General features: G+C 43.6%; 1 protein-coding gene, 4 long non-coding RNA genes and 1 pseudogene across 5 annotated transcripts; all 6 read right to left on the reverse strand.

Moving 5' to 3' along the window:
• Nucleotides 1-4,724: 4,724 nt before the first annotated feature.
• LOC130360807 (uncharacterized) lies at nt 4,725-51,370 on the reverse strand. Its single transcript, XR_008890804.1, has 3 exons — nt 51,249-51,370; nt 8,632-8,744; nt 4,725-4,872 (listed from the first exon to the last, which is right to left on the reverse strand). It is a non-coding gene; the product is annotated as an uncharacterized LOC130360807 (long non-coding RNA).
• Nucleotides 51,371-56,825: 5,455 nt separating this feature from the next.
• LOC130361099 (uncharacterized) lies at nt 56,826-58,786 on the reverse strand. Its single transcript, XR_008890875.1, has 3 exons — nt 58,699-58,786; nt 57,854-57,948; nt 56,826-56,897 (listed from the first exon to the last, which is right to left on the reverse strand). It is a non-coding gene; the product is annotated as an uncharacterized LOC130361099 (long non-coding RNA).
• Nucleotides 58,787-141,803: 83,017 nt separating this feature from the next.
• Nucleotides 141,804-894,798, reverse strand: LOC130362620 (proton-coupled folate transporter-like). Its single transcript, XM_056567415.1, has 8 exons — nt 894,536-894,798; nt 480,895-481,016; nt 368,852-369,596; nt 344,275-344,372; nt 310,544-310,682; nt 297,102-297,185; nt 264,388-264,544; nt 141,804-142,136 (listed from the first exon to the last, which is right to left on the reverse strand). Exons 2-8 carry the CDS (start codon nt 480,994-480,996, stop codon nt 142,082-142,084), a joined length of 1,380 nt encoding a protein of 459 aa, XP_056423390.1. The 5' UTR covers nt 480,997-481,016; nt 894,536-894,798; the 3' UTR covers nt 141,804-142,081.
• A 155,804-nt stretch (nt 894,799-1,050,602) lies between these two features.
• LOC130363246 (U2 spliceosomal RNA) lies at nt 1,050,603-1,050,712 on the reverse strand (annotated as a pseudogene).
• Nucleotides 1,050,713-1,083,773: 33,061 nt separating this feature from the next.
• Nucleotides 1,083,774-1,099,133, reverse strand: LOC130361102 (uncharacterized). The gene is made up of 3 exons (XR_008890877.1): nt 1,099,052-1,099,133; nt 1,087,755-1,087,890; nt 1,083,774-1,083,889 (listed from the first exon to the last, which is right to left on the reverse strand). It is a non-coding gene; the product is annotated as an uncharacterized LOC130361102 (long non-coding RNA).
• A 24,755-nt stretch (nt 1,099,134-1,123,888) lies between these two features.
• Nucleotides 1,123,889-1,134,127, reverse strand: LOC130360808 (uncharacterized). Its single transcript, XR_008890805.1, has 7 exons — nt 1,134,066-1,134,127; nt 1,128,222-1,128,271; nt 1,126,555-1,126,596; nt 1,126,415-1,126,471; nt 1,126,149-1,126,224; nt 1,125,475-1,126,063; nt 1,123,889-1,124,963 (listed from the first exon to the last, which is right to left on the reverse strand). It is a non-coding gene; the product is annotated as an uncharacterized LOC130360808 (long non-coding RNA).
• Nucleotides 1,134,128-1,153,433: the final 19,306 nt, after the last annotated feature.

Here is a 1,153,433-nt window from a genome sequence, read left to right on the forward strand (position 1 = left end):
TTCGGCAATCAGTACATGCTGGGAGTTGTAATTTTGCAACAGCTGGAGGCACACTGGTTGGAAACAGAACTGAAGGTTTTCCAACCAGTGTGCCTCCAGCTGTTGCAAAACTACATCTCCCAGCATGTACTGACAGACCGTGCATGCTGGTAGTTGTACTTTTGCAACAGCTGGAGGCACACGGGTTGGAAAACCTTCAGTTAGGTTCTGTTAGGTAACAGAACCTAACTGAAGGTTTTCCAACCAGTGTGCCTCCAGCTGTTGCAAAAGAACAACTCCCAGCATGCACGGTCTGTCAGTACATGCTGGGAGTTGTGGATTTGAAACAGCTGGAGGTCCCCCCCCCCCATGTGAACGTACAGGGTACATTCACACAGGCAGGTTTACAGCAAGTTTCTTGCTTCAAGTTTGGGCTGCAGCAAATTTTTCGCCGCAGAGCAAACTCCTAGCGGGAAACTCACCGTAACACTATACTACACTAACACATAATAAAGTGTAAAACACTACATATACACCCCTTACACTGCCCCCCCCCCCCAATAAAAATGGAAAAACGTATCGTACGGCAGTGTTTCCAAAACGGAGCCTCCAGCTGTTGCAAAACAACAACTCCCAGCATTTCTGGACAGCCATTGACTGTCCAGGCATGCTGGGAGTTTAGCAACAGCTGGAGGCACCCTCTTTGGGAATCACTGACATAGAATACCCCTATGTCCACCCTTATGCAATCCATAATTTAGTCCTCAAATACGCATGGCGCTCTCATTTTGGAGCCCTGTCGTATTTCAAGGAAACAGTTTAGGGCCACATTGCGATACAAATTTTGGGGGGCTTTTTCTCCTTTTACCCCTTAAGAAAAGGAAAAGTTGGGGGCTACACCAGCCTGTTAGTGTAAAAAAAATAAAAATGTTTACACTAACATGCTGGTGTTGCCCCTTACTTTTTATTTTCACAAGCAGTAAAAGGAAAAAAAGGAAACGCAATTTCTCCTGAGTAAGGAAATACCCCATATGTGGGCGTAAAATTCTCTACGGGTGCACAAAAAGGCTCAAGAGTGAGAGCGCACTATGTACATTTGAGGCCTAAATTGGTGATTTGCAGAGGGGTGGCTGATTTTACAGCGGTTCTGACATAAAAGCAAAAACATAAATTCCCACATGCAACCCCATTTTGGAAACTGCACCCCCCACGGAATGTAACAAGGGGTATAGTGAGCCTTAACACCCCCCAGGTGTTTGACAAATTTTCATTAAATTTGGAAGGGAAAATGAAAAAAAAAAAAAAAAATTCACTAAAATGCTGGTATTACCCTAAATTTTTCATTTTCACAAGGGAAAATAGGAAAAAAAGCCCCCCAAAATTTGTTATGAGTAAGAACATACCCCATATGTGGATGTAAAGTGCTCTGCTGGCACACTACAATGCTCAGAAGAGAAGAAGCGCCATTGGGATTTTGAGGAGAAAATTTGTCCGGAATTGAAGGCCACTTGTGTTTATAAAGCCCCCATAGTGCCAGAACAATGGAACCCCCACATGTGACCCCATTTTGGAAACTGCACCCCTACCAGAATTTAATAAGGGGTACAGTGAGCATTTACGCCCCACAGGTATCTGACAGATTTTTGTAACAGTGGTCCGTGAAAATAAAAAAAAATATTTTTCATTTGCACAGTCCACTGTTCCAAAGATCTGTCAAACTCCAGTGGGGTGTAAATACTCACTGCACCCCTTATTAAATTCTGTGAGGGGTGTAGTTTCCAAAATGGGGTCACATGTGGGGGGGTCCACTGTTCTGGCACCACAGGGGCACATGGCCCCTGACTACCATTCCAAACAAATTCTCTTTCCAAAAGCTCAATGGCGCTACTTCTCTTCTGAGCATTGAAGAGCATTTTAGGTCCTAACATCGGGTATTTCCATACTCAGAAGAGATGGGGTTACAAATTTTGGAGGGCATTTTCTCCCATTAACCTTTGTAAAAATTGTAAATTTGGGGAAAAAACTGCAGTTTAGTGAAAAATTGTATTTTTCATTTACACATACGATTTTAACGAAAAGTTGTCAAACACCTGCCGGGTGTTAAGGCTCACTGGACCCCTTGTTACGTGCCTTGAGGGGTGTAGTTTCCAAAATGATATGCCATGTGGGGTTTTCTGCTGTTCTGGCACCATAGAGGCTTTCTAAATGTGACATGCTCCCAAAAAACCTTTTGAGCAAAATTCACTCTCCAAAATCCCATTGTTGCTCCTTTCCTTCTGAGCCCTCTACTGCACCCGCCGAACACTTGACATACACATATGAGGTATTCCCTTACTCGAGAGAAATTGTGTTACACATTTTGGTGGGCTTTTTCTCCTATTACCACTTGAACTATTACCACTTAACTTTGCTGCTATTCCTGTGAAACACCTAAAGGGTTAAAAAAAACTTACTGAATGTCATTCTGGATACTTTGAGGGGTGCAGTTTTGATAATTGGGTCATTTGTGGCGTATTTCTCATTTGAAGGCCCTTCAAAACCACTTCAAAACTGAACTGGTCCCTGAAAAATTATTATTATTTGAAAATTTTTTGAAAAATTGGAAAATTGCTGCTGATCTTTGATGCCCTGTGGTGTGTTCCAAAAGTAAAAACATGTCAACTTTATGAGGCAAATATAAAGTAGACATATTGTATATGTGAATCAATATATAATTTATTTGGAATGTCTATTTTCCTTACAAGCAGAGAGCTTCAAATTTGGAAAAATGCAAATACAATGAATTTTTCACCAAGAAATGATGCAAGTATAGACAAAAATGTACCACTACCATAAAGTAGAATATGTCACGAATAAATAATCTCGGAATCACATTTATAAGTAAAAGCACCCCAGAGTTATTAATGCTTAAAGTGACAGGGGTCAGATTTGCAAAAAATGTTCTTGTCCTTAGGGTCATAATGGGCTCCGTCCCCAAGCCAATTTTCACTGTAGGACCCGGCCATTTTTTTCACATCTGACCACTGTCACTTTAAGCATTAATAACTCTGGGATGCTTTTACCTTTTATTCTAATTCCTACTTTTGGAAGACATCAGAGGGCTTCAAATAATAGCAGCAAATTGAAGGAGCAAATTCAAAATCTAAATTTTTTACACTGGAATGTTCTTGTAGACCCAGTTATTGAAATTTTATAAGCGGGAAAAGGAGAGAAATCTTCCTAAAATGTGTAACCCAATTTTTCTCGAGTAAGAAAATACCTCATATGTGTATGTCAAGTGTTCGGCGGGCGCAGTAGAGGCCTCAGAAGGGAAGGAGCGACAGTGGGATTTTGGAGAGTGAGTTTTTCTGAAATGGTTTTTGGGGGGAATGTCACATTTAGGAAGCCCCTATGGCGCCAGAACAGAAAAACAAAATAAAAAAACCACATGGCATACTAATTTGGAAACTACACCACTCAAGGCACGTAACAAGGGATCCAGTGAGCCTTAAAACCCCACAGGTCTTTGACGATTTTTTGTTAAAGTTGGATATGTAAATGATTATTATTTTTTTCACTAAAATGCTAATTTTCCCCAAATTTTTACATTTTTACAAGGGATAATAGGACAAAATGCCTCCCATTATTTGTAACCCTATTTCTTCTGAGTATGGAAATACCCCAGGTGTGGACGTCAAGTGCTCTGCTGGCACACTACAATGCTCAGAAGAGAAGGAGTGCCATTGAGCTTTTGGAAAAAAAAATTTTTGGAATGGAAGTCAGGGGCCATGTGTATTTACAAAGTCCCCCGTGCTGCCAGAACAGTGGATCCCCCCACATGTGACCCTATTTTGGAAACTACACCCCTCACATAAATTAATAAGGGTTGCAGTGAGTATTTACACCCCACTGGCATTTGACAGATCTTTGGAACAGTGGACTGTGCAAATGAAAAATTGCATTTTTAATTTTCACGGTCCACTGTTCCAAAAATCTGTCAGACACCTGTGGGGCATAAATGCTCACTGTACCCCTTATTAAATTATGTGAGGGTTGTAGTTTCCAAAATGGGGTCACCTGTGGGGGGGGGGGGGGGGCATTGTTCTGGCACTAAACAGGCTTTGTAAACACACAAGCCTTCAATTCCGGACAAATTTTCTCTTCAAAATCCCAATGGCGCTCCTTCTCTTCTGAGCATTGTAGTTCGCCTGCAGAGCACTCTAAATTCACATATGGGGTATTTTCTTACTCAGAAGTGGGGTTACAAATTTTGGGGGGATTTTTTCCCATTTTCCCTTTTAATTTTTCCATTCAAATTTGAAGAATTTTTATTAAACACCTGTGGGGAGTTAAGGCTCACTATACCCCTTGTTACATTCCGTGAGGGGTGTAGTTTCCAAAATGGGGTCACATGTGGGTATTTCTTTTTTTGCGTTTATGTCAGAACCGCTGTAAAATCAGCCACCCCTGTGAAAATCACCAATTTAGACCACAAATGTACATAGTGCACTCTCACTCCTGAGCCTTGTTGTGTACCTGCAGAGCATTTTACGCCCGCATATGGGGTATTTCCGTACTCAGGAGAAATTGCGCTCCAGTGGCTTTGATTAAAAGCACTTTTTAGCATCACGAAAGCCTGCAAATATGAGGTAAAATACTTACACAACACAATGTACACAACACCTGCACACAGTACAAAGGCTGTGTGCAGGTTATTACACTAAAATTTCATGACAGTTGCGCTTTAATTGATTGGTCTAAAAATAAAGCCAAGAGATAAGTAGACATAAACAAACTTTGTATTCTTAGAACATTTTAAATGTGTGTCTAGATATTTAAAACAATGGTGGCATTTCTTCTAGTACAATTCTCTCAAGTTTAGAGGGTTCCCTTTTTCAGCATCAGTTTTCCGGTCTGCAAAAAAAAATTGAGTTTGATAAGGATTCAGTGATGGTCAGTTTAAAACAGTCCTTTTTTTCCTTTTTAATGCTAGGTGTCCACACAAGTTTTTTTTGTGTTTTATTACGTACACTTATCCTTTCTGCTGGATCCACTTCTGACTTTGGCTCAAAAACTGCAGTGGTATTTTTCTAAAAAAAATGGCAAAAAAAAAAAAAACCTGTGTGGAAACTTAGCATAAAGAAGGTATTCAGGATTAGAAAAACAGAGCTGATCTTTTGAAAAAAAAAAAAAAAAAACAGTGCCACCCCTGTCATCATGTTGTTTGTTGAATTGCAAATTAGTTCTATTGAATGTGTATTCTGTCAATTTGGATTGTGGTATCCATTAGTTCTATTGAAGTGTGTAGAGTCAATTTATTATACCACATGCAACCCAAGGACTGGCATGGTGCTGTTTTTGATAACAAATATATTCCTGGATAACCCCTTAACCTATTCTTGTGTACTTTTTGATATGGGCTTTGGGTCATTGCTAGAATGAGCAAACTTACAGTAATTTGATTCGTCATGAACTTCTCGGCTCGGCGTTTGCTGACTTTAGCCTGCATAAATTAGTTCAGCTTTCAGGTGCTACGGTGGGCTGGAAAAGGTGGATACAGTCCTAGGAGACAGTCCTAGGAGAGTGTCTCCTAGGACTGTATCCACCTTTTCCAGCCCACCGGAGCACCTGAAAGCTGAACTAATTTATGCAGGCTAAAGTCAGCAAACGCCGAGCCGAGAAGTTTATGACGAATCAAATCACTATAAGTTCGCTCATCTCTAGTCATTACCCTGCTCTGTAACAACTAAGGTCTAGACTGGCATTGTACTTTGTGGTTAACTACAGGCAAACAAGTTTAGGTTGGCAGCACAGGCTCACAGTAGAAAAACCAGGCAAAGTTAGACATAGACATGATGACATCAGTCAAGTCTTGTCTCTAGCTCCAAAGTAACAGCTGTATTAAAGTTGAATGTAAATCTACAGGAAGTCTGATGGCTAAGATAAGTTGCAGTCAATGAGGCAGATAATTGTAACAGTGTCTTCTGCTGATCTTTATAGGCCTGGCTGCATCTGAGTTCCACTGGGTCCATGGAAGCTGCTGTGATGGTAGTTCTGCCCCTGTAATCCCATTACCAGAGATGCTGAAATCTATGTTGGCAGCAATGTAACCTCTGCTTAGTTCAACTTTCTAAGAAAATAATCACATTATCCACTTTCTTGATTATTTCATGTTTTTTTCAATGATTAAAAAATATTATATCATGGCCAAGCAAGATTTAATCTTTTAGATTGTTACACTTTTTATATATAATTTTTAACAGTTATTTGTAAGCAGGAAAGAAGCAGTTAATTGTTCAGATCATTCCTTGTTACCATATGGGCTCACAATCTAATTTTTTTTATATATCGGACAGTTATGGGCCAAAGTTTCTCAATTAGCTTGAAACCAAAATTTGTCATGTTTTAATCTAATCTTGTTTTGCCCATAGCAACCAATCACAGCCGCTCAAGTTTTAGTTTTGAAAGCTAGTTACAATATGAAAGCTCAGCCTTTATGTCCTATATTATATGTTATTAGTATGTTTTTGAAAAGTGTGGAAAACCTAGCGAAAACTCACACAAGCAATAGTGTTGCTTGCGAATATTCGCAATGCAAATTTTATTCGCGAATATCGCATATTACATTAATTACGAATATTCGTTTTTTGTTTTTTTTTCACAGTATACATCACAGTGATCATCCGTCTCTGCTTCCAGCTTGTGTGGTGTAAAGAAGGCTCTAATACTACTGTTTGAGACTGGCGTGCAAATTTTCGCACATGCGAATATTAGCATATGCTATTATTCGCATATGCCAATTTTCGCTTATGTTAATTTTTGTTTATGCCTATTTTCACATATGCAAATTTCCGCATGTGCGAATTTTCGCATATGCGAAAATAAAATGTGAATATTACGAATATGCAAATTTAGCGAATATATGACGAATATTCGTCCATATATTCGCAAAATATCGCAAATTCGAATATTGCCTATGCCGCTTAACACTAAGAAGCAAGGGGTTTGGAGTGGACATACAAGCATTTTGTTGCCCAAGGTCTAAGTTCTACCACTTTCAGCCCTGCCTCGTTCCATTCCGTATTTGAAAGGACGGTGATAATGTGCCGTTAACCCGTATTGGTGAACATGGTATAGAATATATTGACATAATAGCAATTATGAAAGGTATGGGGATATTTAATTTAGCCAAAGTTTGTCATAGGTAATCCCATGCCACTCTGTCAAACGCCTTTACGGCATCTGTACCTAGTAACAAAAGTGGCGTACTAGCGGAACGAGCATAATGGATGGTGTGCATCACCTTATGTGTGTTGTGTTTACCTCCCTTCCTTTAACAATGCCCATTTGGTCTGGGTGAATAAGACAGGGAAGATACTGCCCTAGTCTAGTGGACAACACTTTGGCCCAAATCTTGATGTCTAAGTTGGGAAGGGACCTTCAATGCTTTGGTGGGAAGGGGAGAGCCCCCAAGTAGTGCATTACACCACTAATAGTAAGCTTAGAGAGTAGCACCGTTTGGAAAGTATTGTAGTAAGCGAGGCTGAAACCATCGGGACCAGGGCTTTTTCCAGAAGGAATGGAGAGCAAGACATTCTGTATCTCCTCCTCAGTACAACGGAGAAATAGAGCAGCACCATCCTCATTGGAAAGGCTAGGTAAATGTAAGGCTTCTAAGTTGGTTCTAATAGCTTCGGAACGGACAGGTTCACAGGTATCAGATTTAGGCAAATTATATAGCGAGGCATAGTAGGAACAAAAAGTAGAGGCTATAGCTGATGTATCTGTGTGGCAGTTCCCTTCCAAGTCTTTAATGTTAGAAATGAATGGGGATTCCCTTTTCTTTTTAATCATCGCAGTCAAAAGTCGCCCATGTTGGTCCCCATGCATAAAGAGTGTAAAATGTATGACATTTGCTGCATATTTTTTGTGAAGCAAGTCTTTCAGTTTTTCCCTAAGCATGGATAGCTCAGCAGCATGTGTGGTCTGGGAGTGGATTGGATGTTGCCTTTCTTTGTTGGCATTTTGTCCCAGTAAGCTATGTACATCTCTGGTGCACTCCTTCTTTACCCTAGATCCCAAGGCTATCAGGAGGCCCCTCACATAGGACGTATGTGCCTCCAAAAGCTCAGGCCATGAGACATCCTCAGTTAGGTTAAGGTCAAAAAAGGAATTAAAATGCTTAATGAGGTCTGTCACATCATTATCTTGAGTAAATAGCCTCTCGTTTAGCCTCCACGTTAAGTCTCGTCTGGGCAAATGTGACATGTAAGGGTGAATGATCAGAGAGAGTTTTGGGACCAATGTCTTAGTCAAGTAGAGATGTCAGTACACTCTCGTGGTATAGAACATAGTCTAGGCAATGAGCTGAATCATGTGGGGCAAAGTAAAAAGAAAAAGCGTGATCCCCAAGGTGTAGAGACCTCCAGGCGTCCATTAAGCCCATTTAGTGTAATTTGTTCCTGAGGGTGTGCAAAGCCACCGGAGAGACCACGAAATGTCCTGTGGAGGAATAAATTGGAGGGTCTAACACTACATTGAGGTCAGTCCCAAGAAGAATTGGCCCCTCAGCAAATGTCCGGAGGCCCTCCAGTGTCTTCATAAACCAAGGAACTTGGCGCTTATTAGGGGTATAGATAGTAGCGAAGGTATACGTCATGGATCCGACCTTACCTTTAATAAAGAGCGCTCTGCCATCACCAGAATCGTAGCTATCCATTAGGACAAAGGAGACATCTTGATGTATCTCCATAGAAACGCCTTTGGAAGAGGAATTGGTGCTTCCCCTGTGGAAACATAAAGAGAAATAGTTAACAGGTAATTTGGGTCTCCTATCTTTCTTAAAATTAATCTCTTGGAGGGAAGCCATTGAAACCCCATCTTTCTGCAGGAAGGCGACATCATTGTGATGCTTCCATGGGGAATTAAAGCCTTTGACATTATACATAAGAAATTTTAGGGAGGCCATGAGCAAAAGCAGGGTCTTGAAGTTGTTTCAAGGACTAGTAATGGTAGTGGCACAAGAAGTAGGAGGGGAGGATAAGAAGGCAAGCAGGGAAGTTAGAGGAAATGGCGGGAAGGGACAAGGGGGGGTGGCAATGGAGTGGAGTAAGAAGAGGAAAGAGTGATCAGGTGAGAGTAACGAGAAGTAACAGGAGATAAAAGAGTAGTTTTAGAAAGCTATATGAAGAGTCAAAGTGAGTAAAAGGTGATAAGAAAATGAACAGATGTGTACAGAAAATGAAATTAGATATAGTATGGGGGTATTGTGTCCTGAACCGACAGCCCGTCCAAAGCAAGTGAAGCAAAGCTTCTTTTGACATAAACATATCAAGTATAACTGCATAACAACCAATACTAGAAAATGTGGTGTATAAGAATGGTCTTGACATGAATGGGAGGTAACAGTTTAGGGTGGAGGGGGGGAGGGGAAGTAATAAAAGGTAGCGAAAGAGTAGAAGGGAGCAAAAAGAGGGAGCAGGCGAGATTGGAGAAGAGTCTATGAAATAAGGCACTATCAAGTCCCTTCCCTTGTATTAAAGGGGTACTCCGGCCCTGAGACATCTTATCCCCTATCCTTTGGATAGGGGATAAAATGTCTCACCACGGGGGTCCCGCCGCTGGGAACCCCCTCAATCTTGTATTTACCACCCACGCCGCAGTGCCAGCTAACAAACAGCCAGGTGGCGACCATGGGGCCGGAGAATCGTGACGTCACCCCCCGCCCCTGCTATGCAAGTCTATGGGGGCGTGATGGCAAAGCTGACACCAACAGGAACCTTTACAAGGAGGGGACAACATACATGGGAGAGAAAGAGGGGAGCAGAGGGCCACATTCGGAAGTCCCGATCCTTACTAGACTGGACAGTAACCTCTCCTGACATTAGAAGGGAGGGGGAGGGAGTGGAGGAGTGAGTATTACGAGAGAGCTACAAAAATGGTGCTTGGGGAAAGGGACAGGGAAGGGAGAAAAAGCGGGGGAGCATGGGGACTAAGGGAGCAGGGTAACATCCCAATTAAGTATAGAGATCCATCTACCAGCAAGTCACATTTAGTTCACCTCTTAGTGGTGTCCACCGCATCTTGATAAGCAGGAACAAAAGACTGAAAAATCTGTATAGTCAGATATCAACAAAGATTAGGTAGTCTCAGGTATGAGTGGGAACGGAAACAAGAACAAGCTCCCCAGGTCGGGTTAGCATCCGCCTGGCGGTTTCTTTTCTGGTTGAACTTGCAGTTCCTCTGCGACTTTGCTTTATCAACTCTGATCTAAAAAGCCATCTCAGGTAATGCAGGAAAGCTGTTGCACATACCAGGAGGGTATGTCAAGTGGCTCAATGCCTAAAAACTCCCACGCTTTCTGTAGCTCTTCAGGTGAGTGAATCGCCAGCCTCCTTCCATCTTTTAATATAGATAGGCCAAAAGGGTACAGCCACATATAAGGCAGTCACATTTCCCTGAGTCTTTGCAGCAGGGGGTTCAGGATCCTTCTTTTAGCTAAGGTGGAGGGCGCTATGTCTTGGAAGAGCAGCACAGTGGTCCCTTCGAATAGGAGGGACTCAATCTCCTGATTAGTTTTGAGGATAGCTGTTGTGTCCACAAAACTTAGTAAGCCACAAATGTGGCTGTCTTCAGCTGGTTTGCACAATGGCTGTGGAGAGCAGCTCAGTCAAGTGGCCATCCAGCTCAGCGGTCAGGCCTCTGATATCACTAGTGTTGAGCGGCATAGGCCATATTCGAATTCGCAATATTTTGCGAATATATGGACGGATATTCGTCATATATTCGTGAATTTTGAATATTCGTTAAATTCGAGTGGGTTTTTAAACATTGCAAATTTTCGGCAATTGCGAAAATAAGTGCAAAAAAAATGATTGCGAAAATAACGTTGCTCGCGCGCATGCGCGCTATTACATCACATAATAACAGAGATCGTTCCCTGGATGCTTGCCAGTGACATCGCGATCGTGAATAAGCTAAGCAAAGCGAAGATGGTGGGAAGTAATTTCAGCGAAAGTGAGGAGAGAGTACTGATTTGTGTAAGTATTTTCACCACTGTTAGTTAATTATATTTAACTGCATTTTAGACTAGATTAAAAGTTAGGAATCTAGATATGAGATCATATAGCAGTGTTTCCCAAACAGTGTGTCTCCAGCTGTTGCAAAACTACAACTCCCAGCATACCTGTACAGCTGGAGGCACACTGGTTGGGAAACACGTCTGTTGCCTGGACAGTCTGGCCATGCTGAGAGTTGTAGTTTTGCAACATCTGCAGGGCCACAGTTTTCAGACCACTATACAGGGGTCTCTAAACTGTGGCCCTCCAGATGCTGCAAAACTATAATTCTCAGCCTGCTCACTGTCCAGGAATGCTGGGCATTGTAGTTCGGCAACAACTGGCACTTCAGTTGTTGCCAAAATACAACTCTCATCATGCCTGGACAGCATCTGCCTGGACAGTTGTAGTTTTGCAGCATCTGGAGGCACACTGGTTAGGAAACATTGTCTGTTTCCTAACTTAGTGTTTCCCAACCCATGTGCCTCCAGCTGTGGCACAACTATAACTCCCAGCATGCACTGACAGACCATGCATGCTGGGAGTTGTAGTTTTGCAACAGCTGGAGGCACATTGGTTGTAAAACACTTAGTTAGGTAACAAACTCTCAGTGTTTTGCAACCAGTGTGCCTCCAGTTATTGCAAAACTACAACTCCCAGCATACAACTCCCTGCACCCCCCCCCCCTCTCCCCAAATGTGAATGTACAGGGTACACTCACATGGGCGGGGGCTTAGAGTGTTTTTCTAGCTGCAAGTTTGATATGCCGCAAATTTTGCTCTGCAGCTCAAACTCTCAGCGGTGAACTACTTTGATCCCCCGCCCGTGTGACTGTACCCTAAAAACACAACACTACACTACACTAACATAAAATAAAAAGTAAAAAACACTACATATACACATACCCCTACACTGCCCCCCTCCCAAATAAAAATGAAAAACGTCTAGTACGGCACTGTTTCCTAAATGGAGCCTCCAGCTGTTGCAAAACAACTCCCCAGTATTGCCGTACAGCCATTGACTGTCCAGGCATGCTGGGAGTTTTACAACAGCTGGAGGCATCCTGTTTGGGAATCACTGGCGTAGAATTCCCCTATGTCCACCCCTATGCAAGTCCCCAATCTAGGCCTCAAATGCTCATGACGCTCTCACTTTGGAGCCCTGTCGTATTTCAAGCCAACAGTTTAGGGCCACATATGGGCTATCGCCGTACTCTGCAGAATTTGCCTAACAAATTTTGGGGGGCTTTTTCTTCTTTAACCCCTTATGAAAAGGTCAAGTTGGGGTGTACACCAGCATAAATCAAAATTTTACACTAACTTGCTGGTGTTGTCCTCTACATTTCATTTTCACAAGAGGTAAAAGGGAAAAATGCCCCATAAAAATGGTAACGCAATTTCTCCTGAGTACGGAGATACCCCATATGTGGACGCAAAGTGCTCTGGGGGTGCACAACAAGGCCCAGAAGGGAGAGTGCACCATGTACATTTGAGGTAATTTGCATAGGGGTGGCTGATTGTTACAGCGGTTCTGACAAAAGCAACAAAAAAAAAAACACACACACATATGACCCCATTTTGGAAACTAGAGCCCTCATGGAATGTAATGAGGGGTGCAGTGAGAATTTACACCCCACTGGTGTCTGACAGATCTTTGTGAAAGTGATCTGTGAAAATGAAAAATGTAATTATTTTTTTATTTGCACAGCCCACTGTTCCAAAGATCTGTCAGACCCCTGTGGGGTATTAAGGCTCACTGTACCCCTTGCAATGTTTCTCATGGGGTCTAGTTTCCAAAATGGTATGCCATGTGGGTTTTATTCTTTGTGTTCCTGGCACCATAAGGGCTTCCAAAATGCGACATGCCCCCCCCCCCCCCCCCCCCCAAGCAAAATTTTCTCTCCAAAGCACTGTTATCTGTGGTGTTAGATAGGACTGCAGGTCACATCAACTACATCATCTGTACTCAGAGAGTTATCACTGTGTTATCTGTGGTGTTACACAGGACTGCAGGTCACACCCACTACATTATCTGTACTCAGTTATCACTGTGTTATATGTGGTGTTACATAGGACTGCAGGTCACATCTACTACATTATCTGTACTCATAGAGTTATCATTGTGTTATCTGTGGTGTTACATAGGACTGCAGGTCACATCTACTACATTATCTGTACTCATAGAGTTATCACTGTGTTATCTGTGGTGTTACATAGGACTGCAGGTCACATCTACTACATTATCTGTACTCAGAGAGTTATCACTGCGTTATCGTTGATGTTACATAGGACTGTAGGTCACATCTACTACATAATTTTTGCTCAGGGAGTTATCACTGTGTTATCGCCTTGTTAATCACTGACAGGGGTCACATGACAGATTTTAGAACAGACATTTACGTCATATGTCCATAAGGGCTTAAACAAAAGTGTGACAATTTACTTGTTTCTTCATGTTGCAGCGTTTCCTTGAAAAGGTTATGACCAGACCCGCTCCCAGATTGTCAAGAAGTACATTGTCCGCTCCCTAATGCGGGAGCTGAGGAAAGATCACGGCGGCAGACATGACCGCATGGCGGTCTTAGAAAAATGGTCGGACCTAAAGAGGCGGCACATGGACCGGGTCCGACAAATATGGGACCAGTATCACCCAGGTAAGGTATTGGTGACAGTTATGTAAGGGCAGATGTAATTAATCTTAGGGCAGATGTTGTTAACCCTATTTGTTTGTGAGTCCTACTCCAGATTGTGGTAACATATGTGGTGACCGGGTGTCTTGAATCTATGAAGCAGCTGTGGGTCACCAGCTCTGGGGGGTGTTGGTAGGCCAGAGGCCTAGGTTCTGGACTAGATGGTACAACCCGCGGACCCAGATGGTATGAGTGCCCGGTGTCGTGACGCCAGGAAGGTTTGGTGGCTCTGGTGACCTTCCGACTGGGTGTCCCAGGAGATCCCCTGCTAGGTGTTGTGTAGCAATAAGAGACAGAGTCCCAAATAAGGATCAACGGAACTTTTACTGGCAGTCCAGATGGTACAGTACAGATCCAGGGCTTAGGAGTGATCCTGTGAAGCGTGGGACTTGCTGAGACTTATAGTGCTGAATCGGCTAAGTTGCTTACTTGCAATCCTGAAGACAAGTTCTGCGACTTGGGAGATTATAGATGAATTCTGTATAGAAGAAAAAAAAACTGAAAATGTAGCCAGCACCTAAACCCAATACACGGGTGCACGCTGCTGTGGCAAGTACAAAACATGTAAAAAAAGAGAAAATGGCAGCAGCACACTTGGTCAACAAAATGGAGGCTCTTAGCGCACTTTTTGAGCAGCGTGCACCCGTGTATTGGGTTTAGGTGCTGGCTACATTTTCAGTTTTTTTTTCTTTGCTGTGCAAATTTGGGGGGAGTGGCTCTCTCTGTAGCCGTGCATCCCCTCCCCTATTTTCACAGGAGGTGGTTTGGATCGTTAGTGGATCCAACATGTCACCCAGCCTGAGGTAGGTGAGTGTTTAGGGACCCATTCGATAAGAGGCCACCTCCGCGTGGTGGATGGGGGGGACATTTTTGATCAAAAAGTGCGCTAAGAGCCTCCATTTTGTTGACCAAATGTGCTGCTGCCATTTTCTTTTTTTACATGTTTTGTACTTGCCACAGCAGCGTGCACCCTTGTATTGGGTTTAGGTGCTGGCTACATTTTCAGTTTTTTTTCTTTGCTGTGCAAATTTGGGGGGAGTGGCTCTCTCTGTAGCCGTGCATCCCTTCCCCTATTTTCACAGGAGGTGGTTTGGATCGTTAGTGGATCCAACATGTCACCCAGCCTGAGGTAGGTGAGTGTTTAGGGACCCATCCGATAAGAGGCCACCTCCGCGTGGTGGATGGGGGGACACGTTTTGATCAAAAAGTGCTCTAAGAGCCTCCATTTTGTTGACCAAGTGTGCTGCTGCCACTTTCTTTTTTTACATGTTTTGTACTTGCCACAGCAGCGTGCACCCGTGTATTGGGTTTAGGTGCTGGCTACATTTTCAGTTTTTTTTTCTTTGCTGTGCAAATTTGGGGGGAGTGGCTCCCTCTGTAGCCGTGCATCCCCTCTCCTATTTTCACAGGAGGTGGTTTGGATCGTTAGTGGATCCAACATGTCACCCAGCTGAGGTAGGTGAGTGTTTAGGGACCCATCCGATAAGAGGCCACCTCCGCGTGGTGGATGGGGGGACACGTTTTGATCAAAAAGTGCGCTAAGAGCCTCCATATTGTTGACCAAGTGTGCTACTGCCATTTTCTTTTTTTACATGTTTTGTACTTGCCACAGCAGCGTGCACCCATGTATTGGGTTTAGGTGCTGGCTACATTTTCTGTTTTTTTTTCTTTGCTGTGCAAATTTGGGGGGAGTGGCTCCCTCTGTAACCGTGCATCCCCTCCCCTATTTTCACAGGAGGTGGTTTGGATCGTTAGTGGATCCAACATGTCACCCAGCCTGAGGTAGGTGAGTGTTTAGGGACCCATCCGATAAGAGGCCACCTCCGCGTGGTGGATGGGGGGACACGTTTTGATCAAAAAGTGAGCTAAGAGCCTCCATTTTGTTGACCAAGTGTGCTGCTGCCATTTTCTTTTTTTACATGTTCTGTATAGAAGAGTTTGATAGCATAGCCCTCTGCACAGGTGCAGTATTCTGGCCACTTTCTCCACAATAGCCACTAGAGACTTGCACAGCAGCCACACTAGATCTTGCCTTGGCAAAGGGTAGACCTAGATTAAACTAGAACATACAGTGTAGGGGGTTGTCTTAATGCTCAGCAATCCTGATAGGCTCACCACATGTCACATGATCCTACCAGTAACCCATGATAACAAGAGAAGTTTCATGCTTTATGCATGTGAGGTAGCCCTTGGGGGGGGTGTATGGTAGTGGTGGTATGGTATCGGTATGTGAGGGGTTAATGTTAACCCGATAGTTTGTGACACCAGGCTGAGGGCTGGTATGCTGAATCAGTGTTCCGGCCTATAGCCGCCCTTCCCAGTAACGATAGGTGCATAGAATAACTGAAGGTCCACAAGGAGATTTGAACTTGAACTTGAATAACTTTTACTGAAGTGCGTGCAATATCCACGGAACAGTAAGAGTCTCATACAAACAGTCCTTAGGTTGCTCAGTGACTGGCAGTAGTTGCGGACCTTGAGCTAGACAATAAGTCTCGTAATTTAGGAAGAGATTTGCAGATCCGTCCGGATTTAGGGGAGTTATTAGGTCCGGTGATGCTGCAGGGTGTTTGGGAGGTGATACACTCTATAATTATAATTGTTCAGCCGTTGCCGCAAGGCTCAGGCCTAAGTCACTACGATTACTGCTGTACAGGTCTTTCCACGTCACGGGTACAGGAGCAAGAGAGAGAAACATGGCCGCTGCTCCCTTATATGGGCAGGGGGCATGGCGAATCTGATTGGTCCAAACGTCTGCCATTCACCATTACATGGTGTGATGGGATTGCTTACGTCACAGGGCCTGCAAAGGTCCTTAAGCTAAATACCATATACTTCACCTCGTCACATGACCCACAGGTTCTGCAACGCTAATGGAAACAAGTAATTAACCATGCATTTACACATCTTATTCTATTTACATTAACCTATGCATAAATGAGAGATTTATACACTAGAATAGAGGCGACTAGGGGTAGACTGGCTAACAGGGATCCCTATGTCCTAGGGACTCTGGCTATGGGGACCCATAAATAAATAGGTACCATATAGAATGCGGTACTGTGACACCACACATGCATTAACTTCTTAAGTGCAAAACATATGAATATGCATATTAAACAGAGTATTATGCACAAACAGGATTAATACTGGAATCAATATAAGTGCTATAGTAACAAAATATATTCTAAACCACATGTTATCTAAACAATACAAGGATAGTGCATAAAAGACATTAACTTAGGACCCCAAAGGCACATGTTCAGCCGAAGGTCAAAGGCTCATCAGCAGGACAGTATTGCAGACACTGTTCGGGGACATTACACGTATATCACCACCCAAGGTATTCATAGTACGGCTGAAAAAAGACATACGTCCATCAAGTTAAACCATAGAATTTAAGTGAAGTGGTGTGGTGGGTTAAAGGGGAAGGGTTGGTATTTTATAACTGCATAGGTTATAAGAACTGATTTTTAACTTTATAAACATTGTGTTATTATAGGAGCTACTCTAGCCACGGTCCGTCCAAAGCGGACCAGGCAACAGGCCGGGGCAGAGGAGGAGGAGGAAGAGGAGGGGATCATCCCGGAGGAGGAAGAGGAGGGGATCATGCCGGAGGAGGAGGAGACACAGGAGAAGGAGGAGGAACAGCTAGGGCCCTCCCACATGGCCAAATCCATACCACCACCACCACCACCAGCACCACAGGAGGGAGAGGAGGGGGATTCCTCCCCCCACTCTCCAGTCAAGATGTGGCCTACACTCCAAATCAGGAGAGTAAGTATATGCACACATCCTTAGAATTTTGTATGCATAAGATGTACAGAATAAAGAGGGCAACATTCAAGGTGAAACGAAACAATACAGTAATTTTATACAGTAACATTAGACAGTAATTCATGTAAATACATTTAAATAAATTCATATATATATATATATATATGTGTGTGTGTGTTTTCTATTTTTTTATAATACCTCAGTCATGCACCGGTATCTATGGTGAGGTCCTGAAGGTTTATGATAATTTATTTTTCTTACATAATGGTATGGATTTCAGGAGAATTTATTCACTGGTGATAAGATATTATTTGTAAATTAAAATAAAAAAGTTATTAGGACAAATATATTCGCTCATGTATTTAAAAAACAAATAATTTGTTAATGTTATTTCTAAAGCATTTATACTTAATATCAAAGTTATAAATTAGTTTAATATATTGTTATGTTATGTATTGTAAGTGCTTTTACATATGCTATACAAACATACATGTTACTCTTCATTACAATTAATTCTATGGTTTTTTTTTATCAGTTGCCCAACAATAAAAAAAAAGAAATAAAAAAACTAAAAAAAGACCATGAAAAATGAGAAAGGACATGATGAGGATGGCGCGGAAAATAGCGGGATTGGAGGAGTTGATTAATAAGTTAACATAGGTTTTTTTTTTTGTTATATTTATTTCTTCTTTTTCTTTAAAAGTTAATCATAAAAAAAAAAACGTGTTTAGAACAGGACACTAAAAATTTCCATGTGGGCTTTTCGTTGGGAGGAGTTAACAGCAATGGTCTAATGGGTCTGCAGCATGAGTAGACATGACCGCACTAGACGTGAATGCAGCATGAGTAGTCAATATCGTGGCAAATTGACTTGTGATTTTACGTGACAGCAGCATGATCAGAAAATATTGTGGCAGAATGACTCAGGTTTTATGTGACAGTAGCATGATGACACAATATAGTGGCAGAATGACTCAGGTTTTATGTGACAGTAGCATGATCAGACAATATAGTGGTAGAATGACTCAGGTTTTATGTGACAGTAGCATGATCAGACAATATAGTGGCAGAATGACTCAGGTTTTATGTGACAGTAGCATGATCAGACAATTTAGTGGCAGAATGACTCAGGTTTTACGTGATTGCAGCATGAATAGTCAATATCGTGGAAAATTGACTTGGGTTTTTACGTGACAACAGCATTAACAGACAATATAGTGGCAGAATGACTCAGTTTTTACAAAACCGCAGCATGAGTAGACAATATCGTGGCAAAAAAATCAGCATGATGGCAGAAGCAGTAGTAATAGTAATATATAATGTCATAATCACTTAGGCAAGGGTTACAAGCAGCAGCAGAAGTAGTACTAGATAGTGTAAAAACACTCGGGGAAGAGGTGACAGCAGCAGTAGTGGTAATAGTAGTATAGTAGTATATAGTGACAAATCACTTGTGCAAGAGGTGCCATGAGCAGCAGCAGTAGTAGTAATAGTAGACAATACAGTGTCAAATTACTCGGGCAACAGGTGCCATGAGCAGCAGTAGCAGTGTTAATAGTAGTATATAGTGGCAAATCCCTCTGGCAAGAAGTTCCATCAGTAGCAGCAGCAGTAGTAATAGTAATAGATAGTGGCAAATCATTCTGGCAAGTGGTGCCATCAGCAGCAGCAGTAGTAACAGATAGTGGCATATCACTCTGGCAAGAGGTGCCATAAGCAGCAGTGGTAAGAGTAATAAAAAAAAAAGGACAAAGTACTCGGGCAAGAGGTGCCATCATCAGCAGCAGTAGTAATAGTAATAGATAGTGGCAAATCACTCTGGCAAGAGGTGCCATCAGCAGCAGCAGTAGTAATAGTAATAGATAGTGGCATATCACTCTGCTAAGAGGTGTCATCAGCAGAAGCAGTAGTAATAGTAATAGATAGTGGCAAATCACTCGGTCAAGAGGTGCCATCAGCAGCAGCAGTAATAATAGTGATAGATAGTGGCAAATCACTCTACCAAGAGGTGCCATCAGCAGCAGTGGTAATAGTAATAAAAAATGGCAAAGCACTTTGGCAAGAGGTGCCATCAGCAGCAGCAGTAGTAATAGTAATAGATAGTGGCATATCACTCTGGCAAGAGGTGCCATCAGCAGCAGCAGTAGAAATAGTAATAGATAGTGGCAAATCACTCGGGCAAGAGGTGCCATCAGCAGCAGCAGTAGCAATAGTAATAGATAGTGGCAAATCACTCTGCCAAGAGGTGCCATCAGCAGCAGTGGTAATAGTAATAAAAAAAAATGTCAAAGCACTCGGGCAAGAGGTGCCATCAGCAGCAATAGATAGTGGCAAATCACTCTGCCAAGAGGTGCTATCAGCAGCAGTAGTAATAGAAAGTGGCAAATCACTCGGGCAAAGGGTGACAGCAGCAGTTTGAGTACTATATAGGTACATAATCACTCAGCCTTTTGGCATCAGCAGTAGGAGACCATATAGTGGCAAAATGACAAAGGCTTGAAGTTGCAGCAGCATGGGGAGTACATTGGAAAAGCAGAATGACACAGGCCTGAGGTTGCTGTAGCCTGACTAGACCATATGGCCTCAAAATTTAAAAGTTTAAATAACTTTTTTTCTATGCAATACATTACTTTTTAAATAGATGAGCAATTACATTTTAAACTAATGTTCCATTAGCATGAGGACAGCATATAGTGGCTTAATGACACAGCCTGGAAATATTTATGCCCTTTAACACTAACTGCCCACTATGAGTTTAAAAGGAAAATAATTTAAAGTCCAAAGTGAATATTATAACACTTTCTTGGATTGCATAATAAAAAAAAATAAATATCAAAAACCTCACCAGTGTTACTGGTGCATGACTTTGGTATTGTAATAAAATATATAATTTATATAACAATATGAGGAAACTCTAAAAAATTTTGAATATCATTTGAAAAAAAAAAAAAAAGAATACACATAATTACTGCAATGGAAATGTCTATTATGGTTGAAAGTATGTTGCTATCGGCCTTTAACCCCTTAACGACGCAGGACGTAAATGTACGTCCTGGTGAGGTGGTACTTAACGCACCAGGACGTACATTTATGTCCTAAGCATAACCGCGGGCATCGGAGCGATGCCCGTGTCATGCGCGGCTGATCCCGGCTGCTGATCGCAGCCAGGGACCCGCCGGCAATGGCCGACGCCCGCGATCTCGCGGGCGTCCGCCATTAACCCCTCAGGTGCCGGGATCAATACAGATCCCGGCATCTGCGGCAGTTCGCGATTTAAATGAACGATCGGATCGCCCGCAGCGCTGCTGCGGGGATCCGATCATTCATAACGCCACACAGAGGTCCCCTCTCCTTCCTCCGTGCGGCTCCCGGCGTCTCCTGCTCTGGTCTTTGATCGAGCAGACCAGAGCAGGAGATGACCGATAATACTGATCTGTTCTATGTCCTATACATAGAACAGATCAGTATTAGCAATCATGGTATTGCTATGAATAGTCCCCTATGGGGACTATTCAAGTGTAAAAAAAAATGTAAAAAAATGTAAAAGTAAAAAAATAGTTAAAAATCCCCTCCCCAAATAAAAAAGTAAAACGTCCGTTTTTTCCTATTTTACCCCCAAAAAGCGTCAAAAACAATTTTTATAGACATATTTGGTATCTCCGCGTGCGTAAATGTCCGAACTATTAAAAGAAAATGTTAATGATCCCGTACGGTGAACGGCGTGAACTAAAAAAAATAAAAAAAGTCCAAAATTCCTACTTTTTTAATACATTTTATTTAAAAAAAATTATAAAAAATGTATTAAAAGTTTTTTATATGCAAATGTGGTATCAAAAAAAGTACAGATCATGGCGCAAAAAATGAGCCCCCATACTGCCACTTATACGGAAAAATAAAAAAGTTAGAGGTCATCAAAATAAAGGGATTATAAACGTACTAATTTGGTTAAAAAGTTTGTGATTTTTTTTAAGCACAACAATAATATAAAAGTATATAATAATGGGTATCATTTTAATCATATTGACCCTCAGAATAAAGAACACATGTCATTTTTACCATAAATTGTACGGCGTGAAAACAAAACCTTCCAAAATTAGCAAAATTGCGTTTTTCGTTTTAATTTCCCCACAAAAATAGTGTTTTTTGGTTGCGCCATACATTTTATGATATAATGAGTGATGTCATTACAAAGGACAACTGGTCGCGCAACAAACAAGCCCTCATACTAGTCTGTGGATGAAAATATAAAAGAGTTATGATTTGTAGAAGGCGAGGAGATAAAAATGAAAAGTAAAAATTAAATTGTCTGAGTCCTTAAGGCCAAAATGGGCTGAGTCCTTAAGGGGTTAAACTTCTCACTCACAGACACAAAACAGAAGCCTAAATAATGTTAGATAGAAGTAGGTAAGTTGTGTAGGTCCTGCATATGGTCAGCTCTAACAGGGGAGGACGGTGGGCACCGTTTTGCGACGGGCCAATTGATGGATTGAAAAACACAGTCTCCACTGTCCCACTCTGCTTTGGTTTGTTGCTCCAGTCAGCAAGTAGAGAGCTCCAGCGGAGTGGCGTCTGACGTCAGGATAAGTTGAAGTTAGTGCAATTGAATGTATATTCTGGTAAAAAATTATGTGCATAGGGTCAGCTCTAACAGGGGAGGACGGTGTGCACCGTTCTGCGACGGGCCGTATGATGGATTGAAAAACACTGTCTCCACTGTCCCACTCCGTTTTGTTTTTTGTTCCAGTCGGCAAGACCAGAGCTCCAGCGAAGTGGCGTCTGACGCCATGATAAGGTCAAAATAAAGTGAGATGTTGGTAGCAAAGGCCGACTGTTTGAAAGTGCATTAATGGGATTGTACGATTCGGTCTAGACTAAAGAAAAATAGCTTTCCTGATAATGGAAAATTCATTGCAGTAGTAATGTGTATTCTAAAATCGACATCGACATGTAATCACTTTTAATGAAAAAAAAATTCCTCATTGTGTATGTATATATATATATATATATATATATATATATATATATATATATATATATATATTATTATAATACCTCAGTCATGCACCAGTATCTATGGTGAGGTCCTGAAAGGTTTATGATTATAGTTAAATTTTTCTTACATAACGGTGTGGATTTCAGGGGAATTTATTCACCGCTGATAATATCTTTTTTTGTAAATTATAAAAAAAAATTTATTAGGACAATTAGATTTGCTCATCTATTTAACCCCTTAAGGACATAGGGCGTATCCATACGCCCCCGTTTCCAAGTCCTTAAGGACCGAGGGCGTATGGATACGCCCTGAGCATTTCCGGCCCCCGCCGCTAGCCCGAGGGGCGCCGGAGCCGGATGCCTGCTGAAATCGTTCAGCAGGCATCCCGGCATATCGCCCAGGGGGGTCATTATGTCCCCCCATGTCGGCGATCGCAGCGCATCGCTCGTCAATTCAGACGAGCGATTCGCTGCGATTCCGTTCCCCGCCGCTCGCTGGGCGGGGATCGGAGCCGGATGTCTGCTGATTTCTATCAGCGGACATCCTGGCAATGTGCCGGAGGAGGTCCGGAGGACCTCCTACACCGGCGATCGCTGCAGGACGCCGGTAACTACTTACTGGCGTTCTGCAGCGGTTCCGGGTCATCAGGGTCACGTGTGACCCTGTGACCCGGATATAGATGGTGACTGGTGGTGTAGTATACACCACCAATCACCATCCATGCTGTACTGGGGGCTGGCATTGTGGCCACCCCCTTAGTACAGTTGTGATTGGGTGGCCAAAGTGGCCACACCAATCACAATGTAATGGGAGGGGATGGTGGGGGCTAGGAGCACGTTGCTCCGTTCTGCCCGCCATTCCACAGAGATCTGGTGTGCAGGATGGAGCCCTGTGCTGCCCACCATCCCCTCAGTTGAAAAAAGTGCCTCTTGCCCCCTTTCTGTGGCCCCTTGGCACAGAAATCACACAGGGTTAACTTTAGATTAGGTAGGGACAGGTTAGGGTTAAAAAAAAAAGCCTTTTTTTTTTTTCCCATACCTCAGTGGGTGTCCGTGGGTCCGTAGCACCTTTAGCTGCGTGACCCCGGCCCTGCTGGGTCGCTGCGGTCTGCCGCCAGCCTTTTTTTTTTGGCGCATATCTTTTTTTTTCTCCTAAGCGTTGTGTGCTGACCCTCTTAATTATAAAAGAGCGGTCCGCCACCGTTTGTTAAAGCCCACCCACCGCTGATCAGTCCCGTAGTACTTATCAGCGTTTTTTTTTTTGTGGTGCCGGTGCTTTTTTTCGCGTTTTCTAGCGTGTTTTTGCACCCATAGCTGGTCCGTGCCACCAGTAGCAGGCGTGTACTGTGTGGCCGGACCTTACCTGTGTGTGTGGCGTGCCTCACCGCTGTCAGTGATTTATCACTGATCAGCGTTTTTTTGTGGTAAAGGCACTTTTTTCGGCTAACGCATATTTTTTTTTTTTTGCACCCATAGGCGGTATGTGCCACCAGTAGCAGGTGTGTACTGTGTGGACGGACCGTACCTGTGTGTGCAGCCTGTCCCACCGCTGTCAGTGATTTATCACTGATCAGCGTTTTTTTGGGGTTCAGGTGGGTGCATTTTTTTTCGGGGTAAAGCGTTTTTTTATTTAATTTTCCGGGTTTTTTGTGTGGGGGTCTGTGAACAAGCCACCAGCCCCTGTTCTGGGCTGAGTGGCCAGACCCCCCACTGACTTCTGCGCCCCCTGCCGCCACAAGCGCTAATCAGTGCGCACACCACTGATTAGATAAACGCTTTTTTTTTGGCGCAGGGCTTTTTTGCGCTAGAAGTCCCCCTTTTTTTTTTTTAAAGTCCCCTTTTTATTTTATATTTTTTTCTGTTAGGGCGGGTTAGTTTAGTTAGGTTAGGTTAGGGAGGGTTAGGGCGGGTTGGGAGGTAGTATCGCACCACACCACACCCAGCACACACACCAATAAAGTTTTCCCCCCCACACACACACGTGATATGATGAGCCACCAAGGCGGTGGAGACGCCGCCGTGCGGTGCCGCAAACCTCCTCTGCACTTGACCCTGTGCCCCATGCTAGTATGAGTCCCCCTGGCGCTCATACTAGTGAAGCCCCCCTGCCAAGATCACTGGTACATCGTACTGGAGAACTTGACTGGGCTGAGCCAGCGGACCACGAGCCCGTGATTCCTGAGTTTGTTGGCGACTCAGGAATCAAAATTAACATTGCCGGGTTCACTGAAAAGGACTTTTTCGGTCATTTTTTCAGTGACGACTTTGTTAATTTGATGGTTACACAGACGAATCTGTACGCCCAACAGTTCGTCGCCGCTAACCCGGGCTCACTTTTAGCTAGACCCGGCGGCTGGACTCCAGTCGATGCAGCCGAAATGAGGACCTTTTGGGGCCTCGCGCTGCATATGGGTATAATTAAAAAACCCAGTGTCAGCCAATATTGGACTGGGGACGTCTTTTACCTGACACCCCTCTACAGTATGGCCATGGCACGCTCCCGGTTCGATGCCATTCGGAGATGTTTGCATTATGCTGATAATGCGGCATGTCCCCCCCGAACTGATCCCGCGTATGACCGCCTGTATAAAATCAGGCCGGTCATCAATCACTTCGGGGCCAGATTTTGGGAGGCCTATGTCCCGGGGCGGGAGGTCTCTATTGATGAGTCGCTCATCAGCTTCAAGGGGAGACTCAGCTTCCGGCAATACATCCGGACCAAGCAAGTGAAGTATGGCGTGAAGATGTATAAACTTTGCGAGAGTACCTCCGGTACACTTGCAAGTTTATAGTGTATGAGGGACGAGATTCCCGTTTTGAACCCACAGAATGTCCCCCCACTCTGGGTGTTAGCGGGAAAATCGTTTGGGGCCTTTTGCACCCATTGCTAGATAAAGGTTACCACCTTTACGTGGATAACTTTTATACTAGTATCCCTCTCTTCACATCCCTCGCCGCCAGATCCACGGTCGCTTGTGGGACAGTTCGGAAGAATCAAAGAGGCCTTCCTCCCCATCCCCTACATGCTCCTATCCCCCGGGGTGAGTCCCGTGCCTTTTCCCATGAGAACCTGTTGTTGGTCCGATATAAGGACAAGAGGGATGTCCTTATGCTCACCACAATTCATGGGAATGGCAGCACCCCTGTCCCTGTGCGAGGTACCGCGGGACCGGTCCTCAAGCCCGATTGTATTCTGGACTACAATCGGTATATGGGGGGAGTTGATCTTTCTGATCAAGTCCTCAAGCCATATAATGCCATGCGGAAAACACGTGTATGGTATAAAAAGGTTGCGGTCTACATGGTACAGGTTGCCATGTACAACTCTTTTATACTGTACCAGAACGCTGGCAACACAGGGACATACCTGGAGTTTCAAGAGGTAGTTCTAAGGGCCCTCATCTTTGGTGACCGCCAAAGAGCGGGTCAGAGCACCTCTGGAACTTCAGTGCCCCGGATCGTCCCCGGCCAACACTTTCCAGGTGAGGTCCCCCACACTGGAAAGAAGGGACGATCTCAGAAAAAATGCAGAGTGTGTCACAAGAGGGGGATTCGGAAGGATACCACCACTCAGTGTGACACTTGCCCCGATCATCCGGGCCTCTGCGTTAAAAACTGCTTCAGGGAGTATCACACTTCCATGGAGTACTACATTTTTAATCCTTCTCCCTGATTTTAATTCCCCAGAATTCGGCTCCAATGTACCAGTCCAGGGTACATTGACTTCCAAATTTTATACCAAAATACCCTACCCCCCAAAAAATCAAACCCAAAATGCCCCTCATAATATCTTTGTCCCCCAAAAAATGGGTCATAGGACACAGAGTCAACAGCATTGGAGGTTTGCAGTTGCCTCAAATGCGCAACGCTCTCTCTCCCCACCTGAGCGGGTTGCGCATTTGAGGTAACAGAATAGGGACGGCCCCACACATCCCCTTCCCAGAATGATGATTCAGAGTTTAGGGTTTGGGGCGGGCATCATTTTTACTTTTGGCTGTACTCTGGGTCATCATTCTGGGAAAATAATTGGCATATCAGTTCTAAAATATGTTCTTCCCCCCATAGTACTCTTCATCAATTCCTGGAACACCCGTCTGTTCCAAATCTCCACTTCACCCTATACACCTTCCCTAGGGGGTGTACTGTTTGTAGTATTCTCACATGTGGGTGTTCCTTTCTTGTATTTTCCTCTGAATGTATGTAACTGTTAGGTCCGTAACAAACATCCGCCTCAAATGCGAAGAGTTCTCGCTGAGCTCTGTCGTATTTCCAGGCGACAATTCGGAGTCACATGTTAGTTGTTCCCAGAAAGATGAAGCAGAGCATAGGTTGAAAATTGCAATTTTCAAAAGCTACCCTTCATCCATTCCTGGAAAATAAATTTAGGAAACACCTGTGCGTTAAAAATGTCCTCTTTACCCCTATACCCATTCCTCAGGGTGGGTACTTTCTGTAATGGTGTCGCATGTGGGTGTTTCATTTTTGTATTTTCCTCGGAATGTATGTAACCGTCAGCTACTGATATGCCAAAGGCCACAAATACAAAGTGACCTCTATGACTTCTGAGCCTTGTTGTGCGCCCGTCCAGCACTTTACTCCATATCTGGATGTATTTTTATAGTCAGGGGGAAAAGCCCTCAAAAATTTGTAACCCAATATCTCATATTACCCCTTGTGAAAATGTAAAAAATTGGGTAACCCCAGCATTTTAGTGTAAAAAAATTTTATTTTCCAATTTATGGCCCACTTTTCAAAAAACCTGTGAGGTGTTATTTCCCACTGTACCCCTTGTTACGTTCATTGAGTGGTGTAGTTTCTAAAATGGTGTCACATGTGGGTTTATTTTTGCTTTTGGGGGCTTTATAAATGCACATGAACCCCGACTTCAATTTCAACAAAATGTTCACTCCTTCTATTCTGAGCATTGTAGTGCATCCACAGAGCAATTTACATCCACATATGGGGTATTTTTTTTTTTCTCTGACAAAATTGTTCTACAAATTTTGGAGGCCTTTTGCCCTATTACCCAATGTGAAAATGAAACATTTGGGGTAACACTATCAATATAGTGCAAAAAAAATAAAATGTTTCACTTTTACGGCCCACTGTTCAAAAAACCTATGAGGTGTAAGTACTCACTGTAACACTGTTACGTTCCCAGAGGGGTCTAGATTCCAAAATGTGATGCCATGTGTTTTTTTTTTTGCTGCCCTGGCACCATAGGGGCTTCCTAAATGCGGCATGCCCCCAGAGCAAAATTTCCTTCCAAACAGCCAAAATGGGACTCCTTCTCTTCTGAGACCTGTAGTGCGCCAGCAGAGCATTTTTCACCCCCATATGGGGTGTTTTCTGAATCGGGAGCAATTGGGCTTCAAATTATTTTCTGCTTTAACCCTTTGTAAAAATGTAAATTTCTTGGGAAACCAAGCATTTTAGGTAAATTTTTTATTTTTTTTTACTTATGCAAAAGTCGTGAAACCTCTGTGGGGTATTAAAGCTCACTTTACCCCTTGTTACATTCCCCAAGGGGTCTAGTTTCCAAAATGGTATGCCATGTGGTTTTTTTTTTTGCTGTCCTGGCACCATAGGGGCTTCCTAAATGCGGCATGCCCCCAGAGCAAAATTTCCTTCAAAAAAGCCAAATGTGACTCCTTCTCTTCTGAGACCTGTAGTGCGCCAGCAGAGCACTTTTCACCCCCATATGGGGTGTTTTCTGAATCGGGAGAAATTGGGCTTAAAATTTTGGGGGGGTATTTTCTGCTTTAACCCTTTGTAAAATGTAAATGTTTTGGCAAATCAAGCATTTTAGATAAATACCCTTTTTAAAAATGTAAAATTTTCGGGAAAACAGGCATTTTTTTTTTACATTTGCAAAAGTCATGAAACATCTGTGGGGTATTAAGGCTCACTTAATTCCTTGTTATGTTCCTCAAGGGGTCTAGTTTCTAAAATGGTATGCCATGTGTTTTTTTTTTGCTGTTTCGGCACCCTAGGGGCTTCCTAAAGGTGACATGCCCCCCAAAAACCATTTCAGAAAAATGTTCTCTCCAAAATCCCCTTGTCGCTCCTTTCCTTCTGAGCCCTCTACTACGCCCGCCGAACACTTTACATTGACATATGAGGTATGTGATTACTCGAGAGAAATTGGGTTATGAATATATGTAAAAATGTTATCCTTTTACCCTTTGCAAAAATTCAAAAATTGGGTCTACATGAACATGCGAGTGTAAAAAATTTTGAATTTTCTCCTTCACTTTGCTGCTATTCCTGTGAAACACTTAAAGGGTTAAAACCCTGACTGAATGTCATTTTGAATACTTTGGGGGGTGTAGTTTTTATAATGGGGTCATTTATGGGGTATTTCTAATATGAAGACTCTTCAAATCCACTTCAAAACTGAACCGGTCCCTGAAAAATATCGAATTTCAACATTTTGTGAAAAATTGGAAATTTGCTGCAGAACTTTGAAGCCCTCTGGTGTCTTCCAAAAGTAAAAACTCATCAATTTTATGATGCAAACATAAAGTAGACATATTGTATAGGTGACCCAAAAAGAAATTTAATTTGAATATCCATTTTCCTTACAAGCAGAGAGCTTAAAAATTAGAAAAATGCTAAATTTTCAATTTTTTCATCAAATTTTGGGATTTTTCACCAAGAAAGGATGCAAGTTACGACAAAATTTTATCACTATGTTAAAGTAGAATATGTCACGAAAAAACAATCTCGGAATCAGAATGATAACTAAAAGCATTCCAGAGTTATTAATGTTTAAAGTGACAGTGGTCAGATGTTCAAAAGATGCTCTGGTCCTGAAGTCGAAAAAGGGCTCGGTCCTTAAGGGGTTAAAGAAAAAAAATTGTTAATCTTATTTATAAAGCATTTATACTTAATAACTAAGTTATTACTTAGTTTAATATATTGTTACGTTATGTATTGTAAGTGCTTTTACATGTACTATACAAAAATCCTTTTGACTCTTCATTACAAGTAATTCAAAATTTTATTTCATATCTCTTGCAAAACAACTTAAAAAAAATGAGAGTCCTGACAAAACATCAGGAGAAGATGTGAAAGCATATGGAGACATATACGCGCATGGAGCGCGAAAACAAGAATAAAATGAGAGGAGATAAATTAAGTTATCTTAGATTTTTTTTTGTTTGTTGTTATAGTTAATTTTATGATTTATTAAAAAGTTATTCTTTAGAAAAAATGTGTGGTCTCCTTTTTAATTATTATTTTTGTTGTTTATAACTGCTGAATAAAAATTTCCATGTGGGCTTATCGTAGGGAGGAGTTAACAACAATGGTCTAATTGGTCTGCCTGAGTCACCTGACCTTGATAGACTTAAAGAACACTTGACTTATAAATTAAACATAATTTTAAAAGTAGAACACTACTTTTGCACACAAGTTAAGATATTAAATTAAAAACCTGAGAAACATAACAGGGGGCCCTGGGGTCACTCTGCCAGAGAAGACCCTAAGGACAGATACATACATAAATAAATAACTAAATAGCTAAATAAATAATTAAAATCAAATGTACAGATTTATTTACCTAATTTCATGATTATAAATAATATAGAAATTAAATCATGATTAAAAAATTAATAAATTCATCATCAAATTACTATATCAAGCCATTCTACTATGATTATAAAATAAATAAATTCATATATATATATATATATATATATATATATATATATATATATATATATAATTAAAAAGTTAAAAAAAACAACGGATTTAATGGAGGGAGAGCCAAGGAGAGGGAATGAATGACAAGGGACCCTTCAGCGCCCTGAGCTGACGGCAGGTGCCACAAAGTCGCCGCCGATCCAGGACTCATTCATCTTGATGAATGTGAGCCTGTCCACGGAGTCTGTGGACAGACGGGTCCTCTTGTCCGTGACCACCCCACCTGCCGCGCTGAATGTCCGCTCAGATACAGTACGCTGGAGGGGGGGCAAGACAATAACTCCAGCGTATACTGAGCGAGCTCGCAGCAGGTGTCCAATCTGGCAACCCAGTACTCCATGGGGTCGTCGGTGCTCATACTGTCAGAAGCACCAACAGACCCCATGTAGTCTGCCACCATGCGGGCTAGCCGCTGGTGGTGACTGCTGCTGCTGCTACTAGGTCGCTCAGATTGGAAGAACATCCTCATCTCACCCATTAGGTCCCTTGCTCGGCTGCTGCTGGGTGAGATGGGCGGGGACAACTGGAGGCCGGGGAGTTGCCTGCTCCAACCGGCTGACCATGCGGGCCTGCAGTTCCTCCATCCGGTGCTGCCTCCGGCTGGCTGGGAGGAACTGCTCCAGTTTCCCCTTGCACCGCGGATCTAAAAGGGTGGCCATCCAAAAATCATCCCTCTCCTTGATAGTCTTGATCCGGGGGTCCCTCCTGAGGCATCGCAGCATGTGGGCAGCCATGGGGAAGAGCACAGCCCGCTGTGACTCCTCTTGGCTGCCCGGGTCCATGACCTCTTGCTCCTCATGTTGCAGGCACTGCTGCTCACGCTCCGAGATGCCCCACCCCCAGACTATCGGTGCCCCCAACACCGGCTCTCCCTCCTGACCAAGCCCTGACTCCAGGACGTCAGCAGTAACCTCCTCCTCCTCGTCCTGGGCCTGGTCTTTGTGGAGCAGTGTTGCCTCCTCCTGCTCCACCAAGGCACTCTCCCCAGCATCGAGCAGGCGATCTAGTGCCCTGTCCAGCAGGAACACTATGGGGAGCACGTCATTGAGCCCGACATGTTCCGTGCTGACCATCTTGCTCGCCTGCTCGAAAGGGGCCAACACATGGCAGACCTGCTGTATCTGCCCCCACTCCACATTGGTGATGTACGGGAGGGTTTGTGTTAGCCCGGAAGTGCCTTGCTCCAGCAGGTATTCTCTCACCGCCCTTCACTGCTCCCACAACCTCTCCAGCATGTGGAGGGTGGAGTTCCACCGCGTCACACTGTACACAATCAGCCTGTGAGGGGGCAGGCTGTTGTCCTGCTGCAACTTGGACAGGGACGCGGCAGCGGTTGGGGAGCGCCTGAAGTGGCTGGCAATCCTACGTACCCTTAGCACAATGTCACTCAACCCAGGATAGGTGTGCAGGAACTTCTGCACCACAAGGTTGAGGACATGTGCCAGACAGGGCACGTGGGTCAGACTGCCAGCATGGAGGGCAGAGAGTAGGTTGCTGCCGTTGTCACAGACAACCATACCTGCCTGGAGCCATCGGGGTGTCAGCCACTTCTGGACCTGAGCCTGAAGTGCAGTCCAGTGTGTCTCCGGTCCCCTAAGCTAACAAGCTGGAGAACGGGCTGACAGCGCACGTGACCCACACTTGAGTAGCTACAGGGACGCTTGCTGGGAGGCTCAGCAGCTGTGGAGACAGTGGCTTGAGGGAGACCAGCAGTTCTCCCCTGGACATCCCGGGGCGGCACCAAAAAATCTGATGCCGCCGACCCCTCCCCGGCGCCTCGGAGGGAAACCCAATGGGCCGTGAAGCTGATGTATCGCCCCTGCCCATGTCTGCTGTTCCAGACATCCATTGTGAGATGCACCCTGTCGCTGACAGCGTGATCCAGAGACAGGGATACATTCTCCACAATGTGCTGGTGTAGGGCAGGGACACCAGTCCTGGCAAAAAAAATGGCAGCTGGGGACATGCCATCTGGGTTGGGCCTGCACCAACATCTGCCTGAAGGGGTTGCTGTCCACGATGTTGAAGGGCAGCAGATGTTGGGCGATAACCCTTTCCAGGAGCCCATTGAGGGAACGCACATGTCGGTCTCCAGGGGGGAAGGGAGTGGTGCGGTCAAATGCGTCAGTGACAGACGGCTGGTGCCGGACGGCAGTGGAGGACACTGAAGAGGAGGGTGCAATGGAGGAAGAGGTCTGGCTGCCGGTACCAGTACCTCCACCAGAGGGAGCGGAGGAGCATGAACTAATGGGAACAGGTGAGGGTGTGGCAGGGGCTGCTGTACCCTGCACACTAGTGGTGGCGCTGCTACCACCACACCTCATCCGCTCATACTCCTGCCAGTGGTTGACTCGGACATGCTGGGTCAGAGCTGTGGTACCCAGCCGAGCCAAACACTTCCCTCTCCTCACCCTGGCACGACAAAGCTGGCAGATGGCTATGGTAGGATTGTCTGCTGCCAGGGTAAAGTAAGCCCAGACAGGTGACTTCAGCACCCCCCTCCTATCAGATGGGGTGATGCTGACTTGCACCTGCTCGGGCTCGGTGCGCACAGGTGGAGCTGGCTGCTGCTGCTGACACCTCCTGCTGCCATCATCAGGGGAGACCCTGACGCTGGTCTCCCTGGTGACCTAGCGCACCGTTTCCCCAAAGGTGCCTACCTTCCTCATCACTGCTGCTGTGAACTGACAAGGGAGGTGGCACCCATGTTAGGTCACCCTCCTCTTCGCCCCCTGATATGTCAGACCCAGGGCTAAACTGTGGTGTACTGAGGGAAACAGCTGACATGGAGCCGCTAACCTGGCTCTGCTGTCCCCTCACTGACGCCTGGGTCTGACTAGATGCGGGTGTTTCTTGCCCAAAAACACCCGAACCACTTGGAAGGGATGTCTCTGGGGTACTGACAGCAGGTACCCCTTCCTCCTCCTCCATCATCCCTTCCAAAAGGTCCTGAGCATCAGGACAGAACTGGATGTCTGCCTGATGCAGGGCCTCCCCCAAGATAACCCTCTGACTGTCACTGTCAAACAGTAAGAGGCTTGACTCTTGGGGGCTGGGGGCGGGTCCTAAAGGCACAACCGGTGTACTGGTGGTGCTGCTGTAGGGGCTGCTGGGAGTCGGGTCTGAGGGCTCCGCGGCACTCCACCACTATCGGAGCCCGAGATGCTATTTTCGGGCGGCTGCCCAAGGAAAAAAAATAGCAGATCAGACGGACTCCCCTTCCACCTGATCCACTTGTAGGGGCGCGAGAGCTACCCCGTGCTGGCAGCGACCCAGCACTGGGAGTAACTCCCCTACCCCTGCTGCCACGGCCACGTATGTTGCTCATACGTGCTGATGGGGGGGGGGGTGAAACTTTATTGGGGGGGGGGGGAATTTGAGATGTTTTTTTTTTAAACAAAGACAAGCACGCAGACAAAGACGCAGACAAAGACTACTCAACTACAATAATTCTTTTTTTCACAAGGACAAAGACGTAGACAAGGACACAGACAGCTACTAAACTAGAAGAACTAAACTACTACAGCTAAAACTTTTTTTCTTTTACACTAACTGATGCAGACACGGACAATGACAACAAATACTAAACTATATGCAAAGACAAAGACAAGGACACAGACAACAACTACTAAACTGGAACTAAAACTAAACTAACAGCTAAAACTAAACTTTTTTTTTGTTTTTTGTTTTTTTTAAGCTAACAGACAGACGCTGACACGGACGATGAAAACAAATACTAAACTAATATAAACTAAACAATAACTCTACTTACACAAACTAATATATGACTAAACTAAACCTAATTTTTTTCTCTTTTTTAACACAAAACACACAAACTAAACACACACTAAATTAACCTACCTTAAAGAAATTTACACGTAAACTAACTACACAGAAATCTAACACTAATCTACACTAACCTAGACAAAAAAAACAAAGATATGTGTTTTGAAAAAAGCAGTTGGGTCTTTTGCTTTGAAAAAAGCAGTTGGGTCTAAGGTAGTACTATGAAGCACAAAGCTCAAAGCTCAAAGAACGCTGGAAAAATGACAGAAGCACTCCACTCTCACAACCACCATGTGAATCTGCAAGCAAATACTTCTGGGAGTGATCTTATATACTGGTCGTGCCAGCAAGTTTCTATTGGTTGCTAGGGAGGTTGCTAACCTCTGACAACTGTGGTTGCAGAACTATCATTGGCTCAGAGGCATAAGAAGGGCGTGGAAAATATTCGTGAATATTCGCAATACGAATATTCGCAATACGAATATTCGCATGCACAAACTAATCGCCTCAGATTCTCCCCCCATGGTCTCTAATCATACCAGCAATGCATTTATCCATAGATGGAGATCACTATAATGTGATCTGTGTTTAAACAAGTTTAGGAAAAAAACGAATGTTCGCAATCGCGAATATTATTTGCGATATTCTAAATATTCGTGAATTCACAAATATGCTATATTCGCGACGAATATTCGTGAGCAAAACTAGATATCACTCCATCCTGTCTACTTTCATTGCCACCAAACAGTGACTGAAAAATATTACTCGTAAATTAGAATTTAAAAGGTTTCTGTTTTTTTAAAGGAAAACTGCCAGCCTGTTCACCTGCACTAAAACCAATACAATGGGTTATAGTACTGGTGAACAGGAGTAAAATTATGTGTTACTTACATAAATCAGTCCAGTACTTTTATTGTTATTCTCCATCATGGTTCTATTGTTAAGGCGCTTCTGTGCACCTTGGAACACACAGCTTCCCTGCCTACTCAATAAGGCATAATGAATATAAATAAATATGCAATTTCCTTCACTCTCACATCTTAGTGACATGAGAGCTTGGGGTTACGTGAGCACTCTACTTTTGTATCAGAGAGGAGGCGCTGCTCCCTCACTACAAGCGGGAGAGATGATTGAATGAGCTTGGTCACATGAATGCTGAAACCAAACCAATTTAGTATGGCCAGAGTACTGTGAAAATGTGCCTGCCTGTTCTCCACTAGGTCACACAGAATAGTTTGGGCCTAGTCAGTAGCCTGTTCAAGAAAAAGCCTGCTCCAAGCAACCCGAGTTTAATTAATCACAGTCTTATGCATGTGTGAGTCCCTTTTCATTATTTTTTTTATTTATACATTTTTTTGCTTCTTCAGTTTTTTTCGTTTGGATGTGCTGATTCTATTTGAACTTAAATGACCCCTGTTCATAAGTCTGCATACACTTAGTTCCGATTGCTCACCAGCCAGTCACATGATTTATATTACCAAGTATATTGCCTTAGGTCCATAGTTCCATTCCAGGTCTTTACAAATCATTATGGGGGATATTTATCATTGTATTTAGAGCTTTTTCATTTTCTTACAGTTGGTCCATAATATGTCGCACATATGCCTAAGCACTTTGTTTTGCAACTTTTTGCAGTACACAAAACCTGCAACTCAACTTTTACTTTACTAAATAGTAAAAATGCCTTTTTTGGACCCCTAAGTAGTAATATTGCCCATAGCTGTTGCCCCGCAAAGTATAAACCCCCACTTTGTGTCTTTTATACAGTAGTTATGTGGCTTTGACAGTATTAATGCCACAACACTAGAAAATGGCTACCTTTGTGCCACCTACAAGTGGCCTGTGGCCCCACAAGAGAGAGAATAGAAAGGAGCTAATGACAGAAACAGTTTAAAGGGAAATCTCCAGGGGTATCGGGCCATTGGTGAGGTATAATGGAGATTTCAGTCATAAACAACTGCCTAGTTTGGCTCTTTTCCCAGGACAGGGTATCTTAGGGGCCAAAAAGAGACCAAAATGCATGCCATGACCATCATCTTCAATACACATTTTAACGAAGAAGTGCATAGCTAATTATACAATATTGTGAAATATTAGAAACAATAAATGGAACAAGAGAGAAAAAAAGAAAGAATGGAAGGATTCTGTTGAAGTGAAGTACTAAAAATGTTTGAGACATCTTACCACCCACAGAATTCTATTTAAAAATACAAGATACCTTTAGGTGAATTACTACCTGCAGTGCACAATCATGGGCAAGGTAAATTAATTCCTCCATAAAGCTAAATAAAATAAATTAGTTGTCAGCAGCCTCAGGCATTTTTAAAAAGCAAGGGCAATAGATAAAGATTAGCAGACCAGCAAGCAGTGCATCAGTCGGAATATGAGTCATTTGGGTATGGTAAAACTGTTACATTCTGACAAAGTGAATTATGTAAATGAATCAGTAGATTCTAACAGAGTCTCTGAATAGCTCCTTTAACTGCTCTAAACTACCCGCACTGACTACTGACTATGAGGTGAAAAGGATCTTGGACTCTTTTGTGCTTTTTTCAACTTAATACTTTTGTACATGTATTTTGGACCTCAGTTGCATGTTTGAACATGGAATGCACATTAAATGTACGATATCATGAGACAGTTAACCATGGAGGAAAAACTGAAAGGCCATTTCCCTTGTCATAGCATTGTAGGATTAACAATAAGGCCAAACAAAAACAGTGCAGCTGTCAGCAGCCCATATTATGCCCACATTTTCCATGCTGCAGATGGTTCAGTCATATTTGTACTACAGTCATAATAGCAAACTTACTACCAAACTACCAAATTACCAGCAATAATAGTAGGTTACAGAACACATAATGATACTGATCGCCTCTAGCCAGTTGGCTTCATAATGTATAAAGATCCTCAACTAAACTGCTTGCTGCAAAAAACCCTACTATGTCATAATTCCTAATGTTTCGGTAAATACTATTATTAAGTTTATGCATGTCGACAAACCTAACATATTCTAGTGTGAAAGCACCAAATCTGGATAACCTAGATGGTCCAAACTTTGCGGGGGAAAAAAATAAGTTTGGCAAAAACACAAACATTAGGTGGATTATTTCGGTCAAACCTGCTTACATACAACGAGCAAGGAATGCATCCCTAATTTACTGGAATAGATTCCTTGGGCTGGGTATGGTTTTTATTTAATTTACCTTTTTTTTACTAGCATTTTTCTTTTTTCATATATTTTTTACTGGAAAAAAGCCTCTGATCAAGAGGTTGAAGGATCAAGAAATTTCAAGAATTTTTTTTTATTTAAACAGATCGTTTTTTTTGTTTGTTTTTTTTTTATTGTGTTTGTGTGTTTTTTTCTTACTTTTTGGCTTAGTAGTGCAAGCTATTTGATAGATGGTGCCTATTACTAAACCATATTTAATGTCCGTTTATTTCTTTTTGTATTTTTCTGTTTAGGTGTGTATTCACACACTAGTTTGTTTTGAGCAATTTGCTATTCTCCCTGGATTGGGAATGGTTAATGCTCAGAACCAATGAGATCTTGGGTGTGTCTATTTTAACAAGAGTTCTCCTGCATTCTGGCTCCTGGTTATTTTGTGCAATAATGCTACTATGATATCTGTTTGTGCAATACTCTGACTATGTCTGCTTAAGCATTTACCTTGTATTTATCTTGTGATTTTATCTGAGTTTTAGCCATGGTTAAAAAGTCTTGTTTATTGTAGATTTTAGTTTGTTACGTTTGTAGGTTTTTAGGATTTAATTTTGTTCTGCTTAGTCTGTGTTCACACTGTGAATCTCATTTTTATAATCCCTGTTTGGTATCCTGGAGTATCTATTTAGACTCATCCGATTCTATTCTTGTATCTTGTAATATATCCTGTTTTGTATCTTGAAAAATATCCTGTCTAATATTCTGACCAGTGTATCTCTATGTTGTAGAGTTTGATTTTCTTGTATGCATTTTTATGAAGTTTATGTTTGTTTATGTTCTGCGTCCCAGTGTGAATAGTGTCCTATGTTCCTGATTAGTTTAGTGTTTTTCATTCATTTCTTCCGTCCATCCCCTGCATCTACTGGAATCTGCTGTATACCTGTTCCATACCTAGTCTTGTTAATTTTATCATGTCTGCCATTTATTTGGATTCCGGTTTGTGAACTGTTTGTTAATACACTATATTCTGCCCTTTTATTATTTGTAGCCTGTCTGGTTTATCTGTTCTGTTTTTTTTTTTTTTTATTCCCGTTCTTTTTCTGGCCTGTGACTGACTATGTATATAATTGGTCGAGCAAAAGAACCTCTGTGTGGGGCTGCTGGTTCTGTGGATAGGTGTAATTAAACAAATCCGGAGAAGAGTAGTTTTAAAAGCTGGGAGGTTTATTGCATAAGAAGGGGGTGGCTCCTCCAAAATGTGTAATCTTATTCTGCACTGGTTTTATTGTTTTTATTGTTATGAAATAAACCTCCTAGCTTTTAAAACTACTCTTCTCCAGATTTGGTTCATTACACCTATCCACGGAACCAGCAATGCCACACAGAGTTTCTTTTGCTCGACCACTACTTGCCTTTCTCCAGGAGACGGTTCCACCTCACCTGTAACCTCAGGCCTAGCAGCGGTTACGGCCTTCTTTGTAACCCCACTTGTGGGGTGATATGCAAGTTTAAACTTGCTCTAAGGTGAGCAGCTACTACCTAAGGGGTATATATGCCCCACTCCTTCCTCCCCTCTCTAATTTTTTAATCTATCAAACAGTACCACACGAGGCATGCCCCCTCTGGTCTCTTGTTTTTTCTTTTCGCACACAGGCTCTGTGTATTATTGGTTTTATGCCACAGCACTTTAGCGAAGGCAGGGACCGGCTCCAAGTTGTCGATTCACCACTTAGGGTGTATAGGCAAATAGGCAGGGAGAGTGTCACTAGGGGCAGCTTAGGGCTCACTCTCCCTGCACCACCCAGTCGGTCATGACACAATGACTTAGTATTAGCCAGTAGAAGGGCTCTGAATGTTAAAGAAGCACTCCAGGATTTTTTTTAATTTGCTTATATCAAACAGCCTAGACTATATTATTAAACAAAACATTGCACCAAAATCAAGTACGGAACGTATATCTATTGCAGAATCAAGATAACCGTTGCTATATAAGCATTTACCATGGGAAACAACAGCTTCTATTATGGCCTGAACAATTTAAAATGGCCACTCTGGCAATTACCTTACCAGTGGCTTTGATGTATGGTCCTCATTGATATGGCTCTTTCAGGAGAAGTTTCACGCAGAAATATGTGCAGCCATTATGCCTGGGCAGCCAGAATATAAAACAACAAACAAAAACAACAAACAAGACTCACCTGCCACCACTCCCTCAGTGTCTCGGTATGGCTACTCCAGACCCCACATCTGTCTTTTTTCTGGATCCCGTGCTCAAACGCGTGACACTGCAGGCTCAGCTAATCGCCATCAGCAGTGATGTCCTGCCTCAGACAGCAATAGGCTGAGCAGCAATGCAATGCATTGAGACCTGGCGACCAATATTTTATACCTAGATGTAGTTCTTTATCTTCTGCTCAGTCTTGGTCAGCTCCACAGACTGTAAAGGGACATTCTCCCGCAGGTGTGACATCATCTGAAGCCCTGATGGGGAGAACTTCTTCCCTCACTCTGCTACTCACAGCTAAGATCACTTCAGTCCAAGATAGGCTGTTATTGGCTGAGATCTCACCCCCCCCCCCCCCCCAGCTCTCCGCACTAAACTCTACAATGTGTCAGCTCTGCCCAGCAGCTTGGAAAGAAAGCAGAAATATTAAGCACAATATTCAGCACTATGCACTGAAGGCATCATGGCTCTACAGTCTTGCTCTGCTCAAAGGGAAATATTCAGCTCTATACACTCTATATATTGTGCTGGGCTGAGGTACCACCTGCCTTTCCTGACTTTTGTCTCTGCTAGGTTGCTGCAGGAGACAATTTGCAAGCACAACTGCATGCAAGACCAGAAGGAGGACCCCTCGGGGCCAAACTTTTGAAGACTAATTTAACACATAAAGTCACAACATTTTTATAAAGAACTATATTAAGTATATTAACTATATTTAAGTATAATAAGTAATTGAAATAGGCTAATCTATAACATATTATTTTTATTTCTAATGACAGGTACCATTTAATAAACCTAAGTAAACCGATCTACACCTACTATAAACCAGTAAATAACCAGTGGGGACTATATTTATAGATTAGAGGAATTAGCAGCTTAGAAATATCTATCACATACAATAAAGATGAGCAAACTTTTGAAAAAATCACCTCAATAGATGTGTAGAACACTTTGCCTTGTCCTAATACGCATAGGGAGAGTGCTGTGTTAGTTAAATAATACTGTTATTCAGTATGACATGCAGATTACAGGCATTTCTATTAGAATCACTGCTGCAGAGTGTTGATGTGGCAGCAGGGAGACCATATGGTGTCAAAGAGAAGAGAATAAAGAGATTTTTTATGTAATTTTAATTTACTTTAATATTAATTTATTTACATTTTTTGAGTACCCATTCTGGTGAGCATCGAGCTGGTGGTCCTCCGCCAGGCGAGATACCACCTGTTCCAGCCCCAGCCTCTCAGCACCCCCCTGACTATGAAAATGCTAATGTTTCATTTAATCAGTTATGGTTCATTATTATCACTCCAAGCCATTCCTTTGTATTCTTGTGATAATTCCACAGATAATATGAAGTAGACGACCATGGGGCCTCAGTCTTGAAAAGATTACATAGATTTTTTAAATTTAAGATTCATGTTAGATTCCCAAGATTAATGTCCCGGTGTTTACTTAGATTACCAAGATTAATATCCCGGAGCTAATACTGTATGACCACAAAACCCAATCTAGCATGGAGTCACATGGCAGCACAATGACAGAGCCTAGAGGTGGCAGCAGCATGAGGAGACCATAATCTGGCAGAATGGCACAGTCTGGAATTGGCAGCAGCATGAGAGGACCATATCGTGGCAGAAGGGCCCAGTCTGGAGGCGGAAACAGCCTGACAAGACCATAGGGACTCACAATAGAGAGGATTAAAGATATTTTTGAAATTTTTAATTGAAGATTTTAGATATATTAAAATTTTAAAAATGTAGTTTAATTTAAGGTGCCAACAGCATAAGGAGACCATATGATGGCACAATGACACAGCCTGGAGCTGGCGGCAGCATGAGTAAGACAATAGGGCTTCACAATCCCTAAGATTAAAAGATGAATTTTTAAATTGAAATTGAAGATTTATGGAGGCTAGTGCTACCATTAAATATTTTTAGGTAATGTCTCAGGACCATCAGCATCAGTAAACCATATGGTGGCTGAATGGCACAGCCTGGTGCTGGCAGCAGCATGAGTAGACAATGGGGCTTCACAATCCATAATATTAAAAGAGGAATTTTAAAATTGAAATTGAAGATTTTGAAATTGAAATTTAAGATTACACTCCCATGTCCCGGGCCCCGCCGTATGGTTACAAAGGACCAAATCTAACAAGGAGTCATGTGTCACATGGTGGAACAATGACAGAGCCTGGAGGTGGTATCAGTATGAGGAGACCATATAGTGGCTGAATGACCGCATGGAGTTTGTGGCAGCATGAGGAGACCATACAGTGGCTGATTGGCACAGCCTGGAGTTGGCAGCAGCATGAATAGAACATATAGTGGCTGAATGGCACAGCCTGGAGGTGGTGAAGCATAAGGACACAATATAGTGTCTGAATGGCACAGCCTGGAGTTGGCTGAAGCATGAGGAGACCATATAGTGGGTGAATGGCACAGCCTGGAGTTGGTTGAAGCGTGAGGAGACCATATAGTGGCTTAATGGCAAAGCCAGGAGGTGGCTGAAGAACAAGGAAACCATGTAGTGTCTGAATGGCACAGCCTGGAGGTGGCTGAAGTAGGAGGAGACCATATAGTGTCTGAATGGCACAGCCTGGTGGTGGCTGAAGCATGAGGAGACAATATAGTGGCTGAATGGCACAGCCTGGAGGTAGCAGCAGCAGCATCAGGAGTCCTGAAAGTGATCCGGTGACAGAGTGGTGTGGTGCGTGGCAATACCAGTACCCAGTGATGAAGGTGGGTCAAAAAAGGTCTGATGCGGCGGAAAGTTTATAACTGGGGAGCAGTGCCTTAAATCTGTTTGGCACTTTCCATATTTGTGAAGTGTTAGTGTGGCACCATGGTCAATCTACTCTAATGCATCAGGCATTGGTAGGTGGAAATCCTGGCTGATCCATGCCTGATTCATCTTCACAAAGTCCTTGGGGTGACTATGGTGACCTTCACACTAAACACCCGCTCTGATGGCACACTACTGGCCGGGCAGAACAGCTTTTCCACGGCAAACTCTGCAAGTTGCGGCCACAAATCAAGTTTGGCTGCCCAAAATCTAGCGGGTTTTCAATGTGTGATGGCATGGGCATGTCAAGGTATGCCACCACCTGCTGGTACAGGTCCTGCTCTATGTCTACCTGCTGCTGATTAGTTGCTTCACTATGCGGGTGAAGAAAGGTACTCATGAGCAACTGTAGACTCAGGCTGCTGCTGATGGAGCTGGTACTGCTGCTGCCACCCCTCCCCAGCAGCCATGGCAGTGGAAGGTGTGCACAGGGGGCCCCCTAATTCAGACCTGCGAGAGGATGGACGATGGCACCGATAGGCATCGGCCAACTGACTACATAGGATGCCTCTGTAATAGGTCAGTTTGTCCTCCCTCTCAGTGGGTGTAAAAAAAGGCCCCTATTTTGTGGCAGTAGCAAGGTTTCAATAAGGTGGAGATCCAGAAGTCATCCCGCTGTCAAATGGTGACAATCGGACTGTCATTACACAGGCAAGGGAGCATGCATCTTGCAATTTGTGCAAGTGACTCAGAGGGACTCCCTGCCTCCATCTCCACTGCATATTGCCACGGTGTGTCTTGGTCCACTGTCTCGCCTTCCTCATAACCCTCTAGCTCCTCTGGCTGCTCCTCCTCTTCAGTCAGATTACTAGAAAAGCCGCCCAGTTGACGAAACCTAAACTGTGCTCCACTGTGTCCCTCGCTCTCCTCCTCCTCCTCCAGGTCAGCCCCCACAGGGCTTATGTGGCCATGAAATGTGGGGACCACATCTCCAGTGCCCTGACTAGCCATTGTTGCCAACATGTACTGTAAGAAATGAAGCAGAGTAATGACATCATTCATCCCGTAATCCTGGTGACTTACTAATAATGTGGCTTCCTTAAAGGGCCTGAGCAAACAGCTGGTGTCACGTATGAGTTGCCACTGATTCCCATTGAAGTTACACAGTGGAGTACCCCTATCCGCTTTGATTATTAAGAAATCAGTGATGGCTTTTCTCTGTTGTTACAGTCAGTCCAACATATGGAGGGTGGAATTGCAACGTGTGGCAACGTCAGAAATCAGACTGTGCTGGGGGATACCATTCTGATGCTGCAGCTCAAGGAGTGTGTGTTTTGCGATGTATGAGTGGCTGAAGTTCATGCAAAGTTTCCTTCCCATTGTTAGGATGTAAACCACAACAAAAAACGTGGTCTCAAATGGCTGGAGGTGCTCAACCCCAAATGCAGTTGTGCATTTATACTGGGGGAGCAGATCCTGCCCTTGTAGTCCATTGCTAGGGATGATCCCCAGCATAAAAATGCATACAATAGAGGATGCCTGCAGCGGACTACAAGTGCCACAATAGAATCCTACACCAGATAGACGGTGTGGATGTGTAACAATTAGAACAAGACAATACAGGAATTTAGGTGAATTACTGTGGTAGATGTATACAGTGACATTGGCTATCCCTCAACACTGATGTTAAAATTCAGACATTATTAGGATGTCTTGCAAAGGGGAGGAACACTTCAGGAACCGCTTGACAACCAGATTGAACACGTGTTCCATGCAGGGCGCATGGCTCAGTTTTCCCAGTCGCAGCGAAGACAAGATGTTCTTCCCATTGTCAGTCACCATGGTTCCCATTTCTAGTTTTTGTGGAGTAAGCCATGCTCCGATTTCTTTACGAATGACTTTTAGCAGTTCCTCCCCTGTGTGACTCTGTTCGCCAAGGCAAACCATGTGAAGAACAGCGTGACACCGACGTGCCCTGCACACATGGTATGCTGAAGAGGCACTGAAACTTGTCTGGGCAGTGGAGGCTGAGGACACGGTGGAGGATGAGGAGGCGGAGTCGCACACTGTCACAGGACCAACGGCCTGAGTGCGTGGAGGAGGAAGCGGCGTGACCTGTCCAAGTTAGTGTTGTGGCTGTGCAGGTTCCACATTCACCCAGTGAGCCGTAAAGGACATGTATTGTCCCTGACCATAGTTACAGCTCCAGACGTCGCCGCTGCCGTGCACTTTGGTACACACACCAACTGGCCCACCTTCCTTCCACAAAATTGTGCAGTGCTGGTACTGCTTTATTAACAAAGATATGACGGGTTGGCACTCTCCACCTCAGCTCGGCACACGCCATCAGTTCTCTGAAAGGTGCTGAGTCCACCACTTGAAAAGGGAGTAACTGCAGCACCAGCAACATTCTGCCTTTGTGCCATTGGATGAGTGGGGGCATACTGTTGTCTCTTGGACATGGCTTTGCCGATGGAATGTTGGCGGAATGACTGACTAAAAGTAGGAGGATCAGGACCATCTGGAGAGACAGAAGGAGGGTATGACACACAGCTCTATTCGGCTGAGGTGGTGGAGCCTTGGCTGGCTGAAAGAGGGAGCGGCGTGCCTCTGGGTGATGCAGCAGGCTGGACCACTACATCGGAGCCACGGTTCTCCAAGGCCACTTTATGGTGGCGAAGCATATGTTGACACAGGGCCGTGGTGCCAACATTGGGACCCTGGCCACGCTTCACCTTCTGCCGACATATCTTGTATGTGGCTATATGAACCTCCTCTGGATGCTTGATGAAAAACTGAATGACCGCCAAGTAGCTGATTTTCCCACCTATAGTCCGCACTAATTGACTTCTACTGCCGCCGGCTCCAGGAACCCATGTTCCACTACCTCCTGGGAAGATAGGCTGCCGCGAAGCAGGAGGTCCCCCCGGGCACGTTTGGCTCCAGAATTTCCACTTCTGCCACCATGCTGACTGCCAACCATGCTACCACCTTGCTGGCTCAGCTGCTGTCTCACAGGCAACCTGCAACCCTCATCATCGAGTTGTGTCTGCACTTCACTGATGTCCTCCTCAGGTTCCTCAAGAGTGTCTGCTTCAGGACTCTGAACGCTGGTGACACCACCTCCCACGACACTCTCCTCATCACTACTTGCCCGCCTAGCGGAGGAAGCAGCAGATGTCTTCTCTACTTATTGGCTGGGCAGTAGCTGCTGACTGTCCTCTATTAGATTGTCCTCACTGAATAATGGAGCTAAACCCACAGCATAAGATACTTCTTTACTGGAGGGAATATCATATGACAGATGCAATGGGAGGACAGGGATTGCTCCCGGGCCATTTCAACTGAGTTTTGTGTCTGAGGAACCCACCGACTGTTGACTGGGTGTATCAGATGTCACTTGTGATGAAGTGGATGGCCCTGTTAACCAATCGATGATGGCAGATGGGTTGCTGGTTGAGACTCGACCACTCGCTGATACCGGGAGCTCAGGCCTCTTGCTTCCACTCCTGCTTCCATTCGTCCCTACTCTGCTGCAACCTCTGCCTGATGAATTTAGGCCTCTGCCACTCCTCTGTGCACATCCTGGCACTTCTCTGCCTGACATACTTAGTGCGTATATGAGGGGAGTACAATACGCTTCACTACACTTAAAGCAGAATTTGTTTAGAATACCAGCCAGTGAGTACTTTTGCCTGGACTTTCACAGTATCTAAGCCCTTGCCAAATTAACAGGTACAAAATTGTGCCCTACTTAGATGTACGTATGTGGCATGCACTTATGAGGGCATAAAAATGTGCTACAGTACGCTTAAAAAAGTATTTGAGTACAACACCAGCCTGTGAGTACTTTTGCCTGGCCTTTCACAGTATCTAGGCCCATTAAAGATTAACAGGCACAAAATGGTACACTACTTAGATGTAGGTATGTGGTATGCACTTATGCGGGCAGAAAAATGCACTACAGTACGCTTAAAAAAACGTAATGGAATAAAACACCAGCCGGTGATTACTTTTGCCTGGACTTTCACAGTATCTAGTCCCTTGACAGATTAACAGCTACAAAATAGTAAACTACTTAGATGTAGATATGTGGTGTGCAGCTTGTTGAAATGTATGAGGCAACACACAGCTCTCTGCCCCTCTCTGTAATACAATGCTGTAGAAAGTTATTGGGAGGTTAATGGCTGTAGTAAAAATCCTTTTGAGTGGAAAAAAAATACTGCTCTCTGTCCACATGAACGCTGATGTGACTAGGAGGTGAAACGCTGCTGGAAAAAGATTTTCTGTGTAACACAAACACTGTCTGTCCTATCTCTCTGCAGTGACTGAAGGGACTGGCTGCAATATCGCTGCCGATTATATAGGGCTGTGACCTCACAGGGGTGACTGGCTGCTGATAGGCTGCATTCTGCATGTAATTCAAGGTATTCCTGCCTATCCCCCTTCCCGCCTTGTCTTCTCACCTTCCCAGAGTTCCTTGCCCCATGTCCCCACATGTGGATCCACCATTTTAGATGCCCTGGAGCCTGGACCACACTAAATGAAGTTTAATGAAGTGATTTGTGCGATAGAATCACGGCAATATTTGCATTCTTTGCTAATCAAAATTTTTATGAAATTTGTAACAAATTCGGATTTGTCAGCTTCGATTCACTCATCTCTAAAGTACAACATTCAGAAATATTTGAAAACCGTGGATCACATGCAGATCTTATTTTAGTTAGCACAATACATTTGAAAAGATCCACAAGAGGCCTATGATGATGTTGCAAACTTTGTGCAACAGGAAGAGTACAATCTGTAGCAAATGTACTGCACAAATATGCATAAAAAAAGGGCCTCTGTGGTGGCAGTAAATTCACCTCACCTGAACTTAGTTTCCGTTAGTGTGTACCTACTCATTTTTTCTAGAATTTTTAAAATCAACTAGTTAAATCTTTAGATTTATAAATGAACCCCAACTGTTGTAATTTTACGAAGCTGTTACCAATCAACTATCAAAAGAAAAAGATGTGGACAGAGCCTTGAGTACAGTAGTCACTCAGAATGGCTTGCAGAATGCCTGCTTTCCAGGTAATTACATTGCGGCCGCCTCTGTTTAACAGTCTACTTCTTTTACAGTCTACTTCCCCCCAGCCTCGTCCTGCATCATATTCTCTTTTGTCAAATAATGATTATAATTAAGAGCCCACACTGAGAGAACCATTACATTATTTCCTATACTGTTATTGTCAGGAACTGAATAGTCAGAAGGCATTACATAAAGAATATATGTTATGTTTAAACCTCAATTATACAGAGAATAGAAGATATTTAAAAAGTTTCTTTTACGGCTTTTCCAATATTATACAGTTTTTAAAATTTAACAGCAGTGATGCAATCTCTCCTAATTATTATGTAATGACCACTCTTCTTTTCACAGCTTTTTTTTTTACTTCTTAGCAAATATTTAAAATACAGCTATGACATCCCAACACTTGAAATCCAGGTAAGTCGTAATACCGGGATGAGATGTATAAAGTGGGATCACTCATATACTATGAATGGCTGCTATGCTAAATAGCTGACACCTGCTTGTTGAATAGCAATCATGAAATCTAAGCTACTAGATGAAGAGGTGGGCCTTTAGGTTAGCCCGCTGTTATGCAATCAAAGCCAAGTGGCTGTTATGGCAGTCAAGGGACTGATGAAGGCACCCAAGCCAGCAATGTTAGTGGCAAGAGGCAACATTGCAGTATTGCAGTGTATTGTACATGCAATTAAGCAATTACAGGGTTAGGTGTTAAGAGAAAGTTTAAAATGTTAAGTAAAGGTTTTCACAATATAAAACAAGTTACATCCAAGATTTGAGAGAACTTTCCAGAGTTACAGAGTGGGCACAAGTTACGTTTTCGAGCCTTGGTATCAAATGTCATGGCAGAAAAGATAAATCTAATCGGCAGGATTTGAACCTGCGCGGGGAGACCCCAACGGATTTCTAGTCCATCGCCATAACCAATCTGCCATGATTACAATATAAAACAAACAAATAAAAAATTTCAAAAAAATTTCTATTTATCATATAAAAACAATTAAAAATTGCTATGACTTCTTAATTGAAAATTATTAACCCCTTAACGACGCAGGACGTATATTTACGTCCTACGCCGGCTCCTGCTATATGAAGCGGGTTCGCGCCGCGATCCCGCATCATATGGCGTCGGTCCCGGCGTCATCAACGGCCGGGACCCGCGGCTAATACCACACATCGCCGATCAAAGCTGACTGCCGCTTCTAAAGAGAAAGTGAAAGTGACCCGGCTACTCAGTCGGGCTGTTCGGGACCGCCGCGGGGAAATCGCGGCATCCCAAACAGCTTACAGGACACCGGGAGGGCCCTTACCTGCCTCCTCGGTGTCCGATCTGCGAATGACTGCTCCGTGCCTGAGATCCAGGCAGGAGCAGTCAAGCGCCGATAACACTGATCACAGGCGTGTTAATACACGCCTGTGATCTGTGTAAAAGATCAGTGTGTGCAGTGTTATAGGTCCCTATGGGACCTATATCACTGCAAAAAAAAAGTTTAAAAAAAAGTGTTAATAAAGGTCATTTAACCCCTTCCCTAATAAAACTTTGAATCACCCCCCTTTTCCCATAAAAAAAATAAAACAGTGTAAAAAATAATAAATAAACATATGTGGTATCGCCACGTGCGTAAATGTCCGAACTATAAAAATATATAATTAATTAAACCGCACGGTCAATGGCGTACGCGCAAAAAAATTCCAAAGTCAAAAAAAGCGCATTTTTGGTAACTTTTTATACCATTAAAAAATGAATAAAAAGTGATCAAAAAGTCTGATCAAAACAAACATCATACCGATAAAAACTTCAGATCACGGCGCAAAAAATGAGTCCTCATAACGCCCTGTATGTGGAAAAATAAAAAAGTTATAGGGGTCAGAAGATGACATTTTTAAACGTATAAATTTTCCTGCATGTAGTTATGATTTTTTCCAGAAGTGCAACAAAATCAAACCTATATAAGTAGAGTATCATTTTAACCGTATGGACCTACAGAATAATGATAAGGTGTAATTTTTACCGAAATATGCACTGCGTAGAAACGGAAAACCCCAAAAGTTACAAAATGGCATTTTTTCTTCGATTTTGTCGCACAATGATTTTTTTTCCGTTTCGCCGTGCATTTTTGGGTAAAATGACTAATGTCACTGCAAAGTAGAATTGGCGACGCAAAAAATAAGCCATAATATGGATTTTTAGGTGGAAAATTGAAAGGGTTATGATTTTTAAAAGGTAAGGAGGAAAAAACGAAAGTGCAAAAACTGAAAAACCCTGAGTCCTTAAGGGGTTAAAATAACATGTTATTTCTCTCAGTGAACAATGTAAAAATTGTACAGTGTTACAACTTCCATATTTGTGTTGTGGTTGGAGGAGTCCGAATGGAGGAAAAAGAAAAACCCCAGGTTTGTGGGGGGTGCACACCGCTAACAGTAAAATCCACCAGGGGCACCGTGGATTAAAAAGCATTTTTATTAATGTAAAAACAGACAACGCGTTTCAAGAGCGCCAGCTCTCTTTTTCAAGTCTCATGGCCTCAAGTTCTGCCTTTGGTAACGGCACAAGGCGGCGCCACCGTTTGTCCATCTATTGGTCTCCACATATCTCTGTAACTTCTATATTTGGTCACTTTACCCACTCATTCAAAAAGTAATCAAAAGTAGTAGTTACTCCAAAATGGCGTAAACCATGACACAGGACCATCAAAGAAAAAAGCAAATAAATAAAAAATAAATATGGGTTTTAGAATATGGCAAAAAAAAAAAAATGTTTTGCCTTTCTTTTCTTTTAGCCTGTCCCGGACACAGGGTGTACAGGTACCTGTACACCCTGGATATTTCCATTCACTGCCTGTAACTAGGCAGTGAATGGAACGGGATTCCTGCTGAAATCATTCAGCAGGCACCCCATGCAAACCCCTGGGGAGGTCCTGAGACCGGCGATATTCATACTGGCAATATGCAGTGATTCCGGGTCAATCGGGTCCCTGGTGACCCAGAAAAAAAGGGTGATAGGTGCTGTCAGCAGGAGTGAGGTGGCACTGGTGCCACCTCACGATCATCCTGATTTGTCGGCGGTTACCGTGAACAGTGATCTGATCATGGTAACAGCCGGTAACAGTGATCCGTTACAATGACAAATTTAATTTTTCATTTGCACAGTCTACTGTTCCAAAGATCTGTCAAATGCCCTTGTGTGTAAATGCTCACTGCATTCATGCTACTCTATTAGGCCAAATAGCACATGTAGAGGTAATAACCAACACAACAAAATAACCCTAGGGGGTTAAATATCCTCTAAATTACATGTGCTACAAATACTAAAACTTAACTTTTATTACTCTTATATAAATATAACAGAAAAGGTGAGAAACACACGTTTAAAATTCCAGTACCACTAATGTCAGTTAGGTATATAAAAACTAGCACTGTGGGTCATCACCAATGCAACCATCATGGAATTTCAACAGTTATTGTATAAACTGATCTAGTGCCACACTCAGCAGCCCTGTGTCTCTTTCCACATAACTAGATCAGGGGTTATATTACCCTCTTTTATATGCTGTGCAATGTGGGCACTATCTTTGGCTTTATATATATCACAGTAAGGTGAAGAACCCCTACAAATATTGATGCCACTATTACAGTGGCTCGCACATAAAAATGCTCAAGCCGCTTATATATGTGGCTATCAAAAGAGAGATCACTGTGAAACTATCACTTGTGGCTGTACGGCACTCAATCTCCGTAACCTGCTGTGCACCGCAGGTGTGGCTAGAAGGCTCACTGGCCTGATCTGACCCTACCTAATTATTCCTTTTGTTTTAGACATAGTGGACTGTATTAAAACCATATACTGTCACCCCCCGACATGTTTCGCCACTACATGTGGCTTTATCAAGGAGATGGACTGACAGCATTCAATGTCAGTGGTAAATGAGCCCTTTTATGTGGTATCAGGGTGTCCTCATTAAGTTACCATCCAATCTAAAACACTCTCTCGAATTACCAATTGATAAGGTTGTTTCATGTGTGACCAGCCAATCACTTACCCATTTCTTGATTTAGTCCAAGATTGCACAAATCATTCGACAGGATATAGGGTTGCATCACACGCTTGTTTTAAGCTACACAATCAAAAGTGTTGTTAGTCGTCTCCAATCAGTGTCTTTGCCTATGTAAATAAACATACACGTCACTACTATCCAGTATCCAGTATTAATATACGTATCTTGCTGTTGTCCAGGTCATCTGACCTGTTTGGGACATGATCGGCCTGGATCACGTGACATCGCGCAACTGACTTGCGCAAACCCGTTTTGTTACTCTTATACATGGGTATGCGCCTATGTGTGTGTCTATGCAGGCGCTTCCGCGCATGCGCTGTTGGACGCCTCTTCTCCACTGGTGTTAACTCTACCCCTGCCAGGGCTGGTCCGCCCCATCCCAGCTAGAAGTAGGTCAACAGTGATGGACCAGAGGCTATAGTTGAGTGTAAACGGCCTCTATCTATTTTGTATATGATGGTTAGACCGATTTTTCAGAAGACCTGAATATTTGCTTGCCACATTATTGATGCATGATAGATACATAAATGATATATACATAATAATAGGTGAATAAATTATAATACACATGAAATAATTGATACTTAATAGTGAGTGAATAAATTAGTACTATAATGCACATCTTACTTACTAGTGAATGGGAAAGACCACCATATGTGCATATGTGCACACATAATGATTGCTATTTTGATTAAATGAGCATGAGTGTATGCAAGCAAGTGTATTAGTGTGAAATATAAAAAGACTATCATCAGGCATAGTTCATTTAAAAAAAAAAAATTGGGTAAATTTTTATATACCTAACTGACATTAGTGGTACTGGAATTTTAAACGTGTGTTTCTCACCTTTTCTGTTATATTTATATAAGAGTAATAAAAGTTAAGTTTTAGTATTTGTAGCACATGTAATTTAGAGGATATTTAACCCCCTAGGGTTATTTTGTTGTGTAAATGCTCACTGCACCCCTTATTACATTCCGTGAGGGGTGTAGTTTTCAAAATGGGGTCACATATGGGGGGGGGTCATTTTGAATACTAGAGACCCACAAATTCACTTCAAAACTCAACTGGTCCCTGAAAAATTCCGATTTTTTAATTTACGTGAAAAATTGGAAAATTGCTGCTAAACTTTGAAGCCCTCTGGTGTCTTCAAAAAGTAGAAGCATGTCAACTTTATGATGCAAACATACAGTATACATATTTAATATGAGTATAAATATGTAATTTATTTGGTATGTCTATTTTTCCTTACAAGCAGAGAGCTTCAAAGTTAGGAAAATTTTTTCTAATTTTTCATGAAATTTTAGAATTGTTCACCAAGAAATTATGCAAGTATCGACAGAAATTTACCACTAACATAAAGTAGAATATGTCACAAAAACAATCTTGGAATTAAATTCATAAGTAAAAGCATCCCAGAGTTATTAATGTTTAAAGTGACAGTGGTCAGATGTGCCAAAAATACTCTGGTCCTTAAGGTCATAATGGGCTTGGTCCTTAAGGGGTTAAAAGTACTAAAAAGTTGTTTCCCTAATTTTCCCCTTCTGCTTGAACCCCCTTGTAGGCACACTTCCACCAGTCATATTTACACTCACTTGGTCATTTGGGTCAAATGCTTTGTAGGTTCCTCTATATCTATGTATATATAAAACTCAATGGGGGGAGATTTATCAAAACCTGTCCAGAGGAAAAGTTTCCCAGTTTCCCATAGCAACCAATCAGATCGCTTCTTTCATTTCTAACAAGGCCTGGGCAAAATTAAAGAAGCAATCTGATTGGTTGCTATGGGCAACTGGTTAACTATTCCTCTGGACAGGTTTGATAAATCTCCCCCAATTGGATTTAGATTTTATCAAAGGATTTAGACTGTTTTTTTCCTGCCTAAATTTGTCACACAGAAAGTTGCAGTCTAAATATGTGCGACTTTTTAGCGACTTTTGCTTTAGAGGAATTTTAGAACATGATGCATTCTAGTCTATTTTAGACAGAAAAATGCATTGGTGCTGAATTTATCAAAAGTGACTTTTCATCAACAAGTCGCATCTGCTGAAAGTACGCCGAAATGTCAGACCATACTGGAGCAGGTTTAAATACAGTCTACAGCATAGATCCCGAAGTCTGTGCACAGAATTTATCAAGAGCCATGCGCACAATAGACCAGCCTAACCCTCTGTAGTTTGGTATATATGTGTGTGTGTGTGTGTGTGTATGTTTCAGCATCACATCCAAACAGCTAAAGATACTAACATGAAATTTGGCACACATGTTACTTATATGTCAACAACAAACATAGGATAGGTAATTTAACCCTTACTCACCCCCATTTGCCAGGGTCAGGGTTTTTGTTTAAAGTCCCATACAAGTCTATGGGAAATATATGTTACTGCATCAATTCCAAACAACTGGAGATATTTTGATAATACTTGGTCACATGTTACTTATATGTCCACTTTAAATATAGGATAGTTAATTTAACCCTTAACTACCGCCCCATTTGTGAGGGTCGGGGTTTTTGTTCAACCCCTTAAGGACCAATACAAATAAACCTGTACGCCCCTGAAAGACCAGGCCTGTTTTTTCAAATCGGGGATGTCTGTCTTTATTAGAGAATAACTCTGGTAACGTTTTGCCAATTACGATAATTCTGACATTGTTATTTTGTCACAAGTTGTCCTTCATGTACATAGTAAAAGTAAGCCGACATCATTTGTAGTTTTTTTTTTACAATGCAAAAAATCATGACATTTTTTTTAAAAAATTGATTTTTTGCTATTTTAACACTACTAGGTTGCATATATTTATACTTACTGACCAAATAGTTTATGAAACTTATACTTTCAGATGTCTACTTTATTTTGACAGGATATTTTTGTTTTTAATTAACATTTCAAATTAGTTAGAAGCCTAACAATTTAACTTGAAATTTAGAAAATTTGAAAAGTACATCTTTTTTTATGTGCTATGCAAGGTTTGCAGAAATTTGAAGGTGGTAGAACATAGGAACCCCCCCCCCCCCCAAATGACCCCACTTTAAAAACTAGACCCCTCAAGGTATTCGCTAGGGGGTACAGTGAGTATTGTAACACCATAGTTTTTTGGCAGGAATTATTACAAAGTCAGTGTTAAAAATTCTAAATTAGCATTTTTTCACAAATGCATCATTTTGGTGCATATTTTTTGGTACATATTTTTTGGACCCAGACGGAGAGGAGCGCCATTTGGCTTTCTGGGCATCATTTTAGGCCGAATGGATTATAGACTTCATGCCTGCAAAGGGTTTTAGCTGCCAGAACCATACAGAACCCCCACAAGTGATGCCATTTTGGAAACTTCACCCCCTAAAGTATTCATCTAGACCAAAAGTGAGTACTTTGAGTCCTTTTTGTGTGGCTGGAATGGATACAAAGTCAGTGGAAAAATTAACATTTTCTTTTTTTTTCACAAATGCAAAATTTGTGGGACATATTTTTTGTACATTGCATCTGAAACATTTTTGTACATTGCCCCATAATTTATTATGCTGTTCGTCCCGAGTTCGGTAATACCTCCGCTTAGACCATATTTGGTTGCATGGCCACATGGTGGGACCCAAAAGGAGAGGAGCACCATTTGGGTTTCAGGATATCATTATACAAATTATAGGCCGCACTGGCACGTCTTGACAGGCAATAACCGGGGCAGACCTGGGGTCCTTGAAAAGACCCACAGATGCCCAGGTAACCAGCAGCACCCCACGAACGTTGCGGGGTGCTACAGGAGAGAGACAGAGGAAGCCCCCACCCTCTGTCAAAACTCCTTACAGCTCGCAGTCGCTTCGGACCGCGGCTGTAAGGGTTAAACTGCCGGGACCAAAGTTTTCTTCGGTCCCGGCAGTGCGGCAGGCCCCCGCCCGCTGGGGATCACACACAGCACCCCGTAATCGTGCTGCGGGGTGCTGCAGGGAAGACAGAGGGAGCTCCCTCCCTCTGTCATAACACTTACAGCCAGCGGTCACTTCCGACCATGGCTGTAAGGGTTAAACTGCCAGGACCGAAGTTTACTTCGGTCCCGGCAGTGTGGCAGAGTTCCGGCTGTGTGTTACAGCCGAGTCCCTGCTGTGATCTCGTGGTTGCACTGGACAGCACCCACGAGAAGCATGGACGAGTATAAACGTCCAGGTGCCAGAACGGCTGCCGACCTGGACGTCTATACTCGTCCATGGTCGTTATCGGGTTAAAGTCCCATGCAAATCAATGGGAAATGTATGTTCGTGCATAACTTCCGTACGGCTGGAGATATTTCAATACCTGGTACACATATTGCGGGTCGGGATCGGAGGTCGAGATAGGAGGTCGGGATAGGAGGTCGAGAGAGGAGGTCGAAATAGGAGGACAGGATATGATGATGGGATATGAGGATGGGATAGGAGGTCGGGATAGGAGGTCGGGATAGGAGGTCGGGATATGAGGACGGGATATGAGGAAGGGATATGAGGTCGGGATAGGAGGTCGTGATAGGAGTTCGGGATAGGAGGTCAAGATAGGAGGTCGAGATAGGAGGTCGAGATAGGAGGACGGGATATGAGGACAGGATATGAGGACTGGATAGGAGGTCAGGATAGGAGGTCGGGATAGGAGGACAGGTTAGGAGGTCGAGATAGGAGGTCATGATAGGAGGACAGGATAGGAGGTCGGGATATGAGGTCGGGATAGAAGGTCGGGATAGGAGGTCGGGATAGGAGGTTGGGATAGGAGGTCGAGATAGGAGGTTGAGATAGGAGGTCGAGATAGGAGGACGGGATATGAGGACGGGATAGGAGGACAGGATAGGAGGTCGGGATAGGAGGTCGACATGGGAGTACGGTATATGAGTACAGGATAGGAGGTCGGGATAGGAGGTCGGGATAGGAGGTCGGGATAGGAGGTCGAGATACGAGGTCGAGATAGGAGGTCGGGATAGGAGGACGGGATAGGAGAATGGGATAGGAGGTCAGGATAGGAGGTCGAGATAGGAGGTCGAGATATGAGGTCGAGATAGGAGGACGGGATATGAGGACGGGATATGAGGACGGGATATGAGGTCGGTATAGGAGGACAAGATAGGAGGTCGGGATATGAGGACAAAATATGAGGTTGGGATATGACAACAATATATGAGGACGGGATATGAAGTAAAAAGCTTCCTCCTTTGTTTATTTTCCTCCCCAACAAGGATTAGGAAGGAGAAATCGGGCAACGCCGCGTACTCAGCTAGTATGAAATAAAGGATGAGCTTAATTATTTTCTCCATACAGATGTTTGAAGTTCAGACCCTCTCATATGTTGTATGTCCAACCAAATACCCAACAATGATCTTACACCCCTTGTTAGGATTGAGAAGGTAAAAAAATCTTCATCAGGTCTGTCAATGGATCTGAAGAGAGCAGAAGGCTCTCTAAACGCGTTGTCCATTAGAATAAAACATCACTTTTTATTTTATAGTCCAGTCCAATTATTAAGTTAGACCTATTTATTAGTAATAGGAGTGCCCATCATAGATGTTCCTTTTCTTGTTGGTTTGGCTTCCGGGGATATTCCTATTCATTGGAAGTTTTGCAAAGGGTCAATTTTATGGTCTTCATCACTTTGTTTTATATCTGGGATGTGTGTATCTTTTCTGAAATAAAAAAGCTGAGTGAACATCCTATATATATATGTCAAAAACTGGGGTAGCCAATACACCTGCAGCTACACACCATTGATCTTTCAGTCATCTGCATGAAGTTTGTAGGTTCTTCTTTTCTTGTATTTGCATGGGTTTTCTCCATTAAAAAAAAACATACAATGGTAGCTACATACAGGCCTAACCACAGCATACCAGGAACACCACACAAAATCTGCCATCTTGGAGGTGCTCTGACCCAGCTGTCTAACCATCACAATTTGGCTACAGTCACTTAGATCCTTTGCTAGACCATTGTTCTTGCTTTCAAGGCTACTTCTAGAACTAATAGTTAATTTGCTGCCTTAGATCCCCAATTCATTGACAAGTACCATTGCTTTGAGATAACCAATGTTATTCACTACACCTGTTAGAGATGTAGCAGGGCTGAGTAGGGACAGAGCCAGTTTGTCCTTTTTAATAACTAATTGTCAAATTGCAACGCGATAACCTGTACTTTTATAAGGAAAATCCTGTAGTTCTACATAGTAATAAATAGTAAGAAAGTCCTTCAGATATCCCAATAGAATGCTTTTCTCTATACTGTTTGCTTAGCAGCAGACCTCAGAGTCAGCAGGCGACATCGCCGGATCCTGCGGAGACCAGCAATGTCACAACGACTGAATAGCGAATGCTAAAAAGGAATTTTGATTTTTTTTTCTCTCTCTCTTGTTATAGTCACAGTCATTTCGTTATGTACAAAGGTTATCTCTCCCAATCATTTTCTCTCTATATAAATCCCCTGTTTAGTATTTGCTATTCAGTCATTGTGTCACTGCTGGACTCTACTGGCACATGGTGTTCTGGTGTTCTGATGTCACCTGCTGGCTGTGATGTCTGTTTGGTAAGCAAAGAGCACAGAGGAAATTGTTTCATTAGGAAGTCTAAGGGATTCCTTAATTAATAATTACCATAGGAAACCCTGGAGTAGTTGTTTGTAATGGTAACGTCAGCTCTTCTACATCGCGTAATCTCTGCTATTCCTGTATCACGCTAATTTGTAATCCTGCAGAGAACATGAAATAAAGGAATTAAAAATTGCTGAATTTATTGTGCCTTACACAATGTGTACCATCAGGGCACCAGGGAAGGGGGTTATTGGTACCAGTAAGGGCTCTTTCCCACAGCCATATTATAACTCTAATTTGGATAGAGCTGTAAACAAGATTTTAATAGCTGTGCCGGAGAGTTCTCCTATTACATGCAGAGATTTTCTTTTATATGATTTCCAATCTGACAACAATTGTGGCATGCTCCATTGGACACCATACATTTAGAGGTACAAGGAATCATTGTTTGTGTGGTATAATATCTCTATAAACAATATACATATATATATATATATATATATATATATATATATATATATATATTAGCAAATAGGCAGCGGCAACTTCATTTTAAAGTGCAAAAAAATGTGTATTTTATTCACACAACCTGAGGCCACGTTTCGGTATACTCACCAAACCATTTTCAAACAACAAATGACATAGATAGTGCATATTTATGGTCACGCAGAACCATTACAATAATTAATCAATTTAGTGCAAAAATATCTTCTAAAAACATGAATGTATATCAAAAGTGACCTGTGCATTAACATAGGGAATATGCAAATACTATCACATATTATTTTCTGCCAAAAATTGTGTAATAAACATTAAAATGTTCATAATTTCCTTAATCAGAAATTGCGTGCAGCTGTGTTGTAATCTGTAATATTACGTCAGATGGACGGAGGGATGGATTTACTCACCATTGTGTACTCCATTGTATTCCATGTGGACCCTGATATTCGCCACTTCTGGAACAGAGCAGCAATGGAGGATATGACATTGTTGTTGCAGGTCATGTGATTCTGTTGCCAAGCGACACGTCTAAACAGGACGCGCATGCGTCCTAAGTACTTGTGAAGAGTCAGCACCATCGTGCTAGAGGGCAGTGCATTTTGTAGCTGTACAGCAATCTCAAAGTCAGTAACAATCTGCACCAGGCATGGCAGTGGTGTGGCAAATCAATGTCTCACACACACCAGCCTCTCATAGCAACCTGGAGATGTAACCATAGGCAACCTCCCTTAGGTGCACAGGTGCCATGTGTTGCTATACAGAGAAGTACAGCTACATTACATATTTGAACTTCTTAATGATCTTTAACAACATTGTATTAACCCCTTAAGGACTCAGCGTTTTTACGTATTTGCATTTTCATTTTTTTCCTCATCACCTTCTAAAAATCATAATGCTTTCAATTTTGCACCTAAAAATCCATATGATGACTTATTTTTTGCGCCACCAATTCTACTTTGCAGTGACATTAGTCATTTTACCAAAAAATCCACGGCGAAATGGAAAACGAAAATCAATGTTCGACAAAATTGAAGAAAAAATGTAATTTTGTAAGTTTTGGGGGCTTCCGTTTCTACGCAGTGCATTTTTTGGTCAAAATTACACCTTAACTTTATTCTGTAGGTCCATACGGTTAAAATGATACCCTATTTATATAGGTTTGATTTTTTCGCACTTTTGAAAAAAATCCTAATTACATACAGGAAAATGTATACGTTTAAAATTGTCATCTTCTGACCCCTATAACTTTTTTATTTTTCCGCTTACGGGCTGTTCTGAAGTTTTTATCGGTACCATGTTTGTGTTGATCGGACTTATTGATCGCTTTTTATAAATTTTTTATGATATAAAAAGTGACCAAAAATACGCTATTTTGGACTTTGGAATTTTTTTGCGCGTACGCCATTGACCATGCGTTTCAATTAATGATATAATTTTATAGTTCGGACATTTACGCATGCAGCGATACTACATATGTTAATTTTTATTTTTATTTACACAGTTTTTTTTAATGGGAAAAGGGGGGTGATTCAAACATTTATTAGGGAAGGGGTTAAATGACCTTTGTTAACTTTTTTTTTCACTTTTTTTTTGCACTGTTATAGCTCCCATAGGGAGCTATAGCACTGCACACACTGATCTCCTATGCTGATCCCTGCAAAGCCATAGCTTTGCACGGATCAGTCAAATGGGGCTTGATTGCTCAAGCCTGTAGCTCAGGCTTGGAGCAATCAATCGACGATCGGACACCACGGAATCAGGTAAGGAGACTTCCGCCTGCGTCCTAGCTGATGGGAACATCTTGATTTTATCGCGATGTCCCAATCAGCCCGGGAAGCATTTACTTTCGTTTTCAGACACGGCGGTCAACTTTGATCGCCGCGCCCGAAGGGTTAACAGCTCGCAGCACAACGATGCCGCACGCTGTTAGCCCAGGGTCCCGGCTATCGTTAGCAGCCGGGACCGACTCGGTGTGATGCGGGGTCACGTTTTTCACACTGGGACCGGGATTAGGGTGTACAGGTATGCCCTAAGTGCTTAAGAGGTTAATGTTCACATTCTTTGCTAATACTGACATATAAACAGGAAACAGTGGTTAAATGGTGGAGTGAGTGATCCGTCCCATCTGCATCACCATGTGTAAAAATTAATAAAAAAACAAGTGTTAAAAAGTGTAAAAAATATATATACGTTTGATTAAATCATATACAGAGACAGGGTCACATTATTTTATGCGTTGTATATTTCTTGTGTAATCTTAAAATCTAATTTTGTCCGTGTGGTTTTAAAGTATTTAGCGCATATATACACCACAGTTCTCGTTTTTAAGTGGGGGTACATGATCAATAATGCTGAATGTAAGGTCTTTCTTACAGTGGCCAGCCTCAATAAAATGGTTGGGCACTGGTAGGTCTGTTCTTTTTCTTATTGAATAACTGTGTTGATTTATTCTAGTTTTTACGCTCAAGGTGGTCTCTTCCACATACAATAGGTTACAGGGACATTTTAAAATATAAGTAACAAAGTCTGTGTCACAGGTTGGATAGAAATTAATTTTATAAGTTTTTAATGTAGAGGGATGAGTAAATTCTGTGATTTTGTGCATATATGATCAATTGATGCACATAAGACATGGATAAGAGCCCTTTTTAACTGTAGTTAAGGAACGTTGTATGGATTTTTTTAGGGACACATCTGCCTTCACAATTTTATCACGCAGATTTGGTGTCCTTCTAAAGGACATTAATGGAGGGTTAGCAAATTCAGGAATATTTTTGTGACAACTACCCAGAATGTGCCAATGTTTCTGCATAATAGCCGTAACTTTATTTGAAGCATCAGAATACATTGTTATAAATACTGCACGTTTATCGTGTTTTTCGGTGTGTTTTTTGTCAATAATGTGGTTCTATTTAATGGCAACACCTTCTCTTTACTTTCAATAACAATTTTATCGGGATACCCCATTTTTGAAATCATGCATCATTTTATTGAGGGCTGGTTCCACTCTATTCTCTTCACTAATTATTCTCTTTGCGCGAACCATTTGACTGGTTGGCAGAGAACGGATCATATTACGTGGATGGTGACTATCATATCTGAATGTGGAGTTACAATCAGTTTTTTTCATACAGATGTCTGAAACTAATTTGTTACCTGCGACTGAGATAGTGGTGTCTAAAAATTGTATGGAACTAGGGGAGGATGTCAAAGTAAATTGTATGCATGGCATAATGGTGTTTAGTTCGCTATGGAACTGATTTAACTGTTTCATTGTGCCCAACCATATCAGAAAGATATTATCTATGTACCTCCACCATCCAGCACAAGTTAAGTGAAGGCTGAAGTGGGGAGATACATAGATGCCCCTCTCTTCCATATGTGTGACAAATAAATTGGCATAGGTGGGCGCCAAGTTTGTCCCATGGCCATTCCCACCTGTTGGACATAAAAGGTGTCATTAAATGTGAAGTAGTTGTTTGTCATTACCAGCATTAAGAGGGCTATTATGAAATGTTGTTTTGTAGATGAAAAATCATTCTGGGTCATTTTTGTATCTTTATATCTTCCTGCTCAAAAAGAGTTCTATTTTTTAAAGAATTTCTCCATCTCTGCTGGAGACAAAGATCCTTTTAGTCCAGTTTCCAATTCCTGGACTTTTACTTTACAGGTTCCAATATCCCTTTGTAGAAATTCTAAATGAAGCAAGATAAGATCCAAAGAATATTTATTGGAAATTTGTTCATATTTCAATCTGTAATCATGATCATGAAAAAAACAGTCATGCGGCTGAATTCACAATCCTTGGAACTAAATTCCCCCAAGGTAATTGAATTTAGTTCCAAGGATAATAAACATTTTGTCTCAGTCTCATACCTCCTCTGGTTATGGAGAAAAGATAGATCACCCCCATACCACTCATAATTCTATTGACATCGGTCTCTGTATATGAAAACACGTTGTTACTGGAAGTAGAAATACCGGAGGTAATACTGGCATTGGTGTCCATTATATCAATCGTCCTTCTCAGGGGTGCAGGCTCATAAACCAGTTACAAAAAAGCAAAGGAGAGCAGCACATTCCCTTGCACGGGTGCAGTCCGTTTAGAACCCAGGTCCAGAATTCATCTTATGTAGTAGCAAATAGGCAGCAGCAAATCCATTTTAAAGTGCAAAAAATGTGTCTTTTATTCACACATATTCCCTATGTTAATTCAAAGGTCACTTTTGATATACATTCATGTTTTTAGAAGATATTTTTGCTATTGTAATGGTCCTGCGTGACCATAACTAAGCACTTCCTATGTCATTTGTTGCTTGAAAATGGTTTGGTGAGCAAACCGAAACGTCGCCTCACGTTGTGTGAATAAAAGACAATTTGTTTGCACTTTAAAATGGAGTTGCTGCTGCCTATTTGCTACTACATAAGGTGAACTCTGGACCTGGGTTCAATGCGGACGGCACCCGTATTTGAGGCACCTGTATTTATATACATTTTTATGTCTGTCATTAAGAGGCTGTACTCTAGCCAACTACCTTTTTTTTTATAGTCAAGGGTTTTATTGACTTTTTTTGTACAATACAGAAAAAAAGAAATGAAATTTACCATAACATGTCATGTTGTTAAAAAAAAAAAAATGGGTGCAAAGGGAGCCTGTCCTGCTTCAATGAGTGGAGTGACCGCTGGGTGGAAGAGAGATAAACTAATTGTATTTTTGCAACAGCTGTAGGCACCCTGGTTAGAAAACACTGGTCTTCTGAATAGAATGCAGCTCATTAGTGTTTCAATGGGTGGAGTGGCTGATGTGTGGGAGGGAGGAAAGTGACCTCACACTTACAAAAAAGGAAATGTGGGATTTGTAGTTTGAGAGAACGAACTCCAACAGGAACTATTAAAAGAATACAGTCCTCAATGCTCTCTGCGGGGATACGCTGAAATACTGGTAATAATAATGATAAGGTTGAAAATGATGATGGTATGATAATTTGAGAAGAGTGAAGAAAAGAGTGATAGAAATAGGAAATGGAGAGTAAGGACAGGGAGAGTAAGAGGGGAAATGGTAGGAAATGGGAGAGTAAAAGAAGGAGAGTAAGATGGGAAATGGTAGGACAGAATGGAAGAAATGCAAGAAATGATCAGACCACTGATGAATGTGTCACTAATTAAATATACTAAATTTTATTGATTGTGATAAGGACTATCGCAGGGCCCTTGCGATTCCCTTCTACACAAAAATCTATTAAAAATAACAAAATGAATAAAAGGTGGTATAAACAAATTAAAACAATACTACAATCCCCTATTGCAAAAGTAAATGGTCATCCTACAGATAAAACATGTCCACACTATGGGGGGTATTTCTGTAAAGAAAAAGGGGCAGTACAATGTTCTGTCCTGTTAAGAAAAGGGTCCTATGGAAAGATGGATATCACTGTACTATAAAAGTAAACAGGATACAGTGTTCCTTCATATTGATAGACAAGGTAATATCAAGGTAATAGCAGTTTAGATGATGTTTCTGTTCCAGGGCACAATATCAAAGTGATAGCTGCTATGCAGCTTTGTCCGTACGTTCCTGTTGAGAGAGAGAGAGTTGGTTGGGCACCAGCTTGGCACGTTCTCACTGCGGCTCGAGCTGCTCGCGGCAGCTCCAGCTGTACAGGGCAGCTTCTGGTTAGGCAGACCGTCCCGCTCAGCGAGCTCTCGAGAGCAGAAGCGGTTTCCTCGTGTCGGTGCCCTTGTGTGCTGTTGGTCTCTCCGGTAGAGATGAGCGAACTATTGAAAAATTCGATTGGGCCGATCTGTCGAATTTTTCGTCAAAATTAGCTTCGATACGCATTTATTCACAGCGAATCTATGTTAAAATGACTATTTCTGGCCTACAAAGAGCCTCAATAGTGGTGTAGAACACTGTGCTGTGTTCTAACATGCATATGGAGTGTGCTGGGGTAGTGAAATAATACTGTTATTCAGAATGAAATGCAAATTATCGTCATCGCTTTTAGAATCACTGCCGCAGAGTGGCACACTGACAGAGCCTGGAGGTGGCATCAGTATGAGGAGACCATATAGTGACTGAATGACACAGTGTGGAGGTGTTGGCAGCATGATGAGACCATATAGTGGTTTAATGACACAGCTTGGATGAGGCTGAAGCATGAGGAGACCATATAGTGGCTAAATGACACAGCGTGGAGGTTTTAGCAGCATGAAGAGATCATATCGTGGCTAAATGACACAGCGTGGAGGTTTTAGCAGCATGAAGAGATCATATTGTGGCTGAATGACACAGCGTGGAGGTGTAGGCAGCATGAGGAGACCATATAGTGGCTGAATGACACAGTGTGGAGGCGTTGGCTGCATGAGGAGACCATATAGTGGCTGAATGACACAGCGTGGAGATGTTGGCAGCATGAGGAGACCATATAGTGGCTGAATGACAGCTTGGATGAGGCTGAAGCATGAGGAGACAATATAGTGGCTGAATGACACAGTGCGGAGGTGTTGGCCGCATGAGGAGACCATAGAGTGGCTGAATGACACAGTGCGGAGGTGTTGGCAGCATGAGGAGACAATACAGTGGCTGAATGACACAGTGTGGAGGTGGCAGCAGCATGAGGAGACCATATAGTGGCTGAACGGCACAGCTTGGATGAGGCTGAAGCATGAGGACACCATATAATGGCTGAATGACACAGTGTGGAGGTGTTGGCAGCATGAGGAGACCATATAGTGGCTGAATGACACAGCATGGAGTTGTTGGCAGCATGAGGAGACCATATAGTGGCTAAATGGCACAGCCAGAAGTTGGCAGCAGCATGAGTAGACACTAGGCCTTCACAATCCCTAAGATTAAAAGATGAATTCAGAAATTTAAACCAAAGATGTTGGATAGCTAATGCTTCCTACCATAACAAAATTTTTATTCCCAGACCCAGGCACAGCAGCGGTAAACCATATATTGCCTGAATTACACAGCCTGGAGTTGGCTGAAGCATGAGTACACACCAGGGCTTCACAATCCCCATGAAAAAACAAAAGATTTTTTTTATATTTAAAATGAAGATTTTGGATTGCTGGTGCTACCTACCATAGCAAAATTTTAATTCCCAGACCCAGGTCCAGCAGCGGCATGAGTAAACCTTATATTGCCTGAATGACACAGACTCAACTTTGCTGAAGCATGAGGACACACCAGGGCTTCACAATCCCACACAAAAAACACAAGAATTTTTTTAGTTTAAAATGAAGATTTTGAATAGCTGGTGATACCTATCATAGCAGCATATTTATTCCCAGACCCAGGCCCAGCAGCGGTATCAGTAAACCATATATTGCCTGAATGACACAGCCTGGAGTTGGCTGAAGCATGAGGAGACCCCAGGGCTTCACAATCCCAAAGAAAAAATACAAGAATTTTAGAAATTTAAAATGAAGATTTTGGATAGCTAGTGCTACCATAACAACATTTTCAGTCCCAGGCCCAGCAGCAGTATCAATAAACCATATATTGCCTGAATGACACAGCCTGGAGTAGGATGAAGCATGAGGAGACCATTGAAATGTATGATTTTTTAGTTTAAACTTAAGATTTTGAAATTTAAATTAATGATCTTGAAATTTTACATTTAACTCCCAAGTTTTAGTTTCCCGGACCCCGGCGTGTGGGTACAAAGGTCGAAATCTAACAAGCCCCCACAGAGCTCATGTGGCCGTGAGATGTAGGAACAATGTCTCCATTGCCCTGACCAGCCATTTTTTCCAACACTTTTCGCCAAGGCAAACCATGTGAAGAACAGCGTGACACCGCCATGCCCTGTACACATGGTATGCTGAAGGGCCTCTGAGACTTGTCCGGGCAGTGGAGGCTAAGGACATGGTGGAGGATGAGGAGGTGGAGTCGAATACTGTCACACGACTAACGGGCTGCAGAATGGAGCAGGAAGCAGCATGAGTACACAAAAGGGGTTCACGACCCCTAAAAGTAAAAGGTGAATGTTGAAATCTCTATTGAAGATGCATGTTTGGTAGTGCCACCATCCAAAAATTTAAGGCCCAAGCCCAGAAAAATCAGTAAGCCAAGTAGTTCCTGAAAGACACAATCAGGAAAAGGCATCAGCAGAACACAAAAGGATTTCATAACGCCTAAGATTGAAAGATCAATGTTGAAATCTCAATTAAGCATGTATGTAAGCTAGTGCAAAACATCCATAAATGTAAGGTGCAAGCCCTGAAGCATCAGTAAGCCAAGAAGTTCCTGAAAGGCACAGGAGCAGTCAGGAGCAGGCATCAGAAGTAAATAAGAGGGATTTCATAACCCCTTACATTGAAAGATCAATGTTGAAATTTCTATTAAGCATGTATTTAGCTTGTGCTAAACATCCAAAAATTTAAGGCCCAAGCCCAGAAGCATCAATAAGCCAAGTAGTTCCTGAAACACACAGTCAGTAGCAGGCATCAGCAGTACCCAAGAGGCTTTCACAACCCCTTACATTGCACAATCAATTTTGAAAAGCATGTATGTAGCTAGTGCAAACATCCAAAAATTAAAGGCCCAAGCCCAGAAGCATCAGTGAGGCCAGTAGTTCCTGAAAGACACAGGATCAGTCAGGAGCAGGCATTCGCAGTACACAAGAGGGTTTCATAACCCCTTACATTTAAAGATCAATGTTGAAATTTGCATTAAGAATGTATTTAGCTACCGCTAAACATCCAAAAATGAAAGGCCCAAGGCCATAAGCATCGGTAAGGCAAGTAGTTCCTGAAAGACACAGGATGAGTCCGGAGCAGGCATTCGCAGTACCCAAGAGGGTTTCATAACCACTTACATTTAAAGATCCATGTTGAAATTCACATTAAGCACGTATTTAGCTACTGCTAAACATCCAAAAATTAAAGGCCCAAGGCCATGAGCATCAGTGAGGCAAGTAGTTCCTGAAAGACACAGGATCAGTCAAGAGCAGGCATTCACAGTACCCATGAGGGTTTCATAACACTAATTGATAACCCAAGAGAGTTTCATAACCATAATTGGAAAGTGTTGGTGTAGCTGCATGGTCAATATACTCTGAGGCATCTGGCATTGGTGGGTGGAAATCCTGGCTGATCCATGCCTTATTCATGTTCACAAAGGTCAGTCTCTCCACATTTTTCGCGGACAGACGAGTTCGCCTTGGGGTGACTATGGCCGTGGCCACACTAAACACCCGCTCTGATGTCACACTACTGGCCGGGCAGGACAGCTTTTCCAGGGCAAACTCTGCTAGTTGTGGCCATAAATCAAGTTTGGCTGCCCAGAAGTCCAGCGGAACTTCAAGGTTTGTTGGCATGGGCATGTCAAGGTATGCCACCACCTGCTGGTTCAGGTCATGCTCCATGTCTACCTGCTGCTGACGAGTTGCTTCACTAAGCGGGTGAGGAAAGCTACTCATCGTCGACTGTAGACAAAGGCTGTTGATAATGGAGCTGGTAGTGCTCCTGCCACCCCTCCCCTCCCCAGCAGCCATGGTAGTGGAAGGTGAGCGCAGAGGGCCCCCCGAGTCAGACCTGCGAGTGGATGGACCATGTCGCCGCTAGGCATCGGCCAACTGACTACATAGGATCTCTCTGTAGTAGGCCAGTTTGTCCTCCCTCTCAGTGGGTGTAAAAAAGGCCCCCATTCTGTGACGGTAACAAGGGTCCAATAAGTTGGAGAGCCAGAAGTCATCCTGCGCAAGCAACTGAGTATACATCGTGCCATTTGCACCAGTGACTCGGAGGGACTACCTGCCTCCATCTCCACTGCATACTGCCACGGTGTGTCTGGGTCCTCTGTCTCGCCTTCCTCATAATAACCCTCTATTTTATTTGTTCATATAGTCTGTCCAACATATGGAGGGTGGAATTCCAACGTGTGGCAACGTCACAAATAAGACTATGTTGTGGGATACTGTTCTGACGCTGCAGCTCAAGGAAGGTGTGCTTTGCTGAAGTGCATGCACAGTTTCCTTGCCATTGTGAGGATGTCTTGCAAATGGGGTGAAGACTTCAGGAAGTGCTTGACAACCAGATTCAACACGTGTGCCATGCAGGGGGCATGTTTCACACTTCCTTGTCGCAGCGCGGACACAATGTTCTTCCCGTTGTCGGTCACCATGGTTCCCATTTCCAGTTTTCGTGGAGTAAGCCATACTACGATTTCTTGACAAATACATTTTAGCTGTTCCTCCCCTGTGTGACTCCGTTCGCCAAGGTAAACCATGTGAAGAACAGCTTGACACCGCCGTTCCCTACACATAAGGCAAGATGAAGGGCCACTGAGATTTGAACGTGCAGTGGAGGCTGAGGACATGGTGGAGGATGAGGAGGCGGAGTCGCACACTGTCACAGGACCAACCGTCTGAAAGCGAGAGCGTGGAGAAGGAAACGGTGTGACCTGTCCAAGTTGCTGTTGTGGCTTTGCAGGAACCACATTTACCCAGTTGGCCGTAAAAGACATGTATTGTCCCTGCCCGTAGTTACAGCTCCACACATCAGCGCTGCCGTGCACTTTTGAACACATCGACAGGCTTAAGGACTGGCACACCTTCTCTTGTACAAACTTATGCAGGGCTGGTACTGCCTTCTTTGCAAATAAATGACGGCTTGGGACTCTTCACCTCGGCTCGGCAAAAGCCATCCATTCTCTGAAAGGTGCAGAGTCCACCACTTGAAAAGGGAGGGACTGCAGCACCAGCAACTTGGAAAGGAGGACATTCAGCTTCTGCGCCATTGGATGAGTGGGCGCATACTGTTGTCTCTTGGACATGGCTTGATGGCAGAATGGCTGACTACAAGTAGGAGGAGCAGAATCATCTGTAGCGACAGAAGGAGGGTATGACACACAGCTCCCTTCGTCTGAGGTGGTGGACCCTTGGCTGTCTGAAGGAGGGAGTGGCGTTCCACTGGGTGATGCGGCAGGCTGGTCCACCACATCTGAGACACGGTTGTCCCAGAATGCTTTATGGTGGCACATCATATGTTGACGCAGGGCCGTGGTGCCAACATTGCTACCCTGTCCACGCTTCACCTTCTGCCAACATATCTTGCATGTGGCTGTGTTAACTTTCTCTGGATGCTTGATGAAAAACTGCTAGACCACTGAGTATCTGATTTTACCACCAACAGTGAGCAATAATTGGCTGCTACTGCCGCCGTCTCCAGGAACCCCTGTTCCACTACCTCCCGGGAAGATAGGCTACCGTGAAGCAGGTGGCCTACCCCGGGCATGTTTGGCTCCTGAATTTCAACTTCTTCCACCATGCTGACTGCCAACCATGTTACCACCTTGCTGGCTCATCTGCTGCCTCACGGGCAACCTGTAACCCTCTTCTGCTGATGATGATGAAGCCCCCTCTGCACCCTGCTCCCAAGTGTGATCGGCTTCATCATCATCGAGTTCTGTCTGCACATCACTGATGTCCTCCTCAGGTAACTCAACAGTGCATGATTCAGGACCCTGAATGCTGGAAACACCACCTCCCACGTCACCCTCCTCATCAATAATTGCCTGCTTAGCGTAGGAAGCAGCAGATGTCTCCTCCACTTCTTGGCTGGGCAGTAGCTGCTGACTGTCGTCTAATACATCTTCCTCACTGAATAGTGGAGCTGAACCCACTGTGTAAGATAATTCTTTAGGGGTGGGAACAGCATAGGACAGAGGCAATGGAAGGACGTGGACTGCTTCCGAGCCATGCCAACTGAGGTTTGTGTCTGAGGAACCCACCAACTGTTGACTGGGGGTATCAGATGTTACTTGTGATTAAGTGGATGACCGCGTCAACCAATCAACGAAGACAGATGGGTTGTCGGTAGAGACATGACCGGTAGCTGATACCGGGAGCTCATGCCTCTCGCTGCGACTCCTGCTGCCACTCGACCCTAGTCTGCTGCGACCTCTGCCTGATAAATGTAGGCCTCTGCCACTCCTCTGAGAACGTCCTGGCAATTCTCTGCCTGACATACTTAGTGCGTATACAAGGGGAGTAAAATACGCTTCACTACAAGCCTTGCACAGTATGTGGGCTAGTTGCACATTAACAGGTTCAAAAAAGCACACTACTTAGATGTAGCTATGTGGTATCCACATATGACAGAAAAAAAGGCTCTATAGTACACTTGGAAAACGTATTTTCATAAAACATTAACCGGTGATTACTTTTGCCTGGACTTTTCCAGTATCTAGACTTGTTACAGATTCACAAATACAAAATAGTAGACTGCTTTGATGTAGGTATGTGGTATGCACTTATGAGGGTAGAAAAACTCACTACAATGAGCCTAAAAACTCTGTAAGTTTTATAAAACACCAGCCGGTGAGTACTATTGATAGGACTTTCATGGTATGTAGGCCCTTGACAGATTAACAGGTACAAAATGGTACACTACTTAGATATACGTATGCGGTATGCACTGATGAGGGCAGAAAAATGCGCTACAATAAGCCTATAAACTCTGTCTTTTTGTAAAACACCAGCCAGTAAGTAACTTTGCTTGGACTTTCACAGTATGTAGGCCCTTGACAGATTAACAGGTACAAAATGGTACACTGCTTAGATGTACGTATGTGGTATTGTCAGGATTCGGCGGGCTGGAGGTGGATCCTCTGTGTCAGAGAGGGATTGGCGTGGACCGTACCGGTGGACCGGTTCTAAGTTGCTACGGTATTCACCAGACCCCGCCGAAAAGCGGGATGGTCTTGCTGCGGAGGTAGCAACCAGGTCGTATCCACCGGTAACGGCTCAACCTCTCTGACTGCTGAGACAGGCGCGGTACAGAAAGACAAGGCAAGAGCAAGGTCGGACGTAGCAGAAGGTCAGGGCAGGCAGCAAGGGTCTTAGTCAGGGGCAACAGCAGAAGGTCTGGAACACAGGCTTGGGACATACACAAAACACTTTCACTGGCACAAGGCAACAAGATCCAGCAATGCTGGGAAGGGGAAGTAAGGTTATAAGGGCGTGCAGCAGGTGGGAGCTAATTACAGTGATTGGGCCAGGCACCAATCAGTGGTGCACTGGCCCTTCAAATCTTAGAGAGCTGGCGCGCGCGCCCTGGAGAGTGTGGAGCCGCGCGCGCCAGGACGTGACAGCTGGGGACCGGGACAGGTAAGTAGCTTGGGATGCGATTCGCAAGCGGGCGCGTCCCGCTATGCGAATTGCATCCCCGCCGGCAGTGTCAGTGCAGTGCTCCCGGTCAGTGGGTCTGACCGGGGCGCTGCAGAGAGGAGAACACAGCGAGTGCTCCGGGGAGGAGAAGGGACCCGGAGCGCTCGGCGTAACAGTACCCCCCCCCCCCCTTAGGTCTCCCCCTCTTTTTGTCTGCTTGTCCCTTCAAATGAGACGAGAACATTGGGAGCGACTCTTGAGTTTCCTTCCGGAAGAAAGAGAAGTCCTGGGTAGCTTCATCAGCGGCAGGCAATCCAGAAGAAGTGGGAATGGGGAGGGGGGGCAGAGTGTTACCAGGAAGGGGGCTATGAGGAGGCAAAATCTAAGCTTGCTTTTTGCCGAAAATATCCTGGTATGCCTTGGGAGGGGCCGGTAAGGGTGGAACCTCAGGAGTTAGACAAGTGGGAGCAGATGTGAGGCATCGTTTGTGGCAAGAGGAACCCCACTTTTTGATCTTCCCGGTGGTCCAGTCAAGGGTGGGAGAATGACTTTGGAGCCATGGCAGACCGAGGAGGACTTCAGAGGTGCAGTTGGGCAGAACAAAAAATTAAATTTTTTCGTGATGCAGTCCAATGCTCATAAGCAGGGGTTCTGTGCGGTAATGCACAGTGCAGTCCAATTTTTCTCCATTGACAGAAGAAATGTAGAGCGGCTTGCCGTGACGGGTTACTGGGATGCTGAACCTATTAACGAAAGAGGGCAAAATAAAATTTCCAGCAGAACCAGAGTCCAAGAAGGCCACAGCTGAGAAGGAGGAGTTGGCAGAAGGAGAAATCCGCACAGGCACAGTGAGACGTGGAGAAGCAGAAGTCAAACCAAGGGACGCCACTCCCATATGAACAGGGTACGTGCGTGCATTTCCCAGACGCGGAGGACGAATAGGGCAGTCCACTAGGAAATGTTCGGTACTAGCGCAATACAGGCATAAGTTTTTATCTCTGCGACGAGACCTCTGTTCATGTGTCAGGCGAGACCAATCCACTTGCATAGCCTCCTCGGGGGGAGGCACAGGGTAGATTGCAAAGGATAATGGGAGAGAGGTGCCCAGAGATCAAGGTCCTTTTCCTGGCGGAGCTCCTGGTGTCTTTCAGAAAAACGCTTGTCGATGCGGGTGGCCTAAAGGATAAGTTCAGACAGGTTAGCTGGAATTTCTCATGCGGCCAGTACATCTTTGATGTTGCTGGATAAGCCTTTCTTGAAGGTCGCGCAGAGGGCCTCATTGCTCCAGGCTAGCTCTGAGGCGAGGGTACGAAACTGGATGGGTATTCGCCTATGGAAGAAGTTGCCTGGACTAGGTTCAGCAAAGCGGTCTCGGCAGAGGAGGCCCGGGCTGGCTCCTCGAAGACACTACGGACTTCATTGCAGGATCATTGCGGTCCCAGAGCGGTGTGGCCCAAGACAAGGCCTTTCCAGAGAGAAGACTAACTACTAAAGCCACCTTAGACTGTTCTGTAGGAAATTGGTCCTTGTAAGTGAATGAAGAAAGGTAGTCCAGCAGTCCCTTAAAACGTAGATCCTTTATTGCCCTTTTCTTTAAAATTACAGAGCACACACCATGCACCTTCACCTGGTCAGCAAACAACTCCTATGGACGCGTTTCGAACGCAATGCGATTCACGAGCGGGCACGTCCCGCTATGCGAATCGCTTCCCCGCCGGCAGTGTCAGTGCAGCGTTCCTGGTCAGCTGGTCTGACCGGGGCGCTGCAGAGAGGAGAACGCCGCGAGCGCGACGGGGAGGAGCAGGGACCCGGAGCGCTTGGCGTAACAGGTATGCACTGATGAGGGCAGAAAAATGTGCTACATTAAGCCTAAAAACTTTGTCTTTTTGTAAAACACCAGCAGGTGAGTAATTTTGCTTTGGCTTTCACAGTATGTAGGCCCTTGACAGATTAACAGGTAAAAAATAGTACACTACTTAGATGTAGGTATGTGGTATGCACTCATGAGGGCAGAAAAACGCGCTACAATGCGCCAAAAAACTCTGTATTTTTGTAAAACACCAGCCGGTGAGTACTGTTGCTTGGACTTTCACAGTATGTAGGCCCTTGACAGATTAAAAGGTAAAAAATAGTACACTACTTAGATGTAGGTATGTGGTATGCACGTATGAGGGCAAAAAATTCTCTACAATACGCCAAACAACTTAGTATTTTTGTAAAACACCAGCTGGTGAGCACTGTTGCTTGGACTTTCATAGTATGTAGGCCCTTGACAGATTAACAGGTACAAAATGGTACACTTATTAGATGTATGTATGTGGCATGCACGTATAAGGGCAAAAAAATGTGCAACAATACGTCAAAAAACTCTGTATTTTTGTAAAACACCAGCCGGTGAGTACTGTTGCTTGGACTTTCACAGTATGTAGGCCTTTCACAGATTAACAGGTACAAAATGGTACACTTATTAGATGTACATATGTGGTATGCACGTATGATGGCAAAAAATGTGCAACAATATGCAAAAAAAGCAGCTGGTGATTACTTTTGCCAGGACTAGACTTTTGACAGAATCTAGACTTGTTACAGATACAAAATAGTAGACTGCTTTGATGTAGGTATGTGCTATGCACATATGAGGGCAGAAAAATGCACTGCAGTCCGCTGAAAAAACTTATTTTTGCACAGCAGTTGGACACAACAGTGCAGCACCACAAAAAATAAATATATGAAAAAAACGGGATTAAACACTAAATTGCACACAGAGTGTTAAGAATTGTGTGAAATGGTTTTTATACCATCTACAGACTATTATAAGCAGCAAATGATTTCTTGTGGAAAAATACACAGAATTGCACTGAAAATCTTTCCTGCCTCGTGTGATAAGGTTCATGAAGTTCAGGCAGCTTGTTGATATGTATGAGGCAACAAAAAGCTATCTGCCCCTCTCTGATGAAATGCTCAATAAAGTGAATGGGAGGTTTATGGCATAAAAATCCTTCTCAGTCAGAACAAGCAAAGCACTGCACTTCTCTCTGGCCACAACGCTGATGTAAATAGCAGTTGGCAGTGGAACACTGTGGTATAAGCAATTCAGTGTGTCTGTGTAACACACACAGCCACGCAGTCCGTCCTATCTCTGCAGTGTATATGGCATGAAATGAGCAGCCGCAAGATGGCTGCCAATTATATATGCCTGTGACATCACAGGGTTCAATGAATGATGATAGGATGCATCTTGCATGTGATTCAGGGTCATCCCGCCTACCTCCCTTCCTGCCATATTTTCCCGCCCTCCCATAATCCCCTGCCCCATGTAGTGACATGTGGAGTCGCCATTTTAGGTCTCCTTTAGCATGGAACGCTGTAAAATGCAGTTTAAAGAAGCAATTTGCATTTGTTGCGAATCGAATATTTCATGAAATTCATAACGAATTCGGGTTCGTCAGCTTTGATTCTGTCACGATTCGGCTTACAGGTAGTGGATCCTCTGTGTCAGCGAGGGATTGGCGTGGACCGTGCTGGTGGACCGGTTCTAAGAGGCTACTGGTGTTCACCAGAGCCCGCCGCAAAGCGGGATGGTCTTGCTGCGGCAGTAGCAACCAGGTCGTATCCACTAGCAACGGCTCAACCTCGCTGACTGCTGAGAAGGCGTGGGACAGAAGGACTAGGCAGAGGCAAGGTCAGACGTAGCAGAAGGTCGGGGCAGGCGGCAAGGTTCATAGTCAAGATGGATAGCAGGAGTTCAGGTAACACAGGCTTTGGACAACACTAAACGCTTTCACTGGCACAAGGCAACAAGATCCGGCAAGGGAGTGCAGGGGCAGTGAGCAGATATAGCCAGGGAGCAGGTGGAAGCCAATTAAGCTAATTGGGCCAGGCACCAATCATTGGTGCACTGGCCCTTTAAGTCTCAGAGAGCTGGCGCGCGCGCGCCCTAGAGAGCGGAGCCGCGCGCGCCAGCACATGACAGCAGGGGACCGGGACGGGTAAGTGACTTGGGATGCGATTCGCTGTGCGAATCGCATCCCCGACGGCCATGTCAGTGCAGCGCTCCCGGTCAGCGGGACTGACCGGGGCGCTGCAGGGAGAGAGACGCCGTAAGCGCTCCGGGGAGGAGCAGGGACCCGGAGCGCTCGGCGTAACAGTACCCCCCCCCTTAGGTCTCCCCCTTTTTTTGTCCGACAACTGCTTTACCTGGGACGAGGACACCGGGAGTGAATGGAGGGTTTCCTCAAAGGCAGGCAGTACAGCAGGAGTGGGAATGGGGAGGGAGGGCAGAGGGTGAAGCTTGACACGGGGCAGGGTGACACAAGGACGGGGGCCATGAGGAGGCACTGAGGCTTGCCTGACGGGACTGGGAGGGGGGGAGAGGCATCTCTTGTGGCAAGCAGAGTCCCAGTTCTTGATCTCCCCGGTGGTCCAGTCAAGGGTGGGAGAATGAAGCTGGAGCCATGGCAGACCGAGGAGGACCTCAGAGGTGCAGTTGGGGAGGACGAAAAATTCAATCCTTTCGTGGTGGGGTCCAATGCACATTAAGAGGGGTTTTGTGCGGTAACGCACGGTGCAATCCAATCTAACTCCGTTGACCGTGGAAATGTAGAGCGGCTTGACGAGACGGGTCACCGGGATGCACAATTTATTCACCAAAGAATCCAAAATGAAATTCCCAGAGGCACCAGAGTCCAAGCAGGCCACGGCTGAGAGGGAGGAGTTGGCTGTAGGAGAAATCCGCACGGGCACCGTGAGACGTGGAGAAGCAGACTTTGAACCAAGAGACGCCACACCCACGTGAGCTGGGTGCGTGCGTGCGTTTCCCAGACGTGGAGGACGAATAGGGCAATCCACCAAGAAATGTTCAGTACTGGCACAGTACAGACAAAGATTTTCTTCCCTACGGCGATTCCTCTCTTCCTGGGTCAGGCGAGACCGATCCACTTGCATGGCCTCCTCGGCGGGAGGCCCAGGCGTAGATTGCAAAGGATACTGTGGGAGAGGTGCCCAGAGATCTAAGTCTTTTTCCTGGCGGAGCTCCTGATGTCTCTCAGAAAAACGCATGTCAATGCGTGTGGCCAAATGGATAAGTTCTTGCAGGTTGGCAGGAATCTCTCGTGCGGCCAGCACATCCTTGATGCTACTGGATAGGCCTTTTTTAAAGGTCGCGCAGAGAGCCTCGTTATTCCATGATAATTCGGAAGCAAGAGTACGAAATTGGATGGCGTACTCGCCCACTGAAGAATTACCCTGGACCAGGTTCAGCAGGGCAGTCTCGGCAGAAGAAGCTTGGGCTGGTTCCTCGAAGACACTACGGACTTCAGCGAAGAAGGACTGGACTGTGGCTGTGGCAGGATCACTGCGGTCCCAGAGCGGTGTGGCCCAAGACAAGGCCTTTCCTGAAAGAAGGCTCACTACGAACGCCACCTTAGACCGTTCTGTAGGAAACAAGTCCGACAACATCTCCATATGCAGGGAACATTGAGACAAAAATCCACGGCAGAGTCTAGAGTCCCCATCAAATTTGTCCGGCAGGGACAAGCGGAGGCTAGGAGCGGCCACTCGCTGCGGAGGAGGTGCAGGAGCTGGCGGAGGAGATGGTTGCTGCTGTAGCAGAGGCAGAAGTTGCTGTAACATGGCGGTCAACTGCGACAGCTGCTGTCCTTGTTGGGCAATCTGCTGCGATTGCTGAGCGACCACCGTGGGAAGGTCAGCGAGACTTGGCAGCGGCACCTCAGCGGGATCCATGGCCGGATCTACTGTCACGATTCGGCTTACAGGTAGTGGATCCTCTGTGTCAGCGAGGGATTGGCGTGGACCGTGCTGGTGGACCGGTTCTAAGAGGCTACTGGTGTTCACCAGAGCCCGCCGCAAAGCGGGATGGTCTTGCTGCGGCAGTAGCAACCAGGTCGTATCCACTAGCAACGGCTCAACCTCGCTGACTGCTGAGAAGGCGTGGGACAGAAGAACTAGGCAGAGGCAAGGTCAGACGTAGCAGAAGGTCGGGGCAGGCGGCAAGGTTCGTAGTCAAGATGGATAGCAGGAGTTCAGGTAACACAGGCTTTGGACAACACTAAACGCTTTCACTGGCACAAGGCAACAAGATTCGGCAAGGGAGTGCAGGGGCAGTGAGCAGATATAGCCAGGGAGCAGGTGGAAGCCAATTAAGCTAATTGGGCCAGGCATCAATCATTGGTGCACTGGCCCTTTAAGTCTCAGAGAGCTGGCGCGCGCGCGCCCTAGAGAGCGGAGCCGCGCGCGCCAGCACATGACAGCAGGGGACCGGGACGGGTAAGTGACTTGGGATGCGATTCGCGAGCGGGCGCGTCCCGCTGTTCGAATCGCATCCCCGACGGCCATGTCAGTGCAGCGCTCCCGGTCAGCGGGACTGACCGGGGCGCTGCAGGGAGAGAGACGCCGTGAGCGTTCCGGGGAGGAGCAGGGACCCGGAGCGCTCGGCGTAACAGATTCGCTCATCTCTAATAACGATATTTGCGGTAAAAATTCCCATTTTGAATATTCATGCTCAACACTACTGATGAGTAGCTTTCTTCACTCGCATAGTGAAGCAACTCATCAGCACCAAGTAGACCTAGAGCAAGACCTGAACTAGCAGGTGGTTGCATACCTGGACATGGCCATCCCAACACACCTTGAAGATCCGCTGGACTTCTGCACAGCCAAACTTGATTTGTGGCCACAACTAGCAGAGTTTGCCCTGGAAAAGCTGTGCTGCCTGGCCAGTAGTGTGCCATCGGAGCGGGTGTTTAGTGAGGCGGGGTCCATAGTAACCCCAAGAAGAACTCGTCTGTCCACCAAAAATGTGGAGAGACTGAACTTTGTGAAGATGAATCAGGTATGGATCAGCCAGGATTTCCAACCACCAATGCCTGATGCATCATAGTAGATTGACCATGGTGCCACACCAACACTTCACAAATACGGAGAGTGTTAAACATATTTAAGGTGCTGCTCCCCAGTTACAGAAATTCCTCTGCATCAGACCACAAGTAAGTATTGAGGATATGCATTAGCTAAAACTTAACTTTTCTTAGGATAAAACATGTAAAGCCCATTTTTTTTTTATATCTAAGCAAAGGAAAGGTGTGCAAAAAACACCATGTGCCACCTACACCACCAAGTATTGATGTGATGCAAAGACCTGTAAAAGGTGGAAGGGAACAAAGTATGGTCCATTGTAACCGGTGGGGGAAAAAACTTCCCCTGTAAGGCCCTACTCTCGCATTATTAATTCCCTTCTTGGCAAGTGTTACTCGCCCTTAAAAAGGGCAGCCCCACACATTATCCATTCCCTATTTCCACCTACAAACACCGCTATTTCCCAGGATTTTTTTGTGGAAATAGGGAGAGTTTCCTGTGTGAGGTCTCCGTTTTAAGGGCCAGTAACACTTTCCAAGAAGGGAATTAATAGGGCGTGAGTATGGCCTTACAGGGGATTTTTTTTTTTTCCACAAAACATTTTATTCATAGAAGCAAAGTGCATCAGACAACATACAACAGTAGCAATGCTGTATAGGACATGTCATAAAATAGAATTACAATATTACAGAAATGTAGAGACATGTAAGAGCACTCAACTTCCATCCTTTAACTTCTAGACAGTGAGTTGCAGTATATCATCAATGCAAGGAACCGTTACCATAAAACATAACATATAACATGACCCAACCCAATCTCTCACAACAATTTCAGTTTCCTCATGTGTCTACATCCCAGTCAGACCCTGCCAGGCTTTGGGTGTTATCCTCCTATCAATCAGCTAAGTGACCAGGTGCGAAGTCTGTACGTCACGACCTGTGTCCCTGATAACAGCCAGGATGCTAATGCGCTAATTGAGTAGTCACTTATGCAGGTAGTTCCAGATTTCCTAATGAGCCCTTTAACTACAGGGGAAGTTTTTACCCACACCTTCTACTATGGACAATACTTTGTTCCCTTCCAGCTTTTCGAGGAAAGTGTTACTCATCATAAAAAGTGTGGCCCTCACAGGAACCTCTGCCTATTTCCACCTAAAAACCCTGGGAAATGGCAGTGTTTGTAGGTTGAAACAGGGAGAGGTTCCTGTGTGGGGCTGCCCATTTTAGTGTGAGTAACACTTGCCAAGAAGGGAATTAATAATGAAAGAGTAGGGTCTTACAGGGGAAGTTTTTACCCCCACCGGTTACAATGGACCATATATTGTTCCCTTCCACCTTTTAGAGGTCTTTGCATCACAGCAACACTTGGTGGTATAGGTGGCACATGATGGTTTTTTGCACACCTTTCCTTTTGTTAAATAAATTATATTATTCAAAGTTGAGTTTTACAAAATGTATTTCTTCAATACTTACTTGTCTACACTAACACTTTTACAAAAGAGACCGTTTTCTTCTGCCTACCTGCCTCAGCTACTATTCTGATCCTCCCACCAATGCCAAGTTTGCCTTTTTTCGCCCACCTTCCTCACTGGGTACTGGTATTGCCACCCACCGCTCCACTCTGTCACCGGGTCACTTTCAGGACTCCTTATGCTCCTGCTGCCACCTCCAAGCTGTCTCATTCTGCCATCAAATGTTCTCCTGATGTTGATGCCAGCTCAAGGCTGTCTCCTTCTGCCACCATATGTTCTCCTTATGCTGATGCCAGCTCCAAGCTGTCTGATATTGCCACCATATGTTTTCCTCATGCTTATGCCAGCTCCAGGCTGTCTCCTACTGCCACCATATGTTCTCCTCATGCTGATGCCAGCTCCAGGCTGTCTCATTCTGCCACCATATGGTCTCCTTATGCTGATGCCAGCTCCAAGCTGTCTGATATTGCCACCATATGTTCTCCTCATGCTTATGCCAGCTCCAGGCTGCCTCATACTGCCACCATACGATCTCCTCATGCTGATGCCAGCTCCAGGCTGTCTCATTCTGCCACCATATGTTCTCCTCATGCTGATGCCAGCTCCAGGCTGTCTCATACGGCCACCATAAGTTCTCCACATGCTGATGCCAGCTACATTCTGTGTCATTCAGCCACTATATGGTCTCATCATGGTGTCTCCAACTCCAGGCTGTGCCATTCAGCCACTATATGGTCTCCTCATGCTTCCGCCACCTCCAGGCTGTGTCGCTGCACCGTCATGTGGTCTCCTCTTGCTGCTGGCACATTAAATAAAACTTTTAAGGTTCATACATTTGAAATGTTCTATTTAAATGTTAAAAAATATCTTTAATATTTTCAATTGTGAAGCCCTATGGTCTTGTCAGGCTGTTGCCACCTCCGGGCTGAGTCATTCAGCCACTATATGGTCTCCTCATGCTGCCACCCCCTCCACGCTGTGTCATTCAGCATCTCTATGGTCTCCTGATACTGATGCCACCTCTTGGCTCTGTCATTGTGCTGCTCTGCGACAGTGATTCTAACTGTGATGCCTCTAATCTGCATGTCATTTTGAATAACTGTATTATTTCACTAGCCCAGCACAGTCTCTATGCGTGTTTCAGCAAGGCAAAGTGTTCTACACCCCTATTGAGACTCTCTGTTGGCCAGAAATAGCCGGTTTTAATAGAGATTCACCGCAAATAAATTCAGACAGAAAAAATTTTGGGAAAAATTCGGCGAACCGTCAAATTTTTCAAACATTCGTTCATCTCTAATAATGATAACACAAAGTAAGAATTCTAGACAGCACTCAACAAAGTCGTTGCTTCATTGTCTTTAATACTCTTGAATGGTGTGAACAGGAGTGCGGTGTCAGGCAGGTATCATGGAGACACCGAGGACCTCAGCGTGGAGGTAACACTCTACTGGTGATATACCTGCGTGACATCATAGGGGGGCAGGAACTACAAAAGGGGCAAAAACCAAAACCGTGTAGTAAAAACAATTAAAAACACAATACTCACGCTGAGAACAAACACTGGCAATGCATACATTTATATAAAGATACTTAAATCTAGTTTTTCATTCAAGCCTAGTTTTCCTTGGGCTTTGGTGCGCATGATCCAACGAGCCTCTGTCTGTAGGAGAGCTTTATGTCTATCCATACCATCTCTGCTAAACACACTTTCGATACTGAAAAAGTATAATGCCAATGGGTTTCCATTATGTGTTTCCCACATATGTTCAATAACTCTTGGAGAGCCCTTTTTACTATGTAATGAGTATATGTGCTAACTGAATCTAATGTGCATAGTTCTTTTGGTGCTTCGGATATAAAATTGTCCACACTCACAAATCAGGCCATAAGTGAACCACCTACCAAAACTGAATTACCACATGTTAACTGTGGGCACAATTTACAAGCCCCACACTTATAGTTACCTTTTAAGCTTCACCAATTCTTATTTTCTCTTTTGTGTTATGATGTGAATTTACTATGGGTAAGTGTGTCACCCAAATTCCTCACTCTTCTGAATGCTATCATCGGGTTATGCTGTGTTGAGTCTGCTAGAACGGGGTAATTTTGTGTTAAGAACCAATGTTTTTTGATAACGGATTTCATAAAATGTGTCATAGGACCGTATTTGAAGGATAAGGTAAATCTATCAAATTGTTTATCCCTCCTATTAAAACTTTTTTTTTTTTTTTTAGAAGCTGGTTCCTGTCTTGTAATAAAGCCAGACCATATGCCTTTTCCAAAACATTATGGGGATATCCCCTGACTTCTAACCTTTTAACTAATTCAGCTGCTTGTCTTTTAAATCCGAAATCTGTACTATTGATTCTTTTGAGTCTTAACATTTGTCCGTACGGTATAGCTGATTTTACATGCTCCATGTGATAACTACTGTAGTGCAGGAGGGAATTATCTGCTGTAGGTTTTCCGTACCCAGTAGTTATCAACCCATCATCGCTGGCAGACACTAGAACATCAAGGAATTCTAATTGTATGGTACTAGTGTTATAAGTAAAGTTTAAATTCATGTCATTATTTGTTATGTGGTCAAAAAAGTCTGGGAAGTCTGCCTCTGAGCCCATCCAGATGACAAAAATATTGTCTACGAACCGGGCATATCCCTTGATAAACCTCAAAAAGTGATTTGAGGTTGAGAAAATAAAGTCACTTTCGAAACGGGCCACGAATAAATTGGCAAAACTACAGGCCATCGTAGTGCCTATGGCTATTCCGGAGGTCTGCCTGTACCAAACATGAAAGTATTGTTCGCAAGGATCAGAGACAATGCCTCGCAGACGAAATTGACCATTTTTTTTTCTCTTATCAGTTTTTTCCAATAACCCACGGATGCATTTTACCCCTAATTATTGAGGAATACTAGTATAGAGTGACTATATCTATATCTATCTATATCTATCTATATATATATATATATATATATATATATAGAGAGAGAGAGAGAGAGAGAGAGAGAGAGAGATAGATATAGAGGCCAGTATACTTCCTTTCTCCCACTCTTGACTGTTCATTGGTATCCTTAAAAGCCTCCTTTAACATGGGTCTAAGCAGGAAATATATGTATTTTGAGATACACTTCCAGGCATTTGTGTATCTTAGGTAGGAAGTACCAAAATGGATATTTAGGAAATGCTGGTATTAATGTAAAAGCCGTTTCTTTTGATAGTATGCCTTTTTCTACTGCATCTCTAAGAAGGGTCTGTAATTTAGATTTAATTTTGCAAGTGGAGTTGGTTTTTAATTTTTCATAGTTGGTGGAATTATCTAACTGCCTCCTCGCTTCTTTAGTGTAATACTCTTCAGTTAACAGTACGTGGATTGTCCCGGTTCATCTGAGGACTCTGACTTGGTGGTAAGAAAATCAGTTTTTTTAACGACATTTTTTTGATGAGGCAATTTATTTTCTTGTTTGTGTTCGGAGGTGTTTTTATAGGTTCCTGTTTTCCATGTTTTCTTTTTAGGGTTATTGTACTTTGAGGTTCTTGTGTATCCTGTGAATATTTTACCGGAATCAAAGTCTGTTTTGTCGCACACAAACTTGTTGCACTTTTGTTCCTTAATGTTGGTTTGTAGTGTCACTATTTATTTTTTCAAATTTTTTGTTAAAATTGGGAAATTGTGGTTCAGATAGCCTGGTTTGTATCTCGTTTGGCTTTGCTTAGGGCTTCTGTTACTATGGTGTTGTAACAGTGAGCGCTCCGGTCCCCTCCTCTGTACCGGAGCGCTCGCTGCCTCGGCCCCTGCCTGCTGTTCCCCGGCGCGTCCCGGTCAGACACGCTGACCGAGAGCGCAGGGATTCCTCCAGGGGGGTTGCGGTTAGCGTAGCGGCTGATCACCGCACATGCGCCGCATCCTGTTGCTCCTCACCTGCAGCTCCGTCCTCGTGTGCTGCCTCTGTCCCCCGGCGTGCGCGGCCCCGCTCCTTAGGGTGCACGCGCCGGCTTCATGAAATTTAAAGGGCCAGCGCACCATTGATTGGTGCCTGGTCCTCACTGTTCTATAAATGTCTCCTACCCCTTCCTGCCCTCGCCGCATCTTTAGTGCCTTGTGCCTAGTGAAAGCGTTCCCTCTGTTCAGTGTTGCCCTTGCCTGTTGCCGAACCGTTGCCCGTGACTATCGCTAGTGAACCTGTGCTGCCTGCCCTGACCTGTTGCCTAACTATCGCCTGTGAACCTGTGCCACCTGCCCTGACCTCTGCTACATCCGACTACGCTTCTGCCTGCTCCTCCTGTACCGCGCCATTCTCAGCTACCAGAGGGGTCGAGTCGCTATCGGGTGGAACGACCAGGGGGCTACCTGCCACAGCAAGACCATCCCGCTTTGTGGCGGGCCCTGGTGAAGACCAGTAGTCCCTTAGACTCCGTTCCCCTGGTACGGCCCACGTCATTGCCCCTCTGGTTCAGTGGATCCACCTCCTGTCTCTTGACTGGTATGTTACAGGTGTATTATGTTTCATTTTGTTCTCGCAGTAAAGTTAACATGTCTAGGGAGTATTTCAGGAGGATCTCTTTCCATGATTGTAGAAATGCTTTATCTTCAAGAAATTGAGAGGACTCTTTGTAGTTTCTGAGACCTCGTGGAATCAAATTACATGCTTCATGTGATTTTAGAGACCTTATTGTCCAATATATGTGCATTTCTTTGTCAGCTAGATGCAGTGTTTTTGTTCTAAGCTTTTGATGCTCATAATATGCAGAACATCTTTAGCATTGCATACAGTAAAAATGTCCTAGGCATCTCGCCGTCCCGCTGACACCGCATTGGAAACCTCCGTATTACCACCTGTAATTTCTGCATCTTCATCCATACTGGAGTGAAACAGTAGCCCCCTTGGGTGCGAAAACAAGTCCGTATATAGAGGACTGCAAGTCCCAGTGTACTCAGGTAAATAAGTGCAAACAAAATACTCTTGTAGACAGACAGAGGAGCCGGCACTGCTGTAGTTACGGAGCTTAGGCAGATACAGGTGTATTAAATGAATTTGGGTGATATACTTACCCGTAGTAAATTCACATCATCCCACAAATGAGAACATAAGAATTGATTAAAGGGGTACTCCTGTGGAAAACTTTTGCTTTTAAATCAACTGGTGCCAGAAAGTTAAACAGATTTGTAAATTATTTAAAAAAAAATAGGAGACTCAGTCCTCAGCTATATCAATCAAAAAAGTGTATGATGGATGGATGGTTCAGATGAAAAACATTAACTTTCCAGACCAATTAAAGTTATAATATTTAATGTAAGAAATAGCAAAACAATCCTAAAATCACAGCCGTAGGGCCCTATGGCTGTGTGAAATTTTAATTATTTATAATAATAACAACATTAATTTCTATCACAAATGGTAGATATGGGAAGTAAGAATATTGCTCACATCTAGTGGATCAAATAGATTAATGATATGTGATATTATATGGTATATTCCAGCAGAGAAGATATAACGGCAGTAAAGTGCAACAGCAATATAGGATTGATATATCCCTGCATGGAATTGTATCCCTGCAAAAAAAGGTGCAACAATTGAAAACAATTGAAGACAACAAGGGTGTCCCTGCGAAAAAAGATGTAGCAACAGTATATCAATAAAGCAACAGTAGTGTGTCGGCTTGGGATGAAAAAAGAGACTATAGATGATCCTGTAAATGGACGGCAAATAATAAACCAGTCTTTTGTAGCAGAATTGTGTAGTAGAATAAATCCTGCTAAGGAAAATCAATGCTGAGCGCTTGAGAGTTCTGCGCAGAGTGAGAGTAACACACCCCACATAGAGGCTATGAGCCCAACTGGTATGACCTGCTGGGCCAAAGTTAGAAGAACGACACAGGCACCGAAGTGCCACTCACCCACTCCCGATGGGTTGGTCCCGATGTCTGGGCTGTCCTGCTCTAGCTAAGAATGGCGGCAGCACCGGCAAGTGCAGCCGCCGCGAGCTCTTGGCATGTGACGTAGAGGGTGGATGGTCACATGTCGGGCAGTCAGCTGGTCGGATGAGAGCGGGCCGGCTCCGTGATTTTGCGGAATTGGTAAAGCCTCTGTTGCTCAAGTGGGTGGTGAATTATCCTTCGCAGAGAAGGTGACTTTGGTCCTGCAGCTGCTAATATATCCAATGGTGGATCCGGTAATCCAGTGTTTCCAACTGTCCGGCAGAACTAGTAGTCCGGCATCTTAGGCGGCACAGCATAAAGGCAAAAAAGTATAAATTATACAATTACATTTGTATTTTATTTAATTACATTTTTTATCCTTTTGGACCAACCATTCCGGTTCAAATCCTCTTAAGCCTTGGAGAGACTATTTAATCCCTCCACATGGGAAATTTTTTGCCTTTATGCTGTGCTGCCTGAGATGCCGGACTACTAGTTCTGCCGGACAGTTGGAAACACCAGATTACCGGATCCACCATTGGATATGTTAGCAGCTGCCGGACTAAAGTCACCTTCTCTGCGAAGGATAATTCACCACCCACTTGAGCAACAGAGGCTTTACCAATTCCGCAAAATCACGGAGCCAGCCCGCTCTCATCCGACCAGCCGACACGTGACCATCCACCCGCTACGTCGTGGTGGCTGCACTTGTCGGTGCTGCCGCCGTTCTTAGCTAGGGCAGGACAGCGCAGACATCGGGACCAACGCGGAGTGGGTGAGTGACACTTCGGTGCCTGTGTCGTTCTTCTAACTTTGGCACAGCAGGTCATACCAGTCGGGCTCATAGCCTCTATGTGGGGTGTGTTACTCTCACTCTGCGCAGAACTCTCAAGCGCTCAGCATTAATTTTCCTTTGCAGGATTTATTCTACTACATAATTCTGCTACAAAAGACTGGTTTATTATTTGCTATCCATTTACAGGATCATCTATAGTCTCTTTTTTTCATCCCAAGCCGGCACTCTACTGTTGCTCTTTTGATATACTGTTGCTACATCTTTTTTCGCAGGGACACCATTATTGTCTTCAATTGTTTTCAATTGTTGCACCTTCTTTTGCAGGGATACAATTCCATGCAGGGATATATCAATCCTATATTGCTGTTGCACTTTACTGCCATTATATCTTCTCTGCAGGAATATACCATATAATATCACATATCATTAATCTATTTAATCCACTACATGTGAGCAATATTCTTACTCCCCAGGGCATATCTACCATTTGTGATAGAAATTAATGTTTTTATAAAGGATTTTTATTTCACACAGCCATAGGGCCCTATAGCTGTGATTTTAGGATTATTTAGCTATTTCTTACATTAAATATCATAACTTTAATTGATCTGGAAAGTTAATGTTTTTCATCTGAACCATCCATCCATCATACACTTTTTTGAGTGATATATTTGAGGACTGTCTCCTATTTTTTTTAATACTTTCTTTCTTAACTCCCATTTGGGTGTGAGAGTTTCTCAGTTAATCTCGCATATCTTTTCTGTGAGCTTCACATACCCTATTGTTTTTCAGATTTGTAAATTACTTCTATTAAAAAATCTTAATCCTTCCAGTACTTTTTAGTGGCTGTATACTGTTACGCCGAGCGCTCCGGGTCCCCGCTCCTCCCCGGAGTGCTCGCAGAGTTCACCTTGTCTCAGCGCCCCGGTCAGACCCGCTGACCGGGAGCGCTGCATTAATGTCACCAGCAGGGATGCGACCCGCGTTGAGTCGCTATCGGGTGGAATGACCTGGGGGCTACCTGCCGCTGCAGGTCCATTCCGCTTTGCGGCGGGCTCTAGTGAAAACCAGTAACCACTTAGACTCCGTTTCCCTGGTACGGCCCACGTCATCACCCCACTGACACAGAGGATCCACCACCAGTATCCTCACAGTATCTGGATCAGTAGATCCGGCCATGGATCCCGCTGAGGTCCCGCTGCCAGTTGTCGCTGACCTTACCACGGTGGTCGCCCAGCAATCTCAACAGATAGCGCAACAAAGACATCAGCTGTCCCAACTGACAGTCATGCTGCAACAACTTTTGCCACAGCTTCAGCAACCATCTCTTCCACCAGCTCCTGCACCTCCTCCGCAGCGAGTGGCCGCTTCCAGCCTCCACTTGTCCCTGCCTGACAAATTTGATGGGGACTCTAAACAATGCCGTGGTTTCCTGTCTCAATGTTCCCTACACTTGGAGATGATGTCGGACCAATTTCCCACAGAACGGTCTAAGGTGGCTTTCGTGGTTAGTCTCCTGTCTGGGAAGGCCTTGTCATGGGCCACACCGATCTGGGACCGCAATGATCCTGTCACTGCCACTGTCCAGTCCTTCTTCACTGAGGTTCGTAGTGTCTTCGAGGAACCAGCCCGAGCCTCTTCTGCCGAGACTGCTTTGTTGAACCTTGTCCAAGGAAATTCTTCTGTGGGCAAATACGCCATCCAATTTTGTACTCTCGCTTCTGAATTATCCTGGAACAATGAGGCCCTCTGCGCGACCTTCAAGAAAGGCCTATCCAGCAACATCAAGGATGTACTGGCTGCATGAGAAATTCCTGCTAACCTGCATGAACTTATCCATTTGGCCACCCGCATTGACATGCGTTTTTCTGAAAGACGCCAGGAGCTCCGTCAGGATATGGACTTTGTTCGCACCAGGCGATTTCTCTCCCCGGCTCCTCTCTTCTCAAGTCCACTGCAATCTGTTCCTGCGCCCTCTGCCGTGGAGGCTATGCAAGTAGACCACTATGCAAGTAGACCACCGAACACTTCCTAAAGGATTGTCCTATCCGTCCTCCACGTCAGGAAAGACGCACTCTGATTCCGCACAAAGGTGAGACAGCTCTAGGTGTGAACTCTGCTTCTCCACGTCTTACTGTGCCTGTGCGGATTTCTTCTTCTGCTAACTCCTCCTTCTCAGCTGTGGCCTTCTTGGATTCCGGTTCTTCAGGAAATTTTATTTTGGCCTCTTTCGTTAATAGGTTCAACGTCCCAGTGACCAGTCTCGCCAGACCACTCTACATCTCTTCAGTTAATGGAGAAAATCTGGACTGCACTGTGCGTTACCGCACAGAACCGCTGTTTATGTGCATTGGACTGCATCACGAAAAAATTGAATTTCTTGTCCTACCCAACTGCACTTCTGAAATTCTCCTCGGCTTGCCATGGCTCCAATGTCATTCTCCTACCCTTGACTGGACCACCGGGGAGATCAAGAACTGGGGTTCTTCTTGTCTCAAAAATTGCCTCACGTCACTCAAACCCCTGTGGCCTACCAGGACTATGGCGATGTTTTTTGAAAAAAACAAGCAGAGACTTTGCCACCTCATAGGCCTTATGACTGCCCTATTGACCTCCTTCCTGGTACTACTCCACCCCGGGGCAGGATCTATCCTCTGTCCGCTCCTGAGACTCAAGCCATGTCGGACTACATCCAGGAAAATTTAAAGAGGGTATTCATTCGCAAGTCCTCATCCCCTGCCGGAGCGGGGTTCTTCTTTGGTTAAAAAAAGACGGTACCTTACGGCCGTGTATTGACTACCGCGGTTTAAATAAAATCACTATCAAAAAACGCTATCCCCTGCCTCTTATCTCGGAACTCTTTGACCGCCTTCGTGGCGCCAACATCTTCACTAATTTGGACTTAAGAGGCGCATATAATCTCATTCGCATCAGAAAAGGGGATGAGTGGAAAACCGCATTTAATACCAGAGACGGACATTTTGAATATCTCGTTATGCCCTTTGGGCTCTGCAACGCCCCTGCTGTCTTTCAGGACTTTGTTAATGAAATATTTCGGGATTTGTTATATATCTGTGTTGTAGTTTACCTGGATGACATCTTGATTTTTTCCTCTAGTCTTGAGGAACACCGTCGTAATGTCCGCCTAGTGCTCCAGAGACTCCGTGAAAATCAACTATATGCCAAGATGGAGAAATGTCTCTCTTTGAATGCCAATCTCTTCCCTTCCTAGGTTACCTAGTCTCTGGCCAGGGACTTCAAATGGACCCAGACAAACTGTCAGCCATTTTAGATTGGCCACGCCCTTCAGGACTCCGAGCTATCCAACGCTTCTTAGGATTTGCCAATTACTACCGACAGTTTATTCCTCATTTTTCCACCATTGTGGCTCCGATTGTGGCCCTAACCAGGAAGAATGCCAACCCTAAGTCCTGGCCTCCCCAAGCGGATGAGGCCTTAAATCGCCTCAAAATGGCCTTCGCTTCTGCTCCAGTACTGTCCAGACCTGATCCATCAAAACCCTTCTTGCTGGAAGTGGACGCCTCCTCGGTCGGAGCCGTAGCCGTACTCCTTCAAAAAAACTCTACCGGACATAATAATACTTGTGGTTTCTTTTCTAAAACCTTCTCTCCGGCGGAAAAAAAGTACTCCTTTGGTGATCACGAACTTCTGGCCATTAAACTAGCTCTCGAAGAATGCAGGCATCTACTGGAAGGTTCCAAACACCCCATTGTCATCTACACGAATCACAAGAATCTCTCGTATCTCCAGTCTGCCCAACGTCTGAACCCATGCCAGGCTAGGTGGTCGTTGTTTTTTGCCCGCTTTACCTTCGAGATTAATTTTCGTCCTGCTGACAAAAACTTCAGGGCTGACGCCCTTTCACGTTCCTCTGATGCTACTGAATCTGAAGCCCCTCTGCAACACATTGTACCTCCTGAGTGCCTGGTTTCCTCTGCTCCAGCTTCTATCAGACAAACTCCTCCTGGAAAGACCTTCGTCCCTCCACGCCAGCGCTTCAAGATCCTCAAGTGGGGACACTCCTCGCACCTCGCTGGCCATGCTGGCGTCAAGAAGTCCATCCAAATCATTTCTCGTTTATATTGGTGGCCTACCCTGGAGGCTGATGTCGCTGATTTCATTCAGGCCTGTACAGTTTGTGCCCGGGACAAGACTCCTCGCCAGAAGCCTGTTGGACTCCTTCATCCTTTACCTGTTCCTGATCTACCATGGTCTCAAATTGCCATGGATTTTATTACGGATCTGCCTTTATCCCATGGCAACACAGTCATCTGGGTGGTCGTTGATCGTTTCTCCAAGATGGCACATTTTATTCCGCTTCCAGGTCTTCCTTCAGCGCCAGTTGGCGAAGCAATTTTTTGTGCACATTTTTTGCCTTCACGGGCTTCCCACGCATATCGTCTCGGATAGAGGCGTTCAATTTGTATCGAAATTTTGGAGAGCTCTCTGTAATCAATTAAAAATCAAATTAAATTTCTGGTCCTCCTATCATCCCAAATCCAATGGGCAAGTAGAGAGAGTTAACCAGATCCTTGGTGACTATTTGCGACATTTTGTTTCCTCCTGCCAATACGATTGGGTCGATCTTCTACCCTGGGCTGAATTCTCGTACAATTTCAAAAACTCTCAATCCTCTGCCAAATCCCCGTTCTTTGTGGTGTACGGCCGTCACCCTCTGTCCCCCCTCCCCATTCCCACTTCTTCTGGATTGCCTGCTGTTGATGAAGTTACCCGGGACTTCTCTATCATCTGGAAGGAAACTCAAAAGTCCCTCCTACTGGCCTCGTCCTGTATGAAGAAGCATGCCGGTAAAAAGAGAACTCCTCCTGTCTTCTGGGGACAAAGTGTGGCTTTCTGCCAAGTATATCCGCTTCCTTGTCCCCAGCTATAAGCTGGGACCACGTTATCTTGGACCCTTTAAAATCAAGAGTCAAATCAATCCTGTCTCCTACAAACTTCTTCTTCCCCCTTCTCTCCGTATTCCTAACTCTTTTCATGTTTCTCTTCTCAAACCTCTTGTCCTTAACCGCTTCTCTCCCAAGGTTGTCGCTCCAGCTCCTGTCTCTGGCTCCTCCGATGTCTTCGCCGTTAAAGAGATTCTCGCGTCCTAGACAGTCAGAGGTAAAAAAAATTCTCGTAGATTGGGAGAATTGTGGACCTGAAGAGAGGTCTTGGGAACCCGAGGATAACATCCTCGACAAGGAGCTCATTCACAAGTTTTCGGGTTCCAAAAAGAGGGGGAGACCCAAGGGGGGGGGGGGTACTGTTACGCCGAGCGCTCAGGCTCCCCGCTCCTCCCCGGAGCGGTCGCAGCGTTCACATTGTCGCAGCGCCCCGGGCAGACCCGCTGACCGGGAGCACTGCATTAATGTCACCGGCGGGGATGCGACCCGCGAAGCGGGACGCGCCCTCTCGTGGTTCGCATCCCAGTCTCCTTACCCGTCCGGTCCTCCGGTTCAGTCCCGGCGCGCGTGGCCCCGCTCCCTAGGGCGCGCGCACGCCGGCTCTCTGCGATTTAAAGGGCCAGTGCGCCTCTGATTGGCGCCTGGCCCAATTAGTGAATACACCTGTGTCCATGCCGATATTACCTCACTTCCCCTTCCCAACGTTCCTTGTATGTCCAAAGCCAGTATTCCAGACCCTCTGCCATTGCCCCTGACTACGATCCTTGCTGCCTGCCCTGACCTTCTGCTACGTCCGACCTTGCTCTTGCCTAATCCCTTGTACCGCGCCTATCTCAGAAGTCAGTTGGGGTTGAGTCGCTATCGGGTGGAAAGACCTGGGGGTTACCTGCCGCTGCAAGTCCATCCTGCTTTGTGGTGGGCTCTGGTGAAAACCAGTAACCCCTTAGACTCCGTTCCCCTGGTACGGCCCACGTCATCACCCCACTGGCACAGAGGATCCACCACCAGTATCCTCACAGTATCCGGATCCTGACATATACTAAGAGGAAATGCTTTTCTTTTTGGATTTCTATTACATCACGACCACAGTGCTCTCTGCTGACCCCTGCTGTCCATTTTATGAACTGTCCAGAGCAGGAGAAAATCCCAATAGCAAACAAATGCTGCCCTGAATAGTTCCTAAAATGGACAGTAGAGGTCAGCAGAGAGCACTGTGATCGTGACATGATAGAAATCCAAAACGAAAAGCATTTCCTCTGCAGTATACAGTACTGGAAGGATTAAGTACTGGAAGGATTAAAAAAATTTTTTTATAGAAGTAATTTACAAATTTGTTTAACTTCCTGGCACCAGTTGATTAAAAAAAAAAAAGTTTTCCATGGGAGTACCCCTTTAAGCGTATGAGGTAACTATAATTGTGGGGCTTGTAAATGGTGCCCACAGTTAACATGTGGTAATTCAGTCTTGGTAGGTTGTTCACTTATTCAATGTAAATATTTTTTCTGCTGAAAAACGAACTATGTTGTTTATGGCCTGACTTGTGAGTGTGGACGATTTTATATCGGAAGCACCATAAGAGCTATGCACATTAGATTCTGTGAGTACATATACTCATTACGTAGTAAAAAGGGCTCTCCAAGAGTTATTGAACATATATGGGAAGTAGACATGTGCAAATGAATGTCTAATTTACCGAATTTTATAGTTTTCGGGCATTCGGACCGATCCGAATGCACGAAAACATATTTTGAACATTCCCGAATAGCCACGATAATACGAATAGCAAAATAAGGAATGCATTCGTTATTTACCGAATGCATGCGGTAAATAACGAATGCATTCGTTATCCGTAAATGAAAGTAAAGAATTCATTGTAATTTTTTTATTGCTCCTTGCGCTAACACTGTTGCGCTACAGACTGTTCCTGTTACTGTTACTAGGGTGCCTCCAGCTGTTGCAAAACTACAACACCCACCCAGCATTCCCTGACAGCCAAAGGCTGTCTGGGCATGCTGGGAGTTGAAGTTTTGCAACAGCTGGAGGCACACTTTGGCAAGCATGCACAAAGCTTTTTAATTCATTTTCAAATTCCGCTCGCTTTCTTCAGAGATGTGTTAGTGGGTCAATGACATGCATAGTAATTGCCGTGGGAACATTTTTCATTCATAAAACCGCAGACTTAATTGGACAATTGCGGCTTTAGAACGTTTGGGGTCCCAACGTTCTACACGGCATTTATCCAATTAAGCCTGCGGTTTTATGAATGAAAAATGTTCCCACAGCAATTACTATGCATGTCATTGACTTGCTATAACCCATTTCTGAAAAAAGCTAGCGTAAGTTAAAAATGAAAGAAAAAGCTTAGCGCATGTGTTCCAACGTACCAAATGTGCCTCCAGCTGTTGCAAAACTGTAAATCCCAGCATGCCAAGACAGCCTTTGGCTGTCAGGGCATGCTGGGTGGGTGTTGTAGTTTTGCAACAGCTGGAGGCACCCTGGTAACATTAACAGTGTTAGAGCAAGTGACATGACATGTTATACATAAATCACCCGACAATCAAACACCGATCAAACACATCAATCATTCCTACAGCATTCATTCATTCATTCACTCATTCATTCAACATTACATTATATATGAATAAATTATTAATACATAATTTAATGTTGAATGAATGAATGAATGAATGCTGTATGAATGTTTGATGTGTTTGATCAGTGTTTGATTGTCGGGTAATTTATCTATAACATGTCATGTCACTTGCGCTAACACTGTTACCAGGGTGCCTCCAGCTGTTGCAAAACTACAACACCCACCCAGCATGCCCTGACAGCCAAAGGCTGTCTGGGCATGCTGGGAGTTGCAGTTTTGCAACAGCTGGAGGCACACTTTGGCAAACTAATTAATTTTCAAATTCCGGTCGCTTTTTTCAGAAATGGGTTACTAGGTCAATGACATGCATAGTAATTGCCATGGGAACATTTTTCATTCATAAAACCGCAGGCTTAATTGGATAATTGCCATGTAGAACGTTGTGACCCCAAACATTCTAAACTGCAATTATCCAATTAAGTCTGCGGTTTTATAAATGAAAAATGTTCACACGGCAATTACTATGCATGTCATTGACCTACTAACCCTTTTCTGAAAAAGCGACCGGAATTTGAAAATTTATTAAAAAGCTTTGCACGTGTTTGCCAAAGTGTGCCTCCAGCTGTTGCAAAACTGCAACTCCCAGTATTCCCAGACAGCCTTTGGCTGTCAGGGTATGCTGGGTGGGTGTTGTAGTTTTGCAACAGCTGGAGGCACCCTGGTAACAGTAACAGTGTTAGCGCAAGTGACATGACATGTTATACATAAATCACCCGACAATCAAACACATCGATCAAACACATCAATCATTCATACAGCATTCATTCACCCATTCATTCAACATTACATTATGTATTAATAATAAATCACATACAATTATATTATCTTACCTGTCTTCCAATGTTCCGATCTCTGCAGCTGCCCTTTTTTCCTGCACACACACACTCCCGATAATGGTCCCCTGCTTAAAAAAGATTTACCCGAATGTACCCGAATACCAAATGTATCTGAAAGAAAATAAAAACCTGAATACCGAATGTATCTGAAAAATCAAATCGAACAACCGAATACCGAATGTATCCGAAAATCTAAACTTTATCCGAAACGAAAAAACGAAACGAAACAAAAAAATTTCTTGTGCACAAGTCTAATGGGAAGCGCATAATGGGAACCCATCTGCATTACGCTTTTTTGGTATCGAAAGAGTGTTTAGCAGAGATGGTATGGATAGACGTAAAGCTCTCCTACAGACAGAGGCTCGTTGGAACATGCACACCGAAGTCCAAGGAAAACTTGGCTTGAATGAAAAGCTAGATTTAACCCTTTGGGGATGGAGGGTTTTTCCGTTTTTTCCTCCTTACCTTAAAAAAATCATAACCCTTTCAATTTTGCATCCAAAAATAAAAATGATGGCTTATTTTTTGCGTCATCAATTCTACTTTCCGCTTCCGCTTGACTGTTCATGCCTGGATCATGCCTGGATCTCAGGCACTGAGCAATCATTTGGCAATCGGACAGTGAGGAGGAAGGTAGGGGACCCTCCTGCTGTCCTACAGCTGTTTGGGATGCCACAATTTCGCCGCAGCGATCCCGAACAGCCCACTGAGCAAACCGGGCACTATTAGCTACGGATCCCGGCCGTTGTTAGAGGTTAATTTTCCAATCCCCTTCTGGGAGGAAAACCTCCCTTCCGGGGAGCAATACCCTGTCTGTAACCCAATTAAAATATAACTTTTATTTTTGTTACTTAAAAGTCTAACTGTGGTTGTGAAACTTATATATGTTTAAAATTATCAGGAAAGGCAGTGTTCCTTTTGTATATGCCCACTTAGTGGTGCTATATTGCTGGTGCAAGAGTTATCCAATTTCTCGCTGTGTGTAGTGAGTATGTTACTCTACTGACATACAGTAACTCTGCACCCTTATTACACACTGTCTTCCTGTCTAAAATCTAGATGCTTTGCTCTAACGTTTCGTTAGAAAACTAACTTCTTCAGAGAGCTGCCTACTATGGCGTTCACGTGCGGCACTACCTTTTATAACCCTGTATCGGCGCATCACTTCCGATGCGCCGAATGAGGTGTTTGGATCCAATCAGGGCTTGGTTGGCAGACTGTGTGTTCCGGCCGCCATTCGCGCGCATGCCCTGTCATACTATAATCCCGGGCATCTCCTTATCACTATTGCGCACGCGCGTCCTCTCGCGCGTGCGCAGTGTTTCCTATCCCGTTCTCGGTGGAACGCAAGCTCCGTCTCCTGACACGCAGACTCATTCTCCACTCTCAATATGCGCATTTGTCCCTGATCGGTCTCATTACTCATAGGTAATGTTCTATTCTTCATGTCCTTTATACATTAAAGCCTTCCTTGACTATTTCTAGTGCACTATTGTTGTCATATATACATATGGTGGGTGATCTAAATGTTAAAGACTTGATTACTTTTGTTCTCATTATAGGTTTTATTATACATCATTGGATCATTCCTTATAGTTATTTTATTTTGATTATTTTTATTTTTATGAGTCTTTTATTGTTGTAGTGATATTGTTTTTCTTATGTTTATCATTATGCCTCATTTGCTCCTTAATTACTATAATTCTGTTAGGTTAGATATATCTAATCCTTCTTGATTTTCATTTTGTGGAGTTTATTGAGTCATAATGTTTTGTATGTCTATTTTTTGTCCTTTTGGTTTTGTTATTATTATTGATTATAAAGTTCACATATTATTTGTTATTGTTGATTCCAGACTCACATCCTCCAAGCTCATTCCCTTCATCCGTGGGTCCCCATCCTCTCCCAAGGTAATTATTGTATTTTTCTTTGTTTTCATATTTGAGTGTCCAGGGTCGCTTTTTGTATGTATAGATTTCCAGGTTTCCATATGTCTAGATGTAAAGATTCTCCTACTCATATATATCTATCACCATATGTTATCCTTTCCTCTTTCCTGTCATGTCGGCTAAAGTAAAGGTAGTTGCCAGCACGTGAGAGAAGTGTTCACAAATTCACAGGATAATCCCTATAATACTTTTGTTATTTCCAATATTTCCATATACAGGCATCTTCCTCTTCATTCGAGGAAGGGTGTGAAGGAAAAGCCTTCATTCAATCCTCCGGGATTTTTACTGTTGAGGCGATAAATCCATTTCGCCTCCTCTTTCAGTAGAGTCTGATTTATATCTCCTTTTCTTGGGCCTATTTCATATTTCTCCAGACCCCAAAATTTTATCTCATCAAGCTTATTATTGTGTTTTGCTCTCATGTGCCTCGCTATGGGGGTGTCCGTCCCTGTTCTAATTGTACTGATATGTTTGCTGATACGTTTTCTCAACTCTTGAATAGTTTTTCCAACATATAGTTTGGGGCATGTACATCTTGCTATATATATTACATTCCGGCTGCTGCAATTTATAAATTTCCTAATGTCATATTTTCTCCCATCCTGTGGATTAGTGAAATTCTTTGTTTTTATCATGAATTTGCAGGAGGCACAGTGACCGCAGGGATATGATCCCTGTGGGGGGGCCGGTAACCATGTCACCGGTCTTGACTCCTCTCTTCTTTCTTGGTGATGGCTATGAACAAGTAGGTCTCGTAAATTCTTGCCCCGTCTGTACGTAATACTTGGTCTTTCTGTTAACGTCTCATTCAGATCTGGGTCTGATTTCAGAATCCTCCAGTATTTTGTCAGAATTGTCCTAACTTTTGAGGCATAGGCATCGTACGTGCCTATGCATCTAATGGTAGGTTTTCCAATCGGTGCTTTCTTTGGTCCCAATATGGTTGCACGGTCACTTTGTTTTGCTCTATTATAGGCCCTTCTCATACATCTCTTCGGGTACCCTCTTGCGGTAAATCTCTCCATTAGGTTGCTACTTTCTTTCTGGAAGGGGCCATCCTCTGAGCAATTGCGTTTTGCTCGAAGGTATTGACCCACTGGGATGCTTCGTTTCAGACTTTCAGGATGCCAGCTCTCCCAATGTAAAAAACTGTTGGTCGAGGTTGGCTTTCTATAGATATCCGTTTGGATCCGCTGATTTCTATCTATATAGATAGTCAGGTCCAGGAAATTGATGCTTCGTCCCCCTGTCTCTGCCGTAAACTTCATGCCAATATCATTGTTATTAAGTTCATCTACAAACCTTCCAAACAGAGGCCCATCACCATCCCAAAAAATTAAAATGTCATCTATGTATCTTCCCCAAAAAAGAATGTGCTCCGTGTATTGTGAAAAAACGTCACTAAAAACAATCGTGCTCTCCCACCACCCTAAAAATAAATTAGCAAAAGACGGTGCACAGGCTGTCCCCATGGCGGTGCCCCTCGTCTGCCGATAGAGGGCACCGCCAAAGAGAAAGTAATTGTGTGTCAAAATGAATTCAAGAAGTGTCAAGACTAATTGATTGTGTCTATGAAAATGTGTACTCCGTGTAGAGAGGAAAGTGTTCACCGCTGTGATCCCTAAATCATGTGCTATGTTGCTATACAGGCTCTCTACATCGAGGCTCATTAGAGAGGTGTTCTTATTCACTGTCAAGTCATTTATTTTAAGGACAGTGTCCTTTGTGTCCTTTAAATGTGAGGGGAGGGAAGATACAAAAGGAGTAAGGATTTTGTCCACATACTGGCTTATTTTCTCCGTCAGATTATTGTTGCCGGAGACTATGGGGCGGCCTTTGACTGGGTTTGTTGATTTGTGTGTTTTTGGTAGGGCATAGAAGGTTGATATTGTAGGGTGAGTATTGAGTAGAAAGGTATATTCATCCTCTGACACTAATTGTTCATTCTTTGCTGACTTGAGGAGGGCCTGTAATTCACTCAAAAAAGAGTCTGCAAAGAGGTTAATGTCCTTCACCCAGTTAATGTCCTTCACCAAGCTAGCGCTACATAAATGGCATAAGGAGCATGACAGAGAGGGGATGGCATCAAGAAGTAGGGAGTCAGCAGCCTTGGAGGCCCTACACGACTTACTCTCTGAAAATGAGGGAGATGAGATACACCTGAAAGCACCCTTCACAGAATTCAAACCAAGGTCCAAAATAACACCTGCCTTTAACCAATACTCTAATATAGAGATGTTTGTTAACCTAGTTACAGAAGAAATTAAATCCATCAGACCAGATAGAAGGTTAGTTTATTCTAACTTAACACAAGCAGAACAAAAGGCCCTGAAGAATATAAGAGACAATGATGACCTTGTCATAAAGCCCGCTGATAAGGGGGGCAACATCGTCCTCATGGACAAAAAGGACTACACCCTCATGGTTCTAAAACTATTAGAAGATAGGAGCACCTATGAACCCCTGGACAGGGATCCAACAGACTCTTTTTTGAGTGAATTACAGGCCCTCCTCAAGTCAGCAAAGGATGAACAATTAGTGTCAGAGGATGAATATACCTTTCTACTCAATACTCACCCTACAATATCAACCTTCTATGCCCTACCAAAAACACACAAATCAACAAACCCAGTCAAAGGCCGCCTCATAGTCTCCGGCAACAATAATCTGACGGAGAAAATAAGCCAGTATGTGGACAAAATCCTTACTCCTTTTGTATCTTCCCTCCCCTCACATTTAAAGGACACAAAGGACACTGTCCTTAAAATAAATGACTTGACAGTGAATAAGAACACCTCTCTAATGAGCCTCGATGTAGAGAGCCTGTATAGCAACATAGCACATGATTTAGGGATCACAGCGGTGAACACTTTCCTCTCTACACGGAGTACACATTTTCATAGACACAATCAATTAGTCTTGACACTTCTTGAATTCATTTTGACACACAATTACTTTCTCTTTGGCGGTGCCCTCTATCGGCAGACGAGGGGCACCGCCATGGGGACAGCCTGTGCACCGTCTTTTGCTAATTTATTTTTAGGGTGGTGGGAGAGCACGATTGTTTTTAGTGACGTTTTTTCACAATACACGGAGCACATTCTTTTTTGGGGAAGATACATAGATGACATTTTAATTTTTTGGGATGGTGATGGGCCTCTGTTTGGAAGGTTTGTAGATGAACTTAATAACAATGATATTGGCATGAAGTTTACGGCAGAGACAGGGGGACGAAGCATCAATTTCCTGGACCTGACTATCTATATAGATAGAAATCAGCGGATCCAAACGGATATCTATAGAAAGCCAACCTCGACCAACAGTTTTTTACATTGGGAGAGCTGGCATCCTGAAAGTCTGAAACGAAGCATCCCAGTGGGTCAATACCTTCGAGCAAAACGCAATTGCTCAGAGGATGGCCCCTTCCAGAAAGAAAGTAGCAACCTAATGGAGAGATTTACCGCAAGAGGGTACCCGAAGAGATGTATGAGAAGGGCCTATAATAGAGCAAAACAAAGTGACTGTGCAACCATATTGGGACCAAAGAAAGCACCGATTGGAAAACCTACCATTAGATGCATAGGCACGTACGATGCCTATGCCTCAAAAGTTAGGACCATTCTGACAAAATACTGGAGGATTCTGAAATCAGACCCAGATCTGAATGAGACGTTAACAGAAAGACCAAGTATTACGTACAGACGGGGCAAGAATTTACGAGACCTACTTGTTCATAGCCATCACCAAGAAAGAAGAGAGGAGTCAAGACCGGTGACATAGTTACCGGCCCCCCCACAGGGATCATATCCCTGCGGTCACTGTGCCTCCTGCAAATTCATGATAAAAACAAAGAATTTCACTAATCCACAGGATGGGAGAAAATATGACATTAGGAAATTTATAAATTGCAGCAGCCGGAATGTAATATATATAGCAAGATGTACATGCCCCAAACTATATATTGGAAAAACTATTCAAGAGTTGAGAAAACGTATCAGCAAACATATCAGTACAATTAGAACAGGGACGGACACCCCCATAGCGAGGCACATGAGAGCAAAACACAATAATAAGCTTGATGAGATAAAATTTTGGGGTCTGGAGAAATATGAAATAGGCCCAAGAAAAGGAGATATAAATCAGACTCTACTGAAAGAGGAGGCGAAATGGATTTATCGCCTCAACAGTAAAAATCCCGGAGGATTGAATGAAGGCTTTTCCTTCACACCCTTCCTCGAATGAAGAGGAAGATGCCTGTATATGGAAATATTGGAAATAACAAAAGTATTATAGGGATTATCCTGTGAATTTGTGAACACTTCTCTCACGTGCTGGCAACTACCTTTACTTTAGCCGACATGACAGGAAAGAGGAAAGGATAACATATGGTGATAGATATATATGAGTAGGAGAATCTTTACATCTAGACATATGGAAACCTGGAAATCTATACATACAAAAAGCGACCCTGGACACTCAAATATGAAAACAAAGAAAAATACAATAATTACCTTGGGAGAGGATGGGGACCCACGGATGAAGGGAATGAGCTTGGAGGATGTGAGTCTGGAATCAACAATAACAAATAATATGTGAACTTTATAATCAATAATAATAACAAAACCAAAAGGACAAAAAATAGACATACAAAACATTATGACTCAATAAACTCCACAAAATGAAAATCAAGAAGGATTAGATATATCTAACCTAACAGAATTATAGTAATTAAGGAGCAAATGAGACATAATGATAAACATAAGAAAAACAATATCACTACAACAATAAAAGACTCATAAAAATAAAAATAATCAAAATAAAATAACTATAAGGAATGATCCAATGATGTATAATAAAACCTATAATGAGAACAAAAGTAATCAAGTCTTTAACATTTAGATCACCCACCATATGTATATATGACAACAATAGTGCACTAGAAATAGTCAAGGAAGGCTTTAATGTATAAAGGACATGAAGAATAGAACATTACCTATGAGTAATGAGACCGATCAGGGACAAATGCGCATATTGAGAGTGGAGAATGAGTCTGCGTGTCAGGAGACGGAGCTTGCGTTCCACCGAGAACGGGATAGGAAACACTGCGCACGCGCGAGAGGACGCACGTGCGCAATAGTGATAAGGAGATGCCCGGGATTATAGTATGACAGGGCATGCGCGCGAATGGCGGCCGGAACACACAGTCTGCCAACCAAGCCCTGATTGGATCCAAACACCTCATTCGGCGCATCGGAAGTGATGCGCCGATACAGGGTTATAAAAGGTAGTGCCGCACGTGAACGCCATAGTAGGCAGCTCTCTGAAGAAGTTAGTTTTCTAACGAAACGTTAGAGCAAAGCATCTAGATTTTAGACAGGAAGACAGTGTGTAATAAGGGTGCAGAGTTACTGTATGTCAGTAGAGTAACATACTCACTACACACAGCGAGAAATTGGATAACTCTTGCACCAGCAATATAGCACCACTAAGTGGGCATATACAAAAGGAACACTGCCTTTCCTGATAATTTTAAACATATATAAGTTTCACAACCACAGTTAGACTTTTAAGTAACAAAAATAAAAGTTATATTTTAATTGGGTTACAGACAGGGTATTGCTCCCCGGAAGGGAGGTTTTCCTCCCAGAAGGGGATTGGAAAATTGATTATTGAACCCATAACCCAATGGGACTACTGGTGTTGGTTGTTAGAGGTTAGGCCAGACCCGCTATAAGTGGGCGGAGGGCGTACAGGTACGCCCTCGGTCCCCAACAGGTTCAAATCACCCTATGTTGACCACCTATAAATTTCGTATAAGTATTTTGTATGGCTGCATGAGGGCAAATTTTTTGCACCATGATCTGTACTTTTTATTAATACCACATTTGCGTATATGAAACTTTTAAATTACTATTTATAAAAAAAATTGGAATAAATGTGACTTTTTTTTGAATAAATGTGACTAAAAAGCAGCAATTTTGGACTTTTTTTAAATTTTTTTTTTACACCATTTACCGTATAGGATTATTAGCATTACATTTTGACATTTCAGACATTTATGCATGCGGCGATACCAAATATGTTTATTCATTTTTTTTTTTTTTTGGGTGGGGGGGGGGGGTAAAACGGGAAAAAAGGACAATTTACATTTTTATTGGGGGAAGGGATTTTTTTTTTTTACACTTTTTATATTCCCATAGGGGACAATCTATAGCAATCATTTGATTACTAATACTGTTCAGTGCTATGCATAGGGCATTGCACTGATCACTGTTATCGGCGATCTTCTGTTCTGGTCTGCTCGATCTGAGACCAGAGCAGAAGACCCCTGGAGACAGCCGGAGGCAGGTGAGGGGACCTCCAGCCACCATTTTAAATGATCGGATCCCCGCAGCAGTGGTGTGGGCGAACCGATCATCCATTTAAACACATGCATTGCCGCAGATGCGTTGATCTGTATTGATCATGGCATCTGAGGGGTTAATGACAGACATCAGTGCAATCATTGATGTCAGTCATTACGGCGGGTTCCCAGTTGCTGATGACAGCCAGAACCTGCAGTGTATGACTCAAGCATCGATCCGATGCTCGTGGTACGAAGTACCTCCTCACCAGGACGTACATCTATGGCCGTGGTCGTTAAGAGGTTAACACAGTATCAGTGCCTACTTTATGACCCCTATAATAATTAGGACTGTTACGCCGAGCGCTCCGGGTCCCTGCTCCTCCCCGGAGCGCTTGCGGCGTTCCTCTCTCTGCAGCTCCCCGGTCAGACCCGCTGACCGGGAGCGCTGCACTGACATTGCCGGCGGGGATGCGATTCGCATAGTGGGACGCGCCCGCTCGCGAATCGCATACCAAGTCACTCACCTGTCCCGGTCCCCGGCTGTCACGTCCTGGTGCGCGCGGCTCCGCTCCTTAGGGCGTGCGCGCGCCAGCTCTCTAAGATTTAAAGGGCCAGTGCACCAGTGATTGGTGCCTGGCCCAATCAGCCTAATTAGCTTCCACCTGCTCCCTGTCCATATTACCTCACTTCCCCTGCACTTCCTTGCCGGATCTTGTTGCCTTGTGCCAGTGAAAGCGTTTAGTGTTGTCCAAAGCCTGTGTTCCAGATCTCCTGCTATCCTTATTGACTACGAACCTTGCCGCCTGCCCCGACCTTCTGCTACGTCTGACCTTGCCTCTGCCTAGTCCTTCTGTCCCACGCCTTCTCAGCAGTCAGCGAGGTTGAGCCGTTGCCGGTGGATACGACCTGGTTGCTACCGCCGCAGCAAGACCATCCCGCTTTGCGGCGGGCTCTGGTGAAAACCAGTAGCAACCCTAGAACCGGTCCACCGACACGGTCCACGCCAATCCCTCGCTGACACAGAGGATCCACATCCAGCCTGCCGAATCGTAACAGTAGATCCGGCCATGGATCCCGCTGAGGTGCCGCTGCCAAGTCTTGCTGACCTACCCACGGTGGTCGCCCAGCAATCGCAGCAAATTGCCCAACAAGGACAGCAGCTGTCGCAGTTGACCGCCACATTACAGCAACTTCTGCCACTGCTACAGCAGCAACCATCTCCTCCGCCAGCTCCTGCACCTCCTCCGCAGCGAGTGGTCGCTCCTAGCCTCCGCTTGTCCCTACCGGACAAATTTGATGGGGACTCCCGACTCTGCCGTGGCTTCTTGTCTCAATGTTCCCTACATATGGAGATGTTGTCGGACCAATTTTCTACAGAACGGTCTAAGGTGGCGTTCGTAGTGAGTCTTCTATCTGGAAAGGCTTTGTCTTGATCCACACCGCTCTGGGACCGCAATGATCCTGCCACAGCCACTGTCCAGTCCTTCTTCGCTGAAGTCCGTAGTGTCTTCGAGGAACCAGCCCGAGCCTCTTCTGCCGAGACTGTCCTGCTGAACCTGGTCCAGGGTAATTCTTCAGTAGGCGAGTACGCCATCCAATTTCGTACTCTCGCTTCCGAATTATTTTGGAATAACGAGGCTCTCTGCGCGACCTTTAAAAAAGGCCTATCCAGTAACATCAAGGATGTGCTGGCCGCACGAGAGATTCCTGCCGACCTGCAAGAACTTATCCATTTGGCTACCCGCATTGACATGCGTTTTTCTGAGAGACACCAGGAGCTCCGCCAGGAAAAAGACCTTGATCTCTGGGCACCTCTCTCACAGTATCCTTTGCAATCTACCCCTGTGCCTCCCGCCGAGGAGGCTATACAAGTGGATCGGTCTCGCCTGACCCATGAAGAGAGGACTCGCCGTAGGGATAATAATTTGTCTGTACTGCGCTAGTACCGAACACTTCTTGGTGGATTGCCCTATTTGCCCTCCACGTCTGGGAAACGCATGCACGCACCCAGCTCACGTGGGTGTGGCGTCTCTTGGTACGAAGTCTGCTTCTCCACGTTTCACTGTGCCCGTGCGGATTTTTCCTTCTGCCAACTCCTCCTTCTCAGCCGCGGCCTTCTTGGACTCTGGTTCTTCTGGAAATTTTATTCTGGCCTCTTTGGTGAATAAGTTCTGCATCCCGGTGACCCGTCTCATCAAGCCGCTCTACATTTCCTCGGTCAACGGAGTTAAATTGGACTGCACCGTGCGTTGCCGCACAGAAACCCTACTCATGAGTATTGGACGGCATCACGAAAAAATTTTACTTTTTGTTTTGCCCAACTGCACCTCTGAAGTCCTCCTTGGTCTGCCATGGCTCCAACACCACTCTCCTACCCTTGATTGGACCACCGGGGAGATCAAGAGCTGGGGGGCTTCTTGCCATAAAAAATGCCTCACGTCTGCTCCCAGTCCCGTCAGTCAAACCTCAGTGTCTCCTCCTTTACCTAGTCTCCCCAAGGCCTATCTGGACTATGCTGTGTCTCCTCCTCATAGCCCCCGTCCTGGTAACACTTTGCCCCGTGCCCAGCTTCACCCTCTTCCCCCCCTCCCCACTCCCACGCCTTCTGGTTTGCCCGCTGTTGATGAGGTTTCCCGGGACTTCTCCACCATCTGGAAAGAGACTCAAAAATCCCTCATACAGGACTCATCCCGGATGAAGAAACATCCCGACAAAAAGAGGGGGAGACCTAAGGGGGGGGTACATCCGAAGTCACTCACCTGTCCCGGTCCCCGGCTGTCACGTCCTGGCGCGCGCGGCTCCGCTCCTTAGGGCGCGCGCGCGCCAGCTCTCTAAGATTTAAAGGGCCAGTGCACCAGTGATTGGTGCCTGGCCCAATCAGCCTAATTAGCTTCCACCTGCTCCCTGTCCATATTACCTCACTTCCCCTGCACTTCCTTGCCGGATCTTGTTGCCTTGTGCCAGTGAAAGCGTTTAGTGTTGTCCAAAGCCTGTGTTCCAGATCTCCTGCTATCCTTATTGACTACGAACCTTGCCGCCTGCCCCGACCTTCTGCTATGTCTGACCTTGCCTCTGCCTAGTCTTTCTGTCCCACGCCTTCTCAGCAATCAGCGAGGTTGAGCCGTTGCCGGTGGATACGACCTGGTTGCAAGACCATCCCGCTTTGCGGCGGGCTCTGGTGAAAACCAGTAGCAACCCTAGAACCGGTCCACTGACACGGTCCACGCCAATCCCTCGCTGACACAGAGGATCCACATCCAGCCTGCCGAATCGTACCAAGGACCCTCTTTTCCCCGTATAGTTTTAGGCCCCTTTGTGCTCCATAAAGTATTAGGCAAACCTAATTGCAACCATATGGTATTAGGCCCTCTCTGTGTCCCCATATAGTATTAGGCCCATTATGTATGCCCTTATAGTATTGGGATTACCTCTATGCCCCCATATAGTATTGGGATGCAGCATGAATGAAAGGGAGGAGGTGAAAGTTTTTGCTCTGATCCAGTATTCCTTTTCCTCCCAAGGGGCTCTCTAAACATTGCTTTACTTGGCCTTCTCTGCGTTCTTCCCACACACAGTTTGCCAGCACATTTCCAATGCCAGACATGCATTTTATTAACTCAGGTGACCAGTTGTGATGAAATGCAGAAATTCTATGCACATTAGAGCTCCAATTTTTATGTTGGCCATTCAATATCCACACAATGTGCGTTTTCCCTGTAGGTTGCATATCTACTATAGAACAAAAGGCTATTTTTTTTCATTCTTGCCATGGCATGTACCCAGGCATTTCTTTCTTCAAAACATGTTGTGTCAAAATGCCAAAATTGGCCAATGACAGACGCAATAAAAAACGACAGTAAAAGCTTTCCTATTTTTCTTCAGCTATGCTGGAAAGCCCATAAGCCTTAAAATTAACAGTTTTCTTCTTTCGGAAGCATTTTGTGTGGTGAAGGAGGTCGATCCAGTTTTGGGTTTGTGGTACTGCAAATTTTGGGACTAGAACACACAGTCACTCAGACCAGTGTTGCTATTGGAGACAGAGTTTGAGAGGACAGCTCCTACACCCTACTGATCAGCACTGGATGCACGCCATCCAGGTGGCTAAAAGAGCCAAGGCTAATGTCACTCTGACCATTGGTGAACATGATAATGTAGCATGTAGCAGGGGCAGGTGATGTGTCATAAGAAGAGGACATGGGGTAGTCCTCTGGTTATTGCAATTAAAAATGCTTCAATACACAAGTTGTGCTTTTTAAAAAGTATATGTTCTCTACAGAGTTAAATTTTTTTGTTTAGATAAAGTTGCACTTACAAAAAGGCAAAAACTTGTTATTTTTAATTCATTTCCTAGGATCTCTTTCCGAGAAATAACTGCCTTCTCAGTTGTAGATGTTGCATTTCCTTTAAGTTACAGCTTCTTGTATTCAATAATTAAAGGTTTTCATAGCAAGCACTTACAAAGATTGATATGGTTGTGTCATAACGGCAAAGACATGAATCTCTGTAATTGAAAGTCAACAAAATCATTGTAGGGAAATTAATCAAACTCCTTTCTACATTACAAATGTAAATGTAATTTCAGTTTCGCTTAACTTCTGTTATTGTCACTGGGAAAACCATTTTTTTTCCCGTTAAACATTTCAACAATTATCTCTTGATAGTTTGTTTTACTATGTGCAGTAGGCAAACTAACACATGTAACATTGCTGTTGTGTTTGCTATTCGTTTAGAAGAAAAATACATTTTACGATGAAGAATAAAGCAAACTAACATTTTAATATGATGTAAATGTGTAAAAATTTTTATGACAATGTACTGAAAATGCTGGATCACACATTCACAATTCTATCTCCTTTTCTTCTTTACCCCTTCATTAGTACATTCTCTTTCAGAACCTGTTCCCCTCATTTAACATAATAAACAGTACTCATTGCATCTTTATTCACTTTATATCTGTTCATACACAAGTACTGGCTGAGTGACTGGCAATATATATTATAATAAATTATCATTATTAGATACTCTAGTAGAGAGACAGAGGAGTCGGCACTGCTGTAGTTACAGAGCTTAGGCAGATACAGGTGTATTAAATACTCTGTACTTCTTCAAACCATACACTCCCTGGCGTAGCCACCGGTGATATACCTGCAGGACATCAAAGCGGGGTGGGGACTACAAAAGGTACAAAAACATGTGACGTAAAAACAATTAAATATACAAATCTCACGCTGAGAACAAACACTGGCAATGCATACATTTATATAAAGATACTTGTGGTCAGAGCTCACCGAAACCGTGAACGTACTTAGGTACCTAGATAACAACCCCTACCTAACTGGAACCTAAGCAGTCTGAAATGTGCCCATACTGCAGCGTATAGAGTAGGCCTGAATAAGAGGGCATACCCTGTAGTAAATGTGTGTAATTAAGGGAGGGTGGGTGGGAGCGAAGAATCCACGGCGTGCAGGGGAGGTGAGCCGAGGGTCCTTATGTACCTCCCGCTCCTCCCACAAATACGGCTAATAAATTAGCCTAACACTTGTGGTCAGAGCTCACCGAAACCGTGAACGTACTTAGGTACCTAGATAACAACCCCTACCTAACTGGAACCTAAGCAGTCTGAAATGTGCCCATACTGCAGCGTATAGAGTAGGCCTGAATAAGAGGGCAAAATGCAATCACAAAACTTTATTTACATAACAATCACATGACAAGAGACTGAAAAGCGGACGCCATCTCCTTGCGAGGATTCGGTATGTATCTCATGTGGCTAGCGGATTTCCAGCGACCAAGTTGTTTAATGACATGTGCCGGAACTTCGTTACGAGACGCAGCGGTAGCTGCTCCTATACGAAATGAATGGCCCGATAGAGAGGAAGGATCACCTCCCATAGACTTGATCAAAACACGTAAATATTTAATAAAAATAGAAGTGGTTAAGGAATCATTATTAAACAACAACAAAGGAGTGTTGGGCCTTCTAAAAAGACATAGACTCAACAGCGTGTCAAGAACTTTCACCGGGCACCATTTATGAGTGGTGGGGAAATACCGGACCTCTATCACTTGGCCTGGAAGAGACGTCTTAGTCATCGTCAAAGACAATACATAATGCTCCCCCTCTCGTACTAGCTGACTAAACTTAAGATAAGCACTAACTGAATTGCGGCTAGTAAATTCCCCGGGTCTAAGAAATCCATAATACCCCAGATACATGGCTGCTTTCAAAGATAGACTTTTAACTAAACCAAACGGGGCATTATCTAACATGTCCGAAAGTTTCCTAAAAACATCACCAGAAATGGGCTGCCTAACTGGTGCCCTAGGAGCCTCCCTTTTAGCAACGCCCTTCAATGCTGCCTTAACTAAACGGGAGGAAAACAATGACGCCCTGTTTGGGTCAGCCAAGGACAGATGGTGTTGAATACCTGACAGATACAGCTTAATAGTATTATGGGCTAAGTGTAGGTCAGAGTGGCAAAACCCAATGAAAGCTAAAATAAAAGACATCGATCTAACGTCCCCTTCTGGAAAATCAACATGAAATTTGGTGAATGCTCTCCAGGCAATGTCATAAACCCTACGAGTATTGGCAGACAGCAAATTAATGATAAGTTGTTTGGCTACTTGCCAGTGTCCCTCTAATCGAGCATCAGTGTATGTAGCGGTGGGATCTGAGCCCCCTTTATCTCTGCCTCTGGCATTACCTGAAAGAAAAGTGAGAAATTTCTTCTAGAGAGAGCATCGGCAGCCACATTCTGAATACCACTTATGTGTGCGCAAGTATAATTGAATCCATGCTGTAACGATAACCACACTAACCTTCTAGCAAAAGACATAATTAAAGAACATTTTGACCTGCCTTTCAGAAGCACTTCTACTATTGCTGAATTATCAGATACGAACAACACCGTGGTCTTCCTCCAATACTGACCCCAAGCTTGCGCTGCTGCCACTATAGGATATAACTCAAATAGTGCGGAGTTGCGCTGAAACCCCGGCAACATGCTGATTTCAGGAGGCCAAGAGCTCGCCAACAATTTTTTACCGCAGATAGCGGCAAAACCTGAAATGGCAGCAGCATTGGAAAAAACTATGGGTGACTGATCGCTGACTTTTGGAATGAAGAGAGACACACCATTCCAGTCACGTAAAAATAATTCCCACATGCATAAATCAGAAATCGCTTGCTGGTCTAGCTGGATAATGCTGTGTTGTTCTGGGACTGAAGGCAACAGTTCTAAGAGACGGGAAATGAAAGTGAGGCCTTGCGGAATAATCCGCATAGCAAAATTTAACATACCTAAAACTGACTGTAACTCTACCTTTGATATGTGGGGACTTTCTTTGAATCTAGAAATAACTGCTTTGACTCTCTGCAACTTCTCCTGAGGTAACCTGGCTTCCATATTTTGAGAATCGAGTACAATCCCCAAAAAGATGATAACCTTCAATGGGCCTTCTACTTTCTTAGGGGAAACTGGGACTGCTAACTGTTCAAAAACCGCTAGCAATATGTCTAATTCTCGTGGGGTTCTATGCGGAGGCTCAACAAGCAAAAAGTCGTCTAAATAATTTATGACATGACCACACGAAAATCTATTCTCTAGAATCCAATGAAGCGCATCCGCAAACCTGTTAAATAACCATGGACTACTCCTCGCACCAAAAGTCAGTTTGACTGCAAAATAATAATTGCTCATCCATTTGATACCATGCCATTTCCACAACTGAGGCTGGATGGGCAGGAGCTTGAATGCATCGGATATGTCCGCTTTAGCAAGCCAAGCCCCCCGACCCATGTTGAGGATGATGGCAATAGCACTTTCAACGGAGGCATATTTCAACGAAAATTCCTCTGCCGGTATGAGGGAGTTAAGACTAGGAGTAGACTTAGAATATGGCGCGGACAAATCATAAATCAACCTTTTTTTTATTAGAAAATTTACCCGTAACCAAACCAATGGGACTCACTCTCCACATGTCAAAAGGAGGTTGGGAAAAGGGGCCTATGATAAACCCTTTGTCCAATTCTGCCTGTATGAGAAGCGAAACAGTGTCTGGATCCGCTAAAGTTGATAACAGATTATCACACTCATAAGTAGCCTGAGGAAGCGTCACGAACCCTATGTGGAATCCAGCACGGAACCCATTGAGCAGGAATTGGACAAAGCACTGGTCGGGGTGATCTGCCAAAAACAAACCAAGAAACTCAGTGTTTACCACGCCTAGTCAGGACTTCTCCGATTTTTGGGAGCAAGATGTCTTAGGATGAGCACGAAAACAGATTGTACAAATATGTAATAACCTGCACTGACCGAAGTTACATGATGTGTAATTAAAGTTATTACATATTTGTGACTTACCCAAAAAACAGATAGGCCTTCCCAGTTTATCAGTCAAACCTGACACTCTATTACCCTTAGAGTAGGAACCTGAAGTACCAGGCTTATATTCTGTAGCATCGGCATTCGCCAGGTGACACCATTCGGAGGAATGGGTGGTAGATTGGCATCTGGCGCATGCCGGGGCTTTAAGACCCGCAAAATGGTTGCAATAGATCTCAGTATCTACCACCGCCCAATTGACTTCATAATTAAACTCATTCAAGGCAGCTGCCGCTTTGGCAGAAAAAGACTTATGATAATCATAAAACGTGTGACCCCAGTACTTATGATAGAATTCTGTAATCTTGTACAGATACTGGTCTAGCTCCTCCCTCCTACCCGGTTTAACAGTGCAGATAATGTCTCTATAAATACTGAAAGACATTATAAACTCAGACAACGTTAGCTTCCTGTTGAGCCTCACATCCTTGGATTTCAGAATCACCGAGACCTCACCACAGGCTATAGTTTTGTTCTCAGACAAATCATGTGAGGCTATCAACAGGGAAGCTAGGTTTACATCTTTACCCTCAATAATGTCTTTCTTGATATGTGCCGGTATAAAATGGGCTGGAGCTATATTAGGAATGACAGCCACTGTACCTGGACGATTAACTTGCTGCGTTGACACCTGAGAAGTGGGAGGAACTATAGGATTCGAGACATTCCTGCTCTCTAACGCCTCAACTCTAGTTTGCATATCAGACATGTTGTTGGACATATTGTTAATAAGCACATGAAGCTGCGTTAATGACGTATGAAGCGTGTTCATGGAGACCTCTTCATTAGAGGGACCAGCAGTGTCAGCCATCATCAGTCTGTAAAGTTCTGCCTTTCTGGCAGTTGCTGGGAAGGGGATCCCCCTTTTGACAAGTTCGGCCGTGATCTTCGGAATAGTCCAATTACGCAGAGATGACACACTAGCAAGCCCAGAAGATCTAGCCACATTCTCCATGATCGACGCTGATTCCTCTATGTCAGAAGCATGCGACATACTGTAAAATAACCCCCGAAACTGTAAGAAAACTATTCCTAGACAAATTTACGTAGATCAGTGACCATCACCATAAAAAACGCTACCCTTACCTGAAATACTCACCTGCCGACCCACCTAAAACAAGGCGACTACCAAACAAATACTATAATACAACCCGTGAAGTAACTGAGTGTCGCTGGTAACCACGCATGCTTGTGAACACCCCTAGGCCATACCTAACAACCAGTGGTGACTGTAACCGTGGGAGAGATACACCGAAGTAACCGCAACCCAAAGGCGTGTTGGGTTCATGAGGCGATTACCAAGACAAACAAAAATCTTACCCGAAATAGATGGAGTAGAGCTTCCTGAGGACAAGACAACGACAGGCTTGATATTAGAAATACAACCCGAACCACCAATTACATAAAGGTGATCAGAAAGAAAACATGACCGATGACACATACCAATTAAAGACGAGTCGACTGTAGAAATATGATGACCCCACCAGCTCCAGACGTTACTGGCCCCTAACTGATTTAACTGAACAACCTGGAAGACAAGAAACCCCAAGTCTGTGACTGCAAAATCGAGAACCGAAATCCCTGAGGTAACCGCAACCTGAAGGCGTGTCAGGTTCATGAGGCGATTACAAGGGCCGACCTCCCCACGTACCAGCAGCAGGAGCCAACGATAAGAAGCGGAAAATAGATCCTTGTGCAGGTAACCAAACTGTAATCCTGAGGATAAGAAAGCAAACAAAATATATATGTATATAGATATAAATTTCATACCTATATATGCATTTTCTTTTTTTTTTTTTTTTTTTTTAGAGGACCACCAACATAATATACCCTCACTTACCTATCTAAAGCAAAATAACACTAGTACCGATAGCAGAACTGAAACCGCCAAGTGCCGAAACCTTAAATCTCTTAAAAACAAACCAGGTATTCACTCCACACACCAAACAAACCATTTTTTCTACCTACAGTGCACCCACCAGTGACCAACCAATAGCTCAACACTTGTAAGGATAAGAGTACCTACACAACAAGGACAGACACGATAAAAACTTTTGAGCTGACTTACACAGTACAGTATACTATCGAGCTGCACGTACCGACTTAACTGGTGAGCATGTGCTAAACAAGGACCACAACTGATCGCTGATCGATTAACCCCGACGGGCTATACCTATTAAAACATATATTAACAACACATGCCAGACGACTTAATCAACTAAACAAATTATAAAACGTACCGAATGTTATCTAAGGATGTCCCCAGACGTAGACAGTGAAAAATGAGCTTGAACCTGTAAAACATGACTAAATTAAACCTCTTTTACTATCCTTCCTCCTCCACAAAACTCATGTATAGATATGCACACATATATATATACATACACACGTGCATACTCATGTGCTAAATAGGAAGCACAATACATATCCATACACATAAGTGAACCCTTAAAATTGACATATCTATCTCAAAGAAGTAAGTGTGAGGGGGGGGGGCACAACCAGCTGAAGTCAAGATGGACTCGCTGAGAACCACCTGCCTCTGGCAACCCCCCTACCCCCTCTCCCCACCCCCCAGCATTAAATAAGACGTGTTAGCTACTAGGTGAAAGGCTGAATGAAAACATTGACAATCGTATAAACCCTAGGGTGACGTGGACCGAGCTGACCTGCGACATGGCTCTGGACTATGTACGGAATGCGCCACAACTCTCCTAATAAGCAAGAACGAGTCGTGCTGCTAAGGCGCAGGAACCACATGATGAGCGTGACCGAACTGACCTGCAATAATCTCCCCCTCCCCCCTTGTAGCGTGAACCGAGCCGGCCAGCATGTAACAACTTGATAAGAGCCATGGCTGGGCTGGACGGGGGATCCCTCACGCCTCTGGCTTACCTCCAGAGCGAGGGAAAGTATCCCGCCCGGCCAGCCACTAACCGGTACGTACTCCGTGTGCGCCCGAAGCCCGCGAAGACAGTCAGCTGACACGCCTGGTCAGCTGATCAGAAGCGAAGAATTCACGGCGTGCAGGGGAGGTGAGCCGAGGGTCCTTATGTACCTCCCGCTCCTCCCACAAATACGGCTAATAAATTAGCCTAACACTTAACCCCTTAAGGACCAAGCGTTTTTCTGTTTTTGCACTTTCGTTTTTCCCTCCTTACATTTTAAAAATCATAACCCTTTCAATTTTGCACCTATAAATCCGTATGAAGGCTTATTTTTTGCGCCACAAATTCTACCTTGTAACAACAGTCATTTTACCCAAAAATCTACGGCAAAATGTGAAAAAAAATTCATTGTGCGACAAAATTTAATACATTTATAATTGGCCTCTTCTGACCCCTATAAATTTTTTATTTTTCTGCGTAGGGGTCTATATGAGGGCTCATATTCTGCACTGTGATCTAAATTTTTAATCACTACCATATTTGTTTTGATCAGACTTTTTGATCGCTTTTTATTCATTTATTTAATGGTATAAAAAGTGACCAAAATACCCTATTTTGGACTTTGGAATTTTTTTGCGCGTACGCCATTGACCATACGGTTAAATTTACGATATATTTTTATAGTTCAAACATTTACGCATGCGGCGATACCACATATGTTTTTTTTATAAGGAAGAAGTTAATGTGTGTTTTTTTTTTTACTTTTATTCAACTTTTTTTTTACACTTTACTAGTCCCTTTAGGGGACTTTCAGGAGGAATCATTTGATTCCTCATACAGATCAATGTGTTTCCGTAGATTTGTGTGATCTACAATCGATTGATAAAGCCTTGTCCTGCCAGGCTTTATCAATGCGAGAGCCAGGACCTACACGGAAGGAGAGGTAAGCCCTCTGGCTACCTTCACAGTGGATCACCCCCCCCCCTGCGATCACGCTGCGGGGGGGGGGCGATCTACCCCACTGGACCACTAGGGAGCATTTACAGGGTTCCTTAGTGTTACGCCGAGCGCTCCGGGTCCCCGCTCCTCCCCGGAGCGCTCGCTACACTCTCGCTCCCGCAGCGCCCCGGTCAGATCCACTGACCGGGTGCGCTGCGATTCCGCCTCCAGCCGGGATGCGATTCGCGATGCGGGTGGCGCCCGCTCGCGATGCGCACCCCGGCTCCCGTACCTGACTCGCTCTCCGTCGGTCCTGTCCCGGCGCGCGCGGCCCCGCTCCCTAGGGCGCGCGCGCGCCGGGTCTCTGCGATTTAAAGGGCCACTGCGCCGCTGATTGGCGCAGTGGTTCTAATCAGTGTGTTCACCTGTGCACTCCCTATGTATACCTCACTTCCCCTGCACTCCCTCGCCGGATCTTGTTGCCATTGTGCCAGTGAAAGCGTTCCCTTGTGTGTTCCTAGCCTGTGTTCCAGACCTCCTGCCGTTGCCCCTGACTACGATCCTTGCTGCCTGCCCCGACCTTCTGCTACGTCCGACCTTGCTTCTGTCTACTCCCTTGTACCGCGCCTATCTTCAGCAGTCAGAGAGGTTGAGCCGTTGCTAGTGGATACGACCTGGTCACTACCGCCGCAGCAAGACCATCCCGCTTTGCGGCGGGCTCTGGTGAATACCAGTAGTGACTTAGAACCGGTCCACTAGCACGGTCCACGCCAATCCCTCTCTGGCACAGAGGATCCACCTCCTGCCAGCCGGCATCGTGACACTTAGATGCTGCTGTCAACGTTGACAGCGGCGATCTAAAGGGTTAATAGCGGCCACAGCGATCACCGCATGTCAGCTAATAACGCTGGCCCTCAGCTACAAGAATCAGGTGAGGGCCGGCCATTATGACGCAGGCTCGAGTCAGGTGCCCGCGTCATACCCGGTTAAAAGCCATTGGACTAGTATACACGTCCATGGTCGTTAACCAGTTAAATCTCCTATATAATTTTTTTTTTTTGTGTATGCCGTACATTTTATTGTAAAATGAGAGGTGTAATTACAAAGTACAATTGGTCTCGCAAAAAACAAGCCCTTATATGGGTCTGTGGATGGAAATATAAAAGAGTTATGGCTTTTAGAAGACGAGGAGGAAAAAACTAAAACACTAAAATAAAATTGGCTTGATCCTTAACCTGTCCAGGACCAAGGGCGTACAGGTACGCCCCAACATCCTAGTGCAGAAGGACCAAGGGCGTACCTGCACGCCCTGGTCCAGTTTATAGGGTTTAAATCGCTCTCACGAGCAGAGAACAGGTTAAATCCGATGGTTCCCATTTGCTACGGGAAGACAGGACCCTCGGCTAATGCCGGGCACTGCCGATCGGGCCAATGCTCGGCATTAACCCTTTAGATGCCACAATCAAAGTTGATCATGACATCCATAGTGTGTGGTTAATGGTTCAGGTTACCACGCGATCTGTTCCAAGCCTGCTCAGCAGGCTAGAGCAGCAGAGCGCCAAGGACACTGATCAATGCTATGCTATGGCATAGCATTGATCAGTGTAAATAATGAAAAGATGAATGTTGTAGCCCAATGTGGGGGTTAAAAAAAAAAAAGGAAATGTAAAAGAAAACGTTAATAAAAGCGAATTAACCCCCTACCCTATTAAAAGTTTAAATCACCCCCCCTTTTACCATTTTTTAAAATAAAATAATGTAATAAAAAATAATCATATGTGGTACCGCTGTGTGCATAAATGTCTAAACTATTAAATTATAAGGTTAGCTAAACCGTACGATCGATGGCGTACACTTAAAAAAATAGCAAAGTCCAAAATTGTGCATTTTTGGTCACTTCATATACCATAAAAACTAATAAAAAGTGATCAAAAAGTCCCATCAAAACAAAAACGGTACCAATAAAAACTACAGACCACAATGCAAAATAATTTCCCCTTGAATAGCCCTGTATACAAAACAATAAAAATTTATAGGGATCAGAAGATGACAATTTTAAATATGCTTTTTTTGGTGAGTAGTTTAAGTAGTAAAATAAAACAAAACCTACATAAGTTGGGTAACCTTGTGACCACATGGACCTACAGAATAATATGGTGTAATATTTACCGAAAATTGCACTGTGTAGAAACGGAAGCCCTCAAAAGTTATAAAATTGCATTTTTTTTTTCACCGCACAAATATATATTTTTTGGTTTGGCAGTAGACTTTGTTATTAAAGGGGTATTCCAGGCCAAAACTTTTTTTATATATATCAACTGGCTCCGGAAAGTTAAACAGATTTGTAAATTACTTCTATTAAAAAATCTTAATCCTTCCAATAGTTATTAGCTTCTGAAGTTGAGTTGTTGTTTTCTGTCTAACTGCTCTCTGATGACTCACGTCGGGGAGCTGTGCAGTTCCTATGGGGATATTCTCCCATCATGCACAGCTCCCGGGACGTGACATCATCATTGAACAGTTGGACAGAAAACTTCAGAAGCTAATAACTATTGGAAGGATTAAGATTTTTTAATAGAAATAATTTACAAATCTGTTTAACTTTCCGGAGCCAGTTGATATAAATAAAAAAAAAGGTTTTTCCTGGAATACCACTTTAAATGATTGATGTAATTACAAAGTATAATTGGTGGCACAAAAAACAAGCCCTTATATGGGTTTGTAGGTGCAAAATTTAAAGCATTAGGATTTTTAGAAGGGGAGGAGGAAAAAGCGAAAGTGCAAAAACTAAAATTGGCCTTTTTGAATTTCCTTACTGTCTGACCACAGTGCTCTCTGCTGACACCTCTGTCCATGTCAGGAACTGAGGAACTGTCCAGGGTAGGAGCAAATCCCCATAGCAAACCTATCCTGCTCTGGACAGTTCCTAAAACAGACAGAGGTGTCAGCAGAGAACACTATGGTCAGACAGAAAGGAAATTAAAAAAGAAAAGAACTTCCTGTGGAGCATGTAGCGGCTGATAAGTACTGGAAGGATTACGATTTTTGAATAGAAGTAATTTAAAAATCTGTTTGACTTTCTGGCACCAGTTGATAAAAAAAAATAATGTTTTCCAGTGGAGTACCCCTTTAAGGTAAAAATGGGCTTGGTCCTTAACCTGTTGGGGACCATGGGCATATAGATACACCCTTACGTCCTGGTACTTAAGGATCAATGGGTGTACCTGTATGCCTGTGGGAATTACGATCCCCGCCGCTAGCTGTGCATCCAGTGCAAATGCCTGGGGGGTCCATGTATGTGCTTTGTTCTTTATTAATATTGTGCTATCTGTATTTGTCCAGTATTGTATTGTATTGTGGAGTCCTCTCACTCCCTGATGAGCCATATCACCTTTTGGCAAAACGCGTAGGCAAGAGATGCCTTCATCACATGAAATTTTAACCTTATTTTGTATTTTGTTTCCTTTACCCCATCCACACTTAATAATAGGAGACCCTCCTAGATAGGTAGGGCCTCTAGTGTAGAATTTCACATGTATCCTATTCCCCATCCCAGCATATACAATCTGTTTGTGTTTTGACTAGCTTAATACATTTAATATTTTACTTTATCTTGCACCTAATTGGTGAATATTTGATCTAAGAGTTGGTAATGTATACAGTATACATTACAAACTCTTAGACCAAATATTCACCAATTAGGCGCATGATAAAGTAAAATATTAAATTTATTAAGCTAGTCAAAACACAAAACACATTGTATATGCTGGGATGGGGAATAGGATACATGTGAAATTCTACACTAGAGGCCCTACCTATCTAGGAGGGGATTCCTATTATTAAGTGTGGATGGGATAAAGGAAGCACAATACAAAATTAGGTTAAAATTTCATGTTAGAAGGGTCTCTCTTGCCTACGCGTTTCGCCAAAAGGTGATAATGGCTCATCAGGGAGTGAGAGGACTCCACAATACAATACAATACTGAACAAATACAGATACAATATTAATAAAGAACAAAGCACATACAAGAATAAGTATTAGTGATATTAGTGCAAGCATCCGTGGGTTAGTAACCGTCAGCTAAATGTCAGATAGGGTCAGATAAATAGTCAATATAATGTAATCAGCATCAAGCCAAAGAGAACATAGATATACACCAATCACATCAAGTGGTCCATAGCAGTTGCATAGGACTCCTGAAAGATAAAATTTCTGTTTTCTGAAAAAAATGGGGGGGAGGGGGAGGTGAGGGGAAAAAAAAGAGAGCGTCACACCACAGTAGCTTGGTATATACAACAAAATAACCACAAATGGGTGATAAGCTTACCACTTGTGATACAATCATTAATGTAGATGTACAGATGCACAAACCCCTGGTGAAATTTGGATAAACACAAAAGCTGACAATCCTCTGAGTCCAGGTACAGACCAACAGAGACCAAGGCCCATAATATTATGAGAAAGCTAAGTCTAAGGTTCAACCTTTCAAAAGAATATGTATACTCTCCATCAATGCAGAATTTAGTAAAACACACATAATAGATCATGTACACTTACCCCAAATACAGGGCAGGGGAAAGACGCATTTCAGTGTGTACAGCAAAAAGAGAGAACAGACCTCCTACAACCTAGGAATAGGGATAGTGACACTACTACCTCACCACAAATTATTGCTACACTTGATGCCGCAGCAGCCGGTATATGTGGGATTGTGGAACAATTTTGGCCAATACTTAAGGCAGACCCTGTGTTGGGCTCACTCATTGAGGATAGGGCCATTATTGCGTATAGAAGACCTAGGAATCTTAATGATTTCCTAGTCCACAGCCATTTCTCACACCCAAGGATATCTACTTGGCTAAACAACAATATTACAGGTACCTTCAGATGTGGGGGATGTAAATCATGCAACTTTGTTAAAGTATCCAAATCCTTTAGGAGATATACTGACAATCGGACGTTCAAGAATTTTGAATATGCTAACTGCTAAACTGCAAGGGTAGTATATTTGGCATCCTGCCCCTGCCCAAAGGGTTACATTGGCAAAACCCATTGACAATTTAGACAACGTATCCTTGAGCATGTCGGTGACATTAAAAATAAAAGGGATAGAACCCTTTCAAATCACATGCATTTGTGTCACGCCACCTCTCTTCTGGACATTTCGTTTCAGGCTATTGAGACAATAAAACCTGATGGTAGGGGGTGGTGATCTGGACAGAAGACCTTTACAGCTGGAAGCCAGATGGACACATCGTCTCCAAACAGTAGCACCACTGGGATTAAATGAGTCGTTGTCTTTTGCCTCATTTATTTGACTCCCAAGTACTATACATAAAAGACAATACTGTACACAAAAGCGGACAAATATGACTTGGGAAACAAATAGTTTTGTACACAAATATAGAATAGTGACAAAGCACTTTCGCATAACCCAGGTACTAGTAATGGCTACATGTATGTGAACACCAAACATAAATAGCAAGCACCAAGAAGAAAAATGGAGTCACTTATAAAACGTACATAATTTTTATTAATTCCGTAGAATATAGATACATAAAGAATGTAAAAAATTGTAATCTCAAAGAGGAATACTGCTAAAAAGGTGGTATCACCGGTTCTGCACAAAAGGGCTGAGGTATATATAGTACATTATTTACTGGATCTACCACAATAGGATAAACAATAGTAAAGTAAACTAGCACACTATATTGCACAATTCAGGGAGTTAGCAGGATATAAAGGGTATAAATCTCATAGTGAGAACAAAGATGCTACATACAAGGTAAAGTGCAGTGTACATGTAAAAAAATTGACATTGCAGAGATACAGACCAATATAAAAGTATACCAAAGTATAGCAGCAGATGGCAGAGACCGGGATAGCACCACTCCAATGTGTCTCCCAGACGAAGGTTGTGTACCGAAACGTACGTTGGAGTGGTGCTATCCCGGTCTCTGCCATCTGCTGTTATACTTTGGTATACTTTTATATTGGTCTGTATCTCTACAATGTCAATTTTTTTACATGCACACTGCACTTTACCTTATATGTAGCATCTTTGTTCTCACTATGAGATGTTTACCCTTTATATCCTGCTAACTCCCTGAATTGTGCAATATAGTGTGCTAGTTTACTTTACTATTGTTTATCCTATTGTGGTAGATCCAGTAAATAATATACTATACATACCTCAGCAAACTCATATCAGCAAACTTGCATGCATCTACCCCAGTGATACATAAATATTTAGTGTACAAATGATACAGCCAATATATTTATCCAACCCAGGCTATGTTATGATGAACAAGTTCTCCCTAAACTACCACTAATGCCCCACCCAGTGGCTTAGGCTCTGCCTACTCTCCTCACATAAATCTGAAAACAGATTCTTTGGCCTCACCTACTGTGGAAGCTACCTAGACTGTGGGAGCAGGAAAATGTATACTTAATGGTTCATTAGGGTGTAAAAGCACATCATATCCCATGCTCATAACAACAACAAGTAACTTATTTTTATGGATGTAAATGATTTATGGATTGATTTATGGATATAAATTAAATTTTTTGTTTAAATGAAATATTTCTGAAAATACACTCTGTAAACACAACCAAAACCTGGTATAGCTTTAATTATAATGGATAATTAAGTTAATGGGTATTTAGCTCACAAGGTGAAAAAAAGACAGTTTTTTTGTTTGCTTCTTTTTATTCTACCTACGGTAACTTAAAACATTGTTTTACCTTTATATAGTACTTCAAATGGTGCTATTAATATAACTCATTTTACAAACATCAAGCCTTCAAACAGCTATGCTAAAAATAAAATGCAGAGTTCATTCATCTGACATGGGTTACCTAAGGTTGTTCTGCATGAAATAAATATGGTAGTTGTATCTTCTCTTTTCACTCCACAAAAAATCCTCCTCTAGGTTTCCGACAATCCACACATCAAAAGAAAGACATTCAGGTAGTCACTTTAATGGTTTAATGGCTAAACTGCCATCAAGAGCATAACTAGGATTCATAGAATGTGATAGAAAACAGAAATCTGCCCCCACCAAAAAGGAATAAAGAAAACTGAAACGGCAGCTTAATACATATATGTAGCAAATACATTAATGGAAAATAGCTTCATATATAAGAGAACCCACATAGTGAGTGCTAGATAGCATGTCCAACAAGCAATATGGCTGCACTGACTGTAGTAACTTAACGTCTGCTTCTGTTCTGACTTCTGATTCTCGAATACGTTATCATTTTCGAGTTTTGGCTGGAAATAATTGGTAACAAAATGTCAGTTTCACACAGTTCCAGTAAGATACTTCATGTGGTTTTCAATATTATTTGATTTAAAAACTCAAGTGAGTGGAATCAGAAAAACAGCAAGTTAACATAAAATGAAGTTTGTTGGTCATGCAAAGACCAAGTTACAAAACAATACCAGCAATCTTATCCTCCCAAGCCAAATAATTCTGAAGTGCGAAATGATTCTTTAATGGCTTTCTTGATTGGATGATGTGCAGATAATGAAGTGCCTCAGATTTAGAATAGGTCATTTACAATTCAAGTGCTTCATCAGCATCGCATAAAAAAACATTTTATGCAAACTTCACCACAAGAGTAATACTTTTCCATGTGTTTTCTCAGATTCCCAGTCTAATGTGTCTTTTTTAATGAGAACTTAATGACAATAAAGTCCACAAGGTCTCTACTTGAAAATGATGAAGTAGAACATAAATGTATAGCACAGTATAGCTCAATATGTCCCTACAAAAGAAATAGTTTAACTTGTTAAGGTGTACCTGTCATATCACAGAAAAACCTTAATGCTTATGTGTAGGGATAAGCAAATCAAATCTGACAAATCTGAATTTGTTACGAATTTCAGGAAAAATTTGATGTGCAACGAATGTGAATATTGCCGCGATTCGATTGCTCGAATCGCTACATTAAGCTCCAATTAGTGCTGTCCAGGCTCTAGGGCATCTAAAATGGCGGACATGTGAGAACAGGGGGCAAGGAATCCTGGGAAGGTGGGAACAAGGGTAGGTGGGATGACTCTGAATCACATGCAGCATGCAGCCTATCAGCAGCAAGTCACCCCTGTGATGTCACAGCCCTATATAATTGGCCGCCATATTGCAGCCAGTCACTTCAGCCTTTTGCAACAGAGAGATAGATTGGGACAGACAGCGCTGTGTGTTCCACAGAAAAGCATTTTTCCCAGCAGCGATTCATCTCCTAGTCAAGTCAGCGTTCTGTTGCACAGGGTGAGAGGGACAGAGAGCAGTGTGTGTTGCAGAGAAAAGCATTCTTACTGCAGCGATTCACCTCCCAGTCCCTTCTCTACAGCATTCTATTACAGAGAGGGACAGAGAGAAGTGTGTTGCACAGAAACGCAGCGATTCAGCTTTAGCACAAATCCTGTCTAGAAGCACTGATAGGGAAGGAAGTGAGACTGTGAGAGAAAGTGCAATTTTCGGTGTAGTACACAGCGACTGTGTGCTGCAGCGCTGGTGTGTACTGCTGGTGTTGTGCAAAATACTTTTTTAAACGCATTGTCCTCTCCTCATAAGTGCATACCACATATGTACATCTAAGTGGTATACTATCTTGTTCCTGTTAAAGTCTCAAGGGCCTAGATACTATGAAAGGTCAGGCAAAAGTACTCACTGGATGGTGTTGTACACAAACACTTTTTTAAAGGGGAACTCCAGTGGAATTTTTTTTTTTGACAAATCAACTGGTGCCAGAAAGTTAAACAGATTTGTAAATTACTTCTAGTTAAAAATCTTAACCCTTCTAGTACTTATCTGCTGCTGTATACTACAGATATACTACAGAGAAATTTGTGAATTTCTTTTCTGCCTGACAACAGTGCTCTCTGCTGACACCTCTGTCCGTGTCAGAAACTGTCAGGTTAGAAGCAAATCCTCATAGAAAACCTCCTGTTCTGGACAGTCCTGACACAGACAGAGGTGTCAGTAGAGAGCACTGTTGTCAGGCAGAAAAGAAATTCACAAATTTCTCTGTAGTATATCTGTAGTATACAGCAGCTGATAAGTCCTACAAGGGTTAAGATTTTTAAATAGAAGTAATTTACAAATCTATTTAACTTTCTGGCACCAGTTGATTTGTCAAAAAAAAATTCCACCGGAGTAACCCTTTAAGCTTAGTGGAGCGTAATGTACTCCCCTGCTAAGTATGTCAGGCAGAGAAGTGCCAGGACATGCACAGAGGAGTGGCAGAGGCCTAAATTCATCAGGCAGAAGTTGCAGCAGACTAGGGGCGAGTGGCAGCTGGAGTCACAGCGAGAGTCCTATCAGCTAGCTGTAGGGTCCCGACCAGCAACCCATCTGCCGTCATCGATTGGTTAACACGGTTATCCACGTCATCACAAGTGACATCTGACACCCCCCAGTCAACAGTTGGTGGGTCCCTCAGACACAACCCTCAGTTGGCATGACCCGCGAGCAGTCCCTGTCCTCCCATTGCCTCTGTCCTATGCTGTTCCCTCCCCCACAGAAGTACCCTATGCTGCGTGCTCAGCTCCACTATTTAGTGAAGAAGATCTAGAGGACAGTCAGCAGCTACTGCCCATCCAAGAATTGGAGGAGACATCCACCGCTTCCTTTGCTAGGTGGGAAAGAAGTGATTTGAAGAGTGGCATGGGAGGTGGTGTTGCAAGAATTCAGCACCTGAAGCAGACATTGTTGAGGAACCTGAGGAGGACATCAGTGTTGCACAGACACATCTCAATGATGATGATGAAGCCAATCACACTTTGGAGCCGGGTGTAGAAGGGGCTTCATCATCATCAGGAGGTTGCCCGTGAGGCAGAAGCTGAGCCAGAAAGGTGGTAGCATGGTTGTCAGTAAGCATGGTGACAGAAGTGGAATGTCTGGAGCCAAAAGTGCCCGGGGCAGACCAACTGCTTCACGGCAGCCTACCTTCCCAGGAGGAAGTGAAAAAGGGGTTCCTGGAGTGGGTGGCAGTAGCAGTCAATCAGTGTGGATTGTTGGTCGGAAAATAAGCTACTCGGAGGTGTGGCAGTCTTTAATCAAGCATCCAGAGGAGGTTAACCTGGCCACATGCAAGATGTATCGGCAGAAAGTGAAGCGTGGCCAGTGTCCCAATGTTGGCACCACGGCCCTGTGTCAACATATGCAGCGTCACCATAAAGCGGCCTGGGAGAACCGTGGCTCCGATGTAGTGGTCCAGCCAGCTGCATCGCCCAGTCACATGCCCTCCCTTTTTAAGCCAGCCAAGGCTCCATCACCTCAGATGAAGGGAGCTGTGTGTCATACCCATCTTCTGTCTCTCCAGATGCTCCTGCTCCTCCTACTTTGAGTCAGTCATTCCGACAGTAATCCATCGGTGAAGCCATGTCCAAGAGACATTAGTATACGCCCACTCATCCAACGGCACAGAAGCTGAATGTGCTCCTGTTCAAGTTGCTGGTGCGGCAGTCCTTCCCTTTCCAAGTGGTGGACTCTGCACCTTTCAGAGAACTGATGAATTGTGCCAAGCCGAGGTGGAGAGTACCAAGCCGTCATTTCTTTGCGAAGAACGCAGTACTAGCCCTGAACAATTTTGTGGAACAGAAGGTGGGCCAGTCCTTGAGCCTGTCGGTGTGTACCAAAATGCATGGTAGCGCTGACGCGTGGAGCTGTAACTACGGTCATGCACAATACATGTCCTTTACAGTCAACTGGGTGAATGTGGTTCCTGCACAACAACAGCAACTTGGACACGTCACACCGCTTTCTCCTCCACGCTGTCAGCACGTTGGGCCTGTGACAGTGTGCGACTCCGCCTCCTCATCCTCCACTGTGTCCTCAGCTTCCACTGCATGAGCAAGTCTTAGTGCCCCTCCAGCATACTATGTGTGCAGGCCACAGCGGTGTCACGCTGTTCTTCACATAGTTTGTCTTGGCTAACGGAGTAACACAGGGGAGGAACTCCTAAAAGTCATTCATCAAGAAATCAAATAATGGCTTACCCCACAAAAATTGGAAATTGGAACCATGGTGACCGACAACAAGAAGAAGATCTTGTCTGCGCTGCGACAAGAAAGCCTGAGGCACACGTGCATGGCACACTTGTTCAATCTGGTTGTCAAGCGGTTCTTGAAGTGTCCCCTCATCTGCAAGATATCCTAACAATGGGAAGGAAAGTTTTCATGCACTTCAGCCACATGCACTTCAGCCACTACACCGCAAAGCACACCCTCCTTGAGCTGCAACGTCAGAACGGTATCCCCCAACATAGTCTGATTTGCGACGTTTCCACATGTTGGAATTCTACCCTCCATATGTTGGACCAACTATACAAACAGAGAAAAGCCATCTCCGATTTCTTGATGATCCAAGCAGATAGGGGGACTCCCCTTTGTAACTTCAATGTCAACCCGTGGCAGCTCATACGTGACACCTGCCCTTTGCTCAGGCCCTTTCAGGAAGCCAAATTATTAGTCAGTCACCAGGATTACAGGATGAACAACATCATCCCCCTGCTTCATCTACTGCAACACGTGTTGGAAACAATGGCTGGTCAGGGCACTGGATATGTGGTGCCTACATTTCACGGCCAGCTGAGCCCTGTGGGGGCTGAACTGGAGGAGGAGGGGGAGGGGGACTGTGGAGCATAGTTTAGGTTTGCCGAGATGGAAGATTTTTCTAGTCATCTGACAGGAGAGGAGGAGCAGTTAGAGGAGCTAGAGGGTTATGAGGAAAGCGAGACAGAGGACCCAGACACACCGTTGCAGTATGCAGTGGAGATGGAGGCAGGGAGTCCCTCCAAGTCACTTGCACATATGGCACGATGTGTGCTCAGTTGCTTGCGTAGTGACGGCCAATTGTCTCCATTCAGCAGCGGGATGACTTCTGGCTCTCTACCTTATTGGATCCTCGCTACCGGCACAAAATGGGGGCCTTTTTTACACCCACTTAGAGGTAGGACAAACTGACCTACTAAAGAGACATCCTACGTAGTCAGTAGGCTGATGCCTATCTGCATCATCATCCATCAGGGGGCCCTCTGCGCTCACCTTCCATGGCCATGGAGGGGAGGGGTAGGGTGGCTGGAGCAGTACCAGCTCCATCAGCAGAAGCCTAAGTCTACAGTCACTGATGAGTAGCTTTCTTCACCCTCATAGTGAATCAACTCATCAGCTGCAGGTAGACCTGGAGCAGGACCTGAACCAGCAGGTGATGGCATACCTTGACATGACCATGCCAACACACTTTGAAGATCCGCTGGACTTCTGGGCAGCCAAACTTGATTTGTGGCCTCAACTAGCAGAGTTTGCCCTGGAAGAGCTGTCCTGCCCGGCCAGTAGTGTGCAATTAAAGTGGGTGTTTAGTGCGGCGGGGGCTAAAGTAACCCCAAGGAGAACTCGCCTGGCCACAAAAATTGCGGAGAGACTGACCTTTGTGAAGATGAATCAGGCATGGATCAGCCAAGATTTCCAACCACCAATGCCTGATGCATCAGAGTAGATTGACCATGGTGCCACACCAACATTTCCCAAATATGGATAGTGTGAAACATAAGGTGCTGCTCCCCAGTTACAGACATTCCTCGCCATCAGACCACAAGTAAGTATTGAGGATATGCATTAGCTAAAACTTAACTTTTCTTAGGATAAAATATACATCCTCAAATTTTTTTTTAAATCAAACAAAATGAAAAACACACCATGTGCCACCTATACCACCAAGTTTTGATGTGATGCAAAGACCTCTAAAAGTTGGAAGGGAATAACGTATTGTCCATTGTAGAAGGTGTGGGTAAAAACTTCCCCTATAAGGCCCTACTCTCGCATTATTAATTCCCTTCTTCGGAAGTGTTACTCACCTTAAAAAGGGCGGCCCCACACAGGAACCTCTCCCTATTTTCCCCACAAACACTGCCGTTTCCCATGGGTTTTTGGTGAAATAGAGCAAGTTTCCTGTGTGGGGCTGCCCTTTTTAGGATGAGTAACACTTGCCAAGAAGGGAATTAATAGGCCGAGAGTAGGGCCTTACAGGGGAAGTTTTTACCCACTCCTTCTACAATGTACAATACGTTGTTCCCTTCCACCTTTTCGAGGAAAGTGTTACTCATCTTAAAAGGGCAGCCCCACAGATCTCTATTTCCTCCTAAAAACCCTGGGAAATGGCAGTGTTTGTAGGTGGAAATAGGGAGAGGTTCCTGTGTGGGGCCACCCTTTTTAGGGCAAGCAACACTTGTTAAGAAGGGAATTAATAATGCTAGAGTAGGGCCTTGCAGGGGAAGTGTTTAACCCCACCGTTTACAATGGGCTGTACGTTTTCCCTTCCACCTTAAGAGGTCTTTGCATCACACCAATACTTGGTGGTGTAGGTGGCACATGGTGTTTTTTGCACACTTTCCTTTGGTTTGATTTAAAAAAATATATATTTGTGGCCATATATTTTATCCTAAGCATATTATTAAAAGTTAAGTTTTACTTAATTAATATCCTAATTACCCAAAAAAAAGGGCGGTAACGTCGTGATTTGGCCTACTGCCCTGTAGGAGAAGGAAGCATTTAGATAATTAAGAGATGAGAAATGCAATAAAAGATTGACAGGTGTAAGGAGGAACTTCCATCTATTTTATTACAGGCTACCATCAAAGGATTGATTACACCCAAACAGAAGGTATCACTTATCATTGAGAACCCGACCATCGCCACACTGTATCTATTTCCTAAAGTCCACCATACCACATGCCCATGCGGTCTCATATATGTGGGCATGACAACCAGAGAACTGAAGAAGAGAGTAAGGGAACATGTTCTTGGGATCATTGCAGCTAAAGATGAATCAGACTTAACCAGATTGAACTACAGTGCCTCGTGACTTTAAAATACATCACAACAGTAACCCGGACGGTTTCTTGTTAAGAGGAATTGATCGAGTTTACATTGGCCGAAGAGGAGGCAATTGGAAAATTCGTCTGGCCCAACTAGAGATCCGATAGATCTATCGACTTAAAACTCTTCAACCCCTAGGGCTTAATTATTATGTCAGCTTCGCTCCCTTTATTTAATTCATAGGGTTATTTACTATATTAGTAGCCCTTCCTAGTCTTTTGTCTTCTAGGTTACCTTGCTCCCTCTCCCGGACTGTTGTTCAGGTGATTGTGGGGGTTCATCATTGTTTTTAGATTTTTTACCAGCTAAAGTCTTGTGTTCTTTATCATTCTGGCCAAGCATTTTGTTTCTCTTTTTCTTTTGGTTTATCTAAGTCCTTTAATTTATGACAACTGTCTGTTCATATTCCTCTTGCTGTGGAGTACGGTTATTTATGTAATTACATTTACCTTTTTCATGTAGGGATACCTTTACTTGTTTTTACCTCTTATCATATATTTTATACGTAACAGTAATGCCAATAGTAAATATTGGCACTCAACTTGCAATTGCACCTTAGGTTATTCTATACATGAGTTTTACTTCACACATCATTCTCCTTTTGGAGCTTATGGTATACTCACATTATGCACCATGTCATTTTTATTCACATTAAATACATATTTTAATAAAAAATGTTTGTTATATATACTGTCTTATGTAGGCACAGTATCACAGTTATCACCCATGAATCCTTTTTAATGCATACACTCCAGGAATATGATTAGGCACATGTTACCACTAACTATGTTATTAACGTTTTATCCATTTCTTATTGTTACCTCGCTCCAATACTTGGAGCCCAATGTATTGTTATGATACGTATATACCTACAAATACAAATCTCTTTTACAGCGATATTTTCATTATGATGTATTCTTGCTGGTGGTGGTAAGTGTTCACTTTGTCTTTCAGTGTGTGCTTTTCATCACTTTCTATTTTGCTTCACTCACAATGCATTCACCTCTATGCACCATGGTTGCTTCTTTATGTTATATATTAAGTGTCATTTATGTTTTATGTTGTATGTTATCAGGTTCCATACACTCAGTGATATATATCTGCTTACTCCTTTAGTTGCTCTTTGCGCCATTCTGACGCTTCAGCGGTTACCATGGGCGTCACTATGACACTTCACTGACCGGCATTCAGTTACGCTACGGGCTGCCGGTCACGTGGCTGTAATGATGCGATCTCTTCTACTTGTGCATTATGCTGCACGGTCGCGTAATCAAGGCCACGTAACAATGGCACCAGTACACGTTGTGATCTCAGCTGCCGATGTGCATATTCTGCACACAGACGACAGCGCACGTCAGAGGCCATGTGACCTCCACTTCTGGCTCTGTGAGCGCGTCCTTTTACCGCTGCACATTATACGCCACACTTGTCTGGCAGTTACATATGCGCACAGGCTATTCCCACCAGTGGCGCACATCTATGTCATACTGTGAGTATTACACGTGATTAACCTTCACAACCTATACGGACTGCGATTGGCCAATGCTTTCTATATATACTGACCCCTACCCTGCAATAGAAATGCCCCCTGACGAAGCAGCATTGCGAAAACGCATTCAGGATTACAGGTGAGAGGTAGCTTGTGGGGTTCATGTCCAGGTGTCCTGTTATTTATTGCTGATCCGTCGACATTTTTCTCTCAATGTTATACCATTGTTACCAGTGGGAGTCACCATTGTCCAGCCCACAGAAGTTCACTCATTTATGTGACATTTTTCTGTGCATCAGCACAGCTCCACTGGTGATACACCTCTATCATCAGTGTGCACTTTAATGTTGAAGTTTCACCTGATGCTTTTTTTTACTACTATTATACATATATATATATATATATATATATATATATATATATATATATATATATATATATATATATATATATATATACCCTGTATACCTGTACAAATATGTGATTATTTTACTCTTACCCTCACCTCCTGCTTTTTTCTGCCTGTGCATCCTGTTGTACCTAGTCATTACATGTTTTTTACTTGTTTTTACAAAATTTTTGCTACTAACAAAGATTTAAAAAAATTCTGATATTTGAGTACTTTCTATGGTTAATAGTGTTGGTGTGTGTAATGCATATCCTCAATACTTACTTGTGCACACTAACACTTTTACAAAAGAGACAGTTTTCTTCTACCTATCTGCCTCAGCTACTATTCAGATCTTGCCACCCACCTTATGCCACACATCTGATGCCAAGTTCTTCTTTTTTCAACCACCTTCCTCACCGGGTACTGGTATTGCCACCGACCGCACCACTCTGTCACCAGGTCACTTTCAGGACTCCTGATGTCGCTGCTGCCACCTCCAGGCTTTCTCATTCTTCCACCATATGTTCTCCTCATGCTAATGTCAGCTCCAAGCTGTCTCATACTGCCACTATATGTTCTCCTCACGCTGCAGCCACCTCCACACTGTGTCCTTTAGCCACTATATGGTCTCCTCATGCTGCTGCCAACTCCAGGCTGTGTCATTCAGCTACTATATGGTCTCCTCATGCTGCTGCCAACTCCAGGCTAAGTCATTCAGCCACTATATGGTCTCCTCATGCTGCCGCAAACTCCAGGCTGTGTCATTGAGCCCCTTTGTGTTCTCCTAATGCTGCTGCCACCTCCATGCTGTGTCATTCAGACACTATATGGTTTCCTCATGCTGCCGCCAACTTCAGGCTGTGTCATTCAGCCACTATATGTTCTCTTCATGCTGCCGACACCTCCACACTGTCTCATTCAGCCACTATATGGTCTCCTCATGCTGTCGCCACCTCCACACTGTGTCATTCAGCCACTATATATTCTCCTCATGCTTCTGCCAACTCCAGGATGTGTCATTCAGCCACTATACGTTCTCCTCATGCTGCCGCAAACTCCAGGCTGTGTCATTCAGCCACTGTGTGCTCTCTTCATGCAGCCACCACCTCCACACTGTGTCATTGTGCCACTATATGTTCTCCTCATGCTGCTGCAAACTCCAGGCTGTGTCAGTCAGCCACTATATGGTCTCCTCATACTGATGCCACCTCCAGGCTCTGTCATTGTACCGCTCTGCAACAGTGATTCTAGAGGCACTGATAATCAAGGTCTGGAACAGTTGGAAGCTCGCTCGTGGCAGACCACCAGCTCGATGCTCACCAGAATGGGTACTCAAAAATTTTTAATAAATTCAAATAAAATAAAATAAAAATTACATTAAAAAAATCAATTTATTCTCTTTCATTTTGACACCATATGGTCTCCCTGCTGCCACCTCCAGATGTTCTGCGGCAGTGATTGTAATAGTGATGCCTGTAATCTGCATGTCATACTGAATAACAGTATTATTTCACTAACACAGCACACTCCCTATGCGTGTTAGGACAAGGCAAAGTGTTCTACACCCCTATTGAGGCTCTCTTCTCTGTAGGCCAGAAATAGCCGTTTTTAATAGCGATTCACCGTGAATAAATTAGGAACAAAAAACATTTTTAGCGAATTGGCTGAATCACATTTTTAAGAAATTTGCTCATCTCTACTTACGTGTGCTACTTACTAGGTCATGCAAATGTTTTACATGTCTTTTTTATGTGTCTAGCTTCTGTACCCATGCATCAGGCGCTGTTCGGATTTCCAATATAAATAAGTTCCAGATCCAAATATAGCATTAAAGTACCATGAGGTACTATGTTTATTCAGCACACCAATGACGCGTTTCGGAGGTGGCACCCTCCTTCCTCAGATTGGGTGCCATATCCACTACACTTAACAGGACTGGACTCTCCATCCCTGTTACCCTTTGAGCTTTGCAGTTCACCTCCATCTTAACTACTACCACCATACCTTGATTCAGGGGTGATAAGCATAGTTTTACTTCAGTAAGGTGAGTGGCCATCCGCCAGGCTGGTGCAATCCAGCCACTCCTTCATTCCCACCCTATTGTCCGGGGTAATACACAAGGTGCGGCCCCTCTTTTTTGTCTTTTTCTAATATATAGCTTCTGTACTTGGCTCACAAATCCCTCTATTCTGCTTCTCACTTATTCTAACATCCACTGCTCATAAAGGGGCACATGTAAGACATGCACAGAGCTTGCCCTCATTTACCATGCATTCACTTTCTCCCTGAGTCTGCTGTGCTGGGTCTCCTCATCCAATCACTGCAGACTGCACTGTAACCTCCTTCTCTCTGCAGACTCACTGCAGACTGCACTGTAACCTCCTTCTTTCAAGATTCTAATAGACAGGACAGTAGTCCACACAGAGGCCAATTTAAAGGGAATGTGTCATCAGAAAATGATATTTTGTTTAAATCAAGTTTTTAAATTACACTTATTTTTAAAGATTTTGTTTTGCAGCCTCCTCATTATTATCATGGGAGGAATTACATTAAAAGGAGGCACAGTATAAAGATAAAACAGGATCAGGGCATTCACAATGGGTATTGGTTAGAGTTTACCCTTTTCCCTTCCTAGCACAATGACCTTTGCATGGGTTACATAGCATGCCTAGAAAATTTTCCCATATAAGTAAATGAGTCAACTCCAGTGTATTCTTTTGTAACATATAGCTACATCAGAAAATAGAAAAAGATGAGAAAGAAACAACCTCATGCCTGTGGCCTTATCCTAAAAAGACACATTCCCTTTAATTGCCAATGATTTTTCCTTTTTGGACATTAGGGTATTTTTTCCACTTTACTAAACGTCCTGCACCAAGGCTGTACAAACATTCATGGAACCTCAGGTTGGGGTCCTTGTTGTCAGTGATTATATTCATTTAAAGGGGTACTCCGGGGGAAAATAAATGTTTTTTTAAATTAACTGGTTTCAGAAAGTTAGACAAATGTATAAATTATATCTATTTTAAAATCTTAATCCTTCCAGAACTTATTAGCTGCTATATGAACTAGAGAAAGTTGTGTAGTTCTTTCAGGTCTGGCCACAGTGCTCTCTGCTGCCACCTATGTCTGTGTCAGGAACTGTCCTGAGCAGAGGAAATTCCCATAGCAAATCTCTTCTGCTCTGGCATGACACGGATAGAGGTGGCAGTAGAAAGCAGTGTGGTCAGAATGGAAAGAACTACACAATTTCCTCTTGAGCATACAGCATCTGATAAGTATTGGGAGGATTAAGATTTTTAAATAGAAGTAATTTACTGTTTATCTGATTAACTTTTTTGGCACCAGTTGATTTGATTTTTTTTTTCTCCAGAGTACCCCTTTAGGCATCCTATCATGAACAGAAATTTTGACACTATGGCGGAGCTGTTGTACAAATTTAGATGTCACAACATAATGCAGTGTCACTGGAGGTACAACAGATTGGATATATGAAACTGGGGTTATGTTCCTTATAAGGCTGGCATTATGGGCCCCACAGTCTATACAACACTTCAATATTGTGGGAACTACTCTGATATTAGCACTATGACACTGGCTACTATAGAGCGGACACTGCAACAATTACTATGGTTTTGAACTGATAACTCTTTGGGAATATGTGGCTTTGCAAATCTATAGATCCCAGCAGAGAGGGAGCTAGAAGTGCTATTGAATGGCTATATTATGTTGGAAAGAGGCAATAAGTTGTTTATATCAAGTTTACATATAAAAAAAAAAAACACAATGGTTGATCAAACAAACCAAAGTCATCTTGTAGCCGAAAAAAAGGATTATTAGTTATTTTATTAGCTTATATTAGCCACACAGAAAGCTTGCATAATTTTTCCAAGGGTAATAGTTATGCAGTGTACTCACTGATGATTGCTTCAATTATAAGCACTACAGGAGCAGTGCATACTCTTACTAATACTGTACACTATTTTGCTATACAGTGGCCAACCACTTTAAGGGTAGGGTCACACATAGCACATCAGCTGCATATATAAAGCTGCGGATGTGCTACTCACCCCCCTCTAGAGTGTGCCTCCTGCTGTGCCTGTGTTGTCAGCTTGTAGCAGCAATCCGCCACTACGAGCAGACACACAGTGATCTGCGAGTTGCTGGGCACATGTGCATTGTACTTACAGACAGTGCGGTGTCTCCTCCAACTCCGGGCGGATTGCTGCTACAAGCAGACAAAGCAGACAAACGGGCACAGCAGGAGGCACACTCTAGGGGTCATCAGTAGCGCACCCGCTGCATCAAATACGCTGCGGATGTGCTTTGTGTGACTCTACCCTAAGGCTTTGAGAGCACCGGATACATACTGGTATCTATACATTAATAAAAGTCCTGCCCGTTTCCATGCAGTAATTAATGACCATGATAGCAATGTATGTGCCCATTAACAATGATAGTCTAATAGAGGTACCATTATTAGTGCCAGTCAGAGTGATGTACATAGTTCTATTGTCAAAATAATGCCAGACTCATATTAGCAATAATACTAGAACTGTACTAGTGGCTCTTCGAATGCCACTTGTTGGTGTGAACAATAAATGGAGAAAAAGGGGAGGTAGGTCTTTATCCGGTGTAGGTGGGTACCCAAGTGAGGGTAGCGTATTCCTTGCCGGTGATGGTAGCTTGGTATGCAGGCCAGCAGCATGAGGATGGAGCCCAGGGGAGAGTCCGTAGAGTAATGCAGAGGTATAGGAGAAAAAAGCTGCGATGGCGCTCCCAAGGAAATAACCCGAAGTCTTGGGTATTGGGGAAAAATAAATTAATAATTTATTCTTACAGCATAAGAAATCAAAGAAAATAATAAATATAAAGTAAGACGCGTTTCGGGAGTCACAGCTCCCTTTTTCAATTGAAGGTGGTTGCTGTATGGCAAGGTGACAGGTATACGTGTTTAAATACATGAAAAATGGCGCCAAAACCAGGTGAGCTGGTAACGTCATCTGGGGTAGATGCCAGGGCCAGGTAAGGGCCGGGCATTACAGACCTATATAATATAACATATTCAATGAAGGGGCATGAAAACCACATCAAACATGTAAAAAAGCATAGGTATAGTCTTTTACAGGAGAATTTGGATGTTCAAACTGAACCTCTAGAAATGTCCGTGGTGACAACCAATCAGGAAGCTGACGGCGTCCGTGGGACCAATCGGGAGGCAGTAGGAGGAGGCTGTCATCGCTGTGCAGGGTTGCCACTGTGGGGAATGAATGGAGACGAGCCTCTTGAAGCTGATTGGCCGCTTGCTGCGAGAGGTGAAGAGGTGGCCAATCAGGAGCGAGCCGTACTTGGCTGTGTACAGTTACGCTGTCATAGGGGAACATAGGCCGTACGAGGATGTAGTCCAAAGATAGTGGGCAGGATGTTGATTGGCTGTCCATGATATTAGATGAGCCAATCAGAGGGGGGACGTATAAGTCCGGGTTGCAAGTCCTTGTCGCTGGTGGCGGTAGAAAAAAGTTCAAAAGTGTCAGCCAATCACTGCTGGACCCATCCGGGTGGCGGCCAATCAGAATGAAGACGTGTATATCCTCTATGGGTGATTCCTAGAAGCATCGGCGGCAAATCTATTTTGAAGAATACGACCAATAGCTGCTGGGCAGGTCCCGCCGGCGACCAATCACGAAGAGGGATGTGTTGTAGTGCTGTCAGGATGCCGGTGTCAGACTTTATCATCATCCGGACGGGCTGTCATCTAATCTGGAGGTCATCAAAGTCAGGAACACATTCGGAACTTGTCATGGAGGAGCTGTAAACCGGTAAGGGAGTAAAGAGGTAGAAGGGGAGGGGAGAGACAGGTGGTTTTGGCGGCGGCTTGCTGTCAGCTTGTCCCGCAGTGAGGAGGCATCTGGTGCGGCTGTCATGAAGTCATTGGGACCTTGTGCTGCCTTAAGCTGGCATCAGTGGGTGGACTCGGGGTGTGGATTACGTGATGTTTTCGATGTATTCATTCAGACCCGAGGGGGTCAAGGTTTTGAGGGTGAAGATCCAGAAGTTTTAACGTTTCCTCAGTACTGCGAAGCGGTGGGCCGTGTCAGCAGAGATGTGTTCAATGGGTGTGATGGTGTGACACCTGAAGTCGCTGCTGTGCTTTTCTGTTGCATGCCTGGAGACACTATGGAGTTGGTACCCCTTGGTGACATTAGATCTGTGCTTGTTAATGCGCTGATTCATGATGGATGGTACGTCTGACGTACTGGAGACCACAGGGCACTCGATGAGGTGGATCACGTAGGAGGTGCTGCAGTTGACTAAACTCTTGATGGGGTAAGTGATGTTGGTGATCCTGCAGGCGAACTTGGTGCATTTGTTCGCAATGTTGCTGCAGCATTTGCAAAGGGGTTTGCTGCACTTGCATGAACCGGTGACAAGTGGGGTGTCCAGAAGGGTAGTTTGTTTATTTGGTGCTTTGAGTTTACTGGGTGCCAGCATATTTTTGAGAGACCTGTTCTTTCTGAAAGTGATATTAGGTCTGGGGGGCAGAATGTCTTTAAGGAATGGGTCCAGCAGGAGAGTCTTCCTGTGGGCTGCGATGATCTTCTTGATGCTTTTGTGGTCATCATTGTAGGTAGTGATGAAGTTGAAGGAGTGGGTATGCTCAGGTAGGTCATTGTTGGTGATCTTAGGTTTCAAGCACTCTTTCTGTGAGAATTTGCTAGCCTTGAGTTTGCCCTGGTTGATGAGTGAGGTGGGATAGCCTTTGGATTTGAAGCGCTGGTCCAGGATTCTACTTTGGTCCACAAAGTCTGAGGTTTTGGTGCAGTTTCTTCTGATTCTTTTGTTCTGAGTCCACTTTTTAAAGTGGCAGCTGTCATAGTTGAGGTAGCTGTTCCCATCCACTGACTTGAAGTAGTTCCTAGTCTGCACCTGGTTGTCCTCGGTGTGGTAGACAATGACATCCAGGTATTCAATGGAGTCCCACGAGTGGTTAGAGGTGAATTGGATGTTCCAGGAGTTTTCATTTAGGGACGTGAGGAAGTTGTTGACATTTTCCTTAGAGCTATCCCAGATGATGAAGATGTCATCTATGTATCTTTTGTACAGTATGCAGTGTTTGAACAGCTCATGTCTGTACAGTACAGTCTTTTCGAAGTGTCCCATGAAGAGGTTAGCGAGACTAGGTGCGAATCGGCTCCCCATCGCTGTGCCACAGCACTGGTGGTAAATGTTGCAGTTGAACTGGAACGTATTGTTCTGCAGGATGAAGAGGATGCTGTCCATGATGAATTGGCGCTGGAGTTGTGGCATGGTGGGATCACTTTGAAGAAAGTGGGATACTGAAGCAATTCCCAGGTGGTGGTCAATGATAGTGTACAGTGAGGTAATGTTCATAGTCAAAAGGCTGTAGTGACTTTCCCACTTTCTTCAAAGTGATCCCACCATGCCACCACTCCAGCACCAATTCATCTTGGACAGCATCCTCTTCATCCTGCAGAACAATACGTACTAGTTCAATGGCAGCATTTACCACAAGTGCTGTGGCACAGCGATGTGGAGCCAATTCGCACCTAGTCTCGCTAACCTCTTCATGGGACACTTTGAAGAGACTGTACTGTACAGACATGAATTGTTCAAACACTGCATACTGTACAAAAGATACATAAATGACATCTTCATCATCTGGGACAGCTCTAAGGAAAATTTCAAAAACCTCCTCACGTCCCTAAATGAAAACTCCTGGAACATCCAATTCACCTCTAACCACTCAGGGGACATTGAATACCTGGATGTCATTGTCTACCACACCGAGGACAACCAGGTCCAGACTAAGACCTACTTCAAGTCAGTGGATGGGAACAGCTACCTCAACTATGACAGCTGCCAGACCCCCTCGGGTCTGAATGAATACATCGAAAACGTCACGCAATCCACACCCCCAGTCCACCCACTGATGCCAGCTTAAGGCAGCACAAGGTCCCGATGACATCATGACAGCCGCACCAGATGCCTCCTCTCTGCAGGACAAGCTGACAGCAAGCCGCCAAAACCACCTGTCTCTCCCCTCCCCTTCTACCTCTTTACTCCCTTACCGGTTTACAGCTCCTCCATGACAAGTTCCGAGTGTGTTCCGGACTTCGATGAACTCCAGATTAGATGACAGCCCGCCCGAACGATGATAAAGTCTGACTCCGTCATCCTGACAGCACTACAACACATCCCTCTTCGTGATTGGTCGCCGCCGGGACCTCCCCAGCAGCTATTGGTCGTATTCTTCAAAATGGATTTGCCGCCGATGCCTCTAGGAATCACCCATAGATGATCTACACGTCTTCATTCTGATTGGCTGCCACCCGGACCGGTCCAGCAGCGATTGGCTGACACTTTTGAACTTTTTTATACCGCCACCAGCGACAAGGACTTGCAACCCGGACTTATACGTCCCCCCTCTGATTGGCTCATCTAATATCACGGACAGCCAATCAACATCCCGCCCACTATCTTTGGACTACATCCTCGTACGGCCTATGTTCCCCTATGACAGCGTAACTGTACACAGCCAAGTACGGCTCGCTCCTGATTGGCCACCTCTTCACCTCTCGCAGCAAGCGGCCAATCAGCTTCAAGAGGCTCGTCTCCAATCAATCCATACAGCGGCAACCCTGCACAGCGATGACAGCCTCCTCCTACTGCCTCCTGATTGGTCCCACGGACGCCGGCAGCTGATTGGTCGCCACCACGGACATCTCTCGCGGTTCAGTTTGAACATCCAAATACTCCTGTAAAAGACTATATCTATGCTTTTTTAAATGTTTGACGTGGTTTTCATGCCCCTTCATTGAATATGTTATATTATATAGGTCTGTATTGCCTGGCCCTTACCAGGCCCTAGCATCTACCCCACAGGACGTCACCAGCTCATCTGGTTTTGATGTCATTTTTCATGTATTTAAACACGTATACCTGTCACCTTGCCATACAGCAACCACCTTCAATTGAAAAAGGGAGCTGTGACTCCGAAAAGCGTCTTGCTTTTTATTTATTATTTTCTTTGATTTCTTATGCTGTAAGAATAAATTATTAATTTATTTTTCACCAATACCCACGACTTCGGGTTATTTCCCTGGGAGCGCCATCACAGCTTTTTTCTCCTATACCTCTGCACTTGTTGGTGTGAGTCACACTAATAGTCATTGTAACCCACATAATAATTTCCAGAACTCACCTGCTGAACAATCCAGCTCTGCTTTTATACATGTACATGATGTGAACAGCTAACAAAGATGCATGCTGTTAGGAAAATCATCTTTGTTTATGTACAACAGTTTTTTGGTGTCAAAAAGTCTCCGGTCTTTGTGCAAGCCTCATTTTACAACTTTTTAAAAATTAACCATGTGCTCGGAAATTGGCAAGAGCTTAGGATGCTTTCGCATCTGTTGGTTTTACAAATACTAGCTCCTGCAAGCAGACATTCATTTAAACTGAAATCTATGCCATCTATAGAGGAAGCCACCAATGTGTCACATTTACTAAGAACCGTTAACCTTCTAATCTGGCAAATTAAAGGGGGTACTAGCTGGAAAACTTTTTTTTTTAAAATCAAATCAACTGGTGCCAGAAAGTTAAACAGATTTGTAAATTACTTTTATTAAAAAATCTTAAGCCTTTCAGTACTTATCAGCTGCTCTATACTATAGAGGAAGTTATTTTCTTTTTGAATTTCCTTTCTGTCTGACCACAGTGCTTTCTGCTGACACCTCTGTCCAATTTAGGAGCAAATCCCCATAGCAAACCTCTCCTGCTCTGGACAGTTCCTGACATGGAAAGAGGTGTCAGCAGAGAGCACTGTGGTCAGACAGAAAGGAAATTCTAAAAGAAAATAACTTCCTCTGTAGTATACAGCAGCTGATAAGTACTGGAAGGATTAAGATTTTTTAATAAAAGTAATTTACAAATATGTTTAACTTTCTAGCACAGTTTATATATTTTTTTTCCAGCGGAGTACCCCTATAAACACCAGCAAGTGTTTACTTAAAGGGGTGATGCAACATAAGGTGATTTCAGTACTTACTTGCCAGACAGTAACGGACATGCTTAGGAAGGATCTGTGCTTGTCTTGGGGCTAAGTGTAGTGAGTCCCCCGTTATGCTGCTGCTTTCTTTTTGCGAAATATGTATTTCCTGATGGCATTCCCTCTCTCCAACTACAAGTCCCAGGATTCCCTGTTTGTAAGTGTGAGGTCACTATTCTCCCTCCCACATATCAACAACCCCACCCATTGCAGCACAGCTAAGCACCCTTCCATGTGTGCTGTGCTGGAAACTAAAATTTCCTGCAGCCCTGTGGAGAATGTTTCTCCACCCATTAAAGCAGAGATAGGCTCCCTTTTAACACCTGACTAGTGATGTTATGTCTCGAGCCGCTTGCAACCTGATTGTATACCTTGTCAATTGTAGGCATGTATCAGTACAGGGACAGCTGCCTGTATATCGTTGATTTCAACTGGTTTATGTGATACTGTTGGAATAAACTTTGAAGATTGACTTTTTGTACAATTAGAAGACTGACACAGGCATAACCAAACATGCAAAAAAATACAAAATGAAGAAGTCCATACAACTTTTATTTAAACCTATTATTTTACAGTTCTATTAAAATTTAAATATGAAAAGGCCCCAAGTCATTACATAAGTTACATGGTTAACACACTTTTATGTTTCTAGAATTATTTTTATGTTCTTAAACCCTCTGGTTCCTTTGATTGCAATCATTCCATACCCTCACATGCCGCTGTGCCCAGCAGAATATTAATAACATGTTCAAATGATTGAACACTAAGCAAAGAAACAAAATGTAATGATTTTTAACAAAACAACATGTTTTTTTTTTCTGTGGTCCTTTATATACTAATCTTTGCCTACCAATTATTCTTCATTGATGATCACCTTAGGGAGTTCGGTGGGTATTTCACTGATCCACCTTTACAAAAAGAAGTGGAAAAAATGTGTTATTCAGATAATTACACATATAAACCACAGAACAATTCAAAAGAAAAAGAAGCAATTCATCATACTAATCCGCTTCTTTAACAATGGCACATTTTACATTGTTTTCAACAAATTTTGGTGCATTCTGTTATTGTAAATATGTTTCAAAAAATGTTTAAATAGTTATATTTATGTGATTCAATTGGGAAATGTCTAATCACAGATAATCCTCCTTCTGCCAAAGGTGCTTACTATATAAATGGATTGTGTCAAATTGACAACTTCTTTCCAATTGTAGCTTTAGGACATATGGAAAGAGGTTGTGATATAATTAAAACAAATGTTTTTTGTTATTGTGAGCCTATGTGCACACACAGATTTTTTGCCAATTTTGTGGACCATAAAATGGCAATTTTCAGTCTGAACCAATGAATGCAATTTTCCCATTGAGTTCTATTGAACAGGATAACCACCCTTTGTTTATATACATATTCATTTTAAGACTTAAATTGTTACTCTGTAAAATTGTTGACTCCTTTTTTTTACCATTAATGGCCCAAAATACAACACTTTTTAACCTTCTGGGCATGTATTTAATTGGGCACTGTAAGATCCAAAACTTTTTATATGTTGTTACTGATGAAAATGAAAGATCTTTTGTAATACGTTAATTTAAAAAATGTTGAATATTTAATAAAGAAAACGGCTCCTGAAAATCTCACCACTAGTGGCCCCATACCTACTGGGACACTAACCAGTCCTGCAGCAACCTCAGGTTTGTCCATGAGTTATGGACAAGAGATGACTCATGGACAAGACTGCAAACACCCCCCTTCCCCTGAGAGGATTTCTTACCCTGTGAGCCAATGAAAAGAGGTATTTATATAAAAAAAAATATATATAGGTGATAGCAGAATAAAAATTAGATGTACATGGTAAGGATTAGGTACTGAGTAACATTTTCTTTCTTTTTTTTTTTTTTTTTTGTGGCATCTGGCAGGTATGCTTTAAAGACATATTTTGGGTTATAACTCTCGTTACTGCCCAAAAATGGATGCAAATATGAATACCAGTTATTGGGGAAAATATTCCAAGTGCAAACTATGGCTGGAAATACACCTAGAATTTTAGCCTTTTTTTTTTTGTTAAAAACAAATGAAAACAGTGTTTTGAGATGGAAAATGAAGCTTCATTCTCCATCAATGGCTCAGCGTCATTCTATGGAAGCTTTGTTCTAAAATCCATAAGAGAAAATGACGATTATAATGCCTGTGCCCATACCTGAGTGTCATGCTCTGAATTCTACTGCAAAGGAGTTTCCTATTTGTGAAATGTTTAGACTTCCAGAATAGTGTATATTTCAACTTTGTGCTTGGATCAAAGGCCAGAGCATCAATTACACCAACATAGCTTAAAAGTTCAGATGAATAGGCAATTTACAGGGCTTTAAGCCCCTCATCCCTTCCTGAGATCTTGAGAATAGAAATCCCAATCTCCCATCAGAATCGTGTGGCAGGATGACCATGCGCATTGCAGCTCTATTCATTCTCTATAGGAGCTTTGCAAATAGGTGAACGCTGTAGCCGGCTATCTTTGGCAGCTCATATAGAGAAAGAATGAATTGGCAAAGTGCATGTGTGTCCTACTGCTTTTGACAGGAAACTCAGCTTCCTATTCTTGAGATCTGACTGCTAGGATCTGTTACTTATCCCTGTCCTGGGGATAGGGGGTAACTTGTAATCTTGGGACAACCCTGTTAAGTCTGTAAAAGTAAACTTGCCAAATGATGATATTGAATCCAATGAGCTTTAGTCAGCTATTATGGCTTAGATTTATCTGTCTGGATTTATCCATAATAACCAATCCCAGTTCAGCTTTTATATCGTAACAAGCTCTGGTAAAGTGACCCCTGACCTGTGATTGGTTGCTATGGGTAAATCGCTCCAGTTTTTGTCTCAGATTAATAAATCTGGGCCTAAGAGTTAATATCTGGATGCATAATTATTATTCTAGGGATGTATTTATATGCATGCTATCAATAACAGTATATTTTCTAGAGTTGGCAAATTCTAAAATAGAAACTTGTTAAAACGTAAAAAGATTTCTTTCAGATCAATATGCACTTCTAGTTCTACATTTCTTTTTTGCAATCATATATTTAATTAAAGTTGGATATAGAATTACATTTAGTAATGCATGTTGTAAATGCAAATTCAATGAGAGATACTCAAAGAAAATTATTCTCTTACAGAAGTGCACTTTCATTTCTTTTTCATTATTGTGCTAGATCTTGTGGGTAACTTCCATCAACATTTTGATAATAGTCAAGAAAATGTCTAATATTAAAAACATATGCTCAAAGAAGCAGTATCTTAAATATGAGGGCAAATAAAACAAAATCTGATGACTGAGCATTGTGATGCAAATTGAAACAAAAAAAAATGAAGTAATGCTTAGATAATAATTAATACAATTTTCTAGAGTTTCCTTTTTTCAAGGGTCCCAGAGAAAGAAGAAGTGGGAAGAAGTTAATAATTTTAAAGTGAATGCCCACTTTTTGGGTAGGCATTCCTGCCTGTACAAGGTGGTTGTAGAGAAATCCGACAAAAACTTTTTCCTACCAATTCTACGTTCAATGACTGAATAAGAGCATTCACTGCTAGAAATGTATCAGTCTTAGGAACAAAAAAAATTGATATCCGTAAACATTTTCATTAGAGATGAGCGAATTTCTGAAAAAATTTCCAAATTTTTTCGAATTTTCCAAAATTTTTGGTCCGGACCGAATTTATTTGCGGCAAATCGCCATTAAAAATGGCTATTTCTGGCTTACAGAGAGGTTTAATAGGGTGTAGAACACTTTTCCTTGTCCTAACAGGCATAGGGAGTGTGCTGTGTTAGTGAAATAATACTGTTATTCAGTATAACATGCAGATTACAGGCATTGCTATTAGAATCACTGCCACACAGCAGATTTTTTATGTAATTTTTATTTAATTTAAATTTATTGAAATTTTTTGATTACCTATTCTGGTGAGCATCGAGCTGGCAGTCCTCCACCAGGTGAGATACCACCTGTTCCAACCCTTGCCTCCCAGCTCCCCCCTGACTGTGAAAGTGTGAATATTTCATTTAATCAGTTATGGTTCATTGTTACCCTCCAAACTATTTCATTGGAGTCTTGTGATAATTCCGCAGATAATATAACGTCGACGACCATAGGGCCTCAGTCTTGAAAAGATTACATCAAATTTTTTTAATTTAAATGTAAGATTTATATTAGATTCCCAAGTTTAATGTCCCGGTGTTTACTTTGAACTAATACTGTACGACAACAAAACCCAATCTAACAAGGAGTCACATGGCAGCACAATGACAGAGCCTAGAGGTGGCAGCAACATGAGTAGACAAAAGGGCTTCACAATGCCTAAGATTAAAAGATGCATTTTCAAATTTAAATTGAAGATTTATGGCAGCTAGTGCTACCTTAAATTTTTTAAGGTAATGTTCCAGGCCCAGCAGTATCAGTAAACCATATGATGGCTGAATGACACAGCCTGGAGCTGGCGGCAGCATGAGGAGACCATATAGTGGTTGAATGATAAAGCCTGGAGGTGGCAGAAGCAGGAAGAGACCATATAGTGGCTGAATGGCAGAGCCTGGAGTTGGCGGCAGCATGAGTAGAACATATAGTGGCTGAATGGCACAGCCTGGAGTTGGCGGCAGGATGGGTAGAACATATAGTGGCTGAATGACACAGCCTGGAGGTGGCGGAAGCATGAGGAGACCACATAGTTGCTGATTGGTACATGACAGAACCCGGTGACTAAGGTATTTGAAAAAAGGTCTGATGCGGAGGAATGTTTGTATCTGGGCAGCAGCGCCTTAATCTGTTTGGCACTATCCATATTTGTGAAGTGTTGGTGTGGCACCATGGTAAATCTACTCTGATGCATCAGGCATTGGTGAGTGAAAATCCTGCCTGATCCATGCCTGATTAATCTTGGCAAAGATCAGTCTATCCACATTTTTCGTGGACACACGAGTTCTACTTGGGGTGACTATGGGACACGGTGGAGGATGATTAGGCGGAGTCGGCCACTGTCACAGGACCAACGGCCTGAGTACATAGAGGCAGAAGCGTTGTGACCTGTCCAATTTGCTGTGGTGGCTGTGCAGGAACCACATCTACCCAGTGGGCCGTAAAGGACATGTTTTGTCCCTGACCATAGTTACAGCTCCACATGATTGTGCAGCCGTGCACTTTGGTACACTTTTGTAGAGTGGGGTGGTGGGTGTTAATACCAGTACCCGGTGACGTAGGTGGGTGAAAGAAGGAGAATTTGGCATCAGAAGTGTGGCATCAGGCATGTGGCAGTGGGTGTAAGGAGTGAAAACCACTGTGATCTATCCTTAACTGCAGGTACTACTACTACTCCCAACATGGAGCCTCCTCTGCTCCATGCTGGGAGCTGTAGTACCTGCAGGGCTGCCATCTGAAATTTTTGGGCCCCTTACACAGCTTGTAGTCTAACCCCCCCCCCCTCCTCCTCCTCATTGCGGCACATGCTGGATTTTATCTTAGTATCGGGCTTAGAAACATAAAATAATATTGCCACTCCATATTAGTTCTGCAGTGACTAAATAAAACCACCATACTGTAAGGAAATAAAAGCCACTATACACAGACCAGTATCACTAATAACACCACAATACAAGGGACATATAATTCCGCCACACCATGACCACTACCATTACCACTGACTAACACTGCTATATTGTTATTGAATAAATACCATTACACAAAAGATCAATAACCCCTATATAGGAGTAGATTTGAGCTGTACACAGGTGCTGCAGACCATATGAGTCATTATAGTTACATATTCACAGGAGCATTGAGTCATTATAGTTACATATTCACAGGAGCATCTTCTCTGATCAGAATTGTTCACTTGTGTCTTTCTTCTCCATTTGTCCTGGGTCATCATGAAGATTTCTCCTGATCACAACTCATCTTCACCGAATCTGCCAGACAAACATTTTAGGCTTCTTGCTACAGCAAAATCCTCAACTCTATACAAACCCCCATATGTATTACACTGCCCCATACAGTATTAAATCCCTCTGTACAGCTGTATAGTATTAGGCCCCAACATTGTCCCTATAGATTAGGAGGCCCAAACATTGCCCCCTTACGTTATTATGCCAGAAACATTACCCCATAGTATATTATGACCCTCACATTGCCCCATAGTATATTATGCCCCTTACATTGCACCCATTGTACAGGGTGGGCCATTTATACGGATATACCTTAATAAAATGGGAATGGTTGGTGGTATTTACTTCCTGTTTGTGGCACATTAGTATATCCATGGTGGCCATTTTGAAATCAGCCATTTTGAATCCAACTTTTGTTTTTTTTCAATAGGAAGAGGGTCATGTGACACATCAAATTTATTGGGAATTTCACAAGAAAAACAATGATGTGCTTGGTTTTAACGTAACTTTATTCTTTCATGAGTTATTTACAAGTTTCTGACCACTAATAAAATGTGTTCAATGTGCTGCCCATTGTGTTGGATTGTCAATGCAACCCTCTTTTCCCACTCTTCACACACTGATAGCAACACCGCAGGAGAAATGCTAGCACAGGCTTCCAGTATCCGTAGTTTCAGGGGCTGCACATCTCGTATCTTCACAGCATAGACAATTGCCTTCAGATGACCCCAAAGATAAAAGTGTAAGGGGGTCAGATCGGGAGATCTTGGGGGCCATTCAACTGGCCCACGACAACAAATCCACTTTCCAGGAAACTGTTCATCTAGGAATGCTCGGACCTGACACCCATAATGTGGTGGTGCACCATCTTGCTGGAAAAGCTCGGGGAACGTGCCAGCTTCATTGCATAAAGAGGGAAACACATAATTGTGTAGCAATTTCTCATATCCAGTGGCCTTGAGGTTTCCATTGATGAAGAATGGCCCCACTATCTTTGTACCCCATATACCACACCATACCATCAATTTGTTATGTTCCAACATTCTTGGAGGGATCTATCCAATGTGGGTTAGTGTCAGACCAATAGTGGTGGTTTTGTTTGTTAACTTCACCATTCACATAAAAGTTTGCCTCATCACTGAACAAAATCTTCTACGTAAACTGAGGGTCCTGTTCCAATTTTTGTTTTGCCCATTCTGCAGCACCTGAAACTACGGATACTGGAAGCCTGTGCTAGCATTTCTCCTGAGGTGTTGCTATGAGTGTGTGAAAAGTGGGAGAAGAGGGTTGCATTGACAATCCAACACAATGGGCAGCACATTGAACACATTTTATAAGTGGTCAGAAACTTGTAAATAACTCATGAAAGAATAAAGTTACATTAAAACCAAGCACATTATTGTTTTTCTTGGGAAATTCCCAATAAGTTTGATGTGTCACATGACCCTCTTCCTATTGAAAAAACAAAAGTTGGATTCAAAATGGCCGACTTCAAAATGGCCGCCATGGTCACCACCCATCTGGAAAAGTTTCCCCCCTCACGTATACTAATGTGCCACAAGCAGGAAGTTAATATCCCCATCCCATTTTATTAAGGTGTATCCATATAAATGGCCCACCCTGTATATTATGCCCCTCAGTTTTCCCCCATTGTATATAACCCCCCTCTTATTGCTCCCAATTGTATATTATCCCTCTAATTTTTTCCCCATTGTATATTATGCTGCTCATATTGCTCATCTTTCTATATTACCCCTAATATTGCTCCCCTTTCTATATTACCCCCTCATATTGCTCCCCTTTCTATATTATCCCCCTCATATTGCTCCCTTTTCTATATTATTCCCCTATGTTGCACCCCTTTCTATATTACCTCCTCATATTACTCCCCTTTTTATACTATCCCCCTCATATTAGTCCCCTTTCTATATTATCCCCCTATGTTTCTCTCCTTTCCATATTACCCCCTCATATTACTCCCCTTTTTATATTATCCTTATGCTCTTCTGAGTGTTGCTGTGTAAGAGGGGGCGTGAAAGAGGAGGGGGCGTGAAAGAGGAGGGGGCGTGAAAGAGGAGTTTCAAAAACTGTGATTATCTGTTGTGCGGAGTGAATCTGTGGAGTGGGTGCGACTGCCTATAGTCCACATTCATATTTTGGGGGGAGGAGGAGTAGATTGGACAAATCTAGGTGTATAAATCTTAGCTTGGGACTCTTATTGAGAGCTTGCTCTTCTGAGTGTTGCTGTGTAAGAGGGGGCGTGAAAGAGGAGTTTAAAAAACAGGAGTTTGAAAGCAGGAGGTTGAGATCGCTGTGAGTGTTAATTTCTGAACCCACAAGGTGTACAAAAAATTTTAAGTGTAATTTTGACTGTCTGTTTTTGCCTATACATTTGTGAAATCCCCATAACTAGATGGCCTCCATGTTGGAAAATGCAGTCCAATGTACATCCTGTTCAATGTATGCAATCCTTGAACAACAGTTTGAGGGTGCATATTGTTGTGCGAGATGTGTGCTAGTTATCCGTTTGGAAGCCCAGATCCTGCATCTAGAGGGGCGACTGGCAACAATGAGAAGCATTAACAACAGGGAGGGGAGTCTCCTGCTCACTGAGCAGGCACGCTCGGGAATAGAGGTGGGGGAGGACAGTGGGACGGAGTTGCAGGACAGTCAGGCAGTTAGCTGGGTTACAGTTAGAAAGCGGGGTAGGGGAAAAAGTGTCAGGGAGGCTAGTCCTGAACTGGCACACCCCAACAAGTTTGCCCGCTTGGCAGATGAGGGGAATGCCATTACAGAGCTAGCAGAACTGCAGCAGGATACTGCCTCTGACCGCCAGGGGGGTGTCTGTTCCAGTAAGGAGGGAGGGAGGAGTACAGGGCAGGCCAGACAGGTACTAGTGATGGGGGACTCAATTATTAGGGGGACAGACAGGGCAATCTGTCACAAAGACCGGGATCGCCGAACAGTGTGTTGTCTGCCTGGCGCACGAGTTCGGCACATCGCAGATCGAGTTGACAGGTTGCTGGGTGGGGCTGGAGAGGACCAAGCAGTCATGGTACATATTGGCACCAATGACAAAGTAAGAGGTAGGTGGAGTGTCCTTAAAAATGATTTCAGGGACTTAGGCCGCAAGCTTAAGGCAAGGACCTCCAAGGTAGTATTTTCTGAAATACTACCAGTACCACGAACCACACCAGAGAGGCAGCGGGAGACAGGGAGGTAAACAAGTGTCTCAGAAGCTGGTGTAGGAAGGAAGGGTTTGGGTTCATGGAGAACTGGGCTGACTTCGCTGTCGGTTACCGGCTCTACCGTAGGGACGGGCTGCACCTCAATGGGGAGGGTGCAGCTGTGCTTGGGGAGAAGATGGCTAGAAGGGTGGAGGAGTGTTTAAACTAGGGACTTGGGGGGAGGGAACCTACAGCAAAGAGGGGGAAGACAGTGTAGATAGAGAGGGGGGACTTAATAATGTACCTGGGGGTGGAGCGGAGGGAGGGGTTAGAATAGTTAATAGGAATAGGCTTCATAGGAAAATAAAACTTACACCCTTGAATCCCATTAACCCCAATAACATAAAGGATGGAAATGTAAAGTGTATGTTCACAAATGCCAGAAGCCTAGCAAATAAAATTGGGGAGCTTGAGGCCTTGATACTGGAAGAACATATTGATATTGTTGGGGTCACTGAGACATGGCTGGACTCCTCGCATGACTGGGCTGTCAATCTGCAGGGTTTACATTGTTTCGCAAGGATAGAATGAACAGGAAAGGTGGTGGAGTCTGTCTGTATGTAAGAAGTGGTATGAAAGCCATAGTGTGTGATGATTCTGAGGATGTGGAATCACTGCAAGTAGAATTACAAAAGGAGGGAAATACTGAAAAAACAATACTTGGTGTAATCTACAGACCCCCTAATATCACTGAAGAGATAGAAGGTTGGCTTTTCGGGGCGTGGCTTGGCACGCTGGAGACAGGCAGCAGTGTGTGAGAGCTCCGGGCCGGGCCGAATCTTAACAGGCTAAAATCGGGCTATGGGAGGCAGATCCAGAGCCAGAAAAGCACACCCGGCTCCCTCACACCGCAGTGCTCCTACTGGCCGAATACCGGCTTATTTTGTACCGGTACCGCCGACCGCGGCCCTGACAGTGCAAGGACCGCGGCCATTACGGGAGAAACCTCCGGCTCCTCCAAGCTCCTGCCCAACGGCAATTGAACTCCCCGCAGTGAGTAGGGGATTGACAAGATCATCTCCACAGTTACCTGCAACCGGAGGTCGTCACCCCGAGACCCACACCGGATCCCCAGCGGCGCTGAATAGGGTGCGCACGCGAGACCTGCCAGCTCCGGAGCGTACAGGACTCCACAGACAGCAGGAGGAGGCCTTCCCTGAGCCCCGACCATCGGGTGAGTGGACCGTCCTACCCATGCAACAGCCGCAGATGACGGCCCTAACAAATGATAGGGGGGCCCAGAAGATGGACACCCAGACCCCTGTTGATGCTGCGGCACCCCCCTATGTCACAATGGAGGCCATATCACCTCTTCCCCCAGCTGAGACACGGCTAAACCACCATCCTGCTGCCTTGGAGACAGATTCAGATCCCGGACCTGCACTTAACCCTTCCTCTCCCAGTATTGCAGGAGCTTGTTCTGCACCATCTCTCTCAACATCCCCTGCAGTAATTGATAAGACTGTGACTGTCCACATGGCCCCTGTACCAGGCCCACCAGCGCAAGTGGTCACTGACTGGGCAGCGGAAATGGACTCTGATGATCCTAAGTCTGCTCAGAGCTCACAGGACTCCTCGGAGGGTAGTGATTCGCCTGGTTTCTGGGAAGATAGTCCCCCTGCTAAGAAGAAGCTCTTTAAGACACCACTGAAGTACCCTGCTCACCGGGACCCTGATACTCTAAGATCGTCCTCGGATGATTTACAGAAACGTACTAGATCTGAGAAGCGTCACTCCTCTACACACAAACCGAGAATCGCTCCTGTGGGACCTCAAGAACCTGTGCGAATGTCCCCAGAGCCTATCCTGCCATCTCCTGAAATAGCGGCTAATACCTTGAAAAGCTTTCCTGAATTGCAAGCTCTATTGGCTTTTTTACCTTCCAAGAACGATCTACTCTCTATGGCGTCTGACTTAAAATCGGCGTGGCAACAAGACCTCCAGCCGGTCAAGACCGATGTCTCTGAATTGCAGACCAAAGTGAAGGAACTTGAGATCTTCCGCTCCACAGTATCTTCTCAAGTCCAAGCCCTACAGCAAGCCACAAAGTCGCTCTCTGACCAACAGGCTGCTACCATTGAACACCTGGACGATATAGATAACCGAAACAGAAGAAACAATATTAGAATCAAGGGACTAACGGAAACTGTCCCCCCTCAGGAGATTTCTCATTGCTTACAGAAACTCTTTAACCAAATACTTCAAAAACCACCTGATAACCCAATCGAACTGGACAGGGCTCACAGGGCTCTCAAAGCTAAAGACCCAGACCCCAAGCGCCCTCGAGATGTGATCTGTAGAATACATCACTTTCAGCAGAAAGAAGAGATTATGCGCAAAGCGCGCTCCCTGAAGACAATTGCCTATAATGGTTCCGAAGTCCGGCTGTATCCTGATCTATCACTCCGCACCCTCAGGCTTAGGGCGACTCTGCGACCTCTCCTGCAATTACTCCTGAACGCTCAAATAACCTACAGATGGGGTTTTCCATTCTCTCTGATTGCAAGACACGGATCGACGACAGCTGTTCTTCGCAGACCTGAAGATCTCCAGGGATTCCTGATGACCTTCCGCCTCCCTCCTGTACACCTACCTGAATGGGACAGCATGTTCCGACTGCCTATGATACCTCCATTGACATCGCAACCACGCCGCACTCTAGCGGAGGGTGTTGAAGATGCCAGCCTACCAAGATCGCTACCACAGCGACAGAAGAAGAAGACCTGATTCTGTTATGGACTCTAAGTATACTTTTTCTCTTTAAACCCTGTCCTGATGACTTGGCCCCCTCATGGCGCGTTTGTCCTGGGGCCAACTCAGACGGAGTAGTTCAATGTCGGTAGAGATGTTTTTCTTTTTTGTATTACCTGAATGTGTTCTACCGTTATCGGGATAATACCTGTAGGGTTCAGATGTCATCCCTAATTTTCAATTCTGATACGACATTTGGATCGCTGTTCCCACTTCACTTCCTCACCCACCAGTTGTGTGCTGTATCTTTTGTTTACACATAGTTTACTGCCTCCCACCCACTGATAGTCAGAGGGCGCTTTAGCCCCCTTTATTTTTTCATTAGCCCACCTTAATTAGAGCCTTCATGCCCACATGGGTATGGAGACTTCCTTTATATGCCTAATGGCCCTTATGTTCCCTACTGCATGTTATTGATAGTTTTCTTTGTATCTACCCTGTATTGGCTCGCCGTGAAGCAGTTTGCTTCCTGGCGTGCCTTCTGCGTATCCCCCACTAGGTCACAGGTCGGACTGGTTCCGATCATAGTGCTGGCCCTTATGGCCATATCTCTTAGCTCCCTTGCTCCCATGTCTATATGGTTGCTCTCTTACTCCCTGCGTTTTTCCTCTCTCCTCATTCACTCTCCCTTTCTTGTCTTTAGCAGGCTTCTCCTACTCAGTACACCTGAACCTCGTGGGCTGAGCGCTCCGGTGGCCTCCAGATCGTGTGGTAAGTGTGGATCCATGTTCTCATATCCACATGGCAGCTGAGATAAAAATAGCCTCATTCAATGTGAAGGGATTCAACACCCCAGAAAAAAGGGCACAGATACTATATTCCTTACACAGACAAAAGGTTCAGATTATAGCACTACAAGAAACCCACTTCAAGGAGGGTCATCTTCCACGAATCGCTGATAGATATTATTCACAATGGTTACACAGTACTAACCCTGAAGCAAGGACGAAGGGTGTTTCACTCGCATTTCATAGGTCCTTGCCTGTTACTATACATTCATCACTCATAGATTCGGAGGCGCGGTACGTGTTCGCTAATTGTGAGATAGCTGGTCGCAGACTAACGGTAGCCTCAATTTATGCTCCCAACCAGGGACAGATCCCCTTTCTCATAAAGACCATTGACAGTCTAGCATCCTTTGCCACAGGCCCGATGTTTCTTTGTGGAGACTTCAACCTGCCCCTCTTTCCCTCTGTTGACACGTCTTCAGGATGCTCCCATATTTCACATGCCAAGCTTCGTGCCCTCAGACGTAAACTACACTCCCTCCAGCTTAGTGACATCTGGAGATCACTTCGGCCCCAAGATAGGGACTACACATTCTACTCCCACCCCCAACGGTCCTACAGTAGGATAGATTATATATTCTGCCCCCACAATTTCCTACCCTCAGTCTTATCTGTCAATATTGGAGTAGTTACGCACTCTGATCACGCCCCTGTGTTCTGCACCTTTACCCTTCCCTCTTATGACAAGCCTCAACCTAGTTGGAAATTGAATGAGTCTCTCCTTCTTGACGCCTTATGTCTCAAGGACTTGAAAGACTCGGTATCTCACTTCATGCAAGATCATGAGAATGACCCCTCATCACCTATGGTGAAATGGGAAGCCCTTAAATGTGTATTAAGAGGTGTTTTAATGACCCATGGGGCAAGACTTAAGAGGGAAAAGGCGACTAAATATCAGGGACTTATTCGAACCCTACAGACACTGGAAACCCAACACAAACAGACCCAACTAGAGAGCACTTTTCGGGAACTGATAAAAGTACGCCATGATCTACTTTCCCACCTCAATGACAGATACCGCTACTATAGACAGGTCACGGGGAAAACATTCTATGAGTGGGGTAATAGAGCGGGTCGACTATTAGCTACTGCCCTTAAGGCGAAAAAGTCCACATTATTCATCCCAGCGATTCGCACTTCTGTGGGCTCCACCTCTTTTCTTACACCAGACATTCTTTCTGCTTTCCGTTCTTACTATTCTGCTCTTTACAACTTGCCAAAACCTCAGGTCCCGACCTCTTCTGCAGAGGCTTCTCCCTCTTTAGAGCAATACATAGCATCAACGGCACTCCCTGAACTTCCCCAAGATGTGACCCAGTCACTAGAATCTCCATTCTCCTCAGAGGAACTGATGGGGGCGATATCTTCCTTAGCGGCCGGTAAGAGCCCGGGACCTGATGGTTACACTGCCAAGTTCTACAAAATACTAGGTACTGACCTCTCTCCCACATTACTCTCAGCTTTTAACTCCATTTCAGGAGACACCCCGCCCCCTGCCTCCTTCCTGCGCGCCTTCATTACTGTCATCCCAAAAGAGGGTAAGGATCCTTTGCTCTGCCCCAGCTACCGACCTATTTCTCTAATTAACAGTGATGCTAAACTGTTTGCAAAACTTATTGCGAATAGGTTGGCAGACCACATGCAGTCTCTCGTCCACCCTGATCAAGTAGGTTTTATAAGGGGGAGGGAGGCCAGAGACAATACCCTAAGGGTGTTCTCGGTTCTCCGCGGTGCACGATCACATGATATCCCATTGTGTCTGCTCTCTTTGGATGCAGAAAAAGCCTTCGATCGGGTGGACTGGGGATTCCTGCATGCCACCCTCTCCCAAATTGGACTGGGTGCAGTCATGAGGTCGCGCATAATGGCACTTTACTCCCCCCCTCAGGCCCAAATTAGGATAAATGGTCATCTGTCGTCTCCCTTTGACATTGGCAATGGCACGAGACAGGGGTGTCCTCTCTCCCCACTTCTATTCGTGCTTTGTATGGAGCATCTCCTTGTAGATATTAGACAGAATCCGAACATCACAGGCCTCTCACTGTCCTCGGGCCATTGCAAATGCTCGGCATACGCAGATGATCTTCTTCTCTTTCTCTCCTCACCTGTCACCTCTCTCCCTTCACTACTCGCTTCTATACGCAGATTCTCTGCCTACAGCAATTATAAACTGAATACTTCCAAAAGTGAGGCCCTTAATGTGAACCTCCCCCCTATGACGGATAAGATGCTACGGGACTCCTATTCCTTTCAATGGCAATCGAAATCCCTAAAATATCTAGGCATTCGTGTCCCAGCTAACCCTGCTGACATCTACACTCTCAACTTTCCCCCCTTGCTATGCGCCCTGAAGTCGGACCTGTCGAGGTGGGATAAAACTGATGTCTCATGGTTAGGTAGAATTAACATATTTAAAATGAATGTACTCCCACGACTCCTCTACCTGTTCGCGGGTATACCCACTCATATCCCTCGGACCTTCTTCCAGGCATTGTCCTCCCTACAAACTAGATATGTATGGGCGAATAAACATCCCAGATTAGCTAGACGCATACTTATTAGGCGTAAGAAAGACGGAGGACTGGCTCTTCCTGACTTCCTTTCATACTACCTTGCGGCGATCCTTTCTAGAGTGTTGGACTCGTTCCGTACAACTGATAGAAAACAATGGGTTTCCCTAGAAAGTGCTCTATCTGGCAGAGATATTAGAGCTATCTTATGGACGAGTACACACATGACCTCCCCCCTCCCTAGACCCCCAATATATATGCCTCCATTGTGCGTGCCCGTTTGACTTACCTGAGACGCTCTCCCTTTTTCTCTCCTGACGGACCGCTCACTCCGCTCTTTGGTAATGCAGCATTCTCACCAGCTTTTCGAGCTCGTACCTTTCTGACCCTACCTCGCTCTGAAGGCACAACCTTTCATACTCTCACACGTGATGGGGATCTGAAAACCTTTAGTGAACTTTGCCCAAGTAACCCGACTACACCATTATATCAGTTCCAATACGCCCAGCTATCTCACTTTTACCGCACCAATAAACATGGCTTGGCTCTCAATCGTCCCTTGACATCGTTCGAGCGCCTTTGTGCTGAATCGCACCCTTCCAAGGGTCAAATTAAGATGCTATACACCCTCTTTTTAGACAGCTTTGCCTCTCCCCCACTTAGATTTAGGTCCTCATGGGAATCTGAATTGGGACACACGATTAGCGATACAGACTGGCACAGGGCGATATCAGTTTGTCACAAAATGACGATTTCCTGTAGAACGCAAGAGATCAACTACAAAGTGCTGACCAGATGGTATAGAGTCCCATCCTTATTGGCCCATATATATCCTGGGGTCTCAGAGATGTGTTGGAGATGTGGAGTCAACAGAGGTACTATGACCCATATTTGGTTCACCTGCCCATCACTTGACTCCTATTGGACGGGCACATTGAAACTCATGTCCAAGCTAACCTCCCACACACTCCCCAAGACCCCGGAACTGACTTTATTATCCATTCTACCCCCATCGCTTCCTAAACATTCGACCCGCCTTCTACACTACGTGTTGATGGCTGCCAGATCGGTGATCCCCAGGCTATGGAGATCTCCCAGACCTCCAACCCTCTCGTCCTTGCTCCAAGAAATATCACATATTTGTAGAATGGAGGAACTGATGGCGGTATCGGAACAGCAGATTGACAAATACCAGCATATCTGGGGTCCTTGGCTTGCCTTTATGTCATCTGGGGAATTTGAGTCCTTTCACTTGGAGGCATAATGTGATACATCTGTGCTCAGCTGCCAATCTCTTCAGTACTACCCTGGTGGCCGCGGATCTGGAGGTGGCCGGTCCTGCCAGACTCATGAGGTACGTCCTTCCCTAGCTCGCCTGCTTCCCTATTCCTTCTTCTCCCTCTAACATTCATCTCACATTCTTGTTCTTGTTCTACTTTGATCCATCTGCCCTTTTCCTTTCCCTTCCCTCTCTTCTCTCTTGACCTGTGTGACTGTGCTTATATCCTCCATAACTTGACGGCCCTTCCCTACACCTGGCCTACACCCTTATTGAGATTTACATTCCAGTTATTGTTTTTTTTTTTTTTCTCATGTTCTCTCTGAATTGCATTGTTATATTGAATATAACCATTGTCATGCTGTAAGAAGCGCCTCTATGATATTGAACTGGCCGTCCCACGAGCGCATCGAAGAGAGTCACTCATATCATCCTTTCTTCCTGTAAGATGCTTTTGTTGTTTTTAGTGTCTTGTATGCTATTTTTGAAAATAAAAAATTTTACTTTGAAAAAAAAAAAGAAGGTTGGCTTCATAAACAAATAGAGAGGGCCGCCCGGGCAGGTACAGTGGTAATAATGGGAGATTTTAACTGTCCAGATATAGATTGGGGTCCGGGGTTGGCTAAAACTACAAAGGGGCGACAATTCCTAAATTTATTGCAGGATAATTTTATGGTCCAGTTTGTGGAGGACCCAACAAGAAGTGATGCCTTGTTGGATCTGATCATTTCCAACAACGCAGAGCTGGTTGGTAATGTAACTGTGAGAGAAAACCTTGGGAATAGCGACCACAATATAGTTACTTTTGACTTAAAATGTAGAAAACAAAGACAGGCGGGGAAGGCAAAAACATATAACTTTAAAAAGGCAAATTTTCCTGGGCTGAGGGCTGCACTACAGGACATAGACTGGGGGGAGGTGTTCTCAAATACTGATACAGAAGGTAAATGGGACATCTTTAAATCAACTCTAAATAACTATACAGCTAAATATATACCAAAGGGGAACAAATATAAACGATTAAAACTAAATCCTACATGGCTGACAAATGATGTTAAAAGAGCAATAAACAACAAAAAAATAGCCTTCAAAAAATTCAAATCTGATGGCTCAGCTATAACATTTAAACAGTACGTTTAAGAAGCTTAATAAAATCTGTAAAAATGTAATAAAAACAGCAAAAATTCAAAATGAGAGACAGGTGGCCAAAGAAAGCAAAACTAATCCTAAATATTTTTTTAGATATATAAATGCAAAAAAACCAAGGACAGAGCATGTAGGACCCCTTAATAATGATAATGGGGAGGTTGTCACAGGCGATAAAGAGAAGGCAGACCTACTGAATGGGTTCTTTAGTTCTCTATATGCAGGGGAAGAGGGGGGAGCTGACGTTGGACAGGTCAGTGCTGGTGGCACATCGTGTAATGTACTGAACTGGCTTAATGTAGAGATGGTACAAGGTAAGTTAAGTAATATAAATGTAAGCAAATCTCCAGGGCCAGATGGATTGCACCCAAGAGTTCTTAGAGAGGTAAGTTCAGTAATATCTGTACCCCTGTTCATGATATTTAGAGATTCACTGGTGTCTGGTATTGTGCCAAGGGACTGGCGCAAGGCGAATGTGGTGCCAATCTTCAAGAAGGGCTCTAGGTCTTCCCCAGGAAACTATAGATGGGTAAGTTTAACGTTCATTGTGGGTAAATTGTTTGAAGGACTTATAAGGGATTACATACAGGAATACATAGGGGATAATTGTATTATAAGTCATAGCCAGCATGGGTTTACTAAGGATAGAAGTTGTCAAACCAATCTAATTTGCTTTTATGAATAGGTGAGTAGAAGCCTTGACAGAGGAATGGCTGTGGATATAGTGTTTCTGGATTTTGCTAAAGCATTTGATACTGTCCCTCATAGACGTCTGACAGGTAAGTTAAGGTCTTTGGGTTTGGAAACATTAGTTTGTAACTGGATTGAACACTGGCTCATGGATCGTACCCAGAGAGTGGTGGTCAATGAATCGTACTCTGATTGGTCCCTGGTAATTAGTGGTGTACCCCAAGGTTCAGTACTGGGCCAGCTGTTGTTTAATTTATTTATCAATGATATAGAGGATGGCATTAACAGCTCTGTTTCTATCTTTGCAGATGACACCAAGCTTTGTAGCACAGTACAGTCTATAGAGGATGTGCATAAGTTACAAGATGACTTGGATAGACTAAGTGTCTGGGCATCCACTTGGCAAATGAGGTTCAATGTGGATAAATGTAAAGTTATGCATCTGGGTACTAATAACCTGCATGCGTTGTATGTCTTAGGGGGGATTAAACTGGCAGAGTCACTGGTAGAGAAGGATCTGGGTGTACTTCCAAAGCCGGCAGGATATTGTCATGTATCAAAAGAGGCATGAACTCAAGGGACAGGGACATAATACTCCCCCTTTATAAAGCATTGGTACGGCCTGACCTGGAATATGCTGTTCAGTTTTGGTTGCCTGTACATACAAGGGACACTGTGGAGCTGGAAAGGGTGCAGAGAAGCGCGACTAAACTAATATGGGGCATGGAACATCTTAGCTATGAGGAGCGATTAAAGAAGTTACAATTGTTTAGTCTTGAGAAGAGACGTTTAAGGGGGATATGATAAACGTATATAAGTATATTAATGGCCCATACAAAAAATATGGAGAAAAACTGTTCCAGGTTAAACCCCCCCAAAGGACGAGGGGCACTCCCTCCGTCTGGAGAAGAAAAGGTTTAGTCTAAAGGGGCGACACGCCTTCTTTACCATGAGAACTGTGAACTTATGGAACAGTCTACCTCAGGAACTGGTCACAGCAGGAAAAATTTACAGCTTTAAAACAGGATTAGATACATTCCTGTAACAAAATAACATTAATGCTTATGAAGAAATATAAAATCCCATCCCTTCCCCAATATCGTGCCACACCCCTACCCTTTAATTCCCTGGTTGAACTTGATGGACATATGTCTTTTTTCGACCGTACTAACTATGTAACTATGTAACTATATTACTCCCCTTTCTATATTACCCCCCTGTGTTGCTCTCCTTTCTATATTATCCCCCTCAGATTGTTCCCCTTTCTATATTACCCCCTCATATTGCTGCCCTTCTATATTATCCCTCTCATATTGCTGCCATTTCTATATTATCCCCCTCATATTGCTGCCCTTTCCATATGATCCCCCTATATTGCTCCCCTTTCTATATTACCCCCTTATATTGCTCCCCTTTCTATATTATCCCCCTATATTGCTCCCCTTTCTATATTACCCCCTCGTATTGCTCCCCTTTCTATATTATCCCCCTATATTGCTCCCCTTTCTATATTACCCCCTAATATTGATCCCGTTTCTATATTATCCCCTATATTGCTCCCATTTCTATATTATGCCCCTAATATTGCTGCCCTTTCTATATTATCCACCTCATAATGCTTCCCTTTCTATATTATCCCCCTCATATTGCTGCCCTTTCTATATTATGCCCCTAATATTGCTACCCTTTCTATATTATGTCCCTAATATTGCTGCCCTTTCTATATGATCCACCTCATAATGCTTCCCATTCTATATTATGCCCCTCATATTGCTTCCCTTTCTATATTATGCCCCTCATATTGCTCCCCTTTCTATATTATGCCACTCATATTGCTCCCCTTTCTATATTATGCCACTCATATTGCTCCCCTTTCTATATAATTCCCCTCATAATGCTTCCCTTTCTATATTATCCTCCTCATATTTCTCCCTTTCTATATTATCCCCCTCATATTGCTCCCCTTTCTATACTATCCCCCTCATATTGCTCCCCTTTATATATTATCCCTCTCATATTGCTCTCTTTCTATATTTTCCCCTCATATTACTCCCCTTTCTATATTATCCCCCTCATATTGCCCCCCCCCCATCATATAATATTCCCTCGTAGTGCCCACTTTTGTATAATTTATATAACCAAATTCCCCTATGGTTTTCCAGGGTTTCAAATAATATCAAATTCCCTTCTGAGCCTAGGCCCAGATGCGACTAGTTCCCAATCTATGGACCCCCCATTAAATGTAACTTCTATTATTATATTGCTAAAAGGTTTATATACCATAAGTGCTCATATATACAGTGATATGTAATTACAATTACATAGAGGATCAGAACCTTTGTTTAGTGGTTTATATGTATCCACTTGGTCGAGGATTATTGCAATACTACTTTGCTGATCGTTCATTAATATTGCCGACCATAAATGGTTCAATGGGTCTGCCCCTTATATAAGTTCAAATAGCACCAGTTGGTTGCAATAGACTCTCCCTAATATGATCTGCCCCTATGCGATAAAAATTTCACACGCATGGAGAAAACCTGCTTTGTCAAGGGTCAAGTTTTACTCCTTACAGCAAAGAGATGGGAGCAGCTGTATAGAGCCCCTCCGCATCTCTGCAATATATAGGACGATCGCATCGGGTGTCAGGAGTGACACCCAGGGCGTTCTGTTTATTAGTACAGGAACTACTACTCCCATCATGGAACAGTGTGTTCCATGCTAGGAGTAGTAGTACCACCTAAAAAATGAAAAAAAGAAAGAAAAAAGTTAAAAACATACACACACACACTTTCTTAAACACATTATTAAAATACATTATTAATAAAAAAAATGGCAAAATAATTATAAAAATATAATTTTTACATTTAAATGACCCCTTTCTACATTTTTATTATTGTCGGCTACATTTTTAACCCCCTATGTCGGGTACATCATTTTCCATCCCTACTGCATCCTTTTTTTTTTTTTTTCTTTTTGGTACCCAACAAATTTAGAAAAAAAATGCCAAAGGGGCCAAAAATGCAAGTTTCATTCGAATGCAAAAAAGCCAGAAAAAACAACAGAAAAACTGCCAAAATATAGTAAAAAGCTGTGGCAGTTTTCCTGGCATTTTGCTGGCGTATTTTTAGGTGTAATAAAAAAAAAAAAATTAAATAAAAAACAAGTGGAAGCCTAGCCTTAACTTTGTTTTGCTTTCTGTCTCAATACCGACCTTTCAAATTCCACTACATATGCTTTTTTTTTTTTTTTTACAAGAAAAACCTCTTCTTATAGAAAACTTAGTCATATGAATGTTTTATAAATGACCCTTTTGCCAATATCAGGGATTTAATGCGATCAGACATAAAGTAAATACATTTTTGGAGTGTTCAGTCATACAGGCATTGTGTGCTTAAGTTATTTCAACAGTTTCTGCTTGTTTGTTATTGAACTTACGGTATTTATTTCTGACCATAGAACTGCCCAGAATTCCTCTATTGGATTCGTGTCTAGACTGTGTGGCCGGGCACAGAAGAAAAAATTTACAGGAACAAGAGACTTTATTTTCATGCATGATGATACCCCATGTGACATGGATCATGAGGTGACACATTGGCCCTAATTTACTTAGAAAGTTGGGTTGTGTTTGTACTGTGTATTCCAACCCGACTCTGGGCTTTCTCCTGTTATTACTGATTCTGTCGCAGTTTTTATGCACGTGTGTTTTTTTTTATTGCACACGCGTATGTTTGTTGCAGCCCCATTTGCTCTCTTGGAGTGAGATTTTCTCCTGTCTGACGCACGGGAGATTGTGAGGTGATCTTTGTGCTCCGTTTTGTTAGCTATGTCACCTGGAAAAGACATTACCCTGAGGATGACGGACCTGTAATGGAAACTGAAAATCAGCCTTCCGTTCCCTCCGTACATATGTCAGATGCCATGACCATACCTGGAAGGGGGTGTTTTCAAGGCAGAAGTAATCCCTAATGAGGAAGTTGTTACTGATGAAATTGTGGAGTTTGATGAGGATGATGGTCCTGAGGAGGGCTCTCAAGGTAGAAAGAAAAGGTTTACTATGGAGGAGAAACATCTTATTGTGGTGGAGGTAGTTTTTTTTTTTTTTTTTTTTAAATAAGTAACCTGTAAAGGGCACTTTGATTACCTGTCCACTCTGGTACTGAGCTCGCTGCCATTCTATAATGTTCTATAAAATAAAAAATTTAAAAACTTTTAAAAAAAATACTTAATGGAAAACAATTTGTGTCTAGTTTTTTTTTACTCTACTTTAAACAAAAAATCAGCCATGTATACTATGCACTCACACTACAAAAAAAAAAATGAAATGAAATAAAAGGCTTTTTCTAGTTTTTTTACACACACCTACACCATCACCTAGTCATTTTGCTACAGGTTAGAGCAGTGGGGAAAAAAAAGCTTCAAACCCAAAAATCAGGTCTGGAAAGTTGATAAATCAGTGTGAAAGTGTCAGATTTGTCGGGAAAGGCCCCTTTTTGGGTTCACATGAACTCGAGTTTTTTCGCACAAAAGAAAAAAAAATAGACAAAACCAGGGTTTACAATAGTATATCAGGGCCATTGTCTTGCGGATCATAGTATTAAAGGGGTACTCCCGTGGAAAACTTTTTTTTTTTTTTAATCAACTGGTGCCAGAAAGTTAAACAGATTTGTAAATTACTTCTATTAAAAAATCTTAATCCTTCCAGTACTTATTAGCTTCTGAAAACTACAGAGGAAATGGTTTTCTTTTTGGAACACAGAGCTCTCTGCTGACATCACGAGCACAGTGTTCTCCGCTGACATCCTAAAATGGACAGAGATGTCAGCAGAGAGCCCTGTGGTCATGATGTCAGCAGTGAGCTCTGTGTTCCAAAAAGAAAAGCTTTCCTCTGTAGTATTCAGATGCTAATAAGTACTGCAAGGATTAAGAATTTTTTTATAGAAGCAATTTACAAATCAGTTTAACAAAGAAACAGCAACTGAAGAAAGAAGTTATCTCAGCTTGAGCACAGAGTGCTTGTATGACTGAACACTGTGTTTAACTTGCTCCCTCTACGCCTGAATGGGTTAAATCTTGATACTGACCTATCCGCAGGATAAGGGATAAGTTTTAGATCACGGGGGGTCTGAGCCCGGTCTATTTAGTTTTATTTGATATGTCAGTGTTGAGATACAAGGCAAAACAACAGTAGAAAAGCAGTTTTTTCACATATTTCTATTAATTTGGACAACACTGTACAGGTATACAGGGCCATGTGCGGACTGGAGCCACGGGAATTTATGAGATTAGGGGATTTATCTGGGCATGCAGGTTGGTTCCACTAGAATTAACACGTACACAAGAGAAACCGGATAATCTGCAAATTCAAATTCTTCCAACATAATTTTCTTTCTATAAAATACACCATTTCATTCAGATTCTTTTAAATAGGCTTTGTCCCTTTTTGTTAAGAACTGTAGCTGAGTCATTGTAGGTTGTTTGAAACTTGAGCCCTAAGAATTTTTTGTGACCAGAGGAGAGATTGTCTGGCCAGTGTGTTTCAGTCCTGAGGATCCAATGAGCTGGTGAAACCAAGGGGTAGAGTGGTGAGCCATAGGGCCCTTAGAACTGATAACAGTATTCCCCTCCCACAGAAAAAATATTTCAATATTGTAGGATACATTGCAAGTTACCGTTTTTCTGTGTGAAGTTGAAGTGTACTATGTGAAGTTAACATTATCATGTTGAAAGTGGAGTACTGCTACCATTGTACTTCTGCATCACTTCTGCATCACTTTTACGCAAAGGTGACCGACCAATAAAGAGACAGTACCTTATGCTTAAAAAGAAAGGACTTCGACTGAGACTGTGTGATTACTCTGGGACACTAGTCCAGTTGTGTAGTGAGTTGGGTGAACTTCATGCCTGATCATTCAAGAGTAAGGGTAGTTGGAGACAGTTTCTGTGAAAGATAGGGGGCCACACGTCAAGAGAACCTAATGAGGTACTAAGAAAATCTATGTGAAGTGGTTGATGTAACCATGGTAGAATTTCCTATATGGGGCAGGCTGTGGAGATTGCATACTTATAGCCCTTTGTACGCTGTAGAATAGGTAAAAACTGGCAGGCTCAAGGTGACCCTTTGAGGATTTGTGTCCCAGTGTCGACTCTTAGGTTCGAATGTAGGAGTTGAATAGGCACTGCCATTTGGAAAAACTTTTGACATGTCCTAGTGACATGTCAAAAGTATTGATCAGTGAGGGTCTGAGTGATCAGGCCTCCACTGATCAGGAGAACAAGTTGGGAGATGTCCCTGCCCATAGCGTTTTCTCCTGGTTCTGTGTCCCGTGATCAAGACACACTCGCAATGTAAGTCTGTGTAGCGTGTCTCTATCATGTGACACAGTGCAGGTAAAGGAGCACATTGCAGTGCGGACTTCTCCTGGCTTGTTCTACAGATCGGTGCAGGTCTGAACACTCAGACCTCTTCCGATCAAAGATGTTGACATGTTGCTAGTACATACCAAAAGATTTTTAGGTGGCAGGTACACTATAGGTTCTGCAGTGTACAGCAACCCTCAAGATTTCCATATTATTTAACTATCAAACTGCTGAACCATTGCTTTTAAAGAAAATAAAGTTGTGTGTTCTGTCAAAGGGGAATCAGTAACCACCACTTACATTTATGTATAAAATAAGGAATTAGATGTAATGTAATTAAATAAACATTATTTTAAATATAGAAACAGATGTGGCTGGGCATTCATTAAAATAAAAGACAGCAAGCAGACATATGCAGGGCTTCTGTGCCAGCTTTCTAAAATCAATGAAGTGTATATGGTGCAATTGAAATGAAATGTAAAATAAATTAATACTTTTTTTTTACATTTATGCACTGCGGCAGAAATACCTTTTGTCTTAAAATACCTATTCACCCTTTTTTGCATATTATCCGAAACATTTCTCTGTAGCAGCTGGGTAAATTTACTGTTTTCAGCGCAAAAATATGCTGCTCTCTGTTCCACATCAAAATTGAAAGGTATAGAAGCAGAACAAAGACAAATGAGCTAGTTCACTAGCACAGAAAACATAATATTCAAGCAAATTATATGTTGGTCTATTTCAAGCTGCATTTCCAAGTATTGTTATTGTGCCTGATTGATACCATTGCTCGCTATTGTTTAATACTCAGAGATGCTCATGTATCAGTAGACTACTGTTAAAATAATCACATTGTAAACAAGTCGATTGCACTCCAAGTTTTCTCTTTAATTTGAAGTAGGCCACTTTGACATAAGTGTATTAAACATAAATGCTGCACACACATATAGCAAACCATAATACGGAGCTCTTGTTAATGGAGTTATTCACACATAAAATATGCATTAATAAATGTAACTCAGTGAGTGTGACTTTCATCTATGTCATGGATTAAAAACACTTTAAAGGAATACTCTGAAGAAGAAACAAACTGTTTTCAAATAAACTGGTGCCAGAAAGTTAATCAGATTTGTAAATTACGTCTGTTTAAAAATCTTAATCCTTCCAGTACTTATCAGCTGCTGTATGCTCCAGAGGAAGTTCTTCTCTTTTTGAATTTCTTTTCAGTCGGACCACAGAGCTCTCTGCTGACACCTGTCCATGTCAGGAACTGTCCAGAGCAGGAGCAAATTCTAATAGCAAACCTCTACTGCTCTGGACAGTTCCTGACACAGACAGAGGTGTCAACAAAGAGCACTGTGGTCAGAGAGAAAAGAAATTCTAAATGAAATGAACTTTCTTTGTAGCCTACAGCAACCGATAAGTAATGGAAGGATTATTATTATTATTATTTTTTTTTTAATAGAAGTAATTTACAAACCTGTTTAACTTTCTGGCACCAGTTCATTTGGGGAAAAAAAGTGTTTTCCACCAGAGTACCCCTTTAAGCCATCCAGTACTGTTCAACTGTTTATCAGTTCTAGTTCAGTTATTCTTCCAGTCTGACCACTGTGCTCTCTGCTGACACCTGTGTTCATTTCAGGAACTGTCCAGAGCATTACCAAATCTCCATTGCAAACTTCTCCTGCCCTGGACAGCTCCTGACATGGAAACAGGGGGCAACAGTGAGCACTGTAGTCAGACTAGAAAGAACTACACAATTTCATCTGGAGCAAACAGCAGCTGATAAGTATTGCAAGGCTTAAACATTTTGAAATAGAAGTAATTTACAAATCTTTATAACTTCCTGGCAGCAGTTATTTGAAAACATCTTTTTTTTTAACTTATTTTACTTTTAATTCTATAGAGAAATATTGAAAAGTCTATATACACAGCATGGATTTTGCTGTTTTTGTTACATGTTTGAGGTCAATGAGGTCTTATTTTAAAATGCAGAATGCATATGTTTTGTTTTTTTCTGGAATGCTTCATACTTTCCTATAGAACACAACTTATACCAAACATTTCAAAATGGTACATGGTATTTCCTAATTATTGTTAAACACTTAAGAGATATATAGATATACTATACAAGGTAGAAGCTAGGTTTTGTATAAGAAAAATCAGCAATTACCTAGAAAAATTGTGTTTTTCTTAAACTGCACCAAACCCCTTTCAAGCTTCCTTAACCCTTTAAGGACCACAGGTTTTTTTCATTTTTGAGCCTTCGTATTTTTCACCTCGCCTTCAAAAAATCAGAATGCTTTCACTTTTACACCTACAGACCCATATGAGGGCTTGTTTTTTGAGCCACCAATTGTACTTTGTAATGACATCAATCATTTTACCACAAAATTTATGCAAAACCAGAAGATAAATATTTGTGGGGTAAAATTGGAAAAAATTGGAAAAAATTTTGGGGGGTTCCTATTCTACGCAGTGCACTTTTCGGTAAAAATGACATCATATCTTTATTTTATAGGTCCTTATGGTTACAAGGATACCTAATTTATGTAGGTTACATTTCATTTTACTACTTTAAAAAAATTATAACTGCATGCACCAAAATTAGAATGTGTCAAATTGTCATCTTTTATAACTTTTTATTTTTCCACATGCAGGGCTGTGAGGGCTCATTTTTTGTGATGTGATCTGAAGTTTTTATTGGTACCATTTTTGTTTTGATGGAACTTTTTGATCACTTTTTATGCATTTTTTAGTGTATACAAAGTGACCAAAAATATGCAATTTTGGACTTTGGAATTTTTTTATTTTTTTTTTACGTTTACGCCATTGACCATGCGGTTTAATTAACATTATATTTTGATAGTTCAGACATTTATGCATGTGGGGGTACCACGTATGATTATTTTCATTTTTTGTTACATTACTTTATTTAAAAAATGGGAAATGGGGGGTGATTCAAACTTTAATTAGTGGAGGGGCTTATTCATGCTATAACATCCAATCTTTTCATTGTTCCATAGCATAGTGTGCCATAGCATAGCATTGATCAGTGTTATCGGTATTCTACTACTTGCAATAGAACACCGATTGGAAAGCTGCCCTCTAAGCTGTTTGGGATGCCGCAATTTCACCATGGCGGTCCTGAACAGCCCGCTGAGCTAACCGGCAAGTGTTTTTTCCTGTTTTAGATGCTGTGATCAACTTTGATTGCAAATTCTAAAGCGTTAATATCAGACATCAGCCCGATCAGCGATGTCCGGTATTAGCCGAGGGTCCTTGGTGCTGATAGGTATGAAGCGCGCTCACGGGAGCTGGCCATGGACGTAAATATACATCTGTGGTCATCACGGGGTTAATGCCAAAACGGCATTAGTGATGTCAAATTGATAGCAACACATACGCATTGTTGGAATATTAAAATAAAAAAAAAGTACAAAAATTATTCATTTTTGCGGAAAAATTTCGGCTATTGTTTATACATGCAAAGTGGCATCTAAATAAGTAAACATTTTGTTCAAGGGCAGAAATGTTTTTGGTGGTAAATCTAGTAAATTATTGCCACATAAGCTTAAAGGGTATAGGTGGTTAGATGTATTTATAGAGATCATTTTGGTCATAGACAAGATGCAAATTTGCCTACATATTATATTATTTCTCATATATTAAATATAATTACATCTAGTACTGTTTAAACACATTTAGGCAAGGTACCCACAATGTAGTGACATATATACAGTACAAGTCAGTCGTGCACAATAAGTTCCAAATACCAACAACTATAGTGCAAGCTATCAGAGCAATTCATTCTAAATCGGTTTACACATGCAAACACGATCGTGTTGGTTTGATAACAGCCCACAAATACGACTACGTCTATAATCATGCGCAGGGAGCAAGATCGCATAGTTTGATCCACGATCCTGACTAAGTTCTGTGAAATGCGTAAGATATTTGCAGCTGCGCAGTAATACCTAAATGGAACGGGATTCTGACTAAGTCCAGTGTCATGTGCAAGATACTTGCAGCTGCGCAGTAATACCTATATGGAAAGGCAAACATATTATATAAGTCAGCAGTCATGCGCGTCTGTTTCTGATGTGATCATGATTGCAACAGAATCACATGGTTATGTTACTCGTATCTGATTGAAGGAGGAACGTTGTCACCACTGATGTCAGACGCCAGTCTATTTAAGGAGCAGCCGCACACCTGCTAGCCATTAGCCACCAGTCCTTTTCGATGAAACTGGGGGACCAGTGAAACGTCAAAGGAACTGGCTTATTGGTAGTTTTTAATAAGCAGCTTCTTAGTCATACTCCAATTCAACCATCAACTGTTCTACTCTGGATGGGCCTCACAATATTAGTGTACCTTCCTCATACAAAAGCAGAATGGTTGTTGTTATTCAAGCTTTATAGAAGACAGACTGGAGCTGTGTTTTTTAAACTATAGTGTGGTCCTGAAACCTAGTGGACAGTTCATAAACTACACAGTGTTTAAATTTGTATCAATTCGCATTTTAATTGTAAGGAATAAAAGCTACATTTTATTGGGAGGGTCTTAGTTTAGGGTACCCCCTTTGGGGGTTTCCCCTACAGTTGTTGTGAATCAGTTGTTTCCCTGGTACCTCCTGAGGTTTTTGTTGTAGATGGGGCACAACAAGGGTGAAACACATAATCAGAAAAGAAGGACACATTAGTGAAGCTATTGTCATTGTTGTTAATGGTCAACAACTAATTCATACTTAATTGATTTACTTATTATAAGGGAATTTGTTTTAAGGGGAAGCTATATCCTTTAACGTCATTATGTTTTTTTTTAAATATTTTTTATAGCCTTATAGCAGATATAGCCTTTTTTTTTCTGATGTGTTAGTCCAAATCCCCTGCAAGGCATTAGAGTTGAATGAAAACAATTCTGGCTCTCTGCAGCCTTTAGGGTAAGCATAGAGCCTTACTACTAACATCTTCTACATTGCACAATAAAACAGTATACAATAAGCTTCTACCACTATAAAGATGTATTAAGGAATGGATGAACTTAATATTAGTCAATAGAGGAGCTAAACATGCAGACTTCTTTTTAAAATAGCCTTTGTAAGGCTGGGTTCACACTACCTTTTTTCCCATACGGGAGAGCATACAGCAGGGGGAAGCTAAAACCTCGTGCTACCATATGCCTTCGTATGCGCTCCTGTATGCCATTCATTTCAATGAGCCGGCCGCAGTGAAACATTCAGTCCGGTCGGCTCATTTTTGTGCTGTATGCGCTTTTACAACCGGACCTCAATCTGTGGTTGACCGCAGTTTTAGGTCCGGGGAAAAAGCGCATACAGCGCAAAAATGAGCCGACTGGACCGAACGTTTCACTCCGGCCGGCTCATTGAAATGAATGACATACGGGAGCGCATACGAAGGCATATGGGAGCGCAAGGTTTTAGCTCCCCCTGCCGTATGCGCTCTCGTATGGGAGAAAACGTAGTGTGAACCCACCCTAAGACTAAACCTTTAAACCTCAGTGTACTTTTAGTAGATTTTTCTTTATAAAATATAACAAACAACAACCAATTTAGTGACAAAAACAAGACAGTCTTTTCACATTTAAAAGCACAATGGTTTAATGTCTGACTGGGATTTATTGACAGTGTATAGGTACTTTAATGTAGTAAGTCCATGCAGTCCTTTTTATTCACATTTTGCATCTTATAATCACATTCCATTTTTCCGATGCCTTATTCCAAAACCTTGTTTTTCTTCACATTCATAATAGTTTTCTTGCTCTGGAATAATAGGAACAAGTTTTCCATGCATAGAAGGGGCACATATTTGCCATATACAGAGGTTGTTTTCTATCCACTTCAAATGCCATTATGGTTATCAACAAAAAGACCCATTGAAAAAAGTATGAGATGCGTATGCAGCCTTTTTTTTTACAGAGAAAATGCAGCAAAAACATTTTTGTTCAAGGGCAGACATGTTTTACTGAGTGTTAAATCTAGTAAATTATTGCCACATATGCTTAATGCTTAAAGGGGTTATGAGGCTGAGAGAAATTATATTTAGTTATCCTCCTCAATGGTATTTTGCCTAGATTATAATTTATATTTCTTATCTTTTCAGTCAAGTTCGGTCCCTTTCTATAACCCCTTACCAGCAGGAAGTGTCCACTTCATTTCAAATTAAGTCCCTCTTTCTCTGGAGAAGCCCCCCCCCCCGCGCTCCTCCTTCACGAGACAGAGAATGCGTGTCTTTTGTACTGGCTAGGGGGCCTGGCTTAATTCATTGTTTCTTAGTAAGCCAGAAAAATTAGCCAAGCTCGGCCTTTGTCAGTGACGATTCTACATCACATGATCTTGCCACAGAAAGACTGATGGATTCGTCAGGCAATGGGAGCTAGTCTGTAATGGAGCTGCCCAAACATCAAGACTTAAATTTCTTGAAGGGCAATCATTAAGAAAATAGAGGCAAAAATCTGATCAGATGCTTGTCTTATTCATTTATTATATGCACATCACAAAGCCAGAACTATTAGTTCTTCAAGCTTTATAATAGAAAGGTAAAATGAGCACATATGCGAGTGACTTTATCCCATACTATGTCCATTGGTGAAGTTGTGTTCTAATCACATCAAAGACACTGTAACACTCACGTTCCTGAAGACAGGAACTCCAGTGTATGTGGATCCGCTGGACCTGTGCGGCAGATGACTCGGACCGTACCAGGGAGCGGAGTCTAAGGTGCCGCTGGTCTTCACCAGAGCCCGCCACAAAGCAGGATGGGCTTGCAGCTGCAGGCAACACCCAGGTCGCTACCCCTGACACGGCTCGACCACACAGGGATGAGGCAACTCGCAGTCACGATAGCAGTAGGTCAGGGCAGGGGGCACAGTAGCATAGTCGGGACGTAACAGGAGTTCAGTAGGCAGGCGGCAAAGGAGCAAGGTCAAGTTACAAGAGCAGGAGATCTGGTACACGGCAAGGCAACACAAAGGAACACTTTCTCTTGGGCACAAGGCAACAAAGATCCGCCAGAGAACTGAGGTGGTGGAATTTAAAAACAAGCCACAGGTGATTACACTAATGAGCGTACTGGCCCTTTAAATCTTAAAGCTCCAGCGCGCGGATGCCCTAAGGGACGGGGACACGCGCTGGAGCAGAAAGGTGGAGGCAGAGGCAGGAGAAACACCCGGAGAGTGAGGGACTGGGGCTCGCATGCGGCCGCGTCCCGCAATGCGAGTCCCAGCCCCGTCAGCAGCAGAAGGTAAGGGGACCATGCGTTCATGGCCAGCGTGTGAGGCCGGAGCGCATAGTGTAACAGACACAACCCATGTCATGGCTCACATGTGATATTGAATCTTTTTACACTTCGCTACTCCATAACAAGTTAATCCAGGCCATTTCTGACATTATACTCCAATTCTCCCTGAATTACAGTGTATCCTGGAGGCTCTTTCTTACATTCTTTCACATAACTATTTTATATTTGAGGGTATTTTTACCTTCAATGTACAGGAGCTTCCATGGTGCCAAGTCGTTACCTACTGTCGCTAATCTTTTTGTCTTTTGGTTTGGAAATCAATATGGGGACATTTATCAAAGCATTTAGTAGGGTTTTTTTGCTTAAAATTGTCGCAAAAAAGTCGCACGTGCGACTACGCTCTTTTTTCTGCGACTTTTTGCAAGTTCAGTGTCCTAAGCAAAAAATACAAATCTTGCTTACCAAAGCAAAAAGTGATTTTTGACTTGCAGTGGTCAGAGATTTATCAAGTGCGAAAGTCACAAAAAAGTTGCATCGCATGAAAAAAGCTACTAAATTTACTCCAGCTCAGACATGGAGCAGAGAAAGCCACTGTCACGATGCCGGCTGGCAGGAGGTGGATCCTCTGTGCCAGAGAGGGATGGCGAGGACCGTGCTAGTGGACCGGTTCTAAGACACTACTGGTTTTCACCAGAGCCCGCCGCAAAGCGGGATGGTCTTGCTGCGGCGGTAGTGACCAGGTCGTATCCACTAGCAACGGCACCTCTCTGGCTGCTGAAGATAGGCGAGGTACAAGGGAGTAGGCAGAAGCAAGGTCGGACGTAGCAGAAGGTCGGGGGCAGGCGGCAAGGTTCGTAGTCAGGGGAGATAGCAATAGTTCTGGTACACAGGGTATAAACACACAAAGAACGCTTTCACTGGCACTAAGGCAACAAGATCCGGCAAGGGAGTGCAAGGGAGGAGACTAGATATAAGCAGGGAACAGGTGGGAACCAATTAAGCTAATTGGGCCAGGCACCAATCATTGGTGCACTGGCCCTTTAAGTCTCAGGGAGCTGGCGCGCGCGCGCCCTAGAGAGCGGAGCCGCGCGCGCCAGCACATGACCGCAGGAGACGGGAACGGGTAAGTGACCTGGGATGCGACTCGCAAGCGGGCGCGTCCCGCTGTGCGAATCGCATCCCCAACGGCCATGGCAGAGCAGCGCTCCCGGTCAGCGCTGACCGGGGAGCTGCAGGGAGAAGGACGCCGTGAGCGCTCCGGGGAGGAGCGGGGACCCGGAGCGCTAGGCGTAACAGTACCCCCCCCCTTAGGTCTCCCCTTCTCTTTATCGGGTAACTGCCTCCCCTGGGATGAGGACACCGGGAAAGGATGGAGGGATTCCTCAACGGCAGGCAGAACCGCAGGAGTAGGAATGGGGAGAGAGGGCAGAGGGCGGGATCTGGCACGGGGCAGTGTGACACCAGGACGAGGGCCATGAGGGGACACAGAAGCTTGCCTGATGGAACTGGGAGGGGGGGAGGGGCATTTCCTGTGGCAGGCAGAGTCCTTAATGACCTTAGGGGGACCAGATACAGGAGGAACCACAGAGTTACGGCAAGGGTTACTGGGAACCGGTTTTAGACAGTTCTTGGAACAAGAGGACCCCCAACTCTTGATCTCCCCAGTGGACCAATCCAGGGTTGGGGAATGAAGTTGAAGCCAGGGAAGTCCAAGGAGAATTTCCGAGGTGCAATTGGGGAGGACCAAAAGTTCAATCCTCTCGTGGTGAGATCCGATGCTCATAAGAAGGGGCTCCGTGCGGAAACGTATGGTACAGTCCACCCTGGCTCCGTTGACCGCGGAAATGTGGAGTGGCTTGACAAGACGGGTCACCGGAATCCGGAATTTATTCACAAAGGAGTCCCGAATAAAATTCCCAGAAGCTCCAGAGTCCAGGCAGGCCACGGCTGAGAGGGGAGAGCTGGCTGAAGTGGAAATCCGAACAGGTACCGTGAGACGTGGAGAAGCCGACTTGGCATCAAGAGACGCCACACCCACGAGAGCTGAGTGCGAGCGTGCGTTTCCCAGACGTGGAGGACGGATTGGGCAATCCACCAGAAAATGTTCAGTACTGGCACAGTACAAACAAAGATTCTCTTCCTTACGGCGATTCCTCTCTTCCAGGGTCAGGCGAGACCGATCCACTTGCATGGCCTCCTCGGCGGGAGGCCTAGGCGCAGATTGCAGTGGAGACTGTGGGAGAGGTGTCCAGAGATCTAAGTCCTTTTCCTGGCGGAGCTCTTGATGCCTCTCAGAAAAACGCATGTCAATGCGAGTGGCTAGATGAATGAGTTCATGCAGGTTAGCAGGAGTCTCTCGTGCGGCCAGAACATCCTTAATGTTGCTGGATAGGCCTTTTTTAAAGGTCGCGCAGAGAGCCTCATTATTCCAGGATAGTTCAGAAGCAAGAGTACGGAATTGTATGGCGTACTCGCCAACGGAGGAATTACCCTGGACCAGGTTCAGCAGGGCAGTCTCAGCAGAAGAGGCTCGGGCAGGTTCCTCAAAGACACTTCGAATTTCCGAGAAGAAGGAGTGTACAGAGGCAGTGACAGGGTCATCGCGGTCCCAGAGCGGTGTGGCCCATGACAGGGCTTTTCCAGACAGAAGGCTGACTACGAAAGCCACCTTAGACCTTTCAGTAGGAAACTGATCCGACATCATCTCCAGATGCAGGGAACATTGGGAAAGGAAGCCACGGCAAAACTTAGAGTCCCCATTAAATTTGTCCGGCAAAGACAGGCGGAGGCTAGGAGTGGCCACTCGCTGCGGAAGAGGTGCAGGAGCTGGCGGAGGAGATGGTTGCTGCTGCTGTAGCTGAGACTGAATCTGCTGTAGCTGCGACTGGAGTTGCTGAGTCATGGTGGTCAAGTACGACAGCTGGTGATCTTGTTGGGCAATCTGTCGGGCTTGCTGGGCGACCAGTGTGGGGAGGTCGGCGACAACAGGCAGAGGAACTTCAGCGGGATCCATGGCCGGATCTACTGTCACGATGCCGGCTGGCAGGAGGTGGATCCTCTGTGCCAGAGAGGGATGGCGAGGACCGTGCTAGTGGACCGGTTCTAAGACACTACTGGTTTTCACCAGAGCCCGCCGCAAAGCGGGATGGTCTTGCTGCGGCGGTAGTGACCAGGTCGTATCCACTAGCAACGGCACCTCTCTGGCTGCTGAAGATAGGCGAGGTACAAGGGAGTAGGCAGAAGCAAGGTCGGACGTAGCAGAAGGTCGGGGGCAGGCGGCAAGGTTCGTAGTCAGGGGAGATAGCAATAGTTCTGGTACACAGGGTATAAACACACAAAGAACGCTTTCACTGGCACTAAGGCAACAAGATCCGGCAAGGGAGTGCAAGGGAGGAGACTAGATATAAGCAGGGAACAGGTGGGAACCAATTAAGCTAATTGGGCCAGGCACCAATCATTGGTGCACTGGCCCTTTAAGTCTCAGGGAGCTGGCGCGCGCGCGCCCTAGAGAGCGGAGCCGCGCGCGCCAGCACATGACCGCAGGAGACGGGAACGGGTAAGTGACCTGGGATGCGACTCGCAAGCGGGCGCGTCCCGCTGTGCGAATCGCATCCCCAACGGCCATGGCAGAGCAGCGCTCCCGGTCAGCGCTGACCGGGGAGCTGCAGGGAGAAGGACGCCGTGAGCGCTCCGGGGAGGAGCGGGGACCCGGAGCGCTAGGCGTAACAGCCACTACCAAAGCAAAAAAGAAAAATTGCTTAAGTGAAAGAAATTTATCAACAGGCTGAAAGCAGTTGATAAATAAGTCGCACATAGGCAAAAAAAATAACAAAAAAAAAGGAATACATAAGCAAACATTGATAAATGTCCCCCTATATCTTTACTGGATGTAATCCTTTCCTGAAACACATAAAATGGTTAGGAAAATATGTGGGTGATGTGGTCGTACTATGGGCTGCATCAGAAATCATGGCTACTCAATTTATAGATATGATCTTGAAGGTTTATTTCTGCCCCCCACGACACACCATCAAGACCGTTCCAGTTAGTGAATTGGTTAGAGCCCACAGGAATTGTTCAGATTAGTTTTTTTTTTTTTGCAGAAACAATTGTGAATAATATCAGCAATCGTCTCAGATCTCAAGGCTATGCAGATTGGATTCTAAATAGAGCCAAAGCAAAAATCAGTGAATGGGACAGACTGAATCTAATCAAGACCAAAAGAAGCATTGCAGTTAGTCATAAGCAATAACAAGAAGTTACTACATTTAGTGTAGTGCATAAGAAAATCAGAGATATTGTTTGGAAATACCTCCCTATTCTAAGGCAGGATCCAAATTTGGACACGACCTTAAAGTAGGGATGTAAATTTTCCAATAGGAGTGCACCTAATTTAGATAACTTGTTATCCCCCAGTATGTTACCTCCTCAAAAAAGAAATAGAGGATTGGCTTGCCCTTATGGCATTCTTTGGGTGCAGTTTATCACTGTTTGTGGTTTGTAAATTTAAATACTCAAACCAGTTAACAACACACCATAAGACAGTTCATTAATTGCGATACCACCCATTTAGTGTATAACATTCATTGTACTGTCTGTAATTTAACAAATGTCATAAGCACAAAAAGATGTTTAAAGAAGTGTATACAAGAAGAACACATCAAATCTCCATAATCTAAATGTAGCCAATGTTTCAAGGCACTTTTGAGATATCCATGGAGGAGATACTGCAACATTACGTTTTTTCGGCATGGAAAAAGCATTGAGAAGGTGATTGGTTGAGAGCTCTCAGGAATAGAGAGATCTTTTGGATCTATAAATTAGATTGCAGATGGCAGAAGAGTTTATTTTTCACAGGTTTGAATTTCTGCAATAGGCATAAAGGTTGCTTTGATTTATATGCATATATTGTTAAATGGAGATAAAAGGAGCTTGTGGTTTTGTTTCCTTGCTCCGCCTCCCTCTTTAGGAGTATAAATACCCGTTTGTGCCATTACTGTTTTAGGTGCAAAAAACATCTGTGTCTGTACCAGCTACCATGGCTTTTATATGGAATGTACAGTTTTTTTTTCCATGTCAGCAATAAAGCTACCTTGAAGATTTAGTTCTGAGAGGTGGATCGTGTACCACAACTTGCAGGAGCTGTACTTCATTGTTATTTGCTTATGCTAACTTTGGTCAGACAAAATAGTTTGATAAGTGAATTCCCTTTACACGAGAATGGGTAGGTTTACTCGATAAGGGGAAGATTTATAAAATTATAAGTCTTGCTACAATTTCTAAGAAAGGCCTCCATCATTTCCCCCAAAAATGGAAAAGAAGTGTTCCATACCATTATTCTATATATATATATATATATATATATATATATATATATATATATATATATATATATATATATATATACCGTATATACTCGAGTATAAGCCGACCCGAGTATAAGCCGAGACCCCTAATTTCAACCCAAAATCCCAGGAAAAGTTATTGACTCGAGTATAAGCCTAGGGTGGGAAATACCTCATCCCCCCCTGTCATCATCCAGACCCGTCATTAACACCCTCATCATCATCCCCTTGTCATCATCCCACACATCCCCCCTTCATCATCCCCTTATCATCCCACACATCCCCCCTTCATCATCCCCTTGTCATCATCCCACACATCCCCCCTTCATCATCCCCTTATCATCCCGCACATCCCCCCTTCATCATCCCCTTGTCATCATCCCACACATCCCCCCTTCATCATCCCCTTGTAATCATCCCACACCCCCCCTTCATCATCCCCACCCCCCTTCATCATCCCCACACCCCCCCCCTTCATCATCCTCTTCTCATCATTCGCCCTCAGTGGTCTTCAACCTGCGGACCTCCAGAGGTTTCAAAACTACAACTCCCAGCAAGCCCGGGCAGCCATCGGCTGTCCGGGCTTGCTGGGAGTTGTAGTTTTGAAACCTCCGGAGGTCCGCAGGTTGAAGACCACTGCGGCCTTCAACATCATCCAGCCCCCTCTCACCCCCTTTAGTTCTGAGTACTCACCTCCGCTCGGCGCTGGTCCGGTCCTGCAGGGCTGTCCGGAGAGGAGGTGGTCCGGTGAGGAGGTGGTCCGGGCTGCTATCTTCACCGGGGGCGCCTCTTCTCCGCGCTTCCGGCCCGGAATAGAGGCGTTGCCGTGACAATGACGCAGAAGTACGTTGGCAATGAACGCACCTCTGCGTCGTTGTCACGGCAACGTGACTATTCTGAGGCCGGGCCCGAAGCGCTTAGAAGAGGCCTCCCCGGTGAAGATAGCAGCCCGGAACCACTATCCCACCGGACCACCTCCTCTCCGGACAGTCCTGCAGGACCGGACCAGCGCCGAGCGGAGGTGAGTATTCAGAACTAAAGGGGGGTGAGAGGGGGCTGGATGATGTTGAAGGCCGCAGTGGTCTTCAACCTGCGGACCTCCGGAGGTTTCAAAACTACAACTCCCAGCAAGCCCGGACAGCCGATGGCTGCCCGGGCTTGCTGGGAGATGTAGTTTTGAAACCTCTGGAAGTCCGCAGGTTGAAGACCACTGCGGGTGGGGGAGTTCACTCGAGTATAAGCCGAGGGGGGTGTTTTCAGCACGAAATATATATACATTTTTTTTCTCTTGCTGCTGTCATCCCCAAAGGTAGCTGATGCGGGTGTAAATGTTGTTTTATTGTTGCAGATCAGTTGCTTGTTTGAAAAGTATTACATTTAAAGATTTTCTTTATTAATGACATGACAAAATTAAAACGAAATAAGATGACAACAACATAAGATAAGATTCACACAGGTTTACATGAGTCAAAATAAATGATGGTCACAACTCCCCCTCATCCTCTTCATTCACAGTTAACAGAGCATGCTTAAAAAACTGTACCATAGAAGTAAATGAACATCTCTGGTTGATGGGTTCCTACTGTCCTTGTGGTTACTATAAAGCATGTCTCAAAATCTTGCTAAAAAGAGCTTAGTAAAAAAAATCTACAATCAAAAAACAAAAAGAAATAACTAATGTATATTACAAATACACATATAATGTTATTATTAGTGTTGAGCGGCATAGGCCATATTCGAATTCGCGAATATTCGCGAATATATGGACGAATATTCGTCATATATTCGCGAATATTCGCATATTCGCATAGTCTCGTTTTATTTTCGCATATGCGTAAATTCGCGTATGCGAAAATTAACATATGAGAATATTAGCATATACAAAATTAGCATACGCGAAAATTCGCATATGCGAAAATTCGCATATGCTAATTAATTTTCACATACGCGAATGTTCGCATATGCGAATTTTCGCCCGCCAGTCTCACACAGTAGTATTACAGCCTTCTTTACACCACACAAGCTGGAAGCAGAGAGGGGTGATCACTGTGATGTGTACTGTGAAAAAAACAAAAACAAAAAAAAACGAATATTCGTAATTACGAATATATAGCGCTATATTCGCGAAATTCGCGAATTCGCGAATATGCGATATTCGCGAATAATATTCGAATTGCGAATATTCGTGAGCAACACTAGTTATTATGTACATTATATAAAACTTTTTGAAAATGACACTGCCCATTGAAACTATATTACATTGTAGATACAATACAGTGTATATTACTGTATTGTAGATACGTAGCCATTCCTTTTCTTTGCTGTCATTTTCAATTCATCAGTTTTTCTTCACCAATGATCAAAACTTTCAGAAATAACAGTCTTGCAATGTTGCCTTAGGCATGCCAGCAGCATTTCCTAGATATATTTTTTTGTTATTTTCAGTTAGGAAAAAAATCAAGGAAGCATTTCTAGTAGCTTTATTGCATTTGTAACAGTAATAGGAGGATTGTCCAATAATCTGGGTTCAGATTTTATGTATTTTATTAAGTCAAAACTAGGAGTCAGGATAATTTAGGGGAAAGGACTTGTAGTATTGGGTTTCTGTATTTATTTATTTTTTTAAAGTAAAGCAAAATGTGTTTTCCCTTCCGTCAAGATACAGGAACTTAAAACTAAAACCTTTTTAAACATTAAAGGTCAGTGATGTCATTTAGAAAAGTTGTTTCCTCCACATTTATAGATGTGCCAGCAGATATCCAGGCATGGACGTCTGCTTGCACAATGGGGTAAACCTTACTGATAGGTTCCCTTTAAAGATTTATTTGGATCAAATCTCCTACTATTTTGTGTCTACAGTTCTTTTGCAGAGTTTTGTGTCTCTATAGTAAGGACTGCAAACAAACCTCTCACAGCCTGATCATACTTTTTTTTCTCTGTCCTCTACATCTAATGTTAACTGACACTCAGTATGTATGTAAAGTATAGATCAAAAGATATTAAAGGGGTACTCCATTGCTAGACATCTTATCCCCTATACTATGTTCAGAACGCTGGGTTTGGTAGGCTGTCACTCCATACCCTTTTGCTACGTCACGCCACGACCCCTCCATTCATGTCTAACAGATGGGGCCGTGTCTGCAAGGAGATCGAGGGGGGTCTCTACGGCCGGACCCTGCGATCAGACATCTTATCCCTTATACTTTGGATAGGATGTCTAGCAATGAAATACCTCTTTAAAGGGTTTTCTCCATGATACTAAGTGATGGCTTAACTCCCCAATACAGTATAACTTATTTTTTTGTGGGTGTCTGATTTTTGGAATCTTAATGAAGGGGTCACAATGCTACAACATCTTCCCAGTCTTTAATCAGCAACACCAACAGCACTTGTTGTGCAGGAAAGCACCCTTTTACTGATTAAAATACTGACATAAATTCTGTGTGTAAACCATGTCTTTTCCCTTAAAAAACGACATGCCTTTCCACCTGTGCAGACTGGAGATGGGCGAATCGAAGCTGACGAACCTGAATTCGGTACGAATTCCATGAAATATTTGATTTGCAATAAATGCGAATGTTGCCTTGATTCTATAGCGCAAATCGCTTAATTAAACTCCATTTCCTGCGGTCCAGGCTCCAGGGCATCTAAAATGGCGGATCCACATGTCAGTACATGGGGCAAAGAACGCTGGGAAGATGGGAAGGCAAGGCGGGAAGGGAAGTAGGCAGGATGACCCTGAATAACATGCAGGATGCAGCATATCAGCAGCCAGTCACCTCTGTGATGTCACAGCCCTATAAATTCGGCAGCCATTTTGCTGCTTGTCATATAATTCATTACCCTGCATAGAGATAGGACGGACATCGCTGTCTGTGTGTAACACCGAAAAGCTAATTCCAGCAGCCTTTCACATCCTAGTCACATCAGTGTTCTGGTGGACACAGAGCAATATTTTTTTTCACTGAAAAGTATTTTTACTGAAGCCATTAACCTCCCAGTTACTTTCATCAACATTGTATTACAGAGAGGGGTAAATAGCTGTGTGTTGCCTCATACATTTCAACAAGCTGCCTCAACTTCATAAACCTTAGCGGAGGAGGCAGGAAGAATTTTTCAGCGCAATTATGTGTCTTTATTCCACATCAACTCATCTGCTGGTTATACTAGTCTGTAGATGGTAGATTTGGTACTGTACCAAATTTTTCTGCCCTCATAAGTGCATACCCCATAACTACATTTAAGTGATGTACTATTTTGTGTCTGTTAATCTGTCAAGGGCCTACATACAGTGAAAGGACAGCCAAAAGAAATCATTGGCTGGTGTTTTACTCCAATACGTTTATTAAGCGTACAGTAGCTCATTTTTCTGCCCTCATAAGTGCATACCACATGCCTACATGAAAGTTTGTACTATTTTCTACCTGTTAATCTGTCAAGGGCCTAGATACTGTAAAAGTCAAGGCCAAAGTAATCACCAGCTGGTGTTTTACTAAAACGTTTTTTTTAAGCGTACTGTACTGCATTTTTCTGCCCTCATAAGTGCATACCACATACCTATATCTAAGTGGTGTACTATTTTGTGCCTGTTAACCTGTCAAGGGCCTACAAACTGTGAAAGGGCAGCCAAAAGTAATCACCGGCTAGTGTTTTACTCAGATACTTTTTTAAGTGTACTGTAGTGCATTTTCTACCCTCATAAGTGCATACCACATAAAAAGTACATAAAGAAAAAATAGACCAGCTCACCGCCCTGTAGAAGAAGCCACTGGAAGGGTAGTTGGTGGAGGAGCACGGATGCACGTCAAGCCGTGTAGCCAGTTGCAATAGAATCCAGAAAGGAAAAGGAAATCCAGCTCCCCCGAAAAATATAGAATGATAGTATAAAAACACCCAAAAAATTTTTTTCATCCTTTAAAAATCAATGAGATGGTGAGAATTAAAAGCATAGATTAAAAGCATATGGTTCTTAGTCATGGCACATCAAAAGCCACATCTAAGCTCCTTATATACTGTGTAAGAAATGAGAGATTCACATGCCTGGAGGTTGGGAACGCCCACTGACAGCAGGTGTTCAGTAATTAGAAAAGAGGAGGACTGAACTGACGTCTATGTGTTAACCCTATACAGATAGGTAAATACTGTTAATTTGAAAGAAACCATCATATACATGTAAAACAAACAATGGATGTATAGCAATAACATAGTTATAGACAAATAGACAAATACTGTTTTAAGTGTAGTGAAGCATATTGCACTCCCTTTATAGACGCAGTAAGTATGCCAGGCAGAGAAGGGCCAGGACGTGATCAGAGGAGTGGCAGAGTCCTAAATTCATCAGGCAGCGGTCGCAGCAGACTAGGAGCGAGTGGCAGCAGGAGTCGCAATGAGAGGCCTGAGCTCCCACTTTCAGCTAGCGGTCAGGTCTTCACCAGCAACCCATCTGCCATCATCGATTGGTTAACACTATCATCCACTTCATCACAAGTGACATCTGATACCTCCAGTCAAGAGTTGGTGGGTTCCTCAGACACAACCCTCAGTTGACATAGCCCAGGAGCAGTCCCTGTCCTCCCTTTGCCTTTGTCCGTTGCTGTTCCCTCCCCTACAGAAGTATCTTATGCTGTGGGTTCAGCTTCACTATACACTGAGGACGATCTAATAGAGGACAGTCAGCAGCTACTGGACAGCCAACAAGTGGAGGAGACATCCGCCGCTTCCTCTGCTAGGTGGGCAAGTAGTGATGAGGAGAGTGACGTGGGAGGCGGTGTTGCCAGGGTTCAGGGTCCTGAAGCAGACACTGTTGAGGAACCTGAGGAGGACATCAGTAATGTGCAGACACTCATTGATGATGATGAAGCCGATCACACTTGGGAGCCGGGTGCAGAATGGGCTTCATCATCATCAGAAGAAGAGAGTTGCAGGTTGCCCATGAGGCAGCAGCTGAGCCAGCAAGGTGGTGGCATGGTTGGCAGTCAGCATGGTGGAAGAAGTGGAAATTCTGGAGCCAAACGTGCCCGGAGGAGACTACCTGCTTCGCGCTATCCTACCTTCCCGGGAGGTGGTGGAGACGGCGGCAGTAGCAGTCAATTAGTGCAGACTGTTGGTGTGAAAATCAGCTACTCGGCGGTGTGACAGTTTTTCATCAAGCATCCGGAGGAGGTTCACATAGCCACATGCAAGATGGAAGGTGAAGCGTGGCCAGGTTCTCAATGTTGGCACCATGGCCCTGCGTCAACATATGCTTCACCACCATAAAGTGGCCTGTGAGAATCGTGGCTCCAATGTAGTGGTCCTGCCAGCTGTTTCACCCAGTGGCACGCCACTCCCTCTTTCAGCCAGCCAAGGCTCCACCACCTAAGCCGAAGGTAGCTGTGTGTCATACCCTCCTTCTGTCGCTCTAGATGCTCCTCCTACTTTTAGTCAGCCCATCCACCAACAATCTATCGGCAAAGCCATGTCCAAGAGACAACAGTATGTGCCCACTCATCTAACGGCACAGAAGCTGAATGTGCTCCTGTCCAAGTTGCTGGTGCTGCAGTCCCTCCCTTTTCAAGTTGTGGACTCTGCACCTTTCAGAGAACTGATGGCTTGTGCCGAGCCGAGTTGGAGAGTGCCAAACAGAACTGATGGCTTGTGCCAAGCCGAGGTGGCGAGTGCCAAACAGATTTAAGGCACTGCTCCCCAGTTACAAACATTCCTCCGCATCAGACCTTTTTTCACCCACTTTCGTCGCCGGGTACTGGTATTGCCACCCACCACACCATTCTGTCACCGGGTCACTTTCAGGACTCCTGATGCTGCTTCTGCCACCTCCAGGCTGTCTCATTCAGCCACTATATTGTCTCTTCTCATGCTTCAGACCAATCTAGGCTGTGCCATTCAGACACTATATGGTCTCCTCATGCTTCAGCCACCTCCAGACTGTGCCATGAAGCCACTGCATGGTCTCCTCATGCTTCAGCCAACTTCAAGCTGTGCCATTCAGACACGTTATGGCCTCCTCATGCTGCCACTAACTCCAGGCTGTGCTATTCTGCCACTTTATGGTCTCCTCATGCTTCAGACACCTCCAGGCTGTGCCATTCAGCCACTATATGTTTTCCTCATGTTTCAGCCAACTGCAGGCTGTGCCATTTAGCCACTTTATGGTCTCTTCATGCTGCCACTAACTCTAGGCTGTGCCATTCAGCCACTATATGGTCTCCAGATGCTTCAGCCACCTCCAGTCTGTGCCTTTCAGCAACTATATGGTCTCCTGATGCTTCAGCCAACTCCAGGCTGTGCCATTCAGCCACTATATGGCCTCCTCAGGCTTCAGCCAAATCCAGGTTGTGCCATTCAGACACTATATGGTCTCCCCATGCTGCCACAAACTCCAGGTCGTCATTCAGACACTATATGGTCTACTCATACTATGCCACCTCCAGGATGTCTCATTCAGCCACTATATGGTCTCCTCCTACTGATGCCACCTCCAGGCCCTGTCATTGTGCTGCCATGTGACATGTGCCTCCTTGTAGATTTGGTCCTTTGTACCCACATGCCGGGGCCTGGGACACTAAAGCTTGGGAGTTAAAATTTCAATTTAAAAATTCTCAATTTCAATTTAAAAATCTTAAATTTCTATTTAAAATTCTTAAATTTCAATGGTCTCCTCATGCTTCTGCCAACTCAAGGCTGTGCCTTTCAGACACTGTATTTTCTCCTCATGCTTCAGCCAACTCCAGGCTGTGCCATTCAGCCAAAATATGGTTTACTGATGGTGCTGGGCCTGGGTCTGGCCTTAAAATTTTTGTTATGGTGGCACTAGCTACCCTAAATCTTGAATTTAAATGTCAAATTTCATCTCTTTTTCTTAGGGATTATGAAGCCCTACTGTATCCCCATGCTGCTGCAAACTCCAGGCTGTGCCATTCATACACTATATGGTCTCCTCATGCTTCAGCCAACTCCAGGCTGTGCCATTCAGCCAATATATGGTTTACTGATGCGGCTGGGCTTGGGTCTGGCCCTAAAATTTTGTTATGGTAGCTCTAGCTACCCAAATACTTGAATTTCAAATTCAAAAAACATCTTTTAATATTTGGAATTTCAAGCCCTAGTTTCTACTCATGCTGCTGCAAACTCCAGGCTGTCCTAATCAGACACTTTATGGTCTCCTCATGCTTCAGCCAACTCCAGGCTGTGCCATTCAGCCAATATATGGTTTACTTATGCTGCTAGGCCTGGGTATGGCCCTAAAAATTTTGTTATGGTAGCACTAGCTACCCTAAATCTTACATTTAAATGTCAAAATTAATCTTTTATTCTTAGGGATTATGAAGCCCTAGTGTATCCTCATGCTGCTGCCAACTCCAGGCTGTGCCATTCAGCCACTATATGGTCTCCTCATGCTCCAGCCCACTCCAAGCTTTGCCATTTAACCAATTTGTGGTTTACTGATGCTGCTAGGCTTGCGTCTGGACCTAAAAAAAATTGCTATTGTAGCACTAGCTACCCAAAATCTTGAATTTAAATTTCAAAATTAATATTTTAATCTCAGGGATTGTAAAACCCTAGTGTCTACTCATGCTGCTGCCAACTCCAGGCAGTGCCATTCAGCCAATTTATGGTTTACTGATGCTGCTGGGCTTGAGTCTGGGCCTAAAAATTTTGTTATGGTAGCACTAGCTACCCAAAATCTTCAATTTAAATTTCAGAATTCATTTTTTAATCTTAGGGATTGTGAAGCCCTAGTGTCTACTAATGCTGCTGCCAACTCCAGGCTGTGCAGTTCAGCCACTATATGGTCTCCTCTTGCATCAGCCAACTCCAGGCTTTGTGTTACGCCTAGCGCTCCGGGTCCCCGCTCCTCCCCGGAGCGCTCACGGCGTCTTTCTCCCTGCAGCGCCCCGGTCAGTCCCGCTGACCGGGAGCGCTGCACTGTCATGGCCGTTGGGGATTGCGATTCGCACAGCGGGACGCGCCCGCTCGCGAATCGCATCCCAGGTCACTTACCCGTCCCGGTCCCCTGCTGTCATGTGCTGGCGTGCGCGGCTCTGCTCTCTAGGGCGCGCACGCGCCAGCTCTCTGAGACTTAAAGGGCCAGTGCACCAATGATTGGTGCCTGGCCCAATTAGCTTAATTGGCTTCCACCTGCTCCCTGGCTATTTCTGATCTCCTCCCATGCACTCCCTTGCCGGATCTTGTTGCCTTGTGCCAGTGAAAGCGTTTAGTGTGTCCAAAGCCTGTGTACCTGAACTTCTGCTACCCATCCTGACTACGAACCCTGCCGCCTGCCCCCGACCTTCTGCTACGTCTGACCTTGCCTCTGCCTAGTCCTTCTGTCCCACGCCTTCTCAGCAGTCAGCGAGGTAGAGCCGTTGCTAGTGGATACGACCTGGTTGCTACTGCCGCAGCAAGACCATCCCGCTTTGCGGCGGGCTCTGGTGAAAACCAGTAGCCTCTTAGAACCGGTCCACTAGCACGGTCCACGCCAATCCCTCGCTGACACAGAGGATCCACTACCTGGAAGCCGAATCGTGACAGTAGATCTGGCCATGGATCCCGCTGAGGTGCCGCTGCCAAGTCTCGCTGATCTTCCCACGGTGGTCGCTCAGCAATCGCAGCAGATTGCCCAACAAGGACAGCAGCTGTCGCAGTTGACCGCCATGTTACAGCAACTTCTGCCTCTGCTACAGCAGCAACCATCTCCTCCGCCAGCTCCTGCACCTCCTCCGCAGCGAGTGGCCGCTCCTAACCTCCGCTTGTCCCTGCCGGACAAATTTGATGGGGACTCTAAACTCTGCCGTGGATTTTTGTCTCAGTGTTCCCTGCATATGGAGATGTTGTCGGACTTGTTTCCTTCAGAACGGTCTAAGGTGGCGTTCGTAGTAAGCCTTCTTTCAGGAAAGGCCTTGTCTTGGGCCACACCGCTCTGGGACCGCAATGATCCTGCCACAGCCACAGTCCAGGCCTTCTTCGCTGAACTCCGGAGTGTCTTCGAGGAGCCAGCCCGAGCTTCTTCTGCCGAGACTGCCCTGTTGAACCTGGTCCAGGGTAATTCTTCAGTGGGCGAGTACGCCATCCAATTTCGTACTCTTGCTTCCGAGTTATCATGGAATAACGAGGCTCTCTGCGCGACCTTTAAAAAAGGCCTATCCAGTCGCATCAAGGATGTGCTGGCCGCACGAGAGATTCCTGCCAATCTGCAAGAACTCATCCATCTAGCTACCCGCATTGACATGCGTTTTTCTGAGCGACACCAAGAGCTCCGCCAGGAAAAAGACTTAGATCTCTGGGCACCTCTCCCACAGTATCCGTTGCAATCTACGCCTGGGCCTCCCGCCGAGGAGGCCATGCAAGTGGATAAGTCTCGCCTGACCCAGGAAGAGAGGAATCGCCGTAGGGAAGAAAATCTCTGTCTTTACTGTGCCAGTACCGAGCATTTCTTGGTGGATTGCCCTATCCGTCCTCCACGCCTGGGAAACGCACGCACGCACCCAGCTCACGTGGGTGTGGCGTCTCTTGGTTCCAAGTCTGCTCCTCCACGTCTCACGGTACCCGTGCGGATTTCTTCTTCAGCCAACTCCTCCCTCTCAGCCGTGGCCTGCTTGGACTCCGGTGCCTCTGGAAATTTTATTTTGGAGTCGTTTGTTAATAAATTCAGCATCCCGGTGACCCGTCTCGTCAAGCCGCTCTACATTTCCGCGGTCAACGGAGCCAGATTGGACTGCACCGTGCGTTACCGCACAGAGCCCCTCCTCATGTCTATTGGACCCCACCTTGAGAGGATTGAGTTCTTCATTCTCCCCAACTGTACCTCTGAGGTCCTCCTCGGTCTGCCTTGGCTCCGGCTTCATTCCCCCACCATTGATTGGACCACCGGGGAGATCAGGAACTGGGACTCTGCCTGCCACAGGAAGTGCCTCTCCCCCCCTCCCAGTCCCGTCAGGCAAGCCTCTGTGCCTCCCCATGGCCCCCGTCCTGGTGTCACACTGCCCCGTGCCAGGCCTCGCCCTCTGCCCTCCCTCCCCATTCCCACTCCTGCTGTACTGCCTGCCGTTGAGGAAACCCTCCATTCTTTCCCGGTGTCCTCATCCCAGGGGAGGCAGTTACCGGACAAAGAGAAGGGGAGACCTAAGGGGGGGGGTACTGTTACGCCTAGCGCTCCGGGTCCCCGCTCCTCCCTGGAGCGCTCACGGCGTCTTTCTCCCTGCAGCGCCCCGGTCAGTCCCGCTGACCGGGAGCGCTGCACTGTCATGGCCGTTGGGGATGCGATTCGCACAGCGGGACGCGCCCGCTCGCGAATCGCATCCCAGGTCACTTACCCGTCCCGGTCCCCTGCTGTCATGTGCTGGCGCGCGCGGCTCCGCTCTCTAGGGCGCGCACGCGCCAGCTCTCTGAGACTTAAAGGGCCAGTGCACCAATGATTGGTGCCTGGCCCAATTAGCTTAATTGGCTTCCACCTGCTCCCTGGCTATTTCTGATCTCCTCCCATGCACTCCCTTGCCGGATCTTGTTGCCTTGTGCCAGTGAAAGCGTTTAGTGTGTCCAAAGCCTGTGTACCTGAACTTCTGCTACCCATCCTGACTACGAACCCTGCCGCCTGCCCCCGACCTTCTGCTATGTCTGACCTTGCCTCTGCCTAGTCCTTCTGTCCCACGCCTTCTCAGCAGTCAGCGAGGTAGAGCCGTTGCTAGTGGATACGACCTGGTTGCTACTGCCGCAGCAAGACCATCCCGCTTTGCGGCGGGCTCTGGTGAAAACCAGTAGCCTCTTAGAACCGGTCCACTAGCACGGTCCACGCCAATCCCTCGCTGACACAGAGGATCCACTACCTGGAAGCCGAATCGTGACACTTTGTCATTCAGCCAATATATGGTCATGCTGCCAACACCTCCATGCTGTGTCATTCAGCCACTATATTGTCTCATCATACTGATGCCGCTTCCAGGCTCTGTCACTCCATATGCTTGTTAGAAAAAAGCAAGTGTTCTACACCCCTATTGAGGCTCTCTGTGGTCCAGAGATAGCTGTTTTTAATATAGATTCACTACAAACAAAATACTTTTTTTCAAAAAATTCGGCGAATCGGCCGAATCAAATTTTTCAAAAGTTCGATAATCTCTAGTGCAGAGCATTAGAACCCAGATCCTTCAGATGAATTGGGCTGTGTTCCAATTTCATAAGCTAAAACCTTAAAACACAGAGTGTTTCATCTGAGTTTGTCATGGGAATGCAGCTAGGTGAGTAATAGTTGTTTTATTGAAATAGCTACAATATAGACAGGGTTTTATTGCTGTGTAAAGAGAAGTAAGAAGAATTGTTACAATCGAAAGGACATTATTGTTGAATAGGACCACTTAAGAGCATATAAACTAAGTAAGGACACCGTGGAGATGCCATTCCTTAGTTGGGGGACTAAAAGGATCCATTATAAACACTAGAATTCCATTGTTATTTAGTTTTGTTATAGATGAGCAAATTTTTGAAAAATGTGATTTTGTCGATTTGGCAAATTTTCCGAAAAAAATTGGTTCAGTATGAATTTATTTAAGGCAAATCATTATTAAAAACGGCTATTTCTGGCCTACAGAGAGCCTCAATTGGGAGTGTAGAACACTTTGCCTTGCTGTAACACGCAAAGGGTGTGTGCTGGGTTAGTGAAATAATACTGTTATTCAGTATGACATGCAGATCTGAGGCATCGCTATTAGATTCACTGTCGCAGAGCAGCACAATGACAGAGCCTTGAGGTGGCATCAGAATGAGGAGACCATATAATGGCTCAATGACACAGCCTGGAGGTGGCGGAAGCATGAGGAGACCATATAGTGGCTGAATGACACAGCTTGGAGGTGGCAGCAGCATAAGGAGAACATATAGTGGCTGAATGACACAGCCTGCAGGTGGCAGCAGCATGAGTAGATCATTTGGTGGTTAAATGACATGGAGGTGGCGGTAGCATGAGGAGAACATATAGTGGTTGAATGACACAGCGTGGAGTTGGCAGCAGCATATAGTGGCTGAATGACACAGCTGGGAGGTGGCGGAAGCATGAGGAGACCATATAGTGGCTGAATGACACAGCATGGAGGTGGTGGCAGCATGAGCAGAACATATAGCGGCTGAATGACACAGCGTGGAATTGGCGGGAGCCTATAGTGGCTGAACGACACAGTCTGGAGTTTGCGGCAGCATGAGGAGACCATTTTTATCCTAAGAAAAGTTAAGTTTTAGCTAATGCATATCCTCAATAATTACCTGTGGCGAGGAATGTCTAAAACTGGGAAGCAGCACCTTAAACATTTTTTGCACTATCCATATTTGTGAAGTGTTGGTGTGGTATCGTGGTCAATCTACTCTGATACATAAGGCATTGGTGTGTGGAAAGCCTGGCAGATCTATGCCTGATTCATCTTCACAAAGGTCAGTCTCTCTACATTTTTCGTGGACAGATAAGTTCTTCTCGGGTTACTATGGCCTCCGCCATACTAAACACCCGCTCTGATGGCACACTACTGGCCGGGTAGGACAGCTTTCCCAGGGCAAACTCTGCTATTTGCAGCCACAAATCAAGTTTGGTTACCTAGAAGTCCAGTGGAACTTCAAGGTATGTTGGCATGGGCATGTCAAGGTATGCCAAAACCTGCTGGTTCAGGTCCTGCTCCAAGCCTACCTGCTGCTGACGAGTTGCTTCATGATACGTGTGAAGAAAGCTACTCATCAGTGACTGTAGACTCAGGCTGCTGATGATGGAGCTGGTACTGCTCCAGCCACTCCACCCCTCCACAGCAGCCAGGGCAGTGGAAGGTGAGTGCAGAGGGCCCCCCGAGTCAGACCTGCAAGAGGATGGACGATGGCGCAGATAGGCATCGGCACACTAACTACATAGGATGTCTCTGTAGTAGGTCAGTTTGTCCTCCCTCTCAGTGGGTGTGAAAAATGCCCCCATTTTGTGCCGGTAGGGAGGGTCCAATAAGGTGAAGAGCCAGAAGTCCTCCCGCAGTCGAATGATGACAATACTGTGGTCACTACACAAGCAAGTGAGCATGCATCATGCCATTTGTGCAGGTGACTCAGAGGAACTCCCTGCTTCCATTTCCACTGCCTATTGCCACGGTGTGTCTGGGTCCTGGGTCTTGCCTTCCTCATAACCCTCTAGCTCCTCTAGCTGCTCCTTCTCCTCTCCTGTCAGATGACTAAAAAAAATTACCATCTCGTGAAACCTAAACTGTGCTCCACTGTGCCCCTCCTCCTAATACTCCCCCAGTTCAGAACCAACAGGGCCTGAAGAAATGGCAGGTGTCACGTATGAGCTGCCACTGGTCGACATTGAAGTTACACAGGGGAGTACCCCTATCTGCTTGGACCATCAAGAAATCGGTGATTGCTTTTTTCAGTTCGTATAATCGGACTATGTTGGGGGATGCCATTCTGACGCTGCAGCTCAAGGAGGGTGTGCTTTGCGGTGTACAAGTGGCTGAAGTGCATGCAAAGTTTCCCCAGCATTGTTAGGATGTCTTGCAGATGGGGGAACACTTGAGGAATTTGACAACCAGATTGAACACGTGTGCCATGCAGCACACATGTCCTAGCCTTCCTTGTTGCAGCGCAGACAAGATGTTCTTCCCGTTGTCGGTCACCATGGTTCCCATTTCCAGTTTTCGTGGAGTAAGCCATGATTCGATTTCTTGATGAATGACTTTTAGCAGTTCCTCCTCTGTGTCACTCCGTTTGCCAAGGCAAACCATGTGAAGAACAGTGTGACACTGCTGTGCCCTGCACACTTGGTATGCTAGAGGGGTACTGACACTTGTCCGTGCAGTGGAGGCTGAGGACACAGTGGAGAATGAGGAGGCGGAGGCGCAGGTACCTAATTCGCTCAGTTGACTGTAAAGGTCATGTATTGTCCACGACCATAGTTACAGCTCCACATGTAGGCGCTGCCGTGCACTTTGGTACACACCGACAGGCTAAAGGACTGGCCCACCTTCTGTTCTACAAAATTGTGCAGTGCTGGTACTGCCTTCTTCGCAAAGAAATGACTTCTTGTCACTCTCTACCTCGGCTTGGCACAAGCCATCAGTTCTCTGAAAGATGCAGAGTCCACTACTTGAAAAGGGAGGAACTGCAGCACCAGCAACTTGGACAGGAGCACATTCAGCTTTTGTGCCGTTGGATGAGTGGGCATGTACTGTTGTCTCTTGGACATGCATTGCTGGCAGAATGACTGACTTGAAGTAGGAGGAGCAGGAGCATCTGGAGTGACAGAAGATGGGTATGACACACAGCTCCCTTTTGGCTGAGGTGGTGGAGCCTTGGCTGGCATTAACAGGGAACAATGTGCCACTTGATGATGCAACAGCCTGGACCAGCACATCGGAGCCACAGTTCCCCCAAGCCAGTTTATGGTGACGCTGCATATGTTGACACAAGGCCTTGGTGCCAACATTGGGACACTGGCCAAGCTTCACCTTCTGTTACATGTGGCCAGGTTAACCTCCTCCGGATGCTTGATGAAAAACTGCGACACCGCCAAGTACCTGATTTTCCCACCAGCAGTCCACACTGATTGACTGCTACTACCGCTGACTCCAGGAACCCCTATTTCACTACTTCCCGGGAAGGTAGGCTGCCGTGAAGCAGGTGGTCTACCCCGAGCACGTTTGGCTCCAGACTTTCCACTTCTGCCACCATGCTGACTGCCAACCATGCTACCACCTTGCTGGCTCAGCTGCAGCCTCACGGGCAACCTGCAACCCTCTTCTCCTGATGATGATGAAGCCCCTTCTGCACCCGGCTCCCAAGTGTGATCGGCTTCATTATCATCATCATCGAGTTGTATCTGCACATCACTGATGTGCTCCTCGGGTTCCCCAACAGTGTCTGCTTAAGGAGCCTGAATGCTCGCAACACCACCTCCCACGCCACTCTCCCCATCACTTCTTTCCGGCCTAGTGGAGTAAGCGGCGGATGTCTCCCCCCCCCTTCTTTTCTGGGTAGTAGCTGCTGACTGTCCCCATTTAATAGTGGAGCTAAACCCACAGCATAAGATACTTCTGTGGGGGAGGGAACACCATAGGAGAAAGGCAATGGGAGGAAAGGGACTGCTAGCAGGCCATGATAACTTAGAGTTATGTCTGAGGAACCTACCGACTGTTGACTGGGGGTGTCAGATGTCACTTGTAATGAAGTGGATGACCGTGTTAACCAATCGATGAAGGCAGATGGGTTGCTGGTCGAGACATGACCGTTAGCTGAGACCGGGAGCTCAGGCCTCTCGCTGTGACCACTGCTCCTGCTGCAACTTGCCCCTAGTCTGCTGCGACCTCTGCCTGATATATTTAGGCTTTTGTCACTCCTCTGTGCACGTCCTGGACATCCTGACATACTTAGTGCGTATAAGAGGGGAGTACAATACGCTAGAGTACGCTTAAAAAAGTATTTATGTACAACGCCAGCCAGTGAATACTTTTGCCTGGCCTTTCACAGTATCTAGGCCCTTGAGACTTTACGTAATGTACGTATGTGGTATGCACTTATGAGGGGAGAAAAATGTGCTAGAGTATGCAGTAAGAATGCTTTTCTGTGAAACATACACTGCTCTCTGTCCCTTTTTCTGTGCAACAGAACGCTGACTTGACTAGGAGGTGAATCGCTGCTGGAAAAAAGCTTTTCTGTGCAACGCACAATGCTATCTGTTACTATCTATCTCTCTGCAGTGAAAGGCTGAAGTGACTGGCCGCAATATGACTGCCGATTATATAGGGCTGTGACATCACTGGGGTGACTGGCTGCTAATAGGCTGCATGCTTGTCACGTACCGACAGGACTGGTAGTGGATCCTCTGAACCAGAGAGGCGATGATGCGGGTTGTACCAGAGGACCGGTTCTAAGTGGTTACTGGTTTTCACCAGAGCCTGCCGCAAGGCGGGATGGACTTGCTGCGGTGGTAACCTCCAGTAGCAACTCAACCTCTCTGGTGGCTAATATGGCGTGGTACACAGGGAGCAGGCAAGAGCGTAGTTGGACGTAGCAGAGGTCAGGGCAGGCAGCAAGGGTTCACAGGCGAGTATATGGTAGCAATGGGTACGGCAACTGGCACAGCAATAATCACTGTAGGGAACGCTTTCTCAGAGGCACAAGGCACAAAGATTCGGCAGGGGCAGGAAGGGGCAGGTGCCTTTTATTGGGAAATCACAATGGGAGGTGTGGAACCAGCGCACCAATTACCGGTGCGCTGGCCCTTTAAATTTACTGAAGCCTGCGCGCGCGCCCTAGAGAGCAGGGCCGCGCGCGCCGGGACCCAGGAGCAAGGAGCGCCGCACGGGGAGCAGGTGAGATGAACAGGGACGCGGTACGTGAGCAGGGACCAGCCGCCACGCTAGCCGCGTCCCTGCCACAGTGAGGCCCTGGCTCCCGGTCAGTGTGTTTGACCGGGAGCGCGGGTCTCACTGTGGCTCTCTAGGGCGCGCGCGCCGGAGTGGGCGCTCCGGTCCGGAGGTGGAGATCGGAGCACTTGCTGTGACAATGCTGCATATGATTCAGCGTCATCCCACCTACCCTTGTTCCCGCCTTCCCAAGATTCCTTGCCCCATGTTCCCACATGTGGATCTGCCATTTAAGATGCCCTGGAGCCCGGACCGCATTAAATGGAGTTTAATGAAGCGTTGTGAATCAAATTTTTCCTGAAATTCGTAACAAATTCGAATTTGTCAGACTCGATTCACTCATCCCTAGTTTTTTTCAATACTGAAGGGACACCTTTACTGCTTAAACACTTAGTGGGCCATCATTAATGTATGTGGAGAACACAGGGGGCACAGTATAGTATATAATACAATGAGGGAAATTATTACTATAGGACAACAACAGTCTACGGTGTGCTTATATTCAATATAAGCACATATACTCTTATATTCTCGATATCTACTCTTCCTTTGTGTACAACGTTTATCACTTGGCCAAGTTAGGATCTGGTGCACGCACAGCAGAGGTGAGCTGAATATTTTTTTTTCCTATTTCTCACTACAATCTTAGGATGTCCTGATAAGATGGTGTATCTAAGCCTATTATGTTTTATCACTTAATGCATTGTCTCTACATTACTCTGTCTCCAATATAGTTTGATGGATTTAGGGAAAACATATACCTTGGGGCTAGTGCCCCTGATCATTTTAGATCATAGCAACATCCCAGCATATGACTGAGTAATGGCTCATCAGCTACAGGCTCATTACTGATGAAGATGCTGGTATCGTGCCAACATTTCAGTCACACAAAAAAATATATAATTTATTATTAAAAAAAAGATTAAATATATTTTTTATATTTGCATAATCCCTCATATTCAGCTTGCTTACAAAACCTTATATTTTCCACTTGATGGCAGGAAAAGGTATGGGTCTAGACATAGCATATTAAAGGATGACAGAAGCTTTAATGATATTTGTATTGATGTAATTAGCAGTGATGCTGGCAATGATTAAAGCTGACACATTAACATATTTATAGTGTATTCATATTAATCAAGCTACTATACAAAACTGTGACAAGTCAACCTTTGTAATTAAATTCTAGCAAGAGACTATTGCTTTTGAAGTGCCGTGTGTCTAGTAGGTAGAGCTCAATTTTAAATATCTTGGCATGAGATCTCGAAAAGTACACAGTGTTTTATTCTCTATGTATTCATATCAACCAATTATATGTATCAGCTATATTTAAATGTGCCTGTACTGTAAAAGTTCTTTCACACATTTTGGATAAGTCTATTACACTAAAAGATCTGTAACCATCCTGATACTTATTGGGGTCAGGGTTCAGATAAAACAGAAAAAGGGAGAACACTTCTAAATTAAGAGCAGAATACATTTATGGGCCAGTTTGTGCAGGACCCAAAAAATAAGTGATGCTATATTGGATCTGGTCAGTTCTAAAAACACAGAGCTGGTTGGGAATTTAATTATGTGCAGACACCTTGGTAATAGCGACCACAATATAGTGGTCTTGAAAACAAAGACATGTTAGGAAGCCAAACATATATTATATAAAAAGGAAAAAGAGCTGCACTTCAGGACATAGACTGGGAGGAGGTATTCTCAAATACTAAAAGATCTATAACCATCCATCCATCCAGATATTTATGGGGGACAGGGTTCAGCTAAAGCGTCAAAAGGCGGAAAGTTTCTAAATTAACCCCTTAAGCCAATTTTCACTGCAGGACCCGGCCATTTTTTGCACATCTGACCACTGTCACTTTAAGCATTAATAACTATGGGATGCTTTTACCTTTCATTCTGATTCTGAGATTGTTTTTTTGTGACATGTTTTTATGTTAGTGGTAAAATTTTGTCGATACTTGCATCATTTCTTGGTGAAAAATTCAAAAATTTGATGAAAAAATTGAAAATTGTGCATTTTTTCTACTTTGAAGCTCTCTGCTTATAAGTAAAATGAATATTCCAAATCAATTATATATTGATTCACATATACAATATGTCTACTTTATGTTTCCATCATAAAATTGACATGTTTTTAACTTTTGGAAGACATCAGAGGGCTTCAAAGTTCAGCAGCAATTTTCCAATTTTTCACAAAATTTTAAAAATCGAAATTTTTCAGGGACCAGTTCAGATTTGAAGTGGATTTGAAGGGCTTTCCTATTAGAAATACCCCATAAATTACCCCATTATAAAAACTGCACCCCTCAAAGTATTCAAAATGACATTCACAAGGTTTGTTAACCCTTTAGGTGTTTCACACGAATAGCAGCAAAATGAAGGAGAATATTCAAAATCTTCATCTTTTATACTGGCATGTTCTTGTAGACCCAGTTATTGAATTTTTACAAGGAGTAAAAGGAGACAAATCTTCCTAAAATGTGTAACCCAATTTCTCGCGAGTAAGAAAATACCTCATATGTGTGTGTCAAGTGTTCAGCGGGCGCAGTAGAGGGCTCAGAAGGAAAGGAGTGACAGTGGGATTTTGGAGAGTGAGTTTTTCTGAAATGCTTTTTGGGGGGCCTGTCACTTTTAGGAAGCCCCTAGGGTGCCAGAACAGCAAAAAAAAAACACATGGCATACTATTTTGGAAACTACACCCCTCAAGGCACGTAACAAGGGGTCAAGTGAGCCTTAACACCCCACAGGTGTTTGACGACTTTTCGTTATAGTTGGATGTGTAAATGATTTTTTTTTTCACTAAAATGCTGGTTTTCCCTCAAATGTTAAATTTTTAAAAGGGATAATAGGACAAAATGCCCCCCAAAATTTGTAACCCCATCTCTTCTGAGTATAGAAATACCCCATGTGTGGATGTCAAGTGCTCTGCTGGCGCACTACAATGCTCAGAAAAGAAGGAGTCACATGTGAATTTTGCTGAAATGGTTTTTGGAGGGCATGTCGTATTTAGGAAGCCCCTATGCTGCCAGAACAGCAATAAATAAACCCACATGGCATACTATTTTGGAAATTTCACCCCTCAAGGAACGCAACAAGGGGTACAGTGAGCCTTAACACCCCACAGGTGTTTGACGACTTTTTGTTAAAGTTGGATGTGACGTAAATGAAAAAAAAAAAAACATTTCTCACTAAAATGCTAGTTTTTCCCACAATTTTACATTTTTACAAGGGGTTATAAAAATGACCCCCAAAATTTGTAAACCCATTTCTTCTGAGTATGGAAATACCCAATGTGTGGACGTCAAGTGCTCTGCTGGCACACTACACTGCTCAGAAGAGGAGGAGTGCCATTGAGCTTTTTGGAGACAGAATTTGGTTGGAATAGAAGTCAGGGGCCATGTGCGTTTACAAAGCCCCCCGTGGTGCCAGAACAGTGGACCCCCCCACATGTGACCCCATTTTGGAGACTACACCCCTCACAGAATTTAATAAGGGGTGCAGTGAGTATTTACACCCCACTGGAGTTTGACAGATCTTTGGAACAGTGGGCTGTGCAAATGAAAAATTACATTTTTCATTTTCACGGACCACTGTTTCAAAAATCTGTCAGACACCTGTGGGGCGTAAATGCTCACTGTACCCCTTATTACATTACGTGAGGAGTGTAGTTTCCAAAATGGGGTCACATGTGGGGGGAATCCATTGTTCTGGCACTATGGCGGCTTTGTAAATACACATGGCCTTCAATTCTGAAAAAAATTCTCAACAAAATCCCAATGGTGCTCTTTCACTTCTGAGCATTGTAGTGCACCCGCAGACCACTTTACATTCACATATGGGGTATGTTCTTACTCAGAAGAAATGGGGATACAAATTTTGGGGGGCTTTTTTCCTATTTTCCCTTGTGAAAATGAAAAATTTAGTGTAACACCAGCATTTTAGTGAAAACATTTTCTTTTCATTTTTCCATTCAACTTTGAAGAATTTTCATTAAACACCTTGGGGTTTTAATGCTCACTATTCCCCCTTGTTACATTTCATTAGAGGTGTAGTTTCCAAAATGGGGTCACATGTGGGTATTTCTTTTTTTGCATTTATGTCAGAACCGCTATAAAATCAGCCATCGCTGTGCAAATCACCAATTTAGGCCTCAAATGTACATAGTGCACTCTCACTCCTGAGCCTTGTTGTGCCTCCGCAGAGCATTTTACGCCCACATATGGGGTATTTCTGTACTCAGAAGAAATTGCATTACAAATTTGGGGGTCTTTTTTCCCTTTTAACACTTGTGAAAATAAAAAGTATGGGGCAACACCAGCATGTTAGTGTAATTTTTTTTTTTTTTTTACACTAACAGGCTGGTGTAGCCCCCAACTTTTCCTTTTCATAAGAGGGAAAAGGAGAAAAAGCCACCCAAATTTGTAGTGCAATTTCTCCTGAGTACGGGAATACCCCATATGTGGCCCTAAACTGTTTCCTTGAAATACGACAGGACTCCGAAGTGAGAGAGCGTCATGTGCATTTGAAGATTAAATTAGGGATTGCATTGGGGTGGACATAGGGGTATTCTACGCCAGTGATTCCCAAACAGGGTGCCTCCAGCTGTTGCTAAACTCCAAGCATGCCTGGACAGTCAGTGGCTGTCCGGAAATGCTGGGACTTGTTGTTTTGCAACAGCTGGAGGCTCCGTTTTGGAAACACTGCCGTACAATACATTTTTCATTTTTATTTGGGGGACAGTGTAAGGGGTGTATATGTAGTGCTTTACCCTTAATTATATGTTAGTTTAGTATAGTGTAGTGTTTTTAGGGTACGTTCGCACTGGCAGAGGTTTACAGTGAGCTTCCCGCTAGAAATTTGCACCACGGCAAAAAATTTGCTGCAGCTCATACTTGAAGCAGGAAACTTACTGTAAACCTGCCTGTGTGAATGTACCCTGTACGTTCACATGGGGGGGGGGGGGAGGCAAACCTCCACCTGTTTGAAAACAACAACTCCCAGCATGTACTGACAAAATGTGCATGGTGGGGGTCGTACTTTTGCAACAGCCTTAGGCACACTGGTTGGAAAACCTTTAGTTAGGTTCTGTTACCTAACTCAGTATTTTCCAACCAGTGTGCCTATAGCTGTAGCAAAACTACAACTCCCAGCATGTACTGATGTTGGTAGATGTAGGCAACCGATGGAGGTACACAACTACAACTCCCAGCATACCGAGACAGCTGTTTGCTGTTTGGGCATGCTGGGATTTGCAGTTTTGCAACATATGGAGGGCTACAGTTAGAGACCACTGCACAGTGATCTCCAAACTGTGGACCTCCAGATGTTGCAAAACTACAAGTCCTAGCATGCCCAGACAGCAAACAGCTGTGTGGGCATGATAGGAGTTGTAGTTTTGCAAGATCTAGAGTGCTACAGTATAGAGATCAATGTGCAGTGGTCTCTAAACTGTAGATCTCCAGCTGTTGCAAAACTTCAAATCCCAGTATGCCTAAACAGCTGTCTGGGCATGCTGGGAGTTGTAGTTTTGCAACATCTGGAGGGCTACAGTGTAGAGACCACTATAGTGGTCTCAAACTGTAGCCCTCCAGATGTTACTAAACAACTCACCGGCTTCCCTCGGATCCAGGGAGCCGTCCTCTTCTGCCGCACGACATGCCGCCCCGCGCCGATCACCGCAGCCGATCGCGTCCCACAGCCTGCACCGTTGGGTAAGTGGATCTTCGGCGCCCGGTCCCTGTCGGTTTTCCCGTCCTGCCTCGCCTATTGTGGGTGGGCAGGACAAGGAAAATGAAAGTTAACCCTGCCGTCCCCGATCTGCTATTGGTCGTCGCTTTTGACGACCATTAGCAGGGATAGGAGGGGTGGCACCCCTCCCACCTCACTCCTATCCCTTCAGGGGGATCGTGGGTGTCTTAGACAACCGCAATCGCCCTTATATTCCGGGTCACCATAGACCCGTATGACCCGCAATAGGCGCAAATCGCAAGTGTGAATTCACTTGCGATTTGCGCCGATCGCCGTCATGGGAGGGTCTGATAACCCCCCTGGGCATTTGTGCGGGGTGCCTGCTGATCGATATCAGCAGTCACCCAGTCCGGTCCCCGCGCGGCGGGGACCAAAATTCCCACGGACGTACATTTACGTCCTGGGTTCTTAAGACCCAGGGTGTCAGGGCGTACCGGTACGCCCGGGGTCCTGAACAGGTTAAGAGCAGGATACATTTATGGGCCAGTTTGTGCAGGACCCAAAAATAAGTGATGCTACATTGGATCTGGTCAGTTCTAAAAACACAGAGCTGGTTGGGAATGTAACTGTGTGCAGACACATTGGTAATAGCATCTGGAGGGGGGGAGAAGAGACGGGACAACGTCCGTTTCGCAGCCTATACGGCTTCCACAGGTTCCTACGTCACTTCTCCTTCCTCTATTCATTTAACACAGCATGATCATTGCACCTGTTCAGCTTGGAGGTTAACCCTTCAATATCGCTGAGCAGTGCCAATCCCTATACAACAACAGCCAATCCACATTATGTGTTTCACATATCCACAATTGTTAATTGGAAAAACAATATAAACATAAAATAAAAACTTATGTACAAGTCATAGTGTCCACTTGCTTCAGAGGTTTACAATATATAACATGCACTGAGACATTTTAAATACTCAACACATTAATATCCTTACATGCATTCAATCACAGTTGTCCTAAGGCTTTTGTTTTTAGTATGATAGCCGTTTCTTTTTTTCAGTAACAGGGTATTAACATCCCCTCCTCCCGGGATTCCATCAATACATACAAAGGACATAGCATGGTTTTTATTTTATGTTTCTATTGTTTTTCCAATTGACAATTGTGGATATGTGAAACGCATAATGTGAATTGGCTGTTGTTGTATAGGGATCGGCACCGCTCAGCGGTATTGAAGGGTTAACCTCCAAGCTGAACAGGTGCAATGATCATGCTGTGTTAAATTAATGGAGGAAGGAGAAGTGACATAGGGACCTGTGGAAGCAGCGTAGGCTGTGAAATGGACATTGTCCCATCTCTTCTCCCCCTCCCAACGCCTGTGTATGCCTCCTTAGGGAATAAAAGTATGAAATTGCATCTACATCGAGTGCCGCGAGTTCCTTACTACGCCTGTGTATCTTGGGACTTAGAGCCTTCTTTGTCGCATCACTGAGCACCGCATGATTGAATGCATATACAGAGATATGTGCATTGTTGGAGTTGTTTTCACATGAGAGGTAGTGCACATTGGGAATAAGTGCAGTTCTGACTGTGTTTCTAATTCTCTTCCATAGTAATCAAGTGTCTGCACCTGTCCCCTGTCCTTAAATATCAGCTCCTCCCTTGTTTCCCTGCCGGATCTTTGGTTACCTTGTGCCATAGTGAAACTTCCCTGCACCTTTGTTACCTGCACTGACCTACTGCCATCTTGCCACGTCCTGCCAGTCTCCTTCTGTCCCACGAGTCGTGCCAGGGGTAGTGACCTGGGTGCCACCTGCCCGAGCAAAATCATCCCGCTTTGTGGCGGGCTCTGAAAACCAGCGGCACCTTAGATTCCGCTCCCTGGCATGGCTCATGTCATCATCCACACAGGCCCAGTTACAGTAAGATCTGGCCATTGATCCCGCTGGGGTGCCTTTGCCAGATGTCTCGGATCTACACACCATCGTGGCTCAACAGTTGCAGAAGTTAGCTCGTCAGGTGCAACAACTGAATCAACTCTCAGCCATGGTGCAACAGCTTCTTGCCGCTCAGCATCAACAACAGCAACAGCAGCAGCCACCTGTCCCTGAGCCTCCTCCTGAGTTTGCAGCTTCTCCCAGGACCAAGCTTCATTTGTCCTTGCCTTCAAAGTATGACGGAGATCTCAAGCTGTGCAGAGGCTTTGTGACACAGTCTTCTATCCATCTTGAACTCATGGCGGATCTGATCCCGATGGAGCATGCTAAAGTAGCGTTTGTGTTCAGTGTACTGGGCTACTCCTCTCTGGGATCGTAGAGATCTGGTCTCCTTGAACCTGTCAGCCTTCCTTGCAGAATTCCGCAATGCATTTGAAGAACCCACATGAGCCTCCTCTGCCGAGACGGTTCTACTGAACCTCTGCCAAGGGAACTCCTTCGTTGAGGACTACGAGGTTCAGTTCAGCACTCTTGTCTCTTAACTTTCTTGGAACCACAAGGCCTTGTGTGCTATTTAACCCCTTAAGGACCGGTTTTTTTTCCGTTTTTGCATTTTCGTTTTTTGCTCCTTGCCTTTAAAAAATCATAACTCTTTCAATTTTGCACCTAAAAATCCATATGATGGCTTATTTTTTGCGCCACCAATTCTACTTTATAATGACGTCAGTCATTTTGCCCAAAAATCTACAGTGAAACGGAAAAAAAATCATTGTGTGACAAAATTGAAAAGAAAACGCCGTTTTGTAAATTTTGGGGGCTTCCGTTTCTACGTAGTACATTTTTCGGTAAAAATGACACCTTATCTTTATTCTGTAGGTCCATACGATTAAAATGATACCCTAATGATACCGAACAGCCCCCTGAGGTAGCCGGCAACTTTCGCTTTTAGCCGCACGGCTCAGCTTTGAGCACGCGGCGCCGCGATCGGCGCTGTGCGCTATTAGAGGCGGGTCCCGGCTTCACTATGACGCCGGGCCCGTCGTGATATGATGCGGGGTTACTGTGTAACCCCGCGTTATATCAGGAGAGCAGGACCAAGGACTTACCGGTACGTCCTTGGTCCTTAAGGGGTTAAAAAAGGACTTTCCTCTCAAATAAAGGATGCTTACTTACAAGTGTACTTATCCATTTAGCTACTCGAACGGATGCATGTTTTGCCGAGAGGCAGGAGGAACTTCCTCTGGAAAAATAACCTGCCCAAACTCTGCATTTATCTCATCTGGCCCCCGTGTTCCAATATCCACCCCTACTCTCTACTTTGCCTCTTGCAGAAGAGGCTATGGAAGTGGACCGTTTTCACTTAACGGAAAAATCCCGTAGACGCAATGAGAATTGGTGCCTATATTGTGCCAGTCCGGAGCAATTTCTCAAAGACTGTTCTAAATGTCTTCCGCGTCCGGGAGAACGCTCTCAACTTGGATAAGAAGGAGTGGCTTTCATAGATGTTAATATTACCTCTCCTTGCTTGACCACCTCGATTCAAGTATTTTCTTCTGTCAAGGCATCTTTCCCCGCTTTTGCTCTTTTGGACTACGATTCCGCTGGTAACTTCGTTGGTGCCTCCCAGTTCCACAAAAACAGTCTTCCAGTGTCTTGTCTTGCCAAGCCCTTCTATATCTCTTCTGTTAATGGACAAAATCTGAACTGTAAGGTGCAATTTCGCACAGAACCCCTCGTCATGCAAGTAGGACATTTGCATACGGAAAAAAATTTAGTTCTATATGTTACCACATTGAACTTTGGAGCTTCTTCTGGCTCTTCCTTGGCTTCAACGTCATTCTCCACAACTTGACTGGAAATCTGGAGAAATCACTTTTTGGGGACAATATTGGCAAGATCACTGTCTTGTTCCCCTGTGATATCTTCTGTGCCTTTTAAACTCAGATGTAAAGTCTTGAATTGGGAACATTCTTCCTTGCCAGAGGAAGGACACACAGGCCCAGAGGATCCACCACCTGCCGTGTCCTGTTACAGCTGCCCTTTGGTTTCATGTGATCCAGCCATGTGAGTTGGTCCTTTTTAATTGGCCCCAGTGAAGGATGGGCCAGTGTTTTTGGATGAGTGATCTTATTTGAGCGGCCATATCGAATATACTAATTATATGGGGAGTGTCCCCCCTCCTTTGGGGTTTCAACAACCTGTCCCTCTCCATGTTGAGGGCATTTCTGTGGGCTTGCCCCAGTATATACTGTGGGTACCCAAGGGCAAGGAAATGGACTTGTAGACCCTTAGCTTGTACTTTAAACTCTTGGATGGTTGAGCAGTTCCTCCTGAGGCGGAGATACTGCCAATTCAGTATCCCCCTTTTCACGGAGGCCGTGTGGCAGCTCTCCCACCTCAGGAAACTTTTGGTGGCCGTCTGTTTCATATACACTGTTTGCATAGTGCCAGTGTTGTCCTTTGTAATGAGGACATCCAGAAAGGGGAGGGCAGTCTCATTTGTCTCAAATGTGAAATGTAGGCATATGGTTTAATGACGTCACTAGTATAATAAAGCAAAGGATAATAAAGCAAAGGAAGCAGATAGTGGGAGGGATAGGGTTAGAGAGGGGTCAGGACATAATGGTGGGTGGAGAGGAGTCCTGTGGGGGGAGGGTAAGAGCAGTGGATAAGGAGATCCATGGGTTACAAACCAGCCGTAAAAATAAATGTAGCCCGAAAAATTGTAATCCCAATAATTCAAAAAATTCCCTTAGCCCCAATAACTCAATAACTACAATAAGCCCCATTAACTCAAAAAAATACCATGGGCCCCAATAACTTAAATAATAACGTTAGACCCAATAACACAAAAAATCCCATTATCCCCAATAACTTAAATTGTACAATTAGCCCTTATAACTCAAATAATAACATTAACCCCAATAACTCAGAAAATCCCAATAGTGAGACTATATGTGTAAAACTTAATGGAAATGTAAAGTGTATGTTCACAAATGCCAGAAGCCTAGCAAATAAAATGGGGGAGCTTGAGGCCTTGATACTGGAGGAACATATTGATATAGTTGGGGTCACTGAGACATGGCTGGACTCCTCCCATGACTGGGCTGTTAATCTGCAGGGGTTTACATTGTTTCGCAAGGATAGAATGAACAGAAAAGGTGGTGGAGTCTGTCTGTATGTGAGAAGTGGTATGAAAGTCAGTGTGAACGATGCCATAGTGTGTGATGATTTTAAGGATGTGGAATCATTGTGGGTAGAATTACAAAAGGAGGGAAATAGTGAAAAAATTATATTTGGTGTAATCTACAGACCCCCTAACATCACTGAGGTGATAGAAGGTAAGCTGCATAAACAAATAGAGAGGGCTGCCCGGGCAGGTACAGTGGTAATAATGGGAGATTTTAACTATCCAGATATAGATTGGGGTCGGGGGCTGGCTAAAACTACAAAGGGGAGAAAATTCCTAAATTTATTGCAGGATAATTTTATGGGCCAGTTTGTGGAGGACCCAACAAGAAGTGATGCCTTGTTGGATCTGATCATTTCCAACAACGCAGAGCTGGTTGGTAATGTAACTGTGCGGGAAAACCTTGGTAATAGTGACCACAATATAGTTACTTTTGACTTAAAATGTAGAAAACAAAGACAGACGGGGAAGGCAAAAACATATAACTTTAAAAAGGCAAATTTCCCTGGGCTGAGAGCTGCACTACAGGACATAGACTGGGGGGAGGTGTTCTCAAATACTGATACAGAAGGTAAATGGGACATCTTTAAATCAACTCAAAATAACTATACAGCTAAATATACCAAAGGGGAACAAATATAAACGATTAAAACTAAATCCTACTTGGCTGACAAATGATGTTAAAAGAGCAATAAACAACAACAAAAAATAGCCTTCAAAAAATACAAATCTGCTGGGACAGCTATAACATTTTAAAAGTACAAGGAGCTTAATAAAATCAGTAAAAATGTAATAAAAACAGCAAAAATTCTACAAGAGAGACAGGTGGCCAAAGAAAGCAAAACTAATCCTAAATATGTTTTTAGATATATAAATACAAAAAAAAAACAAGGACAGAGCATGTAGGACCCCTTAATAATGATAATGGGGAGGTTGTCACAGGTGATCAAGAGAAGGCGGAGCTACTGAATGGGTTCTTTAGTTCTGTATATACTATGGAAGAAGGAGGAGCTGACATTGGACAGGTCAGTGCTGGTAACACATCATGTAATGTACTGAACTGGCTTAATGTAGAGATGGTACAAGGTAAGTTAAGTAAAGTAAATGTAAGCAAATCTCCAGGACCTGATGGACTACACCCAAGAGTTCTTAGAGAGGTAAGTTCAGTAATATCTGTACCCTTGTTCATGATATTTAGAGATTCTCTGGTATCTGGTATTGTGCCAAGGGACTGGCGCAAGGCGAATGTGGTACCAATCTTCAAGAAGGGCTCTAGGTCTTTGCCAGGCAATTATAGACGGGTAAGTTTAACGTGCATTGTGGGTAAATTGTTTGAAGGACTTATAAATGATTACATACAGGAATACATAGGGGATAATTGTATTATAAGTGATAGCCAGCATGGGTTTACTAAGGATAGAAGTTGTCAAACCAATCTAATTTGCTTTTATGAAGAGGTGAGTAGAAGCCTTGACAGAGGAATGCCTGTGGATATAGTGTTTCTGGATTTTGCTAAAGCGTTTGATACTGTCCCTCATAGACGTCTGACAGGTAAGTTAAGGTCTTTGGGTTTGGAAACTTTAGTTTGTAACTGGATTGAACACTGGCTCATGGATCGTACCCAGAGAGTGGTGGTCAATAATTCGTACTCTGATTGGTCCACGTTTATTAGTGGTGTACCCCAAGGTTCTGTACTGGGCCCACTGCTGTTTAATTTATTTATCAATGATATAGAGGATGGTATTAACAGCTCTGTTTCTATCTTTGCAGATGACACCAAGCTTTGTAGCACGGTACAGTCTATAGAGGATGTGCATTAGTTACATGATGACTGTTACGCCGAGCGCTCCGGGTCCCCGCTCCTCCCCGGAGCGCTCGCTACACTTCCCTCACTGCAGCGCCCCGGTCGGTTCCACGGACCCGGGGCGCTGCGTTACTACCTCCGGCCGGGATGCGATTCGCGATGCGGGTAGCGCCCGCTCGCGATGCGCACCCCGGCTCCCGTACCTTACTCGCTCCCCGTCAGTTCTGTCCCGGCGCGCGCGGCCCCGCTCCCTAGGGCGCGCGCGCGCCGGGTCTTTGCGATTTAAAGGGCCACTGCACCGCTGATTGGTGCAGTGGTTCCAATTAGTGTTTACACCTGTGCACTTCCCTATATCACCTCACTTCCCCTTCACTCCCTCGCCGGATCTTGTTGCCCTAGTGCCAGTGAAAGCGTTCCTTGTGTGTTCCTTGCCTGTGATTCCAGACCTTCTGCCGTTGCCCCTGACTACGATCCTTGCTGCCTGCCCCGACCTTCTGCTACGTCCGACCTTGCTTCTGTCTACTCCCTTGTACCGCGCCTATCTTCAGCAGCCAGAGAGGTTGAGCCGTTGCTAGGGGATACGACCTGGTCACTACCGCCGCAGCAAGACCATCCCGCTTTGCGGCGGGCTCTGGTGAAAACCAGTAGTGACTTAGAACCGATCCTCTAGCACGGTCCACGCCAATCCCTCTCTGGCACAGAGGATCCACTACCTGCCAGCCGGCATCGTGACAGTAGATCCGGCCATGGATCCCGCTGAAGTTCCTCTGCCAGTTGTCGCTGACCTCACCACGGTGGTCGCCCAGCAGTCACAACAGATTGCGCAACAAGGCCAACAGCTGTCTCAACTGACTGTTATGCTACAACAGTTACTACCACAGCTCCAGCAATCATCTCCTCCGCCAGCTCCTGTACCTCCTCCGCAGCGAGTGGCCGCTTCTGGAATACGACTATCCTTGCCGGATAAATTTGATGGGGACTCTAAGTTTTGCCGTGGCTTTCTTTCCCAATGTTCATTACACTTGGAGATGATGTCGGACCAGTTCCCCACTGAAAGGTCTAAGGTGGCTTTCGTAGTCAGCCTGCTGTCTGGAAAAGCCCTGGCTTGGGCCACACCGCTCTGGGACCGCAATGACCCCGTCACTGCCTCTGTACACTCCTTCTTCTCGGAAATTCGAAGTGTCTTTGAGGAACCTGCCCGAGCCTCTTCTGCTGAGACTGCCCTGTTGAACCTGGTCCAGGGTAATTCTTCCGTTGGCGAGTATGCCGTACAGTTCCGTACCCTTGCTTCAGAATTATCCTGGAATAATGAGGCACTCTGCGCGACCTTTAAAAAAGGCCTATCCAGCAACATTAAAGATGTTCTGGCCGCACGAGAAATCCCTGCTAACCTACATGAACTCATCCATCTTGCCACTCGCATTGACATGCGTTTTTCCGAACGGCGTCAGGAGCTCCGCCAGGATATGGACTCTGTTCGCACGAGGCGTTTCTTCTCCCCGGCTCCTCTCTCCTCTGGTCCCCTGCAATCTGTTCCTGTGCCTCCCGCCGTGGAGGCTATGCAGGTCGACCGGTCTCGCCTGACACCCCAAGAGAGGACACGACGCCGCATGGAGAATCTCTGCCTGTACTGTGCTAGTACCGAACACTTCCTGAAGGATTGTCCTATCCGTCCTCCCCGCCTGGAAAGACGTCCGCTGACTCCGCACAAAGGTGAGACAGTCCTTGATGTCTACTCTGCTTCTCCACGTCTTACTGTGCCTGTGCGGATGTCTGCCTCTGCCTTCTCCTTCTCTGCTGTGGCCTTCTTGGACTCTGGATCTGCAGGAAATTTCATCTTAGCCTCTCTCGTCAACAGGTTCAACATCCCGGTGACCAGTCTCGCCAGACCCCTCTACATCAATTGTGTAAACAATGAAAGATTGGACTGTACTATACGTTTCCGCACGGAGCCCCTTCTAATGTGCATCGGATCTCATCACGAGAGGATTGAACTGTTGGTCCTCCCCAATTGCACTTCTGAAATCCTTCTTGGACTTCCCTGGCTTCAACTCCATTCCCCAATCCTGGATTGGTCCACTGGGGAGATCAAGAGTTGGGGGCCCTCTTGTTCCAAGGACTGCTTAAAACCGGTTCCCAGTAAACCTTGCCGTGTCCCTGTGCTTCCTCATGTAACCGGTCTCCCTAAGGCCTATATGGACTTTGCGGACGTTTTTTGCAAAAAACAAGCTGAGACTCTACCTCCTCACAGGCCTTATGATTGTCCCATTGACCTCCTCCCGGGCACTACTCCACCCCGGGGCAGAATCTATCCTCTGTCCGTCCCAGAGACTCTTGCCATGTCTGAATACGTCCTTGCATTGACTACCGCGGTCTTAATAAAATCACGGTTAAGAACCGCTACCCCCTACCCCTCATCTCTGAACTCTTTGATCGTCTCCAAGGTGCCCATATTTTTACCAAACTGGACTTAAGAGGTGCTTATAATCTCATCCGCATCAGAGAGGGGGATGAATGGAAAACGGCATTTAACACCAGAGATGGACACTTTGAGTATCTGGTCATGCCCTTTGGTCTATGCAACGCCCCTGCCGTCTTCCAAGACTTTGTTAATGAAATTTTTCGTGATCTACTATACTCCTGTGTTGTTGTATATCTGGACGATATCCTGATTTTTTCTGCCAATCTTGAAGAACACCGCCAGCATGTCCGTATGGTTCTTCAGAGACTTCGTGATAATCAACTCTATGCCAAAATAGAGAAATGTCTGTTTGAATGCCAATCTCTTCCTTTTCTAGGATACTTGGTCTCTGGCCAGGGACTACAAATGGACCCAGATAAACTCTCTGCCGTCTTAGATTGGCCACGCCCCTCCGGACTCCGTGCCATCCAACGTTTTTTGGGTTTCGCCAATTATTACAGGCAATTTATTCCACATTTTTCTACCATTGTGGCTCCTATTGTGGCTTTAACAAAAAAAAATGCCGATCCCAAGTCTTGGCCTCCTCAAGCGGAAGACGCCTTTAAACGACTCAAGTCTGCCTTTTCTTCGGCTCCCGTGCTCTCCAGACCTGACCCATCTAAACCCTTCCTATTGGAGGTTGATGCCTCCTCAGTGGGAGCTGGAGCTGTCCTTCTACAAAAAAACTCTTCCGGGCATGCTGTTACTTGTGGTTTTTTTTCCAGGACCTTCTCTCCGGCGGAGAGGAACTACTCCATCGGGGATCGAGAGCTTCTAGCCATTAAATTAGCACTTGAGGAATGGAGGCATCTGCTGGAGGGATCAAGATTTCCAGTTATTATTTACACCGATCACAAGAACCTCTCCTACCTCCAGTCTGCCCAACGGCTGAATCCTCGTCAGGCCAGGTGGTCTCTGTTCTTTGCCCGATTTAATTTTGAAATTCACTTTCGGCCTGCTGATAAAAACATTAGGGCCGATGCTCTCTCTCGTTCCTCAGATGCCTCTGAAATTGAACTCTCTCCTCAACACATCATTCCTCCTGACTGCCTGATTTCCACTTCTCCAGCCTCCATCAGGCAAACTCCTCCAGGAAAGACCTTTGTTTCTCCACGCCAACGCCTTGGGATCCTCAAATGGGGTCACTCCTCCCATCTCGCAGGTCATGCGGGCATCAAGAAATCTGTGCAACTCATCTCTCGCTTCTATTGGTGGCCGACTCTAGAGACTGATGTGGTGGACTTTGTGCGAGCCTGCACTATCTGTGCCCGGGATAAGACTCCTCGCCAGAAGCCCGCTGGTTTTCTTCATCCTCTACCTGTCCCCGAACAACCTTGGTCTCTGATTGGTATGGATTTTATTACTGACTTACCCCCATCCCATGGCAACACTGTTATTTGGGTGGTCGTTGATCGATTCTCCAAAATGGCACATTTCATCCCTCTTCCTGGTCTTCCTTCAGCGCCTCAGTTGGCTAAACAATTTTTTGTACACATTTTTCGTCTTCACGGGTTGCCTACACAGATCGTCTCGGATAGAGGCGTCCAATTTGTGTCTAAATTCTGGAGGGCTCTCTGTAAACAACTCAAGATTAAATTAAATTTTTCTTCTGCATACCATCCTCAATCCAATGGACAAGTAGAGAGAATTAACCAGATCTTGGGTGACTATTTACGACATTTTGTTTCCTCCCGCCAGGATGACTGGGCAGATCTTCTACCTTGGGCCGAATTCTCGTATAATTTCAGAATCTCTGAATCTTCCTCCAAATCTCCGTTTTTCGTGGTGTACGGCCGTCACCCTCTTCCCCCCCTCCCTACCCCCTTGCCCTCTGGTCTGCCCGCTGTGGATGAAATTTCTCGTGATCTTTCCACCATATGGAAAGAGACCCAAAATTCTCTCTTACAGGCTTCTTCTCGCATGAAGAGATTCGCAGATAAGAAAAGAAGAGCTCCTCCCATTTTTTCCCCTGGAGACAAGGTATGGCTCTCCGCTAAATATGTCCGTTTCCGTGTCCCGAGCTATAAGTTGGGACCACGCTATCTTGGTCCTTTTAAAGTTTTGTGTCAAATTAATCCTGTCTCTTACAAACTTCTTCTTCCTCCTTCTCTTCGTATCCCTAATGCCTTTCACGTCTCTCTTCTTAAACCTCTCATCCTCAACCGTTTTTCTCCTAAATCTGTTCCTCCCACTCCTGTTTCCGGCTCCTCGGACATCTTCTCTGTCAAAGAGATTTTGGCCTCTAAAAAGGTCAGGGGAAGAACTTTTTTTTTAGTGGATTGGGAGGGTTGTGGTCCAGAAGAGAGGTCCTGGGAACCTGAGGACAATATCCTGGACAAAAGTCTGATCCTCAGGTTCTCAGGCCCCAAGAAGAGGGGGAGACCCAAGGGGGGGGGTACTGTTACGCCGAGCGCTCCGGGTCCCCGCTCCTCCCCGGAGCGCTCGCTACACTTCCCTCACTGCAGCGCCCCGGTCGGTTCCACGGACCCGGGGCGCTGCGTTACTACCTCCGGCCGGGATGCGATTCGCGATGCGGGTAGCGCCCGCTCGCGATGCGCACCCCGGCTCCCGTACCTTACTCGCTCCCCGTCAGTTCTGTCCCGGCGCGCGCGGCCCCGCTCCCTAGGGCGCGCGCGCGCCGGGTCTTTGCGATTTAAAGGGCCACTGCACCGCTGATTGGTGCAGTGGTTCCAATTAGTGTTTACACCTGTGCACTTCCCTATATCACCTCACTTCCCCTTCACTCCCTCGCCGGATCTTGTTGCCCTAGTGCCAGTGAAAGCGTTCCTTGTGTGTTCCTTGCCTGTGATTCCAGACCTTCTGCCGTTGCCCCTGACTACGATCCTTGCTGCCTGCCCCGACCTTCTGCTACGTCCGACCTTGCTTCTGTCTACTCCCTTGTACCGCGCCTATCTTCAGCAGCCAGAGAGGTTGAGCCGTTGCTAGGGGATACGACCTGGTCACTACCGCCGCAGCAAGACCATCCCGCTTTGCGGCGGGCTCTGGTGAAAACCAGTAGTGACTTAGAACCGATCCTCTAGCACGGTCCACGCCAATCCCTCTCTGGCACAGAGGATCCACTACCTGCCAGCCGGCATCGTGACAATGACATGGATAGACTAAGTGTCTGGGCATCCACATGGCAAATGAGGTTCAATGTGGATAAATGTAAAGTTGCCACGATTCGGCTGGCTGGAGGTGGATCCTCTGTGCCAGAGAGGGATTGGCGTAGACCGTGTTGGTGGACCGGTTCTAAGTTGCGACTGGTATTCACCAGAGCCCGCCGCAAAGCGGGATGGTCTTGCAGCGGCGGTAGCAACCAGGTCGTATCCACCAGCAACGGCTCAACCTCTCTGACTGCTGAAGATAAGCGCGGTACAAGGGAGTAGACAAGAGCAAGGTCGGACGTAGCAGAAGGTCAGGGCAGGCAGCAAGGATCATAGTCAGGGGCAACGGCAGGAGGTCTGGAACACAGGCTAGGAACACACAAGGGAACGCTTTCACTGGCACAATGGCAACAAGATCCGGCGAGGGAGTGCAGGGGAAGTGAGGTATAAGTAGGGAGTGCACAGGTGAACATACTGCTTAAGCCTGCTGCGCCAATCAGTGGCGCAGTGGCCCTTTAAATTGCAGAGACCCGGCGCGCGCGTGCCCTAAGGAGCGGGGCCGCGCGCGCCGGGACAAGACAGACGGGGAACGGGTCAGGTACGGGAGCCGGGATGCGCATCGCGAGCGGGCGCGTCCCGCATCGCGAATCGCATCCCGGCTGGGAGTGATATTGCAGCGCACCCGGTCGGCAGGTCTGACCGGGGCGCTGCGAATGAGAGGATGCTGCGAGCGCTCCGGGGAGGAGCGGGGACCCGGAGCGCTCGGCGTAACAGTACCCCCCCCCTTGGGTCTCCCCCTCTTCTTGGGGCCTGAGAACCTGAGGATAAGACTTTTGTCTAGGATGTTGTCCTCAGGTTCCCAGGATCTCTCCTCTGGGCCACAGTTTTCCCAATCCACTAAAAAAAATTTTTTACCTCTGACAGTCTTGGAGGCCAGAATCTCCTTCACGGAGAAGACGTCAGATGAACCGGAAACAGGAGTGGGAGAAACAACTTTGGGAGAGAAGCGGTTAATGATGAGTGGTTTAAGGAGAGAGACATGGAAGGCATTGGGAATACGGAGAGAAGGAGGAAGAAGGAGTTTGTAAGAGACAGGGTTAATCTGGCACAAGATTTTGAAAGGACCAAGATAGCGTGGTCCCAGTTTGTAACTGGGGACACGAAAGCGGACATATTTAGCGGAGAGCCATACCTTGTCTCCGGGAGCAAAAATGGGGGGAGTTCTTCTTTTTTTATCAGCGAGGTGGGAGGAGTGTCCCCACTTGAGAATCCCGAGATGCTGGCGTGGAGAAACGAAGGTCTTCCCTGGAGGAGTTTGCCTGATGAAAGCTGGAGAAGTGGAGATCAGACAGTCCGGAGGAATGATGTGTTGCGGAGAGACCTCTACTTCAGAGGCATCAGAAGAACGAGAGAGGGCATCGGCCCTAATATTCTTGTCAGCAGGGCGAAAATGGATTTCAAAGTTAAAACAAGCAAAGAACAACGACCACCTAGCCTGGCGAGGGTTCAGTCGTTGGGCAGACTGGAGATAGGAGAGATTCTTGTGATCAGTGTATATGATAACTGGAAATTTTGATCCCTCCAGCAGGTGCCTCCATTCCTCAAGCGCCAATTTAATGGCTAGTAGTTCTCGATCACCAATGGAGTAGTTTCTCTCCGCCGGAGAGAAGGTCCTAGAAAAAAAACCACAAGTAACAGCATGCCCGGAAGAATTTTTTTGTAGAAGGACAGCTCCAGCTCCCACAGAGGAGGCATCTACCTCCAATAGAAAGGGTTTAGATGGGTCAGGTCTGGAGAGCACGGGAGCAGAAGAAAAGGCAGACTTGAGATGTTTAAATGCGTCTTCCGCTTGGGGAGACCAGGACTTAGGATTGGCATTTTTCTTGGTTAAAGCCACGATAGGGGCCACAATAGTGGAGAAGTGTGGAATGAATTGTCTGTAATAATTGGCGAACCCCAAAAAACTTTGGATAGCACGGAGTCCGGAGGGGCGTGGCCAATCTAAGACGGCAGAAAGTTTATCTGGGTCCATTTGTAGTCCCTGGCCAGAGACCAAGTATCCTAGGAAAGGAAGAGATTGACATTCAAAGAGACATTTCTCCATTTTGGCATAAAGTTGATTGTCCCGAAGTCTCTGAAGAACCATGCGGACATGCTGGCGGTGTTCTTCTAAGTTGGCAGAAAAAATCTGAATATCGTCCAGATAAACCACAACACAGGAATATAGGAGATCACGAAAAATTTCATTAACAAAGTCTTGGAAGACGGCAGGGGCGTTGCACAGGCCAAAGGGCATGACCAGATACTCAAAGTGTCCATCTCTGGTGTTAAATGCAGTCTTCCATTCGTCCCCCTCCCTGATTGCGGATGAGATTATAAGCACCTCTTAAGTCCAGTTTGGTAAAGATGTGGGCGCCTTGTAGGCGATCAAAGAGTTCCGAGATAAGAGGTAAGGGGTAGCTTTTTTTTACCGTGATTTTATTAAGTCCGCGGTAATCAATGCAAGGGAGTAGGCAGCCATCTTTTTTGGACACAAAAAAAAATCCAGCTCCGGCAGGAGAGGAGGACTTGCGGATAAACCCCTTTTTTAAATTCTCCTGGATGTACTCCGACATGGCTAGAGTCTCTGGAGCAGACAGAGGATAGATTCTGCCCCGGGGTGGAGTAGTACCCGGGAGGAGGTCAATAGGACAGTCATAAGGCCTGTGAGGAGGTAAAGTCTCTGCTTGCTTTTTGCAAAAAACATCAGCATAGTCCATATAAGCCTTAGGAAGACCGGATACCGGGGGAACCACAGGGTCACGACAGGGAGTACTGGAAACCGGTTTAAGACAGTCCCTGTGACAAGAAGTACCCCAGTTCTTGATTTCTCCTGTGGACCAATCAAGGGTTGGGGAATGGCGTTGAAGCCACGGTTATCCAAGAAGAATTTCTGAAGTGCAGTTGGAGAGGACCAAAAATTAAATTTTTTCGTGATGGGGTCCGATGCACATTAGGAGAGGTTCCGTGCGGTAACGCACGGTACAGTCCAATCTTTCATTGTTAACAGAATTGATGTAGAGGGGTCTGGCGAGACTGGTCACCGGGATGTTGAACCTGTTGATGAGAGAGGCCAAAATAAAATTTCCTGCAGATCCGGAATCCAAGAAGGCCATAGCAGAGAAGGAGAAGGTAGAAGAAGATATCCGCACAGGCACAGTAAGGCGTGGAGAAGCAGAGTTCACATCAAGAGCTGTCTCATCTTTGTGCGGAGTCAGCGTACGTCTTTCCAGGCGTGGAGGACGGATAGGACAATCCTTCAAGAAATGTTCGGTACCGGCACAGTACAGGCAAAGATTCTCCATGCCGCGTCGTGTCCTCTCTTGAGGTGTCAAGCGAGACCGGTCAACTTGCATAGCCTCCACGGCGGGAGGCACAGGAACGGATTGCAGAGGACCAGAAGAGAGAGGAGCCGGGGAGAAAAACCGCCTCGTGCGAACAAAGTCCTGACGCCTTTCGGAAAAACGCATGTCAATGCGGGTGGCAAGATGAATAAGTTCATGCAGGTTAGCAGGAATTTCTCGTGCGGCCAGCACAACTTTAATGTTACTGGATAGGCCTTTTTTAAAGGTCGCGCAGAGGGCCTCATTATTCCAGGATAATTCGGAGGCAAGAGTACGGAATTGGATGGCGTACTCGCCAACAGAAGAAATACCCTGGACCAGGTTCAGCAGGGCAGTCTCAGCAGAAGAGGCTCGGGCAGGTTCCTCAAAGACACTTCGAATCTCCGTGAAGAAGGAGTGTACAGAGGCAGTGACAGGGTCATTGCGGTCCCAGAGCGGTGTGGCCCATGACAGAGCTTTCCCAGACAGAAGGCTGACTACGAAAGCCACCTTAGACCTTTCAGTAGGAAACTGGTCCGACATCATCTCCAAGTGCAGGGAACATTGCGAAAGAAAGCCACGGCAAAACTTAGAGTCCCCATCAAATTTATCCAGCAAGGATAATCGAAGGCTGGAAGCGGCCACTCGCTGCGGAGGAGGTGCAGGAGCTGGCGGAGGAGAAGATTGCTGGAGCTGTGGTAATAGCTGCTGTAGCATCACGGTCAGTTGAGACAGCTGGTGGCCTTGTTGCGCTATCTGTTGTGACTGCTGGGCGACCACCGTGGTGAGGTCGGCGACAACTGGCAGCGGGACTTCAGCGGGATCCATGGCCGGATCTACTGTCACGATTCGGCTGGCTGGAGGTAGATCCTCTGTGCCAGAGAGGGATTGGCGTGGACCGGTTCTAAGTTGCTACTGGTATTCACCAGAGCCCGCCGCAAAGCGGGATGGTCTTGCAGCGGCGGTAGCAACCAGGTCGTATCCACCAGCAACGGCTCAACCTCTCTGACTGCTGAAGATAAGCGCGGTACAAGGGAGTAGACAAGAGCAAGGTCGGACGTAGCAGAAGGTCAGGGCAGGCAGCAAGGATCGTAGTCAGGGGCAACGGCAGGAGGTCTGGAACACAGGTTAGGAACACACAAGGGAACGCTTTCACTGGCACAATGGCAACAAGATCCAGCGAGGGAGTGCAGGGGAAGTGAGGTATAAGTAGGGAGTGCACAGGTGAACATACTGCTTAAGCCTGCTGCGCCAATCAGTGGCGCAGTGGCCCTTTAAATTGCAGAGACCCGGCGCGCGCGCGAACTAAGGAGCGGGGCCGCGCGCGCTGGGACAAGACAGACGGGGAACGGGTCAGGTACGGGAGCCGGGATGCGCATCGCGAGCGGGCGCCTCCCGCATCGCGAATCGCATCCCGGCTGGGAGTGATATTGCAGCGCACCCGGTCGGCAGGTCTGACCGGGGCGCTGCGAATGAGAGGATGCTGCGAGCGCTCCGGGGAGGAGCGGGGACCCGGAGCGCTCGGCGTAACAAAAGTTATGCATCTGGGTACTAATAACATGCATGCGTCGTATGTCTTAGGGGGGATTAAACTGGCAGAGTCACTGGTAGAGAAGGATCTGGGTGTACTTGTAGATCACAGACTTCAGAATAGCATGCAATGTCAGGCTGCTGCTTCCAAAGCCAGCAGGATATTGTCATGTATCAAAAGAGGTATGGACTCAAGGGACAGGGACATAATACTCCCCCTTTATAAAGCATTGGTACGGCCTCACCTGGAATATGCTGTTCAGTTTTGGTCGCCTGTCCATAAAAGGGACACTGTGGAGCTGGAAAGGGTGTAGAGACGTGCGACTAAACTTATATGGGACATGGAACATTTTAGTTATGAGGAGCGATTAAAGGAGTTACAATTGTTTAGTCTTGAGAAGAGACGTTTAAGGGGGGATATGATAAACGTATATAAGTATATAAATGGCCCATACAAAAAATATGGAGAAAAACTGTTCCAGGTTAAACCCCCCCAAAGGACGAGGGGGCACTCCCTCCGTCTGGAGAAGAAAAGGTTTATTCTAAAGGGGCGACACGCCATCTTTACCATAAGAACTGTGAATTTATGGAACAGTCTACCTCAGGAACTGGTCACAGCAGGAACAATTAATAGCTTTAAAACAGGGTTAGATATATTCCTGGAACAAAATAACATTAATACTTATGCAGAATTATAAAACTACATCCCTTCCCTTACACCCTTCCCTTCAATTCCCTGGTTGGACTTGATGGACGTATGTCTTTTTTCAACCATACTAACTATGTAACAATGTAACTATATAAAAATATATAATCATAGAGAGATGCTTATAGTGTAGGATCCCCTGGTAATTAAAAAGAGTGCTAGTTATAGAATATTATACTCCTGAGGTCAAAAGGCATGTTTAACAGCATCAATTTTACCCCATATGTTAAGGGGTGCTAATTTTCTAAACGGCAGATGATCTGTAAAAAAGTGGGAAAAAGAAACTTCAATAGCAGCGTGAAATGGAGCAAACATAACCTAAAAATAAAGGTATCACAAAAGCATTGCTCCTGTCATCACCTACATACGCAAGTCACATCTGCATGAATACTGTATATCAGCAGGATATGTCATGGAGTATAATAACTGCTAATCCCTGTCAGGAAAAGATAAAACGTGAGAAATGAAACACCAGGCAGCTAATGGACTGCCTGGTCTGCCGAATCAACGGCTACTCACGTGTGACCGGGGATCCTTTGGTCTGCATCTCCTGGCTGCAGTGGCAGACAGGGGATGGTAAACAGCCGGCGGTTATATACAGACCAGATGCCGGGCATCGTCTGACGTCATAACTCAGTGCTCGCTTTTATTTAGAAAGCCGTGCTCCAAATATTTTGAATGAACAGTTTTACTTTATCTGTTTCTTGGACTAGATTATGTCGCTAGGACAGAGGATGTATTTTCAGTGTTGTGTACCTAGGGTGAGTATGACAGGTGTACAGGCAGCCTAGGGAGGATAGTGGGATCCACTGAGGAGTGAGTGATACCTGCTAAGTAGGACAGGGTGTACTAGGATCCAATAGGTTAGGTTCCCGAGTGGGACAGCACTTTTTAGTGCAGCCACCCCACCTAGGCCCAGGGCATAGTATAGGGCGTATCAGGATCAGAATAAACTAGACCCATGACCAGCCTAACTCCACCCTCCCCTATCCCCCCAACATTGAGGCAGGTTAGGGAATAACTGCCCCCAGTGGGACCTAGTGCACCCTTGCTATATAATTCTATCAAAGACTACTATGAACTTTTTATTACAGCAGCCCCTGGTATGATACAAGGGCTAGCTAATTGTTTTCATAACCTCGTATAATGTGGCCATCCTGTCATCTTCATGTCAGTGATGCCTCAATGGACACCACTTCTCTTTCATGCAGTGTTTAGTATCATATTCAGGTCCAATATCCTGTTATAATACCTTATCATCAGCTATGCAAACACCTTTTTAATTTAGTTATCCCCCTGACAGCACACATGGATGCCGAGCAATCTCGGCTTGTCTTGTTACCTTGACAGCCGAGATGCTTCCCCTTGGTGGCGAGGGGGGTGTGTCAGCTCGGCATCGATGCTGCCGGGGAGCACTGCGCTCAACACTTAGCGCGAACGCTGAGTGATGATGTCAGATGCCGCCCGGCATCTGGTCTGTATATAACCGCCGGCTGTTTACCATCCCCTGTCTGCCACTGCAGCCAGGAGATGCGCGCCAAAGGATCCCCGGTCACATGTGAGTAGCCATTGATTCGGCAGACCAGGCAGTCGATTAGCTGCCAAGTGTGTCATTTCTCACATTTTATCGTTTCCTTAAAGGGATTAGCAGTTATCATACTGCCTGACGTATCCCGTGGATACACAGTATTCATGCATATGTGACTTACTTATGAGGGTGATGACAACATCAATGCTTTTGTGATACCTTTATTTTTAGGTGATGTTTCCTGCTATTGAGGTTTCTTTTTCCCTCTGTTTTATAGGTCATCGGCCGTTTTGAAAATTAGCACCCCCTTAACATATGGGGTAAAATTGATGCTGTTAAATATGCCTTTTGACCTCGGGAGTACAATATGCTATGACTAGCACTCTCTTTATTTACCAGGGGATACTACATTATAAGCATTTCTCTATGATTATATATTTTCGGGGGTGTCTGTCATCTTTACACACCTACTCTATCATATTTGCTCACAATCCCTAAACAGTTTCTCCCCTGAGGAAGCCTCCAGTGATTTGGCGACAGAAATGTGTTGAGTGGTTCTAGGGGCATGGTAGTGAGCCACAAATAAGAACTTGTTTATGTTTCACCTAAATGGAGGTTTATATGTGTTCCTCAACCAGACTGTAGACATAGCAGTAGGAGGTTTACTCTCTATACAGGGTTTATATGTATGCTGATTGTGGCACCATTTTGCTTATGGTTGCTGATTGTGGCACCTTTCTTATAAATTTATGTTGGCGATATTTTATGAAGAATATAAAATGTTAAGTATTAAGCACGTCAAGTATACTTTCACACAGATAATAAATGGGAAATTTTAAAATCTATGCTGAATAACTATACTATCAAATTTATTCCTATGGGGAACAAGTATAAATGATGGAAACTAAATCCTACATGACTGACAACTGATGATAAAAGGGCAATAAATGACATAAAAATAGCACTCAAATATACAAATCTGAGGGGTCAACTTTAACCTTAAAAAATTGCAGAGAACTTAAAACCTCAATTAAAAAATCTAAAAATTACATAGGTTCTTAACCTTTGTATATACAAAGGAAGGGGGAGAAGCTGGTGCAGGCCAAGCCAGTGCTGCTTACACATCATGTTATGTACTGAACTGGCTTAATGTAGACATGGTCCAAGGTAAATTAACCCCTTTACGCAAAATCAGGTACATATAGATGGTGATTAAGACTGACCTGCCGCATCACCACGTACATGTACCTGACGATTTTAAACTATCACAGCAGCACCAGGCCTGTGACATTTTAGTGAGCTCAGCTGTGCAGCACAACCGACCATCAGCACTGACAGACCAATAGGAGTGACTTTTGCCGGGTCTCCTGCTTTCCCCCTTCTCCGATGCTTCAGCCAGTGAAGCATTCGGAGGAGAGGAGGGGCCCCGTCAGAGGAGATCAGCAGCTGTGTCCACAACGTCTATTAGGTTTATAAAGGGAGGGTGCTCCCTCTGTTCCTCATCAGCACCTCACGGTGTGTTTGCAAAGCACAGATGGTAGCAATGAGCATTTTGTGGATGTGAATTAATAATACATTTGGTGTGGTACATTTGGTGGTTTCTCAAACAAGAGAACAGTTTAAATCTAGACAAATGCAATTTAGTTTTTCCAAATATTTTGAGTTTTTCACAAAAAAACACTGAATATGCCAACCAAAATTGCCACTAATATAAAGTACAATTTGTCATTAAAAAAAAATCTCATAATCGAGTTGCTTAGTAAAAGCAATTTAAAGTTATTAACATTTAAAAGACACATGTCAGATAAAAAAAATTGGGCTTGGTCATTAAGGTCAAAACTGGAGAAAAGGGGTTAAATAAAGTAAATGTAAGCAAAGCTTCAGGACCAGATAGTTAACACCTGAGAGTTCTAAGTCTGGGTTCACATATGTCCGGCATCCAGCATAGGTAAACTTAGCTTTGATCTCAATGCAACTGATGCAACAACTGATGAAAAGATGTCATCAGATGTAAGGCATCTGACATCCATTGCGTTCCCCTGTCCGGTGTTCTCCGGCATGTCCAACCATCCGGCGTCAAAATTGAGATGCTGAATGACTGTGAAATGTCCCATTCAAATGAATGGGTTCAGTTCTAGCATCAGTTTTGCCTGATATATGTGAACCCAGCCTTAGAAAACTAAGTTATTTTTAACTTAACTTATCTGATGCTAGAACTGATCCCATTCATTTCAATGGGACAGTTCACAATCATCCAGCATCTCAATTTTGATGCCGGATGGTTATACACGTCAGAGGGCACTGGACAGTGGAACGCAGCTTGCTGCGTTCACCTGTCCGCTGTGCAGAAACAATGGATGCCAGATGCCATACAACTGATGACAACTTGTTATCAGATGTGGCATCAGTTGCGTCCAGATCTAGGCTGAGCTCACCTATGCCAGATGTCGGACATATGTGAACCCAGCTTTATTGATGCCTTTTACTTACATATTAAAAAATGTATGGGGTAGCCAGCAAGCTTACAGAATGGGGTAATCGGAGTCCAAAACTGAGGCAAAATGTGCTAAATTCCTACCTACTGTAAAAGAAGAAAGGATTTTATACACAAAACACTGTATATATCCAAATGTAACAATTCTTGGTATGCACCTAGAAAAGATTAGCCCTCAAAGATCACTGTGAAAAAAAAAATTTAAATGCTATACACCTGAAAGGTAAAAAAAATGAAATTGCTGTGGTGGGAAGGGGTTAAATATTTTGTAACATTAGGTATGTATGTAGGTAATACATTTCTTTGTGATATTGTTTTTCTGTACAATACTTCTTGCTCAATTCTACTGTATAGACTTTACTAAAGTCAGAAATGGTTCTATACAATTTCTATAAATTGCCATCAGCCGTGAGTTTTGTTCTATTTGATTAGTTTCATTTATTAGGCTCTTGGGAATCTTTTGAAGCAGAAACTTAGTAGTTTCACTAGCAACAAGTCTATTGTTATGGTTTCTAAGCACTTACAGTGGATACAATAATACTTGTTAAAAAATACAATACATATATTTTTTCCAGCACATTTGTTGTATTTTGAACACTGGAAGTTTGATTCATCTTCGCTACATAATGTTTCTTTATAAATAACTGATGTTTTTAGTTATTGAAATCGGCATTAGCTTCATGGGGAAATTTCCTAAGCCACAAGAGTAGTCTATTTTTTTGTTGTTGACAATTTTGCTTAACCCCTTAAGGACTGAGTCATTTTTCAGCTTAAATGGGCACTGTCATGAAAAATTATTTTTGATATGTTGTAGTACTTAAGTACTACAACATATCTCTAATATACTTTTATTTAAAAAAAAAAAATGCTTTTAAAACATTTAAAAAGCAATTTGAAATTTGGCCACTAGGTGTCGCCCTGCTAGTGGCCGAATACAGTGCGGAGTGACGTCACTGCAAAATTCCGACTGATTCCGGCAGGGCATCAGTCGAAATTTTGCGCAGGCGCAGGAACATCTAGGGCTGCGCATCGGCTCCACGCACTCGCCGACGGCACTGCTGCAAGATACGAGGGGCAGGGGGGGAGTGTTTGGGTGTCACTCATCGAGCTGCAGGAAGAGGCTCCCCCGCACCCGTCCCTCCCGCACCGGCTCTCGGCTCACTCCTTCCCCCATGAAGCTCCTGTCCTGGGTGTCTCGAGTTGTTTTACCAATACAACTCCCAGCATGCCCTGACAGCCAATAGATGTCAGGGCATGCTGGGAAATGTAGTGGTGAAACAGCTGGAGGCACCCTGTTAGGAGAACTAAGGGCGGAAGTTGGCCCCCCAGCAGGCCTCAGTGACATGGTGCCTGCTGGGGAAGTCTGCCTGGTAGTGAGCACACTACCAGGCAGACTAAATGCCATTTTTTAAATAATTTAAAAGAAAAGGCAGGGAGGGTGTTAGGAATAGAAGGTCAAAAGGCAGGGACAGAAAAAAAAAACATGATGGTGGGAGCTACCCTTTAAGTACTGAGCCCTTTTTGCAATTCTGATATCACTTTATGCATTAATAACTCTTGGATGCTTTTACCGTTTATTCTGATTCCAAGAATGTTTTTTTGTGACATATTCTACTTTAACATAGTGGTATATTTTTGTTGTTACTTGCATCCGTTCTTGGTGAAAAATCCTCAAATTTCATGAAAAGTTGAGAAATTTTGCATTTTTCTAACTTTAATGATATATTGATTCACATATACAATATGTCTACTTTATGTTGGCATCATAAAGTTGACATGTTTTTACTTTTGGAAGACATCAGAGGGCTTCAAAGTTCAGCAGCAATTTTCTAATTTTTCACAAAATTTTCAAAATGTTAATTTTGCAGGGACCAGTTCAATTTTGAAGTGGATTTGAGGGGTCTTCATATTAGAAAAACCCCATAAATGATCCCATTAAAAAAACTGCACCCCAAAGTATTCAAAATGACATTCAGAAAGTGTCTTAACCCTTTAGGTGTTTCACAGGAATAGCAGCAAGGTGAGGGAGAAAATTCAAAATCTTTATTTTTTTACACTTGCATGTTCTTGTAGAGCCATTTTTTGAATTTTTACAAGGGGTAAAAGGAGAGAAATCCCGCAAAATGTATAACCCCATTTCTCTTGAGTACAGAAATACCTCATATGTGGGTGCACTAGAGGGCTCAGAAGGGAAGGAGCGACAAAGGCATTTTGGAGAGTGAATTTTGCTGAAATGGTTTTTGGGGGACATGTCGCATTTTGGAAGCCCCTATGGTGCCAGAACAGCAAAAAAAAAAAAAAAAACACATGGCATACTATTTTGGAAACTACACCCCTCAAGGAACGTAGAAAGGTGTATAGTGAGCCTTAACACCCCACAGGTGTTTGATGACTTTTCATTAAAGTCGGATGTGTAAATTAAATATTTTTTTCACTAAAATGCTGTTTTTTCCACAAATCTCCCATTTTTACAAGAGGTAATAGGAGAAAATGCCCCCCCAAAATGTGTAACCCCATCTCTTCTGAGTATCAAAATTCCCCATGTGTGGACTAGTGTTGGGGGAGAATATTTGCATTTCAAATTTTTATCGTGACTATCACAAATTCGCTAATTCACGAATATTGTGAATATATTTGCTATATATTCTAAATTGTGAATATTCACTTTCTTTCCACATATGCACATATGCGCATATTCGCATATGTGAATATTCATATATGTGCCTATTCGCTTATCTGAATATTCACATATTCCTTCTTTTCACTTGTGGGCCAATTAGAATTATGCAAAATTGTCAGAGGTTATCAACAACATCCCTAGCAACCAATAGTAAGGTTGCCCACCCCCTCACTGTTTTCTTCCTTGAATACAGAAATATGTGGATATGCACACATGCATATATAACGAATACGCAAAATTCGCGAATATAGGACGAATATTCGTCTATATACTCGCGAAATATCGCAAATTCAAATATGGGAAATGCTGCTCATCACTAGTCTGGACGTCAAGTGCTTTGCTGCCGTACTACAATGCTCAGAAGAGAAGGAGCCACTTTTGGTTTTTGGAAAGCAAACTTTGCTGAAATGGCTTTTGGGGGGCATGTCACATTTAGGAATTCCCTATGGTGCCTGAACAGAAAAAACCCACATGGCACTCTATTTTGAAAACTACACCCCTTGAGGAACGTGACAAGGGGTACAGTGAGCCTTAACACGCCACAGGTGTTTGACGAATTTTCGTTAAAATCGGATGTGTAAATGAAATTTTTTTTTTTTTCACAAAAATGCAGTTTTTCCCCAAATTTTACATTCTTACAAGGGGTAATAGGAGATAATGCTCCCCAAAATTTGTAACCCCATTTCTTTTGAGGATGGAAATACCCCATGTGTGGACGTCAAGTGCTCTGTTGCCACACTACAATGCTCAGAAGAGAAGGAGCGCCATTGGGCTTTTGGAGAGAGAATTTGTTTGGAATGGTAGTTGGGGGCCATGAGCATTTACAAAGCCCCCCCATGGTGCCAGAACAGTGGACCCCCCTCAAATGTGACCCCATTTTGGAAACTATACCTCTCACAGAATATAATAAGTGGTGCAGTGAGCATTTACATCTCACTGGCATTCAACAGATCTTTGGAACAGTGGGCTGTGCAAATGAAAAATTACATTTTTCATTTTCACGGACCACTGTTCCAAAAATCTGTCGGACAACTGTGGGGCGTAAATGCTCACTGCACCCCTTATTACATTCCATGAGGGGTGTAGCTTCCAAAATGGGGTCACATGTGGGGGAGGGGGTCCATTGTTCTGGCACTATGGGGGCTTTGTAAACACACATGGACTTCAATTCTGGACAAATTTTCTCTCCAAAAGCCCAATGGTGCTCCTTCTAGGAGCTCACTATACCCCTTGTTACTTTCCATGAGGGGTGTAGTTTCCAAAATGGGGTCACACGTGGGTATTTATGTTTTTGCGTTTATGCGCTCTCACTCCTGAGCCTTGTTGTGCACCCGCAGAGTATTTTTTTCCTTTTACCTCTTGTGAAAATAAGAAGTATGGGGAAACACCAGCATGGTAGTGTAATTTTATTTTTTTACACTAACTTTCAGTTAGGTTCTGTTACCTAACTCAGCATTTTCCAACCAGTGTGCCTCCAGCTGTTGCAAAACTACATCTCCCAGCATGTACTGATCGCCGAAGGCCATGCTGGGAGATGTAGTTATACAACAGCTGGAGGTACACAACTATTTGCTGTACGTGCATGCTGGGAGTTGTAGTTTTGCAAGATTTAGAGGGCCACAGTTTAGAAACCACTGCACAATGATCTCCAAACTGTGGCCCTCCAGATGTTGCAAAACTACAAATCCCAGCAAGCATGCCCAGATAGCAAACTGCTGTGTGGGCATTCTGGGAGTTGTAATTTTGCAAGATCCAGAGGGCCACAGTTTAGAGACCACTGTACAGTGATGTCTAAACTGTGGCCCTCCAGCTGTTGCAAAACTACAAATCCCAGCATGCCCAAACAGCAAACAGCTGCCTGGGCATGCTGGGATTGTAGTTTTGCAACATCTGGAGGGCTACAGTTTAGAGACCACTGTATAGTGGTCTCCAAACTGTAGCTCTCCAGATGTTGCTAGGCAACTCACCGGCTTCAGTAGTCTGCACCAGGGAGCCTGCCGCACGTTATCGCTGCCCGCTGCCGCCGATGGTGGGTGACCTCCGGCGCCGGTCACAGGACAGTTCCCCTGATCAGCACGGAGTACTGTGGGTGGGCAGGATGGGGGAATCGAACTTTAACCCCCCCCCCCCGATCTGCTATTGGTCGGTCGCTTCTGACAGACAAACAGCAGGGATAGGAGGGATGGTACCCCTGCCAACCCACAACTATCCCTTCAGGGGGATCGTGGGTGTCTTGGACAGCCCCAATCCCCCTTATTTTCCAGGTCACTGGAGACCCGTATGACCTGGAATCACCGCAGATCGCCAATCTGAATTGACCATCGATTTGCATCTCATTACCCCCTTGGTGATGTGCCAGGATGCCTGCTGAATGATTTCAGCAGGCATCCCCGTCCGGTCCCAGAATGTATGCCCTCAGTCCTTAAGGACTCTAAAACGGGGGCGTATGGGTACGTCCTCAGTCTTTCAGGGGTTAATTTTTTATTTAAAGTTTTTCAGCAAAAAAAAAAAAAAAAGGGGAATTTAAAAGAATATGCTGCTTGCTCCAAGCGGGCAGAAAGGGCTTTACAGCTTTGCGTGGAGGAGGTGTGCTGGGAAACCAACCTTCTAACATATGACTTTATGTCTAATTTATGACAGAAAATGTTGCAGATATCTAAGACAGCTCTGAGCTTCTGTGCCACGCGCATGGGCAGTCACAGGTCCACTGGATTTACAAAAAGGTGTGCAGCTCTTAGTAAATTTAGAGCACAGAAAATGGACTAAGCTTTATATTAGTGTGGTTAATGAAAATGCCACATTTAGTAAATCTCCCCATATGTCTCTATATGTATTACAAGATTTGCAGTTGTTATTTTATGTATTTTTTGTTTTGTTTGTTGTTGTCATCCTTGAAAATCATGTTTTCTAGATTTATCCATTCATCTTTCTATCTACAGGTATTTGTCTATCTACCTACTATGGGGGAGATTTATCAAAACCTGTACAGAGGAAGAGTGGTGCAGTTGCCCATTGCAACCAATCAGATTGCTTCTTTTATCTTTGAAGAGGCCTGTGAAAAATGAAAGAAGCAATTTGATTGGTTGCTATGGGCAACTGCACCATTCTGCCTCTACACAGGTTTAGATAAATCTCCCCCTATATATTTTTAGAACTACTGCATCTATATTTCAGAAGGTTTTATTGGTTAACAGACTAAAAACATTAAGGGTTTATTTGCATGTACAGTATGCTGTGCATATTTAATGCTTCATTACCAAATATTCAATATATTCATTAACCAGGGTTTAAAGGGTAGCTCCCACCATCCTATTTTTTTTTTTGCTAGCCCGTTCCTCCCCCCCCCCCCCCCCCCCTGCTACGGCACTTTTCCCTGTTTGCAGAATCATGTGGTAGAGAGGGTGAGCAACTCCATACAGTTGTCATTGCGCAACACAGTGAATGCCACGGTAGATATTTAGAGTATTAACTATGGTCAGGGATAGTATATGTCTTTAACAGGCCACTGGGTCAACATCTTGCAGGACCTTCTACCATCTTACCCTCATCATCCTTCCCTTCATTTTATCAGTGTAAAGTTAGGTACTGCCATTCTGTATTATATCTGCTAAACCTGGGCCAAAAAAACACACAGTGGAGTACCCTGTTTACTGCAGGCAGTTTCACACTGGCTCTCTGTCGCAATCTGAAATTGGGAAACATGGTCACCAATAATGGCACAAACATCATGGTTGACCTGTGTCTAGGCGGCATGCATGACACAATCTCCTTATATGACACATGTACCAAATCTTGTTGTCAAGCATTTTATGAAAATATTATGGTGGTCTCAATGATGTGCTGGCTATGTGCAGGAAAGTTTGTGTTTAATTTAGCCATTCTTATGTTTTTAAACATGCCCTTCTAGACCTACTGTGCCAAAATGGTGTTCCTCAATAGTCCCTCATTTGCGACATTCCAACATGGTGAAACTCAACATTGATTGGCTGAGAAGGATGAGAAAACTGAATGTTTTCTTGCTTGTGCACTGACAGGCATGTTAGCGCACTTAAAGGTAAGAGATGAGTACTGGATAAGTACACTTTTAGACCCTCTGTATAAATCAGAATAGGGGAATTGTTTTCACCATCCGAGATATAGGTATAGGGAGAAGCTATGCAGCCAGCTTGTCACGGCTTTTCAGTAACAAAGACCTGCTGAACGGGGGTCCAGTCTGTGATCCCAGTCAGCATTCCACTCCCTCTACCAGAAATATCCCTGCACTATGCAGGAGCAGCAGCAACATCTTTCCGTTGGAGCACATGATGATACAGTTTTTATATCCAATATTTTACGCTGATATAAATTGTCATCAATGGGATGTACACCCCACCTGAACAAACAGGTTGATGCATACCTAAGCTGTTCTCTTACAGACACCATGAGACCAGATTAGATCAATGGCACATAACTTGCCCAGTTTGCTATGAGTGTTCTGTCTTGCTGACCCTACAGTGTAGAATCAGATAGAGTGCTTAGCATAGCAGGCATCATCATGTCCCTTAAGAGATCAAGATTTCAGCCAGCAACGTGGAAAAACTCATGTTTGGCATGGATCAATGAGGAATTTATACCTCTTGTGCCAGATTCCATTGTATTACCACCTCTACCTGCTGTCAGCTGGCTACTGCAAGCCCTATCAGTCCACCACCACCTGCTGTCTTTTCCTTTGGCTACTATGACTAGTGATGAGCGGCATTGCCAATATTCAAATTTGCGATATTTCACGAATATAGACGAATATTCGTCTTATATTCGCAAATTTTGCGTATACCTTATATTCGCATATGCGAATATTCGCATATTCGCGTATTCGAGGAAGAAAACAGTGAGGGGGTGGGCAACTTTACTATTGGTTGCTAGGGATGTTGTTGATAACCTCTGACAAGTGTATTTGCATCATTCTAATTGGCCCACAAGTGAAAAAAAGGAATATGCAAATATTAACATATGCAAATATGCACATATGAGGTAAAAAGTGAATATTCGTAGTTTCAAATATATGGCGAATATATTCGCAATATTGGCAAATTCGTGAATTTGCAATATTCGCGATAAAAATTAGAAATGCGAATATTCGAGCCCAACACTTCCTATGACTACAACCAGTTCACCACAGCCTGTTGTTTGCTGGCTACAACCATCACCATTCCATCATCACTCTTGCTACTGCTCCTACAATCAGGCAGGCCTACACATACACAATCCATTATCTATCACAAAAGGGATAATTTTTTCGGCTTTTTATACAAACGCTAATTACTCTCTTTTGGAGCACCACTTGGAAAAAGCCATTGTGTCTTCACTTGCCAGACACAAAACTTGTTGCTACCTAGCCGATCCATAGATGACCTTTCTCTTATTTGGAGGGGTGATATGTCTGCCATACCACTGTTTGTGAAATACATTAACGAAAATTAGTAAGATCTATCTATTTTGTCGGAGGGTCTCAAATTTTCTTTTAAGATCTAAATTTGAAAGGAGAGCCAGGGGTTGTTATTAGTACTTTTACTTACAGAAAACCCCCTGCGGAGAATACCTTACTACATTGCAGGAACTAGGAACTTACAAAGGAGAAACTGTAATGATAAGTTCAAGTACATGGAAGAAAGTGCACATATTTGTGATAGTCTACGAACTAAAGGCTATCCTAGGTGGACTTTGTCCAGGGCTAAAAATATTGTTGAACAAAAAGAATAGGGGTAACATCTTGTCCTCTATTGAAATAAAAACTAGGAGAAGAAATCACTGGCTTACAACTGGGGGTGTCTTTAGATGTGAGTCACATTCCTGCAGAACATTTCATTTACCTATGCAGAACCTAAGAAGGATTTCCATGACAGCACGAGACAGAACGTGTTTTCTATTTATAGCCATATTACCTGAAACAGTTTTTCTGTGGTTTATATCATTCGATGCTTCTCTCTGCAATCTAATATATGTTGGTAGCACGATAAGAAAAAGCAAAACTAGAGCACGAGAGCACCTAAATGACGTAACCCAATTGCACGGGGAAAACTGCAACATTTCCAATGCAACGGGGCTTTTAATGGACCATCACAATTAGCTTACAAATAGTTTTACAATTTGGTCTATTAAATAAATCCCTTAAAATTCCAGGGGAGGTGATACGTCCAAGATTTAAACCATGAGGTTTCTTAGTAGTAAAGGCAAAAATCCAGTACGTCTCTTGTGCACAAAGGTAACTGAATATGAGACTTGACATGCCGTTTGCATGCCGACCTCACTGCAGGATGACTTTACTGCTACTGTTTTCACTTATACTGTAACCCAATAACTACATACCACTTATAGATTGTTGTTAGTTTATACTTGTAGATTCTGTACTTGTATTGATGTTGAAATAAGCTTTTGAACTGCTTTTCTTTGTGTTTTAAAAACTTCAATAAAACCTGTTGAAACGTAAATCTTGCATGTGAAGGTATGTTCTACTACTAAAAATTTTCATCCCTTTTGCTGATTTCTTTTTTTAAATAAAACTGACAATCTTTAATTCTTTTACATTAATTCATTTGATATATTGCTACATATATTTCCATGTGTAGGTAATCCAATCTGATATAACAAATAATGACATTTTAAATAATTCTATATAAATTATTACAGTATTTCTAAATTTTCATGAAATACATGAAATTTCAGTTTCATGAAATACATTGTATATAAAACACATTAAATGCACATAAAACAAATCTAAGGAGCAAGAAAGCTTGTTGGATTTGTTTTATGCACATTTAATGTGTTGAATATACAATGTATTTAACTAAAGAAAATGTATTAAGAAATGCTCAAATAATTTATATGGAATCATCTGTATGTCATTATTTGTACATTTGAATTTTTTTTTGAGAAATGTATTTATAATAACAGTTGGAGTTCCTGCTATTAGAGTATTTATCTGGAGAATTTCTATTGTGGAAACAGACCTTAGAAGAAAGAAAGGAATACACCTCTGTTCTGGAAGAATTTTTCTGATAAAATGTGTTTTATTCCAGTGTATATGCAAAATATTGTATTTTCACAATTTTTGGACTGCATGTTGGTGTATTGGGTCCCTGTCGCTTGTATTCCAAAGTCAACTGGTGGATCTGTTTTTGCTGATTTGCCTCAAGAGCCCATTACATGGGTCAGAGGTCACCATGATAAAGAGCATTACTACAGGCTGGAAACGTGTTGTGGAGAGTTCAGCTTATGCTTTTGCCTTACTTAATTTTTTTATGTAACAAAATTAAAGGACACAAGTTTTCTTCAGGTCTGAGATGGAACCTTTCCTTTTAGTACTTCTAGAACCTGCTGGATGAGGTCTGTTCCATGCTTGTCTTGAGACTGTGATGTACAAGTGAGCTGGTTCTTTTCTCTTCTGCATACCAGAATTTTTGGAATGCTTGGAAAAAGCCATTGCATCTTCACTTGCCAGACTTAAAACCTGCTGCTAGTTCCAAAAAGGGATTATTTTGGAACACTATTGCATCTTCTGATACCACTGCATGCATTTTAACACCGGCAGTCATCTGCCAACAATTAGGGATACTTTATGCACATTTTACACATTTTTTATACCAGCTGATAGTTACCATGGGTTACCACATGTCGCCATAACTTGGACATTAACTTAGCCTTAAAACCAAGAAAAAATGAAGTACTGCTGTGTAGAGAGCAGATTGTTCACTTCACTACTATTCTCCACCTACTTCATAAATTTTTACATTTTATACATGCTACACGTACTAACATCAATGCATTGTAAAATAAATTTTTATCTTAAAGAAGTGCCTGTCCGCCAATAGTGCCTGTCTGCCAGTTTGACTCACAGACATTTGACTTTTAGAGGGCCACAACCAGAAATTTTGAGGCCACATGTAGTAAAGGTACATTCACATCACAATGTTACCATACTACTGTTTCTCACAATTTTTTTTTACCTTCAAATAATACAAAACTGTATACCAAGTCATAGCCATTGACTTCCATTGAGTAATCATGTCCAACACATGCATTAGTTTTGATCCGCATCCGATTTTGCATGATTTTATGTCAGGGGTAAAATTGTTGACTGCGATTTTTTGCCAAGATTTAAAATCTGATTGTTGATTTTTAGATTATTATGGTCTATGTAAATCATATTGAATCGTGTGTACGATTTCATCAGCTTTATCGCACACAACTTCCTTTTTTACACATGCGCAGTAGCCTTAGAATACTCTGAAAAGTGCTAGAAACTTCAAGATTTTGGGATATGATTTTAAATCTGTTGCCGAACAATTATTTAGAACTCGTTTGTATACAATTTTAGGGAATCAGTTTTTGCTTGATTTTAATCTGTTAATTGGATGGTAAAATCATGATGTGAACCAAGCCTAAGATTTTTTTATAGCCCCTGGGGGATTTTAGAGGGAAAGAAAAAGCAAAGCGGAAGGCTTAGTAAGTTGTATGTAACCTCTGATATGGTTGTTAAAGGTGTTTTATGAAGCATCCTTCCTGAGATTTGATGTACATGGACATTTTGAAAGAATAGAGTATAAAAGGAATAGAGAAATATAAGGAATAGAGTACAGAGTACGAAGTATAAAGCCGGCTCAGGAGCAGAGCACACTCTTTCTAAAGTGCGCCCCAGCTTTGTATTTTAACTTACACTAGCTGGAAACGACATAACTCTGATCCTAGCTGTCTAACACCCTAAATTATGTGATCAATAGCAACTACAAGATCTAAGTGGCTAGATAGAATAAGGAGGCTCCCTGTCATCTGATTGCCCAGCGATGGGTCTGCCATCTATGACTCCTAGTACACCCTTCCAAATGCAGGGTCTACCAGTAGAGCACTGATGGCACAATACCATCAATCATACTCGCAATTGTGCACTCTAGTGTTTTAATAAAAATGTTTGAAAGTGCTAATAGCACAATTTCAAATATCCCTTTTCCCTTGTGCAATAAAAAAAACTATGAAAAAATAAACACATTAAAAGAAAAACACAAATTAAAAGCACAAAATATTACATTGATCCTCGTATTTTTCCCTCATGGGGAAAAAAAAAAAAAAAAAAATTGCACAGTATTCTATGTAGCCCAAATTGGTAGAAATAAAAACTACAGCTCATTCCGCAAAAGACCGGGAGCTACATACGGGAAAATATAACAAAATGGGAATAATTCTATGATAGTCTTGTGTTGGCTGTACCTGCCTGCTTCAATTTAGCTCTGTTAACCTTATTTACATATTAATGTGACAGCATTACAGTAGTCATCAGTCGCCAACATTGCTTAGGCAAGGTAATCAAAATGTACTAGGCAGATGGCATGAAAGTAGTAGAAAATTTACAATAAACACAATTATAGCCCTATTACAGCTAAAGTAATTATTAAAAGCAACTGGAATGGAGTGAATTATGGATGTGGAGAAAACATTTGGAAATAGGAATTTCTCTTTAACAACAAGAACTGTTGTATTCTTCCCAACCTTCTACTCAATCAGATGTCCAAAAATTCCTATAGACGCACACAAGCAAACCTCAACGAAAACAGCCTCATTGCCAGCTTGACATTAAAACCCCTGGCAAAAGAATTCCCTACAATATATTAAGATCTCGTTCAAGTAGACCATAGTGTCAAATCCCTTAAGAAGTCTTAAAGGTATACTCCACCCCTAGACTTCTTATCTCCTATCCAAAAAATAGGGGATAAGATGTCTGATCCAGGGGGTCCGTCCACTAGGACCACCACAATCTCTGCCCCCTGGCGTTCTGAACATTTATGTTCAGAATGCCGGGTTTGGGCAGCTGTGGTTGTGATGTAATTTCCCACCCCCTCCCATAGACATGAATAGAGGGGGCGGGGCATAACGTCATGACCACGGCCGCCCCCCATAAATGTTTAAAACATCAGGGTGCTGGGCCGGAGATCACATGTTCCCAGCGGCTGAACCCCCCGCGATCAGACATCTTATCCCCTATCCTTTAGGTGATAAGATGTCTAGGGGCGGAATACCCCTTTAACCTAATGCTTTCAAGGTGCGGCCTGTCTTAAAACCCATGAAGAAAACATCAACAAGATTGTAGAAGATGATTAAATCTGAGATAGACAAAACAGTCTTAATATTAAAGAACTGCCGCAGTCCATAACCACTGTGGTGCTTTATACATACTCACAGAAATTTAACACGTATTGTTGCAGGTTAATCCTAAACCTGTATGAGGCTGAAAATATTACAACCACGTTAAAGGGTCAGTTTAGGAAGGGTCAGGCTGTAGGGTGTTAAACCTTGGTTGTTGGGAACTAAGCCCAAATGTGTAAGAAAGGGACACTAGGACTTAGATGTTTAGGTTCTGGGAGCTTGTTAGGTGTGGAGGTCAGTGTCCTAAAGCTTATGTATACCTGGTGGCATTACCTGTGTAACTGTGAGTCAAACTAAGCTTGTGTAGGGAAACAGTGCGTAGGAGTAATCAGGGGGTTGACCGCTGCCAGCTAGTGACCCTTTCTCTATTGGGTTAGTCTACATGTATGTGCTGGCTATGCTCATGTCAGTTGGATTTCTGTGAAATAGTATTAGTAAACTTAAAATCAGCTTTTGTTTTAGAAAGTTTCAACATGTTCAAATAGTGACACAAAATGTAGTAACCATTAAGATTCGTACCCTCTGTAAATTGAAAATTCCAAGCTTACTGTACCAGTTCCTAAAAAAGTAAAAATACTATGTTTGTATCTTTATTTAAAGGTGAACAATAGCATAATGACCTTACAGATGCACTTTCTTCTTGATTAATGTTCTAATAGGGCACTCATTAAAGTGAAAGGGGCTTTTCTGTACCATTTTCTGTACCAGTGAGTCTCATTTTATATGTGTCATGCATGGAGCATACTGTAATAAGGAAGCATTCCACTTCAGAGAAGAGAAGAATATTTTTATAATATTTGTCATAATTTGTAGCTGTTAAAACAATTTCTTTTTTTTATGGGTTAAGCGCATCTGTTATTATACCTGCTAGATATCTGCTGCATATGTAGAAGTAGTTATCATTTTAATGTGCTACTTTTATTCTGCCTTGCTGCTAAGCAACCATGTTTGACATGTTTAATTCTTTTTAAAAAAAACAATGCCAATACATTAACTGAAGGCATAATAAACAATATTTTTTTTATTTATGCAACAACTGTAAAAATTACATGATGAGATCTTGTAGGCTGTTTCGAAAATATTTAGATCTCTTTAGGTAATATAAGCATAAAAATGATTTACTTACAGAAGTGTGGGAAACAATAACAACAAACAAGTAATAAAATAGACTGTTTTTTATTTTTCAAACATAACTATGCAAATCAAATTCATAAAACATATGCTTAGTCCTTAGGGGCTCAGGTATAGATTTTAACCTGCTCTTAATCTAAAAAAAATAAATCTAACCTTATGCTTTTATCTAGAATATGCATATTCACAATAGTCTGTACCACAATAGTCACAAAAGTCTCTACCATTTGTCCATAGTCACAATAGTCTGTACCATTTGTCCAATATCGAAGGAAATCCAAAGAAGCTTCTAACAGTATTGTTGTAGAGGCTAAAAAGAAATTGCACACCCATCCCCAATATCAAAATGATCTATCAAAGCACAGTGATAAACTATACGCCTGCTAAAGTACTGCCACACTATTGTCAAAGAAAGGTGCTTACTAAAAATGGGTGAACCTTCCGAGATTCATTTTAGGAGGTTTCGCTAAAAACAAATTCAAGTTCCACTGTACACTTGCTTGGCCAAATGCAGGGACCCGCGCCCAGTGAGTTTAGGATGTTAGGTGGTAATGCATATAGCATCACGCTTACCTTTGAGGGCCACATAGTAAGCAGCGATGCAAAGTGCATGGCTATTTGCTGTAGAGCAGAGACCCCAGTTCTTTGAGGCCCACTCTAGTGTGCCATGTACACTACATACTGAGCAGGAGGCATATACTCTATGCCTTCTGCTCAGTGAATATTCACTGGGCTGGGCCAGAGTGCATGATTCAGTGAATGTAAGGATTTAACTTTCTTGTGCTTAAAGCATTACTGTCATTAAAAACTACTTTTGACATGTTGATCATTTTTATACAATGCCGCCAACTAGCCCTAGGACAGAGCAATAATAAATAATGTATTTATTTTATCAAAGACCCACATGAGGGCTTGTTGTCTGCGCAACCAATTGTACGTTGTAATGACACCTTTTATTTTACCATAAAATGTATGGCACAACAAAAAAAATATTATTTGCCGTGGGAAGTTGAAAGGAAAACCTATATTTTGCAATGGGGGGGGGGGGGGGTTGGCGGGGGGGGGGGGGGATCATTTCACTTCTGTTATACTGCTTTTAAAATAAGGCAATTTTAAAAAAAAATAAGTGATGCTGGTCTGGGCTCGGGGCCCCCGCGGTGTGTCCGGTGCAGTCTGCGGGTGGGGGATGCTGGAGGGTGGCGGGGCTGCGGCGGGCATGGTGGTTTGGGGCTCCTCTGTGGCAACAGAGATGATTTGAAACTGAGGCAAGACCCAGCGGGTAGCGATGGATGCCGGATTCTTGTGAGCTCTGGGAACAGGAGGGCATGACGCGACCCTGCACATGTGGTGATGCGGATTAGAGATTGCCGTCAGGAGGCATAAGAAGAGGAGAAAACAGCAGCGTGTGGAAACATAGCTGTGTCTCTGCTGGCGGATGAGGTGGCCCTGTACTGAGCTTCCGTACCGTAAGTGCTGCAATGAGGAGATGACTGGAACAATTAAGAGGGGATAGAAGAATGTACTGTATGGACTGATGGACATTTAAAAACTCTATTCCCCCACTCTCTCTAATCTCCATACCCCTCAAAACAAAAAAAGAGGGCCTCCAGCTGTTGCAAGAAGGGGGGGGGTGGTAACAGAAAGGCCGAGGTAAATGCCAGTATGGAAGGAGGAGGGAAGAAATCCTCCTGTTATATAAAGTTTTTTTTTTAGAACTTGTTTTTATGGACCGGCCCTCATGAGTAATTGAGGTACATAGCGGTAAAGAATGGAAGCATTGCCATAAGGGCCATGGGTCACCAGGGAGGATACAAGATGTTGTCGGATTGTAAAAAATTACTCCCCAGGAATAATGGAGGAGTGAAATTGAATATATGGAAGAAATATTTTAAATGTATCCTCCTAATGCTTTTAATGCTCCTATTTTAGCTATATGGTGTTTTAGACATGGTTGACTGTAAAACACAAACTGTGTGTGCTATGTCAAAATGTGTGCTTTTGAGAGCGCTGGATAAACAACGGTGGCTTTTATAACTCAGGAGGCGATGGAAGAAGTATAAAATAACATGGTCATCGAGTGATATAACATGATTTTTTTCTCTCCTTTCATAATAGTGCAATGTAAATGCAGGCAATCTCAAGAAAGACCAAAGCAATGAAGATAACAACCAACTGTTAGTTAAATCCACACATGACTAGTGCTCAAGGTTATATGGACAATAGGACATGGATAAATGTATGTAATATCTTGCAATTTATTTTAGAGCCCTCAATCGATAAACGACCAGCACCAAAAAAGAGTTTGGTAAGAGAATTGTCTATCAATTGAAATCCTAACATCAGAAGATCAAGGGGACGGGGGGGCGAATCTAACCAAATGTCAAAATATTTGAATATATTTAACCCATTACAAACCGAGGATGAAAATGAGGAGGTTGAGAGGGGAGAAAGTAATACTCACTTACTGGCCTCAATTCTTGGCGAGGTACAAAAATGTAACAAAGCTATTGAAGATCTTACACTTCAATAGGAGTACTGATCACAGATGTTTCACTTATTAGATATGACACAAATAAAATAAAAGGAAGAGGTAAACAAACAGAAAAAGCCATACCCACGCTAGAAAAGAATTTGGGGGAGATTCGTAAGGAATGGGAGGAGCTTAAAAAAGATAATACCTCCTTGATGAAGAAACTTACTGATCTAGAAGATCAATCTAGAAGGAAAAATGTGGGAATTGTTGGCCTACAGGAGGGTGAAGAAGGGGAGGACCCACCTACTTTTGTGAAAGACTGGCTAATTGAATTATTTGGTGCCCACTGCCAAATCCTTTTCAGAAAATTTCAATGTGGAGAGAGCACACAGGATTCCATAAAAATAAAAAATAAACAATTCCAGGCTCCCCACCAAGAACTTGTGATCAAGTTGTTAAGCTCTAAAGACCGATATATTATACTGAAATTGTCTAGGGAAAGGGGGGCTATAGAAAGGAGTAATGCTAAAGTGTTAATGTTTACAGATTTTTCCACAGAGACTCAGAGGAAAAGGATGTCGTTTATAACAGTTAAAAAAAGGCTGAGGGCAGCTGAAATCCCCTTCTCCCTGCTTGTTCCAGCGAGAATGGGAATTAAATATAATGATCAAGTTTTATTCTTCTATATAGGGGAAGAAATGGATAAATGGTCAGAGAGAAAAGGTCTTTAGGGAGGAAGGAAGAAGTCTGGTTAGGTTGTATTTAGTTCTTTACCCTTAGCCACGAGAGGGTGGGCGGTTGGGACGGGGTAAGTGTATGTGAGAATTTCGTAGCAAATGGCTTTGTGGCAAGGTGATGGGGGTGGGGGGTTGGGAAACAAGTGGGTTGGAACGCCAGTCTGTTGCCAGATAGTAGGGGTTGGAGAGAATACGGAAAAAGAAAATGAAATGGAAAAGAAAATTATAACATGGAATATTAGGGGGATTAAGGAGAAGAGGAAAAGACTTGCTGTGTTAGATAAGATAGTCCCAGCAATAGTGTGTTTAATAGAGACCCACTTAACACAAAAAACAGTCATTTTAATTAAGAAAAAATGGGTTAAAGTAGCATATCATTCTACACTAACAAATTATTATTCAGGAGTTTCAATGTTAATCCATCAAGCTATTAATTATTTTGAATATGCAGTGGATATAGATCCAAGGGGTGAATATGTGTTTGCATTTTGTAGGTGGGAGGGAGTGGACAGCGTAAAAGCGGCAATTTACATTCCTCCTCCACTTTCGGTAGAAATCCTCCAGAAGCTAACCATATTTTTGGAGGGAAAAATATATAAAGAGTTTTTCATTTTGGGTGATTTAAATTTTGTTTTGGACAAAGAACTAGATTGTAAAGGTAGGGATTTAGGAACTAGCAAACCACTTTTGTACAATTGGTGTCAGGAAATGGGTTGGAAATACACATGGCGTCATCTGTACCCAGTGAAACAAAAATTCTCGTTTTTTAATACTACACATAAAACAGTGTCTAGGATTGATTTGATTTTGGTAGATGCACAAACCCTTACTTCAGTAAAAAAAAATGGATATCAACCAAAACCTGGCGTCAGATCATTATCAGATCATGCCCTGATCATAGGTCATATTAATAGTGAGAAGAAGAGGGAAAATACACATAAGATGTATATTAATCCACACTGGTTGCACATTAAAGGGGTACTCCGTGATGTCACGACCGCCCCCTCAACGAAAGTCTATGGCTAGGGGGCGTGATGTCCGTCGTGCCCCCTTTCCATAGACTTTTGTTGAGGGGACGGGTGTGATGTTACGAGGGGGTGGGCATGACGTCACGAGGGGTGGCCCTGAACACGGAAGCCCGCACACAGCGTTCGGAATAATAAACTTCCGGACGCTGGGGAGCGGAGCTCCAGAAGCAGGGCAGCGGAGTACCCCTTTAAAGAAGTTCAAAATTATATAGTAGAATTTTGGGAGATACATAAAGGATCCACGGGGTTACATAGGGTTTGGGACACTTTAAAAGCCCTTAGGAGAAAGTGTAGAGAAAAGGAGAAAAGATTGATAAGGGAAATTAGGGAAATAGAGATTATATTTGCCCAAACTAAGGAGGCTAAAGGGTGGGATAAAATAGTTAGAGCACAAGATAAGTATAAAGAATATATTATGGAGAAGACACAACATGCACTTTTCTTAAAGAGGCAAAAACAATATACAGAGGGTGGGAAAATAAATAAATGGCTTATGGGTATAATAAAAAAAACTGAGAGAGAATAAAGAGATCAAAGCAGTGAGAGATGATAAGAAGATAATTCTGTGAGGGGTGTAATTTCCAAAATAGGGTCACATGTTGGGGGGGTCCACTGTTCTGACACCATGGGGGCTTTGTAAATGCACATGGCCCCGACTGGAATTCCAGCCAAATTCTCTCTCCAAAAGCCCAATGGCGCTCCTTCTCTTATGCACCCTGTTGTGTGCCCACAGAGCACTTTGCATTCACATATGGGGTATTTTTAAATGGAGTTAAACATTTTATCCTATTAGACCTTGTGAAAATTAAACATTTGGGGTAACACCAGCATTTTCCTAAAAATATCTATTTTTTCATTTTCATGTCACTTTAATGAAAATTTGTCAAACACCTGTGGGATGTTACGGCTCACTGTACCCCTTGTTCCTTGAGGAGTGTAGTTTCCCAAATAGTGTGCCATGTGGGATGTTTTTTGCTGTTCTGCCACCATGGGGGCTTCCTAAATGCAACATGCCCCCTAAAAACCATTTCAGCAAAATTCTCTCTCGAAAATCCCAAAGTTGCTCCTTCCCTTCTGAGCCCTGTACCCGCAGAGTGCTTTACATCCACATATGAGGTATTTCCATACTCGAGAGAATTGGGTTACAAGTTTTGGCAGCCTTTTTTCCTTATACCCCTTGTAAAAATGAAAAAAAAATGGTGCTACAAGAAAATGTTACTGCAAAAAAATGAGATTTTGAGTTTTCTCTTCCACTTTGCTGCTATTCCTGTGAAACACATAAAGGGTTAACAAACTTTCTGAATGTCCTTTTGAATACTTTGAGGGGTGCAGTTTCTATAATGGGGTCATTTATTGGGGATTTCTCACAGAAAGGCCCCTCAAATCCACTTCAAACTGAACTGGCCCCGGAAAAATTAAGATTTTAATTTTTTTGAAAAAAATAGCAAAATTGCTGCTAAAATTTGAAGCCCTTTAATGTCTTCAAAAGTAACAACATGTAGATTCTATGATGCCAACATAAAGTAGACATATTGTTTATGTGAATGAATGGATATATGATTAATTTGGCATGTCCATTTTCCTTACAAGCAGAGAGTTTTAAAGTTAGAAAAAAAATTTCCCCAAGTTTTACACCAAGAAATGATGCAAGTATCGATGAAAATTTAGCACTATATTAAAGTAGAATATGTCACGAAAAAACTATCTCGGAATCAGATTCATAAGTAAAAGCATCCCAGAGTCATTAATGCATTTGAAAATAAATGGATATGTCTTTAAGGTCAAAATGGGATATATCCTTAAGGGGTTAAGTTGGAAAAGAGACACTACTGGATACTATTTTCTTTCAATTGTCTCCACTATCTTAATGCAGCAGACAGTTTTTGTGACTTTCAGCTCAGGCATTGGTACCTTTCGAAGAGACAACAAAAATAATAGCAAGTACAAATCTTGTTATTCCGCTGATATTCTATTTGAAGCAAATGCTAATGGTGATGATTGAGCTCGGAGTGATGAAGGAAGTGTCACATATGGCTGGCAGTAGTATGGATTTCTTCTTGAGGAGGCATTGGATGAGGATGACTTTCAGGGCCATGATGACCAACCATGGCAATATGAGACAGAGGTGGGACAAGCCAGTCCCTCAGGATGTTGCCATAACTTTGACATTAACTTAGCCTTAAAACCACTTAAAAACAAATTAGATACATTCCTAGGTGACTCTAGTAGTCCATACAGGGCATTAGAGCTCTAAGACAGTGTTATACATGTGCTTTGATGCTTATTCCATTGCCAGTTTTTGGAGAGCTGTATGCTGTGAACCAATATATTTTGAAAAGTTCAGCAAGCCCAACAAGTTAAACTTTAGAAAAAAAAACAAAAACGCTCAACTCCATTTCTATTTTGTGATCGTACAGGGGCACAGCTTATTACAGGACATATAAAGTAAAACTGTAATGGACCGTGCATGTGACCAGCACAGATTTGTTCATTCTGGAAGGAAACAAAGTTCCCAGTCACTGACATCTTGTAACAAATAACATATATTATATATGGCCTAAGCTGTAATCAGCCTTAATAACTCTTTTTGTAACAAATATATACATTTTATTACATTTTAGAAGGCATTCTATTTATAACACATAGCTTTCTATCCTTGCAGTAATACCTGTGAGCTTAAAACTCTAATAGGTAATAGTTGTCCTTGGTTTTCATCTCAAATACATGGAATGCTTTTAAAGTTCTGACCAACTGGCTTTGTGTTCAAGTTAACACAACACATTTTAGGCACTGGTTTAACTAAAAACATTTGTGCATGAACTCAACCTTTTTACCCTGGATTTATAGCAGCATTGTAAACCATTGGATGTGGACTCTGAAGTAAACTCTCAATTAACCTTTGATTTCTCAATTTGATAAACATTTTCCAAGGCATTCAGAAAAGGCAATACTTATCTCCCAGCAAGGATAACAAACAATAATCAGATAAACCTCTACAGAACACGTAGAAAACAAAAAATTTAATAACAATGGTAAAGACTTCCAGGAAATACTTTGCATACCAATAAATTTCATACATATTATCTAATTGGGTTTTATAACATTGCACTGGTAAAAATCTTATTTAAAGGTTTTCCAGTGGGAGTTTTCTTTTAAACTACCGTATATCCCGGCGTATAAGACGACTTTTTAACCCCGAATTTTCCTCTGAAAAGTCGGGGGTCGTCTTATACGCCGGGTACTGGGGTCCGGCGTAGGAATACTTATGATTATCTTCCCGGCTCCTGTGTGCGGCTGCAGGCGGGAGCCGGCCAGAGCATGTAAAAACTAATAACTGTACAGTATACTTAAAAACCAGGGTGCCTCCAGCTGTTGTGAAACTACAACTCCCAGCATGCCCGGACCGGCAAAGGCTGTCCGGGCATGCTGGTAGTTGTAGTTTAACAACAGCTGGAGGCACCCTGGTTTTTAGTATACATAAATTCGTTTTTACATGCTCTGGCCGCCCACCGCGTGCAGCCGCACACAGGAGCCGGGAAGATAATCATAAGTATTCCTATGCCGGACATCCCTGTGTCCCGAAAAATCTTTTCGGAACATAAGGATGTCCGCGTGTCACTTACCATTCCCCGACCACCACGCATCCTCCTCCGGTCCTCCTGCCGTCTTCCTCCGGTCCTTCTGCGCTTCTCCACCTCTCTATGGTTGTACGCACGTGACGTCAGTGACGTCCCGTGCGTACAACCATAGAGGTGCAGGAGGACGAGAGCTGGCCGGGGCCTGGTGAGTGACCGGCGGCGCGTCATCTACAATGTTCCGATCACCGCTCCTCCGGTCACAGGACTGCTGCTATGGTTCATAGGCCATAGCAGTAGATTGTGACCCGGGGCCGGAGGAGCGGTGACCGGAACACTGTGGGGGGCAGTACACAGACATACAGCCTCCAGCCATACACTCTATATGTATGTCTGTGGGGGGGGGGGAAGCTGCCTACTATTGTGGGGGGGGAGGGGAGCTGCCTACTATTGTGGGGGGGGGAGCTGCCTACTATTGTGTGGGGGGGGGAGCTGCCTACTATTGTGGGGGGGGAGCTGCCTACTATTGGGGGGGGGAGCTGCCTACTATTGTGTGGGGGGAGAGCTGCCTACTATTGTGTGGGGGGGAGAGCTGCCTACTATTGTGTGGGGGGAGAGCTGCCTACTATTGTGTGGGGGGAGAGCTGCCTACTATTGTGTGGGAGGGAGCTGCCTACTATTGTGTGTGGGGGGGGGAGCTGCCTACTATTGTGTGGGGGGGAGCTGCCTACTATTGTGTGGGGGGGAGCTGCCTACTATTGTGGGGGGGGGAGCTGCCTACTATTGTGGGGGGGGAGCTGCCTACTATTGTTTGGGGGAGCTGTCGACTATTGTGGGGGGAGCTGCCGACCTAATGTGGGGGAGCTGCCTATTATTATGGGGGAACTGTTGACCTAATGTGTGGGAGCTGCTGACCTAATGTGGGGGAACTGCTGATCTAATGTGTGGGAACTGCTGACCTAATGTGTGGGAGCTGCTGACCTAATGTGTGGGAACTGCTGACATAATGTGTGGGAGCTGCTGACCTAATGTGGGGGAGCTGCTGACCTAAAGTGTGGGAACTACGGACCTAATGTGGGAGAGCTGCCTACTATTGTGGGGGAACATGCTGCCTACCTAATGTGGGGGAACTATACTGCCTACTTAATATGCGGGGAACTACAAGGTACTGTACTTCGCGGTAGGAGGGGTAGTCTTTACCAAGTATACCCCAAACTCTATATTTTAACTGTAAAAGTTGGGGGTCGTCTTATACGCCCAGTCTTCTTATACGCCGGTATATACGGTATGCTCATTCTATAATCCCGTATGCAACCCTCTTCCTTCTTTCCGGGCTTAGTATGTCATGGTAAAGTAAATCTCTGGCCTCCACAGTTATCCGCCTTGGCCAGTGATTCGGTAAACAGCAGCTTGACATGTTGGGCCTGGGCACCAGGAAGAAGATTGGGGCCCGGGCCCAGTATGTCATATTGTCACTCAACCATTCACTGGCCAAGTCAGGACACTGCTGCAGCCAGTGATTCGCTGAGCTATGCTGTGACGTATTGAGCCTGGGAAGCAGGAAAAAGATCGCACTGAGGACCTAAACAGAATGCTGGAGGCACAGCAAGAGTGCTGGGTAGCCATATACAGGTGAAACTCGAAAAATTTGAATAACGTGCAAAGTTCATTTATTTCAGTAATGTAACTTAAAAGGTGAAACTAATATATGACAGAAACTCATTACATGCAAAGCAAGATAGTTCAAGGAGTGATTTGTCATAATTGTGATGATTATGGCTTACAGCTCATGAAAACCCCAAAGCCCCCCCCCCCCAATTACTATGATTTGGGGAGCCATGTCATCTGCTGCTGTTGGTCCACTGTGCTTCATTAAGTCCAGGGTCAACGCATCTGTCTACCAGGAGATTTTGGAGCACTTCATGCTTCCTTTCCTTTTAAATTGCATTAATGAAATACAATGAACTTTTGCACGATATTCAAATGTTTTGAGTTCCACCTGTGTGTGTGTGTGCATATATATATATATACATTTATATATATATATATATATATATATATATATATATATATACAGAATAGGCTGGATAACCCCTTTAATTTTTTTTGTTATTGAGTTAAATCAAATAGTATTGCACACGCTACTTAGGTGGTATATTTTGGCTTAAACTGAAATTCCCATAGACAGAGGGGAGTTGATAGTTTCAGAGGCTACAAACTATTGCTGTGGGTATAGTATAGATACATGCTACCAACTAGAATGTGTGTCATTGAAAAACATTTCTACAAAACACTAATAATGCTGATGTTCTTGAGGGTACCAGTGGTGCATTTAGGTCTGGGAAGAAGTGTCGGTATGAGTGGAAATGAATCTATTGTTTTCCCTATAGTAATCCTGGATTCTTTCAGGCTTTAAAAACTTTAACTTCTCTTGTTTTTAAGAAAGGAATCAATTTGATGCCTAAGCCTGACGATCAGCTTATTGCCATTGGTACGGCTTCAGATACCCCTATGAAGGGGCCATCATAAATTGATAACCAATTAGTGCATGAACAAAGTGGATTATCCAGAGAAGAGAATAATATCTTGTGAGCCTCTCTACACTAGTTGATAGTGTAAGGTTCCAAGTGCAGGTTCTACGTATATGATGTCTATATACACTAAAAAGGAAAATGGGAAAGGGTTGCCCTGATGAAAAAAAACCTCTTCTTTTATACAGGGATTCCCCTACTTTTTTTTGCTTGTCTGCCACTATTACTTCTCATTCTTCCCTGACCAAACCTTGGTTCTCTAATGATTTATTAACAGTAATCTTCCATTCCTTTCTTGCTTCCCTGACTGTGATCTTTCCTTCCTCACTCACATCTGACAGTAATCTTGCTTATTTTATTCATTCCCAGCAGGAATTGTGCCTCTTTTTTTTTTTTTTTGCTTGCCCTATGGGAATCTTGTTTTTTTTATGCTTCCCTGACAGTAATCTGGCATCAATTTGTGCTTCACATAGAGTAAATCTTGACTTGGCTTCCATGAACAAACGCCTGGAGAACAGCTTAATAACTAATTCCTTTGCTCCTCCAGATTTTGCCTACCCAAGCTGCCCTTGGACAATACTGTTAGAGCAAAGACCCACTGCTGATCACAGTTCAGGATAAACATGAGTGAGGTTAATGTTATCATGACTTCTATAATATACTGTAGAAGAAAGTGTTCTACTCATGTACTATCTAAATTTGACACCATAGTTAAAAGATGAACTGAGATCAACATATAAAACACAAATATTAACAAGCCAACGGTAATAAACTATCGGTCCACATAGTAAAAAAGGTATTAATTGAAAATGAGACCATTCAAGAAATATAGTTCATCTAGTTATAGTTCTATACTTTGGGTCAATACATGTGAGAATTCGAAGAATTTAATTATAAAGTCTTAAAAAGGACTAATTAAAGCAATGTTAAAATGTGGAGCATTGGCATAGTATACCGCCACGTGTAGCGTCTAGCAAGGTTCAGTAGAATATTCTTTGTAGTTAAGGAAATATAGCATAATGGCCTCAATTATCTGTTCCCACCTTTGGTGTTTGATAGAATGCATATTATATTCCACAGCTGCATTGATCTTCAATAATTAACCTTACACTATTATTCCGAGCCATTACCCTTCTCTTTAAGTGAGGATTACTTCTACATAGTTTAGAACTACAGATGGCAACTGCACTTTTGTGTCTCCTGACCACTACGCAGCGATAAGAACGCTCGTGCCAGCAGGAAGCTGTTTTATTGATTGAATTTTAAAGACAAAACCCTGTATGCAAGATTTTAGAATTTAAAAGGTAAAAGAGATGAAAGAGGCAAAAAAAAGTAGTAGATAAAAAGCTGCAATTAAGTGTTAGATATTTCTGGTATCTTAGAATAAATTTAAGACTAATCTAAGAAAACATAAAAACCATTGCTCATGTCAGTTTCCATGGAACAGAATATTTTTGTCTTTGTTTATTATAGGTACCATAGTACCATACAGAATTATATATGTGTATATATATATATATATATATATATATATATATATATATATATATATATATATATATATATATATATACCGTATATACTCGAGTATAAGCCGAGTTTTTCAGCACGATTTTTCGTGCTGAAAACACCCCCCTCGGCTTATACTCGAGTGAACTCCCCCCACCCGCAGTGGTCTTCAACCTGCGGACTTCCAGAGGTTTCAAAACTACATCTCCCAGCAAGCCCGGGTAGCCATCGGCTGTCCGGGCTTGCTGGGAGTTGTAGTTTTGAAACCTCCGGAGGTCCGCAGGTTGAAGACCACTGCGGCCTTCAACATCATCCAGCCCCCTCTCACCCCCTTTAGTTCTGAATACTCACCTCCGCTCGGCGCTGGTCCGGTCCTGCAGGACTGTCCGGTGAGGAGGTGGTCCGGTGGGATAGTGGTTCCGGGCTGCTATCTTCACTGCGGAGGCCTCTTCTAAGCGCTTCGGGCCCGGCCTCAGAATAGTCACGTTGCCGTGACAACGACGCAGAGGTGTGTTCATTGCCAACGTATTCCTGCGTCATTGTCAAGGCAACGCCTCTATTCCGGGCCGGAAGCGCGGAGAAGAGGCGCCCCCGGTGAAGATAGCAGCCCGGACCACCTCCTCACCGGACCACCTCCTCTCCGGACAGCCCTGCAGGACCGGACCAGCGCCGAGCGGAGGTGAGTACTCAGAACTAAAGGGGGTGAGAGGGGGCTGGATGATGTTGAAGGCCGCAGTGGTCTTCAACCTGCGGACCTCCGGAGGTTTCAAAACTACAATTCCCAGCAAGCCCGGACAGCCGATGGCTGCCCGGGCTTGCTGGGAGTTGTAGTTTTGAAACCTCTGGAGGTCCGCAGGTTGAAGACCACTGAGGGCGAATGATGAGAAGAGGATGATGAAGGGGGGGTGTGGGGATGATGAAGGGGGGGTGTGGGATGATTACAAGGGGATGATGAAGGGGGGATGTGTGGGATGATAAGGGGATGATGAAGGGGGGATGTGCGGGATGATAAGGGGATGATGAAGGGGGGATGTGTGGGATGATAAGGGGATGATGAAGGGGGGATGTGTGGGATGATGACAAGGGGATGATGAAGGGGGGATGTGTGGGATGATGACAAGGGGATGATGAAGGGGGGATGTGTGGGATGATAAGGGGATGATGAAGGGGGGATGTGTGGGATGATGACAAGGGGATGATGATGAGGATGTTAATGACGGGTCTGGATGATGACAGGGGGGGATGAGGTATTTCCCACCCTAGGCTTATACTCGAGTCAATAACTTTTCCTGGGATTTTGGGTTGAAATTAGGGGTCTCGGCTTATACTCGGGTCGGCTTATACTCGAGTATATACGGTAGTTACTTCTAGAGATGAACAAATCGAATCTGATTCGCAACGAATGCAAATATTGCCACGATTCTATCACGCGAACTGCTTCATTAAAGTCCATTTAGTGTGGTCCAGGCTCCAGGGCATTTAAAATGGCGGATCCACATGTGAGGGCATGGGGCAAGGAATCCTGGGAAGGTGGGAACAAGGGTAGGCAGGATGTTCCTAAATCGCATGCAGGATGCAGCCTATCAGCAGCCAGTCACTCCTGTGATGTCACAGCCCTATATAATCGGCAGCCATATTGCGGCCAGCAACTTCATCCTTACACTGCAGAGAGATAGATAGGGACAGACAGTCCTGTGTGTTGCACAGAACATCTTTTTTTCAGCAGTGATTTACCTCGTTTAGACAAAATATATGTTTACAAGTGACTCTGACTGTTCTTTCTTTTGGTTGTTTTATATATATATATATATATATATATATATATATATATATATATATATATGGAGTTCGCAAATTAACAGCCCATACATATATACATATAACTGGGAATACACTGGTTATATACTATAGCCCTTCACTAGAGTTGATATATTAATCTCTCTCCCTGGAGTGTTGTCTGTTAGTTTGGTATATTGATTGTCATTTTGGTAATTTTCGAACCCCTGCATGGCCGCTACATCAGACCCCCAAATACATAGGAGGTTGTCGATGTAGCGGTCATACCATATAAATTGAGAAGTTAAGGGGTTATTGGGGATGAAGAGAATCCCCCTCTCCCACCAACTCATATAGATGTTGGCAAGGGATGGGAGAACTTCGCCCCCATCGATGTCCCGGTGGTCTGCAGAAAAAAAAATCACCATTAAACATAAAAAAATTGTGAGTAAATACAGTAACTACGTAAATGAGTAAATAATCCACCACCAATGACAAGCATTTCTGCAGACCACAGGGGTAATCATGGGTAAAGGTCTATGGTACATCTGGCTCACACAGTGAAGAGAAAAAAGTGCATGATAGCACAATTCTATCTCTGCTCGTTCTACTGATCAGTTGGTGTCTGAACACTGATCAATAAAAACTTTTGTTCCTAGAACATGTCAAAAGTTCTGTTGCATTGTCTTTCAGCATTTTGAATGCCAATGTCCAATGGCAGAATTGACAAAGAACATGATGCCCCATTATCATTTTTCATTTAAAACATAAAAATGAAGACACATCTTTACGATTTTTTTTCCATTGAATGAGGTATGAAAAGTAAATAAGTAAATGAGTAAATAATCCACCACCAATAACAGGTATTTCTGCAGACCACAGGGGTAATCAGAATATGCATCCAAAAACCACGCTAAGGCTACTGCTGCCAGACCATGGGGTATTACTGAGTATAATGATGTTACGTCGGCAGTAAGCCATAAATACCTTTCCAACCATGGCACAGACTCTAGCATTTCTAAAATGTGTTTAGTGTCCTTAATAATGGGGATAAAAAGCTGCAACAATGTATAATGCCTACTTATTGGGCATGGATGAGGGTGCTATTAGAAGTGTGACTGAGGGCATGGTTAGAGGCATGGATGGGGCTAAGGACTCTAGCCCAGGGTGTTTTGGAGACCTAGCATTGGCCCTGGCTGGAAATATTTCTATAATACTTGGTACACATATTACTTATATGTCAAATAAAAATATAGGATAATTAAATTAACCCTAACCTAACCCCTTATGTGAAGGATTGGGTTTTTCGTTTCAAGTCCCATGCAAGCATATAAGACTTCCGTTACCTTACTCCACAAGCTCCGTTCTGCATCTCCTGGTGAGTGCATGGCTTGTAAGCCACACCCTCCCTGCATGCCATGCCCCATATTGCAATGCCATGCCAACCCTTTAAACCACACCCCAGGAGACAACAGGGGCCACAGGGGCTGGCAAAATCACATGGATGACTGCAGGGGACACAGAACAGGTGTTGTGGTGGCTTTGGGGCATTGTTATGTTTCCTAAATTCCCCAGAGCACCCCTTTAAAAGACAAAAGCTTGGAAAACCACAATATTTTAAAATATGTTAATTTCTAGCTGTGCACATATTTTATCATTAGAATTTTCAAACAATAACATACTTTCATGTACTTGTATTTCAATGCTTTACATGAAGGGCACACATGGCTCAGTTATTCTTCTTCTAAAAAAACTGCCAGTAATGAATTTTTTTGTCCTCCAGTGACCAACCAGTTGCCAGAAAAGTTTTACAATAAACTTTGTTCTAATAGTATGGATTTTCTCATCCAAGTGACTTGTTTGAAAATGAAAAGAACATTTTTAGATCTTTCTCCTTTCTTCTTGTTTTCTGTCATGAAGCACAAAAGCTACAGATCCCTTTTTTTATTTAAAACATGAGGCATGATTGGAGATGTTTTCTGAAAGAACATGATGCTGGCCTCTATCATGATTCTTAGTTTGGTAGGAACATCTTAGGTGTGAGCTACCACCTTATTATCATAATGTCACTTTTGGCAATGTATCGCTCATTACACATTTAGTGTCACAACAGATGTATGGACTGTAGCAAACATTATGGCTAAAATATGTATAACGTTTTATTGGAATGATTGTTTACCAGTTGAACATTCATTCACTGGTGGATCAGCCATAAGCCAACATTTATCTAATGTGCATGGCCACCTTTAATCTGGCTGTATTTGATAGGGAACAGATAAGGTGTCTTTTTCACGTTTAACATGGCAACAGACAAAGCGCATTCAGCTCTATAGTACAGAATAAAAGTGACTCTTTGTAACTCCGTATGGATGTTTGTATAAGTAAAAAAATAATAATAATAATACTGTACTCATAGGATTCTGTGGCCAAAAAGCATGTTTTTGGCATACATTTGTAGAATGAAGGCCTGAAGCTTATCATATATTGATCTTTTTTTTTTCAACAGTTATTACTAGAGCTAAATGTATGGGTATACATATGCTTGCACTTGTTATTTACAGCATATATTTGTATTAATATATATATAAAAAAAAATACTGTAGTTATAAATAGGAAACTTGGATCTGTCATATAGGTGCCAACTACGGTATATACTTTTTGACACATTCACAAAGCTATATTTGTGGAAAAATAAAGAAATGACTAAAGGGTTGATATGTGATTTGTGATTCATTCAGCCTGTTTTCTTTGTATTATCTTATTTTAGAATAAATCTTCTATCCTCCTGGTTCACAATATGTTTACAACAGATGTGAAAATTTTCATTTTCTCACCTATTCCATCAGAATTCATTATTTTCAATGTGAAAAATGTAGCATGTTGTTTTCATCCTTTTTAAACCCGTTCAATGGGAAAAAAAAGTCGTAAAGATGTGTCTTAATTTTCTTGTTTTAAATGAAAAATTTAAATCCCTAAACTCTCATCCATGCCCAATAAGCAGGCATGATACATTGTTGCAGCCTCTTATGCCGAAAATTCCGGGATCAATTAAGAACACTAAACACGTATTGGAAATGCTAGAGTCGGTGCCATGGTCGGAGAGGTATTTATAGCTTACTGCCGAAGTAACATCATTATACTCAGTAATACCCCATGGTCTGGCAGCAGTAGCCTTAGCATGGTTTTTGGATGCATATTCTGATTACCCCTGTGGTCTGCAGAAATACCTGTTATCGGTTGTGAATTATTTACTCATTTACTTATTTACTTTTCATACCCCATTCAATGGAAAAAAAATCGTAAAGATGTGTCTTAATTTTTTTGTTTTTACTTAAAAATGATAATGTGGCATCATGTTCTTTGTCAATTCTACCATTGGACAATTCTATTCAAAATGCTGAAAGACAATGCAACAGAACTTTTGACATGTTCTAGGAACAAAAGTTTTTATTGTTCAGTGTCTGAGTGTTCAGTCACCAACTGATCAGTAGAACGAGCAGAGATAGAATTGCACTATCATGCACTTTTCTCTCTTCACTGTGTTAGCCAGATGGTACCATAGACCTTTAATTTTCAGTTGCCCTGAGATAATGGGTGGAGGCTAACATCTATGGTGTCTGTGATACACTGCACCCGCTTCTGTGTCTCCATACACATGCTAAGAAGCAGCATGAAATGTACTATAAAGATGCTGTGAATCAAACCCTGGGAAAAAATCTTTACTTAAAGTTAGTCCTGTGTATTAATAAATTGCCTGTGATCTCTTACTCCCATTTCAATCTTCCTTCGCACTTCTCCCCTTTTTATAAACTTGTACGGGCTGCTGTAAATTGATCTTAGAGTAAGCATCAAGTCTGTCCTGTAAACACAGGACAAAATTGAGCTGATTTGCAGAGGGAATGGCAGTTTGATCTGGCAAGATTGATTACAACATTTCTTACATTCACTTGTACTTGTTTGTTAAAACAACAGTTCCAATTTAAGTGTCCCTCTCATTTCCGGTAACTTTTCTGTTCTGTAGGCTTCATGTGTAATGTCCAGTTTCCCCATAGCTAGTGTATAATGTATAAAGAAAGAAAAAAAACATGAGAAAAGGTAAGAAAGGACATATCTGTATGTAATAGATTGCTGGAGATTGATTTTGCATCAGTATAACCTAGGCTGGACTTGGGTCTGTATCTTTTTTCAACTTAACAAATAGCAAGTAAAACATCCTTGAACTGACCGTGTATATGTTAAATCTACACAGAAGAAAATTATCTTTCATGAGGGTTGTTTTTTCATGATAAAAAGTGCACAGAATGCAGTTTAAGGGTATGTTCACAGGGGGAAACCCATGCCCAAAAAAGGCCCCCTAAAATACCCCCAACACACATTTCCCTCTCCCATCAAAGTCAATGAGGAATGTTCAAAGAAAGCGTGTGGTTTAAAAAAAAACTCTCAGAAAAAAAATTACAATTTTCAGTTCCACTTGAAATCTCATATTAAAATTAATAGATTAATAGAAGCTTGAATAAAAATGTATAAAAAGCCACATTAAAACTCATGCCATAAGGAAAGCAATGAATTCAATGGTGTTTTTTAAAGCAGTTTTTGCAGATGGATTTTAAGAAGTGTCTTTTAATAGGGTAAACATGCTCTTAAGTGTTCTGGAGTCAGCAAATGAACAGTGCACAAACACAAATTGCTTTTGATGAAAGTGTCCAAAAGCATGACTTTCATCATGGGTCAATTTACTGGTGCCCAGTAGAGATGAGGGGGCCAAGCCCGCAAACCTGGTTATACTCAGAAACTTTGGGGTTAAAGCATTTTGACCAACATTTAAACTTTACCATGCTCGGCTCGAGCCTGGCAATGTGGATATTATAGAAGAGATTAGGAAAATATGGTGTTTTGGCACCTGAATGCATGAAGGATGAGGCAGTAACACTGAGATGATGTAGCCCAGCATACCTTGCAGCTAGCAACAATCACATGACCCCAGATTAGCTAATGCATGCATTATGTTACATACAGCTCCCTGACCAACCAAGACAACATTTGGGTGGGTTTAAGTGACTGATAAAACCCTATGCACTGCTTTGGGGCCGCCATCTTGGAGAAAAATCAAAACACAGAGGAACTCACAAATAAAATACAAAGCCATCTGAGCATAATATTGTGCAGTCAGCTAACCACAGTTGCTGCACTACAAATCCCAGCAGCGTGACTGCAGAATAAGCCCATAGAAAGATATGACACTATATATATATATATATATATATATATATATTATAGATGAGCGAATCGAAGTTGACGAACCCGAATTCATAATGAATTTCGTGAAAAATTTGATTCACAACGAATGCGAATATCGCCGCGATTCGATCGCGCAAATCGCTTCATTAAACTCCATTTTACAGCTTTCCAGGCTATTGGAGACCTAAGATGGCGGATCCAAATGTGAGTACATGGGGCAGGGGATTATGGGAGGGCGGGAAACAGCGGCGGGAATGAAGGTAGGCTAGCTGACCCTGAATCTCATGTGAGATGCAGCCTATCAGTGTTCACTGACCCCTGTGATGTCACAGCCCCTATATAATAGGTGGCCATCTTGCCTCTCTTCATTTCATCTATGCACTCAGATGGAGAGGACGGGACTGTGTGTGTGTGAATAGCTCATACCACAGCGTTACACTGCAACTGCTAGTCACATCAGCATTAGGGAAAGACAGGAGTCCAGAATGCTGTTGTCACGATTCGGCTAGCTGGATGTGGATCCTCTGTGTCAGCGAGGGATTGGCGTGGACCGTGTCGGTGGACCGGTTCTAAGATGCTACTGGTATTCACCAGAGCCCGCCGCAAAGCGGGATGGTCTTGCTGCGGCGATAGCAACTAGGTCGTATCCACTGGCAACGGCTCAACCTCGCTGACTGCTGAGAAGGTGTGGGACAGAAGGACTAGGCAGAGGCAAGGTCAGACGTAGCAGAAGGTCGGGGCAGGCGGCAAGGTTCGTAGTCAATGTGGATAGCAGAAGATCTGGAAACACAGGCTTTGGACAATACTAAACGCTTTCACTGGCACAAGGCAACAAGATCCGGCAAGGAGGTGCAGGCGAAGTGAGGTATTATAGCCAGGGAGCAGGTGGAAGCTAATTAGGCTAATTGGGCCAGGCACCAATCATTGGTGCACTGACCCTTTAAATATTAGAGAGCTGGCGCGCGCGCACCCTAAGAAGCGGAGCCGTGCGCGCCAGGACATGACAGCCGGGGGCCGGGACAGGTAAGTGACTTGGGATGCGATTCGCGAGCGGGCGTGTCCCGCTATGCGAATCGCATCCCCGCCGGCAATGTCAGTGCAGCGCTCCCGGTCAGCGGGTCTGACCGAGGCGCTGCAGAGAGAGGAACGCCGCCAGCGCTCCGGGGAGGAGCAGGGACCCGGAGCGCTTGGCGTAACAGCTGTGCTGTTACACTGAAGGGATCGTTGATAGCTAAACCTCCTATTCACATTATTGAGCATTGCACCAGAGAGGGGCAGATAGCTGTCAGCTGCCTCATACAGATCTCCAAGCTGTCTGAACTTTCTGAAACATCTTATCTCCTCATTTTTCAGCCCAATTGAGTTTATTTATTTTTTGCTCCACAAATCTTCTGCTGCTCAGAATTGTGTGACAGAGGGCAATTTAGGGTTTAATCCCTGGATTTTTTTTTTGTTGTGGTGCTGCACTGTGGGGTCCTGCTGCTGTTCAGAAATACGTTATTGTTCAGTGGACTGTAGTGCATTTGTACCATTTTGTACCTGTTAATCTGTCAAGGGGCTACATACTGTGCAAATCCAAACAATAGTATTCACCGGCTGTATTTTTTTAAAATAGTTTTTTCTGCGTATAGTTACGCATATATAACTGCCCTCATCAGTGCATACCGCATAAGTACATCCAAGTATTGTACCATTTAGTACCCGTTAAGCTGTCAAGGTGCTCCATACTGTCAAAGTCCAAACAATAGCATTCACCGGCTGGTGAATATAGGAGTACTTCCCTGTGTAACTTCAATGTGAACCAGTGGCAGCTCATACGTGACACCTGCCATTTGCTGAGGCCCTTTGAGGAAGCCACATTATTTGTGAGTCACCTGGATTACACCATGAACAACGTAATTCCACTCCTACATTTCCTACAACAAATGATTGAAACCATGGCTGGTCACGGCAAAGGAGACATTGCACCTACATCTCAAGGCTACATAAGCCCTGTGGGGGCTGAACTGGAGGAGGAGGATGATAAGGGGCAGAGCGGAGCACAGTTAAGTTTGGATGAGATGGCCGGTGTTTCTAGTCTTCGGACAGGAGAGGAGGAGCAGGAGCAGACAGAGGAGCTGGAGGGTTATGAGGAAGTTGAGACAGAGGACCCAGACACACCGTGGCAGTATGCAGTGGAGATGGAGGCAGGTAGTCCCTCCGAGTCACTGGCGCAAATTGCACGATGCATGCTCAGTTACTTGCGTAGTGACCCCCGAATTGTCAAAATTCGTCAGCGGGATGCCTTCTGGATCTCCACCTTATTAGACCCTCGCTACCGTCCCAAAATGGGGGCCTTTTTTACAGCCACTGAGAGGGAGGACAAACTGACCTACTAAAGAGAGATTCTACGTAGTCCATCCACTCGCAGGTCTGACTCGGGGGGCCCTCTGCGCTCACCTTCCACTGCCATGGCTGCTGGGGAGGGGAGGGGTGGCAGGAGCAGTACCAGCTCAATCAGCAGCAGCCTGAGTCTACAGTCGCTGATGAGTAGCTTTCTTCGCCCGCATAGTGAAGCAACTCATCAGCAGCAGATAGACATGGAGCAGGACCTGAACCAGCAGGTGGTGGCATACCTTGACGTGGCCATGCCAACAACCATTGAAGATCCGCTGGACTTCTGGGCAGCCAAACTTGATTTATGGCAACAACTAGCAGAGCGGGTGTTTAGTGCGGCCGGGGCCATAGTCACCCCAAGGTGAACTCGTCTGTCCAATAAAAATGTGGAGAGACTGACGTATGTCAAGATGAATCAGGGATGGATCAGCCAGGATTTCCAGCCACCAATGTCAGATGCCTCAGAGTAGATTGACCATGCTGCTACACCAACATTTCCCAATTATGGTTGATTATGAAACCCTCTTGGGTTATCAATTAGGGTTATGAAACCCTCTTTGGTACTGCGATTGCCTGCTCCTGGCTCATCCTGTGTCTTTCAGGAACTACTTGCCTCACTGATGCTTCTGGCCTTGGGCCTTTAATTTTTGGGTGTTTAGCAGTAGCTAAATATATGCTTAATGCAAATGTCAACATTGATCTTTAAATGTAAGGGGTTATGAAACCCTCTTGGGTACTGCGAATGCATGCTCCATACTCATTGTGTGTCTTTCAGGAACTACTTGCCTCCCTGCCCTCAGGCCTTGGGCCTTAAATTTTTGAATGTTTAGCAGTAGCTAAATACATGCTTAATGCAAATTTCAACATTCATCTTTAAATGTAAGGGGTTGGTTATGAAACCCTCTTGGGTACTGTGATTGCCTGCTCCTGGCTCATCCTGTGTCTTTCAGGAACTACTTGCCTCACTGATGCTTCTGGCCTTGGGCCTTTAATTTTTGGATGTTTAGCAGTAGCTAAATATATGCTTAATGCAAATGTCAACATTGATCTTTAAATGTAAGGGGTTATGAAACCCTCTTGGGTACTGCGAATGCCTGCTCCATACTCATTGTGTGTCTTTCAGGAACTACTTGCCTCCCTGCCCTCAGGCCTTGGGCCTTCAATTTTTGGATGTTAAGCAGTAGCTAAATACATGCTTAATGCAAATTTCAACATTGATCTTTAAATGTAAGGGGTTGGTAATGAAACCCTCTTGGGTACTGCTCCTGACTCATTCTGTGTATTTCAGGAAAGAATTGCCTCCCTGATGCCTCAGGCCTTGGGCCTTCAATTTTTGGAAGTTTAGCAGTAGCTAATACATGCTTAATGCATATTTCAACTATGATCTTTAAATTCTCTGCGCTCTGCTAGGGCCTTCTCCTACCCTGCCGCGGCTGATCCGAGCACCTCACTAAACCATCCAATCAGTAGTAGAGACATGCGGTGTGTACAAAGGGCAGGGACTTAATGAACCCGAGCTTATGACCCACTCTTAGTTGTGATTCTTCTTTCCTGGCAAATAATTGCAATCCCTGATCCCTATCGTGAACGGGGTTCAGCGGGTTACCTGCACCTGTCGGTCAAAGATAGACACACGGTGGTTCGTTCAGTGTAGCGCGCGTGCAGCCCCGGACATCTGAGGGCATAACACTCCTGTTATTGCTTGATCTCGCAAGTGATCGTGCAATGTAAGGGGTTATTAAAGCCTCTTGGGTACTGCTGATGCCTACTCCTGACTGCTCCTGTGTCTTTCAGGAACTACTTGACTTCATGATGCTTCTGGGCTTGGGCCTTTAATTGTAGGATTTTTGAAATACATACATACATGCTTAATTTAAATTTCAACATTTATGGTGCAATGTATGGGGTTATTAAACACTCTTTGGTAGTGTTTTTTTCAAATTTTCTGATAATTATCACAGTAATAAACTTGAATTTTCCACAATAATAACCATTACCCCATTAAACGATTGTTGCGTGTGATTTTTTAAGTAAAATTTTCAAAAAAAAAATACGCAGAGGGAAGAACTCTACTTCTTTATTTCATAAAAAATTATTTTATAGAAGAATGTCTTTTGTTGGTCCACCGTTCTGCATTATAGAGTCTTCTGGACTCTTGGATATGCGCTTGTTCTTAAACAAAGGTACAAAAACCAAAAATGGCCGGTCAGGGCTATGGAGACGTTGCGCCTACATCTTACGGCCACATGAGCCCTGTGGGTGCTTGTGAGATTAGGTCCTTTTTACCCACACGGCGGGGTCCGGGGCGCAAATTTTGATTTCAATTTCAAATTAAAAAATCACACATTTCAATGGTCTCCTCATGCTGCAGCCAACTCTAGGCTGCGTCATTCTGGTAATATATAGAGAGCACTCGCTGTCCTAAATTTTCGCTAACATTTTTCATCAAAAATGTTTGTCTTTTTTATTAGGGATTGTGAAGCTTTCGTGCGTACTCATGCATCAGCCAACTCCAGCCTGTGTCATTCAGGCAATATATGGTTTACTGATGGTGCTGCTGAGCCTGGGTCTGGGAATTTCAAATTTTCTCATAGGTAGCACCCGCTATTCAAAAGTCTTCTTCATAAATTTCTACAATTGTTGTATTTTTTGGGAGGGATTGTGAAGCCCTAGTGTGTACTCATGCATCAGCCAACTCCAGGCTGTGTCATTCAGGCACCCGCTGTCCTAAATATTCTTAAAATTATTTAAAAAATGTTTGTTTTTTCTTTGGGATTCTGAAGCCCTCGTGTGTACTCAATGCTGCTTCCTGCTACACTCTGTCAGCCCGTTCTACTCCGCCTCCACATCCTCCACTGTGTCTTAAGCCTCCACTGCCCAGACAAGTCTCAGTGGCCCTTCAGCATACCATGTGTGCATGTCATGGCGGTGTCACGTTGTTCTTCACATGGTTTGCCTTGGCGAGAAGTCTTGGAAACAATGGCCGGTCAGGGCAATGGAGACGTTGCGCCTAAATCTCACGGCCACATGAGCCCTTTGGGGGCTTGTTGGATTTGGTCCTTTGTATCAACACGCTAGGGTCCGGGACACGCAAAGGTTGTTTTAAATTTCAAATCAAAAAGTGATGGTGCTGCTGGGCCTGGGTCTGGGAATTTCTAATTTTCTCATGGGTAGCACCGGCTATCTAAAATCTTTTTCAAAAATTTCTAAAATTGTGGTGATTTTTTGGGGGGATTGTGAAGCCCTGGTGTGAACTCGTGCATCAACCAACTCCAGGCTGTGTCATTCAGGCAATATATGGGTTACTGATGACGCTGTGGGGCTTGGGTCTGGTAATTTCAAATTTTCTCATGGGTAGCACCCGCTATCCAAAATCTTTTTCAAAAATTTCAAAAATTGTGGTGTATTTTGGGGGGGATTGTGAAGCCCTGATGTGTACTCGTGAATCAGCCAACTCCAGGCTGTGTCATTCAGGCAATATATGCTTTACTGATGTTGCTGTGGGTGCTTGTTGGATTTGGTTCTTCGTACCCACACGATGGGGTCCGGGACACTCAAAGTTTGTTTTAATAAAAAATTTAAAAAAATGATGGCGCTGCTGGGCCTGGGTCTGGTAATTTCAAATTTTGTCATAGGTAGCACCCGCTATCCAAAATCTTTTTCAAAAATTTCTAAAATTGTGGGGATTTTTTTTTGGGGGGGGATTGTGAAGCCCTGGTGTGTACTTGTGCATCAGTCAACTCCAGGCTGTGTCATTCAGGCAATATATGGGTTACTGATACCGCTGTTGGGCCTGGGTCTGGGAATTTCAAATTTTCTCATAGGTAGCACCTGCTATCCAAAATCTTCGGTTTAAATTTCTTAATTCATCTTTTAATCTTAGGGATTGTGAAGGCCTAGTACCTACTCATGCTGCTGGCAACTCAAGGCTGTGCCATTCATCCACTATATGGTCTCGTCATGCTTCAGCTTCATCCAAGCTGTGTCATTCAGCCACTATATGGTGTCCTCATGCTGACAACATGTCCATGCTGTGTCATTCAGCCACTATATGGTGTCCTCATGCTGCCAACACCTCCACGCTGTGCCATTCAGCCACTATATGGACTCCTCATGCTGCCAACACCTCCACGCTGTGTCATTCAGCCACTATATGGTGTCCTCATGCTGCTAACACCTCCACGCTGTGTCATTCAGTCACTATATGGTCTCCTGACACTGATCCCTCCCCCAGGCTCTGTAAAAAGTGTTCTATACCCCCTATAGAGGCTGTATGTAGGCTAGAAATAGCCTTTTTTAATATAGATTCGCCGCGAAAAAATTTGGATCGAAACAAACTTTATCAGAAAATTCGGCGAATCGGCCGAATCGAATTATAGAAAAGTTCGCTCATCTCTAATATATCTATATCAAAGCAAGTAGAGCAAAGCATTGTGCGGTGGGCTGATCTGTCTTTTAACATAAATCCGCATTAAAAGTGAACATTGAATAAGCATTTTACGCCATGTGACCTGCATTTTAATCGCTATCCCCCAATTATTACTCTGGTACCCAATGTCACAGGGGTACAGTAAGGAGCCACTACCAACAGGCCAGAAGCATCTAAAATGGTGCTTATGAGCCTGTGTAGTTACATCCTGGGGAAGGCAAAAACATTGGTCCTCGTCCATGCCTGTAATGTCAGGCAATTGCTGCTTTGTTGGTATCTGGATTCCCTTAAATTAAATACATTGAAAAAAAGGTAGGGTTTCTTATATATATATATATATATATATATATATATATATATATATATATATATATTTTTTTTTTTTTTTTAATAAGAAATAGTATATAGTGAGATTAAAGGGTCTCTCAGGGACCTAAACATTGAGTCACCTGGGATACGCCCCTCAATGTTTCATCACTGGGGCTCGACAAAAACAATGAATAGGCATATGGACAGCTCGGTCTCATTAAGCCAATTAAGTAAATGGATAGAACAAAGTGTAATACCAGGTACAGCAACTCCTACCAACAAACTAGACACTAAAGAGTGGAACCTCGCTACCTAAAGAAACCCTTTAAAACTATTAAAACTAAACATAATTCAGAGAAGTTTAAATCATTTTTTTTTTTGCAGAAAATTCTAATTAGGACATGGTATATGTATGCAAAGCAAGACAACGTTATATTTTGAGACATATAAAAAGATCATATTGTATGAATAGCTCAATAACTGTGACTAAATACCATTATTTCAGAAAAGTATGCAAATATTAAATGATTATGCAAATAATAATGACTACTAATGATGTTAAATAAATATTGCTAACAGCTCTGTTACATTTTTGCCAGGAAACAAGCATACAGAAAATATTACTGGTATCTCCATTTATAAATTTACATTTGACTGTATGAAAAATATGAAGAATATATGAAGAATATGTAAACAAGCTGAAGCTTTGGTACTTACTGAATCAACACAAAAGTGATTATCTGGAAAGTTGCCATAATAATGAAGCACATTCCTGGAAACGCTGATAGTGTAGCTGGGTAAATTCCATTAAATATTGCTGCACCAATAAGTAAACATATTGTTTCGACTGATGCCATTATGGAGAACATTGCACCTACAGAAAACGTAAACCAAATGTCATATTCAGTATCATTTCAAGATTTACACACTAAAAGCAACACTAAACACAATACTGTTCCAAGTTTATTAAGGTTATATCAGAAATTAGTTATCCCCTAAAGGACCAAGCTCATTTTGACCTTAAGGACCAGGCCAATTTTATTTTTGCATTTTTATTTTTTCCTCCTCGTCTTCTAAAAATCGTAACTCTTTTATATTTCCATCCACAGACCAGTATGAGGGCTTATTTTTTGCGCGACCAGTTGTCCTGCGTAACGACTTCACTCATTTTACCATAAAATGTGTGGCGCAAGCAAAAAAATACTATTTGTGTGGGAAAATTAAAAAGAAAACCGCAATTGTGCTAATTTTGTAAGGTTACGTTTTCATACCACACAATTTACAGTAAAATGACATGTGTTCTTTATTTTGTGGGTCGATAGAATTAAAATGTTACCCATGATTACTACTTTTCTATAATTGTTGCACCTAAAAAAAATTGCTAACTTTTTAACCAAATTAGTATGTTTAAAATCCTTCTATTTTGATAACCTATAACTTTTTCATTTTTACATATAAGCATCAGAATGAGGGCTAATTTTTTGCGTCATGATCTGTACCTTTTATTGATACCACATTTGATTATTTTTTTTTATTCATTTTATGGGGTAAAATGGGAAAATGGGACATTTTAAATTTTTATTGGGGGAGGGGATTTTTCCCATTTTTTTAAAACTTTTTTTTACTTTTATTTTTACACTTTAATAGTCCCCATAAGGGACTATTTATAGCAATCCTTTGACTGCTAATACTGTTCAGTGCAATGTATAGCACTGATAGGTGTTATTGGTGATCTTCTGCTCTGGTCTGCTCGATCTCAGACCAGAGCAGAAGATCTGTGGGAGGTGGTAGAGGCAGGTGAGGGGACCTCCGTGCGCTGTTCTGGATGATCGGATCTCCGGAGCAGCGCTGCGGGTGATCTGATTATTCATATTTCTGACTGCACTGCTGCAGAGGCCGTGCTCTGTATTGATCACGGCATCTGAGGGGTTAATGGCAGACATCCGCAGGATCGCGGATGTCGACCATTACCGGCGGGTCCCTGGCTGCGATTAGCAACCGGAACCAGCCTCACATGATACGAGCATCGCTCCTATGCTCCGGTCATGTACAGGACGTAAATATACGTCCTGGTGCACTAAGTACCGCCGTACCAGGACTTAAATTTACGTCCTTGGTCGTTAAGGGGTTAATATTATTAAACATATATATTTTATATTTTTGTCACATATAAATGCAGAACAACTGTGTAAGGATGATGTTGTTTAGAGATACTTTAGAGGTGAGGATGAACATACCATCATACTGTGGTGACCCGAATGTATATCAGTATATTCTGTTTCAGACATGTATCCCTTGAAATCTCGATGAGTCATATAAAAATAAACATTGGCTGTCGTTTTTGAATAATAATAATAATAATAATTGTCCAAAATAAATTTCAATCAGTTTGAGTTAAAAAACCTTGATTGTGACCTAGATGTTGGCTTTGAGAAACATCATCTTTGGTAAGAGCCAAGGTGGCTACAGCTGACTCAAGGGGTTGCTCTGTGGGAGGGACCTTTGAACAATAAGTGATGGAAGTTTGGCTGCCCTGACTCCTGAAGTTTGGCCTGGTTGGTTCAGTCCTGTGATGTAGTAGATTTAAAAGGGAAAGGGTAGTCTGGGGAACTCAACTTATTCCCTATCCACAAAATAAGTGCCTGATCTTGGGTGGGTCTATTCTTTGGGGCTCAGTAACTCACCCTTCCTCAGAGTATCGGTGATTGGCCAAGGGAGCTGTGACTCCTGCTCTCTCGGAAGGTAGGGGCCAGAGCACTCCAAGGATGGATAAGTTGCCGGGCCCCATACAGTAGATCGCAGGGGTTCCGAGTGGTCGAAGCCCCCAGACCAAACACCTATCCCTTATACTGTGGACTACCCCTTTAACAAATGTTAGGAGGGGCCAGCTGTGGAAGGACCCTGTAGAATACAGCTAGATGTATTAGTGACCCTCCCATGTTTGCATACAAATAGCTGTGTTCTAAAGTTGTTACTATGCATTAATGTACATTAGTGTGAAGTTAAGTCTGAAGTTGAGCTAATACTGGCCTGAGGACCCAGCAGTGATCAGGGAGACAGATATAACCGTTGTATTTTAAAGACTGTTCAAGTAATGTTCTAGAATGTTCAAGCATTTAGTGCCATCTAAATGGTACTGCAACAACTAAGATTATGTACCTTTCATGAGATTTGTAATCATCAAGTGTTTTATGTCACTGTCATGTGAATATTTTATAAATTGAGTCAATGCCATTCATGGTTATTTGTTTCTAATATTTTAGTGTTGTATAATTATTTTTTTTACAAACACAGGGCATCCTAATTGGCTTTACTAAGGCTCTGCAGACCACATAAGTGCTTATAGTGTAGTTACATCCTGTGACTAAAGGGCATGTCTTCTCAAATCAGAGTCAAATTTGCTTGTCTACCTTATCCAATCAGCTGCCATGGGGCTTTGTAAAGCTACAACTCAAATCTACTGAGTTGGTAGCACAGATGTCTTTGACTCCTCAATTTTCCAGCACCCTGCCATTTCCCCCCCTTTACCCAAGCCTCCCATTCTGCCACCTTCCCCGTTGCCCCATGACTAAATTTATATCTCAAAAAACAGTGTACCAGATGGTAATAATGCAATAGTAGTAGCCTCCTTTTACACAACACAGTATTAGTGCCTTAGTGCCTTTCACACATTAAAAGTGACTCCCTTTGTGTGCAGACAAGGTAGCTGCTGGGCCCATAAAAGGGATGGTGGGGGTCCTCGGTGGTCGGACCCTGCATGATCAGGCAGTAGTTAGGAAATAAGTTGAGTTCCCCGGAGTACCCCTGCATCTATTATCTTTTCGAAACATATCCATAGACAGGTCTATTGGAGACTGTGCCTCAACAAATCAGAGCTGTTTTGCATCCACATAGTGCACACCTACACTCTGCAATAAGGCTAAAGGGTGTATTTATGTAACTGTCTTTTCTGTCCTGTCATAGAAGAAACACTTTATAGCCATTATACAGATGAGGCTATTATCAAATGCTAATCCTCCGAAAAAAGTATTATCCAAAGAAACGAAGAATCAAATTTTGATGTTATGACTAATATATTTACCTGCTTTGTCTCACTTTTGAAAACCGCTACAAAAGGTTACAATATTCTTTTAACATTCAAACCAATAATTTCAGTAAATTTCATGCAATTACAATATTTTCTTTGTATCCTCCAGCTCAATGACTTATACTAAAGCTATAAAGTAAAATTACAGGAGAATTATTGTGAAATAGGGTTTCAAATTTTGTCATCATTTCTTGTATTGTTCTGATAAGAATATTCCATGTGAAATACCACATGATTGATGGCCTTTATAATCTATTACGTGTGAATGTTTGCTATAATAATTTATGGAAATTGCCTACTTCTACATTTAAATGTATGAGAAAACATATTTTCGAAAGTCAGCATTAGTGTCCTGCATAAAATGTACAGGACAGTGATTTATTACCTCCATATATCTTATATAAACCGCTAATTGTTCTTTAACAACTCTCTTACAAGGGCTAAATAACTTGACATTGTACTAAATATTTCAGTGAAATATCTTTTTCAATTAAAAGTTGGAACAGTAATTAACCTTCAGCTCATATACATATAATAAATCAAAATCAGAGGAACTCGGGCTTATAATTAACGCTTCTCAAGAATTTCTTTAATTGAAAAAAAATGAAAATGTGTTAATATGTTAAGGATGAAATTATCTAAATAGTCAAAATAGTATGCTAAAGCTATGTGTGATATTTGCTGAGTGATCCATTCTGGTGCAATTTAAGTGGCTATAAACTTAAATGGTAATCTCACTGTGATAACCTCTTTTTAAATAGGTTGGCCCGGTATTGGCCCGGCTGATGATCACCAATGGGCTGTCTTCAGGAGTGTCAGTGCCATGTTTAAAGCAGAAGTGAGCAGTAGATATGTCCACTTATTTAAATATTTTTGAATGTAGTCACAAAAATATTTGCATGTCTAGGTAGTGGTGTTGCATAACTTTTAGCCTCAGAAGAGGTCCAAGGGCACCCAGAGTCCATTGACATTTCATGTGGCTCCTTGATGCTAGCACTACAGGTATGTGACCAACTGGGCACCATGCCAATTGGACTGTTCTCATGTGAAAGAGCAGGTCCAGTGTGGTTCTTGCTCTTGGCCTGCTATTTCAAAGTAGAAAAGGAAGTTTTTGATGATGTTTCACTTGATGCAATGCTAGTATTATACCATCACCATCATATCACATCATCACTGAAAGAGCAACACACAAAAGGGGTTCCCCCTGCCAGTAGTCATGCACACTATGTAAAAAAGAAAAAAACTAATCACTGAGTTGTGTATATTGAAACTTGATATCTTATCCCCTATTCAAAGTCACGGCTCCGCCCTGTGTGACGTCACGCTCCGCCCCTCAATGCAAGCTACTTGAACCCCCTGCGATCTCCGTGAAAGCACTGTGGCTTTCTGAACACAGAAGCTTGGAGCTTCTGTGTTTATTACGTCACACTACACCCTCTTCATTCATGTTTATGAGAAAGGCCTTGACTTTTAGTACATAGCCGTTACACCTCCTTCCATAGACATGAATGGAGGGGGCGTGACGGATGTGGTTGCCCATCATCCAGCATAGTTCACTCCTTGCACTGGATGCCGCAACTGTTGTGAATAAGATGTTAAATGAGGGAGTACCCCTTTAACCTTTATTGGATATACAGTAAAGAAAAATGCCAAAAATAGTGTAAATGGAGTTAAAGCTAAAATAGTCATATGAAGCTACTAAAAACAGTCTGGTGTATCGCTTGAAAATGTATGACCTAAATATGTACCACTTTGGTCACAGACACATCACCTAAATCTGCACAAACGCCTCCCTAATCTATGTTCACTGCTTTTGCAACCATGTGACCTGCTCAGCTCCCTAAAGGCTGCTCCTCCCACAACTTACACAGGAAATAAGAGCAGGGGCTGATGGACTGTGTCGTTTTCTTTGCAGCTCTCAGTTCCCTGCAGAAACCAGGAAGTACCTGGATTTTTAAAGGCTGTTTAAGGTCTCCGATTTTGCAACAAATCAGCTGGGATGCCTTGAGGAATCAAGGTGAGCATATTTATATGCCCATGATGCTAGATTTATTGACTGGTTACCAAGCAGGATTTTTACGGGGTCGTACTATTACTTAATATATTTGTACAACTTTGGAAGACATGCATCATAGCAGACTAACTAATGCTAAAAATAATGGGGGAGATTCAACAAAACTTGTGCAGAGGAAAAGTTGACCAGTTGCCCATAGCAACCAATGAGATCACTTCTTTCATTTTTTTAAAAACTTCTGAAAAATAAAAGAAACAATCTGATTGGTTGCAATGGGCAACTGGTCAACCTTTTCTCAGCACAGGTCTTGATGAATCTCCCCCAATATCCTTGTCAGTCCTAATGTTGATAAGGCATTTGACTGGGTTTCCTGGGCCCACCTCCTTCAGACCCTTAAATATTGCCTTTTTGATTTTCCCTTTTTCAACCTTGTCTGTACCCGTTATGAAAATTCTCACTCCATCATCTACTTGAATGGGATTCAATCTGCTCCTTTTGGATAAGTCTTGGTACAAGGCAAGGTTGTTCTCGTTTATTGTTTATCTTGGCCCTAGATCCCCTTCTACGAGTATTAGACAGTGTGCCTGCATTTCAGGGCATTGTGGTAGGCCATTATTAATTGAAGACGCTCACTTTTGCTGACAACGTTTTGTTAGTGTCCAACCCTAGGGAAGCTATACCGACTGTTCTAGAGGTGATAAATGAATTCCACCAGGTTTCAGGAGCCTTCTCAATAATGCTAAATCTAATGCCTTTTCTATTTACAAATCTGCCCAGTGGCATGGACCACTAGGTTCCCATTTGAGTTGCAGTCTGACACTCTCACTTACCTGGGAGTTAAACCTTATTCTAATGGACATAATATTTATAAATTCTATATCAGTATTTACCCTCGGTAATAAGGACCTCTTGTCTGATAGGCTTACTCTTACCTTTTGCTGATGCCTCTCATAAATTTCCTCTGTTAATGGTCAGCAAATATTATTATGTTCGACTCATGTTTGGCTTCAGTATTGCGACTTATTCCCCTTGAAGTTAGGGATCACTCATTGAACATCATTTTAGTCATGGCTAAACATGCTTCATTCTCCTTAAAGGGGTTATCTACTATAAGGTGATTTTAGTACGTAACTGGCAGACAGGAATGAACATGCTTAGGAAGGATCTGCGCTTGTCTTGGGGCTAAATGGCTATGTTGTGAAATTACCATAATACTGTGGCTAGCTTTCTGTGAAATGGTATTTCCTTTTTGAGTTTTCTTCTTTTGCCTACAAATTCCATAATTCCATTTTCCTCCCCCCCCCACACTTCAGCTACCCCACCCATTGAAACATAAATGAGCTGCATCTATTCAAAAGACCTGTGGTTTTCAATCAGGGTGCCTAAAGCTGTTGCATTAGTTGCAGATTGATCTCTCTCCCACCAAGCGATCACTCCACCCATTGAAGCAAACAGGCTCCCTGTCATCAGCTGACAGAAGAATTGTGAGCAAACCATCACACACAAGTACAGACACTATAATATGAACTACACTAACTTTATAGCCCCAAAATTTGAAGCCCAATTTCTCCCGATTCAGAAAACACCCCATATGGGGTTGAAAAGTGCTCTGCTGGCGCACTACAGGTCTCAGAAGAGAAGGAGTCACATTTGGCTTTTTGGAAGCGAATTTTGCTCTGGGGGCATGCAGCATTTAGGAAGCCTCTATGGTGCCAGGACAGCAAAAAAAAAACACATGGCATACCATTTTGGAAACTAGACCCCTCGGGGAACGTAACAAGGGGTAATTTGAACCTTAATACCCTACAGGTGTTTCACGACTTTTGCATATGTAAAAAAATATATATTTTTTTTACCTAAAATGCTTGTTTTCCCAAAAATTTTACATTTTCTTAGAAGGATAATAGCAGAAAATACCCCACAAAATTTGTTAGGCAATTTCTCCCGAGTACAGCGATACCCCATATGTGACCCTAAACTGTTGCCTTGAAATACGACAGGGCTCCAAAGTGAGAGCGCCATGTGCATTTGAGGCCTAAATTAGGGATTGCATAGGGGTGGACATAGGGATATTCTACGCCAGTGATTCCCAAACAGGGTGCCTCCAGCTGTTGTAAAACTCCCAGCATGCCTAGACAGTCAACGGTTATCTAGCAATACTGGGAGTAGTTGTTTTGCAACAGCTGGAGGCTCCGTTTTGGAAACAGTGGCGTACCAGACGTTTTTCATTTTTATTGGGGAGGGGGGCTGTGTAGGGGTATGTGTATACGTAGTGTTTTTTACTTTTTATTTTATTGTGTGTTAGTATAGTGTAGTGTTTTTAGGGTACAGTCGCACGGGCGGGGGTTCACAGTAGTTTCTCGCTGGCAGTTTGAGCTGCGGCAGAAATTTTGCCGCACCTCAAACTTGCAGCCGGATACTTACTGTAATCCTCCGCCCATGTGAGTGTACCCTGTACATTCACATTGGGGGGGGGGGGGAACATCCAGCTGTTGCAAAACTACAACTCCCAGCATGTACGGTCTATCAGTGCATGCTGGGAGTTGTAGTTTTGCAACAGCTGGAGGCACACTGGTTGTGAAACACAGAGTTTGGTAACAAACTCAGTGTTTTGCAACCAGTGTGCCTTCAGCTGTTGCAAAAGCTACAACCCCCAGCATGTACGGACAGCGGAAGGGCATGCTGGGTGTTGTAGTTATGCAACAGCTGGAGGCATACTATTTTGGCTGGGGATGCTGGGGATTGTAGTTATGCAACAGCTGGAGACACACTGGTTTGCTACTTAACTCAGTGTGCCTTCAGCTGTTGCAAAACTACAACTCTCAGCAGTCACCGACAGCCAACGGGCATGCTGGGAGTTGTAGTTATGCAACCACCAGATGTACCACTACAACTCCCAGCATGCACTTTAGCTGATTGTGCAAGCTGGGAGTTGTAGTTATACAACAGCTGAAGGTACACTTTTCCATAGAAAGAATGTGCCTCCAGCTGTTGCAAAACTACAAGTCCCAGCATGCCCATAAGGGAATGCTGGGAGTTGTGGTGGTCTGCCTCCTGCTGTTGCAAAACTACAGCTCCCAGCATGCCCTTTTTGCATGCTGGGAGCTGTTGCTAAGCAACAGCAGAAGGCTGTCACTCACCTCCAACGATCCTCGCCGCACAGGTCAGTCCCTCGTCGTCGTCGCCGCCGCTGCTCCTGGGGCCCCAATCCCAACATTGACGCCGGGGATCGGGGTCCCCAGCACCCGGGGTGCACGTCCCGCACCCGCTCACGTCCTCCGGAAGAGGGGCGGAGCGAGTTGCGGGAGTGACACCCGCAGCAGGCGCCCTGATTGGTCGGCCGGTAATCCGGCCGACGAATCAGGGCGATCGTGAGGTGGCACCAGTGCCACCTCACCCCTGCTGGGTCTGGCTGTTCGGGGCCGTCTCTGACGGCCCCGATCAGCCAGTAATTCCGGGTCATCGGGTCACTGGAGACCCGATTGACCCGGAATCCGCCGCAGATCGCTGGACTGAATTGTCCAGCGATCTGCGGCCATCGTCGACATGGGGGGTCATAATGACCCCCCTGGGCGATATGCCCCGATGCCTGCTGAACGATTTCAGCAGGCATCGGGCACCGGCTCCGCTCCAGATGGTTGCCGGGGGCCGGTAAAACACATGACGTTCTCATATGTCATGTGTCCTTAAGGACTCGGAAATGGAGACGTATGAGAATGTCATGTGTCCTTAAGGGGTTGAACCCAAGCTAAAATGGGACAACCCTTCTCCTAGTATAGGAAGCCGGACATCCCAACAATCCGCCTATTCAGAACAAGACCTGCTGACCTGGTCACGGTTAAACTAAACACCCTACTGCTACAAATCAGATGCCTGTATGATCTTTTGTTGGCTGTTGGGATTTACTCCTATTATGTCTGTGAAGTGAAAAAAAAGCATAATTATTTTCCCATGACATTGTCAGGTATTTTGTGTATGCATTTTTTCCCCTAATTTATTGTTTGTATTGCTTTATCAGTGATAAAAAAAAAAAAAAAAAAAAAGAAGGCACTAAAAAGTAAACCTTAGCAAAAACTATTGCTTCCATCTTTTTATAAAATTATAACTTATTAAGTATATAGCTTGTTTGGATATATCTAATGTAGTATTTAATGAATCAAAACTTTGAGCTTTAATTTCATTTACAATTCTCCCACTCAGAGGAATACTTATTTTTCATTGGAAATTTATCAAATCACTCTCTGTAATTGACTTGTTGACCTCCTGAAAATTCATCACTTTACAGAAAATGAGTAAGAGCTCTGTACAAATGAGCTTTTCTCAAATTTCTAACTAATCATATGAAGTTTGGCATAATCTCTTTAGTTAAAAATAAATTTAATAGCAGATAGGAAGGAATAATTGTAAAAGCAATGCATAATTAAACAGGATATCTTGTGTATTTCTTTAACCCGTTAAGGACACAGGGCAGACAGGTATGCCCTGACGTCCTGGTACTTAAGGACACAGGGTGTACCTATACGCCCATGGGAATTTCGGTCTCCGCTGCGCGCCGGGTGGGGACCGGACCGGGATGCCTGCTGAAATCATTCGGCAGGCACCCCATGCAAACCACTGGGGGGGTCCTGAGTCAATTCAGATCTGCAATTTGTAGCGATTCTGGGTCAATTGGGTCCCCGGTGACCTGGAAAAAAAGGGTGATAGGTGCAGTCCGGCACGGAACCTATCACCATTTAGCAGCAGGAGTGAGGTGGCACTGGTGTCACCTCACGATCGTCCTGAGTCATCGGCCGTTACCGTCCGACAAATTTGGACACCTGCTGTGTGGGTGTCCCTAACGACACCCGCTCCGCCCCTACTCCGGAGGGCGAGAGCGGGTGCCAGGACTATGTACCTGAAGTGGGGGTCCCCCGAACCACAACATCAGCGGCGGGATTGGGGCTCCCTGAGCGGAGAAAGTAGCGGTGGCGGCAGGCAGGATCCAGCATGTGCAGCAGCAGGAGGTAAGGCCGTGCCTCCTGCTGTTGCTTAGCAACAACTTTAAGCATGCATAAAGGGGCATGTTGGGAGTTGTTATGCAACAGCAGAAGGCACAACTACAACCCCCAGCATGTCCTTTGGCTGTAAGTGCATGCTGAGAGTTGTAGTTTTGCAACAGCTGAAGGCACACTGGCTGCGAATCACAGAGCTTATTACCTAACTTAGTGTTTTGCAACCTGTGTGCCTCCAGCTGTTGCAAACTACACCTCCCAGCATGCACTAATAGTCTGTACACGCTGGGAGTTGTAGTTTTGCTACAGCTGAAGGCACATTGGTTGCAAATAACAAACTATGTGTTTTGCAACCAGTGTGCCTCCAGCTTTTGCATAACTCCAACCCCCAGCATGCATGGGCAGCCAAAGGGCATGCTGTAAGTGTTAGTAGTATGCCTCTAGCTGTTGCATAACCACAAAACCCAGCATGCCCTTCGGCTGTCCGTGCATGCTGGGGTTTGTAGCTTTTGCAACAGCTGAAGGCACACTGGTTGTGAAACACTGTGTTAATTAACAAACTCTCAGTGTTTTGCAACCAGTGTGCCTCCAGCTGTGCCACCAGTGTGCCTTGCTGTAAACCCCCGCCCATGTGAATGTACCCTAAAAACAATACACTACACCTACACAAAATAAAGGATAAAAGACTACATATACATATACCTCTACACAGTTCCCCCCCCCCCCAATAAAAAGGAAAAACATTTGGTACGGCAGTGTTTCCAAAATGGAGCCTCCACATGTTGCAAAACAACAACTTCCAGTATTGCCGGACAGCCATTAACTGACTTGACTTGCTGGGAGTTTTGCAACAGCTGAAGGCACCCTGTTTGGGAAACACTGCTGTAGGGTAATTTTGGTATCGGAGGCAAGCGAAATTCTTGCATCCAGGTCCATCCCTTTTTAAATCCCTAATTTTGGCCTCAAATGTGCATGGTTCTCTCTCACTTCGGAGCCCTGTCAACAGGCAACAGTTTAGGGCGGTGTATGGGGTATTTCCGTACTCGGGAGAAATTGCCTAACAAATTTTGGAGGGCTTTTTCTCCTTTCATCCCTTATGAAAAGGAAAAGCTGGGGTCTACTCCATCATGTTCTTGAAAAAAAATTTCATTTTTTACACTAACATGCTGGTGTTGCCCCATACTTTTCATTTTCACATTTGAGGTGAAAGGAAAAAAAGACTCCCAAAATTTGTAATGCAATTTCTCCTGAGTACAGAAATAACCCATATGTGGATGTAAAATGCTCTGCAGGCACACAACAAGGCTAAGGAGTGAGAGCACCGTGTACATTTGAAGTGATTTGCACAGGGCTGGCTGATCGTTACAGCGGTTCTGACATAAACTCAAAAAACAAAAACAAAAAACACATATGACCCCATTTTGCAAACTACACCCCTCACAGAACGTAACAAGGGGTATAGTGAGCCTTAACAACCCACAGGTGTTTGAAGAATTTTTGTTAAAGTTGGACGTGAAAATGAAAATGTGAAATTTTTTCACTAAAATGCAGGTGTTATCTTATTTTTTTTAACTTTTTACAAAGGGTAATAAAAAAGCCCCCAAAAGTTTGTAACACCATTTTTGTCTGAGTATATAAATACCCCATATGTGGACGTAAGGTGCTCTGCGGTACATTACAATGCTCAGAAGAGGAGTGCCATTGGGCTTTTGAAGAGAGAATGTGTCTGGAAATGAAGGCCATGTGCATTTACAAAGCCCCCATGGTGCCAGAACAATGGACCACCCACATGTGACCCCATTTTGGAAACTATACCCCTCAAGGAATGTAACAAGGGGTGCATTGGGCATTAACACCCTACTGGTGTCTGACAGATTTTTTGAACAGTCGTCCATAAAAATAAAACATTTAATTTTTCATTTGCTCAGCCCACTGTTCAAAAGATCTGTCAAACGCCAGTGGGGTGTAAATACTTACTGCACTCCTTACTAAATTCTGTGAGGGGTGTAGTTTCCAAAATGGGGTCACATGTGGGGGGCCCACTGTTCTGGCATGATGGGGGTTTCGTAAACGCATATGGCCCCCGACTTCTATTCCAAACAAATTCTCTCTCCAAAAGCCCAATGGGGCTCCTTCTCTTCTGAGCATTGTAGTTAGCAAAAGAGCACTTTACATCCACATATGGGGTATTTACATACTCAGAAGGCTTTTTCTCCTATTAATCCTTGTGAAAATGAAAAATTTGGGGTAACACCAGCATTTCAGGGAAAAAAATCAAATTTTTCATTTTCACATCCAACTTTTGCGGAAATTTGTAAAACATCTGTGTTGTGTTAAAGGGGTACTTCGAAGCTTAGACATCTTATCCCCTATCCAAAGGATAGGGGATAAGATGCCTGATCGTGGGGGTCCCGCTGCTGGGGACCCCCGTGATCTTGCACGCCGAACCCTGTTAGAATCAGTCCCCGGAGCGTGTTCACTCAGGGTCTGATTTCTGTCGATCCTGGGGATCGCCGCTTCTAAAGTCAAAGTGAAAGTATCCCGGCTAGTCAGTCGGGCTGTTCGGGACCACCACGGCATCCCGAACAGCTTACAGGACACTTGGAGGGCCCTTACCTGCCTCCTCGGTGTCCGATTGACTGCTCCGTGCCTGAGATCCAGGCAGGAGCAGTCAAGCGCCAATAACACTGATCACAGGCGTGTTAATACACGCCAGTGATCTGTGTAAGAGATCAGTGTGTGCAGTGTTGTAGGTCCCTATGAGACCTATAACACCGCAAAAAAAAAAGTTACAAAAAAGTGTTAATAAAGGTCATTTAACCCCTTCCCTAATAAAAGTTTGAATAACCCCCCTTTTCCCATAAAAAAATAAAACAGTATAAATAAAAATAAACATATGTGGTATCTCCGTGTGCGTAAATGTCTGAACTATAAAAATATATCATTAATTAAACCACACAGTCAATGGCGTGCGCGCAAAAAAATTCCAAAGTCCAAAAAAGCATATTTTTGGTCACTTTTTATACCATTAAAAAATTAATAAAAAGTGATCAAAAGTCCGATCAAAACAAATATCTAACCGATAAAAAACTTCAGATCACGGCGCAAAAAGTCCTCATACCGCCCTGTACGTGAAAAAATAAAAAAGTTATAGGGGTCAGAAGATGACATTTTTAAACGTATAAATTTTCCTGCATGTAGTTATGATTTTTTCCAGAAGTACGACAAAATCAAACCTATATAAGTAGGGTATCATTTTAACCGTATGGACCTACAGAATAATGATAAGGTGTCATTTTTACCAAAATATGCACTGCGTAGAAACGGAAGGCCCCAAAAGTTACAAAATGGCGTTTTTTCTTAGATTTTGTCGCACAATGATTTTTTTTTCCGTTTCGCTGTGAATTTTTGGGTAAAATGACTAATGTCACTGCAAAGTTGAATTGTTGACGGAAAAAATAAGCCATAATATGGATTTTTAGGTGGAAAATTGAAAGGGTTATGATTTTTAAAAGGTAAGGAGGAAAAAACGAAAGTGCAAAAGCGGAAAAACCCTGAGTCCTTAAGGGGTTAAGGCTCACTGTACCCCTCTTTATGTTCCTTGAGGGGTGTTTTTTCCCAAATAGTGTGCCATGTGGGGCTTTTTTTTTGCTGTTCTAGCACCATAGGGGCTTCCTAAATGTGACATGCCCCCCCAAAACCATTTCAACAAAATTTGCTTTCCAAAAGCCAAATGTGACTCCTTCTCTTCTGAGCATTGTAGTGTACCCGCAGTGCACTTGACGTCCACACATGGGGTATTTCTATTCTCAGAAGAGATGGGGTTCCACATTTTGGGGAGCATTTTCTCCTATTACCACTTGTAAAAATGTAAAATTTTGGGGAAAAACTGCATTTTAGTGAAAAAAACTAATTCATTTACACATCCAACTTTAACAAAAAGCCGTCAAACACCTGTGGGGTGTAAAGGCTCACTGTACCACTTGTTATGTTTCATGAGGGGTGTAGTTTCCAAAATAGTATGCCATGTGTTTTTTTGTGTTTGTTTTTTTTTGCTGTTCTGGCACCATAGGGGCCCCCAAAATCCATTTCAGAAAAACTCACTCTCCAAAATCCCATTGTCGCTCCTTCCCTTCTGAGCCCTCTAGTGCACACGCAGAGCACTTGACATACACATATGAAGTATTTCCTGACTCAAGAGAAATTGGGTTATAAAGTTTATGGGGATTTCTCTACTTTTACCCTTGTAAAAATTCAAAGACTGGGTCTACAAGAAAATGCCAGTGTAAAAAACAAAGATTTTGAATTTTTTCCTTCACTTTGCTGCTATTCCTGTGAAACATCTAAAGGGTTAAATTATTACTAATAGATCACCATTGGTAATCCAATAAAGGCCCTGCAGATCCCAACTACGAAAACTAAAATATATACAGGACTTTAATGTGCAGGTCCAAAAATAATGAAGTGCAAAAAAGGAAAAAATCACACATTAAAAACACTGTGTGCTCCTAACCAAACCATTTAGAATCATCATGGGCTCAGCCAGCTCCACCATAGTTGTCAACTTGTAGGAGACACACCTAGGTTCATGTCTCTTAACTACTATTTGTTAGGGCACACAGCAATTTAAAACCATAACACTGCCCCCCCCCCAACGTTTCACCACTAAGTGGCTTTGTCAAGAGGCAAATGGGCAATGGCGACCAGAAACGCCAGCCAGACCTTTTACCACCTTCTATTATGATGTCATAATTCATTGCTCCAATCAAAAACAACTCCCATCAGGCAGTGTGATAATCACACCAATCAGCAATTGTTGTGGCATAAATGGCAGATTCAACAGCCAACCATAACACTTATTTACTTACCACTAGTTGTCTGCCACGTATCTCTTTCTTATAGGAGTCAGTCCGGACTTTCGGCACTGACATCACTGGTAAACACTGCGCAGAATAAACTGCGCATGGACTTAGAGTGTATGTGTGTCTAAGTGCCGTACCACGCATGCGCGCGAGTCCGAGGTGCTCGCACCAGGCTGCGCGAAAACATAGCCAACGGCTTCAGGGGTTCATAGATGTACACATATTCACAGTGTCTGCGCAGTAGTGGATGCGCAAACACTTAGACTTAAAAGAAAAAAGAGAAACAATTTTATAGTGAAAGAGTGTTATTAACTATGTATACAAAACATTATCTCCATTTAAAAGGTAAGTATTTAGTGAACGATTCATAGATGGAACGAGTTCTCCATTATAGATGTAAACTAGATTGTTGTCATCTACATGGTCAATATTGTTGATGAATCGGACTGTTGATTTAATAGTCAATTGCCACATTTACAATAAATTCAGAAAGGGAATTAAAAGGGGAGAAGAAATTTGGAGACTAATATAAAGGTATTAATAATAAATAATTAATTGTAATTGGTACTGGCGGTCAGTTACTGATGATTATTTCCTAATAAATCATGCAACAAAACAAAAACCGTTTACTGTTTTAATGTACATAGTATGTTAGGAAGGATTACAAAAACGCAGAAAAATTGAAACCTTCATTAAGTCCTTTTGGACTTAAGCTCTGTAGCTTGTAAATCCATTTTGCCTCAACGCCCAAAAGGATCTTATCCAGATCACCCCTTCTGGGACCTAACTTGCATTTGATGAAGCCCCAGAAATGTAGCTGGGACAGATCGCCATTGTGGACCTCCCAAAGGTGCCTAGATAGAGGTGTATCACCTTTATTTTTAATCATGCTGAGATGCTTTGATATTCTTCTTCGAAACTGTTGAACTGTTTTCCCTACGTATAATTTAGGGCAACTGCATTCCGCTATATATATGATTCCGGTGGTTTGACAATTGATAAATTCCCTTATCTCGTATTGTTGATTATCAACTGGGTTAACAAATGTTTTCTTTTTGGGTAGAAATTAACAGAAAGTACATTTCCCACAAGGAAAGGACCCCACGATTGTGGTGGTCAACCAATTCCTCGGGATCTCTTCCGAGTAGTGGCTCCTTACCAGTTGTTCACGTAGGTTTTTTCCCCTTCTATATGTAATAGAAGGGTATTGGGGAATCACTTCCCGAATTTCTGAATCAGCTAATAGAATGGGCCAATACTTCTGTAGAATGTTTTTCACTTGTTTGTTATTGGAATCATAATTCCCAATGCATCTGATAACACGGGAGGTGGTATCAGTATGCTTGGTCCGTAAGAGATCACTTCTGTCTGTTGCTCTGGCCTTAGCAAATGCCCTATGTAGAGTTTTCTTGGGGTATCCACGTTCAATGAAGCGATTGTACAGAAGTTTACTCTCTTGAATAAAAGAATCGTCTGTCGAACAATTCCTACGGGCCCTCAAGTACTGGCCTATAGGTATCCCTCTCTTGAGAGGGGTTGGATGATAGCTGGACCATTCCAGAAAACTGTTGGTGGAAGTGGGTTTGCGATACACTTTTGTTTTGACACTGCCATCAGGCTCCAGGAGTATAGTCAAGTCAAGGAAAGGTAGAATGGATCTCAAAAGTGAACTTCATGCCAATAGTGTTCGTGTTCAATTGAGTGACAAATTGGTGAAACTGTGATTCAGTGCCATCCCAGAAAAGTAAAATGTCGTCAATAAAACGACCCCAAAAGAAAATGTGTTTGGTGAAATCAGAAAAATGCTCAGAAAAAAACAAAGTGTCCTCCCACCACCCTAAAAAAAGATTTGCATAATTTGGTGCACAAACCGTACCCATTGCAGTGCCTTTCTTCTGAAAATAGAATTGCCTATCAAACAGAAAATAATTGTGAGTGAGTAGAAAAATCAGTAGTGAAGAAACAAATTGATTATGTGCAGTGTATTGCGTGCCTCTAGTGCAAAGAAAGTGATTGACAGCTTTTATACCCAAATCGTGTTGTATGTTCGTATAAAGTGATTCCACATCTAAACTGGCTACTAGTGTACCATGTGGAAAGGAAATCTCCTGGAGTCTGTTGACAGTGTCTTTGGTATCACAAAGGAAGGACGGTAAGGTTGCCACAAATGGAGCCAAAAATTGGTCAATGTACCCACTGATCCCTTCAGTTAGGTTGTTATTGCCCGACACTATGGGGCGTCCAGGGACAGGACGACAGGGTTTGTGTATTTTTGGCAGGGCATACAGTGTTGCCACAGTAGGTTTCGCATTGTACATCACGCGAAATTCATCTTCTGAAATCAAATTCTGACCTTTTGCTTCTTGCAATAAATCATAAAGTTCTGAAAGAAAACGTTCCGTGGGATTCCCATCAAGTTTCATATAGGTTTTCGATCACTAAGCAACTTTAAAACCATTGCCTTGTAGTCACTTCTGTCCATTATAACAATGTTGCCCCCTTTATCGGAGGGCTTGATTGTGATTGTCTCATTGGTCTCCAACTGGTGAACCGCCTGGATTTCTCTTGTTGTTAGGTTCTTAACACTTTTGGATCTAGAGGGCTTTAGTTGTGATAATTCATTACTTGCCATTCTAACGAATGTCTCAATGTTGCTATATTGGGTGAAACTGGGAGTAAATTTAGACTTCGGTTTAAACGAGGAAAGGGGGGCACTAATAGTGCTAGTCTCTACCTCATTCTCCAAGAGTAAAGATTCGAGATCACGGACAACTTGCTCGTCTCGTTGGGATCTAACAGTAGGGTTCTGATCACGATGACGATGAAATTTATGTAAAGCCAACTTACGGGCAAAAAGGTTCAAGTCCTTTACCCATTCAAAGGCATCATATTTAGGTGTTGGTGTAAAGGAAAGTCCTTTGTTCAGAACAGATATTTGATCATACGTAAGCACAATGGAGGATAAGTTGCAAATCCGTGAATCCGAACTACTGGTTAGTTTTTCTGCACTGGATAGGCCCATTTCTCTCGATCCCTCAGTTGTACTCCCATCCCTAAAAAATGGGGAGTTGCTACAGCCATCGCATTGGAGGTAAGAAATTGTCCCATAGACATCAATGGTGCTGCTGTAGTAATAATAGGTGATTGAGCCATTGGTACTGTTTGTAAGGAAGTAGAATAAGATACTGAGGTGCCAGAACATTCTGTATTTGAAATAGACACAATGGGATTGACTTGATGGGTAGATATATTGGAGGGATTCGTACATACTGGATAAGGGTTAATTGAGGTGGGTAAATGTGCAGAAGCTTGATTCGCAGTGGTGTTTTTTGTGCCACTGTTGGTATTAGATTTCTTTGGAGGATACCTCCGTTTGTATCTTTGTGAGTATTTAGGTTTAACAGATTGTGAAGATCCTGCTCCACCAAATGAGGATGTATCCTCAGAGCCAGAAACTTCTGACTCAGAAATGTCCGTATACTGTGGAGGTCTCTCTATCGGTTTACGAATATAGATACGACCTGTATCAAAATCCCTCTTATCACGGATGTACTTCCTATGTTTCCTTTCTTTGATTTCAGATTGAAAAAGTTCAATATTTTTTGTAATCTTTGTTCAAGATTATTGAATTCAGCGTGAGCTCTGAATCCCTGTATCTCTCCTAACTGACGGTCTAATTGTACAGTCACATCTAAGAAAACCTTCTTTTCGTAATTCAGGAGATATTCAAGCATACGTAATGAATTTTCAGTAAGTAGTTGTTGCCAACCAGACAAAAATTCAGTATCTCCCTGATGGGAGTTAGGCGTTATATTTAAACGTAGTCCTCTATAGACTATTTTTTGCTGCAGGTAGGTATCCAAACTTGTAATTTCCCACCAGGATCTTAAATACTGTTTGTAAGTTTTTTGGAGATTGCGGAATGCAGATTGAATATCAATAAGATTAAGGGGCAGTTCGTTCGAAGAAAAAACATGTGCTGCGTCACTGAGGTAATTATCCGGATTAGGTTTTCCTGCTAGAAATCCTTCCATAACCAACCTAAAGTAGGTCCGGTCTCAATAAGTCAGAGGTATTGACCTCAAAGGATAATGTTATTAAACAAAAACGAGACCAATGGTTGGAGGGCAATTTTACAATAAATTATTACTAATAGATCACCATAGGTAATCCAATAAAGGCCCTGCAGATCCCAACCACGAAAACTAAAATATATACAGGACTTTAATGTGCAGGTCCAAAAATAATGAAGTGCAAAAAAGGAAAAAATCACACATTAAAAACACTGTGTGCTCCTAACCAAACCATTTAGAGCTTAAGTCCAAAAGGACTTAATGAAGGTTTAAATTTTTCTGCATTTTTGTAATCCTTCCTAACATACTATGTACATTAAAACAGTAAACGGTTTTTGTTTTGTTGCATGATTTATTAGCAAATAATCATCAGTAACTGACCGCCAGTACCAATTACAACTAATTATTTATTATTAATACCTTATATTAGTCTCCAAATTTCTTCTCCCCTTTTAATTCCCTTTCTGAATTTATTGTAAATGTGGCAATTGACTATTAAATCAACAGTCCGATTCATCAACAATTTTGACCATGTAGATGACAACAATCTAGTTTACATCTATAATGGAGAACTCATTCCATCTATGAATCGTTCACTAAATACTTACCTTTTAAATGGAGATAATGTTTTGTATACATAGTTAATAACACTCTTTCACTATAAGATTGTTTCTCTTTTTTCTTTTAAGTCTAAGTGTTTGCGCATCCACTACTGCGCAGACACTGTGAATATGTGTACATCTATGAACCCCTGAAGCCGTTGGCTATGTTTTCGCGCAGCCTGGAGCGAGCACCTCGGACTCGCGCGCATGCGTGGTACGGCACTTAGACACACATACAATCTAAGTCCGTGCGCAGTTTATTCTGCGCAGTGTTTACCAGTGATGTCAGTGCTGGAAGTCCGGACTGACTCCTATAAGAAAGAGATACGTGGCAGACAACTAGTGGTAAGTAAATAAGTGTTATGGTTGGCTGTTGAATCTGTCATTTATGCCACAACAATTGCTGATTGGTGTGATTATCACACTGCCTGATGGGAGTTGTTTTTGATTGGAGCAATGAATTATGACATCATAATAGAAGGTGGTAAAAGGTCTGGCTGGCGTTTCTGGTCGCCATTGCCCATTTGCCTCTTGACAAAGCCACTTAGTGGTGAAACGTTGGGGGGGGGGGCAGTGTTATGGTTTTAAATTGCTGTGTGCCCTAACAAATAGTAGTTAAGAGACATGAACCTAGGTGTGTCTCCTACAAGTTGAGAACTATGGTGGAGCTGGCTGAGCCCATGATGATTCTAAATGGTTTGGTTAGGAGCACACAGTGTTTTTAATGTGTGATTTTTTCCTTTTTTGCACTTCATTACTTTTGGACCTGCACATTAAAGTCCCGTATATATTTTAGTTTTCGTGGTTGGGATCTGCAGGGCCTTTATTGGATTACCTATGGTGATCTATTAGTAATAATTTATTGTAAAATTGCCCTCCAACCATTGGTCTCGTTTTTGTTTAATAACATCTAAAGGGTTAACACACTTTTTGAATGTCATTTTGAATACTTTAAGGGGTGAAGATTTTATTATGGGGTCATTTATGGGGAATTTCTAATATGAAGGCCCCTCAAATCCACTTCAAAACTGAACTGGTCCCTGAAAAATTCCGATTTTGAAAATGTTTTGAAAAATTTAACAATTGCTGCTGAACTTTGAAGCCTTCTGATGTCTTCCAAAAGTAAAAACATGTCAACTTTATGATGCAAACATAAAGTAGACATATTGTATATGTGAATCAATATATAATTTATTTGGTATGTCTATTTTCCTTATAAGTAGAAAGTTTAAAAAACAATTTAGAAGAAGTTGTACAAGAATCAACGAAAATTTACCACTGACATAAAGTAGAATATGTCACGAAAAAACATTCTTGCAATCAGAATGAAAAGTAAAAGCATTCCAGAGTTGTTAATGCTTAAAGTGATAGTGGTCAGATTTGCAAAAAACTCTCTGGTCCTTAAAGTAAAAACGGGCTGTGTCCTTAACACCTTAAGGACCAATACAAGTAAACCTGTATGCCCCTGAAAGACCAGGCCTGTTTTTTCAAATTGGGGATGTCTTTATAAGAGAACAACTCTGGTAATGTTTTGGGGATCACAATAATTCTTTTTTTTTTTTTTTATTCTTTATTTTCAAGTTTTCAAAACTACATAACATACAAGTGTAATATGAAGTACAGCGCGAAAGACTGATTATATATGGCTCGAGTGGACCAGGCCCCAAGCAACATTTTGAAAGACCAATGAGCATTCCGTAGCAATGCATTATTGTAAAAGCAATAAAACAACTCAATCAAAAGGGTAACCCATACACATCAACTTTAGCTTCACATAAAGTAGAAGGTTAGATAGTCCAATGGGCATCCTATAAGTATGAGGTGGTGTCACCTAGGAGCTGGTCCATTTAGTTAATTCTGTACTTGAAGTATGGCACTAAAGATAATAGAGTCAATGAACATGAGCACAGAGGTGCCAAAATGCATTAATAATAAAAAAGGTGAAGGATTTCTCTAAGGGAGGAGTCAGAGGAAGAAGAAAATAGGAAGAAAGAGAGATAAGTGGAAGACAGAGAGTAGATACGAGGTGTGGTCGGGGATGAGGAGGTGGGGGAGGAGGAGGGGTGGTGGAAAGGTAGGGAGGAGTAATTGTTAATGGGATCAATTGAGGGTACCCGGCTGTGTTATCTGGTGTGAGAGAAGGGGGTCGGTGTCAGCATCACAAAAACTGAGCCAAGGAGCCCATAAGCTCCAGTATCTGTCATGGGAGCAGTCACTCCAACTGGAGAGCACCTCTATTCTGCATAACTGGGAGACCTTAGAAACCCACTGTTGAACTGTAGGAGGTGTTTCATCTTGCCAATGAAGTGGAACTAGTGCCTTAGCTGCAGTTAACATGTGTGCAATCAGAGATCTCTTAGATAGGATGCAGTCCTTGGTTGATAATCCCAAGAGGACCAACTCTGGCGAGTGGGGGACGTGTCGACCCACCACCTTGTCTATGATGAGGCTTACTTCACTCCAGTAGGGCTCTATCTTGGGGCAGGACCACCAGATATGGGATAGAGAGCCTACTCCCCCATGGCATCTCCAGCACGCAGGCGAATCACTCAAACCCCAATGATGTAATAACTCAGGCGTTCTATACCACCTGGCCACTAATTTATAATGACCTTCTTGTAGCTTGACGCACCTAGAGAAGCCATGGGAGCCGGTCAGAATGGATTTTTTCTCATGATCAGTGAACCTGCGGCCCAACTCATCCTCCCAAGACCTCAAGTACAACGGGTATGATGTTTGCCTCTCATCTCGTAAACAGGCATTAAATGTGGAAAATTTTGGTTGACAGTTCGGCGAGAATTGCATCAACTTATCGATCCAGGTCGGGTTTTCACCAATGACATACACCTTTAGAAATGCTGCACACGTCTCCTTTAGCATATGAATATGTAGATAGTTAGTTTTAAGTTGTGGAGCCATCCTGGATAGTGTCTCAACTGTGGGTGGTCGGTTTTGGGCGCATAGGGTTTCAACTGGGATATTTCGGAAATGGGACCACAAGTCATCCGTCTCTTGTATGTCAGGATGAACTGCGTAAGGAATCAGAGAGCTTGGAAAGCATGGGGAGATCAGTGTTTTTCCTGAGACATCTTGTGTTGTGTCTTTATCATAAGCTCTTTTGACAGTGAGTGTTCTTTTCAACGGAGGATTACTAACATGTGAGAGGGAGCGGTGTTTAGGTAGCCAGACAGGACGGTCCATCCCACAGCCTCTGGAAGTTATTTGAGAGCGTTCTAATTCTGAATCACCCAGTAGGCTGGTTCCAGTGGTCATTTCAACCCATCTGTGAATATGTTTAGCTGTATATAGCATAGAGATGTCTGGCATACCTATGCCACCGCCCCTCTTGGATCTAGTGATGAGGGAATGTGCCAGACGAGGGTATTTCCCAGACCATAGGAAAGACCTAAAGAGTTGTCTCCACCGCAATAAATACCATTTAGGTAGTTCTATGGGTACCATGTGCAGTAAGTAAAGTATTGAAAGTACAATGTACGTCTGTAGTAGGTTGCGTCGCCCCACCCATGAAAGAAAGGGTAACTTGTAGGAGTCAAGTTTATTCTTCATTCTAGTCAGCAAGGGAACATAATTAAAATCAAACAAGTTGCTCAGTGACGGTGGAAGGGCTATGCCCAGGTATGTAATGTGTTTAGAGGGCCATCTATAAGACGAGGAGGATTGTAGACATGAGGCTATACGGGGGGGGGGGGGGGTGGTATTGTAATGTTCAGTATCTCCGGCTTGCTATAGTTTACTTTAAAGTTGGACAGGGTTCCATAGTCTTCAATAACTTGTTTGGTTCGAGGTAAGGCTTCAGTAGGGATGGTAATCATCATAAGCAGATCATCAGCGAATGCTACCGTGAGGTGAGGCCTATCCCCTATTTGCAGTCACTTAATCGCCCCATCCTGCCTCAAGGCCTGGAGAAGAGTCTCCATCACAAGGACATATAATGATGGCGATAGGGGGCACCCCTGCCTTGTCCCATTACATATGGGGAAGGGTTCAGAAAGGGTGCCATTAACCCTAACCCGAGCGCTGGGCTCACTATACAAGGGCATGATGGCATTAATGAAGTGATAAGGGATGCGATATTTGGCTAACACCTTCGCCATGTAATCCCACGCTACCCTATCAAACGCTTTCTCGGCATCTCGGCCGAGAAGGAGTAGAGGGACCCTGTTTTGTGTAGCGTAGTGAATAGCATGCATAACCCGTAATGCGTTGTGCTTCCCCTCCCTGCCTTTCACAAAACCAGTTTGATCCACATGAATGAGGCCAGGGAGGAGGGAGCTAAGTCTCATAGACAACAGCTTAGCCCAAATCTTTAGGTCCATATTCAAAAAGGAAATGGGCCTATAACTCAAGCACAGTAGAGGGTCTTTACCCTCTTTTGGCAAAATAGTGATGTGTGCCTCTAGAGATTGGGGTGGTAAGTGAGTGCCTCCAAGTAATGTGTTGCACCACTGAGTGAGCCGAGGCAGCAGAACTGGGGCCAACTTTTATAGTGTAGGCTCAGGCCATCTGGCCCCGGGCACTTCCCTATGGGGAAGGACTTTATTACTGCCTCAACTTCCTCCGCAGTGCAAGGCTCCAGTGGTGTTTCTTACTCCACTGTGGGGAGGGTAGGCAAGTTCAGTTGGTCCAAGAATGTTTGAATTGCTAATGTGCGTGGCAGTGTCTTGGAGTTAGCTGGATGTATGTTATAAAGAGAATAGTAGAAATCCCGGAAAGCCGTATCTATAGGGCCAGTGTCAACGTGTTGGGTACCATCCAATGCTACAATCTTGGCAATATGCGTTTTCTGTCTACTTTTTTTGATCATGGCCGACATAAGACGACCCCTTTATTCCCATGTAAAAAAAGTTTTTGTTGAAAGCGTATGATCTGGTCTGCATGCTGTTTTGATAATATGTCCTTCAGTTTTTCCCTAAGGGAAATCAAAGTCGTGGAGATTCCGTCAGCACAGGGATTCTCAGGAGTCAGTGTGGAAGACCTTTCTATGGCTGTTATGTCTGCCAGCAATTTAGTGATTTGTGCCGTCCTCTCCCTCTTTACCGTGGAGTCTAGTGATATGAGAAGACCCCTAACATAGGCCTTATGGGCCTCCCAAGTTGTTGTGAGAGAGACATCAGGCGTGATATTTAATTCAAAGTATTCGGCTATTTGTGATGAGAGCTTATTAAGTTCTAGGTCATTAGATAGCAACGACTCATTCAGTGGCCATGTCCTAGCCCTATTGGATATGTGCGGCAGAGCGAAATTTGCATGTACCGGAGCGTGATCAGATAACGTCCACGATCCTATGTCGGACGATTGGGTCGTGTGAAGCAAGCTATTATGACAAAAGAGATAGTCTAGCCGGTGAGATGACCTATTGGGTGCGGAGTAAAATGAGTACGTCTGTTTTCTCGGATGCATCGCTCGCCACACGTCAGTCAGCTCCACTTCATGTAATCGGTTTCGAAGTGTGCGTATAGCAAGGTCTGAAGCACATGTTTTAGCAGATGAAGTGTCAAGCGATGGGTCTAATGGGAGGTTAAGGTCCGAGGGAGGTGAAAATTTAGGGGAAGGAGAGGGAGACTGATGGTGGGGAGAGGGGAGTGGGGAGGGGAAGTGGAGGGGAGGGGGAAGGGAGGGGTGGAAGTGAGAGAGGGAGAGTGGGGGGAGGAGGGGAGAGAGGGAGAGTGGGGGGAGGAGGGGAGAGTGAAAGGCTAGAAATGCCAGGATCGGAGCTGGTCTGATGAAATTCCAGTAATATAAAGAAATTATTAAACATATGACATAGCAAGGTAAAATATTCACAATGCACACATTTGTAGAAAGACACCTATAGCAATGTTAGACAAGCATGGGGAACATCAATATATCGACTATAGGATTCTATTTTATAGATGATTGTGCGCGGCGTTGGAAGCAGGGCGCATATAAGTAACATTTCCCCGTTGTGCGGTTAGCTAATGAGCATTGGTAAGCGCCCCCTGTCTTTGTAAGAAGCATTAGTAGTCCTTTGAGCACAGGTTGACGGTTGCACTTATGTGAGTCAGCGAAAGTCCACATTATGATGGCAATCAACTTAGTAAACACGACTAACGGAGATCCATAAACGATGAGGCAAACATGAGATCTCAACCCCTGCCATCCATCCCAATCCCCCTTGCCCCTCACGTATGTCACTGCCAAGTCACATCACAGCAACCTCCGCAATCTAGCAATGTCACACAGTCCGGAGGGCTGATAAGGCTATAAACAACTAACCGTATGAGTCCGGAATGTAGCTTGAAAAGGTAAGTGGCTGCTGGTCATTCAACTGGAGGACAATACCTTAAGGAAGGCAGTAGGGAAAATCAGAACAAGTTCCCTTCTCTGTATCTGTATTCTTCAGGTGGATAATCCGCTCTCTGATGAGCCTTTTGTTGCTTCTTCTGCTTGGGAGACTGGAAGCGTTCCACTTTCGACCACTGCGACATCTTAGGCAAGGCAGGTAGTGTATGACTGAGTTGGATCGGTAGCCACGAAGGGACCTCGATCTTTTCAATTCCCAGGAAAGGCCACAGCTTTTCTAGCTCCTCTGGTTCGCGTATAGCAAGATGTCTCCCGTCCTTCAGCACAGAAAGACCGAAAGGATACAGCCAGATATAGGGTGCATTGATCTCCCTGAGACGTTGGAGCAGGGGATTACGTAGACGGTGTTTAGCCAGTGTAGATGGCGCAATGTCCTGGAATAGTTTCACCGCCACTCCCTCATGGAGGATGGAGTCGGCCTCTCTGCTGGCTTTCGGGATTGCAGCAGTGGCACTCTTTCTATAATCACTTCCTCAGCCCTCTCATCCCCCACCAAAGATGCGTAAATCTGGTGGGGCACAGCCGGGAGGGAGTCAGTAGCAAATGTCTCCGGAACCCCTTTTATTCTGATATTCCTACGCCTGCTGCGGTTCTCCTGGTCTTCAAGGAGCAGGAATGTCCTGTTAAGCTGGGTCTCCTGTGCCCTTAGGTGGTGAGAAGCCGAGTCACAGAACGAGACAGTTTCGGTAAGTGCATTTCCTAGGTGTTCGGTGCGATAGCCCACCTGTTTAACATCCGTCTTGATTTCCACTAGTTCTGGCAGCAGTGGCGCCATCGCTGCTTGTATGGCCTTAGTCACCGCTTGTTGCACCGTCTTCTGTATGAGGGCCTTAATGACTGATAGTCGTGCATCTTCTACACCGGAGTCAGCAAGATTCCCTGGAAGGCTTTCTCTATCAGACCCGTCATCTCTCTCTGCATTGCTTGCAGGAGCGGCCATCGGCGCCATCTTGGAGGGCCGCGGTGGGCTCTGCTCCGGTTTTCTTTTGAGGAATGTGGCCATGTCCAATTGATTATTTCGGGTCTTGGTCAGTCCAGGAGTGGCACCGGACTTTGCTTCATCATGTTTACCCATTTTGGCAAAGAGTTGTGAGCCATTTAGGTCAGCTTAGGATTCAGGCTGTGGAGAGCAGCGCGTTCATGCGGCCATCCAGCTCTGCGGTCAGGCTATGCCCCCCTCCAATCAGGATCATTCTGACAGTGTTTTTTGTCACAAGTTGTCCTTCATGTACATAGTAAAAGTAAGCCGATATCATTGGTAGTTTTTTTTTACAATGCAAAAAATCATGAAATTTTGAATTTTTTTTTTATTTTTTTGCTATTTTAACACCAATAGGTTGCCTATATTTATACTTACTGACCAAATAGTTTATGAAATAGCTTGTTGAAATGTATTAGGCAACACACAGCTATCTGCCCCTCTCTGTAATACAATGCTAAAGAAATTGACTGGGAGGTTAATGGCTGCAGTAAAAATCCTTTTCAGTGAAAAAAACACTGCTCTCTGTCCACCATAACGTTGATTTGACCAAGATGTGAAACGCTGCTGGAATGAGCTTTTCTGTGTAACACACACACAGCGATGTCTGTCCTAACTCTATGAAGTGTAATGAATGATGTGATGAGCCACAAAACAGCTGCAGATTATGTAGGGCTGTGACATCAAAGGGGTGACTGGCTGCTCATAGGCTGCATCCTGAATGTGATTCAGGGTCATCCCGCCTACTTCCCTTCCTGCCTTGTCTTCCCGCCTTCCCAGCGTTCTTTGCCCCATGTACTGACATGTGGATCCGCCATTTTAGATGCCCTGTAGCCTGGACCGCAGTATATGGAGTTTAATGAAGCGATTCTCTAGCCTCTACTATATCAACTTAGCAGAGTGCAATTGCCTCTGCCACTTTTGCAAAACTACAACTAGTATCCTGCCAGGACAACGTTTGGCTGTCTGGGCATGCTGGAGTTGTAGCCCTTTCAATGTATGACTAAGCTAATCTACACCCTTAGTTACACTCTCTGAACTACGCTTTATCTGTAAAACTAAGTTAGCTACACTACACCTGTGTAAAACTGTGCAAACAGTACGCTAACTATGCCACATCTTCTTAAAACTGTGCATACACTACGCTAACTACGCTACACCCGTGTAAAAGTGCACTAACACTATGCTACGCCAACTACGCTAAAACTGTGCTAACACTATGCTACGCTAACTATGCTAAATCTGTGTAAAACTACGCTAACACTACGCTACGCTAATTTTGCTAAAACTGTGCTAACACTACGATACGCTAACTACGCTAAAACTGTGCTAACACTACGCTATGCTAACTAGGCAAAAACTGCGATAACACTATGCTACGGTAACTATGCTAAAACTGCGCTAACACTACACTTTTGTGTGACCAACTGTACTTTGTTTTACCATAAAATGTACGGCAAACCCCAAAAATTATTTTTTTAGGGAGGAAATTTAAATGAAAACCAGAATTTTGCACATTTTGGAGGGTTTGTTTTCACACTGTTCACTATACGGTAAAAATGCCATGTGTTCTTTATTCTGTGAGTCAATACAATTAAAATGATACCCATGGCTAGATACTTTTATATTTTTGTAATGCTTATAAAAAATCTAAAACTTTTTGTACAAAATCAGTAATATAAAATCGCCCTATTTTGACCACCTATAACTTTTTCATTTTTCAGTATATAGGGCTGTATGAGGGCTCATTTTTTGCGCCGTCACCTGTACTTTTTATTGATCCCACATCAATGCATATACAAAACTTTTAGATCATTTTTTATTAAAAAAATTTGGAATAAAATGTAAAAAAAAGCTGTAATTTTGGGCTTTTTAAAAAAATTGTACATTTACGCCATTCCCCGTATGAGATCATTAACATTATATTTTGATAGTTTTAACATTTACACACGCGGAGATGCCAAATATGTTTTTTTTTTAAATGATGATAAAATGGGAAAAACGGCCAATTTTCATTTTTGTTGTGGGAGGGGATTTTTCCCTCTTTTTTTGCTTTTTATTTTTTTCATTTATCAACTTTTTTTTTTACACTTTTTATGTCCCCATAGGGGACCATCTATAGCAATCATTTGATTGCTAATACTGTTCAGTGCTATGCATAGCTCATAGCACTGATCAGTATTATTGGTGATCTTCTGCTCTGGTCTGCTTGATCTCAGACCAGAGCAGGAGATGCCGGGAGACAGATGGAGGCAGGTGTGGGGACCTCCGTCCGCCATTACAGATGATCGAATCACCGCGGCAGCGCTATGGGCGATCCGATAATCTATTTTAACATGGGCAGTGCTGCAGATGCTGTGATCTGTACTGATCACGGCATCTGAGGGGTTAATGGCGGTCATCTGCGCGATCGCAGATGTTGGCCATTACCAGCGGGTCCCTGGAACCTGCCTTGTATGACGCGAGCACCGCTCTGATGCTCGCGGTCATACACAGGACGTAAATGTATGTCCTATTGCGCGAAGTACCGCCAAACCAGGACGTACATTTATGTCTGTGGTCGTTAAAGGGTTAAAACCTATAACCTACCTCCTTTCACAATAAAACCTAAGGTACGCTAACTACATTACAACCTAAGCTAGCTATGCTACTACATGTTAAACTATACTAACCCTATGATGGTTTCTTTCTCTCCCTACCTGCTACCTACTCTAACTACATACACATGTGCACACAGTTTTCTACAGACTTCTCTGAACAACTGAGCATGTGCTAACATACACTTGCCTCCCTACGCTAACTGCGCAGAGGAGGAATGCTGCACAAATGCTCTTATGCGCAGGGCTACGCTAGCACTACACTTCTAAAGCTGCCTACATCAGCCCTATGCTGTCAACGGAGTGCTGCGCATGCGCTCTTAGTTTTCTACAAATCAAGGAAAACTTTAACGGCTGTTCAGCTGATGTCTGAGGCATGACAGAGGTTTGTCTGAGGTGTGACTGAGGTTTGTCTGAGGTATGACGGAGGTTTTTGTGTAGTGTGACGGAGGTTTGTCTGAGGTATTACCACGGTTTGTCTGAGGTTTGAGGGAGGAGGGAGGTTAAGCTGAGGGTGTAATGTGTGAGGATTTTGTTTAAGTCTGAAGGAGGAAAGAGATTTGGCTGAGGGATGACAGAGGTTAACACATGTACAATGGAGGAGGCGAGATTACTCTGATGGAGGATGGATTTTGAGGATGAGGGAGGAGGAATGATGGCTGTTTGGCTGGTGCCTGATGATGTTCTAATATGGACATTGTACAAATTATGTACCTGTCTCTTTGCTAATAGCATTTTTCTTTCAGGCTCAAGTCTCATAGAGGCAGGGCTTAGCTGCAGCATGCATGCTTCCTTCTTTCCACACCCCCCTACGCCTTCCATAACTGATGAGTAGGGTTTGGCTTGAGTTTTGTACATCACTCATGCAGGGCAGGGAGTGGTAGGGGAGGGAGGAGGCGTACATGATACCACTTAGCTCTGCCTCACTGACGTTTGAGCCTATAAGAAACACATAATTTTATAACTTTATAAACAGACATATGCTAAGAGACAGATGTAATTTGTTTTATATTCCTCTAAGATATCTGCCCTTGTATGCAGCTTTGAGCATGATATAGAGCTGACAAATTCCCTTTGAACTAAAGTCTCTGAAGTGTTATACTTCTGCACAGTTTTGCACCTATAACAAGGTCTAAATTGTATTTCTAGTAAATATACTGTACTTTAATTTTAAAAATTGTTATTTTATTTACAACAAAATTTTTCGGTGACATTAAACTGTTAGGAAATGTCTGAATAGGTGTTGTATATTAACAATATAATATACTAACAAAAATATAATATTTAATCTTTAAAGGACGCAGGGTGTACCTGTACGCCCTGCCCACACTCCCCTTCTATAATGCGGGCTCAGAAGCTGAGTCGCATCATAGCGGGGTGGTCCTGGCGGCTATCAGCCTACAGGACCTGTCTTTCATGACAGACGTCACTGATCACAGTGATGCCCGGTATTAACCCCTTATACAACGCAATAAATGTTGATTGTGGCATCTAAAATATCAATCCAAGCAGCTCAGCGGAGCTGATCATGACCACCCCAATAAAACTGCGGTGTCCCAATCAGCTGAGAGAATGGCGGGAGGTCTTTCACCATCCGATCATTGACTTGATGCTATGTGGTATCGCCACATGCCTAAATGTTCGAACTATAAAAATATAACATTAATTAAACCGCAGGGTCAATGGCATATACGTAAATAAACACCAAAGTCCAAAATTGCGTATTTTTGATAATTTTGTACCCTAAAAAAATGTACAAATAGCAATCAAAAAGTCCCATCAAAACTAAAATTGTACCAATAAAAACTTCAGATCACAGCGCAAAAAAATTAGCCCTCACACATCTGGTATACGGTAAAATAAAAAAAAGTTATAGGGGGGTCAAAAGTGGACAATTTTCAATGTAGCAATTTTCATGCACAAAGTTATAATCTTTTACAGAAGTAAAACAAAATTAAATTAAGACTAATAACAAAATTGCAAGTTCTTTATTTTTTATATTTTAGATGCAAAACTATTGGTTGCAGTTGTGTAAATACCCTTTCATTATTAACCCCTTAAGGACCAGGGGTTTTACCGTTTTTGCACTTTCATTTTTTCCTCCTTACCTTTAAAAAATCATAACTCTTTAAATTTTGCACCTAAAAATCTATATGATGGCTTATTTTTTGCACCACCATTTCTACTTTGTAATGACATCAGTCATTTTACCTAAAAATCTACAATAAAAATGAAGAAAAAATCATTGTTCGACAAAATTGAAGAAAAAACACCATTTTGTAACCATTTTTTCACTTTTTTTTTTGCAGTTATAGCTTCCATAGGGGATTATAACACTGCACACACTGATATTTTACATTGATCAATGGTTTCTCATAGGAAACCATTGATCGATGATTCTGCCACTTGACTGCTCATGCCTGGATCCCAGGCACTGAGCAGTCATTCGGTGATCGGACACCAGGAGGCAGGTAAGGGGACCCTCTTGCTGTCCTATAGCTGTTTGGGATGCCGTGATTTCACCACAGCGATCCCGAACAGCCCGCTGAGCTAGCCGGGGGGTAGTTTAGTTTCACTTTAGACGCAGCGATCAACTTTGAACGCCGCATCTAAACGGTTAATAGCAGTTGATCGCGGTGCCGTGCGCTATTAGCCACGGGTCCCATGTTATAGAACGGGAGCGGACTCAGGGCATACAGGTACGCCCTTGGTCCTTGAGAGATTAATAGATAAAATATTGATAACATCTATATGATAATCAATAGGACACAACTAATTGTTTGCCTATATAGAAAGGTAGTCAACTACTGTATATTAAAATAAAGTAGTATTTTATTTTCTATGCAACACAATACAGGCTATATGTTAGATTTCACTGTACCTTGTTCATTTGGATATGCAATTTTCGAAGACACAGATCTCAGGACTGCTACAGTATATCCACTTGGAGCGCTTACTACACCACCTGTGAGAAATATAAAGCAGTAGGTAGCAATTTACCAATAATAAATCTAAATTAGCATTCTTTCCAATGCTAAGGCTATTTAAATATCTAATAAATTCACTGATTTCAGAAAGGAATGAATGTTTTGTTCAACCATTTAGTGTTATAATTATTATTTACTTATTAACTTAATTAATTAATAAATTAATTAATTATTTGTGTACTTTGTGCTACATCACCTGCAATAGAAATCTATATATTGTGTTTTTTAAGGTGTATTTCATTTGTACAAATGCGGACAAATTGCGTCTAAATTTAAAACATTTATGTGCTCTATGTAAGCCATTGTGAAAGTGGTTGTCTGTGCATACAATCTGTAAAAATATTGTACATCTTTTTTTACAACCATGTAAATACACCTGAATACATTGTGTGAACCCAACCTTAACCTATGTCCTTGCAGTATATTTCATTAGTAAAAATGCATCTGCAAAATCACGAACAAATTGGCCCTCATTTACTTTTCTAAACCCGACTTGTTTTGTAGGGTTTTTTTGTCGCATCTTTGTCTGCGCCATGTCGCAGACATCGTGCGCCAGTCTGCGACACGATGCAACATTTTTTCCCGACGGACCCGATGTGGATTCTCCCAAACCCGAAAAAGGCTTTTATAAAGGTTTCCAAGCACAATTTGTTGAATTGTTGTGGATTTTTTCCCGACAACTCAGAGGAGTTGGAAACCAAAACCAACAAAACCACCGTGTGACAAACAGGATGTGACATAATAATAAATACAAGGGGAAAAAAGCAGTCGGGTAAGAAAGCAAGATAGACTTACAACCCGATTTTCTAAGTAAATGAGGGCCATTGTGTCTGCATTCTTAACATCAAAATGCTCCATGTAAGTCTATGGGAAAATGTCTGTGCACACAATGGTGAATATATAAAAAAAACTTGCTTTGAACTAGACAGTCTAATAATGTGCAAGATTTTTAAAAGTATCTCAGGCTCTTTGAAAATTTGGTGCAGTTTACACTGTGTGCATAGTCTACACCACCTATTGTTGAATAATCCTTTTTTTTGTAGACTTTTGAAAGGGTGGGGCAATATAAGCTATGGCCCATTTTCTGGGGTCAGGCTCCTTTGAAAAAAATTGTTTTACATGGTGGAAATAAGGCAAACTTCTTGAATCTTTTTCACCAAATGGTACAGTCTGCACAAAAAAAAAGTTGCTTATGAATATTCCCCCACAATATATAAAAATATAAATGCATTTTTACAACCATGTAAATAGTGTGTGTCACTATTTTAGGCAGCTGTAAAAATGCATTCGAGTTTTTACATATTGTACACACAGACCACTTTTCCACAGGCTTACCCAGAGTACATTAAAGCGGTACTCCGGTGGAAAACAATTTATTTAAAATAAACTGGTGCCAGAAAGTTATGTTACAGAATGATAAATTACTTCTATTCAAAAATCGTAATCCTTCAAATACTTATCAGCTGGTGTATAATACAGGGGAAGTTCATTTCTTTTTTAATTTCTTCTCTGTCTGAACACAGTGCTCTCTGCTGACACCTCTGTCCATGTCAGGAACTGTCCAAAGCTGGAGCAGATCCCCATGGCAAACCTATACTGCTCTGGACAGTTCCTGACATGGACAGAGGTGTCAGCAGAGAGCACTGTGGTCAGACAGAAAATAACTTCAAAAAGAAAAGAACTTCCTGTGGCACATACAGCAGCTGATAAGTATTGGAAGGATTAAGATTATTAAATAGCAGTAATTTACAAATCTGTTTAACTTTTTGGCCCAAGTCGATTTAAAAAATGTTTTTTCCACCGGAGTACCCCTCTAACGCAGGCATACTTTTCCTGTGATTTTGCAGCAAGATTTTTACAAATTAAATAGGCCTAAAAAAACACTGTGTGAACCTAGCATTAAACTCTAGAAACAGGAGGATTTTCTTAAAATGATCTATGTGATGTATTTGATATTTTCTATCTATATAGTTTTAGTAATTAAGTTTAGTATGCATAATCTTCTAAAAATGTGTTCCATTTAGTATAGCTTATCGTTATACCAAATTTTACCATTTACAGCAGACATTTGTTTTATACAAGGTCATATTTTCATTTTATTAGCTAGACTGATTATCAACTCAGCGATATTCGTGACTGAGAAACAATGATACATTGTCATAAAGCTGATGTCAGCACAACCGCTTAAGAGAGAAGCTAAAAGAATGATTACCACCTTAAAAGAAGCACCATGTTTAAAATCTTCTGCTATAAATTCACCCACCATTAACCAGCCTTAATATAGTAAAAAGAGGTCATAAAAATTAAATATTTGACATCAATGAACATCAGAAAGCTATTATGATTTTATTACTTTAGAGTTGTATTATAGTAGAAAAGAGGCCCAAGACGTAGAAAAGATGTTCTGTACAGTAATACATATAGTTTCTTATTGGGGTACATAGAAGAAGTCACTTTCTGTCACAGTCAAACTTTCCATATGTTCTTGAACTACACAAGCAGGAGCTTCACTGAGACAATCGCTTGCTCACTCAATGGTGACAAAAAAAGTTGTATAATAATCTTTCTGAATTCCAGCCATCATTTTTTTTGTTATAAGTCACAACTTTTTCTACTGTAGGAAAACATTTATAATGTTACAATGTCACAACCTTATCATGACTACTGGGCAATGCCACACTGCCAGAATTCTGGATTTATAAAAATGATATAATTCTGCTTTGTTTAGAAACATAGAATGTGTCAGCAGATAAGAACCATTTGGCCCATCTAATCTACCCAATATCCTGAATGCTATCAATAGTCTCTGGTAGTGTTGAGCAGCATAGGCTATATTCGAATTCACGATATTTCGCGAATATATGGATGAATATTCGTCATATATTCGCTAAATTCGCATATTCATAATATTCGCGTTTATTTTCACATATGCGAAAATTAGCATATGAGAAAATTAGCATATGAGAAAATTTGCATATGCAAATTTTCGCATATGCGAAAATTCGTACGCCAGTCTCACACAGTAGTATTAGAGCCTTCTTTACACCACACAAGCTGGAAGCAGAGAGGGATGATCACTGTGATGTTTACTGTAAAAAAAAAATAAAATAAAAAAATATTCGTAATTGCGAATATATATTGCTATATTCACGAATATTTGCGAATTCGCGAATATGCGATATTCGCAAATAAAACTCGCATTCGTGAGCAGCACTAGTCTCTGGCACTATCTTATATGAAGGATAGCCTTATGCCTATCCTATGTATGCGTAAAGGGGTATTCCGACCGCAGGGGGCCCGCCGCTGTGAACCCCCGCACGCGATCTCCATGCAGCACCTGCATTCTAAACTGGGCTGCTGTTCCAGTCTCTTAAACCTTTAAAGACGTGATGACCCAACATGCCTCCTCCCATAGATATGAATGAAGGGGGTGTGGCGTGATGTCACGTGTCCAGTCCCGGAAACACAGAGGTTTCTGAGACTGGAGAAGCAGCCCCAAATAGAATGTGGGCGCTGCATGGAAATCGCGGGGGGGGGGGTCCCAACAGTGGGCCCCCCATGATCAAAGTATTTAGTCAACCACCAATTGTGCAAGTTCTCCCACTTAAAAAGATGAGAGGCCTGTAATTTTCATCATAGGTATACCTCAACTATGAGAGACATAATGAGACAAAAAAATTCATAAAAGCACATTGTCTGATTTTTAAAGAATTTATTTGCAAATGATGGTGGAAAATAACTATTTGGTCAATAACAAAAGTTCATCTCAATACTTTGTTATTTAACCTTTATTGGCAATGACAGAAGTCAAACATTTTCTGTAAGTCTTCACAAGGTTTTCACACACTGTTGCTGGTATTTTGGCCCATTCCTCCATGCAGATCTCTTCTAGAGCAGTGATGTTTTAGGGCTGTTGCTGGGCAACACAGACTTTCAACTCCCTCCAAAGTTTTTCTATGGAGTTGAGATCTGGAGACTGGCTAGGCCACTCCAGGACCTTGAAACGCTTCTTAAGAAGCCACTCCTTAGTTACCCAGGCAGTGTGTTTGGGATCATTGTCATGCTGAAAGACCAGCTACGTTTCATCTTCAATGCCCTTGCTGATGGAAGGAGGTTTTCATTCAAAATCTCACGATACATTGCCCCATTCATTCTTTCCTTTACACGGATCATTTGTCTGGGTCCCTTTGCTGAAAAACAGCCCCATAGCATAATGTTTCCACCCCCATGCTTCACAGTAGGTATGGTGCTCTTGGATGCAACTCAGCAATCTTTCTCCTCCAAACACGACAAGTTGAGTTTTTACCAAAAAGTTCTACTTTGGTTTCATCTGACCATCTGAAATGATCCCAATCCTCTTCTGGATCATCCAAATACTCTCTAGCAAATTTCAGATGGGCCCACATAGGTACTGGCTCAAGCAGGGAGACATGTCTGGCACTGCATTATTTGAGTCCCTGGCAGCGTAGTGTGTTACTTATGATAGCCTTTGTTACTTTGGTCCCAGCTTTCTGCAGGTCAGTGACTGGGTCCCCCCGTGTGGTTCTGGGATCTTTGCTCACCGTTCTTTTGATCATTTTGACACCACGGGTTGAGATCTTGCATGGAGCCCCATATCAAGGGAGATTATCAGTGGTCTTGTATGTCTTCCATTTTCTAATAATTGCTCCCACAGTTGATTTCTTAACACCAAGCGACTTGCCTATTGCAGATTTAGTCTTCCTTGCCTGGTGCGGGTCTACAATTTTGTTTCTGGTGTTCTTTGACAGCTCTTTGGTCTTGGCCATAGTGGAGTTTGGGGTGTGACTGTTTGAGGTTATGGACAGGTGTCTTTTACACTGATAACAAGTTCAAACAGGAGCCATTAATACAGGTAATGAGTGGAGGACAGAGGAGACTCTTAAAGAAGAAGTTACAGGTCTGTAAAAGCCAGAAATCCTGCTTGTTTGTAGGTGACCAAATACTTATTTTCCACTATATTTTGCAAATAAATTCTTTAAAAATCAGACAATGTGATTTTATGGATTTTTTTTTCTCATTATGTCTCTCATAGTTGAGATATACCTTTAATGAAAATTAAAGGCCTCTTATCTTTTTAAGTGGGAGAACTTGCTCAATTGGTGGCTGACTAAATACTTTTTTGCCCCACTGTATGTCCTCTTGTGCTAGTTTTTCTTCTTTTTTAATATACTCTCCTCCTTTACCGTGTTGATTCCCTTTATGTATATAAAAGTTTCTATCATATCCCCTCTGTCTCATCTTTCTTCCAAGCTATACATGTTAAGGTCCTTTAACCTTTCCTGGTAAGTTTTATTCTCCAGTTCATGTATTAGTATTTGACTGATATCTCAATTTACTGATATCTTCTTAAAAAAAAAAAAAAAACATGTTCTATTTCTAGTATGGTGTATTTTTACGCAGACATTATTACATTTAAATACTTTACATTCCAGAAAAATGCCAGCTTAATAGTTGTAGTCCATATGATGTCTACAGTTGCTACTTAAAGAGAAAAATTTGAGCAATTCTTGGAACCAATGCAAATTTATTTGATTAAATGTTTTTGCATTATTCCATATATTCTTTCTAAAGGCGATATGCTGCCTTTATAAATACAATAACACAGATATAACATATATTAAAGGATCAGATTATTTGCATGTACCGGCCCGCAACCATTCAGTACCACTACAGTGCTAGTACAGGTAAGAATAAAAAATAAACAAAATAAGTTAAAGGTGTACTCTGGAGAACTAAACCCATAGCCCATCCTTTCCCTCTCACCAACCTATTTATTTGTTTAAATATCATTCATTAGCTATACAGAGCAGTTTCCCTCTTTCAGCTGTCACTTACATGCAGGGAGTGAGAGAAAGATGTCATATTCAGATCCTGCTTGTCTCTGTGCAAACCTCTCAATGAGACTAGCCCGCACCCTCCTGGAAGACAAACACCATGTGATTTCTGTCTTCACAGCCACACCTCCCCTCCCTCTCCCCTCTCCTCTCTGTGTGAGGATTTTGCCAGCAGGGAAGCCCAGTCTCCTCAGCACATAATGCTGCTCTTTTCCTGCTGTAGATCTTATCACTAACTGCTGCCATGATTTTTTACTGGGGGAAGAATAGTTTGAAAGAAAAGACAGTGTATGCTGCTGAATGTGTTTACAACAACACAGCATGCACACAGATAGTAAAAGCAATTGGCTGACAACCATTACACAGAGCCGCACTGACTGCTGGGAGTTGTAGTCTGGGCTGCAAGCAAGGAAAAAGAATATTTAGGAGACAACAGGGGCCACAGGAGCTGGAAAAATCACATGGATGACTACAGGGGACACAGAACAGTTACTGAGGTGGCTCTGGGGCATTTTTTTTTTAACTTCCCCAGAGCACCCCTTTAATCTTCAATATTTAATGGAATCAGAACAGCAGTTTTTGCCATTCTAGTTTTACTGCGTAGCTTTTACAGCTGAAACAAATTGAAGAAGAAAAAAAAATACTGGAAATAAATTATGGTAATTTTCCAAATGTAAAAGTGCTCAAATAGTATTTGCTACTTATACTGTATGTATAAGGCAGTGTTTCCCGACCATGATGCCTCCATCTGTTGCAAAACTACAACTCTGAGCAGTAATGGGAGTAGTAGTTTTGCAACAGCTGGAGGCACCCTGGTTGGGAAATACTGGTATAAGGTGTCTTTACATACTTTTCAGAGTACTGACACACAATTTTTAGTTTGAAAAGCTGTTGGCATGGATCTGATAGACATGTATATAAGGAAGATCTTCACAGCCAATAGAGAGGAGTTTCCTTCTAGAATATCAAGGGCATTAATATTGCCTTTCTATGCTATGTTTTATTTTGAGATCTTCACCTATGAAAAAATGATGAGAGAAAAGTTTAGGGTGTGTGTATATTTCTATAAATGTCTATGGTCACAATACCCCTTTAAAGGAAAATGGTCATCCTGTTCAACCGCATCAAATCCAGTACACTGGGTTATGGTGTGGGTGAACAGGAGGCCAATGAGGGGTTATGGTGTGGGTGAACAGGAGGCCAATGAGGGGTCACTGACTTCAATACCTTCGCTCCGGCGATCTGTCCCTCAGAAGATCTCCTTCTATCTTCTGTGAATTGCACACTGGAGGCGAGCAGCCAGCTCATTTTGAATATTTATTTTGCTGATCATCTGAGCGCTGTGCTTACTAAGCATTCACGTGACACATGACAATGAATATTCAAATCAAGCCTGCAGGCCCACCTCCGGCACGAAATTCACAGAGGATAGAAAAAAAAACATCAGAAAAAAACCATCACAAGACACACATTAAAAATAATTAAAATACAGCTCCAATCAAGATAATCCACAACCCTAATACTGGCGCATACATTTCTCTATCACAGTACATAGTAAATATACAGCACTAGTGGTGAAGCAAACACAAGATGGCAGATGATAAGGTAAGTCACATGGACCCCTGAGAAAGTGGTCTGTAGGCAATGCAGAGCGTGGGGTTCAGTGCGGCCCCATCTATTTGCCTCACCTGACATGCTAAGTAGGAATTCAATTGAGGTTTAGCTTGCAGTTTAGTATTTATTTTACTAGTATTATCTTGGCAATAGTGTAGTTATGCGTGTACTAAGGACAGTCATTTGGAGGGGGGGAGGGTCTAGGTCTATGGCCCCCTTAGGTTGTGGATTAGCTCGATTGGACCTGCATTTTACTTGTTTTTAATGTGTGTCTTTTGATGTTTTTTTGCATTTTTTTTAAATAAAAGTTTACAAAATTTTTCAACATCGTAGTGTGCACCCTTGAATGGCATTTTATTTTTCTTCTTGTTAGCACATTAGTACATTGTTTATCATGCTGACAGTAGCACCTGTTTAGATCACTTCTGGTTGCTCACAGACCGCCTCCTCTCCATACTAGATTTGTATGCTGCTGCTATCACTATGGGATCAAAATATATAATAGTTAAACACTTCCCCTAAGGCTGTGCTCACACAATGTATTTTTGCTGTGGGTTATTTTCTTAAAATTGCAGGAAAATGTTGCTGTTCTGGTTGCAGGAAAATGTTGCTATTCTGGTTGTGCAAATCCTAGTGAAAAAGGGTAATTTGTACTGAAATTTTGGAAAATTACAGCAAAAAAAAAGTTAGAAATGCTAAATAAAATTGTAAAAATTGTAAAAGGTAAAGAGTTTGGCTGGTTCTCAAGGACTAAAATAAGAATAAATAAATGAAAATATAAGAAAATAAATATAAGAATAAAATAATATTAAGCAAAGTATGTGGTCAAATAAATATGGAATGAAATTGATAATATATGTGGTCAATGTATTAGGTAGTCAATGCATTAGATAATATATGTGTCTATTGAGTCCTATGTAAGTGTAGATGAAGGCTGTGTGGTTGAGTGTTGGTAGAATGTAGCAAATGTATCAAAGGGGGATGTGGTGGTTGATTAATACATTGGGAATGTATCAATTTAGTGTTTTAGAGTAAATCATGTGCTTACTATGTCCAAAGTGTAAAAATATTTTATTAGATACAATTTATAAACAATTTAGAAACATAAGTATATCACTATAATATGAGTGCTGGATCCTAGCACTACCTTACAGCGCTAATAGTAAATTTAAATTTAGCATTCATGGATATGGATATTAAAATACATAAATTATCATAAGAGTAATTGTTAGCAGTTCATCAATATGCCCACAGTCTCAGAGGGTTAAAAGGAATGAAAACAAAGTCCAAGTTAAGTGGTGGGCACACCTACAGTGCAATTGCAGGCGCTGGAGTACCACAGTTTATTGCCCACTCCTGTTTATCCAAGGTTAAAATTCCTTGTTGGTGGTAAAGAGGATGTTATAGGTGCCGGACAGGCTAATTACAATGTCTTTGATGTTGAACAGTTATTAGTGAATGGCTCGGCGGCCGTATGAAGTCACAGCACGGCGGAGGTGCAGCAATGCTCCAGCTATAAGATGCAGCAAGGCAGCCGAGAATAGAAGAATAAAGTCCCACCAGTACAATATACCGCTTACCCTGTGCTGGAGGATGTGGCAGTCCTCTCCCTCTTCAGCGGTGGGTTCCTTTTCTCAGCGGCCGGATCTGCCATCCAGCACTCCGGTCGTCCAGGTCAGAATGTCAGGGATCGGGTATGGCGGTTTGCGGAAGCACACTCAGAGTTGTAGCCGTGGAGCAGTGCGCTCCGGTGGTGCGTGCAGCTGTAGTAGCGATGATGTTCTTAATGGTATCAGCGATGTGTCCGGTACCTTGTATGAGACTGAAGGGGATATGGATTGGGTATTTGTCTTCTGCTCTGGATCAAACGCGTTTCACTCTACCTGGGACCTTCTTCAGTGATCTATGTGGCCCCTGATCTTTACAGGGCTATAAATAGCTCAAATTTGGCGGTCAAACCAGGTAGATGAGAATACCTGGTTGGGATCTTTGGACATAGATGGCCATGGGACGTGAAAGACATGAAATGGATTTCATCCATAAGTGGGATGTGTTAATAGGTAGAAAATAACTGTATTGTGATGTGGTTTATGTGTAAATAATTACCTGGAATTTTACAGAGGAAATGGAATTGGAATAAATAGATGAGTTAGTATTCATAGTAGATATGAGAAGTAGAAGTATGAGTTGCGTGTGTGAACATCAACATGGATATGAAATGTATGCAGATAGTTAGTGATATGTAAAATAGATAATTTAGATTGGGTATCAAAGTGGTGTATCTAAGATGAACAAGTAAATTAGTATGTAAATAATGACTGTATATAAATATTAGATATAGGTATGTATAGAATGTATATAGATAGCTAGGGAAATGTAATTTAGACAATTTAAATTGGGTATCAGGGTGATGTATCTAAAATGATAGAATAAACAAGTATATTAGTATGTATATAATGACTGTATTTAAATAATGGATATAGGTAGATATATCATGATATGGTGATATGTATAGACATGTATAAATATGGATGTGTGGGATCCAATATGTGATAAGAAGAATAAGATAAGATAGGATGAGATAAAAGTATAAAATCATTATAGAACTATAAAAATTTATAAAAATTATTATAAAAATACAGATAAATAATAAAAATAAATATGCATAAAAATATAGGTATAAAATGATAGTGTATAAAACATATTCTTATTCTATACACTATCATTTTATACCTATATTTTTATGCATATGTATTGTTATTATTTATCTGTATTTTTATAATACATTTTTATAAATTTTTATAGTTCTATAATGATTTTATACTTTTATCTCATCTCATCTTATCTTATCTTATCCTATTCTTCTTATCACATATTGGATCCCACACATCCATATTTATACATGTCTATACATATCACCATATCATGATATATCTACCTATATCCATTATTTATATACAGTCAGTATATACATACTTATATACTTGTTCATTTTAGATACATCACCCTGATACCCAATCTAAATTGTCTACTTTACATATCACTAGCTATCTATATACATTCTATACATACCTATGTCTAATATTTATATACAGTCAATATTTACATACTAATTTACTTGTTCATCTTAGATACACCACTTTGATACCCAATCTAAATTATCTATTTTACATATCACTAACTATCTGCTTACATTTCATATCCATGTTGATGTTCACACACGCAACTCATACTTCTACTTCTCATATCTACTATGAATACTAACTCATCTATTTATTCCAATTCCATTTCCTCCGTAAAATTCCAGGTAATTATTTACACATAAACCACATCACAATACAGTTATTTTCTACCTATTAACACATCCCACTTATGGATGAAATCCATTTCATGTCTTTCACTTCCCATGGCCATCTATGTCCAAAGATCCCAACCAGATATTCTCATCTACCTGGTTTGACCGCCAAATTTGAGCTATTTATAGCCCTGTAAAGATCAGGGGCCACATAGATCACTGAAGAAGGTCCCAGGCAGAGCGAAACGCGTTTGATCCAGAGCAGAAGACAAATGCCCAATCCATATCACCTTCAGTCTCATACAAGGTACCGGACACATCGCTGATACCATTAAGAACATCATCGCTACTACAGCTGCACGCACCACCGGAGCGCACTGCTCTACGGCTACAACTTTGAGTATGCTTCCGCAAACCGCCATACCCGATCCCTGACATTCTGACCTGGACGACCGGACTGCTGGATGGCAGATCCGGCCGCTGAGAAAAGGAACCCACCGCTGAAGAGGGAGAGGACTGCCACATCCTCCAGCACAGGGTAAGCGGTATATTGTATCGGTGGGACTTTATTCTTCTATTCTCGGCTGCCTTGCCGCATCTTATAGCTGGAGCATTGCTGCACCTCCGCCGTGCTGTGACTTCATACGGCCGCCGAGCCATTCACTAATAACTGTTCAACATCAAAGACGTTGTTATTAGCCTGTCTGGCACCTATAACATCCTCTTTACCACCAACGAGGAATTTTAACCTTGGATAAACAGGAGTGGGCAATAAACTGTGGTACTCCAGAGCCTGCAAGTGCACTGCAGGCGCGCCCACCACTTAACTTGGACTTTGCTTTCATTCCTTTTAAGCCTCTGAGACTGTTGGCATATTGATGAACTGCTACCAATTACTCTTATGATAATTTATGTATTTTAATATCCATATCCATCTATGCTAAATTTAAATTTACTATTAGCGCTGTAAGGTAGTGCTAGAATCCAGCACTCGCATTATAGTGATATACTTATGTTTCTAAATTGTTTCTAAATTGTATCTAATAAAATATTTTTACACTTTGGACATAGTAAGCACATGATTTACTCTAAAACACTAAATTGATACATTTCCAATGTACTAATCAACCACCACATCCCCCTTTGATACATTTGTTACATTCTACCAACACTCAATCACACAGCCTTCATCTACACTTACATGGGACTCAATAGACACATATATTATCTAATGCATTGACTACCTAATACATTGACCACATATATTATCAATATCATTCCATATTTATTTGACCACATACTTTATTTAATATTATTTTATTCTTATATTTATTTTTTATTTTCATTCTATTTTATTCATTTATTTTTATTTTAGTCCTTGAGAACTAGCCAAACTCCTTACCTTTTACTGTCTACTCCAGTGGTTTGAGGATACCACTTTCAGGTTAATTTCTCGGACAATACACTACCTGATAGATAGAATACCCCCACTTCCGATTATTAAAATTGTAAAAATGCCAAAAACTTTTTTGATAATAACGAAACATAAAAAACATAACCAGAAGACCTTAAATCTTTATAAAACACCTTCATTGTGATTATAGGTCAAATCACTTTTGTCTTGTGGCAATATTTCTATAAATAACGCACTTGAAAGAAGCAAACACATTAAAACTGTACATGATGTGAACTTATTCTAACCCACTTATGAGTCTCAGCAGTTTAGGTTGCTGGAGTCTAGCCTAGTGAAAAGATCACAAGGTGAACTCAAAAGGGGAACTGCAAAGATTAGACTCCAACTCCTCTCTCCCCAAAGCCATTGGATTCATGGGAAATGAACAGATCAATAAAAAATAATTTCAGTGGAAAATAGAAATCAGTATAACTGAAAACCCATGCCAACTAAAAGAGGTAAGCACAAGGCACACACAGAACCTTTGCATTATTCTCTAATATTAGTCTATGCTGCAATATATAAGCCAAAAAAAAAAAGGCTGGGTTCACACATATCTTGTGTGCTACAAAACCAATTACTACAAGAATAAAACATAAAAGTTTTACATTGTGATTTGGCTTTCAAAGTTAAATTTCACAGCACAGTACAATGGAAATTGTACTTCTGATAACTACATTAAACAACCACATCATAAGAGGTTTAGGCACATTGCACACAACAACTATGTGTGAACCCAGCCTTAAGATAATATTCATTGTAAAAATAACTTCTTAGTACATACAAAGCCCCAATTTAATTACACTTAAATACTTTACAATAAGGAAAACTGACAGCTTTAGGGCAGGGTCACATGGGGCACATCTGCAGTGTATTTAACACTGCAAATGCACCAATGGCAGTAAAAGAGGGACTGCAGATTGAGCTCCCAGTTGAGGTTGGGTAGCTCTGTGTGTCTGCCTGTAGTGGCAGATTTCCCACTGCAACCTAGAACTCATTCTGCAGTCCCTCTTTGACTGCCATCGGCACATCCACAAGGGTCAAATAGGCTATAGATGCGTCCCTACCCTTATAGTTGTAATACAATATCTACATGTGCTGCTTCCAGAAGCTGCTTACTTAAAAATACCATCCACTTTGTTGTAGAGAAGGCCATAAGCAGGAAAGAAACTGTTCTTACGGTCACTCCAATCTTGGCAAGCCATGTTTCTTTAATGTGTTTTAAAAGACAATGAAAAGTACAAATTAAACATATTCCCTGTGGGAAAAAAGAAAATAATATTAATTATTTAATACATTAATTAATACATATTCACATACAACACTTTTGGATAGTTAGAGAAAAAGCCAGGGGTGTGTTCATAAAGCAACAGTGGAAACATGTATAAGAATTGTCAAGCTCTAAGTGACTAAAGCTGGATTCACATATGTCCCACACTTGGAATAGGTGAACTCAGTCTAGATCTCGACGCAATTGATGCCATAACTGATGACAAGTTGTCATCAGTTGTATGGCATCTGGCATCCAATGTTTCTGGACGGCAGACAGGGGAACACAGCAAGCTTCCGGCATCAAAATTGAGATTAGAGATGGGCAAATTTTTCAAAAATTCGATTCGGATGATTTTCCAAATTTTCCCCCAAAATTTTGTTCGATCTGCATACATTTGCGGTGAATTTCTATTGAAAACGTCTATTTCCGGGCTACAGGGAGCCTCAATAGGGGTGTAGAACAATTTGCCTTGCCGTAAAAGGCATAGGAGGTGTGCTGGGGTAGTGAAACAATACTGTTATTTGGTATGACATGCAGATTACAGGCATCCCTATTATAATCACTGCCCCAGAGTGGCAGAATGACAGGGTCTGGATGTGGCAGCAGGGTTGGGAGACCATATGGCGTCACAATGGTTGCTTGCAGTCTTTGATCTGGAGTGCTTCCTGTGATGAACTCAATTGGCAGACAATAAAAACTACTTCTAAACTCTGCCTGCCTGCCTGCAGTGATGCAGACTTGAGGTCAATGGATTTCCCCTGTGCTGATCTGTTTTGTCAGTAAAGCTGATTAGTGACCACACAGTGTCTGCTCTCTCTCTAGCCAGAATGAATACGGGCTTGAGGTGAATGGATTAGCCGCTGTAAAGATCTGTATTGTCAGTAACGGTAATAATTGTGCACACACAGTCTCTGCTCTCTCAGCAAAACGGGAAATGCCCATCTTCGGCATCATATGGCATCACAGGGCTGGCTGGCTGCTGATAGGCTGCATGCCGCCATGTGATTCACCCGCCTTCCTGACTTCCTTGCCCCATGTCCTCACGCGTGTAGCTGCCAATTTAGCCCCCCCCCCCCCGGCCTGCACAAAATGTAGCGAATGAAGCAATACGTTACCACGAAGCATGAGGAAATTCGGATTAGTTCAGAATGAAATTTTTCATGAAATTTGGAAAGAATTCAACTTTGTCAGCTTCAATTCACCTATCTCTATGCTGGATGATTGTGAACTGTCCCATTCAAATGAATGGGATCAGTTCTAGCATCAGTTTCCCTTTGGTGCAGGCCAAAGGGAAACTATGCCGAATGCCTGATTGTATATGTGAAACTAGTCTATGAGAAACAAGTTAGGAGCTGCTGGAGAAAACTGGCCTGTGAACCTGGGAGGATTTTTGCAAGTGCTGTAGACTGCATACATGTCACAAAATTCAAACCCAAAAAGCTTTAGGTCATAAACACTCGGAAGCAAAAGTGAGTGAGCGAGACAGGTAGCGCAAGATTGGGAAAAGGGGTTTGCTTACCCTGGAAATGAGAAAGAACAGCTGAAGACCGCTGCAAGGCCACAAGAGTAAAGATATTCTGGAAAATTTCTGGCAACTTTGGACCGTGGAATGGAATGATCAGTGCTATGCCAAAGCAATAGTGAATGAGCCCCAATAAAATGAAAAAACCCTCTTTTACTATTTTGCTAATACAAAATAAATAAATACAAATATTTGGATCACCCCTGCTGAAATGTCTGAACTATTAAAATATAATTTAAAAAAAAGAAGAGGTCAAGCACATTATTCATCTTCCAATGCAATTTCTCTTTATTCAGGAACCATGTTCACAACAAATAATGTACTTGGAGTTCAAAACACATTTCATGTGAAGCGCACTTTGCATGAAACACGTTAAAGATTTTAACTCCATGTAAATTACTTGCTGTGAGCATGGTTCCTGAATGAAGAGCACTGTAAGATGAATACCATGCCGGATTACTTTTTTTTTTCTGCATTTACCAAGGACTGTAGGCAAGTCCGCTTGAGTCCATGCATGGGAAAGCCAAAGTGGAAGGGGTGAGCTGTTTATGCTTCTATTCCATTAACCCCTTAAGGACCACGGGTTTTTCCGTTTTTGCACTTTCGTTTTTTCCTCATCACCTTCTAAAAATCATAACACTTTCAATTTTGTACTTTTAATTGACATCAATCATTTCACCACAAAATTTACGGCAAACCCAGAAAAAAATATATTTGTGGGCAAAATTGAAAAAAAGAAAGTCATGTTGTAACTTTTGGGGTCTTCCAATTCTACTCAGTGTACTTTTCGGTAAAAATGAGACCATATATTTATTCTGTAGGTCAATACAGTTACAATGATATCCAATTTAAATAGGTTTTGCTTTATTTTACTACTTTAAAAAACTTATAACTGCATGCACCAAAATTAGTATGTTTAAAATTGTCCTCTTCTGACCCCTATAGCTTTTTTATTTTTCCGTATACGGGGTACTATGAGGGCTCTTTTTGGCACCATGATCTGAAATTTTCATCAGTACCAATTTTGTTTTGAAGTATACAAAGCGACCAAAATTACAAAATTTGGGACTTTGGTATTTTTTTTTACGTATACTCCATTGACCGTGTGGTTTAATTAACATTATATTTTTATAGTTCAAACATCTGTACAGTATTTTGCTTATTGTTCTGGACCTTTTAACACCACTGCACTTACCTAGAACAGGGACCCCCACCCAGCTGAGGATCCAACGCTTAGATAGGATATTCAAGTAAGCAGGGAACGTGGCTGTGGCAGAGCTCAGAGCTGCACTTATCCTTGCTCAAAGTAACAGCTGCATTTCAAATTCAACAAGTGCCAAAAAAATGACACAAACCAAAATGCTATTTACAGTATGTGTTGCGTCTTATATTTCCCTATCTATTTTTAAATAACTTGTATCCAAAATATACAAAAAAAAAATAAAAAACACAGTGAAAAACACCACAAAAGAAACTTGCCATTAGTATTAAGAAAAAAAATTCTGTGTGTGAAACCAACACAGAACTGTTTTTCAGTTTTTTAAGTAGAATACATACACTTTCAAGTAATTTGCAAGTGTTTTGACACATAAGTTCCTATTATAACAACATCCTGTATTATGTTTAGTGCATTTCTGAAGATCTGCTCAATTATTTAATGTATTCATACATGCACTTTCTAGTTTCTATTATCTATTATTGAAAGAAATATTTCTATGAACTTACAGTATGTTGCAGGAAAAAAAAATCATAGGAATGAAAAGTAGAGGAAAAAAAAGTTCTATAAATGAAAATGCTCCCACAGGTAACAATTAGAGTCCAATGCAAAAGTGACAATGATGATTTCTAACAAAACAAGGGTTTAAACAACAAGAAGAAAAATGTGGTCTCAAAAAGCAGGAGGTGCTCAACCCCAAATGCAGTTGTGCATTTAGGCTGGGGGAGCAGATCCTTGTGTTGCTAAGGGCAATCCCCAGCATAAAATGCATACAATGGGGGATGCCTGCAGCAGACCACATGTGCCACAATGACATTCTACACCAGATAAAAGGTGTGGATGTGTAATGTATAGAGTAATACATAAATTTAGGTGCACTACTTTGGTAGATGTAAACAGTGACATATAGCTATCCCTCAAACTGATGTTAGAATTGAGACATTAGCCATTATATCCTTTTATGAAGGACATATCTGAGCCCGCACACCAATGTCAAGGTTTCTCAAGTAGCACGGGACCTAACACTAAACCTACCTGTGCCGTGTGGGCAATACCAGGGGCCAATTGGCAATTACAGCAGTATTAAGTCTGACTCACAGCTTCCTCCCAGTTACCTCCAGTGTGGCTGGGCACACATACAATGGGAGGAAGGAGGCAGGCACCTTCTGCTTTTTGAGGCCACGTTTCTTCTTCTTGTTGTTTAAATTCTATATTTGGAGGTGTATAAACTCCACATTTAATGCACCTTGATCACTTTCTAGGCAGCATTTAGGTTCACCTGTGAGGCCAAGAAAACATCAGCCAACTTGGGTGGGGCTTATTGCCTGCCTCCCTCCTCCGATTGTATGTGGGCCCAGCCAAACTGGAGGTAACTGGGAACAGACTGTGAGTCGAACCTAATGCTGCTGTAATTGCCCACTGGCCCCTGTTATTGCACATACGGCACAGGTAGGTTTAGTGTTAGGTCCTGTGCCACTTGAAAAAACTTGGTGTTGGTGTGCAGGCTCAGGTATGTCCTTCATAAAAGGATATACTGACTAATGTCTCAATTTTAACATCAGTTTGAGGGTTAGCTACAGGTCACTGTATACATCTACCACAGTAGTGCACCTAAATGTATGTATAACAAAACAAGGGACAAGAAACATTATATATATATATATATATATATATATATATATATATATATATATATATATTTTTTTTTAATTTTTTTTTTAAAGAAAGGAAATAAAAAATATAGAAGAATACAATCCTAATGTATATAAAGCTTTTGTTAAGAAAAAGTAATATAAAGACGTCACCCCTAATATATGAGCACTTTAAATCATTTTCTTGCCTTCAATGGAAAAATACAACTTGATTGCTTTAGAGCTTGTTGGATATTGTAAAACCATAAGTTTTAATGTAAAGTTGTCCCATTCCCTATTTTCAGCTAAAGAAAATCCCACTGTTTTCAGTGTAGGAATTCTTGCCCACTCTGCTAAAAGAAAATTTTTAAGGTCAGATACCGATGTTGTAAGAGAAGATCCCAGTTCATCCATGTCTTATGTGTGGCTGCAATACTTAAACTCCATATTAAGTCAAGGCATCCACATATATCTAGTATACTAGTATCACCAATAGACTCAATTGTTTCTTTGTTGTTATGCATAAAGTAACAACTGGGCATTACCGTCGATCAAAAGAGTACTTGGTCAAAAGAGTGAATAAACAGTGAGTGGTAATGTCAACTTTGATCATACTGTGTCAGGGTATGTGGTGCCACACACTATTTGCAATGCTACTCGGTTGTCATTTTATTCATACCCTTTCAGAAGGATTAACAGAGGAACAATATAAAATAAAAATATATAGTAAAACTAAAATGGCATGGGAACTTACAGATTATCAACAATATGTTGCATTGGCAATACTGTACTGAAAACATATTATTACGTAGAATTTATAAACACATTTAATATTTATTTATGTTTTGTGCTGCATGTTAATGTTATTTTAGAGACTTAATTCTAAGGGGTACTCTGGTGGAAAACAAATGTTTTCAAATCAACTGGTGACAGAAAGTTAAACAGATTTGTAAATTACTTCCATTAAAAAATCTTAATCCTTCCAGTATTGATAAGCTGCCGTATACTACAGAGGAAGTTTTGTAGTTCTTTCCAGTCTGACCACAGTGCTTTCTGCTGCCCCCTCTGTCTGTGTCAGGAACTGTCCAGTGTAAAAGCAAATCCTCATAAAAGCAAAGCAAAAGCAAATCCTGCTCTGTAATATGTGTGGCAATACAGTGATAGCATATGGTATAGTGCAACATTATTCTTAGAATATGTTGAACAGCCCACAATTGCTTTCAAATGCCTTCTGTATCTCAGACTTGACTCGTGGTTCTTTTTCATATTTTGAAGCACTTTCAAGTTGAGATGTTGTATTTTTTTTTAATAGGGGACATTGTTAGATATTCAATTCAATTACATTTTATTTGTTTAGAGAAAAAAACATTTTCATATAATCATATTCCCCTGCAGCTTTCATTCCAACATCTACTAGTTCTTGCTACTTACTGCTGCTTTCTAGTTCCTATAACATATGATCTCTACAGGAACTGCTGCTCATCCGGTCACCGACTGAGGCAAGACACAGCTGCTGCCAGTGACTGGCATAACAGACAGTTCCTGCAGTGTTGACATGTCATAGGAACCAGGAAACTGTGGTGAGCAGTGGAGTCCAGGAGTTCTGGAAATTGTACAGCTGTCAGGGATCAAGGCAGATGAGTATTGTATTTTTTTATTTTTATATCACATTAAGTCACTTTCTATTATTATTTTTTTTAAAGCTGGGGTATCCCTTTAAATAGTTGCAATGTATTGTGTGTGCGTGCTTAATTAGTGTAAACAGTAACCAAGGTAAATACAATACTGTCTTTAGGACAACACCGATCCACTGGGGCACAAAACATATTGTCGCTATACAGAAGTAGAAGAGACACAGTCTTCTGGCTTGTAAGTCTGAGCACTGATAACACAGAAGAAAACATTTTCACATTTTCTACACACATTAAAAGTCCTTTGTATAGCACTCCTGATAACTCTAATTAATACAATCATCTGAAAATGGTTCAAATGAAATGTAAAAAGTAATTTTAATGAACCACAGTATCTCCAGCCTTAATTTAAAATGCAATATCATGTTGCATAGTACAATACACATACACTATTATGTTGCATGAATGGTAAATCAGATTATAGTAGTGATGCAAATATTCATCATCACTTATAAAAGAAAGCCAGAAAATCAAGTTGAACTTAGTATAGGATTTTCATTGTAAGAGCCAAGTAATTAACCTCAGCTCAATTTACTTGGCAGCTACTGGATATAGCAGCAAACCCAATATAATATCCCAGCAATGCTTCAATTGTTTTAATACTCTGTCTGTTTTAAAGATCTCAAACTTTATCTATGCAGGTTTAATTAAACAAGTTATTTCTTATCAGTAGTGAGTGGTCATTAACTGGGCCATAAATCAGTTACGTTTAAAAATGGCTAAACTGATCACAGAGGTAAAATTAAAGGCAAATTAAAAATGTGTGACAAAGAATTGGAGAGAAAAAATACATTCTCAAAATACAGCAATGCTATAAGTACATTTTCTCCTGGTGCAAAGTCATGTGAACAGGGTCTGGGGGTGCCTAAAATATACTGTGTGTGAAAGCACCCTCATATGTCTATCTCCTTTTTGAATTACTTGTTTTGAAAAATAAAAAATACTTAAAATATTACATCAAGCTGACCTCTATGAACAAAACATATTTTATATTTAAAAACATAGCAATAATGTTTTTTTTTTTTTTTTTTAGAAAGAAAGCAGGTTAGTGTACTTAGCCTGGAATCAACAAACTATAAAAGCGCATAAATTAATTACCATATATACTCGAGTATAAGCCGGCCCGAATATAATCCAAGGCCTAATTTTACCCCAAAAACCCAGGAAAAGTTATTGATTCGACTATAAGCCTAGGGTGGGAAATACATCATCCCCCCATGTAATCATCCAGACCCCAGTCATCATCCCCCCATTCATCATCACCGCCTGTCAATCCCTTTATCAGTGGTCTTCAACCTGCGGACCTCCAGATATTGCAAAATTACAACTCCCAGCATGCCCGGACAGCCATCGGCTGTCCAAGCTTGCTGGGAGTTGGAGTTTTGAAACCTCTGGAGGTCCGCAGGTTGAAGACCACTGCGGTATTTGTCATCACCCCCCTTCATCATCACTGCCTGCCAATCCCTTCATTAGTGGTCTTCAACCTGCAGACCTATAGATGTTGCAAAACTACAACTCCCAGCATGCCGGGCGGGAAGTTAGCGTGAGCTGGTCCGGGTCATCTATGCTGCAGGGGCTGTCCGGCTGGGATGGTTAGTTGTTGCGGGCTGTCCATGTTAACCGGGGGGGGGGGCCTCTTCTCCGCGCTTCGGGCCCGGACTAGTGACATTGCCTTGACAACGACGCACAGGGACGTTGCGCATGAACGTCCCTGTGTGTCGTCGTCAAGGCAACGTCACTACTCCAGGGCCGGGCCCGAAGTGCGGAGAAGAGGCCCCCCCAGTGAAAATGGACAGTCCGCAACGACTAACCATCCCCACCGGACGGTCCCTGCAGCATAGATGGCCCGGACCAGATCACCCTAACTTCCCGCCGAGGGGAGGTGGGTACAAAACAAAAGGGGGGGGGGTTGAATGATGAAGAAGGCCGCAGTGGTCTTCAACCTGCGGACCTCCAGAGGTTTAAAAACTACAACACCCAGCATGCCCGGACAACCGATGGCTGTCCGGGCATCCTGGGAATTGTAGTTTTGCAACATCTGGAGGTCCGCAGGTTGAAGACCACTGATGAAGGGATTGACAGGTGGAGAGTTTACTCGAGTATAAGCTGAGGGGGCGTTTTCAGCACGAAAAATCTTGCTGAAAAACTCGGCTTATACTCGAGTATGTACGGTAGGTATTTTTCCTATTAAATATTTTATCTGCTCATATTATATAGTACCTTGTCTTGGTTGTCCTTTTTTAACTGTAGTTGCTGGCTGCAAATTATGATTTAAAAAAATTTACCCAAGCTCCTTTAGATTTTTGATTGATGCTTAATTTACTCCTGTCAAATACAGGAATTCTAAGTCAAACACTTGATCCATTAAATATTACAGCATCTCACAGAAGTGAGTCCCCCTCTTACATTTTTTAAAAACATTTTATTATATCTTTTCATGTGACTACAATGTAAAAATGCACAAGGTCAAAGATGAGTGCGGGATGCAGGGCCTTGAGACTATACTGCACCCTCACCAAACGCAGAAGCATCCACATCTACCACAAATAGCTTCAATTGATCAGGCAAAATCAAGATGGGTGCTTTAATAAAACACCCTTTGAGTGTTTCAGAGACTTTGACCATCTGAACTCTTCGTCCTCAGATCAGTAAGGGGTTTGGCAATCAAAGAAAAATTCTTAAATAGCCTCCAATAATAGTTTGTAAACCCCAGGAAGTGCTGTAGAGCTTTAAGAAAGAAAGGACAGACCCCGTCCACAGCCTGGACATCAACTGGAAGGCTAGCATTTAGTACAGGATCTCAAGAAGTATTCAGCCTCACCAAAGTGTAGACAAACACCCCTGCTCCTTCAGAACTTACTCAATTATTTTGTAATTTCTTGGTAAAACCAAGTTGCATAGACTCTTACTTGAATGCTGCCATGCTAGTATTTGCCAGAGATTTATCCAGGGATTTATTCTGACTGCCATATTTGGAGTTGGGAAGGCATTTTTACCTCTAGTATGAGGGTTTTTTGCCTTCCTCTGGATCAACTCAGAAGGGACTCATTAGGGTTATAGGTTGAACATGATGGACTTTGGTCTTTTTTCAACCTTATGAACTATGTTAGTATGTTACTAGGAGGAGCCAGTGGATGAGCATTAAGTGCCATAGACCTCTCATGTCTGCATTCACGCAGGCATCAGACTAAATGTACCGTTAAAGTCATGGCCTGGTCAATGGTGTCAGGAGATGGGTAACTAACAAGCAAAACTTAAGGGTGTCACCCAAATCTAATGTTATCTGAGACTGAGAAGTAACACACCACTATTGACACCAATGTTCAACAACTTGCCTGCATCCCTATCTAAGTGCAACCAGTAGAGATGCAGAAAAGGCTGCTCAGTCAGGTTCATCGAACAAAAGTCCCAAGGCTTAGAACAAACTTCCCACAGACATGAGTTGACAATATCCATTAGGCCTCAGAGTTTACAACTTTCATGAACAGAAACAAAAGTTTCTCCTGAAGAACGGTTTGGGAGCTTGACTGGGGTTCAAAGGGAAACAAAGAAGATAACTGGAAATTATGGATGAGACAAGTCCTGGTGACTTACTCTTTCTGCTAATTCTGGAACAAACTGTGTAGGACACTGCATCTTGTCCACAAGAGCAGTCATGGCTTCCATCTCTGTGTTGATGACACCAGGAATAATTTGTTGGCTCAAGATTCTGTTATGTCTGGGGTAGGAATCAGGGCAGACTTAAAACGTGCCCCAACTCCTACTTGGATATTGGGCCATAAATGGCGACTCCTCAACTGGGTAATGGTCCCTGCACTGAAGTGCAGGGGCATCAGAAGTGTCAGGGAGTCTGGGTCAGTAAAAAATTGGTACAAATTTTGAAAATAAGGGGGAGACAAGCAAAAGTTTAGAACCAAAAAGAGCAGCAAATTACACAATCAGAAACACAGAGCAAAGTCCAGATAACAATAAATCAGACCTATAGGGCAGCATAGTACCAAAACAGGAAGACAGGAGCAGAATCAATCAGCAAGCTAAAGATCAGCATAACAAGATGCAAGCAGAAGACAAACCCTGGTGAGATGTGAGCCATAATCTTGACCACAGGAAATCCCCATTGCCAGGATTAACAAATCCATCCAGCAGGGCGGATTTGTTAATTGGCCCAGCACTAAATGGCCAAGCACTCCTGCAGGGAATAGAAGGCTGAAGCTGTCCCTCACCAGCATCAAGACCTTCAGCATGAAGGGAAGAAGATGCAGCCAATGTGAATCATTACAATGTGAAGATGAAGTTTCCTACTATGCAGAAAAAGAATTCAATGCCACACATAAATCTTTGTTTCTTCTTAACTTGCTTTAGTGAATAAATATCTTAAATCCACAGTTCCATATGCAAAAAATTTACAAAATTGTAACATATCAAAAATATCACCCAAGGTGCACCTTCTCGGACACGCTAGACATTCTTCATTTTGCTGGAAATTTTAAACCCATGTCAGGGGTTCCTACGGCTGAAGATCCTTCCTCTAATGAAGGGGAACAGAGCGGAGCTTGCGTCGACACTTACGACGTTTAGGAGGACATGCCTCTTTTTTCAAGTATCCCTACTGTGCTCCCATCCCCACATTACATAGGAAAAATACTCTCACAAGAACTCATTTCTGGGAACGAGAATAACAGTATTAAAATCCTAAGGTAATTTAAAGTAGAAATCTAATTCTATATATATAACTAGGAACAGTATAAAGATATTTTCTCACAGGTATACTCCAAAGTTACAAGTTTAATTTAAAGGGGTACTCCGACGCTTAGACATCTTATCCCCTATCCAAAGGATAGGGGATAAGATGCCTGATCACGGGGGTCCCGCCGCTGGGGACCCCCGTGATCTTGCACGCCGTTCCGTTTAAAATCAGTCCCCGAAGCGTGTTAGCTCCGGGTCTGATAACTGTCGATCACGGGGCCGGAGCGTTGTGACGTCAAGGCTCCGCCCCGTGAGACGTCATGCTCTGCCCCCTCAATTCAAGCCTATGGAAGGGGGCGTGAAAGCTGTCACGCCCCCTCCCATAGGTTTGCATTGAGAAGGGCGGATAGTGACGTCACATGGGGCGGAGCCTTGACGTCACAACGCTCCAGCTGCATATCCTTCTATGAACTGCATATCCTTCTAGCTCTTATGAACTGACTTTTCGGGATACCCTTGAATGTCTGCGGTGCATGGCAACTTTTTCTAGACAACTTGTTTGGTACGTTTGCATGCCTTTCTTGTTCTAATTGTTCCAGTATTATTAAAAGTGACCACATTGTACACCCCTCATAGGGAACTAAGTTCCCTATTAGGGGTTGGTACACTTGTGAAATGAAACAGGTGGTGTACCTACTTCAATGGTGTTCCTCCCTTGTGGCAGGATTTATGTAGGTCAAACGATGCAAAGTGTTAAATTCTGGATTAACGAACACTGTTGTGTAATCCAGAATGCACTTACTAAAACATTGGAAAAAACAGAGAAAATTTAAGAAATCAATAAGTATGGAGAGAAGGGAGTTGCCAGACATTTTGCCGAACAGAGACATAGGGTAAGTGAATTGCGCTCGATGATTATAGAAGAAATACAGAGGAAGAATCAGGAGAAGATTGTTACAGTGTGAGGTCTGTTGGATCGAAACACTGAATTCGCTGAATCCAAATGGTTTAAATGAATCTTGTAACTTTGGAGTATACCTGTGAGAAAATATCTTTATACTGTTCCTAGTTATATATATATATATATATATATATATATATATATATATATATATATACAATTTGCTTTCTACTTTAAGTTACCTTAGGATTTTAATACTGTTATTCTCGTTCCCAGAAATGAGTTCTTTTTCCTATGTAATGTGGTGATGGGAGAACGGTAGGGATACTTGAAAAAGGAGGCGTGTCCTCCGAAACGTCGTAAGTGTGGACACAATCTCCACTCTGTTCCCCTTCATGAGAGGAAGGATCTTCAGCCGGAGAAGGCCCTGAAATGAGCTGAAAATTTCTAGCTTGTTCAGGAAGGTGCGCCTTGGGTGATATTTTTCATATGTTAAAAATTTTTACTATTTTTGCATATGGAACTGTGGATTTAAGATATTAATTCACTAAAGCAAGTAAATAAAAACAAACAAAGATTTATGTGTGGCGTTGAATTCTTTTTCTGCATGGTTACGAAGTAAGTGAAGAACCCTCACAAGAAATGCATAAAAATGACCCAGGTGTGAATAGGTGGCTTATTCTCTTTTTATGTTATTGGAAGTCTCCTACTATGCCATGATGTCATCTCGCTCCTCCATAAAAGTGGGGAAACAACTTTTGAAAATCTCCCATGCTTTAGGTAAATGATGTTCAATTAGTCATAGGAGTGTGCAGCTTCCCGAACTAGTCATTGCGCCCGAGCTGTAATCACACATATTAAGTGTAATCTAGCTAATTCAGGTGTGAATAGGGGGGATTGATTTACTGTTCTGCTTCCTAAAGTCTCCCACTAGTGCAGAAGCCACGTCATCCTTGGGTTTGTGCACTGAATTTTTAAAAGTAGTTTTTTTTTCACATTCCTGGATGGGAAGGGGGTCAACTAGGCATAGTAAGAAACCTTATCTTTACATATATAACATGTTACAACTGGTTATATTGGGGTACCTTGGTGACAAGGTCCCTTTAAGCTTTCAATTTAATAGGCATAACTAGTGTTCCCTGACTTAAAATAAGTAAAATTCATTGATTAGTGAAGACCCACACTTGCTACTCTCATATACTGTTCCCCCGAAGCTGTCACTTTAATAAAAGCTTAAGGTACTATGCAGTGTTAAACTTTTCTGTAACAACATGTCAAAATCAAAATAATGCTAGGTAAAGTTTTTTTTATAGTTTTACTACAATAATCACATTCACACATCCTAATTTGGGTCAAAATGGTCATCTGTTTTTTACCATCTATTAAAAAGTAGAATAATTCTGTTTCAGCAAAATTGACTTGGACTAATGAGAGAATATTGGAACAAAAAAAGAGTTTCCAGAAAATGTATAGATTTGTTCCAATTCTATTTTTTTTTTATAAATAAAAATACATATAGTCTGTAATGTGGTTATTTTATTATATATTTTAATATAAATAGAACTTTAGCTGTTCTGTCACAATAACTAGCACTGACATCAATAGCATAATCTGCCTACATAAACCCTATTAGTAAAAATGCAAAACAAGTTAAAAATAAACTTTTGATAGGGTAGGGTCAAACACAGCGCATCTGCAGTGGCAGTCACAGAACAACTGCAGAACGAGCTCCATGCTGCAGCCAGGTAGGTCAGGACCTCACTCTGCTGTGACCCTGTGACTGCAAGGAGTGCATCCGCAGTATCAAATACGCTGCGAATGCGCTGTGTGTGACTCTAAACATATAAAGCATTGAAAACTTCCCTCATCTTCCCTGCGAAAGAAAGTTTTAATACTTCATGGGGGATAATCCATGTCCAGGCTACTCAACACAACCCAATTCAAAGATACTTACTGCCGCTAGGTTATCTGTATTGAAGAAAAACGGAGCTCCGTCCCATAGGTGGAGACCCCCTCCCACAGGTCTTTGCATTGTCCAATTTTAGTGGAAAGGTCATGCTCTATCCACTTATTTTTGAATCAGGAAGAATAGGCTAATGGCAGGGGACCAGAAGCCAACAAACTGCACCTGCACCAGGGGACCAGGTTTAGGTAAGTATAGCGGGGACCCCCCCATGATCTAAGTGCAGCATCCGGCAGTATGTATAGAATGCTGGGTTCCCGCATCGGGAGATGTTAAACCACGCCCCCTTTTCATGTCACGCCCCACTCCCTTCATGTCCCTAGAAGGGGGCGTGACGGCTGTCATGCCCCCTCCCATAGACATGAATGGAAGGTGAGTGGTGTGACGTTGTCAGGGTCCGGACTGGTATGCGGGGAGGACACGGGAGTGGATCCTCTGTGTCAGTGAGGCGATGGCGTGGGCTGTACCAGGGGAATGGAATCTAAGGGGTTACTGGTATTCACCAGAGCCCGCCGCAAAGCGGGATGGACTTGCTGTGGCAGGTAACCCCCAGGTCGTTCCACCCGATAGCGAGTCAACCTCACTGACTGCTGAGGCAGGCGCGGTAGACAAGGACAAGGCAGGGCGAGGTCAGACGTAGCAGAAGGTCAAGGCAGGTGGCAAGGATTCGTAGTCAGGGGCAACGGCAAAGGGTATGGATACACAGGCAAGGGAACACACAAAACGCTTTCTCAGGGCACTAGGGCAACAAGATCCGGCAAGGACAGGAAGGGGAAGTGGGTTTATATGTGTAGGGAAAGATTGGGAACTGATTGGACCAGGCACCAATTAATGGTGCGATGGCCCTTTAAATCTGAGAGACTAGGTGCGTGCGCGCCCTAGAGAGCGGGGCCGCATGCGCCGGGACTGAGCAGGAGGACGGGGCAGGTGAACGGAATGGGATGCGACCCGCGGGCAGGCACGTCCCGCCGCGCAGATCGCATCCCCACCGGGGGACACAGAGCAGCGCTCCCGGTCAGCGAGTCTGACCAGGGCGCTGCAAACAGGAGCCAAACACCGCGAGCGCTCTGGGGGAGGACCGGGCCACGGAGCGCTCAGCGTTACAGACGTCATGAGGAGCATGGCAAGATCTCATGGGGGGAGCGTAACATCTCCCGCAGTGGGTACCTCCCATAGACATGAATGGAGGGGGCAGTGGTGTGACATCATGAGGGGGTGTGACGTGACGTCATGAGGAGGACGTAACGTTTCTCACCGCAGGAACTAGCATTCTAAACATACTGTTTAGAATGGCAGGTACTGCATGGAGATCACGGGGTAGCCCAGCAGCAGGACCCCTGCAATCAGAAACCTATCTCCTATAAGATGTCTAGCAGAGGATTACCCCTTTAATCTAAACAAGGTATTTTATTGATATGTTTGTCTTTGCCTGGTTCTACACAAAAAACCCTTTCAAGTGATTTTTGGGGGTTTCTTTAGACAATTTTTTCATAATTAAAGGGGCACTCAGCTGGATAACTTTTTTTTTTTTTTTAATGAATTGGTGCCAGAAAGTTAAACCGATTTGCAAATTACTTCTATTAAAAAATCTTAATCCTTTCAGTACTTTTTAGCAGATGTTTGCTACAGAGGAAAATCTTTATTTATTTTTATTTATTTTTTGTGTTGTCCACAGTGCTCTCTAGTGACACTTGATGCCGTATCAGGAACTGTCCAGAGCAGGAGAGAATCTCAATAGCAAACATATGCTGCTCTGCACAGTTCCTGACACGGACAGAGGTGTCAGCAGAGAGCACTGTGGACAACACAAAACATAAATTCTAAAAGTAAAGAATTTCCTCTGTAGCATACAGCTGCTAAAAAGTACTAAAAGGATTAAGATTTTTTTAATAGAAGTAATTTACAAATCTGTTTAACTCTCTGGCCCCAGTACGTTTAAAAAAAAAAAGTTTTCAACCGGAGTACCCCTTTAAGCAAAGTTGATGACCAAATTCAACTAAAAATCTGAGAAGTAAAATTCCATCTATAGTTACAGCAATAAAGCCCTGGAAATTGGCAGTTGTATTGATTTGCAGGGGTGGGGTGAAGGTTAGGATATTTTTATTCATAATAATAAAAAAAAAGAAATACATTGAAAATTATACATCCTAGTTTTTAAGAAGACATTTTAACAAAAGTTGAAATGAGAATCTGATTGGATTTTTTAATATAGATATTGTACTGTTAAACTATTAGTAATAATAGCAGCGTTCTTTGCATTATACTTTTTCAGAATATAATATCGTTTATGAAATAGGTTAATAAATGTTGACCCTTTGTCAGTTTCAGACATCTGGCATCTTTCTTGATTCCTTTGAATACACTTCAAGTAAGAGTTTTTGAATCATTAGTGAAAGACTCTCAATGCCTCATCTCCAAATACAGTTTTCTACTCAGTAGAATATTTTCGAGAACAATGAGAAGAATATATGAATTATAAGGCTGCAATATACTGTAAATCAAGAGCAGTCAGTTTAGTGTCACCTCTGGCTTATAAAGGTTATGTTACTGCAGTCTATGCATAAATCTTCAGCATACTGTGAAATTCTATGAAAAATATTATTGAATTAGCAAAAGTTAGCAAAAGTTTACTAATGAACACAGTGGCCCTCATTTACTATTCTAAACCCGACTTGTTTTGTCGGGTTTTATTGGCGCATCTTTGTCTGCGACATGACGCAGACATCGTGCGCCAGTCTGCGACACAATGCGACATTTTCCCGACGGACCCGATGTGGATTCTCCCAAACCCGAAAAAGGGGTGTAACCTGACATTTCTGAGCTTTCCCACGTATTTATAAAGGTTTCCAACCCGAATTTGTTGAATTGTTTTAAATTTTTTCCCGACAACTCAGAGGAGTTGAAAACCAAAACCAACAAAACCCACGTGCGACAAACAGGATGTGACATAATAATAAATACCAGGGGAAAAAAGCAGTCGGGTAAGAAAGCAACATAGACTTACAACCCGATTTTCTAAGTAAATGAGGGCCAGTAAGTATCTTTTAGAAATGTATGATTAAATGACCTATGAAAATATAAACATAGGTAATAAACTGCGCTGCTAGATGTAGTCCACTGACAGATGTGGCACTAATCAAAAAAGTTTTTTTTTTAAAGGGATTTCCATGGCTGCCATAGAAAATGAATGGAGTGGTAATTGAGGGGCATGCCATCATTTGGAGCTGCACTCCTCATTGATGGCCATCATTGTCCTGGAAACCCCTCTAACCAATTAATCCTATTAAATGGTCATTGTCATTTCAAGCCTTGCATACATCAATTTTGAGACATTTACTTCTCCTCTTATTAACTGTCTTTGGATATAAGCTTTTATGTCTCCCCCATTTCTTGCTCTGTGATCTGTAGTTTTTAACGGTACCATTTTTGTTTTAATGGGACTTTTTGGTCTTTTGTTTCATATTATATGATGTGACCAAAAATCAGCAATTTGCCTTTTTTTTTACTGTTTTATACAACTTTTTGTGTCCCCCATAGGGGACTGTTATAAGCAATGTTTTGAATGATTTCACTGTTTAACCCCTTGCTGCAAATGGACATATATATACGTCCATTTTTTCCGTGACTTAATGCAAATGGACGTATATATACCTCCATTCTCGATCACGGTGCCACGAGCAGAGCTGTGCTGCGATCCTGACAGTTAACCCCTTCAGTGCTTCAGTCAATCTGACCACAGTACTGATCTCCGGTAACAGAAGGAGAGAGCTCCCCCTGTTCACCAATGGCGGTGACGCCACCAGATCACGGGTCGCCATTGGTTGCTATGGCAGCAGGAGGTCAGATGATGACCTCCTGTCTGCCTGCTTCGGAAGCCTGTGAGATCCAGCCACAGGCTTAATCGCACAGGCTGTACTGTGTGCAGCTGATCAGGTCATACTATGCTGCAGTACAAATGTATTGCAGAATAGTATAACCTGCATGAAGTTTAAAAATAAAGTTTGTCATTAAAAGTATAAAGTATAAAAAAAATGCCCCTTTCCCAATAAAAGCCCTGTATTATCATAAAAAAAAATCATATACATATTAGGTATTGCCACGTTGGTAATGACATGTACTATAAAGCTTTAATATAAATTATCCCACATGGTGAACGATGTAAAAAAACAACAAAAAAAATGCAAAATTCGCCAAATACAAATTGCGGAATAAAAAAGATCAAAAGGTAGCATGTATCGTAAAAATTATACCAATAAAAATTACAGCTTATCCTGCAAAAATAAGCCTTCACTCAATGGCGTCAGACGAAAACTAAAAAAGATACGTCTGTCAGAACATGATAACACAAAAAAGGGGAAAAAATCATTTTGCTCAGAAAAAAGAAAAAGGACATAAAAAGCTGTATAGAATGGGTATCGCTATAATCGTCCTGACCCACAGAATAAATATAACATCACTTGAAACGCACAGGGAACACTATAAATAAATCAGAAAAAAAACTGAAATTTTTCCGTTTTTCACAATATTTGTGAATTTTCCACAACAAAAATGCACCACTTATATAAAGTACAATATGTCACAAAAAAACTATCTCAGAATCGCTATGCTCAAAAAAAGAGTCCTTAAGGTATTACCATTTAAAGAGACACATGTCAAATTAAAAAAATAGAGCCTGGTCATTGAGATAAAAAATGTGTCCGTCCTTAAGGGGTTAATGCTATGCCATAGCGACACACTTATACACTTATTACACTTAAAAACTTGTATGCCATCCAGTGACTCAGCTTGCAAGCACAGGTACCCACCACCCACAACATCTTGCTATTTTTGCGAATTCCACAGCTTCGATTCTCTGCTTGGTGACTCGGGGATTAGGAAATAAAAACTATACATAAATGGGAAGGCAAACCTTTCAGCCATAAAGGTCATGTGAGATAATATTTTACCTAATGTTACCTAGTAGGAGTCATTGTTCTTATAAAAATTAAGATATATATATATATATATATATATATATATATATATATATATACAATGATAGCGAATAAAAAAAATACTTTTTTATTTTGCATAGATGTATGTCAATAGTGAACTTATGGAATATTGCCTTCAGTTAAAAATGTGGTTCCTTTCAGTTTCTAAAATCATTTGCCTATATGTAGAGATGAGTGAATTTAAGAAAAATTTGATTTGGCCGATTCGCCAAATTTTAGTGGCTGAATGACACAGCATGGAGGTGGCAGCAGCATGAGGAGACCATATAGTGGCTGAATGACATAGCATGTAGGTGGGGACAGCATGATGAGACCATATAGTGCCTGAATGACACAGTGTGGAGGTGGCGACAGCATGAGGAGACCATTGGACCTCACAATTGAAAAGATTAAAGATATTTTTTAACATTTAAATTGAAGATTTAAAATACATCAACACTAAAAAAGTTTTATTTAATGTGCTAGCAGCATGAGGAGACCATATGGTGGTACATTGACACAGCCTGGAGGTGGCGGAAGCATGAGGAGACCATATAGTAGCTGTATGACACAACCTGGATTTGGTGGCAGCAAGAGAAGACCATATAGTGGCTGAATGACACAGCCTGGAGGTGGCAGAAGCATAAGTAGACCATATAGTGTCTGAATGACAAAGCCTGGAGTTGGCGACAGCAAAAAGAGACCATATAGTGACTGAATGGCGCAACCTGGAGTTGGCGGCAGCATGAGGAGACCATATAGTGCCTGAATGGCACAGCCTGGAGTTGGCGGCAGCAAGAGGAGACCATATAGTGGCTGAATGACACAGCCTGGAGGTGGCAGAATCATAAGGAGACCATATAGTGGCTGAATGGCACAGCCGGGAGTTGGCTGAATCATGAGGAGACATATGGTGACTGAATGGCACAACCTGGAGTTGGCGGCATCATGAGCAGACCATATAGTGGCTGAATGACACAGCCTGGAGTTGGTGGTAGCATGAGAAGATCATATAGTGGCTGAATGACACAGCCTGGAGGTGGTGGCAGCATGAGGAGACCCCATAGTGGCTGAATGACACAGCCTGGAGTTGGCAGCAGCATGAGGAGACCATATAGTGGCAGAATGAGATAGCCTGGAGGTAGCAGCTGCATGATGAGAAAATATGGTGGTAGAATGAGACAACCTGGAGCTAGCATCAGCATGAGGAGAACTTATGGTGGCTGAATGAGATGGTGAGAAAGGTGGCACCAGAAGCATCAGAAGTCCTGAAAGTGACCCTTTGACATAGTGGGGCGGTAAAGTGACACAGCCTGGAGGTGGCAGAAGCATGAGGAGTTCATATAGTGGCTGAATGGCACAGCCTGGAGTTGGCCGCAGCAAGAAGAGACCATATAGTGGCTGAATGGCAAAGCCTGGAGTTGGCCGCAGCAAGAAGAGACCATATAGTGGCTGAATGACACAGCCTAGGGCTGGGCGGTATGAGCAAAAACGGGTTTCACTGTATTTTTTTAAGTGATGGTGGTTTCACGGTATTTAACGGTATAACCCCCGCCCGCACCCCCCCATGTGACCTGGGCGCTGCTTCTCTCCCAACACCCCCCGCCCCCCCTCACAATTAATTATCAGCTGTGCTGTCCCCACATCTGTCCCCACATCATGTCACCCGCGTGCGCTCCTCTGCTCATTCTCCTATGAGTTGCGGGCCACAGCGCTAGAAATCTGTACTACAAATAACGTTTCCCAGGCTGCAAAAATAAAGAAAATAAACTTTAACTAACCTGCCTACGTTCCCCCGTTGCTCTGCTACCGTCTTCACTGTCCTGCGCTGTGGTCCTCTTGCAGTTTCCTTGGGACAGGAAAGTCAAAGAGCCACCAGCCTATAATCGGCCGGGGGCGGGACATTGCTGCGGCTGGTGATAGGCTGAGCACGCTGTCATGTATGCTCATTACATGACAGTGGGCTCAGCCTATCAGCGGCCGAGGCGGGACATCGCTCCGGCCGGTGATAGGCTGACGGCTCTGTGACGTTTCCATCCCCAGGACCGCAGCTGAGGGACCATGAGGAGGGACCACGTCGGAAGGTAAGTTAAAGTTTGTTTTGTTTATTTTTGCAGCGTTATTTGTAGTACAGATTTCTAGCGCCAGCGGCCTGCAAATTGTATGAGGATGAGCAGAGGAGCGCACACGGGTGACATGATGTGGGGACAGCGCAGCTGATAATTCATGTGGGGGGGAGCAGAATAGCGCTCGCGGGTCAAATATGATTAGTTCCCCAATGTGGGGACAGTGCGCTGCGGCGGATAATTCACTCATTCGCGGGGGGGAGGGGCCCAACCGGTATAGCAGGAGAAGACCATATAGTGCTGAATGACACAGCCTGGAGTTTGCGGCAGCATGAGGAGACCATATAGTGGCTGAATGACACCGCCTGGAGTTGGCGGCAGCATGAGGAGACCATATAGTGGCAGAATTAAATAGCCTGGAGGTGGCAGCCGCATAATGAGAAAACATAGTGGCAGAATGAGACAGCCTGGAGGTGGCTGCAGCATGAGGAGAATATATGGTGGCAGCATGAGACAACCAGGAGCTAGCATCAGCATGAGGAGAACATATAGTGGCAGAATGAAATAACCTGGAGGTGGCATCAGAAGTATCAGGAGTCCTGAAAGTGATCCATTGACATAGTGGGGTGGTAAAGTGACACAGCCTGGAGTTGGCAGCAGCAAGAGGAGACCATATAATGGCTGAATGATACAGCCTGGAGGTGGTGGAAGCATGAGTAGACCACATAGTGTCTGGATGACACAGCCTGGAGGTGGCGGAAGCATGAGTAGACCATATAGTGGCGGAATGGCACAGCCTAGAGTTGGCGGCAGCAAGAAGAGACCATATAGTGGCTGAATGACACAGCCTGGAGGTGGCAGAATCATTAGGAGACCATATAGTGGCTCAAAGGCACAGCCTGGAGTTGGCGTCAGCAAGATGAGACCATATATTGCCTGAATGGCCCATCCTGGAGATGGCGGCAGCAAGAGAAGACCATATAGGGGCTAAATGACACAGCCTGGGTGGCGGAAGCATGAGGAGACCATATAGTGACATAATAAGACAGTCTGGAGGTCGCAGCAGCATGAGGAGAACATATGGTGGCAGAATGAGACAGCCTGGAGGTGGCAGCAGCATGAGGAGAACATATTGGGGCAGAATGAGATAGCCTGGAGGTGTCATCAGCAGCAACAGGAGTCCTGAAAGTGACCCAGTGACAAAGTGGGGCGGTGGGTTGCAATACCAGTAATGAAGGTGGATGTAAAAGGAGAACTTGGCATCAGATGTGTGGCATCAGGCGGGTGGCAGTATCTGAAGGGTAGCTGTCACTGAGGCAGGTAGGCAGAAGAAAACGGTCTCTTTGTAAAAGTATTGAGGATATGCATTACGTAAAACTTAACTTTTAATAATATTCTTCAGATAAAATATATGTACACAAAATAATTTTTTCAAATAAAAGGAAAGGTGTGCAAAAAACACTATGTGCCACATACACCACCAAGATGTGATGCAAAGACCTCTAAAAGATGAAAGGGAACAACGTAAGGTTCTTTGAAACTTACTCTCACATTGTTAATTCCCTTCTTGGCAAGTGTTACTAAATAGGGCATCTAAACACCCACTCTGATGGCACACTACTGGATGGGCAGGACAGCTTTTCCAAGGCAAACTCTGCTAGTTGCGACCACAAATCAAGTTTGGCTTCCCAGAAGCCCAGCAGATCTTCAAGGTGTGTTGGCAGGGTCATGTCAAGGTATGCCACCACCTGCTGGTTCAAGTCCTGCTCCAGGTCTACCTGCTGATGATGAGTTGCTTCATTATGCGGGTGAAGAAAGGTTTGCCATAAGCCTTCAAACACAATGGAAGAGGCAGAACATTAATTACTGAGGCAAATAAACAAGGCAGCAAATCAAAATGATGTGATAATAATGGGGGACTTTAACTATCCTGATATAAACTGGGGGACTGAGACCTGTGAATCTCATAAAGGAAACAGGTTTCTGACTATAGCTAAAGACAATTATCTCTCCCAAATGGTGCAGGGCCTGACCAGAGGGGACGCCCTACTAGACTTCATATTAACCAACAGACCTGACAGAGTAACTAATGTGCAAGTAGAAGGACACCTAGGAAATAGTGATCATAATATAATACATTATCAGTACTTCAATAAGGGAATCTCGCGAGGGGCCACAAAAACAATGAACTTTAGGAAGGCAAAGTTCGATTAACTCAGAGAAGCCCTTAACAATATAAAATGGGATAATGTCCTCAAAAACAAGAATACTGACACTAAATGGGAGACTTTTAAAAATATCTTAAATTCTCACTGTAAGATGTACATACCTAATGGGAAGAAAAGGGTCAGAAACAAAAGAAAACCAACATGGATGAAAAAGAACAATAAATGACAAAAATAAAGCATTTAAACTACTAAAAAAGCATGGCAGTGAAGAATCATTAAAAAACTATAGAGAAAAATGTAAAATATGTAAAAAAAACTGATAAAATATGTAAAAATAGAGACAGAAAGACTCATTGCCAGAGTAAAACTAACGGCAAAATGTTCTTTAACTATATAAATAGCAAAAAGGTCAAAATTGAAAGTGTAGGCCCTTTAAAAAATGATGAGGAAGAATTATAAACGGGGATCAGGAAAAAGCAAACATTAATATAACTGTATTCACTGAGGAAAAGGAAATGCCAGGTGAAATACAGCGAGATAAGGTACACTCCCCAGTACAGGTCACCTGTCTAACCCAGGAAGAAGTACAGTGCAACCTACAAAAAATCAAAATAGACAAATCACCCCCGTGTTCTAAAGGAATTAAGTAATGTGATAGACAGACCCCTATTTTTAATATTCAGGGACTCTATAGGGACAGGGACTGTTCCCCAGGACTGGCACATGGCAAATGTGGTGCCAATATTTAAAAAGGGGTCAAAAAGTGACCCCGGGAATTATAGACCTGTTAGTTTAACCTCCGTTGTATGTAAATTGTGGGTAAAGGGATGCTATTTTGGAGTATCTTTATAAAAATAAATGTATGACTCCATATCAGCATGGCTTTATGAGTGATCGGTCCTGTCAAACTAACCTGATCAGCTTTTATGAGGAGGTGAGCTCCAAACTGGACCAGGGGGAATCGCTGGATGTCGTATAGCTGGATTTTTCCAAAGCATTTGATACAGTGCCACATAAAAGATTGGTGCATAAAATGAGAAGGATTGGTCTGGGGGAGATTTTGTGTAAGTGGGTAAGTACTGGCTCAGTGATAGGAAATAGAGAGTGGTTATTAATGGTACTTATTCTGATTGGGTGACTATTACTAGTGGGGTACCACAGGGGTCCGTCTTGGGTCCTTTCCTATTTAATATATTCATTAATGACCTTGAAGAGGGGCTGAATAGTAAAGTAGCAATCTTTGCAGATGATACTAAACTCTGTAAAGCGGTAAACACAATAGAGGACAGTGAACTGTTTCAAATGCATATGGATAGGTTGGAGGTTTGGGCTGAGAAGTGGCAGATGAGGTTCAACACTGATAAATGTAAGGTAATGCACATGGGGAAGAATAATCCGGGATGGGATTATGTATTAAATGGGAGAACACTTGGAATGACTGACGTGGAAAAGGACTTGGGAGTCTTAGTTAACAGTAAATGTAGCTGTACTGACCAGTGTTGGGCAGCTGCTGCCAAGGCAAATAAAATCATGGGGTGCATCAATACGTGCATAGATGCCCATGACAAGGAAATAATTCTACTGCTGTACAAATCACTAGTCAGACCACACATAGAATACTGTGTACAGTACTGGGCACCAGTGTACAAGAAAGATATAGTGGAGCTGGGGAATGGGAGGACTAAAGCGCCTAGAAAGATTATCAGTATTAGGGTAATTTAGTTTAGAAAAAAGAAGGCTTAGGGGAGACTTAATAACTATGTATAAATATATCAGGGGACCGTACAGAGATCTCTCCCATGATCTATTTATATTCAGGACTGTATCTATAACAGACGGGGTTCTTTACTCTAAGAGCAGTGAGACTGTGGAATACTCGGCCTGAGGAGGTGGTCATGTGAACTCTGTAAAAGAGTTCAAAAAGGGGCTAGATGCATTTTTGGAGAATAATAACATCGCTGGTTCTGTACACTAGATTTATAGGGACAGAAAGTTCATCCAGGGATTTATTCTGAATGCCATATTTGGAGTCGCGAAGGAATTTTTACCTTGAGTATGAGTTTATTTTTTTTGCCTTCCACTGGATCAACTCAGTAGGGACTCATTAGGGATATAGGTTGAACTTGATGGACTCTGGTCTTTTTTCAACCTTATGAACTATGTTACTATGTTACTCATCAGTGACTGTAGACTCAGGCTGCTGCTGATGGAGCTGGTACTTCTCCTGCCACCCAGCAGCCATGGCACTGGAAGGTGAGCGCAGATGCCCCCCCCAAATCAGACCTGTTAGAGGATGAACGATGGTGCAGATAAGCATCGACCAACTGACTACATAGGATGTCTCTGTAGTAGGTCAGTTTGTCCTCCCAGATGTCATCCCGCTGCCAAATGGTGACATTTTGGCGGGCACTACGCAAGCAATTGAGCATGCATCGTGCCATTTGTACAAGTGACTTGGAGGGACTCCCTGCCTCCATCTCCACTGCATACTGCCATGGTGAGTCTGGTCCTCTGTCTCGCCTTTCTCATAACCCTCTAGCTCCTCTGGCTGCTCTTGCTCCTCCTCTCCTGTCAGATGAGTAGAAAAACCGCCCATTTCGTGAAACCTAAACTGTGCCCCTCCCCCTCCAGTTCAGCCCCCACAGGGCTCATGTGGCCATGAGATGTAGGCGCCACGTCTCCAGTGCCCTGACCAGCAATAATTTCCAACACATTTTGTAAGAAATGAAGCAGAGGAATGACGTCGCTCATCCTGTAATCCTGGTGAATGACTAATAATGTGGCTTCCTCAACGGGCCTAAGCAAACAGCAGGTGTCACGTATGAGCTGCCACTGGTTCGAATTGAAGTTATCCAGGGGAGTCCCCCTATCCGCTTGGATCATCAAGAAATCGGTGATTGCTTTTCTCTGTTTGTATAGTCAGTCCAACAAATGGAGGGTGGAATTCCAACGTGTGGAAACGTTGCAAATCAGACTATGTTGGGGGGTACCGTTCTGACGCTGTAGCTCAAGTAGGGTTTGCTTTGCTGTGTACGAGTGGCTGAAGTGCATGCAAAGTTTCCTTCCCATTGTTAGATTGACTTGCAGATGGGGCAAACACTTCAGGAACCGTTTGACAATCAGATTGAACACTTGTGCCATGCAGGGCGCATGACTCAGGCTTCCTTGTCGCAGCGCAGACATTATGTTCTTTCCGTTGTCGGTCACCATGTTCCCATTTCCAGTTTTAGTGGAGTAAGCCATAATTCAATTTCTTGGTGAACGACTTAGCAGTTCCTCCCCTATGTGACTCCGTTCGCCAAGCCAAACCATGTGAAGAACAGTAAGACAATGCCATGCCCTTCACACATGGTATGCTGGAGGGGCACTGAGACTTGTCAATGCAGTAGAGGCTTAGGACATGGTGGAGGATGAGGAGGCGAAGTCGCACACTGTCACAGGACCAACAGCCTGAGAGCGTGGAGGTGGAAGCAGCGTGACCTGTGTAAGTTGCTGTTGTGGCTGTGCAGGAACTTCATATATCCAGTGGGCTGTAAAGGACATTTATTGTCCTTGACCTTAGTTACACCTCTAAATGTCGGAGCTGCCGTGCACTTTAGTACACACTAACAAGCTCAAGGACCGGCCCATCTTCTGTTCCACAAAATTGTGCAGGGCTGGTACTGCCATTTTCGCAAACAAATGACGGCTTGGGACTCTCCACCTCAGCTCCGTAAAAGCCATCAGTTCTCTGAAAGGTGCAGAGTCCACCACTAGAAAAGGAAGGGACTGCAGCACCAGAAACTTAGACAGGAGCACATTCATCTTCTGTGCCGTTGGATGAGAGAGCACATACTGTTTTCTCTTGGACATGGCTTCACCGATGGATTGCTGGTGGAATGACTGACTTGAAGTGGGAGGAGCAGGAGCATCTGGAGCGACAGAAGATGGGTATGACACACAGTTCCGTTCGGCTGAGGTGTTGGAGCCCTGGCTGGCTGAAACAGGGAGCGGCGTGCCACTGGGGATGCAGCAGGCCGGACCACCACAACGGAGCCACGGTTCTCCCAGGCCGCTTTATGGTGACACTGCATATGTTGACGCAGGGCAATGGTGCTTGATGAATAACTGCCACACTGCCGAGTAGCTGATTTTCTCATCAACAGTCTGCACTGATTGACTGCTACTGCCGCCAACTCCAGGAACCCGTATTCCACTACCTCCCGGGAAGGTAGGCTTGTGATGAAGTAGATAACCATGTTAACCAATAGATAACGGCATATGGGTTGCTGGACGAGACACCACCGCTAGTTGATATTGGGAGCTCAGGCCTCTTGCTGCCACTCGCCCCTTGTCTGCTGCGACCTCTGCCTCTGCCACTCCACTGTGCACATCCTGGCACTTCTCTGCCTGATATACTTAGTGCGTACAGTGGGGCAAAAAAGTATTTAGTCAGCCACCAATTGTGCAAGTTCGCCCACTTAAAAAGATGAGAGAGGCCTGTAAATTTCATCATAGGCATGCCTCAACTATGAGAAACATAATGAGAAATAAAATCCATAAAATCACATTATCTGATTTTTTAAGAATTTAGTTGCAAATTAAAGTGGAAAATAAGTATTTGGTCACCTACAAACAAGAAAGATTTCAGGCTCTCACAGACCTGTAATTTCTTCTTTAAGAGTCTCCTCTGTTCTCCACTCGTTACCTGTATTAATGGCACCTGTTTGAACTTATCAGTATAAAAGACACCTGTCCACAACCTCAACAGTCACACTCCAAACTCCACTATGCCAAAATCAAAGAGTTGTAGACACCAGAAACAAAATTGTAGACCTTCACCAGGCTGGGAAGACTGAATCTGCAATAGGCAAGCAGCTTGATGTGAAGAAATCAACCGTGGGAGCAATTATTAGAAAATGGAAGACATACAAGACCACTGATAATCTCCCTCGATCTGGGGATCCACGCAAGAGCTCACCTCGTGGTGTCAAAATGATCACATGAACGATGAGCAAAAATCCCAGAACCACACGGGGAGACCTAGTGAATGACCTGCAGAGAGCTGGGACCAAAGTAACAAAGGCTACCATCAGTAACACACTACACCGCCAGGGACTCAAATCATGCAGTGCAAGATGTGTCCCCCTGATAAAGTCAGTACATGTCCGGGCCAGTCTGAAGTTTGCTAAAGAGCATATGTCATATAGTCAGATGAAACCAAAGTAGAACTTTTTGGTAAAAACTCAACTCGTCGTGTTTGGAGGAGAAAGAATTCTGAGTAGAATCCTTAGAACACCATATCTACTGTGAAGCATGGGGAAGGAAACATCATGCTTTGGGGCTATTTTTCTGCTAAGGGACCAGGATGACTGATCCGTGTAAAGGAATGAATGGGGCCAGGTACCATGAGATTTTGAGTTAAAACCTCCTTCCATCAGCAATGGCATTGAAGATGAAACATGGCTGGGTCTTTCATCATGACAATGATCCCAAACACACCACCCAGGCAACTAAGTAGTGGCTTCGTATGAAGCATTTCAAGGTCCTGGAGTGGCCTAGCCAGTCTCGTGATTTCAACCCCATAGAAAAACCTATGGAGGGAGTTGAAAGTCTGTGTTGCCCAGCGACAGCCCCAAAACATCACTCCTCTAGAGGAGATCTGCATGGAGGAATGGGCCAAAATACCAACAACAGTGTGTGGAAACCTTGTGAAGACTTACAGAAAAAGTTTGACCTCTGTCATTGGCAACAAAGGGTATATAACAAAGTATTGAGATGAACTTTCATTATTGACCAAAAACTTATTTTCCACCATAATTTGCAAATAAATTCTTTAAAATCAGACAATGTGATCTTATGGATTTTTTTTCTCATTATGTCTCTCATAGTTGAGGTATACCTATGATGAAAATTACAGACCTCTCATCTTTTTAAAGGGATACTCCCGTGGAGGGACTGTATACTAAAGAGAATCCAAAAAAAAAAAGGATTTCCTCTCATGTCATGACCACAGTGTTCTCTGCTGACCTCTGCTGTCCATTTTAGGAACTGTCCAGAGCAGCATATGTTTGCTATGGGGATTTTCTCCTGCTCTGGATAGTTCCCGAAACGGACAGCAGAGGTCATCAGAGAGCACTGTGGTCATGACAGCAGAGGAAATGCATTTCTTTTTTGGATTTTTCTTTAGTATACAGCCCCAAAAAAGTACTGGAAGGATTAAAATTTTTTAATAGAAGTGATTTACAAATCTGTTTAACTTTCTGGCACCAGTTGATTAAAAAAAAAAAAAAAGTTTTCCATGGGAGTACCCCTTTAAAAACTTGTACAATTGGTGGCTGACTAAATACTTTTTTGCCCCAATGTATATGAGGGGAGGACAATACGCTTCACTACACTTAAAACTGTATTTGTCTACAACACCAGCAGGTGTATACTTTTGGCTGGTCTTTCACAGTAACTAGACCCTTAGGATTTTAACAGGACCCAATTGGTACACCACTTAGATGTACGTATGTGGTAGGCACTTATGAGGGAAGTACAATGCTCTACACTACGTTGTAGTATTTGTCTACAACACAAGCAGGTGTGTACTTTTGGCTGGCCTTTCACAGTAACTAGGCCCTTTAGACTGTAACAGGAACAAAATGGTACACCCCTATGTACACATATGTTACACTTAATAGAGGACAATAGCAGGTGATCATGGCTTTTAGTGCTCTGCTAACCCTAACTGGCTGGCTACTGTTAGCTTTTCAGTTGTTGTACACACCAGTTCTGCAGCAAACAGTCGCTGTGTACTACACCTAATATTGCACTCACAAACTCACATATTCTCTCACAATCTTACTCCCTTCCCTATCAGTGCTTCTAAGCTGGATTTGGGCTTAAGGTTAATCACTGCTATAATACACCAACAATTGCACTTTCTCTCTCAATCTCTCTCCATTTCCTATCAGTGATTCTAGGCTGGATTTAGGCTTGAGGTGAATCTCTGCTGTTAAAATGCTTTTCTGTGCAACACACACTGCTCTCTCCCTCTCCCTCTCTCTGCAATGGAATGCTGATGTGAGTGGCTGCAAACTGGCTGATGATTATATAGGGCTGTGACATCACAGGGATGGCTGGCTGCTGATAGGCTGCATGCTGCATGTGATTCAGGGTCAACCTGCCAACCCTTGTTCCCTCGTTCCCAGCATTCCTTGCCCCATGTCCTAACATCTGGAGCCACCATCTTAGATGCCCTGGAGCCTGGACTGCATTAAATGGAGTTTAATGAAGCGATTTGTGGCGATATTCGCATTCGTTGCAAAGTGAATTTTTCCTGAAATTCGTAAAGAATTAGAATTTGTCAGATTCGATTCTTTCATTCCTACCTATATGCGTTTAAATCCACCTCTGATACCTTCTTGCTGGTACTTTCACCTGTTACTGGGTTAACTTTAGTTTAAACTGAAACCTCAGGGGAATGTCACTTGGTACTGAAGAACATCATCCCCCCTGCACTCCTGCCTTCCAGAGACTGGGAATGCTGGGTGGCACATATACAGCCCGCAATAAATATTTCCCCCCTGCCAGCTCTGTCCCCTCTCCCTACCCCAGGACTAACTATTCCCTGCACCTGCTTGCAGGACAGGTAAATCGTGTGTGCCACTCAGCTTTCCCAGTCTTCTGAAGCCCCGGCAGTAAATTAATTTCTCCCTGTAGCAGCGATGTCATGCCCTCTCTCTGCCTCCTCACTAATGTCTCCCCCCCCTCAATCTTCTCTCAGGCCACAATAAATCTTACCTTTCTCCCCTGTCCCCTCTTCCTGTCCCCACACTAACCTCTGCACACGCCTGACAGACAGTTAAATCATACTTAACCATGACATTGGCCCAGTGGCAGGATGTTTAAAGCTCCAGGGCAAACTCCACAACCAGAGAGCATTATGATTAGGGGATGTATCACAAGTCTCATAGACTTTCATGGGCTCTTCTCTTGGGCTGCAGAGTTTGTCGGTATTTCGACATTCCTAAACTCTACTATATGCTAATTTGACAGATAAGATACATGTGTACCAAGTTACCAAGTACCAAAACATCCTCAGCCATTTAAAAGTTATGCTGTAACATAAATATACACACATATACCCATACACATATGTTTAATTTTATGTTTATATAGACTAGCTGAGTACCTGGTGTTGGCCAGGAATATATATATGTATATCCTGTATATATATATATATATATATATATATATATATATATATATATACAGTACAGACCAAAAGTTTGGACACACCTTCTCATTCAAAGAGTTTTCTTTATTTCCATGACATGATCAAAACTATGAATTAACACATGTGGAATTATAGACATAACAAAAAATTGTGAAACAACTGAAAATTTGTCATATTCTAGGTGGAAAGTGTCCCCAAGTGCAGCAACAAAAACTATCAAGAGCTACAAAGAAACTGACTCACATGTGGACCGCCCCAGGAAAGGAAGACCAAGAGTCACCTCTGCTGCGGAGGATAAGTTCATCGGAGTCACCAGCCTCAGAAATCGCAGGTTAACAGCAGCTCAGAGTAGAGACCAGGTCAATGCCACACAGAGTTTTAGCAGCAGACACATTTCTAGAACAACTGTTGAGAGGAGACTGTGTGAATCAGGCCTTCATGGTAGAATATCTGCTAGGAAACCACTGCTAAGGACAGGCAACAAGCAGAAGAGACTTGTTTGGGCTAAAAATCCCAAGGAATGGACATTAAACCAGTGGAAATCTGTGCTTTGGTCTGATGAGTCCAAATTTGAGATCTTTGGTTCCAATCACCGTGTCTTTGTGCGATGCAGAAAAGGTGAACGGATGGACTCTACATGCCTGGTTCCCACCGTGAAGCATGGAGGAGGGGGTGTGATGGTGTGGGGGTGCTTTGATGGTGACACTGTTGGGGATTTATTCAAAATTGAAGGCATGCTGAACCAGCATGGCTACCACAGCATCTTGCAGCGGCATGCTATTCCATCCGGTTTGCGTTTAGTTGGACCATCATTTATTTTTCAACAGAACAATGATCCCAAACACACCTCCAGGCTTTGTAAGGGCTATTTGACCAAGAAGGAGAGTGATGGGGTGCTGCGCCAGATGACCTGGCCTCCACAGTCACCAGACCTGAACCCAATGAAGGCAAAAGTGCCAACAAGCGCTAAGCATCTCTGGGAACTCCTTCAAGACTGTTGGAAGACCATTTCAGGTGACTACCTCTTGAAGCTCATCAAGAGAATGCGAAGAGTGTGCAAAGCAGTAATCAAAACAAAAGGTGGCTAATTTGAAGAACCTAGAATATGACATATTTTCAGTTGTTTCACACTTTTTTGTTATGTCTATAATACAATTTTCATAGTCATGAAAATAAAGAAAACTATTTGAATGAGAAGGTGTGTCCAAACTATATATTTATATATATATATATATATATATATATATATATATATATATATATATATATAGAAAAGCAGGGTGGGCTGCACCTCAAAGAAGTGTGAACATAGGTGCACGCAGCGGCTGGTCCCAGGTCCCGGGTCCGTATCACTAGAAGAACAGATTTGCTACAGCACACGGAGTAGTATCAAGTGGTTTATTTCATTCCAATTGCTACGTTTAAACCGCACATGCGGCCTTTTTCAAGCACAAGTGAACAGTGACCATCGAGCAAGTTATATATGGTGTTCAATAAAACATCAATTACATAATTAAGTGTTACAGATATATAAAAAACTTACAATAAAAGTGTACAGGAGATACAATACATATAGTATCATGATTAAGTGGGTATATAATATATGTACCCATAAAGTGCATAACAGTGTATATAAAATATACATATAAAGTGCATAATAAGTTAAATAGTGCACCAGGTGAAAAATAATTAATCAAACAAATGCAGGAAGGAGAGTAGGCGGAATCTCGAGGCACTCACCCAATCAAAAAGAAGGATGTATAGATATCCTATAGACATCGTCACACCCGCATGAGAAGCGGCGTGGTATAATGTATGTACAGCGGCATTGCGGCGCAGCAGCAGCGCGTGCTTGTCGCTGTACTTCCGGGAATAGGGCGGCAGCCAATGGGATAACGCCACGTAGGGCCACATGATCAAAAAAAGGGTGACGCCTCATGAAGTCACATGACTAGAGAGATGTTCACGTGACATACACGGACGCGCCTGCGCACGGCAAAGAGAATAGAGCCTAAATCTAGTAAGTATATATATATATATATATATATATATATATATATATATATATATCATGCCACCCAGTCTGCTGGAAATAATATTTTTGTAATAAAACAGTCATATTGGAGCTCTTCAGAAGACTGAGAAAGCTGAGTGACACACAGTGCACAGTACAAGACTCACAGTCCTTTCTCAGATTTCTCATACCTTTGAAGAGAATATCTGTCTGGTAAAGCTCAAATCCCCTCTCCCTGCCTCTGCAATAACTATTCTCTCCACCTGTCTGCTGAAAGCATTCATGTTGGAGTTCTTCAGGAGACTGGAAAAGCTGGGTTAGGGTTAGTTTAACTATTCTATATTTTTAGTTGACAAATAAGTACCATGTGTACCAAGATTCATCAAAATATCTCCAATATCTTCCTACTAATTATGTACATTGATTTGTTATGGCATTTGTCAACAATTTTCACTTTTTACAGTGTAATTAATTAAAACAAAAATAAGATTTGTTTTGTTCAAATTTAGCTACAGATTTAGTTTACAGATCACTCATACTTACCGAAACAAACATTTTGGAAGCTGTGTACCAGCCATACAGCTCATTACTGAAACTTCTTGGAGGGTAACTTAAAAACATTAGTGAAATGGACTGCTCTCCTATAAAAAATAAAAACAAAAATAAACCATGTAATCTTGTAAAAATATCTAAATTTATGCATTCAGTGCAAGATAGCTTGGACATTTTTATTGGCAAAAATATTTTACTCTGTCTTCTTTCAAAATTCTACAAGTAATATCAAATTCAAGCTTATTCATACTATTCTCTGAAAAAGGATGTGGCCGTGAGCATGCAAATGACAGAAGATAACATAATGTAATAGAAAGCAAATAACATGAATTTAGCCAGGAGCATAATCCAGGACGATACCCTGTTGGAAAATTTTGGTTCCTGACATTCATGCAAATGTTACTTTGACTGTACTACCTACCCAAACATTAAAGAAGTTATCCAGGATGAGAAAACAGTTTTTTTTTTTTTTTGCCCAAAAACAGTGACATATTTATCCTCTTGGTTTTGTGTGGTATTGCAGCTCAGTTCCATTAAAGTAAATACATTTTTAATACTTTGTAATTATTTGTAATGGTGCAGTTTTTGAAAGAAATTGACAATTTTTTTTTTATCTCTAAATAACTTGTTTTAATGAAGACAACATCCATCCCTTTATGGTAATAGTAATGCTTAAAGGGGTACTCCCGTGGAAAACTTTTTTTTATTTAATCAACTGGTGCCAGAAAGTTAAACAGATTTGTAAATTACTTCTATTAAAAAATCGTAATCCTTACAGTACTTTTTAGCTGCTGAATACTACAGAGGAAATGGTTTTCTTTTTGGAACACAGAGCTCTCTGCTGACATCATGACCACAGTGCTCTCTGCTGACACCTCTGTCCATTTTAAGAACTGTCCAGAGTAGGAGAAAATCCCCATAGCAAACATATCCTGCTCTGGACAGTTCCTAAAATGGACAGAGATGTCAGCAGAGAGCACTGTGATCATGATGTCAGCAGAGAGCTCTGTGTTCCAAAAAGAAAACAATTTCCTCTGTAGTATACAGACTCTAAAAAGTACTGGAAAGATTAAGATGTTTTAATAGAAGTAATTTAAAAATCTGTCTGGCACCAGTTGATTAAAAAAAAAAAAAAAAAAAAAAGGTTTCCATGGTAGTGGTAGAGATGAGAAAACTTTTCAAAAGTTAGGTTCTGCTGGTTTGAAAAAATCTGGTAAAAAGTTCTGGTTTTGATCTAACTAGTTCTATCTGAACCTGTGCTTCAACAATAGCCCAATAACGTGTATTAAACTGTCTAAGAACCTAGGAGTGTTTCTATGTGTTTTTGAGCAGATTATAGACAAGGTTCACTTACGGCAACATGTAAGGCTATTGGTAAATGAATGGTACCTGTGGTAAAATTAAAAATAATCTTAAAATGTATCTTAAATCCTTAAAATGAATGTGCTAAAATTATCCCTTTATGGAGGCAGATGCCTGCCAGTGTTAATATGCACACAGAGGTATCAAAATAAGCAATGGCTTTTTTTCAAAGTGCTCCAAAAATTATCTATTTTTGGCAGTAGTAACAGGTTTTGTGTCTGGAAAATAATATAGCAGTGGCTTTTTACAAAAGGTGAAAAATGATTCAAATTTTGGGGTGTAGGAACAAGATTGTCATCCTAGTGAGTGTCAGTATTGGCAGCTCAGTAATTTTTTACGCTTAGTGTAAAAAACATAAAACTAAAAAACAAACAAAAATACTGGCATGCTTAAAGGGGTACTCGTGAGAACTGAACTTGTCAGATACTTATCCACAGGATATGGGATAAGTGTCTGATTGTGAAGGGTCTTCCAGTACAGGCCCATGCTACTTACCTGTCCTCGGCGCATTACAGCCCCCACTAAAACAAATGAAGGTCCACTCAGTCAATCACCTGCTGAGGTGGAATATTGCTGAGTGGGCTGTCACTTGCTCTCGTCCAGGAAGGTGGGGGCCGAAGCACACTGAAGATGGGTAAGAAACTGGGCCTCATAAGGGAGATTGTGGGGGCTATAACATCACTCCTATACTGCCTCTTGATTCAGTGGAAGAGCTGTTTGAACAGCAGTATGGGATTCTCTGAGGCCATGTGACATTATGGGATTCTCTGAGGCCATGTGACATTATGGGATTCTCTGAAGCCATGTTGCTTATGTTATTTTAGCAGGTTTTGCCAAACTGCCTGAAGTTTTAGTCATAGCCAAACTAAACTTTTAGCAAAGTTGTGAACAATCTTGGGCTCTATGGCTTTTGTTTTACTAATTTCTTCTTAAGGGCAATGATCTTTTTCAGCATGATATTGCATCCTACAAAACTGTCTTAACAAAAATATAGAAATGCATGACACATAGTCTAGGTGTTAAAGGGGTATTCTGGGCAACAACATCTTATCCCCTATCGAAAGGATAGGGGAGAAGATGTCTGATCTTGGGGGGCCCGCCGTTGGGACCCCCCGCGATCTCCCTGCAGCAGCTGCATCTGCAGTTTCGGAAACCGCCGTGGCTTCCGAGATGGGGACGGGACATCACGCCACGACCCTTCCATTCATTTCAATGGGAGGGGTTGTATTGGCCGCAACGCCCCCTCCCATAGAAATGAATGGAGGGGGCGTGGCTTGACGTCACGTCCCCGACTCAGAAGCCCAGCAGTTTCCGATTGCCCCTGCTGCAGGGAGATCGCGGGGGGTCCCAGCGGGGGGTCTAAGCGGCGGACCCCGTGATCAGACATCTCATCCCTTATCCTTTCGATAGGGGATAAGATGTTTTTGCCTGGAATACCCCTTTAACTTGGCCTCCAAGTTTTCCAGATCTCAGTGCGATTGAGCATTTGTGGCTGTTTATGAAACTATAGAGGCCTCACTTTGCAACTTACAGAACTAAAATGATCTGCTGACCAATATCTTTATGCCAGATACAACAGATACCTCCAAAGTACATGCTTTGACAGGTCAGTGATGTTTTGACAGCATAAGGATCAACTACACAATAATATCTTTATGGTTTGTTTCTATTATATCTATTTTGTCCTTATTTTGTCATTATTTCCCAGAATTTACAGGTGCAGACTAATTTCTTAGACATCAGTGCACAGCAGCATTTCAACTATTTATCTAGTGAAAGCCCTTACAGTTTTCAGAGGAAAGAGTAGATTTACTTTATTTTTAATATATATATATATATATATATATATATATATATATATATATATATTAAAAATAGTCTTGCTTGGCATAAAATCCCGATCAGTTTTTATATTCCTTAACAGGAGCTAAGCTGATACCAGAGAACATTACCTGAAAATGGGATGTAATGAGCTGCTTTGCATGTTCCCCTACCCAGAATGCTGCGGAGTGCTTAATGGCCTTCTGAAGCTCCGTTACACCAGGAGTGGTGGCCTCGCCCTGAGGTAAATACTCAACCCCTTTAGCTGCTCTCAGGCCTCTTACCCCAGCCAAGCCAGATCGCCCTGCTCTGTACTGACGAGTGGCAAAAACCACGAATTAGCTGTCTGCTGATGGGTAGAAACTTCCCTTTTGGGGAGTAGTCTGGCTTGGCATAAAATCCTGATCAACTTTTTATATTCCTTAACAGGAGCTAAGCTGATACCAGGGAACATTACCTGAAAAGGTGATGTAATGAGCTGCTTTGCATATTCCTATATATATATATATATATATATATATATATATATATTATTTTTATTATTATTATTATTATTATTTTTTTGCTGAATGCATTCAAGAGATGATAATTGATTAATCCAAATCTGCCTTGTTCCTCTAGGGTTAGGTATTGTTGCAAGCGTTTTCCACAGCTCATTATTTTCAGTAACCTTCTACAGGACTTACTCTTTGGTAAAGAAAGAAACAATTATTGATTCACAAGCCAGCATTCTGTTGCCTGTGGGCATTAAATATTTATGAAAATATAAGTCAATTTTTCTCAACCATTCAGATGAATACAATAATGCAGGTTCACTTCTGCTAACTTTCTCATGGATGAACAAAATTGTGACCGAAGTGTCCCATAGCTTCACATAGATATGGAAATGTTATTTGTTGTAGATTATTTCTAATCTTAATTTTTATGTCATTGGCAACTGACGATGTAACAGCATTTTAGGATTTTACCTACATGTTTACCTAGTATAGTAGGTATGGGCCTACTAATTCAACCAGGTGCAAGTTCTGCCAAGACATTAGAGGGGAATTTATTTAAGACCAGTATTTTACATTTTGTTGTTAAGGAATAGTTTAATGGAGCAAGTTAAATCAATTATATTAAGAAGTATAGACCTGTGAATACATTTGTCACAATACTAAACTATTACATTGACTTAAATAGGAGTTTCAGGGCTAAACCATACTAAAAAGAAGTGACATGTCATGTCTGTTTAGTATGTTTCCCAAACTCTTATTGAAGACAATGGGAGCAGGGTTTGGTGCACTGAACATGCTATTGTGGACACAGAAATCATTGCATTGGTTCTATTAAAAACAGCATGTTTTATGCCCATGTGAACACACTCTAAAACTAAAACAATATAAAAACTGGGACAAAAAGCTTTTTGAGTACATGTCTGTTTATAAATAGCATATGCATCTGATCTTTTAATGTCATTTTCTTTAAGGTTGCCAGTTTTGGAGTCCTAATTTGTCAAAATAATTTCACCAAATTTATTAAAGGGGTACTCCGATGGAAAACTTTTTTTTTTTAAATCAACTGGTGCCAGAAAGTTAAACAGATTTGTAAATTACTTCTATTAAAAAATCTTAATCCTTACAGTACTTATCAGCTGCTGAATACTACAGAGGAAATTATTTTCTTTTTGGAACACAGAGCTCTCTGCTGACATCACGAGCACAGTGCTCTCTGCTGACACCTCTATCCATTTTAAGAGTAGGAAAAAATCCCCATAGAAAACATATGCTGCTCTGGACAGTTCCTAAAATGGACAGAGATGTCAGCAGAGAGCACTGTGGTCATGATGTCAGCAAAGAGCACTGTGTTCCAAAAAGAAAATAATTTCCTCTGCAGTATTCAGCAGCTAACAAGTACTGGAAGTAGTAAGATTTTTAATAGAAGTACTTTACAAATCTACTTAACTTTCTATAAAAATAAAAAAAAGTACCCCTTTAAGCTAAAAATGTCAGACAGTCTATGTGAGGTTACAGTAGTCATAGACAGTTTAATATAACAGTAATCTACAACCATGCAAATACATAAGGGTTTTTTTTGTTCTGCATTCATAGTTGCAGTAGGCACTGGCAGGGATGGGATGTGTGGTAGGCAGAGTAGGCAGCTGCCTAGAGTACTATTTTGCTGGGGGTTGCAATTTATGAATAAATAAAAATTACTCAAACCAATTGGATACGTTCTTTGACCATGTTGCAAGCATTGTGTGATGCACACTTCCCATTAGTTTGCCAGAGGCTACTTTAAGGCCCTATAAAATAGTTTTATGATCAAATTCACAGACCAGGAAAAGGATGTGTATTCTGAAAACCTGGTCAAAAGAATTAAAATGGCTGCTCCTGGTATTAGGTTAAGAATTTTATGATATAATAATATATAAAAAGTCAAATAATATGGTCAGTTAGTAAAGAAGGACTAAGAGAATTAGCCAATATTTAGTCAAGAACAATGGAACCCTTATTTCCCTTCTCCCAAATGCTGTCACAATTTTAACTGGTATTTAAACTCAAACCTATTATTTCCCTGGAATAAAACATTCATTCAGAATTCTAGCCAGTTAAAAATAATTGCACGGATAATTTAACTGTATCACTGCTAATGAAACTTGGCTTTTTTCAGAAGAAAGTAACTTGTTAGTCTGAGGAATGAAGAAATATTCAAGCATCCATTTCATGTAATGAGACAGACTCGAAATCAATTTTGCTGCGGTTCAGCACTTTGCCATTATGGAAAGGTTTGCTCTAAATACAATGACATCTGAGACCAGCTCTAAAAGTCTTTTGTGCAGTCATATAGAAAACCAAAAAACAAAGTTTAATTACATAAAACAATTTACATAATTTGTGGAATGAATAATGTATGCAAAGCAGTTTATGGAACTACTCAAAAGTACAAAGCTCTAATTTCAGGTGCCGCAATGATGATCAGGAAAAATCATAGAATGAGGACTGGTCATTAAAATGAAGTGAGAGCAATAGCGGTTCACTGCTGCAGTAAGTTAAAAAGAAACAAAGAACTCTAACTGGACCCCCACCAGTTCACTGCTTCCCCATATTCTAATAGTTTTTCTGCGCTATTGCTAGAAGCAATTACTTGATTCCCCACACCAGAAAGCATTAAAGTATATGGATATGGCTCTTTGGTAGAAAGAACTCATTACTGGGAGAAAATTTTTACTAAATGGTCAAATTCAAGTCTCAAAATGCACTATATCAGATTATATGACACATCTTTGGAGAAATAAAAAAAAAATTCCTGTGTTTTGGCACATCAATTAGACTGGAGTGTAGATATGAATTGAATGTATTCATAGAAACAACGCATTTCGACCTTGGACTAGGGTCTTCATCAGATTACCTGGTTACCAGGTAACCTGATGAAGACCCTAGTCCAGGGTCGAAACAAGTAGTTTGTATGAATAAATTTAATTGATATCTACACTAATTGATTCCCCAGAATACAGGAAAACATTTTTTATTTCTCTGAACATTTATTGTACCGGAAGTGGAGACTCCCGAACCATGTTGTTCCTGAGACTGCTCATAGGAGATACTCTCTCCACAATCTATTGTAGATGTTGTGCCCTCAACACAACACCATTTGGTAAGCGCGACTGTTATCATTTTATCCTGCCCTGCACATTTCTGATGGACTTCACTAGGGGCACAACCGGGTCTCTTTCTTCTTTCTATTCATATATGAAAAATCTGGAACATCTAAATTTAGACCGACTATTAGTTGGCTTACAGCAAACCAGAATTGTGTGGCAAAATGTTGGTGCAAATTTTGGTGCATTTAGACCATATTCAATTTAACTAGAACCACATGCCGAATACAGTTATGGACTCTTATTTATGAGGCTTAAAATCTATAGGTGAAATAATTTATATGTATGTTTTTTAAATAGTATATAGTAGCATAATTTTGGTCAAGACACAATGTTGGGTTACTCAAGTTTGACCACCTTTGTTAGGAGGAACTGCTGTTTAAGCTTTAGTTAAGAACTTTGTATAATGTAAACAATACTGTATATTAAACAATACTTTATATTAATTCATTGGTTTACCATTTCAATCATCCTGCTTTGTTTATTTACGTATTTGTTTATTTACTTATTTTTTTGCTTTCCTTCAAACTATATATTTAGATCTGAGAGAGACATTAACATTCATAGACATTATAGATAAACAGACCCATCAGAATCCAACAATCCCTTACAAAGAAAACCTCTTCCAGTAAAAATTCACTTAGATGTTGCAGACAGCAATGCTATTTATGATGTCTAAGTGAAGGGGTTAAAATGCTTCTATAAAAATATATACATTTCTTAAAAACAAAAGCACAGTGAAAAGATCCTACATATCTCTTCCTAATTTAGAATACAGTTTCTGACTCATTTTAATACTTGCTTTTGTGGTGCCTTCGAAAATCTATTTCAAACAGTTTATAATCTTTCATCTAAAAGAAAGACAATTTCCTCTGAATTTACTTTTACATGCTTTTACAAACCCAATCCATTTTCGAAAAGAAGGCAACATATTTCAAAAATATATTGCCGTATCATGCAGAAAAAATTCTTTCATATCATTTTCCTGATACTTGAAAGAAGATACAGTTTAAATCATGCATATGGGAATGTTTATTTTTTAATGTTAAGATGTGTATTTTAAATTTTTTTCCTTTTTGGTAGCAGTTATTGGAAACAACCGGAAATGCATATATGGAAGCAAATCCGACTGATGAAAGGAATCACTCTTTTTTTCGGAATGCTCACATATGTGCATTATCCATGCCGAATGTCAGTGAAGCCCAGATTCACCTAGGATGCATGCCTTTTTAACTCTAAGCTTCTTTTTAGAGATGGAGGGGAAGTTAGGCTGGGCTCACATATATCAGTTGCCGGACACATTTTCCCTCTGGTGTGCATCGGAGGGAAACTGATGCTAGAACTGATCCCATTAATTTCAATGGGAAAGTCCACAATCATCCAGCATCTCAATTTTGATGCCGGATGGTTGGACACCCCAGAGGGCACTGCCATCCAGAAACATTGGACACACAAGTTGTGTAAGTTGCGTAAAGATATAGGCTGAGTTCACCTATGCCGGATGCTGGACACATGTGAACCCAGCCTTAGAGAGTCATAACCCCATAAGTTATGAAATGTTATGTCTGTATTTCAGAGTTGTCACAAAGTTAAAGAAAATAAATGAGAAACAGGAATTGGAATAAAAGAAAAAAGAAATGACTAAAATGACTAGAAAATACCTACTAAACCCTCTGCTGCTTCTGTGCTAATTCTCTGATGGTTCCCACTGGGCTTTTCATCTCATTTAAAATGTTGTTCAAACCTGAATTGCTTATGATTTTTGGATGGATCTAATACAGGAATAGGCATGACTGGCAGAGACAGCAGTCACTGCTCCTGTTCTTTTTAAGTAACCAGGCTTACAATGTTTGCCTGCCTGGCCAGCTCCTAAATAGCTAGGCTTAACTGTCACTGAAGTGCCTCCAAGGAAAATCTCAATTGGGGCCTGACCTAAGTCATAAGTAGGGAATAGGTAAGCATTTTAACATTCTCCTAAAGGTAGAGGAGTCGCTGCACCTTTACATTAGCCTGCAATGCATTATGCATCACTGCTTACTGCTACAAAGAGGTAAGTAGTGATGCATAGCATAGTCAGTAAAATTCCTAAACAGCCTGGTCTGAGAATTCTGCACCCAGCCCATTGGGTATTCCCTGCACAGTAGGCATGCAGCATTTGTAGCTTCCATAGAGTTGTAGCAGAGGGTGCCATGGAAACTATGTGGCAAGCTGTGACTTTTGTCAGTTTGACAGTAGCGCCTGCTTCTCAACAGTGCCTGCTTCTCTTAGGCTGCATTTACACCACGTTTTTTACATACGGGTGCCGGATCCGGCGGGGGAAGGGGCAAACTGGGCGCTCCCGTACCCCAGCCAGATCAGCCCGTGACTCCGTTTACTTTAATGAGCCGACCGGAGTCAAACGGTGACTCCGTTGGCTCAGTTTTGACCCGTATGCAGTTTCCTGACCGGACCTAAAACCGTAGTATACTACAGTTTTAGGTCCGGTCCAGAACCCCATACGGGGCAAAACTGAGCCGACCGCAGTCACCGCTTGACTCCGGTCGGCTCATTAAAGTAAACGGAGTCACGGGCTGATCCGGCTGGGGTACGGGAGAGCCCAGTTTGCCCCTCCCCCCGCCGGATCCGGCACCCGTATGTAAAAAACGTGGTGTGAATGCAGCCTTTCACTCACTGGGTGTTCTGTACCTGACCTAATCAATGACTTAAAGGGGTTCTCCAGTGCTTAGACATCTTATACCCTATCCAAAGGATGGGGCATAAGATGCCTGATCGCGGGAGTCCCGCTGCTGGGGACCCCGGTGATCTTGCACGCGGCACCCTGTTTGTAATCAGTCCCTGGAGCGTGTTCGCTCCGGGTCTGATTACCGGCGACCACAGGGCTGACGGCGTGTGACGTCACGCCTCCACCCTCGTGTGATGTCACGCTCCGCCCCTGAATGCAAGCCTATGGGAGGGGGCGTGAAGGCTATCATGCCCCCTCCCGTAGGCTTGCATTGAGAGGCAGAGCGTGATGTCACACGGGGCGGAGGCATGATGTCACACACCGCCGGCCCTGTGGTCGCCGATAATCAGACCCGGAGCAAACACGCTCCGGGGACTGATTACAAACAAGGTGCCGCGTGCAAGATCACGGGAGTCCCCAGCGGCGGGACTCCCGCGATCAGACATCTTATCCCCTATCCTTTGGATAGGGGATAAGATGTCTAAGCACCGGAGAACCCCTTTAAAACACTTAGGATATCATAAAGGGGTTATAATTGTTTAACAATATAGGGCTGGTATCTCATCATTTCATTCTGTCAAAACGTCCGTTTTTTTAAATTCTTTTTTGGGAAATTTACAATTAGAATAGGATGCAACAGGGCAAAAAAAAATGATGCAGATTCATTTTGCCTGTCCTATTAAGAACAGGGTCCAGCTGATGATATTTATTTATTTATTTATTTTTTAGAAATTGATGGCAACAGGAGGCAAAAGGATAGGAAGTTTGAAAGGTATAATTGCTTCTAAACTTGAAAGAAAAAAACATTTTGACAGGAAACAAAAAGTGTAATGTGAAAACAGCCTTGTTTTGACCTGGTATTAAATGACTGCATGCACATTTGGTCTATGTTTTCTGGTATTATTGCATTACACTGCCACTTAGAATTTGTATGTTATATTAACATGTTAAGGATACAGGGCGTACCAGTACGCCCTGCGCCTTCTGCCACAACATAACGTGTGGTCATAGGCTGACCCCGCTTCATATCGGGTCGGTCCTGACACCTAGCAATGGGCCGTGGTAATAATGGACATCACCGATTGCAGTGATCTCCGGTATAAACCCCTTAGACGTGGAGATCAAAGTTGTAAAAATGTAAAAAAATACATCCCAGCAGCTCAGTTGGGCTGATCAGGACCACAGCGGTGAAACCGCGGTGTCCTGATCAGCTGAGGACACACGAGGAGGGTTTCTACCTTCTTGCTCCATGACTGAGATCCATGCTGGAGCAATGGAGCACTAATAACACTGATCAATCATATGCTATGGCATAACATTAATCGATGTATGCAATCAATGTATTGCATGTTATAGTCCCCTATGGGGGCTATAACAGTGTAAAAAAAAAAGTGTAAAAAAGGAAAGGACATGCTCTGTCTCTAAGAGTGTGTCATCCCCCTTTCAGAGCTTGGATAAGTTATCATTTCGTTATACTGTATGTGCATAAACAACTCCTATTTTACTGCAATTACATCATTACTTTGCCCCTCCATGTCCTTCACCTAATGGATCTATCTTCATGATCTGAATAAATCCACATCTTCAAGTTTATATAGTGGGTGAGTGCAGTATATCTATTTTTCTTCTTCTCCGTCATTTTTATGGACTATCGAATTTATACCTGCACCCCCAGGTATTACTTATACCTGAAGCTCCAGGATTAAACCTCCACAAACTGTTCTTATATGGTTGTTACTTAGGGAGTTCAGTCACTGGTGCCACTCATTTCTCTTCACTTGGATTGATACATCATTACTTTGCTATGCATACATCACCTTTACATTTATACATTACTACACCAGGCAACGCTGTTGGATGCACTTTGCATACAGCACCATGCCTTGTACATGTTATTGTGCTATCACATGCAACATAGTGCTGTTACATGCATCACTGTCCTACATCATGTGTCACTGTGCGTTACATGCATCACTATGCTATTACATGTATCACTGAGCTACATCATGTGTCACTGTGCATTACATGCATCACTATGTTACATGCGTCACTATCCTATTACATATGTCACTATGCTATTACTTCATCACTGTGCTGTTACATGTGTTACTGTGCTACATCATGTGTCACTATGCTATGACATGCATCACTATGCTATGACATGCGTGAAAACAAGCCAGAAACATAACAAGAACATAGAACTCTATAATAACTCAGATAAACACAAAACAGATTAAGTTCAGAGGGCACAGATCAGTGAGTAGCACAGAGGACACTATAGACCAATGGTAAAGCACAGAGGAAAAAACTAACTAAGTGATCATGTACTCTATGATCAGTGCATGCACAAAAACTCCAAGGATCTGAAATCAAGAACTAATAAACATATAGGCCCTCATTTACTGTTGCAAACCCGACACGTTTTGTCGGGTTGTGCACCAGATTCTGTCGCATTGCGCCAGAAATTCTGTCTGCACCAGATTTTGCGCCAGAATTGAAAAAACCCTGAGTAATTTTGCTAAGAAAATCAGAAAAAAGGAGCGTGGCCATCGGGAAAAGGGGGCGTTGTCTCTGAAAAGGGGCATATTCCTGACATTTTCACAAAATCCCAACATATTTACTAAGGTTTCCACATAAAATGTGGAGGATTTGAGTTGAGGAAAGCCCGACACATCAGAGCATGTGTAAAAAAAGCAAAGTGTAAGGAAAGTGGAAAATGTAGGGAAACCTTAGTAAATACCATGGAAAATAAATTGTAGGGAATTAAAACCCACAAAGAAACCTACACAACACTCTTAGTAAATGAAGGCCATAGAGTTCACAACACCAGACAAGGAAAACGGATGAGTCAACATGGACTCCAGAAACAATCCCAGAGAAAACCTGCAGTAGGCACAGGAATGTCTTGACACCAAAACTCAATTTCCCAGAGTCAAACATGGAAAGGTAAACGGAATCTATCGCTAAACCAAAATAATCACAATCCCTAAACCTCCAGTAGACACAGGAATCAGTCCCCATAGACCAGTAACAGGGATATCTAGTTGCAACTCAGAAAAATTGATACAACAGGATATAATTATAGAACACTGTTCACACTGAACCCAAAACAGGGAATAAATATAGAACACTGTTCATACTGAACACAAGACAGGAAAACGGATGACTCTAAACAGACTCCAGGAACAAACAGGAATATAGCATAATCCCTTAGAAAACCTTTGGAAGACACAGTAATAACAATACCCCCTAAGTCCCCCACACAAAGGTAAACGGAATCTATTGCTAAACCAAAATATTCACAATGCCTAAACCTCCAGTAGACACTGGAATGAATCTCCCAGAGTCCCCATGGACCAATAACAGGGATATCTAGTTACAACTCAGAAAAATTGATACAACAGGATATAATTATAGAACACTGTTCACACTGAACCCAAAACAGGGAATAAATATAGAACACTGTTCATACTGAACACAAGACAGGAAAACGGATGAGTCTAAACAGACTCCAGGAACAAACAGGAATATAGCATAATCCCTTAGAAAACCTTTGGAAGACACAGTAATAACAATACCCTCTGAGTCCCCCACACAAAGGTAAATGAAATCTATCGCTAAACCGAAATCATCACAATCCCTAAGGGCATGTTCACACTGAGTAATTGGGGCAAAAACCAAGCAGAAATTTTCTGCCTCAAAATATTGTTACTTTTCCACAAGAGCTCACAGAGGTTTTGCGCACAATTTTGCGCAGAATTGGCGCAGAATTCCGCGCGGAATTCCGCGCAGAAATGCAGGTTTCATGCGGAGGAGGAGTATCAAGTATTTCTATTCATAAATTTATTTTTTTCATGAAGAAATTCTGCGCGATTTCTGCGCCAATCTCGCACGAATTCCGTGCCAATTCCGCGCCAATTCCACGCCAATTCCGCGTGGAGATGCTTCTGACTGAAAAAAAACAAACTGATCTCTATGGGAGAACGACGCTGATTCCGCCCGAAAGAAAGAACATGTTCTTTCTTCAAGCGGAACAGACTTCCTCGTCAGAATTCTGCTTGAGGAAATTCCTCAGTGTGAACTGAGGGACAGAAATTCTGTACAACTCTATGGGGATTTCATTGCTGAATGATTTGGAGAGGAAAAAGCAAGCAGATTACTCGTGGAAATTCCTCTCCAATTCCTCATTTCTGGTCAGAATTTCTGGTCAGAATTTCTGCTGGAGATCGAGCTGGCGGCACTTGGACTGCACGGACTACATTGCCGTCCCCATAGATGGCAATGCATTTCTGAGCAGATCTCCCAAAAAATCCACCCAGAAGTGCATTGCAGTCTATGGGGGTAGCAATGCAGTCTGCTCGGTCCTAGCGCCACCGGCTCGATCTCAAGCAGAAATTCTGACCAGAAATTCCACAGTGTGAACCCAACCTAACAGGGATATCTGGTTATGGAAACACAGAAAAGGGATACAAGAGAAAACACAGTGTGAACAGATACATAGTAGAAAGGACATACAAATAATAAAACCGACTATACAAACACGGATTAAAATCTACTATGAGCATGCTATCTAACCATGGGTAAAAGCCCAGAACATATCAAAGATAAATGCCAGGTGCATGCTAAAACAGAGATAGTAGATTAAAAGCTCAAACAAGGAGTGTTTCACCAAAGGCTCCATAGCAGCATGTCAGCAACAAACAGGAACTCAAGTAAAGATGTCAATCTGTAATTACCATCACAGAGGCTAGACTGAGCTGATCTTAAGTAGACACACCTTAAGAGCAAAGGCTTTAACTATTCCCTGACCAGGGTACATAAAATTGTTCAAACACAACCAAATCCAATAGCTGTGTGTGAACACAGGCCAAGACAAACATGACAGCCCCCACATTCAGCAGGATTATTTTGTTCATTCATCTTGTTGTTTCCCTGTTACAATAGATTTTCTGTCATGTTTTCAGCTAGATATAGCAACTAGGTTTAGTACATCTTCAGGCTAACATATTTGTATTGCTGTTTCTCATGTACACAGGCTTTTTTGTTAGCTTCATTTTAACGGTTCACATGTTCTTGGAACAGTCTAGACTATCACGATAGCATTGTGTCTGTTCAGGTATCTTAGTGTAAGTTCAAGTTTGTCACGGAGGTTTCACTGCTATGCTGTGTGCTTAGGATGCATGTTACTGTGTTACTCATAATTTATCACGTACACAACCAATTCACATGTAAACTGTGTAGGTACCTGTGTATGAGTGCAGGCATGTGGGTATTCGCTGCACTTTCAGGTTTGATACACTCAGGCCTTGTTTGTTTCCTAAACTCTCTTCATATCATCATGACTGTTTTTTCATATTCAGGTCCACTGGCTTAGGCTATCATGTTTTTTAGCAGTTGATTTAGCATTGCAGTTGTGTTTATGTTTTTTAGATCGATTATGTTTAGGCTGTTGCATATGATGGTTGGTTCGGTACTGTTGTCTTTAGACTGTCATAACTGCTTTTGGTCAGGTCTTGTCTTCTGTTGACTAGATTGTCAGGGATGTCATTACTGTTATGTGTCTCGTTTTTTCAGGTCTGTTTCGCCTGCAGGCACAATGTTTACATAACCCCTTCAGGACGGAGCCCATTTTGGCCTTAAGGACCGGAGCGTTTTTTGCACATCTGACCACTGTCACTTTAAACATTAATAACTCTGGAATGCTTTTACTTATCATTCTGATTCCGAGATTGTTTTTTCGTGACATATTCTACTTTAACATAGTGGTAAATTTTTGTCGATACTTGCATCCTTTCTTGGTGAAAAATCCGTAAATTTGATGAAAAATTTGAAAATTTTGCATTTTTCTAACTTTGAAGCTCTCTGCTTGTAAGGAAAATGGATATTACGAATACATTTTTTTTGGTTCACATATACAATATGTCTACTTTATGTTTGCATCATAAAATTGACGTATTTTTACTTTTGGAAGACACCAGAGGGCTTCAACGGTCAGCAGCAATTTTCCGATTTTTCACAAAATTTTCAAACTCAGTATTTTTCAGGGACCAGTTCAGGTTTGAAGTGGATTTGAAGGGTCTTCATATTAGAAATACCCCATAAATGACCCCATTATAAAAACTACACCCCCCAAAGTATTCAAAATGACATTCAGTCAGCGTTTTAACCCTTTAGGTGTTTCACACGAATAGCAGCAAAGTGAAGGAGAAAATTCACAATCTTCATTTTTTACACTTACATGTTCTTGTAGACCCAATTTTTGAATTTTTACAAGGGGTAAAAGGACAAAATTTGTACTTGTATTTGTAGCCCAATTTCTCTCGAGTAAGCACATACCTCATATGTCTATGTAAAGTGTTCGGCGGGCGCAGTAGAGGGCTCAGAAGGGAAGGAGCGACAAGGGGATTTTGGAGAGTACGTTTTTCTGAAATGGTTTTTGGGGGGCATGTTACCTTTAGGAAGCCCTTATGGTGCCAGAACAGCAAAAAAAAAAACACATGGCATACCATTTTGGAAACTAGACCCCTCGGGGAATGTAACATGGGATAAAGTGAACCTTAATACCCCACAGGTGTTTCACGACTTTTGCAAATGTAAAAAAAAAATAAAAATTTTTTACCTAAAATGCTTGTTTTCCCAAAAATTTTTTTTTTTAAAAAGGGTAATAGCAGAAAATACCCCTAAAAATTTGAAGCCCAATTTCTCCCGATTCAGAAAACACCCCATATGGGGGTGAAAAGTGCTCTGCTGGCGCACTACAGGTCTCGGAAGAGAAGGAGCAAATTTTGCTCTGGGGGCATGCCGCATTTAGGAAGCCCCTATGGTGCCAGGACAGCAAAAAAAAACCCACATGGCATATCATTTTGCAAACTAGACCCCTCGGGGAACGTATCAAGGGGTTAAGTGAACCTTTATACCCCACAGGTGTTTCACGACTTTTGGATATGTAAAAAAAAATGTTTTTTTTTTACCTAAAATGCTTGTTTTCCCAAAAATTTTACATTTTTTAAAAAGGGTAAAAGCAGAAAATACCCCCCAAAATTTGTAACACAATTTCTGTTGTTTTACAACAGCTGGAGGCTCCGTTCTGGAAACAGTGGCGTACCAGACGTTTTTCATTTTTATTGGCGAGGGGAGGGGGGCTGTATAGGGGTATGTGTATACGTAGTGTTTTTTACTTTTTATTTTATTTTTTGTGGTAGTGTAGTGTAGTGTTTTTAGGGTACAATCGCACGGGCGGGGGGTTCACAGTAGTTTCTCGCTGGCAATTTGAGCTGCAGCATAAAGTTTGCGGCAGCTCAAATTTGCAGCCAGATACTTACTGTAATCCTCCGCCCATGTGAGTGTACCCTGTACGTTCACATTGGGGGGGACATCCAGCTGTTGCATAACTACAACTCCCAGCATGCCCGTTGGCTGTCGGTGACTGCTGAGAGTTGCAGTTTTGCAACAGCTGTAGGCACACTGGTTATGTATCACTGAGTTTGTGACCTAACTCAGTGTTTCACAACCAGTGTGCCTCCAGCTGTTGCAAAACTACAACTCCCAGCATGTACGGTGCATGGTGTACGGTGACTGCTGAGAGTTGTAGTTTGCAACAGCTGGAGGCACACCGGTCGTGAAACACTGAGTTAGGTAAAAAAAAACTCTGAGTTTCACAACCAGTGTGCCTTCAGCTGTTGCAAAACTACAACTCTCAGCAGTCACCGACAGCCAACGGGCATGCTGGGAGTTGTAGTTATGCAACCAGCAGATGCACCACTACAACTCCCAGCATGCACTTTAGCTGTTTGTGCAAGCTGGGAGTTGTAGTTATACAACAGCTGAAGGTACACTTTTCCATAGAAAGAATGTGCCTCCAGCTGTTGCAAAACCATAAGTCCCAGCATGCCCATAAGGGAATGCTGGGAGTTGTGGTGGTCTGCCTCCTGCTGTTGCATAACTACAGCTCCCAGCATGCCCTTTTTGCATGCTGGGAGCTGTTGCTAAGCAACAGCTGGAGGCTGTCACTCACCTCCAACGATCCAGACGCTGCAGGTCAGTCCCGCCGCCGCCGCTGCTCCTGGGGCCCCGATCCCAACATTAACGCCGGGGATCGGGGTCCCCAGCACCCGGGTTGCACGTCCCGCACCCGCTCACGTCCTCCGGAAGAGGGGCGGAGCGGGTGCGGGAGTGACACCCGCAGCAGGCGCCCTGATTGGTCGGCCGGTAATCCGGCCGACCAATCAGGGCGATCGTGAGGTGGCACCAGTGCCACCTCACCCCTGCAGGCTCTGGCTGTTCGGGGCCGTCAGAGACGGCCCCGAACAGCCAGTAATTCCGGGTCATGGGGTCACTGGAGACCCGATTGACCCGGAATCGCCGCAGATCGCTGGACTGAATTGTCCAGCGATCTGCGGCGATCGCCGACATGGGGGGTCATAATGACCCCCCTGGGCGATATGCCGGGATGCCTGCTGAACGATTTCAGCAGGCATCCGGCTCCGGTCCCCAACCGGCTAGCGGTGGGGGCCGGAATTCCCACGGGCGTATGGATACGCCCTCGGTCCTTAAGGACTCGGAATGCAGGGCGTATCCATACGCCCTATGTCCTGAAGAGGATAAAGACCTGTCACAACCACATGCACAATGGTTTTTCAAAGACCTGTCATGACTACAGGCACGATGGTTAAGTAATGTCCTGTCACGACTATAGACACAATGGTTAAGTAATGTCCCGTCATGACTACAGGCATGATGGTTAAGTAATGTCCTGTCACAACTACAGGCTTGATGGCTTCACAATGTCCTGTCACGTCTACAAGCATGATGTTTATGCATTGTCCGGTCAGGACTACAGGCACAATGGTAAGTAATGCCCTGTCATGACTACAGGCACTATGCTAAGTAATGCCCTGTTAGAACTACAGGCACGATGGTTATGCAATGTCCTGTCATGACTACAGGCACAATGGTTACTCAATGTCCTGTCTCGACTACTGACACAATGGTTTCACAATGTTCTGTCATGATAACAGGCATGATGGTTAAGCAATATCCTGTCACGACTGCAGACACGATAGTTACGCTATGTCCTGTCACAGGCACCTTGGTATGCAATGTCCTGTCTCGACTTAAGGAACAAGGATTACACCTTACCATGTCGTGACTATAGGCACGATTTTAACTTCCACAGACTCGATGGCTACTCAAAGATATGTCATGTATAAAGCTACCATTGGTCTAGTTGAGTTCAGTTAAGTATAGAGGTAGTCAGGCTAGATTGTTTCACAGAATCTGATTCACAGAGCAATCATCGAGAAGTGTGAGTATAACTTTCTTCAAGGGTATATTGAGAATAATTGGGAGTGTAACTGTTTAACACAAATTCATTCTGTCATTGTCTCCACTTGTAGTATGTCAGGATGTTACCGTATGTTCATTTAAGCTTTCATCTCACCTACCCGCTCTGTTATATTTTGCCACTTAGATTTTAGGCTATTTGAGGTGCAACAGGAGTTCACTTTAGAGAAGGTATTCAGATAATTCTGGTTCAACATAATTTCATACAGCACCTAAGGAACAGGTATGGGTAAGTAAGTTGCTTGTCATTCATGAGGGTTACCACGTGAGTACTTCATACACAATATTACCAGGGTCACTGCATTCCAAGTACTTATTCATGTTGTTACAATTAGCATATTGTACTATGTCACTGTCCATGTTTGGTAGTCTTCAGTGGTCATATGATTACGCAAAGATCCTCACGGTACAGTTGTTAAATTTTGTTGTGTATCTTTAATTACCCTAACAGTTTGATGTTTGTCTACTTTATAGGAGTACTTTCATTAGGCAGCTAGGGCACAATTCAAGCCGCTTATTGTACTGTATATAAGGTAAGTCTTACTCAGTCATCATGCTTGGTCAACCTCAGGTCATGATTTATGCTGCACTGTAGTATAGGGGTAGTTAGGCTCGAAGCTTTCTGATAGTTGCCCTGATCACAAATGTGATTTAACCCCTTCCCTTATAAAAGTTTGAATCACCCCCCTTTTCCCATTTAAAAAAAAAAAAAAACTATGTAAATAAAAATAAACATATGTGGTATCGCCGCGTGCATAAATGTCCAAACTATAAAATGTATCAAAAATTCAACCGCACGGTCAATGGCATACATGTAAAACATTCCAAAGTCCACAATAGCATTTTTTTGGTCACTTTTCATACCATAACAAAAATTAATAAAAGGCAATCAAAAAGTTTCACCAAAAAAAATAAAAAGGGACCGATAAAAACTTCAGACCACGGTGCAAAAAACGAGCCCCATATTGCCCCATATGTGGAAAAATAAAAAAGTTATAGGGGTTAGAAGAGGACATTTTTAAACATATTTGTACATGTAATTATGATTTTTACCAGAAGTAAAACAAAACAAACCTATGTAAGTAGGGTATAATTTTGATCGTATGGACCTACAGAATAAAAATAAGGTGTTATTTTAACCAAAAAATTTAGGAGTAGAAACGAAAACCCCCCAAAATTACAAAAGGGTGTTTTTTTTTATTTTGTCCCACAAATATATATACCGTATTTATCGGGGTATACCACGCACCGGCCTATAACACGCACCCTCATTTTACCAAGGATATTTGGGTAAAAAAAGTTTTTTACCCAAATATCCATGATAAAATGAGGGTGGGTGTGTGCGTGTGTATACCCCGATATACCCCCAGGAAAGGCAGGGGGAGAGAGGCCGTCGCTGCCCGCTTCTCTCCCCCTGCCTTTCCTGGGGTCTAGAGCGCTGCTGTCGGCCCTTTTCACCCCCTGGTTATCGGCACCGCTGCTCGTTCTGTCCCCCTGACTATCGGTGCCGGCGCCGATAGCCAGGGGGAGAGAAGCGGCGCCGACAGCCAGGGGGAGAGAAGGGGCAGCGGCACCCATTGCCGGCGCCGCTGCCCCGTTGCCTCCCCCCATCCCCGGTGGCATAATTACCTGAGTCGGGTCCGCGCTGCTCCAGGCCTCCGTTGTGCGTCCCCAGCGTGGTTGCTATGCACGGCGCGGCGCTCTGACGTCATGCGCCGTGCCGTTCAGCGCATAGCAATGACGCCGGGGACGCACGACGGAGGCCTGGAGCAGCACGGACCCGACTCAGGTAATTATGCCACCGGGGATGGGGGGAGGCAACGGGGCAGCGGCGCCGGCAATGGGTGCCGCTGCCCCTTCTCTCCCCCTGTCTGTCGGCGCCGCTTCTCTCTCCCTGGCTATTGGCGCCGGCACCGATAGTCAGGGGGACAGAACGGGCAGCGGCGCCGATAACCAGGGGGTGAAAAGGGCCGACAGCAGCGCTCTAGACCCCAGGAAAGGCAGGAGGAGAGAAGCGGGCAGCGACGGCCTCTCTCCCCCTGCCTTTCCTGGGGGTGTATCGGCGTATAACACGCACACAGACTTTATGCTAAAAATTTTAGCCTAAAAAGTGCGTGTTATACGCCGATAAATACGGTAAATATTTTTTTTTGCTGTAGATTTTCTGGTAAAATGACTAATGTCATTACAAAGTACAATTGGTGGTGCAAAATACAAGCCATCATATGGGTCTGTAGGTGCAAAATTGAAAGGGTTATGTATTTTAAAATGTAAGGAGGAAAAAAACGAAAGTGCAAAAACAGAAAAAAGCTTGGTCCTTAATGGATTAATATTGCAGTGTATGGTAATGACAGTACTAGATTGTCTTCTAGTACTATTTGGCAAAGTTAGGGCAATAACATTTAGTCACCATTCTGTATTTCTCGTATGATTAGGCACTCTATGGTATGTTTTTTTTACATTGCTTAACAACAAACCTCATGAGTATATTATGCCAACAGAAGATCAGGCTAGCACTGCTCATGTGCTTAGCTAAAATAAACCTTAAGGTATCTTATTAGTATCTTACATTGAGGAAACAAATGGCAAAGGAAATAGTTGTAAAGACATTTGTATGTAGAAACAACTGTGTTTCTACATTTCATCAGCTATACAGTCAATCATGACCTTTTTAGGAGGTATCAATCTTGCTTCAAACCTATTACACACATTGATATACAATGGTCACTTTCCCTCCATTCATCTGTAACACCCTTCACAGACTACCTCTCTTAAAAAGGCAGATGATCTTGGGCAGCACCCTTTGTGCACCAGGGGATCACTGCTGCATGCAGTCAAAGATTACCCTGACTGCATCATGGGAAAGGAGGGGTACCTGAGCATTGATGTTCTATGAGCACTGATAAACATTGTCTAGGCAAGATAGTTCAGGAAGATCAGCACACTGTTTAACACCTGCTCTGCGTCTTGAGTAGGGATGTCGTGAATTGTTCGCTGGCGAACAGTTTCCGGCGAACTTAGCATGTTCGCGTTTGCATCGCCGGGCGAACATATGTGAAGTTCAATTCGCCCCCTATACTTTAACATTGCGGTAAACTTTGACCCTGTGAGTCAGAGTCAGCAGACACATTACAGCCAATCAGCAGCAGTCCCTCCCTTCCAGACCCTCCTACCTCCTCCACGGACACCATTTTACCTTCATTCGGCATGCTGCAGGCTTAGGAAGTGGAGGGACAGAGAAGCTGCTCCTGCTGTTATAGGGAAAGCGATAGCTAGGTTGCTGCTAGGTGGTGTATTCAGGGTCCACTTTACTCCTAAAGCACTAGTCTAACATCTGCTTTAAGGACAGCACCCAAAAAAGCCCTTTTTAGGGCTCAAATATCATTCCGTGTGTTTTGCAACAGCTGGAGGAACCCTGGTTGGGAGGGAACTGCTGGTTAAAAGGGGTACTCCAGAATAAAACTGAAGTTCCTTCAAGCAACTAACTACAGTATTAAAAGGGCTATAAGTTCAGTCCATGTGTCTTGCAACAGCTGGGACACAACCTGGCTGGGAGGGGACCGCTGGTTAAAAGGGGTACTCCAGTGTAAAACTTAAGTTCCTTCAAGCAACTAACTACAGTATTAAAAGGGCTATAAGTTCAGTCTGTGTGTCTTGAAACTGCTGGAGGCACCCTGGTTGGGGACCTCTGCTTAAAAGGGGAACTCCGCTGGCAACCTTTTTTGCTCATTGTCACACTAGTGCAAATCACATTTGGTCTGACAGTTGTTCAAATAAAAAATACCTTTTTTGGCTGTGAAATAAAACCAGTGCTGCCTAAAGGGGGGCTCTAACTATGTGCTGCCTAATATGGGGGAATCTATGTGCTGCCTAAAGGGAGGCTCTAACTATGTGCTGCCTAATATGGGGGAATCCATGTGCTGCCTAAAGGGGGGATCTAAATATGTGCTGCCTAAAGGGAGCTTTATGTGCTGCCTAAAGGGAGGCTCTAACTATGTGCTGCCTAATATGGGGGAATATATGTGCTGCCTAAAGGGGGGCTCTATGTGCTGCCTAAAGGGGGGCTCTAACTATGTGCTGCCTAAAGGGGGGATCTAAATATGTGCTGCCTAATATGGGGGAATCTATGTGCTGCCTAAAGGGGGGGCTCTATGTGCTGCCTAAAGGGGGGCTCTAACTATGTGCTGCCTAACATGGGGGAATCTATGTGCTGCCTAAAGGGGGGATCTAACTATTTGCTGCCTAATATGGGGGAATCTATGTGCTGCCTAAAGGGGGGATCTAACTATGTGCTGCCTAATATGGGGGAATCTATGTGCTGCCTAAAAGGGGGATCTAACTATGTGATGCCTAAAGGGGGGCTCTATGTGCTGCCTAAAGGGGGCTAAAGCACATTTTCCAAATAATTTAGGAATAATAGGTGATTTATGCCCTTTATGGATTAAAACCAGACTCTGCATCAACTATGTAATTTTCCATAGGAGTTTTGCCGTGGATCCCACTCCAGCACGCCACAGTCCAGGTATTTGTCCCCTTGAAACAACTTTTAAATTCCTATTGTGGCCAGAAAGAGTCCCAGTGGGTTTTAAAATTTGCCTGCCCATTGAAGTCAATGGCGGTTCGCGACAGCACTAGTCTTGAGCCATTGAGAACCATTTAGCAGCATCACACACACACCAGCACTGGCCCACCAGACTCCTTCCCTGTTTCTGGCCAGTGGCATCAAAGTCGTGAACCCAGGTGAAGTGTGAGTGGCCTGGAGAGCACAAATGCTGAGGGTGGGGGCAACTCTAGAGAAGGTAGTATCACAATGCACTGCTTAGAACAGTATGTATCCTTCCAGATTAGGGGCTGTGATGTGTGGTTTGTGTTCCCTGACAGTTCTCTTAGGTCTTCTTCAGCTCTTCCCTGCCAACAATGAGCACTCCACTAAGTGTCTGCTAAACCTCAGGGAGCAGTGTGCATTATTAATCAGCCAAGCAGCTGCTTCAGTCCAATAGCACCCAACATATTGTGCAGCAGAAGATAACAGTGCTCTTTGCTGACTCCTTGATAAATGGAATCCATTATATATTGGGGCCATCGTATGTTGGGGGACCACTGTGCTAAAACGTACATTAAGAATCTCACTGTTTTATGGCTTGTAACATAATGTCATATAAATATTTTTACATTTGACCTATATATTAGGCTGGGTCCACACTACGTTTTGTCCCATACGGGAGCGCATACGGCAGGAGGGAGCTAAAACCTCGCGCTCCCGTATGTGACCGTATGCGCTCCCGTATGCCATTCACTTCAATGAGCCGACCGGAGTGAAACGTTCGGTCCGGTCGGCTCATTTTTGCGCCGTATGCGCTTTTACAACCGGACCTAAAACCGTGGTTGACCACGGTTTTAGGTCCGGTTGTAAAAGCGCATACGGCGCAAAAATGAGCCGATCGGACCGAACGTTTCACTCCGGTCGGCTCATTGAAGTGAATGACATACGGGAGCGCATACGGTCACATACGGGAGCACGAGGTTTTAGCTCCCTCCTGCCGTATGCGCTCCCGTATGGGACAAAACGTAGTGTGGACCCAGCCTTATAGTGCCTGCAATGTGACTCTACTTGTCTTGGATTTTAAACATATAATACTAATAATAATATTATATTTAGTAGACAAAACAAAGATACTTACCAACATTGCAGAGATTGATCAGAAAAATACACAATAAAATCAGGTAAATTTTTAGTCGATTTTGACCTTCACGCTTCTTTATTATAGTATTGAAAGAGTCTTTGATGTAGGCAACAACTGATTTCTTTACTGGTTTAGTTCTTTCTTCACTTTCATCTCCACCATGGTATTCTTCATAAAGTCTGTCAAACCTATTTAAAGACTTTGATTCTTCAAGCCAAATCAATACATATACTGCTCCAAGTAAATTACAGCCACAGTAGACCCCAAATAAAATGGTAAATGTGCTATGCTCAAGTAGAATTCCACTAAGCAGAAAGCCAAATGTCCCTCCGAGAAATATCATAGATTCTGCAATGCCTATTCGAAAAGTGCGATTCAGACTTTCAGTTATGTCAGCTAAGTAGCTGAATACACTTAAAAACATAGAAACATGTCCCCCGGAAATTCCGATCAATGCAGCGGCAGCAAAAGTCCAGTATACTGTCATGCTTTCAATATAGTTTATGGCAATGTAGAGTCCTCCACTTGCAACAGAGAAGACACAAGGCAGAATCATTCCTACCCTGCGGCTCCCCATATCTGACCATGCTCCAAGAATGAGAGCTGGTAAAAGTGACATCAGGCTCATGATGGCAATGTGGATTAACATTATGTATGATCCTCTGCTTTGAACCGCTTTGAATTCCCCTTGATTTTCTTGAATACTTCTACATACAGAGGCATTGTAAGATTCCTGGCAAACCTAAAAAAAAAAAAAAGATAACTAAAAAGGAGAAAATCTTTATAGGTGATTAACATATTAGAAACTTATATTAAGGACACAACAACATTTATGTACATAAAACAATACTAAAAGACTGTATAGGGATTATGTGAGCATTAGGTATATAAGTGTTTTACTTAAAGGTACACTGGTCGAAAACAATTTTATTCAAATCAACTGGTGCCCGAAACTTAAACAGATTTGTAAATTACTTCTATTAAAAATCTTAACCCTTACTGTACTTATACTAGAGAGGAAGTTGAGTTGCTCTTTTCTGTCTGACCACATGGCTCTCTTCTGACACCTCTGTCCATGTTAGGAACTGTCCGGAGCTGGAGAAGTATGCTATGGGGATTTGCTTCTACCCTGGACAGTTCCTGACATGGAAAGAGGTGTCAGCAGAGAGCACTGTGGTCAAACAGAAAAGAACAACTCAACTTCCTCTGTAGTATACAGCAGCTGATAAGTACTGGAAGGGTTACGTTTTTTAATAGAAGTAATGTACAAATCTGTTAAACTTACTGGAGCCAGTTAATATGATTTTTTTCCCACCAAAGTACCCATTTAAGACCCAGATGTTAGATAATGTTATAGATTAGAGAAGTGTAGTTCTCCTTCAAAAGGAAAAGACCATGCTCTCTAGTGCATGTGCCTAATGGAGGTAGGTTCCCTGTAAACCAATGCTTGCCCTTGTTGAGCTTTATAAGATGAACATGCTCTTTAACAGGCTCAGTATTTACTTACAGAGAAGATATCTCTAGTAGGCATCACCAGAGAGCAAACTCCTTTTCTTGTCAAAGTGAGCTACTTTGCATACTTTTTCCCAGGAAACATTAAATGACCTATAAGACTCCTTGTGCCAACCCGGCAGTCACCCCGAGGAGGACACCTTACCCGTTCAGATTAGGGAAGAGGCATATTAAATTATTAAATGTGGATTAACATAAAATTATGAAATTGTACAGATCTGCAAATACATATTTTTGTATACAATTTTGCACTACACAATCAAATTTGAAATATTTTTTCTTTTTCTTTTCTTTAGCTTTTATTTAAGGTTTTCTCACATAACAATAACATACATGTCTAAAAATCAAAAATTCTAAAATAAGTTCAAAATTAAACCCCAAACCCACCTCCAACTCATGAGAAACACCAGAGGAGAGGGAGAAAAAAAAACACACAATACCCATTTCCAGTTACTCCATATTCTATTGTCTTTTACCTTTGCTTTCCTTTAATTTCAAGCTTTCTGAGCTATCCAAAAGTCATACTCCTAATCCTATCCATCAAATTGTGCCAGTGAGCAAAAGTAGGAACTTCTTTAGAGAACTTTAACAGACCCTTAACTCCTTAAAGGGTACTCCGGTGCTTACACATCTTATCCCCTATCCAAAGGATAGGGGATAAGATGCCTGATCGCGGGAGTCCCGCAGCTGGGGACGCCCGTGATCATGCACGCGGCAGCCCGTTTGTAATCAGTCCCCAGAGCGTGTTCGCTCCGGGACTGATTACGGTCGACCACAGGGCCGGCGGCGTGTGAAGTAATGCCCCCGTGTGACGTCACGCTCCGCCCCTCAATGCAAGCCTGCAGGAGGGGGCATGCATTGAGGGGCGGAGCGTGATGTCACATGGGGGTGGGGACGGGACGTCACACACCGCCAGCCCTGCAGTCGACCGTAATCAGTCCCGGAGAGAACACGCTCCGGGGACTGATTACAAACGGGGTGCCGCGTGCATGATCACGGGCATCCCCAGCTGCGGGACTCCCGCGATCAGGCATCTCATCCCCTATCCTTTGGATAGGGGATAAGATGTGTAAGCACCGGAGTACCTCTTTAACAACGCAGGACGTAAATGTACGTCTTGGTGAGGTGGTAATTAATTCACCTGGATGTACATTTACATCCTGTACATAACTCGGAGCGATGCTTGGGTCATGCGTTACAGACATCCGTGATCGCGCGGATGTCCGCCATTAACCCCTCAGATGCCATGATCAATACAGATCACGGCATCTGCAGCATTGCGGTCACTAAAATGGATCATCGGATCGCCCGCAGCCCTGCCATGGCGATCCAATCATCCAGAACAGCAGACGGAGGTCCCCTCACCTGCCTCCACTGCCTTCAACGGGTCTTCTGCTCTGGTCTGCGATCGAGCAGACCAGAACAGAAGATGACCGATAACACTGATCAGTGCTATGCCCTATGCATAGCACTGAACAGTATTAGCAATCGAATGATTGCTATAAATAGTACCCTATGGGGACTATTAAAGTGTAAAAATAAAAGTAAAAAAAAGTTTAAAACAAGTAAAAAAAATGTGAAAACCCCCTCCCCCAATAGAAATGTAAATTGTCCTATTTTCCCTATTTCACCCCCAAAAAGTGTAAAACATTTTTTTATATATACATATTTGGTATTGCCGCCTGCGTAAATATCCAAACTATTAAAATATAATGTTAATGATACCGTACGGTGAACGGAGTGAACGTAAAAAAAAATGAAAAGTCCCAAATTTCTGCTTTTTTATAACATTTTATTTAAGCAATTATGGTATCAAAAATGAGCCTTCATACCGCCGCTTATATGGAAAAAAAATGAAAAAGCTAAAGTAACTTAGGCGCAAATAAAAATTTAAATCAGAATTCTTACATTACCCCTTCCAACTGCCCTTTAGCATAACTTGCATAAATGAAAATTCATAGTTCTAAAAAAACATATATAGGAACAAATACACAATGAGACCTGATAAAAATGTGGCATCCGGACTCCTTGGGTGTTCGAATGTGTTGGCAGATAAGAACCATTCTGCCCATCTAGTCTGTACAATGTTCTGCATACTATTGAACAGTCCCAGGCCCTATCTTATATGATGGATGTGTTTATATACATGTTTATGTATCCTTGTAATAGTTGTGTTGTAGTTTATTGGAGCTGTGTTCATACTCATATCATACTTCATATCATGATTTGCGCAATCGCTGTAAAGATTGAGCAAATCATGGTAAAAATTCATTATTTTTACATCAATTTCCCTAATTTGTGATAAACTGGTACCATGATACAGTAATGCAGTGTGTGAACACAGCCATGGGCTTGGGTTGTCCATAAGAAGAACCTTGAGGAATTTTTATTCTACAGTGATTACTGGACAGACTAAGGCTATGTTTAACGCCTGTGCTCCGGCCGGATACGGATGCGCCCGCATGTGAATCCCAGCCCGTCACTCACCTCCCTCATTTTCTGCCCCGGCGTGCGTGCCCCCACCTCCTAGGGCGCGCACGTGCCAGAGCTCTGTCTCTTAAAGGGCAAGTGCTCAATTAATCAAGTGTCTACACTTGTTCCCCTGTCCCCTGTCCCCTGTCCTTAAATATAAGCTCCTCCCTTGGTTCCCTGCCAGATCTTTGGTTACCTTGTGCCATAATGAAAGTCTGTGTCCCTGTTGCTATGTACCTATTCCTTGCTACCTTACCTCCCCTGCCCCTGTGTTACCTGCTCTGACCTTCTGCCATCTTGCCACGTCCTGCCAGTCTCCTTCTGTGCCACGCCACCTCCCAGCTACCTGTGTGGACAAGTCGTGCCAGGGGTAGTGGCCTGGGTGTCGCCTGCTGCAGCAAGACCGTCCCGCTTTGCGGCGGGCTCTGGTGAAAACCAGTGGCACCTTAGACTCCACTTCCTGGCACGGCTCACGTCATCCACACAGGCCCAGAGGATCCACCACCTTCCGTGACCCATTTATTTATAATAGACATTGGGCATATGCATCTGAAAAGCTTCAGGCGAATACACCAAATGTATCCATATGGCACATCTACCTGATGAATGCCATAAGTGTCCTTGGTGTACTACTTTGTTGTTTATGTAAAAGAGTGAAGTCAATTGTGCTTATGATTACAGTGACATTTTGTTAAAAAAGGTTGTCACTAGTTATACAGTGCATATTGTTTTAAACATTTTGAATGTTTGAATTAATTAAGAACACTCATTCTGACACATACCTTAAACAAAGGGCTCAGTCTTATTGCTGTCAAATACATGTCATTACTCTGTATAACTACATAGAAGAATATTAATAATAATAATTCATACTAGTTTCCATATGTCCTTACAGTGCAATTTTAATAATTCAGTTTTTGATAATACATGTTTAATGCTTTAATACTATTTAGTGACATTGTACACAATTTGCTTCATTCATTTATTAACTGTCAGTGGTAATTGTCTCTCTCTAAACAGAATAGTTTCTTGTAGTGACATTAATAATCGAGGTTCATCCTAAAACAAAGAATCGCAAATAATATGCAGAGGTTATTAGGCTGGATTCTCAGGGTATTTTGCTCAGCATTTGGTCAGTATTATTAGCCAAAAACAGGAATGGGTCCAATTCACAAGCCCAGTCCTTGGTTTTGGCTAAAATTAACCAAGGTACTAAACGAAGACTAAAAACCTGTATATGAACCCAGCTTAAGGCTCTTAGATATAAAAAAAAATTAATAAAAATAAAATAAAAGTCTGTTTTTTGTTTTGATTTTATAGTGTGTGAGCGTAGCCTAAGGGGTATTTCGGCATATTTTTGTTTTTTTTTATTTTTATAATGTTGGGGCTGGGGATGAGCGAATTGAATCTGACAAATCTGAATTCTTTACGAATTTCAGGAAAAATTCAATTCGCAATGAATGCGAAAATCGCCGCTATTCGATCATGCAAATTGCTTCATTAAACTTCATTTAGTGCGGTCCAGGCTCAAGGGCATCTAAAATGGTGGATCCACATGCGAGGACATGGGGTAAGGAAACCTGGGAAGGCGGTAACAAGGGTCGGCAGGATGACCCTGAATCACATGCAGCCTAGCAGCCAGCCACCCCTGTGATGTCACAGCCCTATATAATCTGCAGCCATCTTGCAACCACTCACATCGGAGTTCTATTGCAGCGAGAGAGAGACAGAGAGCAGCGTGTTGCACAGAAAAGCTTTTTCACAGCAGCGATTCACCTCAAGCCCAAATCCAGCCTAGAAGCACTGATAGGGAAGGGAGTGAGATTGAGAGAGAAAGTGCAATTGAGGGTGTAATACAGCAGAGATTCACCTCAAGCCCAAATCCAGCCTAAAAGCACTGACAGGGAAGCGAGTGAGATTGAGAGCGAAAGTGCACTTGTGGGTGAATTACAGTAGTGATTAACCTTAAGCCCAAATCCAGCCTAGAAGCACTGACAGGGAAGGGAGTGAAACTAATAGAGAAAGCGCATTTTTGGGTGTACTGCACAGCGACTGTGTGCTGCAGCACTGGTGTGTACAACAACTGAAAAGCTAATAGTAGCCAGCCAGTTAGGGTGAGCAGAGCACTAAAAGTGTAATGTCCTCCATTAAGTGTAACCTGTGCGTACATCTAAGTGGTGTACCATTTTGTTCCTGTTAAAGTCTCAAGGGCCTAGTTACTGTGAAAGGCCAGACAAAAGTACACACCTGCTGGTGTTGTAGACAAATACTGTTTTAATTGTACAGCAGCGCATTGTACTCCCCTCATAAGTTCTAATCCCATACGTACATCTACGTGGTGAACCATTTGGTTCCTGTTAAAGTCTTAAGGGCCTAATTACTGTGAAAGGCGAGCCAAAAGTACACACCTGCTGCTGTTCTAGACAAATACTGTTTAAAGCGTAGTTGAGCGTATTCTTCTCCCCTCATATACGCACTAAGTATGTCAGGCAAAGAAGTTCCAGGACGTGCACAGAGGAGTGAACTTCAATTGTGAGGCCCTGTGGTCTCCTCTTGCTGCTGCCACCTCCAAGCTTGGTCATTCCACCACGATATGGTCTCCTTTTGCTCCTACCCCCTCCAGGCTGTGTTATTGTGCCACCATCACATAAAAAATTTAAATAATAAATAATTTTAATTAATTTTAGTAAATTAATTTTTATTTTTATTAATTAATAATTTTAATAAAAATGCATGTATGCAGGGCACGGCGGTGTCATGCTGTTCTTCACATGGTTTGCCTTGGCAAATGGAGTCACAGAGGGGTGGAACTGCTAAAAGTAATTCATCAAGAAATCGAATCATGGCTTACCCCTCGAAAACTGTAAATGGGAACCATGGTGACTGACAACGGAAGGGCATCTTGTCTGCGCTGCTTCAAGGAAGCCTGAGCCATGTGCCTTGCATGGCACATGTGTTCATTCTGGTTGTCAAGCAATTCCTGAAGTGATACCCCCATCTGCAAGACATCCTAATGATGGGAAGAAGACTTTGCATGCACTTCAGCCACTCGTACACGGCAAAACACACCCTCCTTGAGCTGCAGCGTTAGAACGCCACCCCCAACATAGTCTGATTTGCGACGTTTCCAAATTTTTTGGGAATTCCACCCTCCATATGTTGGACCGATACGAACAGAGAAAAGCCATCATTGATTTCATGATGATCCAAGCAGATAGGGTGACTCCCCTGTGTAACTTCAATGTTAACCAGTGGAAGCTCATATGTGACACCTGCCGTTTGCTCAGGCTCTTTGAGGAAGCCACATTATTAGTCAGTCACCAGGATTATGGGATGAATTATGTAATTCCACTGCTTCATCTACTACATGTGTTGGAAACGATGGCTGGTCAGGGCGGCTACATCTCACAGCCACATGAGCCCTGTGGGGGCTGAACTGGAGAAGTAGGTGGAGGGGATCAGTGGAGCACAGGCAAGGTTTTGTGAAATGGGTGTTTTTTTTGTCATCTAACAGGAGAGGAGGAGCAGGAGCAGGCTGTAGAGCTACAAGGTGATGAGGAAGACGTGACAGAGGGCCCAGACACCGTGGCAGTGTGGTCTCTAATGCTGCTGGCACATTAAATTAAACTTAATCTTAATCTATTTTATTCCCTTAAGGACCCAGCCCATTTTCACCTTGAGAACCCAGCCATTTTGTACACATCTGACCACTGTCACTTTAAGCATTAATAACTCTGGGATGCTTTTACTTTTCATTCTGATGCCGAGAATGTTTTTTCGTGGCATATTCTACTTTATGTTAGTGGTAAAATTATGTCGATATTTGCTTCATTTCTTGGTGAAAAATTCAAAAATTTGCTGAGAAAAGTTGAAAAGTTTGCTTTTTTTTTTTAAATTTGAAGCTCTATACTTATAAGGAAAATGGATATTCCAAATACATTATGTATTGATTCACATATACAATATGTCTACTTTATATTTGCATCATAAAGTTGACATGTTTTTACTTTTGGAAGACATCAGAGGGCTTCAAAATTCAGCACCAATTTTCCAATTTTTCAAAAAAATTTCAAAATCGAAATTTTTCAGGGACCAGTTCAGTTTTGAAGTGGATTTGAAGGGCCTTCATATTAGAAATACCCCATAAATGACCCCATTATAAAAACTGCACCCCTCAAACTATTCAAAATGACATTCAAAAAGTTTGTTAACCCTTTAGGTGTTTCACAGGAATAGCAGCAAAGTGAAGGAGAAAATTCAAAATCTTCATTTTTACACTCGCATGTTCTTGTAGATCCAGTTTTTGAATTTTTACAAGGGGTAAAATCTGAGATATCATCCTAAAATTTGTAATCAAATTTCTCTCGAGTAAGGAAATACCTCATATGTGTATGTCAAGTGCTCTGTGGGTGCACTAGAGGGCTCAGAAGGGAAGGAGCGACAGTGGGATTTTGGAGAGTGAGTTTTTCTGAAATGGTTTTTGGGGGCCATGTCACATTTTAGAAGCCCCTATGTTGCCAAAACAGCAAAGAAAAAAATTACATGGCATACTATTTTGGAAACTACACCCATCAAGGAACGTAACAAGTGGTACAATGAGCCTTAATACCCCACAGGTGTTTGACAAATTTCCGCTAAATTTGGACATGAAAATTAAAAATTTGATTTTTCATTTTCACAAGGGGTGATAGGAGAAAAAGCCTCCCAAAATTTGTATACCCATTTCTTCTGAGTATGGAAATACCCCATATGTGGATGTAAGGTGCTCTGTGGGCGAACTACAATGCTCAGAAGAGAAGGAGCGCTATTGAACTTTTGGAGAATGAATTTGATTGGAACAGAAGTCGGGGGCCATGTATGTTTACAAACCCCCCCATGGTGCCAGAACAGTGGACTCCCCCCACATGTGACCCCATTTTGGAAACTGCACCTCTCACAGAGCATTTACACCACACTGGTGTTTGACAGATCTTTGGAACAGTGGGCTGTGCAAATGAAAAAATTTTTTTTTCATTTTCGCGGACCACTGATCAAAAAATCTGTCAGACACCTGTGGGATGTAAAGGCTCCCTGTACCCCTTATTAAATTATGTGAGGGGTGTAGTTTCCAAAATGGGTTCATATGTGGGGAGGGGGCACTGTTCTGGCACTATGGGGGCTTTGTAAACACACATGGCCTTCAATTTCGGACACATTCTCTCTTCTGAGCATTTTAGTGCACCCGCAGAGCACTTTACATCCACATATGGGGTATGCTATTACTCAGAAGGAATGGGGTTACAAATTTTGGGGGGCTTTTTTCCTATTCTGCCTTGTGAAAATTAAAAATTTACGGTATCACCAGCATTTTAGTGAAAACATTTTTTTTTTCATTTTCACATCCAACTTTAATGAAAATTCCTCAAACACCTGTGGAGTGTTAAAGCTCACTATACCCCTTGTTACATTCCGTGAGGGGTGTAGTTTCCAAAATGGGGTCACATGTGGGTATTTTTGGTTTTGCGTTTATGTCAGGACCACTGTAAAATCAGCCACCCCTGTGCAAATCACCAATTTAAACCTCAAATGTACATAGTGCGCTCTTAATCCTGAGCCTTGTTGTGTGCCCGCTGAGCATTTTATGCCAACATATGAGGTATTTTCATACAAATTTTGGGGTCTTTTTTTCATTTTACCGCTTGTGAAAATTAAAAGTATGGGGCAACACCAGCATGTTAGTGTAAAAAAAAATTTTTTTTTTTCACTGACATGCTGGTGTAGACAACAACTTTACCTTTTCATAAGGGGTAAAAGGAGAAAAAGCCCCCCAAAATTTGTAACGCAATTTCTCCTGAGTACGAAAATACCGCATGTGTGGCCCTAAACTATTCCCTTGAAATACGACAGGGCTCTAAAGCGAGAGAGCGCCATGTGCATTTGAGGCCTATTTTGGGGATTTGCATTCGCCACCGAAATACCCTACAGCAGTGTTTCCCAAACAGGGTGTCTCCAGCTGTTGCAAAACTCCCAGCATGCCTTGACAGTCAGTGGCTGACCTAGAATACTGGGAGTTGTTGTTTTTTAACAGATGGAGGCTCCATTTTGGAAACTGTGACGTACAAGACGTTTTTTTTTTATTGGGTGGGAGAGGACTGTGTAGGGGTATATGTATATGCAGTGTTTTACCTTTTATTTTGTGTACGTGTAGTGTAGTGTAGTGTTTTTAGGGTACATTCACATGTTCGGGTTTGCAGTGAGTTTTTCGCTGGGAGTTTGAGCTGTGGCGGAAAATGTGCCGCATCTCAAACTTGCAGCAGAAAACTCTTTAAAAACCCGCCTGTGTCAGTATACCATGTACATTCACATGGGGGGGGCAAACCTCCAGCTGTTGCAAAACTACAACTCTCAGCAGGCACTGACAGACCATACATGCTGGGAGTTGTAGTTATACAACAACTGGAGGTACATTGGTTGCACAACACTGAGAGTTTGTTACTTACAGTGTTTTGCAACCAGTGTGCCTCCAGCTATTGCAAAACTAGAACTCCCAGCATGTACAGTCTCTCAGTGGATGCTGGGAGTTGTATTTTTGACACAGCTGGAGGCATACTGGTTGCGAAACACTGAGTTAGGACACAAACTCTGTTTTGCAACCAATGTGTCTCCAGCTGTTGCAAAACTGCGCCACATGCATTGACAGTCGAAGGGCATGCTGAGAGTTGTCGTTTTGCAACAGCTGGAGGCACACTGCTACAACTCCCAGCATGCCCTTTGGTAGTGTGTGCATGCTGGAAGTTGTAGTTATGCAACAGCTAGATGCACACTTTTTCATAGAAAAAATGTGCCTCCAGCTGTTGCATGACTACAACCTCCAGCATGCACAGACTACCAAAGGGCATGCTGGGAGTTGCAGTTGGAACTCAGCTGTTGCAAAACTACAACTCCCAGCATGCCCTTTGGCTCTGCATGCTGAGAGTTGTTGCTAAGCAAAAGCAGGAGGTGAACAGACCTCCCCTCCTGCTGTATCCTGCCGCCTGCACCGCCAGGACCATCGCCGCTGCTGCCACCTGGAACGCCACCACAGCTCCTTAGGGGACCCCCGCCGGACCAGGGAAATGTAGGAGGCCCCCGCCAGCCCCGATCGCCACCCTGATCGACGCCCAGCAGGACAGTGATTGATCGGTCGTTCCGACTGATCAATTACATGGTCGTGAGGTGGCCCCTGTGCCACCTCACTCCTGCTGGATAAGGGTGAATGGGGCTGTCTCAGACAGACCCATTCACCCTTTTTTTCCCCGTCACCAGGTCACCAAAGATCCAATTGACCCGGAATTTCCGCAAATCGCCGGTCTGATCGCCGACATGGGGGGGGTCTCAGGACCCCCTGGGCATTTGCACGGGATGTCTGCTGAATGATTTCAGTAGGCATCCCGGTCCGGTCCCCACTCGGCACGTAGCGGGGACCGGAATTCACACGGGCGTACAGGTACGCTCTGGGTCCTTAACTACCAGGAAGCCAGGGCATACCCATACGCCCGGGGTCCTTAAGGGGTTAAGGTTAGTGGGGTTGAACCATCTGTCAATTCCCCTTTAAGTCCAAAAATTATAAAAGTAGCATAGGAATTTTCAATCTTTCAATTAGAAAAAATCAGTATTGATGTTGTGGTTGAAATCTAGTAAATACTATCCTCATAATCTTAGGCCAGGTTCACATAGTGTAAAAAATGCTTGTGTATTAGTGGACAGAAGTAGGCATATTTTTAGGAGTCATGCCACGGTCAGACATGCTGGCCACACATGCACTCCTTCTCTGCTGCACGACGCGGTGTGCGATCGCGCCCAGCTCACTGCCTGTTGCCTCTGAAATTTAAAGGGCCAGTACACCACTAATTGGTCCTTGTTGTTTCCTGCCCCTTTATGTGTCTGTACTTTCTTTCACCCCTGCCGGATCTTTGTGCCTTACTGCCTCCTGTGTGTTCTGCTATTCAGTGTACCAGTTCCTTCAGCTCCGTTCCCTGACCTTGCTCCTGTGCCGCCTGCCCTCTGACCTCTTGCTACATGACCTGACCTTGCTACAGTGCCGTCAGTCCTGACCTCCTGCAAGTCCATCATTACTACTCCGTCTCATTCCTTCTGTGCCACACATCTCCTCTACAGCCTTTGTGGATGAGTCGTGCCAGGGTTAGCAACCTGGGAGCCGCCTGCCACAGCAAGTCCATCCCGGTTTGTGGCAGACTCTGGTGAAAACCATCATCCACAACAGGTAGAGTGGATCCACACCACCTGCTGTTACATGTCCTATGAAACAGCTGTCACACCATCTTTGCTTGGTCCAGCATCTACGTCTCCTGCCCCAGCATGTTGCTACCTGCTTTGTAAGCTTTTATGGTGACTGCACAATAAAAGAAGATTCTTTGCACAGAAGCTACATTGAGTGCTATCCACGCTTCTTTTTACCTGTTCATATTAATCAACGTCTTGTGCCTTATGAGATTTAGCACCTCTGGACTGGCCCTGATTCCACTACATTCCTAGCTAGTTATCCTGATTGCTACACTTGTGGGATATCAATGAGGTGGTCACGTGCAGTGCCATACATACTGTATCTCTTTTTTTTTTCACGTTTCATTCGTGTATTTTAGGCATGAGACCTACATAGGGCACATTCATTTTTCAAAATAAACGGCCACAATTTTTTATCAATTTTACAGATGCATTTTTAAAAATAAAATCCGCATAAAAATACATTGTGTGAACATAGCCTAGGCTATAACAATTCACACTGATTTCTCATTTGTTTCACTGCTTGAACAGAAGAAATACTGTACATGCAAAAAAAAAAAAAAACATGTCTAATGCATATTTTCTCCTTGTAATATTCATTTCAATGTATAACAAGTTGATTGGGAAAACATCACAGAATGTGACAAGTTGGTTCAAATCACTTGTCTGTTTGCTAGGTTGTTTTTTTTTTTTTTTTTTTTTTAGATCAATCTGCCACATACATAATTCAAACCCATTCAATTTCTTGTTCCATTGAGTCAAATATAAAAAATAGATGGATGCAGAATTTTCTCTCCATCACATATGGCATCAACAATTTTTCTTGTCAAGAAATTTAATTTAATTGGCATTTTATCTGATAATTCATTCCTGTACATTTGATAAATAAAACCAGGAAAACAGACCTGAAATAATTCCCAAGTGTGACCAGATCATGAATTAAAAGAAATATGAAAATTCTGCTATTGTCAGGAACTGTTCAGAGCAAGAGGGATTTGCCATGGGGATTTGCAACTAAAGGTGCCTGTATGCCATCCCTGGTGGTCCAGTGGGGTTGATCAACCCACCCCCAGCACAATTGCGGGGGGGGGTGATCCACGGTGGAGATAGCCGGAGGGCTTACCTCTCCTCCATGCTGGCTCCGGTGCTCAGAATGATGCAGGGCAAGGCTTTATCAATCAAGAACGGGGAGCACACAGATAAATGTGGTTTTATAGAACCACATTCATCTGTATGAGGAATCAAATGATTCCTCCTAAATGTCCCCTAAGGGGATTAACCCCTTAAGGACCGAGCATTTTTCTGTTTTTACACTTTTGTTTTTTCCTCCTTACCTTTTAAAAATCATAACCTTTTCAATTTTGCACCTAAAAATCCATATGAGGGCTTATTTTTTGCGCCACCAATTCTACTTTGGAATGACATCAGTCATTTTACACAAACATTTATGGCGAAACGGAAAAAAAAATCATTGTGCGACAAAATTGAAGAAAAAACACCATTTTGTAAATTTTGGGGGCTTCTGTTTCTAGGCAGTCCATTTTTCGGTAAAAATGACACTTTATCTTTATTCTGTAGGTCCATACGATTAAAATGACCCCCTACTTATATAGGTTTGATTTCGTCGTACTTCTGGAAAAAATCATAACTACATGCAGGAAAATGTATACATTTAAATTTGTCCATGTCCATTTCCGCTAATTTTTTGCGCCGTGATCTAAAGTTTTAATCGGTACCATTTTTATTTTGATTGGACTTCTTGATCGCTTTTAATTTATTTTTTTATGGTATGAAAAGTGACCAAAAATACGCTATTTTGGACTTTGGAATTTTTTTGCGTGTACGCCATTGACCGTGCGGTTTAATTAATGATATATTTTTATAGTTCAGACATTTACGCACGCGGCGATACCGCCCTGCCAGGCTTTATCATTCAGAGCACTGGAGCCGCCGCAGCAGGAGAGGTAAGCCCTCAGGCTACCTCAGTAGTGGATTGCTCCCCCGTGATCGCACTGCGGGGGGGCGATACACCCCACTGGACCCCCAGGGACTGTATACAGGAACCTTTAGACACCGCTGTCAACTTTGACAGCGGCGATCTAAAGGGTTAATAGCCGGCCGCACGATCGCCGCATGTCGGCAATTAAAGGAATCAGCTGGGGGCTGGCCGGTATGACGTGGGCTCGAGTCGGGAGCCCGCATCATACCCCGGTAACGGCCATTGGACGAGTATAGACGTCCATGGTCGTTATCGGGTTAAAAGTGTAAAAAAAAAAGTGTAAAGAAAGTTTTAAAACACACTCATTGGGGGAGATTTATCAAAACCTGTGCAGAGGAAAAGTTGTCCAGTTGTCCATAGCAACCAATCAGATCGCTTCTTTCATTTTTCACAGGTCTTCATGAAAATTAAAGAAGCAAGCTGATTGGTTGCTATGGGCAACTGGGCAAGTTTTCCTCTGCACAGGTTTTGATAAATCTCCCAAATTAACTCCTTACTTATTAAAAGTTTAAATCACCCCCCCCCCCTTTCCCAAATTCCATATAAAAAATATGTGAACATAATAAAAATAAACACATGTGGTATCGCCGCGTGCGTAAATGTCCGAACAATAAAAATCTATCATAAATTAAACTGCACGGTCAATGGCGTACGCGCAAAAAAATTCCAAAGACCAAAATAGCGTATTTTTTGGTTACTTTTTGTACCACAAAAAAAGGAATAAAAAGCGATCAAAAAGTTAGATCAAAACAAAAATGGTACTGATTAAAACTTCAGATCATGGTGCAAAAACATGAGCCCTCATACCACCCCATACGCAGAAAATTTAAAAAGTTATGGGGGTCAGAAGATGACAATTTTAAATGTATAAATTTTCATGCATGTAGTCATGATTTTTTCCAAAAGTACGACAAAATCAAACCTATATGAGTAGGGCATCATTTTAATCATATGGACCTACAGAATAAAGATAAAGTGTAATTTTTACCGAAACAGAAGCCCCCATAAAGAACAAAATTGTGTTTTTTCTTCAATTTTGTCACACAATGATTTTTTTTCCCGATTCACATAGATTTTTGAGTAAAATGACTGATGTCATTACAAATTAGAATTGGTGGCGCAAAATATAAGCCATCATATGGATTTTTAGATGCAAAATTTAAAGGGTTATGATTTTCAAAATGAATGGAGGAAAAACAAAAGTGCAAAAACAGAAAACGCTTGGTCCTTAAGGGGTTAAAGTGTAATATAGATAACTTCATATGCCTATTGCTTGTTCAGGATCTCATTTGCCTTAAAAATACAAAATTCGACTTTTAAAATAAAATACACAACTCTATAAAGCATGCTGATAAAATAAATCCTTAAGCAAAATCGATAGCTTATCAAAATTACCTAAATACATTGGTTTTGAGCTGACAAATTCTCTTAACTAGTTTTGCTATACAATGCATTCTGAAACTTTTCCGCCTTTTTTCACATTTTGTGGTAAAATAAAAACAAAAATCAAGTTTTCCCCATCATTCTTCAGTCAATACCCAATAAAGATAAAGTGAAAAATGTTTAAAAAAAAACTTTGCTAATTTGTTGAAAAGAAAAAAACTAAAATATTATATTAACATAAGCATATAGACCCTTTACATAGTCCTTAGTTGAAGCACCTTTGGCAACTATTACAGCCTCCAGTCTTGGGTATGATGTCAAAATGTTTGTACACCTGGACTTGGGGATTTTCTGCTCTCCCTCTCTGTAGTTTCTCACAAGCTTTGCCAGGTTTGAGTGGGACAAGAGATGAGCGAACTTTAGAAAAATTTGATTTGGCCGATTCGCCAAATTTCCTGAAAAAAATTGTTTCGGACCAAATTTATTTGCAGCAAATTGATATTAAAAATGGCTATTTCTGACCTACAGATAGCCTCAATATGGGTGTAGAGCGTTTTGCCTTGTCCTAACATGCATAGGGAGTGTGCTGTGTTAGTGAAATAATACTCTTATTCAGTATGACATGCAGATTACAGGCATTGCTATTAGAATCACTGCTGCAGAGCATCAATGTGGCTGCAAGAAGACCATATGGTGTCAGAATTTAAGAGAATAAAGAGATTTTTTACATAATTTTAATTTAATTTAAATTCTGGTGAGCATCGAGCTGGCGGTCCTCCACCAGGTGAGATACCACCTGTTCCAGCCCCTGCCTCTCAGCACTCCCTAACTATGAACGTGCGAATGTTTCATTTAATCAGTTATGGTTCATTGTTATTGCTCCAAGCTGTTCCATTGGATTATTTTGATAATCCAACAGATAATATGACGTAGATGACCATAGGGCCTCAGTCTTGAAAAGATAAAATCGATTTTTTTTTATTTAAATTTAAGATTTATATTACATTAATGTACCTGTGTTTACTTTGAATTAATACTGTATGACCATAAAACCCAATCTAACAAGGAGTCACATGGTGGCACAATGATAGAGCCTAGAGGTGGCAGCAGCATGAGGAGACCATAATCTGGCAGAATGACACAGCCTGAAATTGGCGGCAGCATGAGGAAACCATATAGTGGTAGAACAACTCAGGGTGGAGGTGGCAACAGTCTGACAAGACCATAGGGTCTCACAATAGAGAGATTAAAGATATTTTTGAAATTTCAAATTGAAGATTTTAGATATATTAACATTTTTAAAGTTTAATTTAAGGTGCCAACAGCATAAGGAGATCCTTGGCACAATGACACAGCCTGGAGCTGACGGCAGCATGAGTAAGCAATAGGGTTTCACAATCCCTAAGATTAAAAGATGAATTTTAAAATTGAAATTGAAGATTTTGAAATTTAAATTTAAGATTACACTCCCAAGTTTTAATGTTCCGGGCCCCGGCGTGTGGTTACAAAGGACCGAATCAAACAAGGAGTCATATGTCACCTGGCAGCACAATGACAGAGCCTGGAGGTGGCATCAGTGTGAGGAGACCATATAGTGGCTGAATAATCGCCTGGAGTTTGTGGCAGCATGAGGAGACCATATAGTGGCTGAATGGCACAGCCTGGAGTTGGCGGCAGCATGAATAGAACATATAGTGGCTGATTGACATTGCCTGGAGTTGGTGGCAGCATGAGGAGACCATATAGTGTCTGAATAGCACAGCATGGAGGTGGCTGAAGCATGAGGAGACCATATCGTGGCTGAATGGCACAACCTTGAGTTGGCTGAAGCATGAGGAGACCATATAGTGGCTGAATGGCACAGCCTGAAGGTGGCAGCAGCAGCATCATGAGTCCTGAAAGTGACCTGGTGATAAAGTGGTGTGGTGGGTGGCAATACCAGTACCCGGTGATGAAGGTGGGTGAAAAAAGGTCTGATGTGAAGAAATGTTTGTAACTGGGGAGCAGTGCCTTAAATCTGTTTGTCACTATCCATATTTGTGAAGTGTTGGTGTGGCACCATGGTCAATCTACTCTGAAGCATAAGGAATTGGTGGGTGGAAATCCTGGCTGATCCATGCCTGATTCATCTTCACAAAGGTCAGTCTCTCCACATTTTTCGTGGACAGATCAGTTCTCCTTGGGTTGACTTTGGCCCCCCGCCGCACTAAACACCCGCTCTGATTGCACTCTACCGGTCAGGCCGGACAGCTTTTCCAGGGCAAACTCTGCTAGTTGCGGCCACAAATCAAGTTTGGCGGATCTTCAAGGTGTGTTGGCATGGGCATGTCAAGGTATGCTACCACCTGCTGGTTCAGTTCCTGCTCCAGGTTTACCTGTTGCTGATGGGTTGCTTCACTATGCGGGTGAAGAAAGGTACTCTCCAGAGACTGTAGACTCAGGCTGCTGCTGATGGAGCTAGTACTGCTTCTGCTACCTCTCCCCTTCCCAGCAGCCATGGCAGTGGAAGGTGAGCGCAGGGGGCTCCCGAGTCAGACCTGCGAGAGGATGGACGATGGCGCTGATATGCATCGGCCAACTGACTACATAGGATGCCTCTGTAGTAGGTCAGTTTGTCCTCCCTCTCAATGGGTGTAAAAAAGCCCTTATTTTGTGGCGGACAAGATGTTCTTCCCATTGTCAGTGACCATGGTTCCCATTTGCAGTTTTTGTGGAGTAAGCCATGCTAGGATTTCATTACGACTGACTTTTAGCAGTTCCTCCCCTGTGTGACTCCGTTCGCCAAGGCAAACCATGTGAAGAACAGCGGGACATCGCCGTGCCCTGCACACATGGTATGCTGAATGGGCACTGAGACTTGTCTGGGCAGTGGAACATAAGGAGGATGTGGAGGATGAGGAGGCTGAGCCGCACACTGTTACAGGACCAATGTCTTGAGAGCATGGAGGAGGAAGCGGTGTGACCTGTCCAAGTTGGTGATGTGGCTGTGCAGGAACCATATTCGCCTAGTGAGCCATAAAGGACATGTATTGTCCCTGACCATAGTTACAGCTCCAGATGTTGGCGCTGTCGTGCACTTTGGTATACACTGACAGGCTCAAGGACTGACCCACCTTCTTTTCCACAAAATTGTGCAGGGCTGGTATTGCCTTCTTCGCAAAGAAATGACAGCTTGGGACTCTCTGCCTTGGCTTGGCACAAGCCATCAGTTCTCTAAAAGGTGCAGAGTCCACCACTTGAAAATGGAGGGACTGCAGCACCAGCAACTTAGACAGGAGCACATTCAGCTTATGCGCCGTTGGATGAGTGGGCACATACTGTGGTCTCTTGGACATGACTTCACGGATGGATTGTTGGGGCAATAACTAATTAAAAGTGGGAGGAGCAGGAGCATCTGGAGCTACAGAAGAAGAGAATGACCCACAGCTCCCTTCGGCTGAGGTGGTGGAGCCTTGGCTGGCTGAAAGAGGGAGCGGCGTGCCACTTGGTGGTGCAGCAGGCTGGACCACCACATCGGAGCCACGGTTCTCCCAGGCCGATTTATGGTGACAAAGCATATGTTGACGCATGGCCATGGTGCCAACATTGGGACCCTGGCCACGCTTCACCTTCTGCAGACAAATCTTGCATGTGGCTATGTGAACCTCCATCGGATGCTTGATGAAAAACTGCCACACCACCAAGTAGCTGATTTTCACGCCAACAGTCAGCACTAATTGACTGCTACTGCCGCTGTCTCTAGGAACCCCTGTTCCACTATCTCCCGGGAAGGTAGGCTGCCGTGAAGCAGGTGATTTCCCCCGGGTATGTTTGGCTCCAGAATTTCCACTTCTGCCACCATGCTGACTGCCAACCATGCTACCACCCTGCTGGCTCAGCTGCTGCCTCACGGGCAACCTGCAACACTCTTCTCCTGATGTTGATGAAGCCCCTTCGGCACTCGGCTCCCAAGTGCGATTGGCTTGATCATAATCGAGTTGTTCTCACGTCACTGATGTCCTCCTCAGGTTCCTCAACAGTGTCTGCTTCAGGACCCTGAACGCTGGCAACACCGCCTCCCACATCACTCTCCTCATCACTACTTGCCCGCCTAGCGGAGTAAGCGGAGGATTTCTTCTCCACTTCTTGGCTGGGCATTAGCTGCTGGCTGTCCTCTATTAGATCGTCCTCACTGAATAGTGGAGCTGAACCCACAGCATAAGATACTTCTTTAGGGGAGGGAATAGCATAGGACAGAGGCAATGGGAGGACAGGGACTGCTCCCGGGCCATGCCAACTGAGGGTTGTGTCTAAGGAACCCACTGACTGTTGACTGGGGGTGTCAGATGTCACTTGTGATGAAGTGGATGACTGTGTTAACCAATCGATGACGGCAGATGGTTGCTGGTCGAGACACGACCGCTAGTTGATAATGGGAGCTCTGGCCTCTCGCTTCCACTCGCCCCTTGTCTGCTGCGACCTTTGCCTGATGAATTTGGGCCTCTGCCACTCCTCTGTGCACATCCTGGCACTTCTCTGCCTGACATACTTAGTGCGTATATGAGGGGAGTACAATACGCTTCACTACACTTAAAACAGTATTTGTCTAGAACACCAGCCAGTGAGTACTTTTGCCTGGACTTTCACAGTATCTAAACCCTTGACAAATTAACAGGTACAAAATTGTACACTACTTAGATGTAGGCATGTGGTATGCACTTATGAGGGCAGAAAAATGTGCTACAGTACACTTAAAAAAGTATCTGAATACAACACCAGCCGGTGAGTACTTCTGCCTGGACTTTCACATTATCTAGGCCTTTGACAGATTAACAGGTGAAAAACAGTACACTACTTAGATGTATGTGGTATGCACTTATGAGGGCAGAAAAATGTACTACAGTACACTTAAAAAAATGTATAGGAGTAAAAACACTAGCCGGTGATTACTTTTGCCTGGACTTTCACAGTATCTAGGCCCTTGACAGATTAACAGGTACAAAATAGTACACTACTTAGATGTACTTATGTGGTATGCACTTATGAAGGCAGAAAAATGCACTACAGTACACTTAAGAAAACGTATTGGAGTAAAACACCAGCTGGTGATAACTTTTGGCTGTCCTTTCACAGTATCTAGGCCCTTGACAGATTAACAGGTACAAAATAGTACACTACTTAGATGTAGGTATGTAGTATGCACTTATGAGGGCAGAAAAATGTGCTACAGTACGCTTAAAAAAACGTATTTTTGCACAACACCAGCAGAATACAACAGTGTTGTAGCACACAAAAGCTGTATACTTAACCCAAAATTGCACTCTCTCAAAGACTATTAAGAATGGACTGCTGGGTATTATACTGTCTATAGACTAGTATAACCAGCAGATGATTTGTTGTTTTACAAAGACACAGAATTGCGCTGAAAAATTATTCCTGCCTCCTCTGTTAAGGTTTATGAAGTTGAGGGAGCTTGTCGAAATGTATGAGGCCACATACAGCTCTTTGCCCCTCTCTGTAATACAGTTCTGTAGAAAGTGACTGGGAGGTTAATGGCTGTAGTAAAAATACTTTTCAGTGGAAAAAAGCACTGCTCTCTGTCCACCAGAACGCTGATGTGACTAGGATTTGAAATGCTGCTGGAAAAAGCTTTTCTGTTTAACACACACACACACACACACAGGCTGTCCGTCCTATCTCTCTGCAGTGAAATGAATGAAGTGACTGGCCGCAATATGGCTGCCGATTATATAGGGCTGTGACATCACAGGGGTGACTTGCTGCTAATAGGCTGCATTCTGCATGTGATTCAGGGTCATCCCGCCTTCCCACCTTGCCATCCCGTCTTCCCAGAGTTCCTTGCCCCATGTCCTCACATGTGGATCCACCATTTTAGATGCCCTGGAGCCTGGACCACACTAAATGGAGTTTAACAAAGCGATTCACGTGATAGAATCGTGGTGATATTCTCATTTTTTGTGAATCGAACTTTTCATGAAATTTGTAACGAATTTGGATTCATCAGCTTTGATTCGCTCATCTCTAATGGAGACCATTGGTAGAAGCCACTTTCAGAGTTTCTCCAAAGTTTTTTGATTAGGCTCAAGTCACCGCTCTAGATGGGCCACTTAAGGACATTTACATAGTTGTCCCCAAGCCACGTCTTTGTTGTCTTGACTGTAGGCTTAGTCATTATCTTGAATAAAGGTGAACCTTTGGTCCAATCTGAGGTCCAGAGCAGGTTTTTATTAAGAATATCTCTATGCTTTTCTCCATTCAGCTTTTTCTAAACCTTGGCCAGTCTCCCTGTCCCAGCCACTGAAAAACACCACCACAGCAACATGCTTTTACCAACATGCATCCTTGTAGGAATGGTATTGGGCAAGTGAGGAAAAGTGCCTGGTTGTGACATGTTGCCAAGACATGTCAAAAGTTATGATTGAGAGGCTTCTTCCTGACATAACACCAAATTGTTGTTGTCTTGTAGTGACAATTGACCTTCTGGAAATGTCTTTCATCTGCGTGCAGGATCTTTGGAGCTCAGCCCGAGTTACCATTGCATTTAACCGAATGTGGTCACCTCGCTTACCAACACCCTTCTCCCCATTTACTTAAGGCATATGTGACGGTCAGCTCTAGGGACAGTTCTGGTTATTCCAAACTTTTACCATTAAAGAATTATGGAGGCCATTGTGCTCTTGAGAACTTTCAATGCAGCAGAAATGTTTGTACCCTTAACCAGATCTGTGTGTCCACACAATCCAGTCTCTGAAATGTACTTGCATTTCTTTCCACCACTTGGTTTGGTTCTTGCTGTGATATGCACTGTCAGCTATGAGACCTTACAAAGACAACGGTGCAGTCACAGGAAGATGTGTAGAAAGTGGCACTCACTGTAGTTGAAAAAACATCAGTAAATATTTATTGGAACTTTATTAAAAAATAGCTTTAGTAGATGAGCAGGACGGGAGAGAGACAGAGGGAAGCGACAGCTGCTTTGCATGCCCTAGCACTTTGTCAGGCTAGCATTAGCCAAACTATGGCACTTATTCCTGCTGATGAATCCTGGACTTACTCACAATGCACAATACACTCGCCTGCCAACACTGTCTTCTTAAAACCTGTCAGCGGAACTGACCACCAATTAATTATTACTTGCATTTTATGTAAGGTAATCATTACTACTTCAACTTTATGCTGATAGATGCAATCAGTCACTCAGGTGTAGTCTAACCTGTGGCACGGTACTAAGGAGCACCCAAAGTAGAAGCTTGAAGAGAAAGAGAAATCCACTGCAGGATGTATGCAGTAAGTGAGTTCTCTTGTACCACCCTTAGTATAACTAAGGGTGGTACACACCCGGTACATATAACTCTATGATGCACCATGTATAGTTGAATAGTATGTATAGTTAGTTGATTTTAATGGAATAAAAGGACTACTGCCACTTTCCTGCACTGGATTTCTATTTCTCTTCAAGTTTATACTTTATGTTACACAACACATGAAACATGTAGAAATGTTTTTTTTCAAAATGGCCTTCCCTTCCATTCTTCTTTGTGTCTTAACCACTCCCATATTTTTATTTAACATCCCTAATTGTATCTAAGGTTTCAACCTCTCCCCGTGATCCTTCTAGTGCCCCTTAAAGGGACAGTATTGCCAACTTTGGGAAACACTTGTTTGTAGTGTACTACTTGTGCATGACTTTTGATTGTTTGGACAGAGTACCTGGTAAACCCTTTTGCCTGCTTATGTTGTATATATGCTCTCCTGGTTTCCTGACTCTGGCTAATTTACCAGTCTGCTAGCCACCCAGGTTGTTCTGGTTTGTTAGAAGCCTTTGGACACAAGCCATAACATTCTGCAGGTGCAAACTGCTTCCCTGGCTTTGAAGTCGTTCTGGCCTAACTATAGGTTTTTAATGAAGTCATTCTATCTAGACTCACAGTGTGTCATTACAGGAGTAATATCTGACTGCATGATGACAATATAAAGGTTTGGTTTGTAGCCTGTTATCAGGGAAACATATATCCATCTGCAAATGAGCAAGCAAAATAGGAAATGTAAGTCTGCAGCTTATTATTACAGAACACATTCTAAGATAAAGGTCTTATTTATATATTATTATCTTGTTCAGGTTTTATAAGGAGATTGTGATTGACTTAAATGAGTTACAAGTATAAACTTTCATATTTTATTGTTAAGTCATGTGGATTGATAAGATTCAGCGTTATAATGTTTGAGTATTAAATTTGTTTCATCTTGCTGGAGATTATTAATTCCATAGCTTCAGTAAGTAAAGCCACAAGAAAAGTTTAATATCTCTAAATAATAAATACAGCACAAACTTTTCTTTCCAAAAATTAAGTGTTCTTTGTACATTAAGTGCATTAAATCTTTTTAAAGGAATATGTCACTATGTTTATGCTGCCATATTTTAGGTGACACAAACCCTAATTATTACAATGTATTACCCACATCTCTTCTTGCAGCATGATCTTATAATATCACAGTTCATTTCTGCACATCAACAGAGTATGTGGGCATTCCTTTCCACTAACCCAGCACCGATTGACAACTTCCTCACAATTTGACAAGCCACCTGTCAATTTAACAAACAGTTTGCGGAGGGAGCAGGCTGGATCCCACCGATAGTAATAAATATACATCAGGAAATATATTCTTGACATACATTTCCAACATAAGTGTTATATGAAGTGTAAACAAAGAATGCAATATGAGAGCATGTTGGATTTTAAAATAACCAATCCTTTGTTCAGTTAGGAGATAAGGAGACAAAAACAGGTAATCCAGTAAGGTAATTTACTAAAATTAGTATTCTTTATTTCATTACGATTAAAAGTCAAACAGCAATGACGGTACACGCATACAGAAAATTCCTATGACCTAAATGTTTCAAGTGCAGTCGCACCCTTTGTCAAGGCAAAAGGTGCGGCTGCACTTGAAACATGTAGGTTTTAGGACTTTTCACATATTTGTTTCATCAATGCTGTTTGACTTTTAATTTATATGTAATAAAGAATACTCATTTTAGTGAAATGCCTCGCTGGATCACTTCTATTTTTGTTTCATACCGGAGTTTGAGTGGCAACTGTGTTCATACTGGAGGATATTTACCATCCACATAGGTGAGCTGATTTCTCTTTTCTATTACCATTGTAGAAGATAAAAAGAGTCTGAGGTTTCTAGCGGCAGCTTATTGCCATCTTCATATGGCAAATAAAATCATGGAGTGCATCAATAGGTGCATAGATGCACCTATTCTACGGCTGTACAAATCACTAGTCAGACCACACAAAGAATACTGTGTACAGTACTGGGCACCAGTGTACAAGAAATATATAGTGGAGATGGAGAGGGTTCAAAGACGGGCAACCAGAGTAATACGAGGAATGGGGGGACTACAGTACCCAGAAGGATTATCAGAATTGGGGTATTTAGTTTAGAAGAAAGAAGGCTTAGGGGCGACCTAATAACTATGTATAAATATGACAGGGGACAGTACAGAGATCTCTCCCATGATCTATTTATACCCAGGACTGTATCTATAACAAGGGGACATCCTCTACGCTATGTCTTGAGGAAAGAAGGTTTCTACACAAGCACAGACGGGGGTTCTTTACTATAAGAGCAGTGAGATTGTGGAACTCTCTGCCAGATGAGGTGGTCATGGTGAACTCTGTAAAGGAGTTCAAAAGGGGCCTGGATGCATTTTTGGAGAATAATAACATAGCTGTTTATGTATTCTAGATTTATAGGGACAAAAGGTTGATCCAGGGATTTATCATTTATTAGATTGCCATATTTTGAGGGAAGGAATTTTAACCTCTAGTATGAGGGTTTTTTGCCTTCCTCTGGATCAACTCAGTAGGGACTCATTAGGGTTATAGCTTGAACTTGATAGACTCTGGTCTTTTTTCAACCTTATGAACTATGTGACAGTAGAATCTCTCAATAGCGGACACTCACAGGGAATGAAAAAGTGTCCACTATTGGGAGATGTCCCTTATTGGGGAAATAGGCTCAAAAACCTTTCTAAATATCTAAATACTGTACTGTACTCACTCCAGAGTGTAATCACTATTGATGAGCGAATCGAAAGTGATGAATCCGAATTTGTTACGAATTTCAGGAAAAATTTGATTTGCAACTAATGTGAATATCGCCGCAATTATATTGCGTGAATGGCTTCTATAAACTCCATTTAGTACCGTCCAGGCTTCAGGGCATCTAAAATGTCGGATCCACATGTGAGGACATGGGGCAAGGAATCCTGGGAAGGCGGGAACAAGGGTAGGCGGGATGACCCTGAATCAAATGCAGGATGCATTTATCAACAGCCAGTCACCCTTGTGATGTCACAGCCCTATATAATCGGTAGCCATATTGCTGCCAGTCAATTTAGCCATTCACTGCAGAGAGAAAGATAGGTACAGACAGCGCTGTGAGGTGCACAGAAAAGCTTTTTCCAGCAGCGATTCACCTCCTAGTCAAGTCAGCGTTCTGGTGCACAAAGAGAGGGAAAAAGGGCAGTATGTGTTTCATAGAAAAGCATTCTTACTGCTGCAATTTACCTCCCAGTCACTGTCTACCGCGTTCTATTACAGAGAGCAATGTGTTGCACAGAAGAACAGTAGCGATTCAGCTCAAGCACAAATCCTACCTAGAAGCACTGATAGGGAAGGGAGTGAAATTGAGAGTGCAATTTTGGGTGTAGTACACAGCGACGGTGTGCTGCAGCACTGGTGTGTACTGCTGGTGTTGTGCACAACTACTTTTTTAAGTGTACTGTTGCACATTTTTCTGCCTTCATAAGTGCATACCACATACATACATCTAAGGGGTGTACTATTTTGTTCATGTTAAAGTCTCAAGGGCCTAGATACTTTGAAAGGCCAGGAAAAAGTTCTCAACAGCTGATGTACACAAATACTTTTTTAAGCGTACTGTAATGCATTTTTTTGCCCTCATACGTGCATACCACATACGTACGTCTAAGTGGTGTACTATTTTGTTCCTGTTAAAATCTCAATGGCCTACATACTGTGTAAGGCCAAGCAACAGTACTCCCTGGCTGGTGTACACAAATACTTTTTTAAGCGTACTGTAGCACATTTTTCTCCCCTCATAAGTGCATAGCACATATGTACATCTAAGTGGTGTACTATTTTGTTCCTGTTAAAGTCTCAAGGGCCTAGAAACTGTGAAAAGCCAGGCAAAAGTACTCACCGGCTGGTGTTGTGCATAAATTCTTTTTTAAGCGTACTGTAGCACATTTTTCTGCCCTCATAAGTGCATAGCACATATGTACATCTAAGTGATGTACTATTTTGTTCCTGTTAAAGTCTCAAGGGCCTAGATACTGTGAAAGGCCAGGCAAAAGTACTCACCAGCTGGTGTTGTACACAGATACTTTTTTAAGCGTACGATAGCGCATTTTTCTGCCCTCATAAGTGCATACCACATATGTACATCTAAGGGGTGCCCTATTTTGTTCTTGTTAAAGTCTCAAGGGCCTACATACTGTGAAAGGACACCGAAAAGTACTCACCTGCTGCTGTTCTAGACAAACACTGTTAAGTGTAGTGGAGCGCATTCTACGGTCCTCATAAGTGCATACCACATGCGTACATCTAAGTGTTCTTACATTTTGTTCCTAATAAAGTCTCAAGTTCCTAGATACAGTGAAAGGACATCCAAAAGTAGACACCTGCTGCTGTTCTAGACAAATACTGTTTTAAGCGTATTGAAGCGTATCGTACTCCCCTCATATGCGCACTAAGTGTGTCAGGCAGAGAAGTGCCAGGATGTGCACAGAGGAGTGGCAGAGGCCTAAGTTCATCAGGCGCAGGCACTGGTCACAGCAGACTAGAGGTGAATGGCAGCAGGAGTAGCAGTGAGAGGCCTGATCTCCCGGTATCAGCTAGCGGTTGGGTCTCTACCAGCAACCCATCTGCCATCATTGATTGGTTAACATGGTCATCCACTTCATCACAAGTGACATCCGATGCCCCAGTCGGTGGGTTCCCCAGACACAACCCTCAGTTGGCATGGCCCGGAAGCAGTCCCTGTCCTCGCATTGCCTCTGTCCTATGATGTTCCCTCCCCTAAAGATGTATCTTAGGCTGTGGGTTTAGCTTTACTATTCAGTGAGGACGATCTAATAGAGGAAAATCAGCAGCTACTTCCCAGCCAAGAAGTGGAGAAGACATCCGCCAGTGTTCAGTGTCCTGAAGCAGACACTGTTGAGGAACCCGAGGAGGACATCAGTGACGTGCAGACACTTATTGATGATGATGAAGCCTATTGCAATTGGGAGCCGGGTGCAGAAGGGGCTTCATCATCATCAGGAAAAGAGGGTTGCAGGTTGCCCGTGAGGCAGCAGCTGAGCCAGCAAGGTGGTAGCATGGTTGGCAGTCAGCATGATGGCAGAAGTGGAAATTTTGCAGCCAAATGTGTCCGGGGAGACCACCTGCTTTGCGGCAGCCTACCTTCTTGGGAGGTAGTGGAACAGGGGTTCCTGGAGACGGCAGCAGTAGCAGTAAATTAGTGAAGACTGTTAATGGGAAAATTACCTACTCGGCGGTGTGGCAGTTTTTCATCAAGCATCCAGAGGAGGTTCACATAGCCACATGCAAAATTTGTCAGCAGAAGGTGAAGAATGGCCAGGGTCCCAATGTTGGCACCAGGGCCCTGTGATAACATATGCTGCCTAGGAGAACCACGGCTCCGATGTGGTAGTCCATGGCTCCGATGTGGTAGTCCAGCCTGCTGCATCAACCAGTGGCATGCCTCTACCTCTTTCAGCTAGCCAAGGCTCCACCACCTCAGCAGGGAGCTGTGTGTCATAGCCTCCTTCTATCGCTCCAGATGCTCCTGCTCCTCCTACTTTGAGTCAGCAATTCCGGCAGAAATCCATCGGCGAAGCCATGTCCAACATAAGACAACATTATGCGCCCACTCATCCAACGGCGCAGAAGCTGAATGTGCTCTTGTCCAAGTTGCTGATGCTGCAGCCCCTCCCTTTTGAAGGGATGGACTCTGCACCTTTCAGAGAACTGATGGCTTGTGCCGAGCCGAGGTGGAGAGTCATAAGTTGTCATTTTTTTTGCAAAGAATGCAGTATCAGCCCTGCACAATTTTGTGGAAGAGAAGGTGGGCGAGTCCCAGAGCCTGTCGGTGTGTACCAAACTGCATGACATCCACGACATCTGGAGCTGTAACTATGGTCAGGGACAATACATGTCCTTTACGGCCCACTGGGTGAATGTGGTTCCTGCACAGCCAGAAAAGCAACATGGACAGGTCCTCCTCCATGCTCTCAGGCCATTGGTCTTTTGACAGTGTGTGACTCCGCCTCCTCATCTTCCACCGTGTCGTCAGACTCCACTGCACGGACAAGTCTCAGTGCCCTTTCAGCATACCATGTATGCAGGGCACGGCGGTGTCACGCTGTTCTTCACATGGTTTGCCTTGGTGAACGGAGTCACACAGGGGAGGAACTGCTAAAAGTCATTCATAAAGAAATCAGAGCATGGTTTACTCCACGAAACTGGAAATGGGAACCATGGTGACCGACAATGGGAAGAACAACAACAAGGAAGGCTGAGTCATGCGCCTTGCGTGATGCACGTGTTCAATTTGGTTGTCAACGGTTCCTGAAGTGTTCTCCCCATTTGAAAGACATCCTAACAATGGGAAGGAAACTTTGCATGCACTTCGGCCACTCGTACACTGCAAAGCCCACCGTCCTTGAACTGCAGCGTCAAAACGGTATCGCACAACATTGTCTGATTTGCGACGTTTCCACATGTTGGAATTCCACCCTCCACATGTTGGACCGACTATATGAACAGAGAAAAGCCATCACCGATTTCATGATGATCCAAGCTGATAGGGGGACTCCACTTTGTAACCTGAAAGTCAACCAGTGGCAGCTCATACGTGACACCTGCCGTTTGCTCAGGCCATTTGAGGAAGCCACATTATTAGTCAATAGCAAGGATTACGGGATGAACAACGTCATTTCACTGCTTCATTTCCTACAACACATGTTGGAAATGATGGCTGGTCAGGGTAAGGGAGACGTGGCGCCTCCATCTCACGGCCACATGAGCCCTGTTAGGACTGAACTGGAGGAGGAGAGAAGGGTCAAAGTGGAGCACAGTTTAGGTTTCGCAAAATGGGCCATTTTTCTAATCATATGACAGTATAAGAGGAGCAGGAGCAACCAGGAGAGCTAGAGGGTTATGAGGAAGGCAAGACAGAGGACCCAGACACACCGTGGCAGTAAGCAGTGGTGATGGAGGCAGGGAGTCCCTCCGAGTCACTTGCACAAATGGCACGATGCATGCTCAGTTGCTTGCGTAGTAACTGCCAAATTGTCACCATTCGGCAACGGCATGGTTTCTGTCTCTCCACCTTATTGGACCCTCGCTGACGGCACAAAATGGGGGACTTTTTTACACCCACTGAGAGGGAGGACAAACTGACCTACTACAGAGACATCCTACGTAGTCAGTTGGCCTCACCATCGTCCATCCTCTCGCAGGTCTGACTCGGGGGTCGCCTTCCACTCACCTTCCTCTGCCATGGATGCTGGGGAGGGGTGGAGTGGCAGGAGCAGTACCAGCTCCATCAGCAGCAGCCTGAGTCTACAGTCGCTGATGAATACCTTTCTTCACCCGCATAGAGAAGCAACTCATCAGCCACAGACCTGGAGCAGGACCTGAACAAGCAGGGGGTGGCATACCTTGACATGCTCATGCCAACACACCTTGAAGATCTGCTGGATTTCTGGGCAGCCAAAATTGATTTGTGGCCACAACTAGCAGAGTTTGCCCTGAAAAAGCTGTCCTGCCTGGCCAGTAGTGTGCCATCAGAGCAGGTCTTTAGTGCAGCGGGGGCCATAATCACCCCAAGGAGAACTCGTCTGTCGATGAAAAATGTGAAGAGATTGACCTTGAAGATGAATCAGGCATGGATCAGCTAGGATTTCCACCCGCCAATGTCTAATGCATCAGAGTAGATTGACCATGGTGTCCCACCAACACCTCCCAAATATGGATAGTGCAAAGCAGATTTAAGGCTCTGCTCCCCTGTTACAAACATTCCTCTGCATCAGACCTTTTTTCACCCAAGTTTGTCAGCTGGTACCGGTATTGCCAGCCACAGCACCAATCTGTTACTGGATCACTTTCAGGACTCCTAATGCTGCTGCTGCCACCTCCAGGCTGTCTCATTCTGCCACCATATGTTATCCTCATGCTGCCGCCACCTTCAGGCTGTGTCTTTCAGCCACCATATGTTCTCCTCATGTTGCAGCAAAATACAGGCTGTTTAATTCAGCCACTATATGGTCTCCTCAAGCTGCTGCAAACTCCAGGCTGTGTCATTAAACCACCATATGGTCTCCTCATGCTGCTGCAAACTCCAAGCTGTGTCATTCAGCCACCATATGGTCTCCTCATGCTGCTGTAAACTCCAGGCTGTGTCTTTCAGCCACCATATGGTCTCCACATGCTGCTGCCAACATCAGGCTGTGTCATTCAGCTACTATATTGTCTCCTCATGCTGCCGCAAACTCCAGGCTGTGTCATTCAGCCACTATATGTTCTCATGCTGCTGCCACCTCCAGGCTGTGTCATTCAGCCACTTTATGTACTCCTCATGCTGCTTGTACATTACTTAAAAATCTGTTAAGGCAGCACTAGCTACCATAAATCTTCAATTTAAATTTGAAAATTCATCTTTTAACCCCTTAAGGACCAAGCCCATTTTAACCTTAAGTACCAGGCCAATTTTATTTTTGTGTTTTCTTTTTTTCCCTCCTCACCTTCTAAAATCCATAACTCTTGTATATTTCCATCTATCTATAGCAATCGTTTGATTGCTAATACTGTTCAATGCTATGCATAGGGCATAGCACTGATCAGTGTTATCGGTGATCTTCTGCTCTGGTCTGCTCTATCTCAGACTAGAGCAGGAGACGCCGGGAGATGGACGGAGGCAGGTGAGGGGACCTCCGTCCGCCATTACAGATGGTTAGATCCCCGCGGAAGCACTGCGGGCGATCCGATCATCTATTTTAACTTGTGCATTGCTGCAGATGCAGTGATCTGTACTGATCGTAGCATCTGAGGGGTTAATGGCAGACATCTGCGCGATCGTGGATGTTGGACATTACCGAATAGACTCCTGGCCTACATTTATGTCCTGTGTATGACGCGAGCACCGCTCCGATGCTCGCGGTCATACACAGGACATTAATGTATGTCCTGTGCACTAAGAACCGCCACACCAGGACGTATATTTATGTCCATGGTCATTAAGGGATTAATCTTAGGGATTGTGAAGCCCTATTGTCTCCTCATGCTGTCGCTAACTCCAGGCTGTATCATTCAGCCACTATTTGGTCTCCTCATGCTGCTTGTACATTACTTAAACATTTTTAAGGTAGCACTACCAGCCATAAATCTTCAGTTTAAACCTTAAAATTCATCTTTTTATCTTAGGGATTGTGAGGCCCTATGGTCTCCACATGCTGCTGTCAACATCAAGCAGTGTCATTCAGCTACTATATGGTATTCTCATGCTGCTGGGACATTACCTAAACATTTTTATGGTAGCACTAGCAACCATAAATCTTCAATTTAAATTAGAAAATTCATCTTTTAATCTTAGGAATTGTGAAGCCCGATTGTCTCCTAATGCTGTCGCCAACTCTAGGTTGTGTCATTCAGCAACTCTATGGTCTCCTCATTCTGCTGGGACATTACTTAAACATTTTTATGGTAGCACTAACTACCATAAATTTTCAATTTAACCCCTTAAAGGGGTACTCCGCCCCAGACATCTTATCCCTTATCCAAAGGATAGGGATAAGATGTCAGATCGCCGCGGTCCCGCTGCTGGGAAGGCCCGGGATCCCCGCTGCGGCACCGCGCTATCATTACTGCACAGAGCAAGTTCGCTCTGTGCGTAATGACGGGCAATACAGGGGCCGGAGCATCGTTACGCCATGGCTCCGCCCCTCGTGAGGTCACTGCACGCCCCCCCTCAATACATGTCTATGGGAGGGGGCGTGGCGGTCGTCACGCCCCCTGTCATAGACTTGCATTAAGGGGACGGGCTGTGATGTCACGAGGGGCGGAGCCATGACGTCACACTGCTCCGTCCCCTGTATCGCCCGTCATTCCGCACAGAGCGGACTTGCTCTGTGCTGTAATGATAGTGGGGTGCTGCAGCAGCGATCCCGGGGCTCCCCAGCAGAGCGACCGTGGCAATCTGACATCTTATCCCCTATCCTTTGGATAGGGGATAAGATGTCTGGGGCGGAGTACCCCTTTAAGGACAACGGGTTTTTCCATTTTTGCACTTTTGTTTTTTCCTCCTCACCTTTTAAAAATCATAACCCTTTCAATTTTGCACCTGAAAATCCATATGATGGCTTATTTTTTGCACCACAAATTCTACTTTGCAGTGACATCAGTAATTTTACCCAAACATCTATGGCAAAACGGGAAAAAAAATCATTGTGCAACAAAATTGAAGAAAAAACACAATTTTTAAAATTTTGGGGGCTTCCATTTCTACGCAGCAAATTTTTCGGTAAAAATGACACCTTTTGTTTATTCTGTAGATCCATACGATTAAAATGATACCCTACTTATATAGGTTTGATTTTGTCGTACTTCTGGAAAAAATCATAACTACATGCAGGAAAATTAATAGGTTTAAAATTGTCATCTTCTGACCCCTATAACTTTTTAATTTTTACGCGTATGGGGTGGTATGGGGGCTTATTTTTTTGCACCGTGATCTGAAGTTTTTAGCGGTACCATTTTTGTATTGATCGGACTTTTTGATCGCTTTTTATTCATTTTTTCATGATGCTAAAAGTGACCAAAATATGTTATTTTGGAAGTTGGAATTTTTTTGCGCGTACGCCATTGACCGTGCAGTTTAATTAATGATATATTTTTATAGTTCAGCCATTTACACATGTGGTGATACCACATATGTTTATATTTATTTTTATTTACATGTTTTTGACATTTATTAACTTTTTTTTTTACCCTTTTTTTGCAGTGTTATAGCTCCCATAGGGGGCCATAACACTGCACACAATGATCTTATACACTGTTCACTGCAAAGCCATAGCTTTGCATTGATCAGTGTTATTGGCGGTCGATTGCTCAAGCCTGCATCTCAGGCTTGGAGCAATTAATTGCCAAATGGACGCGCCGGAGGAAGGTAAGAGGACCTCCGCTCGCGTCCTAGCTGATCAGGACACCGCAACGCTCTGCATTTCATACTGCATTTCATACTGAATAACAGTATCTGCATTTCATACTGAATAACAGTATTATTTCACTAACCTAACACACACCCTAAGCGTGTTACAGCAATGCAAAGTGTTCTACACCCATATTGAGGCTCTCTGTAGGCCAGAAATAGCAGTTTTTCATAACAATTCGCTTCAAATAAATTCGGACCGAACCAAATTTTTCTGAAAATCGCTCATCTCTAGTAATTACCTCTAAACCTGATAAAAAATGTAATATTACAGTAGAATCTCCCAGTGACGTTTAATCACCCCTAATCCCTCCCCTGTATAATTTCATCCCCTTGTATACACTGTGTCACCTTATGCCTTTTGCCAAATTATACCCCCATTACCCCCTGTGCCATGTCATTTCCCCTTGATCCCCCTGTGCCATTTCATTCCTCCTTTATTACCCTCCGTGTAAATTCATCACCCCCCTTTTTATGAAGTTGCAAAGGGGGATAAAAGGGGGAATTAAATAGCACAAGGGGATTAAGAGGAAATTATGTGGCACAGGGGGTAAAAAGAGAAGGAGGGAGGTGAATGATATGGCCAGCAGATGTACAGAAGCATGAGACCACCGAGGTCTTCTGCTTCTGTGCTGGTGCTGCAGCGGGGGCTTGGGCCCCTTACTGGAGTATTGGCTGTACCCCCTGATAGTGTTGCTTGCGAATATTCGCAATTCGAATTTTAATCGCGAATATCGCATATTTGCGAATATGACGAATATAGCACTATATATTCGTAATTACAAATATTCATTTTATTTTGCATATGCAAAATTTTATGCGCATATGCGAAAATATATGCACATATTCGCGAATATTGAGAGAGAGAGAGAGAGAGATGCACTATATATATATATATATATATATATATATATATATATATATATAGACAAAGAATAAGTCAGCCAGCACTTTAGTTGATACCAAACTATTATATGGACCGGGCCTACAGGTGCACGCTACTAGGCTAGATATACAACAACAGAAGAATGCAGCAGCACACTGCCAGCACAAGGATATAGGTGCAACATGAATATGCAGTTAAAACATGGAGAGCTATACAGCTATGGTGTAATAGATGCAAATGTGAAACTATGAAATAGTGAGGCACTTAGCTCGCAAATTTGTCTCCGCCGGCGGTCAAATAGCTTGGACCGTCCCACCGCGATAAGGTAGCCTCCTGGGACGGACCCTACACTGTGAATATGCCTCTGTGTGAACAGTTCAGTAAGCATGGCAGGATCTGGAACATCCAAGCCACCTTATATACACACCTGATAGAGGTGGGTGGGGTGCAAGGCCAACATGGAGGTAGCCACTCCCTCGTATGTGCAATACAGACAAAGAATAAGTCAGCCAGCACTTTAGTTGATACCAAACTATTATATGGACCTGGCCTACAGGTGCACGCTACTAGGCTAGATATACAGCAACAGAAGAATGCAGCAGCACACTGCCAGCACAAGGATATAGGTGCAACATGAATATGCAGTTAAAACATGGAGAGCTATACAGCTATGGACCTATAGGCCTGTAGGCCAGGTCCATATAATAGTTTGGTATCAACTAAAGTGCTGGCTGACTTATTCTTTGTCTGTATTGCACATACGGGGGAGTGGCTACCTCCATGTTGGCCTTGCACCCCACCCACCTCTATCAGGTGTGTATATAAGGTGGCTTGGATGTTCCAGATCCTGCCATGCTTACTGAACTGTTCACACAGAGGCATATTCACAGTGTAGGGTCCGTCCCAGGAGGCTACCTTATCGCGGTGGGACGGTCCAAGCTATTTGACCGCCGGCGGAGACAAATTTGCGAGCTAAGTGCCTCACTATTTCATAGTTTCACATTTGCATCTATTACACCATAGCTGTATAGCTCTCCATGTTTTAACTGCATATTCATGTTGCACCTATATCCTTGTGCTGGCAGTGTGCTGCTGCATTCTTCTGTTGCTGTGTATATATATATATATATATATATATATATATATATATATATATATATGAGGAAATATGCAAAGCAGCTCAATCACAGAACTCTTTGAGCTTATTTGCATATTCCCTCTTCCCAGAATAACCAGTGGAGTGCAAATATACCACTACAAACAAACAAATAGAAGGTGCTTTTATGTGAAAAAAAACTCCAAACAATAGACAATGACAAAGTTATTATAATTTTTTTTTTTAAACCCTTTACCAAACGGGGTTGTCCAAATGCATGTACAACACACATAGAAACGATATGCAAACAATATTCTTTCATTGCGACCACTCCTCCCCAAAATGCCAGGGTGCGGTATCCAATGCCTCAATTGACCACTCCAGCTCCTGCAAAATTTAAATAATGGATGCTGCCAGGATCCAATGGAATATTAATTAATATTATTATAAATATGCAATGCACTTCTGAGCCCTACTGTCTCCTTCCTCCATAGGATCTTGGCAGTGACCAATATTCCCATGTTGTAGGGGCTGAATTGAGGCAGTGGAATGCTAATGGATTACAAAGCTCCACACACCAGTTATGATGCCTCTGCAAGAAAAAAAATCTTGACATTATATATATACATACATGCACACACACACACACACACACACACACACACACACATACATATAATATGTAGTGCTGTGTTCCATATTCTAAAACTGGTATAATTTAATGTATTTAGGGAAAAAATGAGAGTCATATGTTGATAAATAAGGTAAACTCCATGTCCACCATGTTTTCTGTCATATTTATTGCATCTTCTACCATATAAAGCATCATATTATTTTAAACAAAAAAAAATACAATTTGCACATGATGTTTAACATATAATGGTCTAGTTTAATAAAACTGTAAATAATACCAAGGAGGTTTAATAAGTGAACAGTGTTATTATGGGATAGTTTAGTAGATCTAGCGATAAATCATCTTGGTCAATTGAATTTACGAAAGAGTTGTTTCAGTTTATTGGATCCTTGTTCCGGAGTGTGTGGATCTTGAAGCTTTGATTGATTGTTAACACTAACGCAACATCAAAGTAATTTGTTATGGTTTCTGGTATACATTTCAATTCAATTATTTTGTGTCAAGTTGTATTTAAATCACACAGGCAAATTTAGATAAGATTATTTGGGGTTAAAAAAAATCTAAGTAAAAGCCTTGTGATTTAAAAAGGGTGCAACGTAGTCATATGTGGACATTATAATACAAATATAGATATAGAGGTATGTCATTAATGCAGTTGCGTCTCATCTTGTGTACTGCCTCCTTCTCCTTTCTCTATACATTTTAAGGAGTAGAACTCCATGCAGTGATGAGGCGACCTTATCATTTTGCTATGCCATCTAATAAATCTGGCACTTTATTTGTATAGCACCAGAACTTTACTATTAGCAGTGACTGGGTATAAGCTAATATAAATACCACATGGTAACCTGTTTAAAAACCTATTGATAAGAAATTTTAATAACTGCATCTTTGATACTGTTTGTTAGTTTAAGTAATTTTTTACTTACTTACGCATAAATATATTAATCATCAATAATAAGAAGTAATGAAGGCCAAATAACTCTCTTAGGTATTATCTTCCCAGGCTGGTTGTTATCCCATTTGCTGCCAGGAATTTATTACTAATTTTAACACTTAAAATATATACATATAGCACCTTTGTAACACACCATTTTGTTAATGCTTAAAAATATATATTTGTGGCTTAGAATCTGACCCAAGCATAACTAAAATGATCAAGACCCTAAAAAAAAAAGGACCAAGATGAGCATAGTATAATATATTTCACCTAAAAGAAGGGAGGGGTCAGTATCCAGTCTAGAAGTGCTCATATTCGCATAAATATTCACATAAAAAAAACTAATATTCATCATTACAAATATATATCCCTATATTCTAAATATTCGCGAAATCTCGACGTGCCGATAATCTCGGAAAAAATTTGCATTTCAAATATTCGCACTTAACACTAGTGCACATTGGCCCTTATTTACTAAGAGTGGAGTTTAGGTTTCTTTGTGGGTTTTAATTCCCTACAATTTATTTTCCACAGTATTTACTAAGGTTTCCCTACATTTTCCACTTTCCCTACATTTTGCTTTTTTTTTTTACACATGCTCTGATCTGTCTGGTTTTCCTCAGCTCAAATCCACCACATTTTCTGTAGAAACCTTAGTAAATATGTTGTTTTTTTGTGAAAATGTCGGAAACACACCCTTTTCGGAGAATACGCCCCCTTTTCCCAGCAGTCACGCCCCTTTTTCAGGTTTTCTTACCAAAATGGAGAGTTAGTCGGGTTTTTTTCAATTCTGCCGCAAATTCAGGCGCAACATCTGGAGCAGACAGCATTTCTGGTGCAATGCGACAGAATCTGGCGCTCAAACAGCCAAAACATGTCGGGTTTGCAATAGTAAATGAGGGCCAATATGTTTCCAAAATTCCCAGAATGGAAGACAAAAATTTCTTTGATCCATGCCAATAGATACAAGTGTCCTGATTAGGTGCAGGGGTGATTAGATGTGTAACCTGGCCTGGATCTTTGGTCGAGTTCTGAAGATAGATTCACTATTAGCCTCCATAGCTAATATGTTAATCGTTAGCTTTGTACAATGGGACCCAGTATACCCAACATCTCTGCCTTCATGCTGGGTCCTGCCTCCATTGCTCAAAGCTGACAATTATGGGTATATCTACATTTACAGTATTCTGCACATACATGATCCTGCAGATTTTATGCTGCAAATTTAAATGATATGGGTACATTCACACATACAAGATTTGATCCATATTTTTGCTGCACATTGAAGTCAATGGGTAGCAAAATCAGCTGCACAAAATATGCAGGAAAAATATGCAGCAGAACCTGTATGTGTGAATGTACATTAACTAAATAACTGAACACAGCTTCAAATCTGTGTAGGACACTGTATGTGTGAATAGACCTTTAAAGGAGTAGTCCAGTGGTGACCCAGTGGTAAACAACTTATCCCCTATCCTAAGGATAGGGGATAAGTTTGAGATCGTGCGGGGTCCGACCACTGGGGCCCCCTGCCATTTCCTGTACGGAGCCCCGACAGCCCGCGGGAAGGCGGCGTGTCGACCTCCGCACGAAGTGGCGGCCGACACGCTCCCTTAATACAACTCTATGGCAGAGCCGAAGCGCTGCCTTCGGCAATCTCCGGCTCTGCCATAGAGATGTATTGAGGGGGCGTGTCGGCCGCCGCTTCGTGCGGGGGTCGACACCCGCTATCTGGCCGGAGAGCCTGGCCCCCATACAGAGAGATCGCAGGGGGCCCCAGCGGTCGGACCCCCCGCGATCTCAAACCTATCCCCTATCCTTAGGATTGGGGATACGTTTTTCACCACTGGACTACCCCTTTAAAGAGTACTCTGGAATGCAACTTTTTTCACCTGCCCAATTATTTAAAAAAAATATACATTCTTGCCATTGCAATTGAGGTACATCTGGATTTTATAGGTTGAAGAGCCACTGCTTTCAAAAAATTCAGTGAATTGTTGAGTAAATTTGTATGTTTTAAAAGGCTTTATTCCCTACCTATAAAACCCCCTTAATGAAAGCCAAGTGGTATTGCTGACAGTGGAAGAGGAAGAACTAATAATATTTTCTGTTTCATAGGTGCTCGATGGGAGATTATTTTCAGTGGTTCTTTTCTCATGCAATAATTCAGGACAATTTTTACTCTTAAGGATATTTACTCTTCGTAATATCATTACATCATTATATTCCCTGTTGGAATATGGAGGACAATAGTTATTGATTTAATAAGACAAATCAACAGAATTATTGCAATTCTTAGCTGTTGTGTCAATTTTGCCACATTAATTGACCTTATGGTATGAAAAGTATGATTAGATTTGGCATGTAACAACTAGTGATGTTGCGAACATAACATTTTCGGCTCGCGGACCGCGAACGCGAACTTCCGCAAAAGTTTGCGAACCGGTGAACCGCCATTGACTTCAATGGGCAGGCGAATTTTAAAACCCACAGGGACTCTTTCTGGCCACAATAGTGATTTAAAAATTGTTTCAAGGGGACTGACATCTGGACTGTGGCGTGCGGGAGTGGGATCCATTGCAAAACTCCCATGGAAAATTACATAGTTGATGCAGAGTCTGGTTTTAATTCATAAAGGGCATAAATCACCTAACATTCCTAAATGGTTTGGAATAACGTGCTTTAGCCCCCTTTAGGCAGCACATAGTTAGATCCCCCCTTTAGACAACACATAGATTCCCCCATATTAGGCAGCACATAGTTAGAGCCTCCCTTTAGGCAGCACATAGTTAGAGCCTCCCTTTAGGCAGCACATAGTTAGATCCCCCCTTTAGGCATCACATAGATTCCCCCATGTTAGGCAGCACATATTTAGATCCCCCTTTAGGCAGCACATAGTGGGATTTGAACCCAAGGCCCCAGTGCTGCAAGGCAGCAGTGCTAACCTCTGAGCCACAATGCTACCCTTACCATACATCTAATATGCACAGTTGCCAAAATGGACAGAGATGTCAGCAGAGAGTACCAGAAAAATTAGGCATGTACACATGGCTCAAAAATTTGGTATTGTTGCAGGCGCAGCTGTAGCAGCGCCCAGAAAAATTGTGGCAGCATAAAAAGTGCAGCACCAGAGGCCAGAAAAATTAGGCATGTACACATGGCTGAAAAATAAGAACAAGCACATATCCAAGAGTCCAGAAGACTCTATAATGCAGGACGGAGAAACAGACAAAGAAATTATTTTCTAAATAAAATTTTTCATCAAATGAAGAAACAGAGTTCATCCCTCTCTGTATTTTATTTTTGAAAATTTAAGTTTAAAATTCACACGCAACAAGCGTTGCTTGGTATAATGGTAAGTACTCTGGAAAATTCAAGTTTAAATTATCAGAAAGTCCAGAAGACTCTATGATGCAGGATGGTGAAAATCACAGAGAAATCCTTTTCCAAATAAAATGTTTCATCAAATCAAGATGAAAGCAGCGGCCAGAAAAATTGCAGAAGCAGAAAAAGTGCAGCACCAGAGGCCAGACAAATTAGGCATGTACACATTACACATGGCTGAAATATAAGAACAAGCGCATATCCAAAAGTCCAGAAGACTCTAGGATGCAGGACGGTGAAAATCACAGAGAAATCCTTTTCAAAATAACATTTTTCATCAAATCAAGATGAAAACAGCGGCCAGAAAAATTACAGCAGCAGAAAAAGTGCAGCACCAGAGGCCAGAAAAATTAGGCATGTACACATGGCTTAAATATAAGAACAAGCGCATATCCAAGAGTCCAAGACTCTATAATGCAGGATGGAGAAATAAATAAATGTTTTCATCAAATAAAGAAACATAGTTCTTCCCTCTCTGTATTTTACTTTTGAAAATGTAAGTTAAAAACTCACACACAACAAGTGTTCCTTTGTGTAATGGTTAGTACTCTTGAAAATTCAAGTTTAAATTATCATAAAGTCCAGAAGACTCTATAATGCATTACGGTGGTGCGGTGTGACTCTCCGCTTTGAGGCAAGTCAACCCCAAGATGGCGTGACACTGCCGTATCTGGGATGTGGAATAGCACCTGGGGAGCTAGGGGGTGCCGGTGATGTGGAGCAAGACTCAGCAGTGGAAGAGGACACGGCTGAGGAGGTTATGGAAGAGGATGGAGTAGGAGGAGTAGAGGAGGTGGCAGCAGGCCTGCCTGCAAGTCATGGCAGTGTCACCAACTCAACTGCAGAGCCATGCATTCCATGCTTGGCAGCCATCGTCATTTTTACACAATGCGCAGTGTAGGTGATATACCTGCCCTGACCATGCTTTGCAGACCAGATATCAGTGGTCAGATGGACCCTTGCCCCTACACTGTGTGCCAGACATGCCATGATTTCCTTTTGCACAATGGAGTAAAGGTTAGGGATTGCCTTTTGTGCAAAAAAAATTTGTCCGGGTATCTTCCACTGCAGTGTCCCAATGGCTACAAATTTTTTTAAAGGCCTCAGACTCCACCAGCTTGTATGGTAAAAGCTGGCGAGCTAGCAGTTCCGACGAGCCAGCTGTCAGACGCTGGGCTAGGGGGTGACTTTGAGACATTGTCTTCTTGCGCTCAAACATCTCCTTGACAGACACCTGACTGTGGGCAGATGAGCAGGAACTGCTCAAGGTGAGAGATGTAGAGGCGGATGGTTGAGAGGGGGCAAGGAGGGCAGCAGTGGTTGACCTGGCTGAAGATGCTGGACCAGGAGGAGGATGGCGGCTTTGACTTTGTGTGCTGCTTGTACTGACGTGTTGATCCCATAGGCGTTTGTAATGTGACATCATGTGCCTTCGCAAAGCAGTTGTGCCTAGGTGGGTGTTGGACACCCCACGACTCAGTTTCTTCTGGCACAGGTTGCAAATGGCCTCGCTGTTGTCAGAGGCAGACACACACAAAAAAATGCCACACTGCTGAGCTCTGCGATGATGGCATTCTGGTGGTGGCAACAGCATGCATTGATTGGTGTCCCGTCTGGCTTACCCCGGGTGCCGATGCATGCTGTCTGACTGTGCCACTAGCTCCTGCTGCTTCCAACTCGTCTCCTCCTCCTCTCTGTCTCCCCATCTGAAGTTTCCCCCTCTTCTTCTCTTCTAGCGGGCACCGACGTGGCATCCACGGACACATTGTCATCATCAACACCTTCACCGCTATCTGACACCTCAAGAAAGGAAGCAGCAGCGGGTACAACATCATCACACCGTACGTCCATGTGTGTAATGCTGCCTGACTGAGACATATCCCTGTTAACTACATCCTCTGGCAATAATGGTTGCGCATCACTCATGTCTTCAAACTGATGTGTAAATAACTCCTCTGAACCTCTGAAGGATCAAGTAAAGCTGCTGTGGGGCTAGTGTTGGTGGTGGCGGCAGGCGGGCAAGTAGTAGCATGAGAGGTGCCCGAAGCTAAGCTAGAGGAGAAGGATGGTGCGTCAAGGTTCCTAGTAGAAGTTGTAGTAGAGTGGGTGTCTTGTGATAGCCAGTCAACTAAGTCCTCAGAACTTTAGGGTACGTGGCCTCTGAACATTGTCCATTCTAGGGCCAAAGGGAATCCCAGCACCACGACGGCCCCTGCGGGGTAGCCTTCCTCTGCCTTTCATTTTTTTGGTTAAATTTGCACAAGTGTCATACCAAATGTGATTTGCACTAGGGTGACACAATTTGCCCTGCAGGCAAAAAAAAAAATGGTAACTTTGACGTGAACTGACAGTGAAGACTGGTTTTATTTAACAGCCAAAAAAGGATTTTTTTTTTTTAATTTTCACAACTGTCACACCTAATGTGATTTGCACTAGGGTGACACAATTTGCCCTGCTGGCAAAAAAACTGTTAACTTTGACGTGAACGGACAGTGACGACTGGTTTTATTTAACAGCCAAAAAAGGTATTTTTCTTTTAAATTTGCACAACTGTCACACCTAATGTGATTTGCACTAGGGTGACACAATTTGCCCTGCAGGCAAAAAATCTGGCAACTGTGACGTGAACTGACAGTGACGACTGGTTTTATTTAATAGCCAAAAAAGGTTTATTTTTTATTTTTATTTGCACAACTGTCACACCTAATGTTAAATAGTTACATAGTTAGTACGGTTGAAAAAAGACATAAGTCCATCAAGTTCAACCAGGGAATTGAAGGGTAGGGGTGTGGCACGATATTGGGGAAGGGATGGGATTTTATATTTCTTCATAAGCATTAATGTTACTTTGTTCCAGGAATGTATCTAATCCAGTTTTAAAGCTGTTAATTTTTCCTGCTATGACCAGTTCCTGAGGTAGACTGTTCCATAAGTTCACAGTCCTCATGGTAAAGAAGGTGTGTCGCCCCTTGAGACTAAACTTTTTCTTCTCCAGACGGAGGGAGTGCCCCCTTGTACTTTGGGGGGTTTAACCTGGAACTGTTTTTCCCCATATTTTTTGTATGGGCAATTAATATACTTATATACATTTATCATATCCCCCCTTAAAATGTGATTTGCACTAGGGTGACACAATTTGTCTTTCAGGCAAAAAAACTGGTAACTTTGATGTGAACTGACAGTGACGACTGGTTTTATTTAACAGCCAAAAAGGTATATTTTTTTTAAATTTGCACAACTGTCACACCTAATGTGATCTGCACTAGTGTGACAATGAGCAAAAAAGCTTGCCAGCGGAGTTCCCCTTTTAAGCAGTGGTCCCCAACCAGGGTGCCTCCAGCTGTTGCAAAACACACAGACTGATGTATTTCAGCCCTTTGAATACTGTAGTAGTTAGTTGCTTTAAAGAAAAAAAATCTTGCCAGCGGAGTTCCCCTTTTAAGCAGTTGTCCCCAACCAGGGTGCCTCCAGCTGTTGCAAAACACACGAACTGATATATTTCAGCCCTTTGAATACTGTAGTAGTTAGTTTCCTTAAAGAAAAAAAGCTTGCCAGCGGAGTTCCCCTTTTATGCAGTGGTCCCCAACCAGGGTGCCTCCAGCTGTTGCAAAAACACACAGACTGATATATTTCAGCCCTTTGAATACTGTAGTAGTTAGTTGGTTTAAAGAAAAAAAGCTTGCCAGCGGAGTTCCCCTTTTATGCAGTGGTCCCCAACCAGGGTGCCTCCAGCTGTTGCAAAACACACAGAGTGATATATTTCAGCCCTTTGAATACTGTAGTAATTAGTTGCTTTAAAGAAAAAAAAGCTTGCCAGCGTAGTTCCCCTTTTAAGCAGTGGTCCCCAACCAGGGTGCCTCCAGCTGTTGCAAAACACACGGACTGATATCTTTCAGCCCTAAAAAGGGCTTTTTTGGGTGCTGTCCTTAAAGCAGATGTTACACTAGTGCTTTAGAAGTAAAATGGACCCTGAATACACCACCTAGCAGCAACCTAGCTATCGCTTTCCCTATGTAGCAGGAGCAGCTTCTCTGACCCTACACTTCCTAAGCCTGCAGCATGCTGAATGAGGGTAAAATGGCGTCCGTGCAAGAGGTAGGAGGGTCTGGAAGGGAGGGACTGCTGCTGATTGGCTGTAATGTGTCTGCTGACTGACTCACAGGGTCAAAGTTTACTGCAATGTTAAAGTATAGGGGGCGGATCGAACTTCACATATGTTCGCCCAGCGATGCGAACGCGAACATGCTAAGTTCGCCGGGAACTGTTCGCGGGCGAACAATTCGCGACATCTCTAGTAACAACATATATGAAACGTATGAGTAAGAATGGGATGTCCAGTGATGCCTTGTACATGAAAATCGAGAAAAACAATCTCACTGGGATGTGATGATAAGTAAATTTTAAATTAAAGGAATTATTATTGTATACTGTACCCATAAAGATAGATCACATGTGTCATCATAACAGAGAAGCAAATAATCAACAAATCATGATTAGAAACAAATTGTCACATCTGGGCAGGGAAGGAGTGCACACTATTCTCGCCCACTCCCCTGTCCCTGCCTACTTACTTACCTGCCCTAGACAACAGGTCCATAACCACGGTGACAGACCCTTCCTAAATAAGTGAGGGACAGTCAAAAAGTCAAAACAATAAACTACAAAACTGACAAAAGGACGGGAAAGGCTGGAGGTACACGACTAACAGAAAACAAACCTAAACACGCACACACAAAAATACGTAGTCAGAGGGCCGAGTCTAAACCTGGAGAGCACGAAGTACAGTAACAGGGTATCAAGTCAAAAGCCAAGCCAGAAGTCACAAAACCAGATTAAACAGAATGAGTACAGAGATAGCTAGGTAAGTTATTAAGAACTATCATAAACAGAGAATGACTGAAAAGGGCCTCCTTATATATGCCTGAGCTGCAACCAGGAGGAATCTAATTGGCTCAGTAAGCTTAACCACAACCAGGTTCACAGTGGCGTCGTCCCAGCAACCAAAACAAACAACAGGGCTAGAAATCATTAACCCCATGGGTTCTGGCAGAACCAGTCACCACACAAATGAAAATGGGTGAAAATTCCCATTTGTTTCAAACAGGGGTACAATGAATGGTTGATTTCCAGAGTTGTAAATATCACAGTAAACATGTTCTGAATAATTGCATAACAAAAGGATCCACTGAAAATAACGACAAACAAAAATTCAAACACCAACTTTAGTTACGGAGTTCAGTCCTCTATTTTCTTCAGTTTGTGAGATTGTTAAAAACAATCTCTCAGTTCTATGTATGAACCAAAAATTAGATTTCACATTAGATCAGTTGTGTTAAATAATCTCTTTATTGTATTGAGCACTGACAAAACTGAAAATGATCAGTTCTTCTTTATCTGCTGCCAGCAATGCCACTTTATAATGCTTGGCAACGTGTTATATATGGTAAAATCTTAATCTTCACCATCCCAGGGTAATTTTTTTGCCCTCAGGGATGGTGAGGATATGAAGTTTGTAAGTTATCCCCGTAACCCCATAATCAGTCCTCTGGGCGCGGAGCTATACTTACCTAGTCCCGTCGCTCCGGCTGTAGTGAGACCCCCTTGGTGTGATTGACGGCCCGCATTATTGCTCTGAATCCTAAGCAGACAGAGCAGAGCTGTCAATCAAGCCGAGGGGGAGCGATGGGACTAGGTGAGTATAGCTCCTTGTCCAGGGGACTACTTACAGGGCAGCAGGGGTAACTTACAAACTTTATATCCTCACTGTCCCTAGGGGAAAAAAATGTCCCCCAGGGATGTTGAGTATAAATATTTTACCATACATAATGTGTTGCCATGCCTTATATATGGAAAAATCTAGTGCTTGGATTTTTGTGTGGAGTCAATCCTTGTAGATTGGAGATTTGTGTGGAGTCAATCCTTGTAAAACATGCACATTTTTCTCAGCAACCCACTGAATGTTTTAATAGTAGTTCCTTCTCCACCTATAAAATCCAATTGTTCCAATGCAGGAATGTAATCTATGCTATAGATTGTACACAGTGCAAAAAATAAAAAAAATAAAAAAAAGGTACATAGGACATGCTAGTGGAAAATTGAAAATATATGCACTAGAGCATATACATAACATTCACATCCCACTGAAGCATCTAAGCACTTTATTGAACAATATGCTGGAAACACCGATAGCTTGAAGGTATATACCAGATTTTCCATGGGGATACAAATTCATGTTGCATTACTAATTATTTGTGTTTCCTCTATATGCACTATTCAACCTTTGCACTATATTTTCTTTATATATTTTTTTGTTCTACTACCATCTATAAGTGATTAGTCTTCTTTACATTGCTATTTTACGTTTTGTTTATTCCATTCTGTCATTGTTAATCTATTGAGATTTTTATTCATTTTGTTTCTCCATCCATATGTTAAGCATATTTTGCTTAAAGGGGTATTCCAGGATTTTTTTTATTTGACTATGCTACAGGGGCTGTAAAATTTGTGTAGTTCATAATATAGTATCTGTACCTGTGTCTGATGGTTTTATCACAATTATTCTGCGATTTTCACCCCAATATTTATTTTTATCAGCATACAAAATGACTGTTGTCTCGGATTTTTTCCAGCTTGCAATGCGGCCGAGACCTGACTCACTAGTCAGCTGATGACAGGGAGCCTGTCTGCTTCAATGGGTGGAGGGATCACTTGGTGGGAGAGAGATCAATCTGCAACTAATGCAACAGCTCTAGGCACCCTGATTGAAAACCACAGGTCTTTTGATGGATGCAGCTCATTTATGTTTCAGTGGGTGGAGTGGCTGATGTGTGGGAGGGAGGAAAATGGAATTGTGGGATTTGTAGTAAAAAAAAGAAATGTCAAACAGGAAATACAAGTTCACAAAAAGCTAGCCACAGTGTTATGGTAATCTCATGGCATAGCCATTTAGCCCCAAGACAAGCGCAGATCCTTCTTAAGTATGTCCATTACTGCCTGCCAGGTACACACTAAAATCACCTTATGGTGGATAACAACTTTAATTAATTTGTAATGTGCTATATATTTATGTCCCTTCATGTTCAATGCTGCATTTTTTTCATTTAACCTTTCTATCTTTTGTAATAAGGTGTAAGTTGTGTTTGGAACTTATTTACATTTAACAAAGGTTTCCTCAACAAGCATGTATTCATACCAGCTAATTTCGATTTAACCACAGGAGGATGTTCACACCTCTTTCCCATAGTATAAGGCCATGTTCACTCGTCAGAATTTCTGTGCCAGATCCCGCATTGGAATTCCGCATGGAAAGTGCGCTGCAGCAGAGTCCCGCTGAATTCAATGGGATTCTGCTGCACTGTGCACAAAATAATTAAAAGGTTCATTCTTTCTGCACACTCCGCATGGAATGCATAGCTGTCTATGAGACGACGCAATCCTGTGTGGTCCTAGAGCGCAGTTTGCAGAATGTCCGCATGGAGATTCTCGGTGCAGACATTCCGTAGTGTGAACATAACCTAAAACTCCTATTATACCCATGCAATGATAGCCATGATTAAGGGTTCAGTCTATTTTTGCATCCTGTAATACTCCTTTAAAGTGATACTCCACTGCCCAAGTGTTCAGAACATTTTGTCCCAAACTGGGGCAGTTGAGTTCCTCTTTAAGGACAGGGCCCATTTTGGCCTTAAAGACACAGCCAATTTTCACTTTTGAGGTTTTAATTTTTCCTTCTTGCCTTTTGCCATAACATTATTTTCCCATCTGCAGACCCAGATGAGGGCTTGTTTTTTGCAAGACCAACTGAACTTATATGATAAAGTATATATTGTGCTACTCTATGGTTATGATGCTCTTTTTGCAGCTATCTGTGTTCAGTAAAGAAATGATAGAAGATAACATTATCCCCACACTACTATTCCTATAAATAGGAACTGTCATTACGAAAAAAAAATTCACATGTTTGATCAGGAGGTGGGGGTATTGGTGGGTTAGACCTTGACAGATTGCTACAATGAGGCCGGAAAAGTGAACACTTAGCATGTTCTCTCCCAAATTGGTGTTATTGTGAGCAAGTCAATGGCACCATACACACAGAGCAGGGAGGGAAGTGCATAAGCAGTGAACACTTAGACTCTGACATTAAAACAGAGCAGATAAAAAAGCAAGACTCGGCTAACCTCAGTATGTTCTTATACCAAGTAGAAAAAATACATGGTAGTTTGGCACTAGAGATGAGTGAACTTTTGAAAAATTTGATTTGGCTGATTTGACAAATTTTTGGGAAAAATGTGGTTCTATCCAAATTTATTTGCTTCAAATCTATATTAAAAACTGCTATTTCTGGCCTACAGAGAACCTCAATAGGGGGTGTAGAACACTTTGCTATGTTCTAACACGCATATGGAGTGTGGTGGGGTAGTGAAATAATACTGTTATTCAGAATGACATGCAGATTACAGGCATCGCTTTTAGAATCCCTGCCGCAAAGCGGCACAATGACAGAGCCTGGAGGTGGCATCAGTATGAGGAGACCATATAGTGACTGAATGACACAGCGTGGAGGTGTTGGCAGCATGAGGATACCATATAGTGTCGGAATGACACAGCGTGGAGGTGTTGGCAGCATGAGGAGACCATATAGTGGCTGAATGACACAGCGTGGAGGTGTTGGCAGCATGAGGAGACCATATAGTGGCTGAATGACACAGCTTGGATGAGGCTGAAGCATGAGGAGACCATATAGTGGCTGAATGACACAGCGTGGAGGTGTTGGCTGAAGCATGAGGAGACCATATAGTAGCTGATTGACACATCCTGGAGCTGGCAGCAGCATGCGTAGACACTAGGGCTTCACAATCCCTAAGATTAAAAGATTAATTCTGAAATTTAAACCGAAGATTTTGGGGTAGCTAGTGCTACCATAGCAAAAGTATTATTCCCAGACCCAGGCCCAGCAGCATCAGTAAACCTTATATTGCCTGAATGACACAGCCTGGAGTTGACTGAAGCATGAGGAGACCATTTAGTGTCTGAATAGCATAGCCAGGAGTTGGCAGCAGCATGAGTAGACACTAGTGCTTCACAATCCCTAATATTAAAAGATTAATTCTGAAATGTAAACCAAAGATTTTGGGTATCTAGTGCTGCCATAACAACATTTTTATTCCCAGACCCAGGCCCAGTAGCAACAGTAAACCATATATTGCCTGAATGACACAGCCTGGAGTTGGCTGAAGCATGAGGAGACCATTTAGTGTCTTCATGGCACAGCCAGGAGTTGGCAGCAGCATGAGTAAACACTAGGACTTCACAATCCCTAAGATTAAAAGATGAATTCTGAAATTTGAACCGAAGATTTTGGGTAGCTAGTGCTACCATAACAACATTTTTATTCCCAGACCCAGGCCCAGCAACATCAGTAAACCATATATTGCCTGAATGATGCGGCCTGGAGTTGGCTGAATCATGAGGAGACCATATAGTGTCTGAATGGCATAGCCAGGAGTTGGCAGCAGCATGAGTAGACACTAGGGCTTCACAATCCCTAAGATTAAAAGATGAATTCTGAAATTTTAACTGAAGATTTTGGGTAGCTAGTGCTACCATAACAACATTTTTATACCCAGGCCTAGCAGCATCAGTAAACCATGTATTGCTTGAATGACACAGCCTGGAGTTGGCTGAAGCATGAGTAGACCATACAGTGTCTGAATGGCACAGCCTGGAGTAGGCAGAAGCATGAGGAGACCGTTGATATTTATGATTTTGAAATTTAAATTGAGCGTTTTGGAAGAAGTTTTAGTGTCCCGAGCCCCGGCATGTGGGTACAAAGGACCAAATCTAACAAGGAGTCACATGTCACATGGCAGCACAATGACAGAGCCTGGAGGTGGCATCAGTAGGAGGAGATCATATAGTGTCTGAATGACTGCCTGGAGTTTGTGTCAGCATGGGGAGACAATAGGGCCTCACAATCTCTAAGAATAAAAGATGAATTTTGAAATTTCCATTGAAGATGTATGGTACCTAGTGCTACCATAAACATATATAGGTAATGTCTTAGGCCCAGTAGCAGTGGTGGGTGGCAATACCAGTACCCTGTTACAAAGGTGGGTGAAGAAAGGTCTGATGCGGAATCTGTTTTGCACTATCCATATTTATAAAGTGTTGGTGTGGCACCATGGTCAATCTACTCTCATGCCACTTTCAGGCATTGGTGGTGGAAATCCTGGCTGATCTATACCTGATTAATCTTCACAAAGGTCAGTCTCTCCACATTTTTCGAGTTCTCCTTGGGGTGACTATGGCCCCTGCCGCAATAAACACCCACTCTGATGGCACACTACTGGCCAGGCAGGACAGCTTTTCCAGGGAAAACTCTGCTAGTTGCGGCAACAAATCAAGTTTGGCTGCCCAGAAGTCCAGCAGATCTTCAAGGTGTGTTGGCATGGGCATGTCAAGGTATGCCACCACCTGCTGGTTCAGGTCCTGTTCCAGGTGTACCTGCTGCTGATGAGTTGCTTCACTATGCGGGTGAAGAAAACTACCATTCAGCGACTGTAGACTCAGGCTGCTGCTGATACTGGTACTGCTCCTGTCACCCCATCCCTCCCCAGCAGCCATTGCAGTGGAAGGTGAGCGCAGGAGGCCCCCCGATTCAGACCTGCGAGAGGATGGACAATGGCGCTGATAGGCATCGGCCAACTTACTACATAGGATGTCTCTGTAGTAGGTCATTTTGTCCTCCCTCAGTGGGTGTAAAAAAGGCCCCTATTGTGTGACAGTAGCGAGGGTCCAAGAAGGTGGAGAGCCAGAAGTCATCCCGCTGCCGAATGGTGACAATCCGGCTGTCACTACGCAAGCAGGTGAGCATGCATCGTGCCATTTGTGCAAGTAATTAGGAGGGACTCCCTGCCTCCATCTCCACTGCCTACTGCCATGGTGTGTCTCTGTCTCACCTTCCTCATAACCCTCTAGCTCCTCTGGCTGCTCCTCCTCTCCTGTAAGATTACCAGAAAAAATGCCCATTTAGCGAAACCTAAACTGTGCTCCACTATGCCCCTCCCCCTCCTCCTCCTCCAGTTCAGCCCCCAAAGGGCTCATGTGGCCGTGAGATGTAGGCACCACGTCTCCAGTGCCCTGACCAGCCATCGTTTCCAACACGTGTTGTAAGTTGAATGACGTCGTTCATCCTGTAATCCTGGTGACTTACTAATAATGTGGCTTTCTCAAAGAACCTGAGAAAACGGCAGGTGTCACGTATGAGCTGCTACTGGTTCACATTGACGTTACACAGGGGAATACCCCTATCCACTTGGATGATCAAGAAATCGGTGATGGCTTTTCTCTGTTCGTACAGACGGTCCAACACATCGAGGGTGGAATTCCAACAAATCAGACGATGTTGTGGGATACCGTTCTGATGCTACAGCTCAAGGAGCGTGTGCTATGCGGTGTATGGCTCAGCCTTCCCAGTCACAGCGCATGCAAGATGTTCTTCCCATTGTCAGTCACCATGGTTCCCATTTCCAGTTTTTGTGGAGTAAGCCATGCTCCGATTTCTTTAGAATGACTTTTATCAGTTCCTGCCCTGTGTGACTCTTTTCGCCAAGGCAAACCATGTGAAGAACATTGTGCCACTGCCGTGTCCTGCACACATAGTATGCTGAAGGGCCACTGAGATTTGTCTGGGCAGTGGAGGCTGAGGAAACGGTGGAGGATGAGGAGGCAGAGTCGCACACTGTCACAGGACCAATGGGCTGAAATCGTGGAGGAGGAAGCGGCGTGACCTGTCCAAGTTGGGGTTGTGGCTGTGCAGGAACCACATTCACCCAGTGAGCCGTAAAGGACATGTATTGTCCCTGACTTTAGTTTCAGCTGCAGACGTTGGCGCTGCCTTGCACTTTGATACGCACTGACAGGCTCAAGGACTGGACCACCTTCTCTTCCACAAAATTGTGCAGGGCTGGTACTGCCTTCTTCGCAAAAAAATGACGGCTTGGCACTATCCACCTCGGCTCGGCACAATCCATCAGTTCTCTGAAAGGTGCAGAGTCCACCCCTTGAAAATGGAGGGACTGCATCACCAGCAACTTAGACAGGAGCACATTCAGTTTCTAACCCGTTGGATGAGTGGGCGCATACTGTTGTCTCTTGGACATGGCTTCGCCGATGGATTGTTGGCGGAATGGCTGACTAAAAGTAGGAGGAGCAGAAGCATCTGAAGTGACAGAAGGAGGGTATGACACACAGCTCCCTTCGGCTGAGGTGGTGGAGCCTTGGCTGGCTAAAAGAGGGAGCAGCATGCCACTGGGTGATGCAGCAGGCTGGACCACTAAATCAGAGCCACGGTTCTCCCTGGCTGCTTTATGGTGATGAAGCATATGTTGACGCATGGCCGTGGTGCCAACATTGGAACCCTGGCCAGGCTTCACCTTCTGCCGACATATCTTGCATGTGGTTATGTGAACCTCCTCCGGATGCTTGATGAAAAACTGCCACACCGTCGAGTAGTTGATTTTCCCACCAACAGTCTGCACTAATTGACTGCCACTGTCTCTAGGAACCCCTATTCCACTACCTCCCGGGAAGGTAGGCTGCCTCAAAGCAGGTGGTCTCCCCCGGACATGTTTGGCTCCAGAATTTCCACTTCTGCCACCACGTTGAGTGCCAACAATGCTACCGCCTTGCTGGCTCAGCTGCTGCCTCACGGGCAACCTGCAACTCTCTTCTACTGATGATGATGAAGCCCCTTCTGCATCCGGCTCCCATTTGCAATCGACTTCATCATCATCAACAAGTGTCTGCACGTCACTGATGTCCTCCTTAGGTTCCTCAACAGTGTCTGCTTCAGGACCCTGAACCCTGGCAACACCGCCTTCCACGTCACTCTCCTCATCACTACTTGCCCTCCTAGCGGAGTAAGCGGCGGATGTCTCGTCCACTTCTTGGCTAGGCAGTAGTTGCTGACTGTCCTCTATTAGATCGTCTTCAGTGAATAGTGGAGCTGAACCCACAGCATAAGATACTTCTGTACGGAAGGGAACAGCATAGGACAGAGGCAACGGGAGGACAGGGACTGCTCCCGGGCCATGCCAACTGAGGGCTGTGTCTGAACCCACCAACTATTGACTGGATGTGTCAGATGTCACTTGTGATGAAGTGGATGACCGTGTTAACCAATCGCCAATGGCAGATGGGTTGCTGGTCGAGACACGACCGCTAGCTGATAACTGGAGCTCAGGCCTCTCGCTACGACTCCTGCTGCCACTCGCCCCTAGTCTGCTGTGACCTCTGCCTGAAAGATTTAGGCCTCTGCCACTCCTCTGTGCATGTCCTGATATTTCTCTGTCTGACATATTTAGTGCGTATATGAGGGGAATACAATACGCTTCACTACGCTTAAAACAGTATTTGTCTAGATCAGGCGTAGGCCCTTGACAGATTAACAGGTACAAAATAGTACACTACTTAGATGTAGGTATGTGCTATGCACTGTTGAGGGCAGAAAAATGCTCTACAGTACACGTTAAGAAGTATCTGAGTAGAACACCAGCTGGTGAATACTTTTGCCTTGAGTTTCTCAGTATGTAGGACCTTGACAGATTAACAGGTAAATAATAGTACACTACTAAGATGTACATATGCGATCTGCACTTATGAGGGCAGAAAAATGCGCTATAGTACGCCTAAAAACTCTGTATTTTTGTAAAACACCAGCCGATGATTACTTTTGAATGTCCTTTCACAGTATGTGAGCCCTTGACAGATTAACAGGTACAAAATAGTTCACTACTTGGATGTATGTGTGCGGTATGCACTTATAAGGGCAGAAAAATGTGCTACAATACGCCTAAAAACTCTGTATTTTTGTAAAACACCAGCTGGTGATTACTTTTGGCTGTCCTTTCACAGTATGTAGGCCCTTGACAGATTAACAGGTACAAAATAGTACAGTACTTAGATGTACGTATGCGGTATGCTTTTATGAGGGCTGAAAAATGCGCTACAGTACCCTTTAAAAAAAACATATTTTTGTAAAACACCAGCAGTACACAACAGTGCTGCAGCCAAAAAAAGCTGTGTTCTAAACACAAAATTGCACTCTGTTAAAGATTATTAGGAATGGACTGCTGTGTATTATACCGTCTAAAGACTAATATAACCAGCAAATGATTTTTTGTGGAACAAAGACACTGAATTTCGCTGAAAAATTATTCCTGCCTCCTCTGCTACGGTTTATGAAGTTGAAACAGATTTTTGAAATGTAAAAGGCAACACACAGCTATCTGCCCCTCTCTGTAATAATATGCCAAAGAAATTTACTGTGAGGTTAATGCCTGCAGCTGCAGTAAAAATCCTTTTCAGAGAAAAAAACACTGCTCTCCATCCACAAGAATGCTGATGTGACTAGGAGGATGTTATACGCTGCTGGACTGCGCTTTTCTTTGCTGTAACACACACACAGGCTCTACATCCTATGATCCTTCTGCAGTGTATTGTGATGAAGTGATTGGCCGCAAGATGTCTGCCGATTATATAGGGCTGTGACATCACAGGGGTGACTGGCTGCTGATAGGCTACATCCTGCATGTGATTCAGGGTCATCCAATCTACTTCCTACCCTTCCCGCCTTGTCTTCCCGCCTTCCCAGTGTTCCTTGCCCCATGTACTGACATGTGGATCCGCCAGTTTAGATGCCCTGGAGCCTGGACCGCAGTTTAATGAAGCGATTCTCGTGATAGAATCGCGGCGATATTCACATTCCTTGTGAATCGAATATTTACTGAAATCTGTAACAAATTTGGGTTCGTCAGCTACGATTCGCTGATCTCTATTTGGCATCATAGGAGAGCAGACCAGTCCCATTCTATGTTTCTCTTACAAAGGGCCGTGTAATCTGCTTTATTCATTAATTTTTTTAAAGGATTATGCAATAGCAATCTTGATGTTGTAATTTCTAATTCACATATGTGAAGTGACTTAAATCCTCATTCTCCTGCTGAAAGCCTTTCATGCTTTACTGAAAGAGGAAATAAATAACCACATCAAAGTTATTAGAAAAAAAGCTGACAAAGTAACAAAAGCACATGATGCCATTAACATAAGGATTGTGGGTTTGTTATTAGCATCTGTATTTCCAAAGGTTCTTATTTTTATTTTCTGAAAGAAAAATAGATGTATTTTTTTAATATATATACACAGTTCTAAATAGCCATTTATTATGAGATGCTGTAACCCAAGGCCGGTCATAAATTTGTTAATGTCAAAAAGAAATTGAGAGATTTAGTTTAAATTACATAGGTCATAAAATTACATTTGTATGACTTTTTTTTCTCTAAAGCATTATGCTAATTATGTGTGTGGTAGGCCTCAGGGGTAGGGGTAGTACAGTCAGGGATTTGCTTTGGTATATCAGGGGTTAATGTTAACCCTATAGTTTGTGACGCCGGGCTGAGGGCTAGTATGCTGAGATGACTCTCCGGCCTATCGCCGCCCTTCCCAGTAACGATAGGTGCATAAGAATAAAGACTGAAGGTCCACAAGGTAGTTGAATTTGAACTTGCGTAAACTTTATTTAACGGCTTGCGGTACATCCACAGAGTAGTAACAGTCTCAATCAAACAGTCTCTATATACTTCAATGACTGACAGATGTTGTGGACCTTGACTTTAGACAATAGTCTCGGAATTCAGGGTATATTACGAAGATCCGTCCGGATTTAGGGGATAGATAAGGTCCGGGGGTCTTGCAGAGTGTTTAGGGATTGATACACTCACAATTTGGAATAGAACAGCCGTCGCCGCAAGGCTAAGGCCTAGACTCACTGATGACAGCAGCGCAGATCCTTTCTCGTCAACAGCCAGGAACCAAGAGAGAGATTAATGGCCACCGCGCCCTTATATGGGCAGGGCCGTTTTGATTGGTCCAGCCATCTGTCACTCACCGTCACAAAGGAAATGAGTGCATTACGTCACAAGGACCTCCAAAGGTCCTCAAGCAGAAATACCATAGAGTTTACCTGATCACATGACCCGAATGTCCTGCTATGCTTCTCACAGGTAATTAACTATTTATATACATTTTATACAGTTAAACTTCCACAAATAAGGAGCATATGACTAGAGTAAAGACTATAGGGGTGAGAGGTGTCTAAGCGTGGACTATACAAAAGGACCCCGACGTCCTAGGGACTCTGGCTATGGTGACCTATAAACAGGTACCATATAGGATGTGGTACCGGGACACCACATGTGTCTACTATTTGAATAAATAAACCACATAAATTAACTTCTTTGGGTCTATACAATGACTCTACTGTCCCATGGTTTACATACCAGTCTAGGGGACAAAACTTGTGCAAAGGAAAAGTTGGCCAGTAACCCATAGCAACCAATCAGATCACTTTTATTTTTTTTTTATAAAAAAAAAGTAATATGGTTGCTATAGGCAATTGCTCAACTTTTTCTCTTTACTAAATGTATAAGGGACATTTACTAACTATCCCTCCTACTATATACACATATGGTGCCTCTGTAGATTTTAAATACATACACACATACATATATGCATACTGGTGCCTTAGATCTAAGCTTAAAAGGGTGGTCTCACAAAGACAACCCCTGTCCATCTGCCCTATTGGACCACACCATAGAAGGTGGACCATCAGATTTTACCATCGCTACAATCTGGCTCCTCTCTGGGGAGGGGTGAGGTTGCAAACCTAGAATCCCTGTGGGGAGGGGTGAGGTTGCAAACCTAAAATTTTGACATTGGGATATCAGAGAACGGATAGGTCTTCATAAGCTATGTAGAAAAAATTGAGGCTTGGCCTGGACACAAGTGACGCAAATCCCTCATCTACAGTACTATAAAGATAGAGTTCCGAGATTAACCAAATGCTGACTATAGGCAACACCAGGTCAGATCTATCTTTCTAAGTTCAACAACTACAAAATAAATTTAGATTAAAAAAACTGTCAGTAATAAATGTTGTTTTCTTCTTAATATTTATATTTTCTTCTCTTTTTTTCCTTGTTCATATATATATATATATGTTTCCAGATAGTCTAAATTGAGGGTGGAGCTATAGAAGGAGCAGAGGTAAAAGTCACAACCAGGTATTGGGGCCTGAGGGAATCCACCAGTATTTTAAATGCCCCTTGGGGGGGCACTGTTATTGATTTTTTCTTGTGGCCTTGGAACTCAGTATTTAAAGAGGACCTGTGATTACTTTTTACCCCCCTCCCAAAAAAATGCATTTTTTAATGTCATATTGTAGTCTCAGGTGCCCTGTCCAACTCTGCATATGTGACTTACAATGCCACATGCCACTTACAATGCCAATGCCATATGTACTTACAATGCCACAATTCCCTGATCTCCAGGGTGTCACACCACTAAAGGTGCGGGCAGAAACAGGATATTTTAGCAGCGCTGTCCACGGGCCAAGTATGGGTGAAATAAATTTATTGATAACTAATACATGTAACGCGTTTCAAGGACGCTCCGTCCTTTTCATCAGACATCTGTCTGATGTCTGATGAAAAGGACAGAGCGTCCTTGAAACGCATTACATGTATTAGTTATCAATAAATTTATTTCACCCATACTTGGCCGTGGACAGCGCTTCTAAAATATCCTGTTTCTGACCGCACCTTTAGTGGTGTGACACCCTGGAGTTCCGTTGATTCCCTCGCTGCACAGCCTGGGTGGGATAAGCTGCAGTCCACGATCACTACTCCTCCACAAGGAGAATGCACTTATGAGTGTTGTGCCTCTACGGTTTGCACAACACAATCTGGTGAGTCTTCACTGTGTGGGGGGCTCTCCATTTCATTGTTTTTTCTGCACATTGGAGCTCTTTGCTTTCTCTCTCCCTCACAATTCACTGATGGCCTAGGCCTCTCCTTTCTCATGGCACCACAGGTGGTGCTTAGTTTCTACAGCTGGAGTGGGGATGCCTGCCAATCAGGCTTAGGGCCATCGTCCTATGCTGACAGGCAGTGCCATATTTAAACAGGCAGCTGCTGGCCACAGCTGTCTGTTATTGTTACTTCCGATTCAGCTACCAGTGGTAGGAATCACCTAAATACTTATTCTGAACTGTCAGGGTAAGGTCTGGTTAACCTCTGGGCTGATATAGTTCATTATATTTTTCATCAGTAAATAGGTGCCGCAAAACTAATTTTCATATCTACAATGTTGTCAGAGCTTTTATTGAATTTGACTTCTCTCACTTAGTAAAGGTTTTGCATGTCACAATGTATTCTATAGGTCCAAGCGGGAGAAGAAAGTGGCTTTCAATTAGAAAAGTATGAATCATACAAAGTGACATATTGCTGAGAGTAGTGATAAATAGCCCAGTAAGAAAATCTGCTGATGCTATTTGTCTTTTCATACATGACATTTTCTTTGTTCCTCTTGCTGTATTAAATATCTGCAACAGGTTGCATTAAAATTACAAGCTTTCATTTCATTTTTGTGTAGTTTTAAACTTAATTGACTGTATAATAATGTTTTATGCTGACTGTGACAATGATTTTTTGTATTTATTTTACATGCATAAAAATAATGTTTCAATACACAATACATGACTTGTTATTTCATTTATGTTTTTTAAACTTATATAACTAATCAGTTTGTATTCATGTACAAAAGTCTTTATTTCTAATTGTTTAAGGGAACCTGTCACTACATTTTACCATATATAATGAGTGGCAACATGTAATATGTTAATATCATGTGCTGGCTGGCTACCATGCCTGGATGTCTGCTGACATGTCTGTAAATGTAGAGAACACAACTTATAAATGTCCCACACAGTATATAAATGTGGCTCTAGTAGTCACCAGGCAAAAGGTTTGCTGAAGTAGCTCCGGCACCCCGGACTGTAATCACAACTATTTAGGCTTTAACCCCTTAAGGACCCAGCCAATTTTCACTGTAGGACACTTTTTTGCACATCTGACCACTGTCACTTTAAACATTAATAACTTTGGGATGCTTTTACCTTTCATTCTGATTCTGAGATAGTTTTTTCGTGACATATTCTACTTTGTTAATGGTAATATTTTGTTGATACTTGCATAATTTCTTGGTGAATAATTCCAAAATGTGATGAAAAAATTTAAAATTTAGAATTTTTTTTAACTTTGAAGCTCTCTGCTTATAAAGAAAATGAATATTCCAAATAAATGATATATTGATTCACATATACAATATGTCTACTTTATGTTTCCATAATAAAGTTGACATGTTTTTACTTTTGGAAGACATCAGAGGGCTTCAAAGTAGCAGCAATTTTCAAATTTTTCAAAAAATTTTCTAAACCGAAATTTTTCAGGGACCAGTTCTGTTTTGAAGTGGATTTGAAGGGCCTTCTTATTAGAAATACCCCACAAAGGACCCCATTATAAAAACTGCACCATCAAAGTATTCAAAATGACATTCAAAAGGTTTGTTAACCCTTTAGGTGTTTCACAGGAATAGCAGAAAATTGAAGGAGAAAATTCAAAATTTTCATTTTTTACACTGGCATGTTCTTGTAGACAAAGTTATTGAAATTTTAAAAGGGGTAAAAGGAGAGAAATCTTCCTAAAATGTGTAAATCAATTTCTCTCGAGTAAGAAAATACCTCATATGTGTATGTCAAGTGTTCGGTGGGCGCAGTAGAGGGCTCAAAAGGGAAGGAGCGACAATGGGATTTTGGAGAGTGAGTTTTTCTGAAATGGTTTTTGGGGAGCATGTCACATTTAGGAAGCCCCTATGGTGCCAAAACAGCAAATAAAAATCCACATGGCATACTATTTTGGAAACTACACCCCTCAAGGCATGTAACAAGGGGTCCAGTGAGCCTTAACACCCCACAGGTGTTTCACGACTTTTCGTTAAATTTGGATGTGAAAATTATTATTTTTTTTTCACTAAAATGCTAGTTTTCCATCAAATTAATTTTTTTTACAAGGGGTAATAGGACAAAATGCCCCCCAAAATTTGAAACTCCATCTCTTCTGAGTATGTAAATACCCCATGTGTGGATGTCAAGTGCTCTGCTGGCGAACTACAATATTCAGAAGAGAAGGAGCGCCATTGAGCTTTTGGGAAAAAAATTGTGTGGAATGGAAGTCAGGGGCCATGTGCGTTTACAAAGCCCCCCCGTGGTGCCAGAACAGTGGACCCCCCCACATTTGACCCTATTTTGGAAACTACATCCCTCACAGAATTTAATAAGGGGTGCAGTGAGTATTTACACCCCACTGGCGTTTGACAGATCTTTGGAACAGTGGGCTGTGCAAATGAAAAATTACATTTTTCATTTTCACGGACCACTGTTCCAAAAATCTGCCAGACACCTGTGGGGCGTAAATGCTCACTGTACCCCTTATTACATTATGTGAGGGGTGTAGTTTCCAAAATGGGATCACATGTGGGTTTTTATCTTTTTGCGTTTATGTCAGAACCGCTGTAAAATCGGCCACCCCTGTGCAAATCACCAATTTAGGCCTCAAATGTACATGTTGCGCTCTCACTCCTGAGCCTTGTTGTACTCCCGCAGAGCATTTTAAACTCACATATGGGGTATTTCTGTACTCAGGAGAAATTGCGTTACAAATTTGGGGTCTTTTTTTTCGTTTTAACGCTTGTGAAAATAAAAAGTATGGGGCAACACCAGCATGTTAGTGTAAACATTTTAATTTTTTTACACTAACAAGCTGGTGTAGCCCCCTACTTTTCCTTTTCATAAGGGGTAAAAGGAGAAAAAGCCCCCCAAAATTTGTAGTGCAATTTTTCCCGAGTACAGAAATACCCCATATGTGGCCCTAAACTGTTTCCTTGACTGGGCTCAGAAGTGAGAGATCTCCATGCGCATTTGAAGACTAAATTAGGGATTGCATAGGGGTGGACATAGGGGTATTCTACACCAGTGATTCCCAAACAGGGTGCCTCCAGCTGTTGCTAAATTCCCAGCATGCCTGGACAGTCAGTGGCTGTCCGGAAATGCTGGGAGTTGTTGTTTTGCAACAGCTGGAGGCTCCATTTTGGAAACACTGCCATACAATACATTTTTCATTTTTATTGGGTGGGACAGTGTTAGGGGTGTATATGTTTTACTCTTTATTATGTGTCAGTGCAGTGTTTATAGGGTACATTCACACTGGCGTGTTACGGTGAGTTTACCGCTAGGTGTTTGCGCTGCGGTGAAAAATTTGCCGCAGCCCAAACTTGAAGCAGGAAACTTACTGTAAACCTGCCCGTGTGAATGTACCCTGTACGTTCACATGGGGGGGCAAACCTCCAGCTGTTTCAAAACTACAACTCCCAGCATGTACTGACAGACCGTGCATGCTGGGAGTTCAATTTTGCAACAGCTGGAGACACACTGGTTGGAAAACCTTCAGTTAGGTTCTGTAACCTAACTCAGTATTTTACAACCAGTCTGCCTCCAGCTGTTGCAAAACTACAACTCCCAGCATGTACTGATCGACGAAGGGCATGCTGGGAGATGTAGTTATGCAATAGCTGGTGGTACGCAACTACAACTCCCAGCATGCCGAGACAGCTGTTTGCTGTTTGGGCATGCTGGGATTTGCAGTTTTGCAACATCTGGAGGGCTACAGTTTTAGAGAACACTGCAAAGTGATCTCCAAACTGTGGTCCTCGAGCTGTTGCAAAACTACAAATCCCAGCATGCCCAGACAGCAAACAGTTGTTTGGGCATGCTAGGAGTTGTAGTTTTGCAAGATCTGTAGGGTTACAGTTTATTGACCACTATATAGTGGTCTCAAATTGTAGCCCTCCAGCTGTTGCAAAACTACATATTCCAGCATGCCCAAACAGCTGTCTGGGCATGCTGGGAGTTGTAGTTTTGCAACATCTGGAGGGCTACAGTTAGAGACCACTGTATAGTGGTCTCAAACTGTACCCTCTAGATGTTGCTAGGCAACTCACCGGCTTCCATCGGATTCAGCCGCATGTCATCGCTGCCCGCCGATCTCCGTCGCCAGCAGCTTTCGTCGATCTGCTGCTCCAAGCCTGCTCAGCAGGCTAGAGCAGCAGAGCGCCAAGAACACTTATCTATGCTATGGCATAGCATTGATCAGTGAATGCAATCGAAAGATTGCATGTTATAGGGGGGCTAAAAAAAAAAAGTAAAAAAAGGGAATTAACCTTTCCCTATTAAAAGTTTAAATTTTCCCTTTTTTTAAATAAAATAATGTAATAAAAATAATCATATGTGGTGCGTAAATGTCCGAACTATTAAAATATAAGGTTAGGAACACATCATCATGTAGAAATTTCGCATATCCAGTGGGCTTGAGGTTTCCATTGATGAAGAATGGCCCCACTATCTTTGTACCCCATACACCATACCATCAATTTTTGTGTTTCATCAGTCTTGGAGGGATCTATCCAATGTGGGTGAGACCAATAGCCGTGGTTTTGTTTGTTAACTTCACCATTCACATAAAAGTTTGCCTCATCACTGAACAAAATCTTCTGCATAAACTGAGGGTCCTGTTCCAATTTTTGTTTTGCCCATTCTGCAGCACCTGAAACTACGGATACTGGAAGCCTGTGCTAGCATTTCTCCTGAGGTGTTGCTATCAGTGTGTGAAGAGTGGGAGAAGAGGGTTGCATTGACAATCCAACACAATGGGCAGCACATTGAACACATTTTATAAGTGGTCAGAAACTTGTAAATAACTCATGAAAGAATAAAGTTATGTTAAAACCAAGCACATCATTGTTTTTCTTGTGAAATTCCCAATAAGTTTGATGTGTCACATGACCCTCTTCCTATTGAAAAAACAAAAGTTGGATTAAAAATGGCCGACTTCAAAATGGCCGCCATGGTCACCACCCATCTTGAAAAGTTTCCCCCCTCACGCATACTAATGTGCCACAAAGAGGAAGTTAATATCACCAACCATTCCCATTCTATTAAGGTGTATCCATATAAATGGCTCACCCTGTATAATATTGTGCCATGCTAACAAAGCCCTGTAGTTCACATCACAACTAAAGATGGGCGAATCAAAGCTGAAGAAGTCAAATTTGTTTCAGGAAAAATTTGATTCAGAACAAATCCAAATTTTCCTAGCTCTTCGTGGTAATGAATCATTTTATCCACTATTTTGTGCGGGCCAGGGGTCTAAAATGGTGGCTACACGTGTGAGAACATGAGGTAAGGAAGTCTGGGAAGATGGGTAGGCGGGATCACCATGAATCACATGGCGGCCTGCAGCCTATCAGCAGCCAGTCAGCCCTGTGATGTCAAAGCCCTATATATTCGGCAGCCATTGCGAAAGATGGGCATTTCCCATTTTGATGAGAGAGCAGAGACTGTGTATCACCGTTACAGACAATACAGATCTTTACAGCAGTGAATCCACTCACCTCAAGCCCGCATTCATTCTGGCTACAGACAAAGCAGACACTGTGTGACCACTAATCACCATTACTGACAATACAGATCTTTACAGAGGTGAATCCATTCACCTCAAGCCCGAATTTGTTCTTGCTAGAGAGAGAACAGACACTGTGTGGTCACTAATCAGCATTACTGACAAAACAGATCAGCCAATTGAGTTTAGAACTGGGAGCAATCCCCATTCAAAGACTGCAAGCAACCTTAGTGCAGGCAGGGACAGTTCAGAGAGAGAGAGAGTACACTTTTTTCTGTGGCAACCATACTGGGGCGTATTACTCTAAAAAAAGCAAAATATATATGCGCTACACAGTTCTATGTTTTTTCTGGTTAAAGCTAATAGGGTGCAGTAAGTGTAAAAGCACTAAAATACTTGCACACTAGATTGTTATGCTTATTTCTGGTGCAACCTTACTGGGGCATATCATTCTAAAAAAGTGAAACATATACGCACTCCGCAGTTCTTCGTTTTTTCTGGTTAAAGCAAATAGGGGCAGTAAGTGTAAAAACACTCAAAGACTTACGCACTAGATTGTTATGCTTATTTCTGGTGCACCCCTACTGGGGCGTATTGCTCTAAAAAGAGTGAAATATATACACACTTCGCAGTTCTATGTTTTTTCTGGTTAAAGCTAATAGGGTGGAATAAGTGTAATAGCACTAAAATACTTACGAACTAGATTGTTACGCTTATTTTTGGTGCAACCGTACTGAGGCATATTACTCAAAAAAAAAGTTAAATATATACACACTATGCAGTTCTGTGTTTTTTCTGGTTAAAGCTAATAGGGTCAGTAAGTATAAAAGACTTATGCACTAGATTGTTACGCTAATTTCTGGTGCAACCCTACTGGGACGTATTATTCCAAAAAAAGGGAAATACATACGCACTCTGCTGTTGTGTTTTCTATTTCAAGCATAAAGGTGACCTGTTAGTGTAAAAGCAGGGATCTATATACACACACTAAGTGTTCCGCAAGTTACTGTTGCAGCCTTATAGGGGCGTATTGCTCTATAAAAAGTAAAATATATACGCACACCACTGTTCTACAAGTATGTCAGGCAGAAAAGTGCCAGGCTGTGCACAGAGGAGTGGCAGAGGCCTAAATTTATCAGGCTCAGGAAGAGGTCGCAGCAGAGTAGGGGCACATGGCAGCAGGATTCGCAGCGAGAGGTCTGAGCTCCCGGTGTCAGAAACCGTGCAGCCTTCATTGAATGGTTAACTCGGTCATCCACTTCCACCCAAGTGACATCCGACACCCCAAGTCAACAGTCAGTGGGTTCCTCAGACTCAACCCTCTGTTGGCATGACCCGGGAGCAGTCCCTGTCCTCCAACTTCCTCTGTCCTTTGCTGTTCCCTCATACAGAGAATTATTGTATGCTGTGGGCTCAGCTCCAGGATGATGAACTAGAGGACAGTCAGCAGCTACTGCCCAGCCAAGATGTGGAGGAGACACCTGCTAGGAGGGCAAGTAGTAATAAGGAGAGAGGCATGGGAGGTGGTGTTGCAAGCATTCAGGCTCCTGAAACAGACACCATTTAGGAACTTAAAGAGGCACTGTCATTGTTGAAAACTGTTTATTTATTAGAGAATTAATCATATGATGGCTATATGCAATATAAATTTATTTAAAAAAAATTCAATTTCCCCAGAATCTAAAAAAAGCCACCATTAGGGGTCATCTGTCTTCAGCCAGACAGACTAGTCTTGATTTTGCAGCATACCAGATACCGTCCGTAAAGTATCCAGTATAGCTGATTTCTGCTTATGCGCGGGCACGCACTGCCTGTGAACGAGTGCAGGGAGCGTGCACACACAGGCAGTGCGAAGTATTCCCGCAATGTAAACAAAGAAGGGGAGCCGGGAAACCACTTACAGAACCCCCCCCTGCTACCTAATGTGGGGGAACTGCAACCTAATGTGGGGAAACTGTGCTACTGTGGGGGAAATCTCATGCCTGTAGCAACTGTGGGGGGAACTCTGATGCCTGTACCTACTGTGGGGGAACTCCAATGCCTGTAGCTACTGTGGAGGAACTCCAATGCCTGAACCTACTGTGGGGGAACTCTGATGCCTGTAGCTGCTGTGGGGGAACTCAGGTGCCTGTACCTACTGTGGGGGAACTCCAGGTCCTGTACCTACTGTGGGGGAACTCCGGGGCCTGTACCTATTGTGGGGGAACTCTGATGCCTGTAGCTGCTGTGGGGGAACTCCGATGCCTGTACCTACGGTGGGGGAACTCCAATGTCTGTAGCTGCTGTGGGGGAACTCTGATGCCTGTAGCTGCTGTGGGGGAACTTTGATGCCTGTACCTAATGTGGGGAAACTGTGCTACTGTGGGAGAACTTTTATGCCTGTAGCTACTGTGGGGGAACTCAGGTGCCTGTAGCTACTGTGGGGGAACTCTGGTGCATGTAGCTACTGTGGGGGAACTCCTGCGCCTGTACCTCCTGTGGGGTAACTCTGGTGCCTGTACCTACTGTGGGGGAATTCTGATGCCTGTGCCTACCGTGGGGGAACTTTAATGCCTGTAGCTACTGCGGGGAACTCTGATACCTGTAGCTACTGTGGGGGAACTCCAATGCCTGTACCTACTGCGGGGGAACTCCGATGCCTGTACCTACTGTGGGGGAACTCCAATGCCTGTAGCTACTGTGGGGGAACTATGATGCCTGTACCTACTGTGGGGGAATTCTGATGCCTGTACCTACTATGGGGAAACTCTGATGCCTGTAGCTGCTGTTGGGGAACTCCGGTGCCTGTACCTATTGTGGGGGGAATTCAGATGCCTGTACCTACTGTGGGGGAACTCTGATGCCTGTAGGTGCTGTGGGGGAACTCCGGTGCTTGTACCTATTGTAGGGGAACTCCGGTGCCAGCCAGTGACAGCTATGTTTATTAGCATCCAACTTTTTACTAGGAAAAGATACAATAGATAGAAAATGTATTCATAAAAATTTAGAAATACTGCAGGCAAGCTCCAAGTATCTTCCTCTATGTAACATGTACAGTGTGAAATCAGAAAGGAAAGGGTTACAGAGTAGTGAGGAGAGATTTGTTGACTGCCCAGGCTCGCTCCCCAGACTCAGAGTCATCGCTGTGAGAAAGACAAACAGACATGCCCCTACAGCCTGCAAGATGGAAAACGTACTGAGCAGCAGATAAATGCTTTTATCTCTGGATATAAAGATCCTAGAGACATAAAACATATATGTACACGATCAGGATTAGGTACTGATATATCACTTTTTTTGGATCTATGACAGGTACGCTTTAAGGATGACATCAGTGACATGCAGACACAACTCAATAATGACAAAGACGATCGCACTTGGGAGCCGGGTGCAGAAGGGGCTTCATCATCATCAGAAGAGGGTTGCAGGTTGCCCGTGAGCAAGCAGCTGAGCCAGCAAGGTGGCAGTATGGTTGTGAGTCAGCAGGGTGGCAGGAGTGAGAAGTCTGGAGCCAAACATGCCCGGGGTAGACCTACTTGCCTGGGAGGTGGCGGACCAGGGGTTCCCGGAGTACGTGGCAGTAGCAGTCAGTCTTTGGGGACTGTTGGGGGAACACTGTTGGGGGCTACTCGGCGGTGTTGCAGTTTATTGTCAAGCATCCGGAGGAGGTTAACATGGCCAAGATGTGTCGGCAGAAGGTTAGGCATGGCCAGGGTCCCAATGTTGGCACCTCGGCCAGGGAGAACCGTGGCTCTGATGTGGTGGTCCAGTCTGCGGCATCACCCAGTGGCACGTTGATCCCTGTTTCAGCCAACCAAGGCTCCACCACCTCAGCTGAAGGGAGCTGTCTGTTATTCCCATCTTATGTTGGTACAGATGCTCCTGCTCCTCATACTTCTCTTCAGTCATTCTGGCAGCAATCCATCACCAAAGCGATTTCCAAGAGACAGCAGTATGAGTCCACTCATCCAACAGTGCAGAAGCTAAATGTGTTCCTGTCCAAGTTGCTGGTGCTGCAGTCCCTCCCTTTTCAAGTGGTGCACTCTGCACCTTTCAGAGAACTGATGGCCTGTGCCGAACCAAGGTGGAGAATCCCAAGCATCATTTATTTTAGAAAAAGGCAGTACCAGCCCTGCACAAATATATAGAACAGAAGGTGGGCCAGTCCTTGAGCCTGTCGGTGTGTACCAAAGTGCACGGCAGCGCTGACATGTGAAGCTGTAACTACGGTTAGGGACAACATATGTCCCTTAAGGCCTACTGGGTGAATGTGGTTTCTGCACAGCCACAACAGCAACTTGGCAAGGTCACGCTGCTTCCGCCTCCACGCTCTAATGCCGTTGGCCCTGCGACAATGTCCAACTCTGCCTCCTCATCCTCCATCATGCCCTCAGCATCCACTGCACGGACAAGTCACAGTGCCGCGCACGACGGTATCACGCTGTTCTTCACTTGGTTTGCCTTGGCGAACGGAGTCACACAGGGCAGAAACTGCTCCAAGTGATTCGTCAAGAAATCAAATCATGGATTTCTCTGTGACAACTGGAAATGGGAACCATGGTGACCGACACAGGGAAGAACATCTTGTCTTTGCTGTGTCAAGGAAGCCTGAGTGTAACGCCGAGCGCTCCGGGTCCCTGTCACTCTCCGGAGCGCTCGTGGCGTTCTTCTGTGTGCAGCCCCGCTCTAGTGTCCCCGGCGGGCACATTCCGATCCTCTCACCTGCCCTGTCCTCCTTCTGTTCCATCCCGGCGTGCGCGGCCCCGCTCTCTAGGGCGCACGTGCGCCGGCTCTCTGAAATTTAAAGGGCCAGTGCACCACTAATTGGTGCCTGACCCAATCAGTGTAATCACTTCCATTTTGCATAAAAACCCTCTTTCCCTTCCTGTCTTTGTTGGATCTTGTTGCCTTGTGCCAGTGAAAGTGTTTTTGTGAGCCCATTGCTTGTGTATCCAGACCCTTGCTGTTGCCCCTGACTACGAACCGTTGCTACCTGCCCTGACCTTCTGCTACGTCTGACCTTGCCTTTGCCTTGTCCTTGTGTGCCGTGCCAGTCTCAGCTGCCAGAGGGGTTGAGTCACTACCGGGTGGAACAACCTGGGGGTTACCTGCCGCAGCAAGTCCATCCCACTTTGTGGCGGGCTGTGGTGAAAACCAGTAATCCCTTAGATTCCATTCCCCTGGTACGGTCCACGCCATCGCCTCTCTGGCACAGAGGATACACTACCCGTGTCCTCCCCGCATACCAGTACGGATCCTGACAGTAGATCCGGCCATGGATCCTGCTGAGGTGCCGCTGCCAAGTCTCGCTGAACTAACCACTGTGGTCGCCCAGCAATCTCAGCAGATCGCCCAACAAGGACAACAGCTGACTCAGTTGACTGCCATGCTTCAGCAGCTTCTGCCTCCACAGCAGCAACCATCTCCTCCGCCAGCTCCAGCATCTCCTCCACAGCGAGCTGCCGCTTCCATGTCCAGAGTCCGCCTGTCTCTACCTGACAAGTTTGATGGGGATTCTAAGCTGTGCCGTGGGTTCCTGTCCCAGTGTTCACTGCACCTGGAGATGATGTCAGACCAGTTTCTCACAGAACGGTCTAAGGTGGCATTCGTGGTCAGTTTGCTATCTGGAAAGGCCTTGTCCTTGGCCACACCGCTTTGGGACCGCAAAGATCCTGCCACTGCTACCATTCAGTCCTTCTTCTCCGGAGTACGCAGTGTCTTTGAGGAACCTGCCCGTGCATCATCCACTGAAACAGCCTTGCTAAACCTCATCCAAGGAGACTCTACAGTGGGTGAATATGCCATACAGTTCTGCACACTGGCCTCTGAGTTGGCCTGGAATAATGAGGCTCTCTGCGTGACCTTCAAGAAAGGTTTATCCAGTCACATCAAGGATTGTCTGGCCGCACGAGAGATACCCTCCTCCCTGACTGAACTCACCTAGTTGGCTACCCGCATTGATATGCGCTACATTGAAAGACGCCAGGAGCTTCGCCAGGAAAAGCATCTTGTTCGCACCAGGCGTAATCCGCGCCTGGCTCCTCTCTTTCAGCATCCATTGCAACCTGTCTCTGTGCCTTCCGCCGAGGAGGCCATGCAAGTGGACCGGTCTCGCCTGACCAAACAAGAGAGGACTCACCATAGGAACGACAACTTGTGCCTGTACTGTGCGAGCTCCGAACATTTCTTAAAGGACTGCCCTCTTCGTCCTTCGCGTCCGGGAAACGCACGCACCAAGTGAACGTGGGAGAGACGTTACTAGGTGTGAATTCTTCCTCTCCACGCCTGACTATACCAGTACAGATTTCCTTGCCCACTAAGTCTTCCTTCTCTGCTGAGGCCTTTCTGGACTTTGGTTCAACGGGAAATGTAATTGAAGCTTCATTGATCAATAAATTCAACATCCCTGTGACCCGTCTCCTCAAACCATTCTACATTTCCTCCATCTAAATCTGGACTGTACCGTGAGCTATCGCACTCAACCCTTGCGCATGGGTGTTGGTGTCCTCCATCACAAGGACATATAATTTTTTGTACTTCCCAACTGTACCTCGGAAGTCTTACTTGGCCTGCCGTGGCTGCAGCGCCATACACCTACCCTAGATTGGTCCTCTGGGGACATTAAAAGTTGGGGTCCTACAAGCGATGCCTGAAGTCTCTACCCATCTTTCAAGTTTCCATCACTACACCTCTGCCAGGTTTACCTAAGGCCTACCAGGACTTCTCTGATGTGTCCTGTAAAAAGCAAGCAGAGGTCTTACTGCCACACAGACCCTTTGACTGTCCTATTGACTTGCTTTCTGGCACTACTCCACCCCGTGGCAGGATTTTCCCTCTATCCGCTCCAGAAACGCAGGTCATGTCTGAATATATACAAGAAAACCTTAAAAAGGGTTTTATCAGAAAATCTTCATCTCCTGCAGGAGCAGGCTTCTTTTTCGTTGCAAAAAAAGATGGATCCCTACGGCCTTGCATTGATTACCGAGGTCTTTACAAAATTACTGTAAAGAACCGTTATCCTCTGCCTCTCATTTCAGAACTATTTGATCGCCTGTGGGGAGCAAACATTTTTACCAAACTCGATTTTAGGGGTGCCTATAATCTCATCCGTATTCGCGAAGGTGACGAATGGAAAACCACGTTCAAAACTAGAGATGGACACTTTGAGTATCTTGTCATGCCCTTTGGACTTTGCAACGCCCCTGCAGTCTTTCAGGACTTAGTCAATGAGATTTTTCGGGACATGCTGTATTCCTGTGTGGTAGTCTATCTTGATGACATCCTTATTTTTTCCTCCAACCTAGGGGAACACCGCCTCCATGTCCATCAAGTGCTTCAGCGCCTACGCAAAAATCATCTTTATGCCAAAATTGAAAAATAGCGCAGCAGTCTACCCTTCCTGGGATACATAATGTCTGGTCAAGGCCTTCAAATGGACCCTGACAAGCTATCTGCGGTGTTAGATTGGCCACGCCCCAGTGATCTGCGAGCTATCCAACGTTTTCTCGGATTTGCAAATCATTGCCGTCAATTCATTCCCCACTTCTCCAGCATTGTTGCTCCTGTTGTAGCATTGACCAATAAAAATTCTAATCCGAAATCCTGGCCACCGCAGGCGGAGGAAGCCTTTAACCACCTCAAAGCTGCCTTTGCCTCTGCTACTGTACTGTCCAGGCCTGATCCATTGAAGCCCTTTATCCTCGAATTTGATGCCTCATATGTCGGAGCTGGTGCAATTTTAATTTAAAAAAAAACCCAACGGGAAAGACCCTCACCTGCGTTTTTTTCTCCAAAACCTTTTCTCCTGCAGAGAAAAATTACTCGATTGGTGACCGTGAACTCTTGGCCATCAAGTTGGCACTTGAGGAGTGGAGACATCTCTTGGAAGGATCTGTTCACCCCATCATCATCCATACGGACCATAAAAACTTGTCGTATTTTCAATCTGCACAGCGATTAAATCCACGCCAAGCTAGAGGGTCGTTGTTTTTTTGCCCGCTTCAATTTTGAAATACATTTTCATCCTGCCAACAAAAATGTCAGGGCTGATGCTCTATCACGTTCCACCGTTGTCTCCGAATCTGAAGCTCTTCCTCAGCACATTATTCCTCATGAGTGCCTTATCTCCTCTGCTTCTACCACCCTTGTGCAAATTCCTCCTGGAAAGACCTTCGTACCTCCACGCCTTTGGCTCAAAATCCTTAAATGGGGTCGCTCCTCTCATTTGGCCGGACATGCTGGTGTCAAGAAGTCTGTGCAGTTAATTTCCAAACACTATTGGTGATCTTCCCTGGAGAAGGATGTGACTGATTTCGTTCGGGCTTGTACTGTTTGTGCCCGTGACAAACGCCAAAACCTGCAGGCCTTCTTCTTCCTCTGCCTGTGCTTGAACAGCCATGGTCCCATATAGCTATAGACTTCATTACTGACCTTCCATCGTCTCACGGCAATACAGTCATTTGGGTGGTCCTTGATCGTTTTTCTAAAATGGCTCATTTTGTCCCTCTGCCAGGTCTGCCTACTGCGCCTCAATTGGCGAAACAATTTTTTTTTCATATTTTTCGCCTCCGTGGGCTTCCCACACACATTGTCTCTGACAGAGGCATCCAATTTGTTTCCAAATATTGGAGAGCACTATGTAGTCAATTAAAAATCAAATTAAATATTTCTTCTGTTTACCACCCTCAATCCAAAGGTCAAGTGGAAAGAGTAAATCAAATACTCGGTGACTACTTGCGTCATTTTGTCTTCTCCCGTCAAGATTACTGGGTGGACCTTTTGCCCTGGGCCGAATTTTCATACAATTTTAAAGATTCTGAGTCTTCTTTTTTTGTGGTGTACGGCCGTCACCCGATTCCCTCCCTCCCTATTCCCTCTTCCTCTGGAGTTCCTGCTGTGGATGAATTGACTCAAGATTTTTCCTTCATCTGGAGTGAGACTCGTAATTCTCTTTTGCTGGCCTCATCTCGCATGAAGAAACATGCCAATAAGAGGAGAAGACCTCCTCCTGTTTTCGTCCCTGGTGACAAAGTGTGGCTTTCAGCTAGGTACATTCCTTTCCGTGTGCCTTAGCTACAAGCTAGGTCCTCGTTTTTTTGGACCTTTCAAAATAAAAAAACAAATCAATCCTGTCTCCTACCAACTTCATCTTCCCTCTTCTCTTCGTATTCCAAACTCTTTCCATGTTTCTCTTCCTAAACCTCTCATACTTAACCGTTATTCTCCCAAGATCACTGTCCCTGCTCCTGTCTCTGACTCCTCTGGTGTCTTTTCTGTCAAGGAGATCCTCGCCTCCAAGGTCGTCCGAGGTAAAAGATTTTGTTTTTTTATTGATTGGGAGAATTGTGGTCCAGAAGAGAGGTTCTGGGAACCTGAGGCCAACATTCTTGACAAAGAGCTCGTCCGCAGATTCCTGGGCTCCAAAAGGAGGGGGAGACCAAAGGGGGGGTACTGTAACGCCGAGCGCTCCGGGTCCCTGTCACTCTCCGGAGCGCTCGCGGCATTCTTCTGTGTGCAGTGCCCCGGTCAGACCCGCTGACCGGGAGCGCTGCTCCAGTGTCCCCAGCGGGGATGCGATCCCGGTGCGCGTGGCCCCGCTCTCTAGGGCGCACGTGCGCCAGCTCTCTGAAATTTAAAGGGCCAGTGCACCGCTAATTGGTGCCTGGCCCAATCAGTGTAATCACTTCCATTTTGCATAAAAACCCTCTTCCCCTTCCTGTCCTTGCCGGATCTTGTTGCCTTGTGCCAGTGAAAGCGTTTTTGAGAGCCCATTGCCTGTGTATCCAGACCCTTTCTTTTGCCCCTGACTATGAATCGTTGCTACCTGCCCTGACCTTCTGCTACATCTGACCTTGCCTTTGCCTTGTCCTTGTGTCCCGCGCCAGTCTCAGCCACCAGAGGGGTTGAGTCGCTACCGGGTGGAACGACCTGGGGGTTACCTGCCGCAGCAAGTCCATCCCGCTTTGCGGTGGGCTCTGGTGAAAACTAGTAATCCCTTAGATTCCGTTCCCCTGGTATGGCCCACGCCATCGCCTCTCTGGCACAGAGGATCCAATACCCATATCCTCCCCGAATACCAGTCCGGATCCTGACACTGAGCCAAGCGCCCTGCATGGCAAACATGTTCAATCTGGTTGTCTAAAGGTTCCTGAAGTGTTCCGCCCCCATTTGCAAGACATCCTAAAAATGGCCAGGAAACTTTGCATGCAGTTCAGCCACTTGTACACCGCAAAGCACACCCTCCTTGAGCTGCAGTGTCAGAATGGCATCCCCCAACATAGTCTGATCTACAACGTTTCCACCTGTTGGAATTCCACCCTCCATATGTTGGACCGACTATAAGAACAGAGAGGCCATCAACGATTACTTGATGATCCTAGCTGACAGGGGACCTTTCCGGTGTATCTTCGATGTCAACTAGTGGCAGCTCATACGTGACAACTGCCATTTGCTCAGGCACTTTAAGGAAGCCACATTATTAGTCAGTCGCCAGGATTACGGGATGAATGACATCATTCCACTGCTTCATTTCCTACAACAGATGGTGGAAACAATTGCTGGTCAGGGCACTGGAGACATGGCGCCAACATCTCATTGCCCCATGATCCCTGTGGGGGCTGAACTGGAAGAGGAGGAGGAGGGGGACAGTGGAGCACAGGCAATGTGCAGCGAAATGGGTGGTTTTTAGACTCAGCTGACAGGAGAGGAGGAGCAGCTAGAGGAGCTACAGGGTAATGAGGAAGATGAGGCAGAGGACCCAGACACACCAAGGCAATATGCAGTGGAGATGGAGGCAGGGAGTTCCTCCGAGTGACTTGCACAAATGGCATGATGCTCCCTTGCTTGCATAGTGACTGCCTTTTTGTCACCTTCAGCAGCGGGATGACTTCTGGTTCTCCACCTTGTTGGACAGAATGGGGGCCTTTTTTACACCCACTGAGAGGGATGACAAACTGACCTACTACAGAGACATTTTACTTAGTCAGTTGGCCGATGCCTCTCTGCGCCATCGTCCATCCTCTCACCGGTCTGACTCGGGGGGCCCTCTGCGGTTACGTTCCAGTGCCATTGCTGCTGGGGAGGGGTTGGTAGCAGGAGCAGTACCAGCTCCATCAGCAGAGTCTACAGTCGCTGATGAGTAGCTTTCTTCACTCGCATAGGGAAGCAACTAATCAGCAGCAGGTAGTCCTTGAGCAGGATCTGAACCAGCAGGTGGTGGCATACTTGAACATGACCCTGCCAACCCACATTGAAGATCCTGTTGACTTCTGGGCAGCCAAACTGGATTTGTGGCCGCAACTAGCAGAGTTTGCCCTGAAAAAGCTGTCCTGCTCAGCCTGTAGTGTGCCATCAGAGCTGGTGTTTAGTGCGGCGGGGGCCATAGTAATCCCAAAGAGAACTTGCCTGTCCACCAAAAATGTGGAGAGACTGACCTTTGTCAAGATGAATCAGGCTTGGATTAGCCAGGATTTTCACCCATTAATGCCTGATGCATCAGACTAGATTATCCATGGGGCCACACCAACACTTTGACAAAAGAGACCGGTTTCTTCTGCCTACCTGCCTCAGCTACTATTCTGATACTGCCACCTACCTAATGCCACACATCTGATTCCAAGTGCTCCTTCTTTCACCCATCTTCGTCAGTGGGTACTGGTGTTGCCACCCGCCGCCCCACTTTGTCACCGGGTCACTTTATGGACTCCTGATGCTGCTGCCACCTCCAGGCATAATCATTGTGTTGCCCTAAGGTCCCATCATGCAGCAGCCATCTCCAGGCTCTGTCATTGTGCCACCCTATGTTCTTGTCATGTTGCTGCCACCTCCTGGCTCTGTCATTGTGCCGCTCTGCGGCCTATATAGGCAACCACCACCTCCAGGCTCTGTTGTTGTGCCGCCATATGGTCTAGTCATGCTGCTGCCACCTTCAGGCTCTGTCATTGTACCGCCCTATGTTCTTGTCATGTTGCTGCCACCTCCTGGCTCTGTCATTGTACCGCTCTGTGGACTACATAGGCTGCCGACACCTCCAGGCTCTGTCATTGTGCCGCCATATGGTCTAATCATGCTGCTGCCACCTTCAGGCTCTGTCATTGTGCCGCCCTATGTTCTCGTCATTTTGCTGCCACCTCCTGGCTCTGCCATTGTGCCACTCTGTGGCCTACATAGGCTGCCGAAACCTCCAGGCTCTGTCATTGTGCCACCATATGGTCTCGTCATGCTACTGCCACCTCCAGGCTCTGTCGTTGTGCTGCTCTGCAGCCTACATAATCTGTTGCCACCTCCAGGCTCTGTTATTATGCCACCATATGGTCTCCTCATGCTGCTGCTACCTCCAGGCTCTGTCATTGTGCCACCCTATGGTTTCATTATGCTGCTGCCCCCTCCAGGCTCTGTCATTGTGCCGCCCTATGGTCTCTTCATGCTGCTGCCTCCTCCAGGCTCTGTCATTGTGCCACTCTGCAGCCTACATAGGCTGCTGCCACCTCCAGGCTCTGTCATTGTGCCGCTCTATTGTCTCGTCATGCTGCTGCCACCTCTGTCATTGTGGCCCCTATGCTCTCGTCATGCTGCTGCCAACTCCAGGCTCGGTCATTCTGCCACTCTGCGGCCTATATAGGCTGCTGCCACCTCCAGACTCGGTCATTGTGCCACCATATGGTCTGCTCATGCTGCTGCCACCTCCAGGCTCTGTCATTGTGCCACCCTAATGTCTCATCATGCTGCTGCCACATCCAGAATCTGTCATTGTGCCACTCTGCGCCAGTGATTTTCATAGTGATGGCTGTAATTTGCATGTCACACTGAATATAGCATTATTTCCCTCCTCTAGCACACTTACTACGTGTTTTACAGCAAGGCAGAGTGTTCTAGACCCCCTTTTAATTGAAATTTTGAAATTTGGCGCAAATAAATTCGTATTGAACCAAATTTTTGCAGAAAATTCTGTGAATCAGCCAAATCAAATTTTTTCAAAATTTGCCTATCTCTAATCACTATAGCGTGGCCACACAGGCACTAACGGCATATATCTCTCGATAGAGAGTCATAAAATCATGTTTTTTTTTGTTTTTTATGAGCTGGTCATCTCATGTTACACATGTTGGGTTTTATTGAGCCATGAGGAAAGGTTATACACGGACATTAAAAAAGTGTCTTATTCCTAATGTGCATAAATTCCATCTTTATGTAGAATTTGATGCAGGTTTTTAAAGCCAAAGCCAATGGTAGGTAACATCATGTCAGAGATCAGATACTGTGTGTGTCAAAAGGTCAGATAATTGTGCCTAGATATGGGGGTGTGGCCTACTGATGAGTGAGGCAGCCATTGGGTGAACAGGGCAAGGGGCATACATGTTATGCAGACATGTCAAAAGTTTTAATTGGTCACTCACTGATCAATTTTGCATACTTCCCTCCCTGACTCGGCATTCATTACAAGAGACAGAGTCAAATATAGTTTATAGAGCATGTCCTCTGCAAAGTGACAGATTGGGTGTCGAGCTGTGAAGTGAAATGTGTTATGGCACACTTTACTCAGCTATATCTAATGATTGGTGGAGGTCTCAGCAGACCCCAACTTATTAAAACTTTTCATATATATGCAAGACAAGTACACTGCTTGAAAACAAATGATGTTGGAAAAAAGAAGGAATGTGCATTGTGATCCATAGCAATAATACACCATCAAAGGTGTCTGGTTGTGATTATGTCCCTATTAAAAACACATGCACACTCAGCCAAACTGAGCTTTCATGTTTATTCAGGAACTGGGAGGTATAGCTGTCTAATGATAGCTTTCAAAGATACATGGGCACCTTTAAATTCTGCCATTTTCTATACATAAACCCATTTCACTTTATGCATGATTTGTTGACAATGACTTGTATTCCAATCTATAACAGTTATGGATACTGTCTTAATAGCTGAGCCACTCAGGGTATTGATTTTGACAAGAGGAAATCATTTCATGCTGTTTTCCTTGCATAAAGGTTGGTTTCTTCAACAGCATTAACCAATTTTTTATCCTGACTTAATATTGATGGGGATATTGAGTTGCATTACTTTGTAACACTGTACGTTGTACTTTACAAAAAGACAGCTCTAGTGCTTATGTTAAATTACTGGCATTTAGAATGTGCAGCAAAATCCTGTTGCTGTGATTAGAGATGAATTAATTTTTTTAAAATTCGATTCAGCTGGTTTTTCGGTCTGAATTTGTTTGCAGTGAATCACTATTAAAAATTGATATTTCTGGGCTACAGAGAGCCTCAATAGGGGTGTAGAACCCTTTGCCTTGCCGTAACACGCATAGAGAGTGTGCTGTGTTAATGAAATAATACTGTCTTTCAGTATGATATGCAGATTAAAGGCATTGCTATTAGAATCCTTGTTGCAGAGTGGCACAATGCCATGGAGGTGGCATCAGTTTGGGGAGACCATATAGTGGCTGAATGGCACAGTGTGGAGGTGGCAGCAGCATAAAGAAACCATATAGTGCCTGAATGACAAAGCGTGGAGGTGGCAGTAGCATGAGGAGACCATAAAGTGGCTGAATGACCCAGCCTGGTGGTGACAACCGCCTGATGAGACCATAGGGCCTCACAATTGAAAAGATTAAATATATTTTTTAACATTTAAATTGAAGATTTCAAATAGATGAACCTAAAAAGTTTAATTTAATTTGCCAGCAGCATGAGGAGACCACATGGTGGCACAGTGACACAGCCTGGAGGTGGCAGCAGCATGAGGAGACAATAATCTGGCAGAGTAACATAGTCTGGAGTAAGCGGTAGCAAGAGGAGACCATATAGGGGCTGAATGACACAGCCTGGAGCTTTCAACAGCATTAGGAGAACATATTGGGGCAGAAAGAGACAGCCTGGAGCTGGTATTAGCATGATGAGGACAGATGGTGGCAGAATGAGACAGCCTGGAGGTGGCATCAGCATGAGGAGAACATATGGTGGCTGAAGGAGACAGCCTGGAGCTGGCATCAGCATGAGGAGAACATATGGTGGCAGAATGAGCCTGGAGCCGGCATCAGCATGAGGAGAATATATGGTGATAGTATGAGAAAGCCGGGAGCTGGCATCAGCATAAGGATAACATATGGTGGCAGGATGAGACAGCCTGGAGCTGGCATCAGCATGAGGAGAACATGTGGTGGCAGAATGAGACAGCCTTGAGCTGGCATGAGCATGGGGAGAACATATGGTGGAAGTATGAGACAGCCTGGAGCTGGCATTAGCATGAGAAGAACATATGGTGGCAGAATGAGAAAGCCTGGAGCTGGCATCAGCATGAAGAGAACATATGGTGGCAGTATGAGACAGCCTGTAGCTGACATCAGCAAGAAGAGAACATATGGTGGCAGAATGAGACAGCCTGGAGGTGGCATCCGCAGCATCAGGAGTCCTAAAAGTGACCCAGTGGCAGAGTGGGACCTCTCCCTATTTCCACCTACAAACACTGCCATTTCCCAGGGTTTTTGGGTGGAAATAGGGAGAGGTTCAAGTGTGGGCCCGCCCTTTTTAAGACGAGTGACACTTTCCTCGAAAGGTGGAATGGAACAACGTATTGCCCATTGTAGCATGTGGGGGGTAGAAACTTCCCCTGTAAGGCTCTACTCTTGCATATTAATTCCCTTCTTGGCGAGTGTAATTCGCCCTAAAAAGGGTGGCCCCACACAGGAAACTCTCCCTATTTCCATCTAAAAACCCTGGGAAATGACAGTGTTTGTAGGTGGAAATAGGGAGAGGTTCCTGCTTGGGGCCAGCCTTTTTAGGGTGAGTTAAACTTGCCAAGAAGGGAATTAAAGGGGTATTCCAGAATTTTTTTTAAATTTGACTATGCTACAGGGGCTGTAAAGTTAGTGTAGTTCATAGTATAGTGTCTGTACCTGTTTGTGACAGTTTTCTCACAATTCTTCTGTGATTGTCACCCCACTATTTATTTTTAACAGCATAAAAAATGACTGATTTTTTCCCAGCTTGCAATGCGGCCGAGACCTGACTCACTAGCCAGCTGATGACAGGGAGCCTGTCTGCTTCAATGGGTGGAGTGATCGCTTGGTGGGAGAGAGATCAACTGCAACTAATGCAACAGCTGTAGGCACTGATTGAAAACTGCAGGTCTTTTGTATCAATGGGTGGGGTGGCTGATGTGTGGGAGGGAGGAAAATGGAATTGTGGGATTTGTAGTAAAAAAAAAAAAAAGAAAAGTAAAACAGGAAATATAAGTTCACAAAAAGCTAGCCACAGTGTTATGGTAATCTCATGACACAGCCATTTAGCCCCAAGACAAGCGCAGATCCTTCCTAAGCATGTCCATTACTGCCTGCCAGGTGCGTACTAAAATCACCTTATGGTGGATAACCCCTTTAATAATGCCAATTACAGAGGAAGTTTTTACCCCACCGGTTACAATGGACCATACATTGTTTCCTTCCACCTTTTAGAGGTCTTTGCATCACATCAATACTTGGTGGTATAGGTGGCATATGGTGCTTTTGCACACCTTTCCTTTTCTTAGATATAAAAAAAAATTGTGGTCCATACATTTTATCCTAATAAAAGATAAGTTTTAGCTAATGCATATCCTCAATACTTACTTGTGGTCTGATGCAGAGGAATTTCTGTAACTGGGGAACAGCGCCTAAAATATGTTTTTCACTATTCATATATGTGAAGTGTTGGTGTGGAAGGTGTGCACAGAGGGCCCCCCGAGTCAGAACTGTGAGAGGATGGACGATGGCGCCGAAAGACATCCGCCAACTGACTATGTAGGATTTCTTTGTAGTAGGTCAGTTTGTCCTCTCTCTCAGTGGGAGTAAATAAAGCCCCTATTTTGTGCCGGTAGTGAGGGTCCAATAAGGTGGAGAGCCAGAAGTCATCCCGCTGCTTAATGGTGACAATTAGGTGGTCACTACGCAAGCAAATTAATATGCATCGTGCCATTTGTGCAAGTGACTCGGAGGGACTCCCTGCCTCCATATCCACTGCTTACTGCTACTGTGTGTCTGTATCGCCTTCCTCATAACCCTCTAGCTCCTCTGGCTGCTCGTGCTCCTCTTCTCCTGTCAGATGACTTGAAAAACTGCCCATTTCGCAAAACCTAAACTGTGCTCCACTGTGCCCCTTTACCTTTTACCTTTACCTCCTCCTCTTCCAGTTAAGCCCCCACAGAGCTCATATGGCCGTGAGATGTAGACGCCACTTCTCCACTGCCCTGACCAGCCATCCAACATTTGTTGTAGTAAATGAAGCAGTGGAATGACGTTGATCATCCCGTAATCCTAGTGATAATGTGGCTTCCTCAAAGGGCCTGAGCAAACGACAGGTGTTAAGTATAAGCTGCCACTGATTGGCATTGAAGATACAAAGGGGAGTCCCCCTATCCGCTTGGATAATCAAGAAATCATTGATGGCTTTACTCTGTTCATATTGTCAGCCCAACATATGGAGGGTGAAATTCCAACGTATGGAAACATCGCAAATCAGACTATGTTGGAGAATGCCATTCGAAGCTGCAGCTCAAGGAGGGTGTAATTTGCGGTGTACGAGTGGCTGAAGAGCATGCAAAGATTCCTTCCCACTGTTAGGATGTTTTGCAGATGGGGGGAACACTTCTGGAACCACTTGACAACCAGATTGAACACATGTGCCATGCTGGGCGCATGACTCAGGTTTCCTTGTCGCAGCGCAGACAAGATGTTCTTCGATTTCCCATTTCTTGTTTTCGTGGAGTAAGCCATGATTCGATTTCTTGATGAAGGACTTTTAGCAGTTCCTTACCTGTGTGACTTTTAGCACTTCCTCCCCTGTGTGTTCACCAAGGCAAACCATGTGAAGAACAGCGTGACACCGCCGTGCCCTGCACACATGGCATGCTGGAGGGGCACTGAGACTTGTCCATGCAGTGGAGGCTAAGGACACGATGGAGGATGAGGAGGCAGAGTATACTGTCACAGGACAAACAGCCTGAGGCAGAAGTGGCGGGACCTGTCCAAGTTGCTGTTGTGGCTGTGCAGGAACCATATTTATCCAGTGGGCCGCAAAGGAAATGTGTGTCCCTGACCATAGTTACAGCTCCACACGTCGGCACTGCCGTGCACTTTGGTACACACCGACAGGCTCAACGACTGGCACATCTTCTGTTCCCCATAATTGTGCAGGGCTGATACGGCCTTTTTTGCAAAGAAATGAAGGCTTGGGACTCTCCACTTAAGCTCGGCACAAGTCGTCAGTTCTCTGAAAGGTGCAGAGTCCACAACTTGAAAAGAGAAGGACTGCAGCACCAGCAAATTGGACAGCAACACATTTAGCTTCTGCGCTGTTGGGTGAGTGGGCACATACTGTTGTTGCTGATGGATTGCTAGTGGAATGACTGACTCGAAGTAGGAGGAGCAGGAGCATCTGGAGCAACAGAAGATGGATATGACACACACTTCCCTTCGGCTGAGAGCTTGCTGAAACAGGGAGCAGCGTGCAAGTGGGTGATGCAGCAGGCTGGACCACAGCATCGGCCGCTTTATGCATATGTTGACGCAGGGCCGTGGTGCCAACATTGGGACCCTGGCCCCGCTTCACCTTCTGCAACACATCTTGAATGTGGCCAGGCCAATTCTCTGCCTGACATACTTAGTGCGTATATGAGAGAAGGACAATACGCTCCACTATGCTTAACCTCTTAAGGACCCAGGGCGTATGGATACGCCATCACACCCTGGGCCTTAAGGACCCTGGGCGTATCCATACGCCCTGGCGTTTTCCGGTCCCTGCCGCGTGTCGGGCAGAGATCGGAAGCGGATGCCTGCTGAAATGCTTCAGCAGGCATCCAGGGCAAACGCCGAGGGGGGCCATGTCTGCCCCCCATGTCGGCGATCGGCGCAAATCGCAAGGGAAATCGCCCCTGCGATCTGTGGCGATACTGGGCTGATCGGGTCTCTGGGACCCGACCGCCCGGTAATTTTGCATGATCCCGGTTGTCATAGACAGCCAGGACCATGCTGAAGGCTAGGAGCGAGGTGGCAAGCCTGCCACCTCCTCCTATCCCCTGCGATTCCTCGGTTAGCTAACCGACCAATCGCAGGGGGGGGGGGGCGGTAATTTCCTCCCGCCCTGCCCGGCCCCTGGAAGTCCGGAGAGGACGGGAGGAAGACCGGAGGACACGGACACGGCGGGGGACAGGGGAGTGCTGGGGCCCGGCTCCGGTACTTACCTTGTCCCTGAATCCCGGCGGCGGAGACGGCAGCAGTGGCGACAGGTGAGTTGATCTTCGGCGGCGGCGCGGGACCTTTGCAGCAGTCCAGACTGGTCCCCTTACACTACAACTCCCAGCATGCCCAGACAGCCCTTGGCGTCTGGGCATGCTGGGAGTTGCAGGTTTGCAACATCTGGAGGTCCACAGTTTGGAGACCACTATGCCCTTCCAGATGATGCAAAACTAAACATCCTCAGCATGCCCTTACTGTCCAGGCATGCTGGGAGTTGTAGTTCTGTAACATCTAGCCCTTCAGATGTTGCAGAACTACAACTCCCAGCATGCCTGGACAATTTTGGCATACTGGGAGTTGTAGTTTTGCAACATCTGGAAGGGCACAGATTGGGAACCACTGCATTAGTGGTCTGCAAAATGTAGTCCTCCGGATATTGCAAAACTACAACTCCAAGCATGCTGGGAGTTGTAGTTCGGCAACATCTGGCTCTAAAGATGTTGCTGAACTACTACTTCCAGCATGCCTGAGAATGTTTGGGAGTAGTGGTTTTGCAACAACTGGAGGCACACTGGTTGGGAAACATTGTCTGTTTCCTAACTCAGTGTTTCCCAACCCGTGTGCCTCCAGCTGTTGCAAAACTATAACTACCAGCATGCACCAATAGACTGTGCATGCTGGGAGTTGTAGTTTTGCAACAGCTGGAGGTCCCCCCCCCCCCCCCTGTGAATGTACAGGGTACATTCACATGGGCAGGGGACTTACAGTGAGTATCAGGCTGCAAGTTTGCAATGCAGCAAATTTTGCACGGCAGCTCAAACTCGCAGCAGGAAACTCGCTGTAATCCCCCGCCCGTGTGATTGTACCCTAAAAACACTACACTACACTACTCTAACACAAAATAAAATAAAAAGTAAAAAACACTACATATACAGCCACCCTCCCCTCCCCAATAAAAATGAAAAACGTCTGGTATGCCACTGTTTCCAAAATGGACCCTACACAGCCACCCTCCCCTCCCCAATAAAAATGAAAAACGTCTGGTATGCCACTGTTTCCAAAATGGAGCCTCCAGCTGTTGCAAAACAACTCCCAGTATTGCCGGACAGCCGATGACTGTCCAAGCATGCTGGGAGTTTTGCAACAGCTGGAGGCCCCCTGTTTGGGAATCACTGGCGTAGAATACCCCTATGTCCACCCCTATGCAAATCCCTAATTCAGGCCTCAAATGCACATGGCGCTCTCACTTTGGAGCCCTGTCGTATTTCAAGGCAACAGTTTAGGGCCACATATGAGGTATCGCCGTACTCGGGAGAAATTGCCTAACAAATTTTGGGGGGCTTTTTCTTCTTTCACCCCTTATGAAAAGGTGAAGTTGGGGTCTACACCAGCATGTTAGTGTAAAAAAATAAATTGTTTACACTAACATGCTGGTGTTGCCCAATACTTTTCATTTTGACAAGAGGTAAAAGGGGAAAAAAGCCCCCCAAAATTTGTAATGCAATTTCTCCCGACTACGGAGATACCCCATATGTGGGCGCAAAGTGCTCTGGGGGCGCACAACAAGGCCCAGAAGGGAGAGTGCACATGTACATTTGAGGTGATTTGCACAGGGGTGGCTGATTGTTACAGCGGTTTTGACAAACGCAAAAAAAAACAAAACCCCACATGTGACCCCATTTCAGAAACTACACCCCTCACGGAATATAATATGGGGTGCAGTGAGAAGTTACCCCCCACTGGTGTCTGACAGATCTTTGGAACGGTGGGCTGTGCAAATTTAAAAATTTTGTACAGCCCACTGTTCCAAAGATCTGACAGACACTAGTGGGGGGTAAATGCTCACTGTACCCCTCATTACATTCTGTGAGGGGTCTAGTTTCCAAAATAGTATGCCATGTGTTTTTTCTTTTGCTGTCCTGGCACCATAGGGGCTTCCTAAATGCGACATGCCCCCGAGCAAAATTTGCTCTCAAAAAGCCAAATATGACTCCTTCTCTTCTGAGCATTGTAGTTCGCCCGTAGTGCACTTCTGGTCAACTTATGGGGTACCTCCATACTCAGAAGAGATGGGGTTACAAATTTTGGGGGGTATTTTCTGCTATTAACCCTTGCAAAAATGTGAAATTTGGGGGGAAACACACATTTTTGTGACATTTTTATTTTATTTATTTACATATGCAAAAGTCGTGAAACGCCTGTGGGGTATTTAGGCTCACTTTATTCCTTGTTACGTTCCTCAAGGGGTCTAGTTTCCAAAATGGTATGCCATGTGTTTTTTTTTGCTGTCCTGGCACCATAGGGGCTTCCTAAATGCGACATGTCTCCCGAGCAAAATTTGCTCTCAAAAAGCCAAATATGACTCCTTCTCTTCTGAGCATGGTAATTCGCCCGTAGTGCACTTCTGGTCAACTTATGGGGTACCTCCATACTCAGAAGAGATGGGGTTACAAATTTTGGGGGGTATTTTCTGCTCTTAACCCTTGCAAAAATGTGAAATTTGGGGGGAAACACACATTTTAGTGAATTTTTTTTTTTTTTTTTACATATGCAAAAGTTGTGAAACACCTGTGGGGTATTAAGGCTCACTTTATTCCTTGTTACATTCCTCAAGGCGTCTAGTTTCCAAAATGGTATGCCATGTGTTTTTTTTTTTTTGCTGTCCTGGCACCATAGGGGCTTCCTAAATGCGACATGTCCCCCGAGCAAAATTTGCTCTCAAAAAGCCAAATATGACTTCTCTCTTCTGAGCATTGTAGTTCGCCCGTAGTGCACTTCTGGTCAACTTATGGGGTACCTCCATACTCAGAAGAGATGGGGTTACAAATTTTGGGGGTATTTTCTGCTATTAATTCTTGCAAAAATGTGAAATTTGGGGGGAAACACACATTTTTGGAAATGCTTCTTTATTTTTTTACATATGCAAAAGTCGTGAAACACCTGTGGGGTATTAAGGCTCACTTAATTCCTTGTTACGTTCCTCAAGGGGTCTTGTTTCCAAAATGCTATGGCATGTGTTTTTTTTTGCTGTTCTGGCACCATAGGGGCTTCCTAAATGCAACATGCCCCCCAAAAACCATTTCAGAAAAACGTACTCTCCAAAATCCCCTTGTCGCTCCTTCGTTTCTGAGCCCTCTACTGCGCCCGCCGTACACTTTACATAGACATATGAGGTATGTGCTTACTCGAGAGAAATTGGGCTACAAATATAAGTATACATTTTCACCTTTTACTCCTTGTAAAAATTCAAAAATTGGGTCTACAAGAACATGCGAGTGTAAAAAATGAAGATTGTGAATTTTCTCCTTCACTTTGCTGCTATTCCTGTGAAACACCTAAAGGTTTAAAAAGCTGACCAAATTTCATTTTGAATACTTTGGGGGGTGCAGTTTTTATAATGGGTTCATTTGTGGGGTATTTCTAAGATGAAGACCCTTCAAATCTACTTCGAGGAGCGCCATTGATCTTTTGGAGGCAGAATTTGATTGGAATAGAAGTCGGGGTCCATGTGCGTTTACAAAGCCCCCCGTGGTGCCAGAACTGTTGAACCCCCCACATGTGACCCCATTTGGGAAACTACACCCCTCACAGAATTTAATAAGGGGTGCAGTGAGTATTTATACCCCACTGGCGTTTGACAGATCTTTGGAACAGTGGGCTGTGCAAATGGAAAATTACATTTTTTATTTTCACGGACCACTGTTCCAAAAATCTGTCAAACATCTGTGGGGCATAAATGCTCATTGTACCCCTTATTACATTATGTGAGGGGTGTAGTTTCCAAAATGGGTCACATGTGGGGGGGGGGTCCATTGTTCTGACACTATGGGGGCTTTGTAAACACACGTAGCCTTCAATTCTGGACAGATTTTCTCTTCAAAATCCCAATGGCGCTCCTCTTCTGAGCATTGTAGTGCGGCAGCAGAGCACTTTACATCCGCATATGGGATATGTTCTTACTCCAAAGAAATGGGGTTACAAATTTTGGGGGGCTTTTTTCCTATTTTTCCGTGTGAAAATGAAAAATTTAGGGTAACACCAGCATTTTAGTGAAATTATATATTTTTTTTTCCATCCAACTTTTAAGAATTTTCATTAAACACCTGTGGGGTGTTCAGGCTCACTATACACCTTGTTACGTTCCGTGAGGGGTGTAGTTTCCAAAGTGGGGTCACATGTGGGTATTTCTTTTTTTTCGTTTATGGCAGAACAGCTGTAAAATCAGCCACCCCTGTGCAAATCACCAATTTAGGCTTCAAATGTACATAGTGTGCTCTCACTCCTGAGCCATGTTGTGCGCCCGCAGAGCATTTTACGCCCACATCTGGGTTATTTCTGTACTCAGAAAAAATTGCGTTACAAATTTTGGGGGTCTTTTTTTCCTTTTAACACTTGTGAAAATAAAAAGTATGGGGCAACACAGCATGTCAGTGTAAAATTTTAAATTTTTTTATGCTAACAGGCTGGTGTAGCCCCCAACTTTTCCATTTCATAAGGAGTAAAAGGAGAAAAAGCCCCCCAAAATTTGTAGTTCAATTTCTCCAGAGTACGGAAATACCCCATATGTGGCCCTAAACTGTTTCCTTGAAATGCGACAGGGCTCCAAAGTGAGAGAGCGCCATGCACATTTGAGGACTAAATTAGGGGTTGCATAGGGGTGGACATAGGGGTATTCTACACCAGTGATTCCCAAACAGGGTGCCTCCAGCTGTTGCTAAACTCCCAGCATGCCTGGACAGTCAGTGGCTGTCCGGAAATGCTGGGAGTTGTTGTTTTGCAACAGCTGGAGGCTCTGTTTTGGAAACACTGCTGTATAATACGTTTTTCATTTTTATTGGGGGGGGGGGGCAGTGTAAGAGGTGTATATGTAGTGTTTTACCGTTTATTATGTGGTAGTGTAGTGTAGTGTTTTTAGGGTACGTACGCACTGGCAGAGGTTTACAGTGAGCTTCCCACTAGAAATTTGGCACAGCTCATACTTGAAGCAGGAAACTTACTGTAAACCTGCTCGTGTGAATGTACCCTGTACGTTTACATGGGGGGGACAAACCTCCAGCTGTTTCAAAACTACAACTCCCAGCATGCACTGACATACCATGCATGCTGGGAGTTATAGTTTTGCCACAGCTGGAGGCACACTGGTTGGAAAACCTTCAGTTAGGTTCTGTTACCTAACTCAGTATTTTCCAACCAGTGTGCCTATAGCTGTTCCAAAACTACAACTCCCCGCATGTACTGATGCTGGGAGATGTAGTTATGCAATAGCTGGAGGTACGCAACTACAACTCCCAGCATGACAAGATAGCTGTTTGCTGTTTGGGCATGCTGGGACTTGCAGTTTTGCAGCATCTGGAGGGCTACAGTTAGAGACCAGTGCACAGTGATCTCCAAACTGTGGACCTCCAGATGTTGCAAAACTACAAATCCCAGCATGCACAGACAGCAAACTGCTGTGTGGGCATGCTAGGAGTTGTAGTTTTGCAATATCTAGAGGGTAGTATAAAGATCACTGTGCAGTGGTCTCTAAACTGTAGACCTCCAGCTGTTGCAAAACTGCAAGTCCCAGCATGCCCAAACAGCAAACAGCTGTCTGGGCATGCTGAGAGTTGTAGCTTTACAACATCTGGAGGGCTACATTCTCAGACTGTAACCCTCCAGATGTTGCTAGGCAACTTACCGACTTCCATCAGATCCAGGGAGCCGTCCTCTTCTGCTGCACGACGTCACCGCCCGTGCCGATCACTGCAGCTGATCGCATCCCGCAGCCTCCACCGACGGGTAAGTGGATCTTCGGCACCCAGTTCCCTTCGGTTTCCCGTTCTGCCCCGCCTATTGTGGGTGGGCAGAACGGGGAAAACGAAAGTTAACCCCCCCACCCCCGATCTGCTATTGGTGGTCAAGTCTAGACCACCAATAGCAGGGATAGGAGGGGTGGCACCCCTGCCACCTCACTCCTATCCCTTCAGGGGGATTGTAGGTCTTAGAAAACCGCGATCCACCTTATATTCTGGGTCACCGGGTCACCATAGACCCGTATGACCTGGAATCGGCGCAAATTGCAAGTGTGAATTCACTTGCGATTTGCGCCAATTGCTGACATGGGAGAGTCTGATGACCCCCCTGGGCATTTGCGCGGGTTTCCTGCTGATCGATATCAGCAGTCACCCTGGTCCGGTCCCCGCCTGGTGCGCTGCGGGGACCGAAATTCCCACGGGCATACAGGTACGCCCTGGGTCCTTAAGACCCAGGTACACAGGGCGTATCCATACGCCTTGGGTCCTGTATGGGTTAAACAGAAATTTAAGATTTGTAATTTGAAATTGAGGATTTTGAAATTGAAATTTTAACTCCCAAGTTTTAGTGTCCTGGGCCACAGCGTGTGGGTACAAAGGACCAAATATAACAAGGAGTAACATGTCACATGGCAGCAAAATGACAATGTCTGGAGGTTGCATCAGTATGAGGAGACCATATAGTGGCTGAATGACTGCCTGGAGTTTGTGGCAGCATGGGGAGACCATATAGTGTCTGAATGGCACAGCCTGGAGTTGGCTGAAGCATGAGGAGCATTTAGTGTCTGAATCGCACAGCCTGGAGTTGGCAGCAGCATGAGTAGACACTAGGGCTTCACAATCCCTAAGATTAACCTCTTAAGGACTCAGCCCATTTGGACCTTAAGGACTCAGACAATTTTATTATTACATTTTTGTTTTTTCCTCCTCCCCTTCAAAAAATCATAACTTTTTATATTTTCATCCACAGACTAGTATGAGGGCTTGTTTTTTGTGCGACCAGTTGTCCGTTGTAATGCCCTCACTCACTTTATCATAAAATGTATGGTGCAACCAAAAAAATACTATTTGTGTGAGGAAATTAAAAAGAAAACCGCAATTTTGCTATTTTTGGAAGGTTTTGTTTTCACGGTAAAAATGACAAATGTTTTTTATTCTCTGGGTCAATACGATTAAAATTATACCCATGATTATACACTTTTCTATAACTGTTGCGCTTAAAAAAAATCGCAAACTTTTTAACCAAAGTAGTACTGTTACGCCGAGCGCTCCGGGTCCCCGCTCCTCCCCGGAGCGCTCGCTACACTTCCCTCACTGCAGCGCCCCGGTCGGTTCCACGGACCCGGGGCGCTGCGTTACCACCTCCGGCCGGGATGCGATTCGCGATGCGGGTAGCGCCCGCTCGCGATGCGCACCCCGGCTCCCGTACCTTACTCGCTCCCCGTCAGTTCTGTCCCGGCGCGCGCGGCCCCGCTCCCTAGGGCGCGCGCGCGCCGGGTCTTTGCGATTTAAAGGGCCACTGCACCGCTGATTGGTGCAGTGGTTCCAATTAGTGTTTACACCTGTGCACTTCCCTATATCACCTCACTTCCCCTTCACTCCCTCGCCGGATCTTGTTGCCCTAGTGCCAGTGAAAGCGTTCCTTGTGTGTTCCTTGCCTGTGATTCCAGACCTTCTGCCGTTGCCCCTGACTACGATCCTTGCTGCCTGCCCCGACCTTCTGCTACGTCCGACCTTGCTTCTGTCTACTCCCTTGTACCGCGCCTATCTTCAGCAGCCAGAGAGGTTGAGCCGTTGCTAGGGGATACGACCTGGTCACTACCGCCGCAGCAAGACCATCCCGCTTTGCGGCGGGCTCTGGTGAAAACCAGTAGTGACTTAGAACCGATCCTCTAGCACGGTCCACGCCAATCCCTCTCTGGCACAGAGGATCCACTACCTGCCAGCCGGCATCGTGACAGTAGATCCGGCCATGGATCCCGCTGAAGTTCCTCTGCCAGTTGTCGCTGACCTCACCACGGTGGTCGCCCAGCAGTCACAACAGATTGCGCAACAAGGCCAACAGCTGTCTCAACTGACTGTTATGCTACAACAGTTACTACCACAGCTCCAGCAATCATCTCCTCCGCCAGCTCCTGTACCTCCTCCGCAGCGAGTGGCCGCTTCTGGAATACGACTATCCTTGCCGGATAAATTTGATGGGGACTCTAAGTTTTGCCGTGGCTTTCTTTCCCAATGTTCATTACACTTGGAGATGATGTCGGACCAGTTCCCCACTGAAAGGTCTAAGGTGGCTTTCGTAGTCAGCCTGCTGTCTGGAAAAGCCCTGGCTTGGGCCACACCGCTCTGGGACCGCAATGACCCCGTCACTGCCTCTGTACACTCCTTCTTCTCGGAAATTCGAAGTGTCTTTGAGGAACCTGCCCGAGCCTCTTCTGCTGAGACTGCCCTGTTGAACCTGGTCCAGGGTAATTCTTCCGTTGGCGAGTATGCCGTACAGTTCCGTACCCTTGCTTCAGAATTATCCTGGAATAATGAGGCACTCTGCGCGACCTTTAAAAAAGGCCTATCCAGCAACATTAAAGATGTTCTGGCCGCACGAGAAATCCCTGCTAACCTACATGAACTCATCCATCTTGCCACTCGCATTGACATGCGTTTTTCCGAACGGCGTCAGGAGCTCCGCCAGGATATGGACTCTGTTCGCACGAGGCGTTTCTTCTCCCCGGCTCCTCTCTCCTCTGGTCCCCTGCAATCTGTTCCTGTGCCTCCCGCCGTGGAGGCTATGCAGGTCGACCGGTCTCGCCTGACACCCCAAGAGAGGACACGACGCCGCATGGAGAATCTCTGCCTGTACTGTGCTAGTACCGAACACTTCCTGAAGGATTGTCCTATCCGTCCTCCCCGCCTGGAAAGACGTCCGCTGACTCCGCACAAAGGTGAGACGGTCCTTGATGTCTACTCTGCTTCTCCACGTCTTACTGTGCCTGTGCGGATGTCTGCCTCTGCCTTCTCCTTCTCTGCTGTGGCCTTCTTGGACTCTGGATCTGCAGGAAATTTCATCTTAGCCTCTCTCGTCAGCAAGTTCAACATCCCGGTGACCAGTCTCGCCAGACCCCTCTACATCAATTGTGTAAACAATGAAAGATTGGACTGTACTATACGTTTCCGCACGGAGCCCCTTCTAATGTGCATCGGATCTCATCACGAGAGGATTGAACTGTTGGTCCTCCCCAATTGCACTTCTGAAATCCTTCTTGGACTTCCCTGGCTTCAACTCCATTCCCCAATCCTGGATTGGTCCACTGGGGAGATCAAGAGTTGGGGGCCCTCTTGTTCCAAGGACTGCTTAAAACCGGTTCCCAGTAAACCTTGCCGTGTCCCTGTGCTTCCTCATGTAACCGGTCTCCCTAAGGCCTATATGGACTTTGCGGACGTTTTTTGCAAAAAACAAGCTGAGACTCTACCTCCTCACAGGCCTTATGATTGTCCCATTGACCTCCTCCCGGGCACTACTCCACCCCGGGGCAGAATCTATCCTCTGTCCGTCCCAGAGACTCTTGCCATGTCTGAATACGTCCAAGAAAATTTAAAAAAGGGCTTTATCCGTAAATCCTCCTCTCCTGCCGGAGCCGGATTTTTCTTTGTGTCCAAAAAAGATGGCTCTCTACGTCCTTGCATTGACTACCGCGGTCTTAATAAAATCACGGTTAAGAACCGCTACCCCCTACCCCTCATCTCTGAACTCTTTGATCGTCTCCAAGGTGCCCATATTTTTACCAAACTGGACTTAAGAGGTGCTTATAATCTCATCCGCATCAGAGAGGGGGATGAATGGAAAACGGCATTTAACACCAGAGATGGACACTTTGAGTATCTGGTCATGCCCTTTGGTCTATGCAACGCCCCTGCCGTCTTCCAAGACTTTGTTAATGAAATTTTTCGTGATCTACTATACTCCTGTGTTGTTGTATATCTGGACGATATCCTGATTTTTTCTGCCAATCTAGAAGAACACCGCCAGCATGTCCGTATGGTTCTTCAGAGACTTCGTGATAATCAACTCTATGCCAAAATAGAGAAATGTCTGTTTGAATGCCAATCTCTTCCTTTTCTAGGATACTTGGTCTCTGGCCAGGGACTACAAATGGACCCAGATAAACTCTCTGCCGTCTTAGATTGGCCACGCCCCTCCGGACTCCGTGCCATCCAACGTTTTTTGGGGTTCGCCAATTATTACAGGCAATTTATTCCACATTTTTCTACCATTGTGGCTCCTATTGTGGCTTTAACAAAAAAAAATGCCGATCCCAAGTCCTGGCCTCCTCAAGCGGAAGACGCCTTTAAACGACTCAAGTCTGCCTTTTCTTCGGCTCCCGTGCTCTCCAGACCTGACCCATCTAAACCCTTCCTATTGGAGGTTGATGCCTCCTCAGTGGGAGCTGGAGCTGTCCTTCTACAAAAAAACTCTTCCGGGCATGCTGTTACTTGTGGTTTTTTTTTCCAGGACCTTCTCTCCGGCGGAGAGGAACTACTCCATCGGGGATCGAGAGCTTCTAGCCATTAAATTAGCACTTGAGGAATGGAGGCATCTGCTGGAGGGATCAAGATTTCCAGTTATTATTTACACCGATCACAAGAACCTCTCCTACCTCCAGTCTGCCCAACGGCTGAATCCTCGTCAGGCCAGGTGGTCTCTGTTCTTTGCCCGATTTAATTTTGAAATTCACTTTCGGCCTGCTGATAAAAACATTAGGGCCGATGCTCTCTCTCGTTCCTCAGATGCCTCTGAAATTGAACTCTCTCCTCAACACATCATTCCTCCTGACTGCCTGATTTCCACTTCTCCAGCCTCCATCAGGCAAACTCCTCCAGGAAAGACCTTTGTTTCTCCACGCCAACGCCTTGGGATCCTCAAATGGGGTCACTCCTCCCATCTCGCAGGTCATGCGGGCATCAAGAAATCTGTGCAACTCATCTCTCGCTTCTATTGGTGGCCGACTCTAGAGACTGATGTGGTGGACTTTGTGCGAGCCTGCACTATCTGTGCCCGGGATAAGACTCCTCGCCAGAAGCCCGCTGGTTTTCTTCATCCTCTACCTGTCCCCGAACAACCTTGGTCTCTGATTGGTATGGATTTTATTACTGACTTACCCCCATCCCATGGCAACACTGTTATTTGGGTGGTCGTTGATCGATTCTCCAAAATGGCACATTTCATCCCTCTTCCTGGCCTTCCTTCAGCGCCTCAGTTGGCTAAACAATTTTTTGTACACATTTTTCGTCTTCACGGGTTGCCTACACAGATCGTCTCGGATAGAGGCGTCCAATTTGTGTCTAAATTCTGGAGGGCTCTCTGTAAACAACTCAAGATTAAATTAAATTTTTCTTCTGCATACCATCCTCAATCCAATGGACAAGTAGAGAGAATTAACCAGATCTTGGGTGACTATTTACGACATTTTGTTTCCTCCCGCCAGGATGACTGGGCAGATCTTCTACCTTGGGCCGAATTCTCGTATAATTTCAGAATCTCTGAATCTTCCTCCAAATCTCCGTTTTTCGTGGTGTACGGCCGTCACCCTCTTCCCCCCCTCCCTACCCCCTTGCCCTCTGGTCTGCCCGCTGTGGATGAAATTTCTCGTGATCTTTCCACCATATGGAAAGAGACCCAAAATTCTCTCTTACAGGCTTCTTCTCGCATGAAGAGATTCGCAGATAAGAAAAGAAGAGCTCCTCCCATTTTTTCCCCTGGAGACAAGGTATGGCTCTCCGCTAAATATGTCCGTTTCCGTGTCCCGAGCTATAAGTTGGGACCACGCTATCTTGGTCCTTTTAAAGTTTTGTGTCAAATTAATCCTGTCTCTTACAAACTTCTTCTTCCTCCTTCTCTTCGTATCCCTAATGCCTTTCACGTCTCTCTTCTTAAACCTCTCATCCTCAACCGTTTTTCTCCTAAATCTGTTCCTCCCACTCCTGTTTCCGGCTCCTCGGACATCTTCTCTGTCAAAGAGATTTTGGCCTCTAAAAAGGTCAGGGGAAGAACTTTTTTTTTAGTGGATTGGGAGGGTTGTGGTCCAGAAGAGAGGTCCTGGGAACCTGAGGACAATATCCTGGACAAAAGTCTGATCCTCAGGTTCTCAGGCCCCAAGAAGAGGGGGAGACCCAAGGGGGGGGGTACTGTTACGCCGAGCGCTCCGGGTCCCCGCTCCTCCCCGGAGCGCTCGCTACACTTCCCTCACTGCAGCGCCCCGGTCGGTTCCACGGACCCGGGGCGCTGCGTTACCACCTCCGGCCGGGATGCGATTCGCGATGCGGGTAGCGCCCGCTCGCGATGCGCACCCCGGCTCCCGTACCTTACTCGCTCCCCGTCAGTTCTGTCCCGGCGCGCGCGGCCCCGCTCCCTAGGGCGCGCGCGCGCCGGGTCTTTGCGATTTAAAGGGCCACTGCACCGCTGATTGGTGCAGTGGTTCCAATTAGTGTTTACACCTGTGCACTTCCCTATATCACCTCACTTCCCCTTCACTCCCTCGCCGGATCTTGTTGCCCTAGTGCCAGTGAAAGCGTTCCTTGTGTGTTCCTTGCCTGTGATTCCAGACCTTCTGCCGTTGCCCCTGACTACGATCCTTGCTGCCTGCCCCGACCTTCTGCTACGTCCGACCTTGCTTCTGTCTACTCCCTTGTACCGCGCCTATCTTCAGCAGCCAGAGAGGTTGAGCCGTTGCTAGGGGATACGACCTGGTCACTACCGCCGCAGCAAGACCATCCCGCTTTGCGGCGGGCTCTGGTGAAAACCAGTAGTGACTTAGAACCGATCCTCTAGCACGGTCCACGCCAATCCCTCTCTGGCACAGAGGATCCACTACCTGCCAGCCGGCATCGTGACAAGTACGTTTAAAATCCCCCTATTTTGAAGACCTATAACTTTTTCATTTTTCCGTATAAGCGGTGGTATGAGGGCTCATTTTTTGTGCCGTGATCTGTACTTTTTATTAATACCATATTTGCTTATACAAAACTTTTATTACATTTTTTATTAATTTATTTTGGAATAAAATGTTATTAAAAAAGCAGCTATTTTGGACTTTTTTTTTTTACGTTCACACCGTTCACCGTACAGGATCATTTACATTTTATTTTAATAGTTTGGATATTTACGCACGCGGCGATACCAAATATGTATATTAAATAATTGTTTTACACTTTTTGGGGGTAAAATAGGGTAAATGGTACAATTTACGTTTTTATTGGGGGAGGGGGTTTTCACTTTTTTTTTTCTTTATTTTTTTACTTTTATTTTTACACTTTAATAGTGTCCATAGGGGACTATTTAAAGCAATCACTCGATTGCTAATCCTGTTCAGTGCTATGTATAGGACATAGAACTGATCAGGGTTATCGGTGATCTTCTGCTCTGGTCTGCGGGAAGGCAGATCAGAGCAGAAGACTCCCGGAATGCAGCGGAGCAAGGTGAGGGGACCTCCGTCTGCCCTGCAGGATGATAGGATCTCCGCGGCAGCGCTGTGGGAGATCCGATCATCCTGTTAAGTGACCGTGATGCTGCAGAAGCCGTGATCGGTATTGATCATTACCGGCGGGTCCCTGGCTGCGATCCACAGCCGGGACCTGCCGCGCATGATGCCGGCATCGCTTCAATGCCCGCGTTTATGCTCAAGACGTAAATGTACGTTCTGGTGCATTGAGTACCACGTCACCAGGACGTACATTTACGTCCTGTGTCGTTAAGGGGTTAAAAGATGAATTTTGAAATTTAAATTGAAGATTTATGGTTGCTACTGCTACCATAACATTTTTTAGGCCAAGGCCCAGCAACATCAGTAAACCATATATTGGCTGAATGGCACAGCCTGGAGGTGCCTGAAGCATGAGTAGACCATATAGTGGTTGAATGACACAGTCTGCAGTTGGCTGAAGCATGAGGAGACCATATAGTGTCTGAATGGCACAGCCTGGAGTTGGCAGAAGCATGAGGAGACCATTGAAATTGAAGATTTTTAAATAGAGATTGAGGATTTTGAACTTGAAATTTTAACTCCCAAGTTTTAGTGTCCTGGGCCCCGACGTGTGGGTACAAAGGACCATATCTAACAAGGAGTCACATGTCACATGGCAGCACAATGACAGATCCTTGAGGTGGCATCAGTATGAGGAGACTATATAGTTGCTGAATGACACAGCCTGGACCTGGCAGCAGCATGAGTAGGCTTCACAATACGTAAGATTAAAAAATGAATTTTGATTGAAGATTTATGGTAGCTAGTGCTACCATAAAAATGCTTAGGCCATCAGTAAACCATATATTGGCTGAATGAAACAAACTGGAGGTGGCTGAATCATGAGACCATATAGTGGCTAAATTGCACAGCCTGGAGGTTGCAGAAGCATTAGGAGACCATTGAAATGTAAGATTTTTAAACTTAAATTTTAGATTTCGAAATAGAAATTGAGGATTTAAAAATTTAAATTTTAGTTTTAGTGTCCCGGCCCCGGTGTGTGGGTACAAAGGACCACATTTAACAAGGAGTCACATGTCACATGGCAGCACAATGACAGAGCCTTGAGGTGGCATCAGTATGAGGAGACCATATAGTGGCTGAATGACTGCCTGGAGTTTGTGGCAGCATGGGAAGACCATGTAGTGTCTGAATGGCACAGCCTTGAGTTGGCTGAAGTATGAGGAGACCATATAGTGGCTGAATGGCACAGCCTGGAGTTTGTGGAAGCATGAAGAGACTGAAGCATGAGGAAAACATATAGTGGCTGAATGAGACAGCCTGAAGGTGGCAGCAGCATCAGGGGTCCTGAAAGTCATCCTAAAGCAGAGGAATTTCTGAAACTGGGGACCAGCACCTAAATTATTTTTTGCAGTATCCATGCCAGTACAATGAGAGAGCCTGGAGGTGGTAGCATCAGCATGAGGAGACCATAGAGCAGCACAATTAGAGAGCCTGAAGGTGGCAGCATCAGCATGAAGAGACCATAGAGCAGCATAATTAGAGAGCCTGGAGGTGGCAGCATCAACATGAGGAGACCATATGGCGGCACAATGACAGTGCCTGGAGATGGTAGTATCAGCATGGGGGGACCATATGGTGGCACAACGACAGAGCGTGGAGGTGGTAGCATCAGCATGAGGAGACCATAGAGCAGCACAAATAGAGAGCTTAGAGGTGGCAGCATTAACATGAGGAGACCATATGGCGGCACAATGACAGAGCCTGGAGGTGGTAGCATCAGCATGAGGAGACCATAAAGTGGCAAAATGACAGAATGTGGAGTTGTTAGCATTAGCATGAGGAGACCATAGAGCAGCACAATGAGAGAGCCTGGAGGTGGCAACATCAGCACAATGAGACCATAGAGCAGCACAAATAGAGAGCTTAGAGGTGGCAGCATCAACATGAGGAGACCATATGGCGGCACAATGACAGAGCCTGGAGATGGTAACATCAGCACAGGGAGACCATAAAGTGGCAAAATGACAGAGTGTGTTGTTGGTAGCATTAGCATGAGGAGACCATAGAGCAGCACAAAGAGAGAGACTGGAGGTGGCAACATCAGCATGAGGAGACCATAGAGCAGCACAAATAGAGAGCTTAGAGGTGGCAGCATCAACATGAGGAGACCATATGGCGGCACAATGACAGAGCCTGGAGGTGGTAGCATAAGCATGAGGAGACCATAAAGTGGCAAAATGACAGAGTGTGGAGTTGGTAGTATTAGCATGAGGAGACCATAGAGCAGCACAATGAGAGAGCCTGGAGGTGGCAACATCAGCATACGGAGACCATATGAAGGCACAATGACAGAGCCTGGAGGTGTTAGCATTAGCATGAGGAGACCATAGAGCAGCACAATGACAAAGCCTTGAGGTGGCAGGAGCAGCATGAGGGCCATGCCAACTGAGGGTTGAGTCTAAGGAACCCACCAGCTGTTGACTGGGGGTGTCCAATGTCAATTGGGATTAAGTGGATGACCGAGTGAACTGATTAATCACGGCTGCTGGGTTGCTGGTCGAGACACAACTGCTAGCTGATGTCCCGCTGCAACTCCAGCTGCCTTACACCCCTACTCTGCTGCGACCTCTGCCTGTGCCTGAGGAATTTAGGCCTCTGACACTCCCCTGTACACGTCCTGGCACTACTCTGCCTGACATACTTATTGCGTACATGAGGGGAGTACAATACGCTTCCCTGCGCTTAAAACAGTATTTATGTAGAACAGCAGAAGGTGTGTACTATTGGCTGTCCTTTCACAGTATATAGGCCCTGTAGGTATGTGGTATGCACTTATGAGGGCAGAAAAATGCGGTACAGTACGCTAAAAAAATACGTATTTTAGGAAAACACCAGCCAGTGATTACTTTTGCCTGGACTTTCACAGTATCTAGGCCCTTGACAGATTAACATGTGCAAAATAATACATTACTTAGATGTAGGTATGTGGTATGCACTTATGAGGGCAGAAAAATGCCCTACAGTACACTTAAAAAAGTATCTGAGTACAACACCAGCCGGTGAGTACTTTTGCCTGGACTTTCACAGTATCTAGGCCCTTTACAGATTAACGGTACAAAATAGTACACTACTTAGATGTACTTATGTGGTATGCACTTATGAGGGCAGAAAAATGCGCTACAATACGCTTAATAAACGTATTGGAGTAAAACACCAGCCGGTGATTACTTTTGGCTGTCCTTTCACAGTAAGTATCCCTTGACAGATTAACAGGTACAAAATAGAACACTACTTGGATGTAGTTATGTGGTATGCACTCATGAGGGCAGAAAAATGCGCTACAGTACGCAAAAAAAAAATTGCCCACAGCACCAGCAGTACACAACAATGCTGGAGCACACGGTACTGGGCACCAGTGTACAATAAAGATGTAGTGGAGCTGGAGAGGGTTCAAAGATGGGCAACCAGAGTAAAATGGGGAATTGGAGGACTACAGTACCCAGAAAGATTATCAGAATTGGGGTTATTTAGTTTAGAAAAAAAAAGAAGGTTTAGGGGCGACCTAATAACTATGTATAAATATATCAGGGGGCAGTACAGAGATCTCTCCCATGATCTATTTATACCCAGGACTGTATCTATAACAAGGAGGCATCCTCTACGTTTAGAGGAAAGAAGGTTTCTACACCAGCACAGACGGGGGTTCTTTACTGTAAGAGCAGTGAGACTGTGGAATTCTCTCCCGGAGGAGGTGGTAATGGTGAACTCTGTAAAAGAGTTCAAAAGGGGTCTGGATGCATTTTTGGAGAATAATAATGTGGTGAGGAACTGTGTGGAAAGCCTTGTGGGGTGTAGGTTAGTTGGGGTGTTGCTGTTCTAGATACTGAAAGTGCGCTGCTAACCCTTGTCACTCGTGATGCCAGGGTGAGGGTTAAAACTCTGTAGTGATGCTGGGCATATCGCCACCCTTCCCAAGAGCGATAGGTGAGTGTGAAATAAATAGATTGTCCACAGCAGTGCTGAACTTAAAACTTATGGAATCTTAAGAATCCATAGAGTTCTGATCTAAGTCACATGACCTGCAGGTCCTGCAACGCAAACAAGGTAGGAATCTTTAATAGACATATTTACATATTTATTCACATGAATATTAACTTACTAAGTGGTGACGAGGGGCTAGCTAAGGTAGAGGACCCCCACTGTTCCTAGGGACTCTGTCTTTGGGGACCTCACCACAAGGTAACGTACGGTACAAGGACACCACAATAACATTGATTGTTATGTATACTAGATATTTAGGGACAGCATGACTGCAATATCTGGAGTCGGGAAGGAATTTTTACCTCTAGTTTGAGGGTTTTTTGCCTTCCACTGGATCAACTCAGTAGGGACTTATTAGGGATATAGGTTGAACTAGATGGACACTGGTCTTTTTTCAACCTTATGAACTATGTTACTGTGTACTAAACCCAAAATTGCAAAAAAGACTCTCTCTCAAATACTATTAGGAATGGACTGCTGGGTATGGCTTATACCATCTACAGACCAGTTGTTTATTAACAATGACACAGATTTGCCCTAAAAAATTATTTCTCCCTCCTGTGAAAACGTTTCTGCAGCTGAGGCAACACGCAGCTCTCTGCCCCTCTCTGTAATACAATGCTGTTCACAGTGACTGAGGGGTTAATCGCTGCAGTAAGAATACATTTCTGTACAAATACTCTGTGCTCTGTGTCCTACAGAAGGATGAGGGGACAAAAAGGTGAAACGCTGCTGCAATAAGCTTTTCTATGTAACACACACAGCGATGTTGGTCCTATCTCTATGCAGTGTAATGAATGATATGATGAGCTGCAAAATGGCTGCCGAATATACAGGGCTGTGACATCACAGTGGTGACTGGATGCATCCTGTATGTGATTCAGGGTCATCCCGCCTACTTCCCTTCCCACCTTACCTTCCCAGCGTTCTTTGTCCCATGCACTGACAAGTGGATCCGCTATTTTAGATGCCCTGGAGCCTGGACTGCAGTAAATGGAGTTTAAAGAAGCAATTAGTGTGATAGAATTACAACGATATTCGCATTCTTTGCGAATCAAATATTTCATGAAATTCGTAACAAATTCCGGTTAGTCAGCTTCGATTCGCTCATATGTATGTATGTACAGGTTACACTTAATAGAGGACAATACGCTCCGCTACGCAATCTGAATTAGGCAGGCATTAATAGGCAGGAATTCATGGCTTTTAGTGCTCTTCTTACCTTAACTGGCTGGCTAATATTAGCTTTTCAGTTGTTGTACACACCAGTGCTGCAGCACACAGTTGCTGTGTACTACACCCACAATTGCACTCTCTCGCTCTCAATCTCTTTCCCTTCCCTATCAGTGCTTTTAGGCTGGATTTGGGATTGAGGTGAATCGCTGCTGTAAAAATGCTTTTCTGTGCAACACGCACTGCTCTTTGTCCCTCTCTCTCTTCGTTACGTAGCAAAGTTTCCTGAAATTCGTAATGAATTCGGATTTGTCAGATTTGATTTGCTCATCCCTTACTGTGATCATTGACTAAATTGGTATTTGTAGATGTGGAATTCATGTGTGTTTTACAACAAAACTTTTATTGTATGCCTTTAACACTTACACAACCTATTATATTAAACTTTCAAAGCAGACATTTTTTTTCAAAATGTAATATTTTGTTTCCCATTGTGTCAAGAAAACTAAGAGTAAAAAATGAACTCCCTATCAGTTTTTCCTGAGCAATCCATTCCAAGCTATCACATTTTTTTTGTTCATATTTTTTAAGAAAAAACAATAGCGCAAATAAGTAGGTAGAGCCCTAATAACAGCCCGTGTCATAATATTAAAATAAAATAGCTATAAAATCTGCTAAAATATTATAAAAAATATAATTAAGTACGAAGTAAATTTTATTTTCTATAAAATGCATTAAAACTTTTTAGATAAGTAAATGTGACTGTAAAATATAAATGTTTTATGTGACTGTATAATTAATTCAACATAGTATTTACTGTAAAATGTGAAACACATAAAAAGAAAGCAAAAATTCAACAATAAAAAAGGAGGTTTTCTATATATGCACTACAAAAAAGTTATTTAAATGACACTGTACTCTATATGTACCCATTTATGACTTCAAAATATCTGGCATATTCCCAGTTCGGGCCTGCCCATGTCCTTTATCAGATAAGAATTGTGAGGTATATTGTTTGTACTAGTAAAGTTCTGCTGATTCTAGTTTGGTTTTATAGCATCTATATCTAGACAAGCAAATATACTTGCTTTTATGGTAACCATATCTGCATTTTTACCCTCTGATACTTGTTTTTGAGGCTGTAATCAAATGTGCATGTACTCATATATATATATATATATATAATAAAGCTGGGTTTCTTGCTTTTACAGCAAAAGCGAGGTTCTTGGATGTAAGGTAAGTGATGGGAACAGTATTAAAGGAATACAGTGGGGCAAAAGTATTTAGTCAGCCACCAATTGTGCAAGTTCTCTCACTTAAAAAGATGAGAGAGGCCTGTAATTTTCAACATAGATATACCTCAACTATGAGAAACATAATGAGAAAAAAAATCCATAAAATCACTATGCCTGATTTTTTAAGAATTTATTAGCAAATTATGGTGGAGAATAAGTATTTGATCAATGACAAAAGTTAATCTCAATACTTTGTTAAATACCCTTTGTTGGCAATGTTAGAGGTCAAATGTTTACTGTAAGTCTTCACAAGTTTTTCACACACTGTTGCTGGTATTTTTGCCCATTCCTCCATTCAAATCTCCTCTAGAACAGTGATGTTTTGGGGCTGTTTCTGGGCAACACAGACTTTCAACTTCCTCTAAAGGTTTTCTATGGGGTTGAGATCTGGAGACTGGCTACGCCACTCTGGGACCTTGAAATGCTTCTTACAAAGCCACTCCTTAGTTTCCGTGGCGGTGTGTTTGGGATCATTGTCATGCTGAAAGACCCAGCCACGTTTCATCTTCAATGCCCTTGCTGATGGAAGGAGGTTTTCACTCAAAATCTCATGATACATGGCGCCATTCATTCTTTCCTTTACATGGATCAGTCGTCCTGGTTCGTTGGCAGAAAAGATCCCAAAAAAACAGCCCCCATGCTTCACAGTAGGTATGGTGTTCTTTGGATGCAACTCAGCATTCATTCTCCTCCAAACACGACGAGTTGTGTTTTTAACAAAAAGTTCTACTTTGGTTTCATCTGACAATATGACATTCTCCCAATATGCTTCTGTATCCAATTTGCAATTGCAAACTTCAGACAGGCCCGGACATGTACAGGCTTAATCAGGGGGAAATGTCAGGCACTGCATGATTTGAGTCCCTGGCAGCGTATTGTGTTACTGATGATAGCCTTTGTTACTTTGGTCCCAGCTCTCTGTAGGTCATTCACAAGGTCCCCCCATGTGATTCTGGGATTTTTCTCACCGTTCTTGTGATCATTTTGAGGTCTTGCATGGAGCCCTAGATCGAGGGAGATTATCAGTGGTCTTGAATGTCTTCCATTTTCTAATAATAGCTCCCAAAGTTTATTTCTTCACACCAAGCTGCTTGTCTATTGCAGATTCAGTCTTCTGAGCCTGGTGCAGGTCTACAATTTTGTTTCTGGTGTCCTTCGACAGCTCTTTGGTCTTGGCCATAGCGGAGTTTGGAGTGTGACTGTTTGAGGTGGTGGACAGTTGTCTTTTATACTGATAACAAGTTCAAACAGGTGCCATTAATACAGGTAACGATTGGAGGACAAAGGAGACTCTTAGAGAAGAAGTTACAGGTCTGTGAGAGCCAGAAATCTTGCTTGTTTGTAAGTGACCAAATACTTATTTTTACCATAATTTGCAAATAAGGTCTTTAAAAATAAGACAATGTGATTTTATGGATTTTTTTCTCTCATTATTTTTTGTTGAGGTATACCTATGATGAAAATTACAGGCCTCTTTCATCTTTTTAAAGGGGTACTCCAGTATTTGTTAATTACTTCTATTAAAAAATCTTAATCCTTTAAGTATTTATTAGCTGCTGAATACTACAGATGAAATTCTTTTCTTTTTGGAACACAGAGCTCTCTGCTGAATCACGAGCACAGTGCTCTCTGATGACATCTCTGCCCATTTTAAGAACTGTCCAGAGTAGTAGAAAATCCCCATAGCAAACATATGCTGCTCTGGACAGTTTCCAAAATGGACAGAGATCTCAGCAGAGAGCACTGTGCTTGTGATGTCAGCAGAGAGCACTGTGTTTAAAAAAGAAAATAATTTCCTCTGTAGTATTCAGCAGCTAATAAGTACTGGAAGGATAAAGACTTTTTAATAGAAGTAATTTACAAATCTGTTTAACTTTCTGGCATCAGTTGATTAAAAAAAAAAAAAAAAAAAGGTTTCCACCGGAGTACCCCTTTGGCTGGCTAAATACTTTTTTGCCCCACTGTAGAAAAATAGGGACTGAAAATTCGCCATATGCCATATTTTGCGGAATTCAATAAGGCTCATAGAAGTAAACAGCATAGAAGAAACACAGTTACACACACTCACCACTAGGTGTCAATTGTCTGACTCCGCTTCAACTGCTCACACGGACATCACCAGCTCCAGACCTGATGCAGGGCACTCATAGGCGACTGCCGGCGGTTCTGCGCTGTGTGCGCTTCCTCTGGCCTCAACCCCCCTGGATGTAAATGTACGTTATGGTGCCGTGGTACTTAATGCTCCATGACGTTCATTTTCTCCATGCCGTACATAAAAAGTGTAAAAAAAATAACTAAAAAAATGTAAGAAAGTAAATAAAATGTGAAAAATACCCTCCCCCAATAAAAATGTAAAACATCCCTTTTTCCCATTTTACCATCAAAAAGCATAAAAAAAATGTATAAACGTATTTGGTATCACCGCATGTATAAATACTCGAACTTTCAAAATATAATGTTAATTATGCTGTATGGTGAATGACGTAAACGTAAAAAAAATGTTATGCTTTTTTGTCACATTTTATAAAAAAAAAAAAAAAATTATAAAATAATGTATTAAAAGTTTTATATAAGTAAATGTGGTATAAAAAAAGGTACAGATCATGGCAGAAAAAAATGAGCCCCCATACTGCCGCTTATATGGAAAAATTAAAAAGTTAGAGGTCATCAAAATAGAGAAATTTTAAAAGTACTAATTTGGTTAAAACTTTTGAGATTTTTTTTAAAGCGGTACAATAATAAAAAAAAGGATGTAATCATGGGTATCATTTTAGTTGTACTGATGCACAGAATAAAGAGAACAAATCATTTTCATCTAAATTGTACAGAATGAAAACGAAACCTTCCAAAATTTGTAAAATTGGGGTTTTCTTTTCAATTTTGCCACACAAATGGCATTTTTTTGGTTGTGTCATACATTTCATGGTAAAATGAGTGATGTAATTACAAAGGACAACTGGTCGCACAAAAAACAAGCCCTCATACTTAATATAAAAGAGTTAAGATCTTTAGAGGGTGAGAAGGAAAAAACAAAAATGCAAAAATAAAATTGCCTGGTCCTTAATGCCAAAATGGGCTTGGTCCTTAAAGGGGTACTCCCATGGAAAACTTTTTTTTTTTTAATCAACTGGTGCCAGAAAGGTAAACAGATTTGTAAATTACTTCTATTAAAAAAAATCTTAATCCTTTCAATAATTATCAGCTGCTGAAGTTGAGTTGTTGTTTTCTGTCTGGCAACAGTTCTCTCTGCTGATCAGTGCCGCGCGCTATTAGCCACGTGTCCCGGCCGTTGTTAGAGGCTGGGCCCGACCCGCTTTGGCCCCATGTTATAGAACGGGAGCGGACTCAGGACTTACAGGTACGCCCTGAGTCCTTAGGGGGTTAAATTAAATCATCCTTCCAACTACAATAGGGAGGCAGTGTGAAGACGTGGACCATTATTTCATATTGGGTTGTGTTTGGGGGCCAAACTACATGGGGCAATGGGGGGGGGCTTTACTTCTATATGGGGTACTTTGTGGGGGCTCACTCTGTGGGGACTACTATATATGGCAAATGTAAGTGGGGCAGTATGAGGAGTCTTACTAATATTTGGAGTGTGAAGAGTCTTACTAATATTTGGAGCCAGTGTGGGGGTCTTACTAATATTTAGGGGAGTATGGAGGCATTCCCACTATATAGGTCAGTTTGGGGGATCTCACAACTATATGGGCAGTTTTACCTGACTACAATGTGATGGCAATGTGGGGGGACCTTACTTTTATATGGGGAAGTTTTGGGGGGGGGGCTTACTACATGGAGCAGTGTGAGTAACCTTACTACTATATAAGTGTAACGGCAGGTGGTGTGGATCAACTATACCTGTTGTGGACGATGGTGTGAGCCATACCAGGGAGTGGAGTCTAAGGAGCTGCTGCTTTTCACCAGAGCCCTCCACAAAGCGGGATTGAATTGCTGTGCAAGGCAGCTCCCAGGTCGCTACCCCTGGCATGACTCGTCCACAAAGGCTGCTGAGGAGATGCGTGGCACAGAAGAGATGAGATGGAGTTGTAGTGAGGGACTGGCAGGAGGTCAGGACTGGCGGCATTGTAGCAAGGTCAGGTCATGTAGCAAGCGGTCAGAGGACAGGTTGCACAGGAGCAAGGTCAGGGAACGGAGCTGAAGGAACTGGTATACGGAATAGCAGAACAAACAGGAGGTACGCTTTCTCTAAGGCAGCAAAGCACAAAGATCCGGCAAGGGTTAAAGGAAGTGCAGACATATAAAGGGTCCGGAAACAAGGACCAATTAGTGGCGTACTGGCCCTTTAAATTTCAGCGAGCCAGTGCACATCCCCGCCTGCAGGCAGGAAGAACAGCTTAGACACAGGGACGACGGGGAAGGTAGCGGGCAGTGGGCTTGGATCGCAGCGGCGAATCGCAGTGCAGACCGCAGGGGCAGCGGAGAAGTAGTGTGTGACATGCTGGCCGCGGTATGACTCCTTACAATAAGGCAGTGTGAGGGGTTTACTACGCTTTAGAACTTAGAATTTAAGTGTTTTTATTCCAAAAGTTTTCATGGCATTTACATTTAAAAGAGTACATCATAAAGATTAGCATCACATCCTCTACCCATGTTACTATCAGATAAAAAAATATTGAATATATGACAGAACAGCTTTATAACAAAGTAAAAATATTTGGCAACAATAAAACAAGATAATGAAGATATATTACTAGATGTTAAAGGGGTTATCCAGGAATAGAAAAACTCAGTTAATTTCCTTCTGTTTCCAGGTTGGATTTGGTTTTACAACTTGTCTCTTTTCACTTCAATGGAATTGAGCTGCAGAACTCCACCAAACCTGGAGACAGACGGGGAGCGTTTTTTTGATAGAAAGTAGCTTTGTTTTTCTATTCATGGATAGCGCCTTTAACTTTGCACAATATATTAAATATCAGTTAAAGATGAATGTTGGCTTTGAAATAAGCAAAGTTGTTGGCTGTGTAAGCTAACAGCACACTTACTGTCATGTAAACAGTAGCACCTATAAACTGTGCCTGTCATTGCTTTATTCCTCTGTATTTTTCCTTGCCACTCCTACTAAATCATATAATTTTTATTGATGGAGCCATTCAGTCTCTATGGAAAAATTTTGACCTTTTGCTTTTTCGGTAAAGTTAAAGTGATCTCATTGACTTAACTTATTTGGTTTACAGATGACATTTTTTAGCGGATTACTATTTCAACATGTTGTTAATAAATCTTATTGTAATGACTGCAATGTGCATGCATACTGAAGGTTACTGATACAATTACAGCCATGTAAACAGTAGCATTTGTGAACTGTGTACGCCACCAGTTTTATTCCTCTGTGGTTTCCTTACCACGCCTGTTAAATCATATCTTGGGTCTTACTATCTCACTATTCTTTGTGGCATTAAGCCTTTATAGAAATGTTTGACCTTTTCCTTTCTCAATGAAAGAAAAATAATCTCAAGATTGTATTAGTACAATGAATGCTACAGTCTGATTTCACTTATTTGGTCCAGAGATGACATTTAGCCCATTGTTATTTCCACATCTTACTAATGAAATGTCATTGTGAGAACCTATGTAAATTGTGACTGAATATAGGTTGTGAGTTGTACAGAGCAATACAGCATTCATACAGATGGACTGTGGGACCTGGTTTACACAGCATTTTTTCTTGGTGTAATTTTCCTGGTGTAAAACTGAAGGCGCATTTTATGCAGTCTTAATTTTGCGAGCGCAGCTTTCTTTTGTGCCCGTATTTTTCCCTAACGTTACTTTTCATCTATAGCTTTTGTTAAAATTTTGCCTAAACCTGGCCTTCTTGTCAATAGTCACCTGCACATCATTATAAAAGCAATGCCCCAAACATTCCAGCACCATGTGATTTGCTGAGCTCAAAAATTCATTTTCCAAAAAAAGAGCACCTTTAAAAAAAATAGCAATTTGCAAAAGAAAAATGGGTCACTTTTATAGTCTGTGTGCGCAATCACTTTTCCATAGACTTACATAGAGCATATTATTGCGGACATAAAAACATGAACAGAGCCTTGCAATACTTCTGTAGGCTTCCATTCTTGTAAAGGTAGTTATCTTTTGTTTTCCATATAAACAGAGGTAGGAGGAAGCATTTCTTGCCTTTGTGCCCTTTTAATGTATTTCGCAACTCATTTCATAAAAAATTTTGTATGTGTCATTTGTGGCCCATTTTTAAATGTAGCTGTTTTGCAACCACTTATTGACTGCATTATGTGCAAAACCACTGGCTTATATCAATAGTCTTTAAAGGGGTACTCTGGCGCTAAGACATCTTATCCGCTATCCAAAGGATAGGGGATAAGACGCCTGATCGCAGGGGTCCCGCCTCTGGGAAACCCTGTGATCTTCCTCACCGCACCTCGTTAGAATCAGCCCCCGGAGCGTGCTCACTCCCGGTCTGATTACTGGCAATCACGGGGACGGAGCACTGTTATGTCACGGCTCCGCCCCGTATGACGTCAAGCTCCGCCTCCTCAATGCAAGCCTATGGGAGGGGGCGTGACCTCCATAGGCTTACATTGTTGGGGTGGAGCGTGACATCACGCAGGGGCGGAGCTGTGACATCACTATGCTCCATCCCAGTGATCTCCAGTAATCAGACCCGGAGCGAGCACGCTCCGGGGTCTGATTCTAACGGGGTGTGGCATGGAAGATCACGGGGGTCCCATGCGGATAAGATGTCTTAGTGCCAGAGTACCCCTTTAAAGACTACTGATATTATCCATTTTTTTTAACTAGGTTTTTGTCAACACAAGGTTTACCTTTTAGTCCTTTTCTAACCTGCACTTTGACAGCCTGCTTTAACCCCTTAACAACCATGGACGTATATTTATGTCCTTGGCCGGCTCCAGCGATATAACGCGGGGTCACGCGGCGACCCCGTTTCATATCGGGTCAGTCGCAGCATGTATCTGATGCCGGGACCCGGGGCTAATAGCGCGTGGCAGCGATCGCGGTGCCGCATGCTATTAACCCCTTAAACGAAAGTGAAAGCTGCCCAGCTGCTCAGCGAGGCTGATCGGGTCCACCGCAGGGAAAATGCGGTGTCCCAATCAGCTGGGACACGAGCGGAGGTCATCTTACCTGCCTCCGGCGTTTCCCCTCGGCGATTGATTGGTCCAAGCCTGAGATGCAGGCTTGAGCAATCGACCGCCGATAACGCTGCTCATTGCAAAGCTGTGGCTTTGCAGTGAACAGTGCTGGCAATCAGTGTGTGCAGTGTGATAGGTCCCTATGGGAGCTATAACACTGCAAAAAAAAGTTTAAAAAAAAAGTTACTAAATGTGATTTAACCCTTTCCTTAATAAAAGTTCAAATCACCTCCCTTTTCCCATAAAAAAACACCATGTAAATAAAAATAAATATAAACATATGTGGTATCGCCACGTGCGTAAATGTCCAAACTATAAAAATATATCATTTGGCTTACGTGCAAAAAAATTCCAAAGTCCAAAATAACGTATTTTTGGTCGCTATTTATATAGCTTTTTACCAAAACATGTACTGCGTAGAAATGGAAGCCCCCAAAAGTTACAAAATTGCGTTTTTCTTCAATTTCATCGCACAATGATTTTTTTTTTCTGTTTCGCCATATATTTTTGGGTAAAATTACTGATGTCACTGCAAAGGAGAATTGATGGCGCAAGAAATAAGCCATCATATGGATTTTTAGGTGCAAAATTGAAAGGGTTATGATTTTTAAAAGGTGAGGAGGAAAAAACAAAAGTGCAAAAACAGAAAAACCCGTAGTCCTTAATGGGTTAAAATAGTTTTAAGTAGTACAGGCTATCCTAAACAGCACTAAAATTAAGGTGATGGCTGCTGCATATTAATGATGAAGTAATTTGGTCTCTAGGGGGAAGGCCACGTGCTCCTCCTTCTTTCATATAAAGGGTCAGTGCGCACATTGGTTATTTTTCCCCAACTTATCTATGTTGGGCATTGCCATTTTAGGGTCTTTTCACACGTACAGAATCCTGTGCAGATTTGATGCACAGGATTTGATGCACAGAATTTGAAACTGTGTACAGTAATTTAGTTTACATTAAAATCTGCAACGTAAAATCCTGCACATCAAATCCTGCGCATCAAATCTGCACAGGATACTGTATGTGTAAATGGACCATTAAGGGGGTTCTACACAATATCTGGTGCCTAAACATTGTAAGTTCCTTGTGTTGCTGCTTCCTACCCTCCTCTGACAGAATCTTTGGCTTTTACATGGCTTACTTCTGGATGTGTAAGGATAATCCAGTTCTGTCATAAAGTTCAAGTGTCTAAAAAAAATTGTAACATACACAAAAGGTAGACATATAACCCAAAGGGTAAATATTTTCTCATGTATTAATTAATTTGTCATTTAACTTGTTTGTTACTTTAATAAAGTATTAACCTGTAATATGTTGGTTATAGATAAGCAAACATTCTTCTACTTTTTCTTATTATTATTATCATCAATTTTATTATTATTATTGTTATTATTATTATTAATGTTTACTAAATATAACAATTTAGGTGGCCTATTAAAAAATGTTGACACTGTATTCAGGATACGATGTGATGAGTGGAATGTCTAAAATCAAATATTTAAAAACAAATGAAATAAATCATTTTTTTAAATGTATGTAATTGAATTGAAGAAGAAAAAACATACTGTATGTTGCATTGAATGACATTATATTGCCTAAATAACCTTGTTATTGTATATATTGTAAAAGTTAGGAAATTGATTCATCTTACCTTATTTAAAATGAGCTGTTGGTAGGCTGGTGTTTGGAGGAATATTCCCGTCATAAAGAGAAAGAGCACAGGCTCCACTGTTATTATTGATCGTAAGTTCATTGTCTGCTGCCCAAGAGCTTCTAAATATAAAGGACGACTATTAACAGCAGAACACTGAAACTGAGTGACTATGCAGTGTATATGGAGGCATAAAAGTTAGCATGTCACAATATTATCAATAGTGTTCAGATATGTTGCAGTACATTACACCTATGTTTAATACTTATGATACAGTCTTGAGTTGTTACGTTGCTTTCTGTATATATGTGAGGAAAAAACACGGAACTAGAAACTTCCTCCTCCAGATCTCCCATGCACTTTAACTGGAGGTCAAAGGGTGAAGACAGCTTTTATCAGTTTCACTCTCATGAGACTCTTATACGTGTGTGTTTGTGTGTTTGCATTTTCATTTATTTCACATACACACATAGAGCATTTCTAGTTCATTGAACACTGTGTGTAGAGGTTGTCTTGGTTAGCAAGAACATTTACAAATAAACTATTAGGAAATTCATAGTTAAGAGAAAATTATCTAATATGAGCAAGGGTGTGTACATAGCCACAAACAAATCATTAATGGGGTACTCCACTGGGAATTATTATCTTAAATGAACTGGTGCCAGAAAGTTAAACAGATTTGTAAATTACTTCTATTAAAAAATCTTAATCATTCGAGTACTTATCAGCTGATGTATGATCCAGAGGAAATTCTTTTATTTTTGAATTTCCTATCTGTTTGACCACAGTGCTCTCTGCTGACACCTCTGTCCATTTTAGTAACTGTCCAGAGTAGGAGCAAATTCCCATAGCAAACCTATCCTGCTCTGGACTGTTTCTGATATGGACAGATGTATCAGCATAGAGCACTGTGGTTAGACAGAAAGGAAATACCTGTTAGATAGTACTGGACATGCTTAGGAGGCCACCATCACACGCAGGTAAAGATACTATATTATGAACTACACTAACTTTAACCCCTTAACGACGCAGGATGTAAATGTACGTCCTAGTGAGGTGGTGCTTAACGCACCAGGACGTACATTTACGTCCTATGCATAACCGCGAGCATCGCAGTGATGCTCGCGCCATGCGTGGCAGGTCCTGGCTGCTGATAGCAGCCAGGGACCCACCTGTAATGGCGGACATCCGCGATCACGCGAATGTCCGCCATTAACCCCTCAGATGCCGTGATCAATACAGATCACGGCATCTGCAGGATCGCGGTACTTTGAATGGATGATCGGATCGCTCACAGCGCTGCCGCGGCGATCTGATCATCCAGCATGGCGGATGGAGGTCCCCTCACCTTGCTCCGGCCGTCTCCCGGGGTCTTCTGCTCTGGTCTGCGATCGAGCAGACCAGAGCAGAAGATGACCGATAACACTGATCAGTGCTATGCCCTATACAATAGAATGATTGCTATAAATAGTCCCCTATGGGGACTATTAAAGTGTAAAAATAAAAGTAAAAAATGAAAGTATAAAAACATTTAAAAAAAAACCCTCTCCAATAAAAACCTAAATTGTCCCATTTTCCCTATTTCACCCCCAAAAAGTGGAAAAAAAAAATATTTTATATACATATTTGGTTTCGACACATGCGTAAATATCCCAACTATAAAAATTTTATGTTAATGATACCGTACGGTGAACGATGTGAACGTAAAAAAAAAAAAAAAAGAAAAGTCCAAAATTGCTGCTTTTTTACAACATTTTATTCCCCAAAAAATTATAAAGTATTAAAAGTTTTATATAAGCAAATATGGTATCAGTAAAAAGTACAGATCACGGCGCAAAAAATGAGCCCTCATACCGCCACTTATATGGGAAAATGAAAAAGTTATAGGTCTTCAAAATAGGGGGATTTGAAACGTATTAATTTGGTTAAACAGTTTGCAATTTTTTTTAAGTGCAACAGTAAAAGAAAAGTATATTATCAAGGGTATCATTTTAATTGTATTGACCCAAAGAATAAGAATAAAGAACTCTCCTTTTTTACCGTAAATTGTACAGCGTGAAAATGAAACCTTCAGAAATTTGCAAAATTGCGGTTTTCGTTTTAATTTCCCCACAAAAATAGTATTTTTTTTTGTGCCATACATTTTATGATAAAATGAGTGATGGCATTACAACGGACAACTGGTCGCGCAAAAAACAAGCCCTCATATTAGTCTGTGGATGAAAATATAAAAGAGTTATGATTTTTTGAAGGCGAGGAGGAAAAAACGAAAAAGTAAAAATAAAATTGTCTGCGTCCTTAAAGGGGTACTCCGGTGGTTAAGATTTATGGCTATAGTGCATCTTCTTTTAATGCTCATGTTTTTTGCAATTGACATGTATTATATGTTTGTGTAGCATATGTCTTTCTTTCTTACCTGTTTGTGGGCCAGGAAGTTCTGTAGTTCTGTGTTGGATCTCTTACGGTTGTCCACATGTTAGGATTAGGCTGTGGACAACATGTCATGGCTTTTTTTTTCTCTGTTCTTTCAGAACTGCATGAGAGAGATAAGCCACGCCCCCTCATCTCCCCCTCCTGGAGGATGCAGGTGTGCATGAGAGAAAGAAGACAGAGCAGGGGGAGAGAGAGGACATACACAGCTCCTCATCTCCCCTCCCCCTGCTTTGTCTTCTCAGGACGCAGGTCTGCACTGAAAGAAGACAGAGAAGATAAGAGTGTTATCTGAAGGGGAGGATAACAAAGTGCACGGGCTGGGGATGTATAGACTGCAGGGAAATAAATCTCGGACTGGGGATGATTTCTATGTGTGAAGGAGGTGGGGGGGACGACTCCTGAATGACACATGCTGGGAGTTGTAGTCCCTGTTATGTGTGTGTATGCTAGTGTTTACAAACCAGTGTGCCTCCAGCTGTTGCAAAACTACAATTCCCAGCATGCCTGGACAGACTTTGGGCATGCTGGGAGTTGTAGTTTTGCAACAGGTGGAGGCACACTGGTTGGGAAACACTGTCCTAACCTATTCAGCATACACATCATGTTACACCAGTGATTCCAAACCAGTGTGCCTCCAGCTGTTGTAAAACTACAACTCCCAGCATTCCCTGACAGTATTTGGGCATGCTGGGAGTTGTAGTTTTGCAACAGCTGGAGGCACACTGGTTGGGACACACTGTCCTAGCCTATTCAGCATACACATCATGTTACACCAGTGTTTCCAAACCAGTGTACCTCCAGCTGTTGTAAAACTACAACTCACAGCATTCCCTGACAGTATTTGGGCATGCTGGGAGTTGTATTTTTGGATCAGCTGGAGGCACACTGGTTGGGAAACACTGTCCTAGCCTATTCAGCATACACATCATGTTACACCAGTGTTTCCAAACCAATGTGCCTCCAGTTGTTGTAAGACTACAATTCCCGGCATTCCTTGACAGTCTTTGGACATGCTGGGAGTTGTAGTTTTGCAACAGCTGGAGGCACACTGTTTGGGAAACACTGTTCTAGCCTAATCAGTATATTACAAACAAAGTGCATTGTTTCCCAACCAGGGTGTCTTCAGCTGTATCAAAACTACAACTCCCAGCATGCCCGGACAGATTTTGGCTGTCCAGGCATGCTGGTGGTAGTAGTTTTGCAACACCTGGAGGCACCTTGGTTGGGAAACACTGGTGTGTGCCCTATAGAGGTGTGGTGAACTACAACCCCCAGGAGACTACAGAGGCAGCATGCTGGTGTTATACCACAGACTGAAGACTCTTGAATGGCACATGCTGGGAGTTGTAGTCCCTTTTGTGTGTGTATGCCAGTGTATCCCAACCAGGGCTGATTATATTAGTGTGCTGTGTATAAAGGGGGCCGACCCGGGAAAATAGTCGGAGGGGTAAAGGGCGGAACAAACAAAAAATAAAGGAGCCGCCCCAAACAAGCAAGGCATGTGGCATGCTGGGATTTGTAGTGTTCAGCACAGCAAGAAACAGGAAATAGAAGCAAAGATAGGAAAACAAAGTGGGGGATAAAAAGACAACAAAGAACGGAAATAGAGTTGCCTAAACAACAAGAATAGAAATGAAACAAAACAAATAGGGTAAGTCAAAAATGGAAAAACACGTTGACCACCGGAGTACCCCTTTAAGGCCCAAATAGGCTTCGTCCTTAAAGGAGTACTCTAGTGCAGAGTATTCCTGTTCTGTCCTGCCCGCGCTGCAAAATAAATGAAAATGAACCATCACTCACCTTCCTGATCACCAGCTGATCGGTCCTCCGGTCCATCTCCTTCATACTTCCGGGTATAATGAAGCGTCACATGGCGCTCAGCCTATCGCCGGCCGAGGCAGAAGATCGCAGCGGCCGGCGATAGGCTGAGCGCCATGTGACGCTTAACCCGGAAGTATGAAGGAGATGGACCGGAGGACCGATCAGTTGTAGTGGCGCTCCGCGGGAACCCAGGAAGGTGAGTGATGGTTCATTTTCATTTATTTTGCAGCCTAGGCAGGATGGAGCAGGAATACTCTGCACTAGAGTACTCCTTTAAGGGGTTAAAGCACCTGCAGCACAGTTAAATAAAAATAATTCCTGGAATACCCCTTTAACCCCTTAACAACAATGGACATAAATGTACGTAATGGGGCCATGGTACTTAACGCACCATGATGTACATTTACGTGTCGCCATGACCGCGAGTGCCGGACAGGTGCTGGCATCATGCGCGGCAGGTCCCGGCTGCTATCAGCAGCCAGAAACCTGCTGGTAATGGCGGACATCCACGATCACGCGGATATCTGCCATTAACCCCTCAGATGCTGTGATCAATACAGATCATGGCATCTGCGGCAGTGCGGTACTTTGAATGGATGATCAGATCACCCACAGCGCTGTCGTGGGAATCCGATCATCCACCATGGCAGCTAGAGGTCCCCTCACCTGGCTCCGGCTGTCTCCCGGGGTCTTCTGCTCTGGGCCGAGATCGAGCAGACCAGAGCAGAAGATCACTGATAACACTGATCAGTGCTATGCTCTATGCATAGCACTGAACAGAATTAGCAACAAAATGATTGCTATAAAGAGTCCCCTATTGGGACTATTAAAGTGTAAAAACATTTTTAAAAAAATTTAAAATAAAAAAGTTAAAAAATTTGAAAAATCCCCTCCCCCAATAAAAAAGTAAAATGTCTGTGTCTTCCCATTTTACCCCAAAAAAGCGTAAAAAAATGTATACACATATTTGGTATTGCTGCGTGCATAAAAGTCTGAACTATTAAAATATAATGTTAACTATACCGTACAGTGAACGGCGTAAACGTGAAAAACTAAAAAATGTCCAAAATTGCTGCTTTTTTGTCACATTTTATTCCCAAAAAAAATTAATAAAAAATGTATAAAAAGTGAAACCTAAGCAAAAATGGGACTGATAAAAACTACAGATCATGGTGCAAAAAATGAGCCCCCATACCGCCCCATATATAGAAAATTGAGAAAGTTATAGGTGGTCAAAATAGGGCAATTTCAAACTTACTAATTTTGTTAAAATGGTTTGAGTCTTTTTTTAAGCGGTACAATTATAGAAAAGCATATAACATGGGTATCATTTTAATCGTATTGACCCACATAATGAAGAAAACATTTCATTTTTACCGGAAAGTGTACAGCATGAAAACAAAACCTTCCAAAATTTGCTAAATTGCTATTTTCTTTTCAATTTTCCCACATAAATAATATTTGTTTGGTTGCACCATACATTTTATGGTAAAATAAGTGATGTAATTACAAAGTACAATTGGTGATGCAAAACACAAGCCCTCATATGGGTCTGTGGATGGAAATATAAAAGAGTTATGAATTTTAGAAGACGAGGAGGAAATAACGAAAATGCAAAAATAAAATTGGTCTTGTCCTTAAGGCCAAAATGGGCCTCGTCTTTAAGGGGTTAAGATAAAAATTGGTCCCTGCATCTGTGCTGTCAGCCATAACTTGGTATGTATAGCTCTGTAGCTAGAAAACTAGCTGAATTTTTTAGGTATCATTTGTGGGCAAATATAAGGTAACATTTAATTTATTTAAATATTGCTTATGCGGGGGAATACAGGAAAAAGTAATTTTGCCATCCTAATGATGTTCCAAAGAGACACATGCACAAGGCTGTATGAGCAGACACACCAATCACCTCCCACCACCACAAAGAGGGAAACGCCCCCTTCCCCTGAAAGGATTCCTAACACTGTGAGCTAATGAAAAAAAAAAGTTTTATTAGCATTCAAATAACACCAGAAAAAGCATAAGCATGTGTAGAAAGCGTATAGAGGCATTAGAGGTACCATCTAGAAAGGGATCGATGGCCAGGGTAGGCCATTTGTGAGGAACAATAAAACAATAAAAAAACTACATAACAGTAAAATCCCGGGGTTCCATGATAACACTAGCCGAAGATATCCAGATAGGGCGGAGATACCTCTAAACTGTGATGGAGGCAATATTAAACATAATCAAGCAAAGCAATAGGTGTGATATAACAATTTTTCAACATAGAAACTCCCGGGGTTCCCAGGAGGAAAGGTAGACAAGGACAGGAACAAGAGGAAAGACAAACAAGACAAACAAATACAGAGAAGGAAAATTGGGGGGGGGGGGGGGGGGTAATGAAAGGTCCTACATACATAATGAGAAAGCATTAAGTTAAAATGGAAAAAGGGCCTAAGTGGAATTGCTTAAATACTCCATCCACAGCTTCTAAGTAGCATCAAAACCTTTTTGAGAGTCTAAAATGATACTTGTCAATTTAATGTTAGCCATTATCCAATTCAATGTAGATTAAAAGAGGTATTTAAAAAAAACATATAGGTGTAAGAGGCATAACAATTAGATGTATATGGTCAGGATTAGGTACTGAGTAACATTATTATTATTTATTTGTGGGATATGACAGGTAAGCTTTAACCTGTCGGGGACGAAGGGCGTATGCATACGCCCTTGCATCCTGGTACTTAAGGACAAAGGGCGTATCCATACGCCCGTGGGAATTTCGGTCCCCGCCACGCGCCGGGCGGGGACCGGGCCGGGGTGACTGCTGATATCTATCAGCAGGCACCCCGTGCAAATGCCCAGGGGGGTCATTAGACCCCCCCATGTCGGCGATCGGCGCAAATCGCAAGTGAATACACACTTGCGATTTGCGCCGATTCCGGGTCATTACGGGTCTATGGTGACCCGGTGACCCGGAATAGAAGGGGGATCGCGGGTGTCTAAGACACCCACGATCCCCCTGTAGCGATAGGAGTGAAGTGAGGTGAGGTTTACTTTAGTTTTTCCCGTCCTGCCCTCCCGTAATAGGCGGGGCAGAACGGGGAAAACGAAGGGGACCGGGCGCCGACGTCGACTTACCCCTCCGGAGGCAGCGGAACGACGGGGATCGGCGGGCGGCGACGGAGATCTGCGGCGGCGTGCGGCAGAAGAGGACGGCTCCCGGATGCGACTGAAGCCAGTGAGTAGTTGCATAGCAACATCTAGAGGGCTACAGTCTGGGACCACTATAGTGGTCTCTAGACTGTAGCCCTCCAGATGTTGCAAAACTACAACTCCCAGCATGCCCAGACAGCTGTTTGCTGTGTAGGCATGCTGGAATTTGTAGTTTTGCAACAGCTGGAGGTCTGCAGTTTAGAGACCACTGCACAGTGATCTCTATACTGCCCTCTAGATCTTGCAAAACTACAACTCCTAGAATGCCCACACAGCTGTTTGCTGTCTGGGCATGCTGGGAGTTGTAGTTTTGCAACATCTGAAGGTCCACAGTTTGGAGATCACTGTTCAGTGGTCTCTAAATTGTAGCACTCCAGATGTTGCAGAACTACAAATTCCAGCATGCCCACACAGAAAACAGCTGTCTCGGCGTGCTGGGAGTTGTAGTTGCGTACCTCCAGCTGTTGCATAACTACATCTCCCAGCATGCCCTTCTGTGATCAGTCATGCTGGGAATTGTAGTTTTGCAACAGCTGGAGGCACACTGGTTGGAAAATACTGAGTTAGATAACAGAACCTAACTTAGTATTTTCCAACCAGAGTGCCTCCAGCTGTTTCAAAACTACAACTCCCAGCATGTACTGACAGACCGTGCATGATGGGAGTTGTAGTTTTGCAACAGCTGGAGGCTCACTGGTTGGAAAATACTGAGTTAGGTAACAGAACCTAACTGAAGGTTTTCCAACCAGTGTGCCTCCAGCTGTTGCAAAACTACAACTCCCAGCATGTAATGACAGACCGTCAATGCTGGGAGTTGTAGTTTTGCAACAGCTGGAGGCTCACTGGTTGGAAAATACTGTTAGGTAACAGAACCTAACTGAAGGTTTTCCAACCAGTGTGCCTCCAGCTGTTGCAAAACTACAACTCCCAGCATGTACTGACAGACCGTGCATGCTGGGAGTTGTAGTTTTGAAACAGCTGGAGGTTTCCCCCCGTGAGAACGTACAGGGTACATTCACACGGGCGGGTTTACAGCAAGTTTCCTGCTTCAAGTATGAGCTTGCCGCAGCGCAAATTCCTAGCGGGAAACTCCCCATAACCCGCCAGTGTGAATGTACCCTAAAAACACTACACTACACTACACTAACACCTAATAAAGAGTAAAACACTACATATACACCCCTTACACTGCCCCCCCCCCCCCAATAAAAATGAAAAACGTATTGTACGGCAGTGTTTTCAAAACGGAGCCCCCAGCTGTTGCAAAACAACAACTCCCAGCATTTCCGGACAGCCACTGACTGTCCAGGCATAATGGGAGTTTAGCAACAGCTGGAGGCACCCTGTTTTGGAATCACTGGCGTAGAATACCCCTATGTCCACCCCTGTGCAATTCCTAATTTAGTCCTCAAATGCGCATGGTGCTCTCTCACTTTGGAGCCCTGTCGTATTTCAAGGAAACAGTTTAGGGCCACATATGGGGTATCGCCGTACTCGGGAGAAATTGCACTACAAATTATGGGGGGCTTGTTCTCCTTTTACCCCTTATGAAAAGGAAAAGTTGGGGTCTACACCAGCCTGTCAGTGTAAAAAAAAAAAATTTTTACACTAACATGTTAGTGTTGCTCTTTACTTTTTATTTTCACAAGAGGTAAAAGGAAAAAAAGACCCCCAAAATTTGTAACGCAATTTCTCCTGAGTACAGAAATACTACATATGTGGGTGTAAAATGCTCTGTGGGCGCACAACAAGGCTCAGTAGTGAGAGTGCACTATGTACATTTGAGGCCTAAATTGGTGATTTGCACAGGGGTGGCTGATTTTACAGCGGTTCTGACATAAACCCAAAAAAATACATACCCACATGTGACCCCATTTTGTAAACTACACCCATCACGTAATGTAATAAGGGGCACAGTGAGCATTTACACCCCACAGGTGTCTGACAGATTTTTGGAACAGTTGTCAGTGAAAATGAAAAATTTAATTTTTTTGTTTGCACAGCCCACTGTTCCAAAGATCTGTCAAACGCCAGTAGGGTGTAAATGCTCACTGTACCCCTTATTACATTCCGTGAGGGGTGTAGTTTCCAAAATGGGGTCACATGTGGGGGGGGGGTCCACTGTTCTGGCACCACGAGGGGCTTTGTGAATGCACATGGCCCCCGACTTCCATTCCAAGCAAATTATCTCTCTAAAAGCTCAATGGCGCTCCTTCTCTTCTGAGCATTGTAGTTCGCTCGCAGTGCACTTGACGTCCAAACATGGGGTATTTCCATACTCAGAAGAAATGGGGTTACAAATTTTGGGGGGCATTTTCTCCTATTACCCTTTGTAAAAAAGTAAAATTTGGGGAAAAAACAGCATTTTAGTGGAAAAATATTTTTTTTCATTTACACATCCGACTTTAACAAAAAAGTTGTCAAACACCTGTGGGGTGTTAAGGCTCACTGTACCCCTTGTTACGTTCCTTGAGGGGTGTCGTTTCCATAATAGTGTGCGATGTGTTTTTTTTTGCTGTCCTGGCACCATAGGGGCTTCCTAAATATGACATGCCCCCCAAAAACCATTTCAGAAAAACTTACTCTCCTAAATCCCATTGTTGCTCCTTCTCTTCTGAGCCCTCTAGTGCACCCGCCGAACACTTGACATACACATATGAGGTATTTTCTTACTCGAGAGAAATTGGGTTACAAATTTTGAGAGGATTTTTTTCCTTTTACCCCTTGTAAAAATTCAAAAACTGGGTCTACAAGAACATGCGAGTGTAAAAAAATGAAGATTTTTAAATTTCGCCTTCACTTTGCTGCTATTCCTGTGAAACACCTAAAGGGTTAACACACTGACTGAATGTCATTTTGAATACTTTGAGGGGTGCAGTTTTTATAATGGGGTAATTTATGGGGTATTTCTATCCAGAAGACCCTTCAAATCCACTTCAAACCTGAACTGGTCCCTGAAAAATTCCGATTTTGAAAATTTTGCGAAAAATTGGAAAATTGTTGCTGAACTTTGAAGCCCTCTGGTGTCTTCCAAAAGTAAAAACTCATCAATTTTATGATGCAAACATAAAGTAGACATATTGTATATGTGAATCAATATATAATTTATTTGGAATATCCATATTCCTTATAAGCAGAGAGCTTCAAAGTTAGAAAAATGCAAAATTTTCAAATTTTTCATGACATTTTTGAATTTTTCACCAAGAAAGGATGCAAGTATCGCCGAAAATTTACCACTAACATAAAGTAGAATATGTCATGAAAAAACAATCTCGGAATCAAATTTATAAGTAAAAGCATCCCAGAGTTATTAATGCTTAGAGTGATAGAGGTCAGATTTGCAAAAAATGCTCCCGTCCTTAGGGTCATAATGGGCTCCGTCCCCAAGGGGTTAAAGTGGTACTCCGCCCCTAGACATCTTATCCCCTATCCAAGGGATAGGGGATAAGATGTCAGATAGCCGGGGTCCTGCTGCTGGGGACCCTTGGATCTACCATGCAGCACCCACCTGTAGAGGCTTCAGGAACCGCTGGAGGTCCTCAGGCTGAGTCTATCTCAACCATTGGGACGGAAGATCGGGACATCACGACTCCGCCCCCGTATGACATCACACCCCGCCCCTCAATGCAAGACTAGCATTGAGGGGTCAGGCCCCCTCCCATAGACTAGCATTGAGGCGGGGGTAGAGTCGTGACATCACGATCTTCCATCCTGGTGGTCGAGATGGACTCAGCCTGAGGACCTCGAGCGGTTCCGGAAGCCACTACAGGTGGGTGCTGCATGGTAGATCCAGGGGGCCCCCAGCAGCAGGACCCCGGCAATCTGACATCTTATCTCCTATCCTTTGGATAGGGGAAAAGATGTCTAGGTGGGGAGAAACCCTTTAAGCGATTATATTCACCTCAGGATTTTCTTAATTAAACCCAGAAAGATAACAGTAACAAGGGTTAAATCCATAATTGCAATAAAATGGAGACACATCAGTGAAAGCATTGTCATTGTTGTTAATCGATACTAAGCCAAAGCCAACTATGACACCCAATTAGATGAGCAAAGCTTGGACACATATTGTCCTCCTCTATCAGATACAATGTTGTCAGGGATCATCTTGCTAAACCCATCAACAATCATCCAGATCACTGTTTTCCTTCAAAATAGAGGCACATTAGTCCAAATATACGTAGAAATATAAGACCAAGACCTCTTGGGAATCGGTAATGGACAGAATACTCCAGTAGAGGTACCCTGGAAATATTGGCTATAGCACAAACTTTACATGCAGCCACACTAATAAACTACAGTACATCTCTAGACATAGTTGTTGTCACGATTCGGCTTACGGGTTGTGGATCCGCTGTGTCAGCGAGGGATTGGCGTGGACCGTGCTAGTGGACCGGTTCTAAGAGGCTACTGGTTTTCACCAGAGCCCGCCGCAAAGCGGGATGGTCTTGCTGCGGCAGTAGCAACCAGGTCGTATCCACTAGCAACGGCTCAACCTCGCTGACTGCTGAGAAGGCGTGGGACAGAAGGACTAGGCAGAGGCAAGGTCAGACGTAGCAGAAGGTCGGGGGCAGGCGGCAAGGTTCGTAGTCAGGATGGATAGCAGAAGTTCAGGTACACAGACTTTGGACACACTAAACGCTTTCACTGGCACAAGGCAACAAGATCCGGCAAGGGAGTGCAAGGGAGGAGATCAGATATAGCCAGGGAGCAGATGGAAGCCAATTAAGCTAATTGGGCCAGGCACCAATCATTGGTGCACTGGCCCTTTAAGTCTCAGAGAGCTGGCGCGCGCGCGCCCTAGAGAGCGGAGCCGCGCGCGCCAGCACAAGACAGCAGGGGACCGGGACGGGTAAGTGACCTGGGATGCGATTCGCGAGCGGGCGCGTCCCGCTGTGCGAATCGCATCCCCGACGGCCATGACAGTACAGCGCTCCCGGTCAGCGGGACTGACCGGGGCGCTGCAGGGAGAAAGACGCCGTGAGCGCTCCGGGGAGGAGCGGGGACCCGGAGCGCTAGGCGTAACAGTACCCCCCCCCCCCTTAGGTCTCCCCTTTTTTTTGTCCGGTAACTGCCTCCCCTGGGATGAGGACACCGGGAAAGAATGGAGGGTTTCCTCAACGGCAGGCAGTGCAGCAGGAGTAGGAATGGGGAGGGAGGGCAGAGGGTGAAGCCTGGCACGGGGCAGGGTGACACAAGGACGGGAGCCATGAGGAGGCACAGAGGCTTGCCTGACGGGACTGGGAGGGGGGGAGAGGCACTTCCTAAGGCAGGCAGAGTCCCAGTTCTTGATCTCCCCAGTGGTCCAATCAAGGGTGGGAGAATGAAGCCGGAGCCACGGCAGACCGAGGAGGACCTCAGAGGTACAGTTGGGGAGAACGAAGAGCTCAATCCTTTCGTGGTGGGGTCCAATACACATCAGGAGGGGTTCTGTGCGGTAACGCACGGTGCAATCCAGTCTGACTCCATTGACCGCGGAAATGTAGAGCGGCTTGACGAGACGGGTCACCGGGATGCGGAATTTATTAACAAACGACTCCAAAATAAAATTTCCAGAGGCACCGGAGTCCAAGCAGGCCACGGCTGAGAGGGAGGAGTTGGCTGAAGGAGAAATCCGCACGGGCACCGTGAGACGTGGAGAAGCAGACTTGGAACCAAGAGACGCCACACCCACGTGAGCTGGGTGCGTGCGTGCGTTTCCATAACGTGGAGGACGGATAGGGCAATCCACCAAGTAATGCTCGGTACTGGCACAGTAAAGACAGAGATTTTCTTCCCTACGGCGATTCCTCTCTTCCTGGGTCAGGCGAGACCGATCCACTTGCATGGCCTCCTCGGCGGGAGGCCCAGGCGTAGACTGCAAAGGATGCTGTGGGAGAGGTGCCCAGAGATCTAAGTCTTTTTCCTGGTGGAGCTCTTGGTGTCGCTCAGAAAAACGCATGTCAATGCGGGTAGCCAAATGGATGAGTTCTTGGAGGTTGGCAGGAATCTCTCATGCGGCCAGCACATCCTTGATGCGACTGGATAGGCCTTTTTTAAAGGTCGCGCAGAGAGCCTCGTTATTCCATGATAACTCGGAAGCAAGAGTACGAAATTGGATGGCGTACTCGCCCACTGAAGAATTACCCTGGACCAGGTTCAACAGGGCAGTCTCGGCAGAAGAAGCTCGGGCAGGCTCCTTGAAGACACTCCGGATTTCAGCGAAGAAGGCCTGGACTGTGGCTGTGGCAGGATCATTGCGGTCCCAGAGCGGTGTGGCCCAAGACAAGGCCTTTCCTGAAAGAAGGCTTACTACAAAGGCCACCTTAGACCGTTCTGTAGGAAACAAGTCCGACAACATCTCCATATGCAGGGAACACTGAGACAAAAATCCACGGCAGAGTTTAGAGTCCCCATCAAATTTGTCCGGCAGGGACAAGCGGAGGCTAGGAGCGGCCACTCGCTGCGGAGGAGGTGCAGGAGCTGGCGGAGGAGATGGTTGCTGCTGTAGCAGAGGCAGAAGTTGCTGTAACGTGGCGGTCAACTGCGACAGCTGCTGTCCTTGTTGGGCAATTTGCTGCGATTGCTGAGCGACCACCGTGGTAAGGTCAGCGAGACTTGGCAGCGGCACCTCAGCGGGATCCATGGCCGGATCTACTGTCACGATTCGGCTTACGGGTTGTGGATCCGCTGTGTCAGCGAGGGATTGGCGTGGACCGTGCTAGTGGACCGGTTCTAAGAGGCTACTGGTTTTCACCAGAGCCCGCCGCAAAGCGGGATGGTCTTGCTGCGGCAGTAGCAACCAGGTCGTATCCACTAGCAACGGCTCAACCTCGCTGACTGCTGAGAAGGCGTGGGACAGAAGGACTAGGCAGAGGCAAGGTCAGACGTAGCAGAAGGTCGGGGGCAGGCGGCAAGGTTCGTAGTCAGGATGGATAGCAGAAGTTCAGGTACACAGGCTTTGGACACACTAAACGCTTTCACTGGCACAAGGCAACAAGATCCGGCAAGGGAGTGCAAGGGAGGAGATCAGATATAGCCAGGGAGCAGATGGAAGCCAATTAAGCTAATTGGGCCAGGCACCAATCATTGGTGCACTGGCCCTTTAAGCCTCAGAGAGCTGGCGCGCGCGCGCCCTAGAGAGCGGAGCCGCGCGCGCCAGCACAAGACAGCAGGGGACCCGGACGGGTAAGTGACCTGGGATGCGATTCGCGAGCGGGCGCGTCCTGCTGTGCGAATCGCATCCCCGACGGCCATGACAGTACAGCGCTCCCGGTCAGCGGGACTGACCGGGGCGCTGCAGGGAGAAAGACGCCGTGAGCGCTCCGGGGAGGAGCGGGGACCCGGAGCGCTAGGCGTAACAGTTGTTCACCAAAAGTATCTAGAAATTAGTCTCTTATTGCAAGCAATTCCTGTGTATCCTTTGAGTACTGAGTCATGTAGTTCTCCAAAAAGGAGAAGACAAAAAATGACTGTAGACAAAAAAAATTCTCTCTACAGTTTTACGAAGCCATTTTTTTCAATGTTCTGGATCTCTTATGCTAGAAAACTAAAAATGATTATAATGGCAGGCAAAATGAGTTCATGCTTGGCCATAGGGTAATGGCTGACATAAATACTTTGGGATAGAGCATGTGCATTAACATTCTTTGAACCTGCTAAGTATTTGACAACCATTAAGCCCAGAAAGTAGAGTGTTGCAGTGATGGTTGACCTGCTGACAGTATCTCCCATCTGCACCAAGGATCTTTGTAGATCAGCCTGACAATTAGACAATGACAATTGGGTTCTTTCGGATCTCTCTTAGCAAGCAGTGTTGAGCGGCATAGGCCATATTCGAATTCGCGAAATTTCACGAATATATGGACGAATATTCGTCATATATTCGCTAAATTCGCATATTCGTAATATTCGCGTTAATTTTTGCATATGCAAAAATTTGCATATGCGAAAATTAACATAAGCAAAAATTCGCATATGAGAAAATTGGTATATGTGAAAATTAACATATGCAAAAATTAGCATAAGCTAAATTTGCATATGCGAAAATTAGCATGCACGCAGTGGTAGTATTAGAGCCTTCTTCACACCACACAAGCTGGAAGCAGAGAGGGATGATCACTGTGATGTGTACTGTGAAAAAAAAAAGAATATTCGTAATTGCGAATATATAGTGCTATATTCGCGAATATTCGCGAATTCGCGAATATGCGATATTCACGAATAAAATTCGAATTGCGAATATTCGCGAGCAACACTGTTAGCAAGTTACTTTTTTGCTGATGGCTTAGTTTTTTGGGCAGTCAGCTCTAGAAAGAATTGTGGTTGTGCCAAACTTCTTCCATTCAAAGGAGATATATCATGGAGAAAGACTTATCCCATATCCAATGGGTCCCAGCGATCGGACCCCCAGCGATCTCCTGTACGGGGCCCCTGGTCTCCCCAGGAGCAGTGGTGGCTGACGGGTGAGACGGGAGAGCCGTTGAAGGGGTACTCCCATGGAAAACTTTTTATTTTAGATCAACTGGTTCAAGAAAGTTAAACAGATTTGTAAATTACTTCTTTAAAAAAAATCTTAATTCTTCCAGTACTTTTTAGGGGCTGTGTAACACAGAGGAAATGTTTTTATTTTTGAATTTCTCTTATGTCACGACCACAGTGCTCTCTGCTGACCTCTGCTGTAAATTTTAGGAACAACATAGCTGTCAACATAAGAGAACATTTCCTCTGTAGTATACAGCCCCTAAAAAGGACTGGAAGGATTAAGATTTTTTAATGGAAGTTATTTACAAATCTGTTTAACTTTCTGGCACCAGTTGATTAAAAAAATTGAAAAGTTTTCCACGGGAGTATCCTTTTAAGCTATGTTCGGCTCTTTTATAGAGATATGGAGGGGGCGTGTCAGCCGCCGCTTCATGTGAGGGTCGTGATATGCCGCTCCCAGGAGAGTTGGGGCCCCAAATAGCAGCAGTCAGACTCCTCGCAATCTAAAACTTATCCCCATCCTTTGGAAAGAGGATGATTTTTTCCCCATGGTACTTCTCCTTTAAAATTTATGGAGGCCACTGTGCTTTTGGGAACTTCCAATGTAGCAAAAAAAGTTTGTACCTTTCTCCAGATCTGTGTTTTGTGTCTCCACACAGTCCTGTCTCTGAGCTCTATAGCCAGTGCTTTCTACCTCATGACTTGGTTTTTGCCCTGACATGTATATTCAGCTGTAAGACTTTATACAGTATCTATTGTGCATCTAGTTGGATTATCAGTTAGTTTTTGATACGTTTGTTGGTCATTGAGATGTCTTTGTATTTCATTATTGTATGCTGTGGTACTCCCCAATACTGTAGCACCCCCCCCTTGTCAGCCCTTGTAATATGCAATGATTCTTGTGACCCTAGCCATTTCATGGCTGAGACTTCACCTGAAGTCAGATTTTTATCCGGGCTGGGATAGAGGAGTGCATGGATGTCCCTTAGGGCTGCATTTTGAAAGAGATCAATGTTGCTGCCAGGAGCAACAGGAGGGTTACATTTTGATGTATTACCTCCTGTAAAAAAAAAAAACTTTTTTCATTGTTCTCTGTGCATACAGAAATTTCAAAAGGAAGTTCCTCTTCCATAAGGTCGCTAAGGGAAGCAACATTGGTTAAATCAATTTCAGAAAGATCTTGGGCTACACTAAATCCTAAAGTGGAAATACTACATGGGGTCTCTCCTTCTAAATTACTTTTTTTCATTTTGTTTTTTATTTTTCTCTGCACCTGTGGAAAAAAATGTTTTAATTAATTTTTCTAATAGCTTTCTCCAAATCAATAGTGAAAGTTTTCCTGTTGAACTTGTCATGAAGTCCGAAATTTAGACCTTTTGATAAAACTGAAAGGCAGTCCTCGTTTGAGCTGACATCAGTGAGATTAATAATGTTGTCATAATTTGGATGTACATTCTTTACTTGTCTCTAATAGATTTACTGTCTCAATTGAGGTTTCAAACTGATAGATTTTCTTTTCTTCTGTCTTCTGTAGACGTCTCTTCTTTCTCCCATGCCCTCTCCTTGTTTTTCTCCTAAAGGTACTGCAGTTGCTGTTAGTGAGGTTTTCACACTGGAAAGGCTGGCCTTTTTTCCTTCATCACAGGTGGTATCCGAAGGGCTTGATTCAGTCTCGGTTGTGAGGAAATCAGTAGTTTCTTTGCTTTTTGTGTGTTTTTATTTTTCGGTTGCCATCTTTTCTTGTTTTATTATAGTTGCGTGTAGTTGGGAAGGGGTTCTTCCATGAGAAAATTTGGCCTTTTTCTACATCCTTTTTATCACGTAGATATTTATCACGTTTTTGTTCTTTTATTTAAATTTGTAAAGTAGCCAGTAGCCATCTTCATAGATGTTGCAAATTTTTCAGGTGAAATACGCGTTTTCAATGCGGTTTTTGCCTTGCATAACTCTACTGCTACTTTTCCATTTTTGTTCTTATTTAATACCAGCAGTTGTAATGTCTGGAAGTGTTCCAGAGAGGTATGTTGCCAAGCTTCAACAAAATCCTTATCATCAAGGAATTGAGAAGGGGGTTTGTAAGCTCGTAAACCCCTGGGGACTCTGTTGCTTTCGACATATGCAATAAGTGATTGTACAGTCCAATAAAGTCGAATTTCTTTTTGACCTAAGGTATGTACCCGATAATCGAGGTTTTTGGTGCTTAGGGTAAGTTACTCATCCTGTGAATCACAGGACAAAAAGTATGCCCCTGCGTCTGCTCAACCCGCATTTATGATGGTATTCACATTGGAAGATGTGTTTTCACAATCCATTAATAAAATGGTCATGATGGCCTCTTGCGTGCTCATGATGGCTAATGAAGAGTGTTGTATAAAGTAACACAATAGCCAAAGAAAAGGAAAATAGCTGTCAGGCACTATTAGTGCAACAAATTTTACCAGTCCGTATGATAGATTGTATCAGCTGCCTGGTGTGATAAAGTGCTGCTGGAGTGGACTCTGTGGGTGGTGCGGCTTCAATAGTGGTAGACTCGAATATGTAATCCAAGCATTGTTTATTGCATAATCTGCCCTTGCAACTTCTAAGATATAGGTAAAACTAAGAGAAAGCTGTTTACTCGAATACTAGAGCACCTATACTCTTTAAAAACTAAAAAAGGTTCTCCACGATTTGTCTCACATATGACTGAATGTCATGAAGGCAAGAAAGAGGGGTTCAAATTTGCAGGGCTTGAACGCATAGACAATGCACCAGAAGGAGAAGATCGCCATACCTTTCTATTGTGCCGAGAGGCAATTTGGTTAATAAAACTTGATGCTACCGGTCTTCTAGGACTAAATGAAATGATCGACTACTCAGCATTCCTGTAAATCCATTACTTTAGTGTTATATCCTTCCTATATTGTGGTTTTATCCTTTTACATGTTTTTCATTTTGTTTCACTTTACCTTTTGATGTATTTACACCTTGTTTGGTGTGCATATCAAAGAGATATTTCCACTGGGAGGAGACGCACACACCTGGCCGGAAGAAGCGTCGGCTGATGCGAAACTAGTTGCCCCTGTGTCTGAGAGCGGCTGCTCTCACTCCCCGCTCCATGGATCTTGTGTTCCTGTAATTGCTGCATCATATTCCGTGGAATAAAAGATTATGATATCTGGGACATCTAATGTGGTTAGTGCATGAAACCATGCAGGAGATCTCTGGAATCATCTGGCTGTATGGGCAAGAGTTTAGATGGCGTGGATCTGGGTAAGCCATGTTGTAGGTTATCTGAATCATCATGTGGCATTGGTTGTTTACCCAAGGTTCATTGAAAAAGTTGACAGCATTCACCAGAGCTTGGACTGCTTCGCATGTTTTAGAGATAAGCCCAATTTCTTGCAATGTTGGTACTGGCTTGTGATCCTTAATACTGGATACTAATACCTTGGCACAGATATCAGGAAGAAATCCAAAGAGACCAGAACTGATGGGTGGAATTGCCAGAGTGGAAATTTCCTTCTTTCCAGCTAAATCAAGAATGCGGTGTATTGCTGACTCAAGCTGCCTCATGCAGGCATCATGTTGGACAGAGGAATATCTGGGACCAACAATAAGTATTATCATGTTGCAAGGCAGTGTCCCAGAACCAGTAATGGCCAGTTGGGTTGTTGAAATGGGCCCTTTCTGCATTATCAGCAGATCAGAGTCATGCTGTATGCTAGGCCCCCCTGCATGGACTAGGTCAGCAGCAAGGTCATCATTATGCTGAAGATATGAATTTTCAGGGTTAACTATAGCTTGCACTCGCTGGGTTTTCCTGGAACCCATGCCAATCCAGAGTAAGGTTTTATTCCAGATCTTTGTTTCAAGCTCCAGTTAAAAAAATTCAGACACCATACTTGATCTAATGGTTTGGTATATGTTACTGTTGGAGGTATTGGAAGGCTCATGAAACTTCACCACAGTAGGTGTGATTGTATTAACAGGTGAAAGTGGCATCTTTCCTGGGAGCTGATGATGATGATGATCATTGGTAGGAGAATGAAACCGTGCATGGGGTTCATCTTGGGCTGGAGATCTGTCCTCACTGGGTAGAGAGGTATGACTTCTTGGTGAGGCCCCGCAATTATTAGCAAAATCAAATACATGGCTTTCTGGTGGGGGCTGGGCTGGGAGTGTTTGGGTTTGATTTGGGTATAGGCCAGTGTTCTGGTCATTGGGTACAAAGTAACCCCCATCCTCAGTCATAACCGATAAGAGATCAAGTGCTTGAGCACCCTGTTTGGGTGTACAGGATGAGAGCACATTACATGGAGTAGGTAGATTGGGTGAGCCAAGATGGCTGATAGCAGAGGAAGTTGGTGTAGCAGTACTTCCTGGTAGACCAAGATGGCTGACAGCAGAGGAAGTGGGTAGAGCAGTACTTCCGGGTAGACCAAGATGGCTGCCAGCAGAGGAAGTGGGTGGAGCAGCACTTCCGGGTAGACCAAGATTTCTGCCAGCAGAGGGAGTGGGTGGAGCAGTACTTCCAGGTAAACAAAGATGGCTGATAGTACAGGAAGTTGGTGCAGCAACATGGCCCCCAGTAGAAGGAGGTAGAACGGGATATAGTGAGACCGTTGCATTTTGGGGGGGTTTCCATTTTTGCAGTATACGGAGGTGCTGTGGCAGTACAAGGTGGAGCATTTACAGGCCAGGCTTGGCCACAGGAAACACAGTTTTTTGCTGAGGGCAGGTTTTGCTGACCACAATGGGCACACATCCAACACTTAGGATCACCATCATTATAGGGCAGTGACAGCTCTTTATCTTTGTAATACAAATACATAGTCACTTCCCTCTTTTTCCTGCATTCCTCCTCCCCATATCTTTCTTTAGCAATAGCGCATGAAGTATGGTGCTATGCTTGGGCAGATGCCAGCAAGTCATTATCTTCTAAAATCCCTTTTTGTTGTTTAAGCACTTCAGACCATAAGTGTGTTTGTAATCTTCCCTTTTCATGCAAATTGCATATAGACATTCGATTTTTCATTTTATAAACATATTTCTTTCCCTCCAGGTGCATCACTATGTCACGTGCCTCTTCACACCCAGGGAGAGAGGAAATTGAATCTTTAAATGCAGAGGGCAAACGGCTCATCTTTATTTTTAAAAAGTTGACCAGTGCAGGAATTGAACAGTTTTAAAGCTTTTGAAGTCTCAGGAAGAGTGAAGGTTGCAAATTACCCTATTAGCAAGATCTCGCAGTGGATTTGCCGTACACAAATTGGTGTTCAGCGCCAAAAAAAAAAAAAAAAGGTGCATATAGTGATAACCAAAGTTTGCCTCCTGACGCTAATCTTCTGGTACAAAAGTATACAGAACTGATATATATTAAAAATTAAAACAAAAATAAAAAATAAAAACAAAAATATACATATCAGCAGTACGCAAAAAAATTGCCAAGGATACAATGAAAATATAAAAGACTGGAACTACCAGCAGTATGATAAACAAAATGTATCACTTGGTACATCTACTGATGCCCTCTCATTCGTTGTTTACACGAGCCTGCAGAAAAATATGACTCTCTCCCTGCGCTCTGTCGTCTAATCTTAAATTTAACAGCTGCAATCAGTCACTAATGACCGAAAACTCTCAGAACTCTTAGAAATTGAGACCACACAGCGGGGAGATCCCCGGTCGTTTGGGCTAATTCTAGCGGGTCGACAAAAACCATCCCCCAGGCTTCCAGAGCCGCTCAATAAACACAGATAAGCTACAGATTGATAAAGAAATCAGCAGACTTACCACGTTCCGTGGGGTTGATCAGGCCCTTGCTTGAGCAGCCCTAGATTGACCTGGATGGCTAGAGATGTCGGCCACAAGACTTGGTTCTTCCCTCGAGTGTGGTTCAGGGAACAAAAGTGGCCACATTCTCCACCAACTGTCAAGGATGGCTTGAGGTGAGGCATTAAAATGTGAGTGACTGCTGCTGTATATAGCTGAGTGTCAACATAAAGAGATATACACCAGACAGGATGTTGGTACAAAAACTCTTTCTCAGCAAGCAGCTCAGATAGTTCCCAAGTGCTATCTGAAAGTTCTCACAGAGAATTTTGCTTTAATCAAGGAAGTACATTTAGTTTTTACATTTGACAAAAAGGTAGGTTTAGTTATGACATCAAAATCATCATGTTACATTTTGATTGGTTATTTGAGCTTTATCTAAGGATATATTAGCATATTTAGGCATCTATTTATTTATTGTCCAAAGTTCACTCTTGCGGCTCTTTTCACTCTGAGACTGGAAAACCCAGATCTTTGTCCTTCCATACAATCCGTATCTGCTTCAAATGTTTTGTCTTCCAACATCTCATCTTGGGCCTCCTGGCATCATTCCAAGGTCTCAATCTTAATTGCATGCAAATTGCTGGATATAGGTTAAGAGTAGGTAACAAATATCTTTTTTCCATATTAGAAATGGCATATAAATATATAAGTATTAATATATATATATATATATATATATATATATATATATATATATATATATAAATCGGCAGTCAGAATAATTTTTATCAACTTGTCAATAGCAAAGGGTCTGTTCTATTTTAACATTCTCATTGGGGAGTATTGAGTGAAGAATGATGGTAAAAAAAAAATATTTTTATTTTATTTAATTTTAGCACATGGCTGCAACATAACTAAATTAGGTGTCCTTTTTCCACAAGGTAAAAAATAGAAGAACAAAAACCATCAAATTGTCCAAATGAAAATTGCCATTAACTATACAGCTGTCATTTTCTTACCTGAATATATTGTAAAAATGTTCCTTCCTCAAAAGAGTCAAAAGATTTGACATTTCAAACAATGTCAAGTGTGGCACATTCTTCATTTATATCGTACCCTGCCAGATGATCTAATGTGATATTTTCAATTAGAATAATAAAAAACACTTTTAAGTCATAATTGTATTCACTAAATTTAAAGGGACATTTAGTGGCAGACAGAAAATGATAAAACATAAGCAATGAACCAAATATTCACGAAAAAAAATAACATATATTTTATAAACAATTGCTTTACTGTTTGAATTTTTTTTTATATATATATATATATATCTGCAGGTTAACCTTCTTAAAGGACTATGAGCTGTTTTTGAGAGCTCATAGTTTCTGCATTGGTTTACTAGCCATTCCATGTTGCCTGCGATTGATGGGATTTTGTGGGTGGGATTTTTAGGAAGCTTTCTCACATTTTCAACTGTAAACTACAAGCCATGCCCTGCATCTCCACTCTAATCTCCACCCCTGAGGAGCTGCTGTCCGATGTTTTTTAACAAAATATTTGACTTTCTGGGTACATCGTTATCAGCACATTGGCACAGTTAGAGTCTATCCACATGGCAGAATTTCCGCAAGCATAAATTTAGAAGTGTGAAAGGGAGTGCGGAATCCCAAAGAAGTCTATGGGCTTTAATTTGAGGCCAAATTCTGCAAGCGGAAATTCTGTCGTGTCAATAGACCCTTAGACATGTTTATGAACATGCCAATGATGTGACCATTTGTCAAAAGAATGTCACCCCATGCTGAATATAAGCATTATTCTCTGGTTCACATTACACAACAGCAGGTACACCTGTCCTGTTGCTCAATTCCAAGACTGCTAAGTGCCAGAACTGATAATTTTTGGTCCCATAATGTATTTTAATAAAGGATTAATAAAAACAATTTAAAAAGTTCCATCTAATCCCAAATGGTACAATAATATACAAGAGCTCACATCACAGATAATGAGCCATCATACGTCACCAGAGATGAAAAATAAAAAGGGTTTGGAAAGGGTATATTTCTTTTTTTTTATTTTTTTTATTTTTTTTAGTAAAAATTGTTACCAGTAGAAAAAAATTAAAGCTATTTACACTGTTTAATGCTATACAACCTCTGACACATGTTTTGCCGCTGCTTCTTAATTAGTGAATGAAAATGTTTCTCTGGTCATGTTATTGACATAACAGGACTGGTCACAGCTTCAATAATGCTATTAGAGCTCTCTTTTGAAATAGTATGAAAGTATTTGTAGACTTTAACTAAGGGGATGGTAGTGGCCATTTATCAATTTTTCTCTACTTAAACTGATTGATGACACAGTGTAAAGTTCACATCTACAAATCTGGCATAGTTTCCCCTCTAGTGCAGTATAAAAGCACTGCAGGGAAACTGATGTTTAACATTATCTCATTCATTTGACAGTAAAAGTTCAAATTTATGGGGTGCCTTAGTCGGGACCCTGAATCCCCCGACATGTCTCAGAGGGGAACACATTTCATATCTTATGCTCAAAAATTGTTTAAGGAAAACAGACAAGTTAGGGTTGTTGACTAGTTCCTTTTAACCAACAGAAAATACATGCTTCAAATAGGTTCTCCCGCCTTCGTCGATGAGTAGTCTACTTTAGGAATCATATAGAAGTGATGGACAGATGGAGCAGCAAGTTATATGGATATGACAAAAATAAAATATTACTTATGTATGGGTGTAGACAGTAAACACTGATCAATTGTTTTCTAAAGCAGTCCTTATTTTTCAGTAGAATCTATTTACATAACAATTACAAATTTATAAAATACATTTTACTGGTAAATGCGGAACACCTTTCATCAAAACTGTAATTACATTTAACCAATACTTTTAGATTTCAAAGCAAAGTTTCTCATTTTTATTTGTTTACATTTATGAGTTATTGACAAAATAATTGAAATTAATAATTTTAGTCACGCTGTACGACAGCCTCCTTAATTCTAAAGCCCTTTATTGAAAAATAGAACTATAATTAATGATTTCACTACTGTAATAGAAAATACATCAAATGGAAAAATGTTATACAAATGTTTAACAATATCAGTGGTATACAGTATTTTAATGAATTGTATCATAAATAAAATTGATTGTAATTTTTTAACCCCTTTGCGACCCATGACGGACATTTACAGCATAGGTTGGTAGAGAGAGTATGACAAGGGAAAAGGAGATGGGCATATACTATATCCAATTGGTAAGCCAATTAAAAAAGACCCTATGGAGGAGAATTTTTCCCATTGGACAGTGCTGCTCTCATTCTATTAGATAGCTGCAGTACTGATTTTTGGATAATTTAGATTTGAATGAAATGAGCATCTGGTTGGTGAATAGAGTTGTCCATTTCATCCTATGAGCTCAATTTTATTAGGAATTAGGCTGCGTGATTAACTGTGACATAATGCAAGAGGGAAATGGAGACAGAAACAGAAGCTTGGCGTTGCACTGCTGGACACTTCATAAAAGGAGGAAGAATTTGGTAAGTTTCAACATTTATTGCAACACACGCAATGCATTTCTGGGTATTAACAACCCTTTCATCAGGCACGCCTGATGAAAGGGTTGTTAATACCCTAAAACGCGTTGTGTGAGTTGGAATAAATGTTTGAAACTTACCGAATTCTTCCTCCTTTTACAAAGTCTCCAGCAGCGATACGCCAAGCTTCCATTTCTGTCTCCATTTCCGTCTCCATTTCTGTCTCCATTCCACACACGCCGTGGGAAGTCGCTGCAGCTGTAGCTCCTGGTTCATTCATTCATTTTGCCTTTGTCAGTGTTGTGCCTGGATTTTGCACAACTGCACCAGGTGAGTGCGTTCTTGTCACTCCTTTACTGTAACACTCACCACCAGGATTCTTCACAAGGAAGCGATACTGCTTATTTTTATAATGCAAGAGAGGTTTTAAAAAAACCTGATGTGGCTTGTTTGTGTGTCATTTACCCATTTACCCTTGAGAAAGCCAAAGTGTGAAGTGAAACGCCTGGTGAGGAGGGGGGGGGGTGGGCTTAATTTCCCATAGGGTACTATTGTAAACAATCATCAGATTGGGAAAAAGAGGTGTGATTTATATATGCCAAATATATGCCACTTTTTGGCATAAAACTAAGTTAACTGATACATAGAACACACTTAGACTAAACAGTCTAAGGCTATATGCACACATAGTATTTTGTTCAGTATTTTATTTTTACTTAAAAGGTACAATGAGGTGTTCTAAAATGTCAATTATTGCATTGTTTTTTTTGTTGTTTTTTTCTATTTATGCCATTCACCATGTTGGATAATTAATGTGACTATAATGTGGGCATGTCTGCATTTGGCAAGGCGGGGATAAAAGTTATCTCCAATCCTAGCTATCGACAGGGTGACAGCTGGCACCTGCCATGTTTAAAGGAAATCTTTCCTCAGTTTCACCTGCACTAACCTGTTGGTATAGACAAGTAGTGCAGGTGACACTGATGACAACCATACTTACCTAGTCCCCTTCTGTGCTCTGGGTCTTCTGCAATCTTCTGCCATATCTTCAGTTTCGGGCCTGACTTGGAGCATAGGTGGAGCTTTGTGACATCACGGCTGTTGTTCTCTGCTGGGTCCTGCTGCTAGCAAACAACATTGGTGACATAATGAAGCTCCACCCATGCTCCAAGTCAGCCCCGGAACAGAAGATACGGTGGAAGATTGCGGAAGAACCAGAGCACGTAATGGGTCCAGGTAACAATGGGCGACAAATTAGTGCAAACTGATGACAGATTTTTTTTAAAGGGGTACTCCACCCCTAGACATCTTATCTCCTATCGAGATCTCTGTGCTGCACTCGGCGTTCGTTTAGAGCATTGTGTTCAGCGCCGGACGCTTTTGACGTCTTGTCCGCACCCTGCTCATGACATCACGGCCACACACCCTCAATGCAAGTCTATGGGAGGGGGCGTGACGTCATGAGCAGGGCGTGACCATGATGTCACGAGCCTCTGCACTGCATCGCCAGTCATCTGGCATGGAGCGACGTTTGCTCCATGCACCGGATGTCTGGGGTGCCACAGCGGAGATCGCAGATCAGACATCTTATCCCTTATCCTTTGGATAAAGGATAAGATATCTAGGGGCAGAGTACCCCCTTAAATGCTTGCAAAGCTCCTAAGCCTGCTCTATAATCATGTACATATACAGTTAAAGTACATTAAATGTTGAAAAGGGGTTAAATGTGATTGTCTACAAACTATTTTGCTTAAGGTATTCCTTATAGAATTGTAAACAATATATTTTAACTTTGAAAAGTTTACTCTGGAGACAATGGAAAACATTCTCCTCTGTTCCAGCCCATTATATTTATTTACCTTTAATCAAAAAGTGTCTAGATCTCTCATATATACAACTATACCAAATGGGTTTACTTTATCTAATATGTAATACACATGTACTGTACAAAGGCAGAGATATAATCAATCAATTAAATAACTTCACTTCTAGGGATACAATGAATAAAGTATGAGTGAATGATCAACTATAGAGATCTAAGGAAACCCAAACTTTTAAAATCCAGGCTGTGTTCACACAGGTTTTTAATTGCAGTTACTGAACACAAAGCCAGTAATGGATCTAGAAGCATGAAAATGTCTCAGTATTTTCATTACACATTTCCATTTATAATATGTCCTGGCTTTTGTATTCAATAATTGCAATTAAAAACTTGAACGTGTGAATGCAGCCTTAAACCATTCAATCCAGTATCTTCGCATTTGAAGATTTACATTCTTGTTACTATTTTACTTTTGAAGGCTTTCTTATGCTTTTATGTACCAATTGAAACCTGAACCAATAGAAAGTTTTAAATTTTATTTTAATTATATGGATATTAACTGGAGATTCCAGACTGTCTGGTGCCACTTCAATATTTACTCAACTTTTAAATTATTTGCCTATATAAAAAAAGGTAAACATAAAAATAATATTAAAATAACTAAATAGAGATTTTTGTCTGTTAGAAGATATAAAGTGTTTCTATCTTTACAGCTATTATCAGCTTGTGCAACAGAATTTTGTGCATCTGAATGATGGCATTGATCCCAGTGGAATAATTACTACCCAGACATATTTTATAAGAGCAAGACACCACACCATTATATTTCATCAATACAGTGCTATCCTAAGCTTGAAAATAGCAAAAGCATTTATATACTATAAGTGTCATAGTGAAGAAGAAGAAGAAATTAGCTCACAGAGAAACCAAAGACAAAATTCAAACAGCAACAGGTGCATTTCAGAAATTGCTAAATTACACACATATATATATATATATATATATATATATATATATATATATATATATATATATATATATATATTAGGGCTGCACGATATGGGGAAAATGTGCGATTGCGATTATGGGCCTAAATATTGCGATATTGATATGCGATGTAATATAATAAATGGTGAAATCCCACCATTTCATGTCCAATCTCCTATCAACTATCCACATCTCCTCCATTTAATTTCTATCTCCCTTTTGTCACATTCTCCCCTCATGGTTACATCTTCTCCCATCACATTTTCCCCCTGTCACATCCCCCCCCCCTGTCACTTTCCCCCCATCACATTCCTTCCCCTGTCACATTCTCCCCCTTTCACATTCCTCCCCCTGTCACATTCCTCCCCCTGTCACATTCCTCCCCCTGTCACATACCTCACCTGTCACATTCCTCCCCTGTCACATTCCCCCCTTGTCACATTCCCCCCCTTGTCACATACCCCCCTGTCACATTCTCCCCTTGTCACATACCTCCCCCTGTCATGTTCCTCCCCGTCACATTCCTCCCCCTGTCACAATCTTCCACTGTCATGTTCCTCCCCATCACATTCCTGCCCCTGTCACATTCCTCCCCCTGTCACATTCCTCCCCTGTCACATTCCCCCCTTGTCACATTCCGCCCCTGTCACATCCCCCATCACATTCCCCCCTGTCACATTCCCTCCTGTCAAATTCCTCCCCCCCGTCACATTCCTCCACCTGTCACATTCCCCCCTGTCACAATCTTCTCCCTGTCACATTCCGCCCGTCATATTCCCCCCTGTCACATCCCCCCATCAAATTCCCCCCTGTCACAATCTTCCCCCCTGTCATATTCCCCCCCTGTCACATTCCCCCCCGTCACATCCCCCCCTGTCACACTCCCCATCAGAATCATCCCCCCTGTTACACTCCCCCTGTCACAATCTTCCCCTGTCACATTCCCCGTCACATTCCTCCCCCTGTCACATTCCCCCCATCACATCCCCCCTGTCCCATTCCCCCTGTCACATCCCCCCCTGTCACACTCCCCATCAGAATCGTCCCCTCTGTCACACTCCCTCTATCACAATCTTCCCCCCTGACACAATCTTCCCCTGTCACATTCCCCATCACATTCCTCCCCTGTCACATTCCCCCATCACATCCCCCCTGTCCCATTCCCCCCTGTCACATTCCCTCCCCTGTCACATTCCCCCCTGTCACATTCCCCCCTGTAACAATCTTTCCTGCTGTCACACTCCCCCTGTCACATTCCCCCCCGCCACATTCCACCGTCACATTCCTCCCCCTGTCTCAATATTCCCCCCTGTCACACTCCTCATCAGAATCTTCCCCTCTGTCACACTCCCTCTGTCACAATCTTCCCCCCTGTCACAATCTTCTCCTGTCACATTCCCCCCTGTCACATACCCCCCGTCACATTCCCCCCCGTCACAATCTTCCCCCAGTCACACACTCCTCCTGTCACATTCCCACTGTCACAATCTTCCTCCCTTGTCACATCACTCCCCCCTGTCATATTTTGTACTGCAGCAATACACTAGGTTTTTCGGGCAGTTTTCAAATCACCAACCTAGTGTGTTTGCTGCTGAAAAAGACCTTTCCCCATCAGCCAATCACTAGCTTGACACGTGACACTGCTGAGGCCAGTGATTGGCTGAAAAGAGATGTATGGAGAAGAGATGAGACATCAGACCCACACTGAGGGAAACTGCATCTGCAGGGACTGGGAGTAGGTGAGCAGAAGGTTTTTGTTTTATTTTTCTGCCTGTGCCCTTATACTTAGCTCAATGTTTTTCTACAAGGGTGCCTCCAGCTGTTGTGAAACTGCCGGTCTGGGCATGCTTGAAGTTTTGGGTTTGCAACAACTGGATGCTTTTAAAATTGATGGGGTACCCTCAGAAGTACAAAAAGATTATCAACAACAAAAACTTGTGCTGATCGGAGGGAACTCCATAAGACTTAACTTTAAAAAAAAATATGCTTTAAAAGCCACCAGAGTAACCAAAAAGTGCTCATAGATACATCCAGCACCAAATCATGAAAATATTAAAGAGTTACCACGTAACAATGTGCATTTATCAAAGATTATTGCAACCTAATGCTATCAGCATAGACCATGGGTCTATGCTAATAGCATTAGTTTGCAATAATCTTTGAGGAGACCCTATAGTGGCTGAATGACACAGCCTGGAGTTGGTGGCAGCATGTGGAGACCATAGGGCATCACAATCCCTAAGATTAAAAGATGAATTTTCAAATTTAAGTTGAAGATTATTGGTAGCTAGTACTACCATAAAAATGTTTAGGTAATGTCCCAGCAGCATGAGGAGACATATAGTGGCTGAATGACACAGCCTGGAGTTGGCTTCGGCAAGAGCAGACCATTTAGTGGCTGAATGACACTGCCGGAAGTTGGCGACAGCATGAGAAGACAATAGGGCTTCACAATCCCTAAGCTTATAACTTGAATTTAAAATTTTACATTGAAGTTTTATGGTAGCTAGTGCTACCTTAAAAATGTTTAAGTGATGTACAAGCAGCATGAGGCGACCATTTAGTGGCTGAAAGACACAGCCTGGATTTGTCATCAGCAAGAGCAGACCATATAGTGGCTGAATTACACAGCCTGGAATTGACTACAACATGAGGAGACAATAGGGTTTCACAACGAAAAGCTTAAAAGATACATTTTCAATTTTAAATTGAAGTTTTATGGTAGCTAGTGCTACCTTAACAATTTGTAAGTAATGTACAAGCTGCATGAGGAGACCATATAGTGACTGAATGACACAGCCTGGAGTTTGCGGCAGCAAGAGGAGACCATATATTGGGTGAAGGACACAGCCTGGATTTGTCATCAGCAAGAGCAGACCATATAGTGGCTGAATTACACAGCCTGGAGTTGACTACAGCATGAGGAGACAATAGGGCTTCACAATCCCGAAGCTTAAAAGATACATTTTCAATTTTAAATTGAAGTTTTATGGTAGCTAGTGCTACCTTAACAATTTGTAAGTAATGTACAAGCTGCATGAGGAGACCATATAGTGGCTGAATGACAGCCGTTTGCGGAAGCAAGAGGAGACCATATATTGGCTGAAGGACACAGCCTGGAGGTGGCAGCAGTATGAAGAGACCATATAGTGGCTGAATGACACAGTGTGGAGATGGCGGCAGCATGAGAAGAACATATAGTGGCTGAATGACACAGCCTGGAGTTGGCGGCAGCATGAGGAGAATATATGGTAGCTGAATGACACAGACTGGAGGTGTTGGCAGCATGAGGAGAACGTATGGTGGCAGAATGAGACAGCCTGGAGGTGGCAGCAGTAGCATCAGGAGTCCTGCAAGTGACCTGGTGACAGAGTGGTGCGGTGAGTGGCAATACCAGTACCCGGTGACGGAGGTGAGTGAAAAAAGGTCTGATGCAGAGGAATGTTTGTAAATGGGGAGCAGTGCCTTAAAGGGGTTATCCAGGAAAAAAACTTTTTTATATTTGTGCTCAGGGCTTACATTCGGGCTTGTAAAGGCAAGGACTGAAACACAACTATGCAAACCATAGCGTTGACTTACCAAGTGGATTGCGTTGTTCCGTACTTGTGATTGCACCTTGCATACAAACCTATGTACTTATATCAATAAATGACTGGCAAAGCGGTTGAATTGTGCCCGAAACCGCGTATCAGGGCACGCCTATAGAGGGCATACCCTATGGTGGATTGATAGAATAAGGGCGGGTTGGGAGGGTGCCTGAAAACCACGTACGCCCCGCCTGTGTGTTGCGGGGGCGTTTAATAGTGGTGCCTCCAGCAAGACCCCGCCTCTAGGTGCAATGGGGCGTGGGAATTCACACCCCCTCGCACAAATTCAGCCAGATAGGCTTCCTACTTGTGCTCAGGGCTTACATTCGGGCTTGTAAAGGCAAGGACTGAAACACAACTATGCAAACCATAGCATTGACTTACCAAGTGGCTTGCGTTGTTCCGTACTTGTGATTGCACCTTGCATACAAACCTATGTACTTATATCAATAAATGACTGGCAAAGCGGTTGAATTGTGCCCGAAACCGCGTATGAGGGCACGCCTATAGAGGGCAAAAAATCAAGAAGTAGAGTTGATAACATCCCTAACCATAATAACCAACACCAAAATTCGTCATGTCTATCTTCCCCCAAACTGTACATGCTAGACTCAAAGAACCAAGAGAGTTGTGCCTGCCGGCTGGCGACCACCTGAGGCAGTGTCTGACATGGAGAGAATATGTTGGAGACGCCTACTGCGTCACGGCCCAGCCCTGGAACGGGGCCTGACTGCGTGCTAGCTGATTCGTTCATATTGGCATGCTCACTGTGTAATTGCCGAAAAGGGGAACCGATAGAGCTTGCCGGGCAACACGTCCTCCTGTCCCTGCTAAAGAGTGGCAAAAATTCATTGTGTAGAGATATGAAGAGTTGGCTGGACTGTACTGTGAGCCATATCCTGCCCTGCCATCATACCGTCCCGAACATAGTCTCTGAGGTAATGACCAGTAGCGAACGACAGGCCTCCCAGCCCTGATCACGCTTGCAATCTCGACAGATACCAGTAACAAATTAAGCCTAAGGACCGCCATGCCTGCAGACAGGCATAAACAGAACCACTGTGTCCGCAGACAAGACCGGCCTCTACACGACTATCAAGCCTGTGGATTCTGACAGGTCCTGCATGCTCTCATGCCTGTGGAAGGCCTATGTGTGACTGTCGTACCTGTAACCTGACAGGTCTCGCATACCCTTGTGCCTGTGGGTGTGACAGGTCTCTGCAATACTGCTGTGCCTGGAAAGGCAGTCTGACTCGAACCTCGTGCCTGTGGCGTGACAGGTCTAAGAGTGCCCTCGTGTCTGTGGAAGAGATAGCTGTTAATGTGATGATGACATGCGCAGACAAGACAGATTGATGCGTGAAATAAACCGCCTATGAGTCATGACATAGTAACTCTACGACCTGTGTTTGGGGAAATACTGACGAAGCCTATTAATCTCCCTGCAGACGTGGCAGGTGGAGATGGTATGCAACCCCTGGGTTCATATTCATTTTTATTTGAATTATTATTATTATTTGTTTTTTATTTATTTATTTATTATTTATTTATTTATTTATTTATTTTTCCGTACTGCGGGAGTGAATGGCAGCTTCGTGCCTGGCATGATGTATGCGTGGTGACGCGAGATGAGACTAAGCTGTGAAACTATGCTGTGGCGCTGAAGAAGAGTCAGAACAGCCTACGCAGGGGTCCCCACTAAAATCGTGTCAGCCAGCCGGTTGACCCACATACCTAAGTGTATCGAGTCATGTTGCACAGAAGCAGAGTCAGGAACAACAGACTTCACCAGGACCCCGACTGAAGAAAGTCCAACCTGAGGAACTTTGTGGGTGAGAGGACGCGCGAGGCTCTGACGACGTGTCAGTAGCAGCGTCAGTGTGTGATGCGAGTAACTCTAGTAAGCAACAAAGAGGTGAAAGTAAAACATGGATCATCGGGTACGTGTTGCGACGTACATATATAAAAGTGTGCATGCTCCCTTTTTTTTTTTTTGGCGGGAGTGAAAGACCGCTGAGTGCCTGACATGATGTATGCACGGTGTCGTGAAAATGAGACTAAGTGTATGCTGTTGCGCTGAAGAAGAGTCAGAACAGCATACGCAGGGGCCCCCACTGACGACGTGTCAGCCAACGGTTGACCCACTGCCTATGTGTGACGAGTCATATTGCACTGAAGCAGAGTCAGGAACAACGGACTTTACCAGGACCCCGACTGGAGCGAGTCGGACCTGGGAACTTGGTGGGTGAGAGGACGTGCGAGGCTCTGAAGACGTGTCAGTAGCAGCGTTGGTGTGTGGAACGAGTAACTGTGGTAAGCAAACAAGAGTGATGAAAGTGACATGGAAACAGTGGGTACGTGTCGAGAAGTACATGCGTGAGTGTACATGTTTCCCATTATTTTATAATATTATTATTTATTTATTTTTTAAAGTGTGTGTGATCTGACGGTGTCTATAAACATGGCTGCTCGGCGCAACCCCCTGGGGGCATGAGGGCTACGCCCTCCATCCGTGTTTCGTGGTGTCGTAGCTCTGAAGGAGTGTCAGATGCAGCCACCGTGAAGTGCTGTCCCCTGCAGGCGTGGCAGGTGTGATGAAGAAACAACCACCTATGTGTCGTGATGTTGTATTCAGAAGACATGACAGTAACAAGGAATGGGAAGCCGCTCTTCCTGCAGGACATGGCAGGTGGAGTGGGTGTACACCACTTGTGTCGTGGCATGAAATGTGCAGAATGACGTGTCCGCAACAACAATAAACCGTTAGGACAAGCTAGGTGACTGGCGAGCATGGCAAGATGCGGATGCTTGGCTGAGACTGAGCAGTTACTATGGTAACGTGAATGTGGCATGTCAACTACAGGGACCAACCGCCGGTACCGCCATGTGCAGGGTAACTATATGTGACTGTACAGTGCCACCTGAGAATATCTGAACCGTGAGAAGTTTACGAGCGTGAGTGTGGTGTGCCGAGTGAGGTTGTACGTATGAAACAGTAGTAGCTGTGAGCAAAGTGCGGCAACACAGTGAGGAGCTAGACACGACGATGGTTGTGAGTGTGCGTTCCGTGCAAGCCGCGAGCACCTGAAATTGACGCAGCGGCACATGTGAGTGCGAAATGACCATGATGGGCACGGTGTGGTGCTGCAATTGTGAACGTCTGGCACTACGACTGTATTCACAGTATGTGGCGTGATGTACGTATGTGCTGCGTGTAAAACGGAACTGTACCCACTGCATGGAACTATCATACGAACTGTGACCGTACTACCGCTGCACTCGCAGCATAACCATTGTGAGCGTGTGTGCTATATGCGACAATGTGACTGTACTCCCTGCATGTAACATAGTGAGCGTGTGTACTGTGTGTGATACTACTGTACCCACAGTGTGCGACTGGGCGTGTGAATTGAATGCAACAACAACTGTACTCACTGTAAATGACACCAAGAGCGTACATACCGTACACGGTACCCCGACTGTACCTACTGTATGTGAGACTGTGAGCGTGTATTAGTACAATGACGTGACTGTGCTTGCGGCAAGTGACCCTGAACTTGAGTAACCTGTGAATGACTTGCTGTACCCACTGCATGAAGCACTATGACGTGTGTGCTCTATACAGCACTATAACTGTATGCCCTGTGTGTGCCGCCAAGAGCGCCTGTTGTGCAGGATGAAATTTCTGAATGTTTATACGTGGTGTGAAATGCATGCGCGTAGGTTCAGTAAGAACGGTGGGCGGTGTAGTACTGACATTACGTAAGAGTGGTGAATGTTGTGACTGTATGAACCGTATACGTGTTGTGTGCGGTGTGAAACCATGAGTACATGTATCGTGAGAAGCTACGTGTGGAACGGTCTAGGAGTGACTGCATGGTATGCGTGCTGAGAGTAGGTGCATGGTGGAAACGCTAAGGAGATGGCACAGAATGAGATGGTAAGGGTGACTGCAAGGTATGAGCGCCTAGTGACAGTGCAAAATCAATGATATGAGTGACTGTGCAGTAAGACGCTATGAGTGAGCGGACTGCAAGAAGTTGTGGGCGACTGCCTGGTATGACGCTTATGAGCGGCTGCATGGTGAACCTATGAGTGCACGGTGAGAATGCTACGAGTGACTGCACGGCAGAACGCTGTGCGTGAACTGTGACGGAATAACGCTAAGAGTGCCTATACGGTATGAAGCTAGGAGTGGCTGCACAGTGAGGGACGTAGTAAGTGACTGTACGGCATGGAAGCTGAGAGTGACTGCATGGTGTGAAAGCTGTGAGTGACTGCGCCGTACGTAAAAGCTATGAGTGACTGCACAGTGTGAAAGCTATGAAAGACTGTACGGTGTGGATGCTATGAGTGACAGCACGGTGTGGATGCTATGAGTGACTGCATGGTGTAAAGCTGTGAGTGACTGCGCAGTATGTAAAAAGCTATGAGTGACTGCACGGTGTGAAAGCTATGAAAAGACTGTACGGTGTGGATGCTATGAGTGACTGCATGGTGTGGATGCTATGAGTGACTGGACGACGTAAGAGCCGGGTGACTGTCAGGTAAGAAAGCTGAGTGACTGTACAGAAAGAATCTAAGGGCGACTGTGCGGAAAGAATGTTATGAGTGACTGAACGGCACAACGCTTGTGCGCGGCTGCGAGGCATGGTCGCTACGTAAAGAGTCGACCCCCACCAACCTGGGCCGAGGTGGCCCTAGTACCGAAAGGAAAGCCTGGGTGTAAAAGTGGAGGAGGGGAAATGCAGAGGAGACTCCCCCTATGGCATCCAGCTGCCCGGTGGCCGCGGGGAGCCGAGCCCTTGAATGGTGCAGGGGTGCCGCCAGTCCCCCTACTGTTGGGAAGCCAGAGTGATCCACCCGGCCAACTTGTTATTTATACATTTACTTGTTTGTTTTGACATATTTATTACTATTATTATTATTTATTTATTTATTTATTTAATTTATTTGTTTATTTATAAAATTTTTATTTTTTTTCGTTATGGCTCCTCCCCCTCGCACCCCACGGACCAGCGGCGCCGCCCCCAGCAGCCGGGGAGAACGCCGCATCCTGCCGACCGGGACCACGGGGAGCGAGGAGGCGGAAGAGAGCCCGGCGTGCGGACCGGACCGGGCACCGTGCTGGACGTGGGCTCCGCCCCCTCCCGCTGCCGAGGAGGAGACCCGGGTCGAAACCAGGTGAGGGCCCGGCGAGCACCTAACGGCGGTGGGCCCCGCCCCCCCGTGGCCCGACGGATACGCTCTGGAGCGTGGGGACGCTGGTCACGCCGCTCGGGCCCCCGGGAGTGGGGGGGGGGGTACTGTTGGGGAAGCAATCTGGGCCGCCTGGCAGAGGCTCTGACTATGTCCGCCGCCTGCGGCCACCCGCTCTTCCGTGTCTCGCCCGGCCCAGTAGAGTGACACGGCAAAAGGGGGTGGCAGGGGGCCTCGCAGAGGGCGGCGAGGGGACCTGAGTGGGGCAACCGGGGACGGAGCTCCGGTCCTCTCCGTGAACCTGGAGCGTGTGGTGGTACCTGACTGAGACATAAGGCCGGAGACCGGGTTTCTCGTGGTGGGACCTCTGCACGCTGGACGACCGCCGAAGTGCCTGAAAACCACGTACGCCCCGCCTGTGTGTTGCGGGGGCGTTTAATAGTGGTGCCTCCAGCAAGACCCCGCCTCTAGGTGCAGGGGGGCATGGGAATTCACACCCCCTCGCACAAATTCAGCCAGATAGGCTTCCTACATATCAACTGGCTCCAGAAAGTTAAACAGATTTGTAAATTACTTCTATAAAAAAATCTTAATCTTTTCAGTACTTATGAGCTTCTGAAGTTTAGGTTGCTCTTTTCTTTCTAAGTAATCTCTGATGACACGTGTCTCGGGAACCGCCCAGTTTAGAAGAGGTTTGCTATGGGAATTTGCTTCTAAACTGGGCGTTTCCCGAGACACAGAGATTACTTAGACAGAAAAGAACAACCTTACCTTCAGAAGCTCATAAGTACTGAAAGGATTAAGATTTTTTAATAGAAGTAATTTACAAATCTGTTTAACTTTCTGGAACCAGTTGATATATAAAAAAAAAGTTTTTTCCTGGAATACCCCTTTAAATCTTTTTTGCACTATCCATATTTGTGAAGTGTTGGTGTGGCACCATGGTCAATCTACTCTGATGCATCAGGCATTAGTTGGTAGAAATCCTGGCTGATTCATGCCTGATTCATCTTCACAAAGGTCAGTCTCTCCAAATTTTTTGTGGACAGAAGAGTTCTCCTTGGGTTGACAATGGCCCCTGCCGCACTAAACACCCGCTCTGATGGCACACTACTGGCTGACCAGGACAGCTTTTCCAGGAAAAATTCTGCTAGTTGCGGCCACAAATCAAGTTTGGCTGCCCAGATGGCCAGCCCGTGTGTTTGGCATATAAAGGTATTCCACCCCCTGCTGGTTCAGGTCCTGCTTCAGGTCTACCGGCAGCTGATGAGTTGCCTCGGGTGTCATGTATGAGCTGCCACTGGTTGACATTGAAGTTACACAGGGGAGTCCCCCTATCCGCTTGGATCATCAAGAAATCAGTGATGGCTTTTCTCTGTTCGCATAGTCAGTTCAACATATGGAGGGGGAAATTCCAACGCGTGGCAATGTCGCAAATCAGACTATGTTGGGGGATACCATTCTGACACTGCAGCTCAAGGAGGGTATGCAAAGTTTCCTTCCCATTGTTCGGATGTCTTGCAAATGGGGGGAACACTTCAGGAACCGCTTGATAACCAGATTCAACACGTGTGCCATGCAGGGCGCATGGCTCAGCCTTCCTTGTCGCAGCGCAGACAAGTTGTTCTTCCATTGTCAGTCACCATGGTTCCCATTTCCAGTTTTCATGGAGTAAGCCATGCTCCGATTTCTTTATGAATGACTTTTAGCAGTTCTTCCCCTCTGTGACTCCATTCGCAAGACAAAACATGTGAAGAACAGCGTGACACCGCCGTGCCCTGCACACATGGTATGCTGAAGGGGCACTGAAACTTGCCCGTGCAGTGGAGACTGAGGACATGGTTAAGGATGAGGAGGCGGAGTCGCACACTGTCACAGGAACATCAGCCTGAGCGTCTAGAGGAGGAAGCGGAGTGACCTGTCCAAGTTGCTGTTGTGGTTGTGCAGGAACCACATATACCCAGTGGGCCATAAAAGGACATGTATTGTCCCTGACCATAGTTACAGCTCCAGACGTCGGTGCTGCCGTGCACTTTGGTACACACCGACAGGCTCAAGGACTGGCTCACTTTCTCTTCCGTAAAATTGTGCAGGGCTGGTACTGCCTTCTTCGCAAGCCATCAGTTCTCTGAATGGTGCAGAGTCCACCACTTGAAAAGGGAGAGACTGCAGCACCAGCAACTTGGACAGGAGCACATTCAGCTTCTGCACCATTGGATGAGTGGGCGCCTACTGTTGTCTCTTGGACATGGCTTTGCAGATGGTTTACTAACGGAATGACTGACTCAAAGTAGGAGGATCAGGAGAATCTGGAGCGACAGAAGAAGGCTATGACACACAGCTCCCTTCGGCTGAGGTGGTGGAGCCTTGGCTGGCTGAAACATGGAGCGGCGTGCCACTGGGTGATGCAGCAGGCTGGACCACCACATCAGTGCCACGGTTCTCCCAGGTTGCTTTATGGTGGCACAGCATATGTTGACGCAGGGCTGTGGTGCCAACGTTGGGACACTGACTACGCTTCCCCTTCTGCTGACACATCTTGTATGTGACTATGTTACCTCCTCCGAATGCTTGATGAAAAACTGCCACACTGCCGAGTAGCTGATTTTCCCACCAAAAGTCAGCACTAATTGACTGCTACTGCCGCCATCTCCAGGAACCCCTGTTTCACTACCTCCAGGGAAAGTAGACTGCCGTGAAGCATATGGTCTCCCCCGGGCATGTTTGGCTCCAGAATTTTTACTTCTGCCACCATGCTGACTGCCAGCCATGCTGCCACCTTGCTTGATCAGCTGCTGCCTCCCAGGCAACCTGCAACCCTCTTCTCCTGATGATGATGAAGCCCCTTCTGCACCCGGCTCCCTATTGCGACTGGTTTCATCATCATCAAAAAGTGTTTGCATGTCACTGATGTCCTCCTCAGGTTCCTCAACAATGTCTTTTTCAGGACGTGTTGGCAACACCACCAAACACGTCACTCTCCTCATCACTACTTGCCCGCCTAGGGGAGAAAGTTGTGGATGTCTCCTTTTTGGCTGGGCAGTAACTGCTGACTGTCCTCTATTAGATCGTCCTCACTGAATAGTGGAACTGAACACACAGCATATGATACTTCTGTAGGGGAGGTAACAACATAGGACAGAGGAAATGGGAGGACAGGGACTGCTCCCGGGCCATGCCAACTGAGGGTTGTGTCTGAGGGACCCACTGACTGTTGACTGGGGATGTCAGATGTCACTTGTGATGAATTGATGACGGCAGATGGGTTGCTGGTCGAGACACGACCGCTAGCTGATATCTGGAGATCAGGCCTCTCGCTGTGACTCCTGCTGCCAATCGCCATTAGTCTGCTGCGACCTCTGCCTGAGCCTGATGAATTTAGGCCTCTGCCACTCCTGCACGTCCTGGCACTTCTCTGCCTGACATACTTAGTGTGTATATGAGGGGAGTACAATACACTTCACTACGCTTAAAACAGTGTTTGTCTAGAACAGCAGCAAGTGCGTACTTTTTGCTTGCCTTTTATAGTAACTAGGCCCTTAAGACTTTATCAGGAACAAAATGGTACAAAACATAGATGTACATATATGGTATGCACTTATGAGGGCAGTAGAATGTGCTCCACTACGCTTAACAGAATTTGTCTAGAACAGCAGCATGTGTGTACTTTTGGCTGTCCTTTCACAGTATCTAGGCCCTTGAGACTTTAACAGGAACAAAATAGTACACCACTTAGTTGTATGTATGTGGTATGCACTTATGAGGGCAGAAAAATGTGCTACAGGACACTTAAAAATGTATTTGTGTACAACATCATCCGGTGAGTACTTTTGCCCTTGAGACTTTAACAGGAACAAAATAGTTGTTACGCTAAGCGCTCCGGGTTCCTGCTCCTCCCCGGAGCGCTCGCGGCGTCTCTCTCTCTGCCGCGCTGCACTGACTCTGCCGGCGGGGATGTGATTCGCATAGCGGGACGCGCCCGCTCGCGAATCGCATCCCAAGTCACTCACCTGTCCCGATCCCCGGCTGTCACATCCTGGCACGCGCGGCTCCGCTCCTTAGGGTGCGCACGCGCCAGCTCTCTAAGATTTAAAGGGCCAGTGCACCAATGATTGGTGCCTGGCCCAATCAGTCTGATTAGCTTCCACCTGCCCCCTGTCCATATAACCGCACTTCCCCTGCACTTCCTTGCCGGATCTTGTTGCCTTAGTGCCTAGAGAAAGCTTCTACTGTGTTTACCATTACTGTGTTCCTGACCTCCTGCTATTACTACTGACTACGAACCTTGCCGCCTGCCCCGACCTTCTGCTACGTCTGACATTGCTTCTGCCTAGTCCTTCTGTCCCACGCCTTCTCAGCAGTCAGCGAGGTTGAGCCGTTGCCGGTGGATACGACCTGGTTGCTACCGCCGCAGCAAGACCATCCCGCTTTGCGGCGGGCTCTGGTGAAAACCAGTAGCAACCCTAGAACCGGTCCACCGAAACGGTCCACGCCAATCCCTCGCTGACACAGAGGCTCCACATCCAGCTAGCTGAATCATAACAATAGTTCAAGACTCAGATGTACGTATGTGGTATGCACTTATGAGGAAAGAAAAATGAGCTCCGGTATGCTTAAAAAATTATTTGTGTATAACACCAGCCTGTGAGTACTTTTGACTGGCTTTTCACAGTAACTAGGCCCTTGAGACTTTAACAGGAACAAAATAGTACACCACTTAGATGATCGTATATGCTATGCACTTATGAGGGGAGAAAAATGAGCTACAGTACTCTTAAAAAAGTATTTGTGTATAACACCAGCCAGTGAGTACTTTTACCTGGCCTTTTACAGTATCTAGGCCCTTGAGACTTTTACAGGAACAAAATAGTACACCATTTAGTTGTATGTATGTGGTATGTACTTATGAGGGCAGAAAAATGTGCTACAGTATGCTTAAAAAGTATCTGTGCACCACACCAGCAGTACACACCAGTGCTGCAGCACACAGTCGCTGTGTACTACACCCAAAATTGCACTTTCTCTCTCAATCTCATTCCCTTCCCATCTGTGCTTCTAAGCAGGATTTTTGCTTGAGCGGAATCGCTGCTGTTCTTTTGTGCAACACACTGCCCTCTGTAATAGAACGCTGTAGACACTGACTGGGAGGTAAATTGCTGCAGTAAGAATGCTTTTCTGTGAAAAACACACTGCTCTCTGTCCTTCTCTGTGCCACAGAACGCTGACTTGACTAGGATGTGAATCGCTGCTGGAAAAAGCTTTTCTGTGCAACACACAGCGCTGTCTGTCCCTATCTATCTCTCTGCAGTGAAAGGCTGAAGTGACTGGCTGTAAGATGGCTGCCAATTATCTAGGGCTGTGACATCACAGGGGTGACTGGCTGCTGATAGGCTGCATCCTGCATGTGAATTACGATCATCCCGCCTACCTTTGTTCCTGCCTTCCCAGGATTCCTTGCCCCATGTCCTCACATGTGGATCTGCCCTTTTAGATGCCCTGGAGCCTGGACCGCACTAAATGGAGTTTAATGAAGGGATTTGCGTGATAGAATTATGGTGATATTCACATTCATTGCGAATCAAATTTTTCCTGAAATTCTGAACAACTTCAGATTTGTCAGGTTCGATTGCTCATCCCTAAACAATATCCCATAGGGGTCCTTCTTCCTGCAGCCAATCAGCTGTTTAACCCCTTAAGGACCAAGGGCGTACAGGTACGCCCTTGGTCCTGCTCTCCTGATATAACGCGGGGTTACACAGTAACCCCGCGTCATATCACGGCGGGCCCGGCATCATAGTGAAGCTGGGACCCGCCTCAAATAGCGCGCAGTGCCGATCGTGGCGCCGCGAGCTATTAACCCTTTAGCCGCGCGCTCAGAGCTGAGCCGCGCGGCTAAAAGCAAAACCGAAAGTGGCCGGCTAGCTCAGTCGGGCTGTTCGGGATAGCCGCGGCTAATCGCGGCATCCCGAACAGCTGACAGGACAGCTGTCCGATCGCCGAATGACTGCTCAGTGCCTGAGATCCAGGCATGAGCAGTCATGCGGCAGAATCGTTGATCACTGGTTTCTTATGAGAAACCAGTGATCAATGATAAAGATCAGTGTGTGCAGTGTTATAGGTCCCTATGGGACCTATAACACTGCAAAAATAAAGTGAAAAAAAGTGAATAAAGATCATTTAACTCCTCCCCTATTAAAAGTTTGAATCACCCCCCTTTTCCAATAAAAAAAAAAAAACTGTGTAAATAAAAATAAAAATAAACATATATGATATCACCGCGTGCGGAAATGTCCAAATTATTAAAATGTATCATTGATTAAACCGCTCGGTCAATGGCGTGCGCGCAAAAAAATTCAAAAGTCCAAAATAGTGCATTTTTGGTCACTTCTTATATAATTTAAAAATGAATAAAAAGCGATCAATAAGTCCTATCAATGCAAAAATGGTACCGTTAAAAACTTCAGATTACGGCGCAAAAAGTGAGCCCTCATACCACCCCATACATGGAAAAATAAAAAAGTTATAGGGGTCAGAAGATGACAATTTTAAACATATTAATTTTCCTGCATGTAGTTATGATTTTTTCCAGAAGTACGACAAAATCAAACCTATATAAGTAGGGTATCATTTTAATCGTATGGACCTACAGAATAAAGATAAGGTGTCATTTTTACCAAAAAATGTACTACGTAGAAACGGAAGCCCCCAAAAGTTACAAAACTGCGTTTTTTTTTCAATTTTGTCGCACAATGGTTTTTTTTTCCGTTTCACCGTAGATTTTTGGGCAAAATGACTGACGTCATTACAAAGTAGAATTGGTGGCGCAAAAAATAAGCCATCATATGGATTTTTAGGTGAAAATTGAAAGAGTTATGATTTTTTAAAGGCAAGGAGCAAAAAACGAAAATGCAAAAACGGAAAAAACCCCGGTCCTTAAGGGATTAAAAAGGTCTTTGCACTCATGTATTTACCATGGTTTCTTGCACCACCACTACTTGAAAATAGGGGCATAGATTATTCCTATTCATACAGCATGTGCAACAGTCATGAAGTCTAACCATTCTAATTTTCATGGTGCAGAAATGAAAAAGTTTCACAATAGATAGACTCAGGCATTTAACACATTTAACCTCTTCAGGACGAAGGGCGTATGCATACGCCCTGCATCCTGAGTCCTTAAGGACGGAGGGCATATGGATACGCCCGTGGGAATTCCGGTCCCCGCCGCAAGCCGGACAGGGACCGGACCAGGATGATGCAGGCATCCCGTGCATATGCCCAGGGGGGTCCTGAGACAATTCAGACCGACGATTTTAGGAGGATCCAGGTCATACCGGTGTCCGGAAAATCTAAGACACCCCCGGTCCCCCTGAAGGGATAGGAGTTAGGTGGCAGGGGTGCCACCCCTCCTATCCCTGCCATTGGTCGTCAAAAAGCGATGGCAACAACTCACCGGCTTCCGTAGTCTTCACCAGGGAGCCACGAGGGAGCCGCAAGTTATCGCCGCCCGCCGCAGCCGATCAGGTTAGGGACCTTCACTGCTGCCACTACAGTTCCCCCGTTCTGCCCGGAATACTGTAGTGTGACCGGTGGCGGCGGAGGTCCCTTACCTGATCAGCTGCGCCGGGCGGCGATGACGTGCGGCTTCCTCGTGGCTCCCTGGTGAAGACTACGGAAGCCGGTGAGTAGTTGTCTAGCAACATTTGGGGGGGGGCTAAAGTTTGGAGACCACTATACAGTGCTCTCTAAACTGTAGCCCCCCCCCCCCACCCATATGTTGCAGAACTACAACTCCCAGCATGCCCAGACAGCATGCTGGGATTTGCAGTTTTGCAAGATTTAGAGGGCTGCAGTTTTGAGATCACTTGCATTGCATTGATCTATAAACTGTAGTCCTCCAGATCTTGAAAAACTACTACTCCCAGCATGCCCACACAGCAAACAGCTGTCTCGCCATGCTGGACGTTGTAGTTACGTACCTCCAACTGTTGCATAACTACATGTAGTTCTGCAACAGCTGGAGGCACCCTGGTTGGAAAATACTGAGTTAAGTAACAGAACCTAACTGAAGGTTTTCCAACCAGTGTGCCTCCGGCTGTTGCAAAAGTAGTTTTGTACAGGGTACATTGACACAGGCAGATTTACAGTAAGTTTCCTGCTTCAAGTTTGAGCTGTGGCAAATTTTCTGCCACAGCGCAAACTCCAGCGGGAAACTCACTGTAAACCTGCGCCAGTGCAAATATACCCTAAAAACACTACACTACACTAACACTTAATAAAGGGTAAAACACTACATATACACCCCCTTACACTGTCCCCCCCAATAAAAAAAAAAAACATCGTACGGCAGTGTTTCCAAAACGGAGCATCCAGCTGTTACAAAACAACAACTCCCAGCATTTCTGGACAGCCACTGACTGTCCAGGCATGTTTGGAGTTTAGCAACAGCTGGAGGCACCCTGTTTGGGAATCACTGGCGTAGAATACCCCTATGTCCACCCCTATGCAATCCCTATTTTTGTCCTCAAATGCGCATGGTGCTCTCTCACTTCGGAGCCCTGTCGTATTTCAAGGAAACAGTTTAGGGCCACATATGCGGTATTTCCGTACTCAGGAGAAATTGCACTACAAATTTTGGGGGCTTTTTCTCCTTTTACCCCTTATGAAAGGAAAAGTTGGGGTCTACATCAGCCGGTTAGTGCAAAAAAACATTTTTTTTTTACACTAACATGCTGGTGTTGCCCCATACTTTTTATTTTCACAAGAGGTAAAGGGAAAAAAAGACCCCCAAAATTTGTAACGCAATTTCTCCTGAGTATGGAAATACCCCATATGTGGGTGTAAAATGCTCTGCGGGTGCACAACAAGGCTCAGAAGTGAGAGTGCACCATGTACATTTGAGGCCTAAAATGGTGATTTGCACAGGGTTGGCTGATTTTACAGTGGTTCTGACAGAAACGCAAAAAAATAAATACCCACATGTGACCCCATTTTGGAAACTACACCCCTCATGGAACGTAACAAGGGGTATAGTGAGATTTAACACCCCACAGGTGTTTGAAGAATTTGCGTTAAATTTGAATGGGAAAATGAACAAAAAAAATTAATTTTTTACTAAAATGCTGGTGTTACCCTAAATTTTTCATTTTCACAAGGGAAAATAGGAAAAAAGCCCCACAAAATTTGTTAATCCATTTCTTCTGAGTATGGAAATACCCCATATGTGGATGTAAAGTGCTCTGTAGGCGAACTACAATGCTCAGAAGAGAAGGAGCACCATTGGGATTTTGAAGAGAAATTTGTTTCCGGAATTGAAGGCAACGTGTGTTTAGAAAGCTCCCATAGTGCCAGAAGAATGGACCCCCCCCCACATGTGACCCCATTTTGGAAACTACACCCCTCACGGAATGTAATAAGTGGTGCAGTGAGCATTTACCCCCCACAGGTGGTCCATGAAAATGAAATATGTAATTTTTTATTTGCACAGCCCACTGTTCCAAAGATCTGTCAAATGCCAGTAGGGTGTAAATACTCACTGCACTCCTTATTAAATTCTGTGGAGGGTGTAGTTCCCAAAATGGGGTCACATGTGGGGGGGTCCACTGTTCTGGCACCACGGGGGGGCTTTGTAAATGCACAAGGCCCCCGACTTCTATTCCAACCAAATTCTCTCTCCATAATCTCAATGGCGCTCCCTCTCTTCTGAGCATTGTAGTGTGCCCGCAGTTCACTCGACATCCACACATGGGGTATTTCCATACTCAGAAGCAATGGGGTTACAAATTTTGGGGGGCATTTTCTCCTAATACCCCTTGTAGAAATATAAAATTTGTGGAAAAACCAGCATTTTAGTGAAAAAAAATAATTTACACATCCAACTTTAACTAAAAGTCGTCACACACCTGTGGGGTTTTAAGGCTCACTGTACGTTCCTTGAGGGATGTAGTTTCCAAAATAGTATGCCAAGTGTTTGGTTTTTTTTGTTTGTTTTTTTGCTGTTCTGGCACCATAGGGGCTTCCTAAATGTGACATGCCCCCAAAAAAATTTCAGCAAAATTAGCTTTCCAAAAGCCAAATGTAACTCCTCTTCTGAGCATTGTAGTGTGCCCGCAGTTCACTTGACATCCACACATGTGGTATTTCCATACTCAGAAGGGATGGGGTTACAAATTTTGGGGACATTTTCTCCTATTACTCCTTGTAAAAATGTAAAATTTTTGTGGAAAAATGCATTTTAGTGAAAAAATATTTATTTACACATCCAACTTTAACGAAAAGTCGTCAAACACCTGTGGGGTGTTAAGGCTCCCTGTACCCCTTGTTATGTTCCTTGAGGGGTGTAATATGCCATGTGGGGGTATTCTTGCTGTTCTGGCACCATAGGGGCTTCCTAAATGTGACATGCCCCCCCAAAAACCATTTCAGAAAAACTCACTCTCCAAAATCCCATTGTCACTCCTTCCCTTCTGAGCCCTCTAGTGCACCCACAGAACACTTCACATACACATATGAGGTATTTCCTTACTCGAGAGAAATTGGGTTACACATTTTAGGAAGATTTTTCTCCTTTTACCCCTTGTAAAAATTAAAAAAACTGGGTCTACAAGAACATGCCAGTGTAAAAAATGAAAATTTTGAATTTTCTCCTTCACTTTGCTGCTATTCCTGTGAAACACCTAAAGGGTTAACACACTTACTGAATGTAATTTTGAATACTTTGAGGGGTGCAGTTTTTATAATGGGGTCATTTTGTGGAGTATTTCTAATATGAAGGCCCCTCAAATCCACTTCAAAACTGAACAGGTCCCTGAAAAATTCTGATTTTGAAAATGTAGTGAAATATCTTGAAAATTGCTGCTATACTTTGATGTCTTCCAAAAGTAAAAACATGTCAACTTTATGATGCCAACATAAAGTAGACATATTGTATATGTGAATCAATATATAATTTATTTGGGATGTCCATTTTCCTTATAAGCAGAGAGTTTCAAAGTAAAAAAAATGCTAAATTTTCAATTTTTCATGAAATTTTGGAATTTTTCACCAAGAAGTATCGACAACATTTTACCACTAACATAAAGTAGAATATGTCACGAAAAAACAATCTCGGTATCAGAATGAAAAGTAAAGGCATCCCAGAGTTATTAATGCTTAAAATGACAGTGGTCAGATTTGAAAAAAAGGCCTGCGTCCTTAAAGGGGTACTCCGGTGAAAACCTTTTTTCTTTTAAATCAACTGGTGCCAGAAAGTTAAACAGATTTGTAAATTACTTCTATTAAAAAATCTTAATCCTTCCTGTACTTGTTAGCTGCTGAATACTACAGAGGAAATTATTTTCTTTTTGGAATTCTCTCTGATGACATCATGACCACAGTGCTCTTTGCTGATGTCATTATAATAATAATAACTCTTTATTTATTGTTGTCCCAAGGACCCAGCACTGCAAGGCAGCAGTGCTAACCACTGAGCCACCATGCTGCCCTTAGCATACAACTGCTATTCATGGTTGCTAAAATGGAAAGAGATGTCAGCAGAGAGCACTGTGCTCGTGATGTCATCAGTGTTCCAAAAAGAAAGGAATTTCCTCTGTAGCATTCAGCAGCTAATAAGTACTGGAAGGATTAAGATTTTTTAATAGAAGTTATTTACAAATATGTTTAACTTTCTGGCACCAGTTGATTTAAAAGAAAAAGGTTTTCACCGGAGTACCCCTTTTAGGTGAAAATGAACTGCGGCCTTAAGGGGTTAAGTGTCTACCTGTCAGTGACTCAGGAACTTTCACTTTTTATACAAAAATTTGCAGCTCTTTGTAATGTCAAAAAGTAGTCACATTTCCTATGCTATACAGTTGTAAGGATTACATAATTTAAATAATAGATGTCTTAGCTTCCAAGTCAAGGACAGTCATGATGGATCCTTGCTAATATCTTTTATTAATAATAAAAATTATTGAATGCTCAAGTCTCAGTATTATATCTATGTATATTTGTTATTAGTTCTGAATGTAACACCTAAGTTCTTTTTAAATATTTCTCCTTTGACTTGTTATCCCATTTTTACTATGCCATTAGAGAATATGACTTTCTCCCATGGTATAAATTGATTTTGATGCCACGGTCTTATTTTTGACAAAGGTTCTCTCAAGTACTTATCATATTGATTCTGTCACTTTTTTTCTCAGATTTTTACTGGCAGTGGTGCAAAAAAGCTTTTCTGGCACCTAAAATAATAAATAATCCTATCTTTAAAATCTGAGAAATCAGAAAAGTCTTTATTGTTTTGCAATGAGAAAACTTCACACACTTTGTATTTTTTTTATTTGAAAGAATATCTTTTAGAATTTGATGGTCCAGTTTCTTCTGAATTCTCTGCTCATCCATGATGGTTGCCATGGCCCAATTAAATCATCTCTTGCAATCAGGTAAACATTTCATACTTACTCTAAACCTCAACTTATTATTTATTTATTTTTGCTTTCTCCCTTCTTCAGATTAATGCTTAATTCAGATTAACATCTTCAAATTAACCTTATCTATGGAACTCTCTGATTTAGACTTTGAATGCTACTTCTGATACTCTTTTATGGTCCATGGTACACCCTTATTAAAGAAGTATTTCCAAGATCACATTTGTTCAGTGTGTTCTATACCTAAAATCAGTCATCTTTGTGACTTTGGTGAATAAACTCGTACCAGAAAGTTAAAATGATTTGTAAATTACTTCTATTAAAAAATCTTAATCCTTTCAGTACTTATAAGCTACTATATGCTCTAGAAAGTTGAGATGTTCTTTTTTTTTGTCTGACCACAGTGCTCTCTGCTAATACCTCTGCACATGTCAGGAACTGTCCAGAGCAGGAGAGGCTTGCTATGGAGATTTTCTCCTACTCTGGACAGTTCCTGACACAGACAGAGGTGGCAGCAGAGAGCATTGTGGTCAGACTGAAAATAACTACTCAGCTTCCTCTGTAGTATACAGCAGCTGATAAATACTGAAAGGAGTAAGATTTAGAGAAGAGTAAGATTTAAGAGAAGTAATTTACAAATCTGTTTAACCTTCTGGAGCCAGTTGATATAAAAAAAAATTGTTTTCCACCGGAGTACCCCTTTAATATGTTGTAGATTTTCTGTAAATTCATAGTATTTCCATACCAGTTCAAATTGTTATTACATACAACAGTCAGTCTACCACTTAATTTGCATATCAAGTCTGCTATCTTCTAAAAAGCAACCCAAATGAAGAAATGGGGCTATTTACACAAAATTTATTGCAAAATAATTCATCTTTATTATAACAAATTGTGACATACAATAAAAGCAGTATTAAAACAAGGAGGAATACACAACAAAGGCAGCAGCCTGGGACACACACATATATATATATATATATATATATATATATATATATATATATATATATTAGGCTTAAGTAGCCAAATTTATAAAGAGCAGTGTGGATACATAAATAATGTCCAAAAAACAAAGCCATGCAGCATGTTAATATAAGTTCAATTAAGTAACAGCAACTATATATTGCATTTTGTGAAGAGTTGCATATTGACTATGCAAACAAAGTCCGAGTGCACTGTGCAATATACAGCAGAGACCAGCCAGTTAAACAGAATTCTGTCCTGTGAAGACTAACCACACTGCTGCTAAATGCAGTGCGTCCCAGGATGCTGCCACCCAAACACGTGTTTCAGTCCAAAGACCTTCGTCCAGGGGTCTTCTAAAATGGAATTGGACCCCTAAATCAATGGTGTATAATGCTTGGAAAAGATTACTAGCAGCTTGGCAGAGAGAGGCGGCCTCAAGGAGTCAAGTTTTTTTTTTTTTCCAAAATGTTGTTATATTTTACTTGATAACAGTTCAAGTAGACACCACATACAACAGTCAGTCAACCCCTTAATTTTCATAGCAAGTCTGCTATCTTCTGAAAAAACATTAGACTTTCTCCCTAAATCAATGGAGTAGAATACTTGGAAAAGATTACTAGGAGTTTCGCTGAGAGAGGTGGCTCCAAGGAGTCAAGTTTTCTTCTTCCAAATTTAGTTATATTTTACTTGAAAATATAGGAAACAAGAAATCACAAGATGCAACAAAGCATTACATAGAGTCAGATAGCAGAGAGATTATAATAATTCACTTTTTACTGCCCATTACATACCAGCCACATCACCATTCATGGGAGCCTTCATCGGTAAAGGCTAATATTCTTAGAAAGGACCTTCACAGACAGAGTAAAATAATTAACAGCAGAAGATAGTGGTTTCTTTTATTTAATTTAGGATAAAAAAGAAGAGAGGAGAGCACTTGTGAGCTTGTGCCATGCACTGCATGAATCTAAAGGACTTATCCCACACATGAATATTACTTTCCTAGATTGTGCTGTCCTACAATTGCTATTTGCTCTCAAAACATTTACCAATTTGTCCAGTGCTGGTGGACACAATACTCCCTATATTCCCTCCCCACAGATTCCCTTGTAAATGGGTGTAGGAGTGATTCCTGTTATTGTACAAAAAAAAAAAAAAAAAAAAAGGCAATAGAAATCTTTAACCCCTTAACGACCACGGACGTAAATGTATGTCTGGGTTTGGTGGTACTTCACGCACCATCGGAGCCGTGCTCGCGTCATACACGGCGGGTTCCGGCTGCTAACAGCAGGCGGGGACCCCCTGGTAACGGCCGACATCCGCGATCGCATGGATGTCCACCATTAACCCCTTAGATGCCGTGATCAGTAAAGATCACGGCATCTGCGGCAATACGCATATTAAAATAGATGATCGGATTGCCCGCAGCGCTGTCACGGTGATCTGATCAACTGTAATGGTGGACAGAGGTCCCCTAACCTGCCTCCGTCCGTCTCCTCGGGTCTTCTGCTCTGGTCTGAGATCGAGCAGACCAGAGCAGAAGATGACCGATAATATGGATTAGTTCTATGCTCTATGCATAGCACTGAACAGTATTAGCAATCAAATGATTGCTATAGATAGACCCCTATGGGGACATAAAAATTGTAAAAAAAAAAAGGTTAAAAATGTAAAAAGAAAAAGTAAAAAGTACGGTGAACGGCGTAAACGTAAAAAAAAAAAAAAAAAGTCAAAAAATACTGCTTTTGTGTCACATTTTATTCCCCTAAAAAATTAATAAAAACTGATCTAAAAGTTTTATATATGCAAATGTGGTATTGATAAAAAGTACAGATGACGGTGCAAAAAATGAGCCCTCATACCTCCCTATATATGAAAAAATGAAAAAGTTGGTCAAAATAGGATTTTAGATTACTGATTTTGTACAAAAAGGTTTAGATTTTTTTAAGCGGTACAAAAAAATAAAAGTATCTAGCTATGGGTATTATTTTAATCGTATTGACCCACAGAATAAAGAACACAAGTCATTTTTACTGTTAAGGGCACAGTGTGAAAACGAAACACTCCAAAATGTGTAAAATTGTGGTTTTCATTTAAATTTCCTCCCTAATTTTTTTTTTCTTTGGTTCGTCGTACATTTTATGGTAAAAGTACAATTTGTCACGCAAAAAACAAGCCCTTATATGGGTCTGTAGATGGAAATATAAAAGAGTTATGGATTTTAGAAGGCGAGGAGGAAAAAAAGAAAACACAAAAATTAAATTGGCCTGGTCCTTAAGGTTAAAATGGACTTGATCCTTAAGGGGTTAAGTAAGAAAAGGCTTCTTCTCTCTAGTAGTGTTGAGCGGCATAGGCCATATTCGAATTTGTGAATATTCGCGAATATATGGATGAATATTCGTCATATATTCGCGAATATTCGCATATTCGTAATAGTCCCGTTTTATTTTCGCATATGCGAAAATTCATGTATGTGAAAATTAACATATGTGAAAATGAGCATATACAAAAATTAGCCTAAGCGAGAATTCACATATGCGAAAATTAGCATATGCTAATTTTCGCATATGCGAAAATTCGCGTACCAGTCTCACACAGTAGTATTAGAGCCTTCTTTACACCACACAAGCTGGAAGCAGAGAGGGATGATCACTGTAATGTGTACTGTGAAAAAAAAAAAAAAAAACGAATATTCGTAATTACGAATATATAGTGCTATATTCGCAAATATTCGCGAATTCGCGAATATGCGATATTCGCGAATAAAATTCGCATTGCGAATATTCGCGAGCAACACTATTCTCTAGCAGTGAGCACATTAGGTGGACATTATGAAGGGGAATTAAACATACACCAAATAGTGTAATAGCAAGATCTAGATAAGGAAACATTTTTTTTTAAAAGTTAAATGTAATACTTTGATCTACTACTTTAAATGTAACCCCTATATATAAATTGTGGTACATGGAATTATATGATTTTTTTTTGATAATTTAATTAATGACCAAAAATAAGCTATTCTAGAATTAACTTTATTTTTTATTTATTTTTTGTTATTTACAGTGTTCACTATGCAGGATACTTCTATTTTAATAGTTGGGGCAGTTGCACGTGTGACGACACCGAAAATTCCAAATTCAGAATGAATAATGGGGGGAGGGGGTCTACATTTTTATTGAGGGGAGTATTTTTTATTTTTTACTTTTTTTATTTTTTATAAATCATTCAATTGTTTATACAGATTATTGCAATACATACTTTATTTTTTGCATTGAACTGTTCAATTGGCATAGGTCAGAAAGGGCTTATGCAGCCTAAGTGATTCAAGGTGCAAAATTATAAAAAATAAATAAATAAATAAAATAAAAAAAGCTGTTATTACAGCTAGAACTACAGTATAATGCATTTTATTGTAGAAAAACAGTTTGAACTTTAAGCAGATATATACTGTAGCGATTTATAAAGCAGATAACATATTTTTAAACTGGATTTTTTTTTTTACAGAATCCTTTTGAGGATTACATGACAGTCGTAGTCAAGCTTCACATATAATTTTTAGAATATGCACTTATCTTTAGCATTATCTCAGAAACCTGACCTATTTGAAATCACTGTAGAATATGCAGGCGTATTGTACAATTATAGTATTCCCCTACAACAAGTCAAGTTATTAAAAAATTCATCTTCATACTAGTACCCATGAAATGAGACAAGATTGCTTACTATGCGAGCTAAGATTTCATCTGGTAAAGTGCTCTGTAATTCCCAGTGAAGAAGACAGCCCCACATAAGCAGAAATATTCAATCTTTTTTATTATTTATTTTTGCAACCTACTTTTATTTGTCATTTAGAATTTTTTGTTTTTTGTAAAAAAAATTCCCATTTCATTATAGGACTTTTTTTTGAATCTATGACAGCTAATACTCTACCACATCACTATAAACACTGGGAAAAATGTGTTTCTTAGTCTAAAACTATAACTCATACTACCACAATTCAAACCAAATATTAGTAAATCCACATAAAGACTAACAAGTTAATATAGTTTATTAGACAGCCTGCACAGTAGCCTACCACCACTATCAGTGAAATGTTAACCAGAAAGCTAGTATGATACATGACTTAAAGATATTAATTGAATGGGTTGTCCAATACTTTTATTTTAATGAAGTATACTATCATTGTAATTCTTTACTTCCCCCTTTTTTGTTGCTGCTTTTCTAATGTGTGCTTGTTTGCTTAAATGAAGAACTTCCTGTTGACTTCATATTTGGGTCACAGGTGTAAGCAGAGCCATATTTTCCACTAGGTACTGAAGTAAGTCCAATTATGATAGGTGGCATTGACTAGTAAGAAAAATTGTAAAGGTCGTGTCCATCCTTTTGCAAGCAGGGGACAAGGAGGGCTGTATGGCAATGTGGCATCATTCACAGGTGACAGCTAATATAATATGGTCCCGAATCGATGAAGCCTAGACACAGTTTGTTGATGCCACCTCCATCCTCTATTTCTGTTAAGAGAGACAGGTGGCAACAAACACTGGCAACCCAGCAATTTGCTGTTCGGTAGACAGCAAAGATGTAGAATGCAGAAGCAGCACAGAAGAAACTGGAGACCCACAAACCATTAAGTAAAAACACTGGAGTGTCTTGGCATCCCAGGACTTGAATCATAGATCACCATCCTTGGTTGGTGTCATACATTAATATTTTTGTGCATGTACATGCCCCTACTTATGCAGTTACTGCCCTTTGCTGTTGTAGGTTCTGGTTATAGGACTTTTCTGTGTGACTGCCTATCCTAAGACACATATATGTAGCATGGCAATTGGATCAGCCAAAAGAAGGGAGATTTATCCCCTCTCCGAGCTAATGAGGGGGAAAAAACCTTTTTAAAACATAATGTTTATTATAGTTTATGTTAAAAATACACCAAACTCAGTGATAAAGTGCTATTATACCCAGCACCAACTCAATAGTAAACACACAGAGCAGTTACCACATATACATGTGGATTTACAGATAATATATTTTGTCAAACTATTGCTTGGAATATCACCCAACTCATTTCTGCCACTACATGGCTTCCTCAGGGGAGTATTTATATTCAATATGCAGTAGGACTATTAGCTACTATGCAACATAATGTCAAAGTGTAAAATATATAGAAGAATGGTGTAAAACATTACTATTGATGGGGGAGACACCCGATACTTAGTGTCTATTCCCCTCTTATTATAAATGTGGCACTGAATGCAGGAGGTAAGATCATCCTTGAAGGGAACCTAGGAGAAAGACAACCATTCACAGTGTCCCAAGGTATTCCAGGATGCACTCCCGTGGCCACACGTCCGGTCTTCCGTTCTCAAGTGGATGCACTATACCAGCGTTGGCGGGGAGCCGTCTGGTTCTGACGGCTACTCAGCGCTCACCAAGCGCATCCACTTGAGAACGGAAAACCGGACGTGTCGCCACGGGAGTGCATCCTGGAATACCTTGGGACACTGTGAATGGTTGTCTTTCTCCTAGTTTCCCTTCAAGGATGATCATACCTCCTGCATTCAGTGCCACACTTATAATAAGAGGGGAATATACACTAAGTATCGGGTGTCTCCCCATCAATATTAATGTTTTACACTTCTATATATTTTACACTTTGACATTATTCAATTTATCCAAACAACAGAAACGGCAAAACAATACGTGCCGTATGTAGGTCCCGGGGGTACCAATATATAGCCAAAAACAAAGAGACCCACAATACTAATATTATTTCAAAAAGTATAACAATCTTTATTAGACAATAAAAAACAATTTTAAAAATTAGTAAAAGGCAGAGGATGACCTTACGCAGGAGACAACAAGTGCCAGTGGACCTGGTATGGGTAATGTAGGCATTCAGTCAAGAGCATACATAATATAAGACTGGCGTAGCTGCATACTTATGATATCGTAACAATAGATATAATATCTAACATACATTAATGTAACATAGAGAGCAGCAATGCAATATAACAAACATAAATAGGAACCCCAGGTGGGTAATACCTAAAAAAGACTACCTGTCATATACCCAAATGCCAGGAGCACCAAGCACCAACACCCTGGCCTTTGGGTATATGACAGGTAGTCTTTTTTAGGTATTACCCACCTGGGGTTCCTATTTATGTTTGTTATATTGCATTGCTGCTCTCTATGTTACATTAATGTATGTTAGATATTATATCTATTGTTACGATATCATAAGTATGCAGCTACGCCAGTCTTATATTATGTATGCTCTTGACTGAATGCCTACATTACCCATACCAGGTCCACTGGCACTTGTTGTCTCCTGCGTAAGGTCATCCTCTGCCTTTTACTAATTTTTAAAATTGTTTTTTATTGTCTAATAAAGATTGTTATACTTTTTGAAATAATATTAGTATTGTGGGTCTCTTTGTTTTTGGCTATACTTTGACATTATGTTGCATAGCAGCTAATAGTCCTATTGCATATTGAATATAAATACTCCCCTGAGGAAGCCACGTAGTGGCAGAAACGCGTTGGATGATATTTCAAGCAATAGTTTGACAAAATATATTATCTGTAACTCCACATGTATATGTGGTAACTGCTCTGTGTGTTTACTATTGAGTTGGTGCTGGGTATTATAGCACTTTATCACTGGGTTTGATGTATTTTTTAACATACACTATAATAAAAGTTATGTTTTAAAAAGTTTTTTTCCCCCTTATCAGCTCGGAGAGGGGATAGATCGCCCTTCTTTTGGCTGATCCAATTGCCATTAAATACCGGGAAATTGGGCCCCTTGCAGGCTTTGATATTTAGCTTTCTTTATGCAATTGTTGTAACATATGTAGCATGCCTAGAAAACTCTACTTAGAAAGGAATATGGTCTGCTCCAGCTTTTTGTTTCCTATGTCCATAAAAATAGCTGTAAAATAAGCTTTATATGTCTGCTCCCCTATAATATTGTGCTAGAAATAAAAACAGAATACAAAAAACAGACATATTTCATTATTTGGCTCTAATCAGTGACAAAAAAAAGTAACATACTCCTTAAAAATATATTGACTTTGAATATGCATAAATTCAGTATTCAAATCAGCACTGAATAGTGCAGTGTGAACATACCCCCATGCCAGTAATACATTAAATAATTTAATCTTGATTTGGGGTCAGTTATATTGGACCCTCCCAGGCTTGTTTATTGTCTTTTCAGTTTTGCACATAACCATATTAGGGTTCCTGTAAAGATACATGAGACCTCAGAATTGATTTTTTTTAAACCAACAGAAAAATATGTTGACATTCCCCATAAGAGACTACAACACATAATGGAGGAATTCTCCCCTAGAAGCGGCTAGACAAAAGGGGACAGACTTGTGAGAAAAAAATCTACTTGTTAAAAAAAATATATATATATATATATAGATTTCCCTTGGATACTCCTTAGTATAATAATATACTGTTCCTCTAACAAATCAACCAGAATATTGTTTCCCATGAACTAGAATAGTTATTGTATTGCCTGTTCTATATGGACAGAAATGTCAATTTGTAATACATTACATTTTTCCCCAAATGATTCTGAACCTTGAATATCATTGATTAATTCCTGTTATGATGGATATTAATAGAAACCAAGAATCAGCTAAGTACAAGATGATATAATCAACAAGCCTGATGTTATAATGAGACCTTCCGTGTCTTTCATTTCACATTTAGGTCTCAAACTGCTTTCATTGTTTATTCCCAATGGGTAAAACTCTGTCATGGTCATGTGATGGACAAGATATACTACAGTTCTGATATTTGTATTGTACTTGTTAGGTAATTTTCCCCCACAAATTCTTAACAACAACCTGCAATAAATTCACTTAATCTACAATGTGTGTACACGGCCTTATCCATGGATATATGCAGTCATTTCCTAAAGGGGGATGTTAAAGAAAAATAATTCTGCCATATCATGACCACATATTATCACCGTACTCGTACTCATAAAATATAATCGACTATAGACAGGCCAATATCCACCAATGCGGTGCCATTATAGAGATAGATACACACTCTCTGTCTGCCAGGTGACGTCTTCACTGATGAAATTCCTTCACGTTGCCTTTTGTATGTTAATCTGACCCAGTCTGTCAGGACAATTTATTCCAGTAATAATGCCCCTTTGGTGTTCTGGGTAGGTAAGTAGGTTGTGGATAGGGTTAGGTAGATCTCCCCAATAGGTATTGTAGGTCTCCTTATTAGCAAAATAGGTCACTCCAGTAACTAGACAGGTCCCCAAGTAGGTCATTTCCCAGTATATTGGTGCCTCCATTGCCTCCAGCATACAGCCAATGTTTGCAATAGACTATGCTTGTAACTGTAATGCATAGGACATGCTAACATTTAAAAGTGGCGCCCAGCCACATAGTGCACCATAGTATTTATCTATATGGGAGTCTTAAGGACATCCATATTTTTAAAATGGGCTGAATGGGATGATTACTCCACAACATCCCTCCACCCCCTTTGCGTATCCCTTAGGCCCTTTCAGTCATGTACCTATATATTGATCATTTGATCAGGACAGATTTTTATTGACCACAAACAGAGGTCTTGAAAACTGTGTCAAATTGATACAAGAAACTTATTGGAAATTGCATACATTTTCAAAACCTAGATAATAACTTTTATTTTATGAAACTGAAATTCTACTTTAAATAAGACATCTTTCTGAAAAAAAATATGTTTCTGTTTTCCTTAAAAAATATTATTTCTTGCAGGTGTTAGTAAATTGGAGAACAAAAAATGTAATAACGGTTAACATCCATTAGTCAAAATAGTGGATACTAGGAGAAAAAAAATGAGTCAATGCAATAAAATCTTTTACTGGCATGAAGATATAAAAAAAGAAAACTTGAAGGCACTATTTTCATAAAAATGATACATCTTTGCTCCAAGTCAAAATGTTGAACTATATAGTAAATTTGGCAAGAAAAAAAAACATAAAATGTCGTAAAACATCCTTGTCAGAAGCTGTAAAAGTCTCAAGTTTAAAGATGCAGAAGCAAGATGCCTTTTGTAATGATATCTAGTCCACACACTCCGGGTTTCAGCTCAGCATCACAATTACAAAGCACAGAGCACTGAAATTCCTGATAAAATGCATGATTCGAGTAGAGATTAATTCTGCTGTGCAGTAAAATATGGCAACAAAAATATATTTCATATTTGCCAAGCAGAAGGTGCCTTATGTAAACCTTTCAGTTATTATCAATGTAAACAGAGAGCGTGGTAAAACTCAGAAATGATTATTAAAGGCAGTAATTCATGTTACGTTCCATCTGTTTCTTTTAGCATCTGTTTACTTTTAGACATAACTTATTGGGTCTGTTTTTATTTATTTATTTATTTATTTTAATTAGTTTTGGATCATGAAATACTAGTAAATATATTATTTGTTTTATTTAGAATTTTATGACTGATGTTAACTAACAGCCCTGAACCACAATATACATTAATTGATAGGTCATCTCTTCAGACTCGTTCTCCTCCAGCCCTGTACTAATGCACAGAATATATTTAAGAATTAAAGGAGTAATCTGAAATAGAAAAAATTCTCCCCAATTCTAAAGATAGGGGATAAGTGTGAGATCTGGGGTGTTTCTATGCTGGGACTCTTCTTTATCTTCCACACGGTGCCCTGAATCCCTGAAGCAGTGGCCAACATGCCCCCTCCATTTAGCTCTATGAGAGAGCTGGGGATACCCAAGTGCAGTGCTCTGGCTCTCCAATAAACATGCATTGAGGTCACATGTTGGCCACAGCTTTCTTGGTGGTCGACACGCCCCATTCTGTAGAAATTGTGGCATCATACGGGAGATCGAGGGGGTCCCATCAGTTGGACGCCCCACAATCTAACACTTATGCCCTATCCTTTGGATATATGTATATATATATATATATATATATATATATATATATATATATATATATATTTTATCCCTGAGAGCTCCTTTATGATGTTTAAGAAAGAGAAGTAAAGCAGAGCAAACAAAAGTGTGTAGGAAGGGTTCTCTTGGACTTTATGACATGGGTGGACGGTGTCCGAGCAAACTTTCTATGTTCTTCTAGGCTAGGATCATGTTGCTTTTTAAATCCTGTTTAATGGTCTTCTTTTTTTAAATTTACCATTAAAACAGGATGCGGGAGACTGCCCCGGCTGGTGACGTCTCTACCAATCCCTTCCCGCAAGAGTCCGGTTTAAGTGATTGATGATGCTGTGTGACGCCACATCAGTTCAAAGAAAGGACCAAACTGTAGTGACATCACAAAGCAACATCCATCACTCAAACCGGACTTCAGCGGGAAGGGAATGGTATAGACGTCACCAGCCGAGGCAGTCCCCCGCCACCCATAAGTGCTTTGTAACATTGTCGCAACATTCCATCTTCTGATAGTGCCGCATGAAGGAACAAGACTTATAAATACAGGTACACAGGAACCAGTATTTAATTATAGGGGGAATTAGCACTTCCCAGAGTGCCCCGTTCATAAACATTTCTCTATATATACCCTGTAGAGGACATGGACTTAATCATCATAGTAACCTATACTGTACTGCAAAACATTGCACCTTTGATTAACAGTACATCACTGTAAATCTGGGGACTGTATCTACATAAAATATTTACCAGATTGTAACTACCCAATTCCCCACTTATACAGGATTAGCACTGTAGCTGGTTTGAATCCACAGGGCAAAATCCATCCATTCCCTGGTGAGGTACGTAAACTCATATAAATGATCTGTATAAATCCCATGTAGGATAATCATACTCACTTACATTCTGTATACCGTACGTCAGGACATTGAAACAGCACTACTGGAGGAGTGAACTGCAGACTATTGCACCCTAAAATCTATTTAGTGGAGGGACTACTTATCATTGTATTTCTCCACACATATATAGTTATCACACAGAAAGTGTCACCTACAGATCAATGCACCTTCTTATACAATTGTGGTACATATTGCAGACTATTGCACTTTAACATATATATTTTTATAATGGGAAAATCATCTTACTAAATCCATATCGGTTATCCACATACACCCTGTTCCAAATTATTATGCAAATTATATTTTTCTCATTTACCTAAATAATTGATGCAAATAACAGTCGGTATAATTCTCATGTAATCAACTATTAAGAATACAATTCAAATTTTATTGAACAAACCTCCTAATGAAAACATTTTATTTTAAACATAAAAAACTTACAAACCACTGTTCCAAATTATTTTGCACAGCAAGTTTCAAAGCATTTTATAGGTTGTAAAGAACTGAAAATTGTCAGTGTTGTCAATTGTCATGTTTGCAGCATATTTACTGAAATCAAAAGCTATTTCAGTCAAACTTTTAACAACATTCTAACTTTTTAAACATTTTAACAGGTCACGTTACATTTTAACATAGGACCCCTTATTTGATAGCAGCTTCACAAGTCTTGCATCCATTGAACTTGTGAGTTTTAAGACAGTTTCTGCTTGAATTTGTTTGCAAGACGTCCTTATAGCTTTCCAGAGCTGCTGTTTGGATGTAAACTGCCTCCCAACCTCATAGATCTTTTTCTTGAGGATGCTCCAAAGGTTCTCAATAGGATTGAGATCAGGGGACGATGGAGACCACACCATGACTTTCTCTCCTTTTAACCCCATAGCAGCCATTGATGTAGAGGTATTCTTTGCAGCATGAGATTATTTTATTATGGAAAGCATAGTTCTTCCTTCTGTACCAGGGAAGAAAGTGGTCAGTCAGAAACTCCACATACTTTGCAGAGGTCATCTTTACACATTTGGGACTCTAAATTGGCCGACCAGCTCTCTTCCCATGATTCCGGACCAAAACGTGACTCCACCACCGCCTTGCTGACGTCGCAGCCTTGTTGGAACAATGTAGCCGTCCATCAACCTACCCACTTCTCCATCCATCTGGACCATCCAGGGTTGTAAGGCACTCATCAATGAACAGGACTGTTTGAAACTTAGTCTTCGTTGGTCTCTGCCCAATGCAGCCATTTCTACTTGTGAGCATTGGTTAGTGATGGCCGAAAAGAAGGTTTATGCACAGAAAGACTCTGGAGGACTCTACACCTTGATGTCCGTGGGACTCCAGAGGCACCAGCAGCTTCAAATATCTGTTTGCTGTTATGTTATGGTATTTTTGCTGCTCTCTTGATCCGATGCATGGATCTGGCAGAAATCTTCCTCAATGTACCTTTATCTGCACAAACCCTTCTGTGCTCTAAATCAGCTACTAATCTCTTAATAATGCGATGATCACACTTAAGTTTTCATGAAATTTCTATTGTTTTCATACCTCGTCCAAGGAATTTAACTATTTCCCTCTTTTCGGCAGTGAGATCCTTTTTCTTCCCCATAATACTTGAAAATGGTGCTTTGCTTAATAATGTGGAACACCCACCTTTAGTAGTTTTTCCTTAAATTGGACTCATCTGACAATCTAATTATCACAGGTGTCAGTGATTGTTTTCAGTGATCAAAAGGGCCCTGAGGCACAATGCCATCCATGAGTTAAACTGAAAAACTAAATATTTAATATTTGTGACACTTAAATAGAATTTGAATATTAATTTGAAACGGTGTAGATTGGGCCACTGGTCAGTGCCAATATTTTCTATTTTTTATATACTGTTTTATTCTCTTTATAGAAACAGGGAGCTATAAACTAATATAAGGCTGCTACTAGGACCTCCCGATCTGGCCACATATAGGAAGCGCAGGTATCTATTTGTTTACTCAACTATATAAGAAAAACTATTGTATTGCCATGATGTACAACATATAAAAAGTTTTTATATCTGACAGTGCCCAATTAAGTGTATTCAGGCTACAAACCAAGCCTCTATATGTTTTTTGTATGCAATACTTCAGTAATGCCCAGGCTTGTGTTATTTCTGTGACTTTTTATCTTGATTTTCCTTTAAAAGAAGCTAACAAATAGTAATCACACAACCCAAATAGCGGCTTTGTCTCTTGTTATGTATTCCATCCTCAAGAAACCATCCAGATATTACTTCTGATGTCTTTTTCTCTCTTCCCGAGCTTTGTGTCTATGTTTAATGGTATAATAAAATTAATAAATACATGTTTATTCAAATTAGCACTATTTGTTGCAGTATCTTTCATTTTAATCCTATATGTGGCTGCCTCATTAATGGCTGTAACAACCTTCAAGTCCGCTATATTTTATCACACTATGAAATGTGTTTCATTACTTTACTCAGGCGGTTTTCCCCAGTCTGTAATCACATTACCATTTTTGTTTGTATACCATTTCTAAAGATATTTAAACTATATTCATGCAAGACAAATGATATTTTTAATATTTCAAATCAAGGCTAAGAACTGGGAAAGTGCTTTCGAACCTGGCTGAGCTCAGCCATTTGCGTAGCAGAAGTGAACATTACATTATATTGTTTTTAATAGCATACATGTACGAAACTTTAAAACCAATATCCCAGCATGAGTTTCTCAATAATGAAGGGCTTACTTTACAATGTCGGTATAATTCATATTTGACTGCATTCTTCTCAGGCAATAAATGTTTCTTTACCACTGAGATACTGTTCAGAAGTGAAATATTGAATGCAGAAAGAAATCTGGAAGTCAAAAAGTCTTTGAATACACTCAGTAAAGGAAGAGGACAGTACAACAGCTGGGAACATGAAGATATCTCAGGAGAATCTTTCCCTAAGTTGCTTGCACATTTATTATTACAGTGGAAAAAACTGGAATATCCACAGATGTGCATGAAACATTTAAAAAACAAAAATACAACCCTATGATTTTTGGAAATATTTTATTATATCTTTTTATGTGACAACACTGAAGGAATGACTCTCTACTAAAATGTAACGTAGTCAGTGCACAGCCTGTATAACAGTGTTTAATGTTGTCACTTGAAAAGAGAGAGCCACAGCAACAGGTATATTTTGCAATTAAAAGCCTTCTTTATTGCAGCATAACAGGACAAAAAGGAACACGGGTTTGTGGATTTAGCCTCTATACTGCAATCAATGTCCAAAGCTGGACTTGAGTAGTGCGGGATCACACTCTTTTGCATTTTGTTTAATGTTGTACCCCTTCAAAATAACTCAACACACATTCATATGTGAGTGCACCCCTAAGTAGAAATATACAAATTGTCTCAATTAGCCATTTTCCCATGTGACTTGTAAATGTTACAAGGTCTCAAATGTGAATTGGAAGTAGATGTCAAATTTGGTGTTATCACTCCCATGCTATCTAATACTGGTCACTGGATGTCTAACATGGCACCTCATGGCAAACAAAACTTCCTGGGGATGTGAAAAAAAAATTGCTCCTCTACAAAAAGATGGCCTGGGCTGTAAGAAGATTGCCAAGACCATGAAACCGAGCTACAGCACGGTAGACAAGACCATACAGCAGTTTCACAGGAGAGGTTCAACCCAGAACAGGCCTCATCATGGTCGACCAAAGAAGTTGAGTGAACATGCTCAGCATCATATCCAGAGGTTGTCTTTGGGGAAAAAATGTATGAGTGCTGCCAGCATTGCACCAAATTTATCTGTAAGGTTAGATGCAAATTCCATAATTAATATGATATATGTCTAGTTTTTATAGGTATACAACATCTGATTTATTTACATAAGTACAAGAAATAATGTAAAATATAAATAAACTTTCCCCTGCCTATGTGCTATTGACCTATTACGAGTCAATCAATAATGGACGAGCTTTGTACGTCAGTGCAATAATCCATAGTCTGTAGCATCTGCTAATAGGAAAGAGACAGTGCACTTCGGTACTACTGAATCCATTTGGTAATAGGTAGCTGTGCACAGCTGATAAACCTGATAAAATCGTAAACTACAGGCAAAAAAACCTTAAAGCAAATTTCTGCAGGTTGGATGAAAGCTTTGCTAAATAAATACTTCTGAAGTATAATCATAAAGCACTTTCATGCTAAAATGGACTATTAAATCCAGGTTACTGTTCACTTTTGTAGATCTGTACAGTTTGAGATTTTAATGCAATTTTTAAGAGGAGTGAGGAATGAGAAAAAGATTTTAGCTATAAAATGTTTGTTACATTGTTAACTTTGTGCTAATACTATTATTTAAAAAAAGGGGGGGGGGGGACAATTCTAAAAGAGCAAGATTAAGATTCAGGAGATGGAACTAGCTGCACGACTTCCAGCAGTGAATATGAAAAGCATTATAATTATGACTATCATTTTCGACAGAAATAACAATTCACCAACTCCGTTAATTACTTTTGCTCAAATGTATTTTATGGATTAACACTATATTCACAGAATAATCTCAGAGGAACGCTTGGCTTTGGCAGACACAATGAAGGTACGCTGGATGGGAGAATCGATGTTTAAATCACACTGTAACTGTTGTGCCTTTTTTGTTGCTATCAACATTTTTCATTGAAATGTTAATATTGTAAATACAGTACTTATATTTATATCAATTGAACCGTGTATAAAGCTAAATAGTGCTAGTTATAAATCTATGTATGTTGCTAATATAATGCTTATAGAGTGTTACATTTTTGATTAAGAAGTATGATGGAAAGATAGTAATGCCTTAATAGTGGCAAGCAGTGAGATTAGAAAAAAAAAATTGTATTTGTTGCAAATATATAAGTGACATATATTTTCAATATAACAAAGTCATATAATCATGAAAAGTAATGCAACATAAAGTAAATATATTACTGCACTGCAGTGTCAGAGGACCCACACAATAGTGTCATAGTGATATTTGAAGCACAGTAATCCAATTTTGTGCAATAATATTTGCTCTTCACTGTTGTATCCATACCATTTTCCATTTGTTGTATTGATATACATTTACAGAAAACAGAATTCTATATGTTGATTATTATTATTGTTATTACTATATATTATTACATGTGTACTGTGTGGTGGTATTAGTTATGTGTATATTATGCCACAACTATACATGTACTGGCATTAATCTTTTGAATAATGTATAATCTGTGTGTATACACAATATATGAGAATACCCCCTTAGGACTTTACTGTGTAGGTCCCTGCAAACAGCAGTCACTAGACTGTATCTATATTGTCCCTTGTCATATTTTACCGCCACAGATTATAACTGTAAAATTATCCAAGGCAAACACGATGTACAATTGATTTCTTACCAGTACAGATGTGTGGTGTTTTGGGACAGTATCTTTTTATGCTTGTGCAATTTTTTTTCCATTAGATTAAAAAGTTACAAAAAAAAAAAAAGCCTTGCAAACAACTTGAATCTCCAGAATCACACTGAAGCCATGCTCATCATATGGACCAAAATGAAGACTACAATTTTACTATCACTTTTTCAGACTATATGACACATCTGACTTTAAGGTGAACTCCTGGTTTAGACAACTGAAAACAGTAAACAAATAGTTTGCAATAATTAAACTCCCCTGGTGGTCAAAGGCAATGGAAGGATCAATTTCACTAACTTTGGGGGTCAAAGGTTTAAGAGGGGGTTAACAGTTAGATCTTGTTAGCTTAAAGGGGTACTCCGGTGGAAAACATTTTATTTTTAAAGTAACTGCTGCCAGAAAATTAAACAGATTTGTAAATTACTTCTATTAAAAAATCATTATCCTTCCAGTACTTTTTAGCAGCTGTATGCTACAGAAGAAATTATTTTCTTTTTGAATTTCTTTTTTGTCTTGTCTTTGTCTGCTGAAGCCTGATGCCAGTATCAGAAACTCTCCAGAGCAGGGGAAAATCCTCATAGCAAACCTATGCTTCTCTGGACAGTTCCTGACACGGACAGAGAGCACTGTGGACAAGACAAGAAATTTAAAAAGCAAAGAATTTTATAATAAGGTCTTTGCAGGCCCATCGTTACAGACAGGCAAACCAAGCAATTGCTTGGGGCCCCGAGCTGGCCCGGGGCCCCGAGCAGAGCCGGTGCTTGTTGCGCCATCCTAATGCCCCCATCCCCATTCGGAAGCTCTCCCTAGTAGTTTCACCCCCCCCCCCCAGTAGGCAGGTAGTACCGTACTACCTGCCTACTGGGGGTGGAGGGGATTAATCTGGGGGAATTACCTTCCTAATGGGGGGGAGGGGGTTAAACTGTGGGTACTACCTGCCTACTGGGGGAGGGGGTTAATCTCTGGGTACTACCTGCCTACTGGGGGAGGGGGTATATACCTCTATATGCTCCTGTATAGGTAAGGTGGGGAGGGGTGGAAGGTGGGGCCTCCATGTCTATTTTGCTTGGGGCCCCCAAATTCCTTCAAATGGCCCTGGGTCTATGGAGCCTGTCCCCTGTAGCAGAGTAAGGAAGGTCACATAATCTCAAACTGGTATCTTGAACATGACAATGAGTTCATCGTACTCCAATGGCCTCCACTGTCACTAGATCTCAGTCCAATAGATCACCTTTGGGATGTAGTGGAACTGGAGGGCCACATCATGGATGTACAGCCAACAAATCGGCCACAATTGTGTGATGCCATCATGTCCACTTGTTTCCAGCACCTTTTAGACAGTATGCCAGGAAGTATGACTCAAAGTTCTGAAGGAAAATGGTTCAACCCAGTACTTTTAGATTAATTGGCAGTAGTGGGAAGATAGGGGGAAAACTCCCTCTGAAGGTAAGAGAGAGGAAGGGCAGGTATTCTCTGAGGCCAGATCCTTACTCTAACATGTGCTTTCTGAATCTCCCCCTATCCCTTGGATTGGGGTGGAGACTGGACTTAGCCCTCATTGGTTGAAGGGTTTGAAAATGTGACATATTACGAAAGCTCTTACAGTGAGAATAGACTTTTGGGTAGTAAATGTTAATGCCTTTGTACTCTATAATACATTTGCAACGTAATTAGAAAGATAGGCCTAAGCCCTTAAGAAACAAATGTTAGTAAGAGCAATGACCTAAGTTATTAAAGTCACCTGAACAGTGTTCAGAGTAGCAAAGAGGTGACTCTGTTCTGAGACACTGCACTTTGACTCCTCCTAGTTATGTGACTATTCACATGACTGTGACATAATGGAATTCAAGACTGTTACGCCGAGAGCTCCGGGTCCCCGCTCCTCCCCGGAGCACTCGCAGCATCCTCTCATTCGCAGCGTCCCGGGCAGACCTGCTGACCGGGTGCGCTGCAATATTACTCCCAGCCGGGATGCAATTCGCGACGCAGGAGGCGCCCGCTCGCGATGCGCATCCCGGCTCCCGTACCTGACCCGTTCCCCGTCTGTCTTGTCCCGGCGCGCGCGGCCCCGCTCCTTAGGGCGCGTGCGCGCCGAGTCTCTGCAATTTAAAGGGCCACTGCGCCACTGATTGGCGCAGCAGGCCTAATCAGTGTTATCACCTGTGCACTCCCTACTTATACCTCACTTCCCCTGCACTCCCTCACCGGATCTTGTTGCCATTGTGCCAGTGAAAGTGTTCCCTTGTGGGTTCCTAGCCTGTGTTCCAGACCTCCTGCCGTTGCCCCTGACTACGATCCTTGCTGCCTGCCCTGACCTTCTGCTACGTCCGACCTTGCTCTTGTCTACTCCCTTGTACCGCGCTTATCTTCAGCAGTCAGAGAGGTTGAGCCGTTGCTGGTGGATACGACCTGGTTGCTACCGCCGCTGCAAGACCATCCCGCTTTGCGGCGGGCTCTGGTGAATACCAGTAGCAACTGAGAACCGGTCCACCAACACGGTCCACGCCAATCCCTCTCTGGCACAGAGGATCCACCTCCAGCCAGCCGAATCGTGACAAAGACCTTCTCTTTCCACCTTTAGTAACATTCTCTTGTTTTAGGAATATGGATGACAAGCATGCATCTCATCCAGCTTTCTCTCCTGCCCACAAAGATCATACATTACTGTAAGAAGAGGGGAAGAACTGTGCCCAGTGCCCAGTGTGATAAGGCACAAGTATGAGCGCTTTACCCAATATCTAGGGAAGCAGCCAGGGCATGCTAAAACTGCTGATGGCAGAAAATGTTTTATTTCAATAAAGTGTGTTTTATAGTTTAGACTATCACAGGTTTAGTATAAAAGGTCAAGTATGGAAACAGTTCATAAGTGAACAACAGCAAGAAAATTGAAGGAAATCCTTGTTCTCCCCTTTATTCATTACTATAAATGATATTCTGAAATAAAAAGTTGCTGTAACAAAGTATATTACACTTCTCTGATTACATAAATCAAAACTTAAAAGACAAGCAATACAATATTGCAAAAGATTATGCAAAATACTTAGAAAGCACCTGGACGCAATTACATGATATGGATCATTAAACATTATGGCTTCTGCAAGAGAAATGTGAGCAGATTATGATGACTCCATTATCTGTTATAAGCATTCCAGTCCACCGCAGAACCGTTTATTACTTTTTTTTTAAACGTTAAAGATTGTGTAGACAAAAAAGGTTCAAAGAGATAACAGTAACTTAAGGTAATAAGAGTTGAACATTAAATCACAGAAGAAAATCTTGTTTATTTTAACTTCAAAAGAACGATCCTGTAAAATGGAAAATTACATGTGTTTTAATGCCTATACATACTGTATCTTACTTGTGTTATAGAATCACAATTTATTTTTGAGATATTGGGATACTGATTTTAAACAAAATGTTTTCTATATTTTAATTGCTAAAATAGAGCAGTTTCTATTTAGACTATAATAATTTATAGCAGATATTGTGGATCCAATGTGACTCTTTTGAGTACTTTTGACTACTAATGACTTCATGAATTAGTCAGATTTCCATCACGTTTTTTTTAAATTATTTTTATATTTTTTATTAAAGGGGTTATAGAGGGGAATTAATTTGTTATTGTCCTCAGGTTTCCTACCAAAAATAATAAACACTTCAACTCACCTTCTGCCACTCCCTCGTATCGGGGTGCCCTGTCCAAGAGCGGTGACTTTGATTTCCCCCTCCCTTGAGTTGCAGAGCATAGTGTTTACAACTGGGGGAACTGACAGTACTGCTCACCCATCACTGGACAAGACGGGACACTGCTGTGGCCAGTGATTGGCAGAGCGGCATTGTGAAGTCATATCTACTGCTCCGGCAGGCACTGGTAAAGCAGACTGTCAGTTGAGACCAGCCTGAGATGGGGCATCATGAGCCCAGAGCTACAAGGAAGCAGCAAAAAGTGAGTTAGGGTAGGGTCACAAGTAACGGATTGGCAGCGTATATTATGAGCAGACAGGCACAGCAGGAGGCACCCTATAGGGTCAGGTCATTGGCGGATCCGCAGCGTAAAATACGCTGCATATCCATTACATGTGACCCTACCCTTAAAGTGTAAATTTATTTTTGTAGACAGCTTGGGGGCAATAACATATTAACCAATTCGACTGGATAACCCCTTTAATGAAATATGACATCATGCTACAATGTGTTAATCATCAAAAGTTGCTAAAAAAAAAAAAAAAGTGTGAACAGAACCTTAGGTTTAATTCAGATAACAAATTTGATCAATTATTGATGTACAGCCTCATGTGTTGTCCTTTTTGAAGCTATTGGCCCATTGGCAACATTTGGGACTGCAAACCATCATCCTTTTTTGACAGGATGGCTATATGTAGCCTGACAGGGGCAAAAAACATAATCTGAATGCAAGTTTATATAACACAGAGAGCTAATTTAGTACCTTTTTATCTATTTTATAACAATTTGACCTAGAGTTATAGGGGCTTTCTACCAAAAATAGTGTTATACCTGCCCATAGGTTGTATCTGGTATTGAAACTTAGTTCTATGAATGTGAATTGGGATAAGTTGTGGAACCACACACAGCCTATAGACAGGTGTCACCATGTTTTTGAAATAATGTACAACCCCTAAAAAGGTTTGGCCTGTAGCTGCCACTGGTGAGAATTTAACCTCTTAAGGACGCAGGGCATCATAGCGGGTCGGTCCCGGCGGCTAATGAAAGCCGGGACCCTGGACTAATAGTGTGCAGCAACGATCGTTGTGCCCTATTAACCCTTTAGACATGGTGTTCAAAGTTGATCTCTGCATCTAAAGTAACAAAAATACACTTGCGGCAGCTCAATCCGGCTGATTGGGACCATTGCTGTGAAATTGCGATATCCCATTCAGCTAGAATACGAGCTGAGGGTGCCTTACCTGCCTCCGTCATGTCCGATCGGTGATTGATTGCTCCAAGTCTGAAATCCAGGCTTGAGCAAACGACCGCCGATAACACTGATCATTGCTGTGATAATGCAATCTGTGTAGCAGATCAGTGTGTGAAGTGCTATAGCCACTAGAGGGGGCTGCAACACTGCAAAAAAAAAAAAAAGTGTGAAAAGTTAATAAGATAATTTAACCCCTTCCCTAATAAAAGTAAGAATAACTTGCCTTTTCCCATTTAAAATAAAAACTGTGTAAATAAAAATAAACATATGTGGTATCGCCGTGTGCAGAAATGTCCAAACGATAAAAATATATTGTTAATTAAACTGCATGGTCAATAACATATGCTCAAAAAATTCCAAAGTTCAAAATAGCGTATTTTTGTTTACTTTTTATAAAATGAAAAAATGAATAAAAAGTGATCAAAAAGTCAGATCAATACAAAAATGATACCGATAAAAATTCAGATCACGGCACAAAAAAAACTAGCCCTCATACTGGCTCGCAAAAAAATAAAAAAGTTATAGGGGTCAGAAGACGACAATTTTAAACGTATAAATGTAGTTAGGATTTTTTTCAGAAGTAATACAAAATCAAACCTATATAAGTAGGGTATCATTTTAACCATATGGACCTACAGAATAAAGATAAAGTGTCATTTTTACAGAAAAATGCACTGTGTAGAAACGAAAGCCCCCAAAATTACAAAATGGCATTTTTTCTTCAATATTATCGCATGATTTTTTTTTCCATTTCACGATGGATATTTTGGTAAAATGACTAATGTCACTGCAAAGTAGAATTGGTGGCACAAAAAATATGGAATTTGAGGTGCAAAATTGAAAGCGTTAAGATTTTTAGAAGGTGATGAGGAAAAAATGAAAATGAAAAAATGGAAAAAGTCCTTAAAGGGGTACTCCGGTGGTAATTTTTTTTTTACTATATTGCATCTTCTTTATAAGTTTTGTTTTTTTGCAATATACATGTGTTATATGTTTTGGCAGCATGTGTGTGTTTTTCTTACCTGTTTGTTGGGCAGGAAGTTCTGTAGTTCAGAGGGTTTTCTTTTACTGTTCTCCACAGTTCTGAGTCTGTGGACAAGATGTCACATAAGCCACGCCCCCTCATCTCAACCAGCTGAGTACACCTCCCCTCCCCCCTGCTCTATATTCTAAGGACGCAGGTCTGCACAGGAGAAGGACCTCACAGAGAAGATAAGTGTTATCTACATTTTATGGCGCATTCCATTCACCATAAAATTTGCATGGGTAATATCACGTAATAAAAGAGCTAAAAGAAGGGAGGGATCAATATGCGCAAAAATTCACAAATGCGAATATTCGCATATGCGAATATTCACATATTATCGAATTTTCGGGCGCTCGCCAGTCTGACGTCACTCCTGCGGCACCTTTGCACTTAAATTGACGTTTGTTTGAGGTTGGTACTGTATTTGCACTGCTGAGACTTATGTCCTCTTATTAATATGTACAGTGTTCCTATTTTCTCTTCTCCATATTATTAATCAGTGTTTACATGTGTCGGCAGTAATGACGCCACTGTTTATGTCCTATTCCCCCCTGTGTCAGTTTGCTCCCCTGTTTTCTGCTTTTAATCATTCCAATAAAATATATTATTTTTATGTTATTTGAAATGACTCCAATTTCTTCTAGTGTTTGTTTCCAACTCTTTAGGAGTTCAAAAATGAAGGCCTCCTCCCCCCCCCCCCCCCAGTGCCAGGTTGAACACAGTATACATTTACATATTGTTGCACATTTGTTGTGTGTGTATATACATATATATATATATATATATATATATATATATTTATATATTTATTTATTTTGTTAGTTTTCGTACATGACATTACCTAGGTACTGTGCTATTTATGAACATACTGTTTTAGCCTGCTGTGAGAAGGAAGGCTAAGGGGGAGAGGGTGATGTTTTCTTTTTTGGGTGGATGTGGAGGGGGGGCTGTGTTTTTTGTTTGTATTTGTGTGTGTGTTTTTTGTTTCTGTACACCGTTAAAAAGTTTAATAAAAATGTTCTGATTTAAAAAAAATACATAAAATCTTTAATTCATGATAGTTAAAACATGGAACACAGAAACAAAAAAAATGGTGCTCTAGTGAGATAAAAGAAAAATGCCTTCACTAAAGGAGAAGCTACATCAGAAAAACAGCCTGGAACGAGGTTGCTATGTATGCGTTTTTATCATGCCTTTTTAATGACCAGCATTTTTTCAATTAAATTAAGGGTTTTTGGGAAAGTTTCTTCTGTAATATTTTTTTTTTTACCAGTCAGATTTTTTATTTTTATTTCCTTACAGGCTTAGTAGTGGGAAGTGTGTTATAAACAGAGTCCATTTCAAAGCTAGGGCGTACATGTGACTACAGTAGTGATGGGACGGTCAGAGAATACACAATGATATCAATGACTTGAGTGACATCTTCTCTGTTGTCTTTACTTTCTTCCTCATCTGGTCCAGACAACATGACATACAAAAACGAAGGTTGCAGCAGCACCCTTGGAGACTCTTATCGCAATTTTTGATTAAACACACTCATTCTACTCACCTCTGCTGGGCATATAGCCTCTGTCTGGGTGGCATGCAGGATCCACTATATACCTCAGGGAGGGGTGCGCGGCTAAAGAGGGTGCCACCCCCCCTAGTTTGCACAGAAAAAAAAAAAGAAAAATAGCCAGCACAACTACCTAATACACGGGTGCATGCTGCTGTGGCAAATACAAAGTACAGTGACCCCCCGACTTATGATGGCCCCGACATATGATCATTTCAACATATGATGGCCTCTCAGAGCCCATCATATGTTGAAGGCAGCCTCGACATATGATGCTGCTGTGTGTCGGGGCCATCGTACAAACAGCTATCTGACAGATAATGTGCCCCGTGTGCCCCGTTCTGACTCCTGTTACTCACATGCTGTCCTGCTAACTCATGCAGGCTTCCACTGTGAGCTCCGTGTAAGCCCCCCCCCCCCAGTGCAGCCATAGCCAATAGCCAATAGCCAAGATGCTGCAGGCATCCAATGAGCTGCTGGCTGCCCTCCCCTTCCTTTCCTATAGAGCTGTAGTCGGCAGGATCCTAATGGAGGACATTCTGTCCCCCCTGAAGGTATTTAAAGAACTGTACAGTACTGTATGCGATGTTACACATCACATACAATACATATACACACAATACACCCCATACATCAATGTTTCCCTATCAGTGTGCCTCCAGCTGTTGCAAAACTGTAACTCCCAGCATGCCCAGACAGTCAATGGCTGTACATGCATGCTGGGAGTTGTAGTTGTGCAACAGCTGGAGGCACCCTGGTTTGTTAAACACTCCCCATACACTCCACATACAATGGTCGTCCCAGAACCAATTAGCAGTTTCCCATAGAGATATGTATTCAACATACAATGGTTCCGAGGTCCCAGAACCAATTACCATTTTTACATAGACATATGTACTCGACATATGATGGTTTCAACATATGATGGTTCTCCTGGAACCAATTAATATCATATGTTGAGAGACCACTGTGCACAAAAAAGAAAGTTGCAGCAGCCTTCTTGGTCAAAAATGGAGGCTCTTAGCCCACTTTTTGATCAAAACATGTCCCCCATTGGATGGGACCCTAACACGCTCATTCTAGATGACATGTCTTCTTTCAGCTTCGTCTTCTTCTGCAGAGTCTGATGCAAGGACATCATTGGTTCCTTAATTTGTCAGTAGATCCTCATCATCTGTATGATGACAAAAATCATTATAACCCTGCCAGACACTGTGTCCCCTGAATACAATACTGCCACACACTGCACCCTCTGAATATAATACTGCCACACACTGTGTTCATAATGATAATATTGTAACAAACAGTATCTTCTTCAGCCAAATCCCACCTCTACACTATCCTCCTCAAGACTCCTCTTATCTCCTCCAGTCTCCTCTGTCCCTGCAGACCCCTAAGTCTTCCTCAATGGTTCCTCTGTTCCACCCCCCCCCCCCCCACCTGACTCCTAAATCCTCTCCAGGCTCTTCTGCTCCCCTCCCCAAACCCTTGAGTCCTCCTACACGCTCCTCTGCCCCCCTTTCTAGACCGCCAAGGCCTTTCCAGGCTCCAGTGAATTGCCAGAAGGCTTCCCTATGTTCCAACTTTCTTCTGATGCATCCTTGCCTTATGTCCAGTTTAACCAACTCAATGCCATATATTTTGAATCCTGATATATTGCCACCATGTACTGTTTGGAAATGAAGGGAGGCAGCAGATTTGTTTCTATTTAAAGCTCCCACATCATTAAGATGTTGTAGAGTACACATTTTTTATTTACGGGTAGTATAACCTATATATTTTAATTTGCAATGTATGCACTCGATCATGTAGATTACATTTTTGCTATTGCAATTCATGTAGTTTTTAATTACATATTTCTTGCTGCCCTCCGCATTTTCAAACTCCTTTACCACCTTAAAATAGTTGCAAGTGCGGCATATATTATGTCCACATTTATAAAAGCCCTTCTGTGAGAGCCACATATTTGTACCTGAACGGGACTCCTCTACAAGACTAGGTGACAAATGATTTTTTAGTGTGGGGGCTTTTTTTGAAACTATGTGACACCCTTTTTCCAATATTTTTGATACTATATCATCTTGTTTTAATATATGTAAATGCCGTAACACTACATTTTTTATTTTATTGAAATAGGGGGAATATGTTAAAGTGGGTTTATTTTCAAATTCTCTTTTATTCCTTCTTCCCTGAATGAGATCTGTTCTATTTTTGTTGGATACAACTTTTTTTGCTCTATTTAACATTTTATTGGTGTACCCTCTTTCCTTCAGTCTATCTAATAATTGATTTGACTGTATGTTATATATTTCATTGTTAGAACAATTTCTTTTAAGACGGGTTAATTCTCCTACCGAATGGCTTTTGTTGTATGTGTTGGATGATTACTGTTGGCCCTCAAAACTGTATTTCCTGAAATTGGTTTACGATGTGTGGCCACTGTAATGATTTCTCGAACCACATTGCTTAATTCCAAGTCCAAAAATGTTATTTTACTTTTATCCATATAATGAGTAAATTTTAAACTATATGAATTTTGATTGATATACTGTGCAAACAGTGGCTTCATCTCCCTCCCAAATTAACAGAAGATCATCAATGAATCTCCCTTACCACTGTATGTTCTCACAGTAAGGATTAGTGTTGGAAAAAATAAACTGGGATTCCCAATAGGACATTGTTAAATTAGCTAACGATGGGGAGTGTCTGGCCCCCATTGAGACTCCCCTTTTCTGCAAAAAAGAACTCCCGGTCAAATACAAAGTAATTCCTAGACATCAGAAACCAAACAGACATTTTTATGAATTCACACAATTCTTCTGTATAATCGCCATAATTGCTAAGGTGGTGGTCCAAAGCATGCATGGCTACCGTCCAAGGGATGTTGGTATAAAGGGAAACCACGTCACATGATAGCCATGCATGCTCCGGACCCCACCTTCTGTTTTCAAACATTTTCAAAATATCTCCTGAGTCCTTCAAATATCCCGGTACACGTTGCACCAGGGTTTGTAATAGCTGGTCCACCCACATTGATAAATGCTCCAACAATGAGCCACCACTGGACAAGATAGGTCTCATTGGTGGGGGATTTATCCCCTTTTGAGTTTTCGGAAGGGCATACATTATTGGGATGATAGGATCTTGTGTGTACAAATAATCTGATGAATGTTGTGTGTATGTATGATAGATATGTGTATCTATGATAGATGTGTGTATGTTATGTACAGTATGTATGGTAAATATGTGTATGTATGTATGACAGATGTGTGTATGAAGCATGTGTGTATGTATATATAATATATGTGTGTATATGATGGAGGTGTGTATGTATGATAGATGTATGCATGATGTATCTATGTATGATATATGTGTGTATGATAGATGTATGTACGAATTATAGATGTGTATATGTAAGATAGATGTGTGTATGAAAGATGTGTATATGTATGTATATATAATAGATGTATTTAAGATAAATGTGTGTATGATATCATATGAATGTAGATCACACATCTATCATACATATACACATCCATCATACATATACACATTAGTGATGAGCGGCAGGGGCCATACTCAAATTTGCAATAATTCACAAATATATGGACAAATATTTGTCCTATGTTCACGAAATTCACATATTCGCTATGCTCGTTCCCTTTTTTTCCATGCAACAATTCATAATGAAATTTGCATAGTGCGCATGCGGGATTATATAGTTCACCTAAAAGAAGGGAGGGATCAGTGTCCTCTGGAAGTGCCGATATTCGTGAATATTTGCATATTCGCATATACGAAATATTCATGCTCCACACCGTCTCACACAGTAAATAATGTTGGAACCTTCTTTGGACCAAAAGCTGAAAGCAGGGAATGATGATCACTTTTTTTTTTTACACAGTACACGTCATTGTTGTGATGTGTACTGTGTAGAAAAAATATACAGATTCGTCATTATGAATATATATCGCTATATTCTAAATTTTGACAAAATCGCAAAGTGCCAATATTCGCGGTAAAAATTTTCATTCGTGCTCAACACTAATACACATATACACATATATCATACATTCAGTATACACATCCGACGATGGATGGAGAGTGCCAATAACAATGGTTTTTACTGACCCTGGTAATGTCAGGCTGTTGCTGCTTGGTTGGTAAAAATAGGGGGAACCCCGCACATTTTTTATATAATGTGAACAAACCCTTTCTGGCAGGGGTGGGTGTTGTGTATATGTATGCATGGGTGGGTGTTGTGTATATGTATGCATGAAAGTATGTAGGAATGAATGATGGATGTGTGTATGTATGACAGATGTGTGTACGTAAGTTAGATGCGTGTGAATGACAGATGTGTATGATGTATGTATGTAGTATGATATATGTGTATGACAGATGTGTATATGTATTATATATGTGTACTAGCTTAATACCCGGCGTTGCCCGGTTTTTCCTTCCTAATATTTGTTGGGGAGGAAAATAAACAAAGGAGGAAGCTTTTGACTTCATATCCCGTCCTCATATATTGTTGTCATATCCCAACCCCATATCCCGTCCTCATATCCCGACCTCCTATCTCGACCTCCTATCTCAGCCTCATATCCCGTCCCCCTATCCCATCCTCCTATCCCATCCTCATATCCCATTCTCCTATCTCGACCTCCTATCTCGACCTCCTATCCCATCCTCCTATCCCGACCTCTTATCCCGTCCTCCTATCTCTACCTCCTATCCTGACCTCCTATCCCGTCCTCCTATCTCGATCTCCTATCACAACCTTCTATCCTGTCCTCCTATCCCGTCCTCCTATCTCGACCTCCTATCCCGACCTCCTATCCCGTCCTCCTATCTCGACCTCCTATTACGACCTCCTATCCCGTCCTCCTATCTCGACCTCCTATCATGACCTCCTATCCCGTCCTCCTATCCCATCCTCCTATCTCGACCTCCTATCTTGACCTCCTATCCCGACTTCCTATCCTTACCTCCTATCTCCAGCCGTTTGGAAGTTATGCAGTAACATATATTTCCCATTGACTTGTATGGGACTTTAAACATAAACCCCACCCCTGGCAAATAGGGGTGAATAAGGGTTAAATCACCTATCCTATGTTTGTTGTTCACATATAAGTAACATGTGTGCCAAGTTTCATGTTAATATCTTCAGCTGTTTGGAAGTTTTTGTGGAACATACATACACACACACACACGTTGAGTTTTATATATATAGATATGTATGATGGATGTGTGCATGTGTGATAGATGTGTGTATGTATTGTAGATGTGTGATTATTAATGCACACATATATCATACATACACACCTAAATCATACATACACACTTTCATCGTACTTACATCCCACACTTGGTCTCCTCACACTTCCACTAGCAATCCAGCTGTTGCTGCTTGGTTGGTAAAAATAAGGGGAAGTTTTTTTTTATGTGAATAGACCCTTTCTGGCAATGTGTTCCTAAACAAGGAGCCTCCAGGTGTTGCTAAAATGCAACTTTCATCATTCCAAGACAACCTTTTAGCAACAGCTGGAGGCTCCCAGTTTAGTAACACACTGCCAGAAATGGTCTGTTAAAATATACATTTTTAACATGCCTTTTAAAACATAAACGTGTGCTAAAAACACGTTATGTGTCATACTTACAAATATAGTTCCATGCTGGGATCTTCTATATGATTGCCTCCACCTCTATTGACATCACCTCTAGAGGCTGGGCTACAGAAGAAGAGGCTATAGCAGGCACAAGGTGAGTAAGTGGATCTTTCTTCACAGTATAAAGCTAAGATGTCTGTATACTGTATACTCCTCCCCCCCTGCTCAGTAGTGCTAGTTAACTCTTTACTTGCTGGGCTGGCGCATAGTGTTCAGCCCAGCAAGATGTTACAGAAAACCATCGATCTATGCAGTAGAACTTAACTCTTTTTTCATTGCAGCTTCACAGCGATGTGGAATTTTCAGAAAGTCCACTCATGCCTAGTTGTCATCATCACTGTCACCTTGTGTAAGAGAACAATTTAAAACATACATTTTATGGTAAAATTAAAGGTGTTATTACAAAGTACAATTGGTTGTACAAAAACAAGCCCTCATACTCATCTGTGGATGGAAATGTAAAAGATTTATGACTCATAAAGTGGAGGAGGAAAAAACGAAAATGCTAAAATTTTAATTGGCTTTGTCTACAAGGCCAAAATGTGCTGTATCCTTAAGGGGGATAAAGGAAATCTATCTTTAAAAATCACCAGTTATTTTAGTCAAATTAACAATAGATATGTAAAATATTGAATATCTCAGGCCCGTTGAGTCATCAGTTTTTTAGTGATCACTCGTGATGTCGCGAACATAAAATTTTCGGTTTGCTGACCACGAACGCGAACTTCCGCAAAAGTTTGCGAACCGGGCGAACCCAAGGCCCCAGCACTGCATGGCAGCAGTGCTAACCTCTGAGCCACCATGCTACTCTTAGCATACATCTTATATCTATGGTTGCTAAAATGGACAGAAATGTCAGCAGAGAGTACCAGAAAAATTAGGCATGTACACATGGATGAAAAATTGGGTATTGTCGCAGCCGCAGCTGTAGCAGCGGCCAGAAAAATTGCAGCACCATAACAAGTACAGCAGCAGAGGCCAGAGAAATTAGGCATGTAAACCTGGATGGAAAATTTGGTATTGTCACAGCTGTAGCAGCGGCCAGAAAAATTGCAACACCATAACAAGTGCAGCAGCAGAGACCAGAAAAATTAGGCATGTACACATGGATGAAAAATTTGGTATTGTCGCAGCCGCAGCTGTAGCAACAGCCAGAAAAATTGCAGCACCATAACAAGTGCAGCAGCAGAGGCCAGAAAAATTAGGCATGTACACATGGATGAAAAATTGGGTTTTGTTGCAGCCGGAGCTGTAGCAGCGGCAAGAAAAATTGCAACACCATAACAAGTGCAGCAGCAGAGGCCAGAAAAATTAGGCATGTACACATGGATGAAAATTTGGTATTGTCGCAGTGGCCAGAAAAATTTCTGTTTGTTTCGCCATGCAGAAAGTGCCCTAAAACATTGTGGCTTGAACCCTACTTGGTGGCGGATAAGTCACGCAAGTCAACCGGCATTCAGAGTTCAAATACAGCAGTGTGTGGACCATTTTTAGCCCAAGGCAGCTCATCTGATCAGGCCTTGTTTAGTCAAATGTATCGCCCAGTGTCAGTCCCTTCGGGATCCATCCCTCATTCATCTTTATAAAGGTGAGGTAATCCAGACTTTTTTGACCAAGGTGACTCCTCTTCTCAGTGACAATAACTCCTGCTGCACTGAAGGTCCTATCTGACAGGACACTTTAAGAGGGACAGGCCAGAAGTTCGAGCACAAATTGGGATAGCTCAGGCCACAGGTCAAGCCGGCACACCCAGTAGTCAAGGGGTTCATCGCTCCTCAGAGTGTCGATATCTGCGGTTAAGGCCAGGTAGTCTGCTACCTTTCGGTCAAGTCGTTCTCTGATGGTGGACCCCGAAGGGCTGTGGCGATGCGTAGGACTTATAAAGCTCTGCATGTCCTCCATCAACAGCATGTCTGTAAAGCATCCTGTCCTTGCCGGTGTGTTCGTGGGAGGAGGAGGATTACTTTCACATCTTCCCCTGTTAGATCCCTGTTGTGCTGTGACATGACCCTTATACGCTGTGTACAGCATACTTCTTAATTTATTTCGGACCTGCTGAATCCTTTCTGCCTTGCTGTAATGCGCTAACATGTCAGGCACTATATGTTCATACCGGGGGTCTAGTAGCGTGGACACCCAGTACAGGTCGTTCTCCTCCTTCCTTTTTATATGAGGGTCCCTCAACAGGCATGACAGCATGAAAGACCCAATTTGTCCTCACTGATGTCAGGGAAGTTATAATCTTCTTCACCCTCAACAGGCATGACAGCATGAAAGACCCCATTCGTCCTCACTGATGTCAGGGAAGGTATAATCTTCTTCCCCCCAGCCACGTACAACACCACGGGAACCAGATAGGTGACAAGGAGCACCCTGGGATGCCTGCTGTGGTTGGCCTTCCTCCTCCTCTGCAAAGCCACATTCCTCCTCTGACTCCTCTTCCTCACAATCCTCTTCCAGCATTGCCGCAGGTCCAGCAAGTGATGCTGATAAGGCTGTTTCTGGTGGTGATGGTGTCCACAACTCTTCCTCTTCACACTCATCTACTGCCTGATCCAGCACTCTTCGCAAGGCACGCTCCAGGAAGAAAACAAACGGTATGATGTCGCTGATGGTGAATTCGGTGCGACTGACCAGGTTTGTCACCTCCTCAAAAGGACGCATGAGCCTACAGGGATTGCGCATGAGCCTCCAGTAACGTGGCAAAAAAAATTCCCAACTCTGCAGATGATGTCCTAGCACCCCGGTCATACAAATATTTGTTGATGGCTTTTTCTTGTTGGAGCAGGCGGTCGAACATTAGGAGTGTTGAATTCCAACGTGTCAGGCTGTCGCAAATCAAGCGCATCACTGGCATGTTGTTTCGCTGCTTGATATCTGACAAGTGCGCCATGGCCGTGTAGGAACGCCTGAAATGGCCACACACCTTCCTGGACTGCTTCAGGACATCCTGTAAGCCTGGGTACTTGAGCACAAAGTGTTGTACAATCATATTACACACATGTGCCATGCACGGCACATGTGTCAACTTGCCCAACCTCAATGCCGCCAACAAATTTGTTCCATTGTCACAAACCACCTTGCCGATCTCCAGTTGGTGCAAAGTCAGCCACTGGTCCACCTGTGCGTTCATGGCCGACAGGAGCGCTGGTGCGGTGTGACTCACCGCTTTGAGGCAAGTCAACCCCAAGATGGCGTGACACTGCCGTATCCGGGATGTGGAATAGCACCTGGGGAGCTGGGGAGGGGGGTGCCGGTGATGTGGAGCAAGACGCAGCAGTGGAAGATGACTCGACCAAGGATGTTATGGAAGAGGATGGAGTAGGAGGAGTAGGTGGCAGCAGGCCTGCCTGCAAGTCGTGGCGGTCTCACCAACTCCTCTGCAGAGCCACGCATTCCATGCTTGGCAGCCGTCACCAGGTTAACCCAATGCACAGTGTAGGTGATATACCTGCCCTGACCATGCTTTGCAGACCAGGTATCAGTGGTCAGATAGACCCTTGCCCCTACACTGTGTGCCAGACATGCCATAATTTCCTTTTGCACAATGGAGTAAAGGTTGGGGATTGCCTTTTGTACAAAAAAATTTCAGCCGGGTACCTTCCACTGCGGTGTCCCAATGGCTACAAATTTTTTAAAGGCCTCAGATTATATGGTAAAAGCTGGTGGGCTAGCAGTTCCAACAAGCCAGCTGTCAGACGCCAGGCTAGGGGGTGACTTTGAGACATTGGCTTCTTGTGCTCAAACATCTCCTTGACAGACACATGACTGTGGGCAGAGGAGCAGGAACTGCTCAAGGCGAGAGACGGAGAGGCGCATGGTTTAGAGGGGGCAAGGAGGGCAGCAGTGATTGACCTGGCTGAAGATGCTGGACCAGGAGGAGGATGGCGGCTTTGACTTTGTGTGCTGCTTGTACTGATGTGTTGATCCTATAGGCGTTTGTGATGTGACATCATGTGCCTTCGCAAAGCAGTTGTGCCTAGGTGGGTGTTGGACTTCCCACAACTCAGTCTGGCTGACCCCGTGTGCCGATGCATGCTGTCTGACTGTGCCACTAGCTCCTTGCGACGACCTCCCCCTGCTTCCAACTCGTCTCCTCCTCCTCTCTGTCTCCCCATCTGAACTTTCCCCCTCTTCTTCTCTCCACGGACACATCGTCATTATCAACACCTTCACCGCTATCTGACACCTCAAGAAATGAAGCAGCAGCAGGTACAAAATCATCATCACACCGTACGTCCATGTGTGTAATGCTGCATGACTGAGACATATCCCTGCTAACTACATCCTATGGCAATAATGGTTGCGCATCACTCATGTCTTCAAACTGATGTGTAAATAGCTCCTCTGACGGATCAAGTAAAGCTGCTGTGGTGCTAGTGTTGGTGGTGGCGACAGGCGGGAAAGTGGTAGCATGAGAGGTGCCCAAAGCTAAGCTAGAGGAGGAGAAGGACGGTGTGTCAAGGTTCCGAGCGGAAGCTTTAGTAGTAGATTGGGTGTCTTGTGATAGCCAGTCAGCTAAGTCCTCAGAACTTTGGGGGTTAAGGGTACGTGGCCTCTGAACACTGGCCATTCTAGGGCCAAAGGGAATCCCAGCACCACGATGGCCCCTGCGTTGTGGCCTTCCTCTGCCTGTCATTTTTTTGGTTAAATTTGCACAAGTGTCACACCAAATCTGATTTGCACTAGGGTGACACAATTTGCCCTGCAGGCAAAAAACTGGCAACTGTGACGTGAACTGACAGTGACTGGTTTTATTTAACAGCCAAAAAAGGTATTTTTTTATTTTAATTGCACAACTGTCACACCAAATGTGATTTGCACTAGGGTGACACAATCTGCCCTGCAGGCAAAAAAAAACCTGGCAACTGTGATGTGTACTGACAGTGACTGGTTTTATTTAACAGACAAAAATGGTATGTTTTTTTTTTTATTTGCACAATTGTCACACCAAATATGATTTGCACTAGTGTAACAATGAGCAAAAAAGCTTGCCAGCAGAGTTCCCCTTTTAAGCAGTGGTCCCCAACCAGGGTGCCTCCAGCAGTTGCAAAACACACGGACTGATATATTTCAGCCCTTTGAATACTGTAGTAGTTTGTTGCTTTAAAAAAAAAAAAAAAGCTTGCCAGCGGAGTTCCCCTTTTAAGCAGTGGTCCCCAACCAGGGTGCCTCCAGCTGTTGCAAAACACACAGACTGATATCTTTCAGCCCTTTGAATACTGTAGTAGTTAGTTGCTTTAAGGAACTTAAGTTTTATACTGGAGTACCCCTTTTAACCAGCAGTTCCCTCCCAACCTGGATGCCTCCAGCTGTTGCAAGACACACGGACTGATATCTTTCAGCCTTTTGAATACTGTAGTAGTTAGTTGCTTGAAGGAACTTAAAGGACATCAGCAGCGTTACAAACACTTATCCCCTATCCTCAAGATAGGGGATAAGTGTTTGATCGCTGGGGGTCCGAACGCTGGGGCCCCCGGCGATCTCCTGTAAGGGGCCGCGGCTGTCCCGTGCAAGCCGCAGCATGACGTTGCGGCCAGCACGCCTCCTCCATACATCTCTATGGGAGAGTCGGGGAGGCAGCATTCGTGCCTCCTCGCATCCCCCATAGAACTGTATAGGGACGGGGAGGAGACGCTATGCGCCTTAGCGCTCACCATGAGCGCTTATGGTGGCGTCCCGTTAGGGAGATCGGGGGGGGGTCCCAGCGGTTGGACCCTCTGCGATCAAACACTTATCCCCCTTTTAACCAGCGGTTCCTCTCAACCAGGGTGCCTTCAGCTGTTGCAAGACACACGGACTGATATTTGAGCCCTAAAAAGGGCTTTTTTGGGTGCTGTCCTTAAAGCAGATGTTACACTAGTGCTTTAGGAGTAAACTGGACCCTGAATACACAACCTAGCAGCAACCTAGCTATCGCTTTCCCTATACAGCAGGAGCAGCTTCTCTGACCCTCCACTTACTAAGCCTGCAGCATGCCGAATGAGGGTAAAATGGCATCCGCGCAAGAGGTAGGAGGATCTGGAAGGGAGGGACTGCTGCTGATTGGCTGTAATGTGTCTGCTGACTCTGACTCACAGGGTCAAAGTTTACAGCAATGTTAACCCCTTAAGGACCGGGGTTTTTTCCGTTTTTGCATTTTCATTTTTTGCTCCTTGCCTTTAAAAAATCATAACTCTTTCAATTTTGCACCTAAAAATCCATATGATGGCTTATTGTTTGCGCCACCAATTCTACTTTGTAATGACATCAGTCATTTTGCCCAAAAATCTACGGTGAAGCGGAAAAAAAAATCATTGTGCGACAAAATTGAAAAAAAAAAAACACTGTTTTGTAACTTTTGGGGGCTTCCGTTTCTACGTAGTACATTTTTCGGTAAAAATGACACCTTATCTTTATTCTGTAGGTCCATACAATTAAAATGGTACCCTACTTATATAGGTTTAATTTTGTCGGACTTCTGGAAAAAATCATAACTACATGCAGGAAAATTAATACGTTTAAAATTGTCATCTTCTGACCCCTATAAATTTTTTATTTTTCCGTGTATGGGGCGGTATGAGGGCTCATTTTTTGCGCCGTGATCTGAAGTTTTTTAATTTTTGCATTGATAGGACTAATTGATCGCTTTTTATTCATTTTTAAATGATATAAAAAGTGACCAAAAATGCACTATTTTGGACTTTGGAATTTTTTTGCGCGCACGCCATTGACTGAGCGGTTTAATTAATGATATATTTTTATAATTCAGACATTTCCGCACGCGGTGATACCATATATGTTTATTTTTATTTTTATTTACACTGTGTTTTTTTTTTTATTGGAAAAGGGGGGTGATTCAAACTTTTAATAGGGGAGGAGTTAAATGATCTTTATTCACTTTTTTTTTCTCACTTTTTTCTGCAGTATTATAGGTCCCATAGGGACCTATAACACTGCACACACTGATCTTCATCATTGATCACTGGTTTCTCATAAGAAACCAGTGATCAACGATTCTGCCGCATGACTGCTCATGCCTGGATCTCAGGCACTGAGCAGTCATTCGGCGATCGGACAGCGAAGAGGAAGGTAGGGGCCCTCCCGCTGTCCTGTCAGCTGTTCGGGATGCCGCGATTAGCCGCGGCTATCCCGAACAGCCCACTGAGCTAGCCGGCCACTTTTGGTTTCGCTTTTAGCCGCGCGGCTCAGCTCTGAGCGCGCGGCTAAAGGGTTAATAGCGCGCCGCGCCGCGATCGGCACTGCGTGCTATTAGAGGCGGGTCCCGGCTTCACTATGACGCTGGGCCCGCCATGATATGACGCGGGGTTACTGTGTAACCCCGCGTTATATCAGGAGAGCAGGACCAAGGGCGTACCTGTACGCCCTTGGTCCGTAAGGGGTTAAAGGATAGGGGGCAGATCGAACTTCACATATGTTCGGCCGGCGAGGCAAACACGAACATGCTAAATTCGCCGGGAACTGTTCGCCGGCGAACAATTCGCTACATCTCTAGTGATCACTTTTCTGCTTCTGCTGCCTACACTAGTTCACAGGGTACTAGCAATTTGAGGAGTACAATAAAAGTATTAGTCTTTTTTGTCCCTTCTCCATAGATGGTAAGAAAATAACAGATAAAAAAAATATATATATATATATATATATACCGTATTTATCGGCATATAACACGCACTGGCGTATAACACGCACCCCCATTTTAACAGGGAAATTTAAGTTAAAAAAAATAAAATGTAAAATAAATTACTTGGACTAAATGCCACATCATCCCCCCAACTTTGTTTTCTTCTGCACCTCAGTTTGGTCCCGTCCCCTCCAGCGCCACATCATTCCTTCCCTTTTATCAGTCCCTGTGCCACATTTACCCCTCTCATTGCCACCCCCCATGTCTCATCATTTCCCCCTGTCATAGACCACCACTAGCCATACAGACATTAAGCATTTAGTGCCTCCCCCACCATCATTTCCCCCTGTCTCATCATCCCCCACCCTGTTTCATCATGCCCCTCATCATTCCCCCTTAATCATTTCGCCCTGTCTCATCATGTCCGCCCATCATTCCCCCTGTCTCATCATCCCCCACCCTGTCTCATCATGTCCTCCCATCATTCCCCCCTCATAATTCCCCACCTTGTCTCATCATGTCCCCATCATTTCCCCCTCATCATCCCCCACCCTGTCTCAAAACCCCCCTCATTCCCCCCTCATCATTTCCCCCTGTCTCATCCCCCCCATCATTCCCCCCCCCCTCATAATTTACTGTCGCATCATCCCCCCAGTGGTCTTCAACCTGTGGACCTCCAGATGTTGCAAAACTACAACTCCCAGCATGCCCGGACAGCCAACTGCTGTCCGGTCATGCTGGGAGTTGTAGTTTTGCAACATCTGGAGGTCCGCAGGTTGAAGACCACTCTTCCCCTTTCTTTACCTGTCTGCACTTCGGCAGGTCAGGTCAGGCGGGGGGGGGGGGGGGGGGGGGTCTTGCGGGCTGCGGTCAGTGAAGCTGATCAGTGACTTGCCTGCTTCTCTGCGCGCCATCACGGATCTCACTTTTCGGCGGCGACTGCAGGAAATGAAAAGTGAGATCCGTGATGCCGCGCAGAGAAGCCGGCAGAGGAAGTCACTCATCAGCTTCACTGACCGCAGCCCACAAGACCCCCCTCGCCTGACCTGACCTGCCGAAGTGCAGACAGGTAAGGAAAATAAACAAATCTATAAAAAGCAGGCAAAAGGAGGGATGATGAGGAAGGGGGAGGGAGGCAAAAGGGGGAATGATGAGGGAGGGGGGAGGTAGGGAAAAGGGGGAATGAAAAGTGAAACTCACTTGTTTTCTCCTGCACTATCCATAGGAACTGGTGTGGTGGATAGTGCGGTAGACGCTGATTAAAAGGTAGGGAAGATCCGGACAAGGTAGGGCTCAGCGTCTCCACCACTATCCACCACACCAGTACCTGTGGATAGTGCAGGAGAAAACAAGTGACAGTGCTGGGAGGAGACGCCGCTGGTCACGAATTTAAAGTGGCCGTGCTGCTAATACTTAACAAGCAGCTGCTGCTGCGGCCGCTTTAAATCAGTGACCAGAAGACTTATCGGCGTATAACACGCAGGCAGACTTTTTGCCTTAAATTTAAGTTTTAAAAGTGTGTGTTATACGCCGATAAATACGGTATATGTATATTTATTAATATTTATTTATTTTCCGTTACAAATTTCTCGATAGTAAAAAATTGATTGTATTTTATTTGTATGTATGTGCAATATGTAAGTATAGATATGGTAACCTCCGTGAACTGACATTACTAAGGCCTGAATCTGGAATTAAACATATACATGCACATTACCAATATTAGAAGCATACTTTCTTTTTGAGATTTGAACAAATTGATATATATGTACTTAAGTAAGTGAACCCAAAACTATATATTCATTGTAAAGATGTTAATATGACATTAAATGAATATGTTAAGTTAAAATTGAAATCAGAATCTTTCACTCACATTGCTTATAATGAGACGTAGTTAGACATTCATTGAAATTCTCTTCTGAATTACCCTGCATTTAATTACAATGTCATTCTGAATAAAACATGTTTAATCTGATTGTCCTATAATGTATTGTTCGTATAGGCTACTGGAGTGAATGATTTACTAAAGTCTAATTAATCTGAAGCTACGAATAAATAATGCAAGAGAAATATATTGTCACTTATTACACACACATCATAATAGTGTTCTAGGCATATCATGAGTTTTCATTTAAAATAAAGTCACATAATGGGATCACATTAAATTATGCTTAAAATCCTTTCTTTTTGTTCATGCCTTGGGTTGTACCATTAAAAATGATATTTATATTCTTGCATGGCCTTAGTCAGACCAGTTAATCGAATTTCCTAGGAATTTAGAAATAAAAAAGTAGATCTACGGTGAAACCCCACTTTCGTTTTGTCCTCCAAACCTTCTAAAAATCATAAGGCATTGGATTTTCCACCCACAGACCCATATAAGGGCATTTTTTTTTTCCTTTTTCCTTTTTTTACTTTCACTATAAAATCTATGGCGAAACAAAAAGAAATGTATTTGTCTGGCAAAATTTAAAAAGAATATACCGTATTTTTCGCCCTATAGGACGCACCGGCGTATAAGACGCACCCAATTCATAGGTGCAAAATCTAAAAAAATAAAGATTCTGAACCCAACAGTGGTCTTCAACCTGCGGACCTCCAGATGTTGCAAAACTACAACTCCCAGCATGCCCGGACAGCCAACGGCTGTCCGGGCATGCTGGGAGTTGTAGTTTTGCAACATCTGGAGGTCCGCAGGTTGAATACCACTGGTATAGGAGGTAGTACTCACGTGTCCCCGCCGCTCCGGACCCGTCACCGCTCATCACCGCTGCCCTGGATGTTGCTCCATCGATGTCGCCGCGTCCCCGTGGTGTCCCCGACGCTCCGGACTTCTTCTTCCCCGGGATCCACGCTCTCCGTTTCCATCATCACGTCGCCGTCATCACGCCGCTACACACGCCGCTCCTATTGATGACATCGAAGGAGAGCGCAGGGGATCCCGGCACCGAGAAGACACCGAGGAGGCAGGTAAGGTCCCTCCCAGTGTCCTGTAAGCTGTTTGGGACTCCGCGATTTCACCGCGGCGGTCCCGAACAGCCCGACTGAGCAGCTGGGTTAGCGTTATTTTCGCTTCAGACGCAGCGGTCAGCTTTGATCGCCGCATCTGAACGGTTAATACAGGGCATCACCGCGATCGGTGATGTCCTGTATTAGCGGCGGGTCCCGGACGTTGATGGCCGCAGGTATTCGCCGTATAAGACGCACCAACTTTCCCCCCCCCCCCCCCAGTTTTGGGAAAGAAAAAGTGCGTCATATACGGCGAAAAATATGGTATGCCATTTTGTAACTTTTGGGGACTTCTGCTTCTATACAGTGCAATTTTTGGTAAAAACAAAATATTATCGTTATCCATACGGTTATAACCATACACAAATTATGTAGGTTTTATTTATTTATTTATTGTTACTTCTTTAAAAAAAAAATCTATGGGGGAGATTTATCAAAACTTGTGTAGCAGAAGAGTGGTGCAGTTGCCCATAGCTACCAATCAGCCTGCTTCTTTCATTTTTCACAGGCCTCTTTAAAAATGAAAGAAGCAATCTGATTGGTTGTTATGGGCAACTGCATCACTCTAACTAAATCTGATAAATCTCCCCCTATAACTTTTTGTACAAAGATTAGTATGTTTCAAATTGTCATCCTCTGACCCCGATAACTTTTTTATTTTCCATATACAGTGATTTGTTTGGGATAATTTTTTGTGCTGTGATCTGTAGTTTTTATCAGTACCATTTTTTATAGGACTTTTTGATAGTTTTTTTTATAATTTGTGTTAATCCCTTAAGGACACATCCCAGTTTCACCTTAACCTCTTAAGGACGCAGCCCATTTTCACAGTAAGGACGCAACCAATTTTAGTTTAGCGTTTTTGTTTTTTCCTCCTTGCCTTCTAAAATGCATAACTTTTATATTTCCATTCCCAGAAAAAAAATTGTGTAAGGAAATTTTAACGAAAATCAAAATTTTGCGAATTTGGGGGGCTTCATTTTTGCGCTGTACAGTTTATGGTAAAAAATACATGTTTTCTTTATTCTATGGGTCAATATGATTAAAATGATACCATGTTACATACTTTTCTATTATTGTACTGCTTTAAAAAATCTCAAACTTAGTGTGTTTAAAATTGCCCTAATTTGACCACCTCTAACTTTCTTATTTTACCATATTCAGGGATTTGTGAGGGCTCATTTTTTGTGCCATGATCTGTAGTCACCGTAGGGGATCATTAACATTTTACTTTTATAGTTCGGACATTTGCGCACGCAACGATACCAAATATTTTTATTATTTATCTTTTTTTACGCTTTTATGTATTAATATAGGGAAAAAGGGTGATTAAAAACTTTATTTTTCTAATTTCTTTTTACTTTTCTCCCAAAATTTTTGACATTTATTTTACACTTTTTTAGTCCCCATAGGGGACTATTTTAGCAATCATTATGCTATGCATAGGGAATAGCAAAGATCAGTATTATCGTAATCTTCTGCTCTGGTCTGCTGGAAGGCAGATCAGTGCAGAAGACCCCGGGAGACAAACAGAGGCAAGTGAGGGGACCTCCGTCTGCCATCTTGGATGATCTGATCCCTGTGGCAGTGCCACAGGTGATCAGATCAGCCATTATAAGTGCTGCACTGCCGCAGATGCATGATCCGTATTGATCACGGCACCTGAGGGGTTAATGGCAGACATCAGCATGATCGCTTTTTTTGCACATCTGACAACTGTCACTTTAAGCATTAATAACTCTGGAATGCTTTTACTTTTCATTCTGATTTAAAGATTATTTTTTCGTGAAATATTCTACTTTATGTCAGTGGTAAATTTTCGTCAATACTTGCATCATTTCTTGGTGAAAAATTCACAAATTTGATGACATTTTTGAAAATGTTTGCGTTTTTTAACTTTGAAACTCTCTTTTTATAAGGAAAATAGACATATCAAATAAATTATATATATTGATTCACATATACAATATGTCTACTTTATAGTTGCATCATAAAGTTGACATGTTGTTAATTTTGGAAGACATCAGAGGGCTTCAAAGTTCAGCAGATATTTTCCAATTTTTCACAAAATTTTCAAAATCTGAATTTTTCAGTGACCAGTTCAGGTTTGAAGTGGATTTGAAGGGCCTTCATATTAGAAATACCCCATAAATGACAGCATTATAAAAACTGCACCCCTCAAAGTATTCAAAATGACATTCAGTAAGTGTGTTAACCCTTTAGGTGTTTCACAGGAATAGCAGCAAAGTAAAGGAGAAAATTAAAATCTTAATTTTTTTACACTCGCATTTTCTTGTAGACCCAGTTTTTGAATTTTTACAAAAGGAGAGAAATCCCCCTAAAATTTGTAACCAAATCTCTCTTGAGTAAGGAAATACCTCATAAGTGGATGTCAAGTGCTCTGCGTGTGCACTACACTGCTCAGAAGGGAAGGAGCGACAATATAATCTTTGAGAGCGAGTTTTCTGAAAGGGTTCTTGGGGGACATGTCACATTTAGGAAGCCCCTATGGTGCCAGAACAGCAAAAAAAAAAAAAAAAACACATGGCATACTATTTTGGAAACTACACCCCTCAAAGAACGTAACAAGGGATACAGTGAGCCCTAACACTCCACAGGTGTTTGATAACTTTTTGTTAAATTTGCATGGGTAAATGATTTTTTTTCACTCAAATGCAGTTTTTCCCCCCAAAAGTTTACATTTTTCCAAGGGGTAATAGGAGAAAATGCCCCTCAAAATTTGTAACCCCATCTCTTCAGAGTATGGAAATACCCTATGTGTGGACGTCAAGTGCAATGCGGGCGCACTACAATGCTCAGAAGAGAAGGAGTCACATTTTGCTGAAATTATTATTATTTTTTTTTGGGGGGGGGGGCATGTCGCATTTAGGAAGCCCCTATGGTGACAGAACCGCAAAAAGAGCCCAACATGGCACACTATTTGGGAAACCACACCTCTACAGGAACGTCACAAGGGGTACAGTGAGCCTTAAAGGACATGTCTCACAGTAAAAAAATGTTCAGCTTTAAGAGCAGAAGGTAAAGTTATATAGGTTTGTAAATCACTTCCTTTATCAATACTGTTTGGAAACAAGCTTTTTCATGACTTGCGACCCCCTATTCAGGCTGTTATCAGCAGCATCCCGGGGCCGTGATGTGACAATTACCCAGAAAACCCCTTTGCCGCAGAGAGCTCCCTGTGCTCGGCCTTAGCCCCTTCCATCTGATGAATATTCACACTGTCCTCCCTCTGTTCTGCAGTGATTGGCTGAGCAGCACTGCCTATATGCCGGCTGATTGAGATCATTGCAGCCCCAGCAAACAGGCTGATTATCTCCCCTCTCCTTGCTAATGTTTTTACACTGAGAACGGAGGAGAGGGGGAGGTGAGGGAGCTGCCAGTGTAGAGCTGTCACACTGAGAATGGAGGAGAGGGAGAGAGGGGGCTGCGAGAGTAGAGCTGTCACACTGAGAACTGGGGAGAGAGGGATTTACGGGGCTAGAGCTGAGGAGGAGAGGCTTGCAGAGCAGGGGGGAGGTGATTGTGCCAGAGTAAAGCTGTTTCACTGAGAGAAGCAGAGGGGAGGGCGAGGGAGTGATTTTACAATGTAAAACTGTGGCTTCAACTCCAGGGTCCCTCTCTCTGAGCACTGAGATTACATTTTGTTTCCTTGTGGCCACCCTGCTGTATAGGGCTATGATTGGAGCTCAGTGTTATGTGGGAGTGAGCTAGCAGAGCTGTGGAAGTGACTAACATAAGTTAGGGGTGCAGAAGTTCAAGGTGGATACAGCACCAAATAGCTGAGGACTCAGGCTAGTAGATGGAACAAGACTTTATTTGCCATCCATGTGCAACGTTTCGGCAATAAACTGCCTTTTTCAAGCTTGAAAAAGGCCGTTTATTGCCGAAACGTTGCACATGGATGGCAAATAAAGTCTTGTTCCATCTACTAGCCTGAGTCCTCAGCTATGTGGTGCTGTATCCACCTTGATCTTCTGTATGCCTTTCCGGGTTGGCATTCCCGGATGATCACCTGCACATGCTGATTGGATCGGTGCTGTCTCTTCTCTCTACCTATATAAGTTAGGGGTGGTAACAAGCTCTCTGCTCAGGCAGCTGAGAGCAGGAAATGAGAGCAGTGCATACAGGGAAATGTAGTCTTTGAGATCACAGGCATAGCCACCATAACCAGGAAGTAACTGGAATTTATGAGCTGAATAGCAGGTAAATGAGGGCCGACAAAAAAAAAATAAAAGACATGTCAAAAGGTGTGGTAGGTGAATATACCATGGAATGGATATGTATTTTATTTTTTACTTTGCTGCATGGGATATCTTCTTTAAAACCCCACAGGTGTTTGACAAATTTCCGCTAAAGTTGGACATGAAAATGAAAAATTTGATTTTTTTCACTAAAATACTGCTGTTACCCTAAATTTTTAATTTTCACAAGGGGTAATAGGAGAAAAAGCCTCCCAAAATGTTTAACCTAATTTCTCCTGAGTATGGAATTACCCCACATGTGGATGTAAAGTGCTCTGCGGGTGAACTACAATACTCAGAAGAGAAGGAGCGCCATTGGGCTTTTGGAGAGAGAATTTGTTTGGAATGGAAGTCGGGGGACCATGTGTGTTTACAAAGCCCCCATAGTGCCAGAACAGTTGACCCCCCCACATGTGACCCCATTTTGGAAACTACACCCCTCACAGAATTTAACAAGGGGTGAAGTCAGCATTTACACCGACTGGTATTTGACAGATCTTTGGAACAGATCTTTGGGCTGTGCAAATGAAAAATAAATTTTAAATTTTTATGGACCACTGTTTAAAAAATCTGTCAGACACCCCCACAGCCGGTTTGTCAGCCGGTAACAGCCGATGAATCAGGACTATTGTGAGGTGGCACCAGTGCCACCTCACTCCTGTTGCTATAGGGTAATAGGTGCCGTGTCGGAAGGCACCTATCACCCTTTTTTTCCGGGTCTCCGGGGACCAGATTGACCCAGAATCGGCAATTTGCGGTAATCGCTGACATGAAAACTCCCCCAGGGGTTTGCACGGGGTGCCTGCTGAATGATTTCACAGGTGCACCCTGTGTCGTTAAGTACCAGGACGTCAGGTTAAGGTATACAATGGGTTAAGGTATACAAAGTGTGCAAAAATAGGCAATTCTGGACTTTGCAGATATGCAAACACTGGCCATTCTTTCTCAATCCTTCCCTGCCATCCATGAGTTCCAATCACCTCCTTTGATATCCCACAAACGACCAGCTGATTTATGGGATAAACTTGTCAGGTCTGACATATCCACTAAGCCAGCTGCATCCCAACGCTATTTGACTGTGCAAGCCAGGGGCTCCTACCCTTGCTGCAACTGCATAAACTGCCCACTTATGGTCAAGGCCACCCACTTCACACACCCAACCACTGGTCAACAATTTCCTATTAAACGCTACCTAACCTGCTCCTCCAGATTTGAGATATACATTCTTCTCTGTCCATTTAAACTCTTGTATGTGGGTGAGACGACTGGTGAATTCAAGGTTAAGATGAATCAACACAGGTATACAATCGGCAAATCCAGGGCAGACTTACCGGTCTCCAAACACTTCATAGAGGCCGGTCATTCCAAATGGGACTTGAGTTTTATTCTCATTGACCACATTCCCCCACCCAAAAGAGGTGGTGATCGCACTTTGCTACTCCTAAAGCAAGAACTCAAGTGGATACACAAACTCAACACCTTACATCTGCATGGTCTGAACGTAGATATCACTATTCCATGCAATCTTACCTAATCATATCTTTGCTCTTAGCTGTAGAATTTTTTCCAGTTTGATAGGTTGGACCTTTTTCTATTATGTTTTAACATTTTTTCCCCCCTTCTTCCTTCCCCTAGAGACGGCACTGGAACTCTTACTACTTATGGAGACTTTTCCCTTCACCCACTTAGATCCACCATGGAGGACCATCTAACTCCCTTTTCCCATCCCACCGCCTCTCTTGCTGTTCAAGCATTGATACAGGTTATGTCACTCCCTCATATCAACTAGTTGTGACATGTGCATTTTGATTCACTGCTTTATTTAATACCATCGCTCCCCACTTTGTTCAGCCAGTAATATACTTATGCCTTGTTTCTCAGCCTGGCCATTTACTTACACATGTTGTTTTCCCCTTAGGTGACTATGTATGTGTGTGGATGATGGGGATGGGAGCACTTTGTGGCCCCTTTGGACGATGGTGTTATGGTGGTGTAGCTGCAGTACTAGCTATGTGGGTATGTGGCTTCCCGCCTGTTGCCCCTCAGCTGTGCTAGGTGCCCAGAGCCCACCCTCAGTATGTATGGTTTGACTGATTGTCACCTAGCACCATTGGGACTTATTACTGTTCTTGCCTACCACTATTAAGGACTCATTGTTATCCTTGTCATCATTATCACCCTGGCCATGGCCTGACACTATGTATATTTGTGTACCTTCATGTTTTCCCTGCTGCTCATATTACAATTAGCCGCAAAACACCTCTTTAATGCTAGTGCAACGATCCTATCCTATGTTCTGGCTAGTTTGACAGCTTACAATATGGCCGCCAGTATTCTTCTACAGCACTGAGGCTGCGCAGCATCTGACCATCTTTCCCATTCACCTTCCAGTATCGCAGCGCATACCACACATGTGCAACCCTACTTCCGGTTCCTCCAGCTCCCCGCTGCTCCTGTTACAGGGCAGTACAGCCTGTGCCTTCCACATCATGTCGACGATGGCTTTCTTCTCCATGGGAGTCTCTTACATCCAGCGCCACCCCTAGTGAGTTTTTATATACTGTTCATGACACTCCCCTTTGGGGATAATACACCATGTTTTTAATTTGCCTGTATGGTTAATTATTTCACTGTGTACTGTATGCTTCACCTGCTATGTATATTCCAATTGACCATTCACTTCTTTGCACATTTATGCCACTATTTGTCCACTTGTTTGTTGCTTGATAATGGCTGCAATTGCATAGCCGAAACGTTGACATTCGATTGTGATGGAATAAAGCTACTCCTTCACCTCATCTTGTGAGTGCTATGGTCGTATTTTGCATAAAGGACAACTGTAGTGGAACACTTTTATATATGCCCGTGCCCGGGCCTCAAAAACAAACAAAATAAACTCATACATACCTTCCTACATGCCCCCGTTGGTCCGGTACAGGCCTCACGGTCCAGCAGTGCTGACATCATTCCACTTCCTGGGGACGGGGACGCCGCAGAGCCGTCAGCATATCACCGGCCGCAGCGATGTCCTGCCCCGGCTGGTGATAGGGTGCACAGAAGCCGGCCAGAGCTTGGCCTATCACCAGCCGGGGCAGGACATCGCTGCGACCGGTGATACGCCGACGGCTCTGCGGCGTCCCCGTCCCCAGGAAGTGGAATGTCGTCAGCACTGCTGGACCGTGAGGCCTGTGCCGGACCAACGGTGGCTCGTAGGAAGGTATGTATGAGTCTATTTTGTTTGTTTTTGAGGCCCGAGCACGAGCATATATAAAAGTGTTCCACCACAGTTGTCCTTTAAATTCTGGACTTTGGTATTTTTTAACGTGTACGCCATTGACTGTGCAGTTAAATTGACATGATGTTTTTTATAGTTTTACGCATTAATGCATTTAAGCACACAACGATACCACACATGCTTATGTTTATTTTTTACATATTTTTTTAACGCCTTAAGGACTCAGCGTTCTTCCATTTTTGCACTTTTGTTTTTTTTCTCCTTACATTTAAAAAATCCTAACCCTTTCAATTTTATATCCACAGACCCATATGATGGCCTGTTTTTTGCACCACCAATTCTTCTTTGTAAAGACCCCAAAAAAATATTTGTGGCACAAAATTGAAAAAAATATGCCATTTTGTAAATTTTGGAGGCTTCCGTTTCTACGCAGTGCATTTTTCGGTAAAAATGACACCTTCTCTTTATTCTGTAGGTCTACATGATTAAAATGATATCCTACTTATATAGGTTTGATTTTGTTTTACTTCTGGAAAAAATCATAACTATGCATGAAAATTAATACGTTTAAAAATGTCCTCTTCTGACCCCTATAACGTTTTTATTTTTCCGCACCAAGCAATTGCTCCACCCATTGAAGCAGACAGGCTCCCTGTCATCAGCTGACTAGTGAGTCAGGTCTCGGCCGCATTGCAACCTGGGAAAAATCTGAGACAACAGTCATTTTTTATGCTGATAAAAATAAATATTGGAGTGAAAATCACAGAAGAATTGTGAGAAAACCGTCACACACAGGTACAGACACTATATTATGAACTGCACGAACTTTACAGCCCCTGTAGCATAGTCAAAGAAAACAAATACACAACTCACTATTTTAACCCCTTAAGGAACAGGTCAATTTTATTTTTGCGCTTTCGTTTTTTCCTCCTCACCTTCTAAAATCCATAACTCTTTTATATTTCCATCTACAGACCCATATAATTTTACTTTGTAATAATACCTCTCAGTTTACCATAAAATGTGTGGCAAACACAAAAATCTATTTTTTATAGGGAGGAAATTTAAATGAAAACCACAATTTTGCTAATTTTGGAGAGTTTTGCTTTCACACTGTACACTTTACAGTAAAAATTACATGTTTTCTTTATTCTGTGGGTCAATATTATTAAAATGATTCACATGGCTATACTTTTCTGTTGTTGTACTGCTTAAAAAAACCTCAAACTTTTTGTACAAAATCAGTATGTTTAAAATCGCCCTATTTTGAACACCTATAACTTTTTCATGTTTCCCTATATGGGGCGGTATGAGGGCTAATTTTTTGTGCTGCAATCTGTACTTTTTATCAATACCCCATTTGCATATATAGAGGTCCGCACACTCGGTGAGGTTGTAGAGAAATGACACTTTTCTGGCGCTTGCTTGGACAGGAGATGGAGTTTAAAAGATGACAAAACTCCAGGTAGTTGTGAACATCGCGTTTCGAGGGGGTCTGCACCCCCCCTCTTCCTCAGGTCAGGGAGGGGGACACATACACACAAGGGTTGTTATATACATGTCCAATGGGCAGGTCGGGCAGGTCGGGTGATGTCATGGTGGGCGTGTGCGTCAGTAAAAACATAAACAAACAACACGTGCTTTTAACATACAGTATTTTTCATTGTATAATCAGTTTTCATTATATGTGCTGACAAGGTACATCATAGAGGAGAAACTGCCAACAAGAACTGAGGTGGCGGCAAGCGCAGGGGATCGGGATTGTTGTGTTTATCCCGTACCGTGCGCTGTCATCAGTCCCCTAAGTTTAGGACCGCTAGCAGAGTGTGCGAATGCAGAGCACTGGCATCATTTGCAGTAGCTAAGCTCGGGATCTCTGACAAGTCGCGCCTGCGCAGAATGTAAATCTCTGTGCGTTCGCAACCTCTGCAGTCCCCCGGCTCCGGTCCACCGTTCAGACACGGCTGTTCTGGTATTCTATGTGGATGCGGCCGTGTTTGGGGAGGGCTCTGTGTGTCAGCAAAGTGCTCCATGCGGGGAGGAGGTAAGGAGCTGAAAAGGACCCAAGGGGGTATCGAGTGGAGCTGGGAGATTTTGCTATGAGGGTTGTGGTGCACAGTGGTATTAATAATGTTAGTACTTGGTCGTGATGATAGTATTTGCAGGCTGCGCTAATCCACTAGTTCAGTACTTGGTGATGGAATTTGCCAGCTGCATGAGTAGCCCATCATCAAGCACGACACCGGTGGTATACAGTAGCATATAGAAACACGTAGAGGGTATTGACAGATTATTGCAATAATCATAAGAAATATTCAGTGAAAACAGTGCTGTATCATAAAGCACTGAACAAATGGTATACAGCAAAGTATGAAATTGCATAGATAATGCATAGAAAAAACTATGCTCCACCGATAGCCTTGGCAGATTATAGCATTAACCATAAACAATATTAAGCAATAGTCCTCTGTAGGCACCTTATGGTGGGAGATGAGGTGAGGTCTGTCCGCTGGAACATGTAGATGAGGTGGTAAATGCCTGGAGGTGATGTCCCCTGGGGGGGAGATGGATGACATGGAAATGTGGGTAATGGAACTGGTGTGGTGCCAGTGTGTGGAGCCACATGGTAGCACCCACATGGTAGCACCCACGTGGAGCCGCATGGTAGCACCCAGCCACATGGCAGCACCCAGTGTGTGGAGCCACATGGTGGCACCCAGATGGGTAACAGTGCATGGGGGGGTTAGTGGTAGGTAATGGGGGGGGGGGAGGGGCAGGGGGTTATGAGATTGCATGGATTCAATGGATGAGTTCCGTCATTTCATTAAGACCTTGTGGTTGCAGTGTGTCCAGGTTATATATCCAAAACATTTATTTCTTTGTCAATGCTTCAAATCTGTTTGTGAGATGTCCGGGTATCTGGTCAATTGGAAGGATGGATATGTGATTGTTGTTCCCAGGGTGAAGTCTACTGCAGTGGTGTGAGAGGCCATGTAGTTGATAAAAAATTTTGATATTCGCCCGGTGTTGGTTTAGTCTATTGTGCAATGGTTGTGTGGTTCTTCCCACATACTGCTTTTTGCACTCACACTCAATCAAGAATATGATGTATCTCGATTGGCAGGCCTACGGCTGTTCAGGCATTCTGGGAGTTGTAGTTTTGCAACAACTGGAGGCACTCTGGTTGGGAAACACTGGTCTAGGTGATTATATGTCCCTATCCTGGGGTTAAATCAACATCTTTATGGGATTTGTCTTTGGAAGTATCATTCCATATGTGTAAATTTTACAATTTAGACATGTTGCTATAAACCCCTTAACCCCTTAAGGACCAAGGGGGTACAGGTACGCCCTTGGTCCTGCTCTCCTGATATAATGCGGGGTTACACAGTAACCCCGCGTCATATCACGGCGGGCCCGGAGTCATAGTGAAGCCGAGACCTGCCTCTAATAGCGCGCAGCGCCGATTGCGGCGCCGCGCGCTATTAATCCTTTAGCCGCGCGCTCAGAGCTGAGCCGCGGGGCTAAAAGTGAAAGTGAAAGTTGTCGGCTAGCTCAGTCGGCTGTTCGGGATAGCCACGGCTAATCACGGCATCCCGAACAGCTGACAGGACAGCGGGAGGGCCCCTACCTGCCTCCTCGCTGGCTGATCGTAGAATGACTGCTCAGTGCCTGAGATCCAGGCCTGAGCAGTCATGCGGCAGAATCGTTGATCACTGGTTTCTTATGAGAAACCAGTGATCAATTATGAAAATCAGTGTGTGCAGTGTTATAGGTCCCTATGGGACCTATAACACTGCAAAAAAAAAGTGAAAAAAAAGTGAATAAAGATCATTTAACTCCTCCCCTATTAAAAGTTTGAATCACCCCCATTTAAAAAAAAAAAATAAAGATCACAGTGTAAATAAAAATAAAAATAAACATATATGGTATCACCGCGTGTGGAAATGTCCGAATAATAAAAATATATCATTAATTAAACCGCTCGGTCAATGGCGTGCGCGCAAAAAAGTTCCAAATTCCAAAATAGTGCATTTTTGGTCACTTTTTATATCATGAAAAATGAATAAAAAGCAAACAATAAGTCCTATCAATGCAAAAATGGTACCGTTAAAAACTTCAGATCACGGCGCAAAAAATGAGCCCTCATACCGCCCCATACACAGAAAAATAAAAAAGTTATAGGGGTCAGAAGATCACAATTTTAAACGTATTAATTTTCCTGCATGTAGTTATGATTTTTTGCAGAAGTCCGACAAAATCAAACCTATATAAGTAGGGTATCATTTTAATTGTATGGACCTACAGAATAAAGATAAGGTGTCATTTTTACCGAAAAATGTACTACCTAGAAACGGAAGCCCCCAAAAGTTACAAAACTGAGTTTTTTTTCAATTTTGTCGCACAATGATTTTTTTTTCCGTTTCACCGTAAATTTTTGGGCAAAATTACTGATGTCATTACAAAGCAGAATTGGTGGCGCAAAAAATAAGCCATCATATGGATTTTTAGGTGCAAAATTGAAAGAGTTATGATTTTTTAAAGGCAAGGAGCAAAAAACGAAAATGCAAAAACGGAAAAACCCCCGGTCCTTAAGGGGTTAAAGACTCCTTTTGGCCTTAACTCCTTAAGGACATAGGGCGTACCTGTACGCCCTACGCCCGATCCCGGTGTTTAAAACGGGGTCACGCTGTGACCCTACATCACACCGGGTCGGTCCCCGCTGCTAATCATAGCCGGGACCCTGGGCTAACAGCGCACGGCATCGATCGTTATGCCGCACGCTGTTAACCCTTCAGGCGCGGTGATCAAAGTTGACCGCCGCGTCTGAAAACGAAAGTAAACGCTTCCCGGCAACTCAGTCGGGCTGATCGGGACATCGCGATAAAATTGCGATGTTCCGATCAGCTGGGACACAGGCGGAGGTCTCCTTACCTGACTCCGCGGCGTCCGATCATCGATTGATTGTTCCAAAGCTATGGCTTTGCAGGGTTCAGCGTAGGAGATCAGTGTGTGCAGTGCTATAGCTCCCTATGGGAGCTAAAACACTGCAAAAAAAAGTTTAAAAAAAGTTAACAAAGGTCATTTAACCCCTTCCCTAATAAAAGTTTGAATCACCCCCCTTTTCCCATAAAAAAAAAAAACTGTGTAAATAAAAATAAACATATGTGGTATCGCCGCGTGTGAAAATGTCCGAACTATAAAAATATATTGTTAATTAAATCGCACGGTCAATGGCGTGCGCGCAAAAAAATTCCAAACTCCAAAATAGTATATTTTTGGTCACTTTTTATATCATGAAAAAATGAATGAAAAGCGATCAAAAATTCCAATCAATTCAAAAACAGTACTGATAAAAACTGCAGAACACGGCGCAAAAAGTAAGTCCGCATACCGCCCCTTACGTGGAAAAATAAAAAAGTTATAGGAGTTAGAAGATGAGAATTTTTAACATATACATTTTCCTGCATGTAGTTATGATTTTTTTTCCGAAGTACGACAATATCCAACCTATATAAGTAGGGTATCATTTTAACCATATGGACCTACAGAATAAATATAATGTATCATTTTTACCAAAAAAGGCACAGCGTAGAAACGGAAGCCCCCAAAATTTGCAAAATGACATTTTTTTCTTCAATTTTGTCGCACAATTAATTTTGTTTCCATTTCGCCGTGGATTTTTGGGTAAAATGACTAATATCACTGCAAAGTAAAATTGGTGGCGCAAAAAATAAGCCATCATATGGAATTTTATTTGCAAAATTGAAAGCGGTATGATTTTTAGAAGGTGATGAGGAAAAAATGAAAATGCAAAAACGGAAAAACCCTACGTCCTTAAGGGGTTAAGAAGTTAGCTAATTTACATTTTTGCATTTTCATTTTTTCCTCCTCCCCTTCTAAAAATCATAGCACTTTCAATTTTGCACCTACAGACCCATATAAGGGCTTGGCATCATCAATTGTACTTTGTAATGACATAAAAAAATACAACGTCATTTTGTACATTTTAAGGTAGAGATGAGCGAAACGAAGCTGACGAACTCGAATTTGTTACGAATTTCATGAAATATTTAATTTGCAACGAATACGAATATCGCCTCGAATCTATCGCACAAATCGCTTCATTAAATTCCATTTTACAGCGTTCCCGGCTAAAGGAGACCTAAAATGGCAGATCCACATGTGAGTACATGGGGCAGGGGATTATGGGAGGGCAGGAAAGTACGGCGGGAAGTGAGGTAGGCGGGATGACCCTGAATCACATGCGAGATGCAGCCTATCGGCATTCATTGACCCCTGTGATGTCACAACCCTATGTAATCGGCAGCCATCTTGCTGCTGCTCATTTCATCCATGCAGTCAGAGAGGGAGGACGAACTGCGTGTGTGTGAATTGCTTATACCACAGCGTACCACTGCAACTGATAGTCACATCAGCATTGTGGACAGAGAGAAGTGCAGTGCTTTGGTGTTCTCACTGAGAAAGATCTTACGATATATAAACCTCCCATTCACGTCATTGAGCATTTCATCAGAGAGAGGCAAATAGCTTTTTGTTGCCTCAAACATATCAACAAGCTGCCTGAACTTTATGAACCATCTTATCACCTTATTTTTCAGTGCAATTATGTACTATTGTGTGTGTAGACTGTATAAAAACCAGTGCACACCATTCTTAACACTCTGTGACAGAGTGCAATTTAGGGTTTAATACCTGTTTTTTTTTTTTTTTTGGGTGGTGCTGCACTGTTGCATCCTGCTGCTGTTCACAATTACTGTAGTGCATTTGTCTTCCCTCATACGTGCATACCACATACCTACATCAAAGCAGTCTACTATTTTGTATCTGTAACAAGTCTAGATACAGGGAAAGTCCTGGCAAAAGTACTCACCTGTTGGTGTTTTACAAAAATGCTGATTTTTTTCTGCGTATTGTTGTACATTTTTCTGCCCTCATCAGTGCATACCGCATACGCACATCCAAGTAGTGTACCATTTTGTACCCGTTATTCTGTCAAGGGCCTACATACTGTGAAATTCCAAAAAATAGTACTCATCGGCTGATGTTTTACAAAAATACAATTATTTTTTTTGCGTATTGTTGCGCATTTTTCTGCCCTCATCAGTGCATACTGCATATGTACATCCAAGTAGTGTACCATTTTGTACCTGTTAATCTGTCAAGGGCCTACATACGGTGAAAGTCCAAACAATAGTACTCACAAGCTGGTGTTTTCCAAAAATACATATTTTTTTCTGCGTGTTGTTGCACATTTTTCTGCCCTCATCAGTGCATACCGCATACAAACATCCAAGTAGTGTACCATTTTGTACCTGTTAATCTGTCAAAGGCATACATACTGTGAAAGTCCAAACAATAGAACTGGTGTTCTACAAAAATTACAGAGTTTTTCTGAGTATTGTTGCACATTTTTCTGCCCTCATCAGTGCATACCGCATATGTACATCCAAGTAGTGTACCATTTTGTACCTGTTAATCTGTCAAGGGCCTACATACTGTGAAAGGACAGCCAAAAGTAATCACCTGCTGCTGTTCTAGACAAATACTGTTTAAAGAGTAGTGAAGCGTATTGTAATACTCTCATATACGCACTAAGTATGTCAGGCAGAGAAGTGCCAGGACATGCACAGAGAAGTGGCAGAGGCCTAAATACTTCAGGCAGAGTTGGCAGCAGACTAGGGGCGAGTGGCAGCAAGATTCGCAGCGAGAGGCTTGAGCTCCCGTTATCAGCCAGCAGTCGTGTCTCGACCATCAACCCATCTGCTGTCGTCAATTGGTTAACACGCTCATCCACTTCATCACAAGTGACATCTGACACCCCCAGTCAACCGTCGGTGGGTTCCTCAGACATAACCCTCAGTTGGCATGGCCCGGGAGCAGTCCCTTTCCTCCCATTGCCTTTGTCCTATGCTGTTCCCTCTCCTAGAGAAGTATCTTATGCTGTGGGTTCAGCTCCACTATTCACTGAGGATGATCTAATAGAGGACAGTCAGTAGCTACTGCCCAGCCAAGAAGGGGAGTAGACATGCGCCGCTTGCTCCGCTAGGCGGTCAAGTAGTGGTGCGGAGAGTGACGTGGGAGGCTGTTTTGCAGGGTTCAGGGTCCTGAAGCAGACACTGTTGTGGAACCTGAGGAGGTCATTAGTGATGTGCAGACACCTGTTGATGATAATGCTGATGATGATGAAGCCGATCGCAACTGGGAGCCGGGTGCAGAAGGGGCTTCATCATCATCAGGGGAAGAGAGTTGCAGGTTGCCCTTGAGGCAGCAGCTGAGCCAGCAAGGCGGTATCACGGTTGGCAGTCACATGGTGGCAGGAGTGGAAATTCAGGAGCCAAACGTGCCTGCGGGAGACCACCTGCTTCGCGGCAGCCTACCTTTCCGGGAGGTAGCGGAACAGGGGTTCCTGGAGACGGCGCCAGTAGCAGTCAATTAGTGCGGACTGTAGGTGGGAAAATCAGCTACTCGGGGGTGTGGCAGTTTTTCATCAGGCATCCGGAGGAGGTTCACGTAGCCACATGCAAGATATGTCGGCAGAAGGTGAAGCGTGGCCAGGGTCCCAATGTCTGCACCACAGCCCTGCGTCAACACATGCTTTGCCACCATAAAGCGGCCGGGGAGAACCTTGGCTCCGATGTAGTGGTCCAGCCTGCTGCATCAACCAGTGGCCATCCGCTTCCTCCTTCATACAGCCAAGGCTCCACAACCTCAGCTGAAGGGAGATGTGTGTCAAACCCTCCTTCTGTCGCTCCAGATGCTCCTGCTTCTCCCGCTTTTAGTCAGCCATTCCACCAACAATCCTTTGGCGAAGCCATGTCCAAGAGAAAACAATATGCGCCCACTCATCCAACGGTACAGAAGTTGAATGTGCTACTGTCTAAGTTGCTGGGGCTGCAGTTCCTCCCTTTTCAAGTGGTGGACTCTGCACCTTTCAGAGAATTGATGGCTTGTGCCAAGCAGAGGTGGAGAGTCCCAAGTCATCTTTTCTTTGCGAATAAAGCAGTACAAGCCCTGCAAAAGTTTGTACAAGAGAAGGTGGGCCAGTCCTTGAGCCTGTCGGTGTGTTCAAAAGTGCATGGCAGTGCCTACGTGTGGAGCTGTAACTACGGGCAGGGAAAATACTTGTCTTTTACGGCCCACTGGGTAAATGTGGTTCCTGCACAGCCACAACAGCAACTTGGACAGGTCACACCGCTTCCTCCTCCACGCTCTAGCCCTCATCCTCCACCATGTCCTCGGCCTCCATGCACGTACAAATCTCGGTGGCCCGTCATCGTACCATGTGTGTAGGGCACGTGTGTGTGTGTGTGGAACTGCTAAAATTCATTCGTCAAGATATCCGAGTATGGCTTACTCCACGAAATCTGGAAATGGGAACCATGGTGACCGACAACGGAAGAACATTGTGTCCGCGCTGCGACAAGGAAGTGTGAAACATGCGCCCTGCATGGCACACGTGTTGAATCTGGTTGTCAAGCACTTCCTGAAGTCTTCACCCCATTTGCACAACATCCTGACAATGGCAAGGAAACTGTGCATGCACTTCAGCCACTCATACACCGCAAAGCACACCCTACTTGAGCTGCAGCGTCAGAACGGTATCCCACAACATAGTCTTATTTGTGACGTTGCCACACGTTGGAATTCCACCCTCCATATGTTGGACAGACTATACAAACAAAGAAAAGCCATCACCGATATCTTGATGATCCAAGCAGATAGGAGTACTCCCCTGTGTAACTTAAATGTGAACCAGTGGCAGCTCATACGTGACACCTGCCGTTTGTGAGGACCTTTGAGGAAGCCACATTATTGGTAAGTTGCCTGAATTACGGCATGAACGACGTAATTTCACTCCTACATTTCCTACAACAAATGATTGAAACGATGGCTGGTCACGGCAATGGAGACATTGTGCCTACATCTCAAGGCTACATGAGCCCTGTAGGGGCTGAACTGGAGGAGGAGGATGAGGGGCAGAGTGGAGCACAGTTTAGGTTGGATGAGATGACTGGTGTTTCTAGTCATCGGACAGGAGAGGAGGAGCAGGAGCAGCCAGAGAAGCTAGAGGGTTATGAGGAAGGCGAGACAGAGGACCCAGACACACTGTGGCAGTTTGCAGTGCAGATGGAGGAAGGTATTCCCTCCGAGTCACTGGCGCAAATGGCACGATGCATGCTCAGTTGCTTGCGTAGTGACTCCCCGAATTGTCAAAATTCGTCAGCGGGATGACTTCTGTCTCTCCACCTTATTGGACCCTAGCTACCATCCCAGAATGGAGGCCTTTTTTACACCCACTGAGAGGGAGGACAAACTGACCTACTAGAGAGAGATCCTACGTAGTCATGGTCCATCAACTCGCAGGTCTGACTTGGGGGGCCCTTTGCGCTCACCTTCCACTGACATGTCTGCTTGGGAGGTGTGGCAGGAGCAGTACCAGATCCATCAGCAGCAGCCTGAGTCTACAGTGGCTGATGAGTAGCTTTCTTCACCTGCATAGTGAAGCAACTCATCAGCAGCAGGTAGACATGGAGCAGGACCTGAACCAGCAGGTGGTGGCATACCTTGACATGGCCATGCCAACAAACATTGAAGATCCGCTGGACTTTTGGGCAGTCAAACTTGATTTATGGCCGCAACTAGCAGAGTTTGACCTGGAAAAGCTGTCCTGCCCGGCTAGTAGTGTGCCATCAGAGCGGGTGTTTAGTGCGGCCGGGGCCATAGTCACCCCAAGGCAAACTCGTCTGTCCACTAAAAATGTGGAGAGACTGACGTTTGTCAAGATGAATCAGGAATGGATCAGCCAGGATTTCCAACAACCAATGCCAGATGCCTCAGAGTAGATTCACCATGCTGCTACACCAACACTTCCCAATTATGGTTATGTAGCCCTCTTTGGTTATCAATTAGGGTTATGAAACCCTCTTGGCTACTGCGATTGCCTGCTCCTGACTCATTCTGTGTCTTTCAGGAACTACTTGCCTCACTGATGCTTCTGGCCTTGTGCCTTTAATTTTTGGATGTTTAGCAGTAGCTAAATACATGCTTAATGCAAATTTCAACATTGATCTTGCAATGTAAAGGGGCTATGAAACCCTCGGGTGTACTGCTGATGCCTGTGTCTGTGTCTTTCAGGAATTACTTGGCTTACTGAAGCTTCTGGGCTTGGGCCTTACATTTTTGGATGGTAGCACTACCTAACATGCATCTTCAATAGAAATTTCTAAGTTCACCTTTTAATTTTAGGGGTTGTGAACCCCTCCTGTGTACTCATGCTGTTTCCTGCTCCACTCTGTCAGCCCGTTGGATCTGTGACAGTGTGAGACTCCGCTTCCACATCCTCCACTGTGTCCTAAGCCTCCACTGCCCGGACAAGTCCCAGTGGCCCTTCAACATACGATGTGTGCAGGGCACGGCGGTGTCACGCTGTTCTTCACATGGTTTGCCTTGGCAAAAATTCTTGGAAACAATGGCCGGTCAGGGCAATGGAGACGTTGTGCCTACATCTCACGGCCAAATGAGCCCTGTGGGGGCTTGTTTGATTTGGTCCTTTGTACCCACATGCTGGGGTCTGGGACACTCAAACTTTGATTTAAATTTCAAATAAAATAATCAGACATTTCAATGGTCTCTTATGCTTCAGACAACTCCAGGCTGTGTCATTTAGGCGACATATGGTTTACTGATGCCGTTGCTGGGCCTGGGCCTGGGAAATTCTAATTTTATCCTAGGTAGCACCCGCTATCCAAAATCTTCTTCCTCAAAAATTTCAAAAATTGTGTTTTTTTTTTTTTAAGGGATTGTGAAGCCCTGTTGTGTATTCATGCATCAGCCAACTCCAGGCTGTGTCATTCAGGCAATATATGGTTTACTGATACCGCTGCTGGGCCTGGGTCTGGGAAATTAAAATGTTATCATAGGTAGCACCCGCTATCCAAAATCTAATTCCTCAAAAATTGTTGTGTTTTTTGGGGGGATTGTGAAGTCCTGGTGGGTACTCATGCATCAGCCAACTCCAGGCTGTGTCATTCAGGCAATATATGTGTCACGTACCTGGATGTGGATGTCAGGGAGCAGGTAGTGGATCCTCTACCTGTGTGGCTGATGATTTGGACCGTATCAGGGAGTGGAGTCTAAGATGCTGCTTGTCTTCACCAGAGCCCGCCGCAAGGCAGGATTGATTTGCTGCGGCAGGCAACACCCAGGTCATTACCCCCGATACGGCTCGACCACACAGGTACTGGGCTAGGCGAGGTACATTAGGATGAGACAGAGGCGTAGTCAACGTGGCAGAAGGTCAAGGCAGGCAGTAAAGATTCGTAGTCAAAAAACATAGCAAGTAAGTCTGGTAACACGGGTAGGCAAAACAGGCAATGGGAACGCTTTCTCTTAGGCAAAGTGCACTGAAGATCCGGCAGGGAAGTGTGGGAGGTGCAGGGATGTGTCAGGTGCATACAGTAATTAAGGGCGTATTGGCCCTTTAAATCTCAGAGCTCCGTCGCGCGCATACCCTAGGAGATGGGGGCGCGCGCGACGGGGCCGAGACACAGGAGCGGAAGCGGCAGCAGTACTGGGTGAGTGACGTGCCGGGATTCGCATGCGGGCGCATCCTGCCATGCGCATCCAGGCCCTGCCTGGAGTAGGCACAATGCGCTCACGGTCGACAAGTGAGTCCAGAGCGCTGGCAGTAACAGTACCCCCCCTTTTGGTCTCCCCCTCCTTTTGCGGCTCAGGAATTTCTTGAGAAGATCTTTGTCCAGAATATTGTCCTGCGGCTCCCAAGTCCTCTCCTCTGGTCCGAAATCTTCCCAATCAACCTGAAAGAAGCGTTTTCCTTTGGTGAACTTAGAATTCAAGATTTCCTTTACAACATACACATCAGAGGTTCCCGGAGATTGGGGCAGGAGAGATGTCCCTTAGAGAGAAACGGTTGAAGATGTCTGGTTTTAGTAGAGAAACATGGAAGGAGTTTGAGATCCGGAGAGAGGAGGGAAGATGGAGGGAATAAGCCACAGGATTGAGCCGTTTCTTGACTTTATAGGGACCCACATAACGAGGACCTAGTTTATAACTGGGTATCTTAAAGCAAATATATTTAGTAGATAGCCATACTTTGTCACCAGGAGAATATTCAGGAGGAGGAGGTCTCTTCTTGTCTGCCTGAACTTTCCTACGAGAAGTAACCTGAAGAAGTGAAAGACATGTTTTATGCCAGATGGAAGAAAAATTCCGTACTTGTTCGTCAACGGCAGGAACTCTAGAGGAAGAAGACAATGGATGAGGACACGAGGGTGAAGTCCATAGACCACATAGAAGGGAGAAGCACCTGAGGAATCGTAATTCTTGTGGCTGTAGGAGAATTCAGCCCATGGTAGCAGATCGACCCAGTCATCTTGACGCACAGAGATAAAATGGCGTAGATAGTATCCCAACACCTGATTCACCCTCTCGACCTGTCCATTGGATTGGGGATGGTACGCCGAGGAGTATTCCAACTTGATTTGTAGACGTGAACATAGGGCCCACCAGAATTTAGAGACAAACTGAGCCCCTCGGTCGGAAACAATTTGGGAAGGGAGTCCATGCAAACGAAAGATATGATGAAGAAAAAGCTTGGCTAGTTGTGGAGCTGATGGGAGGCCAGGTAGCGGTACAAAATTAGCCATCTTAGAAAATCCATCTACTACCACCCATATGACAGTATTTCCTTGGGAAGATGGAAGGTCTGTAATGAAATCCTTGGCAATATCAGACCAAGGAAGCTCAGGAACTTGTAAGGGCAGAAGCAGACCTGCTGGCTTGGAACGGTGAGTCTTGCCCGGGCACAGATTGAGCAGGACCGAACAAAATCAACGACATCCTTTTTCAAAGTAGGCCACAAGTAATGTCTTGACATGAGCTGTAGGGTCTTACGAACACCTGGTTGGCCGGCCAAAAGAGAAGAATGACCCCATTACAAGACTCGGAGTTTCATACGTGGTGATAGGTAAGTTTTTCCAGGAGGTAGATGTTGGAGACTTGCTGGTGCTGAGGAAATGAGACGCTCTGGCGAGAGCGTCAGCTTGGACATCTGAAGACCTGGAGAGAGCGTCAGCTCAGACATACTTTTCTGCAGGACGGAAGTGGATGAAGAAGTTGAACCTGGAGAAAAATAATGACCATAGGGCCTGTCGTGGGTTGAGACGATGGGCTGACTGAAGATAAAGTAGATTCTTGTGGTCAGAATAAATTGTGACAGGATGTACAGAACCTTCCAGGAGGTGACTCCACTCTTCTAAGGCCAGCTTGATGGCTAGGAGCTCGCGATCTCCGATAGTAGAGTTTCTCTCAGCAGGGGAGAAGGTTTTAGAAAAAATCCACAGGTTAAATTTCTCCCTTTGGTAAACTTTTGTGTTAAGACTGCCCCAGCTCCTACTGAGGAATCATCCACTTCCAAGAAGAATGGCTTGCAAGGATCAGGTCTAGATAAAACAGGAGCAGAAGCAGAAGCAAAAGCGGACTTCAACTGTTTAAAAGCTTCTTCAGCCTCTGGTGTCCACACCCTAGGATTTGCCGTCTTTTTGGTTTGGGAGACGATGGGAGCTACCAAAGTAGAGTAATGAGGTTTAAATTGCCGGTAGTAGTTGGCAAAACCAAGGAAGCGCTGGGTCGCTTTCACACCAGACGGTAGAGGCCAGTCCAGAACTGCAGACAACTTTTCGGGATCCATTTGGAGACCTTCAGTTGTAACAATATAGCCCAAGAAAGGAAGACTGGTCTTTTCAAAAGTGCCTTTTTCCAATTTGGCATAGGGATGATTTTCTCGGAGACGATGTAAGACTTGGCGGAGATGAGAGAGATGAGATTGAGGATTGGGCGGATAGATGAGTATGTCGTCCAAGTAGACTGCGGCACAGGAGTAAAGAAGATCTCGGAAAATGTCGTTGACGAACTCCTGAAAGACTGCTGGAGCATTACAAAGTCCAAATGGCATGACCAGATACTCAAAATGTCCATCACGGGTATTAAACGCAGTCTTCCATTCATCCCCTTTACGAATGGGAATCAAATTATATGCCCCACGTAGATCAAGTTTAGAGAAGATTCTGGCACCTCTCAGGTGGTCAAATAAGTCCGAGATTACAGGTAGTGGATAGCGGTTCTTCACTGTGATTTTATTTAAACCACGGTAATCGATACAAGGTCGCAAGGAACCGTCTTTCTTCTCAACAAAGAAGCACCAAGCACCGGCAGTGTTACGCCGAGCGCTCCGTGTCCCTGCTCCTCCCCGGAGCGCTCGCGGCGTTCCTCTCTCTGCAGCGCCCCGGTCAGACCCGCTGACCGGGAGCGCTGCACTGACTCTGCCGGTGGGGATGCAATTTGCATAGCGGGACGCGCCCGCTCGCGAATCGCATCCCAAGTCACTCACCTGTCCCGGTCCCCGGCAGTCACGTCCTGGCGCGCACGGCTCCGCTCCTTAGGGCGCGCGCCCGCCAGTTCTCTAAGATTTAAAGGGCCAGTGCACCAATGATTGGTGCCTGGCCCAATTAGTCTGATTAGCTTCCACCTGCCTCCTGTCCATATAACCTCAGTTCCCCTGCACTTCCTTGCCGGATCTTGTTGCCTTAGGGCCTAGAGAAAGCTACTACTGTGTTTACCATTACTGTGTTCCTGACCTCCTGCTATTACTATTGACTACGAACCTTGCTGCCTGCCCCGACCTTCTGCTACGTCCGACCTTGCTCTTGTCTACTCCCTTGTACCGCGCTTATCTCAGCAGTCAGAGAGGTTGAGCCGTTGCCGGTGGATACGACCTGGTTGCTACCGCCGCTGCAAGACCATCCTGCTTTGCGGCGGGCTCTGGTGAAAACCAGTAGCAACTTAGAACCGGTCCACCGACACGGTCCACGCCAATCCCTCTCTGGCACAGAGGATCCACCTCCAGCCAGCCGAATCGTGACAGGCAGGAGAAGAGGACTTCCTGATAAACCCCTTGTGCAGATTTTCTTGGATATAGTCTGCCATGGTCTGGGTTTCCGGAACAGACAAGGGGTAAATTCTGCCTCTGGGAGGGAAGGTGCCGGGCAGGAGATCTATGGGGCAATCATAGGTATGGTGTGGAGGCAATATTTTAGCTTGCTTTTTGCTGAAAAAGTCTGCAAAGTCCTGGAGGAAATAGGGCAGTCCAGGCAATAGTCTAGAAGTTGGTTGCTGCTTAGTAACATGGACATGGATACAGTGACTGTTGCAATGTGGGCCCCAGCGTAGAACTTCTCCAGTTTTCCAATATAACTATGGGGCATGGAGCTGCAACCAAGGTAGACCAATTAGGAGAGGAGAAGTACAGTGTGGGAGAATGTAGAAGGACAAGTTCTCCTAATGTGAAACTCCGACCTGCATCGCCAGGGGTTCTGTGTAGTATAGCACGGTACAGTCCAGTATTTCTCCATTTACCGTAGAGATGTACAGGGGTTTCTGAAGACGGGACACAGGCAGACGATACTTATGCACCAGGGAGGCATCAATAAAGTCTCCCGCAGAGCCAGAGTCCAGGAAGGCCAGAAGGGTCTCTTTGGAGGAAAGAAGTAGCTGGACTGGCAAATTTAAACGTGGAGAGGAGGAATTCACACCTAGGGAGGCCTCTCCTACAAACCCTAGGTGCAAGCGTTTCCCTGTGGCTGAGGATGCAGAGGACAATCCTTAAGGAAGTGGTCTGCACTAGCGCAGTAAAGACAAAGATTTTTGGTTCGTTGGTGTCACGATGCCGGCAGGCAGGTAGTGGATCCTCTGTGCCAGAGAGGGATGGCGAGGACCGCGCTAGTGGACCGGTTCTAAGCCACTACAGGTTTTCACCAGAGCCCGCCGCAAAGCGGGATGGTCTTGCTGCGGCGGTAGTGACCAGGTCGTATCCACTAGCAACGGCTCACCTCTCTGGCTGCTGAAGATGCTGAAGATAGGCGCGGTACAAGGGAGTAGGCAGAAGCAAGGTCGGACGTAGCAGAAGGTCGGGGGCAGGCGGCAAGGATCGTAGTCAGGGGCAACGGCAGGAGGTCAGGAACACGGACTAGGAACAGACAAGGGAACGCTTTCACTAGGCACAAGTGCAACAAGATCCGGCAAGGGAGTGCAAGGGAGGAGACTAGATATAGGGAAGTGCACAGGTGGGAGCCAATTAGCTAATTGGGAAGATTGGGCCAGGCACCATCATTGGTGCACTGGCCCTTTAAATCGCAGAGACCCGGCGCGCGCGCGCCCTAGGGAGCGGGGCCGCGCGCGCCGGGACAGGACCGAGGGAGAGCGAGTCAGGTACGGGGGCCGGGGTGCGCATCGCGAGCGGGCGCTATCCGCATCGCGAATCGCATCCCGGCTGAAGGCGGGACCGCAGCGCACCCGGTCAGTGGATCTGACCGGGGCGCTGCAACAACGAAGATGAGGCGAGCGCTCCGGGGAGGAACGGGGACCCGGAGCGCTCGGCGTAACAGTACCCCCCCCCTTGGGTCTCCCCCTCTTCTTGGGGCCAAAGAACCTGAGGAAAAAAGACTCAATTTTTCCGTGATGAGGTCCGATGCAAATTAGGAGGGGTTCTGTGTGGAAACGTACGAGACAGTCCAATCTTTTATTGTAAAAACAATAGATGTAGAGGGGTCTGGCGAGACTGGTCACAGGAACGTAGAACCTGTTGATGAGAGAGGTCAAAAAAAATTTTCCTGCAGATCCGGAATCCAAGAAGAGCATAGTAGAGAAGGAGAAGGTAGAGGCAGATATCCGCACAGGCACAGTAAGGCGTGGAGAAGCAGAGTTGACATCAAGAACTGTGTCACCTTCGTGCGGAGTCAGCGTACGTCTTTCCAGGCGGGGAGGACGGATAGGACAATCCTTCAGGAAGTGTTCGGTACCGGCATAGTACAGGCAAAGATTCTCCATGCGGCGTCGTGTCCTCTCTTGAGGTGTCAAGCAAGACCGGTCAACTTGCATAGCCTCCGCGGCGGGAAGCACAGGAACAGATTGCAGAGGACCAGAGGAGAGAGGAGCCGGAGAGAAAAAACGCTTCGTGCGAACAAAGTCCATATCCAGGCGGAGCTCCAGACGCCATCCGGAAGAACGCATGTCAATGCGAGTGGCTAGATGAATGAGTTCATGTAGGTCAGCAGGAGTCTCTCGTGCGGCCAGAACATCTTTAATGTTGCTGGATAGGCCTTTTTTAAAGGTCGCGCAGAGAATCTCACTATTCCAGGACAACTCGTAAGCAAGAGCACGGAACTGAATGGCGTACTCGCCAACGGAAGAAACACCCTGGGCCAGGTTCAGCAGGGCAATCTCGGCTGAAGAAGCTCGGGCAGGTTCCTCAAAGACACTTCGAATTTCCGAGAAGAAGGAGTGTACAGAGGCAGTGACGGGGTCATTGCGGTCCCAGAGCGGTGCGGCCCATGACAGGGCTTTTCCAGACAGAAGGCAGAACACGAAAGCCACCTTAGACCTTTCAGTAGGAAACTGGTCCGACATCATCTCCAAGTGCTGGGAACATTGCGAAAGAAAGCCACGGCAATACTTAGAGTCCCCATTAAATTTGTCCGGCAAGGACAGGCGGAGGCTAGGAGTGGCCACTCGCTGCGGAGGAGGTGCAGGAGCTGGCGGAGGAGAAGATTGCTGGAGAAGTTGCGACTGAAGTTGGTGCGAAATGGTGGACATTTCCGACAGCTGACGGGTTAGAAGGGCGATCTGTCGGGCTTGCTGGGCGGCCACCGTGGTGAGGTCAGCGACAACTGGCAGAGGAACTTCAGCGGGATCCATGGCCGGATCTACTGTCACGATGCCGGCAGGCAGGTAGTGGATCCTCTGTGCCAGAGAGGGATGGCGAGGACCGCGCTAGTGGACCGGTTCTAAGCCACTACAGGTTTTCACCAGAGCCCGCCGCAAAGCGGGATGGTCTTGCTGCGGCGGTAGTGACCAGGTCGTATCCACTAGCAACGGCTCACCTCTCTGGCTGCTGAAGATGCTGAAGATAGGCGCGGTACAAGGGAGTAGGCAGAAGCAAGGTCGGACGTAGCAGAAGGTCGGGGGCAGGCGGCAAGGATCGTAGTCAGGGGCAACGGCAGGAGGTCAGGAACACGGACTAGGAACAGACAAGGGAACGCTTTCACTAGGCACAAGTGCAACAAGATCCGGCAAGGGAGTGCAAGGGAGGAGACTAGATATAGGGAAGTGCACAGGTGGGAGCCAATTAGCTAATTGGGAAGATTGGGCCAGGCACCATCATTGGTGCACTGGCCCTTTAAATCGCAGAGACCCGGCGCGCGCGCGCCCTAGGGAGCGGGGCCGCGCGCGCCGGGACAGGACCGAGGGAGAGCGAGTCAGGTACGGGGGCCGGGGTGCGCATCGCGAGCGGGCGCTATCCGCATCGCGAATCGCATCCCGGCTGAAGGCGGGACCGCAGCGCACCCGGTCAGTGGATCTGACCGGGGCGCTGCAACAACGAAGATGAGGCGAGCGCTCCGGGGAGGAACGGGGACCCGGAGCGCTCGGCGTAACAGTTGGCGAGTCCTTTCCTGATGGGTCAAGCGAGACCGATCCACCTGCATAGCCTGCACTGCGGGAGGCAACGGAGAAGGTTGTGATGGTTGGTGGAAGACTGGTGCCAGACGAGGAAAGCGCCAAGGTCGTGCAGAATCCCTTTCTTGGCGTAGTTCCTCACGTCGCTCGGAGAAACGGATATCTATCCAGGATGCCAATTGTATCAGTTCATTCAAGATAGATGGCAATTCCCGGGCCGCGAGGACATCCTTAATTTGGCTAGATAATCCTCTCTTGAAGGTAGCACAGAGAGCTTCATTATTCCAGGACAACTCAGACGCCAGGGTTTGGAACCGGATGGCATACTCGCCAACAGTGGAGTTGCCCTGAGAGGAAGCTCGAGCAGGTTCCTCAAATACAATGCGGAATTCGGTCAGGAATGCCTGGAGATTAGTGGTGACAACATCACTGCGATCCCACAGAGGGGTTGCCCAGGCCTCCATGAGTTCTATGTGCATGGAGCACTGTGTCACAAAACCACGACAGGACTTGGGATTCCCCTCATATTTCTCTGGAAGCGACAAACGGAGTTTAGTTCCGGAGGATGCTGCAGGAGCAGGAGGTTGTACTGGAGCAGGAGGAGGAGATGGAGGCTGTGGCAGCTGCTGCTGAGCAGAAAGCAACTGCTGCATCATGGCTGTTAGCTGGTTGAGCTGCTGTGCCTGCTGGGCCAACTGCTAGGACTGAAGTGCCACGATAGGTGCAAGATCCGAGTTTTCAGGCAGAGGAACCCCAGTTGGATCCATGGCCGGATCTTGCTGTCACGTACCTGGATGTGGATGACACGGAGCAGGTAGTGGATCCTCTACCTATGTGGCTGATGACTTGGACCGTATCAGGGAGCGGAGTCTAAGGTGTTGCTGGTCTTCACCAGAGCCCACCGCAAGGCAGGATGGATTTGCTGCGGCAGGCTACACCCAGGTCACTACCCCCGATACGGCTCGACCACACAGGAGGATGAGACAGAGGCATAGTCAACATAGAAGAAGGTCAAGGCAGGCGGCAAAGGTTTGTAGTCAAAAAACGTAGCAAGTAAGTCTGGTAACACGGGTAGGCAAAACAGGCAATGGGAATGCTTTCTCTTAGGCAAAGTGCACTGAAGATCCGGCAGGGAAGTGTGGGAGGTGCAGGAACTTTATTAGTTAGTATCAGGTACATACAGTAATTAAGGGCGTACTGGCCCTTTAAATCTCAGAGCTCCGTCGTGCGCGCGCCCTAGGAGACGAGGGCGCGCACGATGGGGCCGAGACACAGGAGCGGAAGCGGCAGCAGTACTGGGTGAGAGACGGGCCGGGATTCGCATGCGGGCGCGTCCCGTGATGCGCATCCCGGCCCCGCCGGGAGTAGGAACAATGCACAGGCAGTAACAATGTGGTTTTCTGATGCCGCTGCTGGGCCTGGGAAATTCAAATGTTATCATAGGTAGCACCCGCTATCCAAAATCTTCTTCCTCAAAAATGTCAAAAAGTTTTTGTTTAGGGATTGTGAAGCCCAGGTGTGTACTAATGCATCAGCCAACTCCAGGCTGTGTCATTCAGGCAATATATGGTTTGCTTGATGCCGCTGCTGGGCCTGGGTCTGGAAAATTCAAATTTTATCATAGGTAGCACCCCCTATCCAAAAACTTCTTCCTCAAAAATGGTTGTGTTTTTTGGGGGATTGTGAAGCCCTGGTGTGTACTCATGCATCAGCCAACTTCAGGCTGTGTCATTCAGGCAATATATGGCTTACTTATGCCACTGCTGTGCCTGGGTCTGGGAAATTCAAATTTTATCATAAGTAGCACCCGCTATCCAAGATCTTCTTCATCAAAAATTTCAAAAATTGTTGTGTTTTTGTTTAGGGATTGTGAAGCCCTGGTGTGTACTAATGCATCAGCCAACTCCAGGCTGTGTCATTCAGGCAATATATGGTTTACTGATGCCGCTGCTGGACCTGGGTCTGGGAAATTAAAATTTTATCATAGGTAGAACCCACTATCCAAAATCTTCTTCCTCAAAAATTTCAAAAATTGTTGTGTGTTCTTTTAGGGATTGTAGCCCTGGTGTGTACTCATGCATCAATCAACTCCAGACTGTGTCATACAGGCAATATATGGTTTACTGATGCCGCTGCTGGGCCTGGGTCTGGGAAACTCAAATTTTATCATAGGTAGCACCCGCTATCCAAAATCTTCGATTTAAATTTCTAAATTCATCTCTTAATCTTAGGGATTGTGAAGGCCTAGTGCCTACTCGTGCTGCTGGCAACTCTGGGCTGTTCCCTTCATCCCCTATATGGTCTCCTCATGCTGCCAAAACCTCCACACTGTGTTATTCAGCCACTATATGGTCTCCTCATGCTGCAAACACCTCCACGCTGTGCCATTCAGCCACTATATGGTCTCCTCATGCTGCCAACACCTCCACGCTGTGTCATTCAGCCACTATATGGTGTCCTCATGCTGCAAACAGGTACACCCTGAGTTCTTAAAGGGATACTCCGTCCCTGGCATCTTATCCCCTATCCAAAGGATAGGGGATAAGATGTTACATCGCCACGGTCCCCCTGCTGGGGACCCCGGGGATCGCCGCTGCGGCACCCCACCATCATTACTGCACAGAGCAAGTTCGCTCTGTGCGTAATGACGGGCGATACAGGGGCCGGAGCAGCGTGACGTCATGGCTCCGGCCCCTCATGACATCACGGCCCGTCCCCTTAATGCAAGTCTATGGCAGTGGGCGTGACGACCGCCACGCCCCCTGCCCATAGACTTGTATTGACGGGGGCGATCTGTGACGTCACGAGGGGCAGAGCCGTGACGTAACGATGCTCCGACCCCTGTATTGCCCATTATTACATGCAGAGCGATCTCGCTCTGCGCAGTAATGATAGCGGGGTGCTGCAGCAGCGATTCTCGGGGTCCCCAGCAGCGGGACCCCGGCGTTCTGACATCTTATCCCCTATCCTTTGGACAGGGGATATGATGTCGAGGGGCGGAGTACCCCTTTAAAGGAGTAGTCCAGTGGTGACTCAGTGGTGAGCAACTTATCCCCTATCCTAAGAATAGGGGATAAGTTGCAGATCGCGGGGGGTCCGACCGCTGGGGCCCCCTGCGATCTCCTCTACGGAGCCCCGACAGCCCGCGGGAAGGGGGCGTGTCGACCTCCGCACGAGGCGGCGGCCGACACACCCCCTCAATACAACTCTATGGCAGAGCCTAAGCGCTACCTTCGGCAATCTCCGGCTCTGCCATAGAGATGTATTGAGGGGGCGTGTCGGCCGCCGCCTTGTGCGGGGGTCGACACCCGCTATCTAGGCCGAGAGCCGGGGCCCCGTACAGAGAGATCGCAGGGGGCCCCAGCGGTCGGACCCCCCGCAATCTCAAACTTATCCCCTATCCTTAGGATAGGGGATACGTTTTTCACCACTGGACTACCCCTTTAAGTGGTTAAGGTTATGATTCACTACATTCATTTAAGCTGTGAATCATTTGAATTGTGGTTTGTTAATTTTTTTGTCTCTATGCTGAAATGGTGGAAGAAAAAGTCAAGGCTTTTGAAAAAATACATATGTCTTTTTAATATTCAGCAACAATTTACACATTTTAAAAAAGATTATAATTTTTATATTCATCATTTTAATTTTCTCCTTTTTTTTTTCTTTTGCTTTGATGGAAAGGATAAGGGACTTAGAAGCCCAGAACGCTTTTAAGTTTATGTCTTACGCTAAACATTCTTATAAAAACCTGATTAAGACATGAATAAGGTACATATAATCAATAAATTTGAGATTATATTAACCCCTTAAGGACCCAGCCATTTTACACCTCAGGACCCGGCCTTTTTTTGCACATCTGACCACTGTCACTTTAAACATTAATAACTCTGGAATGCTTTTAGTTATCATTCTGATTCCGAGATTGTTTTTTCGTGACATATTCTACTTTTACATAGTGGTAAAATTTTGTGGTAACTTGCATCCTTTCTTGGTGAAAAATCCCCAAATTTTATGAAAAATTTGAAAATTTTGCATTTTTCTAACTTTGAAGCTCTCTGCTTGTAAGGAAAATGGATATTCCAAATAATTTATTTTTTTATTCACATATACAATATGTCTACTTTATGTCTGCATCATAAAAGTGACAAGTTTTTACTTTTGGAAGACACCAGAGGGCTTCAAAGTTCAGCAGCAATTTTCCAATTTTTCACAAAATTTCCAAACTCACAATTTTTCATATACCAGTTCAGGTATGAAGTGGATTTGAAGGGTCTTCATTTTAGAAATACCCCACAAATGACCCCATTATAAAAACTGCACCCCCCAAAGTATTCAAAATGACATTCAGTCCGCGTTTTAACCCTTTAGGTGTTTCACAGGAATAGCAGCAAAGTGAAGGAGAAAATTCACAATCTCCATTTTTTACACTCGCATGTTCTTGTAGACCCAATTTTTGAATTTTTACAAGGGGAAAAAGGAGAAAATGTATACTTGTATTTGTAGCCCAATTTCTCTCGAGTAAGCACATACCTCATATGTCTATGTAAAGTGTTCGGCGGGCGCAGTAGAGGGCTCAGAAGCGAAGGAGCGACAAGGGGATTTTGGAGAGTACGTTTTTTTGAAATGGTTTTTGGGGGGCATGTTGCATTTAGGAAGCCCCTATGGTGCCAGAACAGCAAAAAAAACCCACATGGCATACCATTTTGGAAACTAGACCCCTTGAGGTACGTAACAAGGAACAAAGTGAGCCGTAATACCCCACAGGTGTTTCACGACTTTTGCATATGTAAAAAAATAAAAATAAAATTTCACTAAAATGTGTGTTTCCCCCCAAATTTCACATTTTTGCAAGGGTTAATAGCAGAAAATACCCCCCAAACATTGTAACCCCATCTCTTCTGAGTATGAAGGTACCCCACAAGTTGACCTGAGGTGTACTATGGGTGAACTACAATGCTCAGAAGAGAAGGAGTCATATTTGGCTTTTTGAGAGCAAATTTTGCTCGGGGCATGTCGCATTTAGGAAGCCCCTATGGTGCCAGGACAGCAAAATAAAACACATGTCATACCATTTTGGAAACTAGACCCCTCGGGGAACATAACAAGAAATAAAGTGAGCCTTAATACCCCACAGGGGTTTCATGACTTTTGCATACGTAAAAAAAAAATTAAAATAAATCACTAAAAGGTGTGTTTCCCTCCCAAATTTCACATTTTTGCAAGGGTTAATAGCAGAAAATACCCCCCAAAATTTGTAACCACATCTCTTCTGAGTATGGAGGTACCCCAAAAGTTGACCTGAAGTGCACTACGGGCGAACTACAATGCTCAGAAGAGAAGGAGTCATATTTGGCTTTTTGAGAGCAAATTTTGCTCGGGGGGCATGTCGCATTTAGGAAGCCCATATGGTGCCAGGACAGCAAAATAACCCCCACATGGCATACCATTTTGGAAACTAGACCCCTTGAGGAACATAAGAAGGCGTAAAGTGAACATTTACCCCCCACTGGTGTCTGTCATATCTTTGGAACAGTGGGCTGTACAACATTTTTAATTTGCACAGCCCACTCTTCCAAAGATCTGTCAGACACCAGTGGGGTGTAAATTCTCACTGCACCCCTCATTACATTCCGTGAGGGGTGTAGTTTCCGAAATGGGGTCACATGTGGGGTTTTGGTTTTTTTGCGTTTGTCAAAACCGCTGTAACAATCAGCCACCCCTGTGCAAATCACCTCAAATGTACATGGCGCACTCTCCCTTCTGGGCCTTGTTGTGCGCCCCCAGAGCACTTTGCGCCCACATATGGGGTATCTCCGTACTCGGGAGAAATTGCGTTACAAATTTTTTTCCCCTTTACCTCTTGTCAAAATGAAAAGTATAGGGCAACACCAGCATGTTAGTGTAAAAAGTTTATTTTTTTTACACTAACATGCTGGTGTAGACCCCAACTTCACCTTTTCATAAGGGGTGAAAGGAGAAAAAGACCCCCAAGATTTGTTAGTCAATTTCTCCCGAGTACGGCCATACCCCATATGTGACCCTATTCTGTTGCCTTGAAATACGACAGGGCTCCAAAGTGAGAGCGCCCTGCGCATTTGAGGCCTGAATTAGGGATTTGCATAGGGGTGGACATAGGGGTATTCTACGCCAGTGATTCCCAAACAGGGTGCCTCCAGCTGTTGCAAACTCCCAGCATGCCTGGACAGTCAACGGCTGTCCGGCAATACTGGGAGTTGTTGTTTTGCAACAGCTGGAGGCTCCATTTTGGAAAGAGTGGCGTACCAGGCGTTTTTCATTTTTATTGGGGAGGGGACGGGGGCTGTGTAGGGGTATGTGTATATGTAGTGTTTTTTACTTTTTATTTTATTATGTGGTAGTGTAGTGTAGTGTTTTTAGGGTACAGTCGCACGGGCGGGGGGGTTACAGCGAGTTTGAGCTGCCGCGCAAAATTTGCTGCATTGCAAACTTGCAGCCCGATACTCACTGTAAGCCGCCTGCCCATGTGAGTGTACCCTGTACATTCACAGGGGGGACCTTCAGCTGTTGCAAAACTACTACTCCCAGCATGCCTGAGAATGTTTGGGAGTTGTGGTTTTGCAACAGCTGGAGGCACACGGGTTGGGAAACACTGAGTTAGGAAACATTGTTTCCCAACCAGTGTGCCTCCAGCTGTTGCAAAACCACAACTCCCAAACATTCTCAGGCATGCTGGGAGTAGTAGTTCGGCAACATCTTTAGAGCCAGATGTTGCCGAACTACAACTCCCAGCATGCTTGGAGTTGTAGTTTTGCAACATCTGGAGGACTAGTTTGCAGACCACTAATACAGTGGTTCCCAATCTCGGCCCTTCCAGATGTTGCAAAACTACAACCCCCAGTATGCCAAAACTGTCCAAGCATGCTGTGAGTTGTAGTTCTGCAACATCTGAAGGGCCAGATGTTACAGCACTACAACTCCCAGCATGCCTGGACAGTAAGGGCATGCTGAGGATGTCTAGTTTTGCAACATCTGGAAGGGCACAGTGGTCTCCAAACTGTGGACCTCCAGATGTTGCAAAACTGCAACTCCCAGCATGCCCAGACGCCAAGGGCTGTCTGGGCATGCTGGGAGTTGTAGTTTACAGGGTCCTATTACAGCAATGCATGTCGCTTTACGGTGACGTGCATTGCTGTAAAGGGCCCGACCGCGGCTGAAGAGGAACTCACCTGTCGCCGCCGCCGCCATCTTCCTCGTCTGGATCCGGGTCTTCAGGGACGAGGTAAGTACCGGTCCCCAGCACTCCCCAGTCCCCCGCCGCGTCCTCCGGTCTTCCTCCCGTCCTCTCCGGACTTTCAGGGGCCGGGCAGGACGGGAGGAAGTAACCGCCCCCCCTCCTGCGATTGGTCGGTTAACTAACCGACAGATCGCAGGGTACAGGAGGAGGTGGCAGGCTTGCCACCTCGCTCCTATACGTTAGCATGGTCCTGGCTGTCTGTGACAGCCGGGATCATGCGAAATTACCGGGCGGTCGGGTCCCAGAGACCCGATCAGCCCGGTATCGCCGCAGATCGCAAGGGCGATTTCCCTTGCGATTTGCGGCGATCGCCGACATGGGGGGCCTACATGGCCCCCCTCGGCGTTTGCCCTGGATGCCTGCTGAAGGATTTCAGCAGGCATCCAGTTCCGATCTCTGCCCGGCGAGCGGCAGAGACCGGAAAACGCCAGGACGTACGGGGACGTCCTGGGTCCTTAAGGCCCAGGGTGCGGGGACGTCCCCGTACGTCCTGGGTCCTTAAGAGGTTAAAGGAGATGTCCTGTTTTTTAACATGTTTTCTTGTTTAACAGGTCTCTAAAGATAGACTCCAACTGCTGTATCTGCTAAATTCTGTTGAGAAACGGCAAGTGTTTTATTTCCAAAAGTGGAATAGAGTCTTACTTAAAGCTTATTTTAACCAGGTAGTTGTCCATATAATGCATGGACATGCTAAGGTCTCCAGAGGGAGAGTTGGTGTTTTTTACAATTCGTTGCTTCAGTTAATTGATGGAGGTCATGTACAAGACATCTAAAAGAAGTAACCAAAAAGACAAAGCACTTAAACAGGGGAACGAGAAAGTATGATATATAATATAGTAGTGATAATATTATAACCCTTGTATGTCATAAGGCACAGTGTATTGTGAGCTACCAAACCAATATCAAACCAAGAAAACTAATGGAGTCACTTGACTAAAATAAAATGTAAATTTTCATTGATATGCAATAAAAATACCAGAGATAAAAAGGAGGAACAGCATCAATAAACAACAACATCACAGACCCACTGCATCAGAAATTGATAGTATAATAAATAACGTAAGTACATATAAGTGCTGGAAAGTAAAGTGCCATGTGCATAAAGTGCATAAAAACACAGAATACAATAGTACATAACTAGAAATGGGCGAATTTTTTAAAAATTCGATTCAGCCGATTCACCGATTTTACCCCAAAAATGTGGTGTGATCCAAATATATTCGCAGTGAATCGCTATTAAAAACTGCTATTTCCAGGCTACTGAGACCCTCAATAGGGGTGTTGAACACTTTTCCTTGCTGTAACACGCATAGGGAGTGTGCTAGGGAAGTGAAATAACACTGTTATTCAGTATGACATGCAGATTAGGCGTCACTATTAGAATCACTCACACAGAGCATCTGGATGTGGCAGCAGGGTCGGGGGATCATATGGAGTCATAATTGAAGAGATTAAAGAGATTTTTGAGATGTCAGTTAAAGAGTTTAAAGAGATTAATGAGTTTAATGTGCCACCAGCAGCATGATATCATAAGGCGGCACAATGACACAGTCTGGAGGTGGCGGCAGCCTATGAAGTAGTGTGTCAGTTTGTCCTCCCTCTCAGTGGTGCAGGCCTAGGTAGGACAACTGGATAGATCCTACCAGTATCATATGCTTGTCTGGCCATACACGTCTAAGTAAACACAGCTGGTACTGTGAAACTGCATATGAAACTGTGAATATGTCATTTAATCAGTTAAGGTTTATTTTAATCACACCATCCTGTTTACTTGGATTCTTGTGGTAATTCCAGAGCTAATATATGGCGATGAGCAGCTTAAGGAGGGTGTGCTTTGTGGAGCATGCAATGTTTCCTGGACATTTTTAGGATGTCTTGCAGATGGGTGGAAGACTAAAGGAACCGTTTGACAACCAGATTGAACACATGTGCCATGTTATGGTTTAGTTATATTGCTCCAACCCGTTTCCTTGGAGCCTGGATCTGGCAGCAGCCTGACAAGACCATAGGGCCTCACAATTAAAGAGAGTTTTTAAATCTCAATTGAAGATTTTGAAGAGATTAACAAGTTCAATGTGCCAACATCATGAGGAGATCACATGGCTGCACAATGACACAGCCTGGAGGTGGTAGCAGCATAACAAGACCATAGGGTGGCACAATGACAGAGCCTGGAGGTGGCAGCAGCATGACGAGATCATAGGGCGGCACATTGACAGAACCTGGAGGTGGCAGCAGCATGATGAGACCATATGGCGGCACAATGATAGAACCTGGAGGTGGCAGCAGCAGCACCATGAGGAGATCATATGGTGGAACATTGACAGAGCCTGGAGGTGGCAGCAGCATCAGGAGTCCTGAATGTGACCCTGTGACAGAGTGGGGCAGTGGGTGGTAATACCAGTACCCGATGATGAAGGTAGGTGAAAGAAGGAGCAATTGGCATCAGATGTGTGGCATTAGGCGGGTGGCAGGATCACAATAGTAGCTGAGGCAGGTAGGCAGACGAAACTGGTCTCTTTTGTCAAAGTGTTGGTGTGGCACCATGGATAATCTAGTCTGATGGATGAGGCATTGGTGGGTGGAAATCCTGGCTGATCCAAGCCTCATTCATCTTGACAAAGGTCAGTCTCTCCACATTTTTGGTGGACAGGCGAGTTCTCCTTGGGGTTACAATGACCCCTGCGGCACTTAATACCCGCACTGATGGCCCACTACTGGCCGGGCAGGACAGCTTTTCCGGGACAAACTCTGCTAGTTGCTGCCACAAACCCAGTTTTGCTGCCCAGTTTGGCTCATGTGGCTGTGAGATGTAGGTGCCACGTCTCCAGTGCCCTCACCAGCCATTGTTTCCACTATCTGTTGTAGGAAATGAAGCAGTAGAATGATGTTGTTCATCCTGTAATCCTGGCAACTGACAAATAATGTAGTTCCTTCAAAGGGCCCGAGAAAACGGCAGGTGTCACATATGAGCTGCCACATGTTGACATCAAAGTTACACAGGGGTGTACCCCTATCTGCTTGGATTATCAAGGAATCGGTGATGGACTTTCTCTGTTTGTATAGTCAGTCCAACATATGGAGGGTGGAATTCCAATGGGTGGAAACATTGCATATCAGACTATATTGGGGGAGACTGTTCTGACGCTGCAGCTCAAGGAGGGTGTGCTGTGTATGAGTGGCTGAAGTGCATGCAAAGTTTCCTGGTCATTGTTAGGATGTCTTGCAGATGGGTGCAACACTTTAGGAACCGCTTGATAACCAATTTGAACATGTGTGCCATGCAGGGCACATGGCTCAGGCTTCCTGAAAGCAGCACAGACAAGATGTTCTTCCCGTTGTCGGTCACCATGGTTCCCATATTAAGTTGTGGTGGAGAAATCCATGATTTGATTTTTCTTGAGGAATCACTTTGAGCAGTTCCTCACCTGTGTGACCCTGTTCGCCAAGGCAAACCAGGTGAAGGGCAGTGTGACACCGCCGTGCCCTGCACACTTGGTATGCTGGAGGGGCACTGTGACTTGTCCGTGCAGTCGAGGCTGAGGACATGGTGGAGGATGAGGAGGCAGAGTGGGACATTGTCGCAGGACCAACAGCGTGAGGGCGTGGAGGCGGAAGCAGCGTGACCTGGCCAAGTTGCTGGTGTGGCTGTGCAGGAACCACCTTCACCCAGTGGGCTGTAAAGGACATGTATTGTCCCTGACCATAGTTACAGCTCCACACATTAGTGCTGCCGTGCACTTTGGTACACACCGACAGGCTCAAGGACTGGCCTACCTTCTGTTCTACACATTTGTGCAGGGCTGGTACTGTCTTTTTATAAAATTACGGCTTGGGACTCTCCAGCTTCTGCACCATTGGATGAGCGGGCACATACTGCTGACTCTTGGAAATCGCTTTGGTGATGGATTACTGCCGTAATGACTGACGAGAAGTAGGAGGAGCAGGGGCATCTGGACCAACAGAAGATAGGAATGACATACAGCTCCCTTGACCTGAAGTGGTGGAGCCTTGGCTGCCAGAAACACAGAGCGGCGAGCCACTGGGTAATGCGGTAGTTGCTGCAGCAGGCTGCACCTCTACAATGGAGCCATGGTTCTCCCAGGCCGTTTTATGGTGGCGCACCATATGTTGACGCAGGGCCTTGGTGCCAAAATTGGGACCCTGGCCACGCTTCACCTTCTGCTGACATATTTTACATGTGGCCATGCCAACCTCCTCCGAATGCTTGACAAAAATACTGCCACAGTGCTGAGTAGCTAATTTTCCCCCCAACAGTCCGCACTGACTGACTGCTACTGCAGCGGACTCCGGAAACCCCTGCTCCACTACCTCCCGGGCAGGTAGGCTGCCGAAAAGCAGTTGGTCTACCCCGGGCATGTTTGGTTCCAGACTTCCCACTGCTGCCCCCTGCTGACTCCCAACCATGCTACCGCCTTGCTGGGCACGAGCAACCTGCCACCCTCTTCTCCTCATGATGATAAAGCCCCCTTCTGTATCGGCTCCCAAGTGCTATTGACTTCATCATCATCGAGTTGTGTCTGCACATCACTAATGTCATCCTCAAATTTCTCACTGGTGTCTCCTTAACGCTTGCAACACCACCTCCTATGCCACTCTCCTCCTCACTACTTGCCCGTTTAGCGGAGGAAGCGGGGGATGTCTTCTCCAGATCTTGGCTGGGCAGTAGCTGCTGACTGTCCTCTAAGCCCAAAGTTGAGCCCAAAGCTTAAAATACTTCTCTGTATGAGGGAACAGGATAGGATACAGGCAGTTTGAGGACAGGGACTGCTTCTGGGCCATGCCAACTGAGTCTGAGGAATCCACCGAATGTCCCTTCGGATGAAGTGGATGATGAGTTTTTGGTCGAAACTTGACCGCTAGCTGACACCGGGAGCTCAGACCTCTCTCTGCGACTCCTGCGGCCACACGCCCCTACTCTGCTGTGACCTCTGCCTGCGCCTGATAAATTTAGGCCTCTGCCACTCCTCTGTGAACGGCCTGTCACTTCTCTGCCTGACATACTTTTAGAACAGTGGTTTGCATCTATAGTTTAAATTTTTTAGAGAAATACGCCCCTATACGGCTGCAACAGAAACTTGCAGAACACTCAATGCCTGTATATATCCCTGCTTTTACACTAACAGGCCACTATACACTTGAAACAGAAAACACGTACAACAGCGGAGTGCCTCTATATTTTACTTTTTATAGAGAAATACGCCTCTATACGGCTGCAACAGAAACTTGCGGAACACTCAATGTGTGTGTGTATATAAGACATCTGAAAGATATACTGTATAGTAAAATAAATCAACCATCTTTATTCTAAAACATATTAATACTTATATGTCAATGTAATGGCAAAATATACAAAATAAGGGTTAATGAGCTCTTACAAGAATAATAAAATGAAATGTAAAATTAAATAAAAACACAGTTTATTGTCATTTATTTGTTTCCTCTATCCTCTTATGTATTTAAAAGTACACCATTTAATTGTAAATGAAAAAAAAAATTGTTGTCAAGTCAGGATCTTCAGTATGGTACAAAAAATACACTCTTCATAAATAAATATTTTATTTAGTAAAACTCATTTTCAAATTAAAGGAATATATTTTTCGTCAAGTTTCTGATTCAAATCTGCTGCACATAAATACATTCTTGTTAGTTCCAAAATACGGAATAGACTGTACATGAAAAGCAAATTAATGACTTTCTATCAGGCCAGGTTTAAACAAAAAAAAATTTTCTGGAGTTTTTTTTTAAAACATAAAACACCAGAAAAAATGCCAGAAAAACCGCCACAGATTTTCCCAGCGTTTTGGTGTTTTTTTCTTATGTTTTTGCCTTTGATTGGAAATTGCATTTTCGCCCCTTTGCTTTTTTTTTTTTTTCAAAATTTGTTGGATACCCAAAAAAAAGATGCAGTAGGGATGTAAAAAAAATTATTAAACGAAATTTATATTTTTTTCTAATGAAATTTTTATTGATTTTTAAACAGGGATCAATTTATGTGGGCAGGCAGGGAACTAAAAATATAGCCGGCAATAATAAAAATGTGGAAAGGGGCCATTTAAATGTAAAAATAACATATCTTTGAGAATTATTTTTGCGAAACTTTTTATTAGTAATGTATTTTAATAATGTGTTTAATAACGTGTGTGTTTGTGTTTTTCAAGTTTTTCACTATTTTCTTTATTTTTTAAATTTTTTAGTTTTAGTTTAGTTAGTTTTAGTATTACTACTCCTACCATGGGACAGTCTGTTCCATGCTGGGAGGAGTAGTAGTACTACCTAAAATAAAATGGTAAAAATAAAGAAAAAAGTGAAAAAATTTAAAAACACACACTTTATTAAGCACATTATTAACCCCTTAAGGACCAGGCCATTTTACATCTTAAGACCAGAGCGTTTTTTGCACATCTGACCACTGTCCCTTTAAACATTAATAACTCTGGAATGCTTTTAGTTATCATTCTGATTCCGAAATTGTTTTTTGTGACATATTCTACTTTAACATAGTGGTAAAATTTTGTGGTAACTTGCATAATTTCTTGGTGAAAAATCCCAAAATTTGATGAAAAATTAGAAAATTTTGAATTTTTCGAACTTTGAAGCTCTCTGCTTGTAAGGAAAATGGATATTCCAAATAAAAAAGTATCATAAAATTGACGTGTTTAGTTTTGGAAGTCACCAGAGGGCTTCAAAGTTCAGCAGCAATTTTCCAATTTTTCACAAAATTTTCAAACTCACTATTTTTCAGGGATCAGTTCAGGTTTGAAATGGATTTGAAGGGTCTTCATCTTAGAAATTCCCCACAAATTACCCCATTATAAAAACTGCACCCCTCAAAGTATTCAAAATGACATTCAGTCAGCGTTTTAACCCTTCAGGTGTTTCACAGGAATAGCAGCAAAATGAAGGAGAAAATTCACAATCTTGATTTTTTACACTCGCATGTTCTTGTAGACCCAATTTTTGCATTTTTACAAGGGGTAAAAGGAGAAAATGTATACTTATGTTTGTAGCCCAATTTCTCTTGAGTAAACACATACCTCATATGTCTATGTAAAGTGTTTGGCGGGCGCAGTAGAGGGCTCAGAAGGGAAGGAGCGACAAGGGGATTTTGGAGAGTACGTTTTTCTGAAATGGTTTTTGGGGGCATGTTGCATTTAGGAAGCCCCTATGGTGCCAGAACAGCAAAAAAAATAACACATCATACCGTTTTGGAAACTAGACCCCTTGAGGAACGTAACAAGGAATTAAGTGAGCCCTAAAACCCCACAGGTGTTTCACGACTTTCGCATATGTAAAAAAAAAAAAAAATGTGTTTCCCCCAAAATTTCACATTTTTGCAAGGGTTAATAGCAGAAAATACCCGCAAGATTTGTAACCCCATCTCCTCTGAGTATGGAGGTACCCCATAAGTTGACCTAAAGTGCACTACGGGCGAACTACAATGCTCAGAAGAGAAGGAGTCATATTTGGCTTTTTGAGAGCAAATTTTGCTCGGGGGCATGTCGCATTTAGGAAGCCCCTATGGTGCCAGGACAGCAAAAAAAAAAAAAAACACATGTCATATCATTTTGGAAACTAGACCCCTTGAGGAACGTAACAAGGAATAAAGTGAGCCTTAATACCCCACAGGGGTTCCACGACTTTTGCATATGTAAAAAAAATATATATTTTTTTCACTAAAATGTGTGTTTCCACCCAAATTTCAAATTCTTGCAAGGGTTAATAACAGAAAATACCCCCCAAAATTTGTAACCTCATCTCTTCTGAGTATGGAGGTACCCCATAAGTGGACCTGAAGTGCACTACGGGCGAACTACAATGCTCAGAAGAGAAGGAGTCACATTTTGCTTTTGGAGAGCAAATTTTGCTCGGGGGGGGGGCATGTCGCATTTAGGAAGCCCCTATGGTGCCAGGACAGCAAAAGAACCCCCATATGGCATACCATTTTGGAAACTAGACCCCTTGAGGAACGTAACAAGGGGTACAGTGAGCATTTACCCCCCCACTGGTGTCTCTCCGATCTTTGGAACAGTGGGCTGTACAAAATTTTTTATTTGCACAGCCCACCGTTCCAAAGATCTGTCAGACACCAGTGGGGTGTAAATGCTCACTGCACCCCTCATTACATTCCGTGAGGAGTGTAGTTTCCGAAATGGGGTCACATGTGGGGTTTTGTTTTTTTGCGTTTGTCAAAACCACTGTAACAATTAGCCACCCCTGTGCAAATCACCTCAAATGTACATGGTGCACTCTCCCTTCTGGGCCTTGTTGTGCACCCCCAGAGCACTTTGTGCCCACTTATGGGGTATCTCTGTAGTCGGGAGAAATTACATTACAAATTTGGGGGGCTTTTTTCCCTTTTACCTCTTGTCAAAATGAAAAGTATAGGGCAACACCAGCATGTTAGTGTAAAAAATGTATTTTTCTACACTAACATGCTGGTGTAGACCCCAACTTCACCTTTTCATAAGCGGTAAAAGGAGAAAAAGCCCCCAAAATTTGTTAGGCAATTTCTCCCGAGTACGGCGATACCCCATATGTGGCCCTAAACGGTTGTCTTGAAATTTGACAGGGCTCCAAAGTGAGAGCGCCATGCGCATTTGAGGACTAAATTAGGGATTGTATAGGGGTGGACATAGGGGTATTGTACGCCAGTGATTCCCAAACAGGGTGCCTCCAGCTGTTGCTAAACTCCCAGTATGCCTGGACAGTCAGTGGCTGTCCAGAAATGCTGGGAGTTGTTGTTTTGCAACAGTTGGAGGCTCCGTTTTGGAAACACTGCCGTACAATACGTTTTTAATTTTTATTTGGGGGGGGGGACAGTGTAAGGGGTGTATATGTTGTGTTTTACCCTTTATTATGTGTTAGTGTAGTGCAGTGTTTTTAGGGTACTGTTACGCCGAGCGCTCCGGGTCCCCGCTCCTCCCCGGAGCGCTCGCAACATCCTCGCAATCGCAGCGCCCCGGTCAGACCTGCTGACCGGGTGCGCTGCGATACCTCTTCCAGCCGGGATGCGATTCGCGATGCGGGTGGCGCCCGCTCGCGATGCGCACCCCGGCTCCCGTACCTGACTCGCTCTCCGTCGGTCCTGTCCCGGCGCGCGCGGCCCCGCTCCTTAGGGCGCGCGCGCGCCGGGTCTCTACGATTTAAAGGGCCACTGCGCCGCTGATTGGCGCAGTTGGTTTTATTAGTGTATTCACCTGTGCACTTCCCTATATAACCTCACTTCCCCTTCCCTTCCTTGCCGGATCTTGTTGCCATCGTGCCAGTGAAAGCGTTTCCCAGTGTGTTCCTAGCCTGTGTTCCAGACCTCCTGCCTTTGCCCCTGACTACGATCCTTGCTGCCTGCCCCGACCTTCTGCTACGTCCGACCTTGCTCTTGTCTACTCCCTTGTACCGCGCCTATCTTCAGCAGTCAGAGAGGTTGAGCCGTTGCTAGTGGATACGACCTGGTTGCTACCGCCGCTGCAAGACCATCCCGCTTTGCGGCGGGCTCTGGTGAAAACCAGTAGCAGCTTAGAACCGGTCCACTAGCACGGTCCACGCCAATCCCTCTCTGGCACAGAGGATCCACCTCCTGCCAGCCGAATCGTGACAGTAGATCCGGCCATGGATCCCGCTGAAGTTCCACTGCCAGTTGTCGCCGACCTCACCACGGTGGTCGCCCAGCAGTCGCAACAGATAGCGCAACAAGGCCACCAGCTGTCTCAACTGACCGTGATGCTACAGCAGCTACTACCACAGCTTCAGCAATCATCTCCTCCGCCAGCTCCTGCACCTCCTCCGCAGCGAGTGGCCGCTTCCGGCCTACGACTATCCTTGCCGGATAAATTTGATGGGGACTCTAAGTTTTGCCGTGGCTTTCTTTCGCAATGTTCCCTGCACTTGGAGATGATGTCGGACCAGTTTCCTACTGAAAGGTCTAAGGTGGCTTTCATAGTCAGCCTTCTGTCCGGAAAAGCTCTGTCATGGGCCACACCGCTCTGGGACCGCAATGACCCCATCACTGCCTCTGTACACTCCTTCTTCACGGAGATTCGAAGTGTCTTTGAGGAACCTGCCCGAGCCTCTTCTGCTGAGACTGCCCTGCTGAACCTGGTTCAGGGTAATTCTTCCGTTGGCGAGTACGCCATCCAATTCCGTACTCTTGCTTCCGAATTATCTTGGAATAATGAGGCCCTCTGCGCGACCTTTAAAAAAGGCCTATCCAGCAACATTAAAGATGTTCTGGCCGCACGAGAAATTCCTGCTAACCTGCATGAACTTATTCATCTAGCCACTCGCATTGACATGCGTTTTTCCGAAAGGCGTCAGGAGCTCCGCCAGGATATGGACTTTGTTCGTACGAGGCGTTTTTTCTCCCCGGCTCCTCTCTCCTCTGGTCCTCTACAATCCGTTCCTGTGCCTCCCGCCGTGGAGGCTATGCAAGTTGACCGGTCTCGCTTGACACCTCAAGAGAGGACACGACGCCACATGAAGAATCTGTGCCTGTACTGTGCCGATACCGAACACTTCCTGAAGGATTGTCCTATCCGTCCTCCCCGCCTGGAAAGACGTACGCTGACTCCGCACAAAGGGAAGACAGTTCTTGATGTCTACTCTGCTTCTCCACGCCTTACTGTGCCTGTGCGGATATCTTCCTCCATCTTCTCCTTCTCTACTATGGCCTTCTTGGACTCCGGATCTGCAGGAAATTTTATTTTGGCCTCTCTCATCAACAGGTTCAACATCCCGGTGACCAGTCTCGCCAGACCCCTCTACATCAATTGTGTTAACAATCAAAGATTGGACTGTACCGTGCGTTACCGCACGGAACCCCTCCTAATGTGCATCGGACCTCATCACAAAAAAATTGAGTTTTTGGTCCTCTCCAATTGCACTTCCGAAATTCTCCTTGGATTACCGTGGCTTCAACGCCATTCCCCAACCCTTGATTGGTCCACAGGAGAAATCAAGAGCTGGGGTACTTCTTGTTTCAAGGACTGTCTTAAACCGGTTCCCAGTACTCCCTGCCGTGACCCTGTGGTTCCCCCTGTAACCGGTCTCCCTAAGGCTTATATGGACTATGCTGACGTATTTTGCAAAAAGCAAGCTGAGACTTTACCTCCTCACAGGCCTTATGACTGTCCTATTGACCTCCTCCCGGGCACTACTCCACCCCGGGGCAGAATTTATCCTCTGTCCGCTCCAGAGACTCTTGCTATGTCTGAATACATCCAGGAAAATTTAAAAAAGGGGTTTATCCGCAAATCCTCCTCTCCTGCCGGAGCTGGATTTTTTTTTTGTGTCCAAAAAAGATGGCTCCCTGCGTCCTTGCATTGATTACCGCGGACTTAATAAAATCACGGTAAAGAACCGCTACCCTCTACCTCTTATCTCAGAACTCTTTGATCGCCTTCAAGGTGCCCACATCTTTACCCAACTGGACATAAGAGGTGCTTATGATCTCATCCGCATCAGGGAGGGGGACGAATGGAAGACTGCATTTAACACCAGAGATGGACACTTTGAGTATCTGGTCATGCCCTTTGGCCTGTGCAACGCCCCTGCCGTCTTCCAAGACTTTGTTAATGAAATTTTTCGTGATCTCTTATATTCCTGTGTTGTTGTGTATCTGGACGATATTCTGATTTTTTCTGCCAACTTAGAAGAACACCGCCAGCATGTCCGCATGGTTCTTCAGAGACTTCGAGACAATCAACTTTATGCCAAAATGGAGAAATGTCTGTTTGAATGTCAATCTCTTCCTTTCCTAGGATACTTGGTCTCTGGCCAGGGAATAAAATGGACCCGGATAAACTCTCTGCCGTCTTGGATTGGCCACGCCCCTCCGGACTCCGTGCTATAAAACGTTTTTTGGGGTTCGCCAATTATTACAGACAATTTATTCCACACTTTTCCACCATTGTAGCTCCTATCGTGGCTTTAACCAAGAAAAATGCCAATCCCAAGTCCTGGTCTCCCCAAGCGGAAGACGCATTTAAACGGCTCAAGTCTGCCTTTTCTTCTGCTCCCGTGCTCTCCAGACCTGACCCATCTAAACCCTTCCTATTGGAGGTAGATGCCTCCTCAGTGGGAGCTGGAGCGGTCCTTCTACAAAAAAATTCTTCCGGGCATGCTGTTACTTGTGGGTTTTTTTCTAGGACCTTCTCTCCGGCGGAGAGAAACTACTCCATCGGGGATCGAGAACTACTGGCCATTAAATTGGCACTTGAGGAATGGAGACATCTGCTGGAGGGATCAAAATTTCCAGTTATCATTTACACCGATCACAAAAATCTCTCCTATCTCCAGTCTGCCCAACGGCTGAACCCTCGCCAGGCCAGGTGGTCGTTGTTCTTTGCCTGTTTTAACTTTGAAATTCATTTTCGCCCTGCCGACAAGAACATTAGGGCCGATGCCCTCTCTCGTTCCTCGGATGCCTCGGAAGCAGAGGTCTCTCCGCAACACATCATTCCTCCTGACTGTCTGATCTCCACTTCCCCAGCCTCCATCAGGCAAACTCCTCCAGGGAAGACCTTCGTTTCTCCACGCCAACGTCTCGGGATTCTCAGATGGGGTCACTCCTCCCACCTCGCAGGCCATGGGGGCATCAAAAAGTCCCTGCAACTCATCTCTCGTTTCTATTGGTGGCCAACTCTGGAGACGGATGTTGTTGATTTTGTGCGGGCCTGTACTGTCTGTGCCCGGGATAAGACTCCTCGCCAGAAGCCTGCTGGTCTCCTTCATCCTCTGCCTGTCCCCGAACAGCCTTGGTCACTGATTGGTATGGACTTTATTACTGACCTACCCCCATCCCGTGGCAACACTGTTGTTTGGGTGGTCGTTGATCGATTTTCCAAGATGGCACATTTTATTCCTCTTCCTGGTCTTCCTTCAGCGCCTCAGTTGGCGAAACAATTTTTTGTACACATTTTTCGTCTTCACGGTTTGCCCACGCAGATCGTCTCGGATAGAGGCGTCCAATTCGTGTCTAAATTCTGGAGGGCCCTCTGTAAACAGCTCAAGATTAAATTAAACTTCTCTTCTTCTTATCATCCCCAATCCAATGGGCAAGTAGAAAGAATTAACCAGGTCCTGGGTGACTATTTACGGCATTTTGTTTCCTCCCGCCAGGATGACTGGGCAGATCTTCTACCATGGGCCGAATTCTCATACAACTTCACAGTCTCTGAATCTTCTGCTAAGTCCCCATTTTTCGTGGTGTACGGCCGTCACCCTCTTCCCCCCCTCCCTACTCCCTTGCCCTCTGGTTTGCCCGCTGTGGATGAAGTAACTCGTGATCTTTCCACCATATGGAAAGAGACCCAAAATTCTCTTTTACAGGCTTCATCCCGCATGAAAAGGTTTGCCGATAAGAAAAGAAGAACCCCCCCCCCCATTTTTGCTCCCGGAGACAAGGTATGGCTCTCCGCTAAATATGTCCGCTTTCGTGTCCCCAGTTACAAACTGGGACCACGCTATCTTGGTCCTTTCAAAGTCTTGTGCCAGATTAATCCTGTCTCTTACAAATTCCTTCTTCCTCCTTCTCTTCGTATTCCCAATGCCTTCAATGTCTCTCTCCTTAAACCACTCATCATCAACCGTTTCTCTCCCAAACTTGTTTCTCCCACTCCTGTTTCCGGTTCTTCTGACATCTTCTCCGTAAAGGAGATACTGGCCTCCAAGACGGTCAGAGGAAAAAGATTTTTTTTGGTAGATTGGGAGGGCTGTGGTCCTGAAGAGAGATCCTGGGAACCTGAGGACAACATCCTAGACAAAAGTCTGGTCCTCAGGTTCTCAGGCTCCAAGAAGAGGGGGAGACCCAAGGGGGGGGGGTACTGTTACGCCGAGCGCTCCGGGTCCCCGCTCCTCCCCGGAGCGCTCGCAACATCCTCGCAATCGCAGCGCCCCGGTCAGACCTGCTGACCGGGTGTGCTGCGATACCTCTTCCAGCCGGGATGCGATTCGCGATGCGGGTGGCGCCCGCTCGCGATGCGCACCCCGGCTCCCGTACCTGACTCGCTCTCCGTCGGTCCTGTCCCGGCGCGCGCGGCCCCGCTCCTTAGGGCGCGCGCGCGCCGGGTCTCTACGATTTAAAGGGCCACTGCGCCGCTGATTGGCGCAGTTGGTTTTATTAGTGTATTCACCTGTGCACTTCCCTATATAACCTCACTTCCCCTTCCCTTCCTTGCTGGATCTTGTTGCCATCGTGCCAGTGAAAGCGTTTCCCAGTGTGTTCCTAGCCTGTGTTCCAGACCTCCTGCCGTTGCCCCTGACTACGATCCTTGCTGCCTGCCCCGACCTTCTGCTACGTCCGACCTTGCTCTTGTCTACTCCCTTGTACCGCGCCTATCTTCAGCAGTCAGAGAGGTTGAGCCGTTGCTAGTGGATACGACCTGGTTGCTACCGCCGCTGCAAGACCATCCCGCTTTGCGGCGGGCTCTGGTGAAAACCAGTAGCAGCTTAGAACCGGTCCACTAGCACGGTCCACGCCAATCCCTCTCTGGCACAGAGGTTCCACCTCCTGCCAGCCGAATCGTGACAGGTACATTCACACTGGCGGAGGTTTACAGTGAGTTCCCTGCTAGGAGTTTGCGCTGCAGCGAAAAATTTGCCGCAGCTCATACTTGAAGCAGAAAACTTACTGTAAGCCTGCCCGTGTGAATGTACCCTGTACGTTCACATGGGGGGCAAACCTCCAGCTGTTTCAAAACTACAACTCCCAGCATGTACTGACAGACCATGCAGGCTGGGAGTCGTACTTTTGCAACAGCTGGTGGCACACTGGTTTGAAAACCTTCAGTTAGGTTCTGTTATCTAACTCAATATTTTTCAACCAGTGTGCCTCCAGCTGTTGCGAAACTACAACTCCCAGCATGTACTGATCACCGAAGGGCATGCTGGGAGATATAGTTATGCAACAGCTGGAGGGATCGCAACTACAACTCCCAGCATGCTGGGATTTGCAGGTTTGCAACATCTGGAGAGCTACAGTATAGAGACCACTGCAAACTGTGGCCCTCCAGATGCTGCAAAACTACAAATCCCAGCAGGCCCAGACAGCAAACAGTTGTGTGGGCATGCTAGGCATTGTAGTTTTGCAAGATCTGGAGGACTATAGTTCAGAGACTACCATATAGTGGTCTCAAACTGTAGCCCTCCAGCTGTTGCAAAACTACAACTCCCAGCATGCCCAAACAGCTGTCTGGGCATGCTGGGAGTTGTAGCTTTGCAACATCTGGAGGGCTTCAGTTAGAGACCACTGTATAATGGTCTCAAACTGTACCCTCCAGATGTTGCTAGGCAACTCACCGGCTTCCGTCGGATCCAGCCGCACATCATCGCCGCACGCCGATCTCCGTCGCCCGCAGTCTCCGTCGCCCTTCCGGATCGGTAAGTGGATCTTCGGCGCCGGTCCCCGTCGTTTCCCCGTCCTGCCCCGCCTATTGTGGGTGGGCAGGACGGGGAAAACGAAAGTTAACCCCCCGCCCCCGATCTGCTATTGGTGGTTGCGTCTGGACCACCAATAGCAGGGATAGGAGGGGTGGCAACCCTGCCACCTCCCTCCTATCGCTTCAGGGGGATCCTGGGTCTCTTAGACACCCGCGATCCCCCTTACATTCCAGGTCACCATAGACCCGTAATGACCCGGAATTGCGCAATTTGCAAGTGTGAATTATCTTGCGATTTGCACCAATTGCCGACATGGGGGGTCTGATGACCCCCCTGGGCATTTGCGCTGGGTGACTGCTGATCGATATCAGCAGTCACCCCGGTACGGTCCCCGCCCGGCACGCGGCAGGGGCCGCAATTCCCACGGACGTATGAGTACGTCCCTGGTCCTTAAGAGAAGGGTTTTTATCAATTCTTGCACTTTCATATTTTCCTCCTTTAAAAAATCATAACTCTTTAAATTTTGCACCAAAAAATCCATATGATGGCTTATTTTTTGTGCCACCAATTCTTCTTTGTAATGAAATCAGTTATTTTACCCAAAAGTCTACAACGAAACAGAAAAAAAAATCATTGTGTGACAAAATTGAAGAAAAAGCACAATTTTGTATTTTTTGGGGCTTAATAGCATGCGGCACCGCGATCAGTGCCACGCGCTATTAGCCACGGGTCCCGGCCATTGTTAGAGGTCGGGCCCGACCCGCTATGATGCGGGGCCATGGCGTGGCCCCGCGTTATAGAAAGGGAAAGGACCCAGGACGTACAGGTACGCTCTTGAACCTTAACAGGTTAAAAATGTATTAAAGAAAAAATATAAATGAAATTTTTGCCATCCCTACTGTATCTTTTTATTTTTTTAATGGTACCCTACGAAATTTTATTTAAAAAAAGGTATCTCCATCACTTTTTTGGATCGATAAAGTCCAAAAAATAATTTAAAAAAACGCCTGCAAAAACGCTAGAGTTAAAACCTACATGGGGTTTTTCTTGGCGTGTTTTCACTCCCAAAAAACTTCTATGGGAGAAAAACACCAAGATTTTCCAGAAAAACGCCAAAATCTAAACAAGAGGTTGTCTTTGAAAAACTGCCAAGGAGCCAAAAATAGCTGAAAAAAGCCAGAAGGTTTAAAAAAAAACACCAAAGAGAAAAAATGCATTTTGCAGTTCCCTATTGAATTGCAGCTAACATCTGGCCTCAGCGTTTTTTCTAAAAAAAAAAAAAAAAAAACACTATGCGGCAGAATGGGCGTTTTTATTGCCGTTTTTGCAAAAATAAAAAAAAGTGGAAGCCTAGCCTCATAAATATGTTTTTCTTAGTTAGGCAAAGTCCTTTTTAATTCAGCAAAATGTGTTTATCTATGCCCACACATTTTTATCATTTGAACAGATTGTTTCTTAAAAGAGAATTTTAGGAGTATTGAAAGAGCATCGGAAGAAAATAATTTTTCTCATTATCTCGATCCAAGGAATTTCATGATTTCTTTGCAGTCCGTGGATTCCAATAAATTCTAAGAAACACAAAAGGCCTAAAGGTGCATGGTCATATGGATTTTTCAATTTAGGTAATGGTCCCAGTGTGGCCATTGTAACACTCAAAATTTCGAAAGCCTTGTGGCCATATGAAAGATGTAAGAGTAAGCTAATAAAGATCTTGGCTCACTTGTTCTGGATTTCCAACTGATGAAACTTAATTGTGTTTGCTGTTTCTATTGCTACAACAAAGTAAAGGAAATCAAAGGAACTTTTTTTAACATTCGTTTTGCTAAACAAACTTTCGCTTGGGTAAACTACAAACGGATTGTGGCATAACTCTACCACTATAACCGTTACTTTCATACATTTCTTATGTTTCTAATGCATACTGCTCTGTTGTCTTAATTAGAGATGTTTTGAAAAATTCGATTTGGATGATTTGCTGAACCATTAGAAAAAATTTGGTTTGATCCGAATTTATTTTCGGCAAATCTATATTAAAAACGGCTATTTCTGGCCTACAGAAAGCCTCAATAGGGGTGTAGAACACCTTGCTGTGTTCTAACATGCACATGGAGTGTGATGGGGTAGTGAAATAATACTGTTATTCAGAATGACATGCAGATTACAGGTATCGCTTTTAGAATCACTGCCGCAGAGCGACACAATGAAAGAGCCTGGAGGTGGCATCAGTATGAGGAGCCCATATAGTGGCTGAATGACACAGCGTGGAGGAGTTGGCAGCATGAAGAGACCATATAGTGGCTGAATTACACAGTGTGAAGGTGTTGGCAGCATGAGGAGACCATATAGTGGCTGAATGACACAGCCTGGATCTGGCAGAGTAGACACTTGGGTTTCTAAAATTTCTAAAATTTAAACTGAAGATTTTGGGTAGCTAGTGCTACCATAAGAAAATTTCTTATACCCAGGCCCAGCAGCATCAGTAAACCATATATTTCCTGAATGACACAGCCTGGAGTTGGCTGAAGCATGAGGAGACACCAGGGCTTCCCAATACCGAAGAAAAAAAGACGAAGTTTGAAATTTCAACTGAAGATTTTGGGAAACTAGTGCTACCATAACAATTTTTTTATTCCCAGACACAGGCGCAGCATCAGTAGACCATATATTGCCTGAATGACACAGCCTGCAGTTCGCTGAAGCATGAGGAGACACTAGGGCTTCACAATCCCTAAGAAAAAAGACGAAGTTTGAAATTTAAATTGAAGATTTAGGGTAGCTAGTCCTACCATAAAAAAAATTTTAGGCCCAGGCCCAGCAGCATCAGTAAACCATATATTGGCTGTATGACACAGCCTGAAGTTGGCTGAAGCATGAGGAGACCATATAGTGGTTGAATGGCACAGCCCGGAGATGGCTGAAGCATGAGGAGACCATTGAAATTTATGATTTTTAAATTTAAATTTTAGATTTTTTAATTTAAATTGAGGGTTTTAAAATTGAACTTTTAACTCCCAAGTTTTATTGTCCCGGGCCCCAGGTGTGTGGGTACAAAGGACCAAATCTAACAAGGAGTCACATGTCACATGGAAGCACAATGACAGAGCGTGGAGGTGGCATCAGTAGGAGGAGACCATATAGTGGCTGAATGGCAAAGCCTGGAGTTGGCTGAAGCATGAGAAGAGACCGTATAGTGGCTGAATGAACCACCTGGAGGTGGCATCAGTATGAAGAGACCAAATAGTGGCTGAATGACTGCCTGGAGTTTGTGGCAGCATGGGGAGACCATATAGTGTCTGAATGGCACAGCCTGGAGTTGTCGGCACATGAGGAGACAATAGGGCCTCACAATCTCTAAGAATAAAAGAGGAATTTAGAAATTTCCTTTGAAGATGAATGGTACATATTGCTACCATAAAAATATATAGGTAATGTCCTAGGCCCAGCAGCATCACTAAACCATATAGTTGCTGAATGACACAGACTGGAGCTTGCTGAAGCATTAGTAAACCATATATTGGATGAATGGCACAGCCTGAAGGTGGCTGAAGCATGAGGAGACCATATGGTGGCTGAATGACAAATCCTGGAGTTGGCTGAAGCATGAGAAGAAACCATATAGTGACTGAATGATACAGCCTGGAGGTGGCCGCAGCTGCATCAGAAGTCCTGAAAGTGACCCGGTGACGAAGGTGGGTGAAAAAAGGTCTGATGGGGAGGAATGTTTGTAACTGGGGAGCAGCGCCTTAAATCTGTTTGGCACTATGTGGCACCATGGTCAATCTACTCTCATGCATCAGGCATTGGTGGTTGGAAATCCTGGCTGATCCATGCCTGATTCATCTTCACAAAGGTCAGTCTTTCCACATTTTTCATGGACAGACAAGTTCTCCTTGGGGTGACTATGGCCCCCATTGCACTAAACACCCGCTCTAATGGCACACTACTGGCCAGGCAGGACAGGGCAAACTCTGCTAGTTGAGGCCACAAATCAAGTTTGGCTGCCCAGAAGTCCAGCAGATCTTCAAGGGTGTGTTGGCAAGGGCATGTCAAGGTATGTCACCACCTGCTGGCAAGGGCATGTCAAGGTCCTCCACCAGGTCTACCTGCTGCTGATGTGCTTCACTATGCGGGTGAAGAAAGCTACTCATCAGCGACTGTAGACTCAGGCTGCTGCTGATGGAGCTGGTATTGCTTCTGCCACCCCTCCCCTCCCCAGCAGCCATGGCAGTGGAAGGTGAGTGCAGGGTCCCCCCCCCCCCCCCGATTCAGACCTGCGAGAGGATGGGTGATGTTGCCGATAGGCATCGGCCAACTGACTACATAGGATGCCTCTGTTGTAGGTAATTTTGTCCTCCCTCTCAGTGGGTTTAAAAAAAGGCCCCTATTTTGTGGAGATAGCGATGGTCCAATAAAGTAGAGAGCCAGAAGTAATCGCGGTGCCAAATGGTGACAATTCGGCTGTCACTACGCAAGCAGGTGAGCATGCATCGTGCCATTTGTGCAAGTTAGTCGGAGGGACTTCCTGCCTCCATCACCACTGCATGCTGCCACGGTGTGTCTGGGTCCTCTGTCTCGCCTTCCTCATAACCTTCTAGCTCCTCATGCTGCTCCTGCTCCACCTCTCCTGTCCAAATACTAGAAAAAATGCCCATTTGGCGAAACCTAAACTGTGCTCCACTGTGCCCCTCCTCCTCCTCCAGTTCAGCCCCCACAGGGCTCATGTGGCCATGAGATGTAGGCGCCATGTCCACAGTGCCCTGACCAGCCATCGTTTCCAATGCGTTTTGTAAGAAAAGAAGCAGTGGAATGACATCTTTCATCCCATAATCCTGGTGACTTACTAATAATGTGGCTTCCTCAAAGGGCCTGCGCAAACGGAAGTGTTACGCCGAGCGCTCCGGGTCCCCGCTCCTCCCCGGAGCGCTCGCTACACTCCTCTCACTGCAGCGCTCCGGTCGGTTCCACGGACCCGGGGCGCTGCGATACCGCCTCTGGCCGGGATGCGATTCGCGATGCGGGTAGCGCCCGCTCGCGATGCGCACCCCGGCTCCCGTACCTGACTCGCTCTCCGTCAGTTCTGTCCCGGCGCGCGCGGCCCCGCTCCCTAGGGCGCGCGCGCGCCGGGTCTTTGCGATTTAAAGGGCCACTGCGCCGCTGATTGGCGCAGTGGTTCCAATTAGTGTTTACACCTGTGCACTTCCCTATATCACCTCACTTCCCCTTCACTCCCTCGCCGGATCTTGTTGCCTTAGTGCCAGTGAAAGCGTTTCCTTGTGTGTTCCTAGCCTGTGTTCCAGACCTCCTGCCGTTGCCCCTGACTACGATCCTTGCTGCCTGCCCCGACCTTCTGCTACGTCCGACCTTGCTTCTGTCTACTCCCTTGTACCGCGCCTATCTTCAGCAGCCAGAGAGGTTGAGCCGTTGCTAGGGGATACGACCTGGTCACTACCGCCGCAGCAAGACCATCCCGCTTTGCGGCGGGCTCTGGTGAAAACCAGTAGTGACTTAGAACCGATCCTCTAGCACGGTCCACGCCAATCCCTCTCTGGCACAGAGGATCCACTACCTGCCAGCCGGCATCGTGACAGTAGATCCGGCCATGGATCCCGCTGAAGTTCCTCTGCCAGTTGTCGCTGACCTCACCACGGTGGTCGCCCAGCAGTCACAACAGATTGCGCAACAAGGCCAACAGCTGTCTCAACTGACTGTTATGCTACAACAGTTACTACCACAGCTCCAGCAACCATCTCCTCCGCCAGCTCCTGTACCTCCTCCGCAGCGAGTGGCCGCTTCTGGACTACGACTATCCTTGCCGGATAAATTTGATGGGGACTCTAAGCTTTGCCGTGGCTTCCTTTCCCAATGTTCATTACACTTGGAGATGATGTCGGACCAGTTCCCCACTGAAAGGTCTAAGGTGGCTTTCGTAGTCAGCCTGCTGTCTGGAAAAGCCCTGGCTTGGGCCACACCGCTCTGGGACCGCAATGACCCCGTCACTGCCTCTGTACACTCCTTCTTCTCGGAAATTCGAAGTGTCTTTGAGGAACCTGCCCGAGCCTCTTCTGCTGAGACTGCCCTGTTGAACCTGGTCCAGGGTAATTCTTCCGTTGGCGAGTATGCCGTACAATTCCGTACTCTTGCTTCTGAATTATCCTGGAACAATGAGGCCCTCTGCGCGACCTTTAAAAAAGGCCTATCCAGCAACATTAAAGATGTTCTGGCCGCACGAGAAATGCCTGCTAATCTTCATGAACTTATTCACCTAGCCACTCGCATTGACATGCGTTTTTCCGAAAGGCGTCAGGAGCTCCGCCAAGATATGGACTCTGTTCGCACGAGGCGTTTCTTCTCCTCGGCTCCTCTCTCCTCTGGTTCCCTGCAATCTGTTCCTGTGCCTCCCGCCGTGGAGGCTATGCAGGTCGACCGGTCTCGCCTGACATCTCAAGAGAGGACACGACGCCGCATGGAGAACCTCTGCCTGTACTGTGCTAGTACCGAACACTTCCTGAGGGATTGTCCTATCCGCCCTCCCCGCCTGGAAAGACGTACCCTGACTCCGCACAAAGGTGAGACAATCCTTGATGTCCACTCTGCTTCTCCACGTCTTACTGTGCCTGTGCGGATGTCTGCCTCTGCCTTCTCCTTCTCTTCTGTGGCCTTCTTGGACTCTGGATCTGCAGGAAATTTTATTTTGGCCTCTCTCGTCAACAGGTTCAACATCCCAGTGACCAGTCTCACCAGACCCCTTTACATCAATTGTATAAACAATGAAAGATTGGACTGTTCCATACGTTTCCGCACGGAGCCCCTTCTAATGAGCATCGGATCTCATCACGAGAGGATTGAACTTTTGGTCCTCCCCAATTGCACCTCGGAAATTCTCCTTGGACTTCCCTGGCTTCAACTTCATTCCCCAACCCTGGATTGGTCCACTGGGGAGATCAAGAGTTGGGGGCCCTCTTGTTCCAAGGACTGTCTAAAACCGGTTCCCAGTAACCCTTGCCGTAACTCTGTGCTTCCTCCAGTAACCGGTCTCCCTAAGGCCTATATGGACTTCGCGGATGTTTTCTGCAAAAAACAAGCGGAGACTCTACCTCCTCACAGGCCTTATGATTGTCCTATCGACCTCCTCCCGGGCACTACTCCACCCCGGGGCAGAATTTATCCTCTCTCTGCCCCAGAGACTCTTGCCATGTCTGAATACGTCCAGGAGAATCTAAAAAAGAGCTTCTAGCCATTAAATTAGCACTTGAGGAATGGAGGCATCTGCTGGAGGGATCAAGATTTCCAGTTATTATTTACACCGATCACAAGAACCTCTCATACCTCGAGTCTGCCCAACGGCTGAATCCTCGTCAGGCCAGGTGGTCTCTGTTCTTTGCCCGATTTAATTTTGAAATTCACTTTCGGCCTGCTGATAAGAACATTAGGGCCGATGCTCTCTCTCGTTCCTCAGATGCTTCTGAAATTGAACTCTCTCCTCAACACATCATTCCTCCTGACTGCCTGATTTCCACTTCTCCAGCCTCCATCAGGCAAACTCCTCCAGGAAAGACCTTTGTTTCTCCACGCCAACGCCTCGGAATCCTCAAATGGGGTCACTCCTCCCATCTCGCAGGTCATGCGGGCATCAAGAAATCTGTGCAACTCATCTCTCGCTTCTATTGGTGGCCGACTCTAGAGACTGATGTGGTGGACTTTGTGCGAGCCTGCACTATCTGTGCCCGGGATAAGACTCCTCGCCAGAAGCCCGCTGGTTTTCTTCTTCCTCTGCCTGTTCCCGAACAACCTTGGTCTCTGATTGGTATGGATTTTATTACTGACTTACCCCCATCCCATGGCAACACTGTTATTTGGGTGGTCGTTGATCGATTCTCCAAAATGGCACATTTCATCCCTCTTCCTGGTCTTCCTTCAGCGCCTCAGTTGGCTAAACAATTTTTTGTACACATTTTTCGTCTTCACGGGTTGCCTACGCAGATCGTCTCGGATAGAGGCGTCCAATTTGTGTCTAAATTCTGGAGGGCTCTCTGTAAACAACTCAAGATTAAATTAAATTTTTCTTCTGCATACCATCCTCAATCCAATGGACAAGTAGAAAGAATTAACCAGATCTTGGGTGACTATTTACGACATTTTGTTTCCTCCCGCCAGGATGACTGGGCAGATCTTCTACCTTGGGCCGAATTCTCGTATAATTTCAGAATCTCTGAATCTTCCTCCAAATCCCCGTTTTTCGTGGTGTACGGCCGTCACCCTCTTCCCCCCCTCCCTACCCCCTTGCCCTCTGGTCTGCCCGCTGTGGATGAAATTTCTCGTGATCTTTCCATCATATGGAGAGAGACCCAAAATTCTCTCTTACAGGCTTCTTCACGCATGAAGAGATTCGCGGATAAGAAAAGAAGAGCTCCTCCCATTTTTTCCCCTGGAGACAAGGTATGGCTCTCCGCCAAATATGTCCGCTTCCGTGTCCCTAGCTATAAGTTGGGACCACGCTATCTTGGTCCTTTCAAGATTTTGCGCCAGATTAATCCTGTCTCTTACAAACTTCTTCTTCCTCCTTCTCTTCGTATTCCTAATGCCTTTCATGTTTCTCTTCTTAAACCACTTATCATTAACCGTTTCTCTCCCAAATCTGTTTCCCCCACTCCTGTCTCCGGCTCCTCGGACATCTTCTCCGTCAAAGAAATTTTAGCATCTAAAAAGGTCAGAGGGAAAACCTTCTTTTTAGTGGATTGGGAGGGTTGTGGTCCAGAAGAGAGGTCCTGGGAACCTGAGGACAATATCCTGGACAAAAGTCTGGTCCTCAGGTTCTCAGGCTCCAAGAAGAGGGGGAGACCCAAGGGGGGGGGTACTGTTACGCCGAGCGCTCCGGGTCCCCGCTCCTCCCCGGAGCGCTCGCTACACTCCTCTCACTGCAGCGCTCCGGTCGGTTCCACGGACCCGGGGCGCTGCGATACCGCCTCTGGCCGGGATGCGATTCGCGATGCGGGTAGCGCCCGCTCGCGATGCGCACCCCGGCTCCCGTACCTGACTCGCTCTCCGTCAGTTCTGTCCCGGCGCGCGCGGCCCCGCTCCCTAGGGCGCGCGCGCGCCGGGTCTTTGCGATTTAAAGGGCCACTGCGCCGCTGATTGGCGCAGTGGTTCCAATTAGTGTTTACACCTGTGCACTTCCCTATATCACCTCACTTCCCCTTCACTCCCTCGCCGGATCTTGTTGCCTTAGTGCCAGTGAAAGCGTTTCCTTGTGTGTTCCTAGCCTGTGTTCCAGACCTCCTGCCGTTGCCCCTGACTACGATCCTTGCTGCCTGCCCCGACCTTCTGCTACGTCCGACCTTGCTTCTGTCTACTCCCTTGTACCGCGCCTATCTTCAGCAGCCAGAGAGGTTGAGCCGTTGCTAGGGGATACGACCTGGTCACTACCGCCGCAGCAAGACCATCCCGCTTTGCGGCGGGCTCTGGTGAAAACCAGTAGTGACTTAGAACCGATCCTCTAGCACGGTCCACGCCAATCCCTCTCTGGCACAGAGGATCCACTACCTGCCAGCCGGCATCGTGACAGGAAGGTGTCACGTATTAGCTGCCACTGGTTCACATTGAAGTTACACAGGGTGATCTGCTTGAATCATCAAGAAATTGGTGATGGCTTTACTCTGTTCGTACAGTCGGTCCAACATATGGAGGGTGAAATTCCAACGTGTGGCAACGTCACAAATCAGACTGATTTTCCCACCAACAGTCCACACTAATTGACTGCAACTGCCGCCGTCTCCAGGAACCCCTGCTCCGCTACCTCTCGGGAGGGTAAGCTGCCGTGAAGCATGTGGTCTTCCCCGGGCATGTTTGGCACCAGAATTTCCACCTGGCTGGCTGAAAGAGGGAGCAGCATGCCACTGGGTGATGCAGCAGGCTGGACCACTACATTGGAGCCACAGTTCTCCCAGGCCGCTTTATGGTGGTGAAGCATATGTTGATGCAGGGCCGTGGTGCTGACATTGGGACTCTGACCATGCTTCACCTTCTGCCGACATATCTTGCATGTGGCTATGTGAACCTCCTCCGGATGCTTGATGAAAAACTGCCACACCACAGAGTAGCTGACTTTCCCACTAACAGTCCACACTAATTGACCGCAACTGCCGCCGTCTCCAGGAACCCCTGTTCCGCTACCTCCCGGGAAGGTAAGCTGACGTGAAGCATGTGGTCTTCCCCGGGCCCGTTTGGCACCAGTATTTCCACGTTTGCCGCCATGCTGACTCCCAACCATGCTACTACCTTTCTGGCTCAGCTGGGGCAACCTGCAACTCTCTTCTCCTGATGATGAAGCCCCTTCTGCACCCGGCTCCCAATTGTGATCGGCTTCATCATAATCAACAAGTGTTTGCACATCACTGATGTCCTCCTCAGGTTTCTCAACAGTGTCTGCTTCAGGACCCTGAACCCTGGCAACACTGTCTCCGACGTCACTCTCTTCATCACTACTTGCCCACCTAGCAGAGGAAGTGGTGGATGTCTACTCCACTTCTTGGCTGGGCAGTAGCTGCTGACTGTCCTCTATTAGATTGTCCTCAGTAAATAGTGGAGCTGAACCCACAGCATAAGATACTTCTGTAGGAAAGGGAACAGAATAGAACAGAGGCAATGGGAGGATAAGGACTGCTCCTGGGTCATGCAAACTGAGGGTTGTGTCTGAGGAACCCACCGACTGTTGACTGAGAGTATCAGATGTCACTTGTGATGAAGTGGATGACCGTGTCAACCAATTGATGGTGGCAGATGGGTTGCTGGTCGAGACACGACCGCTAGCTGATAACGGGAGCTCAGGCCTCTCGCTTTGACTCCTGCTGACACTTGCCCCTAGTCTGCTGTGACCTCTGCCTGAAGGATTTAGGCCTCTGCCACTCATCTGTTCACGTCCTGGCACTTCTCTGCCTGACATACTGTACTTAGTGCGTATATGAGGGGAGTCCAAAATGCTTCACTACGCTTAAAACAGTATATGTCTAGAACAGCAGCAGGTGTGCACTTTTGGCTGGCCTTTCACAGTATCTAGGCCCTTGACAGATTAACAGGTACAAAATAGTAAACTACTTAGATGTAGGTATGTGGTATGCACTGATGAGGGCAGAAAAATGCTCTACAGTACACTTAAAAAAGTATAACACCAGCCGGTGATTACTTTTGTCTGTCCTTTCACATTATTTAGGCCCTTGACAGATTAACAGATACAAAATAGTACACTACTAAGATGCACGTATGCAGTATGCACTGATGAGGGGGAAAAAATGTGCTACAGTGAGCCTAAACAACAAATGTGCCCATAAGGCACTATTTCCTCTTTGTCCTATTTCCTCTCTAATAAAACATAACTTTTATTCCATTTATTATATTAAACAAACAGGGAGGAGTATTAAAACCACAATCAAATCCACTGGATGTATTCTACTTTCCTCTTCAATGATATTTTGTATCCAACTGTTCTAATTGAACTAGTTTCCTTAGAAGAGGATATTCAGTACTACACTAGTGCTGATGAGAGGCTTATTGTGCCAACATTGGAGGCAGCTGCACCTGCAGTGTGCATTGCCTCTCAGGATACTTCATATACCAGTGGAATTGATGCAATTAAAATCATACAACTTCTAACATCCTACATGTTTCGCCACTATATGTGGCTTCCTCAAGGAAGACAGCTAGCAGAATCAGGGCACATTTGTTGTTTAGTTGTATTATACCCTATCCTCTTCTTGGGGCAATTATTTAGTTGTTGGTATACAGTGAGCCTAAAAACTCTGTATTTTTGTAAAACACCAGCCGGTGATTACTTTTGTCTGTCCTTTCACAGTATGTAGGCCCTTGACAGATTAACAGGTACAAAAAAGTACACTACTTAGAAAAATGTGCTACAGTATCCTTAAAAAAATATATATTTTTGTAAAACACCAGCAGTACACAACAGTTCTGCAGCCAAAAAAAGCTGTGCACTAAACACAAAATTGGACTGCTGGCTATTATACAGACTAGTATAACCAGTAGATGATTTTTTGTGGAACAAAGACTGAATTGCACTGAAAACATTATTCCTGCCTCCTCTGCTAAAGTTTATGAAGTTAATGCAGCTTGTTGAAATGAATGAGGCAACACAACGCTATGTGTCCGTCTCTGTAATACTATGCTGAAGATAGTGACTGGGAAGTTAATGCCTGCAGCTGCAGTAAAAATCCTTTTCAGTGAAAAAAACAATGGTCTCCGTCCACAAGAACGCTGATGTGACTAGGAGGATGTTAAATGCTGCTGGACTGCGCTTTTTTCTGCTGTAACACACACACAGGCTCTGTGTCCTATGATCCTTCTGCAGTGTATTGTAATGAAGTGAGGAGCCAGAATTACGGCTGCCAATTATATAGGGCTGTGACATCACAAGGGTGACTGGCTGCTGATAGGCTGCATCCTGCATGTGATTCAGGGTCATCCCGCCTACTTCCCTTTCCGCCTTCTTAGCGTCCCTTGTGGATCCGCCATTTTAGATGCCCTGGAGCCTGGAACGCTGAAAAATGGAGTTTAATGAAGCAATTTGCGCTATAGTATCGCAGCAATATTCGCATTAGTTGCGAATCGAATATTTCCAGAAATTCGTAACGAATTTGGGTTTGTCAGCTTCGATTCTCTCATCTCTAGTCTTAATTGTCCCACCTCCTGTCTAGTGTACATCCTGTATCAGCTTTCTGTTCCTGATGTACACTCTTGCCAGGGATTCTGCCAACTCTTTCTCCCTTCCACCATGTTATGTGAGTTTTTTTTTGGGGGGGTCTAGTGCAGTGTTTTCCATCTGGAGTGCCTCCAGATGTAGCAAAACGGCAATTCCTAGCATGCCCAGACAGCCAAATACAGCCAAATACAATAAGAGTAAAAAAAATGTGCATTGGGTGCATGAATGCCATAGTGGTCTGTAATACATATACCCACTTCCTACTAAAGTTAAACATTTTCTCTACATGTACACTTTAAGAGTTGGGTCACACGTAGTGCATCCACAGCATATTTGACACTGCGGAGGATGCACTACTGACTGTCCCTGGACTTTGCCTCCTGCTGTGCCCATGTGCCCTGCTGTGTATGCTCGTAGGAGAAATCTGCCGCTGCGAGCAACACATACAGGGATCTTTGAGTAGCGCACATGCTCATTGTACTCACAGACATCACGGTTGCTCCTCCTGCTCCCTGATCTAGTCCACGATGACTGCCAGTACACTCTGCATGCGCACACAACTCACAGATCCCTTTGTGTCTGATTGTAGTGGCAGATTGCTGTTGCAAGCAGACAAAACAGGACACATGGACACAGCAGGAGGCACACTTTAAGGATGGTAAGTAGGTCATCCACAGCATTAAATATGCTACGTAGCACTACCATTAGGTGGGATTGCTGCAATTTAGTAACACTATATGATCATACTCAATATATTAAAAGGGTTTTCCACCATAAGATGATTTTAGTACGTACCTGCCAAACAGTAATGGACATTCTTGGGAAGGATCTGTGCTTGTCTTGGGGCTAAATGGCCATGTTGTGAGATTACCATAACGCTGTGGCTATCTTTTTGTGAATTGGGTATTTTCTGTTGGCGTTTGTTCTCTAAAACTACACATCCCATAGTTCCTTGTATGTAAGCGTGATGTGGCTTTTTCCCCTCCCACACATCAGCCACCCCAACCACTGACACACCAATGAGTTACATTCCATTGAAAAGACCAGTGTTTTCTAATAAGGGTGCCTACAGCTGTTGCAAAATTACCTCTCTCCCACCTAGTGGTCATTCCACTCATTGAAGCAGGACAGGCTCCCTTTGCACACCTGACTAGTGATGTCATGTCTCGGCTGCACTGCAATCTGAGAAAACCTGAGGCCTGAGTCAAATTGTATGCTGTTAAAAATAAATATTGGGGAGAAAATCACAGAAGGATTGCGAGACCACAGTCACACACAGGTACAGATACTATATTATAAACTACACTAACTTTACAGACTCTGCAGCATAATCAATAGTGTTGAGCGGCATAGGCCATATTCGAATTCGCGAATATTCGCGAATATATGGACGAATATTCGTCATATTCGCGAATATTCGCATAGTCGTAATATTCTCATTTTATTTTCGCTTATGCGAATATTCGCGTGTGCGAAAATTAACATATACGAAAATTCGCATATACAAAAATTAGCATAAGCGAAAATTCGCATATGCGACAATTAGCATATGCAAATTTTCGCATATGCGAACATTCGCACACCGGTCTCACACAGTAGTATTAGAGCTTTCTTACACCACATAAGCTGGAAGCAGAGAGGGATGATCACTGTGATGTGTACTGTGAAAAAAAAAAAATAAATAAAAAAAAAAGAATATTCGTAATTACGAATATATAGCGCTATATTCGCGAATATTCGCAAATTCGCGAATATGCGATATTCGCGAATAAAATTCGAATTGCGAATATTCGCGAGCAACACTAATAATCAAATAAAAATTCCAAACATTTCTGAAATACCCCTTTAATGCTTAGTTTAGGTATACATGTCTTTGATATGGAGATATTAAACCCTTCTCATAAAGTAATGCATATTATAGATTTCTCATATTAATGGCAGGTGGTTTACATGCTTTTCAAGGTACCTACTTTTATATACATTGTTTGTATACTATAATGAACTTATAAAGTTATAGATTTATGTACATACATTTGAAAACACGGTTAATGTTCTTTTCATAGGTATGATAAATAAATTTGTAGTTTGTATGTAATATTGAAAAATATGAATGAAATATGATTGAATGAATAGAATCTAAACAATAATGTATTCTTAACAAGTGTATTGCTGTCATGGAAAAATCGTCCGGGACAGGGATGTTTGGAGCTTTCATGACATCACCCCCCTCCATTCATGTCTATAGGAAGGGGTGTGACGGCCAGTACATAGCTGTCATGCTTCCTCCCATAGACATGAATGGAGGTGGCGTGGTTTGCTCTGTGCACGGATGGCTGTGGTGCTGTGCTGGAGTTTGTGGGGTCTCCAGCGGCGGGACTCCCTCGATCAAACATCTTATCCCTATCCTTTTGGAAAAGATGTTTTTCGGCAGAGTACTCCTTTAATAATAGCATATTCGTTCAAATAAAATGCTTTACCACAAAGTACAGACACTGAGGCTATTGTGACATTTTTACTTTGGCATCTCAATGTGGTGTCCTAGCACCGCATTCTATACGGTACTTGTTTATTTATGGTTCCCCATAGCCAGAGTCCCTAGGACGTAGGGATTTCTATTAATCCAGTCTACCCCTAGTCGCCTCTATTCTAGTATAATATTAGTAATTTATGCATAGGTTAATGTAAATAGCATAATATATGTACATAAATGGTTGATTGCTTGTTTCTGTGGAGTCGCAGGGCCTTCGGGTCATGTGGTGCATTCCAAGTGTCACTTTGGATGCGTTCCAGGCCTCACTTTGGTATTTCTAGCCTCACTTTGGTTTTCTTATGTGTATAGGAAGTCAGATGATCACCCAGAAGCCTGTGTGACGGTGAGTGACAGCTGACCTTGGACCTATTAAATGAGGCTCCACCCCCTATCCATATAAGAGACGCGGCAGCCATTTTAGGTCACTTGCTCCTGTGCTCTTGATGAGAGAAGACCTGTACAGCAGTAATCGCAGTGAGTTAGGCCTGAGCTTTGCGGCAACGGCTGAACAATTATAGATATAGAGTGTATCAACCCCAAACACTCTGCGGGACTACCTGACCTAATCTACCCCTAAATCCGGACGGATCCACGCACCAATTTACTTGATTCTATTAACCTGCAAAAGACGCAAAGTCCACAGCAACTGTCAGTCATTGAAGTCTATACAAGTGTATTACAGAGACTGTTACTATATTCTGAATGTACCGCAAGTTCAAGAGTAAAGTTTACTTCAGTTCAAGTTTAACTCCAGTGTGGACCTTCAGTTATTATCTGCATATGCCTGTCGTTTCTGGGAAGGGCGGCGATAGGCCGAAGCTGTACCTCAATAATACCAGCCCTTACCCTGGCGTCACGAGTGACAGGGTTAATATTGACCCCTCATATACCGTTACCATACCACCACTACCATACACCCCCCCCCCCAAGCGCTACCACATCAAGAAAAAGAATGCATTCTTTACTCTACACATTAAAATGTGCACTCTTATTTTTCTGTTCCATTTGCAGCTTTGCGAGAATGTTAGATTAGAGATGTATGGCTAGTTTTTTTATTTTTTTATTTTTTTGTTGTTTTCTTTTGTTTTTAACAATGGTCACATTGTGCGATAATGTATAAAAGTTTGAGTTAAAATGAAAGGAACCTTAAATAACCTAACTTCCCAAGATGTATTTTATTCTTTGCTGGAAACCACAAGAAACATTACAGTAGTTCAATTGAAACCAACTTAAAAAGGTAACAATAAAATCATAAGCACTTATTAACATATATCTGAAGAAAATGTGAATTTGTCTTTTGTGCATTGTTATAACTCAATATATTTCCTATTTTATTAAATATTAGTCTGTACTGTAGACAAATGAACCACAACAGATGTTGTTCTTTGTCATGATTGATTGATTGATCTTTCACTGATCTTAGCCCTTCAGGACTCTGTAGATTGAATACTCTACTAGAGTTGACTAGAGTTGAGCGGGCCGAGCCTCTCGAAACTGGATTCAACCCTAAATTTGGAGGGTTTGGGGCTTACAGAAATGTTGAACATTGCCAGGTTGGATCCGAGCTGAGCTTGCAGCTAGACAGCTGTAAGCACAGCTCATGTTTTAACCCCTTGCTGGGCTGAGCTCAGAGTTAGGAATACTGCAATTAAAAAAAATTTTGACATGTCAATCAGACATGTCAAAAGTTGTTTTGATCACAGTGGGTCTCATTACTGACGCCCGCTGTGATCCATAGTGGTTTTTGTAATAACATTTTCTATCCTTAGTCGTTTTTGTAATAACATTTTCTGAACATTTGTCATGCTTTTTTTAATTGATTTTACTGGCTTAGTAGTGGAAGCTGTCTCATAGAGGGACAGTGACAATGGTCCTAGCCCACCCTGGCTAGAGCCAGGCTGGTGCTGTTTGGTTGGTATCTGGCTGAGAATCAAAAAACATTTTTTTTTTTAATTATATTTATTTATGGAAAAAAAAAACATGTGGGGTTCCCCCTATTTGTATTCTTATACCAAATACCAACCAAGCAGCAACAGCCTGATGTTACCAGGTTGGATGAGGTCCATTGTTACTGCCCCCCCCCCCCCCCAATAATTAATAATTCCAGGATGTTATTGCCTAGGTCCAGGAGTGCCAAATTTGATGCTGTGGGCCTGTTAATAGCTGCTCTTTCCGGCACCCCTGTGGCAGTGGTTATTGGGGTAGTAATTGGAAGTTATCACTGGCTGTTTTGGGGGCAACAATTAAGCCATGGGTTAGTAGTGGATTCCGTCTAAAGGGGCGACAAGCCCTCTTTACCATAAGAGCTGTGAATTTATGGAACAGTCTACCTCAGGAACTGGTCACAGCAGGAACTGTTGAGAGCTTCAAAACAGGCTTAGATACATTCCTAGAACAAAATAACATTAATGCTTATTCAGAAATATAGAATTCTTCCCTTCACCTCCTTGGTTGAACTTGATTGACATATGTCTTTTTTTAAATGTACTTACTATGCAACTATGTAGCAGTGCAGAGCTTACTCAGGTTTGGCAGAGGTTAGATGTCAGTGCATCTGCATGCAGAGTGAGGCCTTTGTAGATGGCCTGCTTTCAAGAAATGCAGCAAATAAGCCACTTCTCTCTAAAAAAAAAACATATCAAGAACATACTAACATTATGCAGGAAGTACCGGGATTGAACTGCACTGAACTAGAGTAAAGTAATTTTGTCTGATGAAGCCCTCTTCAAACTTTTTGGACCATCTGGAAGAATGATTGTTCAGAGAAGAAAAGGTGAGCGGCACCATGAGTCCTGTGTCTTACCAACTGTTAAGATATCTGAGACTATTCTTGTGTGGGGTTTAATTTTCATCTAAGGCTGTGAGCACACTTAAACATTTGCCTAATAACACTGCCATGAATAAGAATTGTATCCAAACATCCTTTAAGTGAAACTCCTCCCAACAATCCAGGAGAAATTTGGTGATGAACAATGCTTTTTCCAGTGTAACAAAGCACTGTGTTACAAGGCAAAAATAATAACTTAGTAGATACATTAAAAAAAACTTACATTTTTGGGTTAATGGTTAGGGAGCTCCCCAGATCTTAACACGTTCAGGACGCAAGGCGTATGGGTACACCCTTGCGTCCGGGTACTTAAGGATTCAAGGCATACCTGTACCCCCTAGTCCCGTTACCAGGGTTTGAAGCTTCGTACCCGGTGGGTCATGACTGCTTTCAGCAGCCAGGACCCAGGGTTAAAGCTGGACATCGCCGATCAGGCCAATGCCCAGCAATAACCCTTTAGACGCCGCAAGTTGATAACGTTGCCTGTAATTTAAAAAAAGATCCCAGCAGCTCAGTGGAGCTCAGCCAATCAGCTGAGAGGACAGCAGGAGAGCCCTTACCTGCCTCCTTGCCATCCAATCAGCTATCTGATGCTCCCAACCAGCCATGGCAGGCTGGAGCAGCAGAGCACCAATAGAACTCATCTGTGCTGAGCCAAAGCTTAGCATTGAACAGTGTATGCAATGAAATGATTGCATGTTATAGTCCCCTATGAGGACTAAGAAAAAAAATAAAAAGTGTAAAAAAAAGTTAGTACATTTGAATAAGCCCTTCACCTAATAAAAGTTTGCATCACCCCCCATTTTCCATCTTTTATATAAAATAATGTAATCAAAACAAACACAAACATTAGTGGTATCACCATGTGCGTAAATTTTGAACTATTAAACTAAACTATTAGCGCACAATTGAAAGTGTTATGAATTTTAGAAGGGAAGGAGGAAAAAACGAAAGTCCAAAAATGATGGTAAATTCTAAGTACTAATTAAGCAAAAATGGGTTGTCATCAGTCAGGATGTGGAATCTGATATCCAGCATGGCAGGTAGAATTGCAGAAGTCTTGAACCTTTTAGTTATAGACATTTTTCCAGAATGTTTTGCTAGTGAACCCCGTCTTTTCTATGTATTTTACTGATGCACAAAGCCTTTTAAATCAGAGCACATAAAAATACATATACTCTAAAAAATAAACATTCATGTACACACAAATACTCAAAAAATTTATGGCCACCTATTTTATATGCACATACACAAATGTAAACATGTACATAGCTGCACAGGCACACATACATATCTAGGAGCCAACCCTAAAGCTACCTATACAATCAGCCAAACACTTTAACTTTTTACTTCAATTGTAAGCACCATATCGGGGGAAAAAACTGGCTCTGCTTATCATCTGCTTAGTACCATCCCTACAACATAGTGGCAGTAACAGGGAGGCTGGTCAAGGTTCAAGGAAAGCCAAATGGAGCAAAGTACAGAGATATTCTTAAATAAAACCTGACCCAGTGAGCTCTGGTTCTTATACTCAGCCAAAGCTTCACCCTCCAGATGATGGGGGACATTTAGTAAAATGAGTGTAGGTGCACTGATTTTATACACAGGTTTTCATTGTGTAGTTGGAATGTACAAGCACCAAATTTATTATATGGTGCAGGACTTGTGATAAATATGAGGCTAATATACATTTTTGTGAAATTTTGCTTCAGAACACCACTTTGTATGACCCCTTTCTCTGCGACTTTTGTGCAAGTTTTTCCACCCACAGGGGGGTGTAGTTTTTTTGTGTGATTGAAGGCTGTGCAACAAATCTGCAACCTTTTTAGAAAAATCATTGACCACTGCAAAGTAAAATCATGCAGGCTGGCGTACATTAAAAGTCACACAATTTGTCACAATTGTGACATTTCAGCTACAGATACACACAGTAAACCTGTGTAAATGCCTTGATAAATGTCCCACATTGACATGAAGCATGCAGCCAAGACAACACAGGAGTGGATCAGGGACAACTCTGTGAATGCCCTTATGTGATATGAACCCAATTAAACAGATCTGGAGAAACCTAAAAATGGCTTCCACTGATGGTCCCCATCCAACCTGAAAGAGCTTGAGAGGATCTGCAGAAAAGAATGGCAGAAATTTCTGAAATCTAAGTGTGCAAAAGCTTATGACTCATACCCAAAAAGACTGAGGCTGTCTGTGCTTCAATTAAAGGGGTACTCGGTTGAAAACATGTTTTTTTAAATGAACTGGTGCCAAAAAGTTAAACAGATTTGTAAATTACTTCTATTAAAAAATATTTACCCTTCCTGTAATTATTAGCAGATGTATGCTACAGAGGAAATTCTATTCTTTTTTCATTTCTTTTTTGTCTTGTCCACAGCGCTCTCTGCTGACACCTCTGTCCGTGTCAGGAACTGTCCAGAACAGCATTGGTTTGCTATGGTTATTTTCTCCTGCTCTGGACAGTTCCGGATATGGGCATCAGGTGTCAGCAGAGAGCACTGTGGACAAGACAAGAAATTAATTCAAACAGAATTCTTTTTTTTCTGTAGCATGCAGCTGCTAAAAAGTATTGGAAGGGTAAAGATTTTTTAACAGAAGTAATTTACAAATCTGTTTAACTTTCTGGCACAAGTTGATTTACAAAAATAACTGTTTTCCACCGGAGTACCCCTTTAAGTACTGAGAAAAAGGTCTAAGGGGGACATTTATTATTAGGTGTATATTGTAGACACAGATCTACCCCTTAACACTGCTTGTCTAATTTACACTCTTGCTCAAAGTTTGCAAAAGTTGCGCACATCTTTGATAAATTTTGCGCAAATATAGAAATGACCCCCCTCGCTCTACCGTGCACTCCTTCTCTACCTCGCAATTCACAGAGCTGCACTTCACAGAGCTGTGGCGTTTTCCCACGGTACACTGCTCGCATTGCAAGAAGTGCCGGAGCAGCAGTGTGTGCCGAACAAAACTCTGTACAATAGTAAAATCATAAATCTTTATAAAGTACATAGAATGTCTGGGTTTAAAAAAGATTTAATTTTGCTAAACAATCTGTTCCCTTACCTCTATATCAGTGTTTACCAACAAGAATGCCTCCAAGTGTTGCAAAACTGGGAGTTGCATTTTTGCAAAAGCTGGAGGCACCCTGGTTGTTAAACACTGTGTACATGTACCAGAGCTGAGTATGTGATCATGTACATGTAGCAGAAATGAGTGTGCGACATGTGTACGGAGCAGAGCTGTGTAATTATGTGTATGTATGACCACGCACACACTCAGCTCTGCTGCATACACACAATCACACACTCAGCTCTGCTGCATACACACAATCACACGCTCAGTTCTTCTGCATACACACAATCACACACTCAGCTCTGCTGCATATACACAATCACACACTCAGCTCTGCTGCATTTAAACAATCACACACTCAGCTCTGCTGCATACACACAGTCACACTCAGCTCTGCTGCATTTAAACAATCACACACTCAGCTCTGCTGCAACACATGATCACACACTAAGCTCTGCTTCATACACATGATCACTCACTCAGCTCTGCTGCATACACATGATCACACATTCAGCTTTGCTGCATACACATGATCACTCACTCAGCTCCGCTGCACACACAGTCACTCTTAGCTCTGCTGCATACACAATCACACACTCAGCTCTCCTGCATGCACACAAACACACACTCAGCTCTGCTGCATTTACACAAGCACACACACAGCTCTGCTGAATACACATGATCACTCACTCAGCTCTGCTGCATACACACAGTCACATTCTCAGCTCTGCTGCATACACACAATCACACACTCAGCTGTGCTGCATATACACAATCACACAGTCAGCTCTGCTGCATACACAATCATACATTAAGTTCTGCTACATACTCACAGTCACACACTCAGCTCTGCTACATACACACAATCACACACTAAGCTCTTCTGCATACACACAATCACACACTCAGCTCTGCTACATACACACAGTCACACACTCAGTACTGCTGCATTTACACAATCACACACTAAGCTCTGCTGCATTTACACAATCACACTTTCAGCTCTGCTACATACACATAATCACACACTCAGCTCTGCTGCATACACATAATCATACACTCAGCTCCGATGCATATACACAATCACACACTCATCTCTGCTGCATACACACAATCACACACTCAGCTCTGCTACATACACACAGTCACATACTTAGCTCTGCTGCATTTACACAATCACATGTTCAGCTCTGCTGCATACACATGATCACACATATACAGAGACCTAGCAACTCTACCTCCTTCTCCCTCCCTGCACATACAGTGGTATTCTAAGCTGTACTGTGACCATGGTTGCACTCTACACAGGTGCAATCTCCTTCTCCCATCAAGAACAACATGGAGTCAGAATTTTACACAGTAGGAAATTTGAACATTCTACCTCCTCAAGTCCTGATAGCTGATCGGACCACTGCAGTTTTACCCAGTTTTACCACGGTGGTCCCGTTCATCTTCGCTGAGTTGCCGGGAAGTAGTTCTGGATATTTTAGACCAGTGATCAGATTTGATTGCCATGTCTAATGGGTGAGGTCCAGTACTAGCCAGGGGTCACGGCCTCTCCAAAGTGATGGGACATTACAGCTGTTACTGGGGGACCCCGATTTAGAGTGAAGTTTTACACATCCTCCGTGCTGGTTTATTTTTGCAATATTATTTTGCTACTTGCACAAACAAAAATTATGCAAAAAAAACATGCAAAATACGCAATTGCACAATTTTTTTAATACAATATAGAGCCTGAAAACAGTGTATATATAAAGATTAAACTCCCCCTAAGCATTTATGTAATCATAAAAACTTTAGCTCACCTTCCTCGTAGTCTACCCTATGCAGCCAATCTTTGCTGAACTTTACTTCCTGACAGTGTTCGGAGCTGAAGACAGGACTTCATAGTGCCATTCAGCTGTGTCCTGTCTCAGTGAGTGATTGGCGACGTGGCACTATCAGTTATCGTATCTGCAGATGCTACAGCTGCAGCTCAGGTAAAAGCAGTGTCACCGACTGTAGATGGGGCACCCTGTCACCTGAAGCTACTAGGGAGTTAACAATTAATTTATTAAGAAATACTTTATTTACATTACACATTTACATTACATAAACTGGGGAAAAAATACCAACAGTGTGGGAAAATAAAATTTGCTGTTGATGAATTAATGTGCACTGCATCTGCCAAAAAAATAGATTACTACAAATAGACGCAAACTGTGAAAGTATGAATGTTGAAAAGTCCCTGAAAAACAAACATTTAAAATTCAACACAACAAGATGTCCAAATCCAATAAATGTCCCTCAATGTGTAGATGATGGGTATATTTAGACATAGTGGTCATATCATAGTTTATTACCAAAATAACTGCAAAACTGTGGCAAAATGCCCTGTTGTTAAATTGCTGGAAACTCTATACAATGGTTTTGCAGTATTCACAGCAATAAATAAGGATAAGACTGTAAATAAGGATAACGATAAGACTGAATTCAACATTATACTGTGCTACCTTGTAAAATTAGGCGCATACAATAGACTGAACTGGGAGGGATAAAAGACACCCACAGCATTATCCTGGATGGAGGGTAGTAGTCTTCATGTGAGCAGTCAGCTCCTCTCCCATTTGTAATCAATTGTTCCAGCAGAATGGTTAAATTCCACTCAGTTTGGCTGATGCTTCTGTGTTGTTGTTGAGATGAGGACCAGGCCAAACAGGGTGCTTGGACTCTGCATCAATGTCCTTCTCAGGTGGATATGAATACCCTAAAAAGAGAAGTTGGGGGGCTCACACTGATATTTGAAATGAAGTTTCTGCGTTACACGTAACCCCACGTGTAAAAAGTGAATACAAAAAAAGGTAAAAGGGTTGCAGACCTCAAGGTATATGCTTACTACATGTGGAATGGATCACTGGGTATTGAATAAAAGTGTGTAGTGGTTCAAATGAAATGAGATAGTGGTTAAAATAAGATGTATGTGTGATGGAATAGAATGTGAAGACTAGTTGTATAGATAACAAAAAAATTTGTTTGTTGATTAATTGTTTAGTTACATAAATGGTCTTTGCAGGGCCCTTGCTAGAGACCAGTAAAATAGACAGTAATGAAATATTAATAATAATATTAGTAGAACAATAATATTAAATAAAAATCTTTAGCAGCCATCTCTGTAGAACTTGGATTATGTTTAGTCAAATCTGGCCATTTCTGTTATCTGATCTAGACATGTGCAATTCGGTTCGGCACAAATGTCTAAATTAACGAATTTTACCGTTTTCGTGCATTCGGACCGATCCGAATGCACAAAAACATATTTTGAACATTCCCGAATTGCCACGATAATACGAATAGTAAAGTAACGAATACATTCGTTATTTCCCGTCCATAATGCTGTAAATAACGAATGCATTCGTTATCTGTAAACGAACGTGAAGAATTCATTCTGATAACAAATATAATAATAAGGATATAGATAGTTTGATTTTTCGGATACATTTGGTATTCAGGTACATTCGGTAAATCTTTTTATTCTTTTTTTGGACTTTAGCGATCCTAAAAAATTATGGAGATACCTTTTTTGTAAAAATTTCGTAGGGTATCATAAAAAAATCATAATAAAAAAGATACAGTGGTGATGGAAAAAATTGTATCTAATGAAATGTATCATTTTTATTATGAAATGTTTATTCATTTTTAAACAGGGATCAATTTATGTGAGCGGGTAAAGCACTAAAAATGTAGCCGACAATAATGAAAATGTAGTGTGTGCTTGTTTTTCACTTTTTTTTATAAACATTTTTTAGGTAGTACTACTACTCCCAGCATGGAACACACTCTTCCATGATGGGAGTAGTAGTTACCTGTACTAATTGACAGATTGCAGGGGTCCCTTGCGATCATCTTGTACAATGTATAGATGCGGCGGCTGTTCTTCTATGGTCCCCTGCACTCACGTATATGTACACATATTCATATTTCCCGCAGAGCTGTGATTGGCCAGATGGTTCCAGCCAATCACAGCTCTCTGTGAGAAATAGGAATATGTGTATATATACGGCCGTGCAGGGGACCATAGGAGAGCGGCTGCCGCATTCATACATTATACTGGAGGATCGCAGTGGGTGTCAGGAGTGATACCTGCAGTGATCTTCCCTTTACTACAAGTACTAATACTCCCAACATCGAGCACACTCTGCTCCATGCTGGGAACTGTAGTACCTGTATTAATAGACAGATCGCAGCGGGTGTCAGAAGTTACACTGGCTGCCATATGTCTATTAATGCAGGTACTACAGCTCCCAGCATGGAGCAGAGTGTGCTCCATGTTGGGAGTATTAGTACCTGCAGTAAGGGACAGATCCCAGGGATGTCACTCCTCCTGACACCCGCTGCGATCCTCCTGATGTGAATGTCGGGATCAGCTGTTCTCAGGGCTACAGAGCCAGGAGAACAGCTGACGCTGAGCCGTAGGTATATATCGTATATCTACTGCCCAGCAAGAACTTACAGTGAGCTTGCAATGTGTATACAGTATACACATTGCTGGCTCACTTAACCCCTTGCTGAGCTGTGCGCTATGCGCAAGCCCAGCAAGGGAAGAGTTAACTTACACTGCTGGACAGTGTAGGTTAACCCTTTGGGTGGTATACACTATATACAGCTATCTATAGATAGCTGTATACAGTGTATACAGAAGATGAAGTCCAGCTTACTTCCCTCGAGTCCCGGGCCGGGTTCGTGTAGCTCCGCCCCCCCTAGTGATGACGTCATTAGGGGGCGGAGCTACATAAGGGAACAAGGCTAATTAATCTGAAGCTCTGTTCACATTGTACGTTTTGTATAATGTGAACAGACCCTTCTGGCAGTGTCTACCCAGACAGGGAGACTCCAGCTGTTGCTAAACTACAACTCCCAGCATGCCCAGACAGCCAAAGGCTGTCTGGGCATGCTGGGAGTTATAGTTTTGCACCAATTGGTGGCTCCCTGTTTGGGTAGACATTGCATCATGGGTGCTCTCCCCAGCGGACAGCGCCAAAAATGTCATAACCAATTTTTTGTGTTTTTTTCTTCTCGTTTCAGATCCGTGTATGCAGAGGATTACTGCGGATTCGATGGATTACGGCGGATTATTTATTTTTTCCTTTAATAAAATGGTTAACGAGGGCTGTGGGGGAGTGTTTTTTTAAATAAAATAATTTTTCCAATGTGTTGTGTTTTTTTTTTTATTGAATTTTCAAGGTTAGTAGTGGACGCTGTCTTATTGACGGAATCCATTACTAGGCCAGGGCTTAGTGCTAGCCCCAAAAACAGCTAGCGCTAACCCCCAATTATTACCCCGGTACCCACCGCCACAGGGGTGCCGGGAAGAGCCGATACCAACAGGCCCGGAGCGTCAAAATGGCGCTCCTGGGCCTAGGCGGTAACAGGCTGGCGTTATTTAGGCTGGGGAGGGCCAGTAACATTGGTCCTCGCCCACCCTGGTAACGTCAGGCTGTTGCTGTTTGGTTGGTATCTGGCTGAGAATGAAAATACGGGGAACCCTATGCGTTTTATTTTTTATTTTTTTATTTAAATTTAAAAAAAAAACGCATAGGGTTCCCCGTATTTTCATTCTCAGCACAATACCAACCAAACAGCAACAGCCTGACGTTACCAGGGTGGGCGAGGACCATTGTTACTGGCCCTCCCCAGCCTAAATAACGCCAGCCTGTTACCGCCTAGGTCCAGGAGCGCCATTTTTGACGCTCCGGGCCTGTTGGTACCGGCTCTTCCCGGCACCCCTGTGGCGGTGGGTACCGGGGTAATAATTGGGGGTTAGCGCTAGCTGTTTTTGGGGCTAGCACTAAGCCCTGGCCTAGTAATGGATTCCGTCAATAAGACAGCTTCCGCTACTAACCCTGAAAATTCAATAAAAATAAAAAAAAAACACAACACATTGGAAAAATTATTTTATTTAAAAAAACACTCCCCCACAGCCCTCGTTAACCATTTTATTAAAGGGAAAAAAAATAATCCGCCGTAATCCATCGAATCCGCAGTAATCCTCTGCATACACGGATCTGAAACGAGAAGAAAAAAAAACACAAAAAATTGGTTATGACATTTTTGGCGCTGTCCGCTGGGGAGAGCACCCATGATGCAATGTCTACCCAAACAGGGAGCCACCAATTGGTGCAAAACTACAACTCCCAGCATGCCCAGACAGCCTTTGGCTGTCTGGGCATGCTGGGAGTTGTAGTTTAGCAACAGCTGGAGTCTCCCTGTCTGGGTGGACACTGCCAGAAGGGTCTGTTCACATTATACAAAACGTACAATGTGAACAGAGCTTCAGATAAACTAGCCTTGTTCCCTTCTGTAGCTCCGCCCCTAATGACATCATCACTAGGGGGCGGAGCTACACGAACCTGGCCCGGGACTCGAGGGAAGTAAGCTGGACTTCGTCTTCTGTATACACTGTATACAGCTATCTATAGATAGCTGTATAAAGTGTATACCGCACAAAGGGTTAACCTACACTGTCCAGCAGTGTAAGTTAACTCTTCCCTTGCTGGGCTTGCGCATAGCGCACAGCTCAGCAAGGGGTTAAGTGAGCCAGCAATGTGTATACTGTATACACATTGCAAGCTCACTGTAAGTTCTTGCTGGGCAGTAGATATACGATGTATACCTACGGCTCAGCGTCAGCTGTTCTCCTGGCTCTGTAGCCCTGAGAACAGCTGATCCCGACATTCACATCAGGAGGATCGCAGCGGGTGTCAGGAGGAGTGACATCCCTGGGATCTGTCCCTTACTGCAGGTACTAATACTCCCAACATGGAGCACACTCTGCTCCATGCTGGGAGCTGTAGTACCTGCATTAATAGACATATGGCAGCGAGTGTAACCGCTGCGATCTGTCTATTAATACAGGTACTACAGTTCCCAGCATGGAGCAGAGTGTGCTCCATGTTGGGAGTATTAGTACTTGTAGTAAAGGGAAGATCACTGCAGGTATCACTCCTGACGCCCGCTGCGATCCTCCAGTATAATGTATGAATGCGGCGGCCGCTCTCCTATGGTCCCCTGCACGGCCGTATATATACACATATTCCTATTTCTCACAGAGAGCTGTGATTGGCTGGAACCATCTGGCCAATCACAGCTCTGCGGGAAATATGAATATGTGTACATATACGTGAGTGCAGGGGACCATAGAAGAACAGCCGCCGCATCTATACATTGTACAAGATGATCGCAAGGGACCCCTGCAATCTGTCAATTAGTACAGGTAATTACTACTCCCATCATGGAAGAGTGTGTTCCATGCTGGGAGTAGTAGTACTACCTAAAAAATGTTTTTAAAAAAAGTGAAAAACACGCACACACTACATTTTCATTATTGTCGGCTACATTTTTAGTGCTTTACCCGCTCATATAAATTGATCCCTATTTAAAAATGAATAAACATTTCATAATAAAAAAGATACATTTCGTTAGATACAATTTTTTTCATCACCACTGTATCTTTTTTATTATGATTTTTTTATGATACCCTGCGAAATTTTAATAAAAAAGGTATCTCCATCATTTATTAGGATCGCTAAAGTCCAAAAAAAGACTAAAAAGATTTACCGAATGTACCCGAATACCGAATGTATCCGAAAAAAAAACAACACGAATACCCGAATACCGAATGTATCCAAAAAATCTAAACCGAACCGAAATTTTTTTCCAAAACGAAAAAACGAAACGAAATTAAACGAAAATTTTTCTAGTGCACAAGTCTAATCTGATCTGTATTATCGTCAGTCTTAGAATAAAAGTAGCAATTAGAATAACAGTGTGGATCCAAAAAGAGATACTGTAGCAAGTAATGATTGTTGGTGCTACTGCACCACTCACCGCTCTGTTTAGGTTGGGATGGTAGCCCCTGGTGTGCTGGGCTCCTCTTCGCAGGCTGGCTCGGCTGGGCAGCCGGCACAATAGATGTGTTTGCGCAGTGTGTCCCGAACCTCCTCCGGTGGGGCCCAGATGATTGCTCGGTCTTATGGATGAAACCACGGCAAACAGGCAGGTTGGTGAGTGGATGCAGGTGATGCTTGTGTGCGCGGCAGCGTGCGCACGTCCTAAACAGTGGTCCCGAACAGTGGTCCTGGCAATGGGGGGTTCCAGCTGTTGCCAATGTTGGTAGTGGGTAATAGTTCCAGAGGTGGTCTGTGTGAAGTAGGTACAGGGCTAGACGCGTTTCGGGGAGACCCCTTTTTCAATAGCTGATGTACCCCATGTTCTGTAGACATTTAGATAGTCTGTGTACTTTAAATTTGGTAGCTGTTTGCTATAAGCCACGGACTGTATTGCTGGTTTGTTTTAAAACATGAAATGGATTAAACAGAAGGGATAATATAAGTTCATCTATATACAACTGATCTGATTGAGATGAATGGGTAATTGATGTATAATAAAGTGAAGGTATCTGGATGATATGTGACCTACTGAGTTTTCTTTTGATATTTTGTAAGATTATTTGGATGTAAAAGGGGTGTGTTATAAAATAGAAAAATGTGTAAAAATATGAATTTAGAAAAATTTGAAAATGGACATCACATTGGACCTGCAGCAATTGGTTAGATGGTTTTCATGGTACAGATGGTGGAACCATGTGAATACCATCTGTACCATGAAAACCATCTAACCAATTGCTGCAGGTCCAATGTGATGTCTATTTTTTAATTTTTCTAATTTTTATATATATTTAAACATATATATATATATATATATATATATATATATATATATAATACATTTTTATAATATATTTTGAAATATTTTAGAATATTTTGATATTTTTATATATTTTATACACATTTTCTACATTTACATAAATTCATATTTTTACACATTTTTCTATTTTATAACACACCCCTATTACATCCAAATAATCTTACACAATATCAAAAGAAAACTCAGTACATATCATAGGTCACATATCATCCAGATATCTTCACTTTATTATACATCAATTACCCATTCATCTCAATCAGACCAGTTGTATATAGATGAACTTATATTATCCCTTCTGTTTAATCCATTTCATGTTTTAAAACAAACCAGCAATCCAGTCCGCGGCTTATAGCAAACAGCTGCCAAATTTAAAGTACACAGACTATCTAAATGTCTACAGAACATGGGGTACATCAGCTATTGAAAAATGGGTCTCCCTGAAACGCGACCACCTCTGGAACTATTACCCACTACCAACATTGGCAACAGCTGGAACCCCCCATTGCCAGGACCACTGTTCGGGACCACTGTTCAGGACGTGCGCACGCTGCCGCGCACACAAGCATCGCCTGCATCCACTCACCAACCTGCCTGTTTGCCGTGTTTTCATCCATAAGACCGAGCAATCATCTGTGCCCCACCGGAGGAGGTTCGGGACACACTGCGCAGACACATCTATTGTGCCGGCTGCCCAGCAGAGCCAGCCTGCGACGAGGAGCCCAGCACACCAGGGGCTACCATCCCAACCTAAACAGAGCGGTGAGTGCTGCAGTAGCACCAACAATCATTACTTGCTACAGTATCTCTTTTTGGATCCATACTTGTTACAATACTTGTTACAATATTTCCTGGATTACAACACCAATTGCTACTGTTCTTCTAATTGCTACTGTTATTCTAAGACTGACGATAATACAGATCAGATAACAGAGATGGCCAAATTTGACTAAACATAATCCAAATTCTACAGAGGTGGCTGCTAAAGACTTTTATTGTATTTTATATTATTGTTCTACTAATATTATTATTAATATTTCATTACTGTCTATTTTACTGGTCTCTAGCAAGGGCCCTGCTGAGACCATTTACGTAACTAAACAATTAATCAACAAACCTATTTTTTGGTTATCTATCTAACTAGTCTGCACATTCTATTCCATCACACATACATCTAATTTTAACCACTATCTCATTTCATTTTAACCACTACACACTTTTATTCAATACCTAGGGATCCATTCCACATATAGTAAGTATATACCTTGAGGTCTGCAACCCTTTTACCTTTTTTAGCATATGAATGCCCAGTTAGTCTGTTCAATCCATGCTTGTGTTTGAGTCAATGTGCACTAGCTTTTGTATTTCTCCTTGTTCGTTCTATCCTGTGTGTGTTGACCCTTGTTAAGTGACCTGACTATTCTGTATTGGTACTGCGAGTTCTCTTGTTTTGGCCTATCTGATCATGCTTTAACTGTTTGTCCCGTGTTTTGTTTCTTGTTCTTTGCCTGTTAATCCATTTTGTCCTGACCTGCTTCCCTGACTTGTGTACAGTATTGTTTATTGTTTTACACTTGCATTTAATCACAATAGGGGCCGCTATTCAGTTGATGATCTGTTGCTTAGGAGCTCAAGGTTGCACATATCCCTGCCCAATGTGACACCATTTTTCTGAATGCTTCTGGTTTTCTTATCACTGTCATGTATGTACTGTAATAAGAAATCTGGATATTTATTCCCTACTCTGCTTCTCTGCAGAGAATAATGTTGCATTAGCTCTCAGCCTCCTTTCTTTTTTTGCTGCAATAAATCAGTCAGTGATATGGAGACCTTGAAGCATCCAGAGAACTAAGAGAAGAGCTGACTACCACTCACTCAAGGACTACTGCCTCTTCTTCCAAGATTTGCTAGGTCATGCCCTTGGTGCTCCCCTTGTGAAAACAGACATTGGATTGAACTAAAATAGAGCAGGTGCTTATTCAGTTCTGTATATGTTCATACCAGTTTGGTGAGGAGATGCTTAAAACGTACCTGTCAGATCCCACAAGAAAAAAAGATAATAATTAATATGTTACTCAGTACCTAATCCTGACCAGGTACATCACATTTTTATCCCTTTATCATCTATATTTATTATAAAAAAAAAAATACATCTTATCATTAGCTCACAGTGTATGAAAACCTCTGAGAGGAGGGGGGCGTGTCCCTCCCTTATGATGGTGGGAGGTGATTTGTGTGTCTGCTCATGCAGCCTTGTCCATGAGTCATCTTTTGTTCACGACTCATGGACAAGCTTGATGCTGCTGAACTGATTAGTGGTTGTTTTTAAACAACCATATTACAATAGGTCCTTAATTTTCCTCAGTAACAACATATGGAAAGTTTTTGGATCTAACTGTTCCCATTTAATTCCCCTGAGATGCAGTAGCTAGCACTTTCTAGCTACTGAATCTCAGAGAAATTAAATGGGCACAGTAAGCTGAGTGTAGACTAACAGACAGAAGCTCCTGCTGCTGCACCAACCAATGGTTACCACTACAAGTGTAGCCAAAGGTCAAATCCATCCCACCCTTCAAAGATGCCAGTTTCATTGTTATTTCCAGTGGGAGACCTTCAATGTTTAATTGTAAATAGAGTCCTGGGTGGGGTCCAGGTATTCACAACTTTTCTAAGGAATCTATAAAGGCTCCCAGCCAGGAGAAAAAAAAAGGAAAAAAAAACTCCCACATAGGTAGTCATTTACTTACTTACTTACTTACTTATTTATTTATCTAGTTAGTTAACAACTGTGAGACTTTGTTGCTTATGTGGAGCCCTCCCTGCCAACCATGACACTCTATCAATTCTACCATTTATGAATGTCTGGAAGTGGAAAACAAAAGTTACAGGAATACAAGTACCTGTATTTTTAGGAATGGGTTGAATGAGAAAAGAGAGAGACCACTAATTAATATTTTTTTATTTATTTATTGTTTTGGGGTGGGCGATGGGGGTTATATAATAATAATAATGATAATAATAATAATATATATATATATATATATATATATATATATATAAATAACTCAATGTGTGTATGTATGTATGTATGTATGTATGTGTGTATGTTCCAGCATCACGTCCAAACGGCTAAAGATATTAACATGAAACTTGGCACACATGTTACTTATATGTTACTTACAACAATAAACATAGGATAGGTAATTTAACCCTTACTCACTTCCATTTGCCAAGGGCGGGATTTATGTTTAAAGTCCCATACAAGTCAATGGGAAATACATGTTACAGCATAACTTCCAAACGGCTGGAGATATTTTGATAATACTTGGTCACATGTTACTTATATGTCCACTTAAAATATAGTAATAGTTAATTTAACCCTTAACTACCCCCATTTGTGAGGGTCAGGGTTTTTGTTTAAAGTCCCATGCAAATCAATGGGAAATGCATGTTCCCACATAACTTCCATACGGCTGGAAATATTTCAATACCTGTTACACATATTACGGGTCGGGATAGGAGGTCGGGATAGGAGGAGGAGATAGGAGGAGGGCGATAGGAGGAGGGCGATAGGAGGTCGGGATAGGAGGACAGGATAGGAGGAAGGGATAGGAGGTTGAGATAGGAGGTCGAGATAGGAGGACGGGGTAGGAGGTCGTGATAGGAGGTCGTGATAGGAGGTCGAGATAGGAGGACGAGATAGGAGGACGAGAGTTAGGAGGCCGAGATAAGAGGTCGGGATAGGAGGAGGGCGATAGGAGGTCAGGATAGGAGGACAGGATAGGAGGTCGAGATAGGAGGACGGGATAGGAGGTCGTGATAGAAGGTTGTGATAGGAGGTTGAGATAGGAGGACAAGATAGGAGGATGAGATAGGAGGTCGAGATAGGAGGTCTAGATAGGAGGTCGAGATAGGAGGTCGAGATAGGAGGTTGTCATAGGAGGTCGTGATAGGAGGACGGGATATGAGGACGGGATAGGAGGTCAGGATAGGAGGTCGAGATAGGAGGTCAGGATAGATGGGCTGGATAGGAGGACAGGATAGGAGGTCGGGATAGGAGATCGAGATAGGAGGTCGAGATAGGAGGATGGGATAGGAGGTCGAGATAGGAGGGCGGGATATGAGGACGAGATAGGAGGTCAGGATAGGAGGTCGGGATAGGAGGTTGAGATAGGAGGTCGAGATAGGAGGACGGGATAGGAGGTCAGGATAGGAGGTTGAGATAGGAGGTTAAGGTAGGATGTCAAGATAGGAGGACGGGTACGGAGGTTGGGATAGGAGGTCGGGATATGAGGATGGAATATGAAGACAGGATGTGAGGATGGGATATGAGGTCAAGATATGACGACGGGATAGGAGGTCAGGATATGAGGACGGGATATGGGGTTGGGATATGACAACAATATATGAGGATGGGATATGAAGTCAAAAGCTTCCCCTTTGTTTATTTTCCTCCCCAACAAGGATTAGGAAGGAAAATCCGGGCAACGCCGGGTAGGTTTTTGTTTAAAGTCCCACGCAAATCATTGGGAAATGTATGTTCCCACATAACTTCCGTACGGCTGGATAGGAGGTCGAAATAGGAGGTCGGGATAGGAGGTCAAGATAGGAGGATGGGATAAGAGGTCGGGATAGGAGGTCGAGATAGGAGGACAGGATAGGAGGACGAGATAGGAGGTCAGGATAGGAGGTCGGGATCGGAGGTTGAAATAGGAGGTTGAGATGGGAGGTTGGGATAGGAGGTCGAGATAGGAGGACAGAATAGGAGGACAGGATAGGAGGTCGAGATAGGAGGACGGGATAGGAGGTCGAGATAGGAGGATGGGATAGGAGGTCAAGATAGAAGGAGGGGATAGGAGTACAGGATAGGAGGACGGGATAGGAGGTTGGGATAGGAGGACTGGATAGGAGGACGGGATAGGAGGACGGGATAGGAGGACGGGATAGGAGGACGGGATAGGAGGACGGGATATGAGGACGGGATATGAGGATGGGATATGAGGTTGGGATATAACAACAATATATGAGGATGGGATATGAAGTCAAAAGCTTCCCCCTTTGTTTATTTTCCTCCCCAACAAGGATTAGGAAGGAAAATCCGGGCAACGCCGGGTAGGTTTTTGTTTAAAGTCCCATGCAAATCATTGGGAAATGTATGTTCCCACATAACTTCCGTACGGCTGAATAGGAGGTCGAAATAGGAGGTCGGGATAGGAGGTCAAGATAGGAGGATGGGATAGGAGGTCGGGATAGGAGGTCGAGATAGGAGGACAGGATAGGAGGACGAGATAGGAGGTCAGGATAGGAGGTCGGGATTGGAGGTTGAAATAGGAGGTTGAGATGGGAGGTTGGGATAGGAGGTCGAGATAGGAGGACAGAATAGGAGGACAGGATAGGAGGTCGAGATAGGAGGACGGGATAGGAGGTCGAGATAGGAGGATGGGATAGGAGGTCAAGATAGAAGGAGGGGATAGGAGTACAGGATAGGAGGACGGGATAGGAGGTTGGGATAGGAGGACGGGATAGGAGGACGGGATAGGAGGACGGGATATGAGGACGGGATATGAGGACGGGATATGAGGACGGGATATGAAATTGGGATATAACAACAATATATGAGGATGGGATATGAAGTCAAAAGCTTCCCCCTTTGTTTATTTTCCTCCCCAACAAGGATTAGGAAGGAAAATCCGGGCAACGCCGGGTAGGTTTTTGTTTAAAGTCCCATGCAAATCAATGGGAAATGTATGTTCCCACATAACTTCCGTACGGCTGGAGATATTTCAATACCTGGTACACATATTACGGGTCGGGATAGGAGGTCGGAATAGGAGGTCGGGATAGGAGGTCAAGATAGGAGGATGGGATAAGAGGTCGGGATAGGAGGTCGAGAAAGGAGGACAGGATAGGAGGACGAGATAAGAGGTCAGGATAGGAGGTCGGGATCGGAGGTTGAAATAGGAGGTTGAGATGGGAGGTTGGGATAGGAGTTCGAGATAGGAGGACAGAATAGGAGGACAGGATAGGAGATCGAGATAGGAGGACGGGATAGGAGGTCGAGATAGGAGGATGGGATAGGAGGTCAAGATAGGAGGAGGGGATAGGAGTACAGGATAGGAGGACGGGATAGGAGGTCGGGATAGGAGGTCGGGATAGGAGGATGGGATAGGAGGACGGGATAGGAGGACGGGATAGGAGGACGGGATATGAGGACGGGATATGAGGACGGGATATGAGGTTGGGATATGACAACAATATATGAGGACGGGATATGAAGTCAAAAGCTTCCTCCTTTGTTTATTTTTCTCCCCAACAAGGATTAGGAAGGAAAAACCGGGCAACGCCGGGTACTCAGCTAGTCTATATATATAAAAGTCAACGTGTGTGTGTATGTATGTGTGTATGTTCCAAAAAAACTTCCAATCGGCTAAAGATATTAACATGAAACTTGGCACACATGTTACTTATATGTCAACAACAAACATAGGATAGGTGAGTTAACCCTTACTCACCCCTATTTGCCAGGGGCAGGGTTTATGTTTAAAGTCCCATACAAGTCAAAGGAAATATATGTTACTGCATAACTTCCAAACGGCTGGAGATATTTCAATAATACTTGGTCACATGTTACTTATATGTCCACTTAACCCCTTAAGGACGCAGAACGTAAATGTACGTCCTGGTACGGTGGTACTTAATGCACCAGGACGTACATTTACATCCTGTGCATAACAGCCGGCATCGGAGCGATGCCCGTGTCATGTGCGGCTGATCCGCAGCCAGGGACCCGCCGGCAATGGCCAACGCCCGCGATCTCGCGGGCGTCCGCCATTAACCCCTCAGATGCCGGGATCAATACAGATCCCGGCATCTGCAGCAGTACGCGATTTCAATGAATGATCGGATCGCCCGCAGCGCTGATGCGGGGATACGATCATTCAGAATGCCGCACAGAGGTCCCCTCACCTGCCTCTGTCCAGCTCCTGGCGTCTTCTGCTCTGGGCTGAGATCGAGCAGACCAGAGCAGAAGATAACCGATAACACTGATCTGTTCTATGTCCTATACATAGAACAGATCAGTATTAGCAATCATGGTATTGCTATGAATAGTCCCTATGGGGACTATTCAAGTGTAAAAAAAAATGTAAAAAAATGTAAAAGTAAAAAAAAAAGTCAAAAATCCCCTCCCCCAATAAAAAAGTAAAACGTCCGTTTTTTTCTATTTTACCCGCAAAAAGCGTAAAAAATAAATTTAATAGACATATTTGGTATCGCCGCGTGCGTAAATGTCCAAACTATTAAAATAAAATGTTAATGATCCCGTACGGTGAACGGCGTAAACGTAAAAAAAAAAAAGTCCAAAATTGCTACTTTTTTAATACATTTTATTAAAAAAAATTATAAAAAATGTATTAAAAGTTTTTTATATGCAAATGTGGTATCAAAAAAAGTGCAGATCATGGCGCAAAACATGAGTCCTCATACCGCCGCTTATTGGGAAAAATAAAAAAGTTATAGGTCATGAAAATAAAGGGATTATAAACATACTAATTTGGTTAAAAAGTTTGTGATTTTTTTTTAAGCACAACAATAATATAAAAGTATGTAATAATGGGTATCATTTTAATCGTATTGACCCTCAGAATAAAGAACACACGCCATTTTCGTGAAAACGAAACCTTCCAAAATTAGCAAAGTTGCGTTTTTCTTTTTCATTTCCCCACAAAAATAGTGTTTTTGGTTGCGCCATACATTTTATGATATAATGAGTCATGTCATTACAAAGGACAACTGGTCATGCAAAAAACAAGCCCTTTTACTAGTCTGTCGATGAAAATATAAAAGAGTTATGATTTTTAGAAGGCGAGGAGGAAAAACGAAAACGTAAAAATTAAATTGTCTGAGTCCTTAAGGTCAAAATGGGCTGAGTCCTTAAGGGGTTAAAGGGGTTATCAACTGGTGCCAGAAAGTTAAACAGATTTGTAAATTACTTCTATAAAAAAATCTTATTCCTTTCTGTACTTATTAGCTGCTGAATACTACAGCAGAAATTCTTTTCTTTTTGAAACACAGAGCTGTCTGCTGACATCATGAGCACAGTGCTCTCTGCTGACATCTCTGTCCATTTTAGGAACTGCGCAGAACAGCATATGTTTGCTATGGGGATTTCGTTTTACTCTGGCAGTTCCTAAAATGGACAGAGATGTCAGCAGAGAGCACTGTGCTCGTGATGTCAGCAGACAGCTCAGTGTTTCAAACGGAAAATAATTTCCACTGTAGTATTCAGCAGCTAATAAGTACAGGAAGGATTAAGATTTTTTAATTGAAGTCATTTACAAATCTGTTTAACTTTCTGGCACCAGTTGATTTAAAAAAAAAAGTTTTTCACCGGAGTACCCCTTTAAAATATAGGATAGTTAATTTAACCCCTAACTACCCCCATTTGTGAAGGTCAGGGTTTTTGTTTAAAGTCCCATGCAAATCAATGGGAAATGTATGTTCCCACATAACTTCCGTACGGCTGGAGATATGTCAATACCTAGTACACATATTACGGGTCAGGATAGGAGGTCGGATAGGAGTTTGAGATAGGAGGTTAAGATAGGAGGTCGAGATAGGAGGATTAAGGAGACCATGTAACTTCAGAGAGACCAGGAATTTTCGTGGCGCTGATCGGGTAGAAGTCAATCACGATGTATACATCAAGATAAAATTCCTTTAATGGTTAAGGTGTAATTGACTTCTCTCCGATCAGCGCCATGAAAATTCCTGGTCTCTCCAAAGTTGCATGGTATCCTTAATCTTCACGGGAAGGCTGCAGATGGGTCCATGAATATTTTGTCATTTATTATGTGCTGTCCATTGTTGTTTATGCCGGTACACAACCGGAGCGGGTAAGAAACCATTGTGCCCCCCTCTGTATAATTACCATCGAGCACTTGTGATCCTCCACAGGGAGTGCCTTTTTTTGCTTTTATATTTCAGGGATAGGAGGATGGGAAAGGAGGACGGGATAAGAGGTCGGGATAGGAGGTCGGATAGGAGGTTGAGATAGGAGGATGGGAAAGGTGGATGGGATAGGAAGTCGGGATAGGAGGTCAAGATAGGAGGTCAAGATATGAGGACAGGATAGGAGGTCGGGATAGGTTGGGATAGGAACACTCCCACTTTTAACACTTTTTACTTTAACAGTGTAAACCGCAGCACAAAGTTCTTTGACAATGTGGTCGATACTTTTTGCGACATCATTTTGGCACAAAATTTATTTTTTTGGGTGCAAAATTCTTTGAGAATCTCCCCCAATGTGTGTATGTAACTATGTATATGTGTGTATGTTCCAGCATCACCTCCACATGGCTAAAGAAACTTGGTACATATGTTACTTATATGTCAACTACAAACTTAGGATAGGTAATTTAACCCTTACCCACTCCCATTTTGGAGAGTCTGGGTTTTTATTTAACCCCTTAGGGACCAGACCAATTTTATTTTTATTTTTCGTTTTTTCCTCCTCGCCTTCTAAAAATCATAACATTTTCATTCACAGAGGTCTTATTTTTTTTTCGTCATCAACTTTACTTTTTAATGACATCACTTATTTTACCCTAAAATGGCACAACCAATAAAAATATTATTTGTGTGGGGAAATTGAAAAGAAAACCGCAATTTAGCAAGTTTTGGAAGGTTTTGTTTTCACGCTGTACATTTTATGGTAAAAATAACATGTTTTCTTTATTCTGTGCTTCAATACAATTAAAGTGGTACTCCGTTGGAAAACTTTTTTTTTTTTATGAACTGGTCCCACCCTGGACAGTTCCTGATACGGGCATCAGGTGTCAGAAGAGAGCACTGTGAACAAGACAAAAAAGAAATTAAAAAAGAAAAGAATTCCCTCTGTAGCATACAGCTGCTAGTAAGTACTGGAAGGGTAAATATTTTTTAATGGAAGTAATTTACAAATATAAAAAGAAAAATAGCCAGCACAACTACCTAATACACGGGTGCATGCTGCTGGGGCAAATACAGAGTATACAAAAAAAGAAGGTTGCAGCAGCATGCTTGGTAAAAAAAAATTGAGGCTCTTAGTGCCCTATTTGATCAAAACGTCTGTCCCCCCATCCACCATCCGGAGGTGGCCTCATATTGGATGGGACCCTAACACACATTCTGAACCTAACACTCATAACACTCACCTCTACTACTCACCTTGCCGGAGATTGCGGCCGGAGCTCAGTGTGTAACAGTACCCCCCCCTTTGGTCTCCCCCTCCTCTTTTGGTTCTGAATTTTTTTTAGCAGATCCTGGTACAAGATATTTTACTGTGGTTCCCAAGACCTCTCCTCTGGACTGAATCCTTCCCAATCCACAAGAAAGAAGTGTTTTCCTCTGACCAGCTTGACATCTAGGATTTCTTTAACAGCAAAAACATCAGAGGTGCCAGAGATGGAGGAAGGCAAGATCTTCTTTTGAGAAACGCGGTTGTGGATGACCGGCTTCAAGAGGGAGACATGGAAGGAATTTGGAATACGGAGAGAGGAGGGCAGATGGAGGGAATAAGCCACAGGATTAAGTCATTTTTTTACTTCATAGGTACCCAAAAAGCGTGGACCCAATTTATAAAAGGGTACCTTAAAGTGGATGTATTTGGAGGATAACCACACTTTGTCCCCAGGAGAGAACTCGGAAGGAGGATGTCTTTTCCTGCCCGCTTGCAACTTCATGCAGGTTGTGGCATGAAGAAGGGAGTGACGAGTCTTCTGCCAGATGGAGGCGAAATTCCCCACCAGTTCATCAGCCATAGGTACTCTGGAGGAAGAAGAAGACAGGGGAAGAGGAGGATGAGGATGAAGCCAATAGACCACAAAGAAGGGTGAAGTCCCAGTGGATTCAGAATCTCTATGGTTGTAAGATGTTTACGTCCTGCACCGGCTCCCGCGATATGAAGCGGGATCGCGCCGCGATCCCGCATCAGATCGCGTCGGTCTTGGCGCTCATCAACGGCCGGGACCCGCGGCTAATGCCACACATCGCCGATCGCGGCGATGTGCGGTATTAACCCTTTAGAAGCGGCGGTCAAAGCTGACCACCGCTTCTAAAGCGAAAGTGAAAGTGACCCGGCTGCTCAGTCGGGCTGTTCGGGACCGCCGCGGTGAAATCGCGGCGTCCCGAACAGCTGACAGGACACCGGGAGGGCACCTACCTGCCTCCTCGGTGTCCGATCGGCTAATGACTGCTCCGTGCCTGAGATCCAGGCAGGAGCAGTCAAGCGCCGATAACACTGATTACAGGCGTGTTAATACACCCCTGTGATCTGTGTAAAAGATTTACGTATTCCGGCATGATCAGCTAGAAGAGAGGAATGACCCCATTTCAGGATTCGGAGTCTTAACCCCTTAACGACGCAGGACGTATATTTACGTCCTGCGCCGGCTCCCGCGATATGAAGCGGGATCGCGCCGCGATCCCGCATCAGATCGCGTCGGTCTTGGCGCTCATCAACGGCCGGGACCCGCGGCTAATGCCACACATCGCCGATCGCGGCGATGTGTGGTATTAACCCTTTAGAAGCGGCGGTCAAAGCTGACCGCCGCTTCTAAAGCGAAAGCGAAAGTGACCCGCTTCTCAGTCGGGCTGTTCGGGACCGCCGCGGTAAAATCGCGGCGTCCCGAACAGCTGACAGGACACCGGGAGGGCACCTACCTGCCTCCTCGGTGTCCGATCGGCGAATGACTGCTCCGTGCCTGAGATCCAGGCAGGAGCAGTCAAGCGCCGATAACACTGATCACAGGCGTGTTAATACACGCCTGTGATCTGTGTAAAACATCAGTGTGTGCAGTGTTATAGGTCCCTATGGACCTATAACACTGCAAAAAATTTTTTTTTTTAAAGTGTTAATAAAGGTCATTTAACCCCTTCCCTAATAAAAGTTTGAATCACCCCCCTTTTCCCATAAAAAAAATAAAACAGTATAAAAAAAAAAAAAAAACGTATGTGGTATCGCCGCGTGCGTAAATGTCCGAACTATAAAACAATATCATTAATTAAACCGTATGGTCAATGGCGTACGCGCAAAAAAATTTTTGGTCACTTTTTATACCATTAAAAAAATGAATAAAAAGTGATCAAAAAGTCCGATCAAAACAAAAATAGTACCGATAAAAATTTCAGACCACGGCGCAAAAAATTAGTTCTCATACCACCCTGTACGTGGAAAAATAAAAAAGTTATAGGGGTCAGAAGATGACATTTTTAAACGTATACATTTTCCTGCATGTAGTTATGATTTTTTCCAGAAGTGCGACAAAATCAAACCTATATAAGTAGGGTATCATTTTAACCGTATGGACCTACAGAATAATGATGAGGTGTAATTTTTACCGAAATATGCACTGCGTAGAAACGGAAGCCCCCAAAAGTTACAAAATGGCATTTTTTCTTCGATTTTGTCGCACAATGATTTTTTTCCCGTTTCGTCATGCATTTTTGGGTAAAATGACTAATGTCACTGCAAAGTAGAATTGGCGACGCAAAAAAATAAGCCATAATATGGATTTTTAGGTGGAAAATTGAAAGGGTTATGATTTTTAAAAGGTAAGGAGGAAAAAATGAAAGTGCAAAAACGGAAAAACCCTGAGTCTTTAAGGGGTTAAACGAGGAGGTATGGATGTCTTCCCAGGAGGTACGTGCTGAAGATATACAAGCACTGCAGATTGCTGATGATTAAAGCCAGTTGTGCTAACTTTTATGTTTATATAAGCCAAGTTGGGCTATTTTTATGTTCTTTTTCGGTATGTTTGGGTGTGTTGATTTGATAAGTTGATAGTTTGGTTAGGAAAGTAGGATTAGTTTAGTACCTCAGTAACGCGGGGCTGGCTTTTGTTCTTGTAATTATGTTATAGCTGGTTACGCTTGTTTCGTTTTGTTTTCTGTATTGTATACGTTTTGTATTTGATAATAAAAAGAGTTTCAGCTCCAAAAGTGTATAATTGCTGCAGTGTAAACTATGGAAAAGCTCCTAGTTGTATCTTAAAACCGAGCTGGCGATCTGCCGTGAGGCCAGCTACCACCTGTCCAAGCCCCTGCCTCTCATTGCACCCACATGCTCCACTTGAAAAGGGAGGAACTGCAGTACCAGCAACTTGGACAGGAGCACATTCAGCTTCAGTGCAGTTGGATAAGTGGGTACATAAAGCTGTGCAGTTGGATAAGTGGGCGCATAAAGCTAGAAGTCACTGCAGTAAAAAAGCTTGTACTTGCATCTTAACCACTTCATGGGTTTTTCCATATTTTTGCACCACCAATTCTACTTTGTAATTACATCAGTCATTTTACCCAAAAATCTATGGCGAAATGGAAAAAAAATCATTTTGCGACAAAATTGAAGAAAAAACACAATTTTGCAAATTTTGTGGCCTTTCGTTTCTATGCAGTACATAGATTTTGTCGTACTTCTGGAAAAAAGTCATAACTACATGCAGGAAAATGTATATGTTTAAAATTGTCATATTCTTTTTTGTATTGATCAGACTTTTTGATCGCTTTTTATTCATTTTTTCATGATAGAAAAAGTAACCAAAAATACGCTAATTTGGACTTTGGACGTTTTTTTGCACGTACGTCATTAACCGTGTGGTTTAATTAATGATATATTTTTATAATTCGGACATTTCTGCACGCGGTGATACCACATGTGTTTATTTTTATTTTTATTTACACTGTTTATTTTTTTTAATGGGAAAAGAGGGGTGAGTCTTACTTTCATTAGGGAAGGCGTTAAATGATCTTTTTGCAATGTTGTAGCTCCCATAAGAGACTATAACACTGCACATATTTTAGGATAACATATCACTTACGATAATATTGCTCAATGATTCTGCCACTTGACTGCTCATGCCAGGATCTCAGGCACTGAGCAGTTATTCGGCGATCGTACACCAGGAGGCAGGTAGGGGACCCTCCTCGTGTCCTACAGCTGTTTGGTTATGCGGCAATCCCGAACAGACCCCTGTGCTAACCGGCATTTATTAACTTTCAGTTTAGACATGGTGATCAACTTAAAAGGTTATTAGCGCGGTACAGCGATCAGTGCCAAACGCTATTAGCCACGGGTCCCGGCCATTGCTAAGTGCTGGGCCCAATCCGCTGTGAATGGGAGCCAACATGTATTTCATGGGTCAGGAAGGGGTTAAAATCGAGCTGGCGGTCGTCCGTGAGGCGAGCTACATCTAATCCAGCCCCTGCCACTCAGCCCCCCCCCCCCCCCCGACTGCGAAAGTGCGAATGTTTAATTTAATCAGTTATGGTTTATTGTTATTGCTCCAACCTGTTTAATTGCATTCTTGTGGTAATTCTACAGGTAATAATACCGTTTCCCCGAAAGTAGAACATCCCCCCCAAAAAAGGGCCTACTCTACGTTACCAGGACAAGCGGCCACGTCTTATTTTTGGAGAAACAGGGTATATGATGACAACCATAGGGCCTCAGAATTGAAAAGATTGAAGAGATTTTAGAAAATTATAATTTTAGATTTTGATTAGATTTACAAGTTTAATGTCCCAGGTGCCTGAAGCACTTACTTTGAACTAATACTGTATGACCACAAAACCCAATCTAACAAGGAGTCAAATGGCTGCACAATGACAGAGCCTAAAGGTGGCAGCAGCCCAACGAGACCATAGGGCCTCACAATTGAAAAGATTAAAGATATTTAGTAAAATTGTAATTGAAGATTTAAAATTAATTTAATGTGCCAGCAGCATGAGGAGACCACATGCTCACGGTGTGTATGGAGACTCTGTCTCGTCTTCCTCATCACCCTGTAGCTCCACAGCCTGCTGCTGCTCTTTCTCTCCTGTCAGATGATTATAGAAACCACCCATTTCACAAAACCTTACATGGGCTCCACTGTCCCCCTCCACCTCCAGTTCAGCCCCCACAGGAATCATGTGGTCTCGAGATGTAGGCACCACGTCTCCAGTGCCCTGACCAGCCATCATTTCCAACACCTGTTGTAGGAAATGAAGCAGTGGAATGATGTTGCCTGAGTAAATGGCAGGTGTCACATGTGAGCTGCCACTGGTTGACATTGAAGTTACACAGGGGAGTCCCCCTATTCGCTTGGATCATCAAGAAATCGGTGATGGCTTTTCTCTATTCGTATAGTCGGTCCAACATATGGAGGGTGGAATTCCAACGTGTGGAAACGTCGCAAATCAGACTATGTTAGGGATGCCGTTCTGACACTTCAGGAACTGCTTGACAACCAGATTGAACACGTATGTCATGCAGGGAGCATGGCTCAGGCTGTCTTGACGCAGCACAGACAAGATGTTCTTCCCATTGTCGGTCACCATGGTTCCCATTTTCAGTTTTCATGGAGTAAGCCATGATTCGATTTCTTGATGAATGACACAGCTTGAAGAAGGCGGAAGCATGAGGAGACCACATAGCGGTCGCCTCACAATTGAAAAGATTAAATATGTACTGTATTTTAAAATTGAAGATTTTAAATAGAATATCATAAAAAATTGTATGTAATATGCCAGCAGCATGAGGAGACCACATGGCGGCACAATGACACAGCCTTGAGGTAGCACCAGCATGAGGAGACCAAAATGTGACAGGATGACCAAGCCTGGAGGTGGCAGCCGCCTGACAAGACCATAGGGCCTCACAATTGAATAGATTAATCCCTTAAGGACTCAGGGTTTTTCTGTTTTTGCACTTTCATTTTTCCTCATCACCTTCTAAAAATCATAACAATTTCAATTTTGCACCTAAAATTCCATATTATTGCCTTTTTTTTGTGCCACTAATCCTACTTTGTAATGACATTAGTCATTTTACCAAAATATCCACGGCGAAAAGGAAAATAAATTCATTGTGCGACAAAATTGAAGAAAAAATGCAATTTTGTAACTTTTGGGGGCTTCTGTTTCTATGCAGTGCATTTTTCTGTAAAAATGACACCTTATATTTATTCTGTAGGTCCCAATGGTTAAAATAATTTCCTACTTCTATTGGTTTGATTTTGTATTACTTCTAAAAAAAAATCATTACTACATGCAGAAAAATGTATACGTTTAAAATTGTCATCTTCTGACCCCTATAACTTTTTTATTTTTCTGTGTATGGGCTGATATGAGGGCTCATTATTTGCGCCGTGATCTGAAGTTTTTATTGGTACCATTATTTTATTGATCTGACTTTTTGATCGCTTTTTATTAATTTTTTCATGATGTAAAAAGTGACCAAAATATGCTATTTTGGAATTTTTTTGCACGTATGCCATTGACTGTGCGGTTTAATTAACAATATATTTTTATAGTTCGGACATTCCCACACGTAGCAATACCACATATGTTTATTTTTATTTTTATTTACACTGTTTTTTTATGGGAAAAAGGGGGGTGATTCTTATTTACTATTAGGGAAGTGGTTAAATGATCTTTATTAACTTTTTTTCACACTTTGTTTTTTGCATTGTTATAGCCCCCCTAGTGGCTATTACACTGCACAATCTGATCTGCTACACAGATCATTGCCGTGCATTGACACGGCAAATATCTGTGTTAACGGTGGTCAATTGCTCAAGCCTGGATTTCAGGCTCTGAGCAATCAATCACCGATCGGACATGAAGAAGGCAGGTAAGCGGAACCTCAGCTCGCATTCTAGCTGACCAGGACATAGCAATTTCACCGGTATGGTCCCGATCAGCCAGACTGAGCTGCCGGGAAGCGTTCACTTTCATTTTAGACACGGCAATCAACTTTGAACGCCGCATCTAAAGGGTTAATATCATGTGGCACAACGATCGGTGCCGCACGCTATTAGCCAAGGGTCCCGGCTTTCATTAGCCACCAGGACCGAACCGGTATGACGCTTAAGAGGTTAAAGATATATTTTAAAATTTTAATTGAAGATTTTAAATAGATTAACATAAAAATGTTTATGTAATGTGCCAGCTGCATGAGGAGACCACATGGCGGCACATTGACACAGCCTGGAGGTGGAAGCAGCAAGAGGAGACCATATGGTGACAGATTTACACTTCCTGGAAGTGGCGGCAGCCTGAAGAGAGACCATAGGGCCTCACAATTAAAAAGATTAAAGATATTTTTTTTAATTGCATGTTGCCATGTTAACATTCTCCGGATACTTGATGAAAAACTGCCACACTGCAGAGCAGCTGATTCCCCCCCCCCCCCCCCAACAGTCTGCACCGACTGACTGTTACTGCCGCCGACTCCAGGGACCCTTGTTCCACTACCTCCCGGGCAGGTAGGCTGCCGTGAAGCAAGTGGTCTTCCCCGGGCACGTTTGATTCCAGACTTCCCACCGCTGCCACCATGCTGAATCCCAACCATGCTACCACCTTGCTGGCTCAACTGCTGCCTCGCAGGCAACTTGCTACCCTTCTGATGGTGATGAAACCCCTTCTGTAACCGGCTCCCAAGTGCGATCGGCTTCATTATTATATAGTTGTGTCTGCATGCCACTGATGTCCTCCTAAGGTTCCTCAAAAGTGTGTGCTCCAGGAGTGTGAACGCTCTCAACACCACCTACCACGCCATTCTCCTCATCACTACTTGCCCGCCTAGCGGAGGAAGCGGAGGATGTCTCCTCCACTTCTTGGCTGGACTGTAGCTGCTGACTGTAATCTAGATTGTCCTCACTAAATAGTGGCGCGGAACATGCCTATTTTTCACTTTCCCAAGTATCTTCTACTTTTAACTTGCACTTATACTACAGAACAGGTGCCATAGCTTTAGTTTTCTCTGTCAGTATGTATTGTGCACTTTCCTATCAACTTTGTGACACTACTATATCAGTGATGCCGATTCACTGTCCATTCAGTGGAAGTGTTTGTTTTCGCCTATATACATATATATTTTTTATAATATTTTAATGTATATCAATAAAAATTGTATATTTTATTCTTGTAATAAATGTCTCCAATCTCATTTCTTTAATGTTTAATTTTGTGTAGGAGTACACACTAGGTCATTACTCATTATGCCAGTATACACATGTTAATATAGGCATTTATTATTAATACTGAGCTTCATATCTTTTTTGCTGTAGTAGTAAGTCACTACTATATCAGGTAGAGAAGAGCCCAGAAAATACCTTTTTTTATGTAACCATCTCAGGTATATGTACAGAAGATCACTAGACCATAACTGGGTACTGCTATTTATTACAAAGACCCAAACTAGCTGCTTCTTTTGCCAAATGAGCCTCAAGTAAATTACCATTGATGTACTAAGCCAATTATAATTTAACTGAATAGAAAACACTTTTTTAACTGTGTTTTCCAAACAGAACCTTCAAAGAACTCTTTAATGTCTATTGCAAATGGTGTCATGGTTTGTTGCTCCAATCAGCTGCTCTGCCAGTCACACTCTGTCACATTCTACCTGGAATTTGTTTTGCATGCTGTTACTTCAGATCATTTTCAAAGCAATGACCCAATGAAAATAAGAAATGGCATGATTATTTCAGGAGGATGTGCATCATTACAACTTATGCTTGCGTGCACACCAGTTTGATTGCAAAATGCACAAACATTTTCTTGATCTATTGGCATTGTTCCTTCCACATTATCGCCTTTGGTTTTTGAAGCAGATGCTGATAGGATTCAAGAACCAGATGATCAGTTTAGGATTATGGTCGCCTCCTGTCATAATACTTTTTAACGAGTTGTTTACAACATGGCACATTTGCATCATTTGGATAGCTTTAACCCATTAAGGACAAGGCCTTATTTGGCACTTTTTTTTTTTGTTATCTCTGCATTTAAGGTACTCCACTGGAAAACATTTTCTTTTAAATCAACTGGTTTCACAAAGTTAAACATATTTGTAAATTACTTCTATTAAAAAATCTTAATCCTTCCAGTACTAATCAGCTGCTGTAAATTACAGAGGAATTTTTTCTTTTTGAATTTCTTATCTGTCTGACCACAGTTCTCTCTGCTGCACCACTGTCCATTTCAGTAACTGTCTGGAGCAAGAGAGGTTTGCTATGGGAGTTTTCCCCTACTCTGAACAGTTCCTAAAATAGATCAAATAAAATAAAATTCAAAAAGAAAAGAAGTTCCTCTGTAGTATACAACAGCTGATAAGTACTGGAAGGGTTAAGATTTTTTAATAGAAGTCATTTACAAATCTGTTTAACTTTATGACATCAGTTGATTTAAAAGAAAATGTTTTCCAGTGGAGTACCCCTTTAAAAAAGCCAAACTTTTTTGTGGTATTGTCATTTGTGTTACATTGGTTTAATTTGGTTTTGTATTAACACTATTCCTTTTATTGTATTAATGACATAATAACTTTATTATGTGTGGTTATGAATTTGGAGAAATAAAATGTAGCTTAACTTAGCTTATTATGTTTTTTAACCCCTTAAGGACACAGACCATTTTGACCTTAAGGACACAGCCAATTTTATTTTGGCATTTTCGTTTTTTCCTCCACGCCTTCCAAAATTCATAACTCTTTTATATTTCCATTCCTAGACACATATGAGGGCTTGTTTTTTGTGTGACCAGATGTACTTTGTAATGACATCACTCATTTTACCCTTAAATGTATGGTAAACCCCCCCAAAAATTATTTGTGTAAGGAAATTTTATACGAAAATCCTAATTTTGCAAATTTGGGGGGGTTTCGCGCTGTACACTTTTGCGGTAAAAATGACATGTTTTCTTTATTCTCTGGCTCAATATGATTAAAATGATAGCCATGGTTACATACATTTCTATTATTGCACTGCTGTTAAAAAATCTCAAACTTTTTTGTATGTTTAAAATTGCCCTATTTTGACCACCTCTAACTTTCTTATATTTCTGTTTTCAGGGATGTGTGAGGGCTAATTTTTTTGTGCCATGATCTGTAGTTTGTTTTGGTACCACAGATGCGTATATGTGACTTTTTGATAGCTTTTTATAATTTTTTTTGTAGTTTGATGTGACAAAAAAGCTGCATTTTTTTCACTTTTTTCACATTTTAAAAACTTTTTTTTACATTTGTTTTACACTTTTGTAGTCCCTATAGGGGACTATTTATAGGAATCATTAGATTGCTAATTCTGTTCAGTACTATGCATAGGGCATAGCACTGATTAGTATTATCGCTCATCTTCTGCTCTGGTCTGCTGAAAGGCAGATCAGTGCAGAAGACCCTGGGGAGATGGACGTAGGCAGGTGAGGGGACCTCCATCCACCATCCTGGCTGATCTGATCCCTGCAGCAGTGCCGCGGGTGATCAGATCAGCCATTATAAGTGCCGTACTGCCGCAGATGCCGTGATCTGTATTGATCACGGCATCTGAAGGGTTAATGGCAGACATCAGCGCGATCTCTGATGTCCACCATACCAGCGGGTCAGCGACTGCTGACAGCTGTCAGGACCTGCTGGGAATGAAGCAAGCGCATCTCCTGTGCTTGCATCACAGCCGTGCCATAAATGAACGGCACTGTGCACTGTGTGACACTATGAAGCGCCGAATGTTTACGGCGCATGTCATTAAGGGGTTAATGTTTTTGTGCCGACAGTATTTTCATTTTTTGTCATTAAACTTGAATGAGGGCTTGCTTTTAATGTGAGACAACTTTGTATTTTTCATACTATATTTGATAACTTTTTTTTTCTCCCGTCCCTTTCAGCAACACAACATATGGGAATCTCCTCCCTGTGAGGTCCTGTCCATTTTAGGAACTGTATGGAGCAGGATACGTTTGTTATGAGGATTTAATTCTACTTTGGACAGTTCCTGACATGGACAGAGGTGTCAGCAGAGAGCAGTGTGGTCAGACAGAAAGGAAATTCAAAAAGAAAAGAACTTCCTCTGGAACATACGGCAGATTATAAGTACTGGTAGAGTTAAGATTTTTTTTATAGAAGTTTACAAATCTGTTTAACTTTTTGCAACCAGTTGATTTAAAAAAAAAAAAAAAAGGTTTTTCAGTGGAGTATCCCTTTAATGACAGGCAGCGGCAATCCCATTAACTCTAGATGCAGTGATCAATGCTGATCATGGAGTCTAAAGTGAAACTAAAAATCTCCTGCAACTAAGAGGGGCTCACAGAAACCCTGCTATGTGATCACAGGGGTTCCATAAACTAAAATGGCAGAGGAGGGTCCCCTAACCTGCCCCCTTCTGTCGATCGCCAGGTTATATCAGTGAATCACTGATTACACTGTATAATGCTATGCCATAGGCATGGCATTACACAATACATGCAATCTAACAATTGCATATGAAAGTATATGGGACTTAAAAAGTGTAAAAAAAAGTTAAAATTATATAAAATCCCCTCCCCTAGAAAAAATAATAAAAAATATTTTCCTTATTTTCCCATTTTACAAAAAAGAAAAAAGTTAACATGTTTGGTAGAGATGAGCGAATTTTTGGAAAATGCTCCTAAAATTTTTTAGTTTGGTCGGAATTTATTTGCGGTGAATCTCTATTAAAAACGGCTATTTCTGGGCTACAGAGAGATTCAATAGGGGTGTAGGACACTTTGCCTTGTCGTAACATGCATAGGGAGTGTGCTGTGTTAGTGAAATAATACTGTTATTCAGTATGACATGCAGATTACAGGCATCACTGTTCGAATCATTGCCGCAGAGCATCTGGATGTGGCAGTAGGGTCGGGAGACCATATGGCGTCACAATTGAAGAGATTAAAGAGATTTTTTAAATGTCATTTTTACTTCATTTAATTTTAATTTATAAAAAAAAATTCGAAATCCTTTTTTGAGATCCCATTCTGGTGAGCATCGAGCTGGCGGCCCACCACGAGGCAAGCTATCACTTGTTCCAGCCCCTGCCTCTCAGCACCCCACCCCCTCAATCTCCAACCTATCGCTCCAACCAGTTTAACTGGATTCTTGTAGTAATTCCATAGATAATATATGATGATGACTAGAGATGAGCGAATCGAAGCAGACGAACCCGAATTCGTTACAAATTTCAGGATTTATTCGATCCGCAATGAATGCTAATATCGCCGCGATTCTATCACGCAATAGAAAATTGAACTCAATTTTACAGCGTTCCAGGCTCCAGGACACCTAAAATGGCGGATCCACAGGTCATTACATGGGGGTAGAGGATGCTGGGAAGGCGGGAATGTGAGGTGGGAAGCGAGATAGGCGTGAAGACCCTGAATCACATGCGGGATGCAGCCTATCAGCATTCATTGACCTCTGTGATGTCACAGCCCTATACAGTGGGGATCAAAAGTTTGGGCACGATAGGTAAAAATTTGTATTAATGTGCATAAAGAAGCCAAGGAAAGATGGAAAAATCTCCAAAAGGCATCGAATTACAGATTAGACATTATTATAATTTGTCAACAGAAGTTAGATTTTATTTACATCATTTACACTTTCAAAATAACAGAAAACAAAAAAATTGTGTCTGCTAAAGTTTGGGCACCCTGCAGAATTTATAGCATGCACTGCCCCCTTTGCAAAGCTGAGACCTGCCAGTGTCATGGATTGTTCTCAATCATCATCTGGGAAGACCAGGTGATGTCAATCTCAAACGTATTGTAGCGCATTTTTCTGCCCCCAGTGCATACTGCATATGTACATCTAAGTAGTGTACCATTTTGTACCTGTTAATCTGTCAAGGGCCTACATATTGTGAAAGTCCAAGCCCTGGTACTCACCGGCTGGTGTTTTACAAAAATGTAGAGTTTTGAATACGTATTGTAGTGCATTTTTCTGCCCTCATCAGTGCATACCGCATATGTACATCTAAGTAATGCACCATTTTGTGCCTCTTAATCTGTCAAGGGCCCACATGCTGTGAAAGTCCAAGCACTAGTACTCACCGGCTGGTGTTTTACAAAAATGCAGAGTTTTTAATGCGCATTGTAGCAAATTTTTCTGCCCTCATCAGTGCATACCGCATACCTACATCTAAGTAGTGTACTATTTTGTACTTGTTAATCTGTCAAGGGCTTAGATACTGTGAAAGGACAGCCAATACTACACACCTGCTGCTGTTCTAGACAAATACTGTTTTATGTGTAGTGAAGCGTATTGTACTCCCCTCATATACGTAATAAGTATGTCAGGAAGAGTATTGCCAGGACGTGCACAGAGGAGTGGCAGAGGCCTAAATTCATCAGGCGCAGCTGGAGGTCGCAGCAGAGTAGGGGTGTGTGCCAGCCAGAGTCGCAGCGAGAGGTCTGAGCTCCCGGTGTCAGCCAGCAGTCGACCAGCAACCGTGATTGATTGGATCACTCGGTCATCCACTTCATCTCAAGTGACATACGACACCTCCAGTCAACAGTCGGTGGGTTCCTCACACTCAACCCTCAGTTGGCATGGCCCTCATGCTGCTGCTGCCACCTCCAGGCTCTGTCATTGTACTGCTATATGGTCTCCTCATGCTAATGCTACCACCTCCACGCTCTGTCGTTGTTCCATCATATGGTCTCCTCATGCTGATACTACCACCTGCAGGCACTGTAATTGTTCTGCCATATGGTCTTCTCATGCTGATTCTGCCACCTCCAGGCTCTCTAATTGTGCTGCTTTATGGTCTCCTCATGCTGATGCTGCCACCTCCAGTCTTTATAATTGTGCTGCTCTATGATCTCCTCATGCTGATGCTGCCACCTCCAGGCTCTATAATTGTGCTGCTCTATGGTCTCCTCATGCTGATGCTACCACCTCCAGGCTCTCTGATTGTGCTGCCATGGATACTGCAAAACATAATTAAGGTGCTGGTCTCCAGTTTCAGAAATTCCTTGCATTAGGGTCACTTTCAGGACTCCTGATGCCACCTCCAGGCTGTGCCATTCAGCCACTATATTGTATCCTCATGCTTCAGCCACCTCCAGGCTGTGCCATTCAGACACTATATGGTCTCCATATATTGACTGTGTATTGTAGGAAACATGTGGCTATCCTTGAGTTAGTCTCCCAGCATTATTGCCATGTTGATACCAGACCAGTAATAAAAGGAATATTGCCAAGGACTAGCAGAAACAGGGAATTGTGGATACAGACCACCGGCTGTTGGAATTGACTGACTATCCCAGGTGTTAGATTTACCATTTTGAAGTTCCTCAGTTCCAGTAGGCTTTAAGTTGTTCATTCTTTTTTGTGGATCTTCAGTTGCAGAATTAAGTTGTATAATGTCTTCCTGTTTCTCTGATGAGCTAATGTCACTGGAACACACAATACCCATATTGTCATCTATTGAGGGATCCTTTTCTTCAGAGAACATATCTATCATTTTATTATTTTGAATGTCAGGTGGTATTCTGACAATTTTTGTGAAGCACTGGGGTCTACTCATGCTTCAGCCTACTCCAGGCTGTGCCATTCAGACAATATATGGTCTCCTCCTACTGATGCCACCTGCAGGCTCTGTCATTGTGCTGATATGTGACATGTGACTCCTTGTTAGATTAGGTCCTTTGTACCCACATGCCAGGGCCCGGGCCACTAAAACTTGGGAGTTAAAAGTTCCATTTCAAAATCCTCAATTTCAATTTCAAAATCTTAGTTTTCTATTTAAATTCTTGTATTTCAATGGTTTCCTTGTGTTTCAGCCACCTTCAGGCTGTACCATTCAGACACTACATGGGATGCTTATGCCTTCCCCACCTTTAGGCTGTGTAATTCAGCCAATATATCGTTTTATGATGCTACTAGGACTGAGATATTAACTCCAAAATATGTTCTGGTAGCACTAGCTAACATAAATGCTTAATAGAAATTTTAACTTTGATATTTCAATGTCATGAAACCCTCGGGTGTACTGCTGATGCCTGCTCCTGTGTCTTTCAGGAACTACTTGGCTTATTGATGCTTCAGGGCTTGGTCCTTAAATTTGTGGATGCTTAGCATGAGCTAAATACATGCTTAATAGAAATTGCAACTTTGATCTTTCAATGTAAGAGGTTCTGAAGCCCTCTGGTGTACTGCCTATGCCTGCTCCTGACTGTGTGTTTCAGGAACTACTTGGCTTCTTGATGCTTCTGGGTTTGAGCCTTACATTTTTGGATGTTTAGCATGCGCTAAATACATGCTTAATAGAAATTTCAACTTTGATCTTTCAATGTAAGAGGTTCTGAAACCCTCTGGTGTACTGCTGATGCCTGCTCCTGACTGTGTGTTTCAGGAACTACTTGGCTTCTTGATGCTTCTGGGTTTGAGCCTTACATTTTTGGATGTTTAGCATGCACTAAATACATGCTTAATAGAAATTTCAACTTTGATATTTCAATGTAAGGGGTTATGAAACCCTCTGGTGTACTGCTTTTGCCGGCTCCTGACTTTGTATTTCAGGAACTACTTGGCTTATTGATGCTTCTGGGCTTGGGCCTTACATTTTTGGATGTTTAGCACGAGTGAAATACATGCTTAATAGAAATTTCAACATTGATCTTTCAATGTTAAGGGGTTATGAAACCCTCTTGGGTACTGCTGATGCCTGCTCCTGACTGTATGTTTCAGGAACTACTTGGCTTATTGATGCTTCTGTGCTTGGACCTTACATTTTTGGATGTTTTGCACTAGCTTACATACATGCTTAATTGAGATTTCAACATTGATCTTTCAATCTTAGTGGTTATGATGAAATCCTCTTGTGTACTGCTGATGTCTTTTCCTAACTATGTCTTTCAGGAACTACTTGGCTTACTGATGCTTCTGGTCTTGGGCCTTAAATTTTTGGATAGCAGCACTACCTAACATGCATCTTCAATAGAGATTTCAACATTCACCTTTTAATTTTAGGGGGTGTGAACCCCTCTTGTGTACTCATGCTGCTTCCTGCATCACTCTGTCAGCCCGTTGGTCCTGTGACAGTGTGCAACTCCGCCTCCTCATCCTCCATTGTGTCCTCAGTCTCCACTGCCCGGACAAGTCTCAGTGGCCCTTCAGCATACCATGTGTGCAGGGCACGGCGGTGTCACTCTATTCTTCACATGGTTTGCCTTGGCGAAAAGTGTTGGAAACAATGGCTGCTCAGGGCAATGAGGGGTTAGGCTTACATCTCAGGGCTTGTTGGATTTGACCCTTTGAACCCACATGCCAGGGTCCAGGACACTAAAACTTGGGAGTTAAAAGTTCAATTTCAAAATCATTGATTTAAATTCCAAAATCTTAAATTTAAATAAAAAAATCATACATTTCAATGGTCTCCTCATGCTTCAGCCAACTCCTGGCTGTGTCATTCAGGCAATATATGGTTAACTGATAGCGCTGCTGGGCCTGGGTCTGGGACTAAAAATTTTATTATGGAAGGTAGCACCAGCTATCCAAAATCTTCATTTTAAATGTAAAATATTCTTGTGTTTTTTTCTTGGGGATTGTGAAGCCCTGGGGTATACTCATGCTTCAGCCAACTCCAGGCTGTGTCATTCAGGCAAGATATGGTTTACTGATATGCTGCTGGGCCTGGGTCTGGGACTAAAAATTTTGTTATGGTAGGTAGCACCAGCTATCCAAAATCTTCATTTAAAATTTCAAGAATCCCTTTGTTTTTTCTTGGGGATTGTGAAGCCCTGGTGTGTATTCATGCTTCAGCCAACTGCAGGCTGTGTCATTCAGGCAATAAATGGTTTACTGATGCCGCTGCTGGCAGGCCCGTCGGAAGAGGACAGGCAATCCAAGCAATTGCTTGGGGCCCCGAGCTGGCCCGGGGCCCCGAAGCAGAGCCTGTGTTTGCCTGTCCTCCTTCCCTATCCCGTTCAGCAGGCAGCTCGCCCTGTTGGCCTGCTGGGCCAGCAGTGCTAGAGCTTGTCTGGAGCGGGAGGCAGAGACTGAAGTTGCTGCCTCTGGCTCCTTTTTGTGCCCCGCCCCGGCTCACCTCCGGTCCGGACTTCGTACGTTCGTGCGTCACATGACGTCACGCTGAGTCCCAGGGCGTCCTAACGCCGGCCCTAGAGCGTGACGTGTCACGTGACTGTGTGCGTCGTGTGGCGTTAATTACATTTCAGTGACTCTGACTGGGGTGAATACCCCTAACTATTTGCCTACTGGGTATGGGGGGAGGAGTTTAGTCTGGGGTACTACCTGCCTATTGGGGGAAAGGGGGTTAATCTGGGGTACTACCTTCCTATTGGGGGAGGAGGGGGTTAATCTGGGGGTACTACCTGCCTACTGGGGGGAGGGGGGTTAATCTGGGCCCCCCCAGTAGTCAGGTAGTACCCCAGATTAACCCCCTCCCCCCAGTAGGAAGGTAGCACCCCCAGATGAACCTCCTCCTGGGGTACAGGGGGTACTACCTGTCTACTGGGGGGAGGGTTAATCTGGGGGTACTACCGGCCTACTGGGGGGAGGGGTTAATCTGGGGTACTACCTGCCTACTGGGGAGGGGGGTAATCTGGGGCCCCCAATAGGTAGATAGTACACCCAGATTAACCCCCTCCCCACCAGTAGGAAGGTAGTACCCCAAGATTAACCCCCAATTCCGCCCTGTAAGAAGGTAGTACCCCCAGATTAACACCCTCCCCCCCAGTAGGAAGGTAGCACCCCCAGATTAACCCCCTCCTGGGGTACAGAGGGTACTACCTGCCTATTGGGGGGGTTAATCTGGGGGAACCACCTGCCTACTGGGGGAGGGGGTAATCTGGGGCCCCCCAGTAGATAGGTAGTAACCCCAGATTAACCCCCTCCCCACCAGTAGGAAGGTAATACACCCAGATTAACCCCCACTCCCCCACCCTGTAGGGAGGTAGTACCCCCAGATTAACCCCCTCTTCCCCCCAGTAGGAAGGTAGCACCCCCAGATGAACCCCCACCTGGGGTGTGGGGGGTACTACCTGCCTACTGGGGGGGAGGGGGTTAATGTGGGGGTACTACCTTCCTACAGGGTGGGGGGGAGGGGGTTAATGTGGGGGTGCTACATGCCTACGGGGGTTAATCTGGGGGTACTACCTGCCTGCTGGGGGGAGGGGGTTAATCAAGGGGTACTACCTACCTACTGTGGGTGGGGGGTTAATCTGGGGGTACTACATTGTATCGAATATACATTAAACATTTGCAAAATACACCACTGTACCATACAATTTGTATGGTACAGTGGTGTTTTTCGCAAATGTTCATTTATTGAAAATGTTCACATTTCATGCACATTAAATGCAACAGCAGTATTTGCACAGTGCAAATACTGCTGTTGCATTTAATGTGCATGAAAATTGCAATGTTAACCTCCTTTTTTATTTATATAAATTGTGGGTTAACTTAAACTTTACGGCTATGCTGTGGTTCCTGTAGGCTTTGCGTGGTGGTGGTGGGGGGCCTTCATGTCTATTTTGCTTGGGGCCCCCAAATTCCTTCGAACGGCCCTGGCAGCTGGACCTGGGTCTGGGAATAAAAATGTTGTTATGGTAGGTAGCACTAGCTATCCAAAATCTTCAGTTTAAATTTCTGAATTCCTCTTTTAATCTTAGGGATTGTGAAGGCCTAGTGTGTACTCATGCTTCAGCCAACTCCTGGCTGTGTCATTCAGCCACTACATGGTCTCCTCATGCTGCCAACACCTTCACACTGTGACATTCAACGACTATATGGTCTCCTCATGCTGCCAACACCTTCACGATGTGTCATTCAGCCACTAAATGGTCTCCTCATGCTGCCACCATCTCCACGCTGTGTCATTCAGCCACTATATGGTCTCATGCTGCCAACACCTCCAAGCTGTGTCATTCAGCCACTATATGGTCTCCTCATGCTGCCAACACCTCCATGCTGTGTCATTCAGCCACTATATGGTCTCCTCATGCTGCCACCATCTCCATGCTGTGTCATTCAGCCACTATATGGTCTCATGCTGCCAACACCTCCACACTCTGTCATTCAGCCACTATATGGTCTCCTCATGCTGCCACCACCTCCACGCTGTGTTATTCAGCCACTACATGGTCTCCTCATGCTGCCAACACCTCCACTTTGTGTCTTTCAGTCACAATATAGTGTCCTCATGCTGCCAATACCTCCACGCTGTGTTATTCAGCCACTATATGGTCTCCTCCTGCTGCCAAAACCTCCACGCTGTGTCATTCAGCCACTATATGGTCTCCTCATACTGATGCCACCTCCAGGCTCTGTCATTGAGCCGCTCTGTGGCAGTGATTCTAAAAGTGATGCCGGTAATCTGCATGTTATTCTGAATAACAGTATTATTTCACTACCCTAGCACACTCCATATGCCTGTTAGAACACAGAAAAGTGTTCTATACCCCTATTGAGGCTCTCTGTAGGCCAGAAATAGCCATTTTTAATATAGATTTGTGTCACGATGCCGGCTGGCAGGTAGTGGATCCTCTGTGCCAGAGAGGGATTGGCGTGGACCGTGCTAGTGGATCGGTTCTAAGTCACTACTGGTTTTCACCAGAGCCCGCCGCAAAGCGGGATGGTCTTGCTGCGGCGGTAGTGACCAGGTCGTATCCACTAGCAACGGCTCAACCTCTCTGACTGCTGAAGATAGGCGCGGTACAAGGGAGTAGACAGAAGCAAGGTCGGACGTAGCAGAAGGTCGGGGCAGGCAGCAAGAATCGTAGTCAGGGGCAACGGCAGGAGGTCTGGAACACAGGCTAGGAACACACAAGGAAACGCTTTCACTGGCACAATGGCAACAAGATCCGGCGAGGGAGTGAAGGGGAAGTGAGGTATAAATAGGGAGTGCACAGGTGAACACACTAATTGGAACCACTGCGCCAATCAGCGGCGCAGTGGCCCTTTAAATCGCAGAGACCCGGCGCGCGCGCGCCCTAGGGAGCGGGGCCGCGCGCGCCGGGACAGGACAGACGGAGAGCGAGTCAGGTACGGGAGCCGGGATGCGCATCGCGAGCGGGCGCTACCCGCATCGCGAATCGCATCGCGGCTGGAGACGGTATCGCAGCGCACCGGGTCAGTGGAGCTGCCCGGAGCGCTGCGGTAGCGAGAGAGAAGCGAGCGCTCCGGGGAGGAGCGGGGACCCGGAGCGCTCGGCGTAACAGTACCCCCCCCCTTGGGTCTCCCCCTCTTCTTAGAGCCTGAGAACCTGAGGAGCAGACTTTTGTCTAGGATGTTGTCCTCAGGTTCCCAGGATCTCTCTTCAGGTCCACAGCCCTCCCAATCCACCAAAAAGAGCTTTTTTCCTCTGACTGTCTTGGAGGCCAGTATCTCTTTCACTGAGAAGACGTCAGAAGAACCGGAGACAGGAGTGGGAGAAACTAATTTGGGAGAGAAACGGTTGATGATGAGTGGTTTAAGAAGAGAGACATGAAAGGCATTAGGAATACGGAGAGAAGGAGGAAGAAGAAGTTTGTAAGAGACAGGATTAATTTGGCACAAGACTTTGAAGGGACCAAGATAGCGTGGACCCAGTTTGTAACTGGGGACACGAAAGCGGACATATTTAGCGGAGAGCCATACCTTGTCTCCGGGAGCAAAAATGGGGGGAGCTCTTCTTTTCTTATCGGCAAACTTTTTCATGCGAGATGAAGCCTGTAAAAGAGAAACTTGGGTCTCTTTCCATATGGTGGAAAGATCACGAGTCACTTCATCTACCGCGGGCAAACCAGAGGGCAAGGGAGTAGGGAGGGGGGGAAGAGGGTGACGGCCGTACACCACGAAAAATGGGGATTTGGAGGAAGATTCAGAGACTCTAAAGTTATACGAGAATTCGGCCCATGGTAGAAGATCTGCCCAATCATCCTGGCGGGAGGAAACAAAATGTCGTAAATAATCACCCAAGACCTGGTTAATTCTTTCTACTTGTCCATTGGATTGAGGATGATATGCAGAAGAAAAGTTTAATTTAATCTTGAGTTGTTTACAGAGAGCCCTCCAGAATTTTGACACGAATTGGACGCCTCTATCCGAGACTATTTGTGTGGGCAACCCGTGAAGACGAAAAATGTGTACAAAAAATTGTTTAGCCAACTGAGGCGCTGAAGGAAGACCAGGAAGAGGGATGAAATGTGCCATCTTGGAGAATCGATCAACGACCACCCAAACAACAGTGTTGCCACGGGATGGGGGTAGGTCTGTAATAAAATCCATACCAATCAGAGACCAAGGCTGTTCGGGGACAGGCAGAGGATGAAGAAAACCAGCGGGCTTCTGGCGAGGAGTCTTATCCCGAGCACAGACAGTGCAGGCTCGCACAAAGTCCACGACGTCCGTCTCCAGAGTCGGCCACCAATAGAAGCGAGAGATGAGTTGCACAGATTTCTTGATGCCTGTATGACCTGCGAGATGGGAGGAGTGACCCCATTTGAGGATTCCGAGGCGTTGGCGTGGAGAGACGAAGGTCTTTCCTGGAGGCGTTTGCCTGATGGAGGCTGGAGAAGTGGAGATCAGGCAGTCAGGAGGAATGATGTGTTGCGGAGAGAGTTCGACTTCCGAGGCATCCGAGGAACGAGAGAGAGCATCGGCCCTAATGTTCTTATCGGCAGGCCGAAAGTGAATTTCAAAATTAAATCGGGCAAAGAACAGAGACCACCTGGCCTGGCGAGGATTCAGCCGTTGGGCAGACTGGAGATAGGAGAGGTTCTTGTGATCGGTGTAAATAATAACAGGAAATCTTGATCCCTCCAGCAGATGCCTCCATTCCTCAAGTGCTAATTTAATGGCTAGAAGCTCTCGATCCCCGATGGAGTAGTTCCTCTCCGCCGGAGAGAAGGTCCTAGAAAAAAAACCACAAGTAACAGCATGCCCGGAAGAATTTTTTTGTAGAAGGACCGCTCCAGCTCCTACAGAGGAGGCATCAACCTCCAATAGGAAGGGTTTAGATGGGTCAGGTCTGGAGAGCACGGGAGCCGAAGAAAAGGCAGACTTGAGCCGTTTAAAGGCGTCTTCCGCTTGAGGAGGCCAAGACTTGGGATTGGCATTTTTTTTGGTTAAAGCCACGATAGGGGCCACAACGGTAGAAAAATGTGGAATAAATTGCCTGTAATAATTGGCGAACCCCAAAAAACGTTGGATAGCACGGAGTCCGGAGGGGCGTGGCCAATCTAAGACGGCAGAGAGTTTGTCTGGATCCATTTGTAGTCCCTGGCCAGAGACCAAGTATCCTAGGAAAGGAAGAGATTGGCATTCAAACAGACATTTCTCTATCTTGGCATAAAGTTGATTGTCACGAAGTCTCTGAAGAACCATACGGACATGCTGGCGGTGTTCTTCTAGATTGGCAGAAAAAATCAGGATATCGTCCAGATATACAACAACACAGGAGTATAAGAGATCACGAAAAATTTCATTAACAAAGTCTTGGAAGACGGCAGGGGCGTTGCACAGGCCAAAGGGCATGACCAGATACTCAAAGTGTCCATCTCTAGTGTTAAATGCCGTTTTCCATTCATCCCCCTCTCTGATGCGGATGAGATTATAAGCACCTCTTAAGTCCAGTTTGGTAAAGATGTGGGCACCTTGGAGGCGATCAAAGAGTTCAGAGATGAGGGGTAGAGGGTAGCGGTTCTTTATCGTGATTTTATTAAGACCGCGGTAGTCAATGCAAGGGCGTAGAGAGCCATCTTTTTTGGACACAAAGAAAAATCCGGCTCCGGCAGGAGAGGAGGATTTACGGATAAAGCCTTTTTTTAAATTTTCCTGGATGTACTCCGACATAGCAAGAGTCTCTGGGGCGGACAGAGGATAGATTCTGCCCCGGGGTGGAGTAGTGCCCGGGAGGAGGTCAATAGGACAATCATAAGGCCTGTGAGGAGGTAGAGTCTCAGCTTGTTTTTTGCTAAATACATCCGCAAAGTCCATATAGGCCTTCGGGAGACCGGTTACAGGGGGAACCACAGAGTCACGGCAAGGGGTACTGGGAACCGGTTTTAGGCAGTCCTTGAAACAAGAGGGCCCCCAACTCTTGATCTCCCCAGTGGACCAATCCAGGGTTGGGGAATGGAGTTGAAGCCAGGGTAGTCCAAGGAGGATTTCGGAAGTGCAATTGGGGAGGACCAAAAATTCAATCTTCTCGTGATGAGGTCCGATGCACATTAGAAGGGGCTCCGTGCGGAAACGTATGGTACAATCCAATCTTTCATTGTTTACACAATTGATGTAGAGGGGTCTGGCGAGACTGGTCACTGGGATGTTGAACCTGTTGACGAGAGAGGCCAAAATAAAATTTCCTGCAGATCCGGAATCCAAGAAGGCCATAGTAGAGAAGGAGAAGGCAGAGGCAGATATCCGCACAGGCACAGTAAGACGTGGAGAAGCAGAGTAGACATCAAGGACTGTCTCACCTTTGTGCGGAGTCAGCGTACGTCTTTCCAGGCGGGGAGGACGGATAGGACAATCCTTCAGGAAGTGTTCGGTACTGGCACAGTACAGACAGAGATTCTCCATGCGGCGTCGTGTCCTCTCTTGAGGTGTCAGGCGAGACCGGTCGACCTGCATAGCCTCCACGGCGGGAGGCACAGAAACGGATTGCAGGGGACCAGAGGAGAGAGGAGCCGGGGAGAAAAAACGTCTTGTGCGAACAAAGTCCATATCCTGGCGGAGCTCCTGACGCCTTTCGGAAAAACGCATGTCAATGCGAGTGGCAAGATGGATGAGTTCATGTAGGTTAGCAGGGATTTCTCGTGCGGCCAGAACATCTTTAATGTTGCTGGATAGGCCTTTTTTAAAGGTCGCGCAGAGGGCCTCATTATTCCAGGATAATTCTGAAGCAAGAGTACGGAATTGTACGGCGTACTCGCCAACGGAAGAATTACCCTGAACCAGGTTCAACAGGGCAGTCTCAGCAGAAGAGGCTCGGGCAGGTTCCTCAAAGACACTTCGAATTTCTGAGAAGAAGGAGTGTATAGAGGCAGTGACGGAGTCATTGCGGTCCCAGAGCGGTGTGGCCCATGACAGAGCTTTTCCAGACAGAAGGCTGACTACGAAAGCCACCTTAGACCTTTCAGTAGGGAACTGGTCCGACATCATCTCCAAGTGCAGGGAACATTGGGAAAGAAAGCCACGGCAGAATTTAGAGTCCCCATCAAATTTATCCGGCAAGGATAGTCGTAGACCAGAAGCGGCCACTCGCTGCGGAGGAGGTGCAGGAGCTGGCGGAGGAGATGATTGCTGAAGCTGTGGTAGTAGCTGCTGTAGCATCACGGTCAGTTGAGACAGCTGTTGGCCTTGTTGCGCTATCTGTTGTGACTGCTGGGCGACCACCGTGGTGAGGTCGGCGACAACTGGCAGAGGAACTTCAGCGGGATCCATGGCCGGATCTACTGTCACGATGCCGGCTGGCAGGTAGTGGATCCTCTGTGCCAGAGAGGGATTGGCGTGGACCGTGCTAGTGGATCGGTTCTAAGTCACTACTGGTTTTCACCAGAGCCCGCCGCAAAGCGGGATGGTCTTGCTGCGGCGGTAGTGACCAGGTCGTATCCACTAGCAACGGCTCAACCTCTCTGACTGCTGAAGATAGGCGCGGTACAAGGGAGTAGACAGAAGCAAGGTCGGACGTAGCAGAAGGTCGGGGCAGGCAGCAAGAATCGTAGTCAGGGGCAACGGCAGGAGGTCTGGAACACAGGCTAGGAACACACAAGGAAACGCTTTCACTGGCACAATGGCAACAAGATCCGGCGAGGGAGTGAAGGGGAAGTGAGGTATAAATAGGGAGTGCACAGGTGAACACACTAATTGGAACCACTGCGCCAATCAGCGGCGCAGTGGCCCTTTAAATCGCAGAGACCTGGCGCGCGCGCGCCCTAGGGAGCGGGGCCGCGCGCGCCGGGACAGGACAGACGGAGAGCGAGTCAGGTACGGGAGCCGGGATGCGCATCGCGAGCGGGCGCTACCCGCATCGCGAATCGCATCCCGGCTGGAGACGGTATCGCAGCGCACCGGGTCAGTGGAGCTGCCCGGAGCGCTGCGGTAGCGAGAGAGAAGCGAGCGCTCCGGGGAGGAGCGGGGACCCGGAGCGCTCGGCGTAACAATTTGGCACAAATAAATTCAGATAAAAAATTTTTTTTCGAAAAATTGGGCGAATCGCCGGAATAGAATTTTTGAAAAGTTCGCTCATCTCTAACGACGACCACGGCCTCAGTGTTGAAAAGATTACAATGATTTTTTTTTTTATTTAAAAAGAAGATTTTTAATGGATTCACGTTCAAGTTTACTGTTCCTACAGCATGAGGAGATCACATGGCAGCACAATGACAGAGCCTGGTTAATGGAATGAGCAAACTTTAAATCCTTTTTTGAGGACAAATTGGAAGGCAAGTATGGTGCCAGCAGCCGTGGTAATTCCAGCTCCATTGGTGTATAATTACTGCAGTGTAAACTATGGCAAAGGTCCTAGTTGTATCTTAAAATCGAGCTGACAGTCCTCCGCGAGGCCAGCTACCGCCTGTCCCAGCCCATGCCTCTTAATGCACCCACATTCTCTGAGTGTCCACTTGAAAAGCAAGGAACTGCCATACCAGCAACTTGGGATCTCCGATCTATGGCAGAAAAGGGAGTAACTGCCGTACCAGCAACTTGGGAGCTCAGATCTATGGCAGCGACTCCTGCTACCACAGACCCCTACTCTGCTACTATCTCTGCCCGCGCCTGATGAATAGTGTTGCTCGCGAATATTCGCAATTCGAATTTTAATCACGAATATCGCGAATTCGCGAATATGACGAATATAGCACTATATATTAGAAATTACGAATATTCGTTTTTTTTCGCATATGCAAAATTTTATGCGCAGATGCGAAAATATATGTGCATATTCGCAAATATTGAGTCCTCCCTTATTTAATGGTATAGGGAACTATGACTGCTGCATTAACCAAAAGGCCCATTGTGGTCTATGGGGATCTCAAGGCATGTAAAACAGTATGCTAAGCAGGACCGTCTTGGCCGCACAGTGGATAGGAGACCACCACGGGTTTGAGTCCCGGGGTGGGACAGAGTTTTACAGTGTTGTGGTTTAACTTTACTTTCCTGGAAAAGTTGCTGAGTTGCCCATGCTATGGGCAACTGCACAACTATTCCTCTACACTGGTTTTGATGAATCTCCCCCATAGAAGGAGATTAATCAAAACCTGTCCAGAGGAAAAGTTTCCGAGTTGCCCATAGCAACCAATCAGATCACTTCTTTCATTTTTCACAAGGCCTCTGCAAAATGAAAGAAGCGATCTGATTGGTTGCTATGGGCAGCTGCACAACTCTTCCTCTACATTGGTTTTCCGCATATGCGTATATTTGCATCTGATTGGTTGCTATGGGCAATACAGCAGTGTTTCCAGGAATGTAAAGTTAAGCCACAACACTGTAAAACTCTGGCCCACCCCAGGACTCGAACCCGCCGAGACGCTCCTGCTTAGCATACTGTTTTACATGGCTTGAGATCCCCATTGACCACAATGGGCCTATTGGTTTCAATGGGCAAAAAATCAATGCACTAGTCACAGTTCCCTATACCATTAAAGAAGGGAGGGCTCAATATTCGCGAATATGCGCATAAGTTTTCGCTTATGCACAAAAAAAAATGAATATAACGAATATGCGAATTTCCCGAATATATGACGAATATTCGTCCATATATTCGTGAAATATCGCAAATTCGAATATGGCCTATGCCGCTCATCACTACTGATGAATTTAGGCCTCTGCCACTCCTTTGTGCATATCCTGGCACTTCTCTGCCTGACATACTTATATACCAGCTTAGTGCATGTTACACTTATAAGAGGAGGACTATGCGCTTGACTACGCTTATACTAACTGTATAAGGCTACAGAAACAAGTGGGTAGCTTTGGCTAGCCTTTCACAGTAACTAGGGCCAAATTAGTTTTACAGGAAAAAAAATTACACCACCTAAGTATGCACAGGTTACACTTATGAAAGGACAATAAGCTCCGCTATGCAACCTGTATTAGGCACTGTAATCAGGTGACTATGGCTTTTTGTGCTCAACCTAAATGACCCCTGTTAGCTTTAGAGTTGTTGTACACTCAACTGCAGCTATACAGAATCGCTGTGTAGTAGAGCCCCATACAGTATTATTATGCAGGTGACAATGGCTTTTAGTGCTCAGCCTAACTGGCCCCTATCAGATTTAAAGTTACTGTACACCACTGCAGCAGTAAAGAATCGCTGAGTAGTAGAGCCCAGTACCGTATTATTAGGCGACAATGACTTTTAGTGCTCAGCCGAACTGGCCCGTTAGCTTTAGAGTTGTTGTAAACCCAACTGCAGCAGTACAGAATCACTGTGTAGTAGGGCCCAGTACAGTATTATTAGGCACCGTAATCAGGTGATAAGGGCTTTTAGTGCTCAGCCTAGCTGGCCCCTATGAGCTTTAGAGTTGCTGTACACCACCGCAGCAGGACAGACTCGCTGTGTAGTAGAGCCCAGTACAGTATTATTGGGCACTAATAGCAGGTGATAATGGCTTTTAGTGCTCAGCCTAACTGGCCCTTATGAGCTTTAGAGTTGCTGTACACCTCAATGCAGCAGTAGAGTCGTTGTGTATTGTACCCAAAAGTGTGATTTCTTTCTCTCTTTGTCAGTGCTTTTCTGCAGTCATTTTGGCTTGTGAGGAATCGTTGCTGTCAAGCTGTTTTTCTGTGCAACACACACTCCGCTCTATCTGTCCCTGCAATGAATCGCTCTCTCTGAAATAAAATGCTGGAATTCCTGGCCGCAAGATGGCTGCCGATTATATAGGGCTGTGACATCACAGGGATGGCTGGCTGCTGATAGGGTGCATGCTGCATGTGATTCAGGATCATAGCGCCTACCTGCCTTCCCAGAGTTCCTTGCCCCATGTCCTCACATGTGGATCTGCCCTGGAGCCTGGACCGCACTAAATGGAGTTTAATGAAGCGATTCATGAAATTGAATCGCGGCGAAATTCAGATTCATTAAACATGGGATTTTTCCAGAAATTTGTAACAAATTCGGATTCGTCAGATTCGATTTGCTCGTCCCTAATGTTTGGTATCACCACGGAGGGCGCCGTGACGTCATTATACTCTGTCCCCTGTACCGCCTGTCATCAGCCACAGAGCGATCCTCGACTGTGCAGCTGAAAAACAGGGGTGCTGCAGGAGAGATCGCCGGGGTCCCCAGTGACGGGATCCCCGTGATCCACCATCTGATCCCCTATACTTTTGATAGAGGATAAGATGTTTAGCGCCGGAGTATCCCTTTAAGTTCAGAACATTACAGACCGGGTTGACAGATTATTGGGAGGGGCAGATGGAGTGTTGTTAAAAATGATTTCAGTGACTTAGGCAATAAGCTCAAAGCAAGGACCTCCAAGGTACCTTTTTATGAAATATTACCTGTACCACATGCCACAATATAGAGACAGCAGAGACTAGAGAGCTAAACAATTGTTCAGATACAGACCCTATAGTAAGGATGGGCTCCACCTCAATGATGAGGGTGAAGCTGGGCTTGGAGAGAAGATGGCCAGAAAGGCAGAGGAGTATTTAAACTAAGAACTGGAGGGGGGGCAGAGCCTGCAATATAGAGGGAGGAGACAGTCTTGGTCAACATCTTTCAGAACAGGGCTCCACCACAATGAGGGCAAGAAATTGTAGTGACATAAAAAAAAGAGAAGCATATATGTGATCAAAATGTATTTTATTGCACATGAATGCAAAAGAAATAACATACATATGAAATCAATTAAAATAAAATGTAGCCGAGAAAACTCAAATAGCTACAGAAATAAAAGATGGTAGTTTACTAACCAAAGGTGAGTAATACTAAACAAAAAGAAGTATTCATAAATACCTCAAAATTTTTTTTGACAAGCCCAAGGTGGTGCCACAAAGGTTATGAATAGCAAGTGCTACAAAGTTTAATAGGAAATACAACAAAAGTCAAGAATAGTAGAAACACATGAAAGAACAATAATGAAATTAAAAGATATTACTAAGTGATAGAGTAGTGAACCAAAAGCACCCAATGTTCCGCGTTCACTGGTTTCTTGTCCCCTGCAGCCGCGCATACCCGGTCATCGTGTGTAGTGCCACTGCCTAGATAGCTAGCTGTCAGGTGTTGGCATAGTTACTACTCTCCACTTCTTCCCACCACGCCTCTCTTCGTTCATGTGGTACAGTCACATGATCTTACTCTCAGAAGCAATATATTGTTATGCAGCTTCGCTTTACCCATTTGGTATTAATTCAATATCTCTTCTGCTTTTCTTTCCGTTGTCCCGTTTGCTGCATTTTCATTGGCACAGTCATCATACATGAAGGAGAAAGTTTCCCGCAATGATGACCCCCCCGGACAAAGCCAGTGAGCGCAGAATAGTACCACTTGGTAATACCTTTTCATTTTATTATTGTTTTTTTTTTTTTTTTTTTTACCATTGGTGATTGCTGTATTTCCTACTTTGTAGCACTTGCTGTTAATAACCTTTGTGCCACTACTTTGGGCCTGGAAAAGAAAAAAAGACATTGAGGTATTTACAAATACTTCTTTTTGTTTAGTGTTACTCAGCCTTTGGGTATTCTCTGCTACATTTAATTTTAATCGACTTGATATGTATGTTATTTCTTTTGCATCGATATATATATATATATATATATATATATATATATATATGAAACTCAATGGCCCTCATTTACTATTCTAAACCCGACTTGTTTTGTCGTTTTTTTTTTGTTGCATCTTTGTCTGCGACCTGTCGCAGACATCGTGCGCCAGTCTGTGAATGCAAAATTTTTCCCGACGGACCCGATTTGGATTCTCCCAACACCGAAAAAGGGGCGTAACCCAACATTTCTGAGCTTTCCCACGTATTTATAAAGCTTTTCCAACCCCAATTTGTTAAATTGTTGTGGATGTTTTCCCTACAACTCAGAGGAGTTGGAAACCAAGCCAAAAAGATGCACGTGCGACAAACAGGATGCAACATAATAATAAATACCAGGGGAAAAAAGCAATCGGGTAAGAAAGCAACATAGACTTACAACCCGATTTTCTAAGTAAATGAGGGCCAATGTGTGTGTGTATGTATGTGTGTATGTTCCAGCATCACATCCAAACGGCTAAAGATATTAACATGAAACTTGGCACACATGTTACTTATATGTCAACAACAAACATAAGATGCGTAATTTAACCCCTTAAGGATTCAGCTTTTTTCCGTTTTTGCATTTTCATTTTTTTCCTCACCAGCTTCTAAAAATCATAACGCTTTCAATTTTGCACATAAAATTCCATATGATGGCTTATTTTTTGCACCACCAAATCTAATTTACAGTGACATTAGTCATTTTAGCAAAAAATCCACAGCGAAATGGAAAAAAAATTCATTGCGTGAAAAAATTGAAGAAAAAATGCAATTTTTCAATAAAAATGACACCTTATGCTTATTCTGTAGGTCCACATGGTTAAAATGATACCCTACTTATATAGGTTTGATTTTGTCGTACTTCTGAAAAAAATCATAAATACATGCAGGAAAATTCATACATTAAAAATTCTCATCTTCTGACCCCTGTAACTTTTTTATTTTTCCACGTACGGGCCGGTGTGATCTGAAGTTGGACTTTTTGATTGCTTTTTATTAATTTTTTCATTATATAAAAAGTGACCCAAAAAACGCTATTTTGGACTTTGGAATTTTTTTGCGTGTACGTAGTTTTATTAACCAAATTATTTTTTTAATTTGGACATAATAATAGCACATATGTTTATTTTATTTTTATTTACACAGTTTTTTTTATGGGAAAAGGGGGGTGATTCATTTATTCATTCATTTATTAGAGAAGGGGTTAAATGACCTTTATTAACTTTTTTTCACTTTTGTTTTTTGCAGTGTTATAGCTCCCATAGGGGGCTATAACACTGCATACACTGATCTTTTACACTGATCACTGCAAAGCCATAGCTTTGCATTGATCAGTGTTATAGGCTGTCGATTGCTCAAGCCTGAATCTCAGGCTTGGAGCAATCAATCGCCGATCGGACGCGACGGATACAGGTGAGGGGACCTCAACTTGCGTGTTAGCTGATCGGGACATCGTGATTTTATCGCGATGGGCCCAATCAGCCCGACTGAGCTGCAGGGAAGCTTTTACTTTCATTTTAGATGCGGCGATCAACTTTGAGGTCTAGATAGGAGGATGAGATAGGAGGATGGGATATGAGGTCGAGATAGGTGGTCGGGATAGGAGGTCAGGATATGAGGTCAAGATATGATGACGGGATACGACAACAATATATGAGGACGGGATATGAAGTCAAAAGCTTCTTCCTTTGTTGATTTTCCTCCCCAACAATGATTAGGAAGGAAAAACCGGGCAATGCCGGGTACTCAGCTAGTTCATCTATATATTTAATACTCAATGTATGTGTGCAAATGTGTATCTGCCAGCATCACTTCCAAACGGCTAAAGATATTTTCATGAAACTTGGTACACATGTTAGTAATATGTCAACTAAAAACATAGTTGACAGCCCATTTTGGCCTTAAGGACGCAGACAATTTTATTTTTACGTTTTTGATTTTTCCTCCTCGCCTTCAAAAAATCATAACTCTTTTAAATTTTCATCCACAGACTAGTAGGAGGGCTTGTTTTTTGCGCGATCAGTTGTCTGTTGTAATGGCATCACTCACTTTACCATAAAATGTATGGCGCAACAAAAAAATACTATTTGTGTGGGGAAATTAAAAAGAAAACTGCAATTTTGCTAATTTTGGAAGGTTTCGTTTTCACGCCGTACAATTTATGGTAAACATGACATGTAACTTTTATTGTATCTTTGTTAAAATGTATTACTAATATTTCCAGCAAGCTGCTGTATATATAGATAAAAATGATGCTCACATCTGGTTATTGTCTAGACATATCATAGGTATGCACACTTGACAATACAGTTATATGCAGACAAGTCAATAATTAGTATAAATACATGTAACTCACGTACTGCAAACTGTACTTCCTTTTCAGTCCTTTGGTGGAGGAGAATGTAGTGGGGTAAGATGCAATTAGGGTGGTATACAGATTTGTATAATCAACAACCTAACTACCACTCCTATCAGATACAATGCCTTACCCTACCTGTCAGCGGGGGAGGCGCCCCCACTTCAACCGTTGACTCTCCACTCCCTCAGGCTGACTAAACAGTGTGTGCATACATGTCAATACAAAACCATTATTAAAATATATAATGATGCATCATTATACAGCACATCTATGTGTATAGATAAGTGAGAAAAAATAATAAATAATAATCCAAATTAAATCATTCACCAAATAACAAAATTAGAAGAAAAAGGTAAAGAAGGATAAAATTTCAACTTATGGAACACCTCAACATGTTTCCCCCCGGTAGCAAAATGGTGGCCGGGGTTCCTCAGGAGGTTTTTACCAAAGAAAATACTGTGCAGGTACAAATGGAAACAATGTTACACAACAATCATTGATCCACGGATAATACCTGCACAGGGAGGCATGCATATAGCCACACTGCATGCCACACTGTACTCAACACAAATTCCCATATTTATAATAGAGTTAATTATTCACATCATGTTCACATGTACTTGCTTGCTCGCATCTCCATGCGTCTCTTCAAGCAACACACGTCATCTCCGGATGTCAGTGTGTATACAAACCGGAAATTACATTAGCGATCTATTAGGAGGAACACACAGGAATATTCCGATACAGACAAATAGATCTGGTGTTCCTAAGAAGAGGAACGCTATTATAGTGGATGCTTTATATTGCTTAACACTGTCAACACATTATGATTTTGATTGTCATAAGTGCCTATTAATCGGATGATTTTCTCGTCGTCTAATTTTTGTTTCGGGGTCAGGAGAGAGACTCTGTCACGAGTACATCCATATTTAAAAGCCTGTGGCAAGGGTGCAGATGGATATCCTCTGTCAGTAAATCTCATTTTGAGATCCTGGGCCTGGTCATAAAAATCCTGAGGATTAGAGCAATTCCGACGTAGTCTTAAATATTGGCCTTTTGGTATTCCTACTTTTTGTTTAGTAGGATGATAGCTATCCCACCTCAATAATTAGAGGCGGTGGGTTTTCTATAGGTCTTAGTAGTCAAATATCCATCTTGACCATTTTCAATAATAACGTCCAGAAATGGTAGGTGGGTAAGACTGGATTCACTGTTGAAAGTGAGTCAATACTATTGATGTTTAATTACTCCACAAATCTTTTAAAGGAGATGTCCGAACCTGTCCAGAGTATCAGGATGTCATCGATATATCGCCCCCAGAAAATGATCTGGGGGCTCCACCACAGGTCCTCTTCCCCAAAATCAACGGTGTCCTTCCACCAGGCCAGGAGCAAATTTGCGTAGGTGGGTGCACAAGGGCTCCCCATCGCAGTGCCCCTGAGCTGGTGGAAGAACTTACCGTTGAATGTGAAATAATTATGGGAAAGAATGAATTCAAGTAATTTCATGACAAAGGAACTATGAGTTCTGAAGTGATTACCTCTACTTTGGAGATAATAATTGATTGCATCCAGGCCACTCGCATGTGGAATGCTACTGTATAGTGCCTCCACATCTATTGACCCTAAGATGGTATCAGGGCCAATCGAAATTCCCTCTAATTTATTCAATAAATCGGTCGTATCCCTGATATAAGAGGGGAGACTAGTAACGAATTGGCGAAGAAATGAATCCAAATAAATTCCAATATTTTGCGTAAGAGATCCCACCCTCGATACTATGGGTCTACCTTTAAGGGGGGTTAACCCCTTATGCACCTTGGGAAGTGCGTTGAAGGTGGGAATTATTGTAAATTTAGGTAACATAAATGCCAGTTCGTCACTAGAAATTAACTTATCGTCCAGGGCCGGTAATAGTACATTTTCAAGTTCCTCAAGGAAGGTTACTGTTGGATCTTCTCTCAGGATCCCATATGTTGATCTATCATTAAGCAGGGTATCAACCATTTTAAGATATTGTTCATGATTCATTACTACCAGATTTCCACCCTTATCCGCATTCTTAAAAATTAGATTTTTATCCTTCTCAATAACAGAGAGAGCCTCACATTCTGTAGGGGTAAGATTATTATCAACAGAATCCCTCCAATTCATCTTTTTTAGGTCTCTAATTACTAAACTCACAAAAATGTCAATACAATTTGTGTCGGACAAAGGAGGCATTCTGGTGCTTTTGGGCCTGAGGGACGTAAATGGTCCGTCCCCCAGGTTTCTCTGACCCTCTTCTCAGAGTTCGGCCAAAATCCTGACCTCTGATAGATCAATATCATCTAAACCCAATGTTCGATTCTAATCCCGTTCTTGGGTTTTAAAGAATTTTTTCCATCTGAGTTTTCTTGCAAACAGGTTTATATTCTTTGCCCAAATAAAGGGATCAAATGATGTTGTCGGGACAAAGGATGAACCCTTCGCAAGTACCTTTAACTCATCATGTCAAAAAACCTTTTCAGTTAAATTAATGATATGTTTTATGTCATTCACTGTTTCCCTGGGGGATCCTGAGTACGAGTTCGTAGCCCATATTGGGCCTCCCCCTCTGTCCCTCTAAAAAAGAGGAAGAAGAGGAGGAAGGCACATTGTATCCTGATGCCCCTCGTCCTTGGCCCTTCCATTTACGTGGTAGGCATCAGGATCTGGGCATGCTGGGAGTTGTAGTTTTGCAGCTTTTAGAAGGCCACAGTGAAGATCACTTATCGCGATCTTCACTGCAGCCTTCTGCGCCGCACTTTCCGGCCGCCGTTCCTCCTCCTGCAGCCGCTGGTTCCTGATGCCGCCGATGCTGCGTCCGAGGGTCCGGGTAAGCCGGGCAATGCTCCCCCCTCTCCACCCGTGTTCCCCCTCTCTGTACCGACTTCCGATCGGTGCGCAGAGCGGGTGAAATGAACTCTAAGCCCCCCACCCCCTCCTGCCATTGGTGGTCAGCCTTACTGACCAATGGCAGGGAATAGAAGGGGGTGGCAACACTGCCACCTCGCTCCTATCCGTTAGGCTGGGTGGAGCTGTCTCTGACAGCTCCGATCAGTCTTATTTTCCGGGAGATCGGGTCTCCAGTGACCCGATTTGCCCCGATCGCAGCAAATCGCAGGTCTGAATTGACCTGCGATTTGCTGCGATCGCCGATATGGGGGGTCTCATGACCCCCCTAGGCATTGCCACGGGATGCCTGCTGATAGATATCAGCAGTCATCCCGGTCCGATCACCGCCCGGCGAGCGGCAGTGATCGGAAATGCCGAGGGCATATGCATACGCCCTTCGTCCCCAAGGAGTTAAACTCCTGTGCCAGATGTCACTGGGTAGACAATACTACCCCCACCCCTGTTGTTCGCTGGCTACTACAACTCCCACCAGTCCACCACTGCCTACTGTCTGCTGCCTACTATAACTCCCACCAGTCCACCACTGCCTGCTGTCCGCTGGCTACTATAACTCCCATCAGTCTACCACTGCCTCATGCCCTATTTGTTAGTTACTACAAGCAGTCCATCACAATCTATTGACTGCTGGCTACAATAATCACCAGTCCACCATCACCCTTTCTGCTGCTACTACTAACCAAGCCTACACATATACAACCTATAGTCCCCAAAAAGGAATAATTTTTTCTTTACTATTTTGGGGCACCAATCCTGGTGCAACTCCCAAAAGAAGGAATATTTGCAACACTTGGAAAAATCAATTGCACTTTCACTTGCCAGACTTTAACTTGCCTTAAAATTATGTTAAACTATTTGAAAATGTCCTAGGTGACCCTAGCAGTGTTGAATATAGGTTTCGAGCTCTTAGGCAGTGCTATGCATGTTTTGAGGCTAAGATCATTGCCCATTTGTGGAGAACATGTCTGTCGCATACCAAACTTTTTAGAAAAATTTGGCGAGCCTGCCAAGCTGAGCTTTTGAAATGTTTGCTTAACTCTAAGGAGGATCATACATCTCAAATGCCTATGCAGAAGGTCCAGCAGATGTTGTTTAGGGGCCAGATGCTTGTGGAATGACTGGGAACAGTGGTTCCACAGCTGATCAGGGTTCTTTTACAGGGTACCAGGGTATCCACAAGGGCACTCTGTGCGCTGGTGCAGTCAAGGTGGGTTGCACAGATCATTGTATATATAGTTTCCCCTAGGCAATCCAAGTTCTGGATACTGGTGTTCAGGAGTGCCCGTGATGGTGAGGTGCAGAAGCAAGCCAAACTAAGGAGATACTAAAACAATATAACTTGAGAATAAGTCTTCTACGTATAAAGGAAGTACAGCCTGTTACATTACACATTGCGGAGGATCCTAGAGGTAACTCCTTGAAGATCTAAATCTTAAAGTGTTCAGCCTGTACGGGCCAATATATTGTAGTGCATGCATTAATTCCTTACTCATAGTCAACAAGTCTTTCAATTAGAACATCATACAAGTGCATAAATACCAACAGATTGGTACAGAGAATACTCAATTTTTTTCAGTATCAGGCTAAAATCAACTTGGCTCCAGCATGACTAAGAAATCAAAATCTCACAAGGTTTTCACTCTACAGAGAGATTATTCTGCTTACAATTTTGGAGCATGGACTATGTAGGGAGAGACTTGTTGTATAGCGACAGCTTTTCTACATATAACCTTTCTGTTGTATCCAACATCCATTAAACTCAATGGACCTGCCATGAGTGCTCTGCAGTATATGAAGGCATACATTTTTGCTCATATACCAACTTTTTTTGGTGATGAATGGCAAAAAAAGAGATGTAATTGGGGCCTTAAACTACATTTACACTACAGTACGTTTGCTCTGTCCGTTGGAGGCATACACCAAGAGGATTTTCTCATATTTACTCCAATACCTACCCATACAGTAGCATCTCAGTCAGTCACCTCCAGTGTGAATCTAAGCACACATACAATAGGAGGGAGTAGACAAGCTACAAGCCCCACCCTGGTTGGTTCATTTATAGAAGGCCTCACAGGTGAAACCCTAATGCTACCCAGCAAGATAAAAGTTTGCATTAGTATAAGCCTTAAGCAAAGACATAACGGCTTATATTTGCATGAACATGGTTATAGCAGGAAAACTCAACCCCAAGTGCAGTTGTGCACCTTTGCTGGGGTGGAGGTCCTGCACTTGTAAACCGTTGCTAGGGGCGATCCCCAGCAAAAATTGCATACAATGGAGGATGCCTGCAAACGGTCACAAGTACCACAATAGCATCCTGACACCAGATAAATGTGTATGTGGATGCGTTAAACATAACTGACTTTAACCCCTTAAGGACTCAGCCCATTTTGGCCTTAAGGACTCAGACAATTTAATTTTTACGTTTTCATTTTTTCCTCCTCGCCTTCTAAAAATCATAACTCTTTTATATTTTCATCCACAGACTAGTATGAGGGCTTGTTTTTTGCGCGACCAGTTGTCCTTTGTAATGACATAACTCATTATATCATAAAATGTATGGCGCAGCCAAAAAACACTATTTTTGTGGGGAAATTAAAATGAAAAACGCAATTTTGCTAATTTTGGAAGGTTTCGTTTTCATGCCGTACAATTTATGGTAAAAATGACATGTGTTCTTTATTCTGAGGGTCAATACGATTAAAATTATACCCATTATTACATACTTTTATATTATTATTGCGCTTAAAAAAAATCACAAACTTTTTAACCAAATTAGTACGTTTATAATCCCTTTATTTTGAGGACCTATAACTTTTTTATTTTTCCGTATAAGCGGCGGTATGGGGGCTCATTTTTTGTGCCATGATCTGTACTTTTTTTTGATACCACATTTGCATATAAAAAACTTTGAATACATTTTTTATAATTTTTTTTTTAATAAAATGTATTAAAAAAGTAGGAATTTTGGACTTTTTTTTTTTCGTTCACGCCGTTAACCGTACGGGATCATTAACATTTTATTTTAATAGTTTGGACATTTACGCACGCGGCGATACCAAATATGTCTATAAAAAAAATGTTTACGCTTTTTGGGGGTAAAATAGGAAAAAACGGACGTTTTACTTTTTTATTGGGGGAGGGGATTTTTCACTTTTTTTTTTACTTTTACTTTTACATTTTTTTACATTTTTTTTTACACTTGAATAGTCCCCATAGGGGACTATTCATAGCAATACCATGATTGCTAATACTGATTTGTTCTTTGTATAGGACATAGAACAGATCAGTGTTTTCGGTGATCTTCTGCTCTGGTCTGCTCGATCACAGACCAGAGCAGGAGACGCCGGGAGCCGCACGGAGGAAGGAGAGGGGACCTCCGTGCGGCGTTATGAATGATCGGATCGCCGCAGCAGCGCTGCGGGCGATCCGATCATTCATTCAAATCGCGCACTGCCGCAAATGCCGGGATCTGTATTGATCCCGGCACCTGAGGGGTTAATGGCGAACCCCCGCGAGATCGCGGGCGTCGGCCATTGCCGGCGGGTCCCTGGCTGCGATCAGCAGCCGGGATCAGCCGCGCATGACACGGGCATCGCTCCGATGCCCGCGGTTATGCTTAGGACGTAAATGTACGTCCTGGTGCGTTAAGTACCACCGCACCAGGACGTACATTTACGTCCTGCGTCCTTAAGGGGTTAAACAAACACTGACATTGATGTGATCTAAGGTGATACAAGGTGCTCAACTCCAAGTGCAGTTGTGCACCTACGTTGGAGTGGAGGACCCGCACCTATGGATCACAATGTGGTTTCACAACTGTGGTTAATGTAAACAATGACATTAGCTAACCCTCAAAACTGATGTAAAATTGAGACATTAGCCAGTATATCCTTATATGAAGGACACACTTGAGCCCGCACACCAACACCAAGGTTTCTCAAATGGTGCTAAAAAAAAAATAAAAAATAAACTATAATGTGGCAAAAGTATTAATATATATATATATATATATATATATATATATATATATATATATATATATAAATTTTTTTTTTTTTTTTTACTGAACACCTCTGTGTGGAAAAGAGCAGCCAATATGCTCAAAAAAAAAAAAGCCTAAAAGAGGCCAAAATAATACTTTTTTTTTTTTACTTCTTTCAGGTGAATAGTGCCCTATGAATATGAATGCACCAATATCTTTCCTGGCATGTACGGCAAATGGACGCTGCAAATGTAGTGGGAAAACAGCCTTCTACAAGATATAGGAGGAGACTGCCTCAAAGTTATATGATTTACAATCCTGACATCTCTCGCTGAGGCCTCAACTGTGCATTTCTTTTTAAGAGACTTCAGATTAACCCTTCACAGGTCTGCAACTCCTCTAGCTGAGCTCAATATGTACAGAGATCATTTATGCTGCTTACATCAAGTACAGTTTTATTTGTTTATCTTCATCTGTTATCTTGTCTACAATACAATTACAAGTAATGTTAAAAAGAAGGTAAATTGGGTTCATTGTATACAGTACATCTCCATTTCTTCCTGAGTTTATCTCAGACATGTAAGATCCTCTTTAACCCTTTTCCACATTCTGACATATTGTTATGTTGCAAGTGTGACAAGGAGATAAGTAGCATGCTCAGGAGCTGAGCCATTGCGATACGTATGCCATGATCAGATTTCATTCTAATTCTGAGAGTTTAACCCCTTAGATGTCCCAGTTAATAGTACCAACTCCATCTAGGTAGTTATTTGACTGGTGCCTGTCCTGTCATGTCTTTATTTGGCCCCTGCGCAATGCTTTCACCGGGTGTTGATCAGTTTTCCTGGCAGCCAGGTCCCTTTAAAATGCACCTAGGTCTCCTGTTACACTTTTTACCATGGCCAGAGTGTAATAGGAGATAGGCAGTTTGACAGTATAATGCAATAAATATGCAATGCAGTATTCTGTAGGAACAATTGAGTCATTGCATGTTTAAGTTCCCTATTAGGACTAAAAATTTAAATTTTTATCTTGGGTAAACACTTTATATACTACCATGTTTCATTTTACCATATCCTACCTATTTGCCCTTATCCCATAGTCTACATTTTAACTCTTGATTATTGTCACGCTCTACCAAGAAAATTTGAAGACTTGGGATAACCTTTATATTCCTATTCATTAATAATTTTAGATTTCTAGCGGGTCACTTCCAAATCACCCCCATCTGCTGATAAAGCACTAAATGCCTGTTCACTTGTTCCCAAACTGTAATTATCATATACAATGCATTTGCAGATAGCCTGCAGAATACCTTACATATATTAACCAATGATTCCTGTTAATGACACACTTTATAATAATTTGTGTCTCTTTGTACCTAAATTACAGTGGGGAAAAAAAGTATTTAGTCAGCCACCAATTGTGCAAATTCTCCCACTTAAAAAGATGAGAGAGGCCTATCATTTTTTATCAAAGGTATACCTCAAAGGTATAATAATTTATTTGCTAATTATTGTGGAAAATAAGTATTTGATCAGTAACAAAAGTTAATCTTAATACTTTGTTATATACCCTTTGTTGGCAATGACAAATGAGGTTAAATGTTTTTTGTAAGTCTTCACAAGGTTTTCACACACTGTTGCTGGTATTTTGGCCCATTCCTCCATGCAGATCTCCACTAAAGCAGTGATGTTTTGTGGCTGTCGCTGGGCAACACAGACTTTCAAATCCCTCCAAAGGTTATCTATGGGGTTGAGATCTGGAGACTGGCTAGGCCACTCCAGGACCTTGAAATTCTTCTTACAAAGCCAGTCCTTCATTGCCCAGGTGGTGTGTTTGGGATCATTGTCATGCTGAAAGACCCAGCCACATTTCATCTTCAATGCCCTTGCTGATGGCAGGAGGTTTTCACTCAAAATTTCACGATACATCGCCCTATTCATTCTTTCCTTTACACGGATCATTCATCCTGGTTTCTTAGCAGAAAAACAGCCCCAAAGCATGATGTTTCCACCCCCATGCTTCACAGTAGGTGTGGTGTTCTTTGGATGCAACTCAGCATTCTTTCTCCTCCAAACACGATGAGTTTAATTTTTACCAAAAAGTTCTACTTTGGTTTCATTTGACCATATCACATTCTTCCAATACTCTTCTGGATCATCCAAATGCTCTCTAGCAAACTTCAGACAGGCCAGACATGTACTGGCTTAAGCAGGGGGACACATCTGGCACTGCATGATTTGAGTCCCTGGCGGTGTAATGTGTTACTGATGGTAGCCTTTTTTACTTTGGTTACAGAGTTCTGCAGGTCATTCACTAGGTCCCCCAAATGTGGTTCTGGGATTTTTGCTCACCATTCTTGTGATCATTTTGAAACCACAGGGTGAGATCTTGCGTGGATCCCCAGATCGAGAGAGATTATCAGTGGTCTTGTATGTCTTCCATTTTCTAATAATTGCTCCCATACTTGATTTCTTCACACCAAGCTGATTGCCTATTGCAGATTCAGTGTTCCTGTCACGATGCCGGCTGGCAGGAGGTGGATCCTCTGTGCCAGAGAGGGAGTGGCGTGGACCGTGCTAGTGGACCGGTTCTAAGTCACTACTGGTTTTCACCAGAGCCCGCGGGATGGTCTTGCTGCGGCGGTAGTGACCAGGTCGTATCCACTAGCAACGGCTCAACCTCTCTGGCTGCTGAAGATAGGCGCGGTACAAGGGAGTAGACAGAAGCAAGGTCGGACGTAGCAGAAGGTCGGGGGCAGGCAGCAAGGTTCGTAGTCAGGGTGGATAGCAGAAGTTCTGGTACACAGGCTTTGGACACACAAAACGCTTTCACTAGGCACAAGGGCAACAAGATCCGGCAAGGGAGTGCATGGGAGGAGGTCAGATATAGTCAGGGACCAGGTGGAAGCCAATTAAGCTAATTGGGCCAGACACCAATCATTGGTGCACTGGCCCTTTAAGTCTCAGGGAGCTGGCGCGCGCGCGCCCTAGAGAGCGGAGCCGCGCGCGCCAGCACATGACAGCAGGGGACGGGAACGGGTAAGTGACCTGGGATGCGATTCGCGAGCGGGCGCGTCCCGCTGTGCGAATCGCATCCCCGACGGCCATGACAGTGCAGCGCTCCCGGTCAGCGGGACCGACCGGGGCGCTGCGGAGAGAGAGACGCCGTACGCGCTCCGGGGAGGAGCGGGGACCCGGAGCGCTAGGCGTAACAGTACCCCCCCCCTTAGGTCTCCCCTTCTCTTTGTCCGGTAACTGCCCCCCCTGGGATGAGGACACCGGGAAAGGATGGAGGGATTCCTCAACGGCAGGCAGTACAGCAGGAGTGGGAATGGGGAGGGAGGGCAGAGGGCGAGGCCTGGCACGGGGCAGTGTGACACCAGGACGAGGGCCATGAGGAGGCACCGAGGCTTGCCTGAGTGGACTGGGAGGGGGGGAGAGGCACTTCTTAAGGCGGGCAGAGTCCATAACGACCTTAGGGAGACCGGATACAGGAGGAACCACAGGGTCACGGCAGGGAGTACTGGGAACCGGTTTAAGGCAGTCCTTGAAGCAAGAGGTACCCCAGCTCTTGATCTCCCCTGTGGACCAATCCAGGGTTGGGGAATGGTGTTGAAGCCAGGGTAGTCCAAGGAGAATTTCAGAAGTGCAATTGGAGAGGACCAAAAACTCAATTTTCTCATGATGAGGTCCGATGCACATTAGGAGGGGCTTCGTGCGGAAACGCACGGTGCAATCCAACCTGGCTCCGTTGACCGCGGAAATGTGGAGTGGCTTGACAAGACGGGTCACCGGGATGCGGAATTTATTCACCAAGGACTCCCGAATAAAATTCCCAGAGGCACCAGAGTCCAGGCAGGCCACGGCTGAGAGGGAAGAGCTGGCTGAAGGCGAAATCCGTACAGGCACCGTGAGACGTGGAGAAGCCGACTTAGCATCAAGAGACGCCACACCCACGAGAGCTGGGTGCGAGCGTGCGTTTCCCAGACGTGGAGGACGGATGGGGCAATCCACCAAAAAATGTTCGGTACTGGCACAGTACAGACAAAGATTCTCTTCCTTACGGCGATTCCTCTCTTCCAGGGTCAGGCGAGACCGGTCCACTTGCATGGCCTCCTCGGCGGGAGGCCTAGGCGCAGATTGCAATGGAGACTGTGGGAGAGGTGTCCAGAGATCTAAGTCTTTTTCCTGGCGGAGCTCTTGATGCCTCTCAGAAAAACGCATGTCAATGCGAGTGGCTAGATGAATGAGTTCATGCAGGTTAGCAGGAGTATCTCGTGCGGCCAGAACATCTTTAATGTTGCTGGATAGGCCTTTTTTAAAGGTCGCGCAGAGGGCCTCATTATTCCAGGAAAGTTCAGAAGCAAGAGTACGGAATTGTATGGCGTACTCGCCAACGGAAGAATTACCCTGGACCAGGTTCAGCAGGGCAGACTCAGCAGAAGAGGCTCGGGCAGGTTCCTCAAAGACACTTCGAATTTCCGAGAAGAAGGAGTGTACAGAGGCAGTGACGGGGTCATCGCGGTCCCAGAGCGGTGTGGCCCATGACAGAGCTTTTCCAGACAGAAGACTGACTACGAAAGCCACCTTAGACCTTTCAGTAGGAAACTGATCCGACATCATCTCCAAGTGCAGGGAACATTGCGAAAGAAAGCCACGGCAAAACTTAGAGTCCCCATTAAATTTGTCCGGCAAGGACAGGCGGAGGCTAGGAGTGGCCACTCGCTGCGGAAGAGGTGCAGGAGCTGGCGGAGGAGATGGTTGCTGCTGCTGTAGCTGAGACTGAATCTGCTGTAGCTGCGACTGGAGTTGCTGAGTCATGGTGGTCAAGTACGACAGCTGGTGGTCTTGTTGGGCAATCTGTTGGGCTTGCTGGGCGATCTGTCGGGCTTGCTGGGCGACCAGTGTGGGAAGGTCGGCGACAACTGGCAGAGGAACTTCAGCGGAATCCATGGCCGGATCTACTGTCACGATGCCGGCTGGCAGGAGGTGGATCCTCTGTGCCAGAGAGGGATTGGCGTGGACCGTGCTAGTGGACCGGTTCTAAGTCACTACTGGTTTTCACCAGAGCCCGCCGCAAAGCGGGATGGTCTTGCTGCGGCGGTAGTGACCAGGTCGTATCCACTAGCAACGGCTCAACCTCTCTGGCTGCTGAAGATAGGCGCGGTACAAGGGAGTAGACAGAAGCAAGGTCGGACGTAGCAGAAGGTCGGGGGCAGGCAGCAAGGTTCGTAGTCAGGGTGGATAGCAGAAGTTCTGGTACACAGGCTTTGGACACACAAAACGCTTTCACTAGGCACAAGGGCAACAAGATCCGGCAAGGGAGTGCATGGGAGGAGGTCAGATATAGTCAGGGACCAGGTGGAAGCCAATTAAGCTAATTGGGCCAGGCACCAATCATTGGTGCACTGGCCCTTTAAGTCTCAGGGAGCTGGCGCGCGCGCACCCTAGAGAGCGGAGCCGCGCGCGCCAGCACATGACAGCAGGGGACGGGAACGGGTAAGTGACCTGGGATGCGATTCGCGAGCGGGCGCGTCCCGCTGTGCGAATCGCATCCCCGACGGCCATGACAGTGCAGCGCTCCCGGTCAGCGGGACCGACCGGGGCGCTGCGGAGAGAGAGACGCCGTACGCGCTCCGGGGAGGAGCGGGGACCCGGAGCGCTAGGCGTAACAGTACCCCCCCCCCTTAGGTCTCCCCTTCTCTTTGTCCGGTAACTGCCCCCCCTGGGATGAGGACACCGGGAAAGGATGGAGGGATTCCTCAACGGCAGGCAGTACAGCAGGAGTGGGAATGGGGAGGGAGGGCAGAGGGCGAGGCCTGGCACGGGGCAGTGTGACACCAGGACGAGGGCCATGAGGAGGCACCGAGGCTTGCCTGAGTGGACTGGGAGGGGGGGAGAGGCACTTCTTAAGGCGGGCAGAGTCCATAACGACCTTAGGGAGACCGGATACAGGAGGAACCACAGGGTCACGGCAGGGAGTACTGGGAACCGGTTTAAGGCAGTCCTTGAAGCAAGAGGTACCCCAGCTCTTGATCTCCCCTGTGGACCAATCCAGGGTTGGGGAATGGTGTTGAAGCCAGGGTAGTCCAAGGAGAATTTCAGAAGTGCAATTGAAAAGGACCAAAAACTCAATTTTCTCATGATGAGGTCCGATGCACATTAGGAGGGGCTTCGTGCGGAAACGCACGGTGCAATCCAACCTGGCTCCGTTGACCGCGGAAATGTGGAGTGGCTTGACAAGACGGGTCACCGGGATGCGGAATTTATTCACCAAGGACTCCCGAATAAAATTCCCAGAGGCACCAGAGTCCAGGCAGGCCACGGCTGAGAGGGAAGAGCTGGCTGAAGGCGAAATCCGTACAGGCACCGTGAGACGTGGAGAAGCCGACTTAGCATCAAGAGACGCCACACCCACGAGAGCTGGGTGCGAGCGTGCGTTTCCCAGACGTGGAGGACGGATGGGGCAATCCACCAAAAAATGTTCGGTACTGGCACAGTACAGACAAAGATTCTCTTCCTTACGGCGATTCCTCTCTTCCAGGGTCAGGCGAGACCGGTCCACTTGCATGGCCTCCTCGGCGGGAGGCCTAGGCGCAGATTGCAATGGAGACTGTGGGAGAGGTGTCCAGAGATCTAAGTCTTTTTCCTGGCGGAGCTCTTGATGCCTCTCAGAAAAACGCATGTCAATGCGAGTGGCTAGATGAATGAGTTCATGCAGGTTAGCAGGAGTATCTCGTGCGGCCAGAACATCTTTAATGTTGCTGGATAGGCCTTTTTTAAAGGTCGCGCAGAGGGCCTCATTATTCCAGGAAAGTTCAGAAGCAAGAGTACGGAATTGTATGGCGTACTCGCCAACGGAAGAATTACCCTGGACCAGGTTCAGCAGGGCAGACTCAGCAGAAGAGGCTCGGGCAGGTTCCTCAAAGACACTTCGAATTTCCGAGAAGAAGGAGTGTACAGAGGCAGTGACGGGGTCATCGCGGTCCCAGAGCGGTGTGGCCCATGACAGAGCTTTTCCAGACAGAAGACTGACTACGAAAGCCACCTTAGACCTTTCAGTAGGAAACTGATCCGACATCATCTCCAAGTGCAGGGAACATTGCGAAAGAAAGCCACGGCAAAACTTAGAGTCCCCATTAAATTTGTCCGGCAAGGACAGGCGGAGGCTAGGAGTGGCCACTCGCTGCGGAAGAGGTGCAGGAGCTGGCGGAGGAGATGGTTGCTGCTGCTGTAGCTGAGACTGAATCTGCTGTAGCTGCGACTGGAGTTGCTGAGTCATGGTGGTCAAGTACGACAGCTGGTGGTCTTGTTGGGCAATCTGTTGGGCTTGCTGGGCGATCTGTCGGGCTTGCTGGGCGACCAGTGTGGGAAGGTCGGCGACAACTGGCAGAGGAACTTCAGCGGAATCCATGGCCGGATCTACTGTCACGATGCCGGCTGGCAGGAGGTGGATCCTCTGTGCCAGAGAGGGATTGGCGTGGACCGTGCTAGTGGACCGGTTCTAAGTCACTACTGGTTTTCACCAGAGCCCGCCGCAAAGCGGGATGGTCTTGCTGCGGCGGTAGTGACCAGGTCGTATCCACTAGCAACGGCTCAACCTCTCTGGCTGCTGAAGATAGGCGCGGTACAAGGGAGTAGACAGAAGCAAGGTCGGACGTAGCAGAAGGTCGGGGGCAGGCAGCAAGGTTCGTAGTCAGGGTGGATAGCAGAAGTTCTGGTACACAGGCTTTGGACACACAAAACGCTTTCACTAGGCACAAGGGCAACAAGATCCGGCAAGGGAGTGCATGGGAGGAGGTCAGATATAGTCAGGGACCAGGTGGAAGCCAATTAAGCTAATTGGGCCAGGCACCAATCATTGGTGCACTGGCCCTTTAAGTCTCAGGGAGCTGGCGCGCGCGCGCCCTAGAGAGCGGAGCCGCGCGCGCCAGCACATGACAGCAGGGGACGGGAACGGGTAAGTGACCTGGGATGCGATTCGCGAGCGGGCGCGTCCCGCTGTGCGAATCGCATCCCCGACGGCCATGACAGTGCAGCGCTCCCGGTCAGCGGGACCGACCGGGGCGCTGCGGAGAGAGAGACGCCGTACGTGCTCCGGGGAGGAGCGGGGACCCGGAGCGCTAGGCGTAACAGTACCCCCCCCCTTAGGTCTCCCCTTCTCTTTGTCCGATAACTGCCCCCCCTGGGATGAGGACACCGGGAAAGGATGGAGGGATTCCTCAACGGCAGGCAGTACAGCAGGAGTGGGAATGGGGAGGGAGGGCAGAGGGCGAGGCCTGGCACGGGGCAGTGTGACACCAGGATGAGGGCCATGAGGAGGCACCGAGGCTTGCCTGAGTGGACTGGGAGGGGGGGAGAGGCACTTCTTAAGGCGGGCAGAGTCCATAACGACCTTAGGGAGACCGGATACAGGAGGAACCACAGGGTCACGGCAGGGAGTACTGGGAACCGGTTTAAGGCAGTCCTTGAAGCAAGAGGTACCCCAGCTCTTGATCTCCCCTGTGGACCAATCCAGGGTTGGGGAATGGTGTTGAAGCCAGGGTAGTCCAAGGAGAATTTCAGAAGTGCAATTGGAGAGGACCAAAAACTCAATTTTCTCATGATGAGGTCCGATGCACATTAGGAGGGGCTTCGTGCGGAAACGCACGGTGCAATCCAACCTGGCTCCGTTGACCGCGGAAATGTGGAGTGGCTTGACAAGACGGGTCACCGGGATGCGGAATTTATTCACCAAGGACTCCCGAATAAATTTCCCAGAGGCACCAGAGTCCAGGCAGGCCACGGCTGAGAGGGAAGAGCTGGCTGAAGGCGAAATCCGTACAGGCACCGTGAGACGTGGAGAAGCCGACTTAGCATCAAGAGACGCCACACCCACGAGAGCTGGGTGCGAGCGTGCGTTTCCCAGACGTGGAGGACGGATGGGGCAATCCACCAAAAAATGTTCGGTACTGGCACAGTACAGACAAAGATTATCTTCCTTACGGCGATTCCTCTCTTCCAGGGTCAGGCGAGACCGGTCCACTTGCATGGCCTACTCGGCGGGAGGCCTAGGCGCAGATTGCAATGGAGACTGTGGGAGAGGTGTCCAGAGATCTAAGTCTTTTTCCTGGCGGAGCTCTTGATGCCTCTCAGAAAAACGCATGTCAATGCGAGTGGCTAGATGAATGAGTTCATGCAGGTTAGCAGGAGTATCTCGTGCGGCCAGAACATCTTTAATGTTGCTGGATAGGCCTTTTTTAAAGGTCGCGCAGAGGGCCTCATTATTCCAGGAAAGTTCAGAAGCAAGAGTACGGAATTGTATGGCGTACTCGCCAACGGAAGAATTACCCTGGACCAGGTTCAGCAGGGCAGACTCAGCAGAAGAGGCTCGGGCAGGTTCCTCAAAGACACTTCGAATTTCCGAGAAGAAGGAGTGTACAGAGGCAGTGACGGGGTCATCGCGGTCCCAGAGCGGTGTGGCCCATGACAGAGCTTTTCCAGACAGAAGACTGACTACGAAAGCCACCTTAGACCTTTCAGTAGGAAACTGATCCGACATCATCTCCAAGTGCAGGGAACATTGCGAAAGAAAGCCACGGCAAAACTTAGAGTCCCCATTAAATTTGTCCGGCAAGGACAGGCGGAGGCTAGGAGTGGCCACTCGCTGCGGAAGAGGTGCAGGAGCTGGCGGAGGAGATGGTTGCTGCTGCTGTAGCTGAGACTGAATCTGCTGTAGCTGCGACTGGAGTTGCTGAGTCATGGTGGTCAAGTACGACAGCTGGTGGTCTTGTTGGGCAATCTGTTGGGCTTGCTGGGCGATCTGTCGGGCTTGCTGGGCGACCAGTGTGGGAAGGTCGGCGACAACTGGCAGAGGAACTTCAGCGGAATCCATGGCCGGATCTACTGTCACGATGCCGGCTGGCAGGAGGTGGATCCTCTGTGCCAGAGAGGGATTGGCGTGGACCGTGCTAGTGGACCGGTTCTAAGTCATTACTGGTTTTCACCAGAGCCCGCCGCAAAGCGGGATGGTCTTGCTGCGGCGGTAGTGACCAGGTCGTATCCACTAGCAACGGCTCAACCTCTCTGGCTGCTGAAGATAGGCGCGGTACAAGGGAGTAGACAGAAGCAAGGTCGGACGTAGCAGAAGGTCGGGGGCAGGCAGCAAGGTTCGTAGTCAGGGTGGATAGCAGAAGTTCTGGTACACAGGCTTTGGACACACAAAACGCTTTCACTAGGCACAAGGGCAACAAGATCCGGCAAGGGAGTGCATGGGAGGAGGTCAGATATAGTCAGGGACCAGGTGGAAGCCAATTAAGCTAATTGGGCCAGGCACCAATCATTGGTGCACTGGCCCTTTAAGTCTCAGGGAGCTGGCGCGCGCGCGCCCTAGAGAGCGGAGCCGCGCGCGCCAGCACATGACAGCAGGGGACGGGAACGGGTAAGTGACCTGGGATGCGATTCGCGAGCGGGCGCGTCCCGCTGTGCGAATCGCATCCCCGACGGCCATGACAGTGCAGCGCTCCCGGTCAGCGGGACCGACCGGGGCGCTGCGGAGAGAGAGACGCCGTACGCGCTCCGGGGAGGAGCGGGGACCCGGAGCGCTAGGCGTAACAGTCCCCAGCCTGGTGCATGTCTACAATTTTGTTTCTGGTGTCCTTTGACAGCTTTTTGGTCTTGGCCATAGTGGAGTTTGGAGTGTGACGGTCTGAGGTTGTGGACAGGTGTCTTTTACACTGATAACAAGTTCAAACAGGTGTCATTAATACAGGTAATGAGTGGAGGACAGAGGAGGCTCTTAAAGAAGAAGTTACAGGTCTGGGAAAGTCAGAAATCTTGCTTGTTTGTAGGTGACCAAATACTTTTTTTCCACCCTATTTGCAAATAAATTCTTTAAAAATCAGACAATGTGATTTTTTTTTCTCTCTTTCATAGTTGAGGTATTCCTATAATGAAAATTGCAGGCCTCTCTCATCTTTTAAGTAGGTGAACTTGCACAATTGGTGGCAATTTTTTTGCCCCACTGTATATCTTTGTTTGTCTACTCAGACGTGCATGAAGTAATGACATGTCTGTGACTATATTTCTGGTTAGTTATATGTTAACCTGTTGAAAAATTTTATAAAAATGACTTGAAAGAGGACGAAAGATGTAAAAAAAGAAATAAAGGCTTTTAAGAATTAAAATGTCACACATTACAATTAAAATGACCACCATTTTTAAAATATAAAATCTGTATGTAGAAATTTCTTAACTATTAAAATATAGCTTTATTGATCTTGCAATGTGAATGCAATACAATAAATAAATAACAAATGCAAGAATTTTCGGTTGCCTTGCACTCCCAAAAGAATAAAAAGAGATCAAAAGTACCCATCTAAACCAAAATGGTACAAAATCTATAGATTACCATGCAAATGTAAATCCTTACACAGCTCACAAATGGAAGATGAAATAATAATAATTAATAAAACGTCCCTGTACGTCGTCATCAAGGCAACGTCACTATTCCGGGCCCGAAGCGCGGAGAAGAGGCCCCCCCCGGTGAAGATGGACAGCCCGGAATGACTATCCCTCCAGACTGGACGGTCCCTGCAGCACAGATGGCCCGGACCAGCTCACCCATGATGACAGGCAGTGATGATGAAGGGGGGATGATGAAGGGGGGGGAGTGATGACAGGGTAATGATGAAGGGGGGATGATGACAGGCAGTGATGATGAAGCGGGGATGATGAAGGGGGGATGATGACAGGGTAATGATGAAGCGGGGGATGATGACAGGCGGTGATGATGAAGGGGGGACGATGACAGGGTAATGATGAAGGGGGGGATGATGACAGGCGTTGATAATGAAGGGGGATGAGGACAGGTTGATGATGATGAGGGTGTTAATGACGGGGTCTGGATGATGAAAGGGGGGATGATGTATTTCCCACCCTAGGCTTATAGTCGAATCAATAACTTTTCCTGGGATTTTGGGGTGAAATTAGGGGCGTTGGCTTATATTCGGGTCGGCTTATACTCAAGTATATACGGTAATAGTTTTGTTAAACTGTTTCAACCTCTTTAGGACGAAGGGCTTACTAGTACACCTTTGTCCCGTTCCCTTCTATGACTCGAGCTCAGGAGCTGAGCACGGGTCATAACGGGGCGGTCCTGGTGGTTATTTGCCGCCAGAACTTGTTGCCAATGCCGGACATTAACCCTTAGACACTGTGATCATAGTTGAATGCGTTATCTAAAATGTTAAACACATCCCGGCTGCTCAGCTGTGCTGATCGGGACCACCACGGTGAAACAGCTGTGTCCTGATTAGCTGAGAGGACGGTGGGAGGGCCCTTAACTGCCTTCGCTGTCCGAACGATGATCTGATGCTCCAGCCAGCCATGGTAGGCTGGAGCAGCAGAGCACCGATAACTCTGTTCAATTCTATGCTATGGCATAGCATTCAACAGTGTATGCAATTGTGTAATAAAAAGTTTTAAAAAGTTAATAAAAGTAATTCAACCCCTTCCCTAATAAAAGTTTGAATCAACCCCTTTTCCCATAAAAAAAAAAAAAATATGTACACATAAACATATTTGGTATCACCACGTGCATAAATGTCGAACTATAAAAATGTAATGTTGCTTTAACAGCACGGTCAATGACGTATATGTATAAAAATACCAATACCAGAATTGCGTATTTTTGGTCACTTTGTACACCCTATAAAAAGTATACAAAGTGATCAAAAATTCCCATCAAAATAAAAATGGTACCGATAAAAAAAAGTTAGCCCTCGCACATCTCTCTATACCGAAAAATTAAAAGTTATAGGGGCCGGAAGAGGACATTTTTAAACATGCAAATTTTTATGCAAAACGTTATAATTTTTTAAAAGAAGTAAAACAAAATTGAACCCATATAAGTTTGTTATCATTTTAATCACATGGAATTACAGAATAAAGGTTTTGTGTGTTATTTTTACTGAAAAGTGCACTGCATGGAATTGAAGGCCCCCCAAAAATTACAAAATGGCGGGTTTTTTTCAACTTTGCCCCATAAATAATTTTTTGGGTTTCGCCATAGATTTTGTGGTAAAATTATTGACGTCATTTCAAAGTAAAATTGGTGGCACAAAAAGACAAGCACTCATATGGGTCTGTAGGTGGAAAATTTAAAGTGTTATGATTTTTAGAAGGGGAGGAGGAAAAAACTAAAGTGCAAAAATGGCCTGGTCCTCAAGGGGTTAATAGTTGTAGAACATAAAAAAAAACTATATGAATGTTGCATCACTGAAATTATACAGACCTACAGAATACAGGTAACATATCAATTCTATTGCACTGGGAACATGGTAAAAAAAAACATTTCTCCAACATTTGTAGTATTGTGTGTTTTTGTTTTGCATTTTTAAAATTATTTTGTATTGCAATTAACAGTAAAATATTGACATTAAAAACTGCTAGTGAATGTGCAGAAATCAAGCTCTATTAGGCTCTGTCAATGGAAAAAATAAAAACATCTTTGGTTCTCTCAATGTGAAGAGTTAAAAATGAACAAATAAAAACAGTATAAACATGAAAGGGCTAAGAAAATATCACAATGGGCTGTCTGGTTTTCTTTGACCAGAGGATGATAGGATGTTATGAAACTATGAGACATACTTACAAAATGATTCATGCATTTAATGCATGTTAGCTTTTATAAACAAGAGGAAATAAACAGCCGGAAAATGCACTTTGAAATTACGGCTTATGATGAATAAAGCCTTTTTTTAGGACTTTTTCACTTAGGACTCGGCAATGAGAATGAGTTGCAGTTTTTATTGGATCTGTTTTCAAATTTATAGAGACAACTGATCATAAAATGAAGGTTGCTCCATTCAGACAGCCATTCAGTCTCACATCAGATCTTATAGAGACTAGACATTTTAAAAATGCCTTTATAAGCCAAATATAGGCACAATAAATTGTGCCTATAAAAAAATTATGATGTATTTGTTAATAATCCAGTCACAGAAAGGTGAAGTGCTTGCTTGTATTAATAAGGTTTCTGTAGTTAAAAATCTTGTTATGCAGGATCAGACGTCTTCCTTTCTTACCAAAGTGAACGTGCCCCCCTCTCCTCAGCACAAGACTTGATTAAGAAAGTGATTTCTCTGGAGAAGGTTTATATAGCCATCAAATCCTCCAAATCAGCTGTCACCCCTGGTCCAGATGGCTTTGGGTATTTATTTATTTATTTTTTGAAAAAAATGTGCCCCTTTGCTAACCCCTCATCTCACTAAGCTCTTTAACTGATTCAGAACAGGGAATCACTGGGCCCCACTGGGCAATTTCTTTACTTCAGTCGATTCCCGCTAAACAGTGGCCCCAAATATTATGCTTAATACTGTCACATTCCCTGGCAGTATCGGATGGCCATTTGAATTGCTTCACTTTACAGTCGTCATACGCACTGGCAGCCTTAAGATTTAAAAATCCAAATTTCCATCCAGGCATGGTTTCCTTGGTGGGCCAATTAGTAATTTCTTTACATATGTGATTTTATTAATAGACTAGGTATTGAATCCCTGACTCCTGGAATCCCTGACCCAGAGTTATTTCACTTCCAACACATCTTACATTTTCTGGCAAATCTCAAGAAAACTTCTGCACATTTTGTGCATGGAGTCTTTATGCATTAAAGGGTTACTGCGGTGTACTTATCAACTGCTGTATACTACAGAGGAAGTTGAGTAGTTTTCAGTCTGACCACAGTGCTCTCTGCTGACACTCTTTTATTATAAAATAAAAAAACCTTACAAAACACAAAAAACAGTTAAATTGACTAGCAAAAATAAACAAAACTGAACATTTCCTAACTGGTTATAGTAAATAACAAATAATGACCTACCTATAATATCCTATTACCAAACAGTCCAACACACACACACACACACACATATATATATATATATATATATATATATATATATATATATATATAAATATATATATATATATATATATATATATATATACATACATACAGAGAGAGAGAGAGAGAGAGAGAGAGAGAGAGAGAGAGAGAGAGAGAGAGAGAAATGGAAGCAGCCGCAGCACACCAGAGTATCCAAGGTGAAAAAATGTGTTTTATTCCAGCTAAAAGACAACGTTTCTGTGGTCTCACACCACCTTTCTCAAGTCACAGTGCAAGTGAATAGCAGTTGTTTAAATAAGCATGAACATGTGGTACAGGCTTCAATTCAATTACAAGATAATTAATACAAATATTTAAAATCTGAAAAACATATTACATTCCATTGTGAAAATGAAGCGAATCATAGCAGTGTTAAAAAGGGACAGTGTATTACATGGGTGAATAAAGTGACCCTTTACAGTGTAAAAATATTAAAATCAACATATACACATAATTATAACAGCTGATATTAATGATTAACTTACAGGGCGGGGAAGAACTACGGCGTTAGGGCTGGCCAGCCTGTGTTTGTAAACAAAGCCAACGCCATGTCGGGCTCGTGTAGTATCACGCCAATGTGGGCGGGTGAAAAAAATTACCAAGGATGTGATGAATCCCTCAGTCACGTGGCTCGGCCGGCAAAATCTTGCGTGATTCACTCCGGCCACGTGACCAGGGCCATCGTGTATAAGGGATCCTCCCATAGTGATGAAACAGGCACCGGGCTCGGGGTGCTGTCATGTGTCAAGCGGCTTTGCGTCATCAAGACACGAGATCGGGACCGCCGAGTCCGGATGTAATGAAATGGTGCTAATGTCTGCGTGCACACGCAGAAGTGTAAGGGGAATAAAATGGGAAGTTGGAAGTAAGGGCTGTGTAAATTATAAGAAGAGTGAAAATAGTGTGAATGAAGGGAAGAATCAAGTATAGAAATAGTAATAGTAAGAGTGGATGATATAAAATGAGGAATATTAATGAAAAAAACAATAGTAGGAAAATAATTAAATATATAAATATATATATAAATATAAAAAAGATAAAGAGTAATGAATAAAATGGGGAAGGAAAATAAATTTAAAAAAATTCTAATTAGAGCAAAAGCTCAAGCTCAATCCACTCTTACTATTTCTATACTTGATTCTTCCCTTCATTCACACTATTTTCACTCTTCTTAAAATTTACACAGCCCTTACTTCCAACTTCCCATTTTATCCACCTTAGACTTCTGCGCGTGCGCGCAGACATTAGCACCATTTCCATTACATCCAGACTCGGCGGTCCCGATCACGTGTCTTGATGACGCAAGCCCGCTTGACACGTGACAGCACCCCGAGCCCGGCGCCTTTTTCATCACTATGGGAGGATCCCTTATACACGATGGCCCTGGGCACGTGTCCGGAGTGAATCACGCAAGATTTTGTGCCGGCCATCATTGGTCATTTTTTTCACCCGCCCTCATACACGGAAGTGATACTACACGAGCCCGACATGGCGTTGGCTTTGTTTACAAACACAGGCTGGCCAGCCCTGACGCCGTGGTTCTTCCCCGCCCTGTAAGTTAATCAAACATTAATATCAGCTGTTATAATTATGTGTATATGTTGATTTTAAAATTTTTACACTGTAAAGGGTCACATTATTCACCCATGTCATACACTGTCACTTTTTAACACTGCTATGATTCGCTTCATTTTCACAATGGAATGTAATATGTTTTTCAGATTTTAAATATTTGTATTAATTATCTTGTAATTGAATTGAAGCCTGTACCACATGTTCATGCTTATTTAAACAACTGCTATTCACTTGCACTGTGACTTGAGAAAGGTGGTGTGAGACCACAGAAACAGTGTCTTATGTTTTAGCTGGAATAAAACACATTTTTTCACCTTGGATACTCTGGTGTGCTGCGACTGCTTCCCTCTTCTCTTAGCATTTTGGACCCAAGACCAGGGTCCCTGAGCTTGCCTGCACCCACAGACTTGGTTTTGTTTGAGTGTGCTGCTTCACTTCTTATATATATATATATATATATATATATATATATATCTAACAAAAGAAAAATATGGCCAACTGCCGTAACTAAAAATGATCCAACTTGGAAGAAAGAGAGAAAAAAAATATGTGCACATACATATACACATATATATACATACACATACATACACATATACATATATACATACATACGGTATATACATAATCCTTCCATTTCTTTTCCCTTTTATAAATAACAAAAGAAAAATATGGCTAACTGCCGTAACTAAAAATGAATCCACTCGGTAAACCGTAGAACAACGGAAACCTGGTCCGACTGCCTATTCTCACAAAACCATAACAAATAACAACTATATAACAAAAATAACAACCTACACTATATAACAAAAATAACAACCTACACTATACTATCCCATCACCCACCACACCCTCTGGACATGGGTCAAAGTCCATAGATCACAGTTTATCTACATATTGTCCATAACTTACCCATGCCAGATCCCCACCACCCCCCCCAAAAAAAACACCCAGCCTAAAATACACCCCTACCAACCTAATAATAAACAGAACAATATATATACAAAACAACATACACATACTCTACCACTAAACAATATTAACAATACAAAAGGCCCAAGTTTGGTTGCCTGCAAGCCCTTTAGAATCTATCCATAGAAAACAAAACGAAAGGCTAAGGTGACATGCATAGCCCCCCACCAGGAAGAAGGATGGCAATCCTGATGAAAATCAATTTTAATTCCTCTCCCTATCAAGCTCTAACCTTATTGCTATCCCTTCATGAAACTAACCATACACTCACCCTAACATATATACACCACCTCTAGCCAAAATTAAGGTACTTCACCTTAAAGGCCTAGTACCTAGGGCACATCAAAAGAAAAACCTATCCACAGGAGAAAAGCCCTACTGGTACCAATACTGCCATACTCCAAAGACCTGATCTTCCCGAGGTCACCGGTGATATTCCTACAGACCTCCACCTCAGAGAGGATTTTCTGTTGGGTTAGACACTAAACACCGTGCATTCCGTGTGTAGTACCTAACCACTAAACTAACTAAGAATAAAGCGCCCCGGTCTCGGCCACCCAGGGACCTGAATGCCCCATATGCCCACTCTGGATAGGTAAGGCCAGCAAGTTGACTCCAGCTGATGGAAGCGCCCACCCTGTTGTAAACCCCTATGTTAAAGGGACAGTGAAGCAGGAAGTGGTCCATGCTTTCCAGCGTATCCCCGCACTCTTCTCGGGGACATCCCCGGTCATCAGAGTTCCTACACTTCAGGTTGTCCCTTACATATTGCTTCCCCTGAAAGCAGTTGCAAGCCAAGTCCCAAAACCTCTGGGGGATCCTTTTCATGTTTAAAAGATACAACCCCACCCTCAGATCCCGACCTGGGCAGTCCCTGAACGCCAGAGGCTTCTGGAAGTGGGTCAACAGAACCCGTTTGTTAAGGAACTGCCTTGACTGGGTCCTGATCTCCCACATTCCCAGACCCCACCGACGTATCGCCTTCAGAGTCAGGGTAGCGTAAGCCGGAAGATATCCATGGGGCGTACGGAGGTCCTTCACTCGCCCTCCTCTCTCCCATTCCTGGAAGTAAGGACAAAGCCATTCCCTGCAGGAGATTACCCACGGAGGAGCCCTCTCTGACCAGAGGTTTGAGATGTTAGCTTTCAAGAAGGTGTTCGTTAAGAACACCACAGGGTTTACCATAGATAAACCTCCTAGTTTCCTGTTCCCCCATAACAGTTGGAACAATAGGCTGTAGATCCTAGTGTAGTAGGCCTCTGGCAAGATACATATGCTGCCCAGATAGATAAACAAGGGGAGCAGGTACGATTTGATAAGGTGTACCCTTTCCCTGAGGGTCATAGACCAACCCTTCCACTGGTCCACCTTCTGAGCGGCATCATGGAGCTTACCATCCCAGTTTTTGGTGGGATAATCCTCCTGGCCGAATGTGATGCCTAAGACTTTTTCTGATTCTTTGGGCCCTGGAAGGGTGTCCGGGAGATCAAACGTGGCATCCCCCCCCTCCCAGCCAGAGACTCTCACACTTATCCTTGTTGATCTTAGACCCGGATGCCTCTGAGTAGCGGTCCACCTCCGACATCACCACATCGACCTCCTCTCTCTCTTGAAAATAGAGACGAAAATATTGACATCGTCAGCGTACGCCACCACTCTCTGGGTGACAGCCGGTTCCGCCAGACTCATCCTGACTCCCGCCAATGGTCCACGACTCACCCTCCTAAGGAAGGGATCGATCGCGAACACATATAAGAGCGGGCTCAAAGGACAACCCTGACGAACTCCAGACCCCACCACAAAACAGCGGCCAGACCACCCGTTCACCAGCAGTAAACTCTCTGCCCCTGCATACAAGATCTTAAGCCAATTAACAAAAGTACTCGGTAAGCCAAATCTCAGGAGGATGGACCAGAGGTACTCGTGGTTCACCCGATCAAATGCTTTGGCCTGATCCAAGGACAGCAAGTACCCCTTCCAGAGACCCGCACTACTCCGCTCCACTGCCTCCCTGACACTAAGGACAGCACGTAACGTGCTTCGGCCTGGAACAGTGCAGTGCTGGGCCCCTGAAAGGAGCCGGGGTGCAAACTTCACCAACCGATTAAACAGTATCTTAGCCAGAAGCTTCCTGTGCGCATTGAGAAGAACTATGGGCCTCCAATTCTCAATATGGCTGGGATCTTTACCCTTTGAGAGAAGAATCAGGGCTGACCTCCTCATTGACTTCGGCAGAGTGCCCGAGGAGAGACACTCATTGAATACCTCAGTCAAGAGGGGAGCTAAAGACTCCTTAAAGGTCCTGTACCACTCGGATGTTAAGCCATCCGGACCTGGCGACTTCTTAGGGGCAACCCCCTCAATTGCCAGTCTCACTTCCTCTCCCCTGATTTCTTCTGCCAAAACATCAAGAGAGGGGTCTACCCCTGGCTCAGGAATGGTTTCAGCCAGGAAAGTTGACATCCTGTCTCGATCTAGATCCTTCCTCCCCAAGAGGTGCGAGTAAAAGGATCTGACAACCTCCAAGATCCCTGATCTGACCCGATTCAGAGATCCTGTACTATCAATCAGTCCTGAAATGATTTTACTACTCACTGACATCTTACAGTTTCTGTAAGGGTCTGGCGAGCGGTACTTCCCCAAATCCCTCTCAAAAACCAAAGATGCGTGCCTATCATACTGACACCTCATTAGCAAGGATTTCACTCTGGAGATATCCTCACGGCTACCTTCAGTCGAAACAAGAAGCTCGAGTTTCCTCCTCAGACCCTGATACAAGGGATATCTGTTCAGGGACCTGAGGCTCGAGAGCTGGCGGAAGAATCCCGCAACCCACTTCTTGAATATCTCCCACCACTCCAGCTTGTTACTACAAAGATCCTGTAAAGGTACCTGACTCTGAAGAAAATTCTCAAAGGACTGTCTTATCTCCGCTTCCTCCAGGAGGGACAAATTCAGCTTCCAATAACCTTTTCCCATCCGGGGGGTCTCTGAAACATTCAGGGAAAACCGTGATCAGAGAACTCCACCTCAACCACGGACACTGCGGAAGAGACGGCTTCCTCCTTTAAGTAAAACATATCTATCCTAGACCTGCGGCTACCTTGATGATAGGTGAAACCTGTGTGGCCCGAGGGGCTCCAGATGTGGGCGTCCTCTAGGCGAGCTTCTCTAGCTATTCTAATCAGCGCCACACTATCGCAAGTCAGCGGACCATTGGAGCCTCTTCTATCTTGGGACCTCGTGACATTATTGAAGACCCACCAAAGATCACCTGCCGACTCGTAAAAAGAAAGGGCTTAATCCTCATAAAGAGATCTTTACGGCCCCGCTTAGTTTGCGGGACGTAGGTGTCAATGAGCTGAAGCTCTTGTCCCTTCATGAAGACATCTAAGATGAGGCACCTCCCCATTTCTAATTCAATAACCCGTCGGCATTAAACAGGAGTGGTAAAAAGAACCGCCACCCCACTATACGGCTCAGCCGCAAGAGACCAGTGGGAGGGACAGCACCTCCACTCTCTTCTGGCTTTTATCTGACAACCTGGTATCTTGTAAAAAGAAAATGTTGGCTTCAACACGGCCGAGAAAATCCAAGGCTGCAAATCTAGCCGTCAGACTTTATGCTGGCACAATTAATAGAGGCCAGCGTCAATGGGGTGAGTGCGGCCATACAGGGTGATTAAATTAGACGACCACACCCTTTACTTTTTTTTTCCTTTCTTTTTGGTCCCCTCATCCCCTGAAGAAGATGAGAGGGCAGGACCACTCTTTGATCTTTTTTTGACTCGGATAGATCCATATTGTCCCCGTCTCCCTCTGGCCCCGGTCTAGCCCTGCCCTCCGAGGAAGGTGCCTCAACAGGACAGGGCCCAGTTCCCCCCAGAGGCTCTTTCTTCCTAGGCATCCCACCCTCACCTTCCCCCTACAAGGAGGGGGAGGAGTTGGTATGGAGGACGAAGTACTGGTTTGACAGGTCAATCAGAGGGTGGGCAGTCATGCTTCCGTTTTGGACCTGGCCCGTAGTACAAGGAACAGAGGACTCTGAACTCTTCTTTCTCCCTTTCCTTTTACCCTTATCTTCTTTTTAGGCCTCTCCCCACTATCCTCATCCATACTTTCATAGTGGGAGGAATCAGAGGGGTCTGTCATATTGCCATCCTCTTTGCGCAGCCTCCTGATCTCCTCATCTAGCACGTTCTCCTCCAGGGCTTCAGCAGTTACAGGGCCAGCTTCAGGAGCAGGGGCTGAAGCTACCCCTGCCACCTGGGCATTCTCCAGCTCCCTACTTCTTCTACGATTTTCCTCCCTCCTTGGTTTGGCAGGGCCCTTTTTCCTCCTCACAAGCCCTGTTGCGCCCCCATCCCTGCTCGTACCCTCCCCAGCCGAGGCAACTTCACAGCTCTCCTCAGCTGGAGCGGCCGCAGCACGGGCGAAGGCGCTAGGACAACGGCTAAAAGGGTGTCCGAGGAAATCACACAGGTGGCACCGGATCTGCAGACAGGAAGCGGCCAGATGACCCACCCCACCACACAAAGCGCAGACCTGCACAGTACAGGCTGCGCTAAAGTGGGTGGGGCTGCCACACCTGTGACAGACCTTAGGTTGTCCCTGGTAGAAGACCTGAATAATATCACATCCAAGGAAGGCGGCTGACGGAATGTTGGCAACCGTACCGCCTGAACGTAAACGTCCAGGCCCCAGACCAGATCCCGTGCTCATCAAAGTTTTTCTTGGGCATGTCATACCGTCCGAGCCAGGTCATGATGTCATAACAAGAAAGCGACTCGTTACGGGTCAAAACGGTCACTTTCTTGACAGAGTTCTGATGGGAAATCACCTTTACGGCGAAATCCCGCCAGCCGGGCTCGTTCACTTCGTAGTTTGACCAAAAGAGTTCAAGTCCCTCTTGCCGAACGAAACTGACATCAAACTCAGACAAACCGTAGGGGTGAATCAGGGCAAAGATGTCACTCGCCCTGAATTCCATCTGCAGGAGGAGCTCAACCACTTTAGCGCGAGGTGGACCCGCATCCTCTCCCCTCTAAAATTAGGGACCACATTCCTACGGTTATTGTCCTGCCCGGGTGTCGGGAGGGACCAGACCACCTCCCCATTCCGCTCTCTGAAAGCCCCCAAACCGTGCCTCTCTATCCAGAAAGACAGGTCGACCTCACCCCTTCCCTCTACCTGGATCAACCTGTCACCCCTGCGTAAAGCCTCCAGGAGGCGCTGTTGCAAATGGCCCCCAGGGCCGGATGGAGACGGGGACCCCCCTGAACCCCCAGCAGTGACATTGGCATAGCTCCTAGGAGCAGTCACTACCGTGGGGGGGCAGCCAGACCCGACCCAGAACCAGATTCAGAACCACCTATACCACCATTCACACCACTACTCTCATCCACTTTATTTCCATCCATACCAGACTTTCCATTCATACCACTACCATTCCCACCAATATTCACTCCACTGACACTCCCACATACACTCCTCTCATCCACAACACTACTACACTCAACATTCACACACCCTGCACTCTTGACCTGACTAATAGATTCTGGGCTGGCTGGGACTTGTAGTATTGCTGGCTTCAGAATAGTCTTTTTTTCTGGCTTAGCTGCTGCTGCTGCAGTTGTCACCGATGGTTCCTCCTCCACGGCTGATGTTATTATCCGAGTCTGAGGCTGCCCCACCGGGTGCACCCCAGCTCCTCCCACAATCATGACACTCCCCCACTCACAAAGGAGTGCCCCGCAGTGCCCACAGAACACACTATACTCGGAGGACCGCCTCCTGAGCACATGGACCTACCACTCTCCGCCACCGGCACCCGGACACTCCCCCCCCTCACAGGGGAGTGCCCTGCAGTGCCGGTAGTGCCCACAGCACTCTGGGAACCGCCCCCCGAGCACACGGCAGCATAGCTCGCCTCTGCCACTTGGACACGCCCCTGCCACCCTGGGGCGGTCCTGTAGTGCCAGAACAGCCCACCATGAGCCCATCTGGCCCCTCCCTACCGGCAGGATGGGTGGGCTTCATTTCTATTGCATCCACAGCCTTTAATGAAGCCATGCTGTACCCCTCATGCTGGCTCCGTTCCACCACAGAAACAGGATCTGTCAGTCTGGGGGGCCCAGCAGCCTGAACCAGCTTTGCAGCTGGCCCAGACTGCTGGAAAGGAACAAAGACATACTGCACAGTTTCCTGGATCTTATGTTTCTTTGCCTTATGCTTCACAGCCACATCCTCACATGGGTCATCTCCAAAAGGGAAATGCTGGAGGTGGGCTGGGGACTCCTGCATTACGATCTCCCTAGCAATCCCCCAGCCTCACTCTCCACATCCTCCTCCTCGCTTTCACTAAGCGGAAGCGCCACCTGTGCTGGCTCAATGTAGCTGTCCTGGGTAGTAATACACGGAGTAGAAACAGGCACAGCATCTTCCTCTATCACCTGTACATTTTCCTCCACCTTCTCTTCCTCCTCCTTTACTCCATCACCACCATCCTCACTTTCTTCACCGCCACTACTCTCCCCATTATCCACCTCCTCCTTACCTGGGGATTTCATGGCGGCAAAGCAAGCCTCATTCATCAGCTTCTCCCATAAGAGACTGCTCCCTTCCAGGATTTCTGCCCTCCGCTGCTCCAGCTTCACAATTTCAGCGATGTGATCGTCTTCTTTAGTTCAGGCCTATTCTTTTTGGATCCCGTGCCTGCCAGATTCTTAACTCCCCGCAGATCTTCTCTGGCCAACTTCAGCTCCTTACCACACCGCTCATATTCTGAAAATCGTGCGGTCATGCAGGAACAGAAGGTCTCACTGGATTCCTTGGGCCCTTTTTTCCACCACATCTCTGGCTGGCACCCATTGCCAGAGGAGCAGAGCTTGCATTGATGCAGACTCTGCTGGATCTTCTGCCTCCAGCCAGAACAATGGCTGTAGCAGTTTTCTCTCCACCCCCACGCCAGCCTTGAAGAACGGGGAATGGAGGCTCCCTGCAGGAAAGCTCTCCCAGGGAGCCTGCCACACCCCTGGGAAAGGCTTGATGGAAAACACTGCTTCTCTCTGTGTTGAAGTCTGGAGCTCAAAAGAGACACACCCAACAGCTGCACACTGAACTGGACTGCTGTGTTCACAGGAATTGCTCTCTGCTGACACCTCTGTCCATGTCAAGAACTTTCCAGAGGAGGAACAAATCCCCACAGCAAACCTTTCCTGTTCTGGACAGTTCCCGACAGAGGTGTCAACAGAGAGCCCTGTGGTAATACAGAACAAAAATATACAACTTCCTCTGTAGTATACAGCAGCTGATAAGTACTGGAAGTATTAATATTTTTATATAAAAGTTATTTCTAATCTGGCAGCAGTTGATTAGAAAAAAAAATTCCACCAGAGTATCCCTTTAACTCCTAAGAATGTATTATGTACTTTAAAAAATTCCTGTAAATGTTGGCCTGAAAATGGGACTTGGAACCAAATTTTAAACCAAAAGAATGAACTCAGATAGCCATTACTACTTCTAAACTCTCAATTCTTGTAAACTTGCAACAAGCAGGCCTGAAGGTCTTACTTAGATGGTATCTAGTTTCCATCAGAGTCACTAGGATGTTTTCCTTGGCCTCTCCCTTTCGTAGGGGTCAAGATAGAGACACCATGCTTCACGTATAATGGGACTGTGCTCATTTGCGATGCTTCAGATCCATATCTATCACTTAATCTACTCAATCACAAGTAAACCTCCGAAAACGACCAGAACAAGCACTGTTGAATCCCTCAATACTGAAGGCATCTAGGGGGAATAGAAAGCGTATTTACTTTACTTTCCTGGCTTCCAAGATCGCCATTGATAAGAGAAGGAAAACTCCATCTATCCTTTTGCATCTGGTCAAATACAAGTTAAATTGGGTAAGTGTCGATGATAAATTAAAAAGCATCCTCAAAGATTCTCAAAAAACTTTTGATGACACTAGGCAGCCAAGAATAATACATGTAGAAGATTCCTACTAATCTCCTTCCCTTTTTCCACTGTTCTTTCTTATATATGCAGAGTTTCATTCCCCATGCACCCATCCCTCCGCTAGCATGTCTAGTTTGTCTTCCCTTATGTCTCTGTCTTTGCCCCGTTATGCTCCTGTAATCTCCAGAAGTTATGACAATTGTACTTTTCTGTTATCTTGTAGTATACTGGACAATAGTGGGAGGTTAATAAACCCTCCACTGTTGTTTTATTTATTTATTTCATAGAAGTATTTAAGCTTGAAATTATTCTGGCGCTTTCTCACGGAGAGGCTGGCTTTGCTTTTCTGTAATTCCTGTATGTGGCCTCTCAGGGCTGTTTATTTTCATTATCCTGATTGCCTTTTATTTTTTTGTTTTTCCTTTGACAACCTCTTTGTATTACAAAAACTTAAAGGGGTACTCTGATAATTCATTTATAGAACAAGTTTAAAGGGGTACTCCGGTGGTAAACATTTATTTTTTTTCAAATCAACTGGTACCAGAAAGTTAAACAGATTTGTAAATTAAGTCTATTTAAAAATCTTAATCCTTTTAGCACTTATCAGCTTCTGTATGCTTCACAGGAAGTTGAATAGTTCTTTTCTGTCTGACCACAGTGCTCTCTGCTGACACCTCTGTCCATGTCAGGAACTGTCCGGAGAAGGAGAGATTTGCTATGGGGATTTGTTTCTGCTCTGGACAGTTCCTGACATGGACAGAGGTGTCAGCAGAAAGAACTTCGGTCAGACATAAAAGAACAACTCAACTTTTTTTGTAGTATTCAGCAGCTAGAGGAGATGCAAAGGTCACAGTTTTACCTGGGCCTGGTGCTTAAGGGGGTCCAAAGGCCCCTCTGCTAATAAGACAATATGCCCTAAATGGCTGTGGTAGGTTTGGGGCCCTGTAACAAATTTTTAAGTCACATGTGATGAGCAGCTTCAAGTTAGATGCATGCCAACTTTTGGTGACTTGACTAACTTCTTCCCAAGTTATTATACGTTCACACTCTAGTACTGTTTTTTACAACACATGCTGAAAAATATACAGAGAAAAAGGCAAAAAGGTGTCTTATAAGCTTGGGCTTTTGAAGAGGCGTGCACTTTTTAATAAATCCAGCAAACTACTGCAATGGCAGGGATTTATTTAGATGATGTGTATGATGCTGGTCTTGATACCCCCCCCCCCCCCCCCCCATATCTTTACAGCACAATGTAAGTTTAGCTTATTCCTTGAGGTTATATCCTGTAGTACAGCTTTGGAGCATGTCCATTTTCAGCACAGTTATGGGAGGTTGAACTGTTTGTCTATGAAACAGAGGATGGGAACTAAGATCTAACGTCAGATGTAGTGTTGAGCGCGAATACACAAAATACAAATTTTTACCGCGAATATCAGCAGTTCACGATTTTGCAAAAAATTAGAATATAGCAATATATTTTCCTAATGATGAATATTCTTACCTAATGATGAATCTTCACATTATGCATCACAATAATGGTGGGTACTGTTAAAAAAAAGTGATCATCCCTCCCCGCTTTCAGCTTGTGGTCCAAAGAAGGCTACAAAATGATTTACTGTGTGAGTCAGTGTGGAGCGCAAATATTTCGTATATGCGAATATGCAAATATTCACGAATATCAGCACTTCCAGAGGACACTGATCCCTCCCTTCTTTTAGGTGAAACATATAATCGCGCATACGCACTATGCAAATGTTATTGCAAAGTTTTGCATAGAAAAAAAAGGGAATGTTTATTGCGAATATGCTAATTTCGCAAACATAGGACAAATATTCATCCATATAGTCGCAAAATATCGCAAATTCAAATATGGCCCCTGCCACTCATCACTAGTGAGAGGCTCAGAAGTAAAGGAACACAGTAATAACTCTAGAAGAATCTAGAAATTTCTTATTAACAATCAGAGGAATGCAGATGGAGGAGGACAACCTTGAGTAAATGCTAGCACTCTATAATGGGAATTGTAGTCTGTTCCTTACATGGCTTGCTGTTGAAAGAACACACATTTTTACAACATGTGACAAAAAAGTACTAAGAGATAAAATGATATACAAATATATAACTCAAACCAAAAAAGTATTGACACGTTTAGGAATTAGAATTTGTGTTAGTTTCTTTGCAGCCTCCTTTCAACCTTTTATCTATAACTCTCAGAGATATAAAAGTAATGTGTAAGGGCAGGTTGTGAGTGGTAAGGACAATGGTCATGTGTCTCTCATAATCTGTGTCCAACTTCAATTGATAACCCTACCATGTTATTCCGGAGAAAGGCAAAACCGCTAATAAGTGGACACCAATTGTTCGACAATAGGGGACATATGTGTATCTAACGCCAAAGAAGGCCACTAAAATATTTCTTAAATTTATGGATAAAGGTCCCATTAAAGAACTTAAAGGGGTACTCCAGTGGAAAAAAAAACTTTTCATATCAACTGGCTCCTGTAAATTAATTAGATTTGTAAATTACTTTTATAAAAAAAAATCTTCATCCTTCCAGTACTTATCAGCTTCTGTAGCCTGCAGAGGAAGTTGTATAGTTCTTTTCTGTCTTATCACAGTGCTCTCTGCTGACACCTCTGTCCATATCAGGAACTGTCCAGAGTAGGAGCAAATCCCCATTGCAAACCTCTTCTGCTCTGGACAGTTCCTGACATGGAAAGACGTATCAGCAGAGAGCCCTGTGGTCAGCCTTAGCCAATAATAGCTCATCTCACACACTGAACTGCTCTGGGGTGTGTGTATAGCAGAGCGAGGGAGGAATTTCTCCCCTTTATGGCTTCAGATGATGTCACACCTGCTGGGTAACAACCCTTCCCTGTCTGTGAATCTGAGACTGAGCAGTAAATACAAAACAATGTCAAGGTAGAACACTAAAAAAATTATAAAAATAAAAGCAGGTGGTGGTTTATCATGATAGGGGCAGTGAACTGGGAGTATTATAAAATTTTACAAGAGAGATACTCTTGGTACTCTTTTAAAATCTTAATCCTTCCAGTACTTATCAGCTGCTGTATACTGCAGAAGAAGTTGAGTTGTTCTTTTCTGTCTGACCACAGTGCTCACTGCTGACACCTCTGTCTGTGTCAGGAACAGAACTGTCCAGAGCAGGAGAGGTTTGCTTTGGGGATTTGCTCCTACTCTGGACAGTTCCTGACCTGGACAGAGGTGGCAGAACAACTCAACTTTCTCTGTAGTATAAAGCAGCTGACAAATACTGGAAGGGTTAAGATTTTTTTTATAAAAGCAATTTCCAAATCTGTTCAACTGGCACCAGTTTGTTTAAAAAAATGTTTTCCATTGGAGTACCCCTTTAAATGTCTTCTTTCCCTTCAATCTACTGTGCACTGCCTGTTGTTAGGTTCAAAACATATATAGTAATTGCTTCAACAAGACAGATAACAAGAAGTGGGGGCAGTGCTTAGCATGTGATTTGTGCAGGAGAGAAAAGAAAGACTGTTGGGGAGATTTAGCAAAAACTGTGCAGAGGAAAGGTTGACCAGCAGCCCATAGCAACCAATAAAATAAAATATTTTACTTAAGAAAAAAAGGTTTTAAAAAGTGAAAGAAGCAATCTGGTTGGTTGCTATTGAGTACTGGTCCACATTTCCTCTACACAGGTAAATCTTGCCATGAATATCTGCATCTGTGAATGTCTAGAGATTCTGCTGTCCATGCAAGGTAAATCAGTATTTTGGTGTTTGGTATCTTTTTTATGTTTATGTTGTCTACAGTTTGGGATCATAAACACTTTATTTTAATATCCACGCACTTAGAGAAAAGAATGCGGCAGCTCACCAAGTTCTTCAGACTTTCATTATTGCATTAGGGTGAACAAGCAGGTACATATACACATGCACATAACATCCGTTTCACACTACATTGTGCTTCTTCCGGCATCGTGCTTCTTCCGGGAGCCAGAAGAAGCACGATGTAGTGTGTAACGGACATTGCTCTGTATATGTACCTGCTTGTTTACCCGCACGCAATAAAGAAAGCCTGAAGATACTTGGTGAGCTGCCGCATTCTTTTCTCTAAGTGTGTGGATATCAGACGTGAGTGTTGGTCTGTCCGTGCTGAGCTGCACCAGAAGCAATCATTATCAGGAGCGGCTGTACTATGCCTCGCATAGAGAAGGGGATGCTAGTTCTCCCTACACTACACAGTAGTGCCATTTGGGCATTCTATATATGCATGGATTATATTTTAATAGTTTACACAATTACGCACACAGCGATACCAAATATGTATTATTTTTTTTATGTGAAAATAAGGTTAATTAGATTTTTTTTTATTAGAGGAAGGGGTTTATAATCAATTAACATTTTTTTTTTACGCTTTTATACTCAATCATTAGATTGTATTGATTGTATAATGCTATGCCTATGGTATTTCATTGCACAGTAGATTAGTGATCCGCTAATATAGCCTGGCTAAGCCAGGATACATAATTGGATCAGCGATTGGAACCAGGAGACAGTTAGGGGACCCTACTCTGCTGAATCCCACCGAACCGTTCATGTAAAAAAAAAACTGTCAGCTCAGCTAAGTTGATCAGGACCATCGCAGTGAAATTGCGATGTCCCAATCAGCTTAGAGGACTGTGGGAGAGACTTTATCTGCTTCCTCGCAGTCCGATCAGTAAAAAACATTTAAAATTAAAAAGTTATTTATAAGCTGCTCCACTTATAAATGTTAGAATCACTCCCTATTTCCCATTTTTTATAAATGAAATGTAATGTAATCAAAAATAAACATAAACATATGTGGTATTGCCGTGTGATATTAAAATGTAAGGTTAGTTAAACCGCATGGGAAGCCTAACAATTTTACTTGAAATTTTGAATTTTTGGGAAATTTGAAAAGTACATATTTGTATGTGCTATGCAAGGTGGCGTACATGTAAAAAATATCAAAGTCCAAAATTGTGCATTTTTGGTCACTTCATGTACCATAATTTGTTTTTATAAAAAGCAATCAAAAAAGTCCCATTAAAATAATAATAGTACCGATAAAAACTACATACCATGGTGCAAAAACCGAGCACTCATATAGGTGTTACATGACAATTTTAAACATACAAATTTTCGTGCATGAAGTTATAATTTTTTAAAGTAGTGAAATAATATAAAACCTACATAAATTTGGTATCCTTGTAACTGTATGGACCTACGGAATAAAGATAAGGTGTAATGTTTACCAAAAGGTGCACTGCGTAGAAGTGGAACCCCCTGAAGTTACAAAATGGTGTTTTTGTTTTTTTAATTGTTTTTTTTTATTTCCCCCCACAAATACAAGTTCTTTCACCGCAGATTATGTTTTAAAATAAGGTATGTCATAACAAAGTACAATTGGTAACACAAAAAACAAGCCCTTATATGGGTTTGTAGGTGCAAAACTGACAGCGCCTTTATTTTTTGAAGGGAAGGAGCAAAATGAAAGTACAAAAACAAAGATTGGCCGGGTCCTTAAAGGGGTATTCTGCCCCTAGACATCTTATCCCCCTAGGATAAGATGGGGATAAGATGTCTGATCGCAGGAGTCCTTCCGTTGGGGATCCCTGCGATCTCTCCGCCAGCAACCCCTATCATCTGGTGCACAAAGCCAACTTCACTCTGTGCCTGATGACTGGTGATGCAGGGGCCAGAGGCACCCCCCCGTGATGTCACACTCTGCCCCCTCAATGCTAGTCTATGGGAGGGGGCCATAGATTTGAATTGATGGGGTGGGACATGACATCAGCAGGGGGCGGGGTGAAGTCTGCTCCGTGCACCAGATGACAGGGGGTGCTGCAGGAGAGATTGCGGGGGTCCCCAGCAGCGGGACCCCCACGATCAAGGGGTTAAGGATCCCTGGCGTACAGGTACACCCTTAAGTACCAGAACACAAGGATGTATCTGTATGCCCAATGTCCTGAACGGGTTAAGCAATTTCATTTTTACTTGCCATACGTTCTATTTGTGTAAAATACACAATAATATACAAATTTCCTCTTAACATTTAGCAAGTAATTTATTATATTACCTAAAGTACTTTGACTGAACTCTACTGGGACTTTAGAATGAAATATTTTTTTTCATACCATATTATCTGACTGTGAGAGAAATTGAAGTGTTAGGCAGGGTACTCTGCGTCCTCTCCTGTGTGTGTATATTAAGTGATAATGGCCAAGTGAGTTAACATTTCCGTTTTACATTTGCCCAATAATGACATTTATTTACTGTCGGGCCATCTAGTTAACATATTTCAATGCAACAATAATGATATTTTCTAAAAGATGTAACATTCTGCTGAGAGAGTTATATATTGTACAGCTTGTAGTTTCACTGTCTTCAATTTATAAAATAAACATAGCTTTAAAAAAATAGAACATACTTAAAACATTTAATTTACTGTGGTGCTGCTTGTAAGCCTGCATCTTTTAAAGTCTGAAGGTATGTTTACAATGAAGAGAGACTTCTGGTGGGCCCCATATTGAATGGATTGTTAAAATTGACAAAAAAATATAAACCTTTGGAAATAAGCAATAAAACTATGGAAAAAAAACTGATTGTCTGCTTTGAGTTTGTTAGTAGAGAATGCATGCTAAATAAAATAAACCCCCGCAATCAGACATCTTATCTCCCCTTTCCTTTGGATAGGGGATAAGATGTCTAGGGCGGAGTATCCCTTTAATGTCACAATTAATTTTCTAGTTAAATTCTTTAAGACATGCAACAAAACAGAAAATATATAAGTAATTTGTTTTTTCGACAAATTATAGCCATGATTTCAAACCAATATGTAAAATAATTGAGAAATACCTACCAATGGTAGTTAATGATAGCCAATACATAAAAATTTTTGAACATGGGTATAAATTTGTGTCACGGAGGGCCAAAACCATCAGCCAATGTGTTTCCCCGAGCTTGTTTAGTTCTGGTGAGATTAAGAAACCCACCTGGCTTAATACCAAGGGCAACTTCAAATGTGGACATCTAAAGTGTATTTGTTGCAAAGTTATGAAGAATTCCAAAACCTTCATGTCCACAGTTACTGGAGAAACATTTGGTATGTCAGAATACATTAATTGCAACACGAGTCATGTGGTCTATCTAATGACATGTAACATCTGCCAATTGCAGTATGTGGGGTGCACCTCCAATCCCCTGAAGGCTAGGACCAGAAAACACCTGTCGGACATTCCCCTTTTCCAGACCCGACATCTTTCCATGGCTAGTAAGCATTTTGCCGAAAAGCATGAGGGTGATTTTTCTGGTCTCAGCCTTCAGGGGATTGAAAGGGTTACTAATAATATTAGAGGAGGTAATATTAAACAAAAACTATTGGATAGAGAAGTCTTCTGGATTATTAAACTTCAAACCAGGTGTCCCCTTGTCATTCTCCATTATTGATCTGTTGTCCCCGTATAGTATTATATATTTTTTGGTTCCCCTTGGAGTTTGGGAGGAATTTCACTTTAATATTCTTTCCCACAATTGTTTCCCACACATATGATAATTAATAAACAGCATATGTATAATAGAGTATTAAATAATATATATATCATATATGGGGGCATTTTGAGACAATTCAATTGTTCCATATTAGTCCATATATCCATTTGTGATCCTATTATACAATTGGAATATACATTTTTTGATGTCCTGTGGCAGTATACACAACCATATGGGTTACTCGAATTATATCAGGTTACATTTATGCAGATTATTCTACAAAAAATTTTTTTTTTTTTTTACTCCAAGATCGCACATGTATATATGTTATCTGACATTTTGTAATTGGCTTTTGTATTTTAAGTATTAACAAACGTCTTTTCTATAGTATTGCTTGTAACCCAAGTGTTTTAACATTTTGACTATTGTTCACACTATATGTGTGTTTTTACTATATTTACTATATTTGCTAGATGGAGGTGAATAATGGGTTAAGCCCTGTGAAAACTCCCACCGGGGCGGATCCCATTTTTTCACCTCCATAAAAGCAAGTCACTTGCACTATTGTTTTGTATGACTAAGGCCGCTGAGTGCGGCTGAAACGCGTCACCTTGTCATCACCCACTGTTACTGCTGAATAAAAATCGTATTGCTTGACATCCTGCGCTGGACAACTCTATTTCTTTCTAGAAAATAAATAACTACCAATTAGAATGTTTCCTCGCCTATGCATGAACTCAAATTTGCTGTTGTGGAGTTTTCTGCATGTTATATTTTGACTGATATGGATTGACAACAAAGACAATTTTTTTTTCCACATGAGATGTCATGTGGCAAGCTCATAACTAACATAGATTTCAATTTGCAGTGCAAGGATAGCCAAAAATGCATCCATAGTATTGTGTAGCATATGCCTTTGAAACATTTGTTGCATCCAGCGATCTTCAGCATAACATTGACATATGGAACGTCGCAATAAATATGCCCATAGAACTAAAGTATTATCGACTAACTGGCAGAAGGAACAATGAAAAGACTTTTATTTTCTGGTTATTGTTTTTAATTATGTTTCAACATTAATCATTTAACTAAATGGAACAGCAATCAGCAGCTATATTTGCTGCTAACAGCTACGGACACTGTTGGGTAGCTGTTAGGGTACAAAAGCAAACTTTAAAATTTCTGGAACTGATGATGGTTCTAAAATTTTTAAATCCTCTTTTTATTTCGTAGCCAAGTGGGAGGAAGTGCTGAACTGCTCATGTGCCACAGTCTGGCACAAATCCTCCCTTGCCCTCACCTCTCAGCTAATCTTTGACCGACATACAGAGCCCTAAGCATCAATTAAAGGGGTACTCCGGTGCTTAGACATCTTATCCCCTATCCAAAGGATAGAGGATAAGATGCCTGATCGCAGGAGTCCCGCCGCTGGGGACCCCTGCCGCTGGGGACCCCCGTGATCTTGCATGTGGCACCCCGTTTGTAATCAGTCCCCGGAGCGTGTTCACTCCGGGACTGATTACCGGCGACTACAGGGCGGGCGGTGTGTGACGTCACGCCCCCGTGTGATGTCACGCTCCGCCCCTCAATGCAAGCCTACGGGAGGGGGCGTGACAGCTATCACACCCCCTCCCATAGGCTTGCATTGAGGGGCGGAGCGTGACATCACATGGGGCGGGGGCGTGACGTCACAGGCCGCCCGCCCTGTAATCGCCGGTAATCAGTCCCAGAGCGAACACGGGGTGCCGCATGCAAGATCACGGGGGTCCCCAGTGGCGGGACTCCCGCGATCAGGCATCTTATCCCCTATCCTTTGGATAGGGGATAAGATGTCTAAGCACCAGAGTACCCCTTTAAAGAGAGGCTTGTAGGTGGGGGTGTGCAATGAGTTGTCAGGCTTTGGTACTTAAATCGGCACTGTAATGAAATCAAAAAATTGATATGTTGTAGTACTTAAGTACTACAACATATCTCTAATATACTTTAATTAAAAAAAGTGATTTTAAAACAGTTTAAAATCACTTTTAAATTCGGCCACTAGGGGTCTCCCTCCTAGTGGCCGAATGCATTCGGCAGTGACGTCACTAATGAATTTCGACTCGTTGAAGCCTGGCAACGAGTCGGAATTCATTCACTGCGGTGCTCAATCCCGCCTGTCAATCAGGCATGCGGGAGCGAGCGCTTTGAAGGAAGAGGATGCGCGCAGGCTCCCTGACCTCGCACGCTGGCCCCGACTCCAGGCGACAGGTAAAATTACTGTTCTCAATGCTTATGCTTTTGCGGGGGGAGGGGAGGTGGGGTAGTGGGTTTAGCGGCGCAGCGGGGCCAGGGGGGTTGTGGGCAGCGCGGCGGGTGCGGGATGTGCGGCCATCACAGTGCCTCCAGTTGTTTCCCCACTACAACTCCCAGCATGCCCTGACAGCCAATAGATGTCAGGGCAAGCTGGGAGTTGCAGTGGGGAAACAGCTGGAGGCGCCCTGTATAGGGGAACTACGGGCGGAAGTGTCTGCCCCAGCAGGCATCAGTGACGTGGTGCTTGCTGGGGAAGTCTGTCTGGTAGTGAGCACACTGCCAAGCAGACAAAAGGCATTTTTAATATGTAAAAAAAAAATTAAAGGCAGGGAGGGGGTTAGGGATGGATGGGTAATAGGCAGGGGCAGAAAAAAGAAAAAAGTGATGGTGGGAGCTACCCTTTAAGCATCTCAGCCCCACCTTCTTGACATTTGAGAAATAAAAAGGCAATTTTATAATTTTAGCAACCCCCATCAGCTCCAGAAAAGGTAGAGTTTACTTTTTATTTCCTAACATCTATTCAATAGTGTTTGCAGCCAAGAGAGCTGACAGGTTTCCTTTAATATCAAAAACTTTTTTATGTAATTGGGCAAGATTCAACTAAAATAAAATATTCCTTCACTGCTATAAGAAAACAGGTTCATGTTAATTATTTTTTACTTACTGTGGTAAATGGTATTTATGTGCTTGTGACTTCTTAATAAAAAATGTGTTGTTAAATGGCACCAAATATGAACAAATATGTTTGCGTTTGGGTAGAGAGCATTTATAATACAGAGTCATTGCCAGCTTCCAAATTTTCTATGAGAATCGTTATTACATAATTAGAAAATTATATATTATTATGCGATTAATATCCGGAATCAAATCTTCTTTTAGCAACTTGCAGTCCTTAATCTTCCTCACTAAGCCTTCCAAATCTCAATTCTCTAAAAAGAAGGAAATTAAATTGAAAGTCTTGGTGAGCGCTTTAACTGATAAACATCATTATCAAATCATAGAAAAGTTCTGATACAAATATGTATTTACACATTTGCTTTCTATTACTTTAGACTTTGAAAGGAAAAAATTTTTTGGAGGAATTTAAACTAATTAAAACTTCCAAGCAAAAAAAAATTTGGAAATCCCTTTTTCCTTTTTTATATTTACTTTATTTCAATTTATTCCTTAGATGCTTACTTAGAATAATTGACCCCATTTGAACCTATTTCAGTTCTGCTGAGCAAGGTAAAAAAATGGAAGTTGCCCCTTAACAAAGTTTCAGTAATGCAGTAGGGTACAAAAAAACAGCCCCCCCCCCCCTTTATTTAAAACTGTATAATTTTCTAAACTGAACAACCTATTGCACAAAAAAATGATATGCTTAAAGGTTTCTACTATATCTCTCGATTGCATGTGAGTCATTCAAATGAATGCATGGACAGGCTGCAGGCTATCCCCTTTTCATTGTCCGTATGTCTTAATAGAATGTGGATTCATAATATCCATACTCACCATCACTAGTCCTGCAGTGCCACCTGATTAATTTCAGCACAGCTGCATCCACAAGTTGTGTTACTGTGACTGGGTCCTGTGATCTCCAGCCTGAGATACAGAAAATCTAAGTGTTTTTTGTGTCAAAAGAAACAGTCTGTCTTGAGTCAGTTGACTTTCTGTGAACTACAGAATAATATAACCAGATTTATCCTGACAGCCGACAGACAACTCCCCCCATAACTCCTCTCATCCTCACCCACCTGCATCTGTATACTGCTGCTATCACTTTTGGATCCAGATATATATTTTTTACTTTCCCTGAGTATTCAAGATGTGTTTTTGTTGTGTTTTTTTTTCAGTGTCAGATTAGGGCAAATCACTTTAGCCATATGGCAGTATTTCTATTAGAAAATGCACTTTGAATAAAAAAAAAAAAAAGCATATCTAAACTGCACACAATATGAACAGATCCCAACCCACTTGTGAGTCTCAGCAGTTTAGGCTGCTGTAATCAAGCCCTCCGCCACAATAGTAGGCAGCTCCCCACACATAAGTAGGCAGCTCCCCCCACAGACATACAACTTCCAGCCATATAGAGTGTATGGCTGGTGGCTGTATGTCTGTGTACTGCCCCCCACAGTGTTCCGGTCACCGCTCCTCCGGCCCGGGGTCACAATCTACTGTTATGGCCTATGTACCATAGCAGCAGTCCCCGGACCAGAGGAGCCATGATCGGAACACTGTAGATGACGCACCGCCGGTCACTCACCAGGCCCTTGCCGGCGCTCGTCCTCCTGCAGTACTCCTGCGCCTCTATGGTTGTACGCACGGGATGTCACTGACATCCCATTGCGTACAACCATAGAGAGGTGGAGAAGCACAGAAGGACCGGAGGAAGACCGCAGGAGGACCGGAGGAGGACGCGCGGCTGCCGGGGAATGGTTAGTGACCCATGGACATCCTTATGTCCCGAAAAGATTTTTCGGGACACAGGGATGTCCGTCATAGAAATACTTTTGATTATCTGCCCGGGCCGGCTCCTGTGTGCGGCTGCAGGCGGGGCCGGCCAGAGCATGTAAAAACTAATTCATGTATACTAAAAACCAGGGTGCCTCCAGCTGTTGTGAAACTACAACTACTACCAGCATGCCCGGACAGCCTTTGCCGGTTCGGGCATGCTGGGAGTTGTAGTTTCACAACACCTGGAGGAACCCTGGTTTTTAAGTACACAGTTATTAGTTTGTACATGCTCTGGCCGGCCCCCGCCTGCAGCCGCACACAGGAGCCGGCCCGAGCAGATAATCATAAGTATTCCTATGCCTGACCCCAATACCCGGCGTATAAGACGACCCCTGACTTTCCAGAAGAAAATTCAGGGTTCAACAGTCGTCTTATACGCCAGGATATACGGTACTGGAGGTGAAATCAGATCTACTATTGTGTATCCATCACATGATCACGACTGGAACACATGCAAACATTCAATAAGGATTCCTAACAAACAATAGCAAGCGGAGATCCCGAAAAGTGTGAGGAAATTATAAAGTATCATTTAAAAACCTATGTAATTATTCATTATATAGTCATTAAAGGTTTTTGCGAAAATTGAGATACCCGTTTATTTCCCACATAGTAAAGAATCCTTTAAAAGTCTAGAAATAAAGCACCAATGGCTGTTGAGCTATACGTTAATATACTTTTTTTTATTTTTTCTATTTTATAACTATTTGAGCTGTAAAATATGTTGTTTGTTTGCTTGCCAAAGATTAAGAAAAAGGTTTAAGATGACCTGTGGTCAGTATGAAAATAATTGTGCTTCTTTAATATTATCTTGAGCCCCAGATAACTTGATTTTGTTTTTGCTTTTCGTGTTGCTCTTCCCCTCCCCACCCCTATTTCCAAAATATAGCAATTTTGCTAAAGATCTCATTATCTTCACTTTCCCCCTGAATGGTAGGATGAACAGGAACTTCATTTCATTTCAAAAAGGCATGTGAGCGCTAAGCTTGGGAGGTGTGAAAATTAGGCTAAAAGGATATTACTTAGCCTAAGGGACTTAAATATGAGGTTAAACTGATGGTATCAGGAGCACATCCCCCCCCCCCCCTCAAAGTTTTTCCCTAAAACTCAGGAACAAGGTGGCGTAACCACAAAATAAATTAAGTGTTGGGGTCAGGGCACTCAAGGCTACAAAGTAATATAAAACTCTAGGGGGGACATTTTTATCAAGGTATTTGGAGCCTTTTTTTTCTTACAAAAGTGGCTCAAAACGCAAAAAAAAATGCGTAGGCACATAAGCAAAAAGTTACAAACAGCTTTAGGGTGCATGCACACCATGTTTCTGCTATACAGTTCCCCTATTCAATTTCAAGTTAAAACCACATGGAACCGTATAGAAAACCGTATGCATTGACTTAACATTGTAATCTGTACATGTCAAATGCATCATCCGGTTTACTCCGTTTTGCGTCTTATATGGTTTTGTCAATTTTTTTACTCGTACCCAATACCGTAGTCTACCATGTTTTTCGGTCTGGGTGAAAAACCATATTAAACCGTATACATTTTTTTTTTACATGGGAGTCAATGGAAACCGTACAGAACCATATATGCGTACGGTTCCATCAGGTTTTCACCATGCTGTTTTTGACTTTGCACAGTTTTTCTCTTGGAATTTCAATCAAACATGTGAAACTTTATTAAAAATGGAGTGAAAAGTTAAAAACGTATACCGTTTTTTCTTAAAAAAACGATGCAACCGTACATCATTTTTCAAACTGTATACGGTTTTTAACCGTATACGGGTTGAGATTTGTACACATGTTTATATAGTTTAGTCCGGTTTTGAGGAATCCGTTCTTCATCAAAAAACTCATACGGGAACTGTATTGCAAAAATGTGGTGTGCATGCACCCTTGCCTAAGCATTTCAGTTTTCACTTTGCAGTGGTCATGTATTTATGATGTGCAAAAGTCGCATGTAGGCAAAAAAAAAAGTCCCTGGAGCACAAAACTCCCGTACGTGAGCAAATTGAAAAAGTCGTTGCAGCCGCTCAACTCCCCCGCCACAGCCGCTCATCTCCACCCCCGCTGCTCATCTCCCCACGCCATTCCTCTCCCCCCGTCGCCGCTCATCTCTCCCCCTCACCGCTGCTCATCTCTCCCCTGCCGCCTGCCAGGGGAGAAATGAGTAGTGGCGGTGGGGGAGAGATGAGTGGCAGCGGGGGGGGGGGGGGAGATGAGCAGCGGCGGGGAGAGATGAGCGGAGGGGAGAGATGAGTGGCAGCTTGGAGAAAGGAGCAGCAGAGAGATGAGCAGCAGCAGCAGCTGGGAGAGATGAGCGGTGGCGAGGGAGAGATGGGCGGAGGTGAGGAGCAGGGGAGAGATGAGCGGTGGCTGGGAGAGATGAGTGGCAGCAGCGAAAGATGAACAGGGGAGAGATGAGCAGCGGCGGCAGGGAGAGATGAGCGGTGGTGGGGGCGAGGGAGAGATGGGCGGCAGCGAGGGGTGGGGGAGAGATGACCGGCGGCAGGGAAGAAATAAGCGGCAGTGGTGGGGGAGAGATGAGCAGCGGGCGATGCGTGTATTTTACGCCCAGAAATATAAAGTAACAATGTAGTTTCATGTTTCTGGGAGCCCCCCCGCCGCCACTCATCTCTCTCCCGCTGCCACTCATCTCTCCCTGCCACCGCCCATCTCTCGGTAGATGAGCGGTGATGGGGGGAGATGAGCAGCGGTGGGGCGAGATGAGCGGCGTTGCGGAGAGGGGAGCGGCGGCGGGATGAAATGCATGGCCAGGGCAGCGGAGGGCTCACAGAAATATGAAACTACATTGTTATTTCATATTTCCCGGGCGTGAAATACACACATCACCCGGGAAATATGAAATGACAGTGTAGTTTCATATCTCTAGATGCTGACTGACTCCACTGCCCCAGCCACCAACCAGCATCAACCACCTGCCCAAGAGTTGACACTACAACTCCCAGCATGTCCTCACTGTAAGGGCATGCTGGGAGTTGTAGTCTTGCAACAGCTAGCGGGCTGGTAGTAGGTGTGGCTGGCACCTTAACACAAGGGTGCCTCCAGCTTTTTCTAAACTACCAATCCCATCATGGAAATTGTAGTTTAGAAACGGGGTGCCTCCAGCTGTTTTTAAACTACAACTCCCGTTATGGAAGTTGTAGTTTAGAAATGGGGTGCCTCCAGCTGTTTCTAAACTACAACTTCCGTCATGGAAGTTGCAGTTTAGAAATGAGGTGACTCCAGCTGTTTCTAAACTACAACTCCCATCATGGAAGTTTTAGTGTAGAAATGGGGTGCCTCCAGCTGTTTCTTAATTACAAATCCCTTCATGGGAGTTGTAGTTTAGGAACAGTTAGACTCCAGATGTAGCTGAACTGGAGGCTCACTGTTGCTAAATTAAAACACTCATCATTCCCAGACAGTCAAAGGCTGTCTGGCAGTGATGGGGGTTGTAGTTTAGCAGCAGGAGGCTCCCTGTTTTGAAACACTGCTTTATGGGCGTTCTCCCCAGGGGAGAGCACTATAAATGTACTAATATATTTTTGCATTTTTTTAATTATCATTTGAGATCCGTTTATGCAGAGGACTACTTCGGATTCGGAGGACTACAATTATGACCCACTTTTTTTATATTAATAAAACTGTTAAAGAGGTACTCTGGTGGAAAACATTTTCTTTTTTAATAAACAGGTGGCAGAAGGTTAAACAGATTTGTAAATAACTTCTATTAAAAAATCTTTATCCTTCCACTACTTATTTGCTGCTATATACTACAGACAAAGTTCTTTTCTTTTTGGATTTTTTTCCTGTCCACAGTGTTCTTTGCTGACACCTCTGTCCATATTAGGTCCAGAGCAGGAGAAAATCTTCATAGCAAACCTATGCTGCTCTGGACAGTTCCTGATTTGGACAGAAGTGTCAGCAGAGAGCACTGTGGACAGAAAAACTAAATAAATCCAAAAAGAAAGGAACGTTCTCTGTAATATACAGCTGCTAATAAGTACTGGAAGGATAGAGAAGTAGAAGTAATTTACAAATCTGTTTAACTTTCTGGCACCAGTGGATTTAAAAAAAAATGTTTTCCACCGTAGTACCCCTTTAATGTGGAGTGTTTTTTGGAATACATTTTTTTTTTTTTTACTTTACAGGCTTAGAAGTAGAATCCATCTTATAGACAGAATCCATTACTAAGCCAGGGCTTAGTGTTAGCATCAAAAATAGCCTAACCCCCAATTATTGCCCTGGTACCCACCGCCACAGGGGTGTCGGGAAGACCCGGTACCAACAGGCCCAGAGCGTCAAATATGGTGGTAACAAGCTGGTGTTATTTAGGCTGGGGAGGGCCAGTAACAATGGTCCTCGCCCCCCCCTGGTAAGGTCAGGCTGTTGCACACTTTAAAAAAAAAAAAAATGTATTAATTATTTCCAAAAGATGTGTGGGGTTCCCTATATTTTAATTCTCAGCCAGATACCAAGCAAGCAGCAATAGCTTGATGTTACCAGGGTGGGCGAGGACCATTGCTGCAAGGGCCTTCCCCAGCCTAAACAAAGCCAGCCTGTTCTGCCTAGGCCCAGGAATACCATTTTTTGATGCTCCAGGCCTGTTGGTACCAGCACCCCTGTGGCGGCGGGTGCCAGGGTAATAATTGGTGGTTAGCGCTAGCTGTTTTTGACGCTAACATAAGACTAACATAATGGATTCTGTCTATAAGACAGCCTCCCCTACTAAGCCTGTAAAGTAAATTTAATTAAAAACACAACACGTTAAAAATAAATTATTCCAAAAAAATCTCACCCCCTACAAGCCCTCTTTAAGCATTTTATTAATAAATAAAAAAAAAACATGGGTAATCTACATAGTCCACTGAAGACAAAGAAGTCCTCTGCATACACAGATCTGAAATGAGAAGAAAAATTAATAAATAGTTTAGTACATTTAGGGGGAAAAAAGTGGAAAACTTTTAATAAACACAGAGGAGAGGAGGCGGTGTTCTCCAGTGGTGTTCTGAAGTTATTAATTGTTTTTTGCTTATGTAAACTTAAAAAATAGCATTCTAAAGTAATTTATTGTTTTTTTTGCTTATGTAAGTCAAATTTATCAACCCCCTTTTGATAAATGATATAATAATATTAAAGGGGTATTCCAGGCAAAACCTTTTTTTATATATATCAACTGGCTCCGGAAAGTTAAACAGATTTGTAAATTACTTCTCTTAAAAAATCCTAATCCTTCCAATAGTTATTAGCTTCTGAAGTTTTCTGTCTAACTGCTCAATGATGATGTCACGTCCCGGGAGCTGTGCATGATAGGAGAATATCCCCATAGGAACTGCATAGCCATCGGGTCGTGAGTCATCAGAGAGCAGTTAGACAGAAAACAACAACTCAACTTCAGAAGCTAATAACTATTGGAAGGATTAAGATTTTTTAATAGAAGTAATTTACAAATCTGTTTAACTTCCGGAGCCAGTTGATATATAAAAAAAAAAAGTTTTGGCCTGGAATACCCCTTTAAATACGTCATACATAAGCAAAACCAAAGAAAAAAAAAATAATGCCTACAGAACTCGCTTAACAAAGCAAACAATGATAAATGTCCCTGTAAATGTTTATACTGACCACAGGTCCCTCACTTCAGCCATATTTATTGTGATGAGAACTATTTTAGATTTACCAAAGAGGAACCTGGTTTTACTTTAGCCATTACTGAAAAGTTTTAAAAGCTTTTCCATCTTTCAATTTATCAGTGACAGTCACATAGCGAAACTCATTCATACAAATCCTGGTCATCTTTATGGTTGAAATATCTCATATTTTTATGGATAGGATGTTATGTGTTGTGCAGACTCAGTGTTCATAAATATTGACTATTCGGTATTATTTTATGCATGTAAATATCTTTAAGACATACTGTAGGCAGAAAAATGAAAATCAAAAAGTGTAAATAGCTGAACAGTCATTAGTTACTTGGTAACATCTTGTGTTATTAACATTAGTAAATAAGGTATACAGTGGGGATCAAAAGTTTGGGCACTCCAGGTAAATATTTTGTATTAATGTGCATAAAGAAGCCAAGGAAAGATGGAAAAATCTCCAAAAGGCATCAAATTACAGATTAGACATTCTTATAATATGTCAACAAAAGTTAGATTTTATTTCCATCATTTACACTTTCAAAATAACAGAAAAAAAATGGTGTCTGCAAAAGTTTGGGCACCCTATATAGCATGCACTCCCCCCTTTGCAAAGCTGAGACCTGCCAATGTCATGGATTGTTCTCAATCATCATCTGGGAAGACAAGGTGATGTCAATGTCAAAGGTTTTAAATGCCCAGACTCATCTGACCTTGCCTCAACAATCAGCACCATGGGTCCTTCTAAGCAGTTGTCTAGAAATCTGCAATTGAAAATAGTTGATGCTCACAAAGCTGGAGAAGGCTATAAGAAGATAGCAAAATGTTTTCAGATGTCAATATCCTCTGTTCGGAATGTAATTAAGAAATGGCAGTCATCAGGAACAGTGGAAGTTAAAGCAAGATCTGGAAGACCAAGAACCATATCAGACAGAACAGCTTGCAGGATTGTGAGAAAAACAATTCAAAACCCAGGTTTGACTGCACAATCCCTCCAGAAAGATCTGGCAGACACTGGAGTTATGGTACACTATTCCAGTATAAAGAGATACTTGTACAAATATGGTCTTCATGGAAGAGTTATCAGAAGAAAACCTCTTCGATGTCCTCACCACAAAAATCAGCTTTTGAACTTTACAAATGACAAGCCTGATGCATTTTGGAAACCAGTTCTGTGGACCGATGAGGTTAAAATTGAACTTTTTGGCTGTAATGAGCAAAGGTACGTTTGGAGAAGAAGGGGAACAGAATTTAATGAATAGAACCTCTGTCCAACTGATAAGCATGGGGGTGGATCAATCATGCTTTGGGGTTGTATTGCAGCCAGAGGCACAGGGAACATCTCAAGCGTAGAAGGAAAATGGAATCAATAAAATTTCAGCAGATTTTGGATGCTAACTTGATGCCATCTGTGAAAAAGCTGAAGTTAAAGAGAGGATGGCTTCTACAAATGGATTATGATCCTAAACAACAATTATTTACCCCGGAATGGGTTGGGGTCAATTAAACATAACACCATTGACCAAGGGACAAAACCCTGGGTCACTAATACCCTTCTTAATCCCACCCCCTAAAACTTAACTTTTATTAAAGTCACAATAATAATAGTGATATGGTGATCAAATGAATTAAAATGAACCTCCTTGTGTGTATATAACTGTATAATTGGTGAACTATGAGCTAGTTGCTTCCTAGTAATTAGTCATAGCCAGTGGTCTGCAGTCTCACTGGTTAATAAGACACAAGAGAGGTTTTGATAGGGGGCATATTCAGTTTTTATCAAAACCTCTCTTGTGTCTTATTAACCAGTGAGACTGCAGACCACTGGCTATGACTAATTACTAGGAAGCAACTAGCTCATAGTTCACCAATTATACTGTTATATACACACAAGGAGGTTAATTTTAATTCATTTGATCACCATATCACTATTATTATTGTGACTTTAATAAAAGTTAAGTTTTAGGGGGTGGGATTAAGAAGGGTATTAGTGACTGTTACGCCGAGCGCTCCGGGTTCCCGCTCCTCCCCGGAGCGCTCGCTTCTCCCCCTCCGCTGCAGCGCTCCGGTCACGTCCTCTGACCCGGGGCGCTGCGATCCTGCTGTCAGCCGGGATGCGATTCGCGATGCGGGTAGCGCCCGCTCGCGATGCGCACCCCGGCTCCCCTACCTGACTCGCTCCCCGTCTGTTCTGTCCCGGCGCGCGCGGCCCCGCTCCCTAGGGCGCGCGCGCGCCGGGTCTCTGCGATTTAAAGGGCCACTGCGCCGCTGATTGGCGCAGTGGTTCCAATTAGGGTTATCACCTGTGCACTTCCCTTTATTACCTCACTTCCCTTGCACTCCCTTGCCGGATCTTGTTGCCTTAGTGCCAGTGAAAGCGTTCCTTGTGTGTCCCTTGCCAGTGTTTCCAGACCTTCTGCCGTTGCCCCTGACTACGATCCTTGCTGCCTGCCCCGACCTTCTGCTACGTCCGACCTTGCTTCTGCCTACTCCCTTGTACCGCGCCTATCTTCAGCAGCCAGAGAGGTGAGCCGTTGCTAGTGGATACGACCTGGTCACTACCGCCGCAGCAAGACCATCCCGCTTTGCGGCGGGCTCTGGTGAAAACCAGTAGTGGCTTAGAACCGGTCCACTAGCACGGTCCACGCCAATCCCTCTCTGGCACAGAGGGTCCACTACCTGCCAGCCGGCATCGTGACAGTAGATCCGGCCATGGATCCCGCTGAAGTTCCTCTGCCAGTTGTCGCTGACCTCACCACGGTGGTCGCCCAGCAGTCACAACAGATTGCGCAACAAGGCCAACAGCTGTCTCAACTGACCGTTATGCTACAACAGTTGCTACCACAGCTTCAGCAGTCATCTCCTCCGCCAGCTCCTGCACCTCCTCCGCAGCGAGTGGCCGCTCCTGGGATACGCTTATCCTTGCCGGATAAATTTGATGGGGACTCTAAGTTTTGCCGTGGCTTCCTTTCCCAATGTTCCCTGCATCTGGAGATGATGTCGGACCTGTTTCCCACTGAAAGGTCTAAGGTGGCTTTCGTAGTCAGTCTTCTGTCCGGAAAAGCCCTGTCATGGGCCACACCGCTCTGGGACCGCAATGACCCCGTCACTGCCTCTGTACACTCCTTCTTCTCGGAAATCCGAAGTGTCTTTGAGGAACCTGCCCGAGCCTCTTCTGCTGAGACTGCCCTGTTGAACCTGGTCCAGGGTAATTCTTCCGTTGGCGAGTATGCCGTACAATTCCGTACACTTGCTTCAGAATTGTCCTGGAATAATGAGGCCCTCTGCGCGACCTTCAAAAAAGGCCTATCCAGCAACATTAAAGATGTTCTGGCCGCACGAGAAATTCCTGCTAACCTACATGAACTTATTCACCTAGCCACTCGCATTGACATGCGTTTTTCTGAAAGGCGTCAGGAACTCCGTCAAGATATGGACTCTGTTCGCACGAGGCGTTTCGTCTCCTCGGCTCCTCTCTCCTCTGGTACCCTGCAATCTGTTCCTGTGCCTCCCGCCGTGGAGGCTATGCAGGTCGACCGGTCCCGCCTGACACCTCAAGAGAGGACACGACGCCGTATGGAGAACCTCTGCCTGTACTGTGCTAGTACCGAACACTTCCTGAGGGATTGTCCTATCCGTCCTCCCCGCCTGGAAAGACGTACGCTGACTCCGCACAAAGGTGAGACAGTCCTTGATGTCTACTCTGCTTCTCCACGTCTTACTGTGCCTGTGCGGATGTCTGCCTCTGCCTTCTCCTTCTCTACAGTGGCCTTCTTGGACTCTGGATCTGCAGGAAATTTTATTTTGGCCTCTCTCGTCAACAGGTTCAACATCCCAGTGACCAGTCTCGCCAGACCTCTCTACATCAATTGTGTAAATAATGAAAGATTGGACTGTGCCATACGTTTCCGCACGGAGCCCCTTCTTATGAGTATCGGATCTCATCTTGAGAGGATTGAACTTTTGGTCCTCCCCAATTGCACCTCGGAGATTCTCCTTGGACTTCCCTGGCTTCAACTTCATTCCCCAACCCTGGATTGGTCCACTGGGGAGATCAAGAGTTGGGGGTCCTCTTGTTCCAAGAACTGTCTAAAACCGGTTCCCAGTAACCCTTGCCGTAACTCTGTGGTTCCTCCAGTAACCGGCCTCCCTAAGGCCTATATGGACTTCGCGGATGTTTTCTGCAAAAAACAAGCTGAGACTCTACCTCCTCACAGGCCTTATGATTGCCCTATCGACCTCCTCCCGGGTACTACTCCACCCCGGGGCAGAATTTATCCTCTCTCTGCCCCAGAGACTCTTGCCATGTCCGAATACGTCCAGGAGAATCTAAAAAAGGGCTTTATCCGTAAATCCTCCTCTCCTGCCGGAGCCGGATTTTTCTTTGTGTCCAAAAAAGATGGCTCCCTACGTCCTTGCATTGACTACCGCGGTCTTAATAAAATCACGGTTAAGAACCGCTACCCCTTACCCCTCATCTCTGAACTCTTTGATCGCCTCCAAGGTGCCCACATCTTCACTAAATTGGACTTAAGAGGCGCCTATAACCTCATCCGCATCAGAGAGGGGGACGAGTGGAAAACGGCATTTAACACCAGAGATGGACACTTTGAGTATCTGGTCATGCCCTTTGGACTGTGCAATGCCCCTGCCGTCTTCCAAGACTTTGTCAATGAAATTTTTCGTGATCTGTTATACTCCTGTGTTGTGGTATATCTGGACGATATCCTAATTTTTTCTGCCAATCTAGAAGAACACCGCCAGCATGTCCGTATGGTTCTTCAGAGACTTCGTGACAACCAACTCTATGCCAAAATTGAGAAATGTCTGTTTGAATGCCAATCTCTTCCTTTTCTAGGATATTTGGTCTCTGGCCAGGGACTACAGATGGATCCAGACAAACTCTCTGCCGTCTTAAATTGGCCACGCCCCTCCGGACTCCGTGCTATCCAACGCTTTTTGGGGTTCGCCAATTATTACAGGCAATTTATTCCACATTTTTCTACCATTGTGGCTCCTATCGTGGCTTTAACCAAGAAAAATGCTGATCCCAAGTCTTGGCCTCCTCAAGCAGAGGACTCCTTTAAACGACTCAAGTCTGCCTTTTCTTCGGCTCCCGTGCTCTCCAGACCTGACCCTTCCAAACCCTTCCTATTGGAGGTTGATGCCTCCTCAGTAGGAGCTGGAGCTGTTCTTCTACAAAAAAATTCTTCCGGGCATGCTGTCACTTGTGGTTTTTTCTCTAGGACCTTCTCTCCAGCGGAGAGGAACTACTCCATCGGGGATCGAGAGCTTCTAGCCATTAAATTAGCACTTGAGGAATGGAGGCATCTGCTGGAGGGATCAAGATTTCCTGTTATTATCTACACCGACCACAAGAACCTCTCCTACCTCCAGTCGGCCCAACGGCTGAATCCTCGCCAGGCCCGGTGGTCTCTGTTCTTTGCCCGATTTAATTTTGAGATTCACTTTCGTCCTGCCGATAAGAACATTAGGGCCGATGCTCTCTCTCGTTCCTCGGATGCCTCAGAAGTTGATCTCCCTCCGCAACACATCATTCCACCTGACTGCCTGATCTCCACTTCTCCTGCCTCCATCAGGCAGACTCCTCCAGGAAAGACCTTTGTTTCTCCACGCCAACGCCTCGGAATCCTCAAATGGGGTCACTCCTCCCATCTCGCAGGTCATGCGGGCATCAAGAAATCTGTGCAACTCATCTCCCGCTTCTATTGGTGGCCGACTCTGGAGACGGATGTTGGGGACTTTGTGCGAGCCTGCACTATCTGTGCCCGGGATAAGACTCCTCGCCAGAAGCCCGCTGGTTTTCTTCATCCCCTGCCTGTCCCCGAACAGCCTTGGTCTCTGATTGGTATGGATTTTATTACTGATTTACCCCCTTCCCGTGGCAACACCGTTATTTGGGTGGTCGTTGATCGATTCTCCAAAATGGCACATTTCATCCCTCTTCCTGGTCTTCCTTCTGCGCCTCAGTTGGCTAAACAATTTTTTGTACACATTTTTCGTCTTCACGGGTTGCCTACGCAGATTGTCTCGGATAGAGGGGTCCAATTCGTGTCTAAATTCTGGAGAGCTCTCTGTAAACAACTCAAGATTAAATTAAATTTTTCCTCTGCATATCATCCCCAGTCCAATGGACAAGTAGAAAGAATTAACCAGATCCTGGGTGATTATTTGCGACATTTTGTTTCCTCCCGCCAGGATGACTGGGCAGATCTCCTTCCATGGGCCGAATTCTCGTATAACTTCAGGGTCTCTGAATCTTCCTCCAAATCCCCATTTTTCGTGGTGTACGGCCGTCACCCTCTTCCCCCCCTCCCTACCCCCTTGCCCTCTGGTCTGCCCGCTGTGGATGAAATTTCTCGTGACCTTTCCATTATATGGAGAGAGACCCAAAATTCTCTCTTACAGGCTTCTTCACGCATGAAGAGATTCGCGGATAAGAAAAGAAGAGCTCCCCCCGTTTTTTCCCCTGGAGACAAGGTATGGCTCTCCGCTAAATATGTCCGCTTCCGTGTCCCTAGCTACAAGTTGGGACCACGCTATCTTGGTCCTTTCAAAATTTTGTCTCAAATTAATCCTGTCTCTTATAAACTTCTTCTTCCTCCTTCTCTTCGTATCCCTAATGCCTTTCACGTCTCTCTTCTCAAACCACTCATCCTCAACCGTTTTTCTCCCAAATCTGTTCCTCCCACTCCTGTTTCCGGCTCCTCGGACGTCTTCTCGGTCAAGGAGATTTTGGCTGCCAAAAAGGTCAGAGGAAAAAATTTTTTTTTGGTAGACTGGGAGGGTTGTGGTCCTGAAGAGAGATCCTGGGAACCTGAGGACAACATCCTTGACAAAAGTCTGCTCCTCAGGTTCTCAGGCTCCAAGAAGAGGGGGAGACCCAAGGGGGGGGGTACTGTTACGCCGAGCGCTCCGGGTTCCCGCTCCTCCCCGGAGCGCTCGCTTCTCCCCCTCCGCTGCAGCGCTCCGGTCACGTCCTCTGACCCGGGGCGCTGCGATCCTGCTGTCAGCCGGGATGCGATTCGCGATGCGGGTAGCGCCCGCTCGCGATGCGCACCCCGGCTCCCCTACCTGACTCGCTCCCCGTCTGTTCTGTCCCGGCGCGCGCGGCCCCGCTCCCTAGGGCGCGCGCGCGCCGGGTCTCTGCGATTTAAAGGGCCACTGCGCCGCTGATTGGCGCAGTGGTTCCAATTAGGGTTATCACCTGTGCACTTCCCTTTATTACCTCACTTCCCTTGCACTCCCTTGCCGGATCTTGTTGCCTTAGTGCCAGTGAAAGCGTTCCTTGTGTGTCCCTTGCCAGTGTTTCCAGACCTTCTGCCGTTGCCCCTGACTACGATCCTTGCTGCCTGCCCCGACCTTCTGCTACGTCCGACCTTGCTTCTGCCTACTCCCTTGTACCGCGCCTATCTTCAGCAGCCAGAGAGGTGAGCCGTTGCTAGTGGATACGACCTGGTCACTACCGCCGCAGCAAGACCATCCCGCTTTGCGGCGGGCTCTGGTGAAAACCAGTAGTGGCTTAGAACCGGTCCACTAGCACGGTCCACGCCAATCCCTCTCTGGCACAGAGGGTCCACTACCTGCCAGCCGGCATCGTGACAGTGACCCAGGGTTTTGTCCCTTGGTCAATGGTGTTATGATCCTAAACACACTTCGAAATCCATAGGGGATTACATCAAGAGGCGTAAACTGAAGGTTTTGCCATGACCTTCACAATCTCCTGACCACAACATAAATGAAAATCTATGGATAGACCTTAAAAGAGCAGTGCGTGACAGACAGCCCAGAAATCTCAAAGAACTGGAAGACTGGGCAAAGATACCACAAACAAGAATTGAAAGACTCTTGGCTGGCTACAAAAAGTGTTTACAAGCTGTGATACTTGCCAAAGGGGGCAGTACAAGATATTAACTCTGCAGGGTGCCCAAACTTTTGCAGACACCATTTTTTTGTTTTCTGTTATTTTTAAAGTGTAAATGATGGAAATAAAATCTAACTTTTGTTGACATATTATAAGAATGTCTAATCTGTAATTTGATGCCTTTTGGAGATTTTTCCATCTTTCCATGGCTTCTTTATGCACATTAATACAAATTTTTACCAGGGGTGCCCAAACTTTTGATCTCCACTGTAGGTATGAAACACCACTACGCCATTTCCAAAATGTATATTGTAGGAATAGATGTTCATGTAAGATGGGATAAAGTTCAGTTTATTGTAAAAAAATAATAATATATATATATATATATATATATATATATATATATATATATATATATATTGAAAATGGTGGTGTGAGGCCACAGAAACGTTGCCTGTATTTATCTTGGAATAAATTCTTTTGCACATTTACTTGGAGTGCTGCGGTCGCCATCTTTGTTTGTATTACCTTTTGGACCCAGGACCGGGGTCCCAGAGACTGACTGCACCCACGCACAGTTGGCTTGGGAGTGCTGCTCTTCAACCTGAATATATATATATATATATATATATATATATATGTATTTATATATATACAATAAGGTAGAAGCGGCACTCCAAAGTTGATAGAATCAAAGTTGTGGTTTATTCACACATCTGTGCAAAAACAGCGACGTTTCGGCTTAACAATAAAGCCTTTATCAAGCATAGTGAGTAGTGAGGCTAAGTGCATATAAATAGGCCCCCTAATTACATATGCAAATAAGGGGGGATGTGCCCAATACAGATCAAAACAATATACAAACATTATTCAAGAGATCACAATCGATCATTATTAACAGTGTAAAACATAAAAGTATACAATCCTATGTGCAATCTACACACCTTACTGGCAATTACATATCAAGTGATAGTGTATACTGCATAAAATTATAAAAAGTCCAATACAGGTCCGGTATCCAAGGCGGCGCTCACCTGCTGACACAAACTTAAATGTCCAATTGGGTTTCATTTCCTCCAGGGACACGTTGTGTTTGTATACAACCTCATTGCGCAAGTGCCGTGGTCTCACATCCGGTCGCGGCCGGAAGATGTTGCTAGTCACATGATTAAGAGACGGGGTCTGTGTATTCTGTAGTGCGCATGCGTATACATGCACGCACTGCCGTATGAATGTTCAGGCGCCATATTAGGTATGGGCACATCAAAGGGAAAAATAGCAACACTATAATGACATGGACGACTATTCTATTCATAAATATCGGGCAGAGCATAATATAAAGAAAAATAGTATAAATATATAGATACTCATATTAAATACAATGTATATGGTTTACGAAAAAAGCATGAATTATAGGGGTTGCGGTCTCTTGAATAATGTTTGTATATTGTTTTGATCTGTATTGGGCACATCCCCCCTCATTTGCATATGTAATTAGGGGGCCTATTTATATGCACTTAGCCTCACTACTCACTATGCTTGATAAAGGCTTTATTGTTAAGCCGAAACGTAGCTGTTTTTGCACAGATGTGTGAATAAACCACAACTTTGATTCTATCAACTTTGGAGTGCCGCTTCGACCTTATTGGATGTTTTCTTGGGAATTGGTCTGTTCCTGGAGCTGAGCACCCAGCTGGATCTGGAATACTTGGCACAGTGCTCCTCCTATATATATATATTTAGAGAGAGGATTAATTCCGTTGAAGGGCTCAACTGGAGGAGAAAGAACGGGTTTTCATGGGCGCACAATGCTACAGTATAGGTAAACAACTGCGGACACCGTATTAAAATAAAAATGTGGCTTTATTAATACATAAAGAGAGTGTTTGCTCTCTTTGTCAAGTCTTAGAGCAAGGTGCAGATCTTGATGCTTTATATGTGTTAACAGAATTTGAAAAGGCCTGGGAAATACCTAGTGTGGTGATGTAACCGCACCCTGGACATCACATCCTGTTCACATTGGACACATCTCAGTCACTGAATCTGTTCAGAGAAGACAAGCTCTGCCCACTTATGTCACATGACCATCTTGAAAGGTCCTCAAAAATGTGTAGTCACAAAAAAAAAAAAATTTTTAGGACATTTCAAGATGGTAATGTGACAGGAGTGGGTGGAGCTTGTATTCTTCGAACAGAATCAGTGACTGAGATGCACCCATCTGTTCTTCCGACCAATGTGAACAGGATGTGATGTCCAGGGTGCAGTTATGTCACCACACCAGGTATTTCCTGGGCCTTTTCAAATTCTGTTAATATATAAAGCATCAAGATCTGCACCTTGCTATAAGACTTGAAAAAGTGAGAAGACGCTCTTGAAACGCGTCATCTATGTATTATTGAAGCCACTTTTTTATTTTAATATGGTGTCCGTGGTTGTTTACCTATACCGTAGCGTTGTGCGCCCATCAAAACCCATTCTTTCTCCTCCGGTTGAGCCCTTCAACGGAATACAGTCCTCTCTGCAACCTCTGTGCTCCGACAGATTCGGGTGTCGGCTGTCGTGCAATTCTCAACCAAATATGCGATAATAGATGTTGAGCTCTAAGCCCAACACGCCCGGGTACGTGAGCATTTAGCAAAGTAAAAGAATCTACTTGTGCTGCCCATGGTAATGGCACAAGGCAGCGCCACCACTCTATGTTTCTCTCTCCTTATCTGCACTATATATATATATATATATATATATATATATATACAGTGGTCCCTCAACATACGATGGTAATTCGTTCCAAACGACCCAGCATTTGTCGAATTCATCGTATGTTGAGGGATTCGTGCAATGTAAAGTATAGGAAGTTATATTCACCTGTCCCCGCCGCTCTGGACCGTGTCCTCACCTCTCCCGATGCTGTCCCAGGGGCTACCGATGCTGTATATATATATATACCCGTATTTATCGGGGTATACCACGCACCGGCCTATAACACGCACCCTCATTTTACCAAGGATATTTGGGTAAAAAAAGTTTTTTACCCAAATATCCATGGTAAAATGAGGGTGCGTGTGTGCGCGTGTATACCCCGATACACCCCAGGAAAGGCAGGGGGAGAGAGGCCGCCCCTGCCCGCTTCTCTCCCCCTGCCTTTCCTGGGGTCCAGAGCCCTGCTGCCGGCCCTTCTCTCCCCCTGACTATCGGCGCCGCTGCTCGTTCTGTCCCCCTGACTAGCGGTGCCCCATTGCCGGCGCCGATAGCCAGGGGGAGAGAAGCGGCGCTGACAGCCAGGGGGAGAGAAGGGGCAGCGGCACCCATTGCCGGAGCCGCTGCCCCGTTGCCTCCCCCCATCCCCGGTTGCATAATTACCTGTGGCCGGGGTTGGGTCCGCGCTGCTTCAGGCCTCCGGCGTGCGTCCTCTGCGTCGTTGCTATGCACTGCACGGCGCGGAGCACGGACGTCATGCACTGCGCCGTGCAGCGCATAGCAACGATGCAGGGGACGCACACCGGAGGCCTGAAGCAGCGAGGACCCGACCCCGGCAACAGGTAATTATGCAACCGGGATGGGGGGAGGCAACGGGGCAGCGGCGCCGGCAATGGGTGCCGCTGCCCCTTCTCTCCCCCTGGCTGTCGGCGCCGCTTCTCTCCCCCTGGCTATTGGCGCCGGCAATGGGGCGCAGGCACCGATAGTCAGGGGGACAGAACGGGCAGCGGCGCCGATAGCCAGGGGGAGAGAAGGGCCGGCAGCAGGGCTCTAGACCCCAGGAAAGGCAGGGGGAGAGAAGCGGGCAGCGACGGCCTCTCTCCCCCTGCCTTTCCTGGGGGTGTATTGGCGTATAACACGCACATAGACTTTAGGCTAAAAATTTTAGCCTAAAAAGTGCGTGTTACACGCCGATTAAATACGGTATATATATATATATATATATATATATATATATATATATATATATATATATATATATTCACACACACACAAGTGAGTATGCCCCTCACACTTTTTGGTAATATTTTATTATATCTTTTCATGTGATAATACTGAACAAATGACACTCTGCTAAAATGTAAAGTAGTGAATGTAACACAAATGAGTATACATCTAAGTGCAAATGTCCAAATTGGGCCCAATTGGGCCCGTTATTTCTCCCCAAAGACATGTGACTCATTAGTGTTACAAAGTGTGAATGGAGATCAGGTGACTTACAGTGTACCTGTCAACAAAAACTTTTTATATAATGTAGATAATACACACATATATATATCAGAAGAAAGAGGAGTCCAGCGTCCAGAAACTCGGAGGATGATGTTTATTCACCAGATGGTCATAACAGGAACACAGGGTACAGTGACGCGTTTCGGCTTTACAACAAAGCCTTAGTCATACTAATGTATGACTAAGGCTTTGTTGTAAAGCCGAAACGCGTCACTGTACCCTGTGTTCCTGTTATGACCATCTGGTGAATAAACATCATCCTCCGAGTTTCTGGACGCTGGACTCCTCTTTCTTCTGCTGTTCAATTGGGCGAGGTCCGCGCTCTGTCCGTGCGCACCTGGGGTGAGCTGAAGCATTGCTGTTTCTCTATCACACATATATATATATATATATATATATATATCATAGACAAAATCCGCAGCACTACTCAGCTCAGTCCGTTTAATGGTGCCAGCGCTCCAACCTGTTCAGGGTTCCTCGTAATATAGAAAATCCAACAAGCGCAGCACTCAAATTAAATAAAGTGCATTTATTTATTCATGACTCAATACAGCAACGTTTCTGCCCCTATGGAGCCATTTTCAAGCCTGGCTTGAAAATGGCTCCATAGGGGCAGAAACGTTGCTGTATTGAGACATGAATAAATAAATGCACTTTATTTAATTTGAGTGCTGCGCTTGTTGGATTTTATATATATATATATATATATATATATATGTCTATATAAAATCAGTGATTCCCAACCGGGGTGCCGCGATACACTGGTGCGCCTTTTGGCACTGCCCGGGGTGTCGCGGGATTTTGCTGTCAACATTTTTTATTTTCAATTTTTTTTTATTTCCCTCCCCGGCGCCGCAGGGGGGTGGGAAGTTTGCGCTGTGCGTGTGCCTGAGGCTGTAACGGGACCTGCGATGATGTCACAGTCATGTGATCAGTCACATGGAGGAGGAGGAGTCACATGATCAGGGACTGCTAGGCCTCAGCGTACCCCTACGTCCCCCAGCATCCCTTAGCTTCCCCCTGCAGCCCAGAGAGGGGAAGTATGTGAAAGTTGCGCCGGGCCGATGTAGTGCCTCTTGCCCCAGCGTCCCCCTTCCTCCTGCGGCACAGTGAATGATTGCTCTGCCGTAGCCCTGAGTCGGTGCCCTGTCGGAGAGGGGAAGAACCAGGAAGAAAAATGGCTTGCTTAAGGTACTGTACCATATCTATCCCCCCCTCACCAATGTCCATCCCCCCTCACCCATGTCCACACCCCCCTCACCCATGTCCATCCCCCCCTCACCCATGTCCATCCCCTCTCACCCATGTCCATCCACCCTCACCCATGTCCATTCCCCCCCTCACCCATGTCCATCCCCCTTCTCACCCATGTCCATCCCCCTCTCACCCATGTCAATCCCCCCTCTCACCCATATCCACCTCCCCTCTCACCCATGTCCACCCCCCCTCTCACCCATGTCCATCCTCCCCCCTAACCCATATTTATCCTGCTGTCATCCATGTCCACCTTGTCCACCTCCCCGTCCATCCCTGTCAGCCATGTTCACCCCAGTCTACCCCCTGTCAGCCATGTCCACCCCCCTATTCACCCCTCTTTTCTCCAACTTGTCATCCTTGTCCACCCTCCTGTCATCCCTGTTTACCCCCATATCTCCCGTGTCCACCCTCCCGTCATCCAGGTACACGTTGGCCACCCCTCTGTCACCCATGTCCATCCCCCTGTCACCCATGTTCAGCCACCCGTCCACCCCTCTGACCACCCCCCCAGTCTACACCTGTCACCTATGTCCACCCCCCCTATTCACCCCTGTCCCTCCAGTCCACCCTTCTTTATTACTCCTGTCCACGCCTCTTTTAACTGCTTGTCACCCTTGTCCATCCCTCTGTCATCCTTGTCCATCCCCGTGTCACCCATGTTCACCCCCCATTGTCCACCCCTCTGACCACATCCTTGTCACCCATGTATACCCCTCTGTCCTTTTGACACCCCTGTTACCACCTTGTCACTCTTGTCCACCCCTGTCACCCCCGACGCCCCCCTGTCACCCATGTAGAGTCTTCTACACCCCTCTGCCACCCATGTACACCCCTTTACACCCCTCTGCCACTCATGTACACCCCTCTGTCACCCATGTACACCCCTTTACACCCCTCTGCAACTCATGTACACCCCTCTGTCACCCATGTACACCCCTCTACACCACTCTGCCACCCATGTACAATCCTCTACACCCCCCTGTCACCTATGTACACCCCTCTGCCACCCATGTACACTCCTCTACACCCCTCTGCCACTCCTCTACACCCCTCTGTCACTCCTCTACACCACTCTGTCATCCATGTACACCACTCTGTCATCCATGTACACTCCTCTGTTACTCATGTACACTCCTCTACACCCCTTTGTCACCCATGTACACTCCTCTACACCCTTCTGTCACCCATGTACATTCCTCTACACCCTTCAGCCACCCATGTACACTCATCTACACCCCTCTGCCACCCATGTACACTCCTCTACACCCCTCTGTCACCCATGTGCACTCCTCTACACCCCTCTGTCACCCATGTGCACTCCTCTACACCCCTCTGTCACCCATGTACACTCCTCTACACCCCTCTGCCACCACTGTAAACCCCTCTATCACCCCCTACACCCCTCTGTCACCCCCATATACTCCTCTACACACCTGTCTCCCATGTACACCCATTTGTCACCCATGTACAGCCCTCTGTCACCCCCGTATACTCCTCTACACACCTGTCCACCATGTACACCCCTCTGTTACCCCTTTACACCTATAAGCCCCTGTATTCCTCTTCATTTGTAAAAGGGGAATCTGGAGGCTAATGCGGGTAAAGTGCGGAGCCTAATAGATTTGTTTTGCAGGTTTAACAGTGAAGAGTTGTGGCTGCAAGAAATGGTCAGGACGGTCCGGACAAGACGAACGACGCTGATCAGAGAAGACATCACATGTGAGTTGATGTATAAAGCAGCACTTTAAACTGCATACCCACTGATAAATAGATATTGGAATTTGTGTACATTGTAGCTTTTTTCTTTTTTTTTTTTTTTGCTCGTCAACTTCGGTTGGGGGGCCCCGAGCCGAAAAAGGTTGGAAAACACTGATAACCATACATTGGTTAAAAAATTTGTAGATTTTTGTCCCTGCAGCTATTGCATGTGTGTCTCTATGAGGAGTCCAAATACAAGAATTGAGGGTAGACAAGCAGGGCTCTGTTCACTAAGAAAAAGTAGGACTGTGTGCACTGAGGCTCCATAACATGATCCTGGCTCATACATCAGGATAATTGACAAGCCAGGAGTCTGCACAGATCCCTGCTTGTCCGACCCTCACTTCCTCTTTTTGGACTCCTCATAAAGACACACAGACAATAGCTGCAGGGACAGCATTTTTTCCCCAAAACATATACACAATTTTAACCAATGTCTATTATAAATATACATAAAATGGTATTACCTACATAATAAAAAAAAAGTTTTTGTTGATTACAGGTACACTTTAAATCTGGTGTTCTCGCTAGGAATGAGCGAATTGAATCTGACAAATACAAATTCGTTACGAATTTCAGGAAAAATTTGATTCCCAACCAATCGCTTTATTAAACTCCATTTAGTGCGGTTCAGGCTCAAGGGCATGTAAAATTGCGGATCCACATGTGAGGGCATGGGTCAAGGGATCCTGGAAAGGCGGGAAGGTGGGATGACTCTAAATCACATCCAGCATGCAGCCTATCAGCAGCCAGCCACCCCTTTGGTGTCACAGCCCTATATTATCTGCAGCCATCTTGCGGCCAGTCATTTCAGCCTTTTATTGCAGAGAGAGAGAGAGAAGGACAGACAGCAGTGTGTGTTGCACAGAAAAGCATTTTTACAGTGGCGATTCACCTCCCAGTCACATCAGCGTTCTGTTGCAGAGAGAGAGGGATAGAGAGTGTGTATTTCACAGAAATGCATCCTTACAGCAGCAATTCCCCTCCCAGTCACATCAGCGTTCTATTGCAGAGAGGGAAAGAGAGCAGTGTGTGTTGCACAGTAAAGCTTTTTTACAGCAGCGATGCCCCTCAAGCCTAAATCAAGCCTAGAAGCACTTATAGGGAAGGGAGTGAGTGCAATTTTGGGTGTAGTACACACCGACTGTGTGCTGAAGTGGTGTGGTGGTGTACAACAACCGAAAAGCTAATAGTAGCCAGCCAGTTAGTGTGAGCAGAGCACTAAAAGCATATTGTCCTCTATTAAGTGAAACCTGTGCGTACATCTCAGTGGTGTACCATTTTGTTCCTGTTAAAGTCTTAAGGGCCTAGATACTGTGAAAGGCCAGGCAAAAGTACACACCTGCTGGTTTTGTAGACAAGTACTGTTTTAAGCATACTGGAGTGCACTGTCCTCCATTCATAAGTGCATACCACATACGTACATATAAGTGGTGTACTATTTTGTTTCTGTTAAAATCATAAGAGCCTGGATACTGTGAAAGGACAGCAAAAAGTACACACCTACTGGTGTTTTAGACAAATACTGTTCTAAGCATACTCCCCTCATTAGTGCATACCACTTATGTATATCTAAGTGGTGTACTTTCTTGTTCCTGTTAAAGTCTTAATGGTCTAGATACTGTAAAAGGCCAGCCAAAAGTACATACCTGCTGGTGTTGTAGATAAATACTGTTTTAAGCGTACTGGAGCACATTGTCCTCCCCTCATAAGTGTATACCACATACGTACATCTAAGTGGTATACTATTTTGTTCCTGTTAAAGTCTTACGGGCCAAGATATTGTGAAAGGCCAGCCAAAAATACACACCTGCTGGTGTTGTAGACAAATACTGTTTTAAGCATAGTGGAGCATATTGTACTCCCCTCATATACACACTAAGGATGTCATGCAGAGAAGTGCCAGGACGTGCACAGAGGCGTGGCAGAGGTCTAAATTCATTATGCAGAGGTCGCAGCAGACTAGGGGTGAGTGGCAGCAGGAGTCGCAGCGAGAGGCCTGAGCTCCCGGTATCAGCTAGCGGTCGTGTCTTGACCAGCGACCAATCTGCTGTCATCGATTCGTTAACACGGTCATCCACTTCATCAGAAGTGACATCTGACACCCCAAGTCAAGAGTCGGTGGGTTCCTCAGACACAACCCTCAGTTGGCATGGCCCAGGAACAGTCCCTGTCCTCCCATTGCCTCTGTCCTATGCTATTCCCTCCCCAACAAATGTATCATACACTGTGGGTTCAGCTCCATTACTTAGTGAGGATGATCTTCTGGAGGACAGTCAGCAGCAACTTCCCAGCCAAGAAGTGGAGGAGACATCTGCCACTTCCTCCGATAGGCGAGCTAGTAGTGATGAGGAGAGTGGCGTGGGAGGTGGTGTTGCAAGCATTCAGGCTCCTGAAGCAGACACTTTTGAGGAACCTGAGGAGAACATCAGTGACGTGCAGACACAACTCAATGATAATGAAGCCAATCACACTTAGGAGCCGGGTGCAGAAGGGGCTTCATCATCATCAGGAGAAGAGGGTTGCAGGTTGCCCATGAGGTAGCAGCTGAGCCAACAAGGTGGTAGCATGGTTGGCAGTCAGCATGGTGGCAGAAGTGGAAAGTCTGGAGACAAACATGCCTGGGGTGGACCACCATGGGTACCTGAAGTCCGCGGCAGTAGCAGTCAATCAGTGCGGACTGTTGGGGGTAAAATCAGCTACTCGGCGGTATTGCAGTTTTTCTTCAAGCATCCAGAGGAGGTTAACATGGCCACATGCAAGATGTGTCGGCAGAAGGTGAAGCGTGGCCAGGGTCTCAATGTTGGCACTCCTGCCCTGTGTCAACATGTGTAGTGTCACCATAAAGCGGCCTGGGAGAACCGTGGCTCCGATGTGGTGGTCCAGCCTGTTGCATCACCTAGTGGAACGCCACTCCCTGTTTCATTCAGCCAAGGCTCCACTATCTCAGCCGAGGGGAACTGTGTGTCATACCCATCTTCTTTCGCTTTAGATGCTCCTGCTCCTTCTACTTCGAGTCAGTCATTCTGCGAGCAATCCATCGGCAAAGCCATGTCCAAGAGACAACAGTAAGCGCCCACTCATCCAAAGGCGCAGAAGCTGAATGTGCTCCTCTCCAAGTTTCTGGTGCTTTCCCTCCCTTTTCAAGTGGTGGACTCTGCATCTTTCAGAGAACTGATGGCTTGTGCGGAGTCGAGGTGGTGAGTAACAACCCATCATTTCTTTGTGAAGAAGGCAGTACCAGCCCAGCACAATTTTGTGTAACAGAAGGAGGGCCAGTCATTGAGCCTGTTTGTGTGTGCCAAAGTGCACGGCAATGCCGACATGTGAAGCTGTAACTACAGTCAGGAACAATACATGTCCTTTACGGCCCACTGGGTGAATGTGGTTCCTGCACAGCCACAACAGCAATTGGACAAGTCTCGCCGCCACCGCCTCCACACTCTCAGGCCATTGGTTCTTCGACAGTGTGCGACTCCACCTCATCATCCTCCACCTTGTCCTCAGCCTCCACTGCATGGACAAGTCTCGGTGCCCTCAAGCATACCATGTGTACAGGGCACGGCGGTGTCACGCACATGGTTTGCCTTGGCGAACGGAGTAACAAAGGGGAGGAACTGCTAAAAGTAATTCATGAAGAAATCGGATCATGGCTTACTCCACGAAAACTGGACATGGGAACCATGGTAACCGACAACAGGAAGAACATCTTGCCTGCGCTACGACAAGGAAGCCTGAGCCATGCGCCCTGCAGGGGACACATGTTCAATCTGGCTGTCAAACGGTTCCTGAAGTGTTCCCCCCATCTGCAAGACAGCCTAACAATGGGAAGGAAAATTTGCATGCACTTCAGCCACTCGTATACCACAAAGCACACCCTCCTTGAGCTGTAGCGTCAGAACGGCATCCGCCAACATAGTCTGATTTACAACGTTTCCACATGTTGGAATTCCACCCTCAAAAGCTTGGACGAACATAGAAAAGCCATCACCGATTAATTGATGATACAAGCAGATAGGGGGACTCCCCTGTGTAACTTCAATGTCAACCAGTGGCAGCTCATATGTGACACCAGCCACATTATTAGTCAGTCACCAGGATTACAGGATGAACAACGTCATTCCACTGCTTCATCTACTACAACATGTGTTGGAAACAATGGCTGGTCATGGCACTGGAGACATGGTGCCTATATCTCACGGCCACATGAGCACTGTGGGGGCTGAACTGGAGGAGGGGGAGGGGCACAATGAAGCACAGTTTAGGTTTCGCAAGATGGGCATTTTTTCTAGTCATCTGACAGGAGAGGAAGAGCAGGAGCAGCTAGAGGAGCAAGAGAGTTATGAGGAAGGCGAGACAGAGGACCCAGACACACCGTGACAGTATGCATTGGAGATTGAGGCAGGGAGTCCCTCCAAGTCACTTGCATAAATGGCACGATGCATGCTCACTTGCTTGTGTAGTGACTGCCGAATTGTCTCCATTCAGCAGCGGGATGACTTCTGGCTCTCCACCTTTTTGAACCCTCGCTGCCGGCACAAAATGAGGCCTTTTTTTACACCCACTGAGAGGGAGGACAAACTGACCTACTACATAGACATCCTACGTAGTCAGTTGGCCATCTGTGCCATCGTCCATTCTCTCGCAGGTCTGACTCGGGGGGCCCTCGGTGCTCACCTTCCACTGCCATGGCTGCTGGGCAGGGGTGGCATGAGCAGTACCAGCTCCATCAGCAGCAGCCTGAGTCTACAGTCGCTGATGAGTAGCTTTCTTTCCCCGCATAGTGAAACAACTCATCAGCAGCAGGTAGACCTGGGGCAGGACCTGAACCAGCAGGCATACCTGGCATACCTTGACATGACCATGCCAACACAGCTTGAAGATCCGCTGGACTTCTGGGCAGCCAAACTTGTGGCCGCAACTAGCAGAGTTTGCCCTGGAAAAGCTCCTGCAAGGCAAGTAGTGTGCCATCAGAGCAGGTGTTTAGTGCGGTGGGGGGCATAGTCACTCCAAGGAGAATTTGTCTGTCCACAAATAATGTGGAGAGACTGACCTTTGTGAAGATGAATCAGGTATGGATCAGCCAGGATTTCAACCCACCAATGCCTGATGCATCAGAGTAGGTTGACCATGGTGCCACACCTACACTTCACAAACATGGATAGTGCTAAACGTAAGGTGATCCTTCCCAGTTACAAACATTCCTCCTCATCAAACCTCAAGTAAGTATACAGGATATGCAAGGAAAACTTAACTTTTAATAATATTCTTATGGATAAAATAGATGTACCCAAATTTTTTTTTAAATCAAACAAAAGGAAAGGTGAGCAAAAAAACACCATGTGCCACCTATGCCATTAAGTATTGATGTGATGCAAAGACCTCTAAAAGGTGGAGGGGAACAACACATGGTCCATTGTAACCGGTGGGGGTAAAAACTTCCCCTTTAAGGCCCTACTCTTGCATTATTAATTCCCTTCTTCACAAGTGCTACTCGCCCTAAAAAGGGCAGCTCCACACAGGAACAGGAACCTCTCCCTATTTTCCCTTACAAACAATGCCATTTCCCAGGGTTTTTAGGTGGACATAGAGAAAGAGTTTGCTGTGTGGGGCTGCCCTTTTTAGGGCGAGTAACACATGCCAAGAAGGGAATTTTTAATTTTATTTTTAATTTTAATTTTAATACATACAAAATCCATTATTACTTACAGCATTATCAAAACCAAAGCCCCAAGGGAATTAATAATGTGAGAGTAGGGCCTTTTAGGGGAAGTTTTTACCCCAACCGGTTACAATGGACCATACGTTGTTCCCTTTCACCTTCTAGAGGTCTTTGCATAACATCAATACTTGTGTTGGTGGCACATGGTGTTTTTTGCACAACTTTTCTTTTGTTTGATTTAAAAAAAGAAAAATGGGTCCATATATTTTATCGTAATGCATATCCTCAATACTTGTGCACACTGACAGTTTTACAAAAGAGACAGTTTTCTTCTGCCTCCCTGCCTCAGCTACTCTTCTGATCCTGCCACCTGCCTGATGCCACACATCTGATGCTAAGTTCTCCTTTGTTATCCCACCTTCGTCATGGGGTACTGGTATTGCCACCAACCGCAACACCAGGTGACATTCAAGACTCCTGATGCTGCTGCTGCCACCTCCAGGCCATCTCATTCTGCCACCATATGCTCTCCTCATTATGATGCCACCTCCAGGCTGTCTTATTCTGCCACCATATATTCTTCTCATGCTTATGCCAGCTCCAAGCTGTCTCATACTGCCACCATATGTTCTCCTCATTCTGCTGCCACTTCCAGGCTGTGTCATTCAGCAACTATATGCTGCTGCACACTTCAGGCTGTGTAATTCAGCCACTATATGCTGCCACCATTTCCAGTCTTTGCTGTCTTTTAGGTACTATATGGTCTCCTCATGCTGACGTCACCTCCACGCTGTGTCATTTAGCCACTATATGGTCTCCTCATGCTTCCACAAACTCCAGGCTTTGTCATTCAGCCACTAAATGCTGCCGCCAACTCCAGGCTGTGTCATTCAGCCACTATGTGGTCTCCTCATGCTGCCGCCAACTCCAGGCTGTGTCATTAAGCCACTATATCTTCTCCTCATGCTGCCGCCACCTTCACCTTGTGTCATTCGGACACTATATGGTCTCCTCAAGCTATCGCCACCTCCACGCTGTGTCATTCTGCCACTTTATGGTCTCCTCATGCTGCTGCACACTTCAGGCTGTGTAATTCAGCCACAATATGCTGCCACCATTTCCAGGCTGTCTTTCAGGTACTATATGGTCTCCTCATGCTGACGCCACCTCCACGTTGTGTCATTCAGCCACTATATGGTCTCCTCATGCTTCCACAAACTCCAGGCTTTGTCATTCAGCCACTATATGCTGCCGCCAACTCCAGGCTGTGTCATTCAGCCACTATGTGGTCTCCTCATGCTGCCGCCAACTCCAGGCTGTGTCATTAAACCACTATATCTTCTCCTCATGCTGCCGCCACCTTCACCTTGTGTCATTCGGACACTATATGGTCTCCTCAAGCTATCGCCACCTCCACGCTGTGTCATTCTGCCACTTTATGGTCTCCTCATGCTGCTGCAAACTCCAGGCTGTGTCATTCAGCCACTATATGCTGCCGCCTCCTCCATGCTGTGTCATTCAGCCACTATATGGTCTCCTCATGCTTCCGCCACCTCCAGGCTGTGTCATGGAGCATGGGAGCAAGTGGATGCCATCCCTAGACATCCCTAGACAAGAAAAATAAAAAAAAATAAAAACTGGATAGGTGTTTATTCACAATCAGAAATACCTCTCTTAATCACATTAATGACCCTGAACTGATAGAATTTACGGCTAGCAAACCAGTAATCACGTATAAGGAAAATCATACTATTCAAGATGTTCTTAAAAAACAAAAAGCTACAAAACGTAATACAGAGGATTGGTTAGGTCCAGAGGAAATTTTGCATGTGGTAAATTCCTCTATTTGTAAATATAATCTGAGGGACAAAGAAGTCACACTGGGGGGGTATTCTGTATTTATTAAACAATTTATTACCTGCTGCTCAAACATTGTCATTTATAGCCTTATCTGCAGTTGTGGATATTACTATTTCAGCCAGACAGGAAGTTGTGGATATTACCATATCGGCCAGACAGTTGTGGATACACTAGCATCTACGCTTGTTGATCACGGGTGGGGAGTAGCGAGGTTTATCTCTCACATGGTTAATGTTCTCAATTGAGACCCTAATGCATTAAAGTTTGTCAATTTGGAATGTGTTGAAGCTTCAAGATATAAGACTAACCGCCACCAAAGTTCATTGATGAAAGAATCCCGGTGGATCTTGCATACAGACGCAACGAGTCCCCTGGGATTAAATGAACATAACAAAATGGGTGTTTTTATATAGAAATCCCCTGTGTATTGGTTTTGTTACAGTATCTCTGCATATGTTTTCATGTATGTGTTGCTTTTAATTACATGTTTACCCATAATCCCATTCCCTCCCTCCCCTTTATCCCTGTTTTCCTTCTCTCTTCCCTTCTTCCAGCTCCTATTTTCTTCCCCCCTTCCTTTCCATGGATTTGTATGGTACGCCTACTTAGGCTTTTTAAAGCACACTCACTGATGTGATGTATGGCCTGAAGAAGCGCCCGTGCGCGATACAGACCTTTGCTGAAGTCTTCCCCGTGAGTCTTCTCTCCCGCACTATGTGTGTTCGTTTGGGATAAAGTTTCCCTGCATTCAGAACATTAAGGTTGGTGCTCCGTTCTTTGTCTCTTTGAAGTGGTTTACTGCATGTTTCAGAATTAGAGCTTAAACACCAAAGTGAGGCGTTGATCCCCCGTGGCATATCACTATTTATGAGACAGAGCTTCCCGCTCCGTCCCCATAGCAGCTGACTTTAGTGCAAGACCCAGCATGATACTCTGCATAGCGATATGTGGCGAGGAGAATAGCCTCGTTCTGGCCTTTAAGCGCCAAATTGGAAATACAAGTACATTTAAAAAAATCCCTATTGTGCACAGTGTTTCATTTTCCATAAAATTGACCTCACCATTAGAGGTTCGCTTTAAGAAAGAGTGTGCAGAGGAGGATAAAGCCTAACTGAGCTTGCTGTCTTACTGAGGTGATTGCTTCCCGACTTCCCATCATCAACGTCCTCCTCACTCCTACAAGATTCCAGAGCCAAGACAGAAATTTGAAATGCTAGGAGTCAGGACTCCTTACTGTAAGCAAAGCAATGGGGGACACTGTCTTCAGAACATATATATATATATATATATATATATATATATATTATGTGTGTACACTATGCAATGTTATTTTTTATTGAGGGGTCCCTGTTTATAAATATATATGTACATTTATATTCTTTTAGATAGACACACGTGAGTGCAGTAGGGCTATTGTGCCCACCACTGAACATATATCTTGTTTTTAGAGTTTGCACTCTGCTTTTTTAATTAACTCTTTAACGACACACAATGTACATTTTTGTTGTGTGCTCGCCAAGGCACTTTGAAGCGAGCTCAAGAGCTGAGCTTGCTTCAAAGCTGGTGGATAATGGCTGATATCAGTATCAAGGACTCACTGCTAATGCCAAAGATGCCAATCACAGCAATGTCTGGAATTAAAACTTTAAATGCTGCAATCAAAGTTCATGGTAGCATCTAAAAGCGCCAAGTATTGGTGCTGGTGGGTTCTGAGGGGCTGTTTGGGACCTCCATGATGACATGACTGCCAGAGGTCCCTTATCTCAGGAATTGTATGATGTTAACATATGTAAGGTTTTTGCAAACTTTTTTTTTTTTTTTAGCAATGAGAAGTGCCATTTATTTCCCCTTGAGCTCCTGCCACCCAAAATGACTGTGCACATCCTTGATAATATGGCTATGTGCAAGAGCCTTAAATGTACATGAGCCTAAATATTTTTAAATCAACTGGTGCCAGAAAGTTAAACATATTTGTAAATTACGTTTATATAAAAAATCTTAATCCTTCCAGTACTTATCAGCTGCTGTATGCTCCACATGAAGTTGTATTTCTTGCTAGAGTTTTCTTTTCAGTCTGACCACAGTGCTCTCCGCTGACAACCCTGTCCATGTTAGGAACTGTCCAGAGTACAAGCAAATCTCCATAGCAAACCTCTCCTGCTCTGGACAGTTCCTACTATAGACAGAGGTGTCACCAAAGAGCACTGTGGTCAGACAGAAAATAACTCCATAAAGAAATACAACTTCCTGTGGAACATTCAGCAGCTGACAAGTACTGGAAGGATTAAGATTTTTAAATGGAAGTAATTTACAAGTTTAACTTTCTGGCACCAGTTGATTTAGAAAAAAAAAGTACAGTAAAGAGTACCCCTTTAAAGAATACCGTGAAATAACCTGAGCCAAAGATGTGCTACATCTACTATTTATTCTATTTTCTAGGTTTACATTGCTGAAAGCTTGATACAGCGAAAGAAGGATGTTTCTGAAAAGACAGTTTCATTATCTGAACTTTAATACAATGAAACAGTGCAAAAAAAGTTATCTTCAAATGATGTATCAATATTCACGTCAAGAGTCATTTCCTTTGTTACCAGTGACACCAAGGAAAGTGTCTTTATGGTTTAAGAGCTATTCACTGTCACCGAGGAGTAGCTTCAGAACTTTCCTAACAGTTACATTTTCATATTTTTCAGGTGCTCCATGGATAAAGCTGTTCAAAATGAATACACCCAATGGAGATATAAATAAACTCTTATTCAAATCAAGGAGATGCACAATATCTCAGATCTTAGTCCTGCAATACAGTATTTATGCAGTTCATCCTCTTATCTTTCATACATTCATATTTAACTCTCCGTTATCTTCATACAATGCCGCTATAATTACAGGATGGCAGATCTCAAAAATGCAGATCAAAATGCAATTAAATTCTTTTGTTCGGCGCCTGTTTGAGTTTATGATATGTCATAAGGTATCACACTGATCTTGCCACTGGGGTCTTATTCAAATTTTATAGAATGCAATGCAAATTTAAGAATATTGTAAGAGATGAGCGAATTTTTGGGAAATTTGATTCGGCCGATTCACCGAATTTTCCAAAAGAATGTGTTTTGGTCTGAATTTGTTTGCTATTAGAATTACTGTTGCAGAGCGGCACAATGACAGAGCCTGGAGGTGGCATCAGTATAAGAAGACCATATGGTGGCTGAATGACACAGCATGGAGATGGCGGCAGAAAGAGGAGACCATATAGTGGCGAATGAAACAGCTTTGAGGTGGCAGCAGCATGAGGATAACACACAGTGGCTGAATAACACAGCGTGGAGGTGGCGGCAACATGAAGAGACCAAATAGTGGCTGAATGATACAGCCTGGAGTTGGCGGCAGCATGAGGAGTCCATATAGTGGCTGAATGTCCCAGCGTGGGAGTGGAGGCAGCATGAGGAGACCATTTAGTACTTGAATGACGCAGCATGGAGGTGGATGCAGCATGATGAGACTATATAGTGGCTGAATGACACAGCGTGGAGGTGGCAGCAGCATGGGGAGACCGTACAGTGACTGAATGACACAGCCTGGTGATGGTGGCAGCATAAGGAGACCATATAGTACCTGAATGACACAGCGTGGAGGTGGCAGCAGCATGAGGAGAACATATAGTGGCTGAATGACACAGCATGGAGGTGGCGGAAGCATGAGGACAACATAAAGTGGCTGAATGATACAGCCTAGAGTTGTCAGCAGCATGAGGAGACCACATAGTGGCCGAATGACACAACCTGGAGTTGGCAGCAGCATATAGTTGCTGAATGACACAGCCTGAAGTTTGCGGCAGCATGAGGAGAACATAAAGTGGCTGAATGACACAGCCTGGAGGTGGCAGAAGCATGAGAAGACCGTATAGTGCCTGGATGACACAGCATGGAGGTGGTGGAAGCATGAGATGACCATATAGTGGCTGAATAACCCGGCGTTGAGGTGGCGGCAGCATGAGGAGAACATATGGTGGCAGTATGAGACAGTTTGGAGCTGGCATCAGCATAAGAAGAACAAATGGTGGCAGAATGAGAAAATCAGGAGGTGGCAGCAGCCTCAGGAGTCCTGAAAGTGTCCCGGTGACAGAGGGGTGCAGTGTGTGGCGAGCACCAGTACCCGGTGATGAAGGTAGGTGAAAAAAGGAGATGAAAAAAGCATCAGGCAGGTGGCAAGACCAAGATAGTAGCTGAGGCCGGTAGGCAGAAGAAATTGGTCTCTTTTGTAAAACTGTTAGTGTGCACAAGAAAGTAGTGAGGATATGATTTATGTAAAACTTAACTTTAAATAATATGCTTAGGATAAAATACACCACCAAGTATTGATGTGATGCAAAGACCTCTAAAAGGTGGAAGGAAACAACGTATGGTCCATTGTTGCAGGTTAAGGTAAAAACTTCCCCTGTAAGGCCTTACTCTCGCCCTATTAATTTCCCTTCTTGGCAAGTGTCACTCACCCTAAAAAGGGCAGCCCCACACAGGAAACTCTCTCTATTTCAATCTAAAAACCCTGGGAAATGGCAGTGTTTGTAGGGGGAAATAGGGAGAGGTTCCTGTGTGGGGCCGCCTTTCTTAGGATGAGCAACACTTGCTAAGAAGGGAATAAATAATGCGAGAGTAGGTCCTTAAAAGGTAACTTTTTACCCCCACCGGTTACAATGCACCATATGTAGTTCCCTTCCACCTTTTAGAGGTCTTTGCATCACATCAATACTTGGTAGTGTAGGTGGTACATGGTGTTTTTTGCACACCTTTTCTTTTGTTTGATTTCTAAAAATTTTGGCGTACATATATTTTATCCTAAGAATATTATTAAAAGTTAAGTTTTACATAATAGGAATTCGAGTAGAATACAGACATGGCGCACATCTACAATCTTGTATAATGATCTGATTGCTTCTCAGCACAATATCAAAAACTAACAGGTTGTTAGTATACATTTTTGATCAAAAAGTACAAGCCCACTCGCCACGTCGAGGCCACCTATTCAGAGTGGGTCCCTAACGTCCCTAGCATAAAATGGCGTAGCATCGGGCGGCGCCCACCACCGCCGCGACACAGGCGCCCACGGGGGGGGAGCGACCCACTGGCCGAGCGGCCCCAATGCCTCTCAAACCAGTCTATGGGCCGCATCCGCCCGCAGACACAGCGCCACGGCAGCAACGGACGCCGCCCCGCACCACACCAGTGTGAACAAGGTGTAATGGCTCACTTACCTTGCTCTCCCAGTCAGACTGGGAGGCTGCTAGGAGTGAAATGGCCCTAGTGTGGCTAATTACCACCTATATAGGTTTGGGCTGAGAGGGTGGGGAAGAGTGCAGCACATGTTCAAAAAAAAAAAAAGAAAGGATAGAAATCACAATAAGAATTCGAGTAGAATACAGACATGGCGCACATCTACAATCTTGTATAATGATCTGATTGCTTCTCAGCACAATATCAAAAACTAACAAGTTGTTAGTATACATTTTTGATAAAAAATTACAAGCCCACTCGCCACATCAAGGCCACCTATTCAGAGTGGGTCTCTAACGTCCCTAGCATAAAATCGCGTAGCACCGGGCGGCGACCACCACCGCCGCGACACAGGCGCCCACGGGGGGGAAGCGACCCACTGGCAGAGCGGCCCCAATGCCTCTCAAACCAGTCTATGGGCCGCACCCGCCCACAGACACAGCGCCACGGCAGCAACGGACGCCGCCCCGCACCACACCAGTGTGAACAAGGTGTAATGGCTCACTTACCTTGCTCTCCCAGTCAGACTGGGAGGCTGCTAGGAGTGAAATGGCCCTAGTGTGGCTAATTACCACCTATATAGGTTTGGGCTGAGGGGGTGGGGAAGAGTGCAGCACATGTTCAAAAAAAAAATAAAGAAAGGATAAAAATCACAATATGAATTCGAGTAGAATACAGACATGGCGCACATCTACAATCTTGTATAATGATCTGATTGCTTCTCAGCACAATATCAAAAACTAACAAGTTGTTAGTATACATTTTTGATAAAAAATTACAAGCCCACTCGCCACATCAAGGCCACCTATTCAGAGTGGGTCTCTAACGTCCCTAGCATAAAATGGCGTAGCACCGGGCGGCGACCACCACCGCCGCGACACAGGCGCCCACGGGGGGGGAGCGACCCACTGGCAGAGCGGCCCCAATGCCTCTCAAACCAGTCTATGGGCCGCACCCGCCCACAGACACAGCGCCACGGCAGCAACGGACGCCGCCCCGCACCACACCAGTGTGAACAAGGTGTAATGGCTCACTTACCTTGCTCTCCCAGTCAGACTGGGAGGCTGCTAGGAGTGAAATGGCCCTAGTGTGGCTAATTACCACCTATATAGGTTTGGGCTGAGGGGGTGGGGAAGAGTGCAGCACATGTTCAAAAAAAAAAAAAGAAAGGATAAAAATCACAATATGAATTTGAGTAGAATACAGACATGGCGCACATCTACAATCTTGTATAATGATCTGATTGCTTCTCAGCACAATATCAAAAACTAACAGGTTGTTAGTATACATTTTTGATCAAAAAGTACAAGCCCACTCGCCACGTCAAGGCCACCTATTCAGAGTGGGACCCTAACGTCCCTAGCATAAAATGGCATAGCACCGGGCGGCGACCACCACCGCCGCGACACAGGCGCCCACGGGGGGGGGGAGCGACCCACTGGCAGAGCGGCCCCAATGCCTCTCAAACCAGTCTATGGGCCGCACCCGCCCGCAGACACAGCGCCACGGCAGCAACGGACCTGAATTCACACTGAGTTTTACATAATGTATATCCTCAATACTTACTTGTGGTTTGATGCGGAGTAAAATGTGTAACTGGGGAGCAGCGCCTTAAATATGTTTAGCACTATCAATATTTGTGAAGTGTTGATGTGGCACGATGGTCAATCTACTCTGATGCATCAGGCATTTGTGTGTGGAAATCCTGGCTGATCCATGTCTGATTCATCTTCACAAAGGTCAGTCTCTCCACATTTTTTGTGGACAGACGAGTTCTCCTTGGGGTTACTATGGCCCCCGCCACACTAAACACCAGCACTGATGGCACACTACTGGCCCTGCAAGACAGCTTTTTCATGGCAAATTTTGCTAGTTGCGGCCACAAATCAAGTTTGCCTGCCCTAAGTTTAGCGGATCTTTAAGGTGTGTTGGCATGGTCATGTTAAGGTGTGCCACCCCTGCTGGCTCAGGTCCTGCTCCAGGTCTACCTGCTGCTGATGAGTGGCTTCACTATGCGGGTAAAGAAAGCTACTCATCAGCAACTGTAGACTCAGGCTGCTGCTGATGGAGCCGGTACTGATCCTTTCGCCCCACTCCACCCCTCCCCAGCAGCCATGGCAGTGAAAGCTGAGCGCAGAGGGCTCCCAGATTCAGAACTGTGAGAGGATTTACGATGACGCAGATAGGCATTGGCCAACTGACTAGGTAGGATGTCTCTGTAGTAGGTCAGTTTGTTCTCCCTCTCAGTGGGTGTAAAAAAGGCCCATATTTTGTGCCATTAGTCAGGGTCCAATAAGGTGAAGAGACAGAAGTCATCCCTCTGCCGAATAGTGACAATTCGGCCATCACTACGTAAGGAAGTGAGCATGAATCATGCCATTTATGCAAGGGACTCAGAGGGACTCCCTTCCTCCATCTCCACTGCATACTGCCACAGTGTTTCTGGGTCCTCTGTCTCGCCTTTCTCATAACCCTCTATCTTCTCCAGATGCTCCTCTTCTCCTGTCAGATGACTAGAACAACCGCCCATCTCCCATCTCGGGAAACCTAAACTGTGCTCCACTGTGCCCCTTTCCCTCCTCCAGTTCAACCCCGCAATGCTCATGTGGCCATGAGATGTAGGTGCCATGTCTCCAGTGCCCTAACCAGCCATTGTTTCCAACACGTGTTGTAGTAGATGAAGCAGTGGAATGATGTCATTCATCCTGTAATCCTGGCGACTGACTAATAATGTGGCTTCCTCAAAGGACCTCAGCAAACGGCAGGTGTCACATATGAGCTGCCACTGATTGACATTGAAGTTACACGGGGGAGTCCCCCTATTTGCTTGGATCATCAAGAAATCTGTGATGGCTTTTCTCTGTTTGTATAGTCGGTCCAGCTTATGGAGGGTTGAATTCTAACGTGTGGAAATGTCTGAAATCAGACTGTGTTGGGGAATACTGTTCTGACGCTACAGCTCAAGGAGGGTGTACTTTGCGGTGTACGAGTGGCTGAAGTGCATGCAAAGTTTCCTTGTTAGAATGTCTTGCAGGTGGGGGGAACACTTCAGGAACCGCTTGACAACCATATTGAACCATGTGTTTCATGCAGGATGCATGTCTCAGGCTTCCTTGTCACAACGCAGACAATGTGTTCTTTCCATTGTCGGTCACCATGGTTCCCATTTCCAATTTTTGTGGAGTAAGCCAGGATTTGATTTCTTGATGAATTACTTTTGGCAGTTCTTCCCCTGTGTGACTCCGTTCACCAAGGCAAACCATGCAAAGAACAGCGTGACACCGTTGTGCCCTGCAGAGATGGTAAGCTGGAGGGGCACTGAGACTTGTCTGTGCAGTGGAGGCTAAGGACACGGTGGAGGATGAGGAGGTGGAGTCGCACACTGTCACAGCACCAACAACCTGAGAGTGTGGAGGCGGAAGTGGCGTGACCTGTCAAAGTTGCTTTTATGGCTGTGCTGGAACCACATTCACCCAGTGGGCCATAAAGGACATGTATTGTCCCAGACCGTAGTTACAGCTCCATGCATCGGCGCTGCCGTACACCTTTGTACACACCCACAGGCTCAAGGACTGGCCCACCTTCTTTTCCATAAAATTGTGCAGGGCTGGTACTACCTACTTCGAAAAGAAATGATGGATTAGGACTCTCCACCTCGACTCGGCACAACCCATCAGTTCTCTGAAAGGTGCAGAGTCCACCACTTGAAAATGGAGGGACTGCAGCACCAGCAACTTGGACAGGAGCATATTCAGCTTTTGCACCGTTGGATGAGTGGTCACATACTGTTGCCTCTTGGACATGGCTTCGCTGATGGATTGCTAGCAGAATGACTGACTCGAAGTAGGAGGAGCAGGAGCATAGGGAGCGTCAGAAGATGGGTATGACACACAGCTCCTTTTGGCTGAGGTGGTGGAGCTTTGGCAGGCTGAAACGGGGAGTAGCGTGTCACTGGGTGATGCAGCAGGCTGGACCACCACATAGGAGCCACGGTTCTCACAGGCCGCTTTATGGTGACGCTGCATATGTTGAATGCAGGTCCGTGGTACCAACATTAGGATCCTGGCCACACTTCACCTTCTGCCGACACATCTTGCATGTGGACAGGTTAACATCCTCCGGATGCTTGATGAAAAGCTGCCACACCGCCGAGTAGCTGATTTTCCCACCAACAGTCCACACTGATTGACAGCTACTGCCGCTGACTCTAGGAAACCCTGTTCTACTACCTCCCAGTAAGGTAGGCTGCCCCAAAGCAGGTGGTCTACCCCGGGCACGTTTGGCTCCAGACTTTCCACTTCTGTCACCATGCTGACTGCCAACCCTGCTACCACCTTGCTGGCTCAGCTGCTGCCTCATGGGCAACCAGCAACCCTCTTCTCCTGATGATGATGAAGCCCCTTCTGCACCCTACTCACAAGTGCGATCGGCTTCATCATCATCAAGTTGTGTCTGCACGTCACTTATGTCCTCCACAGGTTCCTTAAGAGTGTCTGCTTCAGGAGCCTGAATGCTCGCAACACCTCCTCCAACGCCACTCTCCTCATCACTACTTGCCCACCTAGCGGAGAAAGCGCACATCCAGGCACTTCTCTGCCTGACATACTTAGTGCATATATGAGGAGAGTACAATACGCTCCACTATATATAAAACAGTATTTGTCTACAACCCCAGCAGGTGTGTACTTTTGTCTGGCCTTTCACAGTATCTAGGCCCTTAATACTTTAACAGGAACAAAATGGTACACCACTTAAATGTCGTTATGTGATATGCTCTTATGAGGGGGGACAATGCGCTACAGTATGCTTAAAACAGTATTTGTCTACAACACCAGTAGGTGTGTACTTTTGCTTGCCATTTCACAGTATCTAGGCCCTTAAGACTTTACCAGGAATAAAATGGTACACCTCTAAGATGTACGTATGTGGTATGCACTTATGAGGGAGGACAATGCGCTCCAGTATGCTTAAAACAGTATTTGTCTACAACACCAGCAGGTGTTTTCATTTGCCTGGCCTTTCACAGTATATAGGTCCTTAAGACTTTAACAGGAACAAAATGGTACACCACTAAGATGTACATATGTGGTATGCACTAATAAGGGGAGGACATTGCGCACTACAAAGCTTAAAACAGTGTTTGTCTACAACACCAGCGCTCTACAAAGCTTAAAACAGTGTTTGTCTACAACAACAGCGGGTGTGTAGTTTTGCCTGGCCTTTCACAGTATCTAGGCCCTTAAGACTTTAACAAAATGGTACACCACTTAGATGTACGCACAGGTTACACTTAATAGAGGACAATATGCTTTTAGGGCTCTGCTCACCCTAACTGTCTGGCTACTATTAGCTTTTCAGTTGTTGTACACACCAGTGCTGCAGCACACAGTCTCTGTGTACAACACCCAAAGTTGGTTTTACCTCCGCTGCCCGCTGTGAATTTGTGATAGACAGCCCCCCTGCAGCGCCGTACTGCGATCCTCACCAGCGAGCGGTTCATATCTCTCCATATCTTGATCCACCAGACCGCCATCCTTGATGACCGGGACCAGAATGCTAGGCTGCTACAAGGATTCCTACTGAGCGTCCACACTCATACTTGTGAGTGTAAAGTCTCACCGTATACCAGACACCACAAATCATTGTATACACAGCATCTGATCTTTATTTGGGAAACATCTACACTTAGAGAGCGCCTTTTTTATGTTCTCTTTTTTATACATGTACTCCTGTTTGTCATGTTATAGTCACAGCCACATTTGGTTTGCAGTGCAACTTTGTTTGCTAACATTATCTGCACATGCAGCACAATTCAGGGAGCGCAACATGGTGCATGACATATCTTTGTTCATGCAATCTGGGGGCCCATTTTTTTATTTTTTCCAAGGGCCACACTTAGTCTAAAACTGGCCCTGGTTTTATGCTTAGTGGTGGAAATGAAAATTGCTTAATTTCAGCCTTGTTTTATTATAACATGGAACATTAGCAAAATACATCAGCAAAAAACAGTTCTAACATACTAAATAATTCCCCCAGAGATCCTTTCTGACCATCAAGAGACAGAAAATTAATATTAAAAAATAAAAATACACATAAAATATTATCACAAATAAATACTGTCCTGACCCAATTACTCTGATTTACAGTATAGCAGATAGACATAGATTAACAGTAAACAAGGATGAACACAAATGAAAAGTTTAGGATAATACCATAAAAATACTTTTAGTATACTTTTACTATTTTGTTAAACTATAAATCTGGCACATCTGTACCATATTGTGCAGGTTTGGTGTAGATTTGCTGATGATGATTTCAATACAGATTGAATGAGTTAACCCAATTTTTTTTAGTTTTGGAAAATTGGAACAAACGTTTGAAATTTGTACTTGCAGACTTTGCAGTGGATCTGCATAGTTTCCATAGCAACATCTGCAACACTGTCTTATTATTGTGGATTGTGACTATTTTGATTAAACGAAAGTGAGAATTATGAGCATAATTATTATACAATGTTACAAAAAATCATAGAAAATAATATAAAATGTTCTTAAAGCATAAAAAAGGAATAAACCTACTGATGCAGTCACATATGCGTAAAACACTGATCAACAGCTACTCACATGGCTGCTATTCCCAAGGGGAGGTGGCCATTTAGTATTACAGTTGCACACAGAAAAAGCCTTCAAGTGTGCCAGCCACATACAGTAGTTATTTGTAGTGCATCATACTGGCTTACAGCTTATTAGTCAGACCTATACTACTAGATCAAATGGACTGCCTAGCACCTTCTAAGTGCATCACAAGTGCCGAAACCCAATCCTCAATTAACATCGCAAGACAGACTACAACCTGAACAACTGATATTTGTGAGGTACTAGTTGATATTAGTCTTCAGGGGTCATCATTTTGAAAGTCCCTATAATATTAAAAACTGGCACTGTTTACAAAAAGGCAAAGAAATTGCATTGATAGCCCATAAAATAGAAAAGTTACAGACATAACTTTAAACTGATGCAGCCAAGGCTGGACTGGCCAACAGGCACACCGGGCAGTACAGTGGGCCATCAGCCTACCTCAATGCAATTTTTTTCAGCTTATTTTTTTTAAGTTTGCAGCTCTGGACATTCTGGCCCTTCTCCGGATGTTGGTGGGCAGGGACACTGGCAAGCACAGTGGCTGCTGGAAGCAAACGTGCCCCACACAGGCATTCACGTCTCTTTCCAGCCCCTTTCCAGCAAATGCTGTCACAAAATGAATTCAAATCGGCTTGCGCTTTGCTGTTATCACTGCTTTAACCTGATGACTCCGACCCTGCTACATCGCCTGCACAGGCCGCAGTGCTCACCTCCACAGGCCGCAGGTCAGGAGTGTTAGTGGAATGGAGGGAGGGGGGAGAAGACAGAGGATGGATGGGGGAGTGATTGTATAAATGATGTGTGTGTATGTAAAATATATGTGTGTATGTATGATAAGTATGTGTGTATGTATAATAGATGTGTATGATAAGTGTGTGTGAATGTTTGATAGGTGTGTGTGTATGATAGGTGTGTGAGCTGTGTTTATGCATAAGTGTGTGTATGTATGATAGTTTTGTGTATGGGAAATAGATGTGTATAATGGATCTGTGTATATATGATAAGGGTGGGTGGGTGTGTATGTATGTATGATAGAGCGTGTATGTATGATAGAGGTGTGTATGTTTAATGTATATATGATAAATGTGTGTATGTATTATGTATGATGTGTGTATTATGTAGGTATGATAGATGTATTTATGATGCATGTGTGTGCATATATGATAGATTTGTATGATAGGTGTGGGTATGATGTGTATATGTATGATATGTTTGTGTATAAATGATAGGTGTATGTATAAGTGTGTATGTATGATAGTTATGTGTATGATAAATGTGTGTATTTATGATAGAGGTGTGAATGATAGATGTGTGCATAATAGATGTGTATATATGTATATATATATATATATATATATATATATATATATATATATATATATGACAGGTCTGTTTATGTATAAGGCTGCATTCACATCACATTGAGATTGGAAAATCGGGGGCACTCCCATGCACTACAGATTTTAATCTGGTCACAAAAACGGATACAGGGCAAAAATTAGCCGACCGTAGTTACTATCTGACTCCAGTTGGCTCATTCAAAGGAATGAGATGGGGGCCGGGGCCTGCTGGGATACGGGAGCACTCGGTTTTCCCATCTCCGAGCCTGATCCGGTCCCCGTATGTAAGAAACTTGATGTGAATGCAGCCTAAGTGTATATGTATGAAAGATATGTGTATGACAGATGTGTGTATGTATGATAGAAGTGTGAGTGATAGATGTGTATACGTCTGATAAGTGTGTGTATGTATGATATATGTGTGTATGTATGATAGATGTGTGTATGTATGATAGATGTGTATATGTATAATAGGGGTGTGTGTATGTATGATGGATGAGTGTATGTATGACATGTGTGTATGATAAATGTGTATATGTATGAAAGATGTGTATATATAAGTGTGTATGTATAATAGATATACGTACAATAAGAGTATATATGTATGATAGAGGTGTGAATGATAAATGTGTGTATGATAGATGAGTATAGACATGCTAGATGTGAATGTAAAAGTGTGTATGTATGATATATATGTGAATAAAAGATGTGTATATGAAAGATGTGTATACGTATTATTAGTGTGTATGTATGATAAGATGTGTGTATGATAGATGTGAATATGGATGATAGGTGTGTGTATGCATAAGTGTGTATGTATAATAGATATTTGTGTATGATAGGAGTGTATATGTATGATAGAGGTATGTATGATAAATGTGTATACTTTTGATAGATGTGCATTTGAAAGAAAATATGTATGATAGATGTGTGAATGATAAATGTGTGTATAATAGATGTGTATATGTATGATAGATGTGTATGTAAAGGTGTGTATGTATGATAGATATGTGCATGATATACGTGTGGTGGAAGTGTGAATGAAAGATGTGTGTATGAAAGATGTGTATATGTATGTTAAGAGGGGGTGTATGCATGATAAGGGGGGTGCATGTATGATAGATGTGTATACATGTGATAAGTGTGTAAGTACAGTACAGACCAAAAGTTTGGACACACTTTCTCATTCAAAGAGTTTTCTATATGAAAATTGTAGATTCACACTGAAGGCATCAAAACTATGAATTAACACATGTGGAATTATAGACATAACAAAAAAGTGTGAAACAACTGAAAATAAATATGTAATATTCTAGGTTCCTCAAAGTAGCCACCTTTTGCTTTGATTACTGCTTTGCACACTCTTGGCATTCTCTTAATGAGCTTCAAGAGGTAGTCACCTGAAATGGTATTCCAACAGTCTTGAAGGAGTTCCCAGAGATGCTTAGCACTTGTTGGCCCTTTGGGTTCAGGTCTGGTGACTGTGGAGGCCAGGTCATCTGGCACCGCACCCATCACTCTCCTTCTTGGTCAAATAGCCCTTACACAGCCTGGAGGTGTGTTTGGGGTCATTGTCCTGTTGAAAAATAAATGATGGTCCAACTAAACTCAAACCCGATGGAATAGCATGCCGCTGCGAGATGCTGTGGTAGCCATGCTGGTTCAGTATGCCTTCAATTTTGAATAAATCCCCAACAGTGTCACCAGCAAAGCACCCACACACATCACACCTCCTCCTCCATGCTTCACGGTTGGAACCAGGCATGTAGAGTCCATCCTTTCACCTTTTCTGCGTCGCACAAAGACACAGTGGTTGGAACCAAAGATCTCAAATTTGGACTCATCAGACCAAAGCACAGATTTCCACTGGTCTAATGTCCATTCCATGTTGTTCTTTAGCCCAAACAAGTCTCTTCTGCTTGTTGCCTGTCCTTAGCAGTGGTTTCCTAGCATATATTCTACCATGAAGGCCTGATTCACACAGTCTCCTCTGAACAGTTGTTCTAGAGCTGTGTCTGCTGCTAGAACTCTGTGTGGCATTGACCTGGTCTCTATTCTGAGCTGCTGTTAACCTGCGATTTCTGAGGCTGGTGACTCGGATGAACTTATCCTCAGCAGCAGAGGTGACTCTTGGTCTTCCTTTCCTGTGGCGGTCTGCATGTGAGCCAGTTTCTTTGTAGCTCTTTATGTTTTTGTGACTGCACTGGGGACACTTTCCACCTAGAATATGACATATTTTCAGTTGTTTCACACTTTTTTTGTTCTATCTATAATTCCACATCTGTGAATTCATAGTTTTGATGCCTTCAGAGTGAATCTACAATTTTCATAGTCATGAAAATAAAGAAAATTCTTTGAATGAGAAAGTGTGTCCAAACTTTTGGTCTGTACTGTATGATGCACACATCTATCATACACGCATCTGTCATACATACACAAATACATCTATCATTCATACACATACATCTATCATACATACACAAATCTATCATACATACATCAAACATACACCAATCATATACATCATATATATATAGAGTACATCATACATAGAGACTCGGGGGATAGAGGGGTCTGGAGGAGGAGGATGGAGGAGGAAGACAGAAGAGTCCGGGGGGATTTCGGGGTCTGGAGGAGGAGGACAGAAGAGTCTTGAGGGATGGAGGGGTCTGGAGGAGGAGGACAAAAGAGCCTGGGGGGATAGAGGGGTCTGGAGAGGCAAAGAGGGGTCTGAAGAACACAGGGGTGGGACTCAGCCAAACTGAGAAGAAACCATGTGTGAAAGTATCAGCATAATGGGTACAGCACCTGGCAGTGTTAATTGTTTAGCTACTTAGCCTTGGTCTTATACCCATTACCTACGGCAACCACCTTATACTACTTTTAAAGCCCACCTCGGCTTTGGCAGCGCTGCAGACCCCTTATTCTGGGACCTCTGTGGACCGCACGCACAATCCTCTCTCCTTAGGACACGAGGTTGCCAGGGTCAGCGATCACCTCTTCATCCACGATACTCCACTTGTGGCCGAACACTATCCCGAGCCAACCTGTCTCTGCCGGACCCATCCAATCCACTTTACTGGGATCACCATCGATCACAAAGACTGGCCATCATGCCGTGCCAGCACCAACAGAAACCCTCACCGCTAGACTGCTACTCCTGAGGATGCCGGCTGCACTTTGCCAGTAAGTGATACCACTCAAATCGGCATACAGGTACTACCAAATATTATCAAACCTACAATACCTGCATATGGCTCACTGAACTGCTCCATCATATAATTTCATGAACTGCATTACCAGACCACTTTATTTCTGAACTATATCACCGGATCATTTTATTTTTGGACATTTCCCAAAATTTTTTTTCCTTATTTTGCTTTATAAATGACTTTTTAATATTACATCTATTTTAATATCAATATCTTATTAACCCCTTAAGGACTGAGGACGTACTCATACGTCTCCTTTTCAGAGTCCTTAAGGACTTATGACGTATGAGTACGTCATCAGCTTTCCCGGCCCCCCGCAGCAAGCTGGAGCGGGGCCGGTGCCCGATGCCTGCTGAAATCATTCAGCAGGCATCGCGGCATATCACCCAGGGGGGTCATGATGACCCCCCCCATGTCGGCGATGGCGTACAATTCAGCCCAGCGATCTGCGGCGGATTCCGGGTCAATCGAGTCTCCAGTAACCCAGTGACTGGCTTATCGGGGCCGTCTCTGACGGCCCGAACAGCCATAGCCAGCAGGGATGAGGTGGCCACCTCACGATTGCCATGATTCGTCAGCCGGTTTATCGGCCGACCGATCAGGGCACCTGCTGCGGGTGTCACTCCCGCAACCCGCGGGAAGTGGACCTCGGCAGCTGGAGACATTGATCCCCGGCATCCCTGTTGGGATCGGGGCCCCAGGAGCGGCGGCGGCGACAAGGGACTGACCTGTGTGCGGGAGCAGCAGTTGGAGGTGAGTGACAGCCTCCTGCTGTTGCTTAGCAACAGCTCCCAGCATGCAAAAAGGGCATGCTTTGAGTTGTAGTTATGCAACAGCAGGATGCACATTTTTTCTATGGAAAAGTGTACCTTCAGCTGTTGTATAACTACAACTCCCAGCTTGCACAATCAGCTAAAGTGCATGCTGGGAGTTGTAGTGGTGCATCTGCTGGTTGCATAACTACAACTCCCAGCATGCCCGTTGGCTGTCGGTGACTGCTGAGAGTTGTAGTTTTGCAACAGCTGAACGCACACTGGTTGTGAAACACAGAGTTTTTTTCACTTAACTCAGTGTTTCACGACTGGTGTGCCTCCAGCTGTTCCAAACTACAACTCCCAGCATGCACCCTACATGCTGGGAGTTGTAATTTTGCAACAGCTGGAGGCACACTGGTTGTGAAACACTGAGTTAAGTAGCAAATCAGTGCGTCTCAAGCTCTTGCATTATTACAATCCCCAGCATCCCCAGCCAAAGTAGTATGCCTCCAGCTGTTGCATAACTACAACTCCCAGCATGTACGGTCTATCAGTGCATGCTGGGAGTTGTAGTTTTGCAACAGCTGAAGGCACACTGGTTGCAAAACACTGAATTTGTTACCAAACTCGGTGTTTCACAACCAGTGTGCCTCCAGCTGTTGCAAAACTATAACTCCCAGCATGCACTGATAGACTGTACATGCTGGGAGTTGTAGTTTTGCAACAGCTGGATGTTTCTCCCCCCAATGTGAATGTACAGGGTACACTGACATGGGCGGAGGTTTTCAGTAAGTATACGGCTGCAAGTTCGAGCTGCGGCAAATTTTCTGCCGCAGCTCAAACTGCCAGCGAGAAATTACTGTGAACCCCCGCCCGTGTAACTGTACCCTAAAAACACTAGACTACACTACACTACACTAACACACAATAAAAGAAAAAGTAAAAAACACTACATATACACATACCCCTATACAGCCCCCCTCCCCTCCCCAATAAAAATGAAAAACGTCTGGTACGCCACTGTTTCCAAAACAGAGCCTCCAGCTGTTGCAAAACAACTACTCCCAGTATTGCCAGACAGCCACTGACTGTCCAGGCATGCTGGGAGTTTTACAACAGCTGGAGGCACCCTGTTTGGGAATCACTGGCGTAGAATATCCCTATGTCCACCCCTATGCAAGTCCCTAAGTTAGGCCTCAAATGCGAATGGCGCTCTTTCGCTTTGGAGCCCTGTCGTATTTCAAGGCAACAGTTTAGGGTCACATATGGCGTATCGCCGTACTCGGGAGAAATTTTGGGGGTATTTTCTGGTATTACCCTTTTCAAAAATGTAACATTTTTGGGAAACCAAGCAATTTAGGTAAATTTTTTATTTTTTTTTTACATATGCAAAAGTCGTGAAGCACCTGTAGGGTATTAAGGTTCACATTACCCCTTGTTACGTTCCCCGAGGGGTCTAATTTCCAAAATGTAATGCCATGTGTTTTTTTTTTTTTTGCTGTTTTGGCACCATTGGGGCTTCCCAAATGCGGCATGCCCCCAGAGCTAAATTTGCTTTCAAAAAGCCAAATGTGACTCCTTCTCTTCTGAGACCTGTAGTGCGCCAGCAGAGCACTTTTCACCACCATATGGGGTGTTTTCTGAATCGGGAGAAATTGGGCTTCAAATTTTGGGAGTTATTTTCTGCTATTACCCTTTTTAAAAATGTAAAATTTTGGGGAAACCAAGCATTTTAGGTAAAAGTTTTTTTGTACATATGCAAAAGTCTTGAATCACCTGTGGGGTATTAAGGTTCACTTTACCCCTTGTTATGTTCCCCGAGGGGTCTAGTTTCCAAAATGGTATGCAATGTGTTTTTTTTTATGGCTGTTCTGGCACCATAGGGGGTTCCTAAAGGTGACATGCCCCCCAAAAACCATTTGTCGCTCCTTCCCTTCTGAGTCCTCTACTGCACCCGCCGAACAATTAACATAGACATATGAGGTATGTCCTTACTTGAGAGAAATTGGGTTTCAAATACAAGTAAAGATTCTCTCCTTTTTACCCCTTGCAAAAATTCAAAAATTGGGTCGACAAGAACATGCGAGTGTAAAAAATTAAGATTTTGAATTTTCATCTTCACTTTGCTGCTATTCCTGTGAAACACCTAAAGGGTTAAAACACTTACTGAATGTCATTTTGAATATTTTGGGGGTGCAGTTTTTATAATGGGGTCATTTGTGGGATATTTCTAATATGAAGACCCTTCAAATCCACTTCAAAACTGAACTGGTCACTGAAAAATAGTGAAAAAATTTTGTGAAAAACGTGAAAATTGCTGCTGAACTTTGAAGCCCTCTGATGTCTTCCAAAAGTAAAAATTCATAAATTTTATGATGCAAACATAAAGTAGACATATTGTATATGTGAACACAATTTTTTTTTATTTTGAATATCCATTTTCCTTACAAGCAGAGTGCTTCAAAGATAGAAAAATGCAAAATTTTCATGTTTTTTCATCAAATTTGGAGATTTTTCACCAAGAAAGGATGCAAGTTACCATAAAATTTTACCACTATGTTAAAGTAGAATATGTCACGAAAAAACATTCTCGGAATCAGAATGATAAGTAAAGGCATCCCAGAGTTATTAATGTTTAAAGTGACAGTGGTCAGAATTGCAAAAAACAGCCGGGTCCTTAAAGGGGTTATCCAGGAAAAAACTTTTTTTTATATATAAACTGGCTCCAGAAAGTTAAACAGATTTGTAAATTACTTCTATTAAAAAATCTTAATCCTTTCAGTACTTATGAGCTTCTGAAGTTAAGGTTGTTCTTTTCTGTATAAGTTCTCTTTGATGACATGTGTCACGGGAAACGCCCAGTTTAGAAGAGGTTTGCTATGGGGATTTGCTTCTAAACTGGGCATTTCCCGAGACACGTGTCATCAGAGAGAACTTAGACAGAAAAGAACAACCTTAACTTCAGAAGCTCATAAGTACTGAAAAGATTAAGATTTTTTTATAGAAGTAATTTACAAATCTGTTTAACTTTCTGAAGCCAGTTGATATATATAAAAAAGTTTTTTCCTGGAATACCCCTTTAAAGGAAAACTGTCACATATTTTCTCCCGCACTATCCACCGGTATTGGTGGATAGTGCGGGAGACGCTGATTAAAACGAGCCCTACCTTGGTCTGATCCGCGCTGCCGTTTGCCCGCACTTCTAGTTTTAATCTCTGTGTATATCCGGCTGTAACTGGCAAAGGCGGTGCTTCTGCGGGCTAACTGACACTGACGTCAGCGCTGCTCATGAATATTCATCCCTCCTGTTCTCCCTCTCTTCGCCGCTCCTAACCAGAGGGAGGGATGAATATTCATGAGCGGCCTGCAGAAGTACCGCCTTTGCCAGTTACAGCTGGATATACAAAGAGATTAAAACTACAATTGTGGGCGAATGGTGGCGCGGATCAGACCAAGGTAGGGCTCGTTTTAATTAGCGTCTCCCGCACTATCCACCAGTACATGTGGATAGTGCGGGAGAAAATATGTGACAGTTTTCCTTTAAGGTTAAAAAGGGCTAAGTCCTCAAGGGGTTAATATCTGGTGCAAGGGCCCTGCCCAGATGTAAGTTATTATCTTGTGAATAAATGTTATATTGTATTATTTGACTGCATTATCCTTGATTCAGGTCTTTTATTATCATTATATAATTTTTTTTTTTTTTTTAATATTTTTATAATTACAAAAATACATTGTACAAATCCGATAAAACAACATCACCATTGTACAAATCCGATAAAACAACATCACCAATCGGAAGAAAAGCAGAAGCCATAGAAGCCAAATTAATACTTTTTTACATCTTAATACTTGTTTAATACTTGTTTACTTGTCTAATCATCATCCCCCCCCCATCCCCCTGACCCCCCCCCCCCCCAACCCACTGGCACCGAGAAGAGCAAAGAGAAAAAAAAAAAAAAAAAAGAAGAGAAAAAAGGGGGAAGAGCTTTTTAAATCTACCATAAATTCCAAATTTTTCGACATTCTCTTTGCCCACCCCTACTCCTCATCCATCTAAACTCCTTATTTTTCATGGTTTTCAGACCTTCCTTCCATTCCTCTATTTGCAGTTCTTTAGGGGATATCCAATTCCTTAGTATAATCAGTCTGACGAAGAACAAAATCCGATGTAATAGGCACTCAAATTTGCCCATATTACCCATAGCTCCCAACAGTATAAACTCTATCGTACGAGGTACCTTCACAGAGATTTTACTTTCTACCTCTTTTATTACAGATTCCCAGAAAATAGATATCTTCTCACACGACCAAAAACTATGTAGATAGTCCGCTTCTTCCAAACCACATTTAACACACTGTGAAGTGATTCTCACCCCTATCCTATGTAAATGAAGCGCCGAATAGTGGGTCTTGTGTAATATCTTAAATTGTGTAATTTTATGTTTCATATTACGTGTCTTCCTCAGACACGGTACCCACTATTCCGGACCATTTGTCTTTAATTCTGTCGATCCCCCTTACTCCAATAATCTTATTTAATTTCTTATACAAAATTGAAATTCCTTTTTTTTTAAAGTGCTCTATTTGAGTTAGTGCTTCTATGAAATTGTGTTTCTGTGCTACATATATCTCCTTATCTATCGTGTTATGGACTGCATGACTAACTTGCCAATAGTACAGCTAATCATTATCACTAATATCATACCCCCTTTTTATGTGTTCAAATGAAAAGAGTTGTCCTTTATCAAATAGTTGTTCTAGTCGTTTTATACCCTTACTATCCCAAAAAGTTGACTCACAATTCACCAATTCTTTAAATTTATTGTTACCCCATAGGGGTGTGAACCCAAAACTATTTCCTACATGTAATTCTCCCTTTAATCTTTCCCATACTTTCCTATATTTATACCATAACATCGTGTTGTTTGACCCACTCTCCTCATAATCATCTAATTCCAACACCTCATATATGTTCACTTTCTCCTTATCTACTACAGTCTTCTCCAGATATCTAGAATTTCTCCAATTCACGATTCGTACCAACTGCGCGGCTATATAATAAACAAAGAAATTGGGCATATCCAATCCCCCCTATCTCCAGGGGCCATAAAATATCTGTACTTCAGACAAACCCTTTTTCTTCCCCATAGCAATCTACCCAGTATCACTTCTATCTTCCGGAACCAGCATTTGCCGATCCACACTGGCGAGGCAGCAAGAAAAAAAAGGATCTGTGGGAGGATCACCATTTTTATTATCGCCATCCTTTCTGACATAGAGAAGGGCATTTTAATCCATACTTCTACTCTCTTCGCTAAACTATTCAAAAGGGGCCGTATATTGTTGCTCACAAACCTATCATTCGTGGCTGCTATTTTTACTCCCAGATACAGGAAACATTCATTTTTTTAACACGGATAGTCTTCCCACCGTCTCCCCCATATCTTCATCCAGGGGGAGCATAGTAGATTTACTCCAATTTATCTCCAACCCAGATAGAGGGGCAAATGCCTCGAACATCTTAATGATACGATGTATTTTTTCTTGTGGGTTAGTTACAAAGAGGAGAATATAATCTGCAAATAACAGGATCTTACTCTTCTCTCCGTTTACTCCAAATCCCTCATAAACATCATTATCTCTTATCCAAGCCGCTAAGGGTTCAATATAAATTAAAAATAAGAAGGGTGAGAGGGGGCAGCCCTGCCTTGTTCCTCTACTTAGTTTGAATGGGTAGGAGGGAGTTCCATCTACCACCACACTTGCCTCGGGGTTAGTGTATAGTAGCTGAATATAACTCAAAAACCTCGGGCCCACCCCAACCCTCTTCAAAACTTCCCAGAGGTATCCCCACTCCACCCTGTCAAAAGCTTTAGTAGCATCCAATGACAGAATGGAGCGGGGGCCCCAGGATCCACTCTGGATTGCTATATACACCTGATGAATATTGTCATGAACCGTTCTTCCTGACCTAAACCCTCCCTGGTCACCGCCCACCACTACCTCCACTACTTTTTCCAATCTCTTTGCCAGTGCTTTCGCTATTATCTTTATAACTGTATTAAGCAAGGAGATAGGACGATATGAGCCCAAATCCAAGGGATCCTTATCTTTTTTCCTAATGAGTCTAATATTAGCCTCACACATAGATTTAGGGAGAACCCCCCCCCCCCCTCCAGGATTCATTAATGATACCCAGCAGTTTTGGAAGTAGCAGAGTTGAATATATCCTATATATCCGGAAGGGAATGCCGTCAGACCCGGGGGATGTATTCCCTTGGATTGATGCCAATGCCTCCTCCAATTCCTGGAGGGAAATTGGGTCGTCCAGGGAATCCCTGACATCCTCTGTCAAACTTGGAATATTAATTCCCCTCAGGAATTCCGTTACCTCCGCCCTATTAATATCGCTGCTCATATAGAGATTGGAGAAAAAAGAGATAACCATTTGGGCTATTTCTTCTCTATCTGTGGTTATGCTACCATCCTCCCTCCTCAGAGCCATAATACCACATTCATCGCCTTGATTTTTAAGTAATCTTGACAGTGTCTTATTTGGTTTCCCTTTCTCAAAGAAGTTAAATTGCCCACTGAAGAATAGTTTATTTTGTGCCTTTTTAAGTAGATATTCTTTATATTCCTCTTGAGCTGCCTTCAGTTCTAACAGCTGTTCCCCCCCCCCACTATCCTCTTCTATCCCTGCTTCTAATATTGCCACTTTACTATTCAGTACTGTTTCTTCCTGTGAGAATTCCTTTTTTTTTTATTGATTCGCCCTATATATAGGCCCCTCAAATATGCCTTCATAGTATCCCATACCACCTGAGGATTTGCGGACTTATGATTAATCTCCCAGAATGCCTCTATTTCCTGTCTAAACCAGTCCTGATCGCCCACTAATTCAATCCAGTGGGGGTTGAGCCGAAAGCCCAACCTTTTCCCACCCATTACCATGCCTCCAATTTCCACCACCACTGGGCAATGGTCCGATAGGGTTATAGCTTTATACTGCACCCTGCTGGTCCAGGTCATTGCATTCTTATCACACAGGCATAAGTCAATTCGGGAAGCAGTGTTATATGAGGTACTAAAGCATGAGTACTGTCTTACTCCTGGGTTTAGTTTCCGCCATCCATCAACCCAATTCATCTCTCCACACTACCTCGCCAATGCTGTTTCGTTCCCCCCTACATTCCTACCTAATTTGTATCTGTCCATACTAGGGTCCATTACATTGTTCAAATCTCCAACTATCCATAATGCCGAATGTGTCTTACTTTCGCTATAGCTCACAAGGTCCCTCAGAACATCCACCCTAAAAGGTGGAGGAATATAAACAAAAGCCAAGATGACTGCCCTATCTTCCCATATTCCATAGAGAAATACATATCGACCATACTTATCTACTTTTGCATTCTTAGTCTCAAATGGTACCCTCCTGTGAACATATACTGACACTCCCACGGAGTAGGAAGAGAATCTGGAGTGGTATTCTTCTTTGGCCCACTTCCTTGGAAGTATCTGCTCATCTCTTGACCTATGGGTCTCAACTAAACATATGATCGCAGGAAGGCACCTCCGAATATAATCGAAAATTGCACACTTTTTAATTCTATCCGACATACCTCGTACGTTCCAGGCTAATAGTTTAAGCATAGATATATTTGCCTAAGAGAAAAGAGAGAAGAAGGAAAGAGAGAGAGAGAAGAAGAGAAGAAAAAAATAAAAATAAATAAAAATAAAAAATAAACCTCTTTTGATCATCCCGTGCCATCCCTCCCTCCTTTCCCTTACCCTTCCCCCCCACCCCCCCTCCCCATAATGCACCGTACTTCTACTATGCACTCCTATCCTAGTGACACCCCAGAGAACACCCCGGATATAGAAAAATATTCTGCCCATTATACTGTAGGTCCCTCATCTCTCTTGCCCTCCTAAGGATAGTATCCCTGTCCTGGGAGGTATATAACTTAATTAGGATTGTCCTAGGGGGACCCCCCGGAGGGGGAATACGCCTTGGCACCCGATGAGCTCGTTCAATCCCAAACATTGGGGTAAGATGCCCTTCCCCTATTCCCTCCTTCAACCACCTATTAATAAACTGTATGGCAGAGTCCCCCCCCCCTCCACCCCCTCAGGAAACCCCACCATCCTTATATTACATCGTCTAGATCTATCCTCAAGGTCTGTGAGCTTATCTTTAACAGATGTCCTCTCCTTTTTCAAGTCATTAACCTCCTCCTCCAAAACCTTGATCCTATTTTCTGTTTTAGGGGCTTCTTCCTCCAGTCTGGAAATCCTATCTCTCATTTTAGTCATATCGTGTCTTATCAGAGATACCTCGGTAGATACCACACCCAGTTGTTTATTTATCTCCTCAATTGCACAATTAGATTTTTTCACCCCTCCCAAGATCTCCTCTAACATCTGTGTTCCCATAGGGGGCACAGACTGCCCTTCCTCAGTTTCTTCCACCTCCAAGACCGAGTACCTAGAGCCTGTTTTACTAGGGGAGAGATCCTTCTGGGTTCTAGTTTTTATACCCACAGCTGGAGACTTCCACATTTTATCCAATTTACCCATAGCCCCCTTGTCTTTTTGTGGCGAGCTACCCCCTGATCTTCTGGGGTTCACCTTAGGGGCCATTTCACCCACTATTTCTCTTCACTTTATATTTGTGGGATGTATGTAGCACTACGGGGATATCACGAACCAACTTAGCAACTTTATACACCATAGGCCCCTCCCACTCGAGAATTTAAATCCCGTTCTTTACAGCATACAAAAGTTAGAATTCACAGTCCCATATGGCTCTGAGGAGCGCTTAAAACCTAGGGTATCACACCCTGATCCAGAAATATCCACCACCAGGTATAGCATACTAATATGCAACTACAGAATCATTAGCGTATTCACGCTCCCCCTGGTAGACAGTGCAATCACCCCCCAGAGTCACTGATCTTATCGGGTCCAAGGAGGGATCCAATTTCATGAGAGAGGAATTCTGCTAAGACCAAGTTGTTCAATTTAGTCCAAGAGTCCCGGTTTCTCCAAATCGCTAGGAGGAGTGACCAGGCAGAGAGTCAGGCATCCAATATTGTCCATTCCACATGGGGCCAGTGCAAGGGGCTGCTGCTGTTCGGAAAATTGCCGGGGTATTAATCAATGGTTTCACCGGCTCCTGCACTGTTAAATATTCATCACATGTAGCATCTGACAGCTCCACTCTCTATCCACAAGAAAGGGTCTGGGCCAGTCTATTCAAATCCCAGCGAGGAGTAGTGGAGATCCACACATGCCCCTCAGCACCTCCGCGTCCCTGTGGCCTACGTGAGGCAGGTGCCACATATATAGGCCTCCGGCACAAGTCCGAAGCTCCTCTCAGTAGCTGGCCGAGGCAAAACCACACCCCCCCTCTCTCACCTCCTCTCCGGCATCCCCTTCCACAGCACCTCCCGTCCTAGCCGACGACGGGCTATACCGCCACCTTCTCGCTCCTCCGACCGCAGAATCCAGCGCCCCCGGCTCTCCACAGGGCGTCCGGGCAGGAGAGCCCCACTGTCGGCATCAGGCTGTGAGTGTCCCGGCATCGCGAGGTCGGCATTCACTCCACCTCCGTCCCGAGGGCTCAGGGGGCGGGGCCAGAGCCCCGGAGTGCGCGGCACTAGCTCATGCCGCCGTCACTTCCTCCTCTCCATTATATTATTTATTTACTTTCATTTACTATCATTATTTATTCAGTATCTATTTTATGACATTTAACTTATTGATTTTACATTTATTTGGTTCCACATCACCTTTTTCTCGCTCATTTTATCTCCTTTTTATCTCTTCATTTCACTATCCTTGAAGACTGGTTTTATATAATTTATTATATATACCTATTCACTTTACTAGGTCTTTTGGGGATTTAGACCATCCCAGTTAACCTCGGAATAGTATACCCCAGTGAGATACACATACCCTTTTCCTTCTCCAACAAATTTATAAATTACTTCCATTTAAAAATCTTAATCCTTCCAGTACTTAACAGCTGCTATGTGCTCCACATGAGGTTCTTTTTTTTTTTTTTTTAGTTTCTTATCTGTCTGAACACAGGGGTCTCTGCTGACACCTCTGTCCATGTCAGGAACTGTCCGGAACAGGATAGGTTTTCTATGGGCATTTGGTCCTACCTGGACAGGTTCCTAAAATGTACGGGGGGTGTCAGCAGAGAGCACTGTGGTCAGACAAAATGGAAATTCAAAATGAAAAGAACTTCCTCTGGAGCATATAGTAGCTGATAAGTACTGGAAGGATTAATATTTTTAAATAGAAGTAAATTCTGTTTAACTTTATGGCACCAGTTGATTTAAAAAATGCAAATGTTTTCCAGCGGAGTACCCCTTTAAGTGCTTTAAAGTGGTACTCTGTTAGAAAACTTTTTTTTTTTAATCAACTGGTGCCAGAAAGTTAAACAAATTTGTAATTTACTTCTATTAAAAAATCTTAATCATTCCAGTACTTATTAGCTGCTGAATACTACAGAGGTGACATCTCTGTCCATTTTAGGAACTGTCCAGAGCAGCATATGTTTTCTATGGGGATTTTCTCCTACTCTGGACAGTTCTTAAAATGGACAGAGGTGTCAGCAGAGAGCACTGTGGTCATGATGTCAGCAGAGAGCTCTGTGTTCCAAAAAGATAATAATTTCCTCTGTAGTATTCAGCATCTAATAAGTACTGGAAGGATTAAGATTTTTTTAATAGAAGTCATTTACAAATCTTCAGGCCGTAAGGAGTGCTAATTAGCACAAAACCACCGGTGTTTGCCTCTGAACCACCGGTGTTTTCCTTTGAACCTCCACAGACACAGCGATGGACATGGTGAGTGCAGGATTTTCCATCTGGATTATAGTGGTTGTTTAAGCTGTATACTCATTTGTCCGTGCACCTCCTCCACCATCCATTTTTCAGTTGGAATTACTTCTTCTGGCATTTTCCACATTTTTGTTGCCATGTGAACAGTGCCTCCCTTTGCTCTCTTTTTTACTTGTAATTTACAAATCTGTTTTCTGAGTTTTCCTCCAGAGTACCCCTTTAAGTTTGGTTTCTGGAATTGTCTGAACACATTTGGTGCAGTTTTTTTTCAAAATCCAGCTTGGATCCAAAAAAGGAAGCAACACATAAATATTTCAGGAACACATAAATATTATGAACCAACATTGAATGTCTCTGGGTGTTGTATATATTATATAGTAATGTTATAGAAATCAGGGAATGGCGAAAAATTTGCAAGATTGCATTTTTTTCCCCGGTTTTACCTCATAAACCTCTGTAGATGGAACAATAAAAGCATTTTGGCTCTTAAAAGAAAAGGAAGAAAAAAAATGAAAATGCTAAAAGTTGTATTTCTTTGATTGTTAAAGGGTTAAAGGGAACATTTCCTCACTTATATGCTTTCCAAACTAGAATTCATAAGTGTAGTCAGTCTTTGGTGGCCACTAGCCTTAAATGGGAAAGGTCTATAGATCAGTGAGACACACTGAAGCCACAAGGGGCCTGCCCAGATGACTTGTGGTTCAGACAGCATAAAAATTGTCTACAGGTTACCTTTAAAGATGCTTTCTCATAAAACCCCTTTTTTTCTTTCTTTCTTATATCTTAGGGTCATGGTACAAGGGATGTTAAGTACATTTGATCCGAATTTCAGGGGGTTAACAGTTCAAAAAACGTTTCAGCATTGCTAGGTTCGGCTTGCGTAAACGTGGCAATATCATGGCTTCAGATGACAGCTGAAAGTACAGCTCAGCCCAGCAAGGAAGGAATTAGTTAGCACTGCTGATTAACTCCTTGATCTGGGCTTCTTCTTATGTAGCTCTTCCCCCTTGGTGACATCATTGCTAGAGGTGGGGCAACACAAGAAGTGGCCTGGACCAGAAACAAAATAATAAGTATCAATAGAAAGAAACACGGGGGCACTCACGTATCTTGAATCAGTTGCTGGCTTCTTTATTCAAGGTGCAAAGGAACACATGTTCTGGCGAGCCCCGCCAGGAGAGAGTGTGTGGTACGATAGCTATTTCGTGCCGTTCCCATCACTTCCGCAGGTCACGCCTACCTGTGTGTGAGGGGTTAGGTGAAATACTTCCTGAACACCTACGTCAGAAGGTAAGGGCGTTTCCACACTTCTGCAACACTCATCATAGACAATTAATATCGATAAAGATTTCAATTAAATAAATACATACACAAATACAATACATAAAGAGCATGATTAGAAAATAGAAACATAGTTCCTTTTTGTTTTATATGTGCACAATCACGATAGCTCTATTAATATGACCTTTAACAAAAGACGCTCATGTCGAGACGATCGTTCAGACCGAGGTTTCCTTCTGCATTTGTCCGTATGATCCATCTCGCTTCACGTTGAAGCAGTAGTATATGGCTATCTATCCCTGAGGCATGATGTTGTAATGACTTTTTCTAGGACCATGAACTTCAAAATTCCTGCGTCTCCTCTATGTTCATCCGTCACATGTGAGATAAGTCTGGGGGAGCCTTTCTTAGTTGTGATAGAACGGATATGCTCTATAAACCTCACATTTAGGGGTCTAATTGTACACCCTATGTAAAAGCCATGCACGGGCAGAATATGGCATATATATCGTTGCTGGTTCTACAGCATACTGCGCTTTTTAGGGAGACGCTTATACCTCTGAATGTCACATTTCTGTCAGTGCATGCTTGGGTGCATCAATTACATGTGCCACATCTGTACATTCCAGGGCCAACAGCTTGCTACTCCTTTCTCCATTATGGGAGCTACCACCCCGAGCATGTCATGAAGGCAGTGCCGTATGGGCAATAGGGGGATTAATAGTAAGGAAGAAGATTTGCTTTCTCAAGCACAGGATCTGTTAAATCGTTTATTGGCAAGGGGTTACCCCAAAAGAGTTCTTGTTAAATCATTAGAAAAAGCAACAAAACAAGATAGAAGGTCGCTTCTGACAGGAAGCAAAAAACATCAAAATCAAACAAAGTATGAAGACCAAGGTTAGACATTCCTCTAACCCACTGAACCCCAATTATGGACCCCCGTCTTTGTCTTCTTCCTCCCCTCACAGTTCATTACCTCCCGAACCCACTTTTTGTTTTTCCTTTTCTTTAGTGTTTAGCCCAATGGCCCAGCAGATTAAAAATTCTATCAGGGACAACTGGTTTCTGGTACAAAATGATGCTGATCTGGCAGAAAGTGCTAGACAGAAACTTCTGGTCGCTTTTAGAAAATGCAGAAATATAAAACATGTCCTAGTGAGCAGCAAATTAAAGAATCCCTCCACAAAAGAAAACTGGTTGAACAAGTCATTATGCCCCAGAATGTACAGATGTGGCACCTGTAATTGGTGCCCCCAAGCATGCACTGACAGAAATGTGACATTAGGAGGCATAAGCGTCTCACCTACAAAACATAGTATGCTGTAGAACCAGCAACGTTATATATATGCCATATTCTGCCCGTGCATGCGCTTTTACATTGGGTGTGTAATTGGACCCCTAAATGTGAGGTTTAGAGAGCATTTCTGTTCTATCACAACTTAAAAAGGTTCCCCCAGACTTATCTCACACGTGACAGATGAACATAGAGGAGACGCAGGAATTTTGAAGTTCAAGGTCCTAGAAAAAGTTGTTACAACCTCAGGGATAGATAGCCATAAACTACTGCTTCAACGCGAAGCGAGATGGATCATACAGACAAATGCAGAGGGAAACCTAGGTCTGAACGATCATCTCGACATGAGTGTCTTTTGTTAAAGGTCATATTAAAAGAGCTATTGTGATAGTGCACATATAAAGCAAAAAGGAACTATGTTTCTATTTTCTAATCATGCTCTTTATGTATTGTATTTGTGTATGTATTTATTTAATCGGAATCTTTATCGATATTAATTGTATATGCTGAGTGTTACAGAAGTGTGGAAACGCCCTTACCTTCTGACGTAGGTGTTCAGGAAGTATTTCACCTGACCCCTTACACACCTGAGGAAGTGCTGGGATCTACACGAAATAGCTATCGTACCACATGCTCTCTCCTGGCGGGGCTCACCAGAACATGTGTTCCTTTGCACCTTGAATAAAGAAGCCAGCAACTGATTCAAGATAGATGAGTGCCCCCGTGTTTCTTTCTATTGTTATTTGTGATTGCCTTTTCTGTATACGGCTGGAGCACCTGTTGTGATCAGAGTCGGCAGAGGAGCTGTTCTGCAGCAGCTTTAATCGTGAGATCTACAGCACTTTTCACACTGTTTTACCAGTGCCAGCATCTGTTTCTCCTCTTCAAAATAATAAGTATCACCCTCTTCACTGTAAACATTATACAGCCATATAGAGGGCTATATGATGTATATAACCTTTCTCCTCCACCCCAATGAGAGCAGAGCTAATTAACTCCTTCCTTGCTGGCTAGCGCAACTTAACCCTTTCACTTTCGGTTTGCAGGAAACTTGTTCTGCGCAATCCGAACACTTTTCAAAAGCTCGCTAACCTCTAATGTTAAGAGTAAATGGTAAGATGCCTTGTATATTATCATAAATGGATGTATGCATTTCTAAAACAAAATTGATAACAAATGTATGAATATATTCACGAAAACAGAATTTAGGTCACAAGGTATTTTTGACCTTACAAACTTTGATTTTCAGAAAGCAGCTTTGATATTTGCACAATGTTTTATAAGGTTCTGTCAGACAAATAAATTAATTAAATGTGACTGTATTGTATTTCTGTAAGGTGAATTAACAGGTATCAGTCATATGAATGAATCATCAATTTAAAGCGATGACAGCATGTGCTTCCCTATAACAAGAACAAATTTGTACTAGATTGCTTTTGACAGATATATAGTACTGACATTTTAATAAATAGCCATGAAAGGTCAGACAAAAATATTGGTATTAGTTCTGATCACAAATTACATAAAATATTTAGGACCCTTTTAACATTTATTGCGTATCTACCAAGTGACCTTCTTTTATAAACACAGCCTATATTGTCAATCTGAATCCCTCTGTCCCTATACAAGTATCCCTATTTTTTAGTTAAATGTTACTGAGGCAAACTATGCACAACTATGAGAGCAATATGAGGCTTAAATGCAGTACAGATGGGGCTGGTGCTGTCTGTGGGATGGTGTAATTTAGGTTTTTAAAGTCATAGGGCAGTAAGGGGGTTTAAAACAATAGACAATTCTACTGTATATAGAAAAACACCTTTACTTACCTCCAACGCTCCTGTGATGTCTCTGGTGTCCTGCTCCAGGTCCCAGCTGCAATATGAATTTTGGGCCTGGTGTGACATTGGAGCCCGTTGTGTCATACTGCCGCTCAGCCAATCACTGGCCAAGGTGGGACGTCACAGTGATTGGATGACTGACAATATGACACACTGGGTTATTACGTCACTACGAACCCAAGCATCACGCCACACCTCAAGAAGAGCATTGCAGCTGGGGCCTATAGCAGGACACCGATGACACCACAGGAGCACTGGAGGCAAGTAGAGTTTGTCATAGGAAATCATTAGTCTCTGTTTTGCTGTTTTAACTGTTTCTAAAGGGGGGTCAAATACTATCAATAACTCCTACGAACAGCTATCTCTTATCCTTTTCACATAGCACAGCCAAATTTTCATGTGTTGTCTATTATGAAGTTTTAACCACAGCCACACAGCTTTGACACTGGCTTATCCCTCCCTGAATTAACTGGTAGGCTGCATCCTGCATGTGATTCAGGGTTGTCCCGCCTACCATTGTTCCCGCCTTCCCAGGATTCCTTGCCCCATATCCTCACATGTGGATTCAATTTAGAGTCCCTGGAGCCTGGACCACACTAAATGGAGTTTAATGAAGCAATTTGCGTGATAGAATCGTGGTGATATTCGCATTTGTTGCGAATCAATTTTTTTCTGAAATTCTTAACTAATTCGGATTCTTCAGATTTGATTCGCTCATCCCTAATTCTAATGATCTCCTATCCACAGGGAATAAGGATAATGAGAATACTCCTTCAGGGTAGGGTTACAGATCCACAGAGTATTTCACTCTATGGGAAATCCACTTTGCATTTCATGCTGCAGGAAATACATTGAGGATTCTGCTAAGAGCAGACACACAGGGCCAGGGCCGGATACAGAATCTAATCTCAGGAGGGGCACTATTAGAGTATCATGCGCTGGTCGACACGCCCCCTCCCACAGACTTGCATTGAGGAGGTGTTGTGTGACATCACAAGGGGCGTGGCTATGACATCACAGCCCCCACAGCCTGCACCCGGGGTTTGGAACAAAATGTTCAGAACGCTGGGGCAGTGGAGTACCCCTTTAACCCCTTGGTGACGGAGCCCATTATAATCCTAAGGACGGGAGCATTTTTTGCAAATCTGACCACTGTCACTTTAAGCATTAATAACTCTGGGATGCTTTTACTTATAAATTTGATTCCGAGATTGTTTTTTCGTGACATATTCTACTTTATGGTAGTGGTAAATTTTTGTCGATACTTGCATCATTTCTTGGTGAAAAATTCCCAAATTTGAAAATAGACATTCCAAATAAATTATATATTGATTCACAAATACAATATGTCTATTTTATATTTGCATCAAAAAGTTGACATGTTTTTACTTTTTGAAGACATCAGAGGGCTTCAAAGTTCAGCATCAATTTTCCAATTTTTCACAAAATTTTCAAAATCGAAATTTTTCAGGGACCAGTTTAGGTTTGAAGTGGATTTGAAGGCCCTTCCTATTAGAAATACCCCACAAATTACTAATTATAAAAACTTCACCCCTCAAAGTATCCAAAATGACATTCAGTAAGTTTTTTAACCCTTTAGGTGTTTCACAGGAATAGCAGCAAAGTGAAGGAGAAAATTCAAAATATTCATTTTTTACACTCGCATGTTCTTGTAGACCCAGTTTTTGAATTTTTACAAGTGATAATAGGAGAAAAAGCCTCCAAAAATTTATAACCCAATTTCTCTCGAGTAAGGACCTCATATGTGTATGTCAAGTGTTCGGTGGGCACAGTAGAGGGCTCAGAAGGGAAGGAGCAACAATGGGATTTTGGAGAGTGAATTTTGCTGAAATGGTTTTTGGGGGGCAGGTCACATTTAGTAAGACCCTATGGTGCCAGAACAGCAGAAAACCCCACATGGCATACCATTTTTGGAAACTACACCCCTCAAGGCACATAACAAGGGGTCCAGTGAGCCTTAACACCACGCAGGTGTTTGACGACTTTTCGTTAAAATCGGATGTGTAAATGAAAAAAAAAATGTTTTCACTAAAGTGCAGTTTCTTCCCCAAATTTGCCATTTTTACAAAGGATTATGGGAGAGAATGCCCCCCAAAATTTGTAACCCCATCTCTTCTGAGTATGGAAATACCCCATGTTAGGACGTAAAATGCTCTGCGGGCGAAATACAATGCTCGGAAGAGGAGGAGCGCCATTGAGCTTTTGGAAAGAGAATCCGTTTGGAATGGTAGTCAGGGGCCATGTGCGTTTACAAAGCCCCCTGTGGTGCCAGAACAGTGGACCCCCCACATGTGACCCCATTTTGGAAACTACGCCCCTCACAGAATTTAATAAGGGGTGCAGTGAGTATTTACACCCCACTGGCATTTAACAGATCTTTGGAACAGTGGACTGTGTAAATGAAAACATTTTTTTTTCATTTTCACGGACCACTGTTCCAAAAATCTGTCAGACACCTGTGGGGCGTAAATGCTCACTGTACCCCTTATTACATTACATGAGGGGTGTAGTTTCCAAAATGGGGTCACATGTGGGGGGGGGTCCATTGTTCTGGCACTATGGGGGCTTTGTAAACTCATGTGGCCTTCAATTCCGGACACATTTTCTCTTCAAAATCCCAATGGCGCTCCTTCTCTTCTGAGCATTGTAGTGCGCCCGCCGAGCACTTTACATCCACATATGGGGTATGTTCTTACTCAGAGAAAATGGGATTACAAATTTTTGGGGGCTTTTTTCCTATTTTCCCTTGTGAAAATGAAAAATTTAGGGTAACACCAGCATTTTAGTGAAAACATTATTTTTTTTCATTTTCCCATCCAACTTTAATGAAAATTCGTCAAACACCTGTGGGGTGTAAATGCTCACTATACCCCTTGTTACGTTCCGTGGGGGGTGTAGTTTCCAAAATGGGGTCACATGTGGGTATTTATGTTTTTGCGTTTATGTCAGAACCACTGTAAAATCAGCCACCCCTGTGCAAATCACCAATTTAAGCCTCAAATATACATGGTGCGCTATCACTCCTGAGCCTTGTTGTGCACCCGCAGAGCGTTTTACGCCAACATATGGGGTAATTCCGTACTCAGGAGAAATTGCGTTACTAATTTTGGGGGGCTTTTTTTTCCTTTTACTGCTTATGAAAATAAAAAGTATGGGGCAACACCAGCATGTTAGTGTAAACATTTTTTTTTGCCGCAGACCAAAATTGAAGCAGGAAACTTACTGTAAACCAGCCCGTGTGAATGTACCCTGTACGTTCACATGGGAGGACAAACCTCCAGCTGTTTCAAAACCACAACTCCCAGCATGCACTGACAGTGCATGCTGGGAGTTGTACTTTTGCAACAGCTGGAGGCACACTGGTTGGAAAACCTTCAGTTAGGTTCTGTTACCTAACAGTATTTTCCAACCAGTGTGCCTCCAGCTGTTGCAAAACTACAACTCCCAGCATGTACTGACATACCGTGCATGCTGGGAATTGTACTTTTGCAACAGCTGGAGGCACACTGGTTGGAAAACCTTTAGTTAGGTTCTGTTACCTAACAGTATTTTCCAACCAGTGTGCCTCCAGCTGTTGCAAAACTACAACTCCCAGCATGTACTGACATACCGTGCATGCTGGGAGTTGTACTTTTTCAACAGCTGGGGGCACACTGGTTGGAAAACCTTTAGTTAGGTTCTGTTACCTAACAGTATTTTACAACCAGTGTGCTTCCAGCTGTTGCAAAACTACAACTCCCAGCATGTACTAATCGCCGAAGGGCATGCTGGGAGATGTAATTATGCAACAGCTGGAGGTTACACAACTACAACTCCCAGCATGGTGAGACAGCTGTTTGCTGTTTCAGCATGCTGGGATTTGCAGTTTTGCAACATCTGGAGGGCTACAGTTTACAGACCACTGCCCAGTGATTTCCAAACTGTGACCCTTCAGATGTTGCAAAACTACAAATCCCAGCATGTCCAGACAGCAAAGAGCTGTTTGATCATGCTAGGAGTTGTAGTTTTGCAAGATCTAGAGGGATTCAGTTTAGAGACCACTATATAGTGTTCTCAAACTGCAGCCCTCCAGCTGTTGCAAAACTACATATTCCAGCATGCCCAAACAGCAAACAGCTGTCTGGGCATGCTGGGAGTCGTAGTTTTGCAACATCTGGAGGGCTACAGTCTCAGATGTTGCTAGGCAACTTACCGGTTTCCGTAGGATCCAGGGAGCCGTCCTCTTCTGCCGCACGCCGCCCGCCGATCACCGTCGCCCGCAGCCTCCGGAGGGGTAAGTGGACCTTCGGCGTTCGGTCCCCGTTGTTTTCCCCATCCTGCCCCGCCTATTGTGGGTGGGCAGGATGGGGAAAACGAAAGTAAACCCCTCCGCCCCTGATCTGTTATTGGTGATCGCATCTAGACCACCAATAGCAGAGATAGGAGGGGTGGCACCCCTGCCACGTCACTCCTATCGCTGTAGGGGGATCGTAGTTGTCTTAGACAACCGCGATCCCCCTTCTATTCCGGGTCACCATAGACCCGTAATGACCCGGAATCGGCGCAAATCGCAAGTGTGAATTCACTTGCGATTTGTGCCGATCGCCGACATGGGGGTCTAATGACCCCCCTGGGCATTTGCACGGGGTGCCTGCTGATAGATATCAGCAATCACGCCGGTCCGGTCCCTGCCCGGTGCGCGGCGGGGACCGAAATTCCCACAGGCGTATGGATACGCCCTTCGTCCTTAAGTACCCGGACGCCAGGGCGTTTGCATACGCCCTTCGTCCCCAACAGGTTAAGTATGCAGCATAGTGCCCCCACACTAGGTAGGCAGCATAGTTCCCCCACATTAGGTTGTAGTTCCCCCACATTAGATTGGCAGGATGTTCCCCCACATTAGGTAGTAGTCCCCCCACATTAGGTTGGCAGTATAGTTTCCCCACATTAGGTTGTAGTTCCCCCACATTAGGTTGTAGTTTCCCCACATTAGGTTGGCAGTATAGTTCCCCCACATTACGTTGTAGTTCCCCCACATTAGGTTGGCAGTATGTTCCCCCACATTAGGTTGAAGTCCCCCCCATTAGGTTGACAGTATAGTTCCCCCCCATTAGGTTGTAGTTCCCCCCCCCCCCATTAGGTTGGCAGTATAGTTCCCCCACATTAAGTTGGTAGTATAGTTCCCCCACATTAGGTTGTAGTTCCCCCACATTTTGTTGGCAGTATAGTTCACCCACATTAGGTTGTAGTTCCTCCACATTTAGTTGGCAGTACAGTTCCCCCACATTAGGTTGTAGTTCCTCCACATTAGGTTGGCAGTATAGTTGTGATGCCCGCGGTGAAGCACGTTGTAGAAAATAATCTCCTGTATAATAATCAAATATGCCAATTGTCACAGAATGGGAAAGCGCTAAAGAAGTTTTTACCATTTAAAACTACAGTTCCCAGTATGACCCAAGTAGTGGTAAGGGGATGCTGGGAGTTGTTTTGTCACCCATGAAAACTGCAAAACTTACAAGTGACTACAGCTCTGATGGGACATAGTGAGGCAAATACACAATGATATCAGTGACTACAGGTGACAGCTTCGATGGTACATACCGCTGTGACTTTGTCAGCTAAATCTTTTCTCTGCAGAAAATGACACCCAGATGGCTCCTTAATTTGTCAGCGGATTCTGATCCTCTATATGAAAACAATAATACTGCTAAGCACCGTATCCACACTGCACTCTCTGAATATAATAGTACCACACACTGCGCTCTCTGAATATAATACCACCACACACCGTGCTCTCTGAATATAAAACTACCACACACCGCGCTCTCTGAATATAAAACTACCACACACCGCGCTCTCTGAATATAATACTACCACCCACTGCACCCTCTGAATATAATACTACCACACACTGCACCCTCTGAATATAATACTACCACACACCGCGCTCTCTGAATATAATACTACCACACACTGCGCTCTCTACTGCACACTGTACCATTTGAATATAACCTTGCCGTGCAGTGAATACAATACTGTAATGTAATGTGGCCCATAAAAATCGTACCACCCCTGAAATTTCTTTATAATATACACCATACCTCTAAAATGTAAAACACTCTGTGCCTTCACATATAGTAATAGTGCCCCATCCTGTGCCCCCACATATAATAATTATCACCCTTCCTGCACCCCCACATAATAATAATGTCTGTCCTGTTCCCTACATAATAAAAATGCCCTCTGTCCTGTGCCCCTAACATATAATGCCCCCTATGCTGTGCCATTCACATATAATGCCCTCTGTCCTGTGCCCCTCACATATAATGCCCCCTGTGCTGTGCCCCTTACATATAATGCCCCTTGTGCTGTGCCCCTTAAATATAATGCCCCAATCATGCTCCCCTAACATTTAATGCCCCCTGTGCTTTGTCCCTCAAAAAATGCTCTCATCATGTGCCACTCACATATAATGCACCCTGTGCTATGCCCCTCACATATATGTGAGTGGTACATGACAGGGGACCCCTTGTCATGTGCTCTTCACATATAATGCCCCCTGTCATGGGCACCTCAGTTTAAATGTTTCCTTTTTTGTGCCCCCTACATTTTTACATTGCTCCCTGACCCCAATACCATACAGTTAAAACAAACTTACCTATGTTATGTTCCCCCGCTGAGCAGCTGTCTTCATCTTGCGTGCTCAGTGCAGTGTGCCGTCAGCAGCGAGCCGCGATGACGGGATCTTCAGGTGCCGGCGCGATAATATGATGTCATCGTGCCAGCCTGCGAGAAAGGTGAACAAATGAGTGAATGGGGGAGCGGGAGTTGTCAGCTCCCGCTCCACCATGCTAGAAATCGTGAGGGAGGCAGAAATCTCGGGGGGGGGGGAGCAATTGTCTCGTTGCCCCGCCCCCCTGGATCCGCCACTGCACAGGGCTACCATGTTGCAGCTCTCTATGTGCAGTAAGGTTTAGAGGCTGGTCCCAGTGTACCGAGGTGACTGTGACATGCGGGCCTGCCTCCAAACCTTACTGCACACACAGAACTGCAGCCAGGTAGCCTTGTGAGTTTGCTCATAACAGAATCTGCAGCGTATTTCTGTATCACAAAATACACTGTGGAAATCTGAACGTGTGAACAAAGTCTTAACCCCTTAATGATGCAGCAATTTTTAGTTTTTTGATTTTCATTTTTTCCTCCTCGCCTTTTAAACTCTTTATAATTTTCATCAATTTATAAATTTTTTCCAATTTTTCATCAATTTTGTAGTGCACTTTTTGGTAGAAATTACCCATTATCTTTATTCTGTAGGTCCATATGATTACAATGACCTACATTGTATATATGGGTTTTGTTTAATTTTGCTAGTGAAAAAAATCAATATAAAAATATATATAAAATGTTCCTCTTCTGATCCCTATAACTATTTTATTTTTCTGTTGACATGGCTCTATGAGAGGGAGGGGTTAAACACATTTAATCCTTTTTTTTTATAAACATTTTGTAACATGGAATATTTTGATTCCTAACACTGATCAATGCTGGCTATTACACAGCATTTACTGTATCAGTGCTATCTGCGCTCTGTTGCTTTAGCCTGCCAAAGCAGGATAGAGCAACACAGAGAAGATTGGACGGCACCGAGGCAGGTGGGGACCATCATGTCAGGTGATCAGGACCATGCGATTTCCCTGCGGTGGTCCTGATCACCCATAGCAAACAACGGGCAACGTAAAATTGCTGGCTTTAGGTCCCGTGATCAGCTTTGATCGCGGGATCTAAAGGGTTAATAGCCTCGCAGCGGTAATACCGCTGCAGGCTATTAGCTGCAGCCCCTAGCTGTTGATTGCAGCTAGGGTCCACGTGGTACGGAGCGAGATAACTTCACAATACCGTAGCTGCCCCCCATTCCTTAGACATACCCACACGCCCTGGGGAGGGAAGAGGTTAACTACATTTTTAGTTATCATCAGAGTCAGCTGTCCAACAACCTCTTGGTAAGGATTGCTACATAATAATTGTTTTAATTGTATTTTAAGAATGTTTTTCAAGGGATACTTCAATGTTTTAATGTTCCTAGATCTTTCAGTCAATGCTTCTGAGTTTAAAAATAACAAATGTATTGATTTCAATGAAGAAAAAGCAGATGCTAGACCGAACGGGGCATATTTCACATGTAGTTTTCTTTTACTTTACTCCATTGAGAACACAAACAAAGCCAAATTCAACAGCTTGAATTCCATTCAGCTGTAGAAGACTGCAAATGTTAAATAGAAACCAAGGTTTAAAAGACTGAAACAATCCTACTGTAGATATAGAGGTTTTATTTTGATTTTTTTTTTATTGTGAAAAACAACATACTGCGTTTTTGTCTCTTTGTAGCCCATTATTAACCACTTGAGGATGCAGTCAATTTTGTCCACAAGGACTAGAGATGAGTGAACTTTTAAAAAATTCAATTTGGCAGTTTAACAGAATTTTGGCAAAAAGTTTGGTGGAAACCGAATAGGTTTGAGGTGAACCCGAACCTCAGCAATAACTCTAAAACTTATGTATAACACAGTCTATGGGCCCTAAAAGTTATGTAACCTAGCAGTGTTATGCCACTTAGATGCAGCTCCCATTCTACTTAATCCTAGATTACAAGGAGACAGCAAGTGTGAGATTTCCTCCTGCAGACATGGCAGTAACACGAAATGACAATGATGATAACAACACAGAGACTGTAAACTGGAGTTAAAGCAGCAAGGTTTTGATAACATTGTTTCATGCAGACTTGTGATGCCACTTAATGTGGTTATGTAGGTCATAGTTTTTAAATTTGTGCCCTGGCCTACCCTGTTGCTCAGACGATGTTACCTCCTTGTCACCTGGCACCCATATCTTGTGTAATACCACATTATCATTGTCCTCATCATGATTTTGGCCACTCCTCCCAGATATTACTGAAGAGTTATGGGCTACTTGTCCATCTCACCATATCCCACTTCATGACTGGCACTATCATCATGCCTACCACCAATCTTACTACCACAGCTATGCTTGGTCTGGGGACATACCAGGAGCAGTGTCACTGGGAGCTGTGTCACCTCCTCTCCTTCACCTCCAATGCGTCACTCAATGACGCGATGGAGGAGGAGAGGGCCACATCATCGATCATATCCATGGCAACAGTCTGACAAAAGTCTCTTCTCTGTTGTCATGGCAACAGAAGCCAATCAGACTCTGAGTCTGATCTGCTGGGCTATGCCTGTGTTACTCTGACAGGCATAATCCAGTGAAGTACAGATGTGTACTGCACTGCAATATATTTTTATAAACATGTAAATAAAAATGGGAAAAAATAATGAATATGCATATGTATTTAAAAATGGAACTTGATCATTAAGGTCAAAACAGGCCATGTCCTTAAAGGAGAACTCCGGAATATAAAAATTGTCGCCCATAGTGCCGGCAGTAAAAAAATAAAGATGTACATACCTTCCTCCTCTCCCCTGGGGCCTCCGGTAACCGTCTCCGGTCTCCGCTGCGATCCACTTCCTGGTTGCCGGTGGTCGGATGAATCATACTGCGCTCAGCCAATCACTAGCCACAGCGAAGTCAGACTTGGCTGGCGATAGGCTGAGCGGCAGTGTGAAAAAGCTTCAGGACACAAAATTCTTCACTACACCGGCACCTGCGGCCAGGGCCGAAAACGTCACACTGCCGCTCAGCCTATCGCCAGCCGAGTCGGGACTTCACTGCGGCCAGTGATTGGCTGAGCGCAGTAAGACTCTCCGACCACTGGTAACCAGGAAGAGGATCACAGAGGAGGCCGGAGCCGGTTACCGAAGGCCCCGGGGGAGCGGAGGAAGGTATGCACATCTTAATTTTTTTACTGCCGGCACTATGGGCAACAATTTTTATACTCCGGAGTTCTCCTTTAAGCGGTTAAGCAGGTGAACCGATCTGTAAAAACAAATAAATATAAGAAAAAATATTAAAAACATGTAAGTTGTGGGCTTAAAACCAAATCTAACTGTAGGAACATGGTTAAAAAAAAGCTGCATTATCCACAAAAGAGGTGCAAAATTCAAACATTAATTTAGAGGGGGAATTAAGTTTTGAGCTTCATTATTCAATATATCTCCTGCTGATTTGAATAATAATATGCCAATCAGTCCACAATGTCAGTTTCCTACAGAACAACACATCTCCTTTAGATGGTGGACAACTCTGGTTTGCTGATGCTGCTACTACTACTACTACTACTACTACTACTACTACTACTACCAGGCACATGGCTGCTTCTACTACTAATACTAGGCCTAAGCATATGGCTGCTTCTACTACTAATACTGGGCTGGGCATATGGCTGCTTCTACTACCAATACTGGGCCTGGAAACAATGACTGTTTCTACTATGAATACTGGACCTGGGCACATGGCTGATTCTACTATTAATACTGGACCTGGGCACATGGCTGATTCTACTACTAATACTGGGCCTGCATATTTGCTGCTCCTTATTTTCTTACTCATTAAAGTAAATGGGTAGCAACTGCTGCAGAAAATATGCAGCACATGTGACCCAACCCTTAAAAAGAAGACATCTTGACATGCTTAAGTAACACATTTTAGTACTGCATTGTTGGGTGGCTGGTAGTAAGCCACCTGTATAGATAGGGAAGATTATGGTGTAGTAAGCGCTTGGATGCTTAGGAACTTATTTTGTATTATGTGCCTTAGTGTGAAGATTGTATTTTGGTTAGCAGAAAAATCAAACTTTAAGGTCATGTCACTAGTCATTTTATCACTTTGTATTGTGTTGACATATTTTCACAGGATGGTTTTGTTTGTTACGTTTTTGCACATTTGTATGCCCGGCCTCCAGAGGTACACGGCAATGTTACTGATGTGTTTTAATCATATACACTTATATCATTCACATATATTAATATGTATAGTCATATGCAGATTATGTGCATACTTGTCACATTCATGTGCAGTAGGAAGGAGCTTATATATTCACAAAAAATGGTCATAATAGAAAGCGCTATATGGGACTTAACGTTCACACAATATAATATCAAATAGAATGTGTATAAGCGTACCTGTACTTAATGGTCGGTGAATTGTCACTTATATAGGAAGAGGGTGGTATTTACCCCGATATGAGGGCTGTAAGTGCAAATCCGAGAGGGAAGAGAAATAACACAATATTGGTACCTGTAGTAATATATATGTAAGTATATCTTAGAACTTAATTAGATTCATATATATCCGTACCTATGGTTAAATGGTAATGTTTGAATGATAGTATTTAAATGTAAATAAGATGCTGAACGATACTCCAGTTCATATAGACAAGTTATGTACTGAAAGAGAAGGACAAGGCAAGATCCTATATGTACAAGTAACCTGTTTATGGTCCGTTATAATCAAAAAGTTTGTTTTAATTTACTTGTGATTTTATTGATGATGATGGTGGATATCCTGTGCCTTCGGTTCTTGATGCGGTTCTTCTGCGGTCAAGTGTCCACAAAAATAGCTGGGTATGAGAAAGAACTTGTTTCCAGGATGATAGGAGATGACAGGAGAGCGCCCCAGCCGGTGGCGTCTCAAGCGTAGCAATCTCGTTTGGCGGTTAGTCTGGTGGAGTTTGGACGGCGATATGTTTCGCCGACGAAGGAAACAGTTCTTCCATTTCCAAAACGTTTTGGAAGTATTGTGGACCTCCGCAGCACCAGTAGTGACGTCACCACTCGCGGTCCAAACTCCACCGGACTAACCGCAAAACGAGATTGCTACGGTTGAGACGCCACCGGCTGGGGCGCCCTCCCGTCATCTCCTATCATCCTGGAAACAAGTTCTTTCTCATACCCAGCTATTTTTGTGGACACCTCACCACAGAACAACAGCATCAAGAACCGCAGGCACAGGATATCCACCATCATCATCAATAAAATCGCAAGTAAATTAAAACAAACTTATTGATTATGACGGACCATAAACAGGTTACATGTACATTTAGAATCTTGCCTTGTCCATATGAACTAGAGTATCGTTCAGCATCTTATCTACATTTAAATACTATCATTAAAACATTACCATTTAACCATAGGTACGGATATATATGAATCTAATTAAGTTCTAATATATACTTACATATATATTACTACAGGTACCAATATTGTGTTCTTTCTCTTCCCTCTCGGGTTTGCACTTACAGCCCTCATATCGGGGTAAATACCACCCTCTTCCTATATAAGTGACAATTCACCTACCATTAATTGCAGGTACGCTTATACACATTCTATTTGATATTATATTGCATGAACATTAAGTCACATATAGTGCTTTCTATTATTATCCTTCTTTAGTGACTCTCATATTTGTGCATGACAAACGGGAAGACATACCAGTAGATAAGCAGCAAAATTGGGCACACCACCATATTCATACTATAGCGTTACTGTTATTTAACATTTATTCAGCTTATATATTCAGGTGTTCCAGTTATTAAGTTACATCTTTTTCTCCCTCTATCATAACGGGACTTATAATGGACTTTAGAGAAATCCCATTCAAGTGAATGGGATCCTATTTGCCGTTATAAGTCCTGTTATGCGCCGTTACACTAATGGACGTTAATGGCAGACAAAGTAGGGGGGAAAAAAGAGACATTAAGATCCGTTTGTTACGGAGCAACAGTCAGAGTGTGAAAGGAGCCTTACTTGCATTGGGTGAAGTTGGATACCCTGCTGTTACACTGTAGTTTGTATGTATTTTTTCTATTCTTTCACCAGAAATGACTGGCCATTTATTTGAATGTGCCCACTTAGCACAGTAAAATGTTTAAATGTAATAATCAGAGTGAGAGAAATTATAGTGCTTATGTTTTAAATTATTAGAATTATGTTTCATTGATGTTTACAATGTTGTGGAGATAGCCTGTTGCAGCAGAATATGATCTATATCTCTTATACTGTACATGCCTTTTGCCCCATTGATGTTTATTATGTAATTATCCTCTGTAATCCTGGACACCCAGAATTCTGGAACTCTGGCACATGCATTCTTATTGGGATAAGGGGAATAGGGGATAAGTGTCTTATAGTGGGGGGTCTGGCTGCTGGAATCCCCACAATCTCCTTCCCTGCACCTTTGTTCTCCATGAGGAGAGCTGGAGTGCTGGACATGAAATTGTGTGGGGTCCCAGTGGTGGGACCCCACACAGTTAGACACTTATCACCATTCTGTGGATAAGAAATAAGAATATATGTACCTGAGTTCCCCTTTAATCTATTTTGGTCAATGTGAAATATAAAGTAAATATGTTTACATTGCAGGAACCCACCACATTTTTCTGATGTATGTCAGCGGTTCCTCTGATTCCTTTTTCTGTGTAATTTAAATAAAAAAATTGTTTACTGATTGGGCCTTTATATGCTTGCGTTGTTGTTTGATATTTATGTGTAGGACCAGTTACCATGGGTAAGGGGGAGTTTTGTGTTTGTTTAAAGGGGTACTCCGGTGAAAACCTTTTTTTTTTTAATCAACTGGTGCCAGAAAGTTAAGCAGATTTGTAAATTACTTCTATTAAAAAATCTTAATCCTTCCTGTACTTATTAGCTTCTGAATTCTACAGTGGAAATTCTTTTCCGTTTGAAACACAGAGCTGTCTTCTGACATCATGAGCACAGTGCTCTCTGCTGACATCTCTGTCTATTTTAGGAACTGTACAGAGTAAAAGGAAATCCCCATAGCAAACACATGCTGTTCTGGACAGTTCCTAAAATGGACAGAGATGTCAGCAGAGAGCAATGTGCTTGTGATGTCAGCAGAGAGCACTGTGTTCAAAAAGAAAATAATTTCCGCTGTAGTATTCAGCAGTTAATAAGTACAGGAAGGATTAAGATTTTTTAATATTAGTAATTTACAAATCTGTTTAACTTTCTGGCACCAGTTGATTTAACCCCTTAAGGACGCAGGACGTAAATGTACGTCCTGGTGAGGTGGTACTTAACGCAACAGGACGTACATTTACGTCCTAAGCATAACCGCGGGCATCGGAGCGATGCCCGTGTCATGCGCGGCTGATCCCGGCTGCTGATCGCAGCCAGGGACCCGCCGGCAATGGCCGACGCCCGCGATCTCGCGGGCGTCCGCCATTAACCCCTCAGGTGCCGGGATCAATACAGATCCCGGCATCTGCGGCAGTGCGCGATTAAAATGAACGATCGGATCGCCCGCAGCGCTGCTGCGGGGATCCGATCATTCATAACGCCGCACGGAGGTCCCCTCACCTTCCTCTGTGTGGCTCCCGGCGTCTCCTGCTCTGGTCTGTGATCGAGCAGACCAGAGCAGAAGATCACCGAAAATACTGATCTGTTCTATGTCCTATACATAGAACAGATCAGTATTAGCAATCATGGTATTGCTATGAATAGTCCCCTATGGGGACTATTCAAGTGTAAAAAAAAATTTTAAAAAATGTAAAAGTAAAAGTAAAAAAAAATCCCCTCCCCCAATAAAAAAGTAAAACGTCCGTCTTTTCCTATTTTACACCCAAAAAGCGTAAAAAACATTTTTTATAGACATATTTGGTATCGCCGCGTGCGTAAATGTCCGAACTATTAAAATAACATGTTAATGATCCCGTACGGTGAACGGCGTGAACGAAAAAAAATTAAAAAAGTCCCAAATTCCTACTTTTTTAATACATTTTATTAAAAAAAAAATTATAAAAAATGTATTAAAAGTTTTTTATATACAAATGTGGTATCAAAAAAAAGTACAGATCATGGCGCAAAAAATGAGCCCCCATACCGCCGCTTATACGGAAAAATAAAAAAGTTATAGGTCATCAAAATAAAGGGATTATAAACGTACTAATTTGGTTAAAAAGTTTGTGATTTTTTTTAAGCGCAACAATAATAGAAAAGTATATAATAATGGGTATCATTTTAATCGTATTGACCCTCAGAATAAAGAACACATGTCATTTTTACCAGGAATTGTACGGCGTGAAAACAAAACCTTCCAAAATTAGCAAAATTGCGTTTTTCGTTTTAATTTCCCCACAAAAATAGTGTTTTTTGGTTGCGCCATACATTTTATGATATAATGAGTGATGTCATTACAAAGGACATTTGGTCGCGCAAAAAACAAGCCCTCATACTAGTCTGTGGATGAAAATATAAAAGAGTTATGATTTTTAGAAGGCGAGGAGGAAAAAATGAAAACGTAAAAATTAAATTGTCTGAGTCCTTAAGGCCAAAATGGGCTGAGTCCTTAAGGGGTTTAAAAAAAAAAAATAAAAAATAAAAGGTTTTCCACCGGAATACCCCTTTAATGAAGCCAAAAACAATGCAAGGGGAAAGTAATACAACACATCACTATCTTTAGTTCAAGAGACTTGAAGGAGAAACAGAAAAGCCAATTGTTGCTTACATCAGTGATAAAATGGAGTATATCAACAAAAGGATTGCACTTAAAAGCAGTCTGAGCTGATTATATTTATGTCAAACAAATATTTCTTCTATTAAAATTATTTTGTGTGGCTAAGTGGCTAAAAATATTTATAAACACCTTTTTGTGATAGTCTACCACTTCAAAATAATTATTTGATATCACTATAAGTGCTTACTAATGCTTTCACTGTACTGTAGTTGTGTTGAAAGGAAAGCTTTAAGTCAATTGAAATAAATTTTTTAATATAAATTGGTACAATATGTTGTACTGAGCCATTTCAGTATTCATTACATTTCCTTATAGCAGTCATTGCTCCATCTTTCTGCTACATGGTCCACAGTCCCCCACATATGCAAAATTATGGCTGTGTTCAACCACATTAAGGATAAATGCACACTAGAAACATTTGCCACGAATTACAGTATCAGCAAAGTAGATGGCATTTTTTCGAATGTCATCTACACGCTAGGGAATTTTTCCTGACCTGCAGAGGAGATTTAGAATTTTCAGTGTGTCAATTTTTCTTGTGAAACTAATGAGAGAGATAAAAATCTGCTCCAAATCCACACTAAAATTCTCACAACTCCATGCAGACTAAAAAAACATTTGCTCCCCTGCTTATTTTGCACATTTGTTCACAGACAAAGAAACAATCAGTATAACATTTTATAATAATAAAAACAGAAAAATGCATTTCAAAGAAGTAAAAAATGTATTTCCATTTTAGTCGGATTTCTGGCTCCCAGGTGTTTTTTTATACAGATAACAAGCTGAGATTAGGAGTACTCTCTTAGGCTAGGTTTTTATATAGGTTTTTTTCTGGCATTTTTTGGAAAACTACCACTGGAGTTTTTGGAGTCAAGGTCAGAAGTAGATTCAGTACGAAGGAGAAGTATATACTTTCTTAATATTTCTGATTCCTTTTGAATACACTTTTTACTTTAGTTCAAAAACTGCAGTGGCCGTTTTCCCAAAAAAAATTCAGAAAAAACCTGTGTGGAAACCTAGCCTTAAAGGGGTACTCCGCCCCTGGCATCGTATCCCCTATCCAAATGATAGGGGATAAGATGTTAGATCGCCGCGGTCCCGCTGCTGGGGATCCCGGGGATCGCCGCTGTGGCACCCCGCCATCATTACTGCACAGAGCGAGTTCGCTCTGTGCGTAATGACGGCAATACAGGGGCCGGAGCAGCGTGATATCATGGCTCCGCCCCTCATGACATCACAGCCCGTCCCCTTAATGCAAGTCTATGGCAGGGGGCGTGAAGACCGCCACGCCCCCTTCCCATAGACTTGTATTGACGGGGGGGGGGGGGGGGGGGGCGTGATATCACGAAGGGAGGAGCCGTGACGTAATGATGCTCCGGCCCCTGTATTGCCGGTCATTACGTGCAGAGCGATCTCGCTCTGCGCAGTAATGATAGCGGGGTGCTGCAGCAGCAATCCCTGGGGTCCCCAGCAGCGGGTCCCCGGCGATCTGACATCTTATCCTCTATCCTTTGGATAGGGGATAAGATGTCTAGGGGCGGAGTTCCCTTTTAAAGGATACTCCGGTGAAAACCTTTTTTCTTTTAAATCAACTGGTGGCAGAAAGTTAAACATATTTGTAAATTACTTCTATTAAAAAACCTTAATCCATCCAGTACTTATTAGCTGCTAGAGGAAATTCCTTTCTTTTTGGAACACTGATGACATCACGAGCACAGTGCTCTCTGCTGACATCTCTGTCCATTTTAGCAACCATGCATAGCAGATGCATAGCAGATGCATGCTAAGGGCAGCATGGTGGCTCAGTGGTTAGCACTGCTGCCTTGCAGTGCTGGGGACTTGGGTTCAAATTCCACCAAGGACAACAATTAAGAAAGCATTATTATAATAATGTCAGCAGAGAGAACTGTGCTCGTGATGTCATCAGAGAGCATTCCAAAAAGAAAAGAATTTCCTCTTTAGTATTCAGCAGCTAATAAGTACAGGAAGGATTAAGATTTTTTAATAGAAGTAATTTACAAATATGTTTAACTTTCTGCCACCAATTGATTTAAAAGAAAAAAGGCTTTCACCAGAGTACCCCTTAAAGGGAAACTGTCAGCCTGTTCACACACAAAAGTTCAATGAGGGGTCACTTACTAAAATATGCCAAGTAGGTCCTGAGATATGTCCCCCAGAAGATCATCTGCCAAATTAGGTGAATTGTTTGCTAGCGTAGGGGCCCGGACAGTCAATTTACATATTCATGGTCTGTGACTCCAAGTCCTTGTGAAGTAGAGTTGCTGGTCATGTGAGCACTCAGTTGGTGCATGCATTCTACACAAAGAGCAGAGCAATTATAATTTGGTCCCAACGCCCCCAAAATGTCATTTCAAAATAGTAAAAATTGAGATAAACAATGAACACATAGGATGACATTTATCACAGTATTTAGAGCCTTTTTTTTCCATACAAAAGTTGCACAAAAAGTCGCACATGCGCCTAAGCACTTTTTTGTGTGACATTTGTGAGTAAACATAAAAGTTACAAACAGCCTTGCATAAGCAAATTTCAGTTTTCACTTTGCAGTAGACAGGTATTTATGATGTGCGAAAGTTGCACGTAGGCAAAAAAGAATTAGCAAACCCCTTACAAAAAGTCGCAAGTCTACTCCAGGTCTGACCTGGAGTACAAGACTCCCGTACGTGAGCAAATTTAAAAAGTTGCCCAAAAAATCTCACAAAAGTCTCAGCTGCGACTTTTTCGTTTTGCTTATGTTCTCCAAATGTATTAACCGCCTGTGATAGTATGATAAATATGTAGCACATAAGCAAAGCTAAAGCAAAAAAATCTTAGAGGGCATGTACTTTTTGACCCCTTAAGGACCCAGGGTGTACCTGTAAAGTCGTGGGAATTTTGGTACCCGCCGCGCGCCGGGCAGGGACCGGGGTGACTGCTGATAACGATCAGCAGGCATCCCGTGCAAATGCCCAGAGGGGTCCTGAGACACCCCCCCCCCATGTCGGCAGTCAATTCAGACCAGCGATTTGCGGAGAATCCGGGTCAATTTGGTCTCTGGTGACCTGGAAAAAAAGGGTGAAAGGGGCTGTCCGAGACAGCCCCATTCACCCTTACCCAGCAGGAGTGAGGTGGCACGGGTGCCATCTCATGATCAATCACTGTCCTGCTGGGCAGCGATCGGAACAACTAATCAATCACTCGGAACGACTGATCAATCACTGTCCTGCTGGGTGGCGATCGGGGCGACGATTGGGGTGAAGATCGGGGCCGGCGGGGGTCTCCTACCTTTCCCTGGTCTGGCGGGGGTACCCTCAGCAGCGGTGGCAGCGGTCCTGGTGGCGGGAGCGGTGGCAGCAGCGGCGATGGTCCCGGCGGTGCAAGCGGCAGGATACAGCACGAGGTGAGGCCTGTTCACCTCCTGCTGTTGCTTAGCAATAACTCAGCATGCACAGCCAAAGGGCATACTGGGAGTTGTAGTTTTGCAACAGCTTGAGTTCCAACTACAACTCCCAGCATGCCCTTTGGTAGTCCAGCTGTGGCATAACTACAACTCCCAGCATGCACAGACTACCAAAGAGCATGATGGGAGTTGTAGCAGTGTGCCTCCAGCTGTTGCAAAACTACAACTCTCAGCATGCCCTTCGACTGTCAATGCATGCTGAGTGTTGCAGTTTTCAACAGCTGGAGACACATTGGTTGTGAAACAGAGTTTGTGTCCTAACTCAGTGTTTCGCAACCAAAGTGCCTCCAGCTGTGTCAAAAATACAATTTCCAGAATGCACTGAGAGACTGTACGTGCTGGGAGTTCTAGTTTTGTAACAGTTGGAGGCACAATGGTTGCAAAACAATGAGTTATGGAACAAACTCTCAGTGTTGCACAACCAATGTGCCTCCAGCTGTTGCATAGCTACAACTCCCAGCATGTATGGTCTGTCAGTGCATGCTGGGAGTTGTAGTTATGCAACAGCTGGAGGTTTGCACCCCCCCCCACCTCCATGTGAATGTACAGGGTACATTCACACGAGCTGGTTTGCTGCTGCAAGTTTTAGATGCGGCAAATTTTCAGCTCAAACTCCCACCGAGAAACTCTGTAAACCCGACCATGTAAATGAACCCTAAAAACACTACACTACACTACACAAAATAAAGAGTAAAACACTACATATACATATACCCCTACACAGTCCCCTACCCCCCCCCCCCAATAAAAAATGTCTTGTAATGCACTGTTTCCAAAACAGAGCCTCCATCTATTGAAAAACAACAACTCCCAGTATTGCCGGACAGTCACTGACTGTCAAGGCATGCTGGGAATTTTGCAACAGCTGGAGACACCCTGTTTGGGAAACACTGCCATAGGGTATTTTGGTGGCGGATGCAAATCCCCAAAATAGGCCTCAAATGCGCATGGTGCTCTTTCGCTTTGGAGCCCTGTCGTGTTTCAAGGAAATAGTTTAGGGCCACATATGGGGTATTTCCGTACTCGGGAGAAATTGCGTTACAAATTTTGGGGGGCTTTTTCTCCTTTTACCCCTTATGAAAAGGTAAAGTTGGGGTCTACACCAGCATGTTAGTCTAAAAAAAATTTAATTCTTTGCACTAACATGCTGGTGTTGCCCCATACTTTTTATTTTCACAAGCGTTAAAAGGAAAAAAAGACCCCCAAAATTTGTAACGCAATTTCTCCTGAGTATGGAAATACCCCATATATGGGCGTAAAATGCTCTGCGGACGCACAACAAGGCTCAGGATTGAGAGCGCACTATGTACATTTAAGGTCTAAATTGGTGATTTGCACAGGGGTGGCTGATTTTACAGTGGTTCTGACATAAACGCAAAACAATAAATATTCACATGTGACCCCATTTTGGAAACTACACCCCTCACGGAATGTAACAAGGGGTATAGGGAGCCTTAACACCCCACAGGTGTTTGATGAATTTTCGTTAGAGTTGGATGTGAAAATGAAAAAAAAATTCTCACAAAAATGCTGGTGTTACCCTAAATTCATTTTCACAAGGGAGAATAGGAAAAAGCCCCGCAAAATTTGAAACCCCATTTCTTCTGAGTAAGAACATACCCCATATGTGGATGTAAAGTGGTCTGCGGGTGAACTACAATGCTCGGAAGAGAAGGTGCGCCATTGGGATTTTGGAGAGAGAATGGGTCCGAAATTGAAGGCCATGTGTGTTTACAAAGCCTCCATAGTGCAAAAACAGTGGACCCCCCACTTATATGTGACCCCATTTTGGAAACTATGCCCTCACAGAATTTAATAAGGGGTACATTTGCCATTTATGCCCTACAGGTCTCTGAGAGATTTTTGGAACAGTGGTTGGTGAAAATGAAAAATTACATTTTTCATGTGCACAGCCCATTGTTCCAAAGATCTGTCAAATGCCAGTGGGGTGTAAATGCTCACTGTACCCCTTATTAAATTCTATGAGGGGTGTAGTTTCCAAAATGTAGTCACATGCGGCACTGTTCTGGCACCACGGGGGTCTTTGTTTTCTTTGTTGAAAATGTTTTCTTTTTATTATATGAGAAACAATTAACACTTGTAAAACACATGCACGGTCAACAACATTGTTCATGTCAAAGAAATAAAAATAAAAGTGCAAACAGGCTCGCAGGCCAACAGAGGGCCATTCAGTGAAATACATGTCGGGAAATTAATACAAGCAGTCTAACCAAACATCTTTTGGTGAGTATTGTCAGTGTTATACTACAAACTAATTGCTCCATCTCCGAAAGGAAGACAGTAGGTATATCTTTGACAGCTACATCAAAAATAGCAGAGACAAACAGGGGGAGACAGACAAACTAACCAGACTCACAAACATGGAATGCAGCCGGCCTCCGGAGTTTGTCCTAGCGAGGGGGGGGGGGGGAAGGAGAACTCTTCTGTCAAATGATAAGGTTAGGAGAGCAATGGAATGTCAACTATGATGATACAGTGATTCATTCAGTTCCCCAAGAGAACCCGCCAAAGCTGCCATGGTATACCATTGCGTAGAGGCGAAGGGACAAACTATAGAAATATAAAAAAAAGAGGAGGGATAATGTTTAGTGAGAAACGGCTTCCATTTACGAAACAATTTTTTAGCTTTCAGTTCTTTGTGATGCAGTGCGTCACTTCTTTCCAATATAAATAAATGCTTAAGCGCATCAATCAATTGTGTCTTGGAAGGAAGGGGTGCCACCAACCAGTTTTTTAACAGTTGGAGTTTAGCCATGATAATGAATGTATGCGCAAGGGGAGATAAATGAGAATATGAAAAACCATCTCCAGAATCAGAGACCCTCACATGGAAAAGTGCTTCATAAAGGCCTAAGGATGAATCTAATGCAGAAACGGTAAAGGTCAGCTGACGAATATGTTCATTTTGGACAGTGAGTAATTCTAGAAGGATTAGTCGTGGATGGTGGGAAATTGAAAGCATAGATAGCTGAGTGAATCAACTTGAGTTGTGTCTCTCTCCCCCTTTAATTCTTAATATGTTTCCTAAAATCTGTCCATCCTTGAAGTATATGCTCAGGGGCACTCGGGTCTCCAAGCACAGATGCCCACTTTGATCCCACCTTCTTCGACGGGGACCGAATGTACCACTTACGCAACTTGGTGTATAGTTCAGAGATGAAGCGTGCAGAGGTGGACACTAGAATATTATCAAAGTCATTAAAAATGGCTTCATTATTAGGATGCAGAAGTTTAGATCTACAGTAAGATCGGAGTTGGTTATACTGCAGAAAATGTGAAGTGGGGACATTATAGAGTTCATTCAATTCTCTAAATGTGTACCATCGCCCTCTTCCTTAGATACTAAATCCCCAATGGCATGAATCCCATTCCGGCGCCAGACGCGGAACAGAGGATTATCATGTCCTGCCAGAAAGTCTGGTGTGTGCGATAGGAGAAGGTGTTTAGAGCATGTATATGATGACCCCCATTCATTTCCTAAGTTCTTTCCATGTGGCTATGGTGTCTCTAAAAAGGTACAAGCGTTTGACAATCGGTGGCAAAGAGGGAATCGGACAATGAAGTAAGGCCAATGGGTGCCATGGCATGGCCAAGGTAGTTTCCAGCAGCGTATTAGAGTAGTGGGAAGAGTTGTGAAACCAGTCCATAATATGTCTTAGAAGACAGGAAAGATTGTTGCACCTAATGTCTGGGAAGTTCATTCCCCCTTCATGGGCGGGAAGCATCAGGGTACATGAAGCAATGCGGGGTTTCCTACCTGCCCAAATAAACTGGGTAAACGTAGAGGTCAATGTCTTGACGTCTGTATGCTTTAGTAGTAATGGGATAGTCTGTAGGGGATAAAGTAGTTTAGCAGAGCTACACATTTTGAGGAGATGACAATGACCAAGCAATGACAAAGGTAAGTTGTGCCACCTGTGTAATTCAGTTTGGATTGCATTAATTAAAGGAGGATAATTCAAAGTATACAGTGATTGGGATTGTTTGCCAATTTTTATCCCCAAGTACATAATAAATTGAGGGGCGATAGGTATTCCTAGGGAATGTGACAATGTAACTAGTGGAGGGTCTTTTTAATAGTAAAAGGGAAGACTTAAGAACATTAATCTGGTATCCAGAGTATCTGCCAAACTACTGCAGGGCATCCAAGATTTGGGGCACCTCTCTAACAACGGTGATGGACTGTATCGAGAACCGCGAGCACCGTCCGTAAGTTCATGACTGCGGACCTATTTTTAATAAATCCTGCCTGAGCTGGGGAGATAAGATGCGGCATAATATTAGATAACCTATCAGCCATTATAGAGGACAATATTTTGGAATCAACATTGATTAGTTAAATCGATCCAATCCGACAGGTGTAGCACAATGAGAGCATGATCAGAAATGAGTAAGTCTTCTATTTGTGTGTCTAAAATTGAGGTGCCTAAGGAGGAATGTACAAAGATGTAATCAATATGTGACCATGAAGCATGGGCATGAGAAAAAAAAGAAAACTATCTCTCTGCAGGGTTATGTACTCTCCAGGAATCAATTAGAGAGGCGTTGTTTAGTAGGGGATGAAGCATTTGATCCCGTTTCTGTATGTGTTGAGCATTAGCGTTTGATCTGTCTTCCAGAGAGTTTACAACTGAATTAAAGTCACCTCCTACAATTTTCATTGTGACAGAATCTGCCAGAATCCGAGACTCTAAGTCAGTAAAGAATGGTTCATTAGGACCATTTGGTCCATAAACTTTATAAATGTTATGTATCCCATTAGAAGATTGGATCATTAAGGAATGTAATCTGCCTTCCCCATCAGAGTGTGTTTGCCAAACGGTATGTTGGAAGTGTTTGTTAATTAGATTTATGACTCCGGCCTTACGATCCAAAGATGAAGATCCTAATGCCATTCCCACCCATAATTTTTTCATGCGATGGATGTCAGACTCTGCCAGATGTATCTCCTGCAATAGAGCAATGTCTACTCGTCATTTGCGCAAGTGTCGTAGTACCATCATACGTTTTTGTGGGGAATGTAGCCCCTTAACGTTCCATGACACAATTCTCATTTAGGTAATCTAGTTGTAGGGGATTTACCTCAGAAGAGTGCATATTAGGGAGGTATTTCCCAGGACTCCGGAGATCCGCTGCTGACAGAAAGGGGAACACAAAACATGCATTAGGGGAAACATAAAACAATGAAAGAGGAAGACCAAAAGGTCCAATATGTATCCACAACAAAAATAAAAAAAAGGCGCATCTCACAACGCCCCATAGAGCACATGACTTCACCTATTTCGGGGAGAGTACAGACCCCCAACTATGCATAACTGATCCCACATGACTTGGAAATCAAAACCATAAGAGGCATACGCCTCCTTGAACGGGGATACAGGTCCCTGCCAGTTATAACCAATACCCAGAGGAAGAGGGTGAGGGTGAAGAAAAAAAAAAGAAAAAAAAGGGGGGGGGGAGGATAAGGGAAAAGGGAGGACATACAGGAATGAGAGGGGGGAGGGAGGTAACCAAACACGAAGAAGAGGGAATGAGGGAAAGGGAAGGGCATAGAGAACGAGGTACTGAGAGGTATCGCATAGATGTTGAGGCATTAAGTCATGGATGTGGTCAATTATATGAAAGCAGTAAGGAACTATAGAACTTCACATCCTGTACTAGGAGAAAAACCAGTTAGTTTGAGCAGCAAATATCAAAAACAAGAGTCTGTTGAGGCCTTCTCAGGGTATGAATCAAACAAAAGAAAAAAGAAACAATTGAATCTAGGAGATACATATCCAATCCACACATGTGAAAGGAGATCAAAACCGGACATCTGCGATTAATACATCAGGTCGGGGTGTTTGCTGTGTGTCTGTCCGCAGTGGGTGGGCGATCAGCAATCGATGGCGCAGGAGGACGAGCTGTAAAATGAGTAGGAAGCCATTGGAAGGGTGATACTTTTGAAGGTAAGTAGCCCAGGTGGCGTCTACATCTCTGTTTCTTGGGACTAATAAAAGGGGCTCCCGAAAATGGGTTAAGAGTAGTGGAATCGTCCTCCACATTGTCAGGATGATCTGGAACAACGTGGAAAAATTCTGCAGCTTCTTCAGGGTGATGAAAAGTATGGGCGGATCAAACCGGGGTTTGTACATGTAGCACAGCAGGATATTGGAGCCGGAACTTGAGTCCCTTTTAAAATAAGAAGGTGCAGACATAGCTAAAAGCTTTCCTCTTTTTCGTGACTTCGACAGAGTAGTCGGCAAAAAGAACCACTTTGAAGCCTCTAATTAATAATGGTGTCTTACGCGCTCAAAGGCCAGCAAAATTTCTTCCTTGTCATTCTAGTCTAAATAGCACATAATAACTTGCCATGGGTGAGGGTCTTTTTGTGAAGGTGAATCTCCCTGTTGTTGTGTCAGTGGGCCAACCCTGTGTGCCCTTTCCATCCGTCTCCTCTGTGTGAGGCCAAGTGCCTCTGGTAGCTCAGTTTCACAGATTTGCTGCAGTTGCTGGGGTTTTACAATTTCAGATAATCCCACCATGCGCATGTTGTTACGTCTAGATCTATTTTCTAGGTCTTCAATGCGGTATTTTAAGAAGGCAGTGTCAGTTATGACATGTTGAAGGGCTGCTAGGGATGCAGTAGAGCTATCTTCTACCTTTTGTACCCTGTCCTCCACTGCTGTAACATGCTGTGTAGTGTTGAGAAGGTCCGCCTGGACTGTTTGAAGTGTGGCAGAGAGCATCTCCAGCATGGCAGCGCGTAGTTCAGGAAATAAATGTTCCACTACAGCTGTGGCATGTAGTTTAACATCCACTCCAGTAAATGTGCCTCCTGCCACTCCCCCAGTACCTGATGACGGCATGTCCTGTCTGTGATCCGGTGTCGGTTGAAACAGGTCCGGAGTCGACGGTATGGCAGTGTCCATTGCTGAATGCAGTGCTGGTGGTTCAGCGCTATGCAGTAAGGAGTGGTGGGCGGGGCCAGTCGTTGTCTTCTCCGGCACTGCCACAGCCATATTGGAGCTGTAGCTTTCTGAGGCCGTTGGAGATCCGGCAATAGTTTTCAGGCTGCCCGGTAATGTAGTGAGGTACATCTCCATAAAAGAACTCACAACACCTTCGCCGTATATTCCCTTCCCTCTGGGAGCGATGTATATGCGGGTAGCACTAGGTGGCAGGGTGTGGGAGAGCAGCACAGACGGGAGCTGATGAAAGAGCTTCCTCACATCCCCGCGCCGGAACCGGAAGTGTCCACGGGGGTCTTTGTAAACGCACATGGCCCCCGACTTCAATTCCAATCAAATTCTCTCTCCAAAAGTTCAATGGCACTCAGAAGAAATGAGCTTACAAATATTGGGAGGCTTTTCTTTCCTATTATCCCTTGTGAAAATAAAAAATTTGGGGTAACACCAGAATTTTAGTAAATGTCTGCCAATGTGCCTAAATCTATTATATTAAAACCTTATATATATCCTCTACCACTAGGAAACATCTTAAACTTTGAAAACATTTTGGAGTAACTATGAAAAAAGCAGAAAGTCAAAATCGACTTAATAGGTTGCACACTAACACATGTATTAAAGATAATAATGTTAATGTGTGTATATATATATATATATATATATATATATATATATATATATATATTTATAGATAGATAGATAGATATAGATATATATTCTGTACAAGATATATATTCTGTACACATTGTTAGCACCTCTTATAAAATACTAGTATGTTGCAAAGTTTTTCTTTCCTTTGAAGAACTGTAAGTCTCGTTGTGTTTCAAGTATGATACTACATGCAATGGTAATATTTCCGATATTCTAAGTTGTTCCCAGCATGTTGATTGATTAGGTGATGTTAGCGAGCAGCTATTACCTTGCAGACAATGGCCCACTGGTGTGAACAAAACACTGTTGCTATAGCAACCCTCGCAATATTATTTTTTTAATCCACATTCCAAGCAGACTACAATATTAAATTCAACATCTGATGTTCATTCATTTTTAACACTTTCATGGCTCGGGAAGGTTGAAGTCAATATATTATATGAATGTTAAATAAAGATACAAATGAACCTGTTCATTGTCCATAATAAACCATTTCCCAGACACCTCTTTCATTTACAGCACACATTCTATTGTTTCTCAGTTATCAGCATCAATCATGCTGCAATACTTATGAGATTTAATGCAAATGTAAATACTTTTGGTGTGAATGTCTTTATTTTTTTGGATTACACTTTGACTTTTTGTTTGGAAAAAAAAATGAAAAAAGCACGATGTGATCTCCTTTCTCTCTACAGTCATATAGCAAAGAAATTATAGCTGCACATATTGCTTATAAAATATAGGGTTTTTTTCTACTTCAGTGTATTTGCTTAGTAAAATTACATGCGCTACAAATAATAAATGAGATTTATAACTTAAGTGAGAATGAAAATCATCTTTGAACATTTTATTCAGAATGCTCTGGGTTTGATGTTTATGAGACAGTGAGAATGTGATCTCCTGGCAGATTTGTGACTCAATTGATATCTTTGAAAAAAAACTGTATTTTTAAACAAAATAATATATATTTTGACACACCGGTTTAGAGAATTTTTTTTTAGCTGTGCAATTGTGAGCTGGAAAAATAGATCTTGGTAGTTTACAGTTTGAAAAGGAGTAAAAAATAACAGGAAATAAATAAGAAATAGAAACAAATCTGGTTAAAAGATAATTAAAAGAGCTGTGTCTTTTTTAAGAAAAAATATTGTATATTAGATATAGCCCCAGGACACATGTTTTATCACTTTCAGCTGATTTTGCTGAAGGAAGGCACGTCCAGAAAGCATTTTCCTTGCAGTCACAAGAAAAATTGTTGTATTATAGATAAGGGTTTTATATAAAATATATGAATGGCCCAATTTCTCAAAACAGGAGCCTCTCTGCCCTAGCTCAAATAAGGAAGGCCTCAATTGCCCTAAATATGCTTCTTATTATGTCTATATGTCCTGTTAGGGCATATGGATAGGAGTTTACACTCAAATTGTATCACAATGTATTACAGGGTTTTATATATAAAACCCTAAAAAAAAAATTATAATACTGTACTTACCTACCCCTGGTCTCCCCACTGGTCCTCCACAGAACCCATATGGCTCAGTTTGGTTCCCTGTCCTTCTGTCTTCTTCCTGCTTCTGAGACAAGCACTGAAGTGAAGGAATTGCCCATTCAGCCAATCACTAGCTGAGATGGGACACTGTAACTCACCTTCCTATCCTCGCAGCCCCGGTGCGCTGTGCCCCCGCAATCTAGGACGCGCTTGTCGGAGCTTTCACTCTTAAAGGGCCAGTGCTCATATAGTCAAGTGTCTACACCTGCACCCTGGTCCTTAAATATAAGCTCCTCCCTTGGTTCCCTGCCGGATCTTTGGTTGTCATAGTGAAAGTTCTGTGTCTCTGTTACTGTGTACCTGTTCCTTGCTACCTTCCTACCCTGCCCCTGTGTTCCTGCCCTGACCTACTGCCATCTTGCCACGTCCTGCCAGTCTCCTTCTGTGCCACACCTCCTCTTAGCTACCTGTGTAGACGAAACGTGCCATAGCAAGACCATCACGCTTTGCGGCGGGCTTTGGTGAAAACCAGCGGCACCTTAGACTCCGCTCCCTGGCATGGCTCACGTCATCATTATCCACACAGGCCCAGAGGATCCACCACCTGCCGTAAAAGACACTACTGTGGCCAGTAATTGGCTAAACGAGTAGGTCCTGCACTGAGCATTTGTCTTAGAAGCAGGAAGAAGACAGAAGATCAAGGGACCAGACAGAGCTGAGGGGGAGCTGTGGGGGGGCCAATGGGGGACCAGAAATACTTATTCATAGAATCATTTTTATTTATAGAGCTCCAACAACATATTATTAAAAAAAAAAAACGTAATACCCCTTTAACCCCTTAAGGGCCTAGGGCGTATGGATATGCCCTGGCTTTCTGGTACTTAACCTCTTAAGGACCCAGCCATTTTACACCTTAGGACCCGGCCATTTTTTGAACATCTGACCACTGTCACTTTAAACATTAATAACTCTGGAATGCTTTTAGTTATCAATCTGATTCCGAGATTGTTTTTTCGTGACATATTCTACTTTAACATAGTGGTAAAAAAATTTTGTAACTTGCATCCTTTCTTGGGGAAAAATGTGAAAATTTTATGAAAAATTTGAAAATTTTGCATTTTTCTAACTTTGAAGCTCTCTGTTTGTAAGGAAAATGGATATTCAAAATATTTTAATTTTTTTTTCACATATACAATATGTCTACTTTATGTCTGCATCATAAAATTGACAAGCTTTTACTTTTGGAAGACACCAGAGGGCTTCAAAGTTCAGCAGCAATTTTCCAATTTTTCACAAAATTTCCAAACTCACTATTTTTCAGGGACCAGTTCAGGTTTGAAGTGGATTTGAAGGGTCTTCATCTTAGAAATACCCCACAAATGACCCCATTATAAAAACTGCACCCCCCAAAGTATACAAAATGATATTCGGTCAGCCTTTTAACCCTTTACGTGTTTCACAGGAATAGCAGGAAAGTGAAGGAAAAAATTCACAATCTTCATTTTTTACACTCGCATGTTCTTGTAGACCCAATTTTTGAATTTTTACGAGGGGTAAAAGGAGAAAATGTATACTTGTATTTGTAGCCCAATTTATCTCGAGTAAGGACATACCTCATATGTCTATGTAAAGTGTTCGGTGGGCGCAGTAGAGGGCTCAGAACCGAAGGAGTGACAAGGGGATTTTGGAGAGTACGTTTTTCTGAAATGGTTTTTGGGGGGCATGTTGCATTTAGGAAGCCCCTATGGTGCCAGGACAGCAAAAAATACCCACATGCCATACCATTTTGGAAACAAGACCCCTTGAGGAACGTAACAAGGAATAAAGTGAGCCTTAATACCCCACATGTGTTTCACGACTTTTGCATATGTAAAAAAATAAAATAAAATTTCACTAAAATGTGTGATTCCCCCCAAATTTCACATTTTTGCAAGGGTTAATAGCAGAAAATACCCCCCAAAATTTGTAACCCCATCTCTTCTGAGTATGGAGGTACCCCATAAGTTGACCTGAAGTGCACTACGAGCAAACTACAATGCTCAGAAGAGAAGGAGTCATATTTGGCTTTTTGAGAGCAAATTTTGCTCGGGGGCATGTCCCATATAGGAAGCCCCTATAGTGCCAGGACAGCAAAAAATACCCACATGGCATACCATTTTGGAAACTAGACCCCTTGAGGAACGTAACAAGGAATAAAGTGAGCCTTAATACCCCACACGGGTTTCACAACTTTTGCATAAGTAAAAAAAATAATAATAATTTCATTAATATGGGTGTTTCCCCCCAAATTTCACATTTTTGCAAGGGTTAATAGCAAAAAATACCCCCCAAAATTTGAAACCCCATCTCTTCTGAGTATGGAGGTACCCCATAAGTTGACCTGAAGTGCACTACGAGCGAACTACAATGCTCAGAAGAGAAGGAGTCATATTTGGCTTTTTGAGAGCAAATTTTGCTCGGGGGGCACTTCGCATTTAGGAAGCCCCAATGGTGCCAGGACAGCAAAATAACCCCCACATGGCATACCATTTTGGAAATTAGACCCCTTGAGGAACGTAACAAGGGGTACAGTGAGCATTTACCACTGGTGTCTGACTTTGGAACAGTGGGCTGTACAACATTTTTAATTTGCACAGCCCACTGTTCCAAAGATCCGTCAGACACCAGTGGGGGGTAAATTCTCACTGCACCCCTCATTACATTCCGTGAGGGGTGTAGTTTCCGAAATGGGGTCACATATGGGGTTTAGTTTTTTTTGCGTTTGTCAAAACCGCTGTAACAATCAGCCACCCCTGTGCAAATCACCTCAAATGTACATGGCGCACTCTCCCTTCTGGGCCTTGTTGTGCGCCCCCAGAACACTTTGCGCCCACATATGGGGTATCTCCGTAGTCGGGAGAAATTGAGTTACAAATTTTGGGGGGCTTTTTTCCCCTTTACCTCTTGTCAAAATGAAAAGTATAGGGCAACACCAGCATGTTCGTGTAAAAAATTTATTTTTTTACACTAACATGCTGGTGTAGACCCCAACTTCACCTTTTCATAAGGGGTTAAAGGAGAAAAAGACCCCCAAAATTTGTTAGGCAATTTCTCCCGAGTACGGCGATACCCCATATGTGGCCCTAAACTGTTGCCTTGAAATACGACAGGGCTCCAAAGTGAGAGCGCCATGCGCATTTGAGGCCTAAATTAGGGATTTGCATAGGGGTGGACATAGGGGTATTCTACGCCAGTGATTCCCAAACAGGGTGCCTCCAGCTGTTGCAAAACTCCCAGCATGCTCGGACAGTCAACGGCTGTCCGGCAATACTGGGAGTTGTTGTTTTGCAACAGCTGGAGGATCCATTTTGGAAACAGTGGCGTACCAGACGTTTTTCATTTTTATTGGGGAGGGGGGCTCTGTAGGGGTATGTGTATGTGTAGTGTTTTTTACTTTTTATTTTATTTTGTGGTAGTGTAGTGTAGTGTTTTTACGGTACAGTCACATGGGCGGGGGGTTACAGCGAGTTTGAGCTGCCGCGCAAAATTTGCTGCATCGCAAACTTGCAGCCTGATACTCACTGTAAGCCCCCTGCCCATGTGAATGTATCCTGTACATTCACAGGGGGGGACCTCCAGCTGTTGCAAAACTACAACTCCCAGCATAAACAGTCTATCAGTGCATGCTGGTAGTTATAGTTTTGCAACAGCTGGAGGCACACGGGTTGGGAAACACTGAGTTAGGAAACAGACAATGTTTCCCAACCAGTGTGCCACCAGTTGTTGCAAAACCACAACTCTCGGCATTCTCAAACATGCTGGGAGTAGTAGTTCGGCAACATCTTTAGAGCCAGATGTTGCCGAACTACAACTCCCAGCATGCTTGGAGTTGTAGTTTTGCAACATCTGGAGGACTACAGTTTGCAGACCACTAATACAGTGGTTCCCAATCTGTGCCCTTCCAGATGTTGCAAAACTACAACTCCCAGTATGCCAAAACTGTCCAGGCATGCTGGGAGTTGTAGTTCTGCAACATCTGAAGGGCCAGATGTTACAGAACTACAACTCCCAGCATGCCTGGACAGTAAGGGCATGCTGAGTATGTGTAGTTTTGCAACATCTGGAAGGGCACAGTGGTCTCCAAACTGTGGACCTCCAGATGTTGCAAAACTGCAACTCCCATCATGCCCAGACGCCAATGGCTGTCTGGGCATGCTGGGAGTTGTAGTTTACAGGGTCCCAATACAGCAATGCATGTCGCTTTACGGCGACGTGCATTGCTGTAAAGGGCCCGGCCGCGGCTGAAGAACTTCTCACCTGTCGCCGCCGCCGCCATCTTCCTCGCCGGGATCCGGGTCTTCAGGGACGAGGTAAGTACCGGGGCCGGGCCCCAGCACTCCCCCGTCCCCCGCCGCGTCCTCCGGTCTTCCTCCCGTCCTCTCCGGACGTCCAGGGGCCGGGCAGGGTGGGAGGAAGTAACCGCCCCCCCTCCTGCGATTGGTCGGTTAACTAACCGACAGATCGCAGGGGATCGGAGGAGGTGGCAGGCTTGCCACCTCGCTCCTATACGTTAGCATGGTCCTGGCTGTCTGTGACAGCCGGGATCATGCGAAATTACCGGGCGGTCGGGTCCCAGAGACCCGATCAGCCCGGTATCGCCGCAGATCGCAAGGGAGATTTCCCTTGCGATTTGCGGCGATCGCCGACATGGGGGGCCTACATGGCCCCCCTCGGCGTTTGCCCTGAATGCCTGCTGAAGGATTTCAGCAGGCATCCAGTTCCAATCTCTGCCCGGCGCGCGGCAGAGACCGGAAAACGCCAGGGCGTACTAGTACGCCCTGGGTCCTTAAGGCCCAGGGTGTGAGGGCGTATCCATACGCCCTGGGTCCTTAAGAGGTTAAGGACCCAGGATGTATCCATACGCCCGTGGGAATTTTGGTTCCCGGCTGTGCGCCGGGTGGAGACCGGACCGGGGTGACTGCTGATATCGATCAGCAGGCACGCCGCGCAAATGCCCAGGGGGTCATCAGAACCCCCCCCATGTTGGCGATTGGCGTAAATCGCAAGTGAATTCACACTTGCGATTTGCGGCTATTCCGGGTCATACGGGTCTATGGTGACCCGGTGACCCGGAATATCAGGGGGATCGTGGTTGTCTAAGACACCTACGATCCCCCTGAAGGTGCCACCCCTCCTATCCCTGCATGGTATGACGCTAGGGCAGAAACACGTCACTTTGTGTCTATGTCATCCATGTGCTGAAGTTTCACAATAAAGAATCGGTTCCTGTACCTGCGCTGGACATTCCTTTTCTTTGAACTGCTGCATTCAAGGCACTGCCCACGCCAGTCCAGGTGCTACTGGTTTGGGAGTGAGCTGGACTTTCTCTCTGTAGGCTTCTATCAATATGCTGGTGTTGCCCCATACGTTTTATTTTCACAAGTGGGCGAACTACAATGCTCAGAAGAGAAGGACCGTCATTGGGATTTTGAAGAGAAAATTTGTCCGGAATTGAAGACCACATGTGTTTACAAAGCCCCCATAGTGCCAGAACAATGGACCCCCCCCCCACATGTGACCCCATTTTGGAAACTACACCCTTCATGTAATGTAATAAGGAATACAGTGAGCATTTATGCCCCACAGGTGTCTGACAGATTTTTGGAACAGTGGTCTGTGAAAATGAAAAATTTTATTTTTCATTTGCACAGCCCACTGTTCCAAAGATCTATCAAACGCCAGTGGGGTGTAAATACTCACTGCACCCCTTATAAAATTCTGTGAGGGGTGTAGTTTCCAAAATGGGGTCACGCACATGGCCCCTGACTACCATTCCAAACGAATTCTCTTTCCAAAAGCTCAATGGCGTTCCTTCTATTCAGAGCATTGTAGTTCGCCAGCAGAGCACTTGACGTCCACACATGGGGTATTTCCATACTCAGAAGAAAAGGGGTTACAAATTCTGGGGGTCATTTTCTCCTATTACCCCTTGTAAAAATGTAAAATTTTGGGAAAAAACTGCATTTTAGTAAAAAAATATATATATATATTTTCATTTACACATCCAGCTTTAACAAAAAGTCGTCAAACACCTGTGGGTAGTTAAGGCTCACTCTACCCCTTGTTACGTTCTTTAAGGAGTATAGGTTCCAAAATAGTATGTTATGTGGGTATTTTTTGCTGTTCTGGCACCACAGGGACTTCCTAAATGCGACAACCCATAAAACCATTTCAGAAAAATTTGCTTACAAAAAGCCAAATGTGACTCCTTCTCTTCTGAGCATTGTATTTCCCCCTCAGAGCATTTTACGTCCTAACATGGGGTATTTCCATACTCAGAAGAGATGAGGTTACAAATTTAAGTAATAGTAAATTTGGGGAAAAAGCTGCACTTCAGTGAAACTTTTTTTTTTCCATTTACACATCCAATTTTAACGAAAAGTTGTCAAACACCTGTGGGGTGTTAAGGCTAACTGGACACCTTGTTACATGCCCTGAGGGGTGTGGTTTCCAAAATGGTATGCCATGTGGGATTTTCTGCTGTTTTTGCATCATAGGGGCTTTCTAAATGTGACATGCCCCCCCCCCAAAACCATTTCACCAAAATTCACTCTCCAAAATCCCATTGTTGCTCCTTCCCTTCTGAGCCCTATACTGTGCCCGACGAACACTTGACATACACATATGAGGTATTTCCTTACTCGAGAGAAATTGGGTTACAAATTTTGCGGGGCTTTGTCTCCTATTACCACTTGTAAAAATTCAAAAACTGGGTCTACAAGAACATGCAAGTGTAAAGAATGAAGATTTTGAATTTTCTCCTTCACTTTGCTGCTATTCCTGTAAAACACCTAAAGGGTTAACACACTTACTGCATGTAATTTTGGATACATTGAGGGGTGCAGTTTTTATAATGGGGTCATTTATGGGGTATTTCCAATATGAAGACCCTTCAAATCCACTTCAAAACTGAACTGGTCCCTGAAAAATTCAGATTTAGAAAATTTTGGAATTTTTCACCAAGAAATTATGCAAGTATTGACAAAATGTTACCACTAACATAAAGTAGAATATGTCATGAAAAAACATTCTAGGAATCAGAACGAAAAGTAAAAGCTTCCCTGAGTTATTAATGCTTAAAGGGGTTGTGCGCTGCCCTGACTTTCGGAGCTCCGCTCACAGCGTCCGGAAATTCATTACTCCGAATGCTGTGTTGGGGCTTCCGTGTTCGTGGCCGCGGGGCGTGACGTCACGCCCGCCCCCTCTACCAAAGTCAGCGGTCGCGCCCCCTTCCCTTAGTCTTTCGTTGAGGGGGCGGGAGAGATGTTACAAAGGGCCGGGCGTGAAGTCACTTCCGGCGGCCACGAACACAGAAGCCCACACACAGCGTTCGGAGTAATGAACTTCTGGACGCTGTGAGCGGAGCTCCGAAAGTCAGGGCAGCGCACAACCCCTTTAAAGTGACAGTGGTCAGATGTTCAAAAAATGGCCGGGTCCTTAAGGTATAAATGGGCTGGGTCCTTAAGGGGTTAAAGGGAAACCTGTCAGCTCAATTTCAACACTGACATGGACAATATTGACAGATGACATTACATGTTAAAATTACATATTGGTGCCACAGTATGTAGTGAAATCATGTTCCATGAAAGCAGAGAAGCTAAACTGACCTACAGAAACTTTGCCTCATTTTTCTGCAGGCAATCTCTGACATAGTTTAAAAGATTCTTATGACAAACCTGAGAGTTTTGGCTTACATTCTAGTAACTAATCAGCTGGGATAAGAGGTTTTTCTTATCCCAGGTATTAAATCAGGAGCCTACCTTTTAGCCACTGGCAGGCTCCTGTGGTACATTTGTGGCATGTTAGCTTCACACAAAGCATGAGTCATTCTATAACATACATGTGCTATATGTCTTTTTATACCAAGTGGTTAATGAAATTAAACATAACAGGGAAGAATTATCAAAACCTGTCCAGATGAAAAGTTGTCCAGTTGCCCATAGCAACCAATCAGCTTGTTCCTTTCATTTTTAACAAGGCCTCTGCAAAATGAAAGGAGCAATTTGATTGGTTGCTATAGGCAACTGGGCAACTTTTCCTCTGGACAGGTTTTGATAACTCACTCCCAATATAAGTATGATATGTCCAATTGTTTTTCATTTAGGAAATATATTATATGTATTATAACATTTATTATATTAATGCTACTATTTTGCTGGCGTATAATGCTAATACTGGCATACTGTTAATTTGTGTTGTATCATGTCTGCATTCCTAAACAAGGTTTAACCTCTTAAGGACATAGGACGTTCTCTAACGTCCCCACTACCTGGGCTTTAATGCCCAAGGACTTTAGAGAACGTCCTGTTGTATTTCCGATCTCTGCCGCGCGCCGGGCAGAGATCGGAACTGGATGCCTGCTGAAATCCTTCAGCAGGCATCCAGGGCAAACGCCGAGGGGGGCCATGCGATCTGCGGCGATACCGGGCTGATCGGGTCTCTGGGACCCGACCGCCCGGTGATTTTGCATGATCCCAGCCAGGACCATGCTGAAGACTAGGAGCGAGGTGGCAAGCCTGCCACCTCCTCCGATCCCCTGCGATCCGTCGGTTAACTGACCGACCAATCGCAAGGGGGGGGGCGGTTGCTTCCTCCCGTCCTGCCCGGCCCCTTGAAGTCCGGAGAGAACGGGAGGAAGACCGGAGGACGGGGCGGGGGATGGGGGAGTGCTGGGGACCAGCCCCGGTACTTACCTCGTCCCTGAAGACCCGGATCCCGGCGGGGAAGATGGCGGCGGCGGCGACAGGTGAGTAGATCTTCAGCCGCGGTCGGGCCCTTTACAGCAATGCACGTCGCCGTAAAGCGACATGCATTGCTGTAATGGGACCCTGGATACTACAACTCCCAGCATGCATGCCCAGACAGCCCTTGGCGTCTGGGCATGCTGGGAGTTGCAGTTTTGCAACATCTGGAGGTCCACAGTTTGGAGACCACTGTGCCCTTCCAGATATTGCAAAACTACACATCCTCAGCATGCCCTTACTGTCCAGGCATGCTGGAAGTTGTAGTTCTGTAACATCTGGCCCTTCAGATGTTGCAGAACTACAACTCCCAGCATGCCTGGACAGTTTTGGCATACTGGGAGTTGTAGTTTTGCAACATCTGGAAGGGCACAGATTGGGAACCACTGTATTAGTGGTCTGCAAACTGTAGTCCTCCAGATGTTGCAAAACTACAACTCCCAGCATGCTGGGAGTTGTAGTTCGGCAACATCTGGCTCTAAAGATGTTGCCGAACTACTACTCCCAGCATGCCTGAGAATGCTGGGAGTTGTGGTTTTGCAACAACTGGAGGCACACTGGTTGGGAAACATTGTCTGTTTCCTAACTCAGTGTTTCCCAACCCGTGTGCCTCCAGCTGTTGTAAAACTATAACTACCAGCATGCACTGATAAACTGTGCATGCTGGGAGTTGTAGTTTTGTAACAGCTTGAGGTCCCCCCCCCCCCCCTGTGAATGTACAGGGTACATTCACATGAGCTGGGGGCTTACAGTGAGTATCAGGCTGCAAGTTTGCGATGCAGCAAATTTTGCGCGGCAGCTCAAACTCGCAGCGGGAAACTCGCTGTAATCCCCCGCCCGTGTGACTGTACCCTAAAAACACTACACTACACTAACACAAAATAAAATAAAAAGTAAAAAACACTACATATACCCCTGCACAGCCCCCTCCCAATAAAAATGAAAAACGTCCGGTATGCCACTATTTCCAAAATGGAGCCTCCAGCTGTTGCAAAACAACAACTCCCAGCATTGCCGGACAGTCATTGACTGTCCAAGCATGCTGGGAGTTTTGCAACAGCTGGAGGCACTCTGTTTGGGAATCACTGGCGCAGAATACCCCTATGTCCACCCCTATGCAAATCCCTAATTCAGGGCTCAAATGCGCATGGCGCTCTTACTTTGGAGCCCTGTCGTATTTCAAGGCAACAGTTTAGGGTCACATATGGGGTATCACCGTACTCGGGAGAAATTGTGTTACAAATTTTGGGGGGCTTTTTCTCCTTTAACCCCTTATGAAAAGGTGAAGTTGGGGTCTACAACAGCATGTTAGTGTAAAAAAATAAATTTTTTACACTAACACGCTGGTGTTGCCCTATACTGTTCATTTTGACAAGAGGTAAAAGGGAAAAACGCCCCCCAAAATTTGTAATGCAATTTCTCCCGACTACGGAGATACCCCATAAGTGGGGGCAAAGTGCTCTGGGGGCGCACAACAAGGCCCAGAAGGGAGAGTGCACCATGTACATTTGAGGTGATTTGCACAGGGGTGGCTGATTGTTACAGCGGTTTTGACAAACGCAAAAAAAAATGTGACCCCATTTCGGAAACTACACCCCTCACGGAATGTAATGAGGGGTGCAATGAGAATTTACACCCCACTGGTGTCTGACAGATCTTTGGAACAGTGGGCTTTGCAAATTAAAAATTTTGTACAGCCCACTGTTCCAAAGTTCTGACAGACACCAGTGGGGGGGTGAATGCTCACTGTACCCCTTGTTACGTTCCTCAAGGGGTCTAGTTTCCAAAATGGTATGCCATGTTGGGGTTTTTTTGCTGTCCTGGCACCATAGGGGCTTCCTAAATGCAACATGCTCCCCCGAGCAAAATTTGCTCTCCAAAAGCCAAATATGACTCCTTCTCTTCTGAGCGTTGTAGTTCGCCCGTAGTGCACTTCAGGTCCACTTATGGGGTACCTCCATACTCAGAAGAGATGGGATTACAAATTTTGGGGGTATTTTCTGCTATTAACCCTTGCAAAAATGTGAAATTTGGGGGGAAACACACATTTTAGTGAAAAAAAATATATATTTTTTACATATGCAAAAGTCGTGAAACCCTTGTGGGGTATTAAGGCTCACTTTATTCCTTGTTACATTCCTCAAGGGGTCTAGTTTCCAAAATGGTATGCCATGTGAGGGTTTTTTGCTGTTGTGGCACCATAGGGGCTTCCTAAATGCGCCATGCCCCCCGACCAAAATTTGCTCTCCAAAAGCAAAATATGACTCCTTCTCTTCTGAGCATTGTAGTTCGCCCGTAGTGCACTTCAGGTCCACTTATGGGGTACCTTCATACTCAGAAGAGATGGGGTTACAAATTTTGGGGGGTATTTTCTGCTATTAACCCTTGCAAAAATGTGAAATTTGGGGGGAAACACATTTTAGTGAAAAAAAATTTTTTTTTTTTACATATGCAAAAGTCGTGAAACACCTGTGGGGTATTAAGGTTCACTTTACCCCTTGTGACGTTCCCCAAGGAGTCTAGTTTCCAAAATGGTATGCCATGTGGGGATTTTTTGCGGTTCTATTACAATAGGGGCTTCCTAAATGCAACATGCCCCCCCAAAAACCATTTCAGAAAAACTTACTCTCCAAAATCCCCTTGTCGCTCCTTCGCTTCTGAGCCCTCTACTGCGCCCGCCGAACACTTTACATAGACATATGAGATATGTCCTTACTCGAGAGAAATTGGGCTACAAATATAAGTATACATTTTCTCCTTTTACCCCTTGTAAAAATTCAAAAATTAGGTCTACAAGAACATGCGAGTGTAAAAAATAAAGATGGTGAATTTTCTCCTTCACTTTGCTGCTATTCCTGTGAAACACCTAAAGGGTTAAAACGCTGACTGAATGTAATTTTGAATACTTTGGGGGGTGCAGTTTTTATAATGGGGTCATTTGTGGGGTATTTCTAATATGAAGACCCTTCAAATCCCCTTCAAACCTGAACTGGTCCGTGAAAAATAGTGAGTTTGAAAATTTTGTGAAAAATTGGAACATTGCTTCTGAACTTTGAAGCCCTCTGGTGTCTGGTGTCTTCAGACCTACAGCCTATTGGTAGTTATTGTTTGATCACAAAGTACCAAAACTGTCTTCTTCTCCAGCATAACAAGGTCAGACAGCATGATAAAAAATAATAAAATGATAAAAAATAATAACATAATATTTGATAAATTGATGAAAAGAAAAAATGCAACTCCCGTTAGCGGACCTTACAGGTTTTTTTTAGATTGAACACCACCATTGCAGACCATTTTTAGAAATTAGATAAAAATTACTTAATCCCCAGTGTCACAAGTGGTTAGTGCCTTATATGCTCACCTTCTAGAAGCGGGCCCCTCTTGCCCCCACCCCTTCTGCTCTTCCTGGGAGAAGGAACTGAACTGCAAGAATTCTAATGAGGATTGCAAACATCCTTTCTCTCTGTGCGATCGGTCGTCCAACTCTTGCAAGGCGCAAGGAAGCAAATACAAAATCCTTACCAGATGGTACAGAGTGCCGGCACTGCTAGCACGAATATACCCAATGGTCTTGGATGAGTGTTGGCGTGCAGACACACATCTGGCTGACTTGCCCTAAACTAGATCTCTTCTCGTCTCATGTCCTCGACACAATCTTCCGAATGACCTCAATCACACTTAGTAAATGCAGACTACTGTTCTCTTATCTATTCTTCTTCAATCTTTGCCCAAATCATCTTTTAGGTTGATAACTTTCTGTTGATAGCAGCTAGATCAGTGATCTCACAAATTTGGAAATCTCCGACCACACCCAATTTTCCATGCTGGCTTCCGGATGTCTCACATATATGCTGGATGGAAGAGTTGCTGGCGGATTCTAGATGCCAACTTGATAAGTTCCATATTATTTGGAGCCCCTGGAGAGATGTTATGTGCTCTACTGACTGAGAGACTTCACCTTGAGGAGTGACTCAACACGTTTCTTGATATTCTGTCAACTGGCTACTGCTTATCCATCCTGCCGATCACCCCATGCAATGAGGTCTCCGGGGTTTGTCCAGTCTGCGAGGTATAACTACTTCTTTTCCTGTGCAGCTTCTCTCTTCTCTGCTCTGCTTTCTTTACTATCATATTCTTTACCCCCTTCTATTTCTCTTCTTCATTTTTTCTCTCCTCTCACCCTGCCCCTTTGATTCCCCCAACTCTGCTACAAAGTAATGACTCGCTCGCCTTCTCAGTATGTATATTATCAAGACCATTGTTCTCACTGAATATTATCCATCCCTGGTAATAACCCCTAGTGTTTCTCAGCTACATGTTTTAATACTACTTAGTTGTATGGGATTACTACCAAGTGTGGCTCATCTTTTTCTGGGGGGAGCCCCCTTTATGTTTTGTTTATAACTTGTATTTTTAAAATCTTAATAAACATTTAGTGTTAAAAAAAATTACTTTAGTCAAACATACTAATACAAGGGAATGTTAAAGCATTACCGTCATCATAAAAAAATTCTGAAATGTCACACAGACATGCCAAAAGTTTTGGTAAGTTAAGGTCTGGGTATACATACCTCACCGATTGCTTGATATTGCCACGTGCTTCTTTCCCATACTACCTGTGCTACTTGACTTTTGAATAAGATGAACTGTACTGAAAGTAAATGGAGCCTTACTCATTCAACAAGACAGATGGAGCATAGAACTGGGGTATGAAGCACCCATCAGCATGATTTTTCCAACTCTATCTATTAATGAGTGGTATTGTCTGTTTGACATATCAAAAGTTTTTAATAAATGACAGTTACACTCTTAAATACCAGTTCTGCCGCTTCCAAGGTCAAACTTACTTGCTACAGTGGGAGGAGGATATTGCTTTTTCACTTTCTTTGGAAAGATGGCAGGCATGTGGGTGTTCCTTAGTAATGGTAGCTGACAGATCTCCCCAGCAGCAATAACAGTTCTTCAAATGGCTTATTACATACTGCAATGCCTGCATGCTATATTTTCTAACATCTAACCCTTGTGTTTACAGGGTTGTGGGGAGACTGGATCATTGTATCACACATAGTGGATGTGGGCAGCGGTATGTGCCTATTGATCATGCGTAAGTTCTATGCTCTCCACTGTCCTAGATTGCGATCCAATTGTGATATACCAATGTAGTTCTCTATTTACACCAAGTAATGCTTCTCACTGATAATATTCCTTCCATTTTACTTGCACTCCTTTAGATGATAAAAATTGGCATGGACTTAAAGGGGTTCTCCCTTGTTTATACTGTTTTCTGTTATTATGTTTGTGTGTTATGAGTGTATAAGTATGTGTTTTTTTATGTGTGTTGTGATTATGTATATATGTATCTTCTTACCTTTTGTGAAGATCCGGAAGCTGGCCCCTTTTTCTTCCAGCGGCTTGCTGTATAACCTCGGCCTCCGCCATGTTGTGTTTGGTAAGTGGGATGTCGGGGGGGGGGGGGTTGTTCTTGCTTCTGTCCTTCCTATCTTCTGATGTCCGAGGCGAATCTTTTCTTCCTGTTTCTTCTGTGGCTCAGCGACGAATCTGCGGCCTCCTCTGGCGCATGCGCAGGTAGTTTTTTTTTTTACCAATAAAGTTTTTTTTGCCTAATTGACAAACTGTCTGCGCATGCGCGAGTACGCAAGTGCTACGCTAACAGCTGTCAATTAGACCAAAAAAATTTATTGGTAAAAAAAACAAACAAACTACCTGCACATGCGCCGGAAGAGGCCACAGATCCGTCGCTGAGCCACGGAAGAAACAGGAAGAAAAGATTTGCCTCGGACGTCAGAAGATAGGAAGGACAGAAGCAAGAACACACACCGAGGTACACAGCAAGCCGCTGGAAGAAAAAGGGGCCAGCTTCCGGATCTTCACAAAAGGTTAAAAAAATAATTTATACATAATCACAACACACATAAAAAAACACATACTTATACACACATAACACACAAACATAATAACAAAAAACAATATAAATAAGGGAGTACCCCTTTAAATGGGCACTGTCAGATTCAGACAGAAGAGAGCACAGAGGAGTGCTATAAGACAGGAGAGCACAGAGGAGTACTATCAGACAGGAGAGAGCACAGTGGCGTGCTATCAGACAAGAGATAGCACAGAGGAGTACTATCAGACAGGAGAGAGCACAGAGGAGTACTATCAGACAGGAGAGAGCACAGTGGCGTGCTATCAGACAGGAGAGAGCACAGAGGAGTGCTATCAGGCAGGAGAGAGCACAGAGGAGTACTATCAGACAGGAGAGTGCACAGATGAGTCCTATCAGGCAGGAGAGAGGGCACAGAGGAGTGCTATCAGACAGGAGAGAGGACAGAGGAGTGCTATCAGACAGGAGAGAGCACAGAGGAGTGCTATCAGACAGGAGAGAGGACAGAGGAGTGCTATCAGACAGAAGAGAGCACAGAGGAGTGCTATCAGACAGGAGAGAGCACAGAGGAGTCCTATCAGACAGGAGAGAGGACAGAGGAGTCTTATCAGACAGGAGAGAGCACAGAGGAGTGCTGTCAGGCAGGAGAGAGCACAGAGATACTATCAGACAGGAGAGAACACAGAGGAGTACTGTCAGACAGGAATGAGCACAGAGGAGTACTATCAGACAGGAGAGAACACAGAGGAGTACTGTCAGACAGGAGAGAGCACAGAGGAGTACTATCAGACAGGAATGAGCACAGAGGCGTGCTATCTGACAGGAGAGAACACAGAGGAGTGCTATCAGGCAGGAATGAGCACAGAGGAGTACTAGCCCACCCTCACTTACTGGACTTTGTCCATGCCTGTGCTTCAGCTTGGACAAAGCCATGATTTATATGAAAAGGAAATAACATTTTCCTATGAAGTATATTAGAAAGGTTAATGTTTTACCAAGATGTACAACATATAAAGCATTTTTGTATCTGACAGTGACCATTTAAAGATTAATGCATTGATTAAATATCAATGCATTAATCCTTCTATATAGTTAATTCCTGTACATACATTTCCACATAGGTAATTCATATTTTCATAGGGCACCATTGAGATACTGTAACCTTGTTATTGATTTTACAGTGTTACCTAATAAAGGCCCCACATACATGAGTGACTTTTTCCTATTATTGCTTATACTGTGATAAAGAAAAAAGTCCATTCAATTGTATGGTGCCTGGCTAGCATCCAAGAGAGAACAGAGTCACATTGTTGTCATTGTTATCTAGCTTGGGCAGCCAGTAATGGAATGTTCACCATGGTATCTTTCTTCCTTTTTAGAAAATATCACACTATGTAAATGTAAAATGGATCTGGTGACAGGAAAAGTTGATAGACAACATGGTTGCCATAAACAAGGTGGTACAATCAAATTCCATTTTGTAAAGAATGCTTTTATTAGATTAAACACTTAAGGGATTAAAGCATAATAAGAACTTAAATGATCTTGACAGAGAATGTATTATTAGACAGATGGCATACTTCATTGCAAAGTACTGCTATTTCACAAAGAATATTTAGGATTTTACTCTAGGTGGAGTGATCCACAAACAAAAATCAAAGATTTGTAAGGTAGTTGCTTACAGTACTTTCTGGAACTTTTAAGATAATAATTGTATTTTGATTTCAATAACACCTAGTAGTACAATATGCTTGGTGGTCTCAGTACAAATGAATTTCCACAAACAATTTCTGAGTAATTCTTGGCCAAGTCCTCGGACCATGCAACACTATAACAGGTCCACCATGGTTCATTCAGTTCCCTTGAGTATCCTCATAGAAGCAATTCCTTTTACCTTTTACAGATTGTCTGATCACCTACAGCTGAAAATATACAACCTGCCTGTTGTCCAAAACTTTGACCACAAAATGGTCAACAAAGTACTTTGTAGAAAAGAAGTACATCTCTTAAGAACGTTCAACATTGAATTGTAACAATTCAATGGTAAAAAGACAAAACTAACTTAAGTAAGGAAAACATTGTCCTTTCACAGACACATTTTTATTTAAAGTTTCAATACAATATTAATTCTTCCAAGGAATCAGTGGACTTGTCATAGTCCCTTGTTTCCCCAGCCTGCTCTCTACTGAGCCTACTAATATATTAAGGACTTGCTTTGCAGCTGCTTTCTGGCACTAAGGTCCTCTTAGTCTTTACTCAAATTGCCACAACACATTGAATAGGGTTTTATATGTCTCTTAGACCCACCCGTATCCTGTCTCCTAATTGGCCTGCAATTTGCATGCAACATAATGCAAGCAATCATTGGTTAACCTGCAGTCATGTGATTTTGCTGCCAACTGCAAAATATTCTGTGCTACCCTGACATCATCTCAGTGTTCATATGTCCTCATTGTTTGCTGAAATGTTGCTAAAACGTCATGTGTTCCTCCTCCCTTCCCCTGTAATAGCGACTTATTACTTATTTGCCAGACTCTCTTTGCTTGAAGCGAGTCTGGCAAAGTTTTAATGTGCACCAAACATCATTTTAGGCAAAGTTCTGAGCAAGACCGGTACTATGGGCTCGGTTTGCTCATCGCTAAGTACTAGGAATATGTTGTCTAATTGTTGTTTATGTCCCAGGTAAAGGGGTACTCTGGTGGAAAACAAACTTTTTAAAATCAATTAGCAGCAAAAAGTTAAACAGATTTGTAAATTACTTCTATTTACAAATCTTAATCCTTCTTGTACTTATCAGCTACTGTATGCCGCAGAGGAAGTTGTATAGTTCTTTTCTGTTCATGTTAGGAACTGTACAGTGCAGGAACAAATCCCCATAACAAACCTCTCCTGCTTATCTGCACAGTTCCTGACATGGACAGTAGTGTCAGCAGAGAGCACTCTGGTCATCCAGAAAAGAACTCTACAACTTCCTCTGGATCATAGTACTGAAAGAATTAAGATTTTTTTATATAGAAGTAATTAACAAATCTGTATATCTTTCTGACACCAGTTGATTAGAAGAAAAAATGTTTTTCCACTGAAGTACCCCTTTAAGGACAAACACAATCAATGTAAAGTAATGCTGCACAAGCAGTTGTACTGTTCATGTCTTTTATTGAGCATATTGGGGGAGATTTATCAAAACCTGTCCAGAGGAAAAGTTGCTGAGTTGACCATCGCAACCAATCAGATTGATTCTTTCATTTTTGAAAATGCCTCTGAAAAATGAAAGAAGCAATTTGATTTGTTGATATGGGCATCTCAGCAACTTATCCTTTGGACAGGTTTTGATAAACCTCTCCCACTGTGTTAACCCTTGAATTTAATAGCCTATGCATCCACATTTAGCAGCAAATGTTACCTGTAGGTGCATACAAAATTTGAACAATGTTGACTATGCAATTTGGACTTTTTATCCCTGCAAATATGTTTCAATGCCAAAACATTTTACAGGTCAGCCATAGTTGTTACACTTGTTACGCTTTTATCTCATCTGTTGGTAGAACAATTTTTTCAAGGGTAAGGGTAACAGCAAAAGATTTTGTGTTTTTTCTGTAAGTCCTTTGCTGTGACCCCTGGAGTCTATCTCAACTCTTAAAATTTCCATTGCTGTCCATTTGCAGAAAATGTGGCTAGCATTGTTACACACACATTATATATATATATATATATATATATATATATATATATATATATATATATATAAACTTGTGCAGGGAACTTTTGTACCATTAACCCCTTAAGGACACATGATGTACTGGAACGTCATGTGTCCGCTCCCGATCTATAACGTGGGGCCACAGCGTGGCCCCGCGTCATAGCGGGTCGGGCCCGGGCTCTAACAACGGACGGGACCCGTGGCTAATAGTGTGCCGCATTGATCGCGGTGCCGCGCGCTATTAACCCTTTAGACGAGGCGTTCAAAATTGAACGCCGCTTCTAAAGTGAAAGTGAAACCATGCCGGTTAGCTCAGGGAGCTGTTCGGGATAGCCGCGGTGAAATTGCGGCATCCCGAACAGCTTACAGGACAGCTGGAGGGTCCCTACCTGCCTCCTCGCTGTCCGATCACCAAAATTGGCAGAATCATCGATCACTGGTTTCCTATGAGAAACCAGTGATCAATGTAAAAGATCAGTGTGTGCAGTGAAAAAAAAAAGTGAATAAAGATCATTTAACACCTCCCCTATTAAAAGTTTGAATCACCCCCCTTTTCCCATAAAAAAAAAACACAGTGTAAATAAAAATAAACATATACGGTATCGCCGCGTGCAGAAATGTCCGAATTATAAAAATATGTCATTAATTAAAATCCACAGTCAATGGCGTACGCGCAAAAAAATTCCAAAGTCCAAAATAGTGTATTTTTGGTCACTTTTTATATCATGAAAAAATGAATAAAAGTCCTATCAATGCAAACATGGCACCATTAAAAATTTCAGATCATGGCGCAAAAAATGAGCCCTCATACCGCCCCATATGCAGAAAAATAAAAAAGTTATAGGGGTCAGAAATGACAATTTTAAATGTATAAATTTTCCTGCATGAACTTATGATTTTTTCAAGAAGTACGACAAAATCAAACCTATATAAGTAGGGTATCATTTTAATCATATGAACCTACAGAATAAAGATAATGTGTCATTTTTACCAAAAAATGTACTATGTACAAAACTGTGTTTTTTTTTTTTATTTTGTCTCACAATGATTTTTTTTTTCTGTTTCACAGTAGATTTTTGGGCAAAATGACTGACGTCATTACAAAGTAAAATTGGTGGCGCAAAAAATAAGCAATCGTATGGATTTTTAGGTGCAAAATTGAAAGAGTTATGATTTTTTAAATGCAAAAATGGAAAAAACCCCGTCTTTAAGGGGTTAATAAGGAATATTTGAACATATATTATGCAGAATCATAGACTTTATTAGTACTTGGGTTTGGAACATACTGGATGTTATTAAAGGTAATGGGGGTTATCACTATATAGTCACCTGTATCTTATTCTCCTATGTAGTAATTATTGAACATATACTTCTATGTCGATTGATTTTAACATTGTAGTATGAATATTTAATAAATATATGTCTGCATTATTCTATGTATTTTTATCAATATTGCTGGCCCCACCTGTACCTATATACCAAGGGGAGTAAGTGCTGACTAATTCACATGTCCATGAGTAAGGGTGTGCACATGCAAGAAACATGTTGTATAAGGAGGTGCTGGTCTATGGTATATTGTATCCTAACTATGGATTACATTAAAGTAGAACAAATCATAGTGCTGGATTGACTATTTCTTTTCTTGGAATTCAATAATATTACATTGAGCTGTATGGACAATTAAATGATTTGCCCCCAGGGCAACTTCCCCATTCTTCCCCATTCTCCCCCAACTAAATATTTTATTCACTCTTTTTTCCCACTTTGCAAATAAAAAAGTCTAAAACGGTAACATATTTATTTATTGAAATATAATGTTATTGAACATGTACGGAACATGCAAAAAAAATAAAATAAAGAATTGCTGATTTTCAATCACATCACATGCCAAAAATAACTGAATAAAAAGTGATCAGAAATAACCTTTTACTCAAAACTGTGACTGAATAAAATGTTTATGTATACAGTCTGGTAAAGATACCATAATTCTTCAAATAAACAATATGTGATTTATATGTATGTGCAGTATAAAGCTATAGGACATTGTACTATATAATGCACTCCTGACTATAACACCTCATGACTGTCCCTCTATAATTCAAGAAGCAATGTTCATAATGAAAAAAGAAAGTCTGTGCCCATACGCAATGCGTCTCTGGATATCACTCACAAAACCATAATCTCGGCTTCATCTGGACTGATTTCTTTTTGAATAGTCATTTGTTCATTCAAGTCTTTGACTAAATCAGAACTGTGGAAATGCATATAATCAAACACAATGTACTTCTTGGAATGAAATTGTTACCGGGGTAAATGTTTAGAAGTTTAAATTGCTCTGTCCACCTCATCATCCAGCTGACTCACACCAAATGGAAGCGATCGTATAACAATAATTAATCATTTTAATCATCCGCTCTCTCCAAGTGTAGGTGTTCCAAGAAGAATATAAATGACTTCAAAACACATTTAGTTCCAATACTTAGTTAGTATTGATTTATTATCCATTACACATTTTCAAAATGTGTAAAATAAAAATCATTGTTAAAAATTTTTCTCTATACTGAAATGACAATAAATATATAAATATAGATACAGTATGGTATATACACCAATCAGCCATAACATTAAAAAATACTTGACTAATGTAGTATTTGTGCACTGATGGTCCGCCTTGTGCCACCGAAGCAACTCTGACCCATCTAAATACAGCGCGTTTCCAAAAGAATGACCCGATTTCAAACAGCTATATTTGATAAAGTAAATGTAGTACACAAACAAAAAAATAGCACAAAATACTCACAAAATCATGGAGTTTAATATAAGTAGTTACAAATGTGCCCTCCACTAGCCAGACGGATGACAACAAGGCAAAAGCTGAATTCATCCCAAACCTTTTGCAATGTGTCCTGTTTAATTGAAGCTACTGCTGTTGATAACCGGTTTTTATCCTGTACATTCATGGTCAATGCTCAGACTGACATCAGGCAGCAATTATCTAAAGAGTTAGGCAACGCATATTGCTGCTACACACCTGTAAGTTGCTTACCCCTTAAGGACACAGCAAATTTTGACATTAAAGTGTACCTGTCATAGTGCAAAAAAAAAGAAAACAAGTGATATGTTACTCAGGACCCAATCCTGATCATATGCATATCATTTTTATGTGTCTCGGACCTATATATCCAGAGATATAAGCATTTATCTGCTGTTGAGTTACTTTTTCATTGTGCAGGCTGGAGGGGGCGTGTCAGTCTGTCTCCCTCACAGGAGCAAGCCTGGGCAGTCAGCCAATCAGTACTCTCTACTCTGTAACCCTTTCCTCTGGTTTTATGCTGTGTCATGTGTCAGAGGAAGATACTTGGAGCTTGCCTGCAGTAATCAGAAGACATTATGGTGAATTCATAACATGATAAAATGTATATATATATATATATATATATGTGAATAGATCTTTATAAAATTAGTGCAAGGATTTTTTAGATAAAAGTACAGCATTTTTATGAATACATGTTCTATCTGTTTTATCTTCTCCTAGTAAAGCTGGATGCTAATCAGCATAGCTGTCACTATGTGTGTCATTCATCTTTCACAGACTCCTGAATGTCTGATCAACTTCTTTGTCATTCAGGAGTCCGAGAAAGCTTTGACTATTTCAGCATGCTGGGAGTTGTAGTTTAGTAACAACTGAAGCTGCAATGTTTGTAAATAACTGTGTTAGAGCAGTGTTGCCTCCAGCTGTTGTAAAACTTCACCTCCCAGCATGTCCACACATCCTTTATCTGTAGTTTTGCATACACAATAGAAATCTCCTGTACTGGATACCAGTATGCTGTAAAATGTAGACTAGTCTGTCTGGTTAAAAGACAGGCGACCCCTAGTGGTGGCTATTTTGAGCTTGCAGCTTTTTAACAGGTGTATATTGTGAAATGTCATATTATAATGAGTCCTGCAATAAATGAAAATTTTTTAAGAATGACAGTGCCTCTTTAAGGACACAGCCGTTTTTTGCAAATCTGACCTCACTTTAAGCATTAATAACTCTTGGATGCTTTAACTTATGAATTTGAGTCCCTGATTGTTTTTCCGTGACATATTCTACTTTATGTTAGTGGTAAATTTTCGCCGATACTTACATCATTTCTTGGTGAAAAATTCCAAAGTTTCATGAAAAATTTGCTAAACGGGATCAGTATTTTCCTCGGGGAGAGGACGCCACTCCTGGCGTGAGACGGAGAGTTAAGTAGGCCATTTGCACTCCGCGGGCATCTGGGTAAAAAATATTAAAATGAGCTCACCACACCCCCTATACAGGTAGTGTGTCCTGCAATTAGAAAATTTAGCATACCAAATAAATTATATATTGATTCACATACACAATATGTCTACTTTATGTTGGCATCATAAAGTTGACATTTTTTACTTTTTTAAAACATTAAAGGGCTTCAAAGTTTAGGCAATTTTCCAGTTTTTCATGAAACTTTCAAAATCAGAAATTTTCAGCGACCAGTTCAGTTTGAAGTGGATTTGAGAGACCTTCCTGTGAGAAATATCCCATAAATGACCCCATTATATAAACTAAACCCCTCAATGTATTTTAGCAGCAAAGTGAAAGAGAAAATTCAAAATCTTCAAATGTTACACTAACATGTTCTTGTAGACCCATTTTTTGAATTTTTACAAGGGGTAAAAGGAGAAAAAGCTCCCCAAAATTTGTAACCCAATTTCTCTCGAGTAAGGAAATACCTCATATATGGATGTAAAGGGCTCTCTGGGTCAGAAAGGAAGAAGCAACAATGGGATTGTGGAGAGCAAATTTAGCTGAAATGGTTTCTGGGGGGTATGTTGCATGCCAGAACAGCAAAAAAAAAAAAAAAACACATGGCATACTATTTTGGAAAATACACCCCTCAAGGAAAGTAACAAGGGGTACAGTGAGCCTTAACACCCTACAGGTGTCTGACAACTTTTTGTTAAAGTGGGAGGTGTAAATGAAAAAATAAAATGCCACTAAAATGCAGCTTTTCCCCCAAATTTACAATTTTTACAAGGGGTAATAGGAGAAAATGCCCGCCACAATTTGTAACCCTATTTCTTCTAAGTATGGAAATACCCCATTTGTGGATGTAAAGCACTCTGCGGGCGAACTACAATGTTCAGAAGAGAATGAGCCCCATTTGGCTTTTGAAAAGCAAATTTTGCTTTGCCAGAACAGCAAAAAATTATCACATGGCATACTATTTTGGAAACTACACCCCTCAGGGCACATAACAAGGGGTACAGTGAGCCCTAATACCGCACAAATGTTTGACACATTTTCACTAAATTTGGACGTAAAAATGGAAAATTTGTTTTTTTTTTTTTTACTAAAATGCTGGTGTTACCCTAAAGTTTTCATTTTTATATGGGGTAATAGGAGAAAAAGACCCCCAAATTTGTAACACTATTTCTTCCGAGTATGGAAATACCCCATATATGGATGTAAACTGTCAGGATTCCACAGGCTGGAGGCGGAAGCTGCTGTAGCATGGCAGTCAACTGCGACAGCTGTTGTCTTTGTTGGGCGACCACGGTGGCGAGGTCAGCGAGACTAGGCAGTGGCACCTCAGTGGGATCCATGGCCGGATCTACTGTCAGGATTCGGCAGGCTGGAGGTGGATCCTCTGTGTCAGAGAGGGATTGGCGTGGACCGTACCAGTGGATCGGTTCTAAGTTGCTACTGGTTTTCACCAGAGCCCGCCACAAAGCGGGATGGTCTCACTGCGGCAGTAGCAACCAGGTCGTGTCCACCGGTAACGGCTCAACCTCACTGACTGCTGAGACAGGCGTGTTACAGGAGGACTAGACAGAGGCGAGGTCAGACATAGCAGAAGGTCAGGGCAGGCGGCAAGGTTCGTAGTCAAGGGAAGGTCTGGTAACACTGGTAAGGGCACTCACAAAACGCTTTCACTAGGTACTGAGGCAACAAGATCCGGCGCTGACAGGAAGGGGAAGTGGGTTTATATACACCTGGAGCAGGGAAGCTAATGACACTGATTGGGCCAGGCACCAATTAGTGGTGCACTGGCCCTTTAAATCTTAGAGCGCCAGCACGCACGCGCCCTAGAGAGCAGAGCCGCGCGCGCTAGGACGTGACAGCCGGGAAATGGGACATGTGAGTAGATTGGGAAGCGACCCGCGAGCGGATCGCATCCCCGCTGGCAGTGACAGTGCAGCGCCCCCTTAGGTCTCCCTCTCTTTTTATCTGCATGTCCCTTCATACGAGACGGGGCCAGTGGGAGCGACTCTTGAGTCTCCTTCCAGATAACGGAGAAGTCCTGGGTTGCTTCATCTACGGCAGGAACTCCAGAAGAAGTGGGAATGGGGAGGGGGGCAGAGGGTGAAGCTTGCCACGGGGCAGAGTGGTACCAGGAAGGAGGCTATGAGAAGGTAAGATCTCTGCTTGCTTTTTGCAGAAAATATCAGAAAAGTCCTGGTAAGCCTTGGGAGGGCCCAGTAAGGGTGGAAGCTCTGGAGTTAGACAAGTGGGAGCAGATGTGAGGCATCGTTTGTGACAAGAAGGACCCCGATTTTTGATCTCCCCGGTGGTCCAGTCAAGGGTAGGAGAATGGCGTTGGAGCCACGGCAGACCGAGGAGGACTTCAGAGGTGCAGTTGGGCAGAACAAGAAATTCTATTTTTTCGTGATGCTCCAAGTCCAATGCTCATAAGCAGGGATTCTGTGCCGTAATGCACAGTGCAGTCCAATTTTTCTCCGTTGACAGAGGAAATGTAGAGCGACTTGACGAGACGGGTTACTGGGATACTGAACCTATTAACGAAAGAGGCCAAAATAAAGTTTCCTGCAGAACCGGAGTCCAAGAAAGCCACAGCAGAGAAGGAGGAGTTAACAGAAGGAGAAATCCGCACAGGTACAGTCAGACATGGAGGGGCAGAATTTATGCCAAGAGACGCCACTCCCACGTGAACAGGGTGCGTGCGTGCGTTTCCCAGACGCGGAGGACGAATAGGGAAGTCCACTAGGAAATGTTCGGTACTAGCGCAGTACAGGCACAAATTTTCATCTCTGCGACGAGACCTCTCTTCTTGGGTCAGGCGAGACCGATCCACTTGCATAGCCTCCTCGGCGGGAGGCACAGGAGTAGATTGCAGAGGATTCTGGGAAAGAGGTACCCAGAGATCAAGGTCCGTTTCCTGGCGGAGCTCCTGGTGTCTTTCAGAAAAACGCATATCAATGCGGGTGGCCAACTGGATAAGTTCAGATAGGGTAGCAAGAATTTTTCGTGCGGCCAGCACATCTTTGATGTGACTGGATAAGCCTTTCTTGAAGGTCACGCAGAGGGCCTCATTGTTCCAGGATAGCTCAGAGGCGAGGGTACGAAACTGGATGGCGTAATCGCCTACGGAAGAACTCCCTTGGACGAGGTTCAGCAAAGCATTCTCAGCTGAGGAGGCCCGGGCTGGCTCCTCAAAGACACTACGAACTTCAGCGAAGAAAGACTGGATTGTAGCAGTGGCAGGATCGTTGCGGTCCCAGAGCGGTGTGGCCCATGCCAAGGCCTTTCCAGACAGGAGACTGACCACGAAAGCCACCTTAGACCGTTCAGTGGGGAATTGGTCCGACATCATCTCCAAGTGCAAAGAACACTGGGACAGGAACCCACGGCACAATTTAGAGTTCCCATCGAACTTGTCAGGTAGGGACAAGCGGAGTCTGGAAGTGGCAACTTGCTGCGGAGGAGAAGCAGGAGCAGGCGGAGGAGATGGTTGCTGCTGTAGAGGCAGAAGCTGCTGTAGCATGGCAGTCAACTGCGACAGCTGTTGTCTTTGTTGGGCGACCACGGTGGCGAGGTCAGCGAGACTAGGCAGTGGCACCTCAGTGGGATCCATGGCCGGATCTACTGTCAGGATTCGGCAGGCTGGAGGTGGATCCTCTGTGTCAGAGAGGTATTGGCGTGGACCGTACCGGTGGATCGGTTCTAAGTTGCTACTGGTTTTCACCAGAACCCGCCGCAAAGTGGGATGGTCTTGCTGCGGCGGTAGCAACCAGGTCTTGTCCACCGGTAACGGCTCAACCTCACTGACTGCTGAGACAGGCATGGTACAGGAGGACTAGACAGAGGCGAGGTCAGACGTAGCAGAAGGTCAGGGCAGGCGGCAAGGTTCGTAGTCAAGGGCAACGTAAAAGGTCTGGTAACACTGGTAAGGGCACTCACAAAACGCTTTCACTAGGCACTGAGGCAACAAGATCCGGCACTGACAGGAAGGGGAAGTGGGTTTATATACACCTGGAGCAGGGAAGCTAATGACACTGATTGGGCCAGGCACCAATTAGTGGTGCACTGGCCCTTTAAATCTTAGAGAGCCGGCGCGTGCGCGCCCTAGAGAGTGGAGCCGCGCGCGCCAGGACGTGACAGCCGGGGAACGGGACAGGTGAGCAGATTGGGATGGGACCAGCGAGCGGGCGCATCCCGCTATGCGGATCGCATCCCCACCGGCAGTGTCAGTGCAGCGCTCCAGGTCAGCGGGTCTGACCGGGGCGCTGCAGAGAGGAGAGCGCCGCGAGCGCTCCAGGGAGGAGCAGGGACCCGGAGCGCTCGGCGTAGCATAAACTGCTCTACGGGCGAACTACAATGCTCAGAAGGGAAGGAGCACCATGGAGAGAGAATTTGGTTGGAATAGAAGTCGGGCACCTTGTGCGTTTACAAAGCCCCCATGGTGCCAGAACAATGGAGCCCCCCACATGTGACCTCATTTTGGAAACTACACCCCTCATGGAATGAATACCAAAGTCCTAAAAAAATACACCATACACTCCTATGTGCCCCAATGACACCCATAGGGGAGTGTGTACTAATCCTGTCAAGGACAGGGGAACTCCATAAATGTATGTATACAGAGAAATTGGAGTTATAACACCACCTTAAGTATAAACGCATAAATGTTTATTGAAAATGTTTTACATAAAAAACATATAAATGCAAAAAAAGTGAAGTATTGCAATGGAAATCCAATACAAAAATATCTGGCGCAGAGTAAGAATAGTACATACAAATGAGTACATAAAAATTGTCCACACACTATATATAGCAATCTATGGAATAACACAGTTTAGCCACTATGGGCTATCCATACAAATGCTGCATAATAATGTATCAAAATTAGCTAGTAATATAGCCTAGAACTGGTGTATAGCCAGGTCTGAGAGTGCATAGTGAAATACAATGATATTGGGGACAATATATCTAAGTACTCAGTAAAAGTCAATGTGTAACCTACCCATGTGGGATAGCGAACTCTGCGACCGACCCCTAGGATCGTTTCGGTTTCCCTTTTTCAAGAGGTACTGACTATGTGAGTGGTGTGGTGGTTTATATGTGTTGCCATAATGATATAAATTACCTACAGCGGTGTGGAGATTCTATCGGCACCTGCGCCATGTCTCGCCGGAACAAAGGCTGGCCCCACTTCCGGCGTCTACGTCTATCTGCGCAGGACCGAGAAACAGTGTTCCCGGGCATGCGCACTGGACTCCAGTCGCTTCGGAGGGCTGCGTCACTGGCAAAGAACACGACGCAGGCGCACTGGACATCGCACCGCTGAGAAGAATGTCCTGAGTAATCACTGCATTCACTATACACTCGCTTGCATACCTGGAAGATCATAAAATATACAAGTGAGAAAAAGACATAAAATAACATCATCACAAAATCATATTAGTGTGACAAAGTACAAGAAAAACTGGTTATAACTAATTAAGTGCAAAAATTAAATAAAAAAGGTGAAAATAAAGTAAAATGTATATTATAATGTGTGATGGTGAATATTAAATGTGATACACATAAAGATCCAAACTGTAATCATATAATAATATAAGTGTCTCAACCACTAAAATATATGTAGCTGACTAAATGAAAAATATATTGTTATAAATGGTGAAAGGATGTGTACCGTGAATACACCAAGCTGCAAGCGAAAAAGGAGAGTGAATGCAAGGAATATAATATTTTTATATATATATCCACTGATGGTTCCTTATGGACCAAATGGGTAATACAGTATTGCCAACATCTAAACCAACCAAGCCGCCATGTAGAACCATGTGAAATGGGTCCTAAAAAATAAACTCAAAAATGTTCTGTTAACAAACAAACTGTTAAAATGGACACACATGGTAAAAAATATATTAAAAACAAATTGGAGACAGACGGATATAGTTTGCCCATATATTTAAATAAGGGACGCTGCACAATAGATCCTATGCTAATATACATGACACCCCGAATATATCCTGGGTATACAAAGTATGGAATTTGAATCAAAGAGATTGGACCCCATGAAGAGTGAGAGAAATTGAAAAGTAGGGAATTTATAACCATTTATAACAATATATTTTTCATTTAGTCAGCTACATATATTTTAGTGGTTATATTATTATATGATCACAGTTTGGATCTTTATGTGTATCACATTTAATATTCACCATCACACATTATAATATACATCTTACTTTATTTTCACCTTTTTTATTTAATTTTTGCACTTGATTAGTTATAACCAGTTTTTCTTGTACTTTGTCACACTAATATGATTTTGTGATGATGTTATTTTATGTCTTTTTCTCACTTGTATATTTTATGATCTTCCAGGTATGCAAGCGAGTGTATAGTGAATGCAGTGATTACTCAGGACATTCTTCTCAGCGGTGCGATGTCCAGTGCGCCTGCGCCGTGTTCTTTGCCAGTGACGCAGCCCTCCGAAGCGACTGGAGTCCAGTGCGCATGCCCGGGAACACTGTTTCTCGGTCCTGCGCAGATAGACGTAGACGCCGGAAGTGGGGCCAGCCTTTGTTCCGGCGAGACATGGCGCAGGCGCCGATGGAATCCCCACACCGCTGTAGGTAATTTATATCATTATGGCAACACATATAAACCACCACACCACTCACATAGTCAGTACCTCTTGAAAAAGGGAAACCGAAACGATCGTAGGGGTCGGTCGCAGAGTTCGCTATCCCACATGGGTAGGTTACACATTGACTTTTACTGAGTACTTAGATATGTTGTCCCCAATATCATTGTATTTCACTATGCACTCTCAGACCTGGCTATACACCAGTTCTAGGCTATATTACTAGCTAATTTTGATACATTATTATGCAGCATTTGTATGGATAGCCCATAGTGGCTAAACTGTGTTATTCCATAGATTGCTATATATAGTGTTTGGACAATTTTTATGCACTCATTTGTATGTACTATTCTTACTCTGCGCCACATATTTTTGTATTGGATTTCCATTGCAATACTTCACTTTTTTTGCATTTATATGTTTTTTATGTAAAACATTTTCAATAAAGATTTATACGTTTATACTTAAGGTGGTGTTATAACTCCAATTTCTCTGTATACACCCCTCATGGAATGTAATAAGGGGTGCAGTGAGTATTTACACCCCACTGTTCCAAACATCTGTCAGACACCTGTGGGGTTTAAATGTTCACTGCGCCCCTTGTTACATTCCGTGAGGGGTGTAGTTTCCAAAATGGGGTCACATGTGGGGGGAGTCCACTGTTCTGGCACCATGGGAGGCTTTGTAAACGAACATGGCCTTCAATTTCGGCCAAATTTTTTCTCCAAAAGCCCAATGGTGCTCCTTCTCCCAAGGGAGCATTGTAGTTCGCCTGTAGAGCACTTTACATACAGATTTGGGGTATTTCCTTGGGGTTACAAATTTTTGGGGGCTTCTGTTTTTTTACTATTACCCCTTGTGAAAATGAAAACTTTGGGATAACACCAGCATTTTAGTGAAAAAAATAACAAATTTTATTTTCATGTCCAACTTTAACGAAAATGTGTCTAACACCTGTGGGGTTTAAAGGCTCACTGTAACTCTTGTAACGTTGCGTGAGGGGTGTAGTTTCCATTATGGGGTCACATGTGGGTGTTTTTTTTGCGCTTATGTCAGAACCACTGTAACTATCAGCCACCCCTGTGCAAATCACCAATTTAGGCCTCAAATGTACATGGCGCTGTCACTACTGAGCCTTGTTGTGCGCCCGCAGAGCACTTTATGGGGTATTTCCGTATTCAGGAGAAATTGTGTTACAAATTTTGGGTGTCTTGTTTTCCTTTATCCTCTTATGAAAATGAAAAGTATGGGGAAACACCGTCATGTTAGTGTAAAAATTTTTTTTTTTTTACTCTAACATGCTGGTGTAGACCCCAATATTTCATTTTCATAATCGGTAAAAGGTGGAAAAGCCCCACAAAATTTGTAACACAATTTCTGCTGAGTACGGAAATGCCCCATATGTCTATATAAACTGTTGTCGTGAAATACGACAGGGTTCTGAGGTGAGAGAGCTCCATGCGCATTTGAGGCCTAAATTAGGGATTTGTATAAGGGCCGACACGGATACAAGTATTACTCTTGCCTCTGCGACCTCAAATACCCTACGCCAGTGTTTTCCAAGCAAGGTGCCTACAGCTGTTGCAAAACTCCCAGGATGCCTGGACAGTCAATGGCCATCCGGCAATGCCGGGAGCAGGGCCGGCGTTAGGGTGGGGCAATCCAGAAAATTGTCCCCTACTGGCTGCTCAGTGGCGGATCAAGGGGGGGGATCCACCACTGAGCAGCCCGCAAGTGGCCCCCTCACATTTGGGACATCCCTATGTCCCAAAAGATATTTTCGGGACAGAAGGATGTCCCGGTTAACTTTCTCCGGCCCCGCATTAACTCGCAGTGGCCCCTGGGAGGTAAAGCACACAGGCGTCCCGTGCCTGTGCCCATAGGAACGGAGGAGCGAAGCATCGGAGCATCGAGGAAGAGGTGGAGGACGACACGCGCATTTTAAGTTACCTGCGTCACCCCATCTTCAGTGCTCCGACCATGCTCCTCTGGTCCCTGGACCTAAAGTTCATAGCAATAGATTGTGACCCCTGACTGGAGGAGCGGTGGTCAGAGCACGGAAGTGGGGCAGTACACAGGCATACAGCCTCCAGCCATACACTGTATATGGCTGAAGGCTGTATGTCTGTGGGGGAGCTATAGTGCACCTAATGTGGGGAACTATACTGCACCTAATGTGGGGAACTATACTGCACCTAATGTGGGGGACTATAATGCACCTAATGTGGGGGGACTATAATGCACCTAATGTGGGGGGACTATACTGCACCTAATTTGGGGGAACTATGCTGCACCTAATGTGGGGGAACTATAGTGCACCTAAGGTGGGGGAACTATACTGCCAACCCAATGTGGGGGAACTACACTGCCAACCCAATGTGGGGGAACTGCAACCTAATGTGGGGGGACTTATACTGCCAGCCTAATGTGGGAGAACTGTGCTGGCAATCTAATGTGGGGGAATTACAACCTAATGTGGGGGAACTATACTGTCAACCTAACGTGGGGGAACTACAACCTAATGTGGGGGAACTATACTGCCAACCTAATGTGGGGGAACTACAACCTAATGTTGGGGAACTTATATTGCCAGCATAATGTGGGGGAATTGTGCTGCCAATCTAATGTGGGGGAACTACAACCTAATGTGGGGGAACTACAATCTAATGTGGGGGAACTATACTGCCAACCTAATGTGGGGGAACTACAGTGGGGGAACTACAGCCTAATGTGGGAGGAACTAAACTGCCAACCTAATGTGGGGGAACTATACTGCCAACCTAATGTGGGGGGAACTATACTGCCAACCTAATGTGGGGAACTACAGCCTAATGTGGGGGAACTATACTGCCTACCTAATGTGGGGGAACTATACTGCCAACCTAATGTGGGGAACTACAGCCTAATGTGGGGGAACTACAGCCTAATGTGGGGGAACTATACTGCCTACCTAATGTGGGGGAACTATACTGCCAACCTAATGTGGGGAAACTATACTACCAACCTAATGTGGGGGAATTAAAGCCTAATGTGGGGGAACTATACTGCTTACCTAATGTGGGGAGAACTATACAAAAATATAAAATGGTACTATTCTAATCCATATAACTCTTTTATTTTTCTGTATATGGGGATGTATGAGGGTCATTTTTTGTGCTTTGATTTGTAGTTTTTATCAGTCCAATTTTTGTTTTGATGGGACTTTTCAATTGCTTTTTAGATAGATGTTTTTATGATATCTGAAGTGACCAAAAATGTGCAAATCTGGTAGTGCACTATTATGACTTTTAGGGCCCCATTTTGATTTTGCCCAGGGCCACGCTAAGCCTTAAGCCGGCCCTGGCCAGGAGTTGTTGTTTTGTAACAGCTGGAGGCTCTGTTTTGGAAACACATTTTCATTGGGGGGGGGGGGGGGGGTAATTGTGTAAGTGTGTATATGTAGTGTTTTACTGTTTTGTGTAGTGTAGTTAGTGTTTTCAGAGTACATTCACACGGGCGGGGCTTTACAGTGAGTTTCCAGCTGGGAGTTTGAGTTGCTGTGGAAAATTTTCCGCAGCTCAAACTTGCATAAGGAAACTCATTGTAAATCCCCACCCATGTGAATGTACCCTGTACATTCACATTGTGGGGGGTAGGGGGTGTTTACGGGCGCAAATCTCCAACTGTTGCAAAACTACAACTCTAAACATGAACTGACAGACTGTGCATGTTGGGAGTTACAGTTTTGCTACAGCTAGAAGCACACTTGGAAAACAATGAAATAGGTAACAGACTATGTCAGTTTTTACCCACCAGTGTGCCTCCAGCTGTTGCAAAACTACAACTCCCAGCATATTCTGACAGCCGCTTGTTGCCGGGCATGCTGGTAGTTTTGGAAGATCTGGAGGGTCACAGTTTAGAGACCGCTGTACTATAAAAACATATAATTTTTACATTTAAATGGCCAATATCTACATTTTTATTACTGTCGGCTACATTTTTAGGTCCCTGACCACCCAAATAAATTGATCCACATAAATTGACAGTTTTTTTTTTTTTCGTTTTTCAATTTTCGGGAGTGGGCAGGGACCAGAAAATTCAGTGCTCAATATTATACAGTGGTCCCTCAACATATGATATTAATTGGTTCCAGGAGAACCATCATATGTTGAAACCATCATATGTCGAATACATATATCTATGTAAAAATGGTAATTGGTTCTGTGGCCTCGGAACCATTGTATGTTGAATACATATCTCTATGGGAAACTGCTAATTGGTTCTGGGATGACCATTGTATGTGGAGTGTATGGGGAGTGTTAAACAAACCAGGGTGCCTCCAGCTGTTGCAAAACTACAACTCCCAGCATGCATGTACAGCCATTGACTCTCTGGGCATGCTGGGAGTTATAGTTTTGCAACAGCTGGAGGCACACTGATAGGGAAACATTGATGTATGGGGTGTATTGTGTGTATATGTATTGTATGTGAAGTGTGACATCGCATACAGTACTGTACAGTTATTTAAATACCATCAGGGGGGGCAGAATGTCCTCCATTACGATCCTGCCGACTACAGCTCTATAGGAAAGGAAGGGGAGGGCAGCCAGCAGCTCATTGGATATCTGCAGCAAGATGCTGCAGGCTATTGGCTATGGCTGCACAGGGGGGGGGCTTACATGGAGCTCACAGTGGAAGCCTGCGTGAGTTAGCAGGACAGCATGTGAGTAACAGGAGGCAGAACGGGGCACACGGGGCACAGTAAACAACTATCTGTCAGTTGCTGAAGTTGTCAGCGCTGTCAGATAGCTGTTTGTATGATGTCCTCTGAGAGGCCATCATATGTTGAAATGATCATATGTCGGGGCCATCATAAGTCGGGGGGTCACTGTATATGAATGAGGAGTGCATTTCATTTTTTTTTTCTTGTTATTGTTCCTAATCATAATTTTTTATATTTTCACTTTACTTTTTTAGCCCCATTTATTTAATTTTTTTCGGGCATTTAAATGTGCTGCCATTAGAGATGAGTGAACTTTTAAAAAATTTGATTCGGACGATTCGCCGAATTTTCCGAAAAAGTTAGTTCCGATCCAAATTATTTCACGGTGAATCTATATTAAAAAAGGCTGGGGGAGATTTATCAAAACCTGTGTAGAGGAAAACTTGCCCAGTTGCCCATAGCAACCAATCAGACTGCTTCTTTAATTTTTAGGGAGGCCTGTGAAAAATTAAACAAGCGATCTGATTGGTTGCTATGGGCAACTGGACAACTTTCCCTCTGCACAGGCTTTGATGAATCTCCCCCACTATTTCTAGCCTACAGACAGCCTCAATAGGGGTATAGAACACTTTGCTGAATGGCACAGCAGCATGAGTAGGCACTAGGTCTTCACAATCCCTAATATTAAAAGATGAATTTAGAAAAATAAACCAAAGATTTTGGATAGCTGGTGCTACCTACCATAACAAAATTTTTATTCCCAGACCCAAGCACAGCAGCGGCATCAGTAAACCATATATTGCCTGAATGACACAGCCTGGAGTTGGCTTATGCATGAGTACACACCAGGGCTTCACAATCCCCCCCAAAAAACACAACAATTTTTGAGATTTTTGAAGAAGATTTTGGATAGCGGGTGCTACCTATAAAAATTTTTTTTATTTCCCAGACCCAGGCCCAGCAGCAGCATCAGTAAACCATATATTGTCTGAATGACACAGCCTGGAGTTGGCTGATGCATGAGTACACACCAGGGCTTCACAATCCCCCCCAAAAAACACAACAATTTTTTAAATTTTTGAAGAAGATTTTGGATAGCGGGTGCTATCTATGATAAAATTTGAATTTCCCAGACCCAGGCCCAGCACCGGCATCAGTAAACCATATATTGCCTGAATGACACAGCCTGGAGTTGGCTGAAGCATGAGGAGACCATTGAAATGTCTGATTGTTTAATTTTAAATTTAAATCAAAGTTTGAGTGTCCCAGACCCCAGCGTGTGGCTACAAAGGACCAAATTTAACAAGCCCCAACAAGCCGTGAGATGTAGGCGCAACGTCTCCATTGCCCTGACCGGCCATTGTTTCCAAGACTTTTTGCCAAGGCAAACCATGTGAAGAACAGAGTGACAACGCCGTGCCCTGCACACATGTCGCACATTGTCACAGGACCAACGGGCTGACAGAGTGGAGCAAAAAGTACACAAGAGGGGTTCACAACCCCTAAAAGTTAAAAGGTGAACTTTGAAATCTCTATTGAAGATGCATGTTAGGCAGTGCTACCATCAAAAAATGTAAGGCCCATGCCCAGAAGCATCAGTAAGCCAAGTAATTCCTGAAAGACACAGGCACAGGCATCAGCAGTACAGTGATTTAAAGATCAATGTTGAAATTTGCATTAAGCATGTATTTAGCTACTACTAAATATCCAAAAATTAAAGGCCCAAGGCCCGAAGCATCATTGAGGCCAGTAGTTCCCGAAAGAGACACAGGATGTGTAAGGAGCAGGCATTCGCAGTACCCTACACACATGGTATGATGAAGGGCCACCAAGATTTGTATGTGCAGTGGAGGCCGAGGACACGGTGGAGGATGAGGTGGCTGAGGCGCACACTGTCACAGGACCAGCTGCCTGAGAGCGAGAGCGTGGAGGAGGAAGCGGTGTGACCTGTCCAAGTTGCTGTTGTGGCTGTGCAGGAACCACATTTACCCAGTGGGCTGTAAAAGACATGTATTGTCCCTGCTCGTAGTTGCAGCTCCACATGTCGGCGCTGCCGTGCACTTTTGAACACACCGACAGGCTCAAGGACTGGACCACCTTCTCTTGTACAAACTTATGCAGGGCTGGTACTGCCTTATTAGCAAAGAAATGACGGCTTGGGACTCTCCACCTCAGCTCGGCACAAGCCATCAATTCTCTGAAAGGTGCAGAGTCCACCACTTGAAAAGGGAGGGACTGCAGCACCAGCAACTTGGACAGGAGCACATTCAACTTCTGCACCGTTGGATGAGTGGGTGCATATGGTTGTCTCTTGGACATGGCTTCGCCGATGGATTGTTGGCGGAATGGCTGACTAAAAGCGGGAGAAGCAGGAGAATCTGGAGCGACAGAAGGAGGGTTTGACACACAGCTCCCTTCGGCTGAGCTGATGGAGCCTTGGCTAGATGAAGGAGGGAGCGGATGGCCACTGGGTGATGCCGCAGGCTGGACCACTACATCGGAGCCACAGTTCTCCCAGGCCGCTTTATGGTGGCGAAGCATGTGTTGACGCAGGGCCGTGGTGCCGACATTGGGACCCTGGCCAAGCTTCACCTTCTGCCGACATATCTTGCATGTAGCTACGTGAACCTCCTCCGGATGCCTGATGAAAAACTGCCACACCGCCAAGTAGCTGATTTTCCCACCTACAGTCCGCACTAATTGACTGCTTCTGGTGCCGTCTCCAGAAACCCCTGTTCCACTACCTCCTGGAAAGGTAGGCTGCCGCGAAGCAGGGGGTCTCCCCCGGGCACGTTTGGCTCCAGAATTTCCACTCCTGTCACCATGCTGACTGCCAACCGTGTTACTGCCTTGGTGGCTCAGCTGCCTGAAACTCTCTTCTCCTGATGATGGTGAAGTCCCTTCTACACCCGGCTCCTATTTGCGATCAGCTTCATCATCATCATCATCAACAGGTGTCTGCATGTCACTGATGTCCTCCTCGGGTTCCCCAACAGTGTCTGCTTCAGGACCCTGAAACCTAGCAACACCGCCTCCCACGTCACTCTCCGCATCACTACTTGGCCGCCTAGCGAGCAAGCGGCGCATGTCTATAACCCTTCTTGGCTGGGCAGTAGCTGCTGACTGTCCTCTATTAGATCGTCCTCAGTGAATAGTGGAGCTGAACCCACAGCATAAAATACTTCTCTAGGAGAGGGAACAGCATAGGACAAAGGCAATGGTAGGACAGGGACTGCTCCCGGGCCATGCCAACTGAGGGTTGTGTCTGAGGAACCCACTGACTGTTGACAGGTGTGATGACGTGGATGAGCGTGTTAACCAATCGACGACTGCAGATGGGTTACTGGTCGAGACCCGACCGCTGGTTGATAATGGGAGCTCAGGCCTCTCCCTGCGACTCCTGCTGCCACTCGCCCCTAGTCTGCTGCCAACTCTGCCTGAAGTATTTAGGCCTCTTCCACTCCTCTGTGCACGTCCTGGCACTTCTCTGCCTGACATGCTTAGTGCGTATATGAGAGTATTACAATAAGCTTCACTACTCTTTAAACAGTATTTGTCTAGAACAGCAGCAGATGATTACTTTTGGCTGTCCTTTCACAGTATGTAGGCCCTTGACAGATTAACAGGTACAAAATGGCACACTACTTGGATGTACGTATGCGGTATGAACTGATGAGGGCAGAAATATGCGCAACAATACGCAGTAAAAAAATCTGTATTTTTGTAAAACACCAGCCGTTGAATACTATTGTTTGGACTTTCACAGTATGTAGGCCCTTGACAGATTAACAGGTACAAAATGGTACAATATGGGGATGTACGTATGTGGTTTGCACTGATGAGGGCAGAAATATGCACAACAATACGCAGTAAAAAATCTGTATTTTTGTAAAACACCAGCCGGTGAATACTATTGTTTGGACTTTCACAGTATGAAGGCCCTTGACAGATTAACAGGTACAAAATGGTACACTACTTGGATGTACGTATGCTGTATGCACTGACAAGGGCAGAAATATGCGAAAGAATACGCAGAAAAAATCTGTATTTTTTTAAAAACAACAGCAGGTGATTACTTTTGCCAGGAGTCAGGACTTTCCCTGTATCTAGACTTGTTACTGTCACAGAATAGTAGACTGCTTAGATGTAGGCATGTGGTATGCACGTATGAGGGCAGACAAATGCACTACAGTCCGCTGAAAAATAACTTATTTGTGAACAGCAGCAGGACCCAACAGTGCAGCACCACAGAAAAAAAAAAACAGGGATTAAACCCTAAATTGCACTCTATCACACAATTCTGAGCAGCAGATGATTTGTGGAGCAAAAAAAAAAAACACTGAATTGCGCTGAAAAATGAGGAGGTAAGATGGTTGATAAAGTTCAGGCAGCTTGTTGATCTGTATGAGGCAGCTAACAGCTATCTGCCCCTCTCTGATACAATGCTCAATAACATGAATAGGAGGTTTAGATATCAAAGATCCTTCTCAGTGAGAACACCAAAGCACTCTGCTCTCCTGTCTTTCCCCAATGCTGATGTGACTAGCAGTTGCAGTGGTACGCTGTGGTATAAGCAATTCACACACATGCAGTCCTGTCCTCTCTATCTCTGAGTGCATGGATGAAATGAAGAGAGGCAAGATGGCTGCCGATTATATAGGGCTGTGACATCACAGGGGTCAATTAATGCTGATAGGCTGCATCTCACATGTGATTCAGGGTCATCCCGCCTACCTTCATTCCCGCCGCAGATTCCCGCCCTCCCATAATCCCCTGCCCCATATACTGACAGGTGGATCCTTTTAGGTCTCCAATAGCCTGGAACGCTGTAAAATGGAGTTTAATGAAGCGATTCGCGCGATCGAATGGCGGCGATATTCGCATTCGTTGTGAATCGAATTTTTCATTAAATTCCTAACGAATTTGGATTTGACAGCTTCGATTCGCTCATCTCTAGTCTGGACTCCTGAGGCTGAAGAAGCATTCAAACAGTTAAAGTCCGCCTTTGCATCTGCTCCTGCTCTACCTAGACCCGATCCTAACAAGCCATTTATCTTGGAAGTGGATGCTTCTTCAGTTGGAGCAGGTACAGTGTTAACGCAAAAGTCTACTAAGGGGAAATCTTTAAACTTCAGATTTTTCTCTAAAACCTTTTCCCCTTTTCCCCTGAAAAAACGATACCATTGGAGATCGTGAGCTTTTGGCCATTAAGGTGGTGTTGGAGGATTGGCGTCACCTCTTGGAGGGCTCTGTACACCCTGATACTATTTATTCAGACTTATTCAACTTGCTCTATCTTCAGACTGCCCATTGACTCAACCCACAGCAGGCCCAGAGGACTCTATTTTTCTCCAGATTTGACTTTTATATCCACTTCCGTCCCATAAATGTACTTAAGGACCCAGGGTGTACCTGTACGCCCGCGGGAATTTTGGTCCCCGCCGTGCACCGAGTGGGGACTGGATCGGGGGTGACTGCTGATATCGATCAGCAGGTACCCCGCGCAAATGCCCATGGTGGGTCATCCCCCCATGTCGGCAATCGTCGCAAATCCCCAGTGAATTCACACTGGCGATTTGCGGCAATTCCAGGCAATATGGGTCTCCGGTGACCCAGTGACCTGGAAAATAAAGGGTATTGGGGTTGTCCAAGACACCCACGATCCCCCTGAAGGGATATGAGTGAGGTGGCAGGGGTGCCACCCCTCTTATCCCTGCTATTGATCATCTAGAAGCAACGACCAATAGCAGATCGGGGGCGGGGGGGTTAACTTTCGGTTTCCCCATTCTGCCCACCTACAATAGGCGGGGCAGAGTGGGGAAACAGACAAGGACTGGCGCCGAAAACCCATCGGCGACGACAGCGGGCGGCGATCAGTGGCAGTGATCGGCGGCAAAAGAGGACGGCGATGCGGCTCCCTAGATCCTACGGAAACCGGTGAGTTGCCTAGCAACATCTGGAGGGCTACAGTTTGAGACCACTATACAGTGGTCTCTAAACTGTAGCCCTCCAGATGTTACAAAACTTCCAGTATATCCAGACAGTTGTTTACTGTGTGAGGATGCTGGGATTTGCTGTTTTGCAACAGCTGGAGGGATACAGTTTGTAGATCACTGTGCAGTGGTCTCTAAACTGTTGCCCTCTAGATCTTGCAAAACTACAACTCCTAGCATGCCCATACAGCAGTTTGCTGTCTGGGCATGCTGGGATTTGTAGTTTTGCAACATCTGGAGGGCCACAGATTGGAGATCACTGTTCAGTGGTCTCTAAACTGTAGCCCTCCAGATGTTGCAAAACTGCAAATCCCAGCATGCCCAAACAGCAAACAGCTGTCTCGGCATGCTGGGATGTTGTAGTTGCGTACCTCCAGCTGTTGCATAACTCATCTCCCAGCATTCCCTTCGGCGATCAGTACATGCTGGGAGTTGTAGTTTTGCAACAGCTGGAGGCACACTTTGAGGCAACAGCTGGAGGCACAAATTGCAGCGTTAAGTCGAGGACTAAATTTTGTACCTTCATGCGACTTTGACCTTTTTTCTACTATATTAGATGTCAATAGGTGGGCAAGGAAAGTCACACTCAATAGACATTTCAGTCTGATGGAGCCCCCTGACCCTCAGAATGTAACTACGCCCCACAGTCCATCTGAGGATATTACCCCTGCAACAAATATGTCTAATGGTGTATGTACGGATTTTGCAGATCAAATGAATGTTATAAACCTAAATGCATTATATACTGATTCTGTACCTTTTTGTGATAAGGGCCATCCTTTTCGCTCCGTCAACCCTGATTTCTACCCGGTGGCCTCACGGCCTCCTGTATTGGATTGATTTCAGGAGTTGGTCGAGAGAGATTTGGTGGAGTTACACAGAAAAACACAAACAGAGTTTAAGCATAATAACATGAGCAGAGATGAGCTAGAGGGGATAAAAGATTTGCAATCTAATAAAAATCTAATTGTTCGTAATTCTGATAAAGGAGGCACTATCGTTGTTATGGACCTCTATGAGCATCTCAATATGTGCATGTTGGAGGATATGAATACATACAGAATGATATCAAATGATCCTACGAAAATTTGCCAAGACAGACTGAATAGCCTTTTAGAACATGGATTACAACTAGGGGTGATTGATCAAAAGATGAAGGATTTTCTTTATGTTCAGAACCCTGTCACCCGAGTCTTCCACTCTCTCCCCAAGGCCCAAAAAGGGTTTTTTCCACCTCCCCTCCACCCAATTGTAGGATCCTTGGGAGAGAGACTGGGAGACTGGGTTGATAGTTTTCTGCAACCCCTAGTGGGCATTACACCCAACTTTATTAGGGACACAAAACATGTGTTGGAGACCATGGAAAAGATAGGTTGGCAGGAAAGCTATTCATGGGCCACTTGTGACGTGACAGCGCTGTATCCGTCCTTACCCTGGGGGGAGGGTCTGCGAGCCCTGTCCAGGCATATGGACTCATACAGCAACTACTCCCCTGATCTTAAAAAAGAGTACATTTTAGAAGCCACACAATTTTGGTTGGAAAATAATTTTTTTTTATGTTTAATGGCATGTATTTCTTTCAGATCAGGGGAGCATCCATGGGCGCTAAATACTCGCCCTCATTCGCGAACATTTTTATGTCGCAATGGGAGGAGTCATATATTTTTTTGTCCCATAACCCATTTACAGACTCAATAAAGTGGATTGGATGCTATATTGATGATCTGGTAATAATTTGGAGGGATACAGAGCCGAGGTTCTGGGATTTTGTAGAATATATGAATAACAATAATTTGAACCTAAAATTTACGGCTTCTTTTTCCCGTTCAAGTATACCGTTTTTGGACTTCAGGTTTTCACATGAGGGTACATGGATTATTTAATCACCTTATCGTAAAGAAGTGGCAGGAAATACAATATTGCAGGCGACATCATGTCACCCTCGCCATGTTGTAGAAAATATTCCATATGGCGAGTGGTGCCGACTGCGCCGCTATTGCACACGTATAGAAGAATACGAGGTGTAATCCAAACAATTACATAACAGATTGGAAGAAAGAGGTTTTTCGGATAGCAACCCCCTTACAGGTAAAAGGAGAGCAGACAGTCTGAACTGTCCCCCAACTCATTGTGACCGATACCACCAAGAAAATTGATAAAAAATGAGATAATAATGTTCCATATTTTATTACTAAGTATAGTAGACAATTTGGTAAGATCGGTCACATAATGAGGAAATACCTTCCTATATTACATCAAGACCCTATTTTGGAAGGAGTTCTATCACAGGGTTTTAAAATGGTATCTAAAAAAGGTCCCTCTTTGGGAAATAAACTGTCCCCCAGCTTATTTTCAAACAAATCGAATTTGAATACTACGTGGCTTCATACTCCAGGAAACTGGAAGTGCGGACACAATACGTGTCTAACATGTAAATATATGCATGTGTCTAGGGATTTCAGATCTTACAATGATAATAAAGTGTGCAATATAAAAGAGTATATTAATTGTAATTCAAAGTACGTTGTGTATCTGGTTTCCTGTGACACATGCAGGTGTCAATATGTGGGTTGTACCACAACACCAGTAAAAGTCAGGATTAGAAGACATGTGGCAGACTGCATAAATAATCAGTTTAATGTTTCCGCTCTGACGAGACATTTTAGGGAACAGCATCAAGGCAATACAAGTTCCCTTAGGGTGACAGGGATAGAGAGGGTGAAGAGACCTATACGAGGAGGAGATCACAGATGCACCCTTTTGAATAGGTAATCATTCTGGATCTTTATTTTGGGGACGAGACAACCAAATGGTTTAAATCTACGCCAGGATCTTATCCTTACATACTGAATCCTGGAGATAGGGCCAAACTTTTTCTCTGATTTGATTTTTGCAATTTTTCTATATGAAGAACTATCTCACTTTGCAATAGTAGTTTCCAGGTTTCAGTAGTGGTCTTTTGTTCCCCCTTATTGTTCTGTCCTGAATGAAGGTCAGACTGCATTGCAATAGTTTGTAATCCAGTTTGGGAATGTGGAAGTAATTCTGTTTTACCATGCGTTTAGGAATCCATTCCGCATTTTGTATTTTACCTGAAACAAAATCACATGACATATCTGTGCTTTATAAAATGTTTTAATTTTTAATGTTTCTCGTGCCATGATTAAGGGTTAACTCCCGAAACGCGTAGGCTGTTGCTCTGTATCCTGCATCCAGATTTTCATGCCTATTAAACCTAATAGCATTGGACACCGTGTGCTGGACTTTCCTGTTTGTATCACTTTACTGGGCGGGTACGCTAACCGCCAGTCCGGGCACAGGTGGAGTTGCTGGAGATTTGGAGCTGTCTGCACTTATCCTTTACAGCTGGAGGCACACTGGTTGGAAAATACTGAGTTAAGTAACAGAACCTAACTGATAGTTTTCCAACCAGTGTGCCATCAGCTGTTGCAAAAGTACAACTCCCAGCATGCACGGTCTGTCAGTACATGCTGGGAGTTTTAGTTTTGAAACAGCTTGAGATTTGTACAGGGTACATTCACATGGGTGGGTTTACAGTGAGTTTCCTGCTTGAAGTTTGAGCTGCTTCAAATTTTTTGCCGCAGCGCAAACTCCTAGTGGGAAGCTCACTGTAAACCAGCCTGTGTGAATGTACCCTAAAAACACTACACTACACTACACTACCACATAATAAAGGGTAAAACACTACATATACACCCCCTTAGACTGCCCCCCCCCCCCAATAAAAATGAAAAACGCATTGTACGGCAGTGTTTCCAAAATGGAGCCTCCAGCTGTTGCAAAACAACAACTCCCAGCATTTCCGGACAGCCACTGACTGTCCAGGCATGCTGGGAGTTTAGCAACAGCTGGAGGCACCCTGTTTGGGAATCACTGGCATAGAATACTCCTATGTTCACCCCCTTGCAACCCCAAATTTAGTCCTCAAATGCACATGGCGCTCTCTCACTTCAGAGCCCTGTCGTATTTCAAGGGAACAGTTTAGGGCCACATTTGGGGTATCTCGGGAGCAATTGCACTACACATTTGGGGCTTTTTCTCCTTTTACCCCTTATAAAAAGTATAAAAATACCCCATATGTGGCCATAAAATGCTCTGCGGACACACAACAAGGCTCAAGAGTGAGAGCACACTTTGTACATTTGAGGCCTAAATTGGTGATTTGCACAGGGGTAGCTGATTTACAGCGGTTCTGACATAAACGCAAAAAAATAAATACCCACATGTGACCCCATTTTGGAAACTACACCCCACACAGAACGTAACAAGGGGTATAGTGAGCCTTAACTACCCTCAGGTGTTTGCCGCATTTTCATTAAAGTTGGATGGGAAAATGAAAAAAAAAAACTATTTTGCACTAAAATGCTGGTGTTACCCTATATTTTTCATTTTCACAAGGGGAAATAGGAAAAAAAAAGCCCCCCAAAATTTGTAACACCATTTCTTCTGAGTATGGAAATACCCCATGTGTGGACGTCAAGTGCTCTGCTGGCGCACTACAATGCTACACTGGATCCACGTATAACTCTCTCCTCAAGGAAACACCCAACATGATGGCCAGGTATAATGCAGGCTACAAAGCCTTTTTCAAGCATGTTTGAAAAAGGCTTGTTAGCCGAAACGTCACACTTTATGCTCTGATGCAATAAAAGACTTTGAAGCCTGCATTATACCTGGACTTCGTGTTGGGTGCTGTTTCCTTGAGGATATATATATATATATATATATATATATATATATATATATACACACACACATATATAGTAGCTGAGTACCCGGTTTTTCCTACCTTATCCTTGTGGGGGAAAAGCAACAAAGGAGGAAGCTTTTGTCCTCATATCCCTTCCCAAAATCCTGACCCCATATCCCCTCCTCATATCCCGACCCCAAATCCCCTTCCCATATTCCGACCTCATATCCTGTCCTCAAATTTTTTCTCATATCCCGTTGTCATATCCATTCCTCATATACCATCCTCATATCCAGTCCTCATATCCCTTCCTCATGTCCTGTCCTCATATTCCGTCCTCATATTCCGTCCCCATAGCTAATCCTCATATCTAATCCTCATATCCCGTCCTCAAGTGGGGCTGCATTGTGGTAAAGACATTGTAAAATACACTGAAAATAAAAGGGGTTTGGCTTAAGATGTGGGGCGCGTCTTTGTGAGATGGGGTGTGGCTTACCAGCCGGACTGACACATTCACCAGGAGATACAGAGCGGAGCTTGTGGAGTAAGGCATCAGAGTCCTATATTCTTGCATGGGATTTGAAACAAAAATCCCATCCTTCCCATATGGTGGCAGGGAAGTATGGAATAGTTAATTTAACTATTATATATTTTTATTTGACATATAAGTAATATGTATGAAGGACATACCAGAGCCCGCACACCAATGCCAAGGTTTCTTAAATGGCACAGGACCTAGCGCTAAACCTACCTGTGCGTGGTAAGCAAAACAGGGGCCAGTGGGCAATTACGGCAGCATTAGGTCGACTCACAGAGTCCTCCCAGGTACCCTCCAGTGTGGCTAAGCACACATACAATGGGAGGAGGGAGGAAAACTGCAAGCCCCACCTAAGTTGGCTAATATAGGTGCATGGCCTCACAGGTGCTACCTTAAGGGCACGTTCCCACGTGCCGTATTTTGCTGCGTATTTGCTGCTGTGTATTTTCTTTTCCATTGAACTTCAATGGGATAGAAAATACGCAGAAGCAAATACACAGCAAAATACGGCACGTGGGAACGTGCCCTAATGCTGCCTGGAAAATGTTCAAGGCGCATTACATATGGAGTTTACACACCTCCAAGTATAAAATTTTAACAACAAACAACGTGGTCTCAAATGGCTGGAGATGCTCAACCCCAAATGCGGTTGTGCATTTATACTGGGGGAGCAGATCCTGCCCTTGTGGTCCTTTGCTAGGGACGATCCCCAGCATAAAAATGCATACAATGGAGGATGCCTGCAGTGGACTACAAGTGCCACAATAGAATCCTACACCAGATAGACGGTGTGGATGTGTAACAATTAGAACAATACAATACAGAAATTTAGGTGCACTACTGTGGTAGATGTATACAGTGACATTAGCTATCCCTCAACACTGATGTTAAAATTGAGACATTAACCAGTATATCCTTATATGAAGGACATACCAGAGCCCCCACACAAACGCCAAGGTTTCTCAAATGGCGTGGGACCTAGAGCTCAACCTACTTGTGCGTGATAAGCAAAACAGGGGCCAGTGGGCAATTACGGCAGCATTAGGTCGACTCACAGAGTCCTCCCAGGTACCCTCCAGTGTGGCTAAGCACACATACAATGGGAGGAGGGAGGCACATCTTGATGTGATGCTGGAACATACACACACACATTCGCCCATATTTATCAAAATGTGTGAGAAAAAAAGTGGAGAGATTTTTCCACAGCAACCATTCACAGCTCAGCTTTCACTTTACCAAAGCTTGTTAGTTGAGCTGTGATTGGTTCCTGTGGAAAAATCTCTCCACTTTTTCTATCACACATTTTGATAAATATGGGCCATTGATATTTATATATATATATATATATATATATATATGTATATATATATACACATACATTAACAAGAGAATACAGCAGCACACTGCTAGTACAAAGATACAGATAAAACATGAAATGCTACATTGCTACAATGCAAAAAAAATGAAAAAAATTAAGGTGCTTTGCTCACCATTTGGCCAAATAGTTTGGACCATCCAACCGCGATAAGGTGACCTCAGCCTACCTCAATTTTTTTCATTTTTTGCATTGTAGCAATATAGCATTTCAGGTCCATGCAGAAGTTTGGTATCAGTATGTGCTGGCCAACTTATCCTTTTATGTGTTACACATATGGGGAAGTGGCTACTAGTGTTGCTCGCAAATATTCGCAATACGAATTTTATTCGCGAATATCGCATATTCGCGAATTCACGAATATTCGCGAATATAGCACTATATATTCGTAATTACGAATATTCGTTTTATTTTATTTTTTTTCACAGTACACATCACAGTGATCACCCCTCTCTGCTTCCAGCTTGTGTGGTGTAAGGAAGGCTCAAATACTACTGTGTGAGACTGGCAAGCGAATTTTTGCATATGTTTCACTCATGTCAATTTTTTATATGCTAATTTTCGCATATGCTAATTTTCGAATACACAAATTTTCGCATATGTGGAAATACAACGCAAATATGCGAATTTAGCGAATATATGACGAATATTCGTCCATATATTCGCGAAATATCGAGAATTCGAATATGGCCTATGCCGCTCAACACTAGTGGCTACCTCCATGTTGACTCCTGCACCCCACCCATCTTATAAGGTGCTGGATGTTCCAGACCTCACAAGCCTGGTAACTGATTGCACAGAGGCACATTCACAGTGTAGGGTCCCTCCCAAACTATTTGGCCAAATGGTGAGCAAAGCACCAATTTTTTTTTCATTTTTTGCATTGTATCAATATAGCATTTCATGTTTTATCTGTATATTTGTGCTAGCAGTGTGCTGCTGTATTCTCCTGTTTATGTATATTTAGCCTAGCAGTGTGCACCTGTATGCCGGGTCCATGCAGTAGTTTGGTATCAGTATGTGCTGGCCAATGTATCCCATATATATATATATATATATATATATATATATATATATATATATATATATATATATATATATATATTTGTCACATATATAGCTGTATATATATATATATATATATATATATATGTATATATACGTCTCTCTCTCTCTATGTGTATATATATATATATATATATATATATATATATCATAAATCTGTATATGTGGTAGGCTAATTGTTAGCCGTATTTGTGGGAGGGGCAGCTCCTAACACATATATACTGCATGAGTACCTGCCGTTGCTGACATTCTTCAGTAGTTTCTTTGTGTCATCACTGGGTGACCAGCGTGTGCATCTGCGGTGTACCGCTACTTCTGATCAAAGAAAGACAGTAGCTTTTCGTGGGGAGAGGGGAGGTTGGGAGGTAGGAGAGGCACGGTGCGGGCTCACACTCCAACACGGCTTATGCACGGTGCACAATGGGGTTCAGTGCCCAGCTGCGGGCTCCCATCTTCCCCGGGCAGGCTTCCCGGGAGGTAGTGGAACAGGGGTTCCTGGAGACGGCGGCAGTAGCAGTCAATTAGTGCGGACTGTTGGTGGGAAAATCAGCTACTCGGCGGTGTGGCAGTTTTTCATCAAGCATCCGGAGGAGGTTCACATGCAAGATATGTCGGCAGAAGGGGAAGCGTGGCAAGGGTCCCAATGTTAGCACCACGGCCCTGCGTCAACATATGCTTCGCCACCATAAAGAGGCCTGGGAGAACCATGGCTCCGATGTAGTGGTCCAGCCTGCGGCATCACCCAGTGGCACGCTGCTCCCTCTTTCAGCCAGCCAAGGCTCCACCACCTCAGCCTAAGGGAGCTATGTGTCATACCCTCATTTTGTCACTCCAGATACTCCTGCTCCTCCCACTTTTAGTCAGCCATTTTGCCAACAATCCATCTGCGAAGTCATGTCCAAGAGACAACAGTATGCGCCCACTCATCTAACGGCGCAGAAGCTGAATGTGCTCCTGTCTAAGTTGCTGGTGCTGCAGTCCCTCCTTTTTCAAGTGGTGGACTCTGCACCTTTCAGAGAACTGATGGCTTGTGCTGAGCTGAGGTGGAGAGTGCCAAGCCGTCATTTCTTTGCGAAGAAGGCAGTACCAGCCCTGCACAATTTTGTGAAAGAGAAGGAGGTCCAGTCCTTGAGCCTGTCGGTGTGTACCAAAGTGCACGGCAGCGCCGACGTCTGGAGCTGTAACTACGGTGAGAGTCAATACATGTCCTTTACAGCTCACTGGGTGAATGTTGTTCCTGCACAGCCACAACCCCCACTTGGACAGGACACGCTGCTTCCTCCTCCACGCGCTCAGAACATTGGTCCTGTGACAGTGTGCGACTCCGCCTCCTCATCCTCCACGTGTCCTCAGCCTCCTCTGCCCAGACAAATCTCAGTGGCCCTTCAGCATACCATGTGGGCAGGGCACGGCTGTGTCACGCTGTTCTTCACATGGTTTGCTTTGGCGAAAAGAGTCACACAGGGGAGGAACTGCTAAAAGTCATTCGTAAAGAAATCGGTGCATGACTTACTCCTCAAAATCTGAAAATTGGAACCATGGTGAGCGACAACGGGAAGAACATCTTGGCCGCGCTGCAACAAGTAAGGGTGGGTCATGCGCCCTGCATGGCACACATGTTAAATCTTGTTGTCTTCTTGTTGTTCCACCCCCCCATTTGCAAGACATCCTAACAATGGGAAGAAAACTTTGCACGCACTTCAGCCACTCGTACACCACAAAGCACACCTTCCTTGAGCTGCAGCGTCAGAACGGCATCCCCCAACATAATCTGATTTGTAACGTTGCCACACGTTGGACCCAGACACACCGTGGCAGTATGCAGTGGAGATGGAGGCAGGGAGTTCCTCCGAGTCACTTGGCACAATGCATGCTCAGTTGCTTGCGTAGTGACCGCTGAATTGTCAACATTCGGCAGCGGGATGACTTCTGGCTCTCCACCTTATTGGACCCTCGCTACTGGCACAAAATGGGGGCCATTTTACACCCACTGAGAGGGAGGACAAACTGACCTACTAGAGAGAGATCCTAAGTAGTCAGTTGGCCGATGCCTATCGGCGCCATGGTCCATCCACTCGCAGGTCTCACTCGGGAGGCCCTCTGCGCTCACCTTCCACTGCCATGGCTGCTGGGGAGGGGTGGGGTAGCAGGAGCAGTACCAGCTCCATCAGCAGCAGCCTGAGTCTACAGTTGCTGATGAGTACCTTTCTTCACCTGTATAGTGAAGCAACTCATCAGCAGCAGGTAGATATGGAGCAGGACCTGAACCAGCAGATGGTGAAATACCTTGACATGGCCATTCCAACAAGCCTTGAAGAACCACTGGACTTCTAGGCAGCCAAACTTGATTTATGGCCGCAACTAGCAGAGTTTGCCCTGGAAAAGCTGTCCTGCCTGCTAGTAGTGTACCATCAGAGCAGGTGTTTATTGCAGCAGGGGCCATAGTCACCCCAAGGAGAACTCATCTGTCCATGAAAAATGTGGAGAGACTGACCTTTGTGAAGATGAATCAGGCATGGATCAGCCAGGATTTTCAGCCACCAATGCCAGATGCATCAGAGTAGATTGACCATGGTGCTACACCAACACTTCACAAATATGGATAGTGCCAAACAGATTTAAGGCACTGCTCCCCATTTACAAACATTCCAGCCACCTTCATCACCAGGTACTGGTATTGCCACCCCCCGAACTGGGTCACTTTCAGGACTCCTGATGCTTCTGCCACCTCCAGGCTGTTTCATTCAGCCACTATTTTGTCTTCTTATGCTTCTACCAAATCCAGGCTGTGCCATTCAGCCACTATATGGTCTCTTCATGCTTTCCCTACCACCAGGCTGTGTCATTCAGCCAATAGATTGTTTTCTGATGCTGCTGGGACTGTCTTGGATATTACCTACAATTTTTTTTATAGTAGCACCAGCAAACATACATGCTCAATAGAGATTTCAACCTTGATCTTTTAATGCTAGGGGTTGTGAAGCCCTCTTATGTACACATCCTGCTGCCTGATCCAGGCTGTGTGTTTCAGGAACTACTTGGCTTACTGATGCTGCTGGGCCTGTGCCTACATTTTTGGGATGTTAGCACTAGCTAACATACATCTTCTATACAGATTTTAACATTAACATTTTAATGTTAGGGGTTGTGAAGCCCTCTTGTAAACTCATGCTGATGCCTGCTCCAGGCTGTGTATTTCAGGAACTATTGTGCTTAGTTATGTTGCTGGGCTTCGGCCTTAAATTCTTTGATGATAGCAAGAGGTAACATACCTGTTCAATAGAGATTTCAACATTGAACTTTCAATCTTAGGGGTTATGAAACCCTCTTGAGTACTGCTGCTGCCTGCTCCTGACTGTGTCTTTCAGGAACTACTTGGCTTACGTATGCTGCTGGGCTTGAGTCTTACATTTTCGGATGTTAACACTAGCTTACATACATGCTTAATTGAGATTTCAAATTTGATCTTTCAATGTAACGGGTTATGAAACCCTCTTGTGTACTGCTGATGCCTGCACCTGACTGTGTGTTTCAGGAACTACTTGGCTCATTGATGCTGCTGGGCTTGAGTCTTACATTTTTGGATGTTAACACTAGCTTACATACATGCTTAATTGAGATTTCAACATTGATCTTTCAATGTAAGGGGTTATGAAACCCTCTTGTGTTCTGCTGATGCCTGCTCCTGACTGTGTGTTTCAGGAACTACTTGGCTCACTGATGCTACTGGGCTTGGGCCTTAAATTTTTGGATGTTAGCACTAGCTTACATACACGCTTTATAGAGATTTCAACATTGATCTTTCAATCTTAGGGGTTATGAAACCCTCTTGTGTACTGCTGCTGCTGACTGATCCTGTCTGTGTTATTCAGCAACTACATGGTTTAGTGATGCTGCTGGGCTTGGGCCTTACATTTTGGATGGTAGCACTAGCTTACATGCATCTTCAATAGAGATTTCAACATTCACCTTTTAATGTAAGGGGTTTTGAACCCCTCTTGTGTACTCATGCTGCTGCCTGCCCCTGTCTGTGTCATTCAGCAACTACATGGTTTAGTGATGCTGCTGGGCCTAGGACATTACCTATATATATTTATGGTAGCACTAGGTACCATACATCTTCAATTGAAATTTCAAAATTCATCTTTTATTCTACAGATGGCCCTATTGTCTCCTCATCTGTCGCAAACTCCAGGCTATGCCATTCAGGCACTATATGGTCTCCTCATGATTCAGCCACCTCCAGGCGGTGTCATTCAGCCACTACATGGTTTCCATATATTGACTGTGTATTGAAGGAAACATGTGGCTATCCTTGAGTTACTCTCCCAGCATTATTGCCATGTTGATACCAGACCAGTAATAAAAGGAATATTGCCAAGGACTAGCAGAAACAGGGAACTGTGGATAGTGACCACCAGCTGTTGTAATTGACTGACTATCCCAGATGGTAGATTTACCATTTTGAAGTTTCTCAGTTCCAGTAGGCTTTAAGTCGTTCATTCTTTGTTGTGGTTCTTCACTTGCATAATTAAGTTGTATCATGTTTTACTGTTCCTCTGATGAGCTAATGTCACTGGAACACACAATACTCATATTGTCATCCAATGAAGGATCCTTTTCTTTAGAGAACGTATGTATCATTTTATTATTTTGAATGTCAGGTGGTATTCTGACAATTTCTGATTATAAAGCGTACTGTAGCACATTTTTCTGCCCTCACTAGTGCATACCACATACCTACATCTAAGTAGTATACTATTGTGTACCTTTAAATCTGTCAAGGGTCTCTATACTGTGAAAGGACAGCCAATAGTACACACCTGCTGCTGTTCTAGACAAATATTGTTTTAAGCCAAGTGAAGCATATTGTACTCTCCTCATATATGCAATAAGTATTTCAGGCAGAGTAATGAAATTTCAAAATCCATAATATAAATTTCAAAATCTTAAATTTAAATTAAAAAATCATGAAGTTCAAAGGTCTCGTCATGCTGCTACCAACTCTAGGCTGTGCTATTCAGACACTATATGGTCTCCTCATGCTTCAGCCAACTCCAAGCTGTGTTATTCAGCCAATATATGGTTTACTGATGCTGTTGGGCCTGGGAATAATTTTTTTTGTTATGGTAGCACTAGCTACCGAAAATCTTCAGTTTAAATTTCTAACTTTGTCTTTTTTTCTTAGGGATTGTGAAGCCCTGGGGTCTCCTCATGCTTCAGCCAACTCCAGGATGTGTCATTCTGGCAATATATGGCTTATTGATGCTGTTGGGCCTGGGTCTGGGAATACATTTTTTTGTTATGGTGGCACTAGCTACCAAAAATCTTCGGTTTAAATTTCAGAATTCATCTTTTAATCTTAGTGATTGTGAAGGCCTAGTGTCTACTCATGCTGCTGCCAACTCCTGGCTGTGCCATTCAGACACTATATGGTCTCCTCATGCTTCAGCCAACTCCAGGCTATGTCATTCAGGCAATATATGGTTTACTGATGCTGCTGGGACTGGGTCTGTAAAAAAAAAAATGTTGTTATGGTAGCACTAGTTACCCAAAATCTTCTTTTAAATTTCCAACTTCGTCTTTTTTACTTAAGGATTGTGAAGCCAACTTCAGGCTGTGCCATTCAGACACTAAATGGTCTCCAAACTCGATAAGCAAGGCAACAGACGTCTGGCACTGGTTTAGTGTGAATATACACTTCTGATTTGCAATCAGGTATAATGGTCACAGCAGTAATGCTACAGTTCAAAGCCCTCTCTCTGTCGCACCTCGGTGCACAAACCTGCCAGAGGAAACAAGGCCCATTCATGAAAACAGAAAAGAGACGATGCGGGGGCACTCACGTTTAGGTGATCAGGTACAGGCTTCTTTATTTTCACAGTGCAGGTAAAATCAATGCATAGCGGGGCGTCAGAGGACGATAGCTATTTTGTGCCGCTCCCGGCACTTCTTCAGTCTCTTTTCGTCGTCTCTTTTCTGTTACTATATGGTCTCCTCCTACTGATGCAACTGCCAGGCTCTCTCATTGTGCTGCCATGTGACATGTAACTCCTTGTTAGATTAGGTCCTTTGTACCCACACGCCGGGGCCTGGGAACTTTCAAAATCTTATATTTCTATTTAAAATTCTTATATTTCAATGGTCAAGTTAGGCTTTTGCCAACTCCAGGCTGTGTCATTCAGGCAATATATGGTTTACTGATGCTGCTGGGCCTGGGTCTGGGAATAAAAACTTTTGTTATGGTAGCACTAGCTACCCAAAATCTTTGGTTTAAATTTCAAACTTTGTCTTTTTTTCTTAGGGATTGTGAAGCCTTGGTGTCTACTTATGCTGCTGCCAACTCCTGGCTGTGCCATTCAGGAAATATATGGTTTACTGATGCTGCTGGGACAGTGTCTGGGAATAAAAATGTTGTTATAGTAGCACTAGCTACTCAAAATCTTCGGTTTAAATTTAAAACTTCATCTTTTTTTCTTAGGGATTGTGAAGCCCTGGTGTCTAGTCATGCGTTTGCCATTTCCAGGCTTTGTTATTTAGGCAATATAGGGTTTACTGATGCTGATGGGCCTGGGTCTGGGAATAACATTTTTTGTTATGGTAGCACTAGCTACCCAAAATCTTTGGTTTGAATTTCAGAATTCATCTTATAATCTTAGGGATTGTGAAGTCCTAGTGTCTACTCATGCTGCTGCCAACTTCTGGCTGGGCCATTCAGCCACTATATGGTCTCTTCATGCTGCCAACACCTCCACACTGTGTCAATCAACCACTATATGGTCTCCTCATGCTTCAGCCTCATCCAAGCTGTGTCATTCAGCCACTATATGGTCTCCTCATGCTGTCAAAATCTCCATGCTGTCTTACAGTCACTATATGGTCTCCTCATGTTGCCAACACCTCCACGCTGTGCCACTCAGCCACTATATGGTTTCCTCATGCTGTCAACACCTCCACGCTGTGTCATTTAGCCACTATATGGTCTCCTCATGCTTCAGCCTCATCCAAACTGTGTCATTCAGCCACTATATGGTCTCCTCATGCCGCCAACACCTCCACGCTGTGACATTCAGCCACTATATGGTCTCCTCATGCTGCCAACACTTCCACACTGTGTTATTCAGCCACTATATTGTCTCCTCATGCTGCCAAAACCTCTACGCTGTGATATTCAGCCACTATATGGTTTCTTCATGCTGCCAACACCTCTATGCTGTGTCATTCAGCCACTATATGGTCTCCTCATGCTTCAGCCTCATCCAAGCTGTGTCATTCAGCCACTATATGGTCTCCTCATACTGCCAACACCTCCATGCTATGTCATTCAACCACTATATGGTCTCCTCATGCTGCTATCACCTCCACACTGTGTCATTCAGCCACTATATGGTCTCCTCATGCTTCAGCCTCATCCAAGCTGTGTCATTCAGCCACTATATGGTCTCCTCATGCCGCCGACACCTCCACGCTGTGTCATTCAGCCACTATATTGTCTCCTCATGCTGCCAACACCTCTACGCTGTGATATTGAGCCACTACACAACATTGTGTGTTTGCATGGAGCACACAGTCACTGTGCACTAAACCCAAAATTACAAAAAGACTCTCTCTCAAATACTATAAGGCAATGGACTGCTTGGTGTGGATTCTACCGTCTACAGTCTAGTATAACCAGCAGACAAGTTGTTGTGGAACAAAGACACAGATTTGCCCTAAAAATGATTTCTCCCTCCTGGGAAAACATTTCTGCAGCTGAGGCAACACACAGCTCTCTGTCCCTCTCTGTAATACAATGCTGTTCACAGTGTCTGAGGGGTTAATCACTGCAGTAAGAATTTCTGTGCAAATACGCTGTGCTCTGTGTCCTACAGAAGGCTGAGGTGGCTAAGAGATGAAATGCTGCTGCAACAAGCTTTTCTGTGTAACACAATCTCTATGCAGTGTAATGAATGATATGGCGAGCGGCAAAATGGCTGCCAAATATATAGGGCTGTGACATCACAGGGGTGACTGGCTGCTGATAGGCTGCATCCTGCATGTGATTCAGGGTCATCCCAACTTCTTCCCTTCCCACCTTGCCTTCCCACCTTCCCAGCGTTCCTTGCCCCATAGAATAGAAATAGAAATTTTCATGAAATTTGTAACAAATTCGGGTTTGTCAGCTTCGATTTGCTCATCTCTATTAAGAAAATTATGTTTGATCTTGGATACACTTTTTTATCTTTTGTAAAAATACTTGTATGTGCATATGATCAAGTAAGGGGAGTATTCATGATCGTGTCTATTATATTTTTAGTTGAAAAATAAGTAACATATGTACCAAGTTTCTTGGAAATATCTCCTGTCATTTGGAATTGATGCTAGAACATACACACACACATTGGCCCAGATTTATCAAAGAATGTTTATTTGAGTGGTGGGTTTGGATGATGCTGCAAGATGATGAATTTTGCGCAGCTCTTCTGAAGGTGGGAAAAGCTCTACCACATACAGTAACCCCCCGACCTACGATGGCCCCGACATATGATAAAATCGACATACGATGGCCTCTCAGAGGCCATCGCATGTCGATGTCAGCATCGACATACGATGCTTTTATATGTCGGGGCCATCACATTAACTGCTATCCGACAGCGCAAAATGCTTAAGCTGCTGTCGGATAGCAGTTTAAGCATCCTGGGCAGGTTCGCTTACCTATTCCCGCTGCTCCGGGTCCACTTCGCGATCCTCCGGTGTCTTTTGCATCATCTCCGGGGTCCGGGGCCTCGCTTTCCGGCGTCGTTATTACGTCACTACACACGTCGCGCCGGCGCAGCAGCGTAATAACGTCACCAGAAAGCAAGGCCCGGACCCTGCAGAAGATGCGGAAGAAGCCGGAGGATCGCGAAGAAGACACCGGAGCAGCGGGACAGCATCGGGAGCCCCTGGGACAGCATCGGGAGCGGTGAGGACCTGGTCCGGAGCGACGGGGACAGGTGAGTACAGCTTCCTATACTTTACAATGCACGGATCCCTCAACATACGATGGATTCGACAAACGATGGGTCGTTTGGAACGAATTACCATCGTATGTTGAGGAACCACTGTATACTATTTCTAGACATTTGTGAGGGAGGGAAGTAGACACTTTCCCAGGTCCTGAATTTGGCAGGTTAAGTGTTTTTACTTACTTTCACAGAGCTGCCTGGACATTTTTACTTGCATTTTAGATGCTAAAATCAAATTTGTCTAAGGGGTTAAAGCCGGGCATCACCGTGATCGGCATCTGGCATTAGAGATGGGTCCTGGTGGCAGCCACCAGGACCACCCAGCTATGACCCGCGCTCAGCTCCTGAGCGAGTGTCATAGAAGGGGAGTGGGACGCTGTCGTCCACAAGAGGTTAAAGGTTGAATTGTGGAAGGTAGAAATTAAAAAGTACATTTGCGCACAAAATAGCGACTTTTGACAAAAGTCGCAAATGATATATACGTGACCACTGCATGGTCAAAAATAAAAAGTTCTATGGGTAGGCAAAAAGAGTAAAACTGTCTATATCAAAAGGCGCATAAAAGTCTCAAAATATGCTGCTTGCGCCTTAACTGCGCCAAAAGATAGACAAAAAAAATGCTCTAAAAGCAATGATAAATCTCCCCCATAGACTTTTATATGTGTAGATTGTTTAATTACTTTTATCTTTCAAGTCATATTAAAAGCTACTTTAAAATTAAGTTCTGTGTCTATATTGCATAGGATATTAGGTAATAATAATAATATTTGGGTAATAACCTAGTCATCTGGCATGTGACATAGGATTTATTTATATGAATATACCACATAGAAAGAGTATTGTTAACCACTCTTATAATCAGCAGATTATCGCAGACGTGTAGCTGTAAACAAATGGATCCCATTGATGGGTGTTTAATTATTTATGTTAAGTGTTATTCCTACAATGCCTGTTCCCTTTGGAAACTCTAATTAAAACCAATGACAAGTATTGTTGTTCATGTATTTCATTACACAATACATTTATTCAGAAATGTATGGTGTATCGATTATTCAGATAACATCACTAATCACTGTTCTATTATTGTTGAGTGCCATACCAGATCAAAACCTTGCTGCATGTCTTGTTATTCTGCATAGTCATGTAAATTACATTGTGTTCTGCTAAGAGTGTAGGAGTCTTTGTTTTATGTTGTGAAGGTCATTTATTTTGCTGGGTAGGAGAATTCCAGTCTGAGCTGATCACTTCACAAGCTTTCCTCACGTAAAAAAAAAATTTAATAAAATTAACAAAACATAAAGTCAAGCTCTGACCTTGAGTTCCCACACGGGCCCCAGAGCCAAGACTGTGCCTGGAGAACAGTTTTCACAGCTGCAATGACTCCAGGCACCACCTACTGCACTGGATCCCGATGTAATCCAGCATTAGCCCAATAGTGTGAACAGCAAAAATAGCATATTCTCAGGCAGTGTCATTAGCACCCAGTGAGCGATTGACCAAAAGGGGGCAAGAATGGAAAGAAGATTTAGGGAGAAATGGGAGATAACAAAGGCATAGCTTGTAGCTTCTGGGCCCTGATGCAAAGTCTGCAACAGGGCCTCTATATGCCAAATATAATACTGGTCTCTTATGGGGAACATATACTTTGGGGGCCCCTTAGACACTAGGGTCCTGGTGCGACTATTACCTCTGCTACCTCTAAAGCTACGCCCCTGGGAGAAAAATTAAGTATTATTATATTACTAAGTAGACAACTAAATGGGATTACAAATACAGTAGGTGAGAAACATCAATTATACCATTAATAAATTGTAATTACAACTACTCTAAACAATAGCCCAAGGAGGGTACACAGAAAAGATGTTGCATGTTGGAAATGTTTCTGCCCCCTTAAAAGTTTGCCCTGATTACTCCAACTGTTACTAATCTGTTAAGTAATACATTTATCATGTATAAGTTACATAGTTACATAGTTAGTACGGTTGAAAAAAGACAAATGTCCATCAAGTTCAACCAGGGAATTGAAGGGTAGGGGTGTGGCGCGATATTGGGGAAGGGATGGGATTTTATATTTCTTCATAAGCATTAATGTTATTTTTGTTCCAGGAATGTATCTAATCCTGTTTTAAAGCTGTAAATTTTTCCTGCTATGATCAGTTCCTGAGGTAGACTGTTTTAACCTGTTAAGGACATAGGACGTTCTCTAACGTCCTCACTACCTGGGCTTTAATGCCCAAGGACGTTAGAGAACGTCCTGTTGTATTTCTGATCTCTGCCGCTCGCCGGCAGAGATCGGAACTGGATGCCTGGGCATCCTTCAGCAGGCATCCAGGGCAAACGCCGAGAGGGGCCATGTAGGCTCCCCATGTCGGCGATCGCCGCAAATCGCAATGGAAATCGCCCTTGCGATCTGCGGCGATACCGGGCGGATCGGGTCTCTGGGACCCGACCACCCGGTAATTTCGCATGATCCCGGCTGTCACAGACAGCCAGGACCATGCTGAAGTATCGGAGCGAGGTGGCAAGCCTGCCACCTCCTCCGATCCCCTGCGATCCGTCGGTTAGTTAACCGACCAATCGCAGGAGGGGGGGCGGTTACTTCCTCCCGTCCTGCCCGGCCCCTGGAAGTCCGGAGAGGACGGGAGGAAGACCGGAGGACGCAGCGGGGGGCGGGGGAGTGCTGGGGACCAGCCCCAGTACTTACCTCGTCCCTGAAGACCCGGATCCCGGCGAGGAAGATGGCGGCAGTGGCGACAGGTGAGTAGATCTTCAGCCGCGGTCGGGCCCTTTACAGCAATGCATGTCGCCGTAAAGCGACATGCATTGCTGTAATGGGACCCTGTATACTACAACTCCCAGCATGCCCAGACAGCCCTTGGAGTCTGGGCATGCTGGGAGTTGCAGTTTTGCAACATCTGGAGGTCCACAGTTTGGAGACCACTGTGCCCTTCCAGATGTTGCAAAACTACACATCCTCAGCATGCCCTTACTGTCCAGGCATGCTGGGAGTTGTAGTTCTGTAACATCTGGCCCTTCAGATGTTGCAGAACTACAACTCCCAGCATGCCTGGACAGTTTTGGCATACTGGGAGTTGTAGTTTTGCAACATCTGGAAGGGCAATGATTGGGAACCACTGTATTAGTGGTCTGCAAACTAGTCCTCCAGATGTTGCAAAACTACAACTCCCAGCATGCTGGGAGTTGTAGTTCGGCAACATCTGGCTCTAAAGATGTTGCCGAACTACTACTCCCAGCATGCCTGAGAATGCTGGGAGTTGTGGATTTGCAACAACAGGAGGCACAATGATTGGGAAACATTGTCTGTTTCCTAACTCAGTGTTTCCCAACCGTGCGCCTCCAGCTGTTGCAAAACTATAACTACCAGCATGCACTGATAAACTGTGCATGCTGGGAGTTGTAGTTTTGTAACAGCTGGAGGTCCCCTCCCCCCTGTGAATGTACAGGGTACATTCACATGGGCAGGGGGCTTACAGTGAGTATCAGGCTGCAAGTTTGTGATGCAGCAAATTTTGCGCGGCAGCTCAAACTCGCAGCGGAAACTCGCTGTAATCCCCCGCCCGTGTGACTGTACCCTAAAAACACTACACTACACTAACACAAAATAAAATAAAAAGTAAAAAAAACACTACATATACACATACCCCTACACAGCCCCCTCCCCTCCCCAATAAAAATGAAAAACGTCCGGTATGCCACTGTTTCCAAAATGGAGCCTCCAGCTGTTGCAAAACAACAACTCCCAGTATTGCCGGACAGCCGTTGACTGTCCAAGCATGCTGGGAGTTTTACAATAGCTGGAGGCACCCTGTTTGGGAATCACTGGCGTAGAATACCCCTATGTCCACCCCTATGCAAATCCCTAATTCAGGCCTCAAATGCGCATGGCGCTCTCTCACTTTGGAGCCCTGTCGTATTTCAAGGCAACAGTTTAGGGTCACATATGGGGTATCGGCGTACTCGGGAGAAATTGTGTTACAAATTTTCGGGGGCTTTTTCTCCTTTAACCCCTTATGAAAAGGTGAAGTTGGGGTCTACAACAGCATGTAAGTGTAAAAAATAAATTTTTTACACTAACACGCTGGTGTTGCCCTATACTTTTCATTTTGACAAGAGGTAAAAGGGAAAAACGCCCCCCAAAATTTGTAATGCAATTTCTCCCGACTACGGAGATACCCCATAAGTGGGCGCAAAGTGCTCTGGGGGCGCACAACAAGGCCCAGAAGGGAGAGTGCACCATGTACATTTGAGGTGATTTGCACAGGGGTGGCTGATTGTTACAGCGGTTTTGACAAACGCAAAAAAAAAAAAAACCACATGTGACCCCATTTCGGAAACTACACCCCTCACGGAATGTGATGAGGGGTGCAGTGAGAATTTACACCCCACTGGTGTCTGACAGATCTTTGGAACAGTGGGCTGTGCAAATTAAAAATTTTGTACAGCCCACTGTTCCAAAGTTCTGACAGACACCAGTGGGGGGGGTAAATGCTCACTGTACCCCTTGTTACGTTCCTCAAGGGATCTAGTTTCCAAAATGGTATGCCATTTTGGGGTTATTTTGCTGTCCTGGCACCATAGGGTCTTCCTAAATGCGACATGCCCCCCGAGCAAAATTTGCTCTCCAAAAGCCAAATATGACTCCTTCTCTTCTGAGCATTGTAGTTTGCCCGTAGTGCACTTCAGGTCCACTTATGGCGTACCTTCATACTCAGAAGAGATGGGGTTACAAATTTTGGGGGGTATTTTCTGCTATTAACCCTTGAAAAAATGTGATATTTGGGGGGAAACACACATTTTAGTGAAAAAATATATATATTTTTTTACATATGCAAAAGTCGTGAAACCCCTGTGGGGTATTAAGGCTCAGTTTATTCCGTGTTACGTTCCTCAAGGGGTCTAGTTTCCAAAATGGTATGCCATGTGAGGGTTTTTTGCTGTTGTGGCACCATAGGGGCTTCCTAAATGCGACATGCCCCCCCGACCACAATTTGCTCTCCAAAAGCCAAATATGACTCCTTCTCTTCTGAGCATTGTAGTTCGCCCGTAGTGCACTTCAGGTCCACTTATGGGGTACCTTCATACTCAGAAGAGATGGGGTTACAAATTTTGGGGGGTATTTTCTGCTATTAACCCTTGCAAAAATGTGAAATTTTGGGGGAAACACATTTTAGTGAAAAAATATATATTTTTTTTTACATATGCAAAAGTCGTGAAACACCTGTGGGGTATTAAGGTTCACTTTACCTCTTGTGACGTTCCCCAAGGGGTCTAGTTTCCAAAATGGTATGCCATGTGGGGATTTTTTGCTGTTCTGGTACCATAATGCAACATGCCCCCCAAAAACCATTTCAGAAAAACATACTCTCCAAAATCCCCTTGTCGCTCCTTCGCTTCTGAGCCCTCTACTGCGCCCGCCGAACACTTTTCATGGACATATGAGGTATGTCCTTACTCGAGAGAAATTGGGCTACAAATATAAGTATAAATTTTCTCCTTTTACCCCTTGTAAAAATTCAAAAATTGGGTCTACAAGAACATGCGAGTGTAAAAAATGAAGATGGTGAATTTTCTCCTTCACTTTGCTGCTATTCCTGTGAAACACCTAAAGGGTTAAAACGCTGACTGAATGTCATTTTAAATACTTTGGGGGATGCAGTTTTTATAATGGGGTCATTTGTGGGGTATTTCTAATATGAAGACCCTGCAAATCCACTTCAAACCTGAACTGGTCCCTGAAAAATAGTGAGTGAAAATTTTGTGAAAAATTGGAAAATTGCTGCTTAACTTTGAAGCCCTCTGGTGTCTTCCAAAAGTAAAAACACGTCAATTTTATGATGCAAACATAAAGTAGACATATTGTATTAGTGAATATTTTTTTTTTTTTTGGAATATCCATTTTCCTTACAAGCAGAGAGCTTCAAAGTTAGAAAAATGCAAAATTTTCAATTTTTTCAGCAAATTTTGGAATTTTTCACTAAGAAACAATGCAAGTATCGACAAAATTTTACCAATAACATAAAGTAGAATATGTCACGAAAAAACAATCTTGGAATCAGAATGATAGATAAAAGCATGCCAGAGTTATTAATGTTTAAAGTGACAGTGGTCAGATGTTCAAAAAACGCTCCGGTCCTAAGGTGTAAAATGGCCTGGTCCTTAAGGTTAAAAGTTCACAGTTCTCATGGTAAAGTAGACGTGTCGCCCCTTGAGACTAAACTTTTTCTTCTCCAGACGGAGGGAGTGCCCCCTCGTCCTTTGGGGGGTTTAACCTGGAACAGTTTTTCTCCATATTTTTTGTATGGGCCATTAATATACTTATATACATTTATCATATCCCCCCTTAAACGTCTCTTCTCAAGACTAAACAATTGTAACTCCTTTAATCGCTCCTCATAGCTAAGATATTCCATGCCCCATATTAGTTTAGTCGCGCGTCTCTGCACCCTTTCCAGCTCCACAGTGTCCCTTTTATGGACTGGTGACCAAAACTGAACAGCATATTCCAGGTGAGGCCGTACCAATGCTTTATAAAGGAGGAGTATTATGTCCCTGTCCCTTGGAAGCAGCAGCCTGACATTGCATGCTATTCTGTAGTCTGTGATCTACAAGTACACCCAGATCCTTCTCTACCAGTGACTCTGCCAGTTTAATCCCCCCTAAGACATACGATGCATGCAGGTTATTAGTACCCAGATGCATAACTTTACATTTATCCACATTGAACCTCATTTGCCAAGTGGATGCCCAGACACTTAGTCTAGCCAAGTCATCTTGTAACCTGTACACAACCTCTATAGACTGTACCGTGCTACAAAGCTTGGTGTCATCTGCAAAGATAGAAACAGAGCTGTTAATGCCATCCTCTATATCATTGATAAATAAATTAAACAACAGCGGGCCCAGTACTGAACCTTGGGGTCCACCACTTATAACCGGGGAGCAATCAGAGTACGAATCATTGACCACCACTCTCTGGGTACGATCCATGAGCCAGTGTTCAATCCAGTTACAAACTAAAATTTCCAAACCCAAAGACCTTAACTTACCTTAACTCAGACGTCTATGAGGGACAGTATCAAACGCTTTAGCAAAATCCAGAAACACTATATCCACAGCCATTCCTCTGTCAAGGCTTCTACTCACCTCAAAGTATTCAAAATGACATTCAGTCAGTGTTTTAACCCTTTAGGTGTTTCACAGGAATAGCAGCAAAGTGAAGGAGAAAATTCAAAATCTTCATTTTTTACACTGGCATGTTCTTGTAGACCCATTTTTTTTATTTTTACAAGGGGTAAAAGGAGAGAAATCACCCTAAAATTTGTACCCCAATTTCTCTCGAGTAAGTAAACACCTCATATGTGTATGTAAAGTGTTCGGCGGGCGCAGTAGAGGGCTCAGAAGGGAAGGAGCGACAATGGGATTTTGGAGAGTGAGTTTTTCTGAAAGGGTTTTTTGAGGGCATGTCCCATTTAGGAAGCCCCTATGGTGCCAGAACAAAAATTGTATTTTTCATTTTCACAGACCACTGTTCCAAAAATCTGTCATACACCAGTGGGGTGTAAATGCTCATTGCACCCCTTATTAAATTCCATGAGGGGTGTAGTTTCCAAAATGGGGTCACATATGGATATTTATTGTTTTGCATTTATGTCAGAACTGCTGTAACAATCAGCCACCCCTGTGCAAATCACCTCAAATGTACTTGGTGCACTCTCCCTTCTGAGCTTTGTTGTGCGCCCCCAGAGCACTTTGTGCCCACATATGGGGTATCTCCGTAGTCGGGAGAAATTGCGTTATAAATTTTGAGGGTCTTTTTTCCCTTTTACCTCTTGTGAAAATGAAAAGTATGCGGCAACACCAGCATGTCAGTGTAAAAAAAATAATTTTTATACACTAACATGCTGGTATAGACCCCAACTTCACCTTTTCATAGGGATTAAAGAAGAAAAAGCCCCCCAAAATTTGTAAGGCAATTTCTCCCGAGTACGGCGATACCCCATATGTGTCCCAAAACTGTTGCCCTGAAATACGACAGGGCTCCGAAGTGAGAGAGCGCCATGCACATTTGAGGCCTGAATTAGGGATTTGCATAGGGGTGGACATAGGGGTATTCTACGCCAGTGATTCCCAAACAGGGTGCCTCCAGCTGTTGCTAAACTCCCAGCATGCCTGGACAGTCAATGGCTGTCCGGCAATACTGGGAGTTGTTGTTTTGCAACAGCTGGAGGCTCTGTTTTGGAAACAGTAGCGTACCAGACGTTTTTCATTTTTATTGGGGAGGGGGGCTGTTTAGGGGTATGTGTATATGTAGTGTTTTTTACTTTTTATTTTAGGTTAGTGTAAGTGTAGTGTAGTGTTTTTAGGGTACAGTCACACGGGCAAATGTTCACAGCAAGTTTGCCGCTGGGAGCTTGAGCTGCAGCGCAAAATTTGCGCCATCTCAAACTTGCAGCACTCACTGTAAACCTCCGCCCATGTGAGTGTAACCTGTACATTCACATTGGGGGGGGGGGGGGGCAAACATCCAGCTGTTGCAAAACTACAACTCCGAGCATGCCCTTTGGCTGTCCGTGCATGCTGGGAGTTGTAGTTTTGCAACAGCTGGAGGCACACTGGTTGCGAAACACGGAGTTAGATAACAAACTGGTGTTTCGCAACCAGTGTGCCTTCAGCTGTTGCAAAAAACTACAAATCTCAGCATAAGGGCATGCTGGGACTTGTAGTTATGCAACAGCTATAGGCATACTGCTACAACTCCCAGCATGCCCTTTGGCTGTCCGTGCATGCTGGGGGTTGTAGTTATCTAAAAGCTGAAGGCACACTGGTTGCAAAACACTTGAAAGTTTATTACTTAACTTAGTATTTCCAAACTAGTGTGCCTCCAGTTGTTGCAAAACTACAACTCCCAGCATGCCTGGGCAAGGCATGCTGGAAGTTGTAGTTCGGCAATATCTGAAGGATCAGATGTTGCCGAACTACAACTTCCAGCATGCTTGGGCAGTCTGGTATGCTGGGAGTTGTAGTTTTGCAACATCTGGAGGTCCACAGTTTGGAGACCACTGTATAATGGTCTCCAATCTGTGCTCTTCCAGATGTTACAGAACTACAACTCCCAGCATGCCTGGACAGACTGAGCATGCTGAGATTTGTAGTTTTGCAACATCTGGAAGAGCACAGATTGGAGACCATTATACAGTGGTCTCCAAACCGTGGACCTCCATTTGTTGCAAAACTGCAACTCCCAGCATGCACAGAAAGCCAAAGGCTGTCTGGGCATGCTGGGAGTTGCAGTTGTGAAACTCCCAGAGGCAGCGGTGAGATCGCTTTATGGCGATCTCACTGCTGCCAATGAAGATGCCGCCCTGCTGCTGCAAACTCACCGCAGGGACGCAACACCGCCGGGACCGCCTGGAGGACGCCGCTCGCGCCGGGACCGCTCGGGACACTGCATGGCCAGGTAAGTGATGTCGGGGGATGGGTAAGGGACACTTAGCAGAGCGGTGTGTGTCCCGATCCCCGTGATCGGGACTCACACACCGCGCTGCTAAGTATTCTGATAGCGAAACGCTGCTATCAGCTAGTCAGATTTGACTAGCTGATAGCAGCGATCGCTGGGGGGGGGATGAAACCCCCCTGTGGTCGCATGGTAAGATGGCTGGCTATCAGTGATAGCCACCATCTTACCGGGCGCTGCGGGATGCCGCGAGTAGCGGCAAAAATGTTCATGACGTACCTGTATGTCATGGGTCGGGAACACCTTGCCACTCATGACGTACAGGTATGTCATAGGTTGGAAGGGGTTAAAAGCACACAGCATTTGCCATTGTGTTATTGCTGTTAGTTGTATCAATGAATGTTTTCAGGACAGTCCATCTCTTTCATACTTCAATTTATTTAAACAGTTCTCTAGTGTGCCTGCAGGTACACCCTTGGTAAATGGCAACGCTGCACTATTAAAAACCTCCCTACTCTGCCCCCCTCATGTTGAGTCAAGCAGGGCTCTGTAAACTGAGGACAAGCAGCACTCTGTATACTGAGGACATGCCGGGCTCTGTGTACTGAGGACAAGCAGGGCTCTGTACAGTGAAGACAAGTAGTGCTCTGTTTACTGAGATCAAGCAGGGCTCTGTGCACTGAGGACAAGCAGGGATCTGTACACTAAGGACAAGCAGGGTTCTGTGTACTGAGATCAAGCAGGGCTCTCTGCATTGAGGACAAGCAGGGCTCTGTGCACTAAGGCAAGTAGGGCTCTGTGCACTGAGATCAAGCAGGGCTCTGTGCACTCAGGGCAAGCAGGACTCTGTGTACTGAGATCAAACAGGACTCTGTACACTGAGGCTCTGTGACATGCTCCTGATTCACACAGCCAGATGATTGACAAGCCAGGAGCCTGCACAGAGCCCTGCTTGTCCCACCTACACCTTCAGTATTTGGTCTCCTCACAGAGAATATACACATTTTCAGTATAGTTTAAGTATAATTCTACAGTTTTTAGCCCACAAAAAGTGTACATTCAGGAAATAGATCAAACATATTGTAGTCACTAGTAGACTGTTTGTCCAATTAATTTTTTTTTCTGTTATCCCAACGTATACCAGAGACAAAGCCCAAACAGGTGATACATGTAGCTCTTGTGTTACTAAGTGGTTGTTCCATTAGAGCCACCTATTGGGGCATTTAGATGACATAAAGGGAAATGAGATTCCCTACAATGAGGCACTGCAAAGAAAAGCTCTGAAGGAATCAAAGAGACCATGTATTACGTTCTGTTGAGTAGGTGTCATGAAATACTATGTTTCTCCTGCAGTGAACTCTCATTTACAAAATGGAGTTTCAAGATGAAAACAATCCCTTAAATGGCCTTCATTTTTTGTAATGGTCCTAAAGCATTTAAACTAGCCACACATATTTTAATAAGTTTGAGGTATCGTCTATGGATTCCTAATGCAGACAGCACTGACACGTGAACACATCATGACATGGATTTTTTTTGTTTGTTTTTAAAATGGATCTGTCAGCAGTTTTTTGGGGTTTGACTTCTTAAGCCTAAATCTGTACATATCTATCATTCGTTAATTGATCCCATACAGCTCCGAGATATAGTTTAAACATTTATGCAAATTAGGGTTTGGAGCCCATTGGGCATTCCTTTCTGCTGCTTGACCCCAGCAGTTTTTTTTAAACTCAACATAAGAACAATAATTTATTTATTTAACATTGTTTGCAATTGACCTTAAGATGTTTCCATTTATATCATAATCATAAACACATGATAATCATGGAATCAAATTACTTATGTAAATTGGCTAACTGGAATCATGTTCCCAGGGATGTTTTTTTTTTTTTTTTCACAGACCTATCCCTAGATCAAAATTAATAATTGAATCACTTTTCTTCATTTCTTCTGAGTCTTAATTGATTGATTATATTCTAATTAAAGATGTCATAGAACTAAAACCCTTAAAATAGCTGACAAGATTATCCTATAGATGAAGAGTTAATTGATGGAGCACATTATATCACTTGTTTCATGAATAGATATATTCTATTTAATTCATTATTTTCTCTTGATGTAAGAGCAAACAATGATACACAGAGCCTAAGGAATATACAGTATATTATGTATAACTTATTTTACTAATACATTTTTACATGTTTATAAGATGTATGTTTTTTTGAATGCAATGCAAGAGGCTTGAAGCACATGCATACATACGATGGTGCCTTTGCAATACATATACTATTTAACTGAAGGTGTTTTCCGTCTTTTTGCCTTTTTATAAGTGATTAGACCTGGTTAAAAATTTAATTGAAATTGAATTACTCACCTGTCCAATCTTCCGTGTTGTGGTTCCAAAACTCACCAGCTCCCTGCTAAGTTTCACTTCCTGGATTCAGCATTCAGCATTTCTGCTATTCTGCAAGCCTAGACATTTTTCTCCATGTCAGTTCCTCTAGTGATTAAATTGAGCTCCAAAATGAGGACCAAATACTTTCCATATTGTATGTGTGAACCCAGCCTAACAATTTATTGTATGGTCCTTCTCAATGCTCCAGGACCTGAAATGCTTTACGTACATGACACAGTGCTGGAACCGGAACCATGTACTGCAATCATGCATGACAGGGAAGGGTGGGAGAAGGGGGAGGAGTGCATGCAACAGATCAGCACTACCTCCTTGACACTTGAGCTCAAAGTACTTTATAGAGCTGACAGATTCATTTTGCATTCTTTCTTTGTTCTAAAATATAGCACAAATTATTTTCTTGTCTATCAGATTTTTCAAGACTCCTGATGGAGGGGTACGTACCATAGGCTTGAGGGGTATGTACTAAGGGAGGGCTAGAGGGTTTTTTTACTAAGGGCTGGAGGGGTATGTACTAAGGGTTAATGTGAAAAGATATGTGCCATATTATGACTGCTACATTAGGACTTGCTAATAATACCTTTTTACTTGCTATGAAACTTTGAGTAAACTATGGGTAGAATGTATAACACCATTGCTGGCCCTTTAGTCATATAACATTCTCTTATATATGTTTCAACCAGAGTAGCCAAACTTATAATTTCCTCTGTGATCTTATACAAATGAACTTCTTCCTAATGGTGAATATTGATGATTTATCTTTTAATAACTAGTATTAAAAATTAACGGTATGTGTTTGGATTGTTGTTTCTGAATCATATCAATCAACCTAATGTTTGAGTTTTTTATTCTTCTTCTATACATTTCTTTGGTTACTTTTTCTTTTTTGGCAGTTGCGTATTGGAAACATCAATAAAACATGTCAGGAAACAGATCTTTCTCTATCTTTTTCAGAATATCAGTTGAAAGCCACTGATGCAATTTCTAAATCTTCCAGATACATCAATCATTTAGAAAATTCCCAGAAGATTTTTTACAGATGATACCTTTCTACTATTAAATTATCGAGGATGTTCCTAAATGCACTAACCTGTAGCTTGAGATTTGGCTTTTAATAAGGTGTTTTACTTCATCTTTAGAGGACTTGTAGCCTTTCAACATTTGATTTTCAATTCATGGAAATAGGTGTTTACTTTCTCAGAAATCATTGGTTAATAAAAGATGATACAATTATTGGAAAATTGTCTAATATTTCATTGTTTACCCAATGTCAGATTTCTGATGCACACCAGTATATTGTTATATTCTTTATTTTAATTTTTTTAAAGGGACATTCATTCCAGGGCTTGATAAGAGAGATGACTAAGAACTCAGATAGGAGAAACTGCAGATAGGAGAAACTTCCAGAGGGTCAACATCACTGCAGCATTCCATCTGGGCCTTATGGCAGTAGAGTTGCCAGAAGAAGTATCTCCTCATAAAAGAGACATAAAAGCTCAGGTGGACAGGACTGGGACAGTGAGGCTGGTAAGGGCTGTGGGAAAGCTGAATGGAGCAAAATGCAGATATATTCTTAATAAACAAAAACCTGATCCAGAGTGCTCTGGACATTAGACTGCCCTGAACAGTCAACTTTCAATGAAACAACTAACCTAAGCACACAGCCAAGACAACACAGGGTGGTTTAGGGACAACTCTGCAAATGTCCTTGAGCGGCCCAGCATTAGCCCTTGTTTGAACCAAATCAATCATCTCTGAAAAGAGTTGAAAAATAGCTGTCCTCTGAAGGTTACTATTCAACCTATCTGAAGCAGAAAATGCCCAAATTCACTTGTGAAAATCTTGAGGCATCATACCCAAGAAGACGGCCAAAGGTGCTATAACTAAGTAAAGGGCCTCAATACATATGTCACTGCAATGTTTTAGTTTTTTCTTTTCTTTAAATTATCAAAAATGTCTTTAAATTATCAAAAATGTCTAACATTCTGCTTTTACTTCATCCTTATTAGAGATGATGTAGGTATGTGGTATGCACTTATGAGTGCAGAAAAATGCGCTAAAGTATGCTTAAAAAACGTATTTGAGAAAAACATCAACTGGTGATTACTTTTGTCTGTCCTTTCACAGTATGTAAGCCCTTGACAGATTAACAGGTACAAAATAGTACACCACTTAGATGTATGTATGTGGTATGCACTTATGAGGGCAGAGAAATGTGCTAAAGTACGCTTAAAAAATTTATTCTAGTAAAAGACCAGCATTTGATTACTTTTGGCTGTCCTTTCACAGTATGTAGGCCCTTGACAGATTAACAGGTACAAAATAGTACACTACTTAGATGTAGGTATGTGGCATGCACTTATGAGGGCAGAAAAATGCGCTAAAGTACGCTTAAAAAATGTATTCTAGTAAAAGACCAGCAGGTGATTACTTTTGGCTGTCCTTTCACAGTATGTAGGCCCTTGACAGATTAACAGGTACAAAATAGTACACTACTTAGATGTAGGTATGTGGTATGCACATATGAGGGCAGAAAAATGCGCTACAGTACGCTTCAAAACTTATTTGAGTAAAACACCAGTCGGTGATTACTTTTGGCTGTCCTTTCACAGTATGTAGGCCCTTGACAGATTAGCAGGTACAAAATAATACACCACTTAGATGTAGGTATGTGGTATGCACTTATGATGGTCGAAAATTGCGCTACTGTACACTTCAAAAATTATTTGAGTAAAACACCATCCAGTGATTACTTTTGGCTGTCATTTCACAGTATGTAGGCCCTTGACAGATTATTAGGCACACAATAGTACACCACCACAGGTATGTGGAATGCACTTATGAGGGCAGAAAAATGTGCTACAGTACACAAAAAGAAAAAAACTGCACACAACACCAGCAGCACACAACAGTGCTGCAGCACACAATCACTGTGTACTAAACCCGAAATTGCAAAAATGTTCTCTCTCAAATACTATTAGGAATGGACTGCTGGGTATGGATTATACCATCTACAGACTAGTATAACCAGCAGACCAGTTGTTGTGGAACAAAGACACAGATTTGCCCTAAAAAATTATTTCTCCCTTCTCTGAAAACGTTTCTTCAGCTGAGGCAACACACAGCTCTCTGCCTATCTCAATGCAATGCTTTTCACAGTGACTGAGGGGTTAATTGCTGCAGTAAGAATTAATTTCTGTGCAAAAACACTGTGCTCTGTGTCCTACAGAAGGCTGAGGTAACTAGGAGGTGAAACTCTGCTGCAAAAAGCTTTTCTGTGTAACACAAACACAGCGATGTCTGTCCTATCTCTTTGCAATGTAATGAATGAAATGCCAAGCCGGAAAATGGCTGCCGAATATATAGGGCTGTGACATCACAGGGGTGACTGGCTGCTGATAGGCTGCATCCTGCATGTGATTCAGGGTCATCCCGCCTACTTCGCTTCCCGCCTTGCCTTCCCAGCGTTCCTTGCCCCATGTACTGACATGTGGATCCGGCATTTTAGATGCCCTGGAGCTTGGAACACACTAAATGGAGTTTAATGAAGCATTTCGCGTGATAGAATCATGGTGATATTTGCATTTGTTGCGAAACAAAATTTTCATGAAATTCGTAACGAATTCAGGTTCTTCAGCTGCGATTAATTTTGGAATTATACGTTAGCACAAATGTGAAAAAAGTGAAAGTCATAAAACGTAAGCAATTACAGTATTAGAGTTAAATGACACATTTATTTGAGAAACATTTTCAATTGAAAGGATGCTTTAGTACTCTAATGGGCCAGCATACAGATTTTGCAAAGCAGCCTGTTGCACATTTACCCACAAATGTTGCAGGTGGGCCTCTTGATCCTCATGGGTTATCGGAATTGGGTCAACATAAATTCTCGAGTGGCCATAAATTTGGTGATTTGGTGGGCTGTTGCACTCTGGCAGAGATATCTCTTGCAAATTATTATTTTATGGATCATGCCTGATGAAAAGGATGGAACAAAAAAGCAGCAATTTTGGACTTTTTAAAAAAAATTTAGTTTTATGCCGTTCACCGTATGGGATCATTAACATTATATTTTGATAGTTCGGACAGTTACGCATGCGGTGATACTAAATATGTTTATCATTTTTTTTAACGCTTTTTGGGGGTAAAATGGAAAGAAGGGACAATTACATTTTTTTGGGGGGAGGGGACTTTTCAAATAATTTTTTACTTTTTTGTACACTTTTTAATGTCCCCATAGGGGACTATCAATAGCAATCATTTGATTGCTAATACTGTTCAGTGCTATGTATAGAGCATAGCACTGATCAGTGTTATCAGCAATCTTCTGCTCTGGTCTGCTCAATCTCAGACCAGAGCAGAAGTCCCGGAGACGGCTGGAGACAGGCGAGGGGACCTCCGGCCACTAATTTAAATGATCGGATGCCCGCGATCATCCATTCAAACACACGCATTGCCGCAGATACCATGATCTGTATTGATCACGGCATCTGAGGGGTTAATGGCGGACATCAGCGCGATCGCTAATGTCCACCATTATCAACAGGTCCCAGGCTGCTCAAAGCAGCCGGGACCTACAGTGCATGATGAGAGCACCGCTCCGATGCTCGCGATCATGTACAGGACATAAATGTACTTTCTGGTGTACAGTCAAAGTACCTCCGCACCAGGATGTAGATTTGCGTCCATTGTCGTTAAGGGGTTAAAGCAAAACTAGAGGATTTCATGGTGATATTTTTAAGTACCTCCTGTAGAGGTAATGCATATAACGTTTTTAGGTTATTTTCTTTGTGAAGATTATTTGCTTGGTAACATGTGGGATGCAAGATTTTATTTATTAACTTTTTTCCATTTGGTTTGTTTTTTGCTTTTCTCATATCCTGGAGCTTGAATACAAAAAATGTGTCACATCTTTATACAGAAATGTTTTCTGCTTTTACGTTTAACACACTTCCTGCTTAGATCATAAAGTAGAAAAAAGATCCATAAATTTCAACATATATCCCTAATGAGTCCCTACTGAGTTAATCCAGAGGAAGGCAAAAAACCCTCATACTAGAGGTAAAAATTCCTTCCTGACTCCAAATATGGCAGTCAGAATAAATCCCTGGATCAACGTTCTGTCCCTATAATTCTAATATACACAGCCAGCAATGTTCTTACTCTCCAAAAATGCATCCAGACCCCTTTTAAATTCTTTTACAGAGTTCACCATGACCACCTCCTCTGGGAGAGAATTCCACAGTCTCACTGCTCTTACAGTAAAGAACCCCGGTCTGTGCAGGTATAGAAACCTTCTTTACTCTATATGTAGAAGATGCCCTCTTGTTTTACATACAGTCCTGGGTATAAATAGATGATGGGAGAGATCTCACTACTGTCCCCTGATATATTTATACATAGTTATTAGGTCTCCACTAAGCCTTCTTTTTTCTAAACTAAATAACCCTAATTCTGATAATCTTTCTGGGTACTGTAGTCCTCCATTCCATGTATTACCCTGGTTGCCCGTCTTTGAACCCTCTCCAGGACCACTATATCTTTCTTGTACACTGGTGCCCAGTACTGTACACAGTATTCTATGTGTGGTCTGACTAGTGATTTGTACAGCGGTAGAATTATTTCCTTGTTTTGGGCATCTATGCCCCTATTGATGCACCCCATGATTGTATTTGCCTTGGCAGCAGCTGCCCGACATTGGTCACTACAGCTAAATTTACTGTTAACAAAAACTCCTAAGTCCTTTTCCGCATCAGTCGTCCCAAGTGTGCTCCCATTTAATACATAATCTTTGATTGGATTTTTCCTCCCCATGTGCATTACCTTTCATTTATCAGTGTTGAACCTCATCTGCCACTTCCCAGCCCAAGCCTCCAACCTATCCAGATCCATTTGTAACAGTGCCCTGTCCTCTATTGTGTTTATCGCTTTACACAGTTTAGGATCATCTGCAAAGATTGCTACTTTACTATTCAACACCTCTACAAGGTCATTAATGAATATATTAAATAGAACAGGACCCAATACTGACCACTGTGATACCCCACTAGTAACAGTCACCCAATCAGAATAAGTACCATTAATAACCTCCATCTGTTTCCTATCACTGAGCCAGTTACTTACCAACTTACACACATTCTCCCCCAGCCCCATCCTTCTAATTTTATGCACCAACTGTTTATGTGGCACCATGTCAAATGCTTTGGAAAAATCTAGGTATGCAACATCCAGCGATTCCCTTTGGTCCAGCCTGGAGCTAACCTCCTCATAAAAGCTGATCAGGTTAGTTTGACAGGACCGATCCCTCATAAAGCCTTGCTGATATGGAGTCATACATTTATTTGTATCAATATACTATAAATAGCATCTCTTAGAAAACCCTCAAACAATTTACATACAACAGAGGTTAAACTATCAGGTCTATAATTCCCGGGGTCACATTTTGATCCCTTTTTAAATACTGACACCACATTTGCCACATGCCAGTCCTGGGGGACAGTCCCTTTTACTATAGAGTCCTTTGATTTTAAAAATAGGGGTCTGTCTATTACACTACTTAATTCCTTTAGAATACAGGGGTGTATGCCATCTGGACCTGGCTTGAAGTGTAAGATACTTTACCACCTTTATTTATGAGATGAGTTACTTGTGCATTGTATGTTGCGCATTGAGGCTAGTGATGTACTTGTTATAAGTGCAAATGTATTGTATTGTTTTTTCTGCATTTGGGACTTATCAAATGTATGTACAATTTGTACAATTTGTGTTGCAAAAAGTAAACTCTGTCCACAAACCCCCCCCCCCCCCAAAAAAAAAGTAATGGCTCTTAGAGACAAGGAGAAAAAAAATGGCAACAATCAACCTTCCCAGGAATGGGGTTAATCATGGCCTGTGCATTCTTACTTGAGTAATTTATGCATAGTACCATAGTTTTTTTTTTCATGTTAACAAACAATTTGGCCAATAAAAATCAAATTAAAAAAATGGGAATATTTATCTTTTTTACTTTTTGTGGGTCTATTTAATCATCATAGTATGGCTTTATGGTGCATTTTTGACACAAGCTTCTTAAATCACAAGACAAGGTATGTGACAGAATCAGGCAGAAAGCCTCATCCTTATTTCCTGCCCAATGGCGCTCCTAGCAAGCCGCTATGCATAGAACATAGCTTCATTTAATTGAGACACAGAAGCGGAAAAGTCACACAGTTAAATTCCAACTTATCTATTCTCCAGAAAGACAGCAAAAGTGGCTTTAAAAAAATGTACTGGAGTTAGATGTCATCGTCCAAATTACGTTACACTTTGAAATTTTACTTTAGAGAATTAGCACCGAATTGAATTAATGGAAATTTAGTCTTCACTTATAAAGCTTAAAAAGTGTAAAATTCTATTGAATTGAATAAGTCAGGTTTAACTTTCCCCTATACAAGAATATAAAAAAGAACCATCACTACAGCCATAAAACACTAGAATGAATATTCTTAGCTCTCAGCTCTGTCTGAATGGAAATAATCTAACATGACTACGATATTAAATGGGTCAGTTGGTATAGAAAGTATTCACCTTCACCTTTAAAACCTTTGAATATAGAAGATATACAAAATAGTGTTTTGCTAAATATCACTGCTTTGTCTCCTTCCACATGGACAGACTGGTGCACTCACTATTTTGACTGGGCTGGGGGTTATCTGTATCTTGCATTGATTTTCAAAAGGATCCTTTTAAAAGAAGATTCCTATATTTTGTATACCTTGTGTTTTCTACTTAGTATTTGCCATTATGCATACACCCATAAGATTAATTAGTATTTTCTTTAATGGAAATACATTAATATATATTAATCAAAGAAGCATTCCAACATTTAATATTATTACACTATATAATCTACAGTCATGGCCGTAAATGTTGGCAGCCTTGAAATTTTTTTAAGAAAATGAAGCATTTCTCACAGAAAAAGATTGCAGTAAGGCTGGGTTCACATCACGTTTTAAGCCATATGGGACCGGACTGGGGGGAGCTAAAACTAGGCGCTCCCTTATCCCTGCCGTTTGCCGCCCGTATGTAATTCATTTAACCCCTTAACCCCTTAAGGACGCAGGATGTAAGTGGACGTCCTGGTGAGGTGGTACTTAACGCACCAGGACGTACATTTACGTCCTAAGCATAACCGCGGGCATCGGAGCGATGCCCGTGTCATGCGCGGCTGATCCCGGCTGCTGATCGCAGCCAGGGACCCGCCGGCAATGGCCGACGCCCGCGATCTCGTGGGCGTCCGCCATTAACCCCTCAGGTGCCGGGATCAATACAGATCCCGGCATCTGCGGCAGTTCGCGATTTAAATGAACGATCGGATCGCCCGCAGCGCTGCTGCGGGGATCCGATCATTCATAACGCCGCACGGAGGTCCCCTCTCCTTCCTCCGTGCGGCTCCCGGCGTCTCCTGCTCTGGTCTGTGATCGAGCAGACCAGAGCAGGAGATGACCGATAATACTGATCTGTTCTATGTCCTATACATAGAACAGATCAGTATTAGCAATCATGGTATTGCTATGAATAGTCCCCTATGGGGACTATTCAAGTGTAAAAAAATGTAAAAAAATGTAAAAGTAAAAGTAAAAAAAAGTGAAAAATCCCCTCCCCCAATAAAAAAGTAAAACGTCCGTTTTTTCCTATTTTACCCCCAAAAAGCGTAAAAACATTTTTTATAGACATATTTGGTATCGCCGCGTGCGTAAATGTCCGAACTATTAAAATAAAATGTTAATGATCCCGTACGGTGAACGGCGTGAACGGAAAAAAAAAAAAAAAGTCCAAAATTCCTACTTTTTTAATACATTTTATTTAAAAAAAATTATAAAAAATATATTAAAAGTTTTTTATATGCAAATGTGGTATCAAAAAAAAGTAAAGATCATGGCGCAAAAAATGAGCCCCCATACCGCCACTTATACGGAAAAATAAAAAAGTTAGAGGTCATCAAAATAAAGGGATTATAAACGTACTAATTTGGTTAAAAAGTTTGTGATTTTTTTTAAGCGCAACAATAATATAAAAGTATATAATAATGGGTATCATTTTAATCGTATTGACCCTCAGAATAAAGAACACACGTCATTTTTACCATAAATTGTACGGCGTGAAAACAAAACCTTCCAAAATTAGCAAAATTGCGTTTTTCGTTTTAATTTCCCCACAAAAATAGTGTTTTTTGGTTGCGCCATACATTTTATGATATAATGAGTGATGTCATTACAAAGGACAACTGGTCGCGCAAAAAACCAGCCCTCAAACTAGTCTGTGGATGAAAATATAAAAGAGTTATGATTTTTAGAAGGCGAGGAGGAAAAAATGAAAACGTAAAAATTAAATTGTCTGAGTCCTTAAGGCCAAAATGGGCTGAGTCCTTAAGGGGTTAAAGGGGTATTCCAGGAAAAAACTTTTTTATATATATATCAATTGGCTCCAGAAAGTTAAAGATTTGTAAATTACTTCTATTAAAAAAATCTAAATTCTTTCAGTACTTATGAGCTTCTGAAGTTAAGGTTGTTCTTTTCTGTCTAAGTGCTCTCTGATGACACCTGTGTCGGGAAACGCCCAGTTTGGAAGAGGTTTGATGTAAGGGTTTGCTTCTAAACTGGGCGTTTCCCGAGACAGGTGTCATCAGAGAGGACTTATACAGAAAAGAACAACCTTAACTTCAGAAGCTCATAAGTACTGAAAGGATTAAGATTTAATTTAGAAGTAATTTACTAATCTGTTTAACTTTCTGGAACCAGTTGATATATATATAAAAAAAAGTTTTTTCCTGGAATACCCCTTTAAGGACCACGGGCTTTCATTTTATCCTCCTCACCTTTTAAAAATCATAACCTTTTCAATTTTGCACCTAAAATCCATATTATGGCTTATTTATGGCACCATTTATACTTTGCAGTGACAAAAAAAAAATAATTGTGCAATGAAATTGAAGAAAAAATGCAATTTTGTAATTTTTGGGGGCTTCGGTTTCAACGCAGTACATTATTAGGTAAAAATTACACCTGATCTTTATTCTGTAGGTCCATACGATTAAAATGATACTCTACTTAAATAGGTTTGATTTTGTCGTACTTCTGTAAAAAAAAATCATAGCTACATGCAGAAAAATTTCTATGTTTAAAATTGTCATCTTCTGACCCCTATAACTTTTTTTTATTTTACTGCTTATGGGGCGGTATGTGGGCTAATTTTTTGCGCCGTGATCTGAAGTTTTTAGCGGTACCATTTTTGTATTGATCAGACTTTTTGATCGCATTTTATAAATTTTTTCATGACAAAAAAAGTGACCAAAAATACGTTATTTTGGACTTTGGAATTTTTTTGTGCGTACGCCATTGCCCGTGCGGTTTAATTAATGATATATTTTTATATTTCGGACATTTACGCACGCGGCGATAGCACACATGTTTATATTTATTTTTATTTACATGTTTTTTTTTATGGGAAAACTTTTATTAGGGAAAGGGTTAAATGACATTTATTAACTTTCTTTTTATACTTTACACGCCGAGGGGACACACCGGAGGCAGGTAAGAGGACCTCTGCTCGTGTCCCAGCTGATTGGGACACCGCATTTTCACTGCGGTGGTCCCGATCAGCCCCACTGAGCAGCCGGGCAACTTTCACTTTCGGTTTAAAGGGTTAATAGCGCGCGGCACCGCGATCGCTGCAGTGCGCTTTCAGCCCCGGGTCCCAAATTCAGATACATGCCGGGACTGACCCGATATGACGCGGGGTCACCACGTGACCCCGCGTTATATCACGGGAGCCGGTCAAGGACGTAAATATACGTTCTTGGCCGTTACGGGGTTAAATGAGCCGACTGGAGAGAAACGCTAACTCCGGTCGGCTTATTTTTTTGCCCCGTATGCGGTTTAACACCTGACCTAAAACTGTGGTAGACTCCGTATGCAGTCCCGTATGGCTGAAAGCGTGATGTGAACCAAGCCTAACACATGTTTTGCTGTACACATGTTTATTCCCTTTGTGTGTGTTGGAAATAAACTAAAAAAGGGAGGAAAAAAAATTGGATATAATGTCACACCAAACAAAAATGGTCTGGACAAAATTATTATTGGCACCCTTTCAAAAATGTAGAAAAATAAGCTTGTTTCAAGATCTGTGCCCCTCAGGGCTGAAGAGCAGATCTCTTGTGTCCAGTAGTGCAGGGTGAGTTTCATCTGCAGGGACAGCTAGGAGTTTAAAAAAAAAATTACCCCCCCCCTGACCCCCAAGAGGTCCTCAAGGGTCCGCCGTAGTTTTTTCAGTGTGACCCGGGCCCTATTAGGGGTTCAGGGCACTGCATTTGGCCCCGTTTTTTTTTTTGGTTGCAGCATCCCCCCCCCCATATAACGGTGTGTGATTTATAATCACACATCGTTACATATAAAAGTTACACATAGCACACACACTACATACTTCCCCCCCAAACACACAACACCGCCGCCCCGCCCCGCCACCGTAGAAAAAAGGTGATGGCTCACCGGGCATTTTTGGCCACCTCCGACTCCCAATCTGCCAGTGAGGATGAGGAAGATTCTACTTTTCTGTATTCTTCCTCGTCCTCCTCATCATCTAGCACTGATGATGAGTACCATGTATGGCGGCGGAGCCGCCGCCAGGTGAGGCCACGCACCCCCCATGAAAGTCACCCAGTGCCTGATACTAGTACGAGCATCCATGCCGCTCGTAATAGGAGTCCGAACCCCCCCAGACAAGTGTACCGGAGCCCCATTCCAGGGAACTGGTCTGGAGACCCCCCGAGGGTTATCAGCCACGGATTCCTGAGTTTGTTGGCGACTCAGGAATCCGAATTGACAAGGCTGGACGCACTGAAATAAACTATTTTAGTTATTTTTTCAGTGACAGTTTTGTCAATCTAATGGAGGAGCAGACGAATCTGTACGCCCAGAAGTTACATAGTTACATAGTTAGTACGGTCGAAAAAAGACATATGTCCATCAAGTTCAACCAGGGAATTAAGGGGTAGGGGTGTGGCGCGATATTGGGGAAGGGATGAGATTTTATATTTCTTCATAAGCATTAATCTTATTTTGTTCCAGGAATGTATCTAATCCTGTTTTAAAGCTGTTAATTGTTCCTGCTGTGACCAGTTCCTGAGGTAGACCGTTCCATAAATTCACAGTCCTCACGGTAAAGAAGGCGTGTCGCCCCTTGAGACTAAACGTTTTCTTCTCCAGACGGAGGGAGTGCCCCCTCGTCCTTTGGGGGGGTTTAACCTGGAACAGTTTTTCTCCATATTTTTTGTATGGGCCATTAATATACTTTAACTCCTTTAATCGCTCCTCATAGCTAAGATGTTCCATGCCCCATATTAGTTTAGTCGCGCGTCTCTGCACCCTTTCCAACTCCGCAGTTCATTGCCCACCTCCCAGATTTGCTTTTTGCTAGGCCCAATGAATGCTATTCCATTGATGCAGCCGAAATGAGGACATTTTGGGGCCTCGTGCTGCATATGGGCCTGGTCATAAAATCCAGTGTCAGGCAGTACTGGAGTGGGGACGTCCTCTACCAGATCCCGCTATACAGTTTGGTCATGGCACCGAGGCGGTTCGAGGCCATTCGGAAATGCCTGCATTACTCTGATAATGTCCCCCCCTCCCCCCCCCCCCCCCCAGAGTGATCCTGCCTATGACCGGCTTTACAAAGTGAGGCCGGTCATCGATCACTTTGGGGCCAAGTTTTTGGAGGCCTATGTACCCCTCTGGGAGCTCTCGGTAGATAAGTCTCTCATCGGTTTTAAGGGGAGACTCATCTCTCCCCTTAAATTCCCTCAAAACGGGCATGGTATGGCGTGAAATTCTACAAACTTTGTGAGAGTACCTCCGGGTGCACTTACAAGTTTATAGGATATGAGGGACGAGATTCCCGTATTGAACCCCCAGAATGTCCCCCCACCCTGGGTGTTAGTAGGAAAATTGTTTGGGACCTTGTGCACCCATTGCTGGATAAGGGTTACCACCTGTACGTGGACAACTTTTATACCAGCATCCCTCTGTTTACATCCCTTGCCACCAGATTCACGTCCGCTTGTGGGACCGTTCGTAAGAACTAGAGTGGCCTCCCTCTAAATTTGATCCAGACCTATGCCCAAGGGTGAGTCCTGTGCCCTTACCCATGAAAACCTGTTGGGTGTTGGATCTCCTTATCCTGTATACAATTCATGGTAACGGCAGCTCACCTGTCTCTGTGCGTGGTACCACAACAACGGTCCTCAAGCCTGATTGTATTCTGGACTACAACCAGTATTTGGGGGGAGTTGATCTCTCTGATCAAGTCCTCAAGCAATATAGCGCCATGCAGAATACCCGGGTATGGTACAAAAAAGTTCCGGTCTATTTGGTACAGGTTGCCATGTGCAACTCTTTTGTACTGTCCCAGTACGCTGGCAATACAGGGACATTCCTTCAGTTCCAAGAAGAAGTCCTAAGGGCCCTGATCTTTGGCGACCGGGAAAGAGCAGGCCGGAGTTCCCAAGGAACTGGAAATATAGGTGCCAGGATTGTATAGGTGCCAGAAAAGATGCAGAGTGTTTCACAAGAGGCGGTTACCGAAGGACACCACCACTCAGTGTGACACTTGGCCTGATCATCCGGGCCTCTGCATTAAAAACTGCTTCAGGGAGTATCACACTTCCATGCAGTACTACATTTACGCTTTTCATTTAAATTTTTTACGATTTGACCCCAACGTTCCAAGTCCAGAGTACATTCCAAGTTTTAACCCCATAAAACCACTAAATTGCCCAAAAAACTCTTTTATAAAAAAAATTAAAAACCTGATAAGACCTCTGTTTTTTTTTTCCCAAAAATGGGTCATGGGTCACTGAGTCACTATCATCGGGGACTTTTTTATGTTGCCTCAAATGCGCAGCACTCTCTCTCCACCTGAGCGGGGTGCCCATTTGAGGCAACAGGTTAGGGACGGCCACACACATCACATTCCCAGAATGATGATTCAGAGAATAGGGTTCTGGGTGGACATATTTTTTTGTTTTGGCAATGCTCTGGGTCATCATTCTGGGAACATAAACTGTTTTATGATTTTACGTCCCACTGTACCCCATTTCAGTAATTTACCCCATGTAACGCTCCTTGAGGGGGGGGGGTCCAACTGTTCTGGCTCCATAGGCAACTATGTAGAAGCTCAAGGCCCCTGACTGCGCTCTTGTTCTTCCAAGACCGGTGTGCACCCGCAGAGCTATTTACACCCAGATACGAGGTATAAATTTATTTATAAATTTACTGCAACATTTTCTCCTTTTACCACTTATGAAAATGAAAAATGTGGGGTAACCCCAGCATTTTAGTGTAAAAAAATCTAATTTTTCCTTTTCACATCCCACTTTAACCTCTTAAGGACCCATGACGTATGCATACGTCATGGGTCCCGGTCCTGCGATATAACGCGGGGTCACACGGTGACCCCGCATCATATCGCGGCGGGCCCGGCGTCATAGTGAAGCCGGGACCCGCCTCTAATAGCGCGCGGCACTGATCGCTGTGCCGCGCGCTATTAACCCTTTAGCCGCGCGCTCAAAGCTGAGCCGCGCGGCTAAAAACGAAAGTAAAAGTGCCCGGCTAGCTCAGGGAGCTGTTCGGGATCGCCGCGGTATAATCGCGGCATCCCGAACAGCTGTAGCACAGGAGGAGGTCTTCTTACCTTCTCCTGTGCTGTCCGATCGCCGAATGAATGCTTCAAGCCTGAGATCCAGGCTTGAGCATTCAATCGCCGAAAACACTGATTGATCCATTCCTATGGAGATGGATCAATCAGTGTAAAAGATCAGTACATGCAATGTTATAGCCCCCTATAGGAGCTATAATGTTGCATAAGAAAAGTGTAAAAAAATCATTAACCCTTTCAATTATCCCTTCCCCTAATAAAAGTTTAAATCACCCGGCATTTCCAAAAATAAAAAAAACATTATGTAAATAATAATAAAAATAAACATATGTGGTATCGCCGCGTGCGGAAATGTCCGATTTATAAAAATATACCACTTTTTAAACCGATCGTTCAATGGCGCACGCGCAAAAAAATTCCAAAGTCCAAAATAGCGCATTTTTGATCACTTTTTATACCACAAAAAAGTGAATAAAAAGTGATCAAAAAGTCTGATCAGAACAAAAATGGTACTGATAAAAACTTCAGATGAGGGCGCAAAAAATGAGTCCTCAAAGCACCCTGAACACAGAAAAATAAAAAAGTTATAGGGGTCAAAAGATGACCATTTTAAACGTATAAATTTTCCTGCATGTATTCATGATTTTTTTCGGAAGTGATACAAATTCAAACCTATACAAGTAGGGTATCATTTTAACCGTATGGACCTACAGAATAAAGATAAGGTATCATTTTTGACAAAAAATGTACTGCGTTAAAATAGAAGCCCCCAAAACTTACAAAATAGTGTTTTTTCATCAATTTTGTCGCACATTGATTTTTTTTCCCGTTTCACCGTAGATTTTTGGGTAAAATGACTAATGTCATTACAAAGTAGAATTAGTGACGCAAAAATTAAGCCATTATATATAATTTTAGGTGAAAATTTTTAAGAGTTATGATTTTTTTAAGTTAAGGAGGAAAAATTGAAAATGAAAAAACGGAAAAAGCCCGGGTCCTTAAGGGGTTAATGAACATTTATCAAACACCTGTGGAGTGTTTAGGCTCACTGTACTGCTTGTTACGTTCCTTTAGAGGTGTAGTTACCAAAATAGTATGCCATGTGTTTTTTTTTTCCTGTTCTTGCACCATGGGGGCTTCCTAAATGCGACATGCCCCCCCCCCCCCACCCATTTCAGCAAAATTTGCAAATGTGACTCCTTCCCTTCTGAGCACTGTAGTGCACCCGCAGTGCACTAGACGTCCTAACATGGGGTATTTTCATACTCAGAAGAGATGGGGTTACAAATTTTTTGAGGGGGGGGATTTTCTCCAATTATCCCTTGTAAAAATGTAAAATTTGGGGGAAAACCAGCACTTTAGTGAAGAAAAAAAATAAATTACACATCCAACTTTAACAAAAGGTCGTCAAACACCTGTGGGGTGTTAAGGCTCACTGTGCCCCTTGTTATGTTCCTCGAGGGGTGTAGTTTCCAAAATAGTATGCCTTGTGGGTTTTTTTTTTTTTTTTTTTTGCTGTTCTGGCACCATAGAGGCTTCCTAAATGTGACATGCCCCCCAAATTCAGAAAAACTCACTCTCCAAAATCCCATTGTCGCTCCTTCCCTTCTGAGCCCTCTAGTTCACCTGCAGAGCACTTGACATACACATGTGAGGTATTTCCTTACTTGAATGAAATTGGGTTACGAATTTTAGGAAGAGTTCTCTCCTTTTACCCCTTGTAAAAATTCAAAAACTGGGTTTGCAAGTACATGCAAGTGTAGAAAATGAAGATTTTGAATTTTCTCCTTCACTTTGCTGCTATTTCTGTGGAACACCTAAAGGGTTAATACACTTTCTGAATGTAATTTTGATTACTTTGAGGGGTGCAGGTTTTATAATGGGGTCATTTGTGGAGTATTTCTAATATAAGGCCCTTCAAATCCACTTCAAAACTGAACTTGTCCCTGAAAATTTCCAATTTTGAAAATTTTGTGAAAAATTGGAAAATTGATGCTGAACTTTGAAGCCCTCTGATCTCTTCCAAAAATAAAAACATGTCAACTTTATGATGCAAATATAAAGTAGACATATTGTATATGTGAATCAATATATCATTTATTTGGAATATCTGTTCTTCCTTAAAAGCAGAGTGTTAGGAAATAAATAATTTTACATTTTTCATTAAATTTTGGAATTCTTCACCAAGAAAAGTACAGATGCTCTGGTCCGTAAGGTGAAAATGGGCTTGGTCCTTAAGGGGTTAAACTCCCCTGGGGCAAGTAACAGGTGTGGGCAATATAAAAATCACACCTGAAAGCAGATGAAAAGATGAGAAGTTCACTTAGTCTTTGCTTTGTGTGTCTGTGTGTGCCACACTAAGCATGGACAACAGAAAGAGGAGAAGAGAACTGTCTGAGGACTTGAGAACCAAAATTGTCGAAAAATATCAACAATCTCAAGGTTACAAGTCCTTCTCCAGGGATCTAGATTTGCCTTGGTCCACAGTGCGCAACATTATCAAGAAGTTTGCAAACCATGGCACTGTAGCTAATCTCCATGGGCGTGGATGGAAGAGAAAAATTTATGAAAGGTGTCAACGCAGGATAGTCCGGATGGTGGATAAGCAGCCCCAAACAAGTTCCAAAGATATTGAAGCTGTCCTGCAGGCTCAGTGAACATCAGTGTCATCGCAAACTATCCGTTGACATTTAAATTAAATGAAATACTATGGCAGGAGATCCAGGAGGACCCCACTGCTGACACAGGGACATAAAAAAGCAAGACTTCATTACAAAGAAAAAAACAAAGGCCGACATTTATCATTGTCTTTAGACTGATTTTGTGTCTAGAAAAAGGCACAAAAAAGGTGCAAGCAGGGTTTATTTGTGCCTTTTGGTTTACATATTTCTGCTAAATTTTAGTTACAATCCACAGATTTTGGCAATACACATGATATGGAAGGGTTTTATGAACTGCGCCTTTTTGTGAAAAGGCGCAAAAAAGGCGCAAAGCCACTAAAAAGTCTCTAAAAGTACACCAGCTCCTACACATTACCAGCACAATAAAAAAGGTGTAGAAAAATGCTTCACTTACACCTACAGTGATAAATGCTGGCTGCAGTACCTACGGGGAAATATGGTGTAGGTTCAATGATGTTTTGGAGTTGTTTTGCTGCCTCTGGCACTGGGGGCCTTGAATGTCTGCAAGGTATCATGAAATCTGAGGATTACCAGTGGATTTTGGGTAGCACTGTACAGCCCCGTGTCAGAAAGCTGGGTTTGTGTCCGAGATCTTGGGTCTTCCAGCAGGACAATGACCCCAAACTTACGTCAAAAAGCACCCAGAAATGGATGGCAACAAAACGCTGGAGAGTTCTGAAGTGGCCAGGAATGAGTCCAGATCTAAATCCTATTGAACACCTGTGGAGAGATCTTAAAATTGCTGTCGGGAAAAGGCGCCCTTCCAATAAGAGAGACCTGGAGCAGTTTGCAAAGGAAGAGTGGTCCAACATTCTGGCTGAGAGGTGTAAGAAGCTTATTGATGGTTATAGGAGGCGACTGATTTCATTTATTTTTTAAGTTAAGGGTACCAATAATTTTGTCCAGCCCATTTTTGTAGTTTGGTGTGACATTATGTCCAATTTGCTTTTTTTCCTCCCTTTTTTGGTTTAGTTCCAATATACACAAAGGGAAAATCATGTGTATAGCAAAACATGTGTTACTGCAATTCTTTTCTGTGAGAAATACTTCATTTTCTTGAAAAATTTCAGCGGTGCCAACATTTACGTCCATGACTGTATATTTATAAAACTCAATGGGGAAGATTTATCAAAACCTGTCCAGAGGAAAAGTTGCTGAGTTGTCTCTAGCAACCAATCAGCTTGCTTCTTTCATTTTTAACAAGGCCTCTGCAAAATGAAAGAAGCAATCTGATTGGCTGCCATGGGCAACTGCACCACTCTTCCTCTGCACACATTTTGATAAATCTCCCTCAATGTGTGTGTATATGTGTGTGTGGGTATTTGTGTGTTTGTGTGTGTATGTTCCAGCATCATGTCCACACATATTACTAATATGTCAACAACAAGCATAGGATATGTATTTTAACCCTTACTCACCCTCATTTGCCAGGGTCAGGGTTTTGTTTAAAGTCCCTTACAAGTCTATGGGAAATATATGTTACTGCACATCTTCCAAAACGGCTGGAGATATTTGGATAATAGTTAGTCACATGTAGTGTTGAGCGGCATAGGCCATATTCGAATTTGCGAATATTCGCGAATATATGGACGAATATTCGTTATATATTCGCGAATATTCGCATATTCGTAATATTCTCGTTTTATTTTCGCATATGCGAAAAATTCGCGTATACGAAAATAACATATGCAAAAATTAGCATATACAAAATTAGCATAAGCAAAAATTTGCATATGCGAAAATTAGCATATGCTAATTTTTGCATATGCGAAAATTCGCACACCAGTCTCACACAGTAGTATTAGAGCCTTTTTTACACCACACAAGCTGGAAGCAGAGAGGGATGATTACTGTGGGGGAAAAAAAAAAGAAAAAACCAATATTCGTAAGTACAAATATATAGCGCTATATTCGCGAATATTCGCGAATTCGTATTGCGAATATTCGCGAGCAACACTAGTCACATGTTACTTGTATCTCCACTTAAAATATATGATCGTTAATTTAAACCTTAACTACCCCCATTTGTGAGGTCGGGTTTTCTGTTTAAAGTCCCATGCAAATTAGGAAGGAAAAACCGGGCAACGCCGCATACTCAGCTAGTTATTATACGAAGACAAGTCACCAGCAATATTCTAGCAGTACAGTTTGTTTCATTCCAGCTTATCCCTTTCATACATTTTGGGCAGTATCTCGTGTGAAAACAGGAAATCAATCTTTCCTGTGTATATTCACATGAACTGCAAGATGACATTATTGTCTATCAAAAGCCTCCTGGCAGCTCTCAGATGCCACCGTTTCCTGCAAAGTTTTAACATCCTTGTTCATCTATATATTTCTTTATACATAGAATGCTTGTAAGGATGTTATTTTTTCAGGATTTTAGGGACCAGGAGTGTAGTGATATAGTACATACATTTTTGCAATGATTCTTTGTAGAGCTATAAAGCTACTGACTCACATAGTTTTTTTTCTTGATATCAGCTGCTTGCTTTGTGCAGGTTGTTGTATGAAACTTCATCCTGCTCTCTCCTGCCTCCAGCTTGTAAAAACTGATAAGGAAAACCTATCAATCACAACCAGACACAATCTTGCCAATTATAGTGAAATCAATATCAATCAAAAGAAAAAGGCAGAAGAAATAGGCTACAGAAGCATTTCATAGACCACATGGGGGATTCACCATCATGTGTAAAGGAAGTAAAGGATAGGGGCTTTGTATCACTGAATGCTTGCAGAGCAAGTGCAGTGTGATGTCTCTTCTACCTATATAGATTCAGAGGCTAAATGGAAAACAAAGCATGCATGGCTGCATTTGAGACTTTAAGTGGTATAAGGAAAAGGGGGCTGTGACTGTGTGGCCTCTTGGAGGTCAATGCTTCTGTTACTAAGGTGGGTTAAGAGCATGTTCACTGCAGAGGGTTCACGGTAGTTGGGAGCATTTATAAGTTAGGTTGGGATATAGCAGTCACAAAAACCCACAGAGATGCATAGCTGATCTACATGAAGTGGTTGATGCAACACTTTGAGCTACACCTAGAACAGCCAATGGGGCAGTGGATAGCCTCCTGGAGATCCACAACATCACCATAGGACAGTCAAATTCCAGCAGCCACCAGAAGACTTGTGGAGTATCACTTAGTCCCTTAGCTCTGGTAAAAGGCCATTCCAAGATAAACTAAAGCATATAGTTTTCAAATTAAGTTACATTAACCCCTTAACGACGCAGGACGTATATTTACGTCCTGCGCCGGCTCCCGCGATATGAAGCGGGATCGCGCCGCGATCCTGCATCATATTGCTTCGGTCCCGGCGCTCATCAACGGCCGGGACCCGCGGCTAATACCACACATCGAGATCGTAATGGCATGACTGCTGAAATTGTTCAGCAGGCATGCCATGCAAACGCCGAAGGAGGTCCCGAGACCCCCACATGTCGGCGATCACAGTAGAGCGCTCGCGAGCGCGCCGCGATCCTGCATCATATCGCGTCGGTCCCGGCGCTCATCAACGGCCGGGACCCGTGGCTAATACCACACATCGCCGATCGCGGCGATGTGCGGTATTAACCCTTTAGAAGCGGCGGTCAAAGCTGACCGCCGCTTCTAAAGTGAAACTGAAAGTATCCCGGCTGCTCAGTCGGGCTGTTCGGGACCGCCGCGGTGAAATCGCGGCATCCCGAACAGCTGATCGGACACCGGGAGGGCCCTTACCTGCCTCCTCGGTGTCCGATCGACGAATGACTGCTCCGTGCCTGAGATCCAGGCAGGAGCAGTCAAGCGCCGATAATGCTGATCAGCCGTTAATACACGCCAGTGATCAGCATAGGAGATCAGTGTGTGCAGTGTTATAGGTCCCTATGGGACCTATAACACTGCAAAAAAAATGTTTAAAAAAAGTGTTAATAAAGGTCATTTAACCCCTTCCCTAATAAAAGTTTGAATCACCCCCTTTTCCCATAAAAAAAATAAAACAGTGTAAAAAAAAAAAATAAACATATGTGGTATCGCCGCGTGCGTAAATGTCCGAACTATAAAAATATATCATTAATTAAACCGCACAGTCAATGGCGTATGCGCAAAAAAATTCCAAAGTCCAAAAAAGCGTATTTTGGTCACTTTTTATACCATTAAAAAAATGAATAAAAAGTGATCAAAAAATCCGATCAAAACAAAAATCATACCGATAAAAACTTCAGATTACGGCGCAAAAAATGAGTCCTAATACTGCCCTGTACGTGGAAAAATAAAAAAGTTATAGGGGTCAGAAGATGACATTTTTAAACGTATAAATTTTCCTGCATGTAGTTATGATTTTTTCCAGAAGTGCGACAAAATCAAACCTATATAAGTAGGGTATCATTTTAACCGTATGGACCTACAGAATAATGATAAGGTGTAATTTTTACCGAAATATGCACTGCATAGAAACGGAAGCCCCCAAAAGTTACAAAATGGCGTTTTTTTTCGATTTTGTCGCACAATGATATTTTTTCCCATTTCGCCGTGCATTTTTGGGTAAAATTACTAATGTCACTGCAAAGTAGAATTGGCGACGCAAAAAATAAGCCATAATATGGATTTTTAGGTGGAAAATTGAAAGGGTTATGATTTTTAAAAGGTAAGGAGGAAAAAACGAAAGTGCAAAAACGGAAAAACCCTGAGTCCTTAAGGGGTTAAGTGTGTTCTGCAACCTTTAAGCATATTGTGTAATTATTTGTGTCTGCAGCCATGAAGTGTTTTCAGACACAGATTTCATCATATATTTGTGTTTATGGGAGAGCAAGTCAATTTATATGCAACTACATGCAAGCTGCGCGGTAAAGAGTAGCATGTTTAAAACTGGCCCATATTTGTCAAATTAGGTTAAACAGGTTTATACAAGGCATTTACATTATTCTTTAATGATAACCTATGTTACACTTTTGAGGCAAACCATAATTCCTGGATTATAACTTATTTAAAGGGGAAATAAAACTCCACAGGATAGGTGTCTGATCGCAGGGGTATTCTACAATTGGGGCCCCCTGTTGTCTCCTGTACAGAGCCAAGCTATCCTATTCTGATTCCTCTTTGTGTTGCTCACTGCTTAGTGTCCCTCTTACACCTGCTATTTCTAAAAGGCCATTAAAGCTATGTGCATAAGATTCATGATGGCTTTGACATCACCCCTATACCACCTCCTTATTGGCTGGGAGAGGCATTATAGGATTCCCTGAGGTCATGTCATCTTTCCTTCTTCTCCCTTTCTGCCATATGGCTGATGTTATTTCAGCAGGTTCTGCCTAACCGATCCGCCAAAGTTTGAGTTCTAGCAGAATCAAACTTTTAGCAAAGTTATGACCAAACTAGGGGTTCGGGTCACTCATTTCTAGTCTTAACTGACCAGACACATTAAATAGTTGTCAATAGACACTGTAGTATATGAACAGCTTGGGTTAGGCTCACAGCACCTTTAACTGGTTAAAGACCAAGGATTTGTATACACGTTCTTGTGCCATTAAACCGAGCCCACGACATACCGGCCGGTCCTCAGCTGATTCCTGTAACTGAGGGCCAGCATTAATAGCTGACTTCTGATGTAGCCAGAGGGCTTACCTCTCCTTCCATGTCTGCTGCTGCGCTGGGAATGATAAAGACTGGTAGGAGCGCAGAGCACACAGATCAATGTGGTTCTATGGAACCACATTGATCTGTATGAGGAATCAAATGATTCCTCCTTAAAATCCCCTAAGGGGAATGAAAGTGTAAATAAATAAAAATAATAAAAAAAGTTAAAAAATACACACATTAACCCCTTCCTTTTTAAAAGTTTAAATAAACCCCCTTTTTCCAAATTCCATATAAAAATATATCAACATACGAAAAATAACATATGTGGTATCGCCACGAGGGTAAATGTCTTTACTATAAAAATATAAGGTTAATTAAACCACATGGTCAATGGCGTAAAAAAAAATTCTAAATACCAAAATTGCGTATTTTTTGTCACTTTGTATACCCTAAAAAAAATTATAAAAAGTGATCAAAAAATCTGATAAAAACAATCATGGTTCCAATAAAAACTTCAAATCACGCCGCAATGAGCCCTCATACCACCCCGTATACAGAAAAATAAAAAATTTATAGGGGTCAGAATTTTAACCACTTAACCCCTTAAGGATTGTTTTTTTTTCCGTTTTTGCACTTACATTTTTTTCCTCCTCACCTTTAAAAAATCATAATTCTTTCAATTTTGCACCTAAAAATCCATATGATGGCTTTTTAGTTGCGTGACCAATTCTTCTTTGTAATGACATCAGTCATTTTACCCAAAAATCTCTGGAGAAATGAAAAAAGAATCATAGTGCGACAAAATTGAAGAAAAACTGCCATTTTGTAAGTTTTGGGGGCTTCCGTTTCTACGCAGTACATTTTTTGGTAAATATTCCACCTTCTCTTTATTCTGTAGGTCCATGCAATTAAAATGATACCCTACTTATAAAGGTTTGATTTTTTTCGTACTACTGGAAAAAATCATAACTACGAGGCAGAAAAAAAGGAATGAGTTTAAAATTGTCACCTTCTGATGCCTATAACTTTTTTATTTGTCCATGTACGGGGCAGTATGGGGGATTATTTTTTGCACCGTCATCTGAAGTTTTTAGCGGTATCATTTTTGTATTGATCGGTCATTTTCATTTCATGAATAAAAAGTGACCAAAAATATGCTATTTTGGACTTAGGAATGTTTTTGCGAGTACGCCATTGACCATGCGGTTTAATTAACAATATATTTTTATAATTCAGACATTTCTGCATACGGCGATACCACATATGTTTAATTTTTATTTACACAGTTTCTTTTTATGGGAAAACGGGGGTGATTCAAACTTTTATTAGGGGAGGGGTTAAATGATCTTTATTAACTTTTTTCACTTCTATTTGCAATATTATAGCTCCCATAGGCGGCTATGACACTGCACACAATGATCTTGTGCAAAAACGGAAAACCCTGTGGTCCTTAAGGGGTAAAATCAATGTTCAGTGTATACGTATTGTACCCACCCCTTTAATAGTAGTGTTGCTCACGAATATTCGCAATTCGAATATCATTCGCGAATATCGCATATTCGCGAATTTGCGAATTTCGCGAATATAGCGCAATATATTCGTAATTATGAATATTTGTTTTTTTTTTATTTTTGTTTTTTTTCTTCACAGTACACATCACAGTGATCATCCCTCTCTGCTTCCAGCTTGTGTGGTGTAAAGAAGGCTGTAATACTACTGTGTGAGACTGGCGTGCGAAAATTCGCATATCGCATATGCTAATTTTCGCAAATGCGAATTTGCGCGCATGATAATTTTGTATATGCTAATATTCACATATGTTAATTTTCGCATACGCGAATTTACGCATATGCGAAAATAAAACTAGAATATAACGAATATGCGAATATTCGCGAATATATGACGAATATTCGTCCATATATTTGCGAATATTCGCGAATTCGAATATGGCCTATGCCGCTCAACACTATTTATTAGCTGCTAAACTGTTTCAGAAAGTTCTGTTGAGCCCAAAAGTCGTGTTATCTTAACCTTACTGATACTGCTTAAGCTCAATTTCAATTCAAGTTCAACTTAAGAACAGTTTCCTCATACCTTTTGTAAAATTTGCACCATACTCAAAAAACTATTGGCATTGCAAGACTTAAAAGATTATTTCTGCGTTGTTGTTTCTTTTTTTAAGGGAAAATATGATATAGGACATCTGAGGGCAAATAATATATCTCCATAATAAGGACTTTTAGGGGCCCGAGGTGATGATGTGCAGGCTCTGTGCAAACATCTATCTGCATGAGGACTGATCTTCTTGAAAAAAAGAAATACAATTTGTTCATCCCTCACACAAAATGGCCCTCATTTACTATTCTAAACCCGACTTGTTTTGTTGTTTTTTTTTTTGGCGCATCTTTATCTGCGATATGTCGCAGACATCGTGCGCCAGTTTGCGACATGATGTGACATTTTTTCCCGACGGACCCGATGTGGATTCTCCCAAACCCGAAAAAGGGGCGTAACCCGACATTTCTGAGCTTTCCCACGTATTTATAAAGGTTTCCAACCCGAATTTGTTGAATTGTTGTGGCTAAACAGGATGCAACATAATAATAAATACCAGGGGAAAAAAGAATCGGGTAAGAAAGCAAGATAGACTTACAACCCGATTTTCTAAGTAAATGAGGGCCAATGTTGTGCATCAGTACTGGGTTCTATGGTATCTTCTTTAAAAAGGTGCTCCGGAGTAAAAAAGAAAGTAAAAATCAACTGGTGCCAAAAAGTTATACCGATTTGTAAATTATTTCTATATAAAAATCTTAAGCCTTTGAAGGGGTTCTCCGCCCCAGACATCTTATCCCCTATCCAAAGGATAGGGGATAAGATGTCAGATCGCCGCGGTCCCACTGCTGGGGACCCCCGGGATCTCCGCTGTGGCACCCTGCTATCATTACTGCACAGAGCGAGTTTGCTCTGTGCGTAATGACGGGCAATACAGGGGCCGGAGCATCGTTACATCATGGCTCCGCCCCTCGTGATGTCACGGCACGCCCCCCTCAATACATGTCTATGGGAGGGGGCGTGGCAGTCACCAGGCCCCCTGTCATAGACTTGCATTAAAGGGACGGGCCGTGATGTCACGAGGGGCGGAGCCATGACGTCACGCTGCTCCGGCCCCTGTATCGCCAGTCATTACGCACAGAACGAACTCGCTCTGTGCTGTAATTATAGCGGGGTGCCGCAGCGGGGATCCCGGGCATCCCCAGCAGCGGGACCGCGGCGATCTGACATCTTATCCCCTATCCTTTGGATAGGGGATAAGATGTCTGGGGCGGAGTACCCCTTTAAGTACTAATTAGCTGCTGCATGCTCCAGAGGAAGTTGTGTAGTTCTTTCCAGTTTGACCACAGTGCTCTCTGTTGCCACCTCTGTCCATGCCATGAACTGTCTGGAGCAAGAGAGCTACAAGGATTCTGCTCATGCTCTCAACAGTTCCTGCCACTAGCGCCACTTTTTTTTTTTTTTTTTTGCTTTAGCTGCACCAAATTTGCTTAAAATGTGGTGCACACTATTAGCACCACATATTCAGATATTTAGATCCCGCTTTAGCACCCTGTTAGCCAATTTTTTTAAAAGGGGTATGGTGAGCCTTTTTATGCTATTAACATTTTATAGCGTTCAGCACAACTTTCTGGTGCACAACAGTGTTGCAATTAATACCAAGTATACCTGGTATTAAATGATGTGCTATTTGGCCCAAATTTTCAAAGACCACACACATTTCTGAAAACGAGGCGCTGTTAACACTCTTTGAGGCGCAAAAACAAAAAATGCACTAATTACACAGGTTTTGAATATTCCCCACATTATGTAAACACAGGCTTAACTTCAAAAGGGTACTCCAGAGGAAATTTTTTTTTTAAATCAACTGGTGCCAGAAAGTTAAACAGATTTTTAAATTACTTCTATTTAAAAATACTAATCCTTCCAGTACCTATCAGTTGCTGTATTCCACAGAGGAAGTTCTTTTCTTTATAAATTAATTTTCTGTCTGACCTCAGTGCTCTCTGCTGAGACCTTTGTCCATGTCAGGAACTGTCCAGAGGAGGATAAGTTTACTATGGGGATTTGCTTCTGTTCTTGACAGTTCCGGACATGGACAGAGGTGTAAGCAGAGAGCACTGTGGTCAGACACAAAAGAAATTCAAAAAGAAAATAACTTTCTCTGGAACATACAGTACAGAGTACAGCAGCTGATAAGTACTGTAAGGATTAAGATTTGTAAATAGAAGTAATTTACAAATCTATTTAACTTTCTGGCACCAGTTGATTTAATTTTTTTCTCCAGAGGATTACCCCTTTAATGCACTAAATCTATTTTTGTCTGTCCATATATTTTAATTCATATCTCTCAGTTCACTTTTTCCCTCAAGTAATTCACAAGAAATAAAATTCGCCTGCAGTCAGCAGCATTGTGAATGGTCAAGGTGCAGAAGGATCACCACCGTAGACCTCCACTGCCTTAAAGGGGTACTCTGGTGGAAAACTATTTATTTTAAATCAACTGGTGCCAGAAAGTTAAATAGATTTGTAAATTACTTCTATTTAAAAATACCAATCCTTCCAGTACTTATGAACTGCTGTATACTACAGAGGAAGTAATTTTCTTTATAAATGTATTTTCTGTCTGACCACAGTGCTCTCTTCTGACACCTTTGTCCATGTCAGGAACTGTCCAGAACAGTATATGTTTACTATGGGGATTTGCTACTGCTCTTGACAGTTCCGGACATGGACAGAGGTGTCAGCAGAGAGCACTTCCTGTGGAACACAGCAGCTGTTGGGTGTGTCTGATTTCCAGGGCTTTCCAGAGAGAGGGGATTGAAGCAGATTTTCCTACAGCCTTTTTCCCAGGAGGGTGGCAGCCTCCTTGGGAGAACCTCCTGCTATGGAGCCCCAGACTTCCACCCCTCGAACTAGGCCGGAGGGGGGTGGGAGTGAGAGAGCTACGGCCGATTCTCAGGACGGGGTGAGAAGATCCAGCAGGCTCCGCAGTAATGTGGAGCCCACTCCCCCGTCCGTCGCTGGAAACCGCAAGGCGTCCGGTAAGAAAATTACAGTTATGTCTTCAGGGACTGTTGTTATGGAACCCCAGCAATGGGGGGTGAAGGGACCCAGGGAGTCGCTTGCCACCTTTGGATCCCGCATGCAGGCAAAGCTGGTGGAGTATGAGCAGCTGGGAAAGAAGCTGAAGGTGTTAAGGGAAGATCTGAAGTTTGCTCGCTACCAGACAGATAACTCTGCCAAAGCCATGAGGGCTAAGTTTGCTGCCAGGGTGTGTGAACTGAAGGCAGAGGAGCAGGAGGTGGTGAGAGCCCGAATGCAGATCGTAGAGGGAGCGGGTATATTTAAGGAAAAGTTAAAAAATAACGACCGCTATAAAATCATGAAGACCCCTGTGAAGGAGGAAGAGGATAGTCAGGGGGAGGAAGAATGCCTGTTTGATACAGAGGAGAAGATGGAGGAAGGTGGTGAGGGAGATGGCGGCAGTGAGGGTGATGAGAGTGAGGGGGATGTGTGTGATACCCCGTGTACCCCTAAGACCTCTGTCACCCCAAGTGCAGAATATATTAACCCTGCCCAAGTCGCCTTACCAACCACCTCAGAGGAAAGTGACAGCAGTGATGGCGGTGACAGCAGCCCGGTCGGTGGGGGGCTCCTGCGGGCCATAGTGATGCAGGAGTCACCCACCCGTCTGGAAAATTTCAGTTTTGGCCAGGACCTGGGCCCTGAGGAGAATAAAAGGAAGAAAAAGAAGAAGAAAAAGGCTGGGAAGCAAGTGAAGTTTGTTTTCTCTCCTATCCAGCAGTCTGGGCTACCTGAAAAGTTGGTTCAGGCTGCTGGGCCCCCCACCCTGCCAGATCCCGCTTCTGCTGTGGAACGGGACCAGCACGGGGGGTACAGTGCTGCATCCAACATGGCCGCGGGTGCTACAGTCATGCGTCCTGCTGGTAGGGAAGAGCAGGACGGGCTAATGGTGGGCAGTAGTTATGCGGCAGTGTGCAAGGGGAGCGGTTCCCCGAGTATTGTGGGCAATGTCACCAGCTCTGCAGGGCACTCCCCTGAGAGGGGGGGGAGTGTCCAGGCACCGGGACCTACTGCTGAGCCTGTGCGGTCGGGCGCAGTGTGTAGCGCGGATGCTGCAGGGATCTCCCCTGATAGGGAGGGGAGTCCCTGCACATCAGTGGCAGAAGGAGGGGTGGAGGTGCGCCCGGAGGGGCAGCCTCGGGATTTGACGTCTACGGTGGCGTCTCGTATAGAGGAGGAGTCAGTGTCGGCAGCCGCCGGTGACCTAAGAAGGAGCAAGAAGCCCAAGCTAAAACACATCCAGGCCAGCCCAGAGGTAGTGGGTGAAGCAGCTGCTGATCCCATATATACTGTAAATGAAAGCAATGTAAATACAAAGAGTGTGAATGATGAGAGTGGTAGTGCTGTGGATGAGAGGGGTGTATGTGGGAGTGGTAGTGGTGTAGATGGGAAGAGTGGTAGTGGTGCAGATGGGAGGAGTGGTAGTGGTGCAGATGGGAGGAGTGGTAGTGGTGCAGATGGGAGGAGTGGTAGTGGTGCAGATGGGAGGAGTGGTAGTGGTGCAGATGGGAGGAGCGGTAGTGGTGTAGATGGGAGGAGTGGTAGTGGTGCAGATGGGAGGAGTGGTAGTGGTGTAGATGGGAGGAGTGGTAGTGGTGTGAATGGGTGGAGTGGTAGTGGAGTGAATGGGAGGAGTGGTAGTGGAGTGAATGGAAGGAGTGGTAGTGGTGTGAATGAGAGGAGTGGTAGTGGTGCAGATGGGAGGAGTGGTAGTGGCTTTTGTGGCAGTACAGGTGGCCTAGGCAGGGACATAGGGACGGTGTCTGGTCCGGCTGCCCCCCCGGTCGCCAGGAGTTATGCGAGTGTGGCGGCTGGGGGTTCAGTGGGATCTTTACCTCCTGCATCTGGTGACGGTCAGTTGCAACGGCGCCTCCTGGAGGCACTGAAGAGAGGAGAAAGGACGCTCCAGGTAGAGGGAAAGGAGATGGACCTGTCTTTTTGGGTGGAGAGACATGGTCTGGGAGCGTTCCGAGAGAGGAATGGGGAGACCGTATGGTCCCTCCAGACACCCGGGCAGGAGATAGGTCGCAGGAATGTGGCCCGTCTGGTCTGGAAAGGCGAAGATGCGTGTCCCCAAAGGGGCAAGGTGGTGGAGCTTCTTTTCCAGATGGGTTTCAGGGCTAGGGACATCTTTGCCCTGATTCACCCCTTCGGCTCCTCCGAGTTTGACGTCAGCTTTTTAGGCCGGAGGGACTAGATCTCTTTTGGTCTAATTATGAGCTGATGAAAAACGAGCCCGGATGGCGAGATTTCGCTGTAAAAGCGGTATCTCGCCAGAGTATGGTAAAGAAAGTGACCGTTTTGACACGTAACGAGTCACTTTCTTGTTATGACATTATGACCTGGTTGGGCAGGTACGGGGAGGTGACGGACATCCCCCGGAAGAACTTTGATGAGCACAATATATGGTCAGGGGCCTGGACGTTTTCCGTCCGTCTCAGGCGTTCAGGGAACACGGTCACCCACATCCCTTCGGCCGCCTTCCTGGGACGCGACAGGATTCAGATCTTCTACCAGGGGCAGCCGAAGCTGTGCCACAGGTGTGGTGACCCAAACCACTTTAGTGCCAACTGCACTCAGCAGATATGCGCCCTCTGCTGTGGGGTGGGTCACCTGGCGGCCACCTGTGGACAGATTCGGTGTAACTTGTGTGGTGACTTAGGTCACCCGTTCAGCCGGTGTCCGCGCTCGTTCTCTAATGCTGTGACCGCCCCGGCTGGGGAAAGCCTAACGGTTGCCCCGGCGGGGGAAGGGACCAGTGGAGGAGAGGGGGCACCAAAGCCAGTGAAGGAAAAACATAAGACCCCCTCTATGCGGAGGCGAGAGGAGAAGCGCAGGTTGGAGAGGGCCCTTGAGAATGCCCAGGTGCCAGGGGTAGCTCGGGGTCCCACTCCAGACACTGGCTCAGAAGGAGGTCAGAATAACTCTGAGGCTTTGGGTGAGGCCAAACTGGACGAGGAGATGGGGAGACTGCGTAGGGAATAAGGTCAAGATGCTCCTTCCTCCAGTCATGCCTCTGAATCCGAAACTGTGGATGAGGAGGAGGAGGAGGGGCAGACAGTAAATGGTGGCCAGAAAAAGAAGAGGAGGAAAAAGGGTAAGAGTAAGGTGGCGCCATCCTCCTCTTCAGTTGTAGCCTCAGACCATAGAAGGAATAATTCAGTCTCCGACCCTCTGATCGTCCATTCAAATCGGTATGAGACCCTCGGGGATACTACCTTCCCTCCTCCTCTTGAGGTTCAGGAAGCAGTGCGGCCTCCAGGAGGTGCCGAGCCTCCTTCCTCTGGGACAGTTTCCTCAGGGGTGGAGGTAACACCAGATGCCAGAGGTAAAGATCCTGGGATGGATATGTCTCTGAGCCTAAAAAGGGGTAAAGGGTCTTCCTCTGATTCAGATGGGGATAGAGGGAAGGAGAGGAAGAAGGTATAAGGGGTGAGGCCATCTAACTCAATCACCCAGGATGGCGGCACTCACCCCACTGACGCTGGCATCTATTAACTGCGCCAGCATTAAGTCGGATACGGCTAGATTCGCAGCCTTTGATTTTCTCGGCCGTGTTGAAGCCGACATTTTCTTTTTACAAGAGACCAGGTTGTCAGATCTAGCCTCTCTGGTAAAAGCCAGAAGAGAGTGGAGGCGCGGTCCCTCCCACTGGTCTCTTGCGGCTGAGCCGTATAGTGGGGTGGCGGTCCTTTTTACCGCTCCAGTTGAATGCAGACGGGTTATTGAGTTAGAAATGGGGAGGTGCCTGATCTTAGATGTCCTCATGAAGGGACAAGAGCTCCGGCTCATTAACATCTACGCCCCACAAACCAAGTGGGGCCGCAAAGATCTCTTTATGAGGATTAAGCCCTTTCTTTTTACGAGTCGGCAAGTGATCTTTGGAGGGGACTTCAATAATGTCACGAGGTCCCAAGATAGGAGAGGCTCCAATGGTCCGCTGACTTGCGATAGTGTGGCACTGATTAGCATAGCTAGAGAAGCTCGCCTAGAGGACGCCCACATCCGGAGCCCCTCGGGCCACGCGGGTTTCACCTATCATCAAGGTAGTCGCAGGTCTAGGATAGATAGGTTTTATTTAAAGGAGGAAGCCGTCTCTTCCGCAGTGTCCGTGGTTGAGGTGGAGTTCTCCGATCACTGTATGATTTTGTTTTCCCTGAATGTTTCAGAGACCCCCCGGATGGGTAAAGGTTATTGGAAGCTGAATTCGTCCCTCCTGGAGGAAGCAGAGGTGAGACAGTCCTTTGAGGATTTTCTTCAGAGTCAGGTACCTTTACTGGGCCTCTGTAGTAATAAGCTGGAGTGGTGGGAGATATTCAAGAAGCGGGTTGCGGGGTTCTTCCGCCAGCTCTCGAGCCTCAGGTCCCTGAACAGGTATCGCCTGTATCAGGGTCTGAGGAGGAAACTCGAGCTCCTTGTCTCGACTGGAGGTAGCCGAGAGGATATCTCCAGAGTGAAATCCTTGCTGATGAGGTGTCAGTACGATAGGCACGCATCTTTGGTTTTTGAGAGGGATTTCGGGAAGTACCGCTCGCCCGACCCTTACAGAAACTGTAAGATGTCAGTGAGTAGTAAAGTCATTTCAGGACTGATTGATAGTACAGGATCTCTGAATCGGTCCAGATCAGGGATCTTGGAGGTTGTCAGATCCTTCTACTCGCACCTCTTGGGGAGGAAGGATCTGGATCGAGACAAGATGTCGGTTTTCCTGGCTGAAACCATTCCTGAGCCAGGGGTAGACCCTTCTCTTGATGTTTTGGCAGTAGAAATCAGGGAAGAGGAAGTGAGACTGGCGATCGAGGGGCTCGCCCCTAAGAAGTCGCCAGGTCCGGATGGCTTAACATCCGAGTGGTACAGGACCTTTAAGGAGTCTTTAGCTCCCCTCTTGACTGAGGTATTCAATGAGTGTCTCTCCTCGGGCACTCTGCCGAAGTCAATGAGGAGGTCAGCCCTGATTCTCCTGTCAAAGGGTAAAGATCCCAGCCGTATTGAGAATTGGAGGCCCATAGCTCTTCTCAATACGGACAGGAAACTTCTGGCCAAGATACTGTTTAATCGGCTGGTGAAGTTTGCACCCCGGCTCCTTTCGGGGGCCCAGCACTGCTCTGTTCCAGGCCGAAGCACCTTAAGTGCGGTCCTTAGTGTCAGGGAGGCAGTGGAGCGGAGTAGTGCGGGTCTCTGGAAGGGGTACTTGCTGTCCTTGGATCAGGCCAAAGCATTTGATCGGGTGAACCATGAGTACCTCTGGTCTGTCCTCCTGAGATATGGCTTACCGAGTACTTTTGTTAATTGGCTTAAGATCTTGTATGCAGGGGCAGAGAGTTTCCCGCTAGTGAACGGGTGGTCTGGCCGCTCTTTTGAGGTGGGGTCCGGAGTCCGTCAGGGTTGTCCTTTGAGCCCGCTTTTATACGTGTTCGCAATCGATCCCTTCGTCAGGAGGGTAGATTGTGGGCCGTTGGCGGGAGTCGGGATGAGTCTGGCGGAGCTGGATGTCGCCCAGAGAGTGGTGGCGTACGCTGATGATGTCACCATTTTCGTGTCCTTGAGAGAGGAGGTCGATGTGGTGATGTCAGAAGTGGACCGCTACTCGGAGGCATCCGGGTCTAAGATCAACCGGGATAAGTGTGAGAGTCTCTGGCTGGGAGGGGGAGATCCCACGTTTGATCTCCCGGACACCCTTCCAGGGCCCCAAGAGTCAGCAAAAGTTTTGGGCATCACATTCGGTCAGGATGATTATTCCACCAAAAACTGGGATGGTAAGCTCCAGGATGCCACTCAGAAGGTGGACCAGTGGAAGGGTTGGTCTATGACCCTCAGGGAAAGGGTACACCTGATCAAATCGTACCTGCTCCCCTTGTTTATCTATCTGGGCAGCGTATGTATCTTGCCAGAGGCTTACTACACTAGGATCTACAGCCTGTTTTTCCAACTGTTATGGGGAAACAGGATGAACCTAGTCAAGAGGGAGGTTACGTACCGCACGAGGAGACTAGGGGGTTTATCTATGGTAAACCCTGTGGTGTTCTTAACAAACACCTTCTTGAAAGCTAACATCTCAAACCTCTGGTCAGAGAGGGCTCCTCCGTGGGTACTCTCCTGCAGGGAATGGTTTCGGCCTTTCTTCCAGGAATGGGAGAGAGGAGGGCGAGTGAAGGACCTCCGTACGCCACACGGATATCTTCCGGCTTACGCTACCCCGACTCTGAAGGCGATACGTCGGTGGGGTCTGGGAGTGTGGGAGATCAGGACCCAGTCAAGGCAGTTCCTTGACAAACGGGTTCTGTTGACCCACTTCCAGAAGCCTCTGGCGCTCAGGGACTGCCCAGGTCGGGATCTGAGGGTGGGGTTGTACCTTTTAAACATGAAAAGGATCCCCCAGAAGTTTTGGGACTTGGCCTGGCGCTGCTTTCAGGGGAAGCTATATGTAAAGGACAATTTGAAGTGTAGGAGCTCTGATGACCGGGGATGTCCCCGAGAAGAGTGCGGGGACACGCTGGAAAGCATGGACCATTTCCTGCTTCATTGTCCTTTTAATGTAGGGGTCTACAACCGGGTGGGCGCTTCCATTGGCTGGAGTCACCTTGCTGGCCTTACCTATCCGGAGTGGGCTTATGGGGCATTCAGGAACCTGGGTGGCCGAGACCGGGGCACTTTATTTGTAGTCAGTTTAGTGGTTAGGTACTACACGTGGAATGCACGGTGTCTAGTATCTACACAGCGGAAAGTCCTCTCCGAGGTGGAGGTCTGTAGGAACATCACCGGTGACCTCGGGAAGATCAGGTCTTTGGAGTATGGCAGTCTTGGTAACAGTAGGGCTTCTCTCCTGTGGAGAGGTTTTTCATTTGATGTGCCCTAGGTACTAGACCTCTTGGGTAGAGTACCCCTGTTTCTGGTTAGGGATAGCAATATAGGGACAGAGAGAGGGTGAGTGCAGGGTCAGTTTGTTGAAGGGATAACGGTAGGGTGAGTCGAAGGGAAACGTTAGTGGAGAGAGTTTAAAAAAGTAATATCAGGATTGCCATCCTTCTTCCTGGTGGTGGGCTATGCATGTACACCCTAGTCTTTTTGTTTTGTTTTCAGAATATGTATTGCCTAAAGGGCTTACAGGCGACCGAACTTGGGCCTAAGGTGGGTTGTATTGTTTTGTATTTGTATATGTTGTTATGTTGTGTTTTGAAGTTGTATTTGTATAGTTGGTTTGGGTATAGATTAGGTTGGGTGGGGGAATTGGTGGGTTGGTGGATGTTTGGAGGGGCTTGCATGGGTCAGTTATGGACTGGACTGGATATCCATGGACTATGGACTCTGACCCATGTCAAGGTGGGTGGTTGTGTGGGTGATGGGTTAGACTAGTGTAGGATGTCATGTGTTTTGTAGATGTATAGTTTGGTTTTTGGTGTATATGGTTTATGTATATATTTGCATTTAGGTTATGTATTTGTATTTTTATATTTGTATTGTATATATTATTATATAGTATGGATTGATTATTTTATTTTATGAGGGGATGGGGATAGGCAGTCGGATCAGATTTAGTTAGCATTTTTATATTACTTTAAATATTGGTTATATTATGGTAGTGTAGATAAAAAAAAAAGTATATGTATGTATATGTATGTGTAGATGTGTGTATGTATATATATATATATATATATATATATATATATGTATATATATGTATATATGTGTATGAATAAAATAAAAAAGTAAAAAAAAATAAAAAAAATTATAAAAAAAAAAAAAGTGTGTATGTGTGTATATATATATATGTAGATATGTGTATGTATATATATATATATATATATATATATATATATATATATGTGTATGAATAAAATAAAAAAGTAAAAAAAAAAAAAAAATTATAAAAAAAAAAAAAAAAAAAAGGGTGGATGTTAGTTGTGAATGTAATGTGCAGTTGAGTTTTTACCAAGTTTGGTTGTTTAGTTTAAAGCTAAGTAAAGCTTTTTTTATGTTTATGTAAAGAATGCGTGGGTATGTGTGTGTGTGTGTGATAGTATTTTTCATAATTTATATGTAGGTAATTTATATGTAGGTATAATGTTATGTGTTTTGTTAGATTAGCTAAGCTGGGCTGGCCGGTTAGGCAGGTTTTGTTGTGTTGTGCTTTGTTATTGCTAGTTAAGCCTGTTTTTCGGTTTTGTTAAGTTTTATATATTTATAATAAAAAGAGTGTCAGCAGAGAGCACTGTGGGCAGACAGAAAATAAATTAAAAAAGAAAATAATGTTCTCTGTAGTATACAGTAGCTGATAAGTACTGGAAGGATGAAGATATAATATAAGTAGTTAACAAATCTATCTAACTTTCTGGCACCAGTTGATTTACCACCGGAGTACCCCTTTAAGAATTAAAAAAGTTGAAGGGTTACCACAGCTTCATGTAGCAGTCAGCTGATTTTTTTTTTCTGTTTGTGTTTCTTTGATCTTGTCTTTCTAGCTTCAGCTCAAAGGATATAATAAAACCGTATTGTTTCTAACTGGACCACCATTCCTTTGCCTATTCCGCGCTACAGTTTCAACAAGACTTCCTATTGTATAACAACTTTCTCTGAAGATCCTTAAGAAAGTAAGTTAATGGAGCTAATTCCAGTTGATGAAGTAATTATTAATACAGTTTATGCACTCCCTTAATCACACAGAGATTAAATTAGCCGACCTGAACATTGTAAAGAGTGATGCTTCATAAAGGAGGGTAGAGACCTGCCTCCTAGAGCTCTAATGTTATTAAGGTCTGGTTAATCACACTCGCATTTAAACTAATCTTGAAGTGAAATCTAGGTCAAAAAGAGAATGAACTGTCTCTAAATTACATGCCCGCAGTACAAGAAACCATAAAAGCCAAAAGATAAAGCGATTTGCTGCCTTTTGCAGGGATATGCTGTGTTTTGTGATTTCAACAAAAGATTAACCATAATTTAGAATCAATTGAAATTCGTGTCAGTTTTTATTGCAAATTTAACATATCTATTTGATAGAATTTCCTTCTCATTATTGTGCAACCTCAGCCAAATAATCACAACAATAAAGCAATTTCTGCCTTCCTTTTGTAAAACCAAATGAACTATTATCATAGAAGCCAATCAACAGTATTGCTAAACATCCGCACACCGCCAGCTATTTTACATTCATGAGTTTTAACTTTAATCCTGAAACAGAAGGTAAGTGGAAATATAATACTCTGCACAATATTGCTAAGTTCCGTTATGTTTTTATTTTTATTTTTATATTTTTACAGTTGTTAAATGTTACTCCTAACATGACACGCTTATATCATTCAGAGTTCCCAATTTATAAAAAAAATTATATATAAGGAGTGGTTTCCACTTGGTTTTTTTTCTGGCAGTTTTTGGAATACTGCCACTGCAGTTTTTGAGTCAAAGACAGGAGTGGATCCATTAGGCTGGGTCTCCACTGAGTTTTTTGCAGTGGTTTTTTTTTGTCCAAAAAAACGCCAGAAAAAACTCTAGAAAAACTGCGCTGCGTTCTTGGCTTTTTTTTGGTGTTTTTTTCTTGCGTTTGAGGCTTTATGTGGAAATAGCTTTTTTTTTTGCACTTTGGCTTTTTTTTCGTACCCTTTGTTGGGTACCAAAAAAAAAAAAAAAAAAGGATGCTGTAGGGATGTAAAAAAAAAGTATGTTTTTAATAATGTGTTTAATAAAGTGTATTTGTGTTTTTTTTACTTTTTAACCTTTATTTTTTACAATTTTTAGATAGTACTACTACTCCCATCATGGAACACACTGTTCCATGATAGGAGTAGTAGTACTTTGACTCACCGTCAGATCGCCCGGCTGTCACTTTTGTCAGCCACAGTGATCCTCCTGTATACTGTATAGGCTGGCCGCTCTTCTCTGGTCCCCTGTACTGCCGTATATTTACTAATATTCATATTTCCTACTGAGATGTGATTGGCCAGAGGGTTCTAGCCAATCACAAATGTCTGGGAAATATGAATATTAGGACATATACGGAAGGGACCTTAGAAGAGCGTCCGGCCGGCTGCATCTATACTTTATACAGGATGATCGCAGCTGATGTCTAGAGTGACATCAGCTGTGATCATTTCTACTACTACTCCCAACATGGAGCACACTGTGCTCCATGATGGGAGCTGTAGTACATTTACAGATCGCAACAGGTGTCAGAGGTGACACTTGTTGCGATCTATTAATGCAGGTACTACAGCTCCCATCATGGAGCAGTGTGTGCTCCATGTTGGGGGTAGTAGTAGAAATTATCACAGCTGATGTCACTCTAGACATCAGCTGCGCTCATCCTGTTTAAAGTATAGATCCGGCCGGCCGCTCTTCTAAGGTCCCTGCCGTATATGTCCTAATATTCATATTTCCCAGACATTTGTGATTGGCTAGAACCCTCTGGCCAATCACATCTCAGCGGGAAATATGAATATTTGTAAATATACGGCAGTACAGGGGACCAGAGGAGAGCGGCCAGCCTATACAGTATACTGGAGGATTGCCGTGGCTGACAAATGTGACAGCCGGGGCAATATGACAGTGAGTCAAAGTACTACTACTCCTATCATGGAACAGTGTGGTCCATGCTGGGAGTAGTAGTACTACCTAAAAATGAATAAAAAAGTTAAAGACACTCACATACACTATAATTTTATAATTGTCGGATACATTTTAGTGCCCTGCCCGCCCACATAAATTGCTTACTGTTTCAAAATTAAATAAAATTTCTTTATAAAAAAATATACATTTCGTTAGATACAATTTTTTCTAACACTAATGTATATTTTTTATAATTTTTTTTAAGCTACCCTATGAAATTTTAATAAAAAAGGTATCTCCCTCACTTTTTTGGATCGCTAAAGTCCAAAAAAGATTAAAAACCGCCTGTAAAAACGCCAAAGTTAAAACCCACATAGAGTTTTTCTTTGCGTTTTTTTACTCCCGTAGACTTCTATAGGGGAAAAACGCAACGTTTTTGTGAAAAAAAACGCCAGACGTTTTTGAAATCCAGCGTTTTTGACCAAAATCATAAAAAAATGCCAAAATGTTTTTGAAATCCAGACGTTTTTGAAATCCAGCGTTTTTGACCAAAATCACTAAAAAACGCCAAAAGGATTAAAAAAACGCCAAACTCAAAAACGCCAAGTGGATAAGAGTTTCTGCAGTTTCCTATAGACTTACAGCTAACATCTGGCCGCAGCGTTTTTTCGCGAAAAAAAAAAGCCATGCGGCAAAATGGGCGTTTTTAACAGCGTTTTTGCGAAAAATTACTCAGTGGAGACCTGACCTAAGGGAGGAGAAGTGTAATCCTTCCTTCATACGTCTTCAAAATTTCTGTTAAAATATATATATATATATATATATATATATATATATATATATATATATATTTATGTTAAACTTGCAATAAAAACTGACAACTTTTAATTTTAGGATATGTGTAGAATTTTTCCTATTGACTTTAATAGAAAGGTCAAAGTCCACAATAAAATAATTAAAAATAAATTTTTTGGCAATATTGCTGCAGATTACCCATAAATGTGTAGTTAGACCTATAATTGCTGATTTTTTAGATAACAAAAGTCGACCGTAGCAAATTCACCCCAAATCCACAAAATTCATTGTGAACATTATTTGCTGCAAGCCCAGTGTTAACTCAGTAGTGTTACTATGGGGTGCGGGGGATGTGGACCAGACTGGATTACACCCTCTGGTGGGATGACACTCTGACTCCGATGCGTCTGTCCCATCCCTGTCACCAGGGCCGTTTGAAAGAATTTGGGGGCCCCAAGCAAAATGGACATGGAGCCCCCCCCCTTGATGTTCACGCACGTCACTCTCTAGGGCCGGCATCAGGACGTAGTATCGCTGGCCCTTGAATGCTGGGACCGCGACGTGAGTGAACGTCGATATGAGGCCCCCACATTAGGCGCAGCACAGTTCCCCCCACGTTAGGTGCACAGTTCCCTCCACGTTAGGTGCACAGTTCCCCCCACGTTAGGTGCACAGTTCCCTCCACGTTAGGTGCGGCACAGTTCCCCCTACATTAGGTGCGGCACAGTTCCCCCCACATTAGGTGCAGCAGAGTTCCCCCCACATTAGGTGCAGGAGAGTTCCCCCACATTAGGTGCAGCAGAGTTCTCAATATAAATAGATAATACCTTCTTAGTGCACCTGGGTCAGTGTGATGATAATGGAGGCTCAGTCCATATTCAGACCAGTATATACGAGAAAGTTCATACTTGCAACATATTAAAGTTTTCAAATGCTGATTTATAGTAGCAAAGATTCATTCATGGTAAATCCATCAATCTTACATTGAACAATAGAGTTGCATGAAAACAAATTATTTCACCCAGTGTGCAGTAGTACGACACGCTTGACACTCCTCTTTAGCAGACAAATTTTCACCCTTCCACGGGCATGTTGCAACCAAGTCCTTCCTCTCACGAAGGGGTAAGCAGAGCCGGACACTTCCGACGTTTCGGAGGTCACGCCTCCTTTCTCAAGTATCCCTAATGTGCTCCCACCACCTGATTATATAGTAACTCTCATCTCGCGATAACTTAGATCTAGAACGAGAGATATAGTATTAAAAACGGTACATCACTGTATCTAAAAACAATATAGCACACTATATGATCTAACATAGTAGCAAAAAGATGCTAAAATGCGCAACGTTATTACAAAAATACCGAATAATTACATATCTCATTCAGCCCATCCGGGGCGAGAGCGTTCAGTGTCTCTATTCAATAAACTTCCCTTTGCAGTAGTCTGCGTTTCACCTTTTCCTCCGTACCCTCTTGTACTTCTTCAATAATCATCCATTTTAATTCACTGACTCTGTGCCCACATTCCGAAAAATCAGAGTTCTCCCCACATTAGGCTAGCAGTGTTCCCCCACATTAGGTGCAGTATAGTTCCCCCACATTAGGTGCAGTATAGTTCTCCCACATTAGGTGCAGTATAGTTCCCCCCCACATTATGTGCAGTATAGTTCCCCACATTAGGTGCAGTACAGTTCCCCACATTAGGTGCAGTATAGTTCCCCCCATTAGGTTCAGTATAGTTCCCCCACATTAGGTGCAGTATAGTTCCCCCACATTAGGTGCAGTATAGTTCCCCCACATTAGGTGCAGTATAGTTCCCCCACATTAGGTGCAGTATAGTTCCCCCACATTATGTGCAGTATAGCTCCCCAAATTAGGTGCAGTATAGTTCCCCCACATTAGGCAGCATAGTTCCCCCACATTAGGCTGTAGTTCCCCCACATTAGGTGCAGTATAGTCCCCCAACATTAGGTGCAGTATAGTTCCCCACATTAGGTGATGTACAGTTCCCTCACATTAGGCTGTAGTTCCCCCATATTAGGTGCAGTATAGTCCCCCAACATTAGGTGCAGTCTAGTTCCCCACATTAGGTGCAGTATAGTTCTCCACATTAGGTGCAGTATAGTTCTCCCCACATTAGGTGCAGTATAGTTCCCCACATTAGGTTGGCAGTATAGTTTACCCCACATTAGGTGCAGTATAGTTCCCCACATTAGGTGCAGTATAGTTCTCCCCACATTAGGTGCAGTATAGTCCCCCCACAGGTGTAGTATGTTCCCCCACAGACATACAGCCTCCAGTCATACAGTGTATGGCTGGAGGCTGTATGCCTGTTTACTGCCCTACTTCAGTACTCCGACCACTGCTCCTTTTGTCCGGCCACCATAGCAGTAGGTCCCGGGACTGGAGGAGCGATAGTCAGAGCACTGAAGCTGATGTGCCGCTGGTCACTTACCATGCTGGCCAGCGCATGTCCTGTTTGCTGCTCCGCTTCTCCGCATTGCTTTCCAATGGGTGCACGCACAGGAAAGGGCAATTGCCCTGTTCCCCCCCTGGACCCGCCACTGCATGCATTATATACACACAATACACTGTACACATTACATACTGTACATGCATGCTTCATACACACACAACATACTGTACACATTACATACTGTACATGCATGCTTCATACACATACTGTACACATTACATACTGTACATGCATCATACACACACAACACACTGTACACATTACATACTGTACATGCATCATACACACAACATACTGTACACATTACATACTGTACATGCATGCTTCATACACACACAGATACTGTACACATTACATACTGTACATGCATGCTTCATACACACACAGATACTGTACACATTACATACTGTACATGCATGTTTCATACACACACCACACTGTACACATTACATACTGTACATGCATTATATACACACACACACACACTGTACACATGACATACTGTACACGCATGCTTCATACACACACACTGTACACATTACATACTGTACATGCTTCATAAACACACAGATAGAATAGATCAGTGTTTCCCAACCAGAATGCCTACAGAGGTTGCAAAACTACAACTCCCAACATGCCCAGACAGCCTTTGGCTGTCCGGGCATGCTGGGAGTTGTAGTTTTGCAACAACTGGAGGCACCCTGGTTGGGAAACACTGGTATAGATACACACATGCACTTTACATATAGTCATCCACAGTAGTAACACACACACAGGCACAGTACATAGACATACACATATGTACACACACATATATATATATATATATATATATATATATATATATATATATATATATACACACACACACACACACACACACGCTTATACACAAATACATGCAGGGACACCTACGTTAGTCAGGCCCCATGTTGAACAGCTTCTGCGGTCTCCTTTCCTCACAGCTCTCTCCTTCCCCTCCCCCTCCTCCTGCTCAGATGGCTGAAGACTGAGAGAAGAGTCCAGGCTGATGGAAGGTACCAAGTGCAGCGGGGGTGGGGGGAGCATGATTGTGGTGAGGTGAGAACTCCAAAGCTGCAAATGAGTTTATTTAAAAAAAATGTCAGACATTTTGGGGACCTCTTGTTTGACTGGGTGCCTGGGGCCCGGAGCTCAAACTCCAAGAGCAGGATTGCTAATCTGGCCCTGGTGATGCCCCTGTCGCTACAGGACGGGCAAGCACTGGCTGTGCTCTGGGCCCCCAGCCAGCTCGGGACCCCAAGCAATTGCTTGGTTTGCCTGTCCTGTAGCGACGGGCCTGCCTGTCACACACTGTGCAACTGTAGTCAGGGACCCAGCAGTTGCGAAGGTATGCAGTGTTACTTACATGTGCTTCTATGCCGCGCTCCAGTCTTCTTCCTGTACTGAGTATCAGGTCAGAGAGGATGGAGAGGGATGGAGGCAGCATGGCATCCTGGAGAGGTCAAAGGCCATTCGTCCTGTTCCCTCCTCCTCTCCATCACTCCTCTCCCTCCTCTTCTCCATCTCTCTCTGCTGTTTTTCTCCCAGCTGCAGACCCCCCCCCCTTTCTTTCACAGCTGTCCCTGAATGGAGGGAGTGACATATGTAAGGAGACTGCAAGAGGTTACTGTATTACAGTGGTCTCCAAACTATGGACCTCTTGCCGTTGCAGACCACAACACCCAGAATGCCTGGAAAGCCTTTGGCTCTCCAGGCATGCTGGGAGTTGTAGTTTTTAAACAACAGGATGTCCATAGTTTGGAGACCACTGGTGTATTGTATTAGAATATGTTAGCCTTCTGAAGAAAAACTGTCATATGTTTTCTCCTGCACTATCCACAGGTACCGGTGGATAGTGCAGGAGACGCTGAACATTTTGAGTCCTACCTTGCCCGGATGTGCTGCGCCGTTCGCCCGTTATAGCAGTTTTTCTGTATATTTAAATTAGCTGCTAACTGGCATGGGCGGGGTTACTGCCTTCATCTGGCACTGTGATGTAACCGCCGGCCCGCAGCACCGCACGGCTAATGAATATTCATATCATGTCTTACACTCTCCTTCTCATTCCGGCCGATACTGTGCATGTGCGGGATTTACTCCAGCGCTGCTCCAGACTAATGAAGCAGCGCTGAAGACCGCTTCCGGGTATAGTAGGAAATCCCGCACATGCGCAGTATCACCCTGGATGAGAAGGAGAGTGTAAGACATGATATGAATATTCATTAGCTGGGAGGTACTGCGGGCCGGGCAGCGGTTACGTCACAGTGCCAGATGAAGGCAGTAACCCCGCCCATGCCAGTTAGCAGCTAATTTAAATATACAGAAAAACTGCTATAACGGGCGAACGGCGCAGCCCATTCGGGCAAGGTAGGACTCAAAATGTTCAGCGTCTCCTGCACTATCCACCGGTACCTGCGGGAGAAAACCCCTATGGGGAAAAGTGTTTTCAAAATGTGAATACAGAAGGCCCCCTACCCCAATAAAAATGAAAATTCCCCTTTTCTCATCCTCCCCCCTAAAAAAAAAAGGGTAAGAAGATAAAATAAACATATTAAACATATCCAAACTATTCTAGTTAGAGAACCACATTTTGGATTGCACTACTGCTACAGTAAGATTTATATGATTATTTCAAGTATTCGAATACACTAAGTCATGTCTACATTGTGGTGAATTGGGGTAGAACATTTAAAGAGGCCAAGTCATGCAACTACCCCTCAGGCTGCACCAGGTTTAAATACTGTGCATCTTCAATTAGATTACTTAAAATAGAACAGTGACAACCACAGTACTTTCTCTATAGTTGTACCAACATTGTCTCAGTGACAGCTGTAGTGTCCCTATAACAGTGAATGCCACATTCACCTTCATTATTGTCAGCTGTGAGTTCCACATACTCTAATTAGTGCCAGACATATTGGAGGATATTTATCAAAGTTGTCTTTGTCCCGCATCAATATAGACCAAACTACAGAGGGTTAGGCTGGTCTATTGTGCACCTAATTTATCAAAAGTCGCACAGCTCTTGATAAATTCTGTGCACAGACTTCGGGATCTATGCTTTAGATTATATTTAAACCTGCTCCAGTATGGTCTGACATTTCGGCGTACTGTTAGCCGATGCGAGTTGTCGCTGAAAAGTCGCTTTTGATAAATTCAGCACCAATGCATTTTTCTGTCAAAAATAGACTAGAATGCATCATGTTTTAAAAATCCTCTAAAGCAAAAGTCGCAGAAAAGTCGCACATATTTAGACTGCAACTTTCTGTGCGACAAATTTAGACAGGAAAAAACAATCTAAATCCTTTGATAAATATCCCCCATTGTCTTCTATAGCAATGACAGCAATATCCCATTATAACTGTGACCAGCATAATACCTCCCAATACAGGGATACACCATGTTCCCCATAAGAATTTTCCACAGTTGTTTCAGAAACAGTCCCTCTCCATTTTTTTTATTTCTAATTACATGCTCCCTTTAGTGTCAGCCATGAGTTTTCTTTTAGCATAAGCCATTTGTCTGATGAGTCAAGATGGTGGCCACTGATCTCCTAATCACCTCTGTGCCTCTCCCTGTGGCTCTTCATGTACAGTCTGCCTCAGGCAGACTGTACAAGTAGAGCATGAATAATGTTAAAGGAGTAATCCATTGGTGAACCCAGTGGTGAGCAACTTATCCCCTATCCTAAGGATAGGGGATAAGTTTGAGATCGCAGGGGGTCCGACCGCTGGGGCCCCCTGCGATCTCCTTTACAGAGCCCCGACAGCCCACGGGAAGGTGGCGTGTCGACCTCCGCACGAAGCGGCGGCCGACACGCCCCCTCAATACAACTCTATGGCAGAGCAGAAGCGCTGCCTTCGGCAATCTCCTGCTCTGCCATAGAGATGTATTGAGGAGGCGTGTCGGCCGCCGCTTCGTGTGGTGGTCGACACCCGCTATCTGCCCGGAGAGCATGGCCCCCGTACAGAGAGATCGCAGGGGGCCCCAGCGGTCGGACCCCCGCGATCTCAAACTTATCCCCTATCCTTAGGATAGGGGATAAGTTTTTCACCACTGGACTACCCCTTTAAACAGTACCAGGAATTGAATGATTGCTATTATTGTCCCCAATTAAAAAAAATTGAAAATAAATAATAAAAAGAGTATAATAATCCAAACTCAAAAATATATGGGGGAAATATATATATCTGAAAAAATACATTGCAGATTAACCAAATGGGCAGGGTTTATGGTGGATGGTGTGTGGCTTTTCCCAAAAAAGGGGGCATGGTTGACCGCTCACTGAATTTAATACATTTTATATTTGCTAGCAAGTGTAAGCTGTAGTTGATATCTCTGTCAGCTCAGAGTTGCCAGAGAATTAAAGAAGGGTACACGGGCAGCCTCCAATGGACAGGTACATATGTAGAGATATGCACCTCTACATAAATCCAGCAAACCTGTACACTGTTAGGGGTTCATCTCTTCATCAGAGATACTGGTCCTTAAAAATCCTCCCAATGATGTTTATGATCCAGAACAATAAATGACATAAAGTAAAAAATACCAAACACTAATTTGAAGTCATTTTGTATTAAAAAATGTTTTTATAAAAAGTGATCAAAAAGTCCCATCCAAACAAAAATGGTACTGATAAAAACTTCAGATGAGGGTGCAAAAAATTTGCCCTTATACAGCCCTGTTTAAGGAACTGTGGTGGCCCAGTATGGGATGGTGTTTCACTGTACCTTCCCTGCCCTGTCAGGCTGTGTCCCTCAGTGTCCCCAGGGCCCCCTGCAGTTGTTTCCCCCATGTAAATAGGTTATGTATTATATTGCCTATTGTACCTTTAATAAGTGTACCATGTGATTTTTACCCAGGAGGTACTAGTGACCAGCTGACCCAAAAGGTGACCTATGGGCTCCCTGCTAGTCTCCCCCATATGAGCCCTGGGTGGAGCTAGCCTTGCTCTCTTTGAGCTCTGCTCTCTCTGTGTGCTGAGGTCCAGTCCAGTCAAGCCATGCCTATAGTTTGTGTCCAGAGCAGTGGAGGCTTCAAGTCAAGTTCTGCAGCCACAAGTCAAGTCCTGCAGCCTCAAGTCAAGTCCTGCAGCCACAAGTCAAGTCCTGCAGCCTCAAGTCAAGTGCAAATAAGATGAAGTCACTGTGCTGTGCTGTACTGCAAAATCAAGTCTTCTGTCTACTCAGTGTGGCCTGCACTAAATTCTCCTATCTACTACAAGTCCCAGCACACCTGCGATGTCTCTGTGTCACTGTCACCTTCTTGGGCCCTGGCTATACTGCTTAGACTGTAACAACTGTCTACCCTCAGTAAAGCTACTGTTGTCCGTAACTTGGCATTGGTGTCTTCATTGCCCCGTGCCTAGCTCAGGATCCAGCGGTATACCTTCGGGTGGTTAAGGCTAAACCACGTCCTGTCATCATGAATACAAGGGGTTAATACCATATGCCCCTAGGATAACAACATCTGCACCACACACCCCACTGCCATACCACAACTTTTGGCGTCACAAACAGGATACGGGTGTGTGCCTATTGACACAAGTCCTCCCTCCTTGTCTGAATTGTGTCCAGTATTGTCTGCAAAAATCGTATGCCAATGTGAATAAAGTTTGCACCAGAAAGTGTATGGGACTTTGTCAGTGGAAAGTGTTTTACCCAAGGCGCTTGTGAAATAAAGTGGGAGGAGAAGAAAAGACTGTTGTTTGCCACTGTGGCGTATAAAGAGTCTGTAACTGAAAGGGTTGATTTGGACCGGTGTTTCCCGCGCGAGCGGTCACAGCTCAGCCCCATCAGTCCCCAGTGGTGACGCATCTTCAGCACAGCGAGGAGGAACCAAAGAGCCCCCCTGTGTTGCACAGGGGAAGACTTTGCCGACCAGACCAAAACAGGAAGTTCCCTGGGCGCAGCCATATTGGAGGTTCCGGCTGTTGTGCCCGGCCCCGCTGTCTTCTAACAAGCACCCGCTGCAGTGCAGACTCTGCAAACACCAACGATTATCAGCATCAAGTCTCCATCCTGTGCCGGCAGCTTTCAGCATTAACCCACTATTGTCCATAAGTCTGGTCGCAAAACAAATTACTACTGGGTGCCTGCAAACTAGAGGAGGAGCATCCATTACAGTACCCCACAGGGTGGGGCTTGTAACCTGTCTCCCCCTCCCATTGTATGTGTGCTGAGTTCACACTGGAGGCGACTGGGGAGCAGTCTGCAAGTTGGACCTTAGGCTGCTGTATATCTGGTTCCTGGTTCTATGCATCTGGCCAGGCAAAAAAGGTTAGTGGTTAGGTCCCGCATCACATGAGAAACCTTGGCGTGGTGTGCGGGCTCAGGTATGTCCTTCATATAAGGATATACTGGCTAATGTCTCATTTTTACATCAGTTTTGAGGATTAGCTAATATCATTGTAAATATTTACCACAGGATTGAAACCCCACTTTTGTCCATAGGTGCGGGTCCTCTACCCCATTGTATGAGTGTGCAATTGCACTTGGGGTTGAGCACCTGTTATCACCTTGAGACTACGTTGTTTTGTTTTTCCATCCATTACAGTACCCCTACCAGCCAAATCCAAGCCGCTGTAGCACTTCAACAATTTTCTTAATGGGGAAAGCAACTTATTCTCCTTAAAGTGACAGCGCACTCAAAATCCAACCAGATGTCAGAACCCAATCAACCAGGCGACAGTGCCCCTTCATCTCCAGCAGCTGGATCATCAACTTCCCCCGCGGCCGGAATGTTGCCAGTTTTTCCTGCAGTCCACATCAACAACCCTGGTGTTCCAGCTTCTGCACCGGTATTCATGGGGAACCATGTCCTTCCTAACTACAATGGAGACCCCTTCGCCCTGAGGGATTTCAAAGAAAGAATCCAGAGTTTGTTTGTCTTTTACTCTTTCCCTCCTAATCAACAGGTGCAATTGCTCTCAGGACAACTACAAGGATCATTGTGAGAGGAAGTCCGCACGTGGCCAGCCTCTGAGAAGGCAACTGTAGAGCAAATCTTTGAAGGTCTGTACCAGGTATTTGACTCACATTCTCCATGAGAGGTAAGTCTCCGGCTGCATGAAAGGCGACAGAAGCCAGATGAGACCCTGAGAGCATATGCCGTAGTCCTACAGAATGCACTAGAGACAGTTCAAAAACTAGATGGTATAACTCGCGAGCAGGGCAATAAAGTGTTACTAGACAGATTTGTTGATGGGTCTCATAATAAATGGGACAAAGCTCAGCTGAGAAGGTTAGCAGTCCAAAACCCCAACATGTCATTCCCTGCTTTAAAGAGACTGGCTATCCAAATGATTGAGTCCAGGACTGAGTTAGAGGGAGCTAGTCCACTTGTCCAAGAACCACTAGGGGCGGTAACTAGACCTATACCACCACCATCACCTGCCCCCCCCGCCCCAGTGTCAGCTGCTTTGCCCCTCACCACAGCCTCGGATCTACAGAGTGCTAGGAAGGATATTAAACAACTGTCTAAGGCTATGAAGGAGCTTGCCACCCCGTTCCGCTCCACCTGACCGTGAACCGCCCCTGCATCGAAAACCTACCCTATCCTGCTCCCCACAATTTCAGCCGTCGCAACCCTCCACCTGGTAGACCCCCCAGGGACTCAGAGACCCTTTTGTAACCATTGTAATAAACCCGGACATTGGGAAACGCAGTGTTTGGATTTAAACAGATTTCCCCTGAGGTCGCAGACTGGCCCTCAGGAAGACAGAATGACCTAAGTCAGGACTCTCACTTTATGTAGCCTCCTGCCCCTATGTAAAACATATTGTAGAAGGTGTACCAATGGAGGTTTTGATAGATACAGGGTCACAAGTGTCTACTATACCTAAAAACGTTTTCTATCAACATTGGGATGCTAGTTTATTATGTGAACTGGAGGATGTTAACTTCAAAGTAGTTGCAGGTAAGGGTCAACCAATCCCCAGACATAGATACTGGGAGCTAACCATTCAGTTGGGAGAGCATGTACTTAGCAGGCAGGGAGCGATTGTAACTAATGTGACAGATAAGGGGTCTGCTGAGTTTATGTTGGGGATGAATATTATGAAAAACTGTTCTGTTTAAATAGTAGATGCTTTGCATGCCTCTCTTCCCCATATGTCCTGTTCAGGCCAGCGGGCTGCACAGTACCACTTGAAGGTTCTACAAGTGGAGCGGAAGTTTGCCAACAAGCAAGGTGAAATCTGCAGAGTTAGAGTACAAGACATCAGGTCGGTGACCTTGCAACCTTGCAACCTTGCATAGGCTATCATCTGGTGTCATGCACGTCCCGAAGTCAATAATAGAGACCCTGCTGGAGCCCTGCTGGAGCCTCTGCAACTAGTAAACCACCATCTTGTTCGAGCTGCAAGTAGCTTTTTCACTGTTACCAACGGGAGAGTTCCAGTCCGGTTAGTCAACCTGTCTGATGCTGCTACTGTGTTACCCAAATACATCCCAGTAGCCCAGTTGCATCTCATAGAGTCAAAGGACATTTTAACAGAATGTATGGTGGCCCGACAGCGTGCAGCCCAAGAGGACAAAGGATACAGTGCGAGTCCTCCTGAGCCCTGGTGGGTACAACTCCAAGTTGGGGACAATACTACCCTCAAGTACCAAGTCAAGGGAGTCATCAATGTCGCCAAAAGGTACCATGAAGCTTTTAGCAAACACCCCACAGATTTCGGGCATACGTCCATGATTCAACACCAAATCCTCACAGGCGTCAGCCCACCTATCAAGGAAAGACACTGACGGTTGCCCCAGGCATGCATTAAACTTCAAGAAGATGCTGGTCGACATGAAAGAGGCAGACATCATTCAAGAAAGTCAGAGCCCCTGTGCAGCGCCGCTTGTCGCGGTCAAGAAAAAAGATGGAACCATCCGTTTATTTGTCGACTACAGGAAACTGAACAATGTCACGTATAAGGATGCTTATCCTCTGCCAAGGATCGAGGAGTCGCTCACAGCCCTCGGGTCTGCTGCTAACTTCTCCACCCTGGACTTAACCAGTGGATATTGGCAAGTGCCCATGGCTGTAGAAGACCGCATTCGTGACACCCATGGGACTGTTCGAGTTTAAAAGTATGCCGTTTGGGCTATGTAATGCCCCTGCTAAGTTCATGCGTTTGATTTCAAAGTGTCCTATTGTACTTGGACGATGTAATTGTGTATTCCAAGTCCTACCAGGAGCACCTCAGTCATCTGTCAGACATTTTCCAAGTCCTGATGAAGCATGGGCTGAAGATCAAACCATCAAAGTTTCACTTGTTTAAACCTCAGATACACTACCTGGGTCATGTTGTCAGCACCGAGGGAGTCCAGCCCAATCCTGAAAAGGTGGAAGTTGTCAAGAACTGGCCGCTTCATTCCCCACTTCGCCCAGATTGCAGAACCTCTCACAGCTCTCTTAAGGGGTATGGCGAAGGAGAACTACAGTGGAAGACTAACTGCCGAATGGGCAGAAGAGCAAGAGACAGCATTCCAAAATCTTAAATGTTTGCTGACAGAACAACCCATACTGACATATCCAGACTACAGTCAGCCGTTCGGGCTATATACCGATGCCAGTTTCGAAGGTCTGGGAGCCGTCCTGTCCCAAGACCAGGAAGGACAGGAGCGGGTAGTTGCCTGTGCCAGTCATAACCTGAGAGGAGCCGAGAACAATGATTCAAACTAAAGCTCATTCAAATGGGAACTTCTTGCTTTGGTATGGTCCGTGACTGAAAAGTTCAAAGACTTTTACTGCCATTTACTGTCTACACAGATAACAACCCGTTGCCCCACCTGAACACCGGCAAGTTGGGTGCCATCGAACAACGTTGGGCTTCAACATTACAGTTTCACCATCAAGTAGAGAAGCCACAAGTCGAATGTCAGCGCTAGTTTATACATAGGTTTCCAGAGCGCCAACTCAGTCACCAATCTCTCCAGCACCCCATTCAACGACTCCGGATCCTGCCAATCCTTACCCTGTGCCAACTCTCGACTTCACTGAGGAAGACCAAGTCACGGTGTCAACAGAACCAAGAGCTCCAGAAGTATGTCTATTGTTTTCTCCTACCCCAGTGTGCAGAATACTTTGCTGGCCAGAAGGTATTCCTGATAGCTCCACAACACACGTGCAGTGGCAAAGGTAACAAAATGTAAATGTAACATTATGTTTAAAGTCTATGTATAGAGTTCTGGGGGTTAGTGTGTCAAACCAAAGGACCCCAGTAGCCAAGGCGTTGGGTAGATAACCTCCGGCAGCCCAATCCGACATGTCTAGTAAAGTTGTTATGTATATTGTTGATGGAGAAGTGTCGAGGAGAGAGTTACAAGGTCAAAAATATCCACACCCGTTTAGAGCATGTATGGACATTAACCATGCCACATGGACTCATTGCCATTCCTCATCAGACCTGGAAAAGACATTGGGTAAAAATGCTCCAGGAACTGTCATTGGCCCCAGAGGTCACTTCGGTCCTCCGCCCTCCAGGACTGGGCGTCGAGGGCGACTGTAATTAAGAGGGGGAGTTTGTGGTGGCCCAGTACGAGATGGTGCTTTCCCGTACCTTCCCTGCCCTGTCAGGCAGTGTCCCCAGGGCCCCCTGCAGTTTTTCCCAAAATGTAAATAGGTTATGTGTTATATTATATGTTATGTATTATTTTGTGTATTGTACCTTAAATAAATGTACCATGTGATTGTTGTCCAGGAGGTACTAATGACCAGCTGACCCCAAAGGTGACCTATGGGCTCCCTGCTAGTCTCCCCCATATAAGCCCTGGGTGGAGCTAGCCTCGCTCTCTTTAAGCTCTGCTTTCTCTGTGTGCTGAGGTCCAGTCAAGTTGTGCCTATAGTGTGTGTCCAGAGCAGTGGAGGCCTTAAGTCCTGCAGCCTCAAGTCAAGTTCTGCAGCCACAAGTCAAGTCCTGCAGCCTCAAGTCAAGTCCTGCAACCTCAAGTGAAGTGCAAGTAAGCTGAAGTCACTGTCCTGTCAGTCAAGTCTTCTGTCTACTCAGAGTGGCCTGCACTAAATTACCATATTTATCGGCATATAACATGCACTTTTAAAACTTAAATTTAAGGCAAAAAGTCTGCCTGCGTGTTATACGCCGATAAGTCTTCTGGTCACGGATTTAAAGCGGCCGCAGCAGCAGCTGCTTGTTAAGTATTAGCAGCACAGCCACTTTAAATCAGTGACCAGCGGCGTCTCCTCCCCGCACTGTCACTTGTTTTCTCCTGCACTATCCACAGGTACTGGTGTGATGGATAGTGGTGGAGACACTGAGCTCTACCTTGTCCAGATCTGCCCTACCTTTTGTTCAGCGTCTCCCGCACTACCACACCAGTTCCTGTGGATAGTGCGGGAGAAAACAAGTGAGTTTCACTTTTCATTCCCCCTTTTCCCTACCTTCCGCCTCCCTCATCATTCCCCCTTTTCCCTCCCTCCCCCCTCCCTCATCATTCCCCCTTTTCCCTACCTCCCTCATCATTCCCCCTTATTTTCCTTACCTGTCCTTTCCTTACCTTATTTTATTTTCCTTACCTGTCTGTGCTTCGGCAGGTCAGGCAGGGGGGGGGGGGGGTCTTGCAGGCTGCGGTCAGTGAAGCTGATGAGTGACTTCCTCTGCCGGCTTCTCTGTGCGGCATCACGGATCTCACTTTTCATTTCCTGTAGTCACCGCCGAAAAGTGAGATTCGTGATGGTGCGCAGAGAAGCTGGCAAGTCACTCATCAGCTTCACTGACCGCAGCCCACAAGACCCCCCCGCCTGACCTGACCTGCCGAAGTGAAGACAGGTAAGGAAAGGGGAAGAGTGGTCTTCAACCTGCGGACCTCCAGATGTTGCAAAACTACAACTCCCACCATGCCCGGACTGCAGTTGGCTGTTTGCAACATCTGGAGGTCCGCAGGTTGAAGACCACTGGGGGGATGATTCGACGGTAAATTATGAGGGGGGGGGGAAGGATGGGGGGATGAGACAGGGGGAAATGATGAGGGGGGGGAATGAGGGGGGGGGTGATGAGACAGGGTGGGGGATGATGATGGGGGACATGATGAGACAGGGGGGAAACGATGAGGGGGGGCATGATGAGACAGGGTGGGGGGGGGATAATGAGGGGGGAATGATGGGGGCCATGATGAGACAGGGTGGGGGGCATGATGAGACAGGGTGGGGGATGATGAGGGGGGAATGATGGGGGGACATGATTAGACAGGGTGGGGGATGATGAGACAGGGGGGAATGATGGGGGGCATGCTGAGACAGGGGGAAATGATAAGGGGGGAATGATGGGGGACATGATGAGACAGGGTGGGGAGATGATGAGACAGGGGGAAATAATGAGGGGGGAATGATGGGGGACATGATGAGACAGGGTGAGGGATGATGAGACAGGGGGAAATAATGAGGGGGGGAATGATGGGGGACATGATGAGACAGGGTGGGGGATGATGAGACAGGGGGATGATGAGGGGGAATGATGGGGATATCATGAGACAGGGTGGGGGATGATGAGACAGGGGGAAATTATGATGGGGGGAGGCACTAAATGATTAATGTCTGTATGGCTAATGGTGGTCTATGACAGGGGGAAATGATGAGACAAGGGGGATGATGAGACATGGGGGGTGGCGATGAGAGGGGTAAATGTAGCATGGACTGATAAAAGGGAAGGAATGATGTGGAACTGGAGGGGACGGGACCAAACTGAAGTGCAGAAGAAAACAAAGTTGGGATGATGTGGCATTTAGTCCAAGTCAATGCACTAGTCCGAGCCCGAAGCGTGGAGAAGAGGCCCCCCCCCCCGGTGAAAATGGACAGCTGGCAACGACTAACCATCCCCACCGGACGGTCCCTGCAGCATAGATGGCCCGGACCAGCTCACCCTAATTTCCCGCCGAGGGGAGGTGAGTACAAAACAAAAGGGGGGGGGGATGATGACAAAGGCCGCAGTGGTCTTCAACCTGTGGACATCGAGAGGTTTCAAAACTACAACTCCCATCATGTCAGGACAGCCGATGGCTGTCCGGGCATGCTGGGAGTTGTAGTTTTGCAACATCTGAAGGTCCGCAGGTTGAAGACCACTGATGAAGGGATTGACAGGCTGTGATGATGAAGGGGGGGATGATGACGGGGGTCTGGATAATTACATGGAGGGATGATGTATTTCCCACCCTAGGTTTATAGTCGAGTCAATAACTTTTCCGGGGTTTTTTAGGGGTAAAATTAGGGACCTCGGCTTATATTCGGGTCGGCTTAAACTCGAGTATATACGGTATATAGGTTTGATTTTGCCGCACTTTTGAAAAAAATCATAAATACATGCAGGAAAATGTATACGTTAAAAATTCTCATCTTCTGATCACTATAACTTTTTTATTTTTCCGCGTACGGGCCAGTATGAGGGCTCATTTTTGTATTGATCGGACTTTTTGATCGTTTTTTATTCCTTTTTTCATTATATAAAAAGTGACCAAAAAAACGCTATTTTGGACTTTGGAATTTTTTTTTTTTGTGCGTATGCCATTGACCGTGTGGTTTTATTAATATATATTTCTATAATTTGGACATTTCTGCACTTGGCGATACCACATATGTTTATTTTTATTTACACAGTTTTTTTTATGGGAAAAGGGGGGGGTGATGCAAACTTTTATTAGGAAAGGGGTTAAATGACCTTCATTAACTTTTTTTTCACTTTTTTTTGCAGTGGTATAGTTCCCATAGGGGACTTAAACACTGCACACACTGATCTTTTACACTGATCCCTGCAAAGCCATAGCTTTGCATTGATCAGTGTTATAGGCGGTTGATTGCTCAAGCCTGAATCGGACGCAACGGAGACAGGTGAGAGGACCACCGCTCGCTGGCTAGCTGATCGGGACATCGCAATTTTATCGCGATGGTCCCGATCAGCCCAGCTGAGCTTCCAAGAAGCTTTAACTTTCATTTTACTTTCATTTTAGTATAAAGGGTTAAAAGCATGCGGCACAACGATCGGTACCGCACGCTATTAGCCCAGGGTACCAGCTATCATTTGCCACCGGGACCGACCCAGTATGACATGGAGTATCGCGTTACATACCGGGACTGGGTGCAAGGCGTACAGGTACGCCCTGCGTCCTTAAGAGGTTAATGTGACGTGAGGAGTGTCTGGGTAGTGATATGTTATGCTAAAAAGTTTTTGGATTCAACGCCTGTACAGTATATAAATTTCAAAAGATGAAGAAGTTGCCCAGTAGTAGGAGATACACTTATGGCGTGTGATATACTAACTGGTGGAGAGCCTGTATCTGGGAATTGTTTGCTGGGAGCTATTGGGACACAGAAGGTTAAATCAAGAAAAAAAAATGCACACGGTTAAATACAATTTAATACCTTCTGGGAAAAATCCCTGCTACGGATGGTGGAGTTTTATAGCAGTGTTGTTAAATGGACACTAAAAACGCTGGGAGCTAACGCCTGCTCAAATAAGTTTCATTATCTCCACCCTCTGGTCTGTATACTTGACTTGAAGCTGTATACGAGAAAAGTAAAATACCTTGTGTAACCCATATTTGAACTGGGCGGTATGTGAGATATATAATCCTGTGGAGAGATTGTAAATAACTACTGACTGGGGAGCTTATAGTAGTAATAATTATTGGAGATTAAAAAGTGTTGGAATTAACATCTCTACAGTATATAACTAAATACAAATTTTCAACTCCTCTACCAGCTGACCAGTTAAAGCAACATATAGCCATGTATTAACTAGCAAAACTCCCTGCCCAGTTCAGGCCCACTATATTAGATCCCATTGAAGTACTGATGGGCTATAGAGGGTCAAAACAAGGAAAAACTTACTTTCTTAAATAAGAATTAATATCTTTTGGGAAAGACTTTCTAGCCGTGGAGTGTGGAATCTATAGTAATAAAAACTTTCAATATAAATAAGCTATCTACCATTATCCGCTACCCCGCTACCTTGACTAAAAGGTCAGCCCCCAGTACCTTAGTCCGCTGACCCCCCTATAAAAGGATATAAAAGCACTGGAAGACAGTGCGAGGCTACATATAAGGACTGAAAGTACTTTCTACAAAGACCCTAAGAGTGGAGTTGTCTGTGAAACTATACATTTGAGATCTATATTACAGATAAAAAGCTATAGTCGGGAGGAAGAGAAAAATAATGGCCCCTAAAAAAAATCTCTATAGCCCTGTAAAGGAAAAAAACAGGACAAGAAAATTGGTTTAATTAGTTTAATTTGTTAGGGAGCACTGGAGATCTTGAAGGGAGGTTAAAAAATATGATTGAAGTCAACTGGGGGTCAGCATCAGATGGGATTGTATGGGAGGCCATAAAAGGGTATCTAAGGGGTGAATTATTTGGAATCATTTGTAAATTGAGGAAGAAAAATCAGGAAGAAGAGAAAAGGCTGTTGAGTAGGGTAAACAAGCGGAAGAACTTTTTCTTAACTCGTCGACAATAAAAAATAAAGAGCAGTGGGAAAGGTGTAAGGGGGAAATAGATTCGTTTAATGAGGAAAAAGTTAGGAATAAAATGTTTTTTGCAGGGAAGCAAAGATTTTGGGAGGGGGGAAATGAGCAAATGTCTCATATATTTGATCAAAAATGAAAAAGATAGGAAAGGTATAACTGCATAAAAAACTAAACAAGGAAATATTAATAATGATCCACTGATTATCCTCTCTAGTATTGCTGAGTATTTTGAAAGAATATATTCCTCTGAAGTATCCTGCTCTGAGATCGAGGTTCGTTCATATTTAAAGCAGATATATTTTCTGGCTGTCACGATGCCGGCTGGCAGGAGGTGGATCCTCTGTGCCAGAGAGGGATTGGCGTGGACCGTGCTAGTGGACCGGTTCTGAGTCACTACTGGTTTTCACCAGAGCCCGCCGCAAAGCGGGATGGTCTTGCTGCGGCGGTAGTGACCAGGTCGTATCCACTAGCAACGGCTCAACCTCTCTGACTGCTAAAGATAGGCGCGGTACAAGGGAGTAGACAGAAGCAAGGTCGGACGTAGCAGAAGGTCGGGGCAGGCAGCAAGGATCGTAGTCAGGGGCAACGGCAGGAGGTCTGGAACACAGGCTAGGAACACACAAGGAAACGCTTTCACTGGCACAATGGCAACAAGATCCGGCGAGGGAGTGCAGGGGAAGTGAGGTATACATAGGGAGTGCACAGGTGAACACACTAATTAGAACCACTTGCGCCAATCAGCGGCGCAGTGGCCCTTTAAATCGCAGAGACCCGGCGCGCGCGCGCCCTAGGGAGCGGGGCCGCGCGCGCCGGGACAGGACCGACGGAGAGCGAGTCAGGTACGGGAGCCGGGGTGCGCATCGCGAGCGGGCGCCACCCGCATCGCGAATCGCATCCCGGCTGGAGGCGGTATCGCAGCGCACCGGGTCAGTGGATCTGACCGGAGCGCTGCAGTAGCGAGAGTGTAGCGAGCGCTCCGGGGAGGAGCGGGGACCCGGAGCGCTCGGCGTAACAGTACCCCCCCCCTTGGGTCTCCCCCTCTTCTTAGAGCCTGAGAACCTGAGGAGCAGACTTTTGTCTAGGATATTGTCCTCAGGTTCCCAGGATCTCTCTTCAGGACCACAACCCTCCCAATCGACCAAAAAAAAAGTTTTCCCTCTGACCTTCTTGGAGGCCAGTATCTCCTTTACGGAGAAGATGTCCGAGGAGCCGGAAACAGGAGTGGGAGAAACAAGTTTGGGAGAGAAACGGTTGATGATGAGTGGTTTAAGAAGAGAAACGTGAAAGGCATTAGGAATACGAAGAGAAGGAGGAAGAAGAAGTTTGTAAGAGACAGGATTAATCTGGCACAAAATTTTGAAAGGACCAAGATAGCGTGGTCCCAATTTGTAGCTAGGGACACGGAAGCGGACATATTTAGCGGAGAGCCATACCTTGTCTCCAGGAGAAAAAATAGGGGGAGCTCTTCTTTTCTTATCAGCAAACTTCTTCATGCGTGATGAAGCCTGTAAGAGAGAATTTTGGGTCTCTTTCCATATGGTGGAAAGATCACGAGATATTTCATCCACAGCGGGCAAACCAGAGGGCAAGGGAGTAGGGAGGGGGGGAAGAGGGTGACGGCCGTACACCACGAAAAATGGGGATTTGGAGGAAGATTCAGAGACTCTGAAGTTATACGAGAATTCGGCCCATGGTAGAAGATCTGCCCAGTCATCCTGGCGGGAGGAAACAAAATGCCGTAAATAATCACCCAGGACCTGGTTAATTCTTTCTACTTGCCCATTGGATTGAGGATGATAGGCAGAAGAAAAGTTTAATTTAATCTTGAGTTGTTTACAGAGAGCCCTCCAGAATTTTGACACGAATTGGACGCCTCTATCCGAGACGATCTGCGTGGGCAACCCGTGAAGACGAAAAATGTGTACAAAAAATTGTTTTGCCAACTGAGGCGCTGAAGGAAGACCAGGAAGAGGGATGAAATGTGCCATCTTGGAGAATCGATCAACGACCACCCAAACAACAGTGTTGCCACGGGATGGGGGTAAGTCTGTAATAAAGTCCATACCAATCAGAGACCAAGGCTGTTCGGGGACAGGCAGAGGATGAAGAAGACCAGCGGGCTTCTGGCGAGGAGTCTTCTCCCGGGCACAGACAGTGCAGGCTCGCACAAAATCCACAACATCCGTCTCCAGAGTCGGCCACCAATAGAAACGAGAGATGAGTTGCACGGATTTCTTGATGCCCGCATGACCTGCGAGATGGGAGGAGTGACCCCATTTGAGGATTCCGAGGCGTTGGCGTGGAGAGACGAAGGTCTTCCCTGGAGGAGTTTGCCTGATGGAGGCTAGAGAAGTGGAGATCAGGCAGTCAGGAGGAATGATGTGTTGCGGAGAGAGCTCTACTTCCGAGGCATCCGAGGAACGAGAGAGAGCATCGGCCCTAATGTTCTTATCGGCAGGCCGAAAGTGAATTTCAAAATTAAATCGGGCAAAGAACAGAGACCACCTGGCCTGGCGAGGATTCAGCCGTTGGGCAGACTGGAGATAGGAGAGGTTCTTGTGATCGGTGTAAATAATAACTGGGAATCTTGATCCCTCCAGCAGATGCCTCCATTCCTCAAGTGCTAATTTAATGGCTAGTAGCTCTCGATCCCCGATGGAGTAGTTCCTCTCCGCCGGAGAGAAGGTCCTAGAAAAAAAACCACAAGTAACAGCATGCCCGGAAGAATTTTTTTGTAGAAGGACCGCTCCAGCTCCTACTGAGGAGGCATCAACCTCCAATAGGAAGGGTTTAGATGGGTCAGGTCTGGAGAGCACTGGAGCCGAAGAAAAGGCAGACTTGAGCTGTTTAAAGGCGTCTTCCGCTTGAGGAGGCCATGACTTAGGATTGGCATTCTTTTTTGTTAAAGCCACGATAGGAGCCACAATGGTAGAAAAATGTGGAATAAATTGTCTGTAATAATTGGCGAACCCCAAAAAATGTTGGATAGCACGGAGTCCGGAGGGGCGTGGCCAATCTAAGACGGCAGAGAGTTTGTCTGGATCCATTTGTAGTCCCTGGCCAGAGACCAAGTATCCTAGGAAAGGAAGAGATTGACATTCAAACAGACATTTCTCCATTTTGGCATAAAGTTGATTGTCACGAAGTCTCTGAAGAACCATGCGGACATGTTGGCGGTGTTCTTCTAGGTTGGCAGAAAAAATCAGGATATCGTCCAGATACACAACAACACAGGAATATAAGAGATCACGAAAAATTTCATTAACAAAGTCTTGGAAGACGGCAGGGGCGTTGCACAGGTCAAAGGGCATGACCAGATACTCAAAGTGTCCATCTCTAGTGTTAAATGCCGTTTTCCATTCATCCCCCTCTCTGATGCGGATGAGATTATAAGCACCTCTTAAGTCCAGTTTGGTAAAGATGTGGGCACCTTGGAGGCGATCAAAGAGTTCAGAGATGAGAGGTAGGGGGTAGCGGTTCTTTACCGTGATTTTATTAAGACCACGGTAGTCAATGCAAGGACGTAGGGAGCCATCTTTTTTGGACACAAAGAAAAATCCGGCTCCGGCAGGAGAGGAGGATTTGCGGATAAAGCCCTTTTTTAAATTTTCCTGGATGTACTCAAACATAGCAAGAGTCTCTGGGGCAGAGAGAGGATAAATTCTGCCCCGGGGTGGAGTAGTGCCCGGGAGGAGGTCAATAGGACAGTCATAAGGCCTGTGAGGAGGTAGAGTCTCAGCTTGTTTTTTGCAAAAAACATCCGCAAAGTCCATATAGGCCTTAGGGAGACCGGTTACAGGGGGAACCACAGGGTCACGGCAAGGAGAACTGGGAACCGGTTTAAGGCAGTCCTTGAAACAATAGGGACCCCAACTCTTGATCTCCCTAGTGGACCAATCCAGGGTTGGGGAATGGTGTTGAAGCCAGGGTAGTCCAAGGAGAATTTCGGAAGTGCAATTGGGGAGGACCAAAAACTCAATTTTCTCGTGATGAGGTCCGATGCACATTAGGAGGGGCTCCGTGCGGAAACGTATGGTACAGTCCAATCTTTCATTGTTAACACAATTGATGTAGAGGGGTCTGGCGAGACTGGTCACCGGGATGTTGAACCTGTTGCTGAGAGAGGCCAAAATAAAATTTCCTGCAGATCCGGAATCCAAGAAGGCCATAGTAGAGAAGGAGAAGGTAGAGGCAGATATCCGCACAGGCACAGTAAGACGTGGAGAAGCAAAGTTGACATCAAGGACTGTCTCACCTTTGTGCGGAGTCAGCGTACGTCTTTCCAGGCGGGGAGGACGGATAGGACAATCCTTCAGGAAGTGTTCGGTACCGGCACAGTACAGGCAGAGATTCTCCATGCGGCGTCGTGTCCATTCTTGAGGTGTCAGGCGAGACCGGTCGACCTGCATAGCCTCCACGGCGGGAGGCACAGGAACGGATTGCAGGGGACCAGAGGAGAGAGGAGCCGGGGATAAAAAACGCCTCGTGCGAACAAAGTCCATATCCTGGCGGAGCTCCTGACGCCTTTCGGAAAAACGCATGTCAATGCGAGTGGCTAGATGAATGAGTTCATGTAGGTTAGCAGGGATTTCTCGTGCGGCCAGAACATCTTTAATGTTGCTGGATAGGCCTTTTTTAAAGGTCGCGCAGAGGGCCTCATTATTCCAGGATAGTTCAGAAGCAAGAGTACGGAATTGTACGGCGTACTCGCCAACGGAAGAATTACCCTGGACCAGGTTCAACAGGGCAGTCTCAGCAGAAGAGGCTCGGGCAGGTTCCTCAAAGACACTTCGAATTTCCGAGAAGAAGGAGTGTACAGAGGCAGTGACGGGGTCATTGCGGTCCCAGAGCGGTGTGGCCCATGACAGAGCTTTTCCAGACAGAAGGCTGACTACGAAAGCCACCTTAGACCTTTCAGTAGGAAACTGGTCCGACATCATCTCCAAGTGCAGGGAACATTGAGAAAGAAAGCCACGGCAAAATTTAGAGTCCCCATCAAATTTATCCGGCAAGGATAGTCGTAGGCCTGAAGCGGCCACTCGCTGCGGAGGAGGTGCAGGAGCTGGCGGAGGAGATGATTGCTGAAGCTGTGGTAGTAGCTGCTGTAGCATCACGGTCAGTTGAGACAGCTGGTGGCCTTGTTGCGCTATCTGTTGTGACTGCTGGGCGACCACCGTGGTGAGGTCGGCGACAACTGGCAGAGGAACTTCAGCGGGATCCATGGCCGGATCTACTGTCACGATGCCGGCTGGCAGGAGGTGGATCCTCTGTGCCAGAGAGGGATTGGCGTGGACCGTGCTAGTGGACCGGTTCTAAGTCACTACTGGTTTTCACCAGAGCCCGCCGCAAAGCGGGATGGTCTTGCTGCGGCGGTAGTGACCAGGTCGTATCCACTAGCAACGGCTCAACCTCTCTGACTGCTGAAGATAGGCGCGGTACAAGGGAGTAGACAGAAGCAAGGTCGGACGTAGCAGAAGGTCGGGGCAGGCAGCAAGGATCGTAGTCAGGGGCAACGGCAGGAGGTCTGGAACACAGGCTAGGAACACACAAGGAAACGCTTTCACTGGCACAATGGCAACAAGATCCGGCGAGGGAGTGCAGGGGAAGTGAGGTATACATAGGGAGTGCACAGGTGAACACACTAATTAGAACCACTTGCGCCAATCAGCGGCGCAGTGGCCCTTTAAATCGCAGAGACCCGGCGCGCGCGCGCCCTAGGGAGCGGGGCCGCGCGCGCCGGGACAGGACCGACGGAGAGCGAGTCAGGTACGGGAGCCGGGGTGCGCATCGCGAGCGGGCGCCACCCGCATCGCGAATCGCATCCCGGCTGGAGGCGGTATCGCAGCGCACCGGGTCAGTGGATCTGACCGGAGCGCTGCAGTAGCGAGAGTGTAGCGAGCGCTCCGGGGAGGAGCGGGGACCCGGAGCGCTCGGCGTAACACTGGCAATATTGGAAGAGGATAGAATGGAACTTGATGCTCCACTAACTTTAAGTGAGCTAAATAGTGCTCTAGAATCAATTAGAGGGAATTCTTCTCCTGGAACAGATGGATTTCCACATGAAGTATACCAGAGATATAATGAACATCTTATCCCCTGTCTTTTTAGAGTACTGACAGACGCATTGGAAAATGGTACTCTACCAAGATCAATGCTCCAAGCTAAAATAATTCTTATCTGAAACCTGACAAAAATCCTTGGAAATTGAGTCTTATAGACCAATTTCACTTCTAAACACCGATAATAAAATAGATGCTAGATTATTAGCAAATAGGCTTCAAATAATAATTAGTAAAATAATTCATAAAGATCAGAATGGGTTTATCCCTGAATGTATGGGCAAATTTAACTTTAGGAGATTAAACACAAATATACAAATGCAGCATTTGGATGCGGCATTTGACAGGGTGGAGTGGGAATACTTGTGGGGGACAAAGAGATTTTTTGGCATAGGGGGGGAATTTATTAAAATGGTGAAAATACTGTATAAGAACGCAGAAGCAAATGTGGAGGTGAATGGAGACTCCTCAAGATGGTTTTCTCTCTCGGGGGACCCAAAAGGGTTGCCCATTGTCCCCTCTTTTGTTCGCCCTGTTTATCGAACCCCTAGCAACCCAGATAAGAGAGGACACAAAGACAGAAGGTTTTGGAGCGGAGGGTGAAAGGGATAAAAAATCCCTATATGCGGATGACCTTCTTCTCTATCTTAAAGACTTACACGTCGTTGCCCTTGGTTATGGAAAAAATCGAAATATTTGGGAAATACTCCAGATTGACCATCAATTGGGAAAAATCTATTTTGATGCCGTTAGTACCAGGTATAGATTTGGGCAACCCCGTAGTAAAAATTTTAAAAGAGAATGAAAAATTTGAATACCTGGGGATACAGATATCGAGGAGTATGCAGGAGTTCCATCAATTAAATACCTTCCGTGTGATAAAAGAAGTGGAAAGGAAGGCCAAAGCCTGGAATAAGCTACCAATCGCTAAAGCAGATAAAATAGTGCCTATAAAAGCTGTGATAATTCTGAAACTGCTATATTTGTTCTGTGTGACTCCCATATGGTTTGGAGATCAAATATTTCAGCAGATTATTGCTATTTTTAACTCATTAATTTGGGGAAGGAAGCATACAAGAATAAAGGTGGAATACCTTTGTGTACAAAAAGATAAAGGTGGATTATCGTTCCCAGACATTAGAAACTATTTTTTAGTCCCCCAACTTGCATGGTTTATTGATGGGTGGAATGATGGATTGTTGAGATATTTATTCGGAGGTTTCCAAGGGAAGTTGAAAAATATGTTAAAAATTTTGGAATCTGGTGAAATGGAAGTGGGGGTGTACAGGAAAAACCCAGGGGTGGATTGTTTGATCAAGACCTGGGCAAGGCTTAAAAGATCGAGGGAGTCCAACATAGTTTGGAAATATCTTCAATATGGGGAGGTAAAATTATTGTGTTGTTAATCTGTATTAAAAACAAATATGAAAAACAATCATTTTGCATTCAATACCCTATAATAATAAAGTAAAAACTGTTTCTTGTTTTTTTTTCTTCCAAAATTATTAAAAATGTTAAACTTACATTTTTCATCAACAAAAGTATTCAAACGCTTTGGTACCTGTGGTAAATATTAAACTGCATATGGAAAGAGACACCCGTGTCTATATAAAGTATCACAGCTGACAATGCATATCAAAGCAAAAACCAAGCATGAGATGGAAAGAACAGCCTGTAGAGCTTAGAGACCGGATTGTGTGGAGACACAAATCTGGAGAAAGGTACAAAAAATTGTCTGCTGTACAGGAAGTTTCCAAAAGTCCAGGCATGCTCGAAGTTGTAGTTATGCAACAGCTGGTGGTCCACAGATATGATAACCACTGTCCTAGGCAAACCCTTTAAGTGTTCACATCTTTCCATTTGATTTTAATATATTGAATGCAACTGATCATGGTGATTTTTTTAAAAAGAAATTTGCAACAAAAATTATCATTATTCCTAATAAATTTATATTCTTTTCATCTGCATTAATATTTCACAGTACAATCCACTTAGTATATCAATGTAGCATTAATTCATGATATTTCAGAAGCAGCTGCTTGCTTGGTTAAGTTTTCATATTAAGTGAAATTCCACAAAGTATTATATACTTTCTCAGACTTTATAGCCCAAAAAAAAGCCAGATTACAAAGATTCATTACACACATAAAGGTTAGTGTTAAAAGCTAATGTGCTAAAATGGCCATTCATAGGGCATGATGTCAACATAGACAAGATTATAGGAAAACAGAGAAAAAGGAGCAAAAATGTACCCCTGGAAAACTCAGGAACCAAGTACCTACCTTAGTGCTTTTCATTACATTTATGTTATCTTCTACTATCTACTACAGCCTTAAGAGTTCTAATATTTTCATGTCAAAACAAAAAAAAATTATTTGGGGGACAAAATTGAAAGTAAAAAAAACGCCATTTTGTAATTTTTAAAGGCTTCCATTTCTACGCAGTGCGCTTTTCGGTAAAAATGATACCTTATATTTATTCTTTAGGTCCATATGGTTACAAGAATACCAAATTTATGTAGGTTTTATGTTTCTACTTTAAAAAATATAAAACTACATGCAACAAAATTAGTATGTTTAACATTTTCATTTTTGACCCTTTTTCCACATACAGGGCTATGTGAGGGCTAATTACCATTTTTTTAGGGTATACAAAATGAACAAAAATACGCAATTTTGGACTTTGGAATTCTTATTGAGGGACATTTATCAATGTTTGCTTATGTATTCTTTTTTTTAGTAATTTTTTCCTTACTTTTTTTTTGCTTATGTGTGACTTATTTATCAACTGGTTTCAGCCTGTTGATAATTTTCTTTCACGTAAGCAATTTTTCCTTTTTTTACTTTGGTAGTAGCTTTTTCTGCTCCATGTTTGAGCTGGAGTAAATTTAGTCAATTTTTAACGCTGTTGCGACTTTTTTTTGCGCAGTTGTGACTGTCGCAGTTAATAAATACCTGACTACCCGTAGTCCATTTTAAAATTATTACTACATAGTTAATTTTTGGAAAACTTGCTTTTCTCGCTTTCCAGTCAAAATGTTGCACGAAATATCGCGTAGTCGCAGTTGCGACAATTTTGCGACAATTATAGTAAAGAAAACCTGACTAAACCCGTTGATAAATGTCCATAATTATGTATACGCCATTTACCATGCGGTTTAAATTTAATGTTATAATTTTATAGTTTGGACATTTATTCACGCGGTGATACCACATATGTTTATGTTTGTTTATTTTTTTAAATGGAAAAAGGGGGGTGATTCAAACTTTTATTAGGGAAGGGGATAATTCCCATTTATTAGCTTTTTTAAACTTTTTTTACACCAATCTTCTGATTGCACACTGTTCAATGCTATGCCATAGCATAGTATTGATCAGTGTTCTGTGCGCTTGATTGCTCCAGGCTGCTAAGTCTGCCAGGAGCATCACAGAAGAGATTGGATGGCGAGGAGGCAGGTAAGGGCCCTCCCGCCATCCTCTCAGCTGATCACCACTGTGATTTTTTTTTTCATTTTAGACGCGGCGATCAACTTTTATCGCCATGTCTAAGAGGTTGATGCCAGGCATAACCGCAATCAGAGATGTCCAACATTAGACACAGGTCTCAGCTATACCGCGGGGTCAGCTCGTGAGCCCAAATCATAGCAGGGCAGTGGGTGCAGGGCGTACAGGTATGCCCTGCATCCTTAACAGGTTAAAGAGGCTATCTGGTAAAAATATCTTTGTGAGTAATGGTGAGGGTAAGGTCACACGTGCCATATTTGGCTGCATATTTAGCTGCGTATTTTTCTACCTGTTGAAGTCGATGAGTAGAAAAATCAGCAACGAAATACACAGCACAATATGGCACTTGTGACCCTACTCTAACATGCTTTATGCCTGGTCACTCAGCCTTTATTCTGTATAGCATAAACAAATCACACCCTGCTCCTGTATGCAGCAAAGCCCAGATTATTGTTTTTCCCTCTAGTTAGTAGTTTCTGGAGCGTCACAAAAAAACAAACAAACACCAATTTGGGCCAGGCTACAGACATGAGCAGGCAGCAGGAGGGTACTTTATCACTACCCTGCAGAAGGAGCAAGGACATCTCTGCTTACTGTTTTTGTGGGAAGATAAATGTTGATGTCATGCATGACCACTCAGATTTATGTTGCCTTATCTTGGGGTAGTGTAAATCTAATGACAGAAGTCTTGATTTAGAATCAGTTTTAGCTTTTATTTTAGGTGTAGTTTTGATTTAAAAAAAACTGTTACTACCAAAGACTAAAGAGTGAGCACACACTCTGTAGTCTTCAATATTCATGAGCTGCTGCTTCAGTCCGACCTTTCACGTCCGACCAATGATTCACAGCATTTTGTCAATACTGTACATAGTAATGTTGTCAATCACTGGCGGGTTGGGTGAGGGGACCAAAATATTGGAGACTACTATGTACTCTCTAGTCGGTGGTAAAGAAAAAACTGAGTTTTATCAAAACCATGGAACTTGAAAAGAAAACTAAAAGTGATCAGGGTCTTGGCAACCAGGTTTAAGATGGCATAAATCTGGTGTCTCTTTTTACTCCTGACACTTACTGTGCCAAGTGCTCTGTGTCTGGCCCTGTGAGTATTCATGAAGCAGGAGCCATACAACAATGCCTCCTGTTTAGTACATAGTTTCCATTGCTGTTGGAAATTTACATCTTCAGGTTTTGCTAAGGGAAGCATCATCATGTTGGGACTACTGTTACAGGGAAATTGGCAAATACCATGTAAGTGTTACATGGCAAACTGATATCAGCCATATCATCATGTCCTGTGTTTTAAGTTTAGGTAGCTGGCAGCAACCCTAGGGTTTTTGCCTAAGGAATAGATCTACCTGGGTTTTAGTGTTGATCTGAATTAACCTTTCCAAAGCTTATTAACAAAAAAAAAAAAAAAACATTTTACCTTTTTACCAGATGGTCTGACGAAGTGCGGAAGCACGATACGGCTGTGACCAGTCAGCCGGATTCCCCGGCGTCCTTGTCTCCCTGCACCTGCATGTTTTACTGCACGCCTAAGAAATAAAGAAGTTGTCGCTAGCTGTTTGTGGTGAGTGCCGCTTATTTTCCATGCTCTCTCAAATGTTGGATCCATGACTCTGTCCTGGCTGAGCACCCCACAAGCAGCGACACACATACACACCTGTTCCATCAAGAGCGAATATCGGGCTGCATGGTTGGCTGTGCCGAACGCTGTTTCTCACTACAAGCAGATTTGTAAATTACTTCTATTAAAAAATCTTAATCCTTCCAGTACTTATGAGCTTCTGAAGTTAAGGTTGTTCTTTTCCGTCTAAATGCTCTCTGATGACACGTGTCTCGGGAACCGCCCAGTTTAGAAGAGGTTTGCTATGGGGATTTGCTTCTAAACTGGGCGGTTCCCTAGACACGTGTCATCAGAGAGCACTTAGACAGAAAAGAACAACCTTAACTTCAGAAGTACTGAAAGGATTAAGATTTTTTAATAGAAGTAATTTACAAATCTGTTTAACTTTTTCGGAGTCAGTTGATATATATATAAAAAGTTTTTTTTTCCTGGATAACCCCTTTAAAAACCCCAAAAAGGGACAAGCTCAAGCTGTTCTTAATGAAATGAAGAAGAAATTACAAAAGTAATTAAAAGAAAACTGTGTGACATAGAAAAAAAAACATGACTAGACTAGACACAAAACAGAGGGAGGGGGATTTCTCAGGTGGGCTTGAAAGTCTAGGCTTGTAAAGGAGGCTGAGTAAACTGGGAGGAGAACTTTTGTCACTGGGACAAAGCATTTTTCAAGGGGTTGTGCGCTGCCCTGACTTTCGGAGCTCCGCTCACAGCGTCCGGAAGTTCATTACTCCGAACTCTGTGTGCGGGCTTCCGTGTTCGCAGCCGCCTGGCGGGACTTCTCGCCCGCCCCCTCAACGAAAGTCTATGGGAAGGGGTCGCGACCGCTGTCACGCCCCCTTCCCATAGACTTTGGTAGAGGGGGCGGGCATCACATCACGAGGGGGTGGGCGAGACGTCACGGGGGGGGGGCGGGCAAGGGGCCGGGCGTGATGTCACGCCCGGCGGCCGCGAACACAGAAGCCCGCACACATCGTTCGGAGTAATGAACTTCCGGACGCTGTGAGCGGAGCTCCGAAAATTAGGGCAGCGCACAACCCCTTTAATGACCTTGAGAGAAAGCAGAATGTTTTTGATCATATACTGTAATAATTCAACTTTCTGTGGACATCAGAGTCCAGAGTATGTTGTTTCTATGCCATTGCTATTGTATGTTTTGCAGTAAGGAAGGTAAAAGTAATGGACCCCCTCCCATCCCATGCATATTTACGTATCAGCGGTCACAGCATCTAAACAGTTTTTAACTGCATCATTGATGGTCCAGTTGTCCCTTACTTACTCTCACCCTAACCCCAGTGGGAAGCCAGTGGATAGCCAGGTCAACCCAAGATCGTCGCTAGGTCTCGGTGTCTGCAATGGCTCAGCTAGTGCCTATGACAGCCTGTTGCTATAGAATTCCAATTTCATAGATCAATATAATGCTTATGCATTACATTGATCAATATAAGCAATTGAAAAATTGCTTATAATAGGCCCATTGGAAGCAAAAAAAAAAATTCAAATGCCAAAAAAGATGATTTTTTGTCATAACATCCCAGATTGAAATAATAAAATAGAATAAAAAGTGATAAAAAAATCAGTAGTATGCAAACAAAAGTTAGCCCTCACACAGGGAAAAAATAAAAAGTTATAAGGGTCAGAACATCGTTATGATGGTTTTTTTTAATCAGAAAGCAAAACAAAAATTATCCAAGTATAGTATCATTGTAATAAAGTCATTATGTCATTGTTGCCATATGGTAAACTTCCAAAAAAAATGACTGCACTAGAAATTTGCCCAATTCCATTTTTGTATTTTTTTTTCAATTTTGCCTTACATTTTTTTTTTTGGAATTTTTTTTCCTGGCATTGTAATACATTATATGGTAAAATAAAGGGTGTGATTAAAAAAAGTATAACTTGTATAACAAGCCCTAATATAGAAAATTTAAATAAGGTCTTAGAAGGGGAGAATGAAGAAACCTAAGCAAAAAATTTAAATTCGGGGGTTCAGGAAGGAGTTTATTGCTTGTCAGAGATAAATTCTTTTGGACTCCAAAAAAGAGGCTGCTATAGAGTAAGTCCTATAGCCTAGCGATCTGCTAGAATCATTAACCCCTACCTGTCAGAGGACATATGCATGCGTCCTATCTTCCAACACGTTGCCTCAGTAGGAAGTAAGCATACAGTACTGCTTTGCACAATGCGCTGCAGGAGATTTACTGGGGAAACCTGCTGTCAATCACAGCCAGGATCCCACCGCAGATGCTGAGACCGGGATTGTGCAGGTCTCGGCAGCATTAACCCAATAGATGCTGGGATCAGTACTGATCACGGCATCTATGAGATTGACAGGGAAAGGGATTTCCCTTGTTCCCCAAGGGTAAACCCTGAGATGCTATATAAATTAGTTATTGCCAAAGCTGTACCTATCCACAGAATAAAGATAACAATTTTTACAGCACAGTTAATGCCTTAAAAAAATCATTTAAAAAAACACCACTAACATAGAGTACAATATATTAAAAAAAAAACTGTGTGACAACTGTGTACTAGCTGTCACGCCCCCTCCCATAGACATGAATGGAGGGGGCATGGCGTGATGTCCCGATTAAGGAAGCCCCAGGCTTCCATGACAGTAACGCTGCAGCGCCGACACGGATATCACTGGGGACCCCTTTAACCCCTTAAGGACACATGACGTTCTCATACGTCTCCATTTCCGAGTCCTTAAGGACACATGACGTATGAGAACGTCATGTGTTTTACCGGCCCCCCGCAACCATCTGGAGCGGAGCCGGTCCCCGATGCCTGCTGAAATCGTTCAGCAGGCATCGGGGCATATCGCCCAGGGGGGTCATTATGACCCCCCATGTCGGCGATGGCCGCAGATCGCTGGACAATTCAGTCCAGCGATCTGCGGCGGATTCCGGGTCAATCGGGTCTCCAGTGACCCGGTGACCCGGAATTATTGGCTGATCGGGGCCGTCAGAGACGGCCCCGAACAGCCAGAGCCAGCAGGGGTGAGGTGGCACTGGTGCCACCTCACGATCGCCCTGATTCGTCGGCCGGTAATTACCGGCCGACCAATCAGGGCGCCTGCTGCGGGTGTCACTCCCGCAACCCGCTCCGCCCCTCTTCCGGAGGACGTGAGCGGGTGCGGGACGTGCACCCCGGGTGCTGGGGACCCCGATCCCCGGCGCCCCTGTTGGGATCGAGGCCCCAGGAGCAGCGGCGGCGGCGGAGACGACGAGGGACTGACCTGGTGCAGCGAGGATTGCTGGAGGTGAGTGACAGCCTCCTGCTGTTGCTTAGCAACAGCTCCCAGCATGCAAAAAGGGCATGCTGGGAGCTGTAGTTATGCAACAGCAGGAGGCAGACCACCACAACTCCCAGCATGCCCTTATGGGCATGCTGGGACTTGTAGTTTTGCAACAGCTGGAGGCACATTCTTTCTATGGAAAAGTGTACCTTCAGCTGTTGTGTAACTACAACTCCCAGCTTGCACAATCAGCTAAAGTGCATGCTGGGAGTTGTAGTGGTGCATCTGGTGGTTGCATAACTACAACTCCCAGCATGCCCGTTGGCTGTCGGTGACTGCTGAGAGTTGTAGTTTTGCAACAGCTGAAGGCACACTGAGTTAAGTAGCAAACCAGTGTGTCTCCAGCTGTTGCATAACTACAATCCCCAGCATCCCCAGCCAAAGTAGTATGCCTCCAGCTGTTGCATAACTACAACACCCAGCATGCCCTTCCGCTGTCCGTACATGCTGGGGGTTGTAGCTTTTGCAACAGCTGAAGGCACACTGGTTGCAAAACACTGAGTTTGTTACCAAACTCGGTGTTTCACAACCAGTGTGCCTCCAGCTGTTGCAAAACTACAACTCCCAGCATGCACTGATAGACCGTACATGCTGGGAGTTGTAGTTTTGCAACAGCTGGATGTTCCCCCCCCAATGTGAACGTACAGGGTACACTCACATGGGCGGAGGATTACAGTAAGTATCCGGCTGCAAGTTTGAGGTGCGGCAAAATTTCTGCCGCAGCTCAAACTGCCAGCGAGAAACTACTGTGAACCCCCCGCCCGTGTGACTGTACCCTAAAAACACTACACTACACTAACACACAATAAAATAAAAAGTAAAAAACACTACATATACACATACCCCTACACAGCCCCCCTCCCCTCCCCAATAAAAATGAAAAACGTCTGGTACGCCACTGTTTCCAAAACGGAGCCTCCAGCGGTTGCAAAACTACAACTTCCAGCATGCACTGATAGACCGTACATGCTGGGAGTTGTAGTTTTGCAACAGCTGGATTTCCCCCCCCCCCCCAATGTGAACGTACAGGGTACACTCACATGGGCGGAGGATTACAGTAAGTATCCGGCTGCAAGTTTGAGGTGCGGCAAAATTTCTGCCGCAGCTCAAACTGCCAGCGAGAAACTACTGTGAACCCCCCGCCCGTGTGACTGTACCCTAAAAACATTACACTACACTAACACACAATAAAATAAAAAGTAAAAAACACTACATATACACATACCCCTACACAGCCCCCCTCCCCTCCCCAATAAAAATGAAAAACGTCTGGTACGCCACTGTTTCCAAAATGGAGCCTCCAGCGGTTGCAAAACTACAACTTCCAGCATGCACTGATAGACCGTACATGCTGGGAGTTGTAGTTTTGCAACAGCTGGATTTCCCCCCCCCCCAATGTGAACGTACAGGGTACACTCACATGGGCGGAGGATTACAGTAAGTATCTGGCTGCAAGTTTGAGCTGCGTCAAATTTTCTGCCGTAGCTCAAACTGCCAGCGAGAAACTACTGTGAACCCCCGCCCGTGCGACTGTACCCTAAAAACACTACACTACACTAACACAAAATAAAATAAAAAGTAAAAAACACAACATATACACATACCCCTATACAACCCCCTCCCCAATAAAAATGAAAAACGACTGGTACGCCACTGTTTCCAAAACGGAGCCTCCAGCTGTTGCAAAACAACTACTCCCAGTATTGCCAGATAGCCGTTGACTGTCCAGGCATGCTGGGAGTTTTACAACAGCTGGAGGCACCCTATTTGGGAATCACTGGCGTAGAATACCCCTATGTCCACCCCTATGCAAGTCCCTAATTTAGGCCTCAAATGGCGCTCTCACTTTGGAGCCCTGTCGTATTTCAAGGCAACAGTTTAGGGCCACATATGGGGTATCGCCATACTCGGGAGAAATTGGGCTTCAAATTTTGGGGGGTATTTTCTGCTATTACCCTTTTAAAAAATGTAAAATTTTGGGGAAAACAAGCATTTTAGGTAAAAAAAATATATATTTTTTTACATATGCAAAAGTCGTGAAACACCTGTAGGGTATTAAGGTTCAAATTACCCCTTGTTACGTTCCCCGAGGGGTCTAGTTTCCAAAATGGTATGCCATGTGTTTTTTTTTTGCTGTCCTGGCACCATAGGGGCTTCCTAAATGCGGCATGCCCCCAGAGCAAAATTCGCTTTCAAAAAGCCAAATGTGACTCCTTCTCTTCTGAGACCTGTAGTGCGCCAGCAGAGCACTTTTCACCCCCATATGGGGTGTTTTCTGAATTGGGAGAAATTGGGCTTCAAATTTTGGGGGGTATTTTCCGCTATTACCCTTTTTAAAAATGTAAACATTTTGGGAAAACAAGCATTTTAGGTAAAAAAACATTTTTTTTTTTTACATATGCAAAAGTCGTGAAACACCTGTAGGGCATTAAGGTTCACGTTACCCCTTGTTACGTTCCCCGAGGGGTCTAGTTTCCAAAATGGTATGCCATGTGTTTTTTTTTGCTGTTCTGGCACCATAGGGGCTTCCTAAATGCGGCATGCCCCCAGAGCAAAATTTGCTTTCAAAAAGCCAAATGTGACTCCTTCTCTTCTGAGACCTGTAGTGCACCAGCAGAGCACTTTTCACCCCCATGCGAGGTGTTTTCTGTATCGGGAGAAATTGGGCTTCAAATTTTGGGGGGTATTTTCTGCTATTACCCTTTTTAAAAATGTAAAATTTTTGGGAAACCAAGCATTTTAGGTAAAAAAAATATATATTTTTTTTACATATGCAAAAGTCGTGAATCACCTGTAGGGTATTAAGGTTCACTTTACCCCTTGTTACGTTCCCTGAGGGGTCTAGTTTCCAAAATGGTATGCCATGTGTTTTTTTTTTGCTGTCCTGGCACCATAGGGGCTTCCTAAATGCAGCATGCCCCCCAAAAAACATTTGTCGCTCCTTCCCTTCTGAGCCCTCTACTGCGCCCGCCGAACAATTAACATAGACATATGAGGTATGTGCTTACTCGAGAGAAATTGGGTTTCAAATACAAGTAAAAATTTTCTCCTTTGTATCCCTTGCAAAAATTCAAAAATTGGGTCTACAAGAACATGCGAGTGTAAAAAATGAAGATTTTGAATTTTCTCCTTCACTTTGCTGCTATTCCTGTGAAACACCTAAAGGGTTAATACACTTACTGAATGTTTTTTTGAATACTTTAGGGGGTGTAGTTTTTATAATGAGGTCTTTTATGGGGTATTTCTAATATGAAGACCCTTCAAATCCACTTCAAAACTCAACTGGTCCCTGAAAAATAGTGAGTTTGAAAATTTTGTGAAAAATTTCAAAATTGCTACTGAACTTTGAAGCCCTCTGGTGTCTTACAAAAGTAAAAACTCATAAATTTTATGATGCAAACATAAAGTAGACATATTGTATATGTGAACCCAAAAAAAATATATTTTGAATATCCATTTTCCTTACAAGCAGAGAGCTTCAAAGTTAGAAAAATGCAAAATTTTCATTTTTTTCATCAAATTTTGGGTTTTTTCACCAAGAAAGGATGCAAGTTACCATAAAATTTTACCACTAAGTTAAAGTAGAATATGTCACGAAAAAACTATCTCGGAATCAGAATGATAACTAAAAGCATTCCAGAGTTATTAATGTTTAAAGTGACAGTGGTCAGAATTGCAAAAAACGCTCCGGTCCTTAAGGTATAAAATGGCCTGGTCCTTAAGGGGTTAAACTGCACTGACCACATTTATGATGGTTTACCAGTATGCTTTGTCCCACAAATCACTCTTTATAATGTCTATTTGGTTGCAAGAATTTTGGAAGTGCCAGGACATCATCACAATGTTTAGTTTTGATAAATAAAGTTGTATTTTTAAATTTTTTTTTGCACCCCTCCCCTTCAACAAGAACGTGCCAGACACACAAGTATCACAGAATGTGACATCATCTGCAGTAACTGTTGAGAGCATAAATATAATGCACTCTTAAGGCCAGTGACGCAATTCATTTATGAACATTAGGTTTAAAGTATTTCCAACTCACATAGTATATGATATACTTTTGTAACATATGTTAAATATTTTCTCTAAGCCTTTTCAAAGTCCCATTGAAATTTCTCAGTTAAACTATTTCCTGGGGTGTGGACCCTGTACTTAAAATGGTAAATGCTGTTAGGAAGTGGGATTAATGTTGCCTGCCAACAATTACTTAACATCACAACAGAGAAGCAATATCGATCTCCGTCACTTAAACAAATGGTTGCAAAGCAAAAATTACAATAGCCAAAACCATTGTAAAGCCTCCAGATTGAATGTGTAACCATTTAGCTCAAATTAAAAAGATAAAAACATTATATGTTTATTACGTAAGTGTTTATTTATTTGCTTCATTTATTATATTATTACTGTATTACTTTGTAAGAAATTCTGGTTAAGGAGATACTGTATCTATAAAATTACCAGTGTGCACGTATTTATGTTAGATCTGGCTTCTTTCCATGGAATGTTTGCCAACAATAACTTTTGATGTCTGGAGGTGGCAACAATGAAAACAATAATGGCTCATTTAAGGAAGCAGTCCCAGATGTTTTTCCACGCTTATATAATGACACATTAGCTATTATTAGAGAATAATAAGTTCTTGTATATGCCTTGTGCTTACCTGTTTTAGCTAATGTGACAGGCAAGGGATTACAACAATTTCTGAAATGACTTGATAATGCAGCCTACATTTTCCATGAATATTCTGGCTGTGCAGAGATTGGGTGGGGGTGTTTGATCACTGCCCCTGTTTAACTAATTAGACTGCTAGTGCTGGAGGTAACCCATGTCAACTCATTAAACTCATAAGTGAGCTGATGTCAGTTCACACTACAAACAGTTTAGATGTGTTTTCTTGTTCGAAGTGCATTTTTAGAAAATATGGCAAATCAGCAGTATGACTCACCGACCACCGGCAACCAGGAAGAGGATCGCGGCAGAGACTGGAGTGGGTTACTGGAGGCATCGGGGGAGGTAGGTATGTACCTCTTTATTTTTTTTTTTACTGCCGGCAGTATATGGACAATTTTTCTATTCTGGACTTCTCCTTTAAGGAATCTTATGAGGACTGATAACTTTTTTTTTTTTCATTTCTAACATAGTTTGGTTAACTCACGTACTAATTGTAACACCGCTGGCCGAAAACCAGCCCTCTTCATGAACTTTTACTTGTGTTTCTGCTATAGCTCTCCTTTTAAAGGAACAGTGCCCCATATTTACGCTGCTAGTTCAAAGTGGTTTTATTGCATTTTGTTGCACCTTACATGTTGCATATTTTGTACCTGCGTGCGTAGCCCCAATTTTCTGTCAGCTTCCACCATAGCATTATTTTTTATGTGATTTTATTTCTTTTTTGTCTTTCATGCATACATGTCAATAAAATACTTTTTACATTTATGATCTATGTACGCTATTTTCTATGTTTTGGATATACCGTATATAGACCAGCTCTATCTGCCACACCCTCCGCTATTAACCCACATCTCCTTGTTGTCGCACAATTTAAACGGCAAGTGGGTACAGAATATATTTTTCAACAATATTTAATTATGTATACACAGCAAAACGAGTACGATTAATTATACACAATTTGATTGTTCATCAATATAGGCTCACATGGTTGCCTCTTTCATCTGCAATCAACTCCTTCACTAGGAATGCTATTTGAATTATTACAGCAAAAACGTTTTTAGGTATGTGAGACATAGTAGTACCATCCACATACATCTGATCATCACAATTGAAGGTCTTTTACCTATTACATTTCTATTTTCAGTTTCCTCATCCCCCTTTTACCTGTTGGAATGTCATTGATCTTCAAGGATTTTTATCATCTTCAAGGATTATATCCTTCTACATACATATTTTTCACTTGTCCATTTTTTTGTGATCTTTTTAATAAATTCCCATATTATCATAGCGCTGGTATTTATTGTTTTTTTATTTTTAGTAAATGCTGCGGAAAAAAATTGTAGGGAATAAAAACCCACAAAGAAACCTACACTCCACTCTTAGTAAATCAGGGCCTATGTGTTCTACCAGTGTCAGGTGACATCCTCTGAATTCTCTCCAACTGCTTAAGCCTTTGCTGCAGTTTCCACTCTGTCCACTAGGGGCCATGCGCGAGTACTGCCTGGAACTTCTATAGCCAATGTGCACCTCCTAATGGTTCCCCCCTCCAATCCCTGCTAGGCATTCCCTATGTAAAGCAGCTCCCCCTGTTCCCTGATGCCTTAGCAATAGTGTAGTTTCCTGCACAGCTTAGGTCTCTGTATTATCTGCTGATCCAGTGTTTCTGACCCTTGCCTGATTACTGTACCTTGCTTCTGTCTTATCCCCTGGAAGCTACGCTTGTAGCCATTTTGGCTAGCTGTTCTCACAGCATCTGCTATAAACACCTGTGTCACGATCACACACTATCGGTCCAGCCAAGACGCTAGAGAGAGTGTGATGATGCAAGGGTTAAAGCCACCAGACCTCTGGGTATTCACTACTAGTCTCAGCAAGTCACCAAATTAACCCTTCGTTTAAAGTGTTTCACCAGAGCTTCCTTCAGAGAGGTGAGCTCCTATATTTAGAGATGAAAGACCAGAGCTGATTAATTAAATATTTAATCTGAAAAAAGGTATCACAGTGCTACGTATAAATTAAACAAATGACATACAGTTCCAAAATTATATCAAAGAGTTCAGCAAGACAAGTTCAGAAAACAAAAAGAAAGTCCTTACAGCATAATGGTATAGCAGTCCTTGTGAGTGAGAGTCCAGCTGTATCTTGTCTTGTCAGCATTTGCCACAGGCTTGAACAAAGCTTTGTCCAGCATCTCAGTTTTATAGTGGCTTTTTAGGAGGGAAAAGGCAATTCATCTGATCCCACAAGGTGTGTGTGGGGGGGGGGGGGATGACGGTGGGTGGAGGAATTGCCATACCTCTTTCCTGGTCCCTTATCTTAGTTTGTTTTATGATGGGACCAGAGTGACTGACTCCAAAGGAGGTATAATTCAGACAGACAGACCCCCCCCCCATAAACTGGAATACATAAAAACAAATACACAGTCCGAATGAACCCTCACCCATGTCTTAGATTGTACATTATACACAACAATTATAATACACATGTATGATTCCATAATCAGGCCTTGGGCCTGACAACCTATTCAGCTCTGCTGCATCTGCTACTATCTATAGTGTCAGTTTGTCCCATTCTGCCTGCCTGGCAAAGATAAATAAATAAATAACCTATGAGGATTTAAAAAGTGTAAAAGGAAAAAAAAACTAAAATCATATAAAAGCCTTTCCCCTAATAAAAAATAAAATCATTTTTATTTTACATGAAAAGATTTATGGTAAAATGAAAGGTGTCATTACAAAGTACAATTGGTCATGCAAAAAACAAGCCCACAATTGGGCCTGAAGATGGAAAAATAGAGTTTTGTCTCTGAAAAGGAAAGAACAAAAAAACGAAAGAACAAAAAGTTAAAATTGGCCTTAAGGCCAAAAAGGGCTGCGTTGTTAGGGGTTTAAGGGATTGTTTCACAATAATAAAACTTGCACTGGATTCCCATCTGTCACATAAAAAGAACAATATTATGCAGTAAAAAGTAATTATACAATTTTATCATCAGTATACCATTTGGGGAGTCCTTTTACATATCTTCTATAGAGAATGAATGTTCCTATCATAAATAAAAGCTCAAAAATATAGTTAAAATAAACTTTAGTCAATATAAATTAATGTGATAAAATAAATTTATTACAATGAATATGACTTAAAGGGGTATTTCAGGATTTTTTTTTTATTTGACTATGCTACAGGGGCTGTAAAGTTAGTGTAGTTCATAATAAAGTGTCTGTACCTGTCTGTGATGGTTTTCTCACAATTCCTATGAAATTTACACCCCAATATTTATTTTTAACAGCATACAAAATGACTGTTGTCTCAGATTTTTCCCAGGTTGCAATGCTGCCAAGACCTGACATCACTAGTCAGCTGATGACAGGGAGCCTGTCTGCTTCAATGGGTGGAGGGATCAATCTGCAACTAATGCAACAGCTGTAGGCACCCTAATGGAAAACCACATGTCTTTTGAATGGATGCAGCTCATTTATGTTTCAATGGGTGGGATGGCTGATGTGTGGGAGGGAGGAAAATGGAATTACGGGATTTGTAGTAAAAAAAAAAAAGAAAATTCAAATAGGAAATACCAGTTCACAAAAAGCTAGCCACAGTATTATGGTAGTATTATGGTAATCTCACAACATAGCTATTTAGCCCAAAGACAAGCGCAGATCACCCCTAAGAATGTCTATTACTGCCTGCCAGGTACGTACTAAAATCACCTTATGGTGGATAACCCCTTTAATGATACAAAAAAAAGCGTAAAGCATCACCGTATACAACAAGTGTGCAAAGTGGGTACTAGTGGGACAATGGGCTTTACAGTCTTGGTATAAGCATCTACCTTTATGTTACTAGGTGGATTAGATAGTTAGATATTTTTTTTAATTTTATATATTTTTTTTTTTGGGGGGGGGTGTACTTCATGCACATTTGTACACAAACTAGATTACACTAATGAGCATAATGATACTGGTAGCAAAGTTTTATTAACTTTATTAAGATTAACAAACTCAAGTGTCTGCCTTGTGATACACAGTGCACATGCTTTGGGTCACTTTCCTTTATTAAAGGACATCTGTACTGCATGAATTTTACATATTCCTATGCCCGGGCTGCAAAAATAAACAAATTAAACTTTAACTCACCTTCCTACATTCCCCCACTGCTCCGGTATTGGCCGTCCACCGCTGCGATCCTCTTGCTGCTTCCTGGGGAAGGGAACGTCACAGAGCCGTCAGCGTTTCACCGGCCGCATCGATGTCCTGCCTTGGCCAGTGATAGACTGGAATGGAGGAAGGTGAGTTAAAGTTTAGTTGTTTTTTTTTTGCAGCCCAGGCACAGGAATATGCTAAATTCATGCAGTACAGATGTCCTTTAACTATATTAACACCTAGTGACTTTTTGAAAACACAAAAAAAAAAAAAACATAGAAAACTTCATTGTAAGGCTAGGTTTCCACTTGTTTTTTTTTTTTGACAAAAACACCAATAAAAACGCCCATTCTGCCGCATGGCGTTTTTTTTTTGTGAAAAAACGCTGTGGCCAGATGTTAGCTGCAAGTCAATAGTAAACTGCAAAATGCCAAATCCACTTGGCGTTTTCAGTTTGGCATTTTTTTAATCCTTTTGGCGTTTTTGGGCTCCTTGGTAGTTTGGAACCAAAAGAAAAAGAAACCACTTGAAAACGGACCATGTATAAACTAAAATGAGTTTTATTGAGAATAATATAAAGACATATAATGATTACACACACAGCGTGGACAAACAAAAAGTGGGAACCAGGGAGCAGGGGGAGATAAAAAGAAGGTAACAATAGTATATATAGTGTCCAAGTGTGCTGAACAATTCAAAGTGCCAGCAGTGTGCCATGAATAAATAGGACCAATGTCTTAAAAACGCACACAAAACGGATCACAGAGAAAACCAGTAGTAGTGGCATAAAACAGTAACACTCCCTCCGCTCCCCAGTTACCCACCAGACCTCCAACGCGTTTCACCCAACGGGGCTTTATCCAGGAGTCTTTGGTAGTTTTTAAAAAACAACCTCTTGTCGAGACTTTGGCGTTTTTCGGGAAAATCTTGGCATTTTTCTGAAAAAAACGCCAAGAAAAATGCCGTGTGGGTTTTAAATTTGGCGTTTTTTCAGGCGTTTTTTATTCTCTTTTGGACTTTAGCGATTCAAAAAAGTGTTGGAGATACCTTTTTTATAAAAATTTTGTAGGGTACCATTAAAAAATAATAATAAAAAAGATATAGTAGTGATGGAAACAATTGTACTTAACGAAATTTATCTTTTTTATAACAAAATGTTATTTAATTTTTAAACAGGGATCAATTTATGTACGCGGGTAGGGCACTAAAAATTTAGCCGACAATAATAAAAATGTAGTGTGTGTGTGTTTCACTTTTTATATATTTTTTAATATTTTTTAGGTAGTACTACTACTCCTAGCATGGAACACACTGTTCCATGATAGGATAGGAGTAGTAGTTACTTGTACTAATTGACAGATCGCCGGGGTTCGTTGTGATCCTCCTGTATGATGTATAGATGCGGCCGCTCTTCTATGGAGCTGTAGTACCTGCATTAATAGACCGATCACAGGGAGTGTCACTCCTCCTGACACCCGCTGTGATCCTCCTGTATAATGTATAGATATGGGCAGCTGCTCTTCTATGGTCCCCTGCACTACCGTATATATACCCATATTCATATTTCCCGCAGAGAGCTGTGATTGGTCAGATGGTTCCAGCCAATCACAACTATGTGGGAAATAGGAATATGTGTATATATACGGCAGTTCAGGGGACCATAGAAGAGCAGCTGCCCGTATCTATACATTATACAGGAGGATCGCAGCGGGTTTCAGGAGTGACACTCCCTGTGATCGGTCTATTAATGCAGGTACTACAGCTCCCAGCAAAGTGTGCTCCATGTTGGGAGCAGTAGTACCTGCAGTAAGGGACAGATCACAGCGGGTGTCACTCCTCCTGACACCCGCTGCGATCCTCCTGATGTGACTGTTGGGATCAGCTGTTCTCAAGGCTACAGAGCTGGGAGATCAGCTGATGCTGAGCAGTAGATATACATCATATACCTACTGCCCAGCAAGAACTTACAGTGAGCCTGCAATGTGTATACAGTATTCACATTGATGGCTCACTTAACCCCTTGCTGAGCTGTGCGCTAAGCCAGCCCGGCAAGGAAAGAGTTAACTTACACTGCTGGACAGTGTAGGTTAACCCTTTGGGCGGTATTCACTATATACAGCTATTTATAGATAGCTGTATATAGTGTATACAGAAGATGAAGAAGATCCAGGCTAGTAAGTCTGAAGCTCTGTTCACATTGTCCGTTTTGGATAATGGGAACAGACCCTTCTGCCAGTGTCTACCCAGACAGGGAGACTCCAGCTGTTGCTAAACTACAACTCCCAGCATGCCCAGACAGCCAAAGGCATGCTGGAAGCTGTAGTTTTGCACCAATTGGAGGCTCACTGTTTAGGTAGACATTGCATTATGGGCGCTCTCCCCTGCAGAGAGTATAAAATATGTCCTAGCCCATTTTATTTGTTTTTTTTCTTTCTTCTCATTTCAGATCCATGTATGCAGAGGATTACGACGGATTCAATGGATTACCACGGATGAACTGGATTTTTTATATTTTAATAAAATGGTTAACGAGGGCTGTGGGGGAGTGTTTTTTTTTTTTAATAAAATAATTTTTCCAATGAGTTGTGTTTTCTTTTTTATTGAATATTCAGGCTTAGTTATGGAGGCTGTCTAATAGACGGAATCCATTACTAAGTCGGGGCTTAGCGTTAGCCCCAAAAACTGTTAGCGTTAACCCCCAATTATTACCCTGTAACCCACCACCACAGGGGTGCCGGGAAGTGTCGGTACCAACAGGCCCGGAGCGTCAAAAATGGCGCTCCTGGGCCTAGGCGGTAACAGACTGGCGCTATTAAGGCTGGGGAGGGCCAGTAACAATGGTCCACGCCCACCCTGGTAACGTCAGGCTGTTGCTGCTTGGTTGGTATCTGGCTGATACTGAAAATAGGGGGAACCCTATGCGTTTTTTTTTATTATTTATGAAAAAAAAACGCATAGGGTTCCCTGTATATTCAGTATCAGCCAGATACCAACAAAGCAGAAACAGCCTGACGTTACCAGGGTGTGCGAGGACCATTGTTACTGGCCCTCCCCAGCCTAAATAACGCCAGCCTGTTACCGCCTAGGCCCAGGAGCGCCATTTTTGACGCTCTGGGCCTGTTGGTACTTGCTCTTCCCGGCACCCCTGTGGCGATGGGTACCGTGTAATAATTGGGGGTTTGCGCCAGCTGTTTTTGGGGCTAACACTAAGCCCCGGCTTAGTAATGGATTCGGTCTATTAGACAGCCTCCATTACTAAGCCTGAATATTCAATTAAAAAAAGACACATTGGAAAAATTATTTTATTTAAAAAAACACTCCCTCATGGCCCTCGTTAACCATTTTATTAAAATTTAAAAAATAAAGTTCATCCGTCGTAATCTATCGAATCCGTCGTAGTCCTCTGCATACACGGATCTTAAACAAGAAGAAAAAAACAAAAAAAAATTGGTTAGGACATTTTTTGCACTCTCTGCAGGGGAGAGAGCCCATAATGCAATGTCTACCTAAACAATGAGCCTCCAATTGGTGCAAAACTACAATTCCCAGCATGGCCAGACAACCTTTTGTTGCCGGTGCAAGCTGGGAGTTGTAGTTTAGCAACAGCTGGAGTCTCCCTGTCTGGGTAGACACTGGCAGAAGGGTCTGTTCCCATTTTCCAAAACGGACAATGTGAACCAGATTAGCCTGAATCCCATCTGTAGCTTCGCCCCCTAATGACGTCATGACTAGGGGGCGGAGCTACACAGACTGGTGGTGACAGAAACGAGGGAGGTAAGTGGACTTCGTCTTCTTTATACACTATATAAAGCTATCTATAGATAGCTGTATATTCTGTATACCGCCCAAAGAGGCTATAGGAGCAGGGAGTCTGGTCAGTCTGGTGACAGGATTCCTGGCTCCTGTATAGTATACACGGGTACACTATGCACCTCTGTATACTATACGGCCAGGGAGGTGAGTAGTGATGCTGTACATCACTCCTCCTCTCCTTACACTCTGTGGACCGGGCGCTCAGCATCCAACCCACAGAGTGGTACCCAGAAGGCAGTGAGAAAACTGCAACAGGGGACAAATTTGGCTGTTTCCACACACGAGGAAAAACGCCAGAAAAAACGCCAGAAAAATTGCCAAAACTCAGGAAAAACCTGTGGCAGTTTTTCTGGCGTTTTTGCTGGCATTTTTTTTAGGTGTACAAGTGGAAACCTAGCCTAAAACAGTCTTGGTATATTGAAAAACAGTCTTGGTATATTAAAATAAATAATTCAAAATAATGAAAAAAAATTACAAAAAAAATAAAAATAAATTATAAGGACATATTGATGCAGTACAGATCAAATACATATATATATATATATATATATATATATATATATATATATATATATAAGCATTATAATCCTTCTCTACAGACTTATATTGGCGCATTTCATCTGCACAAAATTGTTTTTAAAATACAAGCATATTTCTTACAGTCATGTAAATAGCCTTGTAGATGAACATTAGCTCTATATTATAAACAGAAAAAAAGGACATAATATGGACTTAAAGCATTACTGTTGTTAGTAACAACTTTTTTCCATTTAATACTTCTTTAAAAACAAAAAAGTTTTCCTAATATACTTTATTACAAAATGTTATTGCTAAAGATATCAACTAGATGTTTAAACACTGGCCACTAGGGACCTCTGTCTCTTTAATGTAGAAAATGAACCCTGGTATCTAGGGCTCTTTGGTACTTTGAAATTACCAAAATTCTGAAGGGTGGGGGAGTGAGGGTGTATTTTTTTCTCTCCTCTGCTGGTATGTATGGTGTATATTTCAGATAACTGTGTGAAAACATTAAATATTAATTATGAAACATTTTTTAAAATTATCAAAAATATCAAAATTATGACCTGGTGAATTGTAGACAAAGCCAATCAATACAATTCACATCTGAGTCCGACTATTTCCCCAGATATCAACAAGTTATTTTTATTATGGGATGACATTAATGCTTAAGGATGTAGTTTTGCAATATATAATAAGACACAGGTATTAGAAAAGTATGCAGATTTATTGGTTATAAGATATAAACATAAATGAGTAATAAACACAATTATATATGCAAAAGTATATAAATTAGATATATTAGTAAACATTATGGCCCACATTTATCATTGTAGGTGTAAGGGAAGCATTTTTTTAAACTTTTTTTGTGTGCTGGTTATGTGTAGGAGCACCAAATTTATTAAATGTTCACAGAGCATTTGATAAATTCTGTGCAGGTAAACATTTTCTCAAATTTCTCTCTTCACATACACTAAAAAGCTACGCCAGGTCTGGGATGGTGTAGTTTTAGAGACTTTTATGTGGCTTTGCACCTTTTTTGCACCTTTTTACAAAAAGGCACAGTTCATAAATCCTTTCTATATCATGTGTATTGCAAAAATCAGTGGATTGCAACTCAAAATCAGTGGGTTGTAACTCAAAATCAGCAGAAATGTGTAAACAAAAAGGTGCAAAAAAGCGCAAATAAACCCTGCTTGCGCCTTTTTGTGCCTTTTGTAGACACAAAAAACTGTCTAAAGACAACGATAAATGTCGGCCTATAAGCTTGTTAATTGACTACATAACAGTAGAACAATACATGTGAGTAGTAAGTAATTTGGAAACATGAGCTACTAGGTCAGGATATCATACAAGAACAAAGTTTATACATCACTCTGTTCAGAGGAAACCTCATGATATCAAGATGAGCAATACCTAATCATAGACACATCAATATGGAATGCTATATACACTCCCCGCCTCCTTCTAACCAACTACAAATCACATGATCCATCTAAGGATATCAACATGGAAGAACACTTCCGCCCCATTCTGGACTATTTTCTAAACATGACTTTGGTAAGATTATTAAGACAATTAAAGAGCAATGACATATGATCTTGCTAGACTATATTTTAGGAGGAAGAACTTGAAGTAAGTTTCCGGGGTGGGAAATTTACTTATATCACTTAGTTTGGCAAGTAGGAGTTCTATCAATTTATAAACAGTAATTTAATGCTTTAATAGATTATGTGTCTTAATTCTTCTGCAGTTAGAATGAAGTCTCACAATATCCTAAAACTATCATCTCAATATGGAGATAATTAATTATTTTATTTAATTCATGTATTCACCAATCTAAATGGAATAATTCCATCCACATTATCCAAATTAGTCTTAATTAAATGGAATATCATTTTTGTATCTCTTACCAAGTCCAAGTAAGAACCTCGCTTCGGCTCTAAGGAAAGCTGAATGGTCCATCGCATCGTCATGGGTAACCATAGTCTGTATCATGTAATCAATCCGGCTTGCTGGGGTCTAAGATATCATGGCTTTCATGGCTTCCATCTTGTGGACCTCTTCCAGTGGCAGACCTCTTTGTCTTTGTCTAAGGCTTTCCTCTAGGTGTGTCTTTTCTTTGTGTCTTTCTGTGTGTTTTTATAGTCCCCCTAAAATCTGGTTTAACAGACTTTTTAATTAGTTAGACACACCCTCCTATATTGGAATTTTCCAATGAATGTAGGTTGGGCGTGTGCATAAGGTAATGAATATTACATCACTATAATATCGAGAATGCATATCTGGTTCGTGTAATGACAACTACAAATACGCTAGGAGGTGCTATTGCATAAGCAATTAGCATCATTACCATTAAGGGTTAACTGTCCAAAGTTTATTTTAAACCCACATTCCACACTTGACATATGGAGCCCTAAATTAACCCCTTAAGGACCAACCCCATTTTGACCTTAACTCCTTAAGGACTCAGGGCGTACCTGTACGTCCTGAGTCCACTCCCGTTCTATAACAAGGGATCACAGTTGAACGCCACATCTAAAGTGAAAGTAAAGCATTGCCGGTTAGCTCAGGGGGCTGTTCGGGATCTCCACGTTGAAATCGCGGCATCCCGAACAGCACTAGGACAGCAGGAGGGTCCCTTATCTTGCCTCCTGTTGTCTGATCTCCGAATTACTGCTCAGTGCGTGAGATTCAGGCATGAGCCGTCAAGCAACAGAATCATTGATCAATGGTATCCTATGAGAAACCATTGATCAATGTAAAAGATCAGTGTGTGCAGTGTTATACCCCCCTTTTGGGAGCTGTAACATTGCAAAAAAAAAGTGAAAAAAAGGGAATAAAGATCATTTAACCCCTTCCCTGATAAAAGTTTGAATCACCCCCCTTTTACCATTTAAAAAAAAAACTGTGTAAATAAAAATAAACATATGTTGTATCGCCATGTGCGGAAATGCCCCAAAAAATTCCAAAGTCCAAAATAGAGTATTTTTGGTCACTTTTTATATCATGAAAAAAATTAAAGAAAAAAGCGATCAATAAGTCTGATCAATACAAAAATGGTACCGCTAAAAACGTCAGATTACAGCGCAAAAAAATAGCCCTCATACCGTCCCATACACGGAAAAATAAAAAAGTTATAGGGGTCAGAAGATGACAATTTTAAAAGTATAAATTTTTCTGCAGGTAGTTATGATTTTTTTTTTTGAAATACGACAAAATCAAACCTACATAAGTAGGGTATCATTTTAATTGTATGGACCTACAGAATAAATAAAAGGTGTAATTTTTACAGAAAAATTTACTGTGTAGAAACGGAAGCTCCAAAAATTACAAAATGGCGTTTTTTCTTCAATTTTTGTCGCGCAATGATTATTTTTCTGTTTCGCCGTAGATTTTTGGGTGAAATGACTGATGTAATTAGTAGTACAGTAGAATTGGTGGCGCAAAAAATAAGCCATCATATGGATTTTTAGGTGCAAAAAAAAGGGGTTAAGGACTAGGTTAATTTTATTTTTGCATATTTGTTTTTTCATTGTGTCTTTTAAAAATTGTAGCTCTTTTATATTTTCATCCACAGACCAGTATGAGGGCTTGTTTTTTGCGTGACCAGCTGTCCTGACATGACTCATTTTACCATAAAATGTATGGTGCAACCAAAAAATTCTATTTGTGCGGGGAAATTTAAAAGAAAACCGCAATTTTGCACATTTTGCTAAATTTCGTTTTCACGCCGTACAATTTACAGTAAAAATTACATGCGTTCTTTATTTTGAGGGTTAATACAATTAAAATGATACCCATGATTACATACTTTTCTTTTACTGTTTAAAATCCTTCTATTTTGACGACCTATAACTTTTTCATTTTTCCGGTAAAATGGGGGAAAAGGACATTTTACATTTTCATTGGGGGAGGGGATTTTTCAAATTTTTTTTCTTTCTTTAAACTTGTTTTACTTTTATTTTTACACTTTAATAGTCCCCATCCTTTGATTGCTAAAACTGTTTAGTGCTATGAATAGGGTATAGCACTGGTCAGTGTTATCGGTCATCTTCTGCTCTAGTCCGCTCGATCTCAGACCAGAGCAGAAGACCCGTGGAAGGTGGAGCAGGCAGGTGAGGGGACCTCCGTGCGCTGTTCTGTATTGATCACGGCATCTGAGGAGTTAATGGCAGACAGGGGTATATAACACCCCTACCTCCTACTGAAGGGGCGTTAGTGACGTTTGTGGACGTCACGTGCAGATTGGCGTTTTTGGATCTCCCGCTCGGGTAGCTGCTCGTGGCCGGTTCTGTTCCCGTACGCCCGTAATTTTCATGCGCTTGTAGCATTCACATGTATTCACATACATACGCCCATTGTTCATTTTGTACTCATGCTCGTAGCACACACGCCTGTATTATTGATACTGTTCATATGCTTGTGCATTATACGGTATATTCGCTTGTAACTTCATTGCTGCGTATTTGCTAATAGTTGTTTCACGGTGCACGCGTTGGTATCATTCGGACTGTACATACGCTTGTTCCATTCATACTGTTCACACGCCATTAATTGTTATACGGTATGTGCACTGGTATTATTATACTGTACATACGCTAGTGGTTACACTGTAGATGCGCTTGTGTCAGTCTAGTGGTTACACTGTAAATACGCTCGTGTCAGTCATAGTTTCTGTATACACTCTCATATTTCTGTGCATCCTCGCTGCTTCATAATGTTTCATCCACTTACAGCCTTATTTAGCATATACGCTCGTAGCTTTTACTGTACACTACATACACGTTTGTAGCTTATTATACATACGCTCATAGCTTCCAGACTGTACATACACTGATAGCTTTCAGACTGTACATACGCTTGTAGCTTTATATTTAACATATGCTCGTACGTATCAACTGTACATGCCAATAAATATTCTATTCACAGTACACACGCTTGCATTGTTCATACTGTACATATGCTAGTAGCTTTTACTGCACATATGCTCGTGTCATACTGACATATACGCAGGCAGCTTTTATTGTACATATGCTTGTAGTATTCTGTTCATACACAGCTTTTTGCACATAGTTTCACATTGCACAGATGCTCATAACGTATGTACATACTCTTACCATCCGTACTGCAGATAAGCTCATAGCATTCATATTGTATATGCACTAATTATTTAACTATAGTCTCCTCATGCTTCTCCTCATGCTTCAGTCAACTCAAGGCTGTGTCATTCAGGCAATATAGGGTTTACTGATACTGCTGCTGGGCCTGGGTCTGGGACCGAAAATTTAGTTTTGGTAGGTAGCACCAGCTATCCAAAATCTTAATTTTAAATTAAAAAAATTCTTGTGTTTTTTCTTGGGGATTGTTGAGCCCTGGGGTCTCCTCATGCTTCAACCAACTCCAGGCTGTGTCATTCAGGCAATATATGGTTTACTGATACTGCTGCTGGGCCTGGGTATGGGAATAAAAATGTTGTTATGGTAGGTACCGCTAGCTATCCAAAATCTTCGGTTTAAATTTCTGAATTCATCTTTTAATCTTAATGCTGGAAAAAAAAGAAAAAAAAAACAGGAGTGGACACACCTATTCACAACGATGGCTTTTCCAAATTTTTCACTACTACTGTGCACTTACTTCACCGAGGGGAGCCAATTAACGTCCTGCTCCCCTCGTGCCAGTAAACTTGGATCTCCTATTAGACCTATGGTCTCCTCATGCTTCACCCAACTCCAGGCTGTGTCATTCAACCAATATATGGTTTACTGATGCTGCTGGGTCTGGGCCTAAAATTTTTTTTATGGTAGCACTAGGTACCCTAAATCCTCAATTTACATTTCAAAATTCATCTTTTAATCTTAGGGATTGTGAAGGCCTAGTGTCTACTCATGCTGCTGCCAACTCCTGGCTGTGCCATTCAGCCACTATATGGTCTCCTCATGCTGCCAACACCTCCACGCTGTGTCATTCAGCCACTATATGGTCTCCTCATGCTGCCAACACCTCCATGCTGTGTCATTCAGCCACTATATGGTCTCCTCATGCTTCTGCCTCATCCAAGCTGTGTCATTCAGTCACTATATGGTCTCCTCATGCTGCCAACACTTCTACGCTGTGTCATTCAGCCACTATATGGTCTCCTCATGCTGCCAAAACCTCTACGCTGTGTCATTCAGCCACTATATGGTCTCCTCATACTGATGCCTCCTCCAGGCTCTGTCATTGTGCCACTCTGCGGCAGTGATTCTAAAAGCGATGCCGGTAATCTGCATGTTATTCTGAATAACAGTATTATTTCACTACCCTAACACACTCCATATGCGTGTTAGAACACAGCAAAGTGTTCTACACCCCTATTGAGGCTCTCTGTAGGCCAGAAATAGCCTTTTTAATATAGATTTGCCGCAAATAAATTTGTATAGAAACAAATTTTTGGGAAAAATTCAGCGAATTGCCTGTATTGAATTTTTCAAAAGTTTGCTCATCTCAAAAATCTATCATAATCAAATGGAAAGAACATGGCACAGCAACAAACCTGCCAAGATACGACTGCCCACCAAAACTCACAGACCGGACAAAGAGGGCATTAATCAGAGAGGCAGCACAGTGACCTAAGGTAATAATGGAGGAGCTGTAGAGTTCCACAGCAGAGACTGGAGTATCTGTACATAGGACGACAATAAGCTGTACCCTCCATAAAGTTGGGCTTTATGGCAGAGTGGCCAGAAGAAAGCCATTACTTTCAGCTAAAAACAAAAAGGCACATTGTGAGTTTGTGAAAAGGCATGTGGGAGACTCCCAAAATGTTTGGAGGAAGGTGCTCTGGTATGATGAGACAAAAATGTAACTTTTCAGCCATCAAAGAAAATGGTATCTCTGGAGCAAACCCAACACATCACATCACCCAAAGAACACCATCCCCACAGTGAAACATGGTGGTGGCCGCATCATGTTGTGGGGATGTTTTTCAGCAGCTGGTACTGGGAAACTGGTCAGAGTTGAGGGAAAGATGGATGGTGCTAAATACAGGGATATTCATGAGCAAAATCTGTACCACTCTGTGCATGATTTGAGGCTAGGATGGAGGTTCAACTTCCAGCAGGACAATGACCCCAAACACACTGCTAAAGCAACACTTGAGTGGTTTAAGGGAAAACATGTAAATGTGTTGGAATGGCCTAGTCAAAGCTAGTGGTCAGACGTAAAGATTGCTGTTCACAAGTGCAAACCATCCCACTTGAAGGAGCTGGAGCAGTTTTGCAAGGAGGAATGGGCAAAAAGCCCAGTGGTAAGATGTGGCAATCTCATAGAGTCTTATCCAAAGCGACTTGGAGCTGTGATTGCTGCAAAAGGTGGCTCGACAAAATATTGACTTTAGGGGGGTTGAATAGTTAGGCACATTCGGGGAGATTTATCAAAACCTGTGCCAAGGAAAAGTTACCCAGTTGCCTGTATCAACCAATCAGATCGCTTCTTTCATTTTGCAGAAGCCTTGTTAACAAAGAAAGAAGTGATCTGATTGGTTAACATGGGCAACTGGGCAACTTTTCCTCGGCACAGGTTTTGATAAATCTCCCTTTTTCTGTTGTTTTGTCCCATTTGTTGTTTGCTTCACAATAAATAAATAAAAAAAAATCTTCAAAGTTGTGGGCATGTTCTGTAAATTAAATGATCCAAATCATCAAACAATCCATGTTAATTCCAGGTTGTGAGGCACCAAAATACGAAAAAAGTCAAGGGGGATAATACTTTTGCAAGGCACAATATATCTATTCAGGCACATATACTATTTTTTTTTTCGCATCAATCTTTATAATTTTTTTTCCCTTTTAAGACTATACTTATAGACATTTATTATATTCATAGGTCAGTAAATCCATTCAAATAAAACCAAGACATATCACCAACCAAATCCAACACCAGTGGTCCCATTGGGTTATGGGTTCAATAGTAAATTTTCCAATCCCCTTCTGGGAGGAGATCCTCCCTTCCGGGGAGCAATACCCTGTCTGTAACCCAATTAAAATATAACTTTTATTCTTGTTACTTAAAAAGTCTAACTGTGGTTGTGAAACTTATTTAAATTTAAAATTATCAGGAGAGACAGTGTGTCTTCTTATATATGCCCACTTAGTGGTGCTATAGTACTGGTGCAAGAGTTATCCTATTTCTCGCTGTGTGTAGTGAGTGTATCACTCTACTAACACACAGTAACTCTGCACCCTTATTACACAGTGTCTTCCTGTCTAAAATCTTAATGCTTTGCTCTAACGTTTCGTTAGAAAACTAACTTCTTCAGAGAGCTGCCTACTATGGCGTTCACGTGCGGCTCTGCCTTTTATAACCCTGTATCGGCGCATCACTTCCGATGCGCCGAATGAAGTGTTAGGGTCCAATCAGGGCATGGTTGGCAATCCGTATGTTCCGGCCGCCATTCGCGCGCATGCCCCGTCATCTTATGATCCCGGGCATTTTCTTGTCTCTACTGCGCACGCGCATCCTCCCGCGCGTGCGCAGTGTTTCCTGTCCCATACTCGGTGGAACGCAAGCTCCGTCTCCTGACACGCAAGCCCTGTCTCTATTCTCTATGCGCGCATATGTCCCTGATCGGTCCCATTTCTCGTGGGGAGTGTTCTATTCTTCATATCCTTCATAAGCTTAAGCCTTCATTGACTGTTTCTTGTACGCTAATATTTTTCTTGTATACATATGGTGGGTGATCTAAATATTTGGGGCTTTTATTACTTACATTCACATTATAGATTTTATTGTACATCATTTGATCATTCCTTATAATAGTTTTATTTTTATTTTTATGGATCTTCTATTGTCGTAGTGATTTTATCAATCTTGTATTTTTCCATTATGTCTCATTTACTCCTAAATTACTATGATTCTGTAAAGTTAAACATATCTAATCCTTCTTAATTTTCGTTTTTTAGAGTTTATTGAGTCATTATGTTTTATATATCTATTTTTTATCCTTTTCTTTGTTTTATTATTTTTTGTTGTTAATTTTAGGGTTCACATATTATTTTTTGTTTTTTGTTGTTGGTTTCCAGATTCACATCCTCCAAGCTCATCCCTTCCATCCGTAGGTCCTTGTCTTCTCCCAAGGTAATTATTGTATTTTTATTTGTTTTCATGTTTGAGTGCCCAGGGTCGCTTTTGTATGTATAAGTTCAGGTTTCCCTGTGTCTAGGTATAAAGGTTCTCCTACTAATATATATCTATCACCATATGTTGTACTTTCCTCCTTCCTGTCATATCGGTTGAGGTAAAGGTAGTTGCCAGCACGTGAAAAAAGTGTTCACAGATTCACAGGATAATCTCTATAATACTTTTGTTATTTTCAATGTTTCCATATACAGGCTTCTTCCTCTTCATTCGAGGAAGGGTGTGAAGGAAAAACCTTCATTCAATCCTCCAGGATTTTTACTATTGAGGCGATAGATCCATTTCGCCTCCTCTTTAAGTAGAGTCTGATTTATATCTCCTCTTCTTGGGCCAATTTCATATTTCTCCAGGCCCCAAAATTTTATCTCATCCAGCTTATTGCCATGTTTTGTTCTCATGTGCCTCGCTATAGGAGTGTCCGTCCCTGTTCTAATTGTACTGATGTGTTTGCTGATACGTTTTCTCAACTCTTGTATAGTTTTTCCAACATATAGTTTGGGGCATGTACATCTTGCTATATATATTACATTCCGACTGCTGCAATTTATGAATTTCCTAATATCATATTTCCTCCCATCCTGTGGATTAATAAAATTCTTTGTTTTTGTCATAAATTTGCAGGAGGCACAGTGACCACAGGGGTATGATCCCTGTGGGGGGGCCGGTAACCATGTCCCCGGCCTTGACTCCTCTCTTCCTTCTTGGTGGTGGCTATGAACAAGCAAGTCTCGCAAATTCTTTCCTCGTCTGTAAGTAATACTTGGTCTTTCTGTTAGCGTCTCATTCAGATCCGGGTCCGATTTCAGAATCCTCCAGTATTTTGTCAGAATTACCTTTACCTCAACCGATATGACAGGAAGGAGGAAAGTACAACATATGGTGATAGATATATATTAGTAGGAGAACCTTTATACCTAGACACAGGGAAACCTGAACTTATACATACAAAAGCGACCCTGGGCACTCAAACATGAAAACAAATAAAAATACAATAATTACCTTGGGAGAAGACAAGGACCTACGGATGGAAGGGATGAGCTTGGAGGATGTGAATCTGGAAACCAACAACAAAAAACAAAAAATAATATGTGAACCCTAAAATTAACAACAAAAAATAATAAAACAAAGAAAAGGATAAAAAATAGATATATAAAACATAATGACTCAATAAACTCTAAAAAACGAAAATTAAGAAGGATTAGATATGTTTAACTTTACAGAATCATAGTAATTTAGGAGTAAATGAGACATAATGGAAAAATACAAGATTGATAAAATCACTACGACAATAGAAGATCCATAAAAAAAAAAAAAAAAAATTAAAAATAAAAATAAAACTATTATAAGGAATGATCAAATAATGTACAATAAAATCTATAATGTGAATGTAAGTAATAAAAGCCCCAAATATTTAGATCACCCACCATATGTATACAAGAAAAATATTAGCGTACAAGAAACAGTCAATGAAGGCTTAAGCTTATGAAGGATATGAAGAATAGAACACTCCCCACGAGAAATGGGACCGATCAGGGACATATGCGCGCATAGAGAATAGAGACAGGGCTTGCGTGTCAGGAGACGGAGCTTGCGTTCCACCGAGTATGGGACAGGAAACACTGCGCACGCGCGGGAGGATGCGCGTGCGCAGTAGAGACAAGAAGATGCCCGGGATCATAAGATGACGGGGCATGCGCGCGAATGGCGGCCGGAACATACGGATTGCCAACCATGCCCTGATTGGACCCTAACACTTCATTCGGCGCATCGGAAATGATGCGCCGATACAGGGTTATAAAAGGCAGAGCCGCACGTGAACGCCATAGTAGGCAGCTCTCTGAAGAAGTTAGTTTTCTAACGAAACGTTAGAGCATAGCATTAAGATTTTAGACAGGAAGACACTGTGTAATAAGGGTGCAGAGTTACTGTGTGTTAGTAGAGTGATACACTCACTACACACAGCGAGAAATAGGATAACTCTTGCACCAGTACTATAGCACCACTAAGTGGGCATATATAAGAAGACACACTGTCTCTCCTGATAATTTTAAATTTAAATAAGTTTCACAACCACAGTTAGACTTTTTAAGTAACAAGAATAAAAGTTATATTTTAATTGGGTTACAGACAGGGTATTGCTCCCCGGAAGGGAGGATCTCCTCCCAGAAGGGGATTGGAAAATTTACTATTGAACCCATAACCCAATGGGACCACTGGTGTTGGATTTAAATTAATAGGCAACTAAAATTGCCCCTTCGTCCCAAACTTTGAGTCAGAATGTCTGGCTTCTTATCACAGGCTATTAATGGTGATACCTTCACTAATGAAGCTACATTTGTATTCTCCACGAATAGTCTACCATTAAATCAAGTAGATATCTCACAAGCATTCAGAAATCTGAATAAGACCTATAAACAATATACCCGCTCATGGTGGGAAGTAGCAAGTTTAGATACTTATTACCAACAAAGAATAGTATATAGGGAACTGAGATCACACCTTACCCCCCAAGCGCACAAAGAGGACGAGATCTTTATTAGAGGGTGGGAATCCCTACAAACTGAAAACTCCCTAAGGCTAATCAATTATCTGCTGGAATACGAACGGAACTACCTAGAAAAAATTACAAAACAACTGGAGTCAGAAATACAACAAATCCAAAACTTCTCCAACAACCCTGAGTTTGGCAACCTTGAAAATAAATTACAAAAAAATCTAGAGGCATATAGGAGTGAACTAAAAGAAAGAAAACATAATAAATACATCCGTGATTTCACGGACTTTGCAACAAACAGAGTATACACATATAAGGAGAAACAGAGAGCCAGGGAGACGTGGAGAGCCCCTAGAGGACCACCTGCAGCAGAATCAGATACCTCAGGTACCGAGGAGATACAATCCGACTCAGGAAGCGTATCGGATTCAGGTACAAAAAGGAAGTATCAAGGTGGTAGATATAGGGGAGCGGGTAATAAGCCCCCCCACAAGAAACCACCACCGAATAGACCCCAGGTAATAAACACAGCATGCAACAATACAAGACCATCTATGCAATCCTCTATACCTGGGCCCAATTATGCAACATATGCTGCCCCTGGGATGATGCCTCCTTACCCGCAGATACAACCCACCCAAACATCATCAACCAATTCCCAAAATCAGATTATCACCACGACAGGAAACACTCAGGTTGCCAATACAGCCCCGACTGGAAGAACAGGAATACAAAACCCAGGAATGTTCCCAAATCTAACACAACCGATGGGCCAAATCCAAACATCTTCCCCTTTTTTAGGGATAGGACAAGGCCAGATTGGCCAGATAGGACCAAATACGACGGGAGGGGGTCCTCACCCCGCTATAACGATACCCAGTCATCCCCCTTTGCCACCCCGCCTACACTAAAAAAATACAGTGACAATCATCTCAATGAAGATGTAGGACGAGGAACAGATAGTAACCCTAGTGGGGGGGAATTTATAAGGAATTCTAGCCCGACTGTGGGCATAGAGAATCCCCTAGAAGACACACGAATAATGGATATGCAAATTATCAATCTATCGTCCTATCAATTAGAAGATCCTGAACGCTCTCTTTTACTAAGAGGTCTGTCCTTCACACCAATACCCCGGTTCGATGAATTCGGATGGGTGAAGGACATCAACCTCTTTGCACGCAAGCTAGCGCTACATAAATGGCATAAAGAGCATGATAGAGAGGGGACGGCATCAAGAAGTAGGGAGTCAGCAGCCCTGGAGGCCCTATATGATTTACTCTCTGAAAATGAGGGAGATGAGATATACCTGAAAGCACCCTTCACAGAATTTAAACCAAGGTCCAAAATAACACCTACCTTTAACCAATACTCTAATATAGAGATGTTTGTTAACCTAGTCACAGAGGAAATCAAATCCATCAGACCGGATAGAAGGTTAGTCTATTCTAACTTGACACAAGCAGAACAAAAGGCCCTGAAGAAAATAAGAGACAATGATGACCTTGTCATAAAGCCCGCTGATAAGGGGGGCAACATTGTCCTCATGGACAAAAAGGACTACACCCTCATGGCCCTAAAACTATTAGAGGATAGAAGAACCTATGAACCTCTGGATAGGGATCCAACAGACTCATATTTGAGCGAATTACAGGCCCTCCTTAAGTCAGCAAAGGATGAACAATTAGTGTCAGAGGATGAATATACCTTTCTACTTAATACTCACCCTACAATATCAACCTTTTATGCCCTGCCAAAGACACATAAATCAACAAACCCGGTCAAAGGCCGCCCCATAGTTTCCGGCAACAACAATTTGACGGAGAAAATAAGTCAGTATGTGGATAAAATTCTTACCCCCTTTGTATCTTCCCTCCCCTCACATTTAAAGGACACAAAGGACACTGTCCTTAAAATAAATGATCTGACAGTGAATAAGAACACTTCTCTAATGAGCCTCGATGTAGAGAGCCTTTATAGCAACATAGCACATGATTTAGGGATCACAGCGGTGAACACTTTTCTCTCTACACGGAGTACACACTTTCATAGACACAATCAATTAGTCTTGACACTTCTTGAATTTATTTTGACACACAATTACTTTCTTTTTGGCGGTGCCCTCTATCGACAGACGAGGGGCACCGCCATGGGGACAGCCTGTGCACCGTCCTTTGCTAATTTATTTTTAGGGTGGTGGGAGAGCACGATTGTTTTTAGTGACGTTTTTTCACAATACACGGAGCACATTCTTTTTTGGAGAAGATACATAGATGATATTTTAATTTTTTGGGATGGTGATGGGCCTCTGTTTGGAAGGTTTGTGGATGAACTTAACAACAATGATATTGGCATGAAATTCACGGCAGAGGCTGGGGGACAAAGTATCAACTTCTTGGACCTGACTATCTATATAGATTGAAACCAGCGGATCCAAACGGATATCTACAGAAAGCCAACCTCGACCAACAGCTTTTTACACTGGGAGAGCTGGCATCCTGAAAGCCTGAAACGAAGCATTCCAGTGGGTCAATACCTTCGAGCAAAACGTAATTGCTCAGAGGATGGCCCTTTCCAGAAAGAAAGTAGTAACCTAATGGAGAGATTTACCGCAAGAGGGTATCCGAAGAGATGTATGAGAAGGGCCTACAATAGAGCAAAACGAAGTGACCGTGCAATCATATTGGGACCAAAGAAAGCACCAACTGGAAAACCTACCATCAGATGCATAGGCACGTATGATGCCTATGCCTCAAAGGTTAGGACAATTCTGACAAAATACTGGAGGATTCTGAAATCGGACCCGGATCTGAATGAGACGCTAACAGAAAGACCAAGTATTACTTACAGACGAGGAAAGAATTTGCGAGACTTGCTTGTTCATAGCCACCACCAAGAAGGAAGAGAGGAGTCAAGGCCGGGGACATGGTTACCGGCCCCCCCACAGGGATCATACCCCTGTGGTCACTGTGCCTCCTGCAAATTTATGACAAAAACAAAGAATTTTATTAATCCACAGGATGGGAGGAAATATGATATTAGGAAATTCATAAATTGCAGCAGTCGGAATGTAATATATATAGCAAGATGTACATGCCCCAAACTATATGTTGGAAAAACTATACAAGAGTTGAGAAAACGTATCAGCAAACACATCAGTACAATTAGAACAGGGACGGACACTCCTATAGCGAGGCACATGAGAACAAAACATGGCAATAAGCTGGATGAGATAAAATTTTGGGGCCTGGAGAAATATGAAATTGGCCCAAGAAGAGGAGATATAAATCAGACTCTACTTAAAGAGGAGGCGAAATGGATCTATCGCCTCAATAGTAAAAATCCTGGAGGATTGAATGAAGGTTTTTCCTTCACACCCTTCCTCGAATGAAGAGGAAGAAGCCTGTATATGGAAACATTGAAAATAACAAAAGTATTATAGAGATTATCCTGTGAATCTGTGAACACTTTTTTCACGTGCTGGCAACTACCTTTACCTCAACCGATATGACAGGAAGGAGGAAAGTACAACATATGGTGATAGATATATATTAGTAGGAGAACCTTTATACCTAGACACAGGGAAACCTGAACTTATACATACAAAAGCGACCCTGGGCACTCAAACATGAAAACAAATAAAAATACAATAATTACCTTGGGAGAAGACAAGGACCTACGGATGGAAGGGATGAGCTTGGAGGATGTGAATCTGGAAACCAACAACAAAAAACAAAAAATAATATGTGAACCCTAAAATTAACAACAAAAAATAATAAAACAAAGAAAAGGATAAAAAATAGATATATAAAACATAATGACTCAATAAACTCTAAAAAACGAAAATTAAGAAGGATTAGATATGTTTAACTTTACAGAATCATAGTAATTTAGGAGTAAATGAGACATAATGGAAAAATACAAGATTGATAAAATCACTACGACAATAGAAGATCCATAAAAATAAAAATAAAACTATTATAAGGAATGATCAAATGATGTACAATAAAATCTATAATGTGAATGTAAGTAATAAAAGCCCCAAATATTTAGATCACCCACCATATGTATACAAGAAAAATATTAGCGTACAAGAAACAGTCAATGAAGGCTTAAGCTTATGAAGGATATGAAGAATAGAACACTCCCCATGAGAAATGGGACCGATCAGGGACATATGCGCGCATAGAGAATAGAGACAGGGCTTGCGTGTCAGGAGACGGAGCTTGCGTTCCACCGAGTATGAGACAGGAAACACTGCGCACGCGCGGGAGGATGCGCGTGCGCAGTAGAGACAAGAAGATGCCCGGGATCATAAGATGACGGGGCATGCGCGCGAATGGCGGCCGGAACATACGGATTGCCAACCATGCCCTGATTGGACCCTAACACTTCATTCGGCGCATCGGAAGTGATGCGCCGATACAGGGTTATAAAAGGCAGAGCCGCACGTGAACGCCATAGTAGGCAGCTCTCTGAAGAAGTTAGTTTTCTAACGAAACGTTAGAGCAAAGCATTAAGATTTTAGACAGGAAGACACTGTGTAATAAGGGTGCAGAGTTACTGTGTGTTAGTAGAGTGATACACTCACTACACACAGCGAGAAATAGGATAACTCTTGCACCAGTACTATAGCACCACTAAGTGGGCATATATAAGAAGACACACTGTCTCTCCTGATAATTTTAAATTTAAATAAGTTTCACAACCACAGTTAGACTTTTTAAGTAACAAGAATAAAAGTTATATTTTAATTGGGTTACAGACAGGGTATTGCTCCCCGGAAGGGAGGATCTCCTCCCAGAAGGGGATTGGAAAATTTAATATCACCAACCAACACCCACAGCAAAAATAATAAAAAAAAAACTAAAATAAAATAAATAAATCTATGATGGTTCCCCAGAGTCACAGAAAAAAAAATTCACCTTCCATCTTTCTCTATTTTCAATGACTCAATATTATACAATGTTTGGATAGCTTCCATGCACTCCATCTTTTTTAGTTCAGTAAATTACAGTGCATTCATTTGAATAAGTGCCAGGCTAACATACATTTCTTTATGCCCACACAGAGTTTCATCTGTTTAACCCCTTAAGGACTCAGCCCATTTTGGCCTTAAGGACTCAGACAATTTAATTTTTACGTTTTCATTTTTTCCTCCTCGCCTTCTAAAAATCATAACTCTTTTATATTTTCATCCACAGACTAGTATGAGGGCTTGTTTTTTGCGCGATCAGTTGTCCTTTGTAATGAAATCACTCATTATATCATAAAATGTATGGCGCAACCAAAAAACACTATTTTTGTGGGGAAATTAAAACGAAAAACGCAATTTTGCTAATTTTGGAAGGTTTTGTTTTCACGCCGTACAATTTCTGGTAAAAATGATGTGTGTTCTTTATTCTGAGGGTCAATACGATTAAAATGATACCCATTATTATATACTTTTATATTATTTTTGCGCTTAAAAAAAATCACAAACTTTTTAACCAAATTAGTACGTTTATAATCCCTTTATTTTGATGACCTTTAACTTTTTTATTTTTCCGTATAAGCGGCGGTATGGGGGCTCATTTTTTGCGCCATGATCTGTACTTTTTTTTGATACCACATTTGCATATAAAAAACTTTTAATACATTTTTTATAATTTTTTTTTAATAAAATGTATTAAAAAAGTAGGAATTTTGGACTTTTTTTATTTTTTTTCGTTCACGCCGTTCACCGTATACGGGATCATTAACATTTTATTTTAATAGTTCGGACATTTACGCACGTGGCGATACCAAATATGTCTATAAAAAATGTTTTTTACGCTTTTTGGGGGTAAAATAGGAAAAAACGGACATTTTACTTTTTTATTGGGGGAGGGGATTTTTCACTTTTTTTTTACTTTTACTTTGACATTTTTTTACATTTTTTTTTACACTTGAATAGTCCCCATAGGGGACTATTCATAGCAATACCATGATTGCTAATACTGATCTGTTCTATGTATAGGACATAGAACAGATCAGTATTATCGGTCATATCCTGCTCTGGTCTGCTCGATCACAGACCAGAGCAGGAGACGCCGGGAGCCGCACGGAGGAAGGAGAGGGGACCTCCGTGCGGCGTTATGAATGATCGGATCCCCGCAGCAGCGCTGCGGGCGATCCGATCGTTCATTTTAATCGCGAACTGCCGCAGATGCCGGGATCTGTATTGATCCCGACACCTGAGGGGTTAATGGCGGACGCCCGCGAGATCGCGGGCGTCGGCCATTGCCGGCGGGTCCCTGGCTGCGATCAGCAGCCGGGATCAGCCGCGCATGACACGGGCATCGCTCCGATGCCCGTGGTTATGCTTAGGACGTAAATGTACATCCTGGTTTGTTAAGTACCACCTCACCAGGACGTACATTTACGTCCTGCGTCCTTAAGGGGTTAACCTATGATGAATAATCTAATTCTTGGTGGGTCACTAGATATATTTACTAGATATATTCTAGATATGTAGCCTTATAGAAAATAAAAAAAAACTATAATAAATTAATAAACAAAAACTACTGTAACCCCCAAATGACCTCATGCTGGTCTGCTGAATCGACATACCATATTGCTCCATAACTCCATTGCTGCATACAACTTTTGCCTCATTGATATTGTTATTGTTTTATATCACATATCATATTTATCGGGGTATACCACGCACCGGCCTATAACACGCACCCTCATTTTACCAAGGATATTTGAGTAAAAAAAGTTTTTTACCCAAATATCCATGGTAAAATGAGGGTGCGTGTGTGCGCGTGTATACCCCGTTACACCCCCAGGAAAGGCAGGGGGAGAGAGGCCGTCGCTGCCCGCTTCTCTCCCCCTGCCTTTCCTGGGGTCTAGAGCCCTGCTGCCGGCCCTTCTCTCCCCCTGGCTGTCGGCACCGCTGCCCGTTCTGTCCCCCTGACTATCCGTGCCGGCGCCCCATTGCCGGCGCCGATAGCCAGGGGAGAGAAGCGGCGCCGACAGCCAGGGGGAGAGAAGGGGCAGCGGCACCCATTGCCGGCGCTGCTGCCCCGTTGCCTCCCCCCATCCCCGGTGGCATAATTACCTGTTGCCGGGGTCGGGTCCGCGCTGCTGCAGGCCTCCGGCGTGCGTTCCCTGCGTCATTGCTATGCGCTGCACGGCGCGGCGCATGATGTCAGTGCACCGCGCCGTGCATAGCAACGACGCAGGGGATGCACGCCGGAGGCCTGCAGCAGCGCGGACCCGACCCAGGTAATTATGCCACCGGGGATGGGAGGAGGCAACGGGGCAGCGGCGCCGGCAATGGGTGCCGCTGCCCCTTCTCTCCCCCTGGCTGTCAGGGGGAGAGAAGGGCCGGCAGCAGGGCTCTAGACCCCAGGAAAGGCAGGGGGAGAGAAGCGGGCAGCGACGGCCTCTCTCCCCCTGCCTTTCCTGGGGGTGTATCGGCGTATAACACGCACATAGACTTTAGGCTAAAAATTTTAGCCTAAAAAGTGCGTGTTATACGCCGATAAATACGGTAATTTATTTATTTGTACTTGTCAGTTAAAGGGTTACTCTGGTGGAAAAAAAATAATTAATCAACTGGTGACAGAAAGTTAAAAAGATTTGTAAATTACTTCTATTAAAAAATATTTACCCTTCCAGTACTTTTTAGCAGCTGTATGCTACAGAGGAAATTCTTTTCTTTTTGAATTTATTTTTTGTCTTGTCCATAGTGCCCTCTGCTGACACCTGATGCCCGTATCAGGAACTGTCCAGAGCAGGAGAAAATCCCCATGGCAAACCTATGCTGCTCTGGACAGTTCCTGATACGGGCATCAGGTCTCAGCAGTAGTGTTGCTCGCGAATATTCCCAAATATAGCACTATATATTCGAAATTCCGAATATTAATTTTTTTTCACAGTACACATCACAGTGATCATCCCTCTCTGCTTCCAGCTTGTGTAGTCTAAAGAAGGCTCTAATACTACTGTGTGAGACCGCCGTGCGAATATATTCGCATATGCGAATATTCGCATATGCGAATATTCACGAATATTGATTCCTCCCTTCTTTTAGCTTGTGAGCCAATGAGAATGATGCAAATATAGTTGTCGGAGATTAGCAACATACCCAGCAACCAATAGGAAAGTATCCCACCCCTTCGCTATGGGTGGGTTCATACCACATTTTTACCCATACGGGAGCGCATACGGCTGGGGGGGAGCTAAAACCGTGATCTCCCGTATCCCGGCCATATGCACCGTATGGTAATTCATTTTAATGAGCCGACCAGAGTGAAACGTTCACTCCGGTCGGCTAATTTTTGCCCCGTATGCGCTTTTCCAATCGGACCTAAAACCGTAGTCGACTATACAGTGGTCTCCAAACTGTAGCCCTCCAGATGTTGCAAAACTACAATTCCCAGCATGCCCAGGCAGTCAGTGCATGCTGAAAGTTGTTGTTTTGCAACAGCTGGAGGCACACGGGTTGGAATCAATGAGCTAGAGTCTGCTTCCTAACTCGATGGTTCCCCACCAGTGTGCCTACAGCTGTTGCAAAACTACAACTCCCAGCATGTACTGACAGACCGTGCATGCTGGGAGTTGTAGTTTTGCAACAGCTGGAGGCACACTGGTTGGAAAACCTTCAGTTAGGTTCTGTTACCTGACTCATGATTTTCCAACCAGTGTGCCTCCAGCTGTTGCAAAACTACAACTCCCAGCATGTACTAGGAGATGTAGTTATGCAACAGCTAGAGGTATGCAACTACAACTCCCATCATGCCAAGACAACTGTTTGCTGTTTGGGCATGCTGGGATTTGCAGTTTGGCAACAGCTGGAGGGCTAAAGTTTAGAGACCACTGCACAGTGGTCTCCAAACTGTGGCTCTCCCGATGTTGTAAAACTACAACTCCCAGCATGCTCAGACAGCTGTTTGCTGTCTGGGCATGCTGGAAGTTGTAGTTTTGCAAGTTTTTCTCATGCGCGAATATATCAAAAATATATTCACAAGATACAACTACAAAGGTAATGCAAAAATACTTACACTGATGATGATTCTTTCTTCCTTCCTCGCAAATTGGCTGAGAACCATGTTGATAGTGATGATATTTGTATGACTTGTACTTCTACTGCTTCTATCAAGTTACACTGGTATACTTGCTATAAAGTTCATAAATTTTCACATATGCAAATTTTCGCATATGCGAAAAAAACGCGAATATTATGAATATGCAAATTTAGCGAATATATGACGAATATTCATCCATATATTTGCAAAATATCGCAAATTTGAATATGGCCTATATCAACACTAGTCAGCAGAGAGCAATGTGGACAAGACAAAAAAGAAATAAATTTTTTTTATAATTTCCTCTGTGGCATACAGCTGCTTAAAAGTACTGGAAGGGTAAAGATTTTTTTTTTTATAGAAGTAATTTACAAATCTGTTTAACTTTCTGGCAGCAGTTGATTTAAAAAAAAATGTTTTCCACTGAAGTACCCCTTTAAGTTGTTTTTTTTTTTTTTTGCCTAAGAAATTAACTTACGTGATAGTCTTGAATACAATCCAGCTGCACAAAATCCTACAATGAACTGTGCAGTGTTTTGCATATATGCGGTTCTAAATATTTTCAACACAAAGAACATATCCAACAGACTAAGCTGCAGCTGAGTCCCAAAAAGCCTGCTGATTCTACTTTTGTAATTCTTTTAATGAGCACATTTCAAAGGATATTTTATTGACAAACCCATGGTCATCTGGCAGATCAGAGTTGATTTTTCTCTATGCCAAAAGCAATACAATATGGTTACAGCGTAAAGCATAGTAAACATTATTAGAATGTCAACATTAACTTTGCTCTTATCGGTCTATTTGTTGTATGTCCTTGAGCATAGCAAAGTTGCACAGTTTGCCATTTGACAGCAAGAATCCTTGGCTGTAATAAAATTTCAATTTACCGTACTCATAATGGCATGCGGTCAAAAATGTCTGCCATGACCAGGTCCAACTTGATCAGATAAAATAAAAAGGACAGATCAATTTACAGTTTTCAGGGCTTAATTATAAAAGAATTATATAGAAAAAAATAGGTTTTGAAATCCTCCTTCTGAGTTTATGCTCACAGTCATTCTCCAGGTAGAACAAGAACATCTTCAGAAAGGCAGAACTGTTGAGGCAATAATTAATGGAGTAAAATATACTAATACAATTACATAGGTTAGAATAAAAAACAGCTAATTTCTTCCAAAAACTGCACCACCTCTGTCCTCAGGTTGTGTGTGGTATTACAAAGTGTCTCCATTCACTTCAATGCAACTGAGCTGCAATACCACACACAACCTCAGGACAGAGGCAGTGCTTCTTTTGAAATAAATTTGTTTTGTTTTTATATACCGGGATAACCCCATTTTAATCACTCATTGCTAGAAGGGTCTTTATTGATAAGCTGATCATAGGAGGGGGGGTCTGCTTCTGTAAATCTCAATGATCAGATCTAATCTGTAAGGCATCCTGACAGCAGGTAAAATATTTAATAGATTTTAAAAGAAATCAGCAGAAATCAACCTTTTATTATGTGCATTTATGTTACTGATTTTTTCATTAAAGGGATACTCTGGTGGAAAACTTGAAAACATTTTTTTTTCGCGGGGCACCCTGACCGAAGTTGACGAGCAAAAAAAAAAAAGATAATAATAATAATTTAAAAAACAAAGCCGCAATGCACACAAATGCCAATATCTATTTATCAGTGGGTATGTAGTTTAAAGTGCTGCTTTATACAGCAACTCACATGTGACGTCTTCTCTGATCAGCATCGTTCATCTGGTCCGGACAACTCTTCACTATTAACCCTGCAAAACAAATCTATTAGGCTCCGCACTTAGCATTAGCCGCCGGATTCCCCTTTTACAAGTGAAGGGGCGTATATAGGGGCATATAGGTGTAAAGGGGTAAAAGAGGGGGTGTACATGGGAGTGTAGAGGAGTATATGGGGGTGACAGAGGGTGTAGGGGATGATAGAGGGGTTTACAGTGGTGGCAGAGGGGTGTAGAGGAATGTACATGGGTGACAGGGGTGTAGAGGAGTGTACATGGGTGACAGAGGAGTGTACATGGGTGACAGATGGGTGTAGAGGAGTGTACATGGATGACAGATGGGTGTATAGGAGTGTACATGGGTCACAGAGGGGTGTAGAGGAGTGAACATGGGTGACAGAGGAGTGTAGAGGAGTGGCAGAGAGGTTTAGAGGAGATTTCATGGGTGGCAGAGGGGTGTAAAGGGGTGTGCATGGGTGGCAGAGGGGTCTACATGGGTGACAGAGGGGTGTAGAGGAGTGTACATGGGTGACAGAGGGGTGAAGAGCAGTGTACATGGGTGCATGAGGGGTGTATTTGGATGGCAGAGAGGTGTAAAGGGGTGTACATGAGTGGCAGAAGGGTATAGAGCAGTGTGCATGGGTGACAGAGGGGTGTAGAGGAGTGTACATGGGTGGCAGAGGGGTGTAGTGCAGTGTACATGGGTAATAGTGGGGTGTAAAGGAGTGTATATGGGTGACAGGGGGCCCTGTCAGGTGTGACAGGGGTGGACAGGAGTGACAAAGTGGTAACAGGGGGGGGCAGAGGGGTGTACATGGGTGACAGAGGAGTTTACATGGGTGGCAGAGGTGTATAGAATAGTGTACATGGGTGACAGAGGGGTGTAGAGGAGTGTACATGGGTGACAGAGGGATGTAGAGGAGTGTACATGGGTGACAGAGGGGTGTAGAGGAGTGTACATTGGTGACAGAGGTGTATATAGGAGTGTACATGGGTGACAGAGGGGTGTAGAGGAGTGTACATGGGTGACAGAGGGGTGTAGACGAGTGTACATGGGTGACAGAGGGGTGTAGATGAGTGTACATGGGTGATAGAGGGGTGTACACGAGTGTACATGGGTGACAGAGGGGTGTAGAGGAGTGTACATGGGTGACAGAGGAGTGTAGAGGAGTGTACATGGGTGACAGAGGGGTGTAGAGGAGTGTATATGGGTGACAGAGGGGTGTAGAGGAGTGTACATGGGTGACAGAGGGGTGTAGAAGAGTGTACATGGGTGACAGAGGGGTGTAGAGGAGTTTACATGGGTGACAGAGTGGTGTAGACGAGTGCACATGGGTGACAGAGGGGTGTAGAGGAGTGTACATGGGTGACAGGGGTGTAGAGGAGTGTACATGGGTGACAGAGGGGTGTAGAGGAGTTTACATGGGTGACAGAGGGGTGTAGAGGAGTGCACATGGGTGACAGAGTGGTGTAGAGGAGTGCACATGGGTGACAGAGGGGCGTAGAGGAGTGTACATGGGTGACAGGGGTGTAGAGGAGTGTACATGGATGACAGGGGTGTAGCGGAGTGTGCATGGGTGACAGGGGTGTAGAGGAGTGTACATTGGTGACAGAGGGGTGTAGAGGAGTTTACATGGGTGACAGAGGGGTGTAGAGGAGTGCACATGGGTGACAGAGTGGTGTAGAGGAGTGCACATGGGTGACAGAGGGGTGTAGAGGAGTGTACATGGGTGACAGGGGTGTAGCGGAGTGTGCATGGGTGACAGAGGTGTAGAGGAGTGTACATGGGTGACAGGGGTGTAGAGGAGTGTACATGGGTGACAGAGGGGTGTAGACGAGTGTACATGGGTGACAGAGGCGTGTAGACGAGTGTACATGGGTGATAGAGGGGTGTACACGAGTGTACATGGGTGACAGAGGGGTGTAGAGGAGTGTACATGGGTGACAGAGGAGTGTAGAGGAGTGTACATGGGTGACAGAGGGGTGTAGAGGAGTGTACATGGGTGACAGAGGGGTGTAGAGGAGTGTACATGGGTGACAGAGGGGTGTAGAGGAGTGTACATGGGTGACAGAGGGGTGTAGAGGAGTTTACATGGGTGACAGAGTGGTGTAGACGAGTGCACATGGGTGACAGAGGGGTGTAGAGGAGTGTACATGGGTGACAGAGGTGTAGAGGAGTGTACATGGGTGACAGAGGGGTGTAGAGGAGTTTACATGGGTGACAGAGGGGTGTAGAGGAGTGCACATGGGTGACAGAGTGGTGTAGAGGAGTGCACATGGGTGACAGAGGGGTGTAGAGGAGTGTACATGGGTGACAGGGGTGTAGCGGAGTGTGCATGGGTGACAGGGGTGTAGAGGAGTGTACATTGGTGACAGAGGGGTGTAGAGGAGTGTACATGGGTGACAGAGGGGTGTAGAGGAGTGTACATGGGTGACAGAGGGGTGTAGAGGAGTGTACATGGGTGACAGAGGGGTGTAGAGGAGTTTACATGGGTGACAGAGTGGTGTAGACGAGTGCACATGGGTGACAGGGGTGTAGAGAAGTGTACATGGGTGACAGAGGGGTGTAGATGAGTTTACATGGGTGACAGAGGGGTGTAGAGGAGTGCACATGGGTGACAGAGTGGTGTAGAGGAGTGCACATGGGTGACAGAGGGGCATAGAGGAGTGTACATGGGTGACAGGGGTGTAGAGGATTGTACATGGGTGACACGGGTGTAGCGGAGTGTGCATGGGTGACAGGGGTGTAGAGGAGTGTACATTGGTGACAGAGGGGTGTAGAGGAGTTTACATGGGTGACAGAGGGGTGTAGAGGAGTGCACATGGATGACAGAGTGGTGTAGAGGAGTGCACATGGGTGACAGAGGGGTGTAGAGGAGTGTACATGGGTGACAGGGGTGTAGCGGAGTGTGCATGGGTGACAGGGGTGTAGAGGAGTGTACATGGGTGACAGGGGTGTAGAGGAGTGTACATGGGTGATAGAGGGGTGTAGACGAGTGTACATGAGTGATAGAGGGGTCTACACGAGTGTACATGGGTGACAGAGGGGTGTAGAGGAGTGTACATGGGTGACAGAGGAGTGTAGAGGAGTGTACATGGGTGACAGAGGGGTGTAGAGGAGTGTACATGGGTGACAGAGGGGTGTAGAGGAGTGTACATGGGTGACAGAGGGGTGTAGAGGAGTGTACATGGGTGACAGAGGGGTGTAGAGGAGTTTACATGGGTGACAGAGTGGTGTAGACGAGTGCACATGGGTGACAGAGGGGTGTAGAGGAGTGTACATGGGTGACAGGGGTGTAGAGGAGTGTACATGGGTGACAGAGGGGTGTAGAGGAGTTTACATGGGTGACAGAGGGGTGTAGAGGAGTGCACATGGGTGACAGAGTGGTGTAGGGGAGTGCACATGGGTGACAGAGGGATGAAGAGGAGTGTACATGGGTGACAGGGGTGTAGAGGAGTGTACATGGGTGACAGGGGTGTAGCGGAGTGTGCATGGGTGACAGGGGTGTAGAGGAGTGTACATTGGTGACAGAGGGGTGTAGAGGAGTTTACATGGGTGACATAGGGGTGTAGAGGAGTGCACATGGGTGACAGAGTGGTGTAGAGGAGTGCACATGGGTGACAGAGGGGTGTAGAGGAGTGTACATGGGTGACAGGGGTGTAGCGGAGTGTGCATGGGTGACAGGGGTGTAGAGGAGTGTACATGGGTGACAGGGGTGTAGAGGAGTGTACATGGGTGACCGAGGGTTGTAGAGGAGTGTACATGGGTGACAGAGGGGTGTAGACGAGTGTACATGGATGACAGAGGGGTGTAGACGAGTGTACATGGGTGATAGAGGGGTGTACACGAGTGTACATGGGTGACAGAGGGGTGTAGAGGAGTGTACATGGGTGACAGAGGAGTGTAGAGGAGTGTACATGGGTGACAGAGGGGTGTTGAGGAGTGTACATGGGTGACAGAGGGGTGTAGACGAGTGTACATGGGTGACAGAGGGGTGTAGACGAGTGTACATGGGTGATAGAGGGGTGTACACGAGTGTACATGGGTGACAGAGGGGTGTAGAGGAGTGTACATGGGTGACAGAGGAGTGTACATGGGTGACAGAGGGGTGTAGAGGAGTGTACATGGGTGACAGAGGGGTGTAGAGGAGTGTACATGGGTGACAGAGGGGTGTAGAAGAGTGTACATGGGTGACAGTGGGGTGTAGAGGAGTTTACATGGGTGACAGAGTGGTGTAGACGAGTGCACATGGGTGACGGAGGGGTGTAGAGGAGTGTACATGGGTGACAGGGGTGTAGAGGAGTGTACATGGGTGACAGAGGGGTGTAGAGGAGTGTACATGGGTGACAGAGGGGTGTAGAGGAGTGCACATGGGTGACAAAGTGGTGTAGAGGAGTGCACATGGGTAACAGAGGGGCGTAGAGGAGTGTACATGGGTGACAGGGGTGTAGAGGAGTGTACATGGATGACAGGGGTGTAGCGGAGTGTGCATGGGTGACAGGGGTGTAGAGGAGTGTACATTGGTGACAGAGGGGTGTAGAGGAGTTTACATGGGTGACAGAGGGGTGTAGAGGAGTGCACATGGGTGACAGAGTGGTGTAGAGGAGTGCACATGGGTGACAGAGGGGTGTAGAGGAGTGTACATGGGTGACAGGGGTGTAGCGGAGTGTGCATGGGTGACAGGGGTGTAGAGGAGTGTACATGGGTGACAGGGGTGTAGAGGAGTGTACATGGGTGACAGAGGGGTGTAGACGAGTGTACATGGGTGACAGAGGCGTGTAGACGAGTGTACATGGGTGATAGAGGGGTGTACACAAGTGTACATGGGTGACAGAGGGGTGTAGAGGAGTGTACATGGGTGACAGAGGAGTGTAGAGGAGTGTACATGGGTGACAGAGGGGTGTAGAGGAGTGTACATGGGTGACAGAGGGGTGTAGAGGAGTGTACATGGGTGACAGAGGGGTGTAGAGGAGTGTACATGGGTGACAGAGGGGTGTAGAGGAGTTTACATGGGTGACAGAGTGGTGTAGACGAGTGCACATGGGTGACAGAGGGGTGTAGAGGAGTGTACATGGGTGACAGAGGTGTAGAGGAGTGCACATGGGTGACAGAGGGGTGTAGAGGAGTTTACATGGGTGACAGAGGGGTGTAGAGGAGTGCACATGGGTGACAGAGTGGTGTAGAGGAGTGCACATGGGTGACAGAGGGGTGTAGAGGAGTGTACATGGGTGACAGGGGTGTAGAGGAGTGTACATGGGTGACAGGGGTGTAGCGGAGTGTGCATGGGTGACAGGGGTGTAGAGGAGTGTACACTGGTGACAGAGGGGTGTAGAGGAGTGTACATGGGTGACAGAGGGGTGTAGAGGAGTGTACATGGGTGACAGAGGGGTGTAGAGGAGTGTACATGGGTGACAGAGGGGTGTAGAGGAGTTTACATGGGTGACAGAGTGGTGTAGACGAGTGCACATGGGTGACAGGGGTGTAGAGAAGTGTACATGGGTGACAGAGGGGTGTAGAGGAGTTTACATGGGTGACAGAGGGGTGTAGAGGAGTGCACATGGGTGACAGAGTGGTGTAGAGGAGTGCACATGGGTGACAGAGGGGCATAGAGGAGTGTACATGGGTGACAGGGGTGTAGAGGATTGTACATGGGTGACAGGGGTGTAGCGGAGTGTGCATGGGTGACAGGGGTGTAGAGGAGTGTACATTGGTGACAGAGGGGTGTAGAGGAGTTTACATGGGTGACAGAGGGGTGTAGAGGAGTGCACATGGATGACAGAGTGGTGTAGAGGAGTGCACATGGGTGACAGAGGGGTGTAGAGGAGTGTACATGGGTGACAGGGGTGTAGCGGAGTGTGCATGGGTGACAGGGGTGTAGAGGAGTGTACTTGGGTGACAGGGGTGTAGAGGAGTGTACATGGGTGACAGAGGGGTGTAGACGAGTGTACATGGGTGATAGAGGGGTGTACACGAGTGTACATGGGTGACAGAGGGGTGTAGAGGAGTGTACATGGGTGACAGAGGAGTGTAGAGTAGTGTACATGGGTGACAGAGGGGTGTAGAGGAGTGTACATGGGTGACAGAGGGGTGTAGAGGAGTGTACATGGGTGACAGAGGGGTGTAGAGGAGTGTACATGGGTGACAGAGGGGTGTAGAGGAGTTTACATGGGTGACAGAGTGGTGTAGACGAGTGCACATGGGTGACAGAGGGGTGTAGAGGAGTGTACATGGGTGACAGGGGTGTAGAGGAGTGTACATGGGTGACAGAGGGGTGTAGAGGAGTTTACATGGGTGACAGAGGGGTGTAGAGGAGTGCACATGGGTGACAGAGTGGTGTAGGGGAGTGCACATGGGTGACAGAGGGATGAAGAGGAGTGTACATGGGTGACAGGGGTGTAGAGGAGTGTACATGGGTGACAGGGGTGTAGCGGAGTGTGCATGGGTGACAGGGGTGTAGAGGAGTGTACATTGGTGACAGAGGGGTGTAGAGGAGTTTACATGGGTGACATAGGGGTGTAGAGGAGTGCACATGGTTGACAGAGTGGTGTAGAGGAGTGCACATGGGTGACAGGGGTGTAGAGGAGTGTACATGGGTGACAGGGGTGTAGAGGAGTGTACATGGGTGACCGAGGGTTGTAGAGGAGTGTACATGGGTGACAGAGGGGTGTAGACGAGTGTACATGGATGACAGAGGGGTGTAGACGAGTGTACATGGGTGATAGAGGGGTGTACACGAGTGTACATGGGTGACAGAGGGGTGTAGAGAAGTGCACATGGGTGACAGAGGGGTGGAGAGGAGTGTACATGGGTGACAGGGGTGTAGCGGAGTGTGCATGGGTGACAGGGGTGTAGAGGAGTGTACTTGGGTGACAGGGGTGTAGAGGAGTGTACATGGGTGACAGAGGGGTGTAGACGAGTGTACATGGGTGATAGAGGGGTGTACACGAGTGTACATGGGTGACAGAGGGGTGTACACAAGTGTACATGGGTGACAGAGGGGTGTAGAGGAGTGTACATGGGTGACAGAGGAGTGTAGAGGAGTGTACATGGGTGACAGAGGGGTGTAGAGGAGTGTACATGGGTGACAGAGGGGTGTAGAGGAGTGTACATGGGTGACAGAGGGGTGTAGAGGAGTGTACATGGGTGACAGAGGGGTGTAGAGGAGTTTACATGGGTGACAGAGTGGTGTAGACGAGTGCACATGGGTGACAGAGGGGTGTAGAGGAGTGTACATGGGTGACAGAGGTGTAGAGGAGTGCACATGGGTGACAGAGGGGTGTAGAGGAGTTTACATGGGTGACAGAGGGGTGTAGAGGAGTGCACATGGGTGACAGAGTGGTGTAGAGGAGTGCACATGGGTGACAGAGGGGTGTAGAGGAGTGTACATGGGTGACAGGGGTGTAGAGGAGTGTACATGGGTGACAGGGGTGTAGCGGAGTGTGCATGGGTGACAGGGGTGTAGAGGAGTGTACACTGGTGACAGAGGGGTGTAGAGGAGTGTACATGGGTGACAGAGGGGTGTAGAGGAGTGTACATGGGTGACAGAGGGGTGTAGAGGAGTGTACATGGGTGACAGAGGGGTGTAGAGGAGTTTACATGGGTGACAGAGTGGTGTAGACGAGTGCACATGGGTGACAGGGGTGTAGAGAAGTGTACATGGGTGACAGAGGGGTGTAGAGGAGTTTACATGGGTGACAGAGGGGTGTAGAGGAGTGCACATGGGTGACAGAGTGGTGTAGAGGAGTGCACATGGGTGACAGAGGGGCATAGAGGAGTGTACATGGGTGACAGGGGTGTAGAGGATTGTACATGGGTGACAGGGGTGTAGCGGAGTGTGCATGGGTGACAGGGGTGTAGAGGAGTGTACATTGGTGACAGAGGGGTGTAGAGGAGTTTACATGGGTGACAGAGGGGTGTAGAGGAGTGCACATGGATGACAGAGTGGTGTAGAGGAGTGCACATGGGTGACAGAGGGGTGTAGAGGAGTGTACATGGGTGACAGGGGTGTAGCGGAGTGTGCATGGGTGACAGGGGTGTAGAGGAGTGTACTTGGGTGACAGGGGTGTAGAGGAGTGTACATGGGTGACAGAGGGGTGTAGACAAGTGTACATGGGTGATAGAGGGGTGTACACGAGTGTACATGGGTGACAGAGGGGTGTAGAGGAGTGTACATGGGTGACAGAGGAGTGTAGAGTAGTGTACATGGGTGACAGAGGGGTGTAGAGGAGTGTACATGGGTGACAGAGGGGTGTAGAGGAGTGTACATGGGTGACAGAGGGGTGTAGAGGAGTGTACATGGGTGACAGAGGGGTGTAGAGGAGTTTACATGGGTGACAGAGTGGTGTAGACGAGTGCACATGGGTGACAGAGGGGTGTAGAGGAGTGTACATGGGTGACAGGGGTGTAGAGGAGTGTACATGGGTGACAGAGGGGTGTAGAGGAGTTTACATGGGTGACAGAGGGGTGTAGAGGAGTGCACATGGGTGACAGAGTGGTGTAGGGGAGTGCACATGGGTGACAGAGGGATGAAGAGGAGTGTACATGGGTGACAGGGGTGTAGAGGAGTGTACATGGGTGACAGGGGTGTAGCGGAGTGTGCATGGGTGACAGGGGTGTAGAGGAGTGTACATTGGTGACAGAGGGGTGTAGAGGAGTTTACATGGGTGACATAGGGGTGTAGAGGAGTGCACATGGTTGACAGAGTGGTGTAGAGGAGTGCACATGGGTGACAGGGGTGTAGAGGAGTGTACATGGGTGACAGGGGTGTAGAGGAGTGTACATGGGTGACCGAGGGTTGTAGAGGAGTGTACATGGGTGACAGAGGGGTGTAGACGAGTGTACATGGATGACAGAGGGGTGTAGACGAGTGTACATGGGTGATAGAGGGGTGTACACGAGTGTACATGGGTGACAGAGGGGTGTAGAGAAGTGCACATGGGTGACAGAGGGGTGGAGAGGAGTGTACATGGGTGACAGGGGTGTAGCGGAGTGTGCATGGGTGACAGGGGTGTAGAGGAGTGTACTTGGGTGACAGGGGTGTAGAGGAGTGTACATGGGTGACAGAGGGGTGTAGACGAGTGTACATGGGTGATAGAGGGGTGTACACGAGTGTACATGGGTGACAGAGGGGTGTAGAGGAGTGTACATGGGTGACAGAGGAGTGTAGAGGAGTGTACATGGGTGACAGAGGGGTGTAGAGGAGTGTACATGGGTGACAGAGGGGTGTAGAGGAGTGTACATGGGTGACAGAGGGGTGTAGAGGAGTGTACATGGGTGACAGAGGGGTGTAGAGGAGTGTACATGGGTGACAGAGGGGTGTAGAGGAGTTTACATGGGTGACAGAGTGGTGTAGACGAGTGCACATGGGTGACAGGGGTGTAGAGAAGTGTACATGGGTGACAGAGGGGTGTAGAGGAGTTTACATGGGTGACAGAGGGGTGTAGAGGAGTGCACATGGGTGACAGAGTGGTGTAGAGGAGTGCACATGGGTGACAGAGGGGCATAGAGGAGTGTACATGGGTGACAGGGGTGTAGAGGATTGTACATGGGTGACAGGGGTGTAGCGGAGTGTGCATGGGTGACAGGGGTGTAGAGGAGTGTACATTGGTGACAGAGGGGTGTAGAGGAGTTTACATGGGTGACAGAGGGGTGTAGAGGAGTGCACATGGATGACAGAGTGGTGTAGAGGAGTGCACATGGGTGACAGAGGGGTGTAGAGGAGTGTACATGGGTGACAGGGGTGTAGCGGAGTGTGCATGGGTGACAGGGGTGTAGAGGAGTGTACTTGGGTGACAGGGGTGTAGAGGAGTGTACATGGGTGACAGAGGGGTGTAGACGAGTGTACATGGGTGATAGAGGGGTGTACACGAGTGTACATGGGTGACAGAGGGGTGTAGAGGAGTGTACATGGGTGACAGAGGAGTGTAGAGTAGTGTACATGGGTGACAGAGGGGTGTAGAGGAGTGTACATGGGTGACAGAGGGGTGTAGAGGAGTGTACATGGGTGACAGAGGGGTGTAGAGGAGTGTACATGGGTGACAGAGGGGTGTAGAGGAGTTTACATGGGTGACAGAGTGGTGTAGACGAGTGCACATGGGTGACAGAGGGGTGTAGAGGAGTGTACATGGGTGACAGGGGTGTAGAGGAGTGTACATGGGTGACAGAGGGGTGTAGAGGAGTTTACATGGGTGACAGAGGGGTGTAGAGGAGTGCACATGGGTGACAGAGTGGTGTAGGGGAGTGCACATGGGTGACAGAGGGATGAAGAGGAGTGTACATGGGTGACAGGGGTGTAGAGGAGTGTACATGGGTGACAGGGGTGTAGCGGAGTGTGCATGGGTGACAGGGGTGTAGAGGAGTGTACATTGGTGACAGAGGGGTGTAGAGGAGTTTACATGGGTGACATAGGGGTGTAGAGGAGTGCACATGGTTGACAGAGTGGTGTAGAGGAGTGCACATGGGTGACAGGGGTGTAGAGGAGTGTACATGGGTGACAGGGGTGTAGAGGAGTGTACATGGGTGACCGAGGGTTGTAGAGGAGTGTACATGGGTGACAGAGGGGTGTAGACGAGTGTACATGGATGACAGAGGGGTGTAGACGAGTGTACATGGGTGATAGAGGGGTGTACACGAGTGTACATGGGTGACAGAGGGGTGTAGAGAAGTGCACATGGGTGACAGAGGGGTGGAGAGGAGTGTACATGGGTGACAGGGGTGTAGCGGAGTGTGCATGGGTGACAGGGGTGTAGAGGAGTGTACTTGGGTGACAGGGGTGTAGAGGAGTGTACATGGGTGACAGAGGGGTGTAGACGAGTGTACATGGGTGATAGAGTGGTGTACACGAGTGTACATGGGTGACAGAGGGGTGTAGAGGAGTGTACATGGGTGACAGAGGAGTGTAGAGGAGTGTACATGGGTGACAGAGGGGTGTAGAGGAGTGTACATGGGTGACAGAGGGGTGTAGAGGAGTGTACATGGGTGAGAGAGGGGTGTAGAGGAGTGTACATGGGTGACAGAGGGGTGTAGAGGAGTTTACATGGGTGACAGAGTGGTGTAGACGAGTGCACATGGGTGACAGAGGGGTGTAGAGGAGTGTACATGGGTGACAGGGGTGTAGAGGAGTGTACATGGGTGACAGAGGGGTGTAGAGGAGTTTACATGGGTGACAGAGGGGTGTAGGGGAGTGCACATGGGTGACAGAGGGATGAAGAGGAGTGTACATGGGTGACAGGGGTGTAGAGGAGTGTACATGGGTGACAGGGGTGTAGCGGAGTGTGCATGAGTGACAGGGGTGTAGAGGAGTGTACATTGGTGACAGAGGGGTGTAGAGGAGTTTACATGGGTGACATAGGGGTGTAGAGGAGTGCACATGGTTGACAGAGTGGTGTAGAGGAGTGCACATGGGTGACAGAGGGGTTTAGAGGAGTGTACATGGGTGACAGGGGTGTAACGGAGTGTGCATGGGTGACAGGGGTGTAGAGGAGTGTACATGGGTGACAGGGGTGTAGAGGAGTGTACATGGGTGACCGAGGGTTGTAGAGGAGTGTACATGGGTGACAGAGGGGTGTAGACGAGTGTACATGGATGACAGATTGGTGTAGACGAGTGTACATGGGTGATAGAGGGGTATACACGAGTGTACATGGGTGACAGACGGGTGTAGAGGAGTGTACATGGGTGACAGAGGAGTGTAGAGGAGTGTACATGGGTGACAGAGGGGTGTAGAGGAGTGTACATGGGTGATAGAGGGGTGTAGAGGAGTTTACATGGGTGACAGAGGGGTGTAGAGGAGCGTACATGGGTGATAGAGGGGTGTAGAGGAGTGTACATGGGTGACAGAGGGGTGTAGAGGAGGGAGTTTACATGGGTGACAGAGGGGTGTAGAGGAGTGCACATGGGTGACAGAGGGGTGTAGAGGAGTGTACATGGGTGACAGGGGTGTAGCGGAGTGTGCATGGGTGACAGGGGTGTAGAGGAGTGTACATGGGTGACAGGGGTGTAGAGGAGTGTACATGGGTGACCGAGGGTTGTAGAGGAGTGTACATGGGTGACAGAGGGGTGTAGACGAGTGTACATGGATGACAGAGGGGTGTAGACGAGTGTACATGGGTGATAGAGGGGTGTACACGAGTGTACATGGGTGACAGAGGGGTGTAGAGGAGTGTACATGGGTGACAGAGGAGTGTAGAGGAGTGTACATGGGTGACAGAGGGGTGTAGAGGAGTGTACATGGGTGACAGAGGGGTGTAGAGGAGTTTACATGGGTGACAGAGGGGTGTAGAGGAGCGTACATGGGTGATAGAGGGGTGTAGAGGAGTGTACATGGGTGACAGAGGGGTGTAGAGGAGTTTACATGGGTGACAGAGGGGTGTAGAGGAGTGCACATGGGTGACAGAGGGGTGTAGAGGAGTGTACATGGGTGACAGGGGTGTAGAGGAGTGTACATGGGTGACAGGGGTGTAGAGGAGTGTATATGGGTGGCAGAGGGGTGTAGAGGAGTGTACATGGGTGACAGAGGGGTGTAGAGGAGTGTACATTGGTGACAGAGGTGTATAGAGGAGTGTGCATGGGTGACAAAGGGGTGTATAGAAGAATATACATGGGTGACAGAGGGGTGTAGACGAGTGTACATGGGTGATAGAGGGGTGTACACGAGTCTGGTGCTCAACACTACAAAACAACAAACATATCTCATACTGATCTTTGGTAGCTCCCACAAGCCTAGCATACAACCTTTTTTTAGTCTCTTACTGAGCTCTATCAACTTTAGGCTGGAGTGGAGTAAATTGAGTGTGAGCCGCCTCTCAATCTACAGTACAACATTCTTCATTCCAATGGCACTAAAATGTCTCCTCAGGCAGCACAATGTCATACACCATTAAAAGCATAGGTGATTATGTCCATGGAGGTTTACTAGTATTTAAAGTGGGGTCTACTGAATTTGACAAATTACATAATGTACAATCGTTTTCCACAATTACAGCTAGGTCATAGCTTTTCTGCAAAAAAAAAAAAAAAGAAGGGGGTTGTGGGTGGAATTAAACGTTTTTACACTAACTGTATACTGTTTACCTATAGTACAATGTGGCAATGTAAATTATTACGTGACTCAATCCCTGAATTCAAGGACTTGACCACTGTAACAGTAAATAATTCATTTTGACTCTATTGTTGCAGACAGATGTTTGGGGAAAATCCCGCGGGCAGACATCTTGTCTGGGGAACCTCAAAAAAAAAAAGATTGCTTAAAGGGGTATTCCAGGCAAAACCTTTTTTTATATATATCAACTGGCTCCGGAAAGTTAAACAAATTTGTAAATTACTTCTATTAAAAAATCTTAATCCTTCCAATAGTTATTAGCTTCTGAAGTTTTCTGTCTAACTGCTCAATGATGATGTCACGTCCCGGGAGCTGTGCATGATGGGAGAATATCCCCATAGGAACTGCACAGCTCCCGGGACGTGAGTCATCAGAGAGCAGTTAGACAGAAAACAACAACTCAACTTCAGAAGCTAATAACTATTGGAAGGATTAAGATTTTTTAATAGAAGTAATTTACAAATCTGTTTATCTTTCCGGAGCCAGTTGATATATAAAAAAAAGTTTTGGCCTGGAATACCCCTTTATATGGATACACCTTAATAAAATGGGAATGGTTGGTGATATTAACTTCCTGTTTGTGGCCCATTAGTATATGTGAGGGGGAAAACTTTTCAAGATGGGTGGTGACCATGTCTGCCATTTTGAAGTTGGCCATTTTGAATCCAACTTTTGTTTTTTCAATAGGAAGAGGGTCATGTGACACATCAAACTTATTGGGAATTTCGCAAGAAAAACAATGATGTGGTTGGTTTTAACGTAACTTTATTCTTTCATGAGTTATTTACAAGTTTCTGACCACTTATAAAATGTGTTCAATGTGCTGCCCATTGTGTTGGATTGTCAATGCAACCCTCTTCTCCCAGTCTTCACACACTGATAGCAACACCGCAGGAGAAATGCTAGCACAGGCTTCCAGTATCTGTAGTTTCAGGAGCTGCAGAATGGACAAAACAAAAATTGGAACAGGACCCTCAGTTTACGCAGAAGATGTTGTTCAGTGATGAGGCAAACTTTTATGTGAATGGTGAAGTTAACAAACAAAACCACCGCTATTGGTCTGACACTAACCCACATTGGATAGATCCCTCCAAGACTGTTGGAACACAAAAATTGATGGTATGGTTTGGTATATGGGGTACAAAGATAGTGGGGCCATTCTTCATCAATGGAAACCTCAAGGCCACTGGATATGCGAAATTGCTACATGATGATGTGTTTCCCTCTTTATGCACTGAAGCTGGCATGTTCCCTGAGTTTTTCCAGCAAGATGGTGCACCACCACATTATGGGTGTCAGTTCCGAGCATTCCTAGATGAACTGGTACCTGGAAAGTGGATTGGTCGTCGTGGGCCAGTTGAATGGCCCCCAAGGTCTCCCGATCTGACCCCCTTAGACTTTTATCTTTGGGGTCATCTGAAGGCAATTGTCTATGCTGTGAAGATATGAGATGTGCAGCACCTGAAACTACGGATACTGGAAGCCTGTGCTAGCATTTCTCCTGCGGTGTTGCTATCAGTGTGTGAAGAGTGGGAGAAGAGGGTTGCATTGACAATCCAACACAATGGGCAGCACATTGAACACATGCTATAAGTGGTCAGAAACTTGTTAATTACTCATGAAAGAATAAAGTTACGTTAAAGCCAAGCACATCATTGTTTTTCTTGCGAAATTCCCAATAAGTTTGATGTGCCACATGACCCTCTTCCTATTGAAAAAACAAAAGTTGGATTCAAAATGGCCAACTTCAAAATGGCCGCCATGGTCACCACCCATCTTGAAAAGTTTCCCCCCTCACATATACTAATGTGCCACAAACAGGAAGTTAATATCACCAACCATTCCCATTTTATTAAGGTGTATCCAAATAAATGGCCCACACTGTATATCACTACTGCAAACAGTCCACATTTAGGGTTTTTTCCATAAGCTCCCATCAAACATCTACCGAGCTCTGCACATTCAGATTCCAATGAAGCAAGTCTGGAAAGCACAATATGTCTTTAAATATATATATATATATATATATATATATATATATATATATATATATATATAGCTGCTTAACAAGTGGGAAATATCAGAGGGCATATCAGTACTATGGGGTGTATTATCCCAATTCACCGCTTTATCTTATTCATCTTAATTATTAAAACTGTCTAAAAGACAGTTTTTATTGCCCAGGTAGCCAGCCACAGTGCAGTCTTAATTTATTCCAGAGCAGCTTATACAAAGAAAATGGAGATCTGATTACTATTGGAGACAAGGTAATTTTTTTAGACAGTTTTGATAAACTATTCCTATTTGTGTCTGATTGTATATCAGCAAGAGAACATTTCTTAAGTTGAAAAAACATATTTTTTCCTTTTCCCCTTAGGTTTTCCATAATAAGATGTAATGAAAGAAAACAGTCCTTGTTTGACATAAAATATTGGCTTTGCGTAAGAATGTGATAAGAAAATGTCTTCCTTTCATACAACAGTAAAATTATGTGAAAGAGTTATTTCCCAAACAGCAACAATTTTCAGTATCATCAAGAGGTGCTGAGTGCCTTAAGGTGAATCTACAGTCACATAATAGATAATTGCACACTGAATAATTTCCTTTAGTGCTACTACAAACTGTTGGTGTTTTTTGGGAAAAACTTTCAAAAATACATCTTCAATTTATATTTACTTCTTTGTATCAGGAGTGAGAATAAAACCACGGGGCCAAAATCTGATTTTATCTGGATCTAAAGAAAATGCTTTAGTGTACAGATATTGAGGGACATTTATCAATGTTTGCTTATGTATTCCTTTTTTTAGAACTTTTTTCTTTACTTTTTTTATTTTTTTTTGCTTATGTGTGACTTATTTATCAACTGGTTTCAGCCTGTTGATAATTTTCTTTCACGTAAGCAAATTTTTCTTTTTTACTTTGGTAGTAGCTTTTTCTGCTCCATATTACATAGTTACATAGTTAGTATGGTTGAAAAAAGACATACGTCCATCAAGTCCAACCAGGGAATTGAAGGGAAGGGTGTAAGGGGATAAGGGGAAGGAATGTTGTTTTATAATTCTATAATAATTAATGTTATTTTGTTCCAGGAATGTATCTAACCCTGTTTTAAAGCTGTTAATTGTTCCTGCTGTGACCAGTTCCTGAGGTAGACCGTTCCATAAATTCACAGTCCTCACGGGTGTGTCGCCCCTTTAGACTAAACCTTTTCTTCTCCAGACGGAGGGAGTGCCCCCTCGTCCTTTGGGGGGGTTTAACCTGGAACAGTTTTTCTCCATATTTTTTGTATGGGACATTAATATACTTATATACGTTTATCATATCCCCCCTTAAACGTCTCTTCTGAAGACTAAACAATTGTAACTCCTTTAATCGCTCCTCATAGCTAAGATGTTCCATGCCCCATATTAGTTTAGTCGCGCGTCTCTGCACCCTTTCCAACTCCGCAGTGTCCCTTTTATGAACAGGCGACCAAAACTGAACATCATATTCCAGGTGAGGCTGTACCAATGCTTTATAAAGGGGGAGTATTATGTTCCTGTCCCATGACAATATCCTGCCGGCTTTGGAAGCAGCAGCCTGACATTGCATGCTATTCTGTAGTCTGTGATTTACAAATACACCCAGATCCTTCTCTACCAGTGACTCTGCCAGTTTAATCCCCCCTAAGACATACGACGCATGCAGGTTATTAGTACCCAGATGCATAACTTTACATTTATCCACATTGAACCTCATTTGCCAAGTGGATGCCCAGACACTTAGTCTATCCAAGTCATCATGTAACCTATACACATCCTCTATAGACTGTACCGTGCTACAAAGCTTGATGTCATCTGCAAAGATAGAAACAGAGCTGTTAAAACCATCCTCTATATCATTGATAAGTAAATTAAACAGCAGCGGGCCCAGTACTGAACCTTGGGGTACACCACTAATAACCGGGGACCAATCAGAGTACGAATCATTGACCACCACTCTCTGGGTACGATCCATGAGCCAGTGTTCAATCCAGTTACAAACTAAAGTTTCCAAGCCCAAGGACCTTAACTTACCTGTCAGACGTCTGTGAGGGACAGTATCAAACGCTTTGGCAAAATCCAGAAACACTATATCCACAGTCATTCCTCTGTCAAGGCTTCTACTCACCTCTTCATAAAAGCAAATTAGATTGGTTTGACAACTTCTATCCTTAGTAAACCCATGCTGGCTATCACTTATAATACTATTATCCCCTATGTATTCCAGTAGGTAATCCCTTATAAGTCCTTCAAACAATTTACCCTCAATGCACGTTAGACTTACCGGTCTATAATTGCCTGGCGAAGACCTAGAGCCCTTCTTGAAGATTGGTACCACATTCGCCTTTCGCCAGTCCCTTGGCACAATACCAGACACCAGAGAATCTCTAAATATCATGAACAAGGGTACAGATATTACTGAACTTACCTCTCTAAGAACTCTTGGGTGTAGTCCATCCGGCCCTGGAGATTTGCTTACATTTACTTTACTTAGCTTACCTTGTACCATCTCTACATTAAGCCAGTTCAATACATTATATGATGTGTTACCAGCACTGACCTGGCCAATGTCAGCTCCTTTTTCCATAGTGTATACAGAACTAAAGAACCCATTCAGTAGCTCCGCCTTCCCTTTATCGCCCGTGACAACCTCCCCATTATCATTATTAAGGGTTCCTACATGCTCTGTCCTTGGTTTTTTTCTATTTATATATCTAAAAAAATATTTAGGATTAGTTTTGCTTTCTTTGGCCACCTGTCTCTCATTTTGAATTTTTGCTGTTTTTATTACATTTTTACAGATTTTATTAAGCTCCTTGCACTGTTTAAATGTTATAGCTGACCCATCAGATTTGAATTTTTTGAAGGCTATTTTTTTGTTGTTTATTGCTCTTTTAACCTCATTTGTCAGCCATGTAGGATTTAGTTTTAATCGTTTATATTTGTTCCCCTTTGGTATATATTTAGCTGTATAGTTATTTAGAGTTGATTTAAAGATGTTTGAGCTGGAGTAGATTTAGTAAATTTTTAACCTTGTTGCGACTTTTTTTTGCGCAGTTGCGACTGTAGCAGTTAATAAATACCAGACTACCTGTAGTCCATTTTAAAATTATTACCACGTAGTTAAGTTTTGGAAAACTTGCTTTTCTCGCTTTCCAGTCAAAATGTTGCACGAAATTTTTTTACTTTTGTAATGACATCAATCATTTACCACTTAATCTATGGCAAGACACAAATACACACATTATATATATATATATATATATATATATATATATATATATATATTTATATTTGTGGGCCAAAAAAAAAAAGTTTAAAAAAATTTCCTACACAGTGCAATGTATGGTATAAATGACACTTTATCTTTATTCTGTAGGTCCATACAATTAAAATGATACCCAACTTATATAGGTTTTTGTTTTGTTTTACTTCTTTTAATAAAATAAAATAAAATTTGCATGTTTAAAAATGTCCTCTTCCGTCTAATATAACTTTTTTATTTTCCATATATGGGAATGTGTGAGGGCTCATTTTTTACACCATGATCTGTAGTTTTTATTAGTATCATTTTTGTTTTGATGGGGCTTTTTGATCCCTTTTTATACATTTTTTTAGGCTATACAAAGTGACCAAAAATACGCAATTCTGGACTTTGGAATTTTTTTATGTATACGCCACTGACCACACGGTTTAATTAATGTTATATTTTTATAGTTTGGACATTTACGCACATATGAACATATGTTCCCTTTCTTTTGTTTACATATTTTATATGGTAAAAGGGAGGTGATTTAAACTTTTATTAGGGAAGAGAAAAAAATCACATTTATGAACTTTTTTAAAAACATTTTTTACACTATTTTTAGTCCCTATAGGGGACTATTACATGCAATCCTTGAATTACATACACTGTTCAATGCTATGCCATAGCATAGCATTGATCAGTGTTATTGGTGCTCCATTGCTCCATCCTGCCATGACTGACTAGAGCATCAGAGCATTGATCGTATAGTGAGGAAGCAGGTAGGGGCCCTTCCGCTGTCCTCTCATCTGATTGGGACACCTCGGTTTCACCAAGGTGGTCCCGATAAGCACCGCTGAGCAGCTAGGATTGATCTTTTTTTTACATTTTATATGCTGCAATCAACTTTGATTGCAGTGTCTAAGGGGTTAATGCCAGATATCACCATGATAGGTGATGTCCGGCATTAGCCATGGTTCCCGGTTGCTCATAGCAATAGAGATTATCCTGCTATGATGCACGCTCAGTTCCTGAGCACGTGTCATTAGGCCCGTCGCTAAAGAACAGGCAAATCAAGCAATTGCTTGGGGCCCGAGCTGGCCCGGGGCCCTAAGCAGAGCCGGTGCTTGTTGTGCTTCCTATAAGGCTACCAGGAGGTAGAGGAGCTCGGCTATGCTACAGGGTACAGGGAAGGAGCCGGAGGAGGTAACTGAGAACATAGGTAGGGTAGGGGAGTAAAAGAAAAAACAGGGAGGGGGAGGGAGTAAGAAGGACACAGGGAGGGGGGAGTAAGAAGGACAGGGGGAGGGGGAGTAAGAAGGACACCGGGTAGGGGAATAAGAAGGACACAGGGAGGGGGAGGGGGAGTAAGAAGGACAGGGGGAGGGGGGAGTAAGAAGCACATGGGGAGGGGAATAAGAAGGATACAGTGGTGTTTTTTGCAAATGTTCAATTGTTGAAAATATTCAAATTTCATGCACATTAAGTGCAACAGCGGTATTTGCACTGTAAACCTCCTTTTTTATGTATATAAAGTGTGGGTGAACATAAACTGTATGGCTATGCTGTGGTTCCTGTAGGCTTTGCGTGCGTAAGGTGGGGAGGGGGAGGAAGCAAGGGGGCTCCATGTCTATTTTGCTTGGGGCCCCCAAATTCCTTTAACCCCTTAAGGACACATGACGTTCTCATACGTCTCCATTTCCGAGTCCTTAAGGACTCATGACGTATGAGAACGTCATGTGTTTTACCACCCCCCCGCAACCATCTGGAGCGGAGCCGGTGCCCGATGCCTGCTGAAATCGTTCAGCAGGCATCGGGGCATATCGCCCAGGGGGGTCATGATGACCCCCCATGTCGGCGATGGCCGCAGATCACTGGACAATTCAGTCCAGCGATCTGCGGCGGATTCCGGGTCAATCGGGTCTCCAGTGACCCGGTGACCCGGAATTATTGGCTGATCGGGGCCGTCAGAGACGGCCCCGGACAGCCAGAGCCAGCAGGGGTGAGGTGGCACTGGTGCCACCTCACGATCGCCCTGATTCGTCGGCCGGATTACCGGCCGACCAATCAGGGCGCCTGCTGCGGGTGTCACTCCCGCAACCCGCTCCGCCCCTCTTCCGGAGGACGTGAGCGGGTGCGGGACGTGCACCCCGGGTGCTGGGGACCCCGATCCCCGGCGCCCCTGTTGGGATCGGGGCCCCAGGAGCAGCGGCGGCGGCGGAGACGACGAGGGACTGACCTGTGCGGCGAGGATCGTTGGAGGTGAGTGACAGCCTCCTGCTGTTGCTTAGCAACAGCTCCCAGCATGCAAAAAGGGCATGCTGGGAGCTGTAGTTATGCAACAGCAGGAGGCAGACCACCACAACTCCCAGCATTCCCTTATGGACAAGCTGGAACTTGTAGTTTTGCAACAGCTGGAGGCACATTCTTTCTATGGAAAAGTGTACCTTCAGCTGTTGTGTAACTACAACTCCCAACTTGCACAATCAGCTAAAGTGCATGCTGGGAGTTGTAGTGGTGCATCTGGTGGTTGCATAACTACAACTCCCAGCATGCCCGTTGGCTGTCGGTGACTGCTGAGAGTTGTAGTTTTGCAACAGCTGAAGGCACACTGAGTTAAGTAGCAAACCAGTGTGTCTCCAGCTGTTGCATAACTACAATCCCCAGCATCCCCAGCCAAAGTAGTATGCCTCCAGCTGTTGCATAACTACAAGACCCAGCATGCCCTTCCGCTGTCCGTACATGCTGGGGGTTGTAGCTTTTGCAACAGCTGAAGGCACACTGGTTGCAAAACACTGAGTTTGTTAGACCGTACATACTGGGAGTTGTAGTTTTGCAACAGCTGGAAGTTCCCCCCCCCCCCAATGTGAATGTACAGGGTACACTCACATGGGCAGAGGCTTACAGTAAGTATCCGGCTGCAAGTTTGAGGTGCGGCAAAATTTCTGCCGCAGCTCAAACTGCCAGCGAGAAAATACTGTGAACCCCCGCCCATGCGACTGTACCCTAAAAACACTACACTACACTAACACAAAATAAAATAAAAAGTAAAAAACACTACATATACACATACCCCTACACAGCCCCCCTCCCCTCCCCAATAAAAATGAAAAACGTCTGGTACGCCACTGTTTCCAGAACGGAGCCTCCAGCTGTTGCAAAACAACTACTCCCAGTATTGCCAGATAGCCGTTGACTGTCTAGGCATGCTGGGAGTTTTACAACAGCTGGAGGCACCCTGTTTGGGAATCACTGGCGTAGAATACCCCTATGTCCACCCCTATGCAAGTCCCTAATTTAGGCCTCAAATGCGCATGGCGCTCTCACTTTGGAGCCCTGTCGTATTTCAAGGCAACAGTTTAGGGTCACATATGGGGTATCGCCATACTCGGGAGAAATTGCCTAACAAATTTTGGGGGGTATTTTCTGCTATTACCCTTTTTAAAAATGTAAAATTTTTGGGAAAACAAGCATTTTAGGTAAAAAAAAAAATATTTTTTTACATATGCAAAAGTCGTGAAACACCTGTAGGGTATTAAGGTTCAAACTACCCCTTGTTACGTTCCCCGAGGGGTCTAGTTTCCAAAATGGTATGCCATGGGGTTTTTTTTTGCTGTCCTGGCACCATAGGGGCTTCCTAAATGCGGCATGCCCCCAGAGCAAAATTCGCTTTCAAAAAGCCAAATGTGACTCCTTCTCTTCTGAGACCTGTAGTGCACCAGCAGAGCACTTTTCACCCCCATATGGGGTGTTTTCTGAATCGGGAGAAATTGGGCTTCAAATTTTGGGGGGTATTTTCCGCTATTACCCTTTTTAAAAATGTAAACATTTTGGGAAAACAAGCATTTTAGGTTAAAAAAAAAATTTTTTTTTTTTACATATGCAAAAGTCGTGAAACACCTGTAGGGCATTAAGGTTCACATTACCCCTTGTTACGTTCCCCGAGGGGTCTAGTTTCCAAAATGGTATGCCATGTGTTTTTTTTTTGCTGTTCTGGCACCATAGGGGCTTCCTAAATGCTGCATGCCCACAGAGCAAAATTTCCTTCAAAAAAGCCAAATGTGACTCCTTCTCTTCTGAGACCTGTAGTGCGCCAGCAGAGCACTTTTAACCCCCTTGCGAGGTGTTTTCTGTATCGGGAAAAATTGGGCTTCAAATTTTGGGGGGTATTTTCTGCTATTATCCTTTTTAAAAATGTAAAATTTTTGGGAAACCAAGCATTTTAGGTAAAAAATATATATATTTTTTTTACATATGCAAAAGTCGTGAATCACCTGTAGGGTATTAAGGTTCACTTTACCCCTTGTTACATTCCCTGAGGGGTCTAGTTTCCAAAATGGTATGCCATGTGTTTTTTTTTTGCTGTCCTGGCACCATAGGGGCTTCCTAAATGCGGAATGCCCCCCAAAAACCATTTGTCGCTCCTTCCCTTCTGAGCCCTCTACTGCGCCCGCTGAAAAATTAACATAGACATATGAGGTATGTGCTTACTCGAGAGAAATTGGGTTTCAAATACAAGTAAAAATTTTCTCCTTTTTACCCCTTGCAAAAATTCAAAAATTGGGTCTACAAGAACATGCGAGTGTAAAAAATGAAGATTTTGAATTTTCTCCTTCACTTTGCTGCTATTCCTGTGAAACACCTAAAGGGTTAATACACTTACTGAATGTCATTTTGAATACTTTGGGGGGTGTAGTTTTTTATAATGGGGTCTTTTATGGGGTATTTCTAATATGAAGACCCTTCAAATCCACTTGAAAACTGAACTGGTCCCTGAAAAATTGTGAGTTTGAAAATTTTGTGAAAAATGTCAAAATTGCTGCAGAACTTTGAAGCCCTCTGGTGTCTTCCAAAAGTAAAAACTCATAAATTTTATGATGCAAACATAAAGTTGACATATTGTATATGTGAACCCAAAAAAAATATATTTTGAATATCCATTTTCATTACAAGCAGATAGCTTCAAAGTTCGAAAAATGCTAAATTTTCATTTTTTTCATCAAATTTTGGGATTTTTCCCCAAGAAAGGATGCAAGTTACCATAAAATTTTACCACTAAGTTAAAGTAGAATATGTCACGAAAAAACAATCTCGGAATCAGAATGATAACTAAAAGCATTCCAGAGTTATTAATGTTTAAAGTGACAGTGGTCAGAATTGCAAAAAACGCTCCGGTCCTTAAGGTGTAAAATGGCCTGGTCCTTAAGGGGTTAAATGGCATAGAAGGGCAGGAGGTGCAGGGAGTACATGTAAGCCCTTCATCCTTAATCTCTTCCGGATTCCGAGTCAATCGGGTCCCCAGTGACCCGGAAAAAAAGGGTGATGTGTGCCGTTAGGTGGCACTGGTGAATTAGGACTCCTGCTGTGGGGGTGTCCCTAACGGTATGCACTCCGCCCCTACTCTGGGGGGCTAGAGCGGGTGCCAGGAGTTGTGTGGTGCCAGTACCTGAAGTGGGGGTCCACTGTTCTAGCCGAAATGAAGCCTAAGCAGCAATATGAAATGACTGTCGCTATAGTCTGCATTTGTGACATTGTGATTTTTAATATAGAGCGTTTGTCTTGTTTTTTTTTTTTACACAGAGTTTAACTTTAACAACAAAGAGTTATTTAAACTAATGCAATTTACAAGTAAAAATAATATTAAATATCAGAATACCATTCATAACAGTGTAAAGTCTCCATTGATCTACAATTCTTTTATGACAGAATGTGGTAAAGGTGGAGTTGGTCATTATTTGGACTTCTTTATAAATCAAGGACTGTTTAAACTGTCAATAAGAGGAAGATGGTGGCAGAGACTAATCCCTGGACCATTACCTTCTGGGTATTTATTTTTTAATTTGGTTAAAGTAAAAAAAAAAAAATATATATATATATATATATATATATATATATATATATATATATATATATTACTATTGTTTTAACCATTTACATGTTTATTACAAATGGCATAACTAAAACAACAATTGCCATACAAACAATTTAAGCTAAAGAATTAGATTAGAATTAGATAAAGGGGTCTGGTTATTTTCAAAAGTGCTACTCTTGTCCATGGGCTATGTCTAAAATTGTATGTCATCTCTATAAATGAACAAATCTTAATTTTTATTTATGGGAAGGATATACACTAATGTATTGTATAACTTAAACGTTTACCTACCGTATTTATCGGGGTATACCACGCACCGGCCTATAACACGCACCCTCATTTTACCAAGGATATTTGGGTAAAAAAAGTTTTTTACCCAAATATCCATGGTAAAATGAGGGTGCGTGTGTGCGCGTGTATACCCTGATATACCCCCAGGAAAGCCAGGGGGAGAGAAGCGGCGCCGACAGCCAGGGGGAGAGAAGGGGCAGCGGCACCCATTGCCGGCGCCGCTGCCCCGTTGCCTCCCCCCATCCCCGGTGGCATAATTACCTGAGTCGGGTCCGCGCTGCTGCAGACCTCCGTCGTGCGTCCCCAGCGTCGTTGCTATGCACGGCGCGGCGCACTGACGTCATGCGCCGCGCCGTTCAGTGCATAGCAACGACGCCGGGGACGCACGCCGGAGGCCTGCAGCAGCGCGGACCCGACTCAGGTAATTATGCCACCGGGGATGGGGGGAGGCAACGGGGCAGCGGCGCCGGCAATGGGTGCCGCTGCCCCTTCTCTCCCCCTGGCTGTCGGCGCCGCTTCTCTCCCCCTGGCTATCGGCGCCGGCACCGATAGTCAGGGGGACAGAACGGGCAGCGGCGCCGATAACCAGGGGGTGAGAAGGGCCGACAGCAGCGCTCTAGACCCCAGGAAAGGCAGGGGGAGAGAAGCGGGCAGCGACGGCCTCTCTCCCCCTGCCTTCCCTGGGGGTGTATCGGCGTATAACACGCACACAGACTTTAGGCTAAAAATTTTAGCCTAAAAAGTGTGTGTTATACGCCAATAAATACGGTAATTAACATTAATTAAATATTGTTATTTTCTTATAAGGGCTCTTCTGAGTGTATGCAACAGTAGCTAATCTAATAACATAAAGTGTAGTCTCTGGACAGATGTTGATGATCCTTTTCGTGGTTAATAGTTTTTTGCTATCTAGACTGGGATGCTGATTCTAAGGGAGGAGAGTCAAAAAAAGCCACCAGAAGACAGTAGGATGAAGCAGGAATGACAGGACAGTCACCTCCAGGAACATAGACATCAAGAACTCGAATACCAGAGATGGGAGAGCAGTAAACAGGTCACCTGGAACTGAGACACCTGAGCAGAGCCAATAGAAGCTTGGACTGTAGAGCAGGAACATGAACTGTAGAATAGAAACATCATGACACACATTACAACAGTAGAACCGGAACTTCCTGGACTGGAAGAATGGTCATAGTGGAGACTGGTCTTGTAGACTTGGGAGAGTTTTGGGGTCAGGATTTATAGACACAGAGTTGGCAGGTAAGGACAAATGACTGGTAGCTATAGACTCAGGATTGTTGAGAGCTGGAAAAATAGATTTTGCTTGCACAAAAAACTTTTGAACAAACATAATGGGGAAGGAAGAAGGCAGGAAAAGGGTTGGTACTGTTTGGCTGAAGCATGGCTTCACAAAAGGGGGAGTGCAGAGGGTGTTCCATCCTTACATTTGGCTTTAGACCCGCTTTGCCACAGCTTGGAGGTGGCTTACATTTCTACACCGAGCATAATGGGCAGCCACAGAGCCACTGGATTGACTAAGAGGTGAGCATTTCTTAGTAAATTTAACAAACTGATCATGGTTGGAGCTTAATATACATGCAGGATATAAAAACACCTCTCATAAATGTCCCCCACTGTGACACTCAAGCAAAGACTTGGAAACAGTATGCTTGTATTTATTAAAGCACCTGATAAACTATAAAGAGCAGCTGGCTAAAACCAAAAGAACATAGACATGTTAAGGTAACTGTAACTGGATGTGGCATTAGCAAAACAGAAGGAACTTGCATTGCCCACCAGGATCAAATGGCATGTTATCAGCAGAGGAAAGGTAAGCAACATTGTAGTACATGACATTTAACCAAACTAGAGAAGGGGGAACCATTTCCAGTAGTGCTGACGCGCTCTTGCAAAGTTTTACGCCTGACTTAAACGTTAAGCTTTATAACTAATGCCTACAGAAACATCACACAAATCCAGTAAGTGGCTCTCTAAACCTCCAACAAAATAAACTGCATGAATACAACAGACCAAAAAACTTGAAAGTAAATGTAAGTACTTTTTAGCTTAGTTTTCATATAGTAAGATGTGCAGCTTTACAGAGAAGCTCCTGATAATACCAGGTGTACTACTTACAATAATTGCAGAAAATTACAGCTTATTTATTTGAAGTGTTTGTTGGTGTCTTCTGTAGAAGAAAAGAGGTGAAGTTGATTCAGGAAGCCCTCCGCCCACTAATTAGAACTCCTATCAATTACACAGATGTATTTTTACTCCTACTTGTTTAAATTTTATTCATGAACAATATTTAGTACAGTACATCTACAATGCATTTAGAATGTCTTCAGACCCATTTCACATTTTGTTATGTTGTGGCTTTGTGCCAAAAAAAAAAAAAAAAAAAATCCAGTTTTCCTCTCCAGTCTGCACTCAATACACTATACTGACAAAATGAAAACAGAAATCTGTTAAGAAATCGGAGCTAATTTATTGAAAGAGAAAAACTAACATGTTGAATTAAAATAAGGGATAAGGCCTAGAGGTTCACTAGGCTTGCCAAACTTTTTGAAAAAGTTTTGTTTGCGGCAAACAGGTTCACTGCAAACCAGCAATGAAAGAAGCCTCAAAACATGTGTATAAGGCTGGGTCCACACTACGTTTTGTCCCATACGGGAGCGCATACGGCAGGAGGGAGCTAAAACCTCGCGCTCCCGTATGTGACCGTATGCGCTCCCGTATGTCATTCACTTCAATGAGCCGACCGGAGTGAAACGTTCGGTCCGGTCGGCTCATTTTTGCGCCGTATGCGCTTTTACAACCGGACCTAAAACCGTGGTCAACCACGGTTTTAGGTCCGGTTGTAAAAGCGCATACGGCGCAAAAATGAGCCGACCGGACCGAACGTTTCACTCCGGTCGGCTCATTGAAATTAATGACATACGGGAGCGCATACGGTCACATACGGGAGCGCGAGCTTTTAGCTCCCTCCTGCCGTATGCGCTCCCGTATGGGACAAAACGTAGTGTGGACCCAGCCTTACACTGCTTAGAGCTCCAAAGAGCTGTATAACACTATCAGGGTCATCTAGGAATGTATGTAGTAGTTTTAAAGTGGTTTTAAAGTTAAGTTAAAGTAAAAGTTATGACATCATGCGGTAACCCAAGGTAACTAAAAGCTTGTTTAACCCCTTAAAGGAGTAATCCACTGGAAAACATTTTTTTTTTTAAATCAACTGGTGCCAGAAAGTTAAACAGATTTGTAAATTACTTCTATATAAAAACCTCTAGTACTTATTGTCTGCTGTATGTTCCAGAGGAAGTTACTTTCTTTTTGAGTTACCTTTCTGTCTGACCACATTGCTCTCTGCTGAAACCTCTGTCCATGTCAGGAACTGTCCAGAGTAGGAGAAAATCCCCATAGCAAACCTATCCTGCTCCTGACAGTTCCTAAAATGGACAGGGTTGTCAGCAGAGATCACTGTGGTCAGGCAGAAAGGAAATTCAAAAAGAAAAGAACTTTCTGTGGAGCATATAGCAGCTGATAAGTACTGAAAGGAATAAGATTTTAAATAGAAGTAATTTTCAAATCTGTTTAACTTTCTGGCACCAGTTGATAAAAAAAAATGTTTTCCAGTGGAGTAACCCTTTAAGGAACAAAGGCGTACATGTACACCCTTGTCCCGCTTCCCTTCTATAACGCACGCTCAGGAGCAAAACATGTGTCATAGCGGGGTGGTCTCAATGGCCATGAGCTTCCGGGACTTGTGGCTAATGCCGGACATCACCGATCGTTGTGATGCATGGCATTATATCTTTAGACGTTGTGATCAAAGTTTATTAAAATTTGTGATTAAAATTGGAGAAAAAAATACCAGCTGCTCAGTCTGGCTGATCAGGTCCACCACAATGTCCCAATTATTTGAGGGGGCAGCGGGAGAGCCCTTACCTGCCTCCTCGCCATCCAATCATTGCTCCGATTTTCCAGTCAGCCATGGCAGGCTGGAGCAATTAAGCACCGATAACACTGATTTGTGCTATAGTATATATAAATAATATATATAAATAAAACACAAAGCAACAAACCACCAAAGCAAAAATTATTATTATATGGTAAGAAAAACCTATATGTGAGGTATATAAATTACTTTGGTGTAGGGCTTCATATATGACCTCCAGAATAATTAGATGAACACAAAATACTATGGAGTCATTCAGATATAGTTTAAAACAAAAGAATGTTTATTACATCATTTAAAATACATATATCATAATGATAAAACATGGGGAAAAAGGGAGAGAATAGGTCCACTAAGGGAGGCTAAACAAAGGGGCGATACTACCTGCTCATGTGTTTAAACAATGCAATAGCAATGAATAAAGTTCATGTAAAGTCCAATCCTTTGAAAGTGCATAGTTTAGGGGTTAAAACCTCCAAAAGTGCATAATACAGATGGACATAACATTACATACCCGAAAACAGAGCATATAGAATAATAGCAGCAGAGACCAGGATGACGCCACTTCAGCAATCGTTTTGGTGAATCCTTTGTCCTGGGGGTGGAGTCATCACAGTCCAGTGGGTTATTTATATAAGGAATAGCCAATCAGTTCCTTATCAAAAGGATTACACACCTGTGAAGAAGGACGTGTCCTCCCTATATTGGCGCATGACGCCCGAGCCTCCGAATGCCGCAACACTTCTGGGTACCGCGTGACGTGCCCCAGTCACATGATAAATCACATGACCCGCGCCTGAAGATGCAAACGTGGAAGTTTGCAGCGCCGTGGATCGGCGCATGCGCACTAGGGTAAAAATCCTCTGGATGCCTATAGCAGAGATGAGTTTTGGTACTTATTTAACCCCTTAACGACCATGGACGTGTATACACGTCCTGGCAGGATGAACGTTCCCGCACCAGGACGTGTATACTCGTCCATGGCTCTCGTGGGTGCTGCCCAGTGCACCCACGAGATCGCGGCAGGGACTCGGCTGTAACACACAGCCGGGAGGCACGTCCTCATATGCTGCCTGCTAGTGTAAAACTAGCAGGCAGCATATATCTGCAATGCTTTGGAATACTAAGTATTCCAAAGCATTAAAAAAAAGTGAAAAAAATAAAATAAATAAAAGTGCTTAAAAACAAGAAGTATAAAAAAAGTGTAAAAAAATAAATAAAAAAAGGGTAAAAAAATAAATAAAAAAAGCGTAAAAAGTGTAAAAATAAATAAAAACACATTTATTAAATAAATATAGTAAATAATAAAAATGTTTAATGTGTAGGATCACACGGCACACATCCGCAGCATATTACATGCTGCGGATGCCTGCCAACAGTCACAATAATGAGCTCCCTGCTGCGGCTGGGTAGCTTTGTGTGTCCACTAATAGCGGCGGATTTCCCGCCGGCAGTCATGAGCGGACACACTGAGCTACCCAGCCACAGCAGTGATCTCGCCCTTGTGGGCAACCGCGGTGTGAAATATGCTGCGGATTCGCTCTATGTGACCCTACACTGCGTCCCATTCCCAGTATGAATGGGAACTATTCATATAATGATCCCCTGAAAGCCAAAGGGGGCTCCTCTCCTTTGGGGTCCTACCACGCGGCTAAGGAACCAAATATTGCCTAAGTGGGGGTATTTCCAAACACGGGCCGAGCAGCTTAATAAAATATAGGGTGCATTTCTTGCAATATCAGAAGTGTTGTACAAAAAATATGTCAGTGTTTCGAATTTTTAACACTGACATTGTAATAATTCCTGCCAAAAAACGATGGTGTTAAGATACTCACTGTACCCCCTAGCGAATACCTTGAGGGGTTTAGTTTTTAAAATTGGGTAATTTGGGGGTTGTTCCTATGTTCTACCACCTTAAAATTTCTGCAAACCTTGATTAGCACACAAAAAAAAAGATGTACTTTTCAAATTTTCAAAATTTCAAGTTCAGTTGTTAGGCTTCTAATCAATTTGAAATGTTAATTAAAAACAAAAAATGCTGTCAAAATAAAGTAGACATCTGAAAGTATAACTTTCATAAACTATTTGGTCAGTATGTATAAATATATGCAACCTATTAGTGTTAAAATAGCAAAAAAATCGTAATTTTTTAAAAAATGTCATGATTTTTTGCATTGTAAAAAAAAACTACCAATGATATCGGCTTACTTTTACTATGTACATGAAGGACGACTTGTGACAAAAAAACAATGTCAGAATTATCGTGATTGGCAAAACGTTACCAGAGTTATTCTCTAATAAAGACAGACATCCCCGATTTGAAAAAACTGGCCTGGTCTTTCAGGGATGTACAGGTTTATTTGGGTTGGTCCTTAAGGGGTTAATCAATAGTTTGGACCATGAGCTGATGAGGGCATTAGGGAAAAAAAATAGGATTGGAAACAATATGAATAGTAGTCATGATTGGAAAATATCCTAAAAAAAAATATGTGAATAATATTTTATGATATATCATGATAACATGAATAAAAAAATGGTTGTGCCACATTAATAGTGAAAATTATGACACATACTATAATAGATACACCATATTAATCATGAATATTTATGATTATTTATGGTTTATCATGATATATAATAATAACAGTGGGAATCATACACTGCTATACTGGAAAGGAGATAGTGAATAAAGTGTAGAATTATATAAATGTTCAAATTATTGATTGCTAAAATTAAATGAAAGTGAAAAAATAGGGATATATATATATATATATATATATATATATATATATATATATATATACTTGTTGCACCTAAAATTGATAAATAAATAAAAATGATTAAAAACATTGCTTAATTACAAAAAAAGAATAAAGTGCAACATAAGTTGTGTGCAAAAAAGGTGCAAAAACCTTAATCATAAAAAAGTGTCTGTGCACACGTGAACATAAAAGTGTCTGTGCATACGTGAACATAAACAAAGTGCGTCAAAATTAATAAATAAACAGCTAGATTGACCATAATATAAGTAGCAATTAATTGTAATAAATACTTAAAAATACAAAGTGTGCAAAAAATCATAAAAAAGATTTATAGAAAAATGGGATTGACCCTAAAAAAGAAAAGGGGGGGGGGGGGGAATGAAGGGAAGGAGGGGGGAGGGGGGGGAGAAGGAAGGAAAGGGACAAGGAAGGGGAGTGGGGGGAGGGAAGAGAAAGAAAGGGGAGAGGAAAAGGGCGCAGCCCAAGTCACAGATGAAAAGATCCTTGGATTTTGTCAAATTTCCTCTGGAGAAAATTCTCTGATAAAAGGGGGTCCACTTAATAAATACAGGTGTGTCTGTAGATCTTTCTAAGATGTTACCAATTGGTTCTGAAAGGCAAAAGGAAAATTAATTAAAAGAACATTAAAAATTACATAATTAAAAACAACACTGCTGGAAAACTAATGATCATAGAAAAGGGGCAAATGGTAAAATTGCATTCATCCCATGAGGTTGTAGTGTACTTAATCTCCATATCCACTCGCTTTCACGTCTTCTTGTGAAGAACATATTCTACGAATGCGAAGATATTGACCGGTGGGAACAGCATCAATGACATGTTTTGGGTGAGCTGAGGAGGCATGAAGATATGAGTTACAGGCTGTTTCTTTATGGAATGCATTTGTCCTAATAAAGCCATACTGGTCCCAGGTTAAAGTTACATCCAAAAAATGCGTTGATGTGTTGAGTGTTGATGTGAAGTGTAGGTTATTTTGATGTTTTTGTCATTCTTATTGATGGCAGAAATAATGGCAGAATTAATCCAGTTGAGTTTTGGTGCCCTTCCAGATCATGAGGACATTGTCGATGTACCGCACCCAAAATAGGATGCTGTCCATCTCGAGGTCCCCATGATGTGACAGGAAAAGGTTCCTTTGCCACAGCCCCAGGAACAGGTTTGCATACAAGGGCGCACAAGGTGCCCCCATTGCAGTGCCCTGGAGCTGCAAATAGAGGGACTCTTTAAATGTGAAAAAGTTGTGTGTCTAAGCAAACTCCACTGTTTCCAAAAAAACTATTGGATATTTCCGGTTTAACGTTACTGGATTCCAAGAAAAAGCGTGTAGCTATGAAACCATCAGTATGGGGTATGCTTGTATACAGAGATTCTATATCACAAGTTACCACAAATTTTTCCAAGTTTTCTCTTAGTTCGGATGTTAAATTGGCATTCACAATGCATGTGTTAATTTTACAAAATTCTTCACTTACCATCTTAACGAACATTTCAATGGCTGGACAGACTGACAAAGGAGGACATTTTTGTGATTTTCTGTATATTCACTTAGGTACCTGATCATCGCTGGAAATATCCTGTTCTGTCAATAGGTCTACTAGGTTCCTCAATGCCTGCTGTTCTGTGGCTTTAGCAAAAAGAGAAGCAATTTCTTCTCTATGGAACCATTTCTTCAAGATTAATGAGCGGGCGAACATATTCAAGTCTTTTAGGGCTGTAAAATTGTTAAAAGGTGCACTTGGTGAAAAGGTCATTCCCTTGGCTAAAACCTCTAAATCTGTACTCAATAAAACATGTTATAATACATTTTTGACCTTCAAAGGCGAGTCCGAAGATCCTCCAGATGCTCCTGATGTCCTGGTTGTCTCTCTTTGATCAGTATGACGCTTATAGGTGCCATGATTAAAAAATCACACTCCTGCTCTGCTGCTATTATACTGTATGCTCTGTTTTCTGGTATGTAATATTATGTCCATCTGTATACTGCACTTTTGGAGGTTTTAACCCCTAAACTATGCACTTTTAAAAGGATTGGACTTTACATGCACTTTATTCATTGCTATTCCATTGTTTACAAACATGAGCAGGTAGTGGACCTGTTCTCTCCCTTTTTCCCCACATGTTTTTATCATTATAATATATGTATTTTAAATGAAGCAATAAATATTCTTATGTTTTAAACTTTATCTGACTGACTCCATAGTATTTTATGCTATGGCATAGCATTGAACAGTGTATGAAATCTAATGATTGCATGTCATTGTCCCCTTTGGGGACTAAAAAATTTTATTAAAAAAATGGAATACATTTTTTTTTTATAAATGGGAAATAACCTCTTCCCTAATAAAAGTTTGAATCACCCCCTTTTCCCATTTACAAAAATAAAAATATGTAAACAAAAATAAACATATGTGGTATCGCCATGTATGTAAAAGTATGAACAATAAAAATATGTTAATTAAACCACATGGACAATGGAGTATACGTAAAAAATACCAAATTCCAGAATTGCGTATTTTTGGTCGCTTTGTATACCCTAAATTTTTTTTTTCAAAAGTGATCAAGAAGTCCCATCAAAACAAAAAGGGGACCAATAAGAACTACAGATCACGGCACAAAAAATTGGCCTGCACACATCCCTGTATATGGAAATTAAAAAAGTTATAGGGGTAAGAAGAGAACATTTTAAACATGCTAATTTTCGTTAAAAAAAAGTTACATTTTTTTTAAAAGAAGTAAAACAAAATAAACTTATATTTCAGGTATTATTTTAATTGCTTTTTAAAACGAAATAATAGGTATACAGTATAAGGTAACTCTTTTTTTGTTGACAGATGCCTGTCGATGTTAAAATGTACATGGAGGTACCGGAAGACACAATGGCTTTTTTAAAGCGTTCCAAAAATTCTCCCTTTTTGGGAGTTGCAACAGGATTGGTAACCTGGCTATGCCTATTGATCAAAGGGGTCTCAGCACTGAGACCCTAACAGACTATAACTTTTTACTGTGTGTGACATGTCAAAAGTTAATTTAAATGACAGTAATGCTTTAAATATGTACTTACTCTGAGCTTAGGAATCCTGGGGCAGTCCTTATCAGTAATTTACAGGCTTCCCTGGATAAACATGTATACAAACATGGAGTAGGATCACCCAATGGACTCCTATGTTCAAATTAAGAATGAATGAAACAATATTATATCTCAATACTAGCTGAGTACCCAGCGTTGCCCGGTTTTTCCTTCCTAATCCTTGTTGGGGAGGAACCTTTTGACTTCATATTCCCTCCTCATATATTGTTGTCATATCCCAACCTTATATCCCGTCCTCATATATGAACCTCACATGCCGTCCTCATATCCCTACCTCAAATCCCGTTCTCATAACCACTCATCATATCTCAACCACATATCCTGACCTATTATCCCGTCCTCCTATCCCGACCTCATATCCTGAAGTCCTATCCCGATCTCATGTCCCATCCTCATATTACAACCTCCTATCTTGACCTCGTTTCCCGTCCTCCTATCTCAACCTCCTATCTCGACCTCATATCCCGTCCTCATATCTCAACCTCATATCCAGACCTCATATCCCATCCTCATATCCTGACCTCATATTCCATTCTCATATCCCGTCCTCATATCCCGACCGCATATGCTGACCTCATATCTCGACCTCCTATCCTGACCCGTAATATGTGTACCAGGTATTAGTGAAATATCTCCAGCCGTACAGAAGTTATGTGGGAACATACATTTTCCATTGATTTGCATGGGACTTAAAAGGGGTACTCCCGTTGAAAACTTTTTTTCTTTTATTAACTGGTGCCAGAAAGTTAAACGGATTTGTAAATTACTTCTATTAACCCCTTAAGGACCAAGGACGTACCGGTACGTTCTTGATCCTGCTCCCGTGATATAACGCAGGGTTACATGGTAACCCCGCATCATATCACGGCGGGCCCGGCGTTATAGTGAAGCCGGGACCCGCCGCTAATAGCGCGCAGTGCCGATCGCAGCGCCGTGCGCTATTAACCCTTTAGCCGCGCGCTCAGAGCTGAGCCACACGGCTAAAAGTGAAAGTAAAAACTGCCGGTTAACTCAGTGGGCTGTTCGGGATAGCCGTGGTGAAATCGTGGCATCCCAAACAGCTTACAGGACAGGGGGAGGGTCCCTACCTGCCTCCTCGCTGTCCGATCGCCGAATGACTGCTCAGTGCCTGAGATCCAGGCATGAGTAGTCAAGCGGAAGAATCATCGATCACTGGTTTCCTATGAGAAACCAGTGATCAATGATAAAGATCAGTGTGTGCAGTGTTATAGGTCCCTATGGGAGCTATAACACTGCAAAAAAAAGTGGAAAAAAAAGTGAATAAAGATCATTTAACCCCTCCCCTAATAAAAGTTTGAATCACCCGCCTTTTCCCATAAAAAAAAAAAACACAGCGTAAATAAAAATAAAAATAAACATATATGGTATCACGGCATGCGGAAATGTCCGAATTATAAAAATATATATAGTTAATTAAACCGCTCAGTCAATGGCGTACGCGCAAAAAAATTCCAAAGTCCAAAATAGTACATTTTGGTCACTTTTTATATCATTTAAAAATGAATAAAAAGCGATCAATAAGTCCTATCAAGTTAAAGTTAAAAACTTCAGATCACGGCGCAAAAAATGAGCCCTCATACCGCCCCATACATGGAAAAATAAAAAAGTTATAGGGGTCAGAAGATGACAATTTTAAACGTATTAATTTTCCTGCATGTAGTTATTTTTTCCAGAAGTGCGACAAAATCAAATCTATATAAGTAGGGTATAATTTTAATTATATGGATCAACAGAATAATTATAAGGTGTCATTTTTACCGAAAAATGTACTATGTAGAAACGGAAGCCCCTAAAAGCTACAAAACAGCGTTTTTTTTTTTCAATTTTGTCGCACAATGATTTTTTTTTTCCGTTTCACCGTAGATTTTTGGGTAAAATGACTGACGTCATTACAAAGTAGAATTGGTGGCACAAAAAATAAGCAATCATATGGATTTTTAGGTGCAAAATTGAAAGAGTTATGATTTTTTAAAGGCAAGGAGCAAAAAACGAAAATGCAAAAACGGAAAAAACCCCGGTCCTTAAGGGGTTAAAAATCTTAATCCTTCCAATACTTTTTAGTGGCTATATACTACAGAGGAAGTGCTTATCTTTTTAGATTTCTCTGATATCATAACCACAATGCTCTCTGCTGACCTCTGCTGTCCATTTTAGGAACTGTCCAGAGCAGCATATGTTTGCTATGGGGATTTTCTCCTGCTCATGACAGTTCCTAAAATGGACAGCAGAGGTCAGTAGAGAGCACTGTGGTCATGATATCAGAGAAATCTAAAAATATAATCATTTCCTCTGTAGTATATAGCCCCTAAAAAGTAATGGAAAGATTAAGATTTTTTAATAGAAGTAATTTACAAATCTGTTTAACTTTCTGGCACCAGTTGATTTAAAAAAACAAGTTTTCCACGGGAGTTCCCCTTTAAACAAAACCCCCAGACCCTCACAAATGGGGTAGTTAAGGGTTAATTTAACTATCCCATATTTTAAGTGGACATATAAGTAACATGTTACCAAGTATTATCGAAACATCTCCAGACGTTTGGAAGTTATGCAGTAACATATATTTCCCATTGACTTGTATGTGACTTTTAAGCAAAAATCCTACCCTGGCAAATGGGGGTGAGTGAGGGTTTATTTACCTATCCTATATTTGTTGTTGACATACAAGCAACATGTGTGCCAAGTTTCATGTTAATACCTTTTGCCGTTTGGACGTGATGATGGAACATACACACATACATTGAGTTTTATATATATATATATATATATATATATATATATATATATATATATATATATATTCTCAATTCCTTCTGATCTATGAAATGATGATGGCAGATGAAAAGGGTACTCTGGAGGAAAATAAATGTTTTCAAATAAACTATTGGCAGACATTATACAGATTTGTAAATAACTTCTATTTAAAAATCTGAAGCCTTCTAGTACTTATCAGCTGCTGTATGCTACAGAGGAAGTTGTATAGTTCTTTCCTGTCTGACCACAGTGCTTCCTGTTGACTCCTCTGTTTCTGTCAGGAACTATCCAGAGCAGGTGAGGTTTGCTATAGGGATTTGTACCTACTCTGGACAGTTCCTGACATGAACAAAGGTGGCAGCAGAGAGCCCTGTGGTCAGACTTGAAAGAACTACACAACATCCTCTGGATCACATAGCAGCTGAAAGTATTGGAAGGCTTGATATTTTTAAACAGATGTCATTTACAAATCTGTTTAACTTTTTGGCACCAGTTGATTAGAATTTTCTTTCCTCCAGAGTACCCCTTTAAAGGAGTAGTCCAGTGGTGACTCAGTGGTTTACAACTTATCCCCTATCTTAAGGATAGGGGATAAGTTGCAGATCGCGGGGGGTCCGACCCCTGGGGCCCCCCGCGATCTCCTGTACGGAGCCCCGACAGCCCGCGGGAAGGGGGCATGTCGACCTCCGCACGAAGCGGCGGCCGACACGCCCCCTCAATACAACTCTATGGCAGAGCCGAAGCGCTGCCTTCGGCAATCTCCGGCTCTGCCATTGAGATGTATTGAGGGGGCGTGTCGGCCGCCGCCTCGTGCGGGGGTCGACACCCGCTATCTCGGCGGAGAGCCGGGGCCCAGTACAGAGAGATCGCGGGGGGCCCCAGCGGTCGGACCCCACGCGATCTCAAACTTATCCCCTATCCTTAGGATAGGGGATAAGTTTTTCACCACTGGACTACCCCTTTAAGCTTCTTGTTCACTGTGACAGGTTCACTTTAAGCATATGTAACAATTTCATAACTTTTTTTTACCCAACCACAGCTTTGTACAGTTCGCTTCAGGGTTCCCTTTTCCCCAACTCATTAAATGTTCAATATATTTATGTTTTAATTATTTCATTACCTCGTCTAAGCATATCTCTTTTGAGCTATCTGCCTCTAAAGAAACATTATTGAGCCATTTAAATCAATTTAGCACATATTCTTGTTGAGGGTTTTAAGAGTAATATAATAATTTGTCTTAATTTGCAAGGATGTAGCTTTTACTTACAATTATGCTATAACAAAACATAGAACCACAGAATTTTAATTTAAAAATATTTGGTAGCTGCTAAAAAGTATGTTAAGTGCAATACTTAGCATTTCCTAATTGTTTATTATTCTGTCAGAGATGTGCCCATTTGAATTTTAGAGTGAGCATAAGAAAGCTAATTAGAATTTCTAAATATTTCATATGTCCTTCCTAACTTTGCCTAAAGAAGATATATCAAGTACAGAAACTCATCCCCTATCAGCAGGATAGGGGATACGTTTTATTAGATTGGGGGGTGTTTTTACTGCTGAGCCTCCCCTCCCCCCCCGCGATCTCCTGTATGGGGCCCTGCAGGGCTCAAGTCCTGCAGGAACACATGGGAATGGAGTTCCCTGCACTTTTTCCCTGCAGAAACACTGTTCCCAGCCTTGAGTGGAAATCTTAAAGTGAGTTCCCACACTTTTTTTGACTAGTGATGAGCGGCATAGGCCATATTCGAATTTGCGATATTTTGCGAATATATGGACGAAAATTCGTCATATATTCACGAAATTCTCATATTCGTTATATTTATGCGCATATGTGCAAGTTTATGCGCATGTGCAGAAATCGCTGCGCATATGCGCATATTCGCGAATATTGAGCTTTCCCTTCTTTATAGGGAACTAATGGGCTAGTGCATTACCTCTGTGATTTTTTTTCCCATTGAAACCAATAGGCCCATTGTGGTCTATGGGGATCTCATGGTATGCAAAACTGTAAGATAAGCAAGAAGGTCTCAGCAGTACAATGGATGGGAGACTGTGCAGTGGTTCAAGTCCCAGGGTGGGACGGAGTGTTACAGTGTTGCTGTTAAACTTTACTTTCCTGGAAAAGCTGCTGAGTTGCCCATAGCAACCAATCAGATTGCTTCTTTCATTTTTCACAAGGCCTCTGCTAAATGAAAGAAGTGATCTGATTGGTTGCTATGGGCAACTCAGCAGATTTTCCTGGAAAAGCTGCTGAGTTGCCCTTAGCAACCAATCAGATCACTTCTTTCATTTTTAACAAGGCCTTTGAAAAATGAACAAATTATTTGAATGGTTACTATGGGCAACTCAGAAACTTTTCCTCTGGACAGGTTTTGATGAAGCTCCCTCTATGGGGGAGATTCATCAAAACCAGTGTAGAGGAAGAGTGATGCAGTTGCCCATAGCAACCAATCAGATTGCTTCTTTCATTTTTAACAAGGCCTTTGAAAATTTAAAGAAGCTATCTGATTGGTTGCTCTGGGCAACTGGGCAACCTTTACTCTGCACTGTTATTGATAAATATCCCATTATGTTCCTTAACCTCCCATTCATTCATTCATTCATTCATTCATACCCAGCCTTACACATTACATTGAGTTTCAATTAACCCCAATACCCATATTTGGTACCCCATTAATCTAGTTCCCATGGTTCAAACACTCAGTTAATTTCCAATTCACCTAGTTCCCATGGTTCAAAGCCTTTCTTAATTACTCCACCCCTGTGATGTCACAGCCCTATATAATTGGCAGCCATCTTGCGGCCAGTCACTTCAGCCTTTTATTGCAGAGATATTGGCCCACATTTATCATTGTAGGTGAAGCATTTTTTTACACCTTTTTTTTGTGTGCTGGTAATGTGTAGGAGCACCAAATTTATTAAATGGTCACAGAACATTTGAGAAATTTTGTCCAGGTCCACATTTTCTGAAATTTCTGTCTACACATACACCAAAAAGCTACACCATGTCTTGGCTGGTGTAGTTTTAGAGACTTTTCAGTGGCTTTGCGCCTTTTTTTGCTCCTTTTTACAAAAAGGTGCAATGATAAATCCCTTCCATATCATGTCTATTGCCAAAATCAGTGGATTGCAATTTAAAATCAGTGGATTGCAACTCAAAATTAGCAGAAATGTGTAAACAAAAAGGGGCAAAAAAAAGGGGCAAAAAACCCTGCTTGCGCTTTTTTGCCCCTTTTTTAGACACAAAAACAGTCTAAAGACAATGATAAATGTGGGCCATAGAGAGGGACTGACAGTGTTGTGTGTTGCACAGAAAAGCATTTTTCCAGCAGTGATTCACCTCCTAGTCACAACAGCGTTCTGTTGCACAAAGGGACAGAGAGCAGTGTGTGTTGCACAGAAAAGCATGCTTATTCACCTCCCAGTCACTACAGTGTTCTATTACAGAGAGGAACAGAGAGCAGTGTGTTGCATTTACAACGCATGCAATTGGTTGCATGCAGTGCAGTATGTGGTTCTGTTTCCTCTCTTTTTCCTGCTATATTTTGATATTACTTTGGATGGTTATTTTCTTCTTTTCACTGTATATTACCATCAGTGTTACTATTATCTAATGTGGTTTTGCTATCTTTCATTGCAGTTTTAGGGTTCATTATATTACATCCCGTAGCTAGAGCTTCTATTTTATCTCTTTTATATTTGTCAACAATATATGTGGTAATCTATGCACAGCCTTTTGACATATTGGACATGTTTCACACTAGTACGCAATGTATCCATTATCATTTGGAATTATGTATATATATATATATATATATATATATATATATATATATATTTATTTTTTTTTTTATTTTTTTTGCTTTGATTCTGGAGGAGGATTTTTCGACGAATTATTATCATTATATTTTCTGTTATCCTGTGTTTACTACCGTATTTTCCCCCCTATAGGACACACCGGCGTATAAGACGCACCTAATTTATAGGTGCAAAATAAAAAAAAATAAAGATTTTGAACCCAATAGTGGTCTTCAACCTGCGGACCTCCAGATGTTGCAAAACTACAACTCCCAGCATGGCCGGACAGCCGTTGGCTGTCCGGGCATGCTGGGAGTTGTAGTTTTGCAACATCAGGAGGTCCGTAGATTGAAGACCACTGCATAGGAGGTAATACTCACGTGTCCCCGCCGCTCCGGACCCGTCACCGCTGCCCTGGATGTCGCTCCATCGCTGTCACTGTGTCCCCGTCGCTCCGGAACGTCTCTGCTGCCGGCCGGGTATCCTCGCTCTCTGTCGCCACCATCACGTCGTTACGCACGCCGACGCACGTACGTGACGACGTGATGACGAGGAAGGAGAGCGAAGGCCATACAGGGGATCCCTGAACGGAGAAAACACCGAGGAGGCAGGTAAGGTCCCTCCCGGTGTCCTGTAAGCACTAACCCGGCTATTCAGTCGGGCTGTTCGGGACCGCCACGGTAAAATCGCGGCAGTCCCGAACAGCCCGACTGAACAGCCGGGTTAGTGTCACTTTCCCTTCAGACGCGGCGGTCAGCTTTGATCGCCACGTCTGAAGGGTTAATACAGGGCATCACTGCGATCGGTGATGTCCTGTATTAGCCGCGGGTCCCGGCCATTGATGGCCGCAGGGACCGCCGCGATAGTGGTGTATTCGCCGTATAAGACGCACCGACTTTTCCCCCCCAGTTTTGGGGAAGAAAAAGTGCGTCTTATACAGCGAAAAATACGGTAATCCATGTATATTTATTTTTTGTTCCACTACTATGTATGATGAAGAAATCATGTTTTTCTCATCGCACCCTCCAGTAACTAAGCGAAAATTCTCTAGCTAGCGCACATTAGTTTTCAGACTCTTCCTCCCTTCCCCCCTCTTTCCTCAGGGCCTTTATCACAGTAATCCCCAAAGAAAACAAGGACTTGTCCCTCTGCTCCAGTTATCGCCCGATCTCCCTACTGAATTCGGACGTGAAGCTATTTGCTAAACTACTAGTGAACCATCTGTCTGGCCTCATGGAGACCCTGATCCACTTTGATCAAGCCGGCTTTATTCGCGGGCGAGAAGCTCGTGACAATACATTGCAAACCTTCTCCGTAGTTCATCATGCCCTCCGTAACCGGATCCCGACCTTTTTGCTTTCATTAGACGCGGAGATGGATGGACATGGGCTTCCTGGACGAGACACTCATACAAATAGGATTGGGACCCCTGATGAAATCGCGCATAATGTCCATATACTCCCATCCCCAAGCCCAAATAAGAATCAATGAACAGCTCTTCGTCCCATTCTCAATCTCTAATGGCACGCGGCAGGGCTGCCCATTGTCTCCCCTGTTATATGTCCTCTGCATGGAGCACCTGCTCATCGATATTCAAAACAATACAGACATTAAAGGTGTAAACACCCCCTCAGGCCACTACAAATGCTCAGCTTTTGCTGATGACCTGCTCCAGTTCCTTACCACTCCCCTGACCACTTTACCTTCACTACTAAAGACTATACGACAGTTTTCATCATAGAGCAATTATAAACTTAACCCCTCTAAATGCGAAGCCCTAAACGTAAATCTCCCTCCTGACATCGTCCGTGCGGTATCCTCTGCTTTCCCGTTTACTTGGCAACCCGCCTCCTTCAAATATCTGGGTGTACAGATCCCCTCGAACCCCCGTGACACTTTCCAACTTAACCTTCCCCCGATACTCCGTACCCTGCAATCAGACTTGTCTCGTTGGGAGCGCAGAGATTTTTCCTGGATTGGGAGGATAAACATCATTAAAATGAATATCCTCCCCCGATTGTTATACCTATTCTCCTGTGTCCCTGTGCACTTGCCGCGCACGTCCTTCCGTGAGGTCTCTGCACTCTTCTCAAGATTTGTCTGGGCAAACGGTTGGCCCCATGTAGCCCGACATGTCCTGATGAGGCGTAAAGCAGACGGTGGTTTTGCCCTCCCGGACTGCCTTTCTTATTACCTAGCCTCCATATTATCTAGAGTCCTTGATAGCTTCCATAGTCGTGAAACCAAGCAATGGGTTCAACTAGAGACAATGTCCTCCTCTGTGGATCCACGTTCCCTTCTCTGGCTACCCACGACTGCTCTCCCAAAACAAGTCTGAGACTTCTTGCCACCTGTCATGCCCTCTATTGCAAAATCCTGCTTCACCTATCTACAACACTCCCCAGTCGGGGAACCCGATGGCCCAATGACCCCAATTTTTGGCAACTCCTCATTCCCTCCGGCCCTTTCTTCTGCTTCCTTCCTGGGTATCCTTAGGTCACAGGGAACAACCTTCTACAATCTTCTTACCTCGACAGGCCTCAAACCGCTCGCTGATATCCTCCCTGACGAAACCCCTTCCCTACTACACACTCTCCAATATGCGCAATTCCGCCATTATTATCTCGCCTCTGCAGTACCCATGAGACTCCACCGTCCCTTGACACAATTTGAATCTATGTGTGTCTCCATTTCATCAGTAACATGTCCGGTCAGTGTTCTCTATAGACTGATTTTGACCTCTCTTACAACGACCCCGCTGCCCTTTCGCCAGAGTTGGGAGAGGGCTTTGGGTGATGTCTTCTCTGAGGAGGAGTGGCAGATGACCCTTTCCGCTTGTCATAAATCCTCCATCTCCTGTAAGGCCCAAGAAACTAACTACAAATTACTGACAAGATGGTATAGGGTCCCTGCATTACTCTCCCGCTTCTACCCCTCCTTACCGGATGTGTGTTGGCATTGCGGAGCCCAGGGTAGATCGATTTGCCATATTTGGCTATCATGCCCGTCCTTTACCCCCTTTTGGTCTCATGTCTTGGATGTGATATTCAGGTTAACCCACGTACATATCCCTCTGGAACCGAAACCCCTCCTGTTGTCTATCCTCCCCTCGCCCTTGCCCAAATGGACTAGCACCCTTATTCGCTTTCTTCTCCTAGTTGCTAGGTTGGTAATCCCCAGGCTGTGGAAATCTACAGTTCCACCCACCCTCTCCTCCTGGCTCCAGGAGGTGGCCCACCTCCACAAAATCGAAGAACTACTGGCGGACTCAGAACGAAGAGAAGACAAACACTTTAGGATCTGGTGCCCTTGGCAGCAATTTATTTAATCCCCTGATTTTAGCAACCTACACTCTCAATAGCTCTGCCCGCGGACTGTATTACCCCCCCCCCCCCCCCTCTGAACCTACGTGACCCTATCTGAGCCCTCTCCACATAGCCTTCCCTATAGCTCTGGGGTGCGAGAGATGTGACTGACCCACACGATGAGTTAATCTGCACCTTTTCTTATCCCACCTTTTCTCCCTCCCTCCTCTCTTTCCTTCCCCTCATGATTCCCTTCACTCTTGCTTCTCCCTCCACCTTCCTTCCCTCTCCCCTTTTGCTCTAATCTTTTAGGCTTCTCAAACCTCCTCGACCCTGATTTAACACTTCTATGCAAGCCTCCTCTACAGTTCTATTTGCTCCACCCTGAAGCATACGGAGGCTTGACCTCATTGTGATATGTTACTTGCTCATTGTGGTTCGGCTGATTATGGAGACTTTCTATTTCTGTTGTTCCTATATTAAGCGTGTACTTGATACTGTTTAAACTTCAATAAAACATTTACTTAAAAAGATAAAAAATTAAAAAAAAGAAAGTAAGTCCAGCTTACCCAGCCCAAGACATTTGGAGCACGGATCCAGGTGCTGGACGGCACCAGCGTAACAAATAGAAAGAAAACGGATGGGATCCAGCTGGTGAGATGTAAAATAACTGTTTTTTCCGACATGACAATACACTGGAACACAGGTAGGTGACACGTTTCAAGTGCAGGTGTGCTCTTAGTCTTTTTAAAAGCCAATTTTGAAAGCCAGGTCTGTTCTGGTGTAGGTTTGTTGTGTAATTGAAGGCTGTGCCTCAAATTTGTGATTTATTTTTTTAGAAAAGTTGCACGTTGTAAATCACTGACCACTGCAAAGTAAAAGTCAGACCTCATGTAAAACATCTGTTCAGTGAGAAATCGTGCAGGCCGGCATACAGCAAAAAGTCTCACAAAAACCTGCACATTCAAAATTTTTGTGATAAATATACACAAATAAACCTGTGTAAATTTCTTGATAAATATCCCCAACAGAGTGGCACAATAAGCTTGGTAATTGCACAGTGACATTTATTGTCACAAAACACTTGAGCATTGTGTTTTGGCTCTGTAGTTTCTTGTACTCGCTAGATCATCACCTTTCAAGGCATTAACTCCAACCACTCTCAGTTACAAACATGCACATCTCCTTCCTGACTTTCTATCTAGCTGGTGTACCCTCCCAGAAAACTGAGTGATAGCACATTCTCAGCTCAGGTTAAAAAAAAGAATATTGCCTCATAGAGAACCATTTACAAACAGCTCCTTGTACTGTTCCCACTTTTAAAGGGGTACTCCGCCCCTAGACATCTTATCCCCTATCCAAAGGATAGGGGATAAGATGTCAGATTGCCAGGGTCCCGCTGCTGGGGACCCCGGGGATCGCTGCTGCAGCACCCCGCTATCATTACTGCGCAGAGCGAAATCGCTCTGCACGTAATGACGGGCAATACAGGAGCCGGAGCATTGTTACGTCACGGCCCGCCCCTGTCAATACAAGTCTCTGGGAGGGGGCGTGGCAGTCACCACGCCCCCTGCCATAGACTTGCATTAAGGGGACGGACCGTGATGTCATGAAGGGGCGGAGCATTGACGTCACGCTGCTCTGTCCCCTGTATCGCCCGTCATTACGCACAGAGCGTACTCGCTCTGTGCAGTAATGATGGCGGGGTGCCGCAGTGGCAATCCCCGGGGTCCCCAGCTGCGGGACCGTGGCTATCTAACATCTTATCCCCTATCCTTTGGATAGGGGATAAGATGCCAGGGGCGGTGTACCCCTTTAACTGGCAACCCCCCCCCCCCCCCCACTCCACAAGACTTTCTTTACTAGGCCTCTAAAACACCAGTTTATCTTGTAGACCAAAATGCACAATGTGTCAAAAATTAAATGGGCACTGTCAGATACAAAAACTTTTCATATGTTGTACATCTTAACAAAACATTAACCTTTCTAATATACTTCAAAGGAAAATTGTATGTCCTTTTATAGAAATAATGGCTTATAAAATCATGGCTTTGTCTAAGCTGAAACACAAGCATGGACAAAGTCCAGTAAGTGAGGGTGGGCTAGCACAGATGAATACTATCAGACAGCAGAGAGACATGATTTTATAAGCCATGATTTAAAAAAAAAAAGGAAATGAAATCTTCTTATGAAGTATATTAGAAAGGTTGATATTTTGCCAAGATTTACAACATATAATTTTTTTTTTAATTAGAGAGTGCCCATTTAAGTATAACCTTACTGATTTAATAGGAATTAAGATGGTAAGTAGCAGCCAGGTGCTGGTTACCAAATGACCATGCACTTTTATTTTTTTTTTCATGACTGTATGGCAGATGGCAAAAGCAGCATAACACAATAGACAATTCTGGAGAATGCTTTTGGCCTTTCTCCATAAAGTGGGGAAGATGATGTTTTACAGGTTGAAAGTTAAATGATAAAGTAAGAATAATGTTAGAAATTGCACTGCAGTTCATGCTATTATAAATGGAGTTCTATTTAACATAGAGAGTATTTCTGATACCAGCAGAAAAATACAACTGTACTTTTTAGTGTTCTGTAATTTGGAACTCATTTTCCTGCCCATCATACTCTATTCTTATGTACACCTGGATCATTTTACATAATGCAGAAACCTTGCCATTAGACACTGTACCTGAGAATGCAGAGTGCCTTGGCTCATACATTTTTTCAGTATTAATATTTTACTTTCAACTGCACCAGGTTAGCCATGCCTGAAATAATAATTTGAATGGCATGTTCACAATGCTAAGTGCAGGGGAGGAGTGTCAAATTATATATATATATCTGTAGAAATAGAAAGAAAAGGACCGATGGTGCCTCGTTTATTACCCTAAAGCATCAGATGGTGGGTGGGGGGCAACCCCACGGGGCTTATAGATGGCCACTCACCTTAAAATAATGTAAATGCGCATATAACCCACGATTATATCGGGGTAACAATAGTGCAAGCTGCTGTTGTGCCAAAGGGTTGCAGGGAAAGACAGGAGTCGTCCTGGGCGTGAACCGTGGAAGCAAGACAGTAAATAAAAAACTTGAAGTAGGAAAAGTCCTCAGCAGGACATTTTATTAGAAAAAAAAACAGACAAGATTACACGTTTCGGGAGGATCCCTCTCTTCCTCAGATCAGGTTCCCTGATCTGAGGAAGGGAGAGATCCTCCCGAAATGCGTAATCATGTCTGTCTTTTATTTTTTGTAATATAATGTCCTTCTGAGGACCTTTCCAATACCTCTGTCTTCCACCCCATCCTCCCACAAAAGTCAGCAGCGCCTACTTCAAGGCTTTTATTCTGTCTTGCTTCCACGGGGTCAGTACTTTCCTCAGGGAGAGGACACCTCTTCAGGTGTAACGGAGATTCAGGTTATGCCATTTAGCACTCTGCAGGCATTCTGGGTAGGGGAATATGCAAAGCAGCTCATTACACAACCTTTTCAGGAAGTGTTCCCTGGTATCAGCTTAGCTCCTGTTAAGGAATATAAAAAGCTGAACGGGATATATGCCAAGCCAGACTACTCCCCAAAAGGGAAGTTTCGACCCATCTGCAGACAGCTTTTTTTTTTAAGCCGAGGAACGTGCTCTCGATTCACCCAAAGTGCAAGAAAAAGTGCAAACGTGTTACACTAAAAAAAAAACATGCACAAAGGATGCGGTCTATCGCAAGCCCTTCTCCGATAGGAGAGAGGCCCCAACAAACCTTACCCTTCGCCTCCGGACCAAAAGGTACCTGCGAGGTTCCAGGTTCGATGTCCCTTTTCGCCGAAGCTACTAGGGGACCACAAATGCTCCCGGCACCCCCCTTGGCGTTAGCCAAGGTACCCTGCCAAAGCAGGAGTACCCGGGTGTTTGCAGGGAGGTGCAGAACCTAATGGCCACACACACCTCCCCTAGACCGCCAGGAGGGACACCCAGAAGGGCTACCGCATCCTGACAAACCCTGTGAACACACAACACGCAAAAAGTGACACAGTGAGACAAAAAGAAATAAATAAGTGAATGTGTGCAGATATACTGCCCAGACATCCGGCCGGATCTATAAAAATTTCTCTGATCCTAGCCAGAAGGCCAGGAATCAAGAGGTGAGTGCCACAAGGTGAAGAGATTATGGTGCCCGTGCTTCAACTCAGTGAGCCTATCCTCCCAGTGAGTTTCGGCACCTCAGGGTCACCACTCCCCGAGGCACAAAAGTACCTCGGCTCTAGACCCTCTCAGCCTCATGGCGAGACCCGGAGGGAACAGATAACATCAGGGCAGCCGTCGAGCTGATTCCTCAGAACCAGCCCCAGAAAGCCCTGGTACACCTGCATCCTCCATGCAGCACCCATCCCCACCAGCATGAAAACTGATAAGAACAGATACTACACTTGATCTTAACCAAAAGGCCGAGAAGCGATCTGCAGACAGCTGTTTCGGGGTTTTTGCTCCTCGTCAGTACAGAGCAGGGTGATCTGGCTTGGCTGTGGTGAGAGGCCTGAGGCTTTAAACAGGGTCAGTACTTTCCTCAGGGAGAGGACACCTCTTCAGGTGTAACGGAGATTCAAGTTAGGCCATTTAGCACTCCGCAGGCATTCTGGGTAGGGGAATATGCAAAGCAGCTCATTACACAACCTTTTCAGGTAGTGTTCCCTGGTATCAGCTTAGCTCCTGTTAAGGAATATAAAAAGCTGAACGGGATATATGCCAAACCAGACTACTCCCCAAAAGGGAAGTTTCGACCCATCTCTCCCAGGGGGAGAGATGTGACCTGAAAAACTGGCGTCCCATCTCTTTCCTGAACGTGGACTACAAGATCCTCGCCAAGGTGCTGGCCAACAGGCTGAAACCTGTCATGGGGCAGATCGTCCATTCGGACCAGACCTGCGGCATTCCTGGTCGCAGGATTGCTGACAGCCTCGCCCTTGTGAGAGACACGGTTCATTACATCCAGGACCGTGGGGGCCGCGCCGCCCTGGTCAGCTTAGATCAGGAGAAGGCATATGACCGTGTCCCCCACGCATTCATGGACAGGGCTTTGCGCAGGCTAGGTCTGGGGAAGATGTTTTGCTCTTTTGTTAATGTCATGTATTTTGATATTTACAGCACGGTGTTGGTGAATGGCTGGAAGACCAACCCCTTTCCCATCCTTTGCGGGGTTAGACAAGGCTGCCCTCTTTCACCTCTTCTTTTTGTTTGTGTTATAGAGCTCTTCGCTGAGACTATCTGGCAGAATGGAGAGATCAGAGGGATCACCGCACCAGGACCAGATCGCTACGAGGTCAAGTGCTCGCTCTACATGGACGACATGACCGTCTTCTGCGCTGACCAGCGTTCGGTGACTGCGCTCGTCCAGACCTGCGAGGACTTCGGCAGAGCTTCGGGGGCAGAAGTTAACTGCGGGAAGTCGGCGGCCATGCTCTTCGGAGAATGGCACCTTGCTTCTTCAGCCCCCTTCCCCTTTACTGTTAAGCAGGACTTCCTTCAAATTCTTGGAGTCTGGTTCGGGAAGGAAGGAGCGGCCCTTAAGTCTTGGCAAGACCGACTAGGAAAGATGAACTCGAAGATCGGACTGTGGAGCTCCAGAAAGCTCTCGATTGAAGGCAAGGCACTTGTCCTGCGGAGTGAAGTTTTGCCTGTGCTCCAGTGCACCGCACAGGCCTGGCCTCCCCATACCACCGTTTGCAAGGCCATCACCCGGACAGTGTTTTGCTTCATCTGGGGCAAAATGGACAGAGTCAAGAGGACTGTGATGTACAAGGAGCCCCGCAAGGGTGGGAAGGGAATACCCGATATCCCCACTTTGCTGAGGGCCTCCTTTGCATGTGTCACCGTGCAGCGGACTCTTGTTGAAAAGACTGGCTCAGCGAGCAGGTCCATGTCTCGCTTGTTTCTCATGCCCCTCTGGAGACAGCTGGGCTGGGACAAGTGGGACAGCTCCATCCCTTACAACTGGAACACTCCCTGGTTCTACGGGGATGTTGTCCGGTTTGTGAGGGAGCACCAGCTGGAAGGACTGAAACCCGACCTATGGAAGCCGAAAGACAATCTACAAGTCCATCTGAGCTAAGGACTTGATCGAGCTGGTTCCGGGACTCCCCTCAGCCACTGCAGAGACAGTTTGGACTAATGTGGCCTCAAAGCGGCTTACCAATGGACACAAGGACTTGTCGTGGATGGCCGTCAAGGGAGGACTCTCTCTCAGGTCATTCATGCATACCCGCAACCTGTGCACAACCCGGTACTGCCCCCGGTGCCCCTACGTGGAGGAAACATCTTTTCACGTGTTTTGGCAGTGCCCCTTTGCACAGGGTCTTTTGGACGCCCTGGAACATGAACTCAGAGACTCTGTACCCAGGAGCTGCCTATCGTACCATTCGGTGCTTTACGGTCTGTTCCCTGGGACCCACGACGTAGAGGCCATCCAGGAGGCCTGGCTCCTTATGAACTGTTTTAAGGACGCAGTGGGGCTTGCCAGGAACTTCCTCGTGATCAGCAGGGAAAACATGTCCGTCCGGGACTGCCGCAGGTTCATCAAGAGCCTGCTTAGAGACTATTCCATCTTGGACAGCCCGGCCGTTGATGAGGAAGAAGAGGAGTGAAGACCCCTCTCCTTCTCTCATGTCTCCCTGAAGATACAGCCCAGCAGTTTGGCCCTGTGATCCGCCCCACCCGCACATAGTCACCCACACCCCTACCCCGATCACAGATTGTATTATTTTGTTGTTCGATCTCTTGTACTTTTTATTACAGGATTGAGCTGAGTGTTAGAGTAGCATGGTGTGCGATGTATAGCTTAGGGAACCTTTGCTGTGTATTGTACTGTCATGCTTTGTGTGACTGTAATTTATTGTATGACTTGTAATGACTGAACGGACAGTAAAGCTCTTTCAATCACCCGAAATAGCTGTCTGCAGATGGGTCGAAACTTCCCTTTTGGGGAGTAGTCTGGCTTGGCATATATCCCGTTCAGCTTTTTATATTCCTTAACAGGAGCTAAGCTGATACCAGGGAACACTACCTGAAAAGGTTGTGTAATGAGCTGCTTTGCATATTCCCCTACCCAGAATGCCTGCGGAGTGCTAAATGGCCTAACCTGAATCTCCGTTACACCTGAAGAGGTGTCCTCTCCCTGAAGAAAGTACTGACCCCATTTAAAGCCTCAGGCCTCTCACCACAGCCAAGCCAGATTGCCCTGCTCTGTACTGACGAGGGGCAAAAACCCCAAAACAGCTGTCTGCAGATGGGTTGAAACTTCCCTTTTGGGGGAGTAGTCTGGCTTGGCATATATCCCGTTCAGCTTTTTATATTCCTTAACAGGAGCTAAGCTGATACCAGGGAACACTACCTGAAAAGGTTGTGTAATGAGCTGCTTTGCATATTCTCCTACCCAGCATGTCTGCGGAGTGCTAAATGGCCTAACCTGAATCTCTGTTACACCTGGAGAGGTGTCCTCTCCCTGAGGAAAGTACTGACCCCGTATATACATATATATATATATATATATATATATATATATACACACATATATATATACATACATACACTAGCTGAGTACCCGGCATTTCCCGTTTTGTCCTTCCTAATCCTTGTTTGGGAGGAAAATCAACAAAGGAGGATGCTTTTGACTTCATATCCCATCTTCATATGTTGTCATATCCCAACCCCATATCGCATCCCCAATTCCCGTCCTCATATCTCAACCTCATATCCCGTCCTCATATGCCAACCTCATATCCCGTCCTCATATCCCATCCTCATAGCCTGACCCCATATCCCATCCCCATATCCCGACCTCATATGCCATCCTCATATCCCGTCCTCATATCTTGACCTCAAATCCTGTCCTCATATACCTGTCCTCGTTTCCCATCCTCCTATCTCGACCTCATATCCCGTCCTCATATCCCGACCTCATATCCCGTCCTCACATCGCGTCCTCATATCCCGACCTTATATCCATTCTTCATATCCCGACCTCATATCCTGACAGCATATCCCATCCTCATATGCTGTCCTCATATCCCGTCCTTATGTCCCATCCTCATATCCTGTTCTCAGGTGGGACTGATTTGTGACAAAGATAAAGAGATTGTAATCTGAAAATAGAAGGGGATATGGCTTTGTGGGACTGGGCGTGATTTGCAAGCCAGACCAATGCCCAAAAAGGGTAGATAATAAAAGGGGTGTGGCTTAACAGTGGGCGTATCTTTGTGAGATGGAGTGTGGATTGTACCAGGGGTTTTTCCGTTTTTGCACTTTCATTTTTTCTTCCTTACCTTTAAAATATCCTAACTCTTTAAATTTTCCACCTAAAAATCCATATGACAGCTTTGTAATGACATCAGTCATTTTAACCAAAAATCGACGGTAAAATGGAAAACAAATCATTGTGAGACAAAATTGGAAAAAAACGCCATTTTGTAACTTTTGGGGGCTTCTGTTTCTACACCGTACATTTTTCGGTAAAAATGACATCTTCTCTTTATTCTGTAGGTCCATATGATTAAAATGATACCCTACTTATATAGGTTTGATTTTGTTGTACTTCTGAAAAAAAACATAACTACATGCAAGAAAATTTATACGTTTAAAATTGTCATTTTCTGACCCCTATAACTTTTTTATTTTCTGCACATGGGGTGGTATTAGGGCTCATTTTTGTGCAGTACCATTTTAGCAGTACCATTTTTATATTGATCGTACTTTTTGATCACATATAAATTTTTTCATGATATAAAAAGTGAACAAAAATACGCAATTTTGAAGTTTGGATTTTTTTTGCGCGTACGCCATTGACAGTGTGCTTTAATTAACAATATATTTTTATAATTCGGACATTTCTGCACGCAGCGATACCACATTCATGTTCATTTTTATTTACACAGTTGTTTTTTTTTTTATGGGAAAAGGGGGGTGATTCAAACTTTTATTAGGGAAGGGGTTAAATTATCTTTATTCACTTTTTTTTTCACTTTTTTCCCATATGGGGCTATAACACTGCACACACTGATCTTTTACATTGATCAATGGTTTCTCACAGGAAACCATTGATCAATGATTCTGCCGCTTGACTGCTCATGCCTGGATCTCAGGTACTGAGCAGTCACTCGGCGATCGGACACCAGGAGGCAAGGTAAGGGACCTTCCTGCTGTGTTACAGCTGTTCAGGATGTCGCGATTTTGCCGCGGACATCCCGAACAGCCCCCTGCTCTAACTGGCAATGATTTACTTTCACTTTAGACGCAGCATTCAACTTTGAAAGCCATGTCTAAAGGGTTGATAGCATGCGTCACTGCGATCAGTGGCGCGCGCTATTAGCCACGGGTCCCGGCCGGGCCCGACCCGCTATGACACGGTGCCATGCCGTGGCCCCGCGTCATGGAATGGGAGGAGACTAAGGGCATACAGGTAGCCCCTTGGTCCTTAACAGGCTAAGGGCAAAAGTCCCAAATATATTTAACCCCTTAAGGACTGAGCCCTTTTTCACCTTAATGGCGTATTTTGCAGCATATTCGGTGCTGCGTATTTTCCTACCCATTGACTTCAACAGGGAAAATAAAATATGCAGCAGCAAATACGCTGTGTGGGAACGCACCCTTAGGACTAAGCCCTTTTTTGTAATTCTGACCACTGTCACTTTATGCATTAATAACTCTGGGATGCTTTTACCAATTATTCTGATTCTGAGATAGTTTCTTCATGACATATTCTATTTTATTGGTAAATTTTCGTCGTTACTTGCATCCTTTCTTGGTGAAAAATCCCAAAATATCATGAACATTTTGAAAATTTTGCATTTTTCTAACTTTGAAACTCTCTGCTTGTAAGGAAAATGTATATTCCAAATAACTTTTATATTGATTCACAAATACAATATGTCTACTTTATGTTGGCATCATAAAATGGACATATTTTTACTTTTTGAAAACATTAGAGGGCTTCAAAGTATAGCAGCAATTTTCAAAATGTTCATGAAAATTGCAAAATCTGAAGGGACAGATGTTACAGAACTACAACTCCCAGCATGCCTGGGCAGTCTAGGCATGCTGAGAGTTGTAGTTTTGAAACATCTGAAGGGCTACCGTTTGGGCACCACTGTAATAGTGGTCTCCAAACTGTGACCCTCCAGATGTTGCAAAACTACAACTCCCAGCATGTCCAGACAGCCTTTGGCTGTCTGGGCATGCCGGGAGTTGCAGTTTGGCAACCACTAGGAAGGCAGCAGTGCCACCTCCTTTAGTGCCACCTTCCTTGATGCTCCACGCCGTTGCCTCCCTACCTGCGCTGCTGAGCTCCGCTGATGCCACCAATGATCGCCGGTCCCCACCGCATCTTCTTTACAGGTACCGGCCGCCATCTTCTCCCCCCGTTCTACCCGACATCCAGGGGTGGGCAGAGCGGGGGGTTTCCATGGTAACCCCCCGTGTTCAACTGTCATTGGTCAGTACTCTTTGCTGACTAATGGCAGGAGATAGGAGGAGGTTGTACCGCTGCAACCTCACTTTTATCCCTTAGGATGATTGGGACCAGTGGCGTTGCGACCCGGGTGCGGGGGGTGCGGCCCGCACCGGGTGACACAACCTAATGGGGTGACACCAAGACGCTCCGCAGCACCCACACCCCCTCCCCAGCTACACTGACACCCCCCTATGTGCCCGACCGGCCTCCCATCCGTCAGCACCCCCCCCCTGTGCTGTGTGTGCGGTGCGCCCGTCTATTAGCAACCCCCCCCCCTTTCAGTGCGCCCGTCCGTCATCACGCCCCCCCTCTCACCTTCACCAGTACTGTGCCCGGCCTCCGCTCCCACGTCTGCGCCGGCCTGACGTCATACCGCATGGCCGCGCAGGGGGACGTCAGTTACGTCACTCGCATTGCGCCCGGTGAGAAGGATCGCTGCGCTGGATGGGTGAGTGTGTATGTCTGTCTCTATCTATGTTTGTGTGTGTGACTCTGTATGTGTGTGTGTGAGAGACTGTGTGTGTGACTCTGTGTGTGTGACTGTGTGTGTTTGTGTGACTCTCTGAGTGTGTGTGTGACTCTGTGTGTGACTCTGTGTGTGACTGTGTGACTCTGTGTGTGACTGTGTGACTCTGTGTGTCTGTCTGTGAGTGTGTGTCTCTCTGACTGTGTGTGTTTGTGTGTGTGTCTCTCTGTGTTGTGTTGTATGTTTTTTTTTTGTGTGTGTGTGTGGGGGGGGAGACTTTGACGCATTGTGGGGAACCTGCAAGGGAACCTGCGGCCTAATGTGGGGAGTCTATGCTACCTAATGTGGGGAGTCTATGCTACCTAATGTGGGGAGTCTATGCTACCTAATGTGCGGAGTATATGCTACCTAATGTGCGGAGTCTATGATACCTAATGTGCGGAGTCTATGCTACCTAATGTGGGGGGTCTATGCTAGCTAATGTGGGGAATCTGTGCTACCGAATGTGGGGAAACTGCTACCTAATGTGGGGAATCTGTGCTACCTAATATGGGGAAATTGCTACCTAATGTGGGGTAACTGGTACCTACCTAATGTGGGGAAACTGGTACCAAATGTGGGGAATCTATGCTGCCTAATGTGGGGAAAAGATGCTACCTAATGTGGGGAAACTGCTACCTACCTAATGTGGGGGAACTGCTGCCTACCTAATGCTCCCCCCCCTGGCAGTAGCACCCTCATCATCCGCCAGCAACTACCCCCCCCAGCAGCACCTCCATCAGCAGATCCTGATGGTGGATGATGGCGGTGCTCCTGCCAGGAGGATGATCCTGCCGATGGATGATGGGGGTGATACTGCCAGGGGGGATGGCCAGTAGCACCCTCATCATCCTTCAGCAAACCCCCCCCCCCCAGTAGTAGCACCCCGTTCATCCACTAGCAACACCACCAATACCCCCCTCTCGTGGTAATAGCATCAGCTAACAGATGTTGAGGGGTGTTACTGCAGTTGTGGTATTATATTCAGAGGGTGCACTGTATGGCAACGTTATATTCAGAGGGCGCAGTTTGTGGTAGTGTTATATTCAGAGGGCACAGTGGGTGGTAGTATTATATTCAGAGGGCGCAGTTTGTGGTAGTGTTATATTCAGAGGGCACAGTGGGTGGTAGTATTATATTCAGAGGGCGCAGTTTGTGGTAGTATTATTAGAGATGAGTGAACTTACAGTAAATTCGATTCGTCACGAACTTGTCGGCTCAGCAGTTGATGACTTATCCTGCGTAAATTAGTTCAGCCTTCAGGTGCTCCGGTGGGCTGGAAAAGGTGGATACATTCATAGGAAAGATTCTCCTAGGACAATATCCACCTTTTCCAGCCCACGGGAGCACCTGAAAGCTGAACTAATTTATGCAGGAAAAGCCATCAACTGCCAAGCCGAGAAGTTTGTGACGAGTTGAATTTACTGTAGTTTGCTCATCTCTAAGTATTATATTCAGAGGGCGCAGTGGGTGGTAGTAATATATTCAGAGTGTACAGTATGTGTTGGTATTATATTCAGAGGGTACAGTATGTGGCAGATTTATATTCAGAGGGTACAGTATATGGTAGTATTATATTCAGAGGGTACAGTATGTGATAGTATTATATTCAGGGGTACAGTATGTGTCAGATTTATATTCAGAGGGTACAGTATATGGTAGTATTATATTCAGAGGGTACAGTATGTGATGGTATTATATTCAGAATGTACAGTGTGTGGTATTATTATATTCAGTGGGTATGGTGTATGGAAGGTTTATAATCAAAGAGTATAGTGTATAGTAGTATTATATTTAGAGGATACAGTGTCTGGCAGGTTTATAATAATAATTGTTTTCATATAGAGGATGAGAATGCGCTGACATAGTGAGGAGACGTCTGGGCGTCACATTCTACAGACAGAAGTTTTAGCTGGACCCGGCGGTATGTACCATCTGAATTAGATAAGGGAAGACTATAGAGAAGATGTCACCTGTAGTCACTGATATCATTGTACATTCTCCTCTCTGTGTCCTATCAGAGCTGTAGTCGCTTGTCAGTTCTACAGTTATGGTCAGTGAAACTACAACTCCCAGCATAACCTCACCACTGCCTAAAGGGGTACTCTACTGGAAAACATTTTTTTTAATCAACTGGTGCTACAAAGTTAAACAGATTTGTAAATTACTTCTATTTAAAAATCTTAATCCTTCCAGTACTTATTAGCTGCTGTATAAGCGATTCACAGGAAATTATTTTCTTTTTTAATTTATTTTCTGTCTGACCACAGTGCTCTGTGCTGACACCTCTGTCCATGTCAAGAACTGTCCATAGTAGGAGCAAATCCCCATAGCAAACCTCTCCTGCTCTGGACAGTTCCTGACATGGACAGAGGTGTCAGCAAATAGCACTGTGGTCAGATTGGAAAGAACTACGCAACTTCCTGTGGAGCATACACCAGCTTATAAGTACTGTAAGTATTAAGATTTTAAATAGAAGTAATTTAGAAATCTGTTTAACTTTCTGGCACCAGTTGATATAAAAGTAAATGTTTTCCAGTGGAGTACCCCTTAAAGTAATTCTGGGAGCTGTATATTTAAATGGTGAAAACTTCTTTAACACTTTCCCATTCTGTGGCAACTGGTATATCTGATTATTATACTGGAATTTCTCACAATGCGCTACAACAGTGGTGTCTGTCACAACAGGCTAAAAACTTACTGGGGGGAGGGGGGAGGTATGGGGGTGACACCATTTTCTACCGCACCGGGTGACACCAACCCTAGCAACGCCACTGATTGGGACTGTCACTGACAGCTCCGATCATCCCTATTTTCCAAGCGATTGGGTCACCAGAGACCAGATCAGCCTGGAAGAGCGTAAAATTGCATGTCTGAATTGACATGTGATTTCCTGCGATTGCTGACATGGGCGGGTCTCAGGACCCCCCTCGGTGATGTGCCGGGATGCTTGCTGAATGATTTCATCAGGCATCCCGGTCCGGTCCCTGACCGGCTAGCGGTGGGGACCGGAATTCCCACGGGCGTATCCATACTACCTCTGTCCTTAAGGACTTTAAAACGGGGGCATATGGATATGCCCACCATCCTTAAGAGGTTAAAGGAGTACTCCGGTGGAAAACCTTTTTGTTTTTTTAAATCAACTGGTGCCAGAAAGTTAAACAGATTTGTAAATTACTTCTATTAAAAAATCGGAATCCATCTAGTACTTATTAGCTGCTGAATACTACAGAGGAAATTATTTTCTTTTTGGAACACAGAGCTCTCTGCTGACATCACGAGCACAGTGATCTCTGCTGACATCCAAAAAGAAAATAATGTCCTCTGTAGTATTCAGCAGCTAATAAGTACTGGAAGGATTAAGATTTTTTAATAGAAGTAATTTATAAATTGATTAAAAAACAAAAAACAAAAAAAAAGGTTTTCCACCGGAGTACCCCATTAACTGAGCAATTCACTGCATTTCCATGTGTTTTTGGTATTATCTGCTGGTAGAGAGTCTTTCTCTCAACCGATATGAAGTCTGAAATCTTGATGTGATACATTGCACCCAGCACACAATTGTGTTTAGTTCACTATTATGCACTGAATCATGGGACAAAATGGCATTGGCTGTACACATAAAGACATAGGGTATTTTCATGGCAATATGGTCCACTGATCAAAACAGTCAGACCTCTAGCACATCCCAGTTGTACTGAAGTGAACGTGGGTCATCAAAGGGGGAAGATGTGACCAAATATTTCAAAACAGAAATGTGGCTGTAAAACATATGCTAAAATGAATGGTAAATGGTCCCCTCACCATTTTTTCCCCTCCTTTTTTTATTGTTCACAAATACAAAGGGGCAAACATATAGATACACATATATACAGGCAAACATGGGAAAATATTTAAAGAAAGGATCACCAGCATGGAAAAAGCAAGGCAAAGCACCTACCCTATTCCTGCCACCAATGTGCCCCAAATGGGGGTCCTTTTCTTATGCAGTACAGTGCCCTCTATAACCAGCAGAAAGAGGGAGGCTTTGATCTCACTGTATAGAGCTCTAGCAAGACCACTTCTAGAATACTGAGGTCAGTTCTGAAGATCTCACCTGCAAAAAGATATTGATGAAAGATAATGGGCTCAAAAATGGGCTTCAAAAATGGTGGAAAAACCTACCAGGAAAGACTAAATATGTATCATCTGGAGGAAGAAACGGTGGACATGATCAAACCCTTTAGATATGTTAAATAATATCTCTAGGTGATCATAAAAACAGTTTAGGCAAGATGGCAGCCTTCATAGTAAAGTACAAAAAAATGTATTAAAAAAAATACCATCAGAAAATTGAAATAGATTAGGCTCATTTCACACTGCCGCTGAGCTCCACTAAAGGGAGTTCCAGTACAAAATGATAGGAGTTAAGCAGAGAAAAAAATTACTGCCTGTCCGGTACTTTTGGCTGCTCATCTCCTCAAAAGTAATGGACACCCGACAAACCCCATGCTAAGTCAATTAAATCTGTCCGGACCTGGCAGTATCTGTCGTGCTCCAAACTGTTCAGGGTCCGTTAAACATACAAAAAAAGAGCCTAACGGACCCTTAACAGGATAGAGCAAACTGGTACTGTGAAACTAGCCTTAGAACAAAGAACATGTTTCAGCATCAGGCTGTAAGGAGTAAAGAAAAAACTAAATTCCTCAAAACAAACAAAAAAAAAAAAAACAGCAACTAAAATGCAAAAAGTAAAAAAAAAAATAATAATAATAATTCTACTGAATCTATTCTTTTATTCCGGTACAGTTTCTGAAAGACACATGGCTTTTGTCTGCCATCATGCTGTGATTATACATCTGGCAGCAATTATGTAAAACTTATACGTATATTTTACTATGGTAGTATTTGTTAGAGTGTTAATACTAGGAGAGGGAATAGTCAGAGTGTTCTTTTAAAGAGAATCCAGCTGAAAAAAAAATAACAAAATGACTTGGCATCACAGCAGATAGGTCTTCATGTCTGTGAGTGCTCAAAGGATTTCTCTTAGTGGCAAAAGTCCTTTAAATACCTTTTTGTTTGGAATGAATAGAAAGAACAAAGTTAATTGATACTGTACATGCTAGGAAACATGACTTCTTATGAGGTGATAGATAAACTTCCTGGGATACAAGAGAATTAACCTATAAAATAAGACTACTTTTTAGCAGAAACACTTGGTAAAGCATTCCAATAAGCCCACTTCTGTTGGATGATACATGTTTCCTACACTGAAGAACATAAAAAAAAAGATGAAAAAGATGCAAAGAACAACATACACAATAAACAGAAAAGATAAAAGGGCAAAATGATCCCTTCTCTACATCATAAACTTTTACAACAATAAATAACAGAGTTTTTAGATAACTTTAGATTTCCCTAAAAGTTTTTTGTTTGTGTCAGGCCCGAGGCCTGATTGTGGTTATGGAATCAACATATGTATTATGATTGTATATGTGTATTGTTACACTCTGCGCTCCAGCCGTAAGCACCAGCCATGAGCGCAGAGTCCCTGTGTCCCCGTCTGCCGGCAGGGCTGGGATTCGCATCGCGGGACGTGCCCGCATGGAAATCCCAGCCCATCACTCACCATACTCCGCTGCCACCTCCTCCCCCCCTGTATCTCAGCACCGGCGCGAGCGCCCATGTCTCCTAGGGCGTGCACGCGCCGGAGCTCAGAAATTTAAAGGCCCAGTATGCTCATAATTACTGTCATACATGTCACTACATTATAAAGTTCCTGCACCTCCCCCACTTCCCTGATAGATCTTTAGTGTCCCTAGCCTGAGATTAAGCATTCCATATTGCCTGTCTGCCTTATCCAGACCTTCCTGCTACATTATAGACTTTGCACCTTTGCCTCTTGCCTTGACCTTCTGCTACGTCTGACTACAATACTGCCTTATCCTTCGGTACCTTGTCTTGCCCAGCTACCTGTGTGGTCGAGCTGTGTCAGGGGTAGCGACCTGGCCTGTCGCAGCAAGCCCATCCTGCCTTGCGGCGGGCTCTGGTGAAGATCAGCGGCACCTTAGACTCTGCTCCCCTATATGGTCCATTTCATCAGCCACACAGGTTAGAGGATACACGTCCAGCTCCGTTACATGTATCATGTTTATGGGTGAGGATTCAGACTGTGGGAGATCTATCAAACTGTGTCATAGAGAAAAAGTGGAGTGATTTCACCACAGCAACCAATCACAGCTCAGCTAACTGGCACTGGTAAAGTGAAAGCTGAGCTGTGATTGGTTGCTGTGGGAAATCACTCCAGTTTTTCTCTCACATGCTTTGATACATCTGGGCCTGTGTGTCTGTTGTTTGTGTATTCCAGTTTGTTGGGGTGGCCTGTTTGTGTTATATCTCCTTTGAAGCCAGACACTGAAATAAGGGACCAGGAAGAGAGATTTCAGCCCCCCCCCCCCCACCCCCAAACTGGTGGGATCAGAGAGGAAGGGGGGATTAAGTTGTTTCCTCCTAAATTCAGCTATAAAACTAAACATGCTGAAAGCATTGATGGTCAGAAAACTGGGATTCAAACCTTTGTTACAAACCTGCTGCAAAAGCTGGATAACATCTTAAGAAACAGCTGGAAATTCACCCACAAGGACTGCTATCCAACAATTATGCTATTAGGACTTTCTTTTTGTTTTCTGAATTTGTCTTGCTGAATTCTTTTTTTTTTTATAAATATTTTTTATACATGTATGTCATTTGTCTCTGTATTTTGTAAGTAGCTCTGTGAAACCATTTTTTTTAATTAAATATTTAATTAATCAGATCTGGTCTTTAATCTCTAAATATAGGAGCTCACCTTTCCGAAGGAGGCTCTGGTGAAACACGCTTATCAAAGGGTTACTTGCTGGGACTAGTAATGGGTACCCAGAAGTCTGGTGACTTTAACCCTTGCACCATCACACTCTCTCTAGCATCTTGGCTGGCGTAATCGTCAATTTTTTGCTTTTTTTTTTGTTTGTTTTTTTTGTTTTGTGATGTACAGTACAATGGTTGTAAAAGATAATATAGGGATTTAAGAATGAAAGTAGGAAGGTCCAAGTCAACAATAATGGGTGTTTCCATTTTATAAAGTGATGCATATCACTAAAATGTAGGGGACACAGCTTTAAAGCAACACTGTAGCCCCTTTGTTCTCACGTATTTTCAGTGTGGTTGGCTCTCTAGAGGTCAGCATTTGTGGGCATAGCATCACTGACACCATGTAAACAAAACAGACTGGAAGACCAGAGTAACATTGCAGAATGCAATAAAATCAGTGACTATGTTTTTGTTTAGTTTTTTATTAGTTTTTTTTTTGTTTAATCATTTTATCATGAGCACTTGGCAATTTTTTAAATAATTAATTTATTGTCTTTTTTATGAAATACGTGGGTATGAAAATTACAGTATAAGCAAGACAAGACATGGGAAAGTTTGAAGTAGGCTATGCTCAGTGTGCAACATGTTTTACTATTATAATAAGTGCTTGTTACATTTAAAATGAGATATAGCTAATAGCTGAATAACATGGATATAAAACTATACACCAATATAGGTTTGGTGTACATTTGCCGTATGGGAGAACATTGCAACTGTTTCGACGCATACTGACTCAACCTTCTGGACACTATTTTCTGGACACAACCTTCTGGACACTACTGTTTAGAGTAAAAGGTTGGTAAATTATCTGTTATCTGTTACATGATAAACGTAATTTGTAGCCATTAAGGCTTCTTTTGCATGTTGAAAATAGGGATTATTTTGACTTTTCTTTTTCCTTTGTATGGCTCTGCTGACAAGTACACTAAATTAAAATGTAGCAAAAGAAGTCCATTAGAAGAATTCTATAAGTACATTCAAATGGGATACACCCAATTATTGCATGAATAAACCACTAGGGCTCTACATGTGTATAAGTGCCAATAAAGAACAAGCAAAGAAAGAATGCACATAAAATGTAAACAGAAAAATTGTTGAAAAAATTATTTTATTGTTAGATAGATTACCAGAAATAGTTGACAACACTTTAAAAAAAAATTATATCAAAAAGATATATGAAGATAACAGTACAAATATGTATATATAAAAATATATTTAAGGTGTAAATAACAACATAAAAAATTCTGACATATGAAGAATTTTTTGTGTTGTTATTTACACCTTATATATGTTTTTATATATACATATTTCTACTGTTATCTTAATATATCTTTTTGATATAATTGTATGACCCTTCAGGTGCGCAAATGACCCTGAAAGGGTAAACATGTTACACTGACGTGTATATATAGTGTACTTTGAATCCACCTAACCATGCCTGATGAAGCAGCTGTGCTGTGAAACGCGTTGCATTATGGGTGATTAAACATTTTATCCTGCTACCTGGTTGTCGAGCGCCCGTGTATCCTGTCTACATCTTGGAGTTCCACTGTTATTTTAGCTATTTCTAAAGAGACGAGGAGTGGCTGCTCACACCTCACTTCTTCATTTTCTACATCTTGTCCCATTGTTGCACTTGGTGGAGTGTAAATTACTAAGGTAAGAGCAATATCCACCTTTACCTATTTCTCTGTGCAAGAAACGGTATCACGCTATGGAGCGCTGTCTGCCTTTTGTTTTAAGAGTACAGTGACCCCTCGACATACGATGGCCCTGACATACGATCATTTCAACATGTAATGGCCTCTCAGAGGCCATTGCGTGTTGAAGGCAGCATCAACATACGTTGTTTTTTCATGTTGGGGCCATCGCATAAACGGCTATCCGGCAGTGCTGACTGCTTCAGCTGCCACCGTTTACGGTGCCCCGTGAGCTCCGGTGATGGTCACTCACCTGTCCTCGGGGCTCCGGCGCGTCCTCTTCGGGATTTTCTGCATCGTCGGCGCTCTCCATCGACGTCATCACATCGCTGCGGAAGCCGTCCTGTCATCCAATAGGAGCAGCGTGCGTAGCAACGTGATGGCTGCTACGGAGAGCACGGATGCCGGGGAAGAAGGGGCCTTGCCGGAGTGTCGGGGAAACCTCGGGGATGCGGCGACAGCGATGGACGGCGACATCCCAGGCAGCGGTGACGAGCGGTGACGGTCCGGAGCAACGGGGACAGGTGAGTACAACTTTCTCTAACAGTGGTCTACAACCTGCGGACCTCCAGATGTTGCAAAACTACAACACCCAGCATGCCTGGACAGCCAACAGCTGTCCGGGCATGCTGGGTGTTGTAGTTTTGCAACATCTGGAGGTCCGCAGGTTGTAGACCACTGTCCTATACTTTACATTGGTTTCAACAAACGATGGTCCGTTTGGAACGGTAGGGATATGTGGGAGCTGTTGTTTCACTGCAGAACAAGTTGGGACACATTAATTGATTACACAATAATATTAGGCAATATCACAGAGAGCGTCTTCACGATTTGTAGTCGTTTATTTTACCTTTTCCTCTCCATCTGACCCAGACCATCATGATGACTTCTCCTGCCCACAATTTCTCCTGCCAGCACCATCCCCATCACAATACAAACTGCTCATGTGTATTGGCCCACACAGTAATAGGGCCCACTTTGTGCCCCCATATAGTAGTTAGGCCCTCTCTGTTCCCCCATGTAGCACTAGACCCCCATAGAGCAGTAGGCTCCCAAACTGCCCCCATATAGCAGTAGGCTCCCACTGAAGAAAGTTAACAACACGGCTCCTATAGAACTCAGGGTAAAAAGCATTTAAAAGAAGTTCAGATGTATTGGGTCAGTATGTTCTTCTAACTTCTGAGGTGACTGTTCTATTGCTTAGTCCCTATTTGGTTTGTATTGTACATACCAAATGAATTCTGAACAATACCTTTGGCACTTTATTGTACATTGGCTACTGTTTATATAGGAATTTGCATTTATTTTTGGGTAGTATTTTCCCTTAAAGGGGTACTCCAGTGGAAAACTTTTTTTTTTTAAATCAACTGGTGCCAAAAAGTAAGTAGTGGTCTCCAAACTGTAGCCCTCCAGATGTTGCAAAACTACAACTCCAAGCATGCCCAGACTATCTGGGCATGCTGGAAATTGTAGTTTTGCAACATCTGGAGGGCTACTACACAGTGGTCTCCAAACTGTGGCCCTCCAGATGTTGTAAAACTACATCTCTGGGCATGCTGGGAGTTGTAGTTGTGCAACTTTTAGAAGGCCACAGTGAAGATCTCTTACCGGCGACCTTCACTGCAGCTTCCTCCACAGCCGCACTCCTCCTGCTGCCGCCGATGCTTCATGATGCCGCCGCCGCCGCCATGCCCCCCCCCCCCCTCTGCTCACGTCACCCCCCCCCCCCCGCTTGGCCAGGACTTTGAGCAGTGGGCAGAGCGGGGGATAGGAGGCAGGGGATAGGAGGAGGTGGCAGAGTCACTCCTATCCTTTAGGATGGTCGGAGCTCTTATTTTCCGAGCTATCGAGTCACCAGTTGGCCCGGATCGCTGCAAATCGTCTGTCTGAATTGACCGGCGTTTTGCGGCCATTGCCGATATGGGGGGGTCTCAGGATCCCCCTAGGCATTGCCACAGGATGCCTGCTGATAGATTATTAGCAGTCATTCCAGTCCCATCACCGCCCGGCGAGCGGCGGTGATCGGAAATACGGAGGGCATACAGGTATGCCCTCTGTCCTTAAGTACAGGGACGCAAGGGCGTATCCATCCCCAACAGGTTAAGGGCGGGAAATAGCAATTACAGCAATGGCAGAAAAGAAAAGGAGGAAGGATCACATACTCTCCTAGCCAATCAGGAAGCAGTATAGGGGTGATGTGTCAGCCACTATAAAAGCACATACCTTTAGCAACCATTTTAGAGAAAGCAGATGTTACATGAAGATCTCTCGGGGGGACACTGAGGAATGGATAGATTTGTACAGATAGGAGCACAAAAATAGTCCTCTAAAACTGGAATTTGATGCAGTTAACTCTTGCATTACGGACTATTGCACATATTATACTAAATGAACATCTTTTATCTACACTGAACGATGCTCTTGCTTAATCAAAATAAAAATGTTGCTGCTATTTCAGTCTTTTATACCACTGATATGTTATTTGGAAGGATTTATATTATGCATGGCATAAGTTTTTAAGCAATAATGTTTACTTACACAAGTTACACTTGATATCTTACTTGCTTACTTTTAGTTAAATACAGGTTATTACAGAATATATCTGTAAGGGCCCTTCTTTTAAATCACAGTATTTTTCCTGCCTCTATTTTAATAATTTTTATGGAATAAATGCATTTTTTTTTTTTATCTTTCCTTGAGGTCTTAGATTTCCTTGACATATGTCTGCCAATGAGGGGAAGAGAAGGGATATGGGTAATTAAAGAGGAGAGGATGCTATATTTCTGTATATGCATTAATGGTATTTTGTTTTAGGAATGTATATAACCCAACAGTTCATGCTGTGACCAGTTCCTGAGGCAGACTGTTCCATAAAGGCTTGTTGCCCCTGAAGAGTAAACCTTTTTTTCTCCAGATGGATGGAGTGCCCCTTGTGCTTTTAGTAGTGTTGAGCGGCATAGGCCATATTCGAATTCGCGAATATTCGCGAATATATGGACGAATATTCGTCATATATTCGCGAATATTCGCATATTCTCGTTTTATTTTCGCACCTGCGAATATTCACGTATGCGAAAATTAACATAAGTGAATATTGGCATATACAAAATTAACACGTGCGTAAATTCGCATATGCGAAAATTTGTATATGCTAATTTTCGCATATGCGAATTTACGCATATGCGAATTTTCGCACGCCAGTCTCACACAGTAGTATTACAGCCTTCTTTACACCACACAAGCTGGAAGCAGAGAGGGATGATCACTGTGATGTGTACTGTGAAGAAAAAAAACAAAACAAAAAAAAAAAACGAATATTCGTAATTACGAATATATAGCGCTATATTCGCGAAATTCGCGAATTCGCGAATATGCGAAATTCGCGAATAATATTCGAATTGCGAATATTCGCGAGCAACACTAGCTTTTAGGGGTTTTACCTGGAAAACTTTTTCCCCATATTATTTGTATGGGACAATTATATACTTCAACTAGCTGAGTACCCGGCGTTGCCCAGTTTTTCCTTCCTAATCCTTGTTGGGGAGGAAAATAAACAAAGGAGGAAGCTTTTGACTTCATATCCCGTCCTCATATATTGTTGTTATATCCCAACCCCACATCCCGACCTCCTATCCCGTCCTCCTATCTCGACCTCCTGTCCCGACCTCCTATCCCGTCCTCCTATCCCGATCTCCTATCCCGTCCTCCTATTCCGTCCTCCTATCCCATCCTCCTATCTCGACCTCCTATCCCATCCTCCTATCCAGTCCTCCTATCCCCACCTCCTATCCTGTCCTCCAATCTCGAGATCCTATCCCGACCTCCTATCCCGACCTCCTATCCCGTCCTCCTTTCTCGACCTCCTATCTCGACCTCCTATTCCGACCTCCTATCCCGTCCTCCTATCCCGTCCTCCTATCCCATCCTCCTTTCCCGTCCTCATATCTCGACCTCTATCCAGACCTCCTATCCTGTCCTCCTATCCTGTCCTCCTATCCTGTCCTCCTATCCCGACCTCCTATCTGACCTCCTATCCTGACCTCCTATCCCGACCTCCCATCGCATCCTCATATCCCGACCCATACCTCCTATTCCGTCCTCCTATCTCAACCTCCTGTCCCGACCTCCTATACCGTCCTCCTATCCCGTCCTCCTATCCCGACCTCCTATCCCGACCTCCTATCACATCCTCCTATCCCGTCCTCCTATCTCAACCTCCTATCCCGTCCTCCTATCTCGACCTCCTATACCGTCCTCCTATCCCGTTCTCCTATCTCCACCTCCTATCCTGTCCTCCAATCTCGAGCTCCTATCCCAACCTCCAATACCGTCCTCCTTTCTCGACCTCCTATCTCAACCTCCTATTCCGACCTCCTATCCAGTCCTCCTATCCCATCCTCCTATCCCGTTCTCCCTTCCCGTCCTCCTTTCCCATCCTCCTTTCCCATACTCATATCTCGACCTTCTATCCAGACCTCCAATCCTGTCCTCATATCCTGTCCTCCTATTCCGTCCTCCTATCTCAACCTCCTGTCCCGACCTCCTATACCGTCCTCCTATCCCGTCCTCCTATCCCGACCTCCTATCCCGACCTCCTATCACATCCTCCTATCCCGTCCTCCTATCTCAACCTCCTATCCCGTCCTCCTATCTCGACCTCCTATACCGTCCTCCTATCCCGTTCTCCTATCTCCACCTCCTATCCTGTCCTCCAATCTCGAGCTCCTATCCCAACCTCCAATACCGTCCTCCTTTCTCGACCTCCTATCTCAACCTCCTATTCCGACCTCCTATCCTGTCCTCCTATCCCATCCTCCTATCCCGTTCTCCTTTCCCGTCCTCCTTTCCCATCCTCCTTTCCCATCCTCATATCTCGACCTTCTATCCAGACCTCCAATCCTGTCCTCATATCCTGTCCTCATATCCCGTCCTCCTATCCCGACCTCCTACCTGACCTCCTATTCCGACCTCCCATCCCGTCCTCATATCCCGACCCATAATATATGTACCAGGTATTGAAATATCTCCAGCCGTACGGAAATTATATGGGAACATACATTTCCCATTGATTTGCATGGGACTTTAACCCCTACAGGACCCATGACGTAACGGTACGTCCCGACACCCTGGGTCTTAAGGACCAGGGACGTACATTTACGTCATGGGCAGTTTTAGTCCCAGGCGTGCGCCGGGCGGGGATCGGAGCGGGATGGCTGCTGAAATCATTCAGCAGGCATCCCGTGCAAATGCCCAGGGGGGTCATCAGACCCCCCCATGTCGGCGATCGCGGCAAATCGCAAGTGAATTCACACTTGCGATTTGCGCGATTCCGGGTCATTCCGGGTCTTTAGTGACCCGGTGACCCGGAATGTAAGGGGGATCGCGGGTGTCTAAGACACCCACGATCCCCCTGAAGCGATAGGAGTGAGGTGGCAGGGGTGCCACCCCTCCTATCCCTGCTATTGGTGGTCTAGACGCGACCACCAATAGCAGATCGGGGGCGGGGGGGTTTACTTTCGTTTTCCCCGTCCTGCCCTCCCACAATAGGCGGGGCAGGACGGGGAAACGACGGGGACCGGCGCCGAAGATCCACTTACCGATCCGGGCGGGCGTCGGAGGCTGCAGGCGACGGAGATCGGCGGGCGGCGATGACGTACGGCTGGATCCGACGGAAGCCGGTGAGTTGCCTAGCAACATCTGGAGGGTACAGTTTGAGACCATTATACAGTGGTCTCTAACTGTAGCCCTCCAGATGTTGCAAAACTACAACTCCCAGCATGCCCAGACTGCTGTTTGGGCATGCTGGAATATGTAGTTTTGCAACAGCTGGAGGGCTACAGTTTGAGACCACTATATAGTGGTCCCTAAACTGTAGCCCTCCAGATCTTGCAAAACTACAACTCCTAGCATTCTCAAACAACTGTTTGCTGTCAGGGCATGCTGGGAATTGTAGTTTTGCAACAGCTGGAGGTCCACAGTTTGGAGATCACTTTGCAGTGGTCTCTAAAACTGTAGCCCTCCAGATGCAAAACTGCAAATCCCAGCATGTCCAAACAGCAATCAGCTGTCTCGGCATGCTGGGAGTTGTAGTTGCGTACCTCCAGCTATTGCATAACTACATCTCCCAGCATGCCCTTCGGCGATCAGTACATGCTGGGAGTTGTAGTTTTGCAACAGCTGGAGGCACACTGGTTAGAAAATACTGAGTTAGGTAACAGAACCTGACTGAAGGTTTTCCAACCAGTGTGCCTCCAGCTTTTGCAAAAGTACAACTCCCAGCATGCACGGTCTGTCAGTACATGCTGGGAGTTGTAGTTTTGAAACAGCTGGAGGTTTGCCCCCCATGTGAACGTACAGGGTACATTCACACGGGCAGGCTTACAGTAAGTTTCCTGCTTCAAGTTTGGGCTGCGGCAAATTTTTCGCCGTAGCTCAAACTTCTAGCGAGAAACTCACCGTAACCCGCCAGTGTGAATGTACCCTAAAAACACTACACTACACTAACATATAATAAAGAGTAAAACACTACATATACACCCCCTTACACTGTCCCCCCAATAAAAATGAAAAACGTATTGTATGGCAGTGTTTCCAAAACGGAGCCTCCAGCTGTTGCAAAACAACAACTCCCAGCATTTCCGGACAGCCACTGACTGTCCAGGCATGCTGGGAATTTAGCAACAGCTGGAGGCACCCTGTTTGGGAATCACTGGCGTATAATACCCCTATGTCCACCCCTGTGCAATCCCTAATTTAGTCCTCAAATGCGCATGGCGCTCTCTCACTTTGGAGCCCTGTCGTATTTCAAGGCAACAGTTTAGGGCCACATATGGGGTATCTCCGTACTCGGGAGAAATTGCACTACTAATTTTGGGGGGCTTTTTCTCCTTTTACCCCTTAGGAAAAAAAAAAGTTGGGGCTACACCAGCTTGTTAGTGTAAAAAAATAAAAAAAATTACACTAACATGCCGGTGTTGCCCTTTACTTTTTATTTTCACAAGCGTTAAAAGGAAAAAAAAGACCCCCAAAATTTGTAACACAATTTCTCCTGAGTATAGAAATACCCCATATGTGGGCGTAAAATGCTCTGTGGGTGCACAACAAGGCTCAGGAGTGAGAGCGCACCATGTACATTTGAGGTCTAAATTGGTGATTTGCACAGGGGTGGACGATTTTACAGCGGTTCTGACATAAACCCCCCCAAAAAAAATACCCACATGTGACCCCATTTTGGAAACTACACCCCTCACGGAATGTAATAAGGGGTACAGTGAGCATTTACGCCCCACAGGTGTCTGACAGATTTTTGGAACAGTGGTCCGTGAAAATGAAAAATGTTATTTTTCATTTGCACAGCCCACTGTTCCAAAGATCTGTCAAACGCCAGTGGGGTGTAAATACTCACTGCACCCCTTATTAAATTCTGTGAGGGGTGTAGTTCCCAAAATAGGGTCACATGTGGGGGGTTCCACTGTTCTGGCACCACGGGGGGCTTTGTAAACGCACATGGCCCCTGACTTCAATTCCAAAAATTTTTTTTCCCAAAAGCTCAACGGCGCTCCTTCTCTTCTGAGCATTGTAGTGCGCCAGCAGAGCACTTGACGTCCACACATGGGGTATTTCCATACTCAGAAGAGATGGGGTTACAAATTTTGGGGGTCTTTTCTGCTATTAACCCTTGCAAAAATGTGAAATTTGGGGGGAAACACACATTTTAGTGAAATTTTTTTTTTTTTTTTTACATATGCAAAAGTCGTGAAACACCTGTGGGGTATTAAGGCTCACTTAATTCCTTGTTACGTTCCTCAAGGGGTCTAGTTTCCAAAATGGTATGCCATGTGAGGGTTTTTTGCTGTTCTGGCACCATAGGGGCTTCCTAAATGCAACATGCCCCCCAAAAACCATTTCAGAAAAACGTACTCTCCAAAATCCCCTTGTCGCTCCTTCGCTTCTGAGCCCTCTACTGTGCCCGCCGAACAATTTACATAGACATATGAGGTATGTGCTTACTCGAGAGAAATTGGGCTACAAATATAAGTACAAATTTTCTCCTTTTACCCCTTGTAAAAATAAAAAAATTGGGTCTACAAGAACATGCGAGTGTAAAAAATGAAGATTGTGAATTTTCTCCTTCACTTTGTTGCTATTCCTGTGAAACACCTAAAGGGTTAAAACGCTGACTGAATGTCATTTTGAATACTTTGGGGGGTGAAGTTTTTATAATGTGGTCATTTGTGGGGTATTTCTAATGGGAAGACCCTTCAAATCCACTTCAAACCTGAACTGGTCCCTGAAAAATAGTGAGTTTGAAAATTTTGTGAAAAATTGGAAAATTGCTGCTGAACTTTGAAGCCCTCTGGTGTCTTCCAAAAGTAAAAACTCATCAATTTTATGATGCAAACATAAAGTTGACATATTGTATATGTGAATCAAAATTTTTTTTATTTGGAATATCCATTTTCCTTACAAGCAGAGAGCTTCAAAGTTAGAAAAATGCAAATTTTTCAAATTTTTCATCAAATTTTGGGATTTTTCACCAAGAAAGGATGCAAGTTACCATACAATTTTACCACTATGTTAAAGTAGAATATGTCACGAAAAAACTATCTCGGAATCAGAATGATAACTAAAAGCATCCCAGAGTTATTAATGTTTAAAGTGACAGTGGTCAGATGTGCAAAAAACGCTCTGGTCCTGAGGTGTAAAATGGCCTGGTCCTTAAGGGGTTAAACAAAAACCCTGACCCTCACAAATGGGGGTAGTTAAGGATTAAATTAACTATCTTATATTTTAAGTGGACATATAAGTAACATGTGACCAAGTATTATCGAAATATCTCCAGCCGTTTGGAAGTTATGCGGTAACATATATTTCTCATTGACTTGCATAGGACTTTAAACATAAGCCCCGCCCCTGGCAAATGGGGGTGGGTAAGGGTTAAATCACCTATCCTATGTTTGTTGTTGACATATAAGTAACATGTATGCCAAGTTTCATGTTAATATCTTTAGCTGTTTGAATGTTTTTGTGGAACATACACACATACATACACACACACACACACGTTGAGTTTTATATATATAGATAAGTTGATCATATCTCCCATAAAAGCCTCTTCTCAAGACCAAATAAATGAAATTATTTCAATCATTACTCATAGCTAAGATTTTCCATGCCCCTTATTAGTTTAATTGCGTGACTCTGTACCCTTTCCATCTCCATCTTATGAACCGGTGCCCAAAACTGAACAGCATATTCCTGGTGAGGCCGTACCAATGCTTTATAAAGGTGTAGTATTATGTCCCTGTCCCTTGAGTTGATGCCTCTTTTGATACATAACAATATCCAGCTGGCCTTAGAAGCAGCAGCCTGACATTGCATGCTATTCTGTAGTCTATAATCCTTACACCCAGATCCTTCTCTACCAGTCACTCTGCCAGTTTACCCCCTCCCCTCTTCCTAATACATGTGATGCATGCAGGTTTTTTTGTACCCAGATGTATCATTTTACATTTATCCACATTGAACCTCATTTGAAAGGTGTATATCAAGACACTCAGCATGTTTAAGTCCTCTTGTAACGTATGCTTCTATAAACCGTATTGTGCTACAACGCTTGTTGTCATCTGCAAAGATAGAAACAGCTGTTAATCCCAATCTCTATATTATTAATAAATAAGTTTAACAAAAGTGGGCCCAGTACTGAACCTTAGGGTACACCACAAATAATCAGGGACCAATGAGATTACGAATAATTTATTTTTTTACTGATCCAGTCTTACCACCACAGTGAAGACTCCAGTCCTCAGGCTGTTCTGACAGTGGCAGCATGTTCTCCTCCTCTCCTCCCCTGCACTTTTTTGGCAGATAATGAGAGGGAGGAACATGTCACACTCTTGCAATGGCCCCAGTATGTCCGCAGCGATGCCCCTGCACACAGCTGAGAAGTTGCTGGCATACCTGCAAGAGGTAATATGGTTGCTGATGATGGAAAGAACATTGTGGCTACTCTATGTCAAGGTGGCATGACATCGTCTCTATGTATGCCACATGGTCTAAATGTGGTCGGAAGACTTTTCTTAAAAAGGTATGTTAGTCTGAAAAATGTGCCGGCCATGTCTAGAAAAGTTTGCATTCGGTTTAACTTTTCTTATATCTTTAAGTGCATTTTCCTAAAATTACAACACTAACATGGTCTATCTTAACCTTTTAAGGACACAGGGCATACAGATGCACCCTTGCGCCCAAGTCCTTAAAGGGGTGCTCCGCTGGAAATTTTTTTTCTTTAAATCAACTGGTGCCAGAAAGTTAAACAGATTTGTAAATTACTTCTATTTAAAAATCTTAATCCTTCCAGTACGTATTAGCTGCTATTTGCTCCACAGGAAGTTCTTTTCTTTTTGAATTTCCTTTCTGTCTGACCCCAGTGCTTTCTGCTGGCACCTCTGTCCAAGTTAGGAACTGTCCTGAGTAGTAGAAAATCCCCATAGCAAACCTATCCTACTCTGGACAGTTCCTAAAATGTCAGCAGAGAGGTGTCAGCAGAGATCACTGTGGTCAGACATAAAGGAAATCCAAAAAGAAAATAACTTTCTGTGGAGCAAATAGCAGCTGATAATTACTGGAAGGATTAAGATTTTTAAATAAAAGTAATTTGTAAATCTAACATAAACAAAGGGGCATGTACATGCACTCACCCCTCAGAAGCCGGAAGAAGCACGCACTCAAGTGCGAAACTGCCGGCGTAGCCTCCGAGCACCATACACCTGTTCCTATGCCGTGACCCAGAATCCCGATACCGGACTTCCAGACGCAACTATCTCCGTTGAGCGGTGAGTGCACGTACATGCCCCTTTGTTTATCTTATATTGATACTTAATAGATTTGTACGTGCACCTAGCAGGAGAAATTGACATAGGTCACCGGAGACGTAATTGCAGGTCATGGAAGGGGAAGTTGCTTCCTGTGTGCGCTCCCCTTTTCTACTACATTTGTTGGTTTAATTTATAAATCTGTTTAACTTTCTGGCACGGATGATTAAAAAAAAATGTTTTCCATCGGAGTACCCCTTTAAAGAGTACCTGTCACCAAACTTTTGATATATTTTTCCTTATATAAGACACTTTGCTATTTACTTGCTTTAAAATTCTCAACCTTTATATGTTTTTAATGTGATTGAAAAAACGGCCACTAGGTGGCTCTGTTCTGTTCCCTGCACAAGTCAAACAGTTAGTTTGGTCTCCACTTGGACTTGCAGAAGTCCAAGCTCAGGAAGTTTACAAGGGGCATGGCAAGGTACAGCTCTTGCAGGCTTCAGTGACTTTTGGGTCTGCTGGGGAATGCCCACTTTCTCCTGCCGGGAGCTCATACAATGTGAGCAAGGGGAAAAGTATACTACACAGCCTTTTAAAACTCAAAAAAAATTTTTAAGGGCAGATGGGGTGTTATGAGTAGTTAGGGAATATAATCTGAGTTAGTTTAGAAAATATGGTTTGATGACAGGTACTCTTTAAGGAAGCAGTGTATACATATATGCCCTTGTCCTCTTACCGGTGTTTAACCCCTTAAGGACTTAGGACGTACCTGTACGTCCTAAGCCCGCTCCTGGTATTAAAAACGGGGTCACGCCGTGACCCCGCATCACACCGGGCCAGTCCCGGCTGCTAATCATAGCTGGGACCCTGGACTAACAGTGCGCGGCATCGATCGTTGTGCCGCACGCTGTTAACCCTTCAGACGCGGCGATCAAAGTTGACCGCCGCATCTGAAAGTGAAAGTAAATGCTTCCCGGCAGCTCAGTCGGGCTGATCGGGACATCGTGATAAAATCGTGATGTTCCGATCAGCTGGGACGCAGGCGGAGGTCTCCTTACCTGTCACCGGGAGCTATAGCACTGCAAAAAAAAGTGAAAAAAAAAGTTTACAAAGGTCATTTAACCCCTTCCCTAATAAAAGTTCAAATCACCCCCCTTTTCCCATAAAAAAAACTGTGTAAATAAAAATAAACATATGTGGTATCGCCGCGTGCGTAAATGTCCACACTATAAAAATATATCATTAATTAAACCGCACTGTTTATGGCGTACGCGCAAAAAAATTCCAAAGTCCAAAATAACGTATTTTTGGTCGCTTTTTATATCATGAAAAAATGAATAAAAAGCGATCAAAAAGTACGATCAATACAAAAATTGTACAGCTAAAAACGTCAGATCATGGCGCAAAAAATAATGAGCCCTCATACCGACCCATACGCAGAAAAATAAAAAAGTTATAAGGGTCAGAAGATGACAATTTTAAACGTATAAATTTCCGTGCATGTAGTTATGATTTTTTCCAGAAGTACGACAAACCGATATAAGTAGGGTATCATTTTAATCGTTTTGACCTACAGAATAAAGATCAGGTTTCTTTTTTACTGAAAAATGTACTGCATAGGAACGGAAGCCCCCAAAAGTTACAAAATGGCATTTTTTCTTCAATTTCGTCACATAATGATTTTTTTTTCCGTTTCGCTGTAGATTTTTGGGTAAAATGACTGATGTCACTGCAAATTAGAATTGGTGGCGCAAAAAATAAGCCATCATATGGATTTTTAGGTGCAAAATTGAAAGGGTTATGATTTTTAAAAGGTGAGGAGGAAAAAACGAAAGTGCAAAAACCGAAAACCCCTCAGTCCTTAAGGGGTTAAAACATGCTCATGGGCTGAGCGTGCGTTAAACCCGGTGGGTCCTGACAGCTCTCAGCAGCCAGGACCCTGGGTAAATGCCGGGAATCACCGATTGGGCCGAGGTGCGGCATTAACCCTTTATACGCCACAATTAAAGTTGATTGCTGCATCTAAAATTAAGTAAAACTATCTTGGCAGCTCAGCGATTTGATCGGGGCTTCCGCGATGAAATCGCGATGTCCCAATCAGCTGAGAGGATGGCCCCCCACTTGCATCCTCACTGTCCGATCGGTGCTCTGCTGATCCAGGAAGCTTCAGCAGGCTGGAGCAGCAGAGCACCGATAAAACTGATCAACGCTATGCTTTGGCATAGCATTGATCAGCGTAGAATAAAAAAAATTGCATGGTAAAGCCCCCTGTCCAGAGCAGGATAGGTTTGCTTGGGGATTTTTTCCTGCTCTGCACAGTTCCTGACATGGACAGAGGTGTCAGCAGAGAGCACTGTGGTCAAACAGAAAGAAAATTCAAAAAGAAAAAAACTTCCTCTGGAACATACAGCAGCTGATAAGTACTGGTAAGGATTAAGATTTTTAAATAGAAGTAATTTACAAATCTGTTTAACTTTCTGGCACCAGTTCATTAAAAAAAAATTCCACTGGAGTACCCCTTTAATATGCTATGTTTTTGGTTTAAATTAAGTGTTTATTCGCATCTGATGTATGAATTAAGTGTTTTCATAATTTTTTTTGAGCAGTATAGATGTCTCTCTTTTTTAATTATGACACTTACCGTATATGCCGGTGTATAAGACGACTGGGCGTATAAGACGACCCCCAACTTTTACAGTTAAAATATAGAGTTTGGGATATACTTGCCGTATAAGACTACCCCTCCTACCGCTATGTACAGTACCTTATAGTTTCCCCACATTAGGTCGGCAGCATGTTCCCCCACATTAGGTCGGCAGCATGTTCCCCCACATTAGGTCGGCAGCATGTTCCCCCACATTAGGTCGGCAGCATGTTCCCCCACATTAGGTCGGCAGCATGTTCCCCCACATTAGGTTGGCAGCATGTTCCCCCACATTAGGTCGGCAGCATGTTCCCCCCACATTAGGTCGGCAGCATGTTCCCCCACATTAGGTCGGCAGCTCCCCCACATTAGGTCGGCAGCTCCCCCACATTAGGTCGGCAGCTCCCCCACATTAGGTCGGCAGCTCCCCCACATTAGGTCGCGAGCTCCCCCCCCCACATTAGGTCGGCAGCTCCTCCCCCCCACATTAGGTCGGCAGCTCCCCCCCCACAATGGTAGGCAGCTCTCCCCCCCCCCCCCACAATAGTAGGCAGCTCCCCCCACAGACATACAAATTCCAGCCATATAGAGTGTATGGCCGGAGGCTGTATGTCTGTGTACTGCCCCAACAGTGTTCCGGTCACCGCTCCTCCGGCCCGGGGTCACAATCTACTGCTATGGCCTATGGACCATAGCAGCAGTCCCGGGACCAGAGGAGCGGTGATCGGAACACTGTAGATGACGCGCCCCGCCGGTCACTCACCAGGCCCCGGCCGCGCTCGTCCTCCTCCGGTCCTCCTGCGCCTCTATGGTTATACGCACGGGACGTCACTGACGTCCCGTGCGTACAACCATAGAGCGGTGGAGAAGCGCAGAAGGATCGGAGGAAGACCGCAGGAGGACCGGAGGAGGACGCGCAGCGGGCGGGGAATGATAAGTGACCTGCGGACATCCTTATGTCCCGAAAAGATTTTTCGGGACACGGGGATGTCCGGCATAGGAATACTTACGATTATCGTGCCGGCTCCTGTGTGCGGCTGCAGGCGGGGGCCAGCCAGAGCATGTAAAAACTAATTCATGAATACTAAAAACAGGGGTGCCTCCAGCTGTTGTGAAACTACAACTACCAGCATGCCCGGACAGCCTTTGCCGGTCCGGGCATGCTGGGAGTTGTAGTTTCACAACAGCTGGAGGCACTCTGGTTTTTAAGTATACAGTTATTAGTTTGTACATGCTCTGGCCGGCCCCCGCATGCAGCCGCACACAGGAGCCGGCACGATAATCGTAAGTATTCCTATGCCGGACCCCAATACCCGGCGTATAAGATGACCCCCGACTTTTCAGAAGAAAATTCGGGGTTAAAAAGTCGTCTTATACGCCGGGATATACGGTATGTCAATGGGGGTAGCAGTCAGGTACAGAATGTGATAATAACTCTAGAGTCTAAAATATTGGAAAAAAAATCTAATAAGTAACATGCTAACAGCTAAACCTATGATACATTTCTGAGATTAATCTATATATATATAAAACTTAACGTGTGTATGTGTGTGTATGTATGTACGTATGTATGTATGTTCCACAAAAACTTTCAAACGGCTAAAGATATTAACATGAAACTTGGCACACATGTTACTTATATGTCAACAACAAACATAGGATAAATAATTTAACCCCTACTTACCCCCATTTGCCAGGGGCGGGGCTTATGTTTAAAGTCCCATGCAAGTCAATGGGAAATATATGTTACTGCATAACTTCCAAACGGCTGAGATATTTCGATAATACTTGGTCACATGTTACTTATATGTCCACTTAAAATATAGGCTAGTTAATTTAACCCTTAACTATCCCCATTTGTTAGGGTTAGGTTTTTTTTTTAAAGTCCCATGCAAATCAATGGGAAATGTATGTTCCCATATAATTTCCGTACGGCTGGAGCTATTTCATTACCTGGTGCACATATTACGAGTCGGGATATGAGGACGGGATGGGAGGTCGGGATAGGAGGTCGAGATAGGAGGTCGGGATAGGAGGACGGGATAGGAGGACGAGATATGAGGTCGGGATAGGAGGTCGGGTAGGAGGTCGGGATAGGAGGTCGGGATAGGAGGACAAGATAGGAGGACAGGATATGAGGATGGGATAGGAGGTCTGGATAGTAGGTTGGGATATGAGATCGAGATAGGAGGACGGGATAGGAGGTCAGGATAGGAGGTCGAGATATGAGGACGGGAAAGGAGGTCGGGATAGGAGGACGGGATAGGAGGTCTGGATAGGAGGTCAGGATAGGAGGTCGAGATAGGAGGTCGAGATAGGAGGTCGGGATAGGAGGACAGGATACGAGGACGAGATATGAGGTCGGGATAGGAGGTCGGGTAGGAGGTCGGGATAGGAGGTCGGGATAGGAGGACAAGATAGGAGGACAGGATATGAGGATGGGATAGGAGGTCTGGATAGTAGGTTGGGATATGAGATTGAGATAGGAGGACGGGATAGGAGGTCAAGATAGGAGGTCGAGATATGAGGACGGGAAAGGAGGTCAGGATAGGAGGACGGGAAAGGAGGTCGGGATAGGAGGACGGGATAGGAGGTCTGGATAGGAGGTCAGGATAGGAGGTCGAGATAGGAGGTCAAGTTATGAGGACGGGATAGGAGGTCGAGATAGGAGGACGGGATAGGAGGTCGGGATAGGAGGTCGGGATAGGAGGACGGGATAGGGGGAAGGGATAGGAGGACGGGATAGGAGGACGGGATAGGTGGACGGGATAGGAGGACGGGATAGGAGGTCAGGATAGGAGGTTGGGATAGGAGGTCAGGATAGGAGGTCGGGATAGGAGGTCGGGATAGGAGGACGGTATAGGAGGTCGGGACAGGAAGTCGAGATAGGAGGACGGGATAGGAGGTTGGGATGTGGGGTTGGGATATGACAACAATATATGAGGACGGGATATGAAGTCAAAAGCTTCCTCCTTTGTTTATTTTCCTCCCCAAAAAGGATTAGGAAGGAAAAATCGGGCAACGCCGGGTACTCAGCTAGTTCTAAATAAAATTCAATGTTTTGTTGTACAAACAGTCACTGCATTATCAATGTCCAGCCATTTTTTTTTATAAACTTCAAGGCAACATTATTGTTAAAAGAGGTACACTTCTACTATCCGAGACTTTATTTAACATACTTTTGTTGATCGGTTGTTTACGAAATAAGAAAAAATAAAGAACATTTTTCATTTAATGCTTTTTGTTATCATTTCTGGCTCTATCATATACCTACTTGTCTTTCTTTATATTTCTGAAAGGATATATATCTCAATAGAACATCTCAAGCCACTGAATTTATTGCATGCTTGCTGAGAAAGTTCCATCATACTGACAACTTCCTTGAGCGTCAATTCTATATGCTTGGTTGAGTGTGTTCAACTCTCTTGGCATAAATTATTGCTTTCAGTTTCTAGTTTCCACTAACCTATATCAAAGACTTGGACAACAAGTGCTGAATTGCAATTCCTTCAATGTGCTAAACAGTGAGACACAGCCTTTGTTGGAAGTTTTTTTTGTGGTTTTGAATTTAGTCTTTTTTTAACCCAAAGCAAGAAGTGGTCCAGCAGGAAGAATGGCTATAAATTCTTTGTATGTCCTATTCCTTTCAAATCAACTCATGACTTTGGCTCAAACACCCTATCGGGGAGAACAAAGCATGTTTTCAAATTAACTAGTGCCAGAAAGTTAAACAGATTTGTACATTACTTATATTAAAAAATGTTAATCCTTCCAGTTCTTATCAGTTTCTGTATTGATGGTCCACTGCTGTTTTTATTGTTCTGTGTAGTTTCTTATATATACATAAGTAGAAGAAACAAGGCAGAGCATTGTCAGGTATCTACATCTTTTTGGGGGGTGTTTCTCCTTCCGACAGTGTTTATTAGAGGGCTTTATATTTTTATTCACTTATTTTTTTCTTTTATCAGGTCTCTTTTGGGTCTCAAACTGAAGATATTGTCACACAGATTTATTTTTATCACACAGATTTTTATGCTAATTCTGCGCTGTAACCCTCATCTAAATTCAGATTCATTCTTTTATTAGGAATCCACACAGCATTTCATTCAGAATAATTTGAATTTTTTTTTTACTTGGATTTGTAATCTATATCACAGAAAAAAAATGTGTGAGTTACTTCTTGGTGCATATTATCTATGTGGATACTGTGGCGTAACTGCACCATAGAATCAATGAATAGGACTTTACCTGCATCAAATTTTCTCCAGCAGAAATATATGACTGATTTTTTGGACTAATTATTTATTTTTAAGTAATTTAGCATTTTACTATCTATAATATAAAAATAACCTTGAAGTCATGCAGTTTTCAGCCACTAGGCCTTGCATTAAGCTAAAACTGTCCAGGTCTCTTTTTCACAAGTGTCCTTCTTTTCATCAGAGACAGGACTACAGTGACACTATAGTACAGATAACAGATTTACACACAATAACTGAAGCTCACAGTTCTGACTCCCCCTGAGGAATGACATTTGGACAGGTCACAGAATATGCCCAGCAAACCATCTAGTGGGTACTTCACAGGTCTAGGTATTAAGAAAAAAAGCATATAAAATCCACCGTTAAAGCAAAACCTTGAATATAATATTATTTGTACAGTTATATATAAAGACAATCTAAGTAAGAACTTAAGACAATAGTCTAACTTGAAAAATCTGAAGAAAAATGCTAACTATATTATTTACCATTCAAAAGGAAACATTTTTCCTCAAACTTTAGCTATATGAACATTCATTATTATCTGAGCATCATTTCTTGGTATTATGTATCTATAAATTCAATAATCTTTAGTTATTCTAGTATTTTTTTCTCTTTCTTATACACAATATTAAGGGCCTTAGTTTGATTGGAAAATGTGTCAGTTAATTAAGTTGAAACCTAAATGTGCAGTGTAAATGCTTTAGAAATCAGAAGCTTCTCAGTGTTTTGTTAACCTGGGGTCATTATTACTGAGTAGCAAAATACTTCAAATCTCTCTTAGACCGCTCCATCCGGGTTGCCATGGACAACATTTAAGTTTTTTTTGCGTTATAGAAAGCTGTGTGAAAATGATTAGTTTGGAACCTTTTTTATCTTATAATTAGGACGGTGTGCATATATTCTATTGAAATCTTTAAATGTTTGGTTTTGTAACTGAAAAAAATATACAGCAAGACAACAAATTTAACACATGGCAGAAATGAATATGATAAGTCCAGGTTTAAGCTAAAATATACTTAGTATACAAAACTTAAAGAAATAATTTTTTTCCCACACAGCCACTATAAAATGTGAAGTGCTGTGATATCTAGTTGATAGCTATTGGATCAGTTCCTGTTCCCCAACAAATAGCTGACTTTAAAGGAGAAGATGTTGGCGATTCACCTGCAGCAGCTGTCCTTTCGCTCTGGCTCATAGAATAAGCCCTCATAGGATAGGATAGGATCAAGGTTCACCTTGGAGAAGGGTTACACATAGATTATACCAGGTGTATTTCATAGTGGGAAATACACTGCATATTCTCCTATGCACAGATACACAGGGCTACCCATGGCAGTAAGGTTTAGGGGAAGGCCAACACGTCCACATGACTGTGACTCACGGCCTCACCTCCAAACCTCACTGCACACACAGGGCTTCCACCGGGTAGCCCTGTGTGTCTGCTCATAGGAGAATATGTGTCAGGGATCAACCAGGAGACAGGGAGAGTAAGCCCTAAACTGACCCTAAAACCGGAAGATCGACAACTGGGTGCCGGTCCCTCCTTGAGCTAAAGTGCTTAGTCACAAACTAGAAACATAAATATAAAACTCAATAGTGTTAAGTTCAGAGGACACAGATCAGTGAGCAGCACAGGGGACACTATATCAGCAGACATGAACAGAGGACTCAGTGGTCGTGAACAGAGGACACTATAGAACATGAAATGTCATGAACAGAACTCCAAAGATCTGAATAAAGAACTAATAAACATATAGAATTCAAAACACCAGACAGGAAAACAGATAAGTCTGAACATACTCCAGAACAAAATAGCAATAAGCTTAATCCCCTAGAAAAACCTCAGGTAGACACAGGAACAACAATACCCTCTGAGTCACCACGGACTGGTAACAGGGATCTATAGCTAAACAGGAATATTCGCAATCCCATATAAAACCTCCAGTAGACACGGAGTCCCCATGGACAGGTAACAGGGATGCCTAGATAAACAGGAAATATTTATAGAACACTGTTCACACTGAACACAAGACAGGAATAATCACAATCCCTTCAGAACACCTCCAGTAGATGCAGGAATAACAATACCCTCTGAGTCCCCATGAACAGGTAACAGGGATGCCTAAATACACAGGATATAATATAGAACACTGTTCACATTGAACACAAGACAAGAATAGCAATCCCTCCAAACACCTCCAGTAGACACGGAGTCCCCATGGAGCGGTAACAGGGATCTAACATAGGACACTGTTCACACTGGACACACAAACTGGACACTCCACTAAAGGAGTAGCCATTAATAATAAAGTCAAATAGACTACTGGCCAGCAGCACACTCACCAGCATCCTTCTGGCCCAGTAGGAAAACAGAAATATAAAGCACAGAACTTCAAGTATGCCACCTTACCATGGCTAAAATCAGAAAATACAAAGTGCATGCTAAAACCGAGATAGAAGATTAAAAGCTCAAACAAAGAGTGTTTCACCAAGAGCTCCATGCAACATGTTCAGCATCTTAGCAAGTCAGGATATAAGTATCACCAGCCCAGAGGCTAGACTGGGCTGGCTTTAAATAGACACACCCAAGGAGCTATTTGCTAGAAAGTCAAAGACTATTAACTATTCCCTGACCAGAGAACATAAAACTGTTCACACACAAGCAAATCCAATAGCTGTGGGTGAACACGGACCACGACAGACATGATAATATGCAGCGTATTTCCCACGGATTTTGCACAGTGTGAAATAAGCTGCATATAAGCTATGTGCACCACTTCTCAACCTAAGCCAGGTCCTTTTGTAACAGTGCACTGTTCTATCACTGAGCCAGTTGCTTACTTATTTACACACATTTTCCCCCAGCCCAAGCATTCTCATTTTATGCGCCTAAAATGTATGTGGCACAGTATAATACGCTTATATAATAAGAGAAATCAAGATGTAGTAATATTTTTAAAGTCAGGTGTATGGATGGCAGCTTTCCTGACTAATAAGAATAGGGGGAAACTTATCAAGGCTTACGTGTCAATTTTCTTGCATGGAAAAAAAATCTTACATTTTATGCAGGCTTCGGACTTTTTATGTGTTTCACACATAATTTAGCAACTTTTTAAATGCCAGTTTTTTGGTGTAAGCATTGATAAATTCCCTTGATAATGTATAATTTGAAAATTAACTATTGTACTCATAACAGAAAAAAACAAACAGAATAAGCTTATACAATGCAGGTTTTCAAATCCAAAACTATCATAGCACATTAAATGTCATAATTGCAAGAATATATCATTTTCTTCTGTATACATATACTTTTTATTACATTTGGAATTCAAAGTACTAACAGCCATATGAGCTAATGCCTGAAGCTTGGAAACACTGGTGTATTTTATTGACATTGAAAATTACATATTTTGGAGCCTTAGGGTCTGAACTACTGAATATGTTTAATGAAGCTAGAAAGTAAGTGATACACTTTTTTTTTTCAGCCAAAATTGAATGCTTTGTTTGCTTTGTGTATATGGTTTTTATGAACATTTATATTTCGAAGATTTAAATCTCTTTAGAAACAAAAGTAAAATATGCATTTAAAACCATATTACAATAATTCAGGAATTTAACCAGTTGCCGTCTAAGAGACGGCAAGCTATGTATGGCGCGGGCTCCTGACTCGAGTCCATGCCATACCAGCCAGCCCCCAGCTGATTCCTGTAGCTGAGGGCTGGTGTTAATAGCCGACATGCGGCAATTGCCGCGGGCGGCTACTAACCCTTTAGATCGCTGTTGTCAAAGTAGTGGTACTATGTGGTACTAAGTTTGTTATCTTACTGTTTAATAAATTTGGAGGAATACTCAAATAAGTTTTCTTGTGGATAGATTTGTATTATGTCAATTAGATGGTGAAAGATACGACTATGCTATATGCAATATATGTATGCATTAATATGCACAGAACACGCCCTGTTCTCTGCAGTAGAAGGGAGAATTTTCCGTATTCTAGAAACTACCATCTCAAACTGGAGATTAGGAAAGATCTTTCACCATACGTACTAATTGATATAATTTTCATCCACATTGTAAAAGGATCACAATCAAACAAGAACTAGTACGCTACCAGATATATGTAAGACCTCTAACTTTAAGTATTAGGAAAGAGAAGAAGAAGGTGTAATCATAGAACCCTTGTATAGTTACCATACAATGAAATTGCTGTATCTGACAGGACCTTTCTAGCGCCTCATGGCCTCGCCTCTCAGATAACTTCCAGGGGAAGGCTTATAGTCGTCTGATACCTTTTATGCCTCATGGTGCTTCCATGCAGGCCCTCCTTCTGTTGGAAGATCATGACAATATAATCCCTTCTAGGTGTCGCTATAACACCACATATCATGCCCGGGACCAAATATGACTAATGAACAGGTTAATTGCTTCAATTAATTAAAATATAATTAAATAAGAGAATATTTGACCTCGTGACAACTATCAACATCATATTGTTTATAGCTAATGTCTGACTGTGAAGGGCATTGTAGCTGGGACCTTTAGAGATACCCCAAACAAAGCTGATATGGTGTTCTGAGAACCTCATTTGTTATTGTGAATACATTTTAATGAGAATATAGGTTAATATAGAATATTGCAGATCCATTAAAAATGGCTGCTGTTGTGTTGATAAAGTATGAGGCACAATAGCATAACAAAACATATGTGCAATTCTAAAACTCTAATATCAAAATAACATGTGTTATGGCTAGACATGTGAACGAGGGAAATTTTCGTTTCGTTATATTTTTTTCATTAGGGTAACATTTTTGATTCAGTCATTTTTTTTTAAGGTTTGATTTTTCCGAACACATTCGGTATTTGGAGTATCATATACATTTTTCGATTAACTTAGTTGTGTTTCTTTGCTTGATTCTTTTTTGCCCTTTTTTGAGGGTACCATAAAAAAGAAAGATGCTGTAGGGAATTGTGAGAAACAAATTACATTTTTTTTAATAGCAAAATTATTTTTTATTCAGAAGCAGGGGACCATTATCGGGAGCGGGTGCAGGAAAAGAAGGGAGCCGCAGTGATCAGAACATTGGAAGACAGGTAAGATAATGTTTAATTTTATGTGATTTATTAATACATAATGTAATGTTGAATGAATGAATGCTGCTTGAATGCTTGATGTGTTTGATTGACGAGTAATTTATGTATAACGTGTCATGTTGGTTATTTTTATTATGTGGTTGTGGCTGAAGCATGAGGAGACCATATAGTGGCTGAATGACATATTGTGGAGATGTTGGCAGCATGAGGGGACCATATAGTGGCTGAATGACAGCTTGGAGGTAGCTGAAGCATAAGGAGACCATATAGTGTCTGAATGGCACAGCCTGGAGTTGGCAGCAGCATGAGTAGACACTAGGGTATCACAATCCCTAAGATTAAAAGACGAATTGTGACATTTAAATTAAAGATTTAGGGTAGCTAGGGCTACCATAAAAAAATGTATGCCCAAACCCAGGCCCAGCAGCATCAGTAAACCATGTATTGGCTAAATGGCACCGCCTGGAGTTGGCAGCAGCAAGAGTAGACACCAGGGCTTCCCAATCCCTAAGAATAAAAGATGAATTTTGAAATTTTAATTGAGGATTAGGGTATCTAGTGCTACCATAAAACATTTTTAGGTCCAGACCCAGCAGCATCAGTAAACTATACATTGGATGAATGACACAGCCTGGAGATGGCTGAAGCATGAGAAGACCATATAGTGTCTGAATGGCACAGTCTAGAGTTGGCAGCAGCATGAGTACACACCAGGTCTTCCCAATCCATAAGAATAACAGATGAATTTTGAAATTGAAATTGAGGATTTAATGGACCCAATGCGACCATAAAAATTTTTTAGGCCCAGACCCAGGCCCAGCAGCATCAGTGAACCATATATTGGCTGAATGACACCGCCTGGAGTTGGGTGAAGCATGAGGAGACCATATAGTGGCTGAATGGCACAGCCTGGAGTTGGTGGCAGCATGAGGAGACCATATAGTATCTGAATGGCACAGCCTGGAGTTGGTGGCAGATGAGGAGACAATAGGGCCTCACAATCACTAAGAATAAAAGATGAATTTTTCAATTTCCATTGAAGATGTAATGTACCTAGTGCTACCATAAACATATATAGGTAATAGGCCCAGCAGCATCACTAAACCATGTAGTTGTTGAATGACACAGACTGGAGCTGGCTGAAGCATCAGAAACCATATATTGGATGAATGGCACAGCCTGGAGGTGGCTGAAGCATCAGTAAAACATATATTGGATGAATGGCACAGCCTGGAGGTGGCTGAAGCATGAGGATAGCTCTCTGTCCACCAGAATGCTCTCTGTCCACCAGAATGCTGCTGGAATGAGCTTTCCGGTGTAACACACACAGGGATGTCCATCCTATCTGTACGCAGTGTCATGAATGATATGACGAGCCACAAAATGGCTGCCTATTATATAGGGCTGTGACATCAAAGGGGTGACTGGCTGCTGATAGGCTGCATACTGCATGTGATTCAGGGTCATCCCGCCTACTTCCCTTCCCGCCTTGCCAGCGTTCCTTGCCCCATGTACTGACATGTGGATCCTCCATTTTAGATGCCGTGGAGCCTGGACCGCAGTAAATGGAGTTTAATGAAGTGATTTGTGCAATAGAATCGCGGTGATGTTCCCATTCGTTACAAATCAAATATTTCATGAAATTTTGAACAAATTCGGGTTCGTCAGCTTCGATTCACTCATCTCTAATTATGTTGCTTAGACAATTCTTATTGTTAATGCACATTTATGTTTATTCCATCTGTTATCACATCTGAAGTAAAAATCAGGGATGTTATTTGCATCTCCTATGTTTAACTATACTACAGTCTGGTGATAGTTGTAAGCCTTCATCTTTTGTTCAGTTTTCCTCATTAGATTTCTCTGCGTTTTATGTGTATTATTATAACCTTTTAAATGTACGTCTTTTGCATTAATATCTAAAAAAAAATATTCCACTGCTTAAGCTGTATACGCTTTGTTTACTTGTATTTTTTTGATTAATTGGTGTTACCTGTTATCTGTTACCTGTGTGTGTTTTTTTTTTGTACTTTCACACAGAGGTGGTGTGGCCTCAACACGTCACATTTAACATGCCCCCCCCCCCCCCTTGTACGATCTCCGCAAGCTGCGTGCTCTAAAATGGAATTAAAAAAACAGCATTGAACTTTAAGGTAACTTGTGAGCATTCTGGGGTGGAATATTTATTGTTTTGACCATAAATATGTATATATATATATATATATATATATATATATATATATATATATATTTCTCATTAATGTTTTGCCAAGATATACAAATGTTTTTGTATCTGACAGTATCCATTTAACTCTGCACCCAAATAGAAAAGTGTCAGAATTGTAGTGTTATTCTTTACTATAGGCACTATGGAGCTATATTAATATGGTATACAATGGTCCACAATCATATACCAGTCTAGACCTTTCAAACACAAATAGATGTGTGCATGTATCCTGGAGTCTTTCTCCTTGCTTCAGTCCTGCAGCATTTCATAACACCAAAAAGGACACTTAAACAAATGTTTCCACCACTTATGTTCTTCGCATAATAGATAAATATACATACACAAACATTACCATAGGTAAGACAATTTTTCATGATAGACACATGTACCTCAAAGTAAATCATATAGTTACCAAATAACACCAGTATGTAAGGAGCAAATATTATCATTATTATCACCATATACAGTATATTACCATCATACTGTTACTGATCAAATCCTATATACTGAGACAAATATTACCAATAATACCAGTATACAAGGAGGAATATTATCACTATACATATTACCATCATAGTGTTACCGACCAAATCCTGTATACTGACCAATTTTACCGATAATATCAGTATACAAAGAGGAATATTCCCCCCCATACAGTGACTAGAGATGAGCGAACTTTTCAAAAATTCGATTTGGCCGATTTGCCGAATCTTCCCGAAAAAAGTTTGTTTCGATCCGAATTTGTTTGCGGCGAATCAATATTAAAAAAGGCTATTTTTAGCCCACATACCCTCTAAAGGGGTAGAGAACACTTTGCTGTGTCCTAAAATGCATATGGAGTGTGCTGGGGTAGTGAAATAATACTGTTATTCAGAATAGCATGCAGATTACCGGCATCGCTCTTAAAATCACTGTCGCACAGCAGCACAATGACAGAGCGGGTGGCATCAGTGTCAGGAGACCATATAGTGACTGAATGACATTGCGTGGAGGTGTTGGCAGCATGAGGACACCATATAGTGGATGAATGGCACAGCTTGGAGGTGTTGGCAGCATGAGGACACCATATAGTGGCTGAATGGCACAGCGTGGAGATGTTGGCAGCATGAGGACACCATATAGTGTCTGAATGGCACAGCGTGGAGGTGTTGGCAGCATGAGGACACCATATAGTGGCTGAATGACACAGCGTGGACATGTTGGCAGCAAGAGGAGACCATTTAGTGGCTGAATGGCACAGCGTGGAGTTGGCTGATGCACTAGTACACTACACACCAAGGCTTCACAATCCCCCCCCCCCCAAAAAAAAAACAACACAATATAAGAAATTTTTTACAAAGATTTCTCATAGGTAGCACCTGCTATCCAAAAATTAGAAATTTCCAGACCCAGGCCCCACCTCTGCGGCATCAGGAACCCATATATTGCCTGAAGGACACAGCCTGGAGTTGGCTGATGCACGAGTACACACCCGGGCTTCACAATCCCCTCCAAAAAACAACAACATTTTAGAAATTTTTTAAAGAAATACCTTTGTGTAAGAACAAGCGCATATCCAACAGTTCACAAGACTCTATAATGCAGGGCGGTGGACCACCCAAAGACATTATTTTTAAAAATAATAAACCACACAATGTTTGAAATTATTTTACAAAAACGAATTCAATATGTGTGTAAGCGCATCTGTCTCCAAAAGATCAGATCACCAAAGGACTTTTTTTGCCCAAAATGATGAAGCAGAGTTAATCCCTGTCTGTATTTTTTATTTTTTTTCATAAAAAAATCACACGCAACAAGCGTTCCGTTGTGTAACGATTAGCATTCTGGAAAATTCTATTTTATTACTGATAAAATTATCAGTAAATTTAACAATAACACTACCCAAGAGTGTTTTATTACCCCATACATTGCACCAGAAGCAGTCAGGAGTAGGCCTCAGCAGTACCCAAGATGCTTTAATAACCCCTTACCTTACCCGATCAATTGCGAGATCGAGCAATAACAGGTGTGTTATGGCACTAGCGCTCCACTGAACAGATTAGCGTGTCTCTATCTTTCAAGGACAGGTGCGTGTTGAACGCTGAAACCAGTTCGTGATAGGGATCTGGGATTGCAATTATTTAACCTTAAAACGAGGAACTACCAGTAAGTGAGGGTCATAAGCTGGCGTTGATTAAGTCCCTGCCCTTTGTACACACCGCCCATCGCTATAAGGGATTGGATTAGTTAGTGAGTTGGTTAGTGAGGTCCTCGGATCGGCCCAGGCTGGGTAGGAGAAGGCCCTGGCAGAGCGCCGAGAATTTAACGATCATTGTTGAAATTTGCATAAAGCATATATTTAGCTACTGCTAAACATCCAAAAATTTAAGGCCCAAGGCCAGAGGCGCCAGGGAGGCAAGTAGTTCCTGAAAGACACAGAATGAGTCTGGAGCATGCATTCGCCGTACCCAAGAGGTTTTCAGAACCCCTTACATTTAAAGATCAATGTTTACATTTGCATTAAGCATGTATTTAGCTACTGCTAAACTTCAAAAAATTATAGGCCCAAGGCCAGAAGCATCCGTTTTCCCCATATTAGGAGCATAGTTGTCCCCCAGATTAGGCAGCATAAATGTCCCCCAGATTAGGCAGCATAGATGTCCCCCAGATTAGGAGCATTGTTGTCCCCCAGATAAGGAGCATAGTTGTCCCCCAGATTAGGCAGCATAGATGTCACCCAGATTAGGCAGCATAGATGTCCCCCAGATTAGGCAGCATAGATGTCCCCCAGATTAGGAGCATACTTGTCCCCCAGATTAGGCAGCATAGATGTCACCCAGATTAGGCAGCATAGATGTCCCCCAGATTAGGAGCATACTTGTCCCCCAGATTAGGCAGCATAGATGTCACCCAGATTAGGCAGCATACATGTCCCCCAGATTAGGATCTTAGTTGTCCCCCAGACTAGGAGCATAGTTGTCCCAAAGATAAGGAGCATAGTTGTCCCCCAGATTAGGCAGCATAGATGTCACCCAGATTAGGCAGCATAGATGTCCCCCAGATTAGGCAGCATAGATGTCCCCCAGATTAGGAGCATAGTTGTCCCCCAGATTATGCAACATAGTTGTCCCCCAATCAGCGCAGGCCGGTCAGAGCCAATCAAAGGGCCATATGTGGCAAGCGGGCCGTACAATGCCCATGTCTGCCCCAGAGGGTTTCATATCCAACCACAATAGAGAAAACTTTGTTGTAGGAGCATGGTCAATATACTCAGACCCAAGGTCAATGCCCCTCGTTCACATTGAAGTTACACAGGGGAGTACTCCTATCTGCTTGGATCATCAAAAAATCTGTGATGGCTTTTCTTTGTTCGTATAGTCTGTCCAACATATGGAGGGTGGAATTCCAACGTGTGGCAACGTCACAAATGAGACTATGTTGTGGGATACTGTTCTGACGCTGCAGCTCAAGCAAAGTGTGCTTGGCGGTGTACGAGTGGCTGAAGTGCATACACAGTTTCCTTGCCATTGTCAGGACGTCTTGCAAATGGGGTGAAGACTTGATGAACTTTTTGACAACCAGATTCAACACGTGTGCCATGCAGGGCGAATGGTTCACACTTCCTTGTCGCAGCGTGGCCACAATGTTCTTCCTATTGTCGGTCACCATGGTTCCCATTTCCAGATTTCGTGGAGTAAGCCATACTCGGATTTCTTCCCTAATAAACTTTAGCAGTTCCTCCCCTGTGTGACTCCGTTCGCCAAGACAAACCATGTGAAGGACGGCTTGACACCGCTGTGCCCTACACACGTGGTACGATGAAGGGCCACCGAGATTTGGATGTGCAGTGGAGGACGAGGACACGGGGGAGGAGGAGGAGACACACACTGTAAAAGGTATTTGCTTGTATGTAGGCCCTTTGCAATGATAAGGCCACTGTTAAGCGTATTTGTACGCAGGAAAAACTTTTTTTTTCTTTAATACACCGGCAGGTGTATAACATGTGATATAACACAGAATTTAGTACAGAGACAGAAAAAAAGGTGGTATATGGTACGCTATTTGCTTGTATGTAGGCCCTTTGCAATGATAAGGGCACTGTTAAGCGTATTTGTACGCAGGAAAAACTTTTTCTTTTCTTTTATACACCGGCAGGTGTATAACGTGCGGTATAACACTGAATTTAGTACAGAGACAGAAAAAAAGGTAGTATATGGCACGCTATTTGCTTGTATGTAGGCCCTTTGCTATGATAAGGCCACTGTTAAGCGTATTTGTATGCAGGAAAAACTTTTTTTTTTCTTTCATACACTGGCAGGTGTATAACGTGCGGTATAACACTGAATTTAGCACAGAGACAGAAAAAAAGGTAGTATATGGTACGCTATTTGCTTGTATGTAGGCCCTTTGCAATGATAAGGCCACTGTGAAGCGTATTTGTACGCAGGAAAACCTTTTTTTTTTCTTTAATACACCGGCAGGTGTATAACATGTGGTATAACACTGAATTTAGCTCAGAGACAGAAAAAAAGGTAGTATATGGTACGCTATTTGCTTGTATGTAGGCCCTTTGCTATGATAAGGCCACTGTTAAGCGTATTTGTATGCAGGAAAAACTTTTTTTTTTCTTTCATACACTGGCAGGTGTATAACGTGCGGTATAACACTGAATTTAGCACAGAGACAGAAAAAAAGGTAGTATATGGTACGCTATTTGCTTGTATGTAGGCCCTTTGCAATGATAAGGCCACTGTGAAGCGTATTTGTACGCAGGAAAAACTTTTTTTTTTCTTTAACACACCGGCAGGTGTATAACGTGTGGTATAATACTGAATTTAGCACAGAGACAGAGTAACAGGTGAAAAATGGTAAAAAGGCACTAAAGTCCACACTAATATGGCTTATTTCTGAACAGCAGCAAGACCCAACTGGGCAGCACCACAGACATTTTTTTTTTTTACAGGGATTAAACCCTAAATTGCACTCTGTCACACAATTGTGAGAATCAGATTTTGGAACAACAGAAAAAACTCAATTGGGCTGAAAAAAGAGGATATTAGATGCTCCATACAGGTAAAACAGCTGTGAGTTCTATGACGCAGGTGACTGCTATGCAGCACCTCTATGCCTGCTATATTGAGTAACGAGAATACGAGGTTTTGCTAGAATCGTTCTCGGTCAGAACTGCAGCAACACTGTGCCCTGTGTCTTTCCCTAATACTGGTGTCACCGCTACTCGTAGCGGTCGGATGCTGTATAACGCCGTTGTATGCGATCAGCACACAGACGTGCAGTCACTTCCTTTCCCTATCTCGTGCATAGAAGAAATGACCAGAGGGAAGATGGTCGCCGATTATATAGGGCTGTTACATCACAGGGGTCAGTGAACACTGATAGGCTGCATCTCACATGTGATTCAGGGTCAGCCCACCTACCTTCATTCCCGCCGCTGTTTCCCGCGCTCCCATAATCCCCTGCCCCATGTACTCACATGTGGATCAGCCATCTTAGGTCTCCAATAGCCTGGAACGCTATAAAATGGAGTTTAATGAAGCGATTTGCGCGATAGAATCACGGCGATATTCGTATTCGTTGCGAATCAAATTTTGCATGAAATTCGTAAGAAATCGGGTTCGTCAACTTCGATTCGCTCATCTCTAACAGTGACCATATAGTGGTTACCCCGACTCTACACAGGCTCTGCAAACCATATAAGTGATTTCATACAGTCACATCAGGTGACATCTTCTCTTATCAGAGTCGTTCACTTCCCTTTTTCTTTTCCATCTGGCCCAGACTGTTGTGATGAATTCTTCCAGCCACAACTCGTCTCAGTAAAACCTGCCAGACAAACATTTTAGTCTGTGCACTTTTCCAGCACGTATAGCGCTCCATAAATAATAATAACTCCCTGAGTGTCCTACAAAGTAGAGTGGGTAGATAAGTGGGTTAGGGAAGAGTAAGTAGGTGCTACCAGTAGGTAGTTGCTCCCTGTAGATAGTTACTACATGTAGGCAGTAGCAGCCCCCTATAAGTAGGGGTTACACTCTGTAGGTAGGCCCCCCTGTAGATAGAATCCCCCTGTATATAGTTGCAGTCCCCTGTATATAGTAGCAGCAGCCCCCCTTTAGGCAGTAGTAACAGCAGCCCATCTAGGTAGTAGTAGTAGTACTAGTAGTAGCAGCCCCCTTTAGGTAGTAGAAGCAGCCCCCATTTAGGTAATAGTAGCAGCAGCCTTCCTTTTAGGTAGTAGTAGTAGTAGTAGTAGTAGCAGCAGCCCCTTTCAGGTAGTAGTAGTAGCAGTAGCCCCTTTAGGTGGTAGCAGTAGCAGTAGCCTACTTTAGGTAGTAGTACCATTAGCTGGTAATAGCAACAGCTTCCTTTATTTAGTAGTAGCAGCCCTTTTAGGATGGAGTAGCAGCAGCCCCCTTCAGCTGTTGTAGCAGTCCCCTTTAGGTACTACTAGTATTAGCATCCCCATTTAGACAGTGGTAACAGCATCCCCTTTAGGTACTAGTAGTAGCAGCAGTAGTTCCCTTTAGGTACTAATAGTAGCAGCAGCCCCCTTTAGGATTTAGTAGTAGCAGCCCCCTTTAGGATGTAGTAGAAGCAGCAGCCCTTTTAGGATGTATCAGTAGCAGCCCCTTTTAGTATATATTAGAATCAACAGCCCCCTTTAGGATGTAGTAGCAGCAGCCCTCTTCAGGATACAGTAGTGGCATCAGCCCTTTTAGGATGTAGTAGCAGCAGACCCCTTTAGAATGTTGTAGTAGCAGCCCCCTTTAGGATTTAGTAGAATCAGCAGCCCTTTAAGAATGTAGTAATAGCAGCACCCTTTAAGATGTAGTAGTAGCAGCCCCATTTCAGATATAGTAAAAGCAGCAGCCCCCTTTAGAATGTAGTAGCAGCAGCCCCTCTTTAGAATGTCGTATTAGCAGCAGCCCTTTTAGGATGTAGTAGTAACAGCCCCCTTTAGGATTTAGTAGTAGCAGGCCCCTTTAGGATAAGGTAGAAGCAGTAGCCCCTTTTAGGATGTAGTAGTATCAGCCCCCTTTAGGATGTAGTAGAAGCAGCAGCCTTTTTAGTATGTAGTAGCAGAGCCCCCATTAGGATGTAGTAGTAGCATCCCCCTTTAGGATATAGTAGAAGCAGCAGCCCTTTTAGGATGTAGCAGTAGCAGCCCCCTTTAGGATGTAGTATAAGCAGCAGCCCCTTTAGAATGTAATAGTAGCAGGTCCATTTAGGATGTAGCAGAAGCATAAATTCTTTTAGGATGTAGTAGGAGCAGCAGCCCCTTTAGGATGTTGAAGCAGCAACCCTAAAAATATCAGCCCCTATAGCTAAGATTTAAAAAAAAAAAATTTAAAAACCATACTCATCTCCCACAGTAGCGCTATCCTTTTCTTCTGAGCATGCTGGCTCTGCTCTTAACTAAGGCCGACATGAGGGGCATGGTCAAGGAGATGTCCTCACATCACTGAGATGGCTCTTAAAGATATTCAGTCCAGGGCTGACAGCCTTACCCTTGCTGAGCGTTGGATGCTTTTTTTTTCTTCTTTAAAGCGGTGGCTGCAGGACAACCCCCCCACCCTCCGCAGTGAGTGTCATTGCTAAGGGCAGACGGATGGCCTGGCCCATGGACAGCCGATATGCCCGATGGTCAGTCCAGCCCTGGGCATGGACAAAGTAAAGGGGGCTAGTCCTCCTCTGTGCCTCTTATGTCTGATAGCATTCCTCTGTGCTCTCTCCTGTCCTATCAGACAGTGCTGGCCGTCCCTCACTTAGTGGACTTTGTCCTTGCTTGTGTGGTGACCATGGTGTTATGGCGGGGCCACGGGGTGTAGTGGTGTAGGTAGCGGGACCAGATGGTATGAACCCTATGGGTAAGATGTTATTAACCCCTAGTGTTCGTGATGGCAGAATGTGGTTGTATGGTGTAGGGTACTGCCGACAACCAACCCAAAACAGCATATAGTAAATGAGAGTCCAAAACAGGGTTTTGATGCAACTGAAACTTTACTGAAGAAGGCAGTATAACAGTCTTTACAAATAGCCAACTTCCACAGAGGTGACCTGGACACAGGGAACCTCTAAGGCTTGTTTGGACTTGTAGTTGCAATAATGATGATACAGGCCACTGTACTACCTTTTTGACTTTGGTAGGGACAGTAGAGACTTGACTTGTACTCACAGATTTGATGTGGCTGCAGACTTTTAGGCTTTGGCCTAGCTATTCTGGACTTGGGTTGTACAGGACTTGTGCTTGCTTTGCTTGCAGGAACTAAAGAGCAGGAACCAAGAGAGCTAGTGTGGAGACTACAGCCCTTTCTATATAAGGGGGCTGGACTAAAGCCCATTGCTAGCTGGTTGCCTGGGGTTACCTGTGTCTCTGGAACTCTGGGTATCGAGTGATCACATAGCACATGACATATCACATGACCTTAGGAAGGTCCTATACAGGGTAAATATCCTAACAACCTTCATATATTACTTACATTCACTGTACAATACATATAATAAATGTACATACTTAATATACAAGACAATACCATATAATGACTTAGGGGGACCCTGCAGGAGAGCCCTGTGGACTTGAGGGAATCTACCTGAGGGGACTTTAGGACTGTACAGAACCACGTTCTGTACCGGGACACAACACCCGTGCTTCAGCTTAGTCAAAGCCATCATTTTATAAGCCATGATTTCTATGAAAAGGAAATACATTTTTCTCATGATGTATATTAGAAAAAAGAGTTCAAATAGAATGTAAATTAAAGCACTCAACACGTCAATGTGTAGATAATTGTCTTCAAGTCTTTATTCTTAGATCTTCATACGCGGAGGGAGTGAAGGTACAGGGCGGCAGAGTGGTGAAGGCAGGGGAAAAGACTGAATCTCGGGGTGACGTTTCACACCAAATGGTGCTTTCTCAAGCCCTCTAGAGGACTTGAGAAAGCACCGTTTGGTGTGAAACGTCACCCCGATGTTCAGTCTTTTCCCCTGCCTTCACCACCTTGCCGCCCTGTACCTTCACTCCCTACGTGTATGAAAATCTAAGAATAAAGACTTGAAGACCATTATCTACACATTGATGTGGTGAATGCTTTCATTTACATTCTATTTGAACTATGTTTGCCTGAACTTCATCCCATGAATTTGCACCCCTTAATTCCCTGGTTGAACTTGATGGACATATGTCTTTTTTCGACCGTACTAACTATGTAACTATGTAACTATGTCCAGAGAGGGATCATACTATCAGCTCAACATGGAAGACACATGTTTTTTTGGAAGCCAACAGTGCTGAAGTCTTTTGCATCTTGTCTATTGCATATAAGAAAAAAGCTTTACTGTCATTAGAAACAACTTTTTTCCATTTAAAACTTCCTTAAACTAGGCATTTTCCTAATATACTTCATTTAAAGATGTGAAAAATTGGTTTAACACCTTCATGGGTTTTTCCATTTTTGCACTTTCATTTTTTCCTCCTTACCTTTAAAAAATCATAACTCTTTCCATTTTGCACCTTAAATCCATATGATTGCTTATTTTTTTGCACCACCAATTCTACTTTGTAAATACATAAGTCATTTTACCCAAAAATCTATGACGAAACGGAAAAAGAAAATCATTGTGGCACAAAATTGAAGAAAAAACACAATTTTGTAACTTTTGGGGGCTTACGTTTCTACGCAGTACATTTTTCGGTAAAAATGACACCTTATCTTTATTCTGTAAGTCCATATGATTAAAAGGATACCCTACTTATATAGGTTTGATTTTGTCATACTTCTCGAAAAAATCCTAGCTACATGCAGGAAAATTTATGTGTTTAAAATTGTCAACTCCTGAGGGCTCATTGTTTGCGCTGTGATCTGAAGTTTTTAGCGGTACCATTTTGAACTTTTTTAACGCTTTTTATTAATTTTTTCATGATATAAAAAGTGAGCAAATATGCTATTTAGGACTTTGGAATTTTTTTTGGCATACACCATTGACTGTGCGATTTAATTAACGATGCATTTTTATAATTCGGACATTTCCTCATGTGTTGATACCACATATGTTTGTTTTTATCTACACAGTTTTTTTGTATGGGAAAAGGTGGGTGATTCAAACTTTTATTAGGGAAGGGGTTAAATTATCTTTATTAACTTTTTTCCCACTTTTTTTTGCAGTGTTATAGCTCCCATAGGGGACTATAACATGCAGTACATTGATCTCTCATACTGTTCAATGCTATGCCATAGAATAGCATTGATCAGCGTTTCTGCCGCTTGACTGCTCATGCCTGGATCTCAGGCACTAAGCAGTCATTCGGTGATCAGACACGGAGGAGGAAGGTAAGGCACCCCTTCGTGTCCTCCAGATGTTCAGGATGCCACGATTTTGCCGCGGCGGTCCCGAACAGCCAATGAGCTAACCAGCACTTATTAGCTTTCACTTTAGAGACGGCGATCAACTTTGGACGCCGCGTCTAAAGGGTTAATAGTGTGCATCACATCACCACGATCAGTGCCGCGCGCTATTATCCACGGGTCCCAACCGTTGTCACGCCGCGGCCCCGTGTTATAGAAAGGGAAAGGGGTTAAACATGACCACTAAGGGTCTCTGTAACTTTCATTTTGCAAAAGAACCCAGAAAATACAGACTTTTTGGTCCATCAAAAAAGGACTAAAATATCTGAGGGGGGGGGGGAGGGGGGGGTCATCTCCATTCTGTGCCACAGAGCAGTGTATAATTCAGATTTCAACAGCATGAGATGAACATCTGTGAGATTGTGAGATTCAGACAGCTTGCAGACACTGACAAGCAATATATGGTGCTAAAGTATTATTTATAGGCAAAATGGTTTCTCTATGGTTATTTTATGAACTTATTTCTTGTGTATTTGCCCCATATAGGTTCCACATGGCTGCTTTAGGGTTATAAAAAAACATGAACTTTGGTCACAAAGCTGTGAAAATGTAAAAATGTTAAATTTTTTTGCACAAAATGCAGGTTTTTTCTTCTTTACTTGCACCATATAGTTACACATGGCTGCATTAGAGTTAAATGTTAAAATGTTTGTGCAGCTCTTGTGACAGGGGAAAGGGATGCAGGAGGAGAAGAGCCATCATACTCCAGGGGAAACGCCCCCAGCCTCTCAGAGAAATTCAGAAAGACTCATCACAGTAATAGATCAAAAGGTATTTTACATATTAACACATGCATATTATTATGCATACAGGTCTTAAGGTACATTACTAAACTGACTGTAAAACCTTTTTTTTTTTTTTATCAACTGGTGCCAGAAAGTTAAACAGATTTGTAAATTACTTCTATTAAAAAAATCTTAATCCGGCCAGTACTTATTAGCTGCTGAATGCTAAAGAGAAAATATGAGAACAGTGAAAGAGTCACACCACACAAAAACAAAAGTTTTAGATTTTAGAAATACAGACTTTTCAAAAATGAGATTAGTCATAAATGAGTTCCTATCAGACTGGAACAAATTACATGGTGTTCAGGAGAAATGGGACTACTTAAAAGACACTTTATTGAAGGCAACAGAAAATTGCATTAGACTTGTCAGTATAAACAGAAAAAGGAAGAGACCACTGTTATACTCAGCAGAAGTGGACAAAATCATAAAAAACTAAAAACTAGCATTTAGTAATTATAAAACAACCCAGAGCAATGAAGATAGGGAGATCTACAAGACTAGGCAGAAAGAGGCCAAGCAAGTTATAAGAACTTCTGAAGCACAGGCAGAAGAAAAACTAGCTCAGTCTGTGAAAAAAGGGATAAGACATTCTTCAGATATATAAATGAAAAAAGGAAATTAAAACAAGGAATAACTAAATTAAAACAAAGGAAGGAAGGTATGTAGAAGAGATTAAGGGGCTAGCTGACTGCCTTAATGAATACTTCTGTTTAGTTTTTACAGAATAAAAAGAAGGGAAAGGACCTCCATTAGAGAGGAAAACTAAGGAATCGTTTGATGCATGTGTCTTTACAGAGGAAGAGGTTCTACGTTTGTTTTCTAAAGTGAAGACAAATAAATCACAGGGGCCAGATGGGATACACCCAAAATTATTAAAAGAGTTTAGTGGTGAACTAGCAAAACCGTTAACAGATTTATTTAACCAACCAATGGTAACAGGAGCCATCCCGGAAGATTGGAAATTAGCAAATGTTGTGCCCATTCACAAGAAAGGTAGTAGGGAGGAATCGAGCAACTATAGGCCAGTAAGTCTGACATCAATAGTGGGGAAATTAATGGAAACCCTACTAAAGGATAGGATTGTGGAACATCTAAAATCCCATGAATTGCAAGATGAAAAACAACATTGGTTTACTTCAGGGAGATAATGTCAAACAAATCTTATAGATTTTTTTGACTGGGTGACTAAAATAATAGATGGCAGAGGGGCAGTAGACATCGCAAATATCTAGATTTTAGTAAGGCTTTTGACACTGTCCCACATAGAAGACTTATCAATAAACTTTGGACTCCAATATTGTTGAGTGGATTAGGCAGTGGCTGAGTAACAGACAACAGAGGGTTGTAGTCAATGGAGAATATTCAGAGCAAGGTCTTGTAACCAGTGGGATACCTCAGGGTTCTGTACTGGGACCAATATTGTTTAATATCTTCCTTAGTGATATTACAGAAGGTCTCTATGGTAAGGTATCTCTTTTTGCTGATGACACAAAGATATGTAACAGGGTTGATGTTCCTGGAGGGATACACCAAATGGAAAAGGATTTTGGCAAACTAGAAGAATGATCAGAACTCTGGCAAACGAAATTTAATGTGGATAAGTGCAAGATAATGCACCTGGGGCGTAAAAAGCCTCAGGCAGCATATAGATTAATTGACACAGTCCTGATCTCAGTATCTGAGGAGAGGGATTTAGGAGTAATTCTTTCAGAAGATTTAAAGGTAGAAAGACAATGTAATAGAGCAGCAGGATATGCTAGCAGAATGCTTGGATGTATAGGGAGAGGTAAAAGCAGTAGAAAGAGAGAAGTGCTCATGCCGTTGTACTGAACAATGGTAAGACCTCATTTGGAGTATTGTGCGCAGTACTGGAGGCCGTATCTCCAGAAGGATATAGATACTGTAGAGAGAGTTCAAAGAAGAGCTACTAAACTAGTACATGGATTGCAGGATAAAACTTACCAGGAAAGGTTAAAGGACCTTAACATGTATAGCTTGGAAGAAAGAAGAGACAGAGGGGATGTGATAGATACTTTTAAATACATAAATGGAATCAACATGGTAAAGAAGGAGAGCATATTTAACCCCTTCAGGACCCATGATGTACATGTACTTCATGGGACCTCTGTATTTAAAGGGGTACTCCGCCCCTGGCATCTTATCCCCTATCCAAAGCATAGGGGATAAGATGTTAGAGTGCCGCGGTCCCGCTGCTGGGGACCCCGGGGATCGCCGCTGCGGCACCCCGCCATCATTGCGGCACAGAGCGAGTTCGCACTGTGCATAATGACGGGCGATACAGGGGCCGGAGCAGCGTGACGTCATGGCTCCGCCCCTCATGACATCACGGCCCGTCCCCTTAATGCAAGTCTATGGCAGGGGGCGTCCCCATCATTACTGTGCAGAGTGATCTCGCTCTGCGAAGTAATGATAGCGGGGTGCTGCAGCAGCGATTCCCGGGGTCCCCAGCAGCGGGACCCCGGCGATCTGACATCTTATCCCCTATCCTTTGGATAGGGGATAAGATGTCTAGAGGCAGAGTACCCCTTTAAGGACCCATGACGTACATGTACGTCATGGTATATTCTGGTCCCTGCCACCGCGCCCGGTAGAGATCGTAATGGCATGACTACTGAAATCGTTCAGCAAGCATGCCATGCAAACGCCGAAGGAGTTCCCGGGACCCCCACATGTCGGCGATCACAGCAGAGCGCTCGCGAGCGCGCCGCGATCCCGCATCATATCGCGTCGGTCCAGGCGCTCATCAACGGCCGGGACCCGCGGCTAATACCACACATCGCCGATCGCGGCGATGTGCGGTATTAACCCTTTAGAAGCGGCGGTCAAAGCTGACCGCCGCTTCTAGAGTGAAAGTGAAAGGGACCCGGCTCAGTCGGGTTGTTCGGGACCACCGCGGTGAAATCGCAGTGTCCCGAAAAGCTGACAGGACACCGGGAGGGCCCCTACCTGCCTCCTCGGTGTCCGATCAGCGAATGACTGCTCCGTGCCTGAGATCCAGGAAGGAGCAGTCAAGCGCCGATAACACTGATCACAGGCGTGTTAATACATGCCAGTAATCTGTGTAGAAGATCAGTGTGTGCAGTGTTATAAGTTCCTATGGGACCTATAACACTGCAAAAAATTTTTTTTTAAAAAGTGTTAATAAAGGTCATTTAACCCCTTCCCTAATAAAAGTTTGAATCACCCCCCTTTTCCCATAAAAAAAAATAAAACAGTGTAAAAAAAAAAAAAAATTAACATATGTGGTATCGCCGCGTGTGTAAATGTCCGAAATATTAAAATATATAATTAATTAAACTGCAAGGTCAATGGCGTACGCGCAAAAAAATTTCAAAGTCCAAAAAAGCGTATTTTGGTCACTTTTTATACAATTAAAAAATGAATAAAAGTGATCAAAAAGTCAGATCAAAATCATACCGATAAAAACTTCAGATCACGGCGCAAAAAATGAGTCCTCATACCGTCCTGTACGTGGGAAAATAAAAAAGTTATAGGGGTCAGAAGATGAAATTTTTAAACGTATACATTTTCCTGCATGTAGTTATGATTTTTTCCAGAAGTGCAACAAAATCAAACCTATATAAGTAGGGTATTATTTTAACCGTATGGACCTACAGAATAAAGGTAAGGTGTAATTTTTACCGAAATATGCACTGCGTAGAAACGTAAGCCCCCAAAAGTTACAAAATTGCGTTTTTTTCTTAGATTTTGTCGCACAATGATTTTTTTTTCCGTTTTGCCATGCATTTTTGGGTAAAATGACTAATGTCACTGCAAAGTAGAATTGGTGACGTAAAAAATAAGCCATAATTTGGATTTTTAGGTGGAAAATTGAAAGGGTTATGATTTTTAAAAGGTAAGGAGGAAAAAACGAAAGTGCAAAAACGGAAATCCCTGAGTCCTTAAGGGGATAAAGTTTTTGAATCTGACAGTGCCCATTTAATCTCCAGGCAAGTTGCATTTATGAATCACATGTGGCCTGCTATGCACAAACAACATGTTGCATATCCAATGGTTCCATTTCTTTTGTTCCATTTAGTTGTAGGACTTGCATTAAATTACGCTTAAATCTGGAACTAAATGTTCCTTAGCTTGCTAACAAGAAATACTGCAAGTGTTAAGATTTCTTTGGTGCTGCCCTTCTCAGCGAATAACTTATATGCTACATAATTGCTTTATTTTGGTGGCTTTGCTTTGGCACTACCCTTGGGAATTATTGACTCAGGAAGATAGAACGAAAGGCTTTCAAGGCCGTAAGGCTTGATAAAATTTGACAGTAATTTATTTCTGTGGTTGCAATTACTGTACTGTACAACTCTAGAGAATGGCAAAGAAAAGCTTTAAACATGAAGTGGTTAACTATGGAAATGTGATTTCATGCACAACAATAATCATCACATATGTATTAATCCTTATTTGGCTTATATCATGCCCCTTATTTCACATATTTATTAATAATGGAGAAAGTGGGGACAATTGCTAGAAGGTTTCTTAACAGATTAGGATGTGGAAATTTTTTTTAGATACTGTTAGGCTTCCTTCACATTACCCTCTTGTCCCTGCATTTTAACAGCCGTTTTTTGTGCTACAAAAGGTCCTGCACAAAAATATAACGGACCATAACGGATGTTAATGGCTGAATAACATCTGCCAAAATAACGAGCGTATTCATCCGTTAAGACCCATTATAACATCCGTAATGTAGCATTATATTCCATTATTTTATGGCCGTTTTAACACCTCTGCCTATAGACTCCCGCAGCCGGGGCTACTACTGCTCCCATCATGAAACAGACTTGTTTCCATGATGGGAGGAGTAGTTCCCCGGCTGTGGGAGTCTGCCAGGGGCTGGGGTGGCTACATTAGTGTTTGTACTACTACCCCCATCATGGAACAGACTCTGTTCCATGATGGGGGTTGTAGTACAACACTGAGGGATTGATCGCACTGGGTCTCATAAACCTGACATGTCCCCGCTGCTGCCCTGCTCCAAGCACAATCAGCGCTGCCGGGACATGTCTTTTCTCTGCTGTTCATCGCCATCGGAAACGGAGATGATCAGCAGAGAATATACATGTCCCAGCGGTGCGCTGATTGCGCTAGGAGCAGGGCAGCAGCAGGGACATGTCGAGCGCAAGTGGCGGCAGTGAATGAAGCCTATATGCGGGACATGACGGCTTCATTCATTCACCGCTGCCGGTTCCCGACATGTCCCGCTGCTGCCCTGATCCAAGAAGATGAGGAGCAGGCAGTGGGAGGGGACATAAGGACACTGGGGCCGATGAATTATTAGAAATAACATTTGGGGGTCAAAGTAGTATTTTAAAATCCCTGCTGGAGCCCTGAATGGCTCCTCGGTATCGGGCATTCAGAGCTCTCGGCCGCCCACTCCCCTGCTTTATAACTGCTGATAGCATCTGGTCTCAGAAGTGAGACCTGGTGAAAACAGTCCCTTATCCCCTGTACTACTACCCCCAACATTGGAACAGATTATTTTCCATGATGGGGGTGATAGTACAAACACTACTGTAGCCTCCCGAGCCGCCGGCAGACTCCCGCATCTGAAGGAACTACTACTCCTATCATGGAAATTAGAGATGAGCAAATTTACAGTAAATTCAATTGGTCACAAACTTATCGGCTCGGCAGTTGATGACTTTTCCTGCATAAATTAGTTCAGCTTTCAGGTGCTCCGGTGGGCTGGAAAAGGTGGATACAGTCATAGGAAAGAGTCTCCTAGGACTGTATCCACCTTTTTGCAGCCCACTGGAGCACCTGAAAGCTGAACTAATTTATGCAGGAAAAGTCATCAACTGCCGAGTCGAGAAGTTCGTGACAAATCAAATTTACTGTAAGTTCGCTAATGGAAATGAGTCTGTTACATGATGGGAATAGTAGTAGTCCTTCAGCACCGCAGGAGTCTGCTGATGTCACCTCTTCTGAGCATGCATATAAAGGATATTATAAACCAGATGCAAACATATGACGTTAAAGGCTCATCCTTTTGCCATAGACTTCAATGTTAACATTTTAACAGTCATTATTCCACCGTTATTTTTGACAGGACAAAAATTAGTGCATGCATAGTCTTTTGTGCCATCAAAAATAACGTCCGTTAGTCATAACGGGCTATAACGGGTGATATTGGATAATCAATAAATCCCATAGACTTGAATGGGATTTTTTAATGGCCGTTTTAAGGGTTTTCTAACGAAACTTTGTATGGGTCTTTTAACGGAGCAACAGTATAGTGTGAAATAGCCTTAGAGTTAGACCGTGGGTTAAGGAATTCTTAACCCAGTTAAATGTTTTTTTTTTTTTTCATATATAATGTCTACATTTCTTTAGTCCCAATAGTGCCTACTATATGTATTTAGTGCCAACAAGGTATAAAGTTGCTTTGTCCTACTTGCCCCTATCCTTAGATTAGGTAAGGTGCCAAATCCTCTATTGTCTATGAGTGCATCCAGTACATACTGGAATCCATCACCTCAGTCTCTAGATGAACATTTAAAGGTCAAACAAGCAGAAGCATTTGGATAAACGGCACCATAAATGACTTTGACACTGGTCAGCTATGTACAGGCTATGGATTTTGTATGAGCCTGTATACCACTATTTTTAGCTAAGAAGAGCTAATAAAAAAAAAGGTCAGAATAAAAAGAATCACTGGGACTGTGCCCATCAATCAAATCTTCTGACATGTCATTATGATATGTCAGAAGATGATATCATGTAAGATACTTCAGTGTTCAATTTCTATTTTATTTGTTTTTCTTCAATAGACGAACAAACAGAATAATTACAAACATACATCAATACAAATACCTTTTTTTATCTATAATTCACACCTTACCCAAGACAGTACAGATAAAATAGGGGAAAAAAGAGAAGGGCAGAAAAAAAAAGGGGGGGGGGGATTACTATCTTATGATGCTATATAGCCAGTGTCCAAGCATTCTTCTATAGATTTAGAGTCTCTATACATTTCCCACTCACCCCAATTAATCCAGTACTCCTTTATTTCCTCATTATCTGAAGCCTTTTATTTTTCCATTCTTTGTATCCATTCTTTGTGATCTACTGCCTCGAGCCACCCACTCCTAGAAGGTGGGCTCTTCTTCTTTCATAACCTGGATATTTTTTGGCAGCTATTAAAAAACAGCCCAAGATATCTTTCTTCCCTCTGCCAATAGACAGGAAAAATTGACAGTAGGGCTATTGTTGGGGATGGTTGAAAACTGGAACCTGTCACAGAGTTATAAAAATGGAAAACACCCAGCCAAAAATGTAATATCCCCAAGCAATCCCACCATATATGTAACATGTCCCCTTGTAGCAATTGACATCTCCAACATGTAGAAGAAGCTGACAAAATAAATACATTTTATCTAACAATGGTCAGGTGCCACAGTGGTAGTCAAATTTTATAATTTGATTATTGTATTTTTGTTGAGATTTAAATCTTATGAGTTAAAGGGGTACTCCGCCCCTAGACATTTCTGGAAAAGCCCTGGCCAGGGCTACTCCTCTCTGGGAAAGAAATGCTCTGGTGTCTGCCAATCTGCAGGCCTTCCTTTTGGAATTATGCTGTGTGTTTAAAGAACCTGCACAAGCCTCCTCAGTCGAGACTGCACTACTGAACCTACACCAAGGGACTCTTCTGTTTTTGATTACGCAGTTCAATTCTGCACCCTAGCCTCTGAATTGACCTTTTATGTTGAGGCGCTGTGTGCCACCTTTAAAAAGGGACTTTCTAGTAGAGTCAAGGATGTTCTCACTTCACGGGATCCTCCGTCTTCCCTGAGTAATCTTATTCAGTTGGCCACTTAAAAGGGGAACTCGGGTGAAAACCTTTTTTCTTTTAAATCAACTGGTGGCAGCAAGTTAAACATATTTGTAAATTACTTCTATTAAAAAATCTTAATCCTTCCAGTACTTATTAGCTGCTGAATGCTACAGAGGAAATTCCTTTCTTTTTGGAACACTGATGACATCACGAGCACAGTGCTCTCTGCTGACATCTCTGTCCATTTTAGCAACCATGCATAGCAGATGTTTGCTAAGGGCAGCATGGTGGCTCAGTGGTTAGCACTGCTGCCTTGCAGTGCTGGGGACTTGGGTTCAAATCCCACTAAGGTCAACAAGAAATAAATAGTTATTATTATAATAATGTTAGCAGAGAGAAATGTGCTTGTGATGTCATCAGAGAGCATTCCAAAAAGAAAATCATTTCCTCTGTAGTATTCAGCAGCTAATAAGTACAGAAAGGATTAAGATTTTTTAATAGAAGTCATTTACAAATATGTTTAACTTTCTGCCACCAGTTGATTTAAAAGAAAAAAGGTTTTCACCGGAGTACCCCTTTAACCATTCTCCTTGCCCTCTGCCAAAGAGGCTATGCAGGTGGATCATGCTCGATTAACCCAGCAGGAGAGGTCCCACTGACGCAATGAAAACTTGTGTCTCTATTGTGCCAGCCCGAAGCATTTCCTCAAAGACTGTTCTATACGACAAACTCTTCTGGGAAACGCTCGCACCTAAGGCACGTGGGAGAGGCGTCCCTAGGTGAATTCTACCTCTCCTCGTTTGACCATGCCGGTCCAAGTATATACTAATTCCAGGGCATTGTTCTCTGCTGTAGCCTTTTTGGACTCTGGTTCCGCTGGAAACTTTATCAACGCCTCCTTGGTCCACAAACACAGTCTCCCAGTGACTCGGCTCGCTAAGCCTATGTACATTTCTTCTATCAACGGAGAATCTCTGAATTGTGCACTGAAATTCAGCACTGAAGCTCTTCTCTTACAAGCAGGTGTGTTACACAAGGAGAAGATCGAGTTCTAAGTGCTTCCTCATTGTACTTTGGAGCTTCTTCTCGGTCTTCCCTTGCTAAAACATCACCCTCCGCATCTCGACTGCCTGAGGTCACCCGCTGGCGAATTTACTGTCAGAACCACGGTCTGATGACAACTCCGCCTAAAACTATCTCTTCATCTCCTTCCCTGCCAGGTCTGCCTCTTCCTTATCATGATTATTCAGATGTGTTCTGTGAGAAGCAGGCTGAGTGTCTTCCACCGTATTGTCCCTATGAATGTCCAATCGACCTTTAATCTGGGACTATGCCTCTCCGGGGAAGAATTTACCCCTTGTCTGTCCCTGAGTCGCAAGCTATGGCTCAATACATCAAAGAAAACCTTCAAGAAGGCTTCATCCGGAAGTCCAGCTCTCCTGCCAGAGCTGGATTCTTCTTTGTGGGAAAGAAGGACGAGTCACTCTGCCCCTGTATTGACTATCAGGGACTAAATAAAATCACGATCAAGAATCGCTACCCTTTACCGTTGATTTTGGAACTCTTTGATCGTCTACAGCGTGCCAAGGTCTTCTCTAAGCTGGATCTGCGGGGAGCATACAACCTCATTTGAATTCGAGAAGGAGACAAATGGAAGATGGCCTTTAATACCCCTGATTGGCATTTTGAGTACCTTGTGATGAATTTTGGTCTATGTAATGCTCTGGCTGTCTTCCAAGAAATTGTCAACGACATCTTCTGTGATCTCCTCTACACGTGTGTTGTTGTGTACCTTGATGACATCTTGATCTTCTCGCCCAATTTAGAGGTGCATCATTCACATGTGCGACAGGACCTACAACATCTCCGGGACAATCATTTATAGGCCAAACTCGAGAAATGCGAAGTCCAGTCTTCCATTTCATGGTTATAATGCTTCGACGGTTTTGGACTGGCTTCGACCTACTGGCCTGGGGTTTGCCAATTATTATCGCCAGTTCATTCCACACTTTTCTTCTTTGGTTGCACCGATTGTGGCTCTTACTAAAAAAAACTGTAATCCCAAATCCTGGTCTCATGAGGACGAAGAATCCTTCTCCTGATTAAAATCGGCATTTGCCTCAGCGTCAGTCTTGTCAAGACCCAATCCTGAGAAACCTTTCTTCCTAGAGGCCTCATCTGACTCAAAACACCACCAAGGGTAAAACAGTGACTTGTGGCTTTTTCTCCAAGACCTTTTCTCCTGCAGAGAGGAACTATTCTATATGAGATCATGAACTTCTCGCAATTAAGCTTTCCTTGAAAGAGTGGCGACATCTATTGGAAGGTTTGTCTTATCCAGTCAGCATCTATACGGATCACAAGAATCTTTTATATCTCCAGTCTGCACAGCAACTGAATCCTCGGCAGGCCAGATGGTCTCTATTCTTTTCCAGATTTAATTTCTTTATTCATTTTCAGAATGTCAGAGCTGATGCTCTCTCTCGGTTCTCTGATGTGGTAGGACTGGACTCCACTCAACGGCATATTGTACCACCTGAGCATTTGATTTCAGCAGCGTCAGCCAGCCTTCAGCATGTTCATCCAGTGAAGTATTTTGTGTCTTCTCAACTTAGACACAGAGTATTAAACTGGGGACATTCCTCTTTGTTGGCTTGGCATTCTGGAGTACGGAAGTCCATACAACTAATCTCCCGGCATTTCTGGTGGCCAAACCTTGTACGCGATGTCACTGATTTTGTCCGTTCCTGTACTACCTGTGCCCATGACAAGACTCCTCGGTTTAAACCTATGGGTCTTTCACAGCCTTTGCCTATCCTGGAAAACCAATGGTCTTACATTGCTATGGATTCATCACCGATCTACCACCTTCCTGTAACAACCCAGTCATCTGGGTGGTTGTTGATCATTTCTCCAAGATGGCTCATTCCGCGCCTTTGCCTGGTCTTCCTTCTGCTCCACGGCTGGAAAAACACTTCCTTCAGCATATCTTTTGCCTACATGGCCTTCCGACTCACATTGTTTCTGATCGAGGAGTTTAGTTCGTCTTCAAGTTCTGGCGGGCCCTCTGTTCACGTCTTAATATCAAACTGGACTTTTCTTCTGCCTACCATCCCCAGACCAACGGCCAGGTTGATAGAGTGAATCAAATCCTTGGAGACTATCTTCGTCATTTTGTTTCAACCCAACAGGACGATTGGGTCAACCTTTTACCTTGGGCTGAGTTATCTTATAACCACAAGGAGTCTACAAAAAATTCACCATTCTTTGTAGTCTACGTCCATCACCCTTGTCCTCCTCTTCCTGCCTCTTCTGGAGTGCCCGCTGTTGATGACCAATTACGGGATTTTATGACCATCTGGCAAGAGACCCGGTGCTCTTTAGTACTCGCCTCCTCCCGTTTGAAGTCTCAGGCAGATAAGAAGAGAAGACCCCCTCCGACTTACTCTCCTGGTAACAAGGTCTGGCTATAAGCCAAATATATCCGTTTCCTCGTTCCTGGGTCCTTACAAGGTTATGCATCGCATTAATCCTGTGTCATACAAACTTCATCTGCCTTCTTCTTCGTGAATTCCGAACTCTTTCCACGTCTCCCTCCTCAAGCCTTTCATCATCAAACGATTTTCCCAAAAAGACATCACCCCTACTCCCTTCCTTTGATGTCTTTGAGGTTAAGGAAATTTTAGCTACTAAATCCATTAGAGGGAGACGGTATTTTCTTGTGGATTGGAAGAGGTTCCGTCCTGAAGAAAGGTCCTGGAAGCCAGAGAAGAATATCTTGGACCGTGACCTGGTCCTTAATCTTCTGTGACATAAAAAGAGGGGGAGACATAATGGGGTGGGGGTTACTGTTACAACTATTGCTCCGGCCAGACACGCTGGCCGTGAGCGCTCTCCTGCCCTTTCTCCTCTGCCGACAGTGCCTTGGTTCGCATCACGGGACGCCTTTGCTTGTGAACGCCGGGCCGTTACTCACCTGCTCTTAGGTCACCGGCAGGTGTGTACACACCCTCTAGGGCGTGCGCCGGCTCTCTGTGATTTAAAGGGCCAGTACGCCCTTAATTGGTCACTGCTGCTTGCTGACACTATAAGTGTTAGCACTTCCTGTTTCCCCTTGCCAGATCTTTTTGCTCACTAGCTTAAGAGAAAGCGTTCCAGTTATGTATTGCCTTACTGTGTACCTGATCACCTTGACCTCGTAGCTATGTTTCTGACTACGCCCCTGTGCTGCCTGCCCAGACCTCTTGCCTGTCCAGACATCGAGTTTGCCTTATCCTTCCTGTGCCATGCTTCACCTCGGCAGCCTGCGTGGACTAGTCGTATCAGGGGTAGCGACCTGGGTGCCGCCTGTCGCAGAAAGTCCATTCTGCTTTGCGACAAGCTCTGGTGAAAACCAGTAGCACCTTAGACTCCGCTCCCTGGTACGACCCATGCCATAATCCACACAGGTTCAGTGGATCCAGTTCTCCACTGCCGTTACACTCCAGTAATAATGAGTCTATTCTATTATCTATTTTCTCGGTCAGACATATATTATATATTACTGATATTAGATGTTTTGGGGATTCTGTACTTAGACAAATTTCTTCAAAGGCAGTTAGTGAGGTTCCTAATTTTTTTCCATTAACCTCTTAAGGACCCTGGTAGTACCTGTACTCTGTGAGTCCACTACCGTTCTATAATGCGGGGCCATGGCGATCAGTACCGCACGCTATTAGCCACGAGCCCCGGCCCGACCCGCTATGATGCTATTAACCCTTTAGACGCGGCGTTCAAAGTTGATCGCCATGTCTAAAGTGAAAGTAAACTGCTGTCGCTTACCTCAGGGGACTGTTTGGGACCACCACGGTGAAATCGCGGCATCCCGAACAGCTGTAGGACACGAGGAGGGTCCCCTTACCTTCCTCCTGGTGTCCAATCGCTGAATAACTTCTCAGTGCCTGAGATCCAGGCATGAGCAGTCAAGCGGCAGAATTATCGATCAATGGTTTCCTATGAGAAACCATTGATCAATTTAAAATATCAGTGTGTGCAGTGTTATAGCACCCTTTGGGAGCTTTAACACTGCAAAAAAGAAAAAGTGAGAAAAAAGTGAACACAAATCATGTAACCCCTTCCCTAATAAAAGTTTGAATCACCCCCTGTGTAAATAAAACTAAAAATAAACATATGTGGTATCGCCACGTGCAGAAATGTCCGAGTTTTAAAAATATATAATTAATTAAACCTCACGGTCGATGGCGTTTGCGCAAAAAAATTCCAAAGTCCAAAATAGCGTCTTTTTGGTCACTTTATAAATCAAGAAAAAATGGATAAAAAGCGCTCAATAAGTCCGATCAATAAAAAAACACTTCAGATCATGACGCAAAAAATGAGCCCTCATACCGCCCCATATGCAGAAAAATAAAAAAGTTATAGCGGTTTAAACGTATACATTTTCTTGCATGTAGTTATGATTTTTTACAGAAGTACGACAAAATCAAACCTATGTAAGTAGGGTATCATTTTAATCGTATGGACCTACAGATTAAAGAGAAGTTGTCATTTATACCAAAAACTGTACTGTGTAAATAGAAATGGAAGCCCCCAAAATTACAAAATGGTGTTTTTTTCTTCAATTTTGTCGCACAATTCGTTTTTTTTTCCGTTTTGCCGTAGATTTTTGGGTAAAATGACTGATGTCATTACAAAGTAGAATTGGTGGCACAAAAAATAAGCCATCATATGGATTTTTAGGAGAAAAATTGAAAGAATTTAGATTTTTTTAAAGTTAAAGAGGAAAAAAGGAAATAGCAAAAACGGAAAAACCCCGGGTCCTTAAGGGGTTAATAAGTGAATTCACATGCCCTCTAACTTGAAAATAGGAAAACTATACACCTTTAGGAATTATTCTACCTTTGGTTATTTGACTTAGTGTTTGTGTTCCTTCTGGGCCTATAATGTCTTTAATTCTAGGAGGGTCTAATTGCCACAAGGGAAATAGGCCACTACTACTCACGGTATTTGGTAGTTCTGGGTTGTCCATTAAAGGGGTTATCCACCATAAGGTGATTTTAGTATGTACCTGCCAGACAGTAATGGACATGCTTAGGAAGGATCTGCGCTTTTCTTGGGGCTAAATGGCTATGTTGTGAGATTAAAATTAAAATTGTGGCTAGCTTTTTGTGAACTAGTATTTCCTGTTTCAGTTTTCTTTTTTTGACTACAAATCCCATATTTCCATTTCCCTCCCTCCCACACATCAGCCACCCCACCCATTGAAACATAAATGAGCTCCATCCATTCAAAAAGACCTGTGGTTTTCAATCAGGGTGCCTACAGCTGTTAGTTGCAGATTGATCTCTTTCCTACCAAGCGATCGCTCCACCCACTGAAGCAGACAGGCTTCCTGTCATCAGATGACTAGTGAGTCAGGTCTCGGCCACATTGCAACCTGGGAAAAATCTTAGACAACAGTAATTTTGTATGCTGTTAAAAATATTGGGATGAAAATCACAGAAGAATTGTGAGAAAACCGTCACACAGACCCTATATTATGAACTACACCAACTTTACAGCCCCTGTAGCATAGTCAAATAAAAAAAATCCTGGAATACCCCTTTAAATGTGTTAGCAGCCCTAGAGTATTAACCAATTTATATTTTGTCAAGATATGTAACCAAACTTTAGATAAGGGGTAAGATACTTCCAACCTACAGGTTTCTTTGTGTTTAACTTGATACCAGGATGACTGGGACATATATAACTTCTTATCAGAAAACATAAAGCTGGCACTGCTTGCATCTACAGCTATAATGTTCAAATAACTAGAAAATGGCAGAGTCTCATAATGATAAGCTACTGTTGGTGTTCGGCAAAAGGAAGCCAAAATCCAGATGATACCAAATATTCAGAAGAGATTAAGCAGTACTCACCAATCTTTTTCAACAGCTTTATTCTATGTTGGTATAAGGCTGTAGGAAAAGATCTTAAAAGTGTCACTCCTTCTCTCCTAATATATGGGATGCCATATGATGAAATATTTCTAAATACATTTTAAAACGGAATGCACAATATCTATTTATCAGTGGGTATGTAGTTTAAAGTGCTGCTTTAAACAGCAACTCACCAATGACGTCTTCTCTAATTTGCTTCGTTGCCTTCTCTTCTCCATTTCGTCCGGGCCATCATCACAATTTCTTCCACCCACAATTCTTCACCGTTAAGCCTGCAAAACAAGCCTATTAGGCACCAAACTTTTTTTTTCCATGGGTGACAGAGGGGTGTAGAAGAGTGTACGTGGGTGACAGAGGGGTGTACAGAGGGGTGTAGAGGAGCGTACATGGGTGACAGATGGGTGTAGAGGGGTGTACATGGGAGATAGAGGAGTGTACATGGGTGACAGAGGGGTGTAGAGGAGTGTACATGGGTAACAGAGGGGTGTAGAGGAGTGTACATGGGTGAAAGAGGGGTGTAGAGGAGTGTACATGGGTGACAGAGGGATGTAGAGGAGTGTACATGGGTGACAGAGGGGTGTAGAGGAGTGTACATGGGTGACAGAGGGGTGTAGAGGAGTGTACATGGGTGACAGAGGGGTGTAGAGGAGTGTACATGGGTGACAGAGGGGTGTAGAGGAGTGTACATGGGTGACAGAGGGGTGTACAGAGGGGTGTAGAGGAGTGTACATGGGTGACAGAGGGGTGTAGAGGGGTGTACATGGGAAATAGAGGAGTGTACATGGGTGACAGAGGGGTGTAGAGGAGTGTACATGGGTAACAGAGGGGTGTAGAGGAGTGTACATGGGTGAAAGAGGGGTGTAGAGGAGTGTACATGGGTGACAGAGGGATGTAGAGGAGTGTACATGGGTGACAGAGGGGTGTAGAGGAGTGTACATGGGTGACAGAGGGGTGTAGAGGAGTGTACATGGGTGAAAGAGGGGTGTAGAGGAGTGTATATGGGTGACAGAGGGATGTAGAGGAGTGTACATGGGTGACAGAGGGGTGTAGAGGAGTGTACATGGGTGACAGAGGGGTGTAGAGGAGTGTACATGGGTGACAGAGGGGTGTAGAGGAGTGTACATGGGTGACAGAGAGGTATAGAGGAGTGTACATGGGTGACAGAGGGGTGTACAGAGGGGTGTAGAGGAGTGTACATGGGTGACAGAGGGGTGTAGAGGAGTGTACATGGGTGACAGAGAGGTGTAGAGGAGTGTACATGGGTGAAAGAGGGGTGTAGAGGAGTGTACATGGGTGACAGAGGGATGTAGAGGAGTGTACATGGGTGACAGAGGGGTGTAGAGGAGTGTACATGGGTGACAGAGGGGTGTAGAGGAGTGTACATGGGTGACAGAGGGGTGTAGAGGAGTGTACATGGGTGACAGAGGGGTGTAGAGGAGTGTACATGGGTGACAGAGAGGTATAGAGGAGTGTACATGGTTGACAGAGGGGTGTACAGAGGGGTGTAGAGGAGTGTACATGGGTGACAGAGGGGTGTAGAGGAGTGTACATGGGTGACAGAGGGGTGTAGAGGAGTGTACATGGGGGACAGAGGGGTGTACAGAGGGGTATAGAGGAGTGTACATGGGTGACAGAGGGGTGTACAGAGGGGTATAGAGGAGTGTACATGGGTGACAGAGGGGTGTACAAAGGGGTGTAGAGGAGTGTACAGGGGTGACAGATGGGTGTAGAGGGGTGTACATGGGTGATAGAGGAGTGTACATTGGTGACAGAGGGGTGTAGAAGAGTGTACATGGGTGAAAGAGGGGTGTAGAGGAGTGTACATGGGTGACAGAGGGGTGTAGTGGAGTGTACATGGGTGACAGAGGGGTGTAGAGAAGTGTACATGGGTGACAGGGGTGTAGAGGAGTGTACATGGATGACAGAGGGGTGTAGAGGAGTGTACATGGGGGACAGAGGGGTGTACAGAGGGGTATAGAGGAGTGTACATGGGTGACAGAGGGGTGTACAGAGGGGTGTAGAGGAGTGTACATGGGTGACAGATGGGTGTAGAGGGGTGTACATGGGTGATAGAGGAGTGTACATGGGTGACAGAGGGGTGTAGAGGAGTGTACATGGGTGAAAAAGGGGTGTAGAGGAGTGTACATGGGTGACAGAGGGGTGTAGAGGAGTGTACATGGGTGACAGAGGGGTGTAGAGAAGTGTACATGGGTGACAGAGGGGTATAGAGGAGTGTACATGGGTGACAGAGGGGTGTACAGAGGGGTGTAGAGGAGTGTGCATGGGTGACAGAGGGGTGTAGAGGAGTGTACATGGGTGGCAGAGGGGTTTAGAGGAGTGTACATGGGTGACAGAGGGGTGTAGAGGAGTGTACATGGGTGACAGAGGGGTGTAGAGGAGTGTACATGGGTGACAGGGGTGTAGAGGAGTGTACATGGGTGACAGAGGGGTGTAGAGGAGTGTACATGGGTAACAGAGGGGTGTACAGAGGGGTATAGAGGAGTGTACATGGCTGACAGAGGGGTGTACAGAGCGGTGTAGAGAAGTGTACATGGGTGACAGAGGGGTGTAGAGGAGTGTACATGGGTGAAAGGGGGGTGTACAGAGGGGTGTAGAGGAGTGTACATGGGTGACAGAGGGGTGTACAGAGGGGTATAGAGGAGTGTACATGGGTGACAGAGGGGTGTAGAGGAGTGTACATGGGTGACAGAGGGGTGTAGAGGAGTGTACATGGGTGACAGAGGGGTGTAGAGGAGTGTACATGGGTGACAGAGGGGTGTAGAGGAGTGTACAGAGGGGTGTAGGGAGGTGTACAAGGGTGACAGATGGTTGTAGAAGAGTGAACATGGGTGGTGACAGAGGGGTGGACAGGAGTGACAGAGGGTTGGATGGGGAGGTGGACATGGATGACAGGAGGATGGACATGGGAGACAGGGGGTCAGAGGGGTGGACAAGGGTGACAAGGGGGTAAAAGATGGACAGGAGTGACAGAGGGGTGGACTGGGGTAACAAAGGGACAGATGGGTGAACAGGAGGGTGGACATGGGTGACAGGGGAGTAGACAAGGCGGACATGGATGACAGGAGGGTGGACATGAGTGACGGGATGATAGGAGGGTGGACATAGGTGACAGGGGGTGGACATGGTTGACAAGCGGGTGAACAGGGGTGACAGGGGGTGGACATGGGTGACAGGGGGGTGGACATGGGTGACAGGGGGGTGGACATGGGTGACAGGGATGACAGGAGGGTGGACATGGGTGACAGGGGGTGGACATGGGTGACAGGGGGGTGGACAGGGGTGACGGGGGTGGACATGGGTGACAGGGGGGTGGACAGGGGTGACGGGGGTGGACAGGGGTGACAGGAGGGTGAACATGGGTGACAGGGGGGTGGACATGGGGGACAGGGATGACAGGAGGGTGGACATGGGTGACAGGGGGGTGAACAGGGTTGACAGGAGGGTCAACAGAGGTGACAGGAGGGTGGACAGGAGGGTGAACAGGTGTGACAGGAGGGTGGACAGGAGGGTGAACAAGGGTGACAGGAGGGTGAACAGGGCTGACAGGAGGGTGAACATGTTTCATAACATTATTACGGACAGTGTACACACCTGACATCCTAACTGGCCATAGTGTGGGATGAGTATGGACTGGATCGGTGTTTCCCAACCAGGGTGCCTCCAGCTGTTGCAAAACTATAACTCCCAGCATGCCTGGACAAACTTAGGCTGTCCGGGCATGCTGGGAGTTATAGTTTTGCAACAGCTGGAGGCACCCTGGTTGGGAAACACTGGACCGGATACTTATATCATTCATTATATTGCTATATTTACATCCAGAGCTGCCAGAGTAACACCACTTAAAGGGCCCTGATCCTCGATGAGCCAGCAGGGCTCCAAGGGGTTTCCCAACACCACAAAATGAATGGCCATGGGTGACGGGGGGGGGGGGGGGGGGTAGACATGGGTGACAGGGGGGGGTAGGACATGGGTGACAGGGATGACAGGGGGGTGGACATGGGTGACAGGGATGACAGGGGGTGGATATGGATGACAGGAGGGTGGACATGGGTGACAGGGATGACAGGGGGGTGGACATGGGTGACAGGGGGGGTGGACATGGGGGACAGGGATGACAGGGGGTGGACATGGGTGACAGGGTGGTGGACATGGGTGACAGGGGGGAGGACATGGGTGACAGGGGGGTGGACATGGGTGACAGGGGGTGGACATGGGTGACAGGGGGGTGGACATGGGTGACAGGGATGACAGGGCGGTGGACATGGGTGACAGGGGGGAGGGTTAAAATGCTGACTGAATGTCATTTTGAATACTTTGGGGGCTGCAGATTTTATAATGGGGTCATTTGTGGGGTATTTCTAAGATGAAGACCCTTCAAATCCACTTCAAACCTGAACTGGTCCCTGAAAAATTGTGATTTTGGAAATTTTGTGAAACATTGGAAAATTGCTGCTGAACTTTGAAGCCCTCTGGTGTCTTCCAAAAGTAAAAACTCGTAAATTTTATGATGCAAACATAAAGTAGACATATTGTATATGTGAATAAAAAAATAAATGATTTGGAATATCCATTTTCCTTACAAGCAGAGAGCTTCAAAGTTATAAAAATGCAAAATTTTCAATTTTTTCATCAAATTTTGGAAACTATGCAAGTATCGACAAAATTTTACCAATAACATAAAGTAGAATATGTCACGAAAAAACAATCTCGGAATCAGAATGAGAGGTAAAAGCATTCCAGAGTTATTAATGCTTAAAGTGACAGTGGTCAGATGTTCAAAAAACGCTCTGGTCCTAAGGTGTAAAATGGCCTGGTCCTTAAGGGGTTAAGGACCAGGCCAATGTTTTTTTTTTTTTGCGTTTTCGTTTTTTCCTCCTCGCATTCTAAAATCCATAACTCTTTTATATTTCCATCTACAGACCAATAAAGGGCTTGTTTTATGTGTTACCAATTATACTTTGTAATGAAACCTCTCATTTTACCATAAAATGTACGGCGAACCCAAAAACCCCAAAAAAACATTTAAACTTTTTTTAATGGAGGAAATTTAAATGAGAACCATAATTTTGCACATTTTGGAGGGGTTTGTTTTCACACTGTACAATTTATGGTAAAAATATGATCGCAGATGTAGGCCATTTGGGGCGGGTCCCCGGCTGCTACTAGCAGCCGGAACCTGCTGTGTATGACGCGAGCACCCTTCCAATGCTCGCGGTAAATGTACATCCTGGTGCGGGAATTCCCGCCAAACCAGGACGTACATTTACGTCTGTGGTCGTTAAGGGGTTAATAATAATTTATCTCTCTCTCTCCAATATGTTGTATTTATATTTGTGATAAATTAGGGGAGGGAGGGGGTTAATATTAAAATTCAAAGACATTGCCAGAATCATGTCTGTTTTGCAATTGGGAGCACATTCATTGAAAGTGAAAGATTGGTGGTTCAAATCCACCCATACATAATACTATATCCTTTTATTATTATTTTATTTTTTTGAATATGTACTCTAATTTAAATATGTGTTTAACTTTTTTGTTTCAGATTCCTTGCCTGTGGAGAATTGTTCGCCTCACTCCATTTTCAATACCGTCTAGGCAAATCCACCATTTGTAACATTGTGGGAGAGACTTGTGAGGCTTTGTGGTGACATCTTCAACCCATATACTTACCAGAGCCAAATGAAGAAATCTGGCTTGCATCTGCCAAAGGTTTCCATGAAGCGGCCAACTTTCCCAACTGTATCGGAGCCCTTGATGGCAAGCATGTGAGGATCCGTAAACCGGCTGGCAGTGGGTCCTTATATTTCAATTACAAGAAATACTTTAGTGTTATATTAATTGCCATTGCTGATTCTAAGTTCCGTTTTCTGGCCGTGGACGTTGGTGCTTATGGACACAATAATGACTCTAGGGTGCTTAAAATGTCAAACCTGGGACGTGCATTTTATAGTGGAAACTTTAAGCTCCCTGGACCTGCACCATTGCCCAGGACTACAACACCCATAATGTCTCATGTAATAGTGGCTGACGAGGCATTTCAAATGTCTCGCCATTTGATGAAACCATATGCCAGTTGAAGCTTAAATGAGAGGAGGCGAGTGTTTAATTATCGGTTGTCAAAGGCACGGCGACATGTTGAGTGTGCCTTTGGCATACTCGCCAACAGATGGAGAGTTCTCACTACCTGCATCCAGATACAACCCCAGAAAGTTTATGCGGTAATAAAAGCTTCACAATTTTGTAATGCATCATCAGCCACAAGATTACTTAATGCCTGAAGACATAGAAAATGCCCCTCATGCTTGGCATGCAGACATTGTCTGCCCAGACATCAGTCTCCAATTCCCAAATCAGGGAAAACTTTGCTAACTATTTTTGCTCACCTGTTGGAGCTCTTCCTTGGCAGGACAGATATTAGGGTAATTAAGTGAATTGCTTGATGTATATATCCTGTTTTTCATCTGATAGTTTGTAAATTGCAATAAAAAATGCATTAAAGGAAAACATCAGTGCTAAAACACTTAACCCCTATCCACAGGATATTGGATAAGTCTTCAATTGCGGGGGGGTCAGAACACTGTTTATGCCCCGTCCCCATACAGTTCTATGGGAGAGGCGTAGAGACATGAACGCTGCCTCCCCGTGTCTCCCTAGAGATGTATGGAGGAGGCATGCCAGCCGTAACGTAATGCTCTGGACAGCACACCTCCTGCACGGGAGAGCTGTCCCCAGCGGTCGGACCGCCCGCAATCAAACATTTATTCCCCATCCAGTGTATAGGGGATAAGTAAAAGGGCCACAGATGACCTTTAAAATTGTAAGGCTATGTTCTGCATGTCATGTAATTTCTTTATGTTGTGCCCATGTTTTTAAAAATATGTTCTTGTGTGGTAAGTAAATAATAAGTCCTAATATTTTTTGCAGAACATTTTGAATTCGGTGTTTGGAATGTGGAGTCTTTTCCTGTGAAGAGTATCATTGTTTTGTTGGAGTTACGTTCAGAAATAATCAGCAAACTTTTTAAACAATTAAAGTTTTTACTTTATAAAGCTTTGCATGAAAACTGTTGCCAGTCTTTTTTTTTTAAATAGAAAAAATAACATATTTAAAGAAATTTTTTGGGTGGAGTTTTTATATAGCCCTGTGCCTGGGCTGTTTAAAAAAAATTAAATAAACTTTAACTTTACCTTCCTACATTTCCACGTCTCCGTTATGTGCCTCACATTCCGTCGCTGCAATCCTCTTCATGCTTCCTGAGGAAGGGAACATCACACTGCCGTCAGCTTATCACTTGCAGCAGCGATGTTCCATCCCCGCCGGTTATTGGCAGAGCATATTGTCATGCAAGGAGCTCTTGACAGAACATCACTGTGGACAGTGCTAAGCTGAGGGAAGTGTGGCATACATGTCCCAAGGAAGCATGAAGAGGATCGCATCGACAGACTGTAAGGCCCACACTGGATCAACGGGGGAACATAGGAAGGTAAAAGTCAAAGTTTATTTTTACAGCGCAGGCACAGGGATATATTAAAAAAGCACACTACAGCTGTCCTTTAACATAAATATATATAACTGGAAAAACAAAACTAATAGTCAACAAAGTTAAATTCTACGATATATTTGACCTTCTTTCTCAAATGTTTCCTGAGGCTGCTGGTATGGATATGAGGAAGAGTATGGTTTTTTGCGGGATGGATGGACTGAAGGTGAAGGGGGAGGGTAGATTGGTTTGGGCTGGGGATGAAGGCATTCATAAGAGATTCTTAACACTCTAGATTTGAAAATGTTTAATTGTTCTTCGGACATTTTGTCAATTTCTGACACCAAACCCAATGCGAAGTCTCTCTTTGGACTTGGAGTTGGCCCTGACACTAAACCTTCAACTCGAAGAAGCCGCAGATCCAATTGGAGGAGTTTATTAGTAAAGCTGTTTTCCAGCTTCTCTATAGCTTCAAGAAAAGCCTCCTGCCAATTGGAACTGTGGCTTCTTCGAGTTGAATGTCTTTCAGATATATGTCGCCTTAGATTTTCTACAGTTGATGAATGATGTCTTTCCATATCAACGTCTGTTCCCGCTTCTTGAATTTCTTTCGGTTGCTCTTGAATCTGAGGAGCAGTATTAGGTGTAGTTCTGGAAAAAAAAAAGGGAGCAATAATCAGTTTAAAAAAAAATTTAAATTATAAGTCCTGCTTTTGATCGATTTCCTATAAAGTGATTACTGAAACTTCCGAGATTGTTAAATTACTTCTTTAAAAAAAAAATATCTTAATCCTTCCAATAGTTATTAGCTTCTGAAATTGAGTTGTTGTATTCTGTCTAACTGCTCTATGATGATGTCACATCTGGGGAGCTGTGCATGATGGGAATGAAGATCATGCAGTTTCAATGTTGATTTTCTCCCATCATGCACTGTTCACAGGATGTGACATCAACATCAAGTAGTTAGCCCGAAAAAAACGACCCAACCTCAGAAACGAATAAATATTTGAAGGATTCTGACTTTTTAATAGAAGTAATTTAAAAATCTGTAAAACTTTCTGGAGGCTGTTAATAGATATAAATTTAGTTTCCCTGGATTAACTTTAATTACATAGCCCTATACTCCTTTCACATTTTTAAAATTAATATGTAATATACTTACCCTCTCATTTCCTGTATTCTGTCTAAAAAAGACAATCTTGTTGCTTGTACTGGCTCTTCTTAGCATCGGAGCTACTTGGTAACTTGCAAACCCGTAAATATTTGAAATAGTTGTCTCTAACTGATCGCCATCTTTTCGCTATATTGTCCTCTGTGGGGAGATAAATGTAAAACGACAATTATTTAAACTCTAAATACAATTTATCACAATAAAAAGTTATCATATTTTTCAGTGTAGTTCCATAAGACTCGAAGTCAGGGAAAATTGCCACGAAGATCTCATGCCATCTTCTCCGATTGTAGTTGTTGTCCGAATGTTTAGGATGTGTGTGTCAATTAGACACACGTGTATAGGGCCCTATACACATGTGTCTAATTATGAACTGTTGAACAAAGAGGCTGGAGCTCTGTCGTATGGGCGTTGTGCATACGTTTAATACATTGATATAACTCGGTTATTATCGTATATATTGGATAGGATGTGTGCGATCCCAGAGTGAGGGTCTCTCTTGAACCAGATTTATTTCTTCCTCGCTTTTAAAATCAGTAGGATCCACCGCATATTCTAGATTTTTGGTTTTGCTTTTCGACTGAAACAGAAAATGTAGAAAATTGTGAGAAAAATTGCAAAAAATACAAATTTCTACATTTTATCTACAATACACCTTTACTCACTTTTTTACCAGCTTTCTTTGAGGTAGCTTTCCTTTTTTTTCCCTGATGTATTCTGACTCTGACTTTTACTCTGAGTCTAATTTTTAAATAAAAAAAAAATAAAAAAAATTTAAACAAACACTTAGCACTGTTTTGTAAATTCTTTGAACCACTCCGAAAAATTTAACATCTAAAAAGTTCTCAGGAATTTATTCCAAAACTTTACTTTAATTTGGCATTAATCCAATAAAGAATGTTTACAATAGTGATTATGGTTGAAAATTTACCTGTGTGAAATCTATCTGGGTGTCCTGGTCTTCACCCGAATGAGCACTCATGGTAGGCTAGATAAAGAAGATATATCAATTAGCACTCGTAAGATAATATTAGCTTCACAAAAATTCTTACAAAAAAAAAAAATTCTTACCGGAATTGGAGGACTGTGTTGCACAATTTCGGGACTTGGAGTCTGTCATAAAAAAATAATATTTTTTTATGTTTTCAGAACTCTCTCTCTATGTGTTCAGATCTCTCTGTCTCTATTTTATGTGCAAAATTGAAAGTGTTATGATTTTTAGAAGGTGATGAGGAAAAAATGAAAATGTAAAAACAGAAAAACCCTGCGTTATAATTGATGTAAACAAATCTTGCCCTACTATCTTTGTTTTTCTAGAGCTCTCTCTCTCTCACAAAAAATTTATATAAATATAGATATGTATATACATATATATATATATATATATATATATAAATGTAAAATATATATATATTTAGATAGATATATTGATATAGATATATTGCAATATATATATATATATATATATATATATATTTAATTTGTTAATATAGATATATATGTGTATATATATATATATATATATATATATATATATATATACATACATACATATAAATATATATATTTATATACCGTATTTATCGGCGTATAACAACATTTTTAGCTTAAAGTCTACCTGCGTGTTATACGCCGATAAGCCGCTGAAGTTCAATTATTTAAAGTGGGCACTTTAAATCAATGAACTGCAGCGGCTTTGCAGGTGCAGAGACCTGCCGTCGCTGCCGGCTTCTCTGCCCCTGCCTGTCCTGGGGTCTAGAGCCATGCTGCCGGCCCTTCTCTCCCCCTGGCTATGGTGCCGCTGCCCGTTCTCTCCCCCTGGCTATTGGTGCCGCTGCCCCATTGCCGGCGCCGATAGCCAGGGGGAGAGAAGCAGCGCCGGCAATGGGGCAGCGGCACCGACAGACAGGGGGAGAGAAGGGGCAGCGGCACCCATTGCCGGCTCCGCTGCCCCCCCATCCCCGGTTGTATAATTACCTGTTGCCGGGGTCGGGTCCGCGCTGCTTCAGGTCTCCGGTGTGCATCCCCTGCGTCGTTGCTATGCGCTGCGAGATGCAATGACGTCACTCGTCATTGCACCATGCCGTGCAGTGCATAGCAACGACGCATGGGACGCACACCAGAGGCCTGAAGCAGCGCGGACCCGACCCCGGCAACAGGTAATTATACAACCAGGGATGGGGGAGGCAACAGGGCAGCGGCGCCTGCAATGGGTGCCGCTGCCCCTTCTCTCCCCCTGGCTATCAGCGCCGCTGCCCCATTGTTGGCACCGCTTCTCTCCCCCTGGCTATCGGCGCCGGCAATGGGGCTCCAGCACCGATAGTCAGGGGGAGAGAATGGGCAGCGGCGCAGATAGCCAGCGGGAGAGAAGCGGCGGCAGCAGGCCTCTAGACCCCAGGAAAGGCAGGGGGAGAGAAGTAGGCAGCGAGGGCCTCTCTCCTCCTGCCTTTCCTGGGGGTGTATCGGGGTATAAGCATGCAAACACAAGCACCCTCATTTTACCAAGGATATTTGGGTAAAAAGCTTTTTTTATCCAAATATCCTTGGTAAAATGAGGGTGCGTGTTATAGGCCGGTGTGTGTGGTATACCCCGATAAATACAGTAAATAAAAAAATATTTATAAAAATGTATCTAAATTTATATAAAAATAAAAATGTAGATAAATTTGAATAATTAATAATTAATATAAATATATATTTAGAATGTCATCAACAATAAAAAATAAGGCAAAACCTACCCCATAAATTTTGTCCTCAGAGGCATTAGTTGGAGAATGCATTCTACAATCTGTTAGGATACATACATATAGATAATTATCTAAAAATATCATTTATAAAAAATTAAATATATATATGTATATAAATATTTAAAAAATACACATACATTTTAGTTTATATATATATATATATATATATATATATATATATATATATATATATATACATACATACACCTAGTTATACATAATTTAAAATTGAATTAAAATTATAAACATCAATAATTGTGTATCTATATACATATGGTTATATATATATATATATATATATATATATACATACATACACATAGACATATGCACATATGTCCACATTTGTATGCATGAAGTGGGACAAATTTTTTTTAAATATACATATTTAACCTCTTAAGGACCCAGCCATTCTACACCTTAGGACCCGGCCATTTTTTGAACATCTGACCACCGTCACTTTAAACATTAATAACTCTGGTATGCTTTTAGTTATCATTCTGATTCCGAGATTTTTTTTTTCGTGACATATTCTACTTTAACATAGTGGTAAAATTTTTGGGTAACTTGCATCCTTTCTTGGTGAAAAATCCCAAAATGTTATGAAAAATTTGAAAATTTTGCATTTTTCTAACATTGAAGCTCTTGTAAGGAAAATGGATATTCAAAATATATATTTTTAATTCACATATATAATATGTCTACTTTACGTTTGCATCATAAAATTGACAAGTTTTTACTTTTGGAAGACACCAGAGGGCTTCAAAGTTAAGCAGCAATTTTCCAATTTTTCACAAAATTTCCAAACTCACTATTTTTCAGGGACCAGTTCAGGTTTGAAGGGGATTTGAAGGGTCTTCATCTTAGAAATACCCCACAAATGACCCCATTATAAAAACTGCACCCCCCAAAGTATTCAAAATGATATTCGGTCAGCCTTTTAACCCTTTAGGTGTTTCACAGGAATAGCAGAAAAGTGAAGGAGAAAATTCACAATCTTAATTTTTTACACTCGCGTATTCTTGTAGACCAAATTTTTGAATTTTTACAAGGGGTAAAAGGAGAAAATGTATACTTATATTTGTAGTCCAATTTCTCTTGAGTAAGGAAATACCTAATATGTCCATGTAAAGTGTTCGGCGGGCGCAGTAGAGGGCTCAGAAGCGAAGGAGCGACAAGGGGATTTTGGAGAGTACATTTTTTTAAAATGGTTTTTGGGGGGCATGTTGCATTTAGGAAGCCCCTATGGTGCCAGAACAGCAACAAAAACACATGCCATACCATTTTGGAAACAAGACCCCTTGAGGAACGTAACAAGGAATTAAGTGAGCCTTAATACCCCATATGTGTTTCACGACTTTTGCATATGTAAAAAAATAAAATAAAATTTCACAAAAATGTGTGTTTCCCCCCAAATTTCAAATTTTTTCAAGGGTTAATAGCAGAAGATACCCCCCAAAATTTGTAACCCCATCTCTTCTGAGTATGGAGGTACCCCATAAGTTGACCTGAAGTGCATTACGGGCGAACTACAATGCTCAGAAGAGAAGAAGTCATATTTGGCTTTTTGAGAGCAAATTTTGCTCGGGGGGCATGTCGCATTTAGGAAGCCCCTATGGTGCCAGGACAGCAAAAAAAAACGACATGGCATACCCTTTTGGAAACTATACTCCTTGAGGAACGTAACAAGGGATAAAGTGAACCTTAATACCCCACAGGTGTTTCACGACTTTTGCATATGTAAAAAAAAAAATTTTTTTTTACCAAAAATGCTTGGTTAAGCAAAAATTTTACATTTTAAAAAAAGGTAATAGCAGAAAATACCCCCCAAAATTTGAAGCCCAATTTCTCCCGATTCAGAAAACACCCAATATGGGGATGAAAAGTGCTCTGCTGGCGCACTACAGGTCTCAGAAGAGAAGGAGTCACATTTGGCTTTTTGGAAGCAAATTTTGCTCTGGGGGCATGCCGCATTTAGGAAGCACCTATGGTGCCAGGACAGAAAAAAAAAACCACATGGCATACCATTTTGGAAACTAGACCCCTTGGGGAACGTAACAAGGGGTAAAGTGAACCTTAATACCCCACAGGTGTTTCACGACTTTTGCATATGTAAAAAAAAAAATTTTTTTACACTAAAATGCTTGTTTTCCCCCAAATTTTACATTTTTACAAGGGATAATAGCAGAAAATACCCCCCAAAATTTGTAACCCCATCTCTTCTGAGTATGGAAATACCCAATAATTGGACGTGAAGTGCACTGGGGGCGAACTACAATGCTCAGAAGAGAAGGAGCATCATTGAGCTTTTGGAGAGAGAATTTGGCCATGTGCATTTCCAAAGCCCCCCCGTGGTGCCAGAACAGTGGACCCCCCCACATGTGACCCCATTTTTAAAACTACACCCCTCACGGAAGGTAATAAGGGGTGCAGGGAGAATTTACACCCCACTGGCATTTGACGGATCTTTGGAACAGTGGGCTGTGCAAATTAAAAATTTTATTTTTCATTTTCACAGACCCCTTTTTCAAAGATCTGTCAGACACCTGTGGGGTGTAAATGCTCACTGTACCCCTTGTTACATTCCGTGAGGGGTGTAGTTTCCAAAATGGGGTCACATGTGGGTATTTATTGTTTTGCACTTATGTCAGAACCGCTGTAAAATCTGCCACCCCTGTGCAAATCACCAATTTAGACCTCAAATTTACATAGTGCAATCTCCCTTCTGAGCCTTGTTGTGCGCCCCCAGAACACTTTGCACCCACATATGGGGTATCTCCGTCCTCAGGAGAAATTGCGTTACAAATTTTGGAGGCTTTTTTTCTTTTACCGCTTGTGAAATTTTAAAGTATGGGGCAACACCAGTATGTTAGTGTACAAAAATGTTTTTTTTTTACACTAACATGCTGGTGTAGACCCCAACTTTACCTTTTCATAAGGGGTAAAAGGAGAAAAAGCCCCCCAAAATTTGTTAGGCAATTTCTCCCGAGTACGGAAATACCCCATATGTGGCCCTAAACTGTTGCCTTGAAATACGCCAGGGCTCCGAAGTGAGAGAGCGCCATGTGCATTTGAGGCCTAAATTAGGGATTTGCATAGGGGTGGACATAGGGGTATTCTACACCAGTGATTCTCAAACAGGGTGCCTCCAGCTGTTGCTAAACTCCCAGCATGCTTGGACAGTCAATGGCTGTCCGGAAATACTGGGAGTTTTTGTTTTGCAACAGCTGGAGGCTCCGTTTTGGAAACATTGCTGTAGGATACGTTTTTCATTTTTATTGGGGGGGAAGGGGTGGTGGTGGGGGGGTCAGTGTACGTGTGTATATGTAGTGTTTTACTCTTTATTTTATGTTAGTGTAGTGTAGTGTTTTTAGGTTACATTCACACTGACGGCGGATTACACTGAGTCTCCCGCTAGGAGTTTGAGCTGCTGCTGCAGCTCAAACTTGAAGCAGGGAACTCACTGTAATCCGTCGCCAGTGTGAATGTAACCTGTACATTCACATGAGAGGGGGGGGGAACTACAACTCCCAGCATGCACTGACAGAACGTGCATGCTGGGAGTTGTAGTTTTGCAACAGCTGGAGGCACACTGGTTGGAAAATACTGAGTTAGGTAATAGAACCTATTACCTAACTCGGTATTTCCCAACCAGTGTGCCTCCAGCTGTTGCAGAACTACAACTCTCAGCATGTACTGATTGCCAAAGGGAATGCTGGGAGATGTAGTTATGCAACAGCTGGAGGCACGCAAGTACAACTCCCAGCATGCCGAGACAGCCATTTGCTGTTCCTGAATGCTGGGAGTTGTAGTTTTGCAAGATTTAGAGGGGTTCAGGCTGGAGATCACTGACAGTGGTCTCTAAACTGTGGCCCTCCAGATGTTGCAAAACTACAAATCTCAGCATGCTAAGACAGCAAACTGCTGTCTGGGCATGCTGGGAGTTGTAGTTTTGTAATATCTGGAGGGCTACAGTTTAGAGACCACTGTCAGTGATCTCCAGCCTGAACCCCTCTAAATCTTGCAAAACTACAACTCCCAGCATGCCAACACAGCAAACCGCTGTCAAGGCATGGTGGGAGTTGTAGTTTTGCAACATCTGGAGGGCGACAGTTTAGAGACCACTCTCTAAACTGTCGCCCTGCAGATGTTGCTAGGCAACAGACTCTGGACACGCGCCGTCATACTTACCTCCACTGCCGCCGTAATCACAGCCGCCGCCGCCGGGTAAGTGACCGCCGCTGCCGCCGCTATTACACGGTTCCCCCCGCTGTGCCCGGACACCGATGGGTGGGCATAGCGGGGGGAACCGAACTTTAACCCCCCCACCCTCAGTCTGCTATTGGACGGCCGCTCCGCCGATCAATAGCAGGGATAGGAGGGGTGGCAACCCTGCCACCTCACTCCTATCTCTTCAAGGAGGATCGAGGGTGTCTTGGACACCCCCGATCCCCCTTATTTTATCGCGGCGCCGCGATTGATGGGCAGGGGGAGAGCGCTCCCCCTGCAAACACCGTAGATGCCGTGATCAGAACTGATCACGGCATCTATGGGGTTAATGCTGCCGGGACCGGCGCGATCGCGGCCCCGGCAGCTGCGGTGGGACTCCGGCTGTGATTGACAGCTGAGTCCCACCCGCGATCTCCTGCGCTGCCCGCGGCAGAGCAGGAGATCGCTTGGACGTATGCATACGTCCATTTGCACGAACGTGTAATTCGCCTGGACATATGCATACGTCCAATAGCGGGAAGGGGTTAAAGGGGTATTCCAGGCCAAAACTTTTTTTTGTATATATCAACTGGCTCCAGAAAGTTAAACAGATTTGTAAATTACTTCTATTAAAAAATCTTAATCCTTCCAATAGTTATTAGCTTCTGAAGTTGAGTTGTTGTTTTCTGTCTAACTGCTCAATGATGATGTCACGTCCCGGGAGCTGTGCAGTTCCTATGGGGATATTCTCCCATCATGCACAGCTCCCGGGACGTGACATCATCATTGAGCAGTTAGACAGAAAACTTCAGAAGCTAATAACTATTGGAAAGATTAAGATTTTTTAATAGAAGTAATTTACAAATCTGTTTAACTTTCCGGAGCCGGTTGATATATAAAAAAAAGTTTTTTGCCTGGAATACCCCTTTAAAGCCCCTGGGAATATTTAAAAAAAATAGCAGGATCATTTCATATAATGCAAAGAAAATTTTATATTTGGACATTATTTGAAATATCAAAACAAAATTGTTAAACTTAAAAGTAAAAAATGAAATCAAATGAGGGGGCACTACAAGTGAAAGCATGCCTTGGAGAAGAAATATTGAAAAAAAAAATTATATCTGAGTGATTAAAAATTTATTAAAAAAGGCTATTTTTTAAATAAAATTATAAGTTTAAAACTATAAGTCCAAGCATGCCCTATATGGATTTTTCACATGTGGAAAACATGCTGGCTGTACAGCTACAGTCAAGCATAAAGTCTGTTTTATAGTTATTACAGCATGCATATTAAAATATTAGCAAAAAATAAAACAATAATACTTCCAAATTATTAAATAGTAGGTGTGTAAAACAAAGCACAGCATGACCAGTGAATCTGTTGAACATATTAGATTATTTGCTCAATGTGGATATTATGAAAAAAGTAGATTCTATATAAAAAAAAATTCTAAATAATAAAAAAGGTGTACTACAAGTAAATACAAGATTTTATAGCATGAGTACAAGCAAAATATGCAAATGCAGAGTAATTTCCCAAAAAAATAAAAATTAATAAAATACTAACTTCAGTCATAGAATTAATCATGCATACATAATTAACATGATGGAGGAGGATTTACTAACCTGGTGTGCCAATATGGCTGCACTAGTCACAGCTGGGTGCACAAAGATGTTTCCTGTTCAACAGTCTGAAGAGAATGAGGTCTTGCTTGAGAAAGAAGGGGGTGGAGTTCTCCAGACACTCCCAGATAGAAGATTCTAGAAGCTGGTGGAACTTTCGGAGCCAACTGCGCATGTGCAGATTCGTAAACCGTATTTTGAAAACCGGATGTAACCGTAAGTGTATACGGTTGAATACGGTTCTCATAGACCACCATTATATAAAAAAAGGATACGGTTTAAATACGGTTATTCAAACGCACTTCAAACCGTAGTAGACTACAGTTTGAAGTACGGGAAATAAATGCTTTTAACCGTAACAGATACAAAACGTATGCAACCACATGATACGGTTAACATACGGTTTGCAATACAAAGTCAATGAGTACGGTTTGCAATACGGTTCCATACGGTTTTGACGCTCAAACCGTATATGGGAACTGTATTGCAAAAACGTGGTGTGAACCCAGCCCAAGGCTGGGCACTGCTGCGGCAGCTGAATGGACGAGCAGATGTGCGACATCACATCACCAAACCAAGAAGCACTGGAAAACGGGCAGTGGAGCTCCGTTATATCGATAATGGTGTGGGAACAAGGAAGGTAAAAGACAGTTATTTATTTATTTATTTATTTATTTATTTTCCTTACAACTTACCTTACAGCGTACAACTTCCACTTAATTACACAGTTTAATCTGGGCAATCCCTTTAAGTGCTGAATTTGCTCCATTTGTGCACTTTGGGATCATGTCTTGCACCTTATTGTAATCAACCTCATCTTTTGCAAATGTTATATATTATCCTTGTGACTTCACTTTGTGTATACTCGTCCTATTATTGACCTGTGCTTCCAATCATCATACTTGACACCCCTTTGTAGCACACCTTCCACTGACCAAGTAAGGCTGGGTTCACACTACGTTTTGTCCCATACGGGAGCGCATACGGCAGGGGGGAGCTAAAAGCTCGCGCTCCCGTATGTGACCGTATGCGCTCCCGTATGCGCTCCCGTATGTCATTCATTTCAATGAGCCGACCGGAGTGAAACGTTCGGTCCGGTCGGCTCATTTTTGCGCCGTATGCACTTTTACAACCGGACCTAAAACTGTGGTCAACCACGGTTTTAGGTCCGGTTGTAAAAGCGCATACGGCGCAAAAATGAGCCGACCGGACCGAACCTTTCACTCCGGTCGGCTCATTGAAATGAATGACATACGGGAGCGCATACGGTCACATACGGGAGCGCGAGCTTTTAGCTCCCCCCTGCCGTATGCGCTCCCGTATGGGACAAAACGTAGTGTGAACCCAGCCTAATACACTGGGAGCCACAACCTTTGAATTAACATAACAAACTTCAAACTTGTGTAAGAAAGATAACCACAAAGAACAGTAGATTTCTGTAGATATCACTTCTGTGTGGGTTAGCTTTAAAGCAGTTACAGTATAGAAATGAGAGAGTTGTGTGACAGTTATCTTGCATTTAATAGACCACATTTTTCTTATTGTATTCAAGATGTTTCATTATATACACTGCTAAAAAATAAAGGGAACACTTAAACAACACAATGCAACTCCAAGTCAATCACACTTCTTTGAAATCACACTGTCCACTCAGGAAGCAACACTGATTGACAATCAATTTCACATGCTGTTGTGCAAATGGAACAGACAACAGGTAGAAATTATAGGCAATTAGCAAGACACCCCCAATAAAGGAGTGGTTCTGCAAGTGGTGACCACTTCTCAGTTCCTATGCTTCCTGGCTGATGTTTTGGTCACTTTTGTATGGTGCTTTCACTCTAGTGGTAGCATGAGACGGAGTCTACAACCCACACAAGTGGCTCAGGTAGTGCAGCTCATCAAGGATGGCACATCCATGCGAGCTGTGCCAAGAAGGTTTGCTGTGTCTGTCAGAATAGTGTCCAGAGCATGGAGGTGCTACCAGGAGACAGGCCAGTACATCAGGAGACATGGAGGAGGCCGTAGGAGGGTAACAACCCAGCGGCAGGACTGTTACCTCCGCCTTTGTGCAAGGAGGAGCAGGAGGAGCACTGCCAGAGCCTTGCAAAATGACATCCAGCAGGCCACAAATGTGCATGTGTACACTCAAACAGTCAGGAACAGACTCCATGAGGGTGGTATGAGGGCTTGATGTCCACAGTTGGGAGTTGTGCATACAGCCCAACAACATGCAGGACGTTTGGCATTTCCCAGAGAACACCAAGATTGGCAAATTCGACACTGGCGCCCTGTGCTCTTCACAGAAGAAAGCAGGGTCACACTCAGCACATGTGACATACGTGACCAAGTCTGGAGACACCATGGAGAATGTTCTGCTGCCTGCAACATCCTCCAGCATGACCGGTTTGGCAGTGGGTCAGTAATGGTGTGGGGTGGCATTTCTTTGGGGGGCAGCACAGCCCTCCATGTGCTTGCCAAAGGTAACCTGACTGCCATTAGGTACCGAGATGAGATCCTCAGACCCTTGTGAGACCATATGCTGGTGCGGTTGGCCCTGGGTTCCTCCTAATGCAAGACAATGCTAGACTTCATGTGGCTGGAGTGTGTCAGCAGTTCCTGCAAGAGTATGGAATGACCCGCCCATTCCCCAGACCTGAATCCGATTGAGCACATCTGGGACATCATGTCTCACTCCATCCACCAATGCCATGTTGCACCACAGACTGTCCAGGAGTTGGTGGATGCTTTATTCCCGGTCTTGGAGGAAATCCATCAGGAGACCATCCACCAACTCATCAGGAGCATGCCCATTGTGGGGAGGTCATATGGGCATGTGGAGGCCACACACACCACTGAGCCTCATTTTGACTTGTTTTAATGATGTTGCATCCAAGTTGGATTAGCCTGAAGTGCGGTTTTCCTCTTTGATTTTGAGTGTGACTCCATATCCAGACCTCCATGGGTTGATAAATTTAATTTCCAATGATAATTTTTGTGTGAATTTGATGTCAGCACATTCAACTATGTAAAGACGAAAGTATTTCATAAGATTAGTTCATTCATTCAGATCTAGGATGTGTTATCTTAGTGTTCCCATTATTTTTTTTGAGCAATGTACTTTGTACAGTATGTGCATCTAAATAACCTTTATGAAACCTTTCTATTTAAGCAGGGGAATACAACATGTTTCACCATAAAAACAATGATAAATATATATATATATATATATATATATACACACTTTTTTTTTCATCAGCCATTTATCAGTAGGTAGTGTCAAACATCGTGATCAATATTTTTTTAATGGACTTGACTTCTTGCCTACTTGATGAATAGGTGATATCAATACCAATTACAAAAGCACAATTCAAGCAGAATTCTCTATTACAACTTTAACAGTGCTTATGATGAATTTCTACATTCAGCTAAACAAAGCCTAATCCTTTAACTGAATCGCAGCCTCAAATATAAAATATTTATCTAAGAATAGATCTGGTCACAGCAGCCCTACAGAACAGCTCATTGGCAGGGGTACCAAGTTTCAGTACCATACTGATCAGCTATTGATGGCCTATCGTACGCATAGGCCAACAATTGATTTTGCCTGGAAAATCCCTTCAAGTGTAAGGTTTCAGTTGAAAACTAGATGAAGGAAAGTCTAGCTACAGCTCTCAATATAGAAAACTGGGGAAAAAAAGCAACACAGGACTGACTTCTGTGATGCTTGCTTGAATTGCTCTTAACTCTTTATAGCCACTTTAAAGATGGAAAACATTGACCATATGCACAAGCAAATTAGACCTAAGCCTTCATGCATGAGGTAAAGCTTAATACACCAACTTAAAGGAAAACTGTCAGCCAGTTAACCCACATTAAATCCAATACACTGGGTTATAGTGTGGGTAAACAGGAGTCCATACAGGGGTCACTTACTTGTCTGCCTCCACTGGCCACTGAGTTATGCCCTGGTAAAGTTCTGCTGTCTGTCCCCAGCATCGCGCTTTCAAGGCATGGCCCCCACCGGGTGCCTCTGCCGAGTCCTAAGCCCGCCTCCTTACTTAGCATAATCATTATTTTCAACCCCACGTCCTAGTGACGTGGAGTCACATGCCCCCTGAGTGCAGTGCTTTGTCTGCAGAGCGCATGCACTGAATTTTTACACCGCTCTCACTTCGTGATGAAGTGAGAGGTGTGCGTCAGGAGAGCCACTCTGCGCAGCGTAACTGCGCATGGGCTTGTCCCTCGCCATCCAGAAGTAGGGTATAGCGAGGGACCGGCACATGCGCAGTTACGCTGCGCAGAGCGGCTCTCCTCGACATACAGCTCTCACGTCATCAGGATGTGAGAGCTGGTTAAAAAAAATTCAGCACATGTGCTCTGCAGACAGAGTGCTGCGCTCAGGGGACGTGTGACTTCACGTCACTAGGACATGAAGTTGAAGATAATGATTATGCTAAGCAAGGGAGCCCTGCCTTCAAAGCGCGATGCTGGGGACAAACAGCAGAACTTTACCGAGGAATAACTCAGCGGCCATTGGAGGCAGACAGGTAAGTGACCCCTGTAAGGACTCCTGTTCACCCACGCTAAAACCCAGTGTGTTGGGTTTAGTGTGGGTGAACTAGCTGACAGTTTTCCTTTAATCCTCCCTACAAGTAATGCTTCTAAGAAAACAATATTTTTGTAAATATCATGAAACATGGGTACATTTATTCTCACGGATCACCTTCTTTCTAGACCTTAATTAGTATTTAGCATTTCTAAATCTTTATTATACAGTTTAAAGTCATCACTATAGTATGTGCTTGTATATTGTATACATTAAATAATTCAGCATTGTATTAAATATCCAAGCAATATAATTTGATACTGTATGGCTTAAGCCACAACCTGAGAAACCCTGAAATATGAAAACAATCCAGTATTGTATTAAATACTTGAAATATTTGACTGTTTCATTATGTGGATCTTCATGTATACCTAAGGATGAATATTAACTGCTTATATCTCTCTATTGATCCATTTATCCAACTTGCTAGCAAAATAAATAGATGCAAGCAAGAAGGGTCTTTGACAATGGACCAACTTCACATAAAAACAAAAAAAAAATCAGCAGCACTCCAAGCCCACATAAAAAAAGCCGTGATTAAGTCCTTAATTTCATCATAGACCATAAGCCGCAGTTGAGCCCTCTTGGGTTAGTGAAAAACTGCATGTGGTGGTTAAAATGTCACTCTATTATTGCAGTTTCAGCCTATGATGGAATAAAGGACTCACTAAAGAGGTACTCCGGGGGAAAACCATTTTTTTTTCTAAATCAACTGGTGCCAGAAATTTAAACAGATTTGTAAACAACTTCTTGTACAGTAATGTATTAAATAGTACACACTAAGCAATCTATCAGCAAAGTTAACAAGGAGATCAAGTATAATTAAAAAGAATGTTAGCAGATGGGCAATTGCTAAGAACAACTGACTGCAGCAATTTAAGCTCAGATAAAAAAAAAAATACTTAATCCTTCCGGTACTTATCAGCTGCTGTATGCTCCAAAGGAAGTTCCTTTCTTTTTGAATTAATTTTCTGTCTGACCACAGGGCTCTCTGCTGACACCTCTGTCCATGTCAGGAACTGTCCAGAGTAGGATAGGTTTGCTATTGGGATTTGCTCCTTCTATGGACAGTTCCTGACATTGACAGAGGTGTCAGTAGAGAGTACTGAAAAACACAAGAAGTCTGCATAACATGTTTAGATTTCTATACAAATACAGCTTTTTCTGACCTAAAAAATTATGCCATAGCTTTGTACTTGTTACGATGCTGGATGTGGATCCTACTTACCTGTGTGGCGATGACTCGCACCGTATCGGGAAGCGGAGTTTAAGGTGCCACTGGCCTTCACCAGAGCCTGCCGCAAGGCAGGATGGGCTTGCTGCAGCAGGTGACACCCAGGCCACTACCCCCGACGCGGCTCGACCACACAGGTAGCTGGGCAAGACGAGGTACCAGAGGATGAGGTAGAAGCATAGTAAAACTTAGCAGAAGGTCAGGGCAGGCAGCAAAGGTACATAGTCAAATAACATAGCAGGAAGGTCTGGATACACAGGAAGAGGCAAACATGCAAAACAATCGCTTAACCTCAGGCTAGGGGCACCGAAGATCCAACAGGGAAGTGGGGGAGGAGCTGGCATAAATAACATACGGGATGGACCGGACACCAATTAGTGGTGCGCTGGCCCTTTAAATCTAGAGAAGGTGCCGTGCACCTCCTAGGGAGCGTGCAGCACCGTCTCTAGATTTAAAGGGGAAGCAGAGAGCCGGGCAGCAGGAGGTAAGCAATGGGCAGCGATTTTTATGCGGCCGCGTGCTGTCATGCGAATTGCAGTCACAGCGGTTGCGGGAGACGGTGGGTGGTCACGGTCGGGGTGCGGGACCGGAGGGCTCACCGTGACATTACCCCACCCCTCCCCTTTTGGTCTCCACCTCCTTTTTGAAGATAAAAATTTGTGGATAAGGTCACAGTCAAAAATATTGTCCTGTGGTTCCCAAGACCTTTTCTCCGGGCCAAATCCTTCCCAATCCACTAGGAAAAAGTGTTTACTTCTGATATACTTAGAGTCAAAAATTTCTTTAACGACAAACATCAGAGGTACCTGTGATGGGAGTAGATGAGATGTTTTTATTTGAAAAGTGGTTGTGGATGTCAGGTTTCAAGAGGGAGACATGGAAAGAATTTGGGATCCGAAGTGAGGACGGCAGATGGAGAGAATAGGCCACAGGGTTTAGACGTTTTTTGATCTTATAGGGACCCAAATAGCGAGGACCCAGTTTATAACTGGGTACCTTAAAGCACATATACTTTGAAGACAGCCAGACTCTATCATCAGGAGAGAACTCGGGAGGAGATCGCCTTTTCTTGTCCACTTGAGACTTTATACGTGAAGTGGCATACAATAGAGATTGACGAGTCTTCTGCCAGATGGTAGAGAAACTCTGCACTTGTTCATAAACCACAAGAACTCCAGAGGAAGAGAACAAGGGACGAGGAGGACGAGGATGAAGCCCATAAACCACAAAGAACGGTGATGACCCAGAGGATTCAGAGTCCCTATGATTGTATGAGAACTCTGCCCAAGGGAGTAGATCTACCCAGTCATCTTGATGAGAAGAAATGAAATGACAGAGATAATCTCCTGTAACCTGATTCACCTTTTCGACCCGTCCATTGGATTGGGGATGGTATGCTGAGGAGAAATCCAATTTAACTTGGAGACGAGAGCAGAGAGCTCTCCAGAAATTGGAGACGAATTGAACACCTTGGTCGGAGACAATATGGGAAGGTAATCCATAAAGGCGGGAAATATAGCAAAGGAATAGCTTGGCAAGCTGCAATGCTGATGGTAAACTTGGTAGAGGCACAAAATGAGCCATTTTAGAGAATCGGTCCACTGCAAGCCAAATGATCGTATTGCCACCAGAAAAAGGAAGGTCTGTAATAAAGTCCATAGCAATATCGGTCCAAGGCTGCTGTGGCACTGGCAAAGGCTGTAGTAGACGAGTAGGCTTGGAACGGGGGGGGGGGGTCTTGTCCCGGGCGCAGATTGAACAAGCACAGACAAAATCAATGACATCCTGCTTTAAAGTGGGCCACCAGTATTGTCGGGAAATGAGCTGTAAGGATTTACGTATTCAGGCATGACCAGCTAGAAGACAGGAATGATCCCACTATTAAATGAGGAGGTACCTAAGTATTCCCAGGATGCAAGTGCTGAAGACATGCTGGCACTGCAGAGATGAGACGACCAGGAGCAATAATATGTTGAGGATGGGAGTCCTGGTCTTGTACATATGAGGATCTGGACAGAGTGTCAGCACGAAGATTCTTCTCAGCAGCGTGAAAGTGAATAAAGAAATCAAATCTGGAGAAGAACAGAGACCAACGGGGCTGTTGCGGGTTGAGACGATGGGCTGACTGGACATAGAGCAAGTTCTTGTGGTCTGAATAGATAGTTGGAGGATGTACAGAGCATTCTAAGAGGTGACACCATTCTTCTAAGGCCAACAATCTCCGATAGTATAATTTCTCTCTGCAGGGGAGAAGGTTTTCAAGAAGAATCCACAGGTTACAGTTCTTCCCTTAGAAGATTTTAGCGTTAAGCCGGCCTTCTCCAACTGAAGAAGCATCTACTTCTAAAATAAATGGCTTGCTGGGATCGGGTCTAGATGAAGCAGGAGCAGAAGTGAAGGCGGACTTTGTCTGTTTGAAAGCTTCTTCAGCCTCTGGAGTCCAGACCCTAGGATTAGCAGTCTTCTTGGTAAGCTAGACGATGGGAGCAACCAAGGTGGAGTAGTGAGGAATAAACTGTCAATAGTAATTAGAAAAGCCTAGGAAGCGCTGAATAGCTTTCAAGCCAGTGGGGCCTGGCCAATCCAACACTGCGGACAACTTGTCGGGGTCCATTTGAAGACGTTGACTGGTGACAATATACCCCAGGAATGGAAGGCTGTTTTTTTCAAAGGTACACTTCTCAAGTTTAGCATAGAGATGATTTTCTCACAGACGCTGTAATACTTGGCGGAGATTGAGGCGATGAGACTGGACATTGGGCGCATAGATGAGTATGTCGTCCAAGTAGACAACGACACAGGAGTAAAGAAGGTCACAAAAAATGTCATTGACAAACTCCTGGAAGACTGCTGGAGCATTACAAAGCCCGATAGGCATGACAAGATACTCAAAATGTCCATCATGAGTATTAAACACAGTCTTCCATTCATCCCCTTCACGGATCCAAATGAAATTATAGGCCCCTCGTGGGTCAAGTTTGGAGAAGATCCTAGCACCACGTAGATGATCAAATAACTCAGAGATCAATGGAAGTGGATAGCGTTTTTTTACAGTAATTTTATTCAAGCCGCAGTCGTTGATGCAAGGTCGCAAGGATCCGTAATTTAACCTTATTAGAATCTGGGAAGAAGATGAGTGGAAGATGGCTTTTAATACCCATGATGGGCATCATGAGTACCTTGTGATGCCGTTTGGTCTCTGTAACACCTTGGCCATTTTTCAAGAATTTATCAATGACATTTTCCGAGATCTCCTTTACACTTGCATTGTGGTGTATCTGGATGATATCTCGATCTTCTCGCCCAACTTGGAAGTTCATCGCATTTATGTGTGACAGGTCCTGCAACGCCTTCGGAGCAACCGCCTCTATGCCAAGCTCGGGAAATTCATCTTCGAGATGTCGACTATTTTGTCTCCTACCAAGGACTTTGGATGGATCCTGACAAGCTAGTCCTGAGGAGGGGTCCTGGGAACCGGAGGAGAACATCCTAGACTGGGATCTGGTGCTCAGGTTTCTCTGTCCTAAAAAGAGGGGAAGACCTAAGGTACTGTCAGGAGTCACTCCGCGGTCTGACATGCTGGCCATGGATGCACTCCTTCTCCGCTGCCCAGGCCTAGCAGCAGTATCAGGAAACCATATATTGCCTGAATGACACAGCCTGGAGTTGGCTGAAGCATGAGGAGACCCCAGGGCTTCACAATCCCCAAGAAAAAGCACAAGAATTTTTTTTTATTTAAAATGAAGATTTTGGATAGCTAGTGCTACCAACCATAACAACATTTTAATTCCCAGGCCCAGCAGCAGTATCAGTAAACCATATATTGCCTGAATGACAGCCTGGAGTTGGCTGAAGCATGAGGAGACCATTGAAATGTATGATTTTTTTTTATTTAAATTTAAGATTTTGAAATTTAAATTAATGATTTTGAAATTGAACTTTTAACTCCCCTACTGGAGCTGAGGAACTTCAAAATGGTAAATCTACCACCTGGGATAGTTAGTCAATTCCAAAAGCTGGTGGTCAGTATCCACAGTTCGCTGTTTCTGCTAGTCCTTGGCAATATTCCTTTTATTACTGGTCTGGTATCAACATGGCAATAATGCTGGGAGAGTAAATATTGCCTGTATGACAAAGCTGGAGTTGGCAGAAGCATAAGGAGACAAAATAGTGGCTGAAAGAAACAGCCTGGAGGTGGCAGCAGCAGCATCAGGAGTCCTGAAAGTGACCTGTTGACAGAGTGGTGCAGTGGGTGGCAATACCAGTACCTGGTGATGAATGTGGCTGGGATGTTTGTAACTGGGGAGCAGTGCCTTAAATCTGTTTGGCACTATCCATATTTGTGCAGTGCTGGTGTAGCACCGTGGTCAATCTACTCTGATGCATCTGGCATTGGTGGGTGGAAATCCTGGCTGATCCATGCCTGATTCCTCTTCCCAAAGGTCAGTCTCTTCACATTTTTCGTGAACAGATGAGTTCCCCTTGGGGTGACTATGGCCCCACTGCACTAAACACCCGCTCTGATGCTACACTACTGGCCAGACAGGACAGCTTTTCCAGGGCAAACTTTGCTAGTTGTGGCCACAAATCAAGTTTGGCTGCCCAGAAGTCCAGCGGATCTTCAAGGTGTGTTGGCATGGGCATGTCAACGTATGCCACCACCTGCTCCAGGTCTTTAAGTTGCTTTACTATGCTGGTGAAGAAAGCTACTTATCAGTGACTGTAGACTAAGGCTGCTGCTGATGGAGCTGGTACTGCTCCTGCCACCTCACCCCTCCTCAGCAGCCACGGCAGTGGAAGGTGAGCACATAGGGACCCCCGAGTCAGACCTGCGAGATGTCGGACAATGACGCAGATAGGCATCGGCCAACTGACTACGTAGGATGTCTCTGTAGTAAGTCAGTTTATCCTCCATCTCAGTGGGTGTAAAAAAGGACCCATTTTGTGCAGGTAGCGAGGGTCCAAAAAGATGGAGAGCCCAAAGTCATCCCGCTGCCGAATGGTGACAATTTGGCGGTCACTACCCAAGCAAGTGAGCATACATTGTGCCATTTGTGCAAGTGACTAGGAGGGACTCCCTACCTCCATCTCCACTGTATACTGCCACGGTGTCTGGGTCCTCTGTCTCAGCTTCCTCATAACCCTCTAGCTGCTCCTGCTCCTCCTTTCCTGACAGATGACTAGAAAAACCGCCCATCTCACGAAACCTAAACTGTCCTCCACTGTGCCCCTCCCCCTCCTCCTCCAGTTAAGCCCCCACAGGGCTCATGTGGCCGTAAAATGTAGGCGCCACGTCTCCAGTGCCCTGACCAGTCATTGTTTCCAACAAGTGTTGTAGTAGATAAAGCAGGGGAAAGACATTGTTCATCCCGTAATCCTGGTGAATGACTAAAAATGTGGCTTCCTCAAAGGGCCTGACCAAACGGCAGGTGTCACGAGCTGCCACTGGTTGACATTGAAGTTACACAGGGGAGTCCCCCTATCCGCTTGGATCATCAAGAAATCAGTGATGGCTTTTCTCTGTTCGTATAGTCGTCCAACATATAAAAGTTGGAATTCCTACGTGTGGAAACATTGCAAATCAGACTATGTTGGGGGATACCATTCTAATGCTGCTGGTCAAGGAGGGTGTGCTTTACGGTGTACGAGTGGCTGAAGTGTATGCAAAGGATCCTTTCCATTGTTAGGATGCTGTGAAGATGGGGGGAACACTTTAGCAACCGCTTGACAACCAGATAGAACACGTGTGTCATGCAGGGCGCATGTCTCAGCGCAGACAAGATGTTCTTACGATTGTGGGTCACCATGGTTCCCATTTCCAGTTTTTCCATTTTCGTGGAGTAAGCCATGATTCAATTTCTTGATGAATAACTTTTAGCAGTTCCTCCCCTGTGTGACTCCGTTCACCAAGTTAAACCATGTGAAGAACAGCGTGACACCGCCGTGCCCTCCACACATGGTATGCTGAAGGGGCACTGAGACTTGTCCGTGCAGTGGAGGCTGAGGACACGGTGAAGGATGAGGAGGCAGAGTCACACACTGTCACAGGACCAACAGCCTGAGAGCGTGGAGGCGGAAGCAACGTGACCTGTCCTTGTTGCTGTTGTGCAGGTTCCACATTCACCCAGTGGGCCATAAAAGGACATGTATTGTCCCTGACCATAGTTACAGCTCCACATGTCGGCATTGCTGTGCACTTTGGTACACACCGACAGGCTCAAGGACTGGCCTACCTTCTCTTCCACAAAATTGTGCAGGGCCTGCACTGCCTTCTTCGCAAAGAAATTACAGCTTGGGACTCTCCATGTCGGCTTGGCACAAGCCATCAGTTCTCTGAAAGGTGCAGAGTCCACCACTTGAAAAGGGAGGGACTGCAGGACCAGCAACTTGAACAGGTTCACATTCAGCTTCTGTGCTGTTGGATGAGTGGGCGCATACTGCTGTCTCTTGGACATGGCTTCGCTGATGGATTGCTGGCAGAATGAATGACTCAAGTAGGAGGAGCAGGAGCATCTGGAGCGACAGAAGATGGGTATGACACACAGCTCCCTTCAGCTGAGGTGGTGGAGATTTGGCTGGCTGACACAGGGAGCACGTGCCACTGGGTACGCAGCAGGCTGGACCACCACATCGGAGCCACGGTTCTCCAAGGCCGCTTTATGGTGACTCTGCATATGTTGAGGCAGAGCCTTGGTACCAATATTGAGACCCTGGCCACACTTTACCTTCTGGCGACACATCTTGCATGTGGCCAGGTTAAACTCCTCTGGATGCTTGATGAAAAACTGCCACACCGCTGAGTAGCTGATTTTCCCACCAACAGTCAGGACTGATTGATTGCTACTGCCGACGACTCCAGGAACCCCTGTTCCACTACCTCCCGGGAAGGTAGGCTGCTGCAAAGCAGGTGGTCTACCCTTGGCGCGTTTGGCTACAGACTTTCCACTTCTGCCACCATGTTGACTGCTAACCATGCTACCACCTTGCTGGCTCAGCTGCTGCCTCACGGGCAACCTGCATCCCTCTTCTCCTGATGATGATGAAGCCCCTTCTGCACCCGGCTCCCAAGTGTGATCGGTTTCATCATCATCGAGTTGTGTCTGCACGTCACTGATGTCCTCCTCAAGTTCCTCAACAGTGACTGCTTCAGGACTCTGAATGCTCGGAACACCACCTCTCACGCCACTCTCCTCATCACTACTTGCCCACCTAGCAGAGGAAGCGGCGGATGTCTCCTCCACTTCTTGGCTGGGCAGTAGCTGCTGACTGTCCTCTAGATCGTCCTCACTAAATAGTGGCGCTGAACCCACAGCATAAGATACTTCTGTGGGGGAGGGAACAGCATAGGACAGAGGCAATGGTAGGACAGGGATTGCTCCCGGGTCATGCCAATTGAGGGTTGTGTCTGAGGAACCCACCGACTGTTGACTGGGGGAGTCAGATGTCACTTGTGATGAAGTGGATTACCGTGCTAACCAATCGATGATGGCAGATGGGTTGCTGGTAGAGAAACGACCGCTAGTTGATAACGGGAGCTCAGGCCTCTCGCTGCGACTCCTGCTTCCACTCGCCCTTAGTCTGCTGCGACCTCTGCCTGATGAATTTAGGCCTCTGCCACTCTGTCAATGTCCTGGCACTTCTCTGCCTGACATATTTGGTATGCTGCATGTGATTCAGGGTCATCCCGCCTACTCGCCTTTCCAGGATTCCTTGCCCCATGTCCTCACATGTGGATCCACCATTGTAGATGCCCTGGAGCCTGGACCACTCTAAATGGAGTTTAATGAAGCGATTTGTGCGATCAAATCATGGCCACATTTGCATTAGTTGCAAATCCAATTTTTCCTGAAACTAGAAACGAATTTGGATTTGTCAGATTCAATACACTCATCCCTAGTCTTGATACTAACTAAACTTTTGGCAGTTCACTTGTATTTTCCATGACTAATGTACTAGTGTTGTGTGGGGGCATGTGTTGTTTACACTGTTATGGGAATGCATTGTTATATTGGACTATACGTTTTTGGCACTGTTATGAGGAAGACTGTGTGGCTGGGAGATAGTATGACATTATGTTAACCATGGAAAAGATAAAAACATAATTTAAAATTTTTTTGTTGAATAATTTTTTTTCATCTTTTCAATAATAAGTTTACAGCTACATACCGTCTCTAAAATCAAACTTTTTTTATAGCTTTTTTGCATATATATTCTTAAAACACAGTTTGTTAATCAGTTACAACAATGCTTGGTCCTTGAGATGATAATCAAATGTCATGCATACAAGCTGAAAACCTGATAGAATTTTATAACAAAGCATGGCTTCTGCTCTGACATTTCTAGCCAAAAAGTTACTGTATTAGTTACTGTAAAAAGCTTTTAGACAAAAAAAAAGTTATGAAAGAGAATTCAATAAATTGAGGAATTATGAGGAAAAATCATGACTGCATAAAAGGTTTTCTCCTACATAACAGATTTCCTGTCTATTCTGGATATTTGCCGATGCACTACACGTTGTATAAACAGTATTAACAATTATCTCTGTTATCATATGCGCCCAGAAATCCCACATGCTTAGCATTTATGGGGCGGTAAACAGCTTTGAATTACTGGAATGCACTTTTAGCTCTGTACCTGCTGATTTATGTATCTACCTTGTTTATAGCTAGAAATACTTTTCCACAATCTGTAGCCACTTTTGGGAAGTCATATATTATGGCAAAATGATCAGAGCTATAACTCCTGTGCTTTTTCCATGGTGCATGCACAGAATATACAGTTTGTTACAAAGAAATTGCAGGAGATGTGCAAGGTACTGTAAGATGCAAGCTCAATATGTTATTGTAGCAAAAAAAAAAAAACGTATTTCAAGCAGGTGAGATAACTCTGATAACACTAAAGGAGTAAAGGAAGCTCATAGTAAGTTCAAATAAGGGAAAGCTGACAAAGATAAAGTTCACATTAGAAGATAATTAAAGGCATGTTCATATAGAAGAGCGACAAACCTTTACTAAACATGTCTGCCAAAGTTTTATGAGTTATGCTGCACAGTGAGGAAATGTACATACATAGGTGCTGTTTTTACTCCAGTTTTACATGGATTATGAAATTGGATTTGAAATTGATATTGTAACTATGGTAAAAGTTAGTGGGCTTGCAGCTGTGTGGTATTATTTTGAAAAAAATTGCATAATAAAAATCTATTCGACTCCAAATTTTACACCACCTGGGCCCCCTGGCTGACTTACGTGGCCTCACCTGAGTTTGGGAGCAGCCACCTGGAGAATTGAGGAGAGCATGCCGTGGGAGTGGATCAGCCTGTGAGGTACTTGCACCCTATTCCTTTCCTACCTCTCATTAAATAGCCTATCCCTTCTCCTACCCTTTTTTCCTCGTCTTTTTCTTCCATTTTCCCTTTTCTCACTCACCCCACCCCTTATTTCCACTCCGGAAGTACCCTATCTCTTTCCCTGCCTCCCCTTCCTTTTCCTCCCCATCACCCTACTACCCCCTTTTCCTTTATATTGTCTTTTCCTTTTCATTTTATTTGACTTAAGATGCAGTTAATGTTTTATATACTATTCTATATACTGAGTAAAAGAGGGAGTTTAAACCCCAGCACTCTCCGATCCACCCAGTACGGATTTATCACAAGATTACATTTTTGTTTGTTACATTCTGATAGTTTTACCCACAGATTGCTTGAGTGCAATTGCTCATCTATGGACTCCCCAGGATGTGATTTTTATGTGCATTATGTTTACATGTGGGGAGCCGTACTCCTTCAAGTGTTAATGTATACACCACTTATGTTTGACGTTGTCCAAACATATCGTTGTAACTGGCAATTTTTTGTTTACCTTGAATACGCTGAATAAAGACAATATTAAAAAAAAAATCTATTCTACAGGATGGACCATTTATATGGAGACACCTTAATAAAATTTGAATGGTTAGTGATATTAAATTCCTGTTTGTGGCACATTAGTATATGTGAGGGGGGAAACTTTTAAAGATGGGTTTTGACCATTGCGGCCATTTTGAAGTCGGACATTTTGAATCCAACTTTTGTTTTTTCAATAGGAAGAGGGTCATGTCTAGGTCTTCCCCAGGAAACTATAGACCGGTAAGTTTAACGTGCATTGTGGGTAAATTGTTTGAAGGACTTATAAGGGATTACATACAGGAACACATAGGGGATAATTGTATTATAAGTGATAGCCAGCATGGGTTTACTAAGGATAGAAGTTGTCAAACCAATCTAATTTGTTTTTATGAAGAGGTGAGTAGAAGCCTTGACAGAGGAATGGCTGTGGATATAGTGTTTCTGGATTTTGCTAAAGCATTTGATACTGTCCCTCATAGACGTCTGACAGGTAAGTTAAGGTCTTTGGGTTTGGAAATTTTAGTTTGTAACTGAATTGAACACTGGCTCATGGATCGTACCCAGAGAGTGGTGGTCAATGATTCATACTCTGATTGGTCCCCGGTTATTAGTGGTGTACCCCAAGGTTCAGTACTGGGACCGCTGTTGTTTAATTTATTTATCAATGATATAGAGGATGGTATTAACAGCTCTGTTTCTATCTTTGCAGATGACACCAAGCTTTGTAGCACAGTACAGTCTATAGAGGATGTGCATAAGTTACAAGATGACTTGGATAGACTAAGTGTCTGGGCATCCACTTGGCAAATGAGGTTCAATGTGGATAAATGTAAAGTTATGCATCTGGGTACTAATAACCTGCATGCATCGTATGTCTTAGGGGGGATTAAACTGGCAGAGTCACTGGTAGAGAAGGATCTGGGTGTACTTGTAGATCACAGACTACAGAATAGCATGCAATGTCAGGCTGCTGCTTCCAAAGCCGGCAGGATATTGTCATGTATCAAAAGAGGCATGGTCTCAAGGGACAGGGACATAATACTCCCCCTTTATAAATCATTGGTACGGCCTTACCTGGAATATGCTGTTCAGTTTTGGGCACCTGTCCATAAAAGGGACACTGCGGAGTTGGAAAGGGTGCAGAGACGCGCGACTAAACTAATATGGGGCATGGAACATCTTAGCTATGAGGAGCGATTAAAGGAGTTACAATTGTTTAGTCTTGAGAAGAGACGTTTAAGGGGGGATATGACAAACGTATATAAGTATATTAATGGACCATACAAAAAATATGGAGAAAAATTGTTCCAGGTTAAACCCCCCCAAAGGACGAGGGGGCACTCCCTCCGTCTGGAGAAGAAAAAGTTTAGTCTCAAGGGGCGACACGCCTTCTTTACCGTGAGGACTGTGAATTTATGGAACGGGAACTGGTCACAGCAGGAACAATTAACAGCTTTAAAACAGGATTAGATACATTCCTGGAACAAAATAAGATTAATGCTTATGAAGAAATATAAAATCTCATCCCTTCCCCAATATCGCGCCACACCCCTACCCCTTAATTCCCTGGTTGAACTTGATGGACATATGTCTTTTTTCGACCGTACTAACTATGTAACTATGTGACACATCAAACTTATTGGAAATTTCACAAGAAAAACAATGATGTGCTTGGTTTTAACATAACTTTTATTCTTTCATGAGTTATTTACAAGTTTCTGACCCCTTATAAAATGTGTTCAATGTGCTGCCCATTGTGTTGGATTGTCAATGCAACCCTCTTCTCCCACTCTTCACACACTGATAGAAACACCGCAGGAGAAATGCTAGCACAGGCTTCCAGTGTCTGTAGTTTTAGGTGCTGCACATCTCGTACCTTCACAGCATTGAAAATTGCCTTCAGATGACCCCAAAGATAAAAGTGTAAGGGGGTCAGATCGGGAGACCTTGGGGGCCATTCAACTGGCCCACGATGATCAATCCACTTTCCAGGAACCTGTTCATCTAGGAATGCTCGGACCTGACACCCATGATGTGGTGGTGCACCATCTTGCTGGGAAAACTCAGGGAACTTGCCAGCTTCAGTGCATAAAGAGGGAAACACATCATTATGTAGGAATTTCGCAATACCCAGTGGTTTTGTTTGTTAACTTCACCATTCACATAAAAGTTTGCCTCATCACTGAACAAAATCTTCTGCGTAAACTGAGGGTCCTGTTCCAATTTTTGTTTTGCCCATTCTGCAGCACCTGAAACTACGGACACTGTAAGCCTGTGCTAGCATTTCTCCTGCGGTGTGTGAAGAGTGGGAGAAGAGGGTTGCATTGACAATCCAACACAATGGGCAGCACATTGAACACATTTTATAAGTGGTCAGAAACTTGTAAATAACTCATGAAAGAATAAAGTTATGTTAAAACCAAGCACATCATTGTTTTTATTGTGAAATTCCCAATAAGTTTGATGTGTCACATGACCCTCTTCCTATTGAAAAAACAAAAGTTGGATTCAAAATGGCCAACTTCAAAATGGCCGCCATGGTCACCACCCATCTTGAAAAGTTTCCCCCCTCACATATACTAATGTGCCACAAACAGGAAGTTAATATCACCAACCATTCCCATTTTATTAATGTGCATCCATAAAAATGGCCCACCCTGTATATATCTGAATGAAGTTGTTTCTGCAACATGTGCATGGAATACTGTACTGCCAATCATATGCATGTGAACCTACCATTATAACTCAATTTACACATTCACTTAAAGGGGTACTCTGCTCCTAGCCATCTTATCCCCTATCCAAAGGATAAGATGTCTGATCGCAGGGGTCCTGCCGCTGGGGACTCCCGCAATCTCGGCTGCGGCACCCCAGACATCCGGTGCAGGGAGCGAACTCCGCTTCGTGCTCCCATAGACTTGCATTAAGGGAGTGTGGCCGTGAGCGGGGCACGGCCATAACGTCATGAGTCTTCGGCACTGCACCCAACACTCTAAATGAATGCCGGTTGCAGCAGGGAGATTGCGGGGGTCCCCAGCGGCGGGACCCGCGATTAGACATCTTAAATTAATCTTACATTTCAAAAGCCAACAAAAATAACCACCTAGAGATGCCATTCCCAACGATGGTACCCTCCCCCGCCAACTGGCTTACCACTTGGGTTCCACTTTTGGGTACCCCACTGAACATGGGCCAAATACAGTGCTCAAGAGCCACTAGTTTCCATTGGGGGAAAACTCCATGTCTGTGATTGATGGAGATCCAAGTAGTGGTACCCCAGTAAACAGACAAATATCACTTATTCTGTGAACAGAAGATAAGTGTCTACCTGAATAGTTACATAGTTTGTGAGGCAGGAGAAAGGTATATGACCATATAGTTCAGCTTATAAAAAATCCATAAGGTAGAAGTCAATTTTTCTCATTTTAGGAAGAAAAATACCCCCTGATTCCAAACCTGGCAAAGAACTAAATCCCAGATGTATCCAACTAATCCTGTATCCTGGATTGCTGCTTTTCCTTTGTTTTGAGATCAGTGTGCCACTGTGCCACTGGCGGGGCTGCTTTCCTTTGCTTTCCTTTGTTTTGAGATCAGTGTGCTACTGGCGGGGCTGCTTTCAGTAGCGCTGCGGAATCTGTAGGCGCT

Source organism: Hyla sarda, chromosome 3, assembly GCF_029499605.1.
Source record: "Hyla sarda isolate aHylSar1 chromosome 3, aHylSar1.hap1, whole genome shotgun sequence".
Classification (NCBI taxonomy): Eukaryota; Metazoa; Chordata; class Amphibia; order Anura; family Hylidae; genus Hyla; species Hyla sarda.

Coding starts and splice junctions, on each gene's coding strand:
- LOC130362620 (XM_056567415.1), bottom strand. CDS start 480,996: ATGAACTTACGATCAATAATAACAGTGGAGCCTGTGCTCTTTCTCTTT. Junction 297,186..310,543: donor AAAGTGGATGGTATTTTTAA/GTAAGCAGCTTC, acceptor TATTTCTCACAG/GTGGTGTAGTAAGCGCTCCA. Junction 142,137..264,387: donor ATCACTTTTGTGTTGATTCA/GTAAGTACCAAA, acceptor CTTTTTGTAAAG/GTGGATCAGTGAAATACCCA.